This window comes from Mauremys mutica, chromosome 10, assembly GCF_020497125.1.
Source record: "Mauremys mutica isolate MM-2020 ecotype Southern chromosome 10, ASM2049712v1, whole genome shotgun sequence".
Classification (NCBI taxonomy): domain Eukaryota; kingdom Metazoa; phylum Chordata; order Testudines; family Geoemydidae; genus Mauremys; species Mauremys mutica.
This window is the reverse complement of record NC_059081.1, coordinates 17,417,915-18,571,347: the sequence shown is the minus strand read 5'-3', so window position 1 is coordinate 18,571,347 and position 1,153,433 is coordinate 17,417,915. Positions and strand designations below refer to the sequence as shown.

General features: G+C 41.7%; 14 protein-coding genes, 1 long non-coding RNA gene and 1 pseudogene across 41 annotated transcripts; 8 read left to right on the top strand and 8 right to left on the bottom strand.

The window, feature by feature from the left end:
• The first annotated feature begins 84,290 nt into the window (after positions 1 to 84,290).
• On the top strand, positions 84,291 to 88,457 carry CXCR4 (C-X-C motif chemokine receptor 4). 4 transcript variants are annotated; one of them, XM_045031664.1, is made up of 2 exons: positions 84,291 to 84,460; positions 86,831 to 88,457. In XM_045031664.1, exons 1-2 carry the CDS (start codon positions 84,425 to 84,427, stop codon positions 87,893 to 87,895), a joined length of 1,101 nt encoding a protein of 366 aa, XP_044887599.1. In that variant the 5' UTR covers positions 84,291 to 84,424; the 3' UTR covers positions 87,896 to 88,457. The 4 variants fall into 4 exon arrangements, with proteins under 4 accessions (XP_044887599.1, XP_044887602.1, XP_044887601.1 ...); XM_045031667.1 differs by lacking the exon at positions 84,291 to 84,460 and adding an exon at positions 84,773 to 85,088; XM_045031666.1 differs by lacking the exon at positions 84,291 to 84,460 and adding an exon at positions 85,573 to 86,070.
• A 79,911-nt stretch (positions 88,458 to 168,368) lies between these two features.
• Positions 168,369 to 238,364, top strand: DARS1 (aspartyl-tRNA synthetase 1). 2 transcript variants are annotated; one of them, XM_045032512.1, is made up of 16 exons: positions 168,369 to 168,504; positions 170,856 to 170,913; positions 179,758 to 179,850; positions 190,318 to 190,420; positions 209,972 to 210,074; positions 211,433 to 211,513; positions 212,208 to 212,267; positions 222,900 to 223,011; positions 224,883 to 225,017; positions 225,998 to 226,145; positions 227,119 to 227,265; positions 228,715 to 228,757; positions 232,468 to 232,548; positions 233,250 to 233,361; positions 235,936 to 236,007; positions 237,738 to 238,364. In XM_045032512.1, exons 4-16 carry the CDS (start codon positions 190,401 to 190,403, stop codon positions 237,827 to 237,829), a joined length of 1,206 nt encoding a protein of 401 aa, XP_044888447.1. In that variant the 5' UTR covers positions 168,369 to 168,504; positions 170,856 to 170,913; positions 179,758 to 179,850; positions 190,318 to 190,400; the 3' UTR covers positions 237,830 to 238,364. The 2 variants fall into 2 exon arrangements, with proteins under 2 accessions (XP_044888447.1, XP_044888446.1); XM_045032511.1 differs by lacking the exon at positions 168,369 to 168,504 and adding an exon at positions 168,784 to 169,021.
• A 13,413-nt stretch (positions 238,365 to 251,777) lies between these two features.
• Positions 251,778 to 275,214, top strand: MCM6 (minichromosome maintenance complex component 6). The gene is made up of 17 exons (XM_044978558.1): positions 251,778 to 252,177; positions 253,557 to 253,703; positions 254,507 to 254,617; positions 255,301 to 255,550; positions 257,082 to 257,247; positions 257,331 to 257,476; positions 258,973 to 259,123; positions 259,779 to 259,920; positions 261,272 to 261,413; positions 261,585 to 261,692; positions 262,181 to 262,336; positions 263,180 to 263,308; positions 264,063 to 264,224; positions 265,843 to 265,978; positions 266,264 to 266,431; positions 269,672 to 269,811; positions 274,681 to 275,214. The coding sequence occupies exons 1-17, from the start codon at positions 252,080 to 252,082 to the stop codon at positions 274,792 to 274,794; spliced, it is 2,466 nt and encodes an 821-aa protein (XP_044834493.1). The 5' UTR covers positions 251,778 to 252,079; the 3' UTR covers positions 274,795 to 275,214.
• Positions 275,215 to 281,925: 6,711 nt separating this feature from the next.
• Positions 281,926 to 316,099, top strand: LCT (lactase). The gene is made up of 17 exons (XM_044978452.1): positions 281,926 to 282,586; positions 283,819 to 283,898; positions 285,258 to 285,341; positions 294,526 to 294,628; positions 295,798 to 295,876; positions 296,626 to 297,334; positions 298,119 to 298,764; positions 300,484 to 302,046; positions 303,189 to 303,457; positions 303,679 to 303,969; positions 305,321 to 305,519; positions 306,441 to 306,643; positions 307,146 to 307,255; positions 309,612 to 309,746; positions 311,769 to 311,992; positions 313,936 to 314,172; positions 315,030 to 316,099. The coding sequence occupies exons 1-17, from the start codon at positions 281,926 to 281,928 to the stop codon at positions 315,239 to 315,241; spliced, it is 5,805 nt and encodes a 1,934-aa protein (XP_044834387.1). The 3' UTR covers positions 315,242 to 316,099.
• A 1,109-nt stretch (positions 316,100 to 317,208) lies between these two features.
• UBXN4 (UBX domain protein 4) lies at positions 317,209 to 343,332 on the bottom strand. Its single transcript, XM_044978464.1, has 13 exons — positions 343,180 to 343,332; positions 333,474 to 333,576; positions 332,477 to 332,505; positions 331,270 to 331,388; positions 329,777 to 329,927; positions 329,215 to 329,323; positions 326,132 to 326,186; positions 325,749 to 325,913; positions 323,866 to 323,993; positions 321,560 to 321,662; positions 320,886 to 321,017; positions 319,721 to 319,929; positions 317,209 to 317,785 (listed from the first exon to the last, which is right to left on the bottom strand). Exons 1-13 carry the CDS (start codon positions 343,259 to 343,261, stop codon positions 317,647 to 317,649), a joined length of 1,524 nt encoding a protein of 507 aa, XP_044834399.1. The 5' UTR covers positions 343,262 to 343,332; the 3' UTR covers positions 317,209 to 317,646.
• A 38-nt stretch (positions 343,333 to 343,370) lies between these two features.
• On the top strand, positions 343,371 to 350,209 carry LOC123343371. Its single transcript, XR_006572218.1, has 3 exons — positions 343,371 to 343,509; positions 346,405 to 346,539; positions 348,395 to 350,209. It is a non-coding gene; the product is annotated as an uncharacterized LOC123343371 (long non-coding RNA).
• On the bottom strand, positions 347,493 to 476,805 carry R3HDM1 (R3H domain containing 1). Of its 10 annotated transcripts, none has more exons than XM_044978463.1 (27): positions 476,658 to 476,805; positions 440,609 to 440,817; positions 438,717 to 438,927; positions 426,336 to 426,377; positions 425,773 to 425,862; positions 416,332 to 416,446; positions 413,475 to 413,553; positions 409,178 to 409,237; positions 408,961 to 409,101; positions 404,801 to 404,909; positions 404,595 to 404,690; positions 402,283 to 402,320; positions 402,150 to 402,200; positions 401,810 to 402,036; positions 398,247 to 398,501; positions 393,771 to 393,910; positions 392,071 to 392,172; positions 387,594 to 387,857; positions 386,884 to 387,007; positions 369,853 to 370,007; positions 362,945 to 363,087; positions 360,529 to 360,632; positions 354,206 to 354,375; positions 353,875 to 354,025; positions 352,061 to 352,143; positions 351,105 to 351,189; positions 347,493 to 348,886 (listed from the first exon to the last, which is right to left on the bottom strand). In XM_044978463.1, the coding sequence occupies exons 3-27, from the start codon at positions 438,885 to 438,887 to the stop codon at positions 348,528 to 348,530; spliced, it is 3,354 nt and encodes a 1,117-aa protein (XP_044834398.1). In that variant the 5' UTR covers positions 438,888 to 438,927; positions 440,609 to 440,817; positions 476,658 to 476,805; the 3' UTR covers positions 347,493 to 348,527. The 10 variants fall into 10 exon arrangements, with proteins under 10 accessions (XP_044834398.1, XP_044834389.1, XP_044834388.1 ...); XM_044978454.1 differs by lacking the exon at positions 392,071 to 392,172 and adding an exon at positions 453,115 to 453,287 and having other exon boundaries at positions 476,658 to 476,794; XM_044978453.1 differs by lacking the exon at positions 392,071 to 392,172 and having other exon boundaries at positions 476,658 to 476,804.
• A 1,691-nt stretch (positions 476,806 to 478,496) lies between these two features.
• ZRANB3 (zinc finger RANBP2-type containing 3) lies at positions 478,497 to 602,995 on the top strand. The gene is made up of 21 exons (XM_044978477.1): positions 478,497 to 478,630; positions 489,100 to 489,258; positions 518,615 to 518,633; positions 521,842 to 522,020; positions 523,035 to 523,266; positions 536,322 to 536,407; positions 544,671 to 544,842; positions 547,444 to 547,572; positions 554,136 to 554,255; positions 554,884 to 555,003; positions 555,653 to 555,832; positions 558,544 to 558,696; positions 569,977 to 570,448; positions 572,147 to 572,371; positions 574,229 to 574,320; positions 580,915 to 581,016; positions 583,054 to 583,196; positions 586,320 to 586,466; positions 587,136 to 587,538; positions 595,425 to 595,556; positions 601,417 to 602,995. Exons 2-21 carry the CDS (start codon positions 489,107 to 489,109, stop codon positions 601,513 to 601,515), a joined length of 3,357 nt encoding a protein of 1,118 aa, XP_044834412.1. The 5' UTR covers positions 478,497 to 478,630; positions 489,100 to 489,106; the 3' UTR covers positions 601,516 to 602,995.
• A 174-nt stretch (positions 602,996 to 603,169) lies between these two features.
• Positions 603,170 to 604,681, bottom strand: LOC123378251 (annotated as a pseudogene).
• Positions 604,682 to 620,017: 15,336 nt separating this feature from the next.
• RAB3GAP1 (RAB3 GTPase activating protein catalytic subunit 1) lies at positions 620,018 to 661,704 on the bottom strand. 4 transcript variants are annotated; one of them, XM_045032183.1, is made up of 25 exons: positions 661,584 to 661,696; positions 661,442 to 661,497; positions 658,529 to 658,604; positions 656,265 to 656,397; positions 649,582 to 649,660; positions 648,247 to 648,366; positions 646,412 to 646,577; positions 644,940 to 645,039; positions 641,933 to 642,014; positions 640,120 to 640,188; positions 638,908 to 638,981; positions 638,196 to 638,288; positions 635,422 to 635,591; positions 634,829 to 634,924; positions 634,093 to 634,265; positions 633,036 to 633,090; positions 632,064 to 632,447; positions 629,434 to 629,571; positions 628,097 to 628,324; positions 627,341 to 627,437; positions 627,158 to 627,261; positions 626,900 to 627,015; positions 625,420 to 625,522; positions 622,670 to 622,690; positions 620,018 to 621,614 (listed from the first exon to the last, which is right to left on the bottom strand). In XM_045032183.1, the coding sequence occupies exons 1-25, from the start codon at positions 661,629 to 661,631 to the stop codon at positions 621,372 to 621,374; spliced, it is 3,024 nt and encodes a 1,007-aa protein (XP_044888118.1). In that variant the 5' UTR covers positions 661,632 to 661,696; the 3' UTR covers positions 620,018 to 621,371. The 4 variants fall into 4 exon arrangements, 2 of the variants coding, with proteins under 2 accessions (XP_044888118.1, XP_044888119.1); XM_045032184.1 differs by lacking the exon at positions 622,670 to 622,690; XR_006582615.1 differs by lacking the exons at positions 620,018 to 621,614; positions 622,670 to 622,690 and adding an exon at positions 625,941 to 626,064 and having other exon boundaries at positions 661,584 to 661,701.
• Positions 661,437 to 681,013, top strand: MAP3K19 (mitogen-activated protein kinase kinase kinase 19). 3 transcript variants are annotated; one of them, XM_045032182.1, is made up of 9 exons: positions 661,437 to 661,522; positions 664,308 to 664,628; positions 668,222 to 668,464; positions 670,240 to 670,278; positions 671,868 to 671,974; positions 673,350 to 675,830; positions 677,282 to 677,431; positions 677,649 to 678,346; positions 680,446 to 681,013. In XM_045032182.1, the coding sequence occupies exons 6-9, from the start codon at positions 673,614 to 673,616 to the stop codon at positions 680,510 to 680,512; spliced, it is 3,132 nt and encodes a 1,043-aa protein (XP_044888117.1). In that variant the 5' UTR covers positions 661,437 to 661,522; positions 664,308 to 664,628; positions 668,222 to 668,464; positions 670,240 to 670,278; positions 671,868 to 671,974; positions 673,350 to 673,613; the 3' UTR covers positions 680,513 to 681,013. The 3 variants fall into 3 exon arrangements, with proteins under 3 accessions (XP_044888117.1, XP_044888115.1, XP_044888116.1); XM_045032180.1 differs by having other exon boundaries at positions 677,279 to 677,431; positions 680,446 to 681,012; XM_045032181.1 differs by lacking the exon at positions 664,308 to 664,628 and having other exon boundaries at positions 661,443 to 661,522; positions 677,279 to 677,431; positions 680,446 to 681,012.
• Positions 681,014 to 688,644: 7,631 nt separating this feature from the next.
• On the bottom strand, positions 688,645 to 730,044 carry CCNT2 (cyclin T2). Of its 5 annotated transcripts, XM_045032482.1 has the most exons (11): positions 729,761 to 729,970; positions 728,343 to 728,424; positions 724,940 to 724,966; positions 712,531 to 712,659; positions 711,351 to 711,411; positions 710,230 to 710,292; positions 697,962 to 698,007; positions 696,484 to 696,647; positions 691,460 to 691,530; positions 690,046 to 691,192; positions 688,645 to 689,944 (listed from the first exon to the last, which is right to left on the bottom strand). In XM_045032482.1, the coding sequence occupies exons 1-11, from the start codon at positions 729,964 to 729,966 to the stop codon at positions 689,880 to 689,882; spliced, it is 2,061 nt and encodes a 686-aa protein (XP_044888417.1). In that variant the 5' UTR covers positions 729,967 to 729,970; the 3' UTR covers positions 688,645 to 689,879. The 5 variants fall into 5 exon arrangements, with proteins under 5 accessions (XP_044888417.1, XP_044888416.1, XP_044888418.1 ...); XM_045032481.1 differs by having other exon boundaries at positions 688,645 to 691,192; XM_045032483.1 differs by lacking the exon at positions 724,940 to 724,966.
• Positions 730,045 to 743,461: 13,417 nt separating this feature from the next.
• On the bottom strand, positions 743,462 to 822,684 carry ACMSD (aminocarboxymuconate semialdehyde decarboxylase). Of its 5 annotated transcripts, none has more exons than XM_045032331.1 (11): positions 822,658 to 822,684; positions 806,913 to 807,077; positions 780,684 to 780,728; positions 774,284 to 774,380; positions 769,085 to 769,134; positions 766,136 to 766,372; positions 762,465 to 762,558; positions 760,623 to 760,718; positions 757,296 to 757,468; positions 744,529 to 744,627; positions 743,462 to 743,831 (listed from the first exon to the last, which is right to left on the bottom strand). In XM_045032331.1, exons 4-11 carry the CDS (start codon positions 774,366 to 774,368, stop codon positions 743,769 to 743,771), a joined length of 897 nt encoding a protein of 298 aa, XP_044888266.1. In that variant the 5' UTR covers positions 774,369 to 774,380; positions 780,684 to 780,728; positions 806,913 to 807,077; positions 822,658 to 822,684; the 3' UTR covers positions 743,462 to 743,768. The 5 variants fall into 5 exon arrangements, with proteins under 5 accessions (XP_044888266.1, XP_044888265.1, XP_044888267.1 ...); XM_045032330.1 differs by lacking the exon at positions 822,658 to 822,684 and adding an exon at positions 821,668 to 821,815; XM_045032332.1 differs by lacking the exon at positions 822,658 to 822,684 and adding an exon at positions 821,668 to 821,815 and having other exon boundaries at positions 806,995 to 807,077.
• Positions 822,019 to 982,855, top strand: TMEM163 (transmembrane protein 163). The gene is made up of 8 exons (XM_045032333.1): positions 822,019 to 822,312; positions 828,201 to 828,320; positions 910,800 to 910,843; positions 912,379 to 912,470; positions 937,414 to 937,510; positions 955,967 to 956,078; positions 979,565 to 979,706; positions 982,115 to 982,855. Exons 1-8 carry the CDS (start codon positions 822,153 to 822,155, stop codon positions 982,173 to 982,175), a joined length of 828 nt encoding a protein of 275 aa, XP_044888268.1. The 5' UTR covers positions 822,019 to 822,152; the 3' UTR covers positions 982,176 to 982,855.
• A 20,680-nt stretch (positions 982,856 to 1,003,535) lies between these two features.
• On the bottom strand, positions 1,003,536 to 1,152,008 carry MGAT5 (alpha-1,6-mannosylglycoprotein 6-beta-N-acetylglucosaminyltransferase). Its single transcript, XM_045032711.1, has 16 exons — positions 1,151,747 to 1,152,008; positions 1,136,883 to 1,137,050; positions 1,100,750 to 1,100,826; positions 1,099,419 to 1,099,508; positions 1,084,956 to 1,085,027; positions 1,083,001 to 1,083,162; positions 1,080,258 to 1,080,427; positions 1,079,145 to 1,079,279; positions 1,068,083 to 1,068,216; positions 1,056,082 to 1,056,215; positions 1,031,650 to 1,031,799; positions 1,022,128 to 1,022,274; positions 1,016,778 to 1,016,894; positions 1,015,830 to 1,015,904; positions 1,009,835 to 1,009,992; positions 1,003,536 to 1,005,761 (listed from the first exon to the last, which is right to left on the bottom strand). Exons 1-16 carry the CDS (start codon positions 1,151,985 to 1,151,987, stop codon positions 1,005,563 to 1,005,565), a joined length of 2,229 nt encoding a protein of 742 aa, XP_044888646.1. The 5' UTR covers positions 1,151,988 to 1,152,008; the 3' UTR covers positions 1,003,536 to 1,005,562.
• LOC123378648 (40S ribosomal protein S26-like) lies at positions 1,130,961 to 1,131,390 on the bottom strand. The gene has a single exon (XM_045032710.1). It carries the CDS (start codon positions 1,131,379 to 1,131,381, stop codon positions 1,131,034 to 1,131,036), a length of 348 nt encoding a protein of 115 aa, XP_044888645.1. The 5' UTR covers positions 1,131,382 to 1,131,390; the 3' UTR covers positions 1,130,961 to 1,131,033.
• Positions 1,152,009 to 1,153,433: the final 1,425 nt, after the last annotated feature.

The window sequence follows — 1,153,433 nt, the reverse complement described above, 5'->3', positions numbered from 1 at the left end:
ATCTGTCGCCCAGTAATTTCCATTATCACTCAGACTCTGAGGAAAACATTTTCTTTGATAACTTAAATTTGTCAAGATTGGTGCTGAAACCTGAGTTTTATTATTAAGCATCAGATAAAGACTTTTAAAAAAAATCACACCAGTGGAAAAGATCACTTATGTACAGGAGTCACTTTAAGTATTCTTGTTGAATATTTGAAAGATGAACGTATGTATAAACACACATCCTTTATATAACTATAATAGTTGGATATTCACTGTTTGCCAGGTTCAGTCAGCTTCTCAGGTGTGTTCAGAAAACCCAGATGGACAGAAAACTCTACGGGCACTATTCTCATTCGCACCAAGGCTACTTTACAGTGCCTCAGCTTAAATGTGTGTGTGTGTACATTCAGCCTCCTTTCTAGAATAAATACCCAAGGGTTCCAATAGATTTTTCTTTTTGAATTAGTAATTAATAAACTCTTCAGTGGGGATAATTAATCAAGCAACTTAAAGTAGATTAATGGAGACTCTCTTCAGAGGCAGAATGAACATTGCCCAGTTTAATTAGTTGTTCAGGGTGGAACTCACCGAACTAGAACGAAGCAAAAAACCAGGAGATGAGGTTTGATTTTTAGGCTCTGCTACAGTGTTGCCAGTTCACATGTTTTTAGTGTCATATCTGGAGTTTTTCTTAAAGTCCAAGCTGCTAGAATCAGGAAGTCATGTGAATGTCAGCTTTCACAAAAAAAAAAAGTTCTATTTTTTTGAGAAAAGCTTGAAAGTATGACTCAAGTGTATACTGAAGACTCAGAAACCAGAAGTAAAGTAAAGAACTCAAAATTTATTCTTATTGTTTTAAATTTCCTGATTCTTTGGGGCCTGAGTCATGGTTTTCAAGCACTTGGGATAGGCAATATTGCAGCTGCTTCATGCGAGAGCAAGCAGAAATTACTCTAAGAAATTCTAGTACTCACTACTCCTACCAACAGAAGAAAGAGCAGGATCATCCCTTCTAAAAAACCTGTGGGAGTGGGTTAAGATGGCAGAAATCACCACAAAAGTTCCTTTTATGCAGTTTCTTAGTCACTGTTCCATCAGGGCTTGCAGCCCCATCCTGGAGAGTAAATCTGGTGGTTCCCCAGCAATCCATGGATCTTGACCGATCTGCTGAAGATAAGAACTATACATACAGAGCCCCTGTGCTTCCATGCTAGCTCCATGTCCTGGCAACCAGCGGCGTATTATCGCCTAGGCCAACAAGGCCTAGGCCTAGGGCGGCAAATTTGCAGAGGTGGCAAATTTGCTCGTGACCCTTCCCAAACTCCGCCCCTTCCCCAAATCCCCAGCCCGCCTCCTCCTTCCAGGCGCACCGTGCTTCCATTCTCCCCCCTCCCTCCCAGGCTTGCCACGCGAAAGCGCTGGGAGGGAGGGAGAAGCAAGTAGCGGTGCACTTGGAGGAGGCAGAGTAGAGGTGAGCTGGGGCCCGCGGGCGCGGGGAGTAACCCGGGGGAGCCGGGAACCGCTCCCTGCCCCAGCTCACCTCTGCTCCACCGCTGCCATTCCCCGAGCATGCTGCAACTCCCCTTCTCCCCCCTCCCTCCCAGGCTCGCTGCGCAAAAGCGCTGGGAGGGAGGGAGGCAGAAGCGAGTAGCGGCACGATTGGAGGAGTCGGAGCAAAGGTGAGCTGGGGCCGGCAGGAGCGGGGAGTGACTCTTGGGGCGGGGCAGGGAACCACTCCCTGCCCCAGCTCACCTCCACTCCACTGCTGCCATCCCCCGAGCGCGCCACAACTCCCCTTCTCCCCCCTCCCTCCCAGGCTTACCGTGGGGGAGCAGAGGTGAGCTGGGGGGAGGCAAATTTTGAGGGCCTAGGGGTACCAAATTTGTTAATCCGCCACTGCTGGCAACCCCCATTTCCTAGCAAGGACTCCCTCCCTACCACCACCACTTTTACAAGGCCTAAGAAGTGTGTACTTTACGGAAGCAATTGCCCCTCCCCCCTTGCACACTAGAGAGATGATACATGTCCAGAGGGACCTCTCAAGTGCTGATCTTGAGAATACAATCATGCCTCAAATCATTCCATTTCTTGCTCTAGATTTCACTCAGACAACACCCATTGCCTTCAATGGGAGTTTGCCTAAAGTGAGGGCTTTTAGAATCTGGCCCATTGAAATCAGTGGGAGTTTTGCCTGAGGAAGGTTTTCATGATCTGTGCCACAGCAAGTTAATCAGCAAGTATTTTTTCAAGCAGCTGAGAAAATTGCATACCAAGAAACAAGAACTGTAAATAGGGAAGTACTTGAAGAACTGATGCACAAGAGTGATATGACACCTGACTGCTTCCATTACGTAAATGTAATTTATTCAGACAAACAATTAGAATCATGCATCATTTCTGTACAAGCTGCCCCTCAAGTTCACGCAGTGGGCTGATATCTTGTGTCTGAAAACAGGAAGTTCTAGCTGTAACATGAAGTGACCCAGACAGTGAAAAGCTAGACAGTAAGCTAAATTGGAAGACAGGAAGTTAATGTTCATATTCATACCACAAACAATAAAGTAACAAGCAGGTTCATCTGATATATGTTTGGCAATATCACATGTCACTGAAAGTTATAAAATATAAGAGCAAACTGCTGATATAAATGTTTATGGAAAGACAGAATGATGCTAAGAACCCACTAGATCAGGGGTGGGCAAACTACAGCCCAGGGGCCACATCTGGCCCTTCAGATGTTTTAATCTGGCCCTCAAGATCCCGCCAGGGAGCAGGGGTAGGGGCTTCCCAGCTCCATGCCCTGGCTCCTGGAAGCAGCGGCATGTCCCCGCTCCGGCTCCTACGGTAGGGGCAGCCAGGGGGCTCCACATGCTGCTCCTGCCCAAGCGCTGCCCCCCTGCAGCTCCCATTGGCCAGGAACAGCGGTCAATGGGAGCTGCAGGGGCGACGCCTGCAGATGGGGCAGTGTGCAGAGCCCCCTGGCTGCCCGTACCATAGGAGCCGAAGGGGGGGACATGCCGCTGCTTCCAGGAGCTGCTTGAGATAAGCACCACCTGGACCCTGCACCCGACTCCCTCCTGTGCCCCAACCCCCTGCCCGAACCCTGATTCCCCTCCTACCCTCTAAACCCCTCGGTCCCAGCCCAGAGCACCCTCCTGCACCCCAACCCCTCATCCTCAGCCCCACCCCAGAGCCCATACCCCCAGCTATGGGCCTCTTCCCTCCCACCCCCGCATCCCAACCCCCCCTGCCCCAGTCCGGAGCCCCTTCCCATACCCTGAACTCCTAATTTCTGGCCCCACCCAAGAGCCCTCACCCCTTTCTGCACCCGAACCCCCAATTTCATGAGCATTCATTGCCCGCCATACAATTTCCATACCCAGATGTGGCCCTTGGGCCAAAATGTTTGCCCACCCCTGCACTAGATACATCATCCCAGTTTGACAGTGAACCATTGTTAACTACTCTGAGTATGGTCTTTCAACCAGTTGTGCACCCACCTTATAGTAATTTAATCTAGACCACATTTCCTTAGTTTGCTTATAAGAATGTCATGTGGGACTGTGTCAAAAGCCTTACTAAAAAGCAAGATACACCTCTACCCCGATATAACATGACCCGATATAACACGAATTTGGATATAACGCAGTAAAGCAGTGCTCCGGGGGGGAGGGGGGGGGCTGCGCACTCTGGTGGATCAAAGCAAGTTCGATATAACGCAGTTTCACCTATAATGCGGTAAGATTTTTTGGCTCCCGAGGACAGCGTTATAGAGGTGTATATCACATATACAGTTTCCCCCATTCTTAGGCCAGTAACCTTGTCTGCTTCTGTGATCTCCTTTCTTTGACCACTTCAGACCTTGCTTATTGGATTTCACAACTCCCTCTTTTCCTATAATCTCCTCCTGGCTGCCTCAGATCTCCACTCTGAATCAGCTGCTCTTGGTCTATTGCTACTGTCACGTGAACAACCCAAATAACAATTTATGGTGAGTTTATTTGCCTACATTACAATGAAGTATTCTTCATAAGGCACAGGCAGGAGAGAGGAGCCCAAACCAAAACCCCAGGTCCAGATCTGGATTTTAAATCTGTAAATCAGGAGTAACTCCACTGAAGTCAATGGAGTCCTTCCAGATTTACATCTCACTAACTGAGAGCAAAACATGTTCCTTTAGCTCTATAATAGACAGAACCAAGAGTCCTGAGCCATACACTCTCAAACTCAAGCTTCTCCAAGTCCAGGATGTTCAAACTCAGTCCAGTATACAGACAGGTTTTAGCTGCAAACTCACCTCCAGATCCATGATTTCGGTCCCAGCTCACCTCTACCCAATAGGGGCCTGGTCCTGCACTTCTGAAGGCAATGGGAGTTTTGCATTTGACATCACTGAGAGCAGTGACTGGACCCTATATAGGCACCCTTTACTAGAGGGGCCTCTGAACTTTATTTGGAGTGTTCTGGGGAGGGATAGCTCAGTGGTTTGAGCATTGGCCTGCTAAACCCAGGGTTGTGAGTTCAATCCTTGAGGGGGCAATTTGGGGATTGGTCCTGCTTTGAGTAGGGGGTTGGACTAGATGATTTCTGGAGGTCCCTTCCTACCCTAATAATCTATGATTCTATGAAAAGCCTGTGTACTGCAATCTAGCCTTACAGACTACAACTCCCATGATGCCTTGGGGAAAGAGGGGGAGACTTCCTCCTGCAGGGAGAACAGGTGGTGGATGCCACTTTGGGAAAGGGAGTGAGTGAGATTGCTGCTATGGAGCTCTGCCCATACCAGGGGCTGTGGCTGGGAGCCTACAGGGGCTTTGATTGAGCAGGGAGCCTCAGAGGCTTCACTGGAGCCAGGGCAGAGACTGTTGCTGTGCCTGGAGCTGACTGAGGTGGGCCTGCAGTGAAGGAACTGTGAGTAACCCCTAGTCTGGTTTGGGAAAGTACTTGCAATGGAAGAGGCACAGGAGAGAGACTGAGTCTGAGGAGAGGCAGAATGATCTTCCCATCGAACCAGGACTCAGAGTTGCTGACCTTTGGTGGGACCAGCTTCAGTTGTCAGCGGGGTTGTGCAGCTTGTTACCTTGGCTGGTCTGATCCACAGAACCAACTGAGTACTGTCTCCAGCTGCAGAGCTCCAAGTGCACTCCCGCAAACTAGTGTCTGGAACTCTGAAATCCAGAGGCGTGTACATTCCAGGGTGGGGTAAATGGTGGCAGTGTAAATGCCAGTTAGATACGTTTCATTTATTATTGTATACTGTATTTGTTAATTGATTTTATTCAATTGCCCCCTGTGGATTTAAATTAGTAGTGACATATAATCTTAGTCTGTTATACCTTGAATTTTTTCAGTTATTAAGTAAAGGTGTGTTAACTCTAATTTAAGTGTATTGGATGTATATTATTTATAATTGGTATTTTTGAGTTATACCCATGCTACAGATTATATTATTATTATTATTTATTGTTAGAACAGCTTTATTCCTGGAGGTTCCCAAGGCATGCCATTGAGTGTGTACAGGGGCCAGCCAGGCAGAGGCACCACCAATTTTAAATTCCTTTAGGAGTAAAGGGACTGCAGCAGAGGGATGAATAGAGGATTCCCACCTATCCAACAGGAATACTCAGAATCTTCTTTGATGTCAACAACATCAGGCACCCAGGCACATAAGTGAGTGTTGTCTGCTCCCAAGTAACCCAGGGAGGAAAGGGGGGTTACACCTAGATCCCAAGTAGTGCTACCACCAGTGCTAACTTTTCACCAGCAGCCATGAAATGGGAATTTAAATCCTGAAAATTAAGTAGCCGTATTGGCTTCACAAACACTTCACAAGCAACCTGGCCAACTGCAGAATATGTTGCAAGATCCACCTATTTGTCAAACTCACCCATCATAAGAGAAGACAAGGGGCCTAATCCTCTCCTGCCTTGTTCCTTGTGCGGTGCTTTACAGTGCAAGGTGGGTATAAAACACTAGCAAATCAAAATGGCTGCAGGACTACCCAAGGTGAAAGGTCCTGGCTGAACCAGGCCCAAGGAAATACTAACATGGGGGGAGGCGGGGCATTAGAAAAGCTCCTGGAACTTGGGAGAAATAAGGAGCAGAATTTATTATAAGCTCACTATTGACATGTTTGGCCAATCCAAAATTACCTATTCTGCTCCTAAGTACTACAGGTATAAGCACTGTAGAATACCTTGCAAATCTTAGGTTAGAGAGATACGTCATTTGAAACTCGACATTTTGATTGTATCATTAATTGGCTTATTTTCAGGAAAAAAACAAAAACAACTGGATTCTCTTGTACTTTCAACCCAAACATTGCAGCATTGGACTAATGCCTTACAACCAGAAAGTGAATTGAACTAGAAAGAAAAATGAAACGTTTCAGTTTAGTTTTACTGTCTCAGCTGAGTAAAGGGCAAAAAGTAAATTAAAAAAAAATCAGTGCTGAAGAGTAAATGAGATTTTTCCATGTTCTTTCAGGTTTTATAATTTCAGTGTCATTTCCTGATTTTTTTTAATTAGGTGATTTTTAATCATAGTATATCCTTTTAGCCAACTAAGGCTCTCATTTCTATTTAATTTTTTTCCGCATGAAGAGCACTCCAGTATTTTCAACAAATGGAGAAAAAAATACATTAAAAATTTTTTTAATGACTGGCATAACCACCGCTCTTCCCTTCCAGCACATGTTAAAGAACAGTATCCCTGAGCTATTGCCTCACTGCACCATGACACAGCATGCATTTAAAAATACATTATCTAATTCACCATGGCATTTTCTGGACTATGTAAAATGAAAGTTATAACAGAGAAAAATAATTTTCCTGAGGACAATAAGAACATATCATGTCTGCTTAAAACTTCAGAAAAATAAAACTAGAAAAAAAAATACGGATGACCAGATTCACTGGTACATTCTGGCTGCCTTGTATCACCAGAGCACCACATAGCAGCTGGAGTGTACTGGTGAATCTCACCATTAGCACTTTTCATCAGTACTCAACACATTTCACACTGAAGACACGGGGCCTGACCTTCCTTGTTACACAAGTGAAAATCAGTGTAAATCACCAATAAGTGGATTGAGACTTAACAGATCTAAACTATTAATAAAAGGAGAATTCAGTCCTTTGGATAATTCTTGAAGATCCAACATTCGTCATTCAGGAATATGGGGATATTAATCATGCTATTATTTGTAAATAACTAATATGAAGATAATTTGTTTACTTTTTCCCTAAACATTGGTATTGACTCTATTACACAGTCCTGCAGTACAAACTTTATATGACGGGACTTCCCAGTGCACATCAGAAAATCATTGAAGCACAGAACCAAAACTAATGAGACATTTGTTGGGTTTTCACAATCATATCCTGGCAGTAGATTGCAGCTGATCTAATGCTTTACTTTATTGCAGGTAATGTCATTATTTTCCACAGTTTTTGCCTGGAGGGTTTCCTCACTGAAGCCTCCTTTTCATCTCATTCACCACCTCCGCTCGCCAACTTTTTTAATTATCTTGTTTACACTCTTGTCTTCTTTACTACATATGAATCCCATTGGGCAGTCCACCATCCCAATTACTTGGCTATCCATTTTAAAAGTCTTGATTCAGTAAGGGAGGAGCTGGAGGGCAGGCACCATCTTGGCAGAGAGAAGCCACTGTAGGAAGTAAAGAGGACTGTGTTGCCTTGGATGTGGGTGCACAGAGCCTAGGGAAAAGGACTTGTGAAGGACACTGCTAGACCTGGATAGGTGGTGAACACTTTAGACTTAGGGTATGTCTACACTACGGGATTATTCCAAATTTAAATAAACCGGTTTAGCAAAACAGATTTTATAAAATCGATTGCGCGCGGCCACACTAAACACATTAAATCGGTGGTGTGCGTCCACGGTCCAAGGCTAGCGTCAATTTCTGGAGCGTTGCACTGTGGGTAGCTATCCCGTAGCTATCCCATAGTTCCCGCAGCCTCCCCCGCCCCTTGGAATTTCCGGGTTGAGATCCCAGTGCCTGATGGGGCAAAAATCATTGTCGCGGGTGGTTCTGGGTACAGCCTCACCCCTCCCTCCCTGAAAGCAGCAGACTGTGGAATTGTTGTGCATGAGAGTGTGAGAAACTGACATGCAAGTTTCAAGGTTGAGGCTACTTCTTATCTGCTGGTAGGCAGTAAACAGGATAATAAATAAATAAATTAGAAAGTGGGACAGAATGGCAATTACCCAATGAAGTTACAGTTGTGCCTGTGTGTACCTTGTTAACCAATTAGCAACTGCTTGATTGCTTGGCCTTAATTGTATATAAGAGCATGCTGGAGAGAAATAAAGGACTTTGCTTTCAATCATATTGACTGTTGAGCTTTGTTCACGCACGCCTGCGCTGCAACAGCAGACAACCGTTTCGTGCCTTTTTTGCTTGGTGAACTGTGCAGACGCCATAGCACAGCAAGCATGGACCCTGCTCAGCCCAATACCGCAATCGTGGATGTTTAAAACACCTCGTGCACTCTCGTGCAGTATATGTTGAACCAGGACCTTCAAACCGAGGCGAGGAGGAGGCAGATACGGCAGCGCGGCGATGACAGTGATGAGGACGTAGACACAGAATTCTCTCAAACCGCGGGCCCCTGCGCTTTGGAGATCCTGATGGTAATGGAGCAGATTCTATCCATTGAACGCCGATTTTGGGCCCGGGAAACAAGCACTGACTGGTGGGACCACATTGTGTTGCAGGTGTGGGACGATTCCCAGTGGCTGCGAAACTTTCGCATGCGTAAGGGCACTTTCATGGAACTTTGTGACTTGCTTGCCCCTGCCCTGAAACGCCATAATACCAAGATGAGAGCAGCCCTCACAGTAGAGAAGCGAGTGGCGATAGCCCTGTGGAAGCTTGCAACGCCAGACAGCTACCGTTCAGTTGGGAATCAATTTGGAGTTGGAAAATCTACTGTGGGGGCTGCTGTGATGCAAGTAGCCAAAGCAATCACTAAGCTGCTGCTACGAAAGGTTGTGACTCTGGGAAACGTGCAGGCCATAGTGGATGGCTTTGCTGCACTGGGATTCCCTAACTGTGGGGGGGGGGGCGATAGATGGAACCCATATCCCTATCTTGGCACCGGAGCGCCAGGGCACCCAGTACGTAAACCGGAAGGGGTACTTTTCAATGGTGCTGCAAGCACTGGTGGATCACAAGGGACGTTTCACAAACATCCACGTGGGATGGCCAGGGAGGGTTCATGACGCTCGCGTATTCAGAAGCACTACTCTGTTTAAACGGCTGCAGCAAGGGAATTACTTCCCAGACCAGAAAATAACAGTTGGGGATGTTGAAATGCCTGTCGTTATCCTGGGGGACCCAGCCTACCCCTTGATGCCATGGCTCATGAAGCCATACACAGGCAGCCTGGACAGTGGTCAGGATCTGTTCAATTACAGGCTGAGCAAGTGCAGAATGGTGGTGGAATGTGCATTTGGCCATTTAAAGGCGCGCTGGCGCACATTACTGACTCGCTCAGACCTCAGCCATACACAGGCAGCCTGGACAGTGGTCAGGATCTGTTCAATTACAGGCTGAGCAAGTGCAGAATGGTGGTGGAATGTGCATTTGGCCATTTAAAGGCGCGCTGGCGCACATTACTGACTCGCTCAGACCTCAGCCAAACCAATGTCCCCTATGTTATTACTGCTTGCTGTATTCTCCACAATCTCTGTGAGAGTAAGGGGGAGACCTTTATGGCGGGGTGGGAGGCTGAGGCAAATCACCTGGCCACTGATTACGCGCAGCCAGACACCAGGGAGATTAGAAGAGCACACCAGGAAGCGGTGCGCATCAGAGAAGCTTTGAAAATGAGCTTCATCAATGGCCAGGGTACAGTGTGACTGCTGTGTTTGTTGATGAACACCCAACCCCCTTGATTGACTCATTCCCTGTAAGCAACTCCCCCTCCCCCTTCGAGTACAGCTTACTTATGCAAATAAAGACACTCATTTAAAAATCATGAATTCTTTATTAATTCATTATAAAAAGAGGGAGAGAAGTAAGGGTGTGTTTTGGGAGGAGGATAGGAGGAATGGAGAAGGCCATTAAAAAAATTTCACAGTAACAACAGCCTTCGGGTTGGGCTGTCCACGGAGGTGGAGTGGGCGGGTGCACGGAGCCTCCCCCCACGCATTCTTACACGTCTGGGTGAGGAGGATGTGGAACATGGTGAGGGTTGAGGGTGGTTATACAGGGGCTGCAGCGGCACTCTGTGATCCTGCTGCCGTTCCTGAAGCTCCACCAGACGCCGGAGCATGTCAGTTTGATCACGCAGCAGCCCCAGAGTTGCATCCTGCCACCGCTGATCTTCCTGCCGCCAACTCTCATCTCGGGTGTCCCTCCTGTCCTCACGTTCACTGGCATCTTTCCTGTAATTTGATACCACGTCCTTCCACTCATTCAGATGAGCTCTTTCATTGCGTGTAACTTCCATAATATCCGAGAACATTTCATCTCGCGTCTTCTTTTTCCTCCGCCTTATCTGTGCTAGCCTTTGGGATGGAGGAGGGACGCTTGAAAAATTTGCAGCTGCATGAGGGAGAGAAATATTTTAAAAGATACATTTTACAGAACAATGGTTACACTCTTTCACAGTGAACAGCACTATTCACCTTACATAGCACATGTGATTTCCCTACAAGGTCGCATTTTTCATCTTAATACTGACTGCCTGCAGCTCTGGAGTTACAGATCTCACAGACACAGGTCCGGGAATCAGAATTCAGCTTGCATGCGGCCATGGTAAGCCACTGTCTTTCGGCTTCTGTAGTGATTTACCCCTCCCCCCAACGCATGGCTAATACCACGCTAGCTCCCTGCTAATCAACATCCTTCCCACCCCCCCACCCACTGCGTGGCTGGTAGCTTGGGGAAGATCCCCGCTTACCAAACACAAAAAAGATCATCGGCATTTCACTCCTCCCCTCCCCCCGCTTGGCTACATGCAGGAAAGGATTTTTTTTAAGCTGCTGCAGTCCACGAACCCAGTAGGAAAATGGCCATCCCCCTTACTTAAATTCCTGATTTTTAACCAGGACGATATCACTTTGCTGAGGATAATACAGCGAGATAAAGAACGGATGCTTCTTGAATGCCAGCAATCACCGGGACCATACGCTGCTATGCTTTGCCATGCAATGATACCTGATTACTTGCTACATGCATGGCGTGGTAAAGTGTCCTACCATGGTGGGCGGAACAAGGCTGCCTTGCCCAGAAACCTTCTGCAAAGGCTTCTGGAGTACCTACAGGAGCGCTTCATCGAGATGTCCCTGGAGGATTTCCTCTCAATCCCCGGACATGTTAACAAACTTTTCTAAGTAACTATACTGTCTGCGAATGCATCCCAAGTCCTCAGGGCAAATCAATCATTAAAAAACGCTTGCTTAAAAAACAATGTTTGCTATTTGCAAAGGTACACTCACCAGAGGTCCCTTCCATGGCGTTATTGTCTGGGATAGTTGCTTGGGAGGGCTGGGAGGAGGGTAATTCCGTCAGGGTGAGAAAAAGCTCCTGGCTGCTGGGGCTCACGGAGTGCTGTGTGCTCTCTGCTAGGTCGTCCTCCTCTTCTTCATCTTCATCTTCCCCGTCTGCATAATCCTCAGCCATGGCAGAGATTACAACCCCCACCTCGGAATCCACGGTCAGGGGTGGGGTACTTGTGGTGCAGCCCCCTAAAATTGCATGCAGCTCAGCATAGAAGCGGCATGTTTTTCGACCTGCCCCGGACCTTCTGTTTGCTTCTTTGGTTTTCTGGTAGGCTTGTCTGAGCTCCTTAACTTTCACTCTGCACTGCACTGAGTCCCTGCTGTGGCCTTTATCCGTCATAGCCTTAGAAATTCTTTCAAATACTTTTTCATTTCGTCTTTTGGAACGCAGTTCTGTTAGCACTGAATCCTCTCCCCATATAGCGATCAGATCCAGTACCTCCCGTGCAGTCCATGCTGGGGCTCTTTTTCGATTCTCAGGAGACTGCATTGTTACCTGTGCAGAGGAGCTGTGCGTGGTCACCTGTGCTGATGAGCTCTCCACGCTGGGGACGCAGGAAATGAATTTCAAAAGTTCGCGGGGCTTTTCCTGTCTACCTGGCCAGTGCATCAGAGTTCAGAATGCTGTCCAGAGCGGTCACAGTGGTGCACTGTGGGATACCGCCCGGAGGCCAATACCGTTGATTTGCGGCCACACTAACCCTATTCCGATATGTTAATCCCGATATTAGCGCTACTCCTCTCGTCGGGGAGGAGTACAGAAACCGATTTAAAGAGCCATTAAAATCGATATAAGGTGCCTCCTAGTGTGGACGGGTGTGGCGTTAAATCGGTTTTACGCTCCTAAAACCGGTTTAAAGGCCTAGTGTAGACCAGGCTTTAGACTCACGTATATCCCGAGGCAAGGTGACGGTCGAGTAGCCGAGCAGCAACATACCTTACCAGGCCAGAGGCTGAGACCAAGCAGCCACCAAGCAGCATATCTCAGCTTTATGTGCACCACCGGTGGTATTAGAGGCACTAGGAAGGGAGGAGATTCTGGGCATCTCCGAAAGTTGGGGGAAGGGATTGTGTTACTGTTTCACCCCTGTTGTTGAATTCACTTATGTTTCCCACCCCCAGTCTAGCCCATTGGTCTGTACCCATTCCCTTCCCTAATATTCTTTTATATAAATGATTACAAACCTCTCCTGTGTGTGTCATTTGGGTCTGTGTTAGGTGTTACCACACCCACATAAGCAAAGGGGAAAAATGCCCAACCCAGAGAGGAATAGGTGCAGGCCAGCACCTGTGGGCAGTGCGTGGGGAGAGAAAGGTAGCTGGCACACTACATCTAATTTTTATTCTGCTTTAGACTCATCCATAGAGTATAACCTCCATTTTGATTACAGTAGTCTAGCAAACTGGTATATATATTGAGGGCATCCAAAAAAAAGGGGTTGTCTCCCTGTAAACAAGTTCACTCACCACTAGGTGCCCCCTTGGGGCCAGGCATAGCAGCTTTCTCACTTATCTAGCAACCCATGCTGACGATAATCACTCCAACCCTCCAGTGGCTTCTCTTCCAGTGACAAGCCCCTCCAGCAGGATCACAAACTTAAGTGCACCTCTTCCTGGGTCACAACTGTGCAAACTGAAAGTCTCCAGAACGTCTAACACAAACAAATTCTTCCCCATCTCTGGGGATCTTCCTCAGCCAGTCATCAGCTCAGCCTGTAGTCACCATGCTGGGCTTGATAACCCTTCTGGTGAGCTTAAAGGTCCCCTTCCTTGGGGCTGGTAGGGAAACCCAGTCCCCACTCTCTACTCTGGGTTCCAGCCCAGGGCACTGTACTGAAGAGCTAGGCTATGGAGTTCTACATATTTCTATAGTTTTCAATAGGTCACTTCCTATCCAGCCCCTTAAGTTCTCCCTCCTGGGTGTGTCTACACTGCAACATAAGCCAGGTTTAAAACTCAGGCTTGAGTCTAACCCCCTTTCTGTCTACACACAAATCTCTCAGACTTGGGCTCAGACTTAGGGTGCTAGGACCCTTGAGGGTGGAGGTTCTGGACCCATGTCAAGCTGCGACCCAGGGTTTGAGTCCTATTGCTTTGTAACGTAGACACAGCCTTGCTTGACTTGGGTCCTGGGCATCCCCCAAAGCATCCCACAATCCCATGGGCCAACTTCCTTTGTCTTTTCTATCCCAAGAATCTCCAGATCAACTCAAGTAAAAATGAAAGCCACCCCCTTTGATGTACAGCAGCAGCTCAGTGAGTCAGCATTAACATTTCACTTGTCTTCTGATCACTGAACTGCAAACATACCATCAGAGAATCTTCCGTGTTTGAAATGGAGACTGAGCAGAGAGCAAGCCTTTTGCAAAGCATACTGCTTCATGGTCACGGGAGCGCAGCCAGATTTTGGTGAATCTCTGGTGCAAAGATGGCAAAACTGTGGACTTTAGTAAAAGTACCAGGAATGACCATGCATACCAGCTGATCGCAAAGAAGCTAGGCAGCTTTGCAAATTTATCAGACCAGTGACCAGTGCAGGGAGTGTATTAAGCAGCTCAAGAGCAGGTACTGGAAGACCAGGGACCAGAACTGCACCTTGGGCAATTCGCAGACATTGTGCCAGTTTTATGGGTAGTTTGACCGGGTGCTGGGCACTGCACCCAGCATGGAGCCAACCGTGGTGCATGATGACGGGATGGCGCCTTGCTGGCCCCAGAATCCAGCATGGGGACTGACAGGAACCAGCAGCAAGCACTGAGTGAGGAGCATGGAGTCACTGTTGATGAAACTGGCCCCAGAGCAGGCTTTGTAACAGGATGAGCAGCAAATTCTGCATCCATATTCGAAGAAGCTGTTTGATTCCCTTCCCATCACCCGCCTGCCTGCGAGGAACATCCTGCTGCTGAACCTGTAGCAGTCACGGAAGGAACAGAAGCTGGCCCCCTGAGCCCACTAAGAATCAATGCAAACGTTTTGAAAAGACCAGGCTAGCAGCATGTATCCATTAATGGCGGACTGTATCCCAGGAAATACATACAGTAAAGAACACCGTTAGAGAGTATTTTTACTGGAAACGCACAGATTTTTGCTAGGGCCATTCCTGTTTCTTAAAAACAACAATATTACATTTCCATGCCTTTATGTTTGCTGCTTTGTAATCACTTAACATTCTATGGAGCTGCCTAGAAACAGTGGACTGCTTGTGTGTATTTGAGAAATGTGATCCATTTTCAATACTAGCCTATTTCATTTAGAGGTAGTCTATGCAGTCCATAAGTGCCACAATCATTTGTTCCAAGTATGACTGGGATCTGAATTTTTGTCCAAAATGTACTGGGGTTGGGGAGGAAAAAGGCTATGGAGTTCTATATATTTGCATGCAGCCAAAACAGACTAAATCATGTGGAAGCTAAAGCAGCATCCTGTTGATTCCCTCATGAATTCTGACCCAATCTCAGGTGCTGATAGCTGCAAACTTTTCCTGAAGCAGGAACTCCAGATAGGTAGTCACATTGTGAGGAAGGGTGTATTTTCCAGGACCAACTCAGTAGCTGATCAAGCCACTCCACTCAGACGTGCTGTTCAGTCACTAGATGTTTGGCTGCATACACTTCAGCCCCCACTTTGGCTGCATACACTGCAGGTTTCCCCACCAGCAGCTTGGAATAACATCTCCCATCGCCAACAGGACACCACAAGAACAGTTATGTCCTCCAAAATGTGAAACCCTGAAATGCTAGATAAAACTTTTTATAGCACGGCCACTAACCACCCCCAACCCAAGTAGTTATGCAATTTTTGTAAAACAAAAGCTACTTTGAATTTTTAAACTTACCATTGTCTCTACACTAATTTAACTATGATTAACCAGGCTGTGTCCAGGGAGATTCTGTGGACTGACGCATCCCTTTCGCAATGTATTGCAGTTCATTTTTTAAATGTAACATTTTATGTCTTTGAAATTCCACAAGAATTAATTCTGTGCTCCTCCACTGAGCTAGTTGAGACCATAACTCTGTGTGTCTTGTGCTATTGCAGGCCCCTTGACCTCTACCGGCCACTACACCTCCACAGGTTGACCTCAGTACAGCAGAAGTCTGACCCAGCATACCTTCACGGACTCTTAAAGAGGATGCGTTTCCTTCATGAACTGATAGTTGAAGTTCTTGAGAAGGCCAACAAGCAGGTCTAGTACCAGAAACAGACAGACTTAAGATTGGAGAAAAGGCATAGCAAGAGTCAGGAGGACAGGCACAGGCTGGCCGCACAGCCTGAAGATAGGGTTTCAGCACAGAGGAAGCACTTGCTATGCAGTTCCTGGAATAGGAATGTCAGCTAAGGGAGGAGGATAGAGCTCAGCAGAGAGAACTGTTCAATCAGTGCTGCAAGTGTACCGGCTCCTGCTGCCTCTCCCACAGCCTAGGTGACTGTTGTACTGTTTTAACGCATTTATAAATAAAGCCTTTTATGTCATCAAGAAAGTTTTTTGCTATCATTGCATCTCATTGTATAATCATGATTTGAAGTAAAGCTAAACACATGATCAGGAACAATTAGAAATTAGTCAGAAAACGCTATTCCTCTATACAACTAGGTACAGCAATCCACACTTCAATTGCTTCCTTATATGAATCCATACTGTGACTCATCCCCCACTGCAACCCACCCCCCATTTCATAAATCATCATGTCATTCATAACTACATTCCAGGGCAATCAAGCTTCCATCCCTCCCCATGCACTGAACCCTTCCTACAATTAAGTAGCCCCATCCCCCCACAAGCACATTCACGGAGGTACCATTCCCACTCTTTCCTTGAGCCATGCAAGTCCATAATGTGGGAGAACAAAGCATCCCTGACTTCTATTGCCTGGATGCATCCAGCTCCAGCTGCGTTGGGGGAATTTCTGGCTGAGTGTACCACTTCAGCAGCCCATCGCTGTCATAAGTCCATTCAGAGGGAAATGGCGCACCTCTTGCTTCACAAAGATTGTGAAAAGCACAACAAGCCATGGCAGTGCAGACAGCATTGATGACATTGGCATCCAAATGGGTCTGTAGGCATTTCCAACAGGATTGCAGTCTGCCAAATGTGTTCAACGAGCATTCTATACTTTGCTGAGAGTGTAACTAAACTGCCTTTTGCCAGGGTACGGTTTCATAAGCGAAGGCAAAAGGAGATGCACAGGATTCCCCAGAATAACAGTAGGGACAGTACCTCCATTTATGACCATGTCATTTAATGGGACTAGTGCCACAGCCTGTCCAGGAATGTAGACTCCCAATTGGTGAAACACCCTGGTGTCACGAACTTTTCCAGTGCAGCCCATGTTAATATTCATAAATTGCTGTCTGTCTGTGGTCCACGAGGACCTGCATAACAATGGAGTAGTATCCTTTGCCATTTATGTATTCATATCTTCCTTGAGGAGGTCAAATTACGGGCACATGAGTCCCATCAATGGCCCTGGCACAGTCTGGAAACCCCATTCTCTCCAAGCCTGCAATTACCTCAAGAATATCTTTTATGCCCGCCACCTTGGGTAAACCACACATGTTTAGCTCAGAAAATTCCACCATCACTTTACCCACAATCGACTTTCCAGCACCAAACTGGTTGGCAACAGACCTGTAGCAGTCTGGGTTAGCCAACTTCCAGATGGCTATAGCGACCTGCCTCTGGATCAGCAATGGTGCCCTCATGCGTGTGTCTTACACTCAAGGGTTGGGGCAAGCTGCCACAAATGTAGCTTTCTTCATGCGAGTATTTTGGACCCCTGCTCATCATCCCAGGTCTGCATGACTATTTGATGCCACCATTCTGTGCTTGTGGATCTGCGCCAGAAGCATGGGTCTGTGTAGGGAGCATCAGCGGCTACATCGAGTGTCATGAGCAGCATCAGCCAGTTCAAGTCTGCCTTGCCTGGGTAACTCCTCCTCCATCATAAATTCTATTAGTGGGTCAGAAAACACCACCACCATGTCCACCAATGCCTCATGGAAGCGCTACCCATTTCCTGACTCAGGAGTGAAAGCACAAGCAAGAGAACTTAAGGAAAAAGGGTCTCCTTCATGTTGCTCAGCAGGCTGTTCAAACTTCCCATAACATGCTGGGCAGGCAGTAAAATTTTCTCACAGTGCACCACAGTCAAAGGGATAGAGCAACCACATTTCAGGAGCCTGGGATATGGTTAGTTTGACTCAGGTCTGCATCCTGCAGTATGGACACCAGAGCCCTAGGTTCAAGCCTGGATTAGAAAATTCTTAACACAGAGTTAAGAATTATTGCAGAACCCTCAGGGTCTTTAACACTGGTCAGCTGACTGAAGTCCCGCTAACCTTGGGCTTACATTGCAGTTTGGTTTTCTGCAATCAGAAAGTTGGCAACCCTAGCCCCTCCCTTCCCCCATTCCCTCTCCCTCTGTTGCTCGCTCTCCCACACCCTTGCTTACTCACTCAGGGTGAGTGGGAGGAGGGTTGGAGTGCAGGCTCTGGACGACACTTACCTCAGGTGGCTCGCAGAAGCAGCCAACATGTCCCTGCACCACCCCCGCAGCTCCCATTGACCGGGAACCACAGCCAATGGGAACTGCAGGCAGGGGCGGCTCTAGGAACTGCGCTGCCCCAAGCAGGGCGGCACGCCATGGGGGGCGCTCTGGCGGTCACTGTTCCCACGGCTCCGGTGGACCTCCTGCAGACGTGCCTGCGGAGGGTCCGCTGGTCCCGCGGCTCCGGCGGCCCTCCCGCTGGCACGCCTACGGATGCTCCACCGAAGCCACGGGACCAGCGGACCCTCCGCAGGCATGCCTCCTGCGGCACGCCGCCCCAAGCACGCGCTTGGCGTGCTGGGGTCTGGAGCCGGCCCTGGCTGCGGGGGTAGTGCCTGTGGATGTGGGCAGCACGCAGAGCCCCCTGACCACCTCAGGGCCACGCCAGCCATTTCTGGGAGCCGCTTCCAGGAGCCCTGTGGAGCCAGGGCAAGCAGGAAGTGTGCCTTAGCCTCACTGCACCGCCAACTGGACTTTGAACGGCTCAGTCAGCGGTTCTGACCGGAGACCCCAGGGTCCCTTTTCAACCAAGCGTTCCGGTAAAAAACCGGACACCTTGGCAACCCTAATTGCAGTGTACACATACCCTCTATCTCTCCCAGGCCTCTGCCTGGAGAGCTTTCCTTACTCTGAGCTTTCTGCCTGGCTCTCTCTCCAGCCCTTTCCCCAGTGGGGTTTTATCACCACCTAGGCCAACCTTCCACACATTCCCATAATTTCAGCCAACTTCTGCTCTTTATGGGAAATGTGCCTGATTCCCCTCAGGTGGGGCTCATACTATAATCAGGTGGGCTTAGCCTCAGGCTCTCCAGCCCACAGACAGACAAGCCTCCCTGTTGCACTTCTAAACCAACAGAATTAGGAAAGTTTTCAGTGACATACATTTCTGTATAAATTGCCTGGTCTAGTTTCCTGCCTTTAAGATTTGCTTTCATTCCATTTTACTAAAGCTAAAACCTAAAATGTAAACATAAATGAAAGGAATTAAAAAAAGATCAGAGATGATTTGTGAATCACTTTGTGAATTTATTTATTGCTGGGTTTACTTTTATTAACATGTATTAGATCTTGTAGCCTATATGGTGACAAAGCACCGACTTCTTTCCACACTCACGCTTTTAAGCTGCAATATGGTTTCCTGAAGTTGCAATTTCAATTTGTTCATTCTTCCCCCTTAACTCATCTCTTTCCTCTTTTTCATACAAAGATGCCATTATGAAATCCTTCAAATATGCTTTTAAAGTTATCGAGATTATATCAGTGACAACTGACACAGAGTGCTCTCTCCACCTGAAATGGCTTGGCAGGAATAGATTAGAAATATTTGGTAAAAGAATAGAAGCCTGCAATGGTGTGGGGGATCCCATCCTCCAAATAGGATTCTGTTCTGTAGCATCTTACATCAGATAAAACCTCTTCATTAGTTTTCTCCAGGTAGAGCATGAATTGTACCTCTAGCTTTCTGTATTTCCCAGTATTTTCATGAGCATTCATTTGTATTTCTAATAGGTCAGCACACAGATAAGTGAACAGTACATAAAGTTCTTCAGCTAAATGTTTCATAAACAGATCATTACAGAGATATTTGGTGCACTGTTGCTATAGTTTTGTACACAGTTAGCAAGGAGAACACATTTATTTGGAACAATATTGTTCTATACAAGTATATATGCAGATATCTCATAGCATTTGTCACAGAGACAACCAAGTGCCCCAACTATCAGCTAACCAGATTGCTTTGAGAAGTCCCAATCACTGGATCTCGGGCGTTTTAAGCCTCAGAGTCTGAACAAAGTCCAGTTACTTCCCTGTCAGGTTCCCCGGGCACACTGTCAGGGCACAGATCCTCTATCTAGCACCCCATCCTAATTGCTGCAAACACATGAACCCTCTGCACAGTCCCAGGGACCAGTGCTGACTCAGACTCTGCCGTAGCTTAAATATGCCCTTCCCACAGAACTCCACCCAAAGGTGGGAGCCTTCTGGTTTCCCTTTTCAAGAGTCCACATGGTAGGGGTAGCATTTAACACGCAGATACTTTGCCCAGAAATCTAACACGCTATTGTTCATTACCTAATCCCATGAGAAATACATATATTTATACAAAGATAATCAACTCTACACACATTTCCCTGCTTCAGTTTCCTCACCACTCCATGGCATTCTTTGGGCAGGGGTCAGAGTCCTTTAGATCTATCCACAGTCTTCTCCTCCAGTGCATGGCTTGTTTTCTGAAACATGGAGCCTTCGCCCTACGCCAACTTGCTTCCTCCAACGTTGGCCAGTCTGTGCCCTTCTTTCTTCTGCCCAAACTTCCTGTATCTCTCCAATAAGTACTTTATTAAAATCCTGCTTGATCACCTCACTTCTTCGTCCTATATCTGGGAATTTTCTCCTACCCTTCAGGCAGGAAGAGGATGTACTTTCTTCCACCTGCAAACCTTTAGCATATCTATTGTTCAATCAAAACCCTCAAAGTTAGGTACTCTTGATTGTTCACAGTGCTGCGTACATCTGTGACGGGGCTTGGCAGCAACAGTGGATACACATCAACTGAGGGCTTTCCATAATACAGCAATTTCATAACTTCATAATACCAGCTAGAATTCATAAACTGCACAGAAAAATTTCCAAAATCATCACAGCATTATATGTAGATGCATAAATAGATTTGTAGATGTTACGTGTGGCCTCATTATACATGCTGAAGAAAGACTGTATGGGGTCAGCATTATTATATACACAAGTATTTGAGTAGCACTGTTATACACTTGTGGTATTTCATGCTGTACCTATCTATGTGGCTGTCCCTTGGTGGCTGCCACATTTTGTAGCATTTGAATTAGGCAGTATTTTGTTATTCGCAGTGGTCAGAATTGTTACACATGGGTCCGAGTTTAAAGGTTTAATTCATATTCAGAAGTGCTGAACACCCACAAATCTTACTGAAGTCAGTGAAAACTGGAGGTACTCAGCAACTCTATCAGACCACATGTGCTTAGATACCTAAATATGTATTTAGGAGCCTAACTTTAAGCCTCCCGTCTCTCTGTTCAGCAGACTTGATTTGCAATCATTACTCCAGTCTCAAGGCACAGGCACCACCTCCTGCCTGCCCCCAAATGGAACCATAAAGGAAGGAGTCCCTGGCAAGCGGTGTTCCACAGTATGCAGTTGTAACCACTGCTGCCACAACCAGCCAATTTGAGCCCGGGACCTTCGGCACAAACCTCCACTACCTAAGCTAAAGGAATAACTCCATTAGCTCAGAACAGTAGTAGGCCATAATCCTTTGTAAATCAACCATAGAGTGTATGACACGCACTACCATGCTACCCAATCCCTCAAAATCCTCATAATGGGACGATGGCAGTTCCACTCTGCACAGGACTGAAAAACAGCCAGGCTTTTTGGCAAAGTGCAGATCTGTATATCTGAACAGTGATAGTATAGTGATCTGAAGAGGCAAGTTAAATATTTGTCTAGTTAAAAGAACAGGAATGGTTCCATTTCAGTGCAGTGTGCAATACTAAAAGAAGCTGTAGGCCAGTGTCTGTGCACACTGTGATGAAAATAAAGTCTGGGGGCATTTCTTTTTTTTTAAATGAACTGTGTATAACCACTGTTCAGCCTTTTCCCCTACATGAAAGGAATGGACATCAAAGTACATGTGCACTGAATTTAAATATCTTCAGTCTCAAATAGCTTTGTATGTTTTATTTCTCTCTGTACCCTTACTGTTATGAAATACTGAGTACATTTACAGCCTGCTTGGTCCTCTTGTCAATGAACAAAAACAGCAACTTTTTTTGCTTCTGCTGCTGTTTCAAACAAGGTGTAATGCAGAGAGTATAGCGTTCCTGGGCATATTTATGGCACAAAGCACACTTCACAGCTGGTTTCAAATGTCCATGTAAAACAACTGTGAAAGCAGACAAAATGAGCAGGAATGCAGGTTGCTAAGCTTCTAAAGAACAAGAGAATTACAGGAGTATGTGATTTTAGAGAAAGCTTTCAAAAAGAGTTCTGTGTAAGATTGAAAACTTCTCTCTTTCACCAACAGAAGTTGGTCCAATGGATGATATTACTTTACCCACTTTGTCTCTCTAATTAATTTCTTTTGGAAGCTTTCCTCCAGGTTACTAAATCAGAATAAGCAAGTTCCTAAGAAGTGTAGGATGGGGTCAGGTGTGCCAGACAACTCCTCACATGTTGTATCCATCACAGGAAGAGGATGCCAAACAAATGTTTTCTATTGAGCGGAAGGGTTCTAAACATCTCACAAAGGTGTTAGATAAACAAAAGGAGAAAGAGAAGGTGATGGCAAAACTCTCTATGAAGTGTTGTGGCTTCTATGTGGAAGACAAGAGAATTTCCCTCCATTTAACAAAATGAAAATAAAGAAATACTAAAACTAAATCTGGTTCTCTATGCAAAATACAAGTTTGTATGAAATTAGACCTCTAAGGTAGAGTAAAAGTCTAATTTTTAACATTAAAAACCCCCAATCAAAACTGCAGATACCTTGCTTCAAACTGCAAAGTTCTAATGTGAAAACCACTACTATAGCAACAAAATGTCAATACTTTAATTAAATATACAACTTTACTGACCAACAGGATTATCCATATACCAATTAAATTTTTTCTCTCCAGAACTAGCTGTATCAGGCAGCTATTGATTATCCAGAAAGCAATCTCTGGGCATATTTATTGAATAGAGTGAAATATGCATCTGATTTCAGGCAAAATAATTATGAAATCAGACAACCCTAACAGATGTGTGAGATGATAAAATCTAGAAACAAGGGATAGCTAGCAAAGTAATGCAATGACACTGTGATCCATATTGATTTGAAGAACATTTTGAATGAATGGAACCATAGTTTCTATCTTTTACAGCATTTTTAAGAAAAGCCTCAGGATAGATTAACAATAGCAGGCTCATAACAGTCTGATTTGTTTATTTAACAGAAGTGGTTAAGGAAATGCAGAAGCAATTGCATCCAATAAAAGTAAAGGATGTCTACAATTAAAACACGCAGTGGTGCAGCTGCACTACTGCATCGCTTCAGTGAAGACCCTGCCTATGCCTACACAGGGGTTCTCCGGTCAGCATAGGTAATCCAGCTCCCCAAAAGATGAGGCAGATACAGATTTAGAGCTAGCCCAGAAGGGATTGAGAACGGAGCCCAGAGACAGGGCTAAAGACATTAACAAAGGCACAGGGACAGGCCCTGTTGGACCTTCTACCCCAGAAGAAGGGGTTCTTAATCCATTTTAAACTATGTGTGACTTAGCCAAAAGGCTCAGCCACTGAAGACCTGCCAGATGAGGGCAACAGCCTATAGGTGGCACTGCAAGCAGAAAGAGTGCAGGTTCACTTCCAGCTGACAGGAGGCGCTCACAAGAGGTGAGTGTGCCCCATCACAGGACCCAAAAGGGCTCAAATCAAAGGTATACAGCAGGGGTCGGCAACCTTGCAGAAGTGGTGTGCCGAGTCTTCATTTATTCACTCTAATTTAAGGTTTTGTGTGCCAGTAATACATTTGAACTTTTTTAGAAGTTCTCTTTCTATAAGTCTATAATATATAACTAAACTATTGTTGTATGTAAAGTAAATAAGGTTTTTAAAATGTTTAAGAAACTTCATTTAAAATTAAATTAAAATGCAGAGCCCCCTGGACCGGTGGCCAAGACCTGGGCAGTGTGAGTGCCACTGAAATCAGCTCGCGTGCCGCCTTCAGCACGCATGCCATAGGTTGCCTACCCCTGGTATACAGGGTGTTTTTTGTAGTGGCAACCTGCATTGAGGAGAAAGACGTGCTCCACTGTGGCTTTGAACCTGCACTACTACTCAAGATTGTAGGAAATTCCACAAAACCTAGTTTTGGCACAAAGTAATACCATGCTTCTCTCTTCCACATAGGGGAGTGTAAGTCTCCTTTGTGTACACAGGAGCAGCCAGCACAGGACGGATGCATCATTAATAATATTAATCTTTTCCCAGCACAACTGTAGATTGGGGTGGAGGAAGATTCTGCACAGAATCTGACTTAAAAAAAAAAAAAAGCAAGTGAATGAATACAATAAGAAACCAGCTTGAGCCAAAGATGAGCAGAGGTGCTGGGCAACCTTCCACACACATAACTCTATCAATGTATTTCAGTGATGACCTGCAGCTACCCTGAGTTCAATCCAGAGCCCTCTCTTGAACAATGCCAGTTGTTTAGTGGCGTTAATGTACACTCATTCCTATCCGAGGCCTAGGCCAAGATTTGAAGCCATAGCTTCAGAGGTGAAAACTCATATCCTGACTCATTGCACCACTCCTATCTGACTCCCTGGCAAAGGCCCCGCTGACTGTAGAACCATGTTACATGAGATTTCACAAACAAAAGACAAGGTGGCAAACAGTTTAGTTAAAGAGAGGACCTTTTAAAAAAAAATAGGTTGGATTCTCAATGCAGTAGAGAGGTGGGGGCCCACAGGGAGCCAGTCATCAGGTATGGCTTTATCTTACATGGCTGGCTGTGGTTCCACACCAGCAAAGAATTAGCTGGAGCGGAGCCTTACTACCCCTCCCTTTCTTCCTCCCCAGCACACTTCCTTTCTTCCCCTTATACTAAAAATAGGGGTTGCAGTACACAATGTGGCAGAGTCTAGCAGCAGAGCGTATGCAGGAATTCATCAGTACAAGTCTCCAGCCACTCTAAGTTGACTCAAAATGAACTTGGCAAACTGGAGAATCTAACCCATAGTGTCTGGTTTTATTAGTTTAGTTTAGATTAGTGAAAAATATCCATTTCCCAAAATGCTGTTTTGTGTTGGATTCTAATATTCTTAAGATGAAGCAGAAGTATGGTCTAAGGGACAGGACATTAGTGCTTCTAGACACGACTAATATAAAAACTAAAAAGCAAGGTACCACACAAGCACTGTATGAGTGTTGGCCCCATCTTCCTGTCTAGCTGAAAGAACCAACAGGCCCCTGTAGCAGGGCAATCTGCCCATGTAAGGGCTTGAGGAGTGAGACAGCAGCAAGCCCTGGCCTAAGGAAAAGCCCACAGCAGGCAGGTGTTGGGAATCAGCTAATCCAACTAAGCAGCGACTAATGATTGGCTCTGATTCACAGCTGGAAGATATAAGTAGGACCCACCTGAGGCAAAGGGGGAGGGGGCATGAGAGAGAAATACTTTCCCGAGCAATGCCAGAAGTCCACAAGAGGGTAAGAAGGCCGTATGGTCCCCCTGAGGCTAAGAGAGGGCCCCTTAAGCTACTGGGGCGGTAGAGGACCCTGCAGTACCAGTCCAGGTCAGGACAATAATTTGTTACTTTAATATTTTTTGTGGCGGGGGGGGGCAGTGTCACTGACAGCCTGGCCAGCGGGTGGCTGAGGAATTGGCTAGAACAACACAAATAACGTGTTCTGTGATCGGTGCTCTCTTTGTGAGGCACTGATCGATCAAAGTGATGCACTGATCGATCAAAGTGATGGTGTGGGGCAGAGCAATAGAAGAGCCTGCACTGAAGGCTAAAACAGAGTTGGGTGTGGCTGACTGATTTGTCCCCCAGCAGGGGGACAGGCCCAACAGACTATAAAGCTGCTGGTAACATTTTGGTTTTATCTGAAAGAGGTGTAAAGGGAACTCACAAGCGGAAATGCAATTTTTGTCATGCCTGGCACTATTTTGACTTCTACCAAATATATATGTATCTTCTGAGCCTGAAGATATGGAGCTAATTCCCTACAAACTTTCCTTTCCCCAGGCAAACTACCAACATACTTTGAAGTTCCAAAAATGCCCAGAAACATAGAAGATCGCTGAGGCGCCATGGGAGGTCACATCTTTACACCAGCTGAGACCCCTGGCAGGACACCATTAGTCCCTGGCTGTCTGCTCTAGGTAGAGTGACCAGATGAGAGACCTGAAATATTGGGATGCGGGGGGGGGGGGGGGTGCCAGTGGAGCAACAACAACAACCCAAAGCATAGGAAAAATTGGTGGGAGCTGAGCACCTGCCGACAGCTCCACACCCCGCCGCCCTGCACCAGCTCACCTTCGCTCTGCTTCCACCTCCCCTGAGCTGGCTGCCGTGTCCTGCCATACAGCTGATTAGCGCAAGCCTGGGAGGGAGGGGTGAGGAGGAGGAATGCAGTGTGCTTGGGGAAGAGGCGGGGCCAGAGCAGGGATTTGGGGAGGGATCCAATAGGGGAGGGAGGGGTGGAGTTGGGGCGGGGCCGGAGTTGGGGCATGGGGGAACGAGCCCCTCCACCTGTGCGCCAGAGGGCAAAATATCGGGACAATTTGCGTCCGACGCGGGACAAACAAGTAATCCCAATAAAATCTAGCTCTAGGCCATGGCAACCCCCAGGACTCCTAAAGGCTGTGGATGGGTGGATGCAAAAGATAATACAGCCTCAGATTGCGCTAATTTACAGTGGTTGATTGGCCTAACACACAGCTGGCCTGGGACTGGTGGAATTACAGATGCCACTTTTGCAGCCCATCTTGAGCTCCACTGTGTGCTCCTTAGCTATAGGTGGATATCTGGGTTTGTAATGGAGTCATAATGCAACACCAAGTTCAGAGGATAAACAAATGATAGCCAGGGGAGTCAGGGCATGATATCCACTAGAACAGGGGTGGGCAAACTTTTTTGGCCCAAGGGCCACATCTGGGTATGGAAATTGTATGGCGAGCCATGAATGCTCATGAAATAGGGGGTTGGGGTGAAGGGAGGGTGAGGGTTCTGGGGTAGGGCCAGAAATTAGGAGTTCAGGTGTGGGAAGGGGCTCCGAACTGGGGTAGAGGGTTGGGATGTGGGGGAGGGCTCCAGCTGGGAGTGCAGGCTCTGGGGTGAGGATGAGGGGTTGTGGTGCAGGAGGGTGCTCTGGGCTGGGACTGAGGGGCTCAGAGGGCAGGAGGGGGATCAGGGCTAGGGCAGGGGGTTAGGGCATAGGAGGAGGTCAGGGGTGCAGGCTCCAAGTGGTGCTTATCTCAAGCAGCTCCCGGAAGCCACAGCATGTGCCCCCTCCAGCTCCTATGATGGGGTGGCCAGGGGCCTCCACACGCTGCCCCATCCCCAGGCGCCGCCCCTGCAGCTCCCATTGACCACAGTTCCTGACCAATGGGAGCTGCGGGGGACAGCACTTTGGGCAGGAGCAGCATGTGGAGCCCCCTGGCTGCCCCTACTGTAGAAGCCGTAGCGGGGACATGCCACTGCTTCCGGAAGCCAGGGCTTGGATCCGGGCAAGCCCCAACCCCTGCTCCTTGGGCGGTAGTGTGCCAACCCCTGCACTCAAACCAAATACGCAATTCTTGTGGTCAAGGGTGTAGTTACAGAGTAACCATGTGAACCACAACATGGCAACATCAATAGGCTTGCTCAGTCCTGTTTCAAAGATCAACAGCAGTGATAATTAGCTCCTAGGCAGCACTGTTCATCTTCAGAGAACTTTGCAAATGTTGGGCTGAATTCTCAGCTGCTAAGAGTCAGCCTAGTTCTGCTCAAGTCAATGGAGGAGCTATGCCAATTTATACGCATTGAGGATCTGGCCCAGGCCTACACAACTTGTAAAGCAGCGAGGGCCATATTACTCCAAAGAAAACAGCTGAGGGCTGAAACCCCCCGGCCCTGCCGAAACACATACACCCCAGCACCGCCCAAGTATAAAGCCCGCCCCCCCACTGCCCGCCCACTTGGCTCATCATCCCCGCACCCCCCAGGCTCACCTACTCACCCTCCGCCACTCACTCGCCTCCTCAGCCCCCTTCCCCCGCTGCTGGCTCACCCGCCCGCCTGCTTGGCTTGTCATCCCCCCACCCCACCCAGCTCGCCTACTCACCCCCCGCTACCCACTCGCCTCCTCATCCCCCCTCCCCCGGCTCACCTGCCCCCTGCCACTGCCCGCCCACTCGGCTCATCAACCCACTCCTGGCTCACCTGCTCAGCCCCCCACCCCCACCTCACCTGCCCCCCCCCCGCCACTGCCCACCCGCTCGGCTCATCATCCCCCCGCCGCCTGCTCACCTCCTCAGCCCTCCCACCCGCTGCTGCCACTGGCTCACCTGCTCCCCCCGCTGCCAGCTCACCTGCCTGCCCACCGCTGGCCTCTTACCTTCTGCTGCTGCCCCCGCCCGCTGCTGCTGGCTCACCCTCACTCCCCAGCCTGCCACTGGCCTCTTCACCACCCCACCCAATGGCTGACTGGCCGTTGGCTCGCTCCACCCCACTGCTTGCCTACTCACCCCCGCGGGCCGCACAGTGAGCCCACACTGGCTACATGCAGCCCGTATGTTGTGCAGGCCTGATCTGGCCTATTAACAGATACCCATGTGATGGGAGAAAGAAGTTTAAGCATGGTCACAATATTACAAATGAGGTCACTGAGGCAGAAAGGTTATGTGGTTTTCCTAAAGCCACAAAGAGTCAATGTCACAGCCAGGATTAGAACTTGGATATTCCTGATGCCCCGGTCATATATCTCTGTTCTGTACCTCATTACTCTAAGTAATGGCAAATATTACAAAGTGGGCCTGATCCTCTGAGGGGCTGAGAATCCTCAACCAAAGCAACCCATTTTGCTTATGTCCATGTTATTCTGTCAATTGACATCAGGGAGGGAAGGAAGTATCACAAGAAGGGATCATTACCCTGTCTAAATTATGGTTTTAAAACATGTTGGCTAAAATACATTAGGTAATTTTTTTTTAAAGAAACCTTTTGTCCTAATCTAGACAAGGCTTTACTTAAACTTACAGGGCAAGAACTTTTACACAGAGTTCCTGATCCTCCTCACAGTGGTATAGATCTGGAGTTCTCTATTCATGTCAATGGATTTATACCGGTATAAAAAACACTGGTATAACTGAGAGAGGTAAGCCAAACTACCAAGGCACAGTCCTTGCTTTGTGCTCTACTACAGCCTATGTTTGATTATGTTGAGACTTTACAGGAAAAGTGACCATCTGTAAACAGTCTTCCACTTCCTTTCTTTTCTATCTGTACTAGGCTGTCTTTCCCCCCCACACACACACACACCCCATTCCCACCGAGTTCTATGTTACTCCATACTTACCCATCTATGTCCAAATTTAAAACTGCATACCCATTCTAAACCCACACCACTGAAATGTTATATTATTACACGTTAGCTGGAAGAGACAGACCCTACAGGTATTTTTACCGCATTTTAAAAGTCCACCTTTTATCCTCATCTAGAAAAACCTATAGTCTAGACACACCCTAAAATAGGAGGAAATGAATTGTTAGATTAAAATGAAATCAAACTACAGATAAATTATCATTTTTAAGAGACTGAGAAAGCCTTGTATTTAGAATCCACTAACAGTTACGTTAAATTGAGAAAACTAAGGAAAAAAGCACTGCTCAAATACAATAACTAATTTATTTTATTATTTTCACTTTAATGCATATTAACTTTGCATTTAGGATTTTACATTTTTAAACTTCCTTTATCAGATATTTTCAGTTGACTCAGAGCATAAACTAATTAGGAAAATCTTCTTTCCCCTGCTTCAGTCCTTGTGGTTTGTTGTTAGATTTAATCGACTCAGTATTGAGATACAGAGCATACTGTCCCATGTAATGTTTACACTTGAGATATGTTATCTGTTCGGGCTCTGTGTCTTTAGTGGTGTTGTAACTACAAAAGATGTGTTTAATAGCAGCTAAAGATACCACAGTGGAATAATACTGACAATGAGGTGATAATTGGAACCTGAATGATGAGGTACCTGAAAACAATAGTTCACTCTAATTAACTTTTACCATCATTAAGAGGGTTAATGATTATATCAGTGACCTCCCAGGTAAATTGATTTGAAACTACTATATTCAAAACTGTAAAATAAAAAAATTAAAAAAATTAAAATCAGATGATAGGCCAAATTCTGTTCATAGCTACATGGCTGTCCCCTCAAACTAACTCCATTATCTTCAAGGAGAGCAGAGCTTGGTCCAATGTGTAAATTTAACCTTCATACCTCACTGAAGTTGTTTCATGTAGCCTGCACTTTCTGAATAAGCAATATACATCAAAGGTATACCCCTTTCTGGTACCTATGACTATCCTTCTAACGTGACCAACCTGGACTAGGTAGAGACAGGAAGACCTATTTCAACAGCTTTCCTGCAAGCTGCCTCTGGAAAGCAGTAGGGAGGAAGTAACAACACACAGTGCTACATACAGTCAGAGCATCATTCCCAGAAGAACTCAGGACTGTTATCATGCATTAAAAGTTCTGTGATTCATATTAATATAGTCTAATTTCAAACAGTACAATGTTAACGTGCTAAGGAACTTCTAGTGCACATCAGCAGGGTCCACACAGGCCACAACACACTGGTGCGAACACACACACCATTCATACAAGCTCTAATACAGGGGTCGGCAACCTTTCAGAAGTCGTGTGCCGAGTCTTCATTAATTCACTCTAATTTAAGGTTTCATGTGCCAGTAATATATTTTAACGTTTTCAGAAGGTCTCTTTCTCTAAGTCTATAATATATAACTAAACTATTGTTATATGCAAAGTAAATAAGGTTTTAAAAATGTTTAAGAAGCTTCATTTAAAATTAAATTAAAATGCAGAGCCCCCCGGACCAATGGCCAGTACGCAGGCAGTGTGAGTGCCACTGAAAATCAGCTCACGTGCCACCTTGGGCACCCGTGCCATAGGTTGCCTACCCCTGCTCTAATGTAATACCACCAAAATGTTATTGAACTTCAGGCTTCCAAATGGGTTCATGTTCAGAAGTACAGTAGTTGCATTTTGTCAGCCCAGGTGCTGGCCTATTGGATTCCTGCATTGGCAGGTGAAGCCTGCATTAAAGGGGCTCCATCTACCAAAACTGCAATGGCCCCTCTCAGTTAAGAGGGGGACCACACGGACACTGGAATCAACTGATTACTGGGGATTTTAAAAAAACGAAAAAACAGAAATGGGAATGAAGAAGAAAATACCTAGGTAAAGCTGTCTCCCAGGACAGCACTCACTTCTCCAATAAGTGAACATTTCTGGCCTTTGGTAACTGGGAAAGTGGACAGAACCCACCTCCCTGAGTGAGGCAGGGGCAGCCACTGATCTCCGGAATCAGATGATTATAGAGGACAAAGACTGAAAGAATCATATAATCATAGGACTGGAAGGGACCTCGAGAGGCCATCTATTCCAGTCCCCTGCACTCATGGCAGGACTATTATCTAGACCATCCCTGACATTTGTTTGTCTAATCTGCTCTTAAAAATCTCCAGTGATGGAGATTCCACAGCCTCCCTAGGCAATTTATTCCAGTGCCTAACTACCCTGACAAGAAGTTTTTCCTAATGTCCAACGTAAACCTCCCTTACTGTAATTTAAGCCCATTGCTTCTTGTCCTATCCTCAGAAGTTAAGAATTTTTCCTCCCTCTTCCTTGTAACAGCCTTTTATGTCCCCTCTGTCTTCTCCAGACTAAACAAACCCATTTTTTTCAATCTTCCCTCATAGGTCATGTTTTCTAGACCTTTAATCATTTTTATTGCTCTTCTCTGGACATTCTCCAATTTGTCTACATCTTTCCTGAAATGTGGCACCCAGAACTGGACACAGTTCCAGTTGAGGCCTAATCAGCTTGGAGTAAAGTGGAATAATTACTAACTTGTTTCTTGCTTACAACGCTCCTGCTAATATATTTCAGAATGAGGTTTGCTTTCTTCCCCCCCCCCCCCAACCAACAGTGTTACACTGGTCGCTCATTTAGCTTGTGATCAACTCTCACCCCCAGGTCCCTTTCTGCAGTACTCCTTCTTAGGCAGTCATTTCCCATTTTGTATGTGTGCAACTGATTGTTCCTTCCTAAGTGGAGTACTTTGCATTTGTCCTTGTTTGAATTTCATCCTATTTTCTTCAGACCATTTCTCCAGATCCTTTTGAATTTTAATCCTATCCTCCAAAGCACATGCAACCCCTCCCAGCTTGGTATCGCCCGCAAACTTTATAAGTGTACTTCTAACACGGACAGACCCCAGTCATTGGCGGGTGGGATCAAACCTGGGATTTCTAGAGCTTAGTGCATGAGCCTCTACTACATGAGCTAAAAGCCAACTGGCACTTAGCTAACTCTTTCTAAGTGGTCTCAGTGCCACTAGATGGGACAGACCACCACACCCAGGAGGTGTGTGGGTTACATACTCTCTATGCCATTATCTAAATTGTGGTAATGGTGTTTATGAGGTAGACATTAACTAGATAAGACCAGCAAATTTATTTAATATGGGGCTTGTGAAAAACCTTCATATGATGACTTTTGGTCACTACTGACCGGGGCTGGATTTGAATTGATGACCTATCTAGATCCAAGGCCATCAGTCTCACTAACAAACCCTACAATGTTTGTGGGGTTTTGTTTTTTGTATTACTCACTTATAGTCAATTATCATTGGAGCTTTAACCTGGCCTCCAGTTGTGCAGGTGTAATTTTGCCTGTACACATAACCGTCCAGGTACTTCTGTTGCATTAACATTTGCTCACACATTTTAAAAGTTTTCATCCAGTGTTTACAGGTAATCAAAGCTGTATGCACAAAGCCCATTCAGATACATTGGCTTTGTATATCACCTGCACACACAAAGGGCTAGTACAAGAAATGTCCATGCACAGATGTGTGTACCAAAGTTGCCACAGACAAGTGGATAAAAAACTGGCCTTTTATCTTTTCTTTTCCTTGATCATTGACTCACTCCCTATTGATTTAAGCATGATATTATCCTGGTGCTTTCTGTGGCACATTTCTAACAAGGTAGTGCTTTATTATTGACATGTTATTTGTAAACTGTATTTTTCTACCACTTAGGACAATCACTGTTAAAGTAACTCACTGCATGATTATAAATTAAATTATAGAAACGTCACAGATTATTCATTTAGACTAATTTTGGCTAGGTTGTGGTAGTGGTATTTCTGTGTATCTTTAAAAAATTGTGATATTAAAGCATTGCCAGTTACTATCTTGACCACTTTCCTTATATGTTGTATCTTTTTCTCCTCCCCTCTGTCTTTTACCTCGTAAACTCTTAGGGAAGGCAACGCATCTTCTTTTATGTCTGGAAGTTGTTTAGGACCTTGCAGACACTACCCAAACAAAGAACAGTAATAATCATAGGAGTGTCTTGTTTGATCCAGTGCCAGAAGTCACAAAGAATCCCATTAAACCCTCAGAGGAGCAGCACACATGGATTTATTGCCTAGTTTATATTTTTCAGGATTAATGGTACTAATGGAAATAAACTTTCACCTGAATTATTCAAGACCTACAATGGAAAAGGAAGGCACATTGCAGTGCGAGAGAGAGAGGGAGAGATCATTTCGCCCATGATATTGTAACAAAACTGGAATGTGAATGTATAATTCAATTTTTGTTCTATTACACTGGATTGAGAGTCAGGAGGTCTAGGTTATCTTCCCAGTTCTGTCAACTAGCTGCTGTGTAGACATAGGTAAATCACTTCACCACTCTGTGCCTCAGCTTCTAAATCGGTAAAAGGGAGAATGTCTTTTTTGCAAAGCATTTTCAAATCTACATATGAAAATGCTTTGTAAGAGTTAACTACAACTAATATAGTTTTCTCGCCTGAAGTAAGGTCTCCAAGTCATGCCTTCCCCTTTAATCTTGTTTGCTACCTTCTACCAAAGACTTTAGCAACACATTTTAAGTGGCTTACGATAAAAGGGCAGTACAATGAAATCAACTCTGCAAATCTTATTTTGCCTAGATTTAATTATGATTAATCTCATTGACTTTGATAACTGTTCTAACATTTCTAATTTTACACAACATTTGCACCAGATTGTTGTAATCTCTCTTATTTCATGCTGTGTAGTTCCATTGTCTCCTGACCATGTAACATACAGCCAATATGACACTTTAAATTCTAGACATTTGCACCTTGACACTGAATACAGCCGGCCGGTATCATAAATACCAGCATTAGCATTCAGACCCACGTCTAAGTCATTCTGCTATGTCATTTTCTTGCTGTAATAATTTTATTCCCTACTTGCAATATTTTAAGTGACAGTGTTTTGTAAAGATTAGAATAGTATCAGAGGGGTAGCCGTGTTAGTCTGGATCTTTGCTTTAAAGATTAGAATATATTTTCTGAAAAATGTTAGAACTTCAGTTGTCTTTAATACTCTTAATATTGCCGCAGTCTTATTTTGAAGATTTTGTCATAAAACTGGGAAATGTCCCTCCCAGAAAGAAACTAATATAACAGCTGTTCTAAGGTAAGAAGTAGGCTATTTTGAATTAAAATAACTATATTCTATGTGTTTTAAGACTGAAATGTAACCACAGAAGGGCTTTGTTAATTAAAAGGTGAGTTTAGTACAGGGTTAATAACCTTGATGCCCTAATTGTGATCATTTTGTTTTAAATTAGGAAAAAGACTTGTATACAGGGGCCCCACAAAATCTAATAGCCCCTGGTGAGTTAATTATTAACTAAGTTCTATTTCATCTGTGGGATCTCTCTTGCACAATGCTATCTTAACACTTGCTCTACTGGTGCAAATTTCAGGGTTTGTCTTTTTGTTAAGCAAGCACTGGACTGCAGCCTACTCAATACATTTCTGCAGGTTCTCCTTTGGACCTACTCTTAGAATATCAGGGTTGGAAGGGACCTCAGGAGGTCATCTAGTCCAACTCCCTGCTCAAAGCAGGACCAATCCCCAAATCCCTAATGGCCCCCTCAAGGATTGAACTCACAACTCTGGGTTTAGCAGGCCAATTCTCAAACCACTGACCTATCCCTCCCCCCTTTTGCTTTTTATTGTGTATTACAGACACTTCCTTTGGCACTGGGATAGCACATTGCTAAAAATACCATTCCCTTCCCCAGATACCTGGTCTTAGCATTATACACTCCATCACCATGGTTATTATCTCTTTTGATAAAACATATTTTGTTAAGATGTCTTGGTCTTCCTGAGCCATTGGCTCAGTTATTGAAATTGTTGCCTCTTGTGGGCCAATGCCTGTAGCCCATACTCAAGGAAAACTCCTTCTAGCAGCCTCTGGCCAGATTCTGCAGGCCTGGGGAGAATTGCTTGGATGGGAACTTTGTGAGGATTGCAGGATTTAGCCCATGAGGAACTAGAGTTAAAGAATTAGCTCAAGGTCTCAGCAAGATTAAGGCATCTAAACATTATATATATATATATCACAAAGGAAAGTCTAGTGAAAAGGGGAAGCCAAATGATTAAATACTAGATGAGACCATTACAAAGACCTTGCATTAAGCAAAAGTATTACAGAGTGGCTCCAGACGACATCCTCCAGGAGGGAGGTACCTAGACATGGACTCTGAAACGAGAAGGCCCTGATTCAACTGGAATTTCTGAAAGGAAGATAATGACAACTTGGCCAATTTTTATCACAAATCTGCCATCAACAAAAAACAGGATTATGGCCAATACATTAGCATTCCAATCTTTCTCTTTATAAGCTTACCTCAGCAAGAAAGCAGCCAAAGGGACTTTAGAGGCAAAAGCTTTGGCTGCTGGGTCCCTAGAAAGCTGCTTGGAAAAAGAAGGGCAGAAACAAGTATGGAATATGCCCTTGGGGAGCATTAGAGAGGGAGCCGCCCTTCTGCCAATTCAGAGGTGGCACTGGACCTGATGTCACTTTCACACACACACACACACACACACACACACACACACACACACACACACACACACACACACACACACACACACACACACACAGTTTTTCACCCATGTAACTATTACTTCAAGTTCATTCCTGAACAACATATATGGACAATGAGGCCTTCAGTGAGTGTAGAGAGAGGATTTCTTAGACTCTGGTAGCCAGTCTCTACACAAAGGAAGGTAAATACTAACCAGGAAAATGGTCCAAGACAAGCCCAAGGTAACACCACTCATATGTTCAGGACATTAGTTGTTCTGTGAGTGTCTTTGGTGTTCCAATAAACTACCTGGGCTCATGAACAAAACATTTCACATTACAGACTCATTTAAACCAGGATCCATGAGCCCATTACAGGAGAGATGCCCATGTGACACCCAGCTCATAGAAACGTAGGACTGGAAGGAACCTCAAGAAGTCAAGTCCATCCTGCTGTACTGAGGCAGGACCAAGTAAACACAGACCATCATGACAGGTGTTTGGCCAACCTGTTTTTAAAAGCGTCCAGTGACAGGGTTTCCACACTCTAGAGCCAAGGCTCTAGTTCCCTGCAGGTTGGAGGCTCCTGGAGTCTCAGCTTCAGCCTGAGCGCAAATGTCTACACAGAAATGAAACAACCCCAAGCCCCACAAGCCCAAGTCGGCTGGCATAGGCCAGCGGGGGGGGGGGTCTGCTGTGTAGAGATACCCTCTGAATACCTTTCTCAGACCTAAAGAAGAACTCTTTGTAGCTTGAAAGCTTCTCTCTCTCACCAACAGAAGTCAGTCCAATAAAAGATATAACCTCACCTATATTGTTACTCTAATATCCTGGGACCAAGACATCTACCACAACACAGCAAACAATATGACTTGTAAAAGTCTTCCCCAATTCTCAAACAATGTTTGGTGGCAATCAGACTTCCATATCTTATTTTACCAAGAATTTGGGTGGTGGAGAGAGAGGGGAAACCTTTGCATCTTCAGACTCACAGGAACAAAGTTGTGTTGTTTTGTTCTTTTTACCACCTGAGAACTTCTGCTTTGTTGTGAAACTTTGTAATGCAACACAATACTGAGATGATGGAATGTGCTTTTGTAATGAGTTATTCATTTTTAACAAGATTCTGCACCATTTGCAAACAAATCACAAGGCTTTGCCCTTTTCCCCTAGCTGTGCTGAACCCCACCCCCCGCCCCGTTCCCACTGAAGTTAATCAGAAAGATAGCTACTCAGTACCTCTGAAAAATCAAGCTTCCGTGTTTAATCCAGGATGCATACCTGCTCTAGGTTATTTCACCATAACACTCTCATTGTACACTAATTTCTGTGGTTTCCTGTTTTGTAATATTTTCAATATTGTTTCTTTCCCTCACTGATGGCCCAATCCTACTAACCATTACTGAGCTAAATTCATTCCTGCTGTTTCTCCACTGAAGCCTATGGTTCCTCCAGGAATTAATTTGACCCATTACGTTTAACTCATTGTACAGCATTTTACTGTCTTATTCAATGGGTTTACTGTCTCCATTCGTTTCTGGTCTCTCTCAGAGCGGCCAACAATAGACTTCTTACCTTACTTAAGTATCACTTGGAGTCACTAGTTGCTTTATTCCCAAAAACTGGAGTTGCCTGTTGCAGTCAGAAGCCCTGACACTGTTGGGACTCTTAAATCCAACTTTAAATGTTATTGCAGAATTCTAGATTTTTAAATGATTCAAGAAAGTATTTAAGTGACTTCATAATGATTTGTTTCCCCACCAAAGACAACCTTCAGTTTTGCAGGAGTCCTGAGGTTCCCCCCACCTGAAATGCTACTTCTTGACCACCCTTCCTCCTGGCTGAGGAAGAGGAGTGGATATATTAGCTGCTTGCACAGCATTCCTAATCTCTGCTGGCTTTAGTAGCAAGAGATTGGCAACTGTGAATCAAACCCAGGCCTCCCACAAGCTGTTCAATACTATTTTTAACCCATAAAATGGTCAGTAATACTCCAGCAAAGGACACCTGTTATTTCAATTGACTGTGGAATCATTCAACTTAAATAACTACAAATGCATGCATCTGGAGACTCCCCTCATGAAATAGACACACCTGTCTTATTTGAACTGCAGTGTAGCTGTGTTGGTCCCAGGATATTAGAGACAAGGTGGGTAAGGTAATATCTTTTATTCGACCAACTGCTGTTGGTAAGAGAGAAATAGGGAGCTGACCCAAAGAGCTCTGTGTGGCTCCACAGCATCTCTCCCTCACCAACTGAAGTTTGTCCAATAAACGATATTACCTCACCTGCCTTGTCTCTTTATTTTAGTGGAGTATTCACAGCAGCAGTCCTTTAGTCTGTTTGATTGTACTGTGTTTCCACAGATTTAAAAGAACAAATATGGCATGCCACAAGCAGTGCAGTATTTAGGAGAATCTTGAAGACTTTACTTGACCCTAGAGGAGCAACATCTACTCATGCATTTTTCTGTTTTCTGTTGTAAATTAGAGCAACATGAGTGGTGGAACCAGAAAATCCCCACTCTTCTCACACAGTGGGCGGATGCACAGTTTTGTTTTTTGGCTGTGGGAGGGAAGCTAACATCATGGTCTTTATCATGTCTGATGCTTGCTAGGCATGGGATTCCTGATTCAGCAAGACATCCTTATTCAGGACAGCACTTAGACATGTACTTTAAGCAGATGCTTACCTGCCTTCCTGAAGTGGGGCCTGAGAGATGGAACATTTTTCCTCTGCAATTGGCTCCACACAACTCCTTACCCCATAAACCACCATTCATTTCCCCACCTGTCTCCTGAAGGCAGCACAGGGTTTGGCCCATTGCAGATAATTATATTGAAATTTGAAAGTTGAGAGTGACAAGAGCAGAGGGACATTTTCATATTAACAGGTTTCTTTATAATAAATATTGAACAATTTTATGAATTATTCTCAAAATAATGTACAGTAGAACCTCAGAGTTATGAACGCCAGAGTTATGAACTGACTAGTCAACCACATACCTCCTTTGGAACTGCAAGTATGCAATCAGGCAGCAGAGAGTCCCTCCCCACCCCAAAAGCAAATACAGTACCGTCCTGTGTTCAACATAAACTACTAAAAAAAATAAAGGAAAGATTTTTTAAAAATTGACAAGGTAAGGAAACTTTCTGTGCTTGTTTCATGTAAATTAAGATGCTTAAAAGCAGCATTTTTCTTCTGTAAAGTTTCAAAGCTGTATTAAGTCAATGTGCAGTTGTAAACTTGAAAGAACCACCATAAGATTTTGTTCAGAGTTGCAAACAACCTCCAATCCCAAAGTGTTTGTAACTCTGGGGTTCTACTGTATTGTAGCAAATGTTAAAAATTCTCATTGAGCTATACACCTAGGACCTCATCCAAAGCTTTTTGAAATCAGCGGCAGTCTTTCCATTTACTTCAATGGGCTTTTGATCTGGCCCGTTACACACACGTTTCAGCTTTTAACATCATCTTTTGCTAACTATGTTTTGATAGAACCAGACTGTTAGCATTTAAAAGTCAATACACTTTCACTAAGTGCAATCCTGTAGTCCTTACTCCTGTAAAACTGCCATTGTACTCAGTGGTCCTTACACGGTACTGAGAAGGTTCAGTGGGAGTTTTACTTGAGTACGGAGAGCAGGATAGGCTTGAAAAGCTGATGTTGTTTTTAAAAAATCCTATTGAAGAGGCCAGCAGAGTGCTTCCACCATCAACATTATTTAAACAAGGAGCCTGAGTAAGTGCCAGCCAGCCAGAGAGATTGCAGAAAATATCTTTGAGGAAAATGCTGTGACCATAGTGAAAGAACCCGGCATGACCCTGGGAAAATTAACTTGTGGAAAGCTTTAAACAAAGAACTGTGGGCAGATCAAGACCCCTCCAATCAGTCTAGCAACACAAAAACCAAAAGCTAAGCTGGTAGGGAAGGAAACATTTGATAGGCGTTTAGAAGGGTTATGTTTATTCTTTTTCATTAAGCTAGAGGATTATTGTTTTGCCCGGGAAACATTTCAAAACATTCGTGTTTAATCCATCCGTAAGTTGTCTTATATGAGTGTAAGAAATAAATGATAAGATAGAAAGTCTTGAAACTTTATTTGATAGCCCATTTGATTAAAAAATATTTAATATATCTAAAAATTAAGGGCCATTTATCATTCTAGATCCACGGATAGAACCCCGGTTGGGTTAATGAGAATTGTACCTGAAAATGGACTGCAGGATGTAGCCGGGAAGCTGGGTTGGGGCCGGACCATGCGGCTCCTGGAAGCCGTGGCATGGCCCCTGTCACTGAGTGTGGGGGAGTCAGGGTCCTGCACCCCCCACTTCCTGCAATTCACCATGACTCTCAGCCAGCCAGTAAAACAGAAGGTTTATTAGAAGGCAGGAATACAATCCAAAACAGAGCTTGTAGGTACAGACAACAGGAACCCTCAGTAAGTCCATCTTGGGGGGCAGGGAGCCCAGACACCGGTCTAGGCTTCCCTCCTTTTCCCCAGCCAGCTCCAAACTGATACCCCTCCAGCTGTCCCAGCCAGTCACACACCCCGGCTCCTTCTCCAGCCTTTATCCAGTTTCCTGGGCAGAAGGCGTCACCTGGCCCCAGTCCTCTCCTGGCTCAGGTTACATGCTCAGGTATCGTTCCTCAAGTGAAATCACACCATGCTATCCCATCACCAATGCAGATAATACCAGTAAAACCCCCACGCAACATTCCCAGGTCAATCATCCCCACTCCCTACTCTGTCACAGCCCCATTCCGGCTCCTACATGCTCCAATGGGAGCTGCAGGGGGGTGCCTGCGGATGGGGCAGTATGCAGAGCCACATGGCCACACCTCCATGTAGGAGCTGGAGAAGAGACATACCACTGCTTCCGGGAGCCTCTTGAGGTAAGCGCCACTCAGAGCCTGCACCCCCTGAGGTGACTCTGTCTGCCGGGCTGAGCCGGCAGTACAGCCAGGGCTGGGAATCGCTCCGGCCCCTCGGGAGGGGTGCAATCAGCCAGGCCAGGGCCTGCCCCAGCCAGGCTCCCTCAGGACCCACTTGCCTTGAGGGGCCCAGCCAAGCTCTCCACACAGCCCTCCCTCAACTGTCCAAGATTGACAGGCAGCTCAGATTACATGCTCTGGGGCCAGGTGACGCCTTCTGCCCAGGCAGCTCAGTTCCAGGGAGACAGGTGAGGTCTCACAGGTGGTGGGAAGCAGAGATTGTCTGGAGCCAGAGGTGCACTGGGGTCAGACCAGGAGGCAGAGAGAAGCCGGTGGGTGGGGCTAGGGGGTGGAGAGGAGCCCTCGGCCTGCCAGCGGGCTGGCCAAGAGGAGCAAGTGGTGGGGAACCAGCGGGCTGGCGGGGTCTCAGGGCACAGTGCAAGCAGAGCAGGCTGGGGCCCTGTCTGAGCATTGGCCTGGCTCCATGGCGCCACTGGTGCCATTGTAAACCCGGCACTGGGTTCCTGCTCCCCTCCCATCCTGTTCCACATTCCTGCCTTGCTCCTGCTCCATGTGTGATCCTTGTCTCATCTCTGCCTTCTACTCCCACACTCCCTCCTGACCAGTGGCTGCCAGTCCCAGCTCCAATCCCAGCTCATCTTCTGGCTACTGACCCCAAATTGACACCTGATTACTTTTCATAGATCCTCCCATTAGGCCAGACTACCCACTCCCCAATTCCTAACACAAGCACTCCCAAGTTGGGAAATGCCACGATGAAGGTTGCCTGTGCAATCTTGATTCACCCCTCTTCTGTGTATGCATTGCGCCACAGTCTTTAGTTACATGATCCCATGCTACTTTTTCCCTGCCAGACCCCTGCCTCATTCAGTGGACATCATGAAGTGTACACTGAATGGATTGTTATTCAAGATGTTATTCAAGATTTTTCCTCATCATTCACTGTGTAGCACCATGCATTATTTACTGCACACCATCCAAAATATTAATTTCTTTCTGGGCTTTACTATGGTGCCCTCATCATTGTATCTTAGTGATTTATAAACATTTATGAACTTATCTTCAAAACACCTCTTTTAGGGGAGGTGGTATTATCATCCTTCTTTTACACATGGGAAATAGACACAAACTGAAGACAAAATTGTCAGAACTGTTCACTAATTTTAGGTACCCTAACCCAATGTGAGAAGCGTAGGGCCTGATTTTTCAGAGTCCTTAGCATTCTATAGCCCTTTTTAGGTTCAGAGTAGAGCTCCCATTAACTCGAGCTGCATGTGCAAGTGCTCAGTACTTCTGCAAATCAGATCCTATCCCAGGCATCTAAATGTTCGGTACACAGAAAATGAGGAACTCACAGTGTCCACCTGTGAAAATTTTGGTTTAAGTGACTTGCCCTGCATCACACAGGAACTCCGTGGAAAGGGCAGGTGTTGAATCCAGTTCTCCATGGTGCCATTCAACCACTTTAATTATGAGAGTATCTTTTCTCTTCCAGCCAGGGACGACTCCAGGCACCAGGGAAGGAAGCAGGTGCCTGGGGCGGCCAATAGAAAGGGGTGGCACTCCATCCAGGTCTTCAGCGGCAATTCAGCGGCAGGGCCTTCACTCCCTCTCTTCACTCAGCAGCGGCACTTCGGCAGCAGCTCAATCGGTTTTTTATCTTTTTTTTTTTCTTTCTTCATCGCTTGAGGTGGCAAAAAAGCTGGAGCCGGCCCTGCTTCCAGCAGTTCTCTGTCTCAGTCACCACACACCTTCCAACTTCTGCAACAAATATGGCCAAGATCCTACAGACAACAGTGGCAGGAAGAATGAAGAAAAAATAGGGTAGGGGTCCTGTAGAAAAAAATTGTATGTGATCCTGTAATTAAAGACTATTATAATACATACTCACAAGGGGGGGGAACTGAGGGTTGTCCAGCTAACCTTAATTACGGCATTTCCTAACTTCTCAGTGTTGGCCTTTCAACCTTGATGTTACATTAAAAACATTTTAAGAAAGTAATTGCCTAAGTTTTTAAAAAACGTAAAACTTAATATGTCAGAAATTCCATCACATGGAACCATACTGACCACATATGTATCATCAGCAAGATTGGGATCTTTAGAGCCACAGCACAGTCCACTACCACTTGAGCCAATGGTGTATCTATAGCAGTAGAGGGTGTTATCTTTAATGTGGACCTGTCAATAGAAGGGATCGAGAGGACACACTCTGCCAGTGGCTTTCACAGCTATTTGTTGACAGCAAAGGAGTGTTGAGAGTCTGAAATAATGGGTTTTATTCCAAACTCTGCAGGAAAATGTGCTCTAGTGGTTATAGACCCTTCTGCTCCTGTCCCCTCGCAGCTGGCTCCTGTCCACTCTGTGGTATTGGGGATGATCTTCCCAAATAGAGTCTGGGGTGCTGTGAAGCTCGTTATGCACAGCCCACTGGAACCAGATGCTGAACAAAGCAGATCTCTAGCCTTTAGCACTGATGATCACTGAACACCACATGCTCTGCTCCTATCCCCAATCCCTCCACTGCTATCTCCCATGGCTCCTACCCACCCCCACCCAATGCTTGCCCCTGCCCTCCCTGGCTCCTGACCATGTTCCCCCACTCTGCTCCTATCCCCCCACCATGGCTCCTGCCCCTCCACTTCCCTCTTCTCCACCCCTTGGTTCTATTCCAGGCCATCTTCTATCCTCCCTGGCACTTGCCCCTCTCCCCTGCTCCAGTTTCTAACCCCTGTCCCTCCCTAGGCTCCTATCCCCTCTCTGCCCTGCCCTAACTCTCTCCTGCACCCCTCTGCATTCAAATCAGGCTACTTCTTTCCTCCTCCTCCTCACTGCCTGGTACCAACAGAGACAGCACGGAGAGCACAGCAGATACCATCTCCCTGCTCTCAATTCCTGTGTCCGGTGCCACAGTGGCCCTGGCCTGACAGGAGTAATCACAGGGCAAAAAGCCCTGCTCAGCCCCAGCATCTCTGGGATGGAGCATGCGCAGTCATTTTGTGAGGATCGTACTGGCACAGATGCAGCAGGGTCAGCAGTTAAGAGCAGTGAGAGGATGGAGCATGCTTAGTGCAGATAATCTTCAGAGAATTCAGCTGCCAAATCCGGACAAGTCTTTACTGCGCATGTGCAAACTGTGATCAAATTTGGGATGTCAAAAGACACATCCTGACACAAGAACACCCCTCCGCCCAGGGAAATTTCAAGTCCCAGAACGAAGGCAGTAGAGCTGCTCAATTATTATTTTTTTAAAACAAGGGCAAAACAATATTTTCCCCCAGTCTCGTTCTTGGACATCGCTTTTTGTTGAAACTTTCCAAAAAATGTCAACCAGAGGCAGACACCCAACAAGGAAAATTTCAGCCCAAACAGTTAAAGTTTGGCAAAGTTAAAAGCAACTGAAAACAGGGTCTTTTAATTAAAAGAGTTGCAATTAACATTGTGAGCCAGATCTCAGCTGGTATAAACTGACATAATTCCAACTGCACAGCTTGGAACTTGGCCCTATGTTATTATTTCAGCTACGTCTAGAGTAACTGGTATATGGAACAAATTTTGGCTACAAATGGCCTTTACACATTTAAATTCTGTTTGTTTTTAAATATGAGTTTCAAAAATTTCATAAAAATAAAAATATTTATATTCAAGTATAAACATAAGGAAGTAGTTTTTGTATCAAATTAAGATGATTTAAACCATATGGATTCCATTGATCTCTTTGAGTAAATGTATTATCTATGTTTATTGAAAGACCCACTTTAAGAAACCAATTTTTGTAGCTCCTTCTAATGGCTACCTAACACAGATGTCTTTGGATTAGCCTGTGCAGTTCTGTAAATAAGGATTTGTATACAGAAATTAAATATTAGGTACAATGCAACCCACAAAATTTGTCTCCCAGATAAGCTCAGTAAGATGTTTTAAGCACGTTGCTTCTCGGTTCTTATAGTGAATTAAGAATTTAGGTTGTATTACTCCTGTTTTACAATAGCTTTTGGTCAGGCAACATGTTGATTTTAAAGCTGGGTTAAACTGTTCTATGGCATTAACCTCAGCCTCAATTCTGATGTATTAATTCTTTCCAAACCTCAGCATTATTTGGTTTCTTATAATCAAGGCTTGTTAGTTGTCTCATGTGTTAACAATATTACATGAGGACTTACCTTATCTCTGGGGTTTAAACTCCTCTATGCAATTCATTGCCTTTGGTAGTTATACTAGGAGGAGCTGGAAGCATAAGTCATTTTAAAGTTGGTTTGAAAACATAAGCAAATCTCCTACAAAAATCTTCTCTGCGTTCATGACCAGAAGCGATGACGGGACCTGAAGAATCCATCCCATAGTTTACAGAAGACCAAGTACATGCTTGAACAGGCGACTAGACCTTTTCTATGTAGACCACCAGCAAACCTGGATGTAGTCCTTAAAGCTCCTAGTTACTTAGCCTAAGAATAAGTTTTAGTCTATTAATGGGACACAACAAAATAGGTATTCAGAAAAGTGAATAGGATTATATAATGCCTTGTAGTTGCTAAGAAAGAATTTACATTTGTATTATTTCAAAAGAATTTATCCCCATGAACAGCTAAAATTTGCATAGGCCCCTATAGCCCGACAACTTTCCACTTACTCATTTGCTGATCTATCCACTCATCACTTCCCTGCAGAATTGCTGTGCAACACTGAAAACACAAGTATCACACACAGCCACAGGGAGAATCCATGGTTTCTGTGGCCTATTGGTCTATTCACAAAAGGACTCTCACTTCTCAGTTTCTCAGCTGCTGTGCCTCTCCCCACATGTGGACGTTATGGGTCAGATTCTCATTTCCACTATGGTCCTTGTATGCCATTCTCGCAGTGTAAGGAGGTTTGGGAGTGGGCGTAATAATAATTTATGTCCACTTTAAGTCAGAGTGATGTTAAGAGGACTTAGTGTAAAAGAGAATCTGGTTGATAGGTTTTAAGATGTGATAATTAGTATATAGGGAACTGGATTGAAACCTGTCAACTTTTTGCACTTGGGCCATTTAGGATGTGCAGGGTAAAATCCTGGCCTCATTGAAGTGGATGGGAGTTTTATCATTGAAGTGGATGGGAGCTTTATCATTGATTTCAATGGAGCCAGATGTAGATGAAATCCTGCAGTGTCTATATGTACCTCTTCTAGCCTTGACTAGAACTGCATGGTTGACCTAAAAGTCCAAAAGGATTCTATTATCCCATCCCAATTTCCTGAGCCATCCAATCCCCATATTTAGTAGTTTGGTAAAATAAAATAAAATAAAATAAAATAAAATAAAAGCATATTTTCCTACTGCATGCTCCTTGGGTTAGTCTAAGGCAGAGCTTCAAGTTAAAATATTTTTTTTGAAAGAACTCTTCTTTCTGTTCTTTGCTGTCAAGGAGGAAAACTGCTTTTTCATCCGTCTCAAGAAGTTCACAGTATGATTGGCAAAATATCAGGAATAATAGGATAAAATGGTGATGTAAATCCCAGAGGGAACAATGCAGCTTTTGTGCAGAACTCTCATCAGAAATCTTGGAAATCATGCAATGGGAAGTGATGCTGGAATTTGGGTTCTTACTCAGAGCTCTTACATGTTAAACTTACAGCACTTAATTTGTTAGTCTCTAAGATGCCAAAAGGACTCCTTGTTTTTACAGCCCTTGAAATGTCTGAATAGCTTGAACTGCAAATAAATCCATGATTTTAGTGTCTACAATCAAAAACCCCCACAACACCTTTCAAGATCCTTGGATCCTACACATGCCTATCACAACATGTGGTATACCTCATCCAGTGCATTAAATGCCCAATAACAAGTTTGTGGATGAAATTATACAATCACTTTGCTGTTGAATGAACTCTCACAGGAAAATGATAAAAGACAAACAACATATCACCTGTGAGTGAACATTTTTCACAAAGCAATCACTCTATAGCTGACCTATCAGTCCTTATCCTCAAATGAAACTTGCACAACACTTTCAAAAGATGAGTCTGGCAGCTTAAATTCATTAAGCTAGACATCAAAAATCATGGATTAAACAGAGACACTGAATTTATGGCTTATTACAACAATCTGTAACCCACTAACCCCCTCTTTGTCCTATGACTGCGGAAGTGTTAAAAGGCCACTCTACCTTAAATGCTCCCTTACAATATGTTTAGCATAAGCAGTTAGCACAATCTGTTCCACCTTGCTTTTTGCGTGAGGCTGGGAGTTCTTTTCTCAGGGTATGTCTACACTGCACAGTTGGCGCAAAACTTTTGTCTTTCGCGGATCCCCCCCACCTCCCGCGAAAGACAAGTTTTATTGACGCAAACAGCAGTGTGAACGCGGCTTTGTCGGCAGGAGAGCGAAGTTTATGCTGCTTGCAGGGCTGGAAGTATTTTGTTGATAAAAGTGCTGACAAAATACCGCAAAAGAGTGTTCACACTTGTCGCTAAAGCTGCATAGTGTAGACAAGCCCTCAGACTTGAAGAAAAGCTCTGTGTAAGCTCGAAAGCTTGTCTCTCTCACCAACAGAAGTTGGTCCAATAAAAGATATTACCTCACCCACCTTGATGCTCTCATACCCTTAACCATAAACGTGACTAGAAGGTATGTCTTCAGTGCAGAGTTAACTCAAGTTTTCCACACTCTCAAGGTAGCCTGATTTGAGCGAAAGCAGATACACTGCAAAAAACCACTCGAGCTGCTCTGTCCACACTGGTGTGCATGCACTCACTTGTGTGTGGCACTGAGACTTCTGGGGGCATATCCCATAGTAATTTGCACTTCAGTCAGCTGAGCCAATCTATTAATTCCTTTCCAGCGAATTACCAGTCCTTTCTAGGCCTATGGGAGGAATTGTGACATGGCACTAGAAGGACTGGTGACACTTGAGGACAGCTAGCCTGTATCCATGCTACAGAGTGGTTGCATTAACACCAGATGAGGTGTACTAACTTGAGCTGTAGCCTATACCTCTTGAGAGGCCAGCCAATTCCAATTAAAAGCCCTACCACACTAAAGATAAGGGGTTTTGTATGTGGAAAGGACTCAAGTTTGGGGCAACATTCTAGTTACAGATCAAGTTAACTTGGCAATGAAGGCCAGCTGCAAGTGTACACCTGCAGGAATGTTTACTATGATTGCTCAGTTTGCATTATTAAACTTTAGTCCAACCCACACACATATTTTCAAATCAAGCCAAGGCACTAGTTCTCAAATGAGAAGTACAGCCCCTGTTAGGGGCTCCTGTTAGAAGTCATTGATGCATGGTATTCAGGACCTAAGTGACTGGGTGGATTAAATCACTTCCTTGAGGCTCTTTTGTAGTGAAGAAAATCTGAACACAAAAGAGGGTGCTAGTACCCACCAGCCATCTGACAAGCCTGCGCAGTCAGAGGGACAGGGTGGCACTAATGGGATTTCCTAGGTTTAAGATGCTTTGAAAATTTTGCTATTTTTGCTGAAGCCATGTTCTAACAAGTTTCATTAGAATGGTAAGTAGGAAGCATTGTCTAGTGGGCAGGGACCAGGCTGAGCCCTAGAGACTTGGGTTCAGTTTCTGAGTCATCCAAAAACGTCCTGTTTGATACAGGACAACAAGGATGGGACCCAAACTAGGCAGATATTGTCTGGGAGCCACAGAATAGGTCTGTCAGGTCTATGACATCATTCCCCCCTCTTCCCTCCCCCGCCCCCGGGTACCATGTTGAAACCCCATCATTGGAGATGAGTGAAGGTAGGGCTCTGCCATGGTTGGGGATGGGGTGAGAGGAGAAGCTAGTTCTTGTGGCATTTTCCCTCCTACATATCCCCACCCTCACAACAGAAGATATCTCAGTTTGTGTGATATTAATTACAAGTATTTAAAGAACTCAAAACTATGATCAGCTTGGGAGCGACCTGAACAAACATAAAAATCTGTTGCCCTTTTTTTAAAAACAACAACACTTTGTGTTCTTAATTTATTACTTAACTAGCTCCCATATAATTGGATTCCCCCCTGCTCCCACTCAGAAACATAACACTTGATACATTCCTCCATTTTGAAAACAAGAGTTGGTCATTTTCTGTATCAACTTGCTAATAATAAAATAATAAATTTCCACTCTAATATTCAGATTTCAATGTTTCAGCTTTACAGATAAATATTTTTACATACAGATATACAAATATATATTCTAACAGGCCAATATGCAAATGTGGGTTTTTAAACAAAGCAACTCCCTATCATTGAAAGATATTGGTAACTTCCAAAGAGTCCAGTGACTAGATTGGTTCACAAGGGGAAAGAGAGCTGGTTGCCTTGGAGGTACAATGAAAAACAATTGGCAATGGAATCAATTACAGCTGGAACATGGGGGCACCATGACCAAAAGAGTCCCTTTCTGGAACCTAATAGTTGTGTACTGCCTGTCTCAACAACCTAGACATATTTCTCTAATTGCTGAAAGTTTAAAAATATGTCACTGTAATATACATACACAAGCACACACACTTTACTCTGCTTTCAGATTAATTTTTTTTAAACACATACTTTGGGCCGAGTTGATTATAATGCATCCTATCAGCTAGGTAGATATTGCTTTGCAGAGAGGTCATGAAATCCACAGCAACAGAAAAGCCAGTGAAAAGCCATTATTTCACTCTCTCCTTTTCATTTTAGTATAGTCATAAAGGTATCCAAGGCACTGACTGCAGCCTCTGAGATGTTTTAGAAATGTTATAATGATGCCAGCTGGTACAAAGAAAAAGTTTAGGCTAAAGGCACAGGTACAGTAACATTATATAAAAAATAGTCAGTTAAACTATTCCCCAAATTAACTGTTGCTGTGTAGCCTGCGGCTATAAAAATCTTGATTGGCCCAGCAAACTTTCAAAGCCCGCATCCTGTCTGTCTTCTTGCCTTAGGGAGCCTTTTGTATGAAACTCATTGTTAAACAAAGCAGCTACTCCAGCAAAGGAATCACTTTAGGAATTTAAGCCTCATGTGAAAGGATTATCAGAAGCCATTGTTTTGATGTTTCTTAATTTGCTGTGTTTAAGAGAGGAAATGTTAAACCCGTTTATAGTCTCAATTCATGAAAACCCCTTGGCTTGTTTCCATGGAAGTCAAGTTAATTTCCCCTAAACTGTTCTAAAGTGTAGTTTTTGCATAAAGTGTGTATTAATTCTAAGTAAATGATGCATCTGAAGTTCACTAAGCCATGCACCCACTGTGTGAAAGTGATCAGTTCTCTCTTGCATATATCACAGAGAACTGGCATATACAGGACTCTAAATAGGGGAAGAGCAATATAAATGTCAACAGATCTGAATAATATTCAATAAATAACATTTAGTAATTAGAAAAATGCCACTTCACCTATTTCTTGGGCCTACAGCAAGTAGTGTTTTTAATTCACTGCTTTAAACAAATTAATTAATTTTATTACTTTGACTTTGCTTTTACCAAGCCATAATATTCCAGAAGTAGTTACCTTTATCACATAGGTGTCAGGTGAAGATTCTTACTGCCCATCCAGACTCCTCACTGCTTCTGGAAATCCAAAGATATAAGGAGTAAAGACATTTTCCATCATTGGTGGGCAAGAGCACTGGTCCCTTTCCCACTGGATTAGAATTTTACCACAGAAATTCATGTATTTGTGACCTCCACACTTGATTATTGTAACTGCTGAGCTTAACAAAAATTGCAGTTGGTTCAGAACACATCACCACACCTGCACAGCAACACAAGCTACCAAGAAGGGCACATTGGCCCGGGGCTCTGCTCTTTTCAATCCCTTCCTGCAGGTTACCAAGTCAAATTAAAGATTTTACTCCTATCTCCAAAGCCCTCCCAATTTAAATGAGGCACCGCTTGACAATGTGTGATCATGACTTCCCTTGACAGCTCTGTTACGCTGCAACTATGAAACTGTCAAATTCAAGAGTGAAACCTGCATGCGCAGCAGATAATGCTTTCTCAGTAGCTTTCCCACAAATCTAGAACTGCCACAGAAGAGATCAAAATGATCCACAATCTCAGGACAAAAAGAATGAGGAGTACTTGTGGTACCTTAGAGCAGGGGTGGGCAAACTTTTTGGCCCGGGGTTGTGCAACTGTATGGAGGGCCGGGTAGGGAAGGCTGTACCTCCCCAAACAGCCTGGCCCCCGCCAACTATCTGCCCCGTCCCACTTCCTGCCCCCTGACTGCCCCCCTTAGAATCCCCAACCCATCCAACCTCCGCCCCGCTCCTTGTCCCCTGACCGCCCCCTCCTGGGACCCCCACCTTCATCCAACCCCCCTGCTCCCTGTCCCCAGACTGCCCAGACCCCTATCCACACCCCCGCCCCAACAGCCCCCCTGGGACTCCCACCCCGTATCCAACCGCCCTCTGCTCCTCATCCCCTGACCATCCCCTCCCGGGACTCCACACCCCTAACTGCTCCCCAGGATCCCAACCCTTATCCAACCCCCCCCCCGCTCCCTCTCCCCTGACTGCCCTCCCAGCCCCTATCCACATCCCCGCCCCCTGACAGGCCCCCCGGGACTCCCACTCCCAACCCTCCCTGCTCCCCATCCCCTGACTGCCCCCCAACCTCTGCCCCATCACAGCCCCCTCCTCCCTGACTGCCCCCCAGGACCCTCCACGCCCTTACCCAACCCCCCCACTCCCCGCCCCCTTACCAGCAGCAGGAGCTCAGAGCCACAACACCCAGCCAGAGCCAGCTGCACTCCCCACGCTGCCCAGCGGGAGCGGCGGGCCACAGCCCGGTCAGCGTGGCAGCGGGGGAAGGGAGAACAGCAGGGGAGGGGCCGGGGACTAGGCTCCCCGGCCGGGAGCCCAGGCGCCACGCAGGACGGTCCCATGGGCCAGATGTGGCCCAACGGCCGTAGTTTGCCCACATCTGCCTTAGAGACTAACATATTTATTTAAGCATGAGCTTTCGTGGGCTAAAACCCACTTCATCGGATGCATGCAGTGGAAAATACAGTAGGAAGATAGATAGATAGATAGATAGATAGATAGATAGATAGATAGATATACACAGAGAACATGAAAAAAGGGTGTTGCCATACTAACTATAATGAGTGTAATCAGTTAAGGTGCGCCCACTCTCCCGACTGCACCAGAGTTACTTGCGGGGGGCTCTGTCCTTCTCCCTCTGTGCCTCCTCCCGGCACACTTCCGCCTCACTCAGCTGCTCTCTCTGGCAGCCGGGCCCAGGATGGGAATGGGACGGAGCCGCTTCTAACACCAGCTGAAGATAGCTGCTCCAGGTCACTGACTGAGCAGTGTGGCAGCTGCCTGAGAGACAGCCCAGCTGGGGAGGCAGAGTCCTCCCTCCCATGTAGGGTTGCCAAGTTTCTAATTCCAGAAAAACAAACACCCCTGCCCCACCCCCTGCCCATCCCTGCTCTGCCCTTCCCGTAGTTGGGACCCTCCTTCCAGATGGTGCTGGGGTTGCCTCTCGCACTGAGGTTACTCTCCGGGGGAGGGAACTCCAGTTTCTAGGAAAAGGCAGGTGCTAGTAATGGGAGATTCGATTATTAGAAATGTAGATAGCTGGGTCTGTGATGACCAGGAGAACCGTATGGTGACTTGCCTGCCTGGTGCGAAGGTTGCGGATCTCTCGAGGCATCTAGATAGACTTATGTGTAGTGCTGGGGAGGAGCCGGTGGTCGTGGTACATGTAGGAACCAATGACATAGGGAAGGGTAGGAGAGATGTCCTGGAAGCCAAATTTAGGCTGCTAGGGAAGAGACTGAAATCCAGGACCTCTATGGTGGCATTTTCAGAAATGCTCCCAGTTCCACGCGCAGGGCCAGGTAGGCAGGCAGAGCTTCAGAGTCTCAATGCGTGGATGAGACGATGGTGTAGAGAGGAGGGGTTCACGTTCATTAGGAACTGGGGAAACTTCTGGGATGGGAGGAGCCTATACAGGAGAGATGGGCTCCACCTAAACCAAAGTGGAACCAGACTGCTGGCGCTAAACATTAAAAAGGTTGTAGAGCAGTTTTTAAACTAGGAGATGGGGGAAAGCCGACTGCTGCAGAGGAGCGTGTGGATCGGACACAGACTTCTCTTAGGGGAGAGTCTGATGATAGAGAATCTCCAGGTTATAGTCAGGAGCAGAGGAATGAGAAGTATAATGTAAGGGCCGGATCAGATGATAAACAGTCACATAAAAAAGAATCTGGCACATCAGAAAAAGGCAGGCTAATAAACAGGGACAAGTTTTTAAAGTGCTTGTACACAAATGCCAGAAGTCTAAATAATAAGATGGGTGAACTAGAGTGCCTTGTGATAAAGGAGGATATAGATATAATAGGCATCACAGAAACCTGGTGGACTGAGAGCAATCAATGGGACACAATCATTCCGGGGTACAAAATATATCGGAAGGACAGAACAGGCCGTGCAGGGGGAGGAGTGGCACTATATGTTAAAGAAAGTGTAGATTCAAATGAAGTAAAAATCTTAAGCGAATCCACAGGTTCCATAGAGTCTCTATGGATAGAAATTTCATGCTCTAGTAAAAATATAACAGTAGGGATCTATTATCGACCACCTGACCAGGACAGTAATAGTGATGATGAAATGCTAAGGGAAATTAGAGAGGCTATCAAAATTAAGAACCCAATAATAGTGGGGGATTTCAATTATCCCCATATTGACTGGGAACATTTCACTTCAGGACGAAATGCAGAGATAAAATTTCTCGATACTTTAAATGACTGCTTCATGGAGCAGCTGGTACGGGAACCCACAAGGGGAGAGGCGACTCTAGATTTAATCCTGAGTGGAGCGAGCTGGTCCAAGAGTTAACTGTAGCAGGACCGCTTGGAAATAGTGACCATAATACAATAGCATTCAACATCCCTGTGGTGGGAAGAACATCTCAACTGCCCAACACTGTGGCCTTTAATTTCAAAAGGGGGAACTATACAAAAATGAGGGGGTTAGTTAGACAAAAGTTAAAAGGTACAGTGACTAAAGTGAAATCCCTGCAAGTTGCGTGGGCCCTTTTTAAAGACACCATAATAGAGGCCCAACTTCAATGTATACCCCAAATTAAGAAAAACAGTAAAAGAACTAAAAAAGAGCCACCGTGGCTTAACAACCATGTAAAAGAAGCAGTGAGAGATAAAAAGACTTCCTTTAAAAAGTGGAAGTCAAATCCTAGTGAGGCAAATAGAAAGGAGCACAAACACTGCCAACTTAAGTGCAAGAGTGTAATAAGAAAAGCCAAAGAGGAGTTTGAAGAACGGCTAGCCAAAAACTCCAAAGGTAATAACAAAATGTTTTTTAAGTACATCAGAAGCAGGAAGCCTGCTAAACAACCAGTGGGGCCCCTTGACGATCAAAATTCAAAAGGAGCGCTTAAAGATGATAAAGTCATTGCGGAGAAACTAAATGGATTCTTTGCTTCAGTCTTCACGGCTGAGGATGTTAGGGAGATTCCCAAACCTGAGCTGGCTTTTGTAGGTGACAAATCTGAGGAACTGTCACAGATTGAAGTGTCACTAGAGGAGGTTTTGGAATTAATTGATAAACTCAACATTAACAAGTCACCGGGACCAGATGGCATTCACCCAAGAGTTCTGAAAGAACTCAAATGTGAAGTTGCGGAACTATTAACTAAGGTTTGTAACCTGTCCTTTAAATCGGCTTCTGTACCCAATGACTGGAAGTTAGCTAATGTAACGTCAATATTTAAAAAGGGCTCTAGGGGTGATCCCGGCAATTACAGACCGGTAAGTCTAACGTCGGTACCGGGCAAATTAGTTGAAACAATAGTAAAGAATAAAATTGTCAGACACATAGAAAAACATAAACTCATGAGCAATAGTCAACATGGTTTCTGTAAAGGGAAATCGTGTCTTACTAATCTATTAGAGTTCTTTGAAGGGGTCAACAAACATGTGGACAAGGGGGATCCGGTGGACATAGTGTACTTAGATTTCCAGAAAGCCTTTGACAAGGTCCCTCACCAAAGGCTCTTACGTAAATTAAGCTGTCATGGGATAAAAGGAAAGGTCCTTTCATGGATTGAGAACTGGTTAAAGGACAGGGAACAAAGGGTAGGAATTAATGGTAAATTCTCAGAATGGAGAGGGGTAACTAGTGGTGTTCCCCAAGGGTCAGTCCTAGGACCAATCCTATTCAATTTATTCATAAATGATCTGGAGAAAGGGGTAAACAGTGAGGTAGCAAAGTTTGCAGATGATACTAAACTACTCAAGATAGTTAAGACCAAAGCAGATTGTGAAGAACTTCAAAAAGATCTCACAAAACTAAGTGATTGGGCAACAAAATGGCAAATGAAATTTAATGTGGATAAATGTAAAGTAATGCACATTGGAAAAAATAACCCCAACTATACATACAACATGATGGGGGCTAATTTAGCTACAACGAGTCAGGAAAAAGATCTTGGAGTTATCGTGGATAGTTCTCTGAAGATGTCCACGCAGTGTGCAGAGGCGGTCAAAAAAGCAAACAGGATGTTAGGAATCATTAAAAAGGGGATAGAGAATAAGACTGAGAATATATTATTGCCCTTATATAAATCCATGGTACGCCCACATCTCGAATACTGTGTACAGATGTGGTCTCCTCACCTCAAAAAAGATATTCTAGCACTAGAAAAGGTTCAGAAAAGAGCAACTAAAATGATTAGGGGTTTAGAGAGGGTCCCATACGAGGAAAGATTAAAGAGGCTAGGACTTTTCAGTTTGGAAAAGAGAAGACTAAGGGGGGACATGATAGAGGTATATAAAATCATGAGTGATGTTGAGAAAGTGGATAAGGAAAAGTTATTTACTTATTCCCATAATACAAGAACTAGGGGTCACCAAATGAAATTAATAGGCAGCAGGTTTAAAACATATAAAAGGAAGTTCTTCTTCACGCAGCGCACAGTCAACTTGTGGAACTCCTTACCTGAGGAGGTTGTGAAGGCTAGGACTATAACAATGTTTAAAAGGGGACTGGATAAATTCATGGTGGCTAAGTCCATAAATGGCTATTAGCCAGGATGGGTAAGAATGGTGTCCCTAGCCTCTGTTCATCAGAGGATGGAGATGGATGGCAGGAGAGAGATCACTTGATCATTGCCTGTTAGGTTCACTCCCTCTGGGGCACCTGGCATTGGCCACTGTCGGTAGACAGATACTGGGCTAGATGGACCTTTGGTCTGACCCGGTACGGCCTTTCTTATGTTCTTATGTTCTTATGAGGCCCTGCCCCTCCCCAAGGCCACGCCCCTGCTCACTCCATTTCCCCTCCCTCCATTAGGACCTCACATTATCACAGCTGCAGTGGGTCCATTAAAGGCCCACTCCTGAAACCCAAATACAAATCCATAGAGCACAGCCACAGAAATGCACCTGTCCAGATACCTATATAAATAAATCTGTAGAAACTGACACCCACACCTACATGCAGATACACACATGTATTCATGTGTACACATCTAGCATGCACTAACACATATATTTCCACGTTATTTATTATTACAATTGTTGTTTAGTGCCTAGAGACCCCAACTAAGATCAGGGATCCAGGGTGGTAGGTGCTGGACATACACGTGAAAAGAGAGAGTCTGCAACAAAGAGTTTATAATGTAGCTAGACAAAGGTGGGGAGAAATATATAATACATTGGCTCTTCTGCAATTACTAATCAACATCGTTCACTTTTTAAGCAATCATACATTTCTTTTAGAGTTCCCTTCTCTTTTAAAAACTTGTTATGAAATGAATACACACATTTTATGTCATCAATTTTTTTGTGCGCAAGCCAGCAAAAGGAATAAAAGTCAAAGAGTTAGGCTGCAAATTTTATTCACACAGGTATACACATATGCGGCAATACACGCACCTCCCTACGCAAAGACACAGTCTCTTACACACATACAATACATGCATGCACACATTTGCCTGCACAGAGACACTTTTTCATACACTTTTCCAGGGGCAGCCTAAATCACCCAGCCAGAAAGGGAGGAGAGTGGGCTAGAGGGGAAAAGATGGGGGTGAGAGGAGAGAGGATGGGGAGGGAAAGAGGCCAAGGATGAGAGCAGGGTGGCAGAAAGAGGGGGCAGTGAAGGAGAGAGAAGGGGTGGGGGGCATGTGGTGTGGATGAGGATGCAGGGGGAGGCAGAAGGCTACAGATGCATGAGGATGTGGGGGGCACAGGGGTGTATAGGGATATAGTGGGAGTGCAGCAGTGTATGGAAGTGAATGGGGTGCAGGGCTGTGTGGAGTGACAACTCTGGGAGGTGGAGAGAATGGGTGGGAGAGCGCTGTAAGGGGTACAGGGCCGGGCTGGGTAGGTGTGGGGGGCAGAACAGTATGGGACGGGGGAAGGATGCAGTGAGGAGGATGGGGGCCGGGGGATGGGATGGGGAGGGATGCAATAGGGGTGTGGAGGGGTTGGGGCAAGGAGGGATGCAGTGAGGGGGTGGGGGTGCAGCCCCATTCCCAGCACTCAGAGACGGGGATACATACCTCCAACTCCAGGGTGCTGGCAATGGGGCGACAGACAGACCGTGGTTCACTACAGGGCATGCGCCGCAGCTGGAGCCCAGCCACAGGAGGAGTACGAGGAGAAGACGGACGGGCAGCAGTGGGAGTGGTGCACGCCATGTGACCCCTCAACAGCCACCTGCTGAGCGCTCGGGAGTCGTGGTTGCACTACTTCCTCCCCTGCCCTGACCCATCCAGTTGGAGCTGCGCCTTGCGGGTGGGAGGCACGGCAGCATGCAGACCCCCCCGGTAGCCCCTAAGGCTAGGAGCCGGACATGCCGGCTGCTTCCCAACCTGGGAGCTGTGCAGCCCGGCGGTTAGCAGGGAGCCTGCCAGCCCCGCTGCGCGTGCCGTGAACTGGACAGTCAACAGCAATGCTGACTGGAGCCGCCAGGATCCCTTTTCAATTGGATGTTCCGGTCCAAAACCAGACATCTGGTCACCCTACTCCCCTGGCACATTTCCCGCTCACTCGGCCCCTGTCCCCGGCAGCAATGCCTGAGCAGGGAGCAAAGGGAACGGGGTCACCTCCGCTTCCCCAGCCAGGTTCTCACAGGCAGCCACTTCACTGCACAAAGCTACGACCCGGAGCGGCCACCCTTAGCTAACACAACTAGTGGCTGGGGACAGGAGCCAAACATGCCAGGGGGCCGACATTGCGGGAAAAGGACATAGCCGCTCTCTCTCCTCTTCCCCTGCAGGCCGAGCAGAAATCTGGGGGGGACACTTGACTCCGAATGCCCCCACCTACATATTGCCTATGCACAATGCACACCATGACCACTCTGGTCACTCTTGAGCTCCACTGCCCTACAGCCAGGTACGCAGCCATGCACCTCTTTTAAAGCCCCAGGAAGATTTGAAATTGCTCTTCCTGTTTGCCTGGTGTGGAGCACTCATATAGCTAGTGCCCAGCTGAGCAGGTCGGCTGCATGCAGCAAACACGCTCCTGCCTAAAGTACATGGGAGGTGGTGGAACTGCTAGGTCTGTGAGGAGAGGAGGCTGTGCAGTCACAGCTCCACTCCAGCCACAGGAACGTGCTCAGGGCATGGAGGAGAAGGGCTGTGCAAGGCCACGCCGCAGTGCCATGTAAAAACTAAAGAGCTGTGGCATTGCAGAAGGCATGGGCAGCAAATAGTCGCTTTGGTGCGGAGCCACAGACATACTGCTTCTACAAGGAGGGGGCTAGGGTCAGGGTGCTTAGCCTCAGGCTGTGCGAAAAGAGAGCATGATTTTAAGGAAGAATGAAAAGAAACAGAATTAAAACTTTCCCTGGACAAGTAAAAACAGACACCACTGGCATTGACTTTTTCATATAGATGTAAACTGCACCGGGTTAAATTAACAATGCCAGGCTCAGCACACTACAGCATCATACATTACTGTGGCTCATAGTTAAAATTCTCCTTCAAGGCCTCCCTCAACTGAATAGCCACCCCACTGAGCTCCTCTTATAGCCTTGTGTTCATAACAAACAGCACACTACTGAACAGCAGTGCAGGTTCCCTGCTTTCTGACACAGATGGCTGGCTTGCAGGTTACCAGAGCAGTTGAAAAACAGCTGGAAATCAGTAAAATGCCTATGGAGTGATGGGATTGAGAAACCTGCATCATCTGACACTGAACGTGTCCCAATGAGGCATCGCAAACCCTTTTCAAAACACCCTGCAGTCAGTTGCACAGTGGGATAGCTACCCACGGTGTACTGCTCTCTGTGTTGATGCAAGAGCTGCTACTGTGGATGCCCTCCGCTGTCACAAGGAACATAGTGGGGACATGCAACAAAAAAATTACAGTGGTGGCTGTACATTGAGGTAACTTAAATTGAATTATCTTTATAGTAGATATACTGTAACTCTAGCCGCGATGAGCTGTAGTAGCTGTCGGCAGGAGAAGCTCTCCCATTGACATAGCGCTGCCTACACCAACACTTACATCAGTGGTTATCAATCCGGGGTACGTGTACCCCTGGGGGTACTCAGAGGTCTTCCAGGGGGTACATCAACTCATCTAGATATTTGCCTAGTTTTACAATAGGCTACATAAAAAACACTAGCAAAGTCAGAACAAACTAAAGTTTCATAGACAATGATTTGTTTATACTGCTCTCTATATTATACACTGAAATATAAGAACAATATTTATATTCCAATTGATTTATTTTATAATTCTATAGTAAAAATGAGAAAGTCGGCACTTTTTCAGTAATAGTGTGCTGTGACACTTGTATTTTTATGACTGATTTTGTAAGTTTTTAGTTGAGGTGAAACTTGGGAGTACACAAGCAAATCAGACTCTTGAAAGAGGTACAGTAGTCTGGAAAGGTTGAGAGCCACTGACACATCACTCAGGGGGGTGGCTTATTCACAGCTCTGAATGACATAAGTTATACTGACATAAGGTCTAGTATAGTTTCGTAGGTAGTCAGATACTACAGACATGGGCACCATATAAGAATACAAATGACAGACCAACCATATAGACCTTCCAGGCATAGCACAACAAAGCCAGGTGAGGGCAGGAGGAAAAGTCCTACCTATAATTCATCTTCATGTCATGCTTCTGATTAAATAGTATCTGTACTTCTTCATTCCATCGTTTTTAATAAAACGTGTCCAGGTCCCTCTTGAGATGAACTTCAGTTACTGGTTTTTCAGTTCAGTTTATATCTACATATCTTTTCTGTACCTCCAAGACTTTTCTGAGTTCAGTGCGCTATGTTGCGAACCTTCTGTTTTTAGTCTACAAGATTATTTCTGACCACTCTTAGTGGATATTTAACCCAGACATTTATTTATGCAGAACTGTTTATGTATGGAACACTTGTCATACAAAAAGCATTAGCTGTCTTTCTATGTAAGGTATTTATAAAACAGAATGTTGGTGCTTACCCTATGCAAATTGGTCTCTATTCATCTATATTTCCCGGACCCTCCATTTTGGACTACAGTGTTGTCATTTATACACAGAGGGCTGGATTCTACCCGAAGTGTTGTCTGCTGGGTATTAGAGGAGCTGCACAGCAGTGTGAACCCTCAAACAGAGTGTGTCTGGCTTGGACAGAATTCCTCTGAGGGACTCCCCAGCAGCACACACCATGGTGTGCAGTATACTCCCTAATTCCACAGGCAGCACCCCAGCCCCTTGCGGGTACAGAGTACCTTTGGGAGTGCTGGAAGGGAGCAAGGACTGTACTCCCCATGGGGATTCCAGCCAGTCAGCCTTTATGCAAAGGCATCAAGGGCCTAAATCTCCTCTCACTTACACCAGGCTAAATCAGGAATAGTTGACTGAAGTCAATGAAGTTACACCAGCATAACCTGTGAGGTAGGTATTATCTTCCTGGTACATATGAATAAGTTGATGCAAAGGGGTATTAAATTATTTGCCTTAGATCACATGGCAAGACAGTGATAAAGCCAGGAATAATACCTGGAGTCCCAACTGACCTCAATCCTGTGCTACAAGCACTACCACAGGCCCTCCTTTGTCAAAATTAATATACTTTTTCTTATGCCACAAGAGGGGAATGCAGGAATTGCCATACTGGATCAGACTCGAGGTCCAGGACCCTGTCTCTCACAGCGACCAGAATCAGATGCTTCTATGGAAGGCAGATGTGGAGACAGCTACCCGCCTCTTTAGGTCTCAACCTGATCTCTATAAGGACTTGTCTTCACTTAACATGTTGCAGCTGCACAGCTGCACTGATGCAGCACTTCAGGGAAGACACTACCTACGCTGACAGGAGGGCTGCTTCTCCCACCCACGTAGGAATTCCACCTCCCAGAGAGGCTGTAGATATGTCTGTGGGAGAAGCTCTCCCATCGACATAGCGCTATGTACACCAGGACTTATACCAACCTAACAGCATCACTCAGGGATGTAGATTTTCTACATCCCTGAGCAATGTAGTTGTACTGACATAAATTACTAGTGTAGACCAAGCCTAAGTTAGAAATAAATCAGTTTGAGCCCTGAAAGCATGAGGTTTAAAATCCCATCCACAATTTTTTATTACAAAGTATCATAACTCTCACTGTTTTTCATATCCATATAAATTTTCAATCCCTTATTCAATCCTGTTCAGTTCTTAGCCGCAACAGCTTCCTGTGGCAGAGTTTCTTAGTTTAATCACATTGAAAGAGTATTTCCTTTTACAGGTTTTGAATGTTCCACCTTTTAATTTCAATCAATGTCCCCTTGTTCTTGTGTTATGAGACAAGGAGAAAAGACGTTCCTGATTTACCTTTTCTAGAACATTCATTATTTTATAGGCTTATCAAGTCCTCTCTTATTCATCTCCTTTCTAAAGTAAACCATCCTAGCCTTTTCAATCTCTCTTCCACAACCTTGATAATTTTCATCAGACTTCTCTGAACTCCTTCTAGTTCTGCAATATCCTTTATGGGACAGCGTAATAGGAAAGTACTTTCCTGATTTCCAAATGCACTCTGTCCACTAGCTTCACTCATTTTCATAGATACTTGACATATTCAAAGGGCTAGATTCCGCATTGCTCTGTCCCTTGTGAATTCATTTGCACCAGTACAACGTGCGTGCACCATCCTGATGAGGTATCATTTCACACTCACTATTCACTGGTGTAAAGGATAACATAAAGGGTGGGATCCTCAAAGCAATTTAGGCCTGGTCTACTCTACAGAGTTAGTTCAAAGTAAGGTAGCTTACGTTAACATAACTCTGCAAACATCAGCTTTCGTGAGCTGCAGCTCACTTCTTCGGATGCATAGAATGGAACACACAGACAGGGGATATTTATACATACAGAGAACATGAAAAGGTGGAAGTATGCATACCAACAGGCAGAGTCTAATCAATTGAGATGAGCTATCGTCAGCAGGAGGAAAAAAAACTTTTTGAAGTGATAATTAAGATGGCCCATAGAAGGTGTGAGGAGAACTTAACTAAGGCTTTGGCTACACTTGCATTTCAAAGCGCTGCCGCGGCAGCGCTTTGAAGCGCTAAGTGTAGTCAAAGCGCCAGCGCTGGGAGAAAACTCTCCCAGCGCTGTCCGTACTTCACCTCCCTGTGGGGAATAACGGACAGCGCTGGGAGCCGCGCTCCCAGCGCTGGGGCTTTGACTACACTGGCGCTTTGTAGCGCCGCAATTTGCAGCGCTGCAGAGGGTGTGTTTTCACACCCTGCTGCAGCGCTGCAAATTTGTAAGTGTAGCCAAGCCCATAGGCATCGGGCTTTGTTGCAAGGATGCCAGCTCTGTCCAGCCCGATGCCAGCTCTGTCCACATATCCATTCAAGTGACACCATCATAGGACCTAATCACATCAGACACGCCATCAGGGGCTCGTACACCTGCACATCTACCAACGTGATATATGCCATCATGTGCCAGCAATGCCCCTCTGCCATGTACATTGGCCAAACCGGACAGTCTCTATGCAAAAGAATAAATGGACACAAATCTGACATCAGGAATCATAACATTCAAAAACCAGTGGGAGAACACTTCAACCTCTCTAACCACTCAGTGACAGACTTGAAGGTGGCAATTTTGCAACAAAAAAACTTCAAAAACAGACTCCAAAGAGAAACTGCTGAACTTGAATTAATATGCAAACTAGATACTATTAACTGTGGTCTAAACAAAGACTGGGAATGGTTGGGTCATTACACCAATTGAATCTATTTCCCTATGTTAAGTTCTCCTCACACCTTCTATGGGCCATCTTAATTATCACTTCAAAAAGTTTTTTTTCCTCCTGCTGACGATAGCTCATCTCAATTGATTAGACTCTGCCTGTTGGTATGCATACTTCCACCTTTTCATGTTCTCTGTATGTATAAATATCCCCTGTCTGTGTGTTCCATTCTATGCATCCGAAGAAGTGAGCTGCAGCTCACGAAAGCTCATGCTAAAATAAATTTGTTAGTCTTTAAGGTGCCACAAGTACTCCTGTTCTTTTTGCAGATACAGACTAACATGGCTGCTACTCTGAAATCTGCAAACATCGACACTAAAATGTAGCTCCCACCAATGTAAGTCACCCAATACACCCACTTCAGAACTCCACCTCCGCGAGAGGCGTAGCGCTTAAGTCAATGTAGTTAGGGTGAGGACACTGTGTTACTTACATCGCCTGTTGACTGACAACCCCCCGCAGGACTCACACCTGGAGCTCCCCAGCCCTAAGACTGACAGATCTGTCAATGCCTCACAATGCCCTATGCAGTTAAATTAGTGGAAGTGCTCCTGGCAGAGATGAGACATACTTGCCAATAGTGAGGGGGTAGAGTAAGGGCAGTGGCTGCAGTAGATGTTACTGAGCATGCTCAGCCTGTGTGAGCATGCTCAGTACAAGCCAAGCAGCAACTCTGGGTGAGGGCATGTGACACACACACACACACACACGCCCCAAGCCTGGCCTCTGGCCCCCGGTGAGGACGCACACTGCCAACAGAAGGAGCATAGTGTGACTGTGAAACACTGCTTTAATTACTGCAGTGGCTGTACACTGACTTAAGTCAACTTAATTTTGTAGTATAGACGTGCCCTTGGGTCTTGCAATGCTGAGCATCTTGAGCCTAACTCTGAGGAGCCTAGAAATTCACAGGAACAACACCGCGATCCACAAAGCCTGAGTTAGGTGCCAAGATTCCCCCTACAATGAATAGGAAGAGATAGGTACCTGAGAATGCAATACACAAAGCCACAACGCTAGCATATTAGGCAGGCAGCCACCTAAGCCAGCCAGTGGGAGATGCCAATTAGAGGGGAGTGTTCTAAGACCCACCCCTCTCTCAGAGATAAATGCCTAAATCCAGACTGCAGGGAGGCGCTTTGCTCTGCTTGTGATTGAGGAACGGGGGAAGATAGGTGTTAGGCCACCTAAGTTGCATGTAGGAGCCCAAAACAAAATGGCTGGCTGGGGATGGAAGGTGAAGCACCTCTCTTATAACCTTTAGCCTAGTGGATAGGATATTCACTGAGGATATGGGAGACCCCCAGGTCAAGACCCCCCACCCTCATGAGGAGAAGAAAGGGATTTGAAAAGGGATCAGCCGTTTCTCAGGTGAGTGCCTAGCCACTAGGCTACACAGTTCATTGGCCCAATTAATAATTATTCAGTTGTTTAATTAAAGTGGAACAACTTCAGTAGGAGAGATTGAGAGAGACCGCTATGAGAATATATCTCAGATCAGTGGTTAGCGTACTCACCTAGGGTGACCAGATGTCCCGATTTTATAGGGACAGTCCTGATAGTCGGGGCTTTTTCTTATGGGGCGCCTATTACCCCCACCCTCTGTCCTGATTTTTCATACTTTCTATCTGGTCACCCTATACTCACCTAAGAGGTATCCGATCCCAGTTCAAATCCCTTCTTATCTCAGGAGAGGTGGGGACTTAAACCAGGAAGTCTCCACATCCTGGGTGAGTACCCTATCTAATAGGTGAAAGGTTCTAAGGGAAGTCCTCCCACCACCCCCTGGCTATACTGTGTGAACTTGCCTGTGGGGCCCAAGGAGCTCTTCGGTGCCCCCCCTCTATTTGTGAAACTTTTGCATATCTTTTGAGGCATGATCTGCATACATGTATATCCCTGTCGTATAAGACGATACATTTGCACGGTAGAATCTGTAAATCTGTATTTATTCATGCCATATATAAGCAAATAAAAAAATTGTTTCCTCTAAGCTTATAGAAACTTTTTAAGAATAACTGAAATCAAGAAATTGCACCAGCATTGGGTGAACCAGTATTAAATAGTGTTTTACCATAGGTGATAGCCTTAGAATGTTAAACCTAGTCCTTTAGTTCAAAAGGTTGCTTTTATCATAGGTGTTTTACCATAGGTGATAGCCTTAGAATGTTAAACCTAGTCCTTTAGTTCAAAAGGTTTGTGCTCTCACAAACTGATGCACAGCATCAGAGAGATCCAAAGACTGGCCAATGGCCTTTTCAAGCGATAAAATAGCAAATGATGTCAGTCTCTTGTCGGCCATTGTCGATCGAAGATATGTTTTAATGAGTCTGAGCTTCAAAAAGCTGCGCTCACCACTAACAACTGAGACTGGCAAAGTGAGCAGAATCCTCAAAGCTAGTCACACAATAGGAAAAGTGTCCTTCAGCTCTACATCATGAATAAATTGGAGAACTTGGGGTGGAGAGTTCTTCCCGTGTTGCAAAATGTGACAGATGTTGTCCAATTTGATGTAGAGGTCCAAACATTCCCCATGTATCAACATATCTACAGTTGTTTGTTTTTTACTCCAAATGTATCTAAATTGCTTGAGAAATCAGTTACATAATTAAAACAGAATGAAAAATTCCACATACAGAATACCTGAAACATGTTACTTCAAACATTCTATTTTCCTGTTTGTCGCTAACAACAAAAACAGCACCCTGCGCCCAGCGCCCCCACAAGCCCGACATCCCAAATGGTCACCTGGGTCGCCTGCCCCTAAATCCAGCCCTGCTTGTTGGCCATCACAGCAGAAAGGATGAAATGTGTATGGAGACTACACTCCCTCTTGTAACCACAGGTAGTTTCTGAAGGTTAAGGATTAGAGAGACAAGTGGGGCAGTAAGGACTATGCTGCCAAAACTAGAATGCCCTAGCCATGGAATTCCCACAGAACTTGGGCAGATTCAAGTGCTAATGTGATGAGCTGTTCATGGTGATTACTTCAGTCCTCCATGGAATCAGACTATCTACCACTTTATTGTGATCCTGGCGGGGGCATGCCACAAGCTCCCCCTTATTGATATTAAATAGCAAGTCTCCATCACCATTCTCCTAACTCAAAGTGTGCAGACCTGGTGTGTTAGGCTTAGAGGAATGGTGGAAGGAGGTTTCCTATTTAATGGCAGGAGAAGGGAACTTGTGATATGTCCCAGCTAACACCACAGTGATACCATTGGGACGGATGAGTTTATAAAAATATAAATAATTAGATTAGATTGGTTGATAACTAAGATTAGATAGAAATCAGATTGAAAGGATAGAGGATTCCTAATTAACAGCTGGGGGGACAGAAATCATGATGTGCCCCACCCAGGTCTTCTGCTCCCCATGCTATACCCTCTTTGGGAATAAGCTGAGGTTTTCTGTCTGCAGGGCTCATAATGTGTCTCACTCTCACAAGCATTAAATTACCTTATTTTTAGATGGACAAAAACACCTATGCACAGGCAGAGATTTTTATTTTAGCTAATTTGTGTTTATCAGTATTTTTAATACTTGCCCAGAACTGAAGGTTATTTCCTGCATTCTCCCTGGTTTCTTTTTATGGATGAGACATTAGTCCCTGGAATCCCTGTTCTTAATGAGCTAGAGCAAATTCCCCCAAAGGCTTCCCCCTATTTCCCTCTGAATCCCCATTTGTAATTCAACTCAGCTCACAACATTTCAAACAGGCCTGCTCTGTTACAGAGGGAACCCTTATTTCTCCCCATCCTGCCCAGAATGAGTTACTTTTTATTGATTGTGGAACTACTGAAATGGAGAATGACTATCAGCTTCATCTGTTGCTAACTTTTCATGCTCTTGCCCCTCAATGGCCCTACTGTCTCTCCTCCTATCTGATGGTTTGCTTCTTATGAACTTCTTATTGTTTGCCTTTCCTTCCCTGGCTATTTTTTGTTCTCTTCACTGTTTAACCTTACTTATCCAATGCACCCTTCATTCCACACATAAAAAATTTAACTTCAGAGGGAGAACAATGCCAGGATCCAGTCTTTGTTCATTTTTTACATTTCTTTCGTGTTTCTCTGTACAAATTTTCTGAAAAGCCGGGTGCACAAGTTAGACTGGCTCCTGGGGAGATCTTACTTAAGTTACTAGCACTTACAAGGAGTTAATTAAGCTGACACAGACCTTTCCTTTCAAGCATTGTAAGGGTGATACTTTCACAGGAACAAGCTGCTCTTTAACCACTGTGCATATGTTTACTGCTGACTTGCATACACAATGGTTGTGTAGAGAATATTTTTAACATGCTCTTTTCCCTCTCCCTCTATCTTCCAGCCAGTGTCTGGTCCTGTTTAATTTTACTGCATGAATCCTCGCAAGTTAAGTAAAACAAGTTGCCCCTATAGGTTGGAATTTATCTGTGTGGAAGCTGGAAGGTGCATTCCACATAAAGGTATAGTCTACAGTGCGTCAAATGTAAACCTACCTGATCCTTAGTGTTTTGTTACTCAGCAATAAGTATTATTTCCACCAACTTTCACCCAGAGAATGGGCATGGGGCCAATAAAGCACTCACTGCCATTCCTTGTCCACCTGCCCGTTCGGACAGTAAACTGTACAGTTTTTGCATTGTTACAGCTTATGTGCTATTCCATTCCTTACCTAGAAGTGGGGGCAATACTTTTATTTATTCACTCACCTCCATTTCGGTATGTATGCCTGATTCATAATCACAGCCAAAATGCATCTTCTAATTCTCTACAGCATATACATATGATAACCTCCAAGCACAATTTCGTAATTAATATAGAAAAAAGGACTTCCCTCTATTTCAGAAAAATGGCACATTAGGACTGAAGGCTGAGATTGTCAAAGCTTCTTAGGACAACCAATTTGCATTAATTTTAAAAGGAACTAGGCATCCAAATCCCTAAAAATTAACACCATGGAAATCCTGTCTTCCTAATGCATCAGACACTGCTCTCCTGAGTAATGGACTGTGGACTAGTTTGCCTTGGGTTTGTTTTGATTTGCTTGGTCTTGGTTTGCTGCTTGTCTTGCAGCATGCAGCCTTGCACTGGCAAGAGCACAGATAGATGGCCAGAGAGGTTTTGTCTGTCTCTGTCATCCATGATTTCAACTGTTTGTTTTGGACAATCATTCGGAATCGGTCACGATTGGCTTTTTCTCAAGGTTTCTTTACAACAGTGACACTTATGCACTGAATCAGTAAACTAACAGATCAGTGATTTTGATCCCTCTTCTGATAAACAAACAATATAGAATAGAATTTATCTTTATATTGTACCTTTTGAACTCCAGATATCTTAAGGTGCAAATATTTAAGTTAGATACTAGTAGTGCAGTAGCTCTGTAGGTCAAAAGAGAGGCTGTGATATGCTCAGCAAGAGCTCACACACAGATACATGGCCTTGGACATTAGAATCTGTTTAATTTGAAGAAGGAATAGGACAGCAGTTGGTAATTACTACTCTTTTAGATATAAGCCATAGGAATTTTAACTTCCAGTTTCATATATATTTTACAGGACAAAACATCCTTCCTATGACAGGGTGCTTTTAGCAGCCAAAAATAGAACCTATGGGAAGCCAACCCCCTGGTCATTTGGGGCACCCAGGCTACTGGGTGTGGTTAGAACAGGACAAAACAAAAAAACCCTCCAAGAGCGCAACTGCCAAATCAAAAAAAAAGTGGCTGGAATGCTGCCCCTGGAATTGTGCCGCCCCAAGCACATGCTTGTTTGCTGGTGCCTAGAGCTGGTCCTGCCAGCCAGGGTTTCCAGGAGCTGAAGGGAGAACTCATTCAGGCTTGTCTGGGCTCCGCTTGTCAGCCAGAGCCAGGAGGATTGGGAGGCAGCCGGTGTGAGGACAGGCTGTAGCCTAAAGGATTTATCTGCTTGCTTGCATAGATATATCTTTTCTTATAAGTTTAAGTATTTGATGTATTGTAATAGGTTTATAGATTTATATTAAAAATAAGTTTAGCTGTAATGCAAGAGACCTACAGGCCAAAAACCTATATGTTAAGCTAAGGCAAAGTTAGCATATCTATATTAAGACCTTTTACCCAGAAAGTAAAGTTGACCTTCATCTTGTTACCTAAATAGATTTCAGTACGCCTAGGTCTAAGACCTTTTACCTAGACCAATAGACAATGAAGAATGGCATAGGGGTTTCTTTCGAAGTTGTACCTATTGATTTAACAGATATAGTACAAGGAAACTTATGTGCGTACGTACATGTCAACAATACATACATACATACTAGCCTATGGGGTAAGTGTACCCTAACATTTCTGTGGGTGAGGAATGAAATTTGGACATAAGAGGAAGAATTTCTGGCAATTGTGCCCTATAAAAGAAATGACGCACCTCACTATCTTCATCTTCATCAAACTATCGATGCTATCCATCCACGATGGCTAACAACTATTAGTAGGCCGTACTTATTTTCTTTTCAAACTTTAAGTTCCAAGGGGACTAGGCTAAGCTTGGTTTCCCAAAACTTTTGTTCTTAGTTTTGTTTATTAGGTTTTAATTTTAAGTTTAAGTTAGTTAAGTAAACTCTAAGTTAGCTTTGACAGCTCTTCACATTAGTTTCCTCTGCACACCTCTGCAAGAGGTGAGAAACTCGAACTCCCAGAAGCGAGGTCCTGTGTCTTTCAACACCAGGTTATCAAGATAAGGTGTGAATATATTAACCCAAGTTTTGCAGCATATAATATTGTATTACCATATGTATCTTTTGAATAACAGTAAGACAATTGTAACTTTGTAACTCTGATTATTTTACCATTTACTTACTATTTCATTGATTTTAATAAAAGGTCTTTATGACTATATCTGCCTCAGTGTGAGCTTCCTGTCATACCCCAGAGGGTCCTTTGTAAATTCCGTGGAGCCTGATTTGGGTCAAGAACTTTTATCTTCTGATCAAACAGATTGGCGAGCCTAAAACCCATACTAATTAATATTAATAATTATTTATTATCAATAATTAATAGAAAATTCAAAAGTAAAATTAAATTAAATTGATACATTAAATTAATATTATTAACACACCCTAGATCAGGCAACAAGCTGAACTGGGGAAATGATGGAGGAGTTGATATGATGGCTGGTAGAGCAACAAAAGGAGATGCAGAGGATGCTGCAGGCATTCCAGCAGACTCAGCAGAGCGAGTGACAAGCTCTGCTGGAATAGCAGAAAGAACAACAGTGAATGTTCCAGAAGTTCATGCAGGAACAGGCCCAGGTACTGCAGCAGTTAATACAAAACATGATAAGTTCTGCTGCAGAGAACAGAAGTCAGGCAGAGGGGGTGGGGCTGGGGCTGACATTTTGTAAAATGGGCCCTGGGGATGATGCTCATGCATTCTTACTGACTCCCAAAAGCATTGCTGCTGGCACAGGCTGAGGTAAAGGATTACAAGCCCTACAGTTAGCCTCTTATCTGACAGGAGACGCTCAAACCACTTACATAGCATTGAGCAAGGAGCAGGCCAAGAACTATGACATGTTAAAGGTTGCTATGTTGGACCGTGTACACTTTCAGCCAAAAAATACCAACAGAAATTTAGGGTGGCCAGGTGCAGGCCCTCTCAGAGGTCCAGAGAGACTGGGCCACTTCCTGCTTTTGAGACTCCTAGCCATAATAAAAATAAAAAATGACAACACATGAAAACAAAATAAGGCACCAAAAAAAGAGTGAGACATAATGGTGAATATTTTCTTATTTAACAAATGTTTTTCTAGACTTTTTCTGTGCAAATGCACTAATTATTGAGGAAAAATCTAGCTTTCGTGCAATGTCACAGTTGATATTAAGCATGGCGAGCCCATTCAAACGCTCTTGTCCCATAGTTGAGAGAGTGCGCCACATTTTGGTCCGATAGGGATGCGCATAAAAACAAATTGCAAAACTTATCAAATGTCAAAAAATTAACAAGTGTCTAAATTTGAGGCCCCTTTGAGCTTGAGGCCCAGGCCAAGTGGCCCTCCTGTCCCCCCTCTCCCCTCTGATTGGCCCCGGCCAGGTGGACTTATGGGATAAGGCCCAGAGCATTTGCACAGAAGTTGATTGATTAAGCCAACCAATGGCTGAGGCCAAGGGGGCAAGATGTGGAAGTGGTTATGGAAGCCATGATATTAGGGCAATTTACACAGATCCTCCCAGATACCAAGATCTGGATGAGAAGACAGCAACCAGAGATGGTGGAGGCAATAGTAAAATTGGCTGAAGTGTGTGTTGAAGTGGATTTTCCAAGGAACTTGTCCAACACAAGCAGGAGTGAGGAGGCAAGATCACTCAAGCAGTAAGACCTGCGAGTACAAAAGAGGAGGAAAGAATGGCCACTTCAGCCAGCCAGGATATAACCTGCTCCCAGTCGGGGTGGCAGAGGGGAAGGCCACATTAAGTGGGACTGTCATATCTGGAATATGGACTGGGGGAAGATAGCAGCTGGACTGGGGTGATTGGGGTTATTGTGTATGGTTAGAGTAGGAGCAGGTTTGGAAGGTTAGAAGGGATCATTTGCACTTGTAGTGAAGCTGATAAGATAATTAGCTCACCAGCTGGATGGCTCGGAGAAGGCAAGCAGTATAAAAGCCAGGGCATAAAAGTGGGGTTCCTAACTGCTGCTATGTTTGTGTTGTACCTGGAGCACAATGGAGAAAACAATAATAAAGAGTACTTGATTAAGGTACCTGGTGGATTGCATATGCTGTTTAATTCATCCAGAGGGCTCACTAGCCAAGGTTTCTAGAAGCTGAAGGGGGAACCCATTCACATCTCCCCAGAGCTTGAAGTCCTTACTCAGTCAAGTCTTGCATTGAATTCAGTGGGGGGCTTGCCTTAGCGAAGATTAAATAAAGGCTTCAAGCTGCAGCTCACATTTTGTAGCTTAATAACAAATTATTTTCTACAGGGCTAGATGACCTATTGAGGTCCCTTCCAACCCTACAGCTCTATTATTTAGTGAGCTGCCTGTGTGTTCATAGCACTTTACAAAAGTAAAAAGAGACAAGATTCCTGCCCCAAACAGTTTACAATCTAACTCAGACACTACTTAAATACCAAAAGGATAGGTGCCATAGAGAAAAAACATTGAAAGACAGATAAGTTAAAACATGTTTGATTCTGTTCAGTATCTTCATCAATTATTTAGATAATGGCATAGCGAGTACACTTATAAAGTTTGTGGGTGATACCAAGTTGGGAGGGGTTGAAAGTGCTTTGAAGAATAGAATTAAAATTCAAAATGATCTGAACAAACTGGAGTAATGGTCTGAAGTAACTAGGATGACATTCAATGAGGACAAATGCAAAGTACTTCACTTAGGAAGGAACAATCAGTTGCACACATACACAATGGGAAATGACAATCAGTTGCACACATACACAATGGGAAATGACCCCTAGGACAGGGGTTCTCAAACTGGGAGTTGGGACCCCTCAGGGGGTCATGAGGTTATTACATGGGGGGGGGTTGCAAACTGTCAGCCTCCACCCCAAACTCCACTTTGTCTCCAGCTTTTATAATGGTGTTAAATATACAAAAATTTGTTTTTAATTTATAAGGAGGGGTCGCACCCAGAGGCTCGTTATGTGAGAGGGGTCACCAGTACAAAAGTTTGAGAACCACTGGCCTAGGTAGAAGTACTACAGAAAGGGGTCTGGGGGTCAGAGTGGATTGATCACAAGCTAAATATGAGTCAACAGTGTAACACTGTTGCAAAAAAAGCAAACATCATTCTAGGATATATTTGAAGGAGTGTTGTATGCAAAACCTGAGAAGTAATTCTTCTGCTCTTCTCCGTGGTGTTTAGGTCTCAACTGGAGTATTGTGTCCAGTTCTGGGTGCCACATTTCAGGAAAGATGTGGACAAATTGGATAAAGTCCAGAGAAGAGCAACAAAAATGATTAAAGGTCTAGAAAACATGACCTATGTGTAAAAATGGAAAAACTGGGTTTGTTTAGTCTGCAGAATAAAGGACTGAGTAGAGACATGATACCAGTTTTCAAGTACATAAAATATTGTTACAAGGAGGAGGGAGAAAAATTGTTCTCTTTAACCTTTGAGGATTGGACAAGAAGCAATGGGCTTAAATTGCAATAAGGGCAGTTTAGGTTGGACAGTAGGAAAAACTTCCTAATGTCAGGGGGTGATTAAGCACTAGAATAAATTGCCTAGGGAGGCTGTGAAATCTCCATCATTGGAGATTTTTAAGAGCAGGTTAGACAGACACTGTCAAAGATGGTCTAAATCAGGGGCAAACTTTTTGGCCCGAGGGCCACATCTGGGTGGGGAAATTGCATGCAGGGCCATGAATGTAGGCAGGGGCAGGGGGTTGGGGTGCAGGAGGGAGAGCAGGGCGTGGGAGGGGGTGCGATGTACAGGAAGGGGCTCAGGGCAGGAAGTTGGGAAGCAGGAGGGGTGCGGGGTACAGGAGGGGGCTCAGGGCAGAGGGCTGAGGTGCAGAATGGGTGCAGAGTGCAGGAGAGAGATCAGGACAGGAAGTTTCAGACTCAGAACAGGAGGTTAGGGTGCAAGAGGGGCACAGGGTGCAGGAGGGGGTTGGGGGCTCAGGGCAGGAGATTGTGGTGCAGGAGGGGTGCAGGGTGTGGCAGGGGGCTCAGGGCATGAAGTTGGGGGCTCAGGGCAGGGGTTGGGGTTCAGGGTGCGGGCTCCAGTCCAGTGCCACTTACCTGGAGCGGCTTCAGAGTGGCAGCATGCAGAGCCCTCTGCCCCGCCCCTCCCACCCCCCCGCTCCACAATCCATATTTTGCCCCTTCCTGGTTTAAATAATAGTTAATCCTGCTCTGAGTGCAGGGAACTGGACCTAGATGACCTCTCCGGATTCCTTCCAGTCCTATAATTCTATGATTCTATGTGAAGACTTGGGGGGCAAATCAGAACAGGAAGGTATGACTGTTCTGCAAATGGATTACGTTTCCCCCCATCAGTCAACTACATTACTCTAATTGTGTCTACACTGCCACTTTCAGCACTAAAACTTTAGTCATTCAGAGGTGTGAAAAAACACCCCCCTTAGTGACAAAAGTTTTAGTGCTGAAAAGCACCAGTATAGACAGCGCTTTATCACCAGAAGCCGCACTCCGAGCGATAAAGCTACCACCCTTCGTTCGGGGTGGGGTTTTTTATCGCCGGGAGAGATCTCCCCCGGTGATAAAGCGTTACTACACTGCCCATGGCACAGCGCTGTTGCGGCTGCGCTGTAACATGGGGAGTGTAGACATACCCTAAAAAAATGAAGATCTTCCCCATTATTCCACCAATTTAACTGTCACTGCCTCCCTCAACTCCCCTATCAGAACTGCTATCCTTCTAGCTGTACAGGACTCCCATTGGAAATACTCAGTGCCCTTCCTTTAAGGCAGCAGAAGTATAGCTTCTCTGAAATGTAAGGCATGTCACAGGAAATTGATCATGCTACCCCTTCAGCACTTGATGATCTAAGGACCAGGAATCAAACATCAACTGTTCTGAACACAGAATAAATACATACTAAATTATTCTGCAACTAAATGGACCTCATGGTCATCAGCTACAATATTCAGTGTAAGTCTCATGGACTTTGCAGCTGTTAGGGGAATAGAACCCAAGAATCAAGTCTTTGCTCCTTGACCTATAGGAGAATGTTCCCCAGCTGCACTGATATTGGATTTAAACCCTTTGTGGATCAGTTGCTAAAAAGTGATAGTCACAAATACTTTTGCAGGTTAGGCACTATATTTAAAGAAAGGCAGTAGTACACATACAGGTTCACTAGCCAGTATGCTGAAAACATTTCCAAATCATTCTCCAAGGCTAGGCATAAATTGCAAGTCTTAAAAATGTATAAAGACATGGATTATGAATTTCCTAACTCCTTGATGCATCTTGACCATATCCCAGAGAGATTAAAAGTGTGTCTTCAAATTCAGTAAATGCCACTGAAATATATATTGCATGTACTTTATCTGCTAACATATTTGCTAAAGTAATCTGAAGTGGGTACTTAGTTTGGTTTTTAAATCATACAACAGTCAATCTTTCTTTAAGGACTTACTTTTGGTGAAATAATTGTTACCCAAGCAGCTCTGCCTTCATCGGGGGGGGGGGGGGTGAGTGAAGGGGGGATGTTTGTTTTTTTGCATTTTTGAAAGAAAAGGGACAGTGCTCCACACATCTTCCAAACCACAAAACAACCGTTACAAATTGAAACCACAGTACGTGAGAAGACTGAGCATGTGATTACCTAAGACGTCAACAAATGTGGTTTGAACTGGGCATTGTGCCAAGTTCTTTGTACAGAAACCCTAAGGAAAAAGGAGTAAAAGTGTCCTTGTTTATGACAACCCTCCCTTAGCACCCAACGAGATCTTTCTAGAAGGAAAGAGACAGATAGAAATGCTATCAGGGTCCTTGGATATATCAATGCTTCTTCCTGTTTTTATAACCTTTTCTTTAAGGTTGATAAAGCATCACTTAGCACACAGTGTCCTGAACACAGACTGTACCCTAGACCTATTTTTAGAATAGCCACTCCTGTATGTTTTTCAAAACTTTCACTCAGAAGTGAACAAATAGTCTCAGTAACAGGTCTGTTTAGGCTACAGTTCCTAGAGAAATAGATGAAGATACAAAATGGCTGCTTCCAGTCCTGCAGCCCTTACTCATGTGATCAGTCCCACTGACTCAAGTGGAAGATGAAGGATCAGGATCCTAGGCTACCATTTGAATTTATTGGCAAATGTGATGACGTGTATTACTCCAAGTAGGAACTACACATGATAAGCACCTACAACCTCACACTGCCCCTAATCATGTTCAACTTACATGTGGGCAAACAGTGAAATAATTTATTTGTGAACATGTTTGCTAAACTCAGCTCACCATTTGATTCAGTTACATTCATGCCCTCTTTTGTTCACTTTTCCAGGAAAACCCATGCAGCCATTTTATGTCCACATTAATGTTTGGGGAGGAGTTTTTTACCTATACAAATACAGTTACTCATGACCAATCAGGTAGAGTCAAGTGCAAAAGAAAAGAAAAGAAAAGAAAAGCATTCATATGTGAACAAGTATGTTCATGTCAGAAGTGCTTGCCTGAACACTTTGTATATCCATTGTATTTCTCTTGATGGGAATGTGACAAGAGAAAATTAAATGTATAGTCTACTAAGCAACCAATAAAACTGACTTATAATCTCTTCTCCCCCGTTCCCCCACTCCTTCAATCAGGAAGAAAAGTAGCTATTGTGAGGTCCATGTACATAGCCTAATGTAACGCTCCTTCTTGTGCAAAAGCAGACAGGAAAAGATTTTGAGTACCCTAAAATTTCCTAGGCCTGCTTGTCTCCTACTTTGTCACCTTCCTTAAGTGCTCCCCCCCACCTTTACCTGAGTGATTCAACACCCCCATGATCTCGTCAGACAATCAGGGAACAGGAACTATTTGACTTACATAACCTTCACAAATATCGAGCAACAATCCTGCAGTACCGAACATTCAAAGGAGCACTCATCGCGAAGAGTCCAGCGGGGGAAAAAAAATAGACCCAAATACCTGTAAAAATTATTAGTAAATCAGTGAACTGCCACAAACATTTCTACCAGCTCTGTACCAATGTCCTTGACTTTGACAGACAAAGTGAATGGATTTGCCAGGCCCTATTTGTATATCCACTGTCTGTGCCTGAACAAGTCCTGCAGATTGGGAGAACTTCAGTCTACAGGGCTGTCAGTCTGGCAGCATTCAGAGGGGGATTTTTGTTTTGTTTTGTTTTAAGGGCAAAGGTTAATCTGTGTTTTCAATAGTCATCTCAACACATACATTAACATTGCCTTCACCTTGCTGAAGATAATTAGCTGCGTAACAAGTGAAGGGTATAAAAATTTTCTTTGAGGAGAAAGTAACTCAAAAAACAAAAAGTGGGCCATAGCCCTACCACCATGTCAGGAAAGAGTAGGTCATTGCTCGAAGACCATGCAATGGCTGTATATGCACGTCCTGGCTTCCAAGCATTCAGAAAATGTTTTGAATTCTGCAGTGAGTTAATATCTCACTGGGAGAGACTTAGAGCACACAATCCACAGAGAATGGACCAGGTGTCTAGCAAAATTTGCTCCTTACGGCACTGAACTTGGCTGTCCCTCCCTGAACTAGCAGGGCAACAGATTTCAACACCAACTTGAGAGGAAGCAGAGGGCAGGCATTATGCCTGTCAGCCAGATTCAAACATGGCAGTTACCGTTGTGAAACACACAGCCCTAAGTCTGGTTTTAAGAGGTTTTATAAAGAGTGGAGAAACTTTCCCTACTCTATACCATCAAGAATGCAGAATCATGTTTTGTCTGTTCATAAGTACCTTGGGTTTGTTTATTTGTTTTCTGGTTGCATCAGTGGAAATTGGCTGAATCCTATTTTAAGGCAATATTAAATTAAATTAAATTAAATTAAGGCAATATTCATATGTGCAGATTGCTCCTGAAGACTGCTAGAATTAAATTGTATAATTTAGCTGTTATTGGCCTTGGATGAACAGACTGAGTTAGAAGAAGATTTTTACTCCCGCCTCTGCTTTCAGAACCATCTCTCAGCCACACAAACAAGACATTTCACCAGATATTTTGAAAACTGAGAAAATGAACAAAAGAGACCACCTCAGACTGCCCAGTGCACATGCAGAATGTAGAACTTCTTTCCCAGAAGCAAGAATTAAAAGAAAGAGGCAAAAGTGGCAAAGACACAATGGTAGAATCAGGTAGGGTGACCAGATGACTCGACTTTATAGGGACAGTCCCAATTTTTTAGTCTTTCTTATATAGGCTCCTATTGCCCCCCAGCCCCTGTCCCGATTTTTCACACTTGCTGTCTGGTCACCCTAGAATCAGGTGCCTAGCATACTTTGCTACAATGAGTATTTGCTTTGCCTTCTACGCCCCAGTGGGACCGCCATTTTGAAGACTGGCTTGAGGAGAAGTGGTGGGGCTGATGCCCAATGCCAAACATGTCATTTACTGTCATGTAGGCCCAAAGGGATGAAGTTAAAATAAATACCGACCAAGGCATCCTGGGGCATGTGTTGCATTGCTAGCTGTCTGGGTACTAGGACACAAAAGCAAAGTGGAATGGGTCTAATTATCTTCTAAACAGCTAGGCCCCATTTACACTGGCTGAAGAAATCATAATAGGGCCCATGGGCAAAGTACATTTTCCAGTGTCTGAGACTTGTGTTCTAACATGATATTATTGCAGCCAGGACATCAGATTTTTTTACCTATCTAGATGGGAATAAACTATGTTGTAACCATGTATCCATGCTGTGATACTGCCTTCTGTTTACAGGCAAGACCAAATTGTGTTATACACCATAAAATATATGAACTATATAAAATGTGTAAAATGGGCCTCAGTGCATTGCTAGCAAGGGCCATACTAGCAAATACAATCCTTATTAACCAGAATTCTACTGCGGGGCAGGCAGGGCCTCAGTGGAACTTTATAGTACAACACTAAACCAGGATAATAAACCAGGAGGAAAACATTTCTTAGCAAAACACAAGCATGTCCAAACTGGGGAAGCCAGAACCCTGCCTTGCTCAGGCTGAAGGAATGATTTATAGTACAGGTAATAAACCCCAACTTTTACCTTGTCTTCATAATCCTGATCTGATTGCGGTTCTGGAAGAAACCTGAAAATGCCTCCTGGAGTGCCCTGCCATATAATCAAAGATAAAACCTTCCGCTTCACTGATGTGCAAATGGAGACATGTTTGTTAGAAGGATTAACCGAGTTGTTCAAAGTGTCTCTTCAGAGTCAATTCAGTCTACTCTGCTTCCAAACAAGCAATAAACTATCCACCGTGCAAGCAGATTTTCTTACCCATAAACACCACCAAAGAGAAGAAGAGGTCCAGAAACTTAATGAGTTTGGTCCCCTTTGAGTTTGGACTGATCAATGTCAACAATAATTTTGACAGGTTCTAAAATAAGCACTGTCTGTCTTCAAAATGCTTAATAAACATCATCCAATTAATCCCCACAACACCCCTCTCAGGTAGGGAGATAAGCATTGTTATCCCCATTTTACAGATGTGTAAAGCAAGGCCAGGAGGTTAAGTGATTTCCCGGTGGCCACGTAGGGAGATGGCATTAGAGCACAGGAATTACACTGGTTCCTACTAGAACACAGTACCTCTTTAGCATGCAGCCACTGACATCTTGGCCCGGTGGGGATCCAGGCAGACAATGCTAAGAAAGCTGCCACTTGACACCCAGCTTTCTTGCACTCTCTGCATGTACTCTGCCACTCACAGGCTTGATGTCTGTCCCCCTTCAGCAGACAGATGTAAGGGAGAAGCCTACTCCCCCAGCATGCACACAACTTCAAGCAGCTTGAGACCCTATTGATAATATCTCCTGCCCAGACTGTGGCAGTAAGAGTTTGTTTCCTAAGGAATCTGTTGCCTCCTCCTTTTTGTCTTGGGCCAGCTGGGCCACAACACTGGTCTCCTCTCCTTTTTACAAGAAAATTGTCCACTCCTCACCAATCTTCACCCCAAACATATATACCAGTTCGGGGCATATCCCATAGCCCCAGCATCCTTGGGCTAGCCATGTCAGTTATGAAAGGAAAAAAATTGCTTGAGCCCCAGCACCTTTTTCATTACAAATTAAGCACTACTTAACAGCCCCTTCCCAGAAAGCTGCACTGCAGTTTGGGGCATGTAGGTCTATGTTAAGGCAGGACCACAGGCTACTGGCCTTGCAGACAGGTGGCCTCCAGATTTGCTAAAGCCAGCTCATGTTTTATAGAATATCAGGGTTGAAAGGGACCTCAGGAGGGCATCCTGTCCAAGCCCCTGCTCAAAGCAGGACCAATCCCCAAATCCCCCTCTCAAAGATTGAATTCACAACCCTGGATTTAGCAGGCCAATGCTCAAACCACTGAGCTTCCCTCCCCCCAAACTTTACTAAAGTTATAATTGTTAGTGCTATTCTGAATCTATTTCCATCATGTTTATTCTCCAAGTCTTCCCTTTAGCTAACCATTTCCGTTGTGAAGTAACCATCTTCTTTCCGGATAGTTTCCAGATAAACACTTAGCAGTGAAGGGTTCTTCATAAATTTCTTCTTATAGTACTCTCTGTGATCTCTCTACTAATTTAAAAATATGGCCCATGAACCTTCCATAATCTCCTATTAGCATACTAATAGGCCAATTTTGTTTGATGTCATAATTCCTGATCTTTCCATCACTCAAAGTCATATATGAATAATAGAGAAGGCTGCATGCTTCATAGAAACACTATCAGGATGCTGTGCTGAGGCATCATTAACATTACTGACTGAGAAGATGCAGTACAAACACAAAGCACAGATTAGTAATTTCTAAGAAAATTACTACATACCTGCAACATTTTGCATAGTTTGCACTTCAGGAAGGCCTGCTCAGGGCTAATTTACATGATTTCTGAAAAATCTGTGCAATACAATACATAGCAGAAGGAGAAAAAACATCTTTTTTGTGCTGGCCCTGTAATCTGAAATGAAACACAGCAGGTGGAAGGATCCCAACCATTCAAAAGGGATTTCTCGTTCATACACCAAAGCCCATTTTGGTAAGATGTACAATTAACAGAGTTTTGCATGTAGATGTGAAAACAGTGGATATTTCTAAAATGAGATACTGCCTAATAAATGGCACAATAATTTCAGACAGATTGAGAGTGTGTCCATTCATATTTAAAACACACTCATACAGGGGGACAGCACAATAACATGTGTTACAAAGTGAGGAGCAGTTTATCAACATAGTATTGTTATTCTTTATTTCCATCATAGTGGCACCTATATGCCATAAATCAGGGATCAAGTTCTCTTTGTGCTAGGTGTTGTACATACAGAATAATGTAATAATCATTATTCCATTAGCTGAAAGTTTATTTTGTTAAAGTGACTTCAAAGTAAGTAAGTGATGTTTACAATAATTAAACTAAATGCAATTTAGTTTTTTACTCCATCTCTGTGAATCTACTTTATAGATAATTTCTCACTGTGGAAGTTGTATTAGGGACTACTTTATTCTCCAGGGAGAGGCACTGATATTTATTTTTAGTAGACAAAAATAGGTTAATGATTCACAATTTGAGAACTTGCATTGTTGGCAAAATAGTGTAAGGACATGTAGGATTTCACTTCCCAGAGTGCGCATTTTCAAAAACAAACACATGGCAAATGGGTGAGGGTACGATCTGATTTTCATAGTAATTTTCTCACCAGAAAAACATTTAATGCAAAACACAAGCTTGTAAATTGCTATTTGTTAGCACTGTCTCTGGAAGATTAGTAGCTCACTCATTGAATTACATGCTTCTGCAGAAACAGCCCCTTTCTTTTATCAGGTTGGAAATCATTAACTCACACACTTCAGTCCCCCTTACAAAGGAAGTTTTCACTTTTTGGGGGAGGGGTAGTTAGGAGAAACAAAAGGAGCTATAGATATAAAACAGCTATGTGAATACTGGCTTCAGCAGCCTGCAGCCAAACACATTTCAATGCCATAGGTCCCATTAGGATCTCCAAATATCCCACATAGTCTATATGTGCAACACAGCTTCAGTGCTATCCACTCCATTAACTATGTTGCCAGCATCCACACTTCCCACTTTGCCTCTACATATCTACCCATCCCAGTGCTACCCATCCCATTAAGTAGTTCACCAGCTCTCAAACTTCTTATACAGCCTTAAAGCTGATGATACATTTATGACCTTTTTTAGTTGTATGTGAATTTGTATGCCATAGACTTAGCCTCAACAGTTTGAGAGGCAGAAAACTCGTTGTAGCCGTATTGTATTTATTCAGAGGGGATCTCTAGCCTAACCTCTGCCTCTCCCAGGTCAAAATGTGCTCTCCATTAAAATGTATCTGTCTGTCATCTCAACTTCTGTCAATTTAGGACCAAAATTTCCAAAGTGCTCAGTTCACATCTAGGAATCTAAATGAAATGGCCAGTTTGTGGCAACTGCCTGTTGCTGAACACTTTTGACAATCTGGCCCATAATCTATGGTTGCATATTTTTATAGTGAACTCCTCAAAATATGTCCAGTCCCTGGAAAGCCTGGATTTTAATCACACAGTGGTATCACTAAGGTGAGCTGAACTTCCTGCACTAGTGAAAACTGTTCATGAGAAAAATGTTTGGCAGGATCAGGCCCTCAAATGTTATCATTTGACCTTGGGAAAGGTACCATAATATATCTAAATAAAGAAATTCACACTCATTTCACACACTTGCAATTGGTCTACTGCACACTTGAAAGACCACAAAATACATTAATGTTTCATTTTTAATGTTGATTCTCATCCATTGCTTTTAAGATCATGTGTGACAGGTGTCTAACAAGAGGACATGAGTGTATTATAGACACATCTGAAAAGCTGTTTGTTTTGTTGTATATGTAATAGAGATTGTTAGTGAAAAATTTACCTGCCTGAATAATTAATTATGCCAGAATGGTAGTCACGCCACACTTAAATTTGGGTTCTTGTTTTTCACTTACAATGGGGCATTCAACCTCTGGAGATTGTCTTTGTTTGCTTGTGTTTTAAACAGAATATCCAGCCCCAATTTTCAGGATATAATCTCAACATCGGCTTGAATTTTCTGAGATTTTCAAGTAAATCTGTTAATGAATTCCCAAATTCCAATAAGCTAAAATTTAGCCTTTAAAAAGTTCACACTGAGTTTCATGATGCTTCTGGCCCCTCTAACTAAAAAACTAGAGACTATCTAAAGTCAGAAATTTGCATATAGTGAATCTGCATCTCTAATATAATCATTTTGTTAACTAACAAAAAGACTAGTGTTATCTGTCATAACTGAATACTCATGCACCTTTGTTAGCTAATGGAGACCACAGCTTATATTAGCCATATGTATTCTCAGACATGGTGTGAAGAAACCCTTGTGAACAGTAGTACAACACTGACTTTTGTCAGATGCCCAGGTAATACTCCCTGCATCCAAAACTGGAGGCTAATACAGAGCCTAGACCATGGGCATTGTTAGATAGGGGGGTTTCTATTGCTTTGAGAAGACCTTTGACAAAGTCCCACATATATGCCACGGAAGGACCTCAATGTGACTTATGTGCTTTGTTATCTGCAAAATATATAAAATATATTACACGCACACACACACACACGATACTCACCCACCACAAAGAATAAACTGAACCAATGTTTCCAAAATAATTAGTATTTATTATAATCCAGTATAGAATGGATGCTACGGTTGTGAATAAATTACCCTAATTGAAACCTATGGGATTACTCATGAAAGTAATTTACCTGCATAGGTGTTGGCAGCATTAGATCACTGTAAAGCAAGCATGCCCTTACTTTATTGTCTCTGTATGCTTTTGTTTGTCCTTGCCTATTCCATCATTGCCAAATCTGGTGATTTATTGTAAACCTCAGAATGTTTTGCTTTTCTTAAATTATTATCCAAAATCTCCGGTTTTTTAAGCTTCTAGCCCTCATGCTTACAGAGGAAAGCTGGAAAAACGTGACCCAGAATTATTTTTTTTAATCTCATGCTTTTTCAAGCCAATCTCCTTAATTTTGGGGGTGCTGACTCATCTTTTGCAGCTCTTGTGGGCAGCAATACTGCCATTCTGGCACTGTTTCATATCACTTCCATCTATTTTCTAGCTGCTACCCTCACTGTACACCCTTCAACATATGTGCTACTCTGAGTCTGGGCTGGGGTTGAAAACCAGCTGTGGGGAAGAGAGGGTTGGGTCCAATGCTTAATTTGTGCCAGAGCTGAGCCCCTGCGCCTCTAGGTTTGGCAGTTCTGAGCCCTGGCACCTCTGGGCTTGCCACCTCAATTGCTTGTGCCCGGTAACTAATTGCCTGATCCGCCCACCTCTTTTATTACAAATTAAGCAGGGGTTGGGTCCACTTTGAGGGGTGCCCTTCCCTCCTCTGGGTCTCCTCCAGGTCATCCAGCACAGTGCCCCGTTATGAGGGCGAGCACAGGGCACTGGCTGAAAGGGGCTCCCCCCACCCCAACTCCAGCTACCACCGCGCCAGTCTGGAGGCGGAGAGCAGACCCCTGGCTGTCGGGGCACTCAGCGCCCCACGGAAACGGCCGCAGGACAAGGGGCAGGGCACGGGCAGCAGCCTGGCGGAGCCTCCCCTCTCCGAATGAGCACCCCGCCCTCCTCCGCCCGACCCCTAGGCAGCGGCTGGGGCAGCCGCACATGCTCACTAACGGACAGGGCATATGCGGCTGACACCCCCCCGCCTGGGAGGAGCCACAGGCAGGCTGCAACCGCAGGGAGGACCGGGGGGATTATAAGAGTCCGGGGCGCGCCGGAGGGACTCCGGAGTTTATGTGGCGCAGCTGCAAGTTTCGGACCGTAGCGAGACTCGTGGGCAGCTTGGAGGCAAGGAGCGGGGGGGATGGCGCACGTCGGGGACCGCCCGGACAGCGTGGATGTAAGTGCGGAGAGCTGGGGCGGCTGAAGGAGAGCACCAGGCTCGGGCGGGAGCCTGCCCCCAGCACTTTGCGCGGCGCGGGAGAGGTTTGCCCCGGTTGGCGCCGCACCCAGGGAGCGCCTGGCGTCGGGTCTGCAGCCAGGAGCCCGCACACGCACCCATGTGCCAGCTGTTTGCAAACAAAAGTGCATTGAGTCCTGGGGCCAGCGCGCGGGCAGGGGATTGCTAGGGGCAGGCGCGTCCTCTCTGCTCGGCTGGAGACGGGGGCGCAAGGGGCTAGGCGGTGGCTACCTTCGCCTAACGGGACCCGAGGTGCACTTTGCGTTTCTTCTCCCTCCTTTCTCCGCGCGCGCGTGTGAGGCGCAGTTGGGAGGCGCCCGGCGCTGGACTTGCAGGGCGGGCATCCGAAAAGAGCTGAGCTCTGAACCCCGTTAAAACTTGGCGGGGTTTGCGGAAGGTGAAAGGGCGGAGTTTGGTCCCCAGCTTCTTGCTGTACTTGCGTCCCCTTAGGCGTTTTAAAGCGGAGCTGTCAGATGAATTTCAAACACTTTCCTTCCATCCTTGCTGCCTTCTCAACCAGTGCCAACGACAAGGGCTGTCCGTGCTGGCTTGAGCGCACTGTTACAATGTAAGATTTCGGGCGGATGGTGCCGCCCTGATGAGTTTGCTACCAAAGATAAAAGTTGGATCCACTTGGATCAAGCCAATTTGTTGCAGCAGCCAGCCCCGAAATTCCAGTGTCTAAACACAGAACGAGTCTAGTTGCTCCTAGGGTGCCCAAAGTGCTGGGGACAGGTTTTGAAGCCCTGGATTTTTATTTTTTGGCTCTGCTATTTTTTCAGTTTAGCCCGTGGAATTTTGGGACCAGGTACCAGATTTGGGGATTTGCAGTGCTGTGGATCCAGGATTCATCAGCCACATGATATTTTGGAGATGTGGTGGTGGAATATGAGTGCCCACACTTTCTCTCCATTTAACCCGTGAAATTTTAAAGGGGGGGGGGTGGAAATAGGGCCAAAAATTGCCTAGATCTGGCAAGATTCATCTTTTATCTATAACTTGTAAAATGCATAAATAGATCAATCCATTGGGAGCTTGTGTATCAGATTGTTAATAAGTGCCTTATAATCTCCTAGGATGCATAAACCCTCTGAAAATATTATATTTATATAATTTTTATTATATGTATATAAACAAAGAGTAATTGCATAAGAGTGGCCATTCCCTCCAACCTGTGTTGTTTTGCCAGTTTGGTTCTTTTAGCCGTTGGTGGTTTCCTGATGCACTTTCATGCCTGAGGCCGCCACTGTTTCGCTTCCTTTTTCCACTAGTGGGCACAGTTCAACAGTTTCCCCAGCTAGGCTCCAACAATCCCTCTTAGTCCCATGACCCCCTGCAACCACTGCAGAGGGAGGGGAAGGTGTTTGCTCTTGGTGACCTTTCTAAGGGTTGTGGCTCTTCTCTATTTAAGAGGTCACCTCTTCTGAGGAACTGTCAGTTGTTCCTCTGCAGGGAACCCTCACTATTATTGTTTTCTCTTGATCGCATTAGTTGAATCAGTGGGAGATCTGGTTAGAGGATGCTTAGTTACAGACCTCTACACTTATGTAGTAAGAATTAAAATGAAACTGTTCTTATGAATGATATTCTTTGGAGACAAGTATCAGAAAGGTAGCCGTGTTAGGCTGTATCCACAAAAACAACTAGGAGTCCGGTGGCACCTTAAAGACTAACAAATGTATTTGGACATAAGCTTTCATGGGTAAAAAACCCATTTCTTCAGATGCATGGAGTGCAAGTTACAGATACAGGCATAAATATATATTGGCACAAGAAGAGAAGGGAGTTACCTTCCCTTCCCTTTTTTACCCATGAAAGCTTATGCCCAAATAAATCTGTTAGTCTTTAAGGTGCCACGGGACTCCTTGTTTTTTGTGTTTTTTATTCTTTGGAGAGCTATCCTATAGTAGCAGGGGATGGGCTACCCACTAGGCGATGCAATAGACCTTTTCCATTGGTAAGGTGAATCTGCTAAAAACAGATACAATAGATGTACTGAAACCAAGATAACATTTCAGTGTGGCAATTATCCTTCCCGTCCGCTCCCCACACACAAACATTGTTTCCCAAAGAGGAGGGAAAATTAAGTAGAAGTGATCAAAACTTTTAAATATTGTTTAGATAATTAAGTTTAAAGTAAACTTCATCTTACTATGGTTTTTTGATTAGCATTTGGAAGTCTTTCCCTATCCCTGACCATGCCTTCTTAGGAATCTCTTTAGACATTAATGTGAAAATATCTATACATAGTGAACAGTCTTAGTGGAAGTGGAGTTGAGGTCTAACAGCTTTTCTTTCATTTTATTGTAGATGTTTTCTGGGTTCACCATTGAATTTCCTGATAATGGCACTGATGAGATTGGTTCGGGCCGTGACTATGGGGACTTGGAAGAGCCATGCTTTGGGCATGAAAATGCTAATTTCAACCGTATCTTTTTGCCAGTCATCTACTCCATCATCTTCCTGACCGGAATCATTGGCAACGGATTGGTTATCGTTGTCATGGGCTACCAGAAGAAATTAAGAAGCATGACCGACAAATATAGGTTGCACCTTTCAGTGGCTGACCTCCTGTTTGTCATCACTTTGCCATTCTGGTCTGTGGATGCAGCTATAAGCTGGTACTTTGGGAACTTTCTGTGCAAGACAGTCCATGTCATTTACACTGTCAACCTATATAGCAGTGTCCTGATTTTGGCCTTCATAAGTTTAGATCGTTACCTGGCAATAGTCCATGCTACCAATAGCCAGAGACCAAGAAAGCTGTTAGCTGAAAAGGTAGTGTACATAGGCGTATGGCTACCAGCCATGCTTTTGACAGTGCCTGATATAATCTTTGCCAGTACTAGTGAAGTAGATGGAAGGTATGTATGTGATCGCGTCTACCCTCATGACAACTGGCTGATTTCATTCAGATTTCAGCATATTTTGGTAGGATTTGTGTTGCCTGGTCTAATAATCCTGACTTGTTACTGTATTATAATTTCTAAGCTGTCACACTCCAAGGGTCACCAGAAGCGCAAAGCATTGAAGACTACAGTCATTCTCATCCTTGCCTTTTTTGCCTGCTGGTTGCCTTACTACATTGGCATCAGCACAGACACCTTCATTCTGCTTGGAGTCATCAGGCATGGCTGCAGCTTTGAGATGATAGTACACAAATGGATCTCTATTACAGAAGCCATAGCATTTTTCCACTGTTGCCTGAATCCAATTCTTTATGCCTTCTTGGGTGCCAAATTCAAAACATCAGCACAAAATGCCTTGACATCAGTTAGCAGAGGATCAAGCCTTAAGATCCTTTCCAAAGGCAAACGTGGTGGACATTCTTCTGTTTCTACAGAGTCAGAGTCTTCAAGTTTTCATTCCAGCTAACACAGTCTCCTTCCCATCATTTTGTAATAAAGAACATTTAAAAAAAAAGTTACATGACATTTCGGAAAAAACAAGACTGACCATAATGTACAGTTTTATTTACGGTTGGAATTTTATATTTTCTTTTAGTTTCTGTGAAGTTTAATTGACTTATTTATATAAACATTTTCATGTTGATGGCAAAGTGTCTAGGCAGGACCTGTGGACAAGTGGTTAGTTCACCAAGTTTTAGTACTTGTCTGGTTGTATAGATACGTGAACTAAACACTTTTAGAGTGTAGCAAGTGACTGTTCAAAATTTAGAAAATGTTTTTTTGTTTGTACATAAATGTTCCAAATGTGTTCCTGTTTAAAAATTATTTTGAGTGATATTCAAGAATTCCCCGCCACCCCACTATAAGCTGTTTGGTTTACAATAGTTTAATTCTGCTGTAGACAATGTCACTTATAACCAAAGCCTCTTCTGTCAAATGCTAGATTTTTTTTTTCAATTCTCAGTAATGGATTGCTTTGCAAAACTCTGCTATGTAAGGTTGTTAATAAAAGTACATGATAAAAACTACTTTGAGTGGTATGTTCTTCAGATCTTAATTCCATATACTTTATTTTTCTTACCACTTTGAGTTGGTTATTAATGTTCAGTCTTTGAAACCAACATAACTCATCTGATATGGGCCTAGGGGAAAACAAGAGGTTTCAAATATATTGCTTGTCCAATGATGAAACAAACTATATTCATCAATACAGACAACTGAGCAGCTTAGGGCATTTATTTTGTACCAACTTGTTAATGCTTTTTCCATTAAAGCACACATTTAGTGTAGCCAACATTGCCTTTACAATAGCTTATCCCTGCTTTAGTTAAACTGTTAATGGCTATTTGAAAACAAACAAAAAACCCTTCTTTATTGTAATATACTGCAACCAGAATGTCTTTTTAACCACCTTAACAGGTGCTATCAGCCTTTTAAGGAAAATCAAAAACATCCATGTTAGAATGAGATTCTAATTGCTCATGGTAAGTATGCAACTTCCATAAAATGCTTTTTTTCAGGTGCTGTCTGATACCTGCATGTAACAAATCAGATTGGCAGTGTGTAGATATCTTGAAAGGAGATTTTACATTTAATGTAATTATATACAATCCAAGTTAAACTCCCACTCTGTATAATACACATCAGAAAAATTTGAAATCATGTTTGTAAGTACAACTAGAATACAATCTAATACAAGTTCTCATGAGCCTTTTGCAATATCCTCACAAATAGATGATTTCCTGTCCTTTAAAATCATTCTACATGTGCTTCCCCTATAAGTTTATTATATTTATATTGTATGCCTAAGGCAACATTGGGGTCTGATTCTGCTGACCCTGACATCAATGGTGATAGATTAGACCCATAGTTTGCAAGTCAAAGGTGACAAATGCTCCAATTTAAAATGCCACTTAAGCACATGCTTAACTTTAAGCAGGTAAATAGACTCATTGCAGAGAAGCATGTACTTTACCAAATCAGGGCCCTGCCACCCATTCCACAAAGCACAGATCTACTTAAACAGGAACAGTCCTCCAAAATGAGAGGATAGAGATGTCCCTTCTCTTTCATCTGTTCATAACATTTCAAAACCCCTTCCTGATTCCTTATAAAGTCAAATCCTACACTTCTGCAATAAGCTGTAAGGTTTTATAACTGGCAGTTCCATAAGCCAACAATAGTCAAAGTAGCTGAACCAAAATCCTTTCCTCTAATAGACATTTTATTCCAGCTGCAAACAAAGGTGGTATGCTGTTTCCTTTGTGAAAAGTGTTTTCATCCCATAGAGCTTTCTCCATTGAGCTGCCCACATCCTGGTATGAATCCCAAGCAAAGTCAATAGTTCATTTGCCATGCAGTGAAGTAGCTTATTGTTACTGAACTCATGTATAAACCATGTTACTGAGACAAGGTTTCTTAAAAGTCAGTAGTGTGGTTTCATTTCTATAGTGTTCAAATTAAAAAAAATCACATGCATGTTGCCGCTAAGCTTAATTAACATATTCTGAGGACAGTATAACTTATTTATTCTGTTTAAAATTTCAAAAACTGTCGTTGGGTAATTTACATTTTTTGTCCTAGGGAAAAAATACTATTAGATTTCCAGCAGAAGAAACTATTACAATTAGTGTTACAATCCTATTTCCTTATGCTAGTTACTGCTGTGTATTAAAACTGTGAATTCAAAAGTAGTAAATTATAGATATCCAACCAAGAAGGAAAGCTCCTTGAGTATAATTTTTGTGTTCCCACTTAAACAGAAGACATTGTCAAGTGTTTTTTACATGACTAACAATCGTAAGTTTGTTGTTCTGGTATTTTTAAAAGATATATTGTTCATATTAGCCACACAACTCTCTTAATTGAAGCAGATATTGGCACTTCAGAATACACTGAGTCAGAATGTGTTCCCACATGGGTGAGTATCCTAATGTTTTTATGGGGTTGCAGTGGTGTAAATGAGAGCAGAATTTGTAAAATGTGTTAAATCCAAACATTTTCTGTATCTCTATTTCCTTGTTCTTTATTATTTAGGATACTTGCATGAACATAGGATCTTTGTGTCAGAGTTCATCTGCTTATTCCCCACCTGAAGTCATGTAATCCTCAGTGACATCAGCTGGGGAATTAGCAGCAGGAACAGATGAATTCTTGAGGAACAAAAGATCCTGTTTCCATCCAATTGTCCTGCATAACAGAAAAAACAAGGGAAGCAAAATGAGGAAAAAAGATATGGGGGCAGAACTTCCTAAATAGAATGTTGATTTCTTGCTTTTTAAGTTTTCTGTAAAGCATCAGTTACTCATTGATTTTGACTCATTTATTTCCACCCCTATCCAATTACACAGTCTCCTTCAGTTCCAATCACAAAAGACTTACTGGCTATCAACCTTCTGCTGTTTAGTTGTTGATGAAATGTTTGTAGCACTCTTAACATTAATTTAAGCCATTCCCATTAATTTAAGTCATTCCCATTACGCTTTGCAGTCAGTCGACCTTTACTTTAGGCAGAGAATTAGTGGAAGAGAATGTGCAAGAAAACCAACAGTGCATGCTACCAGTGAAGACCATTGAAAGGAGACCTTTAAAAACAAAACACAGGAAGTGTTTGTGTGGAAAATAGGCTAGTGAATTAAAACATCAGAGGCCAACTCCTACAGTCTTTCAGGATTTATTGCACAAAATTACCACTGACTTCAATGGAATCTGAGAGAGTAAGCCTTGCAGGATCATGTCCTCAACATCTAGTAAGAGTTGTAAGATCTTATAGGATTTGGCTCCAGAAAAGAAAACAAGTCAAAAATAGAACATATTTTTAAAGAAGTAAATTACGCAACTTGAAATATTACTGAGATTTATGGAGACATTTGTAAATTAAATACAAATCTGTCATGAGGAAACTCATAAGAAATTATAGACCCAGTTCTTTTCTGTTACACTACTACACTACACTTCTGCAGATTTGCAACTCTGTAAACAAAATGCAGAACTTGCTTCATTTTTAAAAAAATGTATTATCTTTAAATACATCATAAAACTGAGGGCCTGACTTTGCTCTTATATCAGTGTAAATCAGGAGCAATTTCACTTTAGTCAATGGATTTACCCCAATGTAAAACTGGTGTCAGAGGTGAATCAGATCCTCAGGGTCCAGTCTACACATTGGAATAATCTCTGGGCAAATCAAACCCGCACATCAGAATTTTAGGAATACAAACTTCAGTCTCTTTCCAAATTAGTCATACTTTAGTAAGCAGAATAATCAGTTAATTGTTTAATTTTTAAGACCCATAATGCCTAGTCACACCACTTTCATTATATAATAAAACAATAGCTATGTCTACCCTCTCCTAAAAACATCAGACAATGCACAGCAAATGCAGCACACATATAAACTCTGGTTACAACCCAGTTCATATATTTTTACTTGTGCTAAAGTGATATACAGGGTTAAAAAATCTATAATATATTCACCGAGGCCCAAATGCTCTCTTCCCATGCAAAAGTGCTCAGAGGGGAATAGAGTAATACACACTCAAACACCTCAGCTGTACTTGAATTGCAGTTTGCAAACTCTCCTTCACTGGTCTGGGGGACTCTCAGGGTTCGAAAGCGAGCAGAAGCAGCTGAGTAGAGGGACTCCTCCGGATTCCCCTGCAAATAGGGGCAGTTCTGTGTTTTTTTGCCGTCCCAAGCATGGCAGTCAGGCAGCCTTCGGCGGCATTTCTGCAGGAGGTCCACCGGTCATGCTGATTTGGCGGCGGTTCTGTGGGTGATCTGCCGGTCCCCAGGGGCAGCTCTAGCCATTTCGCTGCCCCAAGCATGGCGGCATGGCGCGGGGGGCGCTCTGCCGGTCGCCGTTCCCGCGGCTCCAGTGGATCTCCCGCAAGCTTGCCTGCGGATGCTCCATCGAAGCTGCGGGACCAGCGGACCCTCCGCAGGCACGCCTGCGGGAGGTCCACCGGAGCCGCCTGCCGCCCTCCCGGCAACTGGCAGAGCGCCCCCCGAGGCATGCCGCCCCAAGCACGCGCTTGGAGTGCTGCGGCCTGGAGCCGCCCCTGCTGGTCCCGCGCGTTCGTCGTACCCACCGCCAAATTGCTGCCAAAACCGCGGGACTGGCAGACCTCCTGCAGAATCCCTGCCGAAGGCTGCCTGACTGCCGCCCTCACAGTGACCAGCAGGCCGCCCACCGCAGCTTGCCGCCCCAGGCACACGCTTGCTGCGCTGGTGCCTGGAGCCGCCCCTGCCTGCAAACTTGTGCCTCAGCTTTTGCAGCATGGAACAGTAGCCATACTCCCATATTCTGTCATTCTGAGTGGTTTGGGGGAGTGCACACTGAAGGGTTAAGGCTGCCTTGGGAAACATTAACTCTCCACAAATTTTCCTATAGATTTCATTTGAGGACCTCAACACACTTTAAAAACATTAGGTAATGCTCCCAATGACCCACTGAGGTAGGTAAGTACTACATCTTTTCATAGATTGGTAAACTGAGGCACCAAGAGGTTTAGATCCTGATTTTTAGAAGTGCCAAGTGCCTATGGCTCCCATTTACTCCCTTTTTTAGCACGTCTGAAAAAATCAGGCCCTAAGCAACTTGCCCAGGGTGACACAGTGAGCCACTGGCAAAGTCTGAATTAAAATACAATCACTTAGCTACTGCTGTGATGGGAGCATTATAAATGCTAAAGATTAGTTCAGCAGATACCTCTATCCCCTGGAGCATGCTAGGCAGAACCAAGTTCAAAGTAACTGTCTATTTTCCTTCACTCTGCTGCCCCAACTGGGAGCACAGTCAGAATACTTTGTGTTGTTGGAGAAGGCATTACGCAATACCGGTAATTCATTACATTTTATATTCTCTCTCCTATGCTGGCCAAATCAGATGGCACGGACTCGACACTTCAGAGCTCAGTTCTGAACTTGCGTGGTTCAGAGGTCATAAACAGAAGTTCCAGGATGCAATAAGCAGGTGAAGGAAAGCTCTCTTGTTTTTCCTTGGCTAGTCTTACTGCACAAACCTTTTAGAGTGGGTTCTACATCCAAGCTTATGTATAAATCAGAACAAAATCACCAGGAAAATATAAAGGAAATTACAATAAACCATGTAGCCATTTACACAAATGCTGAAAGGTTTATCTTGTGATGGTGGAGCTCAAGTTGGACAATGAACAAAATGGCCCGCTCTACACGTTCAGTTGAAAAGCCCATTTTTTATATTGTTTGGGAAAGGAAATAGCATGATGAGGAAGTACTTCCTTGATCCAGACATGCCCCAAAGTTCCCAAACAATGGTGCATTCTCATATAGTGCAGAGTGCTGAAACTTGGGAAACACTTAAGCAGATAGGGCCCTGTTAGTTTTGCTCAAAGGATGCCACTCCCTCACTTTATGTTTGAAAGCTCTACACATTAAGTTTCTCCTTGTTGTTAAAACACAAACACAACTGCCGGTCACAAGTAGGTAGCAGTGTAAGAGATGACTGAGATCACTGATTATGAAGAGTCTACAGTATTTAGAATTTCAGAAAATGTTTTCTCTCAATTATATAAAATTTCTTGACTTTTTAATTTTTTTCTCCCAATATATATAATCTTTAACATGCCTAGGGTTCATTAAGCTTTTCACACCTACTGTAGTGCAGTAAACAAAGTTCTGATTCTGCTGCCACTCTGGTACTGATGCAGTGCAGAGTTACATGGTAGAAACCAACATGACGTTTGCTCAGAACAAGTCCAGTCTGAAAGGAGGCTGGCTCACATGTACATAATCATACACTTTCATGTGTAGATCCAAGAAATAAAATCCTGATTCAACTGAAGTCATTGGCAAAACTCCCATTGATTTCAATGAAGTGAGGATTTCACCCAAGGTTATATTGCAGGTGGGATAGGAGGACACAGTGGTTAGCATGCCTACTTTCTCAAGTGTAGACAAGTCTCCTGTGACATATTCTCACTATCTGCAGAATCATGCCTTTTATTTGGACACATTCTTATAGACCAATCCAACGCCAGCTGAAGCCAAATGAAGTCTTTCCACTGACTTCAATGGGAGTCAGCAGAGATGACCTATGCCTGCCCATAGTGTGTCTGGGGGGTGCGGTGGGAGAAGCAGAGTGAGGGCAGCCGGCTCCAGCACTGTTACTGAGCATGCTCAGTCCGTGTGAGCAGGCTCAGTACAAGCCAAGCAGCAAATTGGGGGCGGGGGGAATATGACCCTGCGTATCACATACACACCCCCAGCACCTCTGGGCCCACAAAAAGGTAAACATTTTAACATGGAGCACATGGAATTGTTCTGCTGAATGTAACTGAAATAAAATACCATATAATTTACTTTTTTCAGCAATGTTTTGTCTTGCTGTCAGGAGCCCTGCATGTGTAGCTTTCAACAACTTATGAGCAGTTAGTTCTAGTGGCACCTATGTATTTAAAAGAAATGGGCCAATATTTTTAAAATACCTTCTGAAATTCACATCAGAACAGACTCTCACCAGACAAAGAAATTTAAAATTTTCATTAAAGTATCACACTGTCCAGTCATTTTTTTGCTATTGATGTTTTCCCCTGCTGTTTCTACTTTCCTCTTTTTGAAGTTACAAGAACATTTCTCTCTTCTCCTGCTTTGCCTGCTTTTTTGATATATCTTTATAGATTATCAAACAGTTCTACAAAACTATACATAACGTAAAATATGGAGGAGCAACAAATAAACACTTTACAAAGCACAGATCCCTGGCTGTTCACAGTACTTCCTTAGCCATCTCATGTACCTCTCTCTTCCACATCTGGGTTTTGCCTTAGACAGAAGATAAATTCCTCCCATATCACATGAAATTCTTCAATTTCCTATTGAAATGTTGATTTTTATTCTCAAGTTTCTTATAATGCAAACACAACCCAGGCTTGTTTACGTCCTAGGCCCTTATTCAGCACTCCTTAATCAGGCACATCTCCCGCTGACCTCATCAAGAAGTCTGTCTGAATGCAGTGTGCTGAAGAGGCCCCTTATCTGTGTGTCAGTGTCCTCAGTGATGTCAACACATCTCTGAGAATAGGGTTTGTCAATTAACTTTTGTTCTCCATGCTGGTGGCTACCACTGCAAAGCAATCATAAACCAGGACAGCCGTCATAATTATCAGTTTCATGTCTAAGTGTCACCCTTCCCTCAGCGTGTGGGACATTGCAAAACAGCCACAATAAACGTAACAAACATGCAAAATGCAAACAGAACATCCTGACAACATTCCTCTTACCTCCCACTCCCTTCACTCTTCCAGGTTGCGCCCTCGGTAGCCATTTCCCATGCTTGTCTTTGCACCCCATCTCCCATGCTGTCCCTTATACCAGGATTCTCCATCTGGGGCACCAAGTGGTCTTCAGTCAATTGCCTATTTAAAACACACTTCTTCTGCTAAGCTTGTCAACGATAATCCACCAAAGAAAGACATGTTGTTACATTTAACTACATTGGGCTAAACTGTACACTCCATTACCCTGGAGCAATGCCTCCACTAAAGCCAGTGGATTCATATCAGGAAAACAGAGAGCAGAGACTGGCCTCTCTCTCTCTCTATTGTAAGTGGTGGTTGTTGTTGTTGTTTTAAATGACACTGGTAGTTAAATATATTTTGTGCGAATCTGGATCGTTATGGACCTGAAATATACTACTTTCTGGTTAGATTTTAAGCTCTTGGAGACAGGGATCATTTCTCTCCTGATTTTGTACAACTGGCCAGCACACTCTTGGAACTCAAACACAAGTGTACTGATGAATAAAGCTAGGGACCTCTGACAAGAATAAAAGGGGAGAGGGAAAGGATTATTGTATAAACAAATGGTCAAGGTGAATATACTTAAAAAACGGTGGATATAGTTGAACACCGGGGAGAATAATTTTAAATTATTCTTTAAAAGTGTGGATGGATGGACTGAGATGGATGACAATAGGAAACTGAGTTCCACGTCCCCCACAACAAAAGCTTGATCATCAAGATGGAGTCAGAGCACAAAATCCTGTCAGCATAAGGTTGAAGGAGATCTTAATAACAGTGGTGTTTTAAACTAGAAGATATGTAATAGAGCGTTGCAGTTAGACTACAGAGAGAATATGATGGGTTGTTCTACTTTTCTGATTATAACTTTTAAGATAAGTCAAATGTGAGAAGCTAACCACTATCAATCTTCATCCAATATGTACAAAGTCCTCAGAGGGTAGACACTGGTTTTCATCTTGCTTAAAAAATTTTACTAGTTAAAAATTAGAAGGGCTTTGCCATTTAAGCATTCAGTTTTTGCTTTAAGTATTACCCTGTAAAGCTCTCCCGACTGTTAACTGAAGCATGAAGCAAGGGAGAAACTGGTTTAGAGTTTAGAAGTGGGGCTAGGAAAAATGCTTTCAGCCTCAGCCTGAATCCCAGCTTTCGTGTAAGGCAAGAAAACATAGTAACCCCTATTTCTGTTAGCCAAAATGAATTGTTGTGCAAATCTAAGTTGTGTTGTCTGCATGACTGGCGCTACCCTATGCTCTTGGTACCCTGAAAGAGATGGAAGTGCTATGCTCTGGCCAGAGTACCCAGCACGCAACATCACAGCAGCCTCATTGGTTTTGGAACTGAACAGCATTTCTAGCTAGTGCTGAGGGAGTAGTGGAGTCATGACCCACTCTCATACTGCCCCTTCCCACTAGTTACTACCCAGGAGGGCACTAAGAGGGTCTGCCCATCCCAACACTTCGTGACTGACTTCTGCATAAAGAGGGGGTGATGTGTGAGGGGTACAGTGTAATTGAACCCTCTCAACCCTTTGCATACCCAGGCAGGGGCCACGCTGGCCCTTTATGCCTTCACAAGCTGCAGATCTAATCTGCCCTCTTGCTTCGGTTTCCTTGTAACTGCCAGCAAACAGCAGAGATGATTTGCCCACTCAACCATCTATTTATCTAAATCCCTCCTGTGACTGCTCAAGCAGGAAAAGGGCACCCAGCTATGGATATATTTTTCCCTTAAGTGCACAAGCACCAAGGAAACTGAGATAGGCAGACAGTTATCATTTTCACCATTAAGTCCTCAATGAACTCAGGTCACTCAGTGCAAGCAGGATGTTTAAGTGCAGATCAGCTGCTTGTCCAACAGGCAATAAGCTGTTATATGTCATTTGTCCTGACACAGGTTTCACTTGTCTTGGTGCCAAATAATAGAATTTTTCACAAACCTACCACTAGGTCAATAACATGTCAACAGCATACCAGCCTCATTGTTAGCCCGCAGTGTCTAACTTATGCAACATTGGACCTGATACTGCTGCAAGTGATTTTGCTTACTGGCAAAATGGTTGTCAATTTAAGATAAAAATAGTGGCCTTGATTTTCTACTCCTTTGCACCTTATGAGGATATACACCTCAATACAAAGTGAGTGTAAACCACCACCAGATCATGCAGCATTTCACACCCACTGTGCACAGGTACAAATGACTAGACAAACTGCACGGCAGTGGAAAATTAGGCTCATAATTCCACATACACTTTATAACTAGCGAGAAGGGCTTCTGCTTTGAAGAAATGCAGCTCGCCCCCATCCCCTCCCCCAAGATACCGTATGTGTGAACACAAACATAAAGTAAATAACTGAGGAGGGCTACAGAACATGTCTGCGCACAAATTCAGCCCATGCACCAGAAAATTAATTGAACCATACAGCATCTTCCCTCTCCCTTCCACAAAACTCAACGTGAGCTGTCCATCTATTTGTGAACAAGCTCTTCAGCCACTAAAGTATTTTTAATCCTGAATCAGCAAAACCCGATAATGAATCTGAGCTGCTGCAAATGAAATTATTTTATAAAGAGTGGAGTTAATCCAACCAAAGGTCAGTGGAGATCAAAAATGCTGTCCGTTCAGGACTTAATGATATGTTTCTACCTTTGTGAGCTCCTAATTTCTTTAGATACCTAGGAAGTTATGTCATGGCTAATGCCTCCCAATTGTATGAATGAAACCATAAGCCCATTTTAAATCTAATTACTGATGATTATCCAGCTCTAACTCATGGAGAAGGCCTGCCATTTTCTCCAATTGGAAAGACTAATTTAATTATAATGACTATTCTTTCCAGATGCTCTTATTTGTTCCAGAGTATGACAATAAATATTCAGGGTTTCTGGCAATGAAACAATTAATTGTTATGATCTGGAAAAGGTGTACAACTAGTTCTAACACACTGGAATTGTCACACTGCTCAACCATTTTTGCCTGTACTATTGAGATTCACACAACTCCGCATGCAATATGTCATGGATTCATTCCCAATAATGAAGGTAGTTGAGAAATCTGAGCAGGTGCTAGCAGGGGTGTGAAAACAATTTTTATAGTAGAGGAGCTGATGATGGAAAGCATGTATTTGGTATTACTACTTCAAGCCAGGGGGTGCGGCAGTACCCCGAGCATCCCTAGTTCCAGCACCACTGGGCGCTAGTAAATTATATTCCTCTAAAAGATTCATACATGGATTTTTTGTGGTACTGTATCCTATATTACTTTTTCAGACTGGACAATTAATAAAAATTGGTGCAGTGAAAACCTAATGTATAAGATTGATAAATTCATAGTACCAGAGAGAAATAAATAAAATATAAGCTAGTATCAAGGGGAGGGAGGGAGGCATTAAATATGACCCAGGAATTCAAAGTCCTAGTAAGATTTTTCACTAAGTTAAGCCTGAAGACTAGGACACACCAATGACTAGTTAGAAGGGGAGATTTTTATGGTGTTGCATTGATCAAAAATAACGTAAACCCCAGAAACAACAATAATAATAGGCAGCAAACTTAGTAGAAATAATGTCTTCATAGGTAAACTTCTATTCCCTTTTTCTCACCACAGCCTCCCAAATTCATCCCTTCTCCTCCCATAACTAAGACCACACTGTCATTAAAGGAGGCCTTCTTTTAACTGAACTCCATGGAAGAGAAAGTGTGGGGTTTTAAATTATATTTTGGAAAGCTATATAAAAACAAATCACAAAGATTTGCTAAATTGTTTATCTTCATGCAGTTGGAGCAGTTGCATTTGAATGAATAGGACTATTCATGGTTCATAATATTAAGTACATGCATGACTTTTTGGAGGATCAGGGCCTAAATGATTCTTCTAAACCAAGGACTTGAGGAGGACTCATTTTATATGACCGTTAGATGAGCCAGATACATCCTTCATATAGCTCCCTTAGTCCCAGTGTTTTAAGCATTTAATAGAAACCAACAGTATAATATGTACGTAGAAGACCTTGCATATATTGGAACCATTTGATCTAGATGGATGATAATTTGCTACTGAGATTCAGACCTATTTTAGGTGATATTTTGGAAGGGATATAATTATAAATTAATTAGATATAGGCATCTATAGCACACACACACACACACACTGCCAGGTCTCTGCTTTCCATAGGGATTAAATGAATACAAGGCTAAATATTTGGAAGGATCCCTTTAATCTCAGAACTGATAAAGCTTTACATTGTGTCCTTTAATTTTTCAGACCCAATCCCATCTATATCTGGAGTCTTCCACAATTTAAGGCTTATAATTATTTCACTATTTTCCTAAGTGGTATTTGGAACCCTTTGTACATTAAGGAAATTCACACTGGTACAACGACATAGATTTACATCAGACCAAACTCCCAATGTGGATGGCGCTGTACCTGCACAACGCCAAGCTTATTCATGTTCATTTTATTTCAGCATGACATCAGTTAAGCACACCTACATTAGGAGTTTGCACCAGTGTTGTTTTACTAATGAGAGTTTCCTTAATGTAGACAGGGCCTGAGATTACATTTGTCCACTTTATCAGTTTTACCTAGGTTTCTCCTTCAAGAATTGCATCCTCATGAAAGGTGCCAGTCTGACAGTCTTGGAAACTGAACCGCTACAGCACAAGCCGAGTTGATGTAAGTTTCTCTAATTTGGAGAGGTCACTTCTGTAAATGAAGAGAGTGTTCACACCCCTTGCCATTCGCTCTTTGGCCTCTATAATCAGATTGCCAGCAAGGTTACCATGTGATGTAGGTGCCTGTCTAATAGCAGCTGGACTGAGACTACGAATTTATTTCACATAAACCACCAACAACCATCAGATGTAAAAAACTTCCAGTCACTACCAAACTGGGCAAATTCATATCAGGGGCCTAGAGGTAAAACTGAGCTGTCTAATCCCATTACAGTTCCCCTGTTAAATTGATTTTGTTAAAAAACAAACAAATAAAAATAATCAGATCACTATTACTCAGATTAGGACCTACAATAAAAACACACAGTATTTTTCCACTGAGAAACACACTTGGAAAATGCTAGATATTAATTCACTCTCTGTATATCACACCCCTAAAGAGTTTCAAAATGCTTTAAAATGTTAGATAATCAAGATTGCTGATGTACTTCAAAGCACAAAGAAATACCTGATGGGTAGAGAAAACACACATATTGACCTCACAATCAATAGATATTGAATTTTCCCCACTGAAATTTTGCTTTAAAAGTTAGTAACCAAAAATGTAAATTCAAGTAAATAAAATAACCACCTCAACATATAAGAAAAAACAAACAAGGGGAAAAAATGAAAGCCTTAAATAGTCCAAATGTCAGAAATACCTAAACTCAGATTCTCTCCTTTTGCAAGCAAACAGATCTTTTAAACCTTCTCTCATCACCACCAACACTAACAAAGAAAAACCTAAATACACAAATCAAGACTCGCTGAAGGATTCTTTGTTTTAACTTGCTGAGCTGCACAGATGTCTTCAAAGGCCAATCAGCTAGCGGTAGCCAAATCATGGAGCCTCAAGGACATCTTCAAAGTGCCACTGACTGCCCACCAGAGCATTAGACTACATTGACCTTTAATTGACCTGTCTACAAATAAGGAGCATTACATAGAATCCACTGTGGTATCAATGCAGGATTTATCTATGACTGAAAGGTGTAAAAATGAAAAGAGCAGATTTGAGTGTTTACCTGCTTGTCATTAACACCAACTATGCAGTAGTATGGTAGCCCTATCAATCCCAGGATTTTGGAGAGACAAGATGCAAAGGTAACATCTTTTATTGGACCAAGTTCTGTTGGTGAAAGAAACAGAAGGTGATCAAATAAAAGATATTACAGGCGAGTCTCATCTTACGCGCATTTAACATGCGCGAATTCAGCTTTGTGCGGTCAACAAAAACAAAAAAAAGAGAAAAATAACAATTTAAATACTGTATCTGCAGTGCAGGCAATTCCGCCGGCCATTACACTCAATGTAATTTTAACTATACGTGATTTTCGCTCTACACATTGAAAGCGGAACATAACCCCAGCGTAAAATGAGACTAGTCTGTACCTCACTCACTTTGTCTCTCTGTTAAGACAAATTGTTAGTTAACAATTGACACTGTGAGAATCAGAGGTAAATCCTAGTTAAGTCTTGGCTGCCTGAGTGTGGATTCTATTAACATTCCTTATTGTTAGTTAAGATAATTACCCAAACTGGATTATAGATAAGCAAGCTTTAGATCCTCCCTATATATATAAAAAACATGCGAGGCTGCATTACCTTTCTACCTTATTAAATTTACTGCACCCACATAGAATACTCAAATTTAGCCCATCTATTGGCTGGCATGGATAAATTCTTTTTAATCTTATTTTAAGCTGATATACCAGAGGAGAAATGTCATGCTGCAAAGTTGAAATACCATACCACTAGATTTGCATATGCACACATAAGGAGACTTAAGTGAAATCTATTCCTGGCTAAAACAATAACCTGATTGGTTTCTACTGACTCCAAAATCTACTCATGTCTTGAGTTAATTGCAGCTCAAAAAGCAACACCGTAGTTCAAGGATGATCTTTTTGTTCAGTGTTTGAATAGTGACTAGGGCAATGGACCTTGACTAGTGCTCCTAGTGCTATAACAATACAAATACTAAACACTGATGATAATAATTAATAATGCACCATTTACTCCTATTTTACCATCTGGGGCTCACTTAAATGAAGTGTTTCAGAGGTGTTAATTATGCTTGATGGTAGGTGAAATAATTTACTCTCTGTAGCCTTCCCAGATGGTCCATCTCTCAGAAGATACTAGTATTTTTTTTTTATACAAATATCTGGTAATGAAATGTTTCAATGCAAACTTTAGTACTTGGGAATACTCTGTGTATTAGATTGCACAAACAAGCATACAAATTATGCTGGCAGCATGTGATAGAAATACTATAACTCTTCTCTTCCTACTTAATTCTATTTAATTCTATTGAGATATGGACAAAATGCAGTCTATGAGACTGAGCATATGGCTGGGAAGCAGGAATTCCTGAATTCTAATCTCTGCTCTACCCTGATATACTCATGTAGCTCCTTGGGAATGTCACTTCTCCTTTAAGTGATTTAAAAGCATCCACACAAGGGAGTTGCACTTACTTAATTAAATCAGTTTCTAGGCCAATTTAACTACATCCATACAACTAGTATGTGCAAACAAGATCTTAATCAAAAAGACTCACTCCACTTTTCTCTTCTGTCTCTCACTCATTCATCAATTGCAGTTTAGTTTGTGGGAGGAAATCTTTGGCCTGATTGAGCCCCAGATTCATCTCCCTGCCTGGGCTCCTGAATGGGGTCCCTTTTAAAACTTCTTCCCCCAGCAGACTGCCAGCCCACAGTATTACAATGCACCCCCAGCCATAACACACCTAAGCCTGACTGCAGGCTAGAGGGAGCAAAGACTATGGGCTAGTCTACAGCGGCAATGTTAAAGCACTGCCACGGCAGCATTTTAAGGTAGCTTGTGTAGTTGTGCCAGTGCGCTGGGAGAGCGCTCTCACTTCCTCGAGGGGCATAGCGCACTGGTGCACTGTCTACACTGGCATTTTACAGCACTGAAACTTGCTGCACTCAGGGGAGTGTTTTTTCACACCCCTGAACGAGAAAGTTGCAGCGCTGTAAAGTGCCAGTGTAGACAAGCCATATGGCATTGTCTTCACTGAAACAAAGGGCTTGTCTTCACTACCACCCTACATCAGCACATCTCCATCAATACACCTGCACCCATGCAGCGCATATGATGAAGATGCACTATGTCGACAGGAGAGTGCTCTCCCATCAAAGTAATTACTCCACCTCAACAAGCTATGTTGACAGGAGACACTCTCCTGCCAACATAGCGCAATGTAGACCGTGCTTTAAGTCTATGTAATTTACGTCGCCTGCGGGGGTGGCTTTTTCACACCCCTGAGTGAGGTAAGTTACATTGACTTAAGCGGTAGGGTACACAAGCCCAAAGGTGGCTTTTAAAAGCTAGATAACTAATGCAGGATAGTTATCTTGCTGTAAAATACTAACTAAAGACAGGGCTCATGGCTTACCTCACCTAGCTTAGCTCACGGTAAGACTACAGTGCCTTATCTCCACTACGATTTTACAGTGGGATAGCTAAGGCATGGTAGTTATCCCATGTCAGTGAAGACACAGCCAATGACTCTGCTCTGGAAAGGGGCTGTGTAGTGAGTTGGTGTGGCTCCCCTCCTGCCCAGCAGAGGGAGCGCCCTTGCAGGCACCCAAGTGGGCGGAGCCACCACCACCTGTCCCCATCCCCCGGAAGTCAAGGGGCAGGACAGGAAGTAGAAAAGCCTGCCGCCAGAGCTCAGTCAAAGCCCAGCCGCCGCCAAGAGCAGACGTGCTGGTGGGAGCTCCTGACTGGGAACCCTCCCGGGCCCGAGGCAGCTGCCCTGACTGGCCGGAGCTCCCTCGCGCCCACTACGACAAGGAGCCGCCGGATCTTCCCCATGACAGGTACTGGGAGGAGCCGCTGGAACTCCCCCGCGCCCACTACGAAGAGGAGCTGCCGGAGCTTCCCCGCCCCTGCTGTTACCCGGAGGAGCTGCCTGAGCACGCCTGGCCGGACTTCCCCAAGGAGCTGCCGGACCTGCCACCAAGCCCTGGTCCCGAGGAGCCTATGCAGATTGACTGGCCTGGAGCTGGTGCCCCGGACAAGGTAGGCCCTGAGGGGGAAAGTGGAAGTAGCCCGGGGGTAGCCGACCCCTGTCAGGCTGCAGACGCAGAAGTCCCAATGTCAGTGTGTTGCGGTCAGGACCCACTGACCAGCAGCGGTGATAGCCGCTGCTAGGGCCCTGGGCTGGGACACAGTGGAGTGGGTGGGCTTGTGTCCCCCCTGCCACCCCACTCGCGGGTGGCAGTTTTCCCCCTCACCCAACACTCAGATGTAAGGACCTGGGCCTATACACCTACTGTTTGGTTGCTGCTCAGCCCCTGCACCAAAGGGCCTGAGCTCCGTATATACCATTTGCTGCTCAGCCCCTGCCCCAAAGGGCCTGAGCTCCTTATATACCGTTTGCTGCTCAGCCCCTGCCCCAAAGGGCCTGAGCTCCTTATATACCGTTTGCTGCTCAGCCCCTGCACCAAAGGGAGCTCCTTATATACCGTTTGCTGCTCAGCCCCTGCACCAAAGGGCCTGAGCCCATTGTACTGTATTGCCGCTCAGCCCCTGCACCAGAGGGCCTGAGCCCATTGTACTGTTTACTGCTCAGCCCCGGCACCAAAGGTCCTGAGCTTCTTGTATTGTTTGCTGCTCAGCCCCTGCACCAGAGGGCCTGAGCTTCCTAAACACTGTTTACTGTTGTTCAGCCGGTTCAACTGGAGACGTGGAGTGAGTCGGTGTGGCTCCCCTCCTGCCCCAGGAGGGTCGAGCCCCAGCCCAATCGATTACAGGCTGTTACAGGGAGCCATATAATGTCTTCAATTGTACCTACTTCCACTGCTGGGAAGGCATATCACCATCTCAAGCAAATGTTGCCTCCACAGTAGTATATCCAAGGAGTCCTGAGGAGCTGGCCTGTGCCTAATGCAGCAGAGGTTGTTCTTTGCCTGGTTAGGGCCCCTAGTGCCAAGAATGCAAAGGAAGACTAAGGGCTCCCACATCTATGGAATTTCAGTGAGTGACACTGCAATCCAGCACATGCAGTCACAACGCTGTTTAAATTTGGCCCGGCTGCCCCTCTGTCATGGGAGAGGGGCAGCTGGGGGCAAAGCTGAGTGGTGTTGTGACCAGGGGCGGCTCTAGCTTTTTTGCCGCCCCAAGCACAGCAGGCAGGCTGCCTTCGACGGCTTGCCTGCGGGAGGTCTGCCGGTCCCGCAGCTTCAGCATACCCACCGCCAAATTGCTGACGAATCCATGGGACTGGTGGACCTCCCGCAGGCAAGCCGCCAAAGACTGCCTGACTGCTGCCTTCGTAGGGACCGGCAGGGCACCCCCCCGCAGCTTGCCGCCCCAGGCACGCGCTTGCTGTGCTGGTGCCTGGAGCCGCTGCTGGTTGTGACCCCATGCACAAGGTCACAATGCCAACAGAGGGGAGCCACGCCCAGCCACTATGGGGTGACTGCAGGACAACAGGGCTGCACAGAGGGTTTTGGGGACCCAGGGAAAAATCTGAAATTCTTTCCCCCCACTCTTCCAAAAAACATTAAATAGACTGAGAGGAGGCCCTGAGGGGTAGGTACTCAGGATATTCTGTTACAAGGGCCCTGAGATCCTGCACTGCTTCTGATACTGCCTCGTTTGATCCTCATTTCCTAGTTATTCACAGACTTTCTTAAATGGTACTCTTTCACACTTTGCAGCTTAGCCTAAGGAAATCCTGCAAGAACAATGTGTGACTGAAATATATGCAGGTTTCCCAACTGGTAGTAAGAACCATTAATGTTGCTTTAACTAGCAGCAAGATAGAGAACTCCACTACAAGCAAAACACTAAAGGTATTTGTTTTGTACAAGATTATTTTTGATTCAAGGTTTTTCAGTTTTATTTTGCGGTACACACTGTAAAGTGCCCCCGTAACCTGAAAGGCCCATCTCACTGCCAAACTACACTGCTTCCCCTGATAAACTCGAGTAGGTAGAATCTCCAAACCCTTCCAACATATACTCCCAGCCCTTCCAGTTAATGAATTCTCTTGCAATCTCCTTTCAGCTATTGACATCACCCTGTGGCATGCTCCAGCATGGTAATATCAAGAGAGGAGGCCTAATTTTCTGTTTGTAAAATCTGTCCACCCTACATCATGGTACTGCTCCATCTTTTAAAAAAAAATGTAAAGTGAATGTAGTACTGAGAAAGATGCTGGCTTGATGGCACTGGAGGCTGACATCCTGTATGTATCTACAGGAAAGATGGCTGTGCAAGCTTCCCCTACACTGCCCTCTCAATGTTCTTCAGTCTTGTTCTAGAGCAAACACCTCTATAGGTGAGGGGATATAGCGCAGTGTTCAGGGACCATGGATTCCACAGCCTGTCTGCTGAGACTGTCAACAAGGGTGCCAGCTGATTCCAATTATCCACATCACAAAATCAACATTACACCTTTCCACTGTGAATTGGATTTAAAACACTAATTTGTTTCACATAGGCTAATAAACAGCTACCAGGTGGATGGTTTTCAACCATTTCCAAAACAGGCTGGATTTGGATCTGGAAGGGAAAAGTTCTGTATCCTATTACAGAACCTCTGAGCCAACCAGTCTTCCTTTTTCCTTTTCCTTTGTATGTATTTACTTAGATTTAGATAGTGCCTACCATCATCTCTCACTAGTTAAAAGCTGTTGTGGATAGTCTTGTATTCATAGCATATCAAATTGCCATGCCTTCTCATTTTCCAATGTGCCTTCATTGTGCAGAGTTCCTTCAGCGGAGGGTGCATGCAATACAGTAAGAGTAATGATTCTGATGGCAGGGATTGTGAGTTAGTGGGGCGTGGGGACTTGATTCTCTCTCTTTCCCAGAAGCTGCTCATATTGGCTAACCAAACACCTCAAATGTTTCCATCCTCAAACTCTAATGTTCCATTTCCATTTTTTACTTGGGGAAAAAAACTTGATAAATTATTAAATATATGTATTCAATGTTTTTTATCCACTGAGATATATACAAGATGCAGTTACTTGAATTTCTTTGACTCGAACATGAACAACTATCAGAAATGTATCCTACACATTAGTATACAGTAATTTCAGGTACAACAGTAAAAGAAAATATAAATTGAAAACAAGATATTCTAAAATGCATAGAATTTTATAAATTAGTTTTACAGTCTACTACTTTGTGACACATTCTCTAACTGTAGTCATGAAAAACAAAAAGCAGCAACCACCTAAATCACTGGCTTCAGTTTGTTTTTATGCTGGAAGATAAAAAGCAAATACTGTTACCCATCCAGTTATGACAAGAAGAGGCATAGTGTGAGACATAGGTGCTGGAACTAAGGGTGCGGGGGGAGGGGGGACGCACTTCCGCACTTCCTGGCTTGAAGTGGTTTCTATCATATACAGGGTTTACAGTTTGGTTCAATTACTCTCAGCACTCCCCGCCCCCCATACAAATTGTTCCACCACCCCTTGTATGAGAAGGACTATAAGAACAAAGCAGATAGTGTTATAATTTTTATCAGGCCAACAAAGAAATTTTAATGCTCAGACTTTTGAATTCACAGTGCAAAAATGTTCCAATGACAGCACTGTTGCATTATCTCCCTTTTGCTTATCTCTTACACTTAAACTGCATTTCCTCCAGTTTTCTGTAAAAAAAACAAAGGTGTACCCAGTGCACCCATTTCCCCACTCAAGCCTCAGTGTTCTCAAGCATCCTAGCTCCAACAACCCTTTCTCTCCTCTTGGATGTATAGCCTTTAAAAAGGAGAGACTCTGGCCTAGAACCTGATCCAAAGCCTACTGGAGATGCCCACTGACTTCAATGGGCCCCTAAAACAGGGTTTCTGGTACAGTAGCCTTTCCAATTTCCTTTACCACAATCCCAGCTAGTGGACTAATTTTGATTAATTGTGATTTTTCAGATAATAGGTCTTTTCAGAGGAAGTGTCACACTGTTCCCTGTGCAGCTTCAGTGATGCAATGATCAGAAGAACCATTGGCTTTCTCCGTCGTTTCTTTTCTTTTATACATTGGCTTTTCAATATGTTTGCTCAAATTAAAAAATTACCTAATTGGGCATTAGAACTTCAAAATCTTCATGTCACTAGTTATAACCCTGTTTTGTATAGCTACAAAAATCAACATTCATTCACTAATCATCCCTTTCTAAGCACTTTTGTTCTTCTTAAATAGCCCAGCCATTTGTCTGAAGTCAAAAATGGCATCTATATGTAATTTCCATGCTAATTTGGCACCATCACATCCTTTTGATGACAGTCTGTACTGTTTCCCCTTTTTCTTCTGCTCCTTTCAGCTGCAGGACCCAGATGTTAAGTTCAGGAAAGTATTTTTTCCTGGCAGTGATATCTGGGTCTGTCATTGGTATCTTTGCTGATGGCTGTTGTAAAGCTGCCTATGAGACGGTACAAGATCAGACTGCGGACAGGCTTTCTTATTTTAAGTTGCCTTAACTATGAGGGAAGTAAACTAAAATATCACAGACATGTTCACATTTCAGATCCCGTGAAATATAATGTTGCTTATATGTTTCCACTGTTGACAGCTCTTTATCTTCCTCCCTAGCATCTGTAATCAGAAACTGGAAGTGGGTACCAAGGGGAAGACTTTCAAAAGTGCCAATAAAGCACTAGAGGTGGTGGCACAGTTTTAAAAAATTGACCTAAAAGAGGAAAAGCTGGGTGTAAAGGAATCATGGGGTGAATGATGAGCGAAAGGGGAAAGGTAAAAGAGAAAGAATGAATGGAAAAAACACAGAAGATTAAATGTTTGTGAAATTTCATCTGTCTCTAAAATGTGATGAAAGTCTTTCAAAAAGGAGCAATGGAAATGTTGTTGATACTTAATACTTTTTCTCCAATTTTTCTTTCCCTTAACCCCATGCTTCCCTCCTGGGATCAGTTGCCACAGCATTTGATTCTTCATCATATTGAAAAGGTATTTGTCTCCTCAGAGGCTATTGTATCACTTACTCATCACATGTTGGCTTGCCTGGAGTACAGAATGAATCAAGCAGCTTGCATCTACCCCTGAAGCACAAAAATAGCACCTATGCAGCCTCATGAGTGACAAATCCACATTTTCCTGAAAAGAAGGCCTCTGCAAGAATGTACAATGTGTTCCCTTTGTACCTAGATGGAAATATTAACTCTGCAGTTCAATAACAACAAATTTTTAGAAAGCATCCATCATAACCAGTGTTACCAAATGCTTTACAGTGAGAGGCAGAACAGAGTTGGGTACAGGAATTCAGAAAAAGAAAGGGAAAATGAAAATGTATTGAATCACAATCATAGAAGAGAAAGCTAGTAGAGATTTGCTTGGTCAAGAAGCAAACAATGATCCTTGCAGGCTGTTAACAGGGGAGAGAAAACAATATATGGGTAAAGTAATGGGGATAAAGAAAAGGTAAGAGGGATTTAACTCCAACTGTAGGTGAAGACAAATTGAGAAGTTCTAAAATGAGATAATACTACTATTTAGCACTTCTTATTATTCTTACAGATCTTTCTACAAACAAGCTTATGGAGATTAGGTGCTGTTTGGAGTTTGTGATCAAAGTGTCGGAAACAATCGGTTACACTTGTGACGATGAAAACTTCAGATCTGAGTGTGCAGATGGAAAAAGGAAAGCATGCCCATAATTAGCTGTTTTGCATAAAAAAGTTAGAACAGTGACACATGCTAATACAAGTGAGATTAGAGGCAGTAAGAAGACAAAGGCGGCAGCTTCAGAAATCCGACAGAGATATTATCAACTCTTTCTGTTATGATGTTAAGCCATTTTTTGCAGCTGCAGGCTGTTCTATTATCAGGGTAAATCAAAAAGAATAGAATTTTGCATGAATGCAAGTACACCTGACCTCCAAGTTAGATGCAAAGCTTGGACTCCAGCTCCTCTGTGAAATAGTAATAATCAGGAACAGTACTCTGGGTATTGGCCTGTGAAGAAGCACACCAAGATGATTAGTACAAGTAAGGATGGATGAATAGGCTGATAATTGTATTTAGATAGTTCTGTTACATGGATCATAGTGGGAGGCTACACAGATTCAGGGAAACATATAATAGAAATAATGGAGCTACAATTGAACCATGTTGGACAGGGAAGCAAGAAAAGCAGCAGGAACTGGCAAGCAAGGAGAGAGGAGAGATGTGTTGTTCTTGAATGTTGTATTATGGGTGTCTGTTAGATACTGAGTCCTTCATTAGGTCATGTTAGCATAATTAGCAGACAGATGCAGGAAACCCCAGCTGGGCAGGGCAGCACAGAGCAGCCAATTGGAGGGAGTTAGAAGATGAAGCACAATAGTAGAAGCACTGTACTACGAAGCAAGGAGCAGAGGGTCAGTACACACAGCAGCAGCAAATGAGAGTGGCTAGCAGTAAGGGCAGCATCACAACTCCAGCAGACAAGAGAAAACAGAATTTTGATTTTGGTTTTTGTCTGATTTTATTTCATTCTGAGCCTTAGACAAGATTATCTAACCATTTCCTTCCCTGACAGATAGGATGCAATTAGATGAAACTTCATGTGGGTGTGTAAATTTGATAAGTAAGAATACAATGAGATTGTTTTTGTCCTGCAGCTCTGACAGCAGCAATTTTTTCCAGCCAACAGCATCCATTATGAAGGAAGAGTACTGCATATTGCTGAGCTGCATAGATTACATAACTGAGAATCTAAATTCAGTCACCAATTGGCTGCAGTGCTCTGAAGAGACTTAGAAATTTCCCCCAAGCCTCTAACTTAGGTTTCATGCATGCACTTGTGAATATCCAATATCTGAATATTTTCCAGTAACTAGTGGAAACATGTTGCTGTTGAAATAAATTACTAAGCTATACATTTATTATCTGCATCACACACATTTAGTACAGAATTATAGATGTTAGGGCTGGAAAAGACCAATTAATCATCTTGTCAATCACCCTGAAAATGAAAGAATGTTCCTTACTACCAGTATCAAGAGAATTAAAATCTTACTGTAGCAACATCTTTGTGACAGTAGTGTACTTCCACTGCAAAGAGAATTAGCTCTCATTGGTTAACAGTAGCTGCAGAATGTGAAGGGATTTCTAATGTGTCTTGGTAATGCGTCATGAATATGCTATATAAAAGTTCTACTAGAGCTCATGGAGAGGCACAATTTGGCCTGGTCTACACTGACTGCAAAGTTGATGACTTTCAGTTAATTTGATTCTCCACAACTGTGTTCAAACATGGTAAAAATCTACAGTGTAAACCAGCTCCTCTTGCTCCAGTATATTTCAAGTGAGTTAAAAGTTTTATTCCTCCTTTTCTCATCCTATGTCCATATTTATAGATGTCAGATGCTGACAAGAACGATTAAAGTACAACCTGCATCCTCATATATGTTACCCATAACAAAATGCTGCAATATTCTATGGTCATCACCCAAAACACTGGAATAATGCCATGTAAGTAAAGTTGGTGAGAAAATGTTTGTTTCCCCAAGAAAAAGTCAAAGATTTTCACTGAAAGCAAAAGTATCTCTAGTATGCAAGACCTTGGAAAAAATTTTGAAGGAGAAAGTAAAGGACATTGAGGTCAATGGTAATTGGGACAAAATACAACATGGTTTTACAAAAGGTAAATCATGCCAAACCAACCGGATCTCCTTCTTTAAGAACAGATTTTTTAGACAAAGGAAATGCAGTGGATCTAATTTACCTCGATTTCAGTAAGGCATTTGATACGGTTCCACATGCAGAATTATTAGCTACATTGGAAAAGATGGGGCTCAATATGAAAATTGAAAGGTGGATAAGGAACTGGTTAAAGGGGAGACTACAACGGGTTGTACTGAAAGTGAACTGTCAGGCTGGAGGAAGGTTACTAGTGGAGTTCCTCAGGGATCAATTTGGGGACCAATCTTATTTAGTCTTTTTATTACTGACGTTGTCACAAAAAGTGGGAATGTGCTAATAAAATCTGCGGATGACACAAAGCTGGGAGGTATTGCCAATACAGAGAAGGACCGAGATATCATACAGGAAGATCTGGATGACCTTGTAAACTGGAGTAATAGTAATAGGATGAAATATAATAGTGAAAAGTGCAAGGTCATCCATTTAGGGATTAATAAGAAGAATTATTGTTATAAGCTGGGGATGCATCAGTTGGAAGTAACAGAGGAGGAGAAGGACCTTGGAGTATTGATTGATCACAGGATGACTATGAGCCGCCAATGTGATATGCCTTGAAAAAAGCTAATGAGGTCTTGGGATGTATCAAGCGAGGTACTTCCAGTAGAGATAAGGAGGTGTTAGTACCGTTATGCAAGGCACTGGTGAGACCTCATCTGGAATACTGTGTGCAGTTCTGGTCTCCCATGTTTAAGAAGGATGAATTCAAACTGGAACATGTACAGAGAAGGGCTACTAGGATGATCCGAGGAATGGAAAACCTGTCTTATGAAAGGAGACTCAAAGGAGACTTTTGGTTAGCCTAACTAAAAGAAGGCTGAGGGGAGATATGATTGCTCTCTATAAATATATCAGAGGAATAAATACAGGGAGGGGGAGGAATTATTTAAGCTCAGTACCAATGTGGACACAAGAACAAATGGATATAAACTGGCCCTCCGAAAGTTTAGACTTGAAATTAGACAAAGGTTTCTAACCATCAGAGGAATGAAGTTCTGGAACAGTCTTCCAAGGGGAGCAGTGGGGACAAAAGACATAACTGGCTTCAAGACTAAGCTTGATAAGTTTATGGAGGGTATGGTATAATGGGATAGCCTAATTTTGGCAATTAATTGGTCTTTGACAATTAGCGGTATATATGCCCAATGACTTGTGATGGGATGTTAGATGGGATGGGATCTGAATTACTACAGAGAATACTTTCCTGGGTGTCTGGCTGGTGAGTCTTGCCCACATGCTCAGGGGTTAGCTGATCGCCATATTTGGGGTTGGGAAGGAATTTTCCTCCAGGGCAGATTGGCAGAGGCCCTGGGGGGTTTTCGCCTTCCTCTGTAGTGTGGGGCATGGGTCACTTGCTGGAAGATTCTCTGTGCCTTGAAGTCTTTAAACCATGATTTGAGGACTTCAATGGCTCAGACACAGGTTTGATACAGGAGTGGGTGGGTGAGATTCTGTGGCCTGCGTTGTGCAGGAGGTCAGACTAGACGATCATAATGGTCCCTTCTGACCTTAAAGTCTAAGTCTAAGATATTGCAAATTCAACCTGGGTTGTGAAATTCAAGCTGGGTTTTTTTGAGGTTTTTGTTTTCTTTTTTCTTGGGAGGGGGAGGAGATCCACACCAGCACAAGATTCTACTGATCTATATCCACTTCCAGTGAGCTATGCAAATCCATTGCCTCCTATGTGCTCAGCTCTTGTAGGTCAAGATGAGGTGATAAGGACAAATCCATGCTGACTGTTAAAGAACAAATTGTGTCAAACCAACCTGATAGCTTTCTTTGACAGCGTAACAAGCCTTGTGGATAGGGGAGAAGCGGTAGATGTGGTATATCTTGAATTTAGTAAGGCTTTTGATACTGTCTCACATGATCTTCTCACAGTCATGCTGGAAGGGCATAATGAGTGGGGTCCTGCAGTGATCCGTTCTGGGTCTGGTTCTGTTCAATATCTTCATCAATGATTTAGATAATGGCATGGAGAGTACACTTATAAAGTCTGCAGACGATACCAAGCTGGGAGGGGTTGAAAGTGCTTTGGCAGATAGGATTAAAATTCAAAAGGATCTGGACAAACTGGAGAAATGCTCTGATGACAATTCAATAAGGACAAATGCAAAGTAGTCCACTTAGGAAGGAACAATCAGTTGCACACATACAAAATGGGAAATGACTGCCTAGGAAGGAGTACTGCAGAAAGAGATCTGGGGGTCATAGTGGCTCAGAAACTAAATATGAGTCAACAGTGTAACACTGTTGCAAAAAAAGCAAACATCATTCTGGGGTGTATTAGCAGGAGTATTGTAAGCAAAACACAAAAAGTAATTCTTCTGTTCTATTCCGCACTGATTAGGGCTCAACTAGAGTATTGTGTTCTGTTCTGGGAGAGCACATTTCAGGAAAGATGTGGACAAATTGGAGAAAGTCCAGAGAAGAGCAACAAAAATGACTAAAGGTCTAGAAAACATGACCTATGAGGGAAGATTGAAAAAACTGGGTTTGTTTATTCTGGAGAAGAGAAGACTGAGGGGGGACATGATAACAGTTTTCAAGTACATAAAAGGTTGTTACAAGGAGGAGGGAGAAAAATTGTTCCTCTTAACCTCTGAGGATAGGACAAGAAGCAATGAGCTTAAATTGCAGCAAGGGAGATTTAGATTGGACATTGGGAAAAACTTCCTGCCAAAGTGGTTAAGCACTGGAACAAATTGCCTAGGGAGGTTGTGGAATCTCCATCATTGGGGATTTTTAAGAACAGGTTGGACAAACACCTGTCAGGGATGGTCTAGATAATACTTAGTACTGCCTTGAGTGCAGGGGACTGGACTAGATGACCTTTCGAGGTCCCTTCCAGTTCTATTATTCTATGATTCTATGATGGTATTGACTTCTGCACCTCTTCAAATCAGAGGCCGTTAGTTAACAATCCAATTGAAGATGAATAAGCCAGGATAAAATCCATTTCACTCCTACCTTAGTAGTGTCAGTTCTTAAAAGGAGGAATTGTACATATAAGCCACATACTTGAATATTTACCTATCTGATCTCTATGGACAGCTGCTGTTTGCACACACAAGTTTGGGGAGAGGGGGTAGGTTGTATGTGCAAAGAGTTATGTGTGCACTTGCATTCACAAATAGTTGCAGGAGCGAATTTCCAAACCTGCCAGTTTGAATCTTGGCTCTTTAGTATAAGATTAATTCACAGATTAGACAAGTACCTGAATTCTATAAGAAAAATACACAGTATATGTATAGTGAGCCATAACTTTTGGAGGGGGGTTGTTTTGTTGGATTTGTGTGTGTGTGTGTGCGTGCGTGTGTGCATATAAATAGCTGCTTGCTTTTTCTTCAGTAGTTAGTCAAATAATTTGCACATCATACTTTTCTATATAGGGTCTTATACCACCCCCATCACCATGGTATCAGAATGCATTCCAGAAGTGCATTAAGCAATGTGACTTACATCATGTAGTTTGTTCTCTTTCTCATCCTCGACCCCAGAGAGAGAATTACATGTGCAGTGTAGTTTTGGTTTTGGTGGGGCAGCTTATAGACATATAGGGCAGCCTTATAAACAGTTACATTCATCACTATTTAAAAACAAATTACAATCACTAACAAAGGCATTTGACATGAAAGCTTATTTGAGAACCACCTTGTCTACAAAAAACACTTTGTGGAACTCCAACTCTCAACATTCTTTTGAAGTTTCATATGCTCCTTTGAAATTATTTCAGACAACTTTGTTATGAAAGAAAAAGTAATGAATATTGCCAAATGCCTTCTGAAGAGTTCAGATAATTGCACCTTCATAAAAAGAAAAAAATGTCATCCACATTCCATGTGATATTAGCTAATCAGAACTTTTGTGACTATGCTGTAATCAAAACCCAAGCAGGCTTTGTTTTATTTTTGTTTGTTAGAAAGACCAGCAGAAAAACAGTAGCAACTTGCAAGCAAAGGAAAAAAGGTAATCTAAATAGAAAAATGGTTACAGTTAATGTGAGTTTTCACTAGAAATGCTTCTGGGATTTGCTTTCAAACTACAGACTTATCTGCTTTCATTTGATAAGGGACAATGCTACACAAACTGTCTGAGCCGCTTCGACTCTCTGACCAAATAAAAGAACACACGATTCACACTTGCAAGTAGGAAAACATTCAAGTTCAGGTAACACAAGAATAAAGGGAAAAGGCCTATCTTACAAATGTGCATACAAATGTGAAAACACTTAGACTCTATTTTATATTTGTAGTGTATTAAAGATGCTAGGGCACAAATTCTGCCCTGAAATATGCCTACAAGACATCAATGAAGTTGATGGGAGTACTTTGTAATTACATACAAGAGCACAATTCTGATCTGTTTCATAGAGATAACATTCAAACTCTATTTAGACGGATCAGACATTTTTCTTTACAAACAACTGCTAAAGTTTCCCTTTATTATGGTTTCTTTCATTATCTAAGGATGTGTTCGTACCATCACTGCATTGCTTGCTTCCCCTTATTACACTCTTATATGTTAGTTCACTGGTCCTGTCTCTCTGTACTTTTGGCAGTCAGAATCTTCTTATGTTTCAGAAATGGTGATGGCAACAAAGCAAGCTGAAGATTTTGGTTCAAGTCATACCTATACCATTTGAGCCTTTAAAAATCTTACCCATTATTAATAATCACCCCATAACCTCCCCTTCCTGTACAGCAATAAGTTCTACTGATATCAATGTCTTTATACTGGTATGGTTGCATCCAGCCTATGGAGAGTCTTCTTAGTGTATATGCAAAAGGCCTCAGGTGGCACGTGACCTAGATTCATCACCGAATTTGGTCCACTGGTCGGATCATTAGCTACACTGACACGGGCCGGGTACAGTGTAATACTTTATCTATGCTAGTAAGCAATGCCAAAGGCTAGGCTACACTACCCAGGGTGTGCCAATACAGCTATACCAGGATAGCTATACTGGCAAAGCCTCTTAGCATGGATGCAGCATATGCTGAGAGAAGGAGGTTTTCTGCTGGCACAGTAACACCACCACCCCAAACAACATTAGCTACGCTGACAGAAGCACTCTTCTGTCAGTGTAGCTGCATCTACATCAGGGTTTTGTCTGTTGAGTAGGTTTTTTCACACCCTGACTGACACAGCTATTCCAACAAAACTTTGTAGTACAGACTTGGCCTATGGGACTTTACTCTCTGAGAAGTACAGTAACCTCCCACACACCATGAAATTGAACTGGAAAATAAAAAATAAGGGACTAAATCTTGAAGTCTTTTCAAGGAATATTTTTCTCTAGTAAGGACTCAGTAAAAACTAAGGCCCAGAGCCTCCCCTCTTATGGAAATACCTAGTGAGCTGGCCTGAGGGGAGGAAAACTAAGCTCATTATCACATAGTATAATTTCATGGCAGAGAAAGAGTTGGGCAGAATGAGCTGCAATGCTGTCCCCAGAACCCAGAAGATGCCCTGTAATGCAAGCAAATTCTGTAAATCTGCTGAGGGACAGGAGCTTTCTGCACAGCAGACTCTCACATTGGCTCTGAGGCCCCCTAATTCTGTTGCAATGTGGCCCTAAAGCACAGGTCTAGTCACAGCTCCTCCCAGCATTCTGCCCTATAGAGGGGGTCTCCAGTGCAAGGGGGTTCCACATAAAATCTACAGAACCCGGAGCTGTACTCCCTTTTCCTGGTAATCTGTGGAGGGCTGGTTGGAGAACAATGGTGGGAAGACAATGTGTCATCTCCCACCTGGTCCACCCTTTCTCAGCCCAGGCCCACTCACTCCCTTTACATGGAACCTGACTCTGTGGACAGTCCTTGCCAGGGTCCCAAGAAAGACAGGGCAATACCAGGGAAGCTGCTGTCTGCTAACTTATGCACAGAACAATGAAATCTGTGTGCAGATGTAAATTTCTGGCCAGTCCGTCTCTAGCTTTGTGGATCCATCAGCCATTCCTTCCCCTTCCTCACAGAGGGAGGCTGCGGTAGCTGCTGAGGCCACTGTAGACCTGAGGCTTCATTACTGATTACAGAGCAGCTCCACTGCAGCTCATTGGTCTTTGAGTGGGGATTAAGTCCTCCCCCACCCTATCAGGAGAATTCCATAGGCACAGCCAGATTATTCAGGCTGTGCACTGACAAAGAACTTCAGGATCTGGACCAACCATTAACTACAATAGGAGTTTTATCTGTATAAAGACTACATTTAATTTAAAAAATAATAAATTAATTCAGATTCCAACAAAGGTTCTGGAACCCATTCTGATTTGGAGGCAGAGTGCTCAGCTTCAGAGGGTAGGAGAAGAAAGAGCACATTGACATGTTCTTCAGCAAACCGAGTGGCCACAACTTCGGAGTGACTATGATGAAATCTGAAGGGAATTCCATACAACTTCTCTCATAGAAGATTGCCACAATGTAGGGACTGTGGGGAGGAATTCCCCTATTTGAAGACCAAAGCTCTGATACACTGCATAAAACATGGCTTGATAACGCATGCTGTAATATTTAGACTAGTTATTTGCAAATATTTTTGACCCAAAATTTCATCATTTGAAAGTTAAGTGGCATTTTTTTACCCATGAAAGCTTATGCCCAAATAAATCTGTTAGTCTTTAAGGTGCCACCGGACTCCTCGTTGTTTTAGTGATTTATTCCTACCTCAATAAAATACCACTTACAGCTGATATTATGGTATATGTAAGCTATACAACAGACGTGTTATTTATATTTCTAAGGAGTCTCCATCTGCCATTTTGCAAGGCAGAGAGGATACAGCTTTTTACAGTGAAGATGCACTGTTGTGTTCTCTCAGAGAATTTACATTTGTGCTACCTTATTTTGTTGTTTCCTGTAAACTCGAATAGAAAGGCATTCCCACAAAAAGTATGCAGTTGTAAGTTCTCAACTTTTTTATTTCACACATGAAAGACTACTTTAAATATTTGCCTGAATTACATCCTTCATATTATAACAACTTCTAAAAGTTCAGTGCTTGAAGCTCTTTTCTCTGCCAATGAAATAGATCTATCAGTATTAACATGTTAATTCAAATATGTGCTTTAATGGGATCCTGACCCATGACAACCATTGCTTTCTGCATTCATAGTACAAATCAGCGTGAGATGGCTAAATTCTCACATCTCAAACAAATATTCAAGACAGACCAGTTAAATGGTTTGCAAAAGACTTAATCTGACATAGTATTATCAGTTTTCTAGTCTTTCTTAACTATCCATGTAGCATGTCCAGGATATATAAAGGTAAATGTGAGCTAGCACTGCTGAATTTGTGCTAAATTCAAATCTCCAGCTCTGTGTTTTGAGATAACATTGTTAAATTTAAACCAAGATTTTGAATGATTCAAGATATGCTCTTCAGATTGTTTCTGCTAAACCGTAATGTGTTTGTCTACAACATATGGTATAGTCATTTCTTAAAGGCTGGTTCTCAGCAGTACACTTCTTTCCCTATAACCCAGTATGAAGATTGGAACTGGGGACCCATCTGCTCACATCTATTGACTTCTCAACATAATCACAAAACATTCAGTTAACTGTTGCCACTCTAAATATTGTAAGGATTTTTTATAGCATGGCAAATAACAGGAATGTGATTTCACTTTATCCAGATCTATTTTAAATTATTGCCAGAGAAAAGAATAAAGGGAACAAACAGCTGCAGTACTGAATCATGTAAATACAATGACATAGCTGTATAATGCAGGCTCCTTGTTACACTACTTTCCTATTTTTCAAGTGAGGAATGTACAAGTGATAATTGTTCTAGTTCAGCAGAAAAACACTTTTAAAAAGTACACCCAAGAACATGAGATGATCCCTTATATGGGGGTATCTAAAATACAAATAAAAAGGATCTGGAGATATTTTATATTTAATTAGCTATATATGAGCGTGTAAGCAGTAAAAGGGAAAAATCAAAGGGTTGCCTGTGTGGTGCCTCTTGGTAAAATAATCAGCTTTGATGTTACTCTTTTGATAAACCACAAGATTTTGGGTCGAGCAAGGGGCAGCTCTTTAGGATTTGTTCCCATTTGACATGGCTTTGACAAACATTTGTAGATTTTATCCCAAGCCAAAACTCAGAACATATTGTATTAAACTATCTTTACAGGACAGCCAAACACTGTGATGTTCCTTGAGTGTTCAGAAAGACAGGGCAGAGGAAAATGTGGGAGAGTGAAACTAAAAGGAAAAATCTAAAACTATAAAGAAAATGACAGCTGAGTCAATGGGACACATCTATTCATAGAGGGGCAGGTCCCCAGATGTGTAAACTGTCATAGTTCAATCGAAGTCAATAACTCTCCTCAATATATCAAATAAGTGAAATCAGACTGGATGGATTGAGAACCCATTCTGAGATATATTGTACTACCAAGAATGTGTTCATTTTTAGAAGTATATATTTAACACCAATTCATAATAACTAAAGCATAAATGTTGGTCACCACTCTGACCAATCTGGCCTTTTACCTTCAACTTAGAAATAATTTTTCTGTTATTAATTCTGTGACTTCACTCTAACACATGAGATAAGAATAATAAAATGGAGTTGGGAGAGGGAGACAAAGAGAAGACTGCTGCAAAATGGTAGGAGAAACAGAAAAGTATGAAGATTATAAAGCCTGTTGGAGCATGAAAATATGCATGCACAAAAAATAACATGATCATAACTTTTCACTGTATACCTCAGTCCTTTCTTTCTTCAGAAAGAAATCTATTATCTTTTAAATTCAGTTCTTCTCTTTTCTTACATAGCTTTCCTCAGCAACAGACTATATGGTCCCATATAACCGGAACAGAGCTAAGTAGAATCCTAGAGTGAGATTCTGTGCTGAGTCTCCCACAGGGCTTGTCTGCACTTGAAAGTAAATCCAAATTAAAGTAGTGTATAAACTTAAAGCACAATAGCTATTCCTGAATAACTCCATGTGTAGACACCCCTAAATGGAGCAGCACAGAACTCACAGCATAAGGACAGGGGAGGCTAAGAAGGTGGGAGGCCCCGATCAGAACTTAAACAACACTGAGGTCTGTATAAATTATGACAAACTCCTGGGGCTGCCCTATGTGCCATAGCTCTGCCCAGAATCTTGGCAGCACTGCATGTTTTGTGACACACACCACAGGCCTAGCATACCCCATACACCACGTTTTATGAGGGGTCCTTGGAGGACAACCTTATGGCTGTCTTTCTCAGTGCCTGCACCAGGGAAATTCTTACCTGATCCAGATGCAAGTCTTTCAGAGTCTATTTATGCCACTCCAGCCCTTTTACCCAGCATAAAAAGCTCAGAGCAGGTGTAATGATGACAGACCCCGGTTGTGGGGGCACAGGATTGAACCTGGGGCCTCTGGAGCTTAGTGCATGAGCCTCTACTGCATAAGCTAGAAGACATGGCCCTTAGCTAAGGCTGTAGAGCAGACTCACTAATCTCTCTCCCTAAGTGATCTCGGTGCCACTAGATGGGACAGAACACCACCCCTAGGAGGTGTGTGGGTTACACATGGTCAAGAATCTCAGTTCTAGTCTTGAATATGACTTTTGAATACTGTTCTAACATAGCTTGGCTCTAGCCACCCCAAAGAGCCAAAAACATTAGAAAATATTTTTAAAAGAGCCATGTTTTTCTTCCAAACATGACTCCATTCTCAGTGTAGACAGCAGCTATGTCTATTACTCTTTTCATATGATAGCTCTGCTTGAGTTCCCTAAATAGTTTTAGGATTGTTTAGATATGTCCCTTTTTTAAAAAGAAAAATGTATCTTGATGGTTTGTATCAATCCCATTCACAATTTTGTAAACGTTCAACAATGAAAGACTGTTTGACTGTGTAACAGGGTAAACCCTGCTCCTGCTGTGAGGGGTTTAAAAGTGGCCTGGCAGGGCTTGAGAGCGACTGCTCTCAAGGCTGGGCTGATGGAGGAAGTAGCCGCAGCTGGGCCACACCCCATCAGGCCCAGCTGGCCCCTATAAGAGGCAGAAGAGGCCAGAAGCCCAGACAGTCTTCCTCTGCCTGAAGAGGAAGAAGGGCCTGGCTGCAGAGGCTATAGGCAAGGTACCTAGGGTGAAGCAGGGCTGGGGAAAGGCTGGGGACCTCCAGCCTAGAAAGCCCCAGGCTGCGGCCTAGCGAAGGGCCAACTGGTACTGGGGGTTGCAGAGGGCAGCCTGGGGTAGGCCAAGGCAGCAGGTCCAAACCCCTTTGCCTGTGATGAGTAGGCTGATACTGCAGTCTGCCCCAGAGTGTGGGGCTAGACAATGACTGGCAGTAGCCAATACTGAGGCAAGGTGGGGATAGAGGGTGAGGGTTCCCTGAGGAGGAGAGACCCTAAGAGAAAGGGGTTACTGCTAGGGGGCAGCACCCCATGTAAAAGGGCACCGGGTCCAGGGAGGGACACGGGGGCCTGAAGACAGGTGGATCACCAGCCTGCAGAGGGCGCTCTGAACACTGGACTGAACTAATTCCCAGAAGCACCAGCAGGAGGCGCCGCAGGGGTGAGTCCAACCCGTCTACAGACATGTATTACCAACCAGAAATGTATTCCAGAGTTCTGTTTGAAAATACAGGATGACTCAAAGCTAAAACAGCATTCTACAGAAATAGCTTATTTAACCAAGTTGTTTTTTTACACTCTCCTTTTTTCATTGTTTTCCACAGTGCCAACAAATTTGTGGCATATGGTGTGTATGAGAATATGTCATCTCAAAAATCAGAAAGAAGAAAGTAGGAGAAAATATCACAGGGGCTAAGTGTACTTACCAGCTGGCAAAGAGGGAGATGTAGTGAGCAGTAGCAAGTTACAAAATGCCCACCTTAGGACGGCAGCTTTGTGTGTCTGCCATATTTAAAGGGTCAGGCCCCAGAAAGACTTTCTGGGAAAAAGTTTCTGTAAGAGAATGACTCTGTATCAGGGTTAGTACAGGGATTAGGCAGACAGAAAAGGAAATGCTCCTGGAGAAGGGATAGTTTTTGTATACCACCACTATAGCACATTGCAAATTCTGATAGCTAGCTCAGAATATGTGTGAGTAGTAACCAAAAATCACCGCCACATTTTGAGTGTTTGGTGATCTACAAGAAATGGTATCTGTCCTGATCCAGTAGATAAGAGTCAACATTATAAGCATTGCAGCAACGAAGGTTTAGGTTGGACATTAGGAAAAACTTAAAGCTTAAGCACTGGAATAAATTGTCGTGGGAGGTTGTGGAATCTCCATCATTGAAGATTTTTAAGAGCAGGTTAGACAAACACCTGTCAGGGATGGTCTAAATAATACTTAGTTCTGCCACGAGTGTAGGGGACTGGACTAGATGATCTCTTGAGGTCCCTTCCAGTCCCATGATTCTATGAAAAACTGCTACCACAACTTCCAGAGTAGCAGCCGTGTTAGTCTGTATCAGCAAAAAGAACAGGAGTACTTGTGGCACCTTAAATTTGTTAGTCTCTAAGGTGCCACAAGTACTCCTGTTCTTTTTGGCATCCTTGTTGGCAATATCTGGAGAAATACTAAAGACTGAATGTGCATAAAGACTGAACTACCATCTCAACCCTACAGCCTGCTATGTCAGTGTTATATTCAGGTACTTGAGAGCAGGTGTGAACTCACTGAGGTAGCTGAGCTCTGTCCCTCTGTTTCTGTTCAGGTCCCTTGTGACTGGTGTGGTCTCTCTGAAGAAGGCACAGCCCATTTGCAGCAGGCTTAGCACCTTCATGCTGTAGCCCTGGTCCTTCTTCATTCAACTCATCTGTGGAATTGGCAAACAATGCCCTTCACCTGACACATTTCCATATTAAAATGAGGCAAAAGTTTATATAAATATAAACTTATTGCTAGTCATTATATTTTACTATTCCCACAATCCAGTCATTGGCAGACAATTATTCTATGTACTGTTAATTGTAAACGACAGGTGAGAATGCATATTCCAAAGGGTCTCTTATATGTGTGACAACATTTGAGTGTTTTAAAATTCTTTCAGATAAACTGAGGTTTTCCAAAAGTAACATCAGAGAAGAGTGTGGCTTTGCAGAGGGGCAGGGAAACTCCACAACCCCTTAAGCCATCCTTGTGATTGTTACAATGATCATAGTAATTCTGCAGAGACACTCCTTTGTCAAATTGAAAGTTAGCAATCAGTATCAATGGGGGTCTGTAGGATGGGAGTCTATAGAGAGAACATTAAATTGTCAGAGTGAAATGGTTTCAGTGAAAATCTATGGAAGCCAGGTCAAAATAAAACAGGTTTATGTCACTAAAAGTCAATGCAGCCCATATTTACGATGTTCAGATGATATGAAATAAATCTGTCTGAAAAAGAGCTCTGTGTAAACTCAAAAGCTTGTCTCTTTCACCACCAGAGGTTGGACCAATAAAAGATATTACCGCACCCACCTCGTGTCTCTCATATCTTGGCATCAACACAGCTACAACAAGAGTGCAAACACAAATCTGTCTGGAAATTCATGTCTAGATCTTGTTACCATGTTTGAACAAAATTAAACAAGGTAATTGTGAATCTGTAGAAAATGAAGTACTATGTCACAGTGACAATTATATATGCATATGGGGAGCCAAATCTTCAAATGTGAGAACTGAGCTCTGCACTAGGTCCTTAGCGTGGCACTTAAGCACTTAAAATGGGTTTTTAGGCTGCTTAGATTAGGTTCACAAGTGTAGGATCTTAATACTTAACATAGGCTCTCGCATTTGAAAACTTGTCTCTAGATGCCAAAAGGAAGCAAAACCACAGAGAAATGGAAGGTATAAGTTAAATGCGGCTACAGCAACTCTAATTCATCCCTATTGTACTTTGGTATTATCAGGTAGCAGCAGAACACTGAGCAATGAATTTACTTTCAATATCTCTTTGAAAGTATTTACAATTACTTAGTGCACAATTTGTATAATAGGCTCACAGTATATTGGTACAACCTATAGGGTCCCTAAAGAGCTTCTCAGCTCCAGATCCTTGATCATTTGATAACACTGAGTCCTGCTGAGTGAAGGCTTGAGTGAAAGCAGTAATTCAGAATTTCCTTCCTTTCCTTCCTTAACGTTCTTTTGACATTGTTTTGTGTGTTTATTGTATTGTAGGGCATGGCAAACCTGATAAGAGAAAAGCAAAGGTCAAGCCCACACTGGGAAGGTAAAATGAGTTTCCTTTCAGATCAGAATGGTTGAGATACCAATATACCCTGGAAAACCTGGTAATTTCTGACAGATATGATCATACTTTCTGACATGGAACAGACAGGTTTTTGGTTAAAGAGCATTCTCTGTCGTCATGAGAGAGTCAAACACAATGCTAACTTTCAGGCATCTCTCTCCTCTGATGGACAGTCAGCATGGCTCATTTCCTGGGCATCAAGAGGGGAAATGTTTTTTGCACAAACCACTGCACTGAGAAGAATTGGAATGATATGCTTGATGACAGCACCAACACACAGTACCTAAAAAATTCCCCAGCAAGTTAGAATCCACTTTTGAATAAAACTATGTACATCATAGGTTAGGCTGCGCACACAAGAGTTGATCCAAGATGATTTGCTTCTCTCAGTTGCCCCACAATTTACAGTTGTGACTATCACATTCTTTGGGCAGTTCATTCTCCTCAGTCATTTTAAGCTTGTTTCTCTAGGGGGAACTAAAACAAAAATCACATTACTGTACCCAAATGTGGTGGTCGTTTTAATTTTAGTAACTTTCTAAAAGGATAAACTTTTTTTTCCATTTCCTCTGTTTTGCTACAGCTTCTCTTCTAACCTTCCACGGTGTTAGCTAATAACATTGCTCTGATACGATTAGATGCATTCATCAGAGATAATGAGAGAAGATAGCTGTGACCTGTTGGGATTTTTTTTCCAAAGGGAAAAATTCCCCAATTCCCCTCCCTCCCCGCCCCCCATACCTAAATCCTGTGTCAAGCCAACCATCTGTCCAGCTGATAAAAGCTGGATGCTGTTTCCACACAAGCCCATCATTTCTGCTCCTGAAATCGTCTGGGCATGGCTACTACAAAATAACATTCAGTGCCTCTTCTCCCAAGAGGAGAGTTTGGCCATTGCCTCCACAGCACTCCAAGGCCCTGATAGGACAAGATCAATTCTCAAATGGATCTCAGATTCAAATCCCAGTGTGGTGGAGGAATCACTAGCCAGACCTTGTTTCTTAATTTTAATGAATAAAGGGCATTCATATTTGTTAATGGATCCCTATAATGGGAGCAAAACAAGCAGAGAAAGAACAATTTGATATTGGTGGTGGGTAGGGCTACTGGGAGCATGCACCACAGAAATTCTGCACTGGAACACAAATTTATAACATATTAATATTTGTATTATGACTAATTAGAACACCTAGTTACATTAGATAGGATTTCCTTTTTCCCAGCGGATATAAATCCTCACCCTTACGGCTACAAGCCAACCACTAGCAGATGAGGGTTAGGAAGAAATTTCCCTTTTGGGCAGATTAAGAACATAAGAATGGCTGTACTGGGTCAGACCTATTGTCTATCTAGCCCAGGATCCTGTCTCTGGCAGTGGGCAGTGTCAGATGCTTCAGAAAATGAACAATTCTGAGTGATCCATCCCCTGTTATCCAGTCCCAGTTTCTGGCAGTTGGAGGTTTTGGGACACTGAAGCAAGAGGTTGCATCCCTGACCATCTTGGCTAATAGCCATTGATGGACCTACCCTCCTTGAACTTATCTAGTTCTTTTTAGAACCCAGTTATAGTTTTGACCTATACAATATCCCTTGGCAATGAATTCCACAGGTTTACTGCACAGTGTGTGAAGAAGTACTTCCTTGTGTTTTTTTTAAACCTGCTGCCTATTAATTTCATTGGGTAACCCGTAGTTCTTGTGTTATGTGAAGGACTAAATAGCACTTCCATATTCACTTTCTCCATTCCATCCATGATTTTATAGACCTCTATCATAGTCCTCTTTAATGGTTTTTCTAAGATAAACAGTCTCAGTCTTCTTAACTCTTCTCGTATAGAAACTGTTCCATTCCTGTAATCATTTTCATTGTCCTTCTTTGCATGTTTTCCAATTCTAATATCTTTTTTGAGATTGGATGACCAGAACTTCATGCAGTATTAAAGTTGTGGGTGTACCATGGATTTATACAGTGGCATTATGATATTATCTGTTTTATTAACTGTCCCTTTCCTAATAGTTCCTAATATTTTAGATTTTTGGATTGCCGCTTCACATTGAGCAGATATTTTCACAGAACTATCCACGAAGCCTCCAAGATCTTTCTTGAGTGTAGCAGCTAATTCAGAGCCCATGATTTTGTATGCATAGCTGGGATTATTTTTTCCAATGTGCATTTCTTTGCACTGATCAACATTGAATTTTGTCTGCCATTTTGTCACTCAGTTTAGCGAGATCCCTTTGTAACTCTTCAGTCAGCTTTGGGTTTAACTATCTTGAATAATTTTGTATCATTTACAGACTTTGCCACCTCACTGTTCATCCCTTTTCTCAGACCTTTTATGTCAGTGATCCTCAAACTTTTGTATTGGTGACCTCTTTCACACAGCAAGCCTCTGAGTGTGACCCCCCCCTTATAAATTAAAACCACATTTTTTTTATATTTAACCCTATTATATATGCTGGCGGTGGAGGTTGACAGCTTGCGACCCCCAAGTAATAACCTCGAAACCCCCTGAGGGGTCACGACCCCCAGTTTGAGAACCCCTGATTTATGAATATGTTGAACAGCACAGGTCCCACTACAGATCGTTGGAGGATCCCACTATTTACCTCTCTCCACTGTGAAAAATGACCATTTATTCTTACCCTGTTTCCTATCTTTTAATCAGTTACTGATCCATGAGAGGATGTTATCTCTTATCCCATGACTGCTTACTTTGCTTAAGAGCCTTTGGTAAGGGACCTTGTCAAAGGCTTTTTGCATGGGCGGCCAGTGACCTGGACGTTGGGGGAGGCTAGCCCCTGGCTCCTCCCCTTCTGCCCGAGGCCCTACCCTTTCCCCTCCCTTTCTCTTCCCCCCCTCTGGAGCCCAGCACCCCACCATGGCCTCCAGCCCCAGTGCACTGGGTGACACAGTCCAAGCTCTGGGCCGGCAGCATGGCCCAAGTGCCAGCCACCCCAAATCCCCGCAGCAGGCCAGCCAGCTCCAGCTCCAGCCCCAGCCTCAGCCTGAGCCAGGGCAGAGCACCGGGAACTGCAGGAGGGGGCCTGGGTGCGGAGTGTGGGCGGGGGCATGCCAGGCTGTTTGGGGAAGCACAGCCTCCCCCAGCCTATGATATGCATCACTCGTGGCTTTTTGAAAGTCCAAGTACACTACATTGACTGGATCAGCCTCGGTCACAAAGTTGTTGACTCCCTCACAGAATTCTAATAGATTGGTGTGGCATGATTTCCCTTTACAAAAGGCATGTTGACTCTTCCCCAACACATCGCATTCTTCTGTGTGTCTGATAATTCTGTTCTTTACTACAGTTTCAAACAATCTGAAGTTAGGCTTACCGGCCATGATTGCTTCTGGAGCCTTTTTAAAAAATCAGTGTGACATTAGCTACTCTCCAGTCATCTGATACATAGAATGAGTTAAGAAGCAATAGGTTATACCATAGTTAGTAGTTCTGCAATTTTGTATCTGAGTTCCTTCAGAACACTTTGGTGAATATTATCTGGTTCTGGTAACTTATTTCTGTTTAGTTTATCAATATGTTCCAAGATCTCCTCTACTGACACCTCAATCTGGGGCAGTTCCTCATATTTGTCATCTAAAACGAATGTCTTGGGTGGGAGAATCTCCCCCATATCCTCTGCAGTGAAAACTGATACACAGAATTCATTTAGCTTCTCCACAACAGACTTGTTATCCTTTAGTGCTCCTTTAGCATCTTGATCATCCAGTGGCCCCACTGACAGTTTGGCAGGTTTCCTACTTTTGATGTACTTAAAAAAATTGGCTGTTAGTTTTTGGTTTTGGGAGCGGGAGGGGAGTTTTGGCCTAAGTTTAGAGTGTGATTGTTAGGTGTATCTGCCTCTTACACTCCCTCTCTAAACTCTCCTGTTTGCTGCTCTTGTTTGATTGCTCCTCTGGTCACTTAGGAGCTGGCTCTTTAAAACCCTGTTCTTCCTGAGTTAGCCCCAACTTCTTGTCAAGGGATCCTAATGGGGTTAGCAATCAAAGGATAGCAGGGTAGAGCCTCATTAGCAAGCTCTCAGCCAAGCCTGGCAGACTGCTTGGCTCAGTACAGAGGCCCCACAACAGACCACACTATACAGTTTAATCAAGCAAGAACACAGCAAACAAGCAAGCACACAACAAACAAACTCTCCCCAAGGGTCACACAGTCTCTCCTCCTTCACCTGGAGAACACCATCGCAAAACTGCCATATGCTGCTCCTGTTTGGTAGGTTATTCCATAATTATTCAGCATGTGATTGATTTCTTCTTCCTCTGGTACTAATTACAGTCAAAGACAGGCTACTGAGCTAAATGGACCTGGGTCTGATCTGTGATAGTATCTCTTATTTAGAGTTCTCCTGGGATTTTTGGTTGTCCCAATATTTTCTGCTGAAATTAAGCTTCATTTACAAATTCATGTTCCTCTAGCCTCGCTGTTTGGCCTAACAAAACCTTCTCAGTGTAAACTGATTCAGTACTGTCTTCCTGAATCTGTAGACTCACAAACGGGAACATCAGCTCTAAAAGAATTGAGATTACTAACCTAATTCATCTCAGTGAGCTGCTAACTCTGAAACCAGACATTATGTCAACATTAGTAACTTTTATTTAATGATCATTTAGTAGAAATATCTGGCTAATGTTGTTTATATGCTGTGGTTAGAGTCATTTGAGAAGTTATTCCACAGAGTAAGGTCTGTGAGTTTCAAAGATGCAAATAATTGAATGTTCTGTAAACAAAAAAATGTCATGAAAGTATGGATACCCCATTTATATCAAATGAAAAAAAAACAGGAGTTGTACAATAATGTTTAGACTTCTTGAAAATTCCAGCCTAAGGGTTTGGTGCTCAGGTCCCACTGAATTTCCTTGGGAGAAATGCAAACCTCTGTATTAATAGAAAATAGTCACTCAGTATGCTGATGCTACTATTACCTATTTAGTTGTTGATCTCTATAGTGTAGACATCCAGTCCTCAACACAGCACTTAATGACATCATACTAAAGAGCTCACTCACTCTTGAGCTGACACAGGCTGAGGACTAGTCTACACTACCAGCAAAGCCCCCTAGTGGAGATCCAGTGTATACTGGTGTGATGTTGCACTCCATATGATTTTATGAAAATATGCTAATGAGTATGAATATAATGTAACTGGAATATGCTTCATGCAGAAGGTCTCTTGTAAGGTATCATTACAAAGCTTATAATCTACTGAGTGTGATCATCCAATCTGTATAAATGTATCATTCTTGTATCTGAAACTAACAATATGAAATACAACTGAGGTCCTATTGTAATTATGCAAAGTGTGGGCCATTAATGGTGGTTTGGAATCTTGATGGCTCCCATCAACTAGGACAATTGGTTGTAAATGGCTCTGTTTATTTGCAAGCCTTCCTGTGAATCAGGCCAGAAAGAATGAAGGCTTGGGGTCTCACAGGACATGTACCCATGTCACCTGGTACTGGAATCCATCTTAAACCTGGTGCTTTTCCATTTAGAAGGAGGGGTGGGGACCCAGAGAGATAAAAGATTCCTGCCTTGTGCCAAAGCTATATAAAGGGGTGGAACAGAACAAAGGGGGCTGCAGTCATGAGAAATCCCCTAGCTACCACCTGAGCTGGAACAAGGACTGTACAAGGGGAAAGGACTGTGCCCAGACTAGGAAGGAGTCTAGTCTGTGAAAGAAGCTTATTGGAACATCTCTGAGGGTGAGATTTACCTGTATTCAGTTTCTTAAATGTATTAGGCTTAGACTTGCGTGTTTTGTTTTATTTTGCTTGGTAACTTACTCTGTTCTGTCTGTTATTACTTGGAACCACTTAAATCCTACTTGTTATACTTAATAAAATAACTTTTGCTTATTAATTGACCCAGAGTAAGGAATTAATACCTGGGAGAGCAAACAGCTGTGCATATCTCTCTATCAGTGTTATAGAGGGCGGACAATTTATGGGTTTACCCTGTATAAGCTTTATACAGAGTAAAATGGATTTATTTGGGGATTGGATCCCATTGGGAGCTCGGGTGTCTGGGTGCTAGAGACAGGAGCACTTCTTAAGCTGTTTTCAGAGAAGTCCACAGCTTTTGGGGGACGTGGTTCAGACCTGAGTCTATGTTTGCAGCAGGCTAGCATGTCTGGCTCAACAAGACAGGGTTCTGAAGTCCCAAGCTGGCAGGGACAACGGGCTCAGAGGTAGTCTCAGCGCCATCAGGTGGCAGTCCCAAGTGGGTTTCTGTGACCCAACCTGTCGCAACTGGCAAAAAGAGTTATTTTGTCACTACAGTTAAACCACTTCCCTGAACAACATAAGCATAAGCTATACCAACAAAAGGCCTCTTTTCTGGTATAAGCTGCTTCTACACAGGGGGCTTTGCTTGCCAGCATAACTATGTTGATTAGAAGTGTGATTTTTTCACACTGCTAACTGATGTAGCTGTGCCGGCAAAACTTTGTAGTGTAAGCCTGGCCTGAATTTATTGGCCTGCATCACAGAAAGCACATCTCTAATCTGATTCTGAGAGTATGTAAGGGAAAAGTTTGCTATATGGAAATGGCCTTGTTATCCACTTCAAAAGATGTGTTACAGTTGTTATGTGTCTATTTATTTTTCACATGCACCCTAAGCTTTTCAAAAGAGTGCATGTTCCACATCAAACAAATTAATAAATCCTGTGGACCCAATCATCCTTTAATTTTTAACAAAGTCAAGGGCATTACACCTATGTACAACAAGTCTGAGATCAGAATCTAGTCCTCCATCTATAAAGACATTTCTCCTTATATAGCAGTATTTTTCCCATTTTCCTTCAGTTTCTTTCTCTCTCCTCCTTAGTGTCCCTGCGCAGCTGCCAGAAATTTCTAAATTGGTGAGCTCACTCTCTCCCTCCCTTTCCTTTTCCCTTTCTCTCCCTCTGTCAATTTCAATGGGCTCCTGCAGTTACTTGGACAGACAGCATTCCGTTGCCAAGCAACTCTCTGAAAGAGAGCGCATGCTGCCCTTGCACAGACAGAGTGTGGCCGTCTGTTCCAGTGATGCTGTGGCCTAATTTCTGTCTCTCTTGTATTAAGTACAAAAGGGGACATCTCCAAATGTGGCGGGAGAGGGAGTATTGAATTATTTGCACTATTTTTGTTTGTTTTCCCCCCACTCTCCTGATTGGGTGAATCCCCTTGCAACCTAGGGCCCCCAGAAGTCATGCACGATTAATCCACTTGCATGCATTTGGAACTGTTCACTGTGCATTGCAGATCACTGCCAATTTTCTGTTAGCTTTTGGCTGTAGTAATAGTACGTATGGAGATCTGTTAAGCTTTCTCTTAACTCTCAGTTAAGAATAACTTTGCATGTCAATTCCCATGGCCATTCATTCATAATCTTTTCCTACCTGACTCTTTTTCTCCTATTTGTATTACCATGGTGCCTTTTCAGGCATGCAAGCATAGTCTCCCTCACTTTCTTTCCTTTCACCATGTCGTCCCAAGACAAAGAACAGTCAGCAGGTTTTTCCCCAGCCCCAGGAGAAGTCAACATTTTATCCATCCATTTAGAGATGTTTGCCAAACCTTCTCAAAGTTCAGGGATATCTGGGTGCAGATTTTCTAGTTTGAACTCATCTCTATTCCATATCACATAATCCCTCACTTCTTGTTAGAGACAAGAGTATCATAAAAAAATGATTTTAAAGGCCCAGTTCTGCAGTGGTTCCGTACATTCTTTTATTGGCATGATTTTAATATGATGGTTACTGATGGCAAATGCTGTGTAATCCATGCCTCTGTCATCTCTATTACAGATTGCAGCAGGCTCACTCTACCGGCAGTGCATGTGAAGAGAGAGAAAGCTACAGAGCATGAAGCAGCCCAATATTGCTGCAATGCTCTGTGCATTCCACTGACTCACCTTTCACTTTTGGACCAAGTTTGAAGTCCCAGTCCTAATCTACAAGTCCCAAAATGAGTTGGCACATGGCTACAGAGACAATCAAGAATCTTCATCCACAACTCTCCAAGACAACTGTAATCCACAGAGACAATGCAGTTAAGTAAGGCCCTGTATGCTTCATACACATATTAAAGATCCCATAGAGCTTTATGTAAGGGGAGGGGTCCCAGCCAGAATTTCCAACTTTTCCCCATATTGATTATGGGGCATGCTGTGTGTCAGTTGGCAGCTACTCCCCATCCCAGAGTATTTCAGTGTACACATTGCAAAGAGTAGGACAGTGCATTTGTATACCATTGTCTTCTACGGAACATGATCAGAATTGCTCAACTGTGTGCCATTGTTCTTATACTGTTAGCAAAGTAGCTAAAGTGGTAGGATCGTGTTCTTTTGGAGCAAATGATGTGGCTTCTGTTCCTGCTATTGTGAGAAGCAAGAAACCATGGTGTTCAGTCTAGGAGTGTGAAGTCAATGTATAGCTTATGAAGTGTTCTGGGATGCTCTGGAATGAAAGATGCTATTTGAATGGAAAATATTAGTATTTTCATGTGTCCCACATATATATCATTTGGCATTGCACAGTACCTCAAGCTTCACACACACCACACATGGTGGAATAGCATGGAAGTCTATCCTCTCAAAAACACAGACTGGTAACACTAAGACAACAACAACAACAAAATACACAATCTAATTCTTGCAATGAAGACAAATTGCCAATCACATTTGTAGTTAACCTTAAAAAAGAAAAAAGAAAAGAAAAGAACCCCAGAAGTTGATGCTGGAGTTGGGAGATACCAGTGAACATAATTCCTGTGCTCCTTTACCAAACAGACTTTTATCTGCTAAGAACGGCAAGGGACCAAAACAATCTATCACACGGATATTGAACTCCTCGCCCACTGTCAGATGCATCCTACTTTATGGATTCCTCTGGTCCTGCGTCAATTTAAGATGACACTACAATTTGGCCCACTGCCAGCAAGCAGCAAGTGAAATAACGCTCCAGTTCTTTTGCACTGGGAACACGCAGCTGTCTTCAAAGGGAAATAAACTAATCCTAGCCCATTTCTCTTTGACAATACATGTTTAAATAGCTCTGCACTTGGAGGGAAACTGACTAAGATTCATTAGTTTCCTTCGGTATCTAGCTCATTGCTGGTGGAAAGGGAAACAGACCAGAAAAAGAAGTTACTCAGTGCAGTAACGATGGCTCTTTGAGATGTGTGTCCCTATCAGGAGCGGTGCCAGGGTTTCTGGCACCCTAGGCAGAATTCGGGGGGCGGCATTTTGTGCGCTCCCCACGGGGCGCGCGGGAGCTTCCGGTTCTGCTCCCATCGCGCCGCCGAAGAAGGACCCTCTGCCGAAATTCCACAGGCGACAGCGGCAGTCATTGAGCTGCTCAATTGCCTGCCGCTGTTTTCCGCGGCACGTCGGCAGAAGGTCCTTCTTTGGCGGCGCAACGGGAGCGGAACCGGAATTTCCCGCACACTCCGTGGGGAGCGCACAAAATGCCACCCCCCGAATCCTGGTGCCCTAGGCGACTGCCTAGGGTCGCCTAATGGAAGCGCCAGCCCTCGTCCCTTTGGGTGCTCCACTGTAGGTGTGCTTGCATCCCTGTGCTGCTGATCGGAGAACTTCGGTAGCAGTGTCCATTTGGCCCGCACGTGTGGCCACCAGGAGGCTAGCCTCCCTCACCTACTTCTCTATCACAGAATCCTTGACAAGAACTCTGAAGTAGAGGGGAGGAAGGTGAGTTCTGGAGCACTCATGGAACACACATCTCAAAGAACCTTCCTTACTGCACAAGGTGAGTAATTTTTCTTGAGTAATGTCTCTATGGGTGCGCCATTGTAGGTGACTCCTGAGCAATATCCCCACTGGAGAGCCGGGGCTTTGGAGTCAGATCAGTTACAGATGACAGCATCATGGAGCCGAAGATGGCATCGGAGGTGGAGTCCCCAGTGATCGCATAATGTTCTGGGAAAGTGTGGACTGATGTCCAGGTTGGTGCTCCACAGATCTCTAAGATAGGGCCGTTCTTGCAAAAGGCAATGGATGATGTGGAGTATGTATGAATAGTATCGGGGCGGGGTGTTATACTGCGAACTTGATAACATCATCTAATGCAGTTTGAGACCCACTTGGAGAGACTTTGTGCTGATATTGCTGAGCTCTTTGATCTTTCTACAATGGAGAGAAAAAGTCTTGGGGACTTCCTGAAAACCTTTGTCCTGTCCAGATAGGAGGTTAGGGCTCTCCTGACATCTAAAGCATGTAGTATAGCCTCCCTGTTGTCTCAGTCTGGCTTGGGTAAAAGGTCAGATGGTGAATCAATTGATTCATGTGAAATGGGGAGGTTACCATGGGAGTGAATTTTGAGTGTGGTCTGAGATTAACTTTGTCCTGAAAGAATACCGTGTAGGGGGGGATGTGCCATCAGAGCCGCTATTTCTCCTATTCTCCTAGCTGAGGTAATCGCTACCAGGAAGACTGTTTTCATTGAGAGGTATGTAAGTGAACAGGTAAGTGGCAAACAAGTTTGTGGTCAGCGTCCCCCACTGCCTGAATAGATCGTGAAGTACTAGTTGGTCTAGCTCCCACTCAAGACCATATGGAATCTGTGACTGAGACTGTCCACTATGGAGTTTTGTGTGCCAGGGAGATAGGCTGCTGACAGTGTGACGTTGTGGGAGATACACCATTTCCATAGTCTTATCGCTCCGCACAGAGGGAGGGCGACCTGGCTCCTCCTTGTTGATTTATGTAGTACATACAGGCTACGTTGTCTATTAGGACTCTTGTGTGCAATCCTTTGATCAGTGGGCGCATGCAATCCTAGCCGCCTTTAGCTCCAGGAGGTTGCTGTGAAGAGATACCTCTTTGGGTCACCACTTCCCTTGTGTAGTGAGGTAGTTTAGATGTGCCCTCCAACCTATGAGCTATGCGTTGATAGTGAGAAGCAACGACGTGGGGGGTGGAGTTTGCGAGAAGGTGATCCCTTTGCAAACATTGGCTGGGTCTTTTTCCACCAATCTAAGGAGTTCTAGATCCTGGCAGGCAGGGAGATGGGTTTGTCTAGTCTGTCCCTGTTTGGTTTGTAAACTGAGCTGAACCACATCTGGAGGCATCACAATTAAAGCCTGGCATGTGGTTTTACTGCTGTGCCTGATGCCATATGCCCCAAGAGTTGGAGGCAGTATCTGATATATGTGGGCTGTTTTGAATGGTCTCTGAGTGTGGCCAGGGATAGAAATCTGTGTTGACGTAGGAGAGCTCTGACCTGTACCGAGTCGAGGTCGGCCCCTATGAATTCTAGATGTTGCACTGGAGCGAGGGTTGATTTCTGGTTGTTGATCTGTAGGCCCAGGTCTGTAAACATGTGCATTGATCAGGAGTTAACAGCATCCATCATGATGGACTTGGGTGGAGTGTGGGGGAAGAGAAACTCAGTCTCCCACACTGGGACATTATATTTTTTGTCTGCCCACTTGCTGGTATGTGCCACCAACGCTGGGGTCTGCCAGATGGTTCTTGCTGGTTCCAGAACGGCCTTGTTAATGGGTAGGGCAATCTTTGAGGAAGAGGATGAGTGGAGTCCATCAAGGAGACAATGGTGCGTGTCCTTGACTTCCTCTAGTGGTATTTGGAGAGTGTCCGCCACTCTCTTCGGGATGTCCTGGAAGAGGTGAAAGTCATCCGCCAGAGATGACAGGGGAGGCATGACGGCCTCATCTAGGGAGGAGGAGGAGGAGATGGTTCTTGGGTCACTTCTTCCTCAACAGCACCCTCATGTTCCTCCATGATTTCTTCCAGAGGTTCCGAAGCTCGGAAAGCCATGGCCAAAGGGATGTCCCTTGAGGGTTCTTGGGTGGGACTAGAAATTTGAGAGGCATGGTGGTAATATGCAGCCTGATGGTCCCAGTATGTCCACTGGAGTGGTGGTGGCATAGAGGTCAGTGGTGATGCCCATGGGTGGCCATACAAAGATTGTGGTGGTGGAGCCATCTGAGGTTATGCTCAAGGACCCTGCTGATACTGGGCACTGTAAGGAGATTGGGAGGAGTACTGTGATGCCACCTCCTCAGGTTCGCTATCTGAGCCCTCACTAGAGAACAGGGGAGCATGACAGGGCAGTGGGGAAGACTCCCATGCCAGTCGAAGACTCAGTGCAGAGGTTCTAGCACCAAGAAGAGGGGACTCTGATACTTCTGATACACAGAGGTCCCAAGAGTGTTGGAATTCTGGAGGTACCGATCAACTCAGTCCCATTGGCGCTACTTGGGGAGGCCGGAGATCTTGTCCATACCAGTGGCTCTGGTGCCGAATAAGGTGTCGATGTCAGATCACATACCGGCAATATATTTTTAGAGGAGTGCTTACTCTTGTCCTTGTCCCTCGCTGCCAATGACTCGGTGTCAGTGCCCATCGAGTCCATGAGCTTGTCAATGGTACCTGCCACGGAGGACTTCCATGAGACATGGGTACTGGTCTGCAAAGGTCTCAGTGCTGATGGTACCGAGGATACCGAGTTTGCCAGAGAGCGTTTACGGCTATCTTGGGGCTCACTGTGGGGACCTCCTGCTCTCTTCTTCCTTTTGTGAGAGGGGTCACAGGGTTGTTTCTTCAGCCCACATCCTTTAGATGTGGGTACACTACTCAAAGATGAATTACATGATCGTAGTCAATTACCTTCTGCAGCCCACTTCTGCCATCAGTTACACCTGTACAGCTCCACTGATTTTACTGAGGTTGCTGGTGTATTAAAAACAAAATTTCTCTAGCCCTCTATTGTTAATGTAGTTTCTCTTTAAACAGGAAAGGGTCTATTAGGGAAAATGACTAGACAAATGCTAGTCAGTTTCACTCCATAGGGTAAAGGATTTTTGCTGCCTCAAAGACCAAACATTTAGGAAGATGGAAAAGCAGAAAAATAAGAAAGGGGAGTACTGACAAAGAGCAAAAGGAGAGAGGAAAAATAAACAGGACAGAAAAAGGAGACACTGAAGAGGCCAAAATGGAGAAAGAGAAAGAAGGGGAAAGGGTGGGTCTTTAAGTGCTCCACATACATGTTTGCCACTGAGGCTTTGGCTACACTTACACTTCAAAGCGCTGCCGCGGCAGCGCTTTGAAGCACTAAGTGTAGTCAAAGCGCCAGCGCTGGGAGAAAGCTCTCCCAGCGCTGTCCGTACTCCACCTCCCTGTGGGGAATAACGGACAGCACTGGGAGCCGCGCTCTCAGCGCTGGGGCTTTGACTACACTGGCGCTTTGCAGCGCCGCAATTTGCAGCGCTGGAGAGGGTGTGTTTTCACACCCTGCTGCAGCGCTGCAAATTTGTAAGTGTAGCCAAGCCCTCAATGGAAAATATGGTTAAATGAAACACTGAATGCAATAGCTAACTTAAATCTTAGACACAATCTAGAACTTGGTTTCAGGTTGGTTTTGTAGGGGAGGGCATCAAGATGAATCCATTGGCATGGAAAGACCAATTCCTCCTCTAATCTGGAGTCAGGACTGTCCTTTGCTCCCCTTGGAGCACAGGATCTATTTTATTAGACCACCTCAAAGATTTTTGGAAGCAGTAGGGTTTCAGGTGGCTTCAGGCAGGACTCTGTTCAGCTGGTGGACTACTCTATCAATGGTCTCATAACACAAGAACTAGGGGTCATCAAATGAAATTAATAGGCAGCTAGTTTTAAACAAACAAAAGGAAGTATTTTTTCACACAACACACAGTCAACCTGTGGAACTCCTTGCCGGAGGATGTTGTGAAGGCCAAGACTATAACAGGGTTCTAAAAAGAACTAGATAAGTTCATGGAGGATAGGTCCATCAATGGATATTAGCCAGGATGGTATCCCTAGCCTCTGTTTGCTAGAAGCTGGGAATGGGTGACAGAGGATGTATCACTGATTACCCGTTCTGTTCATTCCCTCTGGGGCACCTGGCATTGACCACTGTCGGAAGACAGGATACTGGTCTAGATGGACCTTTGTTCTGACCCAGTATGGCTGTTCTTATGGTCTTATGTCTAGTTGGATATTATATTTCATCTTCAGTTATTGAAACACTGGCCCCTAAACATCTTCATTCACTGCACTGTCTTCACCAGTCACCTTGGTGTATAGCAACCTGTGACAAATGAAGCAGAAAAGGAGGTGAGAGTGTTGATGGTAGAAATCCTGTTCTGAGTTAAATTAAATGGGAGAAACATATGGGAATGGAAGTGTGATGGGGTACAAGAGGGTAGTGAGGCTGAGAAGGGGCCAATTAACTGGATAGGCTACAGCTGAGGAGAACTGGGTAGCCTAAGTAACCCCTGAATGTTGATGGAGCCCAGGTGAGATGGACTAGGTGGGACTAGTATAAACCCAAGAAATTGACAGCAGAAGAGGGCTGAAGTTAGTGAGCCTATAGCCACTCTCTGGACATTGGAGAGGGAAGGAAGGAAACATAGGTAGGAAACAGCCCAGGGAAATGGTAGCAAGGTTTAAGACGGTGTAGAACTTGGCTGCTGATTAGAGGGTCCCTGAGCTGGAACCTGGAGTACAGGGTGGGCCCAGGTTATCCTACCAGCCAATGGAGAAGTGGCCCTGTCTGGGCAATGAATAGGAAGACTGCCTGAGACTATTTGTATGCAGACACTTTGATACCCCAGAAGGGGAAAAACAGATAATGCCCTTGCAGGAGGGCCAAATCACAAAGAGGAAGTAGCCAAGCCACAAAGAGCAAGAGATGAAGAGAGAGTTCCCTGAGTCACAGAGAGAGAGACAAAGAGGTGGCAGGGTGTGATTGGACAAGTATCAGAAGTGGGTGTCAGACCTGGAAGGACTTTAATCCCCAGAGCAGCCAAGAGGAGCTACCCAATCAGCGAGTGGACACCATGACAGGGAGAAACATATAGGAAACCTCTATTTTATACTATGACTGTGGTGGAGTCCACAAAAGGTTTCTCCACCTTAGCATCAAAGTATTTAAATTGAATTTAGATTAAAAAAAAATCCTAACACTCTCACCTGAAAATTCTTTAAAAAGCAACTCCATTAACCTACCTACATGAGTAACTATAAGCTGCAGCTTGCCTCATTTAATCAGTAACAATATTCTGGCAAGCCTCCCTCCAGTCCCCAAATTTACAAAGCGATGGGGTGTTTCCAGAGAAATACAATGAATTGTAGGATGTGAGATATAGTTCAGTAACCTAAAATCTATGGACCAATTCATTGGGTAGGCTTCCCTCCAGGCAGGAGATGAATAAATCCCACTGATGGGAACTAACCATATCTCATGAGGAGAGACTAGGCCCCTAAAGTCCTTCTCTAGGATGAACTGTTGCCTTCAGTTACATCAATGCTGTCTCACAGACTTCAATGAGAGATTAGATACCATAGTGATAAATGCCTTAAAAATACCTGGTATATATATTTAAATATAAATACGGACCCACCTGCATTTGTCAACCATATTAACTTGCCCCGAGATCATTTCCGATCTTACAAGGTAAAAAGGGTTGGGTGGGGTTTGTTAGATACACACACAGAGGTTCTACTTGATCTTAAGTTTTCAGTGCCTTGATTTAAACAAATGTTTGTTGTGTAATACGCTTTCTATCCTCCAGTTCAGCTGTAAGAAATGGCTACACAAGGAGCTCTGGCAATACCACTTCATTAATGCAGCATCTACAGTGAACACATCCAGTGCAGCAGGCAATAAAACATCTGGGACATCTGTTGGTAGTAAACTAAGGACAGCGCAAAATCATCTGATACAGTTGAGAACTCCAATACCTAAATAAGTTATTTAATTTAAAATCATAGAATCATAGGACTGGAAGGGACTTCGAGAGGTCATCTAATTCAGTCTCCTGCACTCATGGCAAGACTAAGTATTATCTAGACCATCCCTGACAGGTTTTTGTCTAACCTGCTCTTAAAAATCTCCAAAGATGGAGATTCCATAACCTGCCAAGGCAATTTATTCCAATGCTTAACCGCCCTGACAGTTAGGAAGTTTTTCCTAATGTCCAACCTAAATCTCCCTTGCTGCAATTTAAGCCCCTTGCTTCTTGTTCTATTCTCAGCAGTTAAGAAGAACAATTTTTTCCCCTCCTCCTTGTAACAACCTTGTATGTACTTGAAAACAGTTATCATGTCCTCTTCTCACTCTTCATTTTTCCAGACTAAACAAACCCAATTTTTTCAATCTTCCCTCATAGGGTCATGTTTTCTAGACTTTTAATCACATTTGTTGCTCTTTTCTGGACTTTTTCCAATTTGTCCACATCTTTCTTGAAATGTGGCACCCAGAACTGGACACAATACTCCAGTTGAGGCCTAATCAGTGTGACGTACAGCAGAAGAATTACTTCTCGTGTCTTGCTTACAACACTCCTGCTAATACATCCCAGAATGGTGTTTTCTTTTTTTGCAACAGTGTTACACTGTTAACTCATATTTAACTTGTGGTCCACTATGACTCCCAGATCCCTTTCCCCAGTACTCCTTCCAAGGCATTCATTTCTCATTTTGTATGTGTGCAACTGAGTTTTCCTTCCTAAGTAGAGTAGTGTGCATTTGTTCTTATTGAATTTCATCCTATTTACTTCAGACCATTTCTCCAGTTTGTCCAGATCATTTTGAATTATAGTACGATCCTCCAAAGCACTTGCAACTCCTCCTAGCTTGGTATCGTCCGCAAACTTTATAAGTGTATTCTCTATGCCATTATCTAAATCATTGATGAATACATTGAACAGAACTGGACCCAGAACTGATCACTGCGGGACCCCACTCATTATGTCCTTCCAGCATTACTGTGAACCACTGATAACTACTCTCTGGGAATGGTTTTCCAACCAGTTATACACCCACCTAATTGTAGGTCCATCTAGGTTGCATTTCCCTAGTTTGTTTATCAGAAAGTCATGCAAGACCGTACCAAAAGCTTTACTAAAGTGAAGATATACCATGTTTACCACTTCCCCCTATCCACATGCCTTGTTACCCTGTCAAAGAAAACTATCAGATTGGTTTGACACAATTTGTTCTTGACAAATCCATGCTGACTGTTATTTATCACCTTATTATCTTCTAGATGTTTGCAAATTAATTGCTTAATTATTTGATCCATTATATTTCTGGGTATAGAAATTAAGCTGACTAGTCTGTAATTTCCCAGGTTGTCCTTATTTCTCTTTTTACAGATTGACATTATATTTGCTCTTTTCCAGTCTTCTGGAATCTCTCCCGTCTTCCATGACTTTTCAAAGATAATCACTAATGGCTCAGATATCTCCTCAGTCAGCTCCTTGAGTATTCTAGGATGCATTTCATCAGGCTCTGGTGACTTGAAGACATCTAACATGTCTAAGTAATTTTTAATTTGTTCTTTCCCTATTTTAGCCTCTGATCCTACCTCATTTTCACTGACATTCACTATGTCAGACGTCCAATCATGACCAACCTTCTTGGTGAAAACCAAAACAAAGAAGTCATTAAGCACCTCTGCCATTTTCACATTTTCTGTTATGTTTTTTTCCACCTCTTTCAGTAATGAGCCTACCCTGTCCTTGGTCTTCCTCTTGCATCTAATGTATTTATAGAATGTTTTCTTGTTATCCTTTATGTCTCTAGCTAGTTTGATCTCATTTTGTGCCTTGGCCTTTCTAATTTTGTCCCTACATACTCGTGCTATTTGTTGATATTCATCCTTTGTAATTTGACCTAGTTTCCACTTTTTGTAGGACTCTTTTTTTATTTTTAAATCATTGAAGATCTCCTGGTTAAGCCAGGGGGGTCTCTTGCCATACTTCCTGTCTTTCCTATGCAATGGGATAGTTTGCTCTTGTGCCCTTAATAATGTTTCTTTGAAAAACTACCAACTATCTTCAATTGTTTTTCCCCTTAGACTTGCTTCCCATGGGATCTTACCTACCAACTCCCTAAGTTTGCTAAAGTCTGCCTTCTTGAAATCCATTGTCTTTATTTTGCTGTTCTCCCTCCTACCCTTCCTTAGAATTATGAACTCTACCATTTCATGATCACTTTCACGCAAGCTGCCTTCCATTTACAAATTCTCAATCAGTTCCTCCATATTTGTCAAAATCAAATCTAGAACAGCCTGTCCCCTAGTAGATTTCTCCACCTTTTGAAAAAAAATTTTCTCCAATACATTCCAAGAGCTTGTTGGATAAACTATGCCCTGCTGTGTTATTTTCCCAACAGTTGTCGGAGTAGCTGAAGTCCCCTATCACCACCAAGTCCTGTGCTTGGGATGATACTGTTAGTTGTTAAAAAAAGCCTCATCCATCTCTTCTATTGGTTAGGTGATCTGTAATAGACCCCTACCATCACATCAGCCTTGTTTTTTATCCCTTATCCAAATACTTTCAACAAGTCTGTCTCCTATATCCATCTCAACCTCAGTCCAAATGTTTACATTTTTAATATATAAGGAAACACCTCCTCCCTTTTCCCCCTGCCTGTTCTTCCTAAGCAAGCTGTACCCTTCTATACCAATATTCCAGTCATGTGTGTTACCCCAACATTTCCATTTTCCTTCTGATACTTAAACCAATATTAAGGCATGTTTGTGGCTCTTACATTAGTTTTGCTTGCAGCCAGTGTCACACTTTCTTTCATACTGCCCCCCTCACGCTTGGGAGGCGCTTCCTGTAATAATATGCAAAGTTACCTCATTATCCTCCTTCAAATCCCTCCTTAAAAGTCTCCTTTGCAGTGACGCCTCTAAAAACACTTAACAGTTAGGCAAGTGGTTCTCAAACTTTTGTACTGGTGAGCCCTTTCACATAGCAAGCCTCTGAGTGCGACACCCCCTGCCCCCAATAAATTAAAAATACTTTTTAATATATTTAACACCATTATAAATGCTGGAGGCAAAACCGGGTTTGGGGTGGAGGCTGACAGCTCGCAACCCCCCATGTAATAACCTCGTGATCCCCTGAGGGGTCCTGACCCCCAGTTTGAGAACCCCTGAGTTAGGCCATTGGTGTGCAGAAGCCACTGCCCACCGCACTAACCAATACTGTCTCATGGTTTCCTCATCTGTCTGCATCTATCTGTTCTCTCATGTTTTATACTTAAATTGTACATTCTTTGGGGCAGGGACTGTCTTTTTGTCCTATGCTTGTACAGAGCCTAGCATGATGGGGTTCTGCTACATGATTAGCAATCCTAGGTGCTACAGTAATATCAATAATTAATAATAATATGACAGCCTCTTTCAACAAGCTGGCCTCCTTGGTGAGAGGCTCAGGGATGCCAAAAGGAACTTTTAAAACTATGCAAAAATCTTTCCCCATTTTATTGAGAGAAGCACTTCCTATCTTGTGAACTTCTATGCTGCCAAGCTGAGTAAACGGCTGTAGGTCTCTTTAACTGAAGCCCATGTAGCTAAATATTCTCTTACTGAAGAAAGATGTATTCAACCATTCCTTTCACCTTCAACCTTTCGATTCAAGTCTCTGAAAAGCGACTATCCATGCAGCAAGGATTTAGGAAGACAAGCAAACAGAACCTAACCTAACCCACTATTGCACAGCATTTAAATAAAGCAGAAGTTGCTCTCATACCTGTAGCCAAGTGCCCTGTACCTGCTTCCCAGAAGTATGTGATCCAAGACAACTGTGAAATGGTTCTCTCTCAACAGTTAAAGTTGTAACCAGCTTCTGTTATTAAACCTCAGTTTAGCTCCTTTATAAATGGTTTGGAAAATTTGGTTTGGCCTGAAAATTTCCAGATTTACTCTGAATGCAAAGGATTCTTGGGGGAGGGGGGTAAGTGTGGTCAGACCTCTTTTCTACTACAGGTCATTAAAAATTACTCTGATTTGAAATTGTATCTTTTGTCTAATGTTTCTACATCACTCTGGCTCAAATATGTTTTTTTACACCACCTTCAAACTTTACACATACTTGAATCTCCTTGATAACTCATGCACTGTCTCTGTGTAAACTGAATATGTTGTAATTAACCAAATTTATTAATGATTTTTGTTGTCGGTAATTTGGGATCCAATCCTGTTCCTATTGATTTCAATGGGAGTTTTATTTTTTTTTGCCATAGACTTCAATTGAAAGACAATACTCAAAGGCTAGTTATCAGTGGTTCACTATCAAACTGGGAGGATGTATCTAGTGGGGTTTCACAAGGGCCAGTCTTGGGTCCTGTTCTATTCAATGTTTTCATTAATGGCTTGATAATGGAGTAGAGAATATGCTTATAAAATTTGTGGCTGACACCAAGGTCGGAAGGGTTGCAAGCACTTTGGAGGACAGGATTAGAATTCAAATTGATCTTGACAAATTAGAGAATTGATCTGAAATCAGCAAGATGAAATTCAATAAAGACAAGTGCAAAATACTTCACTTAGGAAGGAAAAATCAAATTCACAACTACAAAATGGGGAATAACTGGCTAGGTGGTAGTATGGCTGAAAAGTATCTGGGGGTTATAGTGTATCACAAACTGAATATGAGCATCAGTGTGATGCTGTTGGGAAAAAAATAATGTCATTCTGTGGTGTATTAACAGGCCTATTGTATGTAAGACACGGGAGGTAACTGTCACACTCTACTCAGCACTGGTGAGGCCTCACTTAGAGTATTGCGTCAGTTTTGGGCATCACACTTTAAAAGGTGGACAAATTGGAGAGAGTCCAGAGGAGAGCAACACCTGTGATACAAGGTCAACAAAACCTGATCAATGAGGAAAGATTAAAAAATCTGTTGAGAAAAGAAGATAAAGCGGGGGGAGAGGGGGTGGGGAGGACCCCAAACCAGTCTTCGAGTATGTTAAGGGCTCTTATAAAGACAACTGTGATTAATTGTTCTTCATGTTCACTGAAGGTAGGACAAGAAGTAATGGGCTTAATCTGCAGCAAGGGCGACGTAGGTTATATATTAGGAAAAACTATCTAACTATAAGGGTAGGTAAGCTCTGGAATAGACTTCCAAAGGAGGTTGTGAAATTCCCATGACTGGAGGTTTTTAGGAACAGGTTGGATAAACAGCTGTCAGGTGTGGTCTAGGTTTATTTGTTCCTGCCTCAGCACAGGGGGCTGGACTTCATGACTTCTTGAGGTCCCTTCCAGACCACAATTCTGTGATTTTGTATATTGCATGTAAATGCATTCTTGTCAGGGAGGAACTTAAATTAGTATTTTAAACAAAGTTGTGGGGGTTTGGAGGCTATTAGAAATCACAATTGTTTGATATGAGGTGCCATTATGGAAGTATTTAATCACAAAACAGTACCAACTATGTGCCACAATTTGTGCCCAAGGGTGAATCAGATACACATTGTCTGCAGTGCCATAAATCAATACAGTAATTGTGAAAAAAGTGACTAAACTGCAGCAAGCGGTAGTAACTGCCCACTGAGCATCCATTTTGCGTAGTTCCTCTACTTCATCCCCTCTCATGGCTTTTTAAGAGGCAGGCTAATTTAAATGTCACTTATTCTAAAAAGAAGGCAGTGTTTTGGATCTCTTGCAAGAACTATTCAGACGACTAATTGAATAGCTCCCACTAAAAGCATTTTGTCAGGGTTTGTGGTTTTGAAAAACAGGACTAGCAACAGTTCACACGTAATCAGTGATGTACTGTGCCATGTTTTCCTCTTATTCTGGGACTGTGCATGACTGTTGTCTTCGGGTTCAGGAATTTCAAAGTACGTAGTCATTGTAGACACTTATGCTAATGAGAAAGTTTCAGGAAAAAATAACTTCTACCAACCTACACAGTGGCTGATCTCTTAATAACATGAGACATTAACATTGGAAGGAAAAGGACAAAGCACAGCTACTACAGCCATCAAAAATTAGAGACCTCATTTGGTGCAAAGATAATAATGGTTTGATATCCAGTGTTATCAGTTACCAAAGAGGAAGTATGTGCAGTGGTCAGAGCAAGAGAATGGATGAAGTTCTACTCCTGGATATGCCACTCACTTGCTCCATGGCATTGAGCAAGTCACTTAATGTCTTTGTGCCTCAAATTTCTCATCTGTGCAACTGAATAATGCTTCCTACCCTCACAGAGATACTGTAAAATTAAAATAAACAATAATTAATTTACTTTTCAATTTATAATATTAAAAATTCCTATCAAAGGATCCAAGTGTTTTTTGCATGTTAAAACACAGTGACACAGAAAAAAAACAAAACCAGAAGCCTCTCCTCATCTCCAAACTTGGAAAATAAGCAATAAAAATGAAAATCAATCCCAAACAATACCCCAAGCCATTCACGTGTACCAGCCCTCATTGTATCTCTACATCAGGGATGGCCAGCCTGAGCCAGAGAAGGAGCCAGAATTTATCAATGTACATTGCCAAAGAGCCACAGTAATATGTCAGCAGCCCGCCATGAGCTTCCCCCACCCACTCCCAGTGCCTCTTGCTCACCAGCAACCCCGCTGATGAGCGCCTCCCCCTCCCTCCCCGCATCAGTGGATCAGCTGTTTCATAGCATGCAGGAGACTGGGATGGGGAGTGGGAGGAGCGAGGGCATGGCAGGCTCAGGGGAAGGGGTGGAGTGGGGGCAGAGCCAGTGGTTGAGCAATGAGCACCCCCTGGCACATTGGAAAGTTGGCATCTGAAGCTCCAGCCCCGGAGTTGGTGCCTATTCAAGAAGCTGCATATTAACTTCTGAAGAGCCGCATGTGGGTCTGGAGCCACAGGCTGGCCACCCCTGCTCTACATCCTCCTAAACCCACAAAAAAATATGAGGTTTGCAGGGTCCTCTGAAGGTAAAAAATTCAGGCTATTTCGGACTAGGACAGGGAGCAAGGCCCCTCACAGAAAACATCTTGCAAGGAATTTTTAAAATGAGCTAATTCCATACTGAGTGCCTCTGCTGATTGCAACTGCAGGGGGAGTGGCAGTTTCTCAAGCAGACAGATCTTAAATTATGTAGGGCTTAAAAAGTCAAAACAAACCCCTTATACTCCATATAAAAATCCACAGGCAGTCAACACATGGAGCACTGGTGTCCTGTGTTCCTGGACAGATGTGCTCCTTAACAGGTTGGCCATTGCATTCTGCACAGACTACTTTCTGGGAAGACTATAATGAAGAACCTCACTGCTGTAGTATAGTCTTAAGGTGACAAAGGCATGGAACATGGAGGCAAAGTGCAATTAGTTACTGGTTTGTAAAGTGCTTTGAGATTCTCAGATAAAAGGTGCTATAGCAGTGCAGGGTATAAGTATTTTATTGTCATTAGACATATAAGAGAGAGGTTCCTTAAACACTTTCATACTGAGAGAAATTTTCAAGTACCTGTATTTAAAACTTAGACCCATTAACTTTTCACTCATTGTTAAACATTTCCATTATATTTTGCACAACTGTAATGATACTTCTGAAATGTCACATTGGCTGGTCCTCCAGCCATTTAAGCCAGTGGAACTATGCATATGAGCAAAGTCTGCAGGATCAAGCTTACAGTTTATAAGCCAGTGCCATTCAACCAAAATATGTTATTTAAAGGCAACAGCAAATGCACCAATGAAAACCATAAACTAGATACACACATCAGTGACATCTTCTAACTCTAATGCTGTTTATGTCTCATTTACAACACAGGAATTCATGACAATATAAGTCCTTCCTCAAAAAAAAAAAAAAGTTTTCCCCTTCTGGACACTGTGACGCAATACAATTGTTGGACAATGTTGTGTTTAATACTAACCAGTCTGGCAGCTCTTGTGCTTTCTTAACATCTTTCGCAGCTTCCTTATGTTGTTTTTAAAGGGCTTTCTTTAACTAAGCTTGTTTATAGCACTAAAGGAGGAAGAAACAAAGCAATTGTAAAGCTTGTTAAAAAGTAGTTCATATGCTATTAAAGGTGACCTTGCCACTTCCAGTTCTATTTATTCTACTTCCTTTCCAAAGCAGGCCATATTATTCTATATAAAATGTAAGCACTTCTGAATAGAGGTAGACCTGAACTCAAAGCCAAGTTTGAACATGTAGCCTGTTAAACTTTTAGAAAGTTCAAATCCAGATTCAAATTTACCAGTGTAGGCCCATCTGAAAATGGGCTCTTCAATCCAGCAGACAGAAGTGTAAGATCCAAAGGCTGGATGTTAAAGCTAGACAAATTGAGACTGGAATTAAGGTGAACATTTTTAACAGTGAGGGCAATTTATTATTGGAACAATTAACCAAGGGCTGTGGTTGATTCTCCGTCAGCAATTTTTAAATCAAAATTGGATGTTTTTCTGTAAGACATGCTCTAGTTCAAACAGGAATAATTTTAGGAAAGTTCTATGGCCTGCATTATGCAGGTCAGACTAGATGATCACAGTGCTCCCATCTGGCCTTAGAATCTATAAATCACAGCAAACTGAAAACTAAAACTCTGTTTATGCTGGGATCAGATATACAGCAGAGTTCTAGCATAGTTTCCCTGATCAAGGTGACAAGAATATTTTTCTGAAAACTCAGCTAACCAACCAAATGCTACAGCCCTGAGGGAAGGTTTACACTACGGAGAAAGGTTGATCTAAGCTATGCAATTTGAGTTAAGTTAGTAGCATAACTCAAGTCAATGTAGCTGAGATCTACTTGCCACGGGGTCCACACCGCGCTGGGTCGACAGAAACTCTCCAGCCGAGTTCCCTTACTCTTCTCATACCAGAGTACCAGAGTTGATGGAAGAGTGATTGGCAGTCGATTTAGTGGGTCTTCACTAGACCCGCTAAATCGACCCCCGGTGGATTGATCACCGCAGCATCACTCCCACCAGTAGTGGAGACTAGCCCTGAGTCTCTGCTGATTTACATTGGTTTTACACTGGAGTAGCTCCACTGACTTCAGTAGATTATTCCTGATTGACACTGGTGTGAGAGCAGAACTAGGCCCTACTTCCCTTCCTACTACTTCACCTCAGATGTAGTCTACACAGTAATTTTACAACATAACTCTAAATCAATCTTCAGACACAAAACTCTGTCCACCTTGGATAGGGAGATTCTGCTAGAGTTCTACTAGAAACAACATAGCTGTAGCTAATATAGTTCTGGTCCACAGGTGCACAGAAACTCAGTGAGAGCCAAATCTTCTGAAATTGACTCAGTGAGTAACACCAGTTAAGTGAATGTAGTTACACCAGGGTAGATTTGCCTTATACTCCTTAAGAGGCTGAAAATATGTCATTTCCCAATTACTTTAAATTCCCATTGTTTTATTTAAATCTGACTCTTCAAAAGTAATTGATAGATATCTATTTTCAACTGGTGTTTGGATGCCATGTGACAGGAGCAATATAAAATCCTAAGAAAGTTATGGTAACAGATCAAATGTTAGTTTTTGAAAGATTTTTCATGTTGCTGTTTATACACAAAAATATAGGCTGTATGTTTTTGAAAAGTTACCTTTTGACTAGGTAACAATTGGAGATATACCAATCTCCTAGAATTGGAAGGGACCTTGAAAGGTCATCAAGTCCAGCCCCCTGTCTTCACTAGCAGGACCAATTTTTGCCCCAGATCCCTACATGGTCTCCTTAAGGATTGAACTCACAACCCTGGGTTTAGCAGGCCAATGCTCAAACCACTGAGCTATCCTTCCCCCCCCCTCTTTCCTGTCTACTAGACATTTAGCATCTCCTGGAAGATATACTTTCTCACAAACTTGTTTTATTGAACAGAACTTCATCTCTATCCATCTATCTTGAGATTCTGTACTGCTTCCCAGCCCTGTAGTATTTGATCATTTCCACGTTAATAAGATTGGCAATAGAAAAGCTCCGAGTGGACTTCTCCCTTTTCACAGGTTTTGTTTGCTTGTTTGTTTTGTTTTGCACAGAAAGTTCTGCTTTGGATCATTTACTTTAGGAGTAAAGTGACATAGGATGGAAATAGTTGATGATGTGAATGTTATCTGCTAATAAGGGGATATTTTACCAAAGGGGGAGCTTAGCAGATATTCCTAAAGGTGCTCAGACTTTTGATTCATCTTCTCTTCTCTGGAAGTTCATTTCACTGCTGGATCCCTTTGATTGAGAACACTTTGTCCTGGATTTCATGCACTTAGTTTTCAGCTTTATGATATGTTTTATTCCAGAGGAACACAACTGAGGTTTTGGTTTAATTAATTTAAAGCTAATAACAATGTTAAACTGGTAACCTAGGAAACTGGCATCCTCTCTACATTGACTGAGTAGGTACAGCACAGGCAGTGGCAGTACAAGCTTCTCTGTGTTGCTCCAACAATGTGCCTCACTCATGCATTGAAGGAACAACACTGTCTTAAGTGAAACTGTTCTGTCTATAGTGGGTACCAAGAGGGTAGTTCAGTCCATATGTCCATTAAATCCAGGCCTTCTCCACTGAGACTGCCAATTGTGAATAGCTGGTTTTGTGATATGGTGGTTTTCTCTGGCAGTGGCATAGGCTCTTGCATTATACCATTGCATAATCTAAATTCTTCAGGAAGCAAGTAAGTTATATGATTTTTTTTAATTTAAAGAACAATTTAATTTAAAGAACAATTGCTCAATTTCAAAAAGAGGAGAAAGTAGTCCTTACTGCATGTTATCAGCATCTTTAATCACAGTTTAATTGGAAAAGGCCAAGGACTGAAAGGGCATGAAGACTGATCAAGATTGAGCCACGTAGGCAGGACAGAGTAGGGGAATTTCCAGGTTGAAATTTAGCAGACAAAGTCTCAAGGCAAAAGCAAATTTAGGTCTTTTCATAGGAAAAGAAAACAAAACAAACCCGCTTGATCCTCTAAGACACTATAAAAACCCAGCTCTTCATGAGTCAGTTGTCACATTGACCAACAAACATTTCTGTAAATGTATGGAATGCAATTCATTTGCTTATAGCACAGAAAGATAGATTAATTAGACTTGTGTTTTACAGAAACAAATAGGAAGATTTTAAATTAATGAATTAAATGTTTGGATAATTGACAGTTTCCAACAAAGCTGGAAAGATATGTGATTGGAGAATATTTTAAATATTTTATTTAAATATCTTCCATGACTTTATTCTCATCCACTTTTTGCAATTAGAGAGGGTTCAAATCCACAGAGCACAGAGGGGCTTAAATGTAATCATAAGAACATATTTAGTAAAGAAATATTCAGTGATTTACTGTTCCATATCCTCCATGGTTAACTCAGACAGAGAAGCCATGCATAGTGAATTAGTTGGAATGTCCGCAATGAATCAAAAAAAGACGTCATTCTAATGTGTGGTATGCCCAAATTTCTACAAGCAACACTGTGGTCAGGTAAAGAATTTATTAAATCTGAAAGAGCAACAACAACAAAAGGGTAGCATAGGATTTATATAGTTTCATTTATGAAAAAAAAGATTAAATGATAATCAGTTACATTCGGTTCAACTCAGTTTCCCTTCTACAGACATTGGGCCACATTCTCATCTTTTTTATCTGCTGTAGAGGGAAGCACAATGTTGATGAAGAATAAAACCAGCAACTCACCATATGCTCCCTAGAACACCAAACAATGCAGAGGTTTCAAATGCCTGTGGATGGTGCTCTACAGCAACTGGGGGGCAGAAGGGGCAGCATTAGGAAGCAGCTGCTCTCTGTGGTATAAGGCATACGCTTGCATAAGGTTTCCTGCGATCCCTGTTCCCCGCTTGCTAAGTTTATTTACCCCACTCTCCGCTCCAGCACTTTGTGTCAAGAAAGCTAATTCTCCAGCTGAGGAAATCTGAATGATGCTTGTGTGTTGATTTGAGAAGGGAGTGGAGTCACTTGATATAATGACACAAAGTGCTTTCCACAAAAGTTATGTATATGCTCTCAACCCCAATGGCCTATGGAGCAATGAATCTGACACAAGCACAACCACTAGTCTGGTGTTTCATATATTTCAGCATAGACGGTTCCCTATAGGATTACAACTAATAACCTGAATACTCTTGGGATCCAAAGGCACTTTGCAAATTATATATATATAGTCCTACTGAAATGCTGCCATCTCTGGGAACGTGGTAGAAATCAACCAGTACAACTGGATAAAGGAGAATTTAACTAAAGACAACAGGGAAAACTCCTGTTGCTACAAAAAGTGCCATGGAATATTTAAGGTTTGCAGACAAAACCTTGGGTTTTTTAAAGTCTCATTCAAAAACCCATAATAGCATAAAATCTCTAAAGAGTTAGACTAGAAATATAGATTATAAATTTCCTGATATTTGCAGAGTTACTTTCATGATACAGCAGAGGCCAATTTTAAAGAATGAAATCTTTCTTATGGTAATTGAAAAGCAAGCACCTAACGTTCAGTTTGCAATGTTTTAACTAAGGCAATACATAGTTTGCTACCACTTAAGTGTTTGTCAAAGTTATTCTCCCAATCTATGTATAGACTGTCTATGATTGCTAAACATATTATTTAATCATTCAAGTTTTCTGAATAGAATTAAAATATGATACTGTAAATTGTGTCACTTTCTTTGTGTTCTCTTTATACAATACCAGGAACATATAAAGAACAAACAAAATTACTGCATACAAAATACTAAATAAAAATACCTTAAAGTTGCAAAGTGAAGCATTCAAAAAACAAGAAATGTCCAAATTAAAGTGCAGATCCTACAAAGGCTTAAATACATGCTTAACTTTATGCATTGCAAGTAGTCCCACTGACTTCAATTAAAAGTTAGTGGGACTTGAGTTTCAAAATCACTTAGGTTCTTTTGAAAATTTTACCCTAAACCCCTGTAAACTGATAAAATCAAAACCAATTTTCACCAGACCACCAAAAGGCAGATCTGTGAACTGGGATTATGTCTCTGTCAAATTTCAAATTTATAACATGTACTGCTAAAACACTGGAGCTGTTCAAAGAAAGGTCACAAGCATTCAAATGTAAAGGGTAAAAGTGTGTATTTCCACACTCCTTGATGGCTAACCTTTTTTCGCTCAAACTTAAAAATAATTGTTCATGAGCTGAAAACAAACATACAAAATTTCATCTCAAAAGATAAAAATTTAACAAAGTCATAAGGATATTTAAAATAAAAAATATTGTTCAACCTTATCTACATATAATTAACTACATATAATATCAGATGAGATGAGATTTTATTCTCTGATCATCGGGAAGACCAGGGACTAATTTGAGCTCTGGTATAAGTGGCATTAATCTAGTGAACTCAATGGAGTTACCTCGTTCACACCGAGATGATTTTGGCCCCAGGTGTATTTGTCTGACTAGGTCTGGCACTGAAAGGTTTCAACTGTAATGAGAGAGATTGCAGAATGAATCATATTACCTATTGGCTAAGTACTGCTTCTTGCAAGCTCTAGTAGTTTATCTTCACTATATGATAATAATGACTTTTCTCAAGCACAAAGAATTATGGTTTTTATCAATGGTTCATGCCAAACACACACCCTTAAAAGAAATCAGCCTAAAGCAGGTGCATTGAGCTGTCAGACCTTGAAATTTGTTTTGAAACCAACCACCTGTTAGTGTAATTGTGTAGCTGTTTTTCCTGGCTTATGGGATTTTAGTTCAGCTGTTGTTCTCATGATAGCATTTATTTCCTCTAGGAATCACTCAGTCCACTTCCACACTTCCACTGTGTGACTAACATCTCAGGGTCTGATTCAATGTGTACATGTAAAAAGGTCTGTTGTAGTTCCTTTAATCAATAGCAGACTTTGTTTACAGATAAGTCGTATGATTTCTGTAGAAAAATGTAAGAACTGTATATTAAATCCTTTTTATTACATATAATCATTTACTCTTCTGAGTTCCTTGCTTGTTTTAGACAGAGACAAAGAACATTTACTCTTAATGGATGAGCTCAAGGATCACATTTAGTGTTGGTTCCTGACTCATATTTTACTAACAGAGTAGCACTGTTCCTGCCACAGTATCTAAAGCCTGATTCAGCATTTCCATTATAACCTTCCATTTCAAGGGGTTTATGACTTGACTGCAAAAGTTTATTCCAGGTTGAAATTTAGCAGACAAAGTCTCAAGGCAAAAGCAAATTTAGCTGACAAAATCTAAAAGAAAATAAAACTATATTTGGGTTGCAAGTATTAAAAAAATAAACAGAAGGTGACTTAAGATGCTTGTTATGTTTCTATAACTCAGAAATGGCATTTTATAAATAACACTGTGCTTGTAATTAGTCTAAAATGGACAATACTTGGCTTTGCGTTTGGAAACAATTATAAAGATAAAGTATTAGATCATCTATGTCAGAACTATCTTCCTAGGGTACAGGATCCTGATTAATGGGGCCCAAAAATGTACAAAGTACTACTCAGTACAGAAAAAAATAAGACAGGATCACTGCAGTGAAGATCTTAAAAACTAATTTCAGACATGACAAAAAGGGAGGGGTCACAATGCACAAGGGAGTTGTGGGGAGAATGGAGAGCATCCACATCAGTAAGATTACATGGTTGTTCAGTGAAGGCTAGTGCATGGCAGGATGGAGCAAAGAATTTTTTTAAGATGATAAAATAAATAGACTGAATAAGTAGAAGATTTAAACAACAAATTTCTTGTATTCTTTATGAAAGTGGGTCTTCAGGAAGGATTTAAAAGAGAAGGCAATGGGTTTGCAAACTAGCTCAAAAAAGGACACCGATTTATAAACAAAGTCTTTGCATTTATAAATAATAATTTAGTAAGTGAGCAAATAGAGTTTTTATTGATATATGTTAATGTTTTATAATAAGCACACAATTAAAAAAAGATACAGATCTATATGCATAAATGAGTTATTCATGTCATACAATGTGTGGTATGCTTTCAGAGATACTTATACAAGCTACTGAAGAACTGATAAGAGTGCAAATAATGGAAACTTTAATTACAGTAAGCAATCCCTACAAAAGTGCACATGGGGAAGTTCAACGGATCTTTCTAGTAACTGCACCCTCTCTATTCTCATGAAAGGGCCTGCCACAGTTTAGGGTTGCCAGTTTTGGTTAGATGTATTCCTGGAGGTTTCATCACATGACATAATCTTTAATTAAAATTTGAACTTTAATTCCCAGATGGCTGGCAACCCTAGCACAGTTCAGACCCTTTGTTTTCTGGATTGCTTCCTGCCAGCACCCTATTAGACACGAGCCCCCTCCCCCTTCAACAGGCGGGGAGGGGGGAGACACAGGGTACCACAGTGGTAGTGCTCTTCCTGCAAACTGGAAGGCTCTCTGAAGCACAATGCCTTCCAGTAATCCTGCTGTAACCTTAGAATTAATTCAGGGTGCAAATCCACCTGTCACAGATAACAAGTTTTTACTCATCAGCTACATAAACTATATAATAAACAAGTTTGGTGAATGACATAAGTATAATCACAGAGACATGAAAATTTTATTAAAAATACAAATAAATAAAAGCATTAATGCAACTGAACCAAAAATAGATACATGCAACAGGAAAGTCCCTAGTGCTATCATACTCACTGCTGGAGACCGTGGAAAAGACAGACAGAAGGGAGTCAGTGGAGTACACCGTTAAGTGAGAGGCGACGTTCCAGCTTACACCAGCCTAGTCAATCCTGTTGTACCCAACTAAGGTCAGGCAAACACCATCTTTACACAACTTTTCCCAGTCTCTCCACACACATCTGGGACCCTCTCTGATGAGTTTTCAGCCCCTTGCCCATATGTGGTATTCCTACTGACCTTCTTTGGTATTCTGGAGCATCATAAACTTCCGAAGTCTTTCCCAATGCTTTCAATATGTCAGTGTGGTTTGCTCAATAGCTATAGCTACACAAACATCCCCCCAAAAGCTACTACTTTAAACTTATTTTTGCTCATTTGCGATTTAGTTGTTTGTCACAAGCTACATATTGCTAAATTTTATGACCTTAGGTGAAGCACTTATGTTAAGTCCCATAATTATTAGGGCTCAGACCTCAACCTTTTGCCAACCTTATTAGGGTTGCCAACTCGGCAGGATTGTCCTGAAGTCTCCAGGAATTAAAGATTAATCTTTAATTAAAAAGTATGTCATGTGATGGAACCTCCAGGAATATGTCTAAACAAAATTGTCAACCCTAAACCTTATCTTGATACTATTTACTATTTTATGTGCTTCTCTATTTGTATTTCAACTATATGGAAATCACTTAACTACTAACAGGATTATTATCACCAATATATAAATTAAGCTTGCCTCATAATCTCCAAAGGATCAGGCCATGGGTCACTGGTCAACAATGCTGAATTTGTGCAGCTTCTCCCTGCCCTCAAAAGTGGATGTAAACATAAAAGTATTCATCAAATAGCTCCTGGCATAAAAACAATGGAGGATAAAATATTAGGATACGATATTCTGCATTTTTTTTTACAAACACACTGATAATTACAGAATCTGAGTCCAACTTCAAATATCTGTATGACAGAATTAATACAGAACCACATTTTTGTAAAACTGTGAAGTATTAAATCCCAGTTGGCTGCAGTTTTTTCACTGTTATAAGCAGTGATTAACTATGCATCATATGAAATTTGAGTTGTTTCCTCTCAGCTATTTGAAATCACCCTGGGACCCATTACAGTTGAAGTGCCAACAAGATTTTTCTCCTGTTTAATGTACCATCCATCACAGATCACAGTACATGTTGTTTTATTATTAAGAAGAACTCTTCCAAAACTAATTGGGAAACTCAATTATCAACATCTTAATGAAAAAAGATTACAAAACGTTGTATGAAGTTCTGTAAAAGAAATACCCCTTGCTTCTTATCTAAGCATGTATGTCTCCAAAGTTCCTGTTTTGTAGAAGTTTTATTAATTGCAAATGTTGTTTGTTAGAGGAAAACCATGATTGAAGCTGTAAAACAAAGAGAATAGTTGTGGCTTTAATCCTTTGAATAAGGCTTTGTTTCCCATTGACTAAAAACTTCCTAAAGGAAGTGGAGCTGGGAAAATCCAGGAAGGATTTGGATTTGCCAAATCCAGTTCCTACTCAAATTTGGATGCAAAGCCTTTGTTATTCATTTGTGAAGTTTGTGATTTTTTTTTTGATAAATTACAAACTACATACTCGCCAACATTTGAAAGTTATAAAAATAACTTAGCGTTCTCTCTTTGCCTCTCTCTCAAACACACACACACTGAACTCTTTTTTTTCTTAAATCAAATACTAATTCAAGTTTTCTTTTACAGATACTGCAGGGAGAATTTATGTTTGTATTTGTTTGGTTGTTTTTAATTACTTGCAGGAGCATTCAGACATTGAGCTGATGAGGGCCATATAAGTATAGTACCTAGAGAGATGAATTTGGGGAGAAAAATACAAATGCAACTTTTTACCCCATTGAAACATGTTCTGCAGCATGCAAAATAGGAGAAACACTTTAAAATCACTTTCCATGATAAAGAGTGATTGCACACTAAAAAGTGCACTAGTTGGCAATAAAGCTGAGCTCTCTGAGGCCTTTCCAAGCCACCCCAATTTTTGTGTTTTCACGAAAACATTTTAATTCTGTACATGAGTTCAAAAACTTCCAAGATTTGATTAGCCAAAAGCATAGCCTCTTTGTAGTCAGAGCCTAAGCAAACATTCATTACTATACAGGGAGTCCCTGCATACATTGGGGTTGCATTCTTGAAAAGGTCAATGGATACTGAAACAACGTATACCGGGGATTTTTTCCCCATCAGAAATAACGGAATAAGGAAGGGATGCATTCACAACTTCAGCACACTCGCCTATGACAATGCTCTTTTTGCCTAAACAGTGTACCTTTTTATGACAGGTTATACACTACACCTTTTACACATAAAATGTTGAATAAAAAATGTAGAACCCTACCAACACCGTTCAAACACACAGAACATTTTAATTCAGTAAATACAATATAGTAACAGTATAAAACAGTGTATTATATAAAAGAGCTAAACTTAGGTAGGGGTGGCGGCTGGGTTTTCTTGGGTGGGCTTTTCCATGGCTGGCTTTTTGGCTGTGGAAGTCTTAAAAAAAGATTTTTATCAACGTTTGCTCTCCTGCATGAATCTTTGAACAATAGATCTCCCTGTAGCAAGCCACTGCATCATTGGCAGCCCTGGAGATTTTGGCAGACCGCTCATGAAAAGGATCACCACTCTAAGATTTCTGCCATCTCATCCAGCAATCCAAAGAAACGGGAGAGATCCTTTATTTGTCAGTTGCTCAGTGTGCGACTCCAAGAACTCCTGTACATCCTCCTCCTCGAAGCTGATATCTTTCACCAACTTGACAATTTCTTGCTCGAGAGAAGAAACGGCATCAAATCCCACGAAGCTGTGGACAGCATCTGGCCATGCACGGCACCAAAGGCCATTCATACATTGCCATGTGACCTCTTCACATGACACATCAATGTTTTCCACACCATTCAAGATGTTGTAGAACTTCCAAAACTCCTTTACACTAGGCTTTCCTTCACCTGCTGTCTCCTTAATCATTATGGAGAATGTCCTCTGTAGGTAATAAGTCTTGAACGTGGCCGGCGGACACAAGTACAGTACTGTACCATACAACAGGGAAACATATTCCAATTCACGTTGCTCCTGATACATGTAAATGATGGGTATGTACAACCAGGAACAATGTAAATTGGAACACGTTCCCCTATTGATGAGAGAGGGATATCCGAAACAGATAAGGGGGAGATGTATACTGTATCTCTGAACACTGCTGTCAGAGGCAGGGGCCAAACATGTACCCCTGTATCACAAATCAGATGACTTTTTAATTTTTGATCCTAAAAGGATTTTAAATGAAATGCCTAAGCTCCTTCCCAAATCACATTTTATATTTAACTCTCCATTTCTGATTAATTAAAGTGCATGTTGGGAGATTAAAGGGTATCTGATAGAGTTTTATAGATTGTTACACAGACAGGGATTGATCATGTAAGGTGCTGAGCACCCTCAACTCATCCTGACTTCAATGGGCTATGTGACTGCTCCACATATTGCAGGATCAAGCTCTTAAGTACAATCAGCACTGTATTTTAATAGTTTTTGTGATATTGATATCAACACGAGACCCAAGTTTTATAGCATTAGGCCAGCCTCCAGCATAGACCATTCGTGCCTCCTAATACTGGGGAAAGGGAGCACACGTGTCTCCTCTGAGAGAAACTTCCAGCCTCACCTCTCGGGGCAAGGGCAGCCAATCCCTCTGGCTCCAGGGGGGATGAGACCACAGGAGCGGGAAGCATGTGCTTCTGGGCCCGGCTGGGGCCAGCTCCAGCCCCGGCTGAGCAGAGGCCAGGGAACCTGCTTCTGGCACCTTCCCATCCTGGTCCCCGGGCTGGGCACGCCATGCTTTTCCTGCCTCAAGAGTTACCTGCCAATGGGGTGGGAGCTCTGTCCTTCCGCTGTGCCTCCCTCCGGCATGTTCGGTCCCTGCCTGACAGTGGTGCCCAGGGAGCAGAGCAGGATGGAGCCACTTCTCATGCAGCTGAAGCGTTGTTTTGTGCAGCACAGCAGCTGCCTGAGAGAGCGCCCAGCTGGGGAGGCGGCAGCGGCAGCCTGCCCTCTCCACTCCCCACCCAAACTGGGCTGCTGGGGACAGGGGCCGAATGAGCAGAAAATGTGCCAGGAGCAAAGGGGGACTCCGGCTCACTCAGCGCCTGTGCCAGGGACAGGGATCAATCGTGCCGGGGGTACAGATGCAGTGGGAGAAGGATAGAGCTCCTGTCCCTCCCGCTCAGCAGGCCAAGCAGAAATCTGGGAGAGCACTTGACCCCGTAGATCCCCCCCCCTACACGTCAGCTATGGGCTGAGGATGCAAATGCTAGTATTTTAAATATCAAGAATATCAACATCTAAACACTAGCATTTGTGCCTAAAGATCAACTATGTCTGTAATATTGAATGCTAACTTTAAAAACTGAAGTCTATTAAATAAACATGAAACCTTTCAGTAGGGACACAGGGAGATATAAATAAGGGGCGTACCTTTAGCACCACTGAAATGCAATGGAGTCAATGAAAAAGACGTTGGTAGGATAGAATTGTAAAATGGTTAAATGTCTGCCAGAAAAACCAAACCTGGGACTGTCTATTCTAAACTGAGCAACTAGGAATTCTACATTGCACTTCTGATCATAACACTTGCCAACTATCTTTCTTTTCAGATAGAGAAGCTAGTTTTAATTTAAACCCCACACAGCTGACCAGATCTCATCCTGGCTTTGTGATTATGTGGCTGAGGCATAAATTATTTAGCACTAACACATGGTCTGTCATGTCTTGTTACTTAAGTGTAATATGCTTTTCATCCATGTATACTCAAGAGGACCACCTGATTGGCTGCTGGTGATGTTATCCCCATTTGGTAATCCGCAGTGAATCCACAGGGAATAGCCAGCCCATTCTAGGCAAAGTTCCTAGTGCCTTTTTTACAGGTCTGTGCCTAATAACAGGTTTATTCCTACTCATCACTCTTGGGTTCACTGCAGGTGAATTAAATGGTTTTCAATAAAATTGCCTCAGTGAATGTCAACCATTTTCCATAACAGAAGGTGCAGCAGATGAGCTATTGTTTACCTTTAAACAATGCCCCTTCTACTTTTCAGCAAGCTTGACCTGAATTTTGTGCCAAGGGACCTGGATTCTGCAGCACTCTGGTGCAACTGCTTGGAAATCCTACAGCAGCTTTAAATACACAGACCATTGAGTTTTGTATTTAATCAAATATAAAAATGAATACAGCTAGTACAGTTGCCCTATTTTAATTTATGTCTTTATTTTCAGTGTGCTGCAGAATTTTGATCTGAAAATGCATTTCTGTATTGTAGGACATGGGGAAGATAAGATTTTTGGAAAGTTGGGGATCATGGCACATGGGGAGGTATAAGATGTGGTTTGGACTGTGGGAAAAGCACATTAGGTGGATGTTTCTTGTAAATGGATCAGCAATGAAAAAGTTAATGCTGCCCTTTAAACTCCCACCTTTAGGATTCAGAGTTACTATCCTGTTTAATAGGGTAGTTCACTTAGAGCTATTGCTTCAAGCTGTTTGCAGACATAGGCAAACATCACTGCATCAGTTTGCATTTGGACAGTTCTGTGACAATTTTTTTTTTAAATGAAAAAGCCGATTCTGCAGCAAATTCAGTGGTAGTAAAATTCCAGAGAGCAATGAGCCTTTCCAATATAGCAGCAAATGCACCTTTCATCTATGGTGAGTCACAATATTTGCATTTGCTGTCACTAAGTGCAGCAGTAAGAACTGGGAAAGAGAAATCTGACCCCTCTTGAAAGTCTACATTTTTTGGGTGCTCTTACATTACTGTTAAAAGATAATACAACTATCAATATGCTAATTATCTAAAAACTTACCTCTCCACTAGACAGAAGAAAGTACCACAAAGATTCTCAAGCTAAATTCCCTCTAAGCTGCACATCCATGCACCAGGCTATCAAGGGCTACGGCTGGAGGAGAGGCGCCTCTCCCCCGGCATTTGAACTGCTGTGGCCGGGAAGAGGCACCTCTCCCTGAGCCCGTTGAGAGAGGGCTGTGGGGAATCTTCTCTCCCTGCTGCAGCCTACACCCCAAACTGTTGTGTATTTGGTTGTCATGGGTTTTGTTACTATGGCAACTGAGTTAGACTATTAAGGGATAGCTCACCCGGTTTCAATCGGCTGAGTGAGCTCTCTGTTTCTGTAAATAAAATGGAGGTTTTGGTTAGCTGTCTGCTCTCTGGCCTCAAGTGATTGCTTCCTACACCGGCTGCCCCTAGGACATAACACTGGCGACGAGGATGGGATCCTGGTGCTGCTCCAGTAACAGAAGGAAGTAGAAGTCAAGGTAAAGACCAAACAAAGAAAAAAAGCTGCTTGTTTGCACTGACTGTGAAAGTGAAACTAAAAATCATGGCTACTCTGACCAGGCCCCTGGAGCCTTTTGATGAGAATACAGAGCAGTGGCATGTGTATACTGAGCGTTTTGAGCTTTTTGGTATTGCAAATGGCATTACAGAAGCGAAGAAGGTGCCAATATTCTTAACTGTTGTAGGGGCTAAAACCTACTCTCTGCTACGCAGCTTACTACACCCTGTTAAGCCTGAGACTAAATCTTACAGTGACATTGTGGAAATCCTGGGGTCTCATTTCTCCCCAAAACCACTGGTAATTGTTGAAAGATATAGGTTCCACAAAAGAGACCAAAAGGAAGATGAAACAGTTGTACAATTTGTAGCCATTTTAAAAAAGCTAGCAGAACACTGTGAATTTAAAGAGATGTTAAATGATGCCCTGCGTGACAGGTTAGTGTGTGGCCTCTGAAGTGAAGCTATACGGAAGCGCCTACTGACAGAGGCTCTGCTTACATTACAGAAGGCTGTTGATATTGCTGTCTCCATGGAACTGGCTACAAGGGAGGCACAATACATCGGTGCATCCCCTAGGGTGCAAAAAGTGTCACAAGAACTGACCCACAAAACGGTGCAGAGTCAAGAATGTTACAGCTGTGGTAAGCTGGGTCACCAGGCATCAGAATGCTGGTGTAAGGACCTGGTGTGTCGACACTGTGGCAAAAAGGGACACATTGAGTATGCCTGTAAACAAAAGAAAAAGAGGCCTGTGGTCTGGCCGACAAAAAGAGGAACCTTGCATACCCTAGAGCAGACCCAGGATGATCAAGGTGACACCTCCTCACAAGAGGAAGTGCCACTGCATGTTTTGTCTTTGGCAGCGGGCTCACATGAATACTGGGTAACCCCCTTATTGGAGGGCAAACCTATACGCATGGAACTAGACACCGGTGCAGCTGTCTCGCTGGTTCCTGAGACTGTGTATAAGGAAAAGCTACAGCATCTTCCGCTTAAGGCAACAAAAACTGTTCTGAAGACGTATACAGGTGAAGCTGTGCCCATGTTGGGCACTATTGATGTTAAGGTGGAGCTCAATGGACAGGCGGCTAAATTGCCACTGTTTGTGGTGAGAGGTGACTACCCAGCCTTAATGGGTAGGTCTTGGCTTGGGAAGATTCAGCTGAACTGGGCAGAAGTGCACCGGATGACTAAAGAAGAAACCAGTCTAACCCCTATACTAAGGAAACATGCTGCTGTTTTTGGAGATGATTTGGGAAGTATGAAGGGAATCACTGTGACATTGAACATTAAACCTGGCAGTCCACCAAAATATCTGAAAGCCCGAACTGTGCCATATGCCATCAGGCCAAAAAGTTGAAGCAGACCTGGAGCGCCTGGTCACCAATGGAGTCCTAATACCAGTTACCCATAGCTCATGGGCCACTCCTATCATTTCAATAGTGAAGAAAGATGGCTCTCTCCGGATTTGCGGTGATTTTAAAGTCACTGTCAACCCAGTGTTGTGTGCAGAGCAATACCCGCTTCCCCGCATCGATGACCTCTTCGCAGGCCTGGCCGGGGGACAAAAGTTCAGTAAGATTGATCTGAGTCAAGCATATTTACAGATGCACGTCGATGAAAAGTCCCAAGAGCTGTTGACTATTGTGACTCATAAGGGGCTTTATCGATACTGTCGCCTACCCTTCGGAATCACATCGGCTCCCGCCCTGTTCCAGAGGGCTATGGACCAGATCTTGTGTGGCTTGTCAGGAGTTCAGTGCTATCTGGATATCCTGGTCACTGGAAGAAATGAAGAGGATCACTTAAAGAATTTAGAGGCTACCCTACAAAGACTGGAAGAGTATGGCCTACGAGTTCGCAAAGACAAGTGTGAATTCTTCAAGCCCTCTGTTGAATATTTGGGACACATCATCGATTCTGCAGGTCTTCATAAGGCCCCTGCAAAAGTTAAAGCTATTGTGGAGGCTCCCCCACCTCGAAATGTAAGCCAGCTACGCTCATTTCTAGGACTACTGAACTATTATGGAAAGTTCATCTCACAGTTAGCCACACTGCTAAAACCACTTCATGAGCTCCTTGGGCAGAACAAGGCCTGGAAGTGGACTGAAGCCTGTGATGTTGCATTTAACAAAGCTAAGGATGCATTGTTAAATTCTGAAGTTCTAACGCACTTTGATCCATCCTTACCCCTGCAATTGGCCTGCGATGCTTCCCCTTATGGAGTGGGAGCGGTCGTGTCACACATTATGCCTTCGGGAGAAGAAAGACCTATTGCTTTTGCTTCACGCACTCTAAGCAAAGCAGAAACTAACTACGCCCAAATCGAACGTGAGGCATTAGGAATTGTTTTTGGAATTAGGAAGTTTCATCAGTACCTGTTTGGGCGAAAGTTTACTCTTCTTACAGACCATCGACCTCTGACATCAATTTTTGGACCCTACACAGGCATTCCCCCATTAGCTGCTAGTCGTATGCAACGTTGGGCATTGATACTTTCTGCACACACATGAGAAATCAAATATCGGAAATCCACTCTGCACGGCAATGCAGATGGCCTCTCAAGGTTGCCTTTACCGGTCAAACATAAAGATAGTGCCCAAAAGGAAATCTTCTACTTTGAACAGGTAGAGAATACACCCATCACTGCTACTCAGATAAAGAAGGCAACCCGCGTTGACCCAGTATTATCCCAAGTTATGGACCTGGTGATGCATGGAAAATCTCGACAAACCTCTCCGGTCTCACCCGACCTTGTTCCCTACATGTCCAGGCGGATGGAGTTATCGGTCCAATCTGGTTGTTTGTTGTGGGGGAGGCGTGTCATTATTCCACCACCCCTGAGATCACAGATGTTAGAACAGCTACATTCCGGTCACTGTGGAATAGTGCGCATGAAGAAAATTGCACGAAGCTATTTTTGGTGGCCTAGATTGGACAGTGCTATTGAAGAGAAGGCAAAAGCTTGTATGTCATGTCAGAGTGTAAGAAATGCACCCCAGTGGGCACCCCTACACCCATGGGACTGGCCTGAAAACCCGTGGCAACGTATTCACGTTGACTTTGCTGGCCCCCTTGAAGGAAGCATGTTCTTGGTGGCAGTAGATGCCCATTCTAAATGGCCAGAAGTCTCTATAATGCAGTCCACTACTGCAGAGTACTATCCAAAAACTACGAGGACTCTTTAGTCGTTTTGGTCTGCCAGAACAACTTGTGAGCGACAACGGACCGCAGTTCGTCTCTCAGGAGTTTCAAAATTTTATGAAGGCAAATGGGATACACCACATCACGTCAGCACCATATCATCCGTCCACCAACGGATTAGCTGAAAGATTTGTGCAGACAATGAAAAACGCTTTGAAATCAGCAAAGGGACAACACTCCATTCAAAAGCGTCTGGATACCTTCTTACTTTCCTATAGAAACACACCTCATGCTACGACCCAGGCTTCCCCAGCCTTTCTAATGATGGGACGACAGCTGCGCACTTGCTTTGATCTGGTGAAACCTTCTGAACCCAGACAAACTGTGCAACATCAGCAGCAATATCAAGTAATCAGACGGGCACCCAGAGCAAAAGACCGAACCTTTAGCCCAGGGCAGCCAGTTTTGGCTCGGAATTATACTTCCAGAGCTAAATGGGTCCCGGCCACAGTCATCACTCAAACAGGACCTGTTTCCTATACAGTCCGGACTGCAGAGAATCTTACCTGGCGGCGACATGTAGATCAGCTGTTGCCAGGTCATGCCAGTCTTCAGGACCCATCTGCAGTTGAGGGGTCTGACTTCACCCCTCCTGGTGAGACACCGAATCATGAGTCACCTGTTCCTGACTGTTCTCCTCCATTACTGCCGGCAGCTGAGATACCCCTTTGCCCAGCACGAGCTGATACCATCTCCTCACCTATTCGTGCTGCGGACCCTGAGCCCCTAGTACTTTCGGGTGCAACAACACCAGAAGTTCGCCGTAATCCACCTAGAGACAGAAGGCCTCCTCATCGGCTGGATCTTTAGTTAGGGCGAACCCACGGTTATGGGGCAAAATAATCCCCAGGGTTTAGCCGGGAATGGAGGCAGTCTACCCTCCTTCTCTAGTTTAGTGTGTGTTTTATTTAGGGGATGTTCTTATTAGGGCGGGAGGAATATGTTGTGTATTTGGTTGTCATGGGTTTTGTTACTATGGCAACTGAGTTAGACTATTAAGGGATAGCTCAGCCGGTTTCAACCGGCTGAGTGAGCTCTCTGTTTCTGTAAATAAAATGGAGGTTTTGGTTAGCTGTCTGCTCTCTGGCCTCAAGTGATTGCTTCCTACACCGGCTGCCCCTAGGACATAACACAAACCCCTCACCCCTGGCCCCACCCCAGAGCCTGCACACCCAGCTGAAGCCCTCACTCCCCACACCCCAATCCTCTGCCTCAGCCAAGACCCCTCCCACACCTCAAACCCCACAGCCCCACCACACATCATCTCCCTATCGGTTCACATAACAAAATTCATTCTGCACATGGATGTAAAAAATTAGAGGGAACATTGGTCTCAAACAGGATTTTAGAGACAAGATGGGTGAGGTAATATCTTTTATTAGACCAGCTTCTGTTGGTGAGACAGAGAAGCTCACACAGAGCTCTTCTTCAAGTCTTAGAACGTGTGGTAACTGCTTATGCTAAACAATGTTTCCCCTTGCATTTAGCTGTGACACTGAGTACCTTTCCCAGACCTGAAGAAGAGGACAGTGTAGCTTGAAAGCTTGGCTTTCACCAACAGAAATTGACCCAGTAAAAGATATGACCTCACCCACCATATTTTTCTAATATTCTGGAACCAACAGGGCTACAGCAACACTGCATACAAACCAGATTTTCTCCCTTTTGGTGATGCCTTCCAACTGCATGCTGCAATTCAGGGGGCGAGGAAGGATTTTGTCTTGTGTGATGTATGTGAGTCCGTGGCTGCTACAGTCCATAACTCTGAGAGATGGAGCTAGAAAGGGAAATTACCACACGGACTTGAGCTGGGAGCAAAGCCGGACTAGAGCCAGCAGAGAATACGCAGGGCGGGGCAGGATGAACACCAGCCATACAGCAAGAGCTTCGTTAGGCCAAACGCAGACACTCGAAACTCCAATTTCACTTGATCATTGCCTGCTAGGTTCACTCCCTCTGGGGCACCTGGCATTGGCCACTGTCGGTAGACAGATCCTGGGGCTAGGTGGACCTTTGGTCTGAGCCAGTATGGCCGTTCTTATTTAAACTGGACTCGCGTGCTAACCAGCCCGCCCAGTCTTGGGGGGCGGGGAAGGAGAAGCAGCCACGGCACCAAACAGCTGGGCACAACCGCCATTTCTGGCCTCAGCTGGGCACTAGCACCTGCAGCGGACGGAAGCACCTGGCTTTGCCTCAGCGCGAGCTATTCCCCAGGTACCGGCCTGCGCGAAGGGTACAGAGGCGGTGGCTGGGGCTGCGGGGCGTCCGCCCGCCCGCGGGGAGCGCAGACTGGCCCGGGGGGGGCTGCTGGACAAGGCCGCAGCTAGTGCCGGGGGTGGGGGCTGATGGTCCCCAGTCTCCCGGGGGCGGGAGGAGCTGAGCGAGAGGAGATGCTAGCTGGGGAGGGGAGGGAAGGCCGCGAGCGGGCTCCGCACTTCTCGCGAGAGAACAGAACTCTCTGAGAGGATACGGCCGCAGGTAGATGTTCTCCCGTTGCTGACAGCCGCTCTCGCGAGCGTTGTGTGCCCGGAAGCATTGCGGCCACGCGGCAGAGCGGACTGAGTAGTGTGTGCGGCTAGAGCCGAGGAGTGGGGGTGGGGAGCGGGTTCGCCACGTCCTGTACGGGAGCCGCCAAGGGACAGAAGCTGCTGCAGGATCCGGCCAGATGCCCAGCGCCGCCCGCAAGAGCCAGGAACGCGACCGAGCGAGCATGGAGCCGCCGCCTGCTGATGTGGGTCCGGGCGGTGTGAGGGAAAAGGCACCGGGTCCGGGGGGCTGGGCCGCCCGTCCCTGGAGGGGTGCTCGGGCTGCCGTGAGGGACGGGGGCACTGCCCACCCCGGGAGGCCTTCGGGGGCTGCTGGCTGCAGAGGCGGCCCTGGGGAGGGGAGGCAGGTGTCCCTAAGGTTCCCCCCCAGGGCAGGGAGCGGGGAGCCAGTGCCCACACCACGGAGATGGCTTCGTGCTCGCGTCCCGCTCCCCCGGGCTCCCAGAGGAACTGTGCCCAGCCTCGGGAGTTGGCCTGTCACAGGGGCTCCTCCCCCCGCTCTCCCCCCCCAAGGGGGCAGCTGCACCTCTGTTTGGAGATCTCTGTGTTTATACGGCCCTTCTCAGTCTAGTGTCTGAGCTCCCAACGAACGACTGGCTTTTTATCCTTCGTGGGGTTGTGTCATAGGAGTGTGTACTACCGGGGTCCTCACACGAGCAATGAGAAACACTCCAGTTATTCTCATGGGACAGTCAGGTACCAAATCAACACCTCAGTGTCCCCGCACCAAAATATGAGTTATGGCAGCATCCTGGTGGCCTGGGAAGCGTTTGTCTTACACTTTGAGATCACAGGTCAAAGCTGAGGAGTGGTAAGCCAAAGTCTTTTTGCATATAAAGAAAACATTACCTTAGACTACATCAGGGGTAGGCAACCTATGGCACGTGTGCTGATTTTCAGTGGCACTCACGCTGCCCGGGTCCTGGCCACTGGTCCAGAGGGCTCTGCATTTTAATTTAATTTTAAATGATGCTTCTTAAACATTTTAAAAACTGTATTTACTTTACATACAACAATAGTTTAGTTATATATTCTAGACTTCTAGAAAGAGACCTAAAAATGTTAAAATGCATTACTGGCACGCAAAACCTTAAATTAGAGTGAATAAATGAAGACTTGGCACACCACCTCTGAAAGGTTGCCAACCCCTGGGCTACATCTACTCTACACTTGAGGCTCTGAGATTGATCCTCCGGTGGTCGATTTAGTGGGTCTAATGAAGACCCACCAAATCGACAGCAGATCGCTCTCCAGTTGACCCCTGTGTTCTACCCCCCACGAAAAGTGTAAGGTAAGTTGCTGGGAGAAAGTCTCCCGTCGACCCCACCCCATCCTGCAGTGCAGACCCTGCGGTAACTCAACCTAAGGTGCATTGACTCCAGCTACATTGTTTACATAGTTGGAGTCGTGTAGCATAGGTCGACTTACTGCAGTAGTGTAGACATAGCCTTAATAATGGCATGTGGGACAAACATCAGTAACACGTACCCAGGGAGTGACTTGTTTAATTTTAAAATGTGAAAAAGGAACCCTTCATAATTAATTCTGGGCACAGATGGCTTCACTAAAAACAATAGAAACTGGTAAGCCTCTGTTAGCTGCAATTAAATGTACACAACTGCCAAAATATTCCAATAGAATAAGGAACTTGCCAAATCTGTTCACTTGTCAGGCACATGCCTGAGTAAACTGATGAACTTTACTTTGTTCCCTGGAGATCTGCAGATTTGGGCTCCAGGGGACTAAGAGGGAAAATGGATTCCAGGATTGGGATCCCTCTATTTATAATATCCTGTTCCCATGCATTTAATCTTGTAGCAGTTGTCAATGCTACATCAGCTCATCTTGGCTATCATAATAACACATAGGGAAGCTTATAGGAAATAATGCTATAATTATTTTAGATTACCCTGTTGTCCTGACATGGGCCAATTGACTATGCAATTATTTTTTACATGCTTTAGTATACATTTTTTTTGACACAAATAATTTTTGTTTGTCCCCTCCAACACCTTTTAGGATTATGCTAAGGAGAGATATGGCGTGTTACCACTGATTCAATCACAAGAGAAATCAGGTCAGTTACAAAAACAAAACAAACTTCTGAAACAATTAATACTATGTTGGATACTTGTGGTGCCAGTTTTGAACTAAAATACTTCTTTGCTAGACTGTTTTTCTGTCTCCCTTGTCACTACTTGTCTCCCTATCCATGTCCATTTATACTACTACATCACAGGTGTCAACAAAAAAAATTCATTCCAATTGTTACTCCAGAATTATTGCTTTGAAATGTTAAAGGCTCTGAAAGCATTTGCATTGATCTGCAAAGACAGGTGATGAAATATTAGACAATAAAATATGGATGTCACTCAGGCCAGACCTACACTTAAAATGTAGGTCAACATAACTACGACACTCGGGTATGAAAAAATCCAGTCCTGAGTGCTGAAGCTATGTTGGCCTAATCCTTGAGGTAGATGCAGCTAGCTTAATGGAAGAATGCTTCTGTCGACCTAGCTTCTATCACTCAGGGACATGGTGTTCCTACAGAAATAGAAAAATCCTTTCTGTTACTGAAGGCTTCATCTACCACAGGGTTATGTTTGCATAGCTACAGCGCCATAACTATGCTGCTATTGTCCATGCAGTGTGGACATGGCCTAATTTGTTAAAATGTTAATTCTTTAGCAGGGAAAGGTCCACAGATCCTCACGCTGCCTATTCAGCTTGTTTGCAGTACTGGAAGTAGAGACAGATCTTTCAGTCACTGAAGCAACCTAAATGTCCCTCAAAGAATCAAGAGTCTTTCTCTTTGTCTCCCACTGCAGGCTTGACTCTTTCTCAGGATTAAAATAAAATTGCCATGTACAATGTTACTGTTCTAAAACTGACTTAGTAAAATTTAAATTAGTTCAGCAAGTCCTAGGAAATGGAATAGCATTTGTTCCCTTGGTTTGGAGTAAGCACTCTGATGAGATATTGCAGCAGCTATCGAGCCATATAACTATATATGTACTTATGGCCCTCATCACAGTACATGAGCACCTAACAAACATGGATTTTTATTCTCACAACACCGCTGTGAAATAGGGAAGTATTCACATTTTACAGATTGGGTTCTGAAGTACAAAGAGACTAAGTTACTTGCCCAAGGTGTCACACAGTCTGTGACAGAATGAGGAATTGAACCCAGGTCTCCTGTGATCCAGCACCTTAACCACTGGACTAGTCTCGGCTCATAGCCTTAGATGCAAGAAACTATGGCAGAAAATAGTAAAACTTCAGGAAAAACCTGCCCCTTGTACACATCCTCCATAAAGGATTGTGTAAAGGGAGATCTTTGCCTCTTCTGCAGAGAGACCAAGACTTGGCAGTTGCTGCCTCTCCAAGAAAGTGATTGTGTGGGTTCTCCTCAGGGAAATGCAGAGCAAGGCAAACAAATGAGGAAGGGAGGAGAAAGAGCCACAGGAGTAGCAGCAAGCAGTGCCTCCCTAAAATGGATCAATGGCTACATCTACATTATGAGCTGGGAGGGTGAGTCCCAGCTTGTGTACACATGCTTGTGCAAGCTCTCATCTGAACTAGCACAATAAAAATAATACTGTAGCTGCAGCAGCACAGGCTAACCGTCCCATGTACAAGCCCGCCTGAAATCTATGGGTACGTACTGGGAGTGGCAAACCTATGCGGCTGCTGCTCTCAAGCCAGAGAATCCAAAGGCTGTAGGAAGCTGCTGGATACTACATCCATAGCCACTGCTGGTGGTTGCAGTTCTGCACAAACTATATGGGGCCACCGAAGGACAAGAAACTGACATATCAAGATATACTAACAAAGAAAAGCTGATACGTGTTTATGGGCCAACTCCATAAGGATTGCCCAAGCTGCTTTTCCTCCTGTGCCCTTCTCCTGGGGATGCTGACTACCCCAGCAAGCAGATCTGGTATTCCAGAGCTTCTTGGTTTGGAGATTTGCACCACAATAGAGTCCCAAGAGCAGCTCCCTCCTGCTAGTTTCAGACCTTCCACCAAGCAGCCTTGTGGACCTCCTTACCTTGGTAAGGCGCAGTACCCTTCTTTGCCTTTCAGGGAAGACCCTGCACCAGAGATCTCAAATCCAAAGAAACCCCAACAGAAATGCTGTGAAGGGGGAAAGTGCAGGAGCTATGGGAAATTCAATAGATTCTGCTTATTAGCAACCCCTTGGTTACTAGCAAAAAGTTGCCATTATGCAGCAGTTGCCAATAAGCAGAGGGCAGGTTTGTGGAAGTGCTGGGATGTGCCTTCCCTGGCTGGAGGCCCTTCAAAACTGCCTATGGATAGGGAACTAGAACCTTGATGCCCAGGCTTTCAGTGGGGAGGAGGGGTTGTGGGCAGGGCAGCAGCTGGGGAGCATGAGGGCAGGTCCCTCTACCTGCTGTAGGTCTGGAGGGAAGCTGTGAGCAGGGCAGCAGCGGTATGGGGTATTGTGCAGCTCCATGGGCCACCAGCACCCCTGCTCTCTGTGGAAAGCCCTGGCATCCAGGCTACAGCTTCTCTCTCTGCAGCTGTTCAGCTTACAGCCCCCCTCTCCTAGTATGCAACACTGGGACTCCAGCAGGGGCTCCCCCATTAAGTGGGGTACAGGTATCCCAGCCCCTTATTTCTGTGTTCTTGATGCGGGCAGATTTGTGGCATGTTCTAGCACTTCTTTCCCTGACTCTAGCTCTGCAAACCTGCCTGCATCTGGGTCATCCCCCCCCCCCCCTCCAAAAAAAAATAGAAAAAGAAAAAAAGTTCTCAGTATCAAGCATTGCCAGTGTCCAAATCCGTTCCACTTGGTATTGGAGGAGGTAGTCAGATCTGAGTGGGAAAGCCCCTCAAAACCAAAACAACTCACAGAAGAAGGTAGGAAACTCTATAATCACAAATCTAAGACCAAGGTAGATGCCACTTTCTCATTCTTAGTTAAGAATGTGGTAACATAGGAAGGGAGGCCTCTTACCAAAGGACTCCACTGACAGAAGAGTGGTCTTATTGCTTAAAGGAAATTATGAGTCTGGTTTGGCTGTAACAGCATCAGCAATATCTACCCCATGGTATCCTGCATGGATTCACAGTCTTGGAGGAACTACCACTCAAGACAAGAGAGCCCATAATTTGGGTGCTTCCTTCTTGAAAAAGTTTATAGTAACTGTTCTTCTCTGACGTCCATATGGACACTCCCCTTCTCAACCAGAGTCATGAATTACAACATGCTATATGTAGTCACATGTGGCTTTGCATGTGGAAAATCATCATAGAGGGTAAACAGCTTCTAGAAATTGTTTAGAAAATTATTGGGTAAAATAGTGGCAGAGACACCAACAGAAGCAAAGAAATAAAAAGAAAAGACAATGACTAGACAGCACAGGAAGAAATACAGACCATTCTGCAGAGAAACAGCAGACATAAGGGACAGATTGTCCTACTTTACTCGAGAAGAGATTGCAGACCTGTGATCCTAGATTTCCTATATGATCCTTCAGCGTGTGGCAAGAGCTGCAAACTCATCAATTTCCAGGTGGACTAAATGATGTATATTGAAGACATACAAACAATGGAATACGGTTCCTCTGTCATTAATTAGAACAAACTCCTTAAGATCAATAGCCATGTTCTTGCCCAAAAGAGTCTTACAGACACATCTGTAATGGGGCCATATGGTCATCAACCTATGGTTTGGTAGGATAGTGCCTGGTGCTGTAGTTCTTCAGTAGATGAGTTCAAGTAGGAAAAAAGAAAACTTTGTTTAGTTCATCAAAATTAACACCCTTACCCTCAGAAATTCTCTTACTTTTAAAATCACAGTCTGAGGATTTGTGGATTCTGCCTCACTGAAAAATAGGACATTTTGTATATGCTTATCTGAAAATGTTTTCTTCAGATTACAAGGTCCACAGAACCAACATGCCTGAGAAAAATTGGGATTTATAAGGAGAAACAATATTCGTTTAAAAGAAAAACAGTGGAAAAGTACTTTCTTGTCTACATGTTCAGCTGCTCAGATATTCTCACAAGTCCTTACAATTGTAGTTTGCTCTACGATATTCTCCCTACAGTTGAACCATGTCGTCACTTCCCTGCTAAAAGCTTTTGTACTTTAAAGAAAGTGTTTGGTGATCACTATGTGTCGGAAGGGCACAGTATAAAAACATCTAATTGTCTTAATATGGTAAACTGTGGAGTACTAATACTGTCTCTTCCTTGCCTCTCATTATGGATTAGTCTTTACACATCCTATTTGATCTCAGTGTGACATTGAATACTGTTGCTCATGCTATTTATCCAGCACACTCCTCTTTGAATACTTCCTTTCCACTGTCTCTCATTTCGCTTTTCCCTATGAAGTGCCTTTAGGTTTTTGTCAAGAACCAAAGAAATTGGCATCTCCTCCTGAGGGGGTGGTGTTATCTTTAACCTTGACTATCACCATTAGGTCAAGGCCTTTCTTTTTGTCTGTATTATCCATTGGCTTCTAACTCCGCACTAACTTCCCACTCTAAGTTTAGATTCTGAAACTGTTCACCTGGATAAAAAGTCCTTTTTGGCTTGTGTCTTTGGCTGTTTTTGACTGGGGTTTTTACTTAGCTCCCTTGACCCCAAACATATTTTTTCCCCATATTTCATGTGTCTAAGTTTGTTCATTATTTTGGAACATTACTAGAATACATCCTCAGTCACTTCCCAACTTGTTTAATGAAATTGCTTCTCCTTAAATTTAGTGGCATAAATTTTCAAAAGTGATTTTGAATACTTCAATTTTTTTAGTGCCCACATTTTGAGACATCTTAGTTGAGTAACCAAAATCATTAGTCACTTGACAATTAGCCCGAAAGGTACGGAATGATGCAGCCAATTTATTCTCCCAGTCTAGGAAACAGGACTATTATCCCACTATATTAATGGATTCCTATTTCTCCCCAAATCTAAGTAAAAATTGTTCTGCTACTTCACACAACATTTTCATAGGTATTCTTCCCTACTACACTGATCTCAAACCCATCTCCTCCTTCAATCATGGCCTGTTTGTAACTATAAATTCAGTCTCTCTTCTGCTAATGTTGGCAACCCTGCGGCTATTTGATGTTCTCATGTCCCATTAAATCATGTCTTTAGAATCTTTCCTGTCTGCTTCAGGCTATGATTGCTAATTAAACCCAATTGACTTTCCCTCCCTTTAGCCCATTTCCCTTTGCTGTAACTACTTGCATCTTTACAGCCTTTGAATTTCAGCTTTTTTTTACTCAACCTTCATAAGTCATCTTCCACTCTCTGCCTTTTATATTTATGCAGCACCATAGGAATATCGAAAGGCACAGACCCTGCCTCTAGGAATATACAATCTAAATTGGGCAAACACTGATAAAGACAAAGGTTTGGGGGAGGGAATGAAAGAGCTTGGTTTACAATGAAGATTGACTTGTACAGTTGATACAGCTTGTTTTATTGGTTAAATTTTTCCTTGTTTAGAATAAGGTCAGCCACAAGAGAAGCTGGAGTGGAGTTAGTGGATAATAAGTAATTTAATAGTGTGTTTTGAACAACAGGTGAGGATTTTTGTCACCCTAAAAGGAAGTGGCTGTTTTGGGTGTAGTGCACAGTATAGAAAAAAGGCATAGATGTACAAGTGGGAGGAAGAGACAGAAGGAACAACAAGGTGAAAAGAATGGGTACAGCTTAGGGAGTGAACAGGACAGTAGATAGAAATAAAGGTTGATGTGTAGGCAGAAGCAAAAAAGTGTAGCACCTTGAAGGTGAGGACTTGGAGCTTGAGTTTGATCTGGGAAAAGACAGCCATTAAAGGGACTCCTGGGAGAGGGGACATAGTTGGAACAGCATGAAGGGAGGATTGTTTTAGCTACAACTTCTTGGATGCCTTGAAGAGAGATGAGGGTCAGGGTTACAGTCATGCAAGGCAAGAACAAATCTTGGCATGAACAATCAGCATGTTAGCAGAGAGAGGATAGAAGAGTGAATTTTAGAAATGTTAGAGAAGCAACAATCTACAAAAGTAGCTGTGTTTACTTCTGGAAAAATAGTTTTCTTTATTCTCTCTTTGGAGCTTGTTTTATTACCCTTTCTATGTAAGGTGAAATAATTCAAATTCATTTTTAAACTATATAAAAATTCATAGCAAAATGTGAGTTGTCATGGACCATTGTGTACAGTAAACTTTTAGAAATGTTAATTTAATGCAGATTGCTGGTTAAGTCTAATGCATTAGAGATTTGTAAAAAGAGTGACATATCAGTCTGTCTTTATGTTAGCTCCTGGAAAAAGTTGTAGCTTTGAAACATTGTGATTTTAAATTAAGGTAATTCTAGTTCTGCCTAAATATCAAACTTTTAGAAGTGCTGGAAACTAGAGGTTGCATCATTTGCATATTTGCAATAGGAATATGCTGAAATTCAAAGATAGGGAATTGTTACTCGATAACACCCTTTCCAGCTGGGTAGATTTTTCCATCTGAGTCCTCTGTGTACTTTCGTTTTGTAGCTCTTTGTTTCTATGTGTTTATTATTTGCAAAGGAATGACTAGTTCTTTCCTATTTGGAGGAGTAGTGCTAATTGCAAAACAATTATGAATGTGTTGCTAACAGAATTTTAGGTGAAATGACATATGTTACCTAGAACTATCTTAATGTACTCATGTTGTAAAAAAGAAAAAAGAATTTTCCAGACCAAAAACTTAAATCCCAGAAATTAAATCCCAACCCAATAGAGAATAATACCATTGCAGGGCAAGTTGTGAAAGGTATTCAAAGGCAGAGAGGAGTTCAGAATGGCAGACAGTAACCTGGAGTGGCCAAGCGATGGGAGAGTTCTGATGGAAAGGGAAACTCGGAGTAGGGATGATCGGGTTTCTAGTTAGGGAAATTACATTTGGTATTTGGAAAAGGTGGATCCCACTGAATGGAGAATCCTAGAAGCAAGGATTGAGCTCTGTTACTTTAGATTTCCGGTATAACATATCTCTTGTGAAGATAAAACCATTATCCCTTTTAATGAGTAGTGGTTTTAACCACATATCAACTATGAATGATTAGATGTTATTGCTAGAATTTGTGGGTTATAAAAAGTTACTTATACTGTAACTGAACATTAGATACTGTTTAAAAATAAAAGTGAATGCTCAACATTATTCAGCAAAGTTACAGCCAAGAAATTAGGAAGAAGTACAATTGAGAAGACAGGTAGAAATAAAGCTATTCTCATGGAGTTACCGTATTAACTGTTTGCGGCAGTGTGAAATGTCAGTTGTCTGGTTAGTTAATCCCTTTAACTATCGATTTATTTTAAAAATATTTTCCCCAATACTTTAATATGCTGCTTTATGGGCCATATTCTGCCCTTGACTGACCACACACAATTCCCATTTATAGGAATTTAAAAAATAAATACATATGGTCTTTAGAGTTTTATGAGATGCACAGAGGCATGTAGTAAGTGAAGTTCTCATTCTTAACTGACTTTCCATTCTTCATTCCAAAGTAGTGATGGCTTAAAACTTAAAAGCAATATGCATTGCTTCCAAAATTGCACTTTAATCAAGACACTTAAACCATTGTCTTTATGAATCGTTAGACCATGTTAGTGAACACATTATGAAAGTCTAGTGTAGACAGTGCTCTGTATAACACATAGTAAGCTGGTAAAGCCTACGAGGACCTTGGACTTTTATAGTGTGTGTTAGCATATTTTCACTAACGTGATCTAACACCACATCCTTAAATCCTAATCTAGACAAAGCCTTAATTTTCAGAATGGCCTTTGGTTTTCCAGTGTCACTTCTTCATTCTTGGAATTTTTTCCTTTCTATTTCGCAGTCTCCATTTGGCTATAGTTAATATAACATGGCACTTCAGCACCAGCCCAAAGATGGTATACAAATTTCTAGGCTTGTAGGTTATGTCTGCACAGTCTGTGGGAGTGAACCTGGGTTGGCTAGAACTTAAAAAATAGCTGCTTTGAACGTGTGGTTTGCACTGTTGCTCCGGCTCTGAAGCCCACCCCCTCCTAAGCTCCACAGCCTGAGATGCAACTTCAAGGTGCTGTCTATAGAGCTATTTTTACAGTGCTAGCATGAGCCGTGCTAGCTCAAGTCTGTCAACCTAGGCTTGGAGGCTCACTCCCATGGGCTGTGTAGACATACTTTTAAAAATTCAGCCTCTTTGGATATTTAAGCACCTAAAGATGCAGAAACATGTCTAGTGGGGTTTTCAAAAGGACCAATGGATTTAACTCCCAAAGTATAATGTAGGAATTCTGACTCTAAGCAATCATTGTCAGACAAGTAAAAGACTGTATGTTACATAGAGATTTCACTTGCAAGGCATAAGCCCTGTTCTTCCACAGCACCCTGGACCGTATTTTTAAAGTGATTTAGGCCCTCCGTGTCAGTATTGAGTTATATAAGTTTGGGTTTGCTCATGTAGAATTTTTTATGGATCCATCCATAGCTCTGTAGTGTTTCTGGTTCATGCTTTTTTGCAAGTACACCTGCAAAATAATTTACCTGTTATAAGGTTTTATGTCTCCAAAGGGCTGTAAAAGCATTAATTAACAGAGTTTAGAAACTGATGTTCAGCATGACTTTCTACCTACACTACTTCTAATCTCTAAACTCATTTAGACCTTGTCCCCAATGACAATTACAAGTCAACCTGTAAACTAGCCTGAACCATCTTAAAGCTAGTTGATCAAAGCAATTCATGGCATGTTGCAAATGGGACTGGGGTGTTTTTAATGCTTTTTAACACCCATTAATTAGTAATGGTTTTGGTTTTGTCATACAAAGATAAGCAAGTGCTGTAGAGAAGTCTAGTGTTTAGAATGCAATGACAAATAATATTTATATTAAGATCAACATATCAAAATAACTTTTTCATTTGATACAGATCGAGTTTTGGTTCGAATAAATGACTTGACAGTAGAGAAAGCTGATGAAGTGGTTTGGGTTCGTGGCAGGATTCATACAAGCAGAGCTAAAGGTGAGATGCATCCAAGTTTTTTCTTGTTTTGTTATTACAATAAACTGAGTATTTTGTATTTTCCTTACAATGTCTCCTTCACCAGAGAGAAGCAACATTATAAAACTTCTACTACTTATGTGTGTGTCACAAGAAAATACCAGTTTACTTCCAGAATTTCACTATCCTTTTTCAAAACAATTATTGGCACTTATTTCACATTTAAATTTTAGTTATCATAAAAACAATACAAATTAGAGAATGGCAGCTGCCATCTTGCTGCCCTATGTGATAATTTGAGACAGTAGCAGTCTCTCTCTCTCCCTCCCTCCCTACCCTCCCCCCCATAAAATGTTTGAGAGAAGAGAGACTCTGAGGTTGTTCTTTGTTAAACTGGAATCTGTATTGAAATAACACATTTTGCTGTATGTAGCATTACTTTTACTAAGTTTACTTTGTAGGCAAACGGTATCCAAGAGTTTTAAAAAAGACGATCTTAGTCATTCTATTTTAGTTGAACTTTAGAGATTTGTTTAAAAACATACTTTCACAGCTACATAAACATTCAGATTTCTAAGCAAAACTGAATCGCATTCCAAATCGCTGCACAGACCAAAATCACTCTGCAAGCTGAATAATTAATTTATGGCTTAGTTTTTGTTGCCATCTTGTCCTCTAAAGAAAACAAAACCATTTTAGTTTCAAATTACCAAAAAACTTCAAATTAAAACAAACAAACAAAAAAATCATCTTTCTCAGCTGAGAGAAAGGGAAAGTCCTCTGTAGGTCCTGAGTACTATGGGCTGTCACACAAGGCTGACAGCCATTTTTCTTCACTGGAACCAGAAGTTCTCCCTTGAGATTCGTTTGCAGTGTGCAAACTGAAATAGGCTTTGGCCTTTCAGGTTACATCAGACACTGACAACTGTTGGGGCTGATTTCAGCTGTTTTTGTCTATTCTGTTGAGAGTTGATAGTCCTCCCCAGATTTGTTGAGTAAAGAACATAAAGAAAATGGTCCTCAGAAATTACACGATAGTAATCTGAGAACAGGAAAAAATGCAGAAGGCAAAGAGGGGAGAAGAGTTCAGTCCAAAAAATTCCCTGAGAAACCAGTTTAGTTAATCTTTCTGTGGAGATAATAAAAAAAGAGAATGAGAGAGAGAGAATAAAAAGAGAATGAAAGAGAGAGCGAGCTTGTTCTGGTTTCTCTTGCTTTGTCACAGTCCTACCCTCAGATCAGAAAATAACCTTAAGACAATTAGACTCTCTCTTTATATGATTTTTAAAGGTTTTAATTTGTTCTCATTTTAAAAAGTTAAATTTAGGGAGATCTGTCTTGAGTTCTATAATTGTACTCCTGAGTGCATTCTTTGACAAAAAATTGAAATTTCTGCGCACAATATTTTAAAATGCTGCAAAATTCTGCGAGTTTTATTTGTCAATAAATAAATGCAGAGGCTCCAGCATGGCAGTGAGGAGGGGCTGCACAAAGGTGGGAGATCACCTTGCAGCCTCCTTACCCCCAGGACCCAGACTCATCGGTGAGGCTGCACCCAACGCTGATATAGCACAAGGCCTGGGTCTGCCCCAGAAACACCCACGGCTCTGTTCCAGGTGCATCAGGTGTGGGGCAGGCAGGCTCAACCAGGGGGGATCCAGGTGTGGGGGGATCCAGGTGTGGGGTGAGAGGATTCTGTTCGGGACAATCTGGGTGCAGACAGCACCATGATAGCATTGCCAACTTAATCCCCAGTGTAGATGCAGCATGTCAACATAGCTAACTTCGCTTAGGGATGTAGAGTTCCTACGCTAACAGAAAAACCCATTCCATTGGTGTTGGCTGCATCTACATTATGGGGTTATGCCAAGCTACACTGACATAACTGTGCCCTAAGTCCTGGGTCCTTAAAGTTGAAGAACACAAGTGAAGAGAAGAATTTATTTGTCTTTCTATATCCACAAATGAATACAGTGTTACATTTAGAGTTGGTCACATTTTTATAATCAAAAAGCTTGTCTAAAGAGAAAAATTTCCTCTTGAACAACATGGAAAACATCTGAAATTTTTTCATCAAAACAAAATTAAAAATGGTCAGTTGTCAGTTCCTTTGGTTCTGCTTCCCTCTTCCTTTTCTCATTTTTCCCCCCAGTGGAGAATGGGTAGAGGGGGCATTAAACAAACATTAAATTTTTGTAATAGAAAATATTTGATCTTTTTTCGCAGCCCTTGTTCTATTTTGAGAGATACAGTAATTATATAGAGGCTTATAAGAAAATATGACACCTTAGAAGATTGAAACCAGATTTCTTGGCACAGCTTATTGCAAGATTTTTTTTTTTCCACGCTACACTGATGGAGGTCTGAACATATTATATGGGAAACATCTTAGATATTAAGGTCTTATTTTCACTAGGAAAAAAATATGCTTTAAAATCCTAGTTTAGACAGGGCAGGTAATATATTTTAGTTAGCTGAGGTAAATCCTAGGCTCTCCCCTACTGCAACCAATTAACAACTCCAACCAACTAACAAGTGTTCAAAACAAACCTTTTTCCCTGTGTAGGATCTCTTGCATTGGGCTGCCCTGTATTATTTTTACCCATATCTTTTAGTGAGACTTTGTCTTGGCTATAACAGTATCTGATTTGAACACTGACGTTCTTATTATGAGACAAACCTTATTTCCACACGTGAAAGTGATTGAATGTAGGCTGTTAAAGCTCTTCATGAACTTTAAGTTTTAAGGAACATCAAAAGATTTTGATACATGAAAAGAACTATAAACCTAAATATTTTTCTTGCATCCTGATGCTTTCTTTTTCCCTTTGTCTCATCTCAAAAGGCATCTAATCTTGAACTAGATATGATCATGACTCCTCTTTGATATTTTGTTTCACATGGTTTAGTCCTTTGGAAGAAGTTCAGATTTTTCCTGTTTTCTTTTAACTGTGCTGTTTTAATCATCCCCAGCAATGAAATTTGTTTGATCACTTATCATTTTGTGTGATTAGAAATAGCTGATACGAGAAAAGAGAACATTTTATGGAGTATACGAACAAGCCAAACCAACATTACTCGTGACAAAAATATTGGAATCACTTTGTAATGCAGCCTCCCATCAGTCTGTAGCAAACAACTTTTCACTTTTGGTTTTAGTAAAACTGCTACATTTTTGTTTCTAACCTGTGCAAATCAGTGTCCTCCCATTTAGTTTACCGTCCTCTCCTTGAATATTTACTAGTATGATTACTATGCATCTGTTCTGAACTGTGTGTTTTTCTTAAACCCTAAACCAACATTTCTCAATATCTATTTTATCTGATCACCTTTCTTTGTTTGCAACTCCATAGTGGTGTGTTCTTTTTTTAGTAAAAATTAACACTTACAAAACACTGGTATTTGATGGATGTAGAATAGGGATAATTTATCTGTGGAAGATTATCTTTGATAGATACATATATATCACTGAAAAGAAGTAGATTTGTCTTTGTACTGTTAGTTTGTGGAGGCATATTTTACAAACAAAAAACACAGTACATTTACCTCTGCTGTGCTCTGTTTAACTGTAAAGCTGTGAAGACTTTAATTTACAGCAGTCTCTTAATGTTGTTTGTGTTACACACGCAAGTAAGCTCATCCTTACATACCTACTTGTCTCCTTTGTTTTCGCCTTCCATCCATGAGATATGGAATTTTTTTGTGATCTGTTTTCTGAAAATCAAATACACTGAGTAGAACCTCTGCGGTCAGCATAATAGGGTAAAAAGTCTTTAGTGTTCACATCATTGCGATGTTAACTTTTGTACTATTTGGTGCTTGTTTCATTTTCATATTAGCATTGACGTTTTTTTTCTTTCAAACAAAATGCGTATCAGATGCTCTCCATTTATCTATTGAGACTTGTTAAAATTGTCTGCAGCTGCATGTTAGAGCTACGTTATTGCAAATTAAATCTGCAGTTCTAATTCTCAAGTCCTGTAATGCATAATTTGAACTGAGAATATTTGTGTATGCAATGCAATTCAGAATATTAAAATTATGACATTAGATTTGACCAAAATGTCATCTCATACAAAAATGTCAGTAAAGCTACTGGTCACTAACGAAAGTAAGCATTCAAACACTGTCCCTTGGGGAAGTGTGTTAAGTCCCGGGTATTTGGCTGCAACTGTGGCCCATACTGTCCCTAGCAGGAAGATTGTGTTCATATTTGACCGAGAGATGTTGAACTTTGGCAGAATCAGGGAATTCCCGATGTGGAAAGAGAGATTGAAATGGAAACTAGCACAGAGAGCCCAAGTGTTCTCCGTGAGTGGGACATGGGGTTGTGCTAAGGGAGTTGAGCATTGCTTTTGTTTGAATGATGATAGGACGTTCTCTGAAAGATCAAGGAAGCTAGTATCTGCTGATGTAGAAGAGGTTCAGAAATGTATCTAGGGGTTGGAAGTCCGCAGGAACCATCAGGAATTCCAGAAGTCCTTATCCGTTCCCATTTGTTGTGGCTAGAAAAAAAGAATGGGGATATATGCATGTGCATAGCTTAACATGCTTTGAATAGATGTACAGTCCCTAGCTAGTATGCTACCCCAAGAGTGATGATGCCTTACACTGCCTAATAGGAAGCTGTCGCTTTTCTGTTTTGGATCTGAGAAACGGATACTATCAAGATACCCATGGAACTGCCCAGTATAAAAAACCAGCCTTTGTGTGTCCACTCGGAGTCTACAAATTTCTGAGTGCCCCCAGGGAATATCAGGGGCCCTGGACACATTCCAGAGGTTAATGGAGTGAATGGTTAGTGACGTGAACTTTCTGAAAGTCCTGGTGTATCTGGATGACTTGGTAATGTTCATGCACACTTTGGAAGAGCATGAAGAACTCTTGTGGAAAGTGTTGGACTGCCTGCAGGAATAAAAGTTGAAACTCTCTCCAAACAAATGCCAGTTTTGTCAAGAAAAAGTAAAGTATATAGGGCATGTTGTCTCTAAAATGGAGTTGCTGCAGATCCAGATAAGCTGGAAGCCATGATGACATGGCCAAGACCAAAATCTTGAAAGAATCTTGAGGTTCTGAAGTTATTACAGGCTATCTGTAGAAGGATTTTCTGCCTTTTGTCAACCCTTAAATGAAAATTTAAAGGAAAAGGTCGGGCTCTGCATGTAGGTGCCAACTACTACAGAGTCAACCCTTTGGAGAGTGGGAGACTCCCAATTGTAAGAACACTTTTTGGATGTTATAGATGCACTGACACCCATTTTTTTTAGTATCACAGAAGCATGTATGTGGCTGTTAGTGAGGAAGAACTGGGAGGATTCTCTACCAAGAATATCCAGATGTATGGAGACCAGTTGCCTATGCTAGTAGGAGTCTAGCATTGTCAGAGAAAAACTGTCCAGTTCACAAACTAGAGTTCTTGGCATCAAAGTGGGTGACTGAGAGACTGTGAGATTCCACAATTATCTCTATGGAGTGAAATTCACAGTCCATACATATAACAATCCTTTAACTTTATATCCTGAAGTCCCATTTGGATGCCATGGAGCTTACATGGTTAACAGCATTGGCCACCTGTAATTTCCAGAATATGTGAACTTGGATGTTGATGCATTATCCTGAAGGGCACCTGAGGGGAGGTTGCCAGACCATGAATTGACATCCCAGATACTGGAGTGAGAGCTTTGTGTAAGATGGCTGAGATCTGGCCTATTGATGCAGTCGTGAACCAGATTAGGGCTATCAACATGCTTAGAGCCCCTCCTGGTGCTATATCTGAGGTGTATACAAATACCACCCACCTGGATCTTACCTCATTACACAGATTGCACCAGGAAGATACCACTAGTGCCCAGCTTTAGAGATCCTAGGCTGAAAGTGATCTTGATTGCCAAAAGGTTAGGTAGACCTGTGAATATCATACAGAATGCACATCCAGATATCAAACTGACCTTGAGAGAGACTAGTAAACATTGAAAGGAGGCCTATTATGTCAAGAGACTAGGAACTTGCTTCATCACCTTATCAGCTAGTGTTGCCAGGAGATTTCAGGGACCTGGTTCTGAAGTCCTTGCATGATGAAGGAGGACATTCTAGGATAGACCAGACACTTGAGATGGTAAGAAGAAGGTTCTGTTGGCCCAGATTAGCAAGGAATGTAGAGGAATATTTTAAGGATTGTGCCAAATGTTTAGCTCAAAAGACTTAACCCATCTTCCCACTTAATATCCAAAACAAGGGACCCATATATCTTGTGTGTATTAACTTTCTGTCCTTAGACTCTAACAACAAAGGGAATATTAACGTATTGGTGATAACCGACCATTTCACTTGATATGCACAGGCATTCCCCACAGAAGATCAATATGTGCTATTGCTGTAGCCAAGATATTACGGACAAGTACTTTATGCACTATGGTTGGCATCCCAGAATTCGCTCTGACCAGAAAATAGACTTATTAAAGAACTACTACAAATAATTGGTATAAAATAATCTTGGATGTCTCCGTATCACGTACAAGGAGATCCACAGTCGGAACGTTTCAAAAGGATGATTTTGTACGTGGTTGGGACTCTCAGCCCAATGCAAAAGCACAAATGAAGCCAACACATTTCACAGCTAGTACACATTTTTAATTGTACCAGAAACGATGCTAATGTAGTCTGCCTTTATTATCTAATGTTTAGGAAGGAAGCAAGACAACCTTTGGACATTTTTTTTTGGGGTGACTCCAGATGACTTGTCTCCCTGAGATGTATCTTATAGATAGTTATATATATAAAAATTAAAGTATAACACACACACACACACACTAAAAAAAAAGTAAAGCAACAACTGAAGACCTCCTATCAACTGGCTATGGAGACAGAAGACAGTGAAGTGAAGACAGAAACTCAGAATTAGACTCAACGTGATCAATGCATAAAGGAGCAAGAACTACTCCCAGGAGACCAGATTTTGACAAGGAACTTGGGAGGAAGAGGGAAGAACAATCTTGGAGACAGAGGACATTCAGAACCCCATCCATTCAGAAATTACTTGGGATTCCCGTATATCGACTCCAGAGAGAAGGAAGAAAGGAGATAATGTCAGAACTCTTTACAGGAATCACTTGTTGCCTATTGGGAAGTTGGTATGGTTTCCTGGAAATGAGTCTGGGGAGAGATGGCAGCTAAGCCTACTACTAGAAGTCAGGCTGTTCCACATAATTGTCATGGTCTGGTGGTGAATTTGCACCCTCATCACCTTGCTGCACTCAAGTACCATCAGGCCTGCAACAACTCATCAAGATATGTGGAGCCCACTAATGTGGAATAAACTGGACCTGTGAATCTAGGAAAGTCCACCCTCTGGGGTAGTGTTACTTGTGGGTTATATGGTGTTATTGATGTACCCACTCCAAATCGATCTTCCCTTTCCCTTTTATATGCTTTCTCTGTTTCCCCTTGTAAATAAAGTGTACCTTGATTGTGGGTTTAATGTGTGTGTGTGTGTCTGAGGTGTCAGAATAGTATGTTCACCAGGTATCAGACTAGTCATAGGGATAAGTACCAGGTTGGAGATAGTTGAAACAATAGAGGAAAGTAAGGTAGGTTCCTCACTATCATAAACAGGTGAACACACCACCAGTTAGCAGCTAAGAATCCAGGCAGTTGAAACCCATGGTGGCCAAAGCAGAGGGACACCTGTAAGGGTTCCAATTGCTGATTAGCTGCCCTTACGGGTACAACAAGCCATAAAACCCCATTACATATAGACAGTGTGTTGATTTTAGTGTTCTGCAATGTAGGTAACCAACAAACTTACAATGACAATTTTTAGGGAAGCATCTGGCTTTTAGCATGTGCACTGTCAACAATTTAATGGAAATATTGCTGTATCATTATGAGTCAGAGCTGGATATTAAGGTGTTGACGCATCTTGTCAAGGGATGTTAAAACAATGGAATGTATGTTATTAACACTCTGTGTCTGAACAAAATGCAATTAAAATCATAAACTTTGCTGCAAATTAAATTCAGTAAATTTTCATTAGAAGTGTGAAAAGAAATGCCAGGTTGTTGCAACTGTCAATTAAATCGGTTTGAGTGGGTTTCACTTCACTGAGTGAGAGAGACGTATTTCAGAAATCAACAAACTGCATTGTTGTACTCTCTGCAAGCTACTACCATTGTCTTGCTGTCTATTCCTTCAATTCTAGATTGAATAAATTGATCTTCTAGGAATTTCCCTCAGGTTTTTAACTGTTTAAGTTCTTGTCCTCCTCCAGAATCAATATTCTTTCTCGTTTTCTCTGTGTGTGTGTGTGTGTGTGTGTGTGTGTGTGTGTGTGTGCTGATGTTTAGTCCCTATGACGTAAAATCAAGACTTTTTTGCTCTCAGTGATTGTCAGAGCAAGTCTGTAGTGACCTAGATGCCTTTAACTTCATTTATTCTTTAATTTTGGCAGTGACTGAGTAAATTTAGGAAGGGACAAGGAGAGAGAGACTGTTTGTTTGACTTATTCTAAAGCAGGGGTCTCAAACATGCGGCCCGCGGGCCGCATGCGGCCCGCGGAGCTCTTCCCTGCGGCCCGCGGAGCTCCCCAGGGGAGCTCCGCAGGGGCCCCCAAGAGAAAAGCGGAGGCTCCCGCCTCCGCCCCTCTCCTGGAGCCTCGGCGCATAGAGCGCCGAGTCTCCGTCCGAGCACCTGAGCCCCGCCCCGATCCGAGCCGCGTGGGGAGGGGGCGGGGCTGGGAGCTCTGGGCTGAGCGCTGCGCTCGGCGGGGAGCTGCCCGCCCCGCCCCCTCACCACGCGGCTCTGAGCGGGACCGCCGGAGACGCGCTCGGGTAAGCGGGGGGGGAAAGCGGGACCCGCCGGGGCCGGGCCGGGGGAAGGGAAGCGGGACCCACTGGGGGGGGGGGAAGGGAAGCGCTCAGGGCTGGGGCAGAGGATTAGGGTGTGGGGGGATGAGGGCTCTGGCTGGGGTTGAGGATTAGGGTGCAGGGTCCTAGTGCCTGCCCTCCGCCAGTACTGGCAAGGCAGGCTTCCCTTACCCTGAGCCTCTCCAACCCCAAACCCTCAGCCCCAGCCAGAGCCCTCATTCCCCCCGCACCCTAATCCCCAGCCCTGAGCACCCCCACATCATGAACCCCTCATCCCCCTGCACCCTAATCCTCTGCCCCAGCCAGAGCCCTCATCCCCCCACACCCTAATCCTCTGCCCCAGCCCTGAGCGCCCCCACATCATGAACCCCATCCCCCCGCACCCTAATCCTCTGCCCCAGCCCTGAGCGCCCCCACATCATGAACCCCTCATCCACAGCCCTCACCCCACACTCCAAACCTCTTCCCTAGCCCTGAGCCCCCTCGCATCATGAACCCCTCATCCACAGCCCTCACCCCACAGCCCAACCCTCTTCCCTAGCCCTGAGCCCCCTCGCATCATGAACCCCTCATCCACAGCCCTCACCCCACAGCCCAACCCTCTTCCCTAGCCCTGAGCCCCCTCCTGCATCATGTACCCCTCGCCCTCAGCCCCACAGCCCTCACCCCTGCACTCCCTCCTATCCCCAAACTCCGTCCCAAAGCCTGCACCCCCACCCCCTGCCGCAGCCTGGAGCCTGCATCGAGCACAGAGCCTGCATCCAGACCCCCTCCCCCACCCAAACTCCCTCCCAGAGCCTTAGGCAGTAAATCTAAGTGCGTGTTTTGTCCTTTGAGTGAGGTGCATTACTGAGTGTATATATTTATTAAAACTGCGCGCGCTTAGGGGAGGAGGTGGAGAAGAGACAGGGCAGGGGCGGGGCCTCATGGAAGGGGTGGATTGGGGGTGGGGCCAGGGGCAGCAAGGGGGCGTGTCAGTGATGCGGCCCTCGGGCCAATGCACTAGTCCTCATGCGGCCCTCGGGGTCATTTGAGTTTGAGACCCCTGTTCTAAAGTGATATAGACTGGAGAAGACTCTCGGTTTACCTGCAGTTCATGTAAAGTGAAACCTTGGGGAATAAAAGTGGGAGAAACTTTAGGAAAAGTAAAACTTATGACTAAACTTCTGGTATTTAAAAATAATTAAGATTTAGAAGCAGTGTCAAAAGGCAAGTGCAACAGTAGGGCCATTCTCACAAATGAATTATTTGGAAAATATCAAAATTAAAAAGGGTAACTTTATCAAAGATCAGTGAATACTGATATGCTCTGTAGTTATTCATACAACCATTCTGACCTCTTGTGATTTGTAGTTTTCAGTCCTAGCTTTCTATCTTGTATAAATATCAGTGATCTTACTCAAGTTGCTTTAAAAACAGATTTTGTTATTTATAGACATTTTTTTTCATACATTAGAGATAAGATCATTCTGGCTTATCTGCAATTTCGAATGCTCATGCATATGTACCTTGTTTCGTTTTTGTTAAAACTCAGGCTTAATTTCAAAGTATTAAAACATTTTTCATTCATAAAGATCCTGAGTAACTTGGCCTTAATACACCTGCATTTTTTTCTCCTTTTATTCAGGGAAGCAATGTTTTTTAGTCCTACGTCAGCAGCAGTTTAATGTGCAGGCTCTTGTGGCTGTGGGAGACCATGCAAGCAAGCAGATGGTAAAGTTTGCTGCCAAGTAAGTAAGCAATTATATCCTGTTGTCAAAGTAAACAATGGTGGGAACCATGACTCCAAGGGGTTGGGACCATTTTCACACATTAACATCAATGCTTCATTTGTTTTAAAATGTAGTTATTTAAATTGTCAGTTCACTATTGCGTTGAATACATTACACTTACAAAAGATAAAATAGAACAGAGGCTTGAAATTCATTCTGAACTGCTGAAGCAGCATTCTTTCTCCACAGACAACCTACGTTTACTTCCAAGCCAGCTAACAAAAAGCCTGGCAGGCTTAGCATAGTGGGTCACTTTTTTAATTTTGTGTTTAGGGGGAGAGGTGGGGTGTGTGCACATGCTCAGTCTTTATCTTCCTTAAGTAGCAGATCTGCAGCCTAGTAGAATGTTTTTTAACTAGAATAAATATAAGCCCTGAACTACATTTTATTTGAAATAAATTCCATGTTGCAAATTGATTACTGAGTGGGAGAAAGTTGAGAGTTGTTTTTATGAACCTAATTGATCTAATTTACTCTTTATTGTTGTCCCTTTCAAGCTGTGCTCTTTTGTTGTTTTTTATTTTTTGGCAATGATTAGACTTGTTTCCAATTAACGAGTGTGTTACAGCTGTTTACAATTAGTTATTTGCCTTGTATTATTCTTAAGGCTAAAATGATGAATGTGAGTTAAAGGGGTCTCTTCTCCTTGCCCTCCTTTCTTAAGCTTGACTGGACTTTCAGGTTTTGGGTCATCTGCTACTTTATATGTCTCTGTGGAAAAGGTGATTTTATAGTAGAACTTTTTGAACTTACAAGTCTTTTAGCTGAATGTCCACAAGTTAAGATATAGAACCAATCAATAATATGTTTAACATGTGGCACTTGAGGTGCTGCTGTTCAGTCCTTGGCACTACCCATGTGACTGGGAATGTAGCCCCCAGTAATTAGCTGTAAGAGTGTGAAAGCCTTTGATGTGTTAGAGGAAGGGGGGGTGGGATTCATTATACCATACACTCCCAGAAGCAGAGTTAGAAGGTTAGAACAGTGCTTCTGGTGATTAGATGTAAGGCAACGGGAAAACAGAGCCAGCAATGTTTGTTGTTTGGCGGCACTTAGTGTTGACACTACCAGCAGGATACATGATGTTTACAGGTGTTGAGGAGCCAAAGTGAAGTTTTCTGTGTCTCCATGTGACAGTCTGTGTTTAGTTTCTTCCCAGCACTTAATAGATACTTTGAAAGAAAAAGGGCTTTCTCTCCTGTTATGCTGTCTAAAGGATCATCTCCACTCTGGTGGCTTCCTTTATGCCAATGAATCCTGCATAAACTCTTCTAGCTCTGGTATCCAGCCTTGTTCATTTTTGCATCTTCAGCTGTCTCAGGCATCTCCTGTTGAATGTCTTGCTGTTATCTTTATAAAACTGAATTTCTTATTTTCCTCCCAGTTTGTCTCTTCCTCTTCTTTCTAATCACCATTGATACAGTTTCACTATTCTTCCCATTGCCGTATCATTTTTTATTTTTTCCTCTACTCTTTCCCCCATGTACATTCTCATGCTAAATCCTGACACATCTTCCTCTTAGCGCTGTCTGTGTTTTCCTTACTATCCCTATGTTCAAAACCATTTTACCTACGCCCTGGAAGTCAGTTGTTTTGATTGGTGTAACTTTCTTACTGCTCTCATTTCATCTCTTTAATCCCTCACAGCCTTCCTGTTTTTTTACCACACGAAATTCAAGCACCTTGTCCTCACCTTCAAGGTCATACATAATCTTACCCCATTCACTTTATTAATTTCTTCCTATGCTCTACCTGCTCCTTGTTGCTTATTATTTTATCTTTTTCTTCATTCATACTGCTCCCTATGCCTCAAAGAGTCTGCCATTTCCTCTCCATCATTTCCACTCCCAATCTCCTCCTCGTAAGCCCTGCTAAACTCATTCCAGGACTTCTTCATACCTTGCTCTCCTCCCAGTAATCCCTTTTTATCTGACCATACTTCAACTGTTGTCTTCTTTGTCTTGTGCCAGCTAAGATTGTTTTGAGCCGGTGACCATTATCTTTTGCAAATGTAATGCTATAAATAAATGATAAATAATAACCATGTACTTCCCTGCCTTTCTTGCTGTCTTTTTCCTTCCCTTCAACTTGTCTCTTCCTACCCAAATATGAATTGATGAAATATCCTTTATCTCATAAAATATTTAAGATTTAACTTGACCTTTTCCCCTGTGGCAGCATGTAGACCTCATATATGGAATAATACCCATAACTCTTGACTCTGAGTTGCCTTGCTTCCTCTGTCTGCAAGCTTGTATATGTCTAAGAACTGTTTTAAACATCTGGTGACATGATGCATATGTGGTTTACAAAAAGACCCTACGATAATCTAATATCAGATTAACAAGATTCTTGTAAAAATTCTCACAGGCAGTAAACAAGCTAGTTCCTGTTTTTGGTATTGACATATGAAAAATGAGAACTTTCATAATCTGCCGTGGTCTAACAGTATTAACATACTGCTAATATATTGTATTCTAAATGTTCCAGCTTTCATGCAGTATTTGTCTTTCTCTAAACAAAGAGAATATCTATCTAATCTCCGCTTTTAAAAAGAGATTGAACTGTAAATTGATCTATGATACACTTCTGCTTTTAATTTTTGTAAAAAATAAATGAATTGTTGAAAACAATGTAGTGCCCATAAAAGATGCTAGATTAACAGCCCTGGAATTGAAGACCAGAGAACACACAGTGCCATGGGCAATATCAGTTCAAGCTTCCCCTAACTTTCCCATCAAAAAGTCTCAGTCCATTCTTGGAGTGGACCCTCTGTAGAAGTAAGGAGGGTACTTGTCTCCTTGCCATTTCCATTAGAAGCCTCTGCTGAGACTGCCAACAAGGGTGTTAACCAGTGCAATTAGTAATTTGTTAAAACTTATAGTCAAATTATTTTTGCGAGTTATATTTCCCAGAAGGCATAGGGTGTAGGTGGTGGTGCTGATTTTTTGGTTTGTTTGTTTTAATTCTTTGCTGGGCTTTTCCCTACTTCTCAGTTTGTACCACAGAAGGTCATGTGGTCTAGCAGTGAAAAAAAAACAAGACTCTAGGTTCTAATTTTAAAATGAGTTACTGACCTGGTGTAACCCTGGTCAGTAACTTGGTCCCCCTCTGTTTCAGTCAACCAGCCAGAAAAATGGGTTTAAAAAAATCTTGCTGGGAATTAAATGATGCAGCTGAGTTGAGCTTAGCTGAGTAAATAAATCACATGCCTTCAAAATGGAATTAGAATCATTTTAAATCATTCATTATCATCTATTCTTAGACCACTACAGGGGAAAGGTCTCTTCTTCAGCATTGCTCCTATGTCCATCATAAAGGCCCTACCAAGTTCACGGCCATGAAAAACATGTCACAGACCGTGAAATCTGGTCTCCACCCATGAAATCTGGTCTTTTGTGTGCTTTTACCCTATATTATACAGATTTCATGGAGAGACAAGCGTTTCTCAAATTGGAGGTCCTGACCCAAAAGTTGCAGGGGGGGTCACAAGGTTATTTTAAGGGGGTCACAGTATTGCCAACCTTACTTCTGCGCTGCCTTCAGAGCTGGGCAGCTGGAGAGCAGTGGCTGTTGGCCGGGCGCCCAGCCAGCAGCAACGCAGAAGTTAGGCTGGCAATACCATACCATGCCATCCTTACTTCTGCATTGCCGCCTTCAGAGCTGGGCGCCCAAGAGGGGTAACTGCTGATCAAGGGCCCAGCTCTGAAGGCAGCAGCGCAGAAGTAAGTGTGGGAATACCGTTGTGATGGGTTCCCCCCGGGGTGCCACTTGGAACTAGGGTACCACTGAGCCCTCCTGACCCACCAGCCTGGGCTCCCTTTACACTGCACTGATGTGACAGGCCCTCAAGCTTCCTCCAGCACACATACCGGTAGGGACACACCCAGCTGCAGCTGTATACAGATGCTTAGATCACTCTGCATGGGAAGGCTTCAGCTAAGGAACTGCCCAGCTACCCAAGTGCATACCCCGCTCTGGAGTATAAACCCAAAATTATACAGTCTTGCACTGCACAGTGATCTGTACAGTGTAAGCTCATGAAATTCGTCTACTCCCTCAATGTGGAGAGGGAATATACAATACCTTTTGCCCCAAGATATAACTCTCCCACACTGGTTTGTGATAAAGCAAAAACAAATTTATTAACTACAAAAGGTAGATTTTAAGTGATTATGAGGGATAGCAAACAAATCAAAGCAGATTACCTAGCAAATAAACAAAAACGCAATCTAAGCATAATATACTAAAGAGATTGGATATGAGTGGCAACTTCTCACCCTAAATGATGATTTAAGCCAGTTGCAGAGATTCTTAAGGGGCCAGCTTCCCATGCTTACAGCTTAAAAAACCCAGGTATTCCTTTCACAGTCGAGAAACCCCTCTAGCCTGGGTCCAGCACTTCCCCCAGTTCAGTCCTTGTTCCTCAGGTCGTTCCCAGAGCCTCTTTGGGCAGGAAGTCAGTGAAGAACGATGATGAGGTCACTCCCCTGCCTTAAATAGCTTATGCATATGGTGGGAACCCTTTGTCTCCAAGCTTGGTTACCACGCCTGGTCAGTGGAAAAACCCTGGTATTCCAAGATGGAGTCCAGTACCAGGTGACTTGGTCACATATCATTGTAAGGTCACAGCCGCCATGACTCAAAGGCTATTTGTAGCATCCTCAGGAAGGCTACCCGGTGGGAGATTAGCTTCTTCTAAGACCTGTTCTCTCTAATGGCCCTTCCCAGCCAGCTTTCTAGACTGATTGCATTCTGCCTAGTGGACGTTCCCCAGGTGTAAACACATTTGTAATAGATGCATAGACAATATTCTTAACTTCAGATACCAAAATGATACATGCATACAAATAGGATAACCATATTCAGTAAATCATAAGCTTTTCAATATCTCACATGACCTATCTTGCATAAAATACTTCATAGTTATGCCATAATCAAGTTTCACAACCATACCATGCCATCCCTACTTCTGTGCTGCTGCTCGTGGCGGCACTGCCTTCAGAGCTGGGCTCTTGGCCAGCAGCCGCCGCTCTCTGGCTGCCCAGCTCTGATGGCAGAGCTGCCACGAGCAGCAGTGCAGAAGTAAAGGTAGCAGTACCGCAACCCCCCTCCCCCCCCCAGATAACGTTGAGACCCCCCCCCACCCCCTATAACTCCTTTTTGGGTCAGGACCCCTACAATTACAACAGCATGAAATTTCAGATTTAAATATCTGAAATCATGAAATTTACTGTTTTTAAAATCCTGTGACCATGAAATTGAGCAAAATGGACCGTGAATTTGGTAGGCCCTATCCATTATAATGAAAGGGTTGCACACCTTGCCATGTTTGAATGAGTTAATGAGAGTATAAAACTACTGGTGATGACTGTTTTTCCCCTCTGACTTTATCAGCATGATTTAAGCTGCTGGTGCAGTAATCCTCAGTGGCATCAATCAAAGGTTCTGTGTCAGCATTGTTACTGCTGCCTTGCCTTATAAATGAGGTATTGACTCCAATTCCAGGGAAGTTGGTTAGATTTGGTTATTGTAAATTGTAGTTTAATATTATAGCAGGGCATCAGGAACAACTGTAGTTAAGGTATCATAAGAATTTCCATTCTAACACCATGTTCAGCCATTTGTAATTTGCTGAAAATTTCCAGGATTGACCTCTCCCTGAAGGTCAATTTTTTTTTCAGGTCTGAGCAACAACAGTTTGTTTTCTGTCTAAAGTAAACTAATAAGTACACAAGCTTCTTACAGTTAGTTCACGAGAGTGTTGTTCAAAACAGCAGCTAAGAGAAAGTGATTCACTGCGAAGTGGCTATTGTGGGTTTTTGCCTGCCAAATGAAGCTGTTGAAAGATTATCATCACACAGAGACTGCCATAATACAGTCATGTGGTTAAAACAGAAAGTATAGATTAATACACGTACAGATAACAAAGAGAGATTAAGGCATTTAGTGGCCATTATAGCAACTAAACTTTCTGTCAGCTTTGAGGAAAGAAAGTTAGTGTAGAGCAGTGGTTCTCAACCAGGGGTACACAGAGGTCTTCCTGGGGGTACATCAACTCATCTAGATACTTGCCTAATTTTACAACAGTCTACAGCAGAAGCGAAGTCAGTACAAACTAAAATTTCATACAGACAATTACTTGTTTATACTGCGCTATATACTATTCGCTGAAATGTAAGTACAAAATTTATATTCCAGTTGATTTATTGTATAATTATATGGTAAAAATGAGAAAGTAAACAATTATTCCGTAATAGTGTGCTGTCACACTTTTATATTTTTATGCCTGATTTTGTAAGCAAGTAGTTTTTAAGTGAGATGTAATTTGGGGGTATGCAAGACAAATCAGAATCCGGAAAGAGGTATAGTAGTCTGGAAAGGTTGAGAGCCACTAGTGTAGAGTAAGGGAGTAGATTGTCATACAGAGGTCCTGTTTTCTGTAGAACAGCTTTATAGACATAAAGACTAAAAGATTGTGAATCCTGTGTAAATTAGTGTTTTTCTTTGTTTTCTAGTTCAGGTGCTCTCACATCTTGTAACTTTACTGAATTAACTGCTGATATAATGTGCATAAATATTGTTGTGTTTAATAGAATACAGTTTTGGTCAGTGTTTGTGTAGCTGATTCAGGTAAGCTGTGTGAATACTAAGGAATTTTACCAAAAAGCTCCCACCTGACCAGGGGAAGCTCTGCCATAGACAAGTTTAAAGCTGCTTTCAACAGTAATACCACATTTGTTAATTAAACATACTGATATCTGTTTTAACTAAAACTATAGCTACTTCTATTGAACAGTGATCTCTGGGTGCTTGAACTGCCCATTGGGACTATTAGCAACAGTCTTAAAATAGAGCAGCTTTGAGATTGCTCTAATTGGCACTGGATGCCACACAACCCCAGATCAGAGTAAAAACTTGGGGCTTGTCTATACTTGAAATGCTGTCACACTTCAGTGTAGACACTACATGTGTCAACATGAGGGACTCTCTTATTGGGGTAGGTAATCCACCTTTACGAGAGGGAGTAGCTAGGTTGATGGAAGAATTTTTCAGTCAACCTACCATTTAACTTGGGGGTTAGGTTGGCTTAACTACATTGCTCAGGGATGTGGATTTCTCACAACCTAACTTTTAGTGTAGACCAGGCCTTAAAGTCACCTTTGACCCCTCCTCAACTGTGCTGAGTACAACTCAGCCGTAGCTCAGGACCTGAGTTTTTACTTGCATGCTGGATTTGAAGTCTGGCATAAATGAATAAGAATGTAATTGTGGTTACACAAATAAATTGATTTTAAAGTAAGTTATGAACATTTGTAAATGAAAGGTGGAGCACATGCAGGAGAACTCCATTAAGCTTGATGGATGCGGTGCCTCTGTATGCGCACCTGGTTAATTGCACAGCTGTTTGGTTAGAGCAAAGCTGCTAAAGCAGAAGGAGACTGTAGGATTGACAGACTTAATGGCTTTAAAGTAATGGGTAGTGGAGCTTTTAAAGTGGCTCCAGACTAAGGAGCTTTACAGCATTTTTGTAACTAACCATTTGTTCACAGCAAGGAACCTGCAAACTCTTTTAGCAAAGACTGCAGAGTTTGTAAACTGTGCTAGGTAAATAGCTAAAAAGCAACATTAGAGCTAAAACCCCAACCAATTAAATGTTAAATTGGTTGTATTTCACACATTCTATAAATATATTTCAAATATATTCTATAAATATTTTCCCTTTTACCTGTATTTAGACATTATTGTTAATACAAAACATGAAATATAGAGGATGTACAATGTGGTAAGTAAACATCACTTGGAGTTTCCTAACTCTTAAATATTTAAGTTTACTACCTTAGTGGTACATCAATGCTAGGTATTTTTCATTCAAATTATATAGTGTGTTGTTTATATATGCACTAACTGAGAATCAACTGGTATCATAGGTTACAAAGATAATTTACTATACATATAGAAATTCATGTGTGTACATATACATTTAATTTCAATAAAGAATAATTGGAATTATTGTACATTTGCCAAGGCTTTGTCTACACTGTTGTCAAAACTTTGTTGAAAAAACCACACCCCTGACTGACAATTTCACTGACAAAAGCACTGGTGTGGACAGCGCTATGTTGGCGGGAGAGTGTCTCCCACCAATATAGCTACTGCCGCTTGTTAGGGGTGGTTTAATTATGCCAGCAGAAGAGCTCTCTCCTGCTGGTGTGGAGCAGCTACACAGGAGACCTTACAACGGCACAGCTGCAGCGGTACACTGTGCTGCTGTAAGGTCCGTAGTGTAGAAATAGCCTAAGTTGCTTCTGGTTCCTTTTTTATAACAAAAACCCATAAAGTGAAATCAGTGGTGCCAGTGATCAGTCCTGGAATGAAAAATCTGACTAAGAAGCAGTTATGTAAGTCAGCTGATCTTAACTAATATTATGATCTTCCCCTCTGTGCAGAATTTGGTCAGAATTTGAATTTCTAATTGGTAGTGAAGGAAAATTGCTCTTACCATATTAAAAACGTTCATCTTCAGTTAATGTGGCTCTATTCAGATTTGCCAGACTGTTGCTGGTATTGGTATCATGGTGTTAACGACGGTGCCAATTTTAAAAAGGAAAGGGGGTTAATCAAAGTACAATTGTTTCAGACTCTAGGGAAAATAATTGCAGAGTAAAACTTTGTTTTTGAACTATCATTTATTTTGAAAAGAAGAGGGAGCTAGTAGCTGTTTGTATAACATTTTAACATAACATCCTCCATTTAAAATTGCATAATTAATTTAGCAACATGGTTTTTAAATGTAAAAGTCAGTCTGTATTTCAGCTTTGCACATGGTCTTTTTCACCTAAAAGGCATATTGCTGCTGCCTGCAGACTTTCTGAGCAATTTTAAACAGCATCAGCAATGCTTTCCTCTTACGTGCTTTTTGTAACACTTCTCCATGGCATTCACCACATTTGAGGCCCCTGTTTAGTAATTGGGTAGAGTGGATTTTCACCCAAATGAATTTAAAGAAGGTGTTCTGTTAGTCTGTACACTTGGAATACATTTATCGTATAGTACAGGGGTGATCAAACTTACTGGCCCTCCGAGCCACATATGACAATCTTCATAAATTCCAGAGCTGGGGCACATCTGCTGGGGCTTGAGGCTTCAGTCCCAAAAGAGGCATCTGATGGGGGGCAGGGCTGAATCCCCAAAACCCCCCTCCCCACTGGGCAGAAGCCCCTACTCCACCATCCTGCTGCAAAGCAGAGATCCTGAGCCCCGCCCCCATGGCCGTCTGGTAGGTGGAGAATGTGGAGTGGTCTGAGGGGCTCTGTGAGCCACACTTTAATGGTAAAAGAGACGCATGTGGCTCATGAGCCACAGTTTGGCCACCCCTGCTATAACATAATCATATTGATTCAAGAGACTGTAGCAGGTTTAAAAGTACTAAGAGATTTTCTTCTTAGCTAGTGACATTACCTGGGAAATATTTTGAAATATATACCATTCAGAAATTATTGGCCAAGCTTTTTGAAGGCCTTATGCTCAATTTGTATGTAATGTAATAGGTTTTGACCATCATATCCAATCCATTCCAGAATTTCAGAGAATGTTTTAGGCATCAGCGGGCGGAAACCCTATTGATCTGAGGGGAAATTGGAAAACCGAGTGCTAGTCTGCACTAGAAGCACTACAGCGGCACACCTGCTGTAGCATGTCTGGTGAAGATGCTCTCTGCCAATGAGTTTACCTGCAAGACAGTAGCTATATAGATGGGAGAAGCTCTCGCGCTGTCCACATTTTTCCCCTGAAGGGGGGAAAATGGGAGACACATGAAGCAGCTGCCAACTCTTTAGCACAGCCACAGCCTCATGCATCTCTGTAATTGTCTACCGGTCAAAGAACTGATAGCTGGCACAAGTTAACGCCTTCTAGCATAACAATACCCTATTTTATCTCAGTTTTTCCTCCCAATAGAGTTTAACCTGAAGACATCCTGAATGACTTCTCTCCCAGACAGAAGAATAAGGGGGGAGAGGACAAGGGTGTGTGTGCACGCGCACAGGCCCTGGCATGAAGGGGAGAATGTGGCAGCGAGGTGTAGGGAGAGATGGGAATGGGGCATAAAGAACCCTTACTAGAGAAGAGATGGGGGATCCTGGTATTGGGGAAGGGGGCACATATAGAGCTCCTAACATGAGGGGGAAGGTGGGAATCGGGGACGGGGGGAGGGATAGCTCAGTGGTTTGAGCACTGGCTTGCTACACCCAGGGTTGTGAGTTCAGTCCTTGAGGGGGCCATTTAGGGAACTGGGGTAAAAATCTGTCTGGGGATTGGTCCTGCTTTGAGCAGGGGGTTGGACTAGATGATCTCCTGAGGTCCCTTTCAACCCTGATATTCTATGATTCTATGACAGACAGAGCCTCTGGCATGGGGGCGGAGAGAAGAGTCTTTGCCATGGGGGACCCTGGGATCCAGAAGGAGGCTCACCCAGAGGCCCTGGCCTGGATGAAGTGGGATTGGAAGAGAGTGGGAATGGGGCACACGGGGGGATATTGGAGGACCCTGGTATGGGGGGGCACACAGAGCCCCTGGCTTGAAGGGAATGGAGGCGATGGGTGGCAAAGAGGGGAATGGAGTTCAAAAAGATATAGTGATGGGGGGAGGGGGTGATGGGAGACCATGGTAACAGGAAGAGGGTAGAATGGGAGACAGATAGAAACACACATCCACCCCCCACCCTCCCAGGGAAGTTGCAGGGAATCCCTGAAAAAGAAGAGGATGGTGCGCGCACACCTTGTAGAGAGGGAATGAGAGGAAGCCCATGGTGTGTGCATTGAGCTCAGCCTACAGAAGCTAAGAAGTGTCTCGCATTAAGTAGACTAAGGGTATGTCTTCGCTACCCGCTGGATTGGTGGGCAGTGATCGATCCAGCGGGGATTGATTTATTGCGTCTAGTCTAGATGTGATAAATCAACCCCCAAGCGCTCTCCTGGCGACTCCTGTACTTCAGTGCCGCGAGAAGCGCAAGCAGAGTTGATGGGGGAATGGCAGCAGTTGACTCACCGTGGTGAAGACACCACGGTGAGTCGATCTAAGTACGTCAACTTTAGCTACGTTATTCCCCCACCCCACCCCAGTGTAGACCAGGGCTAAGTGGATCAACTAGACAGCTGTGCTTAGACCATTGGCCCACAGGGATGTATGCTTGGGATCAACTGTTCGTAATCTTCCTTTGGGTTACAATTAGGGTTCTTTGTCACCTTGACACGTTAATCCCAACTATACATACAAAATGATGGGATTGAAATTAGTTGTTGCCACTCAAGAAAGATCTTGGAGTCATTGTGGATAGTTCTCTGAAAACATTTGCTCAATGTGCAGCGACAGTCAAAAAAGCTAACAATGTTAGGAACCATTAGGAAGGGGATAAATCAGAAGACAGAAAATATCAGAATGCTACTATATTAAATCCATGATGTGCTTACACCTTGAATACTGGTCGCTCCCTCTTAAAAAAAATAAATAAATAAATAAAATAAAAAATAAAAATGAAAGGTACAGAGAAGGGCAACAAAAATTAAGCCTATGGAATAGCTTTCATATGAGGGGAGGTTAAGACTGGGACTTTCCAGCTTGGGAAAGAGACGGCTAAGGGGGTAGATATGCTAGAGGTCTGTAATGTCACAAATGATGTTGAGAAAATGAATAAGGACGTGTTATTTACTCCTTCACATAACACAAGAACAAGGGGTCACCCAATGAGGTTAATAGGTAGCAGGTTTAAAACAAAAGGAAAGTACTGTTTCACACAATGCACAGTCAACCTGTGGGACTCAATACCAGGGGATGTTTTGAAGGCCAGAACTATAATGGGGTTCCAAAATGAACTAGATAAGTTCCTGGGGGAAGATCCATCAATGGCTGTTAGCCAAGATGGTTGGGGATGCAACTCCATGCTCTGCGTGTCCCTAGCTTCTGACTACCAGAAGCTGGGAGTGGACGAGAGGGGAGGGATCACTCAATGATTGCCTGTTCTGTTCATTCTGTTTGAAGAACTTGGCCTTGGCCTCTGTCAGAAGACAGGATCGTGGGCTAGATGGACCATTGGTCTGACCCAGTATGGTGGCTGTTATGTATCATTATTAATTAATTAACTAAGATGTTAAAACTGACCCATTGCCGCCTTTAGCAAGTTGTAATTCTTTTGATGCTAGCCTTAAGTTTGGAGAATTATAATGCTGGAACTTGCAAATGTTACTTTGCAGTCATTAGGTTTTTCATAGAATTTGTCGCTTTTATGTAAAACCACAGTGGACCAACCTGAATGTGAAGTAAGTTGCATGTGGAGTTACACAGTACAATCTTTCTCTGCAACAGTATCTCCTAATTCCAGGCTAATCAAAAGGACAGACTTCACTATTTAAATAGGAGTGCCCTCATTAAATTAACAATACAAGGGAATGATGATTTTTTTTTTAAATATGGGTGCATATGAAGATTAACTTTTAATTCCTATGTGTTGGTTTAATTGGAAGAGGAAAGATCTGAGAGCCAGGATTTGTGGGTTCTATTCCCAGCTCTTCTATTGAGCTCAGTGACTTTCACCTGTCAGTTTCTACATCTGAATAATGGGGCATCTGCTTACAGTTCTTACTTAACAAGAGTTTGTCAGGCTTACCTTAAATAATGTTTGTAAAGTGCTTGAAAGCCAGATCTTCACTACAAAGTTTTGCTGGCATAGCTGTGTTGTTTAGTAGTGTGAAAAAACCACATCCCTAACCCACATAGCTATGCCAGCAGCCCCCTCCCACACATGTAGGTGCAGCTTATACAGGCAAAAGCAGTTCTTTTGTAGGTATAGCCTATGTCATTCATGGAGATGGTTTAACTATACTAGAAAAAGAACTTGTTTTATTGGTGTACACTATCTTCACAAGGGGTTTTTGCCAATAGAGTTGTATAGCCTCTGTATTGTAGACTAGCCTTAAGATCCTTGAATGAAGTTGAGATTAATACAAAATAACATTAGTTGTAATAGTTGCACTATTTATACTTTCATAGGACAGAAACATGAAAAAAACACCCTTCCCAATCCGTCACCTTCTATCAGCTAGCTAGCAATGGTACACACAGTGAAAATTTGTATTAGCTTAAGAAAGGTAAATTGTATACAATATCCATATAACTAGATGGGTGAAATTATTATTGTAAAATCTACTATATGAGATAATTATTCAGATAAGTTAATTGTTGTGTTCACAGGTCTCAAGTATCTCTTTCATTATTGTTCATCACCTCAGAGCTTTGATTGCTGATAACACTTATGCTTTAGGTCATATTGTTGAGAAATGTTCAAAATGTACAAAGCTATATCCTATATATTTTATTGATCTTCAGTGAAAGGAACTTAGGTTGCAGTCTGTGTTGTATAGCTAATGAATCACAAGCATGTTACCTCTTTCAGTAATAAGTCATGCAGTTTAAACAAGTTCAGTCAGTTTTGTTTTTCCTTACCAGCTAATGGACTTTCCTTCAGTTTGTTATTCTGTTGGTTAGAGTTAATCTTCAGACTATTGCATCAGCTGATTTGTGTGGCAGATACACCAGTGTATATCTGCTAATGATGGCAAAATATTAAGATCTTTGCTCTAAATAGGAACTCCCTCTTTCCTCCCTCCCTCCCTCCTATTAGAGGCTGTGTGTGCCCCTCTTCTGTCATACCAGGATCCCCCAATCTCTTCCGTAACCAGGAGTCCTGTGTGTCCCATTCTTTCCTGTCCCCTCTTCCACTTCTCCTTCTAGATTTGTTGCTTTTAAAAGTATTCTGGCGTGATAAATTCAAATGGAGGTAATAATTTTACATTATGTAGTTATCCTCCATTTTAAATTTTAGTTTGACAGTTAAGTCAAATTTGAAAATCACACTTGTATGAAAAAATTATGCCTACTGTTGTTACAAGTAATCCCGAATATTGCAAAAAATGAAAGAAACAAACAAAATATTTATTGGTCCTTTCACTATATTAACTTTGTGCATTTGACAGTATATATTGACTTTGTGCATTATTCACTTTGTGGGTGGTCCATTTCACTGTTCTCCTAATGGTCAGGTGAACTGCCTGTTTCATACATTGACATGAGACCCTTGTACTTTTGTTCTGAGGGTAGATCCCAGGTTCTGCAAGAGTGTTACCAGTAACACAGCAGTACAGCTGCTGCTATATCTGATTTTGGGTCCAGAGTGGCTCCTTTTCTCTGGGCCCCTCAACAAGTCTGAGGTGAAGCAGTAGAAGTGGGGGAATTGAGACTAGTCTCTCTTTCATTTCTCTGGCTTCTGTATATGGCAGGGAGCACTGGGAGTCTGATGTTAAGGCTGTGGGATCCCTTTCACTGGCTTGAGGAGCACCACGAGCATGGGAGCCAACTCTGCAGGCCACAGAACAGAAAGCACCTGGTGGCAACATGGACAGATAAACCATTGAGGGGAAGAGAGACAGAGAGAGAGAACGGATGCCCTCCTCCAAAATAAGACCAAAAGAGACAAGGGTCAACCTGCCTTTTCCCCCTTTTCCTTCCTAGAGCTAGGAGTGCAGCAGAACCAGGAAGTGCAAAATCCTGGAGGGAGTCCTCTGTTCAACTCACTATATGCCTCCATAGAAGTAGGGCCCGTAGAAAGTGTGGGACCTGGAGAGCAGTTGTATCTCCTGTCTCAGGAACCAGGAAGCCAGGAGAAAGTCTCCACTTCTAGAGAGCTGAAAGACAGTGGGAATTCCGCATCCCTGGCAAGACTCGCTCTGCAGCAATGATTGGGCTCAGAAGAACAATGACAATCCCCTTCCCAGCTTCATCCATAGGAAGTTGGAAAGTAGCATGTTGGAAGGCTGAATGAAAGTTAACAGGGAAGACGCCTCGGCAGTAGCGTGAGGCTGGATGTGTTTGTAAGTTTCAGACTGGCTCTTGCTCCCCTCCTTGAGACAGTCATATCAACAAAAACATAAAGAACGATCTGTGTAAAACATTATAAAAAAGAATTTAAGAAGTGTCTGGGGAGGCGATTAGAAAATTGAGGGGTTTTTAATTAGGCTGTTTAAAAAAAAAATCTTTGACTGTTTAATTTTGAACTTAATTCTATACAACATTAAAATAGGTAGTGCTTTGATGGAAACTTACTAAGTGTCTGCTTCACATGGAATCTCTCAGAACAAGAAATGACTGATTCATTTAAATCAGAAAAGATCTTAATGGTAATCTTTAATTTACACAGTAGATGGTTCAATGAACAGCCAAGAATTCAGACATTAATCACACCCTCTAATTTGTCATTCATGTTAACTGAAACACAAAGGTTAGCGGTTTGATTTTTCAGCTGTAATCAGTTTGAGTTTAAAAATTCAGATTCTGTGTAATTCCAGTCTTGACTGGAATCCACATTATATGTATTGAAGCCTTCAATTAAAACCATAGATACTTATTTATATAATGTGAATGTTTATGGTAACATAAAAGCTAGGCCTCTGTGTTCATTAAAATAAACTTGCTTGTGTCTGATGTCCATTGAGATGCCCACATATACCTGGCTCTAGTAGCAAGTGTGTTTTGTGCTTTGTAAAGCGATATTTCAAAAAGGGAGGAGTAGAAATACAAGGACCAGGGACTCTTTAGTTCTCTTTAATGACTTCTCCGTATCCACAATCTCTGCTTGTGTTGCTGAAGCAAACTTGTGACTTCATCTCAGTTTCCTCCAGCCTTTTCTGTGGGTAGACCTTCTGAATCCTCATTTGTGTCTTCATCTCTTTCCTTTCAGTTTGACTGTGCTGTAGCATTCTCCTCAAATCACAGCTTGTAAAACTCTAGCATGTCCAGAATGTTACTGACTCCCTTCTCCCATGTAGAAAGAAAAAGTACTCTCTCAGCCTATAAAAACACCATTGGCTTCCCATTCATTTAAGTATCCCATTTAAAATTGCTCTCCTGATCTGTGTAGTCTCCACAGACTTTCTTCAGCATATCTCACCCTCCTCCTCATTCTTTATTTCCTCCCTGCTCCTTCTGTTCATCTAGCATTGACTTCTGTTTTTCTACATACTTTTGCCACCCTGGTGGAAAAGCCTTTTCTCTTTTGCTGCTCCTGTTCTTTATAACAGTCTTTCTGAATCTCTTCATGGATGGTTTATCTCATGTAAAATCTTATTTGAATATGTAATTTTTTTGTGTATTCTTAATTTCTCTTCTCCTCTGCAGCTGGGCTTCAGTTTTAGATAAGTTATAAAAAAAAAAATTATAGGGTGGAATAGTTAAAGCTCAGCATTGGTCTTGCTTTGTCTTGCTTTGCATTTTACATCCATTGCTGCCACAAATAGCTGAAGAACTGGATGGACCAGACAAAACCTTCAGTAGTCTATGTAAAATGACTAAGAAATGGCCAGGAGTACTGGTACCATGCATTGTGGATTTATTTTCTATATGGCTTAATGCTGCTTTTTGGTTGTTGGTAGTATCATTTCTTTTTAAAAACACATGAAAAAGAAAACAAGGCTTTTTGCTGTCTTTTGTCCTATACCATTGACTTTAAAATACTGACAACCAGCAGAGAACATTAAGAACTATTTTGTTTATTGTGTGGAGTAGAGTTTGGCAGGTATAAGGGGAGGGGATGTGTTTTTCAAGGTTGAGTTGTTTTAACTGGTAATTGTCAGGTTCTTTTAGATGGCAGATAACCTATTTTCCGCATTACCCATTGTATATTATTCGGTGTGTAGAGTAGAACTAGTTATCCTTTTGGATATGGTTTATTAAATATTGTTAGTATACTTGTCCATAGTATGACGACACTAGAAAATAAAGATGAAGAATCTGAACTTCAGAAAACTATCTGGAAACTCTGTGTATATTTTCCTAGTTCTGAATCCTCTCTTGGTAGACTTCTTAGAAGCTAACTGGGTAATATAAAATTTAGATACATCTCTTCTGAAGCAAATGGAGCCATCTGTGACGTTGCACTCTATATGATTTTATTAAAATATGCTAATGAGTTTGAATATAATGTAACTGAAATATGCTTCGTGCAAAAGGTCTCTTGTAAGGTATCATTACAAAGCTTATAATCTACTGAGTGTGGTCATCCTATTTGTATAAATGTATCACTCTTGTATCTGAAACGAGAAATATGAAACATAACTCTGAGGGCCTATTGTAATTATGCAAAGTGTGGGCCATTAATTGTGATTTGGAATCTTGATGACTCCCATTAACCAGGACAATTGTCTGTAGATGGCTTTGTTTTACTGGTAAGTCTTCTGGTATATGTGTGTGCTGGCAAGTGGGTAATGAAGTCTTGCATTGACATGTGATCATGTCACTTGAACTGGAATCCATCTTTAACCTGGTGCTTTTCCATTGAAAAGTTGGGGTGGGAACCCAGAGGGACAAAGGATTCCCGCCTTATGCAAAAGATCTATAAATGGGTGGAACAGAACAAAAGGAGGAGCCATCATGAGGAATCCCCTAGCTACAACCTGAGCTGGAACAAGGGCTGTACCAGGGGAAAGGGCTGTGCCCGGAATAGGAAGGAATCCAGTCTGTGAAAAAAACTTATTGAAACATCTCTGAGGATAAGATTTTATCTGTATTCAGTTTTATTACTGTATTAGACTTAGATTTGCCTGTTATATTTTATTTTACTTGGTAATTCACTTTGTTCTGTCTGTCACTACTTGGAACCACTTGAATCCTACTTTCTGTATTTAATAAAAATCACTTTTTACTTATTAATTAATCCAGAGTATGTATTAATATGTGGGGGTCGGGGGGGAGCAGTGGCAAACAGCTGTGCATATCTCTCTATCAGTGTTATAGAGGGCAAACAATTTATGAGTTTACTTTGTATAAGCTTTATACAGGGTAAAACGGATTTATTTGGGGTTTAGACCCCATTGGGAGTTGGGCATCTGAGTGTTAAAGACAGGAACACTTCTGTAAGTTGCTTTCAGTTGAGTCTGCAGTTTTGGGGCATATGGTTCAGATCCTGGGTCTGTGTTGGAGCAGAGTGGTGCGTCTGGCTCAACAAGATAGGGTGCTGGAGTCCTAAGCTAGCAGGGAAAGCAGGGGCAGAAGTAGTCTTGGCACATCAGTTGGCAGTTCCCAAGTGGGTTCCTGTGATCCAACCCGTCACACCATCAACTTATATTGATCCAGAAACTTCTGGTTAGAGTTAAGTTATATTGCTGATGAGAACCAGCACTGAACAGAATAAAAACACACCCTTTGGCCTACACCCTAGGAAAAAAGTGAACTGGCAGTTTGAGATGATTCTTCCAATTAAATGGCAGAGAAATTAATATAGACCAATAGGATCTAAACTACAAGTTTATTTAATCTAGGACAGGCATTGGAAGGAAAGGAAGAGTATATATATTTTTTTCTTGGTGCAGGCATTACAGTAGTAAAAATAGACAAATGCAAACAATTTAAATGAAGGTGTGCATCTTTGGATTTAAATGAGCATTTAACACAGCTCACCTGTACCTGAAAATAGGCCAGTTATAGCACAAGAATATATATTTTTTTTTCTTGGTGCAGGCATTACAGTAGTAAAAATAGACAAATGCAAACAATTTAAATGAAGGTGTGCATCTTTGGATTTAAATGAGCATTTAACACAGCTCACCTGTACCTGAAAATAGGCCAGTTATAGCACAAGAATATATGTTACCTATCATCTATAACAGAGGGAAGCTGATCACAGAAGCAACGAAAGGCAGGCTAAGAAATCTAGGGATGAAGAATGTACTTAGTGGCCTGTCAAACTTGCTTCTTTTCTGTCCCTTTTGAGTACCTTAGCTTTTTGACTCTGAAGGCTAGTATCTGCCTCCCTGTCTGAGTGTAGTTTAATTTTTTTTTTTACCAAAAGTAAATGCACACAACTATAATATTAACATGGATTTGTATCTTAAGTTATAGCTTAAATGAACTTTCTGTTTGATCTCACCAGCAAAACACAAACAAACCTGCAGGTGATTGATTTAGTTCTCACCTTAGTGTTCCTTTAATTTGGGGGAACCACCATTTTAGACCCCACAGCCTGCAAAACATGCACCCTACTTTGAAATCTGTTCCTAAAAGATGTTTGACTCTGGAATCTGTTACTACCTCATTCTGTTGCAAGTACACAGAGCAACCTTTTTATTTTTTGTTTTGAAGAAAGAAAGAGTAAGAAAAAGCAATTCCCAGACAGAAGTAGTAGTAATCAAATCTGAAATGTTGAAGAAATGTATTTAATTATTACCCCTTTTCTCCCCAACCCTCCGCCCCAATGTTAATTTATTGCAACTGGGAAATTTTATTTTAGCAAAGACCTTTTGCTAGCTCAATACTTGTATATAAATAATAATGACTTTACCTAAAATGCTCTAGTCTTATATTGTTCCAGCATTATGTACAAAATGTAGTTTTCTTGGTGGGTGATATCCAAATTAGTACTTAAAAGTGTGATGAAATTATTAAAATGGCTATCTCTATTGACAGCATCAACAAAGAGAGCATTGTGGATGTTGAAGGCATTGTGAGGAAAGTGCATCAGAAAATTGGAGGCTGTACTCAGCAAGATGTTGAGCTGCACGTCCAAAGGGTAACATGTTTTTAAACAAATAGTGCACCTGGGTAATTATTTCTGACACCTTTTTAATACAAATTTATAAAAAATGTCAAATTTATGTTTTCAATAAAAGTTCATAAGATTTGTAGACTCGTCTTACAGTAAACTGCATTAAAACACAAACTTAAATGCTTAATACAGTAAACATGAAGCACTTTTGTGGTTTTTGTTTGTTTTTTTTTTACACACACACTCATGCAATTTTAGGAATTTGTGGTTTCCATCTGCTCTTTTAAAAAAAAAATCCTCATTTGGAATCATATTTTGAAGTTTATAGCTAGAACACTTTGGCTACGATTGGCTTTTAATTCCAGGTCTGATTCTTGTCAATAGCAAATTCTGTCCATAGAGATCTGCCTCTTTCTTTTTAAGCATAAGGCAAGAATTTTTTTAGATGTTTGTTTAAGTACAGAAAAATGCATATGTCTTCACTGTGATGCAGAGGAGCTATGCATCATACATGTCCCCTCTAAAGTTCTGTGACATACATTTAAGAGAGTACATAAATTCCCCATAGTTTGCATATTGAGGCTGGGGAAGTGCAGTTTGATAGAATTAGTATTTAACATTTATATGGCATCTTTCACCAAAAGGACACTTAAGCATTTTACAAACTACACCCTCAGGATGACTGCATTTTAGTAGTTTGTATGGGTAGAGTCCAGCAGCCCGCCAATGTATAGAACATTACACAGGTGCAGTGGGGAGGTATATTTTAGTCAAGAATATTGAGGAAAGCCCCTAGACTTACTAAAAGTTCCATGAAATTTGTTTTAATAATCATGCAAATCAGGCAGGTTGTGGGTTCTTACGAAAGTGTCCATACATGCCTTACCCTACATTTAGAGAGTAAGTTAAGGGGACTGTCTCTTAATCTGTGTTTGTGCAGTGTCTAGTCCAACGGGCTCCTAATCAGGGCCTCTAGCCACTACCATATTGCCAATATAATAAAACTTTATCCACATGGACTTCTATTTATCATCCTCAGAAGGGAAAAGGACTGATGTGATCTTCCAAAAGCCCAGTTATGAATCATTAGGCTGGCATCTTCAGGCTGTCTCTCCTTGATGTGCTTATTCCAAAAAAGATATAAAATTCATTGTTTCCTGTTTTTTTGGAGGAAAGAAATGACACTAAGTGTTCCAGTACAGCCATGAGAATAAAGCCAAATAAACATTTCCCTCTTTTGACTTTTTGAGTAAAATCACACGCTTCCAGTTAACGATTTATGCAAACACTGTTTCATGTTTATGCCAGAAATACCTTTTTGTAAATCACCCTTTTGTTTTGAGCTGAGTTTTATGCTATTTCTGTTACTATCTCACTTTCAGATCTATGTGATCAGTTTGGCTGAGCCCCGACTGCCTTTGCAGCTGGATGATGCCGTTCGAGCTGAGGTGGAAGGAGAGGAGGTGAAAACTTTTGTCCCTAACACACCTGTGAATTTTCATTGTATTTGTAGTTGAGCAAAAACATGAAAGCACTTCTTAATGCAGTGATTTTTGCTTTTTGACTTTTATTTAACTTCCTTTACATCCAGACTGTGTGTGTTCCCTGAAACCTTCTCATCTATGTGATGCTTGCTGTGGTACAGTGGGAGTCAACAGCTACATAATTTGCAGATACTGCTCTGTTGTACCAATTAGTGTTACAGGACCTCATTCTAAAACAAGTTACTTGTGCCATGTTTTAGGTTTTTGGCAGTCCTCGAGGCTAGTTTATGCATTGTATCCATTGTGAAAGGCCACATCTTGAACACTCGTGATCACACTGGGGGAACAAAGAACTGGTCATAGATTGCAAGGCCAGAAGGGAACATTGTGATCATCTAATCTCACCTCCTGTATAACACAGGCTATGGAAGTTCCCCAAAATAATTGCTTTTGAACTAGAGCTTGAACTTGATTAAAAAATTGCCAGAGATAGAGAATCTACCACAATTCTTGTTTGAATTGTTCTACTAAGTCCCTCAAAATAGTATTAGAAGTCCTCCCCTGGATTTGCAAATACTGCAAATGCTTTATAACCAAAGTGTGTTTCACTCTGTGGAATGTATTTCTTTGTGTGTATATGTTTTCATTACATGCCTTTTGTACAACTGTTTAGGAAGGAAGAGCTACTGTAAACCAAGATACACGGCTGGACAACAGAGTAATTGATCTGAGGGTAAGGAACTGGTTATGTTACATGGTTAACTGCAGCAATTTAGAGCTTAAATATCCATGAGAACCCCAGGATTTAAGTTAATTGTTTTGAGCTCATGTTAACTGATCATTATAGATAACATTGGGGAAAAAACTATTGCACTAGTAATAATTGTGCTAAACATATGCACTTGACTTGAAATCCTACCAGGGTTTCAGTGTTTCATGATATAAAGGTACATAGATTTTAAACAGTGTCCATGTCCTCTTAGATGTCTGATTGACATAGAATTCCAAGGATTCAGGTAAGAAAGTACTCTATGAATACAGGAGAGAGATACTGGATGACAAAATAAGGACTCGAAAGCATTTTGGGATGTAAGTCAGAGATGTATGTGGCTCAGTGAGCTCATTTTAATTTGAGTTCTTGGTCAAGATTTGAATTCAAGCTCCCAGACATGAAAGGTTAGATCCATTGTGGAACTAATCCTCAGTTGTATATGTCTGAAAAGCCTGGGCTGCCATAGTGGGAATAGAAGAATCACAAACCTCTGAGAATTATGCTCTATATTCATCAGTGCTCCTTCAGAGCAATTGTCATTCCTGTTTGTAACATCATTTAAATAACCAGGGTCCCATGTAAAAATTCTCAGAAATTTTTAAATTCAAACAGAACTCAAATGCAAAGTTTTACTCTAAAGAGCAGATGGTTTTTGTTTAGAAACAGTCCAAGAAAAAAAATGATCGTAGTTATTTAGATTATAGTCTTTGGGACAAACACCATGAAGGGGGAAAAACAATAACAGAAAATGTGGAAATGGCAGAGGTGTCTAATGACCTCTTTGTTTCAGTTTTCACCAGGAAGGTTGGTGGTGATTGGACGTCTAACATAGTGAATGCCAGTGAAAATGAGGTTGTATCAGAAGAGGCTAAAATAGAGAAAGAACAAGTCAAAAATTATGTAGACAAATTTAGATGTCTTCAAGTCACCAGGGCCTGATGAAGTGCATCCTAGAATACTCAAGGAGCTGACTGAGGAGATATCTGAGCCATCAGCAGTTATCTTTGAAAAATCATGGAAGGCGGGAGAGATTCCAGAAGACTGGAAAAGGGCAAATCTATAAAAAGGGAAATAAGGACAATCCAGGGAATTCCAGACCAGTCAGCTTAACTTTTGTACCCGGAAAGATAATGGAGCAAATAATTAAGCAATCAATTTGCAAACATCTAGACGATAATAGTGATAAGTAGGGCTGTCAAGCGATCAAAAATATTAATCGTGATTAATCGTGTGATTTTTAAAAAACTAATCACAATTAATCGCACTGTTAATAATAGAATACCATTTATTTAAATATTTTTGGATGTTTTCTACATTTTCAAATATATTGATTTCAGTTACAACACAGAATACAAAGTGTACAGTGCTCACTTTATATTTATTTTGATTACAAGTGTTTGCACTGTAAAAAGACAAAAGAAATAGCATTTTTCAATTCACCTAATACAAGTACAGTAATACAATCTCTTTATCATGAAAGTTGAATTTACAAATATAGAATTATGTACAAAAAAACTGCATTCAAAAATAAAACAGTGTAAAATTTTAGAGCTTGCAAGTCCCACAGTCCTACTTCTTGTTCAGCCAATCACTCAGACAGACAAGTTTGTTTACATTTGCAGGAGATAATGCTGCCCATTTCTTGTTTACAGTATCACCTGAAAGAGAACAGGCATTCTCATGGCAGTGTTGTAGCAGGCATCGCAAGATATTTATATGCCAGATGTGCTAAAGATTCATATGTCCCTTCATGCTTCAACCACCATTCCAGAGGACATGCGTCCATGCTGATGACAGGTTCTGCTTGATAACAGTCCAAAACAGTGCGGACTGACGCATGTTCATTTTCATTATCTGAGTCGTATGCCACCAGCAGAAGGCTGATTTTCTCTTTTGGTAGTTCGGGTTCTGTAGTTTCCGCATTAGAGTGTTGCTCTTTTAGACTTCTGAAAGCATGCTCTACACCCATCCCAATCAGATTTTGGAAGACACTTTAGATTCTTAAATCTTGGGTCGAGTGCTTTAGCTATCTTTAGAAATCTCACATTGGTACCTTCTTTGCTTTTTGTCAGATCTGCAGTGAACTGTGTTTGCTGACCGTGTAACTACTTTTATTTTATATTAGCTCAGGTGACCTCATTTTAAACACAATTTAACCAGCCAGTGTGGCTGGAGCCAAATCACACTTAAACAGAGTCTAGAACAGGGATAGGCAACCTTTGGCACGCGGCTTGTAGGGTGACCAGACGTCCCGATAAAATCTTTGTTCTTTGTCCCACGTCCTGACCACTGTATGGTTGGGACACCGTTTGTCCAATTTTTTTTATTTTTATTTTTTTGCTTCGCTGGCAGCGGTTCCAATATTTTTTTGTTGTCATTTGGTCACCCTAGCAGCTCGTCAGGGAAAGCTGCTGGTGGGCCAGGACGGTTTGTTTACCTGCAGCGTCTGCAGGTCCGGCCGATCGCAGCTCCCAGTGGCTGCAGTTCACCATTCGAGGCCAATCGGGGTTGCAGGGTGGGCCACCTCCTCCCACACCCCAATTGGTCTGGAACAGTGAACTGTGGCCAGTGGGAGCTGCGATTGGCCGAACCTGCGGACGCTGCAGGTAAACAAACTGTCCCGGCCTTGCAGTGGCTTTCCCTGATGGGGCGCATGCCAAAGGTTGCCGATCCCTGGTCTAGAAACTATGTTCTAGATGAGGGAACTGTAGTTTCCAAACTCAGTTTGGCCTCATCCACAATGGTATGCTAAAACAAATTAGCCTGAACTTATTCTGAACTGTGTTTAGAACCACATTTTAACCCCAGAGTTGATATGGTCAGTGGGAAAGCAGGGCAGAAGTGTATATATTTTGAAGAATACAAAATTCAAGGAGAGAGACATGGTATGATACAAGAGGCATAATTAGGAAGAATGAGAGAGAATTACAGAAGAGAAATTTTAAGGTAAATGTTGTGAGAAAAATACCTTGACGGTCATACCGTAGTAAGGACTAGTCTCTTAAATTAAATGGCAAAAAAAATTCCTAGATGCAATTGTAAATACACTGGGCAGTAGAAAACATTTGATAGAACAATTGTGCACTGGATAAATAGACTAAGATTACCACCTAGACCTTTTACATTTCAGATGTTTGTTTGTTCTACATTTATGGAAGTCTAGGGATGAAGATTTGGTTTTTAAGATTCCTTTAAAGAACGGATGGGAATGAAACATCTGATACTTAAGCAAAATGAATAGAAATTCAGCCCAAGCTACTTAGGGAACAAAGATATGAGTGTGGGGAAAATTACTTTGGAGGATTAAGCGACCATATCATCTAAGTAGGATTCTGCTAGGCCTTCGTCTCAGATATGGTCTAGTGACTATGAGAAACATCTACAGCTGGGGGGGATATCTTCAGGCCCAGGACTCTTTATAACCACTGCCTCTGCTCCTCCTCTCTCGGCTTCTCTTCATTCATGGGTCACAGGTAATAAGAGAAAACTCAATGAATCTGATGCTGACAATATCTCTTCTCTGTGATCAGCAAAAAGGAAGTTTAGGTTAACCAGGAGGTCAGGGTCTTTCTATTTAAAAAACAAAAGCCCTATGTGGCAGTTTCATACTTAAACCATTTGTCTAGTTCAGGAAAAGAGGTTTGAAAGATTAGACAGCACAATAAAAAAAAAAAAAGTTGAGTTCTTTTCTGCTACCTCTGGTGGTCTGTCTGACATTCTGCACTCAGCACGCACGTTATCCCATGAAGCACTGTCTCTTACAAATTAACAGGAAGTGCTGTGTAGGGCAAAATGGACTCTGCAACAGGACAGGTAGCAAAGGACCTTGATAACAGTAAATTTAGGTACTATTTTTAAATTATGATCCTTGGCTTTCTGTAAATGTCAGCACTGCCACTTTTGTCATTTTAAAATTGTGTGTATCAGGGAAGAAAATCATTTAAAAGCTTCAGGTTCTGGCATTGCTTTCTAAAATATCCACTTTCATGGACAGCCATGAGCTGCTCTGAGCACTATAAATAAAATTCATTTGTGAGGCTAGTGGGAGGTGAATTGAGAAACAATATATCCCAGGTTGGACTGATACAAAAGGTATCAATCTTGTGTTACCATTATAGGATTCAAAATATTGAATCAACATCCCACTACCTCTCTTGTATGCTTGTACTTAAATGTGCTATTCAGAGACATACGTGCCTTTTGTTTTCATATATATGATGGCCAAAACTGTTAAAACAAAAGGCCCATTGACAGAATATGCCCCTCTGTTCAGAAACGACACACTATTGTAATAATATGTACAAGATATGCCTTGTGAGGTATCATTTAAAAATTCATAAATTGTTGATCAGTAATACCATGGCAAAATGCACATAGCAACATTATATGTAAATTTATGAACATGTTTCCCAGATAAGTCTGGGGAATGGCTAAATCAATTTCTCAGAGACAAGGGGCAAGCTGACACCTCAGCCAGATGGCAACAAGGCTGATAGACCATTACCTGCTAAGTGGCCATTCTTTGGCAAGGAAGGGAGCAGGGACAAAAATCTTAGCTCTAAGCTCTTAGCAAAGAAATAGCGTGGAGTTTCCTTTCTTTACTAGATTGCCTGTCGCCTTGCTCCCACCTGAAAATGCTTCTTAAAGTGGGGGACAGAGTTATAAAAAGAAAGGGCAGACGTGCTAAGACACCTTTTCTCTCTCTGGCATTGCACCAAAGTAGACAAAGGAAAATAGCTGTTGGATTCAGAGTGGGAGTGTGGGGTCCTGACCTGAAAGCTTGGTCAGTAATCTTCTGAAGCATGTGGTGAGGAAGTTTGCTTTGCAACTAAGGGTATGTCTACACTGCAAAATTAGGTCAAATTTATAGAAGTCGATTTTTTAGAAATTGATTTTATACAGTCGATTGTGTGTGTCCCCACTCAAGACCATTAACTTGGCGGAATGCATTCACAGTACCGAGGTGAGGTCGGTCAGGGGTGCTTGGACATAAATGGAAGTGACTCCAGGTCATTCTCTTTTTAAGTTTCGTCTCATGGAGATTCAGTCCTTCCTGCAGTCGTACTGCACCATCCACTGCTAGCCTAAGATGTATAAGATGGTGTGAGTGGATCAAAACAAAAAAGAGACCAGATTTGTTTTGTATTCATTTGCTCCCCCTCCTCCATGAATAGTGGGGGGAGGGATAGCTCAGTGGTTTGAGCATTGGCCTGCTAAACCCAGGGTTTTGAGTTCAATTCTTGAGGGGGCCATTCTGTGTGACAGTTGTGTGTTTCTCCTTGATGCAAACCCACCCCCTTTGTTGATTTTAATTCCCTGTAAGCCATGTCGTCAGTCGCACCTCCCTCCATCAGAGCAATGGTAAACAATCATTTTGCGCCTTTTTTCAGCGCAGACGCCATAGCACAGCAATCATGGAGCCCACTCAGATCACTGCAGCAATTATGAGCACTGTAAACAACACGCACATTATCCTGCAGTATATGCAGAACCAGAACCTGCAAAAGCGAAACCAGGCGAGGAGGCGACGGCAGCGCGGTGAGGAGAGTGATGAAAACATAGACACAGACTTCTCTCAACGCACGAGCCCTGGCAATGTGGACATCATGGTGGTAATGGGGCAGTTTCATGCCGTGGAATGCTGATTCTGGGCCCAGGAAACAAGCACAGAATGGTGGGACCGCATAGTGTTGCATGTTTGGGATGATTCACAGTGGCTCCGAAACTTTCGCATGTGTAAGGGCACTTTCATGGAACTTTGTGACTTGCTTTTCCCTGCCCTGAAGCGCAAGAATACTAAGATGAGAGCAGCCCTCACAATTCACAAGTGAGTGGCAATAGCCCTGTGGAAGCTTGCAACGCCAGTCGGTAATCAGTTTGGAGTGGGCAAATCTACTGTGGGGGTTGCTGTGATGCAAGTAGCCAACACAATCATTGAGCTGCTGCTATCAAAGGTAATGACTCTGGGAAATGTGCAGGGCATAGTGGATGGCTTTTCTGCAATGGGATTCCCTAACTGTGGTGGGGTGATAGATGGAACCCATATCCCTATCTTGGCACCGGAGCACCAGAGCACCCAGTACGTAAACCACAAGGGGTACTTTTCAGTGGTGCTGCAAGCACTGGTGGATCACAAGGGACGTTTCACCAACATCAACGTGGGATGGCCAGGAAAGGTTAATGACACTCGCGTCTTTAGGAACTGGTCTGTTTAAATGGCTGCAGGAAGGGATTTACTTCTCAGACCAGAAAATAACAGTTGGGGATGTTGAAATGCCTATAGTTATCCTTGGGGAACCCAGCCTACCCCTTAATGCCATGGCTCATGATGCCATACACAGGCACCCTGGGCAGTAGTAGGGAGCTGTTCAACTATAGGCTGAGCAAGTGCTGAATGGTGGTAGAATGTGCTTTTGGACATTTGAAGAGTTGCAAATTTTATCTAGATGTTGAAAATGAGAAATTGCATTATTTCTCCCTTTTTTAATTTTGCTGTTTAGTGATTCTTGTAATAGTTAGAAGTCAGTCAGTTATAGCAGGCAGAAAGCAGCAGTAAATGCTTCAGAATTCCTTTATGAATTGTTTTCTGCTTCTCTGTATATTTAAATAGGTATAGGTTGTAAAAAGCAAGATGTAAAAATTAGGTTGTTTTTTTAAAGTAATGAATAGTTTGGATTTGTCAAAATTCCTAATACATATATCAAGCAAAGGCCATTTCTTGTGTGGTGTTGCCGATTTTAAATGTATGGAGCACTACTTTTAAGTAACTGGTAGTTCTCACTACTTCCCTAGTAATACAAAGAAACTGTTTTTTACCCAGCTGAAAATATTCTTTCATACGTTAGAGTGACAAATGCTTTAAACTAATAATTCTGAGCCTGCAATAGGCACTGACTTTTCATTCATTGAAGAATAAATATAAAGAATGCTTACTCCTTTTGCACACCATTTAAAAAAAAAAATAGTTTGGTTGGGCATAAACACCTCTTCAGAAATTGTTGGAATACCCGTAGCTCCCCATCACTGGGGATGGGGTGGGGGGATCCTGCAGCTCCCTGCCACCATGGGGATCAGGGGGACCGGGACCCTGGAGCTCTGCGCCCCCATGGATGGTGGGGGCCTTGGAGCTTTTAGCTACCCCACAGCTGCCCAGCCCCTTCCCATTTTATCATAGATATTTTTAGTAAAGGTCACGGACAGGACACAGGCAATAAAGAAAAATTCACAGAAGCCTGTGCCCTGTCCCTGACTTTTACTAACAATATCCATGACAAAATCTTAGCTTTACTCATAGTTCCTGGCTCTGCACCTCTGAGCTCAAATTGCAACTCTCTTATAACTCAGTCCTGCAAGGTGCTAAGTTCCATTGGAACAATTTTTCCCTCTGTCTAGGTATTTTGTATGGCTACAGTCACTCTATTGTAGACAGCACCTTTTGACTGAAATGTGCTCACTATATATTTACAAGCTTAATTATATCTTTAAAATGGATCTTATTTTTAATTCTACTGTGTATTATTAAAATGGCCAAAAAATAGTGGTCGATAGCCAAAAATGGGAAGAGATTATGACCAAGAAAGCACAGGGTTCAAATAGTTAACAGTATTTCTTCCATTGTTTGTGACAGAGGCCAGATGAGCTGGCATATGAAACCAAAGCAGAAGACCTACTTCGAACATTAATACAGCAATGTGTTTGTTTCAATTTCCCGTTTAATTCCATGAAGGAATCTTCACAGACTATGGAATGGACTCAGTCTATGCAATTTGCCAATATATCAGTGGAAGATTTTGTGTTATAGGAAAAATAATTGTGATGGTGTAACTTTTTTAAAGGCAAAAATAAAAATAATTCACAGTGAGAGCATGTCACTATCTTTAATTTGGTCTTTTGTACTTAAGTATTGTAGCACTTGGGTAACAGCATTACATACCACTGTAAAACCCCACAGTACTAGATACATCAGCAGAGATAGTTAAGGATAGGATGACAGCTTGAATTCCTTTCTTTAGCCAGTTCAGTTTAGATCTGTGTTGTCCTAAGGCTTATTTTACTGCAGTGAAAATGTTTAAATGAGAGAAGAGTTGCTTCATATTGACAGGGAATAATCTGTCACATCTTCAGTTCAGGACTGGCTGGCTCAGGAAACTGGTAATAGGATACAGAGCTTTTCACTTCTAGGTCAGCAGTTTGAATTTGTTTTACATTGGTAGTGATGGCTCTTTAGCAGCCTTTGTGAAATGAGTTGGTGGCCTGTTTAATTCCTGCTGAATAGGTTGCCACATCACAATGGACTTTAAATAGGTACCTTTGTTGGCAGTCTCCACAGAGAAGCCAATGATTGAATGGGCATTGAAAATCAACTACCATCTCACCTTTAGAGGTGGTCCTATCAGGTCAGCATTGAGGCACTTTGGAGAGGGTTGCATTGTCACTGCTTGTGCTGTACCCATTATGTAACTAAATAAAAGCATCAATCTCCAGGCCTGTCAATCTGACAACTTTCACAAATACTTTTTTTTTTTTTTTTTTTTTTAAAGAGAACTTACTACTGTATGTGGGGTTAAGAAGACATGGTCTTTGCTCTGCGGCCTTGCTAAAAAGATAGAAGAGGAATTCTTGGGGAAACTACTTATAAAAGAATGGTTAGATCTCAGGTGGCTGTATTACTGTGTACAGCTTTAGGCTGAAGAACAAATAATTACTTTCAGATTGGGAAGGAAGAGATGAAAAAAATGGGATTTTGCTTTTATTTTTCATGATTTTGTAGCCCAGGAATTCTCTGTCTCCTGGAATTAGTGGTAGTCCATCAAACATATGGAAGAGGCATTATTACTCTGCCACCTAAAAGGAATAGTGTAGGAACTTGCCTCTGAGCATTTTGATAGTGGCATATCATATAGTGGCATATATCTCCTTCCTAATCAGATATAAGGCACTGACAATTTAGGTCCCAAATTTTGTGCGTTGGATGGTCATCATCTGGTGGACAATATCTTCCAACTTTTCAGTATTAAATTGCAAAATAGAAAACTATCCCTCTGGATCATTCCCACGGTCTGGATGCAGCACTCTATACTGCAGTGCCTAAGCCCACAAGGCTTGGGGTCAATTTGTTGTCTTGACATCTGTGCCTTCCTCTTGGAGTGAGTATATTTTGTAAACTGAGCAGGGCAGGGGTTGAAAAAAGGTAGAGGGGACTCATTTCTTAACTGTTATTCAAAACCTTAGTTTCTGCATTCTGAAATTATTGGGAGCACAGTTGTGGTTAAGACATCAATCTGTGAAAACTCCAGCAACTATGAAGAGAGTCTCACTCACTCATACACTAAAATATATAATTAGACTGATAATTTAGAGTTTATTGGCATTTTATTACAAAGCCACAATATTTTATACCTTTCTATTTTGCTTTTTCAGTTGAGTGAAATTTTCATCTTCCGATGGAGATGAGACTAGGTTTGTTTCCAAGCATTCAGTATGCTGTCTGTCTAAACTTGGATGATTATGTGATCTGTTTTGATTGTTTTATAGGTATATGTGGTTTGGTGGCATGTCGTGAAAAACCACAAGTCTCTCCTCACGTAACAGATACACTGCAGAAAGAAGAAGTAAACAGTGCTATGACGCAGATCATATTTTTTTTAAATGTTAGCTTTTGCAAGCAACTGAAAGATCTGATATATTTATATACAGCTGTAGATCACTAACTGTCAAGTTTCATGCTGTTTCGGCATGAAATCAGGTGTGGGTTCAGTGTTGACGTATTGAAATATTTTTCAGTATTGACTTTTTTCACACCAAAGCTCCAAAAAGCGTTAAAGGAATATTTAGTGTACTTAGATGTACAAGTGGATTAACTGTTGCACACATGAAAAGCAATATCCTTATAACCGTTTTTTTTAAGTTTTCACTTTAAAAGGCGATTTACATTTTGTAGCAAACATGTGAAAGACTGAACAAAAGGCAGTTTACTTGACCAGTTTTTGTGGTAAATTTTAAATGCTTTTATGTCTCTCTTTTTTTTTCTTTTTTTTTTGGTGGGTGGGGTATATCTATAGGTACATCTTACATTACCTCCAAAGGCCCTGTATTTCAGTGGTCTCTTTAACAGGACTAAACTGATTTTTCTCCCTTATGTGTTTTACCAACGTCATTGTTTTTATCTTTGTATTCATTTAAAGCTAATTCATTATATATTTCTGCATCTGTTTTGGTTCAGTGCAATGAAAGCTTTCTAATAGATTTAGCTTTTACAGTGTTATCGTACTGTAAATCTTATCTTGGAGAAGAATGATGCATCTCACAACTCAGTGGTTCTTTAAGAGGGTGTAAAATTCACACTAGTGCCTTCTTGTAACTGGATGCACTGTAAAGTGAAGTAAAAGGGGTTTCACTTGTTACCTTTGCTGTTGCTGTTTTCAGGTCATTAGTAATTCTCAGTTCAGACTTCTCTCTTTTTCAGGCCATTGGGAATATGGGATAATAAGCACTCCTGAGAGTGCCTAAACATTCTCATGGTCATGACAAAAGTAATAAAGTTCAGCAAGTAAAACTAATTCAGGATTCATTATTTTATTTCCTTTCTTATAGACCTGTACTAGTCAAGCTGTCTTCCACCTTCAGTCTGGTATCTGTCAGCTCTTTCGAGAAACTCTCATTCACAAGGGGTTTCTGGAAATTCAGACTCCCAAAATCATCTCAGGTATGGTGTGGCTTAATGTGGTATGGCATTTACTTAGCTCAGCAATACTGGATTGATATTTGAGGGGCTGAAAAATGATTTTTTTTTCTTTTTAACAAGCAATAAATTACTATCTTTTAAATTTAGAATAGCATCTCCTAGAAATCAAAAACAGTGTTCTGTTGTTCTCCTCTCCTTAGATGTTAGTAGTTGGCTCACTGCTTGCACCTTTTAGTGTTAGTACTCCTGACAAGAAAGGATTATTATTACCTGACTTGGAGTCTCTCCTGGGCATGTAAAGATTCTGTTAAGTTAAACAAAGCTTGAACTCTTGAACCTGAACACTCTTGAATGTTGGGTACCACCAATCTAAAATCCAATACATTTAACTTAAATGCAGCTTCCCCACAGAAGAGCCTTCTCTCACTTGATACTGAACATAAGATCATTCCGTGGTAGAAAATATTGCAAGTTCTCACATCTATAGAGAGCAAAATACGGTTATTTGAAGCTGCTAGCATAGCTTTGCATGGAAGCAGGGCTTAATGGCTAACGCTAGGAGTTGGGAAATGTAGATTCTGTTCCTGGCTCTGCCACTGATTTGCTGTGTGACTTTGAGCAAGTCAGTTAATGGCTCAGTGCCTCACTTCTCCCATCTGTAAATTGGAGATGGTATGTGCCTGCCAGGGGTATGGCGAGGCATCAGTAATGTTGCTAAGGTTTATGGCAATTCTCTGATGGAAGGTATTATATCAGGGCAAAGTATTAGCGGTGGTATTCTTTCTTTGGATGTGCCTTACCCAGACATCTTTCTTAGAAGTGGATTTTGTAATTCTCCTTTTATTTTATGAGATCAGTTATCAGCTGAGACTGTAGCGGCAGCCTTTTATAACCTAATATGCGCAAGCAACTGTCTTACTACAGAAAATCTCACTGAACGCAACAGTTCACCTCCTTCATGTTAGATGTCTCTGTGTTATAAAAACAAGAAATGATGCTCTAGTACAAATGGCTCACAAGGTCTCTTTTTATATATGACCCTCCAGGAAGTGTGCCATTCTTACTGTGTTGCATACCAATAGTGCAAACATCCTATTTGTTTCAGTGAGGTTATGTTTATGCAAAATCGTTAAGTAAAGTAGGTACAGTCTATGTATGCTAATTTTCATATTTAAATATCCTAGCTGTTTCAGTATTCAAGATTTCAAAAGTTGTTGGTTCATGCTCAAGAATAATTATGTTACCGTATTTACTTATATTAAGCCATTTCTACTGAGAATGTGCAAAAACAGCTGCTGAAAATCTGAGATTTTAGGGGGGGCGGTTGTGTTGCAACTCAAATGGCATAACGTTTTTGCACATGAGTTTGAGAAGAGAGGTATTGATAAAAAGAGAAGCTTATCTTTGTGGAAGAGAGGATAATCTTTCAGTACTTACATAGTACTCTCTCATCTTCAAAGCTCTTTAAGAACATTAGTTAACGATTCCTCACAACATCTTTTGCTACCTAGGTAGGAAAGTATCATTCTCATATTATAGACAGAGAAACAATAGTAAAGTGACTCACCTGAGGGCACAGAAGGGAGTCAGTTTCAGTTGTGGTATTAGAATGCAGGAGTTCTTTGCTCCTTATGACTTTGCACTCAAGTGCGCGCGCTCTTGCTGTCTCAGGATAACTTTTTATGCCCAGCATGTTACACCCCTAAACTGAGTAAAGGATTTAGACGTACAATTCCCATTGAAATTAATGGCTGCTCTATGTATATTCCCCTAATTGGTTTTGAAATATCTCATCCTAAGCTTTACGTATGAACCCAAACGTACTTGACTAGATCAACCTCGGGCTTTGTAAGTTTTTATATTTTAATTGCTGTAAACATTTGCTTTTTCAGCTCCCAGTGAAGGAGGAGCCAATGTGTTTACTGTATCCTACTTCAAAAGCAGTGCCTACCTGGCTCAGTCCCCACAACTGTACAAGCAGATGTGTATTTGTGCTGACTTTGAAAAGGTTTTCTGCATTGGACCAGGTCAGAATAACTTTGTTTTATTAGAGTTTTTCATGCTGCAGTGATGGCTTAGCTTAGAGCAAGCCTGTGACAAATGGGATGATGTGCACACACTGAAAGTTTGAATCCTTTCGCTTTTTCTCTACATAGTGAACAAAAGTTTCAAGGCTACTAATTGGGCTGACATAATGACCGTGTTTAAGGGGTAAGCTGGTGGAATAAAAGTGCAATGCTCAAGTCAGATGCGTTGATAGAAAGCACTGGTGTTCTCTAGCCGATGTTGCCATGTAATATTCCAGGCCCTATGATGAAAAAGAGGGAGGACTGCAATGGAAGTTAATAATTCAGTGATGAGCTAAAACAAGTTAGCAAAGCATCTACTAACTCTGTGATGCCAGAAGCTGATGATTCTTGATGAACATGCTTTACTTGTCCAATACCAAGCAGTTAAAAATATGCTTAGTTTTTTACATTCTTTAAATTTATTTTAATTCCTAAAATGCACCCCTCCTGTGTTGTATGTCTAGAAACAACTTCATTTAAACAACACCCCCGTGTAAATTGGATTGAGAGCAAAGAACCCTAGTCCTTAATTTCCAATCTCCCTTTCCTCAAAAGCTGAAAAACAGAAATAGCATCCGCTGAGCACTAACATATATCTTTGTCAGAACCGTAAAACTGGTACATTTAAAGCTGGTAACTAGTGATTTATTTCTAAATTGGCAGAACAACATCTAAAGTAAGAGAATTAAAGATTTCTAAAGGTACCAAGTAAGTCTTGCTCATTAGCAAAATTAAGTTCAGGGGATAGCCCATCTCTATAGGAAGAGTTGTGTGTGGTTTTAGGTAAGAGGAATTGTCATGCTCACATACAGTAATGCATGATCGATGCAAGACATGATGTGATTGATTGATTGAGTTATTTTTTGTAAATCAAATACTATTGTAGTCATTTCCTTTAGGATACAAGGTTGTTTAGAATTTGTATTCTAATTTTACAGTGTTTAGAGCTGAGGACTCCAATACACACAGACACCTAACGGAGTTTGTTGGTCTGGATATTGAAATGGCTTTTAATTACCACTATCATGAAGTGGTTGATGAGATTGCGGACACCTTAGTACAGATATTCAAGGGACTTCAAGAAAGGTAAATAGAGCCTTTTTCATTCTGTGGACAGCTTCATCTGCTTGAGATCTCTAGGGTCCTTGCAGGAAAGTAGTGGGTGCTCCATTCTCACTCTATCAAATAACTGCTAGGAACCTGATTTATACCGAGAGAGCTTCAGAATTAAGGCTCTTACTCTGCTTGACTTTCCCTGTGCATCTTAGATTTTGGAATTCACTGAAGAAATGATCTTTTTCTACCCGGGGCTGTAATTCCTAGGGTATGTCAGAGTGCATTAAGAAAACTCACTGTTGGAATGGCCTCCTAACAGAAATCATCTGTCCTCAAATTTAAATGTCCTTACTCTTGTGCACATACAAATTCTTTGTCCTTATTTTGATATTGAGCTATATATTTGCTCTTACAGAAATTTTTTTAGAATCCTATTTATTGTAGTAGTCAGCATTATCTGCTATGAAAGCCAAGAACAGTATTTTCCATTTTTTGCCACATACCTCACATGACAAATCTGGTTCATCAAGTACTGGGAGGAAATCTAACATCCGTTTACAAATTATGCAGTATCTTGCTGCCAGAAACACAGATCTTATTACTCGACCAAAAGGAAATCTGTGTTTTTATGATGTTTGATTTACGTAATACTTAATTTCAAAGGAGTAGAGCTAGTAAAGAGGGTTGGGGTTTTTTTGTTTTAAGAGCAATGATTCTGAGGATAAGTCTGGTCAGGTAGTTACTTCTTGAGAGAGGAATGAAGCAGCAAGAGTATTGTTAAAATATTTAACTTTTGTAATATTTAAATGGGGATTGCATTATCTTGGATAACATTCAGTTTTGATTATATAGAACTCTCCCAGAAACTGCTTCAAATTAGTTTGTGTTGCAAGAGTGACCTCTTGTGGCAAAAATGTGCACTGCAATTGTAAGCTTATTTGACTGCAAATGAAATAACTCTTCTCTTCCTCCCCCCCCCCCCCCCCACAAAAAATGTATACAGGTTTCAAACTGAAATTCTGACAGTGAACAAACAGTTTCCTTGTGAACCATTCAAGTTTTTGGAGCCAACTCTGAGGCTGGAGTACCGTGAAGCTCTGGCTATGCTCAGGGAAGCTGGAGTAGAGATGGGGGATGAAGACGATCTAAGGTACATACATATTGTTGGAATGTAGCACAATCTTGTAAAAGTGGTCTAGCACCGTCTGTTAAGGTGTCGATTTTGCATTATGTGACCAAAGAGCATGAGAACACATCCCAAGTTTTGAAATGAAGAATAAACTAGACCATATCTGTTGAAAAATTAAAGTGACTGGATATGAAAATAATTCTTTTTTTTCCCCACTGTAGATTTTATACCTAAGGGCTGGTCCACACTAAGAAGGGGGGTCGAACTAGGGTACACAAATTCAGCTACGTGAATAGCGTAGCTGAATTCAAAGTACCCTAGTTCGAACTACTCACCCGTCCAGACGCCGCGGAATCAAAGTCCGCAGCTCCAAGGTCAACTCCGCCACCGCCGTTTGCAGTGGTGGAGTACCGGAGTCGACCGGAGTGTGCGGGGAGTTCGAACTATCGCGTCCAGATTAGACGCGATAGTTCGAACTCCGAGAAGTCGAACTCATCGCGTCGACCTGGCAGGTAAGTGTAGACTAGCCCTTAGAAAGCCCTGGGACCCAACACAAAACAAACTAAAAGTACAAAGAGGGCAGAACTCCTTTTAAGAATAAAACATTTGTCTGCCTGGCAGTGGCAGGAATCTGTGTGAGCATGATTTTAGTTCAAAAACTCTACAGTCAAAAATCTTGCTTATTGATCAGCCCTTCTACCATGGAAATTTGCTGTACATTTTTTCCTGTTTAACATAAGTCATGATCTAATTCCCATTGATATTGATAAAGGCCCTGTGGGTTCACAACAGCTTCCAAGTACATTTACCACATTAAAACATTTCTGCTCTTTCACATCTGTACAACAACATAGAGGTGTGTGTTACTCTACAAGTAAATAAAAATCAGGGCTTTGGAGTGGAGCTGGAGTGCGGAGCAGCTCTGGAGCAGTGGAGCTGCAGGTTTTTGCCTGGTGCTGGAGCAGAGCCAGAGAACAGCTCCTAAGCCCTGATAAAAATAACAGATCTCTGCCCCCAAAAGGTTGTAGTCTAAGGGTACAATATTGCAAAATGCTTATTTCCATATCTAACTGGTATCATTTTACACCCATTTTACACAAGTGTCAATGATTGTGCAAGGCAGTAGGGAATGAGGCCCATAATCTTTCCCTAGTAAAAACAGTGTGAGAAGAACTGGCAAGGTAATAGCAAGCACATATGTAGATATCAGTTAATTCAGGGGGGTTATATTTCTGCAAAGTGGGATGTTTTAGGACACTACCACACTTCATTTAAGAACACAAAGAAACGTGATTAATGTTTTTAAAATTCTGAGTTGTAGGATCTAAAACTATTCAGGATCTATTTGTATGTTTTCCAAAGGAGGGTGTGGGGGAACCCATCAGATATAAATCTGTTACGTTCTTTGAGGTGTATGTCTGGTAACGGTCTAAGTTGATTTAGTCTGATGGTGAGAATATTTCTTTTCAGCACACCTAATGAAAAGCTTCTGGGTCGTCTGGTGAAAGAGAAGGTAACAGTCACTTCAGAATAAATTACTCTTTTTATTAAAACTGAAGCTTAATCTCAACATAGAAAACGAGAGAGAAATGACTGTTTTGTACAAAACAGCTTTTTGCACCTCTAATGCAGGCTCTTCTCTGAACAAGCCAGAGTCATTTGGGCAGCATTCTATGATTGGCATAAGACTTTCTCAATGATTGTTCTAGATCAGTGGTTCCCAAACTTTTGAGGGTCATGCCCCCACTTACCCATGTCCGTGCCCCTTGGGGCTGGGAGTGGGGCCGCAGGTTTGGATGGGGGAGTGGGAATGAGAACAGGGGTAAGGGGGCTGAGGTTGGAGCCGCAGCTAAGCTGGGGGTGGATCTAGGGCCAGGAACGGGGCTGGGAATGGAGCTGCGGCCAGGGGCTACGGCTGGGGCGAGAGCAGAGCTGCAGCTGGCCACGGTGGGGGCCTGCGTCCGGGTGCAGGGCTGCTCCTGGCACCAGTCTTGGCCCCGGGCCTGGAAAAGAGCCGAATCTGGGGGTGGAGGCAGGGCCAGGAGTGGGGCAACTGCCAAGCCCCCGGCCAGGTGTGGAGCCGCACCAAGGCTGGGGACGGGGGCTAGGTGCGGGGATGGAGCTGGGTGGTGCTCCCTCCCTGCCCCCTATGGGGGCTGGCCCAGGGTCACTATGCGCCCCCCCCCCCCAAACGTTCCTACACACCCTTCTAGGGGGGTGTGCCCAGCAGTTTGGGGACCTCTGTTCTAGATGTGTGTGTGGATTTTTTTTTACTATTGTTCATCAATCTATTGACAATTTATTTTCTTTCACATGAATAATTGTTCTTAAAAGCTAACCATAAAGTAAATATTTGAATATCTTTTTATTGGCTTGTTTAATATTTGTTGTTTACCATCTCACTAGATTGTAAATTCCAAAAAGATAATGCTTTAAAAAACTACTCTTCCCAGAAAAGATGTTTAGTTGCTCTAACCAAAACACAATGTGAGTTTTTCCTGGTAGTTTTGCAATAACTAGTTCACTGACAAACATCATTCTGAGTACATTCACCCTGGTGCACTAAAAATAAAATGTAGTCATTTAGTCTGGCTTCCATTAGGAATGGTGGGAGAAGGAAAATCTGCTTGGTATATTAAAAAAACAATAACACATTTACAGAAATTAAAAGGTACAGAGACTAGAGTGAAATCCCTGCAAGCTGCTTTGACACTTTTCAAAGACGACATAATAGAGGCCCAACTTGAATGTATACCCCAAATTAAAAAACACAGTAAAAGAACTAAAAAAGAGCCACTGTGGCTTAACAACTATGTAAGAGAAGCAGTGAAAGATTAAAAAGGCATCTTTTAAAAAGTGGAAGTCAAATCCTAGTGAGGTAAATAGGAAGGTGCATAAACACTGCCAAATTAAGTATAAAAATGTTATAAGAAAAGCCAAAAAGGAGTTTGAAGAACACTAGCCAAAAACTCAAAAGGTGGTAACAAAATGTTTTTTAAGTACATCAGAAGCAGGAAGCCTACTAAACAAGCAGTGGGGCCCCTGGACAATTGAGATACAAAAGGAGCACTTAAAGACGATAAAGTAATTGCGGAGAAACTAAATGAATTCTTTGCTTTAGTCTTCACGGCTGAAGATGTTAGGGAGATTCCCAAACCTGAGCCGTTCTTTATAGGTGACAAATCTGAGGAATTGTCACAGATTGAAGTGTCACTAAAGCAGGTTTTGGAATTAATTGATAAACTTAACAGTAACAAGTCACCGGGTCCAGATGGCATTCACCCAAGAGTTCTGAATGAACTCAAATATGAAATTGCAGAACTATTAACTATGGTTTGTAACCTGTCCTTTAAATTAGCTTCTGTACCCAGTGACTGGAAGATAACTAATGTAACACCAATATTTAAAAAGGGCTCTAGAGGTGATCCTGGCAATTACAGACCGGTAAGTCTAACGTCAGTACAGGGCAAATTAGTTGAAACAATAGTAAAGAATAAAATTGTCAGACACATAGAAGAACATAAATTGTTGGGCAATAGTCAACATGGTTTCTGTAAAGGGAAATCGTGTCTTACTAATCTATTAGAGTTCTTTGAAGGGGTCAACAAACATGTGGACAAGGGGGATCCAGTGGACATAGTGTACTTAGATTTCCAGAAAGCCTTTGACAAGGTCCCTCACCAAAGGTTCTTATGTAAATTAAGTTGTCATGGGAGAAGAGGGAACATGCTTTCATGGATTGAGAACTGGTTAAAAGACAGGGAACAAAGGTAGGAATAAATGGTAAATTTTCAGAATGGAGAGGGTAACTAGTGGTGTTCCCCAAGAGTCAGTCCTCGGACCAATCCTATTCAACTTCTTCATAAATGATCTGGAGAAAAGGGTAAACAGTGAGGTGGCAAAGTTTGCAGATGATACTAAATTGCTCAAGATAGTTAAGACCAAAGCAGACTGTGAAGAACTTCAAAAAGATCTCACAAAACTAAGTGATTGGGCAACAAAATGGCAAATGAAATTTAATGTGGATAAATGTAAAGTAATGCACATTGGAAAAAATAACCTCAACTATACATATAATATGATGGGGGCTAATTAGCTACAACTAACCAGGAAAGAGATCTTGGAGTCATCGTGACTAGTTCTCTGAAGACGTCCACGTAGTGTGCAGCAGCAGTCAAAAAAGCAAACAGGATGTTAGGAATCATTAAAAAAGGGATAGAGAATAAGACAAAGAATATCTTATTGCCCTTATATAACTCCATGGTACACCCACATCTTGAATACAGATGTGGTCTCCTCATCTCAAAAAAGATACACTGGCATTAGAAAAGGTTGAGAGAAGGGCAACTAAAATGATTGGGGGTTTGGAACGAGTCCCATATGAGGAGAGATTAAAGAGGCTAGGACTTTTCAGCTTGGAAAAGAAGAGACTAAGGGGGAGGGATATGATAGAGGTATATAAAATCATGAATGGTGTGGAGAAAGTGAATAAGGAAAAGTTATTTACGTGTTCCCATAATATAAGAATTAGGGGCCACCAAATGAAATTGATGGGCAGCAGGTTTAAAACAAATAAAAGGAAGTTCTTCTTCACACAGCACACAGTCAACCTGTGAAACTCCTTGCCTGACAAGGTTGTGAAGGCTAGGACTATAACAGGGTTTAAAAGAGAGCTAGATAAATTCATGGAGGTTAAGTCCATTAATGGCTATTAGCCAGGATGAGTAAGGAATGGTGTCCCTAGCCTCTGTTTGTCAGAGGGTGGTAATGGACGGCAGGAGAGAGATCACTTGATCATTATCTGTTAGGTTCACTCCCTCTGGGACACCTGGCATTGGTCACTGTTGGTAGACAGGATACTGGGCTGGATGAACCTTTGATCTGACCCAGTATGGCCATTCTTATGTTCTAGGACAAGGAACTTTATATTCAGGAATGCTAGAGCTCATAACAAATGCAGTGTCCAAAAAGCTAGTAAAGATAGTACAGTAGTGCCCCTTGTTAACTATTGTTTTTCAAGCTAAGATATGGGTAAAATAAATGGATCAACTGTTTTTCCTTTTCTTAAATTGTGCAAAAGTTAATAAAAAGATGAGGTTTTAAACTAACAGACCTTTTGTTTAGATTTAAAAGAATCATTGGTTGTCGCTTCCTCTATGTAACCCTCACCTCACCCCATTTGATCTAGTATTAACTTTATTAAAATATTTCATCTTCTTACAGTACGATACAGACTTCTATATTCTTGACAAATATCCCCTGGCTGTGAGGCCTTTCTATACAATGCCGGACCCAGGAAATCCTGTAAGTAAAGTTGTGTAGTGTTGTCAGTGTAAAAAAAGCAAAGTCTTAATCTAGCTATAAAAACCTAATTTGACAAACCACAGCTGAGTTAAAAACTTTTTCTTATGTGATCTGCATTTCCAATAAGATTTGTTATTCACATTGGTATTAAGAGTAAACCAATATCTGATGGGTCATACCTGTATTATCTGCCAGAAAGAAAAACAAACAGAGCTGTAAATATTAGAAACCCATAGGAGAAAACTTCCCAGCAGAGGCTTTGTCTTTCAGAGTACTGCTGTTTCTGTAGTCACTAAGGCATGGAGAGCAAAACTAGTCTTACAGGGGAATAAAAGCTGTAGCCGAAGCCATGCTTTCTTTAGTTTTTGTATGGAGTCCCCTAACTGTTGCCAGAATGGGCTCTGCATTTTTACGTTTACATTTGCTGAAACTCCAAATACAAATGTTGTGATTCTGCAAAATGGGACGTGGCAGAATTCAGGTTCACAAATCAGTTTGTCCGAATGTGATGACAGGAAGCAGAGCTGAGTTTACTGATGCAGCCCACAGTACTTCACACCATCACCTAGCTGCATAAAGTATCATAGGTGAAGTTACTGAAAAGAGCATCTTGGCTGGTTGCAGGCTGAGCAGGTGTCAGTGGGAAACAAACCCTTCTCTCCAACTTCAGTTACTAATGAAATGCAAACTTTTCCTTCCAGAAAAACTCCAACTCCTATGATATGTTCATGAGAGGGGAAGAGATTTTATCTGGGGCTCAGAGAATTCACGATCCTGAGCTGCTGACAGAAAGAGCCCAGCATCATGGCGTTGGTAATAAAATGTTTAAACTTCGAAAGGTTACAAATTGTGAGATAGAATTTGTTTTTTCATATGACTTCCAAAATCTGCAAAGCATTGGTAATGAGGGGGAGAACAGTTCAACGTTGAAGCACGACATGAAAACCTTTTTCTCTGTCTATTTCTGTCTTTAGTTTCAGGCATGACAGGCATACTCCTTGTCTGAATCATTTGCATCAAGGGAGTTCTGAATGTTTTTCTATACCTTTAAAGGAAGATTTGGGGCCAGTTTGAGACCATAATCTGGGGCAATATTGCAATAGTAATACTGGCTCTTGCATAACAAACTAATTTCTTCCTAATTGAACCATTTTTTAATCCATTATAGTGTTAATCCTTAAGAAAAACCTATAAACTGTTTTCTAAGAGCTGTAGAGAGTACAGGAAGTAGGAAGGTTTTCTGCAGCAACAGACAGGGTACTCTTATGAGAGCGAGTCCCACCCTGGCATGGTTCTGGTATACTACTTCCAGTGCAACTCCCTGCTGCTGCTGACCCTTAGGCTTTGAACCAGTAAGAGGGGAATGGGTCATGTAGGGAACATCTGTCAGTGGAACTGGGGAGGGAATCAGCATGGATGCAGCCAGGATAATAGAGGGAGACAGAAAGGAAGTGAGCGGAAAACAGAAGTGAATCAGGTGAGGTGAGTATTGAGTCAGGATACTTTGTGAAGGGTAGCAAGCAGGGTGGCAGTGCATCTATCTTGGAGGTAAGAAACAGCAGCTGGGAGAGCTCTCTTGCTGGTGGCTGTGAGGAGACAGAGAAGCTGAAAAGAGTACACTGAGCTTCAGCTTCTCAGAATAGTGTACCAGCATGAATGTTCCACTATATTTCTCAGCTATGTAAGGGTTAAGATTACCATGATGTACAGTAGAGGCCTAGCTGCTATTTTACTAAAAGGCATTCCCCTAGTAAATCACATCAGGGGACTTCATGGAGTTTCATTGATTATAAATTAAAGACAATATTCCAGATAAAGTCATAGCTTCTAGACAGTGCTTCATTATTTACATCTGTTTGATGGCTACAGACCGACATCTGGTTTCACGGCTTCATTGCCCCAGTTTTTGTTTTGTAGAATCATTATGGATACACCCAAGCATTTAGTCTTTGGGCTTCTTTGAGTATATTACAGTCGAACCCATTTATCTCGACCTCGGTTAACTTGCCAACCCTATTAAGTCGACGTTTTACAAGTGGAACCGCCAAACTCCCTCTTTGTCTTATGGGTTTCTCATCCCTTATGTCGATTCCCCGAACCCTAATATCTCGAGCCCGGCTCCCCGCGTCCCTGACCCACCGCGTCCCCAGCCGCCCGCTCCCCGCGTCCCCAGCCGCCCGGCTCCCCGCGTCCCCAACCCACCGTGTCCCCAGCCGCCCGGCCCCGCATACCCGGTCCCTGCCCGGCCCCGCCCGGCCCCGCATACCTGGTCCCCGCTTTGCCTGCCGCCCGCCCACCCGGCTCCGCTTCGCCGCCGCCCGCCCGTCCGCCCGGCTCCGCTTCGCCGCCCGCCCGCCCCGGCATACCTGGTCCCTGCCCGTCCCTGCCCGCCCGCCAGGCCCCGCATACCTGGTCCCCGCTTCGCCTGCCGCCCGCCCACCCGGCTCCGCGCCGCCGCCCGCCCGGCTCCGCTTCGCCGCCCGCCCGCCCCGGCATAACCGGTCCCTGCCCGTCCCCGCCCGCCCGGCCCCGCATACCTGGTCCTCGCTTCGCCTGCCGCCCGCCCGCCCGGCTCCGCTTCGCCACCCGCCCGCCCCGGCATACCCGGTCCCTGCCCGTCCCCGCCCGCCCGCCCGGCCCCGCATACCTGGTCCCCGCTTCGCCTGCCGCCCGCCCACCCGGCTCCGCTTCGCCGCTGCCCGCCCGTCCGCCCAGCTCTGCTTCGCCGCCCGCCCGTCCCCGCCCGCCCGGCCCTGCATACCCGGTCCCTGCCCGTCCCCGCCGCCCGGCCCCGCATACCCGGTCCCTGCCCGTCCGCGCCCGCCCGCCCGGCCCCGCATACCTGGTCCCCGCTTCGCCTGCCGCCCGCCCACCTGGCTCCGCTTCGCCGCCGCCCGCCCGTCCGCCCAGCTCTGCTTCGCCGCCCGGCCGTCCCCGCCCGCCCGGCCCCGCATACCCGGTCCCTGCCCGTCCCCGCCGCCCGGCCCCGCATACCTGGTCCCTGCCCGTCCCCGCCGCCCGGCCCCGCATACCCGGTCCCTGCCCGTCCCCGCCCGCCCGGCCCCGCTTACCCGGTTCCCGCTTCGCCTGCCACCCGCCTGCCCGGCCCGCTTACCGGGTCCCGCTTCTTTGGCTGCCCGGCTCCGGGTCCCCGTCCCGCTTCGCCGGATCCAGCCACGTGCAGGCACCGTGGTAAGGGGGCAGGGAGGGGGTGTTGGAGAGAGGGCAGGGGAGTTCAGGGGTGGGGGGGTGGATAGGGGTTTATCTCGATCATCGGTTATCTGGACTATTTTTGGCAAACCCCTAGGCCGGCGACATAACAGGGTTCAACTGTAGTAAGATGAGACATTAGCTCTGCATGAAAATAAAAATTATTTTCTTCTCTAGACTTGGAGAAAATAAAGGCTTACATTGATTCCTTCCGTTTTGGTGCACCTCCCCATGCAGGTGGTGGGATAGGTAACGTATCTGCCTTGATTTTATTTTTTGCTAGCTTCCAGTCCAAGTTTAACATCAGATGGTCAGTCTCAAGTAACTTTATGATTACAGTAATCAATCAAGTGTTCAGAATAAAATTCAAAAAGTTAACCTGGATGTATGGTATGGCCTTGTTGAGCAACATTGTAAGCTCCTTATCTAAGAATATTTAAGGAAAGAAGCTTAAATTGTGAGCATTAGTAATTTCGTAAAATGGAAAATATTGAGGGACCAATCTGCCAAGGTTCAGAGACACAGAGCACAAGAATAAATCACATGTTAGTCACATTGATCATTCTGATTCTCAACTTTAATTAAAAAAAAATACTCTACTTCCTATGATTTATTATAACTGACTTAAAGTGAATAAAGATAGTGGAGGCTTTAGGCCCCTCACTACTTTTGATGAAACCATTCTGAAGTCAGGAGAAACCAGTGATTGCTTTTATTTTATTCATGGTGAAGTTACCCAGCTGAATCTCATTGATCAGCTACTTGTTCAGCAAAGGTATTGAGGTTTAGGGGCTTCCTATGTATGAGCATTTTAAATATTAAAGTGAACAAAAATGAGAGAATTTTTCAAAGTGTATAGCATTAAATTTTAAAATGCATTTTAAGCACAGCAATTTGCAATTGCACACACTGGTCTCAGCAGCAAAATGTGACCTATTTATGCATTTTGAAATAGAGTTCTATGTGTCCTAAACACAGTAAGTGCCCGAAACCAGTGCTCTCTGTTTTGGTCTCCCTTTGCATGGGTGTCTTCTTACCTTTGTAAAATGAATTTAGAAAATTGTAAACAAATTTTCGGAACAATTTCTAAATCAGATATATTCTTCAGTAATTAGATTTATAAGAAATTGTAAGCAACTCATTGCAGAGAGGGCTTTATGTCCGATGCAAGTGTTAGTGAGCTGGAAAGGCAGCCTGAATGGTGAAGTGGCAACATTTGCTGATGTCCTGACCAACCTAATAATTGTCTCTAGAGAAAACTGTGAGGAACTTCAGAGGGACCTAACAAAGCTAGGTGAATGGGGAGCATGACGGCACATAAAATTCAGCATTTATAAATACACAGTACTACACATTGGAAGGAATAATAATTTCAGTTACATCCAGTAGTAGGTATGAGTTCTAAATTACCTATAACCACTATGGGGTAAAGAAGAAACTTCCCCTAAGCATAGGTTATTCCATAATTGTCTACTAAAGTTTCTGACACTTTGCCCTGAAATATTTGGTACTAGACACTGTCAGAAACTGCTCAGATGTGTACTGGCATCTACTGTGTTCTTAAGATAGCACTGATTTTTTTCATGATTTTTTCTCTCCATCTTTTTTATTATTATTTATTAATTGTAGCACCCAGAGGCTCCCAATGAAGTTGGGGCCCCATTTTGCCCTTTAGGGCCCACCTACTTAGTGTGCATAGCCCAGTCCAGGCACGCAATAACTAATTTTATAAGGCAGAGTAACACATGGCAGAATGTGTGTGGTGGTGGGAAACTTACATTTTTTTTGGTGCTAGTTCCATTTTGTAGTCAGTTATGCTGATATCTGAGAGCAGTTGCTGATATCTGAGAGCAGTTGTACGCCCTGTTGTGTGGTCCTTACTCTGCTGTATATAAAGCTTGCTAGAATTGTTAACTGCGTGTTCATGTTGTCAAGAGTTAGAAACTAATGACTGACTAGACTGGATTTAATTTTTATAGGGCTGGAAAGAGTAACTATGCTCTATCTGGGACTGAGCAATGTTCGTCAAACCTCCATGTTCCCTCGAGATCCCAAACGACTAACTCCTTAAGACGTCTGTGTGAAAGTTTTCTCCAGTCCCCTGCTATTGATCAGCCTATACCCTGACTACTTGTAATATGCACTAAAATAAGGAAGTCAAATCTACTGAAGTGCCACAACAATAATATTTTGAATCCTTCATTACTATCTGTTTAAAGGGAAGTATTTTAATAAATCTGGAATCTTTGCAATAGGTGTATGTACATTTTTAATGTAATGTCATACTTACATTCAGTTAATGTTATACTAGTGCATTACTTAGCAAGTTTCTAAACACTTCAGTTTTAATAACTTGTGCAATAAAGACTACAAAAATATGAATTTTTTAACTTACAGCAACAAGATTGTATATCTTGTAGTACAGTATTTGATCGAAGCTTAAACAATAACTGTAGACAATGGTAACCTAAAAAGCAGGCGGAAAGTGGCAAGTTGCTAACTAATTTACCTGATAAACTAAGTATTGTGAAAAGTTGAACTTTCTTAACTAAGTGTTCATACTAAACTGTAAAAATAGATTGCAATAAAACTCAAAGTAAATTATCTATTCCGTATCTGTGTTTTTTTTCCTTTGGGTTCATATAAAATAATCCTGAGCATACAGAAGTTGTTTGGAAAGAGATGCTACAAACACCTGAAGTTTAATTGGGTTTTTTTTTGTGTAACTCCTACAGAAAGTAATATAAAGACAATGGAATCACTCTTAGTTTTGTGTGTATTACCCATTTATGTGGTGGGAACCTGCCCCACCCCTGTCAGGAAGGGGTTAAAGAACTATTCTGGGCAGTCAGCTCCAACCCCACACACTTGTGAAGCTTGCTGCACCAGGAGAAGGCCAGCTCCTTAAAAGTGAGTATCTAAGCCCAGTAAGGGGTGGCACGTACACAGACGCAGAGCTAGGTCACAGAACTCCCTAAACCCCCAGAGCAGGGACTGCTGACTAGAAAAGCTGTTTAAGATTCTCTGCTGCCTGGACCCTCTGGATAAGTAGATAGACTTTGTTTACCTTGTTTATTTTCTTCTCTTCCTTAGAGCCCAGGAAGCTCAGCCTAATAAGGGGTTCGAAACCCAGCCCTGACAACTGACCCCATTGCCTTGCAAAGAGAGTGGGGCAAAGCTGGACTTTTTGAGAGTTACAGAACTGTTCAATTTTTCCTTTCTGATTTGGACTATGAAGAGGGAGGGAGGAACTGCCTCCCTGATATTCACAACTCTTTAGACCAACCCTATAGCAAATCCTGTTGCAAGAGAAAGGTGTTGGGGCAAAAGAAGCACCCAGAATGGCATGTTGTAAAGGTAAAGCCCCTGACAACATACAAAACAGGAATAACTGAGGAGAAATCAGCAAAGACATTTCAAGAGTAATGCATAGAAAATGAATTTTAAATAGAGATTCCTATGAGGTGGTTTCTTAATGTCCAGTCCTTATGGAATAGTTAGTAAAAGAGGGAGCACGTTTTTAACATATTTACACCATCATTTTAAGACAGGAGAATAATGTGATCCAATAAATATTGGGTTCTGTTAATTATAAATCCTATGAGCAGGGTGAATTGAGCAATCTGCCACTGTTTTGCATCTCTGACATATAGAACTGAAAAACTACATTTTTTATTGATTTTTTTAAAGTATTTTATATTCTGTTCATAAACTTGTACATTATTTCCCCAACACAGTGTTGCCACCTGAAAGCTCTTGTATTAACTACTCTTTACTTTTAAACAATCCATGTAGCTATATGGGGGAGGGGAGAAAATACAAATTAGGATGTGTGTATTTGATTATAGCCACAAGCATCAGTTTGTGGAGCAATTTCGTCATATTTTTCCTTATTTCTAACACTGATCAGTTTTTTTTTGTTTTTTTTTAAATTGCTTGAGATTGGCTTTTCCCATCTCTCAATAGCTTGTTGGTTTTTTAAAGCCTACCAAGGTCAGTTGTGCCTTCTCAGGATGATGCATTGCCTTCTATAATGAAATAAACTAAAATTATTAATCTTTGTATATATGAAAAGTCTACTCGCAAAATCTTCAGAATGAACATTTTGTTTTGTTAGAAACATAATTTTGGTGAGGCTAATATTTGAAGTAGGTTTTACCTTGTGAGTGAGGCTATGTTATAGGCTGTGACTCTGAAAATATCAATGCTAGATTTACTTTTATGGTATCTGTGGAGGGCCAGGTGTTTGCTGGAATATGATGTATTTAGTAATAAATTGCTGATTGCATGAGAGGTTTTAATTATGAATACACTATTTATGGAAATACATATTTGTGTGTTGATTACTTTCATGCAGGTAATTTATTTAATATAGAATATCTTTAATTTGTTGTATGATTAGATAAAACATGTAATCTTCCCATACATTGGTCACTCCAGCTGTAAAACAGTGGTACTTAGATACCTAATCAGTGTGCTGTACTTTATCCAGTAGGCTAAAATTTTCAAATATGGGTGCCTAAAAATTAGGCACTTAATTCAATTTTTATGCACCTCAATATAATGGACTTGTTTTACAGAGGTGTTGAGCATCTGTGACTCCCAGGTTCTAAAATGTTGGCCTTAACATTTAACGTGTTTAGAGATCCTTCTATAGGAAGAACTTTATAGATGCTAAGTGTTGTTGCCACCTTGATGTTAAAGTGCCTGGGAAAGCAAATACTGGTTATAATACAAGGATCAGACTATGTGCAGTTGTGGAGCATTTTTCAAAAAGGCTAATCAGTTTTTGCAATTGCCATCTAACAAGGCTTTAAGCTCTAATGGTTTGTGATGGAGTTCTCTAATAAAACATAATCAGTTTAAGATGCCAAAAGCTTTGATAGAAGTCATGCAATTCAGAGAATACACTGCACGGATTTGCTGTTGTGATGATTTACTGTGGAATTCTCCCAGAATTATTTATTTCTGTTTAAAATCTGTTGCAGTGTCCCAGTTGTATTTAACAAGCTAAATGGATTATAAATACAGCTGATTATCAGAGATTAATTACTACTAAATTCTAGCTTCAAAAGAGTTGTTTATTCAGCCAATCCAATGGGAATTAAATTCAATTAACTTTTTTCATACAGAGCTGGTAATGTATCCAGATGAGTCTTTTTTGGAAGCCCCATTTATGAAAAAAATCACTGCCTCGTGTTTTGTGCCAACAACAAATTGAGGAAAGACTGTTTCAGAAAGAATTAAATGCAGGTTGCCATTTGCTCCCTTAGCCATGAAAGTATGCAGCATGTTTGGTGCATACATACCATGTAATCACTGCGGATACTCTTTGGCAATGTGCTGTATCTGTTTTTCCATAGGAGCTGTCCTAGCTCATGTTTCAGTTCAGTTTATTCACACTGGCTGCACTAGGGCCATATTTAGGATGTGAAGCTGGACTTCTCTATATGCATAATCCTTAATGTGCAATTTCCTCTTGGCTTCCTAAAGAATAATTCACAAGAATAAACACCTTCTGCATTAAGATTTACATTCTGCTATGGTGGTGGGTTTTTTTAATGTGGGGGTAAAACACTTTATTATAACATACAGTTACAACTTTACAGATAGTTCTCCTACAATTGTATGGATGCTGTCTTGATAAATATTGAATCTCCTATAGCAGATTTAGAAAAATCAATTGTGCATAATCCTTAATTTCCACCAATTTTCAGGAGGGATCCCAAATTTTTTACCATTGATCTGCATGACTGCTTCCTTTTTTCCAATCCAGACTTCTATTTTTTGTATTCTTAAATATATATAAACATTCCAGAATCTGAAAGGATATTAGAGAGCAATAGCCACAGAGCCTCTGTAAAACTTGCTTTACTTCTAAAATTTTCATACAAAATAAACCTAGGGGGTAGTTCTCTTATGAGAACACTTCTGTATTCTTCAGAAGAGAGTTCTCTGTCCCGCTGAGCAGATTCAAAGGCAATTCAGAGCTGCCAATCAGCAAGCCCAGGGCTTTGAAGATCATCCACTGGCTGCATAGAAACAGAGTCCTGCCTTTGTCAGCAGGAAGTCAGGCAGAAGCTAACCTTATTAATATTTCCATTCCTTTATTTAACTTTAGCAGTCAGAAGCATGCAGTTATGGGGTGGACCTACAGAGCAGTGGGCTTCCTGATTGACAGCTCTGAATTGCCTTTGAATCTGCCCAGCAGAAGGACAATCCATTTAGGAGTATTGCCAGGCATACTATCCTGTAGACAATAAACTAGCAGAGAAACCAGTCCCTCCTCTTATGAAGCAAAAACCATTTCACAGAGCTAGTGAAAGTTGCTTTGAACATTAAGAGCAAGAGAAGTTGGTGCATTTTATTAAGAGGAGAAAATTCATTTTATAGTATCTGGCTTTGATATCCCTATTCCTTTTCCCCCTCTGGCTGCTCCATTCATCCTTGGACTGGGTCCTGCCTAATTACAGCTGCCTGGCTTGAGTTTTCTTTTCTTAACAGTTTTACTCCGTCTTATCTCCAGCCAGGTGTCAGATGAGGCAGAGAAACAGAATACTTTGCTCCAAAAATCACAGTTAAAAGAAAAAATGATGTATTTAGATTAGCTTCCTTTATATGCACTATTATATACTTCAGAGTAGCAGCCGTGTTAGTCTGTATCCGCAAAAAAAAAACAGGAGTACTTGTGGCACCTTAAAGACTAACAAATTTATTTTAGCATGAGCTCCGAAGAAGTGAGCTTTAGCTCACGAAAGCTCATGCTAAAATAAATTTGTTAGTCTTTAAGGTGCCACAAGTACTCCTGTTTTTTTTTATTATATACTTGTGAATGTTAGTCTGTTTTCCTTTCCTTTCCATCTAGCCTGTTTTCTCTTCATTTGTAGTCTCTTCATCTGCAAGTATTTGTTCTCCTGCTTGTGAGAATCTCTTGGTCTTAGTGGTCACCATTTTTTCTAACTTAACTTCACAGTGCACTTTTTTTTCCTGAACATCTGTCCACTATTAGAATCTGGTCAAGTGTTCAGTTTGTAATGACAGTGCCTGGGGTGGTGGTGAGGAGGGTATGGGAAGCACTATGCAGATTCCATTAACTTTCGCATGGTTTTTTAAAAGACTTAAAGCCCTTCTACATATGAGAACCAAAACAAGAGTTGGATTTTAGCATGAGTAATATCCATGTAACATGAGTATTCACATTATAAAGTATCAGAGGGGTAGCCATGTTAGTCTGGATCTGTAAAAGCAGCAAAGAATCCTGTGGCACCTTATAGACTAACAGACGTTTTGCAGCATGAACTTTCGTGGGTGAATACCCACTTCGTTGGATGCAACTTTATAACATTATAAAGTTGTATGTGGATCACTTTTACAAGTGCACTAGTCATTAACAGGCCAAATAAGGCTGTGAACTAATTTCTGCATTTTCTGCTAATTTCTAATGCCATGGCTTTTCTTTAACTTCACATTGACCTACAGGGTAAATGTTTACATTGCTAACAAAATAGATATTGTTCACAGTGAGGAATGTATTTGCTCCTTCTACCAATCTAGTGTGTTGAGGTCAGAAGTGGAAACCAATGGAAATTACTCATCTTAAGTGACGATCCCCTTCCTGAGTTCTGAAATAAAATATGGTGGAGAGGAAGGGATGGACTAGATTCCGCCAATGTTCCAAATAATGGTAGCGTGCCATGATACATGTGTTCTGCTGCAGTCTCATGTTACGGAAACATTAACTTTCAGCATCAAGGGGATGGCCATTAAAGAATGACAGAGATCACAGAGAATACAAAAATAATCTTTTAATTGCAAGAGAAATGTATTGCCTAAATTTTACAGCAAAGGTCAGTGTACCTGGATAAGATAGATAATGTTAATTGCATACAGATAAAAAGCAAACAATTTGCACAGTTCAGGGCCTGTATTGCTTGTCTACCTTTTTTCTTCACCCAAATCATGTCTAGCTGCTTCCTCCATCACATCTTCGTACCTTTTGCACTTAGAATCCCGGTACTTCCAACATCAAGAGATCAAAAATCATGATTGGCCCACAAAACCCCAGTCTCCCCCACCCACCCACACTGTACAGTATTGTTCTAATTTTCTCTTGATGTTTGAACTCCCCCTCCATGTCAGAGAGAAATTTGTTAGCCACTCTCCTGAATGCATTGGGTAAGGTGATGTTGGTCCTTGCTGCCCCCACATCTGCCTATCCTCTGCCCAGCCATTAATCCTCACTCCCCAGTTCTGCCCCCGTTCAGCACCCCTGACCCAACCAAGATCAGTCCAGCCAAGCCATCGATTCAGCCCCTTAGCCCCAACAACCTCACTTCTACTTTTCCTGGTGTTTTTCACCTCCCCTATCCTGGGCTTTGGGGCCTGAAGCGGAGTCTGCTTTGCTCCTTCCCAGGCCAGGTATTGCAAGCAGGACAGGAAAAGAGAGGAGGGAGCAAAGCTATGCTGAGCTACAGGGTTCTTTGCTCCTTCCTCCCATCCAGTGAGAATAGGGGAGTGGCTCTGCAACCTTCCAACAGGTCTGAAGTTCACAAGGGGGGGTGGAACTTCTTACATCATTGGGAGATGAGCTCTAGCACCCACTGAAATCCCCACGCTCACAAAAAAAATTCTGTAAGTTTGCAATGCTGGAACCTGCTCCCTGACCTGATCTATTGTGCTTCAGTCTTCTCCAAGCCTTTTCTTAAAACAGTCCTAGTCCTCCACTCTCTTTCTGTATGTTGTCTGCTTAGGGCTTGATCCTGTGAAGCACTTGAAACGCATGCATGGTGTTAAGCACCTGCTTACGTTTTTTGTCAGATCAAAAACCTTTATTTATTACTTATCATGCTAGCACCTAAGAGCACACTGAGCAGCAGACAGTACCTGCCTTGAGTAGCTTACAATCTAATTCAGAGGTGGGCAAACTTTTTGGCCCGAGGACCACATCTGGGTGGGGAAATTGTATGCAGGGCCATGAATGTAGGGCTGGGGTAGGGGGTTGGGAATGTGGGAGGGGGTGCGGTGTGAAGGAAGGGGCTCAGGGCAAGGGGGTTGGGGTTAAGGAGGCATGTGGGGTGTGACGGGGCTCAAGGCTAGGGGTTGAGGTGCAGGGTACAGGAGGGGTTTGGGGTGCGGACTCCGGCCCGGCACCGCTTACCTCGAGCGGCTCCAGGATGACAGTGGCGTTAAGGCAGGCTCTCTGCCTGCCCTGGTCACATGCTGCTCCCAGAGGTGGCCAGCATCTCGGGCGGTAGCTCCTGGGGATGGGGCAACCCCCGAAGCTCCCATTGGCCACGGTTCCCCATTCCCAGCCAATGGGAGCTTGCAGGTGAGGGCAGTGCACAGAGCTCTCTGCCCCTTTTCCCCTCAAGGGGCTGCAGGGACATGGTGCCAGCTGCTTCCGGGAGCAGCACGGGGCCAGGGCAGGCAGGGAGCCTGCTTTAGCCCCGCTGTGCCATGGGGCTGGCAATCCCACGGGCTGGACTGAAAGCCCTGATGGGCCGGATCTGGCCTGCGGGCCGTAGTTTGCCCTCCCCTGATCTGATTAGACACAGCAGACAAAAGATGGCAGACGGAGTGTAACACACACAGTGAACTATGTGATGGTTTGCTTATTTTGGGGAGGAGTGGGATAGAATTGCTAACTTTGTAATTTTTAAAAACTGGACACTTGAGTGGGAGTGCTGGAACCTACCCTGCCTCACCTCTTTCTGCCCAAGGCTTTGCCTCCCCCCCCTTTGCTGCTGTTTCCCCCTCCCCATCACTCACTGCTCCCCCACCCCCCAAGGTTGGGTGGGACTCGCCTGCACAGCTGGGTCTGGAAGCTGCAGTGCTCAGACACAGGCAGAAGATGGCCCCAGCTGAGTAGGGACTGGCACAGGTGATGACCTGGCACCTCCCATGCCCTCAGTAACCAGAATTTTGGTGTCCGGCCAGTAGATCTGACCAGATGCTGCCAGGTTCCCCTTTTGACCAGACTTAGCCTTTTATAGTAACATACACCTTTGCAAATATTTCACTAGACACACTGATTCATATTACTACCTGTTCATATTGGCTGCTAGTGTTAAAGGACCTGGATGTTGGCTTAAGGATGAAGTAAACGGCATGGAGTCCAATCACTCACTCTGAGCGCACAAGGATTTACTGACTGACTGTCCAGTTTCCATTGTTCTTGGTTACAAGCAACAGCAGCCCCAAAATCCAGAGCTATCTATTTAAAAAAAAAAAGGAGCTCTAAATACTGTTACTCATGGCAGTTATTGACTCAAAGGGTACAGCCAACTCATTGACTATACTTGCAATTTGATATTAAGAATGTTCAAGAGACTAAACAACCAAGCTCAGTCAAATGTACTGTCTAAAGACAATATAGATGGTACAGGATAAAGAGTTAATATACTGCCAGTCCTTCCCAGGAAGTGAAATTTCACAATGTGTTCAGTTCATCTTACACTGATGATGTGCATCCCAAATGCCCCCTTAAACTAGCTATTTTTCATAGGATAGTTGTGTACAAGTTACAGAATCCTGTTCACATCACTTACAGTTGAACTAGCCAGCTTGGTCTTTGGTGCTTCCTGTACTTTCCTATTTTTCTACTGAATATTAAATTCCAGATGTGAAGGGGCATGTAGATACTCCCCAATGCAAAGCATTCATACCTCTTACATGGAATTTCAAGGAAATAATATATCTTTGTTTCCAGATATTACATTTTAGAACATAATGCTCATCCATTTAGCTTTTGACAGTTTTTGTATTTGCATAAGCCAAGTGCTGAGCTATACTTGTCCTGGAGCATCATGGGATATATGCCTTAGCATAAGTAGGAAAGAATAAGTATAATATAATTTATCATGATTGCCCAACACACACATGCGCACATATATATATATAAAATATTAATACCAGGTGCATAATACCTATCAATATAATGTGTGTATACACACACATATATATATGTCTGGACTAGATAGCAATTGTTCATTCAATGCGAACTTGGCATGAAAGGAGTTAAAACATTCCTGTAAAACCTTTAATACCTCCTGTGTTCACCTTACAGGTATGTAACCTTAACTCTTTCAATAACTCCCATGTGCATTTACTGTAATGCTTTATATTCATATTTGGTTTATCTCCAGCAAAACTGATAATTCTACAGGTAGCTCTACTGGGGTTTATGATGGGTTAGTGGTGTTTTTTGTTTGTTTGATTTTCCTACTCTGGACTCAAGTTCATCATGGTAACTGATAGGTACATTTTATCTGATCTTTTGATAAAATAAATTACTGCAATTGTTCTCATCACATGGTGTTTGTGTGACTGATTCCTCTATTAACTTTGCACTCTGATCTTGTACTTCTCAAACTTTGCTTAGAATTGGTGGTAAAAAGTGGGGTTACTTAGGGCTTGTCCATATGGAGAGTTATGTGCGTGGCAAGGTGGAGTGTAAATCTACAATGCACTAGCTGGCCATGCACTAACTCACTGGAGAACAGCAGCAGATCAAAGCACACTACAGAACTTTAATGCACTGTAGCAGGATCCACACATCCAGTTAGTGTGTGGCAAGATAGTCAATGCACAGCAGACTCAGTTGTAAATGGACAGTGCACTGTCTGTATAGACAAGCCCTAACAAATCTTCCCAGGAATCAGTTTCTACATCTGTCACATGGGGTGATAACTTCTTGCATTACAGGCATGTGTTGAAGCTAAGTTGCTGTTCGTAAAATGACTTGGGTAGAAGGCATTATAGCATTTCTGCAAAAGTACTTTGTATTGATCCAATCTGTAATATGATAGTATAGACCACAGCACAGTGCTAGTTGTATGGGTACATGACTTCTAGCCAAGTTGATCCATGTGCAATGGAGTGCAGACAGTAACCTAGACAGAACACTTAAGCAGTGAAGACTGGACTTAGGGACAGTGCTTGGAGGAGTATTTGAATTACAGTCGAACTCATTTATCTCGACCTCGGTTAACTTGCCAACCCTATTAAGTCGACGTTTTAGTAGTGGAACCGCCAAACTCCCTCTTTGTCTTACCGGTTTCTCATCGGTTATGTCGATTCTTTAATCTCACCGAACCCTAATATCTGGAGCACAGAAGAGCTTTTGCCACTAACCGAGGTCGAGATAAATGGGTTCGACTGTAACTCCGGCGGCGGCCCTGCCCGGCTCCTGCCGCATCCCTCCCCGGCCACGCGACTCCTGCCCTAGCCCCGGCTCCCCAGCCCCGCGGTTCCCCGCGTACCCGCCCGCCCGGCCCCGCTTCCCCGGTCCCCGCTTCGCCGCCCGCCCGTCCGCCTGGCCCCGCTTCGCCGGTCCCCGCTTCGCCGCCCGCCCGTCCGCGCTTCGCCGGTCCCCGCTTCGCCGCCCGCCCGTCCGCCCGGCCCCGCTTCGCCGGTCCCCGCTTCGCCTGCCGCCCGCCCGCCCGGCCCCACTTACCCGGTCCCTGCCCGCCCGGCCCCGCTTACCCGGTCCCCGCTTCGCCTGCCGCCCGCCCCGCTTACCCGGTCCCCGCTTCGCCTGCCGCCCGGCCCGCTTACCCGGTCCTGCTTCGCCTGCCGCCCGGCCCCGCTTACCCGGTCCCCGCTTCGCCTGCCGCCCGCCCCGCTTACCCGGTCCCCGCTTCGCCTGCCGCCCGCCCCGCTTACCCGGTCCCCGCTTCGCCTGCCGCCCGGCCCCGCTTACCCGGTCCCGCTTCGCCTGCCGCCCAGCCCGCTTACCGGGTCCCGCTTCTTTGGCTGCCCGGCTCCGGGTCCCCGTCCACGGCCGCCCGGCCCCGCTTCCCTGTCCCGCTTCGCCGGATCCAGCCACGTGCAGGCACCGCGGTAAGGGGGCAGGGAGGGGGTGTTGGAGAGAGGGCAGGGGAGTTCAGGGGTGGGGGGGTGGATAGGGGTTTATCTCGATCATCGGTTATCTGGACTATTTTTGGCAAACCCCTAGGCCGGCGACATAACAGGGTTCAACTGTACTTGTATTAAGTTCCATCCATGTTGGTACACGATCTGAACTTTACCCAGGTATTAATCCTGCTGAAGTGTAATCTGTACTCTGGTTGTGGTATATGTGTGTAGACCTCACTAAAACAGCAAATTTAGTGTAGACAAGACCAGAAACGTAGAGCAGAAGTCTACTGATGTTGAGGGTGTTTTTAGTGCTGTCAAATGATTAAAAAAAAATAACTGTGGTTAATAATGGTGACTGGTCCTGCTCTGAGCAGGGGGTTGGACTAGATCAGGGGTCTCAAACATGCGGCCCGCGGGCCGCATGCGGCCCGCGGAGCTCTTCCCTGCGGCCCGCGGAGCTCCCCAGGGGAGCTCCGCAGGGCCCCCCAAGAGAAAAGCGGAGGCTCCCGCCTCCGCCCCTCTCCTGGAGCCTCGGCGCATAGAGCGCCGAGTCTCCGTCCGAGCGCCTGAGCCCCGCCCGCTCCGAGCCGCGTGGGGAGGGGGCGGGGCTGGGAGCTCTGGGCTGAGCGCTGCGCTCGGCGTGGAGCTCCCAGCCCCGCCCCCTCACCACGCGGCTCTGAGCGGGACCGCCGGAGACGCGCTCGGGTAAGGGGGAAGGGAAGCGGGACCCGCCGGGGCCGGGCTGGGGGGGGGAAGGGAAGCGCTCAGGGCTGGGGCAGAGGATTAGGGTGTGGGGGGATGAGGGCTCTGGCTGGGGCTGAGGATTAGGGTGCAGGGTCCTAGTGCCTGCCCTCCGCCAGTACTGGCAAGGCAGGCTTCCCTTACCCTGAGCCTCTCCAACCCCAAACCCTCAGCCCCAGCCAGAGCCCTCATTCCCCCCGCACCCTAATCCTCAGCCCCAGCCCTGAGCCCCCCCACATCATGAACCCCTCATCCCCCTGCACCCTAATCCTCAGCCCCAGCCAGAGCCCTCATCCCCCCCACACCCTAATCCTCTGCCCCAGCCCTGAGCGCCCCCACATCATGAACCCCTCATCCCCCCGCACCCTAATCCTCAGCCCCAGCCAGAGCCCTCATCCCCCCGCACCCTAATCCTCAGCCCCAGCCAGAGCCCTCATCCCCCCACACCCTAATCCTCTGCCCCAGCCCTGAGCGCCCCCACATCATGAACCCCTCATCCCCCCGCACCCTAATCCTCTGCCCCAGCCCTGAGCGCCCCCACATCATGAACCCCTCATCCACAGCCCTCACCCACAGCCCAACCCTCTTCCCTAGCCCTGAGCCCCCTCACATCATGAACCCCTCATCCACAGCCCTCACCCCACAGCCCAACCCTCTTCCCTAGCCCTGAGCCCCCTCGCATCATGAACCCCTCATCCACAGCCCTCACCCCACAGCCCAACCCTCTTCCCTAGCCCTGAGCCCCCTCGCATCATGAACCCCTCATCCACAGCCCTCACCCCACAGCCCAACCCTCTTCCCTAGCCCTGAGCCCCCTCGCATCATGAACCCCTCATCCACAGCCCTCACCCCACAGCCCAACCCTCTTCCCTAGCCCTGAGCCCCCTCGCATCATGAACCCCTCATCCACAGCCCTCACCCCACAGCCCAACCCTCTTCCCTAGCCCTGAGCCCCCTCCTGCATCATGTACCCCTCGCCCTCAGCCCCACAGCCCTCACCCCTGCACTCCCTCCTATCCCCAAACTCCGTCCCAAAGCCTGCACCCCCACCCCCTGCCGCAGCCTGGAGCCTGCATCGAGCACAGAGCCTGCATCCAGACCCCCTCCCCCACCCAAACTCCCTCCCAGAGCCTTAGGCAGTAAATCTAAGTGCGTGTTTTGTCCTTTGAGTGAGGTGCATTACTGAGTGTATATATTTATTAAAACTGCGCGCGCTTAGGGGAGGAGGTGGAGAAGAGACAGGGCAGGGGCGGGGCCTCATGGAAGGGGTGGATTGGGGGTGGGGCCAGGGGCAGCAAGGGGGCGTGTCAGTGATGCGGCCCTCGGGCCAATGCACTAGTCCTCATGCGGCCCTCGGGGTCATTTGAGTTTGAGACCCCTGGACTAGATGACGTCCTGAGGTCCCTTCCAACCCTGATAGTCTATGAATCACAACATTAAAAGTCACCACTAAACACAGTTTTAATCACAGTGTTAAACCATAATAGAATACCATTTATTTAAATATTTTTGGGTGTTGGGCGAGTACTATCTTCTTCAGCAGAACACTCAGGAGCCTGAAGGCTTTTTTTTTTTCAGCCAGCTCTTCCTATTTCCCCAACCCCAGCTCAGCTGCCACCAGGTACACAGGCAGGGAGAGGGGGACACCCTGACATCCAGCAATGTTGTCAGGGTACAATGAGTACAGCAATGACTGTTTGAGTACAATACCATAAAACAGTTTAGGATACAGTTCTACTTAAAATTTGTCTGAAATGGCTCCTCTCCCAACTCCCATATAAAACTGAATACTCACTCCTCTCCCCCGCCCCCAGTATGCAGTAGTTAAGCACGTTGATGTTTGTATATACAAAGGGGGATGTCACAGGGGATGGGGAAAGTTTTTTGCGGGGGGGGGGCAGGCAGGGAGGAGTTACATAGAGGGTCATGTGAGGTGGTCAGGTGCCCCCCATGTGTCCCTCCCATGAGGGCAGTACAGCAAGAAATGTCTCCTGCACCACTGCGGGGAAGGAGGTGGTAGCAGCACTAGAGCCGGGCGAGGCACGTCTGCCCCGGAGGCGGGGACCACTGCCCCCCTGAGCACGTTGCCCTGCTATACACTTCATGTTTGTTTAAAAAAGCCCGGCAGACGTTAGGCGCGAGGCTCCAGCGCAAGCCACTGAAAATTGGCCCGCTGGCGCCGCCGCCGCCGCCACAACGGAGGGGCAGCTGGGACAAACCTGAGCGGTTCCCGTTTAAGTTGAAGTGAGGGTGGTTCAGCGGGGCACAGTGTGTGAAAACGGCGGCCGGCCGGCAGGTGCCGCTTGTCGCCGGCTCAGCTCACAAGCCTGGAATCACAGAAACGACGGACTGGAGGGGACCTCGGCCCTCTTCAAGCGATTAGCAACCGAAGAAAGGGGCCGGCACCATCGCGCATGCGCGGCCGCTGCTGCCTGCGGTGCTCAGACACATTCCCCAGCAGAGGCTGAGCTGTTGTTTCACGGTCCCTTAATTTGCCGTCCGCCGACTCGCAACCTTCCCCTTTAAATGCCACCTCCCCTCTATCTGCAGGCCGTGTCGGGTTTGGCGCGAAAATTTTGCCGGGGAACATTCGGAAGAGGCGGGGCGCGGGCAGCGGCGGCCGCTGATTGGTCGGTGGTGGCGCCCGCTAGCCACGTGGGCTGTGTCCGGAGCGCGCGAGTTGCTGCTGGACCGGTGGCGGTGGGAAGGCTGAGCGCGAGCCATGGATTTAGCGGCCGGGGATGCGGGGGCCGCGCCCCAGCAGCTCCGCGACGAGGTGGCGGAGAAGTGCCAGAAGCTGTTCCAGGACTTCCTGGAGGAGTGAGTGCCCCCGGGCAGCGGCAGCTGTGCGCCCCCCGCCGCCGGCGGCGGGACGCGGTCACGGGGCGGGGGCAGCCGGGCCCTTACCCTGCACCGGCTGCGCTCCCGCCCCTACGCGCGGCTGTTGCCCTCCCCCTCATGGCGGAGATGCTCCCCGCAGGAGGCGGGAGGAATGGGCGGGGGAGGGGCGCACCTTGCGGCTGCTCGGAGGTGCCCGACCCGGCTTCGGGAGAGGCACCTTCCTTACTCGGCAGCCTCCTCAGCCCTGTCTCCCCGGGAGCGCGCCGCTGTTAAAACCCCGGACGCTGCGGGGTGGAGGAGACCTGGGTCAGTGCGGCTGCTTGATGGGGGCTGAAGTCTCTCGGCACCTCCCTGCACTGATACGGCCTCTCCTAGTTACAATCATACACACCCGAGCTTGTTTGCAGCTGGTTGGTGTCCGTTATGTTTGACCTGAGGGGGGAGGGTGGCTTCCCTCTGGTTTACTTCCTTTTGAGCATTCCCTTGTTAAAGCAAAGTGTAATCCCAGGTGTCTTACAAATTAATAAATGGTTAGACCCTGATATGAGATTTCTTTGTACCTTACTCACTTGTGCTTTGCTTTGTGCATTTCGGATCACTGTGCACAGAAAATGCTAGTACTTGACAGAAATCAGCCTTTATTTTGTACCCTTCGTTTCTTGTAAGATCATGCACATGTGACACCCAAAGGTTACTGTTAGCAAGACTGCCAACTTGTTTTGGCCTAGATTTGAACTGTGTTTAAATTTGGTGCTCCATAATATCTCATTGTCATGAATAGGGAGTCTCTTCTAAGGCTTGTGAGAGAGAATGTGGGTCTCCCTTGGGTTATTTGAATTTTCCCAGAGAGAGCTTTTCTTCCAAGTCATTGACAGGAATATTTGTTCAATAGCTGTTAATGAAGCTTTGTATGGCGTGGTCGAAGGTTCCTTCATCTCTTGGTTGCTTAAGTTTCATTTTTCACATTTGAAGTTCAGATTAGTCCTCCAGGGGATCTTCAGTCAAAAACCAAGGCTGTCACATGGTGCTATTCCTCATATAATCTGTAACAATCATAAAGAAATAAAACACATTTTATCTGTGCAGGTCATTGTTAAACTATAAATAAAATCCTGTCTGGGGAACCAGGTATGTGAAATACAGATCCAGTTGTATTAATTCATGTTGAAATCGCCATTTGTGGATCAGTGGACAAAGGGGCAGGAGGAAACTTGTATTTGGCAGTGACATTTGCAAGTGCTAGTGGTATATGGCTTTTTCTCCTACCCCCTTTTCACAGGACACTGAAGAATTGTATTCAGTTGCTGTTTGGTATACAGTACCGCAAAACTTTTTCCCTGAAATGCTGTCCCTTTCAGATTCCAGAACAGTGATGGGGAAGTCAAATACTTGCATGATGCTGAAGAGCTAATCCGCCCAGAGAGGAACACATTAATTGTGAGCTTTGTGGATTTGGAGCAGTTCAACCAGCAGCTCTCTACCACTGTCCAGGAGGAGTTCTACAGGTAAGGCTCACCTGAGATCTGGACAACATGACCTGGATATTACAGTAAAAACATTTCCCCCCATTACATCAGAACTTTCTGCTGACTGGCCCAATTACTAGCTCTGCCCACTTCAGGTGCTGTGTTTAGAACTATCAACAAACATGAGGCAAATAGGCAATTGCATTTGTGCCGTGAGGAAAAGTAGATGGACAATATGGAAATACTAAATTAATCCATCCATTGTAGTACTTGCTACTTTGAAAATACTTTATTGAGCCAGTTGCTGTTTTTAGTCTCAACATCTGTTTCAGGCTAAGCTTGACCCAGAAGACTTAGGGCTTGTCTGCACTGGCACTTTACAGCGCTGCAACTTTCTTGCTCGGGGATGTGAAAAAACAGCCCTGGAGCGCTGCAATCTTCAGCGCTGTAAAGTGCCAGTGTAGAGAGTGCACCATTGATGGTAGCTGTGCTCCCAGTGCTGGTAGCTATTCCCCTCGTGGAGATAGGTTGTTTTTTTAATAGAGCTGAGAGAGCTCTCTCTCTCTCTCCCAGCACTATGCCGTCACTACACAAGCCATGTTAAAGACATGAAGTGAAGACGTGCCCTTAGTAGTGAAATAAGCTTTACCCAACCCCCTTTTTATAATGAAGAGCAAAAATGTGTTATCACACAGTATTTCATATTTGGCATTTTTATACTTGCTTACGTGTCCTGGCATACTATAAGCCAAAACTTACAAAGGGAGCCCTTTGACTGGTTGTAAAGGGAAAGGAGTTTTGTGTAACTTCTGTAAAATGTGAAATTTTTTCTTGTATTTCAGAGTTTATCCTTATCTGTGTCGAGCAGTGAAGACTTTTGCCAGAGACCATGGAAATGTTCCTCCAAACAAAGACTTTTATGTGGCATTCCAAGATCTACCTACCAGACACAAGTAAGATTATATAATTTTAATAGTTGAAACACATTGAGCTGGACTAAGCAGACATAGGATAAAGAAGATCTGACAACAATAAACACATGACAAGCAATGAAAATATGAATAAATTAATAGATTCCAAAGCCAGAAAGGGACCACTGTGATTATCTAGTAGTCTGACCTCCTGTGTAACACAGGCCAAATAATTTAGCCAAAATAATTCCTAGAGCATATCTTTTAGAAAAACATCTAGTCTTCCACAGAAATATTTCCCAAGCCCTCTGTCACTTGTAAATAGACAAGTGACTTGTCTATTTTAAAATCAGTTTAAAACATGTTTTTTTCAAAACACAACTCTCATACATTTGTAATGCTGACTTAAACTTTAGAAATCATCCAAATTATGTTCATCACAGATAATTTTAGAAACACAGAGTAAATGAGCAAGTTTCATTAATGCTAAGCATGATATCTGCAGTAACATGTCTGTTGTAGAATTATGTTGGTGTGGTACTGAATGCTCTTAACTACCCCAGTTAAGTAAAGCACTTAAGCATGTGTTTAGATTCCATTGTATTACTTAAAACTTAAGCACATATTTATCTTAAGTGCTTAAGTATTTTGCTGAAATGAGGCATAAAACTGGAATGCCAGGTCACCTAGGATTTGAATGGCTATTAATCTGATATTTTTAACAGAATTCGAGAGTTGACATCAGCCAGAATTGGCTCATTGATGCGTATTAGTGGACAGGTGGTACGAACCCATCCAGTTCATCCAGAGCTTGTAAGTGGAACCTTCCTGTGTCTAGACTGTCAGACAGTGATAAAAGATGTGGAGCAACAATTTAAATATACACAGCCAAACATCTGCAGAAACCCAGTCTGTGCCAATAGAAGGAGATTCCTGCTGGACACAAACAAATCAAGATTTGTTGACTTTCAAAAGGTATTTCCATGGCTTCCCTAGAACTTTGTTGGGTGTATGTGTTAATGATGTCTGCATATTTAGAAGGTGCTACTGCCACTAGTTCACATTTAATCTTGATTATATGGAGTCAGATAATTTGCAGTCCTAACACAAGGGACTTGAATTTATAAGTGGCTGTTTTCTATCTCCAGAAGATGTATTTTTAAGTGTTTGAAGTTACAGATGAGACTTAAGCAAGTTTCAGACTTGAGATGCTTTATTCGTCTATAAATAAAATACACACATTTTAAGGCAGGAGAGCATCAATGCCAGTTTCCCATAATAAGCAAGGTAAAATTGTTCTATGCAAATATTATGCCAACAGTTTTTTCTATCCACCTAAAATAGAGTTTAACAGTTATTAACTTTGGTTATGACTGAATTATATTAATATGGAGTGGTTCAGATGAGCAAAGCCAACCCATTTTATCAGGCTTTTAAAAAACAGTAGCCTTCATCTCTTTTTATGCTGAAACACTTACTTTTTTTTAAACATGGTTTAATGAGAGTGCTATTTTGAATTTCAAATTTATTTTGTTATTAGGGTGTGTAAAAATTGTCGATTTGTTTTGAAAAAATAAAACATTGGATTTTTTTAATTGATTTTTTTTGTTTTATTAATTTTTTTTCTTTAAAAAAAATAAACCTATAATCGGAATTTAATACAAAATATGTTAAGACCTACATTTATAATCTCTCAAAACATTTTAAATGAAAAATAAATATGCTGTTTTGTGTTTAATTACATTCCAGCTACTGTCCTAATGCAGTTTGACACATAATTTTTTGTTCATGATTTGTAATAAATAAGCAATATATAATTCACTGTTTTCTAACATACTAAAAATGCACATTAATAAGAATCTGAAAATATTAAGCTTTATAATTGCTTAAATCAATGTATATTGTTATAATATACATGCCTAGAAAGCAAAAAGATGTACCAAATCTAGTGTAAAAGCTCTATTTAGTTGTAAATCAACCTGATTTTTCTAATGATTATATTAACCAATGTGAATATTTTCTTTCTTTAGAAAATAACTGAAGTACAAGGGGAAAAGTTGATTAAAATCTACTTAAATTGAGGCTTTCCACATGGCGATTTAAATTGCCTTGATTTTAAATTAATCCACCCTGCTTTTTTACAATCTTTACTGTGTAGATAGGGCCTAAATTAACTTATGCACTCCTTTTGAGGAAGGAAAAGATTTAGCTCTTTAAGTCTGTCACTTCAAGGCATTTTCCCCAGCCCTCAAATTATTTTTCTGACTTCTTTGCACCCTATCCAATTTTTCCAGCATCCTTAATCCTCTGCTCCAGTAGGACATTTTAAATAGTCACCTTTTTTTGTTTAAAAGGAAGTGGCATGATTTTGTTATGACTGAAGCTTCCAGAGGGCAAATGCCATTTCCCCACATGTTAGATATAAAAAGTTTAGAAATACTTTTAAATTGCTAAAAATTTAACTTGTCAGTTTCAGCAGAGCATTTAATATTCTCTTCCTCTTTAGGTTCGCATTCAGGAGACACAGGCTGAACTGCCTCGAGGAAGCATTCCTCGCAGTGTAGAAGTGATCCTGCGTGCTGAAGCGGTAGAGTCAGCCCAGGCTGGTGACAAGTGTGACTTCACAGGATCGCTGATTGTTGTGCCCGATGTAGCTCAGCTCTCCACCCCAGGTACACTGCTGTCTGTAAATGGCGACTTAAGCTGTCCTGTGTGCATACTTGAAACAAAATTAAGACTCTTGTTCATATGGCAGGTGTGCGTGCAGAAACTGGTTCCCGTGTCAGTGGTACAGAGGGTTATGAAACTGAAGGAATCAGAGGACTTCGTGCTCTGGGAGTCAGAGATTTGTCCTATAAACTAGTCTTCTTAGCATGTTATGTTGCTCCAACAAATCCTCGGGTGAGTATTTCAAGAAATAGACTTAAAGATCTGACTTGAAGAGAGTGGTGGGTTTTTTGCCTCTCCTAGAGAGTGAAGCTTCAGTTTATATCTGTTTATGATTTTGCCCTGGATATGATGTGTTGCAACTGTTATATTCCTCTTCCATCTTGGTTTATGTAGCAAAGTTTCTCTTCCCATGTTCTTACTGTGACAGGGTCTGTCAAACCTTTTCTGCCCTCTGCTAGAGACATCAGTGCCCTGACACTTCCTGCCCAAGGAAAACCACTCAGTTTAAGCAAACCAACAAGATAGTCCTCCAGAAGCCTAGAACAGTCAAAAGGAAATACTGACCAATCAAAAACCAGCAGGCTCTTTAAGACGGTGTGCCTGCTTTTGCTTAGGGGCAGAGCTGGGTGAGACAGGGACAGAGGAGGAACTCCTCAAGGATAAGCCAGAACTCAGGTTCACATCAGGGCCTTGCCCTAACCGCTGCAACTTAGCATGTACATTTTAAGGTTGCCTTTTTTTCCTCTTTGTATAAAGGTACAGACATCCTAAACCTGAGTTGTTGATTTGTTATTGTTTAGAGACTGATGCCAAGTTTGCAACACAGGCTGCTCTGTGCCAAGCGGCAGCCAAGCCTTGCAGATTCTGGCAGGGAGCACATGCAGTACCAGGCTTGGGCCTGAAGGGGTTACTAGAGAGCAGCCCCGCCTCCCACACATATACTTCAGAGGTGTAACTATCTGGCCTACTGTAGAGTTTTAAAATAAGAAGGTAGTAAATGACCCGTCTCCTATCCAGTCATACATCTTTCCCGTCTCTCCCCGCATCTCAATCTCCTGGGTGTTTTAAGGTCATCTTAAATGTGACATGAACAATACCAAGCTCCTGATCTTGAAATTGTGGATCTTTGGGTGCTCCCACTGTACAAATGAACTAAAAACAGTTTTTAAAACTATCTGTGTCTAAGTTTTAACATAATTTGCATAATTTCAGTAGCAACTGGACATCTGCATAGGTGTGTATTTGAATCCTTCTTAAATTTGCTGGAAGCAGAAGTATACTTACTCTAGTATTAGTGATATGCTTTCCGTTTGCAATTAATTTCAATAGAGAATTAAAAGTACAGTTTTAGCACAGACTCTTTAACCCATTTCACTACTGAATTCTCTTTTGCTATGGGCAAAATGCTGCATGTGGCTCCATTGCTTTGAGAGTGAAGGGGCTCAGTGGTATTACTGGAAAAGAAAAGGATGTTCCAAATGTACTTTTTCCATGGAAATCAAAAAGCATAACTTAAATTCCTCAATTTTTGATTTCCCTGTTAAACAAACCCACATGCTTCTGTAGAAATCCCAGCAGGCTACACTGAACAGAAACCTTATTTGTCTTTTCCATACTAAACTTGTGTGATTTCAAGCCTGTAGTTTTCTTCCTCCCCACCCCCCAGCGCTGCCATACTTTGGATTTGTATCATGTTACCTCACTCTTACTTTCTTATTTGTATTTAGTTTGGTGGGAAAGAGCTCCGAGATGAGGAACAGACTGCAGAGAGCATTAAAAACCAGATGTCTGTAAAGGAATGGGAAAAGGTGTTTGAAATGAGCCAGGATAAAAACCTTTACCACAATCTCTGTACCAGCCTCTTCCCTACTGTACATGGTAAGAGTCCAGCTGTTATGGCAGGGTGAGCAGATTGCATTCTTGATAGTATCCGCCACTGCTATTCAGTAATGTGTTGGGACGGGTTGAAGACATGTAACTAATATCTCAAATCCTCCTGTCTAGTTTTTATAGTGCTCTATAAAAGGTTGGGTTTTAATTTAATATTTTGGAATGAAATGCAATCAGAACAGTAATTTCCGTTACAAGGTTGACCTGTTTATTTTCTAGTTGTTCCGTAAACCCTACAGCCTAGCAGTTGGATGCAAACTTTGTCTGGTATAGACACTCAAAAACATCCAAGGGATAGGACTTCACATATCTCTGTTTTGAATGGAGTGTATGAAATATTGTTCAGACAATAGCTGCAATTTGATAATATTTTGATACTGGCTCAGAATAATTGCTTGTGAACTCACTTAGGTCCCCCTGTTGTGTCCAAAGATTTGGGGCTGCTATAGTGCCAAGGAAATCAGCTTCCTTGTAATTTGCTCTACCTTAAAATTGCATCGAGCATATAAATGCTGTTTCCAGTGCATGTTGTTGAAATACATGAGATTTTAAACTTCCATTGGGTTGAATTTTTATCTACACAAAGTGTAACATTCCAAAGCTGCATTATGGGCCTTCACTGGAACTTCTCTTTATGGTGCAGGCAATGATGAAGTGAAACGAGGGATTCTACTGATGCTCTTTGGAGGAGTTCCTAAGACAACTGCAGAAGGCACTTCATTGCGTGGGGACATCAACGTTTGCGTTGTTGGAGATCCAAGTACAGCCAAGAGTCAGTTTCTCAAGTAAGCATATCTTTAAAATCCAGCACTTAAATGTTGCCATTTGTAACCAGAGCTGGGAGTGTGTGTTTGAAGAAAGTTGTAAAGCACTTAATGAATATGGGAAGGCAATGCATTTGCCTCCTAAGCTAGTACTTTGATATGTGTATTCAATAACTTTAAGGAGCACTGTCTAGTAGTTAAGAGTTAATCTTGTAAGGCTTAAAATATTTCTCCTCCTTCAGGTTTTACTGTATCCCAGAGAATTTAAAAAAAAAAAAATATTTGAGTCAAGCCATACTTGAGGTGTATCTGTACAGCATATTTGTTCAGCCTTACCTCAGGTAAAGAAGAATAAGTTATTTGAGCACCTGTTTCCAGAACCATGCAAACACCACTGAATATTTTTTGACATACAGAAGCAAACAATAAACTCTGTTGGCTACACCGTAAGAACAATGTGGTGGTGATGGTGACATTAGATGCCAAAAATGGACTGGTGCTTGACAAATATGGTAACAAGTGTTGCTTTTGACAGAATTTGAGTAATAAATGCAGTATATTTTTATACCCCTTTACAGCAGAAATAATAGTACCATGGTTTATACTACCCATTTTTTAGAAAATAAACAAGTAAATTTATTATATTGTTTAATATTTGGTAAATTATGACATAATGCATTATTTTTATGGGGTTTCCACTCACAGCATAGTCTAGAGGAATGAGCATAGATTTTGAAATAGGAAGAATTAAATTCTAATTCCAATTCTACACTGACTTGTGATGAGGCCTTTGACCAGTTATTAAACATACAGGTGGAGGGAAAACAGATAAGATTTTTATACTTTACTTCTGAGGTCCAGTAGGTTTTTTAGAGGCTTAATGTTTGCATAGCACTCAGAACATGTTGGGAAAGTAACTGAAATACTTCTCTGATGGATTGTATTTAGTAAGGAACAACCTATCCTAAATTATCAATTACGGAGGGACAATCTACACTCACTGCTATATTTGCTTTCCACAAGCTACTCTTAGTATAACCTTTTGAGAGATGTACCTGAATATTTAGATGCCAATATCTAAACTGTATTGTTACATTTTATTAACCTAAATTTGGGATATTGCAGATTATGTACTATCTCAGGGATCAGCAACCTTCTGCGTCCTCAGGTTCAGCTGATCGCGGCTCCCACTGGCCGCAGTTTGCCGCTCCAGGCCAATGGGGGTAGCGGGAAGCGGCGGCCAGCATATCCCTCGGCCTGATAGAGTGGTAGAAGGCATCACTGTGTAAAAGTTCTTGTATCTGCACCTCCTGCAACATTTCTAATAAAAGTGGATAGTTAGTGCAGACTAATTGGTACCTCTCTCCAACAGACATGTGGAGGAGTTCAGTCCCCGTGCTGTGTACACCAGCGGAAAAGCCTCCAGTGCTGCTGGTCTAACAGCTGCTGTAGTGAAAGATGAGGAGTCTCATGAATTTGTCATTGAAGCAGGAGCCCTGATGTTGGCAGATAATGTAAGTCCACTAACTAAAATCTGAAGCAGCATTTAAGAATAGTAGGGTTCCAGTATTCCCTGTGTTGTTTTGATTCACTGTATACAATTTTGCAAAAGTTTTTTGTATTTTTTTTTTTTGAGCTAGCTGCTGTAGAAGTTGGATGATCTTATTTCTTTACTCTTGTTTTAGGGGGTTTGTTGCATTGATGAATTTGACAAAATGGACATACGAGATCAAGTTGCCATTCATGAAGCAATGGAGCAACAGACTATATCCATAACAAAAGCAGGAGTTAAGGTAACTTGCACCATTCCTTGCAGAGTTTGCATGTGTATCTATGTATTTGTAACATATATGTTTAAATACAGGTTACTTAACCTTTTTGAACCTCACTTTCCCCTATCTGTAAAACTAAGAAACCTACCTTGAATGCATTGAGCCTTATATAATAATTTAAAAGTGCCTGCTGCAGTATTTCAGATACTACTATCTTAACTGTTAAAATGATGACCTTTAATGTGAACTGTATATCAGGGCAAAGTACTAGTTAGCCAAAACTCTTTCGTGGCATCATTTCTACTGCTTTTGTTGTGCTGCTGTTGTCAGTAGAGGTTCCCTCTAAATCAGTGGGTATAATGCAAAGTATGTGGCTGCATTAGCAGACAGATGCCTAAATTCTATACCTACCAGTTGGAAGAGAAGTCATAACTTGTTGCGTTTCCTTAGTAAGTGGCACTGACAAGTGACATGTTAAGGCTTTGGTAATTTTTTTCTTTCATTGTCAGGCTACTCTGAATGCCAGGACCTCCATTTTGGCTGCAGCAAACCCAGTTGGTGGGCGTTATGACAGATCAAAATCTCTGAAACAGAACATAAATCTGTCGGCTCCCATCATGTCCAGATTTGATCTCTTCTTCATTCTTGTGGATGAATGTAATGAGGTAAATACAGGGGCAGGAGCTGTCAGAGCCTTTTCTTCTCTCTCTCTCTCTCTCTCTCTCTCTGCAGTCTACAGAATTACAAGGCTGGAAATATACATCTGCTGTACAAATTATGCTGATTTCTAGTAGTTTGATTTAACTTGTGCTTTGGCTGGTCACTGAAGCTGTGACTGCTGCCAATAGTCAACATGATATTTGCTTTGGTGTGCTAAGACCACAGTTTACCGTATCGTCTGTGTTTTCTTGTACTCCCCTGTCAGTCTGTCTCTCCTTCTTTTATATGTTATCTTAGATAGCCTTATACCCCATAGAATTTGCAGTCTTTTTTGCTTTTTGTACCCTGTTTAGTACGATGGGGTTCCTATCAGTGACTGTGGCTCTGAGCCTCTATGATAATACAAATAAGAAAATGAGATGTAGAAAGCGTTGCCTTTCTCTGTTCCCTTCTCTAAGATTGACTCTCTAACAGGCATGGAGTTGATGGAATACACAGAAAGTAGTCTGAGATGACAGTGAGGGAATTCTAAATTCTCTTTTCCTTCAAGTTCCAGATTCTACCACTTGTTTGACTCAGATACTATTCATAAAGTAAAGTTCCAAGAGGTCATGGCCAGTCTCATTTAGGTTTTTTACTACCTCTTCCACCTCTTTAAAACTGCTAATGTTCCAGTGGTATGCTGTGGCATAGAGTTTTGATAGTTTTGCTTCTGGAAAAAGTAGCTCTGACATCAAGGGAACGAATGGGGGAGCAGGAAATGAAGGAACAATGTCCCTGTTGTGTGTTAAGTTGATGATGGCTTCACTGCTATATGAAAATGATCTAACAAAGCAATGACTTCTTAGGTTATGGATTATGCCATTGCCAGGCGCATAGTGGATCTGCATTCCAGAATAGAAGAATCTGTTGATCGTGTGTATTCACTAGATGATATCAGAAGGTACCTGCTATTTGCAAGACAGTTTAAACCGAAGGTAACTTTACTTTTTATATTTTATCTTAGAATACAGAAAGGTCTAAGGAAGTGAAGTATCAGAGGGGTAGCCGTGTTAGTCTGGATCTGTAAAAGCAGCAAAGAATCCTGTGGCACCTGCATCAGACAAAGTGGGTATTCGCCCATGAAAGCTCATGCTCCAATACGTCTGTTTGTCTATAATGTGCCACAGGACTCTTTGCTGCTTTTAAGGAAGTGAAGTTACTACTCTGCTTAATGTTTTCTTTGTGCAGGTAGAAAGTAAATCAATGAACTGATCCCATAGTATAGCAGTTAATTAAGCTGTGGCGTGGAAGTTTGGAATATTTTGGATCCACTTGCTCTCCTTATAAATGCCAGAACCCCCGACAGCACAGTTGAGATTGGGTTTAAAAACTTGAGCTGAGTGTCTGTCAGTACCAAAAGCAAATGAAGAGCTTCATCATGTTTAATTCATATCTCTGGGTGTGGGAGAATAATCATTGCCTCAACAGTATCTGGTAATCTGTAGTGTAGTGACTTTGTTGCTTAATCAAGCAACTGAATTGAAAAACTTTTTGTTTTGAAAGGTTACTGCACATAGGAAAATGTAAATTTGAACATAACTGAAGCAAATTCTTTGTTGTTGTTATCCAAATTACAACTTAAAAGTGGCTTTTAGAAATATGCAGTGGAACTTTCAGAAGTTCCACTAATGGAAGCAGTATACTTAAACCAGTTCATTATGAACAAATGTACCATCTTATTTCAATCAGATTTCTAAAGAGTCAGAAGACTTCATAGTTGAGCAGTATAAACGATTACGTCAACGAGATGGCTCTGGAGTTACGAAGTCATCCTGGAGAATCACAGTACGACAACTGGAGAGCATGATTCGACTGTCTGAAGCTATGGCCCGAATGCACTGTTGTGATGAGGTAACACACAGCTTTAAAAAAAAAAAAAAATTAAAGAGCTACATAAAGGCAATTAGCATTTTGGTCTTGAAACTTGACAGTGATACTCTGAATTTGCTTTTTCCTGGCCATTTTCTTCCCCAGCTTAAAATAAGGTCTCTGATTCACACAGTACTCAGTTGTATGGCATGTCAACTCCTCTTTCATGTTGCTGCCTTGTTCTCCCATATTTAAAAAATCTCTAGATGTTGTTGGGCGGGAGGGAGGGGAGGGGAGGGATACTGTGGCTCACATTTTCAAAGTTACCTAAGATGTATGTGATCTGCTCGATTGACTATTAATTCATGTGCTCAGCAATATTAATATAAATGTTCACTGCTCATCAAAACATGCAAGGCAGGAGAAGGATAATATTATGAAGATCTACTCAATCTACTGAGGTACAGCTCCATTGGCATTGTGATTGAGTGGGTTTGGGAGATGCTGCCACTTTTCCACCCCCAATCAAGAAGGAGCCAAGCAGAACCCAGCAGGGCATCTAAGCCTCACTGTTGCATTGCCAAGTATAAGGAGCCCAGCAGAGCCTATGGGTGTATTTGAACTCAGTGAGGGGGAGCCAAGACCAGGGAACCCAGAGAACATGCATGATCATATTTATGCAGTTGTTCAGATCTAATGAACGTGGTTTCTTGTATGGATGGGATTTGGAAAACGTCACTACTTTTTTTTCATAATCTAATCCCAGTTTAAAAACCCATCTGCTTCAGTGTGAATATAGGATTAACATGATTTTACTGATTACTGTTTGAATTTGACACATTTTGTTCTAAACTGTTATGATATCCAAAAAATATCTGCTAGTTATGTTCTAAAGATGCTTGTCAGGTCAGATTTTGGCTAAATTTAGTTTTAAAAACCTTGCAGCCTGTAGTTGGGCTAATGAAGATGATTCTAGTTAATTTCTTTCTGGTTCCAAGGGGACACACTTCAATTATAAACATTCTTGAATACTGTTGCCAGTCAAACCTCACAGCATTGTGTTGTTTTATTGGAAACCTGAAAGTGAAACAAGCGAGTTTAAATTTTCATAGTTCAAGTACTGTGCAAAAAACCCACTAGTGAATAGTAAAAGTGTCACTTTCTAAGAAAAGGTTAGGATTATCTGTAATTTAGGTAATGTTGCTTGTTGTGTTCAGGGTTGATGTCCTGTCAAAAGTCATTAAGTGACCTTATAAAAATGTCATTGTGGGACTCGATGTTCTCTATTTGTGGGCTCAGTTTGAACAAAAACTTTTTTTCTAATTGCCAGCCCTGAAAACTCAGGCTATATATTCATCAGTAATCCTATGCAAATTTTCTGAAAGTCACACGCTGCCAGAGGGCATAGTTTGGCCTTCAGAATCCTTATAGTTTATGGCAATTGCATGAGATAGAAAGAACCAACCTTGGTTGTCAGCTGAGGGTGAGTTTCTGGGGCTGGCAAAAAAAAAATAATTCTACTTTTGATGTAGGATTAGTGAGATGTGACCATGGAGACCTCTGCAATGCCATTCTTTGTGATTCTACCCTGAGAAGTGACTATCTGAAGTACAATTCCTAGATTCTGAACACAAGAATATGTTTTGCAAATCTCTCCCAGGTTCATCCAAAACATGTGAAGGAAGCATTCAGGTTATTAAACAAATCTATCATCAGAGTTGAGACTCCAGATGTCAATTTAGACCAAGATGACGAACAGCAAATGGAGGATCAGGAGGCTGAAGATGGAGTCAATGGTAAGTCACTTGCTGACAGTTTCTGGCTTTGCTCGTGAATGGGAGGAGGGACCTTCCAATGTTTAGTGCTTAATGGTTTGACAGAGTGCATCTGTCCTTTTTGTTTCCTGCTTCAACCTACTTTCCTACTTTCTCATGCTCCAGGGCTTGAGTAGGGGATTGTACTTAACTCTGCCACTGTCTTGCTGTGATCTTGGGAAAGTCAGACTGCTTCAGCTTCCAGATCAGCATAACGATGCTAATTACCTGAAGCTTAAACTTCATTCATAAAAATTGTTGATACAGGCGGTGCAGATGCTGCAGCAGGTGTCAATGGCCTTGTGAATGGGATCAGTGACCACTCTGAGGATACAAACAAAGATGCAGCCCCCAAGGCTTCCCTGAAACTTGGCTTCTCTGAATACCGCCGAATCTCTAACCTCATTGTGCTGCACCTCAGGAAAGCAGAAGAAGGTAAGAACTAATTTAAAAACTGTAAAGTGAATGGGCTACATCATCACAGATGCTCTTTGATTATATTGTAGTGCAGGGCTTCAACTCTGATCTGGCATTTGTCAGCAACAACATAGCTGGTTCGTGTAATAAACTTAGTTTGGGTCCGATTCCACATTCGCAGCATTGGCCCATTGCCATTCAGATCAATGAAGCCATAATGCCAAATTCAGTATCATTCCAGCATGACTTTAATTTTAAGACAGCAGAATGAAACGGCTTCCTCAGTGCTCTTTATAAGAAAGATTGAACCAATACTAGAAAATTACAGTTTGTCAATGCGCTATGTTTTGTGTGTCGACGCATACTTCATGAGACTGCAGAACAAATTATTTGCCAGGACTAACATCTGAGTGATCGGATCGGTACACAAAATAAAAGCAGAAGTTCAAAGCAGACCCATTCACTGAGGATATCATCGCAACTGGCAAAGAACTGGTCTCTGTACTAAAGGAGGAAAAACAGCAGTAAAGGCAGAATCTCATTGAGAGTATGGACATGACCCACAGCAGGAAGAAAGCATAACCACTCAAGGAAGGCAAAGCAACATCTCCTTGAAAATGGTAGGGCACTGAACAAACAACCTAAGATGCAGCTTAAGTGGCAAGAAGAGCAGGAAACTTTTGTATACTGAATTAACCTCCAGAATTAATGCCCTTAAGAATGGGAAAGCTGCTGGCCTAGTCAGTGTTCATACTGAACAAATGAAACCATTTGGACCAGCAATAAAGAACTGGTTAATTAAGTTACTTTGTATGTATCTGAGCATCCAAGATCTGGCAACAAGCATGTGTTGTGGCACTCCTGAAGCTGCAGAAGGACACAGTGGAGCTGAAGAACTTGCATACCTATATCACTGCTGTGTCCTCTACACAAACTGTAAGAGCATCTCATCCTACACCGCCTGTCACAACTTGTTGAAAAGGACCTAATCCTAGAGCAAACTGGATTCCGCCCAGGCAAGTCGTGAACCTGTCAAATGCTGAATATCACTGGATACATTGAAGATGGCTTAGAAAATGGTATAGTAACAGAGTCAACAAACACAGCACCTACCAGCAGCATATGACACAGTAAGTCCCTGAAGGCTCCTCGCTAAAATATACATGATGAAAGGTCATCAACTTGTACAACTGATAGTGTCTACTAGAGAACCAATGTTTTTACTTCAAATAACACGGGAAGTGGAGCCTATGGTGGCAACAGAAAAACTGTCTACCAAAAGGGAGCATATTCTCCTCAATACTTCTCAGCCTCTATGTGAATGATCAACTCAGAGCTGGTGCTTGGCATAAGCAGACTGAGCAATTGCTTAGGGCCCGAGCAGCTCAAGGGCTATTAGCTTTTTTTATGTGTTGTGTGGGGCAAAAATGCATCTGCTTAAGGCCCCCCAATGGGCTAGCACCACCTCTGGATCAACTGGTAAAAGAAGTTTTATCTTGCCAATGACCTAGGTGTCTCTGCCCAAGCCACAGCTCTTGCCCAGATCAAAGCTACGCGAACAACAGCACTGTCAGGGCTCTGTCTGTCACACCGAGAATCAAGTGCACGCCAGCGCAGCCAAAATGCAAGTCCTTCTCTTCCATTTTTGGAATCGTGAGGCCAATAGACAACTCGGCATCATCAGGAATGGGATATCACTTGCCCACTGGTGGAATCCTGTCTACTGTGGAGTGTTGCCAGGCCGCATTCTCTCCTTCAAGGCACAGGTGGAGAAGATGGAAGGCAAAATTAGCACCTAGAACAGTATGCTCAGAAAGTTTGCTAATTGCAGGGATCCCCATTTTGAATCCTAAGAGCCACTGCACTTGCACCTCACTATTTGAGAGCCAAATACACATGTCCAGTGTGGGAAAGATTGGCTCACGCAAAGCAGCTGGAACCTGTACTGAATGACAGCTGCCACAGATGTCTAAAACCAACAGACATGAACAAGCCTTTATGTGCTTGCTGGAGTTGCTCCTCCAGATATCAGGAGAGTGGTCACAAGCAAAATTGAATGATAATGACAAGTTGAAGATACCAGACGTCTGCTACATGGTGACACATGTCCTCCCTAGCAGCGACAGAACTGCTTAAAAAATGTAGCGCACGCTGCTCAAAATACTCGACAAAGATGTCAAAATGCACGTTGATGTTGCCGAACGCCTTCCTGCAGGTACCAAGAGAGATTGATAGACCTGGAGATGTTTAAATAGCCTCCAAGCAAGAGCTGGAAGGTCAATATGCAGAAATATGCAGAAGTGGGGTCTATGCTAATGACCTGGACACATGTGACTCCAGTGAAACACACACCATCTGTTGGTCTGCCAGCTTTTGGAGGAATCATGGAAGATCTCACCAGGGCTACAGACCAAGCCATATTATGTGCCCAATGCTGGAGATTGTGGTATAAGGACACAAGAAGAATATCCTCTCAGACCGTACAACCCATTCAGAAACCAAGTTCACACAAATCCCATGAGGAAACTTTTCTTAGGTTAGACTTTGGGTTCATTAACACCCAGTCAGCTAAACCAAAGAACATTGGTTTGAAAGTTGGGAGAAGGGCTGCATGGTTTGTCTTAATGAATTGGGTTGGGGGCCCTTTTTCACAGCACCATCGATCCACAATATGTCAGCTGAAATGAGGTCACTGCTAGGTGAAACATGGCAGCTGTTTGACAGTAATATAGCAATCCTACAGAAAAAATTAAGATTGGAAGTAAAGATTGCAATATCCAATTAAAGCTGCAAAAGTGGCTTAGGTAGACAGAATGTGCAGTTATTACAAAAGATACTAGTGTCTTCCTCTTTGGGCAGAACAATAATGCTTTACTTGGAGGAAATTAGACAGTGCTGCTTGCCACTGCTTCTTACCTTTTGAATCTTCTAGCTGGTGTTTTTTCCAGACCGTGTATTTAGTTTGTGAGCTGCATGGATGGATAGAAATGAGAACTTCAATTCTCAGTCTAAATGTGACTCCAATGTGATTGTGACCTGTCATCTGTCATCTGTCATCATCTCATTTCCTGGGAAATCAAAACTCCTTGATGCAAATAATCTGACAGGTTATTTTGGGTTTCTCTTTTCAACATTGTAAATGTTACACTAAACCTTCTCTTTGACAGTTTGATTAGTATCCTCCTGCTGCTGTATGTTTATGCAATCTGGGGATTGGCATTGTAACTAGAATAATCTAGGTTTCTTTTTTCCTTGCAGAAGAGGATGATTCCTCATTAAAGAAGAGTGATCTTATTAATTGGTACTTAAAGGAAATTGAATCAGAAATAGAGTCTGAAGAAGAGCTTATAAATAGAAAGAAGATCATAGAGAGAGTCATTCATCGACTTACACACTATGTATGTATGCAGTTGCGTGGATATTTAAAAGGGTTTTTAGCTTATAAAAGATTTTTTTTGATACATTTGACAAGTTAGGAACATACAGTATCTCTGTGCGCAGGCACCAATAATTGGTGCTGTATAAATACCTAGATATCTTTCTGTTAAAACTCTGGTCATGGAAGGAAGGTCAGAATTACAGGCTGGAAAAGAGGTGAGTGAGCTTCAGGCGTTACATACTTTCCTTTTCCAAGATTTCCTTTGTCCTGCTGAATTGCAAACGAGAAGTGGTTAACAGCAGGCTGTGATACTCCCTGAAGCTTTTCATGGACTCCAGTTTCTAGGGCTGCTATTTTTCTTGTAGTGACTTTGAGGCATTCAGTAAATAACGTGAACCTCCCTAGGAATGGAACTTTACCCTTTCTTTTGCCCATGTAGCTGAAATATTCTTGTGATCAGGGTTCCAGGGCGGGCCACACTGATATTGCTTGGTTAGAGCAAACTGCAAAGAATGGGGCCGATAATCCCCCAAACTGGTGGTTATTCTGATACTTAGATTCACCAAGCCAGCAACAAAATAGCATCCCCACTACCTTACTGGTTTACCCAGAAGCCAGAAGTACAGTTGTCTTAAAGCAACCCAGCCTTGAGCTCCTACCCAGACAGCCAAGTCAAATACAGGATTACTGAAAATCTTATTCATCATATAAAAAGTTGTACCAATCCCGAAGGACCAGACACATTACCCACCAGGTCAGTGAATATTTCAGATCTTAACAAGAATTGGCTATAAGCGTGTCTTTGGGTAACTAAACTAAAGTTTATTAAAAAAGGAGAGAGTGAGTATTGGTTAAAAGATCATTATACATACAGACATAAATAGAGTCCTTAGGTCAGTTTCATAGTAGAGATGGTGAGCTTTAGAGTTGCAAAGAGTTTTTTCAGAATTAGTTTCATAGGTCAGAGTCCAGTGTCCAATATCGGGGTGACCCACTCTGGAGCTGGGGACCTCAGTCTTGCGACTCAAACGTCCCCTTATGAAGCTTAAGCAGATCTGAGATAACAGGATCAGGGGCCAAGAGCTCTTCTTATAGTGCTTTGGCAGGCCATCAATAGCCTCTTGACAGCAGGCATTCCTTGGGTGAAGAACAGTGGCTTTAAAGTAACCTATTTCCTATGTATACACAGGTAACTAGTTGCATGCATAAGGTAATTATCCATTAAGCAGTTGAGAAACAGTTTACTACAAACTTCAATGAGAAATCTAGTCAATTATGTTCTTATACCCAAGTTCTATCTAAATGTTAATATTTCCCTTTTGATCTCTGAATCAATAGATATAGTAACAGACAGGAACTGTCTCTTTACATGGTTAACATCTAACAAGGGATAAGTAAACACATACAATTAGTGTAACCTCTAATTCTCTAACAATATGGGTTTGCATTTCAAAGCTCTAGTCTATGTGGCTGTGTTAGCCCTAGTTACCATTTATAAATAGCTATTCCTTATATACTTTTCTAATATGTCTTTAAAGGTTAAATTTAGGTCATTTAGCTAGCTAGTTGCTTTCTGGCTCAATGTCACAGTCTTCACTCCTGAGTTTAGGTCTCTGTCACTGTGGCGTAACTCGCTCTCTGGAAATTTAGATTCTCTCTATCTTTTCTCTCTCTATTAAAATGACAGCTGCCAGAGGGAAGCTGAGAAGTCAGTTTTAATCAAAAGCCTAACTAGAAAGTACTCCTTGGTCTATACTTGGCAAGAAATGCTGCTTCTCATTATGGCAGTGTTTGGGGCAGGCAAGTCTACTACTTAAAACAGTGTACAAATGTTGCTAAATTGGCTTGCTATGTAAATTCTGCAGTGCCAAGAGTTACTGTTTTAGGGGTTATCTACCTTGGGAGGGTACCTATTCCTGACCAAATAGATTAAGCTAATTTGGTATAAGGCGCTCTTATTCTGGAATAGTCATCCTCAAGGAAATCCTAAAGGGACGTAACCTCTTTGCAGCTCAAGTGCCACCCAGATCAATCTCCAGCAAGAAATGGGTTGGTTGTTCAGTCTCTCTGCCCTTGGCAATCTTATTGTGCCAACTGAAGTTTTCGGTGACTATGTGATTGCCAACCATGTAGGGGCATTCAATTTGTTGGTCTTCCATGCTAATAATATATCCGTACCAAGAAAGCTGTCAAAACTGAACCAGGGCTGATGAAGGTAATTGCTGGGTTTGGCTATGAATATCTTCATTGCTGATTTTGTCCTGCCACTTGATATGGAGCAACTGACCAAGACTATGAGAAAAGACATCGGTCCAGTGCTCTTCAGCCTTCCTTAGTGTCCGTTCCTAGTTTCGCTGCCATACAAAAGAGTTGGTATAACTGTAGGTCTGTAGATACACCGCTTTGTAGAAACCTTGTTGTCACAATGTCTCTATAGAGGCCGTTTAAGGGTCTGGAATACGGCAGCAACTGCTGCTGTATGAGCATCCACATCTTGTGAATATCTTCCATGTGGTCTGTGACGCTTCCTGAGTATTTGACAGTTGCCACCTACTCCAATATCGTGACTAGGCAAGTTAGTACTGAGCTAGTTGTAGTCAGGAGCTGGAGGCTGATAATGGCCAGGGACTTGGTTTTGTCCATATTAAAACAAGGCCAGTGCATGTTGCTTTGTGCCCAACCAGATCAGCCATCCTCTGCAGTGATTCACCAAACCGACCCAACAAAGCAATGTCATCAGCATATTCAGGGTTTTGAAAACAAAATGGTATTCATCCTAATGTCACCAGCAGCTGCTGTTTCATGAGCTGAACATGCCTGGAGGGTGTTTATACAGCAGCTGACCACCTACAACAACCTGGTCAATTATCCTTGTAGCTGAAATGGAAGAGTCATCTATTCCACATCCTTTCTGTAGTGGGGGGCCCAAAACTGGACTCAATACTCCAGCTTGGGTAAGCCTATCCACATTTGTTTTACTCTAGATATTGCATCTTAAAAATAGTGAAGATGTGGTGGCACAGGCTTCAGTGTCTTATTGACACCCAAATGGTTCATCAGCAGAGTTGGAACCCTTAGTTTTTCCACCCTGACCTCAGCCATTTCAGCTAATGGAATAACTGATAACAAGAATAGGTTGTCATCCTCTGCGTGGAGCAGCATTAGAGAGGGATGAGACACACACTTTGCCCGTGGCTTTCACAGCGATTTGCCAGCGCCAAAGAAATGGTGAGACTCTCTGGAATCTTGGGTTTCGTTCCAGGCTCTGGAGGGAAGTCTGCTCTAGTCAACACAGACTCTACTGCCCCATGCCCTCCAACCTGTCCAGTATATTCCTCACCCCTGATTCCTTGTACCAGTTCTGTTCTTCCCATTTACCCAGTCTAAATCTGTGTGTCTCAGGCCTAGTCTCTCTTGCCTACCCAGTCCCGGTTCTCCTCTGACTCATCAGATCTGTCTCCCCTAACTCCAGGCTCCTCACGGATACCAGCTCAGTTTTTCTCTCCCCTTATCTTCCAGCCCACCCCTAGTCCCACCAGGCTTCTTGTCGTGATTTGCCCCTTTCCCTGTTCCAGGTCTGGTTCTTGTCTCCTCTGCATTTGAGTCAGTTGACTTTTTTCCTCCATACTGCCTGAGCACCAGGAATGGGGGCATTGAATTTACAGGGAGGGCAGGCTCCTTGCCCTCAGTTCCACTGCCTGGCTCCACCTCCGCTTGGAGCAGCCATTACAGGGAAAGTTCTGTTTTGACCCTGTGGCCCCGGACCGGATGGAGCATGCTCAGTTGCTCTGTGAGGGTGGCGCTCGCGCAGTCTGGGCACATGTATGAGCTGTCCTCAGAAGATGGAAACTTTGGAGATTTTAGCTGCTAAAATCTAAGTCTTTACTGAGCATGCATGAACTGTGAATTTACCCCCCAACCCCCAAAAATTATAATTTTGATCAAATTTGGGCAGATTTTCCCAGGGACAGCAAATCACACGTCCCTAGCACCCAAATTTCAAGTCCCTACTCCAAAGTATGAGGGCACAGAACTGTTCAAAGAAAAGGTTGCCAAAATGTTTTTACATTGTTTTATTAATGTATTTTGCCCCCTAATCTCATTCTTGGGAGTAGTTGAACCATTTTGGCTGAAATTTTCAAAATAAAAATTCATCTGAGACATACCGGCATGGAAAATTTCAGCTTAGATGGCCAAGGCTTAGTAGTGTTATAAACAATTTAAAACATTCCTATAAGGGAAAGTGTTGAGCAACTTTTAATAATAGGTGGTGCTACCTGCCCCGCCTATAAGAAGGGTCAGCTGCTCTAAGAGGCAAAAAACAGGGAAAAACTACCAGAAGAAGAGAGCCTGTGGAATCTTTCTCTGCAGGGAAAAATTGAAGCAGACAGCATGTACAATGGAAGAGTGGGGAGAGATGGGGGTAATGAAGTTTGGGTAGCATGAGGACTAGGTGAAATAAGGATGGGCATGCAGGATTAAAGGGGTAAGCAGTGAACCACATCCTTGGGAGGAAGGCTGATCTGGTTGTTAGAGCACTAGGCTGTGGGAGACTTGGATTTAATTCCCTGCTCCATCACAGTCATCCTCTGGCTCTTGGCAAGTTGCCTAGACCCAGATCCCCAAAAGTATTTAGGCATCAGACGCCTGTTGAAATCTGTTACTCCATTTGTACTTGGATATCATAGCAATGGGGGTGCCATATAAGTACTTACGATAGAAACATGCGAAAGGGAGGTGAGGGAAAAGATTTAAAGTGCAAAAGGGAGTTGACTTTTCTTTAAAAGAACAAACACTCACTGCATTAGAATTATATTTGAAAAATAACTGTGTTCAATATTAAGGCTGTAAGCCTTTGTGTGAGTAAGGATTTTTGTGTCTGTTTCAGGACCACATTCTAATAGAACTCACCCAGACTGGGCTAAAAGGCTCTGCAGAAGGAGAGAGCTTTGATGAAGACCCATACCTGGTAGTTAACCCCAACTATCAACTGGAAGACTAGGGGTTGTAACATACCATAGTAGGACTTAATTTGTTAATTGCATGTTGGAAATGCATTCTTTGTACATTGTTGCAATACTCACTGAATAGCTAAATTCTTTAATTTGTATGAACACTTCATTGTGGTGTGGAGCAATACTCTTAGTAATACATGATTATCATAGATATTCAGCATTCCTGGAACGTGGTTTTATATAAGTGATAAATTATATAATGTTTCTGTGGGGTTTTTTTTGTTAATGGTCCTCTTCCAAACAAAGCAAGGTAAGGCAACATGAAATCTTCAGCATGGAGCTATCCAGATGCTTTTTTAACAGTGGAGAAATTTGCACCATTCTTCTCTAGTATCTGTTAGTGAGATTTTATGATGTAGATTTTTACAATTCTGTTTTTCCTATTAAATAAAAATTTGTTAAATGTCTGTGGGTGTCTTGGGGGATGGCTTTGTTCTGAGACTGGGTGCTGTTTCACTTACGAACTTTCCTCTTACTCTGCTCTGCAAGCTGAAAATAATATAAATACTTGTATTTCAGACAAGCTTTTACCTTCACTGTCTAGCTGATGCTATTTGTAGAGGGTTTCTTTAAACCTTCCAATATCAGGTAATTAGAAAATCTGACTTTCACTTTATTTTAAGATATACTTTTTTTTGTTGCATGTTTAAAGTAAAACAGTCAAAACAGAGAAAGGTCCAAAATATGATGATGCTTGATGAGGGCAGACAGTCTTGTCTTTGGTATACTCCCTGGTTTGTGAACTGGCAGAGAAGTGCAGCCACACGATAAATGTGGATTCTTAGGGTGTGGACTTTGGTGAATTAGTAACTAGATTTTTAATCTTCAGTCCTTCAATCAAATCTTAGGCAATTTTGCTCAGGTGAAGTTGTTGTGCAATGAGAACCTCCTGACATATGCTAAAAAAGGCAAAGAAAATCACAAATGTGAGCAACTGGTAATTTTTACTCTTCTTGTTTAGCTTTGTCTTCAAAAGAAGTAAAGATAGTGTAGGGACCTAAAGATCTCTTGTGACTGATAGAAAATACTAAACACTTTTTTTTTTTTTTTTGGAGTGATTGTCCACATATTCTTGGGGTATGGGGAGGGGAGAGCTGACTTGTGAATGGGGCCCACGCTACGTGTGAAATTGTATTCTTTTGAATAGCAGTGGCCATTGGGGCTGTGCTCATGTCCTAGGCCTGTGGTCCTCAACCTTTCCAGACTGCTGTACCCCTTGTAGAAGTCTGATTTTTGTCTTGCATACCCCCAAGTTTCATCTCACTTAAAAACTACTTGCTTCTAAAATCAGACATAAAAATATAAAAGTGTCACAGCACACTATTACTGAAAAAATGCTTATGGTCTCTTTTTTGCCATATAGTTATAAAACAAATCAATTGGCATATAACTATTGTACTTACATTTCAGTGTATATAGTATATAGAGCAGTATAGACAAATCGTATGAAATTTTAGTTTGTACTGACTTCGCTAGTGCTTTTTATGTAGTCTGTTGTAAAACTAAGCAAATATCTAGATGAGTTGATGTACCCCCTGGAAGACTTCTTAAGTACCCCCAGAGGTAAATGTACCCCTGGTTGAGAACCACTGTCTTAGGCCCTAGCAACCACCATAATTGAGGGTCTAAGGGGTAGGGGGGCCTCAACTTGCCACCCCTTGGCTGCGAAGCAGAATTCTGCAGTGTCCACATGTCTTCACCTGCAGAGATACTTAGACCTATTATTGTTGAGGTGGGTTTTTTTAGTTATATAGACAAATTTAATTTACACATTTGTGTAAAAATAAAAAAGAAAAGTAAAAGTAAAAATAAAAGTAAGTTTAAGTGAGATTCAGGGCATTGGTCGGATTCTTGCCCCCCTGCACCAGGGCCAGACCCCTCCCCTGTACACCATACATGGGCCTAAAGTGGCTAATGGCAAATCTCCAGAATTTAAGGTCTGCCTTTCTTGCCATTCAGTAGGGCCTGTCAACAATAGCCACTTGAGGTGCTTCCTGTGCTTAGGAGAGGGGCACATGTCTGAACACTGGTCCTTTCACAGGAAATTTTCAAAGCCCCCTCTAGAGGCTTGAGAAGGCAGATTGAAGCTACATCTTCTGGAGGTATCTCTGCAGACATTTACAGATCCTGGCAAGCAACTGGAAAGACCACCTTTTCTTGGACACTGGCACTTCTCTAGTGCCATTTGGCCACCAGCCCAGGAGAGGGGCCACAGGTAGCACAGCACCAAAGATCAAAGGTGCAGCTCCCTCTACAGTCACAAGACAAAAAATTCATATCCTAAGATTGAGCCTAACCCAAGCACTAAGGTGAAATATGTACAGATGGTTGCTTCACACAGCACTGCACTGCTACTGGTATTGCTCAGGCAGCAGGCCCTTCTCTGGCATGTGTGCATTCACCAGATTACTCTGACAGCAGTGATACCAAGGAAACATGTGCCAGGCTAATCAGTACCAACCACTGGGGGCCTGGTGACACATGCAGAACCGATGGACTCATCTATATAGAAAATCTTGCTGGCAGGCAATTCTTGGCACCAGCTAACTTGGCCCAGTACCAGATTCCCCAGTCCTGGACCGACTTAAGAGCTGGTTCCTTTTATCACCTGTTGGAACTGGCCACAGTCCTCGCTCAGCTGGGGGACGCTGGACTGGCATGCTCCCTCTAGGGATGAGGACTTTGCTACATTATCCTGAAAAGGATGAGAAAGCTGACTATTCTTGTTGGAATGTGACCCTTCCCCACCGTAGATAACCCAGTGGGATGTGAACAGGCAGTCGAGGAAGGAATCCTTTAGAGACACGCATTAATCTGAATCCAGAAGGGAACCACTGAACTGGTACCCTCCTGTGTGCCCTCCTTCCCCTCAGTAACTTTACCAACCTTGGGCCTGTAGCCTTTTATTCTATTTAATGTTAATTGTACTCCAGTGGGTTCTGCTCTGGCAGCTACAGGCTCAAGTTCAACAGAATTATCTGTTTGTTCTGGCTCTACAGTCCATAGGAACACATGAAACCGTAGGCAAATAATGCATACAGTTACAAGAGCCATCTGTCTTTTAGTACTTTAATAAAAGTTACCAATGAAGTTATAAATGTCACAGCATATATAATTCCTAAAGATAAGTATAATGTATCAATTATACCTACAGACATACATCCTCCTAGATGGTGTTAGTCTGCTGGACCTCTCATGGATTGACCAATATGGGAGTTGTTCCTGCTGGAGTTTCCCATAGGAAGCTCAATTTGCCTACTCTGAGCTCCCTTTTTTATACTGCTAATCTGTCTATACCTACGTTCTACCTATGTACATGAAAGTGTCAACCCTCTTTCTTATTGGTCTGTGTCCCCTAGAAACACAAGAGACTCTGAATTCTATAGGCTGTGTAGGTTCTTGTTATTGATGTACCACCTTTATCTCGCAGTTAAAGGCACGTACTGGTTACAATAAATTTATTTGTTGTTACAGCACTTTATAATTTAATCTTCCTAGCTATACTTTTTTGTAATATTACCAGTTGGTACCTCCTTTTTTTTCCCCCATAATCTTTCAGGTTATTTCTCAGTCATTGACTTACACCATCATTTCTTGTCTCCAATAGCTAAGCTAAAGTCTTGCAGGCATCAACCCACAGTTTCTTGAATTTCAGCTTGTCCTACTCATTTCTACTACATAGTTCCTCTAAATACTGATCAGTCTTATACTTTAATAATCCTACAAATCAACTCTGATTAACATACAATGAATATATGTAATATAACATTGATTAATCATAACATCACACAATACATGGATACTAAACTATTGGCTGCAGGCCCGAAGGGCCTCCTTGGGGTTATCAGTCCATACATTAGGAAAATGGCTTCCTCAGCAGACTCCAAGGTAATTTTCCTCAAAGCAACTAAGCCAGCTGGCTCCAGTACCAATTCTGGTAACAAGTGTTGGAGGAGGAACAAGAGCTTGGCAGAGAAGACCTCCAGCCACTGGCTATTTCTTCCTTGTCCCCGAAAAGACAATTAAGTTTCCCTCTATCTCCATTGGATGAACTACAAGTTTTTTATCAGAGGGATAGCCGTGTTAGTCTGGATCTGTAAAAGCAGCAAAGAATCCTGTGGCACCTTATAGACTAACAGACGTTTTGCAGCATGAGCTTTCGTGGGTGAATACCCACTTCTTCGGATGCAAGTGGTAGAAATTTCCAGGGACAGGTTTATATATGCAAGCAAGAAGCAAGCTAGAGATAACGAGGTTAGTTCAATCAGGGAGGATGAGGCCCTGTTCTAGCAGTTGAGTGAAAACCAAGAGAGGAGAAACTGGTTCTGTAGTTGGCAAGCCATTCACAGTCTTTGTTTAATCCTGAGCTGATGGTGTCAAATTTGCAGATGAACTGGAGCTCAGCAAAGACTGTGAATGGCTTGCCAACTACAGAACCAGTTTCTCCTCTCTTGGTTTTCACTCAACTGCTAGAACAGGGCCTCATCCTCCCTGATTGAACTAACCTCGTTATCTCTAGCTTGCTTCTTGCTTGCATATATAAACCTGCCCCTGGAAATTTCCACCACTTGCATCCGAAGAAGTGGGTATTCACCCACGAAAGCTCATGCTGCAAAATGTCTGTTAGTCTATAAGGTGCCACAAGATTCTTTGCTGCTTTTAAAAGTTTTTTGGGATCTGATTAGAATGTTGTATATCCCTCAGAAAAGCAGCATAAATTGTTGGACATGCTATAGCCATATTCGTTGGGCAAAATGGTCTTACCAATCAAGTAGGGGATTTTAGAACAGACAAAGATTATATGAGCTACTCCTGCACGTGTCCCTGTGATCTCCACGTATGCCGATGGAAGATACCAGGTTCTGATGGATGTAAATATTTTTTTTCAGCATTCTATCCCAGGGTGTCTGGTTGTCCATGCTATCCAACAGAGATCAAAGCAACAGACCAGATCTAACTTCTCTGCAAGTGGGTCTTTCTTGTTGAAAGCATTCTTGGTGATGCTTCAACTATGAGTTTCCAATTATCAAGAACTTCTTGCAAAGTATGATTCCTGACTTGAAGGTCAGTCAACACCTTCTCCACTCACTATGCTTTGGTGCAAGGCTCCAGATCAGATGGAAGCATCACTGGGGCTGTCCTTCAGCTGGTATTTGAAATAGGACTCCTCTTGTTATGCTTGTAAGAAGCACACAGGATCTTTTTCAGGTGAAAAGGCAATACGCCACGTTTATTGAAGATACAACAATTAGCATATGCATTTAGTCACACTCACACTGTCCTGCCTGTCAACGTTACAGTTACCAGTCCAGAGTCTGGATCAATCTTGTGGCCAGCTAGGTTGATCACAGGTAGGTAGGAGCCAGGTTCTGTCGGTCAGGACACTATGCTCTGGGGAAGTCTTGGCAGGACAAACCCAAAGTTTTGTGGCAAGGCACCCCGTTTATATAGTGATTTTTTCCTTCACTGGGACCAATGAGTTTTGCGTAGTCATGCTGTAATCAATTGTTGTCTGATGAGTGCTTGTTTTCTTAAATTGTCCTTCCCATTCTTTATCTTGTTCTTTCATCAAGTCTCTCAAGAAGTTATCCCATGCTGGTTTTTATCACAACTATCTTGTCCCTATTGATAGATTCCTGTCTCATCTTTAGAATCGTCAATCTGCCCTCTTCTGACATTTGCATGTTGTAATCTTCTGGCGCCCTTGCACCTATCCTCAGTTCCTCCCTAGAACATCTGGTTTGGGCCTTCACACTTATCTTCTAACACACACATTCCTCATTCTCTCACACACAACAGAATTGATTTATACAGAACATTTGAACAGGAACATCAAATTGCAATGCAAGAGAAAAACAACCATATTCTTATTTTAAAATGCTAAACCTACAACAAAGTGGTGACCCTAAAAGGTCTGTTATTGCCTTGAAATCTGCCCAGACACAGATTCTGGCTGATGCATCTCTACCAATGGCCCATTAGGCCATTCCTTTCCCCGATTCAAAAAAGGGTGGCTGGCAGGATATGGTCAAATCATACATCAGTACATTTAATACATGCGACATTATTATTATTTATCCTTCATTCTAAATTATACAAAATACAAACATAAAATCCTACTACTATACTCTTACCCACCTCCCAGGATGGGGATATTGCTTGCTAGCCATCAAGAGAGGAATCTTTGTGACGATCACTCTGAGAGAATGGATACTCACCCCACACTAACCGTGGTTCTTCAAGATGTATTGGCCACACACATTCCACAATCTACCTTCCATCCTCATTAGTTCAGAGTCCTGTCACATGGGATTCTTTATTGGCAAAGGAACTGAGAGGTGGTTGAGATATCCCCACCCTCTCTATCGGGTGGCCAAACTGACTGACCCCCACCCCCTGAGCTGCATACAACAATCTTCAGAAGTTCGAGAGCCAGGGCACACCTGCTGAGGCTCAGGGCTTCAGCCCAGCAGGAGCTGCCTGACGGGGCTCAGGGCTTCAGCCCTGCTCCTTCTGAAGTCATGAGCCCCAGCAGGTGCGCCCCACAGGGATGAAGCCCCAAGTCCCCCCCTCCCCACTGGGCAGAAGTTCCTACCCCACCACCCTGTTGCAAGGCAGAGGTCCCAAGTTCCCTTCACCCTCCCCAGTATAGTAGGTGGAGAATGGAGGGAGGATGGGGGTGGGCTCCATGAGCTGCACTTTAACAGTAAAAGAACCGCATGTGGCTTACAAGCCACAGTTTGGCCACCCCTGCTCTATATCCTCTCATACAGTGCTCACAATGCTCCAGGGGCACAGATGCAGCCCCAACAGATGCTGCTCTTCAAAGGATTATTATCTAAGCACTAGGAGTAGAGTCTGTATGGATAACACCCCTCAAAGAACCACCTTCCTTACTGTAAGGTAACCAACCATATTTATGTTTGCATAACCTATGCCCGGCTAAATGGGGCAACGGTGAAGTGTTTTTAAAAATATCTTTGTTTTATCATCCTTGTGCTAGGTGCTCGTGGGCATGTTATCTGCACAATAGATAATGCAAGCTAAAGGTTAATTTTATTATTTCTGCTCTAGCATAAATAGCATAAAGCACTGTTCTCTCAAGCAGGTTAGCAAAGATGGATCTAGGTTGTAAGGTAGTGTTAATTTTTCTTGTCTTTTCTCCTTGTTGTGGGGTAGACTGGAAACTAGTTCAGGGTTTTATTGCCATTGCTGGTCCCCTAAACGATGAGTCAGTAAGCAATTTAAATCTTCAAAACAAGCTCTTAGGCAAAGAAGCTCTTAATGTTGTAGTGGATGAAGGACATAATTTTTTGTGCCACCAGCCTTTTTTGGCTTCTCTGCCACAGTACTTCTCCTACCTTCACGCAAGTGGTGTGACGCATTATAAAATCTTTATGCCATGGATACACATCCTTCCAGAGGGGAATGCCAAGAATCCGGAAGAGGCTACAGTTCAGTGCTATAGACAACTTCTTAAGTCTCTTACTGCTGCAAACCTTAAGCCAGTGATAATTCTGCATCATAAGCATTTGCCTGGGGTTGTGCTCACACAGTCCACACTTGGGAAGCACAGGACCTTTGCTGACCTCTTTGTGGAATATGCTGAGTTTAACTTCCGTTCTTTTGGTGATATGGTTGACATGTGGCTCACTTTTAGCGACTTGCCTGAGATCATTGAGAGCCTGCCGTATGATGATCCACAGACCTCTCTCCAGAGTCTAGCTGCTGCACATGAAAAAGCTTATAAAATCTACCATGAAAAATATTCTTCAAAAGGTAAAGAGAAAATGGGAATGGAATTCTGTTTGACTTTCCTAAACAGTGTGTGAAGTGATGAAACTGTAAATGGCTGTGTGTGTGTGTGTGTGTGTGTGTGTGTGTGTGTGTGTGTGTGTGTGTGTGTTTCGGGACAGTAGCGAAAATGTCTATAGAAACATTTTGAATGATCAGTTTCTCTGAAATCTCTGCATTTTAAAATAACAAAATATTCCCCAGTTGAGTTCACACCATAGAGAAATAGCTAAATTACCTTCTGTTTTCTTTAACAGCTTAAGAGTATCTTGGACATTTTTAAAGAAGTGAAAATTGTGCGCTAAAGGTTATGGTCTACATTAAAATGTGTATAACCTAGGGCTTAATTCAAAGCTTTGCACTCACCCCTCAAAGACCCGGATCTCCTGCTGTCTTTTTTCTATGTTCTTATGTTAAGTTAAACTCATAGAGACAAAAGAAAGTCGTAGGAAGCTTCAGTGGGAAATCTCCCTGGCTTCTGGCTATCTTGCCTGGCCAAGCTCCTTGGTGGTGGATTTAAGGGAAGCCAGGAAGCCTTGGGAGTCTGGGCTCCAAGGTTTGTGAATCTAGAGCCACCCACCAGGCACAGTGCTCTAGAGCTATGGTTCCCAGAACTGGGCAGAGAATGGGAATTCCCTGTTGTAGAGAACGTTGAAATTTTTGGTTTTCATTCCTAATCAGAATGAAATGAAATTTATAAATTCTCTATGAAACTGAATGACCATTCTCCATCCAGTTCTAGCAGCAACCACCACCTGGGAGAGGCTTAAGACTTTTTTCCCCCTTTAGTCCATATTTTGTGGGCTTTCTTTTTGTTGGCTTTTGTTAAGATTCTTTTAATGCTAGTGCATAGGTTTTGGGTAGAGATGAAGCTTGCCGTCCTGAAATTGTTCAACTTAGGGACGTTTTTAAGTAGATCATTTAGTTTCTCAGCCCAAAACAGTTTAAAAATTGACCCATCAGACCTAGAACTCTTTCCCTGAACTCCTGCTTTCCACTAGTGCTCTGTGCGATCAGCAGCTGGTGTTGAGCAGTCTAGGACACTTGCTGAACTCCTACTCTTCCCCTCCACCTTGCCCCCAGTGGACATCTTTTAAATAATGTAATCTAGAAAAATTGGTTTCTAATATATGGACTGTGAATCTGCATCTTTCATTCTTTTCCCTCCTTCCCCCAAGTAAATGATATAATAGGCACTTTTTTTCTGTATTTTTCAGATGGAAAACTGTCCATTGCACTGGAAATCGATCATGTCTTTGGGAGTGCAGCATTGGAATCTTTTTTAGCCTCTCTTAGGGTGATACTTTATTGTCTTGGAATTCTTGTTTATTAACTTGAACTTGATTAGCGTTTTTTTAAGGAATAAAAACTTATTGCAATTGTAATTTGATCTATCTGATTTAGTAATATTTATTTATTTCAGTAGTTTAATCATGTGAAGCTGAACTAATTTTTAAACGACCAAATTGTCCTGTTTGGTAAGCATTACTTAAAAAGCATAGACACTGTATTCGTCAGTTAAATCTTCATCTTAAAATGTAACTTCATTCTCATGAGTAGTCCCAGTAAAGTTGCACAGGTGCATAGTTACTTTAGGATCCAAGCCTTTGAAAGATTTGATGATAAATTACATTCACAATTTGCAGCTGTAATAATGTGAATGTTCTGCATGTATTATAAGGCTACTGCAGAGAGATGCCGCACTGTTGTTTTCCATGTGATTCCAATTAATAAGAGTTCACATTTTAAATACTGACTAGTAAAAATCCACTTTGCCTGTTTTATTTCCTATTTAACTCTTGTCTCCAACTTTATTTTTCTAAAAGCTGTGTAGTAGCTGTGATGATTCTAATGGCTCCAACCTGAGCTATTCATGCTCTGTTGGCCAAGTATGTCTGGTTGGCACAGTCTGGAGAGAAACCAGTCCCATCAGACCAGTTGTCAAGCTAGGGCTCAGTTGAAGTGGTAGGTTGTAAGTTTAGAGTTCATCTGACTGGAAATAACAGCTCTTCTCTACGGTATTGAGTTCTTTGGAAAGATCAAACACTACCTATTAGTCTGCTGAGGCCAGAAGATGTTGAGATTGAAATCAGTGACCAAATACTTCTTAGGCATTGCATTCATTTGCTTTTCAAATGAAATAATGAGACAATATGTGCAGGTGTGGCACTACCAAAGGCTTTTAAAAATGTACTTTCTCCAGGTATGTATTAGTAAACTGTTCTGAACCCCGTTGCAAAACTTTATCTGCATTGCCAAGACTAGTCATGAACTTTCTCAGTCTTGACTATTTAATAACTAATTGCAAATGATAAATGTTAAACACACAAAATACTCTGAATCATTTGATCAGCTTCCATATCGTTGTAGTCCTGAGAAACAACCTTACGGCTGTAAACCAAATGACACTTTGATTCTACCTGTTGTCCAGTGGGATTGGTAGGAATTATACTGTTTCCTGGTTCCCCTATTTCTGTAGGACTTCTGAGTCCTAAAACTAGAATCACTGGTAATCTTTCAGGTATTTCTATATAATACTTCATTCTAAGGATAGTGCCAATTCAGAGGAGACATTAAGAAATTATTCTTTTTCCTAAGCAATTTTTAATAGCAAAAATTATTTCTGGAGTAGTGATTTGCCTTTTCTTCTTTCCAGGACTCTCTAGATTTTCTCTCTCTCAGCCTGCAATACAACTGTAGAAAAGAAGTAGACTTAAAAAGGAAGTTGAATGAGTTACAGGTAATTTTGAGCAATGTTTCAAAGTAAAAATAGTAAAGAGATTTCTAGACTGCTTTGGACTTTTAGGGATCCAATCTGCTTTTGGTTACACAAGTGCAAATCCTGTGCCAGTTCAATTTTGTGCCTGTATAACTGAGGGAAGAAATATGTTCTTAATGTTTTAAATTACTATGTAGAGATCTTCACCAAAGGGAAAAATGTTCTAAATATGTTTTGCATGTGGGGAAATGCATTCTTTTTCACAGCTACTTTTCAAGTGTCCTCAAAGGAAATGGAAAGGATTATTATTGGGGTTAACATTAATATGAGATAACATATCAGTGGTAGAGTGGAATAGATGGGTTTAAGACTATTGCCCATATACTGTAATTCTGTTGAACTGCTGAAACCACTAGCTGTGGTTATATGTAATGTCTTTAAAAGATTAATCAATTAGAAACAATTCATTTGACAGTTAATGGCTGTTTATAGCCACTTCCATATGAGGAACTCAAAGTAATTTACCCTCTTAAATCCTCTATGAGCTAGGTGTATGTTGTCACAGTTGAGGAAAACTGCACCTACATTTAGTGGTCCAGCAAGGGCACCACTGTCAGGCTTCCGGCCCAGTAGCTGTTGCCTTGCTTGGATGGGGACCAGTGTTTTTCTCTCCCTCCTGACTGGGATGTTTCCAGTCTGCATAGCTCCCTGATTGTACTGTGACTTCACTAGCAAAAGACAGGCTGCATAAAGCAGACCTGCTTTGCTTCTCCCCTCAGAGACGGCACACACTGTAATGGCCAACAGTTATAAGTTGCAGCACTTCCTATGCAGGCCTATTTTATTCTTAAGGTAAAAGCACTACAGAGAAAACACATTAAAACAGTAAAAGAACCTGAATACATGCTAATAAGATTGCCAGAGATCACTCTGTGCTCTGACAGGTGATAAGTCTTTCAAACCCCTCAAAGGGGTCTCTTCTATGGGCACAAGTTCGTAACAGCCTCAGCTCAAAACTAATGCCCAGTCTTAGGGGGGCTCAGTAAACCCAGTCCTTCCAACCCTTCCTGAAGGATTGGGGACCTCCATGGACCACAGGTCCTGTTCATTTGCTGGATCAGGAAACAGGCCCTGAGCTTGTTGGCTATTTATCCAAAAATCCTTTCTTTCTCTGTTGGTTCCTGTAGAATCCAGTTTGAACTAGTGTATGTGTACTTCTCCAGAGGGTGGCTTCAAAGAACGGATAAATGGAGGAATTTTATTAGCACTCCCCTCTTTGTAGAGGAGCTGTATACAATCACCAACACACAAACAATTGCATTTTTAGTACAATGAGCTCCAAAGATGTTAAGATAAACATTATTGATTTACGTTTAGTTCCATCAAATTTGTCCAGGATATTGTCACCTGTCATACATTATTCCCGTTTTTGCTGATGTGAGCACAGAAGTTGTGTGTCTTGTTGAAGGTCTCATAACAGGTGAGCCGCAGAGCAAGGAAGACACCCCAAGTCTCCTAATTCCTCCCAGTCCTGTGCCTTAAACACATGACAGTTGTTCTTCACTGAGCACCCAGATGTTCTTCTTCGAGTGATTGCTCCTATGCATTCCAGTTAGGTGTGCGCGCCGCGCGTGCACGGCTCTTCGGAACATTTTTACCCTAGCAACACTCGGTGGGTCGGCTGGGCGCCCCCTGGAGTGGCGCCACTATGGCGCAGGATATATACCCCTGCCGACCCATCCGCTCCTCAGTTCCTTCTTCCCGCCCGTGACGGCCAGTTGGAACAGTGGAGCGCAGCTTAACTGACCTCCACTTCCCTAGCTACTCGTAGTTTCTCTCGTTCTGTTTACAGTTGTAGTTAACTTTATTTTGTTTGTAGAATAGTATTTATTTTACAGGGGTTCGGGGTTTATCCCCTTCCCCTCACCCGGTACCGGGTCCGATGCCCGGTCCACAGGGTTGTGTAATGCTCGGCCGGCCATAAGCCGCTGCCGACAAGAGACCCTCTCTTAAGTGCCTCGAGGGATCTCACCACACAGATAAGTGCCGCTTTTGTGAGGCCTTTCATCTGAGAACAAAGGGGAGCGGGACTTTCCCCTCAAGCAGCTCCTGAGGGAGGCAGCTCTTGCTCCTCCGCTCTCGGCGCTGAGCGCTGGTTAATCTTCAAGGAGCGCTCCCTCGGCACCGGATCGCCGGTACCGCTAAGGCCTCTCGGCACCGACCATCGCCGACGTCCCTGCTCCGCAGCTGAGCGCGATGCTCAGTCGGATCGCCCGGCACCGATGTCTGCCACGGCACCGACAATATCCGCACCATTAACTCCGGCCAGGCAAGAGCCGTCGAGTCCGGTGCTGGAAAGCTCCCCGGTACGAACCGTGGTCGAGCTCGCTACGAAGCTGCGTCCGAGCCGCCTGCTCCGCAGCCGAGCGCTATGCTCAGTCGGCTCGCCCGGCACCGATGTCTGCCGCGGCCCCGACAATATCCGCACCATTAACTCCGGCCAGGCAAGAGCCGTGGAGTCCGGTGCTGGAAAGCTCCCCGGTATGGTCCGTGGTCGAGCTCGCTCTGAAGCTGCGTCCGAGCCGCCTGCTCCGCAGCCGAGCGCTATACTCAGTCGGAGCGCCCGGCACCGATGTCTGCCGCGGCACCGACAATATCCGCACCATTAACTCCGGCCAGGCAAGAGCCGTCGAGTCCGGTGCTGGAAAGCTCCCCGGTACGGACCGTGGTCGAGCTCGCTATGAAGCTGCGTCCGAGCCGCCTGCTCCGCAGCCGAGCGTTATGCTCAGTGGGATCGCCCGGCACCGATGTCTGCCGCGGCACCGACGATATCCACACCATCAACTCTGGCCAGGTAAGAACCATTGAGTCCGGTGTTGCAAAGCTCCCCGGTACGGACCGCGGTCGAGCTCGCTAGGAAGCTGTGTCCGAGCCGCCTGCTCCGCAGCCGAGCGCTATGCTCAGTCGGATCGCCCGGCACCGATGTCTGCCATGGCACCGACGATATCCGCACCATCAACTCCGGCCAGGTAAGGACCGTCGAGTCCGGTGCTGGCTAGCTCCCCGGTACGGACCGCGGTTGAGCTCACTCTGAAGCTGCATCCGAGCTGCCTGCTCCGCAGCCGAGCGCGATGCTCATTCGGATTGCCCGGCACCGATGTCTGCCGCGGCACCGGCACTATCCGCACCATTAACTCCGGCCAGGCAAGAGCCGTCGAGTCCGGTGCCGGTAAGCTCCCCGGTACTAACCGTGGTCGGGCTCGCTAGGAAGCGGCGTCCGAGCCACCTGCTCCGCAGCCGAGCGCTATGCTCAGTCGGATTGCCCGGCACCGATGTCTGCTGTGCACCGACGATATCCGCACCATCAACTCCGGCCAGGTACGGACCGTCGAGTCCGGTGCTGGCAAGCTCCCCGGTACGGACCGTGGTCGAGCTCGCTCTGAAGCTGCGTCCGAGCTGCCTGCGCCGCAGCCGAGCACGATGCTCAGTCGGACCACCCGACACCAATGTCTGCCGCGGCACCGACAATACCCGCACCATTAACTCCGGCCAGGCAAAGCCGTCGAGTCCGGTGCGGGAACGCTCCCCGGTACGGCCCGTGGTCGAGCTCGCTATGAAGTGGCGTCTGTGGTGCGAGCTGTGGTCGAGCTCACTATTCCCTCCACGCCGGAAACATTTCCACAGCGAGGGAGTTGCTGGCGAGGGCAGAGCCTGCGCTGCCTCAGCCCCCGACACCGCCGGTGCGGGTTACATAGTCAATCGGCAAGCCTGCCTTGATCAGTCCACCCTCCGTCGGCACCGCAGAGCGGCACCGTTTACGATCGCGGTCCCGCAGATGTTCTAGGTCCCGCCGATCGAGGTCCCGACGCCGCTCTCAGTCTCGGCACCGTTCTCCATGTCGGTACCAGTAGTACTCGCGGCACCGGTCAGCGTCCCGCAGCACCGATCCATCCCGGTACCGATCCCGGGCGCAGCGTCGAGTGACGTCAGTTACAGACGCAGACTCTACCATGGGCTTTTCAGCTCCTCCAGGGCCATCCAGACACGCATCAGTGTCGTTCCGTGCGGACGCTTCCTATGCGTAGGACTCTGTTTTCCGATGGGCCCTCCAGAGTCTTCCAGGAGACCTATCAGTGGTCATTTTGGACGCCTTGGGTGTCCTACCACGCCAGCGGCGTACCAGTGATCCCATCTCGCTCCGCTCCGTCGGAGCTCTGGGTGCCAGAGGTCACAATTAGCTGTCCCCCTCCGACCGGTATGGAGCAAGCCCCGGTTCATCCACCGGGCTCCCCGATCCCGCCGGATCAGGAGGTCGTCCAGGAGCGCGAGCCCACACAGGACCCGCTTCTCCCTGGCCTTTCTTCTTCCTCCTCCCCGGATAGGGGGGGCAGGAACATACTCCTCGGGCCCTCCTCTAATCCAAACGCACCAGCCCCTATATCTAAGGAGGCTAGGCGTATGGTCTTACTGGGCCGTAAGCTATACTCGGCGGGGGCCCTGCAACTTCGTGTGGCAGACTGGCAAGCCCTGCTTAGCCACTACTATGGGTGGCAGCCAAATTTACAGAGGCGGTTCTTCAGAACTCCTGCTCTGGCCTCGGGGGTGGCCACAAGATGGCTCCAGTTATCGAGCCTTCCCTCGCAGCTGCGGCACACTGTACAGGACTTGCCCTTCAATGACAATGGCCTGTTCCCTGGAAACACTGGCCCTAAGCGGCAAAGCCTAGAGGGCAGCAGGGTCGCTTTGAGCTCTCTCTCTGTCGGCATACACACGCCGGTAATTCAGAACCGACATTGCCGTCCCCAGCGTATCCGCTCTTTCCCTGCGCCTTGCCAAAGTCAGTACTTTGCCAGCGGGCGTGGCTTACGCGCTCGTGGGCGTCAATCCGGACCCCAAAGGTACAGGAGGTACCTAAGGATGAAACCTATCCCCTAGGCGAAGGGAGGTCTCAGACCTATCCTAGCCCTGCGGGACCGTGACAAGTCACGATGCAGATAAGTTCCGCACGGTACCCAGGGGGGACGTCAATCCCATCCTTGGATCCCGGAAACTGGTACGCCGCCCTCCATATGCAGGGCGCATGTTTCACATCACTATTTCTTCTCCACACAGAAGGTGCCCTCGTTTGGGGCCTACCGTCGTTTCCAGTATACGGCCCTCCCGGTTGGCCTCTATACAGCCCAAGTGTATGCAAAGTGCAGGGCTGTAGTCGCCGCGTCTCTTCGCCACTGTCGGATACACGTTCTCCGTATCTAGACGATTGGCTCATTCAAGGGACCACCAGGCCCAAGTTACCAGTCGTGTGGGCATCGACACGGACCTATTCCCGTGTCTAGGCCTGATGATCAATGGAAAAATCCACTCTCATTCCCACACAGGGAATAGAATTCATTGGGGCCACCCTGGCCTCCAGTCTCTCCAGAGCCTGCTTACCTCAGCCTCGGTTTCAGGCGAGGGTAACGATTGTACAAGGCCTACGGTCCTTCCCGACAACTTTGGCTCGCACTTGCCTAGGTTTCCTGAGTCACACGACTGTCTGCACGTTTGTAACCGAACATGCCAGGCTTCGCCTCCGTCCACTTCAATTGGGGCTCACCTGGGTGTACCACCCGGGCAGAGATACCATACTCGTGGTCGTCTCGTTCCCCCCGAGCATCCTAGGCTCCCTCGACCGGGAGTCAGCGCCCTCCCTGGTGTATCCATGGAGGCTGTTCCATTCACCCCTCGGGGTCCCTCCGGACAGACACCCCATCTCTCGGCTGGGTGCTCCCCTGGCTCGGCTTCGCACTCACGGCCTTCGGTCGGCGCGAGAGATGGCCTTACACATCAATGTCCGAGAGCTGAGACCGGTCTGCCTTGTGTACCAGGCGTCTCAGCTGGCGGATCGCCTCAGCAGATCCTTCCTGTCTCGCAAGTGGTCGTTTCCTCCGGACATTATCCATTCCGTTTTCCGGACGTGGAGCTTTGCCCGCATAGCCTCCTCGCTCTCGCAAGAACGAAGAGAGAAAGAAGTTCTCCTCGTTCCAAGGCCTCTCCCCAGGCTCGGTCTTGGGGGGGTTTCCCTGAGGCCGTGGATCAGCCATCTGCTGTACGCCTTTACACTGTTCCCGCTGGTTCACAGGGTCCTGCTAAAACTCCGCAGGGACAGAGCGCACCTGATCGTGATCGCTCCAGCGTAACCCGGGCAGCACTGGTGCACCATGTTGCTACACCTGTCGGTAGCCAACCCTCTCTGCCCAGACCCCGTGTCGCGGGATCACAGCGAGCTTCACCACCCTTGTACTCCCTGCACCTCACAACAGGACTGCTGCGTGGCTAACCCGTTCCGAGTTACGTGGTTCTGCCTCGGGTCTACAGGATTCTCCGGGGTGGTAGAAAATCTTCCACTCGGTTAATGTATCTGGCCAAGTGGACGCGTTTCTCCTGCTGCTTCGAAACACGCAATGTTTCTCCCGCCGAGGTCCCGATCCATTCCATCAGGTTCCTCAGGGCTTGGAGCGTTTATACCCCCCAAGTGGGGCCCCGCCATAAACCTGGGTCCTCAACCTGGTTCTAACCAGTCTATGCCTGCCCTATTTGAGCCAATCTCAGCATGCTCATTGATATACCTGTCCTGGGAGACGGTTTTCCTGTAGCCTTTCAAACGGCCAGACAAGTCTCCGAGATACAGGCTCTCACAATAGGCCCACAGTATAATGTGTTCCTCTAGGACAAGGGCAGTTCTTACCACGTCCGCCCTGCCTCCCTAAGGAGGTGTCGGCCTTTTATATCTACCAGGATGTCTTCCTTCAGGTCTTCTTTCCGAAGCCACTCTCATTGCAAGGAGAACAACAATTGCACTCCTTCGACGTCCGTAGGGCGTCCGCAATCTATATCTGGCGGACAGAGCCCTCTCGTAATGCCCCCAAACCGTTGTCGTACCGGCATACCGGACGAAGGGCTTACCTGTCTCCTCCTAGAGGATTTCATATTCAATGACGTTGTGCATCCGCACCTCCTGGATTTTTGGCCCATGTTCCATGGAGCCATCTTACTGCACATTCCACCAGGGCTCAGGCTTCTCTGCTGCCTTCCTGGCTCACATACCCTTTCAGGGGATGTGTCGTGCAGCTCCCTGGTCCTCGATCCACACTTTTGACTCATTGGTCCAAGAGTCCATAGCTGATGCAGCCTTTGGCTTAGCAGTTTGCATTCTGCAACATCTAACTCCGACCCCACCGCCTACGTAAGGCTTGGGAATCACCTAACTGGAATGCATAGGAGCAATCACTCGAAGAAGAAAAGACGGTTACTCACCTGTAGTAACTGTTGTTCTTCGAGATGTGTTGCTCCTATCCATTCCAGACCCGCCCTCCTTCCCCACTGTCGGAGTAGCCGGCAAGAAGGAACTGAGGAGCGGATGGGTCGGCAGGGGTATATATCCTGCGCCATAGTGGCGCCACTCCAGGGGGCGCCCAGCCGACCCACCGAGTGTTGCTAGGGTAAAAATGTTCCGAAGAGCCGTGCACGCGCGGCGCGCACACCTAACTGGAATGGATAGGAGCAACACATCTCGAAGAACAACAGTTACTACAGGTGAGTAACCGTCTTTTATAGTGATGGCCATGTTAGAAATAGAGAAAGAGAGAAGAGAAGCTGCCTGTGCATTGTCTATGCAAAACACAAAACAGGTTTAAAAGATGCTCATTGTTTTGAGAAATCCACAGACATTGCCTCTACAAGCCACACAAAGCCGGGGAAATCCACACTCTCACTGAAGCATAGCTAAATGGCTCTGTTTTGTCACCACAGATCAGACAACAGCCATGCCAGGAAACAGCTGTGTGTTGCTCATTGGCATGTCGCTACTGCTTTTCTAACTTAAAACAGGTGTTTGAAAGCACTGAAAATGCAGTTTGGGCAGCGATCACTGAATGTTACAACTGAAATTACATTCCGCCTTTTATCCAAGGCTTTTAAAGCGCTTCACAAATTTTTTGCAGCATCCCTGTTAGGTAGGCAAGGAGTTTTGCCTCCATTTTACATATAGGGGCACTATTTTATTCTATTTCTGGCTTTACAACTACCCTAACAAGCTTTGTATGTGTAATTGTTCACTTGTGGTAGCAATGGTGGAAACATTAGCAAGGACAGGGCTCACAATAGGGTTAGATCACGCAGCGATGAAAGTACCAAAGGTCTCTCTCTATTAGTGCTCCTATCAATTCTGCCACAGGTAGTGAATTACAGCTACCACATTTACTGGTGTATGTGCATCCAGCAAATGAGTTACAGAACCAAGAATGGAAGACAGGATTCCCTAATCTCCTGGCCACTTGACAGTACTTCCTCCAGTTAACCTTTGCAGCTAGACCAACCATTTTTGTTGTTGTTGAAACAATTTCTTAGCTAAGAGGTTTTTTTTTTTAAATGAAAAATCAACCCCCCAAAACTTTAGTGTTTTGAAAATAAAAGGTGGGTTTTGTTTTTCTCCCCCAATTATCCCTTTTTGACCAGTCCTCCTTAAAAGTAGGGATGGAGACTGGTGCCAAATATCTCACTTCTCAATCCCTTCCCTTATTCCATATGCCTTCCCTCAATCCCATGAGCCTTTCACCTCCACTCTCCCAGGCACTAAGAGGCTTCCACTCTTCAAGCAGGCAAATGAGCCTTATATTCTCTCCCCTCCCCCTACTTATGTCCCTGACCTCTTGAGCACTGAGCCACTGTTGTCTCTGCCAGGTCTGCCTTGGCCCTAGACGCTGCTCTGAGCATCTTGCCTTACTGCCGCCTCTACTGCTTAGCATGAAGCAGAATGCAGAGTCCAGCAGCAACAGGAAGCTGGGCAAGTCTGCCATGTGGTTTGGCAGATATGCCCTGATCCCCTCATTCCTCTGGCTATATATGTTCCACCCCACAGTACCACCTGGAGACCTCCCAGGAAACAAGCTAGTTCTCAAAGTAAATACCCAAGGGTTAATATTGAATAGGCTGCATACGTGTGTATATATGTACATATTTTTTGTGGTACAAGCAATGCAAATTTTTTTTCACACCCCCCCTCTTGATTATGTGTTAATCTGCCTTTTAAACATTCTTATCCCTGACGTGCAATTTTGTAGGCATTCTATCAGGTTTTGTATCCCATGTTGAAAATAATAAATGCCAAGCTTGTACCTTTGTTTATCTCCTTCATACAACGTGATGCCATTTTTTTGTCTTACAGACTGTCAAGGAGAACACAAAAGTTTTACTCTTTGGTCTAAAACTTCGTGAATGTAACTCCATGAAAGAGAACCCATTTATAACAGTAGCTGGCATTTTCCAGGGTAAGTGACATGTTCAGAAGGAAGGATTCAGTTTCCAACTCTGCCAGAAACTTCCTGTAAGATGTAGGGCAAGGCGCTTAATCGTTATGCCTCAGTTCCCCATTTGTCAAATGCAACTTAACATTTCCTCCTTCCCATACTTTATCTGTTTTGTCTGCCTAAATTGTCTTACTGTTTGTACAACACCTTGTACAATGGGGCCCTGATTTTGGTTGGTTCCTTTAGTCTTCACTAAACAAGAAGTAATAATAATAATAGCCACATTTTGGTTGAGCATCCGATCTAAACTATAAAGCTAATGTTTCGGGGACTCGAATATTATCTTCCCAAGCAGGTAGTATTGGGAGAGGCAGTTTTTAAAAGACTGGATTTCAAACCATGAGCTTATGTATATCGTAATTTATCCTGACGTAATGTGTGGTCATTTTCTTAAATCCCAGGCTTTGACACATCCCTCATTCGTCACTCGCACAAATCTCCCAGCACAACACACGCTCCCACAAGTCATTGGTTTAAGGTTTCTTAGAGCTGCCTGGAAAATGGAGCAGCTTGGTAAGCTGCCTGCCGGTAGAATCTAGAACCTTCCACCCCCACCACTTCCCTGATTAACTGCTAGCCTGTGCCCCTTCACAGACAGCTTTACTTCTCCAGAACCGCTCCCATGTACCTGACTAACTGCCAGCCTGGAGGGCTATGCCAACAGTCATTTGGTTGAGTTGCACATGTATCAACCAGAGTTTTTTGGTTTTTTTTTAAACTGCCAAGGTGCAGGAGGAGAGATGAGTGAGAGAGGGATGTAACTGCTGTTATTTTACCAAAATTTTACAAAACAAAGATCACTATTCTCACTCTCCCAAAGCAATCCTGAAATTGCCTGCCTGAAAGTGTTATCCTTACCATAAACTTGAGTGCTTACAATAAATCCACAGATCATCACTAGTTTTACTGCTAAGGTAAAAGGTGAGAATAAAAGAAGGTGCAAAAAATGAGAATGGGATAACAATACAAAGTAGCTAGGGGAGAGGCTTTTATTGTAGCTATTTAGCACTTAGAAAAATCTATACATACACAAGCGTTTATCAGGTACATATCATGGGGAACTGAACTGGCTAATATCAGAAGTCACATGTTTTTTTGCAACTGAGTTGTATTTTTCTCTTGTCTTTCAGCAATTAATCAAGACAAAGCATTAGCAGTGGGATATGATGTTAATGAATTCTTAAACTACTCATCAATTCATAAAATTAGGTACACAGTTTTTGTTCCTTAAGTGAAGTCTTGTAAACTCTCATGTCCTGTAGAAGACAGTGTGCTAGACAGATGGCGTCCTAAAGCCTTTAATAAACATGCGATGTCAAATCATTTTTAAATGCAGTTTCTTTTTAACTAGAAATGCTCTGCATTTCTTTCTTCTTCATCCACTGAGATTGCATCAGGCCCAACGGAGTATCTTGTACTCCTGTAGAACCTGCTCCCATCACTACAGCTTACAATGCAATGCCTTTTTGAAGGTGTTTTATTGTCACTCTTGTGAGGCTAGCTGGATTATACACAAGTGTATGTAGTAGCTGTGTATAATAGTATAGTAGCCTTAGCATCGTTCATTACTGTAAACTCCTCAGATTACAAATTTAACCCTTGTGGGTTTCATGATCTACATAGTTTAGTAAGTGCAGTGCTCATGGAGTCAATATGCGCCACAAGGGTTTTGTCTTCATCTTTGACCCAGGTGTAGTCAGACAGGCCATATGCACCCAAAATGCTGGCTTAGAAATGTCTCCTGTGCAAGTCTGTAGAGTTAGTCAATTGTACACCAGAAGTGACAGACAATTGACCATTGGATTGATTAGAGCATTAAGACAGCACAGTGTAGCTAGTACGTTGGAGCTGAAAAAGAAATGACTATTTATTAGCCGTATAGTCTGCAATCTGTAATAATGCCACCAATCATGACTCTATTTTAACTTTTTTTTTTTTTTTTTTTTTTAAATCTCTAGTCCACATGTAGCTAATACGACTATTCAAAAAAGACTACAAGAGGGCCAGGCTGCTGCTCTCGCTCCTCTCTCCTCCTATCAAACAGTTTGGGAAACTTTTGCTAACCAGTCCGAATTGGAGAGAGACACGTTTGTGCATGATGTTTTCCCAAGTGGTTTCCTCTGGGGCACATCCACTGGTTCCTTTAACGTTGAAGGAGGCTGGGCTGAGGATGGAAAAGGAGAGAGTATTTGGGACTGGTTTGGCCAGCAAGGTCATGTCCACATGAATCAGACCGCAAATGTGGCATGTGACAGTTACCACAAAATTGACTATGATGTTTACCTGCTCAGGGGTCTTCAGTCGAAGCTGTACAAGTTTTCTATATCCTGGCCCAGGATTTTTCCCACTGGCATTAGAAACAGCTTCAGCCCCCAAGGTGTAAATTACTACAATAAATTGATAAACAGCTTACTGGACTCTAATATTGAGCCCATGGTGACCTTGTTCCACTGGGACCTCCCACAAACACTGCAAGATCTCGGTGGATGGCAGAATGAAAGCATTATTGATACTTTTGCAGACTATGCAGACTTCTGCTTTGCCACCTTTGGGGATCGGGTTAAATTTTGGATTACCTTCCATGAACCTTGGGTCATTAGCTATGCTGGCTATGGTACTGGACAGCATCCCCCGGGAATCACTGATCCAGGAGTAGCATCTTATAAGGTACCCACAAAGAGGAGCTTGCATTCTTGGGGCTATTGTAGTTGTGCTTTTTCTTTGATTACATTCTGTTTGTGTTGATTCTGTGACCTGGTGGTGGGGAAATCTCAAATGATCTGTATGTAAGGCCTGCACTCTCTCATCAAGACATATCCTACTGCAGCACTTATAAGAAATCTGCTAATTAGCAAGGGCTTGATTGATAGGCAAATAAAGGGTTAATACTTAATTGTAGCAAAACAAAGAGAATGAATGTGTTTGCTTGTATCCCTCTCCTCCCAAAGCCCTTATTGTCACATCACTCATCATTTTAGGCTGGGATTTTCAAAGAGGCCAAAGGAGGTTGGATTTCAATGGGAGTGCGATTTGAAAAACCCAACCTTAAATTGCGAGACATTCAGGACAGGTACTGTATCCTGCCATGTGTTTGTGCAATGGCCTATACATAGAGAGAAGACCCCATTGCAACTGAATTGAAGGTGTATCTGGGTTGGACTGTGGCAGCTTCTTAACATTGCTTGTCACAGCTATGAAATAAGTTGACTGAACTTCAAACCTCAAAGCTTGAATCTGCATTTGCGGCTAAGGTGGCAGGAGAGGTTTCTTTCCTCATTGGATTCAAACTAGTTTTATGTAGCACTTTCTATGAACTTGACTGGGGTTTTATGTTGGGTAGGAATGTTTAATTTTTATATGTACTTAATCTTCATGTCTAAAAGTTCTTAAACTGCTGGCTCCAAACCTGTGTGCAGTGCTGTGACTACTTCCCTCCTCCTTCTCTCCCAAGGTGGCTCACTCAATTATTAAGGCGCATGCAAAAGCCTGGCACTTATATGATGACCGATATCGTTCCCAGCAGCATGGTAAAGTGGGAATTGTGCTGAATTCAGATTGGGCTGAACCAAAGACCCCAACAAGTTCTGAGGATGTGAAGGCAGCTGAGCGCTACATGCATTTCATGCTAGGCTGGTTTGCTCACCCTATATTTGTTAATGGAGACTACCCAGATATCCTGAAGTCCCAGATCCAACAGAAGAACCAGCAGTGCTCTATCCCAGTTGCCATCCTCCCTTCATTTAGTGAGGAAGAGAAGTCCATAGTGAAAGGAACTGCAGATTTCTTTGGTCTTTCTCATTACACTTCCAGACTGATCAGCACTGCAGTTAATGACACCTGTATTCCAGCCTATGAGAATGTTGGGAACTTTTCCCAACATGTTGATCCTTCTTGGCCACAGACTGCCTCCTCTTGGATCAGAGTGGTCCCTTGGGGGCTGAGAAGGCTGTTGAAGTTTGTTTCCCAGGAATATACAGGGACTAGGATCCCAATTTACATAGCAGGGAATGGTGTGCCCACAGAAGATGGAGGGGATGTTGTTAATGACACGAAGAGAATGGATTATTTCAGGCTGTACATCAACGAGGCTCTGAAAGGTATGCAGTATTTATTTTTAAATGGTTAAATGTTATTTAATTGGGCCAGTGTTTTTTCACTTAAACTTGTGACAACATGTGAACATTCCCACTTGTGTGGTACCATTAAAGCTACATCCTCTGTCAACTGCAGCTACTAGATGTGACTTGATCCCGCAGACCAGGCCTGAATACGTTTCCCAGACCTGAAAAAGAGCTCTGTGTAAGCTCAAAAACTTCTCTTTCACCAACAGGAGTTGGTCTAATAATAGATATTACCTCCCCCACCGTATTCTCTCTGTGCATACTATGTAATGCAGGCACACTTGGGCCCAACCCTGCACTGAGCTCTGGGGGAAGACCCTTGTCCTTATACAAAGCCCTATTGAAGTCAATGTGCTACTAGGCAAGTGTCTGAATCCACCAGATTGGATCTCCTTGCAGGATCAGGGCCAAAGTGCAGAAGACTGGCATATCTCTGCCTAGAGTATGAAAACATCATTTTGTGTGTGTGTGTGTGTGTGTGTGTGTGTGTGTGTGTGTGTGTGTGTAAAGTGCTTTACAAAGCAGCTCAGTATCATTAACTGTGATTGGTGACCTACCGCTGTTGGTAATCTCCATCTGCTGGTTGTAGGTGGATGCACCTTGGTAGGGCAGTGTGAGGAAGCTGGCACTGCTGCCCCTACTATACACGTTCTGTGGTTAATTATAGGACTTCTTTCTCCAGGAAAGTCCAGTCAGCACTGAATTTACATGACAGTTCTGTCTCAGTATAGTAGTAGGTCCATAAGAGAGCCGTACATTTGCAGTGGCTAAAGACACTTGACCTTCAAAATATAAACATGTTGGCTTAGGGGCCAGAAGAAGGAATCAAAAGTGAGGGTTTGAAAGGAACAAATAGTCCTTAGGGACCTAATTTCCATTGACTTGTGAAGGGAGTTAGGCATCAAAGAGCCACTTGTGCCTTTGAAAATCTCCCACATGGTAGCACAGCTCACCATGACTAGGTTGTTGGGCCAGCTTATAGCTGAGTTTTGAAACTATCTACATCTATGCACATAGAAAACTAATTTGATTTTTCTCCCTCCCACCTCTTGTAAGTACAACAAATTGTGCCTTGCCAATCATCGTTTTCAGTGATAAACAAGTTATAGATTACAGCCCTGGAAATGCTCAGCCAGGGAGACTTGAGGTTTTTCTTAAATAAAAAAGGAAAAGAGCTAGGGGAAACATATTCACAATATTAACACAGTTCCTTTTCTTTGAGCAAGTGCATCTCCAAATTAAAAAAAAAAAAAAACCAAAATATTTTTTAAAAAATTAATATTTTGTATTTCTAAAAACAACTACTAAAAAAATCAGCATGCTCTAAGTATTATAAAAATACAGGATAGTGAGTGCATTTATCACTGCCTCCTAGTGGTTGCTTTATAAAAAGAAGTCCTGTAACTAACAGGTGCCAGATGGGCCAGATTTTTTGGACTCAAAAGATCCTAGATTCTGTCCTCCACGCAATATATATTGACATAGATGACAATACTGACAATACTGCACAGTACAGAGATTGATTACAATGTGTTATGGTTACTGGTGGTCTCGGATACATGAGATACTTTTCTTTAGCCTCACAATGCATCCTTGGGTGTGTCACTGTATCCTTGTTTGTTCCTTTGTGTAATATTGCCCATTGTCCATAAAAATATTCAAAGTCTAACGTATTTCTCTATTGTATTTTAACAGCTATAAAGCTAGATGCAGTTGATGTTCGGACATATATTGCCCGATCCCTGATTGATGGCTTTGAAGGCCCAATGGGTTACAGTCAACTATTTGGACTACATCATGTGAATTTTGAAGATGGCAACAGACAAAGGACACCAAAGGAGTCAGCATATTTCTTCTCCAGTGTTATTGAAAAGAATGGTTTCCCCAAAGAAGTCATGGACAGATCTCTTCAGTCACTGACGTGTGATTCACCCCCACCACCAAGGTTACTCAGTTTACCAGCGTCTGACGTACCTTCAAAGGCAAAGGTTGTTTGGGAAAAATTCTCACCCCAAACTAAGTTTGAAAGGGACATGTACTTCTATGGAACCTTCCCAGATGATTTTACGTGGGGCGTGTCCTCCTCTGCCTACCAGATTGAAGGAGGTTGGGATGAGGATGGCAAAGGGCCTAGCATTTGGGATAACTTCACCCACGTCCCAGGGAACATAAAAAATAATGAGACTGGAGATATAGCTTGTGATAGCTACAACAAACTAGCTGCAGATCTTTACATGCTGACAGCTTTAAGGGTAAAGAGCTATCGCTTCTCTCTGTCTTGGCCTCGCATTTTTCCTAGTGGAAGAAATGATTCCATAAATAGCCACGGGGTTGATTATTACAACCGACTTATCAATGGTTTGACTGCAAGAAATATCACTCCTATGGTCACTCTGTACCACTGGGATCTGCCTCAGGCTCTCCAGGACATTGGTGGCTGGGAGAACGATTTGTTGATTGAACTTTTTGATAGTTTTGCAGACTTCTGTTTCCAGACTTTTGGAGACAGAGTGAAATTTTGGATGACCTTTAATGAACCCTTCGTCATTGCATGGGCTGGATATGGGGTAGGAGATCTTCCACCAAATGTGAAGGATAATCCAGGTCACACTCCCTATAAGATTACACACACGTTACTAAAAGCTCACGCCAAGGTTTACCATATGTATGACCGTAAATACAGAGTAAGTCAGAAAGGGGTTATTTCTTTGAGCCTCAGTACTGAGTGGGTTGAACCAAAGACACTGGATGATCCCAGAGATGTGGAAGCAGCAGATCGCTATCTGCAGTTTGCTCTAGGGTGGTTCGCACACCCAATTTTCAAAAACGGGGACTACCCAGAGGCCATGAAGTGGACAATAGGGAACAGGAGTGAGCTACAGAACTTGCCATCCTCCCGTCTGCCAGCTTTCACGGCGGAGGAGAGAGAATACATCAGGGGCACAGCTGACGTCTTCTGTTTCAACACCTACACCTCCAAAATTATAAAGCATAAGACCACCAAGCTAAAACCATTCTCTTATGAGGATGACCAGGAGCGATTGGAGGAGGTTGATTCATCCTGGCCTACCTCAGCACTTACAGAAATGAGACCTGTAGCCTGGGGTCTCAGGAGGCTGCTGAATTGGATTAAAGAGGAATATGGCAATCCCCCAATTTACGTAACTGAAAATGGGGTGGGAACACAGACCAAATCTGACGTTGATGACACTAACCGGATATTTTACTACAAAACATACATCGATGAAGCTCTGAAAGGTATTGGGGTTATTTACATTAGTGCTAGCATGATGATGAAAGATTTCCACCATCATGGGCTCCAGGCCTGCTTTTTCTCCCAGTGAGGAATGCCTTTTAAAAGATAAGCATCCCTTGTCTTCCCTAACGCATCAGGACCTGAAGATGCTTAGACTGAGATGTGCAGCTTGCCAGGTCTAAATTGGAGGTCACCCTCCAAATAGTTTTACAAATAAAAATTGAGCTTTCTCAGCTCCTTTATGCTCACCTTCCCTTCTCGTTCATTTACCCTTCTTTCCCTTCTCTTATGCCACGCTGGCTGATGCTTCTGGATGGATATATTGGTCAGGCCCGAATAGCTAGCAATTACCATCCAATGGTGGTTCTGAATTAGGAAGCTTTCACTTTCGTTGTCCCTTCCATGAGCTGCAAAGTTAGCTTAAACAGCATGTTGGGGATTTCCATGGTTTGGGGGACTCTCCAGGTGTGGAAGAGCCAGCCTGTACCACCCCAGGCCCCGTAGCTAAGAGCGTCAGAGGAGAAGGGGAATTGTCTTAAAAAATACTGAACCACTGGCTCTACAACGGACCCTTGGGGAACTGCTGCAGCTAGGCATCGTTTAGTGCAGCCTTATGGATCTGGGGCATGGAGCCTTGATTTTTCTACACGCAGGCCTTAATGGGGAAAAGGGGAGTTGATGATGATTTTAACTGAGGTAACTAAACTAGAGATGACGCTGCGCCATGAAACTCAGCTCTGGACTTTGAGAGAAACTTTAAGGGTGTTCAGATTCAGGGTTTTGTCTTTTTTTCCTCTCCCATCTCTAAACTAGAACAAACAGAAAAGACATTGGAGCCTTCATTATCTTCTGATAATGCCAGTGTAATGTACTGACTTTGCATAGATGATATTGCCCTCTAGGGACTAGCCCACCCAAATAGTAAGGGATGTTTCTAAAGATACTAGCTAAGGAAGGTCTCCTTTAGCTTGAGGATGGCTTCTGTCCCACTTCCTGAAGGGGTGTATGATTCATCAAGTGTTCGTGTTCACACATGAATCCTTTGCAATACCTTGTAGTTTACATTAGGATACTTCACTGATACTGTTCTATCACGTATGTTATCCAAGCAACTGTTTTGTTTTGTTTTTTTAAATATTTTCAGCCTACAAGTTGGATGGTGTTAATCTTCGAGGATACCTTGCTTGGTCTCTCATGGATAACTTTGAATGGTTGCATGGTTACAGTGCCAGGTTTGGACTGCACCAGGTTGATTTTGAAAATCCCAACAGGCCAAGGACTCCCAAACGCTCTGCTGTGTACTATGCTGAAGTCATACGTAACAACGGGATCCCATTACCAAAAGAGGATGAGTTTTTATATGGGGAATTTCCAAAGAATTTTTCATGGAGCGTAGCAACCGCAGCATATCAGGTTAGGAGATCATAATGTCATCTGTACATTACCAGTGAACAATTGATTGTTTCAGAGGACACTCAAAGCTTTTATAAAACTGGGATTTAGTAAAATAGGAGGAGCTTATAATAGCTAATATCAGACTGGGGGAACGCAAAGACACTTAAGAATAAAGTATGTCCTAAAATGGGAATTTAACTTCAAAAATCAAGAGATAACTTGTTTTTATATAATTATAGATTGAAGGAGCCTGGAGAGCAGATGGGAAAGGACTTAGCATTTGGGACCAGTTTGCTCATACTCCCTTGAAAATTAGCAATGATGAAAATGCAGATGTAGCTTGTGACAGCTACCACAAGCTTGAGAAGGACTTGGCTTGTCTGAGAGCTCTCCAAGTCTCTCACTATCGCTTTTCAATCTCCTGGCCCCGTGTTCTCCCAGATGGAACTACAAAGCATGTAAATGAAGCTGGATTAAACTATTATGAGAGGCTTATTGATGCTCTCCTTGCATCTAATATTAAACCTCAGGTAAACATCTATATATAAGAAGATTTCAGGATTGCCACTGCCTGTGTGTCATTTTGAAGCCTAGAATGTCTGTTGTCAGTGTGAAGCAATGGACACAGCTACTAGCATGGTTGAGAGGTCTTTTTGTTTAGAATATTACCAGGTTCAATCACCATTGGTATTTGTAGTCTGTTACCATCCAATTTTTCAGTTTTTCAGCCATATTGGGCTTTTTTTATGCATGTGACTTTACACCTGTAATACGGTACAGACTTTCCAGCCCTACATTTTTATAATTCTGTTAGGTGAAGTCACCTCAAGAGGTCATCTTGTCCAGGCCCCCATGCTGAGGCAGGATTAAGTACACTTAGGCTACCCTGTCAGCTGTTTGTCTAACCTTTTCTTAAAAACCTCAAGCGTGGGGGATTCCCTAGGTAACCTATTCCAGTTCTTATTTACCCTTTTAGTTGGAACATTTTACCTAATACCTAACTTCAATCTTCACTGCAGCAAATAAAGATGCTTGGGACTGTGAATCCCATAAAAAGCTGTTAATAACAATTTGATACCAAAAATAAAATTTTTCATTTTCTCAAATTGCCATGTGCAGTCGTCCCTGAGTCCTCTTGCTGAACTCTCAGTTTTTATGGACTTCAGGGGGAGTTGCGGTTGTTCAGAAGTCTTGCAGGATTGGCCTCTATCTTTGTAAATAACCAAATCAAAGTTTATTTTCCCCTTCAAACGTGAAGCACCTGAATGTCTCAGCCTAGAAAAAAAATAGGAATTTTATTTAAAAGGGTAAAGAGGTTTTCCCAGCTGCAGTCCTTTGTGGTGTGAAATGTGGGGCTGAGAAGAGATGCTTGATGCTCAGGGAATCTTGGGTGTCTTTTTAAAAAAATCGCTACATTTATAGGGCTATCAATTCACTGTCTTGCATTGGGTGGGTGCAGGGAGGGGAGGTACCAGATTCTAATTTTAGCTTGCTTTGACAACAGTTCATCCACTTGGGTCCATCGCTGGGCTGTTGTGACTATTGATTACATTAAGGATCAAATCCAAACCTGGCACAAATAGATGCATCTCCAGGGCTGGATTTTTACCAGTGTCTGAAAAGACTGTAGAAGTAATGAGTAGTAGTATTTGTGTGTATTAGTGACCACTGTATTGGGCTGCGCACAATACAGGCTTCGGGAGATTCCCTTTATGATACTAAACAATGTAAATGCCTATCAGTCAGTGATAGTCATGTGATGATAATGCAGGCTTCCGTAAGTAACGTCATGTTCCTTGTCCATTTCTTCATGAATGAGAGTGAATCAGTGGTTATCTCATAAAGTAACTAGTGATGTTTGTAACCCATCTCTCTACATAGGTAACCATTTACCACTGGGACCTCCCCCAGGCCCTGCAGAACGTTGGAGGGTGGGAGAATGAAACTATAGTTCAGAGATTTAAAGAATATGCTGAGTTACTTTTCCAGAGGCTGGGAGATAAAGTGAAATTTTGGCTAACCCTCAATGAACCCTATATAATCGCAAATCTTGGCTATGGCTATGGCACGTCTGCTCCAGGTATGGCTACTGTCTTTAAGCTGTGTTCTCCAGTGTGAGTAAGAAGCAAGTTCATGGTTAATCAGGAGACAAAGGATGATTTTATGGTTAAGGCACTGGATTGGGACTCAAAGGTCTGAGTTCAATTCCAGGGTCTGCCACAGACTTTCTTTGTGACCTTGGGCAAATCACTTTTATGTCTCTCTGCTTCAGTTCCTTAGCTGTAAAATGGAGTTAGTTTATACTGGGAGTTTCCAAAGAACTTTTAATAAAACATTCCTTCTGCAACATATCAGTTTGGGAAATGACAATGTGAATTACTAGTGGACAATCAAATGTGTATGCAGAAAACACACAGGTTTTATAAAAATTTTTTATAAAGGTTTTACTTAATAGGGGCATTGCAAGGATAAAATCTGTGAGGTGCTGAGTACTAGATAGGGTGATCAGATAGCAAGTCTGAAAAATTGAGGTGGGGGTAACAGGCGCCTATATAAGACAAAGCCTTGAATGTTGGGACTGTCCCTATAAAATTGGGACATCTGGTCACCCTAATACTAGAGTATGGAGGGCTATATAATTATCCAGACAGGACCATACAGTACCTTCTGTGGAAACACCTGCATATGAGGTATGGAACCCTGCAGTACTCACACATCACATCCTTGAAGTCATCCCCTAATGGGAGATTTCAGACATGCAGCTTCCCCACATCATGGATCTCCAGGAAGGGAAAAGTTCCCTCAATCCTATGGCAAGAGATTCTCTCTGTATGTTGTTCTGGACCCCTCTGCCCTGCAGTTTGGCCCCTGTGGTGCCAGATGAGATGGTGTTTCTTCTTTTACTGGCAGTTCTAGTTGTTCTTTTTGTGTTACTCTGCTGGAAACGGCAGGCCTGGTTGTGGGAGCAGTCCTGTCTTACCTCATGTGTTGCTTTCTTCAGGAATCTTTGCTAGACCAGGTAAAGCTCCTTATATAGTAGGGCATAACTTAATAAAGGCCCATGCTGAAGTCTGGCATCTGTACAATGAAACCTACCGTCCTAAACAAGGAGGATTAATCTCCATTACCATTAGCTCTGACTGGGCTGAGCCAAGAAACCCTGACAAGCAGGAAGATATTGACGCTGCGAGGCGATATGTGCAGGTACACAGGAGATCTCACTAATACACCCTCTGCTCTTTCTCCCATTTTCCTAATCCCGTGGTTACTATGATGCAGAGATGCCTTGACCTGGATTGCTGCCTTGCCATTTTCTAGCAGATTGTTGCAGTGAACCAAGCCTAACATTGAGGGTCTCAATATCTTTTTCATGTACCAATAGTTTTAATTGTGTAGACCCTCCTTAAGATTTTTGTCTCCCAGGGACACCCATCCTCTCCTTGATAACACCCTGTAGCAGAGCAGTTATACAGTAAGCAGCAGAGAAGAGCCAAAATAGAAATACAGCAACACAGCCTTGCTGTTCTTACTGATAACGTAAGGCACTTCCCTGCATCTCTGTTTGCTCATTCATTTAAAGTTGCTGATAAATGGTATGGCACAAATTTTGCCATTGGCTAGTAGAATTAGTTCAAATTCTTGCATGGCATTCAGTTGGAGATGTGTTATTTAACCCCTCAACCCCTTTCTTGTTTTCTTGGCTTAGTTTTACGGTGGTTGGTTTGCTCATCCCATTTTCAAAAACGGGGATTACAATGAAGTGATGAAAACGAGGATACGGGAGCGCAGCCTGGCCCAAGGGCTGAGCACATCACGGTAAGCGCCTGGTAACAAGACATGAGCAAATACGGTAACTTCCACCTTGTAAAATTCCACTGTCCTGCTAAGGATGTGTGTGTGGGCTAGTAAATATTCATGATTATTTCAAAGCTGGGGTGAAGTAGTTATGATAAATTTGCAGTGACCCTTACTCCTGAGGTATTATGTTACAGTGGTTAAAACAGTGGCCTCGCTGTAACTCAGGTGCAGTGCCAGTAAAACTCAGCAGACAAACTACCTTCTGAGTGTCATATTTATTATGAAAGGATGGGGAGGATAACGAATTGGGATTCAGGGTTATGATGATAAACCGTATGAATCATTTCCCCTTGAAAATAAACCTGGTTAGGCCAAGGAACATTCTCTAGCCTGCTTAGTTCTGCAGTGGTGGGATCCCAGCATTGCCTCCTAATCTGTAGTGACTCACATCTTCTTTACTATACAGTCCAGCAGTTACCTAGCAGTGGTTTGAAACCTTAACTCTAGCAATAATATTTTCGTTTGTTTGCTGTCCAAGATGTGAAGAATGCCCCTAACAACCTGTAACCCCTCTTTTTGTCATATGACTGCAGTGGTGTTAACTGGCCACTCTACCTGGAATGGTCCCTTAGAATATGTGCTAGCTACTTATGCTAAACAATCTGCTCTATCTTGCATTTAGCTGTGGTCAGGGCCAGCTTTAGGCCGATTCACCCGATTCCCCCGAATTGGGCCCCACTCCTAAGAGGGCCCCACGCCGGTGCCTTTTTAATTTTTACTCACCTGACGGCACTCCGGGTCTTCAGCGGCGGGTCCTTCACTCGCTTGGGTCTTCGGTGGCGGGTCCTTGAGTGCTGCCAAAGACCTGGAGCGAGTGAAGGACCCGCTACTGAAGTGCCACCGAAGACCCGGAGCGCTGCCAGGTGAGTACGAATCGGGCCCTGCACTTGCTGAAGCTGGCCCTGGCTGTGGTGCTCCGAATACCTTTCCCAGACCTGAAGAAGAGCTCTGTGTGGCTCGAATGCTTGTCTCTCTCGCCAACAGATGATATTAATTTACCCATCTTGTCTACTTTAAGGAGGAAAGCTTTGTCAGGGTCAGTCCCTTCCTGCTTGCACCAACTCACTGGTGTAGCTCAATCCATTTTTCAAGACCACCAAATAAAGTTGTATAAAAAAGTGCTCACTGTCTGTACACAGGATTAAGTCTGACCTGTTTTGTGTAGAGTATTTTACCTACTTGATTTCTGACCTATGTAAATTCAATCTGTTACTCTTTTAAATGAGCAAATGGAGAGGATTTGGGACAAATGAATTTATTATCTTAATTAAATACATCTATAGGAGTTGCTGTAGAAAGTTCTCTTTTGCTTTTGGGTATAATGTTAAAACTATTTCTGCACATCTCATTTGCAAACAATGAACTTCTGTAAAATCACTTTCTTCAAGAGTTTCTTTGGGGTAATGGCACAAACAGGCAGCTCAAAATTGTACACTGGATGCTCTGCAGTGGAAGACCTAATTCTCCTATACAGATGCATTGAGTGTTGCTTTCAACTGCTCTTAAAAATGGTATGTTATATTGATCAGCTGTGAAAAATTGAAGCCTGGCAACTCAAGAAACTTAATTCAAAGGCACCGGTCTGGCCAGAGGGTACATCATTCCATTGTGCTATCACAGCTTTATCATGAGATGTTGGGAGCAACATCAAACTTCTGTGCTGCAGATCACCTTCCCTTTCACAGAGTCTGGCTATACCCTGGCCAAATAGTGAATCCTCTTCACTTTCATAGCATGGTGTAGTGAAACTGGCAGAGCTGTGCTCTTGAGCTGTGCAGTATTTCTGATCATTTACCTCTGAAAAGGTAAAGGAATGTTTGATAAAATGTGGTCTTGAAGAAATTGCTTAGCATGCTCTGGAAAAGGAGTGGTTTGGTGATTGGTAGTGCATTAATACTTGAGTTCTGGTCCCAGCTCGGGAAGGAGTGTGTTCTAATGGTTGGAGCAGCTGGTTGGCTGTCAATATTCTTGTGTTCAAGTTCCATTTCTGCCACTGTCCCACTTTGGGGAAGTCTCTCAGTATTCAGGTCAATACAATGGGTATTATGATGCTTACACCAGAGGTTTTTAGGTTGAATAAATTTGTGTCCATAAAGCACTTTTCACAATCACAGTGGGCTGTGTAAGTTCAATTATTTCTCATTATTATTGTTAACATTCTAACAGGTATGTAGTTTCTTTAGGGGAATTCAGTTTTTTTCTGAAACTTACTTGTTTTTAAAAAGGAAAAGAGATTTGTTTTGTGGTCAATCCTTTAAACATTTCCCAGTAAAAGGAATTTTAGTCTTTTTCTTGTTTTTCCCTTTTAATACAGACTCCCAGAATTTACTGAAAGTGAAAAGCAGAGAATTAAAGGCACATTTGATTTCTTTGGTTTCAATCATTATACCACAATATTGGCATTCAACTTAAACTATGCTTCTGCCATCTCATCCTACGATGCTGATAGGTAAGACATAAGCATAAAGTTATAGTCAAATAACACAGTCAAACTAGAGCCTGTGCCAATATGATCAATGTTTAAACATTAAAAATTAACTTGGCAAGCTCTTGGACTTTTAGACACCCAAGACTTGGGCTAGTAAAATATTCACTGAGTCAGAAGTTTGGGTGCTGTCCAAAATTCAGGGAATAAATGTGATACTTGCTGCCCTTGCATCACAAGCTTATGACACTGAATTTTTAGCAAGCACAGTTAAGAACAGAACCAGTAATAAAGGAAAATGTGTTTGTCAGAAGTTGATATAAAAATGGTATCTTTATATACTCTGGCTTTTAAGATGGCAGACTATACTGGCTTCTAGATACTTAATAGTTGTCTTTTTTAAATGTGTGTTTGTCGTAATGGAATTTGTGTACCAACTACAATGTGAAGCTTTAAGGGTGAAACAACTTAAATACTAAACATACATAAAGCTTCTTTATTTTAATATTAAAATAACCATCTGGCCTAGTTTTGTATTTAATAATTAGCAAATACGGGCTGCTTTTAACAACTTTTTTGGTTTATAGGAGGGGGAAATACTGGTAATTTTCCTCTCCACGTATGGTCCCACATAAATAGCTGTTTTGTCATCAGTGTATGGAGAGAGTTTGTAGATAATTCCCATAACTTCAGTGAGAGTTGGTTATCTACATACATGGAGGGGAAAATGAATTACCAGTATCAGTGAAAATATTAACCACTGCCTTAAACTATATCAAACTGGACTTGGGAAGAGCTCTCAACAAGCAAGTATGAGGATGGGGACACATCACAAAGAGGGGAGGGATCTTTAGAGCTCACAAGCATCCTCCACAAATGATTTAAAGGCCTGCTGAAAAAATCTTTCACATTTGTACTCTCTGTATTTTGTCTCTTTTTTTGCTTTTTTTGAGTTTTATCGGTTGTACATAGAAACTGCCTTGAACTCAGTAGCTCTCTGAAACCTGCCCATATCTTTGAAACTTGAACCCTTCTGTAATTTTAACCAAAAACTATATACACTATGGACTCAGTCATGTATTGTTTGCATCCCCAAAATTGCCATTGATGCACAAGGAATGCAGGATTGAACGTACACGCTCTCTTGGAGGTGCTAAAGTATTTAGCTATACATGTTAGAACCTGCGTTATTTTAGGGTTAGGGTTAGTTTTTGACATAGCTTAAGCCAGTGGCTGTGAGGCTCTTTCAAGGTGAACCACATCTTAATAGATTAGTGAGGTTCACTTCCCCACACCCAATCAGATCACACCTCATTCTCAAGGCCACCCCAGCAACTGCTTACCTGGGGAAAAGTAATGCTCGAGGAAAGTTATTTGTGTTACTGTCTTTAATTAAATTTTGTTCTTTGTCCCACCTTTTGCAAGACAATTCTTTTAGGTTTTTATTTCACCTCCATATTCTCCCTCCCCCCATTTTTTTTTTAAAAACAAAAATAATTTGCTCTGTTCCTCTCTCCCCTCAGGCTCCTTTCCTTCCCTGCCCCCGGTGGTTCTCTCAACCTCCAAATGCTACTCAGTTCCCTGCTTCCTTTCGTTTCTGCTGTCTTGCCAATGCTGCCTCGGTCTCTTCTCCCTTCTATGTGCTGCCTAATTTCCCTGATTCCCTGAACATTCTCCTCCACCATGGGAAGGTCTTGGTGATGACTGCCAGCTTCAGTCTTATTGCTGCTTCTGTTACTTCAGTCCCAAAGACCCAGAAGTTGAAGGGTAGAATTTGTCGGGCAGCCATTCATGTGATCTGTTAATATTTCTTGTTCATGAAGTTATCCCAGGCACTTCTATAGAGCATATACTGTTGACTCTGCGACAGTAAGCTCTTCAGGGAAGGAACTGTCTGTCTGTACAGGGCCTAGCACAAAGCCCTGACTGGAACCTCTAGGCACTGCTGTAATAAATAATAATGTACAATTTGATTCTTGACCTAAGCTGTGGGAGTTGGCAGAATAAGGTGTTTTATTATTGTTACATTCTGATTCTCATCCACAGGGGGGTAGCTTCAGTAACAGACCGGAGCTGGCTGGGCTCTGGTTCCTTCTGGTTAAAGGTGACCCCCTTTGGCTTCAGAAAGATCCTGAGGTGGATAAAAGAAGAGTATGATAACCCTCCAATTTACGTTACTGAGAATGGGATTTCTGAACGTGGAGACCTAGGCCTCAATGACACTTGGCGAATACACTACTACAAGAGTTACATTAATGAAGCATTAAAAGGTACCGGTTCCTTCTGATCAGAACTATGCTTTCACATTTTACCAGGAAACTTATAACGTAGTGCTTGTTCTTAGTTCAAGTAACACTGGCATCATGAAGGTTCTTGGGTCTTGTCTCTCAGCAGTCCCAGTCTCCTGTGCTGGCAGAGGCCAAATACTAGGGGCCATTGACTCAGTACAGAATTAAGACCAATAACTTCAAACACTTGCCACCTAATTCTAGACTTTTGTTCTTTGCCCCCGTATGTTGCATCATACTCTGTTTGCCTATGATGTACCTAATCACAGCTGCAGAGAGAGCTCGTCCTTTTGTTCAGGTTTCCCTGATGGAGCACTAAGCGTTGCTGTGTCTGAGACCAGCACCATCAACTACACCATGTATCTGCATTACTGCTGCAGTGTACCTAGCCTCCAGTGGTCTTCAGTGAGGCAGACCCTTGTTCAGACTCTCATCTATTGTGACAGTTCGCTTTGCCATTCAGAACTGTTGTTCACAGTAGCTTATGGTTCAACTGTCTGCTCAAAGAATGGTTTGATGAGAATTAAGATCAGTCGTCATGTTGCTATTTAATACCTCATCTGTGTAAACATATACCAGCCTATTGTCAGTACTACCTGCCGTTGTTTCATGTTAGTTACAGCAGTGGGTAACTGGGTGGTGGTGGTGAAGTGGTATTCTTCCAAGCTGTGCCCACTTTAGCACTGCTAACCTAAAGAGATCATAAATCCTGAGATTTTAAAAGACCATATTGTGTTTTTTGGTATGTTTTGATTTTGTTAAACTCCTCCTGCCCATCCCCAGTATTTGTGTGAAAACTAAATCTATTGGGCAAGATGATTTTGGCTCCTGCTCCAGGATTTCTCACCCCAGCATCTGCCTGTCCCCTGCCCAGCAATTAATTCTGTCCCCCGTTTTATTCCTCCTGGGGTTCTTCATTCCTCTGTCTCAGGATTGGGAAGTTGTAGCAGGGTACCCTCGATCCCTTCCCTGTCCTGTTTAATTGCTCACAGGAGGGAGCAGAACCATGCTGGACTCTTTGTTCCCTCTTCCCTTCCTGTGAGAACACCGGGCAGAGGGGGAGGAACTCTGCTGGCTTCCACCAGGGTTAATTTTTCAATGGGAGCAAGGGCTCATCAACTGTGAAAATAGTGTGAGAGATGGCAATACTGCCTTAGACATGCCCAGATGAGAGTACTGATGGAAGATCATGCAGCTATTCAAAACATGATCATATCTCCTCTTTATTGGGAGATATCACAGGAGCGGTTTATACACTGCAATGTGAAGGCTTTCTTCACAGTCTGAAAGCTTCACTTTTTTTTTTTAACTGACAGCTTAGATTCTGGAGCACAAGATACCAGCCATCAGACTACGGTTCAATTCCTAAATTACACACAAAAGATAAAGTGAATGAAATAAGGATTTCCCTTTAACGGCTAGTTCTGAACTAGAATAAGGTTGGGTTGAGGTATGAAACCTGGGTATATAAGGTAACTAATTCCTCCAACACTATGATCAGATATGCCAAACCAGTGGAAAAAATGCAGAAATTGGGCTTGGTTTTGGCTTAATTGGCTTGAAGCTTCTTTTTTTTTGATTGCCCCTGCTTGCCAGGAGCCAATGTGGGGAGAGAGTCAGGGGTGCACAGTGGGCCCACCACAGCCCCAGACAGCATGCCGGAGGGATCTAGTCACATAGAGTGTTGGCGTTCTTAGGGATTGGCTTGTTTTGAAATGGGACTAGCTTGATTTTTGGCTTATTGTGAAAGTCAGGGTGCTTATTTACCAAGTGAAGGTTGGCAATGTGCTATGCATATCACTTTGGTAGCATACTGAATTGTCTTCCATATTGACAGATGCCAAGATTAACTTATTTTAAGGCTTATCATCTATTATGTTTAATACCTACATGATCATGCTTTCACATTTGGTGCATTTCAACAGCTGTTGTACTTGATGGTGTTGATCTCCGAGGCTACACTGCATGGTCTCTGATGGACAACTTTGAATGGGCAACAGGCTTTGCTGAAAAATTTGGTTTCTATTACATCAACTACACTGATCCCAATCTGCCCAGAATTCCCAGAGAATCTTCAAAATATTATTCATCAATCATACTATGTAATGGCTTCCCAGACCCAGCAAATGGACCACATTTGTGTCTCCAGCCACAGCCTGAAGGTAACTAACTAGAAATAGAACATAGGGATTAATATTAATGTCTAAGAGCATCCTAATGATTTCTACGTTTATGTAATAAAGTACATTACTTTGTAGAATTCCCTACAGCCCCAGCATAATCCAAATTAGGGACTCAGTTACAGTAGTTGCTAACTGAGCTATTATTGGTGAATACACTGGGAACTGATGTTTCTTATGTTGAACTACATGTGGCTGCTGCATACACCTTCAAATATTACTTTACATTTTTATGAATGAAGAAAAACACTTTTGCTGCAGATTGAGAATATTGTCAAAACTAGGAATTTCAGTCCACAGAGGAGTTTAGGTCCAAACCCCTAGAACCAGTTGCGCTAACTTAAAGGGTATGTAATACTTGTATGGCACCCTTGGTGTATGTGATGCTTTTCAAAACATAGGGATCTAGCAGTCTTTGGAGAATGTAAGACTCTTTAAATGAAACACTTTCCTATCCAATAGAAAATGATCTCTGCCTAAGCATGGCAGAGTGTGAAGGTAAGACTGTGCAACAAAATAACTTTTGAAAATACCAGAAAAAAATATTCAGAAGTGGTTTCAGAGAGTTAGGTAAACATAAAAGCTGTATAATCTAATGATTGGTGCTAGATTAATAAACTTTTTTTTTTGAGAGAGAGAGAGAAGGGTGAATTTCCTTTTGAATGGTCTTAAATTAAAATGACCAATTACTAACCTATCTTCCCCCACCTGTTGTTAGACAGTATACTGATTAGCTGCCCTCAAAGAGCTATGAATGAGTGAGGAGAAATCAAATAGTTGTGTACATGAAGTAGTTCATAAAAAGAGGTATTGATGATATTCAATTCTTGTCTTCCCAGGTACTACTACACCAACTGCTAGCACAATGGGGTCTGTGCACAATGCGTCCAGTGGGAAAGTACAGTTTTTAGGATTCAGTTTAACTTCACTGAATGCAGAAATAGGACTGTATGTTCTATTTGCTTTTGGTGTGATTGGTGTGTTAGGACTTGCTCTTTTTTCATACAAATATGGCAAGTTATCCAAAAGAGTGAGTAAACCATCAGGCTAGAGTTAAGTAAAATATACATTTTTTAAGTATGTGCGTGTGCAACATAAAGACGTTCCCTTCTTAAGGACCAGACACGCAATACCACCTGTACTTGTTAGCTACTGTTAAATAGTTATAGTTTAAGCTAGGAACAACAGATGAAAGAACCTCTTAAGTTAATGTAAGTGCTAATTGGTTAGCTTTTTTTATGTACACCTATTTTTAAATCAAAACTAAGCATTGGCAAGCTGTTCACCATTTTTTATCTAATTAAAGAACTTAGGGAGATCTCTTCTTGAGCCAATTTAAGGCAAATGCTAGTTGGCACTATGACTGACTGACTAGTACAATATTCCAAAACGATAATACACATTTAGAAACAACAAAAGCTGTCAGGTAAGATCACTGGTCTTGAGCATCTGTCCCCCTCATCCTGGATGTAAGTCTCTCTTGTTTAGAGGAAGACACTGCTGCTGTGACATTTGCTAGTGTTAAGCAACACTAGATACTCCCTCACAAGCATAGCATACTTCCTTGTATGTAGCTATTTTGATTTAGCATTACAGCATTTGATCATGTCTAGAAAAGGTCTTCAAAATGAACTCTATATCCAGTTTGATTTACACTGTGTAAAATTTTAAAGACAAGCTCAAACTATTACAAAATTGGAATGCATTCAACAAATTGTCCTGGAATGTCAGAGTTTTCCAAAAAGTTGATTAGACTGATGATGTAATTTACATCTTACTGTGCTTAACTTTCACATGCCAAGTTTCTAAATGCTGTTAAAGACAACAATGTAAAATTAGAAAGTAGGGACAGACTGTGGTTTGAACAACCATGTGACAACAGAAAAATTAAAATTTTAGATAAAATGAATTGGTCTTGCTGAGTTTTTGTACTAGCACTTATCACTTGTAGTATTAAGCACCTACATAGATCTAAAAAATGTATTTGCTATACTTACCACAACCAAACTTCAAGTTTTGTATGTTAAATTCCTGTGTTTGGTTCCATCACTCACCCTACTCATTCAAAGTTGGTTGTCTCCTTATTAAACATTCCATCATTTACAGCTGGAGTCCCTTTCTGTTTTTATTAGAAAAATTAAGCTGTCTAATAGTCTTAAAGCCTGGCTACTAACAGTTCTTGGGCAACAGCATTTTCATCTCTGTCCAAAGTAAAACAAGAGAAGGTAATGCAAATGAACTTGTTTAAGCACAAAAGAGGTAAGTTGTAAAAGAGTTTGTACATAGAAGTTGCTCTGGTTAAACTAAAGGCATGATGATGAAACTTGGGCAGACACTTATCACACCTTTAGCAATTCTTAGGTGTAGATCACGTTCCTCTTGCATGTAGCTGTTAAGAACTCCACTTTGTAGCTCACTGAGTTTGAAGGAAAGCTACTGTATGGGAGCTATTGTAAATGCTCTAGGCAAAGGAAATGTCTTCATGGTACTAAACAGTAATAACACAACAGTCCCTTAAATGTTCCACTTTACCTGGGAGAAAATGGGAGACAGATCTTGTCCCCTTGAACCAACCTAGCACAGTATCCTGGAGTTACTCTTTGCTTCTAGCAGCTGCAAGTAAGTCCTGAAATTCTAGATCAGGGGTCAGCAACCTCTGGCACGCAGCTCGCCAGGGTAAGCACCCTGGTGGGCTGGGCCACTTTGTTTACCTGTTGCATCAGCAGGTACACTGATTGCAGCTCCCACTGGTTCATGGGTGAGGGATGTCCTGGCTGCAGCTTCCTGCTGCCCCCGTTGGCCTGGGACTATGAACCGCAGCCAGCAGGAGCTGCAATCGGCCAAACCTGTTCTAGATGGTTAAAGCAGCTCCACAGCAAAAAGCCACTGGGAAATAAGGGACGTACTTCACACGATCCACTGGATTAAGTGTAGTTTTCTTTGTAATGTGTACATAAAAGGAACACTCTGTAACCCCTATCCCACAAAGAAATTTTATACAAAACTAGGAACTGCTTGTTAGTTTTTTGAAAAACAGTTTATTGAGTGCTTGGGAATTAAAAACTACAAGGTTTTGCTGGCAGTTGCAGAAGCAAGAGAAAATTAAACAAATATCCGATTTGCTACCTACTGCTTCTGACATGCTCAACTTGCTCACTCATTGGCCTACCAAGTACTTCATATTAATGCTGGGTCTTAGACTGCTGTAGCAGAATAGTCCTAGATTTAAAAAATGCCTTCCAAGATGGCAGTAGGGCTAGTAAATGCTGATAAAAGTTCAAAGAATTAGAAACTTCTATCATATTAAATAGCATAGCACTTCGTATTTCAGTCATGGGATATGAAGTAAAGTATTATATAGTTCAGTCAGTGTAACCCATAAGCCCCACTATGCAGCAGAAGTTTTAGTTTCATTAAATCAAATGAGAAAAATCATTATTGCCTAGTTACTCAAAATTACATTTGTTGGGTGGAATTTCCATTCCAAGTATTGTTTTCATCTTCTCCATCATCTTGAGTCCTCAATCTGTATATTTTTCCTTCTTTTTTAAAGTCCTCCCCACGCTTTTCCAGTACTCGTTTCCTCACTGCTTGCCTAGACATGAAGAAAATTCAATTTAAGAGCAGTTTCCTTAACAGCAATTGCATTTATATTATCTCTTTTCCTATGCCAGGTTTACTTCTCATTTTGAGGTTTGCTTGACTGGAACAAAGTTGCAATCTATTGCTTTCCTACAGATCATCGAGCTCAATTTAGTTGAAAATATTTGTGACTTTAGGAGCTATGCAGATCCTCTATCTGTAATAAATGTCTGACAGGGGGGGAGAGAGCCTTTGCAGCTGCTGGGAATAAGGAGCAGGTGAAGCAAATGAGAATTTCTTCAACTCTCATTAAGGTAACTTTCCGGTACAACCCCAGGTTGAGAAGATTTGAGGGCAGTATGGAAAAATGGAGAGAGAAGAGACTCGAAGGCAGTCAGCAGTGCCAGACTATCAGATAACGCTCCCAGACATTTTATTCTTTAAAGCAGTGTTTCTCAAGTGCAGCCACCAGGGGCTTTTCTTGTGGCCACAGCCTCCTGGGCTGTGATGGGGGTGCAGGAAAGCAGTTGTCCCTCCCTGGTACTCCTGGAGACACAGCCTTGGTGTGGGTTGCTGGGGCTTCCAGTTTGGCCCTGCTCCCCCCGAGAGTTCCCCATCTTCCCAGGGATAGCATGGAAGACAGGCTCCAGCCCCAGCTGGCTGACTCTGGGACTGTCCCCTAGCCATGGGGCTTCAGGCTCTGCCCCCCACCCAGGGCTTGATTTGTCCCTAAACTTGCCAGGGCTGAGTGAGTTTGCTATGAAAAGTGATAGACAGACTGACTAGCTAGCTAGCAATAGATATGCACAGATACATGTCCAAATCATTGTCATTTGTTTTTCCTAAAGGCAATTAAGTATTTTAGGAAAAAGTGTGAGCAGCCAAAACAAGAGTTGGTGGCCACACTCTGAGGCCACCAAATAATTTGGCCTGAGAATCCCTGCTTAAAGCTAGTGACTATAGAAGGAACATTCCCAGAATGGACTGATTATGCAATAACCATTCTTGCATTAAAGATGTTTGAGAACTAGTTCAACAGGGTACTGGAGTTCCAAGGTATAATCAAGAGCCTGACTGATGGCTGGGGTTGAGTCATGAATTCCCCCTCTTGCTTCTAAGACTGCCAACTGAAATCCCTTCTCCATAGCTACAGCCTGTGTGAAGTCTGTTTCTCCTTGAAAATAACCACTAGCCGCCAAGCATTAGTGCAGCAAAGGAGACTCACTTGTCTGTCTGAGTAGAGCTGGGAGAAATTTCAGTCAAATTCACCCAAAAAATGGTTTTGGGGTGATCAAAACCATTCAGGTCAGCTTGGGTGAATAGTTTCAACTGAATTAAATGAGGGGAAATTTTTTAAAGAAGTCAGAACAGTTCGTTTTGAAATGGTTTGAATCATGTTCTTTCAAAACAACATTCAAATATTTCCCTTGACCCAAATGAAATTTTCATGTTAAAGAAAAATCAAAGCATTTGCTCAGCTCTACCTCAGAGTACCTCTCAACCACTGCTAGGGAAATACTATCCCCCTTTTACGGATAGAATTGAAGCACAAAATAGATTAAGTATCAGAGGGGTAGCTGTGTTAGTCTGTATCCACAAAAACAACGGAGTCCGGTAGCACCTTAAAGACTAACAGATTTATCTGGGCATAAGCTTTCGTGGTAAGTGGTTTTTTTTACCCACGAAAGCTTATGCCCAAATAAATCTGTTAGGCTCTAAGGTACCACTGGACTCAAGACAGATTAAGACACTTGCCCAAGATCACATAAGAAATGGGTGGCTAAGCCAAGAACTGAATCCAAGTTCCAGTCTCCGATGCATTAGACTAGATCATCTTTCCTATCTTATTGTGGGCCAGCAGCAAAGATGTTAACATATGTGCAGTTTTAGTCCTTTTGTAGTTTAAAAAAAAAAAATTAGAAATGGAACACGACTCAGATCTGCTTACCTGCTTGGCTCCACAGTGCTAGATGGTAAAGGATTTGAATGTTCTTGTTGATGTCCTGCTCTTGCTGTAGGTTGCGAGGAGGGAGGGCTGGTAAATAAGAAGTTGCTAATAAACCTCCAACCAGCTATGAGTGGATAAAGTATTGTGCCCAAGAATTTCCAAAGATTTCCACCTGATGCCTGTACTACTGAAGTAGCAGGTCTTCCCGCCTATTCAAGAACAAAGGAAGTTAAGATATTTTTGAAGAGCAACAGATTTCACAGGATATTTGACATACCACTGGTTGAAAAGTAGCTCAATGCATATATGTAGACACCCAAATATTTCAGTTTGTCTCTCATCTCCAATTCCACCACACTGACATAATGTGTGCTGGGAGTGAGTTCTGGGCACCGACCATACAAATGGGCAGCTGGGAGCTTAATAACTTTGTTTTATAAGTAGTTGAAAAATATTAATAAATAGTTTATTCAACTTTTTCTGCACTAGATCAGTCAGCTCAGGGCTCCTTGTGGTAAACCTTAAAAGGTCTACCAGAGACTGAGGAGAGCTCCCATAAAGGGTTGGCTGAGTGACTATGGGAGCAGAGCAGGGAAGCAAGAAGGCAGCCTGGTCACTGGAGCCAGTATATGCAGCAACATGCTCATGCTTTGGCATTTCACTACCAGTGCTGTACGATGGTGATTTTGCTCATCCTTGGTGTTTAGCATTTCAAAATAAATTAGCATTTTTCTTAGCCTGTGTCTAGGGCTCCATGAACATACACTTAGCATTACACGATGGCTATTTGTTAGCTAGGGGAAGACAAAGAAAAGGCAAGGGTGAAAGTCGAAAATCCAAACGAGTCTGTTTTAGCAGCTTCTAACTATTAAACATATTGACTTTCAAGTTTCCTAAATCCTGAGGAATTTAAATCTCCCTTACAAGCACAAATCTCTATACAGTCTTAACTACAGAGTTGTAACTGATGCCACTAATCAACAGCATACCATGAGGAGAGTCATCTTTCCAAACAGACAAAAAAATCTTGATAAAAATGTATTCAAGAATTACACTAATTGCCTAGGACTGGTAACGTAAAGTAGACATTTAAGTCTGAACTGTACCTGTAATGAAAGATACAATATTGTACTTATTTGTGAACTGAAAAGAAATATATACTTGCCGGCAACAATACTATTGAAGCACTTGGTGCAAGCTCTAGGTCTAGTAATTTCTTTCCATAATCTTCTTTGGTAAACTCCCTTCTGGGAAACATTGTAGCCAATGAAAAATTACCGTAAGTGTTGCCAACAGTCTGTAAGAATGCAACATATTAACATAGGTCATAACTTACATTCAAAGTATGAAGAGATTTGCCCCTTCCAATATGCTTTCCTGTAACAACCCCACGGTTCTATTTCAAAATATAGGAAAAGTGCAAGAGTTTTACATATTTGATTTCCTCTCTCTTGTCAGTCACATCCTTCATTGGGTAGAATGGGTATTCTCCCAAAAAAGAATGAATGCTGCTCTATTAGACAGACTGTAGGTGGTGCTGAAAAGGTAGCAATCAGAGCCCTCAATGTATACAACAGGAAGGGAAAATGGAGGCCCTAGACTGGTGGTCAGAAAAGCAGACAACTATGTGCCAGCTGTGAACCTGTTTAAATTCAACCTCTGTCAGCCTTTAAAGTCCATCTCAGCAGTAAGAGGGACTGTAGCACACAATTTTGAGCCCATCAAAAAATTCCAGTTTCTAAAAACAGTGATGAGTGTGTCAGCTGTTATGGATAAATTTAAGTGTTCTAGGATTACCTTTTCTGTAACTTTTAAAAATAAAGGAAACATTAAATTTACCTGTGCAGCAAACTGCCTAGCTTCTTCCAAGGGGGCTTCAGAAGGAAACTGATTAGTAAAGGAAGATCCATCTGGGAGGCGGAACTGAATTCTCGCTATAGCACTGTGGGAGACATTTCACTTTTAGTCAGTGCACACAAGAATTTCAGGCAAGTGTCTTTTAGTATTCAAATATAGAAAAGAATGGTTACACTTCCCTAAGTTAAAGTCAGACAGATTGTCAGTATGGAACCACAGGACTGAAGGCTGGAATGCTCTGGAAAATAGTAGCCAATGGATCACACATACAGTCCTCATAGAAATGAGCTTTAGGCACAAGGCTGTACAAAGAGCCAAGAGTGCCAAACCCTCCCCCTGCTCACTTTCTTCTACTTATTTTGATTCCAAAATAGGGATGGAGGATCGGGCGTGTAGATCTGTGTAAACAATCTACTCAAAGAGAAGGGTATTTACAATACAGTGTTGTCCACATGCATTCTCTTGTTGGTACATGGTCCAGAGATCAGATTCTTTTGGACAGCAGTGTTTGCTGAGGTAGCACCTGCCCCCTAGATGTCTTTGTACTTCAGACCCAAGGGCATGAAGAGCAGGATAGGCCCAACCATCCCTCAATTCTTTTGCCAACAGAGAATCTCAGGGGAGCAGGATTCTGTCATAACGGGGAAAGGGGAGGGGTCATGGAATCCATGTGGACAACACATCTCGAAGAACCTGCAGGGTAGGTAACCATTCTTTGAGTGAGTGTCTTATGTGGATTGTTGACTAACAAGCAGTTGTCTGTTTGCTTGGAGGTGTATAGTAGAAGTCCTCCTTAAAGCATGACAGAGGAAAACCGTGCCAAAGCAGGCATCCAATCTGGAAGCCTCTACCAAAGAGTAGGGTCTTGTAAATGTGTGAACTGAGCTCCATGTAGCTGCCCTAGATTTGAAAACTAGAGACCCTCGTCAAACATTATAGCTCGGGCAGCTACTGTAGCTAGATGTATCTAACCTGGCCAACTCGTAACATATTCTTATACAGTTGGATACCCTTTTAGATAATATGAAACTATTGCCTGACCCATAGCCCTCTCTACAAAGCAATAGTTTAAATGTACTTGTCCTGTCAACATAAAAGGACAATGAGCTTCCCTCAAGGTTGAGTGGGGCTTATGGAAGAAAACTGGGAGATAAATGAACTGGTTTACATGGAACAACTGTGGACAACTTGAGATGAGGTCTGAGAATGACCCTGTCCTTATGAAACACGATGTAGGGAGGACTCGCCCTGAGGGCCTGAATCTCCCATAGTCTGTGAGGAGATGAAATGACCACTAAAAAAAGGCAGTCTGCATAGATAAGTGATAACAGAACAGGTTGCTATGGGGAGATCCATCAACACTGCTAATAATTTAATATATTCAAGTATAATACTGACGGAGTGGGCTCTGGAAGTGGTGGAAAAACACGAACAAAGTTCCTCCTTAAGGAACATTACTACTGTAAACTGGAGGGGAAAAGTGATAGCAGGATGATGTACCAAATAGCCCTAATATAGAGCTGATCAAAAGTCCAGATTGCTTCAGAGCTAGAAGACAGTCCAATATTGCTGAAATGGCTGTTGTTAAGGTAGAGCTTCTATCACTTCAAGCTGAACCAGCACTACAAAAGTGGAAAATCCTAGTGTAGATGCAAAAGATACTGCTGGGCTTCTAATTCTCGGAAGTAAATATAACAGACATTTCTCAAAATTCTGGTAAGTTCTCTGCACTTTTACATACTGATGAGAAAGACTGATAGATAAGCACAGTCAAGCTGCAAGATAAAATCCACTCCTTTTAACCTGAATCTATGATAGGCAGTAAAATCATAGAGCCCTAACCAGCACAAACTAGATGTCCATAGAAATAATGCAAAAGTGAAATAGGTGATGTAAGAAAACAAACTTGCGCCTAATAATAAAAGAAAGCCACATGTCTGTGTGTACATCAAGTTGAAAAAATGAAAAACAGACAAGATTCTCTAACTTAATGCATAGGGGAAAAAGTTGATAATTCTGAGTAAGATTTCTGTTTATTCCTGATCATATTATTTATCATTCTGAGAGCCTCCATGAATAATGTGCTTCAAGCAGATAACTAGAAAACACACACATTTCTTGAAAGAATCAACAAGCTTACCTTACATCAACAACGTTGAATCATTCCAGCATAGTATCATCTAGGAGATTAGGCTCTGGTAAAAAAGCGTCTAATTCAGAGCTAAAGCTAGTAGTTTCCTCGCCTCCCTCCTCAAAAATACACACTGGTATACTGGCGCACTGCTCACCTTCTTTCCCTCTGAGACGCTTCTCTTCTAGCTTCCGCTTCAGCCTGCTTAGCTTGCTGAGCTGCAGCTTTTGCAGCTTCTACTTCCTCCTTTGTCTTTGCAAAGCGAGCTGCTCTTTCAGCACGATCCTTTAATGCGACAAACACAAATTTGTTAACTTGTGCTGTAAATTGTGTGTTAATACCTGTTCAGACAGAGTAACTGATGCAATCTGCAATTAAATATTTGCTCTTGCCAAGAGCCAAGGAAGGGAGAAAGAGGCCAACCCAGTCATGTTGCAGACACTGCAGAAGAGAAACATTTCCCCTCTCCTAACTGTTCAGCTTGTATCTTGTTATTTGATAAGTTATTCATTCTACTGAATACTGGAATTCAAGCTTGTTCAAATTTTTCTAAAACAAATTTTGGTATAACACTAATGTAAGACCTAATTTCTAATCACAGGACTCTTCAGAAGTTATAATGATGAAGTTCTGAGAATCAACAGTGGTTTTCAAACTTTTTTTCTGGGGGACCCAAATGAAGAAAATTGTTGATACCTGTGACCCAACAGAGCTGGGGATGAGGGGTTTGGAGCATGGGAGGGGCTCAGGCAGGTGGTTGGGGTGCAGGAGGCGGTCAGGGCTCTGGGTGCAGGCTCTGGGGTGGAGCCAGGGAGGAGGGGTTTGGGGTGCAGGAAGGGGCTGCGGGAGGCTAAGGCCTGGGGCGCGGATTTACCTCTAGCGGCTCCAGGTCAGCGTCGCAGCCGGTGTGCAGGGGTAGGCTTCCTGCCTGTCCTGGCACCCCAGACTGCACTGTGCCCTGGAAGTGGCCAGCAGCAGGTCTGGCTCCTAGGTGGAGGCATGCAAGCAGCTCTGCGCGACTCTCGCCCACAAGCACGCGCACACACCCACCCAGTTCCGGGAACCGGCCAATGGGAGTGCAGAGCTGGTGCTCAGGGTGGGGCAGCGCGCGGAACCCCATGGGCCGCCCGCCAACGAGCCAGTCCCGCTGCTGGCTGCTTCCGGGGCACAGCGGGGTCAGAACAGTTAAGCACTAGCCTGCCTTAGCTAGGCAGCACCGCTGATGTGACTTTTAACGTGCCGGTCGGTGGTGCTGACCAGAACAAGGTGACCCATTAGTGGGTCGTGACCCACTGTTTGAAAAACACTGATCTAGAAGGAGGATTTCTATTGACTGATATGTGACTATTCAACAAGAAACATTTTAAAATTTTGACGGCAACTGCAAAGATGGTGGTGGTGGTCAAGGTGATTTCACACCATCTCTGTCTGCATTTCTAAACCACAATTAACAGTATGTAGCAACTCTTGTGCCCAACAATGCCTCTTATGATATTCAGAGCAGCTCTGGCATCATTACATTCACTCAGAGACAGAATGAGAAGAGAGACATCACTAGACTTTTTTTTTTTTTTTTAAATATATAAAATTATTATTAGGGAACTAAATGCACGAAGTACTAGCAACCAATTAAAAAAATAGCACATCTCTCTTGTGCCCCATTGAACCTGTTCTGGTCTGTGCCATATGCTGAGCTATTTGCTGCTTGGTATGTGAGAAAAAGGAACCTTTTGCTTTTGTGTGTGTGCACAATCCATTTTCATATAAAGAAAAACAAATTATTGATTGCAAACTGAAAAATTGAATTATTGTAAAAATCTATAGCCTACAGAAGCTCTCTGACAGTAGTAACCATTAATTGAAAGTATGGCTTCCAAAAGCAAAGAGGGCGGACATTCAAAGACTTTTATAAGAGGTTTGCAATCTGTTATTTTAGTCTTCCAGTTGACTGAGGGGGTGGGTGGAGCGGCCTTGCAATGAGTTACTAAATCCCAAGTAATCTGATCAATTTATCTATACTTAAAAAAATACAAACATTACCATTGCAATCTGGTGTTTTATACGCTCCCTAGCTGCTTTTTCTTCTGCCTTTTCTCTGCTCCTTTCTTCTAACAATCGCTTCGTTAATTCTTCTTCGTGTCGTCTTCTGTAGTCCAATATTTCTTTCCCCGTTTTTCTTCGATCAATTTCTTTCTTAATTTCCTTCTGAAGGAAGATGACACACATTACAGAATTCAACCAACAAAATATTTCTTTTGAACAAGAGTAAAACTTGACTTAACTGAACTGGAGCCTGCACTGAAGATAAATAGATTTAAAATATAATCTAATTATATGAGTGTTATTTAAAGAAAGATCTTAGAGACTGAAAGCAAAACCAAATAAGAATACCACTGATAGTAATACATTTAGTTACATTTTACCTGTTCCTCCTCTTTCCTTTTCTCTTCTCGTTTTTCTTCAAGTTTTTTTGTTATTCTAAATAAAAACCAACAAGATTAAAAGAGAACTTACAACTGTGGTTTGAAATGTTAACATTTCCATTTTGGCTTTTAAAAGGATTAGACAAAATTCAATTCTGTCAAAAATTCTTAAGAGGGAAAACATGAAGATGACTGAATTTATGAGAGTAATCCTATTTCATGGAGCTATTCTGTATTAACAAATAGGGTTTTGCCTTATGTGGAAATTTGGGTGCTGATTCACCAACCAGTTTCTAATCTCCAATAATTTGATATTATCTGTTTTAATATATCCCTTCTATAATTTCTTATTAAGCGACTGAAAAATTCAACCATAAAAATGATATTTTTACACACTCTATAAATGGAAAAAGAAAACGATGCCATAACCAAGATCTCAAATTCAGTACCAATGGGAAGATGAGGAGCACTGCCCTTCCCACACATCTATCCATAAGGAGAGTTTAGGAGCTCCAGAAAGTCCTTGCCTCCCTGTGCCTTCCTTTGCAACTTAGCAGGTTCCCCAGGGCCACATTGTTTCTTCATCCATTTGAACTCTCCCTCTCAACAATGGTAACAGCTTTAGCCCTTCTGGAACTGAACTAGGAAATGGCTGGAGATTTATCAGATATGTAAGTGATCAATTCTTCAGGTTGGTGTAATTATTGAACAGGAAAATGATTTATTGAGAGCAAAGAGACTAGACTAAAGTAATTGTATAACCATGTGCAAAGTGAGAGGCTAAGTATCTGGATAATTACCTCTAAATCATAAGACCTGGGCAGCTCTAAGAATGAGTCATGATCATCGAATCTGAGCACCAACCCATGCACTGAGAATTCAAATTCAACCCAGGGCACATTGCTCCAGTTACACATTGCAAACATGTCAAACAAATAGGGCTTTGGAGTGGAACCTGGAGCTGGACCACGGAGCTGCAGGTTTTTGCCTGGAGCTCGAGGGGAGCTGGAGCACAGCTCCAAAGCCCTGCAAACAAAGCACAACCATCATGCCCATTCCAGTGGAAAGGCAATGGAACTGGGACTATTCTTAGCTCTGCCACGGACCCACTGGGTGACTTGGGGCAAATCACTTCACCTCTTTGTGCCTCAGTTTCCCATCTGTCAAATGGGAATAATAATGTAAGGTTCTTTGAGATCTAAGCACTATATAAAAGCTAGGTCTTTTGATTATTACCTAGCCCAGTAACATATCACCTGCAACCCTAGGTGAGGAGTACAGCTATCTAAATGAACACTACTATCAACAAACACTCTGTTTAAAACACTAGGAAATTAAATGGCAAAAAACTGTCATTAACACAGAATTACAGTTCCCTGGTGATAGCTTGTGTCCCTCTAAAATGTTGAGTTCACAAAATTCAAAGTTCTGAAAACCAGGCAATACAGAGTTAAGGTAAATGAGTCAAGTTTGTATGGGCAGTTCTTTGAGTGGTGTTCCAATAAGCCTATAAAACATACACATTCCCCCATTCTGCTTCTTCACAGTAATGGACAGGTGCTACTTGGTCACTCAAACCCTTGTATAGGCCCTTCACACTTGCACACAAGATACCACCTAAATCTATACCTCCTCCTACTTATCACTAAATCCACAGACTACTCTCATATCCCACCTCACTACAGACAATATACAAGGCAGGAAGACCCCAGTGCCCTGCTACAGACACAAGCAACACAAATCTGTATTGAAATGATGCAGACTGTAATGTCAAAATGTATATATACTTCTTTCCTTTGATAACACATGGGGGAATGGGACTTGGACTCAGATCTCCACATATCACTATCATAGCTCTTCCAAGCTGCTCCAACTGCTCCTCCATCATTCAGTACAACTACACCTAACACACATGCTGGAGTGCATGCAGATCATTCTCAAGGCTATTGCTAGCTCCAGGGGGGCAGAGTTAAGGTTGTACAGTTATTTAACTTAACTCTGTATTTCGTGGTTTTCAGAGGGCTGAGTTTTGTGAACTCGACATTCTGGAAAGGTCCGGGCTATCCCTAGGCAACCGTAACTCTGGGTTTGTTTTTTTCCCCCTTCTTCTATTTAAGTCATATTGCAGACTAAAAGGAATCTTTTTACCCTAATGTTAGCCATATAACCGTAGGTCTAATTCACTGAAAGCAGAGACATCTTTAATTGCTTTAGGAAAACCTTTTACTTCACTTAAACGCTTCTCAGCCGGAAGTTACTAAGGAGTTAGATCTCAGTTTTAGGTATTTTTAGGACATTCACTAAACAATCTTTGCTCACTGGCTGTACTCCATTGAGCTACTTACAGGACCCAACCCACCTCCACCCAAGTTTAATATCAAAATCTTTCTTGGACAATGAACAGTATCAAGTTCTGCCTTGCATTTCCAAATATTCTCACTCAAACCTGTAGAAAAATATGAACATGTCTATTCAACTACTCACTCCCAGCCTCTCCATTAATCCCTATTATTAAGATCTAACTTGCTTTGCTTACAGGATATCTTGAAGGAAAATAAGATCTCCTGCTTCCATTTGATAAAACATTCCCTGACTGTTTTGAGAGTTCGGTTCAACAGCAAAAAGGTTGAATAACTGATCTACCGAAAAGCATGCTTAATATGCCAAATTTATCACAGTCAAAATGAGAGAAAGGAGGCTTTCCATGTTCGTCTAGTTACCATGTCAAGCAACAAACGTCAGTTAATGAGTGGACAAAGGGCCATTTCAAATTAAGAGAATTAGAATGTTACAGATTTGGCTCTGACTGGTAGATCAGCGCCTGGCACTCAGATTGTCACAAGGCAAAATCCATTAGCTCTAGAGTCTCAGAAATCTGATGCTTAAGATTAAAATAGTCACTAGTAGTTTTAGCCATTTTCTAAAAAACATTAAAACTTAATTTAGAACAAGAAATATGTTAATCATGCAGCTTTGGTTCTTACCACTGTTTTCACCTAAGAAAATGTAATAATTAATCACAGTATTTTAGAATAGATAGAAAGTCTACAAAACAAACAAACAAAAAAAAACCAGAGACAAACCTTTCCACTTTGGTTGTAAGGTCATTCACAGGCTGTGGCTCAGTCACTCTCTCATCTGAAGAATTATTTGATTCCTGAAACTGATTTGCCTGGCTTGAATTTGCTCTATCTTCAAGTGTTTTAGGAAGTCATACAGAGGAAGAAAAAAGGCATATTTGTCATGTTACTATTTTTGCTAACAATTGCCCTCTTAAAGAAACATACTGGGCTGTGTTGTAGGACTACTGTTTATCAAGCATTAATTCCTCTAAAAATAATGCTTTGCTAATAAGGTCAATAACCTAAGGAGGAGCAGATATTTAGAACTGAAGAACTGAGTTTAATTTTAAGAACACTGTAGTTGAATATATTAATTACTGTCTTACAAGAGCTTAATTTTCTACTCACTACAACAATGTGAGATGACAGGACTTGTGGCCTTTTCAGATGTGCTCTGAGAAAATACTGTCATCCCAACAAGGACACACATTTTACCACCATTCATGTTAATTTTAAGAAGATGGCAACCATGCTGTTAATATTTGAAGAGCAAACTAGTATATATAGAGTTGTCGTTAATTACCGTCAGAAGTGCTTATTGTCTCAAGTTGTGTTTCACAAAGCTCAACCCTTCTGGACTGAGAGTTTTCGGAAGTGGTGTTAGCTTGGAAGGAGGGACTCTGAGCAGACAACTCATTCCCATTATCTAATGCTTCATTTTTTACTGCATGCATCTTAGAAAGAAAAAAAAGCAGTGATAGACAAGACTATAAAATTTAGATTGTGCTCTCAGGCTTGAAATTTAAGCCTTATGAACCATTTTTTCTTTGGTGGGTGAAGGCAAGCCTTGTGAGCCCTACAAAAATAAATATTCAATAAGTTATCAAATATATTGTGTCCCAACTGTATTGCAACTTTTTTCTTAGCCCGTATGCACTGAAAACATGTGAACACTATATTAAGAAACTAATGCTTCTACCAAGTTTATCTCAAAGTTCCCGTACATGATTTTAACATTTCTTTCTGTCTAGACTGATAGAGAAAAAAGTTATAACATGAATGGGCTAGAACCATGTTTGAATAGGATTACTGCTGGAATGTAGTGCTAGTCCTATGCTTTTAAAATCTTTAATGTGATATAAATTTGGACAGACAATGTGAGTGAGATAATATCTTTTACTGTACCAACTTCTGTTGGTGAAAGAGAGAAGCTTTTGAGCTTACCCAGAGCTTGTCTTCAGGTCTGAGAAACATACTCAGTGCCACAGCTAAATCATGAACAGTAATAAAGATGCTGGATTTATGGCTCATTATAACAACCTGTAACTCACTAAACCTCCTTTGTCCTATTACTGGAGAAGTGTTAACTGTCCACTTTACTGTGAATTAACTCTTGCAACATCTATTAACTCCTTATGTTTAACAATCTGTTCCATTCTACAAACATAAAAATGGCCATATAGGGTCAGACTAATGGACAATTTAGCCAGTGTCTTGTCATCAGACAGTGGCCAGCACCAGATGCTTCAGAGGGAATGAACAGAACAGGACAATTTATCAAGTCATTCATCCAGTCCCAGCTACTGGTGATCAGAAGTTAAGCACGTCCAGAGCATGGGGCTGCGTCCCTGACCATTTTGGCTAATAGCCATAGATGGACCTATCCTTCATGAACATAGGTAATTCTTTTTTGAATCCAATTATAGTTTTCACCTTCACATTACTAAACCATGTCCAAGCCCTGCTAGGAGAATAGCTCTGAACAGAGCAATGATAAAGAATTGTTTAGCACATGTATCCTTTTTGTGTCAGTGTAGTGTAGGTGCTCTTAACCTCCTGTGACAATTGGTTTACTTAACATGGACAAATAGTTTTCAAAATTAGTTCAGCTTTGCATAATTGGACAGGGCAGTAACTTTGCTGCCAGTGAGTGAGAGAATACCGTTCCAGAAGTCCTTGCTTCCTCTGGTCATAACTTGGGCCCAATGATGTCTGCTGTCTTGGAAAGATGAAGGCCACAAGCCCTCGTGACAGTATTTAATATACTGAAAAAGCTGGTGTGTAAGCATTTGTTACCTGTTTGACTTTGTGGATTCTGGTAATAAGCTCCTCTGCAGAGACACTGCCAGCAATTACTTCCAAGGGGATTCCATTGTCTCCTATAAAGAAGCTGGATGGAATACATACTACAGGATCTGCACAGTAATAGTAAAGGCCAATAAATGGATGTAGTTAAAGCAGCAAGTTTAAAAGAAAAACTAATGAGTAAGCTACTAGAAAAGGAAAATGCAACACATCAATCTGAAATCCACCACTTCAAAAACAGAGAAGACTAGTTTAAGTTAAAGCACTTCTCTCCAATACAAGGCTTAAAAAAAATTATGTATGTATCTGAAATCAATACTGTTTGTGAAAGAATTCATAAACATGCCAGAGCAGTGTATCATGTATAACGGTATTACAGATAATCTAATTATGCTTTAGAACAAGTATATTATGTTTTAGTGTTAAGCAGAATATGAAATAATAGTAAGAAATCCACTAAAATCAGTGCACATCTGAGTGTCATATCAATATGACACACACATTCTGGTTGTACTTCAATCAACACTAGCTATTGAAAGAACAATATAAAAAATAAATATTCAAAGTTATCTTCAACATCAAAGGATGTATGTAAGTATGGAATTTGCTCTTTCTTCCTCTGTCCCCACCACCACAGAGAATTGTAGGAGTTTTAAGTAGAGGGCTATTTATTACGCATAATAGAGTTACTCTTGATTTACATCTGCATAACTGAAAGTGGAATCCAGCCCTTGGAGTTAGACATTTTATTCCTCTTCCTCCATCCCAACTTCAATTAATAGTATAGCATCTCAATTATTTATTTTTTGTAATTCTAAATATTAACACCACTACATATCACCAGTTACGGTCTTTCAAGTCTCCAATAACTGGGTTATTCCTATTATGTGCAAAATCTGATTGTCTTCAATTTAGAGGACATTATGTGATCAGTTATTGAACTCACTCTAATTACATATCTTTACCCAAATAACTGAAGAATGTTAGCTGGTCATAATGGCTTTTAACTACATTTTAAATATATGTATTTATATGTACTCCTACATATGATCTTCTACATATACTCCTACGCCTTATGAAGCAGTTTCAACGGTGTCTCTTACTGGGAATCTTAATCCTAGGGAGAGGGCGCTATAGCTGTAAAGAGCAAATATCTTTAAAACAATATGAAACATTTGAACTGATTTTAAAAGGATACAGATTTGTGAGAACTGTAGACATGCTTCGCTGTATAAAGCAAAAGATATGTTTAGCAGATCATACTAATCACTTTACACCAATCATAGATTAGGAAGAGTTAGTCTCATCACATCACAACCTATAAGTGACACACACTCATTGTATATGGGAATGTTCAAAGACTCATGAGATTATGGAAAATGACCTTCTGCTACATTTTCTCATTAATACATTGGAAATAGTCAACATTCTTGGCTATTGCAACAGGCTGTAAAAGTCCACACTAGATTATTTTAGTGAAACTATGGTGCAAAATACCACCACCATTTTGGATCACTGGTAGTACAACACCTGACTCTGACAACAAGTATAATGAAATTTTCAAAAATTCTCCATTGAGTGCTTCAAGATAATGGGATTCTTGTAAATTTCAATATACTGTCTGCCTATGGAATGGAGAAGCTAGGTACAGCTAGGGATAGTGCTACAATTCTGAGTAACTCAGTGAGGGACGTTGGTGTTTTTGTACTGTGTGCACAGCAATGATTCAACCCTAGTCAACCCATTTCCTAGGTTTGTTTCTGTTGGCACATCCAGGCCTGCAAGATTTTTCAATTGTTGTGACTCATGGAGATTTCTGAACTAGCTACAATCTTTAACTTGATAAATTCAGAAGTCCTTTTAGAACACTCACATTTGTCTGATTTTATAACACTTCGTTATTGTGGTTCTTCACTTTCAGAAACGACAAGGATCAACCAGACCATGATTTGACTGTTGACAATAATACTGCAGCAGGAATGTACTAGAATACTTTTAAAGCTGGAGTAAATCATATGCATCATCTGCTAATTTTTTAGCCTCCAGCTGCACCAAGACTACTGAATGTACTTCAGATGCAAGGCTCTAGAGCAAACAGTAGATGTCTTAAAGAGCTAGGTATTATTATTATTATTATTAATAACCAAAACTGAAAAAGACCGTACAACATGTAAAGTGTTAGAATGTGACCAAACCTTTTGATATCAATTTTAATAGCAACAAAACCATCTGAGGCTGCTTCAGTCACCTTCTGATCCTCCCAACTTGCAGACATCTGTGTGGATTGTTCATCATCACCTGCAAGAGATATGCCTTCTTATCACAAACATGAAGCTAAACACATCACAAACTGCAGTCCGGTCTGACACTGGCCTTACTAAACTTGCATGAATTTGGCTTCACAATTGACTGAAATCTTCATAAAATACAGGGTTTTAAAATGTATGTATTGTTTTTAAGTTATTTTGTTCTCAATTACAAGTAGTAGTTTTCTTTGAGACTTATTCAAGAAAAGGAGGGTTAAAACAAAATGTAAATGCTTCAAGAACATCCAAGAAAGCCTAGAATTTAAGATATATTAGTTAATAAAACATATAATAATCTTGAAGGGCAAAAACAAGCCAATTATCCCAAAGGCTGTTATTTGCTTTGAAAATGAACAGAAAACAGTATTCTGTGATTTGAAGAGTGGAAAACATTTTACATGTGGTCATCAACATGCACATCAAATACTCCTTGAACATTTTGAACTAGGAATAGTCTGTATTAATTTGCTAAAGGCTAGAAACCTTATTTGCCAGTGAATTCTAGCAGCTTGCTAAAAATGTTCATTAAAACCTGTTTTCACTAATTTTTTTTATTTTAGTAATGTGTTTTTTGGGACAGGCCATTTAACAATTTTTCTCTTGCTACAAAGTAGCTCTGTAAAACTCTTAATATTATTACTGTGTATTTGCTAGTATAAATGTGCCTAAAGCCTTGTGTGTGCAATTACTACAAAACCAAACAAATGAATTATAGCTAATGTACCAAAATGTCAAGTCTTTCATCAAACATATTATGGCAAATAGTGTAATAGTGTTCACAAAAGAAAGACTATAGTTGTGAATTAGAAGAAACTTCCATTCTAAACCTCTGTTTACTATAACGTTCCAGTCCCAAAAGTTACATTTCAGAAGTTCTCATGCTTGGCAGACCAGTTAACTACTTTTGGAAAATCTGGAGAAAATCCATTCAGGCATTTTTTAGTTATCAAAGAATATTGTACGAACACTTTTTTTCTGGTTTGACTTAGATTTAAAACTTTTATGCAGGCATGAACATAAACTATATACCCTGCTAGATTTGAAAGATTAAATTGTGAAAGTGCATCTATTTTCCTCGTCATATGCAATTTCAGAAAAAAGGTTTGATAGCTAATGTAAGCCCCTAATTTCAACGTAATGAACTGAAGTCACTCTCTTACTCAGTGGAGCCTCAGCTAGACATCAGGTAAGCATGCCTCTCTCTTTCTATATTGTCTCAGCAGTCTCCCTATGAGTGTGTCCACATTAGGAAAACTGGTGCTTTCTTACCATACAGTAAAATCCTAGTGAACACATGGGCAGTCTGTAGTTTTGTCACATTAGCAGATTAAGGTAAGACCTAGGCCCCCCACTAGTGTTTATCTTTACTTACTAACATGTGAAAAGTACAAACTGTCTTGTTTTCACTATGATTTTACCACATATTAGTTTCTACATAAACTAATATAGTAGAAAACACAACTTTTTTCCTAGAAAAGACAAGGCCTATAAGCCAGTTTTATTTTGAAACAGGATACTGATGCATAGCTACACATATGACATCAAAATGTGTTTGGAATGGATTAAATATTAGTCAGTCTCAATCAGATTTATTCACTTGTAATAAGCAAACAGTTCTCCAGAAAGAACTAATCCACAGTAATTTGTCTTAGGCCTTGGCTACACTTGAGAGTTACAGCGCTGGTAGTGGCTTTACAGCGCTGTAAGTCACTCCCCGTCCACACTGGCAAGACACATACAGCACTGTTATCTCCCTGGCTACAGCGCTGGTTGTACTCCACTTCCACGAGAGGAATAAAGAGAATAGCGCTGCTGCTGGGGCGCCAGTGTAAACAGGGAATAATCTTACTTCGCTGTAACTGACCTCCGGAAGCTTCCCATAATGCTTTTAAGTAAAGATAACTCTCTTTGTTTTGTTGTGAACTCGGGGCTCCCTGAGCTGCTTATCAAAAAAAACAAACACAGCTACTGTTTGCTGTGAATGAGCTCCCTTTGGAAGGCCCAGAGCTAGTGTTTGCTTGAAGAGAGGGGAAGGAAGGGGCTTGAGGAGAGAAGCAGCGCAGCGTGAGGGGGGGGGTCCATTTCGGGGAGGCTGCTTATCTGGTCTGTGAGGAAAAAAAAACAAAGAGGGCTATTTGCTTTCAGTGAACGAGTCGGAACTTGCAAGGCAGCTCCTGACAGAGTATCGGCTCCAAAAATCCACTCTCTCTCTCCCCCATGCTCCCTGTCACACACCACCCCACCTCCCCTCTTTTGAAAAGCACGTTGCAGCCATTTGAACGCTGGGATAGCTGCCCATAATGCACCGCTCCCAATGCTGCTGCAGATGTTGCAAATGTGGCCACGACAGTGCGCTGGTAGCTGCCAGTGTGGCCAGACTGCAGCACTTTCCCTACTCAGCTGTACAAAGACAGGTTTAACTCCCAGCGCTGTACAGCTGCAAGTGTAGCCATACCCTTATTTAGAACTGTAGTGACTCTTAATTGTTTGGAATCCACTATTTTGTTTTCTTTTGTAATAATGATTGTTTATATAAGTCTGGCTATTTCATAACACTGTTAGTTGGCTCTCCATTATATAAATATATTATCCAATGACCACAAAAAAACCTCTCACATAGTAATAATTAGTTAATAGAATACTATTTACTTTTTTAATGACAGTAGGAACACCCATTCCTTTCCTCAGGCATTGCACCTCAAGCAGACCATTTGGCCTTTCTGCTTCTTGGAGGAGGGTTGTTTCAAACCAGCTATGCTGACAAGTGTTTGCCAGCCACATGGATGAGTTCTCCCTTGCATGTTTTGTACTCCAGAAATTTGGGACCATTTGATTACTATATTATTTCTCGCTATTACTATTGGAAAGACCCCTATAATTCCATTTAATAAACTTTGAACAAAAAAGCTATAAAATTATTTAATCTGGGAATCCTTTGGATTGACACATTTGTCTTTTATTCTTCTTTAACATCAGTGGTTCCCAAGGTGCCATCTACAGACCACTGCTGGCTTGGTGCTGGCTGCTCCTCCTTGCTTGCAACTGCTTAGAGGCAAGCAGGCACTTTACTGCATGCTTTTTTTCAAAAAGGATACACTACTATCCTATTAGATAGCTAAAAATACCTAAATCCTTGCTTAATATTAGCTTTTCCATGTAAGCAATTGCTGCAGTTTCCACAACGTTGTTGTGAGATCACAAATGTGAGAAGTTTTCCACAGTATAATCTCTATAAAACGTGACCCAAAACATGAAAAAGTTGATAACCTATATTACATAAACCATGTCTCATGCCATTTAGTTTAAAGTCTATAACCATAAGTGGAGGGGGATTTCTATCTTGTGTCTATTTTTGTTTACATAATCCTTTCCTCTTTCCGGGTTAAAGTTCATCTAATGTTTCCTACTGTAGTAAAGTATTAACTTTTTTATTTCAAAACGATTAAGAATCCAAATGCATATAATGAGCCTCAGAAGATCCAAGACATTAAGTTAAAAGGGGGTTCTAAATGTTGTACACTATTTAGTAGAATTACCAACTGGCAGAACTGTCTTGGGACTCTAGCTCCTTAGGCTGTCAGAGACCTTGTAGGTTTCTAAGATGGGAAAAGTATCACTTTAGTACTTCTAGCAGATGAGTACAGTGTTTATATAGTCTCAATAGAGAGCACTGACCTTTTCAGCTTGCTGGGTAAATACAGTTATCAACAATGAGAAAAGATGGGTGTATTTTCCCCATTATGCAATGACTGTAGAAAACAACCATTCCAGTCTTTATCTGTGTGTCTTGTACAACACCAAACACACTGTTGGTGTTAAATAAGCTTTTCCATAGTCAGCATCAGCTGTCAATCGGCTCAAATCTTTTCATTTTTGAATACTTTATAACCATACACAAAACACGGTAGTTCAGTGGGTCTTAAGGATTAAGTGGTTAATTGGGTCCTAAACCAAAATTTCTGTGTTTTTCTCTGGTATTCAGCAGGTCTTTGTCAATTAATATGGCAAAGTCCAGTTCTAAAATGCGTTGAAGATTATGTGTTTGTTGATATATAAGAAATCATATGAAATACCACCTGTAACTGAAGCTGAGACTTGATGGGAGAAATTCAGAGTTTACTAGACAACTCTCGATAATTGAAAGAGCTATCAGTGCATTTTAAGTTATAGAAAAAAATGCAATTTAAACAGAGTACACAATTTACTAAGTCTATTTGGTGGAAGTACAGCTTCCAGTCTCAGAAGGGTCAACTCTGCCCTCCATCTTTAAGTAAACTGAATTCCATTCCAGTTGCCTCAGTCTGTCTCTTGCTCTCCCTCTACCTTTTGGATAAGAAATGGTCCTATTGGCTTTTTATTAAGGTTAAAAATTCCATGGCAATTTTGTATAATAAGGGTTTGTTGTGATGTCCAAAGTTTCCCCTCCCACTACAGTTGCAAAGTATGCTACTGAACTGTTGGCCTCCATCCCATTAATGGCACTATCAATATATATAATTTGAAAAATGCTTTGGAAGCCCTTGGAATGATAGTTATTTGTCAGACAGCAATTCAGTTATTTATTATACCTTACTTCAAAACCATGTAATGAAAAAGCCATACAGAAATGCACACATATGTTAGGGTTAAGGTTATTATAAGAACCTGAATTCCAAATTTCCTGACTTGTTCAATTACAATCTTAACACTGTAATCATATTTTTCTGTTTTTAATTTATTTTTATTTTAAAACAAGAAAAGCAGTTCTGTAGGTATTTTCTAAAAGGCACCAAACATTTATTTTGATGTCCAAACTTTACAACCAGCCAAATATATTTTCTTCCCCTCCTAAAAAAAAAAAATCGCCTCCGAGGCAGGAAAAAAAACATGTGACGTTTCAGTTTAAGAGGCACTGTTTCCAAAAATAACCAGCCTTTACAAATTCAGGCTTATAAATGAAAGTGCCATCTCAACCATAGAAACGTAAGTATAGTCTGGCAAGAACACTGTAAAACCTGATGTGGACAGTACAGAATACAGAAACGTATCTGTGTGGGTTTTGCATCAAATGAAGGATTAGTTTTAAAGGAATTAATTCCATCAAAAAGTGAAACAGAAAGCTTTGTATCTGCAAGTTAGCTACCTATAAAATTCTGGAGAATCAGCTTTTAGTATTAGTTATACTGCATCTTCTGTACAGCAGTACAGTCAGTAATATGTCAGCAGTTATTTGAGGCCACTGATTAACCTTTTGGTTCCCCAAAGGTACATGTTCCCTAGGCTGCTTTTTTTGTGTGCAAGTCTCCAATCCATTCCCTAACTTTATTTAATGTTTCAAACCAGTTTATATTAGATGGAGGCATACCAGCACTCCCTGCTCTTTAAAACCAGCAGCCTCTGTCCCTTTATTTGCAACTTCATGGGACTTCCTCAATTTACTTACATAATATGTCTTTACACACCTGTCGTATTTGAGCTATACCATTAAGCTTTATAAACTGTGAATACAAGTAGTATTTAGGGTTGTTGTGGCAAGAAATTGGTGTTGAGCAAAACTAATGCTAACTGACTGAAATTCTTATATAAACTTGTTTTATCAGACCCAGTCTGAAAGACACTTAAACCCAAATAACCCCTTTCCTAACTATAAAATATTTTTAAATCACTGGGAAGAACAATCCAGTCCTTTATTTTCTTTTGCCCGTTCAGTTACAATGTTGACCCTAAAATTAAGCAATTAATTTCTACTTCTGTTCTTCTTCACTATCTTTCTCCCTTTCTCCTTCTGGAGCCACACGGATTATTGATAAATCTGTGGAAGCAATATGCATGTTTAAAAATGTTTTCTTGCTGATAGTGCAGTTCTAGAATGGTTTCACTGATTAGCGCGGAAAGATGCTTTTAACAGAGAACTGTTCTAGACAAACTACAAGCCTACACCATGACTCTACTAACACTGTTAATAGAAAAACTGTCACTTATGGGAGCAATATAAAAACCTATCACTGTAGTATCCAAGGATCTTAAACACAGTTGTTGCCAAGCCTGGGTTCAAGTGTAGTATGAACAAGATGTGGGTGGGGTCCCTATGCCTGTCCATCCCCTTTGCCCATAGAGCCAGAGTGAAACTGCTTCTTGGTCAACTAAGCTACAAAATAATAGTTCTGTGAACAGATGGCTTCCAGGATGGCTCAGCAGGAATGAGCAGAACTCTAACAGTTTCATTCTGGAGATGCTGTTCCCACTGGGGAAGAGGTCTGTAGCAGCAGCAATACCAGCACAACTCTCTCCTGTAGAATTTCCATGAAGATAATTTTTAAAAAATGCAGGATACTTGCAATCATGCAACCAATTTAAAATCCCTGTAATCATGCAATTATCCACAAGATGGTACACCCACACAGCCACAGTTTGGTCCATGCTTATACAAGCAGGAAAGATGTACCTAATTTTCAAATATTTACTAATAAGTCAAAATCCTTAAAAAGCAAGGTTCAGCACACACTTCCCATTTACTGATATATACATGCAAGTTTGAAGTTTTAACACACACCCATGTGAGAAGTGAAAAGAGGTCTGAAACTTTTCTTCAACTAGTAGATAAAAATTCACTTGGCTCTTACTGAGTTACGAAACTTTTCCCAATACACTCACTTCTAGGACAAGAGCAAGGCTCCTCTCTTGCAAAGGCCTCCACAAAGACAAAGCCCAGTGGAAGTCTGGGGGTCTGCCCACATGGAGTCAACTGTAGGAGGAGGTCCAAATATGAAAAATTTCATCCCAAAAGACAATTAATAAACAGGGCTTTCAACTTGAACAAAAATGTTACCTCATAGAATGTTACAATTAGGTAAATGTTAAACTACAGACCTAAATTAAGTTAAGCCACCCTGTCCCCAAAGTTTATTCATGCAATTCTTTACCAAATTTCACCTATTGTCTAGAATAAACAAATTGATTTCCATTTATCTGAAATACTTTACCTAATCTCAACAAAATTAGCCAATAGGTGGGATTTGGCCTAGTTATGGCCATTATTATTCAAATTTGGCTCTTCATTTTAGAATTTAGAACATAAATGGGGAAAGAGACCAAAGAGCAACAGAACTGAACTGGAAACCTAAAGAAGTGGTAAGTAATATCCTGTTACACTTGACAGGACTACATTAGAAATAAAAAGTTAATACATTTAATACTATCAAGAAGCGCCTTGAAATGGCTGAAATGTCCATGAAGTTAATGGAAACTTAGCCACAAGCAGGAAAATAAATCAGTCTTCACTCAAGTCACAACATTATGTCTCACAGGTAAATTGTCAAAAGTTGCCAAATGTGTATGTCAGAAGGTTTCCTGTTGTTTACTAATTACCTTTCCATTTGATCTTACATAACATACTCATGATAACTGCATCCCTAACTATAGAGCCAAGGGAGGAACCACTTGTTCTGTATATAAATCTGTAAAACATTTTGGGATCTTTGCTATAAAAGAAACTTCATTAAAAAGATGTCTTGTCAATTTAGAACACTGAATTCCACAGACAGCTCCCTCACAGCTCAGAAACAATATCACATCCCACTCTATAACATGAGAGGTATAAAATAGCTGGGCTGAGCCAATCCCACTTTTTAGCCATCACATTCATTATCCATAGCTACCTCCCAGTGGGGGATGCAGAATAAAGAGCACTCTGCCAGCCAAGACCTAAAAATGGTTACTTCCTATTTAAATTGTCTTTTGTGACTTTATCTGTGGAACGTAGGTGCATCCCATGTTGTTGTTTTTTTAAAGTCCTAGTAGTAGGATTTGTTCTGGGCAGTGGTGGTTGGTTAGTTTTAGCTATTTTTTTGTATGAGATGTTCAGAGGCCTTCAAGCCACAAGTATCTAAACTACACCTCTACCCTGATATATAACGCTGTCCTCGGGAGCCAAGAAATCTTACCGTGTTATAGGTGAAACCGCATTATATCGAACTTGCTTTGCTCCGCTGGAGTGCGCAGCCCCCCCCGGAGCACGGCTTTACCGCATTATATCTGAATTCGTGTTATATCAGTTCGCGTTATATCAGGGTAAAGGTGTATAAGTCATCAAAATAAAAAGATCATTCATAAACAAATACAATGGAGACAAAGTAAAAAATAATAACCTAACCATCTCCTCCCAATTTCTTACACTTTCTAAACTGTAAAGCAGTATACACAATGTATGCATGTGTAACGGTGGTAATGAGAGAGCTGTACCCAAAGTTTAACATAAGAACATAAGAATGGCCCTACTGGGTCAGACCAAAGGTTCATCTAGCCCAGTATCCTGTCTTCCAACAGCGGCCAGTGCCAGGTGCTCCAGAGGGAATGAACAGAACAGGTAATCATCGAGTGATCCATCCCCTGTTCCTCATTCACAGCTTCTGTACAGAGGACTCAAAAGAGCATGCAGACTGCACAGGAACAGTATAAAAAGTTACAGATGTTATGAAGAGGAGAGAGGGACAGCATAAAGCTTGACGTACCTATAGGGGAAGTCTGGAAGCAAGCAGAGCATGGAGAACCAGGGAATGCTGTAGCACTGGCATGACAGCACAGAGAGAATTTTGTGTGTTGTGACTAGCAATAGAGACCGCTGCATAAAGGGGCAAGCAGTTGTAAAAGAGCTATTGATGGCATTGCAAAAACAGAACCAGGAGACAGCACTTGGGAGTACAGAGGCTGCAGGCTGGTATAGTTAAAAGTACAGACAGCTTTATAGGGGCCCAGGGACTCCATGAAGCAGTATAGGGGTGTAGAGTTTGCACTGTGCACTACAGAGAATGTAAGGTAACATGGTGACTGCTTAAAGTAGTAGAGAGAACATATCACAGCACTGAGCATTATAGGAGACCTGGGAACAGTATGGGGTAGTATAGGGGGCTATAAAGGAGCATATAAATTATAGGAAATCTAGAAACTGCATGAGGCAGCACAGAGGGGTATATAAAGGCAGTATAGGAAACTACAGGGTCAGGGGGTGGTATGGGGCCAACAGGGTCAGGCTACAGTATAGCAGGCTTGGGACCTGCCTGGGACAGCACAGAGGCTGGTACAGAGAACTAAAGGGTCAGGTGACAGTATGGGGCAGCAGAGGTGGTGGTACAGAGGACTACAGGGTCACGTGATGGCATAGGGGGCTTGGGACCTACCTGGGGCATCACATATAGTAGAGAACAGCGGTTCCCAAACTTGTTCCGCCGCTTGTGCAGGGAAAGCCCTTGGCAGGCTGGGCTGGTTTGTTTACCTGCCAAGTCGGCAGGTTCGGCCGATGGCCGCGGTTCCCCGCTCCAGGCCAATGGGAGCTGCTGGGAATCTTAGACACGCTTTGTAGACCCCCAGGGTCCGCAGGCTGACACTGGCGTGCAGGACTAGGGGGCCAGGCAGTGGTATGGGGGGCGGGGGGCTGGCTGGGGCAGCCCAGGGGACTACGGGGTCAGGAGAGGGCAGGGGGGCCTGGGGCTGCACAGGCGGGTCGAGGGGGGCGGACCAGGGAGCTCGCGGGGCAACAGGCGCTGTCAGCAAAGCGGCTGCCCCGGGGACTACGGCCGGGCCCCGGGCCCCGCTTCCCCAGCCCCGCCGCCGGTTGTACCTGACACGAACACCACGAAGACCGAGCTCTGCTGCTTGGCGGCGGCGATGGCGGCCGGGATGGTGCCGCGGAACCACAGCATAGTGCCCCCCAGGCCCGAACCCCTAGCCGCCCAACCTGCCGATGCGCATGCGCCACAAGACCTGCAGCCTCACTCTGAAACGGTGACTAACCGCCCCCCAACTCCCGCAGGGCGCATGCGCTGCCTGCTGAGTAGGGCGGTGGTAGGGTAAACCTGGCTGTGATCCCCCCCTGCACATTCCTCTCGCCTCTCCCCGTTGCGAGTGACACATAACGCTGCGCGGGTGCGCGCGCGGCAGATTCACCACGGTAGGGAAGAAGCCGCCTGGACGCGGAGTCTAGGCGAGAACGGCGGGCGGGGGACTCCCCTGGGCCGCTGCGCCCTCATAGGGGGGAGAATAGCGGGGGACGTAGAGGCGCCGGGCCTGGCCCTTCTCCACAGCCTGCGCCCCCCGTGCCTGCGGGGAAGGATCGGCCCCTCCCCGGGCCCCCTCAGGGAAGGGGGTTCCTGGGGGCTGCCGGCCAGCCCGGGGCGGGGCCTGCCCCAGGGCTCGGCCCCGCTTGCAGCCATCCTCGGCCGGGGGTGGGGCGGGGGCAGCGACCCCGAGCGGACACGGGAGAAAACGGCAGGTGGCCCCGGCAAGATTCCCCAGGGGCCGGGCTTGTCTCACGCGGAGATCGGCGGAGTCACCCGCCCGCCACCACTGGCTCCAGGCTGCGGCACCGGCTGGGCCGTGGCCACCAGCACGGGCTGGGACCCGCTGTACGGCCCAGAGTCATGGGCGGAAACGGTCCCTGTTCCCGGTGGGGGATGTTTTCACTACGGCCAGGGCTGGCCGCAAGGGGTGTTGACACTATGCATGGTGGTGTACGTGTAATTCAGAGTCTAAGCCCCTGCAATAAGGGAACGTACCGTGGGTCTGTAAAATGGTGTGTACGCCCATTGCACCATGGCCAGTGTTTTTAACCTTTATTCACGTATAGACCTCTGAAAATTTCAAATAGAGATGCAGACCCCTTTGGAAATCATAAGACAGGCTGCAGAGCCTCAAGTGTAGCAGGCCACAGGTTGAAAACCACTGCACCATACAATTAAAAATAAACTGACATTAAGCTTTATATGCAGCCTTCTTGGGCTGAGAACACTTTTAGACCAGTTTTAGAGCACATAGCAGCAGCAAGCTGCAGCTTTTCCTATGTAACAAGTTTGCAGCACTGATCTTATTTGACATTCAAACTCTCTTCAGAGCTACAGGAACAATTTGTTACTGTTGCATGTGATTCTGGTAGGCACAAGGAAGATAGCATTAACGGAATTGCTTTTAAAAGGAGAAATAAATTAGTCTTCTGGGACCAAACTGAGCACTTTCATGCTTTTTGGGTATTTCTTGCAGCAAAGTAAGAACAGGTCCCCAACCCAAAGAGCTTTAATAATAAACATGACCAGAAAAATCAAGGAGTTACAAGAAGGATCAAAATAAGCCTTTAATTAATGGGAGACTATCACCTCTCCATCATAAACCACAAATCTACAGAGCCAAGGCTAGAACAACTCTAAACACTCAGAGGTCTACTGCTTGAAGTAAAAGAAGGTCCCTATTAACTATAGAAGGACCATTATAATCTTTCTAATTTTCACTCAGCCAGCAGAGGGTAAAATTCACACAAACATACAGATCAAAATTTTCAAAACTGACTAGCAATTTTGGGTGTCCAATATGAGACCTTGAAACAACTTGATTTTCAGAAAGTGATGAACATCAGACCCTTTAAAAAGACTTCAAAAGCTGGGCAGTCAAAAATCAAGGCCATCAAAAAATCACTAGTCACTTTAAGATCAGGCATTACCACCAAGATTTTCACTCTACTGAAATCAATGGCAAAAACCTCCCATTGATGTCAGAGGGATTGGGCCAATGTTGGAATTACGATTATTTATGCAGAGTATTACCACAACACTAACTTAACTTTTGTTCAATCCCTGTGCTGTATGGTATGGATACAATTGCTCTAAACATGTCTAAGAAACCTAAATAAGAAGCAATTTACTACACCCAAATAGTAACAAAACTTTTATAAGCATTTTATGAAGATGCTTACAAATTGGCTAAACCCCGGGGGAGTTTAGACCCACAGTGTTTGGCTCTAACATTGTCAGGCAGATATTAGCAATGAATCCTTTAAGAGTTTATGTGGTTATACCTCTTAATAAACAAGTGGTATCATTGCTAATTATCAGACCTTAGATAAGGCCAGATGAATCAGTTCCTTATATTTACTATAACTCGTACCCAATTAGCCATGTTTTTATTTGTATTACTTCAGCCCAAACTTTAAATAAGATAACACTGGTAATTTGAAGGGTCACTACAATTTAATCAGTTCTCTCTCATTATCTCATTTGTATTGGTCACATGCTTTGAGCCTATTGCGCATGCTAATACCCCAGCACAATTTAAAACCATAGGTCATCCAAATCTAATGTGGGTCTATAATCCTACAGCCCATACCTGCACTGAAAGCAATGACAACTATCCAGAACAAAAATATTTACTTAATTGTGAAGGATTTCCTTCAGCTATAACCAGAACATCAGCTTTTGGGGAGATTTAACTAGGGGAACGTTGACAAGGTTGGCACAAGAAATTATGAAGAGCCTTAGACTAAAATAAAAATTTCAGATTAGGGTGAATTACATGTAATGGAAAAGTGATTTGACCAATTTCCTTCAAACTTTACATAAACATCCTCCTTGGTTTTAGGATGAAATGCAACACTTTCCAGGCAACTGATTTTCTAAGCAAATATTATATTACAGCTAAAACTGGACTTTATAATGGAAATTAGCTGCATTTTTAATTATGAAGAGAGACTATCTCCTGTGCATAAGTCCGCAACACATATGGAGAACAAAACAAGCCTACAACCAAACAAGTTCCCACAAGATTAATTATAGCAAACAGCAGACTGCTCAAAACAATCTACATGGTCAATGTGACATTTTAAGGAATAATTGAGTACAGAAACGTGAAAGCTAACACAATTCATTATTCCATCTTGAGTACAGATGTTTGGTTTATAGGTTGGGTGAATAAGCATCCCATTTTATACCTCAAGCTTAATTAATTCTTCTCTCAGTTTGACAGAATTAAGTTCCCATGTGCACACCAATGCCTGATCCATGCCTTGAAACTTAATTTGCAGGCCTCCGTGTTGTAGAGACCCAGTGACGCAGCTGAACGTGCTAAAGACCTGCAGAATGCTACATCCTGCAGCATCCCGGAGAGTAAGGTGTTGACCTTCCTCCTTTGCGGAGCTTAGCCACAAACCACTAAGCAGGTCAGCTGCTCTTCCTATGGCTTACTTCTCTTTTGAATCTCTCTTTACGGGGGAAGTAAGTAGGGTTTGGACATCAAGACCGCTTGGGCTCTCTCAAGAAAGGTCAAGAAAACACTTTCAGGGAAACAGGTTAGATTCAAGTTAAATTTTATCTGATCCTGTTCTAAAGGCCAATTTTTATTGCAATGTGGGAAAACTTGCCTATCCAGTTTGGCAGATACTTGGAGGCCATAAGCAGAATCTTCGAATATGCTGCCATGATCTTCCACCTAAATGAATCTGACCTCTTGTGGGTAGTCTCAGTATTAGCATGCAAGGGGTGAGATTTAAATTTTATTTGCTAGTTTTTGGCGTGTCTTGACTTGACACTGTCAGTTGATGTTTTAATTTGTGATTATAAAATCTATGTGGAAATGCTGCAAGGCTTTGTCAGGCACATTTATTCATTAGGAAAATACTACAGAGAAGCGGTAGCTTCTTTTATAGACAAAGCTGTAACCAGCTTTCTATTTATTCGGCGAACTGTATCCCCTGGCACCCTTTCCCAAAGTCATAAAAAAAAGTTCCTGTCTGCATCATATTCATAAACCCATCATCATATCCTCATTTCAATTCCCACTTAAAGCCTTCCTCTTCTATGATTTACTTGTGATAGCAGCACATGCCTGTATCCAAAAACTAAAAGAACAGTGATTATATATAAAGTATGTGCAATGCTGTAAGATTTGCTTTCTAAAGTATGCACCAAGTCTTAAAAATTAAGCACATCATAGACAGGAGAGTAGATTTGGGCAAAAGGTAATTTTTTTGGTCTGGCTCTCATTAGGCAAGTTGTAAGCTAAGTTCTGTTAAACTCCGTTCCCTAAATATGAGGAAAACTTGCAAAATGGCATAATATGGATTCACTTAGGTTTCAAACAGTCCTATAGTTTAAACAAATGCACTGAAAAAAGTTTGTATTTGTAAACATTTATTTTCTTGAACTGAAAAAAGGCTTGCATCAGCACACATTGTACAGCCTTGCAAATTACACAGAAATTGAAAAGATTGTTTGTATGTGCAATGAAACTTCTGATGTCCAGTGATCCTCTGCAAATGATGAAAACATATTTAAATGACTTAAGAAGGGTCCAGCACTTATTTAACACAATTATCCTAGAGTGCAAAGAAAGAAAAAGATTTATACCGGTGGAAACACAAAGTGCAAATATTTTGTCATTTGGGGAGATACATTTTAGTGTCTTCACCCTTTTACTAAAAACAAATTGGCTTCAATGAACATTCTTTGTAGTTTAGACATTCATATTCCACTTTAATACTTATGCTAACCTGTTTGATTAGGAATGAGTTCAAGAATATAATTTATTTGTAATTATCTTTCACACTGTCACAGTGAATCTTGAAAGGACTGTGTATGGAGTTTAGAAGTTATTGAAACTGCTTTATTTGAAAAAGAAACGGGAAGAGAAATTTGTTAACTGAAGATTTTTGCGTAGTTGGCTAAAAAACAGTGTAATTTCTTAATAATTATTCTCCCTTCCCTCACCCCATTCCACCCCAAGCCCTAAAATAGATAGCTGTGTGCTGGCTGTGAAAAGGGATTAGAAAATACAGATCTGAATATGGGTATTCATTATGAACAAAGTTTTGCTGTACAATAGAGATTTGGATCTGATACAAGAATTCAGAAATATAAAACAAAACTACTATAAAAGTAAGGGGCATTTTAACAGCATTCCTCATAGAAAGCTGCCTCTCTCTATCTTGTCAGAATGGATTCTTACAATTGTCTGGGATTAACTTTATATCTATTTTTCTTCTTCTTCTTGCTGGATCACTGGGTTATTCTTCCAAGGCTATAATGTCATATGAGAACACATCCCAGGAGTCTCTATGAAGAGAACCGAAACCCCATAACATCAAGCCAATCAAGTAGAGAAGAGAAGGACATGGAACTAATAAAGGCTGAATGTCCAACAATGTAGCTGCTACTGAGAACTAGCCCTTTCCAGAATATGAAACTCATAGTGCTTCTTGCTTGTTCTCAGCCTAAACTTGTTAGCTGAGTTACTTTGTTTCTTCAGTGCATTTTGGGCTGCTGACATCGTAGGGAACGTAGCTAGAATTGTATATGTGGAGGCCAAGTCACTAGGTTTGGATGGTTCAGTGTTCACATTACTATCTCCACTGCCACAGTAACGGTGTTGGTGTTGTGTCTGTAGACACTGGGGATTCCTTAGCCACCGAATCTTGGCACCAACTTTAAAAAGTTCTCCAAATAGTTTTTCAGCTTCCATACGAGTTATTCCTTCTGGCAGTTCAGTAATTTCTAAGACTTTTCCAACAACTGAAACAAGAAATATGTAGAATTAAAACTGGTCATTACATTTAACAAGGATTCAATCTTACATAAAATAGTGACCTTACATTAGATGTGAAAATTATGTTTGATGTGAAATTAACTCTGTTTAAACAAAATACATTCTGCTTCTCCTATATTTAAAAAAATGTGGCACTGAACATCAAAACTACTAAAGTTCCAACTGCGTTCAACTGGAGTTAAGCACGCAGGCTAAAAGATAGTACAAGGTGCTGAATAATTAATAAGGGTTTGTCTTATATGACCATTTAATTTGCAGCAAGCTGGAGTCTGAGTCTATTCCACCCTGCTGTCCATAGGGACCCTGCTGATGCATACTCTGCCGTTTCGAAGTAGGACAGACCAACACACAGTAACGGTTTGTGTGCATCAGCAGGCTCCCTAAGGACAGTTCGTGTAGGGTAGATTCACACCTCAGCTTGCTGCTAACTAAATGTTCATGCAGACAAGCCCTTACCCTAGTTCTGCAGCAGAACTGAGGACTTAAGACTAACACTTAGATGATTTATTAATGGGATAAAAAATATGGTTGCAATAAAAATGTGGGACAGTGAGAACTGTGACTTGCTTCACACAACAGCTTTGGCTATCTGCTCTCATGGCGGAGACTTCCTAAGGAAAGCAACCCAGCTTCCTTCTGTATTCATTGATACACAAAGAGAGTTGGGGGTGATACACAAAACATAATTCTTTGCCATCACAATAAAATCATTTATCTGAAGATTTCAAAATGATTTATAAAAATTAAACCTCACTGCACCCATTTCACATATAAACAAACTGAGGAGCTTAAATGATTTGTTCAAGGTGTCAGTCAGAACTAGTTCTATACATGTTGTCAAAGAGCAAATCATGCCAACTGGGGGAGGAGGATGTTAGTTTCCCCCTTATGCACCTGATCTTGTCCAGTCAAAATGAACTCTCCTCCAAATCTCCTTTCAGGGCCTAGCTAGCAAGCCAACAAAGAAATAGATTTTGATCAGTCCACGGAACACAGTCCTAGCATTCTGGCCATCCCCTTCCCCATTTATTGGGTAGCACTTGTTGCCTATGGTCTGCACAGTGGAGAGAGGTTGTACCTTTGTTCCACCCCTCATATTTATTGGCAACAAATGCAGTGTTTTGATTTACATCAGGAAAAAACAAAGTAAATCAGGAATAAATTTAGTTCATGTATTGCATTCATAGTTCTGGTAAACTAAGAGCAGTTATGGAAGAATTTTGTATTATATTAAACATGTCATTTACAAATATTTTGGTATTAACTTTTACATTAAATAATCTGACTTACTATGTCTCCCTTGGTTTTCTTTTCCCTTATCTTTTCTATGTTTTTCTCTATCTATTGTTTACTCTGATTCTCTCTTCCTCTCTATTTGCTTTTGATTAATAGTTTCTTCTTTCTCTCCATTCCCATCTTTTCCTGTGTTTGCTGTCTCCCTCTTTGCTCAGTTACTGTTCATTCTTACCTACCTTTGATTCACACTTCATTGTCCTTCCCTTTTATACTATTCATCCCTCCCTCTCCTACTTTATCTCACTCATTAATTGTACCAACTTTCATACTTGGGAGCTCCTTTTCCCTTTGGCACATCTGCAGCTGCCCCAGACATTCCTATTCTGCTGCAAGTCTCACACAGACAATTCCATCACACAGACATCCATTTTTCTGCAAACCCTTCAGACAACCCCCCATGCTTCCAAACAGATGTCCATTGACATTGTTGTACCCCCTACAAGCACCTTCCATACTGCTACCCCTTCAAGAGATCCCATGTAACCAACTCCTACAGACACTCACCCCCACAACATCCATGCACACTACTTTGCTGCACTCTACATACAGATATTTTCCAGACATTTCACCCTTATAGATAGGAATTTCAACAGTGACAAAGGCTATGACCCCAGACTACCTCCTCTCTGAGGAGACCCCTCTGACTTTCCTACACAGATACACACCACCAACATAGGCAACTCCTACTCTCCTGCATCCCATGTGTAAAAACCCATTAATATCCAGTCCTCTCTGTCATGTATCCAATTCTGCATCAGATGTCACAGTCCCATTCCCCTACACGGGTCTGAATAATACAATAAATAAATTAGAGTAATGCTCTCTCACTGCTTCTGTTTTTGATTCAGCAGTTCTCTCAGAGTGCAGCATCACCTAACAGTTACATACCTGGTTCCCCTGCACCAAGATCTGCTGAAGCGGCCTTCTTAGCTGGTTTCCTTCCTCTGTTTCCATGTCTGTGTCCAGGTTGACACTGAGCTCAGACAAACATCACATGGTTAGAATGTAACTTTTAATATTACAAATGTAATCAAACAAGAGTTACAAGTAACAAGGGTCACAAGTTATGAACCACTGTCTGTAGTTAGTATGCTACACTATGACAGTATAGAAGAGGGACAGATTTCTGGGTCCACTGTCATTCCTGGGGCCTAGCATTATTGCACAAAAGCACGTTCAGTCCCTGGTATGAGGGCAAATAGGAGGGAAAGGTGAAAGTAGCATGTTAGCCAATACATATATATTAGGTGTAATGTACACCATGATAATAGGTATTATATGCATTGTTTTAATACAGTATAATGGACAGTGGCAGATTAGCCACTGGGCCAAAGGGGCCTGGGCCCAGCGGCCCTGAAAAAAATGGAGCGCCAGGCGGGCAGGCACAGTAAGCCCCTGCATCCCCACCTTGCTCCCTGGCTGGAGCACCGGGCTGGCAGAGCAAGCCCTCGCACCCTGACCCCATTTCCCCCGCAGACCACAGGGAATGACAACCTTTTGCGGACCCCTTAGACCAGTGGTTCTCAAACTTTTGTACTGGTGACCCCTTTCACATAGCAAGCCTCTGAGCGTGACCTCCCCCTTATAAATGAAACACACTTTTTAATATATTTAACACCATTATAAATGCTGGAGGCAAAGCAGGGCTTGGGGTGGAGGCTGACAGCTCGCGATCCCTCATGTAATGATCCCAACCCCCAGTTTGAGAACCCCTGCCTTAGCCATAGTCTGCACACCCCCGGGTCCACGGACCACAGGATGAAAACCACTACATCAGAATTTACAGCCAAGTGGTACAGACTAACATGGTGTAGACGTGCCCAGGAGTTGGCACTTGTTCATACCTGTTGGCCTGTTACATGTCCATGTAATGAGGGTGGAGGGTTATATTGCAGTGGCTGGCCGAGCAAAGGGTATCTGGCATCTCCTGAAGATGAGAAAAATAGTCTTAATACTTTTTCTTGGTTTAATATAAAAACTCTAAATGCTCTTAACAGTCTACACCTCACAAATATGGTATACAATGTAGAATGAATGTACACAAGGAAATAATTGTAATGTGGTTATTACCAGAAAAAATACAAGAGTTGGCCTCTTAAGAGAGCGAAAAAGCACTTTAAGAATTCACCAGACAATGGTAAACTTGTGGGGAAATAATTAACTGAGCACAAACTATCAAGTTCAGAAGTCACAGACTAAGGGCTCCTTAAATTTAAAAATACATTTTTTAAAAGTTATAGGACGCACTTATGACCCCTGGTTTCTCTACCATAGTCTCATCTAGATTCAAATCTCCTCAAAGAGTTTTAATAAGATTAAAACTTGTTGCAGTGTTTCCCAATGCCACTCACATCTTGAAATTCCTATCCACTTGAGGGGTCCATAAGGTGATTGAATTGAAATCTTTAAAAATTATGAAAAGGGACTAAAGAAGTTGAGACACGATTGACAATGGGAAGTCTAACAATTATGCAAAAGTTAGTGAACACATGCCATTTATTAGGGAAAGTAGCCAATGTAGAGAATATGTTAAAAAATAAATACGATTTATTTCTGAAAAGTGAGGCAATAAAGAATTTCTTTTTCTGCCTGCAAACTTTTTCCACATATCACACCCATTATTCTAAAATTCTAAACCTGCATCTACCTTTTAGTTTCTGACAGGTAGCAGCAACTAATCAGATGATAAACTTTTTAGCTAACTAATCAATTGTTATGTGCTATTCACTGGCTCACTAATCTGGACTTGGTTATTTGAACAGTGTGAATCAACTGTCTTGTCATGACAGAAGAACAGCCATGTCTCTAATCAGTGAAAACTTCCTACTCATTGCTCTTCCACTAAGATGATGGCAGCAGGTTCTGCTCTTGGTCTTTTACAAGGAGTGTCTCTGAGAAAATATTAATTGTGAGAGCATGGCAGGCCCAAAAGGATAGAGATGGCAGGACTCTCTACTTTCTGGCCCATTGATGATCATGATGGGAGGTCACTACCTAAGAGCTCTATATCAGTTATTAGTAACATTACTGTGGTCATGTCTAGAGGCTCCTGTCTCGTTGTTCCGGGCAGCGTACAAACATAACGGTCTTTGATCCAAAGAGTTTACAGTGTAAGTAGTGGCTCGATCAGTGGATTAATCAATGGATCGAGGATGAAGAATGAAGAGTCTGGTGAGAAGGCAGTTTATCTTATCCTACATTTCTACTTCCCTTTCCCATGTACCATGTCATGCCCACCTAGTGCAACGGATAGGCATTTAGGACTGACCGAACTTTTCTATCCATAAAAACAACATCCACTGTGACAGTATATTTAAGGTTTGCGGTTTCAATATAAAACTAATTTGTTTTGTTTTAATTAAAATATATCCCAAATTTACAATCCCTTAGTGCTAAAAGTTATTTATGAAGGAGCTTCATGGTTCTAAAAGCCCCCATTACTAGCATAAAGTTCATGGCTTTTTTATTTGGGGCGAAGAAGGGTATAGAAGCATAAAGTTATTTTTTTTTAATATAAGTCAAGGAATACATTTTTTAAACACACTGGCAAAAACATTAAAATCACAGTTTGCCCTCAAAACTGATGAAAATTGAAAAAAGAAGGGAATTTTCATGTATTTTTATATATATATATATTTCTGTTAGCTAAAAATCTTACCTTGTCCAGGGACAAAAGATCTAGAAAATTGGGACACAATAGAAAGAGGTGTTAACGTGGGACGGAGGTTTTTCATGTTTGATAGTTGAACTGGTGCTGGTGACTGGGCTGGTGAGGTGGCAGGACTGTTTAGTTGAGGACTCTGCTGTAACTAGAGTAAACATGACACAAAGATATTGGTTCAAATCCTGGACACAACAACCTTAATATGTTTGACATTACTGTTTGACAAGCACTGGATTTATTTTGTTCCTCTCCAGAAATGAATTATCTCTTTTTAAATATAAGAGCCATAGTACAAATGATCTCAGGGGGGAAAAAAAAATCATACCTGTGTGGCACTGTCTAAAGTGCTAAACTCGGTGGATTTCTGTCCTCTTTGATGGTCACAATAATATTTATTTTGTTTCCACTGAGGAGGTGAATGGGTTCGAGGCTGAGGATTGTTGGGTATATTTAGCTGCATCATTACTACTCCTCCACCTGGTGGTGGAGCTACTGCTACAAAACAAAAAGTGGGAGGCTATTGTTAGAAATTAGTTCATTGTGCAACTCATGCTTTATTTACTGAAAATTAGGAAAGTGACAAAAAACAGCTAGTGAGATAATGGGTTGCTGATTTTTGAAAATACAGGGATTGGTCTTCTGTAGAATATTTTATTTCCGCTACCAAATAAAATCCTTATAGATCACTTAAAAGGAAGACAGCATGATTTGTAAAGATGAGTTGAACTATTGAAACTTTTAATATCATTATTAAAACATTTTCTAAGCAAATTGTTCTATCAAGCAGTAGTTGAAAATGCTCTAAATTTACCATGCTTTTATTTTCTGAACAATCATTAGAGCAATCATTACTTGAAGACAAGTGAATATTTAAGGCACAAAATCAAATAATTAAAAATTAAAGTCTAAGCCAGTGTCAAGGAATGCTGCACATTAGGCAAAAGTAGCTGAATAAAAATAAAAACTGTCCATCATGCTTCATGGCAATTAGCAATGATATGCTCAGTGTTTTATTTTTAAGAAAAGACACAGTAAGAAAAAGCGTAATATTTAACTCTTATATAGTGCCTTGCATCAGAGGAAGCTGGATTATTCCCTAATACTCAAGTGAGGCAAAGATCCTCATTTACAGATAGCCTGGTGAAAATGAGTGAGTGAGTGAGGGTGGGGGAGAGCAAGCGACAGAGAGGGGGGATGGAGTGAGTGGGGGGGAGCCTCTGGGATGGGGCAAGGGTGTTCGGTTTTGTGTGATTAGGAAGTTGGCAACCCTAGAATAAAGCAAATGGTTTCATGTAAGAATTTATTTTAATTGTCCATCTTTATAAAGAGCCACAGAGACCACAATCCACAAATTTTACCACAAACTGCTTTTACTTGACTGGTGTTACTGTATATTTTGGACACAAAAGACTTGCATTTTTAAATTTGGAAGCTACTAAAAAAAAGTTGCTTATAGTTTTCACTTCACTACGCAACAGATCAGTTAACTCACACAAAAAAACAGTGGTTTTGCTGCATTTCTAAACAAATAATTAATTGCAGGGTTTTATAGTGAGGTCTCATATTACTAAGACTACATTACTTTTGCAAAATATACTATGCTATGAAATGTTTACTAGTACTCTACATTAAGTTCTATAAATGATTAACACTAAACACATCAAAATAAATGAAGTAAAAATAATATTTTGCACATCTAAATTTTCTTCCAGCCTCAGATCAAAAAGCACTTTACAATGTTAGGGAAGTAGTATCCATGTTTTAAAGATGAAGAAACTAAGGCACAGAGTGGTTTGTGACTTGACCAAGGTCACTAAGGGAGTCAAATGACAAAATAGGGAATAGAATTTAGAACTCTTGATTTAGTCTGTTGCTGTAATCTCCAGACCATGTAGCAACAAATAAATATTCATAATATACATATGCAATTATATATAGGGAGAATATATGATGGTATCATATAAAGATTTTATCGGGCATGGTTGTTATAGAAGCATAATTTTGAAGTGGCAAAGGCATAAATAAAGATGGCATTTCTTCCTGAAAGTTTGCCAATTAAACCTCTGAATTACAGATCATGACATATGCACTGTCTATGTGTCGCATATTTTACTGGAATTATTTTTGTAACTCTCCATCTGTTCAGACAGATTCCCTTAGCACTAGGAGTCCAACTGCTGAGACTCAGACCAAGGAAAAAAATATATTTTTCTAAAACCTCTAAAAGTTACCTAACAGCTTTTCTAAACATAAGTTTCACCACCTGAAAATGCTTCTCTAACACAAAAAGTGACTCTGTGATCCCTGTAAGTACTCAGTCCCATTTTCTAACAAACAAAAATACAAAAGCATGTATTTCTTTCTACTCCTGTAGTTAGGCCTGAATAAAGATATAGCAGACACTGTCAATCCTGCAGAGCTTATCCAGTCAAGAGAAGGAGAGCTGTTTTTTATTACACTTTGTGCAATTTTTTTTTTTAATCAATTCCAATCCAATCGGGTTTGCATCCAAACCCAAAACAAGCCTATTGATGGTGATGGGTTTACACAGATGCCACTGTGGGCATAATCTGGCCTGCAGAACCTTTATTATTGGTTATGATGCATGAGGAGGAAAACCCAGATGGACTCTTAACACTGGACTGAATTCCCTTCAAGTGCTCCAAATAATCTGTTCCCAGAGACAAACTCAGTCACTTGCCTCCACACCTTTATAGACACCACAAAAATACACTGTCTACCCTCTCCAAACTGGATTATTGTCCCTAAAGGGCACTGTTACTTGAATTACACCCTTTTCTTCTCTCTCTCAAAAAAATTTTTTTTACTCATGTCACTCAAGATTCAAACTTTGATAGATCTGATCCATGCCTCCCAATGGTGTTACACCAAAACTGTCAAGGTAGATTATTAACTAGCCAGAGTGGGAGAACACTTATTGAATCGTTAGACCGTCTGGTTTATTTTTAGGAATTCTGGAGTGACTCACTCTTCAGCCCAGCTCCAGACTGAAAACCCCTCCAGCCCCTCCTTTCTAGCCTTTGTCTCTTTCCTGGGCCAGGAGGCCACCTGATCTCTTTGTCTCCAACACCTTCAGTTGGCACCTTTGCAGAGGAGAGGCCCAGGCCATCAGCTGCTAGGAGACAGAGTGTCAGGCATTTATGTACACTGGCCCTTTGCTCTGCAGCAACCATACACCCTTATTCCACCACCTACATACTTAAGACCTGCATAAGGGACACTGAGGCACCAACACAAGTTTAGAACTGAGATTATAAATATCAGTCCTATGAACAGACCAGTTGCTCACACTCCTCTCTTTGAGAGCCCTATGTTAGCAGATAATATTAGAAAGAGGTATACAAATTAAGATTACTGTTGAGGGGTTAACTTGCAGGACACTGGCAAGATGGCAGACTCCTTTTAGCAGTACACTATTTCAGTTCATCTGCAGTATATATTTTTTCTTTGTTTGAAGCTTGTTTATCTATGGTTCTTGAAGAGTGAGTTTAATAGTTTAGGTATATATTATAGATTTATAGAAAGAGACCTTCTACAAATGTTAAAATGTATTAGTGGCACGCAAAACCTTAAATTAGAGTGAATACATTAAGACTCAGCTCACCACTTCTGAAAGGTTGCTGACCCCTGATCTAATCCTTCCCCAAACACCTCGAAAAGAAACTCTGCATCCTCATCCGCCATGAACCCACTCCAAGGATCATCTACATGCTTTCCAAGATACGCAAACAAGGGAACCCAGGTAGACCCATCCCATCTGGCCATGGCACTCTTACTGAAGGAATATCAGGATTCATCACCACACAGAGGACCAGGTTCCTCCAAGACAAAACCTACTTCCTCCAGAAACTCTGCTACATCAACAATCTTCCTCAGAACACCATCCTGGATGTAATCTCTTCACCACCACCCCCCACCAACATCACTCACAATCACTGCCTGCCTCAAATATCTACAAAACAACAGACAACACTCAGATATCTACCCCAAATACACGGCTTCAATACAGGGAAAAAACCTCTCACAGCACACCCTTAGTTGTCACACTGGACACCATATGGGGTATCATCAAACAATTACAACCCCATACTCGATGGTGACCACATCCTCAAAGAAATCTTTCCTGAACTCCATCTTCTGATCTTTGTACCCACCAAGCTCATCATCAGAAGCAAATTCTTTACAGACTGAGACACACCAGTTCAAAGCTGCACCAGACCCTGCCAGAAAAAGAGATGCAAAACTTGAAGGCACATCTCCACTGCTGTGATCATGAACACTCCCATAACACACCTTTCAAAACTCATGGGTCCCACTATGGCTATCACAACATGTGGTGTACCTCACTCACTGTATTATATACCCAGACAACTAAGTAGGTGAAACCAGACAATCACCCAGAGAAATTATAAAAGACAAAAATGCCACATCACCCATGAGTAAGGCCCTATTTGAATTGCAGGATGATTGTTTAAAAAAAAAAATTGTGGCCGAGTTGCGGACAAGCCATGGAAAATTGTGGAAAAGTAATAAGTCATTATTATTTGCAGTAATAAGATCCATTATTACTTTTCTGCGATTTTCTGCTGTCGGCTGCCCAGGGCTCAGAGCGGGAGCCTGGGGCTGACAGCAGGGGCACCCGCTATTGACCACCTGGAGCTGAGAGCAGGAGCCCAGGGCTGACAGCAGACATCTGGAGCTGACAGTGGGGGTCCCGCTGTTGGATGCCTGGGACTAAGAGCAGGGGCTCATGTTGTCAAAACTGCAGTGAAAGCATAATATGGCGGGATCCGCAATTTCTGCAACTTTGCAAATTAAGTAGGGCCTTACCCAGGAGTGAACATGTTTCACAAAATTATCACTCCCATATATGACCTCTCAGTCCTCATCTTCAAAGGAAATCTGCACAACACCTTCAAAAGATGAGCCAAGAACTTAAAATCATACCTCTAACTAGGAAATAAAAATCATGGACTTAATAAAGACACTAGATTTATGACTTATTACAACAATCTGCAACCCACTAGCCCCCATTTTTTGTCCTATGACTGGCGACTTAACCTTGAATGGTCTCTTACAACATGTGTTAACTACTTATGCTAAACAATCTGTTCCAACTTGTATTCAGCTGTGACACTGAGTACCTTCCCAGACCTGAAAAAGTGCTCTGTATAAGATTAAAAGCCCATCTTTTTCACCAACAAAAGTTGGTCTAATAAAAGATATTACCTCACCCATCTTGTCTCTCTAATATCCTGGGGAACAACATGGCTACAAAAATGCAAACTAACGTTTGTAAAACACTTTGTATGTGAAAAGCTCCATATGCCTGCTACTAATATTATAATCTATTAGGTTTATTATTTATTTCAGTATATGCACAAACTAACGATTTTATTCTAAAATGTGGTTTAAGCTAGCCAGGTGATTCTGCCAAATCATGTTCTCATCTGGAGAAACTTGCCCCGAATAAAGCCACTGAAATTAGCCATTATTTTGTCTAGAGTTTCATTTTTTAAATTTTATAATTATATCAGTGGAGAAAAGGTCAGTGGGGGATAAAGGAAACAATGAGTATACTTCATACAGACAATATGACAGCTGGTAACTTGACTAACTGTTACAACAATTTGATAACTTACTATACTTCTTTGGACAGAATGGTTGTTATAAACTAGGAAAGTAAAGCAGTGACTAAACCTACCATATAAAAATCCTGGAGGAGTTAGTTTCCTGTGACCTCTAGTTGAACAAATTACTGTCCCCCTGCCCATAGCTTGAAGAATGCCTACTATTTTTCCTCCTCTCCCCCAGCATGACTTCTCCATTGTTGTTTCTGGTTCAACTGATGAAAACTAGAATCTGTTTCCTGAGCACAGGAGCTAAGTATACTGCTTCCACAATGTATCCAGCCTCTGCTGGATCAGGTACAAAATCAAGTCTCAAACTTAGATGTCCCAATTCTAGACTATATGGCCAGCTGGAAGGAGATACAATCATCCTTACAGATCAGCAATCATCCCTATTGAATAGCTCTTCTAAGGGGATCCACCAATAATTTAAATTTTATTCCTTTTTAAAATATACATGGAACCCTAGCCTACATAAAACCATAGGAACCAACAAGATTTAGGAAAGTGAATTTGAGCAGAAGTTGAACATGTTACAGTTTGGAGCTTTTGTGCAATTACTATGATGTACTGCAAGTTATAAATAGTAAGGGAGAAATATTTCAGTAAACTCCCTTGTCTTTCAAAAATGATCTCTTCATTAATAATTTAGTTTGTGTTTGCAATCTTCTCCTGTCTTAACTCTCAACCACATATACAAGCATGGCATACTGAAATATGTCATTACATTGTAGAGAAAAATTATTTATAAGCTTTCCATAACATGAGGCAAACAAAAGTGAGAAATCAGGCTAAATCCCCAGTATAACTCAGACACATCAACTGCTGGTTTTAAAATATATCTATAAAGCTAATGCATGGATTAATTCTACATTTCCCCCTTTAAGCCGCATTTATCAAAATACACAGCATAATAATAGCTAGAACTTTTTCTTAGTCATTCAGAAAATGTAGTTCTGTTTACTTCACCGACCACCAAAAAGTTATATTCCCATACCTGTACACTGTTGTCCTTGAAGCTGCTGTGAGTTGCATGGGGAAGATGTTCTAGGAAACTGCATTGGCTCTGATCCTGGAGGCTGCAAATATCCTACTGATGAACTGCAGTAAACAATACAACGGTGACACATAAATGAGAATTAAAAAGATATTATATATATATTTCAACCATTGCTTTTGAACTAGTTGACAACACATGCTACATACAGGTAAATAGAATTTTTATATCAATTCCTCAAAGAAAATATAATGCTTTTATTTTTTTTTTTAATCATTATCTGTTTTTTTCTGAAAATAGAAAACACTAAAAAAGAAATTTCAGGACTCTTCACACCTCATGACTTAGGCCTGGTCTACACTAGAAAGTTGTATCACTTTGACTATACTGGTATATTTAAAGTAGCATAAGCTCCTAGTGGTGATGAAGTGATGTTAGTATGAAGGTGCTTTATTTTGGTATTCCTTTCCAGGAAAGGGAAGAAACTTTACTGATAAGGTAACTTTACACCAGTGTAACTGTGTCTACACTAGGGGGTGTACTATATAATTATTTCTTCAAAAACAGTCACTGCCCCCCCATGTCCCCAACAGTTTTAGCGGTAGAAGAACGGTGTGTAGACCAGGACTTAGAGGACAGCAGTCTACATCTTTTCATGTCTGTGCTGAAAGATTTTCTAAAATTATTCTTATAGATTAGCAATCTGTTAGTGACACAAAACCTATCTACAAGCAAGAAAGCTCAAATACAAAAGTGTGTGTAACAAACAGGTCCTCCAGGAAAGTTTTCAGGCTCCTAGGTCCAAAGGTTATAATGTCCTTTAGTAAATGTAAAGGAGAATAAATTTAGAGGACAGGAAGACATAATCCATCAACATTTTGGCCATAAATAATTTTCTGACTGATGAATGCAGAAAAAATGAAGACGATGATAGCTTTTGGCGTGAATTATTATAAAGTATAAAAGTAAAATAGATAGACAGAGGCCCATATAGGACTGACACTGTGGATATCTTTCTTTTCTCCGTGTTCATTTTCACTTTGTTTAATACGCTGCCTCATAGTCTGATTCTAGGTACCCCCAAATTCTCCTGTCGAGGCCTCCACATGGTGAAAAAGGGCCACCATTTTTACTGAGGGTATCCTGCAGCTTTAGTCCCATTGACAGTAATGGGGGAATCAGAGAAGGACTAAAATTTGAAAGATGGAAGGCTGAAGTCGGAAATTCATGAGATCCTTTTAAAAAATATTGTGAGACTTGCAACAAAGTTATATGAGTTGGTAGCACGGAGTAAAGAGTCACAGAATTGAGCCTTAAAGTTGCTTACAGATTTAAGAGGTTCTTGTATCCCTTGCATACCCACGCTTCTATTTTGGATTCAAAAGGAGCATTGGCTGTGCAAGGAATGCAAGACTGGGCTGAAGGCCAGGGAGTTGCATGCTGGCTCAAAGCCAGACAGCCAGAGCAGGCTGAAGGCAGGAGTTCAACGGAGGAGCTTACTCGCTGACTTCTCAGGGCCAGAGAGCTGGACTCAGAGGAATCATGAGAGGGCCACTGACTCTGAGGACTCAAATCTGTATTACTGTCCCAAAGTCACTTCTGTGACAAACCTAGTGACTAAAGAAGTCTCTCCAAAGTTTTAAATGTCATGGCAAAAAGGAATTAATGCATTTCCTGGGGCTTGGCATAAAAACTGTTCCCCGAACAAGTGGCTCTCAACCTTTCCAGACTACAGTACCCCTTTTCAGTAGTCTGATGTCTTGTGTACCCCCAACTTTCACCTCACTTAAAATTTACTTGCTTACAAAGTCAGACATAAAAATATGAAAGAGTCACAGCACACTAGTACCGAAAAATTTGTTTACTTTCTCATTTTTACCATATAATTATGAAATAAATCAACTGAAATATAAATATTATACTTACATTTCAGCATACAGAGCAGTATAAACAAGTAATTGTCTGCATGTAATTTTAGTTTATACTGACTTCACTTGAGCTTTTTATGTAGCCTATTGTAAAACAAGGCAAATATCTAGTTGAGTTGATGTACCCCATGGAAGACCTCTGCATACCCCTGACTGAAAACCACTAACCTGAATGATTCAGCAAATACTCAAACTAGAAATTCTGTTACAATAAGCTACTTCAAGAAGTAACCTGAGAATCTTTTTGTTTTGATTTTTCAATCACAAGTCCCAATTACTGAATAGAACAGTGTTCTATCTACCTTCCATCAATAACAGGAAATAAAGGGGACATAAAAATGTATACTTTTGTTACCTAGCTGTAAGAAGTGGCCACAAAGCCACACTAAGAACTAATATTGAAAATACTAAGATCCTAAAGCAAACTCTGTTAGGGGACTGGAAAGTAATAAGCAGGTTACTGAAGATCAAATTACTGAATTACTCACCTTAAATTATTCTGCTGACCTGATGGAATGACACTGTAATAAACGGGTATTCCTGTTGTGGGCAGATTTGACTGACTGGGAATTATAACAGGCTGCTGATATGTCTGCTGGGGCATTCCTTGGGAACCTTGAGGCACTGAAACCTAAAGATTGAGAACATGTGAAGACTTATTTTCTGCAAAAAACTTCCTCCTCTGCCTCCAGACCACTCACATCACACAAGAGTTTGTTAAAAATACAGCTAATGTTAAACACTAAAACGCATGTTAATTCCATAATTACCCTATCAGAGATATTACCCATCCTAGAAAATTCTCCACCTGATTATCTAGCTACATATTCTAACAATTCAATTTTTGATGAACCTGTGGAGTCTGATGTATTTAAATCAGAATTGTAACACATTTAATATTTATGCAACAGAGACCTAAGTAAAATAATATGCAACTAATTGAATATGTAAAGTTATCAAGCTACATTTATAGTATAAAGCAGTTAAAATTAGGGATGTCACTTAATCGCAGTTAACTCTCATGATTAATTAAAAATTAATTGTGATTAATCACAGCGTTAAACAGCAGAATACCAATTTAAATTTATTAAATATTTTGGATGTTTTTCTACATTTTCATATATATATATATGAAATTCTGTGTTGTAATTGAAATCAAAGTGTATATTATTTTTCAATACAAATACTTGCACTGTAAAAATGATAAATTGTATTTCAATTCACCTCATACAAGTACTGTAGTGCAATCTCTGTCATCAACTGCACTCAAAAACAAAATAATGTAAAACTTCAGAGCCTACAAGTCCACTCAGTCTTACTTCTTGTTCAGCCAGTTGCTAAGACAAACAAGTTTGTTTACATTTACAGGAGATAATGCTGCCCTCTTCTTATTTACAATGTCACCAGAAAGTGAGAACAAGCATTTGCATGGCACTTTTGTAGCTGGTATTGCAAGGTATTCACGTGTCAGATATGCTAAGCATTCGTATGCTCCTTCATGTTTAGGCCACCATTCCAGAGGACATGCTTCCATGCTGATGACGTTCGTTAAAAAAAAAATGCGTTAATTAAATTTGTGACTGAACTCCTTGGGAAAGAATTATATGTCCCCTGCTCTGTTTTACCTGCATTCTGCCAAATATTTCATGTTATAGCAGTCTCGGACGATGACCCATCACATGTTGTTCATTTTAAGAACACTTTCACTGCAGATTTCACAAAATGCAAAGGTGGTACCAATGTGAGCTTTCTAAAGATAGCTACAGCACTCGACCCAAGGTTTAAGAATCTGAAGTGCCTTTCAAAATCTGAGAAGGGTGAGGTGTGGAGCGTGCTGTCAGGAGTCTTAAAAGAGCAGCACTCTGATGCGGAAACTTCAGAACTCGAACCACCAAAAAAGAAAAATCAATCTTCTGCTGGTGGCATCTGACTCAGATAATGAAAATGAACATGCGTCGGACCGCGCTACTCTAGATTGTTATGGAGCAGAACCCGTCATCAGCATGGACACATGTCCCCTGGAATGGTGGTTGAAGCATAAAAGGGACATACGAATCTTTAGTGCATCTGGCATGTAAATATCTTGCGACGTCGACTACAACAGTGCCATGAGGGCACCTGTTCTCAGTTTCAGGTGACACTGTAAACAAGAAGCAGGAAGCATTATCTCCTGCAAATATAAACAAACTTGTTTGTCTGAGTGATCGGCTGAACAAGAAGTAGGACTGAATGGACTTGTAAGCTCTGAAGTTTTACATTGTTTTGTTTTTGAATGCAGTTTTTTTGTACATAATTCTACATTTGGAAGTTCAATTTTCATGATAAAGAGATTGCACTACAGTGCTTGCATTAGGTGAATTGAAAAATACTATTTCTTTTGTTTGCTGACAATGCAAATATTTGTAATAAAAAATAAAGGAAGCAGTGTACACTTTGTATTCTGTGTTGTAATTGAAATCAATATATTTGAAAATGTAGAAAACATCCAAAATAAACAATAATAAAATACAATTTATTTAAACAGTGCAATTAATCACAATTAATTTTTTTAATTGCTTGACGGCCCTAGTTAAAATATCACCTTATTTATGTGAAGGAAAGCGGTGTCACATGCTTGTGAGTAGCAGTGACTCAAGCAAGCTATCAGGCAGACTGGTTTTTGTTGTTTCCTATACTCAAATTTAATTTTTTTGTTGTGAGCTGGTGTATTACCTTTTTTTTTTAAAATGGGAAGGGCTCTGAAGCTGGACCAAGCCAAGGGGAGAAATCCAACTCCACTCATCAATGTACCCATCAGACTTAAGGGGCAAACATGATGCCATTTTGCTTGGAGGGTAAGACAGAAAGCCTAAGCCTGTTATTTGACAGAAAATAAACTGGTAACCTTAAGAGTGTGGACTGCAGAGTAGTAGTGGTAAAGGTGCAGGTGAATGTGTGAGTGTAAGATACAGATACGAAAACAAATGAAAAAAATATAGGAGATGTACAATCCTCATGGAGAGATGAGCCAAATTCCTCAAAAATGTCAGGATGAAAGAGACTCATGTGTTGGTGAATCCCTGGGGCAGTGAAAGAACAGTTACTTACCTTATAGTAACTGTCGTTATTGGAGACATGCTGTCCTCATGCATAAGAGATTGGATTCTTTTGGCCAGCAGTGTCCATTGTGGCCATACCTGTCATCCCAGATGTACCGTGCCATATAAGGGCACATAGGGCAGTGTGGGCCCGACTGTCCCTTAGTGCCTTCGCCCATACAGAGTCCCACAGGGCTAAGACACTGTAATAGCAAGGAAGGAAGACAGAATGTGCAATTCATTTGGACAACACATCTCAAAGAACCACAGTTACTGTAAAGGTAAATAACTTTCTTCTTTGAGCAATTGTCCATGTGGATTTCACTGTTGGTGACTAACAAGCAGTTGTCTGTTTGCTTGGAAATGGATAGTAGAAGTTTTACTTAAACAATGACCGCAGGATAGCCATACCAAAGTAGGCATCCAATGTAGAAACCTTTACAAAAAAGAGTCGTCTTGTGAATGTGTGGACTGAAGTCCATGTAGCTGTCCTGCAGAGTTCAAAAATAGTAACATTCTTCAAACAAGCAGCAGTAGAGGAAAAGGAGGAGCTGTTGTTGCTGAAACCTCTGCTTCTTTCTTGGCAGTTGTGAGATCCTTTGAGCTGGCAGAGGAATGCTGCTTGAAGAAAATATCTGGTAATACTTGCTTCCATCTGGAACATAACGGCTCAGGAAACAGAGGCACTCTAGATCATTTAAGGAATGGAAAGCCTTATCTGTCTTTAAATTAAAGAGTTTGTTGCCTTCAAAGGATAGGTCCTGAATTGTTGTTTGGCTACAGAGGTGTCTCAGAAGATCTCCTTGGCTCCAATCTTCATAGATTTCCAGGGAGGTCCACAGTACACACCGCTATGTCAGATGCACCCAGTGCAGCCTGTAAGGAAGTGTAAAATATCAGCTGTCCTTTGGGCATGATCGTCTTTAGTTCCTCTTGGTGTTCTTGAGGTAGCCTGCCCACAAATTCAGACACTTGTCCCAATTCAAATAATTATAATTGAACAGAAGCACTTGGTACTTAGCTATGTGTGTCTGCTAGCTGGCAGACAGAGTTGTATCTGAATGCATCCAGACTACTGGGGTCTTTTTCCCTAGGTTAGCATTTGGGAGGCCCCTGCTGCTTCGGCCTCTCTTACATGGCAGCTACCACAAGTGACCTTGGTAATGGGTGGGACCTCCTGTCAGCTCACTTGGATGTGGATGGAATGTATATTGGCATGTCACAGGTCTTACACATGTTCCAACAATACAAGCATGGCAAAACTGCCAGGCATGGGAAGACATAAGATGTCCAGGAGTTTGAGAGGTTTCTCCTGCACCACTTCCACAGGTATACACAGAGTCTCTGCCATGTGCCTGACGAGGTCCTGGAATGCCTTGAAGTCATCAACTGGAGATGATGTTGGGTGATTTACTGCCTTGTCGTGAGAGGATGAGGAGACTGCAATGGGTTTGAGCTGTTCTTCCTCTTAAAAATACTACTAATCACTTTCCTCCTCCAACCTTTCCAGAATCTGAGGCTGCAATAGCTGGCCTAGCTGTTTGGTCTATATTGCCCCTTGGGGAAGAATAATCAAACTCTGGCAGGGGCCAATAATACAGTCTAAAGAGAATATAGATGCACTCCTGCAGGGCATCCAATAGGCCAATACAGCATGGGTGGAGGAGTTAGGGGACACCAGGAGGGATGTCCTCTATAAGCCCTGCTGCCCCTTACAGATTGCTCCCCAGAGTCTCTCCCACTCTCCCCAAACAGGGGAAGAAGGGTATGCAGGTGAAGAGTCCCTACTATGCCCTGACAGGGATGATGATGATGATGTACACCTCTGTCAAGGAAAGGGCATCCTCTCAGGAATGCCCTGGCTCTGTTGTTCTCTCCTTAACAGAGTAGTGGGTGCAGTTGGTACCAGAAATACCCGCTTTAACTATCAGGGCGACTTCTCAAAATCTGATGACTTAGCTATCGCCACCCTCAATCTCTCAGACCAAAAGAGCCAGCACCAGACTCACAGATAAATCACTTGGCACAGTATATGCCTTAGGTACCAACACACTAGCTACTGATGTGCTGAGGACCAAGGAACATGGTTCCAAGGTTGCCTGTAGAGAAGCGCTGAGTCCTGAGGGGCCAAGTACTCAATGACTGGTACTGAGAGAGGAGCAGTCTGCACGGTTAGTGGGTACTTCCAGCTCTAACACCAGGGCACCAGAGGGATCCTTCTCAGACAGCTGTTGGCTGCTCCTTGAATTTTGAGCCTGAGACAAGTCAGAATTATGAGTCATGTGCCTCGTGTAAGCAGACAGACCGGAGTACTGAGGTCTAGCTGCATCCTTCCTTTCGACATCCAAGGAGGCTCACATATAATGCTATAGAAGGAACAATCTTAAGTGGGCTTCTCTAGCTTTTTGAGCCTGCTTAGCGGACGGGGGGCATGACCCCTAAACAAAACAGGCACCTCGAGTGCCCATCATTAAGTGGCATTAAAGCTTCACAAAAGTGCTGGTTTCAATCCCCGGGGGTTTCACTTCTGTCACTTTGATAGAACTCCTGTAAGGAAGAGGGCAGGGAGTGAGTTCCAGCCTTATAAGATTTTTGCATGTGCTACCAAAAGGCAACTAGTCTAACTAACCGCTAACACTAAACTAGCACAATCCACAGAGAAGCAGGTGGACATTGCAGCGGTTCTGTCTCACTGCCACGTGTGGTAAGAAATAACTGAGCGATGGTTGGGCCTACTTTGCCCTTTATGCCCTTGGGTGGGTGTGGAGGTGGAGGGGCCCAATGGACACCGCTGGCCAAAATAATTTTATCTTGCATGCTTGAGGTGCATGTGTACCATGAATGGATTGCATGTGGATGACCACTTGAAGAATGCTCAATGTATGCCATCTTTATGGAAAAGCTGATTAAGATCCAAATCCCAAGAAACTTTAAAGACAGCCTACATTGACTATTTGTACAAGATTTAATAAAGGGGATGAATAAACAGTTATACATTTAACTACCTAAATAAATAATTGGAGATGTACCCATCTCCTAGAACTGATCTTGAAAGGTCATTGAATCCAGTCCAGTCCCCTGCCTTCACTAGCAGGACCAAGTACTAATGTTTGCCCCAGATCCTTAAGTGGCCCCCTCAAGAATTGAACTCACAACCCTGGGTTTAGCAGACCAATGCTCAAACCACTGAGCTATCCCTCCCTCCCATTGAAACAATAGCTGACTACAAATATCAAGACAGGATGCTGGAAACTCTACACTAAAATGTTTTGAGGGACTGAAGTATGAGGGTTTTTTGTCGTTTTTTAATCAGATCCAACCCAACTACTCAGGGCAACTGTTGAAAAAGGCTTTAGTGAAATAGGCTTTTTTTTTAAATACAACATACTGGGAGTTGGAAGGCCTTTGCCCTATTCCCAACTCTACCAGTGTCACGCTGCGTGAACTCAGGCAAGTCACCTGAGTTTCTCCTTCTGTAAAACAGAAATGACACTTAGCAACATTTTGTAAAGTGTTAAAAGATCTTTGCATCAAAAGAGCTTTAGAAGTGAGAAGTTACACATTTGAATATTAAATGTTTGTGCCTCTGCTTCATTCCAGAATGTTACCTTAACATAAGGGTTATACCAGTGCTTCTTAAAGTGAAACAAGTATTTAAGATGAAACTTAGGAGGATCAGAGAATGGCATAATGTGATTGGGCAAAATAGAGGGCTGGCGACTGAAAAAATTTACACGAGGCATATCATATAATTATTCTACTTAGAAAATTCTCTGCTCCCCATTTACCATACATCAATTATTCCACCAAGGGAAGTAGCTCTGCTATAGAAATTAAGTGATAACCTCCATGATTAACTGACTTGAGTTCTACATAATAGCAAGGAAGACTAGTGATGACAATAGCTGCAATAGTGCCAAGTAATGTCAAAATGTTCTCTTTCCCCCCAAAACAATGCAAAAGCTTGGTTATAGGGATTTCAAAGTTTGAGTTCTAGGAATTCTAAGAATTAATCAGGAGATTTTTCTGTAACAGAAGACAAAAAACAACAAAATGCAGAAGTTTTAACAGCTCTGGTTTCATGTACTCTACACGATATTTAATGCTATACTTTGACTGTAACACCCAGGCCCTCCGTGCAACTATTTAATGGAAAGTTGTGTATTTGTAATGCTCCTGCTTCAGACATTTCACATTACCTTTTTAAAATACGCAAGCTCCTGCTGGAGCTTTTTTCAGCCTACAAAGTTGTTCAGATTTTTTTAAATTGCTTTAAATATTAAAACAAATGACAAGGAAGTTCTGTAAAGATAACTTACCTGATAAGATGGCACTGAAGTATAAGGAACAATCACACCCTGTATCTGATTTCCAATGTTGTTGTGTTGGCTACTGACTAGATTTTGATTCTGAGACTGCTGAACTCCAACCAACCCCTGGTAGGCTTGCTGCTGGTTAGGCATAACTTGGTAGCCTGTAGTTACACAAATATTTAAATCTTGTTTTGAAAACAATTACATTACATTGCATCTATAACATGTTTTACACATAGATGTACATATGAAAAGGTTATAGTTTTGTTAAGACAGCTAATAGAACTTTCTCATCGGGATGTCAGGCCAGACTTAATCCTAAATGTATCTTTTGGAAGAGCAAATATTTACAAAACTAAAAAGAGTAATAGACTCAGGCTGTAAGGCCAAAAGGGACCACCATGATCTAGTCTCACCTCCTACAAGCCACAAAACCTCACTCACTCACTTCTGTAATGGATCCATATCCTCTGATGAGTTACTGAAGTCCTCAAATCTTGATTTTAAGTCTAAATTACAGAGAATCCACCATTTACTCTAGTTCAAACAAGCAAGTGACCCATGCCGCATAGGAAGGCAAACCCCACCCGCACCTCCACCCATCCCCCAGGGTCTCCGACAATCTGGCCTGAGAGAAAATTGCTTCCTAAACCCAAATATGGCAATCAGTTAGACCTTGAGCATATGGTCAAGACCCACCAGCCAGACACCTGGGAAAGAATTCTATTTAGTAATTCAGAGACCTCCTCATCTAGATAGGTTTCCAATGTTTTACTCTAAAGTCTAATGAAAAATTAAAAACAAAAACAAAACAGTCCCATGCACTCTTTATAATCCAGACATTGCAGCATTGGGATATACATAACCTGAAAATGAAATACAGTAGAAACAGACTATACAAAAAAAAAGTTTTAGTGTTTATTCTTCAAGCAATCAATGTAAAAAATTAAGCTTGATTTTGTAAATTCCATTAATGTTAATAATTTAAGAGGTTATTCGTCTCTTTGGTAAGGAAATTTTTTGTTGTTGCTTTAAATATATGAACATTAATCCAGCTGTGTCCTTTTAAAAACTGGTTATTCCACCTTTAGAGAAGTCTCAGTTGCCTAATAAGAACCATTAGGTTTTATAAACAGTACTAGTAGGAGTTCTCAAAAAGGAACAACTATTCAAAGCAAACAAAAATAAACCATTGACCCTTCATCTCTGGCAGCTTGGTGAGAGTGGAATTTACAGTGTATACAGAGGATTAAGATCATTTGGATCCATTTGTCTACACCACGAAATACCAAACACAAATCAGTTACTCTCCGGTGACGACAGCAATACCAATATGGTGACAATTACCATTTTCCAAGTGCCACTGAACAATGTCGGATAGTTATACAGTAACTGCCTGCACAATACTAAAAAGAGGCTATTCTATCATTAAGACATGTAAGTAATTCTCATTAATGCTAATGTGAATTACACAGTGTATCAATAACAAAATAACATCTCTCATTGATTTGACTTGTAAGCAAGTGAATTTCGTTAGTTTTCCCTGTCAGAAGCACTTTTATTTTCAACAAGCCTAAACTTTTAAAAAACTAAAAAAAAAAAAACCTTAAGGAAGTTTCTGCAAAAATACCACAATTTTAACATCACAATGATGATGAAAACCACAAGAACCTTAGAAGAAAAATGTTGTGTGTTATAACAACTTCAAACTCCATTAGTCTTTATTACTGTGATCAGCTCCATAAATAAAATAATAATATAGCATTGTTTTCATGGTCCACCCAAATATATTGATAGATTTTGCTGGTTTTCTAAAGCTCTCTGGAAAAAAACTGTTCTGCTTATGGACAGTCTGATGGGAACATTACAGCAATTTGTTGTCCATGATTACAGATGTCACAAGGTCCAGGCAACTCTTCCCCTTTGCATCACCCTCTCAGTTTGCCATGGTTTACCAATCACCTGCAACCAACGAAGTGAGAGGTGAAGAAACTGAAGTACTGATGGAAGGATGACTCTTGACATAAAGAGTGTTTAGGTTCTTGTGCCAAGGCTAAGGTGGATGTCAGGAGATCCTTCTTCTCTGCTATTATGTAGGCAAATCCTGCTCAGTGGAATCATTTCTACTGGTAGGTCACCTAATCAACCCAGTTTGCTTCCAACCAGTTTCTGAATCAACATCACCTGATTCTCTACTACTTTGTACGTGTGCAACGTGAGCGTGAAATGCTATCAAATCAAGAAGTGGGTGCAAAATATAGAAAATACAAAGGCAGTGGAAATTCAAGGCTAAGTGCTGCTCAGTGGCGGAAGCTCTCACATCTACGTCATGGACAAGACTGTCAGACTCAGGAGCTCTCAAAATAGTAACATGATAGAAGAATATAAGCACACCATCCTCCCAGGATGAATTTCATCCAGGCTCCTAATTGGAAGAGGTTCTATTTGTGAAATGTGAGAGCCATTCAGCCATGTGTGAACTGACAAAAACCAGTAGGGAATACCCAAGCTCATTATTGGCAAGGTTAAAGAGGATAAGTTGCCAGCAGCCCTCAAACATGCAATAATTCAGTCCTTGCTTGCAACAGATCACTTTATTTAAAATAACCTTGCCAATTATCATCTGGTCTCTAAGCCTCCCCTTTTCTGGGAAAGGTCATTAAGAAACTGGTGGCAGGGCAAATTCAACTGACATACTCTGATTCTTTGGACATCAGTCAGCCAATTGTTCCCTGACAGTGGACTGAGATCGAACAACTTTTTACTTCCACTAGAATACAACTTATTATCAAATATTTACATACAGTGCCAATGGTACACCTGCAGCCCTGTCAGAAAAGGTGGTAGCATAGAACTGAAGGGTAACTGATGCTGTAGGTTGATAACCTTACAAATATGATACAGTGACATCTTCACCATCTAAGGGACTAAAGAATCAATTAAAAATGAAAATGGAGCACAAAATAAAAAGGGGAACTACATGAAATTTACACAGCTGTAAAAATCATACATGGGACTTTGCCTGTAACGAAGAATTCAGAAATCTGTCTGCCAGTCCCACTTCCAGTTTCATTAGAAACCTATGTGCAATGCAAGAAGAGCAATGAAACTTGCCTGATTTCACAGTGATTTACATCAGGATCACACTGGGATGAACATACAAAACAGAATGAAACAGTGTGTAAAGGCCACCTGTATTGCATATAAAATCATTAAAATCCATACGGACAAAAATGGCAATGACTCAGCTCTAATAAAAGCCTGCTCTTCTATTTGAAGTGTTGGTCACTTCCCAAGATGTATCTAGTGTATTTTCCACCTTTCTGGAAATAGTATCTCGAATTCACTCAGTAACTTAGGAGAAGGGAGAAGAGTAAGTGATGTACCATTAATTTTACAAGGTGCTCAGAAAACATGATGATTGCTAGAGAAATACCTATATGTAAACAGCACATTGCTTACACGCATTCAAATGATTAGTCATGCAAAACTATAAAACAAAACCTTTTACAAATACATACATGTGTACATGGATATTGTAGAATTAGAGGTCATTCAGTGAAGGACAATGAACATTTTTGAGCATGGAAGAACTTGTATGGAAAGAGATTAAAGAGACTGGCATTGTTTACCTTTGAAAAGAGATGAATAAGAAGACATAATAAAAAGTATAAAGAATGGCTAATAGAAGAGAAAGCAGCATCTGTTTTCCCCATCTAATAATGCAAGGGGATATTAAATGAATGTTAAAAGGTGGAAGATTCAAAACTGATAAAAAGAAATGCTTTTCACACAATGCATAATTAGATTGTGGAACTCATTGGCAGAGGATGCTGAGAGGCCAAAAAACTCAGCAACACTCAAAAAGGGACTAGATAATTATATAGATGGCATTAAGTACTGTAGCTCTGGAAATTCTTGTTAACAAATTTTGGAAGAAACATGAGGAAGAAATCTAATGTGGGAGGAGAGATTATTCTACACCTGTGTAACTGCAGGGTTTATTGAACCTTCTTCTGAAGCATCTGGTGTTGATCACTGTTGGAGACAGAATGCTGGACTAGACAAATATTGAGTGCAAACTAGTATGGCAATTTCCATATGCCAATACATATTTTAAATTAAGAGAACAAGAATTTCTAAAGGACAATGGAGATCAGATTAATAAAAGTACTCATATTTTTGTTTAAAGTATCAACAAGATTTGATGGAAACCAATTCAAATCAACATTTTATGAAATATAGTAACTTCATGATGAATGCGATCAAGCATTAGGGACAGAACTAGTATATTTCTGTCCTGCAAAGAGAACCTTACCCTTATAAATCAAAACACTGCACCTGTGACCACAACTGACCACATAAAATGATGTTTTCCCCCAACTTAGCCCCACAAACAAAAGAAGCAAGTTTCATACAAGGGCTCAAGGTGGATTTGCTTTCTACTAGGGCAGGGGTGGTCAACCTGTGGCTCAGAAGCCACATGCGGCTCTTCAGAAGTTAATAAAGGTGAGTTGCATCATACACGCATTTAACTTATGCAAATTCAACTATACGTGCGCTGCAACCCCCCCCAAAAAACCAACAGGATACCTGTAAATAGTGCGGGTGATTCCACCCAATGAGCATATGCCCCGGAGTGAACGTGAGATGGGACACGTGCATCTGCTGTTCCCTCAGTCGGTCTCAGTTCCCACATGCCTCTCATAGTGTGAGCATCTTGCCGCACTGAGTGTGATTCTTGTGATTAAAGATATGTATTTTTCGTACAACGTGGCCCCTAAACACAAGCCAACTACTTCATCTGGTGCTTAACCGAAGAAACAGCGATCTGTTCCAACGCTAGAGGAAAAACTGGCTGTGTTGGACTTATTGAGAGACGGTATGTCTGTCTCCAACGTGGCGCATAAATATGGCCGCAACGAATCTAGCATCTGTGCCATCAAGATTTGAGAGAGAGAAATTCGTCAAGCCGTGGCATCAAGTGCTCCAATAACTGCTAAGGTGATGAGCCAGGTGTGTGATAAGACTTTAGTGAAGACTGAAAAGGCATTAAACATATGGCTGGACGACATGAACCGTAAACGTGTGCCTATCGATGGCAACACGTTGCGAGAAAAGGCTCTTAGCCTCTATGTGCTGTTCAAACCTCCTGCCGAAGAGGGACAACCTTCTGATGAGAAGGAATTCAAAGTCAGGCAAGGCTGGCTTAACAGTTTTAGGAACCGCTTCAACCTCAAAAATGTGCAGACTACTGGTGAAGCTGCATCTGCCAATGAACAGGCAGCAAAACCTTACCCCGAACAATAAAGAAAATCATAGAAGAAAAGGGCTATCTTCTGGAACAAGTTCTTAATGCTGACAAGACTGGGATCTTTTGGAACAAAATGCCCAACCGCACTTACATTTCAAAATCAGAAAGACAAGCCCCTGGCTTCAAAGCAGCTAAAGACCGTGTGACTGTTTTGTGGCAATGCGGCTGGGCATTTAATAAAGCCGGGCTTGCTCTACAGGGCTGCAAATCCCCGTGCCTTAAAAAGCAAGAACAAAAACCTCCTGCCTGTGTTCTGGCAATCAAATAAAAAGGCTTGGGTGAAAGCAGCATTATTTCTGGATTGGTTCCACAAGTGTTTCATTCCGGAGGTCACGCGGTACCTCGAAGAGAAAGGACTTGACCTTAAAGTGTTGCTGATCGTAGACAATGCTCCTGGCCACCCTGCAGCACTCCAGTTTGCACATAACGACGTTGAAGTCGTCTTTCTTCCCCCCCAATACCACCTCCATCCTCTCAACCAAGGCGTGATTTGCTGTTTCAAGGCCATGTACATGAAGCTTATGTTCTCGCAGATACATAGTGCTATGGATGCTGATCGCAATCTTAATGTGATGGAGTGTTGGAAGTCCTTCAACATTGCCAATGGCATCACTTATATTAAACAGGCAATGGATGCAATCAAGCCTGAAACAGTCAATGCACGTTGGCGAAACCTATGGAAAGAATGTGTGAATGATTTTAAGAGTTTCCCGACCATTGACAAAGAAATGAAACGCATTGTTCAGGTGAGCAGGCAAGTGGGTGGTGATGGCTTCGACAACATCCTTGAGGAAGAAATTGAAGAATTAATTGAGAGCCACAGAGAAACACTGACTAACAAAGAGTTAGAGGAACTGATAACATCGTCTACAGAAGATGAAGATGATGACAAACAAGAAGAGCCAGCAAGTTGGAATCTTCATAAATTTGCTGAAGTGTTCCAAGCAGCGAAACACTTGAACGATTTAATTTCTGAATATGATCCCTCTATGGAACGAAGCCTCAAAATCACAGGTAGTATTACGGACAATTTGAGACTGTATCAAGAAATGTTTGAGCAGGTCAAGAGACAACAGCGACAGTTGCCGATCACCATGTTTTTCAAGGAAAAACAACCAGCAGCAGATGAGCCTACGCAATCAACTTCTTGAGCTGAACCAGAGCCAACCACTTCATCTACGCCTTGCTCTCTGTCACCCAAGCTCTCCATCACATCCGTCTCCTGGATCAACATCAAGCCCTGATGACCCCTTGTAATTACCCCCTGTAATTAAAAATACAGTACTGTACAATTATATTTTGCATATGTACTGTATTATATACTGTACATTACTATATACATTATACTTATTACTATACAGGGTTGTATACACAAAATCACTGTACTTTATGGGCTATATGTGATTTTTGCCTTACACGCTGACTTTAGAACCTAACCCCCATGCAAGATGCAACTCCACTGTATGTGGCTCCTTGTATAGGCACCGACTCCGGGGCTGGAGCTACAGTTGCCAACTTTCCAATGTGCTGAGGGGTGCTCACTGCTCAACCCCTCGCTATGCCATAGGCCCTGCCCCCACTCCACTCTTTCCCACCCCCTCCCCTAAGCCTGCTGTGCCCTCACTCCTCCCCCGAGCCTCCTGCATGCCACAAAACAGCTGATCGGGAGGTGTGGGGAGGGAAGGGGAGGCACTGATCAGCAGGGCTGCCAGGGGGTGGGAGGTGCTGGGAGCGGGGGCTGAGGAGAGGGGGAGATGATGGGGGTGCTGCTGATGTATTACTGTGGCTCTTTGGCAATGTACATTGGTAAATTCTGGCTCCTTCTCAGGCTTAGGTTGGCCACCCTGCACTAGGGAAAGAGCACAAATGATAGCTGTTAAAATAACTGATTTAAATGAATGTTTACAGGAAAACCATGGTTGTTACTCCTGCCTTGCCTCACTCCAGCTCTAACCACTAGACTCTGACTTTAGACACTAGGCCTGACTCCCCACATCCTGGTAACTGACAGTCTCTTTGTGAAAATCAAAGTCAAATACTGCACTGCAATTGGGGCATGTCATGACTGAGCTATATTGGCATGCATATGTGGGTGAAGTTTCCATAGAACTTGTCCCCACTATGCCACTCAAGTTGGGTTTTGGTATTTTTACTAGCACCAAAATGTTCTTGATCAATACATGAACATAGCAAATCAATTCATTCAGACTCTTCCTAGGATAAACGCAGCATAATGTAGTTCATATACAAACAAACTGCAATTAAGACAAACATGTATTCATTTAGAAAGATCACAAAAGGGCATCAGATAAACACACAAAAATGATTAAGAAATATTCAGAGTATTATCAGCCATTCGAATGAACACTGTAAATTGGTTTTATTCATACTGGTTTGTGAAAAGGAGCAGCACTGAAATCTGAATGTGATAGAACAATCAGTATATTAGGATATTAGCTTCCAAAAATTATGCAGTTGAATCTTAGTTCCATTATTCAAGAAAATCTAGACAGTATATCTGTGCATTAGATTCAAAATACAAGACAGGCACTGCACATAAATATTTTCAGTTTGTCATATCAATGCCATTTAATTTATACACCTCTACCTCGATATAACGCTGTCCTCGGGAGCAAAAAAAATTTACCGCGTTATAGGTGAAACTGCGTTATATCGAACTTGATCTGATCTGCCAGAGCGCACAGCCCCACCATCCCCGGAGCACTGCTTTACCGCATTATATCCGAATTTGTGTTATATCCGGTGGCGTTATATCGGGGTAGAGGTGTACTTTGAATCAATATTAAGGAACTTCCCAAAGACAGCACTTACAGTTTTATTTAGTATGAAGAAATCTGTGATTCTGAACTATATATAAACTTCCCATGCCTTAATTATCCTTACAGATTTTTTTTTAAATAAATGAGATGCCTCAATTTATTCAGTTACTAGATGATGTAAGGCACCTAAAAAGCAGTATACTGTGAGTAACTATAAATATTGAAGCTACAGGATATGATGGATGCAATTAATAGTGCTGCAAACTAAAATTCTCGTTTCCAAGCAACTGCAATGTAGCTATGAATATTTTTCAGTCTCTTCTGCACTTCCAGAAAGAGAATTAATTTTGCAAGCTGAGAGAATAACTAGGACAATATAAATTGATTGCTAAGAAGGTTCCCCAGAGGGTTTAAAAAAAAAAAAAGGTTCTATTTTTAGAGTTACGATTCCACCTCGGCATAGGAAGTGGCATGACAGAAATGCAGCACTCAGCAGAAAAAGGTTGCGCCTGGAACAGATGGTTTTATTTTCAGAAATATTCTGAACTAGCAGCTACAATAAAAGAACATATGCTTCTTAATATTTGCTCAGCAAAGTAATTAACAATATTTTAATTTATCTGTTAACTTAAATAACATCTTGTTTATGGCACCTGGATCACCACCTAATGCAGAAAAAACATTAAGAGAGAGAAATATTACTTTCTATGAAAAAATTAACAAAAAAATGTGCTTAGAAAAATTCAGACAAATAATAACTAGTGGTAATCTTCAGAGTTAGAGGTTGTACAGCAGAGGCTGGTTTTAACTCCCTCTTAGACAAATCACAGTTACACCCCCCCGACATGAGTCGCTTCCTCAATTAGCTGAAGCACCATCTTCCTTACGTTTTTTTATGCTCATGACACATTTTGGACAAGCAGGTTGTAAACTATTTGATTAAAAGGCAGCATATAAGTCAAACACACACCTGAAACCCCTTTAAAAGGAAGCGAGGAAGCAGCTGAAAAAGAGACCGGTTCACTGTGAGAAATGTAACCCTCTCAGACAGTGTTACGGCCCCGAATCCAACAGCTCACAAAAAAGGCCAAACCATTCCACAACATTAAACAAATACGCTTCAGTTACAATGTTTTCTGAAAGGTTTCAGAGTGGTAGCCATGTTAGTCTGTATCACAAATATAAACAACAAATATTTGTAAAAAAAACAAACAGGTCATTGGAAAGCTGTTTTATAGTTATTAAAAACTTCATAATACAAATAAAATTGACAGCTATTAAGCAATACAATTAAAAGTAATGTGTTAATTCTCAGTTTGGTAGGGTGTGATGGGATGGATCACAGAAAACCCCTTGGGAATGCCAACTGATGTGCTGGGACTACCTCTAAGCCTGTTTTCCCTGGCATCTTGGGACTTAGAACCCTGCCTGGTTTGGGCCAGACATGTTAGCCTGCTACAAACAGACCTAGGTCTGAAACACGTCCCCCAACAGCTGCAGGCTTAACTGAAAACAGCTTAAGAAGTGTTCCTTCTTCAACACTAAGATGCCCAGCTCCCAATGGGGTCCAAACCCCCAATAAATTCATTTTACCCTGTATAACGCTTATACAGGATTAACTCATAAATTGTTCGCCCTCTATAACACTGAGAGAGAGAGATGCATAGCTGTTTGCCCCCTCCCCCCAGGTATTAATACATACTCTGGGTTAATTAATAAGTAAAATGTGATTTTATTAAATACAAAAAGTAGGATTTAAGTGGTTCCAAGTAACAGACAAAACCAGAAAAAGGCTAATGTAGTGCCCATCTTTAAAAAAGGAGGAGGAGGATCCAGAACTACAGGCCAGTCAGCCTCACCTCAGTTCCTGGAAAAATCATGGAGCAGGTCCTCAAGGAATCAATTCTGATGCACTTAGAGGAGAGGAAAGTGATCAGGAATAGTCAGCATGGATTCACCAAGGGCAAGACATGCCTGACTAACCTAATTGCCTTCTATGATGAGATAACTGGCTCTGTGGATGAGGGGAAAACAGTGGACATGTTATTCCTTGACTTTAGCAAAGCTTTTGATACGGTCTCCCACAGTATTCTTGCCAGCAAGTTAAAGAAATATGGGCTGGATGAATGCACTATAAGGTGGATAGAAAGCTGGTAGTGATCAATGGCTCCATGTCTAGTTGGCAACCGGTATCAAGCAGAGTGCCCCAAGGGTTGGTCCTGTGGCAGGTTTTGTTCAATATCTTCATTAATGATCTGGAGGATGGCATGGACTGCACCCTCAGCAAGTTTGCAAATGACACTAAACTGGGAGGAGTGGTAGATACACTGGAGGGTAGGGATAGGATAGAGGGACCTAGACAAATTAGAGGATTGGGCCAAAAGAAATCTGGTGAGGTTCAACAAGGACAAGTGCAGAGTCCTGCATTTAGGATGGAAGAATACCATGCACTGCTACAAACTAAGGACCAAGTGGCTAGGCAGCAGTTCTGCAGAAAAGGATCTAGGGGTTATAGTGGACGAGAAGCTGGATATGAGTCAATATGCCCTTGTTACCAAGAAGGCTAACGGCATTTTGGGCTGTATAAGTAGGGGCATTGCCAGCAGATCGAGGGACATGATCATTCCCCTCTATTTGACATTGGTGAGGCCTCATCTGGAGAACTGCATCCAGTTTTGGGCCCCACACTACAAGAAGGATGTGGAAAAATTGGAAAGAGTCCAGTGGAGGGCAACAAAAAATTATTAGGAGGCTGGAGCACCTGACCTACGAGGAGAGGCTGAGGGATCTGGGATTGTTTGGTCTGCAGAAGAGAAGAATGAGAGGGGATTTGATAGCTGCTTTCAACTACCTGGAAGGGGGTTCCAAAGAGGATGGATCTAGACTGTTCTCAGTGGTAACAGATGACAAAACAAGGAGTAATGGTCTCAAGTTGCAGTGGGAGAGGTTCAGGTTAAATATCAGAAAAAAAACTTTTCCACTAGGAGGGTGGTGAAGCACTGGAATGGGTTACCTAGGGAGGTGGTGGACTCTCCTTCCTTAGAGGTTTTTAAGGTCAGGCTTGCCAAAGCCCTGGCTGGGATGATTTAGTTGGGGATTGGTCCTGCTTTGAGCAGGGGGTTGGACTAGACCTCCCGAGGTCCCTTCCAACCCTGATTTTCTATGATTCTATGAACAAAGTGAATTACCAAGCAAATAAAATAAAACATGCATGTCTACACCTAATACAGTAAGGAAACGGAATGATAAAATCTCACCCTCAGATGTTTCAATAAGCTTCTATCACAGACTGGACACCTTCCTAGTCTGGGCACAACCCTTTCCCCTGGTATCGCCCTTGTTCCAGCTCAGGTGGTAGCTAGGGGATTTCTCATGATTGCAGCCCCCTTTGTTCTGTTTCACCCCCTGATATAACTTTGCACAAGGCGGGAATCCTTTGTCCCTCTCTGGGTTCCTACCCCTCCTTCTAAATGGAAAAGCACCAGGTTAAAGATGGATTCCAGTTCAGGAATTTAGGGTGTGGGTGTAAAAAGAATTTGCCCTTAAAGAACATTGTAAGGGAGTGGGGTGGAAGAGATCTGCCAGCAAGGCTCCAATCTCCCCAACCCTATGGACCAACATGATGGCTACTAAAAAGGCTGATCTTGGAGCAGAAAACTGGTTGCCATTGGTTCAAATGGAGGTTTCATAAGGTATCTAAATACCAGGTTGAGGTCTCAGGTCAGGGTAGGGTCTTTAATCTGGGAGTAGAGATTTCCCAAACCCTTAATTAACCTAGACAACATGGGGTGAGGAAATATCAAGAACTCGTCTACTGGAGGATGAAAGGCTGATACTGTGGCCAAATGGACCTTAATCGAGCTAACTGATAACCCCGATTTCTTTAGATCCAACAGTTAATCTAGGATGACTGAAGGCTGCAGAGATTCAGGCAGAGGGTGGCAGTGGCAACACCAATCGAAGACTCTCTTCCATTTCTGCAGGTAAGTAGTACAGGCTGACTTTTTTCTATTCTTCAACAACACCTCTGCATTTCTGCAGAGCAGGAAGATTCTAATCCCATGAGCCACAGAGGAACCATGCCCTCAGGTAGAGAACCCCAGGTTGAGGTGAAGCACAACCCATAGCCTGTGAAAGCAGACCAAGAGTGGTCCAAAGCTTGAACAGTGGTTGGATGCATGGATGAAGCAGGTATGGAGACTGAGCTTGTCTCAGTCAGGTCAGCACTGTAAGGATAACTGGCTTTGTCCTGTCTGATTTTGTTAATCACTTTTAGTATCAGAGGTGTTGGAAGAAACACAAAGCAGACCCTTCGTCCAAAATGGACGACAGGCAGCCCATAAAGAGCGGTGGTCCCATCCCCCTCTTCAGCAGAAGAGATGGCATTTATTGTTTCTGGAGGTGGTGAAGAGAGCCACCTCTGGCAGTCCCCATCCTTGGAATATACTGCCTAGCTCCCATTTGTAGTCCTGGGAGAAGCATCTGCTGAGAATGTCAGCTGCGGTGTTCTGAATACCTGGGAAGTAGATCTGAGGAGTTATACACCTGTTTCATAGTTGCCTGACTTCGGCGCACAGGGAGGGAAGGATCTCGCTTGTCCTTGCTTGTTGATATAGAATATGCAAGATACATTGTCTGTCGTGACCCTGAGGAGGGGTAGGAAATGAAGGCAGGTGCTCCTGACTGCCTTGAGTTCCCACAGACTCATGTGGAGATTGGTTTCCTGAGTTGTCTATCTGCTCTTAGTAATGAGGGCATTGAGGTGAGCTCCACATCCCAACAGTGATCCATGTGTTGTTAAAGTCATTGATGGAGCCGGGCAACAGAAAGGAATGCCTGCCCAGAAGCTGAGTTGATCTCTCCATCAGTCTAGGAAATTCCTCTTCCGTAGAGGAACCGTCACAAGCCAGTCCAAGGTTTGCCTGGCTGGAGAATAGGACATTCTGAGCCAACCCTGGAAGCAGCGGAGGCATAAGTCGTGTGTGGTCGGTCACAAAGGTGCAAGATACCATGTGTCTCAAGAGCTGAAAACAGTTCCTTGTTGTGGTCCAAGGGCTCCTCTGAATTGATCCTACCAGACTTGACAAAGTTATGAATCTGTCTAAGGGAAGGTAGGCGCTGTGTCAACAAGCCCAAAGATCCCCCTACAAACTGTATCTTCTGTACAGGAGTTAATGTGATTTTTTTTATATTCGGCTGGAGATCAGACTCCTGGAAAAGAGCAAGGGTCATTTGGGTGGAAGACAGCACTGCTTGTAAGAATGCCCTTGAGTAGCCAGTCATTTAAGTATGGGAAGACTAGGATTGCTTCTCGTTGGAGGTAAGCAGCCACTACCCCCAGGACCTTTGAGAACACCATTGGGGCCAAATAAAGGTCAAAGGGAAACCCCAATATTGGAAATGATCCTGGCCTACAGTGAAGTGTAAGTATTTTCTGGGAAACAGATGTATCATTACATGGAAATAGGCATCTTGCAGGTTAAGGGCCAAAACCCAATCCCCTTCCTCCATTGAAGGAATTATACTTGCCAGAGTCACCATCCTGAACATCTGAGACTTTACAAACTTGTTCAGAAGTCTTAGATCCAAGATTGGTCTCCACTCTCCATCCTTCACTGGCACAAGGAAATACTTCAAGTAAAACCCTTTGCTCTTATAAGGAGGTGTTGCTCCTAAATTGAAGGAGAATGCTCATGTCTCGTCTCAATAAAAGCTCATGAGAGGGGTCCCTGAAGAGAAACGGGGAAGAAAATGAAGGGAGCAAGGGATGTAAAGTGGACGCTATAACCCACTTATCTGTAGTGATCCACCCCCAAGCATGCTAGAAATGGGAAAGGCAGTCTTCAAAGAGGGGGAGGCAGAAGGTGAGCAAATGGATGCAGCTGTAAAACCAGAGGTGAGAGGATTTGAATCCGACAAGCAACCTGTCAAAACTTGCTTTGAAGATGACTGGGTGGTGGTGGAGGGCGGGTGAGCAGCCCCCTTTCTCTGAACTGTATGTCTTTTCCTGCGGGGTTCGGTGGATCTATGGAATCCAAAGAACTGAGCATGACACAATTTCTGAGAAGCCTACTAAATGTCTTATTTGTAGGAATATATATGCCCAGAGATCATAAAGTAGCCTTAGTCCTTCAGTGCATGCAAGGACTCATCCATGGTCTCCGAGAAAAGTTTACAAACATCAAAAGGGAGGGCCTCCTCAGTGTTCAGGACTTCTCTCAGAAACCCTAAGAGTTGGAGTCATGATCCCCTCTACGTAACTACCACTGTGGAGATGGACCTGGCAGGAATGTCCATAGCATCCAAAGAGGCTCGAAGAGCAGTTCTGGCCAATGACTGGCCCTCTAAGATGATGGATTGAAATTGCTCCCTCTGTTCCTGTGGCAGATGTTCAATAAAGGCTAGTTTGTAAAATTATATTTGGCCATGATTGTCTGATAGTTTGTGATCCTGAATTGTAGTGTTGTTTATGAGCAGAACTTCTGTCCAAAAAGGTCCGGTCTCTTTTGGTCTTTGTTATATGGGGTAGACTTGGAGGAGTGTTGCTTACCTTGCTCATTTACTGTGTCCACCACCAGGAAGTTAGGCAGAGGGTGTGAGAACAAGAAATCAGATCCTTAGGGGGACCATAACACTTTTTATCCACCGATTTACATGATGGTGGAACGATATCACGTGTTTACCACACAGTCTTCGCAGGATCCAGGAGCACCTCGTTAATGAGTAATACCACCATGGAGGTGTTGCTGACTGCAAGCTATCCAGTTTGTGCTGTGAGTCCTTGACCTCTGAATGGAATCTGACGAGTGTCAGAAACCCTCTTTATGAGATCTTGAAATTCCCCAAAAATCACTGACCATGGAAGGTGGAGGAGGCATAGCCACCTCATCTGGAGAGAAGGATGAAATAGGTGTTTGAGGGTGGGATAACCATGCTCTTCAAACATCTCATCCTGTGGGAGGAGAGAACTGTAGGATTCTAGCCTACTTATGAGACGGTACCAGTGGTCTGGCAAATTGCTGATAATAAGCAGCCCCGGTGTGACAGATTTTTGTTATTAATTTGCTTGAGGCATTAGGTGATTAGGCTGAGGCTGCAGGATTGTTAGGGGAGGGGATGAAGGAGCACACCAAGTGACTAAATTTTAAACCTTTATTAATAAAATAACAGCGGCGAGTGCTGGGAAAGCTTTTACGTTACTTGGCAGAAGGAAGAAAGCGTTAGTGCCCCAACCCTAACCCATTTTCATATTCACATGCATGACCAGAGGCTGGCCAAGCCTGGGTGTAATGTAAGAAGAGGGGGAAGGGTGGACGAGAGTTTTGTTTTGTGCACAGGCCGTTTAGGGTTTGTTGTTGATTTGCTTTGGCTTTTAGGAGGGTTTTTAAGTTCTGTGGGGGTGTTTTTGGGGGGGGGGGGGATTTTGTTTAGGGACCTTTGTTTTTTGTTTTCATTTAAACCAACTTTTTGCGGCTTTTTTAGCTTTTTAAAAACACACCGGCTTTAGGGATGCGAAAACTTTGTTTTTGCTGGCTTTTGCTGTTTTACTAGTTTTTGTAGCCTTTGCAGTTTTGCTTAGCTTAGGCATTTAAAAAAAAAACAAAAAAACCTGATTGGGGTTGGAATTTAGGCTTTTGGGGTTTGGTTTTTTTTTTTTTTTTAAGCAGGTAGCCGAGAGTTGGTTGTGTGCAGTGGCCTTGGGCTGAAGTTAGCCTTTTATTTTTGGACCTAGCTGGAGCATTGTGTTAACCCATTCCCTTTTTTTTTTTTTGGCCTTTTGCAACCTGCAAAGGAATCTTTTACTTTACACTTACACCTTTAACCTTTCCCAAAATACCTTGCAATGCCTGCAACAGCGTTAGTAACATACAATGCTGATTTGCCTCTCCAGGGGAACCCCTGAGGGAGGGGGCCATTGGGTTGTGACACCGAGGTCCCAGTATGTCCAAGAATGGGTTCCTGAAAGGATATGTCAGAGAACCCTGTACATCAACAGGAGCAACTGAAAGTCTCCTTCATCCACCTCAGTATCACCCAACGGAGGAGCATACGCAGAAAATGGTGGAAGTACTGCAGCACCAGAGGATGGTGATGGTCAGGAGCTCAGCGTCTCTGTACTGAGAGATGTTCAGTACCCATGAAGTGTGGGGGCTCCAGTTTGTCCATTACAGATAGATCCTTAGTGTGTCTTGTGGTACCGAGTATGGGACTGGTACTAACGTGGTAACCAAGACCAACATTACAGTCAATCGGGGGGTGGGGATACTGATGCAGGCGCTGATGGTGTCTGGTCCTGTTGCTTACTTGGTACTGAGGGCGTTCGCCGGCCCATCTCTATATAGCCTCAGTATCCAGCATGAGGAGGCACAGGGACCATGCACAGGCCAAACAGACACAAGTAATGGAAAATCAAGGGCTCAAGAGGCCCATGTGCACCTGAAGTGGAGCACCCAGAGGGACACCACTTAAAGCAGCAGCATTCTTCTGTCAAAATGTCGTTAATAAGAATCTGAAAATATTAAGTTATATAATTGTTTAAATAAATGTATATAGTTATAATGTACTCTCCGAAGTATCAAAAAGATGTACCAAATTTAGTTGGTAAATGCAACTTTCTTTAGAAAACCACTGAAGTACAAATGGAAAAGTTGATTTAAATCATCAATTGTAATCAAGGCTTTCCACTTGGTGATTTAAATTGCTGATTTAAATCAGTCATCCCTGACACAAAGGAGGGTATAATGATTTCAGCTTATGACCACATGCCACATTTAAAGAACGACCACAATTCTTCATATTTGGACTGCTACAAAGTTGTATACCTTGAAAGATATTTCTTCACCATTAGCAAATGTTGCTTTACTGAGACTTCAGTATCTGACAGTACCAGCAGTTTCCTTTAACACCCATAATCACGTGAAATAGTGAAAAAATTCTACAAACCTGTCTGCTGTGCAGGCTGTGGCAGTGGTGGGTTTTGCTGTGTGTTGTAATGGACAGCAGTAACTGGTCGATATTGTTGATTGGAGTGTGGATACTGGCCTGGAGCACAATAACAAGCTGGCATCTAAAAAGGAGCAACATTTTGGAGATTCACATTTTTAGGTTTATAAAAGGCAGAGTGCAAAAACACTGAATCCTGGAAAAAAAATCACAAAATAAAGGCAATTCTATTTTCTTTGGGTCATATCAAAATAAATAGCTGCTTTCTTTAAATTTCTCAGCACTCAAATAGGGGGATTAAAGAAAATAATGATGATTAGGATTCCTAGGCCAGTCTTCATAGCAAAAATTTTAAACGTAGACATATTGGAGAGCCTCTTTAAAACTAAGCAAAATAAAATATGTGCCGAGCATGAGAATATATAAAATTTATACTTGAGTAGGTTAAATTTAATTTAAAAATACCACTATTAATGATACTATATGCTTCCTAAACTCTAATTTTTTAAGTCTTTAGGAGTTACTGGTGGATAGGCATGAAGCTTGGATGACTGCTCATTCCCCAAGTAACGGAAGCCACTGACTTCAAACCAAGAATTAAGAAAATCAAATTTACTATCCAAGTCCATTGAAATATAAAATGTTCACGAATGGCGCCAAGGATAATCTTTTAAATAGTTGTCTGAGAAGAAAATATAAAGCCTTTGTACCTGTGGTAGAGGTTGCTGCATATATCCCTGTTGCTGCAGCACTTGCTGGTTGACAGGATGGCTGGATGCAGAGTAGTTGGGAGTAGGAACTGGTTGGCCTTGTGGTGGTGGCAGAGGTGAGGCTGTTGCTATAATATAGCCAGACTGTTGTGGGGGCTGAAGGACTACAGTAGACTGGAACATGGTGGGGTGAGGTTCAGCACCATCAGCAGATGACTGGCGGGCAAGACTCATATGGCTAAATTGTGATCCTAGGTTGTCTTGCTATAATAAAAAAGGATAAACATTACATTCACAAATATTCAAACTAGGAAAAGTATAGTTACTAGGTAAATTCTTCAGTAAGTGAAAAATTAAAACATGCACCTGTGCAATGACCATATGTTAAAACACTAACAAAGAATGACAAGGCAAGCTTCAGAACAGAAATAGAACAGTGTGCTAAGAACAGTGTAGTAATTATTAAGGTTAATTGTGGAGAAGTTACACAAATGGAGAGAAACTTAAAAGGTTTAACATCTTAGGCTAGAAACAGATTTTCTTTCATAAAAGGAGGCTATCTTTCATAAGGGTTAAATATAGAATTGCTATGAATTAGAATCAAACAATTTAAATTATGTCAATAACTTTTCAGATCTAATTCCAAAGGGGAGGTGAAAATGTTTAACTCTAATCAAAACAGGATGCATACAGCATCACCGTATTTAAGAAAAAAATATCCGATTTTCTAGAGATTGTGTTAATAATGCTACTAGTCTTGAATAAAAAAGACTGTCCATTAGTCTATGAGTATATATAATACTGCTAATATGATACCAAGATCAACTGCTAATCCTCAAAATAGGCACAAATGTTAAGTTCTGCATGAGTCCATGTTGTAGTCTTATTTATTATTTGTATGTATTACGGTAACATCTACAAACCTCAGTCAAGGATTGGGGCCCATTGTGCTAGGCACTGCTAGTGCCCAGTGAAGTTCTGAGTCCTTCATTATTGTAGTCCCAAGCACTTTTTCTACAGTTTATACTAGGGCCTGGAAATAGTACTCATGGCTAACAGCAGTTGTGTTTGGTGTATCATCCAACAGTGATATGGCTATCATCATCCAAAGAACACATGCACTCACTAGTATTACATCTTTTGCTAACCCGTAAGCTTCAATTCACACCTTAAACCTGGACTTTCCAAAAGGCAATAGAACACAGAGGTACTATGCCGAAGCTATATTATGGCCACCTGGCCCTCCTCAGTTAGTCCTGAGGAAGATCATATGGCTGATATATACACTCTTCAACTGCTAAGGAAATTAAGTATTTGGAAAACTATCTGCATTGCGTACAAATATTTTCTTTACCTTTTCTGATTTCTGTATTTTGTGGAACTACATCCTGTGTTTCATGATTAAACACTTTTTTCTCAATGCTGAGGATATGTCTAATGAAACCATTAGCAGTTTTCAGTTGCACTTAAGAAAATTGTTATATTTTCACAAGTGAACTTTTAGCTCTTTATTTGCCACTATAAGCCACCTTGGGCTTTTAGTACATTGACTTATGTCCTAAAGATGGCCTACTGACTCAACTATCCAGCTTAGCCCGTTGTTTTTAGGCTTAACATCTCAATGTCTGCTTTTCAAAATACATAATCTAGAGGAAAGTTGGTTCATAAGGAGACTGAAACATGAAATATTATACTTATCCACCAAAAACTTGTACAGTGTAGGCTGAGGCAGTGCAAGTTATCTAAACTCTGAGCCGGAGAGTTTACCCTAGAGAGATGATATAGTTGTCAAATCACCATGGGCCATTTAACCTGCTGTCTTTTTTATGATACTACCAATAAAGAGGCAAACATAACTGTCTTTTTAGGAGTTATGGATATCTATAATCTAGATTCTTGACCGAGACCATCACCCATTTCACTGTGCTGAATGAGTACTAGCCATCAGATAGTACAAATTTAGGATGCTACAAGAGCAGCCTGCATTTGAACCAGTGATCCATTGGTGAACTGCTTTACATCCGTTACTAATCTTCACCAGTCTCTGCTTTAATAAAGTCTAAACATAAACCAGACAAAATAATGGAATAACTGATGGACCAAAAAAATTCAGAGTGCAGTTATTTTCTTCCTTCAAAACTGTACACTCAAATATAGGTAACAGTAATTAATCAAGTGATTTTAATTACACAGCCTAATGAAGTAAGATGAATATGTACATTCTTTATTAGAGAAATGGGCTTCTGCACTATTCCAGCACTATTGATCAAAATATTAGCTATATATACACACAACCACAAATAAATGTAAAGTAGGTAGTTATTGAATAATAGAAACATGCATTAGGATGACAAAGCAGAGGTATGGGAGCCGGGAGACCCTCAGTTCTAACCCAGGCTCTGATTCAAATTCCAGCCTTGGACAAGTGACTTATCTCCATCATGTTTTGATTTCCCTATGCTAAACTGGTGAAATGATACACACTTATCTCATAGGCTTATTGTATTACTTAATGTTGGTAAAGTACTTTGAAGGTGTTCTATACATTGAAATATACATGATGGCAAATTCAAAGGCCTGCTCTATGCTCATAAATAGATCTGTTGCTGGCAATGGTTGTCAGCAATGAGTCCTCCTGAACCAATGTTGAAAACAGTTTACCTGCTTATATGGATGGGACACATTATTTTAATTCACTCCTTCTGCCAAATCTAAAGAGCACTTTTTGCATCAATGCTGAAAAAGTTTTTTTTCCCATTCATATTGTTTACAATGCCAGTGCAAGAGGACTGATTACTGACACCTCCTATAAGCAGTGAGCCCACACCCACATGTTTTCAGGTACAGTAAGGGAGGGGTTTAATACCTGAAATGCAGCTGAAATCAAAACACTCATTCTCAATAGAAAAAGCCACTTGTAATGTTTTGATGACTCTCTCTCTCTCACTTTAGAGGTAATAAATAATAATAATAATATTTTAGACAGTGCTTTACAATTTCAAAGTGCTGTACAAAACATAAACCAATCATCATGAGGCTGACCTACAAGACAACAGCCAAAAGTCTCCTAACTTGAATATGTGGTGTGGGGAGTAAACTCAGGGTACTGGGGAGAAGAAATAGACAATGGACACCTAAGAACTTCAGTGCCAATATCAGCAAAGGGCTCCCAAAATTGCTACATAACAGAGAGGAAATAAAAAAAATAGAAAAAGACTTTAAAAACAATGAGTAAGAAGCTACTCTTTAAAAGGTAAGGTGAAAAATTAAGGTGGTGAAGGATACTAACAGCAGCTACATCTGAAACTATACACCTCGACCCTGATATAACGCTGTCCTCGGGAGTCAAAAAAATCTTACCATGTTATAGGTGAAACCACATTACATCGAACTTGCTTTGATCCGCTGGAGTGCACAGCCTCCCCCTCCCCCCCCCCCCGAGCGCTGCTTTACCGCATTATATCCAAATTCGTGTTATATCGGGTCACGTTATATCGGGGTAGAGGTGTATTTAGAGATTTAAAATAAAGTATTTTACATCATCCTGCTTTTATTAGCATACATTCACTGTTTCAATCTCATTCTGGTAAATTTATAGGAGACTATCCCCACCCCATCAGCATGCATATATATCTATGCTTATTAAGTAATAGTATTTAATATATTTTACACACGCTGTATACCATAAACCCTATTTATTAGATTACTACTATATATAATTAATACCTCTAGATTTTTTTAAAACTGATTATCTGTTACTAAACTTCTTTGGCACCATTTTAGTGAATTTCCCTTGTTACGACTAACAGACCACATCAGCCATCAAGATATCCAGAGCAGTCTCCCTGTAAAATATCTGGAATCCCCAGTTCCAGTTCACCTGCTTGTCAGTCAACTTCATCCCTTAAACTTTGGCATCAAGAGAAGCATACCTGCTCACTCACCTCCCATGAAACCCTAACACTCTAGGCCACACAATCCCAGGATTGGCATCTGAAGAGGCTGTGTTGGTAAGGAGAGCTAGCCAGTGCACCTGATAGTACACCTTGAGCTCTCCTTTTCATTGGGCAAGGATGCTGGGGAAATATGAGGCATAGTGGAGCTCTTCCTACTGCTCTGGCAAAGGGGCTCAAACTAGGCGCCATACAAAAACAACAAAAGGGGCTAAAGGAGGGAAAGCAAAAAGAGAAATCAACAGCTGAGAAGTAGGGGCATAATAAAAGAAACAAAGGACAAAGAAAAGAAAAAAATCAAGGGGCATAATAAATTAATATTGACTGGCTATCGGAGCAACAGTAATGAAAAACTCCATTGTATATATTCCCCTCAAATGTCAAGTAGCGTGCAAGGATCTTAGGAACTGGTTTTCCCTCTAGGCACTATTTTACTGCAGTTGACATTGCAACCAGTCAATGTTTGTGTTACACACACACACACTTCACCCATGCAGAGAAGAGGTGAATAGAAGATATAGTACCACAGAATATTGCTGGGTAGATGAGACTGGCAGGAGCGGGGGTGGATAAGAGACTGTAGAGTATTGAACAGGCTGTGAAGAAGACTGCAGAGACCGGATAGGCTGAAGAAGTAACAGTTTTATAAACAGTCAATCAAAGAGAATAAGAAAAATGGAAAACAAAAAAACCCCAAAAAAACCTGAGTAAACAGATATTTTGCAATAGCATCTGACAATATAATTTAATAGAAAATTGAAAAACTTCAGAGAGTAAGAATTAATGTGTTTTTACATTTATCTATCTCCTATCAAGAGGGGCAATTTGCTTATAATTATTAAATAATAAACTATATGACAAAGCAGCAAATTAAGTTTAATTTAAACATAGATAATTTTGTTATTTTTAATAGTTATATGTAAACCACTTGTTTTAAAGTAATAAGTATATATATGCATTTTAAATACATATTTCAGTTTTTAAATCCAGCACTAAGCAAGCGCAAAAAACAAATCAAAACATGCCATTTTATTATTGAGCAAAAGGTGCATTTTGAAATACAATTGAATTTACCACTCCTAAAGTCTTATATGCATAGCAGGGGCACTAAAAATAACAAAGATTTACCACCACTAACAATATTTGCAATATGTGATTAATATAGTATATAAATATAGAAAAAGGTTTTGGCAACTCAGTGTCAGACACAGATATGTCTATAATGCAAGATTATTGTGTTATGACAACAAGCCTATAGAGACTGAGATTATTATGGAGAAGGCAATGACAGCTCTTGGGAGGAGGAAAGAAAACACATGCATTCTGTATTGCTCTTGTACATCCCATACTGGTAACAGGCTGTACAGATGAGTCTGACCAGTTTCAAGACGATTTAACTCCGTAGGCTGCAGAGTTTAAGCTATAGTGTAGGTGGCAGCTTGAGCACATAGGACAGAGGATTTAACACAAGGAAAATAGACTAAGATGACAGTGAAGGTAAAATGCCCATGAATAACTTTTCAACAAGTTTGAACAAGGTTGTGTCACTACCTAAGGCTGGTGAGGCAAGAGCCTGTACTTGATGCTTGGAATCACCGCTGTAAAAGTAGGACTATTTTGTGGGGGTTTGGGTCAGCCTTAAAGTGGTCTATTAGCTTCCTCTAATACAAGAATAGGAGGTTAAAACAGATCCAATTCTTTAGTGCTATTATACATCATTATGAAATGTATAAATTAATCCTTTGAATGTGTCATGGGGTCATTTCATGATTTAAATTAAGAGATTTGGGACTGGAAGAGAAAGGGAATGTAGCTCTGTGTTAAAATGAAATAATTAGTCTAATATACAGTATAGGGACATGGCAGAAAGGATAGAGAGTTTGGCCCTTGTTAAATGTTTACCATTTGAGCCCTGGTTCAGTTACTTTCATTCTGCTAAGCAGTAACAGCCGTGTTAGTAAGGTGGCGATGCTTGCTACATCCTTGATATCAGAACCTTGACAGTTCATCTTTCTGCTTTTTATGTGTTTTAGGAAAACGTGACTGCCCTGTCACATCGTCTGGAAAACTGGTATGTCTGGTGATTAAAAAGAATATCCAGTTACATGTATGTGGCTAGCTAATGCTTCTCTTTCAAAAAATTCCACAACAGATCAGTCTACTATTTTCTTATTATTGGATGGCAAGAAGGCTCAGTCGAGCATCACGTATTTGACATGTGCACCTGTGATAGGATGTGATTAGCTGCTGGTTGCTGCTGAGGTGGTTGCTGTGGCGGTCCAGGCACTTGGGTCCTAACAGGTTGCTGAAGCATAGGAGGATTATACACAACAGGAGTGCCATCTGGGTTAACGAATGGCTGACCTAGAGTGTGGAGGGAAAAAAATAAAATAAAAGACGTTATTTAGGTTAAGGACAGACTGAGATGAATATATTTAAATCCAATGTCAAAAATAAAGTCTGATATTATAACATGAGATCTGAATTACTATATTTTATACGATTTTTTGGGGTTATATTACTAAATGCTTGCCTTTACAATTAGAACAGCAATTACCAAAGGCCTCATTTGCAAGATAATTTGTAATTAAAAGCCCATACGTTTCTGTGGTAAATAGTGATCATGTCCAGAAAATAGCTAGTCATTTACCAAAGACAAATGTATGAACTAAAATGGATGACCAATATTTATTTGTGTCAGTCTTGAAAGCTCTTTTTCAATTATAAGGACTGAAAAAAGTATAAAGAGAAGAAGAAAAATTCATTAAACAGTTTTCTTCTCCTCATATCCTTAAGAAGCAATTTAAAAGTGTCTCCCTTATCATCTAAAATGCCAGCCAAGATGTATGGTAATGGAAAAAAAGAGAAATTATTTCTCTCTCCATAAAACAGTTATAATTACATTGCCATTGTCATTAAGAACCTTTTAAAGAGCTATCCTCATTAAAGTGAATTTATTCAAAACTTTCAGCTGAACTGGTATGTAATACTATATTCCCATGAAATATTTGCATCCCCAACATTGGAGCAGCCTGCTAATGTAAGAGAACCAAAAAGTGAAAATGATTAAAAACTGACTAATCAGTAATAGTGAAAATGACTGATTTCAGTGTTTGAGCTCAGCAAAGATGCTGAAAGGAAACAGAACAGCAAAAAACAGAAAAAATAAAACTAGATTTTAAAACATATCATAGTCTAGGGTTTTATTAGTAACAATTAAGTTTACAAAAAAAATTAATCCAAGAATTTCCATTTAAAGATGAGGGACTGAGCGCTAACTTCCTGTCTCATTTCCCTATATCAGCCTGAACCTAACTACTTTGGTAGAAACAAGAAATTCTCAGCATTTCCATATAGTCTAGGCACCCATGTGTTTATATGCTAATGAAATCTTTTCAATTTTACCTGCTGACTAGGTCACATTCCTACAAGGATAGAAATTTAGTTCCCACATAAGGATATTTCAGTGAGGGACATAAGACAGAAGCTAGATCAAGGAGACCAAACAACACAGATCAAATAGGCTACAGAGGTTTGCATAACAGAGGGATGTAGGAAAGGCCCAACATTCAGTCTAAGGCAGTGGTCCCCAACGTGGTGCCTGCAGGTGCCATGGCGCCCGCCGGGGCATTTATGTGCGCTTGCCTAGTGCCCAGCAGGGGAGAGAAGCCACGGCCCAGCACCTGATGGGGACAGAGAACTCAGGCTGCCAGCACGGTGTTCTCTGTTCCCAGCAGGCGCGGGGCCCGCCTAGTGCCCAGCAGGGGAGACAAGCCGCGCCTGCCGGGGACAGAGAACTCCGGGGCTGCAGGCTGTGGGTGCCGGTGTTCTCAGTCCCTGGCAGGTGTGGGCCTGTGGCGTAAGCCAGAGAGAAGCCGCGGCCCCGCGCCAGCCGGGGACAGAGAATTCTGGGGCTGCAGGCGCCGGTGTTCTGTCCTCGCAGCTTCTCTCCGGCTTCTCTCTGGATTCATATATTATGTTATATTAAATATGATGTTTTTCATATTATTTAATGTACAAATACAAAATAAGTCTTGAAAAATTGTTGGTGCCCGCCACACTCGTCTGAAAACATGAATGTGCTACTGGCCACAAAAAGGTTGGGGACCACTGGTTGAAGGCTATGTCCAGATTTGGAGCTGAGGGTGTGGTTCCCAGTTTGAATAGACACACTCATTCTAGCTCTCAGTGATAGCTGCAGTAGCATGGGCAGCAGCGAGCAGCAGCACAGGTTAGCTATCCCAAATATGTACCCATGGGATTCAGGTGGGTTTGTACTTAGGGCAGCTAGCCCGTGCTACCGCTGCCAAACTACTATTTTTAGCATGCTAGCTTGATGAAAGCTAGCGTGAGTATGTCTACTTGAGCTGGGAATCACCACCCCAGCTTCAGCTGTGGATGTAGCTTAAGACTGGGCCCATTCATTTGATAATTTCCAACTATATTTGATTTGGCTTAACACTTCTCCTTCAACCTCAGGGACTGGGGATCCATGGAGATATTATTCACAGCCTTAGGGAGTCAAGCATTTTTAATTCCCCCTCTCCGCTACACACACACACACACACACACACTTTCTAGGCTTTACTAAGATCAGTCTTGCTCCCCACTGTGACTAGGGGGAGAGATGGGGGGGGGGGAAGAACCTTCTCTCACTGTGTGGGAAGAGAGGGAGGAAGCAAAAAGACTCTCACACTGCTAAGTCTGCAGAAATCACTGTCAGGGAGAGTAAGAATTTAACCTGTACTCTTTGAACACTCTCTAACTCATGTGAAAAGGCAGAACTAGAAGAGCAGTCACTTCTTCCCTAACTGCCCATGAATATCGGTTATCATCTGGGAACTCATCTGAACAGAATGTTGCGGATATTCATACTGTTCTGGAAGGGTATTAATGTCACTCAACCATTGCTACTGAAGGATCCTTTCCTGTAAACTTATCACACAGGCCTTCTATAATGAAAGCAAAATTATTGACTGAGAAAGTATAAATATGTAATTAATGGGCCACACTATTTGAAATTAAGACAGTTTTATAACGTGAATTAAAAGTAGTTTCAGGTACCTGCTCTTAAGTCCTCCTGCCAACTAGTGGGGTTTTACAATCCCTCCTCCCCCCCTTTCTTTTTTTTTTAAATATAAAAAAAAAGTTTCTCAGTCTCCAGTTGCTATGTGGAAGACCTATAAACAAAACATAGTAAAACTGACTAACAATACAAGAACAAAAAGTGAAACTGATCACACACAAAATGTTGTCAAACACACAGTAAACAAACTGGAAAAAAGAGAAAGTATTTTTCTCTTTAAATTAAAATTATTTATACCAGTACATATAATAAAATGATGCAAATATAATTTTCAAGTTAATGTTGTTCCGCTGAATGTGCAATGTTTGCCCAATTGAGTGATGACTCTTAAACCCAGTGAATACGGGAGGGCTAAACTGACTGGTAAATTTGAGACATGAGATACTAGGAATGTGGGCTAACAAAGGGATTATTACACCTTAGTTTGAACTATAGTGTAGCTGTTAGTCAGAACCTGGGCAGGGAAATCGTCATCACCTTGCTAGCAAGAAGTCTGTTTACTTATGGCTCTGGCTAAGACTGTTTTAACTCCAGTAGAGACAGAGCCTAAAGTTCTTCATTTTCTGGTGTGAGCATTTCACCTTGCTATGACAGTGACTGTGGCAAAATATAGATGAATGGTCAATAGGAACATGGGACATCCACTTATCAACTATGCAACTGTTGTTTTATGACCAGGAAAGTCTACAGTGCTGCTGCAGCACCCAGCCTTAAGATACTAAACATGCCATCTTCAGTGTATAACAAGTGCCTGGGAGCTGGGAAATGCATGCTATTTCTGGGTACTGGTTTCTCAGTGTATAGCATGGCTGGCTTTAGCCATTCCTTACATAAGGCATATATGGAGAAACATTTAAGTAACTGATACAAGTACTAACACAACCATGAATGTAAAATGTTTTCTCTAATATGGCTTACCATATTAGCATATGATTTGTTTTAAGGAAAAAATATAGTCAGGGCTGAAAGACAATGGATTTATTTAGTTGAGTACAAAACTAGTTTCAAAAGTGAAATAATTTAATTCCCATTCCCCACCCCACCCCAGAAATATGACCCTGAAGGAAACAAAAAGTACACTGATGAGACATAAAAACAAATTTTAAAAAAATGTAACTTGCCAATGTATAACAATAAATAAAACAAGGCTGTAGCTTGATAAGAAAAATATTCCCAAATATTTCATTTTCTAGAATTAAAAAATTATCCAAGAACCCTTTGTTTATACCAACTTCTATTATATTAAAAGCTTCCCCAAATATTAAGACATGATACAAACAATATATTAAACATGTATAATACAGTATTGCTGAACTTTTTTGGTAGTTCCTCAAGCATAGACTTAGATTTACTGTAACCTGTAGGCTAATCCAGTCTGGTAACAGCAGGTTTCTTCCCATCCCTATTGTGAGGTAACCATTATCCTTACATATCAGAACATTTACATTAAGTGCACTGAGCAAACACTAAAAACACACAACACTGAAAATGTTGGGGGCAGGGTTGGGGGTGGAAGGAAAAGACAACACTACAATACACTCACAAGTTAAACAATTTACACGTTATTCCAAAGTTCCAAAACCATAATAAAAATGTCCACAACTGGATACCAACCTGTTTGAGGGTTGATCAGAATACTGCCAGGTGGTATGCCTGCCGCTTCCAAGGGAAGCAAAAAGAAGCTAGTGCTAGTAGGTGTCACTTGCCCACTTATGCCACCATCAAAGGAAAGAGATTTACTAGTGCTGACAGTTGGATAGACAGCAGGTGTGCCATGAGAAGGCTGGCTTAGAGCTCTGACTGGAAGAGGCTGCTGGGTGTGAGAAAGAGAACCCGTGGATGACCCTACACTACTAGAAGACTCTGAACCTAGGAAAGGAGTAATGAGAAATTGTTTTTACCTAGAGTCAGAAACATCATGCTCATTTAAATATATAATTTTTAAAAGCTTACCCTTAAACAACAGCATGTAGCTACAATATTAAACTATGGATTTTTCAATACAGCCTGAGTAGAGCACATCTATTACAAGCATTCTTCTGTAAACTCTGGGACTGATTCTACACTGCCTTGATCTTTGTTTAGTCTTTTACAACAGACTAAAGTGAATATGAAATCAAAATGGTAGCATATTATACCCACTTTGCACAGGTGCCAATGACTACATAAGATGCAAAGGACTGGAGAATCAGACCCTGAGTTCTTTGGCAGCCGAAGCATGCAACTAAAAGCAACCTTCCAATAACCCGGCCATCGGAAAGTCCCTAAAACATGTCTCTAGATATTTTTGAGCAGCACTTGTCTTTTCCTAAAGTCCCCTTTGAATATACAGTTCATAATATTTTCCATTAGACCTTTCTTATAATAGTTGCATAACGTGCAGGTGCAGAAAATTAATGTAAATGTTTAAGCATAAGAAATCTTAATCAGCTGCCACTAAATAATCTAGAAGAGAAAACAAGACTCAAAACAATGGTGTGATGAAAATTATGTGTCATTTAAAAATCAATGCAACTATTTTAAAATTATTTGAACTGCCTTTGCAGGAAATTATAAGTTAGAATACCGTATATACTCTATCAGAAGCCGGTTCGTTTATAAGACATCCCCCCGAAGATGGATAAGTAAAAATGGAAAAAAATTTATGACCCATTCATAAGGTGACCCTATAATTCAGGGGTCAGCAAACTTTGGCTCCCGGGCCATCAGGATAAGCTGCTAATGGGCCAAGATGGTTTGTTTACCGCAAGCGTCCACAGGCATGGAGGTAAACCTAAGTAAACAAAGTGTCCCGGCCTGCCAGCTGCTTACCGTGATGGGCCGGGACAGCAACTGGTGGGGACTTTTTTCTTTCTTTTTTTGGGGGGGGTGGGGTGGGGTGGGGGGAGGACAAGCTGAGGGTAACCCCTGTGGCCACCCTCCACATGACCCCAACCCTAGCCCAGGACCTCCACACTCTTCCCATCCCATCCCACCCCACCTTATCTGGGGAGGGCCAGGGGATGATGTCTCTGGCCTGGCTGGAGATGCTCCGGCAGGCTGGACAGCACGGTTGCAGCCTGCTCCAGCGGGCCAGACCAGGTGGCGCGGCCACATGTTTCAGTGGGCTGGGCCGGGTGGCATGGCCGCAGTGTGCTCCAGCAGGCCAGGCGACGTGGCCACAGCCTGCTCTGGGGGGCAGGGCCGAGTGGCATGGCTGCAGCCTGCCAGCCCCAGAGCTGCAGCTGCTTCGGAGGCTGGGCGGGAGAACAGAGTGGCCAGAAGCAGAGAGACTCTGGCCCCGCCTCTTCTCTTCTGGCTCATCTGGCTGTGCTGCCTCTCCTTGCCCCCTCTGTGGGGGGAGGGGCTGTGTCCCACCTCTACCACTCTATACCCATTCATAAGCTGACCCCCTTCTCTGGTGCGTCCCTTTTTTACTAAAAAAAATTGGCTTATGAACAAGTATATACGGTACTTTATATTTGTATTGCATTTTTTACCCATACATCTCAAAGTAGTTAAAGATAAATATTATTAACTTTGTTTTACAGATGAGATAACTGAGGTACAAAGAGATTGAGGAAACTGCCCAAACCACAATCACTGTATCCTAGTGCTATGACCAATCTCCACTTGCCCATAGTCCTTTTCTTGATTTCACAATTTTCTTACATCTGCATCAGCTTCTAGATTATGTAGAGATATTAGACTCATCTTTAACGATGTTGTCTTCAATAAAAGTTAAATAAATATAGGCCTAAATGTATAATTGACTTTAAATCACCACAACCTAGGAATGCAGTGAAAGAACCACCACCACCATTTCAGAAATCAAAATAAAAAAAAGTTTTTATTTTTAGCAAGATATTTTCTTCTAATTTGGTTTGAGAAAATCTTTCTATAATGTATCTGATCTAGATTACGGTACAGCTGTAACTGACTATCAAAAGTCACCATCAAAAAATGCTATTCCATTGCTAAACCAAATAGCCAAAATTTATGCCATAGATTTTGAAATGTATACAAAGTACTAAAGATAAACATTTCTTAACAAAATTTTATCAGATCTTCATTTCATACAGAAATTCTGCTTATGATATTAATATCTCCTGTCTTATTGCAATATGCTTTAATGTACTTTATTTCTCTTTTATATTTTTGTGGGGGGGTATTGGGGGTTTAGCGTTTAATGGCCAATGTTTAATGGATCCTCGCTGAAGACAGGGTTTATAGCATTGACTAAAGCCTAGCATAATACAGACAAGTACTCACATCCTTTTACTTTCCTGCACAGCACTACCTATAATTGTAACCCTACAGTCAGTTGTTTATTTTAAGCCCTGAAACTCCCCAGTGCAGAGAATGCCAATTGTGTCATATTGGCTGATCACTTTAGAATGCAGTTGACATGTCCAATATGCACTAAACAGGCTACCAAATTTGTTTCACTTTCTACCAGGTCTTCTGAAACCGACATAATACTGTTTATAGATGCAGAATAAATTATGAGCTAGCACACCTCTGATTCACAGAATCTCATAGAATGAGTACGTAGTTCAATCTTCTGCAGTAAGACAGTTTACTATGGTGAAAATTCACATTACTGGGGTTTATTCTGAATTAGGTGTATACTTCATTTCTAACACTGCCAGTTAGAAACAACGGAACAAATATGAATAATAATCCACAGGCTTTATTACTGAATTGGTTCTAATTAAAGGGATACCAATGGGATATCAATGTGCAGTTATCTACAAATTTGCCATGCAGCTTTGACTGAAGAGATGAACTCAGACTGAAACAGTTCTGAACTGTAACTCTGTTCCCCTGCACCAAAGTAGTAAATAGTTTTATTCTGACAAGTATTTCTACATACTTTCACAGATATGAAATAAATTCCAATAGCTAGCAAAAGCCTTCTATAACTTGCTTCTAGCTTTACAACTAGAGTTCCAAGATGTTCATTTCATTTCAAATATGAATTCTATTTTTATACAAAAGTTAAACACACAATGGGCCTAATCCTGTGGCCAGTCTTAGTATGCAACCCCCATTGCAGTCAAGAGGCTTTCTGCGCACAGAGGAGTTACAAGATTGGACCCTATCCCTATGTATACATATGCAGTGTGCATTAACTATCAGGCAAACTAAACAGTTTTATGTAGCATCAAAGTACCACTTATACAGATTTATTATACCTGTCTTAGACAGCTTGCCTGTGCTTTTGCTGCTTCCAGAGCTATCTCCTCTTGTCAGAACTGAAATCCCACTGAAGCTGCTGGCTTTCGTTACAACTGGCTTCAGATTGCGGATGGAACTATCAGAGTCCGTGCTGCTCCAGGGTCGGGGTTCAGAGTACTGCAGCTCATTCTCAGTACTGCTTTGATGGCTGTTGGCTGATCTCCCTGAAGCTTCCTTATTGACTCTGTAATTGATCAACTAAACTTTTAATACACGCATTGTTTGCAAAGTAAGGAAGAAAAATTAAGGTGAAATGCATGAAGAATACTTTGAGATTCAAAATGATGCATTAAATACCTAAATATCTGCCGCCTTTGCTGTGTACTATTAGTTTCCTCCTCTTGGATTCTGTTGACATTTTTAACAAGAGAGCTTAGTATTTATTAAGAAAATGTAAATAGGAACCAATTTAAATTGCGAATACTCTTACCTTCTGTCAATAAGATAATTGTCTTGGGAATACAGGGCCTGGAAAAAAAGTATAAAATTTAATTTTAATTATTTTCTTTAATGATGCATAGAGACTCTAATCAAGATGGGACCCTATGGTGTTATTTTTTTACTCCAATACTTAATGTCATCCAGCTCTTCCCGTATAGTATTCCAATCCTCTTTTGTATTGACGATGCCTCCCAACTTTGTATCATCAGCAGATTTCATTAGCACACTCTTACTTTTTGAGCCAAGATAAGAAGTGAAAAATACACTAACTCCTCGCTTAACGTTGTAGTTATGTTCCTGAAAAATGTGACTTTAAGCGAAACGATGTTAAGCAAATCCAATTTCCCCATAAGAATTAATGTAAATGGAGGGGGGAGGAGGGGTTAGGTTCCAGGGAAATTTTTTTCACCAGACAAAAAACTATGTATTATATAGATATACACACAGTATACGTTTTAAACAAACAATTTAATACTGTTCACAGCTATGATGATTGTGAAGCTTGGTTGAGGTGGTGAAGTTAGAGGGTGGAAGAGGGAGGGATATTTCCCAGGGAATGCCTCGCTGCTAAATGATGAACTAGCACTCGGCTGAGCCCTCAAGGGTTAACACATTGTTGTTAATGTAGCCTCTCACACAAGGCAGCACAAACACGAGGGGGGGGGAAGACTTTATAGTTTTCAAATAACTATTTTTGAGCTCTGCAAGTGTAAAATGTATAAATATTAGATCAATAGGGCTCCCTACAGTCTGACAGATACCATAAAGGAATGTAGTGATCTGAAAAGCCAAATTATGATCTCCCACCCTTTTCACTCACCTGCACTATGCAACCATTATCTACGTACATGACAGTGTGGAATGATTATGGACTATTGAGAAAAATATCAGTTTCAAGATATTTGATATATTTATTTTGTCAATACTGAAATATATTAATGACTATTCAAGTGAATCCAAAGGCAAGGAAACAATATGTAAAATAATTTAAGCCTAACAATTATCTATCTAAGGCATTCTTATTTACATACAAAGAATAGAAAGGGACTGCACATTGACTGAAAGGCTCATACACACACTGCCAAAGTTCTGAAACATTGCCTTGGGCGGTCAAAAGGAACTGAGAGGCAGTTGGAGTCAATTTGCCCCTTTACCCTCTCAGGTGGGAGGCAAGAGGACACTCAGGGTGCAGACACAGCCCAAATACACTGTTGGCCAAAAGAATCCAAACTTAAGTGCATGACACAAGCACACCAACAGTAATACATTTGGACAGGCACTTGAAGAACCATTACTTCTGAACATTCTGGGTTGAACGATTGTTTCTTAGTTTTGGTTAACTGCTTTCTAAAGGAATAATACAGAGGACAAGTAAAATATACAAATTAAAATAAGTAAATGTTCTGATAAGTACTGTAGAATAATTTGTTAACAAAAAGTTTGTTCTCTTTTGCTGTTGGACAAAGTAGAAAATACTTTAATATATATAGGTGCAGCAAAACTAGTCTACCAAAGATTATTCTTCTCATTTTAGAATGAGAATCTTTTTTTGTGTGCAGATAACGCAAAAAGGCACCTTAAAACAGATGTCCTTCCTGTATGTTTTTTATTTATGCTTATTTTACTGACAAACAAGGCTGAATTCCAATTAGCACTGCAGAGATAATGCTGCTCTGGAACAGTGAGTTGGATATTTTACTTTCTCAGATGTTCTCATAATGATCATCAAAACCATCAGAACTGTTAAGTATCAGAGGGGTAGTTGTGTTAGTTTGGATCTGTAAAAGCAGCAAAGAGTCCTGTGGCACCTTATAGACTAACAGACGTTTTGGAGCATGAGCTTTCGTGGGTGAATACCCACTTCGTCGGATGCATGTAGTGGAAATCTCCAGGGGCAGGTATATATATGCAAGCAAGAAGCAGGCTAGAGATTATATGCAAGCAAGAACGAGGTTATCTCTAGCCTGCTTCTTGCTTGCATATATATACCTGCCCCTGGAGATTTCCACTACATGCATCCGACGAAGTGGGTATTCACCCACGAAAGCTCATGCTCCAAAACGTCTGTTAGTCTATAAGGTGCCACAGGACTCTTTGCTGCTTTTACAGAACTGTTAACTAACCTTTTTTTTATTTTTTATTTTTTTTTAAAAACACACTGTATATAGATGAAAACCTACATCAAGAAGAAAAATCCTTTAAAATATGAACTATGGGTACCTGTATGTATGCAATTGTCAGACTGAAAAAAATTTCCCAAGAGAAAGATGCAGTGAGATTTCCTTTTCATTTAATACCTACATCTTGTGCAAATATTCGTTCTCTAGCTCTCTGGTACTCTTCTTCTCGTTCTTCTATAGATTTGCTTCTTCTGTCATCTTTTAAGCGTATTCGCATCTAAATTAAATTAAATAAGTGATTAGGTAAAATACCAATTTCTACAAGAAAACAGCATGAATTTATAGACAAGGCATCAATATGAAAATATTAAAGTTTCATACATTTACCTGGTTATCATCTTTGTCTAAACTAGAATTATCTCTTTTAAGGATGTACCGTTTCTGAAAATCTTCACATTTCTCATCCTTTATATGCTCACAAAACTTTTGATCAGGTCTAAAGAAAGTGATTACGAAAAAAAGTTATATTTCAGACAAAATGATGAACAATTTTATAAATATATAAATCCATATATCAATATAAGAGATAGACTGTTTCTCAAACTATTACACTTGGTGTCAGTGTATTAAAATATCACATATAAAATATTACAATTTGACTGGAGTGTTGGGTTTCATAATAAGCTGTTGACCTGCAAACTGAAAAAATATCAAAAGTATAAAATGTTTCTGTAACCTGACAACTCTTGCTGTCATGAGGCACACAAAACCTTTTTCTAAAACAGACCTATTCCTTCAAAGTATGTTTTCAATTCCCAATGAAAGTAGCAAGCAAGCAGGTTTCACTAAGGACTCAGAAGTTTCTCATAATCCATAGTTGTAGCAATGCAAGGGAATTTAGGATGTGCATGAGACTGAATGATAAGTGTCTACTGTTTAAACAACTACAAAACTTATTTCAAGGGAAATAAAACCATAAGGAGATGGGAGTGATGGAAAACAAATTAAACTAGTAAAATAAACAATAGAAAAAGGCAGGAGGAGGAAGAATGCAGTCATGCATGCAAGCAGAAGTCTTGCAAGAATGCAGGAAGCTAGAGTTCATGAGGTTTTTTTTTTTTTGGTTTTTTTTTTGTTAAATCCAACTGCCTTATGAATGGATCATTAGACCTCCTCCAAACTACTGATAGGTAACAAAAACTACTGACAACAATGGCAGTTATGCTAAATTATTTACAGTTGCTTGATCAGTTCTCAGACAACTGGAAGGAATTTGGCTATTGAAGAGTATACATATATATGGTCTGTATTTCGGTTTTTTTTTTAGTTATTACTCAGAGCATTTGTATAAAAGCAGGATTTTTTTTCCTTTATAATGTGAACTGCAGTACTTTTAACCAAACCTAACTAAATGGTTGCTGGATGCCCAAACATACTTAGCAGGCATTTCAGAGAACCTTTAGACTGTCTTACCTCTTTCTTTTAAAGGTCCCTGAATTTACTGCCCTGCAATCACCAACTTCCCACTCCACTGAGACGTCCCAGTGTGGACTGGGTTGTTGATATCAGTAACACCACTGATCGACGCTGGAGCGGGGAATCTGCCTATGAGGAAAAGGTAAGTTTGGTTTTATTCAATATGGAGCAGATCTCCAAGATTTTCTTTCTAAATTCTTATTTTATATCCCAAGTGATTTAAAATAAGAATACTGAAAACCTTAAAAAAATCATCCTGCTGTCTATAGGTTAGATGAAATGCCTGCTAATTAGTAATTGCATTCATTAGGGCTTCCAGAGACTATTCACAAGATTGTTGGGTAGTGTTTTTGTTTTTAAAGAGAAACATTCCAGTTTGCAATTAAGAGTTCTTTCACTACTGCTATTTATTCCCCACTTCAAGTAATCATAATCCCTGGTCTGAGACATCAGACTTTGTGGGCATGGAAATGCCTGATTTGAGAAATATGAAAGTATAAGTTCAGATAGGGAATTTATAGCAAAACCAAATGGATTCAAATAGTAAAAATATTTAGTACCTCAAAATTTATATATACTTTCCATCTTCAAAGTACCCTACAAACATTTATTGGTTAAACCCAATGCCCATCAGAGTGTTACTAGTCCCATTTTACAGATTACAAAATTGAGGTAAATGGATTAGATTATTTTGTGGCCCAAAAATCAGAGGGAATCCATGTTAGCACTGGGATTAGAACTCAGGCCCTCCTAGCTCCTAGATTTGTGCCCAAACCACTAGAACATGCCACTCTCAAAGATCCTGTTTCATGCAAATATACTGAGTAATAAAAACAACCAAAAAGTACAAAAGAAATATATTAGCAGAATGGTTCAGAGAGAATAGCTGTGTGTTGTAAATCTTGGCTTTCAAATGGGCTTAGACTTTCTAGAGCTTTCATCAGCAGGGTTAAATCAGACTTCATCTTTCTTACACAGGTTGTGTGCGCACATGCGTGGACGTATGTGTAGAAGACAGACAGGTCTTTTGGATGAAACATATACTGCGTGTGGATATTGAAGATCTCATGATCCCATTGTGACACTATCTCGGGGAAACACCCTGCACCCCCATTTTCATCCTTATAATATGATTATGTGGCATCCAGTGCAAAGTTTGTCATGTCGGGTGTCTTTGGAAGGCTCATGATGCACTGATCGTTGTTATAGTAATGTTATAGGTTGTAATTTCATGTATATAATTATGAGGCTGAAAAAGTGTCCTGATGGCTTAAAACAAGCCCAGGCAAAACTCTGCAGGAACAGAGGGGCAGTTCACATCTCATCAGGGCATGTATGGGACAAACCCAGCCCAGCCTCACAGGAACAAAGGACACTGGCCTAGGCAGCAACAAAGGATTTGTTCGACTCTCGAGTGAGTTATCCCCTCTTCCCTTGGTCAGTCTGAGACTACGATGAGGTAATGTTCACCTGACCCTGAAGGGGGGGGCAGAGGCAAACTCAAGAGGGAAGAAAGAACATGATAAAAGGGAGATGCGTTTGCCATGTTCTTCCTCTGTCTTCCACCTCCACCTTCAGACACCACCACCAAGCGACTGCAGTGCTGATCAAAGGGGAGAGCCTGGCTGAAGGGCAACCAGCCAGCCTCTGGTGAGAAGCATCTAAGTTTGTAAGGGCACTGAAAATGTTAAGATCAGCTTATAATGCATTTTGCTTTTATTTCATTTGACCAAATCTGATTTGTTGTGCTTTGACTTATAATCGCTTAAAATCTATCTTTTGGTAGTTAATAAATTTATTTATTTATTCTACCTGAAGGAGTGTGTTTGGTTTGAAGCGTGTCAAGAGATTCCCCCTTGGGATAACAAGCCTGGTACATATCAATTTCTTTGTTAAATTGATGAACTCATGTAAGCTTGCAGTGTCCAGCGTAACATAACTAGACACTGCAAGACGGAGGTTCCTAGGGTTATGTCTGGGACTGGAGATATTGGCTAGTGTCATTTGGTTGCACAATCCAAGCTCTGGCTGGCCAAAAGTGCTCACTCACGTAACTGGGAGCAGACTACATGTTATAGGCTGTGCGTGAACAGCCCGGTAGTAGGTGTTCTCACAGCAAAGCAGGGTAAGGCTGGCTCCCAGACTCGAGGATTGGAGTGACCTAGCAGATTCTGGTCCAGATAACACCAGGGGAACGTCACACCCATGTCTCCTTATGTAATAGGGGTTTGCCCTGTGTCCTTGGCAAGAATGTCCCAACCCCCACAACTGTATAGCTGTGATTGTCAATTTGGTTTCTACCTTCCACCCAGCTATATCTATTAATTACTTAACAGTGAGATGAAAGTTAATATATACATTTAAGATATTATTACTGAAAGCAGTTTTCAAAGTTGTCCAACTGTTCTTTAAACCTGGCTTCTTAAATTCTGAACACAATCAAAAGACTACAAATTTTAATCAAATTCAACAACATTTGAGAGAAAAAAAATGACTTAAAAGTTATAATTAAAAATGCAAATAGTAAAGTAAACAAGGCCAGTTCAAGCAATGCTGGAAACCTTCCCAACCCCATTCCCCCATTAAGTGGGCCTCCACATGATAGAAACCAAAATTCAGTGAGGCCTCTTATCACTTCACTTTGCCACAAGCTGTCCTATTGTTCTAGTTCAGGGGCTGCCGCTTATTCCCACAGAGAAGCGACAAGGAATGTATCTAGAACTAGTGGTGTGTGTTTCTGAATAGAGTTACAGAATTAATGGACTTTTTTTTTAAAATACAAAGACAGAGCCTGTGATGTGACCCATCCAGGGCTGCAATACATACTCTGATCTCACCAAGAGCTAAGGATCTTATTAACGTGACAGCTTTAATATGGACTTTCATATTTCACATCACATAGCACCGAATGAACAACAAAGATCTCAGTGGCGCCCATCCTTGGGAGAGTGAGCTCCCAAGTGTTAACTGACTCCTGAGGCTGCAGATTTGGTATCATTGTCTAAATTGGCCTTGAGAGTAAATCCATGCACCAAAATTTGAAGAATTATTTCAAAATTATGACAACTTACATTCTCGTATTGCTAGTTTTGTTTATTATCACTGACTTCCCACTCTGGTCCACATTATGTTCCAATCCAAAGTAAGCAGCTACTCTGTGCAACAGCATTCTATGGTAAGATGTCATGGGGGGAAACTTTTTGCGTGGAATTCTGGAAGAGAAAAGTACTCGTTTTACGAAACAACAAAAATACTTTTGAATAATTTTGTTAAAATTGCAGCACTTACTCGTTATTACCAATGAAATCTAAAATTTCCTGTTCTAATTTCAGCAGCATCATTCTGTCCCTGAAAATAAAATACAACACTCATATAGGAAACACTCCAGAATTGCAAATATATGAATTTTAAACATGCATAGATAACATCCGTTCCCCTAATGACCAGGCAACGATAGCAGTTTACCAGGAGGACCATAAGTTATCTAATTTGCTAGTGCGTGTGTGGATTTTTAGAGTAGAATTGTTCTGTCTTGTAAGAAACCAGAATACAAAGAGCCCTCTCTATCTCTCTCTTCCCATGAGAGTCAGCAGAAACAACAGTCATTGAGATGATGTGCTCAAGTGAAAAGAATAAAATGGCTTCAAATCACTACCATTGTGGTCCCTGCTGGCTAATATGGGTAAGCAGGACTCCCAAATGGACATGGCACAAAAGACAATTACCTCCTGTGCAGGAGATGGGTCGCTGGCCATGGGGCTATCCACACTGCTGTCTTGGGCATGGCCAGCAGGGGAATCAGAAGTTGCTGGGTCTCTGCAGCCTCTGAGCAGGCCAAGAAGGAGGCAGGGATGAGGGGTGGGAAAGGGAATGGGGGCTGGTCCCCGGTCTCTGCCTCTGCCTCTCCTATGGTCAGTGCAACTGGCACCCCCTACTCCAAAGTGTGTGTGGAACTCTTCACTCCTGCACAGGCCAAAGGATCTCAGCAAACACACTGACCACAGCAGGGCAAACTGCCTGTCTCTTCCCTGAGGTAGGAAGGGGAGGGGAATGCATATCATTAGAAAAATTTCTGGGAGCGTCCTTGCCTTGATATGTCGTTCAAGTAAAAGGTGTGCTATTCTCTTATTTAATTGAACTGTATACTTCTTAACCCCATTAATGCCTTAATGGCTAAATTCTAAAAGGTTATCTGATTCTAGAATCTAGAACTATATTTCTGCACGTGGCTCACCAAGGTGCCCCAAAATTTCCATCCAGCCCACAACACTGAAAACACTGACCATCCAAAATGTGCAATTTCTCCCTGTAACTTAGACACTGGCATCTTCTATATAGGACCAAAATAAAACAAGGGAATATGTTACAAAATATATATATACACACACTTGAATTTCTTTGCCCTTTTCATAGCTCCCTATAGATAACAATACATGAAGAGTTTTTAAAATATGATAAAACATTCTTTAATGAAAATATGTAAGTCACTTATTATTTTTGTCAACTGCAGATCTTCATTCTCAATTTCTTCTTCAAATTCATAACTATGAACATAAAACTATGAATAAAAGATAAAAAACTTCGTTTTCATATATCTTTTTTTCAAATATGGCCCAGGCAGGTAGTGAAAAGTAGTTACCATCTGATGACTGCTTGTAACTTACATAACGTGAGTTTCAATACAGTTCTTAGTGTCACCATTACCACAATTATGAATGTAACTGACATTAATTAGAACCTTTATTTGAAGCCTCAGTAAAGGGACCAAGGAATTAATGGGAATGGAAAACTTACTGAACTTTCACCCCTAGAAGCAATTCATCCAGGTCAAGACTGAGACAAACTGATGGAGGAGCAAGGGGAGGCTTGACCTGCTGCTGCCAGTACTACATTTTCATGTAACCTGTCATCTTTCAGCAGCACTAAATTCAACTAATGTTAAAAATTTCATGGATGCTTAGATTTTAAGACCAAAAGAAATAATTACTATAATTTAGTCCAATCTCCTGCAAAATCCAGGCGACAAAATTTCACCCCGTAACTCCTGCATCAAGCTCTTAACTTCTGGTTGAACCAGCACATTTTTTTGAAAGATATCCAATTTTAATTTAAAGACTTAAAGTGATGGAGAAGCTATCAGATTCCCAGCTATCACATTCCCATTGTTTTAATGGTTAATTACTCTAAGGGTACGTCCACACTACCCGCCAGATTGGGGGTAGCGATCAATCTATCGGGTATCGATTTATCGTGTCTCGTCTAGACAAGATAAATTGATCCCCAAATGCGTTCCCCATCGACTCCAGAACTCCACTAGGGCGAGAGGTGGAAGTGGAGTCGACAGGGGAGCCGTGGCTGTCAATCCCGCGCCATGAGGACGGGAGGTAAGTCGATCTAAGATATGTCGACTTCAGCTACGCTATTCTCATAGCTGAAGTTGTGTATCTTAGATCAATCGCTCCCCCCCCACCCAGCGTAGACCAGGTCTCACTGTTACAAATTTGCACTCTTTCCAGTCTTCATTTGCCTTGACAAAAGCTTCAAGTCGTGACAACAGCTAGGCAGCTCATGCACTGCGACTACTGTCTCTCATGCTAACCAGTACTATTTCATTCTTTCCTTGTAATCCCCTCCAGTTCGTTGTATTCGCTTCTTGTCTCTTGTTAGATACTTAGGGTGTAACTTTAAAAAGTTACCTAAACTGGAAAGGATGGTGAAAAAACTGTTTTTGGTGGAGAGGGAGGACAAAAAGTCCATCTCAGCAGCAGTATCTTAAATGGTTTCTAAACTCACAACTGCTCATGATTAACTAACCTTTTTCATTTATAAATATAAAATCAGTCATTAACACAGCTAGTGTAGCTCTAAAAGAGAAACAGTACAAAACAACTGTTTCAGTGAAAACTGTGGCCCTTGTATCATTTGGATCAGCATCATGATAAAAACAACTATTGAAACATGGCTGTATTATACAGCTTGGTTGTATAATACAGCTTGGTTCTCGGGGCGCAAAACATTATTTACACCAATCAAGCCAGTCATAGCTACACAGTATTCTTATCCCAGTAATAACAAGGCTTATGAATTTGGAGCTCACATACCCTGGGGATGGGCTTTGTATAAGTTAGATAAGACAGAAGTCCACAAAAAGGGAGAACGTTTGACAGTTTGAAAAGAAGAGTAGAAAAATCAAGCCTTGACATTTAAATCTCTTCTTAAAAAAATGTTTTCAGAAACATTGTATACATTTTACAATTATATGAAACTGAAGACGTTAAAACGTTGAGTACATTCTGATGCTTTACTATAAAATTTGCCAGACTGCTTCCAGCACCAGGGATCTATTTTACTTTTAATATTCACATTTAACTCCCATTATCGTTGAAGTGCAGTTACTGTCAGGAAATAACATTAAAAGTGACACCTTGCATTCCACATACTTCTCTCTTCCACAACTGGTATACAAACTTCACTCTGTCCTTGAGTTAACTTAGATTTTTTCCTACTGACGGTAATGCAGGCTCAACCTGGTACCCCAAAACTCAGGTGGTATTTGCTGATTTATTTAAAAAAAAATTTTTTTTTTAAATCACCACCACCATCACCAACTAAAATAATTCTGGAATAAGAATCCATTCCTCAGATACCAGACTTAGTGTGTTGGTTGCGCATTAGAGTATCCTCCAACAGACTGAAGAGTGATAGCAAAGCTGTTCTTGGAAGGCTGATTTTTGCCTAGCATGTCTGTCCTGGGCTCTGAGACCTCTTCTTACTTATGAGGAAGAACCAGAAGATGTGCAGTGGATCCTGTTGCCCCACTCCTCCCTGTACCTCAAATAGTTTTGTTGGTACCCCTAAATCCTGCTCACCCCTGCACAGTAGAACCATGTCAAATCTATCGCCAGACAGACCCTGGAGGTCCAAAGAGATTAGGGAAGGATGTGCTTCTTGATGTGCAAAGCAGGAAAAAAAAGAAGAGTAGTTATATTAGTTATGTGGCATTGATAAGAAGAGGTGGGGTTGTAAACTCAGCACACACATTTTGTAGACACAAAGGGACACATTCCTCCTCTCGGTTCCACAGATAAAGCTCCCTCTGAAATCATTGGAATTTACACCCATATAACCTGAGGCAGGGTTTGGCCCATATTGACACCACCAATGAGTGAGTTTGAGAGATGCTTTTCTTACTATAACTACATCTGAAGGTGTGTTACATATTGAAAAAAAGAACAAACCTCAGGACCTGCTATTCAACACCATTGCAACGTACCACATTTTTGCATAGCCAAGTAAAAATATTACACAAGGATGCTGATCCTGCAGACACTTATCAGTAAATTTGTAAACATGAGTAGTCCTATTGAACTCATAACATGGATAAGTGTAGGGCCCAGATCAGTTAGAGTACAGGGGAGTCAGCATTTTAAAATGTTTAGACACTCCACATCAACTATACAAGATCACGTTTAAGACCTTTGCAAGCTAAGGTGTTTCTAGTGAAAGCTCTCAACATGCAGCAGATTAACTAAAAACAAAAAGAGAGAAAAATTAAATTAATTCAAAACATTTTAATTTAATTTACCTGGGATTGTTTTTGAGTGTATTTACTAAAAATTCATGTAGATCTATGCCAGTTGAATCTGTGTATTCTTGGCTGGAATCTATAAAAAAATGTAACATGATGTTATTGAAAAGATCATGTGCTCATTCTCTGAACATGGTTCTTATTACATTTTTAAGGTGCTGTTCATATAAGTGATTGAATAAGTAAAACTCGGAATCTGGTAAATCTAAGACTGAGATGCATATATCGCGCATTAGCTGATCAACAGATACCATTCCTAACTCGGTAAACTCAGCCTCACAATAGCGAAGAAGAGCTCTGTGTAGCTCTAAAGCTTGTTTCTCTCACCAACAGAAGATGGTCCAATGAAAGACCCACCTTGTCTCTATAGTAGCTAAGGAAATGACATACAAGCAACAAAGTCTCATTTTGCAGATCCAATGTGGAATCGTAGGTTTTATAACTACTTTTGTCAGTCAGCTGAGGTAACTGCATATTTTCAAGCATTATAGATTAGCTCTAGGTGACATGTAATACTTGAAAAAGTACAAGTCTAACCTTTGTGACACATGATTTATCATGTATTGCTACAAGCTCCCGTTCGGTGTACCTATCCTTCAGTGGAATTACACATTCAAGAGATGCCTTCTGTGACTTCTCTTCAACAACTTCCAAATATCTCCTCACAAGAGCAAACATTTCAGGTTACGTAGCGCCTCTTCTGGTTCCTGCTGTTTTCAACCCCTATTAGCTTGGGTGCCTATGCTTTGTGCCTCAGAATAGGTGATGCAGAAAGAAATTTTATCTACCTTTGAACTATGTATTGGCACCCATCACTGCAATATCTGAGCACCTCCAAGTGTTCTAATTCTTAGGGCTCTCTTCTTAAAAAGATATGCTGAACCTCCAACCCATTTCCAAGTTAAGAGCAGCATAGACTTGTGCCTAGGCTCCAGCTGCCCCTGCTGGTCAGTCCTGGATTGCCTTAACCCAGCCTGCTCTCAATTGCTCTTGAAAACAAGATGCCAAATTTCCAGCACCATTCCTGGTAAAACATTTATAAAGCTGAAAAATGAGGTGCTCTTTATTTTAGTAATTTTGGTAAATTTGTTTAATTATCAGTTTTTAAACTATAACAATTTAGTAATCATCAATGGGTAACCGAACTCTAACATTAGGCAAGTTTCTATTTTCAGCACACTTTACAAGTTAAAGTGCTTAAACTACCAAATGAAATGTAACAAGATAGAATAGTAGAGATAGGCAACAGTTTTAAGTCTATTACTCTGCCTTTAATTCCCTATCATCATTTTGACAAGAATAATTTCTTTCATGATTTGTTTAGGGAACATATTAAAGGATAAACACACTGGTTGGGTTAAAAGAACATCATGGTGTGGCTTTCTCCACCCAAAACTTGATTTCAAGATTTGAGGACAAAAAAAAAAACCCCTCAGTTAATTCCTGTATCCCAACTATTTTAATTTGTGTGAACTTCTGATTTCCAACAAGGAAAAGAGGCACTGAAATGACACAAGAAAGGCGGCTATGGGTTTGAAGTACATTGTAAATATAAGTACTAGAAATTTCATTAAAAAAATACTGGTTTTATGGCACTGCAGCACAATTTATTTGATTCAAGATGTCTGGATAAATGTTTTGGGGTAATTTATTTGAACAAAGGCTGACCTAAAACCTCAGGATTATCCATCAGCTAACATATATACTCAAAGTTTTGCCATTTAATAAAGTGTTGTGCACCAGGGAGGGGAACAAATTTGTATTATTTTTGTATATCTGCTATCTCAGTTATCCTTTAAGTTTCTGGTAAATTGAAAAGAATAGCTCGTCCTTAACAAACCAGTCCACAACACTGTAAATGTTCAGGATGTTTTTACTCCTGCTATTGACCCACTCCCATCTTCATTCTGAAGAACTTAGAAATCTTTCTCCTTTTAGGGACCTCTCAAAAAGCACTTATACATTTCTGTAAGAATATTGGCTTCTCATGAACATGGGGAAAGCCTCCCCCATTTGCTTCTCCCATACAAAGCCAAGGCACAATCTCAGCTCCCAAACTCCTGGGTGCACAAGGACTGCTCCCTTGTACAGCCCCTTTAGAATCAACTATCCCAAAAGGTATGTGGGGATAAGAGCAGGCAACAGCCTCATCATCTTCATGCCACCCTGCATCAGGGAGGGAAGTATGTCTGCTGTAGCATGCACACTCTCCTGCAAACTGGGAAGCACCCCAAGAGATGGTACCTCCTGAAATAGATTCCCTCCCCCAAGCCCAAATAAGAGATTCCCCCCTCCCCTTATTTTTAAAAAATGAGGTAAGTTTTCAATTACATCTTAGAAGGTTAAAATCAAATTCTTCTCTCACTGAATTTTCCCTCCACCTATTATGTACGCATACTATCCTCTTAATATTGGGATTCTGGCATGAATGATATTTAAGCATTGGTTTCCAAACACAAAGAATTACACTGTCCACAAACGATACACATTTAGGCTTATCAATTCTCTCTCTAAACTGAAGAAAGAGAATTCCATCCATTTTTCAACCACCACCATGAAAAATTAAGGAGAGGGGATCTGATGTTTGCCCAAGTGCAAATGTTAGTTCATCAAAAGTTGTGCATGTTGTGTTTACACATAGAAACTGCACGTGCACAAGTGGACCCTGGGGTGAGGTTCCAAAGAAGAATCAGGCCTGAAGTCTTTGCTGAAAACCTATATGCATTTGACTTTCAGCACAGCAGAATTATTCACAGTAATTATTCCATCAAAGTCACTCAAGGTTATTAATATGGACGTCTACGTCATGGATAGTTTACTTAAAATATAATTTAAAAGCAGAGTGATAACAAACCTCTTGATAACATTTTTCTGGACAATTTATCACTGGATTTTTCCTTTTCCGTTTCATCTTTTGTGGGCTTTTCTTCTTTCTCAAAAGACTGCGTTAACTGGATCTGAATTTTCTCCTGTTGAAAAGTAAGATCAGTCATAATGGAAACTATTTTAAGTGAGCTATGGCTGTACCAGAAAATTGCTTTGTAACATGTTCGTTGATAATGGAAAAGTAGTGTAATAACGGTTTTCAGATCCTCTTAGAATCAGAGAACTCACTTCAAACAAAAACTTATCAAAATGTATGGAGAAAATATGGAAAGTAGACGCATTTAAATATTTTATAGCACACATACATCTCAAGGACATATCCTATTTCATGATTATATTAAAGTGTTCTAGGTGTTTAAGAAAAATAAAGCATAGGCCAATTTTTTAAACAGTGAATCGCTCAGTTGACAAATAGGCTCCTCATTGCCAGTTTTTACTCCCTCCACCAAGCAACCACAGTGAGAATGCTAAGTAAGCTTTCATAGCACAACACCAATGACAAGAACTTCTTGAACAAGTAGGTTTGAAGGGGGACCAGCTTTCCAATTTCACCAACAAGTTGCCTTCCCCCAGCACCCATGGCACCCCGAAGCAGACACCCCCCCGCCCCAAGTTTTAGTCAGGGTATATAGTAAAAGTGACAGATGGGTCACAGGCCATGAATTTTTGTTTACTGCCCATAACCTGTCTGACTATTTACTAAAAATACCCGTGACTAAATCGTAGCCTTAACAATGGAGAACAGTAAAAAGGAATACCCCATCTGAATGGATGCATTTCTTCTACCACCACTGATTGCCCAGGACTCTGATGGAAAGCTTCCTGTGCCTCAAAGCCTGAACAGTCTAATGAAGTATGACCCACTTGCCTGGAAAGTTATAGAAAAATCTATGTTTAGCTTTTATTCCCTAGGTAAGGCTTTGTGTGCTTTGATCTGTCAGTGGTGAGGATATTTACTCTAGGCATATTGCCTTAACAGAATCCACACTGAAATTCAAATAGAACTTTCTCATCAGAGCTCTTCATTTGCTTGTCTGTTCACACACACAGAGATATTGTTCACTTCCACTATTAATAGTCATCTGAGTTACCCAGGTTGTAAAGTATCCTAAAATTTATCCTCACTTTCCGAGTTCAAGAGCTCTAGAATTTGACTTAAAAGGATTCAGGGCCTGGTCTCAGCTTTCACCCACAACCTCTGGAATTAACAAGCATAAATGGTGACCCAGTGAAAAAAATCCAGGCCACTGAGTGAACATATAAAATAGTCCTTGACTTTTTTTTTTTTTTTAATTATTCTAAGGAAAATGTCCTTTAAAGGAGAAAAATCTCAACCCTATTCAGAGACGATGATGGACTCGTAGGCAAATAAATTACTAAGATAGAAACAGTCTTCTCTTTATGAAGTTGATGAGAATCTTTATTTACCGGAGGCCGCATACAATCCTAAAGCATCCAATTTTTGAAAAAATTAGCTGTTCACTTGCCATCATTTGAACCTAGATAAGGTATTATCTCTTTGTAAGCACCTTGTAACGTAAGACCAAACTGAAAAGGTTTGGCAGTCTCTGGGATTCACTGCTCCAGTTACAATTTCCATCATTCAATATTAAAATTCCAAATTTTATATTTGTATAATATAATATAATATAGTTTTAGAAAATTGCATTTCTGTAGCACCTCTCATCTAGGGACCTCAAAGTACTTTATAAATATTCATAAATTAAGCCTTAACACTCTTATGAGGTATTATCATCCCTCATCTCTGCAAGAATCTATCAGTCATAAGGGCTAAATATAACTCAGTCTATGAAGTAGACAAAATGATTGTTTCTGGGGCCAAACCTAGATCCACAGCCCAGTAGTCTAGGATTGCCTTTCCAGCATGATTATTTAGTAGAATACAGAAGTATTTCATAGAATTAAAAAAAATTAATGACTTATTGGATAATTCTACAGATAAACCCTGGACATGACAGAGCACTTGTGTAATCTTTATGACCATAGATCATTTATCCTCTAACTAGGTCTGTCCATAGAAGGAAATGCTCTGGAGGCTTTGCTGCCCAATGCATATTTAGAGTAGTGCCTTGAATGATGTGATTCTCATAATAAAAACATGCTCTTCCAAAACAAACTTTGTTAGTGATCTTTTGAAATGAGTAGTTCAACTAATTTCACGTCTCTCATTCTAACCAGATTTGAAAAACTCTTGGTTTTGGAGAAGACCACCTGAAGCTTTCTGGAAAGAGGATTCTAACCCAAAAAGAGTTTTTTTCCCCTTGTTGATAGTAAACATTATGAACCTCAGCGTTGATGGAATATTAACAAGATTGGAATTTCCTGCACACAAGACATAATGCATTAAAATAAGAGTCAAAAACAAGCTCGTTGCCATTCCCAATCGTTTTCTTTTCTAATATCATAGGACAGTCTTTCCATTCCACTAGTACATCAGGAGGATGTTAAACAACAGCTACTAAAGTTATATATTTTCAAATTAGAAGGTCTGGATGACTTGCATTGAAGAGTTTTAAAAGAGCTGTCTGAGCTCATCACTGGACCATTAATGTTGATTTTCAATAGATCTTGGAATAGTAGGGAAGTTCCAGAAGACTGAAAGAAAGCTAATGTTGTATTTAGTATTTAAAAGGGGTGAACAGGAGGATTTGATATCTTTTTTTGATACGATTACAAGTTTGTTTGATGGAAGTAGTAGTGCTGATATAATACTTGGACTTCTATAAAACATTTGACTTAGTACACAACATGTTGATTAAAAATAGCATATAAAATTAACACAAATTAAAAGCTGGCTAACTGATAGGTCTCAAAATATAATTATAAGTATGGAATCATCATTGAACAGGGAGGTTTCTAATGAGGTCCCACAGGGATTGGTTCTTGGTCCTACGCTATTTAACATTTTTATCGATGGCCTAGAAGAAAACATATCACTGATTAAGTTCACAGATAACACAAAAATTGAGAGAGTGAATGAAGATGACAGGTCTCTGATACAGAGTGATATGCATCACTTGGTAAGTGGGGTGCAAGCAAACAAAGTGTGTTTTAATATGGCTAAACATAAGTATAAACATCTAGGAATAAAGACTCCATACTTACAAGATGTGGGAGACTATCCTGGGAAGTAGTGACTCTGAAAAAGATTTGGGGTTGTCACGGATCATCTGCTGAACATGAGCTCCAAGCACAACGCTGTGACTAAAAGGGCTAATGTAATCCTTGGATGCATAAACAGGGGAATCTCCAGTAGAAGTAGAAAGGCTATTTTGCCTCTGTACTTGGCATTGGTGCAACCATTGTTGGAATACTGTGTTGTGTTCTGGTACTGATAATTTAAGAAGAATGTTGATAGATTGAAGATGGTTCAGAGAAGAGCCACAAGAATGATTAAAGGATTAGAAAATATGCCTTATAGTGACAAACTCAAGGAGCTGCATATATTTAATTTAACAAAAAGAAAGGTAAGGGGTGACTTGATTAACAGTCTAAGTACCTACATGGGGAACAAATATTTATGTAATAGCAGGTTCTTCATATCTAGAAGAGAAAAGTGGAACACAATCCAATGGCTGGAAGTTGAAGCTAGAAAAATTCAGACAGAAAATAATGCATAAATTTTTAACAGGGAAGGCTACTAACCACTGGAACAATTTACCAAGGGTTGTGGTGGATTCTCTATCACTGGCAATTTTAAAATTATGATTGGAGGTTGTTCTAAAAATATATGTTCCAGGAATTATTTTAGGGAAATTCTATGGCCTGTGCTATAAAGGAAGTCCGACTAGATGATCACAATGGTCCTTTCTTGCCTTGGACTCTGAATAGCATACCTTAGGGAAAAGTTACACTTGTGCAATAGAAGAAACAACATTGTGTCCGAAACATCTTCATTATGTAGTACAATAAACTAATCCATATTGGATATAAATTTTTACCACAAAGTTACAGTGGTATATCATCTTTGGCTGCTTCTATGTTAGCCAGATAAGAAAACAAAACATTGTAGACACAACTTAAGCATATATAATCTATTAATCAGAAATGCTTTCCACACAATAACTAATTTACATTACATAAGAAGTTTAAACTCTTGCCAATTTAGTTGAATTTAAGATGAAGGGTATCACATTTGTGCTGTACTGCAAAATTGGAGTGCAGCAATTGTTTTAATGAGTAACTAACAGAGGGACAAGTGCCTAAGCTTTGTTGGCACTCCTTCACAGCCAATGCCTTCTACAACTGGCAAACTATCAACTGGCTAAGACAGTGGTCATATCAAAGTCAACATTGTAACGTAATTCATTGCATATTAAGATAACAACCTAGACTATCATGGAATAATACCAATCCCACTTCCCTCTCCAGTCTGGAAAAACTTTGATATTTTCCCCATTCAAGTACTCACAGACTATGATCAAAACACCACTTTACCTATTCCTTTGTAAACTAAATAAACAGAGTTTTTCATCTCTGTAAAACAGGCTCTCCAGACCTTGAATAACTCTTGTAGCTTTTTTCTGAAATCTTTCCAGACTGTCAACCTCCATTTTAATAGTGTGGACACCATGTTCCAGTAATAGTCTCACTGATACCATATATAGTGGTAATACTATCTTCCTGCTTCAACTTGATATTCTCCTCCTTATACATCCAAGGACTGCATTTGCTCTCTTAGCGGTCAGTTGATTATCCACCATGAGCCCTAAATCCTTTTCTGAATCACTGCTATCTAAAATAATCCCTCATCCTGTAAGTGTGATGTGTATGTCGGCATTTAGCTGTATTAATACACATTATGCTCAAGTGAGCCCAGACTACCATGCGATCCAGAGTGCTCTGTATAATTGGCCTGTCTTTACAATTATTTATCACTTCACCAATCTGTATCATCTGCAAACTTTACTAGCAGTGGTTTTATGTTTTCTTCCAGTTGATTGATAAAGATATTGAATACCATCAGGTCAAGAACAGACCCCTTGAGGGACAGTTGTGAAATGGTCCTATTGACTGATGACTGCCCATTTGCAATTACTTTTTGAGATCTATCAGTTAGCCAATTTTTAATCCACTGTGTGTTTTGTATAGTGCTTTTTTATTTTCATTTTAAAAACAGAATGTCATGTGATAAGGTAATAATTGGAGATATACCAATCTCCTAGAACTGGAAGGGACCTTGAAAGGTCATTGAGTCCAGCCCCTTGCCTTCACTAGCAGGACCAATTTTTGCCCCAGATCCCTAAGTGGCCCCCTCAAGGATTGAACTCACAACCCTGGGTTTAGCAGGCCAATGCTCAAACCACTGAGCTATCCCTCCCCCCTCTTTTGATACTAAGTCAAAAGCCTCATTGAAGTTTAAGTGCATTACATCAATACTTACTTTTGCCAATGAAACTTCTGCTCTCATCAAAAATCTGTATCAAGCTTGTTTTGACAAGACTTACTTTCCTTAAATCCATATTGATTTGCATAAGTTACGCTGCCATGTTTTATTTTTATTTTTTTATTCTTTGCCACTCTCTCCATGATTTTTCCTGGGATCAATGTCAAAGAAGTTGGTCTATAATTACCAGAATCATCCCATGAACCCTTTAAAAATATTGCCATAACTTCAGCTTCTTCCAGTCCTCTGGAGCTTCCCCAGTATTCCAAGATTTGTTAAATATCAACATCAATGGCTAAGAGAGTGATTTTGCAGATTTTAAAGTCTTTGATGGTAATTATCTGGTTCTACAAATTAAAAGATGTTTAAACTATGGCAGTTTCTGTTTAACATCCTCCCAAGTTACTGCTGGAAGAGAAAATATTTCTTTATCACCGTAAACGGTTAATGAACTGTCCAGCTTCTTTCCAAATACAGAACAGAAATATTTATTAAACACTTCTATTTGTGCATCATTATTGACTATTTTAACGTCCTTATCTGTAACAGACACATACTATTGTTGTTATTTCTTTTGTTCCTCATATTAAAAAAATTCCATTTTACTGTCCCCTTAATCTTACTGGCCATAGTTTTTTTTTTTAAACCTAATGCCTTTAGCTTTCCTTATCAACTGACTACATTTAATGATGGCTGAAAATAAGAGAAGCAAGGGAAAGTCAAGGAAGTGCATTACTTTACCACTGCATCCCACATCACAGTGACAATCTGCACACAACCTGGATCCACAGAAGCAGCAAAGCTTACGAAACTGGAGGAGAGCTGAGTCCTACACACTGACTTGGAGATGATAAATCCTGCTGCTAGTTGGTGTATAAGCATAGACCATACCAACATATTGAACAGGGAGCAGCAGAACCTTTGCCTCCTCCAGAGTGAGGAGTCCTGCTAGTAGAAAAGTATGCAAAGAACGAGGCACTGCAAGGAGAAGCAGCAGTGCTTGAGCTGCTCTCTCCAAGGGCACAAAGCACACCAGATCCAGCATTACCGCGGGCACTTCCTAGAAGGCTGACCACACAGACTTCACCTTCTCAGGTTGAGATAACTGAACTCAACAACTGGGAGAAGGTGAGGTTACTTATCTTGTATGGTAGATGGAGTTCATTGAGATGTTTTGTCGCTATGTTGCTCCACACGAGGCTAGAGTGTGTGCGCGCGCGCAGGCGCAACATAGCAACAAAACATCTCAAAGAACTCCAGCTACCATACAAGATAAGTAACCTCACCTTCTCCCAGTTATTGAGTTCAGTTATCCCAACCTGGGAAGGTGAAGTCTGTGTGATCAGCCTGCTAGGAGGTGCCCGTGGTAATGCTGGATCTGGTGTGCTTTGTGCCCTTGGAGAGAGCAGCTCAAGCATTTGTGCACTTTTGACTGGAGATTTGTTAGCAGTGTCCATGTCATTTGTCTCCCCATGCTCTGCCCAGCCACTCCAGTTCCTTCTCAACCTCAGAGCGTGGAAGGACACCAAAGTTGAGAGGAAAGGAGGGTGGATGATGGGGCATCCACAGAGACAAAATATCTTTCAAAACTGCAGTTACTGTACAAGGTAAGTATCCTCTCCTTTATCTTGGAATTATCATCCCTATGGGTGCTCCATATAAGAAGACTATCAGTGCAGAAGAGGGAGCAGATTCTGGTGTCTGCTCTGGTGGTATGTGTTAAGACATTGGAGGAGTGAAGGGGGCATGGTTGTCTAGTCTGGTGTGAAAGGGGATGGTGGTATCTCCTCCTCTATTCTCGGCTCCTGTTCCTCTGCAAGGACTTCTTGAGGAGGACATGGAGAGACCTGAGGTGTTGGTGGCTAAGAATCTTATGTGAGGTCAATGCAAGGGGCACAGGGTTCCAAAAGTCCCACCGAGGAGGGGAAGGAGCAGGGCCCCAGGGGTTTTCCTGTTGGCTGATTCCTGGGGCCTTGTCCTCAGGAACACCGCAAAGGAGAGAGGATGGAACAAGAAGGTGGTATAGCCTTGGATGAATATTTCTGAATCAGAGGAAGTGTCCTCTTCTGTGTCCAGTGTTGAAGCTGAGATCATCAGTACCTTTGTATGAGGATGACTGGGGGTGGGATCACAGGGGGGAGGGTTGCTGGTTCTAGCTGGCACATGGGTGCAGGTGGGAAAACCCTCCTGGTACAGGAGGGAGAGTCCTCCTCATAGGGGACTCATGTTCCTCCAAAGTCTGAAGGTTCTTGTGTGAGAGGAACCTGGATAATACTAGTGAGCCAGGGGACTGCTCCTCTGGGTGAAATACCTCCAGCAGTACTGGGGAGAGTACAGATGATCAGTCTGCACGCTCTGTGTGAAGGTAGATGGTACCACGTGAATAGAAGATGATTTCTTCAAAGAGTCTTTACTCCTTGAGGAGTCCTTCCACTTGGAAGAGTCTGATGCCTGTACTGACTAATCAGTTGTTCAGGGCTGTTTGGCAGTGGCCTTCTAGGTACAAGAAGCCTTTCTTGGTGTTGCTGATACCTCAGTACCATGACAGGTAGAAGCCTCAGTGGTATCCACACAATAATGCAAGGTTTCTTTGTTCCCAGATCTAAGAAGGGACTTCTCTCCTCTCTCTATCAGGGAGACTGGGGTCTCTTATATTTAGATGTCTTCTGAGAGACTGATGCTGTCCACTGGCCTCAGCTTGCTGGCGATGGAGGGCTGGGAAGAGTCAGGTCCCCCAGGTTTAAGGAGGCACTCCATGAGAAGCTGTTTTAATCAGTCAGTCTTCCCTCAATTTGCGATCTGCTCTTGAAGCCGGAGCTGATCTTACACTTTGATAGGATGTGAGCCTCTCCAAGGCAGTGCAGGAATCTAGAGTGCTTGTCACTGTGGTGAAAGGACCTGTGGCAGATCTGGCAAGGCTTGAGTTCTGGGTTCTTGGGTATAACCCACTGGCTGAGAAGACCCAAGCAAAAAGGGGGGCCCAACTTTAAAGAAAAAGGGAGAAAGGGAACACCCCCTTTCTTCTCCCCTCCACAAAGCACAAACCATGTTAAGTGAAACCAACATTAAAATAAAGGAAAGAAAAAAATCTGTGTCAATTAGACAGACACTACAGAACTCAGTCTTGAGCTGCAGGCAGTTGAAAGGAACTGGAGTGGCATGGGTCCGCTCCTTCCGCTATACATTTCAGGTAAAGTCCAGTTTATTTACTAGCAATTAAGATCAATACCACAGTTAAAGCCAATATGCAGAACTTCAAGCTAAACTCAAAACATACGTTTGTTTAATATGGCTCCTAAAAATAAGAAGCTAGCAAATTACCATATTTTACATTCTAACTATAAAACTGCTCTCTACTTTAGTATCTGAATGATTTCCAGTAGTGCTTATGCAATTTAAAACTTCTTCAAAAGATGTTAAAGCAGTTGGGAATTAAAAACCAAAACCAAATCAAGCAAACCAAAAAACTCTAAGCCACAATTCTAGATCACGATGAAAGACAAACACTACTTTGGCCAAAGGACATTTTGGTCTTATGTTGTGCATTAAAAAAGAAAAAAAAAAAAAAAGCGGGAGGGAGGGGAGGCATAAAGGATGGTCATGATTCTTTTCCAAATATTTGTGATAATAAATATACATCATTTTGTTTGCTGTTTGCATGTTAGAAACAGATCTAACTGAAGGCTATTAAGTCTGACAAGGTGGGTGAGGTAATATCTTTTATTGGACCACCTTCTGTTGGTGAGAGAGGGGCAAGCTTTTGAGCATACACATAGCTGATGAAGAGCTCTGGATAAGCTTGAAAGCTTGCCTCAGTCACCAACAGAAGCTGGTCTAATAAAAGATATTACCTCATCCACCTTGTGTCTCGAATATTCTGGGACCAACATGACTACACCACCACCACCACCAGCATATGATAGTAAGTCTTTCTTTCAAATATTCTTTGAAGAGCAAATGACTTCAATTAGGTTTCAGTAGCTTCAGTCACATTATTTTTACCTGAACGTCCTGTGATATTTCAGCTATGGGAGGCGGTGGAGATTCTTCACACACAGCAAGGCTCCGAACTAGCTTTAACTTTGTATTTGACTAAAGAAGAGTATTTTTAATTAAAAACTACAGTTAAACGTACATCAGAATACCTCACAATTAATTGATATTAATTACTACACTCAATTAACTACCAAATGCATAACAAATTGGCTGGAATATGCATGTTTAATATTTTAAAATAAAGTCAATCTTTTTGACAGGGAAAAATAAACAGTCACAGCTTTGAAGTCATCATATCACCACAACAGAATAATTCCAATTAATAAAAAAAATGAAATAAGAGGCGTTGGAAAGGCATTTCCTCTCTCTAGCAATAAGAAGCCACCAAAAATATAAAGGCAAACCACAAAAGCAGACAACTAGGCAAGACAAAAATCTCAAAGCAAAACAAAATCTTTACTGCCAAAAATAAAGGCTATAACTAAACTCAAGCCATTTTTCACAAAGTGACAAGGCTTCATCAAGCATGAAGGACTTCCGTAGCATGCCAGCACACAAGTCTACTGTACCTTGGACCTTTTTCCTGTTTGTCCAAAAGACTGCACTGGCCGCTAAATGGTGGGCACAACAAAAAAAAGTTCATATTAAGCTTTATACTTGTACTGTAGGAGACATTTATTAATGCAAAAATCTGCTGAGCAGAAACAAAGTAGTTATTTAATAGATTTGATCATCATGTAAGTAAACATGTGTTTTTAGCCTGACGTTTGAGAGTTATCCCATTTTCCATGGCAAAAAACCCCAGGCTTCTCATCTTCATTTTGCATCTTGCAAAACATGGGTATTGGGGGGCGGGGGCAGGGGGAAAACTGTTACCAGTTTTGTACAATTATTTTACTTTATAAAGTCAGATTATAAAGTTTTATAAAGATTATAAAGTTATAATCAATTTTTATATATAAAATAAAACTAACTCACTACATGTCTCTAGCTATTGCTATGCCTCCTCTCTCTTTCTGGCTTAACTCCACCTTTTCTTTACTCTTTCCTGCAATATACCGGGGTTACCAAACTTTTTCCACAGTGCGTAGTACTACTTAGGGCTTGTCTACCAATAATTTTTGCATCGATTTATCTATACTGGTTTAGAAACTGATGTAGCTAAATCAGTGCAAACCCCAATGTGGATGCAGTTATACAGGTATAAAGGTGCTTATATTGGTATAGCTCAGGGGTCGGCAACCTTTCAGAAGTGGTGTGCCGAGTCTTCATTTATTTACTCTCATTTAAGGTTTTGAATGCCAGCAATACATTTTAACGTTTTAGAAGGTCTCTTTCTATAAGTCTATAATATATAACTAAACTACTGTTGTATGTAAAGTAAATAAGGTTTTTAAAATGTTTAAGAAGCTTCATTTAAAATTAAATTAAAATGCAGAGCCCCCTGGACCGGTGACCAGGACCCGGGCACTGTGAGTGCCACTGAAAATCAGCTTGCATGCCGCCTTTGGCACCCGTGCCATAGTTTGCCTACCCCTGGTATAGCTTATTGCTGTTACTAAACTGATATTGTTAAATTGGTACAAAAACCTGTGTGTAGGCAAGCCTTTGTAGAAATTGTTTTGTGGACTACCTCCCCAACTGCTTATGTAGAAGAGAAATTAGTATACAAGGAGTAACAATATTTTAAAGAAAATACTACAGAACCACTGAATATTGGAGAATAAAGTATTCAGATTTATTTTATCTACAACCTACTGTTGTGATGCCATCAACAGAGTACCTAGTGGAGCATCTCTTTGGAATGAGTCTACAAGAGGAGTGAGGGTGAAAGAGGTAATTTAAGATAACAGATTTGCTGAAATGGCTCTAATCATATGCACTTGGGTATTCAGCAACAGTAATGTCTGCTCTTCAATTATTTTTTTAAAAAATCACTTTTGCATATCTTATCTTAAAAAGGATCAATAAACTTCAACCATGATCTCAAAAAAGCTTTCACCTATGAAGCAGAGTACGTCATAACATAATGAGGAAACGTGAAAGGCTTATAGTATCTCTGGATAACAAGTGTTATCAAGTGTTGCTGTCTTCCCCTGCCTCCATCAAATTAGGCCTTTGGGTTATATCTGATGAAGGGCTAGTGCCTTAGCCCTTGTCTACACTATGAGTTTAGGTCGAATTTAGCAGCGTTAGATTGATTTAACCCTGCACCCGTCCACATGACGAAGCCATTTTTGTCCACTTAAAGGGCTCTTAAAATCAATTTCTGTACTCCTCCCCGACGAGGGGATTAGCGCTGAAATTGACATCACCAGGTCGAATTTGGGGTAGTGTGGACACAATTAAACAGTATTGGCCTCCAGGAGCTATCCCAGACTGCTCCATTGTGACCGTTCTGGACAGCACTTTGAACTCAGATGCACTAGCGAGGTACACAGGAAAAGTCCTGGGAACTTCTGAATTTCATTTCCTGTTTGGCCAGCGTGGCGAACTCAGCAGCACAGGTGACCATGCAGTCCCCCCAGAATGTTTCTATGCTCCCCATATCATCTCCGTCCCTGAGGTTATCGCAGATTAGAAGGTGAAAAAAACCCGCACTCGTGATGACATGTTTTCTGAGCTCATGTAGTCCTCCCGCACTGATAGGGCACAAGCGTAATGCCTGGAGGCATTCAGTGGCAGAGACCAGGAAAGAATTGCTGTGTTTGCTTAATGGCAAGAGTATCATGCCTCGCTAGTGATGTCCGAGCCAGATCGCTGTGTCATATGCACGCCGCGGTGTGCAGCCTTGGGGGGGGGGGGGCATGACCGCTTTGTGTGCAGGAAGGCCATAGATAGAGACATTGCATTAGGTAGCTTCTGTAGCTAGAGAAAACATTCCTGTGCATTCAGCAAAGTCTGTGGCAAAAAAAGAGAAGCCCCATAGTGTAGTGGTTATCACGGTCACCTAACACGCAAAATGTTCCCAGTTCGAAATTGGGCAGAATCAGGTCACTGTTCCTTTTTCTGACTCCCCTACTGCATTTTTAGTATTAGAATAGACCCCGCTGTGAAATTTTACTTCGAATTATATCAATTATGAATTAAATATGGAAGCTCTCTCTAAGTTATAGTCCCAGGTTCCTTACCCTTTCAGCTGCTCTGATAAATTCACGTTTTTGTTAGGGGCGGGAGAAAATTTTCATGAAGCCTTTTATAGGGACTAAATGCTATCTAGGACTCTGAAATAATCTTAACATGGCCCATAGAGTGCAATCCTTCAACTTGTGGAATGACAAATCCAGAATGAACTGCTCCTTACTACTGTCCAAGCTTCATGAGCCATGGGAGCAAGGGGCAGGCTGGGATAGGTGCAACCGCGTGGAAATGCTGGATGGGAGAGCAGCCTGAGATAGAAGCCTCCAGCTCGCATGATATTCCAGGCAGGACTAAATCTCCATGAGATGAAACTTAAAGAAGAGAGTGACCTGGAGTCACTCCCATTCGGTGCTCTAACAGGAGGATAGCCATGTCTGTCCAGGCACCCCGATCGACCTCACCAAGGTCTGCCAGCTGAGCTCAGACCGCTGCCAGTCTGGGGCTCCGTCCATCGGCCTCACTCAGCCCGCTGCCTGCCTGGGGTTCCGATCATCCAGGCAGGCAGCAGGCTGAGTGGGGCTGGCGGACAGGACCCTGGGAAAAAGGCACAAAATGATTATCTGCCGTTGCTTTCATGAAGGGGGGGGTGCCTGACAACATGTACCCAAAACCACCCGTGACAAAGTTTTTGCCCCATCAGGCATTGGGAGCTTAACCCAGAATTCCAATGGGCAGCGGAGACTGCAGGAACTGTGGGATAGCTATCCACAGTGCACCGATCTGTAAGTCAATGCTAACCGCGGTAGTGAGGATGCACTCCGCCGACTTAATATGCTTCGTGTGGACATACGCAATAGACTGTATAAAATCGAATTCTAAAAAATAGACTTCTATAAAATCAACCTAATTTCGTAGTGTAGACATACCTTTAGTTAGTACAGCTTTTGTAACAGTGATGAACATGGTAAAATACTGAATTGAAGGCTCAATTCCTGTATTATGGAGAGTCTCTCTTCTAATTCATTATAGAATTAATCATGTACAAAGTTGAACAAATAGTATTTCAGCATAACACAGAATGATATTTAAAAGAGCCACAGTGCAACTAGAGGCCTTATCCATTCATCTACTGATTAAATTGTGATAATCATACCCATATATACTAGAGTAGGGTTGAGCATTTGACTGGTCCTAAAATAATTGCTCAATTGACCAGTCAAATAATGTCAAAAATGGTCAGTTATTTAAGATTGAAACTTTGTAGTGTCCAATAGGCTTAGTCATAGATAGGTACGTGTGACTAATTACAAAGGACAGTTTACTTATCTGAGTTAAAATAACTCAGTTATGTGAACCAATGAAATGAAGCTCTAAAATATGAAACTATTACCTTTTAATGCAATGTTAGGTTAGCATTTAAATGTAAAATGTATTCAAGACAGAGTAATTACAAAAGAAAAGTGAAATTAAACTCCTAGCAACTGTACAAGGAAAAAAAATAGTTTCTAAATTCACTTATGCTAAGTAGGCAACAGGACAACTCTTCCAAACAACAGTTCATCTTTTTTCCATGTGGGGATGGTGGTGGAGAGAGATAATGATTGTGAACCCTTCTCTTCAACCCCCATTCCCTTCTGAGTAAATTTCTGAATGTTTGTCTAGTCAGTTTAGATTTTTTGGACTTTTTCCACATTTTCAAATATACTGATTTCAATTAAAACACAGAATACAAAGTGTACAGTGCTCACTTTATATTATTTTTGCTTACAAATATTTGCACTGTAAAAAAGATATACTATTACTTTCAGGGCCATCCTTAGACATAGCAGCAGCGTAGGGCACCATGAAATTTGGGGCACCAAATTGCCCCAAATTTCATGGTGCCCTAGGCAGCTGCGTGCTGCATACACGGCAGCACCAGCCCTGCAACCACCCCTATCCCCTGGCCGCTTGCTCCCCCATGGGCTGCGCCCACTGTAAGGGGCAGGTCCATCCCTAGGAGGGTGTGGGGTCCCTCACAACTCCCTCCACCACCTCTTACCCTCCCCCATGCTCTGCCCTTAGCCCACCCCCATTCCACCTCTTCCCCCAACAACCCCACACTCATTGGCAGCAGCAGGAAGTGGAGCAACCCAGCCCTAGCCAGCTCTACTCTGCCAGCTCCCAGCCGCGGCACTCCGCTTCCCGCTACTGGTGAGTGTGGGGAGGTTGGGAAAGGATGCTGGAAGCGGAGCGACGCGGCCCCAGCCCGCTCCGTTTCCCTTGCACCAGCCCCAGCCATGTTACTCGGGGCAGGGGGAGGTGAGGGAAAGGTTCCCCTCCCCCAGACTCACTGGTGGCGAGAAGCAGAGCGCCGCAGCTGGAAGCTGGTGGAGTAGAGCTGGCTGGGACCGGGCTGCTCTGCTTCCCGCTGCTGCTGGTGAGTGCGGGGAGGGGGGGGAATCCCTTCCCCCAAGCCCCTTTCCCTTAGCGACATGGCTGGGGCCAGGGCAAGGGAAGCAGAGTGGGCTGCTCCCAGACCCCACTAATCCCCCGGGCCACTCTGGGCCTATGGGGCCCCCAAAAGTGCCCCCCACCACAGCTCCTGCCTCCCAGACCAGGGGGGGCTGGGTGGGACGACACGGGAAAGAGGCCTGGGGCTGCATAGGGCACCCAAATGGCTAAGGACGGCCCTGATTACTTTGGTGTATTTCAGTTCACCTCATACAAGTACTGTAGTGCAATCTCTTTATTGTGAAAGTGCAACTTACAAATGTAGTTTGTTTTTTTTAACGTAACTGTACTCAAAAACTAAACAACGTAAAACTAGAGCCAACAACTTGATGCATGAAGGAGCATACAGAAGTTTAGCATATTTGGCATGTAAATACCTTGCAACACCGGCAACAACAGTACTACGCGAACGCCTGTTCTCACTATGCGGTGACGTAAATAAGAAGTAGGCAGCATTATCTCCCGTAAATGTCAACAAATTTGTTTGTCTTAGCAACTGGCTGAACAAGAAGTAGGCGTGAGTGGACTTGTCAGAGGTGATCTGAAAAAATACTATTTTTTTAATCTTTATTACAGTGCAAATATTTGCAATAAAAATAATAAAGTGAGCACTGTACTCTTTGTATTTGAAATCAATGTATTTGAAAATGTATAAAACAACCAAAAATATTTATAATACATTTAAATTAGTATTCTACTACTGTTTGACAGTTCGATTAAAACTGATTATCGTGACTATTTTTTTAAAAATCTAGGGTTTGTGTTAGTTACATGCATTAACTGCCATTTACAGCCCTAATTGTAACATCTTTGGGGCAGGAACAGTGTCTTAACCGGTTTAGTGTGCTTTGTATACCACCATGTACATCAATGGCCTGGTATACAAATAAAGATATACACACGAGACCAGAAAGGGTTAAGTAGCTTGCAGGCTAAATGACCCAGATTCAACCTTTAGGGACATATTGGTAGATAATGTTTGTGGTTGTGTGTGTTTACATATATACTGTTAGAGGTTAACAATGTAATCAAACAGTTCCTGTCTATGCTGTATTCTGTTAATTCAGAGATCAAAAGGAGATCTTAACATTTAAATGAACTGTAAAAATAGTGATATCGCTGTATTCATCTCTCTTTGAAATGTATAGCAAATCACCTGCAAATGGTGGAAAACGGGCCTGTAGCTAATTACCCAGGGGTTCTCAAATGGGGGGGGGGGGGAAGTCGTGAGCTGTCAGCCCCCACCCCAGATCCTGTTTTCAATCCAGCATTTATAATGGTGTTAAATATACTTTAAAGTGTTTTTAATTTATAAGGGGGGGAGGTCACACTCAGAGACTTGCTATGTGAAAGGGGTCACCAGTACAAAAGTTTGAGAATCACTGTAATTACCAGTGATGCTTAGGAAATACATCTATTTCAAAGTCTCCATGATTGCCCATTGTTCGCCTAAGGACTCCGAGCTGTCAAGGAAAGGCCTGGAACTGTATAAAGGTATCTTGGGTCCTGATCCTTATCTCACATCTGCTTGATGCTTTATATAGGGGAAGCTTGAGTCATAAGAGTGAGATCTCTGGTCCCATCTGGATCACCCTGAATATGAACATTGGACTATAACCTATGGATTTAATTCTGAAAGAACTCTTTGCATCAGGGCATTCTTGTTGGAATAACTGACAATATTTGGCCATAGTCAGATAACCGGACAATTGACAATCTTGCAAGCCTATAATAGAGTGAAGTAGTCAAACAAATTCACACAAAACTAGAAACCTTTTCCCAATCTCTTTCTGACAATATGCTTTTAGTAAATCTGCATATTTACCCATATGTATTCAGGGTTTAAAGGCCTCAGCCAAAGCAGTTACACATATGAAATTATAAATCAATCCTGGGAACACAAAACCACACCCCATAAAATAAGGAGTTCGCCAACATGCATTTTCAAAAGGCACCAATAATACCAAGAGAATGACATAGTCCAACATGAAAGTTACCCACAAAACCCAGTACAATAAATGCATTTCATATTTCATTAAGCAGAGTTACAAATAACCAATTACAATTAAATTAAATAGGCAGTGTTGGACAGCACTTTCTTCATCATTTTAAAGCATCAAGCATCATTTTAAAAAGTGAAGCAAGTCTCAAGACACGGTGAAATACAACTGTGCATGGAAGGTAATTATCTTAAGTTTCTGGTGGAAATAGCAAGATTTTGATATCTAAATGCACAAATATATTGGTCACCAAACAATAACTCATCTTGAGAGAGTTGCAGTCTGTTTCTGCTTATGTGAGATTTAACTCAATACACATCACTGTGCTGGGGAGGCAATAAGAATATATAGGATAATTCTCGGGTTGAGGATACAGAAAATAGCAGCACAGATACCATGTTGACAAACAGAACAAATAATAAAAAGGTGAAGTGATCAGTTTAGATAACAAAAGATGGGATTCTCCTTTGTGAATACATATACATGTGAATTTTCCATAACCAAACCACAAGACAGTGTGACTAAGGACAAGTCCACACTACAGACTTCTGCAGGTATTGCTGTGTCAGTCAGGGGTATGAAGAAGTGTGCTCTCTGGCTGATCTAGCTGTGCCAGCAGAAGTCTGATGTGTAGAGACAGCTATACTGGCAAAGCGATCAGCTTTTCCTGATATAGCTTATTTCATTCATGGGAAATGGTTTTACTATACCAGCACAAGCACTTCACTGGCAGAGTATACTAGGTTCCTAAACCAGTAAGGCATTCCTAGTGCAGGCACAGGCTAAGACATATCAACAACATAAGTGACATGCAGTTCACATTACATTCACTTGATATTTTTAGGCATTTTATTCACAGACATTTCTAACGCACTCAGCACTGTGTTACATGAATGTCATCATGGGATGGATGGGGAGGGAAAGCAAAAACTGGACACGCAAGTTATACCACACGACATTGAGGAGCACTGACCAGGTGGTAAGAATGCATAGCTGGCATTTCTGTCTCATTTATTCAATCACAGATAGTGAAAATGGCTGTGATTTCAGGATTTTTTTTTAAGATACACAGAGATGCATTTAACAGCATGGAAGATGGAGCCCTGAGATCAGTCTCGAAGACTTCCCCTCCCCCCCCACCACACACACAGAGAGTTAGGAAATGAGGGAAAGAGAAACCAAGGGGTATTTATGGAGGTTGTAGAATTTGGAGAAGAGGGATGAAGTACAGGTACAAAAAGAGATATTTGTTTAAGTTAGAATTAGATGAAATTTTAGAAATCTATCAAGAAACTGAGAAATCTACATAGTCATTGAAACCCCAAAATAGAATTATAAATCTTTAACATAAAATTTGTCTTTATTTTATATAATGATTGCATAAGTGTCCTAGCTCCATACCTCACACAATCTCTCCCTCCACCACTTGCACTGCTTCCTTTCCACTACCTCTCTCACCAGCTTCCCAATGAGGCTATCCCCTTCCCCAATCTCAGACAGCTAGAGCCTTCCAGTCACATTTTTTCTTTGCTAGTAACAGCATGGGTCTTTATGTTACTTCTGTAATTGATTATTCACAGGGTAATATCACATCCACAAATTAACAATTATTTTTAATGCATGGATGACAGTATATTTATGATTGCAACCCATGTACAACATAAAAATCTTAAGATACATTAAAACAGGCTTTTTCATGCAGTAGAAAAATCTGTAAGTCATGAATGATTCATGGTAATTATTTTTCAAAAAATGGTTAATAATGCCATATGTTCTAACCAACATCACAACTACAAGGTGGATTCAAGCAAAAATCTTGCAATAACTTATGTGGTTTTTTTAGGGCTGAGACTGTCTTTTCTTCTTTGGAAAGCAGAATGCTCTGGCACATTTTTAATAAGTATTAAAATAATTATAAAAATATTATAAATAAATATAAAAATGCTCTTGCACATTTTTAATAAATATTAAAATAATTACTACTATTATTATGGTGCATATTGTAGGATTGCTACAATATAGCAGAGAACAAAACAATCAAGTTTTCATACTACTTGTAAAATGTGTTAGTAGCATCTTTTGACAAATTATACAATTCCTAAAATAATTGCGCGTAAAATATTTTTACTGTATAGGCTCATGTCCCTATTAGTTCACTCATTATCCAATAAGAAATTAGCATACCGAAGCACAATATCTTAATAGATTATTTCCATAAAACTGCTCTTTCACATATGTGCCTCACATTTCGAAGCCTGTTTAAAAATAACTTGAGAGTCATGAGAGAAAAATTGGACAACTTTAAAAGATGATTGTCCCTCCCAAATTACAAACTTAAAGCTTCACTAAGCTAAATCCTTACAATCATGGGTGGGCACCTTCTGCAACATACGTAAATGGCTATATATTGTGAGCAGTCGATTCACTATGTGCTGTACAAAACGGAGAACGTAATTCCTACCCTTCAACTAAACAGATGAACCAAACAATTGCTTTATCACAAAGCCATGGAGTAAATTCATTTTAATTATTTTTTAATACATACAAGTGTAACGTGATTTTGCTGGCAGATTAATTTTGTAGGCTGGGCAGAGAAGAGAATTTTAAGAATGGATTTGAATGGACTGGGACTGCTTGCTGCTCCAGGATAAAGCACACATTCTAGGCAAAGAGGCCATTATGATGGAAGGAACAAAGGATATGTCTACACTACCAAATAATTTATGTCCTTCAGAGTTGTGAATAAGCCACTCTCCTGAGCGACGTAAGTTACACTGACCTAAGCACAGGTATGGACAGCACTATGTTGGCGGGAGAGCTTTTCCCACCTACATAGCTACTGCTGACTATTGGGGGTGGATTAATTCAGTCGACAAGAGAACTCCCCCCTGTCAGCTTAGCATGGCTACCCTAGAGAGCTTACAGCAGCACAGCTGCATCCAAGCATCCAGCTGCAGCTGAAAGCATTGGGAGAGCTGCAGGAGCAGTTGAAAGGCAAAGGGTATGAAAGGATAAGGGCAGCAAATTACCCACAGTAAAAAACAAAACAAACAAACAATGAAGCAATGGATCTAAACTGTCTTCTCCAGTGATTTTCACTACATTTGATTAATTTATTCATACACTACTTAAGGAGACAGGCAACATAATTCAGGCACGCTTGAGACTGATGAGTCACTTTTCTTATTCAAATTGTGCTTACAGTGATGTTTACAAGTGCAAATAAATTACTCAACATACTGCAACTCAAGTATTCTGGTATTGGGATCCCTACTGTCATGGATATTTAGTTTCAAAATATCAACACTGGCTTCCAGAATTGGGAAGCGTCAATTTTACTACATTAGGGAAGGAAGGGAGCTAAGAAAAGCGAGTGTACAGAGTGCATTAAAGTAATCAGTATTCTTCATGCAATAATATTCTGGCTAGTTTACCTATTTTATCTTGAACAGCTATTTTTATTTGGTCCCCAGGGCATCACCTGGTCTGAGTACTAATAATGGGTGGTTGATGGGAGTTGGGGAGGAAGTTTTCAAGGGAGCAAGTGTGATGCTGAGAGCACTGACTCTCCACAGCAGTGGCATATTCCTCAGGAAAGGTTGCATTCTGTGCTGTCCAGCACAGGAGCAGTAGCACCAAGTAACTGATGGACATGAAAGCCACACCTTCCAGAGCTTTTCAGATTTGGAAACTTAGCAAAGGGATTTAATTTTGTCAAGCTGGAGTGGGCAATGAACCTAATTTAGGAGAGAAATTCTTTTAGAGGTGTTATCTAGAAAAAAAACTGAAGCTCTAAACAAACAAAATAGGAGAACTAAAGTGAACCTATTTCTAATCAACATTTGACTAAAAACTACTTTGCAAAACTCAGAGCATGACTCAGTGGACTCTCTCACCTAGTAATTTCTCTAGTTAGTCTTCATCTGCACTTGAATGTATAGTAAATATATATATTGCCTCTCACCTCCTACCATTTTAAAATGTAAGCTCTTCAGGCCAGTGACCATTTCTCTGAATACAACTGTACAGTACCTGGCCCCACAAAATCCTTACCACGATTGTCGCCTGGGGACACTACACTTAATATCAATATTAAACATTAACTAACAAGGCTGTAACGTTGTATGGGGCAGGGACTTTTTGTTGCGTATTTGTATACTACCTAGTATGACAGGTACTAAGTCTCCAGCCTAAGGGTATGTCTACACTACCCACGTTATGGCGCAGCCGTCGTAGCGCTTTGATGTGGGCCGTACAGACAGCCTTTATCCCCAGGGGAGAGCTCTCCTGGTGATAAAAAACCCCACCCCTAATGAGTGGTGGTAGCTTTATTGCCCGGAGCATTGTTCCTGGAGATAAAGCACTGTCTATACTGGTGCTTTTCAGCGCTAAAACTTTTGTTGCTCAGGATTTTTTTCCCACACCCCTCAACAACAAAAGTGTTAGTGCTGAAAGTGGAAGTGTAGACAGCCTCAGTCCATGACGAGGCTTCTAGGGACTACAGAAATACAAATAGATTGTCATTGGCACAGGAAGGGACGTGTGATGAAGAGATGAAGGGTACCCAGTTTGTTTGTTTTTTTAAAATATTTTTTCTAGCTTCCCCCATGCCCCAACCCTAGATTCAGTCCTGATGAAGCTTAATTTGAGTTTAATATCAATTTAAGTGTGTCACAACATTACCACCATAGACTTGTACAGGGCCTGTATGAGAGCATCTAGCACAGTTGAACCAGACACCAGAGCTTCCTTCACCCAGAATAATCTTCATGAGATTTTTGTTTTGTTAAATTATGGACTTTTTAAAATCATGTATTTTCTCGGCCTCAATAAAACTGAATGCCAGGACCTATTCACAACTCTTATCACTACAACTGTGAATCAAAATACCTGGGAAACAGCTTTAAAAAAACAAACAAACCCACAAACATCAATGGTAACTTCTCTACTAAGTAAATGCTCAACTTAGTAATGTTGAGACTGACAATGGGGAAATAAAAACAAAATTAACTTGTTGCCTTGTCCCTCTACAACATGGAAAAACTTAACATCCTAAAAGAAGTTCAAATGAACCCAAAGGAAATACTACTACAGATAAAAGGCTAGAGTGTTTTTCCTCTAGTGAGAAACTCGCAGTTTGCCTCCAACCTATTAAAAAATAACTCACCATTAAGTATGCGTATTGATAGAAATAGGAAGGTGTAGGGGTGATAGAGGAGATATAATCCTCCTGATTCACCAAAACTGATAACGTTTGCTTGGCTCTTGACTAGGAAATATGTAAAAAGTAATCACAAGACATAGTGGCAGAGCAAGAGAAAGAACTGTGTTTACCATAATATACTGATGAAAAATAAGAAGAGAAAGACTTCTTACCGGCATATCATTTTTGTTGTCAGTACAACTTTCATCCTTTTCTATTTGAATCTGCTGATGGCTTCTTGATTTTATAAGGTTTTCGACTGGGGTTATATCTTTAAATTCAGCCTCTGAACCATTCATTGCATCAGTTTCATCCTTTAGAGTAACAGTATCAGACATCCTCATTAGAGAAGGTTACTTTAAAATTCTACAGGAAATAAGGAACCTTTAAGAGGAGAAAGAAAAGTACATACATTTACTCTATAGAGCTGAAATTGTATACTAATTCAAGAAGATTTACACACACACAGTATTTTCAATAGACTGCCACCAACAGGACATTTTCCCCACCAATTTTCTTTTTCTCATGTCTTGGGTCATCATGAATGAGTATTCATTTTAGTTCTGTCACCTTAATCCAGATGCTTATGCTACAGGTGCACCTTACAAAAGAAAAAAGGCATTAACTAAAAGTTTATGCGAGTAGGTCATGGTAGACCAGAGGTGGGCAAACTATGGCCCACGGGCCACATCTGGCCCGTGACACCGTCCTCCCCGGACCTTGAGCTCCTGGCTGGGGAGGCTAGCCCCTGGCCCCTCCCCCGCTGTTCCCCCTTCCCCACAGCCTCGCCGGCAGCACTCTGGGTGGCGGGGTTGTGCGCTCCGGCCATGCAGAGCGGCAGCCTGTCTTGCTCCAGCCACCAGACATCATGTTCTGAGTGGCATGGTAAGAGGGCTGGGGGGCCGTCAGGGGCCGGGGGGCAGGGATTGGATAAGTGTGGGAGTCCCAGGGGGCCTGTCAAGGGGTGTGGGTGTGGATAGGGGTCAGAGCAGTCAGGGGACTGGGAGCAGGGGGGCTGATAAAGGGTGCAGTGCCAGGGGGCAGTTAGGGGGTGGCGGGGTCCCGGGAGGGGGTGGTCAGGAAACGAGGAGCAGAGGGCAGTTGGATAGGTGGTGGGAGTCCCGGGAGGGCTGTTGGAGGTAGGGATGTGGATAGGGGTCGGGGCAGTCAGGGGGCAGGGGGGTTGGATAGGGGGCGGGGGTCCCAAGAGGGGGCGGTTAGGGGACAAGGAGCGGGGGGGGGGCGTTGGATGGGTCAGAGGTTCTGAGGGGGGCAGTCAGGGAGCGGGAAGTGCTAGGGGCCGGAGGCCAGGCTGTTTAGGGAGGCACAGCCTTCCCTACCCGGCCCTCCATACAGTTTTGCAACCCCAATGTGGCCCTCAGGCCAAAAAGTTTGCCTACCCCTGTGGTAGACCCTCTACTACCTCCCTCCTCCATATTTTATACATTGGTGTTTTCAAATACAGCACTGGGTTTCAGTTCTAATATAAGAAATTGAAGTTCCTCTAATTCAAAGGGAGAATGTTGATTTGAAAAACTATAGGGAACTGGTCTGGTGGATCAGTAAGCCAACACAATGAACTACTGTGCAAGATTCACAAACTGAATGAAAACTTCCATATTGTCTTCTTCCCAGTCAACTACAGTTGACAAGAATAACTGTAGATATTACCTTACATGTCAAAGGTAATGAAACTGGTCACAGCACATTTCTTAAGTACCAGAAAGAGAGACAGCATTGACGATTAGAATGGTGGAGAAACAGTACACTAGATGATGACGTACAAGAACAATATAAACATTCCATAGCTCAAATAAATATTTGGAGTCACCATCCTGCCCAAGTCTCAACTTCTTGCAATGCCAGTTGTCAGGAAGATATGAAAACAATAAATCTACACTTCACAAAACAAAACAAACACACCACACACCACAATCAATCTAGGTAGAATGAACTTAAATTTAAAACACTGATTTTATTTTTACATTTGAGGGATTTTAATTCAAAATAGAAAAACCTAGAGCACAGTTTATGCCAGTCAGATACAATATTTGTTCCTTATTACCTGATGTATCCTACAGATTTGGAATTGTGGTCTCCCACAAAAATAAAATAAAGTAATCCAACGTTCCTTTTCACAGTCGTCAACCAAGATGTTAGTTGTAATGAACCATCTGGAATATGGCAGGAGTCGTCCCATGTCCTTGTCACCAGTGTAGAATCCTTGACTGAACTATACTGTCTTGGATCAAGAATACCATCCCTTTTAGATGCCTAAAACAATAAAAACAGTTCCATTGGTAACTTCCATTAATGAAAATCAGGAATATTTCTTGTAAAACTAAAAAAACAAAAGTCAGCATTTTTCATTTCCATTCAATTTTGTTTGTCATTTTTGTTCTACTTATTTACTTATCTACTGGAAGAAGCTGTACTGTTTTTCACCAATTTGTAAGCAATTCCCAAAGTATAAATTAATAAGTCGTTATAATAAACATCAGTATGTCTAGTTACACCATGACAAAAGTAACGTCCCTATGCCATGTAGGTATTTTCTGGAATTGGGCTGTAATAAAGAATTGTTTTAAATATAAAACTTGGGGGAAAAAATATAGTTATTGGCAATTGAAACTCATACAATTCTTGGTAGGATAAATCCTGTAAAAGCACCATATGCAATTCATATTACAAGGCCACATCATACCCCACAGACCAACCCCAGTGCCTTCTACATGCTTCCTAAGATACACAAACTAGTGAATGCAGGCAGACACATCATATTTGGCCATAACACTCTTACTGAAAGAATATCAGGACTCTCAGAAGCCATCCTATAACCACTCAACCCACAAAGGGCCTGTTTCCTCCAGGACACAACTCACTTCCTCCCATAGAATGCATCTTTGCTTCCATGGACGTCATCTCCCTACACATCAATGTCCCTCACAAAGATGGCATCACTGCCTGCCTCAAATATCTACAAGACAATGGACAAGCCTCAAATATCTACCACAAACACATCACCAAACTCATCCATTTCATCCTCACTCATAACAACTTTACATTCAACAAACAAACACTTTGTCCAAACTATGGGAACAGCCATGGGTACTAGGATGGCTTCCCGATATATCAACCTTTTCATGGGCCACATTTGGAAAAATGTGCCACAAACTCAATGATATACCTGACATATCAATGATACTTTCATCCTCTAGACAGACAACCAAAACTCCCTCATAGGATTTCCACCACAACTTCAACCATCATCATCCATCAAACTTTCTTTAGAACACTCCCACACAATCAGCAACTTCCTGGACACCACAATCAGTTTCAACAATAGAACCGTAGAGATAACTATACACAAGAAACCCCTGGATCACCACACTTCCCTCCAAAGATGCATCTATCACCCCCAAACACACAAAGAAATCTTAGTTATAGTCAGGCATTCAGACTCCATAGAACATGTTCCAAAGAGAAAATCTGGGATACACACCTTAATATACTTAAAACTGCCTTCACCAAACAAGGACACTCCACCAGAGAAATAGATCACATTATGGGTTGGGCCACCCAAATATTCTGAGAGAACCTGCTTCAATACAGGAAGAAAAAAACAAACAAAAAATGACGTACTCCCAGTTGTCACTTACCAGCCCACACTGGAACTCAAACAGCATATCAAACAATTACAACCCATACTTAATGGGAATCATATCCTAAAAAAATCTTTCCTGAACACCTTCTTCTAGCCTTCATAACACTGTAACACACTACCATCACCAGCAGAAACAAAATTTCCACAGACCAGGATATATCAACTCAAAGCGGCACCAGACTCTGCCGAACAGACGCAAAACCTGCTGACATATGCCCACTGCTATGATGATCAACACCCCCCCCTCCCATACATCTTTCAAGATCCCTGGGTCCCATCATGCTTATCACAACATGGGGTATACATCAAGCAGTGCATTAAATGACCCAACAACCATCTGAGAGTGAAATTAGACAATCACTGTGCTCTCAAATGAATTCACACAAACATGGTAAAACACAAAAACACCCTATCATCTGTGGGTGAACATGTTTCACAAAATATTTATTCCATATCTGACTTCTCAGTCCTCATCCTCAAAGGAAACCTGCATACCCCTCTTCAAATTATGAGCCTGGGATTTTTAGTGCCTCTAATAGGCACTAAAAATCATAAAACCAGTGTCTCTATTGAATCTGTGTCTCTCTACAACAATCTGTAACCCACTAGCCCCCCTTTTTGGTCTTATGACCGCATAGGTGTTAATGACGCACTTCATCTTGAATGATGTCTTGCAACATACGTTAACTCCTATGCTTAACAATCTCTTCCACCTCTATTTATAGAGGCAATACTCTGAGCACCTTTCCCAAACCTAAAGAAGAGCTCTGTGGTGCTCAAAAGTGTGTCTCTTTCACCAACAGAAGTTGGTTCAACAAAAAAAAAAAACAAAAAAACCCAACCCTGTGTAGATCTAACACCATCACAAAAAATAAAATGTACCCTAAGGCAATGGAAAGGGAGCACTTGAATAATAAATCCGACTGTTCATCATATTTTGGGGAAAAATCCACACCATCTATTTAAAGAAAGACACATAATAGAAGAAGATAAGTGGGGTTACAATAAAAGGCAAAAGCTTGCTGGACCTAGCAGATTTATCCTGTCAGACAGTTCCTTGTGTCCTTCAAGTTCCACGTCTTAATAAATAATACCTTCTTATGCTTATCATATACACTTACATATATTGGACTCTTTTAACCCAAGTGCAGCCAAAACTTGGCCTAGAAGGCAACAGCTCTTAACAATACATAGCAACACATCATAGTAGTTTGGTACGAGAAATGAAAAACAAACACTCTACCGATAGAAACTATGGACATAGAAATAAATCTCCATGGCACTGGAATTAACATCCTCTCTCTTGCAAAAAGATCTTTATTTATCACCAGTGGTCAGGAACTTGCTTTTACATATCATCTGAAAGACAGCACAATGCCCCTTAATGTTACAAATGAAGCATTTCCTCAGAGGGAGTAGCACAATGAATTGAATCAACAGCACAACAAGCTGCAGAACCACAGATTACATTGCAGGCCAAATCTGATCACACTTAGTTTATGAAGTTTGATGAGATATGCAGCCTGAGGTGATATGTACATATTAAGCCAATATGATCCCTGTATTAATGTAATTTACATTTTAGTGATGACTCCAACTCATAGTGCCCCATGTTAAGTACTTTTAAAGCAGATCATTGGCTATCTAATTTTCAAAAACAATGAAGTACCTACCACAGTGAATATATATTTTAAAATGCTGATTAGTGCTGCTTCTATTCTCCCCACCCCAGCTCTTCCATATACCCATTTTATTTCCACTCTGGGCAGAAGAGTAAAACTCTTAACCTACAGTGGATTCAAAATGGAATTGAGATACAGCTATCAGAGCTTCCCTACATTGTGAATTAAGACAAATTAACTAAAGCTATGAAGTTAATGTTCATAAGTTAAAGCATATTAAAGATCCATGTTGACGCAGTCATTCAGAAGTAAAGTGACCTTAGTTTTCCGTAGCTTAATCTTCCCTCCTTTCATAAAAGGTGTCTGTCCAGGAAACCCTCAGAGTCATCCTTCCCAGTGATTGTAAGAACATAAAAATAACCCCCCCCCACTCTTCTTTTAAGTGGGACAGGAGAAAGGAAAGGGATAGAGATAAGCCAGTGCCTGTGGGTTGTTCATAGGTTTACCTCAACTACTTTGGGTGTGTTAAAACTACATCTGTTTTCTGAGTAAAGACAAAGTCTCTCAGGCCTGGTCTACACTAAGGGAGGGGGGGGAGATTGAACTAAGGTACAAACTTCAGCTATGCGAATAGCGTAGCTGAAGTCGAAGTACCTTAGTTCGGGCTACTCACCCGTCCAGACGCCGCAGGAACGAAGTCCGCGGCTCCCCCGTCGACTCCGCCACCGCCGGAACTCGCTCCGGTGGAGTTCCGGAGTCGACGGGAGCGTGTCCGGAGTTCGAACTATCGCGTCTAGATTAGACGCGATAGTTCGAACTCCGAGAAGTCGAACGCCGCCCGTCGACTCGGCAGGTAAGTGTAGACCTACCCTCAGAGAAAGGACTTTTGAGGATTTATCTGTTTAAGACTTGCCACAAGAGCCATTCTAAGTTCTCTCTCTGTCATTCATTCCAGATGAAATATAGATTTTAAAATGTGAGAATCTTTCCTTAAGGTTCTTGAGAACTAGAAGGTACATTTCTTAATGTGAAGGAAAAGGGAAAAGGACTGGCTTAGAGAGGAAATTCCTTAGACACTCCTTGTACTAATGAAAGACAATGAGTATGAACAGAGAAGCATTTCACCCAACCTATGGACAGACTCGATGGCTGCAAGAAAACAACTTTTAGGATTCAGTCCTTCATAGAAAGAGACTAAAAAGGAGAGCACTGCCAGCTTAGGAGGAGAAGACTATAGCCCTATTGTGATAGTCAAAAGGTGCATTTTTCCAATGGTAATGGGTCAATCAAGTGAATGCAGCATGATTGAAAATCCCTGTCAAGATGCACACTAGCACTTTTGAAGCAAAGCTGGCTGTATTTTTAGCCGATGGAGGGATCTTAAGGCAAGCAGAATAGATAGCTGCTACTATGATAGGAAACCATGGACCCTGTATTTGGGATGCTTCGACCCCCTTCTGAGCAGCTTTTTTAAGGGCACGTCTTCACTGGCAATGTTAAAGCACTGCCACGGGAGCACTTTAATGTAGTTTCTGTAGTCATTGCATAGCACTGGGAGAGAGCTCTCCCAGCACACTAAAAAAAACCCACCTCCACAAGGGGAATAGTTACCAACACTGGGAGCGCGGCTCCCACCACTGGTGCACTGTCTACACTGGCACTTCACAGCACTGAAACTTCCAGCGCTCAGGGGGATGTTTTTTCACACCCCTGAGCAAGAAAGTTGCAGTGCTGTAAAGTGCCAGTGTAGACGAGCCCTCGGAAACAGGAGAATCAGTATAAGAGCAGAAGCTGCTGCCATTACCACATGTGGAACAACAGAGATGAAACTAGAGCTGTAGCATGAGTAGTCCAGCAGAGGGCACCAAAACTCTTCTGCACCCTGACTAGGATAGCTATTGCCTTTTCATTTGGAGATCAAGGACAAATCCATGCATTATGAGTCAGTGTCTAGGACACTAACATTTTTTGTTCTCCTTCTTTTAGTTTACTTCCACATTGCTCCCAATATGTGGGTTATTCTGCAATTGTTCTGAAATTAACCCCACAAAGTAGGATGCAGCCAGTTCTGTTTAGCTCAATATTAGCAGGCCATGTGTTCCAAGTTTCTTTGAACCATCATCCAGCTTATGTATATAAAATACTTCAACATGATTGTTTGATATCACCAATACTGCTTCATTTGAAAGAATATGCCACACTGCCCAATGCAGTTAGAAGAAGTTAATACAATATCCCAGCATTATGCAGATTCAGCTCGTTCCTCTTCCAAAATGTTGGCATGTAGAAAGAGCTTTGTGGACATGGACTCTACAGATGTGCTCATATTTCAGATTTTTTGAGACAAGAATGAGTCTAGTAATTGAGATGAGAGAGCTTTAGTCTGGCCCCTATAATAAACTATAACTTTAAGAACATGTGTAAATTAAAATTAATACAGTCTGCTTAGAGGATTTCTTAAAGAAATCCTTTAGTCATGGGCATGTAGATGCAAAAAACAGTTATAAACTTGTAAGAATGTTACATTTATCAACCAGAAGGCTTCTTGCAAATTTATCCATGCTGTACCCTAGTGACTTAAAAAGATTTACATCCAGGATGAATTTTGCTCTTTTTACCTCTCTTACTACTTACACAAATATATTCTTTTCAAAAGCTCAATATAACCCAGGATAGGTTAAATCACTATACACACTGCATTAATATTAGAAGCTATTTTTATTTGATAACTACAGTTTAATCAAATATTAATATAAATTTCAAAGACATACAGTAGAGCCTCAGAGTTATGAGCACCTCGAGAATGGAGATTGTTCATAACTCTGAACAAACGTTCAAAAGTTTACAGCTCAACATTGACTTAATACAACTTTACTATGCAGAAGAAAAATGCCACTCTTAACCACCTCAATTTTAATGAAACAAGCCCAGAAACAGTTTCCCTACCTTATCAAATGTTTAAACTTTCCCTTTATTATTTTAGTAGTTTATATTAAAAACACAGTACTGTACGGTATTTGCTCTTTTTGGGGCGGGGGGGGGGGTGTCTCTGATGCTGCCTGATGTGAGGTGAGGTGTGTGGTTGACTGGTCAGTTCGTAACTCTGGTGTTTGTAACTCTGAGATTCTACTGGATAATGGTGAATCATATAAAATACTGCATTATTAATACTCCTCTTCTAAAATGAATGTATATTACACTATGTATATTATGTGTCTTATTGCCTAAAACATCTAGAGATAATTTTAACAAATCCAGCTGGACAGAAATGGCTTAGTTTACCATGAAGTCTTGATAGGTCAGACCCTCCAACCTCTTTTTGGAGTAATATGTAAGATTTCCTTCTCTCTTATTTGAGAAATTAGAGTCCCAGGATGATGATTCTGGTTAGTTTTAGGTCTATACATACTTATGAATGGTACTAGTAAGTAGTACTATTTTATCTACACCTCACATCAGGGAGAAAACCACCACCAGATAATTCAGTATATATATATTTTTTAAATGCCCACTTTCTATTATGGGCTTTTGCACACTAGTCTCTCCAGCACATGTGTATCTTTCAACAGAATTTAAGCACCCACTTGAGCTTTAAAAGGCTGCAGGTTGGAATAGCACCATTGTTCACAGAAGAGCTGAGATTTGCTAAAAGGAAACCTTTTGTCTCAATATTTACATGTGAGAGCTATTGAGGAAGAAGAGTACTTTTTTGTACCAGAATATGAAATTGAAGTGAAGCACCTATGAGTAACTGGCAGAAATCTGTTGCCAGAGTTGGTTCACCACCACCTCAGTAATTTTATCCAGAAAAGAAATGGTTGGATATTGGGTGATAGATGGCAGTATTGTTGACATCAAGGAATGGTTTCTTAAGAACCCATTGGACTATTGCATCTTTCAGGAGTCAGATTTCCCTCTCTGCACAAAGCACTGATGTTCTTGGCCATTGGTGCCTAGAAGATCTTCATTGGCTTTCATCACCCAAAAAGAAGAGCAGGCACCTGTTATGGCCTAGGAACCTCTCAGAAATTTCATGGCCTGTGAATGATCAGGCCAAAATCCATCAAGGAATGTGAACAATCATTGCTGTCCAATTTCCAACCAGAAACTCTTGAATTCATTCATCTTTCCAGTGAAGTAAGACAAAAAAAAATCATCATAATTTGATATACTTGGGTCTGAGTCTGGGTGAAGGCAGTAAGCATAAGCTAGTTAGGTTATTATCTGGAGCTGTTCAGCCAATCAAGAATTTGCTAATGCAACTGAGAGGCAAAAGTCTGGACACTTTCATGGATGCAAAGTATATTTGCACAAACTCCTTGTACTACTGATGATTGGATTGAGAAAGAATGTTCACTTACCCTACAGTAACTGTGGTTTTTAAAGATGCCTTGTCTGCAGTTACTGCAGGGTAAAGTAACCACTCTTTCTTCAAGTAATTGTCCATGTGTATTCCACTTCTGGGGGCTCAAAAGAAGTAACTTATGTCCTGGAGGTGGATACAATGAGTCTACTGAAACAGAGGACAGCTCTATCAAAGGAGGCAACAGATCTAGATCCCTGTAGCTTAGCACTACTTCTTGCTAGAGGGAGGCCAGCCCAAACCTGAGCGGCGTTGACATGACCACATGCACCATGGGGCAGGTCAAAAAGCCCAAAGCGGGGAGCCAACCAACAGCCAACCAGCAATATGACACAGGAGCTGCAGGAGATGCCAATGCAGAGTGAGAGCAGATTAGGCTTGCTCCACAACTTCCCGCCCTTGGATCTTCATCACAGGACAACACCTGACCCACTCCCCTGAGGCAGGACCCAATCCCTGGGCCTCCCATTCCACCAGGGCAATATCCAACCCATGTTAGGCACTCAATGTTAAGACACCTCACCTCTCAAGCCCCTCTGGGTCACAACAACAGAGGGTAGCCCAAAGAGATTTGCAGCATGAAAAAGTTTGGGAACCACTTCTCTAAGGCAAGCAGATAGTCCACGATAGCAGCCAGTGGCTCTTCCAAAGGAGATAGAGAACCTCTTCCATTTAGCAGCACAAGTAAATTTGGTGGAATCCTTTCTGCTACAAGCTAGGATGCTTTGAACTGCTAAGGGGCAGGCTCTATCTGTCAGTCAGCCAGCCTCCAGGCCATGTGATGGAAGGACGCTGGGTTTGCAAGTAGGACTTATCCCTTCAACTGCATGATCATATTGGGGTATCAGAAGTTTGATATGGGGCAGTGCTGACAGATTCATGAGGTTAGAATACCAAAACTGCCTGAGACATGCTGGGTTCATTATCATTAGCTCTGTGGCCTGTCTGAGGACTCTCAGTATCAAGGGAACTGGAGAGTAGGCATACATAAGCCCCCATTACCTTAGGATCAGAAAAGCATCCAAACAGGGACTTGTTCCCTTTCTGGAATAGGCACTTCTTATTGTGGTTGGAAGCTAACAGGTCTAATCTTGGGAGCCCCCACCTATGAACGATGACTTTTCGAATAACCATTCATGGTTGTCCAAGTATTTTCAACTCAGATGGTCAGTGAAGGTGTTTTGCAGGCCAGGAAGGTGTGATGTTACAGACAACCTGTGACCGTATAGATCATTGTTGCAAACACTATTGTATAAAAGGTTATCGTGTAATGTGTCAATGATCAGCAAATCATAACCTTTCCATAATTATGCTAGCTGTATGTGTGTATCATTTTTGTAGTTTAAGTTATGAATATTGGCTACGTACTTGTATCTTAATGTGTTTTGATTCTAAGTAGCCTCAGTGAAGCATTTGGTCAGTTTCTTGAGAAGGGACTATTCTCAGTAAGTGCCCAATCAAGAAACACTTATCTGACAATGAACTTTGGGAGACGCTAATCCACATCTGAGCTTTCCTGGGAACGTTTAAACTAACATGTAAACAATGGTGTTGGCCTGTAAAGAACTGAGTCATGCATGGACATGTGACTTGCCCATGTGACTCCAAACTCCATCTTGCTGTGATCTGGCACAGGAGAACCAAGGGGTTTCCACCCACAAGAGAAAGCCTACAAAAGGCTGCTGTATCTCCTCCATCTTGTCTTCAATCCTGCTTCTTGCCTCTGGAGGGACTTTGCTACAAACTGAAGCTCTGAACAAAGGAATGAATGACTCATCCCAGCTCTGGATGTACTCCAGAGGCTTGATTTGTGCCTACAGTTTATTCCATCACTGCTACAAGCCTGAACCAAGAACTTTGCCATTACTGTATGTAATTGATTCCATTTAACCAATTCTAGCTCTCATCTATATCTTTTTCCTTTTATGAATAACCCTTTAGATTCTAAAGGATTGTCAAATGCGTGATTTGAGGGTAAGATCTAACTTGTATATTGACCTGGATTTGGGGCTTGATCCTTTGGGATCGGGAGAACCTTTTTCTTTTACTGGGGTAAAACCATTTGTCCCCATAACTGGTGGTGATACTGGGAAACTGTAGTGTCTAAGGGAATTGCTTGATTGACTTCTGGATAGCCAGTGGGGTAAAACCAAAGTCTTCTCTGTTTGGCTGGTTTGGTTTGCCTTGGTGTGCAAAGGAACCTCAGCCTTGGGCTGTAACTGCCCTGCTCTGAGCAACTTTTCCAAGAGCAGCAATTCAGGGCGTGTCCCACCAAAGGCAGCATCATTACAGAAGGTGAGAGCCACTGGACTGCGTGGTGACCGATGCACCAGAGTTCCAAAGTTGGACTGCCTCCTGGGAAAGATGATGAGTGAGCATCTCCCTGCTTACTGATAACAACCATGGTATTGTCCATGAGCACCTGTACTGTGGTGCCATGAAGTACTGAAAAGAAAGCTATGCATGCCAACCAAATGGTTCATTTCCAGAACATTTATGTGAAGATCTGCCTTGAGGAAGGGGAAAGCGACTCCAATGCCCTAAATCCGAAGGCGGCCCAGTGAACTCCCCACAATGCATATGTTGCATTGGTGATCCCTATTGCTTAGGCCTCTCGAACGAAATCCATGACCGAGGAGCCCTTGAAATAGACTTGATAGTGCCAGTCCATTTTCTTGGAGGTAGGCACCATAAATGAATGAATTGACCAGATGTCCCTGATTCCATGTGAACAACCTCTGAAACTCCCCTCCAAGGAGCCAGGTTCATAGGGATCCAAGACAGGTAACTCAGTTCTCTCCCAGGTTCTCCAAAGCCAAGAAAGAGAAGTAATATGGTTTAGCGGAGCATGTCTCTTAGATGACGGGGGAGGTCATGAATCTGTAATGGTGTAGGCAATGGCACTGGGGCCAACAATTTCTTCACAGAATGCAGTAATGGAGGGTTGGGCAGATCCAATACCATCAAGACTCTTTGTACTATAAATTGAGTGGTTACAGCAGAGGCTTGGAGTGAGGTATCCTGCTCTGGAAGTGCAGTCAGTAGTGGAGAGGTTTTAGCCTCTGCCAAGAGAAGATGTCTCCCTCTGACTGCAATTCCTAGGCACCAGGGGTTTCAGAATTGGTATGGAAAGGTCTGGAAAATGCTTGTGCATTGGGGGCTTCTATACTGACGTCTTTGTCGCAACCCTATGCTCAAACATGGCGTCTGTATGACCAATTGTCGGTCAAAAGGTCACACTGGTGTCGTGTGCAACACCGTGGTGCCGTGTGCTACCCTAAGGTGCGGTGTGCAACATTATAGTGCCGTGTGCCTATTCTCGAACCTTCTGTCTGGTCAATTGTAGGTCACATTGGTACCGTGTTGCTACAATACCAGCGTGTCGTGTGCATAAACTTAGTGTGCCGGGTCCAGTACCTGTTGACTTAGAGGGCACCAGCTTGGAACCCGGTTGGTATAGGAGCTGGGGACCAATCAGATGCTGACAAGAGTAAGGGTCTTCGAATAAAACTATGTCCCGCGCCAAAAACTGCAGGAGTATCCGTGTGTTAACTGAAAGGCCTGATCACCCTTTCAGCCAGGGTCTCCTCCGGATTTTGCTGGCCCGTGTCGTGTCGTTTTTGGATTACCCCCCACCCTTTCCCCCAATTCATCATGCACTTGGTGTCTGTGCTGCTGGTCAGCTGCGCCTGGAGTGTGGTATGTGCATTTTAATTTCTGTAAACATTCTGTTGGTTTAGCTTCTTTCCCTTTTTCCCTTTCCTTATTTGATGCAAGGTTGTGTATATGAGAGCCATATTGCTGTATTAATTGCCACTGTAGTTAGTTGGTGTATTTTACAATATTCGGTTAATACGTGTACAGTTTACTCAGTTTGTGTGGTGTCCATTCCGGATTTTAGTGAGCGGTTAATCACAGATTGTTTAGTTTCTTGTTGTTGGATGTAAATAGACTGTTTCAAGTTGTGTATATTGCTGCTCTGGTGATATTTTTTTGATTGGTGACTTGTTTTTCTCTTGATTCGAGTTGTGTGTGTGTATTCCTGTTCTGATAATATTGTTGGTTGGTAAAATCGCTCCTCCCCAGCCCAAGTTGCAATTTACCCTTGTTAATAAATGGCCACGTGGTTTGAAATTTTAATTTGTCACATCTTGATTTTCCTCTCTCTCAAATATTTCACTCAAACCTGCATTGGTCTCGGTCAGTCTTCTATTCAGATGCTTCCATCCTTGGTCACCAGTACCAAATACATTGATAGCATCTGGAGGCTGAGGGGGGTTCTTATGGTGACTACTTGGTGCCAAGTCAGAAGTTATTCTGGACCTTGAACTGCCGCCAATACTAGATATGCTTGGGGCTGGAGATGGGAGTTCTGTGTCTCTGGTCACCATGGGAGTGGTACTCCTTATGACCTCTCCAGAAGATAGAGAAGAGGATGCAAGAGAGGTTCTGGCCCACTCTGTAGCAGAGGAGTGGGGACTTCCTCCATGCTGAAGGTGCTCTGGAATCCAGATTGGACCACTGGCTTACTGGAGCATTCTGAGGGCGAGTCTACATTAATATTTAGTTTGTGGGAAGCTAGGGTATACATCCCCCCACACTAGACTGCTGTGCACTAAGTGTCTGTGTGGACTCTGCTGCCACACACTAAAAGTTTCCTAATGCATTTTGATCTACCCCACTTTGAACAGGAGTCAAAGCACACTAGAGAACTTTTAGTGCCTGTCAGCAAGGTCCACAAACACTTAGTGAACAGCAAGTTAGTAGATTTACACACCTGCTTCTTCTGAACTAAATGTTAGTGCAAACAAGTGAGTCCAAGATGACCAGTTTTCCTTGTATTCAGCAGCTAATGAAGCTTTCCTGGAATTCTCGAGGAGAAAGGAGGACTTTTGCAAAGAAGGAGCATATACAGCACTTACCTTCAGACAGAAAAGTCACTTAGAGTGTCCACTGTTGATAGGGATAGCTTGTTCAGAAGATAGGCAGGTCTTGAATCCAGGGTACTTGAACTCCACCACATCCAGAGCCAAGGCAGCACATGGACTTGTAGACCTTGTTTATCAGTAAATTCACACACACTTACTTTTTTTGGCTAGTGGAATAAACAAACAATAAAAAACCCTAAATAACTAGCATCTAACCAAAAAGGATTTATTTGCACCGTGTGCCAAGAGGTAGATGCTACAGGCGTTCAGTCTTGCAACCACAAGCAGTAAGAAGGAACTGGAGAGCTGCTGCCATTTCCCTACCTTTTATACTCTTGGCTACAGTGTGCCAGAGGGCTTGGAGGGGTGACCCCAAACACTGCTATTCAGAAGATTCTTATCTAACTCGCCTGGAAGGCGCCAACTTCGCCTGGCAGATTCATGCATGTGTGGATAGGTAAAACTGTTAAAATAGCAGCTGAAAATAATTTTAGCTTAAATAGTGTACTGAGCTCAAAATATTTTAACAACTATTTAAAAAAATAATTTCACACCTCTGTGTAGGATGACAGAGCCTGTATGGTTTTCACTAATTTACCTTAAACCCCCCCCCAAAAGTTATAAGCATGCATATGATCAGAGAGTCATAACAGAAGTACTGATGTCTAGAAACTAAGGTAAATCATGCAATATTTTCTATAGTATTTTGAACATTTGTCCATTTCTCTCTACCCTGTTGCCTCACAACAGCACACACACTTTGTTATTCCCTACTGCCACCTCCTCTTTTCCACCAGAAACACTGCTGCCAAAATCATCTTTCCTGTTTTGCATCTTCCACACAGCATCATGTATCTCTGCACTGGCTTTCATTTTAATATTACAAAATTCAAACCATTTTGCATATTCCAAGCAATACAAAACTTTGCCCCGGCATAAATCTGTTCTAATCTCCTACACACGACCCTTCTTTCAATAACCGCTCCTTTTGTTTCCTTTGCCTAATCCCAACTTTTCATACTGCTCAATACGTCACCTTCAAGAAAAACTTTTGAAAAGCCACCTGTTCCATGAAATATACCAGCTAGAAGACCACGTCAATACAAAATAAGCAGGGTACCATACAGCAATGTACAGTACCCACTTTTGACTTCAGATTATGAAGTCTTCAAGACGAGAACCCCAAATGGCGGAGTTCATGTTACACTTTACCATACAGACTTATGGAGATATACTAGTGATACTCCTTAAAATACACATTAAAATAAGGCACACAGGAATTGCCATAAGTTGCAAGCCATTTCCTTTGGAGATATTGTTGACTGGATTTTATATACTAAAAACCATTTCCTGCCAAACCAAACAAACATTTTTAGATAATTAATGTTATATATGTTTGTGAACAAAAACCTAAAAAAAAAAAAAATTGTGAACTATGACTAATCTTCTATTTTATGACTAATCCTCTATTGGTATTGCATCGGTTATTAAAGCTATGAACTGTATGTGCTGCATTGTATCTAGGTAAAGCCAGGTCAGTTTTCTTAAGTAATACACATCATAGTGCACATTTTTTTTTTCCAGTAGATACATCTTTTAAAAGGTTTTTCCTCTATTTATGTATAAGATTTAGTATTTACCAAAATATGTATCTGAGCACATATTTTCTTTAACAGCCATTTCTTTAGCTTTGCAACAATTTATTACTACCAACTGACAAAACAGAACATTAAAAAATAGATGTGAAGAAAGAAAGAATACTTTTTCACCAAATGCAAGAAAAAAATAGATATGCTTTAATTTAACTGCTCAAAACAGCAAAGCAAAAGCATAGATCACGTTAAAAAAATCCACCCTGATTGAATTGGCCCTGTCAATACTGGTTCTTCACTTGTGAGGTACTCCCTTCGCGTCACGTGTCATTATATAATGCCTGCATCTGTAACTTTCACTCCATGCATCTGAAGTGAGGTTTTTTACCCACGAAAGCTTATGCCCAAATAAATCGGTTAGTCTTTAAGGTGCGACCAGACTCCTTGTTGTTTTTGTTAAAAAAAAGTTTGCATCAGCAAAATGCTGCTTTGTACTCAGACCATAATACACTTCCATTAAAATCTCAAAATATCAGAACACGGTTTGGCATTCATATTTTAAAGGCATACATTGTTTAATCACCGGTAACCATTTTAAAGGGATAAGATTTTAATTATTTAGCAGGTTACTTAAATGGCCCAAAAATCTTCGTTTAAGTTCAAAATGAATGTGAAATACAAAAGCAGCCCACAACAATTATACTTAAAAAAAAACACATTAAACTAGAAAAATATTTATATACAATTAGATTTTTATTGTTAAAATGTGGGAGCTTTCATTTTTTCTTTTATTTCCATGCACAGGAATGGAAAGGTGATTAGACATGAAAATGTCTAAGATATGAGTTTTAAATTCCTATTGTTGATGGCTTGAATAGATTTCTAATTTTAACAGCACAAAGCCTTTAATCTGTTCTTGGCTTCCAGGTAACCAACTTGTACCACAACTGTTAGTAACCAAAAGATGACAATTATCCGGGAAAAGTTTAAACACCACGCAGGAATTATAATGGACATCAATTCTGACACAAAATGTACTGTAGTAAAAAGATCTAGTGATCTGGTACATTACTCTATTTTTGATATATTATGCTATTAGTTTTCACCATAAAGTTGCAACATGCCTATAAACCAATACTAACTAACTTTTCCAACCTGTATTTTAAAAAGCAGTATAAAATGCCAGTGCACAGAAAAAGAGTGGAGTGTACACATTTTTCAACTGATAAGAAATATAATTAACCTGTATAATCTACAGATATTTAATGTCCAAATTTTCAAACTGCATAATTAAAAACAAAACTGAAAACAGTCAGTAGTTTTTGTGTTTCTTGGGCGTATGGCTTTCTTCTGTAATCAAAGCAATGACAGTTATGGGCTTTGCTTTGTTAGGGCATTAACTTATAAATTTAAAAAATGGAAGTACCAATCTTGAAGAAATCAGCAGTCCTCCTTTTCTAATCTCCTGAAAAAGATCATTCTCTTATCTAAATTGGATTTGTTCTATGACATAAAAATTAGATTAATGCCCTGCATAGGTTTAAATACATCTATCATGTCTTATTCAGCCTTTTCAAAATGAACCTAGAGCAAAAGTCTATTTCCAGTTCAATCATTTTATCTATCAATATCTTTATAAAAGAAAACATTTTAGCTTAATTACAGTTAAACTGTTTCACCAGCACAATGGCAAGAGACCAGTACTGTAAAATGAACACTTTTTTCCATTTTAAATAGTGCAACTGAACAATATTTTCCATTTTGCAACATAAGCAAATTATGTCTTGTCTTAACAAAAGGATAAATCTACAATAGTTTTTCTATTCTGGCAGTAGTATAATATTCAGCTGTAAAAATAATCTAGCAAGAATGCCTCTCAATCCAGTTTACACACATATTCATACACACATGCACAAATATATATTTTAAAGAGTATTTTTGTGGGCATCTGTGTTAAAACAAGTAATCTACAGTTTCTCTTTTAATATCAATGTTTTTAATAGTTATTAACATTTTCCATGCTAACTGCTTAGGCCTAAACATCGCTTTTGTAAGAACATGAATCAAATTAAAACTATCAATGGTTACAGCTAGTCTGTAGAGATTTTTAGCTTTCTTTTCAGATTATGTTTTAAACATTACATTGCAGAATTCACATACCTGGATCATACTGGCATTTAGCTTCATTATGCTGAATTACTGAAGATATGCTTTCCATAGTATCTCATACCTAGGCTTTTGTATTGTTCCTTTAAAGAGCTTACTGCACAAATACACTTAGCTTAACATTCAAGCATTTGTACCTGCTAAAGCAATCTGTTAAGGCACTTGCTGAAGCCTCAGAGACAATAGAAAATCAACAGCTGTATGTTGTGATGTCAGTAACACCCTAGCCAGTCACCACACAGAGAAACTAAAATGCATCAGAAGCTATATTGAGCTCTTCGTTAGCAATTCAGTATCAAGTGATGCAAAAGCCTTGTGAAGCTGTAAATGTGCTATAAAATGGCTGTAGGGGGGATTTTAGTCATTATCTCCATTAAAATTCTATTGCACATCTCAGAGCATATGAAGTTTATTATTACTATGAAATTATTATTTTTTGTTAACTGACAAACAGTAAATATCGTGCAAAACTGGTGTTGCTGTGCAGATAATCATTTTCTTTCTAAAAACAATGCTTTTTTACCTTTTCCATTTCACGTTATAAACAATGGGATTAAAAAAATTAATTAAAAAAATCCTATCCATTTACTAAGTACTCATCACAGTAATATCTGAACAACTTTTTAGTCAGATTTTTTTTTAAGTGTTTTATCTGTTGCTGTATTTTCAACTTTAAGGGCAAAATAAACAACCAGCTAGTGTAGCTGAAGGTAACATTTTGCATGTTGGTTTGGTTTCTTCAAATCCCCTTAGATTTCTCTGGAAAAGTGAGTTACTTCACTATACCAGCAGATGGACACATGAAAAGAACCCATTTCTGATGACAGCATTCACATGGATGCTTACTGGCTGAAATAACTCACTTGCAGACTTTCCAAGCAAAAAAATGAAACAAACTGAACTACCAACAGCAGACTGGTAGACTAGAATTATCTCCACCACCAAAATGGGTAATATTGTCTGGGCTAGTATAAGATGATTTTTCAGAACCCAAATGATCAAAAAAAGCAGTAATTATTCCCCCCCGAAATAAAGGGTGGACCACTATCCATTTGCTGCAGTTCAGAGGACCAGACTTCCAAAAGCAGCATCTAGATCAGAAGTGGGCAAACTACGGCCCACGGGCCACATCCTGCGCACGAGACCTTCTTGTCCGGCTCCTGAGCTACTTCCCCAGGAGGCTAGCCCCCGGCCCCTCCCCTGCTGTTCCCTCTCCCCCACTGCCTCAGCTCACACCGGTGCAATGCTCTGGGCGGCAGGGCTCCTCTGGGTGGCGCGGCTGTATCACCACCATCCACCAGTGCTGCAGGCAGCGCGGTAAGGGGTCGGGGGGGGGTTGGATAGAGGGCAGGGAGATCGAGGTGGTGGTCGGGGGCAGAGGTGTGGATGGGGGCAGGGCAGTCGGAGGGCAGGGAACAGGGGGGGTTGAATGGGGACAGGGGTCCCAAGGGAACAGTCAGGAAGGGGAGGGGGTTAGATGGGGCAGCGGGAGGCAGTCAGGGGCAGGAGTTACGGGGGTGGTCAGGAGACAAGGAGAAGGGATGGATGGGGCAGGGGTCCTGGGGGGGGGGGACATCAGGGAACAGAGGGGGTTGGATGGGGCAAGAGTCCTGGGCGGGGGCCGTCGGGGGCAAGAAGCGGGGGGAGGGAAGGGGTCAGACAGGGGGTGGGGGTCGGGCCACACCTGGCTGTTTTGGGAGGCACAGCCTCCCCTAACTGGCCCTCCATACAATTTCAGAAACCCGATGTGGCCCTCAGGCCAAAAAGTTTGCCCGCCCCTGATCTAGATAATGTTGCCATGTCCAATATAGGGCTTGTCTCCATGGGAATGTTACATCAAATTAGTATGTCAACTCTAATTGCAGTAATGTAACTAAATGACTGAAGCGTATCCATACTGCTATGTTATACAGGGTTAAAATACTTTTCTTGTTAATCACTGCATTCGCATACCTCTGCGCTTGTTCAAATTATCCACTTAGCACAACATTCTGTCGCACAACTCTATTCTCTGATTTTTCTCCTGGTGCATTTTGGGGACACCCACTAGAACCCCATCTGTGCGCACGCATAAGAGAAAATAACATTCTCATGATTCCTAGATTGGCATCCATTAATTTTGCCAGTGCCATTTTTGAACTGCTGTCAAGTAGCATGGAGGAAACTCTGCAAAGTGCCATGATCCTAACAGTCATTAATACAAACAGGATGATGCACATATACTGGCAGGTTCTGGGGTGGCTAGATTTGGCAGTGCAGCTTTGTAGGGCTTTGGATGCCATGGCAATATGGCTACAGGAATAGGTAACTGAAATCAGGCAGTTACTTCTGCAGAGCATTTATCTGGAGCATCTTTATTTGATGGAGAACCACTTCGGCTCAGTCAACACAGAGTGTGTGGTAGGATAGAGAGCGGCAAAAATGGGATGACCAGCAGTGGATGCATTAATTCAGGATGCAAAAGACTTTCCTAGAGGTCAGTGAACAAAATATGAACTATGCATCTTGTCATGGTTTTGTAATCACTGCAGGCATGTCGATATGCCCTTTGAAAGCTCCATTTCTGAGGGCTAGTCTACACTTACCTGCCGGGTCGACGCGGTGAGTTCGACTTCTCAGAGTTCGAACTATCGCGTCTAGGTTAGACGCGATAGTTCGAACTCCCCGCGCGCTCCGGTCGACTCCGGTACTCCACCACTGCAAACGGCGGTGGCGGAGTCGACCTTGGAGCCGCAGACTTCGATCCCGCGGCGTCTGGACGGGTAAGTAGTTCGAACTAGGGTACTTCGAGTTCAGCTACGCTATTCACGTAGCTGAACTTGCGTACCCTAGTTCGACCCCCGCCCTTAGTGTAGACCTGCCCTGACAGCCAGCATGCTTATCTGCTCTGAGACAAAGCAACCATTACTGAGGAATGCTGTGTGTGAGAGAGGCGGGGGGGGGATCTGTTGCTGTCTGAACTTACAAGACAGCATGCTGACATGCTCTCAGCCCCTCCCCCCCCAAATCCCACTCTCTCTTCCTCCACATACACACAACACACTCCCTGTCACACTCCAGCCCACCCCCCTCATTTGAAAAGCATGTTGCAGCCACTTTCATGCTGGAATATCACAATGCACCGCTCTCTGTGGCCATTGCAAGAGCTGCTAATGTGACCACCTCAATGCACTTGCGCTGCAATCTGTCCCACTGACAGCTGCTTTTCCTATGGTGCTCTACGAAGGGGTTTAACTCAAAGTGCTCTACATCTGCAAGTGTAGCCATGCTCAAAGAAAACAAATGCTGAGGCCCATTATCAAAAGACTTGCTCACTCCACCCAAACCCTACTGTTGTGTTAACTGCAATTGGGGGTTTAGTCTTAAAGCTGAAAAGGTCTCTCTGAGAGTCTGTTATACAAGGAGAAAACAGTTCCTTGTCCCCTTATACTGCAATGAGTATATAATTTTTTTCAGTTTACTATGTGCATTGGACGGCATTTCCAGTACAGTCAGTTTCAGGATTCATGCACAGCTCTGTGAAGAGTTGAGGAGCACACTCTTGTCCAGGCCCTGGAAGAGGGTATATATCAGTAACAGCAGCAGCAAAACTGAAACAAAGTCAACAGGCAGCAGACAGGTGGCTGCACAGAGAAAAAGGGGAGGAAGAATGGGCACAAGAATGTCCAGTGTTGTTGCACTCTGGACTGCTCTAGAGATGGAAGAAAACACTCATGAACAACTTAAAAAAGGATTTATTTAGCGAAAATTTCAGAAAAACAATGAGGAATCCACTGGCACCTTAAAGGCTAACAAAATTTATTTGGGCATAAGCTTTCATGGGTAAAAAACTCACATGCCCAAATAAACGTGTTAGTCTTTAAGGTGCCACCAGACTCCTTGTTGTTTTTGTGGACACAGACTAACACGGCTACTTGAAAAATTCAGGACATACTATTTCACATGAGATTTTGCATCAGCAAGAGTAAAGTTGGTGGTGTTTTATTTTGTGCCCCCTCCTCCCCACTCTTCAAGCACACCTCCACTTCCTCAGCAGCTAATATTTTACAGATGCTAGGATCAGAACCCTACACACACACCAGTGAAATTCACCAGAGCCAGGCCAATCTCATTCTGTTGCTTGGAAATGGTCTGAGCAACAGTAATAGAGCTGATCCCTGGATAGGATGACTACAAATCAGAAGTTTGGAAAAGAGCTGTACTATCACAACAACCATGTTCAACCTAAACAGCCAGGATACTGGGAGATGGGTAGAGAAACATGCAATAGTACAGTAGCCACTCCACCACCTGTCTCATTTGCAAACATTACCAGCAATGATTTTGTTTTTTCTGCTAAAACATTAATAAAAAAAAAATCTTTAATAGCACTGGGTCAGGAACAGGTCCCTATTGCACAGGGAATCTTCCTACTCCCAATCAATTTTTTCCAACACCAAACATGGTGGGATATAAAAAGATTAAGTTTCTACCTTCAGGAGTCCATTTCTTTAAGAAAACAGCAAGCCTCAAGATAGGTCTATTTAACATTAGATGTTTCTTCCCTACCACTTCCCCTTCCACCCCAACAACTTCATTAGAGCAGCAAAGCAGCCAGTGCAACTGCACCTCCTGCCCCCCATAATCTATCTTCCCCATCCCTCCTGCCCTCACTGTTGAGTAGATTTGGTATAAAAAGGTAGTTTCTGAAAAGAAATATTTAGTATTAGTGGTCATTTTCTGCTGTTATTCTTCAAAACTAAAATTTTCTCCTTCAGCAGAGACATTCTTCCAGACAATTCCACAAAGAACTACTCTCAGAATGACCACCACATGCTATTGTTCTCAGGGACACTCAGCCACAGGTTGCCCTCAATTAAGATGCCCTCCTTTAAAATGGCTACTGACTCATTGTTTTCTGTGGAAATGAAGCCAAGCTGCTCTCAGAGAAAATCCATGGCAAGGAAGCAGAAAGAGCACTATAAAGAGTATTGTGAACGGACGCAAAGAGGACCACTGCCAAGGACAAATAGAGACTTCAGGCCCATTGAGAAAAATGGATCATTAAAAAACTTCTTACCAACGATGCAATCAAATCACCCACAGAACAAGACAACCATGGATCTACATCACAAAAAGCTGATGAGACTCATGAAGAAGTCTGTCAACTGTTAGACATCACTACCAGATTTTTTTTTTTTTGAGTAAAAACAAAATTAGTGGAAAATTTTATATTGGGAAGCTTTCAGCTTCAGCTAAATATGGGAGTTAGAATTTTATACTGTTGTAAAATATTGATCTTATTCTAAACTCAGAAGCCAATTCTGTGTCTCCTGCAGTCAGCATTGGGTATTAGTATCATTTAGTAATCAGCTAACAGCTACTGTGATCCCATGAAACAACCTATAGAAAGATTTAATTAGCTGTAGTCAACAAAACTATATATATTCTTAGACAGTAAAAAGGGTAAAAACAGGAACAAAACAGTTTTTTCAAGAGATATATTTTAACATTTTTATGTTTTAAAAAGGTAAATTCAGATATGTGAAGTAGATATAATTTATCATCCTAGAGGACTCCATAACATTTGATACAGAATGGTAATGTAACCAGGAAGATTTAAAACATGTTAGTCTAGGTTTCCATTCATTTGGCACCCTGATGGATAATATTTACATTTTTAATTTGCCAGTGAATTAGTTTCCCAAACATCCCTTTGTTCCCAGGCATTAGAACCTGGCAAATTCTTTCAAATAAAATTATTTTAAAATTACTTAGGGAAGCAGGGAAGAGAGAAAAACATTTTGAAGGTAAATGTATAGGATCCACGAAGAAGAAAGGCCAAAACAAAAAAAACAAAAATAAACAAAACACCCATGTCCCCTTTAAGGCCTCCAGTCTGACCCCAGCCAGCAGAGCTCCAACTGCTTCTTATCATTCTAGGAGGCAGGCTCTCCCACCTTCCCTGGGGCATCCGGTCAAGGGAAGAGTTGCTTAACCCAGTTCATCAGACCCTTATCTCAGGCCATGGCTACACTTGCAAATTTGCAAATAAACTGAGTCTCCAGGGCCCAGGTGAAGCCAGTAACCTAGAGCCCAAGGGGCCTGCAACCTGTAGCAGCCAGAATGGCTTCTGGTCCCTTCTCTCTTGCCCAGCTTCCTTTTCTTGTTTATATAGCCCAGTTCCAAGGGTCGGACAGAGTGCCCCTGGATTGTGCCCTAAGATCTCTTGGCTGTAAACTCCCTCTTGTCCCTTTAAGTATGCCCCGAGCTACAGGAAGTTGCGACAAAAATGCAACTGGAAGAATTTTTTAAGATAAGAACGCTGCTTATTTTCGCAGTTGCATACATTCAAGAAAGACTGACAAAATTTTCTCAAATTTAGGAAAACAAAACAACCCCCTCCCCAACAAAACCTCTCCCCTAGCTAGAGGCCACTAATGTAAAATTTTAAACAGAAAGGGTCTATTGAGGAAAGTGTGGGGAGGGGAGGAGGAGGAGGAGAATGATGAGGAGGAGTCAGATTTCTAGCAAAAGTCAAATTGCAATTTAAGGGTCCTAATTTAGGACCTACATTATATCCCTAAACTGAAATGAGAATTAATATCTAACTTTGCAGAACAAAACGGTCTACAAACATATACTGTGCATTATGTATGAACTTTAGATTGGTGCTATATTTACTCATAAAAAGGCAATGCTTTATGGTTAAAAAAGGCGTGACAACCTTTTCTGCAATCTTCAGGAGAGCAACAAAGCTGGCCTGGCCAGGCCTTGTAAGATAGATATCTTCATGATAAACATGAAAATTCTGGAAATTTGAACAAACTAGCAAGATCCTCCTTAGTTAGTCCGAGTTGTTAGAGTGGCCATATACTATTGAAAAAAATACTTGCCTTTAGGTGTAATTTTAAGGCTTTGGAGTTCACACTTATAACATCAGAATGTCATGATAGTTTGATCATTCTTGAGCTACTCTTTCCTTGAGCCGACACCAGTTGGAGCAGTTGGTAGAAAAATAAAGTTGACTCATTTCTGAAGTTTGCAACTGTGTTTTTAAAATTTATAAAAAAAAATTTGTTAAGGATGCTTGCCAGATGGATTTACAACACTTGTGCTTCTTTAGACTGCAAGCTTTTCAGGGCAAGGACCATCGCTTTCGTATGTTTGTGCAGTGCACAGCACAGTGGGGCTCAGGTCCATGCGCAGGACTCCGAAACATTACTAGAATACAAATAACTAAAGTCACATATGGAAGTTCCTGATGACTAAACAATGCAATGCACTTTTTAATCTACCTTTATTTCCCACTAGCAACATAACTTTGTACGATTAGTCACCGTTTATACACACACCATGAACTAGAAAAACTGGGGGGAAGTGTAACTACCTGTAACAAGAGCCCACTTACCCACAAAATGTAGCTGTTTATAGAGTTCTTTACAAATAGTGCCTAAATCAGCTTTATTTTTCTCTCTACTTTCCATTAAGATATAATGCCAAATTCTTGGGACAGTCTATCTTGAATCCCAGGATGCTAACAACTAACATCACTTTCCTTGTCTTAGTAAGTTTTACAGGAAATGTGCAGTAGTAGCTGCCTCCTTACATTAGATATTGCAATATACAATATTGACAAATTTAACTCTCATGAACTTATTACCAAATGAAACATTTATTTCATTTTGGGAAGCATAAGAACATAAGAATGGCCGTACCAGGTCAAACCAAAGGTCCATCTAGCCCAGTTTCTGTCTACCAACAGTGGCCAAGGCCAGGTGCCCCAGAGGGAGTGAACCTAACAGGCAATGATCAAGTGATCTCTCTCCTGCCATCCATCTCCATCCTCTGATGAACAGAGGCTTGGGACACCATTCTTTACCCATCCTGGCTAATAGCCATTTATGGTCTTCACTACCATGAATTTATCCAGTTCTCTTTTAAATACTGTTATAGTCCTAGCCTTCACAACCTCCTCAGGTAAGGAATTCCACAAGTTGACTGTGCGCTGCGTGAAGAAGAACTTCCTTTTATTTGTTTTAAACCTGCTGCCTATTAATTTCATTTGGTGACCCCTAGTTCTTGTATTATGGGAATAAGTAAATAACTTTTCCTTATCCACTTTCTCAACATCACTCATGATTTTATATACCTCTATCATATCTCCCCTTAATCTCCTCTTTTCCAAGCTGAAGAGACCTAGCCTCTTTAATCTTTCCTCATATGGGACCCTCTCCAAACCCCTAATCATTTTAGCTGCCCTTTTCTGAACCTTTTCTAGTGCTAGAATATCTTTTTTGAGGTGAGGAGACCACATCTGTACACAGTATTCAAGATGTGGGCGTACCATGGATTTATATAAGGGCAATAATATATTCTCAGTCTTATTCTCTATCCCCTTTTTAATGATTCCTGTTTGCTTTTTTGACCGCCTCTGCACAATGCGTGGACATCTTCAGAGAACTATCCACGATGACTCCAAGATCTTTTTCCTGACTCGTAGCTAAATTTGCCCCCCATCATATTGTATGTATAGTTGGGGTTATTTTTTCCAATGTGCATTACTTTACATTTATCCACATTAAATTTCATTTGCCATTTTGTTGCCCAATCACTTAATTTTGTGAGATTTTTTGAAGTTCTTCACAATCTGCTTTGGTCTTAACTATCTTGAGTAGTTTAGTGTCATCTGCAAACTTTGCCACCTCACTGTTTACCCCTTTCTCCAGATCATTTATGAATAAATTGAATAGGTTTGGTCCTAGGACTGACCCTTGGGGAACACCACTAGTTACCCCTCTCCATTCTGAGAATTTACCATTAATTCCTACCCTTTGTTCCCTGTCTTTTAACCAGTTCTCAATCCATGAAAGGACCTTCCCTTTTATCCCATGACAGCTTAATTTACATAAGAGCCTTTGGTGAGGGACCTTGTCAAAGGCTTCCTGGAAATCTAAGTACACTATGTCCACTGGATCCCCCTTGTCCACATGTTTGTTGACCCCTTCAAAGAACTCTAATAGATTAGTAAGACATGATTTCCCTTTACAGAAACCATGTTGACTATTGCTCAACAGTTTATGTTTTTCTCTGTGTCAGAATTTTATTCTTAACTATTGTTTCGACTAATTTGCCCGGTACCGATGTTAGACTTAACAGTCTAATTGCCGGGATCACCTCCAGAGCCCTTTTTAAATATTGGCGTTACATAGCTAACTTCCAGTCATTGGGTACCGAAGCAGATTTAAAGGACAGGTTGCAGAACTATTAACTAAGGTTTGTAACTTCACATTTGAGTTCTTTCAGAACTCTTGGGTGAATGCCATCGGGTCCTGGTGACTTGTTAATGTTGAGTTTATCAATTAATTCCAAAATCTCCTCTAGTGACACTTCAATCTGTGACAGTTGCTCAGATTTGTCACCTACAAAAGCAAGCTCAGGTTTGGGAATCTCCCTAACATCCTCAGCCGTGAAGACTGAAGCAAAGAATCCATTTAGTTTCTCCACAATGACTTTATCGTCTTTAAGCGCTCCTTTTGTATTTCAATCGTCAAGGGGCCCCACTGGTTGTTTAGCAGGCTTCCTGCTTCTGATGTACTTAAAAAACATTTTGTTATTACCTTTGCAGTTTTTGGCTAGCCGATCTTCAAACTTCTCTTTGGCTTTTCTTATTACACTCTTGCACTTAATTTGGCAGTGTTTATGCTCCTTTCTATTTGCCTCACTAGGATTTGACTTCCACTTTTTAAAGGAAGTCTTTATCTCTCACTGCTTCTTTTACATGGTTGTTAAGCCACGGTGGCTCTTTTTTAGTTCTTTTACTGTGTTTCTTAATTTGGGGTATACATTGAAGTTGGGCCTCTATTATGGTGTCTTTAAAAAGCGCCCAAAGCATTTTTAAAAAAATGGAAATATGTACCTTAAAACTCTCTATTTTAGTCTCCCATCACTACATGAGGTAGTTACACAAACAGCATCCATTTTAATACTACAAAAATAAATATCAAGCAACCTGAGACATAAAAGACTCCATAATGTTTAATATAGGGAAGGCCGTTTTAATCTTATTAAAATGTATTTCTATTCTTATTGTTTAATGAAGATATGAGATGCTTATGTACTTCTGGCATAATCACATTAGATACTTTTGGAAATATAAATAGCTCCAATTTAAACTGTCACGTTCCAGTATGGATAGATAGTTTAGTAGTTTGAATTCAGCAAGAGAAAGACTAAAGCTAGAATTGTCGCCACTATCAGAACTCTCTTGGCTTTTCAACTTGTCACCCACGCATATGTTCACAAAAATATTCAAGTTAATGGTACAGAAAAACAATAATACAACTTCATCCTGTGATGAACAAATTGACTCACATATAATCAGAAAGTAAATGGGTTACAGCTATATGCTTGAGAACATGGTCTTATTTGTCACAATTAGTCTGCTGTTGTGTAAGCAAAGACCTCCATAGTGAAGCAACAAGCTTAGAACAGGTCATCATCTGTCCAAATACTTAATAGGCCCAAACCCCTTTAGCTTTTAGAAGCAGACAAGATGAGGCCTATTCAAACTATATATTCAGATCATAGCTTTGCTATAACTTTTTTTTTAAATATACAACTTTAACCAGATGACACCAGTTGACATGATCTTCATTGCTTGCCAGCTGCAGGAAAAATGTAGAGAACATCTCAGACCACTATACCTGGAATTCATTGGCCTGACAAAAGCCTTTGACTCTATTAACAGGGAAGCGTTGTGGAAAATCCTTCTGAAGTATGACTATGCACTGAAATTTGTCACTATTCTTCATCTCCTCCATGACGACATGCAAGCGGTGATCCTCTGTGACTGACTTACTCCAGCTCCTTTTAAGGCTAAGACAGGCATCAATGCTCTTCTCCATCTTCCTTGCTGCAATGCTTTATTTGATCAGTGATAAGATCCTGGTAGAAGTACAGCTAATCTACCAAATGGAGAGCAAGCTGTTCAACCTTGGCTGCTTTTGATCCAGAATCAAAACATCGCTGACTTCAGTCGGTGAGCTGAAGTATGCTAACGACACTGTAGCATGTGCTCACTCAGAAACAGATCTTCAGGTGATCAACAACATCTTTGCTAAAGCATATCAGAAAATGGGACTGAAGCTTAGCATTCAGAAGACAAAGGCCCTCCAACAGCAAACTCCTGGTGCACAATTCCCAGCACCAGTAATACAGATCCACAATAACCCTCTAGAGAATGTTGTGCACTTCCCATATCTTGGAAGCCACCTCCCACATAAAGCTGATATTGATGAAGAAACCAGCTTAAATGTGCAAGCTGAGCTTTTGGTCATCTTTGAAAGAGGATGTTTGAAGATTGTGACATCAGAACCAGAACCAAAACCAAACTTGTGGTCTATAAAGCCTTTGGGATGCCCACCCTACTGTATAGGACTGAAACATGGACAACATTCAGGAGATATCTTACGGTGCTGGAGAAGAACTGGAAATAAAGAAAGTCACCACCACTGCTTTGGCCTTGATCAAGTCACTTTATCCCTCTGAACCTCAGTTTTCCCAATCTCTAACAAGGAAATACCACAGAACAATACTGACACTGTCTTCTGGTTGTGCATGTACAGATACTACAGCAGTGCAAACTTATTATTAAACATAAGTGCTTATTTTTCCCCAATGTTTTTGGTGTGCAATGAATTGTGTATAAATACCTTGTATACAATAGTTATTTACAATGAAAAATGAAAAAAAAATCTCTTTCCACATGTTTAGTCACCAACACAATGCCTAATCATGCAGATGCCAAAAGCCTTCAACTTCCAATACATTTAAGAGTTGATGACCCTCACTGGATCTGTCTAAATGTTTTACAAAAATCTCTTCACCAATGTTCATTCTGAACTCATTAATATAAAATAGAAGTTACAGTCACACATCAAAGGGAAACTGTTTTTAAAAGATCAGATGATACCATAGTCCAAAAATATTTACAATTTTACTCCATTTTATTTATTTTAAAAGGTATGTGATTTTGGAGGTGGAGAGATGTTTCTATACATTAGTCCTCACACTCATTTGAGGGCATCTTCCAACAGAGGAAACAATCATGGCACTAACAGTAACTCTAAAACCAGTCAATCCAAAACAAAGAAACAATAAAAACCAGTGATTGGCTGCCTGAACAAGTTACTTGATAACACAAGCCCCACCACTATGATCAAAAGCAGCAAGTTATGTCAATGCTAGCTGGCAGCTGAGACGGGAAGACAGTAGGAGAAAAAAAAATGTGTAGACACCTGAATGATACAATGTTAAATGCCAAGAACAGTATTATAAACATGATAAAATAGGTACAATTATTAAAATACAGGGTTCTAACACAAATATTTACTGAAATAGAAAAAACCTCATCTTTGAAAAGGGCAATGGCTCAATTCACAGAAGCAGCATCACAATTAAGAATTAAACTTCTACTAGAAATAATATTAATCTCCCTTCCCCCCCCCAGTAGCAGCAGCAGCTTTCAACAGCGCTTCAGACACTGTGCTCTACTGGAATTCTTAATAACTCTCCCTTTTTAGCACCAGCATTACTACATTTGAAGTGCCAAAGTGCAAGCAAAGGCCAGACCAAAAGGAGAGCAAAACATCAGCATAGGTGAACTCTATCCCCATATCATCAGAATATGCACTTACAAGCAGACACTACATGTGCAATTAAATACTGCAAGTAGTCAAGGGGCTATATTATATGTACACACACAACATGTAAGCTCAAAGCCTTGCAAACAACTTGAGTGTCACAATATTCACTGCCTTTACAAAGCCAGAGCAATTAAAGCCTTGCTAAGATCCTTGGTGAATCAGAAGCACTTACTCTGCAGCACTGAGGCCCATTACAGGGACAGCTGGCAGCAAACCCCAAATTTACGTTGCTTAAGCACCATGCACTATAAAATACTCTTGTCAAATCTTCTTAAAAAAATTGCATGTGCATTATTTATAGCAGGGTTTTGAAACTCACCAGGAGGTAGCCTTGGTGTTAGGGCAGATACCTCTTGCTGGTCCCATGAAACTCTATTCAGATTTCTCTGAGTTATATACTGCTGAAAATTACCATTTCCCATTTGTCACTTGCATTGTACATCTTAATGTTGGCAGCATGCCAGAACCCCATAACCCTTGCACCAGAGCCCTCCTTTGCCACCTCACTTCAGCATACACTGTACTCGGAACACCAGAGAGCACAGAGTTAGCCTGACATCTGCTGGAATAGTTGCAGCAATGGGAAAGGAGAGTGCAAGGGCAGTCATCCACTACTACCCCTCTCCTGGGCCATCCCCTTGGATGACCTTGGGTCAGTTGTTTCTCCTCCTTCAGAGGGTGTGATAAGCAGCCCTGGACAAGACTCAGCCCACCTCCAGTAGCTGAGGTTACAGGGTGAGAGAAAGCACTCAGCTGGAGCTCCTGCCCTCCCACCTCCTAGACCCAGCAGACCAGCCTCCTCTCTGAGGGCATATCATAGGGCGGAAGCTTTGCCATTTCCCAGGGCAAGGACTGTGGGCCCCTAAAAGCGATACTGTACTGTAATACAAATGAATGGGAATCAGGAGAACAGTTCTAGACTCATTCTTCTATTGACTGATATTAATGCCACACACTTAACTTTAATTAAATACACAAAAGGGTATAGTAAAAAGAATATTTAAGCTTGCAATGTCAAGCACTCAAAAGTTAGAAAATGCAAGAATCCAGGTTGCCCATGCAACCTTAATTCACCCCCTTGTGTATATGCATTATGAGACATAAAACTAAAAGATCAGATGTTATTTGTGCCACTGGGACTGTGCCTCATTCAGTGCACAGGATGGACGGTGCTCCCTGAATGGGTAGCTATTCAATATTTCTTTTTATACTCTTTCAGTGTCTGACCTCATGCATTACTTACTGCACACTATCCAAACCCAGCACTAAATATGGAATTATTAATTTCCTCATGGGCTTTTCTACCATGCTCATCATAATATGAGTGCTTTGCAAACATTAACTTGTCTTCACAACACCCCTCTGACGTACAGATGAACAATTAAGGTAGAGTGATTAATGCCTAAATTAAGTGTCCACTAATTTTGGGTGCCTACTGCCTGACTTCTCAGTGTATTTAGCATTTATGTTCAGTGCTCCCAATGACTTCAGTTGCAACTGCTCAGGACTTCAGGAAATATGACCCCCGGTGTCTCATACACCCAGAAAATTAAAAAAACACAGAATGTTTAGTTTTGGTTTAAGTGACATGGCCAGAATCATACTGGAATTCTGTCATAGAGGCAGAGACAATAATTCAATTATCTAATGGGGTATTCAATGACCTAAATCACAAGAAGTTGTAGTGAGTCTGCAACACTCCAAGGCAGGTACATCTGATTTAAAATAATAAAAAAAAACTTCCCCCAACCAAACCACCTGGTTTCTGGTGGGGGGAATGGCACGATAAGAAGGAGAGAAGAGAATATGAGGACATAGGGTTGAGGACATGTTGCCAATGATCATTAAGGTGGCTGCCGAGAAAAAAAAAAAAAAAACAGACACACAACATGCTGGATGCACTATTAGTGGAAGTCTCCATTGAGGAGTTCGGATTTTTAAAGTGTGTCACACCTAAAGGAACATGAATGTTTTACTTTTCTAAGAAGGTTGAGGACATGAGGGTATGTACTGTGACCCAGTATATAAGAATATAACTGCATTGTCAGTGTGGTAGGTACATGAATTATAGAGTGAATATAAATCAAGGCAGCATTATGAGTTTTATTATCTCATCTTGATATATTTATAGCCCTTCAGTTGTCGGTTTTTCCTTTATAGTTAGTTTATAGATTCTTTCTATATAATTGGGAAGAAAAATAAAAGTGTCTTCCTCCATTTCTCCCCTTCATTCCTTTGAACTTAGTTTCCATCATTTTCAATAAGCTTTTTTCTTCTCCATTGTCCTTTACTGTCCTGCTTCTTCCTTCAAACAACTTATTTCCCCACAAAACAAACAAAAAGTAAGAATGAACTGTGGGTATGGCCATGTATTTTACCTCTCACATGGCTGAACCACTCAACTTTCCATTTTAATTAAAAGGCTCGATTCTGGAAATATTTATTGCACTCAAGTACCTTTGCTAAATTACATTAAGTGTCCTCCTCACCCACCCACAGGGGTATAACTGGGAAAATGCCAATACAGACCTTGCTTAAGTGACCCACTCTAAGGTACATGCTTCAGCAATACTCCCAGTCCCAATGGTATCAGGATTACAAGACTAGGACATGAAACCAACTTTCCTACAGGGAAGGTAATTTGATAAGATAGCCCTTACAAAAGCTTCCAAGAAGTCATATCCACAAATTACAAGTTTGTTTGTACTCCCTATCAGTTAATTATATTGGAAATCCATGAATTACATAAATACATCAGGGAAGTCAGGATTTAATAAATCTTATCAGAAGCCTCCAGACCTATTAGCCAATAAAATATTTACACCAAATCCTAGATATCATAAATGATCCTTATTTCTAGGAGTGATAGCATAATTGCACGGAGCACAATCTAGTTCTCTCAATTTTATGGAACATTTTCAATATACAGTACTTTACTACTTTTAAAAGAATTAAATCTATGCCATACTGCATACTGACTTAAGTCTTATTTCTCCATCAAAAAGTTACTTCACATACCATTCTAGAACAATACTCTAAGGTATCAAAACTCATTTATACACTATCCACATACAATCCCAAGTAAAAAGATCAATAAACGTAATTGTACAAACTACTCTGGAGTCAAGAAGTGCTGTGTCATCAACAACATTAAAAACTGAAATATCTCATTATTTAAATCATGTTGCATCACAAGTTGTTTGACAGGGATAGCTGTGTGAGCATTTGAGTTGGAGGGTAGAGGAAAGGGGGTGGTAAATTAGGTCAAAGAGATGAAAGGAACAAAAATATGGAAATTTGCCCCATTCTCCTGATTATAAGATCACTGGAGCACTGGCTCCTTTTACCTTAATACAGAGGAAAGTTAAATACAAGAAAAAGACTTGCTTAATAAAGCTGTTTGTAGTACAATTAAGCATTTTTTTTTAAATCCTAAAATGCCTAAGTGGATCTGAAACATATAGAGAAGAGAGGCTTAAAAGCAAGTAGTGTTTAAGACTAATGAAAGCCAGCAGCAGTAAGAGTGAAGGGTGAGTGGGAGTGGAAAACAAGGCTAAAGAGAAGAAAATAACGGGGAAGAAGGGAATTTAGTGGAGGAGAGAAAGCCATAGGCAGAATGAGAGGAGAAGCAAGCTTGGGAGCCAGCAAAAAGGGAAGGAGGAAAGATCCTAAGGGAAGGTGGGGGGAGAGGAGCTTGGGAGGGGGATGAAGAGGCAAAGGTACACCTAGGCCTGAGTTTGGATTAAGTAGCCTATGCTTTCTAGAAGGTTGCGAATTTAATAAATAAACTTCTGGAAAACTGCTAAGGAATCCCATTCCAATACATCATACTCCTTTCACCAACAACTGGTATTTAGGTATATTCACCATCGTTCCTCATAACTGGACACATTATAGTCAGACTTGACAGAAATTTGCTATTATGTTTTTAGTACCTACCAGAAGAGAGAATTCCTATTTTCAATTCTTATTGCCAGTGTTTCTGAAAAATGTCACATGTGACAAATAAAAGTGATGGACTAGGTCATATGAAGCGTGCCAACACCAGAATTATTAATCTCCTAGACTGGCAGAATGTTTAAATAAAGGCCCTGGAAGAGTAGCTTATATCCGATTTCCCCCCCTTTCATTACAACAGGAAGTGCAAAAATCCTATTTCTGCAGTCTAACAACAACACTGGATCATAAAAGTGCTGGCATCCAGTATTTGCTTTAGTCAAAAACCTTGTAGCCACCTGTGGCCTAAAGAGAAAAAGCACTTCATTTTCAGCTATTTTGTCTTTAAACTTTATTCTATACGAAAAGAATTACAAATTCATTATTCATTGTGAACTGATGCTAAGGCCTTAGTTTTGGACACTTTTGTTAAGAAACAGGTTAAACATAACTGTATGTGTATTTAAAAGATCCTAAGTTTGAGGTTCCATGATAATCTATTACCATGTAGAGGCATAAAGCTTTTGTAAACTTTGTTTTCTAAACATGTTCACTTTCTAAGCCTGAACATCATTCTGGGATGAATTAGCAGGAGCATTGTAAGCAAAACACAAGAAGTAATTTTTCTACTCTACTCAGCATTGATAAGACCTCAACTGGAGTATTACATCCACTTCTGGGCACCACACTTTGGGAAAGATGTGGACAAACTGGAGAAAGGCCAGAGGACAGCAACAAAAATGATTAAATGTCTAGAAAACATGACCTAAAAGGAAAGATTGAAAAAACTGGGTTTGTCTCTTTTCCAGACTAAACAACTGGGGGGGGGAGGGGAAGAGGACCAAGAGGAAACAGAACAACAGTCTTCAAGTACATAGAAGATTATTGCCCTCCGCTTTATAACAAATTGTTTACCTTAACCACTGAGGACAGGACAAGTAGTAGTGGGGTTAAACTTCAGTAAGGGAGATTTAGGTTAGACATTAAGAAAAACTTCTTAACTGTCAGAGTAGTTAAGCGGAACAGGTTACCTAAGGTGGTTGTGAAATCTCTGTTATTGGAGATTTTTAAAGAGGTTAGACAAACACCTCTCAGGGATGGTCTAGATAATGCTTAGTCCTGCCTCTGTGCAAGGGACTGGCACAGATGAGGTCCTCTATTGAGGTCTCTTCCAATTCTACAGGTCTATGATTCTGTACAACTAGAAACAGATCTTTTGCCTCAACCCCAGCCACTTTATATATCACAAAATATACAAAGTAGAAAACACACAGCTGCAATCTGCCTATCACACCATCCATAATTAGAACTATAGGTAAAGGAATTGCATAAAATGTGTTTATCATGGGAATCCAGCTTATAAAACCTGCTTACAACAACAAAATCAAGTCTTCAATATAACAGGTATATTAAGAAGATTACGTTGTTCATTTTTCTATTTTACTTTTGGTTAAAAAAGGAAAGCTATTCAGCAGTTCCAACCACTTAAACTTAGAGCCATTTTAAAAATAAGTATCATTCTAAGAGGACGCAAAAAGCAGACAGTGATGTAGCTATTCTATCTGCACTTTGGATTACACTGTTCTAATTACAACTACATTCAAGACAATTGTCCAGAATACATTATGTACAACCATTTTCCAATGTCAGAGCCAACAGTTATAATATTTCCCCCATCCAGAGTGAAGAGAGATTTAAAGAAAAATGGAACCCAGGTTAGCCCAATTCGGTACAGCAAATGTGTATGGTACAGTTTTTTGGCAGGGTTTTTAAATATATATTAAGTTTGAGCAATTAAGTAATTAGTAGTACTGTGTCTACACCAGCAATACATTGCACTTTTATAGCACCTTTCATTTGAAGAGCTCAAAGCAATTTAAGAGCCCTTAATTAAACCTCACAACATTTAAGTTTCCTGCCTTAAAGAGAGAGAAATGATTGGCCCAAGCAACTCACCTCTCTTTAAAAAGTTTTTTTTTAAATATGAATGCTACACTAACATATAACACAACCCTATTTTTGTAGCAAAAACATATGATATGCACCCATTCACAGTTGGTTCAGACATGAGACCACAGAGGAGTCAAGGTTAGGAGGAATGGGATAAAACATGGGACTACCTTATTTTAAAACAAGCAAAAAGCTTCACATCCACTTGTACCAGCAGTGACCCATTTAAATTGAATTAGCCTATTATACCTATATGCAGATACATTCAGAACTTTGGAAACACTCCTTCTCTTGCCATCGTCATTAAATGCCACCTCCACTTTTGCTAATCTAGCATCAGGGAGACAGTCTGTAAGCAGCTTCATACCCCATCCTTTATAACTGGGGAAATTTGAAACATTCACTATCTCTTTAAAGGGGCAACATCTTATAATCACACCAGTTTCTCCACTGATCCTCTCCTGATACCACCACCTCAAATGGTTCTGCCTCAAACTAATTATAAAGCCACCATGCGCAGATGCAGCCCCTAAAAAAGATCCTTGGAGTGTAACAAGCCCAGTGCAGGATCCCAGAGTACAGCTACACTGAAAGCTCCTTATGAATCCTTAGGTACAGCCAGCTTCTAATGGCATCTCAGCATGCGACCTGTCCCCAATCCCCAGGGTGCTACCACCCAGACCCCAATGCAGGGGCCTTCCCCCGGATTCAGCCACCACTCCCAACCACCCCAGGGAATCTGCCTCCAGGCCCCCTCACCCAAGTACAGCTACACCCTCCCAGTGCAGGGACCCCTCCCCCAGGTGCAGCTGCCCCCCAGTGCAGAGTCCCCTCCCCAGGTGCAGCTGCTCCCACCCCTTAGTGTAGGGACTCCTCCCCAGGTGTAGCTGCCCCCAGGGCCCCCACCCCAGGCCACCTCCCGGAGCAGTTGCCTCCAGGACCCTCACCCCAGTGCCCCCCCCAGCAGCCTCCCCCAGGACCCTCACCCCCGTGCCCCCCGAGCAGCTGCCCCCAGTGCCGGGCCCCCGGCCAGGGCGCAGGGCGCCCAAGGACCAGCCACTCCCCCACACGAGCGCGGTACTCCTGCAGCCCTTGGGGCCGGCAACACCGCCGCGGACCCCTCACGCGGTGCGGGAGCGCTGGAACAGGCTCCCCTCCCCCTTGCAGGGCGGCGGGCGATGGCCATAAAGGGAGGCGCGCCCCTTACCGCGATGGCGCTAACCCAGCCGGGCGGATAAGGGCGGCGACGGGGCCGGCTCGGTGACGGAGATTCACACACGAGGGAGAACTGACCCCATCACCAGCCCCCGCCAGCGGCTCCGGTTCCTCCTACTGCCGCGGCGGGGACAGAGACCCGCCCCCCTGCCAGTGCCTGCGAACGGCAACGCACAATCCCGCTGACCGACGTCAGCCTTGGCCATTTACAGTCCAGCATCCGCCCCCAGCGCTGCCGCTGTGGTGCACATACCACTTGCGCATGATCTCGCCCACTGAGGGGTCGCTGGCCAATCGTAACGGGTGGTGTTGCTGAATGACGGCCCTAATTACCAATAGGAAGTCGGTGGACCGGCACAGAGAGACCCGCCTCAATAGTCCACCACCAACCAGTGGAATCGCGGCATTACGCTGACAGACGGTTTTCATGTCTAATGACAATCAAGCCAGTACTTGTTCCCGTAGTGATATTATAACCCCCTGCCTCGCGAGCTCTGGCACTGTGCCCAACCAGAAGCACCAGCTCGCTGGGAGCCCCCTCCCCTATTATCAGCAGCGAGCGTCTCCCCATCCGCCCAAGCCTCCGAAAACAGGTCCCGACCGTTTCCCTAAAGTACAGCGTAGCCCGTGTTCCCCAGCGCAAGGCGTCCTGGGAATTGTAGTCTCTTGTATTAGCATGCACCTTGCTTGCCCCCCGGAGCCTGTTTAGCAACTGGCCAGTCGGAGCGCACCGGCCTCCGTAATTCTTCCTACCCTCACCCGCCATCTCGCTTATTTATAGGAGGAAAAGAGTTCTACCGCCGCCTGCCATGCAGTCCACAGCCCCACCCATTGCTCTCTGGGTTCGTCGCGCTGTCAGTCAGCCCCATACACCCCTTCAACACAGCCCCTCCTTCCCCATCTCCTACAGTAACTGCAATGCCTCTCTCTCCCGAGAATCGCTGGAGTCCTTCCCACACAGCTCGTGCTACTCGCCTACACCCCCCAATAGAGCCTTCCCATTCAGACAGCCCCCACACCCAAACACAGCTCCCCCCTGCATAGCTCCCACACACCCCATGTAGCGCCCCCTGCATAGCTCCCACACACCCCGTGTAGCGCCCCCTGCATAGCTCCCACACACCCCGTGTAGCGCCCCCCCGCATAGCTCCCCCATACGACTGTATAGTGCCCCCTACATAGATCCCCGCCGTATAGCGTCCCCCCTGCATAGCTCCCATACACCCCGTGTAGCGCCTCCCTGCATAGCTCCCCCATACGACTGTATAGTGCCCCCTACATAGATCCCCGCCGTATAGCGTCCCCCCTGCATAGCTCCCATACACCCCGTGTAGCGCCCCCCTGCATAGCTCCCACACACGCCTGTATAGTGCCCCCTACATAGATCCCCGCCGTATAGCGTCCCCCCTGCATAGCTCCCATACACCCCGTGTAGCGCCCCCCTGCAAAGCTCCCACACACGCCTGTATAGTGTCCCCGTGTAGCTCCCATAGCTTCACCCCGCCCCCCCCGGAATAACGCACCCCTCCGTAGCTCCCACAGCCTTCCCGTTCGTGCTGTCGCCCCGCCTCCCTTCCCTGAAGATCGCTGTCCCGGCGCACCCCCTGGACAAAGTGGAGGAGACGAGAGCGAGGCGGGTCAGGACACGCGATCACAAACCCGCCCTCCCCCACCAGCGGGAAGGGACGAGGGAGTCGCTTGGTCCGGCGCGGGGTGAGAGTCGGGATAGGAACAACCCTCCCGCGTCTCAACTACTCCGCTCCCAACCCCCCCGGAAGCGCCGCTTGTGCGCCCTCGGCCACTTATTGGCGGCGGATTTTCCCCCCCCTGAGGGGGGGTTGTTTGGGACCACGGCGGTTCCCGCCCCCGCCAGAGGTCACTTCCGGGGCTGAGCTAGAGCGAGCCCGCGTGAATCCCGCGTCGTCCTGGGGAAGTTTGGTGGCGGCGGCCGCAGCGGCAGTAGTGGTAGGTGCGAGTTAGTCAGTGGAGGCGGCGAGGCTGCTGCTCTCCTCTTTTACGCGGGATAAAAGGTGGCCAGGCAAACTTAGCCAAAGGGTCTGGTCCTTCCTAGCCCGCTTCGGGTCGGGGGGCTGGCGGCGCCTCGCCTGGGGGAGAGGAGACGCGATTATCCCCTTCGCCCGGCCGTGGAGTAGCGCGCCTTAGGGTCAGGGCTGCGGTGTGTGGCGTGTGGCAGGCCGCGTTCAGTGGGGCTTCAGCAGCTGGGCGTTAGTCCTGTCTGACGCCCCATACCACTGCCTGGCTCCCTTCCCCCCTTAATGTTGGCGCTCGCGGTGACTCCCCAGGTTGTGTCTAGGGTGGAAGCTGCACCCCATTAAGCTGTTTGCCTACTGTCGGAGCTGAGATTGTGCTGTGTGGGAGTTCATCTAGGTAGGGGGACTTGAGGCTAGATCGACTTGTTCTTGACTTGAGGAAAATCCTGGTCTCAGAACCACATCTGAGACCTCTGTTTCTCTTGTGTGTTCATCTGAGGGATGTAGATCCATGACCACCCAATGGCTAGTGACCCTTTAGAAAACACTGCAAACGTGTCATGTTACAGAAACCTAGCAGTCTAGGAATCTAGCAACTCAAAGTAATTACTCCATGTTCTGGGATTTCTGCTTCTCAAATTTTACAAGGGGATTCACTTTTAGAAACTTGACTACAAGACTAATGAACATCGGATATGTTAAAACAGAATTTTAATGACTTTCTTGAAATGTATTTGTTAGTTCTGTCCCCAAAATGATTTGGGATGGCAAGCATCTGACTGTAGAGCCCTACTCCAAATGAGAAGCTCTACAAAATGTACCGAGAAGCTAAATTTCACAGCTGTGCAGGAAACAGTTGAATGGTCTAGGATGGGGGTTCTCACCACAATTTTTTTGGGGGCCTCAAAGTGTGGACACCAACTCTTGCTGATGATTGCACTGACACTTTTTCCTAAAATATTTTATTAACTTTGGGAAAAAAATAAATAAATATGCACATGCACACATCCAGATCGTTGTAATTTATTTATGTAGGTTTATTTATTTATTTTTTACAGACTCAATAATAAAACTTGCTGTGAAAAGTTATATTTGTATGTTTGTTAATATCATTTTTCACAGGACACTTAGCTACCTGGGAGGCTGTGAAAAGTGATATGTGATATTAAGAAACATACAAGTATCACATTTTACAGTCTCTCAGGTAGCTAGTTAGTCTGCTCTGAAAAGTGATGCATGCATGTTTCTTAAGATCACCTTTCTCAGCAAGTCCCAGGACAAATTAAGTCCTGGATTGGAGGATCGGAGTGGAAGGCAGCAGGGGCCTAGGGGCTGGGGGTAAGGGGATGGATGCTGGGCTTGGGGAGGCAGCGGAGGACAGGGGCGATGGGGGTGCGACTGGAGCTGAGGGGAGGCACCCACGGCGAAAGCCCACTGCCGCACAGCTAGAGCCTAGGGCCAGCATCTGTCACTGCACAGCCAGGGCCAGGCTGTGCAGTCAGTGCCTGGGGCCAACACCCACCGGGGTCGGCATCTGCTGCTGCATGGCCAGGGCTGGGGATCAGCACCTGGGGCCAGCGACCCTGCCACATGGCCAGTGTCCAGGGTCGGCATCCAGCGCCAGGGTTTGGAGCTCATCAGCGTCGAGCGCCGGGATTCGGAGCCCGCCAGCATGCGGCTGGGATTCAGAGCCCACTGCTGCATGGCTGAGAACAGGGATCTGCACCTGGGTCTGGCGCCCACTGGAGCCTAGCTTCCACACCCGCTGCCAAACAGCCAGAGTCAGCGGCTGTGGCCAAAGGCCAGGGCTGAGGATTAGTGCCTGGGGCCAGCGACTGCTGCCGCATGCCCAGTGCCTGGGGTCAGTGTCCAGAGCCGGGGGTTGGAGCCTGCCACCATGCAGCTGGGGTTTGACGCCCACCGCCAGGGATCTGCACCCACTGCCATGCAGCCGGCATCGAGGACCTGCACCTGGGTCGGGGGCCTGCCCAACGGCCAGGGCCAGGGTTTGGTGGCTGTGGTCAGTGACCAGGGCTGGGGACCAGCGCCTGCCATCAGCAGCCGGGGCTGAAGATTGGCATCCAGGGCTAGCACCTGGGGTCAGTGGCTAGGGGTTGTAGTGAGCGATGGGGGGTCAGCAGCTACCACCAGGGGTGGTGCCCCAGAGCCAGGGATCAGAGGCTGTCGCCGTGCGACCAGTGGTTGGAGCCTGAAGCCGTGTGGCCAAAGGCCGGGGCCATGTGGCCAGAGCTTGGGGTGTCTGTTTGAAACACCGCAGCTGGAGTCAAGTGTTGGTGCCAAAGCCCCATGGTTGGAGCCCTGGTCCATGCAGCCAGGCACCCGAAGTCCCACCACCTGAGCCTGCTGCCCAATCACCCCAGGACTGAAGCCTGAGCCCCACTTCCCCCCCACACCCCGCAGGTCAAGAACTCACCTTTCTCCTTCAGTGTTGTGCCCCTCCTGTCTCCAGAGGCAGTGCAGGGTGGCACTCTCAGGAACAACAGGGAGGGGGAGAGGGTGATGCTTTGCTCCCCCTCCAATCACTGCACGAAAAGCCCCTGGTGGCTGCATTTGGGAAACGGTAGTCTAGGAGATAAGAACAGATATAACTTAGATAATATTTTTACTTCACGGTCTAAGAGACACAGACAAGGTTTTCATCTCAAGGCCAAAAGACCAAAAACATCAAGACACTTGATCATGGCCTTTGATAGGCCAAGAGACTACTAACACTTGGATCTTAGCTACTCTCATAGCACTTTTCATCAGTAGATCACACTTTACAAAGAAGTATCCACATTTTACTGATGGGGAAACTGAAGCACAGAGGGGTGAAGTGACTTGTCTAAGGTCGCTATGAAGGTCGGGGTGAAGCTATGGGACACTGGCACTGTTGAGAATAGAACCCAGGTTTCTTGTATCCCAGTCCAATGCGCTGTCTGTACTCTCTCCCATAATAAGGGAAAAGTAATAATGTAAAAAATTAGGAACAAGTAATTTTGCCCGTGGGCAAAAACGTTACAAGGATAGATATGCTAGGTAGCTATCCAAGTTATTGTCTTACTTAAGTTTTAAGGGGCAGAGAGATTGTCTCTCATCTGTGAAGTGCTTGGCACAATTTTGGGTGCTGTGAAATAATGCAGTATAAACTCAGATTTGCAGAATGTGGGCTTATCATCATTGCTTAATTCAGAAATAGTGTCAAAGATCTGGGAATAAGAGGAAGGATTTTTTTAAATAAATGCTTATAAAGAATGTCTGTACAATCAATAAAACTAATAAATCAATGTACAGGCTAAGAGAAGTACAGGATTACAAATGCAAATTTCTAAGAAAGAAAAGGCAGTCTTTGAAACTACTTTTAATTAACTCCTTAAAACTACATCTTAAATTGAGTGTTTCTTTAAGAAAATACTTATGAATTTTACCATAGATGTCAACAAGAGCTTTAGTGAAAGCATTTTCTTGTTTGTGCTTGAGGTAGCACCAAAAGGCCACAATCGGGATCAGGATCTCATGGTGGTAGGTGCTATAATAAACGCAAAACAAGGTCCTTGTCTTGAAAGCTTGCAGCCTAATTTAAAATAAGATGTAACAAGAGAATAAAACATTTGGTAGGAAAGGAGGATGAGGGTAAATGTTGTTAGACTGCTCTCTTAATAGGCGAGTAAAGAGTACAACCTCATGGTTCCAAATAATGTAATTTTATATCAATGTATTAGTAATCCCCACTTACACCTTCCCTAGCAATTATGGAGTTTCTCCATTGTTCATTTGTCAGAGCTCGGTGAGTCAGAAGGCCTCTGAATTCTCCCTTTGTCTTATTCAGCAAATGAGAAATTAGAGAAATGTTCCAAAATTTGAAAAGTCTCTCCCTGTAAATGACCTTTGTTTTATATCCAACAGAACTCAGTTGTCATATTTTCAGACAATAAATGTTTGTTTATATGAATGCTTCATAAATTACTTCCTAGTCTTTTCTTGCTATTGAATATTTTCAGTCATTATACACTGCTCTTATCAGAGGATCTGAAAGTGCTTGATGAAAGTGAGTACCACATGAATTTTACAGATGGCGCAGAGAAATGAAGTGCGACCTCAGTTAACCAGTTATAATTTTAATCATTTAAACGGTTAACTTTTTACACAATATTTACAACCCTACCAGAAACCATACAAGGAACAACACCAAGCAGGGGCAAAGAATACTGTTCCACTCTTAGGGTCGACAGCCTGATACCCACAGGGGGAAAGGGCCAGATACTCTAGGGGATGCCTTTTTTTTTTTTTGCTACTACTCTCATGTGCCTGGCACCCTCTCTGAGGAAGCAAGTTTGGAAATGTCAAGGGTCTTTAGATCCAATCCATAGTCAGTCACTGCTTTTGGGAACTGCCTTTCTCCTTTCCATTGGAGCTGATTGGCTTCTGAAGCTGACAAATGGTCATTTAATGTTATTGCTCATGGCTACTCTATTTAATAATTTCCACTCCTTGCACCTGACCATCCCCCTTTCCCATCCTTATTCAGGGACTCTTCTCACAAGAACCTGTCACAAACAGAATTGGCCTCGTTGTTTTGTCTGGGAACCGTAGGGGAGACCTTTCTACCCAGATGATTTCCTTATCACAGAGAAGAAAGGGGAATATCTTGGTCTTATCCCAGACCGAGGAGACTGAATAAATACATATGCTGCCTCAGATTTAAGATGGTAATGCTTGCCTCCATTGTATCTCCAGAGGCTCAGCACTGTTTTATAGTTCTTGAATTTCAGGACACATACTTCTGCATGGCTTTTACACAGTCCACAGGAAGTACTTAAAATTCATGTTGGGGCCCAATTGCTGCCACTATAAGGTAATGTCATTTGGACTTTCCACGGCATTAAAAGTCTCTATGGAATGCTAATCTCGGAATGAGGGACATCTGTGTCTACCTCTTACCTGAATGACTGGCTGATCAATGGGCAATTCCAGCAAGAAATGGCGGCAAGCCTGGAATATGCCCTTTTCCTGTTGTCATGTGGCCCTCCTGGTGATTTAAGAAAAATTGTGTCTTATCCCATCACAGATGAAAGTTCATAGGAGCTTTGATTCCAAGTGTGTGCAGATCTAGGACAGATTCTTGATGCAGTTGATAGAACTTGGGATACAGTCAAACTCAAGTACAATGGTATGGATGTGCCTGGGACTGTTAGGCAAAATGTCAGCATGTACATACGAGATTCTGCTTGCCAGACTTAACTTGCAGCCCCTGCAAATCCAGCTCAGATCTGTCTGTTCGCAGAACAAATAACAGTCGTGGTCCTATTTCGTGTGCAGTCAGAACAAAGATGGTGGTGGGAACTCAAGAACATATCTGGTGGAATATTGTTCCTACCCCTTTCTCAAGTTACTTTAACCAATTAGTTTAATCATGGATGTTTCAGGGACAGGTGGTTGAGCCCACTTGAACCACATACAGATGCAAATGACTTGGTCCCCAGCAAACATGAAACTCCACATCAATGTCCTGGAAGCCTGCATGACCTTTCTAATGGTTCTCCAAAACTACACAGTGCAGATCCCAGTGGACTATGTGTCCAGAATGCACTACATAAACAAGCAAGGAGGTGTATGTCTCTGCCTGGAGACTATTGAGCTCTGGACGTGGTGCCTCTGACATGAGATAATCCGATGCCTGTTCTACTCTGAGGGGTCAGTAACAACTTGGTGGACTTCCGGAGCAGGCAACTGGTTGCCAATCACAAGTGATTGCTGCAGAGGTCCATAGTAGAGTAGATATTCCTTTGCAGGAGGATTCTGATAATAGACCTTTTTGCCACTTGTCAAGGCCAAGTGCCAGAATCCTATGACCTTTCTACTACAGGAGCCCAGGGTTACTACCATTTATTTTCCTTCTTGTGTGCCTTTTGACCAATTCCCCTGATCCTCAGGGTGATTTCCAAGATCGAATGAGACAGAGCCAAGATCATTCTCATTGCTTCCTACAGGCCATGGCAATTTTGTGAGACAGATCTACTGCACATCTGTAGTGAGTCGGTGTGGCTCCCCTCCTGCCCGGCAGAGGGAGCTGCCCTGCCAACACCTCAGTGGGCGGAACTTCCGCCCCCAGTCCCCGCCCCCCGGAAGTCAAGGGGCGGGGCAGGAAGTAGAAAAGGCGCATGCCCAAGCTCAGTCAAGACCCAGCCGTCGCCGGGAGCAGACGTGCCTGCGGGAGCTCCCGGCTGGGAGCCCTCCTCGGCCCAAGGTAACCGCCCTGCCTGGCTGGAGCTTCCCCTCGCCCACTACCCAGAGGAACCCGCGGAGCCTACCCGGAGCCCGTACTGGGAGGAGCCCCCAGGATTGCCGAGCGCCCGCTATGAGGAGGAGCCCCCTAGGCCCTGCTGTTACCCAGAGGAGCCGCCCGAGCCGTCCTGGCCCAACTTCCCAGAAGAGCTACCGGACCTGCCGCCAAGCCCTCCACCAGAGCCGATGCAGACCGACTGGCCTGAATCGGGTGCGACGGACGAGGTAGGCCTTGAGGGGGAGATGGACTGTAGCCCGGGGGTAGCCGACCCTTGTCCGGCTGAGGGCACTGATGTGCCCATGTCAGTGTGTTGCGGCCAGGATCCCCACTGACTGCAGCGGGTCCACGCCGCTGCTAGGGCCCCGGGCTGGGACACAGTGGAGTGGGTGGGCCTGTGTCCCCCCTGCCACCCCACTCACGGTGGCAGTCTCCCCCTCAACCCAGCGCTCTGGCATAGCAGCTTGCACTTGGCTGTTGCTGCTCAGCCCTGCCTGAGGGTTTGAGCTAGAGCTGCTGTTTTGCTGCCCCGCCCTGACGGAGGGCTTGGGCTTTATGGACTTGAACTGCTGCTCAGGCCCTGCCTGAGGGTTTGAGCTAGAGCTGCTGTTTTTGCTGCCCCCGCCCTGACTGAGGGCTTGGGCTTTATGGACTTGAACTGCTGCTCAGCCCTGCCTGGGGGTCTGAGCTCTGCTTCTTGTTACTGCCCGCCCTGAGCTAGGGCTTGGGCTTACAGACTGAACTGCTGCTCAGCCCTGCCTGAGGGCCTGAGCTCTGCCTCTTGCTGTTGCCCCGCCCTGCTCCAAAGGGCCAGGGCTTATTGAACTGCTGTCGCTCTGCCCTGCTCCAGAGGGACAGGGCCTATTGAACTGCTATTGCCCGCCCTGCTCCAAAGGGCCAGGGCTTATTGAACTGCTGTCGCTCTGCCCTGCTCCAGAGGGACAGGGCCTATTGAACTGCTATTGCCCGCCCTGCTCCAGAGGGCCAGGGCTTATTGAACTGCTGTTGCCCTGCCCTGCTCCAGAGGGCCAGGGCTTATTGAACTGCTGTTGCCCTGCCCTGCTCCAGAGGGCCAGGGCTTATTGAACTGCTGTTGGCCAGCCCCTGCTCCAGAGGGCCAGGGCTTATTGAACTGCTGTTGCCCTGCCCTGCTCCAGAGGGCCAGGGCTTATTGAACTGCTGTTGCCCTGCCCTGCTCCAGAGGGCCAGGGCTTATTGAACTGCTGTTGCCCTGCCCTGCTCCAGAGGGCCAGGGCTTATTGAACTGCTGTTGCCCTGCCCTGCTCCAGAGGGCCAGGGCTTATTGAACTGCTGTTGCCCTGCCCTGCTCCAGAGGGCCAGGGCTTATTGAACTGCTGTTGCCCGCCCTGCTCCAGAGGGCCAGGGCTTATTGAGCCGCTGTTGCCCTGCCCTGCTCCAGAGGGCCAGGGCCTACCTGAACTATTGTTGCCCTACCCTGCTCCAAAGGGCCAGGGCTTATTGAACTGCTGTTGGCCGGTCCCTGCACCAGAGGGCCCGGCGATCTAACGTTGTTCCCCGTGACTCCTAATAGCTAGCAGGCGAACAGAAGTGAGTCGGTGTGGCTCCCCTCCTGCCCGCTGGAGGGTCGAGCCCCGACCGACCGATTACAACATCCTTTGAACTGCTTATCCAGCTCTCAGATCTGAGCAATATGGTCTTGCAGCACCATGGCCAGATACTGCATCTAGACCTGAAGTCACTGCAACTGATATTGTGGCTATTGGCTGGTTAAGCACCACGGATAGAGACTGTTAGGTCCAAAAAAACTAAGAGCAGGAAAACTTCAACTAGAAAGAAAACTAGACCCAGGGCAGACATCAATACCAAAGATCATCAAATACTTATTGAACAAAAGGCTAGCCTTTTGTTCAGCTTGATTTCAGGGTCTGCCTCACAGCAATCTTGGTTTGTCATCCTGGTGCAGTTGTGTTCAGTTTTTTCTCACTTGATGGCATAGCAGTTTTTCAAAGGACTCTTATTTGCCTGGGACCTCGGCTTAGTCCTCCAGGGGCTCATGGAGCCTCCCTTTGAACCTTGTTCAGAATGCTGCTTACATCATCTTACTCTGAAACTGGTTTTCCTAGTTGCTGTCATTTTAGACCAGGAGTAGGCAAACTTTTTGGCCCGAGGGCCACATCGGGGTTCTGAAACTGTATGAAGGGCCAGGTAGGGAAGACTGTGCCTCCCCAAACAGCCTGCCCTCCACCCCCTCCCACTTCCTGCCTCAGAACCCCCGACCCAGCCAACCCCCCCCAGCTCCCTGTCCCCTGACTGCCCGACCTCTATCCACACCCCTGCCCCTGACAGGCCCCCTGGGACTCCCACGCCTGTCCAACCGCCCCCGTCCCCTGACTGGTCCCGGGACTCCCTGCCACTTATCCAATCCCCCCACCCCCTTACCATGTTGCTCAGAGCACCAGGACTTGCAGCAGCACCGCCCAGCCAGAGCCAGCCACACCACCGCGCAGTCTAGAGCACCAGGGCAGATCTGCGGCTCTCACAGCCCCACCACCCAGAGTGCTGGCAGCACGGCGAGCTGAGGCTGCGGGGGAGGGGGAACAGCAGGGGGCTAGCCTCCCTGGCCGGGAGCTCAAGGGCCAGGCAGGGCAGTTCCATGGGCCATAGTTTGCCCACCTCTGTTTTAGACAGAAAAGTGAGTGAGCTTCAGGTAAACTTATGGCTGAACCTCCCCACACAACATTGTATAAGGATAAGGTGGTGCTGAATCCTTGAAATTCATCTCCAGTGTGACTTCTGAATCAATCTACCTGTCTTCTTTCCTAAACCACACACAGTACCAAGAGGGAAGCAATTTCACACTAGATGTTCTTGGGAACCTTGCTTTTATAATGTTGACAGAGCCAAACTATTCACACAGTTTCCTGCTTCGTTCTTAATGTGGTAGGCGAGTCCTAAGGTCAGGCCATCTCGTCTTGGAAGATATTGAAATGGATAATACAGTGTATCTCACTTCATTACTGTTGGCTGGTGTGCCTCTCCCACTGAATATCGCTGCACATCAGGACACAAGCAACATCCTGTGTCTTCTTCAGAAATGTTCCAGTTTCCAAGAATCTACAAGGTGGCAACCTGGCATAAATATTATGCCTTGGGCTCAGGTGCCAAGTTTGGGAGAGGTGCACTGCAATATCTCTTCCACTGATGTAGCTGAGACTCCGCCTCATACCATTTGGAGGGCATACTACTTTTCAGTCACCAGCAACACTGATACAGGCTTGAAGACAGTGGTTAACTGTGGTTCTTTGAGATATTGTGGATCCCATGACCTGTACTCCATCCCCACTTTTCAGAGTCCTCTGTTATCATGGGCTTTGAATTGTGAGGCAAGTAAAGGTCAGAATGGCTATAACTCTCCTTCATGCCCTCACATAGGGGCATAGGGTGCTGGTGCATCCCTGACAGATATTGCTATTCAGAAGAATCTGATTTCATGCACACAGAGAATGGGACCCATGCTGACTAAAACATTTCAGAGACCCACGTGTACTGTAGGGTAAGTAACCATTCTTTCTGTGCTCCATTGTAGATGGTTGTGATTTTTATTTCTTTCTTAAAGTTGTGCACTTTGCCTGTAAACTCATCTATTTTTGTACATCTGTGAAATTCTTAAGCTGCTAGTCTATGATACAAAGCATAAGAGATTTTTTCATTTAGTCTTAGAGTTCATTGGGGTAGGGGGGTGGAGGGACTGTATGGGTTAGGTAAACTAAAGCTGAGCTGATCTTATACTCCTAATAAGCTTACCTCCAATTTGGGCACATGTGCCCTTTGTTTCAATTTTAAACTTTTTGTTAATCCTTCATTTTGTGTTTAGTCTTATCATGTTTAAGTCACAGGCAAAAGGTAACTAAATGCATCTGATAAATAAAAATATCAAAGTGTTCATTCAACCACTTATAAACCAGCTTCCTTAGTTAAATGATGAGAGAGCTTGAACTGCAAACCAAGAGTTAATTGTCTAAACTAACAGCTGTTGAGAAAGTAATACAAATCAACATCATTTATCATTTATCAGTTAATCATTTCATGATAGGACTATTACTTATTGCTACATATAGCTATAACATGTATTGTATTAGAGTATTCAGTACCCAATTCCTCTTGTTTGTTTCTTGCAGATTCAACATGTCAAACACAGTCCAAGAAACTTCTACAGTTGAAACTTCTTGTTCTGAAGATGCTGATACTAAGCTATCCTTCTTACCTGAAAAACTAAGGGAAAGACTGCTTCCTTTTCAGAAGAAAGGCATCTTGTTTGCACTTCAGAGAAGCGGCAGGTAAAATGCTTATATCATGGTATGCTGAAAGTAGTAATGCTGTTTTAGAAATCTGTTTCTGGAACAATTACAAAAGGCTTACAAAAACAAGTGACAGTTAAGTTTCTAAAACGTAACTTGCCTTATTTAATATATTCTGTATGGCTTAAAAACAAATTTTAATTTTCTTAAAGAGTAAGTAGATAGTAATAATGCTGTATTCTTGAGCAACCCTGCAATACCAAACCAGTGTCTATATGAAGGTAAAAATCAGTAAAGACAGAAAGTTTGTTTTATACTTCTACTGAGTTCTCCAAAACTGACTATTTACTCGTTTCTATAGTTTTTTGGGGTGGGTTTATGGGCATAGCTGAGAGCGTTCAAGAGAAAAACAGTTTGGGCAGTTGAAAGGTAGAGAGATTTTGTTGAATAAGGGCTAGTAACAAATGCATGAGCATTTCAGCTGCATTAATTTGGGGTTGGTTTAAGCAGGCTTGTGGTGACTTATGAATTGGTACTTTTCTGTTATGTCTACTATCCTATGCTACAATCTAAATTCTTGTATGTGGGGGGGGAAGTGAGGAATTAAGACTTTGCCTATATTTTTGTAAAATTAACCTTTAAGATATTGTAAATTGGTGAAGGAAAGTCTGGCTGAACTTGCAGATGGACTATAACAATGGTTCTGAGCAGCTTGAACTGCTCCCCTTCATTTCCATGGAGTATTAACTCTGAAGCATAATTATGGTAATTTAAGAGTCAAATAATTGGTAATGCTCTAGTGCTGATCAAAGCATGCGTTAAAGCAGACTGACCATATTATGAAGATCTATTTAATCTACTTCAAAAGGATACCTCAAGATAGATTGGTGGTGGAGTCTAGGAGATTGCTGCCATTTTATTCATATCTTGAATCATGTCCATGATAATCCATTGTGAGGGAGGTGTTACTGAGGTAGTTGGGGCCAAAGCTATATAAGGCTATATAGTTTAAAAAGAACACTTTGAATTTTGTCTAGAAGTAAACTCTGAGTCAGGACTGACTACAGTGTAATATGACCGTTAGAGCTATTATGGATCTCTGTGGCTTCTTATTGCTTATGCTATGTATATAATGTGTCAATGTAAGAAGTATGTTTGTGGAAAGAATTAGTAGAAAAATACCCCATCCTATTTGCTATGATGACTTACAGTACAGAAGAAAAATGAAAGCTGATAGCTTGGAAGATCACTGGACATTTTTGTGAGTTGTTCTGTCTCACATACCTTCAATTAACATGGCAGGCACAGGAATTCCAAGAATTTCAGTGCTCAAAGAAGTGGCATAATTTTTCTTTTTCAGTGAAACAAAGTAACATTCTGAACTAGTGTTGCAGCATGTTTTGTTAAAAATTTTTTACTCAGGGGCTTTTTTACCATTCAAAATCTCACTTTAAATCTTAAACAGAACAGCCCAAACATAGTAGTACCTTAAGTTCTAAGGGGTGCTTAGAAACCATTTAGTTTTTTGTGGAGGGGAAGGTATGTGCTTTCTCCCCTAATCCCCATTTTTAGTCTTTGTCCTCAAAGTTTACCATGACATGCAACCTTTGCTTGGGTCAAGCTCCCTCAGAAATTCTTCATCTTAACGCTGTGCATCTGGCCAAATAGATTTGGGCCAGGCAGCAAGGAGGAAGGACAGCCCGGTAGTTAGGGTGCTAGCCTGGTACTTGAGAGATCCAGGCACAGTTCTCTGCTCTACCACAGACTTCCTGTGTCCTTCCTTAGGCAAGCCACTTGGGGTAAGGGTACATTGCAATGTAAGCCTGGGTCTTTGGGACTCAAATGCTCAGGCTCAGTGTTTCTATGACCAGGCTTGAACATTCAGACTGAATATTGACCCTAGGTTTGGAATTTCTGGACCTCGGTCTCTGACCCTTGCTCACGTGTCCACATTGCACTACACAGACTCGAGTCAAACCAACCTATCTTAGACTTCCTATTGCTCTTCCCAGCTGCAGCCTCTCTAGCCCTTTTGTTTGTGGTGCACTGTGGGAAAACTTGACACTGCATCCCTGGCACTTTACTGGAAGTTGTCTCATCCTTCCAAGCTGTATTTTGGGTCTGCATGCTTCTGGCTGCCAGAGCCAGCAACATGAAGAAGTCACTGTTGAAGAACTTGTCCTGCTTAGGCTTCATTCCCATGCCTTGAAACGGCAGATCATCCATGAGATGCTGCTGAATGTTTCAATGGCCTTTTCCAACCTATCAAAAGGAGGAGGAGGAGGAGGAGAACAATTCAGACATAGCAGACTCCAACTGGATAATGCTGCTCTGGCTGTCTGTATAGCCGCTAATCGGCCTTGTGTAGACTGGCACTTCTGGAGCAGGACCACAATCACAGACTGGTGGCATCACATAGGTATGTGGATGTGGTACGAGCAGCAGTGAGTCCAAAACTTTCGCATGAACAAAGCCATTTTTCTAGAGGTTTGTGAGTGGCTTGCCCTGATCTTGCAACGTCAGGACATATGCATGCGGGTGGCCAGGCTGACCCAGAAGTGGGTTGATATGACCATCTAGAAGCTGGCCACTCATGACTGCTACAGGCCCATTACCAACCAGTTTGATGTTGGCAAGCCAACTCTGGTGGCTGCAGCGGTTTGAGGTGATCAGTAGTGTGATTTACTCAAAAAGGTGATGAGCATAAACAATGTCCTTGAAGTAATTGCCAGTTTTGAAAGAATGGGGTTTCATAACTGTGCTGGGGTCATTGATGGGACCTTGCCCTTCTCTAGGAGCACATAAATACATAGACTGCAAAGGGTACTACTCCATTGTTATGCAGTCTCTGGTCAGCCACAGAGGCCGATTTATGGACACCAACATGTGCTGCACTGGAAAAGTTCACGATGCCAGTGTTTTCCACCGATCAGGAGTCTGCCTTCATGGACAGGCCAGGATGCTAGTCCCATCAAATGACACTATCATAAATGTTACTCTAGGAAACAACACATAATTCCTTTTGCCTTGGCTTACGAAACCATATCCTGATCTCAGAGGCCCTGGCAAAAGACAGTTTAACTTTACCCTCAGTAGGTATAGAATGGTGGCTGTGCATTTAGCAAATTGAAATCCGTTCTGGCGTGGTTTACAGAAACATTTGGATTCCCATGTCATCAATGCTGTTCACGTTATTGTGGCTAGCTGTGCTCTTCACAGTCTTTGTAAAGCCGAAGAAGAGTCATTTGCACTTGAGTGGACCTATGACAGCAGTGGTTTGCTGAACCGGTACAGTCAGACAGAAAGTACACATGTCACAAATGGAGCAGGATGCACCATGTGCAACAGAAATCCGGGATTCTTTGTGTGCCTACATTATGGACTAGCATGGACCAATGGAAGAGGGAGACAAGTATGTTTATGAATGTATTTGTATAGCATTGTCAGTAATAAATGATGTACTATTGCTGTATACTCTGAGTGGGATGGGGATGTGATTATCATGAATTTTTACTTATGAATGAAATGACTGCCTGGGCAGTGGAGGGAAATGGGGGTTTGTGTGTTGTGAACTGGATTTTCATTATGGATTCATCTCAAAAGATGTATTGAAAAATTGTTTCAATACAACTTCCCAAGTATGCCTTTTCATGTCCATCATTATTCTTTGCTATACACACACACACACAACACACACACACACACACACACACACACACACACACACACACAATGATGTGAAGCAGTGATTGTAATAAATGTTCTTAATGAAACAAAATCCTTTATTTGTTAACATGTCTGTATTATAAAAAAAACAGTATTAAAGAATTGACAGGCAGGCCAGCGGCCATGAAAACACCAAAACCAATAATAAAATAAAGTGCATAACAAACATTGAACAGTACAAAATAATTAAACCAGTGAAAACAAATAATACCCCTACTACTTCCTACCTCCCCACCCCGTTATCTTTCCTTCTCAGCAATGTTTTTTGCATGCACTTGGTGCTGCTGCGGTGGAGAAATGCAGGAGGTACACTTGCCCTTGCCAACTAGCATTCACTCCTGGTTGTGTAGGTCATCCAACCATGATATTGTCCAATGCGTTCCTGGTCTGCAGGAGATGGTACTGTGGAGGGGACTCAGGATGTAGTTCATATGGAGCAGGAGTCTAGCCTCTTGTTGCCATTAATGTAAGCAGCCTCTCAAACAGGTCTTTTTGCTGCACTCTATCTTCCCCCTGCAAGTAATTTCCCTGCTCCAGAATCCGCACAGGAAGTCTATCATCATATTCTGTAGTCTCTGTGCCTTTCCACTTGCTGTGAATCCTTCTCCCTTTGGTAGCTACTTGTTGGCCATGTCCAGGATGTCCATTGTAAGGTCATCATGGACCTGCTTCCTCTTTGACTACTCCATAACAGTGTGAAACCCAGGCTCCTGCTGGACTGCTGAGGTGAAGGGGTCTGAAGACAGACAGACAATACATCAATGACTCAGTGCTTCAAAAAAGGTTCAGTATAGCATCAGAAAAAGTGCCTTTGGAATCTCAAGGTCCAAAACAGATATTTTGTGAAACTCAGCCTCAGTATAGTCTCAGAGCAACAGCTAAATTCCCAGATGCTCCATGGACACAGATGAAAGTTAACCAGAGTGTAAAGTGAGCAAACATAATGGTAAGCTGAAATTTACAAATAACACATGTTTAAAAATTGCAGACCATTTTAGCCTGGTGAGGGAGGACAGTTGCCATAGCTTACTACTTATGGTTTCTCAGTCCTTTCAGGCGTTTCACATTCTGGAGGATGTTACAATCCTGGAGGTTCCTGAATGGCAAAGGTTCCAAGCTACTAGCATCAAGCCAGCCATGTGTGCCAACAGGGTTTTCAAGCTAATGGCTATTGAGCAGCACATCTATGAGTGTGGTGGGCTGGAAAATACGCAGTTCTCTGAAATGTGACTACTCATCTGGTGTTCCTACTATGGGAAGAGTTTGCAGCTATCCACACCTGGGATTGGGTCAAAATTCATCAGGGAATCAACAGGATGTTGTACTAGCATCCTTGTGGATTAGAGACTCCCTGAAAGCTGCTGAAAACTCTGCATTTGTGCAGTTACCTGGGTACAGCTAACTTATGTTACTGCCTGCTCAGATTCCATCTGCCTATAGACTCCATGCAAATTCATGACAACATTGACTCTCAGAAAACTGCATAGTGAGTACCCCTGCTTCCCCAGCACAATTCTGGATTGCATACACCCCACCCTCTGTATTTCAGGCAATGATTTAGTCACCCATATGCTATATTTTCCCCCTCCCCCAATACAGTTTACAGCAGGGTTGTTAACAGTTTGGCAGACTTATACAGTGCACCATACTAAAAGGGAAGGCAAATTAATGATCTGAATTGAAACACCCCAGCACATCCTTTTAAGAATGTGCAAATACACCTCTACCTCGATATAATGCGACCCGATATAACACAAATTCGGATATAACGGGGTAAAGCAGTGCTCCGGGGGGGCGGGGCTGCGCACTCCGGTGGATCAAAGCAAGTTCGCTATTATGCGGTTTCACCTATAACGCGGTAAGATTTTTTTGGCTCCTGAGGACAGCGGTTTTTCGAGATAGAGGTGTATCTAGTAAAAATTTTCACTGTAAATGCTTGTTTAACTGTGCTTCCTGGTATACATTTTGAATTCCACATAGTGTTTGCGGGGGTGGGAGCAATGCCAAGGCGTTGGCATGCATTCCACCGTTAGGGGATAAACACTGGTACCCGCAGCTTGTAATAATAGCATAGGGTCAAAAGCTGGAAAACCCTCCCATTTGAATATCAATAACAAACATGGAATCAGACACTTACCAGGCTATTTTTGCCTTTTCCATTTCTGCTGCCCTTTTCTTGGTGGGCTGCTCCTCTAGGGTATAAACAGCTCCTCCGAGTATGGATCCAGAATGTGCTGCAGCTGTTAGAATCAGGGGTCAGAACATCACTATCCCCACTGATCAGACTGTCATGAACCCCTGGGGGCTCAAAGCAGTGCTCAGCACCCAATAAAAGGTCTCGTAAAAGAGGCAGAATGATGGAGAGTTTCCTGAGGTGCAGTTTTGATCCCTGGCTTTCTGAAAGTCACTCAAGCTGCTTAATCTGCTCCTTGCACTGGTCAAGGATCTGTTTAATCCCCAACGCTTGCTACTTGTCTGCTATTTCTTGAGTACACCTGATTATTTCTGGTACTCTTACCAAAGTTGAATGTCTTGCTTGTCTTGCACCAGAGATTTATAAGAATCTGACTATGGTCCTGTGACCAGACAGCGGCATTCTTGGCAAAGGACTTCTTGTTGGTGGCCTTAGCTAATGCAGAAGACCAATCCCTCTGTTGACGGTGCATGAAAACGCTGCCAGAATAAAATGGAAGGGTTAAATGCCATGCAGCTGTACTTGAACCCAGGTGGGTTGCTTCCGTTTCCTGGGAGTTGTTTGTCTAGCCTTGGAATCGAAAGGCCAAGAAACACTTTAGGATAGCGTGGCGGACTCTCCGAATACAAGTCTTAGGACCCGGGCCTGACCTGCATCCACAATGCAACATGATGCCATTTAGACCCAAGTGCCAGTGGAACTTGGGCTCAGACCCACCTTCCTTGGTAGATCTTAGAGCCTGGATCCTGAGGGCTTTCGAGCCTGAGTTAGGCAGATTTGGCTGTAAACGGAAAGGGGACTTGGGCTTGAGCCTGGGCTTACATTGCAGTGTAGATATATCCTTGATATCTCTGTTCCTCAGTTCCCCAACTGTAAAATGAGGACAATTAGTAGTACTTCCCTACTTCACAATGGTATTGTGAGGATAATCACGTTAAAAAATCATGAGGCGCTCAGACTACAGTAGTTGGGCTCTATAAATGCCTTCCATAGGCAGCATAGACTGCATTTGAGATCTGTAATTGCATTTCTTCATAATAGGGCTGTGCACTCACTAGCTAAGAAGGCAATTTAACTTAAATGGATTTCTAATAACTTTGAAGTAAAATGGTGTTCAAAATTTCAAAACATTGTCTGATTAATCATACTTGCTTCTTTTTTCTTTTCAGTGCATTATGTAATTCTGTTTAATGTTAATTAGAGTTACTTGTGTATATTTGAGGGAAGCATAAGCTCTTTGGAATCTTATACTGAATGTGATGCATAGTTGCCTCAAGGAAACTTTAAAATTCTTCTCACCCTATTTTTTATTAATCAGCTAACTGTCTTCCCCATTTTTTTTTCTTTTAGATGCAGTATTTGCCTAGACCGAATATCTAATGTTCTTCTGATTTATTGGAATAGGTTTTTCTTTTAAACACTGATATAATATTGTAGATAATATAATGTAGGATGTATAGAGGGGGGTGTTTTCTCAGCCTAACTTTAATCAGTAGAAATCAGTATGCTGACAAATACAGTATTGTTTGGGGTGCGAGAGAGAGGATATGCTCTGTGATGTAGTGAAATTGAAGTAAACTCTTAAGGTAGAGCAATCTGAGGTGATGTAAAATCATAGATTGCTGAGAGAGACTGGCATCCAGTCAGGAAGCAAGACTATCTACAACTATTTTCCTTCCCTTCAACTGAAACGTGCAACCCTTTATGAACTATTCTCTACTGGAGCTTGTGCTTAATTTATTCCCACTGCTACTTTTAATTTCAAAATGTGTAACAGAAAAGAAGGAGCATTTCAGAATTAAGAATGAAAGCAAATTAATACCATACAGAATATCAGTGGTAGTTTGTGTGCTGTGCAAAAATCAAATAGGCTGAAGTACTTCTGTTTTGTCAAATCAGTTAGAATGCTGGCAACCATAGTAGTAGAAAAAAGCGTTTTTTTGTTGTTGTTGGGTTTGTTTGTTTGTTTGTTTGGTTTTTTTTGAATAGCCAAAATGAGATAAGGAAGAATGGGAAGAAAACCAATCTTTATACTTGCAAACCACCATACTGAGTATATTATATAAAATAATATTGAATCATTCCTCCTTTGCAACAAACTTTGTATTACTAAAAATGCAATCTTAATCTTGTGTGGGTGGATCTATATTTTACAGATACTTGACTGAATTCTTAAATCTGAGTTTTCTATTGGTTAATGTAAATAAATTATTTGACTTTTCAAAGCCATTTTTGGTCACTTGAACACCATCAGATGTAAGCTACCACTACTTAAACTGAATGTTTTTCTCTCTTTTTATTAAATCAAAATATACCCAACTCTTAAAAAAAAAATTCTTTAACTTTGCAAATTCTGCGCAAAGAATGGGTGAGCTACTCAGCTTTACAAAATTTATTGCAATTCAGGCTTACTGCAATAAAGGAAATCCAAGGTTTTCCTTTATGATGGGAGTATTGGTAGGGTGAGGGAGAGGCTTGAAACAAACACATGATTTAAAGTGAGTCTCTAATATGAGAGAAATTTGGTAGATAATTTGCTGTTGGCATCACTCTAGAAGCTTCAGGTAAAGATGGAAGGATGTTTTTAAGGTAGGAAAAGGAGCTATACAGTGCACTATGGAGTTGCTCAGTCTTCAGGACTTCACAGGAAACTGGGAATCCATGAATAGATTCTCTCAACAGTATATATTTCTGTTTATTGTGAAGGTATTTCAGATGCCTCCTTACGTCTCAGTTTGCTTAATTCAGTCTTAAAAATGAAATAACTCTATAACTTCATGAGCCTGAAGGCCAATAATATAAACTTTAGAATGTTTCTCTTTTTTTGTTTAAATATTTACCAAGAAGTATTGAGCAGAGCTTTGACAGGCTTTTACAGGTTAAATACAGATTTATAATTAGCTGTAAATCAATGCACCACACTTGTAGTCTATTTAATTTAAATGTATGCAAGTAACACAGCCACCGCCTAGGTATGTCTACACCTACTCTATTTATTTTCAAAAAGAGGATCTGAGGCACTTCCATTTATGTCTGAAGTCCAAACAAAAATAAACTAAATTCCTACAGTTCTTTGATTACCTGTCTGTCCAAAGATATTTCCAAATATACCTGATAACATGCACGAGAACAGGTATGAGACTAAGCTTTCTCTATACAAAAATGCCTGCCTACATGGATATTTACAACTGGTTACAACACATTTGTGGCCCAACAATCCTCTCACACTGTTTTTATTTTTTATGGCCTGTATAGAAAATATTACAGCCATGTTAAGAGAACTGTAGTGCAGTCCTATGCCCTTTGTGTTGGCTGGTGATGAGCAGCTAATGAAGCTTGGCCTCACTTACTAAATATGTTGGAGAGAAGGAGAAAAACACGTTAGCTAGCACTTAGTAAAAAGTCTAGTGTAGACAAGACAGTGCATTCTGTTGTGTACTAACCTGGGTGAGGAAAAGCTTAGACTTTTACCAGTTTAGCTCATGTTAAAGGCAGCATGCTGTGTAAATTAGACTTTAAAGATGTTATGTAGCATGTGTTAGCCAACGTGTTCTAGCATCGCACATTTAATCCTAGCCTAGGCAAGGCCATAGAGTAGGAAAGAAAGTATTTTTACCTTACCATATGTTAGCTAACATGAGGTGAAATCCTAGTGAAAACAAGGCAATTTGTAGCTTTCACATGTGTTAGCAGGTTGAGTTAAACATTCGGAGGTTAACTTGACAAGCTAACTTGTTAAAACTACAACTTCCCTTGTCTACACTGTTTTTTTTTTTTTAAAATATACCTTTCTCTTAGTGTAGGTGTGGCACTGCACCCCATATTCTTCATAGTGATATGATATGATTATGGCATAATTATGATGCATTTTATACAAGATAAGTCATGTGAGGTATCATTGGGAAAGTTATGATTTGATGAATATGATCATCCTATTTGTATGAATATATCATTTTTGTATCTGAAGTTCTGAATATTGACTATGTATCTGTTTCAGATGTAGTTACACCTGGGTAACGCCCACTAGACAAGATGCTTTCAATCTAAATAGCTGGGGGGCGGAGGGCCTATTCAGGGTAATGAGCCATTAGAAAGAACAATAGGCCTTAGGAGAAGCTTATCTCCCACCTGGTGAGTCTGTCTGAGAACACTCCAGATAGCCTGTTAGTAATGGCTGCTATGTCTCTAGAAGGACATGTGGCCAGATCACATGTCTCTGACATCCCAAGATGGAGTCCAGTATTTTTCCACAAACCAGTCTGGAAACCCAAGTTTTGAAACAAAGGGTTCCCACCATATGCTAAAGCTATATAAGGCAGAGATTGACTGACATCATCTGTGGTTCTGCACTCCCCACACAAGAAGACTCCTGGAAACACCTGAGGAACAAAGACTGAACTGGGGGAAGTGCTGGACCCAGTCTAAAGGGATTTCTAGCCTGTGTATGAAAGACCTGGGGATTCCAAGCTACAAAGCAAGTGCAGTTTGTGCCTTAAGAATCTACAAGTGTACCTGTACCATCAATTAGGGTGAGAGATTGGATATGAATAGCAGATTATCTAATATATTAAGCTTAGTTTGTGTTTTGTTTATTTGCTAGGTAATCTGCTTTGATCTGTTTGCTATCCCTTATAAACACTTCAAATCTATCTTTTGTAGTTAATACCGTCAAACCTCGCAATAACACGCCCCACTATAACGCGAAATCGCATATAACGCAATCATAGGTTGGCTCCCTTTTAAGGCATAACACAGTACTGTACCAGTGGTCTCAAACACCATGGCAGGGGAGAGAAGCTGCAGCCCCGCGCCTGCCGGGGACAGAGAACTCCGAGGCTGTGGGTGCTGGTGCTCTCTGTCCCCAGCAGGTGCGGGGCCGCAGCTTCTCTCCGGCTTCTCCGGGGCTGCGGGCGCTGGTGCTCTCTGTCCCTGGCAGGCGCGGGGCCGCGGCTTTTCTCCGCCTTCAAGAGGAGCTGCGGCTCCCCTCCTGCCGGGGACAGAGAACTCTGAGGCTGCGGGCGCCGGTGCTCTCTGTCCCCGGCAGGTGCGAGGCCACGGCTTTGCTCTGGCTTCGAGAGGAGCCGCAGCCCTGCACCTGCCGGGGACAGAGAGCACCGGTGCCCGCAGCCCTGGAGTTCTCTGTCCCCGGCAGGCGGGGGGCCGTGGCTCCTCTCCCCTGCTGGGCACTAAGCACTAGGAGCACTAGGCAGCGCACAACAATGCACTGCGTTGGGGACCACTGACAAACTGACAGGTTTGAAACCCCGCTATACCGTGACCCCGCATTTAGCACGATGGAAGTTTTTGGACCCCAAACATCGCTTTATAGCAGGGTTTCACTGTACATTTATTTTATGTTTTAATCTAAGCCAGTGCATTTGGAGTGAAGTGCCTCGAAAGCTTAGCTCAAGGCACGGGGGCTGTTGCATATTCCTCTCCTCATTGGGTGGGGAGAGTGAACTCTATGAGCTTACACTGTACAGTTTGCTGTGCAGCACAAGATGGTATAATTTTGGGTTTATACTCCAGAGGGGGTACGTGCTTGGGGAACTGGGAGTTGCCTTGGCTGTAGCCTTTCTATGCAGGGTTTGGTCAGAGAACCTGCATGTAACTGCAGCTGGGTGTGTCCCTACTTGTATGCATGTTGTGTGGAAGTGTAGGACCCGGAGCGAGTCTGCAGCTTGCCACCACAGCACAATGAGAGAGGGAGCCCAGGATGGTGGGTCAGAGGGGTCAGTGGTACCCCAGTTCCAGGTGGCACCCTGGGGTGAACCTGTCACAGTAGGCATGCTCTCCATCTGTTGGAAGTATATAGCATAGCTAAGAGCAGTACCTGCTGACTGAATGCCTATTCAGTCCCCTTTGCTGCTGCTAAAACTTTAGACTGAGTAGGAGTATTCCAGGAGCAATGCAAGGGACTTTGTGTAGGACAACTGAGGGAGGGGGAATGAGGAGCTGGCCAGCCTGTAATTCAGAGTTTGGGGTCTGTGACCTCATGAGGACAAACAAAAAGTTGAAGGGGGTTGATTATTCAGCAACAGCAAGGGAGTAGTGGTGGGAGTTGTGGCAAAGGAGCTATTGTGCGTGTGCGGAAGGGCAGTGTTTCAGGCTGGACACATTTATTTGCTATGAGGAGGGGAAGATACCCTTATCTGTTAGCTGTTTATTCGGGAGATCAGAAGTTACTTGGTGGGAGATGTGATTTTTTGGGGGGAGGGGGTGAGAAGGAATTGGTAGGGTGGATGGAGTATCTAATTTTGAGCCCCAACACTTAGCTTGGGCACTGGCTGCCCCTTTTAGAATTATCATAGTCCTTTTACTAATTACTCCTTTAAGTAAATAAACAAATTAGAAATCATAATAGGATTCATATATAGATAGAGTTTATATACACAATTGCTTTGTTTCCTGGCTAAGAATATATTAATGCATCCCAGCTATAAGCAAAGATTAAATGGTTTTTCATCCACAGGCACACTTTTTCCCCAGATGCACTTAGGAAGAATGAACTCTCATCTCTTGGATGCATTCTTTTGAAATAGAATCTTTAGAAACCCTTACAAATATTAGTCCTGCATATGGAATTCCCACTGAAGCCAGTGGGGATACCTGCAAGTCTTTTCTGTGTAGATTGGACCTATTACTGTTTTCCTTACCTAGTACAATCACCCAGGTACACTAACTTTTTTTGTAATTAGAGAGTCTCAATGCTAATGGCTAGAGGAGTGAAAACATTATCTAAGTTGCTCTGTTTGCTGGCAGATTCCTTGCATTGAAGTGCATGCTGTCTCACGTAGGTGTATGGTTTACTGTATTTTGTAGAAACATCCAGAGATCCCAACTGAGATTGGGACCAGATTGTGATAGACACTGTACAAATGCATAGTGAGAGAAAAGTACCCAGCAGTTAAACACCCAAGGCTGGTCCAGGTCAGCTGACTTGTGCTTGTTTGCAGGCTGTAGATTGTAGATTAGATGTTCGGGCTTGGGCTGGAGCCTGCCCTGTTAATAGGCAGCAGGTTTAAAACAAATAAAAGGAAGTTCTTCTTCACACAGCGCACAGTCAACTTGTGGAACTCCTTACCTGAGGAGGTTGTGAAGGCTAGGACTATAACATTGTTTAAAAGGGGACTGGATAAATTCATGGTGGCTAAGTCCATAAATGGCTATTAGCTAGGATGGGTAAGAATGGTGTCCCTAGCCTCTGTTCGTCAGAGGATGGAGATAGATGGCAGGAGATCTATCTTGATCATTGCCTGTTAGGTTCACTCCCTCTGGGGCACCTGGCATTGGCCACTGTCGGTAGACAGATACTGGGCTAGATGGACCTTTGGTCTGACCCGGTACGGCCGTTCTTATATTCTTATGAACTTATGAGCTCCAATCCAACCCTGAATATCTACATTACAATTGTATAGCCCCATGAGCCCAAGTCAGTTATCCTGGACCAGCTGTGGCCATGCTGCCGGTCTTTTATTTCAGTTTAGAAATACCCAGAGAAGCTAAATGACTTGCCTGAGGTTACACATCAAGCCAGTGGCAGAAAAGAGAAGAGAAATTAGTCTCCCAACCCACTGCTCTATGCAGTAGACCACATTGTCTCAAGTATTTTAACTGTGCTATATGATGGTTGGAACACAACAAAGTTGTTTTAAGTACGTGCTCTAACACTGCTGCAAGTATAGACAGGCTCTTAAACTAAATGAGTGCTATAGAAAATGAGAACTTCCTGTTTTTCATCCCCAACAAAGAAGGGAGCGTGAGAGGTTAACATTGAGACACGCTCTAATTACAAAAAAATTAGTGTACCTGGCTGATCTTGCTAAGTAAGGAAATTCAGTAGCAGGTCCAGTCTACACAGAGAAAGTGTGGAAGTATTCCCATTGGCTTAAGTGGGAATTCCACATGTAGGACTAGGTCTGCTATTTGTAAGGGTTTCTAAAGATTCTTCCTCAACAGAATGAACACAAGATATCTGGATCAACTGCATCTATGGGTTAAGTGTGTCTGTGGATAAGAACCCATTTGATTTTTGCTTATAGCTTAGATGCATTGATATATTCTTGGCCAGGAAGCAAAGCAAACTCTGTCTCTATGAATCACATTAGGATGTCTACTTTTGATTTGTTTATTTAGTCAAACTAGGATTCACTTTTAATCACAGAAATCAGGTTGTTTTTAAAGAAATTAAACAATGTGGTTTCCTCCAAAGCCCTATTCTCAAGGCAGTGAGCTGTCATCAAACTTGGAAGACTTGTAGGGTCTTCCAGCCCTGTACAAAATTTTTTAAATATTGCAGCTTTTTAAAGGTATATCTTCATTGTGCATTTTATGAAGAACTGATTCTTGCCTCTTTGCTCTGGGGTTTTGTCAGCACTCTGGCCAGTCACTAGTCAGAATGCTTGGGACAGGGAACAGTTCGTAGCTCTATCAGTGTCCCAGAAAGTTTGATGGAAGTGAGAAGGATGAGTTGAACAAGCTGAGCAAGGCCTTAATTTCAATTTTCACATAAGGGAGCTTTGAAAAAGGAGGTATAGTTTCAGACTATGAGACCAACAGGATACAGGGAAGGGAGACAGCCAACATGCTCAGTGAGGGCCTAAGCTCTAATGAAGTCAGCAGCTGATGGTCTGGGGTAGAGAGTGGCTTGGGAGCACCTCTTCTTCCTCTTATTCAGTGATTCCATAGTACGGAGTGTCTGAGAGGAGGAGGTAATAATAGTATATTTGCAATGCATTATAAACCTGCATCTGTGGGACGTGGGCTTTGTGTCCAAGCCTGCACTTGAGCATCCACACTGCACTGTAATCCTAGGCTTGCGGTTGCTAGACCTGGATCTCACAACCATGCTGGCGCACCCATTCTGCATTATCCTGACCACCTGACTCAGGTCTGCAGCTTGAGCTGTGTTCACACTGCAATGTCACAGGCCTTGGCCCTATGTCACAGTTGGACTCAGGCTCTCATCACCCCACCACCACCACTAGAAGTGTCCTGGGTCCTGAGTGCTTGCTGATTCAAGTCTGACCTGTGTGTGGATGGACGTTAGGCTTGGGTGCAAATGTGAATCAGAGCCTAGGTTTACTGTGCAGTGTAGAAATGCCCTATGGGGCCAAAACAACTCTGGGTGGAAGGAAAAGCAGCAAATGGCTTAATATTAGGATGTGTATTGTATTTGGTTCTTCTGTCTACTATTCTGTTTTGTTATTGCCACTGACTGGATTGGTATGAGAAAACTCAAATGGTAACTTCCTCCTAACACTATTATTATATATCTTTCCTTTGAAAAAAGATGTACAAAGCACCTCACTACATGATTAATAGTAGCTATCATGAAAACTGTCAATCTGTGATTTACCATCATCATTAGTTAACATTGCTTTTCCTATTGTCATGCATAAGAGACATGCTACTATTTTGTTCCTCCATTGACAGGTTGGCAGAACAATTTGTTTTAATTTTATTGTCTGTAGGAGGAGGAGACCTGTAGGTGTAGGTGGGTGTAGGCCCCAGGGCTGGGGAGAGGGGAAAGAGGCCTCTCTCCCCACTGGGGGATGGGATGGGGAGAAAGAGGCCTCTTTCCCTGCTGCAGCCCTGAATGCCCTAAGCTCCCCCATCACAGCCTGCCACCTACCCCCTATTTCCCCTCCCCACCCTACACATCCTCCAGGCCCACCCAGTGATGAGCTGCCAAAATCTTTGGAACCGGTTCCCTACCGGGTCTTAGGTGGCACGGCTCCGGCGGCTGAAGGACCCGCCACCGAAGACCCAGTAGGGAACTGCCCAGTCAGCACACCACCCACCCATGTCCTGCCCCCAACTGCCCCCCCTCAGAAACAGCAACTCATAACCCCCCCCACTCCTTATCCCCGACCACTCCTTCCTGAGACCCCTCAACCCTAACTGCCCCCCAGGACCCCACCCTCTGCCCAACTTGCCCTGCTCCCTGTCCCCTGACTGCCCCGACTCCATCCACCACCACCCCGACAGACCCTTGGAACTCCCACGCGGCCCCTACCCAACCCCCCCCCTTCCCCATCCCCTGACCGTCCCCCTAGAACCTCTGCCCGGTCCAACCCCCCCACCCTCCCCAGGCCCCAGCCTCTTACCCCCGCCGTGGCCAGGCCCGGGGTCGGGGCTGGGCCGGAGCCGGGCAGCACTGCATGGCCAGAGTCGGGGCCGGGCAGCGACTGGAGCCGGGCCAGGCCGCATGGCGCCTGGAGTCCTCCTCGTGCCCTGCCCCAGCTCACCTACAGGACGCCCTGCTTCCCGCAAATCAGCTGATTCATGGGAAGAAGGGGAGGGGGAGGAGAAGCTGGGGGGGAGCATCAGGGGAGGAGGCGGAGCTAGGTGAGCTGGGGCCGGGAGCAGGGCAGGGAGCTGCCAGAGATTTTGTTAAATTTAAAAGCCATTTTAGATCCGGGACAACCGGTTCTAAAAGGGCTTCTAAATTTAACAACCGGTTCCCGCGAACCAGTGGGAACCGGATCCAGCTCACCACTGGGCCCACCTGTGGCTATGCCCCTGTGTGTTGTGTGCACACCTGTACTAATCAGGTGCGTGGCCCTTGATGGCCTCTTGAGTGGTGGTGCATGTGCACACCTTAAGAGGGAACACAAATGTACGTTTTACATTTTTGTGTAGTTTCCTGGCATTTATTTGAAGAGTTGTTTGTTGCTGGAAATCAGTCTTGTGACTGAAAATTAGACCACCTGCCCTGGTCGGGGTTTTCAAAAAGAAATCCTCTTGATTAGTGCCAACTACACCATTTAATTCAAAGTGCTTTTCAAGTGTCACTATGAAAACTAGAAAACTTTTCTTTGCCATTGCATTCACTTTGTCCCCCAGAAGTAGTATTCAATACATCTTTCCTTGTAGTTGTGAGATAGCTATTGTTTTCTGTTTTAATTTTTCTTAGCATGTACTGGCTTGGTCAATATACAGTGTTTTTAAACCACATTACTGAACTTTCATCTAAGACAAACATATGCAATTCATATTAGCTAGACATTAATGTATATGCTTTTACTTACTAAATGGAAGTGTAGTAGGTGGCTATACCATGAAGTACTTAATTTAATAATTAATGGAGATATCCTATCTCCTAGAACTGGAAGGGACCTTGAGTCCAGCCCACTGCCTTCACTAGCAGGACCAAGTACTGATTTTGCCTCAGATCCCTCAGTGGCCCCATCAAGGATTGAACTCACAACCCTGGGTTTAGCAGGCCAATGCTCAAACCACTGAGCTATCCGTCCCCGCCATGTAAACATATTGTGTGTAATTGTAACCCTAGTTGGTGAAGTCTAAAAATTACCCTAGTTGGTGAACTACATAGTCTCAGAAGCCACGGATTGAATGGGTGTAGGGAATGAACTATTAACTCTTGCTATTAAAGCTTATCTTGAATAGGATTTAAAGATGTGTTGTTAGCTAACATATTCTGAAGCCTAGTGTAGACTTTGTCATATGCTAAGCCTAGGCTTCAGCTTGACCAGTTTAGCACGTTAGTGTACGCTGCCTTGTCTACACTAGGCTTTTAGAATATTAGATGATGATCATATTTTAACTAACACATGAGGCTGTGGAGGCCGTGTCTCCAGACCGAGGTTGAGGAACTTTGGAGAGTCAATGTAGGATCTTGCATAATCACTGTCTGTGCTGTATCTCTTCTGTGAATAAGTGGCATGTCTCTAGTGCTGCCAAGTTGGAACATCTGATGTGTGCTAAATTCACTTTTAAAATACCTAATGTAAATCAAGAGCAAACAATGCCTAATTTAAATCATTTGGGACTCTATTTTTGGTAGAGTAGCCCAGATTATTTATGCAAAGAAGTCATCTCACTTAGTTATAGTTTTATGACTGCATACTGTGATTACTGACACACAAATGTAATGGCTGTTTGCGCACTTCTATATAAAAATATATTCAGTTCACATACTTTAAATAACCCTGGGTAAGATGTTAGTACTAAAGTGTTGACTTGTGAGTAGGAGGCAAATTATACGTTGTAGTGTTATATAAAACTGACTCACATGAGTGGGTGAGAATCCCAAGAATATCAGGACACCCACACCAGTGAAGGCAACATGTGAGCTTCCTCTGTAAAGTATGTTTCCAACAGATTGCATAAGGCTTGTGTTTATTGAAGAAAACGGCATTATTTTTTACATAACCGTGGTGAAAAATCACTTTACTACTAGAACTTGTTAAAGTGCTTTTGCTTCACCTGCCTTTCTTTCAGAAATATACATACCAGTATAGGGCTTCTGTTCTCCCAAAGTTGCATGTAGTTCTTGATTTAAAAAAAAAAATCAGTAAATAACTTACTAAAATTAATCAGAAGCTTAATTTGGTTGTATAAATAGCTACATTAGTTTAAAACTTGATAATGGTTATAAACATTTATTTATGAAGGGGACCGAAGCTAACTGTCCAGCTTTAAAAAGAAACTTCCTTTATAAGTATGTTACTCTGAAGTTGTATATTATGGGAATTCTCGCAGTATCCCCTGATGCATGAGGAACTAGCCACTGTCAGACAGAACACTGGGCTAGATGGACCACACGTCTACACCAGATGATTATTCGTATGCTTATAATATGAAAAAGTGTACAGTTAACTAGATACAGGTTGTATTGTATTGTCTGATTTTGATTGTAAATCTGAAGGGACAGACATTGTGTGGTTCCAAACACAGAAACTGCTCTATTTAAGGGGGGGGGGGGGAGAAAAAGACTCAGGTGTATTTAAGGCATAATGTTAACAGGCCAGAGTGCTTTAAATCAAGATAGCTACTGTTAACAGTATTCCTGTAGGTGTGTTGCTCTTAAAACTTCTCTTGTGAAATTCCTGTAACTACCTACTAACCTCTGCAGATGATATGTGGTATCTTTGCCACCCAATCTGTTTTCATAGTGTTCACATTTATGAGACTACATTTGATGTATACTGTTGTAGGGTACAGTCCAGTGTTGCAATGTGTTTACTGGGTCTCTAGTTAACTCTCACATGCCCAGGAGTTTCAAAATATCATTGCCTTTTTGGCGTCTGCTATAGTAAGGCATTCTAGTTCTTTAACATAAATTGTTGGCTTTGCCCTCTTGAGTACCAGCAGTTGCTTCCCTGATTAGCAACACTTCAGAAATAACTCCCTCTACCTTTTCGTGCTCAGGTCTTTTCTGCCGCTGGGGTTGCAGAGCTAGGTTGTAGATTCCTTCCCTTTTCCTCCCACCTGCCTGGTTGATCCCAAGTCCAATCCAGTTCTCTAGAGGATTCAGTGTTTGGAGAGCCTGCCAGCACTTCCTGCTCTGTGCAGGTCACTCCTCACAGGGAACTGCCTAAATCTGGCATGCCTCACACCTTCTTGGCTCTTCAGATTGAGCTACATGCTTGCCTTTTATCCTATAGCCTTGTCACATGACTGTCAACTGACTTTCCCTCTTCCCATTTCTCATCAGGGCTTGCTTTAGGTTGGTTACATGATACTTCCAGGGGAATTCAACACCCAAAATGCTTGGTCTTACAGGCTCAGAGTCTTGGAACAGGACTGGCTAACGCTGGACTACAACTGTTTCTAAAGGGATAGACTGCTCTGTTACATATACAAAGAAAATATGAGCACAAAATTCTCATTTCCTTCCCCACTGAGCCATATTATAATGCAGTAGGGCTGTAGGACAGGAGTGGGCAAACTTTTTGCCGTGAGGGCCACATCTGGGTATGGAAATTGTATGGCGGGCCATGAATGCTCACAAAATTGGGGGTTGGGGTGCAGGAGGGGGGGTAAGGGCTCCAGCTGGAGGTGCGGGCTCTTGGGTGGCCAGAAATGAGGAGTTCGGGGTGCAAGAGGGGGCTCTGGGTTGGGGCAGGAGGTTGGGGGGTGGGGGTGAGGGCTCTGGGGTGGGGCTGGGGATGAGAGGTTGAAAGTGCTCCAGGCTGGGACCGAGGGGTTTGGAGGGTGGGAGGAGGATCAGGGCAGGGGGTTGGGGTGAGGGAGGGAGGCGGGGTGCAGGCTCTGGGCAGTACTCCCCTCAAGCAGCTCCAGGAAGCAGTGGCATGTCCCCCCAACAGCTCCTATGTGGAAGCGTGGCCAGGAAGTTTTGTGCACTGCACCGTCTGCAGATGCCACCTGTATAGCTCCCATTGGTTGCAGTTCCCAGCTAATGGGAGCTGCGGCGGCAGCGCTTGGGGCAGGGGGCAGCATGCGGAGCCTCCTGACTGCCCCTATGCATAGGAGCCGGAGCGGGCACATGCTGCTGTTTCTGGGAGCTGCACGCAGCCACGGCACGCGCGGAGCAGGGCAAGCCCCCGACCACACTCCCCAGCAGGAGCTCAAGGGCCAGATTAAAATGTCTGATGGGCTGGATGCAGTCCATGGGCTGTAGTTTGCCCACCCCTTCTGTAGGAGCTTACTGTTAACCTACCGGATCACTATAGCATGCTTGTACGTAAGGGGTAATTCTTAAATATGGACATCTTAATTTTAATAAATGTATGTACTCTGATTTCCACTTCAAATGAAACTTTTCATTTTAGGGCTTTACTATTTTAATGTGAACATTCCTCTCTTTTCTGTGTGTCTTCCTGCCTTCCCATTTCCCCTGTTCTTTCTTCTCAAGGGAACTCCCAGAGCTCTAAACTTTACAAATAGTGTCATGTACTCTGTCTGTGGAAAGTTGGGCCATCTCTCTTTTGAAATGTAGTCTCCCTACACAGGCCAGCACAGCCAAAAATGTGCAACTTTGCTTAGTGTTTCAACAGTTAGTACACATGACTTACTCCACTCAAGCAGGCCTTGCTTGTATGACAGCAACCACTCTCTGAAATGACACTCAAGCAGCACAGAATGATTGGATTAGCAGGTAGAGAATTACTGGATCCCTACTACATTATATCTGCAGTCCTCAAACTACAACTGTATCCCCTGACAGGCCAGCTAGCTTGAGCTTTCAACACCACTTCACTTATGCTAGAGATTTTTGTGTGTGGATGAAAGTTGGGTTGGGGCAAAACTTGAGTTCTAGCTCCTATGCAAAATGCAGTGAAGACAAGTCCTCAGTCACATCTGCAGATGAAAGGTATATTTTGTAAATTGTGTGGCATTCTTCCACTTGGATAGGGGAAAACTCATGATTCCATGCTCAGTGTTAAGTCCTCTGTTTTAGTCCTTTGTAGGTTGATGAGCCATTCACAGGACCATCCTTATTTTAGAGGGTATCTGTCTTCTCCTAAGAAACCATATAATCAGAAATATTTAAGCACTTGTAATCTGCTAGTGCATCCTACAGACCATGGAAGTAGACAAGGTCCCTGCCTTAGGATCTTGGAATCTAAGAATGATACTATGAAAAGGGACACCAGATGCCTATGCTGGGAGAGAGTAATCTCTCTCTAGTTGGCAAGAAAGCATGACATTTTCAAAGCTCTCAAGAGACCTTTTTAGTATTGCAAGATAATCCTGGATTATCTGGTTTCATGGCCAAGTAAGGGCGCTGGTCCATGTGGTTTAGCATGACCCCTTAAACCAGTGGTCCCCAACCTTTTCGTCTGGTGGGCGTCAGACGAAGGACCGTGGCGGCGGTCGAGCATCTGCCGAAATGCCACCGAATTTCAGCGGCATTTTGGTGGCGGCACCTCTCAATGACGTCGCTTGGCGGCGGCAAGCAGCATCATTGAGAGGCGTCGCCGTCAAAATGCTGCCGAATTTCGGCGGCATTTCGGCAGATGCTTGACCGCCGGCCAGGACGCGGGCACATTTGGCACCGCGTTGGGGACCCCTGCCTTAAACTGTATTGTCAGATGTATTTAGAGCAAAGTTTCAAAAGCACAGTGATGGAGTTTAGTGAAACCTTAACGGAAGGAAACATTTAAATAAGTTTGTGAGGAGAAAGATTAACCTTAGTTATAGTACTTATGTATGCACTTGAGACATCAATGTCCTGGTGCACCTCACTCTTTTCCCCACATATATGTACACTTGCCATGCTACCTGATCAGGCAAATCTTCCTTTTTAACTTTTGGTGTCTGTATTTTAATGGTGGACTTCAGACTTTGGTTTATTATTCTAAAGTAAACACATTAAACAAAAATAACACTGTTGTCCCTCACATCACTCTGCATGCCTTCTTTTATGAAGTGAATTCCTGAGTGACATCACTGTGTACGGAGCTGTTGTTTATCCTACCATTACAATGGTACACCAGCATGTGCAGTAGGTTGGAGTGAGATTCTAATGCTTGTTGTTGGAATAACAGCCAACTTCTCAGACACGTGCACAGAGATTCCAGCACTAGTCACTGAATCTCTATGAAAGCAGATACAGCCTTTAAAATAATAATAAAAAAATCTTCCTTTTTTCTTAAAAGAAACGGAAGTTATTTATCATTGATCATAAAGTTCTCAAAACAGTTGGACTGGATTACTAAAGAAGATATGTCCAAGACATCTAATACTGTTCTTCCTGCTTTCCTGAAACTTTTTTGGCCATGTGGGCTGATCCTATAACAGGATATGAAACTGAGTGTCTCATAGCTTGTATTTGCATTCTTGGATATAGTTATTACTAAGGTGTCATATGAACAGATGGAATATGAATGATGAAGCCTGAATTGAGTAACTACCAGTGGAGAGGAAATGACTAATTGAACTTGAAAGAACAAGAAGTCTGTCTTCTTGCAGTCAAAATATGTGAACTAGAAATACAGATTTGTACCTTCACTTGTATCTGAAGATCTGTTTCTCCTACTTAGACAGCATGAAATTTTTATTCTAGTGTTGGCAGCTAGTCTGAATACATTAATATAGGAGATAGTGAAGTGAAAGCTTTTAGCTTAAACAGAGATTTTCCTTTAAAAACAGTATGTAATACTAAATAGAGGTCTTTAAGTCATAAAGCTATGATTTGTGTCTCTCATGAATTCTATATATTCAGGCTACAATGACAGGTGAGTGGCTATATTTTTCAATATTATTCCAAGTGATCATAAATTGGAGGAGTTGCAGTACAAAACATTCAGTACTTTCTTCCACAGCAATGGAATACATGACTTCCACGGCATGGCTTCACTTTCCTTGTCCCAGACTCTACTGGACAAAATCAGTTCTCAGACCTAGAGATCTTAATCTGTTGGTGCTATATTAGCTGTGCACAAATTTAAAATTCTGATTGTGGAACAATGAACAGTGTATTGGGGTTGAATCCTTTAAATTAGTGGTTCTCAACCAGGGGTCCGGAGCCCCCTGGGGGGCTGCGAGCAGGCTTCAGGGGGTCCGCCAAGCAGGGCCAGCATTAGACTCGCTGGGGCCCAGAGCAGAAAGCCAAAGCCCCACTGCATGGGTCTGAAGCTCTGAGACTTGTCATCCAGGGTTGAATCAAAGCTTGAGCAATGTAGCTTCATGGGGGCCCTCTGTGGTGTGGGGCCCCAGGCATTTGCCCTGCTTGCTACCCCCTAATGCCAACCCTGGCTTTTATATGCAGAAAAAACAGTTGTGGCACACGTGGGCCATGGAGTTTTTATAGCATGTTGAGGGGGACCTCAGAAAGAAAAAAGATGAGAACCCGTACTTTAAATTATTTTTAGCTGTAATCTAATCAAAATATATTCTATTCCCAATCTTTTATTAGTTCAATGCTAGAAAATTAGATTTCTCATAATACATGGTTATCTATTTTCACCTCTCTTTCAGGATCTCATCTGAAGTGTCATATCAAAACTTCAATTTATGCTTGAGTCTGAATCAGCAGTTTTCAGACTACAGTAGAATCTCAGAGTTACAAACACCCTCAGGAATGGAGATTGTTCAAAACTCTGAAATGTTCATAACTCTGAACAAAATGTTATGATTGTTCTTTCAAAAAGTTTACATCTGAACATTGACTCAATAAGAGCTTTGAAACTTTACTATGCAGAAGAAAAATGCCGCTTTTAACCATCTTAATTTAAATGAAACAAGCACAGAAACAGTTTCCTTACCTTGTCAAATCTTTTATTAAACTTTCCCTTTATTTTTTTAGAAGTTTACATTTAACATATTACTGTACTGTATTTGCTTTTTTTTAAAAATTGTCTCTCCTGCTGCCTGATTTCATACTTCTGGTTCCAAATCAGGTGTGTGGTTGACTAGTCAGTTCGTAACTCTGGTGTTCATAACTCTGAGGTTCTACTGTAGTTTTCAAAATCAGCAACCTACTGGTGACATGTAGATCTGCACCTCTTCATATTCAAGCAGTGATGCATCCTGTTAATTGTAGCCTAATACAGCACTCAGGGATTTAGAGACTTTTCTGAGCCATTAACCAGGGTTTAGAGAAGGACAGCAAGCACTCACTAGGTTCGTGATTTTTTTGGCAAGTGTCTTTGGTCAAATATGCAGATGACTCCAAAAGTGGATTGCTAGCGCAAAGATGAAGGACAAAACCAAATTACATGTGACATAAAGAGATTTGAACAATGGGAACTGCAGACAAAGAGAGAGAGAGCTTTAACAAAATAGGAAGATGTCATTGTAAAACCACAAACATTTGCAGCAGGATTCTGTGTGAGGTCTGTATGATAGGTTATACAAACCCCACACTGGAGAAGATGGAATTAAGGAACATGTGCTCCAGAAACCTGTGGTCCTTACCGGTGTCTCATACTATGCTATTAAATATGCTATATAGAGGTCTCGTATTATTAACACTGCATTACTAAAATTTAATTACCCTCACATTTATAATATAGTATCTACTGTACTGTGGAGTAATGTAAGATTACTTGCCTGCACTTGTCAGCATAAATGGGTATATGGGTTATAAAGTTTTGATATCTTTTACAATGAAATATGCTATATAGGTGCAATATATTGTTCACTGAGATTTGAAATGGCTAATTGTTTCAGAATGCATATTTGTTCTGTAACCAATTGCTATTGTTTTGCTCATTTTCTGAATCCATGTAGTCAGTATAAAAAAAAAAGAGTTGCTCGACAGACTGCCGCAGCATGAGAATTAATTAGAACGTGTGTAATTGTCTTATAAATGGATGATTAATGTACAGAAGCAATTTTGGAAAGAAGTTATTAAAATGAAGATTTACTTTATAAATCCTATGGTCAAACTACATAAATTTCAATCCAGGCAATTAACAATTAATGACATGGACAACATTAATCACTAATTTTTAAGTGAGTGAAAACTGAACTGATTGTAACATTAAGATAGAACTGTGTATTAGTTGACCAGCAAATAAACATGCTTTCTAAGTGCATATTAAATACACTATTGGCCAGACACTGAACTTCTATTAAAAGATTATCTTCTAGCCTCAGTTTTTGTTACTCTGTATTTAATGTATAAAATGAAAAATCTTTAAGGCCCATAGACATGTCCAGTAATTAAAATTCAATTTTTTCCAAAGCTATGACTGGTATATTGTTTGCTCAACATGAAAAATCTTTAAGCACTGCTTAGACAATACATGTATGAGTAAATCTGTTTCTGTTGATGGTTCTAAGAAAAGTAATAGAGCTGAATTCTACATTGGCAGGGTGCATCTTATTGTCCATTATGGAAACCTTTAAGTCAGTGGGACTGCCAGGATCATTAATCATTTAAAGGTAGAAAGGTGACTGTTTCATGTGCTTCTATGGAGGAAAGATGCCAGTGCCCCCAAGGAATACCTTTCTTATTTTTACCTGACACTTAAGACTAGGTTTGCCTTTTAAAAAGAGGGTTTCAATACCATAGTATAGAATGTGCATATTTCTCACTAGTGCATTCAACATTCATTCTGAGCCTCAAGATTGCTTACGGTATGTGCACATGAGGATATTGAAAAATCCTCTGAGGGCTTCTCTGAACTGGCAAAGTGCATTAGTGGGGTGTGATTTGTAAAGTGCTCTAACTACCCATATAGACCCTGCTGGCCTTTAACACAAACTAAGCACCATTTTAAAGCATGCCAACAGAGTTTACGTGGGGCTGTTAGAGAGGTGTGATTTGTAAAGTGCTCTAATGCGCTTTGCCAATATTGTGTAGACAAGCCTGAATATTGCATCCAAATATGAAACACAAAAATAAAAAAATAGTGTGGATACTAGGGTTGCCAATCCTCCAACATTGGCCTGGAGTCTCCCGGAATTGGCATTGATCTCCCGGTGACTATTGAAAAGGAGGTTTTAATAGGATATTTTAAGAAAATGACATTACGTCATGTTGGAAAAAAAATATCTCTCCTGGAATAGCTTCAGTCAGAGGTGGCAGCCTTAGTGGATACACACCTTTGTATAGAATCAGTACCCTCTTAATGAATACTCCTGAGTTCCAAATCGAGAGAATGGAGTAATATGGGAGACTTCCTTAGAAAATGTAAACTTTAAAATACTCGATATCAAGTATTAGACACGCATTTACTAGTGTTTAGGCATCAGTTACTGGAAAAGATCATTTATGAGAAATGGAACCTGCAACTGAATTGAAACTTTGGGTTATAATCTATCAACAAGTTTTGTATGTGTGTGCATTATAAGCAGGGTTAACAGCAACACCCATTAATGTTACCCAACAGTTCCCATTATACAATTGCTTTCAATTACATACAACTCTGACAACCTTTAACTGTTTGGGCTGAAATTTTCCAGATGGGATGTCGTCTTCAGGCTGATTGATTTTTGAGAATGAGGGGTACAAGAGGGAAGGTTTTCATCCAACATGGTTTAGCCATTTCTGAGAGCAAGGCTAGGGAAAAATATGTTTTCCTCATCGTAAAAAAAAAAAAGGCAATTTTTTCTTTGGAAATCTCTAGCACTTCCATGAGTTGGAACAGAGGCTTACATTTTACAGATGAGTAGCCTTTGCATCAGAGATAATATGCCTTTTGCCATTGCCATGAAAATTTGACCAATTTGGCTCAATTATAAACCTTTGAAAAAAATCACAGTTTACACATGCTCAGTACAGACTGGCTAGAGATTGGCAGTTAAATTCCCCAAACAGTCCGTCCCCATTGGGCATGCTAGAGGCTGGAGCTGCAAGATGCTGTACAAAACTTTCCCTGCAATTGCTGCATTGAGCCAGACTGGAATCAGGCACCAGACCTGAGAGCAGGCAGTCTCTCTCTCTCCTGTGCCCTCAGTGTTCCACCAGGCAGCATGGAGAAGGGATATTTTCCAGTAACTGCATAGTTAAAATGCAGAGGGAAGAACAGGTGGGGCAAAGGGGGCTTAGGGAGTAGCTTTACACTAGGTTCCAGCTCTGCCAATGGCCTATGTGAGTATCATTAGCATGCTACTTGGAATTTCTGCGGGGTGTGGTTCAGTTCACTTTTAAAAACCTAAAATTAAACACCGTGCCTGAAAAATTTACTAACTACATATTAGCTGGACAACCAAATCTAGTTGTCAGATAATAAAAGCCCAAAGGTCAGAGGCCCCACCATTGAGGTCCAGGTGCAACTAATTTATCAGTCCTAATTAGGGATGTAAATATTGTTTAAAAATGTAACCATTTAAGCAATTAAAAATGTCGTTTAACCGGTTAACTGATTAAAGGGTGAGGGGCTGGGGCTGCTTGGCCGGCCAGCATGGGGTTGAGGGTTAACAAGTTAGGGTGGGTTAACAGTAAGACTAATGCTTACTGAGTAACCATTTAACTGCTTAATATTTTACATCCTTAATTCTAATAGCTGCTAGGAAGTCAGAGTGTGCTGAGATTTATACCAGGATGCTGCTGCAGAGCCTATTTGGGGGCTTCATCTTCCAGACTGATCTATAGTGAGGAGGTGTTTTGATAAATCTAAAGTTCCACCACCTCCAGTGCTTCTGCGGGAGAGAAAGAGTTTTGTCTCTTCTCCTTTGTGTAGCGAGTCTCCTGATTGTTACACATGTACAAGCTGAAAGCCCATACTTGTCACAACCGGTGTTATTCATAAAGTGTAAAAAAGTTGAAAATGGCTGAGAACTTAGAAACTGAATGGTAACAGACCACAAATTCCAGTGAAGATTGAACCTGGTGATATTCTAATTAATAAGAACTTTCAGCCATGCTTGTAGCTATTTCCATTGCTTCACACTGACTCAGCAGACATTCTAGGTTTCAGAGTTTTGAATTGTAACATTCAAAAACCAGTAGGAGAGCACTTCAGTCTCCCTGGACACTCAGTAACAGACTTAAAAGTGGCAATTCTTCAAAAACAGACTTCAATGAGAAACTGCAGAAATGGAATTAATTTGCAAACTGGACACCATCAAATTAGGCCTGAATAAAGACTGGGAGTGGCTGGGTCACTGCAAAAAGTAATTTTCCCTCTGTTGAGACTCACCCCTTCTTGTCAACTGTTCAGAATAGGCCACTTCCACCTTGATTGAATTGGCCTCGTTAGCACTGACCCCCCACTTGGTAAGGCAACTCCCATCTTTTCATATGCTGTAATATATATATTGCTTACTGTATTTTTCACTCTATGCGTCTGAGTGAAGTGGGTTTTAACCCACGAATGCTTATGCCCAAATAAATTTGTTAGTCTCTAAGATGCCACAAGGACTCCTCATTGTTTTTGCTGATACAGACTAACACAGCTACCACTCTGAAACAGTCCTAATAGTAGCATATTGCTTAATATTATAAGCAAACAATCAATTTAGTGAAGTAACTAACATCAGACATCTCTGTCAAACATGAGGGGTAGAGGCAGGTAAGGGCATTGGCCAATGTGTAAATTGAGAGCAATATGAAATAGCTGTAATTTTATCATTCATTATTTTTAATGTCTCAAAATCTGAAATTGCTATGTACTATCACACACAACCTGGGATTGCAACAACATGCATATATTCTGAACAAATATTGTAGAATATATTATTTCTCACTGCGCTCTTAAAGCTAGTACTGGTCTTACTGCGAATAACACTAGACAGATAAATTCTGAACTGGAAAAATTCAAGTTGATATATATTATAACATGTATAAAGATAATATTTGTTTGTGGAAGATGAAAGTGGAAGTCAGCTTCTGTTTCTACTGTAAAAGTGGCTGGAGGAACCTTCAGAACAAGTAGTTACTCGTATTCACAGCTATCTGATTTTTCTGACAGCTAGATAAATAATATGTAGCTGAAGGGGTGGAGAACATTGCTTCATCCTCTGTGAAAGACACTAAAATAGAAGATACAAAGCTTCTATTGAACATGTAGATGGATATCACATTTAATGTAATGCTAGACTGTACCTGATTTAGTACCTTGTTCTAAACTCTAGCATAAATATATTTGATAAATATGTTTTTAGAAGAGTTAACATTCTGGTAGTATTTATTACAGTATTCAATCTCTTTGGTTTCAATCATAGTATAGGTGACAATAAAGTTAGCTTTTGTTCTTAATCTATCAAGCCATTAGTCTGTTTTTTAATTATTAAAATAAATCTGTAGATAAATGCAATTTTAATTATTTTATCTGTTGTATTCACTGTTACATTTCCTTTTTTTGCATCTAGGTGTATGATAGCTGATGAGGTAAGTTATTTTCCATCTTCCTGTCTAATATCACTTTTATTACTTTTAACTTTAAGAATGTCTCTTTTTGGGGGGAGGGAAAGGGGAAGGCTAGGAATGAGAGAGGCATCATTATTATAATGCTCATTAGATTCAATGAAGCTGTCTAAGTAAGGAAGTGAAAGTTGGAGTTGTGACTGCCTGGTTTAAAAGCAAATTTGAACAACTTGTTTTTAAAGATCAATTTTAATTGCTTATTGTGGATGTAGCTCCTCTCCTGAAAAATCCGTAAAATATTAACTTTACTTATGCAGTAGTTTTAAGCAATTGTGTCACTGTGTAGATTGTTTTTGTGGCTTAAAAATAGCAATCTTAAACCAAAATGACACCTGTTTTAAACAAATAGTTGCAAATATGAATCTATGCAATGTGTACTTAATAAAGTAATACATCTCAGAGAATGAAACAATGATTCTTTGACTTCTTAGGGAAATGTAAATTCTTTGTATATTACAGCATGGTGCCTTTGACTATGCTGTGTAACCAATCATGTCACTTGCATACTATATCTTCAAAGTACCAGATAGAGTCAAGGAAGAATTTTTTAGTTTCTCAGTATAGCTTGCTAAGTCATTTGTGGAGCTAGGAGCATAACTCATTGACTGTCTTACTCAGGTACACATCATTATATTTATTATTTTAGTTTCTTCAAATTTCTAAAATATAACTTTAAGTGCCCATCTTGTCTACCTGTAAATTAACACCCCTCTGTCCCCCCCCCCCCAATAAATAGAGGACTGCTTACCCTAATATTAACAGCTGTGGAGAAGATATGGGGGGAAATTGCATTTTGCAGAATGAAAGATTAACAAATGTGGGCACTGAATCAAGGTGGGGAATAGGGCTGCTGGGGTTCTCCAGCCTAGGGTGAGGGCCCGGGTAATAGCATGGAGCGATCAAGTGATAGAGATGCAAAGGCTTACAGTTAGATTTAATATCCCTTGGGCACTCCAAAGGTTGGGGGCCCAGTAGGCTTCTCTGAGTGATATTTTTAGGCCCCTAGAGCTTCCCTGCCTAGAGTGAGTGAGCCCCACACGCTCTACAGTAATCTTGCAACCCCTCCATAACTTCTTTTTGGGTCAGGACTCCTACAACACTGTGAAATTTATCTTTACCAATCAGTGTTTCTCTTCCAGAAGAGGTTTCACATTATATTTGACTTACACTCAAATATACTGAAGGCCCAAGAACTTATTTCTGGGATCCTAAAAAAGGATTGTAGGCCACTAAAACCACCTTCTTCCGTTGGATTAAGGGCTATGTTTGTGAGGCATACTAGCAAGCAAGAAAACCTTCTCTATATGACTGGGGCCGTTATAAAAGAGATACGGGCCCCCTTCTTGGAAGTTAGAGCTGAGATGATAGCATGAGGAATATAGCACTCGATCCTCTCTTCACTCCTTCATCAAACATCATCTGATGGACCCATCCCTCTGTTACTTACCCCACCCTCGCTTAATGGCTCTTGACCAAAGGAGGTTTTGCTGGGCTCATCAAGTAAGCCCACGTCACTACAGTACTGCAGCTTGTTGTTTTTGAACTGTTTTTATTGTGGGAGAAGACAGGACATTTGAGAAAGGGATATTACTTAGTGGTAACTTTTATCTTTCTGTTCTTCAATCCTGTATTCCTCCCTTTTTCTTACAGTTTCTTAATTTTGAATATGCTATTCTACTTCCTTGACTCTGGGCTATGAGGTTTGGAAGCTGGGTTTATATACCCACTGGGAGTTTGCAGTCTGCTCTTTGCGATCTTGCTTCCAGTAGGGGGAGCTAAAATGCTTGTTTTTATGGACTGTTCCTTTGTGGGATGACAGAAGAGGAAGCAAATTGAAGTAAAGCAAGGGTTGGCAATCTTTCAGAAGTGGTGTGCCAACTCTAATTTAAGGTTTCACATGCCAGTAATACATTTTAACATTTTTAGAAGGTCTCTTTCTATAAGTCTATCATATATAACTAAACTATTGTTGTATGTAAAGTAAATAAGGTTTTTAAAATTTTAAGCTTCATTTAAAACTAAATTAAAATGCAGAGCCCCACAAGACCAGTGGCCAGGAGCCAGGCAGTGTGAGTGCCACTGAAAATCAGCTCATGTTCCGCCTTTGGCATGCGTGCCATTGGTTGCCTACCCCTGAATTAAAGACATTTAATTCTCCCTTTTCTGACATTACTTCAGAATTAATAAGCAGTTTTTAGTGAACTCCAGAGGCATTGCCCCAAACTCTTATTACAAAGCTGCTACAGAAAGATGCAGTTCTCATTAACTCCAGTGCCAAAGTTTGAATTTTGTTTGTTTTCACAGAATTACTTGCTGAGCCATAAATCAGTTCATCATCTAGAAAGGATGTATTGTGATCTACAAAATGGGAGGACATTTTCATAGCGAGCTAGTCAAAGGAGATTTTTAAATGGTCACTTTAAAATGTATTGGTAAAGTTCTAGAGTATTGATGGGACAAATGAATCTAAATAAAAGCCCAGACGGTTATATTGTTCATCTAAAATTTATGCAAGAGATGCTTATTTCTACTTGTTTGATGCAAAAAATTCTCAAATTTGAAAATATATTTTATAAACTCTTTTAAATCCATTTCTCTTAAATTTAGTTTGACCATAAAACTTTTTTCTTTTACATTACATCTTATAATTTTTATAGTTTTTTTTAATTGACGCTATCTGCATACAAACCGGATACTATTCCATGTAAAACAATCAGATACAATTTGAGTATAATTTAGTAGAAAAAAGATTACTATAAATTGAAGTTAAACATCTGAAAGAATTGTCCAATGGCTGAATATATTTTCTGTGGGCCTTTTGGAGATCAAGAAGGTGAAGATTTTTGGCCTCCCTCCCCTACTAAATTCATTATGTGCTTGCTCCAAAACCTATTGAAGTCAATTGGAGCATTTCTATCAGTTTTAATGGTCGCTGGATCAGGCCCCAAGAACTTTTGACCAATTTATTTTGAATGTAATTGAAAACCATGCTTTGCAGCTTCTTTCCACAACACATTAGCTTGCCCCTTCTACTCATTTCTCCCTTTTACTGGTCTTCTCTCTCTCCATTTTTTTTAACTCATCTACTTTGGGACATTAGAAAAGGTGTGCAGGTTATGCTCACCTTTCAAATGCAGATAATGACTTTACTTTTTGTGTATGTCTTTCTTAGATGGGACTGGGGAAGACAATCCAAGCAATTGCTATTTCTTACTACTATAAAAAGGAATGGCCTCTCTTAATAGTAGTCCCTTCATCTCTGAAGTACCCTTGGATTGATGAGATGGAGAAATGGATTCCAGAACTCTGTCCAGATGATATCAGCATCATTCAGAATAAAACTGACACTGGGTGAGTGAAGTTTCTTATTCTTCTCCACAAAAGTCTGTCGTGATTTGTTCAGTGAACATCTGTAAATTAAATGAAATTCACACAGCCGAACATCTAGAAAAGCAAATGATGGTCTTGTGCACAAGACTGGGAGTTAGACAACATGGGTTTTATTTCAGGCTCTACCAGAATTCATGTGTGACCTAAAGAAAGAAATTTAACTTCTTAACCTTAGTTTCCCCATTAAATACAAGTGAAGAGTTGATCAGATATGGTTCCAGATGTATGTGGGTGGAATGAAAAAGGTGTATAAAAGGTTGTGAAACCTATGCCTAGTTGGGAAATTGGGAATGACAGCGTTGGCGACTCCCAAAACTGTCATCTCCTCTTTTGGTGTGCACCACTGACTGTTTTTCTTGGTCTCCATAAGGTTGTAAGAATGCACAATGTAAGATTGTAAGTATGAACAGTACAAGAAACCACTTTATTATATTTATCTTAGATGTATAATTTTTTCTGTGATGTCAATTATATTTGTCCATATTAACTAACAGTCATTAAATTTCTGTGTGTGCTTCACCAATCTCATCTTAATTAACTTTAAGTAGCTGCCTGCATCTCTAGCATATCTTGCCAGTCAAATAGTTATCTTAGCATCGAGTTTGTATGTAGCTACCCGCATGCTTGGGGTGTACTGAATTCATCAGCAGTACATTGGGAGCTTGTGATTCAGTCATTGGCATCCTTGATGCATTGTCATGCATCATTGTATAATGTTATATGTAATATATCTGTTCTGGGAATGTGAAGTGTTTACAGAACTTTTTTGTGTAGTTTGCCAATGTTGCAGATGCTTGAACAGTTGATATTGGAGAATGTGGCATTTAAACCATTAGGTATAGCAGTTGTATTTCGCCTCATGCACACTTTCATACTGGAGATTTTCTGTAACACTTTTTCAGCATATTCACTTTCCTTTCTGGGTTAGTCCTGTTATGATAAATGAATAACCAAACCCTGGATTTTCTTTTCTAGGAGAATATCGACCAGCAAAGTGACAGTTTTGGGTTATGGCCTACTAACTACAGATGCACAGACTTTAGTAGATACTTTGTACAAACAAAATTTCAAGGTAGTTGTGGTTGATGAGTCTCACTATATGAAATCCAGGAATGCAACCCGCAGCAAGATTTTGTTGCCAATTGTGCAGAATGCTGCACGAGCAATTCTTCTTACTGGAACTCCTGCTCTAGGAAGACCTGAAGAGGTATTAAAAGTATTGTTCTTTTTTAAAGGGATGATGGCTCATTTATGAAGTATATCATTTTATAAAGCCTGTAGATCTATACAGTTACATGCACTGGGACATTCTGTTACTTTATGCACTTATTACAATATGAAAAATTAGTATCAGAAACCAGAAGAGGTTGCTTAATTTTGTGTGGTTATATTGGGATTTTATAAAATATATTTGTATTTTTGTACTTACTGTTTCAAGCTCATCAACAGTCAGAAAGATGACACTAGAGAGTAGCCTTTCAAGGAAAACTAATCTATTACATACAAATATATAAAATTTTTGTGCTTAACTAATACCAATATTTGATAAGACTTGTTGGTTCACTTTGAATTCAGTGCAAAATAATACTTTTTATTTAGTTAACAAGTTATCAATAATGTATTATCTTCCCAACATGTGAAAAGCAAGTAGGTATGATATTTTTTACTTAATACTTTCACAGAACATTAATTAGTGTTAGGAATGCTCTAATAAAAACTGGGGAAAAAGCTCTATGAATCCCTGAAATCTCTCAGTTCATGACACAAAAGGTTTAATACAGTTGCCCATCAAGAATTCTGTTCTAGGGTAGCAGTAAACAGTATACGATTCAAGTCCCATTTCTTCAACATTACCAACGGGTTCAGAACAGTATCTATTAGGGCAGCATTATGTCCTGTAAATGTAACCAAACTTGTTTGTCTTAACTATTGGCTGAAGAAGAAATAGGACAGAGTAGACTTGGAGGCTCTAAAGTTTTACATTGTTTTATTTTTGAGTGAAGTTATGTAAAAAAAACAAACCTTAAAGTTGCACTTTCATGATAAAGAGATTGCACTACAGTACTTGTATGAGGTGAATTGAAAAATACTTTATTTTGTTTATCTTTTTTACAGTGCAAATATTTGTAATCAAAATAATAATATAAAGTGAGCACTGTACACTTTGTGTTCTGTGTTGTAATTGAAATCAGTATATTTGAAAAATCTAGAAAACATCCAAAAATATTTAAATAAATGGTTCTATTATTGTTTAACAGTGCTATTAAAAGTGCGATTAATTTTTAATCATTTGAGAGCCCTAATTATATGTACAAGGCACTTCAGGTTTGGAACTGATAAGGAAAAAGAACAACTGATTTTCAGAGGCTGCCTGCTTTTTTTTAGAGGGGGGCCTATTGTGTGCTGCCTGCCCTTCTAACCTTTCTGAAACAAATTTAGAATGTTAATATAGTTTAAAAGGCAACTGCTCATTTGTTATCGACCCAGAGAAAAGAGAGTTGGTAGATAGTTGACATTAGCATAGAAACGTTTAAAGGGGTATTTGGTCATTGGGAGGGCATGCAACTTCTTGCTCATACAGCAAAGGCAGCCCACTTGCATAGTGAGGGTGGAGAAGGCAGGAAGTTCATAATAGGAACTGGAGTACTTGTGGCACCTTAAAGACTAACAAATTTATTGAAGCATGAGCTTTCGTGAGCTACAGCTCACTTCGTCGGATGCATAGAATGGAACACACAGACAGGAGATATTTATACATACAGAGAACATGAAAAGGTGGAAGTATGCATACCAACAGGCAGAGTCTAATCAATTGAGATGAGCTATCGTCAGCAGGAGGAAAAAAACTGTTTGAAGTGATAATTAAGATGGCCCATAGAAGGTGTGAGGAGAACTTAACATAGGGAAATAGATTCAATTAATGTAATGACCCAACCATTCCCAGTCTTTGTTTAGACCACAGGTAATTGTGTCTAGTTTGCATATTAATTCGAGTTCAGCAGTTTCTCTTTGGAGTCTGTTTTTGAAGTTTTTTTGTTGCAAAATTGCCACCTTCAAGTCTGTCACTGAGTGGTTAGAGAGGTTGAAGTGTTCTCCCACTGGTTTTTGAATGTTATGATTCCTGATGTCAGATTTGTGTCCATTTATTCTTTTGCGTAGAGACTGTCCAGTTTGGCCAATGTACATGGCAGAGGGGCATTGCTGGCACATGATGGCATATATCACGTTGGTAGATGTGCAGGTGTACGAGCCCCTGATGGCGTGCCTGATGTGATTAGGTCCTATGATGGTGTCACTGGAATGGATATGTGGACAGAGCTGGCATCGGGCTTTGTTGCAAGGATAGGTTCCTGGGTTAGTGTTTATGTTGTATGGTGTGCGGTTGCTGGTGAGTATTTGCTTCAGGTTGGGAGGCTGTCTATAAGCGAGGACTGGCCTGTCTCCCAAGATCTGTGAGAGTGAGGGATCATCTTTAAGGATAGGTTGTAAATCCTTGATGATGCGCTGGAGAGGTTTTAGTTGGGGGCTGTAGGTGATGGCTAGTGGCGTTCTGTTATTTTCTTTTTTAGGCCTGTCCTGTAGTAGGTGGCTTCTGGGTACTCTTCTGGCTCTGTCAATCTGTTTTTTCACTTCAGCAGGTGGGTATTGTAGTTTTAAGAATGCTTGATAGAGATCTTGTAGGTGTTTATCTCTGTCTGAGGGATTGGAGCAAATACGGTTGTATCTTAGAGCTTGGCTGTAGACAATGGATCGTGTGGTGTGCCCGGGATGGAAGCTGGAGGCATGTAAGTAAGTATAGCGGTCAGTGGGTTTCCGGTATAGGGTGGTATTTATGTGACCATCGTTTATTAGCACAGTAGTGTCTAGTAGTGCCTATCAAGCATTCTTAAAACTACAATACCCACCTGCTGAAGTGAAAAAACAGATTGACAGCCCCCAACTAAAACCTCTCCAGCGCATCATCAAGGATTTACAACCTATCCTTAAAGATGATCCCTCACTCTCACAGATCTTGGGAGACAGGCCGGTCCTCGCTTATAGACAGCCTCCCAACCTGAAGCAAATACTCACCAGCAACCGCACACCATACAACATAAACACTAACCCAGGAACCTATCCTTGCAACAAAGCCCGATGCCAGCTCTGTCCACATATCCATTCCAGTGACACCATCATAGGACCTAATCACATCAGGCACGCCATCAGGGGCTCGTACACCTGCACATCTACCAACGTGATATATGCCATCATGTGCCAGCAATGCCCCTCTGCCATGTACATTGGCCAAACTGGACAGTCTCTACGCAAAAGAATAAATGGACACAAATCTGACATCAGGAATCATAACATTCAAAAACCAGTGGGAGAACACTTCAACCTCTCTAACCACTCAGTGACAGACTTGAAGGTGGCAATTTTGCAACAAAAAAACTTCAAAAACAGACTCCAAAGAGAAACTGCTGAACTCGAATTAATATGCAAACTAGACACAATTACCTGTGGTCTAAACAAAGACTGGGAATGGTTGGGTCATTACATTAATTGAATCTATTTCCCTATGTTAAGTTCTCCTCACACCTTCTATGGGCCATCTTAATTATCACTTCAAACAGTTTTTTTCCTCCTGCTGACGATAGCTCATCTCAATTGATTAGACTCTGCCTGTTGGTATGCATACTTCCACCTTTTCATGTTCTCTGTATGTATAAATATCTCCTGTCTGTGTGTTCCATTCTATGCATCCGACGAAGTGAGCTGTAGCTCACGAAAGCTCATGCTTCAATAAATTTGTTAGTCTTTAAGGTGCCACAAGTACTCCTGTTCTTTTTGCGGATACAGACTAACACGGCTGCTACTCTGAAACCTGTCATAATAGGAACTGTTCATGTTGCACATAGTGCTGCTACTTAATGGTCTCAATCTGGCTTCAAAGAGAGTTCCAAAGAAGTCTTTATTTGGCCAGTATTATTGTGGTCAAAACTCAAGCTCTTGAGAATGGAAGAGATGCCAGTGGCTGGGAGGAAAAAAAGCAAGTAAGTAAATTCTTCTTCAAGTGATTGTTCATGTCTATTCCAAGCTGGTGTGTGCGTGCTGCGTGCATGCCAGGCAGAAGATTTTTCCCCTAGCAGCGTCTGTAGGGTTGGCCTAGGCGCCCCCAGGAGTGGCACCTTCATGGTGCCCAATATAGGGCCCCGCCTACCCCTCACCCCCTCAGTTCCTTCTTACCGCCGGTGACAGCTAGCTGGAACTTCGCTCACTCTTGCAGCGAGCGCCTTGGCAGTGTCTGTCAGACTTTAGTTGTATATACCACTTGCATCTGAAGAAGTGGGTATTCACCCACGAAAGCTCATGCTGCAAAACGTCTGTTAGTCTATAAGGTGCCACAGGATTCTTTGTTGCTTTTACAGATCCAGACTAACACGGCTACCCCTCTGATAGTTGTATATAGTTTGTTAATTGTTGTTTGCCATATAGTTATAGTTAGTTGGTTGTTAGATCATTTTCCCTTTCCCCTCCTGGGGTATGCCCAGGTCTCCAGGGTTTAAACTCTGCGAGGCCTGTGGCAAGTTTATGCCCAAGAGTGATCCTCACTCTTCTGTTGCAGCGCAGGCGTGCGTGGACAGAGCTCGACCATCAATATGATTGAAAGCAAAGTCATTTTATTTCTCCCCAGCATACATCTTTATACACTTAAAGCAAGCAATCAAGCAATTGCTAATTGGTTAATAAAATACACACAGGCAGCAGCTGTAACTTCATTGGGTAACATCATCCTAGACAGCTTTTTAATTTATTATCCTGTTATTGCCTCCCAGCAGATAAGAACGAGCCTCATCCTTGAGACTTGCATGTCAGTTTCCCACACTCTTATGCAAAACAATCCGACACTTCCCCCCTTTTCTCATAATAAAAAAAAGGAAGGCACAGCAAAACATTTTCAACTTATAGCATCACATTACTACAATCTATTACACAGCAAAACTAAAAGCAAATCTAAACACCAGCTGCCTAACTAAACCGTAACAATATCTTCCGCAGTGCCCTACTTTTACCTAAACATCCCTCCTCCAGGTAACGCAAGTGGCCCAAGGGGCCAGGAGGGTTCTGCCAATGTGCAAACACCCACAAAGCAGGTTTCCAATAAGGGCTTCCACTGCAGCAACATGGGGCAGCAAGCAGAAGGCCATTGTATTTATGGCACTCTGCGCCAAAATCAGCCAAGGCCGGACCCACTTCGCCGGAATCCACCTGGCTTACTGTCTTCCCATTTCCCGTGCACCGTATCTGATCCAGTTAGGCCACCTGGCCTTTGCCTCGCTCTGGCAGTTCCCTACTTTCTCATAACAACATTATCTCATCCCTCTGTTCTCGTAATCACGCAGCTGTAATTTTCCACCAAGGCAGCATAGGGAAATTCTCCCCTCTATTCCAAAAACACATAAAAAAGTAACAATAACCAATTAAACAAAACAAAACTAAAAGCCAAATAATACTTCCTCAATCTATAAGGCTTATCCATAACCATGCAATTCATAAATAATTACATGGTACATTAAATGCTATACAGCTAACACCAATTTTCTTTAATATCTAAAAAACAAAAACAAAACTACCCCTACTGGGCAATTAATCATTACTTAAAATATACCAAAACCCTATATAGCTAGCAGGCAAAACAAAAAAATTACTTCATCAGGTAAATCATTTACATTAATACAATTGCTTCCTAGCTTACTCCTAAAATTCAAAGCTAATCACAGCTTAAAATTTCTTACTATTAGCTTCTAATTTTAAAAACAAAAAAAAAACAGCACCACTTATATGCCCTTAGCCTAATACAATTACAATTACATAGCACAATATACAATCTTCAACTAATGCAACAAAATATTCATGGCCAAACAATTGCAAACTAATTTCTTGCCTAAATTTATTTACAAACATTTCAAAACACCAAAAACTTTTCTCTAAGCATTTTTACAAAATTCAACCTTTATTCCCTCTGGCAACCATAGAGTTAAACTTTTAGTCTCGCTACGCCCTCAAGAGTTTTTCAGCCAGCTTTCCAAGCCTTATCTATTGCCTGTCCGCTTGGGCCCGATCCTGTTTTCCTTTCCAAATACGCTGTCTATTATAATATAGGCCACATCTAATATCAAGCAGTCTACAACGGCCAATAATCAGCACATAACACAAAATTAACAAAAAGTCTAAATAGACTAACAAAGGCACTTTACATAAAAATTCTTAGGGTCACATAAATTCAAAGCCATTCTCCCAAATTACCTAAATTTATGCCTAAATAACACACAACTCCCCCCTTGAGAATACTCAACAAACCCTTTGGCTGAGTTTTCTCAAACTTGAAAAACAAAAAACAATTAAACTCTAAAAAGCTGGGGCAATTAATTCCACAATCATCCTCCCCATGAACCCGGCAGGGTTCGGTATGTAAAAGCCCTCACCCCCCAACTCAACCGGTTTACATGCTGGGGAGGGGCACTGCAAATATTTACACTTTTACTTAAACAGTGTCTAAATATATTTTTACAACTCCAGATCAAATGGTACTCCTAATATATCTGTAAGGGCAGTGGGCTATCCTGGTGCTCAAAATCACTCCGAATGGCCATCAGCTGGCCATTCAAAAATTCAAACATACTAGCTCCCACGGCAATGCTTTCTCAGCCTCAATAAAAGAAGGACATATCATTTACAATCCAATTAGGGTGGGCTATACATACTGAAGGATTTATCCAAAACACAGGGCGCAGCCTGTAGAATAAACCCCAAAATTCAATTAATACCACAGTTCCAAACATAAGTCCCACAAATTTCGTCCTGCCAGTGTGTAATTCTTTGTTTCTTCACCAGGGTCAGTTCTCAATGTCTTTTTAATCAGGAATTTCTGGACTTTGGCAACATCAACAACATAAGTGTTTTTCCTTATTTTCCACCACCGGCATGGTTCAGCTTCTACGGGGGAAATTTATCAGGACATCATCCCGTAGTAATTTTGCTTCTTTCAAAAAACAACAAAAAAAAATTCCAAATAACACAATGGGGGCTGCCAAGGGACACCTTGTCCCTTTTTCATGCTGTCCAAAAACACAATAGGACTAAAAAATTACATAGGCCAATCATCAGTAGAAAAATTCTTCTGATGTGGAGGGGTCTTTCTGCAGTAAAAATCATGGGTCCAAGCAGTCAGTCTTTTTTGTAGCGTTTCTTTACCCATAAGAAAAGAAATCTAACACATTCCGGTAATACCAGGCCGAGTTTTGCAGCTCTCATTAACTTTTTTGGGCCCAGTCACGCTCTCTTTAGTCTGGGCTGTTCGCCAAGTCTTATCTTTAGCTTGCTTAGTTAACTCATGCTGTTCCTTTTCCTTCCCTGCTTGGCTTCTTTTAATCTGTGAATCCTGTGTCAGCTATTGCTGCTCATACCGGAGAAGCATAATGGTTTTCCCAGCACTGTCCCAGGCTCAAACCAGCCAGCCTTCTCCGGGCTCCTGCCAAAACAACTTACTTGCTTGTAGGTCCGAACGACCTCCGGGGCCACGGCACGAGCCTCTACCTGCGCCGTGCACTCCAACGTCTTCCCGTCCAGGGCTCGCTTCCAGCGGAGCACCTCCTCGTCCTGTGCCCGAAGGCCGGTCGGGAGAAGCCTCCACAACTCCCCCTCTCTTCTTAATAAGTGAATCAGTGCAGCAGGGAAGATCTTTTCCCTTTGTCGGTTCATAATGTGCAAATAAAACTTCTATGTTATCTTTTCTTCAGCTGATACAGCGGTACTCATATCTGAGCTTGGGTGCGCCTCTCTTTTCGGACGCTCGCCCCTGAGCTCAGGCGCGCGTCTCTGTTGGACGCCCGAGGGCTTCTCCGGCACTCTCCCCTGCGGCTCCCAGCCGCTCACCGCGTCTCTGTTGGACGCCCGGGGGCTTCTCCGGCACTCTCCCCTGCGGCTCCCAGCCGCTCACCGCGTCTCTGTTGGACGCCCGGGGGCTTCTCCGGCACTCTCCCCTGCGGCTCCCAGCCGCCCGCCTCTGGGCTCAGGCTCCTGGCCGTTCGCCTCTGGGCTCAGGCTCCCGACACTATCATCACTCGATACGAATCACGTCGGAATCCGGGGGCTTCTCAAGCACTCCCCGCCGCGGCTCCCAGCCGCCCGCCTCTGGGCTCAGGCTCCTGGCCGTTCGCCTCTGGGCTCAAGCTCCCGACACTATCATCACTCGATACGAGTCACGTCGGATAAGCAGTCCCCGCCTCTGGGCTCAGGCTCCTGGCCGTTCGCCTCTGGGCTTCTCCGCCTGGGTCAGGCCACCGACACTTTCATTCGATACGAATCACGTCGGGGTCACCATTTGTTGCAGCGCAGGCGTGCGTGGACAGAGCTCGACCATCAATATGATTGAAAGCAAAGTCATTTTATTTCTCCCCAGCATACATCTTTATACACTTAAAGCAAGCAATCAAGCAATTGCTAATTGGTTAATAAAATACACACAGGCAGCAGCTGTAACTTCATTGGGTAACATCATCCTAGACAGCTTTTTAATTTATTATCCTGTTATTGCCTCCCAGCAGATAAGAACGAGCCTCATCCTTGAGACTTGCATGTCAGTTTCCCACACTCTTATGCAAAACAATCCGACACTCTTCCTGCTTAAGGTGCCTTGGTGAGACTCACCAGAGGGAGAAGTGCCATATCTGTAAAGGTTTCCGCCCCAGAACTGTTAAAGACAGAGAGCAGAGACTGAAACTCCTGCTAATAGAGGCGGCGTTGAAACCTCAATCTGATGTGTGACCCTCTAACCCGGCACCGAGCACCTCCTCCTCGGTGCACAGCACTCCGGAGTCAACGGAGCGTGAAACGGGCCCGGCTAAAGACTCAAAATCTCACCGACATTGCCACAGGTCGACCTCAGTGCGGTACCATTCATCATCTCTGGTGCCAGTAAAAAAGAAGAGGCCAGTGAGGGAGCACTCACCCCTCCTGAGACCTCAAGGATCGGCCATGCCCTCAAGCAGATTGGGACAGACTGCCTGTTTCTTCCCCCCGCCCAGGGTTTTGTCGACTCCTGTCCAGTTCAGGAAGCCCTCTCCCTGTGGGACTTCTGTGTAGAACACTTGATCCACCTACAGGCGTCGTATCTCCCAGGGATTCAGAACGCACTGGCGGACAGCCTCAGCCAGACCTTCCATGGCCACGAATGGTCCCTTCGACCAGATGTGGTGAACTCAATCTTCTGGTTCTGGAGCACTCCCCGGATAGATCTGTTCGCCACTCGTGGCAACAGGAAGTGTCAGGCATTCTGTTCCCTCAGAAGTCACAGCCCAGGGTCCATCGGGGATGCCTTCCTTCTCTCTTGAGCAGTCCACCTGCTCTATATCTTTCCACCTATTCCGCTGGTCCACAAAGTGATCCTCAAGATCCGCAGGGACTGGGCTCGAGTTATACTGATAGCGCCGGCATGGCCGCGCCAACACTGGTTCACCTCGCTCCTGGAATTGTCTGTAGCAGCTCCACTCACATTACCGCTGGTCCAGGACCTCATCACACAGGACCATGGCAGACTCCGGCACCCAAATCTGGAGTCCCTTCACCTCACAGCATGGATGCTCCATGGCTAAGCGCTGCGGAGCTGTCACGTTCAGACCAGATCAAGCAAGTCCTCCTGAGTAGTAGAAAGTCCTCCACCAGAGCAACGTACCTTGCCAACTGGAAACGATTCTCCATCTGGGCGGAGCAACACCATCAGTTGCCTCTCCTTGCCCCCATACCGTTCATACTGGACTACCTCCTGCACCTAAAACATCAGCATATGTCCTTATCATCAATAAGGGTCCATTTAGCTGCCATCTCCGCCTTCCACCCAGGCTCACATGGGTTCTCAATTTTTACAAACCCTATAGTGAGTCGTTTCCTTAGGGGTTTGGACAGGCTCTTCCCGCACACTCGTCAGCCGGTCCCGGCCTGGGACCTCAATCTAGTACATCTAGACTGATGTGACCCCCATTTGAACCAAGGCCACCTGCTCTCTGCTGTACCTCTCATTCAAGATGGTGTTCCTCGTAGCACTTACCTCGGCCCAAAAAGTTTCGGAGCTCAGGGCCCTAGTGTCTGAGCCCCCTTACACAGCTTTCCATAAAGACAAAGTCCAACTTAAACCTCACCCTGCTTTCCTCCCTAAGGTTGTTTCCCAATTTCACATGACTCAGGACATTTTCCTCCCAGGGTTCTACCCCAAGCCACACTCCTCCGATAGGGAGCACAGGCTGCATTCACTAGATGTAGTAGGGCCTTAGCTTTCTACATAGAGAGAACTAAGCCGTTTCGGAAGTCCGTCCAACTTTTTTTGGCCGTGGCGGACAGAATGAAAGGTCTCCCTGTTTCCTCTCAGCGTATCTCGTTGTGGATCACATCTTGCGTTAGGGAGTGTTATGGCCTGATGAAGGTGCCTGCCCCACTGATTACTGCCCACTCCACAAGGGCACAGGCCTTCCTGGCGCAAGTTCCTGCTCAGGAGATTTGCAGGGCAGCTACGTGTCCTCAATACATGCATTTATGATGCATTTAGCATTTACACAATAGGCCAGAGACGATGCGGCCTTTGGGCGGGCCGTACTTCAATCTGTACATAACTCCAACTCCAGCTCCTGAACTTTGGCTTGTGAGTCACCTGCTTAGAATGGACATGAACAATCACTCGAAGAAGAAAAAACGGTTACTCACTTTCTCGTAACTGTTGTTCTTCGAGATGTGTTGTTCATGTCCATTCCAATACCCAGCCTCCTACCCCGCCGTCGGATTAGCTGGCAAGAAGAAACTGAGGGGTTGAGGGATTGGCAGGGCCCAATATTGGGTGCCACTCCGGGGACGCCCAGGCCGACCCTACAGATGCTGCTAGGGGAAAAACTTCCAGCTGGCCTGCACGCTGCGCGAACACGCCTTCTTGGAATGGATGTGAACAACACATCTCGAAGAACAGTTACGAGAAAGTGAGTAACTGTTTTTTAACACTGTTGTAAAAACTACATTATATAATATTCCCGAGGGAATTCTGTGCAAAACAATGAAAAATTCTGCACTAAAAAATTAATTCTGCTCACAATATTTAAATATTCTGCAAAATTCTGCATTTTTTGTCAAAATAACACTATATAATCACACAATTTTCAATTATTTGCTGACAAATATTTTGAAATATTACCAAAATAATTTAAAATGGTGTGGTTATATTGTCGTTATGTTTTTGTATTATTTTGACAAATAAAATATGCAGGAATTTGCATAATTTTTAATTTTTTTTATGTTTTGGTGCAGAATTCCCTCGAGTACCAAGGTTCTGTCTGGTGCAGACTGGGTGCAGGCAGTTTGGTGGATGGGTCTGGGTGCGGGGGGGGGGGAATCTAGATGTACAGGGGCTAGATGTAGGGTTTGGGTGCAGGGGAAATGGGACTCTGCAGGGGTGTCCAGGGTGAAGATGGTTAGGGCTCAGTGGGAGGGGGCTGGGGGAGTGGGGCTTGGTGAGGTGGGGGTCTGGGAGGCTCCTGGTGCAGGGGGTGAAGCTCGGCGGGGTAGGGGTTCGGGGGCTCAGTGAGGGGGTTCTGGGTGTGGGGACTCCTGATGCAGGGGATGGGGCTCAGTTGGAGGATCCGGGTGCACGGGTGCGGGGAGGGGTAACTGTACAGGGTGCTGCTCCCCCGTCTGCCCAACCGCTGTGCATCCGGACCCCCCTACACCCAAACTCCCACACTGAGCCTCCCTGCACCCAGACACTGCCCCACAAAGCCACCGCCCCACCACCCATCTCCGGCGGTGCTGCGCTTCCTGCAGCCAAAAGAAGTTTCTGGGGTTTGATCTGACCCAGTCCCGGCTGCTCTGTGCGGGGAAAGGGAAGGGGGAACTCTGTCTCCTTCCTCCTCCTCCCCCCCCACACCCAGCTGGGACTAACATCCCTGGATGGCTGGGGTATCCCCAGACTCCTCTCCCCCAGCTGTCTGAACAGATGCATCTGAGCTGCTGGGGAGGGGTAACTGAGTACCGGTGCAGCTTCTCTTTGCTTCCCCACATACATTATTTTCTACAAGGAAGCAAAGAGAATCTCCTGGGGGAGGGGGAGGGGATTTTTCTGCTGCACCACAGTGGTGCATAATTCCCCCAGGAGTAAAATATTTTGCTGTGAAATCCTCTGAGGGTGTGGCAGAAATACATAGCATTGTTGATGTGCAGCAGGTAAATAAGAGCAAAATGCTCCTGGCCCAGAAACTGTGTAAAATCTGGCCCAAAACAGTAGCATCTCTTCCACCTGCTGTCTTGAAATAAGCCTTTGGGGAAGGGAAAAGACAGTGAGAGGTGCTTAATTCCTGGTGGGGGATCAGGACAGATCATATGTGGGCTTAGGAACACTGAAATAGTACAAGTGATCTGAGAGGATTTGAGGGGGCAGCAGAGTCTATGGGATTGCCAGAGGGCTGTGCATCAATTTTGTCTTATGCCCTTTAAACTCAGGGAATGTCTATACTTTGAGCTGCAGGTGATTCCCAGTTCAAGGAAACATACTCATGCTAGCTCTGATCATGCTAATGTACTAAAAATAGAGTGTAGCCTTGGCAGCCTCGGTTGCGGGAGGTGCTAGCTGACCTATTGTTTCAGTTGGCTAGCCTCGCATGCCACTCATGCTGCCACGGCTATACTCTATTTTTAGAGAGCTAGCTCATTCAGAGACATTTGAGTATGTTTCCTCGAGCTGGGAATTGTACGCTCAGCTGGAACTGTAGTCATACCTGCAATGTCTCAGAGGGTATTTCCTGTGTACGTGGAGGGCCTCAAAAGTAACACAGTTTATGAGTGGATACTTCTAACAGAGAATCCTGGATAATCTCCAGACCCCCTTTCTTCATGATCTCCTTTTAGAGATTGAAAGTTGTTCCATCGTTCCGCTTCTCTGGGATGATGTGCATGAAATTCCAAGTCTAAATAAAGAAATTCCTGCTCAGGCAAAAAAGAAAAACAGTATGCATAATGTAGCTAATCTGAGAAGGTCATGAAATATCCTATGTAATGTTATTTATGTGTTTCAAGTTTTGTATTGTAGCCTGTAGAAAATAGAAGACAGACAAATGATTTATTAAATGAAGGTTTTTTTTTAAATAGTTTTGGTGGAGCTAAGGGTATAGAGAAAAATGTGTTTAAAGATCTTTTGTATGGTATGGACCCCTCACATTTTATTATTTATTTTGGTGTCTTTGTTTACAGCTTTTCATGCAGATTGAGGCACTTTTTCCAAGAAGATTTGGAACCTGGAGTGAATATGCAAAAAAATACTGCAATGCTCGTGTCAGGTACTTGTCTTTTTATTTTTCTGTTAACGTCTTGTTTTTTATCTTGTGATAAATGAGAAATCCTAATAAGAAAATAATTAAAAATAAAACATACTGTAATCGTTTGGTTGCCATACTGCAGCTATACGTTCAGAAACAGCCTAGAGCCTATAGGCAAGGGAGGCTAATGGGCAGTGCTTTATTTGTGCCAGGGCTGAGCCTGGCACTTCTAGACTTGGCAATTCATAGCCCCGGCATCTCCGGGCTTGCTGCATGAGTTATGAATGTAAAAAAATTGCTTGAGCCCTGGCAACTCTTTCATTACAAATTAAGCACTACTAAAGGGCGCTGCGGAGGCAAGATGCCGTGAAAGGCAAAGGGAGGATTGCATTGTTCGTTCTTGTGCTCTGTGAAAGCCATAGGGACCAGGCTGCTGCTGCTGCTATTTGTAAATTATTGCTTTGGACTGCCCTAGAATGTTTTCTCATTAGATGTTTTAGCACTTACTGGATTTTTTTATATATAAAATATAAGTCCTGATGATGCCAATTTGGTCAGACTATTAGCCAGTGTGTTAGAAGAATTAAAAATGCCAATAGGCAGGAAAAAAAGTCAACTATATTCTTCTTTGAGTGGTTGTAGACGTGTATTCTACTTGGCATGTTCGTGCCTACTGTACTGGAGATGGAGACTATTTTCCCACAGCAGTACTCGTTGGGGTTGCACACGTGTCCTGTGCCTCCTAGTGGTCCCTCCCAAGGCTATATAAGTGCAAGGCCACCCCAATCCTCCCTCATTTTCTTCTTATTGTCAGTGACCTTAGTCCTCCTTTGAGGGGTTTTCCCCTTACGGTTTTCTCTCTGTGTCACAGTTTGTTGCTGAGATTTCACTAATGTAAATAATAGCATCTAGTGCCTGTAGTTTAGTGTAATTGTTAGGTTAGTTAGTTTTATAGTTTTCTGATTCTCAGCACCATAGGTTATGCAGCATTCCCTGGGTTTCAAGCACTGCCTGTTTTGTGGCACCCTCAACACTGTCCCCCACACATTTCCTTTAGTTAAGCACCCGTAAGCAATATTTGACATTTTTCTGTAATATCTGTCATTCTTTTAAAAAGAGAACACAGATTTCTAGGGATCTTTACCTGAAACAGCATGTGATTGAACAGGCTACGAGGTGTCGTAGCACCAGGACCCTCTTTGGATCATGGGGCCAGCCTTCCTCAGGCATTCTCTACCTCTGTGGTAGTTGCTGATAGTCTCTGAACTCTGATTCTTCCCTGAGAAGGGGAAGAGTCAATCCGTCATCTCCCAAGATCCCTCATAAAAGGATCCATAAAATGAATTAGAGCCATCCAAAATAGGAGACGTTCATTCCTCATTTTTGACAAAAACAGGCTCACAATGTCTACAAGACTCAGATACCTGGGGTAGAGCTGGACCGTCAACTTGTGTCTCCCTGGTACTGAGATGAGAGGATCCCAGTACCATACCATTGACTCCAGAACCGTCAGTGGTACAGCTGTTGACTTTGATACTTATGGATATCTCAGTGGCTCTGCTGCTTTCTGTACTGACAGTCTCTTATGCCTGTGTGGCAGTAACAGATTTGCTCTGTTTGTCAGTACCCTCTTCTCCATTAAAACAGGACATAGGTGCATTTCTAACTCCAGGACAGAGACTACTATCACTGACAACTTTGGTATTGACAAAGATGGCTCCTGGGCCAGTATTGTTCTTAGTACCATCTAAATCCTCAACTTCAGTGTTAGCAACCTCAGTACTAAAGTATCCCTCAGAATCGAGACCAATTCCATCTTGTTCTTTCGCCCCAATAGTGGACATCTTCTCAGTACTGGATCCCTCTTTAGGTCTTGTACTTCTTGGGATGCCTTTGCTATACCAACTACAGTTCCCCCTCCAGTACTGACATTGCCCCCTCTCCTGTTGGACTATGGACAAATGAGGTCATCCAGTAGCCCCACCAGGTCACGCACCACTGAGGCCCACTGACTATTCAGAGGGTTCCACCCACTCTGATTCGGAGTCCTCCAACTCATCTCCATTATCACTGTGGTGAAAGCAGCCCTTTATGTCCTCCACACACCCAATTGAGGGAAAAGATCAGCACCGAGAGCACAGTTGCTCCTAGAGCAAGGACACACCATCTTGGAAATGTATGTATTGGCCTTCTGTGCCTTATGCCGTCTTGCATTGGCTACCCTGGGCACTGTTGGGTGCCTCTTGCTCACATAGATCTAAATTTCTACCCAGTAGAAAGGAAGATTCCCTTATTGTGTGGACCAGCTCCCAGAATGGCCTGTGATACAGGTACTGGACAATGCCTGTCCTCTCAAACCACCTCTATTGGAGGAGTCTTTGCCAGAGAATCAACCTTCGCCTCAAGAAATTAGCGTCACTTCCAGCAATTCTGTGCTCATCTTCCCCAGATGACTCAGTGGTCTGAGGTTCATCTTCTCCACCCACCAGAAGTTTTTGAATCCTATCAGGACTTACCTAGGAGAATGGCTGCTAGTCTAGGTACACAAGCTGAACTGGTAAAGGAAAATACTCACAAGACATCTTTCAGGCAACAGCTCCAGGAAGAATAGCCTCACTGATTAATGACACCCTCTGACAGCCAGTGAAAGTCTTGTGTCTTACACCAGTGTTGCTAGCCCCGACAGTCAAAGATATAGACAAATGATACCATGTACCATTGCAAGGCTTTGAATGTTTTTGCTCCGACCCACCTCCCTCATCATCATAGCCATTAAGAGAGATTGCAGCAGGGGAGAATTAAGTTGACCCCAAAGAAAGACTGGATTTCTTAGCAAGAAAGAGTTATTCTACTACTTTTCTCGAGATGAGAACAGCAAACCAACAAGATCTCCTAGTGAAATACGATATCCTCATCTGAGAAGCAATGTCTAAATTACTAGATAGAAATGGGAGAATTATCAATAATAATGCAGCATAGGGAGAAGTGTTCAACAAGTATTTCTATTCTGTATTTGGTGAAAAAACAAATGTACAGTTTCATCATATGGTAATAACACTCTTTCCATTCCACTGGTGTCTCTGGAAGATGTTAAACAGAAGCTACTAAAGTCAGACATTTTTAAATCACCATGTTGAGATAACTTGCATTCAAGAGTTTTAAAAGAGATGGGTGAAGAGGTGACTGGATCATTAATGTTGATTTTCAATTAGTCTTGAAGCACTGGGAAACGTCTAGAAGCCTGGAAGAAAGCTAATGGTGTGCCAATTTTTAAAAAGGGTAAACCGGTTGACATGGGTAATTATAGGCCTGTCAGCCTGATATCAATTCCGGGCAAGATACTGGAGTTGCAGACACAGAACTCAATTAATAAAGAGCTAAAGATTAATGTAATTAATGCAAATCAACATGGATTTATGGAAAATAGATTCTGTCAAACTAACTTGATATCTTTTTTTGAAGAGATTGCAAGTTTGGTTGGCAAAGGTAATAGTATTGATGTAACATACCTAGACTTCTGTAAAGCATTTGACTTGGTAATACATGACATTTTGATTAAAAAACTAGAATAATATAAAATTACATGGTACACATTCAATGGATTAAAAATTGGCTAACTAATAGGTCTCAAAATATAACTGTAAACAGGAAATAGTCATTGAGTGGGTCTGTTTCCAGTGGGGTCCTGCAGGGATCGGTTCTTGGCCCTATGCTATTCAAATTTTTTATTAATGACCTGAAGAAGACATGAAATGATCACTGTTAAAGTTTGCAGATGACCCAGAAATTGGGAGGGCGGTAAATAACGAAGAGGACAGGTCACTGATTCAGAGTGATCTAAGTCACTTGGTAAACTGGGTGCATGCATACAATATGTGTTTTAATATGGCTAATGTAAATGTATACATCTGGGAACAAAGAATTGAGGCCATACTTCGCATGTAATTCCTGAGCCTTGGGCAGCTCTAATAGTAATAATATACTTCAAAGTGCTTTATAAACAAATTATTATTCCTGAAGGTATGCTGCGCCAAACAATTGAAAATTCTGCACCAACAAAATAAAATTATGCACATAATATTTTAAAATTATGCAAAAATATGCAAATTTTATTTGTCAAATACACGTGGCGGCTCCAGCATGCCATTGGGGAGCACAGACCACTGGCTACACAGAGGTGGGAGATCACTGTGCAGCTTCCCCCCAGAACACAGACTCAGCGGTGTGACTGCACCCAACCCTGACACCGCGCAAGGACTAGGCCTGCCCCAGAAACATGTCCCTCTGTGCCAGGTGCACCAGGTGTGGGCAGGCAGGCTCAGCAAGGCAGGATCAAACTGTGGAGGGGCTTAATGTGGGGGAAGCCAGATGTGGGTTGAGAGGGTTCTGTGTAGGGCTATCTGGGTACGGGCAGCTCAGTGAGGGATCTGGGTGCAGGGGGAGATCTGGATGCAAAGGGGCTTGGGGGGTTCTGAGTGCAACAGTAATGGGACTCTGCAGGGGGGTCCAGGTGAAGGTAGTTGGGGCTCAGCAGGAGGGGTGTCTGGGTGGAGGGAGGGGGATAGAGTTCAGCAGGGAGGTCTGAGCCGGGGGGGTCCAGATGCTGGGGGAGTGGGGCTCAGTGGGGTGGGGATCGAGGTGCAGCTGATTGGGGCTCGGTACGGTGGGGATCTGGATGCGTGTGGCTCATCGGGGTGGTCCAGGTGCAGGGGGAGTGAGGCTCATCAGGGGGCTTCTCGGTGCAGGGAAGGGATGAGGCTTGGCGGGAGAGTCTAGGTATGAGGGGGTCTGGATGCACGAGGGTTGGGCTAATGGGGGAGCAGCTCCCTGTAGTGATCTCTCCCCCTGTAGCTGAGGAGCAATGGGTGCAGGAAACTCAGGGAGGAAGTCCCGTCCTCCCCAACCCAGCCAGGGCTAACAGCTGAGCCCGATGCAGATTAGGAGCCACCAGCTGTGTTTTCCCCAATCCCGGCACCTGCCCCACAGTGATTTACCTCTCTGCTGTCTGCCCTGGGCACCCAAAACATACTGCTGGGGAGGGTCACATGACCCCTCTTGTGGCTTCCTTTTGCTTGCCCATCAGAAAGTCATTTTTGTGGGGAAGCCAAGAAATCTGCGGGGACATAAATTCTGTGATGTGCAGTGGCGCAGAATTCCCTCAGGAGTAAATTATCTATTCAAGGGAGTGAAGAAAGTAAATATTTTGAGTTCGTTTTAAAGCTAGCTTTAAAACTTTGGAGGTTCTGGCCCCCCAGTCCTGTGCTAGACTACCTATCCAACTATTTATGTCCCTCATCACTGATCACCTCATAACCACTAATGTATTGTATTCTCACAACACTCCTGGGAGATGAGGAAGTATTGCCCTAATTTACAGATGAGGAACAGAGACACAAAATGTAAATTTTCAAAAGCACCTCAGTGTCTTTCCACTGTGCCAGGCTCACACGGGATATCTGTAGCTGAGCTGGGAATTGAACGTAGGTATCCTGAGTTCAGTCCAGCGCGTGCTCGCTCGCTCTCTCTCTCTCAGATCAGTTTCTCTAGATGTATTCTAAAAGTAGAAAAGAAAGAAGAGTTGGTCAGAAACAGATTTGCTAAGAAACTGTGGTTAAATAATTGTTTTTTGCAGAACTTAATTTATAAAACCTTGACATACCACAAATTGATTTTGTGTCATTCTTAATGATTATCTTTATCACTGGTGTGGTTATGTTAGCTCTCAGCTTTATGCACATTTCTGGAAGCTCAGACTTGGAAAGACACATTTCTGTTACTTAGCGTAATTTATTTTGCCAGATAACTTGACTTTCGCTTGGATGGCATTCTTATAAAAATTCATATTATAAGGTTCCATTTTCCCAAAGCAACTTTTTGTTTTACCCCCTGGCTTATGTATTTTTTTTCAGCATTTGACTTGAGATGCCATGAAACAGCTTTGTCTAATATCCAGACAGAGTAACTTTGTTTTTTTCTAAGGTGTTTTGACCATGTGAATGTGAAATTTTCACACCACAAATGTGTGTGGGATGTACATTGTGGTTAGCTATGCAATTCTGGAAAATGATTTTATTTTTGGAATACCATAAATGTGCAAATCATCAAACTGAGTGACAATCTGGTGTGCGCAAAATAAGTAATTTTGTCTTTATGGCCTGAAATAAAAACTTCCTGTGATGTTTAAGCTTGATTTTAATATTTTTATACTGTACCTTCCCTGCATATTCTTCAACTTGGGTATTTATGGTCACCTCTTTCTGAAGGTAAAGAGGTCTGAAGGGAGTCTGAATTTTTTGCCTACCATTTCTTGACTTAACTTTCCCCCTCTCTCACTTACATGAATGAAATGGTACCACCTTGACTCTACCTATGACAGAAAAAGTGCCTTCTTGGAATTGTGTATATATAGCACTGAGTAAATACATATGGGGGAGAGGGACAGGAAGTGTGCAAACAGTGGTGTAGCCAGCATCTTCCTCATGAATATACCATCCTCACAGTAAGATCATACTTCACCAGCTCAGAAGTGAGTCCCTGTGTCTCTTCCTAAGTTGATTCTAGACGGCAGAGTAAAATGCTGCTGAATTGTAAATTCTTTCAAGTGTTTCCAATATACTCCTATCCTGGGCAGGTGTGTGTTTGTGCAGCTCTCCAAAGTTGATGAAATCTTGATGGAATTTGTTATGCTGCTTGTCCTGCTCATCTTCTGGCCAGCATGATAGAAAAGGAGTGAGAATAAAGGAAAAAACAGAAGGGAGGGGCAGTGTGGAAGACTCCTTTCTATCTTCCCTGCTGGTTAAATAGCACTAAGAGGGGTTCAAAAGAGGTGATGCATGGGGAGTGTTCAGATGGAACATTGGGGGCTCAAAGGTTACCTGGCAGTTGGGGTGACACTTAATCATTCACTCAGGGAACAGAGACACTTAAGGAGGAAAGTGGGTTGTTAAAACTCTTGGAGCAAGAGTAATATTTTCTTAATCTTTGACTTGCCTTCAGCATTTCTTAGGACATTTATAGCAACAGAGCCAAAACAGTGATCATACTCTATATTGGCTGTGCTGCAATGGCAATCAGGAAAGTACTGTACCAAACTACCACCTCCCCGTCTCTGCACTGGGCACATGTGCTGGTAGCACCTATTTCTCTTTGGGTCAGTCTTAGACACCCCCACCCACCCTTTTGCTTATGCAGATCCAGAAGCCACTGACACAAAAACCCAGTTGCACACAGAGGAGTTCTGAGATCATTTATGCAAAAGAATATTAGGCAAGAGAATAGGTACAAACCAATGGGCTGAAAGGGGATGGGGGGCGTAAGGCAATTGAACAGCAACAGTGAAACAATTAAAAAACAATCCCTTCCCCCTATGATGGAGTAGGGAGTATTAACCTGGTAATGTTGCATGGGAGTTTTACTAGTTTACTGTCTACATTGATACTAGATGATGGTGGGATATAAGAGTGTGAGTTCGCTTGAGGGATGATAATTGACAGCCAGCATGTAACTTGAGCCCAGGAGTGGGGTTGGGGCCAGGTGACACCTCTGCCCGTAGAAACTAAACAAAGGCTGGAGGAGATGCCAGGGTGTGTGACTGGGTGAGACTGCTGGAGGGGGTTTCAGTTTGGAGCTGGCTGGGGAGACGGGGGAGGCCCAGAACCTGGGTTTGGGCTCCCCACCCCCCAAGATGGACCTGACCGAGGGGTCCTGTTTTCTGTACCTACAAGCTCTGTTTTAGACTGTGTTCCTGTCGTTTAATAAACCTTCTGTTTTACTGTCTGGCTGAGATTCGCAGTGAATCGCAGGAAGTGGTGGGTATGGGGCCCTGACTCCCCCACACTCTTTGACACCCCCACCTCCAGTGGTGCCAGAAAACTTCACCCCACTTGATGCCTCCAATGCACAAAGCTGAGATGCACTAGCCTAGACATGCTGCTCGGTGGCTGGTCAATCTGGAGCTCTAGCCTGGGGCAGGGCCAGAGTTTAATATACTCCTGGCTGTTGGAGAGGCTCCTTGGGTCCCCTTATCTGCTGGTGCACATTAAAGCTGTCCCTAGACTGCTCTAACTTGTTCTTGGCCACTTTGGTTCCTGCCAGCCTCTAGGATTGTGGAGAGGCAGAAATGAAATGGAGAGCCACCTGTACCTCACACCCAGGTACACTGAGTATGGCTCTGGCACACATGGGTATCTTGCCCCATGTTATAAAATCCAGTGTGTACTAAAGAAATGGCTGATTCAAGTTAGCAGAACAAGTTTCATCACCCCTCTCACCTTCTCATTCTCAGGTTTTTTGGTAAAAGAACTCTATGGGACTGCAGAGGGGCTTCAAACTTAGATGAATTACATCAGTTGTTAAGTAACATAATGATCAGACGTTTGAAGAATGAAGTTCTAACCCAGTTGCCTCCCAAAATTAGACAACGCATTCCATTTGATCTCCCAAAAGCTGCTGCTAAGGTGAAATGACTCTCATTCAATATTTTTAAATATCTAACAAACTTGTTGCTAGCAGTAATATCTAATAACTGTGTTTACTATCCTTTTTTATCTGAATTATTTGGAATATATTTTTGTACATAAGGAATATGAATTTATATATAGTATATGTTTGTTATATATACACATCAAAATAAAATAATGGGGCATAGGTTTTATCAACATGGGTATGAGGTGGCTGCATTACCAATGGGTGGTGAAGCCACAAGCGAATTATGAAGCTTGCCCCAAAAGAGCCATACATAATACACTGCGATGTAGTCTGCCACATACAGTAACTACATTAGAATGTGTTAGGATTTTAAATGAATTGTTGGTATCATATAATAAAATACATGTGCATACACACCTCTCTCTTACAGGACCTGATCTAGCTCCACTGAAGTCAGTGGCAAAGTTTCTATTACCTGAAATGGTGCAGGACCCAAAACTCATAGTGAGGGGTTTCCCTTCCACAAAAACACTTCACTTTATAAGCAGAATTTTACTAATATTAGAGATGCACAAAAGATCCCATCCTCTTCATCCTCAGAATGTCTGGTGTGGAAGGTGGGGACACTGCAAGGCTGTATCTTCACTGTCTGAAGAACGGAGAACAAGACTGCCTCTTCTCTCCCTATTGGGAATACTTGCATCAAGACCCTGAGTCAGGGATTTTTACTCATACTTTCCTCAAAGAGAGAGGTGATAAATGCTGCATTTTAAGTGGATTAACACTACCTGGTACCAGTAGGTAACAAGTACTGCATTCCAAAAGAATACTTGAACTCTAAATGTTTGTTATAAAAAAAAAAAATAATTAAGCTTCACTATGAGAGGAGAATATATTGAAGTAAGTAACTGCAGTTAAGGTTCATTTGTATTAATTTGAAATGTCTTGTATAGACTACCTTACAGAATTGTCTAATTACGCTTATTAGCACACATTGGTTGTTTTGACTCATTCTCTCTCCTATATTTTTGCCAAATTAAGTTGTTACAAAAATTGAATAACCACTCAGTACAAGAAATTTAATCTGCATATTTGCAATGACTACAATACTTAAAGTACAGTAATACATTTAGTTGCCGTGTTTATTGGGTAGCTCACTGAAAGAAATTTCATACACAATTAGTTCGTGACTTGTGTTTTTATTAACCAGCAAGAGTTGCAGCCTTTTTCAAACTCTCACGTTTTATATATAATCAAATATTCTGATCTAAAATTATCAACTTCAGTAACTTTCCCAGGGCTTAGTATTTTGTCTTTTGTCTCTTTTTAGTGTACATTCTAATCTGTCAGGAACTTTATTACAGTTAAACCAATAAGTTCTTTAATACATCTATGGGACAACCAATAATTATAACAAAAAAAGTCTCCTTAATAGCAGCCCATCCGAAGACCTAGCATATCCATCCCAACAACCAATCTCTTCCTCTAATTCCCAACAATAAATGTGAGTGTTGTGGTGTTCCCCGAAAGCTAACAAATCTGAGTTCTAGCAGACTGAGAGGTGAGAGCATTCCACACCTGACAATCCTTCAACAGAAAATGCCTGGCCCGCACCTTTCCTCACATTTTCTTCTTGCACAACCAGTGCTCTGGTGTCTGTGTTCTCTGCGTGATGATGCACCACTTAATAAGTCGACAGTCACATTCAATTTCAGTTTCAGAGCACTCTCAAACAGTACAGCGTGTTGCAGTAAAATAATCTCGAATTAACATATGCATGAGTAAACTGTAGCAAAATGTGCATCCAAAAGAAAAAGACTCTTCTTGCCGTTTATAAACTAAAGTTCTCTTGTCTGTGTAGCTGCTACCTGAGCATCTAGGCACACATCCAGATTCAAAAATACAACTAGGGATGTCAGTATAATCTCTGCTATCCTTTCTAATAACTTTCCCCAACCTTAATGTATAACCCTTGAAAGGATTTTCAGTATGATCCATCAACTGGATTTTCTTTTAACTTTGTGGAGAGTGTATAACCCAAAGTTAGGATGTGACCAGAGTACCAAATAGTTATATCTGTTAAGTATTTAACAGCACATGAAAATCAGCATAAATGACATTAGATAAATAAAGTAGAATCTATGTTTTTGTTTAGTTATTTGTAACAAAGGAAAATATCATGAAGGATTGATAGCTGATTACATTGCATTTTTATTTAAATCAGTTTTGTCACATCATCTTGGCTGATTGACTAAAACTAAATCTTACCATTAATGTTCTTTGTTACATGATTATATTTTCCTGATGCTCCACTTTCATATGTAATTAGAATTCTTTTTGCTTGTTCAGTATTTCTTCTTAATAAAAAGTGCTTACTGTTTGATTTATGATGTTAACGGAGTGAGCTCTATTTTTCACCCATAGCTTGTCACAAGTTTCTGTTATTGGTAGGAACATGTGACTGACCTGCTGCCGCACTGATGTTTTTCTATGAAAAAGCTGGCATCTTTGAATATAATTTCCTTCCTTATCTTTCCTTTTGATAGGAAGATGGGACGTGATTCACAGAAGCAGTAATTGTTCTGCCATTTATATTGTACCTCTAAACATTTTTCTTCCCTCCCATTCAGGAGCTGAATACCAGCTTTGAAGAGTGGGAGAAATTAATGAGGGCTCCAAATTCAGATGTCACTGAAAACCACTTTGTTCAAGTCATGGGTCTGATTACACGCATGTATAAACAAACTGCCATTGCCAAGGTAATGAAATCTTTTTATAGTTTTATTTAAAATATGTATTCAATCATATGTTTTAATTATCTCTTTTTCTACTATTTTTATATTGTGTGCTTCCAATGTGTAATCACTTAACTAGTGGACTCGTCATGCTTCTTCACAGAATTGGGACAGTTGGGCATTTGGGTGGTCTTCAGTCACTATAATGTCCCACATTTTTTTAGAGGTGGATAGCTAATTGTGTGAAATGTTTTTGATGGTTGTGGGTATAATAAGCACAAACTAAAACTGTCTGGTGGAGTAATAAATTGGAAAAGGACTTTAGCATGACTTCTTCAGTCTCAGAATTCTGAACAGTATTATCTGGTGTTTAGCGAGACGAGACTCTTGAACTTTCAGTCTGACGTTCTGCATTGAATATCTTATCTGTCTTCTTAGATGCTAACAATGACAATGCTTGTGCTTTGACCAATCTTAGGAGTCAGTTTCACTGCCAATTTGCTCTCACTACTAAGTTTTTTTCCCCCTCAATATTATGTTTACAGGAGGCTGTGGCTCCTTGTCCTAACATCTTTGAGAATTTAAATAATTCTTTTCTTTTATTTATATTTCTCCTGGAGCTCAGAGCCCTCAGGCTAACTTGCATGGCCTTCCTAATTGTTCTTCAAAACTCTACAGATCTTGATGGACAGCCCTTCCACCATGCACTACATAAATGGGCAAGGAGGCACACACTCATCATCACTGTGCCTGAAAATCATCAAGCTCTGTACATGGTGCCACTAGCGTAGGATAACCCAGACGGTTCTTCACCTCCTGGGTATCATCAACAACCTGGTAGACTTCCTGAGGAGACAGTTGGTCACCACTCACAAGTAGTCTTTGAGGGACCCTGGTGACAGACCTGTTTGCTATCATCATCAATACCAACTGCAAGAACTTTTATTCCAAAGGGGTATGAATTTGAGGTTGTTACTGGACACCTTCCTTGTTCAGTGGCTCCAAGACATCTTGTATGCCTTTCCACCAATCCCCAGGGTGATTTCCAAAATCAAAGGAGACAAAGCCACGATATTTCTTGTAGCTCCGTACTGACCGAGGTAGTTTTGGCGGACAGACCTACTACATGTCCATCTGTCTCTGATCTAGCTCCTGGAGTGCATGGACCTGATCTCACAACACCATGGCCAGATATTCCATCTGAACCCAAAGTCACTGGACCTCCGAGCATGGCTGTTGGCTGATTGAATACCATCGACCAAGATTGCTTCCTATAGGTCCAAGAAATCCTGGCATAGAACAGGAAAGTATCCACCAGAAGAATATAGCCATTTAAATAGAAGAAGTTCATGATAAGGGCAACAAAAATGATTAGGGGTATGGAACGGCTTCCATATGAGGAGAGATTAAAAAGACTGGGACTTTTCAGCTTGGAAAAGAGATGGCTAAGGGGAGATATAATCGATGTCTGTAAAATCATGACTGGTGTAAAGAAAATAGATAAGGAAGTGTTGTTTACTTCTTCTCATAACACAAGAACTAGGGGTCACCAAACAAAATTAATAGGCAGCAGGTTTAAAACAAATAAAAGCAAGTACTTCTTCACACAACGCACAGTCAACCTGTGGAACTCTTTGCCAGAGGATGTTTTGAAGTCTAAGACCATAACAGGGTTCAAAAAAGAACTAGATAAATACATAGAGGATAAGTTCATCGATGGGTATTAGCCAGGATGGGCAGGAATGGTGTCCCTAGCCTCTGTTTGCCAGAAGCTGGGGATGAGCCATGGGGTGGATCACTTAATGATTACCTGTTCTGTTCATTCCCTCTGGGGCACCTGGCACTGGCCACTGTTGGAAGACAGGATACTGGGCTAGATGGACCTTTGGTCTGACCCAGTAGGGCCATTCTTATGTTCCTATATGGCCAGCCCATCGTGGTCTTGACCAGATCTAGGCCTCAATATCACAGATCCTTATCTATTGCACTTATAAAGGACAGCCTCTTGTTCATCTCTACTAAAGTATATTTCATAGAATCTCCACTTAGCAGCCACTTGTATCATCATGCTCAGTCTTTTCTCATGGTATCAAAGTTTCTTAAAGGGCTGTTATGCACCTACCCACTGGTCAGAGAACCTACTTCTACTTGGGACCTCAGTCTAGTCCTGGCACTGATGGACCTTTATCAGACTACTCCCTACACCGCATCTGAAGATGATCTTCCTAGTGGCTAACACTTTAGCCTGGAGACTAAGTGTTAGGCAATTATGGCCAAGCCTGAGTCCCTATACAAAATTCCATAGGGACACGGTGGTGCTAAGACTTTACCCATCTAAACCAATCAGTGAGCCTGCCTGTTTTCTTCCTGATGCCATACTTGGCACCAAAAGAAAATAAATTAAACACACCAGATATATCCAAGACTGTTGCTTTATAACACTGATAGGACCAAATTGTTCAGACTGTTGCCCCATCATTTATAGTCATGGGCAGGTGTTCTGAAGTTCAAGCCCTCTCCTCACAGAGGATACTGGAATGGATTACAAATGTATCTCGTGTTAGCTGATGTAATAATCCCAATAAACATCAAGGCTCACTCCATCAGAGCTCAAGCAACATCCTCTGCCTGGTTCAGAAATGTACCAGTTTCCAATATCTGCAAAACAGCAACATGGAGTGCCCCACTGACCTTTGTCAAGACTTATGCATTGGACTCATCTGGCAGAGCTGATACCAAATTCATCACTGTTTGACGGACATAGCTGAAACTCCTCATTCCTGCCATCCTGACTGCTTGCCAGTCACCTGCAATGATATTCACACTGACACATACGCAAGAAAGAACAGTTACTTACCCTTTAATTGTCATTCTTCGAGATGTAGTCAATGTGATCCCATGACCTGTCCTTTTTGGGTTTCAGATTGCAAGGGAAAAGAAGGTGGGTCTTGGCTGCCCTGCCCCTAATGCCTTGTATGCGAGTACAAGAAGGCACAGGGCTCATGCATAGCCCCAGGGCACACTACTATTAAAAAAAAAATTCATGCACATGAGGTGGACACCAACAGTGAGATCAGCTGTGACTAAATGTCTTGAACAGCCATGATTACTGGATGATAGGTAACTTTTTTTCAGGGGGACTTGTACCCAACCAATGGATTATCTAATGAGGGACTTGAAGACACTGAGGAAAGTCACCTTAAGTGGGAACCTTTATAAAAGGAGGACTTTCTTACAGGCCATTTTAGAGAGAGAGGAGACCAGGCCCAGAAGGCAAGGCTGTGGCAGTAGCAAAGGAGGGTCTTGGAACCCTGAAAGGACTGACCAAAGCCAAACGGACTCTGAGTGGTGAGGAAACTGAGAGAGGGGTTTGCATGCAGGTTTTTACTATTTTTCCATAGAGCTATATAGCTTTTGTGTGTTCTTTATGAGTAAAGGGTGATAATTTTAGAAATTCCTTTGCACTGTCTTTATGACTCTTGCATTCAATGTCACATAGTCCCCAACAGGGGTAACAGTAAGTCAGAGGATCAACAGCTTCAGTGAAACTTTGTGAATGTTCAAGAGCTGCTTGGGAGAGCTGGCACAAGTTGCAAGGTCTGGACAGTTGGGCGGGTAAAGTTTTCTCTCTCTGGGTTGGGTGCTAGTTAGAGGATGGGTCCTCAGAGAGTGTGCCCAGAGGTCCAAAGCCCGAGACAGTGCTTAGATTCTGCTCAGACCCAGAAGCCAAGAACAGGTGATATCCCGTGGGTGAATCCTTGTACACTAATCTGGTGAAGGTTGTAACAAAGTTCCAAGCTTTATTCAATAGCTAACTAATCATCTTATGCCTAGGTTGTTATTTGCGTACTCTTAAAGCTATAGCAAGACAAGGCTTTTTTTTCTTCCCTTTCCAAAAACAAACTTCCCTCACATCTAAGGGCTTGTCTACACTACCCGCCAGATCGGCAGGCAGCGATCAATCCAGCGGGGCTCAATCTATCGCATCTAGTATAGACACGATAAATCAACCGCTGAGCACTCTCCCGTCGACTCCGGTACTCCACCAGAACGAGAAGCGCAAGCGGAGTCGACAGGAGAGCATCAGCTGTGGACTTACCACAGTGAAGACACCATGGTAAGTAGATCTAAATACGTCGACATCAGCTACGCTATTCATGTAGCTGAAGTTGCATATCTTAGATCGACCCCACATGGTAGTGTAGACAAGCACTTACCTAATCACCTTCTGGCTAACGTGCTTTTTGGGAATGTGAGAATAGTGCAGATTTTGCCTCCAGACCCACCTTCTTAGGTTAGGAGCTAGAATGGATTAACAGATTTTTTTTTAGATAAAAAGAAATCTAACTTGATGAGGCAGATATAGTGGGGAAACCCTGCACGGTGGTTGATAGTCATCCTGCCTGTCAAAGCAAATAAAGAGAAGGAACTCGACACTGATTAAGCTGTTTCAAATTAGCCATGGGAAAATAATTTGCCTTCCTACTGTGACAATGTAAGGTTATTTACTGTATTTCACTTTCCTTTCTCTTGCTCTCTCTCTTGGTTTTTTAAAAAATCAAAAAGCAAGAGATACATGGCACAAAATAAATGTTTTTAGGTTAATTTGCATACTGGTAGGCCCTGTTAAAAATCAAATTCCTTTTGTGGGAAAAGTTCTTAGTAGAACTACAGTGAGGGTATCTTCAGACTTGTTAAAATACTGTCAAAAGCAGCATGTAGTTACCTTTGCCAACTGTGGAAAGAGAATTCAAATAAGTATTACAATAATTGTAAGTTAACCTTATATGTGAAGCTCTTAAAAAACAATATAGCATTTACTGCTGTAAATACTTCAAAAAGGTAAATCATAATAGATATGCTACTTAGGCCAAAAGAAACTATATTAAAAGTTCTGTGACTTAGTCTATTTGCTATGGCAACATAGCTGAAGCTTACCTGAGTGCTCTTTATTTTATTTTTAGAGAAACTTGAGATACAGTTGCAAAATATTTGAAAACTTTTATAATACTTATGCTTTTGCATCACATTGAATATTTATAAAAAATTATATTTACTCATCTGTATTTTCTATTGTTGAAAATCCGAAAAAAATCCTAATTAAATATTGTTTATAGCAGTGAACAGCAAAAACATTTGGACCAAATAATTGAAAGAAGCTTTCAAAATTGCTTTTTGAAATAAATTAAATCCATTTACTTTCTTTAAACACATTAGGGTCAGGGGAGACTCATCTGAAATCTCAACACAAGCCCAATTATAACATTTTTATATAAAGCCACATCTGTTTCCTTAGGTCTTAAGATGTAAAAAAATTGCTGATTTCCAAATCAGCAATCTGGAAATGACTGTTGCTAATCAAATCACCACTTACTGAGCCACTCTTTCGTCTGTTCACAGGTAACTTTATTGTTGCCTAATTTCAAATGGTTTAGTGTGTGAATCTGCAGGCTACAGAGTTCAGTGAGAATTGAGATTTGCATTTTTACTACTGCAAGTTTACCTCCCTCAAAATTATCTTCCTGGTCCTTTGAGTCCCTCCACTGACACCCTATTCTTAACTGCATCAAATGCATTCCCTCCAAACAATCTGCAAAGCCACTACTGCACACTCCTTCAAATCCCTTCTTAGGAACCAAAATAAACTGTCTACTACAGCTGCAATACACGGCTAGTCTTGTGTGTCCATAACATGCTCGTATTACTATTTCCCCAAATTCCCTTCTTTAACCTTCCCTCTCTCCTGCCATTTGTTTTACGAGCTGCATGTTGTCTTAAACTAAGATTGTAAAATTTTTTGGACAGAAAGTGTCTTTATATATGCCTGTATAATACTCAGTACAGTGGAGCCCCAACTTGGCTGTGTCTTCTCTTTATTACTGTAATACAAATAATTCATAACTAACCAATGCTTGGCACAAGTGTGATAGACAAAACTTTGGAACGTTTCTCTGATAGTATCATTCATTACTAAAAGAGCCACTTATTTAGGTAATAAATTAATCTTTATATTAATGATATTAAGGTCAAAGAGTATAGCCTTCTGTATCAAATACTTAATAGGAATAATCTTCCACTGATACTATATCAGTACCAATATCATATTAATAATTTTTAAATTACTCTAGTTTGCTAAGTTTTTAAAATATTTTGCAAGCCTAACGTGAGTAGAAATAGGAAAAAGTAAATTAGATTATTCTTTCAGCTTTAATCAATGGTGTTAGGGACACAGGTGCAGATTTTTTTTAATGTATTGTTTTTGTTGGTGTCTCTTTAAATATCTCTAGGACAGAAATCAATTTATATTCATTAGATTGTCAGCATATTAAATAATCAATCTGAGTTGTCATTTAAAAATTGCATTTTAATCCTTAACAAGTACCACGAAACTATCAAACCATGAAGACAGTATCTGGAAACGCTTTTCTCTGTTAGAACATGACTCATACGATTTAAAAAATAGTTAATTTTCTTTCCTCCTGATAAAGTCTACATCACAAAAGCTATTAAAGCAGAAACCATCACTATCTGATTTTTTTCGTATAGTCTGTAGAACTAATAAAATTGCACCATTTCTTGTATTCTAGGCAGGAGCGGTAAAGGACTATATCAAAATGATGCTTGAGAATGACAAACTTAAGTTTCTGGTTTTTGCTCACCACTTAAGCATGCTCCAAGCTTGTACAGAGGCAGCCATAGAAAACAAGGTAATTTTAAATGCTCTTCACAGAGTTTAAAAATGACCCCTTCCAAAGATTATATTATTAGTCCCCAATCCTGCAAACACTGAGGCACTTGCATAGCTCCTTCAATTCACAGTTATTCCTGTGAGTGTTTGTGGGATCAGGGCCACAGTCAGTATTGAAAAGATCTCGGTTGTAGAATAATTTTGGGAAATAATGTAAACACTTGTATCTGGAACAGTAAATGCCAGATCCCTTACCATTATACTATTGTAAAGTAAGTCCTTTAGGTCATTGCTAAAATAGTGTACTATAATAGCTCGCAAAATGGTGATTGGAATTAGAGAATATGAAATAATGTGCTTTTCTTCTGTAACGCTTTCCATTTTAAGATTCCCCTTTGCTTTACAAACATTAATAAATGAATTAAACCTCATTGAACTCCCATATGGTAGGTAAGATGATTATCCCTATTTTACAGATAGAAAAGACTGAAACACAGAGGTATTAAGTGATTTGCCTATGATCCTCAGTTAGGAGTAGAACAAAGCTATTCTGTTTCCCAGTTTCTTAATAGTGTCCAAAAAAAATTCCTTTTATGTAAATTGTGGGAATCATTATGTAAATTTTCCATTATCCTGGTATGTTGTAGGCACGTTACATTCGGATAGATGGAAGTGTTCCTTCAGTAGAAAGAATCCATCTTGTCCATCAGTTTCAGAAGGATCCTGATACTCGTGTGGCTATCCTGAGCATTCAGGCTGCTGGTCAGGTAAGGTTAAAAAAAAAGTAGATATTGGACAATGCAATTTGAAGTATAACTGTTCAATGGAGCAGTCATAAAATTAACAATCCTGTTTTGCTTGCAACAAGAAGTAAAATGCCTTGACTCACCTTAGACAAAACCCCAACATATATCTATGAACTATCTGCTGTCCAGGTCACCCAATATCTGAAGAAGAGCTCTGTGTAAGCTCAAAAGCTTGTCTCTCTCTCAGCAACAGAAGTTGGTCCAATAAAAGATATTACCTCATCCACCTTGTGTCTCCAGTATCTTATCTTATAAAAATAGTTTACATTATTTGTAGTAAAAGCAGCAAAGAGTCCTGTGGCACCTTAAAGACTAACCGACGTATTGGAGCATGAGCTTTCGTGGGTGAGTACCCACTTTGTCGGATGTGGGTATTCACCCACGAAAGCTCATGCTCCAATACGTCTGTTAGTCTTTAAGGTGCCACAGGACTCTTTGCTGCTTTTACAGATCCAGACTAACACAGCTCTCCCTCTGATTATTTGTAGTAGTTCCCTTCTGATGTTCAGTCATTCACTGAAATTTACTTGTGTGTTCGAAGAGTCACATCTTCTCTGTCTAGCATTTGAATAATCAGTGAATCAACACTGCTTTTACTAATTTTGTTTAGGGTTTAACTTTTACTGCTGCCACTCACATCGTGTTTGCTGAATTATACTGGGACCCTGGACACATGAAGCAAGCAGAAGACCGAGCACATCGAATTGGACAGTGTAGTTCTGTAAATATCCACTACCTTATTGCAAAAGGAACTTTGGATCCTCTTATGTGGGCAATGTTGAATCGCAAGGTATATATTGAAATAAAACTAAGTAATCAACAAAGTGTTTGTGTGTCTGGAATCCACAGTATTCAAGGATGTTTGCTGTTGAGGATTCTGTAGAGGGGCATTGTCCTAATCTCAGAATATTAAACCAACCAATATATGTACAATTGCAGGGGACCAGAATGACAATTCTTATTCAAAACTAACTTTCCTCATTTCTGCTGTCTTTTCCTAAAAGGCAAAGATAAACCTGTTTTGTTTTTTAAGATGCAAATGGGGAAGAAAAGATCACTGAAGGATTCAGTAAGATTCAGCAGGCTGATGTAGTAGTAGACAAGACAAACATCACAAAACATTTATTTCTGTCTTTCCATTATCAATTGTGAAATTGGGATGGCTTGGATGAAATTGTTTTTGAGACAACTGTTCTTCATCCTGGAAAATATTAACTGAAACTTCTATTAGAAAACTACAGAAATTGAAATTTGGAAAGATGATAATTTTAGAAATATTCACATCAAAATTTGGAAAGAGAGTTAACAGCTAGCTGTGATAGCTTAAAAATTCCTTACATATGACAGGTACCAAAGGACTGGAAAGAAGAGATGTAGGAAGGATGCTGGAAGTAACCACTGCTCTCTAAACCTGACTTAATTAAGGGAAAATACTAAAATGGCTAGGACTGCATTGGTTGGTAGTCTTCATCTGCAAGAGAGACATTTGCATTAAGAAAGATTATACACCAAAATTCTAATGCATTACACTAAAAATTTAGCCCCTTAAGGGAATATTATTGTTATCCATTGGTTGTGTTTGATTTGTATTTTTTTTGTGATGTCAGTGTTTATTCTGGGCTTTATTCAGGGTAAATGGATTAGCTATAGTGCCACAATTGATAAGCACTAGCTGTGCCCACAAAATAAACTCCACTTATATGACTCACCAAAATGAGATGCTGCTCACAATAGATTGTCCAAATACTGGCTCCCACTTAGTGGGATTTAAATATGACCATGGGCTCTGCTAGGCTCTTGGACTTGGCTCCTTCTTGACTGGGTTGGGTCCGGGGAAAATCAGTGGTGATCTCTCTCAAACACCACTTACTTGTGGCATCAAAATCAGGTGCAACTCACAGTAAATTGTGCAGTTCTGTGGCAGTCACTCTCTTATTTTACAGGAGGAATAAAATAATTCACAATATTGACATTTAAATTATCGTCAATGGGTATCTGAATTAAACCCTCACTTAGGTGAATGAGGGCACTTCACACCTATCTGGTCTATTGTTTCAAGCTATTTACAGGCTCATCTAAGCTTCATTTACTCTTTCCACATTTCTGTGTTTTTCTTTGCAACCATAACAATTAGAGATTTATTTAAAAAAAACAAAACAACAACCTGAGACTCTAGAGTACAAGATGATAGCTTCAGAGAAGCGCTGGTATGACATATGGACATGTACAAGCTGATGTGCACTATTTTGTCTTTTTTTTTTTTTTGTCAGAAAGGCTGCTGAACATTCTTAAACCCACAGGTTAATTTCCCCGACAACAACCCAAGAAACCGTCTCTTGTTGCTGACATGCTTGTCAGTAACTGCTCGGTCTTTTTCGAAAGAGTGACTGAGAAGGTGATGGCTGTTGAATTCCAGGCATATTTGGATACCCAGCATCCTTGATTAGTTCCACTCTGTGTTTGGCCTTCTTTTGAAGCAGAGGCTGCTCATCTCAGATTCATGATTGATTTTCTTCTAGCTTTAGATCAGAATCAGCTGATTATTTTGATCATGCTAGACCTTTCAGTAGCTTTTGATATGACTGATCCATGTGTTGTTTTGGTAACTAGTATGTGTTGTTCATATGTCTACAATTGCTTTCCAATATGTCATACCTAGAAAGACATGTGGCTTTTAAAGTTTTACTTTGGGATTTACAAAGGAGTCTAAGGAAGCCAGGTACCTGAATCTCATTACAATTCAATGAGAGTTGTATGCCTAATTCCCTTAGGCTTCTTTGAAAATCCCAACATTAATATTGCCTTGGCTACATTCAAGACCTGCTCCTTGAGCATTGTACAGATGGGTCTCAATATTCAGACAACACCTGCCACTTAAGGATTCCACCACAGCATCTGAAGTCAGCAGTTAACAGTGCTTTTACTTCAGTCATCGCTAGGGTATGGAATTTGCTCCCATCTCTTCATTATCTTGTATATGTTTTTATTTTATTGTCCAGTGCCCTGTGGCCTTTGGAATGGTTAAGGCAGATTGTAAAAAGCACTTCCTGTGGCTGGGAGAGTCAGAGAGCTGACCCCCTTGCAGGCTTCCTCACACTAAGGGTAGGTATTAGCAAGGTGCCTCTCAACCCTAGCTATCCCGAGAGGCATCGCAAGCATATAAAGGCTTTGTGAAAGGGACATATGTTTTTAAGTTTTGTAGTAACATTAATCAATAAATATTGACTTCCCCCAACTGTCCCACTACCAAGTCATCATATAGCAATAGATTTAATCTTGGCATCATCTTGGCCATCTTGATAGAGGATTTGAAGGAGTATCAGATGGTAGCCTTATAGATCTTCAGTCAGTTGTTTAAAACATTTTTTACTTTGAATTACTAAATAGTGTTCTGCACTTTTACAGTTGCTGAGTTATGTTTGAAAGGGAAGTAACACTTAGTAAACTTGGGCAACTAAATTTACTCCGAAGTGTCAAATGATTAAATCCCTCTGTCTGCAGGCCAAAGTTACAGGCAGCACATTGAATGGTAAGAAGGAGAAATTGCAGGCTGAAGAAGGTGATAAGGAGAAGTGGGATTTCTTGAGTTTTGCTGAAGCCTGGACCCCGAACGAAAGTCTTGAAGAGATCAAGAATGAAGTTTTATTCACTCATGTAAGACAAGATGGATATATATCTTCTTCTATGCTCTTCTTTTCTAAAATAATTCTAATACCTAGTCATTAATTGTGCTTCAAATTAAATGCTAAACTGCCCCTATTTGAAAAGAGTGAAGCCTGAGAAACAGGCTTTTAGATTATTACTTATCCTTCTCTCTCTCTCTCTCTCTCTCTCTCTCTCTTCCCCATCCACTTCTTCCTCTTTTGGTATTGATTTTTTCTTGTTCATTTTGCTGCCATTTCTCCTTTTTAGAATGGGTTGATGTGGGACTGTACCAGGTACCTATTTTCTTGTCTAGTTTCATTAGGTATGCTGTCTTAGTGAACCAGTGAAATTATTAGACTGTAGAATGACCTCTTGAGGGAAGTAGTAGAAGCACCATCACAAAAGACATTTAAAACTAGTTTGTAGAAAGTGCTCAAGAATATTCTGTAGAATCATGTTGTCCATTCCTATCAGTGCAGGACTGTTCGCAAGCCTTTTTCTAGCACTGATCTCAAGGAACATTCTGGTGGTTACAAGCACTTTTAGTTTATAGCTTAATGCTGAGTAGCGTGTTATAATTACAGTTAAAATTGACCAAGGCCATCTCTACAATAAAGGATCTAGCTCTGTAATCCATTGTGTCTTTTAGATTATCGCAACATGCTGTTTCATTCATATGTATCTAAAATGCTGTATATTGTATGTTCAATCTGACTCAGTGAAAAATTGGGGTGATGCTAAATGACATTAATCTGGGCACTCATAAAAGAGCATCATATTGGGGATGAACATATAGCATCCTACTACCAACTAAGACAACTTAAAATTTGCATTTGTTGTTAAAAGCAAACAGAAACATTTATTAATTTCATGAACAAAGAAATAATAAATGCAAATAACCCAATTGCCTTCTAAAAATATCTAATATGTCTGATATACCATAAACTGGTATATCTTAACTTTCTCAGTGCTAGTTGAAGGGCGGTGAAGGAAAAATAAATCTTCCCAAAGACTGTAGTTGATTTAATGAGAAGTTTGTATTTAAGAAGAAAAGTTTGAATTTCTCAAGCAATAGAAGAAGCTTGTATGTACAGATCAATTGTTTGAGCTTTTCTTAAGATTTCACAATTTTATCATAGCTCTCCAGTGAAAATTATATTACTAAAGCATGCAAGTAGCTTTGCTGCCCTGTTAAGCTTTTTATCTGCTATCATTTGATATTACAAAAAATCCATGTAGCTCAATTACTACAAATATCAAGTTTCTAGAGTATTTAAGATTTATATGCCGAGTTCTTCTATATGTGAACCATCTACATAATTTTCCTGTTGCTCTTTCTTTCAGTGAGTGATTGGTTGAGAGAGTCTCTCACAAAATGTACAAGCCACTTGTTATGAATAGTTATTCACTTGATAGGAAATAAAATTGGGACCTCCACATTATGATGAATATACACTTCCTTAGTGCTTTATATTTGTTCACTGCTTTCATATTCCAAAGTATTCCCAGAGCCTTTTGGTGAAGATTTTCAAACTTGACTAGTGATATTGGGAGACTCCATTTTTTTGTGTACCTAATTTGAAACACCTTCAAGAGGCCTGTTTCTTAGAGGATGGGTGCACAGCACTTCCTGACAATCAGGTAGGGTGACCAGATGTCCCGATTTTATAGGGACAGTCCCGATTTTGGGGTCTTTTTCTTATATTGACTCCTATTACCCCCCCCCCCCCACACACACACACATCTCCTGTCCTGATTTTTCACATTTGCTCTCTCGTCACCCTACAATCAGGTTTCTTGAAGGTGTCTCAAGCTGGGCACCCAGAATCAACAGTCACCTTTGCAAATCTTGCTCTTTAAATATACTGAAATTACTTCACTTAACACTGAAATGCAGCCACCTCTGCAATGGAGTGTTCAAATCAGGTTTTCATACCAATCAACCGTACACAAGACTTTAGGACAGGAAGTAAAAACTACTATATGAAATTGAAACTGGAGTTTAAACTGGCAGAATGTAATTGCCCACATTGACTCTTGCCAGGAAACCAGAGCTAATACATCTACCTTTGTGAAAAGTGCCAAGAGTGTTTTAATAACCAGAAGATGGCATCTCCTGCAGTACAAGGTTGATCAAACAACATACAGGAACCTTGATCAGTTCAATTAGTGGTTCTCAACCTGCAGCCCATGGAACACTTGCAGCCCAATTAGCACAAATCTGTGGCCCATGTGACATCTTCAGGACCATACAAGTAGTATATATATTGTATGGATGCGGCCCAAATAACACAGAGAGAGCTGCATATGTGGCCCACAATGGTAAATAGGTTGAGAACCACTGATTCAGAGGAAAGAGTTTCCTCCTGCTGAATCACCAAGACAACTTATTGCAGCCCCCATTACTTGGTAGACAGTATCTGGAGTTCCAAGTCCAACCCTTCTTAGCGTATGAATTGTGATATGTTCATAGCTCAAGGTGGTGCATCTGCAAGCCAAGAAAATAACTTTTTTAATATAGTAAATAGCAGTAGGCATGTGACTACTGTAAAAATGTAATGATCATAGGATAATGTGAAAAGGCAAACTATCCTGAAGAGTAGCTGTGCTTTATGGAAAACTTTAAAAAAATGTTGTCTACCAACACCAGTTTGATATGTCATATTTCTCTACATTTCTCTTACTCTGGCCTTCAGTGTGATACACTTGTTCTTGAAAAAGAGATATTTTTTGTCTGACAATTCCAAATGAACCTAAAATATAATCCTCTTTTTGACATCATAGACAGTTGTTCTGGAAATGACCCAAGACCTATACTCTCACAAGTGTCCTTAATTATACTGGCAGGAAGACATCTGCAGGAATTAGAATTAATAATTATTTACTAATATGTGAAGATATGAAACTCCATATAAGTGTTATTTATTATTACAATATATAAACAGAATTGTTTTCAAAGCTCAATATTTTTGCAAAATAGCCAGAATTCCTCAAGGCATCAGTACTCAACAAGTGGTTTATTCACTGTCTAGTTGTTATTTATTTAATATATAAATAATCGCCCACTTCTGGATTGCCCGGAATAATCCAGATAGCTGAGGTTGGGTCATTTCATTTAATAAACTTGCATTATATCCCTTCCTGCTGTTCAGTCTTTAAACTGTTAACTAACTAGTTGTTATGATATCACTCTGAGTGTTTTTCAGACTATCAACAAATGTCCTTCAGAATCTGGCCTATGTTTGGTAATAAGTTTAAATGTCTCAAGTACGGGGCTGTTTGTCCTGAATGTGCTCCACTGTTGCACTTGAGGCTTTTATAACTTTAGCTACAAACTTTTGTAAACTCCATGTCCAACTGATTTTTGCTAGCCAGTCAGTATTTAAAAAAAACTAGTGATTAGCTCAGGACAACAAAAATGGAACACTATTTCAGTTCTAGTTGCCCTGTTTAATAATGTTTGCCAAAGGGCGTAGGGAGAGGGTGATTTTCATATTCATGTTTTGAATTTTCATTTATGGCATCACTAGTGTTAATTCTTCTAGGTCATTTTTGATTCTTCAGGTTTTCATAGGCTATGGTGTAATTCAAGCTTCTCTTCATTTAGCTACTTATAACTGAGTAACAGATTTCTCGTGACTCACTTCAGCATGCAGTGCTTTTTATTCCTCTTCTCTGAGATTCATTTATTTTGAAGTTTATGATTGATGTTATAAAGTATTAATGAGCTCCTTGCAGTGTTTTCAGTTGAGATAGGGGTTCTGCTTTGATCAGTGCTTGTTATTGCTTGCTGCTATTCTGTCTAATATCTGTTGTAGTTTTGCTAGATTTCTTTCTTCTCTGTTCTATTTCTTTCATTTTGTGTTTAGTCCTGACAATAACACAAAGATTGAACAGCCCTAAAAGACAATTTAACAACTGTACTTTTTCTTTGAAAGAGCATTTTTAGAAGTTATGTCCTGTCCACTGGTCTATACCATAGACCAGGGGTAGGCAACCTATGGCACGCATGCCAAAGGCAGCACGTGAGCTGATTTTCAGTGGCATTCTCACTGCCCAGGTCCCGGCCACTGGTCCGGGGGGCTTTGCATTTTAATTTAATTTTAAATGAAGCTTCTTAAACATTTTAAAAACCTTATTTACTTTACATACAACAATAGTTTAGTTATATATTATAGACTTATAGAAAGAGACCTTCTAAAAACGTTAAAATGTATTATTGGCACGCAAAACCTTAAATTAGGGTGAATAAATGAAGACTCGGCACACCACTTCTGAAAGGTTGCCGACCCCTGCAATAGAGCAATACTACTATCCAATCCAAATTATATTATGGATTTTGGCTACCACCTTCAAACTTGGCCATGTTTATTTATTTTCATTCTAGTAGATTAAAGGGTCTTAATTGGTACCTGTTTTTGGTTCCTTTGGTAAAGTTTGATCATGAAGCCATTGACCAATTTATAAAACAATGATCTAGGCCAATATCAAAGAGATTTGTCCACGTACTTCCCAGGAAATCTTCCTCGTTGTACATCTGCTTTTGAATCAATAGACTTCTTGGGCAGAGCTTGGTCAGGGCTAGATATCAGAAAACTTACTTGATATATGTCTGGTAGCTGATGTGTGGCCTCAGAGAGGAACCTTGTACTTTCTGTGCTTTATTGCTTCAGGCAGCAGCAGCACCTGGGTTACTTGTAAGTTCGAGTTAAGCACCATGATCAGAATATTACTCATGATGTTATTATCCTGGTTCTTCATTCATCATTGTCTTATGCAACTGTCAGGGTGTCAGTTGGTGCCATTGCATCTCCCTGATCTGTAATCTCTCTTACTGAGGCTATTCTTGTGCTATATCATTTTATAGTGTAAAAACTGGCCTTGAGATGTTATCTGGCTCAGTCTCCGTTTATCACTCTGTCTCTTCAACAGCAAGTTGCCTCAAGTAATACAGCTATTACTGTATTACTGAGATGGGGATTTTAAATCAGTGGTATATAAGCAATTTTCACTGCACATTTAGTTTGATAAAAATGCTTTGAGATACTAGTTTCGATGGTTCAGGATTTTTGATAGTGTTTATGATTATAAAGAGTTTTGTCAAAATAAACCTCAAACAAGTAAATACACTTGATCTGACTTTCAGAAGTCCTGAGCACTGCTTATGGGTACCAGATGACTCTCGGTACTGAGACTCCAGTGTCTGGATTACCATTGCTTCCTGGTACCTCAAACTTCTCAGCCTTTTTCTACTACGGCCTCCCTATTGGAGGACATTGAGGAGGATGAAAGAAACATTTGATCAATCTCCCCTTTACCAGTGCGGGATTCCCCTCCACATCCATACAGGAAGCCATACTTCAGCCAGGATCCTCATCCATGACAGGGATGGTGGGATCAGCCCTGAGTGCCACCCTCTCTTTCATATTGGCCCCCCCAATTGCTATACTGGGATCCTTGGGCAGCATATTGGCAACAATTTGCAGGACCTCCAGCTCCATTGCACTGAGAGGCAAGGGTGACACAGTCTCCTCTACCAAACCCCCAACACAAGGAGGCCTTGAAGAACAGGAGTCTAGGGTGGTTAAGGAGGCCACCCCTCAAACTTTTATTTCATCCTCATCTCCAGACAAGGCAGTCATGGCCATCAGTGGCCAACAATTTTTGCCCATTCCTGGACTGCGTGAAGAGGGTGGCTGACACCCTTCAGATACCTCTTGAGGAGGTTAAAGACTCTCAAAAGTTCCTGGACATTCTGCAGTGGAGAAACTGCTTGGGAGTCACTTGAAGTGGAGCACCCATAGGGACACTATTCAAGGAAGAAGAAGAGGATAGTCACCCAGTTCAGTAACTGTGGTTCTTCTTCAAGTGATGGTCCCTATTGTATTCCACTGAGGGTTATGCACGTGCACCATGTGCCCGGAGCCGGAGCTTTTCAAAGTAATGTTGCTCAACAGTACACACATGCACTCTTATATTGCCTTGTGGTTTTTCCAAGGTGATAAAGGGTAGGGTGGACTGTCCATGTCTCCAGTTCCTTTTCACTGCCACATTTTCAGAGAAGGAACTGAGGATGGTTTGCACACACGGCCCTATATACCCTTCAGTGTGTGACATGAGATTGTGTAGTGCACATGCATGGGCTGAATGGATGCTGCTAACATAAAATCTCCAATTAAGGGCTCGTGAAGTGCATGCACACCTGAAGTGGAGCACCCATAGGAACACAGCTCTCAAAGAACCACAGATACTGCACAGATGCAGTACCTTTTCATGGGTTCGTATGTTGTTTTTCAGGTGAAATGACCCATCATTAGCTTTGATGGCTTCCACCCTGATCAAAAAGGCCTTTCATCTTAGAGGTACATTTCTCAAGACCTTGAATTGAGCTACTTTTACCACCTGTCAAGAGGTGATGCTGGCCCCCTCAGTAGAAGGATTGTCCAGTGTTTAGAATGCTGTCCTGGAACTTGGGAGACTGGGGTTCAGTTCCTAGCTCTGCCACAGACTTCCTGTGTGACCATACGTATTTAGTCTCTCTCTGCCTCATCTCCCATCTGTAAAATAGGGATACTAGTGCTTCCTTATATCACAGGGGTATGGTGATAATAGAATCATAGAAATGTAGGTCTGGAAGGTACCTCAGCACATCATCGGGTCCAGTCCCCTGCACTGAGGTAAATCTAGACTATTCTTGACAGGTGTTTGTCCGGCCTATTCTTAAAAACCTCCAATGACAGGGATTCCACAACCTTCCTTGGAAGCCTATTCCAGAACTTAATTATCCTTTTAGTTAGAAAGCTTTTCCTAATGTCTAACATCAATTTGCCTTGCTGCAAATTAAGCCCATTACTTCTTGTCCGTACCTTGAGTGGACATGGAGAACAATTGATGACTGCTCTCTATAAAACAGTTCTTAACATATTTGGAGACTGTTATCACATGCCCCCTCTGACTTCTTTTCTTAGGACTAAATATGCCCAGTTTGTTTAAACTTTCATCATAGGTAGGTTATCTAAACTTTTTATCATTTCTGCTGCTTTCCTCCGGACTCTCCAATTTGTCCACATCTTTCCTAAAGTGTGGCATCCAGAAATGGACACAGTACTTCAGGTGAGCCCTTACCTGTGCTGCGTAGCGCAGGACAGTTAGTTCCTACATCTTACGTACAACACTCCTGTTACTACACCCCCAGAATGACATGAAGTCTTTTTCACAACTGCATCACATTGTTCAATTTGTGATCACCTATAATTCACAGATCCTTTTAAGCAATAATACCACTAGCTAGTTATTCCTGATTTTGTAGTTATGCATTTAATTTTTCCTTCCTAAGGGTAGTACATTGCACTTATCTCCACTGAATTTCATCTTGTTGATTTCAGACCAATTCATAGAATCATAGGACTGGAAGGGACCTTGAGAGATCTAGTCCAGTCCCCTGCACTCATAGCAGGACTATTATCTAGACCATCCCAGACAGGTGTTTGCCCTACCTGCTCTTAAAAATCTCTAATGATAGAGATTCCACAACCTACCTAGGCAGTTTATTCCAGTGCTTAACTACCCTGACAGGTAGGATGTTTTTCCTAATGTCCAAGCTAAACCACCCTTGCTGCAATTTAAGCCCATTGCTTGTCCTAGCCTGAGAGGTTAAGGAGAACAATTTTTCTCCCTCCTCCTTGTAACAACTTCTTTATGTACTTGAAAACCGTTATCATTGTGCATTTGTGCATTGTATTTGTGATTGTTCCTTCCTAAGTGGAGTACTTCGCATTTGTCCTTATTGAAATTGAATCCTATTTACTTCAGACCGTTTTTCCAGTTTGTCCCGATCATTTTGAATTTTAATCATATCCTCCAAAGCATTTGCAACCTAAGTTCCCTCTAAGCTGCCGGCCACACAGCAGGTTATCAAGGGCCGCACAGGCACACAGCCAGAAGGGCCTGTACTGGAGAAATACCTCTCTCCCCACTGCAGCCCTGGGCAACCTGCTCCCCAAACCCCTCATCCCCGGCCCCACCTCAGAGCCTTCCACCCCTCCACTCCCACCCCCCAGAGCCCTCATCCTCCGCACCCCAACCCTCTGCCCCAGCCTTGAGCCTCTTCCCAAACTCCAAACCCTTTGGCCCCACCCCTGCCACACATCACCCCCATGTTGGTTCACATAACAAAATTCATTCCGCACATGGATGTAAAAAATTAGAGGGAACATTGCTTGCAACCCCTCCCAGCTTGGTATTGTCCACAAACTTTATAAGTGTACTCTCTATGCCATTATCTAAATCATTGATGAAGATATTGAACAGAACTGGACCCAGAACTGCGGAACCCCATTGATGTGCCCTTCCAGCTTGACTGTGAACCACTGATAAGTACTCTCTCTGGCAATGGGTTTCCAACCAGTTATGCACCCATCTTATAGTAGCTCCATATAGGTTGTATTGCCTTAGTTTGTTTATGAGAATGTCATGCAAGACAGTATCAAGCATTACTAAAGTCAAAATATACCATTCCTGCCACTTCCTTCCTATCCACAAGGTTTGTTACCTTGTCAAAGAAAGCTATTAGGTTGGTTTGACACCATTTGTTCTTGACAAATCCATGCTGATTGTTACTTAGCACCTTATTATCTTAGAATCATAGAATATCAGTGTTGGAAGGGACCTCAGGAGGTCATCTAGTCCATCCCTCTGCTCAAAACAGGACCAATCCCCAACTAAATCAGAAATCTTCCCTTTTCCAGTCCTCTGGAATCTCTCCGATCTTTCGTGACTTTTCAGAGATAATCACTAATGATTCAGATATCTCCTCAATCAGCTCCTTGAGTATTCTGGGGTGTATTTCATTAGGCCCTGAAGACAGCTAACTTGTCTAAGTAATTTTTAACTTTTTTCATTATTTTATCTCATTTTCACTGGCATTCACTACTAATCCAATTGCTACTAATCTTTTTGATGAAAACTGAAACAAAAATAACGAGGAGTCCTTGTGGCACCTTAGAGACTAACACATTTATTAGGGCATAAGCTTTCATGGGCTAAAACCCACTTCATCAGATGTATGAATTGGAAAATACAGTAGGCAGGTATAAATACAACTCCCATCTTTTCATGTGCTGTATATTTATACCTGCCTACTGTATTTTCTACTTCATGCCTCTGATGAAGTGGATCTTAGCCCATGAAAGCTTATGCCCAAATAAATGTGTTAGTCTCTAAGGTGTTGCAAGGACTCCTCATTGTTTTTGCTGATACAGACTAACATGGCTACCCCCTGAAACCTGAAACAAAAATGTTATTTAGCTCTTCTGCCATTTCCACTTTCTGTTGTTATTCATGACTGAATAGTACCAAACCCAGGACTGACTGACCCCTGTTGACCTCACTAAATATGTCCTCCCATTTAGACAGTGATCCATTGATAATTACTCTTGAGTATAATTTTTCAGCCAGTTGTGCACCAACCTTATTATAATTTCATCTAGATCACATTTCCCTGTTTTGCTTATGAGACTGTCATGTGGGACTGTGTCAAAAGTTTTACTAAAATCTAGATATATCACGCCTACTGCTTCCTCCCAGCCACAAGGCCAGTCATGATTGGGAAGTGCTCAGATGCTATAGTAAGAAGGGCCATGTAAGTACTTAAGATAAATAGACATTAAGGTCAATGAACCTTTTGCCATTTATTTCATGGAGCCAGAATTTCACCCAAAATAATTCCCCATCGTTCTGTAAAACAAAAGATGAGCTTTCCGACTGATGCAATTGCAGCACTGATTTAAATGTTCGTTCATCATTTTACGTCCTTAGTGTTGCCAATATGTAATAATTCACTGGATGGAGTATTAATTTCATTTCAAATGAATGTGAATACACTGTAGGTATTAGTGCTCCCTTGGAGTATAAAAATTGCAATAGTTTTTAATATGTACACATTTTAACCCAAACTGTTTGAGTCAGTAAGCTATTTGAAAATGACATTGCTTAGGAAGAACTAGTACTTAAGGAAAGAGAACAGCTTTTAATTCTTTCCAAATGTTAACTCTTTACAGCTTGACTGTACAAATTAATTTAATAAATAATGGATTTAGTTTAAACCATGACAGTTTCAAAATACAGATAAGGATTATCTCCATTTTGTAAATGGAGAAGCTGAGGTACAGAGAGGATATGTGATTTACCCAAACTCACACAGAGAATCACTATGAGAGTTGGGATTAGAATGCAAGTCTCCTGACTCTGTTTTGACTTTATAAACACTGCCTCTCTTACTTCAGAGATTTACATCTTATGTTGTTCAGTCAAATGGATGAGGAAAAGAATCTGATTATTCTCCAACGTTTTTCGTACTGCTTTTCACCGTGGAAGGGTATACGATATAGTGTCACAATAATTACACTGTCATGGTTGAGTTTTTAAAGTATTACTATGTTAAAAGAAAAAAAAATTCAGTAAGACGTCCAGCCAATCTATTTTGATACAAAACTCCCTTCCTAGTACATGTATAGCACTTAGCCTATAGTAATTAATTATTTGAAGTTTACAAATGGAGACATGAAATTCAAAATACCTAGTAAATCCTGGACATTATTCTGCTTGATGACAAGTCAAACTGTTACCTATAAGGCCTTGTCATCAGTAGGGGAGAAAAAGTTTTAACATGTATTAACTAATGTGTTGAAATACAATGTAAAAATATTAGGATTTCCCTAGGGAACCTGCTAACATTTGTTAAAACTGCAACTGCCTTGTCTACACTAGCATTTTGACATATGTTAAAAGTATGAATTTTTTCCTAGTGCTAGACATGTCCTAAAAGCTAGAGCCTATAGTACAAAACCTCAAGGAAACTGGGAATTTGGCTAGTTTTGTAGTTGTGTTAGCTTATTACATCGGTAAACATCCAGTATGTATATATAGAATTATTCTAAAATGATAGTAAATCTCTCTCATTCTGTTGTATATCATTTTTTTTAAAGTACCACACTAACAATTCTGTACATTTGTGCTATGCTTATGCTGATTTAAAATTTTGACTGGAATATTAAAAATTATCATAGTTGAGAAATAGCATTAAATTACTTTTAAATTGAGTTTAAATAATTAAAAGAGAGTGTCTGTCCTTTTCTATCTACTAATTAAAAATTTAAAAAATACCTCAAATTATAAAGACAAAAGACCCATAATTGAGGGGAAAAAAGTTACAACTTTAAACATGTGGACTATATCTACTGGAGAAATTTTGGATCTGTATGTTTGGTAATGTTTGTTTCTCTTTCCTAGTTTGAAAAAGAAAAACAACATGACATTCGTGCCTTCTTTTCACCAAAACCATCTACTGAGAAAAAACGCAAAATTGATTCTTGGGATAAATCACTGAACTTTACTTTAGGAGATTCTAAAGTCACACCAGCAAAGGACATAGAGGAGGGCAGCAGGCATTTGGATGCCAGAGAAATAATTGATGTGGATGCAATTTGTTATGAAAATGGTTGTGAGCCTGAAGCTAAAAGACCAAGAGCTATAAGTACACCTACCCAAAGCAGCTCTAGTAAGAAAAAGAGAAAAACTTTGCCTGGAAAAACAAACTCTTTGTTTACCAAAGAAACTGATCATGAGTTTTCTAGTGACTCTCTGTCTAATTCAAGGAAAAAATCACCTTTAGCCAAAGCCTGGTGTTGTAGTCTTTGCACTTACACTAATAATTTGTTATTACCTTATTGTGAAATCTGCGAATGTCCTCGTGGCAGTGATGGTAAGTAACCCATGCTTCACATTGTAACTGAATAGGCATATTCCTATTTTCTTTTGCTTCAAAGATTATAGTGTTTTTGTTCTAGAATACATATTTACAAATTAAGACAAAATATGAAGAATAAAATCATCACATGAGATGGAATTTTTGAAATTGTCTCCTAATTTTGGTCAGGAGCTTATTTCCGAAAGTCCTGTGGTATGACATTAATTTATCAAAAATGGATACCTGATTAAAGTCAGTAGGATGTAAATTCAATGAGCAGCAGCAGAAATTGTTTCCATGGCAGCAAGCATGCCCTACAGTCAGAGCCCTGCTGCTTTCTTTCCCTTCAGAGGATTTATCATTATCAACAAGCCAGTGAAATTATAGATTTTTTTCCTATCTTTTCACAGCCAAATGATGCAGTGTAGATGCTTTACTTAGTTTAACAAGTATGTAATTGTCACAAGAGCTAACATTTAAGACATAAAAAGTTTTTAAATTTTTAAATATTTAAATTTCTCCCCTCAAAGAGTAAAATTGGAATGTCCATAGTAAGTTTGTTTTAAAATAGCCTAAAGATTGTTACAAAGTCCTAACTATCTGTCCTCATGGTATATACATTTTGGTATTACTGTCATCTAGATTGTTTGTGGAGAAAAGATGAGTAGGCATTTTTTAAAAATCTGTTTAAACACAAATAATAAGAGCTATTAGCCTTTTATATTTTCTTTTTGAAATAGCATAATCAACTAAAGGACATTTTAAACTTCATATTTCATAAGCAAAACAGAAAATTACCCTTAGGAAATTACTGATCCTGTTGTGCTTATTGCACAGTGTACATACTTTATTCATCATGATTTCTACTGTTTTGAAATTAAGTTGAATGTATAACATACTGCTTGTACCTTTTTAATACTATTAAGATGTGAGAAGATCATATTAATTTGCTCCAGGGACCTGAGTTAGTGGACTTGCTTCAGTTCTTGGATGACAAATAGCCATAAAATAAAAGCTACCACCATAGTTGGTAGCATTGTTGACAGTTTCAGTAGTGAATACTCTGTTTAACTCACTGGCTGACACACATCAGTAAGCAGTGTCTGTGTAATATCTATTCCATAGAGGACTTTTGTTTCCAATGTCATAGTCGCTAAAATTCTCTTAAGGAAAAGAATAGAAACAAATATATTTATATTGGTTCTAATTGATTTCACAGACATTAAGCTCTAGTTTCTAAAATAAAATATATTTGCTGTGGGGTGGAGAGAGAATAAGCAATTGATCTATATATTTTCCTCAGATGAATAATAAATACTGTATCAGCTGAACTTTAAAAATTGTATTGAAATGTATTAACATTAGTATTGTTCAACATTAGGAATAATATGCTGAATAATATGTAATTTTCAACATCATGCAATTTGAAATATTTTTAATATTGAAGTTTAAACTTAAAGATTACAGTTTTCAGGTGTTTCATTGTTTAAAATTATCTGTTAATATTTCAGCAAGTCTAAAATTAATTTCATTTCATTTATGGCACAGCTGTTCTTTCAGAATTAACTACTGGATTATTATAACCAAAATACATTTTAGGATACTTTGTTTCAAATATAAATTAATATTACTGTCTAATATTTATCTTATTTATTTAACTATTTTTATAGAAGCAAAGTAAAATTGATCACTTTCCTATTTCTTTAACTATAGATAAAAAGAATACAAATCAAGTGAATGATCCTCCCTCTACTCTGAGTGAAGGAGAAAATGCACCACAGGACTCTAGAAAAATCAGAGGTATAGCAGTATGCAATGCAGACGATGAGAGAAAGGACTTAGTACAAACAGCGACTGAATCATCTGATGAGATTGGGGGAGAAGTAGCTAATGCCATTGAAGATGGATCTGAAGAATGGGAGCAAAAGCCTCAAGAAGGTAAAGAAAAATAGGATTCCTAGTTGAGCCAATCTGCCATAGCAGTTATGCAAAATTGCATTAAACATAAACACTGGGATGCAGATTCATTTGGAAACCACATATCTGAAACACAAAAACGCTGACACCTGCAGAATGACCACTGGGTTTCTGTGTTTCACCATAGTACAGCCAGATGAATTGTCAGGTGGGCTGAACCCAACATTCTCATCCAACTGTGGCAGAACCACAGATATACATAGTATTGTTCACAGTTTGCTTTTGGGTTGCATGACAAGTATGCCCTGTGAGCAACTGCCAATTAGCAGGTTGTTGATCCATGGTACACTGTGTCATTTTATTGAACTTTGTGGCTGCAGATACTAGTCTATTGTACACAACATAGATACATGCTAATGTTTCATGAGAAACACGTATGGGGTAAAAATACAAAGGTCCTTTTAATTTCCCTCCTTTTTTCTTTAATTTTCTCCTGCCCATCTTTCCTATAGGTTTCTTCTACTTTGTGGCTTCGTTTGTGCACGGCAGGATGCAGTGAATTTTGCGGTGCGCATCCTAGTTGTCCGTTGGCCTGCTAGTACAGGTCATATTGAGCTGTTAGATACAGAATTTCTGTGACATGTAGAATGCCTGGTATTCATGTTCATTCTTATGGATACGATTTTTGTCACTATAAAATTATGCATGTTCTTATTCATTCTCATTCAGTTTGTTCAGCAACACCCAGAATGTGTCTAACTTTTTAAAACTTAAGTAAAAGATGCTTCCACGTATTCATGTAACTACTATAACACCTTCTTGTAAGCACACCATCACAGGGTGCTTTACTCACCACGGGTGGCATCGCTTTCTGGCGACTCTGGGGATTAGTTCTGCCTGATTCAGCGTCTCGTTTCTGGTCTTCCACCATGCAGCTTTCCTCCTATTCACTGAATCATACTATGGTTGCTTCCTGACTTGGCCCTCTGGCCAGGTCACTCTGTGATTTCCCCTTCCGCAGGGAGATTTTCCAAGTCTCCCTGCACAAGCAGCATCAGACAGTCCTCTCATCCACTGCCCTGACTGTGTCACTCCTGCAGTGAATCAGGTAGTCATCTTGTTCACTGCCCCCAGCAATGCCATTCTGTAGTGGATGGCAGGGAAGCCCAGGCCTACCCTCTACTCTGGGTTCCAGTCCCGAGCCCTATAGCAAGCAGTTAAGGTATGGATTTTCACCAACCCTATTGCTGTCTTCCCTGAACTACTTGGAGTGTACAGACTTTTATCTTGGAGTGGTTTGAATTAGGTAAGGATAGAGGTATGATGTGTTGCTGTGATACTTTAAATAAAGATTTGTAATGAAATATTATTTATATAAGAATAGTATTCAGGCACTCCAGTCAGAATTGAGTCCGTCTTGGGGTAAGTCTGATACAAACACATACAAAAATACTGTCCCTGCACCCAAGACCTTACAACCTAAGGATAAAAAATACAATATTAGAAGGATGTCTCATGCTCGAACAGACAGAACTGGTACAAAACAGAGGTAGTAGTTTGTGTATATTATACCATTAGAAACATCATTAGAGAAAAGTTTATTAGAATGATATTGCTTAAGTTGTTAGAACCTTGTCTAAGTTTTAATTCTAAGTTCCAAACTAAATATCAAATACTTTTTTGTAGCTTCCCCCAAGGACACCATTTTAGATGCGAAGCAAAGCCTAATATGTATTGAAAGAGCAATGTAAGGCTCTCATCTTATGACTTTTAGATCTAGTTAACCTTTTTCTGTGGCTGGTGTGCTCATTTTCCATTTTTGCTCCAAGTAATGAAGATTAGATTAAAAAAAACAAAAACTTTTCTTATTTTTTATAGGACATGTTGATAATTCAGATACTTTTCCAGTGTATGATGTGCTGAACTTCTGTGCAAGTAGGAATACTGATAGAATTCACCTCTATACAAAGGTAAGTATTACAATGCACTCAATCTGTACAGGTTTCATTATAGGGCAACATTTTACTTTATAATAATGAAAGGTTTACAACGCATGTATTTATATATTAATTTTCTTGTTTCATCCCAAAGCTTTCTTTTTTATTAACTGAGATGTACAAAAATTAGGCAATTTATCTTCTAGTTCTTTTCCACCAAGGAATTAATAATAGTTCACTAGACAAGATAACTTTTCTCCTAGCTTACAAACAAATTGTTTTCTCAATAGATATATTTTAGAAGGCTGATAAATTGGGTTATCTATTGAGGTACAAATGTTAGTGGTTTATGAGGTTTCTTTGCTGTAAAATAGGAGTTTCATAACATTTAGTTATTAGTGTGGTAGACTTTTTCCTCTCCTGGTTGTAAAAATCTTGCCTTTCCAATTATTGCTAAAATGAGTTGAAGAAAGAGATAATCATTGTCATCTTGTGAAGGTGCTCTTACAGGGCCTTATCCAAAATTAAAATCAAAGGGAGTCTCTCTGTTGACATATATAGGCTCTGAGTCAGGCTCTTGAAAATGGTGCTTTAATCTAGAAGACAATAGAGTGCAACATAACAACAGATGTTTTCTGTTAAAGTACTATCAGATAACTTTTGATTCCTTGCTCATGTCCATTCCATGTCAGATGTGCATATGCCATGTGCACTGTTGTCAGAGTGTTTTCTCCCAGCAGTATCCGTAGGGCCAGCTCTATTGCCCTTTGGAGGCCTGCACATATGCGCCAATATAAGGGGCTCTGTTGGCTCTGCACCCTATCAGTTCCTTCTTAGCACCCATGACGGTTGCTGGAACGCTCTTTCTCTTGCTTCAGCAAGCCTTCTCCCAGTGTTTTTCTGAACTCTCGTTGTATATAGTTGATCGTTTTTAGTAGCTTAAGTCATTTTTTTAGAGTTAGTTGTTAGTCCCCTTAAGGGACTTTGTTCCCGGGACGGGGCCTGCCCCGATCCCCGAGTTTCAAGCCTTGTGCAGCTTGCATAAAGCCTATGCTTGTGAGTGATCATCACTCCAGGTGTTTAAAGTGCTTGGGGGAAACTCATGTAAAAGATAAATGTCAGATCTGAGGGGTTTCAGACCCCGCACGCAAATGACAGGGACATCAGACTGAAAGCCCTCCTTATGGAAAGCTGGACTGAGATCGGCCTCCAAGCCAGGCAGATCGGACTTGGCATCGAGCACCTCCTCCTCCGAGTGCAGTGCTCCACCAGCACCAGGTCCCTTCCGGTACCACTCAACCTCTCCAGTACAGGCAAAGTGGCACAGAGAGAGGCACTCCCCTATGCCTCAAGAAGACCAGAGAAGCCTTGGGGGCGAGATGTGACCCATGTCAGGCCACTCGCTATCCCCTCAAAGGCATATGGCTGGGGAACTTACAGATCCCCGCCGAGGGATCCCCCAAGTATGCTGGGTGTCAGCAGAGGCATGTAGCACATGTGGGCACTGTCCACGCCCAAAGCCTTTCAGGCTGCCAAAGACATAATGGCCCTTTGAATCCCGCCCAGGCCTAGGGATCGCCAGCCTGTGGCAGGGGAGCCACCTAAGGCCGTTGTCTCAAGAGGGAAACCCGAGTTTGGGCCCTGTCAGTGGTCCCCAGCCCATCACCAGTCTCTGTCTCTGACCAGGTCTTGGGCATCGAGGTGCCCGTCCCCAGCTTGCCGGCCCCGGTCTCCATCACCTAGATGCTGGTTGTCTCAGCCTATGCGCTGATCACCAAATCCCAGGCATTGGTCACCAGATACCCAACATCGTTCTCCGGCACTGCGACACCAGTCCCTGGAGGCCAAGTGTCGGTCTACTGAACTGCAGCACCACTCATGTGAGTCCTGGCACCAGTTGCCAGAACCCCGGCACCGGTCATCGGAATATCTGCATTGATCTCCAAGTACTCGGAGCCATTCCCTAGTACCGAGGCCTCTCTCTCCGGACCCCCATCAGAGTTAACTAAAGGTCGTGACAGCACTGCCTTGGTCATCCTATGAAGCATCTTCATTGGGCTCCAAAGAGGAATCAGCATCGCCTCTGAAGAGGCACCACCACCACAGATGTCGGTGCCATCCATCCATGGTCCCATAGGCCCTGGGTCAATGGCCAGTCTACTGGCAGTACTGGAATCCATGGGGGATCCCAGTGGCACTGGGTCACTCTTTGCACTCCCTTTCAGTAGTGACCTCTGAGAGGAGCACTGCGGCCCCGCCTCAGCCCATGGCAAAACTGGCTTTGGACTCAGACCATGGCACCGAGATCCCCATGGTACTCCCAATTGAAGGGGCCCCAGGACAGATCAAGGACCCAGCCCCTCCGGTGGCTTCCTGCTCATCTTCCCCAGATGAGGCACTCGTGGGGACTGCTAACCCTATATCCCCCAGTGATATCAAACACCACCAGGAGCTTCTTAAGAAAATCATCTCCAATCTGGGCCTGGAGGTGGAGGAGTTCAAACAACCTGCAGACCCCATTTTTGATATTTTGACAGCTGCGGCTGCAGCCAAGGTGGCTTTCCCCATGCACCAGGAGGTATTCAGGGTGATAAAGGCACTCTGGCAGAGCCCCGCTTCTCTGCCCTCAACTTCCAAGAGGGCAGAGAAGGAGTATTACGTGCCCACAAAGGGCTATGATTATATGTACTCCTACCCATCTCCCGGTTCCCTGGTGGTTGCTGCTGCCAATGAGCGGGATAGGCAGGGCCCAGGCCAGTGCTACCCCAAAAAACTAGGAGGCAGAACTATGTGATGGGTTCCTCCCAGGGTGCCACCTGGAACTGCAGTACCACTGAGACCTCTGACACAACAACCTGGGCTCTCTCTCTCACTGTACTGCTGTGACAAGCTGCAGATCTGCTCTCGGTTCTTCACTCCCCAGACAAGAAGACTCCTGGAAACACCTGAGGAACAAAAACTGAATGGGGAGCTTCTAGGTGGCACCCCAGGGGGAACCTGTCACAAATGCTTGGACCTGTTCAGTAGAAAAGTTTATTCTACTGCGAGCCCCCAGTTGCTTATTGTAAACCAACAAGTGCTACTAGGGCGATACAACTTCGGCATTTAGGACTCCATGATGCACTTCAAAGAGTCACTGCCCCAAGAAGTGTGGCAGGAGTTTGGGGCCATTGTTGAAGAGGGAAAGACCATGGCGAGGACCTCCCTCCAGACTGACCTGTTGGCAGTCGCCATGAGGAGGGGCTCAGGGCTGCTATCAGGGCTGTCACAAGAGGTCCAGCAATTAGTGCGGGACTTTCCGTTCAAAGGGTCCTCGTTGTTCTCGGACCAAATGGACACGAAGCTGCATGGAGTTAAAGACTCCAGAGCCACACTAGATCCCTGGGCCTTTATACATCAGCAGCCTCGTGCAGGCATTTTAGGCCTCAGCAGCCCCTTTGCTTCTCAGGTCCATCCAGGCACGAGACCATCTAGCGCAAAGGGAGAGGTTACAGGTGCCGCCAGAGCCTACCAGCCTCCTCCTCCCGGCAGAGTACTAGCAATGCGCCAGGCAGGCCTACTCAGGCCTTTTGAAGGCACACACAGGGACGGACTTCCAGTCTCCCTTCTGGATCTGGAAACCCCCCCACCCTTTATTTTTCTATCACCTTTCCTCCTACCTCCCTGTTTGGGCAGCAATTACATCAGAATGCTGGGTGCTCAGCACCATCACCATGGGGTATATCCTCCTGTTTATTTCCATCCCTCCACCACACACCCCTTCCCTGTCCCTCTTTAGGGACCCTTCTCATCCAGGAGATACAGGCCCTCTTCTGCCTGGCGCTCCAGGACTGGGGGTGCATGGGGGACTGAGGGTCACGGGGAGGGGGGGGTGCGCCCTGGGCTGCATTGGGGGGGAGGGGCCGCGGGCTAGCCCTCCCCCAACGGGTCGTTCACCCATCGCCAATGGTAAAGGCCCATTCGACAAGGGCACAGGTGTCTTCTGCAGGCTTCCTGGCACAGGTGCTGATTCAGGACATTTGCAGAGCTGCAATGTGGTCCTCGGTCCACATGTTCGCGGTCCATTATGCCATCACCCAGCAAGGCAGGGATGATGCCAGTTTTGGCAGAGCTGTGTTACAATCCACTCACCTGTAAACTCCTAGCCCACCTCTGAGGGCACTGCTTGTGAGTCACCTGACATGGAATGGACATGAGCAAGCACTTGAAGAAGAAAAAAACAGTTACTAACCCTCCGTAACTGTTGTTCTTCGTGATGTGTTGCTCATGTCCATTCCATGACCTGCCCTCCTTCCCCATGGCCAGAGTTGACAGCAAGAAGGAACTGAGAGGGTGCAGGGCCGGCGGCGCTCCTTATACTGGTGCATAAGCGTGGGCCTCCAGTGGGCAATAGAGCCGGCCATACAGATACTGCTGGGAGAAAAGTCTCCAGCAACGGTGCATGCAGCGTGTGCACCCCTGACGTGGACTGGACACGAGCAATACATCTCGAAGAACAACAGTTACAGAAGTTTAGTAACCGTTTTATATGCTAGCAGAATGCTTGGAGAATTGTTTTACCAAAAACTTCAACTATGATCAGGAACCACCACCACCACAATCCAGCACCAAACTTTTCCAGGGTGAAAAATGAAAGTCCCTAGTTGGACTTGAAATTGTATTTACTTATGTGACTAAGCCATCTTCCTTGGTGAAAATTAGAAAAAAAATATTTTCTATTTGATTTTTCAATCATTTTGGGAATATATATATAATTAAAATTACATGTTTATGTATGACTGTGGTTTGGTTTGTAAATGGTTTACAATAACTTACCAGTCTTTCAGTTAAATAAAATACTAAAAGCTCCTGTCCACCAGTAAGTGTTGGATCAAAGTTGTAGTCAAGGGTATTCTTTAAAATGTTCAAAAAGATAATTAAAATGTTTGTATTGGCAGAACATTCATAGATTCCAGAACCAGAGGGGACCATTGTGATCATCTAATCTGACCACTTATATAACACAGGCTTCCCCAAAATAATTCCTGCATAAAATCATATATTTTAGAAAAACATCCAATATTGATTTAAAAATTGAAGTGTTGGAGAATCCACCATTGACCTTTGGTAAACATTCTGAATGTCAGTAAAAATTATGACAGTGCGTCATTTCAACCTGCAAACATAATATTGTTTTCTCCCAAGTTTCAGAAAACTAAGCAACTGGTGCCATATATGTAATGTCAGATCACCTTTTGAACAAAACAAATTAAGAAACCTCCCATTGGTATCCAAAGATTTTGGGAGTCCAAAAAAAAAAATTAGTAAACTTATTTTCAATTGTCATTTGGGGCATTGCTGTCACTGTTTCATTCCAACTCTCTGCTGGTTTTCGGAAGGAGACATCTTCAGTTTAATGGACCTTTTCTTACAAACCTATCAATCTTCAAACCAGCTGTTGTGTTTCAGAAGCAACTGAAATGTGGAACACCTGGGTTCTGGTGCAAGTCTCAACATGAATGAAAGTTTTCTACTCTGTGAATTAAATAAACCATTTGTTTAAATGAACTGGGAAAACAAATTCCTTCATATAACCCACATGGCTCTGCAGCAGCATTTGAACCAAAAACCTTTACATCCTCACCACAGAGATCTACTGCTATAGCTGTAGAAATTAGTGTTATCCTCTATATGGAGCCGCTACTAAAAACAACACATACTTGGCCCATGGGTCATTCATATTCAAGATCTGGGTTCTAGTGCCAATGCTGCCTGAAGAGACCTTGTGCAAGTGAAGCTCTCAGTTGCTTTATTTGTAAAATGAGGATAATATTTGCCTCCCTCCTAGAGTGAATGGTATGAGGCCATACTCAGTTTGAAATACACAGAATATAAACAACAATCGGTACAAGAGGTAAGATTAGAGCTCAGAGTCTGATGGTCTTCTGGTTCCCAGATTAGTGGGTCTTCTCCTCAGCCAAAAGTGCATCTGGAGAGTGTCTCTATCTTGTGTACTGTGACATACTTTAGAGGTCTGCCTTTATTTTTCCCCAACAGAGCTCTTTTTCTGTCATGAACAAGGCTTTGGCCTGCATGGACTTTACGTGGCAGCTCACTTGTTGACAATCATCTGAGAAAGAACTTCCTCAGAGCACAGAGGAGGCACTGAGCATGCTTGAACACGCTTCACCACAGCATGTTCTGTCACTGATTTAAAGTGGCAGAGAGTCATTTTCTCCACTCAAGTAAAAATTCTACAGTTGTCCCCTGTGCTATGCAGTACAGTTGAGTTAATAACTCTCTGTTATTTAATTTAGTGAAGTTTGTGCTTCAGATCTGTTCAAAGATGATATATTATATGTAGGTGAAGATGATGCTTAGAGGTAAAATTGTAGTCCTCTTTAGTTGCAGTATAATACTATGAATCAAATTTCCTGAATTGGTAGTCTTACTGTGCTTTTACATCCACCGTGCAAATACCTTATGAATTTCTTCTAATATTAGGAAATTAGATTGTTTGGGTAGCCATTGAAAAAAATTGGTACTTTTTCTACATTGTATTACATTACAATTGTAAACAAAATTAAAAGACTTGGATTCCTTCAGGATTTAGTGGGTTTAACTAAATTGTCTGTATTGTGTCTCCAGGATGGAAAATCGCTGAACTGTAATTTTATTCCATTGGATATAAAATTGGATAATTGGGAGGATTTACCAGAGAATTTTCAGCAAAAACAAAATCGTTCATTGGTAAGAACAATCTTTCAAATTTTGCTATGAAAATAATGTAATGTTTAATTTGGACTTCTTTAATTTTTATAAATGGAGACTATTTTGTTACCCTGCCTTAAGTTTCAGTTGCTGATTACGTTTCCTCAATGCAGCCAGATTTTATAAATGTTGATGTGAATAATAAATGTGCATTCTGTTACTTTGGCAAATTATCACGCCTCCTGTTACCATTTCTGTAGATAGAATCATCATCACATTAATTAGTTTCTCATTTACAGGATTAGTAAGTGATGTTCATACGTTATCAAAATTACATATCTTAAAGGTTACGTTTTAAGAGTGGCATACTGTGAGTCGAGAAAATATGCTTGACTTTATCACACTTGTGATGTGCGTAGGCCGCAGAGTTCTCAGTGTGCTCTATGGTCACCCTCCTCTCTTAGCAAGACTGTTCAAATCAATGTAGAGCATGACGTGCTGAGACTTGTAGTCTCCGTGAATTCTATCTCTATAATGAAGATAACATCCAAAACATGACATTAGAACTGTTAGGTTCAAAGTCAAACCCTCAGAATTTAGGAAAGGCCATTATTAAGGTTGCCCTGCAACACTGGACCCTTAATTTTTTTAAGCAAAGTTCTTTAATGCAATTTCCTAGCTTCTTAAAAAAGCAACTTAAAAATAACAAATTACATCATGTTTAATCCTATTGATTCCCTCATGATTTATCACAAGGCTGGGACCTTTAAATCTACAGCACAGACCTCAACCAATTGAGCTAACTGAGTAACTGGTAGCAGTAGAAGGTTCTATTATCCATGTAGATCAGCTACTGGGAAGGAAGAGAGACACATTTTGTTAGTGCTTTTCAGAGCTATTCACTAGACAGTAGAAGAGTGAAACTCAAGAATCCTGGCTTCAGTTTCAGGCTCTGGAGAGGCGTGCGTTTCTAGTGCTTATAGACCCTTCTTCTCCTGTCGTCTTCTGCTCCTTCATCATTCTGAGTGTCAACTGAGGGAGATACATTCTGTAAAATGTTAACAAAATAAATAATAAAAAAAACATTGATTCACAGCTCCACTGAAATGTCCAATTTCATTGTGTTCTTCCATGCTGCTCCAGATCTGTGGGAGAGAAATCCTGACATGTACTCATTTTCATTTATTCACAAAAATAAGGATGAGGGAAGAAAATTAGGAGGAAAGGAAAATCATTATGATAGCCTACTTTTTCGGTTCTGAAGGCCTGTTTCTGCATAAGGCTTAAGTCACACCTGGAATAATGTAGTCCCCAAAGTGGATGTTTTTTCACATAGCATAACCAGCTCATGGTTTAGTACAAAATGCTCTTTCAACTTGTCTATAGTTATGCCATTCACTTCTAGTACTGAAACAGATCTAGCACTGCTGGGGGTTTTTTAAGTGAGACATGGGTTGTATCTGTGAACCTGATTGCTGACTTTGTTCAGCTCGCTTTACTGAGCCACAGCTCCCAGTTGAGAGCAATGGAAGTTTTGCTTGAATAAGAAAGGCTGAACAGAGTTGTCCATGTTCAAACATCTGTCTACATTTTTATGCTACCCTAGGAAGGGTTTGCCAGTACGGCTATACCAGCAAACCCTTCTAGTGGAGATGCAGCTATATTTGCAAAAGAGTTCTTTTTCCAGTACAATTAAAACCTGTTCCCTAAACAATATAAGCTATATCAGCAAAATAATTTTGTGCCAGCAGATGTGTGTCTAAACTTGGGCTTTGCCAGCATAGTTACATTGATGAAGCGTGTGGTTTTTTCCCCCTCTCTTGCCCCCAACCTCCCTCCTAATTGACATAGCTATATAGGCAAATATTTTAAGTTTAGATCAGGCCCAAGTCTTAAAGTTTCAGCAGAACCTTTGAAGCTCATATCAGAAATGATTACATCCCAGAAAAGAACATCTTACAGCAAGCAAACTTTTTTCCAGTTGACAAAATAATTTTAAATATAATAATCTAAAACATTTCAGTGTAATTAAATATTTTTGTTTAATACTTGTGCTATCAACCACTTGACCTTCAGATTCAGAGTTTTGTGAGAGAATGGAGTAGTCTAACAGCCATGAAGCAGAAAATTATCAGAAAAAGCGGCAATACTTTTTGTAGCCCTATTCTTGCTGCAGAAGAGATTTCTAAACAACAGGCCAGGCTGAGCAGCACCAAAAGGTATGTGTTTTTACATTTCATTCCTTCTTCTCTTGTATTCGTTGCTGCAGGAGGTCCAAGTTTTTTTGTGTAATGTTCAGAGGAATCATGTTGAGATAATCAACTGAACATTAAGCGATAACTTGTCTTATAGTGAAAAAAATAGGCATTTTGTGTGCATTTGTGCAAATCTGTTAGAACAGAAAATACTACCTGACTCTCTGTCACTATGAGTCCAGTTCAGCAGATATTCTGTTTCTGAAGCTTTAAACATCCAGAGACTGCTAGAGATTCCTGAGAAAAATCTTGCATCCGTATTATTAAAATACCATCTATTGGCTTCCACATTTCATTTGTATTATTATTTATTTATTTATTTATTTTAAGTACCAGCTGTGTGCTTAGAGCTTTAAAAGGTGCATCGGAAGGCATAACTATTCTCCTGAAGAGATTACAGTCTGTTTAGATGATACAAAATATCCTGGGAAACAAGTTTCTATCCTCAAGCATTTATTTATTTACTTATGTTAGTGTTTTGGCAATGTGTGAATAATAGTTTGGTTTTTATTTTGTTGTGGACATCAGCTAGGGTTTTGTAGAAGGAGTTGATTTTATGCCTTTCTTGCTCTCAGGTTTGTTCTGTGTAGACATAGCATTTTTTCTTGAAGAGCCATATGGAAAGGTGGCCAACAGTAACCAAATCAGCTGAAAACGCTTCATATATTAACTTTTTTTTTTCTATTTGGTAGTAGGTCAAATGAAGGAATCCACTGTAAAACTGTAGTCTTGGCATTTTAAAATGTTTCATATCCTGCTGGAAGGGAAGGTCTCTCTCTGCCCAAAGGAGCTATTCCCCTCCTCCATTTTTTTCATTTCTTTCTGACCTCATTTAACATTTCAACAAAATCATATTTGTGCCTTCATCTCTTGTCTTCCCTCTGGTAAATCCCTCCTTTATTTTCTTTAGGTCCCAGCAGTCCAGATTTCAGTCTGTCCAAAATACATCATCATGTTTCTCCAGGCTTAGAAGCAGGAATAAATTATTACTTATATTTATTTCATAATCCAGAATCTCCTTCTACACTTTCTCAGCCTCATCTCTTCCTTAGTTGATTTCCTATCCTCCTCGAATGCCAGTTTTTTTCAGTATTTATTATTGCTTTCCTTCCTATGTGTAAGGTGCCCAGTCAGTGGTAAAATCAAAATTTACCTCTCCTCTGCCTCCTTTCTTGGGCTACATATACACTATAACCAGAGGTATCATTTGCAGTTCATGTAAACATGCCAGCACTAGCTTTTTCATCTCACTAAAAATAGCAGTGAGGCTGCAGTGGCACAGATTGTAAATGCCCATCCAACCTGTCATGGTATGTACTCACATTGTTAGCCCATGCTGAAGCATGTGTTGCCACAGCCACATTTCTATTTTTAGCGAGCTATCTAGATTAAAGCTAGTGCCAGTATGTCCACATGAACAGCAAATTACACCTCTGATTGCAGTGTGGACGTAGCCTCAGTCTCTGATAACATCAGTGTCCTCCCTGACATGGGGCTCATAACCTGAGTGTTGTAATTAGACTTTTCTCATACATACATCCGGGCTCTCTCACCAACATTGTTCTACAACATATATCTATAACTTGTTGTCTCCTCTTAATCTACTGCTAAATTCCCCCTCACTTCCCCCCCGCCACCCCAACAGGATTGGCTGTATTGTGATGGTCAGTAGGAATTCCTGTAAGTATATAGAGCAGTTTGTAATTTCAGGCTTGCAAAACAAGTATAAATCAGCAAATAGTAGTAATAAGTAGAGTGTTGTATTTTTTACCCTGGCACGGGACTGTTTCATTATATAACATGTAAAAGAGGAATCTAAAAGAAATTCTTCACTGTTTTAGAATAACCAGGGTGGCATTTATTGATTTATAGAGATGGTGAGGGGGGGATTAATGTGATTGGGCATAAACAGGGCCAGATTAAAGCATAGGCAAACTAGGCACATGCCTAGAGCCCAGTCGGAGCAGCACTGCAACCCCATGCACCAGGTCACAATGCCACTCATTCAGATTTGGCCCAGCTGTCTTCTGCGCCTCCCTCATTATGACAGAGGGGCAGCCAAGCCAAACCTGAGTGGGCAGTGGGGCAGCTAGTGCTGCTCCTGCATCAGGATTCCCCCAACCTCACCCCGCTTTCAGCAGCCCGTGTCCTCTCTGCTTTGCCCACAAGATTCATTCAGCAACAGTCTCGAGACCAGCTAAAAATACAGGGAACAGCCAGGAGAGGGGTGGCAGGGAGCTCTGCAGGGGCAGACATGAGATGGCTAATAGGGCCGTGTCCATGCAACAGAAGCCAGTCACTGATTGACCTGAGTAGAAGAGGGTTAACTAAGCAACATCCATGCTGTGAGAGCTGGACTTGCTTGTGTGAATAGATTACTAGTGCAGCTGTGGTGGCCAGGGCAGGGTTAATATAAATGCATCCCTACCACAGAAGCATCTGATTTGGTTGGCTGTTAGAGGGGCTCAGAAGTGTATGCTTGCCTAAGGCCTGGCCCTGACCATTAGTTAGTTAGATTGATTAATAATTATATCTTAAGAGTGACCAAAGCATGGGGGGCTATTGAATTTTATCAGAACTTATTTTAGAAGAATAGGGATGATCTTACAATAAAAATATAAAGGAAACTGAGCAAATTCAAAGATAAACTAATTTTTCCAAAACTCTTTCATGGCTTCCAGCGCTTCTCATATTCTCTCCCAAATAGTACTTTTTCCAAAACAAAGAAAACAAAAAAACCTTGGAATATAAGTGATGGTTCACTCAAGTGAAACAGGCTTTACATTGTTTTCTTATTACTTTTTATAATTACATGTCATGGAAAATAACTCATTATCTCTTGGCAGCACAACAGAGAGGTGGCTGGTTTTTTAAAAGAAATCTTACCTAGTATGGAAAAGCTGAACGAGTAAAATACATTTTCCAAACTATACTCATGCCAGGTTTAGGAAGTAAGAAATATTTGGAGGGGATTTTCTACATCAGTATTGCTGTAGGTGATATGAATGTTCTCTAAAGAAGTATTCAGTTGTCTGCAGTACAATTCAGGGAAAAAATGAATACTGAAACAACTTGTAATAATTCCAGATATGTGACAAAAGAGGATGTTGCTGTAGCCTCACTCAGCAAAGCTAACAGCAGTGGGGGCAGCGTATGCTTGGTCATGAAGGAAACTGCGTTTTACCTGAAAAATGAAGGTACTTCTGCTGGGAAAACAGATGACCATTCCACAAAGTAAGTTTGTTAATGTAAATAAAAAAGACAGAATAGCCACAATACAGTGATTAAACTAGTTTTTCCCAAAATTATTTTTACTTTATGTAATGAAATTATAGGATACAAGGGCTTACGTTAATATGATGCACTGCTTAAGATCGAAGGCATTTACCTTGTGCTGATGAACTCAATCTTATTTTCTATAATGATTTAGATTAGGTATGTTAGCTAGCACATTTGTCAGTGGACAGCTGAGTTTCTTAGTATGAAAGAAGAAAAATGTATGATCAGGGAAATGGAGAGTTTACACGCAAACAAGCCTGCGAGGTTGACAGCAAACAGTTTAGAGACACAAAGAGTATGTCTGCTCTTTGAGCTGGGGGGTGTGATTCCCGTCTCAAGGAGACTCCTTGCAGTAGTTCTGATTGAGCTAGCACACTAAAAATATTGGTAGCTGAGGCAGCAAGAGTAGCAGGAAGGCCTTTTAGAAATCTGGTCCTAAAAATATAATTCAAGTGGGCTATTTGCATTGTGCAGTGACCAACCAAAGCAGCATGAGTTTTCATTGAAGTTGCTACTTTTCATGATAAAAGAAACCTAATAGTTGATATTGAGTATTTAAGTATTGTATACTGACCCTGATGAAGTCCAGTCTTATTAAATAATTGCTTCTCATCCTTATTACAGGTTACTTTTAAAAGATGGGAAAGTTTCCCCTGTTCTTAATGCAGACTCGGTTCAGGCTGAAGTTATTGAAGGTCCTGCCATATACAAAGGATATTTGCAGGCTGTAGATAATAAAGGAAATCCACTTTGTCTTAGCTGCCAAAAACCAACAGCTCATCTCGACCAACATTGCAAATCTATTGCTTGGGAAACACGATTTTGTTCTCTTAAATGCCAGGAAGACTTCTTAATTCGCTCTAGTCAGAGTTACCTGAGGAGTAAAGTATTTGAAGTCGAACATGGTGTTTGTCAGCTTTGCAATCTCAATGCCCAGGAACTCTACCTTAGCATCAAAAATGCCCCTAAGAGTCAACGTAAGAGTCTTCTGGAGAGTTCTTGGATGTCTCAGCTTCCATTAGGACAGGTAATGGCTGTGGTATTTAAGCAGTAACACAAATCAGTGTATTTCTGTGGTAGGTGGTGTTTATGCTCCTCAAGTCATTTTAAAAGGTAAGTGGCTGAAAGCAAATGTTTATCAATCAAAAGAATAGAAAAATGTACAACAAATGCACTACTTGGGGTGGATGCTTCTACCCCATAACCCCTAATAGCAACAAAAAAGAGGGAATAATTTTTAAAAAAATAAAAAAGTCCTAAAAACAGAAAACCATTCCCCAAGCAGAATTTTAATCCCAAAAAGGGAGAAGTGCCAGATGATTCCATGAAGTCCACTAGGGATTTGACTGTTGCTATAGATTTTACATGGAAGGTGCTGTAGTATAGATATTATAAAAGCCCTAAGATAAGTAGATACTTTAAAATTCCATTTAATAACTAATGCAGTAAGATGTAAGAGTTTACTGGTTATTACTTCTACCATATGAAAAACTTCTTTAACATAGTGTTTCAATTCTTTAATACAGTAGAACCTCAGAGTTACGAACATTTTGGTTATTCTTTCAAAAGTTTACAACTAAACATTGACTTAATATAGCTTTGAAACTTTATTATGCAGAAGAAAAATGCTGCTTTTAACCATCTTAATTTAAATGAAACAAGCACAGAAACAATTTCCTTACTTTGGGTACGTCTACACTACGGGACTATTCCGAATTTGCATAAACCGGTTTTGTAAAACAGATTTTATAAAATCGAGTGCGCGCGGCCACACTAAACACATTAAATCGGTGGTGTGCGTCCATGGTCCGAGGCTAGCGTCGATTTCTGAAGCGTTGCACTGTGGGTAGCTATCCCGTAGCTATCCCATAGTTCCCGCAGCCTCCCCCGCCCCTTGGCATTTCCGGGTTGAGATCCCAGTGCCTGATGGGGCAAAAATCATTTTCGCGGGTGGTTCTGGGTACAGCCTCACCCCTCCCTCCCTCGCTGACAGCGGCAGACAACCGTTTCGCGCCTTTTTTGCTTGGTGAACCGTGCAGACGCCATAGCACAGCAAGCATGGACCCTGCTCAGCTCCATACCGCAATCGTGGATGTTTTAAACACCTCGCGCACTCTCGTGCAGTATATGCTGAACCAGGACCTTCGAACCGAGGCGAGTAAGAGGCGGATACGGCAGCGCGGCGATGACAGTGATGAGGACGTGGACACAGAATTATCTCAAACCGCGGGCCCCGGCGCTTTGGAGATCCTGATGGTAATGGGGCAGATTCTATCCATTGAACGCCGATTTTGGGCCCGGGAAACAAGCACTGACTGGTGGGACCGCATTGTGTTGCAGGTGTGGGACGATTCCCAGTGGCTGCGAAACTTTCGCATGCGTAAGGGCACTTTCATGGAACTTTGTGACTTGCTTGCCCCTGCCCTGAAACGCCATAATACCAAGATGAGAGCAGCCCTCACAGTAGAGAAGCGAGTGGCGATAGCCCTGTGGAAGCTTGCAACGCCAGACAGCTACCGGTCAGTCGGGAATCAATTTGGAGTTGGAAAATCTACTGTGGGGGCTGCTGTGATGCAAGTAGCCAAAGCAATCACTAAGCTGCTGCTACGAAAGGTTGTGACTCTGGGAAACGTGCAGGCCATAGTGGATGGCTTTGCTGCAATGGGATTCCCTAACTGTGGGGGGGCGATAGATGGAACCCATATCCCTATCTTGGCACCGCAGCACCAGGGCACCCAGTACGTAAACCGGAAGGGGTACTTTTCAATGGTGCTGCAAGCACTGGTGGATCACAAGGGACGTTTCACAAACATCCACGCGGGATGGCCAGGGAGGGTTCATGACGCTCGCGTATTCAGAAGCACTACTCTGTTTAAACGGCTGCAGCAAGGGACTTACTTCCCAGACCAGAAAATAACAGTTGGGGATGTTGAAATGCCTGTCGTTATCCTGGGGGACCCAGCCTACCCCTTGATGCCATGGCTCATGAAGCCATACACAGGCAGCCTGGACAGTGGTCAGGATCTGTTCAATTACAGGCTGAGCAAGTGCAGAATGGTGGTGGAATGTGCATTTGGCCGTTTAAAGGCGCGCTGGCGCACATTACTGACTCGCTCAGACCTCAGCCAAACCAATGTCCCCTATGTTATTGCTGCTTGCTGTATTCTCCACAATCTCTGTGAGAGTAAGGGGGAGACCTTTATGGCGGGGTGGGAGGCTGAGGCAAATCACCTGGCCGCTGATTACGCGCAGCCAGACACCAGGGAGATTAGAAGAGCACACCAGGAAGCGGTGCGCATCAGAGAAGCTTTGAAAACGAGCTTCATCAATGGCCAGGGTACAGTGTGACTGCTGTGTTTGTTGATGAACACCCAACCCCCTTGATTGACTCAGTCCCTGTAAGCAACTCCCCCTCCCCCTTCGAGTACAGCTTACTTATGCAAATAAAGTCACTCTCATTTAAAAAGCATGAATTCTTTATTGATTCATTATAAAAAGAGGGAGAGAAGTAAGGGTGTGCTTTGGGAGGAGGAAAGGAGGGATGGAGAAGGCCATTAAAAAAAAAATTCAGAGTAACGACATCCTTCTGGTTGGGCTGTCCACGGGGGTGGAGTGGGCGGGTGCACGGAGCCTCCCCCCACGCGTTCTTACACGTCTGGGTGAGGAGGCTAAGGAACATGGTGAGGGGGGAGGGTGGTTATACAGGGGCTGCAGCGGCACTCTGTGATCCTGCTGCCGTTCCTGAAGCTCCACAAGACGCCGGAGCATGTCAGTTTGATCACGCAGCAGCCCCAGAGTTGCATCCCGCCACCGCTGATCTTCCTGCCGCAACCGCTGATTTTCCTGCCGGTCTTCCTGCCGCCACCTCTCATCTCGGTTGTCCCTCCTGTCCTCACGTTCACTGGCCTCTTTCCTGTAATTTGAAACCACGTCCTTCCACTCATTCAGATGACCTCTTTCATTGCGTGTAACTTCCATAATATCCGAGAACATCTCATCTCGCGTCTTCTTTTTCCTCCGCCTTATCTGTGCTAGCCTTTGGGATGGAGGAGGGACGCTTGAAAAATTTGCAGCTGCATGAGGGAGATAAATATTTAGAAAGATACATTTTACAGAACAATGGTTATACTCTTTCACAGTGAAAAGCACTATTCACCTTACATAGCACATGTGATTTCCCTACAAGGTCGCATTTTTCATCTTAATAGTGCCTGCTTGCAGCTCTTGGGTTACAGATCTCAGACACAGGTCCAGGCATCAGGATTCAGCTTGCATGCGGCCATGGTAAGCCACTGTCTCAGTGATTTACCCCTCCCCCCCAACGCATGGCTAATACCACGCTAGCTCCCTGCTAATCAACAACCTTCCCCCTCCCCCCCACCCACTGCTTGTCCGGTAGCTTGGGGAAGATCGCCTCGCCGATGACCAAACAGAAAAGATCATCGGCATTTCACTCCTCCCCTCCCCCCGCTTCGCTACGTGCAGGAAAGTGTTTTTTTTAAGCTGCTGCATTCCACGAACCCAGTAGAAAAATGGCCACCCCCCTTACTTAAATTCCTGATTTCTAACCAGGTTATCCTGAACGATATCACTTTGCTGAGGATAACAGAACAAGATAAAGAGCGGATGCTTCTTGAATGCCAGCAGTCACCGGGACCATACGCCGCTATGCTTTGCCACGCAATGATACCTGATTACTTGCTACATGCATGGCATGGTAAAGTGTCCTACCATGGTGGGCGGAACAAGGATGCCTTGCCCAGAAACCTTCTGCAAAGGCTTCTGGAGTACCTACAGGAGCGCTTCATCGAGATGTCCCTGGAGGATTTCCTCTCAATCCCCGGACATGTTAACAAACTTTTCTAAGTAACTATACTGTCTGCGAATGCGTCCCAAGTCCTCAGGGCAAATCAATCATTAAAAAAGGCTTGCTTAAAAAACACTGTTTGCTATTTGCAAAGGTACACTCACCAGAGCTCCCTTCCATGGCGTCATTCTCTGGAATAGTTGCTTGTGAGGGCTGGGAGCAGGGTAATTCCGTCAGGGTGATAAAAAGCTCCTGGCTGCTGGGGGTCACGGAGTGCTGTGTGCTCTCTGCGAGGTCTTCCTCTTCTTCTTCCTCTTCATCTTCCCCGTCTGACATGGCAGAGATTACAACCCCCACCTCGGAATCCACGGTCAGGGGTGGGGTACTTGTGGCGCAGCCCCCTAAAATTGCATGCAGGTCATCATAGAAGCGGCATGTTTTTCGACCTGCCCCGGACCTTCCGTTTGCTTCTTTGGTTTTCTGGTAGGCTTGTCTGAGCTCCTTAACTTTCACTCTGCACTGCACGGAGTCCCTGCTGTGGCCTTTATCCGTCATAGCCTTAGAAATTCTTTCAAATACTTTTTCATTTCGTCTTTTGGAACGCAGTTCTGTTAGCACTGAATCCTCTCCCCATATAGCGATCAGATCCATTACCTCCCGAGCGGTCCATGCTGGGGCTCTTTTTCGATTCTCAGGAGACTGCATTGTTAACTGTGCTGATGAGCTGTGCGTGGTCACCTGTGATGATGAGCTCTCCACGCTGTCGAAGCAGGAAATGAATTTCAAAAGTTCGCGGGGCTTTTCCTGTCTACCTGGCCAGTGCATCCGAGTTGAGAATGCTGTCCAGTGGTGCACTGTGGGATAGCTCCCGGAGGCCAATACCGTCGATTGCGGCCACACTAACCCTATTCCGATATGTTAATACCGATATTAGCGCTACTCCTCTCGTCGGGCAGGAGTACAGAAACCGATTTAAAGAGCCATTAAAATCGATATAAGGTGCCTCCTAGTGTGGACGGCTGTGGCGTTAAATCGGTTTTAGGCTCCTAAAACCGATTTAAACGCCTAGTGTAGACCAGGCCTTTGTCACATCTTTTTTTTTTTTAACTTTCCTTTCCCTTTATTTTTTAGTAGTTTGTTTAATACAATATTTGCACACCCTCCCCCCTTTTTTGTTGTTGTCTCTGATGCTGACTGATTGCACACTTCCGGTTCCAAATGAGGCGTGTGGTTGTCTGGTTAGTTCCAAACTCTGGTGTTTGTAACTCTCAGGTTCTACCATACATGTATTAAGAGGCATAGCATTGTTGAACTGAAGATGGAGTGTGTTGGTGTAAAGCAGTGGTTCTCAAACTTATTTGATTGGACCTTTCTTTGTGTCTGTAGTCATTTGTGGCCCCCCCACAAACATACACAAGTATATGTACCACCACCCAGCTCTAAAGGCAGAGCGGAGAGCAGCGGCCAAGTGCCCAGCTCTGAAGGCAGCGCAGCACCAGCACAGAAGTAAGGGAGGTAATGTGAAAAGAGATATTTGTCAATATCACTTTTCACAGCAGACTTAGCACCCCATTGCCACCCTTACTTCTGTTCTGCTGTCACGCTGGGGCTGACAGCTGGAGTCACGCTGCCTCCTGATGAGGGATTTGGGGGGGCGGGGGAGAGAGCCCGAACCTGGGCTGCCTCCCAGTGAGGGAGAGTGGTAAGGAGAGTCTGAGCCTGGGCTGCCTCCCAGTGAGGGTTTGTGGGGTGGGGAAGGAGAGCCCACGCGGTGGGGCTCCAGCTGTTCACTTCTGGGTTGTGCATGGACCTTCTGCATGACCCCAGCCACCTGGGGCTGACAGCAAGAGCTCTTAAAATAATAATAATAAAGAGCACAGCTGGTGCTTTTTTTGACACATTCCAATGTCATCCCATAGTTTGAGAACCACTGGTGTAGATTATCATGATGGTAGTGGGCTAATGTTTAGAGACTGCTGCTGTTAGGTGTGAGTGCTGCTTTAACTTACATTTTCCTTTTGAATCTTTGCCTTGTGAGGAAGTACATGTGAGCACTTAACTCTAAGTTAAGTTGTTTTGTGGGGGAATTTCCTGTTTTCAAAATATAACTTACATAAATGTACAGGATGAGAACTCAGGGCTGAAAACTAAAGAGCTGGAGAGAGGAATTATCTGGGTAGTATAGCAGCAGCGTCAATCAGATAGTCACATCTCATCTATTTAAAACAGAACATGCCTGATGAGTAAGCTCTAACCTACACTCCAGCTTCTTCAGGTTGTGACTCAAAGTTCTGTATGTGAAGATGAAAAAGCCCTGTAGCTTGAGAAGCTTTGAGTACTGACTGACAAAACTTTGGGCATCAGATTTCCCTACAAAGTATAAGGTTTTAAATACAGCAGAAATGTTGTTTTACCTCTTTAAAATAATTTCATAACTTGTATTAATTTGTAGACTAAAATGGAAATTGTAGCATTAAAAACAATTGTCTTACCATGAACCGCTGAAATAATGATTATTCTTCCATCTAGCTTTAGAAGTTTAACACATTATTTTATTGAAAATAAATACATCTGTGTTCATTTTGTTTGGCTGCCGCTTAACAAATAACTCTTATACGAAAAATATATTTACAAATTGAAAATAAATTAACATTCTTTAAATGGAAGTACAGAATCTGTCTGATTGGAACTGCTTAACAATGAAGAAAAATGAGGTGTTTTTTTAAAAAAGCAGAGCATTGCATTACATGCTTCATCTAATTATAAGTTATATAAGGATAGCTTCATTCATCACTGAAATGCAGCTCTTTTTGGCTTACAACATGGCAACACCGGCAACACACAGTTAGTTTATGACAGGAAGTGAAGAATGCCACATCCAAATAAAGCAACAAGAGATTAGGTATTGTTGAACCCTGCTGGAAGTTGGCCAGGACACTAGTTCAGATGCCTACTATTATTTCAAAATATTCATTAAAGTCTTAACGACAATAGGATGTCATTTCTGCATCTCCTCAAAATACACTTATAGTAACACCCTTCCTCCATGTTCATGATGGGTCATTGCTTCAGCATTGATTGAGAGGGAATAGTGCCATTTGGCACCTACTGAATAAACACCACGTCAGAGATCAAAGTTTAAATGTGGTGAACTTTACCAGTGTCCATTCAGACTTATGAAAAATCAGAAAGGAATAGTAACATTTGGCATTAGCCATCAGCATTTACAACACATTCCTGGTCTTACATGACTGCTTTTGATGGCCTTTGGTTCAAGAACAGCACTGTGTGACTTAAAACGTTTGAAGATATAAAGAGTAAAATAAGTGAGTTCAAACCACAAAGACCAAGTAGTCTTTTTTCTTTACGTCCTTTATACAAACAGTACTATGTTGTTTACTGTTCACCTCCATGTTATGTTTAAATTACAATAGTCCTTAGCCTTTTTTGAAAGCTTTATTAGGGTTGTAATGTTTCACTGTGCTCTTCACTAGAAGACCCATCAACAAAACTGAAACATTACTTCTAAATATAGTAGAAACATTAAACAGTCACCGTCAATATCTGCTTATTTGTGAATTGCCAAGGCAATTATGGTATTTTGACTTTTTTATTTTGTAAGTGACAAGATTGAAAGTGTATCGTTTTTTCTTACTCTAACATTTGTTTTTAGTACTGACACCTGCCATTAATAAAATAACAGACATTAAGGACATATTGCTTGTGTCAGTCAGAAACAAAAATCCTTAATTTCTGTTCTGCATCTTTTCTCAGTTTTCTTTTTTATAATTCTGTAAATGAACACAGATGCATTTGGATATTCCTATTGGGTCCTGTATTTTAGCACTTGTTCTAATGTATCAAACTGCTGTGCACTTGGTGAAAATAAGCTTTCTAAAAATATAACTCCTGGTTGCCTGTTAGAAGTTAAAAAAAAAAATTGCTAAGACTGAATTTTTTCCTTCTCTCAATAAGAGCTATCTTCACATATTGTTTTCTCTGTTGTTCTTACTGTATAAACATGATTAAGGAATGTATGACACAATTTCCTCAGTTCAGAGTTGACTGTTTAAAACTTCTGATCCTATGTCCTTTCTTTACTGCAGTTAAATGAAATTATAACAAACCCAACAGAAGGCCAGTTCTGGCAGGTGGATCATATCAAACCAGTTTATAATGGAGGAGGACAGTGCTCTCTGGAAAATCTTCAAACTCTGTGTACAGTTTGTCATAAGGAGGTCAGTATAAATCAACTCATAATCCCCTGAATGTGTAAGTAAATAGATAATTTATGGAAGTGTCAATGAAAAATTCTACAGCCATAATTTTCAAAAATAACTAGATGACTTCTTGGTCACCAAACTTGATACACTTTAAAGGAGCCAGATTTTCTGAGGATTGGGTGCTCAGCACTTTCTGAAAACCAGTCCTTTTTTATAAATGTCTCAGTTATGCTCCCAAAATTGCTAATTGCTTTTCAAAATATCGGCTCAAGTGTATAAGCACTACACATATGCTATAATATATTCCCACCTGATCCCCTGATATGACCTGCAATGGCTTCAAATCCTGTTTGTTGAAAGTTCTTGCTATAAAACTGTCAAAAGCATTACTTTATATCAGTTCTCCATAATGGGTACAGTAGAAGCTTCTTCTTTCTTCACCTCTTGAGGAGGACTTAATAGGATACTTTTTGCATACGTGATAATTTAGGCTATGTCTACACTTTAAACAAGGAGTGTAATTCCCCTGCTCTCATATATGTGCTTGTGCTAGCTCTCATCAAGCTAGTGCAAGTATAAATAGTAGTGAAGCCACAGTAGCACAGGTAGTGACAATGGAAGCATGGCTTAGCCATGTCAAGTACAGACACACCAGTTTCAAGTGAGCTTGTAGTTGGCATGGCAAAGCCATGCCTCCACTGCCACTGTGCATGCTACCATGGCTATGCTACTGTTTATATTCATGCTAGCTCTCAACAGAGAAGGAGTTCAGGGCCAAACAGCACAAATAGGTTAGAAAGTAATATTTGTAATTTTAGGCACTAGGATTTTACAGCACCTTGATCACTTTACACTTACGAACATTAAAATAAACTATTTTTGATCTCTATAGTGCAGCTAGTTACAGTCATACTTTCTGCAGTCATGCAGAGTTTAAACATGGGAAGTATACAGGGCAGAGCTGATTTAAGTGTCAGGTAATGCAGTTAATTTCAGTGGTGAACACTTATAGTTTATTTTTTCTGACTAATTTAAACTAAAAAGCTATCAGTGGGCCTTCCATCTAAGGCCATGATCCTACAGTTGTAACTGGGTGGGTGCATCCTTGTGCCTGTGTAGAGCCCCACTGAAGTCAGATCATGTCATGTAAGATGGACGGAGATGTTCCTGGCCCTCTCATCACCTCCCCCTAAAGCAGGGGTTCTCAAACTGGGGGTCAGGACCCCTCAGGGGGTTGCCAGGTTATTACATGGGAGGGTCGCAAGCTGTCAGCCTCCACCCCAACCCCGCTTTTCCTCCAGCATTTATAATGGTGTTAAATATATTAAAAAGTGTTTTTAATGTATAAGAGGGGTCTCACTCAGAGGCTTGCTGTGTGAAAGAGGTCACCAGTACAAAAGTTTGAGAACCACTGCCCTATAGCATCAACCCACATTTCCTGTTTCTGTGTAACTGTAACTCAGCTGATCTTGCAACCAGTGAACATAGTACATTGGAAAATGTGACAGGATCAGGTCCCTAAATAGACTGAATGAAGTGAGTTTCATTGTTCTTTAGAAATATAAGTAAAATAAACTGTCAAAGGCAAAAATAATCAACAGCAATAATCACAATTAGTAACCCTTACTTAGTTTGATTTACAGTGGTAGCCTTAGACACACACTCTGTTGGGAGTAGTAAATTAAGTTTTCAGGAACTCAATAAAACCCCTGGTTTTTATCCAAAGATTAGGAGTTTTCTTTTTTGCTTTCTTTGCAAATAATAGTATTAAGATTGTAAAAGTTGAACAAAAATATGATGTGCTTAAGACCTATGTGCTGTGAATAGTCAAAATAATAAGTAATTTGATTATCCTGGTTTTTAGAAAGTAAAATATGTGCGTACAGTGACTAGCACAGTAGGGTTGTGGTCTATCAGTAGAGTTCCTGGTACTACAAACAATAATCTGCAAAAATAAAAATATTACACCAGAAATACTATATCCTCAGTCCTAGATACTGATTTCCCCAAATAAAGAGGTTGGGTGCATTTCAGTGTAGTTATGTTAATTTAAGTTGTCTTTTTCACTCCTTTAGTAGGTTCTTGAAGTGCAGTTTCCTAGAGATTGCTGGTGTATACTCAAGGTGTCACACCAGCAGGTACTCTGCAAGTGATCTTGCAACCACATTTGAACAGGTGTTAGAGTATGCAGACTTCCTGGAGGGGTAACAGTCTTTCCCTAGTATTAAGTATAAGATAAATAGTAAAAAGAAGGCATTCTAAAAATTCCCAGTGTGGGTTTGCGAACAGATTTACGGTGCCACTATAGGCAGCATATATGCTCCAAGTTGTGCAACACTGGATTGTACATCAGCAGCATATACGTGGTAGCATGGTACATTCAGTGCATGTGAAAGTTGTTCTTAGGTTTCTACCAGTGGAGACTGAAGCTGAAGTCCTTTCTGCTGCACTGCTTCTCTCTTCATTTATCACTAATGAGCAATGCCTCACATCTATTGAATTCAGAGGTGGTCCAGTGTTGTTGTTGCTGGAAGCTCCAAGATTAAGCCCTGCCCTTCAGCTCAGGTCACCAAAATGTCTTCCTCCAGCAGCGGAACAAGCTGGTAGTTCAGTTTCTCCTGACCATTTTGTTTTATAACTTGAATTTTTATTCATTTGCATGGAACAGCAACTTCATTTCAGCTCATTCTCCTGAGCTTGTGGAATCAATTGAGTGTTGAGGCTCTAACCGTCAGGTTTCACCGGTACAGTACCTCTAGGGAGCTCCCTTTGCCCTCCTAACCACCACCATGACAGCAAAGAAGCCCTACAAACATCAAGCCAAGTCTGAGGAGTTTACAGGCAGTGTTTCAGGAGCTTCATAGGGTGAGTTGTGCCCTGCTGCTGCAAGCCACTGACCCTTGCTTTGCCAGGGTTACATGTTTGAGAAAGCAAGCTCTGCTCTGCTGCCATAAGCCATTCGCCCTTGCTCTGGCAGGACAAGGGGCCTTGAGTCAGACTGGCATGCAAGGGCCACACTCCCTACCCAAAGCTGTAACTCCACCATGGAAGGCGTGACCAGGAACATGAAGATTTCCAAGGAGACCAGGACCCCTAACAGCCTGCTCAGGGCCAAGGCTTGGAAACTCCAGAGGCTCCAGATTCCAAAAGGACAAAAGCAAGTATTCATTCATGAGGAATTAATCTGTAGTATTAGTGAGCAAGTGATGTAAAAATACAGTTTTAAATTATTTCTCCTTTGCCTTCCCACCAATGAGTGGGGCTCTCCACTTGTACAGGGGCTGTAACAGGGCTCTGTATCATGATTACTGTATGAGGCACATGTGTTCAGCATGTCTGGGATGAGATGCCTGTGATTTCTGTGAAGCCCTTTCTCGGGCAGCGGTGTAATGGGAATTGTGCCTGCCTGGCTTTCAGTCATAGACTCTGTCTTCCAAGAATCTGAAAGGCGAGAAGTGGTTTCTTTCTGTCCCTCTTCCTCTCCATGAGCTGGCTCCACATTAAAGCGTAAGAAGAGCACTTTAGGCAGTCTGTGTCCACAACAGAGGCACAGAAAGTCTCGGTGCTCCACACAACTACATCAACAGCTTTCTACCTTAAGTTCCTAAAACTTAACTTCCCCCTTAAGTTAGCCCCCAGTGAAAAAAAACAGTCACCTTTTCAGAAGGGGACTTCCTTCCAAAAGATCCATTAGGCCATAAGAGTGAGGGATACCATACAGATTTCAAAATCTCCAACATATGAAGTCCATACACCATTTGTTCCCTGTTGATCTCATCCTATTCAAAATGCCCAGGCCTTAGAACCTCAAAGATGCTGCAAGCAAGATGTTAAAATCCTGCACCAATTAGCATGCTAGGCATCTGAGAAACCACAGACTGAGGGAATCAAGGCTTCCTCTATAAGGAAGGTCCTTTGTGGTATCATAGGAAGAAAGTGTGTGAACCTCATCCTAGGAAGATTGCAAAGGAATTTCCAGTCCTCTACAGAGACATGCTACTAGGTTGGTCCCCAAATAATTCCTTAAATTACAAAGCTTTTGTAATGGGGGGTATGTCTATTTCTGCCTGTTGTTCTCCGATAGTAGTAGTAATAATAATAATTCTGCTTATCCTTCCTCTCTGTAAGTCTGTGATTCACTGCTCACTAATTCCCAGTTATTCTGAACGAGGAGAGAAGCTCTGCAACAGAATGAGAAATTTCTTACCTGATCATTTTCTTTCTGATACAAGCTTCTCTCCTCATTCAGCCCACCCTGATTGGTAAATTACTGCAATACAATTTGTAACAAATTGAAAATTTTCTCTAAAAAGAGACAAGCATATAATTGCCTTAAAGTTAGTTGATATCACTGCAAGTTGTTGCCCTAGTGCTAATAATCGGTTGCTGAAGTGTTGCTACAATTTTGGAAGAACTCTATTGGTGGCTTGAACTGAAGAGTTGCACTTAGTCCTCAAGCCTCCAGCAACAACACTGGACTACCTGCAAAGTCCAGCGATGGAAGGCATTATCCATTTGTTATGAACGAGGCGAGAAGCTGCTAGCAGAAAATTACCAGATAGGATATTTCTCATTGTTTTTGTAGAGAATGAATAGCATCATTGGAAGCTTCTGCATGCTGTGTTGTTAACATGTCTCTGTTCTACCAAACCTGGAGGGAGGACAGTATCAGTGGGGATGAAAGGATCATGTAATAATGTGATGTTAGTAAACTTCAAAGCAACCTGTTTGATTTTTGGCACCACTGCTGAGAAAGACAGCAAGGATGTTTGTTACTGTCAGTTGCAGTGATGTTTTTAATGTAGACACTTATCTACTAAGAATTGGACTAGGACTACCAAACTTATTTTGCACAGGTAAGTAAATAACCATCAAATGGTAGTAATTTTAGAAAAAGCTTTAAAAGATGCTGCCTTTTAAGGTAAATGAGTCTCTTTCACTAATGCAGGTGTACTATGAGTAAAAAGTAAGATACAAGCACAGATCATCTTTAAAAATATAAGATGTATTTAAAGTGATTCTCTAATCCACCTTGGAACCATATATTACGGTGTTCTAATCCTGGCTCTCCCACTGACTTGCTGTGTGACTTGGTGCTAGCCATTTGTCTTGCATTTGTTTATCCATGTCGGGAAAGAAATAATACATGTATCAGTCCTCACCAAACTCCCTATAAGAACATTTATTTTCACAGCACTGATGTACAGTGCTACCTGACTGCTAAATATTAAGTACTAGTTGACGGCAATGCACTCTTTTGGTGGACAGGGTTACAAGCATCAGGGCCTGCAACATACTTCAATAGTCATCTTCAACAGTTAGCTGGCTAAAATCTCTTAAATAGAACCTGTGAATTTAGATTATCATAATTTCTCCAAATTGGTCTTCAAATTCTACCACATGAGTGCCTTGCAGAAGAAATTAATGCAACTCTTTTATAAATAGACTGACATTTTGGTGACTTATAGTAGAAATAGCAAATTCCAAATATGTTTTTTTCTTTAATCCAACAATTAACAAGTATATCAGACTTCAAGATTCTAGTTTTAAAAAAGCACATGAAGAGTTTTACTCAGTAAGTAAGACTGATGTCCTTCTTGTGATCTCTAATAGAAAAATCAGTGTTGATCTTTCTTCTATACTCAGTACTTCATAAAAAAATGAGTGTGCCAAATTGGAAGACTTTGGTTCAACAAGAACTTGAAAGTAGTCACCCTGTTACAAGCATCTAGCTTTAAGATAATGTGATAAGTGTTACAACATGTTTGATCTAACATGAGACCCCAATTCTTTAACAATCAAGATAAACTCAAATGTTGAATACTGTTCCTAAGTAATTTTTAATATATTCAGAAACTTCAGTCTTTCTTTTCAGAGAACTGCTAAACAAGCCAAGGAAAGAAGCCAGATGAAACGACATTCTTTAGCTTCAAAATATGGATCTGATATCACAAAATTTTTTATAAAGATGTGAGTAGGATATAGCATCATATACTACTGATGTGAAATGCAAATGTGTTTAGTTGTAATATTTCAGAACTATCATGTATGTGCACGGGTTTGGTTTGGCACTGATGCAGAATTCTGAATCTTTACAGTCTAATTCTTTTAAAAGAGTAACTTCTGATAAATCTTACTCAGTCAAAACCAAGACTAGGGAAAGAAATTATTCTATTTCATAATTGCTTCAGTATTTCTGGGGTGTCAGCAAAACACATCATCATATACCATGACAGTTTCTTCACTAGATGGATCAATAGCTTTAAAACTAAATATCCTGGGTTTTGTTGGCATAAGTCAGAAACTTAATGTTGTTTCAGTATATATTATTTGACCTATTTTTTTCTACTGTATTACTGTTTCCAAATTAGATTATGTGTAACTACACCTTTCAGAAACTGGTGAGGCTCTACTGGAATGTTTATTGACTTTGCATTGTTCTGGCATACTAGGGGCAAACATCTTACAGTAAAGATGGCTTTGCTTAAATCATTATTTGGTGTCTTTGATTCCAACATTAAAATTATTTTTAACATATAGAAATAGACAAATGTTCCCTAAATGAAGTAAGGGAGGAAGGTTTTTTACTTTTCTATTTTTCTATTTCTATTTTTCAATACTTGGGAGATGTTTTGATACTAAAGTGATAGTGGACATATGAATACCTAGATCGATAACTGTGAGTGTCATTGTTGGGGGATTGAGTTTATTTTCAGCAATTATTTTGGCTACAGAATAAAAGGGAAGTGGCAACAGTTTAATTGTCAGAATTACTTGAAGGTTATTGTCTATACTAACTGCATTTTTCTACTTCATTTTTCAAAACAAATGTACTGACCGCTGTTTTCATGGGTGGTATAGTACATTAGATGGTTAATGTTTCAAAATATGACTGAGTCCAACTGAACCTGAAACTGAATTGAATACACATGTGACAGAGAACACTGTATTTCCTATAGGAGCTTGTTTTTTATTAGATAAAATAAAATTTGCGTTCTCAGTACCTCCAGAACATACAGCTCATTCTGACAGACATGTAGCTCTTTCTCTCGCTGCGATCACAGTCTTGTTACTTGAATTTGGAAGGGTAACATCCAAAGTTAGCTCACTATGGCAGTGGGGTATTTCACATACTGGTCAATCACCTCTTACTAGTTTTCTCGTTAAGCAGGTAAAATTAGCTGGTAAAGTATCCTTGATGCCTCTCGGAAAACTTTTCAAAAATTACTTTTAGAATATATGAAAAAAAAATTCTATTGGTTTTCTGTTAACTTCAGGGATTCTCACAAAAAAAATTTGGTGACCACCAATTCTTGCTGGTGGCCACTCTGACAATTTTTCCTAAAATACTTAATTAAATGTAGGAAAAACAAATAAATATGCACATACACATGTCCAAATCATTCTAATTTATTAATGTAGGATTTTTTGAAGACTCATTAATAAAAATAATGTACAGTTGTCTATATTCTTTATTGAACCTAAACACAAGAGAAACAATGTCTGTACAATTCTGAACTAAATTTAGAAATCCTTTTTCATAATAAAAGTCCAAATAATAATAAAAAACGTATCTGCAAATATGTCCAAAATTTCTCTTACATAAATGTAGACAAAAAAAATCAATCCAATTCAGTAATAATAATGATAATAGTGACAACAAACAGAATCCTGTTACATTGTACTTTACTAAAGTTCTGGATTGGATCAGACTATGTGCAAAAGTTCAGGAACTCTTTGAATGGCAAGTCTGAAGGATCCCAGGTCTCCTGTGAAACTAAATTAGCATCCGTGAGCAGTTTCAGTACGTGTTCTTCAGAAAATGCAGTTCACCAAATGCCCTCTCACACAGCACAGTAGTAGAAAACAGGGACAAGAAAAGCAAAGCAACTCTGCTTGTAGGTGTACTCAGACAGGTAGACATTACTCCAGACCTCCAGTACTGTAACACTGGGCTGACAGAAATATGTTTCCATTCTTGCATCATTGTACATTTGCAGCATGAGGTACTTGAGAGTGTTGAAGGAAGTTGATCTGTCTTGCGAGGCAGTTTGTTTGTTTGCAGCCGTAGATCATGAACTAGAATTACTGAATGGGTCGGTCACGAAGGTGTACTGATGGAAAAAGTTTTCCTGAAATAATTTCCAAGATCCTCCAAGAGGATACTCAGGTATTCAGTTACAGCTAAACTGACCTTTTGCTGAACATTCTCATCCTGACAGCTGAGAAACTAACTAAGCTGATAAAAAAAACTGTAGAATCCTGTTCCTCCTGTAGTTGCTGGATGTCAGTGATTGTCATTTTGAATGCATTAATTACTTCAGTTCTGTCAAATATCATTAGGTGAGGTTTCTGACGCTCCAGTTCAAGGAAGCACGCCTTGGTAAAAACTTTCAAAAATAGCAAACAATCATGTACTTCTGGATTTTGTAGCTTTGGGGATAGTTCTGGTGAAACTGTTTTCAAAACCTCAACGAGCTGCTCCCGCAGCTCAAACAGCCTCTGCACACTGTCATTAAAACTAAGTCAGTAGACCAGGTTGTAATTCAGAAGCACCTTATGTGTGTGTCAGCCCATTTTGCACAGCGTTGCAAATCTCCCCTTATTGACACCACTGGCATTGACAGCATTGATGCACTTTTTCACTAGAGATTCAATCTCATCCATACTTTTCATTGAAGCCTTGCTGGCAGGTACTTCTTGGTGGGCAAAACTGTGAAACAAAAAATAGTTTCTGAGTTCAGCACCCCATTTGTGCACCCGGCAGAGCCACTGCCCCATCAGCTGTCAAACCACACAGACTGTCAAAGCTAACATGGCACTATTCCATTCTCACCTGAACACATTCAAAAATGGGTTTGCCAATCACTGAGGCTCACCTGACATAAAACACCTTCAGACAGACAATGGCAATCACAGTCAAAAACGCGAACGCATACATTTACCTTGGGATTTCTTGTGACATCAAAACTCTCACACGAGCAAAGATTGTAGAAAGGGCTCACTGTGACTTTTTTAGCTATTTCATTTAGTAGAAAATTCACCATATTGCTTGTGCTCCTCTGTCACATGTCGTTGCTCAGTGGTATATCTCTGACAAGCGTATTTTCCAGTTGGATGGCCAGAACAATTTTCTTCATGAGTTCTCTGTTGCTGACTGGCTAATTAGTTGTTATAGTTAAGTATCAGAGGGGTAGCCGTGTTAGTCTGGTTCTGTAGAAGCAGCAAAGAGTCCTGTGGCACCTTATAGACTAACAGACGTTTTACAGCATGAGCTTTCGTGGGTGAATACCCACTTCTTCAGATGCAAGTGGTGGAAATTTCCAGGGGCAGGTTTATATGTGCAAGCAAGAAGCAAGCTAGAGATAACGAGGTTAGATCAATCAGGGAGGATGAGGCCCTGTTCTAGCAGTTGAAGTGTGAAAACCAAGGGAGGAGAAACTGGTTCTGTAGTTGGCAAGCCATTCACGGTCTTTGTTTAATCCTGAGCTGATGGTGTCAAATTTGCAGATGAACTGGAGCTCAGCAGTTTCTCTTTGAAGTCTGGTCCTGAAGTTTTTTTGCTGCAGGATGGCCACCTTAAGATCTGCTATTGTGTGGCCAGGGAGGTTGAAGTGTTCTCCTACAGGTTTTTGTATATTGCCATTCCTAATATCTGATTTGTGTCTGATTTGTGTCTGTCCTATCTCGGGGACTCTCTTTCTGCCCTGCCACCCCCACCAACATGACACAGTTCTGCGGCGATCTGGAAGCCTACTTTCGCCGTCTCCGACTCAAAGAATACTTCCAGGACAACACTGAACAGTGCACTGATACACAGTTACCCTCCCACCAACAGCACAAAAAGAAGAACTCCACATGGACTCCTCCTGAGGGTCGAAATGACAGTCTGGACCTATACATTGAATGCTTCCGCCAACGTGCACAGGCAGAAATTGTGGAAAAACAACATCGCTTGCCTCATAACCTAAGTCGTGCAGAACGCAATGCCATCCACAGCCTCAGAAACCATCCTGACATTATAATCAAAGAGGCTGATAAAGGAGGTGCTGTTGTCATCATGAACAGGTCTGACTACCAAAAGGAGGCCGCCAGACAACTCTCCAACACCAAATTCTACAGGCCACTTCCCTCAGATCCCACTGAGGAATACACTAAGAAACTGCACCATCTACTCAGGACACTCCCTACACTTACACCGGAACAAATAAACATACCCTTAGAGCCCCGACCAGGGCTATTCTATCTACTGCCCAAAATCCACAAACCTGGAAATCCTGGACGCCCCATCATCTCGGGCATTGGAACTCTCACTGAAGGACTGTCTGGATATGTGGACTCTCTACTCAGACCCTATGCCACCAGCACTCCCAGCTATCTCCGTGACACCACTGATTTCCTGAGGAAACTACAATGCATTGGTGACCTTCCAGAAAACACCATCCTGGCCACCATGGATGTAGAGGCTCTCTACACCAACATCCCACACGCTGATGGAATACAAGCTGTCAGGAACTGTATCCCTGATGATGCCACAGCACAACTGGTTGCTGAGCTCTGTGCCTTTATCCTCAGACACAACTATTTCAAATTTGATGACAACATATATCTCCAGATCAGTGGCACCGCTATGGGCACCCGCATGGCCCCACAATATGCCAATATTTTTATGGCTGACCTGGAACAACGCTTCCTCAGCTCCCGTCCACTCACGCCCCTTCTCTACCTACGCTACATTGATGACATCTTCATCATCTGGACCCATGGGAAGGAGACTCTAGAAAAATTCCACCATGATTTCAACAGCTTCCACCCCACCATCAACCTCAGCCTGGACCAATCTACAAGGGAGGTCCACTTCCTAGACACTACGGTGCAAATAATTGATGGTCACATTAACACCACCCTATACCGAAAACCTACCGACCGCTATGCCTACCTTCATGCCTCCAGCTTCCATCCCGGGCACACCACAAGATCCATTGTCTACAGCCAAGCACTGAGGTACAACCGCATCTGCTCTAACCCCACAGACAGAGACCAACACCTACAAAATCTCCACCAAGCATTCTCAAAACTACAGTACCCGGCACGAGGAAATAAGGAGACAGATCAACAGAGCCAGACGTGTACCCAGAAGCCTCCTACTGCAAGACAAACCCAAGAAAGAAACCAACAGGACTCCACTGGCCATCACATACAGTCCCCAACTAAAACCCCTCCAGCGCATCATCAGGGATCTACAACCCATCCTGGAGAATGATCCCACACTTTCACAAGCCTTGGGTGGCAGGCCAGTCCTCGCCCACAGACAACCTGCCAACCTGAAGCATATTCTCATCAGCAACTGCACACCGCACCATAGTAACTCTAGCTCAGGAACCAATCCATGCAACAAACCTCGATGCCAACTCTGCCCACATATCTACACCAGCGACACCATCACAGGACCTAACCAGATCAGCCACACCATCACCGGTTCATTCACCTGCACGTCCACCAATGTAATATATGCCATCATATGCCAGCAATGCCCCTCTGCTATGTACATCGGCCAAACTGGACAGTCTCTAAGGAAAAGGATAAATGGACACAAATCAGATATTAGGAATGGCAATATACAAAAACCTGTAGGAGAACACTTCAACCTCCCTGGCCACACAATAGCAGATCTTAAGGTGGCCATCCTGCAGCAAAAAAACTTCAGGACCAGACTTCAAAGAGAAACTGCTGAGCTCCAGTTCATCTGCAAATTTGACACCATCAGCTCAGGATTAAACAAAGACTGTGAATGGCTTGCCAACTACAGAACCAGTTTCTCCTCCCTTGGTTTTCACACTTCAACTGCTAGAACAGGGCCTCATCCTCCCTGATTGATCTAACCTCGTTATCTCTAGCTTGCTTCTTGCTTGCACATATAAACCTGCCCCTGGAAATTTCCACCACTTGCATCTGTAGAAGTGGGTATTCACCCACGAAAGCTCATGCTGTAAAACGTCTGTTAGTCTATAAGGTGCCACAGGACTCTTTGCTGCTTCTATAGTTAAGTAGTTATTGCTTAGGCTGCAAGTCTGTCACAGAAGTCACAGATTCCAGGACCTCCGAGACTTCTGCAGCCTGCGGGTGCACCTGACCTCAGGGCTGCCGGAGCAGGTCAGGTGGCCCCGGGCCAGCCCCACTGCCCCCCCCAGCAACAGTGGTGGTCCCAGGCTGCCCTCCCCAACCCCCCCGCCCCCAGCAGTGGTGGCAGAAATCCCGGGCCACCCTCTGCCAGCAGTGACAGTCCCGGGCTGCCCCCCCTCAGCATCAACAGGCTCCCTGGAGCCCCCTCCTCTGAGCACCAGCGGGTGCCCTGGAGTACCACCACCAGCCATGCACCAGCAGGTTCCCCAGAGCCCCCCCTCCCCCCCAGCACCAACAGGTATCCAGGAGGCCCTCCCCTGCCAGCACCAATGGTGCCCCCAGAACACCCTAGATTTAGTCAGGGCTTTATAATACAAGTCACATGGACAGGTCCCAGGCCGTGAATTTTTGTTTATTGCTCTGTGACCTGTCCGTGACTTACTGAAAATACCCATGACTAAATCTTAGCCTTAGTTATTGCCCATTGGCTAATAAAAACCTGAAAAAAGGTTTTGCTTAGATATGTTTCATTTAGGCTAGACCCAATCCCCTTCCTCTGTGTACAGGGGCACTAGCACCATGACAGAAGCTAAATCTCTAGAATTCAAGCCCTGTCCATCTGTTAATGACGGGCACTTCCAGCGCCTACTCTGTCTAGGAGAGGGACATACTTCAGAGCAATGCTCTATATGTAGATCTTTCTCTAAACAAGCAGTTCTCAACCCACAGGCTGCATGTGGCCCAGTGAGCACACAGCTGCGGGCCAGCTCAGCTGTATGCTAAAGGCTGTCCTCCAGGTTCCCAGCTGCCCAGCGTGGAAGGTCACAGGAAGGGACCTCTGACTCATAGGGAACATCTGCTTTATACCCCCCATGGATCCACCACCTCAGTATTGATATCTATACCAGCCTTGACCCTACTGGAGGCTCTGGGGTGTGCAGTCACACTCTAGAAGTCTGCATCATCTACTGTCTCCAGAGTTGGATTTCCCCCAAGAGATGCAGTTTAGGCCATACCAGCTAGGCCAAGTAGTGTAGACTCAGATACTGTAGAAGCAAGCAGAGAAAACTGAGGAAGGGATCCCATGCAAAGGGGAAAAAATATGGGTTTCTAATGCAATATCTTAATCCTCCCCTGATGAAGCAGTGAACCCTTCTATATCTGTCTGAGTGAGTGACTTCATTTGGTGCATCACAGAGACTCTGGATATCATTTTCATATCCCTGGCAAGTGTCTACAAGTTATGTGTGTGTTTGTGGCCTACTTGTGTGCCAGCTCATTAAATACAGCTGCATTCAATAATCCAGTGCAGACATTAAAATGATTGCCAAACTTTGTCTGGACTAGGAAAAGTTGTTGCATTTAGGTTGGTTACTAGCTAAACCAGACCTAAATTCAACTACTTTTCCTAAACAAGCCAAAGCATAAGACAATTAGTGGAAGCTATTTTGAATCTCTTCTAGATTAGCCAGTTCTATAACAAGAAATGAAAGGTCTTGTTTGTTTTAACTGCTGGGGAGGCAGCAAGTGATAAAAGAAAATCTTCTTGTGAAGATTTAGTCCTACTGTCAGCAATTCAAGGGGAAACACGTCCTATTTCCTAGTGGCAGGTTGAAGTTGCTGAAGACATAAGTCATTTTATAGTTAATATCGCTGGCAATTTTTTCCTGTGAAATCAACATTGTTGGTACTTAGCAAATAATTATAATTGATGACTCTGCCAGCAAATTCATGCTGATGCATTTTTTGTTCCCTGTACTAATTTTGAAAAATACATTGAATTGTGAATAATAGATAACTAAGCATCTTAGTTATAGGAACAATTTTCTGAGGCGGCTAAACTATTTTAAATAAGGGATGAGGTGGGGAAGGAGAGGTTGTATGCTAAATGTAACGTGAGTTAGAAAATCTACTGTTTAAAATGAGCCATTGGGCTGGGCCAGTCTGGTGCTGGAGTAGAGCAGTGACATGTGACACCACTTTTATATGTTCATGATACATTTTGTACTAAGTATGTCTTGTGCGGTATCATTTGAAAACTCATAATCTGCTGAATAATTTCCTGTTGAAATGTGTGTAACAAGACTGCCCTGTAAAATTATGAATTTTTTTTATATAATTGATACTGACATATGTTCTAGTTCTTGGTAATGGCCACAAACCAATTTCTCAGAGATAGACACACTAGCATGCCAGCAAGGTGCTAAGGGGCCGTTACCTGCTTAACTGTCCATTCACCAGCGGGGGTGGGGTGTAAACAAGAAATTTACATTTCAGCCCAGAGACCATTCAAATCTCATCTACACCAGGGCCTGTTCATCCACACCCAGGCGGGGTGTAATTCTCAAAGAGAGGCAGGTACAAAAATGAGAGACCATGACCTTCAAATCACCCCTCTCGCTCCTCCTCCAATCTCTTTGCTCACTGCATCAATGAATACCTGAAGAACATTGTATTGGGAGAGGGGTGTCTGGCTGAAAAAGAAAACTAGCCTGTGAATTGTTGCAGCTTAAGGGGGGAGAATTGTTTTATCCAATCCAGTGTGTTTGGATTGAAGTGTTGGAAAACCTCTACTTGAGAATACAAGCCTGATGCATAATTAAGGTCTTAATCACAGGATGTGTGTTCAAAAATTGCAGCTGAGTTGCAGAGAAGCCATGGAAAATAGTGAAAAAGTAACAATGGACCTTATTATTTGTGTTAATAAAGTCCATTATTACTTTTCTGCAATTTTCTACTGTTGGCTGCCTGGGGCTGAGAGCAGGGGTTCCTGTTCTCAGCTCAGGGGTGGCCGGGGCTCCCATTGTCAACCCTGTGCACAGTGGGGCTGCCCTTGTCAAAACTGCAGTGGAAGCATAATATTGCAGGATCTGCAATTTCCACAGTATCATGAGTTTAGTAGGGCTTATTCCTAATCATTTCCCAGTGTTGGAATGTTGGACTATCAATGAACTTGCACTGGCCAGAACATGGAGCAGTGCAAGATGCACATTTTTGGGGAACAAGACTGGGACTAAGGAGTTGTAGGGCCACTCTAGATGTAATTCATGAGTGGTTGGAAGAGCATTCATGTGTTTTACATGCTAGTGGCTGTGTCTGAGTAGGACCAGGAGTAGTGGCTGTTCACAGTAAAGCAGTGTAAAAGGCACCACAGGCTACTGAGCTGAGGAAATACAGCAGTTCAGGCTGTACCCTGGGGAGTGTTACACACATGCAGCTGAACTCTGGTCCACTATGAACTGCTGGGAGCATTATGAAGGTGGTTTTATGTGCCCTTGCTAAGAGACAGTCATGTAGTACCTCTGTCTAATATCTCACCATTGTTGGTTGGATATAGAGTGAAGTTCATGAATGGTGAGGGAGTAGAAAGACTTCCATGTGTGCGCACTGAAGTGTAAAACCGGGAGGAGATTAGTTTTACCAACGCTTGGTAAAACTAGCTCTAGGGAAGCTTGAATCTATTACAAATGTAACCACTCGTTTATCATCTATAAACCACTTAGGATTTGTGCTGTTGTGATAATCTCCTCATTTCTTCCTGGAAAACAAAACCAGTGAAAAAGTGAACAGCTCCTGGCTAGACCTTTATTTTATCTATGAGAAGGGGACTTATTGAAAGCTAAAATTCTTAGTCTCCTTTCAGATCCATAGCACAAGCTGTAACAGATTAAATTTTAGACCACCAGAAACTGCTCGGAGGAGGGGATAACTAACTGAGGTAGACACAAAAGCAGGGGGTTTGTTCCCTATCACAGAATTCAGTTATTTAATATCCAGTCTGTGAGCCACAGGCAATATTGTGAGACTTAAAGCTATAGAATTAAATCCTACTCGCTGTTCAGCTGCTTATACTTCTATCAACTTTAATACTAATCAAAAATTGAATGAATGTTCTCTAATCTGTAAAGGTTTAGCTTGTCAGATTTATAGGTAGCAATCAGTCTTTGGGAGGGTGTACAATAGTATGTTACAGGATTTTTTTTTTATTAAATAAAAGGTAGGGAAAACTGGTTTCAGTGTAGTAATTCTGATATAAGAATAGAAAATCAGCCTCTCTGCCTAGTATCATAGGCCAACAAGAGAGCACAGAGTCATAGGAAAACAAGGCCACCAGTTTCTCCTATTAAAGTGAAGCTGGCCACAGTATCTGAGAATTCTGAATAATTTAAAGCGTAGTTCTAATACATAATGGATAGGGAAGCCATAAAACACCTCCCCAGTTCAGTCTCACTTGACATTTTTTTGAATTTTGGAATAACAAAGTGTTTCAAATTGTACTCTGAGAAAGCCAGTCTGCTGCCTTTCTTACCTCCGCTGCTTCGGTGTGTGTTACTGAAACAACAGTACTCCTTCCTTTCCCTGTGCAGGAACCTAGTAGAGGAGGGGGGGGAAGGGGAGAGTAAGGCTGTCAGTCTGTGGGACCAACTGTGAAGAGTTCCATTTTATTTGAGGGAGATGGGGCTGCCGGTCCCCATCTATATGTACTCATATAGTCTGTGGTAAGGGTTAAAAACCTCTCTTCATTCAGCCTTTTGGAAATCACCATGCCCACACCGCCCCTGCTAGAAGCACCTGGTGTCATAGTCACAATGCATCATTGCAACATGTTCCTGGTAGTTTTATGAATGTCCTCACTGCACTTGAAGCCCTCAGAAAGGCATGCAGTTTCCTCAGAGATTTGTATTATGGCAGCGTGACCACAGGCACAAGTGGTTCCTGTTTCAGGTTGGCTGCTGTCTAAGGTTCTCTCACATCGGTAGAAAATTACTGCACATTCACAGCTTCCATGGTCAGGAGGAAGATGAGAGGGAGAAGTGATGGGTCTGATGGTGTAGCACAAGAAGCAGAAGCTGAGTAAATAGCCACTGTGGAAGCTATTCATGAGCCTTATGAAATGCTATATTTTGTCCTTTTCTCAGTAACAGCAGGGCACATACTGTGGAATGAGAGAAGAGGATAAAGCAGGGATAAGTCCCAGCACTGAGCCATCCATCTTAGAAACGGTAGTCAGTCAGCAGAGAATAGAATACTGTGGCCTTTCTTTTTAAGATTGGTTTGCCACAATAAGTTTATTTGTGCATAGGTAAAACTTCTACTTTGCCATAAAACCAGTCTCAGTTTCCAATTGAGAAAAACACATCTGGATCATGACTTCTGTCCCTGTGTGAGACATTGGGGCTGCACCTCTCTTTCTGCAAGTACCTGAGAGTATAACAAAAACTGCTTAGCACAGCCAATAAACAATACAGTGGGAAAAATCTGAAGCAATAAAGTAATAGAAGACTGATATATGGGGAGAAAAACAGCACTCTGATCAATGGGAAATGACTATGTCAAACAGAACTAGTTATAGCAAAAATCAAACTCCCAGCCCAGACCCAAGTGAAGTTTAAAATGCCAAAGGTAGATCCTGCCATCAGAGAGAGGGAGAGACCATGAGTAACATCAAGTACCTAACTGAAAATTAGGGTCTAGAATTACAGCCAGAAATGCTTAAAAGGGACACAGGGATATTCCTTGTTAAAATACAATAAAAATAAGTCTCTTGAAAACTTCAAACTGAAATGTTTTCTTTTATTGTTCACACACAAGTTTGGTGATAGTAGGCTGCTAACTTGCTGTCATTTTACACAGCACAGACAAGAACGACATGGCCTCTGTAAATTACCAGTAGAGAAAAAGAATTGGTTAATACACTATTGAAATTGGAGTCTTACAAAAGCTGTTGCTTCTGTGTAATAAGATTAATCTAATTCAGAAAGCGTGGTACAGAAGACAAACGTTTGGCTGGTGTAGAAACTGCCTTGTGTATCAAATTTGGGGATTTTGTCTTCACTCCAACTTAGTTCTGAGCATTCAACTACTAGCACATCAGTTCAGCACCACAGCTGTGTTTGCGATCTCTGTAGCTTTTTAAAGCAAAATATGGGGGCAACAGCAGTGAGTAATATTCTTTATCCCCCTCCCCCAACCTAGGAGATGACTTTTGGGGGATCATTCACCGAACAGGATCACCTGCCAAGCTCCTTCCTTTACACGTGTACTTCCCTCTGCAAGCATGGTGGAGGCAACCAAACAGAGCAGGCAGAATGCCAACAGGTGCCTTATTATGCATAGTAAATTCTCTGTGTCTCAAAATCCTAGGATGGAATCCTGTTTGAGCAAAGGGTTCATAAGGTTGTACCCAAATAAGGTGGTTAAACTGAAGCATTTGATCCAGCAAACTTCAAAAAGCCTTTAGATAAGGGCAGGAACTTCTTTCATTTCTACTTCAAACAAAAAAGTACCAGAGAAGGACTCCCCTTATTCCAGGAGCTAGGACCGTGATACACCAGAGGTAAGGCCAGATCAATGAATGGGCCCAATCCTTCATTCTAGTCCAAGCAGCCCTGCCTCAGTCCAGAAATAGGGATAGGATATCCCATTCTTGGACCCCTGGTTCCTCAGGGTCTCAGGAGTGTTGCAACAGGTTCCTGCACATCCCTTTTTCATTCCCCCTCCAACCTTGAATCAAACCATTGTGAAACAGATCTCACATCTATCTGTCCCCCAAGAAAAAATGGTGCTTGGGGTTCTAACCCCATCTTCTTCATCCATAAGATAAAAAAACAGAATGAACCAAGATAATGAAATTCAGGATGGAAACTCTGCAGTCGACCCAAGGGACCCTTCTATGCCAGTGGATCTGATCAAAACTTATCTGCATATACCCATCAGGCCCGGTCTTTAGCAACTTCCCTTGTTCACCTTGATGCTACCATTATGAAACATTATCTTTTGGTCTGCCCCCAAGGTACTGGTAATGACAATAGCCAAGGTGAGGAGCCCAGTCACTCAAACCCTTTCTTAGGGCTAGTCTACACTTACCTGCCTGGTCGACGCAGTGAGTTCAACTTCTCGGAGTTCGAACTATCGCGTCTAATCTGGACGCGATAGTTCGAACTCCCCGCGCGCTCTGGTCGACTCCGGTACTCCACCACTGCAAACGGCGGTGGCAGAGTCGACCTTGGAGCCCCGGACTTAGATCCCGCAGCGTCTGGACGGGTAAGTAGTTCGAACTAGGGTACTTTGAGTTCAGCTACGCTATTCACGTAGCTGAACTTGCGTACCCTAGTTCGACCCCCGCCCTTAGTGTAGACCTGCCCTTAGATGACACTTATCAGAGCATCATACTCAGGAACCTCAGGAAGCAGCAATATAAGGGGACACTATATTTCAGATGAGTTAATAAAGAAGTGCTGCCTGATCCCCTCTCTGAGGCTCCTCCACATAGGAGTAGACGCATAGGAAGGACCACAGCAGGAAAGGTTTGACAAAAATCCCTGCCCCTCTAAAACGCTACAAAGCCAAGAGTCACCAATCCATTTTTACTTATGGCTGGTAGGTTTTTTGGTCCTTATGCAGAAAGATTACCCCACTGGCACGACTGTACATAAATGAGCTTCAGGGATTCTGAAAGCTTTGGCATCCTTTTGCAGCAAGAAATTCTTTTGCAGACATAAGTGAGGATACCATCAACAGTGATCTGCTGGTGGAAACCCATAATGGTAGAATTCTCCATTTACAGTCTGGACTGCAAAATCCTAACCATAGATGCCAGCCTGTCAGGCAGGAGAAACACCATAATGCAAAGGGTATGTGGTCAAGTGGAATGAAAGAGAGTCCTATGTATCAGCCTCCTTGAAATGAGCAATTGGGTTGGCTGTCCTATGCTACCAGGATGACTTGAGAAAAGACCACATTCTAGTCCAATCAGCACAATGACTTTGGCATACGCAAATCAAAGGAGCACAAGAAGCTCAGGTTTAAACATTGAAGTGGTATAGATGCTCTCCTGGGCAGAAGCTTACCTAAGCTGAAGCATGCTGATCTACATAAAGGGGAGAGTGAACACAAAAGCAGCATAGTGGCAATTCAGAACACCCCTTGAACCAAGACATATCATGTGATAACCAAAGAACTAAGTCACCCCAGCTGGACCACTTCTTATGCTGTCAAAACAAAGATGGGATTCTTCACAGACTTGGACCTCATATCACTGGTAACACATGCTTTGCCTGACCAAATTGCCTTCTCTGTGCTTTTGCCAGTCCTCTAATAGGAAGAGTGATTCAAATGATAAAAAGGAAAGCAGCCATGGAGCTGTGACTGAGTGAAGCTGATGCAGAGATCTCTGCTCTTAGTGGCAGGTCCTTGATAAGATGGAATACTCCTCTATAGTCTAAAACTCTCTCCACATCGATCTTTCAGCCTACACTACAGAATGGACAGAGATCTACTGCTGATGTCGAGATAGAAAAATAAATCCCGGCTTTTCCAGCTTATTAGCATTTCTTTCATATTGCTTGCCTCTCATGTTGCAGCATTAAACGATATCACACATGCAGGCTCATCCATACCTCTGGTGCAGCAGTTCTCAACCAGGGGTACCTGTACCGCTGGGGGCACATCAGCTTATCCAGATATTTGCCTAGTTTTGCAACAGGCTACCTAAAAAGCACTAGAGAAGTCATTACAAACTAAGGCTAATGTCTACACTTGCACTACACTACGAGCTGTAACAGTGCTCGTCTAGTCACGTTATGCCGAAGGGAGAGAGCCCTCCCATCAACGTAATAAAACCAGCTCAACAAGTGGCAGTAGCGCATCTCCCCCCAACATAGTGCTGTGCACATGAATGCTTATGCCAGCAAAATTTATGTTGCTCAGGATGATTATTTTTCACACCCCTGAGACACAAAAGTTTTGCCAACATAAGTGCTAGTGTAGACATAGCCTTAAATTTCATAAAGACAATGACTTGTTTATACTCTTCTATATACTAGATCAGCAGTTCTCAAACCATGATTTCATTTTAATGGGGTTGCCAGGGCCAGCTTTAGACTCACTGGGGCCCAGGGTAGAAAGCCAAAGCCCGAGCCTCACTGCACAGGGCTGAAGCCAAAGTCCACGTTTTTAAGTGAGGTGAAAATTGGGTCATGCAAGGCAAGTCAGACCCCTGAAAGGGACAGAGTATTCTGGAAAGGTTGAGAACTATTTCTCTAGTGGCTCACTCAGTGGTACTAAGTTTCCTTAGTTTCTAACTGTTTTCTTTCCATGAAAGATGTTCCTGGTCACAATTACTCTGGCTAGAAAGCTCTGAAATATCTTTTCTCAGAAAGCATGAACCTTTCTGCATCTTCCCTGAAGACAATATCATTTTATATTCTCCAGAATCACTCTACAGAAGGTGAACTCTGTCCCCTTCCATCACAGAAGCTAATTTTTCCATTTGTTTTGCCTGATGCCTCAACAACTGAAAGAAAACTTCTGTGGATACTGTAAGATTTTTATTTAATAAAACTGACCAATTCAGAGATCATCTTTGGCTATAAACTAGTTTGTTAAGGTAGGATAATCATGCGTGACTGTGCAAGGGGAATTTCAAAACAATCATGGAGCACTCATTTATACATCTTACAAAAATTACATGGACTTGGCAAATTAGCACAAGAAAAGTAATGCACATACTGTATATTGCAATCTGATTTTTTACAAAAAGCTTTTGCTTCTATGCCGTAAGAAGATTGGGCTAATTCAGAAAGCATGGTAGTGGTAGGAGCTGCTAGTGTAGATTAAAACATGATATGCAGAAGGTGCCTGTAAAAAGATGAACAGAACATTAATGCAGAAGAGGCTATGCCAGGTAAGGATGCCAAACTAGCCTATATTATAGATTTACTTCAGTACAGTCTTTGGTTCCAGCCTGAGCCCAGAACCCAGCAACGAAACAGCATGGGCCAGCCATGGGTTTTTCTTTGCTGTGTAGACATACCGAATGAGAATTCCCTGCAATATACTCAATTATATTCCCTGCAATTTCAGGGAAGGAGGGTGAATATGGAGGATGAAAGAGGGGATGTGTCAGAGAGGGAATAGGTCCTACAGGTTTAGGCTTAATAGCTGGTATTGGACTATTTCAAAGAGCTTATCAGGAATGCAGATGCTCCTGCAGGTGGAAATGTGCACCAAAAAGCTACTAAAGTTAAATCAGCCTACTGGGGACAGGAAGTGAGGTGTTCTAAAGCAAAGAGCCAGATTTTCACCCCTCTGCTTGCTGTGGAGAAGGAAGTTGAACTTAGGGTGGAAAGTGAGGGTCCCAGGGTAGAGGGATTTCTAACCTGTATATAAAAACCTGGAAAACCCAACCTGCAGAGCCAAGGCAGCTTGTGCCTTAAGAAACTGCCAGCCTGTTTATCACTCAGGGCAAGAAGTCTGTTAAACTCAGTTTGCGGTTTTGTTTATTTACTAGGTAATCTGCTTTGATCCATTTGCTATCACTTATAACATCACTTAAAATCCATCCTGCTGTAGTTAAACTTATTTTATGTTTTAATCTAAACCAGTGAGCTTTGACCAGAGTGGCCATTGTTCTCTTCCCATTGACAGAGAGGCAGACCAGGTATTAACCCATATAATGGCCAGATCTGACCAGGGCAGGACGGTACTTGGGTCCCAGGCTAGGAAGCTAGTGGTTAGAGAGCCTGCGTGTGACTGCAGCTGGGTGTGTCCCTACCTGTATGAATCCTAGTGAAAGTGCAGGGTGGAGGGCTTTGCAGCTTGTCACAGCGGTGCAATGTGAGAGGGATCCCAGGCTGGTGGGTCAGGGGCTCAGTGGTACCCCAGTTCCAGGTGGCACCCTGGGGGGAACCTGTCACACTTGGGTCTCTCCCATTCCCCCAAAATAGTGCCTTCACTGCAGGCCTCTGGGGAAATTCTGGTGTGGATCTCTCTTAAGTTCTTCTTTTGAAGCTGGTCCATCATGTATAAGTTATGAATGACTATGAATTGCCACGCTATATATCACAGTGAATAGTCCCTGGACCAGGGAAAGCGTGAGAATGACTCTAGTCTGTTGATTAAGGCAGGGGTATGCGGAGGTCTGCCAGGGGATACATCAACTCATTTAGATATTTGCCTAGTTTTATAACAGGCTACATAAAAGCACTAACAAAATCAGTACGAACTAAAATATCATGTAGACAATGACTTGTTTATACTCCTCTATATACTATACACTAAAATATAAGTACAGTAGTTATATTCCAATTTATTTTATAATTCTATGGTAAAAATGAGAAAGTAAGCAATTTTTCAGTAATAGTGTGCTATTACTGAAAAATAGCAGGTAGAGGGGAAAATGTACCCTACGTAAGTGCTGTAACCACTAGGCTAAAAGTTAAAGGACATCACCACTCCTCCATTCTGGATCGATCTGGTCGACCTGAAATTCATCAAAAAAAATTCCAATTTTTTTTTTAAAATTCATTTTGGGTCAAAGAGAAATTCCTCCTCCACCCTTTATTTTTCTGAATTGCAAATGGACCAAAAAAAACCAAACACAGTTAATTGCTCAACACTAGCATTATACAAAATCCTTCAGGAGAACAAAATGCAGTGATTTCTGTTAGGAATAAAGTTTAAAAAGGACATGATACTAGAGACTACTACACCTGGAGGGGTTATGCCTTTTTTTTCCCCTAAAAGAAAGTTAGCTACACTTTGCAGGTACCATGACAATGTGAATTGGTTTAAAAATATGGGAAAGGCATAGTACAAAAGTTCACACTAAGATTTCTTAACGTAGTAGGTCCTTGCGCCTGGAAAATGGGAGGGGAAGGGAAAAATCAGTTAAAGTTCTATCACAAAATTGGCATCTGAAAGACTTTTACTCACCTCTAAACATGGACTTTAGGTAGTTATCCTCTCAAATATGAATCTGGTCCCCTGCGAGCTCTGGAATAATCCATAAGGGCTTCTGACCATCATTCCTTGGAACGTGTTGCTTATTTGGTCTACTCGAGAGTATGGTCTATTAGACACCACTTCTACTGTGATAAGTCTAAGCCCAGTGGGACACCTGTTCCTAATACAACACCCTAAGTTTTACAATAATACTCACAAAAAAGCAATGTCATGATCTAATTTTCCATGCCATAAAATGTACTAATAGGCATAGAGTAAAATGTTGAAGTGTGCTTAGGTGACACACGAGTCTAAGTCACTTAGGTACAGATGCTCAAATGGTATTTATTCACAACAAAATGAATGGGAGTTAGGCACCTAAATACCTTTGAGCATCTGGGCCTTAGGCACTTTTGAACATTGCACCACCAGCTGCAAAAGCAGTCAAGATCCCAAACCTCTGGATGTTCACACATTGTCATGAAGGTAAGAGATGGGTATCCTCCCCATTTGTCGACATTTTAAGCTGTACTGCAAGTGATTTTGTTCCCGAGTCAATCTGTACATTAATCCCTAGAACATGTAGTGTCTGAGGTACTGCCACTTAACTGAACAATTTCAATAGCCAATTATATTTTCAGATTTATTGTATAGTGTCCAAAGACAAATAAGTGCAAGCAACAAAACTATAATGTGTTTCACAGCCATTTTGACATGTGTTTACAACGCAGCTATGATCCTTTGCTGATTCAGAGCAAAACAAGTTGTTGCTTTAAAATAATCCTTTCCTTATTACATCACCACACACATTAAAATCATACTGTTTGCATATTTGACAGAATCGGTTTACAGCATACTTTTATTACCAAATCAAGAGGAACACAGATGCATGCTGTACACTATGTGTCATGAAGATCTAGCGATAAGCATCAATAAGTTGCTTAAGTAATCATGATTTACATATAGTTTTGGCCCAGCTGTCTCACATTTAAGGTATTTCTTTACTGTAGCTATGAGTATGCTTCCCAGCATGAGTAGACAGACACATTAGCTCTGCTTGAGCTAGTGCACTTAAAAAAGCAGTGTGGCCACAATGGCTTGAGTTAGCTGGCCAAATATGTACCCAGGGAGACAGGACTGATTGTATTTTGGCAGCTAGCCTGAGGCACCATGGCCCCACTGCTATTTTTAGCACACTAGCTGAAGCAGAGCTAATGCATGTCTATACTGCAGTTGGAAGCATGCTTTCTTCCAAGGCAGGAGGACATAAAAGCTCAAAAATTGTAAATGATAAATTTAAGGCTATTTGATTTTTAGGCTTAATACCCTGTTACAGCCAAAACTATCCATTTCAGCAGTTCAGAGAAAAAGATACCCGATGCATGTAATCCAGGGCTTTTTTCAGGCAAATACTGCATGTTAAGAGTTTAGCACACGATTGAATTTTCTCTAGATAGTTTGAGCAAAATGTAACAGCATTTTAAAATCAGCCATTGGAATTCAGTGAAAAAGTCACCAAAAATATCCAGAATTTAAGATTATATATGATAATAAATACAACTATGTAATGTTTACACTTCAAATAGACTGCCTAACACAACCTTAGGAGGACTAGTTTAGGAACTGAAAAGCAGCACATACTGCACTATAATTTCAACATGAAGTATTTGTACGAAGCCCAGTGAAGTGTCCATTGGGAAACAAGCTAATGCAAAAATGTCCAAATCTTTGGACACGGGAGATTTTTAGACAGTTGGAGAAATGTCTAATAACTTATATAGCTGTCCCAAATATCAGAAATAAAGGTTGATGCAGGCATCGCTCTGAGAGGCTGGTTTGACTCCTTAAGGAAAAGTTATTCTTGATCACTAATTACAACAGTATTACCTCTCCCTCTCCTTGTCCACAGTGTTTATTTCCATGGAGATAGAGAAATAGTGTTCCACTTGTGAAGACATACAGGATAACTAAAAGCTAGCGACATCAGAAGAATGTTGTATCAGCTGAAAAAGCACCAGCAAGTCGAAAATCCTCTTTTGTGATTACACTGTACATACGCTGAGGCAGTGGTTTAGAGTAAGGTGCAGGTCGAGGTACAGTTATGCGTAAAATGAGCTCCCGGCCTGCAGGCAGTGGGAAATCTGCAACCGCTCCTAAGTTCAGTCTCCGTTCATCTGATGAACCTGACTTCTTCAGTTCTTCATCAAGCGAAGCCATTGTGGCAACCTTAAACAGAATCAGAAGCTTTGCTTAAGGGCAGGTTATTCTTAACACCAACATCAGAAATTATTTTGAAAGAGAAAAACAAAATGTGGTAAATTACACACCAAAAGGCTACATGTAAAACACTAAGGAATAGCACGGCACACACACAGATGTAAGAACCTTATACATGCAGCTGATAAAGCTAGTCCATCTTTCACTTTAACTTTTGACACCATAGGAGACAAGAAATATGAATAGGAAAAATGCTTAATTTTTCAGTTAGAGTTCACAGTACTTCCCTTATTATCCAGACATGTCCGAGTGGGGCTACAAAAGTCTAAAGACAGTATCCCCTCGCAGTATTAGTGCCACTACACAGCCCACGTCCTAGAGTGCACTAAAATCATTGCCCTGTTCTGCATTTCCAGACTCAATAGGCATGTCTGCACAGCAAAAAAAACCTGCGGCTGGCCGTGCTAACCAACTTGGGCTCAGAGTTTTTCATTGCTATCTAAACTTCTGGTCTCAGGCTGGAGCCCAAGCTCTGGGACCGTGCTGGGGGGCAGGGTTTTCTACTATGTAGACATACCCAATGAGAAAACTCTGCAATATATCATATTTTTACTGTCCAAGAAGTGGGGTTACTGTAGTCTACCATGGCAGGGCAAATGAGCTACAGTACACCTAGCGCTATTTTATGTTGCTGATCCCAACCAGTGAACAAAGTAATGTTTATGTTTAGTACAATGGCAATAGCCACAAGATTTCCAACAGACAAAAACAGGATGCACTGTGAAAAGCCTCTACTTCATAAAGAATTAACTTCTCATATTTAAACTTCATTAGATGAGATGTTTAGTGTTTTTACAAACTGTTTTTTCACATCTTGTTAAGTTTCAAAAATCTGTGGATGAGAAGTCAGTTTGAAAGTGGAGAGAGAGAATTTTTATGCTTAATATATGTGATATCAACAAATCATATGAAGCTGTTATACTATATCTACTCAAAAGCCATTCTCTCTGCCCTTACATGAAGCTAGGAAGATAAGCAGGAAACAAGGGACAAAAGCTAATTACCTCATCAGAAGATTCAGTCATCTTGAGAAGGGATGAGAAGAGAACCAATGATGAAAGATAGAAACAAACGCAAGTCAGATAACTTGAAGGTTAGACAGAGATTTTAAGAGTGTTTTAAAGACACCATATACTGAATTCCAGAGTGTTTCTGTCAGGAGACCTATTGTGACAAACATATACTTTGAGAACACAACAGATGTAACACACATTGTTACACAATTTATACACAGGAGGCCAGGGTCAGAACTTAGTAAATAATAAGTCTGTCAATCAGGTTCTATTTACCCAACAAGTAGCTGCTGAAACAATTTTCGGAAATGAAACTTGCTATTTAATAGCAAGCTAAATTTTTGTCCCATCAATAACAATAATGTTTCAACTAGTAATGCCCCCCATAGGGAGATAGAACTGGAAGATAGCTTGGATTATTTCTGCCTGAAAGAAGTCAAAGCCTTTAATTTACGTATATCTTCAGCATTAAAACTTTAACAAACATTAGAAACTTCTGCTGAAGTTTTGGAACTACTAAATGCTGCACTTAATCAGAAGTCTACCAGCAAGGCAAAGGGCAAAGCATACAATATTACAGCATATATGTATGCTTTGTAGCCTTATTGCATTTTGCAACATTATACATCGGTGGGTCTTTCTCAAAGAAAAAAATTGTAAATAGAAGAAAGAAGCCTTTGATAAAAGTGGGGGAAAAAAACCCACAGGATGGGGTAGTGTTACATTTGTTATATCCGCAGCAGAATTCAGTTGCATAGGGAAAATTAGATACAACAAAGTTAAAATCCTTTTAGCAAATCTCAGCATTTTAACTGATAAAAATAAATCTCTACTTTAAGTTAGTAAGAGCCCATTTCTATAATCCCAGTTCACTGGATAAGAAATCTTTCAATTATTACAATAACGTATTTGAGAACAAAAACAGAACATCTGTTACACCACTCTGACTTGGGGAAAAAAGTTAAAATTGCCACAGCTTACAAGATCAGTACGTGGCTGGCAACACAAGAGTTGCTGAATGCTTGGTTGTACTGCTAAAGAAGAATCAAAACAAACCTTTATTCTTAAGAACATTGATTAACAGGAAGAGACAGGTTTACATTTGAGAATTCCAGGATTGCACCTGTGAATACAATCTGCTTCTAACTGGAGTTACTCCTACTGAATCTGAATACTATTTTCTAATGTGTACCATTGCATTCAAAAAAATTGAGAGAAGAGGTTTAGAAGGCACTTTAGTGTCGAAGATTAGTAGGAAGTTTAGTTTCTGTTTGATATGAAATTAGTTTATGCCCAGCAAGAAAACAACTAGTACACACTGGAAAAAGTTTGATACAAGGAGGCCAATAGGGCTATCCAGGTGGTAAACACTGCAGTTTCACCACCTGTCTGAGTCAGTAAAAATGCTGACAATGAAAAAAATATAAAGTAGGAACAGGCTATGGATATCAACGTGCAACTGCCCCTTTCAGCACACTGCAAATATAATTGGTCACGGGTCAGAAGCAGGTTCATTAGTCTCAATACAAATATTTAATGCTGTTTTATAGTTTAAAAAGAAGCGACACCCTTGATTGCAATGATGCACAATTTCCACATTAATGATATGGCAAAATTCTATATGCTCTTGAATTTTGTGAAAGTGTTCTGCCAAGAGAACTCACTATCGCTAGGGTACAGTTGTACCAATGCAACAGCCACAACTGTCCTCAGAATACTGAATAAGATCAAGTTTCGGCCATCCTATTTTAAAAACCAGTGCCATGTTAGCAAACGAAGGGGAGCAACTAGAATGAGTTAGAACTAAATGGTTACCCCCCACACACACCCCAAACAAAAAGAGAGACTGCAGAGGGAGACCAGGGAATGGGCCAAACTACTGAGTATTTTATCTTCTTATAAATCACAAGGGCAAGATCAAATAGTCGAAGATACTGGGCTAGATTTTTTGAACTGTTGTTTTTTGTGCCCACATATTGCAGAGCATATTATTGCAGGCTCAAAGTGCAAGTCTACTCTGAAAGTTACTACTAAAACATCGTAGCAGCTTACCGATCAGATCTCCCTGCATGTACTGAGTCATATCCACTTCTTCTATTGACTAAAATACACTTGTACCGCTTTTTTTCTGATAAGCCCTGCAAAGCCAACACAGCTACAGGAGAGAGAGTGGGGCTCTTCATTCTTGTGCATCATCAACATAATTGTTTACTAAGCAAAGTCTCAATCAGAAATACTTGTGCCAATCCACTGAGGCAACAGAACTGCAGAAAAGTCACAAAGCAGATTTTGTCCTGCAAAACCTTTACCACCAGTGATAAAGTAAAAAACCCATTTTAACTCAGAACCCAGAAGAGTTTGCAGGGCTGGAAGTAAAAAATCTTTATTTATAAACTGAGCACATTTGATCTGGAAAGCTAGATACAAATGTAGAATCACACAATGGCATTGTTAGTCATATTTCAAAGTGAGCTTCACTTTAAAATCACTTAGATGGCTGTCTACCTAGCCGCATCCACAGTCTTATAATATCCCATGGCTTTTGTTCTCCTTTCTTCATGTAGTTAAAGTTCTACTATTGCCAAAATTGTTTTCACAAGGAAAAAAAAACAGGCATGCATATTTATAAAAAAATGCATGCCTATTTACAGATAGAAGAAATCAGCATCAAATGGAGAGTTGTTGCCTCATACTGTCTAAATTAAAGGTATCAGCGAATCAATTGAAAAATTTCAGCTTACCCTCTGGGCATTCAGAAATAACTTGTGGATGATACTACCAGCAGGTCCTCTTCCTGCACCAATGACTGATACTTCTGGCTGCTCCAGAAGACAATTTACAAACCTGGCAGTACAAAATAAGGAAAGGAAAGGAAAGGAAAGGTGAGCATCCAAGCTCTTAACTGTATCAGTTCTTAATTATTTTCACGACATCTTCAACACTCTTCCCTGTAAGAACTACTAAAGCTCCCCATCTAGCTTGAGTATAAAAACAGTTCCAGCTCGAAGAGCACTATTAGGAAAACATGCATTCAAAATTAAATCTGAACCTCCAGTTTAGAAACTTACTATTTTTCCAGTATTACACATGACATTACATTACCAGGATTTTTTCCAAGTCTTAACTCTTGGATCCCTCATCTCTGGTATACACATCTGTCCCTCTACTTCTTTCACTCCATCCCAGCAGGGACTGCAACTCTTATCTCCATTCCTAATCCCCCCCAGGGCTGGAAAAGGCAACCCCTCCTATGCTTACTCACCTCCTGTGCTGCTGACTCAGCTTCTAACTGCCTCATATTAGAGTTTATTGGCTCTTAACCACCCCCTGGCCAATGTGTCCAATCTTCCCCCTGCTGGCTCCTAATTCAGGGAGGAATCAAGAATCTGCAGTTGGGGGAAGCGAGCACATTAAGAACACAGGACGGAAATTAGGAGAATTTCTAGCAGGTAGGGTTGGTCCTAATCAAGAATGGCTCCTCCAAAAGAGTCCCAACACCAAGAGTGAAGAAACCCCTCTCATCCTTGCACAGCAACCACCTTAGCCCTAAGAATTTAGCCTATTCCAATATTCAACTTTTTAACATTCACATGTTTAGCCAGACTAAGGAATAAACAGTCACACTGTTTCTGTGTGGTGGTGAACAGAAAAAAAAATCATGGGATAACTGGTTCCTATTCACTAGTTTTCTTATAGTGCCTCAATACAGCACTTCATATTAGTATGGAAAATAATGGGAGAAATGGTTCTTTTGGATACTTCATTCTACATCGTGCACAGGACAGTAATAAATAAATAAAATACCTGGTTCTTATATAACATTTCTCATCAGTAGGTCTCAAACAACATAGGGAGTTCAACTTGTGCATGTGAAAGTGCACAAGACAGGTAAGAGGGACACTAAATACTCTTATCACATTTACATAAAAAGTCAACTGTATTAAAATAAGTCCACATCGCACACTATTTTCAAAGAGATGGACAGATTACATTACATTGCATTTGGCATCCTCAATGCGTAGGACAGGAACCTTCTAGAAATGTTTCCACCTACAAAGAGTTATAAACGTCTTTCTTTGAAGTGTCTCTCTCATGTGTTGTGGTTTCTGGGCGATCTGCATTATATCATTACTACTCCACATCAGCAATTGTCTAAGCTGTGGAACCTAAAAAAAATATATGGAGAAGCACCAAAGAGAGTAAACTAAAAGTATCAGTCACCTTTCCAGATCTTCTTTTTCCTCCTCCTGATCACATTTCTCTATCCCAAATTTTGCTTTCAATGACCTTGCCCTGGCAATGATAGCTTCTGCACTCATAATCTGAGCAATAATTTCCTGTATAAGGGTGAGGTTTTTTTGAAGGGGGTGGGGGAGAGAAAGGAGGAGGAGGGGAAAAAAAACAACAGCATTTTAAACACACTATAGACAGTACTGAGATCTGCAAAGTTTTTATCCCTGGCTAACATGATGGGCTTACTTCCAATTTTTTGTCCTCTGGGTTTGGAAATCTTAAAACTTTACTGGAATGAGATATTATCTGTTTAATAATCTTCTTAACTGAAGCGATATCTTCCAGCGTTTCTAAAAAACAACACAATTTTAGTCATAGTATCATCACTGCTCTTGAAAACATTTTAATTATTTATTATATGTTATTTACCTTCTTCCTTTACCTTTAGTACAGCTGCATGGATGACACAAGGCAAAAGATGCCTTGCAAGGTCAGCTGGTTTCTGAACTGCAAGATAGTGAAGCACCTATAGCATGTCAAAAAATTAATATATTAATGACAAAATTCATTTAAACAAAAATAAGATTAACTATGACTGATGAGCACCAATGCTTTAATTTCAAAAACGGAACATTAAGCTGCACTTCACCCACTACAACATTAATGAAATAGATACAAGAATCATTAGTCTCAAATGTATGCTATGATGTTAGTCCTCATGATAAAAGCTCTGTAACAAAGCTCCAGAAAATAGTCTGCAGGGATATGGGATTTAAGTCTCTCATCTGTAATTTGCGATTCTAACTCCATTACAACAGTAAGCAAAGAAACTGCAAATAATGAAAGTTTAAATTCAGTGCTTTGTTTCATTTATTAGAAATGCAAATAAGTCTCTAAGCAATACAACTTACCAAGTTACAGTTGGACATGTTTTCAAAAGGCAACTGCATTATTTATTCAAATTTCAGAAAGTCATTCTAAGAACAGTTATACTGGCAAAAAAGCAGTCCATTGTATTCAAGTTAGCATTCTGACTAATGCTAGGGGATTCAAGTAACACAGTTTAATAATTGGAACAAACAAAATATAGTGCAATTACAAGTTACTGGTTAAATCTTTCATAATAGACCATTACATGTTTACTAGGAATCACAGAACAGACTATCACAACACAGAGCTTTTTACCTTCTCGGCCTCTCTGGTATCATCAAACAGTCGCCTCTGCCTCCGGGCTGGAACTGGCTTTGCTGTTTCCCACGCTTCTACCCACATGTTGCTAGGAATCTTCATTCGGGCACTCAGTTCACCCTTAAGTACTCTGTTCCCCTCTTCATCAACCACTTCCTCTTCAATGTAATCTCGAGGAGAGTACCACCTCACAAAATCCTCCAGGCAACAACCAGGGTTAGCTGCCTAGAATGGAAGAAAAATGATAAGATAAAATATATTTATTACATTTTTAATAGAATTTCTCTATATACAATCTGGTTAACTGGGCAATGTGGTTTCATGGACTGAACTGAGGGCTAGGAGCCAGGAATTCCTGAGTTCTAATCACAAACCACCAACTCACTGTGTCAGCACTAGAAAAGGGGCACGAGAAAAGCACTGAACATTCACATTATTAAATGGTACACAGCAATGGAAAGACAACACAATGAAAAAATGCATCCTCTTACTTATATAAATCAGTACAGGTTTACCAGTTATTTCAAGCAAGCTCAAAATTAGGCGTTTGCCTTGTCAATGCTGCAAAAGAGGTTTAACACATGCAATTCCAATTAGCATGAGAAAAGGAGATTTACAACAAATTCTTGTGACTTGGTAAGAAAACTGGAAATGGAATATAAAAATTACGCTGTCATCACTCAGTGCCTGAAAAAGTCATAGGCTGTATTAAAATACTTTCTAAACTAAGGTTTGTATTGGTTACTGAAACAGGTGGCAAACACTTGTTTTAATGCCAATAAAAGTGCCGATGCCTACTTGCCAACCAACTTCATTTTTTGTACCAAATCATTAAATGAGAGCAGCCTATTAACTTTTATTTTGCAAATCAAACACTCCCAATAAGTTATAAAGCCTCATTTAACAATGGCACAATCCGTTTCTGCGCCTATATTGTCACCAGAAGGCATGGTTGTCCACACAGTATACCTTGCCATATTCAATATGACCCCACCTTCCTTTAAGTCATATTTTACATTGCTACTTTAGGTTTTCAAAACAGCTTGTGCTAGAAAAGTTATGAAGTGTTGCATCTCTAAGCAGTGTGGTACACATACCTACTTTTAGGGGTTTTTTATTAACAGATTTTAATTATAAGTTTTAGAAGAATTATAAACTGTGAATTTTTATATGTACCCTGAAATTTTAATTTAGGAAAAGAATAGCAAAGTTTAAAACAGACAGCAAGGGAAGAAAACAGCTGTCAGGAGATCCTTCAGATTAGTCATCTTGACCAACTATCTGAGCTTGCTCATCTCAAAATAGTCCCAGAGAACTCTACAAGCAGCATATACCTTAAAAGACTCCATATCTGAGAGTAAGCAAGCACTTTGCATGCGTGCCCGAAGGTGAGCTCCTTCTGCTGATGTTCCCAGTTTAGCCAATACCTCAGACTGTTCTTCCAGCAGATCTTCCGTCATGGGTGCTGGTTCCTGTAATGTTGAAAAAACAAAGGGCTAGATTCACAAAAGGACTTAGGCTGTGTCTACAATTACAGTGCTGCTGCAGCTGTAGAACTGGAACGCTTCAGTGCAGAAACTTATTACAGTGATGAGAGGGGTTCTCCTGTCACTGAGGTAATTCACCTCCCTGACGGCAAGTAGCTAGGTCACTGGAAGTGTTCTTCCACAGACCTAAGCACAGTGTACACCAGGGGTTAGATCGGCTTCACTACATCTCTCAGAGGTGTAGATTTTTCATACTCCTGAGAGATGCAGCTATGCCAATGTAACTTTTCAGTGTATAGCAGCTGATTCACGAAAGAAATGGTTACTCATCCTGTGCAATAACTGTAGTTCCTCGAGATGTGTCCCCCTATGAATGCTCCACTCTTAATGTGCATGCACCCCAGGCACACTTGATCAGAGATTTTAATTAAGTGTCCATTTGGCCTGCACAGGTGCCAATGGTATCCTGGTACCCCATACCAAGGCTATATCAGGCTGTGTGTGTGAACCACCCCCTCAGTTCCTGCTGCACTGCTGTGTCTCAGGAGAAACTCCAAAGCAGAATGTTAAATTTACACTTTTACTACAGAACATTTGCGCTTCTGACATATTGTGAGTTGGTGCTCTGGGTACAGTTCCCCACACACTTCAGTTGAAAAGCAGCTGGCAATCTAGAACAGCATTTTTCAAACTTCAGGTCACAACACAGAACTGGGTCACGGAACGTCAGGCACTGGGTTGCTCTGGTCAGCACCGCCGACCAGGACATAAGAAGTCCCGTCGGCGGTGGTGCCCAGCTACGGCAGGCTAGTGCCTACCTGTTTCGGCATTGCGCTGTGCCCCGGAAGCGGACAGCAGCGGGTCCAGTTTCTACGCAGGGGGACCACGGGGCACCACGTGCTGCCCACGCCCCAAGCACCAGCTCCACACTCCCGGCCAATGGGAACTGGGGCAGTGGGCCACTGACTGCAGGTGAAAGTCGTGCACCTCCACCTAGGAGCCGGATCTGCTGCTGGCCGCTTACGGGGCGCCCGCGGTCCACGGTGCCAGGACAAGCAGGAAGCCTGCCTCTGCACCCCAGCTGCGCCGCTGACCGGGAGCCACCGGAGGTAAGTCTGCACCCCAATCCCTTGCCCCAGCCCTGAGCCCCCCCCCCAAACCTGGGACCCCTTCCTGAACCCCAAACCCCTCATCCCTGGTCCCACCCCAGAGCCTGCACCTCCAGCCCAGAGCCCTGACCCCCTCCCGCACCCCAACCCTCTGCCCCAGCCCTGAGCCCCTCCCACAACCCAAACCCCTAATCCCCAGCTCCTGCTGGATTGCGGGAATCAACAATTTTCTTCTACTGGGTCCCCAGAAAAGAAGTTTGAAAACCACTGGATTTAGAAGATGCCCATGGAAAATGGGATTGAGAAACCTGCATCATGTGATGCTGTAGCTGCCTCATGAGGCACTGTAAACCCTTCCCAAAGCACTCTGTGGCCAGTTGCACAGTGGGATAGCTACCACAGTGCACTGCTCTCTGTGTCGTTGCAAGAGCTGCTAGTGTGGACATACAACAGCAGTTTTAATTAAAGCGCTTTAATAAAGTGGTATAACATTTGGTGAAAAAACTTGCAAGTATAGATATAGCCTAAGTCTCCCCACCCACTTACTGGCTCCCAGTCCCAGTCTCATATCTATCCCATTTCACAGTCCCAGTTTCCCTCTCCTTACCCGTCAGGCTCCACACTCAGTAACTCCTCCACCTCCTTGTCCCAATCTACTTCCCCCACAGGTCTGCCTCTTGTCCCTTCTGCACTGAAATCAATCCGTTTACTTCTCCACATTGCCTGGGGCAGAACAACATTGAGACCAAAGGGAAGACAGGCCCCCTCCTCTCAGTTCAGATACTTGGACCTGGACATAACACATTCCACAGCTCAGAGCTGCAATTGCAAGGAAAATCTTGCTCAGTCCCAGGCTAGAGTATGCCCAGTGTGGACAGAGTCTTTAGGGAATTTAGCTGCTAAAATCTATATGTCTCTACTGAGCATGTGCAAATTGTGATTCTTTCAAAGGCTTGTAAATTGGCCAAATTTGGTCAGATTGTCTTTGGGACAGCAAGAGGCACATTCCTGACACAAAGTCTACCCCCTGCCAAATTTCAAGTCTCTGTTTCAAAGCATGGCGGTGCTAGACTGTTCAAAGAGAAACGTTGCCAGAATTTTTTTAACATGGCCAAAATAATGTATTTTCCTAGCTTCATTCTTAGAAACAGCTGAACCATCTTGGCTGAAGTTTTCCAATAAATTCAGCATGGAGCAGAAATCTGGCATGTAAAATTTTACCTCTAATGGTTAAAGTTGGCAAAAGTGTTAAGCAACAGAAAACAGGGTCTTAAAATGGGAAGTGCTACCAAACCTACCTATAAGTGGTTATAAAAGCAAATTGCTAAAAATCATACTATAAACACCACTAAGCTACTACTTTCTAACCTGTGTTACTGGAATGTAGAGAAGTTCTCCGGGATGCAGCAAAGTCAGTTTTCCATGTGGATGTAGACGACCTTCTGGTTTTAAGTTTGCAGATTCTTTATTTCCTTCTTTTGTTCCTCCTTTCTTTCCATTTTCTTGTCCATTTCCTTTCAGTTCTTCTGTGTCACTAAGGCATTCAAAAAATTCTTCTTCACTGTCACTCCATGATTCCCAAGATTTCCCAACCTCTCCTCTTTCCTTTTCAGTCTCCTTTTGATAATCTCCACCTGAACGGTCTACTGCTTTCCCAGTATCACCAGAAGAACCACTAGGGGAACGATCAGATGTATATGGTTTTTTCCCCTCATCCCTTGCTTTCTTTCTTTCGATGCAACAGTTTAACATCTACAAAGATAAAAACATTAACAATTAATTTCTAATGCATAAATAACTGTTCACTAATATATTTACATAATGGCAGCAGTGCCATTATACCACACAGTGAAACTTATTAAAAACAGCCTAGACAGGCTCTCAGTTCTAAAAGACAGCAGTATAATATGTAAGAATTTGCACTGATGCAAAGATTTTATCAGCAGTTAGGAGAGGTTACAATTACCACAAGCTGCACTGAAATTGGAAAACTAACTGTGTTTGGGAAAAATCACATGGTAATGATTATCAGAGTTAACATTATCCACATAGTGACTCTAGAACATATCGATAAATGTTTTAAATAAAATAAATAATTGGAGATATACCAATCTCCTAGAACTGGAAGGGACCTTGAAAGGTCATCAAGTCCAGCCCCCTGCCTTCACTAGCAGGACCAATTTTTGCCCCAGATCCCTAAGTGGCCCCCTCAAGGATTGAACTCAACCCTGGGTTTAGCAGGCCAATGCTCAAACCACTGAGCTATCCCTCCCCTTCTTGATTATTCCTATGAGGAAAGAAAAATTAAGAAACAAATTATTCTTAATTTGTGATATTTACCTGAAGTTTCTGATGCAGTAGACAGCATCTCAGATCTGGAGACCCATTAGCTAACCTGCAAAATGTTAAATTTACAGTTTTACCACAGACCACTTGCACTTATGCCACTAGTACGTATTGTATATAGAGTTGGTGCTCTGGGTACAGTTCCCAAAAGACAAACATCCATATCATAAAAACTACCACTGCAGCTACCCTGTTAGACTATGGTTTCAGCAGACAGGCCAAGGACTGAACAGGGCATAGAAAATAAACTACTCCTTTCACCTCTACAGGTTGTTCCTTCAGGTCAGGGATGAGGAAAATTGGGAGACTGTCCCAGGAATGCTTGGACTGTCTCTGCCCATGCTGTACCCATCCTGGGATTAAAAGGATATCAATTTCAGGGCTACCAATCCAGCATCTTTTACAAGAAGTAGACAGACTTTAATATTTTAAAAGGCAAAATTATAATGGAAGGGTAACTAAAAAGTCCCATTTTACTCACTGATGCCACCTTTCACAAAAGAGGATGACTAGGTCAAACAAACAACTAAGCCAGGTCTTTTGAAAATTTATTTTATTTTTGTTATTTGTTAATGTGTAGGCGCTGCATACTGATCACTTCTCTTTCTGTTTGCAGGCCAAAGTCCTGCTAAGATAGACACAGGGCAGGGGCTTCAGCAAAAAAGTAACTAGGTGCCCAAAAGGGGAGATGGGCATGAACATCTCTGCTAACAACCAGGAACCTGAAGCAGGTGCCCCCCATTCTGCCATTCTTCTGATGAGAGAAAAGGAAGGGGGGGTTTTACCCTTACTTTCCCCAGATGCATTGGTTTTAATGTAGAGATTGGGGGTGGGGGCCGAGAAATGTTGGTGCAAATATTCCTTTCTAAATTCTCCTGAATCTCTCCCCAATCAAAAATGGGTGAGAAGCAGGGAGTACTAATTCAAATAATATACATCTAAAATCATTTTTGTAAGTCTGAAAAGCAAAGTATATTTTAAAGTCATAACTAGTTATCCTATCTGTCACAACCTATGGACATTTTCAGTCAAATTCCAATGGAACTCTTACTCTGGAATTAGGTAATTTTTCTCCCATCTGCGACGCATTTCCACTACAAATTCTTGCCAGAGGTGTGCCACTCCTTTTACCCCTCCATGGTAGAAGTTGATCATACAAAGACATAAAGCCAGTTTGTAGGTCAGACTATCTGAAGGAGCTGATTTGAACTGACTGTAAAGATTCTACATGAGAAAAATAAAAAAATAAAAATAAAAAAAAAATCCAGAAAATGACTGTTTTTCAAACTTTTGATTTCACTAAAACACAATCATTATCTGGGTGTGTCAACATGAGAGCAAAACTAAAGTCTGCAAAAGTATTAGCCATCAATGATAAGGGACACAGGTGAATGAAGACAGTTTCTGTAGAACCTCTACTAAAAACTATTCTTCCAGTCATTCTCTAGTGGTAGTAGGACAGAGTTGCAGTAAACTGAGAGAAAAGAAAGGATAAGTAGCAACACCTGCTGGTCAAACAAGAATGTAGCTGGTTTTAAGGTTGTCTATTTTAAAGAACATATTTAAAACAAACTAATGTGGACAAAAGGTGTTCCAGCTGGGAAACATTTTTTTAAAGAAATATGCAACAGAAAAGAATAGCTATATACTGTAGTCAAGCTCCCTGAATTTACCCCTGCACATAGATAAACTAACATTCTGCAAGCATCCTGTGACAAACTTTTTCCAGATATTAAGAAATCACTCAGATTTGAGATATTTCTCTTATGAATTTCAATTAAACTTACATATTCTTCACTCTCCGGAGGAGGATTGTTTCTTGAAGTACTAGGCCTGGCTTCAGATCCATCTGTTAGTTTGTCAGCAGCATCAGGGAATAAAAACTTTGGGGGAGGGGGGAGAAATAGACCATGTCAGTTTTTAACACTTTCCCCACTTTTTCGCTGCACACCTATTTTTTCTTGGTATAGTTATGCTAATATGCTGTGATCAACTTCTTGAGTTGGAACACTGTTATTCAAACAGTGAAGGTTATTTATTCTGCCTTGATACACTTGAAATGGATATTTTCTTGAAATGGATGAGAATATTCCACTACAGTTATTGTGGCTTGTCAAATCTCAGACAAATAGGTATAGCTGTCGGTCAATAAAAAAAGGTAGTCTCCAGAAAAAGCAACTCTACTTGATAGTGGGATCACTGTTTGATTACTCTAGTTATGGATAGGACAGACTCTTCCAACCTAATGCCATTATGTCATAACTAATCACTCACAGTAAACTCATACATTTTTTAAATTTTATAAGCCACAAACATGAAACAAAAGACCTGCATACAATGTACACATGCACACAATATGATGCATGGACAGTTTGCTTACCAACATAATAGTATTGAGGACTTCATTATTTAATGGTGAGTCATCTACACCTCTGTGTTTGCGAATTTTTTTCTTTGCACTGTGAACCATATTTGTGACAGACAATTTATGGATTGGGACTGGTGCTGGCTCTGTGAGCTTTGACAAAGCATGGGTTATATCAGCAACCTCTATAAAATAAGAAATTGTTATAAAATAAGTTCAGAGTTCTATTCCATCATCTCAATTTATTTAGGATTTACAATTCTAACCAACCTGTTAACCTATGCTCTATAATTCTGAATCTATGTCCCACATTTGAAATTAACTGTTTTTAGCCACACAGCTGTAGGGGAGAGTCTGATTACGAAGCAGCCACCAGATCCCTTCCCTCTTTTAGAGATTGAAGATAGCAGCACAGTCAATCCAGTCCTAATGGCTATCACCTATTGCCTAATTCAGAACAATGATTACAGTGCCCAAGTCAACAGAGAAATTAGACAGACTGTCCTACCCTCAAAATAAGATATTAAAATAGAAGTGAGCTAGTTGGATGAGAACAAAGGAAGTGAAAAATAGATTTAAAAAGAGCCCAGGAAGATGATGTAGGTCAGCGGTCCCCAATGCGGTGCCTGCGGGTGCCATGGTGCCTGCGGGGCCATCTAAATGCGCCCGCATCCTGGCCGGCGGTGACAAGCAACGTCATAGAGAGGTGTCGCCGCCGAAATGCCACCGCACCCGCCAGACGAAAAGGTTGGGGACCACTGATGTAGGTGAAAACCCACTGATTATCCAAGATCAAGTGGTACATTTGATTGATGGATAAAGGAAAGGTAAAGAGGGACTAAAGGAAACACCACTTCCTTGATGAAAAACAAAATACAAGAAAGGACTTTGGTTCCCATATCCTGTAAGTATATGTCTACACTGCTATGTAAGCCCAGAGTTCCAACTCAGGCTCAAGCCTAACTCTCCTTCCATCTGCACACACATCATGCTAACCCAGGGCTTGGTCCAAGCCTGAGTCAAGGCACAATACACAGTTCAAGCCCCATTGCTTTGCAGCATAGACACAGCCCCATTGAACTTGTGCTCTAGAAGTCCACTAGAAGAATTCCACAATTCAGTGATGAGCTGCCAAAATCTTAACAACCGGTTCCCTCCTCACCCCACAAGGGGGTTGTGGCCTGCCCCCCCAAGGACCACTGCCCCATCCAATCCCCACGTTCCTTGACGACACCCCCCCCCAAGGACCCCTGCCCCATCCACCCCCCTTCCCTGTCCCCTGACTGCCCCATTGCCACCCCATCCAACCCCTTCTCATTCCTGATGGCCCCCCGGGACCCCTGGCCCATCCAACCACCCCTTCTCCCTGTCCGCTGACTGCCCCCTCGCCACCCCATCCAACCCCTTCTCATTCCTGACTGCTCCCCCGGGACCCTTGCCCCCATTCAACCCCCCTATTCCCCTCTCTCTGACCGCCCCAACTCGCACGGGACAACCAGTTCTAAAAGGGCTTCTAAATTTTAACAACCGGTTCCCGCGAACCGGCTCCAGCTCACCACTGCCACAATCCCATAGGTCGACTTTCTTTGTCCTCTGGACAGTCAAGTCTGGTGCACACTCAACTTTTCCCACACTGCATCAAAAACAAAACACTAGAGTGACCACATTTTGGGAGGGTGCTAGGAAGTCTGGGCTGTGGGTGGCTGGACTCGGGCCTGCAAAATGCAGTGTAGACACAATTCCTAACCTGGGGTTACAAATAAGTTTAGATACTCAAACCCTAGCTCAGGGATTGGCAAACTACGGCCCGCAGGCCACATCCAGCCTGCCAGCCAATTTAATCCATCCCTCAAGGTCTCGCTGGGGGAGCAGGGTCTGGGGCTTGCCCCGTTCCCATGCTCCAGCCGGGGAGCGGGGTCAGGGGCTGCTCCGCGCATACATGCCATGGCTCCCCGAAGCAGTGGCATGTCTACGCGTAGGGGGAGACAGGGGCTCTATGCGCTGACCCTGCCCGCCCCAACTGCCACCTCCACAGCTCCCATTGGCTGGGAACTGTGGCCAATGGGAGCTGCAGGGTGGCACCTGCAGACAGGCCAGTGCACAGAGCCTGGCGTAGCCATGCCTCCGCATAGGAGCCAGAGGGGGGGACATGACGCTGCTTCTGGGAGCTGCTTGAGGTAAGCGCCACCCGGAGCCTGCATACTTCACCCCGTCCTCCCAGCCTGGAGCATCCTCCTGCACCCCAAACTCCTCAGCCCCAGCCCCACCACAGAGCCTGCACCCCAGCCGGAGGCCCCCCCCCCACACCCTCCAACCCCTGGCCCCAGCCCAGAGCCCCCCACCATGAACTCCTTATTTCTGGCCCCACCCCAGAGCCCGCACCCCCAGCCAGAATCCTCACCCCCTCCGGCACCCCAACCCCCATTCTGTGAGCATTCATGGCCCGCCATACAATTTCCATACGCAGATGTGGCCCTCAGGCCAAAAAGTTTGGCCACCCCACTCTAGCTTAACAAACCCAGTGTCTGTTAACTCATGTTCTACTAAACCTAGGCTTACGCTACAGAGTAGACATATTCTAAGAGACAAGCAAAGTCTGGGGTGTGGGAAAAAAAGTGTTAGCATTTGCCTGTAATACTCCCTGCCAAGAGAATCTGAAGGTTCTGTAAAATAATTTATCTAGCTGATGTCATGAACACACAAGATAGTAGAGATGGGAAAATGATCCAATTAAAAAAAGCAATACTTACAAATTATGACATTGAAAAATTAAGAACAAAGATTTCTACCTTTTCCATCTTCTTCAAATGTAGATCTTCCAAGAATCTCATCAGTCGATTCCTTCCGACGACAAAGTTTGAAGAATTCAGTAAGAAAGTCACCTACAAAGAAAATAATTTTCTGAATATTTAGTCAGTGAAGATCCTGTAACAATAAATTAACCACAGCATAAGTCCTTTTCTACCATAGCAGGAGTCCTTGGAGGAGAGGGAAAGAAGTGGTAATTATTTTGACTTTTAATTTGAGAAATGTACCTACTATCATCTCTAGGCCATGTTTTACACATTTGTGGATCAAAACTACAAATTAAAGCTTAAACAAGAGTTAATCAAGGCCAACTAGAAAGCTAACACCAACCCTTTCAAGAAGAAATCCAATACCCAGTTAATCCACCTCCTCACGCTTTGTAGCATGCAAGTTCAATAAACTCTGGGGCTGTTGGCTCAACAGGGAAAATGATAAAGGTTACACACAATATATTACTTTACAGAACAAAATCAGCACATGAACATTAGACAGAAACTAGACAAGTCTGTGGAGCACAGATCTAATAAAACTGCACGTCAGAAATTTTGATTTTCTAAGAATTAAGGGCTTGAAGTCCATTCAGACCCTAAGAGAAATCAGGAGAGGTTGTGCTCAGAATTAAGGAAACTTCTATTCAGCCCTAAACTTCATCTTCTTGATGTCTAGAATGGAAAAAAGTTAAAGATGTCTTACCTAATAAACACTGCGGATTATCTGCTTTTCTGACTCTCACAGACCACTGTGGGGCTTGAATGGGATCCAAGTCACTAAAAAAAAAAAAGTGCTTCATTTTGTCAATACCAGTATTAGGGGGCAGTTACTTGCACCACAAGTAATCAAATGTTCTTAGGAATTGCAAGGTAAGATCTAAAGTATATAAACAAAGAAGTCAGCCAAGCTAGGTTATGGAAGTCATAATATAGGTTGCATTTTCACATCATAATTATTGCTACTGGGAAGAACCAGACATCAAACAGAACAACATGAGTTAAGTGAGAAAAATTAACAACAGATGGAAGTCTGAAAAACAAGGATCCTGTTTTCATGCATGTGTCTAAAAAAGTCAGGGAAGAGAAATACAAAAAAATAAGTACTGTTTAAAGCTAAACAGAATATATTTTGGTATTTAACATTTGTCTTTAAAGAAGATTTAATTGTCCATGTATATTTTCCTCTTCAGTTTCCAAAACTCAGAACCAAACACCACAAATGTGTTAATACAATTACTTAAAGAGTTAGTATTCTTTTCTAAGACAGGTCAGTGCACACTGCTGACCATGCTTGCTAGATGGACTAGAAAGCAGAGGTGACATCCCATTCTTCAGCAAAGATAGCTGTAGGTTTAAGGAACAACTTTTGCTTCCCAGGTTCACTATGAGGCATCTTCCCTCATGTTAAGGCTAGACCAGCACCCCACTTAAATAAATTAATAAAAGAGAGGCAAATGGAAACTAGGAAGAGAATTAATGCACAGACAGGACCACATGTACTATCTATACGGAGATCAGTATGTAATGGCCCTTTCCCAATGCACTCACAGGTTAAAACTGTTAAGAAAACAATTATCAGAGGGGTAGCCGTGTTAGTCTGGTTCTGTAGAAGCAGCAAAGAATCCTGTGGCACCTTATAGACTAACAGACGTTTTGCAGCATGAGCTTTCGTGGGTGAATACCCACTTCGTATTCACCCACGAAAGCTCATGCTGCAAAAGTCTGTTAGTCGAAGAAAACAATTGGTTCTGAAATACAGACATCATAACAGCTGAGTTATACATTCATCAAAGCATTAAAATTAAAAATGTTAGACCTTTAAAGTCTAGGTGACACTAGAAAGATACAAGCTGTTAATGGATGAAAAAAATCTCAACATTTATTAATTTGTATATTTACAAATACACATACTTACGAATAAACATCATTGTCCACAATGATACCTTCTGTTAGATGAGGCCATGTAGCTGCTAAATGGAGCTCACTGAAACAGCAAAAACTTGGTATAAATTATGCTAGACTGATTTCTAAAAGCTTAGGAAGAGATTTTCAAAGAAGTCATAAATGACAGTTAATCTCCCCTAGCTCCCACTGAAATTCAATGGAAGTTAGGAAGCTAACTGCCATTTATGCCTTCCAAAATCTCCCCCTTTGTGGCCTAGCACAATAAACCACTGAATAAGATCCATGAGATTACTATTGTGTGTGTGTGTATAAAAACACATAGTATTCTGATGTCAGAATTTTATTACTGCATTTTTGTTAAATTTGATTTCGTCTTTTTTTGACTTAAATTTTTATTTTTTATGTTTTAACACGAGGGATGATGATGTAAAATTGATAATTAGTTGATTTCTCAAAGGAGTAGAAAATATTTTTAACTCAGACAAGTTGATATGTTTCCACCGACTATACTTTTTTTTATTTCTATTCTATTGAAATGTCTACTGTGCCCATCATCCAGTATCTGACTGCCTTCTAGTAGTGCACTAAACAATGTGACTAACATCCATCATATATGGTTCTTTCCCCAATTCCTCTCCCTACAGGGAAGGGAGAAGCGGAGGGAATTTTTCCATTTTGTTTTGATTTTTAATTTTACGTATGTATGTTAAGTGTCCAACTTCACAGGGAGGGGCAATAGGGAACAGGTTGAGAATGGGTGCATATGTTGGTGGAAGAAATTAGGAGAACAGTGGATGGACGTTTCCTCTTCAACAGAAACCTACAACATGCCCTAAGAAGGGCCGCAGTTAAGGAAGAGACATGGAGATCCCCCAGGAGAACTCAAATTAGCACCTCAGAACTCCCAGTCAACAGGCTCGTGATCCAAACTCGAGGCACTGGAAAACAAGCATAATTTCAACTAGTTCCTGGCAAGTTGTGGCACTCATGATCCAGGGCCACTATAGATACAGGTTTGGCTGCACTGTTAGAACTAATCCTGGTTCTTACAGAACACACAATGGCTACCCTAATAGTCTGCATAGTTACTACACTCTTTGGTATTATGATTTGCAAATTGCTTTGGCATACCTAGAACATTAAACATGCTAAAAGACAAATTCTGTTTAGACTGGGTGAATTTAAAAACACAAAAACTTGGATCTAAAAAAAAAAAAAATCCTACAGGCATTTAATATAAACCATATATACGCAGCCATTTATATCACTTGTTTATGGATCAAGGAAACTCATCTTCTACAAATGCTTTTGTTCTTTAGATAACATAAAGTCAGTTTTGAAGATGGTTTGCTCAACTTATTTTTTTTAAAACATTAAGAGGTCTAAATCTGACACTTTGCATATGGGCACAGCATCTGTAGCTTTGGTACATTTTAGCATTATGATTTGAGTGATAAATACAAAGTTGAAAAAGTTTATAATCTATTATGTTGCATCAAGTACATCAAGTATCCATGTGTCAAAAAATATCTGTCACGAAACTTGGAAATGAAAATAAATGCACTATTCTAATTTTTGCACTATTCTGTATATTTTAGTATTGTTTATAAACTTCATAAAACAGTCTCAACACACACTGCTCTTAACTCCTAAGCAATACTTAAAACTCTGAGGCCTTCTGATAGCACTACATGGCGGCACACAGATATATCACTGGAAAACAAAAGTCTATATAAAATTAGATTTATAGTTCTGATTTTTTTTCCTCAGAAGCACTTACACTATTTTATAATAAGCATCATTTTCTGCACTCTTAATCTCACCTAATAGGATCTTCACAGGCACCAAATGGTAATTTCCCAAATTCCAGGCCTCCAACTTCTCCTCCAATTAGTGCATCTATATCTGAAGATGATCAACACATTTTCCGAAATATAAATATGGTGATAGTTTGCTAGAGTAATAAATAGCACACTACCAAACATAAAACTTACATGGCACATGATCTTTCTGTTGGAACAAGTTGTTAAAATTTAGATAATATAAAATATACATTACTAACAACTGACACACTGTCTTGGCAAACAATATACTCCACATGCTAAAAGTTATTTTAAGGCAATTGAAGAGGAAAAGTTACTTTTATTATTTATATTTTTAAGTTATTTCTTCTTCATTAGAATAACAATGTGCTTACATGATTTCTCTATTTAAATACAGATGTAAACCAAACTAAAAGATAAACGTTACCACCAAATATTTTGTATTTAATTATGCATTTCTTAGACATCTTAGGTCACGCATACCATTCCCTTCTACACATACTACAAATGCAAAACATGTCAAATATATGATCCCTACTGAACTAAAAAAGATCTCCTGAAGTAACCAGGAAGTAGTGTTGGGCATTTGACCAGTCCGAAAATAACTGGTCAACTGACTGGTCAAATATGATCAAGAATGGTCAAATATTTTAAAGCAATAGTAATAACAGTAACAAAAGATACAAAGAAAGAGTAAGACTTCATGGTCTCCAACAGGCTTAGCCTTAGATAGATATTTATGCCTAATTATAAAAAACAACTTACTTAACTGAGGTATTTTAACTCAAAAATATGGAACAATGAAATTAAGTTAAAAAAAATAGAAGAATGGAACCATGATTTAATCAAAAAGGTAGGCCATCACCAACATCTTGGCATTCTTACTTTAATATCTGACAATGTTTGACCACAGACAAATAGGCAATTGTGACCCTAAGAGCATCCCTATGCCAGAAGGCAAGGGGTTTCCCAAGTATCTAGCAGTGAGTTTCAGCTGGCCTGACCAGCTCAGTGTACGCCAACTCACTATTGTTATAATCTGTATCTAAAAGGTGTCATGTAAAATGTCCTTGGAAAACTAAACTCACTGACCATTAATATTCTTGCATGATGTATGTACGGTCAAACTATAAAGGATTATACAGTTGTGCTGGAATTATGACTAAAATGTATTTAAACTAGGCATGTCAGGGTGAGTTGATAGTTGATAAAGATTTTTTCCAGAGTAAGGAATGCAGTTCCACCTGCTTGAATGTGTCTGCCGAGTAAATTGAGCAAGGTTTAACCAAAGTCAGTGACAAGCACATTTGCATGCCTGGCAAACAAACCCATCAGAAGAGCAAGTGGGGAAAATGTGATCACTTAATCTCAATGGTGGGTGGAGACTGGACCCCCAGGAAGCCTTACCGCCTCTTGAAGCTGGTGTAGTGAGGAGGCATGGCCTCCCTCAGAGAGTGACAAGGAGGGACCACCACATGCCCCCTGGTGGGCTGAACCAGGAGAACCATATCTGCCCCGCCGGAAGCAGCAGGACAGGACAGACAGGGGAAGTACAAAAGGTGGGCCCCACAGCTCAATTGCTGCTGGAGCCTGCAGAGGAGCTGCCGGGGCTGCCATCTGAGCTCCCAGGATCGCTGGCCAACCAAGCTCCCTGAGACAAAAGATGCAGGTACACCCCAGGGGGAGAGTAGGAAGCAGCTCTGGGAAACCAGGCAACAGTCTGATTGGCAGCTAGCCTGATACAAGGTCAGCATGTTGCGGCCAGACCCCCGCTGACCCAGTGGCGGACCACTGCACTACTGTTAGGGCACTGGGTTGTGATGCAGTGTATTTGGGCAGGCGCCTGGGGTGGCAGTACTCCCGCTCCTTAGGCCAGAAACCTTCACTCCTCAGGCATCCTAACCTGAGCCTCTAGACTATACTGGTGCCCACTCTTACCTAAGGCTTCTAAACTGCTTAACTGCTCTGCCCTGATTGCAGGCCAGAACCTAACTGTCTGCTGCCCTGCCCTGAGACTCAGACTGCCTTACTGTTCTGCCAGGCCAGAGGACCAGAGCACTAGGTGTAGCTAATTCCCCCCTTTGAGCTCAACTTTACAGATACACAACAGTAAGGAGGCATGGCCTCCCTTAGAGACAGACAGGGAGGAACGGCCACATAGCCTACACCGGTCAATGAACTTGGAGAGATGTACTTTTCAAAGGTAGCCTGGACTATAAAGAGAGGGGCAGAGAACCCCCAAGTGATCCTTCACATAAGGAAACAAGGAAAACCAGCACCTTGGACTCTGTGGGGATTCTGACTAAGAGCTAATCAGCTATTGTTGAAACATTGTTTAAGATTTGTTTCTTCACCAAAGACTGCAGCTTGTTAAGTTAGGTCTTAGCCATTAGCATATTTTTACTTTTGTGTAACCCCTTCTATTTTTATCCTTTATACTTGAACTCACTTAAAACCTACACTTTTAGATAAAAAGTAAAACTAGTTTAATTAAAACCAATCCAGTGCTTTGATTGAATTTAAATGATTGTTAACTCCAGTCAAGATAACAAGATGCAGCACACTTAATATCTTCTGTGAATGTACAGTAATAGGGGTTGTGCAGAGAGATCTGTAAGGAACTTGAGGGCTGGAGTTTACTGATTGTTACCTGCTAGGCCAGGTTTGGGCTGGGAGGGTCTACACTGCAATTAAAAACCTGTGGCTGGCCTGCGTCAGCTGACTCAGGCTAATGGGCTGTTTAATTGTGGTGCAGACATTCGGGCGTGGGCTAGACTCTAGCCGCTAGAGCACAGGCTCCAAGACACAATGGGAGGTCTACACCACAATTAAACAGCCCCTTAGCCTGAGCCCAAGTCAATTGACATGAGCCAGCTGCAGGTTTTTAACTGCAGTGTAGACATACCAGGAGAATCCTGAGAACTCACACACATTTTCTTTACATTAATTGTTTTCTATAAATTAATTTAAAATTTCCCTGAAGACACTATGCACATGAATCTCCTACCTGGTGGTTGTTGGGGCCAGAAATATTGTTGCCAGTCTTGAAGAACATACGTTAGTCGAATAGCTATGCTAACTGGAGGCAGTGGAGTTAAAGGACATCCCTAAAAAATAAATGTAAAGAAACACTACAAATGAATTAAAGTAAATCAACTAGAGTTACAATAATACTCTTTACACTTCACTTATTTGAAACTAAAGTACTGAGTTTAAAAAAAAGTGAAGAAAGGGTTTTCAACATTATGTGAGATATTGTTGTTTCAGTACAATCTCTTCTAAAGTTTCAACCCCAAGCAGGCTACTGTCCACTTCAGTCACTTGGCTTTAAAAAAATAACTGGTCTAATTTTAAACACAAGTTTTCCCTATAATATATAAAAATATACCGTACAGTATTAAAATAGGCCAGATAGTATAAATTCACAAATAAAAATGAATCAAATTAGATTACTTTTAAAACATGGGCCAAATCATGTTTCTTGTACTCAGGTCAGCAATCCTACTGACTTCACTGAGACTCACTGCCTGAATAACATCAAAAGAATATGGTTCGACAGCTAAACTGACATCAATAATGTGGGTGCATAAAGAAGTAGAACATTATTTCAAATCCACACAAGAATGGGGACTAAACTAGAATAAGGTTGGTAATAGGATAAATTACTCTTAATCTTTTGGCACTAGATCAAATCCAACACAAAGATAATGACGAAAATCATTACTGTCTGACTGGTGCTTGATGGCCCATGTGAAATGAACTGGTCTCAGTCCAGATCCTTGTGAACTGATGTATCCAAGTGCAAAGAAAGTCTGAAAAGTTTCTTAACGAGTTAAAAGAAGAATAGATATGTTCCCATTCCTACCATAGTCAAAAAGATCTACGTAATTTCTATCAAACTTTCAAGGAAAATTTCTAATAGAAACTAACTCTCATTATCTCACTATGAGGAGAGATGGGGGAAAGAAAGGTACTAAAAAAAATCCCATCAAGATGTGTCTACCTTACTACAGTAAGCATGTGACCTTATTCTGTCACGGTGCCCTTTATCTCTCCTCTCCCGCAAGCTCTCCCTCACAAATGGAGTGTCAAATTTAGAGCATAATTTCTTGAAGGCAGGGACCACATATTTGGGAAGTACTTAGTAAATTTTCAGCACTCTTTTTTTCTTAGAGTTTTGTGTCACTCAGGAGGCTACAGAATTGGCATAGTATTTTTAGAAAGTAAAGAATTGATGAAAAAATTATTCAGAACAGTACTCACACATTAGCAATTTAGTATGACTGTTCTTTATTTTTAAAAGGTCAGTAGAGCTTTTAATTAAACTAAAAGGAAAATAGGCAGACAAATGCCAATTAAAGCATAGGCCCTTTTTCTTCCCCTTTAATGATTTAAGTTTTTTAAAAATTGCTGATTTAAAAGAAATAGCCTACACTTCACTTGGTTAAACGGCATGATTTCTAGTACACACATACTTACTATCTTGGATTTGAAGATGTCCAATAGACCTGATAAATGAGTATACTGATTTGGCACTTTACGAAGATGAACCATTTCAAAGTCAGTTCGAACTCCAGGGCCCTGACATTCTCCAACATACATTCTTCGCCACTTATGATGTATTTGCACAAACAATGGTACCTGACTGCAAAATATTGAAGCAGTAGATTAAAAAATGTTCACTGTTCTAACATCCTCAGAAGTATTTAACAGTATGTATTTCAAAGCAATTTCAGACAATTCTACACAGAGATATAAAGAAAACCACCACCATGTACTGGTACTTGGGTTTAAATTAAAAATGGTTAAGCTAAAAAATAGAGGTCATAAAATACAACTTTCACTAACAAAGTTAATTGGAATGTACAACAAACTGTAGTAATGTCATCAAATCTTCAATGTCATAAGTAACATTTTACCAAGCATTTTGTCTTAAATTCTGATTTGGGGAGATTTAATAAAGGGTAAGAATATTTTCCAGGAGCTTTAGAAGATTTATGCCATCAGATTTGTGAACAAACTAATTTATAATTATATAAACTAATTTTTTATTAAATTTATATCAAATACTGAGAAAATTCAGTTTCATTAATTACTTGGATAATAAAGTGGAGAGTATACTTATGTAATCTGAAGATGACAAAAGCTGAGATTGGTTGCAAGTAATTTGGAAGACAGGATTAGAATTCAAAATGACCTTGACACATTGGAGAATTGGTCTGACATCAACGAGATTAAATTAAATAAAGTACTAGGCTTAGGAAGGAAAAATCAAATTTACACAAATACAAAAAGGGAAATAACTGCCTAGGCAGTAGTACTGCAGAAGAGGATCTGGGGGTTATAGTGAATCATAAACAAAGAGCAAACAATATGATATGTTACAAAAAGGCTAACATCAATCTAGGATGTATTAACAGGAGTGCCATATCGGGGACATGGGACGTAACTGTCCCAACTGTACTCAGCACTGGTGAGGCCACTGTTGAAATATAGTGTCTAGTTTTGGGTGTCAGACATTAAAAAAGATGGGGATGAACTGGAGAGAATTTGGAGGACAGCCAGAAAAATAAGAGGTTTAGAAAACCTGGCCTGTGAGGAAAGGTTATAAAAAAAATTGGCATATTTAGTCATGAGAAAAAAGCGACAGAAGGAGAACCTGACAACAGTCTTCAAATATGTTGATGGCTGTTAAAAAGAGGACAGTGATCAATTGTTGTCTGTGTGCACTGAACAAAGGACAAGAGCTTAATCTATAGCAAGGGATATTTAGGTTAGATATTAGGAAAAAGCCTTCTAAGGATAAGGATAGTTACATACTAGAATAGATTACCCAGGGAGGTTCTGGAATCCCTATCACTGGAAGTTTTTAAGAACAGGTTGGACAAACGCCTGTCAGGAATGGTGTAGGTATACCCTGGTCCTGCCTCAGCATACACAGGTGGACTAGATGACCTTTCAAGGTCCCTCCCAGCCCTACATTTCTATAATTCTATGAAAATCATGTCTTGTAGACCAATTAATTACTCTTATGGTTTTTATATTTTAAAACAAGAAAAAGTCTATGGAACAGAAGTCATACATATGGTTCAGTGCATTAAAATGTTAATTATCTTTGAAAGAATCCTTTGCTATTAAGGTTAGGCCACGTTCCCACTGAAAGACAATTTTTTGTGTTTCTTTCTGTGGCAATGTCAGACAGTAACAACATATAGTGTAGACTATCAATTTAATATTTTTCCTTACTATGAAGCATCTTCCAAATTATATTCAAAGTGATATCTGGACATGTAATCATTTAGCACTTCACTTACCAACCAGTGTTCCCCAATGCAATCGAAACTGAACTCAGAAGAAGGTTACATTTGGATTCACTAAGAACTGCATCATTATTTGCTGCTGGAGCAATAACCACAAATTCCCGTAAGCCATACCTAAAAAAAGGTAACATTTGTAGTAAGTTACATGTGACAAATAATTGCATATTCCTGAGTCAGTCCTAGGTAGGCTAGAGTACAGATGTCACCAATTTACTTAACTAGTGCGCATTGTGGTAGTAATATAATGGCAATTAAATATTTAAGTCCATGCTAATTAAGAGGCCTGAAAAAAAGCCAAACTATTAAAGTGCATTTTGGATTTTCAATTCATTTTTCAAATATTTTAAAAGTTACACATTAAAACTTCTTCTTTATATAACCACTTTTACAATTAGTGTACCAGAGCATATTATATGTTATTACTTATATTCTAAATCAGGGGTTCTCAACCTGCTGCCCAATCAGCACAGAGCTGCAGCCCATGTGACATCCTTAGGGCCATACAGGTAGTACTGGATGCGGCCCATAATGGTAGATAGGCAGAGATCGCTGTGCTTTTCATTTATTCCTAGTGTGAACATAAAAGCTTGCATGAGGCTATATTACTTTCTTGTTAGTTTCTTAACCATAATTCTTATGGAGGAGAAATAGAAGATAAATAAACCCAACATTTGTGCAAAGAGCAATTTATTTGACAATAACTTTCTGCTTTCCATTCCTATTCTTTAAGTGATCTGGAATTAAATAAAGCCATTCTCAGGAGTTGCAGGGGGATCGCATGGTTATTTTTTTAGGGGGGGGGTCCACAGTATTGCCACCCTTACTTCTGCACTGCCTTCAGATCTGGGCAGCTGAAGAGCTGCGGCTGTTAGCCAGGCACCCAGCTCAGAAGTCAGCTGTTAGACCATACCATGTCATCCTTCCTTCTGCGCAGCGGCTGGCGGCAGCTCTACCTTCAGAACTGGGCTCCCGGCCAGCAGCTGCCGCTCTCCAGCTACCTATCTCTGAAGGCAGTGCCACTGCCAGCAGCAGTGCAAAAGTAAGGGTAGCAGTACCACAACCCTCCATACAATAACCTTGCAAACCCCCCCAACACACACATACACACACAAACAAACAACTCCTTTATGGGTTAGAACCCCTAAAATTACAATTCCATGAAATTTCAGGCTTTTCATAGCTGAAATCATGAAATTTACAATTTAAAAAAATCTTATGACCATGAAATTGACCAAAATGGACCGTGAATTTGGTAGGGCCTTAATTATGATATATGTTAAAATGTTACCTGTAATATAGAAGAAAACAGAATAAAGAATGTATACATACCATCTCACTAGACAATGGGCTCTAGGAGGAAAATCATTGTTCATGCACAGCAAGTCTTGCATAGATAACGGAAGGGCATCTGTGAAACAATTTGATACAGCTAAACGTCAGTATATTTTTACAGTGTCAAGCAGAAATCTGTAGTGTGAGAAAGGTAAAGAGAAAATGTTCTCTAAAGATGTTCTTGAGGTTCATTACATTAGAACAGAATCTTTGGAACAGAAAACTTTTCTCCAGTAAAATCAATTTTACCTCGATGTTTTTTCACACAGCAGATTTAATTCCTAGTATAGTAATAAAAATTTCATATCCCTATTAAGGCCCTCCAGCTTGCCTTCCTGTTTTTACTGCTTTCATATTTTTCCTCCCTCCTTGAGGCCCTATACTGTAACCATCATATTTCTGGGATCCATCATTCACAGCCAAAGGACCTCCTGCAGGTAGCTGTCCATGCTACGTGATACCTTCAGGTAAAGAGATATTTGCACAAAGTCTATTTATTGCCTTTTGGGTGTCCAAGGCCAGAGGATTGTTGGTTTTTAAGGTTTAATACAATTTGTTCCTTTAAAAATAAAGGAAAGACATAAGAAGACAGAACAGTGGAACCCTAAGTTTCTGAAAGTAGGCAATACTTTGGGCCTCATTAATCAATCTAGTTTAAATAGACCAGCACTAATCACCATAGAATCTAGATGTTGTTACCCCGGCAATGACCATTAAAAATAATGCTCAACTAAAAAAAAAAAATATTCAACTCACTGCATTCAACTCTGCACTGTTACTACTCAATGGTATGTGTTCCTTGTAGCTGTGAGGCAGTTGTCCAAAAAGGACCATATTTTTGGAGTTTAATGTACCCACCCTACACACACACACACCATATAATCATTTGAAAGCTTATTTTATGTACATTTAGATGACATATAATGTGCAGCTGCCAAGTGGTGCCATAAGGCCTATAGGCAAGGTGAAACAATAGTACCAAGAGTGGAAAAGTGTCATTTTTTTGCACAGTTCCAATAACACTGCGGCGTGACTATGACAACAGTATTTACTGTTTGTTAATTTCAACACTTTAATGTGGTGTTTATTGGTCAAAGCTACCAAACAACAGTGTATTAAAAGAAGTTATTAGATTTGCATGGACAAGTATTTTTTCCAGAAATGGTGAAGTTATTTAGTATATAGCAAATATTAACATTTTGTAATATCTTGATATGAAATATTTTCATATCACATTTTTAATTGCCAAAGTATCTCAGAAGTGATAATAGTTTTCTGTATTTTCAACTGAAATTTGCTGACGAGATCAGTCTCACACTGAAGTTTGTGCACCAGCAGATGGCGTGCCCATAGTTTGTGCTGCATTGTGACTAGATATAAATGTAGGTTAATTCCTAAAAGTAAGGCTTCTCCATTTGGAAGCTTTTGTACATACAATGTAGCATCTAGTCTGCCTGGTAGAAGATTGTAAGCAATGTTGTTGTAGCTATGTTGGTCCCAGGATACAAGAAAGACAATGTGAGTGAGATATCATCTTTAATTGGACCAATGCCGCCTTAATTAAAACCGCTATTGTATGTCCACACTAGATCCTTGTGTCGGCAGAGTGCATCCACACTAACAACTCTTGCATCGACACAGAGCAGTTCACTGTGGTAGCTAGCCCACTGTGCAACTGGCTGCAGGGTGCTTTGGGAAGGGTTTGCAATGCCTCATGGGGCAGGTAAAGTGTCATGATGCAGGTTTCTCAATCCCATCATTCCAGGGGCATCCTAGTAGACTGTCAGCCGCTTAAGTGTGGTGGGGGGAGAGGAAAGTGGTGTGTTTGCAGTAAGGGAGAGAGCAGGCTGACCGACCCACCCTGAGGCAGGGAGACACCCTTCCCCCCTCCGTCAGCCCCCGGCTCTGCTCAGCACAGCAGTCTCTCCCGAAGCAGCCCGCTCTGCCTGCCTATGGTTCTGTGATTCCCTCCCAGTTCTCCCACAACCACTTCAGCTGCTGGGAGCAGCATCCTGCCCAGCTCTGTGAACTCTCTGTGCTGAGGAATGTCAAAGCAGCACAGCAGTCATAGACCCACACCCAACCCCCACCAGCAGCAGCCTGCCTGCAGCAGCGACATTGTGTTCCTAGTGCAGGGCAGAACAGGAGCATTCCATGTTAATTATTTGCTCTTTGTTCCCCAAAGGGAGCAGCATGCTCAGCTGTCACATACTTCGGAGAGCTTTGAAAGGGGAGGGGCATATGCCTGCATGGCAGCAGAAATCAAAACAGTGAGTAGAGCAGTCACGGCACCCACTGTGGGATACTGGTGGAAGCCAGTTATGTCGACAAAACAAACAGCAGTGTCTACACTGACGCTTTGTCGCTTTAACTTTGCCGCAAAAAGCTTTATGCTTCTTGTTGAAGTGGTTTTGTTTTATCGGCGAAACAGCAGAGTTTTACCTCCAAAAGTAGCTTTGTGGTGTGTACACCCGTTTTGTCAGCAAAAGGCAGCTTTTGCCAACAAAAGGTTGTAGTGTAGAGAAGATCTTATTCTTCTTTGTCCTATGACTGCAGAGGTGTTAAGTGCCCACTTCATTTTGAATGGTTTCTTGCAACAGGTGTTAACTCTTTATGCTAAACAATCTGTTGTATTTAGCTCTGAGGCTGTTTACCTTTCTCAGACCAGAAGAAGAGCTCTGTGGAGCAAAAAATCTTGTCACTTTCACCAACAGAAGTTGGTCCAAGAAATGTATTAATTCATCCACTTTGCCTCTCTGGTAGAATGTTTTCATGTATAGTTGTCTATGCACGCAGTACCAGCCTCTGAAATATTCTAGAAAGTAGTTTTTCAATTCAGAATTTATACATAGGTAGTGTCAGAGGTGACAATACACAGCTTCATATTGTGAATATGCAAATGCTGTGAGAGAAAGAAGTAGCCTAACAAGAAGTGGTGAAGACAACATCCACAAACAAGTCTTTGCCTCATGCTCTTTGTCCCTTTTCAGTGCAGTTACTGCTCTTGACATGTCATCAGCACTAAGACAATCCCATTTGACCCTGAAACATATCCATGGGTGTTAATCAACATATCCACTGGACTGCATGTAACATCAGATATATCAGTCTCCACTGAAATAGCAGATGTTGGTGAAAAACAAATGAAGAGATTTGTGAGAGGTGTACTTGATTCTAATAGGACAAGTAGCTTCTTCAGCCCCATCAAAAAATCTGTCATCAAAACATTTGCTGACATGGTCAAAACGAACAAATATCTGGCAAGGAATGGACAATCACAGCATATCAGTCCAGAAACTGTCTTTCACGGAGCCCTGTCCTTAACAAGATGCAGAGATGAGGTTCTTAGTCACCCAACAGGACCTGGGCCTATGTCCCTCTTCCATACTGATGGAACAATGAGAAGAACAGACAATGCTGAATTAGGGCACCATCTGGAAGCTCTAGCTGAAAGAATTCATGACCTAAGAGCATGTAACAAAGGGTATGTCTACACTTACAGAGTTTTTGCACTGTAAGTTTCACCAGTGATAGGGAACCGGTGAAAGAAAAGCGCTGGTTTACGTACTCACTTAATTCCTCAGGCGTCAGAGAGTGTTTACACTAGCAGCACTTCCATGAGAGCGGCGCTGTAGGGCAGCTATCCCACAGTGCAGCTCTCTCGATAGGTCTTGTGGGAAGGGTGGAGGGGGTACGCGGAAGGTTTTCTGGGTCCCTGCTCAGTGCGCCTTGCTGCACTGCTTCATGTCCCAGCAGCCCCATTACTTCCTTGTGTCTTTCGTAGCATTTTTTTTTTAAACCCTTGCTGTCTGGCTGCTTTCCCTGCCACATCTACAAGCAAAGGAAAAGGGAGTTTCAAACTTCCCAGAGCCCAGCCAAAATTTCTGCAGCGAAAAACGTGTTAGCACAGCTGTATGACCACAGCGAGAAAGAAAAGGAGATCCACAGAGACCTGAATTGCGTGCACTTCAATCTAGCTATCACAAGTCATTGGCCAAACTTCCACCATGTGAGGATAGTTTTGAAAAGCATTTTGGCAAACAAAGATTTGGATGTCTTCATACACAGGTAAAACAGATATTGGATTACCATTGCAACATGGATGGAAAAATGAACTACTTCCTCTATTCTTCAAGGACCCAACAGCATCTGAGCTTCTACAAGACCTTATTTGTACCTGTACCAGTAGGGGGTCACTGCACAATCAACTGTGTCTGTAGTCAAAACAATCTTCCCTGCACAGAACTGTGTACATGCCAAGACAATTAAGAATTTGGTAACCCATGCACCCTCATGAGAGATCATAATGATGAACAAGATGGTGATAATGTTGACTAGGAATGTCACCAGTGCTATCACATTTCAATATCTGTACAAATTATTAGACTATTACCTTTTAGATTATCATTGTGATGCTTTAAGGTCACAGAGAAATCCATCTTTATGTCTTGAAATAGTAAGAGAGGGTCATTAAACTAACAAACTAATGTAAATATTTCAAAGTGATCATTTTAACGTGTTGATGGTGTCACTGTTTATCCCTTGTTTCTATTGTAATGGCATCACTCGACATCCCAACATCATACCTCATCTCAACCTTCACAGCTGTCAGTCTAGCACATTCACTAGAACTAATGCAACTTTAAATTAAAAGTTTTAAATTAAAAGTTTCTTCTACTGAGAAGGCATAGCTACCAAATATTTTGGAAAAAATATTTCTTGCCTTAATCTGTAAAAGTGTTGAAGCACATCATTAAGGAAATCACAGTAATAGGAGATGTTCCTGCTATGGCAATTCCTAATCATTATTCAAGATATATCAGAAAAGAGCTGGGACAGGGACCGTCCATGGAAGGACATTACCAATCAAACAATGCAAGCATGTACTGGCTATCATCTGAAAAAGAAGAAAAGTCTTCAGGGGCTTTGAGATGATACTTAATATGAGACTGAAAATTTACTTGTTCTTGATCGTTTCAAATTCTGAGGCATGTGTTTTAGAGTTCGTGGGTAAATGGTGAGGAGTTAAATTTACTGGACTCTGATTTTAAGGTTTACATGGAGATGAGAAACCTCTCGCCTCCTTGGAGCTAAGATCAAAGTTTAGAGGACAGTGTTGTTGGAAACACTGTAATTACATACATTCACGTCCTTTTCAAAATAAAATAAACAAACAATGCAGGTTCGTCAGCTTTAATTCTGCTGCAGCATTTGTTAACATGCTAAAGAGAGTAAATGTTATAGTGAACAAAACATACCATTATAAAGCTTTGGTATGTTTGTTAGGCTACAATATGTTCTTTCATCACTACCATAATGTTTCACTAACGCAAAATGCTAACATTCAGTATTTACATTAGATTTTAAAAGAGCCAACCCGACATAAGATTCAGGTTTCCGCCCAGAGATATTAGATGTTCCAAACATCCACAAGTTTTATTAAAAGCTGTTCTTTAAAGCAGATTTCAACGTATGGAATATACTGAAACTGAAGACAACAAAATATGATTTTTGACTCATGTTAACAAGAGGTTTGAACAGAGGATTGGGTAGGTAGGTTTTCCAAATTCTAGCCCCCAACTCCCACACTATGCAACCTTCTGAAAGTAGTTTAGGGACTGATTTTCACAGGTACTAAGCAATCCCAGCTTCAGCTGAAGTCAATGGGAACTCAGGTCCTGTGCCAAAGTTTATCCTTTTGTAATATGGGGTAATACCTGCATCATGGGCTTATTTTGAGATCCTCTGATAAAAGGAATAAGTGTGCAAAGTATTGTTATAAAGGGATGCTGTCATTATAAATAAAACTATTTATATAGTGTCATGCCCAGTATCTAGAGTTAAAGTTAATGCTTTTCCAGCTTCTTTTTAGTTCATGCACATATGCATACATGCTAAGACATCTCTTTTCTGACATCTCTCTTTTTTTTTTTTAAACAATCAAGGTATTGTCTTAATAAGAATCCTGTTAGTCTTATAGTTTGCATGACAATGACAGGAAGGCAGAGTTGTGAAACGATGCAGTGTTCATCTGTCCGGAAACAAATGTAACAAATACAGAGCCATCAATTTATTGGATGTAAGGAGTTGTTCCAAAAAGCTATTTGATTTTTTGCATCTCACTTTTTATTCTGTGCATAATTTCAAGGTTTTTTTTTTCCAGAATAAGGAGGAAATTTGAAGAGAAAAGTGAGTTAGGGTACAACAAAAAAGAACCTTGTCAAGCCTGACAATGTCCATTTAAAATTTATCTGTTTTGTTTAGCTATAATATAACCAGACACACAAGAATGAGTATCTACAGATTACCAAATCTTATTTAAAGATCTTAAACTACCATTTTTTGTATTCAATACTAAAAAAGAAAGTGCATATCTTTTATACCAAGATAACAGCCAGACAGATGAATTTTAAGGACCTTTACATTTATAACCTAACAATAACTCAAATTCTTTGGGGAGAACCAACTAACAATACTACATGGAAACTAGTTTCCAAAATATTTAAACAGACATGCACCTTGTGGTTTGAGAGCATAATCTGCAGACCTTCGAAGTTTCTAGGCAAGTCAAATTAATGTGCTGCAAAATTTCACACTACATTATCATGATACAGTGAAGAATAATTTCTGAATGCCATCTACCCTACACATATTTACCATATAAAAGAACAATCATTTACCTTCTACCAACTCCTCTTTCCCATCTTTGTCACTGGCTTCTTGCACAAGATAATGATGAGTAATGGAGAATCTGAAGTCAGCAAATGAAATTTCATCTGATTTCTCCTCCCATATTCCAGTGGTGTATACACCCTGCATATTGAAAAGGGATAAGATATTATTTGGTCATGGTGATTTAGGTTAACCTTCATCAACAACAATGTTCCCATTTTTTACATCCATGTGTGGAATGAATTTTGTTATGTGCACCAATATGGAGGTGATGTGTGGCAGGGTGGGGCCGAGGGGTTCGCCGTGTGGGAAGAGGCCCAAGGCTGGGCAGAGGGTTGGCGTGTGAGGGGGTAAGGGCTCTGGCCGGTGCTGCTGGCTCTGGGGTGAGGCCAGGAATGAGGGGTTTGGGGTGCAGGCTGCCCCATGACTACAGCAGGGAGAGAGGACTCCCCCCCAAAAGCCCTCTCCCCAGCCACAGCTGCTCTGGGACTGAGGGAAAGGGACCTCTCCCCCGCCTGTGCAGCCCTTGGTTGCCTGATGTATGGCCGCACAGCTTAGAGGGAACTTAGATCAGCAATAAAGTATATTGCAAGTATTACCTACAGAATTAATCTTTCTAGTGTGGACAATAAATATGTATTTTACATAGTATCTTATTTTGTATAGATTAATAAAAAAGGAGTCCCAAAATGCTTTACAAAGTTAACAAAATACTAAAGCAAATCTTGCTATGATCAAGTATGTTCATTTCAAAGGTCTGGTTATTCTAAATAACGTATAGAAATATCTGGCAATTCAAAGGCATTTGTATCTCTCTCCTACAAAAATCACAGATTTCAGAGTGTTCACCAGTGCTGTGCTGAAAGACAAAACAGCTCCTTTAGGAGATTACATCTACTGTATACTGCTTGGTTCCAATATTTGGTGTGAAATACTTTTCTAATATTCATCTTGAATCTGACCTCACTTCTAAGTAATTACACAATTCTATCCTTCAGAGAACAGTAAATAGTTCTGTGTATGAAAAACAAACATCAATCAAGTTTCAGATGAAGAAACATTATATTTTAAATAACGGTCTAACTACTGTATCTGCATAATGCTGACTGTAAATATCAACATGTAACACTGCATATGTATGATTAACAACAATTCTACTTTTCTATGTAGTAATGCTTAAACAAAATTATTTAGAGGATTCCTTGATTTGCACCATCCTCTTTCTTGTTATAGGGCTTCTATCACTAGACTAGTGGACTAGACAACTCAAGAGAAGTTCAACCTTAATGTGTAGGAATATATTAATAGTTAAGATTGAAAGTATTTGATTAGATAACCAAGTTTTAACTCTGAAAACTGTGTCCTGACCACCAAATTTAGTTTCATAAAACTCCCTTTGAATATGTAGCTGTCGGCTCACCCAGTACAGAAGAATTTCTCTGCATTGATATGTAGGATAACTGGGTAGTTTCCTGTCTGGTGTACTGGGCTCAGAGAAGGAAGGCCGCAAAGACTCAGGCTATGTCTACACTAAAGTCTATGTCGGCATAACTTATGTCGCTCAGGGGTGTGAATAAACCACCCGCCTGAATGACACAAGTTACACCAATATAAGCACTCGTGTGCACACTGCTATGTCGACGGAAGACCTTCCCTTACTGACACAGCTTCTGACGTTCACTGAGGTTGTTTTATTATGCAAACGGAAGAGATCTCGGCTGCGCCGCTGTTTTTGTAAACATACCCTAAATAGACATACCCTAAGTATTTTGTAGACATACCCTAAGTTTTGTAGACATACCCTAAGACATACTCTCAGCCACAACTGCATCCTCTGTAATGAAATACTGACAAATACTGACTAGCTCCGAGGAGTCATGAGACACCTTTCTCCATGCATCATAAAATGTTAAGTGCCATGGAGTGGAGAAAAAACAAAGATGCTTGAGAACTGAAATGGGAACCTGGACAACAACTTGCGCTTGAACCCAGGAACAAGAACACTGGAGCACACATAAAGGTCAACTCATTACCAATATAACATTTCCTTGGGAGAAAATTTCTCTCAATCATAACTTTATAATTAATTTTGACCACACAGATTCATTTCTGCAAGTAAAATTCCCATTGAAAACTGTTCTTGCTGTAAGTAACCTCAAACTTTAGTCTGCCAAATACAAGGAAATCTGAAGTGTAAATATGAATGCACACTATATATTATACCATGCCATCTCCAATTATAAAACAGAATTTCATAAACAATTAAACTGACCTTTTCTAGGGGCTTGCCTGAAGAAACCCCAATAAGTTTCCAGTCATTCAAAACTTCTTCAACTTTTGAAATAAATCTAGTGGGGAGAAAAATTGTTAGTATTTCCTAAACATCAGAACTTATCTCACTAAAAATGACTGTACAATACAGTGAAATTCCTGAAAAATTAGCACTGTACAACTCATTAGAAGGGAAAAAATTGTTATCCTAAAATAAGTTTTTATACTATTCTTTTTTTTTCCTATTTCATTTATACTAAGCCTTACTCTCACAGAGTGCCTGATTGTGAGCCTCTTATTTACACTGGTGAGCTGTTACTCACATGAATAGTTCCACTCAGTAGTTCTATTTCAGGGGAAATTACATTTCAGATTTTCATTTCACTGATCACCAGTGTAAAATAAGGGGCTCACAATCTGATCTACAGGATGTAGGCACAAACATTCCATTGAGCAGAGAGGGGGAGGTATACCCACACGTACCCAAATAGTATTGTAAACATTAAATAATTTGTAAACCGAATGATTTTGTCTGTCTCACTGACCAGCTCAGGAATTATACACTTGGAAAGTTAATTTTAAAATAACCTGTTTACTGTACAATACAGTGTTCAGATACTGGATGATGTAAGCAGCAAAAAAGGGCAGCATGGAACAGAGAATGATGGCCAGAGTCTGAGCAGGAAATCTCTGGCAAATATTTCAAAGTTGTAACTAACAAATAAAATACAAAACGCACCATACAGATTTAAAGCTGTAATTTTAGTTTATGATTCTGGTGAGAGTGATAAACCCTTCAAAAGTTATTCTTAGTTTAGAAAGTCATCTGAACTTTCTGGATGAGTTTTAGTAGAAACTGAATTTATGCTTTGTAATTCACAGCAAGCTAACAAACATTTTTCACAATAGACGGTTATGAACACTTTCCCCAGTTGATTTCATTATGCTCAGAAATATCAGAAATCCAAATAATAGAATCATAGAATATTAGGGTTGGAAGAGACCTCAGGAGGTCATCTAGTCCAATCCCCTGCTAAAAGCAGGACCAACACCAACTAAATCATCCCATCCAGGGCTTTGTCAAGCCGGGCCTTAAAAACCTCTAAGGATGGAGATTCCACCACCTCCCAAGTAACCCATTCCAGTGTTTCACCACCTTCCTAGTGAAAGTGTTTCCTAATACCCAACCTAAACCTTCCCCACTCAACTCAATGAGACCGTTGCTTCTTGTTCTGTCATCTGATACCACTGAGAACAGCCAACCTCCATACTCTTTGGAACTCCCCTTCAGACAGTTGAAGGCTGCTAACAAATCTTCTGCAGACTAAATAACCCCAGTTCCCTCAGCCTCTCCTCATAAGTCATGTGCCCCAACCCCTAATAATTTTCATTGCCCTTCACTGGACTCTCTCCAATCTGTCCACATCCCTTCTGTAGGGAAATGACCAAGCCAACCATTGTAAAAGTCAATAAATCGACACTAGCTGCAAACAGTAATGTTCTGTCTCCAACAGCTGAAAACGCATACTTAAAACTAGTTATTAAAAATAATGGGAAGACAGATTCTAGTATGTACTTTTCTCCTTGACAGTCTTCATTCTCTGAAACTTTAGTGTAATCACCAGAAGTCCTCTGAATATTATGATTCAATTATAAATATTCACTTTAAACAAAAAATTCCATATCATGGATTATTCAAATAGCAACCCAAATTTATATTTTAACACACAAGCAGACTATAAAACTTTGAAAGAGGACTATGCTTCTATCATAAAAATTAGAGATGGAAAAGGCCTATAAAATCATGTAGGTAATGTAAGATTGTTCTCTACAATCTATTTTCTGATACTTTACATTAATATGTTCACTTTAAGGAAGCACACACACAGGATGATGGGTCTGATCCTACTTTTATTGACTTAATTGGGAGTGGGATTAGGCATCATGTATGTTTTATTGGCATTTCAACATTCCAAATCAGAATTATTCTTATGGTTGGGATAGCACCTTCTGTCTATCTAATCAACCTTAATTAGAAGAGGTCAATTTTCTTCTGTGCTCATTCCATCTGCATTCAGACAAACTAGCACTTCAATCAACTTCTGAGTTTGTGTCATACACAGAAATCCATTCTGTGCACTGTCTACATCACTATTTTAAATAAGCAAACAAAAAGGTGACTAAATTTCCAACACTCCAAAACAAGATAAATTGTTCCCTGTCAAATATTTAGCCAAGCAAAACTGATAATGGTACAATATTTAACCACACAAGCACATATCTGCACTGAACTGAATACAGGAAATACCATATCGCACATTAAGCAGTGACACAGTGTTCGGAGTGGAGTAATGTCACCAAAATGCAGTCCCTGCTCTGAAGAACTGTCTCTTCATTAGCTTTTCTGAAAGACACCCTACTGTTGGTTCTCCTTCAGCGGTAACAGCAGGGAGAGAAGCACAAAGGGACAAGGCTCCAGGAAGTCACTGGTTGTTTTACCACGGGATCATTTAGACGGAATCGGAACAGGCCTACGCAACAGGACGGTGAAAGTGCTGCCAGCTTCCTACGCCAGCACACTCACAAGTAGATACGCTCCGGGGTTAACAACAGGAGTGGGAAACGTGTCCGAAAAACGCTAGGGCGTGTGGGGCCACACCACAGGAGCCACGACGCTGGGGTCTCAGGGGAAAGAGGCGATGATCGGGAGGCGATGGTGCCTTTCCCGGGGGTTCCTGAGCGCAGGCAAGAGTTTGCCGAGGAGGACACCGCGCGCTGTGCGGGATTACACCGGATGCCTCTCTGAGGGCCCCTTCCCCTAAACTTGCAAAGCCGGGGGGGGGGGGCGCTACCCGCAGGGAAGGGCGGCGGCGGCTGGGGGCAGGATGCGGAGCCCGGGGAGGCGGTCTCGTACCTTTCCCACTCGGAGGCGGTGGTGAAATCCGTGATCTCAAACACGTCGGACTCGGGCTGCGGGGAGAGAGCGGGAGAGGCGGTGAGTGCGGGCGGGCTGAGGGGAACCGGTGGGGGGCCGGGCAAGGGGCCGGGGGACTCACCTCGCTGTCCGCCGCCATCTTGTGCAGCCACTGGGCAGTAGCGCGCATAGGATCATGGGAGATTGGCAGGGGAAGGGAACAGGAGGGTGGGGAAGGCTGGCGAGAGAACCATTGGAAATGTCCCCAGCTTTGGGGCTTGCACAGAGAGCCACCCACTGCTCTCGGTCCAGTCCGATATCTCCCTTCCCTTCGCCGAGACAGCCCTGTCCCTACACTCCTCCACACCCCTCCCGAGCGACAGCCCGCCAGACACACCCCTCCTGAGAGACAGCCCTGCCCCTACACACACCCCCCTCCTGAGCGACACTCCTGCTCCTACACCCCTCCTGAGACAGCCCTAATCCTACACCCCTCCAGACACACCCCTCCTGAGAGACAGCCCTGCCCCTCCCCACACACCCTTCTTCAGATACAGCCCTGCCCCTACACCCCCCCACACAGCCTTCCCCAGACACAGCCCTGCCCCTACACCACACACACACAGCCCTCCCCAGAGACAGCCCTGCCCCTACACCCCACACACCCCTTCTGAGAGACAGCCCTGCCCCTACACTCCACCCCTCCTCAGATAGCCCTGCCCCTATACCCCACACACACAGCTCTCCTCAGAGACAGCCTTGCCCCTAGACCCCTTCACACACACCCCTCTTGAGAGACAACCCTACCCCCCCACACAGACATCCCAGCCCTGCCTCTTCATCTCCACACACACCCATCCACATACAAAGGCAGCACATCTTTTCCATCTTCACAGTCTCCTCAGAGATTTTATGCAGTATAGCTATGTCAGTCCCAAGATATTAGAGAGACAAGGTGGGTGAGGTAATATCTTCTATTGGACCAACCTCTGTTGGTGAGAGAGAGAAGATTTTGAGGAAGAAGAGCTCTCTGTGGCTTGAAAATCTCACCAACAGAAGTTGGTCCAATAAAAGATATTACCTCACCCACCTTATTACTTCTCGGAGAGACAGCCCTGCCCTATCATCCCCACACATACACCCCTCTACATACACAGACAGCTCAGCCCCCTCATCCCTGTACAGATACATCTCCATCCCCGCAGACACCCTACCACAGGGAGAGACACCCCAACCTAATACACTCAGAGACCAATGGGGATCTCCCCATCCACCCAGGCTGCTCCACACAGAGACAGCCTACTACATACACACGGAGAGACATGTCCTCCCTCACCCACTCAGAAATGCACACTTCTATACATACATGACCCTACTGCCATACTTACCCTGCTCCTATATATATTATCCAACACACAGATTTCCCCCACTCTTCCTTACATATCTCATAAGACACCATACACACACATCCAGAAAGAGAGAACTTCACACCCAGGCTTGTTTGGGGGCAGTATTTAGGTTCTTTCCCTCGCCAGATCTTCATTCCATTTGTTTGCATGAAGTTCTAACACCTAAATACATTCTTCATTAACACACCTTTGGCCTAGGACTATTTAATTACAGGGTGTACATAATGTAGAAGTAATATAATAGCAAACTATAGGATGTAGACATGAAAACAATACAATCAACATCTAATTTGATCTCTATTAGCACAAGAGTGAATGAATTTGAAAGCATACTAACACTTAACACTTCTTTGATATTCACATACAAGTGAATTGTCCTGAGACTCTGGCATGGGCTTGTACCTGGCCTGTCAGTGTCACAAGGTTATTCTATTTATAAGTAGTGATTTATGATTGGGTTTATTAAGAGCGTACCTTTGCCCAGGGGCGGCTCTACGTTTTTGGCCGCCCCAAGCAGTCATGCCCGGGAGGCGCCCCAGAGCCGCGGGAGCAGCGGACCTCCCGCGGGCATGACTGCAGACGGTTCGCAGGTCCGGCGGCTCCGCTGGAGCTGCCGCAGTCATGCCTGCGGGAGGTCCAGCCGAGCCGCGGGACCAGCGAACCGTCCGCAGTCATGCCTGCGGGAGGTCCACTGGAGCCGCGGGACGAGTGCCCCCTCCGCAGTCATGCCTGCGGCAAGTCCGGTTGTCCTGCCCAGCCTGCCGCCCCCCCGGGAAAGGGCCGCCCCCCCGGGAAAGGGCCGCCCCACGCGCGTGCTTGCCGCGCTGGGGTCTAGAGCCGGCCCTGCCTTTGCCTGTGCTGGAGGGATTATGGAGTCCTCTATTGGCTGGATGTTGTACTGGGGTTTAAAAGAGCCCAACACCATGAATGAGCCAGCAGGTGCATTACAGTATGCAGTTTAGTGACAACTATGAAGTCATAGGTAGATAGGGTTTGTTACAGTATATTCAATAAGATAATATTTTGATTATTTATTGATTTCTCTAAGAAGGGGAAAGGAAAGCAAAGCAAATACTGTATAGTAGAATCTGGCTAATTAGGACACCCCACTGCATGAACTGCCTATTCTAAAAGAGTTTGAAAAGATTTGAAATTAAATAGAAATATAAGAATAAAAACAATGTCTTTTGAAGGATATACTTTATGCATTAGTATGAGGCTGTTTTTAAAAGAAGCAAGGAGTTCAGGGAACTTTTCTGGGAGGGAAGTAATGAATTTTTAGGAAAGTGGTAGGAATTGACATCCAGAGAAAAGTGCCATAAAAATAGGTCAGGCACCAAAAGTGTAGCTAGAAAGACAAGGGAGAGGGATGTAGGCTGCTTCGCATGCTAGAACAGCGCTTTTGTAACTGGGGCCTAAAATCCTACCATGTAGTTTAACCCTGTTTTGTTTCATAGATGGCTGAGATGCCAACTTACAATTCTCCAAACAAAATGCCCAGTGGACAGTTGCCTTGGCAACAGCCTGTAAACTAAACTGTCTGGTTGTAGCAGTGGCTGCCTGAAGGATTTTATGCTAGAAGAATTTGCTTTAATAATGGGAACACAGTTGGCTATGCAATCTGAAGCTCACCCAGAAAATAAAATCAAAGTACACAGAATCACTGTGTGAATTAGCTGCTATCCAGTGAAGAGGGACAGCTATGACCTAAACATTATTTAGCTGCTCTTCGGATTGGTGTCTCTGTTTCAAAACTTGCTCTTTGATACAAGCTCTAGGTAAGCTCAGTGTTTCAGCATATTGTACAGAACCTATTATTTTCAATTATTATTTATGAAGCTCCACAGTTATGCATGGTAACTTACAATAAAGTAAAAAGACAAAATCTTAAGATCACCATCTAATTATAATCTTAGAAAACCAGTTTAATGGAATGCATGTGCTAATATACACTAAAAGTGTTGTCCAGTGATTAGCATAGAGGATTGGGAATCAAGAGTCTTGACTTCTATCCCAGTCTTTGCACTCATTAACTGTGGGACCTTGGGCAAGTCACTCAGCTTCTCCGTATATGTTTAAGCCATGTTTAAAATGGGGATAATACCTGCCTATCCCACAGAGTTGTTGTGAGGCTTAATATTATTGTGTTTTAAACGTTATGAGATCCTTGGATGAAAGGTGCCATATAAAAGTGCAATTTGTTATAAAAACTTGAATTTCATCCAGGATAAATCCATGGGAATAACTATCAACGAGGCTGTAGAGAGTGCTGTGGCACTTGTACTAGGAATTATGCTTTCCTGTTAGTTAATGTAATAAGAAATAAGGGACTGTGCCTGCTCATATTTAACAGTACACAGTAGGAAAATTCTTATTGCGTTCAATGGGAGTTGGATTGGGACGTACATTTTCTCAGTGTTTAGTTTATTTTATTTAATGTTGTGACATCAGTCAGTTTTTCCATTCCCATCAGTTGTGCTGTGATCTCATCTGAAAAGAAAATAAAGGAAGATAAAATAATTAGATGTATAAAAGATCTTAGTTGCATGAAGCAGAAAATGAACTCTTACTTTGCCACTTTGACATTTATTAACCTAAAGGTATTTGTTACCTTGTATGATGGAATCCATAATATAAAACAAAACAAAATCAATGTTACAGTTAATTAGTGGTTAGTCCCTACCCCTCTGTTTATAGCTAGGCTGAAAAATTTAAACATACTATAAAAATGTATTGTATTTAAGGTTATTATTCGGGCTAGTTAGTGTGATAAAAACTTATAAGGAACACTATGAATTTTATTGTTATAATTTAATAACACCAACAGTCCAAGCACTTAAGAATCTCTGCCACAAGTGGAATAATTTAATCTTAAAACAAATATTATGGAACAAAAAAGAACAATAAATTATTCCAAGGTTTCCTTGAGGTAACTTCAGAGATTGATGTGGAGATCATCATCAGCAATATATCTAAAGTTTAATAATTTCTCAGAAACCTAGATTTTCAGCACCCTAAAACTGGAAGTACAGCTCTGATCACAGCAGCTGAAGAGAATCTTAAAGTTAAGTATCCAATACTGCAAATGTATATTGACTTAATCAAGGGACATATTCAGGTCTCTTTTTCTCTGGTTTGTTAGATGCCTTCTATTCTCCAATGTTATATAAAAGCAGAGAGATCAAAATAAATCAATAAAAAAAAAACATACCAAAGTTATCACCTCTTTATAGGTCTCCCAGCGTGTCTTGTATTATCTCTGTCTTTTAGACTGCAAGCTCCTCATGGCAAAGGCTGTCTTTGTGTCTTGTATAGCATGGAGCATACTGTCAGTGCTCACAATAATAAAATAAATCCCCCCTATCCCAGGGAAGTACTGGCCTCCACTTCCAGCAGCTCCCATTGGCCTGGAGCAGCGAACCACAGCCAGTGGGAGCCGCGATCGGCCGGGCCTGCGGGTGGGGAAGGGGCTTTCCCTACATAAGCCGCATCCCAAGTTTGGGAAACACTGCTCTAAACCATAGCATTTGTTTAAACAAAGAAACCTTACCAAAAAAAATTGAACAAACTATGTGTTCAGATTAATTGTTCAGCCAGTCTGTTCTTTATTGTATTTTCTCTCTCCCTTCCTTTGTACATTGTCTATGTAGATTATAAAGTCTTCTGATAAGATATTTCTTTTCATTTTAGTCTTTACTGCACCTAGTTCACTCTTGGTGCTAAAAAATAAAATAAAAAGTTTTTATTTTGCACAGCTAATACTTGTTGGAAACTTACAAGTACATTTGACTCAATATCTTGCTGCAGTGATCTCCATGGGCTAATACAATGCTAAAATTGGGACCTTTGGATGTACTCCCATAATATTTACTAATACTAACAATATCTCCTTTTATTCATTTTAACTTGTAATCTTTTAATTTCATTCCATATTCTTCAGGTTTGGAAAAAGTAAACAGAAATACCATTCATTATTTATTATTCGGAGACTAAAAGGGAGAGAATCCATCAAGCCTATTGCCATCAAATCCATCTAGCGCTGTTGTGATTAAGATTATTTTTATTTTAATAATCAGACACTTGTGTAAGGTTTTACATCTTCATTGTGCCTTAATTAATCCTCACACCACTTCTAACAGTTTGTAACTAACTTCTTTTGTGACTCTTTGTGTAATCATATCCCTATTATGACATTGTAGATGGTTGGATTTCCCTTACAAAAGGGACAAGATATTCTTTTTAATTATAGCAATTAAACAACTGTCCCTGTGGTGAAACATCATGTGCACGAGAAATGTCTGTCAACTGTAAGTCCATATTCCCCAGATGCATTTATTGTAATCAACATGGCAAGGTGACCTACACCTCCTTCAGCACTTACTGGGTAGTTAAGTACAGGTTTCATTGTACTTTCCTTCCTGTGAATGAGCCTAGTCAAAATATCTCTTCCTGGAAAAACAGGCTTTGATTCTCCACTTAGTTAAGACTATTTTGTGCCCCTGGGAGCTATGCTGTCATGCATCATGGGAGGTGAGTCTAGCCAGCCCATAAATAACATAGGCATGAGGCACCAAACTGCAACCCCCATGAGGTACAGGGGCAGCATTTCTAAATCAAAATTTTCAGTTTAAACCAAAAGTTTTGGCTGATATTTCAGTGTTTGGATGAAATTTTTCAGCTTTTGATTTCTGATTGAAAAGTCAACATTTTCTGCATAAAGAAACTCCCAATATAGGGACAATGGATGTGGCATTTCAAATGTGCAGAATAATTCACTCAAAAATTTACATGTATTTATACAGGGCAAAAATCCCATTGACTTGACTGGAGCCAGGATTTCTATCCATATTTCCTCTCTTACTGTGTAGTGAGTAGCTAAACCCAAATTCTTACCTTAGAGGTCACTCCTGCAAGATGCTGAACACGCTGGCCCTGATCCAGAAAAATATTTAAGCACGTATGCTTAACTTAAAGTATGGGAGTAGTCCTACTGACTTCAATAAATCAGCAAGGAAAAAAACCCTTGCCCTATTATACAACTAACAGCAGTGGATTTGGAAATGACTTGTTTGATATCAGATGATAGGAGAAAAGGAATGTGTGCGGTGGGATACATGTTGATGGAAATTAAATTTGTGAGCTCACCCCAAAGAATCTGAATGCCTGGATGAAAATGAAAATGAGTGGCCAGACAATATACTTATTGCATCTCTCCATAGACATACAAAAAGACTCTATTGGGGAAATTGAGGAAGAAGAGGTTGTGTGTGAAGTTCTTACTATAGTACCAAGAGTGTGCTAAGACATGAAGGCAAAGGCCCTGTTCTAGGGAGTTTTCAATCTAAACAATTACTTTGGTTTTGCCTTTTAGGCAGGTATTATCAGTGCCCAGACTACGGCCAGATCAACAATCTGCTTCTTTTCCAAATGAAAGACAGAATTCAAGATGCATCAGTATACTTCATTACCTTTTTCCTTGAAGAAAGAGGAAAACAGACACCTGCATGATTTTGACCTCAACTTTCTGGTGCAGGGATCTTGCTCAGAGTCTAACATTTGAAGTCCCTTATAGGATTAGATGCCCTTCAAAAAATTAAAGTACAGATTCAGCAAAGTAAGTTACATTTTTTAAGTTATTACTTTGACAGTAAAGTTGTGTCTTTCTGTAGACTATACAAACAGGCTACAGTCAAGTGGCTAAGCCTCAAAATTAGCCTTTTGTTTTCAAATTCATTTTGTGTCTTCCAGTTTGCTTGCTGCCTTCTTCATGTTCAGTATACTTTGGTCAGACCACCATCCCTCTGTCTTTTTGTGTGTAGGAGCAATGACAGAAAACAAAAAAAAACAAACAAGGGAGAATTATACCCCTCTTCATCTGTTTTTGTGTTTAGTCAATGTGGTCAATCTTTGGGTGAAATCCTGGCCCCACTGAAGTCGAGAGTAAAATTCCCATTGACTTCAGTGAGGTCAGGACTTCAACCCTTTGTTTTATTTCCCCTTGCATTACCAATTCTAAATTGGTCAGTTTAGCCACAACAAAGGACATAAGAACATAACAATGGCTTTACTGGGTCAGACCAATGATCCATCTAGCCAGGGATCCTGTCTTCTGACAGTGTCCAATGCCAGGTGCCCCAGAGGGAATGAACAGAACAGGCCATCATCAAATGATCCATCCCCTGTCATCCACTCTCAGCTTCTGGCGGTCAGAGGTTAGGGACACATGGAGCATGGGGTTGCACAGCTGACCATCTTGGCTAATAGCCATTGATGGACTTATCCTCCATGAGCTTATCCAATTCTTTTTTGAACTCAGTTATATTTTTGGCCCTCACAACATCCTGTCAACGAGTTCTACAGGTTGTGTGTTGTATGAAGAAATACTTCCTTTTGCTTGTTTTCAGCCTGCTGCCTATTCATTGCATTTGGTGACCCCTGGTTCTTGTGTTATGAGAAAGAGTAAATAACACCTCCTTATTCACTTTCTCAAAATCATTCATGATTTTACAGTAGAACCTCAGAGTTATGAACATCTCGGGAATGGAGGTTGTTCGTAACTCTGAAATGTTCGTAACTTTGAACAAAATGTTGTTGCTGTTCTTTCAAAAGTTTACAACTGAACATTAACTTAATGTGACGCAATACAGCTTTGAAACTTTACTATGCAGAAGAAAAAATGCTCCTTTTAACCATCTTAGTGTAAATGAAACAAGCACAGAAACCGTTTCCTTAACTTGTAAAAAAAAATTTTTTTAAACTTTCCTTTTATTTTTTAGTAGTTTACATTTAAAACCAATACTGGACTGTATTTCCTTTTTTTTTTGGGGGGGGGGAGGAGGGGGTGTCTGCTGCTGCCTGATTGTGTACTTCTGGTTCCAAATGAGGTGTGTGGTTGATTGGTTAGTTCGTAACTCTGGTGTTCCTAACTCTGAGGTTCTATTGTATAGACTTCTATCATCTCTCCCGTAGCCATCTCTTTTCAAGCTGACAAGTCCCAGCCTTTTAATCACTCCTCATTTGGAAGCTGTTCTATACCCCTAATCATTTTTGTTTCCCTTCTCTATACTAGGGTTGCCATGTATCCGTTTTTCGACTGGAATGCCCAGTCAAAAAGGGACCCTAGTGGCTCCAAATCAGCAGGCTCCCTACCTGGATCTGTGCTGCTCCTAGAAGCAGCAACATGTGCCTCAGCTCCTACGTATAGGTGTGGCCAGGGCTCCAATTCTAAAATGTCTTTTTTGAGATGGGGGCAACCAGAACTGCATGCAGTATTCAAGGTGTGGTTGTACCATGGATACATATAGTGGCATTATGATATTTTCTGTCTTATTATCTCTTTCCTAATGGTTCCTAACATTCTTTTAACATTTCATTTATTTTGATTTTAAGGGTTAAATACCTCTGATCTAAAGCACAACAACAAGAGAGGTGAGATGTAATTTTATACGATATTAAATATTAAATTGAATACTGTCTTCCAAATTTCACATTATTTCTAAATTTGAAATGATAACTCATACCTAAGAACGGTACAGCACAGTAACAAAACGGTAAGGTGTAACTATTGGTGGAAAAACTATATATCTGCCCTCTGCTCAGCTTTCCCAGTATGATAAGAATTGCCAGCTATATTACACAATGGTTTATACAGAAACAAAATTGCCAGCTAAATCATGTCAGATTTTTTTTTTTTTTTTGGGACATAGAAAGGTGTGGAACCTTTAAAAAGCTGTATGTGTAAGCATTTCAAGTATGTGCACGCTGGATATTAAACCTCCAATTTTTCTGGTGTTTTTTCTAGAATCAGCACTTATTTTTCTAGTTTTTATAGCAATTTAAAATTGAAAGCAAGCAAACCATGAAGAATACGTCTTGATTTTCAGATAACTGGTTGAGCTTGTAGTGCTAGCAACTAGAAAAAGAGTCTTGCCAACTATTATGTGGATTTAATGTGGAAATTCATGATAAATTGTGAACAGGGAATAGTATAAATTTTTTTTTACTTACTTTTCTAATCATAGCCACACTTTACTTATTAAACAGGAATCATATCATTGACGTTCCATGCAGCTTCAAATGCCTTAGGCAAATAAAGAACACTGTATCCAAGAAAACGAGAATCTCCTGTTTATGTGTATGCATTAATAGCAGTCACCACATAGGAATTGTCATACTGACTCAGACCTGTGCTCCATCTACTCCAATAGCAGATATTTCAGAGGAAGGTGCAAGAGATCTTATAATGGAGAATTATGGAATATGCTCTCCATAGGGAAAAGTTTCTTCCTAACCCTTGTCAATTAGTGATGGTTTTAATGCCTTGAAATTTAAAGATTTATATCCCTTCTAAATATTATTTTAGCCCTATTGAATATCACTGTGGCTATTCTCCATTTTTCTTATAAATATCCAATCCTTTTTGAAGCCTGCAAAGTTCTTGGCCTTAAATTATATTTAGTGGCAATGAGTTCCACAGTTAACTATGGAAGCTTATCCATAAAATATCCATATTTTAGCTCATGCTAAAATAAATTTGTTAGTCTTTAAGGTGCCACAAGTACTCCTGTTCTTTTTACAGTTAACTATGCATTGTGTTAAAAATATTTCTGTTTATCATTTTGAACTTGTCTTTCAATTTCCTTCACACTCTGCTTATTTTTGTTTATGATGAGAAAAGGTAAGGTGTAGCATTACTTACAACTCATTATTTTGTATACGTATACTATCTCTTCTGTTCTTCTTCTGCTCTGTAAATTAAGCAGTTCCAGCCTTTTCAGCCTCTCCTCACACGGACCTCTTTTCATAGTGCTCAACATATCAAGACTGTTTATAAATTGATGCTGGGAAACAGTAAGGAGCCTAGAAACAAATTTTATACTGAATAATTTCACAAGGCATAAAAGAATAAAAATAAAAAGTGCTTTGAAAAGGGACAATTCAAATTAGGGAAGATATTTAAGGAGATAATTTGTTCAGACTCAGTGTGGTTTAACTTTTAATTTTATTTCATCCCTTAGGTTATACTGACCTCTAGAGGCACAAGAGTTGGAATAAATCAAACAATCCAGATAAAAGGTGTGCAGACTAAAAGAAGAACGAGCCTGCCAAAATTCTGAATTTTAAGGTATAGAACTTGTTCCCCACACCAGCACACTCAAACCTTGGTTTGCTCCAATGGGACAGACAACAGCACTATTTTGAAATTATTGTATACAAATGAGCACATAGTGCATGCAAATGACCACTAATTGTTTCTGTGGAATTGGGTTTGTTTGTACATTTGCATATCAACACACAGCATGTTCTTTGAGCTCATTTTCCCCCATATGCTACCCCACGTACACTTTGAAATATACTTTGTGCCAAATCCTCTTCATGGAATTCATGTAAATAGTCCAAATAGGAATATACTCACATAATTCCCTAAGCACTGCAGAATAATAGATATAAGGTAGTTCTACCTACAGGAAAAAAACAAACATTATTTGTACACACAATGTGGGCAAACTGGGTAACAACAGTTTGACCACTCATTGTAAGTGAGGCCAAACTTGTAACAGATGAAAAAAAATTGCTTTAGTTTAAGCAGGCCTTGTCTACACAAGGAACATTTAAAAAAAAATCCATCTAGTACTACCACCATTGTGCTGCACTGGTGGAAGCCCTAGGGTAGGCAAAGTTCTTGCAGCTTCTGGCATATTTACCATTGTGTCAATTAATCATGTGTCAATATAGTATGGTTTATGGAAACTGGTGAGGCTAGATTGAACACCTGGATGAGCTGCACTGTTTCAGCTGTTTAAGGTTATAGTAACAAATCTGTTGAAGGTCTGGAAAGAATTTTCTGCATGGATAAAACAGCTACAATTAAGATATCACACTTTTATAGTTCTGTGGTTGAAAGCTTTTTTTTTAACTGCTTAAATTAGATTTATATTCCATGGCATCATGACTATTAGCATTACTTGAAAATTCACTAGTTACAATACATTCTTGGAACCAGAATAAAGACACAAATTTAACTGTAAGGGTTGTTCTTTCATTGAGAAAGTGCACAGCAAATGACATAAGTTCTAGGATATCAAAACACTGGTTACCATTTGAATTTTTACAGAAAACACATAGAAATCATAGATCAAAGACACAGTTAACAGGTAACATCTTATGATTTTTATAAGCTTGTGTACAAGGGCTTACTACATACCTCAAAAAAAAAAGTGACATGTGCCTCATATCAAATAATTCCTCTTTCCCTAGTGCTAAATGCATAGAAATAGAGGATAAAATACACAGATCAAATGGGTCATTATAGCTATCAACCATCTTTGCATTTTATGTGTTGATATTGGACCTGAAGATGAGTTAAATACTGAGAATTTGCCAAAAAATACAGTTGGGCATATTTTCTTGCTTAAAACTATTGATTACTGCCTCAAAATTTTGTATTTGATCTCCCAAATATAAAGCATATTACTAATAGTTTGTTCTGGAACTTACAGTTTCGCCTGGCACCAGTGACATTTCAACCTATAAGAACAGTTCAACTTACTCCTTTACAGGACAATGAAGTCAATGCAAATGCTGATAGCAACAATATTTTGAGTATTACAAATTCTGTACCTATGCCTACAAAACCATGTACGAAATTTTACCAGCCTCAATAAGCCAAACTGTAGCAAAGGCAGGCTAAAAAGTCACCAGAACAGGCTCCTGCTAGTGTTTCTGATAGCTCTACTTCAACAGGAAACCTGGACTCATTCAGAATGGATGACTATTACAAATGCTCTGCAGACTTGAAAGAACAAGCAAGTGAAATAAAATTAAAATGCAGTAAAGCTGATGTAGGTATTAAAACTGAGCAGGCTGACTTTGAAAAATATCAGCTTTCAATAACCTATGAAAATTCAGATATTGTGAACACCAGTGTTTTTGATGACAGTCATGCTTATTTCAACTCAAGTGAAGTGACAAACACCAAGGAGAACTGTGAAATATTTGCAGTTCAGTGTCCTGCATCAAGCAATGCAGACAGTGTAAGAGCTGGAAACTGCGAGAGAAATGTAGCACCAAGGAGTGCCATTAGAACTTATGTAGAGGAAGTGGATGTTTCAGGGGTGATACCTGCTCATAGTTGGTGTGCAGATGTAGACACTGTGAACGCCGTGCTTGAAAATCATGGTTTAGACTCAAGCTGCAAAAATGAAGTAGTAGAATCATATAATATGCTAGAAGATAAATCTGTAGCTAAAATCATTCCTCACTTTTCTGCTGGGAAAGCAGAAAACAGTGTTTATCCAGTAGTCTTTGGAACAACTGAAAAAATTGCAATTTCAGAAGCAACTGAAACAAAAATCAATAAACCGGTTCCTCTTGTCTATATTACACTATCTGAACATGAGCCACCTAGGGCACCACAGATTGCCAAATATCCCACCAGAAAAAAGGATGTCATCCATAGCATGCCTCCTAATGTGAGTCACAGCTTCAGCATACTTGCTTACAAAGAAAATGACAATAAAATAAAAACTAATACAAATAGATCTGCTTCAAAGACTAAAATGAGTAGCGAAGTACCTCAAGATTTCTCTGTTTCTGATAAGAGTTCCACAAAATGTAATGCACACAATACTAACATCAAGAACCAGATTTTCCCTTCTGTAGGACTGTCTCATCTGGAATATGAGGCTTCCTCAAAGCTTCAGAAAAAAAGACCTCAGATGAAGAAACACCATGTTCTTCAGAGTGCTCAGAAATCTAAAAAGCAAGCATTTCCTTATATCTGCAAAAGTTCAAGTAGCTTAAAGAAACATGTTACTCCACTTTCTGTTCCACGAACACAGTCTGCCTCAGATTTCTTGAATTTGAAATATAGTGACATGTTCAAGGAAATACATTCAAATGACAAAGGCCCAGGGATTTATGAAATGTTTGGGACTCCTGTATATTCCCAAGTGCGTGGACTTGGTCAACATGAGAGCAGATTTTACAGGGAAGTTTGTTCTGCTCCACCTGGGAGATACACTGCTAATAAACGTAAATCTACCTGCACTACTGAGAGAGACAGCAGCAGAATAAGGAGCACCCAGAAAAGAACACGTTCTAAACCCAATAACACAATTGGCATTAAACAAAAGCACAAAGACTTAACACCAGAAGAGAGAAGTTCTGAGTTAAGAGATAGCAACACGGAGCTGGAAGATGTAATAATTTCTGGTCCAGATTGGCACATAAAGGCTTCAAGGAGCATGCCATTGTTTAATGAAGATGAAGGTCAGCAGTTTCTGGTTTTGGAAGAGTTTTCACAATTCACTAAACAAAATGAAATCATTCCGAATTCAAACTTGTCAACTATTAAAGAAGTCCCTTTGGAGCAGTCTTCAGATAATAGAGATGTAGTTAACAATCAGATTCTTGCAACCAATGTCCACAATTTTCAGCAGGTTAATGATAAACATCATGCAGAATGTGTTGCTTTAGTGAGCAGTTTACTAAAGACAGATCAGAACAACAAGTGTGTAGTCCAAGGAAGAGTGGATATGGATGACTCCATGAATCTGGAAGCAAACCAGACCTTCTGCAAATCTATAGATAAATATGAAGCACTGTTTGCATTGTCTTTTCCAGACAGAGCAGACTGTGTATCTTCTCAAAGAAAACTAGATCAGAATTGGACGCACATGTCTGAAAATTGTAATTCAGAAAATGCATCAACTCAGCATCCAACAAACCAGACTTTAAATGCTGCAAGCCCAGTTTTCCAGACTTATCAAAATATTCTAGACTATGCAGATAATGAAGAACTGACTGATGAGTTGCTTTGTTGCCTGGCGGCAGAGCTGCTAGCACTTGATGAAAAAGATACTGCCTCTTCCAAAATACCTACAAAGAATACAGGTTCTAAAACAGAAAATGTATTTGCTAAAGAAGAAAGAGGCAGCATGAATGAAGATGGCAAAGTAGTAGCAAGTGCAGAGGAACAGGTAAAAACAAACTTCCCATATCTTGCTAATTGTTTCCCCATGCTGTAGCAACACCAGCATGAAAAAACAGATGAGCCCCCATATTAGTCAAGCAGATGGTAGCCTGTCCACATCCAGAATATTTGTGCCCAGTTCAATTTTTGTGCCTCATCCTGGTGTGCAGACAGACTTGCCCATTAGAGATTTTCCAAAACGAGAAAACTGTATAGTTAGCCTATACTCCTTTGACTACCTAGTCACTTTCTCAGAATCTCAATAAGCAATTGGCATAAGCAGAGTATCCATCTTGAAGACCACCAGAAGTGACAAATAAGCCTGACCAACAGTGACCATATTCCAGGATGAAAAGAGTAATTATGGAGAAACTAAGATGGGCAAGGCTAAAATAATAAGCAGTGATATAAACTGGGGAAATTGGTCAAGGAAGGGGACAAGAGATATTTCTGCCATAGGAACAAACCCATAGATTTCTTTGGGCCAAGGCAAAAGCACAGGCTCTCTAACCCTAACTACTACAAGCAGTGCCTGCCTTCCACAGAGGGCCGCCTCCTCCTTTTGGATCTATGTTAGCCATCAGATGGCTGCTCTAGAAATGACCATAAAGTGTTGGTTTATCATAGAAGATTGAAATGAGTTTAAATTGGGAAAAATAAAATAAAAATAAGAGAGCTCTATTAGGGAAGGAGCAGAGCATAGTTATAGGACACTGAACCGGGCCTCAAGAGACCTGGGCGCTCTTCTGAACTTAGCCACTAACCTGCTGTGTGACCTCACGCAAGTCATTTCACCTCTCTACTTCTTCCCCCCCATCCCCTTTGTAACTTCAGGGCAATTATTTTTCACTGTGTGTTGGTGCACTGCTTAGCACATTAGGGCACTGATATGTAGGTGCTACTGTAACACAAAATAGTAAATACACACCCACTTGACAGATTTCACTTTCCCTCCTCATAAGCATCCCTGGGTAGATAGGGAAACTATTTCTCTTCATTCTGAAACGCCCCCTTCCAAATTAGCTCCAACTTGTTTCAGAGCAATTGTTCTGGAGGAAGCCATTTCTATGGCTGAGATGTATTTAAATATATTATCTAGTCCAAGGCTAGTGTCAGGTTGATTCTTCAGATTAGTAAAATGTAGGTACTTGAGTGACAGACAAGGGGATACCCTGCTATCAACCTTTCTTCTCAGATGGATTCCCTAACATGCTTTCTCACTGGCATTCAATAGTGCCTAGATACCATACTTACACATTACTTGAAAGTACTTCTTACATACTAGTCATTGTGCCTACGGGCCAACCAGGAGCCTTGTAATTTGACTACTCTAAAGAAATATTATAAAGAAGAATAATTTCAGATTGTTTTTTAAAACATGTGAACAACATTAAAATAAAGCCTTTATCTTCCTTTCTCCTCTGACCCACCCTCTCCCTGACTACCACTCTCTAGCAGAGTTACAGTAAAGTATTCCTGGCACCAAAGAGGGAAAGTGACTTGTTGAACTTCAATGAATCTACAGCATTTCCAGAAAGCAGTCTAGGTAATAAGGCTCCTATCACATGGACTAGAGGTGAAATCCTTGGAAAGGGAGCCTATGGCACTGTAAGTTAAAGTCTGAATATTAAAAAAAAAATGCATTTGCCTCAAGCTACATAATTTCTCTATAACTATTTCCCCTATTATCCCATTTACTGTATGTGTCAAAATATTTTGGATTATACAGATGAGTTCTAGATCAACTTCCATGATACATTTATTTTTTAAAAAGCCTGTCTTTAATTCATATTTAAATTTTTTTCAAATACTGGTTTGATTGCAGGTGTACTGTGGTCTGACAAGCCAGGGGCAATTAATAGCAGTGAAACAAGTTGCTTTGGATACCTCAGATAAAGTCACTACAGAAAAGGAGTATCAGAAGTTGCAAGAAGAAGTTGACCTGTTGAAAACACTAAAGCATATCAACATTGTAACCTATTTAGGAACATGTTTAAAAGATAACATCGTAAGCATTTTCATGGAGTTTGTTCCTGGTGGCTCAATTTCCAGTATTATTAATCGTTTTGGGCCATTGCCAGAAATTGTCTTTTGTAAATATACAAAACAAATTCTACAAGGGGTTGCATATTTACATAAAAACTGTGTGGTACACAGAGATATCAAAGGCAATAATGTTATGCTTATTCCAAATGGTGTAATAAAGCTGATTGACTTTGGATGTGCAAAGCGTTTAGCATGGGTAAGCCTGAGTGGCACACACAGTGAAATGCTCAAGTCTGTGCATGGAACTCCATATTGGATGGCACCAGAAGTAATAAATGAATCTGGATATGGAAGAAAATCAGACATCTGGAGCATTGGATGCACTGTATTTGAGATGGCAACAGGTAAACCACCTCTGGCTTCCATGGATAGGCTAGCAGCTATGTTTTACATTGGAGCCCATAGAGGACTGATGCCTTCTTTACCTGACCATTTCTCAGGAAAAGCAGTGGACTTTGTCCATGTATGCTTAACCAGGTAAGTAGTTTTTTTACTTATATATTAGTTTGAAATAACCACTTTTGATCTTTGATGCAGTTTCTCAAATTGTTTTAATGTTGCTGATCATCCGTGGAAGCTTGGGTTCCTATAAGATAAATGCCTATTTAAGGTTGAATTTACTTAGCATTCCAAGAAGGCTTGAAATAATACTAAATATGAAGGTTTCAAATTCCAAAATGCCATATATCAAAAGTTATGAACCTCTTGTTTTTTTTCCATCAAATCCTGGCCTATTTATATGGAGCTAGAGCATGCCATGGATGGTTAGGTAAATCTCCTGAGTTCAGTGGAGACACCATCTTAAAAATGCCCATTGCCAGGATCTGACTTAGGTCGAGCAAAGGGAAAACAACTTATAAGACTGAGTCATAAATGGGGGAACCCTCACATAACTATTTACTTTTCTATTAGAAAATTCTTTAGCCATTACCATTCTAGAATGTTCTTTTTCTGAAAGAGAGCACATTCCATGTAAGTCATTCAGCAGACCTGGGTGTTTTTTTCAATGTTTACTTTAAAAAAAGTTTATTTTTTTTAGATTTTTAAACAGCAGTTTACACCCAACACAACAGAAAAGTTACATTTGAAGGGGTAGGAATAGCACAACAGGCAGTTTCCTGCTGTCTGCAGGCATTCCAGTGAAATGAATGGGAGACTTTTATGGGCAGCTGAGGAAAGAATTTGAGCCCCACAGAGACAAATGATTTAGTGGATAAGGCAGTGGCTGGAGAGTCATGAGACCTAGGTTCTATTCCCACTTTGTTACCGACCTGCTATGTGACCGAGGGTGAGTCACTGCCTCTTTGTGCTTGCTTCCCCTCCCACAATACTGTGTTGTTCACCTAGGTCCCAAGGGAAGAAAATCCTATAAAACAGCTATTGATAGAGAGAATGTAAAGGAAAATTTGAATATTCATCAGACTGGGTGATTTTGCATTTGCTAAGATGCTTCCATCAAAGACTTTTAAAGCATTTTACATTAATTTAGCATTAATACCCCTGTGATGCAGGTATTGTTCTAGTTTTACAGAAATGAAGGAAGGAGCACACACATTAATTTACTTGTCCCTGGTTGCAAAGAAAGGCTGTGAAGAGGAACCTCAAGGCTAGCCTTTTCCCCTTGATATACATCCAATGACATTGAGAATTAGCCCCCATCTGTCCCCCCCAAAAGTGCCTTACTGTACAACTCTCTTTGAAAAAATCATGGACAACTACAGATGGGAAATTTGGTACCACGTGGGTTTTGGTATTACATCTGGGTTTACCAACAGTCTTCATTAATAGGAAAGAGGCATTAACTAGAATGTTAAAATCTGCATAAAATGCTAAGTTAGGGCCAGCTTCAAACAAAATACAAATGATCTAGAAAAATTAAATACATGGGCAGAAAACAATATTAGATTCAGTTTGAAAAATGCAAATTGAAACAGGCATATGGAAGCCCAGAGGAAGGAAACCTAGAAAACAGTCTTCCCAGTGTTCCCAATTCTTGTGACTTTATCATGACTCATGCCATTTGGGATGTTCTTTTTAAAAAGTCTTGGGTCCTGGAGTCAAGTGATTCCACAAAAATCTCAGCTTTCATGTAATAATAAAAAATAAAAAAAGTTTCTAGCCCACATAGTTGTGGAGATAAGCTTGAGAATATGACCATAGTCTATCCCAAAAGCTCAAAAACAGAGAGGGGGAAAAAAAAGTAGCTAATGCAGATTTGGTCACTGCACATAGGTAGAGTCAGCCAGCAGAGAAATAAATCATTCTTTAAATAGCTTTGATGCAAATGCCTCTGGAATAGCCAGATTACAAGAAAGCTATTGACTAATTGGAAGGAATTCAGAGCAAGTGACAATGAGATCAGAGGAAATGATTTATGAGTTAAGAATACTATCAAATTTATGACAACCTGCACTTTTCACCAAGTCCGCCCCAAGAACGTCCAAGAAAAGAGGAATGACTGGAGAAATTAGGAATTAAAATTGTATCTAGATTTTATAACTTAACAGTTAAGCAACATGGATGTTTTGTAACAACTGTTTATTTTATGTATTAATTTCCCTCACCCCACTATGCAGAAATCAACATGAGCGTCCGTCTGCTGTACAACTGCTGCAGCACCCCTTCATGAAGGGAAGACAATGAACTTTTCAAAACTTCTGCCAAACTAATGTATATTTTTGACTCATATCTATTTCTACCACTACAAAAGGTTAATTTGCATTTGATTTGAAAATGGGAGTGTAGTAACTTACTAAAACTCAACAATCAGCCAAACATTGGAAAGCGCCTATGAGACTGCAATATAATTACACTAGTTTGATTTGTGATATGAAATCCTTATCAGGGTAGGGGAATGCAGTTGCCATTTATCCAGTAAAGAAATTCTTTGCTCTATATACACACTGGTCTGTAAAACTTCTGTAATGAACATTTCCTGTTTTCTCTGGAAATAGGAATGCTATGATAATTTGAGAAGTTTCGTTCTTTTTCCTGGGACTGGTATTAAATTCACTTTGCCATAGTGAAGTTGTCACTTGTCTATATCGCCACTGAATCTGTGCATTTGATGGGTAAAATTTGGAAGGGGGCCATTTAAGATGTCACTAAAACTACAGTATTAAAGAGAAATCTCTGAATGCTGTAAAGGAAGACCGTCTTTTTCCAGGGTTGATGCACGCTCTTTGGACAGATGCATTGTACTTCACTGATACTGAGCAGTAAAAACACAGGCCAAATGGCTATGAAGTGCTTGACTGTTAATTAAAGAGCTATAAAATGCTAATCAATCTACTGTATTCAATATCTTGGTTATGATTTAATGGAAGAAATTTGATTTGACACTGAAATTTGGATATTCAATATAGTGCATGGATTGGTTGCTTGAAAAGCAAGATTACAGCATTTCTGATTGTATAAGATGTGATATTGTGGGTACAAGGCAAAAAGGTAAAGCAGGAATCAAATATACACAGGAACAAATAACTGCTTAGAGGTGATGCTTGAGTCATCAAGCTATTATGAGCTGAGAGGGGTAAAATTTCTCTCTCTCGTACAAATTGAAGTTCTCTCACTTCTCTAATACAGGTAGAAATACACTCACCAAAGAATAAAATATAAACATAACATTGAAAATTTAAAGTCACTTAAGAACTTTTGAGAATTTTACCTTAAGTAACTTAGGAGCCAAAGTCTCAGTTTCAAAAGGGACTTAAACACACAGGAGCCAAAATCCCATTGACTTTCAATAAGTCCCAGGAGAGTTTTAGGCTCCTAAATGCACAAGTCTCTTTTGAAAATAGGATTTAGGAGGATGTCATTTAAGCAATTTTGAAAAATTTACCTTTAGTAACCTAGGTGTCTGTTCTCACCACCTCCAGGAGCAGTGTGCACTATTGCCAATCACCAACATTTAAAAATCATGATCTAGGCCTCCAACAACCATGAGTCACAATCATTAAGTTAATAAATTTTGCCTTCTGCTTTCTAAGCCTTTATAATTCTCTGCTCATAGTGTCAGTTTTCTCTCTGCTTTAAGTGAAAGCTGAGATTCTCATGTAATCACTTGACTCTTAGAACTGAGGCACTAAACACCAAGTATCTCAAGGGCTGGCAAAGTTGACAGTGCAGGACAATTCAGAAGTAACTGACTATAGATTAGTTCCATCATTCAAGCAAAGTAAAATGCAAACTGTAAATTAATGATCTGTAAAAGGAAAAGTAATTTAGATGTACAAAGCAGACTTTCTTCAACTTTTTACTTTAGGAGCAGGAGGATGCTTCACAGCATGGCAGGGAAGTCAAAATGCAAAACAGGATTTAGAAGCCTGTGGCAAAACTTTGCAGGATCATGACATTGTTACTTCATCAATCCTGCAGTTCCCTGTTAGTCTTCCATAGCTGCAGAAGTTATGCAAGTTTTCAGTTTTAATCATCGGAAGTATTGAAAATGTAAAGATTTTTTCTCCTTTTAAAGTGTCACACAACTACTAACAATGAAATTAAAGTGGTTTTTTGGTGATATACATTGGGTGCCATTTTGCTAGCATACATAAACTGAAAGTTCTGACATGAACCAATATGGGCGGGAAGGTCTTGCAGGATCCTATATACATCTCTGCAGGAATTCCATATAAATAAAATCCGGTAGAAAGCAGGAATTAGGGGTGACAGTGACTAACTGGCTTCCTGTCTCCCTTCCTCCTCCTCCCAGCCCACGCATTTACTTTATGATAGATTCCAAGTTGTGTAAGCACGGAAAATGCTAGAACCATTCTGCTGCTCATTGAGAAACCTGTGATAACTGCTGCATTGTATTTAAGCATATAAAGTGCATGCAGAATCAACAGCTATCCACACCAGTTGTCTTTTCTAATTGTAACACAGGCTAAACTCATCTAATAGTTCAGTTACCACAAATTGCACCATAATCACCCTTGCTTTTTGAATTTATTGCAGAATTGTTTCATAATGTACATTTTAATTTTTTAAACATCTTTAGTCCTCATTGTGTGATGAGCATTTGGACTGTTAACTATAACCAGACGAAGTGGGATTTGCCAGTTTGTAGAAAACTTAGTGAACTGCCCTATTTATCTAGCTCAGTGAGGTGTTACCACTGACATGTGATGGTGCTTTTGATATCAGCCCTGTAAGTTATTTCACTGTGGGTTGCTTAAGCAGTAACATACTTATTTGCATTGTTGTTAGCATAGAACAGTGATTTTCAACTAGGGTGACCAGATAGCAATCATGAAAAATCGGGATGGGGTCGGGGGTAATAGCATCTATATAAGTCCCAAATATCAGGACATCTGGTCACCCTATTTTTAACCCATCAGCACACTGCTGAGGCCCATGTGACATCGTCAGGGGTAGACAGGTGGTATATATATAGAGTGGATGCAGCCCATACTACACAGATTGTTGCATATACGGCCCACAATGGTAAGTAGATTGAGAATCATTGGTAGAGTGGATAGTGGGTTATGTAGCGGAACTATCTGCTAGCAAAATTTGATAGGGAAATATATTGGGGAGGGGATGTATTTAATAAAGCAGAACTGCTTCCTGGTGATAAGAACCCTAAATACCTTGGTTAATACAAAAGTCTGCAACACAATGAAAATTTAGGGGCAGTATAAAAAACTGAATTCAACAGCAAAAAGCCAACAAGATATAGTGACTTGGAGAAGCAGAGCCACCACATGATTCTAGGTTTATAAACATAATTCAGACCTAAACTGTCGTATAGAACACTGGGAATTGAGCAGAGTAGCTCAGAATGGATGAAACTATTAGATTGAGGTGGAAGCTATATTTTAGCTTAGAACAAAAATCCAGGGCTTTGGAGCTGTGCTCCGGCTCCGCTCCAGCTCCAGGCAAAAGCCTGCTGCTCCGCACTCCAGCTCCGGGCTCCACTCCAAAGCCCTGCAAAAATCTTTAGCCCACATTAGGAAACCAAAGTTTCAGATATATTATTGGCCACAATGTTGTGTACAATACAAAATTTATAGAACATTTAATATCAGAATTTCTCCTTGAAAAGGGAATTAAAGTGATTTATGTCCATAATTTTACCTACTGAAAAAAATTACTCATCTAGTGATGCTTGTTCTCAGGGTTTATATATATTTAAAATTCCATAGATTGGAGCCAAAAATTATATACACCATCTGTCAAAAGAAAGCAGTTTAGCAGATTCTCTCACTTTACTGGGCAGTCTCAGAAGACAACGTAATGAACATTTCCCCTACACCTGTGCTGACACTTAGATATTATTTCAGTGCCATCAGTAATCTGAAGGGGATGTTTTGCAAAATGGAAGTAGCTGGCAGAATTGAAGTTTGTAACAGGTTACAAAAATAAAACTTATAAAACCAACTTTTTCTTCAAAACTATATTTTAAAGTGTTTGACTTAATTGAATCTACCCAGTTTTCTCACTTTAAAGTCTCTCAGTAAAATCATTTTAGATTCTTGTCACAAAATCTGCTAAACAAGTAAATTGTTCCTTCTACCACTTTTATTAATATTTTCTATTATGTATCACACAAGAGTGGGAGAACATTATGCCACCGTAATAATCCTAACTTCACACTCATTTCCCAAAGTCCAAATAATTCAGTCCCATTTTACAGAACATAGATTGATCCTTATGCAAAGTCCTTGGAAACTAGAGCACCTTCTCATTACATTATCTTACAATTATCTGTCCTATGACCTAAAGTGAGGTATACATAGTTCCAGGATATATAATAATTGCCTCTTCGGGTTAGGGCAGTCTTCAAAAAGGCTGCAAAATAAAGATGAGCTTTAATTTAGCATGAAATAATTGCCAGATACCACTTATACTAAATAATAATGGACAGGGGTGATCTAGAGCAAGCAGTATGTATTAGAGTAGAAATGTTATATTTTTCAACAAAATTCTCACATTCCCCACATTCTTGCAACAACAGCTGCTGCACTGAGTAACTTGTTAAAAATAAGAGGATTAGAATATTCTAGTAACCCCTAGATGTTTTAATATTTAGAAAAACTAAGCATTGTAAGAATAGCCTCAAACAGGGAGAGCATTAAACATACTGATATAAACCTGTTAAAATACCTGATGCTTTGGTGACATCTGAAATTGTTTTAGCATCTGTTATTCAAAGAAAATTTCAAAGCTTTAGAATCTTTGTTGCTTAAATGTTAGTTTGTTGCTATTTCCTAGTGAGTATATAAAATGTTTAAAGTCAAATTTCACCCACTGCGTTAGATACTACAGCACACGGATAAAGGAAAGCATTGGAAATTCAGAGGCCTTGTCTACACACAGACATTGTAGAGCTTTAACTACACCTGTAGCTTATGGGAAAGGAAATAAGAGACTAGTATAAGGCAACTTTACACCAATATAACTGCAGCCATATTAGGGGTTGTACCAGGAAAATTATACTGCTAAAAAAAAAATCTATCCTTAACTGGCAATTATACTGGTACAAGAGCTGTATATATACCAAGGCAAAGGGTCGGGCAGTAGTAGTAAGCCCAAAATAAAGCATACAAGTTATCCAACGACACCTGGATATGATGCACCAGACATTCTTGAAGTGGTTGTAGTATAGCTATATGATTCACTAAAAAAAAAGGAAACTTTTAAATCAAGTTTCTTGGACTTTTTAATTCAAAACCCACCAGTCCCTGCATTATGTGTATCACTACTGAGTTAATTTTTCATTTAGGCTGTAACAACTTTTTAAAGTTTGAGCTATCTTGAGTAAAAGCAACATTATGTATTGTCATTCCAATCTCATTAGAATCATTGGCAGAGGGAATCAGTGTAGTTTATTCTATTTTACAAAGATCCCATTAGAGCAACTGGGATGCCACATCCATATAAAAGGCAATTAAAATGACTCAGTGATCAGACAATTCTTTAAGGTGGTGAGGGAAAGTAATTCAGATGAAGATCAAAGGGAAATTGGAAACAAAATGATCAAATATAAACTGCCCCCAACAGGGAAGGCTTCTGAGCAGCCCTTAAGATAATCAGAGTGACTCCATAGGACATCTTTAGTAAGGGACTTTTATGAGCAAGGAGCTACCAGCTACAATTGTAGGAATATGGGAAAAGTAAGTAGTCCAGTACAAGTAGACACTTGTATTTATAACATTCAGTGTCTGGGAACCAATTACAGCTGACTGATTTAGTCAGCTTCAGTACTCATAGAAGACTTGAGAGGAGCAAGGGAATAACAGCTCTCTCCCCGTAGAACTGCTTGGAATGCCAGCATGCTTGTAATTCTGCTTTGCTGGAGGAAGTATAATTTTAAAACCATGAATAAGTATATTTCAAATTACAGATAAAATAAGCTATAATACTCCTAAGACAGTCCCACAAGGCCTTGAAGGTACTTAATTAAGCTTTACACACTTATTACATGAACAATACATATTTTGATATGGAAAAAAGAATTAAAAGTTCCCATTTGGTTCATATCAAATGAAAAGTAGGTACTGCACTTTTTTTTTTTGAAAGATGCATCTAAGTTATAAAACATGCTTTTCTGAAGTTCTCCGACTACGAATTTCTGCTGAGTTAGAAATTACTGTGAAAAAAGTTAGAAGTTAAACTATGTTACTTTTCAAAATTCAAAAGTGCTTAGTTTACATTTGAAAAACCATGAATGTTTTGTCATCAAATCCAAGGGGATTTTTCATAATTATACAAGCAAAACTGGCAACATAACTATAGGAAATGGGACTGTATTTCTGCCCAGTAGTGAGAGTGGTGAGGTAAGGAACTTTATTAATAAATAGCTTTTACATAAGTTGTCCTTGAAAAAGACAAGTGAAGTTTTAATCTCATAAAAGGGCTGTCTTAAAATTACAACTGGCTATTTTAACACAAAACATTTATCTACAATGAGCAGAAAGGATATACAGCACTTCAATTTTAACCAAATACCAAAAGTACTAGACCACAGCAAGATACAGTACATTGTCTAGAGTACTTTAATGCAGTACTTCCACCATTAGCAATGAGACTAAAGATTCAACGTACAGTAGAATTTCAATAATCCACACACTTAACATATCACAAAAATGATGAGATTTAATAGCTGAGCACTGTAGTGAGGTTTCAGAATTAAGACTTCATTTTTACAAAATACATAGTGTATTTTCTATTAAATTCACTCAAAACAGTAACAAAACTATAATCAAAGTGAAGAAAGTACACTGTGGAGTATTAGCTTTTTTATTGCATTTATTCATTCACTTATGGGACCAATGCTGATCCCGTAAACAGTTGGAACACGCTGTAAATCAAAGTTCTGTAATTTGCAATGGGTTTCAGTCAGTGTGAATTAGTGATATTTTGCTGTTCCCCATCCTCCATATCAACTCTAATCTCAGAGACCAAGACTTCAGTACAGAGATTTACATATTTACACAATTGTAATGCAAACTAAAAATAATCTTATTTGTAGATATTCTTTACAAAGAAATTGAAATCACGGTTTCTCATTAACCTAGAATAGCAACCCTTTGTCAATGTAATTTCACAACCCCCTGGAATCAACGTGAACGACCTGTGTAAGTCATCACCTTAAGTGAAGATCTCTGGCCTTTTTCATTTGTTTTTGACCATTGCCAGTTACCTGCCTGGCACTTCTTCTCCAAGTTATAACATTAGATGCTATATTTATAGTACAATATATTGCTGTATCCACATTGGATGCATAAGATGCATTTCATGGCACAGCTATTTAACAGGCTTACAAGCAAATATTGTGATACTTTGTAAAGAGTATTTTAACACATTTTACTATTTTATCTTCTATTTCTGCATACTAGTTCAGGACAGTTTACATTGCTTACATTTGTCAACAATTCTTCAGTCTTAGTGCTGAGGTGGAGAGGAGAGACTATTAAAAGGGTTAGAACATATCCAACAATGCGAAACAAGTGTAATAATGCTGAAGTACATTTTTCTGAATGTAAAAAAATTCAAAGCAGTTAAGGGTAAAGTTTTGTATCCTGTATATCCATGGGCAAAGGCTAAATGTGGACCTAGTCACATTCTGTTTTTCAATTTAAAATATTTAGATGTAAAAAGTAGTGTCCATTGTTCAAATAAAACTTAGTTACAAGCTTTTGCATTACTGGAAACTGAGTATTACATAGTAATTGATATACCTGTAGTTACATAATATAGCAACTACAAACTCGTAGGTACTGAACAATTTTGTAGTTTAAAGCACTTCATTTAATAATGGAACTAAAGGGCTAAGCTTCAGATTAAAATTCTGAAGTGTTTACAACCAGTTACACTGAGTACTAACTGCATGTGCAGGTGATTTAGGAAAACTTCACTTGTATATTAAAAAAAACAAAAACAAAACAGTCACTAGGAACCAGCTTTTGCTACCTTATACTGAATATATGTTGAATTCATTCATAGCTTATTAATGATTTTAAGCACAACCATAAAATTAGTTAATTGTCAGCTGGTAAAACGGAACTGTAGTATTGGTTTTCAACAAAAATGATGTATACACATTCAAGTCTCACTTCTTCTAAAAAGGCAGAAGACTGTGCAAACAGTACACAAGCCATATGACGACGCTTGCAGACAAAGTGTATACTAGTGGTTTAATTGGAGAATGATTTTTCACAGAGCTAAAAACAAAATAAGTAACCTCCAATTTTGTAACTAATCACAAGTACAATGCACAGAGAATCAGTGGTAACTATTTTATTGTTGGAATATAAAGGAAGGTTGGGATATCATAGTTTTACTCTTATTTATTGTGAAGACTGCATTCTCACCTGTAAAAGAAATATGGCATCACACACAAATACACTTTTTGGAATTCAGAACATGTCTGTTATTCTGAAATGGTAATGGAAACAGTGATCCCTGTTTACTATTAAAATAACTTATAATATTAAAGTTTAAAAAACAACTTACTAATTTTTCACTATAAGTTTTTATGAACTTCAGTTCTTAACTCACATTAATCTACGTAATCATTAAGTAACAGCTCTGCCTATATTACTGCATCAAGCCAATAAACATTTAAATGCACTTCACATCAAGATTATGTAAACTTTATTCTTTTTTCCTTCAGAAAGCTTGGGGCGCATTTCAGCAGTCAGTCTGGCCACAGTCAGAAAACTGAGGCCCAAACTCCTTTATTGCCTCATTGGTGATGCTCTCCTATGGATGACCATACATGGTACTAGATTACCCAGTCTAGTGAAGTGCCCTTTTAAGCAGCTTCCAATAAGGCCTACAGTTCAAGATAAACACGACAAAGCGTCACTTTTGTTTAGATTACTGATGGACTCTGACACAAGATAAAATAAAGTTATGTATATTTTGTTATACTTACAAGCAGCTCCAATCCTGAGTATTTATGGTATATCTAAACATACAAAAATGTATGTACATTTTTCTCCACTTTCTTGTAAACAGTTGTCAGTATACTGTTTTTAATCCCTTTATCTTTGAAACATGCAAATCATACATACAGTATAAATACACAAGGAAACAATTACACTCATTCAAAAGCTAAGCAACAAAAATGGTGGCTGCAGTATTCAAAATTATAAATAATCAATGCTTGAGGCATCCTAGACACCTAAAAGCAGATGATCATTCTACTGTTCTTAGCTGCAGTTGTAGAAATACTGAGATTTTTGCACCTTCCATGCTATTACAGTATTTATAACACTATTGTATGTGGAGATAAAGACTTGTTTACTATACCTCTTCTTTTCAGAGTGAAGGATAAAGCAGCACTTACATATAATGAAACCATGGCAACAACAGCTGGTGTTGCTACTGCTAGATTAGGAAGTTTTCCATTCTAACGATTCTTAAATTAAAAAAGTAAAGAAAAGTGACCTAAACAATTGATTACATGTTCATTCCTTGGGCACTTAACAGCGAATCCAGCATGTCGAATGTATCTTTGTAGTCCATATGCTGGCTGTTTGTACTGTACTCGTGATTGGCATCAGGACCGTTCTCCACTGGCTTCTTGTCCAGTTTCACGAGGGTGCTGAGATGTCCGTAGCCCACCTGGTATGTGACAGGGGGAGGAGGGGGTAAGGGAAGGTTAAAAACAGAGTTGTGAGAGGATACATACTGCTTAACAGAGGAGGAAGAACTAGATGAACTACCTGAACTTTTGGAACTTTTGCTCAATTTGGAGTGGTGGTTGTGAGAAGCATCATTGCTGTGCAACTTCTTTCTTGAAGAGCCGGAACTAGAGGAATTACCATCACTACTCAGGCCAACAGGACTCCTCAAAACAGTTGGTGTTATTCCATCAGTGCTATGTTTACTGCCGCCACTACTACTGCCACCACTATGTGAATGCTTGTGACTGCTACTATGATGGCGATTTGAAGAATGTTCTTTGTGCTTTTCTTTATGGTCTTTGCTAACATGTGGACTTGAGTGTTTGCTTTTTCCACTGCCCTCATCTGATGAACTGTGTCTTTCTGAAGAAACTTTAATTTTCATTTTCAGATCTTCTTTACTGGAACTCTTTTCTGTAGGTGGGATTGGTATTCGCAGTTTGAGTGATCCACCCTTTTCTTTTTTATCAGACACATGTTTTTCTGGTTTCTCAGCATTTGCAACAGGAATTTTCATTTTAATAGGGGAAGTAACAGAACTGCTACTGGCTGCTTGTGGTTGGATGTGCTTTTTATGTTGCTGGTCTACTTGGGTAGCTACATAATGTTCCCTTACATCCAGTTCAAGGGTTTCTAGTTTGCGTTTCTCTCTGTATTTATCCAAGGACATTTTCTGAGGAATTATAGGAGCAGCAACCTGTCCATGGTGTTTGTTTCCTGACTTGTGAGCATAGTCTTGTTTACCAGTGGAATGCTCAGTAAGTTTGTCAGATCTGTGATGTAACCCAGAATGCAATTGTACAGAAGTTCCTGGTTGGAAGTTCAGATTATACTGACTACCAGGTAACGCGGTTTCCTGTTTCTGAGAATATATTTGTTCGGTCCTTGTTTGTTCTTGATGTTGAGGCCATTCCTGGTGTGATGTCAAACTATATGAGGTACTCGGCATTCCTGTAGCTAATATTGCCAAGTTTTCAGGTGCATGACTGTGTTGAACAGACATACTCCCTGAGTTCAGAGGTACTGGTGCAGGAAAGGTTGACGTCGATGATTTTTGGAAGCTTGTGTTGGCAGATACACCAGTAACAGTATCCACCAAAATTGAATTCTGGACCAAAGATGAACCAAGAAGAGAATTCTCAGATGCCTGTCCATCTCCTTTCGGTTTCTTAGCAGCCTGATTAGCCTATATGAAAAGGAAAAAAAGAGTAAGGACAAACTCAGAAAGTACCTACAAATAAACAGTTACCTAACATATCTCAAAACTGGATAAAATAAGGTGGATTTCATAGTTTCATTTTTTTTTAAATTTAAGTTACCATAATAGGGAACTGCAGAGGGACATACAATTATGAACATACTGCCAGGGAAAAGTTCAGGAAGTGGAGAATCTTACTTTTAGGTTTGTGGCAGTTATGTCCTATGGCAAATTACTTAGGCAACAAGTTCTTACCCTCCAATTACGAATCCTCTTCAGTCTGCTAGGCGTTTTCTCTAGTATTTGCAGAAACTCGTGTGTGAGCTCTGGGGGAAAAAACCCAAAAGCCTCTTTTCACACTTGAATCAGTAACAGAATCTATGGTCTTGTCTACTCAGTCAGCTAGTACAGGCAAGCCATGGTGTACATTTACACAACCCCAGCTTGCCACACAGGAACTGGCTGTGTGGACCCTGCTACCACTGTACATCAAAATACACTACAGAACTTACCCTCTTGCATCTTTTCAGTAATAGCGCACAATCTTAAATCTTAAACCTTAAAACCTTAATTTAGTTTAATATCCCTCTTGGAGGTGTTAGCCACTGTGGAAACAGAGTAAATCATTCATTAGTGATATCCCAAGGGCTGTAACTATCCCACCTTGCAGGGTCCTAGAGTCTGGGCTCCAGTGCGAGCCAGAAGTCTACACTGTAATTAAAAAGCCCTGCAGCGGGTCTCTAACTGCAGTGTAGACATACCCTTAGAGGCCAGGGTAGAAGTAATCAGTAATAGGTATGAAGGGGTGTAGTCTAGTATGTGCGGGGGGGAAGTTACTTTGAGAGGCCTCCTGGGAGAGCCCCCCCCCCCCCCCCTTGAACAGAGAGCCTGTGACACACAGCAAGCACAGGAACTGAGTGACCTGCCAAGGGCAGGGGAATTTGGCAGGGAAGGAAGGAGTCCAAGAGATTTAACAAATAGAAAGTCACCAAGTTCAAGAAAACTCACAAAATAAAGAAAACCCAATACACCTAACAAACATATCCTAAACTTAGGCAACTCTAAGCTGCCCCAAGAGTAAAAATACTAGCAGAAAAACAGCAGAAGGCTGGCCGCTACCCACATTATTGCACTAAGTGCAACATGTAATACCATCTGCCTCATGGACAGGTGGCATACGCGTGCATGCAGTGCAAGCTACTCATGGCCCTGAGACAGAGTATGTGCACTTGAGGCCAGAATGACTGAACTGGATGTACAGAGAGAGAGACAGAGCTATACAGAGGAGACTTTCAGGGACATAGTGGAGTACTCCTACCTCTTGTCCGACAGCCCCAGTGCTGTTAAGGAGGATGAAAGTCTCAGGTCATGAGACCATCACACTAGAGCAAAAGGAAATGATCTCATAGTTGGGACCCACCTTTCAGATGATGGCATGATATCCTCTCACATTGAGGATATCCCTCCGGAGGCCGGGAACCAAGTTACTAGGAAGAGATAGGCAACAGTAATGGGGGACTTGATTATTAGAAATGTAGATACTTGGGTTTCTGATGACTCGGAGAACTGCATGGTGAATTGCCTTCCGAGTGCAAAGGTAGCAGATCTCACGAAACATCATTCTAGATAGTCTCATAGGTAGTGCTGGGGAGAAGCCGGTGGTACATGCAAGTATCAAAATGACATAGGAAAAGGTTGGAGAAAGGTCTTGGAGGCCAAGTTTAGTCAGCTAGGTAAGAGATTGAAGTCCAGGACCTCCATGGTAGCATTCACTGAAATGCTTCCAGTTCCAAGCACAGGGCAGTAAGGCAAGCAGAACTGCAAGGTCTCAGTGCATAGATGAGACAATGGTACAGGGAAGAGAGATTTACATTTATTAGAAGCTGGGGAACTTTTGGGGAAGGATTGGCCTATAAAGAAGGGATGGGCTCCACATTAACCAAAATGGAACCAGACTGGTGGCACATAAAATTGAGAAAGTTGTAGTGGATTGTTTAAACTGAGGAAAACCTGATAGGAGTGGAGGATTACATGGTTCAGGTGTAGACATCCCTTAGGGGGAACTTTATCTTAGTATAGAGGATAGGAAAGAAGTTGGTAAACTACAGAAAAGATGTAGTGAGCAACAGGCAAATGTAGGAATCCCATTTAAATATAACACACGAAGGCAAGCAACTGAATATTGACAAAATGTGTAAGTGCTTATATACAAATGCTAGAAGTATAAATACTAAAATGGGTGAAATACAGTGCCTGCCTGGGATTAAAGGAAGATATTGATAAAATAGGCATCACAGAAAGTTGGTGGGAAGAGGATAATCAATAGGACACGCTAATACCAGGGTATAAGATATATAGGAATAAGAGGAGGTCACGTTGCTTGGGGACTGGCATATGTTAAACAAATCAGAGTTAAATAAGCTAAAAATCTTAAACAAAACTGTACACTGTGGATAGAAATTGAATACACCCCCCCACCCCACCCCCAAAAAAAGGCGTATAGAAGTAGGAATACACATTTACCACCTAACCAGGATGGTAACAGTGAATGTGAAATGCTAAGGGAGGTTTAGAGAGGCCACAAAACCAGAAAGCACAGTAATAATGGGTGAATTCAACTATCCTTATACTGACTGGGTAAGTGTCACCTCATGGCATGATGCAGAAATAAAATTTCTAGACACCATAAATGACTGCTTCTTGGAGCAGTTAGTTCTGAAACCCACTAGGAGACAGGCAATTCTTGATTTAGTCCAAAGTGAGGGACGGGTATCGGTTCGAGAGGTAACTAGAGCTCAATCACTTGGATAATAGGAACCAAAATGTAATTAAATGCAATAGGGAGGGGAGGAGAAATAATACCACAAAGCCCACCCCGGTAAAATGTAACTTTAAAAAGGGAATTACATAAAAATGAGGATGCTCGTTAGATGGACATTAAAAGGAATCGTTAAAAGGGCTAAATACCTGCAAGCAGCATAGGAACTTTTTAAAAAGCACCATAATGGAAGCTCAGATGAGATGTATATACTAAATCAGGAAAGACATTAAAAAGGTCCAAAAGAATGCTACCACAGCTCAAGAGCAAAAAGGCATCCTTTAAAATTTGGATGACAAGTCCTAATAAAGATAATAGGAAGGAGCACAAACTCTGGCAGGTTAAGTATAAGAAGATAGGCCTAGAAAGAATTTGAGAAGCAATTTACTAAAAATGCAAGAAATTCTTTTTAAGAACATCAGAAACAGGAAGCCTGCCAAACAGGCAAAGGGGCCACTAGACAACAAAGGCGTTAAAGGAGCACTCAAGGAAGACAAGGCCATTGCAGAAAAACGAAATAAATTCTTTGCATTGGTCTTCACTGAAAATTGATGTGTCAATAGAAGAGGTTTAGAACAAATTGATAATTGTACTGTAATAAAATCACCAGGACCAGATAGTATTCACTCAAGAGTTCTGAAGGAACTCACATATGAAACTGCAGAACTACTAACTGTGGTTTGTAACCTATTGCTGAAATCAGCCTTTATACCAGATGACTGGAAGATAGCGAACGTAACACTGATTTTTAATAGGGCCCTAAAGGCGATCTTGGCAATTACAGGCTGGTGAACCTAATTTCAGTACAAGATAAATTGGTAGAAACTACAGTAAAGAACAGAATTATCAGACACATATAAACATAATATGTTGGAGGAGTCAATATGGCTTTTGTAAAGGGAAGTCATGCCCCACCAATATATTAGAATTCTTTAAGGCTATCAAGAAGCATGTTGATACGGGTGATCTAGTTAGTGTACTTGGATTTTCAGAAAGCCCCTGGCAAGGGGTCTCATCAAAGGCTCTTAAAGAAACTAAGCAGTCATAGAATAAGAGGGAAGATCCTCTCACGGATCAGTAACTGGCTAAAAGATAGGAAATGAAGGGTAGGAATAAATGGTAAGTTTTCACACTGGAGAGAGGCAAACAGTAGGGTCCTCCAAGAATCTGCACTGGGACCTGTGTCATTCAACATATTTATTAATGAAATGGGAATGAACAATGAAGTGACAAAGTTTGCAGGTGATAATTATCTTGAATAATTTTGTAAGTCCAAAGCTGACTCCAAAGAGTAAAAGGGGAATCTCACAAAACTGGTGATGGGGCAACAAAATGGCAAATGAAATTTAATGTTGATAAGTGCAAAGTAATGCATATTGGAAAAAAAATAATCCCAACTATACATATATACAAGACATCTGCTAGCACCCCTGATTAGTATATAGATTTGCAAATGCTAGACAGCATTTATTATTACTGCACTGCAATAGTGCTTAGGGATATCAATCACAGACCAGAGTCTCATTGTGCCAGACACAAATAAAGGGATAGATTATAAACTCTTTGGGGCAGGGACTAAGTCTAAACCAAGTGACGACAGATGGAAACAAGACTAGAGCAGCATAAGGGACCAGTGAGACAAAACTGGTCATCATGAACAGTAAAAACAGTAAACAACTTTGGTAAATATTTAGACCATTTAATTTTCTGTGAGGAGAAAACATTTATTTTTCTTTCTGATAAAATCCATTAAATAGATATTCCATTGTACTAACATTAAGGTTCCATGGGCTACGCCAGATTCACTCCTATTGCACAAAATTGGCTTTAATATGGTTGATCCCATATCAATCTTATAATCCTAAAGAAATTATCTTTAGTGACTAATAATGTGGGTGGAAATGAAGCAAATTGCCATCCCACTTCAGCAAACAATTTAAGCATGTGCTGAACTTGCAACCCACAGAAGGTGAGGCTATCGTGGCTTTTAAGCCATCTTTGGATGCTCTTGGGCTACAGAAGCCCCCAGCCTAATTTAGACAGCCCTGAGAGCACATCTGAGTTATGGTAGCCTCCCCAGGCCGTCCTATGAGCTGCACTATTGCATGTGAAGGCCCTGCCCCTAGCATGGTCCACATGCCAAATCTTGCGAGGGAGTCCTCAGAGGGGCCCACCTTATGGCCATCTTCCAATTCCTGTGCCATGAGAATTCTCCCACACCTGATGTAGGGCTCACATAGTCCCTTTACTCTGCTCTGGCCCTTTTTTCTGGCTTACATGATCAGAGCAGGGGTGAGGGTCTCATCTATAAAGTCAATGTTATTTAAGCATGAGCTCAAGGGCTTCCCTCACCCATGACCTAAAGTAGTTGGGGGTGAGTTAAATGTTAGCTGAAACAATAGCAGAACTACAAGAACAAGGTCACGACATTTAAAAGAAATAAAAAGGCAATACTACTTACCATCTAGCAATTCCAGAGTAACTGAAGGATCAACATATTCCCACCAATGCTTTCCATCCGTCGATACAGGAATCTCCCAATTGGACCACTTGCATGCCAAATGAATGCACACACATGCTATCACTGTGGGTTTGTACTGAAGACAGAAGGTAGTAAGGTGCAGGCTGTTGCAGAGAATTCAAACATGTAAAATAAAAAACCCAAACAAGTCAACCACTAAGATATAGCATAAGGTTTTATATCAAAACAGATATTAAACATTAAATCATGGAACATGCTTCTGATTAAATTCTGAAATTATTTTATAACCTTGAGAAAAGGCAGATCATTTATCTGGTAAATTTAATTTGCTTTTAACAAGAGTAAAAATAAAAATATAGTATCCCTCAGTTCATGCTATTGACATTTTACTTAATTTTAAAGAGGGCCAAAAATTCAACATAACATGGTTGATAAAATTTCAGCCACAGTGAAGTCATTAATACAGCTCATTACTGAGACTGCATATCAAACTAGTAGCTGTGGATACCCAATAGTTCCCTAGAGGTTGAGAGAATCACTTGTGTGACATGAGTAGTCTTCATTAGGCCCAGGTTTGGGATACAAATCTCCTCTCATTTCAATTTCCCAGCTGGCAGTAGCACAAGTACGCTGGTTCAGATTCAGTGATTCTAACAGCTTTTGTAAACAAAACTCTTCCAAACAAGAAACTATCCCATAATAAAGGGACCACCAAAAATGGTTAGGGTCCTCCCAAACAAACATTACATATACAAACTGATTTTAACAAAATTATGTACTAGAATTACATTAAATTCAAACTAATTTTGCAAAGAACACATGGAAGACTTAGATCTACTCCCAAACTTCATCCTTCTGCACTAGAATAGCTGGATACATTTAGTAGTCTGCATTTGGACAACTAATTTCAATTTCACAAATACTAAGATTTTTAAAAAAGCATGTTAAAAACAAACACTGCTTCTGGAAGGACAAACATTGCTTAGACTAATTCTAGTCTACTTGGAAAGAAGATTAGGTAATTTTAAGAGTTTTTAGGCTGACTGCAGTTTCATAAAATTAGGATTGGATCAATGTATTTAAATTAAGAAAAAATTGTCATTAACTACAAGTGTAAACTAGAAACAACTTTGTACTTACCAAGATGCTCGACTTTCTAGGTTAAGTTTATCTCTTTGTAATCTTTAGCTGCTATTCAGGCTACCAGTTTTAGACTTATGCACTCACAAATCGAGAAAATGTCATCAGAAAGCACCACTACACTTCTCATTGTGCATTTAACCCCTTTGTGCCACCAGGCCCTTGTACAATACACCGCACTGCAAACAGAAAGGTACCACCACTGTAGATGGCCCAGTTTTCTGTTGCAACAAGGGTAGGACACATGGAGGGGGCCCTGCAGTAAAGGAAGCTATAGTGTGCTACAACAGTGCAACAAAGAGGTTCAGGATAACAACCTGTTGGTAGCCATGAAATAGGATGTCTGTGCCAAATCCTTGCTTGCTGTAACAAAAAGAAAATTGAAGAAAAATTAGCAATCTACACTAAGCGTTGGCTTCATTCCAAAATTAAAATGCTTTAACCTCAAAATGAAGGATATGGAGAACACTAATAAGATACATTAGCTGCCTTTAAAAGTAAATCTGAGGACAGGTTTACTCATCCTCACTGAGCTACACTCGGAGATGGGCAAGTCATTCAGTTCATCACCCTTCCCTACTATACAGAGTATGTTGATCCTTCTGCCTCTTGAACTGTCTCCATCTGAGTCACAAAATGAGGGAAGTCTCCCTTTCATCTCCCTAGCCCTCCCAAATCTAAGACAGTGTAGGTGGAGGGGCGGTTTTCTTACCTTCCACCCCAATTCTAGTGCTTGCCTGCCTCCCTACTTTAGTTCTAGATGGCTTCTTCCCACAACCCTCCCCACAGCTGGGTCTCTCTCAGCAGAACAGTTGAACAGAGAGCCAGCTACACTAAAGCTCAGGCCAGAGATTAGTGCTCTTCTCCAGCTGAAAGAACACAGAGCAGCTGAGAAAAAACTCAATGACCATACACCAGTAACCCATAATTATCCCAGAAAGTCCTAGAACAGAACTAGTTCCCAAACTAGACAGTTTAAGGGTTAAATTAACTTGTGTGCACTTATACACCTTCTTTAAATCAAAATGTAATGCTCATAAGCATGGAACAAAACATTTGATTACATCAGAAGCTTCAACGTAGATTTTAACAAATTTATAACTCATTAAAAAAGGTCATCAAGTTCAAGTCTTCAACATCCCAAAGACTGATTATGACATCCCTGGGGCCTAACAACCACCAAGTTTCTGGCCTTTATCTGCCAAACCCCCAAGGTCCTCACTTATATAAGAGCACTTACTCTTAAAATGTGTAAGATGGAATGTCTGGGCACAATGAGCTTAACTGAAGATTGAATGCAGCCTTCATTGAATTTTCTTACTTTGATACTACCACTTGAAATCAGTGCTACCTGGAGAAAATGTACTGTTGGATCTTATGTCAAAGGGAGCATTGTCACAAACCTCTATTCTTTTATTTTAAGGAGTTTGTCTGAAAAAGAAAAATTGTAGCAGTAGCTTTCAAATTTAGCAATCTGGGAAGCTTTTCACACCATCATTTTATCAAAATCCAATTGAATTCTGTTTCCAATTACTGCTGATAATAAAGATACAAATGTGTAAACCAGGCTTATGCCTTTTGCTAGGGCTTGGCAATGCCATAACCCATTGTTGATGACATCAGTGAATCTGACAGAAGTGGTAAGAGAATAGGACGTTTCCCCACATGTATTTTGCTAATCCACAATGATAGTAAATAAACTGACATTTGATGGAATTGTGCTACATATTTAGCTTTTACAATCTATGGTAGTTCCGTGGCAAACTTATTTTCTCAAAATTAAACTTCTTTGGTAGCTTTTCCCAAAAAGACACAGGAAAGCATATTCAGGGCTCTACTACTACAAAAAAATGGACACTTTCATAAGGAAACATAACTGAAAACAGAAATGTTAAACAAGATTGCAGTTTGTTACAGTTTTTCTCAATGCAGAGAATAAGCCATCTTCACAGATTTCTATACAATACTGCAACTTTGCTGAAGGATATTTGAGTTAAAGAAAGGTGAAATACCACAAATTCATCAATATGACTTTATATTCAAAAAAGAGTGGGCTGCCAAAAGCTACCAGTGTAACAAATATGATAGTTGTCAAATATGGAATTGTTACTTAAACAATTTTGTTTTACATAATTTTAAGTTGAACAGCAAAAAACCAAGGAAAAAAATCACAATTTGAAAATAATACATTTTAGCCTCAATATAAGTCCACATTAAAGGAATGCTTGCACTCACAGCACTACACAGACTTCTGTAGCGAAGATTTCAAATTTATTCTATTTACATACTTTTGTGTAATCAAATGAAGATTACCAAAGACCAGGATACAGGTGTTTTAGCTCAACACACCAAAGCCACAACAGGGAAAGACTGTCCAAGGTATTCATCTAAACTTTTTAACGCAGCTTAGTGACATCTTACTAAAGCAAAGAAACCTAGTTAACGACTTGTACTCCACTCTTAACTAACCCTTTAACGCTGATCAGGGATTATTTGAGAAATGTGCCAAAAAAGTAGAAGGCTTGTCAAGGCAATGACCTTGTCAAAGGTATAAAAGTCATAGCAAATCAAGAGATCATGATAGTTTACTACTCATCTGTTTGATTGCAGATAAATATGACTTCCAGAATGCGTTGCCTATCATTCTTTATCACTCGGAGGCAGAGCTGTCTAACGTAATTCTTCGTTGCACAACTGACCATGAAAGACTGGCTTGGATACTTGACATAAGTAACCATCCCTTAAGGCAGGACCTGGTACAATTAATCTACCTTCCAAGAGTCCATGGTCTTCCATAAACCCCTGGCAGGATTAGATTACTGAATCAATTGTTAATGGGCACAGGAACCCTGCCTACCTGATGTGGTTCCCAATGTTCAGTCTATGAGCCTTCTCCTGAAGACAAGGTCAATTGAAGGTGCAGTGCTTCTGGGGAGATCTTATAATTATTTAATTATACTCTCAGAAAATTTCAGTGTGCTGATCCCCTTAAGCGTAGGTGCCACCAGCCTGCTTGTTAGTAGGACTCAGACATTTAGGGAACTTATGGCCCCAGAGAGAGCACAACTTCCTGGGACAATCAGGGTATAAGAGCTACCTAGACTCACTGCAAGAAGGATTACTTGGTGAGTAGAAGCTGGGTAGGGAAGCTCTCCTGGTATCCCAAGGGGAGGAAGATACCCAAGCAATCCCTGGAAAGAGATGGACCCAGATGGGCGAGTCTCCACTTAAGAATGAAGAGCTACTAGAATCCTCTGGTCAAAGGGAAAAGATCAAACAGACCCTAGGAAGCAGACTGTGTTGATGAACACCTGATACATAGGGGAAAGACTGGAAGAAGCCCAGGTACAAGGGTTAAGGTTTGTCAATAGAATCATAGAATATCAGGGTTGGAAGGGACCTCAGGAGGTCATCTAGTCCAACCCTCTGCTCAAAGCAGGACCAATCCCCAAATGGTCCCCTCAAGGATTGAACTCACAGCTCTGGGTTTAGAAAGCCAATGTTCAAACCACTGAGAATAGTCTTGTCTGATTGCCAAAGACTATTAGACCTTAGAAAGAGGACTGTAGAAACCTGAGGTAAAGGTTCAGAATAGGAGTGTTTCCTCTACTAGTGACAGGATATAACTTACTTAAGATCTTCCTACCTCACACAACATCAGCTGAATTGTCTTGGTCATGACATCCTCTGGAAAAGATATATATTTGGATCTGCCTCCTCTTCTACAGGGTCACTTTCTCTGTCAGATTCAACCACAGTTGACCAGATTATACTGGTGGTTTGGAAGGCTTACAGACTTTGACTGTGCAATTTTCACATTAGTAGAGTAAGGACAATGGCTCTCCCAAGATACCTGGCAATGAAGGTAAAACAGCTGCAGGTCTCCCACAAGGCAGCAAGGTCAAACCAAAGTCCCTGGTTCCCAATGTTCATTTTCAGGAGAATCTTATGTCCCAGTGTAGATACAGGGTTAACTGGTGAGGGGCTTCTGTTCAGGTGCATCAAGAAAGGTCCCTGAGATGGGGATGAGTGCACCAATTCCTGCCCCTTCAAGTTAATCAGAACTAAGCTCTGAACACCAGATTGGATTGACACCAAGAACTGAAGGGCCAAGGTGGTAATCTCAGCAATAGGAAAGAGGAATATTTTCTCACCTCTGATCTCTCAGCTAGCACAGGAGCCAATAACTTAATTTTTGCCACTACAAACATGAATTTCCCTTTCAACACCAGAGTCTCTTTGGAATGGGAACTTCTTACTGCCAGATCATTACAGATACACTGTCTCCAGACTCCATAGGTAATTGTGGTCCTGTCTCCTCTTTCTTGTCAGTCTCTTAACACTGATGAAGAATGATCTGGATCAGTCTGATGTCCCCCATCTTCCACCTACCAGAATGTCCATACTTTCTTAACCCCAAACTTAGACATTCTAAGGTTGGATCTTTAAACTCTCTAAATCTGTGAATCTTTGAAGTCAGAAGGCACCATTAGATCATCTTATCTGGGCTTCTGCATATTAAAATTTCACCCACTTACCCCTGTACTGAGCCCAATCACCTGCTGTTTGGCTAAAGTATATATTTCAGAAAGGTATCCACTCTTGATCTGAAGACTTCAAGAGATGGCAAATCCACCACTTCCCTTGGCAATTTGTTCCAATGGTTAATCACCCTCACGATTAAAACTGAGTGCCTAATTCTACTTTTAATTTGTTTGGCTTCAGCTTCTAGCCACTGGTTCTTCTTATGCCTTTCTCCACTAGATTAAAAAGCTCTTTAGTGTTTGGGTATTTTCTCCCCAAAGAAGGAAGCTCAGGGCCTCCATCAGCATGGATAAGATTTGAAACTCCATTCTTGAATGGGAAGCTTGTAAACATAAGGCAGATGTGGCAGAGACTTAGTAAAGTCCCCTTCACCCATGCATCTAGGAAAACAAGTACGAGTCTGAAATAGGAAATTTGTTGTTACAAGACAGGCATTTCTTAAACCATGTTTTTCCCCCCTGAATCTGCCATCTTTAGTGAGGCATGTTACTAGAAATTAAGTTTTAGGCAAAACAAGTTTTCTTCGAGTGCCTGATCATGTCAATTCCAATCAGGTGCGTACACGCACACGCGCACGAAGGCCAGAAGATTTTCCCTTAGCAGCATCTGTCGGGTTGGCCTGGGCGCCCCCTGGAGTCGTGCCCTCATGGCACCTAATATATAGCCCTGCATACCTGCCACCCCTTCAGTTCCTTCTTACTGCCAGTGACAGTGGCTGGAACTTCCCTTGGCTATTGCTCAGCAAATTTCTTCAAGTGTCCGTGTATATAGTTAGTTGTTAGTAGTACTCCAGTTAAAGTTTAGTATAGTATAGTACAGTAGTTGGGGTCCATCCCTCCCTCCCCCCACTCCGGCCCTGTGGCATGCTGCGGTCCCCGGGATTTAAAACTGCATGGCTTGCGTCAAGCACATGCCTAAGAGTGATCCGCACTCGTTGTGTCTTAGGTGCCTGGGGGAGACTCATCAGAAAGATCGTTGAAAGATCTGTTGCACGTTCCGTGTGAGAACACAAAGAGCAGGAACAGTGGCTGAAGGTGATCCTCCTGGAGGCAGCTTTGTGCCCCAATTCTGACCCAGGCTCGAGAGACCCAACCCCTATGGCGGAGCGCCTCGACACCGAGGGAGGACTCCTCCAGGGACGCTCGGCACCACCATGCCTCCTCATGGGGGCCATCTGATAGTAGGCACCGCTCCCATTCTCCAGTGCCTCAAAAGAAAAAAAAGCCGGATGAGCGTTCTCCTCTGGCTAAGCCTCAAGAAGTGCGACCCCAGGTGGGCCACTCCTCGCCGTCTCCTTCCGGGGCTGTGTTGACTCCTGTCCAGGTGAGGCAGTTGAGTCTGGCTCCACCTCCATCTCCAGCGCCTACGCAGCAGCTTCAGCTCCCATCCACAACAGAAGCGTACCAGGCCGCTAGAGATCTCCTCCACCTGAGGGGACCATTCTTGCCTGCCAGGGAGGATCCCTCAGCGCAGACGGAGCCCCGTACTCTAGTGCATTCTAAAGGAAAGCCTGCTATGATGTCGACCCTTCACCTTGTCCATCGGCACCTACACGCTCCGACAGAGAGCCGTCTCGCTCTCTGATCTCTCGATGTTCGAGGCGCCGAGGATCGGCTCCTCCGTGGTCTTCAGTGTCTGAGACCTTGGAGTCAGAGCCTGACTCCTATCGCTCAAGCAGGAGCAGAAGCCATAGAGCAAGGTTGGGCAGAGACAGAAGGGAGCATCAGGCGTGGCCTCCGCAGTGGCAGAACCCGCCTCAGTGGCCCTTCTGGACTCCCTGGGCTTATCACCAGGGCCCGGGAGGAACCCAGGGCCCACACTAGCAATGTCTTCAGTCGCCTCCACTACTTTTGTGCCGCCTTCTGCTGTGCATACGCACCCAACACCTACGGTCCTGACGCCTTTCCCTCCGGCACCATCGTCAACTCCGACTTCGGTACTGGCCTTCGCGATGGCGACATACCTGTCCCCCGGACCCCAGCGGCTCCTCTGAGCATGCCGATGCAGCTCCCTACTGTGAGACTGATTCCGATATTGGCTTCCACGCCTACAGCCCCGGCATCAGTACCACCTCCTCTAACGCTGCCCCGGGAGTCACGTGACCTGTCTGGGGCAGATGGCAAGGAGCTTCCACCACTGGCACATGCTTCCTCCTCGCCGGACGAAGCGTTGGCAGGGATGTCCTTAGCTACTGCGTTAGAGGACAACAGAGTTCTACAGCAGCTGCTCCGCAGGGCTGCCCAAGGTTTGGGCATTAAGGCCGAGGAGGTGGTTGAGGACACTGATCCCATGGTGGACATCCTAGCACCCTCAGGGCCTTCACGGGTAGTGTTACTCCTCATAAAGATGATGGTAGACACCACCAAGACTCTATGGCAGATGCCGGCATCCCCACCACCCACTGCCAAACGCAATGAGTGCTGGTATTTCGTCCCCTCCAGAGACTTTGAGCATCTCTACTCCCACCTGCCTCCGGACTCACTGGTCATTGATGAGGCTAACCAGTGAGAGAGACAAGGTTTCCAAGGTCCTTCCCCAAAGAATAGGGATCCTAAACGCCTGGACCTTGTGGGTAGAAAAAAAAAAATCTACTCCAATGGTGGTTTACAACTCCGTATTGCTAACCAGTGGGCCATTGTGAGCAGGTACTCTTATAACACCTGTGCTTTCATGGCTAAGTTCACGGAGCTCATCCCTTCGCACTCTCGGTCAGAGTTCGCCACCTTGGTGGAAGAAAGGAAATTAGTCTCTCATGCTTCACTGCACAAAGCCTTAGATGCTGCAGATGCTGCCAAAAGAGTCATGGCGACAGGGTTGGCTATGCGGCGGGAGGCCTGGTTGCAAGTCTCAGGTTTACCCTACGAAGTCCAAGAAACAATTCAGGACCTCCTGTTTGAGGGTGAGACTCTGTTTTCAGAGAAGACGGACAAATGGCTCCACAGCCTAAAAGATTCCCGAGCCAACCTCAGATCCTTGGGCTTGCATATCCCTGCCACCCAGCGGACACACTTCCGCCCACAACCTCCTCAAAGGTTCCAGCAGCAGAACCACCAGGGCAATTCTAGGAGGAGGAACTGGAGCAGTAGGAGAAGGCAACATCCCTCCGCTAATCAAGGCCAGCCCAAACCACCCTCTGGCCCTAAACCGGCCTTTTGAAGGTGCAGTCGAGGATGGTGCACCAAACCAGAGACTGGATTCACCTTGCCTTATCTTTTCCTCCCGACTATCCCCTTTTTCCATGCATGGTCCCGTATAACTTCCGATCGCTTTGCACAGTAGAGGGGATACTCCATCCAATTCTGTGCCCTCCCGCCCTTCCACCCCCCCTTCCCCGTCCCTCTTCAGGGACCCTTCTCATGAACAACTTCACATTCAGGAGGAGGTTCCACTGAAACACAGGGGTGAGGGTTTCTATTCCCGCTATTTCCTAATACTAAAAGCCAAAGGCGGGCTAAGGCCTATCCCCGGACCTGAGCGACCTCAACAAGTTTTTGAGGAAACTCAGGTTCCGCATGGTCTCCCTGACCTCCATTATCTCTTCACTGGATCCAGCAGACTGGTCAACTTGAAGGACGCGTATTTTCACATAGCAATCGCTCACAACCACTGAAAGTTCCTCAGGTTTGTGGTCAAAGGTTCCCATTACCAATGTACTGTCCTCTCTTTCAGTCTGTCAGTAGCACCTCGAGTCTTCACCAAGTGCATGGCAGTCGTCACTGCCTGTCTGCGGAAACATCAAATACAGGTTTTCCCATATCTCGATGACTGGCTGATCAAAGGCTGATCCAGGGCTCAGCTGGAAGCTCAGGTGGCATTCATCAGAGCCACCTTCGAGAATCTGGGCCTCCTACTGAATGAAATGAAATCGACTCTGTCCCCGAGGGGTGGGGTGGGGGGGGACGGGATGAGACGGACTGCTTCTATACGCCTTCCCACCCATACCGCTCATCCACAAGGTCCGCAGAGACCGGGCTCAGGTCATTCTCATAGCACCAGCCTGGCCCGCCAGTGTTGGCACACGTCTCTCCTAGACATGTCAGTCGGAGCCCCGATTACCCTGCTGCTCTTCCCAGACCTTTTCACGCAGGATCATGGGTGACTCTAGCACCTGAACCTGCATTCGCTGCATCTCACAGCCTGGAGGCTCCATGGCTGAATACATTCGAGCTCTCCTGTTCCGAACAAGTCAGAGAGGTTCTCTTGGGCAGTAGGAAACCCTCCACTAGGGCCACGTACCTGGCCAAGTAGAAGAGATTTTCCATCTGGTCAGCTCAGCATGACTTTCCCCCGGCGCTAGCCTCAATGCCCCAGAGTTTGGATTACCGTTTCCACCTAAAGCAGGAAGGTCTCTCCTTGTCTTCTATAAGAGTACACCTGGCTGCCATCTCAGATTTCCACCCGGGGATACAGGGCCTCTTGGTTTTCACTAACTCCCTGGGTCAGTCGCTTCCTGAAGGGCCTTGACAGGTTGTACCCGCATGTCCGCCAACTGGTTCCTGCTTGGTCCGCCCTAGGCTCATGGGGCATCCCTTTGATCCTCTAGCAACATGGTCCCTGCTCCACCTCTCCTACAAGGTTGTGTTTCTGGTGGCAATAACTTCAGCCTGGAGAATATCTGAGCTCAGGGCTCTGATGTCTCAGCCACCCTACACCGGGGTTCAGCTCAGGCCCCATATGGCTTTCCTCCCGAAGGTGGTATTGCAGTTCTACCTCAATTAGGACATTTTCCTCCCGGTTTTTTACCCCAAGCCTCATGCGAGTACCAGGGAACAGAGGCTCCAAACTATGTCCGCAGAGTGCTGGCCTTTTACATCAAAAGGACGAAACCGTTCAGGAAGTCGGTACAGCTCTTTGTCGCAGTAGCGGACAGGATGAAGGGCCAGCCTATTTCGACACAGCACATTTAATCATGGATTGTGGCCTGCATTACCGAGTGCTACAATCAAGCAGGAATCCCAGCGCCCCGATAACGGCGCAATCTACAAGGGTGCAAGCTTCATCAACAGCTTTCCTGGCTCAAGTCCCCACCCAAGACATCTGCAGGGTGGCGACATGGTCATCGTTACACACTTTCGCTGCACACTATGCATTACCAGGCAGGCCAGAGATGATATGGCCTTTGGTAGAGCAATACTCCAGTCAGTGGACAGCTCCGACCCCAGCTACTAAATTTGCTTGGGAGTCACCTGATTGGAATCGACATGAACAAGCACTCGAAGAAGAAAAACGGTTACTCATCTTCTTGTAACTGTTGTTCTTCAAGATGTATTGTTCATGTCCATTCCAATACCCATTCTCCTACCCCTCTGTCAGAGTAGCCGGCAAGAAGGAACTGAAGGGGTGGCAGATCGGCAGGGCTTTATATCAGGCGCCATGAGGGTGACGCTCCAAGGGGCACCCAGGCCGACCCGACGGATGCTGCTAAGGGAAAAATCTTACGGCCATCGTGCACATGCGCGTGGACACAACTGATTGGAATGGACATGAACAACAATTATGAGAAGGTGAGTAACTTTTTTCTGAGGCACTGTCTGGCTGCTCTGGTGGCTGTTGTGGAAGGCAAATGTATGGCTATGCCTCAGCTAACCTTGTGGATCTTCTGCTACTAGAAGTTTTTGTCAATGCCCCTCTTTCCCCACCACCCAATAGAGAGAGCTTTCTAGGAAGTTATTGGTCTTACTATGGGGTGGACAGCACATCCCCAAAATAGGGATTTGTTTGTACTAACAATACTCTGAAAGGGCTTTCTTGGAGACAGTGCTTCTTAACTAAGAAAAGGTGTTGCCTCTGGCAGATTAAGTTATTGTTGTATCTCTCCCATCCTACCCCTTTAGCACCAAGCATTTGATGCTGACAATAGTTTGTATTCAATGCTAGACACACCAGTTTTCAATGTCTAAACTTAGCATTTATCTACCACAGAACACCACACTGTGGTGCCAAGGAATAAACACCAAATTACGTTAAATTGGGATCATGCAATATATACCTAGCTCTTAGCACTTTTCATCACTAGATATATCAAGCTACAATCCCACTGTGTCAAACTCATCCTGATCTGGTTAGTATAATTCATATTCATCTAGTCTAGTGTGGCGAGATAAGAACAGAATTTCAGGTATAACTGGAGTCTTCACACCCAAACTTTAGTATGATTTAAATGCAGTTTAACAAAATACCCTTAATGTTAAGTGCACACTAGCATTAAACATCAACATGTTCATAAAGAATATTTACACCATCAATACATAAAGTTTGTTGCTACACAGACAGACAATACATCTGAAAAAAGGCAAAGAAATGTAAAGTTTAGCCACCTCACAGAATATACTCTGCTTATAAGGACACCCCTTACAATCACATGGCACAGACTATACATTGAAACCTTAATTCTGATTCCCTCAATCCATCCTTACACACACACACACACACACACCATTACCAGATTCCACCCCCAGCCCTGAAACATTAGTAATTTTGAAAGTATGATGTAATAGCTGACTATATCAGAAGAGGATAGCTACATAAAAGGGGAGTTTGCAGAAAGGTGGTTAAAGGAAGTGATGACAGGCTGGGTAGGGCAGAAGTGAAGCTGCTGATTAAGATTTTATTTAACAGCTGCTCACAAAAAACTCCCCCATTGCAGGATAAAGTAACAGAAAAATGTAGTTCCTGATGTAGATTTCATCGGCTGGAGAAGATTGGAGCTAGATACACACAATCAGGCTTGCATATGTCCAAGTCATATGCAAGTTTTATTTATGCAAGTAACAACTAAAAATTACCTTAAATGGGTAAAAACAATTGCACACACAAAACCTATCAATTGCACCAGAATCAACTTCCAGCTATTTTTCTATAGACTGATATAAATCTTTTAAGGAGTCTATCATTGAGACACAGGACTGCCAAGGTCAATTTTCAGCCACACCCCAATTTCAAAATAAATGTTAATTCGCAAAAAAAAGTCAGACCAGTGGCCCTTATTTTTAAAAGAAAAACAGCTGTGTGCCTTTTTAAAATGCAACCCTAACTATGCAGGTGGTCCCAGACACCTGCACAAGAAGAATAAGTATATGTATAGTGAGTTTATCCAAGTAATTTCTTCCTACACTATATATGGAAAAAACCACTCAAACTCTGTATCTTGGTTATTTAGTTCTGAAAATAGACAGAACTATGGAATAATCTCCTGCAAAATTTTTCTTAAAAAGGCTTATAAAAGAATAATAGCCTATTATCTATAGCCATGCTAGTGGGAAAAAGTTACATAAGGATGCAATCACTGGTTGAACATAGGTTATTTCATTTCTTGCCAACACTACTCCAATTCAAATAAAACAGCTCTCAGATTACAGGGATATTGTTCTTATTTATAGTATCGTTCACATATCTCTCAAAGTGTCTGCATGTGGCAGACCTCCTTATGTATTCTGCCAGTCACTGCTTGCTGATGTGTGCCTTGACAAAGCAGAACTCAACACTGACACAAGATGCTTTTTCATGGATAGAAGAACTTTATTTGTAGAAAGCTGCAGATTCAAAATAACTAGCCCTCTAATGTATTTAATTCTGCAGCAGATACTATAAGAAAAGCACTTGTTTATGAATTAAATCATGAATTGCCATCCCAAATATCTTTTGGCAGCTCTGGAAAAGGGCAGGAGTAAAGTAATGAGGAATCCCAAGGACTTGCTTCTTCCAAATATAAGTATCAGCCACAGGAGTGTCAGCTGATGGAATGGAAGGAAAGAGTGAGATGACAGGGCCATGGAATGAGAAGTGAAGAATGACAGAAAAAAAGCAAGGGACAGAACTAACAATTGGTAGACACATCATGGAAATCGTATATTTTTCTGAATTATGCAGACCACCAACATTTAAAGAGAATTTTCGAGATCTGGCTTTTAGTAACCTGAAATACATCAGTTTAAAGAGTGCTCTTTGGGTAACAGAGAGCTGGGGGGAAAAGGTGTGCCAATTATATTTACTCACACTGGGGAAGACACTTCATAAATCATTTTATTGAAGATCACTGACCTCTCACTAACTGCGTACATTTCACAACATCTGTATGTGGATGTTCAATGGTAATCTCAAAACCTGAAAAATTAAGAATATGTTTCAGAAACTGCAGTACATTTGTATTTGTATAAAAGAAAGATCTACCATGTATCAAACCCCACCCTCTGGAGCCAATGAACATCACAGTGCTCCCTAATGTCAATAAGCCAGATGAGGGAACTAGGATTTGACCCTTATTTCACAATTCTTTTGTACAAATGATATGGAATAAAACCAGTAAAAATATGCTTTCTATGGCTTTTATTAAGTCACGTCTCGTTTGCTAATATGAAAAATTCACATATACGTTGCAGTCAAGAACACGGTTTAAGTTTCAAACGGTATCATGAAATGATTCTGCAAACAGTGATGTCACCAAGAACAATTCTGACTGTGTCAATTGCATTACCTTCCCTCTGTTATAAAAATAAAGCACAAAAAACAAAAGGGGACACAGAGTTTGGTATAAAGCTTTTATCATTTGTTTGAAGAGACCTGCAGACTTCAGCGTGGCATGTAACCTTATGTTCATATTTCTCTACATGGCTCTGGTGATAAATCAAAAATGACACTACAATAGTTTATAAATGTAATCTGAACCCAAAGATTGACTGTATTTAAAAATAACTGTCCAATTTTTGAAATGCCACAAGTTATTAAAAAGATCACTTGTTCTCTGAACTTTTTTATCCACAGCATTACTAGCATTCAACTTTAAGAACATTAGATCAGGTACAATTCTGTAGTCACCTTGCAGCTTCATTTTTCTTATTAAACTGAGTTCTACACAACTACGCACTTAAACAAAAATACTATCATCCATTGATCTGTGTTCAGATATTGGTTTTAGTGCCAAACCTATTTGAAAAGGCACTGCACATTGTAACCTCCCAAAGTGTGGCAACAATAGCTATTTATATTTGGCCAACTTAATATAGCATACATGCTTACAATGCAAATAAGTTAAAGTAAACTGCAACAGAAAGGGTCTGCTAAAGGCCAATGGTATTGGGGATCCACTGTAATGGATGTACATTCAATTGAGTGCATGCAGAGCATATTCTTGTGTAGGCTAGATGCCATTTAAAATAACATACCTAAAGTTTGAAGCATTATTGTTTCAAGTATAACCAGTTCTTGGGCCTGCTGAAGATATGCCTGAAATGTAAAAAAATAAGTTACTGTCAAGACCTACTAGAGAAATTTACTGTACTTACCAAAGTCTCAAATAGAAATGGTATGGGCAACATGTTAAGACCTCCTTTAAGACCTCAAATTTACTTACCTTTGATTTATTATATCCTGATACACATTTGGATTCTCAACTTTAAAAACAGTTAACTGCAACTTGTCTGCTATCACAAAGGCAATTAGCCACTCAATGAGTGGTAGCATAAATCAAATCTGAGAGAACTATTTTCATAACCGAGCTTGAAAATAAGTACTGTATACTACAAGAAAAAGGTACAATTGCTGTCTGATGGGGAAATTTCTTTTTTCCAATACAGAAGAACCTCAGTTACAAACTGAGCAGTCAACCACATATCTCATTTGGAACCGGAAGTATGCAATCATGCAGCAGCAGAGACCAAAAAAGAAAAAAAAGCAGCAAATATAATACAGCACTGTGTTAAATGTAAACTACTAAAAAATAAAGGGAAAGTTTAAAAAAGATTAACAAGGTAAAGAAACTGTTGTATTTGTTTCATTTAAATTAAAATGGTTAAAAGCAACATTCTTCATAATAAAGTTTCAAAGTTGTATTAAGTCAATGTTCAGTTGTAAACTTTTGAAAGAACAACCATAATGTTTTTTGTTCAGTGACGAACATTCCAGAGTTATAAGCAACCTCCATTCCCAAGGTGTTTGTAACTCTGAGGTTCTACTGTAGCTAAACTGGGAAAAACATTAAAAAATACATAAGGATATAAAAGGTACTGTGTCCTTATGATATGTTAATCAAGATTAACCTGGACACCTATCACAAAAGTTAAATGCATTACATCATAGAAAGTTCTTATTACATGCACAAGTGTCCTATTAAAAAGGGAATTAGAGGCCTTAGTTTGCATGAAATATTAAGTAATTGTGATAGGTCCACTAATGGCTATGCTATTAAGTTACACAACAGATAAATTATTTGATTTAAGCAGAGAAGCGTCTTCTAGGGTTGGCAGATGGCATTAATCCAGTCAAGAACGTAGTACAGCAACTCATCTGAGGTGTCAACTGTATCTTAAGCATTACAATTAGATTTAAAGTATTATTTCCACGTACATCACTTTTTGTATCCAGCTGTAGCTCTTGAGGATGAAGACAGGCATGTGCTACTTTGATAACATGTTCGAGTTTTCGTGGCTGTTCTTCCACTTTCGCAGCCAAAAACAATGCAGTAGGAGAGATTATCTGTAAGAGAGGATAATTTTTAGTTAAAAAAAAATAATTTTTTTAATTCTAGTGCAAGCAGGACCTAAAGTTACATGGAGGGGGTGAATTGGTAATTGCAAAAAGTATTAGAAAGTCTGTACTAGGGATGAGACAATATGCAAGAGTAAAAAATGAAGACAGTTACCCTAGCTGAATTTCAGTATGGTAGAGTTCTCCTACTCAGCTGATGAGGGAAAAAAATTGTAAGCATTAAATTATATTATGATCAAGAAATGTTTCAGGCCAAATTAATTCTGACAGATAACCGACAGATTTTTTCATCAGATAGTCACTGAACCAAGAAGAGGTGATTCCATTTTAGATTTAGTATTGGTAAGTAGCAAGGACCTCACCGAAGAACTGGTTGTAGAGGAAAACCTTGGTTCAAGCGATTCATGCGCCAAATTCAGTTTAAACTAAATGGAAGGATAAACAAAAATAGTCTGTAATTAGGGTCCTTGATTTCAAAAGGAAAACTTTAATAAATTAGGGAAGAACAAAGATCTCAATGTGGAAGAGGCTTGGATTTACTTTAAGTCAAAGTTGTAGACAGTATTTGAAGCCTGCATCCCAAGCAAGAAGAAAAAATTCATAGCAAAGGGTTGCAGACCAAACTGGATGAACAAGGATCTCAAACAGGTTATTAAGGGGAAAGCAGAAATCTTACAAGGAATGGAAGAAGGGATGGAGCAGCAAGGAAAGCTACCTCTTGGAGGTCAGAAAGTATAGGAAAAATGTGAACTGCCGAAAGCTAAGCAGAGTTGAACTATGCAAAGGAAATTAAAACAAATACTAAAAGGTTTTTTAGCCATATAAATAAAAAGAAATCAAGTAAAGAAGTGGGACAACTAGAGCAGTGAGGATGGGCTACTTTTTGCAATTACTAAGCAGGGCCCAACACCTAAATGAATACTTAGCCTCTGTTTTTAATAAGGCGCTTAGGGCAAGATAAGGGTGGCTAATGAGTATGAGGATATGGAAATAGAAAATTACCACACCCGAGATGGAAGTCAAACTCAAACAGCTTAATGGGATCAAATCAGGGGGCCTGAATAATCTCCATTCATTAATATTAAAGGAACCTGCACATGAAATTGCAAGCCCTACAGCAAGGATTTTTAATGAATCCATAAACTAGGGGTCCGTACTCTATGACATTGCTAATATACTACTTATTTTAAGGGAAAAGAAGTGATCCAGGAAACTACAAATCTGTTAGCTGACCTCAATTGTATGAAAGGTCTTGCAACAAATTTTGAAACAGTAGTTAAGAATACAGAGATTAATGGTACTTTGGAAAAAAATGGCAGATTGTGCCAGATCAACCTGATGTTATCTTTGAGAAGATAAGTTATTTTCTAGACAAAGGAAATGCAGCAGATCAAATCTACTTGGATTTCAGTAAGGCACTGACATTTCCACATGGAAAATTAGTTAAATTGGAGAAGATGAGGACTAAAATGAGAAATAAAAGGTAGGGAAAGGAACTGGATAAAGGGGAGACTACAATAGGTCACAATGAAAGGTGAACTGTCAGGCTGGAGGGAGGTTACTAGTGGAGCTCATCAGGGATTGGTCTTGGGACCACTATTACTTATTTTCATTAATGACCGTAGCACAAAAAAATGCATGTGCGCTAATAAAATTTGTGGATGACACAAAGTTGGGAGGTATTGACAACATGGAGGAGGACCAGACTATAATAGAAGAAGATCTGGATGATCTTGAAAACTGAAATAATGGAAATGTGATGAAATTTAATAGTTTAAAGTCATGCACTCAGGAACAAACAAGAATTTCTATCAAGCAGCTGGGGACATACCAGTTGAAAGCAATAGAGGAGGAGAAAGACGTGGGTGTATTGGTTGATCACAGGATGACTGAGCCACCAATGTGATGCAGCCATGAAAATGGCTAATGCAATCTTAGGATGAATCAGATGAGGTAATTCCAATAGAGATGGAAAAGTGTTATTACCATTATGCAAGGCACTGGTGAGATCTCATCAGGAATAGTGTGTTCAATTCTGGTCTCCCATGTTTAAGAAAGATTAATTCAACCTGGAACAGGTGCAGAGAAGAGATACTGGGATAATCAGAGGAATGGAGAACCTACCTTACAAGAGGCCACTTGCGGAGCAAGACTAACCAGACTAAGGCTGATGGGAGACATGACTGCTTACTCTAAATACAACAGAGGGATAAACACCAGGGAGGAAGAGGGGTCATCTAAGATAAGGGCAAATGTTGGCACAAGAAAAAAAGATCTAAACTGGCCAACAAATTTGGGCTTGAAATTTGATGAAGATTTCTAACCATCAGAGTAGTAAAGTTCTGAAATAGCCTCCCAAGGGGAGCAATATGGAGGGAAAAAACCCTAACTGGTTTCAAGACTGAACTTGATAAATTTATGGAGGAAATATATGATATGATAATATGGCCTACAATGGCATGTGGCCTCTCTGCGACTGCTGGAAGCTAGTATCTTCAAGGACTGGAGATGGGACAGTAGGCGGGGAGGGCTCTGAGTTACAACAGTTAATTCTTTCCCAGGTGTATGCCTGGTAGGTCTCGCTGACATACTTAGGGTCTAACTGATCACCATATTTGGGGAGCAGAAGGAATTTTCCCCTAGGTCAGATTGGCAGAGACTCTTCAGGGCTTTGGAGCTGTGTTCCGGCTCCGTTCCAGCTCCAGGCAAAAACTTGCAGCTCCACTGCTCCGGAGCTGCTCCACGCTCCAGCTCCGGGCTCCGCTCCAAAGCCCTGTTCTGGGTTGTTTTTTTCCCCACCTTCTCTGCAGCATGGGTCACTTGCTGGTTTGAGTTACAGTAAATGGTGGATTCTCTGTAACTTGAAGTCTTTAAATCATGATTCAAAGACTTCAGTAACTCGGCCAGAGGTTATGGGTCTATCACAGGAGTGCATGGGTGAAGTTCTGTGGCCTGCCGTGTGCAGAAGGTCAGACTAGATAATCACGATGGTCCCTTCTGGCATTAAAGTCTATGTGACTATTCACAGGTAAAACAGTTTTCCAGACACAGGTTAGAATAGGATATTTCTTTTGAAATTTACTAAATTCAGACAGTTCATTTAAGTAAAGATTAAGCTCAGAAGTGAGTGAACTCTGATACTATCTTTTGTTTTGAAAAAGGTGAAGCAGAGTCCCAGGAAGATCCACTAGCTGTTGACTGTCAGAAGCAAGCACAAACATCATTTGGCACAAAAACCTGGCAATCAATCAAAATGCTAATGGATTGGAAGTATGAGACAATAACATGACCAATGATTTCACAGGAGTACCTCTGGTCTGGAACAGTCCCATAATACTTAACACAAAATGTGTGCCTGGGATGCATTAAGCACACCATGATTCATGAACTACAAGTTTTATTGACAAGTAATGCATGTTTGAATACAAATTACTTTGGGGAAGGATAAATGATATACACCCACTCTAAGGACCAATAAGACCTCAATGCAGACTGCCATAATTGGCACAGTATTTGTAAAATTCAATAAACATATTCTTTAATATTTGTATACAATGCCAAAACAGAGGCACTGTTCTATAGCCCAGTTCCTAGATGTCAGTTTTCAGGATCAGAGTACATAAATAGGTTCTTATTTCTCCTAAGCTGAAAAAAATTAATATTTAAAGGAGCTGATCTTTTGAGAAAATGCATTTTGTATTTGCCACTCCCATTTTTCAGGCAAACAATAGAGCAAAGAGTTACTTCTAAAATGTCTGCCAACTCATTTTTCTGTATCAAGGAAACCTGACCTTTCACTTGTTATTCCAAAATTTATCAAGTGATACATAAAAATTGTGTTAAAACTGTAGAGTTAAGATTATAATATGGTCAACCAAGACAAATGTACAGAATAAAGAAATAAGGCCTTGTCTTGCTGCAGAAGTCACGCCAGCTTAATTTTAATTGATACAACTGTAAATGGATTTAAGAGCATTCATCCAGGGTTTACAAATTGTTTTTCAATTTTAAAGCAGACTGAAGTTTTCAATTTTCAATTTTAAAGCAGACTGAAGTTATAGTACAACTTCTGTATGTAGACCAACAATAAGAAACAAACAATCTGCCCATTGAGTGTCAATTACAGATATGTTATCTATTGTAGCAACAAACATTTTAAGCTACATATTGATGCAAAGCTCAGGCAGATATGAATTATAATTAAGGCTACGTTTTAGTCACGGGTATTTTTAGTAAAAGCTACGGACAGGTCACGGGCAGTAAACAAAAATTCATGGCCCATGACCCGTCCCTGACTTTTACTACATACCCAACTAAAACAGGCTCTGCAGTGCATGCTGCCTCTGACTGCAGGCACCACCCCCGCAGCTCCCATTGGCCGCAGTTCCTGGCCAATGGGAGCTGTGAAGCCACGCCTCCACCTAGCAGCTGAATGAGGGGGAGGATGTCACCGCTTCCAGGGAGCCCTCTAGGTAAGTCCAGTGCCTGCCTGACCCTGTCCCGTGCCCCAATCCCCTACCCACTCTCACACCAAACTCTGCTGCTGGGAGGGGGAGGTGGCCTGAGACTGCCCCAGCAGCTGCTGGTGTCCCTGGCACAGGGGCTGCCCGAGCTTCCCCTGAGGCAGGAGCACCAGCTACTGCAGAAGTCATGGAGGTCACGGAATCTGTGACTTCCAGGACAAACTCACAGCCTTAATTATAATGGATCGTCATAGTAGTAACAGTTTAACAAAAATCCCAAATGAAATTACATGCCCTACACCGTCAATGGGTATCGTAGCCCTTTCCATTGAGCCAAGATGGGGGATAACCTAAAAATCAAATACTTGTTTTTCTTGTTATAAAAGTGGACAAACTATGGACAACTGAAATCAGTCACTTCTGATTAGAAGCAGATATTTTCAACTGTTTCACTTAACATTAAGAAAACAAAAAGATCCTCTTAATGTTTCTCTTAATTTTTCTATAAACCTTAAAGTCTAGCAAACTAAAAGGAACACAAACAGCAAATCTGGGCCTCCTTTGAACTACAGCAACATGCAATTAAAAAACCTAAAGCAGGGATAGCCTATTTTTTGTCAAGGTCCAAATTTCTTGGTCAAGGTATAGTCAAGGTCCAGACTCCAGAGAAAGTAATAATTAATATTAATAATAACCACCAGTAAATACAAAGATTTTGGGGTCTGTTCAAAAGCTTCTGGCAGTCTGGATTTGGCCACGGTCTGCCTGCTGACTACCCCGACTTAAAGTTTCCTCGCTAAAGCTGGATCACAGGCAGCAATTGCCTAAGAAAAAGAACACAGGGCTGTTTCCTTTGGATATATTTACCTGCAACATTTAGTATTTTACTTCCCCAAATAAGCTGCATTTCACATTTAAGTTCTGTTTCCTTCTAGCAACAAAATTAACTAAAATGTGTTGATGTTATACTTTAATGTATAAAAGGTATTAAGGTTGCCCTACACTTTCTGTAAAATCCAGTTTTCAGTTACTTATAACTGTCAAACCTGAACCACTTAAACTGAGTTTTCCATGCCAGGTATCTGCCTCAAGCTAAATTTATTCTGAAAATTTCAGTCAGACTGGTTCAGCTGCTTGAGAACCAGACAACAGAATAACGTTTTGCCATTAAAAAAGATTCTGGTGACCGTTTCTTTGAGGAGCACTATCATGCTCTGGAATAGGAACTTGCAAATTAGTAGGAGGTACATTGTTAGGGAATGAACAGCCTTGTGCTGTTCTCGTGAAAACCTGCTCAAACTTGGCCCAGTCATAATTTTTGAAAAGTTTCAGATCACAAAGACAGATAAAATCTTGAAGATTCAGTGTGTACTGAGCACACTCCAGCTATTCACAGCTCCTATGTATAACCAGAGGTATGTGAGCCACCCCAACAGCATGAGTGAGCATGCTCCAATCCAGGGTTACAAAGCCAGACTTTCCTTGCAATTGCTATTCTGGGCCAAGCACAGGAACTAAGAGCAGGGAACCTGTGCCTGCTGTACTTTCAGTGACCCTCTTGCTGGTACCCAGTCAACATGGACGTGTTAGACACCAGACTCAAATGCAAAGGGGATAAGAGTCAGACCAGGCTGGAGGGAAACAAAGTACCTGATGAGACTGGGACTCTGAGATGGGGAGGGATGGGGCGAGGGAAGATGTGTAAGTATGGGGAAAGTGTCAGATCTGACAAGGAGCTGAAGTGTGGGGAAACTGGACAAGGAATCTGGAGGCCAGGGGGACAGGAGTGGAGGGGTTGACTGGGACTCCGGCAGAGAGCCCTGGAGGGTAGGTATTAGGGTTGGTTGGGCAGGAAGACTGGAATGAGAAACCAGAGAAACAGGAAGTGGGACTGTGATGAGGAACCCAGGGTAGGAAAGAGAACTGGGAGAAACAGGTTGGAAGTGATGGGGCAGAAGGGGTGAAAGTGAAGTGGGGATGAGGCAGAGAAGTGAGAACAGCTAAAAGTCTCTGTCCACTACTGCACACTTCCCTCCAGAGGCTGGAATGAAACCCAAAAAAACAGAATCTCACCATTCCGTTGCAATCAGCAAGTATCTGTGGAAACCCACTAGCAATGTGCATTTTTCAGCCCCCTTTAAGTGCTGGTCCACACAGAAGGATGACATCCTACTACTGCCATCAGTTACACCATTAGCTCAAGTGGCACAGGTCTGTGTGGTGGAGCAGAGAGTCCAATGCTGCTAATGAATTATGTGGGTGTCAATATCTTATATGATGGAATCTGTTTTTTCAGTTTGCTTTTTAAAAAACATAGGAAATTGCACACAAAACTACATTAACAGAACATTATTAAGGTTGCAAAGTCAAGCTTGCAAAAATTAGTAAGTGCCAGAATTAAGATTGTACAGGCAACCTTAATTTGGCCCCCTTGTGCACATTCATTTAATAAAGCTTTAATTACATGATCACACACTCCCCACCCGCCCCAGGATACCTGCCTCATTCAGTGCACTGGATATGAAACAGGGTTGCATAGCAAAGAGGCTGTTGTCTGTAAACCCCGTCTCATTTGTTGCAGAAGTTGAAAGATGCACAGTGAATGAACCAAGGGATTGCACAAAGAGAAAGGAGGGTCTCATGGTTAAGGCAGCTGAATGTTGCACTGGAAAACTGGATTCTATCCCTGCTTCTGCCAGAGAATTCTATGCGAGTAAGTCTCACTTGATCAAATAATTGTTAAGCAGTTATGTCTCCAATAACTTCCACTGAAATTCTATGAGATATGTCTGACAGTACTGGAGTTCTACTTAGCCAAATATCAGGTGTAGCATTAGAATGCTTCCTCCATTCATCAACTTCTCAATGTGCCTCAACTTTTACTGAGCACGACCACTTTCAAAGGTGAGAGGTCTCCATGTCCATTCTATCCTTGATTTCCATGGCCTTGTCTAAGCTAGAGTTTTTTGGTATTGTTACTCAAGTTAATCATTTTTGAAGATACTTATTCAGGTAAGAAATGGCTTCCTTGAAACTTCAGACATAGAATGTCAGCGAGGAACACATACTCTTCAAGATGCAAGGACAGCTGAGCTACTCATATGGAGATCCACCTACCATGAGTACTTATTCTGATGGTATTTTATTTCATACCTTTCACTTTAGAGCATAATAGAAGTACTTAAGGTTAGGTGGCAAAACAAAGAGCTCACATTCCTTTTATCAGAGGGCACGTTTTAAAAAAAAATTCAATTTAAGTAATAAGAAAGAAGCATTCAGTTTGCAGCTATAATCTGATTATCAGGGAGTATTCTGGTCAAACTGTCAAGAGTTGGAACAGCACAAATGTTCAAGAGAGCTGTATCTTCTCAAGCCTTCCTTTTTAACAATTTTATCACCTTTTGCAGCTGTTTCTTAACTTAAGTAAAATGGGTTAGTTTCAGTTTCCTAGTGGACAGATCAGCATCAGATATCTGTCATTAGAATGGCCATCCTTATTAGTCTTGTGCCTTGTCTAGACTGAACTTTTTGGTACAGTCTTAACTCTAGTTAATACAACTGAAAACAGACATAGGATAAACATTTGCTACTTTTGCTTCACCATAGGCTAAATATAAGGGGAATGCAAGTGATTTGTCACTCAAACTCATCATAAGACCATCAGGAAAATGTGCAGAATAAAGTTCCTTCAGAATGAATTTTTAAATATTTCATTTTAACTACTCACTTGTGAGGGTAGGTAGCCTCTCAGCAGTAGCTCAGCAATCATTACCTCTAGCGGTATATATGCTCCTCACTGAAGACTACAAGTATGCCAAGCTTGAAGTTTTAAAAGGAAACCATTTGGATGATCTAAATAACAAAGGCTTAAAGATAACTAAGTCTGAGAACGAGTTCTGTGAGGAGAAAAATAAAGATTTCTGAATTTCATTTCAGTTAAGTTTAATCAACACATAAAATAATGTATAAAAGTGTTTTCTCAGTTACTATACAGCCACTACAGTAAGTACAGAAAGTAGCAATTATCATCTACTGCAAAGGGAAAATACTTTCGCGCCTTTTCTAAAAAAAATAAAGTAAAAATGAAAAATATCACATTAAGTTTAAGAGAGCATGGTGTTAACATATGCCTCTGAGATTTAAAAGAACTCTGGAGACAAGATTACTAAAATGGTGTAAGAGGATTTTGGCAGGTGGCAGGAATCCCATTTTTGATCAATCAAAACAGACAATTTCACAGAAAGAGTGAAGATGCCCGTGCTCTTTGTGCAGCATGTAATTCAATGAGAACATCGTTGTTAAACTGATTTAAAATCTCATTGTTCACATTTCAGAAATGCCAGTTATTAAAATATGTAGAAATGGCTCTCCATATATAGTCATTCACTTGCTATTTAAAACCTGCTGTCTTCCTTACACATGTACTTGCTGGGTTAAGTACTTAGGGCTGTGAAAACCCCCACCCACCACTCATATTTTTTGATGTTATGCCACTGAAATATTTATATGAACATATTTTGTTTTTATATTAAGAATTTAAGGCTCTAATTTCAATCTAAAGCAAAGCTACCTAGCCTTAGAAAGTTAAAATGGAAGTGATAAGGACATTTTTTGTTATTCTGCTGTGTAGGCAGTAAACTATAGGACTGTCTAGAACAGTGTTCCCCAAACTTTTTACCTGTGGTAAGCATGAAAGTTCTCAATCAACGCTACAAATAAGTGGTTGGTAGAGTGTAGTTTTATTTGACTCAAAATTCCTAAAGTTAAAGTAGCATGAAACAAGTTATTGCTTTGGCTGAAATAGTAAATAGAGTTCTTTAGAAGTAAAATGTAAAAGGCTGTCAAGATAAAAAGGATCCATGATCTAAAGAGCCTAGAAAATTCAGGCTTTCCAGATTATTCAACTATTATTAACAACCTACTGAAGTGGAAGGGCGAACATTGATGTATTTAATTTTATCTTGAGACATCTGAGAGTCATCAAAATGTAGCCACAAGAATAATTTAAGCCTGTTTGTTTCAGGTCTTCCAGCAGCTCTTCGATATTAGCTACATTCATCTTTGACACACAAATACAGCATAATTGATGTGATTATGCCAGAAAATCTGAATAGCGAAGACTTGAATTTTGACAGGAAAGTTGCAACCTTCTTTTATGGAAAAACCATCATTTTTAAGATAGCACAAAATGAACAATTTAAATAAATTTAAGCATTTTCCCTGGATATACTCCTCTGGACAGATTAGAGAAAAATTTCCAAAAATGCCTAAATGTAAATAGATTTTCAAAAGTGACTGTGGCAGTTAGGAGCCAAATCCCATTGGAAATAAAGAAACGATACTACACTGAGTTTTTAAAAACAATTCTTGCTGATGGGCTGGACATTTGACTAGTCCAAAAATAAATGGCCAACTGACTGGTCAAATAATATCAAGAACAGTTAAATATTTTTAAGCACAAATTCATTAGAACAGCAACAAAAAAGTAAGACTTGATGGTCACCAATAGGCTTGGCCTGAAATAGATGCTTATGTCTAATAACAAAAATACAAATTACTTAACTGAGTTATTTTAATTCAGAAAAATGGAAAAACACAATGAAGTTCCAGGGCATTCCTGCTGGAATACTTGACCGTGATCAAATAATAGGCAGTCTATTGACTGGCTTGTCAAACCTACTTGGTGGGTTGCAGGTGCATGGAATGGTCTTAGAATTCATCTCCAATATGCCCTATAATTTACTCCAGGGACCTTGACCGTTAGACTATCTCAATAAAAAGCTTTGCCAGCTTAAAAAAAGCTTATTAGATAAAGACAAAAACACCTAAAATATTAATATATTGTTTTCAAGCTCAATTCTGTGTGGACGTACTGATGTTTAACCATCTTGAAAGTTAAGTGGTTATAGGTTATGCTAGATTCTTCAAACTACGATTCACAGAGTTGGATTCTGGCATTTCCTTATTTCCAGCAGCCAAATTCTATTAAAAATGGCTAAAAACATTCAATACTTTTACAATACACCTCTACCTTGATATAACGTGACCTGATATACCACGAATTCGGATATAACACGGTAAAACAGTGCTGGGGGGCAGTCCAGCAGATCAAAGCAAGTTGGATATAACACAGTTTCACCTATAATGCGGTAAGATTTTTTGGCTCTTGAGGATAGTGTTATATCGAGGTAGAGGTGTATTACTTTCCTATGATTGCCTTACATGCCACGGGGATGTTATGAGATTGTGCATGGGAGGAGGTGATCAACAAGGCAATCACCGTAATGCAGCCAAAGGCATGAATACTTTGACAACTTCCACAATTGGGTATCAAAATATTTTAACCCTTTGAAGTGCAATAATTAGGAGGAAGAATAGCTTAATCTCACCTACAGTGTTTAGGCACTTTACCAGGATTTTAACATGTGTGACATTAAACAATGACAGGGCATCATGTTTTAAGTGCACTGGATGCTTCTTAGCCTGGTTATCTGGTACAGTATTTTAGCATAGTACTTCTGCAAAGTGATTTGATTTAAATATATAATTGGAGGTCAATTTGAGAGTTTAAGAGTGCATCTTGAGTGCTTTACCTCCCATTTCCCATGTGCCAAGGGCCTCTTCCTTATTTCTGCATTTGGAAACAGGCAAAAATGATATCTACAATTAATACAAAACCAAAGCTAAGTTACAGTTGATGTTTTGTATGAATGTAATGGTGAAACAGTTAAACTTGTTATGTGAATAGTTTGCAGACTTGTGTCTCTGCAGTATCTTCTTTTAACAAGAGTATAGACGTTTTGGTGTTAAAATAGTTAACCAGCAAACCAAAAGTTGTTTAAGTCTCTGTCAACATTGACATTGAAAGCATTAGCTGAAATAATGATAAATTTCATGTTAAACTTTGTTTCTACATGGTTTGCCTGATCAGCGAAAACTAGCGATTGCTGTTCTAAAGGTAGAATATGGATCTAGACAAAAATTTATTAAACTTATGGCTGGTCTCCACTTACCAAACGAAAATGTAGAGAGTTTAAAAATGGCTGTTACAATGTTTCTGTGCCAGAATATACAAAACTTAACCTGAAACAACTGCTGAAACCGTTGCAAGACAGTCATTCTGACTTCTTTCAAGATTTTAAGAATTTACTACAAAGTTGCTATCATTTTGAAAACTTCAGAAACAGAAGGGAGCCTATAAAAATGTATCAGTGAATAGTTTCTTTCAGCAGATCTTATAACATCTAGCAATGGCCATCATGGAGTAGAGATGTTTTAGCTATGAATGTGTGTGTATTTGCATGACCTACTTACATTCATAATCAAGTGGTAGTTAAGGGATAAATACATAATAAGTTTAGTGTAGAATAGTTAAAAGAAATTCAGCTTACCAATAAAAAGGAAATGAAGGCTTAAGCCTTACAATCTGAATTGATCCTTGCAGCCACAACTCAACCTATTGTGACTTTTGGCAGCTAATTTTTATCCCCAGCCTTCCTATTTCTTGTTTTCATGAGTAAGCATTACCTTTAATGTAAGTCGAAGAACCATTAGACATGTACTTTGCATATTCGATAAAAAATGTCAGATAGATTTTAATTTTAAGATCATTAGTACCTTGTACCATTTTAATTTCTAACAGTTTCTTTTTGCAGTAGATGAATTAGTAGTTAAGTTTTCAGCAGGCCAAGCACCCTGAAGATTTGGATAACATTTACTAAATATTCGTAACAGTCTTTGGCCTTTGCCCTATCTACAAAGAACTTGCCAGATAGCCTGGGAGTATGAATTTAAAAGTGACTCACATTCACTTTGAGACCACTCCCTTCATCCTAAAAGAATAGGAAAAGAAAAAATAAGGCAGTGCATTTGATGCCTATGCATCAATACAAATATAAAAGCCACTGTCTAACATAATATTCATAATAAATACAGAGGTATTTGGAGACACCAGTATAAGTGCCCTGAAAGATATGTGCTAGCTTTTTAACTTTTAGTTCAATTAATAATACATTATAAGTTCTCCTTCCATAAATGTAACTTTTCTGAAACTGAAGGTTGCATAGCACTCAGCCACAAGAAATTTAATGCAGCTACGCTTACAAGTTACAGATTTGCTAGTAATTCTAAGGGCAGGTCTTCACTACCCGCTGGATCGGCGGGTAGAGATTGATCTATCGGGGATCGATTTATCGTGTCTCGTCTAGACACAGATAAATTGATCCCCGAACGCGCTCCCCATGAACTCCAGAACACCAGCTCGCGAGAGGCGGAAGCGGAGTCAACGGGGAAGCGGCAGCAGTTGACTCGCCGCCATCCTCATGGCCAGATAAGTCGACCTAAGAGACGCCGACTTCAGCTACACTATTCGCGTAGCTGAAGTTGCGTATCTTAGGTCGATGACCCCCCACTCCAGTGTAGACCAGGGCTAAGAACTAAGTGACTATATATACTAGTGTCCAGTTGAAGGTAGAATATAGCAGCTAAATACTCTTGTCACTACCAAAAGCTGGCCTAGGTTGCTAGATGTGTCTTGGTTTACCACCCAATGGATTTCTTTTTTAGGCTACACCAGTCTGGGCTGTGGAAATATCATGTAAACTCAAGTCTCCACTCCAAGCAACTCTGCTTGAAAGAGGAGGACCATAAACTGCCCACAAACAGCCACAAAAGTAACCTTCATATGCCTCACTTAATTATTCTCAATTGGTCATGGGTTATCAACTAGACCAAAGAGCCTCACACTGTGGGTTGGGACCCCAAAAGGATCGTGACCCCATTGTAACACGGTGACCAGGGTGAGCGTTAGACTTGGTGGGCCTGCTGCTGAAGCTGAAGCCTGAGCCCCATTGCTTGGTGCTGAAGTTGAAGCCCAAGGGCATCAGTGCTCAGACTTCACCCCCCAGGGTGCAGGCCTCAGGCTCGGCTCCAGCACCACATCCCCGCCACGCCTGGAGTCATGTAGTAATTTTTGTTGTCAGAAGGGGGTCACAATGCAATGAAGTTTGACAACCGCTGAACTAGACCATGTATTTATCTATCAAAATGAGAAAATGTGATGTAGTACAAATCTTCTACTGCCCTCGATGGATTAAACCAAAAACACCTTTAAAAGGCTTGTCCGTGCAAAATAACCTAATCATATTTAAACATGATTTTGATATACACTTGAGTCCTAAACCTCTTCTAACACTATTCTTGCCCTGAGAACAAAAAGCTATTTTAAAGAGGTACATTTCATGCTAGATACATATCACAATAAAATAAATACATGGTCCTAACACAGTTGCAACACATATTTTCTCCATTCATAAAACAAGAATAAAGAGTGTCCAGGTCCAGGACATAATCATGTTTCAGAACCATGTTTAAAAAACACTGATATTTCTGTCACACAGACAGAGCCTTAAAATTTTTTGTAGATGTGGCTTAAAGCTCTATTTGATAACCAGCTTGGTGGCAAAAATAGTTCATGATTATGAAATTTGTTTCTGGTCCAATAATTTTATAAGGCTAATTTCTTGTTCAACTTAAAAAAAAATCTTAACACACCTGGATCTCAACTATGTTTCACACCAGTGTTTAAACTATTTTTACAGCATAGCCAGGGCTCAGAGAGTCCATCCATGCCATTAAATAACATACCTCCTTACACCATTGACTATTCTTTATAAGGGGGGAGGAAGAAAGCAAATCTAAAAGATCTATTTTCATATGCTCAAAGACATAAGCACCGAATAAATATTTTTGACCAACACATCTAATATATCTGACAAGAAAAACAGGCTTGAGATTTCACATTATCCAGTTTTTATAAATATTCCAAACAGAACTAATTACAGAAACATCCAAACACAAACAGAATTTTTATTAAAGGTTTAACATCCAGTTCACCAGTAAATTACATACAAGGCAGCTAGAGCTACTTTCCAGACCAGATTTGAGATTTTTCCATCTACTGTAACTGCCCAATGAGTTACTGAAGGTAGAAGAGTTATATTAGTTGACCATGGCTTTTACAAATCAAAGTACAGTAGAACCTCAGAGTTATGAGCTGACCAGTCAACCACACACCTCACTTGGAACAGGAAGTATACAATCAGGCAACAGCAGAGACCAAAAAAAGAAGCAAATACAGTATAGTACTGTATTAAACGTGGACTACTAAAAAATAAAGGGAAAGTTTAAAAAAGATTTGTGAAGGTAAGGAAACACTTTCTGTGCTTAGTATCAGAGGGGTAGCCGTGTTAGTCTGGTTCTGTAAAAGCAGCAAAGAATCCTGTGGCACCTTATAGACTAACAGACGTTTTGCAGCATGAGCTTTCGTGGGTGAATACCCACTTCTTCGGATGCAAGACATCCGGTCTGGTCTGACTTGCATCCGAAGAAGTGGGTATTCACCCACGAAAGCTCATGCTGCAAAACGTCTGTTAGTCTATAAGGTGCCACAGGATTCTTTGCTGCTTTTTCTGTGCTTGTTTCATCTAAATTAAGATGGTTAAAAGCCGCATTTTTCTTCTGCATAAGTTTCAAAGCTGTATTTAAGTCAAATTTCAGTTGTAAACTTTTGAAAGAACCATCATAATGGTTTTTGTTCAGCATTACAAACAACCTCCATTCCATGAGATGATCATAACTTTGAGGTTCTACTGTATACGTAAATTAGACACAAACCATAGTTGCATCAGTTAGGCACGTCATGCCGTGCAACACAGTAACTGGTGACTCCTAACTAGTAAAGGTAGTATTTGTTCCCATATCTAGAGCCCTCCAAATCCACGGAGATCAGCTTTATATCCGTGGATGCAGATAGCCTCAGACCATGTTTGCAGATCGGATGCGGATATAAATTTTGTATCTGCACAGGTCTCTATCCAAATCCCCAGAACTTTAAACTACATTGACGGAGTTTAACCAACTTATCTACAATAGAAAAATCAAGAAGACTGGTCAGTGTGTATTCCTGTTGTTTATCACATTATTTCTCTAGCTTAGGAACATAGCAGAAGTTAAAATTTTAATTACTAGCTGTTAAAATAGTCTCCACTTGAAATAAGAGTACTACAAATAATATTTCTAAAATAGTATTCTGAAACTAGACTACTTTAAAATACAATGAAACTGTATATGTTGTGAAAGCTATGTCATCAGCTGTTGCCTCAAAATTATGTGCAAGTATAGTTTAAGAGTATAAAAGTCAGTACTTACATTTCTATTAAATTTTGTGAAGGAATGATGCATATAAAACCTGTGCATGTAAACAATTGCAGTATTTATTGTAAGCTGAGATCTGAAAAATGGGATTAAGGAAATTTTACACCTCTAGACAACAATACATTATCAATAAAGTTGAAATTCTATTTACCACAAATACTTTTTGTTATGTTATTCTATTAAATAAAGATGTAACTGAATTAATAAAGCAGTAATAAACTGAGTACACATAACTGGTGTGAAGATACTTTTACTCTTTCTTTCAAACACAACAGTGAGATTGTAAAACCAGATCTATCATGTCTCATTCATTGGAAGGAGACTCCCTAATTCAGGATTTATCTTTAGACAGATTTTAATGTTGCATCCTCTTGCTAGGAACAATTTTACTGTATCAAACATTTTAAAATAACTCTCTCAAGTACCCTTTATATAAGTTTATGCAGGTTAAGTTTTCTCTAGGTTAACCCTAGCTTTTAAAATCAAATTGAACAAAAACTTGTTATAATAATTGGATGTTAATTCCAAGAGAAATGGAATAGATTACTTCTTGTGAACAATAACTATTGTTTATACATAAAGTACTTCGAACAAAACCTAGTAATCAGTGAAAAAACTGCCAAGTCTACAATCATGCTATATGACAATTTGAATGAGGGGAATTGTAAAGGTATAATTGAAACACAATGGAAAAAGTTTATAAAAACTGCTTTAGGATTAATCCAAAAAGAGAGGCAGTCTACTTTTAAGTGAGACAACTGGGAGGCCGCCTTTGTGACGAGTATGGACTATATTCAACGTCAATAAAAAAGTCATTCTCCCTTTTATTTCAAGGGGTGGGAGAGAAGAAGTTTGGCTTTAAGCGACTAAGAATATTACAGTAGCTACAAAAGCCAATAGTGATGAAAACAACTTTGGAGTTTAGTCACATCAATGGGGGGGGAGGGGGAGAATCTCGACCCAATCTAGAGAAGCATGTGCTTCAATCCCGCGCCCCCATACTCGGCGGCGGCAGCAACAGCAGAGTTGGGGAATGTTATACCAGCTCAGACCCGCTCCCCGAAGAGGGCTGGACCAACCGGGAGTTTGAGAGAATGTAATAATCACCCCAAGCCCCAGAGACACGGAGCCGGGAACAGAGACACGGAGCCAACGACTCCCGCCCGGCAGCGGCTCCCCGCTGCCTCCCCTCCACCACACCCTAAGCCCCAGCTCCCCTCCCGGCGCCAGGCCCCGGCTCGCTTCCTCTCCAGGCCCCGGTACGCTCCGGCTCTCGGCCGGTACCTCTCGCCACGCCCGGCCTGGTACCTGGGCCGGACCCCGCTCCCCTCCCTACGCGCTGAACTGCCGGATGAGGCCGCGGCCGCCGCCCAGGCCCGCCTCCCCCCGGCCCGGTCTCCCCGTTCGGATACACGTTGAGGCGCTGGCCCATGTCCTGGATGAGGTTGGCCGCCTGCTGCCGATACGAGAGCTCCTTGTCGGCCTCCACCCCGCAGCGCCGGGTCGGCGTGTTCTCCAGCTGCTCCCGGCTGAAGAACCAGCGCGATGCCGACAAAGAGGCGCCGCCACCCCGCGCCGCCGAGCCCGCGCCACCAGACCCACTCGCAGCCGCCGCCATGACACTTCCTCCCCCTCCTCCGGCCCCGCCCGCCGGCGGCCCAGCCGTCGCGGCGCCTGGCCCCTCTTCTCCCTCCATATTAGTTCTCGCGAGAACTCGGGGCCACGGGCCCGGCGAGGATTCCACCTAGCCGCCTAAAACCATAGAGTCTGGCGAGAGCGGAGCTAGAGCGCCGCAAGGGAAACAGTGTCACGTGGTCTATGAGGTTTCCGTCGGCGGACAATCCTATGGCGGCACCGTGCGGTACAGTGGCCCGCCCCGGATGTGGGGCGTAGCGCGAGGAGCCGCTACAGGATAGGTACTGAGAACCCCCCTCCCCCCGCAGCCCGAGAAAAGTTCCGCCTCCATGGAGCCGGGCGGAAGTGAGGGACCATCCGTTGTGCGGCCGCGCGTGCGTCGCCGCTCACCAGCCCCCCCCCCCGCCTTGCGTGATTCAGGGGCGGGGCGGGGCGGGTGGTGCGTGCGCCGGGGCCTCTCTCCGTCCGGGGCAGGCCGCCCGCTCCTCAACGCCGGGGCTCGGCCTGCAGCCGCCCTGCCCCCGCGGCCCTTCAGGCGCAGCCCCAGACGCCCGCCCGCCTCTTGCCCGGGCTTGGGCTGGAGCCGCTCCCTTCCCCGGAGCCCCCTCTGTGGGCCGGGCCGGATTAACTCTCCTCTGGGCCTGGGGCGATTAGACCGTGTGGGGCCCCTGTAAACAAGTCTTTTTTCCCAATTTAAAACAAAATCATCACAATTATGGCATTGACGCTATTAACGCTCTACTAAACCTGCCTTTTAATTAACATAAGGCCCTTCTGTGGTTATAGTTCAGTCTTAAAACACAGAGACTATAGTTATGTTAATTCAAAATCGCCTCCTACATCTTACCTTAGAACAGCTGTTAAATTAGTTTCTTTCTGGGAGGGCATTTGAGTGCAGCAGGAGGCTCCAGGCTGGGGCAGAGTTGTTGGGGTGCAGGAGAGGGTGAGGGGTGCAGGCTCTGGGAGGGAGTTTGGTGCAGGTGGGGATTCTGACCTGGGGAAGAGGGTTGGGGTGCAGGAGGGGATGTGGGGTCTGGGAGGGAGTTTGGGTGCAGGAGGGGGCTCCAGGCTGCTGAAGAGTGTTGGGGTGCATGGGGAGGGTGAGGGGTGTGGGTTTTGGGAAAGAGTTTGGGTGCAGGAGGGGATTCTGACCTGCAGCAGGGGATTGGAGTTCAAGGAGGGGAGGGGGAGGCCCTTACCACAGGTGGCGCAGCAGGACTCAGGCTGCCTGCCATAGTCCCACGCTGTTCCTGGAAGCGGCCAGGTGCTGGCATGTTTCTATGTGCTCTGGGGGGAGGGTGACAGCATGTCTCCATGCACTGCCCGCACCTGCAAGCACTGGGGGCAGCATCATTCATTCATTCATTCATGCCCGTCACCCCAACCGGGGTATGGGCCGCCAACCACAGATCTCCAGAGTCTTCTATCCTGGGCCATTCGCTCTAGCTGGTTCCAGGTATAGCCCATTTTTTTGCTATCAACCTGAAGGTCGCGTCGCCAGGTATTTCTGGGGCGGCCTCTTTTCCGCTTGCCTTGGGGGTTCCAAGCATGTGGAGCATTTCCTCCCCTGCTAGGGGCTGCAGAGATGTGCCAGCAGCCAGCTGCTACCGGGAACAGTGTGAGGCCATGGCATGCAGGCAGCCTGCCTGAGCCCTGCTGTGCTGTTGGACTTTTAGTAGCCTGGAGATTGTGATCGACTGGCAGAGGCTCCAGGATTGACCAGTTGATCGTGACCAATGGGTTGGTGACCAGTCAATTGTATATAATTATGGATTTATTTTTGTGGGGCCCCCTGCTTAGCCCGAGGCCCTGGACTGCAGCCCCTAAAGCCTCTGCATTAATGTGGCCCTGGCTGTGGGCACCAGGCTCACCCTAGACCAAGAGTTGCCAACTTTGTAATAGCAGAAAACCAAACACACTTGCCCTGCCCCTTCCCGAGCCCCCATGCTCACTCCATCCCTCCTCCCTTTGTTGCTCTCCCCCTCCCTTGCTCGCTCTCATTTCACTGCGCTGAGGAAGGGGCCTGTGTGAGCTCCGGCTGGAGGTGCAGGCTCAGGTGGGGCTGGGGATGAGGGGTTCGGAGTGCAGGAGGGGCCTTATAGCTGGGATAGTGAGTTGGGATGCAGGAGGGAATGTGGACTCTGGGAAGTGGTTTGGGTTCAGGGTGCAGCCTCTGGGCAGTGCTTACCTCAGGCAGCTCCTGGGAAGCAGCTGGCATGTCCGGCTCCTTGGTGGAGGAGCAGGGAGGGGTCTCTGCGCTCTCTCCCCATCTGGAGATGCTGCCCTCGCAGCTCCCATTGGCTGCAGTTACTGGCCAATGGGAGCTGCGGAGCAGGCAGTCAGGGTGGGGCAGCGCGCAGATTCCCCCATGGCCACCCCTGCACCTTGGAGCTGGACATGCCTCTGCTTCAGGGAAAAAGAATTTTTAAACAAAGCTTTAAAGATTTTGTTTAAGCAACATGGGGTACACCATTTTGTTACCAATAATGAAGTCAAGGCTGGGGTCGTGGAGAGGTTTAACAGAACTTTAAAATCAAAGATGTGGAGGTATTTTACTGTCCATAGCACCTTTTGATACATCAGCATGCTGCGGGCCATCATAGATGGTTACAACAGAAGTTATCACAGAACTATCAGAGGACGCCCAATCAACGTGACACACAGTAACATGCTGAGCATGTGGAAAACCGTCTACAGGGATAGTTTTAAAATAAAGGCACCACCAGTGATTTTTAAGAAAGGGGATCGTGTAAGCAGGGGTGAGCTGGAGCCGGTTCGCACGGGTTCGCGCGAACCCGTTGTTAAATTTAGAAGCGGTTTTAGAACCCCTTGTTAACTAGCTTCCCTGTGAGGGAAGCTTTGATGGGCTCTGCCTGGGAAGCCTGTAATTCCTCCTCCCGGCCGCCGGGGGGCGCTGCGCTGTGCTGCGAGAGCCATGTGAGCTGCCTCCTGGCCCTGTTGCTGCTCCTGCTCTTTGGACCTCTGGCCCTGGGGCTCCGGCTGCGTCCTGCTGCTCCCAGCCCCCCCCCCCCCGTGTGAGTATCTGCGCCCCTCCCCCGCCTTCCCTGCCCGCAGCCAGCCCCAGCTCCTGCCCCCCCCTGCCCCCAGCCAGCCCCTGCCCCCAGCCACCTCCTGACCCTGCCCCCCCTGCCCCCAGCCAGCCCCAGCCCCAGCCACCTCCTGCCCCCAGCCAGCCCCAGCCCCCCCAGCCTGCCCCTGCCCCGCCCCCAGCCAGCCCCTGCCCCCAGCCCCAGCCACCCCTGCCCCCAGCCAGCCCCAGCCCCTGCCCCCAGCCGCCCCCAGCCAGCCCCAGCCCCCAGCCAGCCCCTGCCCCCCCCCGCCCCCAGCCAGCCCCAGCCCCCCCTGCCCCAGCCACCCCCTGCCCCCAGCCAGCCCCAGCCCCCCCACCCAGCCCCCCCCAGCCAGCCCCAGCCACCCCCTGCCCCCAGCCAGCCAGCCCCAGCCACCCCCAGCCAGCCCCAGCCCACAGCCGCCCCCTGCCCCACCCCCTGCCCACAGCCACCCGCAGCCAGCCCCTGCCCACAGCCGCCCCCTGCCCGCAGCCAGCCCCCTGCTCGCAGCCGCCCCAGCCACCCCCCTGCCTGCAGCCAGCCCCTGCCCACAGCCAGCCCCTGCCCCACCCCCTGCCCACAGCTGCCCTCTGCCCGCAGCCTGCCCCTGCCCGCAGCCAGCCTCTGCCCACAGCCGCCCGCAGCCACCCCCTGCCCACAGCCACCTGCAGCCCGCCCGTCTGCATCACCTGCCCACAGCCAGCCTGTGTCACTCCCTGCCTCCAGCTAGCCCTGCCCCACGCCCCTATCTGCAGCCAGCCCCACATCCACTGGTGCCCTGCAGTTCCCAGGGCAGTAACCCTGCACACGTGCTTTAATGAGGGGGGGGGGCAGGGAGCAGCTGGGACCCACACATGTGCACACCCTAGAGTGACCAGACAGCACGTGTGAAAAATCGGGACGGGGGTGAGGGGTAATAGGAGCCTATATAAGAAAAAGACCCAAAAATTTAGACTGTCCCTGATCACCACCCACACATGTGAAACGGAGCTCATTTCTAGTTCAGCCCAATCTTTTTAAAAAAGAACTTTAGGTAGGGTAAAATACATCTGTATTTTCCTGGACATGTCAGGCTTTTCGGTTCTTAATCACCTCCTGGGAAAATATGGACGTATGGTAACCCTATTGGTACAAAAAATACATGCTGTCGCACATCCCTTAAATCAGAACTTTTTATAGGGAACCCGTTGTTAAATCAGAACTTTTTATAGGGAACCCGTTGTTAAGATTTTGGCAGGGTATCTAAAACGAAGGGTACTTTTGAAAAAGGATATCAGCAAACCTTTACTGATGAAATATTTACCGTATCTGGAGTTTTATTACAAGGACAGTGGCCTGTGTACACATTAAAAGATTATGGAGGAGAGGTCACAGGAAGTCTTTTTACCCTGAAGAATTACAAAAAGTAAACCCTAACCAGGACCGCGTTTACAGGGTAGAAAAGATTCTAGTGAAGAAAGGACAGGGAAGAATGAGTATTTTTTGGTGAAATGGAGAGGATGGCCTGAAAAATTTAACAGTTGGGTTAAAGTGTCTCAAGTTCAAGACCTCTAATAAAGGGAAAAAATGACTGAAGTGAGTTACGTTACTTTACCCAGCATCGCCTCTGTGGGGGCTTTTCCTCAAAATAGTCTGGCCAACAGGAGGGTTTTATAAAGACATGGTGGGGGCCCACGAAAGCACCATTTTGGATGGTGCAGGTAATGAGGGGTCTATGCGCAGGGCCAGACGAGTGGCTGGCAGCAGGAAGCTGGATTTTTTTGGGGCCTCTACACAGTGATTGGGTTTTTTTTCAAGAAAAACTGCTGATGGAATGGCATGGACTTGAAAATTAAACTGATGCATAGCAAAGATGTTCTTTGCCTTGTGATCGGGAATGCCAACCAGAATTATAAGGTGCCACAAGTACTCCTGTTCATATTATTTCAGTGTCCCTGTTTGTAAAACCGGTGAAAGTGACACCAGGGGTTGGCTTGGAGCATGTGGATGCTCTAATGACCGCCAGTGCTAAGTACCCGGTAGACAGGGTGAGCATAAAGATGTTTAGCATTCTGGCCGGCAGTTGTCAGTAACCAGGAAAACCTTTTTTGGGACAGTTACCCAAAGCAGCTCGTAATCAGGTTTATCGATAATGACACCTTCAATGGCAGCTATGTTAAAAACTCTTTTAACTTTAAATATGTATGTGGATGGTGAACAGGTGCCAGCGAAACCCCTACGACCTGATTTTGAGAATGGAAACTGCATGAGGGAGTACATGCAGCTCGTGCAGGTGATTGGGAAATATGTAAAAGACAGATCACTCTTGACTGACCATCGTGAATTTGCCCAGAGTTACATGCTGTATGCCTTCAGTCTGACCCCGGACTAGGAGTGCGCTAATCATTCTCTGATTAAAACTGGAAACCTGAGAGCGGAGATTCGGTTTGCAGTGGTGCTGCTCTCTACGGTTAACATGATAGTGTATGGGGTTTTTGATAATGTACTTGAAGTGAACCATAGAAGAAACATCCTGTTTGACTATATGTGATTATGAACACCATGCAGCTAAGATGTATTTTATCAAAGGATGCTTCTTTTTTAGATGTTTTTCCTAATGACTTGCTCCAAAAGGGGTCTGTGTCCAGAAGACCTTTGGGGCTTATTGTTAACACGCACCCCCATGACTTACCCAGGGAACACTGGCTGGCTGGCCACCTATTTACCAAAGCAGGGGCCGGGCGAGTTCTTTGACTCCTATGGATTTCCCCCAGACAGTAACTTTTTTCCTAAATCTATTATGACTTTTTAAAATCGTAACTCTAATAATGTTGTCATGCGGTTATCATTGTCTATACACCTCTACCTCGATATAACGCAACCCGATATAACATGAATTCGGATATAATGTGGTAAAGGAGTGCTCCGGGGGGGCAGGGCCACGCACTCCGGTGGATCAAAGCAAGTTCGATATAACGCGGTTTCACCTATAACGCGGTAAGATTTTTTTGGCTCTTGAGGACAGCGTTATATCGAGGTAGAGGTGTATATTTTTTTAAAGCAACATAATAGGGTTTTATCATTTGAGCGCATTTTAAAATTGTATACCAATGATTTACCAGAAAATGACCGGACGGTGGTGCAGTTTGTAAAAGGGAAAAAGTCAGGTGTGACCAGACTTGTTCCAAACATGTTTCAACATGTCCAGACGTGTTTGTCTTGTTGTGAGTTTAAAGGGGCGCATCAATAAAGCATATGTTGATTTTTGTTCAAGTCTTTTATTTTACACTGTCAACCAATTGAGCTTTTGTTTTTTAGCAGGTACATTTTTTAAACGGGGTGATGCTACTTATGGCCTTGGCAGGCTCTAGACCTGTTTTTAGTCATTCTAAAAACTCTTTAATGGTAACATGTCCTACAGTGGACATAGGCACATTCAGCTCTGCCAAGTCTTTCATAAAAAAATTCCACCCTTTAGGAGTCCTATTGTTAGTGAAAGAATAAAAGCCAGTTACCCCCCTGACTAAATCGAGCATGAGAGACCCTGCAACGACTTCCCCCCGATACACAAAACTTCCATTATTGGCCCAAGAAGAAACATCTTTATGCTGTCTTGAGTTTATTTAACAATATTTCAGCTTTTTTCTTATAGCAAGGATTTACCCCCCCCCCCCTCCAGTATCTCCCAAATAACAAAGTCTGATGAATTCCCCCTCAACTTCGGGAGGTTTAATTTCCTCTTGCTATTGCTCAGGGAGAAAGAGACCTATTTTAGTATTTTCTGCTTCACCTTGCTTGAGCAATACCAGGTATCTTTGCAGGACCCTCTTGTAAAGTTTAGTCTTTTCGTACTTGGATAAACTCTATCTTTGATGAATGTCTTTCATCTCTGAATCCAATTGGGGAGTGGTTGTAGTTCTGATATTTTCTTCACAGCTAGAGGCGCATTTTATTTGTTCTAACTGATGACTAGAAATGAGGTACAATTTTTCAGCATGTTCCATTATCAGTTAATTAAAAGGGCTGACAGTAGAGGGAGTGCAAAGCTCAACAAAGGACCAATAAAGCCCCTGGCCTGTTTTACAAATAGCTTTTTTCTTTTGAGGGATACCCTTTTATCGCTCCGCTTTTTAATAATCCCCCGTTTTCTTTTTAGTACGCTTATTTGTCAGGGTTTCAGAGGAACGTTTCCTTTTCATGTATTGAGCGCTATTTCTGAGATGGTCGCTACCAGGTTGTAAGAAGCCAAGCATAGAATAGCCTTCCTTTGCTGCAGTTTGGCTTTGATGAAGAATCTTAAAAGAGCCAGGTTTCTCTGCACACAACTAGACATGATTGTTGGGGGGGGACTACACTTTTTTAAAAAGGGGGTTTGATAAAAATATTTATTTTTTTAAGGTGTATACACAGCGTCAGTCTGGGGGGAAAAGGCCTGTTCTTAACCTGAAGGCTTCAGGCATTGAAGCACTTAAATCCACCAGCAGGTACCCATAGGGATTTTTGGTAGCATCCTCAAAAGCCTCCAGAAAGAGTTGTGTTTTACCAGGGTACATTTGCCGGGACAAAGTGGTTATTTGCAGTTTATTGGGGTTTTTGTTGTTGTTGTTTTTTAAAAGAACCATATACTTAGTATTTAAATTAATTGTTTGGGTTTTTTTCCCCTGACAAAACTGTTTTGCACAGTGTACATAATACTTAGGTTCCTGTGGTGAACATATTTGTTAAAGGCTTTCTCAATTTCACACCTTTCAGAAGCACACTCTATTAGATCATCTATAATAACGATATTCACTTTATTACTAGGAAATAACTGTTAATCATTAAAAGTATCAGGTAAACCTTCCAAAAATGTAATAGGTGGAAATTTTGCAACAGCTCTTTATACAATGATTGCCAACAGCTACAAGACCACACAAGATTTTCAGGCATGCACAGTAACAGCTTATTGCTGTTTTCTAACAATTGCTTTATATAAAATGATTTTCTAGAATTCGAAGGATCACAAAGCAAACAGGAAAAGGGGTGAACAAACTGAACATGGCTCTTCACCATAATATCCGTATGGCAAAGTTTTAAAATCCGTCTCTTTTGTCGTTAATGACTTTCTGTTTTTTTCCCCCCACAATCTCTTTTGAGACCTCTCCCATGGGGTAATCCCAGACGAGGAATTTTAAATTTTCAAAATAAATTTGCTCGCTATTCCCTGAGTTGAGCATGATCCCTTTTACTTTCATACAGGTCTTACCGCTAGACAGTTTGTACCCGTATGTTTTAGAACCAGCTGACACAAACTTCACAATGTGTTCATCTGGAGGTATTTCACTGGTCAGATCACCTAAATAATCCCGTAGGGTTGGGTTCCATGCCCCTTCTTTACTTACAAAAATTACAGAATCTGTATCGTGGTAAAGACACCACTCCTGTAAACGATCTAACAGATGGTAGACCTCTAGCCTGGCATAAGCGGTGGTAAAGCATGCGATAAATACGTTAGTATTGCTGGAAAGGGTGCAGCGTTCTTTTGTGTATTTCCAAGATATTACAGCCTTGTCATTGTCAATAAACTTGCATGATGAGACATCATTTTAAGGTACAAAAACGTACTCGAAGAGCCCGGCGGGGTCCATCATTATACTGGTGTTAAATTTGTTCGCTGACCAAATTTCCCCCCCAAGGAATTTAAAAACAGCTTTGAGATATATCTTTTTGCAGGGTTTCCTTAATCCTGTTTAGACGCAGACACATGCCTTCTCTTTCACGGTACTCTTTAATGTACTGTTCTGTGTTTTTTTTTCAATTTGTCTGTACACCAGTGAGGGAACCCCAAGGCCTGTTGTTTCTGTCTTGGGTGCATTTTAATGTAGTCTGAAAACAGGGTATCTGAAGAGCAGTTAAAGTGCCAGATTTCATAAATCTCAGCAATCCTGTACCCTTTGTCTAAAGCCTCCACCAGCTCTGTCGTGCACCAAGTCCCTGTTAAAGCCCTCTCCTCCAGACTGTACATGCAGCGATCCTTTTGTTTTGTTTCTGCACAAAGGATGCACAGGGGAATTAGTTTACTCCCGACTCTGTACAGTAAAATGGGGAAATATAGGCCTCTTGGAGGGTACACTTTAATTTTGGCAATGCCAAAGTACAGATGATATCCCCAGAATCCTCATACACGATAATGGGGTGCCCCACTGGGTATTGTTTAGTCTTGTTAACAAAAGGGTAGAGACTGGTAAAATCGTAGTAATGAATCTGCTCTACGGGCTGCGGTTTGTAATACAGACAGATGGTGTTTGCTCTACCTCTGTAAAGGGCATCTCTAGGAACCAAAGGTTTTTTTTCTCATAAAAAAGCTCCCACCCAGTTATCGTTAGGTAGCATAGTCTTCCATTCGTGTTCCCATATGGTCTTTACCTCAGACCCATGTCTTTTAAAAAATTCAGCCTTAATCATGGTTCGGTTGAACAGCTGGCTGTAGGTAACATTAAGCAATGGATTGTAATAATTTTCACAATAGCAGACAGGGCATCCGTGAGAAAAAAAAACCATTAAATTCAAAGGCCATAGGTTTACAGGCTATGATGGCATAACCATCCAAAAAATAGGACCCCGCATTAAACTCCCCACCCTGCAAAGCATGTTGGATGTAAATGTTCTCTGTGTGGGCTATGTAAAGCAACCATTGATTGGCCGGCGTGGAATCTCTCTTTTGCGGCTTGTGGTAACTATCTAATGGTAGAAGGACTATGGTTCATGGTTTTAAAAAATTGAAGTGGTACATGGCCATGGATATTGGTGCTAATGTAAGGTACTGAAAGGGGTCTGTACACTTAGTTACCATCTCCTGGGTTTTTAACAATCTGCTTTTTTGTCATTTTCATGACTTTTCTGAACCGATCAGAAGCCTCTTGTAAAATTTCAACATCTTTTTGACAATAATAGTCCAGTTCTTTCTGGAGATTGAATTTGTTTTGGCGATTGTGTTGGTACCAGTTCAGAAATCCCTTTTTTTCCCTTCAGGCATCATGTATTATACTCCAAAGTGTGGAAAATACCCCTTGACTCCCTCAAACCCCATAGCCTTGGGTAACTTGCTGAGTTTCATGGGAAGAAAATTTAAAGAATCTATAAATCTGATGTCTAAGTCCAGCACCATTACACACATTCCCACCTTGCATTACGGGGCTGACAGCCATTTTTCTTTAAACAATTGTCTGAGGATAAAATAATAATTGTAGCCATTAGCATTATGAGCGATAAAAGTGTATCCCCTTAAAGCAATTGTCTTCAAAGGTTCGAACAAATTCCCTGACAGATTCTTCCCCCTTAAATTCCTAGCTGGTTTCTTTATCTAAATAACCTATCTTAATATTTTTATTTTTTATTTAATATTTCAAAATAACTCTTAACATTCTCTTTTCTTAACCTACCTTTATATTTTCCTCTTATTTCAAAATAACTTGTTTTTCTCTAAAGTATTTTTTTAATTCTAACAAAAAAGGATCTTTTTATCATGTGTTTACTAATCTTTAAAAACTATTGCTGCTTTCTTCTATTTAATAACCTTTCTTTCCTTTTTTCCTCTAAACCTAACCAAAATCTTTCTTTTTGTAAATCTTTCATAACCAGCCTCTAGTCTTTCATGCTTTTTCTCTAAACTTTTCAAAAAACAAGCACACAACATTCCCGCTATCCAAAAATAATATTTTTTTCTTTCAAAATGGCCGACAGCTAAACCTAACCAAAAATCTTGCTTTTTAAAAAACCTCCTTTCCTTTAAGCTCTCTCACAATATCCAGCCAAGCATATCAAAGCACAAGCACGCAACATTCCCCCGGCCAAACATAAGAAATTTTTTTTTAAAAACCCTTTCAAAATAGCTAACGGCATGAGACCTATACATGAACAGAAACGGAGACAGAGGGCGGGACATAAGTCTTAAATTGGGCGTAGAAACCTGTCAAAAATAAATGGTGATGAATACTATTGAGGTTATACTAGTGCTGTGAAATCAACTGGAAAGCGTCGCCTCTGTTGGTCTACACTGAAGATGACAACCTACTATTCCTATCAGTTCCTCTCTTAATGCTATTACCTAAATGGGAATGAAGGTACAAAGTGCTCCAGGTCACACAGGAAGTCTGTGCAGTGCAGTCCCAGGGCATAGTACCCACATTGTCTGAATCCCAGGCTAGTTCCTTAACCACTAGACCACCCCCCTCACCTAAAACTCATTACTGAATTGGCTGGGAATCAAACCGAGGTCAACTGCTTGAAAGACAGCTGTACTCATCACATTACCACCAGCACTCCAGTTCTTCCAGTAGTTCAAGAGGCAGAGGTCTATGCAGGGGATCTAGAAGCTCCAACCCTGCTGACGATACTTTTTCTCTGTTTTTGTCCCAGTGATCTATCTACTAGTGGTACCTCTTTTCTGTTCCTTAGAGCATGAACAGCAAGACCTGAAGAGGAAGAGATTTATGCAAAGAGGCAGCAGGACTGGGAAAGAGAACAGGTCTCGATGTGTGTGCTCTGCTCAAACTAACTAATGCACCTTATGGTGCCTGCCATAGTGAGAGAGCGGGCGGGGGGGCAGAGATTCTAGCTGTAGAGAGGGAGGGAAAAAGAGGCAGGCTATGTCATGGAGATTTGTTATGATGATGATAATATCTAGCTCTTATATAGGGCAGACCATCATTGGTCAGAATAAGAGTTGGGGGAGTCTCTTCATGCCACCACATCTCAATGGAATTCTGATGTGTTTTGGTCTCATATTTACTCCTGGAACTGTGTTCTGGCTTATTAAATATTCCAGCACTGACTTGACAGAACACTAGTAAATGTAGAATAGGGAAGAATCCTGCAAGGACAAAGATGAACTGGATGATGTAATCTTTCTGTCTCTAACTGGCTCCGAGCCTAGTTGTTGATCACCTTTAAGATTCAGCTGCTCCAGAGGCTATTTTTAACTATAGTGATAGGTGTTTGTAATTAGAATCTCATCAGTGCTTTCATACTTGAATGGTCCCTTACAGTATGTATTAACTACTTATGCTAAACAATCTGTTCCACCTTGCATTTTGCTGAGACACTGAGACTTCCTTTCCCAGACCTGAAGAAGATCCCTGTGTGGCTCGAAACTTCTCTCTCACCAACAAAAGTTGGTCCATTAAAATGTATCACCCCAGCCACCTTGTCTATTTAAACATCTGTAAGAAGCAAAGCCAAAAAGGTTATAAGGAGGGTGGGAGAAAGGGACTGCTATGAAAATTAAGCTGCCCTGTCTCCACTTTGAAGTTTAATTAAAACAAGTAGCTAGGGAATTTACCGGAGAGGTAGAGTACCCCTGTTCAAATCCCTTCTCATCAAGCAGAGGACAAACTTGAAACAGGAGGTCTCCCACATTCTGGGTGAGTACCATAACCACTGGACTAAAGGTTATAAAGGAAGTCCCTGTCTTCCTTCTCTTCCCCCCACCCCGATGTTTTTGTGTGAAGTTAGGCAGCCTCTGAGCACGCCTTCCAGATTGGACCCTACAGCAAGATTGGCAGAGGAATGCCTACCCTCCCATGCTTTGTGGATTGACCTGGGGTTTAGGTGGGAGATAGATGTCCGGGTGCCTGGAGTGAGGCAGCAGTGCACATGCCCAGAGGCAAAAACATAGGTGTCTAGGGAACAATTACTGCAAAATCTTAGGCACCTAGTGAGGTTAGGCAATAACTGAGTGGAGATGTTTTGAATCACAGTGTCACCTAAAACTGGGATTTTAGGCACCTAAATTCCTTTGTAGTATATTCATTTAGACCCTGGAATGTATCTATCTAAGGGCCTGGTGCTGTGAGGTGCTGAGTGTCTACTAAAGATGCTGAGCACCCTTAGCTCCCATTGAATTTCTGTACTCTTCCACAGAGTCTTCTTGGAGAAATAAGATAGATAAGACCTGAATTCCTAATATGTAAAATAAGCAAGGAAGACTAGAGAACTAGTGAGATTATGACTTCACAAGTAGCAGTGTACCGAAACCTGAGCAAATGAGAGGGGAAAGAATAAGGGCAATGCATTACCATTCCAGCAACTTAAAAATGCTTTTAGAAAGAGGTTGTCCAGGCAGTCACCCAACAATACTGAAAGCCCAGGTTTCAACCTACCCTTCACCATCCAAGAAAACTGGGACATCCTAGATAAAGAAAATAATCTTGTCAGTTGAGGAAGGAGTTCTACACTGAGAATTTAAAAAAAAAATTAGAAACAACCATTAACATTTTCACATTTAAAACATGCAGCTTTATTCATGAAGAATACCCTTTTAAGTGAATGGAACATTGAATATCACTGTGTATTATTTATGTATTAATATTTACATTATGATCATTAGGTTTCATAGTTAACAACTGAAATAAAGGGGGAAAATTCACAACTCTCATTGAGCTATTTCCCCCCCCAAGAAACTTGGTATTGATAACACTGCATTGATTTCTATTCAGACGGTTATCATCATCACAACTGAAAGAAATGAAATCTCTGTAGAACAGCAGGGATCCCAAAAATCTGCAGGTACAACCTAAATCCTTAGGACACGGAAATTCCCACATGTGGATTTCCAGTGCCCTTGCTTTTACTTTGAGGATACCGTAAATACTATCATTTATATGTAGATTTTATTTGACATTGAAATGGTAGAAATACACATATGTAGGCATGTACACAAATATACAAAAGGATACAAATTTGGTCTCTGTTAAAGTTATTCAAATTGTTTTCTGTCAAGACCCAAAAATGCCAGAGCATTGCCAGCTTTGAGTTTATCCTGTAAAAGAATGTATATTTTTTATAGCAAACTTTACAAATGTTGTGTATGTTAACACCTAAGATATGGAAACAGGATTCTATTAATAATGTTTCAGGAAATCTCTTTCTGTGGAATTACCTGCTGGAGGAGGCCTGGAATGCTGGAGCCGTGAAATGATCTTACGAGGATTCCTCTGTATCAGTCTATGGGGCTGGTGTAGAGAGTTTTTCCTAACTGTCTCACAAAATGAGACCTGCTTCCACTCTCGGAACTGGGTAGATTCCTACAGAGCTGAACAGATCTCAAGAGATCCACAAGTTTCTGTGTCTCCATATTGGCTCTGGGGTCCCCACCCTTGTCTCCTTGGCTGCACAATTCCACACTGCCATATTGTTCACTCTTCATTTCCTGATTCACTATGGAGTATATTGTAGAAGCTTGCTGGATAGCTCACAGCTTTCTTAAGCTGTTTAGGTCCCAATTCAGCAGTCTATCCCTATTCAACAAAGCACTTAAGCACGTATTTAAAGTCATATCTAAGTCAAGCTCATGCATGTGCTTTCAGTGTTGTGGGGAACTGATTTTTAAAGACTAAGGGGCTGATCCCATACCCTCTGAAGTTAATGGAAAACTCTCATTGACTTCTTAGGGCCTTGGATCAGGCGCTAAAAATGGAAGCTTAAAAACTGAAATAAAAAAATGTAAAGAATTTTACCTTTAGTCCATTATCAAACTCTTCCATAGAATCAATCAGTTTTCCAGGTTCTAGTTCCCCTAGTGGAAAAGGGTAATCTGTTCCCAAAAGAACTTTGTCCTGCAAACAGAGAAACAAATTGGGTATTTCATAAAAAAGCTGCACATTCTCTGTGGGGTTCTTAAAAACAGTATAAAATGATGAGTATATGCCACACAGATTTTCTGTGGTATCTGTTTCAATCATCTTTAAGATTCTAAGTTTTGTTTTCTAAAAAAAACCCAAACCCCAAAAAGAACACTTCCCAAGGTTTCCTGTATTTTGTACAAATTTGAATGAACAGATTTTTGTATAGAAGGGGGAGACTGACTGAACCCAAGAATGATGATTTTAAGGGCTAGCTATGCTTGGGTGTATTTTCATCTTGATACATGGAAAGTTCAAAATGTAAATCCTTGGCATATGGAAAGAACATATATCCCTTTGCAGGAATGTGTTGAACAATGAAACCCTTCCTAGTTTGGTTAACTGAAATAATCTGATATTGCCTTGAAATGTATAAAACAAAGTATCCAACACTCATCTTCTTTGGGTTCTGACCTGGGTTGACTGCAATACAGTGATTCATAATGGGGTCATGACCAGGTGGTCCCATAGTTAAGTTGCCTGTAAAGGGGAAAAGATGGGCTTACCTCCTTTATGGTATGTAAAAACATCTGAAAGCTTAGTTTTATTTCTGCTTGTTTTTCCCATTATAAATCCATATCTTGTGTACCTTGAAAGATTCTGTGGTAATTGGAAAACTAATGGAATTAGGACATTGTAAGAGACCAGAGACTAAAAACTGTGCAACTGAGAGGGGGAGAGAATTTTAAGCTGTTTAAAACACCTTTTTGATCAGATGGTTTCCCCAGTTTGCTCTATATGTAGTCCACACTAACTCTACCAAGTGAAAACTTACTGCCTTCCTGGGCTGGGTATTATTCATATAAAGGAACTAGAATGAACAGTATAAAGTGCAGTCCAAACCTTCACCCTGGGTTTGGCTGCTCTCAGAATGCCTTTTAGGAATCTGGTCAGTTTACATCTTGGGTATTCTAAAAAAGAGAGCACCATTCCCACCTTCCTTATTCTTGGTTGAGCCATCTGCAAAAATGAGTCAGAAAACCACACACATTTTCCAGCAGGATCAGCTCCTGTTAATAGTACAGTGTCAGGCAAAAACTGACAACTTGTTGCACATCTATTTAACTCTGATGTCTAAAGAACAGTTGGAAGCAAAATGTAAAAAGAGTCAACCTTTCTGTCTCATCAAGTACGGTAAGAGAGCTTATATACATGCATCTCTAAGAAGCCAGAAGTCCTCCAGAGACTACCAGATTTGATATTCCAGGATGGATACACACACATGGAGATCTGGAAAACTTGGGCTATATTTACACTATGGACCTTACAACGGCACAGCTGTTATCACAACTTTGGAATGCTTGGGGTTGGCAGTATTAAAACAAAGCCATGAAGCATATTCTCAGGTGTTTTAGGATGGGATTTATTTTATTTGCCAAATGCTGCTTATTTTTTCTGTCTCCAGTAGGTGTCACCCTGGGCTCTCTGAAAGAATCTGTACAAGAAGATATATGAAAGTGTAGAATCTGCAACTTGGTTGTATTTCGTATGTGTACATCTGCTTCACTACAAAAACCTTGGAGTCAGATTAGAATAGGAGAATGTATACCCTTTTTGTCTGCTAATACAATTTCTGAGAACAGTTTACATGAGAAACGTATTAGGGTCTGTGTATTTAAACACCTCAGGATGCTACTTGATTTACAGTATATTTACTGATATTGGGACATTTTCTGCTCCAGAATACACACTTGGGAGAGAAACGTTGTTTCTTCCGTGCGCAACATAAGATACTGTACAATATTATTAGATGGATTTATTTGGAAAGGAGAATGAAATTCAATTTAGTATGTCAGATAAGCTCAACCAATCTAGGGAGATTCTTACATTTTTATTTAAGGTTCCTTATGTGGGCCAGAGCAGAAGAAAGTCTGACGCGCTGGTTTTTGTTCCTCACTAGAATCTCTGGTGTAAACTATCCCAATTTAGCTTTTGTTGTTAGTTTCCTCTGATTTAAAGTATTTTACAGCTGATCACGCTACTGCCAATGAACTGACCTGATGAACTGCAGATAAATAAGGACCTTTGGGAATATTGTGCCACTGATTTCCTGAATGGCTTTGGACAACTAAGCTTCTCCGTGCTTCGGTTTTATCGCCGCCTATAAAATGGTGACTGTAATGCCTATTCACAGCCACCTCCCTCCCAGAAGTATAGTGGGGATTCATTAGTTAATGTTTGTAAAGCACTTTGCAGATGTATGGGACTCTTAAGTCTTAACATGTTATTTATTAATTATTATCTAGGAGTATGGCCTAAATCCTTTTTCCCACTGAGGATTTGTAGTTTGACATATGAATAGATCCACTTAATATTGCAGCTCCGCTTTAAATAAGACATAGATTGCAGGTAGGGCTGTCAAACAATAAAAAAAAATTAATCGCAATTAATTGTGAGATTAAAAAAATCACAATCGTAGTTTTAATTGCACTGTTAAACAATAATAGAATACCATTTATCTAAATATTTTTGGATGTTTTCTACATTTTCAAAAATATTGATTTCAATTACAACACAGAATACAGAATGTACAGTGCTTATCTGATATTATTATGTTTGATTACAAATATTTGCACTGTAAAAAAGATAAAACAAAAGAAATAGTATTTTTTGACTCACCTCATACAAGTACTGTAGTGTGATCTCTATCGCGAAAGTGCAACTTACAAATGTGGACATTTTTTAAATAATAAAATAATAAAAAAAAGTTGTTACATAACTGCACTAAAAAACAAAACAATATAAAACTTTAGAGCCTACAAGTCAATTCAGTCCTTCTTCTTGTTCAGCCAATCGCTAAGACAAACAAGTTTGTTTACATTTATGGGAGATAATGTTGCTTGCTTCTTATTTACAATGTCACCTGAAAGTGAGAACAGGCAATCGCATTGCACTGTTGTAGCGGATGTTGCACGGCATTTATGTGCCAGCTATGCTAAACATTTGTATGCCCCTTCATGCTTTGGCCGTTATTCCAGAGGACATGCTTCCATGCTGATTACGGGTTCTGCTTGATAACGATCCAAAACAGTGCAGACTGATGCACGTTCATTTTCATCATCTGAGTCAGATGCCATCAACAGAAGGTTGATTTCTTTTTTGGTGGTTTGGGTTCTGTAATTTCTACATCAGAGTGTTGTTCTTTTAAGACTTCTGACAGCATGTTCCACACCTTGTCCCTCTCAGATTTTGGAAGGCTCTTCAGATTCTTAAATGTTGGGTCGAGTGTTGCAGCTATTTTTTTAGAAATCTCACATTGATTCCTTCTTTGCATTTTGTCAGATCTGCAGTGAAAGTGTTCTTAAATTGAACAACTAGGTCATCATCTGAGACTGCCATAACATGAAATATATGACAGAATGCGGGTAAAACCACAGAGCAGGAGACATACAATTCTCCTCCAAGGAGTTCAGTCACAAATGTAATTAATGCATTATTTTTTTTAACGAGCGTCATCAGCACGGAAGCATGTCCTCTGGAATGGTGGCCGAAGCATGAAGGGGCATATGAATGTTTAGCATATCTGGCAACGCCAGCTACAAAAGTGCCATGTGAATGCCTGTTCTCACTTTCTGGTCATGTTGTAAATAAGAAATGAGCAGCATTATCATCCGTTAGTGTAAACAACCTTGTTTGTCCAAGCGATTGGCTGAATAAGAAATAAGACTGAGTGGACTTGTAGGCTCTAAAGTTTTACATTGTTTTGTTTTTGAGTGCAGTTATGTAACAAAAAAAATCTGTATTTGTAAGTTGCACTTTCACGATAGAGATCGCACTACAGTACTTTGAGGTGAATTGAAAAATACTATGTCTTTTGTTTCTTTTTTACAGTGCAAATATTTGTAATCAAACATAATAATATCAGATAAGCACTGTACATTCTGTATTCTGTGTTGTAATTGAAATCAATATTTTTGAAAATGTAGAAAACATCCAAAAATATTTAGATAAATGGTATTCTATTATTGTTTAACAGTGCGATTAAAACTGCAAATAATCGTGTTTAATTTTTTTAATTGAGTTAATTTGTTTTGAGTTAATCGCTTGAGTTAACTGTGGTTAATTGACAGCCCTAATTGCTGGTGATTAACCTAAGTGGACATTTTTACTCAAAAGAACTGTAACTATAACAGAATTTGTTTCACAGTAACATAAGACCTGAAACTTAAAGTACCAGAATCTGAAAGAGCATCAGGCTCTTCATTTTACATTGGTGACTTTATGTGAGAAAGTATCTGAGGAAAGAGAGTGTCAATATATGAAACAAGTGTGCTTCAAACAGGGTTTCAGTAGTACAAATATATACCGAGGAAAGAGAAAGAGACAGGTTTACTCTTGCTGGTGCACAGCCTGGCACCAGCCTTGTGCCCCTTCCTAGCAGGACTCACCCCAAGGGAGACAGCAGGGGAGGCTTTGGCTGGGAGGAGGCAGCTTTGCATTCTTCTGAGGGCCCTGTAGTAGCCTACCAGGAAAAGTTCATGTGGGGATGCACTGAACTATTTTATTCTGTGACCAGCCTGGTGATGCCCCTGGCCAGCACTGCCCAGCTTCTTGTTCTGCGCTGGCCTACTGTATGCTGTCTGGTGGAGGGGAGGCTGCCGCAACCTGCATTACTGCCTGCTCCCCTTCCACCTAGCAGATGTTGTACCTCTGGAGTCTTCCACTGACCTACATTGTGGGCTCTAACTGAGAAAGTGCACAGGGAATTTTGGAGGGATGAAGTTAGATACATGATTCAAAGCAGGTTCTTGGTTTTTAATGTTTAAGGGCTCCAAGCCAGCATAATATACTCCAGGTGATGGCTGTCCCCCAAAGACATTAAGTTATGCCTATGCATATCTATGCACACACCTGATGCCTTCTCAGCCCAGTTTCTGGCTATGCACTGGAGATTTATTTGTCCTACTTCTAACCTTCATCTGCAAAACCGACAGTGTCATACTAGGCCCCTTATCACATTGCTTCTCTTTTTGTTTTGAGCCCAGCATGCATTCATTTTATATTTACTGTGTTCCTAGTGCTCATGGTTAAGGCTATGATTTTGTCACAGAGGTCGTGGAATTCATGGAATCCGTGACTTCCAAAGACCTCTGTGACTTCAGCCCCTGCAGCTGGGAGCTGCAGAGTCCTGCCGCCTCCCACAGCAGCAGGGAGCTGTGAGGTATCCCTGCCACCTGAGGCAGCAGGTACCCCGCAGCTTCCTGGCCACCACGGTGGGGTAGGGGAGCCCCCGTAGTCCCTGGCCGCCACAGGGAGGGCAAGGGGATCCTGGCAGGGTGATGCCTGCAGCTCCCCACGGCTGCAGTGGGGCTTGGGTACCCCCGCAGCTTCCTGGCCACCACGGCAGGGCAGGGGGACCCCCACAACTCCTCACAGTGATGGCAGCAGGGGGACTCCCGCAGATCCCCTCCACCATGGGTGGGGGCAGAGGGACCCTGGAGCTCTGAGCCCCCATGGGTGGTGAGAGCCAGAGAGCTCCCAGCCACCGGCAGCTGCTGCAGTCTCTTCCCATTTTATCATGCATATTTTTAGTAAAAGTCAGCAACAGGTCACAGGCTTCCGTTATTTTTTCTTAATTGCCCGTGACCTGTCTGTGACTTTTACTAAAAATATCCATGACAAAATCTTAGCCTTACTCATGATTTCATTGCAAGTGTTGCAATATTTGGTGCGGTTTTTTTAAAGTGTCCTAGCTTCTGGAGACAAGTGATTATGTGAGAATTTCTGCTTTCAAAAAAAAAAAAAAGTAAATTCCCAACACCATATGGGTGCAGAGAAAAGTTTTAAAACATGACCTGAGTGCACCTTAAAAGTGCACAGACCAGAAGACACTGAAAAAGAACCCAAAATTTGTTATTTAAAAAAACACTTGTGATTTTTAAGACAGTTTCATGATTCTGGGGCTCTGACAATTTTTGCAATGCTTGGGTTTGGCAATACTGCAATAGGAAGCCAAACTGCCATTTATTTAGGTCCAGGTTTCATCCCCCTTACTCTATAAGTAATCACATTGGAATCAGTGAAATTACTCATGGAGCAAGAAGCGATTCAACATGAGTAAGAGTGGCAGCATTTGGCCTTTAGTATCTCCTTCAGAAGCCTGCCTTTCTACTTTATTATATATTCACTTGCTACCTCCTATACCTGATAAACACATAACAAATTGAGATAATTTCTAACTAGTTCAAGCAAAGCTTGGATTCCACAATGTTTCATGAAATTTTATCAAAAGTTTTCTGAAAAAAACCCATGAGCACTCCTTGCTTCCCCTTCGTGCCATTTGTGCTGCTTGGCTGAGGAGTCCCTTGTGTAGGGGAATTCCCAGGTAGTGTAAAGCTGGTGTGGCTGACTCTTTGTCATCTGCTCCTGGCCCTCTCAAGTGTGGGAGGCATGCCAGGGATAAATGGGGTGGGTGTAATTGCTCTTATGAGGCCCATTATAAACTTATGCAACATAAAGCAGCACTGAGGCTGCCAATTTCATTCACCAAAAGCAGCAGCTGATTCTAATACGGTCCATCCCCCCTCACTTGATGATTACCTGTCCTGTTCATTCCCTCTGAAGCACCTGGTATTGGCCACTGTTGGAAGACAGGATACTGGGCTAGATGGACCATTGGTCTGACCCAGTATGGCTGTTCTTACGCCCTGCATCTCGCTGGGTTTGCTGTGAGTCCTGCATCTCCAGCAAGGAGTGACATACTGTGTGCGGTTGTTCCAGTTCTGGCTATCAAGAACTGTCATAAAAATAGGCCATTGCGTACTCCCTGTGTGGCCAAAGCACTCAGTCCACAAATCGTTGGAACATAGCTGCTGCCCTGTGGAAGCCAAAGGGCATGGTGCAAAACTGGTAAAGCTTTCCCCAGGACTCAGGCATCAAAGGGATCTGCCAGTACCATTTTGTAAACTCCAGAGTAGTGATATATCTGGCTGCTTCTAGGCATTCCAACAGTTCATCTACCTTGGGCATTGGGTATGCATTAAATTTGGATAGAATGATAAGTGTGTTGTGTCCTCTGGTTTTGGTACCAGCACAACAGGATGCCTCCACTCATGGTGAGATTCTTCTCCTCCCAGAGATCTAGCATTGCTTGTAACTCCTTCCAGACAGTTTTCCATCTTATCCAAGGATGCAGCCGAGGGGTGTCCTGGATTCCTTGCTCTGCTCCTGTAGCTATGTGGTGGTAGATCAGGTGAGTTTGTCCCAATAGAGCTGAAAATACCCAGGGGAAAGACTTGACCAGGTGCTGTGTCTGGGTTTTTTGTTCCGGTTGGAGATCTTCCTCCACCTGTGTGACCTCAAAACTCTGGATCACGGGTGCCTGGGGACCTAGTTCAGGGTCAGGAGGATAAGCAATCACCCTCTGTTCTTCCAAGCCTTTAAAAGGTTAATATGGTGCAGTTGTGTCTCTGTTCTCTTTCCTGGCTGTCAGGTCTCAGGCCACTGGACCCACTTGTTTTACTGCCTCAAATGGTCCTTACCGTCTGACCAGGAATGTAGACTCCAGACGGTAGTAGTAACAGCACTCGGTCACAAGGCCTAAACACACACAGATGGGTGGCCTGCTTGTACACCATTTCTTGGGTTTGTTGGGTCTTTCACAGGCTCTGTTTTGCAAAGGTAACTAGAGATTTAAGCCTCTCACGCAATTGCAAGATATACTGGACCACGTTTGTGGCCTCTCTCTCTGAGCTCAAAGTCAGGCCATTGTTTTACCAACTGAGGTAAAACAATGTGACTTCACTGTTGACCACTGCCATCTGGTGGTAGGCCTGGCTCAGTGTCTGATCATTGCTTTGTACTCATATGAAATCAGTATTTCCTGTTGGATGATCCACCTTCTGTGGGGGTGTTGTCTTGGTGTCTTTCAGGGTGAGGGCAGGAGGAGGATCTTCTGGCTGGTTGGAACTCTCTTTTCTTGGGTCCTCTGCTTTGCCTAAAACAACCATTCCTACTGCACCCCAAAGCCCTTTTAGCCCACAGAGCCAGTGTGGTCCCTTTGGATGGATGTTCACCATATTATTTTAGGACCTCCCGGAAGTATTCCCTGTCTCACTCCAGGATTATAGGTTAGGCCACAGTTGCAACTAATCCTACAAGGAGGGCTCCCATATGTTTCCCCACAGGCAACTGTACTTGTGTAGTGGGATAGAATCATACTTCACCATATATACGCTGGAGAAGAATGATTTCTCTGGGTACCACTGACAAATGTGGAAAGCATTCCAACGGACAGATTCTTCATTCTTCAGAATTTCACTGAAATCTGCTTTGTAGCAGGTTAATTAACTTTATGTTTTAAGCCTTTCAGTCACATATGAGTTTGCAACTTCTATTCCTCTTCTGCTTGACTTCCAGCACAGTCTTTAAAAATAAAATTAACCAATCCAGAAAAAGGATCTGGAATCTCAGCAACCTCCAGAATGCTGAATCACCCAGTTGCAATTCACTTAAATCTACTGAATGAAGGCATAGCATTTCTCACAGTATTGTAAAAGGGAGAGGAAGAAGACACCAAATGGTTTTACACTTGCATAATCAGGGGAAGAAATCTGGTAATATTAAAGGTACAGCTTAAAATTAAAGGGCTAGGCTCAATCTGTTGTGCTGTAATAATATTGAAGAGCTATGGAAATATACCAGGGATTAATATGCCCAACTAAATTAGTTTTTTTATTATAAAATTAGGGTAAATTGAAGGTTTGGAGAGATTTTTGCAGAAAAGAACTCAGTGGAGTAGTAAGTGAAAATGCAGGGACTGCAAGTCCATAAATCTTTGAGGCAAAACCTTGTAAATGGCTCATGAACCTGAAAGTTGGATCATATGTACTAAAATCTTGACATCTATTGCAAAAATAGATACATTGGATCAAAAAAGTATCACAAAGTGCAGTAGAAAAGCCTGGATAGAACGTACATGTTATATTATTATCATTTGTATGGTAGCATCTGTGAGCCCCAGTCTAGGATCAGAGCCCCAGTGCTAGGCACTTTACAGATAAATAACAAAAAAGACAGTCCCAGCTCCAGAGAGCTCACAACCTACATGCACTGAGCCTGATGGGGAATATCTGTGTGTCAAACATGCCATAGGACTAGCAGTTCTGTTGAGAATGCCATAACATGCCTATAAATAAGGATATTGTAAAGCTACTTGGTCTTTACTCTGTCTTTGCTCAGTGGAACGATAGCCTTATTATGTGCAGCTTTGTGTATAGAACTCTCCTTATATTATTTTGGGTGGTTAATTGTGCTATCATGTTGCTGTGTCTTTTGGACATCTTTGAATGATTAAGTCTGTCTACACTGCACAGACACTGTGGGGGAGCTGCATGCAGGAGTAAGGACTCACAAATGGTGGGTATCCTGACAGAGGCCCTGATCCAAAAGCCCATTCACTTCAGTGGGTTGTGGACTGTGCTCAGAATGCATAGTTAACTGTAATCAGTTGCTTCTTACATCTTGTTGCTCTTTTTCTCTGCCTAGTAAAAAGGTCCCTGTGCCAGCCATACAATCTATTAATTAGAGCGGTCTGCACAGACATCTAGTGGTGAAAGTGGGTAATTAACTAGCTTTTTAGTATTTGATGGAGAGAAAACATTGGCCACGGTGTGCCTCTGAGATCTGTATGTGGAAGGGGCCCTTGTGGAAGCAACCCCCTCTTCCCTGGGGAGGGCACTGTGAGGGTCCAGTGAAACGTGTTGGGAGGGAGGGAGCAAGCAGTGGCTGGGACAAGGAAGGAGAAGGCATAGGCTGTATTTACAGTTCCCCTCCATGGTGGGGATTCCCCTGCCAGATGCAGAAGCCCTGTGTGGGTTCCAGAGATCCACAGCCCACTGATACAGGCTTTCTGTATGGATGGCTCTGAGCTCCTGCTGATCCCCTGGGATCCATATAGATCCCAGGTTTCATGGAGTTTGGATGCTATCCTCTTGCCTGCTTCCAGGGAAAGGCAAACACTGCACCCCATAGAGTAACTGGGGAGAAAACTCATTTTCTGTCTTCTGCAGGCTTGCCTGTGGAAGGGACTGTTCAGTCCCACTAGTATTTGGGACATTACAGTTCAGGGTTGGGTTTTTTGTCCCATACTCTTATTTAAATAGGCAGCTACTATAATATTTCCTTTCCTTTCTGCCATGACAGTTAAAATATTTAGCATTTTGTTCTGTTTAATATGCCATTCAGGATTTTCCCCTGAATTCCCTTTAGTGATTTTCCAGCCTATTGCTTCCCAAGCAGAAATACAATTTCTTTTTTCAAATAAAAGTGTTTTTATGAAAACACTTGGGGATTATTTCTTAGGGTTTGGGGTTCTTGTGATGGTTTTAACTCAGGTGAGTATTCTCACTGAAGTGAATTGTTCACAATCCATGGGAACAAGGGTGACAACAATTTGCAATATTGGGCCCATTATTTCTAGAACTCCATGAGGCAGAACCCTCAACTGATGTAGACCAGTATAGCTCCATTGGCTTCATGGAGATATGCCGATTTAGACCAGCTGAGGTTCTGAGATTATATTCACTGGCTGAAATCCTGGTCCCATTGAAGTAAATGGCAAAACCCATTAACTTAACCCACTGTTTAGTCAGGTGTTAGTATTTTGTACCTTGTTAATATGTTTTGTACACCAATTCTATCCAACCACCGGCACTTCTGATCCCTTTGACTCCAACTGCATTACAAAAAGAGCCATGCTAGGGAACCCTTTTAAAAATGGTTTCAGATATAAACATGGTGTACTTCTCAGGGATGTTCAGAGGCTTAACTTTTGTAAACTACTTTGAGATCTTCAGATGCAAGGTATTTTGGAAGTGCAAATTAATACTTTATATATGCCAAATATTAGGATTAATTTTATACAATGAGGACTTATTAAGAAATGGTCTAGTTTCAGCTGTGAATGGTCTTCCTTAAGTATGTCTTGTGGAAGGCCAATCTCAGTTGAAAAATAACTACTGGATCCAGGGGTGAAAGTAGTTTAAAGGACATACTAGCACGCCGGAGTCCTGAGCGGGGCGTGGCCTCAATGGGAAGAGGTGGGGCCTTTCAAGATTTAAAGGCCCTGGGGCTTCGGCTGTGGCTGGGAGCCCCAGGGACTTTAAATCACCCAGAAGCTACCAGCTGCAGAGGTGGCTGGGAGCCCCAGGACTCAGGGATGAATTAAATGGCCCGGGGCTCCAGGCGTGGCAGAGCTCCAGGCCCTTTAAATCACTGTGGGAGCCCTGGGGCTGCTACCCCAGGGTGGCAGGGCTCGGGGCTAGGGCTGGGGTAGCGGCAGCAGGACTCTGGCGGTGATTTAAAGGGCCCGGGGCTCCGGCCACTGTGGGGAGCCATAGGCCCTTTAAATCCCCAGCTGGAGCCCAGCTCCCGGGGCTCCAGCAGCTGGGCTCAGGTGGTGATTTAAACGGCCCAGTGCTCCTGCCACTGCGGGGCGCTCCGGGCCCTTTAAATCACCTCCAGAGCCCTGCTGCTGCTGGGATAGCGGCGGCAGGGCTCTGGCAGCGATTTAAAGGGCAAGATGGCTCCAGCCGCTGCCGGGAACCCCAGGCCCTTTAAAGCGCCTCTGGAGCTCTGGCAGTTGGGCTCTGGAGGTGATTCTGCAGGGGCCGGAGCTCCAGGACCCTGAGCCCGGCTGCCAGAGCTCCGGAGGTGATTTAAAGGGCCCAGGGCTTCCTGCAGTGGCTGTAGCCCTGGGCCCTTTAAATCACCTGAGATGCTGGTCCGGTCCAGCACGGCGTACCGGCTCTTGCCGGTACGCCATACCAGACTGTACGGCTTACTTTCACCTCTGACTGGATCCTAACCAGTGGTGCAAGTAAGCTGGTATGGTCAGGCACACCATACTATTAAGACATTTATTGCTGGTATGCCATACCGGAAAGAAATATTCCAAGAATGAATTGTAGAGCCCTGCACGGATACAAATTTATACCTGTGGATGCAGATATCCATGGATAAAAATTGGTATCCGCTGAACCACAGGGCTCTCCTGGGAACTGCAATGGCAAAAGGAGTAGAACGTGGGGCTGACACTCCCTATGCTGGCAGCTCCGCTGGCGTGGCTGTCCCATCCCCAAACCCGCCCCCAGCCCTATCCTCTGGCGGGGCTGTAAAGACCCCAGACAGGAGACGGGCTGTGTGGAAGGGCTGGGAGAGGCTACAGCCATGCCAGAGGAGCTGCTAGTGTGGGCCGCTGGCTCCTGGGAGTGGTGGCCCCACGTTCTGCTCCTTTCACTGCTTTGGTTCCCAGGAGAGCCCTGAGATTCAGCAGATACCAATTTCTATCCGCCGATATCCACATCCATGGGTATAAATTTGTATCCCTGCAGGGCACTAGTTACAGAACATTTTTTGTGAGGGCGGGTGGAGTCAGGGGTCGGTACAGTACTGGTAAGAGTTAAAATCTATTTGCACCACTGATCCTAACTAGCCACTTGGATTGGAAGTATCTAGCTGCCAAAAGGGGGCTGAAATAATTTTCTGTTTGTGTCCATATTTGAAGCATAAGATTCCCACTCGAGTTCCTCAACAAAGAACTGAACGCAGTATGACTCACCTGAGCATATCAGCCATATATCCTAGGAATTGTTCCAACTCACCTCTCCTATTACATCGATTAGCAGCTTTAGGGCCCGAGGATCATGGACAAGTGAATCCGTGTAAAATGAACCGAGGTATTTCTTTGGATCAACTTTATTATCCACTGCACACAAATCAGGGCGCGTATTGAATCCATGGGAAATACGCCCTAGTGTATATGGGAAAGCACCACCTACAAAGAGGTAATTGTATTGAAAGTGGAAATTATTTCTTTGCTTTACAAAACCTGAAAAATCAGAAAGGAAAAGAGTTAATTTGTCAACACACAGAGAGAGGTTATTGTGCAGCTATATAGAGATTAGTATCATATAATACTCAAGAGTGAGCAAGACATCTTAATCACAAACAACCCCAGGCACAAAATGTAATAAAATGGTGCAAATAAGCATCGTTCCATTAACGTCAATAGAGAAACTCCAATTTGCTCCAGCAGAAGATTTGGCTCCAACGTTATAAGAATTGAGCCACATCGATGGCTAAAGATTGGCATATAGTGTTCCTGACCAGGGATTGAGACTAGTGGGGGACAGGGGGGCAGGGAAGCACACTCATTGGACCAACAATGGCTGGGGGTTGTAGATGATTTTGTCAGCTTAATTTGGGTAGTGAGAGTGTTTACTGCACTGCTCATGATCTCCCCTTCACAGCCGGCTCACAGTAGCTGTACAGTCTTAAGACCATGTTTATAGCGGCAGTAGAACCAGCACACAAAAGTTTTTGCTAGATGCGTCCCATTGACTTTAATGGGGCCAGGAATTCATCCATTGTTTTTCTGGCTGATATAGACACGCCTTTGGAAGACATTATCAGCCCTGTCAGCTACATGTTGTGAGATAGGTTGTGTGGGAGGATGGAGGCAATTTTAAATGATGGCACAGGGATAAGTGCAAGCACTACAAGATTTGATGGACAGAATTACTGGGCTTTCATTGGTAAGAACCCTGTTGGTCAATGCAAATAAATTCTTCAGGCACTGAGGGAAGAAATAGACATATCTGATTATTACATACATAAAATACATGCCAAACAGTTGTACATCTTCTATCCACTTAAGTTCAATCAAATATCAAGCAAACTGAACAGTTTCCTAGACCCTGCTAGGCTGGATCTCTAGTCCTTATGATTTTTAAGGAAAACCTTTGAAATATGAACCCAATGTAAACTGAAGCAGTGATGTCTGTCTCAGCTGGTAGACAACCTGAAACTATTGGTCCTTGGGAAGTTCCCCTATCCGTATCAATGAGTATTAACACTGAAGCTCGAACAATAATAATTTAAATATCCATATTGTTATCAATTTCACGACAGAGCAAAACATTCAAGGAAAAAAAAGGAATATCGGATTCTGAAGATCTGCAAATCCTACTTGCATGGCATCTTGTTTTGATGTCTCACTTTTGCATCTCAAGAGGACTGAGACTGGTGTGTGGGTGGAATTTGTGAGAATACCCACACCCCAAAATAATATACTCATTGACAACCATTATTCAAGTGACACGTGCCAGCTCTTTCCATGAGACGAAAGTGTCTCTGTTCCCTTCTCCTCACATTTCCTCCCCAGCTGTCCATTCTGTCTCTTCAGGAACATAATTTCAAAAGAAAATTGCTTCCCATTGGATGTCAAAACAGAAAAATGGCCAGGTCAACAATATACCAGAAAACAGATGCGCATCTTTAGAGCTCACCAGATTTCATATGACAATATTAGCCATACTGCGAAGTTATCCTGGTCATAGATTTTGTACCACACAGCAGGCAATCCAATGTAAAGAGTACAAAGTTAGCCATGAGGGCTTCATTATGTATATCAGATATGGCTGCATGTCTTTTTTTCAGACACAATCCTGAGAGCAAAATCACAGCTCTAATTAGAAGAGCTTTCTTCCATTTTTAACCTTATTTAAAAAAAAAAAAAACCCTTGATATAAAATGGTACTTAAAACAAACAAGTGGAAGTAACTACAACATTGATATTTCTGCCTTTGTCACTGGAGCACAATAATATTTGAGAACTTAGAATAGCACTGTGGGCAAAGTTTTTGTAATCGCTACAAACAGCGATCTGTCACCTGCATTTTAGTTTGCTTCCTTTATTGGTATAAGCTTTTCTGTGTTTCCCTCTGCTCCTATTGTGTGCCTTTTCTTTCTTCTCTCTTACAAGAGCAGTTCCTTCCTGAGTATCTCTGAGTTGGTGCAGGCTTCTGATTTTGTTTCCAATTTACTCTCAGCTCAGATTTGAAAAGGAAGAAAAAAAGAAAGGAAAAAAAGGGGGAAACAAGAAAGAAAGAAATACTGAATAAACAACTCACCTTCAGCTCTTCTGATGTTCTCTTTGCCAAACAAGTTGCCAGACAATGCTGAAGAGGCTACACCCTTTCCTTTTCCCCACACCATCCATAAGCATTTTGCTCTTATTAGCTCATCATAAATGCATAATTAAGATGGGCTATTAAAAAGTCTTGCCTAGAGTAAGTACTTTGTGGTGACTTTTAATTACTCCTTTTGGTTAAATCTGCTGTGTGGTCATTATGAATCCTAGTGACATATCAAAACATCAAGGACTGGACTCTGCAACCTTTTGTATTCAAAACTGCATTGACTTATCTGGCTTGGGTTTTGAGTGAACATTTTTTGTCAAAAAACTAGTCTCTTAAAGGTGCCAATGAGAAGCTTATTTTCAGAAAGCAGAAGCTACCAAGAAGCATTACACAAAGGCTGCATGATCCATTTTTCATTGCTTGTGATAAATTTTATGTTATCCAATCTGCATATTTCAAAAGCAACCCACAGACTCTGGCCTCACTCCAAATCTTTCCAAAACTCCCACTGACTTCCAAAAGGTTCAGTAGGTCATACTGGTGAGTTCAAACTCAGATATCAATACTGATCAACATGGGTCATCTCTAGAGAAAAGTGGTTGCTTTGGTATCCAGGACTTTTCAATCCTTGGCTTCTTTGCTCAGACTATCAACAAAGATGCCAATTACTGACAGCTGGAGTGGTGTTTTGTTATGTGGACTCAAGTCCACTGGAAACTGGAGACCACAAAACCCAGTTATTTTGGAACATTTGAACTAAACTGATTCATTAGGAATATAAAGGCCTGGTTCCTTTTAACAATCACCTTTAAAATGGCTTGTTCCTTTTTAAATCATCCCCTTTGAGATAGGCCTATGTCTTTATTTTAACTTTTATATTTTTACTGAGTGTTGTTTTTCAAATAATATAAAATTAAATGCTTGAATTTGCTCTGATAACAGACAAAATCAAACAGCAGAACCATTCAATAATACCAAGCAAGAACAGCCGCTTCTGAGGCAACCTACCTCCATGGGCAAAGCAAACTTTCAGTTTAGGAAACATTTCAAAAATTCCTCCCATAATCATGGAGCAAATGGCAGTGGTTGTTTCTCCTGGCATGCCTAAAAACAAGAAAAAGTTTCATAACATAAGACATCACACTGCAGCTTGATGTTTTCCTCAATATCCTCTATACTTAATGCCAAACTTAACAGTTACAGTGCAAATGACAAACTGCATCGCTTTATTTCTTATTACAGAAGCACTCAACACTATTAAGTATCACAGGGGTAGCCGTGGATCTGTAAAAGCAGCAAAGAGTCCTGTGGCACCTCATAGACTAACAGACGTATTGGAGCATGAGCTTGATGCATCCAACGAAGTGGATATTCACCCATGAAAGCTCATGCTCCAATACATCTGTTAGTCTACAAGGTGCCACAGGACTCTTCAATGCTATTAGTCATTTAAGGTTCTTAAACTGTGGTCAGAAAACAGGACTAGGAGCTAAGAACTCCTGAGCTGTAATCTTAGCTCTGACACTGACTCTCTCTGCCTTTGGGACAGAATTTTCAAACTTGGGTGCCTAAAGATAAGCACCTAATACCAAATTTAGGAGCCTAAACCAGTCAATGGATGTTGGCGGTGCTTAGCACCTCTAAAACATCAGGTCACTGATGTGCCTAACTTTAGACTTTGAAAATTTGGGTCTTAACCTCTCTGCATTAGTTTTCCTGTAATGGGGGAAAATAACACTCAGAAGGGAGCTGCCAGGATTAATTAATGTTTGTGCAGTGCTCTGAAGATGTAAAGCTCTACATAAATACCAGGAGAATGTGTTTTTAGGTTACTGCATCTCATTAAGTAAGTAAATATAACAATGTTCAGTTCTTTTTAACACCATGTCAAATAGACCTGTGCTGAATAACATTATCTGATATGGTGTTAAAAATAGCGTGAGCAGCTGGTAGCCCATCTATACTAGAGCTCACATTGGATCTGAATCAAGGTTAACAAAAGGCTCTAGTATAGACATGGCCAATGTAGTGCAACCCAATGTAAGCACAGTGGTCATGTGAACACTTGTGCACCTTTGCTAGAAATGTCATGTATGGAAGTCAGGTGTTTCACAAGTGCAGTGGTGGCTGCAACACCAAAATGTTCTAGTGGAGAGAGGGCTAAAGTGCCTGATTCTGTTCTCAGTCACAGTGGTGTGTAACTCCAGTGAAGTCTATTGAGTTACACAGTGCTAAACCAGAGAAAGTAAGAATAGAATCAGGCCTAACATTTTCCAGGGACTGTCACAATTTTACCCGCTGTTACTCTGTGCTGGACTGCAACTCTAATTTAACTGACAGATGTGGAAAACACAGAAACGAGACAATTCCCTATTGCCTATACTTCTAAGGAGCCTCAAGCACATGTTGTTTCAGCTATGGCTGAAATGAACTTAAATTCAAAATATTCCCTTCCTGGTCACCTGTTTCAGAGGGCATTATATGAATTAATGTGTGTCATTAGCTAATTCCACTTGTCTTTCTTCTAATCATGCTCCCTTTGGGAGCCTCCTCGTTACAGAGGCAGAAGATTTGTTCCTGGAGATCTGCTCTGTAGGAGGCAAGAGAACATTAGAGGCTGCTGCAAGCCCCTTAAATTCTAGTGATACAGATATTATAGGTATATAAAGTTTAGTCAGTGAAGTTTACAGTGTTGACCTAATGGCAGTGACTGATTTTAAAAATGATTGACAGAAAAGTAATGTAGTTTTTTTCATGCAATTATACATTTGCAATTGTCTCCTTGGCATAATGTGTTGCAGATAATGCCAGGTAATGAATGAAGATTAAGCATTGTAGCTCTATACTCACCCACAAGCCAGGGAAGCCAGTACTTGGACATCCTTCCATTTGTCTGCATGTCCCAGGGATGCACAAACAGACAACAGTTTAATAATTCAGCTGCCTTTGGTGAAAAGGAAAAAAAATATTATCTGGACGTAACGGCAGCAAAATGAACTCCAAAATGTATGTATGCTCCAGGCAATACTGTTAAAAAGGCCTTTTTTTTTGCTTTGGCTGTAAATAATTCATAGAAAGGATTACAAGATTTGGCAAAAAATGGAGGTGCTCACTTAGGCCCAAGTTGTAGCCCCTATACCAAGTCTGAGTAAATGGGCTTGGCACATACAGAATCCACCCTCAAAGCTGTGGCATGGCCCTACAACAACTAAAGGGCACCAAGGGCTCCCTGGTTGCTGTGCTCCTTTTCTCATTCCCAGTCCCTGTGTGTGTGTGAATGCTTGAGCCAGTGGATCCACATAGTCAGCGTGGATCAAAGCCCACCATAGCAGCAGCATGAGGCTTGTCTTTGCTAGAGAACTACACTGAATTAGAGCACAATCTCAAGTTAACGAACACTGACCAGCTGACGTGGTGTTGAACGACTGCCTGCATCTACACTGCCTGCAAAGTTGTGCTCGACATCATGTTAGTTGAGTTCTAGGTCATGTTCTGACTTGGTGTAATTTTTCTAGTTAAGACAAGCCCCTAGAAAGACATCCTGCGCCCATGAGGATGGTGGATTTACCCCTGCAGCCCCGATCCTTACTGCAGTCCTTACTCGGATTCAAAAATTTTCCTTGAGGGCTGCAGGATTGGGCCCTTATAACAACATTTTGTCATTTAAGTAAAAGCGTTCTTCAGATTTAATTGTTTGGCACAAAAGTGCTTATCACATTATTTTATCTGTGTCTTACTGCAAAATTAAACTAACTGCAAACTAACATTCTGCCTGATTGTATTTAACACGTAGGGGTGACTTCTCAGAGCATTGGATAGAGGTGCCTTTAGAACAGAAGTCTGCTGTGTTTGGGAACATTTGTTACAGTAGGAAGTATACCTGTCCCACTGCATGGATTCACATTTAGAACTGTTTCTGTCCAATCTGGAGGGCTACAAATCAAGCTCCATTCTTCCCACTAACCCATCTCCACTGGGACTACATTTAACATTCAAAGACTTTGTGCAGGAATAATGGACTTCTCTCATTAGAAAGCCTGGAATTCCCTCTTTTCCAGTAGGATACAATTCTTATCTTTAGCTTAAGAAGCTTACAAGCTGAGAGATTTTTAAATTGCAGCATTACTGTTTCAGAAAAACTAATTTGGATAATTTTTAGAGATTTAAAAAATTTACCGTTGGACCCATGGTGTTAAGACAGTCTGACATTACATGTGGATTGATACACAAATAATACCAAGATTTTTTTAAAGGCTGTATATTTCTGAAATATTTGTTTTCTGTTAAATATGGAGCACAGCAAGTTACATGATAGCGTGGTGTGGTTTAAAGATTTTATTGGCAAGGACGACCTGAATAGCTTGCCATCAACACAAACTCTTGCCAATGAATATATGTGCACGCTGTGCTGTTCATTTATTAGGAATGTGATAAAAATATTAATGTATTAATTACATAATTTAATACACATGTAAATTATACAGTAGGTTAGACATAGTTGTGGTGAGTAGTGCCCATAAATTAGTCTTTATTTTGTTATAAGTTGGTCTTAACTTCCCTCCCCTTTCTTTTTAGTATCTGAATAGTTCCTCTATCCAATATAGAGTTGAAGAGAATTTCTTTGTAAACAAACAAACAAACAAACAAATCTAAACAGTACACAAACCTTGAACACTGGAATTTCAACTGTTGGTAATTTCAGAAAAGAAAACAGAGGAATTGTACAGGTTACAGGCCCTGATTGAGTGAATTAGGCACATGCTTAATATTAAACACGAGTAGTCAGGTCTACTCATATGCTTAATAGGGATTTTAATAATTCTATTTTGGCACATGTATGTCTGGACCAATGTTTCTTGTAAGGGAGATATAATCACAGAGTTGAACAATTAGTGGTTAACTAGTCTTACAAAGTAGATAAAGCTAAAATTTGTGGATAAATGCAAGCTCATGATTTGTGAATAGTAACTGTTGCCATAAGGATCAGGATTATATTCGTAAATAAAAATTTGTAGCTCAGTAAGTGGCTTGATGAACTATTATAGCTCAAGGTCAAATGTAGCTTTTCTTCATCATCTTTACTTTCCAAGGGTGTTTCTGCATGTGGTGCTAATTATTGTGGGAGGTAACTTCCTGTATATGTTCCAACATATACTGATGGCTGTAAGCATCCCCATAAAGTAGAGATTGATAACAGACTGTGTGTGACTGCAAAACCAAACAAGCCATCAAGATGCTGCACTAACAATTCTCAAGCAAATTGAGAGTTCTGAAAAATAACCTCCATGAATCAGTTTCAAGATGACAGTTATAATAACCTGTGGATCAGATACAAAATGTACACTTATTAAATCCAGGAATTTAGACAAATGATGGAGCCCATCTGGACTTCACACTGTTTTAAAAAATGTATAATCTATAAACTCAATTTGGAATTTTTGGTGATGTTTACTCAATTCTGTGTGGCACTTAGATTCCAAGGTTATCATGGCCTGATCCAAAACCCATAGAGGTCTGTAACAGTCTTTTCAAATACTTCAGTTGGCTTTAGATCAGGCCCTTGCTATCTAAGAAATATCTTAGATACATTAAAAAAATTAAATGACTGAGGCTCAGATTTTCCAAATAGCTGTTGGTTGCTAAGTGCCCAAATCTCATTGACATTTGATGCCTAACTCCCTTTGGTCACTTTGAAACTCCCAGCCTTAAACTGTTCACCATTTAATTCTACTTGGACACAAAAATAATCATAGGACTAACTCACACTTTACTAATTATTCACAAACCAAAAAAGTGGCAACTCTCCTAATTTTCCAGCAATAGTGGAGCGAGACCTATAGTGAAGTCTCAATGACTATATGCTCCAGAACATTTGCTGGTATCTCATGATGAATTACCATACATAATTAAAGCTAAACCTATCAAATAGCTACTTATCAGCATGCCTTACTCACGCATAGCTTCAAAGAACATCATTGAGAATCTGCTTGAATTCTGCAGTCCTTGCACACTCACAACTCCCATTGACTTCACTGATATTCTTAGGTGAGTAAAGAGTATGGGATCCAGCCATGAGTGCTCAATTGGATCTATAGGCTTGACCCTGTGTCCATTGAAACAAATGGTAAAAGCTCCCATTGACTTTAGTGGGGCTGGATGAGACATCATATTAACAAAGTACCTTTGAAATCTATTATCCTTGCTTTTTAACATTCATTATGTTAGTTTATTTGCAAATTAATAACATTCAATATTAGCTGTCTCCTCCAGTCATTAGAGCACATTTATGAGTGTCTCTTGTAAATGATCATTCATTGCATAAAGAAAATTAGCTACATTAAACAGATTTTCTGGACCAAATCCTGCTCTCAGATATACTACTGTAAATTTAGATTATTTCCCTTGAAATATTTGGATTTATACTGGTGTAACTGACAGCTGAATTTTTCCCAATGCCTTTTGTTTAGTTAGACTTTCATATCACAACATTCTTTGGGATAAACTAGGAAATGTCTACTCACAGCATAGACAGCAAACAGTTCTGGTGCATTCAGGTCCCATTCGTTGATATGAGATCCTATCTGTACCCCAGGAAAACCAAGCTCATTCACACAGCGATGCATTTCCTTCACAGCCAGGTCTGGTGCTTGCATAGGTAATGTGCCAAGACCGATAAACCTCTTGGGGTACTTTTTTACTGTAGCAGCTAAGTCATTATTTAATAATTGGCACAGATCTGAAGTATCCTCAGGTTTGGCCTGGTATGATATTAAGAAGAAAAGTAAATTAAAGTGTAGTTCCCAAATTTTATCACCTTGACAGATGTTGGAAGAAACCCAAAGGATTGCATGCACATTATTACCAAGGAAAAATGTCACAGCAAACAATACAAGGAGAAGACTTAAACCAAGGCTTTTGCTTCACCACTAGTCATTCTGAATAGGTGTAAGGCCTTTAGGCCAAATTCTGCCATGTTTGAAATCCTAGGGGAAGGATTGATGAGTTGGGTTTACTTTATCTTGCATACACATACATTAGTTGCTTTTCCTCCTACCCCTCAGGGGCATATAAGGCAAGGAAGAATCTGGCCTCATTTGCTGAGGCTCTCAGGATTTTTTAGAGAATGTCTTATAGCACTCATGTGCCTGTCAGAAGGCAAATAGAGACCTGGTGTAAGCAGTTGTATCTTCCAGCTGAATTTCTGGGCAGGACCAAGTGGTCATGTAAATGGTGAAGTGAGTTACATCCATTTTCTTACCAGTTTATACACAAAGCATAAGTAGGTCTAAATTTGCCCCCGTTTGGCATTCAGTGGGAATGTAAAATGATTGTAACTTACATTTTGAGAGGGCAGAATGGGGCACCAGAAGAAAAGCAGCAAATAGGAGAATGTAAGATAAAATGCACTCCATAGACCAGACCTGGACCACAAACTTTGAGTCCAGATCTCAACGGAAGGAGTTTGTATCTGGGGATCTGGTTCGAGCACAGCTCTGCTCAAACATTGAGAATTCTCTTGTAAATATAGAAGCCAGGAGTTTCAAGTGAATCCTTGGCAAAGCAAGTTCTCTCACCCCTGATTTCAATTCTGTTTATTTACCTCTGCACAGGTTTGACCATAGAGTTGGTCTAGTGTCCAAATAATGTTACTGATGCAGTACAAGAATGAAATAATTGGTGTGGAAGACCTCCCATGGTGAGGAATTGTAAAGGCTCTTCTAGTGGTATTATAATGGACATGTTGCTCACACTTAAAATTACCAATCTCAGTATGTACCCTTTGGGTTACATTGTTTAGCAAGAGGTAAATGCCAAACAGTCCAAGTAAAAAGAGAAGTGTGTACTTGAGCTGTATTTTCCATAGGCATTCCCTTAGGTTTTTAGTTAGAAATGAGTGTTAAGTAAAATTCCAGAGCCCTTCAAATTTTGTGTGGGGTGGAACTTGGATCCATACCCAAATGTGGATTTTGCCTCTGGCCTTTTTCTCTAAAATGGATCAAACGAACTCCTTAGATTTGACTACTCCATAATTTAAAGTCTTTGGGATCCAGATCAAAACTTTACATCTTTCTTTTTAACATACCATTTTATTGCTGGAGTTGGGAAGATGGAAGAATGGAGTGGAGGGAGGTGGAAATGTGTGACATTGGAACATGATGAATTTTACAGAGTAAACATGAACAAAAGATTTGTAAAATTTAAAAGTTCTTAGTGCTATTTCTAATATGGCAGCCATGACATCCAGGGAGAACTATATTATACAAATTATTTGGTTCCCTATTTTTTCCTAGGGTGTGTTCAAGGAAAAAACAAAAAACAAACAAATATTTATTTCAGTATAGAATATGGGAAATGTCATCCTACACAAAGTACTAGAGGTGTACAGTTAATTTATGGGCTATGCTGTAATATTTTTTTATGTAGGACATCTGTAAATGAATTTTTATGTATTATCATTCAACATGATTACTGTGAAGTACTAGATACATATAGGAAATGGGCCAACTGAATTCCTGATGTAACTGCATTGATGTTAAATTATTGAAGTCAATGGGTGCTACACCTGGGATGAATCTAGCCCACTGTTTGCTAGGATCAACCTTTTAGAAACCTTTTTGTTTGTTTGTTTGATGCATTTGAAATAAGTGTGAATCTATTCTGCAAATCTAGTTGTGCTGCTAAGTGGGAGGTGTAATTTCAGACTCAGAGCTTCCTGCACCAATAGCTTTCCCATATTGGGAGTGTGATATTTAAAAGAAAGGGAATTTTTTTTGTAAATGTATCTATTCTATTAAATCATATTTGTAATACTTCATCTACGCATTCCAATGTCAATAAGATGGAAATTGCCCAGATACCCTCCTGTGGGCAAATCAGATTCTTCACGATTTACATCCAAACATGATTTGACAAAGTAGACTGGACAAATGGCTCATTAGTTCTACTTTCCTACTAGATGCTTCAGGGGAAGGTAGAAATCCCTCATAAAGCACCTGGCTAATTCTGCAGTGCTGTGCATGAAGGAAATGAATTCTTCCTCACCCCAGTACAAAGAAGGTGGATTTTCCTGTGGCAATTTTTGAAATTTTATTTTTATGGGAAAACATCTATTTGATAGACTTACAACCCAAAGAATCAGAACTTGCCTGTTTTTCCTTTATATCATACACCCCAGTCCTAGATTCATGCTCTGTAAAGGCTCTCTCCTGCTTCCTGTTGCTCTTCTGAAGTTCCTGTTGCTGTCTGACCCATTTGTATTAAATGTTCTCCAGAGTGGAGCTCTGCAGAGTCCAGCTCCTGTTGGAGCAGCTTTGCCACGTTACTCTTCTGGCCTCTCTTCCACTGCCGGAGCAGCTTTGCTATATTATTCTGGTGACTGGCTGAACTGCCCAACTCACAGGCAGCGTGGATTTCATTATTTTGAATTTTATAGTATCTATAACTTACAAAATTTGCTTGCAAGGACTTACCCAATAGTTGAACATTACAGGAACTGTAGAAAGGGCTTGTACAGTGACTCCTACATAGAAGAACAAAAGTCTTTAAATATGAAAATGCAGATTATGATTTTGTCCTAGGTCTGATCATGGTTTGATCTCATGCATTACAGATTAATTATAGAGATTTGTCAGTCAATCTGCAGGAAGCAGATACATTCATAGGGGACAGACTGGATAAAAGCACATGGTTCTTATAGAACAGTGGTTCTCAATGTGTGGTCCACGGACCCCTGGGGGGGTCTGCAGATTTCCACAGGGGTCCGCACCTCCGTTTCAAATGAAAAAAGGTTGAGAACCACAGCTATAGAAGACAATGGGAATTGCACGAGGTATTCATGGGAAGAATATGACCCAAAATGGGGAAAATAATAATTAATATGATGAGTCAGTCTAGCTCACCAAGCAAAACTGGGCACATGTGCAAATGAAAGTACTTTTATGAGTGAATAGTAATTATTCATAATAAGCTACAGCTACTTAGCTCAATCCATATAGATTTACACTTTTAGCTTTGCCAGTCCCCAGTTCAATCTCTGATGTTGGCCAAGATGTCACATAAGTGGGCATTTGTATGGGATTTGAATTGCTGTGGGCCACAGATGCTTGGAATGAGCTTTCTTTGCCCAGAAGCAGCATAACCCTTTGGTTACATACATACGTGTGCCTTAATGTGGGCCTATAAAAATTGGTGTTTGGCTTTTAAAAATATTTTTGTTCATTATCTGTGGAACAGTTATAACAACTTTCTTCAAAATCACTTCAGTTCAGGGACAAAAGCCCAGAGCAGCAGTTAGGTGTGTGTGATCTATTGTTACACTAATCCAGTGGCTCTCAAACTGTGGGTCAAGACCCTGTTTTAATGGGTTCACCAAGGCTGGTTTAGACCTGCTGGGGCCCAGGGCTGAAGTCGAAGCCCAAGCCCCACTGCCCGTGGCTGAAGCCAAAGACCGAGGGCTTTGGCTTTGGTCATGGATGGCAAGGCTCAGGTTACAGGCCCCCCCAGCCCAGGATGGCTAGGCTGGGGCTTTGCCCCCACCACCTGGGGCGGTGGGGCTGCGGTAGCTCAGACTTCGGTCCCCCCCATCCCCCGGTTGTGTTGTAATTTTTATTGTCAGAAGGGGGTCACGGTGCAATGAAGTTTGAGAACCCCTGCTTTAATCTATTGGTATTAATTTAAATACTTGTGCATGCTTATCACTCTTGACTTCCTTTTACTTTACTTAACTTTCCATAAATGTATCTTGATTTCCATAAATGTATTTTGTCATATAAAAAAATCTTTGAAGGTCCCACTTCAGACAGTGAGAACAATATATATATTGATTTTGCTCCCCTTTGTGGTAACAAAGCTTATTATGACAAATGCAGAAACTTTGCATTCACTAACAGCACCTTGAAATCAGTTAGTTTAAAAAAAATGAGTGAGAATTATTTTCATTAACTACAACTGCCTCACAATCACGCTGTGAAATTTTGTAATTTTACAAACACTCTTTCCTAATTTTTTTCCAGTGACTTTCTCTTTCTTATTGCTGTGTTAATGATCCATGAAAACAACAGGGAAAACTGACCCTGATCTTGCAATGTGTGGTATAAAATTAAGCATATGCAAGTGCTTGCAGGATTGAGGCCTAACTCGCTACATAAGGCAAACAATGCAACTGACTATAGGCAACAGTGCTGTTTAATACATACTAAGCAGATAGGAAAAAAATAGAGAAAACATATTTTCCCCTCTCATTTCTTTCCCTTATAGTAATCTTAGATATTACTTGCAGTTACTTTACAGCAGGTAAATCATTTTCTTACTGAACTGTGAGTTTTAAATTGTCAGTGTCCCTTTGTTATGTAGGGACACTGACACTGACAGGGAACAGGTTGAATCTGGATTCTTCTTGGAAGCAGCTTAAGTCTAAAGAGAAACCCACTTTGCTAGTGAATCACTCTTCAAGGAGCAGCATTTTTGCTTCTTGTTTCCTCAAACATGAGCTCTTGTGTTGCAACTGAGTCCCCAACATGGTTGTTTTTTCAGTAGAGAGCACTTCTGGGGATGTGAGTTCATGCTGAGCAACTCCTGCATGGTGCTGAGTGCCCTTAGCTCTCACTGACTTCTCATTTGGGCCCTAAATGTTCATGCTAATTTCCAGTCTTCTGCTTCAAGCAACATTAACCTGCATGTTTACTGTATTTCTTCTGCAGTGCTTCTGAGGAAGAATGATCCTCTTTTTGCCCTGGCCATGCCCCTTTTCTCACATAAATGAGGATGAGACACAAGGGCTTTTTCCAGGGGTCAGAAATGTTGTGGGGAGGGGAGGGAGAGTGGAAGGGAAAGGGTGGGTAGGAATATCCCATGTAGTCAATTTTCCCTTCTACACAGACACATTATGGATTTTGGGGCATTTTGCTCCTCTCTGTACTGCATAGTGAGAGAACACAAAGGTCTTGATCCCTGACTCATTTACGTTCTCCAACAATGCGCCAGTGAACACTTGATTAGCACATTTGGGAACACTTCCCATGTCTTAAAGAGATTATTATTGTGTCTTGTTCCAATCACATTAAAATGGTTAAATCCCATTACAGCCCTCTTCTTAACAGAGCCATATTTTACTGTCCAGCAACTTATCTGTCTTTTTCCTATTTATGCTTTCCTACTAAAGTGTTTGAAGAGGGTGCAATCAAACAACTGTTTAATCAGCTTCCTCAGAACAGTTTATTAGAGGCTTGCAAGCTGGGTTTTCAACTGCTGGAACAGCAGTGGTTAACATGGTGAATGGGTTCTTCCTATGCACTGGTGATGGTCTTATTGGCTCATGTATTGCTGCATAGTTCCATAGCATTTGATACCACTGGTCATTTGGAATGTTATGATATAGGCTTAGCAGGAATAGCACTTGTATGGAAGTGATCACGGTCATCTAATTCTGTGCAGTTTGCCTCTCTTGCCATTCTTTCCCCAGTGTCCCCAGGCACCATTAATCTTCAGCCTTTCTCTGCTTTTTTCCATTTAATTATCCAACTTTTCTTTTTTATGTGATTCACATGAAGATAATTTCCTCTGCTTCCACTATTTGATCAGCTTGTCTTAAATATAGGGGCACCGATGTCCAAGGATTTTTAAATATTAATTGCTACAAAAATTGAGCTATGAATTTTTGGTTCCTGACACTATCTTAAATCTGTTACCTCATTCTCCTCTTCCTTTGGTGGCTCTGATATTCAGTCATTAACTATAAATAGTTAAGAGCCTTGGTGTTCTGATTTTTAAAGGGAAACAGAATCATCTATTTCTCTGACGTGGTAAATTCAGATTTCTACCACCATAAGATCCTTTCCATAATGCCGTTTTTTCTTTCCTTTTCTTACAGAGAGATTACATTAATGCTTTACTTTCTGGCATTCCAGCTTGCGGAAAGGCAAACTGCACAGCAAATATAAAAATGGACTGAGAGAGAGATTTCTGTGCTGAATGTTCCCGGTCACCACACTGTGAAGGAAGAGGGAGATGACTCACCACATACATGAGGTAATAAAAGGTAATAATTGGAGATATACCAATCTCCTAGAACTGGAAGGGACCTTGAAAGGTCATTGAGTCCAGCCCCCTGCCTTCACTAGCAGGACCAATTTTTGCCCCAGATCCTTAAGTGGCCTCCTCAAGGATTGAACTCACAACCCTGGGTTTAGCAGGCCAATGCTCAAACCACTGAGCTATCCCTCCCCCCCCTTTAGTTTTAATTTACTTTTTGAAAAAGTATTTTCTCTCTCCCCCACACTTTTCTAAAATCCTCTTGGTATATCCTGGTTCACTGTTGATATTTCAGAATGCACATCTGCAATGGCCAGCATCTTACTGCAATCCATGGTATTTGTTATGACATAGAGTGATACATTCTGCTATGTCTTCATTGAGGCAGGAAGAACCAAGAAGATTGCACAGAGGGGAAAGGAATTAAAGAAAGTTTAGTTAAAATTAATATTTGAATTCAGTGCCACACACAGCCTGGCTAGTGTGGCATTTGATATAATACTGTGATCTTAACTCAGTTTTCACATTGGCTTTGCAGTAAGTAAGTATTTTAATATACCATCTTGTATTCTGGCTGGAGCCAGGAGGTATGATCATGTGATCTAATCGCTGTTCTGGTGCACCGGGTACCAGTTGCATTTCTTAGCAATAATAAAGTTTTTATGTTGCTGCATAAAGCTTTTCATAAATAGGACCTAATTTACCTGAGTTAATGACATCTTACCCTGCTGGTTACCAGCATTCTTTAACCGAGAGAAACTCTTTGCATCTTCCCTTCCAAACTATGTCATTTTTGGTGGTTAATTTTTAGGGCCATGATCTAATGGAGTAAGGGTCTCAAGTTGCAGTAGGGGAGGTTTAGGTTGGATATTAGGAAAAACTTTTTCACTAGGAGGGTGGGGAAGCACTGGAATGATTGTTTAATAATTTGTTCCAGTATCTTCCCATATATCTAAATTAGACTGATGGTCTATAATTCCTCAGGTCCTCTTTGTTCTCTTTTAAAGATAGATGCCATGTTTGCCCCTCTCCACTTCTCTGTGACCTCACCCATTCCCTATAAGTTCTTGAAGATAATTGCATTTGCCTAATGATACAAACAAGTGCTCATTTGAAGCCAAACTTTAAGTTAGGCATTGGATCAGGGCCTCTTGTCTCATCTGATAACATAATTCCACTAATTCTCCAGTTATTCACAGTCCTCCAGCAAAAACGTGGTAGATAATGTAATGCAAAAACAAGCAGGAAAAAAAAACTTGGCAGAAAGTTCTTTTCTTTTAAATACATCACCAAAAACAAAGAGCTCAAACAATTTTTTCTCCTTTATAGACCACTTTTAAAATCAGGAATGCATATTCTACTTTTGAGGCCATGTTCTGACACCCATACTCATATTAACTTGTACCTTCCTGCACAGAAATTAATTTTGGCTATTTGTGGAGCAAAGTACTGAAAGATAGAATCTGTCTCTTCTGAGTCTAAATGTAAACTGTATTAGTTTTCATTGACTTGCAATTGATTTAAACTAATTGTAATGCTGCAAAACCTTTTCACTGTAATGTTATTATAGAACACTTTGTTGTGAAAGCTTAAGTTGTTCTATTTGATTTATGATTAGTACATTTCATTTTTGGAGTTACCTGATTTGTTCATCTCTTTAATCCGAACCTCTGGATTCCAACAGTTTTCTTGGATAACTCTGAAAACCTTTCCCTCCTTCATCATTTTTGCCTCCCCCTGTGAAATGAAATTTTCATTACAGTAATAAAGTTGTGTCAAGATAATATGGCCTAAATTCTACTGTGTTAGAAGTATGTGGGGCTGCCAGTGCCCATCCAGTGCTAGAATTCAGGCCCTACATTTTTGTTCAATAGAAAAAAAATAAAAAAATAAAAATTTAGAAATGTCATTTGTAATGCAAAAGGACAATATCAAGGTATCTTTTTATAATTGAAAAATGATCCCCTCTCTATTGCTGATACCCTTTGTTATCCTGAAACAATTTATTTAACTAAACTCCATCATTCAGGCACCTGAGTTTGACATCACAGTGATGCTTACGAGTGCTGTTTGTTGACTATGAGCCAAGTTCTGCCCTCAGGTTTGCCCTATTCCTTTGAAGTCAGTGGGCTCAAAAATGATCTTAGTAACTCCAGAGAGAATTCAGAGTAACTCCATAAATTCAGTAGAGTTCTGCAGATTCATCCTGTACAATTGAGATAGAATTAGCCCCAATGGAAGCTGCAGGTTGAATTTTCTTCTTATTAATTAATAAATAAATAAAAGAATACTGAAGCATTCGTATCAGGGAAAAAAGATTCAATATAAAATAATTACCTGAACTATAGCAATACAGCTTTAATGCAAACCCTCTCAGGGTTGTGTAGGTCAAAATATTACCAAGGTCACTAACTTTGACTGTGTCCCTTTAATTGTGAGAAGAGAGAGCAGTGCAACACTTCTGACTTTAATTTTTGATTGGTTTGACAACTGGCCAGACACTGTGTAGTCACTGTCTTGTCAAATCAAGCCAAGGAAAATGAACGTAGCAACTGTTCACAGCCATTTGCAACTGCAACTGCCAATTTTCCTATTGTTTTATTCTTGAACAAATTGATGAGATGTAACCCATCAATACCTGCAAGGTCTGAGAGTTCAGAGATACTCTTAGCTGCTTCTGTTGGGTAATGGGAATGAATGAAAGTTGAACTATGGCAGACAGCTGGATTAAGTTAAGTCTGGACCCTGCAGATTCCACCTGTGTGTGGTAGGGAGGCATGAGCGTAGAGCAGACATGTTGGGGGCGAGGAGTGACGGATTCTGCGATTACACTGATTTAGTGGCTGGGAACCCCTCTGTAAAGGGTGTGGAGAAATAGCACAGTGGATGGCAGCTGGATGCAGTGAAGCCCTAAAGCCTGCTCCAAGCTGAGGGGGCACATTCTCTCCAACCCACACCTAGTTTCCGCCCCCAACACACACAATCAGTTGACTGACGCTCCTGGAGGAGAGGTGAATTTCACTCAGTGTACATTTATTCTGCAATGTAAAATAACAGTTAATTCAGACTATTCCTTGTTATGAACATAGACATACACTTTCTTAAATTAATAAAATTACACTCGTTGCAGCAGGCATACTCAGTTGCATGTCTCCTCCCTATGAGGAGTTAGGCTGTTTTTAACCTTGAATATGTTATTAGCTTCATACATCATTCACAAAATATATTTCCCTGATAAATATTTTAAAACCTCTTTTTCTCTCCCTTTCTGTGCCACCTTGACAGGTTGCCAGAATGAGCTGGCAGCAATATTACATTTGAGAAAATGACTCACAATATTATAGCCAGTAATTACAACTCCACAGTCCCGTTCCTCTGGCAAAATCCTTTAAAGTATATTAGAATTGATTTTCCAAATAGATGGGGATAGCTTAGCCATACATTCCAATACATTTTAAAAATCCAGCATCAAGCCACTGTTGATTATTGTGTAACATGCAGGTAGCAGGATATTTGGGGGTAAGGGAAAGGCCTAGTGGAATTAAAGATTTTGTCATATAAAAATAGACTACGTGCCCTTTATTGAGTTACCACTGGGAGTATTTCAGTGAGCACACTAGACTTTTAATTCTTTCTTCAGAGTCTGCTAGCCTCTAAAGGACTCATATGTATTTTCTTTTATTAATACTGAAAACAATGTTAGACAGATTTTAATTTCACCAAGGGACCTGTCTGCTGTTAATACATAAATACTGAAAGATAAAAAGAAACCCTTTCCATGCAATATCAGGCTATGCAATATGAAAGAGTTTCTAATAAGCTAAGTGCCAGGCTATAAAGAATTGCGATTGCTGCTTTCATCTGTGTTATTTGAATTTTGCGTGATCAGGGATGTGCCACTGATCAATCATGAACCCTCATATTTGTGTGTAAATTCAGGAAAAGCCTGTTTTACAGAACAAACTGCCGTTCTCCTTATTCACCTGACTAAATTCACTCAGATCAATGAGATTACCCATATGAGTAAGGCAAGCAAGATTTGGCCCAACAAAAAAATGAGAGCTGGAAATCCAGTCATGTTGCTACAGTCTCTGGATGCTACCACTAAAATGCACATGATCCAGACACTTCTAAAATACAAAGTTATGTAGTAATTTTGTAAAGTTAATTGGAAGCAGGTTTTGCAGTAATGATAAACACATGGATCCTGAGGAAACTGTTCATGTTTCCAAACCAATGGCTAGAGTGGAGCCGTCAGACAAGGTACGAGACCTCTGTTCTCAAGGCTTAATCAATTTACCTAGGACATAACTTAAGATTTGTATGACATCTCCTCCTAATAGCACCTGGTGTTTTATGCTTTAACAAATTTATGTGGAAATTAAGACACAGATTTAAGAATCAGCTGTCTGAAATCAGTTGAGCAACATGGCAAAGTTTCTTATCATCAGGCTCATCAGCTTCATTCAGAATTTCACTCCTTTGAAAAAATACGTAATTCATTTTTTATGGTTTGATTATTTTTTTACAGAATCTTATGAGAAGCTTTTTCCTCCTCTCATCGTAAGACACATTTCCCCTTGCTCCAGTTCTATGCAAAGGACTTTATTCCCTCCCCATGACAGTAACATCCAACCTCGTCTGAGAGAGGCAGCACTGAATAGCCCATAGTGCTGCTACTACTAGCTTGCCACAGGGTTCCAACTGAATCTTTAAAAAAATTCCATGGTTTATAATTCCAATGATGTTGGTGACATTGGAATGTTCTTGCAATAAACAGATGTTGCATTTTATCAAACTCCTCAACTTTATTTTTATTATTCATGTGTGCTCACACAGATGCACACACACAGACACACACAGTGATTTTCCAAGTTGCCAAAGGATTTGGATGTCCAGTTCCCATTCTGTAGCCTGAGCTATAGATTATATATTACTTATATTGATCACTTAAGAATTCCCAATGATCACTTTGAGGGTTGACAGGTTCTTGTCTCAAGATCAGTATTATTAAAATCTATTAAGATTAATAGGAAAATAGCATCTAAATTAATCAAGTAGCTTGGAAAGTCTCAGTCTATGTTTTACATAATGCATGTAAAGGTTATAACTCTAGTGACGAATCATGGGAGTGAGGCTTTTTTTTTTTTTTAAGCAGAGCAGCTCAGTTACTGTCTTCGCGAGACTAAAGCTGAAAGGGATGCTGAGGCAACACCCTGAAAATTCCAAGCACTAGATATTTATTCTTTTTGTGGTGTTGTGCAGATCTAGTCAATCAAATATCACCCATTCCTCTACCTCTCAGTGCAGAGATCCCATTTGGAAGTCATGTCTGAACCTCAGAAAATGGGAGCAGATTAACTCTAACTCTGTCTTGTTAAACTCACCATCTAACCTGCCAACCATTTAATAATGTAACTGGTTTTAGTTAGTTGACTTAAATGGGAGTGTACACATGCTTAAAGTAAAGCATGTGCTCAAGTTCTTAGCTGGACTAAGGACGTCTCTCCTTTTTGCACTCTCAGCTGTGCACCTTGTGTCTTGCTGCTCACTGTATAAATCAGGGGTAGGCAAGCTATGGCACGCGTGCTGAAGGCAGCACACGAGCTGATTTTCAGTGGCACTCATACTGCCCGGGTCCTGGCCACCTGTCTGGGGGGCTCTGCATTTTAATTTAATTTTAAATGAAGTTTCTTAAACATTTTAAAAACCTTATTTACTTTGCATACAGCAATAGTTTAGTTATATATTATAGACTTATAGAAAGAGATCTTCTAAAAACATTAAAATGTATTACCGGCACACGAAACCTTAAATTAGAGTGAATAAATGAAGACTGGGCACACCACTTCTGAAAGGTTGCCGACCCCTGGTATAAATCATTCTTCCTATTCTTACCCACCAGATACCTCCTCCTTTTCTTCAGATGCAGCCTTAGCTAACTACCTATGCATCACCACAGTATGAGCACCTCACAGTCATTATTAGATTGTATTCTCACAACAACTCCATGTGGCAGGGATATGGGGAACTGAGGCAGAAGCCTAAGGAAGCATAGGAAGTATGTGGCTGTGATGTGAACTAAATACAAGGTTTCTTGAAGTCCAGTCCAGTGCCCTGTGCACTAGATCATCCTCCTTATCTCACCTCTTCAAGCACCCACTCTTCCTTTCTCAACACAATACAATCCTGGGACCCAATCCAGCACCTACTGAAGTCAGTGGAAAGCTCCCATTAACATCACTGGGCAATAGGGTCAGGCTCCTGAAGTGTTAGCTTGCCTCTTCGCTTGTGTTCATTTGTCCTGTACTATTTACCTCCTCAGAGCAGGCTTTGTGTCTTGTGTGTAAACTAATGGCACTATAAACTATTTTATTTATTATTATTACCAACAAATTATTCTTAAATTTTATGTTAAGGGCTCAATTGTTGCTTGCTTTGCACAAGTCTGTGAGGGATAAGGAGAGGGTATAAGGAACCTTCCCTTCCTTGAGAACCTGAGGTGGCTAGATGGATTGGCAGTCCCTGCGCTCCACTGAGGGCAAGGACTGCTCCAGGCTAGTTCCATTAATAATGCTAACCTCTCCAGAAGGCTGGGGGCCTGGGAAGAGAGCTGGCTCATCCTAGAAGGGAGTGCATGTGTTCTCTGTGCTGCTAGTGGCATCTTGAGATACAATGCATTCTGTATCGCCTGCTAAGGCAGGTCACTTCTGCACTGCCCCCGGCTGCAGGTTCTGGTTATATACACCACAACTATAGCAGGTTGGGAAAAAAAATCAGAAAAATTAGTTTTTCAATGGAATTTGCCAATTTATCAAAACCAAAATGTCCTGTAGCGATAATTTGATTTTGACAACGTTCTGACTAAACACTCCCTGCCACGTAGGTGTCCTGGAGCCCACCTGACTCCTTGCCTGCCAGCCTGCACGCTGGGGATCCCCAGGCTTTCATGGTCAGCAGCAGCCCACAAAGTGGACTGCCTCAGAGCTCCTTTCCCATCTAGGGAGAATTTGGGGGTTTTGTTGAAAATTGAAACAAAAGCTGATTTTGAAATAACAAAATCCTCCGGAAAATGGAATTACCTTTCTTTGCACAGCTTTAGCCACGGAACTGAAAAATCAATTATGCACACAGCTCGGTGTATAGTATGGCCCCAAAAGGCGGCATACTGTTCCGACTGAAACCACTGTTCTGTCTTTGCTGTCCTTGCTAAAAGCTGAGGAAAGAATTACTCTTTCTTCTTTTTGAAAGTTATTTGTTCTAGTTCTTTAACTTCTACCAAAATATGATTAGATAATTCCATTTGTGTTTTCTTTTCCTTCTAGACAGCCATATAATGTCAGAAGATCTGGGTCAATTTTGAGGTTAAATTCTAAAATTGGTGATTCTATGGAAAAAAGTTTTTAATTTGATCTAAGTTATGCTTTTTTATTATTAAAATCTGTTTTTTAGATTCTGAATACAGTAGAACTTCAGAGTTACGAACACCTCGGGAATGGAGGCTGTTTGTAATTCTGAAATGTTTGTAACTCTGAACAAAATGTTATGGTTGGTCTTTCAAAAGTTTACAACTGAACATTGACTTAATACAGCTTTGAAACTTTACTGTGCAGAAAAAAATGCTGCTTTCCCTTTATTTTTTTAGTAGTTTTTGTTTAACACAGTACTGTACTGTCTTTACTTTTTTTTGGTCTGTGCTGCTGCCTGGTTCCAAATGAGATGTGTGGTCAGTTCATAACTCTGGTGTTCATGACTCTGAGGTTCTTCTATATTAGGCTGTGGTAATTATGAAGACTGCTGGATAATGTTTCAAATTGAGATAAGAAGGCAGTCAGGTCATCTTATACCCTTTCTCAGTCTTTTAACAGAAAGATCTATGGTAATATTTCAGTGTTTGGAGTAATCTTGCTTCCTAAAAAGGTGCATCTTAACGACTCTGCAAGTTAAACATTGGCCATCAACCTTATTGGCACTCTGCTTTTTAAAGGGTACAGGTGGCTGACACCACAATAATGCCTTACGGAATGAGAACCAGCGTACCTTGCAATGGTGGTCCAGTTGAACCCATCCGCCATAACCATATCTCTGTGAAAGAAGGAAGAAAAGGCCAGTGATTAGACAGTGGTATGGAATGAAAATCAAAGGCTCAGTTCATGTAGTTAGAAAGATCCAAGGGCAAAATGACCCTCATGGATAAAGCCTTCCCTCCCAAATAGCAGCATCTCCCTCAGGTGGAGCCGGAATAGGGCAAAGAGGAGGGGGAAGTAAGCGGCAAAAAAGAAACTCAAAGAGTCATGAAGGAAAGAGGAGGAGGAGAAGAACTGAAATAAAATAAATAAAACAAAAATATCCACTGCACCAGTGTGGGAGAGACAATAGCCTTTTGTGGGCATGCCAGATGCTTAGGTACCATAGATAGTCATCTAAGAAGTAAAGACAGACCCATCCCCTTTTAAGAGTGTTTTCCACTGACTTCTTGAATTTCTATGATTCATTTTCATGGTTAATATCCTTTTAGAGCTTTATTAGCTAAAAGTGGATGCAAAACCACATTTTCTATAGACTGTCAAAAGTGGGACTGTTTCATCTGATGAAAGGCAGCTAGAAAGGGTGGTGCACTTACATACTTATGGTGCACATATGGGCAGGATCTCAACTGGTGTTAATTGGCATTGCTTCACTGAATTGAGTTGAACTACATTGATTTACACCAGCTGAGGATCTAACATAGGATATATGCATCCATGTTTGTGAGAAACCACGTCATATGCGGTGTGTATTACATGCAGCTATGTAGCTGTCCTTCATCCATATAACCTTACACATACACTCATTTAGCATCCAACTAGCTATTTGCACAGCTCTCTTCACAATAATGTTATCCTCATCTGCACAGTGTTTTCTGTTCCAATGATGCACGTATGGAAGATTCAGTTAGATAAGCTTAAGAGATTTTCACCAGAAAACCTCAGTTAAATACCTCGGATCTGGAGAAAGCTTCTTGAAGCTCTGAATACATATCCCGAACAGATAACAACAATTGAGAATTGTCAGTTCCCCCCTGGAATAAGTTAATCATAGAATCATAGAATATCAGGGTTGGAAGAGACCTCAGGAGGTCATCTAGTCCAACCCCCTGCTCAAAGCAGGACCAATTCCCAACTAAATCATCCCAGCCAGGGCTTTGTCAAGCCTGACCTTAAAAACCTTTAAGGAAGGAGATTCTACCAGCTCCCTAGGTAACCCATTCCAGTGCTTTACCACCCTCGTAGTGAAAAAGTTTTTCCTAATATCCATCCTAAACCTCCCCCACTGCAACTTGAGACCATTACTCCTTGTTCTGTCATCTGATACCACTGACAACAGTCTAGATCCAGCCTCTTTGGAACCCCCTTTCAGATAGTTGAAGGCTGCTATCAAATCCCCCCTCATTCTTCTCTTCTGCAGACTAAACAATCCCAGTTCCCTCAGCCTCTCCTCATAAGTCATGTACTCCAGCCTCCTAATCATTTTTGTTGCCCTCCACTGGACTCTTTCCAATTTTTCCACATCCTTCTTGTAGTGTGGGGCCCAAAACTGGACACAGTACTCCAGATGAGGCCTCACCAATGCCGAATAGATGGGAACGATCACGTCCCTCGATCTGCTGGCAATGCCCCTACTTATACAGCCCAAAATGCCATTAGCCTTCTTGGCAACAAGGGCACACTGCTGACTCATATCCAGCTTCTCATCCATTGTAACCCCTAGGCTAGCCATTCGGTTCCTAGTATGTAACAGTGCATGGGATTCTTCCATCCTAAGTGCAAGACTCTACACTTGTTCTTGTTGAACTTCATCAGGTTTCTTTTGGCCCAATCCTCTAATTTAAGTTAATAAAATGGTTAAAGAGTAAATGTTACATGACAAAGTATAGATAGAAAATATTAGAGGAACATTTGATGAAATGTGTTTGGAAATCTGACAGTGGTTTCCAAACATCTTGCCATTTTATACAGTTATTAAGATTGATAAGAAAAATTGTATTTTACCATTACATACAAGACAAACTTCCAAGTATTTGTCATTTTTTATTGTTTATGATGCTTTTCTCCTTAAAAAAGGCAGGCTTTCATAAACCATAAATGAATACTCTGAACCCAAGGGCACATCTTGAAAGTTGAACATTTGCATTATTTTTGGAGTGTAGCCAGTTACTAAACAGCGCCAGTAAGATCAGCTAGTGAACTTTCACAATTATTATAGTAGCAAAAGCTTTCCTTTGTGTAGGACTTTAGCACATATTCCTTGATTTAATGACAAAAATTCTTTTAAATCTCTGGCATTTGGATCCTGCAAGGCACTGACCTAAGGGTGCTCAGCGCCTTGTAGAGGGAGCTCAGAGCTTCACAGGATCAGACCATAACATAATCCTCCTTAGGGCTCAGTCCTTCAAGGTGCTGATCACTCTCTAGTCCAGCAAAATACCCAAGTATATACTTAGCTTTAAGTACGTAAATTGTTCCTTTGACCTCAGTAGGACTATTCAGATGCTTAACTTTAAATATGTGCTTGACTTTTTTGCTGGGTTGGGTTAGTACTCTTGCAGGATTGAGCCTTTAGCCTCTGGTTCAGTAAGATACCTAAGTATGTGTCTAAGAATTGATTTTAAGATGCCTGACTCACATGCATAAGTACCTTACTATATTGGGGCTGTATCTTACTGTACAGAATAGTATTTTAAAACAGAAACAACAACCAAATGAAGTATGTGAAGGAAAATAAGAGATGAGAAATGATCCGGCACAGATCCTAGCAAACTGCAATTAGTTAATCATTAGCATGAAGATGTATTGATTGTGCATTTCAGCTTCCATGATTCAGCAGCAAGGCTGAAGGTCACCTTCTTCTCCCTATTAATATTTAATCAGGAGAGACAGGCTTAAAAGATACAAGTTAGATGTCCATTGAGTCTCCTGAAGAGGTTTAAAGTTCTTTGAATTAAAAATAAAAAACTCCACCAGAGGTTTATTTTCATTTAATTCTTTAAATCATAAGATTTGAAATTATATGAAATAATGAAATAGGACGATAGAGAGAGGGTCAGAATTCCCTATTTTTTCCATAAAGTAACAGTGTGCAGGAAACTGGACAAAAGCAGGAATCATTAACACATCAGCATAAGCAAAATTATGATCCTGCACATCCAGTGCAGGCAGGCAAATCAGTCACTGACTTCAAGTATAAATAAGGCCTCTGACTTCAGCCAGAGATGCTGTCGACTGTGGTATGTTGATATATTTATTTACACCAATTTAAATGTACATACCATTCAAACTGTGTTTTGCCAAGGACACACAGGGTGTGAGCCAGAGTCCACTGAAATAAATGAAAAGACTTCCATTGACCTCAATGGGCTTTGGATCGGCTCCCTAATAACTATGATTATGCAGCTATACAGACAACAGAAGCACTATACAGCTCAACCACATAGACAATAGAGCAACTAGTCAATGATCTATTTTTTTTCACCAATTTTCCCCCTTATGCCCTCAGGGATTAACTGGATGCATTTCATACTCCTCATTCAAGCACTTCACTGATCACTTTTTCACTTCACTTACTCAAAATTACTAGTTACTTTTGAAAATGTTGGCCCATACATTTGGAGCTATAAAGAATTCAGCAAGAGGAGTGAAAAAGCAGTTCTAACCAGTTTAAGAGAAAGTTTTCCTTGCAATATGACCTCTTCAAGTGCAAGGCATCACTAATTATACTGCATAGCTTCGGGGTCTACTGTATCTTCTGAATTCTGATATTAGACTTGGCTCTTTGTTTTCAACTTTCTGATTTATAAGCCTTCTGTGATGCTTCATACTTAAACTTCATTGCCTTTTTAAGGTTCTAGCTTATTTGGATATAGATTTTCAAATGCCTAAACCTAGCAAGATTAAAAAAGACATTTTGTTAACTTTGGCATTATTGATTCAAGATTGCTTTTTCCCATGGTCAAGAGACTCTTTTCTGTGGAGTAATCAGAATCTCCAATGATTTATGAAAAGCTTCTGCATAACGGTGAGACATTGCTAGCCACTTATTGTTGGAGGGCATAGGTGAAATCCCAGATTCTCACCACAAAGCTTCTGCCTTTTCAAGATTATAATCAAGAGCTTGGCAACTTTTATTTTGTTTATAGTCAATTTGCTTAAGGAGCATTTTACAAAGACTAGTCTCAATTTTCATCGTTAGCAAAAAGATGCTAAGGTCTTCAGGGATGGTCTAGGTCGATTTGGTCCTGCCTCAGCACTGGGGACTAGAGTAGATGACCTCTTCTACAGCCCTAAATTTTAATGATTCTATGATTTTTATATATGTTATGGGTTTCCAAGTTCACAGGTGAACAAACCCAACACAAAGGTTTCTATTATCTTAGGTTCAAGATTCTGATGCCAACAATTTAATGTAAAAATTATAAGATAGCACTGCATGTGCCTGTGACAGAGCTAATGGATCAGAAAACACGTTACCTTCCAATCAGTTCTATCTGTATTATTGTTACTGTTGACAGTTTTAAAGAAATAATCACGTGTTCTTAATTCCAGGTCCCATTGCTACTCATTTTTGAATAAATAAATTGCAGTTTTCTGTCCTTCTCTAACCTTCAACCTCCGCTAGCCCGTGCACTTAACATTCACAGAAACACGGAGCTAACAAACCTGCAAAAACTACTTTTGAAATTTGTCATCAGGAACAAATTGAAACCTCAGTATATCAAAGGAAGAGAGAGACACAGTGTAAAGAGAGCTTCAGCTTGTGTCTGGTGCCTAACAGCAAGGTTGAAATCACAGTATTCTTTTGCAGTCAAAAGATAGGCACAATGAGATAAAATAGTTTCATATTGACAGACAAAAACTTAGTAGTCTTTCATTCTAACTACCATGAAGTCAGAATGGAATAAGGGTCTCAAAACAGCCATTACCAAAAAAAAAAAAAAGGCAGCTAATTCAATTCTCATCCTCTCTCTTAACTAATTTGCTAGCTTGCCTCAAATGGAAATATTATATGAGCTTTAAAAAATCACCTACACTCAACTTGTTTGATGGAGTTGATCATACAAAGTCACAGTTTTATCAGAAAATAATTTCAGAAATTATATTCTGTTTAATTATATGATTTTTTTTTAAAAAGTGACTTTACTAATTCTCTACATTGCTGCAGAATTAATAAAAAAGGATAAAAATATATTCCATAGTGTTCAACACGGTTAAGGCTATCCTACAAACTGAGTTAGAACTAGATACGTCTATATTTTTTAAATTAAACAATCTGATTATATGTAACATCAAAAGAATTAGATTTCTTTAGTACAATAATACCTATAGCACATTCCATTTTCAAAGTACTATGCAAATATTAACTAAGGAATCCCCAGAGCACCCATGCCTCCATATTACAGATGGGGACAGTGAGACAGAGAAAGGGTTAAGAAATAGATCACGCCTCTGTGTGAAAAACAAGCTACCAATACTTCTCCCTCCTGCACCTGGGTCCTACTGCACGACCAAGGCAGCTTGCAGCTATGGAACATGGAGCCTAGGGAATTATCTCTGACAGTGCATTTTGGATTTACTAATCAATAAGTGATAAGATTTAGACTACCTCTAATGCAAATATTAAAAATAAACAATTTAACTTGCCCTCTATTCTGAGCAGTATTTGAATTTATTAACTGAGTTTTTCAGTTAGAGTGCAATATACTGAATCTGTCCAATGGCTTAAAAAGTTTCAGCAAAAGAAGAAATAGTTAAAAAAAAATTAGCTAAACACAGAAAGGGTGATCTTGTATCCACTGACATCAATGGTGATACTCCCATTCACTTCAGTGGATGCAGGCTGAATTGCAAAGGGATTTCAGTCTTATTCATTATTAGTCATTTACTTAATGCTTCTTTACACGTTTTAAGAAAATGTGAATATAAACCAAATTAAGGGGGAGATTTAAAGTCAATGGGATTTGGGCACCTAACTGTCCTTTGTGTCTTTGAAAACCTTCCCCTCATAGGTTAACTGTTTTACTAAGAACACAGAATTAATAGTGCAGCATTTTTACAACTATAAATCTTTAAAAAAATCACATTGTTCAGGCAATATATAAAAATACAGAAATCTGCAACCACCCCATCTACTTAACTTAGCAACCAGCATAGTAGGCCTTTGTTTTATCGAGTTTCAAAATTCATAATTAATGTGGATTTAGAAAGCACACACAAACTCAAACTGCTTTAAAGTAATACAAGGGGCTTGAAATAGGGCCCAAGGAGTTTTTCTTTAATAAGTAGTGCAGAATGAGGATCTTAAATCCCCCCAAATCAGAGAAAAACCTATTGAAAACAGATGTTTATATAGTAATAGAAACATTGATAAATCAGAAGCTACAATGGTAACAATAGATGCTGCTCTAATACTGCAGCAAATGTCTAACCTCTTATTACCTCTTTTAGATCAGGCCATTCCATAGGTAGAATGTGACTATGAATATCAATTTTCATCTCTAAAGGATCACACGAGAATTGCTGTTTTAAGAAAGACATTTTCTAATTAACCTTGAGTTCGCTGTACTCCCTGGCATAGCAGATTGCTGTTAACTTAGGGTGTTATTTAAGTCTACCTGCTGGCCTATCAGGTTGTCTACATACAGTAACCAATCAGGGAGCTAACATTCCAGGGGAGCTGCAAAGTAATGTAAAGTCAATGACTCTCAGGAAGTGCTATTGCATAAATTACTGTACAGTGGAGAGTGAGGTTAAGCTGTGTATTTATACATGCAGTATAAATGGAGTTTTTGATCTAGAGTCTGAAATAAAAGTTGGTTTATAAACATAAAACTTAATTATTATAGAAAAACAAAGACTTTAAACATGTTGCTATTAACTCCCTTCTTTCCTCTTCTGAAAGATTTTATAAAGAGGGCATAAAATCCAGCCACTAGTGGATAAATTTGTGCTTCTCATCTTCCCTCTCCTTTTCGCAGAGTCCCTTCAATATTACTTCATAAAAATTTATGGAAATGCAGAATTGTGGCTGTAGCTACTTCTTTGGCTTGGTCACAATACTGGCTCATTTTATCCTCTCTCCCTCATTCAGTATGTCTACACAATATCACTCATTCTCCCCCAGGCTCTCTGACACTGGCTGGGACTATCCTTTATTCGCTATAATTTTAGTACTACTAGCTCAATCTGTGCCCCCCAGCCTATGATTACTGTCTGTCGAACACTATTGGCTCCATCTGGAGTTCTAGGGAAGATCATAAATTATGGTGCTTTTTCAACAGCTATGCACAACTACTAGATCACAACTGTCTCCTGTATCATATAATGCAAGTTGCTGTGTTCAAAAATTAGAATTCCATGCTGAAGTGCAGCTTCTTACATTTGTGTTAATAAAAAGCATGGAATATATTCATTCATTTTTAGAGGAGTGTCATGGAACTTCTTTCTTGCTTACCTCAGGCACCATGTCATGGTTCATCATAGAGGGCTGATCTTGACAACCTCCAAGTGCTGGTCAGAGAATAAGATAAGGCCTTAGGGACAGAGCGGTTCTGCTAACCCAGGGAGCTTGAGACTGGAATTCAGAACCTCCATGTGGTTTGACATCACCAGAACCTCCCAAAAGGAAAATGACCCTGTAATTCAGAGCTGTTTGTTATTTATTTCATAGCTACTAAATAGTTAAGGGTCTGTCCTGCATTATAGTACTACATATCTTTGGGACTACTATATGTATCCTAACGGTGAATCCTTTTATTTGCTCCACTCAGCACAGCGCTGTGCCAAAGGTCTCAGAGACCTTGGCAACTTTATAGGAGTCACATTTGTGTACAGGTGATCTGCTGTTGAACAACTTCTGGTTTGCAATGTGCATTAAAAGGCAGGTAAGTCCTCCAGGGAAATCTTGAAAAACAGTGGGCTTGATTCCCCAGCACCATGCCAAGTTTCTCGGGTGAAATTCACCCCAGTGCAGAAGGCCGATGCATCACATAAGAGTTATACTAGGGGTCAACGTGAGCATGAAGTTCCACTTCATCAAGGTCAATAACGCTCAACAAGTGTTATTGCATAACACCCTGTGGTGGGTAAGGGCTCTGAACTGGAGTGCATTTCACCCTTACAGAATAAAGACTGCATTTTTGTGCAAACAAGAAGAAACTGGAAAAGAGAAACACTCAAAATGCAGACTGTCCAAGCAGAATTGTTTCTAAATATTTCTCAAAGTTTCTATGAGGTATCACAAAGTCTTTAAAAACATACTGCACCCCCTGATTAATGCGGAAGCTTCCATATATTCTTTTTGCACAATCTTCTTTCATGACTTCTTTGAGGTAAAAAGTCTTCAGGATAACTTTGCCAGATAACAACAATTAGGGACCAGGACTGATTTCAGGTACACTGGTGAAAAATCTGGAGTAGTCCCACTGATTTCAGTGACAACTATTGTAACTGACAGTAGAATTAGATTTACTGCACTTAATCTCTTTTCAAAAAAGCAGTTTAGTCAGGGTTTTGAAGGAGTGCTGGGATCTGAGATTCAATATCTTCCATATGGCATTTGAAGATCCCCATTTTGCCTTTGTTTCATTACCTAAGAAAGTTTGTTGTCATATGCGTGGGGAATGATGACACAAAAGATCTTCATGCATCAATAGTCAAACTGCTGAGAAAGTGTTGCCACTCATCTGAAGTATCAAGATTGGTCACTTTCAAGAAAAGTAAAATTGAAACAAAAGACACAAATACAAGATGGCCTTTGTCAAAGACCTCTGTGCCAAATTTGCAAACCAGGTTCTAAAAATGAACCCTCAATTTTGGATGCTCTTTACTGGCACTTGCAAATTTAGTAGCTAGATGTCTAGCTACCTGGTTTGTGTGTATAAATCAGCTATTTTACACACACAGAGAGCATTGCAACTGGTTAAGAGTGTGTGCACTGTTGGTGGCTAAGCTGAGGCTACTTAGAAAATTTGTCCTTTTAGAAATTAAATGAATAAGTATAGAATAGCATGCTGGTAGCAGTTGCTTAGCAACACATTGTTTCTTGGCTTTCCCGGTGACTGCATTGGTCCTTTGAGACTGTCATCAAAGACCACATAGTCCCTGAGGCTGTGAGATGAGTCCATCTTGTAAATGTCACCTTTAAAAATAATGCAAGAGTCTGGAATTTTATTTTTTGCACAATATCAAATAGGCAAACCTTCCCCATGAAGTTAGCTTACTGCTAATAGGGCCAAATCTTCTTCCATGTCTGCAGAAGACCCAGAATCTGGTGGAATTCTAGGGTACCCCCAGCAATGAGAAGCTTGGAAGTGTAGAGCCCATTAATAATTAGCTGTTAAATAGTGCTCAAAGTACTTTACAAAGGTCAGTATTTTAATCCCCATTTTAGAAATGGGGAAACCGAGGCACTCCGGTGAAGTGATTTGCCCAAGGTCTCTCTCTCTCTCTCTCACACACCCCAGGTGACTGGTAGACCTAGGACTAGAACTAGAACCCAGGTCTCCTGAGTCCTAGGCCAATGCTCTAATTTATTATGCCACACTGTCACCAAGGACCACTAGATGGCCTGGAGCCAAGTTCCAGAGAGGCTATCTCAAAGGGAGTGTGGAAATGGCTCTCAGCGCATAGCAGCAGCTAGTGGACTCAGTGGGTACCAACCTCTTCCCTGTGGGTATAGCCTCAGCACACCCTTGGATCCAGACTGTGCACAGCAGACATGCCACACACACACATATTCCACACACACATACACTCTGGGGGCATTAGGATCTAGGCAGTAGCTCTCTTCCTCACTCTCCCCACCCCCGCCCACTATATGGCCTTGGGGGGAAAACTGCAGAGACCTGCCAACCAGAGACTCCAATTGATAGGAGCAGAAGCAGCCAAAGCAGGGACCTCTTGACATTCCTGTCAAAATTGACTTTCTCTGCCCCATGTCAATTGGCGTGGAGCCTCTTTAACTCACATCCTGGGAGTCTGCCAAAAATATCCCACAATCCCAAGGGCTGGCTTCCAGAATCTCCAATCAACTAGAGTGAAAAAGGAAGCAACCTCCTTTGGTGTACTACAGCAGCTCAGTTAATCAGCGTTAACTCTTTCATTGTCTTCTGACCACTGAGCTGCAAACACACGGTCAGAGAGCCTTCAGTCTTTGCAGTGGAGACTGACCAGAACAAGCCCTTTTCAAAGCATGCTGCTTCGTGGTCACTGGAGCACAGCCAGATTTTGGTAAATCTCAGGTGTGAGGCCAGCAAAACAGTGGACTTTAGTAAGAGTACCAGGAATGATCACTCATACCAACAAATAACAATTGGCACTGCTGCAAATTTACCGGACCAGTGACCAGTGCAGGGAGCAGATTAAGTGTCAAGAGTGATCAGAAGTGGACCTCCAGCAACTTGCCAACATCCTGCCTGTTTTATGAGGAGTTTGACTGAGTGCTGGGTGCTGTGCTAAGAATGGAAACAATAGTGCTGCATGATAAACTGATCATCTGGAATAGTACCCTGCTGGCCCCAGGATCCAGCATAGGGTGTGATGGGAGGCAGCAGCAGGCACCAAGTGAGGCCAGCGAAGTGACTCGGTTATTGAAACTGGTCTCAAAGGAGGCTTTGGAGCAGGCGCAGCAGAGCACATCCTGGGGCTGTACTTGGAGGAGCTGTTTGATGTTCCCCTGAGGAACAGCCCACTGTGGAGCCTGCGGCAAACACAGACAGGACAGAAGCCACCCAGAGACTAGTAAGTTTCTGGCTCCATTATAATGTTTATCAATACAATAATGGAAGGGATTTCCATTCTACAAACCAACACAAAAGTTGTTGTAAGCCCCAGCTAGCCGTGGGCATCCACTACTGGCAGATTGTATGCCATCGTCATGGCTCCCTGCTCCCCACCATGTGGAGTTCAAAATGGAGACCAGGAAATGCAGACAGTAAAAATGCCCTGAAAGTGAATTTTTAATGGAAGGGCACAGATTTTTGTTAGGGCATTCCTGTTTCTTAAAAAAGAATAACCTTACATTGTCATACCTGTAAGTACGCTGCTCTGTAACCACTCAGCGGTGTAATGAGTCTCCTGGAAACTGTGAACTGTGGGGTGGGAGATGGAAATGTGTTCCATGCACAAATCTAGCCCCTTTCAGGTACATGTAATCCATGCAGTCCATTGGTGACAGAAGCATTTGTCCTAAGTTCGACTGGGGTTTGAAAATGTATCCAGAAATGTGCTGGGGCGGGTGGTTGTGTAAGGGGATAGCTGTGGAGTTCCGTGTGTCTGCATGCAGTCACAACTGGCTAAGCTGTGTGGAAGCTAATGCTGCATCCTGTTGATTTTCTCATGAATTCTGACTCAATCCCGGGTACTAATAGATGCAAACTTTTCCTGAAGCAGAAATACATTTTGGGGAAGGGTGTATTTTCCAGGGCCACCTTGGTAGCTAACCAGGCAGTGCACTCATAGATGGGCTATTCAGTCACTATACCGTTGAATACTTCGGCTGCATATGCTGCAGGTTTCCCACTGGCAGCTTGGAATAACATCTCCTTTTGCCAATCGGGCTCCACAAGACCTGTTATGTCTTCCAAAATGTGGAAGCCCTGGAATGATAGAAAAAGCTTTTGTAGCAAGGTCACTGCCAGTTGTCCCTCTCAACCCAAGAAGATGTGCAATTTTTAGAAATCAAGAAACAGCTTTGAATATTTAACATACCCTTGTCTCTGCACTTCTTTCATTGTGATTAACCAGGCTGTGTCCAGGGAGCTTCTGTGGACTAAAACATCCCTCTCGCAATGTATCGAAATTCAGTTTGGAAAAGTAACATTTTATATCCTTAAAATTCCATAAGGATTTTTTCTGTGTTTCTGCACTGAGCTGTTTGAGACAATAACTGTGTGTGTCTTGTCCTGTTCCAGGCCCCGTGATCTCTATTGGCTGCAGTACCTCCACAGCTCACCCACACTGCAGTACAAGTCTGGGCAATGTAGCTTCGCTGACCATTCCAAGAGGAAGCATTTCTGTGATGAACTTATGGTTGAAGTTCCTGACAGGACCAACAAACAGGTCCAGTACTAAAACCAGACGGACTTGCAGCTAGAGAAAAGGCATGGTGAGAGACAAGAGGACAGGCTGAGGCTGGCTGCATAGCTTGAGGATGGGGTTTCAGCATGGGAGCAGGCACTGCCTTTGCAGTTCCTGAAACAGGAACCGTGGCTAAAGGAGGAGGACAGAGCTCAGCAGAGAGAACCATTTGAGTGGCTGATATCACTAATGGCTGCGAGAGTACTAGCTCCTGCTGCACCCACATCCCAGCCTGAGTGCCTGGCACGGTACCATCAGATGCAGTCCAGAAACAGCTTGGCTGGGTGGACCACGCAGTCAGGCTCCACAAGTGGGTGGGCAGGGCAACTTAGCCCCATGCATTCCTCCGTCTTTGACTCTCTCCCCTGTGGATGCCTCCACTTCCCTTCTTCAGTACCAAGAGATTGGGAAACAGGGAAAGAAGGGAAAGGAGAATCAGGGCCACGACACATGCAACAATAGGGGGTTTCTTTCTGTCTTGTACATGGTTTCACTGTTTGCACTTGTTTGTGCACTTTTTTGGGGGGAAAGATTCTGTCGTTACCAGGAGTGGTGGAAGCGCCCTAAAAATGGGGGGACCACAGGAGCCCAAACCGCTGCCTCTTCGCCCTGAGGCTCCACCCTCAGGCTGCCCCTTCCCCCTGAACCTCCGCTCCCATGTCGCCCCTTCTCCTCAAGCCCCCGCTCCCGCGCCACCCCTTCATCCCTAGACTCTGCTTCCTGCTCACTCCTCTCCGTCCCCTCCCCCCATCACTCACCCTTATGTCTGGTAAAAAGTGGGGAGGCCAGGGGGCCATGGCCCCCTGTTCCAGCTTCCCTGGTTGTTACTAGTATTTTGGTGTGGTAGGCAGGCCAGCTGCCATTAACAATGGGTCAGTGTTGTAGTTTTCTAATACATGTTATAAACAAAGCTTTTTATGTCACCAAGAAAGTTTGTTGCTATCACTACAGCACATCATACCTTTATTATTTTAAATACACATTGTAAGCACATGATAAGGGACAATTAGGAATTAGTAAGATAACACTATTCCTCGATATGGTTAGGGCAAACTATGGGCACACGAGTCCCATCAATGGCCCTGGCACAGTCTGGAAACCCCATTCTCTCAAAGCTAGCAATTACCTTAGGAATATCTTTTATGCCCGCCACCTTGGGTAAACCACATATCTGCTTGCCTCAGAAACCTCCACCACCACTTTACCTACAGTTGACTTCCCAACACCAAACTGGCTGTCAATAGATCTATAGTAGTCTAGGCTACCCAGCTTCCAGACAGCTACAGCAACCTGCTTCTGGACCAGCAAGGGTGCCCTCATGTGCGTGCCTAGTTTACGCTAAAGTGTTGGAGCAAGCTGTTCATAAAGCTCCAGAAATGTAGCTTTCTTCATGTGAAAGTTCTGAACCCACTGCTGGTCATCCCAGGTCTGCATGATTATGAGATCCCACCAGTCGATGCTTGTGGCCCTGCATCAGGAAGAGCGGAGAGCTTTCCAACTATGCAGTTTTTTTAAGATATATTTATAAATTCAAATTTTCAAGGTTTAATACTTCAGCTGTCATCCCCAGGAGTTACCCATTGGTCTCTTGGGGCCTTCCAATCCTTCCACAAATGGAATCTCATCTTGGACAGAAGATCCCATCCGTTTTCTGGTTCAGAAGAAAGACCTTGTGTCAGTTCAAGCACATCTTTTTATACCAAAAGCACTGTCTGTCTCCTGGTTGCTGGAAAACTCAGCTTGAACCAGGATATGGAAATCACTCCAGGGGCTGGTACCTCTTTATTTAGTCTCAGTGATTCACCTTCATCACCTCCCACTGATTTAGTTCCTCTAGGAGCTATGGTAAGCATCCCCCATAGAGTAGAACACAATCATACATAAATCATTCATAGATTTAATAGAATATGGTCACCAAAGGTAATGCATGTGATTATAATATTGGTCACATCTCCCTCCATACAGAAGTGAATGTCACTAGAGTGCTTGATCATCATCCTACAGGTTCACTCCCTAACTGGCATGACAGTCAATACCTTTTATACTTTCAAATTACAATTCATATAATAAACTTTCTTCCCTATAGCCCAAATCTTTTGTCCATCCCACCTGTCTGGAGGTCAGGGACTGGGAATCCCTGTGGCATGACCTCAGCTTCTGGGGGGGTGGGGAGGGGGAGGAAGATTACTGAACCCTCCCTACACCCACCCACCCTCCCTCTCAGAGGGTTGGCCTTTTGTTCTTCACACACTGCATCAAAGTCATGGCAAGCAGCATTTCCTTCCCCACCAGTCTCAGACTCTTTTACATTTTCACACACCATCAAGCAGTCAAACTGGGGGAAGAAATTCCCTTTCCTTCTTGGCTGTCTAAACAATTGGTTACTTTGTTACCTGCAGGGAGGATCCTACCCCCACTTCTTTCTGTCAGCTACCTCAGTTGCATTCTGACTCACACCTCCCTCTACATGTTGGGGGTCAGATGAGGGAGCTTGATTCACCCTCTCTGCCTTTCCTGGATAAAAGCCTGAATTTGGTTTTAAAGCCCTGGTATCATTTCCAACATTCCTCCCATATTCCCATAGTCAGAGTCCCAGGACCTTCTTTGGTGTCCCATATTGACTGTGGCCTTAAGCAGAGCACTGGGGTTCATTTGTTTGCCTGCCAGCTTCTGAGTATGTATGTCCACTCTTCTCTCTTTCCTCCTGGGTGTGACTTGACCCTCTTCTCATGTTTGAGCCAGTAGTGTTTGTCCTGGTCAGAAAACTTCTGTTGCTCCAGGTCAGTCTCTAGCTCCCCCACATCTCTCCTGCATAAGCAGCCTTTTCCACTCCAGCCTCCATGTCTCAGGACCTCTTGCCATCGCTGCTACCTCTGCTGGACTGTCTGTGGCACCATCTCCTTGGTCCTCTGCATGCCATAAGGAGGACAAGGGGGCTCTCCTCGCCCCTGTCTGAAGGGGGTGCCCCATTCTGCTGGAGAATGGCACCATAGAGTACCATGGTAGTAAGCCTGGCTCAAAGCAAGTCTAATTCAAATGTTGATCTGTGCGCTATGGGGAGCATTGGTGAGTGGACATAAGGTGTTAGAGATGTTCAAGTTGGATCATGCCAAATTTCTATAGTGTAGATGAGAACACAGATTGAACACTGCTGCTGCAAAAACTTGGAATTGAGATTCAGTAAAGGATTTCAGCATATTCTATTAGCACTTCATTGTATTAAGATAACTTAATAAGGTGCTGTTCAATACAACAAAGGAAGCATAAACTCTATTACAAAGTAGAACTGGGTTCCTAGCAATTTGATTAATAAGTGTTAACCTGAAAGCTAGTCTGGTAGTAATTTTCTTTCCTATTCAGTTCTTTACACTTAGGTTAAGGTGCCCAGTGCTCTGTGTGTGTGTGTGTGTGTGTGTGTGTGTGTGCGTGTGTAAGTTGATTAAGCATTTCTATTCATTCTGCTCTTGACTGATGATTAATTTAGAAATATGCAGTTAGATGTTTACATAATGGATAATTAAGTTTATTTATTAAAACATACACAGTTAATATTGTCAATTACTTCACAGAATGATAGTCATAGCTACTGTCCAGAGAAAGATCTCTTGGACCATTTAATCCAACCAGCTGTATATTAATTACACCTTAAAAAGGTATCTAATTTTATAATTAGCACCGCAAGAAATGGTACTATAATTAACATTGCCAGCTTTCTTACAATGCCTGGTTGCTCTTACAATGAAAGCTGATTTCATTGTAAATATTTAAAGAGCTAGATTCATCCCTGATTTCAAATTCATTGACTTTCACCATGTGAGAATTTAGCTTAGTGGGTCAAAACATTCTCAGTTATATCCCTTCAAGCCTATTGACTTCAGTGAGTTGTACAGGTCGGCAGAATATGGCCCACTGATATAAGTTTTCTCTTCAAAAGGCTATTTATTACTGTTCTTGCCAAATTCAGCATCATCATTTAAATGGCTTTTAAAGGAAAATCCCTCCCTTCCCCCAGTAAGCTACCTTCATTTTGCATGGTTAACAAATTTTGAGGCCATTAGTTCTAATGGAGAAGGTTAATGGCTGCAGTGCAATGAGCTGAAGTGGGAGGCAGGTACAAATAAAAAAGGATCACAGAAAGTGTGGAGAGGAGGTTACTAGAGAAGAGCTGTTGGGACATAATTAAAGCATTATTTTGCAAAATGCCCTTTGAAACTAAGTTATGCAATATTCACAGCAGTACAAACTGGCTACTCAAGACCATTTTTAAAGAAGGATTTCCTCAAGCTAAGCAGTACCACACTGGGTCCATAAACTGTACTTGTCTAAATTGTAGTCTTTGCTGCATGAGACCCAGACCATAGAGTTCACTGGATTTAAAATGTATTTTATTGTGAGGTAATTGATGATTTTTAATTTTTATTGTTTGTTGCACTCACTTTCTGTGTCTTGACTTGCTTTGAAATTCCAAAAATCTAGACCAGCTCTAGGGATCAGTTCGCAGAAAGAGAGTCTTAGCTTTTCTACATTTGATAAACAACATCCTAATTATATTTAAAAGCATGAGTTCCACAAATTCACTTGCCATTCTATATTACTTGCTTTCCAATGTAAAGAATTTCCCACTTCTTGAATCAATTGCTGTAGGAAGCAACACTTCAAAAGATGCAAAAGGCTGAAAAAATGATTAGACTAATGTAGTTTTGATAAGCTCTCAAGTATCCTGTAGGGTTTTAAGCCCTTGGACATATGCAGTGAATTGTGTCTGAGGCACATTAGACAACTTGTCTTTCTACATTTGTATCTGTGAAGGTCATGGAAAAGGCAGCCTCTGATGTACAATGTTGTCTGCTCTATGAGACATGGTCAGCCATCTTGACTTCCCATGAAGAATGAAGGAATTGTTGACATATATTTTTATAAATATCATATGCACCTCAGGTTACCAGTGTGATATTCCCTACCTGACTGCATAGACTTAGATCAAACGAAGCCATTAAGGGAACTGTAACAATGGCAAAGCTATTAACTGGGGAATAGCCTGCCTGACTCCAGCCAGGCAGGCAAGGTTTACTTTTCTCAGACCTGAGCCTATGATCAAAAAGAATACTAAAAGCTTAAGGATGCCAGCCTAGAGAAGAAAGGGAGTTGAGTGGGTTGCCAGAAATGGTTTGAGAGAAGGCTCTGGCAGAAAAAGACAGAAACTGCAGCAAGCTTGCTGTCTCTCCCAAACCAGAGATGGAGGTAACTGGGCTGAATGGAACTTTGCAAAGCATGCAAGGAAAGATTAAGTTTTGGGTAAGGGGAAATATGCACATAGGCCTTTATTGTTTTGATCCTTTGCTCTGTGTGCAGTGTACCTTGGGGTGAATCAAGAATACTTTAGTTTGAAGAAGCTGTTTTTGAGTCACTTTTATCAGCTGCTGTCATAGATTCCTTAAAGAAGAGGACTTACAGGTGTCAAACACAGTTGGACTTACTGGGTTAACAAGGTAAGGGTGGTGCAGCCCAGAGATCTGGTCTGTGTGGTTCCTCCCAGAGAGGGGTGAAAGTAGTGAAACCTGTCCTGAAAGGGACTAAGTAGGGTCTAAAGCTCAGCTTGCCCTGTAACTGTGACACCTCCTGTTACATGCTACTCTCTCTGCAGCCTAAAAGTCTTGCAGCTCTTTTAAACAGAATTATATTGTTATTTTGAGCCTAGTCCAAAGCCCACAAAAGTCCCTGGAAAATCCGGTTTTCCCCAAATATATCTGTGGGAAGATGGTTTCTGAGGTTTTGGTTTGATCCATTGTAGTGAAAGTGGTCAATTGCGAAGTCTGGATCAGGATGTGGATCTAACTGGCTGAAAGTTCAGTGGTGAGGTGTGCAGGTTGGGATTCAGGGTTTTGTTTCAGGCCTCTCTCTAATGTTAATATCTGTGTGGTGTGTTGAAGATGCAAAATGAAATATAAATGCTAAGTTTATTACAATTATTCTTTGCAGTTTACTACAAACAATGTAGACTGCAATCTGTAGTACTGTAAGTGGAGCACAAAATAGTGGTTGCTGTCTATGCACATAGCTGTTATTCTGTATTGAATGATTAAATTGATTTTGCCTGTGGTACATGACGCAAGCCAGTTCTGTGAAACTCTGGCAGAGGATACAATATCAAAGCACGAGAGGGCTAAGATAAGAGTAGCTCTGCCACAAAGTCTACTTGCTTTTATGCACTGCCAAGTTTCCAGTCCTCGAACTCATCACCTTTGTATGTGAGGATACTATATTTCAATGATAAATAATAATAATAGTAATCACTGAATTCTCATGCTACTTTGATACTGTCATATCATTTCCATCTCTCCATTATCAGGAGATAAAAATCAATATTAAAATATGTCAACAGTAACATTAATTCTACTTAATTCAATCACTGCTTAATTTGATCTTCTGCAATTCAAAGAAAGCCACATATGTCTACTTCATCTTTAAATGTAAGAAACCTGTCTGCAGTGGTGACCCGTGGGGGGGGGGGTTTGCGGGGGTCATGTCCCCCCCCCCAGAATTGCTGCTTGGGTTGTACTGAGCATACTCACACAGACTGAGCAGGCTCAGTAACATCTGCTGAAGTCACTGCCCTCATTCTGCCCCTCCCCCCCACATCGGGTTGTCTCTGCCTGCTTGTCTGTTTACTAGAGGGCAGGCCTGGGAGGGGAATCAAGATGGATGGCCCAAGAGAGTGAGAGGCACTCTATTATCTTTCCTGTGGATATTTTATATTTGTTACTTCTTTGCTGTTTTCCTTAATCTAAAATAAAAGCCATTTACTCTGCAATTACATTTTTCTCTTTGTGAATCAAAAACCATAATGCTCAGGCCCCAGCGGCCAGATTTTCAACTCTTCAGCACCTACAATTGCAGCTCATCTCTCACTTAGGGCCAGAGTTTCAAGACTAGGGTGACCAGACAGCAAGTGTGAAAAATCGGGACAGGGGATTGGGGGTTATAGGAGTCTATATAAGAAAAAGACCCAAAAATCGGGACTGTCTCTATAAAATCGGGACATCTGGTCACCCTATTCAAGACTTGCTTAAACCCAGCAGCTCCCACGGTGATATCTGTGGTCAGCTTTTCAAAAGAGCTGAGCTCTCAACATAATGAGCCCCTTTGACTATTTGGCTTCTTATTAGATGCCTAAATAGAGGCTGAGCTCTTTTGAAAATATGGCACAAACCATTCCACTTCTAACCCCAGCAACTTCCACCTTTTATTCTGATCATTTTAAGCAGGCATTGGTGGATGAATCGAGCACTGGTAGGAGAAAGTTGCCATTAAAACGAATAAAGGATAAACTAAACTCTGAAATAGAAATAAAAAAAGAATCCAAGGAAAACCTATGATAATCAAAGAGGATAACACTTCAATATCAATCAGACACTGTTAATGTAATTAGATTATTAGCGCTATTATATGCTGTACAAACTGCAAAATGCCCCACTGGTGCCATCATGGATAACAACATTAACGGCTTATGTCATTCAAAAACACCAACACAATCTTAAGAATGGCACATCATAAGAAAATAATGTTTAAAATCAAGAGAATGCTAGAAAACCTGCCATTATCACTGCAGTAATAGCAGCTCAATAATGTACTTAGAAACATAATGGTATTCTCAGAGACAAGGAATCTCCTGATGCAAATAAGGATATGGAAATGTTGTTGCTATGCAGAAGAGCCAAAGAACTGGATAGGCATTAGGCAGGGAGACTGACCTTGAATTAAAATTATGAGCAAAGAAGTTTTCACTAGAGGACAGTTTACATTAGATTCTAATCAAGCTCATATTGATCCCTTGAGAAGAATAAAATTAATAATAGAAAACAAAAATATTTAAACACTTTGTGTTCATCTGCAGGATTCTTTAGTTTATACAAGTGGCATTGCTATGTCTTCCTCACAAGGACTCTGATTCAGGAACGTACTCAAACGTGTGCTTAAGTCTAACTTATTCAGGTCTTGACATCAGTGGGACTTTAAGCATTTGCTTAAGGGCTGTCCTGGATCAGGATGCTTTCCTATGATGGGGCGAAACTGACTGAATCTGTCTATTCTATCTGTCCATCATTCATGCGCTCAGTCTACTATCCTGAGCTACTTCTTACTTTCAAATATTACTATAGTGGGCTTCAAAACTACTATTTTGATCCAGACAAACTATGAAATGTTTTACCTAATTCAGGGCTGGAGTAACTGCAGTTACACAAAGCAAGGGAGAAAAACCCCCAACCCACTTAGGCCTGGTCTACACTAAGAAGGGGGTTTGAATTAGGGTACGCAAATTCAGCTACGTGAATAGCGTAGCTGAATTCGAAGTACCCTAATTCGAACAACTCACCCGTCCACACGCGGCGGGGTCGAACTCCGCGGCTCCCCCGTCGACTCCGCCAACTCCTTCTGCCGAGGTGGAGTACCGGAGTCGACCGCGGCGCTTCCGGAGTTCGAACTATCACGTCTAGATCAGACGCGATAGTTCGAACTCCAAAAAGTCGAACTCTCCGCGTCGAACCGGCAGGTAAGTGTAGACGTACCCTTAGAATAAGGAATACGGGGAAATAATGTTAGGAGAAAAATGTATACCGGACAATATGAGGTCAAGCTTTGGTAAACACCAGCTCTAGTCCTGGATGACATACAAGGAAGTTTAAATACAATGTTCCTTCTACTTTGTTTTCTATGTGTGGCATAAACAACTACCCAAGCTCAAGTTTGAAATCACTGAGTGACACCTACTCTCATTCCCTCTTCTTACTCTGCCTCACCCCCACTCCATCTATTCCTTCATTCACTCGTGCCCTCGCTTTCTGTATGTGTTAATTTCTCCTTTACTTACACACACATACACATTACAATGGGGTGCGGGGCCTGGGTGGATGTGAATGCGCTGGCCAATCATGTCAGCCTGGGGGACCACCCCCAAAGAGCAGGGCCCAGAGCAGTCGGCCCGATTCGCCATACCCTAGGGAAGACTCTGATTGTAAGCATTCAAAAATCACGAGTCAGACCTCCAAAAATCATGAGATTAAAAAGAACTCAAATTATAATTTTTTTATTTACTTCTGGCTTTTGAGCTTTTAGGAGTGCACTCTAGTCACATTTATCAGCTTTTCTCTGGAACCATGTGGGCTAGCAACTCACTTAAAATAAAAAAAACAGATTCTCACATTTTCCTGACTCCGGGAACTAATGTAAGGATCTGAGGGTGCAGGTCTAGAACACAGGGCTGTGGGGATTTCTGACACTCTCTCATCACCAAAAAACACTATCTTGCTGACTGTCTGTGCAGGAGCATCCAGCAAAACACCATCTTTTTAAACCTGAGAGGTCAGCCCCACAGGAAGTGCTATCAGAGTGCCAAAGGCTTGTGGCTGCCTGATTGGCTCATACCTGCTACTTAAGCCAGGAAGTGAGTTGGGTGGGCTGTCTGAGCAACTGTGCAAACTTCCTGCTGCCACCGCCACATTGGAGGCTGTTTTTGCCTGCCTCCTCCAATCCTTATCCAACCCCATTCCTAGTCCACTCCTGACCTGTTCCTTACTCCTGCTCCATGCCTGATCCTTGCCTCTCACTGGTTCCTGCCCTGTCACCTTGCTCTTGACCATTGTCTATCAGTCATGGCTCTGAGCCCTGGCTCTGACTCTGGCTCAACCCTTAACTCTAGCATTTGGTATCTGACCACGGCTCTGATCCTCAGCTTCGATTCCTGGTCCTGACTCTGGATCTATCCCTTGGCTCTGGTATTTGGCAGTTAACTCTGGCTCTAACCCCTGCTTCCATTCTCTAACCAGGATACCTATTCTATCCACTAGGCCAGAGCACGTACATCCTGATTCCCAACAACTAGGGCTTTAAGAAATACAGTAAATATTGGGAGGTTGGCCATAAAATAATGAGAGATAGCAACACGCGCTATCAGTGACAGTAAGGGAGAAGGTGTATGAAATAGGGATAAGGAGTGGGAGAAAGGGGTGAGGAAAGGTGAAAAGGAGAATGAGAAGGCAGAGTGAATGGTGGGGAGGAGGTGATTGTGAATGAGGGCATGGCATGAATGGGAAGAGAGGAAGGAATGAATGAAAAGGGTAGGCAGAGTGAGAGAAGGGAAAGAATAAGATGGGGAGAAAATGGGAGAGATAGCAAGACCTTCCAACTCATAAGGTGAAATCCTGGCTCCATTAAAGTCAATGGCAAAACTCACATTGACTTCAATAGGACCAGAATTTCACCCATAAATTTTAAATCTGAGTATTGGCAGCTATTTGTTCCACACTCAGAAAACAAGAAAGGGAAGAAACTCCAGTTCCCCCTGCCCTGGCTGCGAGTAGCAGCAGTGGTAAGCAGGGGATGAGGGATGTGCTAAGGCACCCACTCTGGGCACAGAAGAACAACGGCATGCCTTGTTCTCCTGTCTGGATGAAGCAGCAGCTGGTAAAGCTTGCAGCCTCCTTTTCTGGGGAAGGAAGCACTATACAATAGGCACTGCTGAGTGTGCAGTTGGGTTTGTGGCTGGATGGGAATCTTGCCCTGACATTGGTTCAACCTCACCGAAGTCAAGGGACATAACTGCCCACTAACAAATCTCTCATCTACATTTACAATACCCATGATAACTCATTCATTGCCTCCTACATCAAAGCCATAGAGAATATGAAATTCCTGCTCATATCTGGTGCTCTTTATTTAAAGATAATCTTCAGCATTGACTCTTTACCTAGACTTCAATGTGAAGCAACACAATGCCTCCTAATGCTTAAAATGCAGTCATATAACAAGGGAGCTACTGTCTGCAAATACTTTTGGCACTGGAAATCAAACACACACTTTTCCAAAACTTAAATGTAATAATGAGGATAGAAGGGATTTATTAGGAAATGTTCATTACATAGGGGGTCATCTGGGATTGCCACAGCTGACTTCCTCTCATTGCTTTGAGTAAATCCATATCTGGTGTGTTAAGGCTTGACTGAGTTACAGTGATGCAGAACTAGGTCAAATTACTTCTGAGCTACAATGCTTTCACTTCTCCATTTGTCAGGAAACACAGGGACCTTGTCTTACTTTATTAATCTGCAGATGTTAAGGCCATGGCAAAACATATATTTCACCTTGCAGTTAATGGATAATGCCATCTAGTGGCAAACCAACAAGCATCGATATAAGGAGTCCATCTAGCTGTCCAGGCTGGGTTTGATGATCTAATCAGTGCTCTAGACAGCTGACTGTTTTAATATGGAATTATAATTGAAAAGTGAACATCAGTGCTCTTTCTCTAATTTCTCCAAAAAATCTTCAAAATGTGTGTCTATTTCAGGGACATTTTGTTCTCAAAAACAGATGTAAACTTTCATCTCAGTGAACTTGTATTAATTACAAATGCAAAGTGTGAAATGGACCCTAGAGAATCTCACATGCATTGCTGTTTTTTATCAGATTTAATTTACAGTATTTAGTAATTATTTTATTTTTTGAAAGTGGAAGCATCTTCAAGCACATGTAAGAAAGAATGCAAGAGAAATTTCCTGATATGACTTGCCAACTAGAACAAGCTGTAACTCTCCTGAGACATCTGAGAGTGAATGACCTTCATCTTTAGAGTGGGTGGGATGGGAGACTTCAAATAATAGCTTTAAAGTCAAACACAGAGTCAAATGAAAAAGGCTTGTGATGTATTGATGATACATACACGGGGCCAGCTATTCATGCTGAATAGTTACTTACTCCATTAATAGGTTTGTTCAAATCCATAGAGAAAGGTACTATCCATCATGAGTAAGATATCAGAATTACCAGTGTGAGGTAGAGATTACATTTTTACTAACCTTTTCTAAACCCTGATTTAGCTTTGGATATAAACCTCTGCATGTCTGATGTCAGTTTGCTTTGATATTTAGAAGTTCATTAATTAAAAGAAATCCTCACAGGTACACACCTCATGATGTTTTCACATTTAATTAAATAAAAATTAAGTGCAAACTAAGCCATAACAAATTAGATTCAGTGGGTGAGCGTTGTCTGCGTAAGTCACACTCCCAAGTGTTATCAGCACTTATGGTGTTGCTTGCTATTCTTTTCAGATTTTAAAAAGGATGCCAGTTTAGAGTTCCTACAGAAATATCTTCAGAACAATATCAACAGAGCAAGATACACAGAATACAGTGCAGTAAGTCTGGTAAAAGCATATTTTAACGCATGACACATTAAATGATGGTATTCTGTGCAAGGGTCCAAATCTGCAATCCCTGTGCAAACCCCAAGCAAATGGGCCAAAATGGCACCACATCCACAGTAAAGCTAGACATTTTTAAAATAAGAGCCAAGCAGGCTTTTGGGCCAATGCAATCAATCAATCCATCCATCCTGAATTTATCTATTGCTAAGAGACAGTTCTACTTCAGACACCAATGGCCACTGCTGCATGTTCCTTCTTGGAAGGACTCTGGCTGCCACAGGAGCAGAATTTAGGATCTTCTCTCCCTCATCCGATATTGCAAGGACAGTAAAAATCTAAAGTCCACTCCCTTAGTTTAGCCATGAGGTTCCTGGGAAGACCAAGTTTGCCACTTCAGTCCCTAGTGGCAACCTCACCAACAGCTTCAGGGTGTCAGCTGTCAGCACATATTTGAAAAGTTCCAGTCCAAGCTCATTTAGGTGCCTCTGTCCATGTTACAGAGCAGCATGTGTGCAGAGGATGGAAGACACAGCACAGTTGTGTTACTGTTCTGAGTTTGCCTGGAATAAAGGAGAGTCTATGGCAAAGCATACCTCATCCTAATCCCCGTTTTATTTAGCCCAAATAGGAGGGCCTGCGTGGGGAAATGTTGTAATTCAGGAAGAAAGTGCATTATAATGAGACTGACTCAGCCAAACCATTTATCTCCTGCATGTTCCAGTATTTATGTTTACCTAGTTCTTGAGCATCCAGATGCCGCAAAGCCCTTTCCAATATCCCCCACCCCCGACCCCTTAGTTTCTTCCATTTATGCTCAGGTGATGAGCTATCTGGACCCAATTACAGCTATACCTTACTGGAGCCATTAAGAAAAAGAAGAAGTGACGCCACCTGAACTGCAGCTGTCTCAGGAAGTGTGGAGGAATGAGTGGCTCACAGAAGCTCTATTTCAAAATCCCAGCATTGTACATGCAGTCAAAATCTGTGTGGCTGCCCTGACTGCAGCTGCACACAGTTCTAGCAAAATTTTCAGCATGTTTAGTTCAAATTCATCTTTGTGAATTGCCACCATCCTGTGTACACAAAAGATCATGCACCTGTAAGCTCCAGTGTTTGTACATTATTAATTGTACTTCACCACAGCATTAGAGGCCTCAGCTCCACTGTGCTAGGCACTGCACAGACATGTAACAAAGAGATGGTCCCTGCCCTGAAGAACTTACAGTCTACATAAGTTTGCATATAAGATAATTCGAAAATGTGTCCCTCACTGACTTTTATGAAAGCAGGATCAGGCCCTTGAATCATGAGAAGGCAGGGAAAGGCATGGAGAGTTAATCCAGATAAATGAGGAGAAAAATCATAATTAACAAGACAACAACCAAGCTGATGTACTTAATACAAACAACAAGAGAGGAACTAAACATTTGCTTTTATATAATGTGCTGTATCTCAAGAGAAAAGGTACATTTACAGGTAAAAAATTTGCTAGAGTAAAATTGAGATGTCCTGGAAAATGAAATGATAAAGAAATCTAGGTCTCCCTGCTTAGAAATGATTTTTCTTTCCTCCTGAATTTGACCTTTTCTGAATGTAGAAGCTTTTGAAAAGAAACTATTTTCTTACTGCCACAAAAATAGTATCTCTCTGATCCCACCGTGGTTCGAAGTTGATGCAACCTAACAAGTCATGTTACAAAGAGGGTTGTAACCATACACCCCCCAAATACCCATTTACATGCTGATATACTTAATGTGGAAAGAGCCAGACATCTGAAAGTAAGACTCCCTTGTCTGAGTGTCAGGCTGTAAAAATTAATTACAATCAATCGAAAGGTATTGCTTTTTTGTAAATACACCAACAATTTCTCAAAATGCTTATTCTTTAAAATAATAATGTGAAAACAAAGTGAATCCAATGGGATTCTTGTGGCTTGAGAGAAGGTACAGAACTCACAATTTGCAGGCTTATGAACTATCAGTGTTCTGTGATGATGAATACGTAGTCTAGATGGAAGAAAAGAAGTTGCCTGCTTCACCTGTCAAATTATCTCCTGCCAGTTGATTAATTTGAAGGGCATGGGCATCCGCTCTGATGAAAATCGGCCTGTATTTTAGCCGCCTGTGAGAGACAAAAATTGATTTTTGTCATTACTCTTGTAATATTATTTTTATCTAACCCTAACAATTCCCTAGAATTACTATCTACAGAATCTATTACTTTGGGAAAGCAAGTAGCTTTAAAGTAAATTATTCCAAATCTGAACTGCTACCTCTAAATAGGCCAGACTCTGTGATGCTACCCCTCTAGAAAACATTTGGGTACAAATGGGAAACCGGTTCTGTAAGATACCTGGGAATTCAAATCTCAAACAACCTAGATGAGCTGTATGATTCAAATATCAAACCACACCTTCAGCAAATGAAAAAAAGATTTGGAACACAGGGGGATGTATGCAATTTCTTGATTAGGAAGAACAGTCACAGTCAAAATGATTATTTTGCCAAGGACAACTTTTTTGTTTCAAAATCTTTCTATAATCACCCCAGATACAATTCTAGCAGGAATACAGAGAATTTATATGGAATAAGAAAATATTGAGAATGAGTGCAGATACTTTACACTGACCCTTAAACTGGGGGTTCTAGCGGTTTCAAATATTATATAGTACTATCAAGACAGCTAGTTCAAAGCAACAGCTGATTGGAGGTGTTCTAATCCAGATAAACACTGGCTCTTTATTGAACAAGAAAATTGTGGCAGTGCAAATTTTATTAGGGTACTACAGATTAACAAAAAGTCACACTTTCCAGATATGTATACACATTCTTTAGAAAAGCCTACTCATAAGAACGGTCAGTTTGGGTCAGATCAAAGATTCATATAGGCCAGCACCCCATCTTCCGCCAGTGGCCAGTGCCAGGTGCCCCAGAGGGAATGAACAGAACAGGTAATCATCAAGTGGTCGATTCCCTGTCATCCATTCCTAGCTTCTGGCAAACAGAGGCTAGAGATACCATTCCTGCCAATCCTGGCTACTAGCTATTGATGGACCTATCCCCCATGAACTTATCTAGTTCTTTTCTGAATTCTATTACAGTCTTGGTCTTCAGAGCATCCTCTGGCAAAGAGTTCCACAGATTGACTGTGCGTTGTGTGAATAAATACTTCCTTTTGTTTGTTTTAAACCTGCTGCCTATTAATTTCTTTTGGTGACCCTTAGTTCTTCTGTACTCTATGGGTTTGGGATAGAATGGATATAAATCCTTTTTTCATTTGCCAGTGACACTCATTTCAAATAGTCCAGATTTTTCAACCTAAATCACAAAAAGGTATTTAAAAGATTAGGAGAGTCATGAAATGCATACAGTTGGCCAGCTGTTCTCCAAAGAAACTTTTCTAACTTATTTAGAATTCAAAACTAACTAACTTGCCCGCTCTCCCAATGGTACAGCTTCTAGTTGATTAGGAAACAAAAAAATTACAACAATTTTATATCAATCAATGTTGGCAGACAATTTTCCTATCAAAGAAATGTCCATGTGAGATATAGTTGAAAAAAATTTGGATAGACAAATTATTCTAGAGGAAAGGGCTTTGATCTGAAAAAGAGGGCCTGCAACATCAGTTGGTAGCACAATAAAAGGACATTTCTGTGAGACATTGTTTCAATGGTAGCTCATACCAATCAGGTTAAAAAACACAGCGAGATGAATGGGGATACATTTTGGAGAAATTGTGGTGAAAGAGGAGATTTTATACATATATGGTGGACATGTCTTATCATTTGTGAGTACTGGGGTGTGATTTGTAACCAGATATTACAAACCGTTGGATATTTATTACCAAATGATCCGGTTGATAATCCTCCTGGAGCTTGTCTTCCTAGTGGAAATGGTCACACACAAAGCAATGAAGAATTAATCTAATCTCTCATCTGCTAGAACTGCAAGAGTACTGATAGCCTCACACTGAAGGAAAAAATAAATCCAAAACTAGAGAAATGGTTCCAAAAAAATATGGGACGTTGTTGTAATGGAAAAATCAATGCATCAGTTACATACCCAGCAAAACAGACAGAGGACAAATAGATTCTTAGATATTTGGTTACTATTTATCCAATACTCAAAGTACATTTGCCTGCAAACAAACAAAAAACCCAAAACCCAGCACACCTGTCAATTTTTTTTTAATATGAACGTTTTATAGACACACCTGGTTTGATAAATATGAGTGGAGCCAGTAGTTTCACTCAGCTTAATAAAATCATAAGAAGCAACAAATCCTAGTGGTGGAAAGAGGTTCACTTTGGGCTTGGCTACACTTGCAAGTTGCAGCGCTGGTAGAGGCTTTCCAGCGCTGCAATTAGTAACCGTCCACACCTGCAAGGCACATCCAGCACTGCAACTCCCTGGCTGCAGCGCTGGCTGTACACCTGGTCAGGTTGGGATGTAGCGATTGCAGCGCTGGTGATCCAGCGCTGCTCATCAAGTGTGGACACACACCAGCGCTTTTATTGGCCTCCAGGGAATAAGGAGATATCCCAGAATGCTTTTAACTAAATTACTCTCTTTGTTTTGTTATGCAGCCTCTCTTGTTTTGTTGTGAACTCCAATCGGAGCTCCGTTGAATTGCTTATCTAAAAAAACAAACACTGATCACAGCAAACAGGAGCTATCTGTACCTGGCTGTGAACGATCAAATGAGAGGCAGGGAGTGAATGTTTGCTTGACAGAGAAACAGCGCTGGATGCAGGCTGTTTGCAATTAAGACTAAGGGTTCGTGAACATTTTGTGATTTTTCAATCCAGGAAGCTAACACACAGTGTTGGCTCCAAAAATCCACTCTCTCTATCTTCCCTGCTCCCTGTCATAGTACACCAACCTCCACCCCCCTCTTTTGAAAAGCACGTTGTTGCCACTTGAATGCTGGGATAGCTGCCCATAATGCAGCACTCCCAACAGCGCTGTAAATACTGCAAATGTGGCCACACACCAGCACTGGTAGCTGTGAGTGTGGCCACACACCAGCGCTGTTCCTGCACAGCTGCATGACCAGTGCTGTAACTCCCAGCGCTGCAACTTTCAAGTGTAGCCAAGCCCTTTGTAATATGGTAACTTCCTGCTAAAGAGAGATTTGATTACCATATTACCACATAATGTTTCTTTAAACAAAATGTTTAATAAGCTCAGTGTTGCAATGATTAATATTTTATTTTTGAGCATTACATGGCAATGACTTGTAAACCCATTAAAGCTTCCTAAATAAACTTTCTAAACACCCAAACTCAAAAAACCAAACCAAAACAAACATAACAACCACTTCCCCATATTCATTAGATCTCTGCTCTTTTTATGATGGCACTTTGAGTTTTCATTCTTCCTTCATTGGTACAGTGGCATTTATCAATATTTGGGGCTCGCACTTGCTAGGTGTTTTTTGTCTGCATGAAGCAGCATCAATATCATACAGAGGGAGAACGAGCGGGTAGCTGATATTATTTGCCCTCAATTTTACAGAGGTCACTGTGTGCTACATGCTATTAGGATCATTAGTTCAAGATGTGCATGTTATAGGTGACATTTCATATCCCAAGGATAAGACACTTGTTCCATTTTACTCCGGAATTACTTCTTTACTACATGCCCTTGTTTTGTATTTATTTGCAAAGATTAAAAAAATGCCAACGAAAAGAGAATTTTTAGGCCTTAATTATATTGAAGACAACACCAATACAGGAGGAAACAAGTAACTTAATCTAGACACAGAAACCTTAATGGATAATTTAAAGAATCTGTTTTGCAGCTTCTGGGATTAATAGCTGTGTTGTAATATTCTTTTAATTTTATTTTATTTTTAAATTTGGTGAAATTTAATTTAAATTTAAACTGGTGAAAAATGCCAGACTGACAGGCCTAAGAGACTGAATCAGGCAAAGGGATTTAGATACATTTCTTCAATTAATTTTAATAGGAAAGGTATAGCTAACTGCTCAAGACAGATTTGAAAATCTCAACCTCAGTTTCTTCTACTTATCCACAGAACAGGAACAGCATAAGCATCAACAGTGCAAACTTCCTCACACTGTTCCCAATCTTGGCCCAAAGGGCCCACTTCTAGGAGTAACAGGGTAAATCAGTCATTCAATCCTCAGCCTGTTTGCTGAGCATGCCAACAGGAGTAGCAATTAGTGCCAGTTGTGGTGGTGGTGGTGATTTTTACAGGATGGTTACCTTCTTGTCTATTGGGACTGACACTTAGTTTTTGCTTCAGAAATATCTTCCAAGATTGAATGGGCTACCATTACTTGCTGTTGTAGACTGAGGACAGAGACATATTGATGTAAATAACAAATGAACACTCTCCTTTGAATGTCAGGCTGGAGCCATTTGACAGAAGCAAAGGAATAAAGCAACAGTGCTTGTACTAGCATACTGCAAAACAATGCCTTAGAGAAATAGGATGCATAATTACCAGAAATAAGCAGTTTTTCTTAGTTTAGGAGATGCATGAGACATGGCCTTGCACACAGACATGGCTGAATGAAAACAGTATTGCCTTTGCTGCTGCTTCTTAAAACACAATTAAATTGTTACTGCTGAACCAGTCCATCCACTTTCTTCGTGGAGTACCCTTAACTTTTCCTAATAAGTGTGGTCTCATGCTGCACTCAGGCTATAGAGCAATGTGGAGCATTTATTAGGTAACACCAGTAAAAGCCAAACAAACTTCACTCTCAGGAGTCTCTGAATGCAGCATTGTACTCTGCTAATTCCTACAGAAGTGTTCAATCACTTGTGTTAAAAAGAAAAGAGAATTATTGTAAATCTAGAACAGATGCAATTCTTTAACCCTGAACAAACATAATATATAAGGGTACTCTGGGACTTGTTTACAGTTAAGATGGATATAGTTCAACTGCATTTAGAGTGAAGTAGAATAATAAACATTCTATACTTCTGTAGTGATCATTGTCAGACAGAAGGACCAGCACATGTTTTGCTATTCACACCCTTGGTTCTACCTGTAACCATTTACATTAAAAACCAGGAGTGGACACCAAAATACCATTAAGATCATAGATAAGCCCAGCTGTGAACAAAGGTTCTATTAAGAAACATTCCGCATTCTAGTCACAGTGTGTTTGAATATCCCAGTACTCACAGAGAGAAGCCATCCCAAAGTATGTCTGGCAAGTATTTATGGAGGCTGCTTCTGGTTCTTTTATTGTGTTTATTTTTGGATTCTCCTGCTTCATGGCCAGCAAAGATGGGGGGAAATATCAAGAATATTTGAGGGCTAAGATACAAGCCCTGTAACTAATACAGCTAGTAGGGAAAAAGTCTTCCCTTGTTTGTTAAGCCTTTTCCATTTGCTGAAGAACTTGCAGTCCCTGCACATGGGGTCTCACAGAAGTCAAACAGCCAACCTGAGAACAGAACCCAGGTATCATAAGCTCCCTGATCTAAGCCCTGTCCACTGAAACACACTGCCTCCATGGGCTGTAGGAGATGATGCCCTTGAAATGCCAACAGAAATAAGGGGTGCTGATGGTTTGGGAAATAGAACAGGACTACTTGTGGCACCTTAGAGACTAACAAATTTATTTGAGCATAAGCTTTCGTGGGCTACAGCCCACTTCTTTGGATGCATAGAATGGAACATATAGTGAGGAGATATATATACACATACAGAGAGCATGAAAAGGTGGGAGTTGTCTGACCAACTCTGAGAGGCCAATTAAGTAAGAGAAAAAACTTTTGAAGTGATAATCAGGATAGCCCAGTACAGACAGTTTCATAAGAAGTGTGAGAATACTTACATGAGGAGATAGATTCAATGTTTGTAATGGCCCAGCCATTTGGGAAATAGCTTCCAATCATAGTGATGGGTCAGGCTCTGTTTCCTAATGGCTAGCTTGGATACACAATGATTTAAATTAGATGCCTTGTTTGGGGAGAGGAACTTAATTGTGGTGCTTCTTTATGTTTTGGATTTTGCTTTGGTAAATACAAAATAGATCACAACCCCTCCCCCACCTTGAGCCCAGGGTAGGAAGTGCAGTGGCAAAATATCAAGGCAACAGAGCCATTTAAAATAAAATTTTCATCTCATCGTCAGCTTCCTGCTCCTACTGCCTACCCCTAAGATCAGAGACTCACTGTGCAGTACAAACACAGGAAGTCAACACCCCTGCCCTGAGGAACGTACAGCTTAATGTGAAACAAGCAACGGCAATTGAGGGCTACTAGCAAAAGAAGGGAAGTGGGGAAGGAGGATGAGGATACTGAAGACACTGGTTATGTAGGTAGGTATTGTACAGTTCATGGTTCTTGAGGGGTCCAAATCATCTGCAAAGTGTTTTTATTTTACATTAGATGGGTGTCCTTAAGTACTTAGCCATCACTATTTGTCTGATTTCCTGTAGATGTCAAAGCAATATTGCATCTTGGGAAAGGGACCTGCAGGGAGAGAGTAGTGGCTTATAGTCTTATTTGTCTCTCTGTTTATATTAAAAATCCTTCAGTCTGGATTTTGGGAAACTGCTTCTGACTGACTCTCCCCCCCACCCCAAGTACAAAACAAAATTGACAAACTAATTGGTTTATGGAGGGGATAAGGAGAGATGGAGGAACCTTAATGACATCTACAGCCCTGGCAAAAAGATGGAAATTAAATAGCCACATGAAAGGCTAAGAATGAAAGAAATCTTATACACAGAGCTTTCAGACATATTACATTGAACAGTACACCTTGCTCTGGAGCTCATTTGTGTGCTCTCAGGCAGCACTGGCTGGGTCAGAGAAGGAGGAGGACACCCTCCTTGGCCAGTTCAGGGCACCCTGCCCCATCCTCCCAGGAGCACAGAGGCCTGTGAAGAAAAGAGGAGCTACTGGTAGATTGTGGATAGGGGAGGCTAGAAAGAGGAAGAAAGTCTGAGCCAACACCATTTTTCACAATAGGCAGTGTAACCTTTTTGTTGGAATGGTCCCAATTAATATTATGTTGTTAAAAGTAAAGGTGCAAAAAAACAAAAACAAAAAACAAAACACCCCAACTTAGTTTTTAGGTTTGAGCCTCTAGAAAATGTATTTAGTAGAGGACCACTAGGTGACACTTTGAATGATACAACCAAACTTTATTAAAAGAAAAATGAGTAGCTAAGCAAACAGGCAGGCAATTACTACTTACATAAATACTACTGTTACACTCACACTCAAGATGAATTGGTGGATCAATGCAGGGCCAGCCCACAACATTTTGGCACCTGAGATGGGGAGCTCAAATGACGCCCCCCTGCCCCCTCGCTTGGGCCAAAACTTTTAAAGGTCTCAATTCTGCCTTCTTCCTGTTCCACCTGAAGGTCCACAGTCTGGGCCAGCTCATACTCTATTGAGATGGTTGCAAGGCCGAGCAGCCTCTCCTGTGTCATTGTGGAGCGTAGATGTGTTTTATTAACTTCATTAGCTTGGAGAAGCTGCATTCTCCACTGGCAACTGTTACAGGAAGTGTTAGAAGTATGAGCAGAGCAACAAAAGCATTTGAAAAGAGGGTGGTCATCTTATTTGTGCACATATATTCCAGAACAGCCTTTGGAGTTGATCCTGCTGAAATGTATCTTGAAAGGGCTTTCAGTTCATCACCTAAATCACTCACATCAATATCGCGCATGTCATCATGTGTCAACACTGTCTCTAGTGCCCTGCATTACTGGTATAGGTCTTCTTCAGGTTTAGCGAGGAGTTTTGGAACATCATACAACATCCCAAACATACTGCTGTATTCTTTGAGCTGCATGAAACTTCTTCAACTGACTGTATTGCACAATCTAGCACCTGGTTAAAGAATTCAACTTAGAATTGTTTGGGGTCTCTTATGGGATTATCCCATGCCTCATAATCAAAATGTCTTCTTCTTCTTCAGTGACTCTTGTATTCTTGAAAGGGTGGGAAAATAGCTTCAGTGTGAAGTTCCTCTCCCACCTTCTGTGCACTCTTCAGAACATTTTGAAATCCCTCATCTGACTGGTAATACTGTAGGTATGATTTTGCTTTGTCCAGTTATTCCATTGCTCCAGATATATCAAGGTCAACACCTTGGAGTCTCTTGCTTACAACATTTATTTCAAACAGTATGTCATACCACAACACTAAGCCACACAGAAATTTGAAGTTATGTATGTTTCTGGTGATTCCATTTCCCTCTGCCACTCTTCTCCCACGAACAGTTCCTGTCATAGCATTATCCTCCATAATGGCAACTATGGCACCATCTATCTTCCCAATTTGGTGTTTGATAGGCTTTATCGCCTCCACTCGACTTTCCCATCATGTGGCACTCAGTGGTTTCAGTGTCAGAGAGGATGTTCCCAGATGTTGCTTCAAAATTTGCCATCAATGAGCTGATGCAGAGAAAAATACATAGATGCTTTGAATTACATTAACAAATTCAGCATCCTCACTAGAAGTTGATCCTGCGTCACTGACCACCAAGTTCAATGAATGAGAACTGAATGGGACAAAAAAAACTAGAGGGTTTAACTCTTGGATTCGTGTCTGCACTCCTCTGTTCTTTCCTCTCATGTTGGCACCATTATGGTAGCCCTGACCTCTCATGTCAGCTATTGCAATTCCCATATCTTCCAGCTTTTTAAGAAGCACATTTGTCATACCAGCTCCTGTAGTATCATCAATGTCAATAAATTATAGAAAATGCTCTCTGACAGTCACCATTGCAGGGACATTTTCACTAGGTTCTGTTGTTGTTACAAAATGCACCATTAAAGTCATTTGTTCCGTATGGCTGATGGAATGGAAAACCTCTTATGAAAGGAGACTCAAAGAGCTTGGCTTGTTTAGCCTAACCAAAAGAAGGCTGAGGGGAGATATGATTGCTCTTTATAAATACATCAGAGGGATAAATATCAGGGAGAGAGAGGAATTATTTAAGCTTAGTACCAATGTGGACACAAGAACAAATGGATATAAACTGGACACTAGGAAGTTTAGACTTGAAATTAGACGAAGGTTTCTAACCATTAGAGGAGTGAAGTTCTGGAACAGCCTTCCAAGGGGAGTAGTGAGGGCAAAAGACATATGTAGCTTCAAGACTAAGCTTGATAAGTTTATGGAGGGGATGGTATGATGGGTTAGCCTAATTTTGGCAATTAATTGATCTTTGATTATTAGCAGGTAAATATGCCCAATGGTCTGTGATGGGATGTTAGATGGGGTGGGATCTGAGCTACTACAGAGAATTCTTTCCTGGGTGCTGGCTGGTGAGTCTTGCCCACATGCTCAGGGTTTAACTGATCATCATATTTGGGGTCAGGAAGGAATTTTCCTCCAGGGAAGATTGGCAGAGGCCCTGGAGGTTTTTCGCCTTCCTCTGCAGCGTGGGGCACGGGTCACTTGCTGGAGGATTCTCTGCACCTTGAGGTCTTTAAACCATGATTTGAAGACTTCAGTAACTCAGACATAGGTTAGGGTTTGTTACAGGAGTGGGTGGGTGAGATTCTGTGGCCTGCATTGTGCAGGAGGTCAGACTAGATGATCATAATGGTCCCTTCTGACCTTAAGCCTATGAGTCTATGTCAGGCGTGCAGTCCAGAATAACAAAGTAATATCTTGCTGACTTCAGATCTGCCACAATCTTGTTTGACTTTTGTTGCCAGTAACTGTATGATCTCATTTTGAATTGTTTTTCCAAGGTAGTGGTGTGTGTACATTTCTTCGGTGGTGACACTTCTTAGATGTTCCTAGAGTACAGCATCAAACTCAGCCATCAGCTCCACAATTTTAAGGAAGTTTCCATTATTTGGCACATACAGCTGATCTGAAGTGCCATGCAGTACTAGGTTTTGGATAGCAAGCATTCTCACAATGGCAATGAGTCTTTTCAGAACATTTTGCCAGTAAAGAGACTCTGATGCAATCTTTTCTTGATGCTGAACATCTATGGTGGCCTTTAACCTTACTCTCATCTCAAGCTCTTTCCACCTATGGAATGCTCTCTGGTGATTTGCTGCCTTCTAGTGGAATGCCAGATTTCTAGCCAGATTTTTCCAGTCTTTTGTTTCTGTAGAACCCAATGTGGCTGGAACATTAAACTGGAAGAGTTTGCAACAAAAACAGTATGCAGCATTCTGGGTTTTTGAGTACATAAGCCATTGGGGCTCTCCACTTTGTCACTATTGGGAATTTCAAGCCAGTAATGTGTTGGATGGAAACTTCTATTTTCATTGTCTTTGGGGAACATGAAGTTTTTCACTTGATGTGGCCCATGCAGTACAAGGAAGTCCTTCAGGCTACTGCTCAAGTGGGTCAACAGTCCTGGATCATCTAGACTTAAGGAACTTAACTCAGCAGCAGCTGTTTCTTGCACATCCACCACACTCTTCTCTGATCTAAACTTTTCTTCAGGTATGTGCATCCATTTGAGATGGATATAGGGATGCTGCAGTAGCTGCCAGGTCACCTGCACTCTGACTAACTGGAAGATCAGGCATCTCACCACCCACATCCTCACTGGGGCCAGAAGGCTCACCATGAACATTTGTGCCTATGTATCTCAGGAGAGCTCCTTCCTTCTTAGATAGAAAAGCTTCCTTTGCTTTCTTTCTTTTTCTGAAGAAAGAGGGGCGTTTGCTTCTTTCACTCATGATTGCTGTTCTGTGCCAGCTATAGTGGTTCTCAACACTCAGTTGAAGGGGACAAATAAGCAGGCTGGTAGCAGGGCCTGAGTGAGGGAAGATATCAGCGTCTTAAGGGCCTAACTGGCTCCTACTACTTCAGTTGACTTCCTGTTCTCCTCAAGTGGGTTCGGGGAAGCAGCAGGAAACAGGAAGCTCCTTGAGAAGCTGGTGTTAATCAGTCCAGGCTCCTGGGGGTGCTAGAGAGGTCTAGGCTCCTCAGGGTGCTTCTCTTCCTCTCTCTCTCTGCAGCTCCTGCCCTGCTGCTTTCTGTTATTCCCTCTCACCTTTTCTCCCACCTGCCTGTTAGGTCCTTCCTCCAGCACAGCACTTCACAATCTCTGTGCATCTAGAGCAGAGAGAATACATATGCACCAGCAGCAGACACAATCTTCTACACTCTGGGTCCTACTGGCGCCCCCCCCCGCTGGCATTTGAGGCGGCCGCCTCAGTTCACTTCATGGTAAGTGGATCAATGGGTGATCAGTCCAGTGACAACAGAGTGAAGTACAGGTAGTCCTCGACTTTACGATGTTCGACTTTCAACGAACGGCACTTATGATGCTTCTGAACTGACACCCTCATTCGATTTACAACAATTGGTTTCAACTTTACAAAGTTTGGTCCCACCGTGGAATGGATTGCGGTTCTGAGTTACCACGTTTTGACTTAGGACGCAATTTTCAGGAACCAATTGTGTCATAAGTCCAAGGACTGCCTGTACAGCCTTGTAATCCTGGAACCTAATGGTACCCTTTATATGTTAATTGGAAAACTCTCACAATTTAGCAAAATTATTCCTGTTATAGTCCATTATAATACAAATTAATATCAAACTGCCCTTTACCATAATTATATTTCTACCATCTTCTTATTGGCTCTTTACATTACATATTATTTAAATTAACTTCTGCACCAATGTCCTTCAATATAGACATTTACTAAAACATTCATAATTCTCAAAAAACATTTATTACAAACCTTGCTTAAACCAGTAAACACCAAAACATAACAATAACATAACCCTGGAACATGTCCTTGCTAACTCTTACTTTCCCATAACACTTTGTCTCCAATGTATCTTTGATTTTTCTCACAATAGCAACTTCCATTTCCCGTACTCCTCTCCACTTAGGCCCAAAACCTGACTTCTACCGTACTTATTTTTTAAGCTAAACCATCCTATAGACTATATATAGTAGGGGAAAGAACAGAAAGGGCCCAGCAGCTCTAGCTAACTCTGCTCCCTTCCTTGCAACAATGGTGTCTGCTCAGGCTGCTGGCCTGTCATCCCCCAACCAAACACCATCATGCACCTCTCTCAGTCACCTGTGCCCTTCCCTTTGCAGGATAGGAAGAGAGGAGCAGAGGACCCAGAGATGCTGATGGGGAAGGAGCAGTGGAGGTGGAGCCAAGCAGATAGGGAAAGCCTATATTAATTGTACTAGGGAAGTAGGGAGGAGATTCTGAAATAATTGTCCTGGGGAGGGAAGGAGGAGCTGCAGAAGTTGTACTGCTGAGCATTATTTGAATTGGAGGGGCATGAATTGAATTGGGGGCAGCTGAGCCAGGACCACCACTCCTTCCTCAAATCCCCCTCTCCTGCTGACCCACAAGAAGCCCGTATTGGGATCCTCTCTCCACCCTGGCCAAGGCTTAAGCGGCCTGGGCAGGGTGTCTCCCCCAACCCTCTGCTGCTTACCTTCAGCAAATTGCAGAACTGAGAAACCTTAACAACAGATTTTAATGAAAAACAAGCATTATGATCTATTACTTATGGTGTGATGTTACAAAATGTAAGTGTTCTACATTTTGGTCATTCATTTTATGTGTTGATGGTTTGTGTCTCACATTAGCAGGTTTCAGTGTTGAGAAGTATGCATACATAGTCTCTAAAAATCACCTACTTTCATTGTATGGAGTTGTTTGAATTTGCTTAGAAAAATCTCTCAGACTATTTTATATAAGAATATCTTTTAACCCAAATAATTAAAATGTTACTACACCTCTACCTCGATATAACGCTGTCCTTGGGAGCCAAAAAATCTTACCGCATTATAGATGAAACCGTGTTATATTGAACTTGCTTTGATCCACCGGAGTGCGACCCCCCCACCCCCCAGAGCACTGCTTTACCACATTATATACAAATTCGTATTATATCAGGTGGCGTTATATCGAGGTAGCAGTGTATAATATCTTAAATACCCATTTGATGAGAAAAATAACATACATAGGGCCTTGTGGTGTTGCATATTAATGCAGAGCTCACAATTGGAGAAAGAGCACTGGGTTCACAAACACTGCAAGGGAGTAAGGATGAAAAGGAGATTAAGGTGAAAAGATGCAGGACCTTGCTTAGAATAGCTTCAGGAGCAAGGGAACAACATGCTTGGACAACCAAGAACACCAAGCCCCCACGCCACAGCCTCCTAATATAAACCCCTACCCCACAATACTGCAAACGCACCAATTAAGTAACTCCACTAAATAATGGCATTTCATAGGCTTCTGTGAAAGTTTTAAAATATCAGCTTGCATCACAACCCTTAATGTTTATTGAAATGTAGTTTTCCTATTTAATTAATTTATGTTTTAAAGTACAGTTGAATACATCTTGAGGATTAGCACCCAGGATTAAGAGATATAATATAGATTTAGGCCATTTGGATATTCATATTTCAGTAAACATTCCCAAACAGGTCCTATTAAACCATTAGAAAGAACTTCTCTTTCTAATGAAAGTGCTGACTATAGTAAGCATGAAGCACCTCCCCTAGATTCTGGCAGCTTAAAATATAACCTGTGTGTTTGTGCAAACTCTTGCTTGCCTTTCCATATTCACCACATTTGATTATTACCAGCACTGATGAAGAAAAATGCTATTTGGGTACAAATCTCTATTTAGTCATTGCTAACAACCAGGAAAGTAAAACAGAATAGCTATGACCATGTTATTGGTTTTTGGCAGTCTTTATTTCCCCTCACATGCCTTGGAAGTTTTTAAATGACAATATTTCTTGCATTCCTCTGCAGCCTTGGATGTGTCAGACTAGTGGACTGATCACAACCTAGGGACCAGAAAGTGTTAAATTCTAATTAATTCTCCTCTGACTTGCCATGTGTCTTTGGGGAAGCCTTTTAGGGCAAAATTTATATACATGCACACCATCCCCTCCCATTCATGAACGGTTGATTTGATTTTTGGGATCCTGCCACAGCTCTCTCCCATTAGACACCTAAAAAGTGAGGTACCTAAAAGCAGTGGAGATTTTTTTGAAAATGTGGGCACTAACCTCTCTGTGCCTCAGTTTCCCGTTACATACAATGGGAATAGTAACCCTTCTTTTCTTCACTAGCGTGCTTTGAAAATGTAAGAAGTGTTAGCTTCTGCCCTCAGTAAAAAAAGACTGCAGTTTCTGACAGTTATTGAATAACTCTTCTCCTGAAGTACATGTTAAGGAAACTTCACAGGGTGATGAAGTTTGTGGAGGTTATGTGGAAGGGCATGGGGGGCTGTAAGGGATGATTTAGGAGAGGGGAGCATGTGGGGTGAGGAAGGGCAGGACATAGGTAAGTTTGTGGAGGTTACGTGGGAGGGCATGGGGGGGCTGTAAGGGATGACGTAGGGGAGGGGAGTATGTGAGGTGAGGAAGGGCAGGGTGTAGGTAAGTTTGGAAGGCTGGTTGTACAGATTATTTCCTCCTTGCCCAGCAGCAGTTGCTGTGAAATCCTCAACAGTGGGTCCTTATTTCGCTAGCAAAAAAAAAATCACCTAAATCCTCTTGAGTTTGATGCCCCTCCCCCCAAGAATGGCAGCTCCTAAACTCCCCTCGCCCCAAACCAAATCACCACAACGAAACCGAACCAAGAGCAGTGAAGCAAATCCCTGTAGCAGCTTCGAATCCAGGCTCTTGAGTTAGGGAATAACGCAGGGGAGCCCAGCTCTCTCACCCCACTCCTGCAGGCCCGGCCTTACAGCCTCAGACCAGCCCCGAGACCACCACCACCACCACCTACCTCCCCCTCTCCAGCGCCACCCCAGAAAACGCTGCCACAGAGAGGGGCCGAGTCCCAGCCGCGCGTGGGACGCCCCAGCAACGCGTTGCTGTGCCTGGGCGGCAGGAACCCCGTCCCACAGGGTGTCCGCTCTCCCTACAGCCCGCCCCCTGGGACCTGGCGGGGGCTCTGAGTACAACCCCCCCCCCGGCCCAGCTCCCCTCTGGGGCTGGGCGGGGCCTCTAATTGCAGCCCTCCCCCCAGCTGCTCGGGGGGGGGGCTGCAATCAGACCCCCCCCCCCGCATCTGAGGAGCCGGGAGGCTGTTCTGATTCCCCACCTGCCCGGGGGCTGGCGAGGAGCCGCTGGGGGAGTTTGTTTGCCGTCTGTCCCCATCCCTCTGATGCTCTGAGCCCAGTCTCCTCCTCCTCCCCCCGTGCTGGATGCTCCGCGCACTCCTCGCTGCCCTGCCCCGCTCTCCTGCCGCCTTCTCCCACTCCGCGAGACATGGAGCCGGCCGCAGCTGGGGGCGACCTGGCCAGCACCCCGGACCCCACCATCGTGCAGCCCCCCGGGGCCACCCCGCCCTACCCCTCCCGGGACCAGCAGGATGAACAGCTGCGGATCGGGGAGAGCGGACAGTTCAGCGAAGGGCTGGAGGACAGAGGTGAGCCCCGTCCCTACGCCCTGGCCTCCCTCTCCCCACATCCTCCCCGAAATCACCCCGGCAGCCCCCCACCTACAGCACACACCCCTGCAGCCCCAACACACACCCTTCAAAAACAAGCACACTCTGCATCCCTCCCCTAAATCACTCCTCGCAGCCCCCATAATAAGCTCTCCCGTCCTAAATCACCCCACTGCAACCTTCCCCAAATGCAACTTTCTCGTAAATCGCCCCCGCGGGCACCTTTGCTGTCCCCCATTACCCCCTTTTCAGTGCTCCCTCACGCCCCTACATTTCTCCCTAAGGCGTACCCCTCCCCCAGTCGCTCCCTGAAGCCCCTCTCACATTTGTTCCGCCACCATATTCCCCCTCTGTAGCCTCTTAGCGTTCCCTCCGACACCCCCCATTATCATAATTGCCCCGACACCTAGCCTGACTCGCCCATTACAGATATCAAGCCACTTACCGTTCTTTAATAATCGCGGCCCACCCCTCAACACACCTGCAACTCTTTTGCTTTCATCACCCCTGCAGCCCTTCTAGTACACACCCTATACCCCCTGCACCTGTTCCTTACTTATTATTTACAACTGCTTAACACTGGTACCTGCAACCCTCCCTTTAATCGTTCTCCTCAGCCCCTCCAATAACTACCCCAACAGCCTGCCCCCAGAAGCTTCCTAAGACCCACCCTATACACTCTGTCCCTATGCCTTCCCCCATGCCACCACAGCCTCAGAACAGCACTTCTTTTCCAGATGAGAGGCTGACAGCCTAAGTAGTTCTCGGAGATTCTCAGATATATAGCCAGTCTAACTGCTTTCCACCAGAGAGTGGGGTGGGAGAAGCCCCAAGGATGCAGTCAGGGCTAAGGAATCAGCCATGAGATGTCCCAGAGGCTGCAGACTAGAGGAATGGGAGAGGAGGGGAAGCTCCTCAAAGAAGTAAATCAGTGATAAAAAGGGAGGGGTTCAATGAGGGGATTCCAAGGAGGGAGTCAGTGCTGGGGTCTCTGCTAACCTACTTCCTACAGAAAGGCTGCTGTTTGCAGATGGGATTGAGCCCACTTAGTGCAGCAGCTGCCAAGAGGCTCTCCAAGGGGCTTTGGTGGGCCATGAGGTGGTGCTTAAATCTATAGTGCCCCCAAAAGTGCAAATCCCACCACTGCCAACATAAGCCATTAAAAAATCGTGAGCCAGCTTTCCCCCCAAATCATGAAATTTAAAAACCAATAGTGGTTGGTTTGTTTTTTTTACCTGCCCTCTTATTTGAATATCTGGGGAAAACTGCTAACCTCTAAACTGTGTGTGATCTTTACAGGTTCAAAATTCAACCTTATATGCACATGCACAAATGCAGGCATCACTGCACTCCACTTACCCTTGCCTATCCTCTGGTTGTAGGAAGCTGCCATTTTATCCCTCTCTGTTCTCCTCCTTGATCACTATCCTGTCTCCCTCCATGCCCCAATTCATGCTTCACTTGCATTCACTCGCTATGCTCCCACACAGTCTATTGCCCCTCACCTTCCCCCTCTCATTCTCATCTTCTCTCTCTTCTACTGTCCTTCATTTTACTGTCTGCACTCCACATTCCCCTGCACCTCCTCAGTCCCCATCCTGTGCCCCACATTTCCCTGCATCTCCTTAGGCTTCCTCAGGCTTCCCATATTCCTCTTTCTCTTCACAGTTCCTTTCCAGTTCCCTAGCCATAGAGTATATGAGCATGACTATCTTCCTTGAGATCCATCTGGGGTTCAGTCATATTGGGGAAAATATGGGAATTGGTGCCCATCTTTACTAGGGACTGCCTTGCTTTCATGGCCAAAGGGTGATCCATGACTGACTCCTAGGTGCTACGATAATACAAATACATAATAAAATACTACTAATAATATATAAAAATGGTAGACATCGTGACAGAGGGCAGCTTGTGGCTTTAGTTCCATTGGAAGTAATGGGAAACATCAGCCATTTTGACTAAGGTCAAAATTCAAAAGTTTGGCCGGAATTTGGAGCTCTAGAGAAACTTAAAATCTGCAACCCCCACCCTCTGTCATGAGGTTTGTGATAAAATGGTCAGAGCTGGCACCTTTAAAATCAAGGGAGATTTTGAGAAGAGACTTCCCAGCTAAATTGGCCTGTAGTAGGGTTAAAGGAGAAAGAGTCCAGGAAACTGTCTCCAGTATTTCCAGAAAAAGTTTCAGTATAATTTTTTTAGTTTGTTTATAATATTGCTGAAATATTGCACTTTTTACAGTGGCTCTTTCCAATGAATCATAAATGTAGACACAGTCACATAGGTATGAATCTCTAATGCAGTTGGCTTCAGTAATTTTTCAAATACTGTACTTCTAAGGATCCTTTTGCATTTTGTTAAATCAAAAAAGGTCATGAAGTATTTGGAGGGAAAATGGTTCTTTAAGGGCTTTCCTTAGTTAATGAGAGTCTTTCCATGGACTCTAATTGACTTTGGATCAGGTCCTTGATTTAACACTGTAATCAGACAATAGGGTTTTACTTTTTTCAATTAACAAACCCAACAACATAGAAATTCAAACGTGACATTTTAAAATGCTATTTTAGTCAAATTAAAAAAAAACCTTCTGTTAAATCAGCATGTGGTATCACTTCATAAACATCTTGTGTTCTGGAATTATTATTTAATGTAATAATTTTATTTGTTGTGAAATGTATATTTAGGTGGTGAAACATAATATAAAATGTACCAAATTCAATGCATTTAACAAATGCATCATCTTTACGTTAGGGATATTTAGGTACTAAATCAAGTTATTGTTTGCAGCAAAATTATTCAGCACCTTGGTTTCAGGGTGGAGAAATCTTATCAATAGATGCAAGCTCGTCATTTTGTAGCAATGCAGGTCATATTTAAAGGTGGTTTAAAGTGTGCTGTGGTCAGTTAAAATTAAACATTGTTTTGTAACATGCAGTGAAAAGATCAAAAGCTCTCCCTCATGAATCTGTTTGCTGTATGTAAATTAATGAGCTAATGTTTTTTGTAAAAGGATTTTCATGCTATGTGTTTGGTAGCTGCATGAATATGTGTGTATGTTTGCATGCAGTCCCCTAGGACTCATTAAAATGAGATGATGCTTCTTGTGGGGCAAAAATTGTAAATAAATAAAAGTAGGTGACTTATTTTAGGGAGGAGGAAAAAAAGTTACATCCTTCTAACCAAGAATATTCCAATCATTTTTAACATACACGTTACAGTGTAGCTCTCATAGCGGGGGTGCTTTGATTTTATGAAATTAAGGAGCTGAATCTTATGCAGTGGGGAGCACTCTTGGCACTTGAATTACAATTAGCGATAAAAAGGGGCTAGCTGTGAATGGTTTTCCTTTTATTTAGCTAAGAGTCTATATGATTCATAAACATCTATTGTATGCCTTGATCTTCATGGCAGCAGCTGTCTGTTACCTGGGAATTGGATGATGTATTTAAAGAAAGAAACAAGCAGGAATGAATGTGTCATTCTACCTGATGTTTGTTTCACCTCAGAGCCAAAATCAGCCAAAAGCTTTACATCTGGACAGAATTTGGACCTTAAAGTAGAACCCTTAAATGCTGCTAGAAAAAAGAATGCCAAAAAACAAGGAGAGAGGTTCTCTCTGTGGTTATACAAAATTAGAATAATGAAATCTTATCTTTATCTCTAGACCTGTTTTTAGGTGTTAGCCTCACAAAAGCCACCATTGAAATTGTGCACCTTTGTTGGCAGTGGCAGCAGACAGGTCTAGTACTGAATGAATATGGAGGAGGAATTAACCATCTGAACTACTTGCAGTGGTCCTTCTAGTGAGAAGTGTTTATTGTTGCTACCCATTCCAGACCTGTTCTGTGAGCATACAGAGGAATCAAAGCCTTGAGGGCTATCAGTCTGGTAATTCGAAAAGCATTAAATGTGTGTTGAAAATAAATCCAATTTAAACATAAAAATTAAGAAATATTATAGGACCAAATTATTCTCTTACATATAAGAGTGCGGCTCCTCTTGAAGTTAATTAGTTGCATGTATGTAACTGAGGGCAAAATTTGGCACAAAGAATTTAATAATTATGTGTGAAAACTCTGTACAAACATTAAGTAATTAATCCTTATAACACCCTTGTGAGGTATCCTAGGCAAATATTATCCCTGTTTACCAATGGGGAAATTGAGGCAGTGGGGTTAAGTGATTTTCCCAAGAGCACAAAATGAGTTCCTAGTTCTAACGCCCAACCCCGTTTTCAAGCCATCAATGCTGCTTCTCATGTTTATAATGCACTAGCTTTACAAATTCAGAGCCGTACAGTAGTTTCCGTTTTCAAACACATGTGTTTTCTGAAAAAGTGACAGACATCCTGGAAGACGCACTGGAGACTGACTGGATTTTACATTTGTTAAACAAAATATTCCAGAGATCATGAGTGAAACAGATTTGGATCAGATTTTACAGTTTCTGGTGAAAGGAAATATATAAAAAAAAACTTAAATGAATATCATAATTAGGGCTAAAAGAAGATGAGGGGAGAGAAGGAGCAGAAGACTATCACTATTTTTCTGATATTTAAATTGAATTGTTAGCTGGGGATTAGGATGGGGGAGACGGGAGGGTTCCACAGTTGGAAAGCATGGTGAAAGACAAAAAAAAGTTTTAAAAATTGGTTAGGACATAGGACCCAATTCTGCACCCACTGCACTGATTTCAGTAAGAGCAGGATCAGGCCCTAAATTCCTCTCTCATGTCCCTTTATGTGGGGATTGTATGCCTTTGCAGGAGGATAGATGTTATGCTCTAACAGAGAGACAAGGTGGTGGATGAGGTAATATCTTTTATTGGACCAACTTCTGTTGATGAGAGAGACAAGTTTTTGAGCTACATATGGCTCTTCCTCAGGTCTAATAGGTCTTTTTCATCTCTAAGTCTTTTTCATCATCCTCCTAAAATACATATGCTCCTGCTTTGATACTCGATTTGAGCATTGTATTTTAATGGATCAGCAAGTTAACTTTTCAGGTGTGTGAGCCTGGTGAACTTAACACTCCAACACAATTGTTTTTCCCTGTGTTCTTATAGTTCTCGTCTGGAACTAGAGTGACCAGATGTCCCAATTTTATAGGGACAGTCCTGATATTTGGGGCTTTTTTTTTTATATGGGCTCCTATTACCCCAACCCCCGTTCCGATTTTTTACACTTGCTGTCTGGTCACCCTATCTGGAACTAAGGCCAAATCCTGAACCATTGAAGTCTGTAGTTTTATCATTGACCTAAATAGGTGCAGGATCAAGTCCCCCATGTGTACCTGTATCGGTGTCTACATGGGGATAAAAAACCCATGGCTGGCACGGGCACTGCAGCTGAAAAATTTCTGTGTAGACACTGGGGCTTGGGCTGGAGCCTGAGTTCTAAGGCTCTGAGGGTGGCGGGTCCCAGAGCTTGGACTCCAGCCCTAACCTGTCTGTCTACACAGCAATTTTTAGCCCTGCAGCTTGAGCTCCACAAGCTCAATTCAGCTGACCCGGGCCAGCTGTGGCCATGCTCGTGGGGCTTTTATCCCCATGTAGACATACCCAGTGAAATTACTGTGAACCTTCCTTTAGTTGCCTGAAGATAGCAGTGCTCTTCTGGGGTGAAGAGTGCAATTTATACTCTGTCAGGTGAAATGCAAACATTAGAGCCAAAACATGTTCTCCTTGCTCACTCAAGCACTCTTATTAGCTTCATTCACCCGAATTCAGTGAGGTGAGTAGAATTAGGCTCATAATGTACCATATACGATATATACAATTATCTGTTTGGTCCTGAATTGACACAGATGTGTTTTTCTTTTTTAAAAGGAGTAATGTAATGTTCACACCACTTTGTGTATTGCCTTTATCAGGTTTACTAGAAAGCAGTACAAGGCTAAAACCTCATGAAGCTCAGAGCTACAGAAAGAAGGCGTTGTGGGTTTCATGGGTCTCCATCGTTGTCACACTGGCTCTTGCAGTGGCTGCCTTCAGTGAGTATTGGGAATATTTTAAACTCTTTAAGCCTTTTTCTTGGCTATCAGAATTTCTCAAAATCCTACAAGATGCTTTGTGCTTTTATATCTGTATTACTGGTGGAGTGATTTCTTTGTAGACTGCTTGGGTCTGCATGGTGCTTATAAATTAGTAAAACAGCTTTTTCTTTTTTTTTCTTCAGCAGAGAGGGTTGCTGAGGGTCAGAGGAAGATATAGGATATTTTGATTTCTGTTAGCATTTGTGCATGTGGAAAACTGTTCATTTTTCAGACTAGTCTTAAAAAAATCATTATACAGTGGATTGCTTTCAACCAAGGAGTTCAAACATGAGAAGTCTAGACCTACCTGAGGCTTATATTTGGAATGCTGTGAAGATAGAAGATGAAATGTAGTGGGAAGATGTATAATTTCTCTTAGGCTGGCAAATACCCTAACACAAAGCTAATTTTTGGGAGTGAAATCCCAATCTTTTTAATAAGTCTATCTTCCTGGAGGCAAATTTAATGACATCTATCTGGTAATCATTTTCATATGGAGAATTAAAAAATAATTCAACATTTTCATCGTGTGAAAAACTGGGTTATAGGTTATTTTTTTAATTTTGTGCCGAATAAAAGTGTCTTTATTTAACTGCACTAAACAGCACTTTTTTCTGTTTTAAAATAACACATTTACTATCAGTTTATTATCCTAATAATACAATGATCTTTATTTAATTTGATGGATAAAACAAGACCCATCATGGGTCCTGAATTTTGCAGTGAATAAAAAAACAGTTAGTTCCCTTTGTTTGTTTATTTAGAGCCCAGAATGTTTACTGCTCATTAAAAAGGAAAAGCTCCATGCTTCTATCTAGGAGACAAGAGGCTTCTGAGATCCTCAGAATGTCATCCTTCATTTTGGAAAAGACAGACTTGTATTTTCTGGGAGCTGCAGCAGCATGTGTTTTATTATTCCAATCTGTAATGTTGGACCTGCTGCTGGAAGTTGGTGTCAGCCCCCAAGAGGGATTATTAGAATCTGACCAAATGGTCTCTGCAAAAAATCAGCATATATTACTCGAAGCTATTTATATGAAAAACAAATACAATAGTTTGACTTAAAAAAAAAAGAAAAAAAAAGAGAAGGAACATTTAAAAGCAGCATCTAATGCATTATAGAATATAAACATTTTATGAGAAAGGAGGACAGCTGAGTTTACATTTTGTTCTGCTTCATGAAAATTCAGTAATTTCTTTTTCATACTGGCACGGTAAGAACAAGATTGATTATTGTCCCTTCCAAAGAGTTTTGTTATGAAAGTTTTATAAAGATAATAGATCAGGTGATATATATGAATTATGGTTATTTAGACTTACTTATATTATAGCTAATAAAGCTAATACAATTATTTTTAGTCACTTGTTTTCAGAGATTAAATTTAATGTTAGGAAATACCAAGAAGTTTTTTGTTTCACTGAAAACAGCTTTCATTTATCAAAGTCGCAAGACATTAATAAGTACAAAAACAGATTACTATAAATATCTATTTTTCTGTGAAATATTATGATTTTTAAAGTTAGTCTGGATAATTAGATTATTTGAAAATCTTACCTGGTCATTATTATCATCATTTATTCTTTGTATTATGGTGGAGTAGGATGTGAAAGCTGGGTATGATTATGATGGTGGGGACACTGTCCAAGACAAGCAGATGATTGCATTATTTTCTCTGTCATCCTAACACAACTAAGGGTTCAATGTGGGGGATTGAGGTGATGACATAACACTAAAACAAAGTTTACCATAAAGGACGAAGTCTCGTCTAATCACCTGTCTAACCAGTCATCTCCTTTTTTTACTTTGGAAAATATTTAATGATGCATAAATGAGGCCCTGATCCTGCAAATAAGCACCTGCTTAATGTCTCGTGTGCAAAGCAGGTGAGTAAATGTTTACAGGATTGGGGTCTTAAAGTGTAAGCTTTTCAGGGCATTAATTTCACATAGTCACATAGTTACATGTATGTTCCTAAAGCAGTTGTCTTTAGGAACATACATGTAAGAGTGATTTAAAAAAAAAAAGATATACAGTAACTCCTCACCTAACGTCTTCCTGCTTAACGTTGTTTCAAAGTTACATCGCTGCTCTGTTAGGGAACATGCTCGTTTAAAGTTGTGCAATGCTTGCTTATAACATCGTTTGGCTGCCTGCTCTGTCCACTGCTTGTAAGATTCTGTAGAAGAGCAGCGACTTTACAAGGGAGCTTTGCACAAGTTCCTCTTCTCCGCCTCCTCTCCATCCCTCCCAGCACTTCCCCTGCCACCAAACAGCTGTTTGGCGGCGCTTAGGACTTTCTGGGAGGGTGGGGGAGGAGCAAGGAAGCGTTGTGTCTCTGCTCCTCTCCCTCCCAGAAAGTCCTGAGCGCTGGGAGGGAGGGGGGAAGAGCGGGGATGCGGCGTACTCCGGAAAGGAGGTGGAGTGGGCGTGGGAAGAGGTGGGCCTGGAGCATCCCCTGGCAAAGTTGGCACCTGTTCTTCTGGGGGGAAGCTGCCGCTGCTGCTGCGCAAGGTGCTTCCTAGCGTCCTTGCCTGCAGCGGGCTGTGCCTGTGTGGGGTAAGCCATGGGCACCTCCCAACCACAGTACAGTGCTGTACAGTATATAATGCCTTTTGTCTGCCCCCCAAAAATTTCCTTGGAACCTAAACCCCCGCATTTACATTAAATCTTATGGGAAAATTGGATTAGTTTAACATCATTTCACTTAAAGTTGCATTTTTCAGGAACATTACTACAACGTTAAGTGAGGAGTTACTGTATAAAAGAAGCTATGGTAAATATTCAGCACGCACGTAATCTCAGGAAAAGACTTAAAACTGTAATGACATAATTTTTATAGACTATACCAAATGATTACACCATTCATCTTCGTAGTGAAGTTGGCTACCCTACAATGAATGAACAATGGGTCACTTTTTGTGTAATACATTGTTAACATGTTAATTAAGGACCACCTCTTTGCCCCTTCACTTGAATTCATTGGGACTGTTGACAAGAATAGCGAGAGCAGAATTTACCCCCACATATTATAAACACAGTTAATTATGCATAGACTACTTGGTCTTAACAGGGTGGTAATTGTATTTATGCTCAATAACAGTTAATAATTACAGATATATTGATTATGTCCAACTTATTTTAGGTGTTTGAAATACATCTTTCATCACGGTATCTAGATGCCAAATTTGTTAAGAATTAAAAGCAGATGCAGTACAAATCTTGACATTAAATCTCTGTGACTGTTTAAATGATCAATTGTCATATAATTAACATGTAACAATGTATTATTAGAACCTTTTATATTCTTACTATTAAGTGTCTTTTGAACTCTGAGTGATTGACTGTTCCATATGGTCCTTTACAATTTCTTAATTCTGATTGCAGTTTCAGCAGCTGACCATCTCATTAAAGTCTCCCATGTTATATCATTAATTATCAGCTCTTTTTCATTTATGTTTTTTTTTGTTGTCAGCTTGTTCCTCTAGCCCAGGGGTTCTCAAATTTAATTGCACCGTGACCCCCTTCTGACAACAAAAATAACTACATGAGCCCAGAAGGGGGGACTGAAGCTTGAACCCCTCCCAAGCCCTGCCACCCCGGTGGGGGGGCCAAAGCCTGAGGGGGCAAAGCTGAAGCCCAAGGCCTTCAGCTCCAGGCAAGGGGCCTGTAACCTGAGCCCTGCCACACAGAGCTGGAGCCTTCAGGTTTTGGCCCTGGGCGGTGGGGCTCCAGCTTTGGCTTTGGCTCTGGCTCCGGGCCCCAGCAAGTCTTAGCCAGCCCTTGCAACTGCATTAAAACAGGGTTGCCACTTTGGGGTCCCAACCCACAGTTTGAGAACCACTGCTCTAGCCAATCCCTGAGTTAGGAGACATGCCAGGTGATCAAAAGGTTGCTGCCTGTTTGACATAAATGACCGGTTGTCAGTTTAGTCATCTGACTCTGACAATCCTTCGCAAACACCTGCTATTTCCTCCTCACTATTTCCTCACAACCCATTCAAACTATTTTTTACTACTTGTTTATAAAGGCAAAGTGTTGGCTATACAGACCTGATCTTCAGTTTCAGTGAGGAACAATCTTTCCACTGTACCTACCATCTTGTGAGCCTGCTCTGCTAGATGTTTGATAGCTGTCAGACTGCATTGCCTGCTTTCTGACTACTTCCTTTTGATTTGTCATTAAGTTCTCCCTGTACACTTCTCTTTCAGTCTTCATAATATTTTATCCCCCTGGGAGTCCTGTACATTCTTATTGCACCACTACTGCAGTAGCACATAAAAAACCTGTTAGAGAGGGGGACCAGCAGTGAGACTGCATGAGACCTGCATCTGTAAAAATAGAAACATTAGAAGGATAATAAAAATGTTGGGAGGGGTATGTGTGTGTGTGTTTGGAGGGAGGGTGGTGGAAGTTGAAATTTGTTCCCTTCATGCTTACAGTGGTTGCAACTAAAATAATCTCTAATTTTGCTTTACAATCCCCATCTTCAAAAAGAACAGGAGTACTCGTGGCACCTTAAAGACTAACAAATTTATTTTAGCATGAGCTTTCGTGAGCTACAGCTCACTTCTTCGGATGCATAGAATGGAACACACAGACAGGAGATATTTATACATACAGAGAACATGAAAAGGTGGAAGTATGCATAACAACAGCTGCAATGCAGTCCCCATCCATCCATCCATCCATCCATCCAGGATTAGCTAGAGCTGCATTCAGAACTAATTTTGCAACTCCTTAATCAGCTGGAATGGTCACTGTATGATGTGAGACATTTCTTTTCAATGGGCTGAGCTTGTTGTCCCTGCATAATTTGTGATACGATAGTATTCTTAAAGGAGGTTGATAAATCTGACACTAATGGTGATAAGCATGTGCAAAGAAGGTACTTTTAGGGAAGGATGATTGTCAGCAGGGGCTTAGAAGCTGGGCTGCATCATGCTAAGCTATCTTTGTGCCAGGCTTATTGTTGAAAGGGGCAGTGGGCATGGCCAAAATTTACATATAGATTGTAGTGCTGTGAGAAAAGACATTGGAAATCCTATGGACCATTGGTGTAAAGGAAGAATCTTTGTACATCTCCACAATACCCTGCTTCCACTCTTCAGCATCGTGTCTTGCTCATTTGCTATGTTGCTATTGGGTCCTGATGTTGTCTGCATTAATTTGACCCCTCCGATAGGGTTTTTAGGCTGTGAATGGTGAGTTAATGCACAGTGATTTATAATATTTAAAACGAGAGGTATAAAACTCTAGTAATGGCATAACAGATGTGTAATGGTGTAGCACAGGTACCTTGTGATGAATGAATTGTTGAAGTCACAGTCAAGTTGCTACTGAAAATCCAGCTGGATGGCTGAAAGAGGGAAGCTGCATCGGTCTGAGTATATTTGGTTTCGTCTGGTTAGAAGAGCTAAACAGGGTTTGGCCTGGTCCTTGGGTGGAAGTCTTCCTAGGGAAAAATGATTTGGTTGAATATGCTTATCTTTTGTGTACCAGACAGCTGAAAAATAAGAATGACAGTAGAAGCAGCTTTTTCCTTTAGCTCAAAGAGTAGTTCCTCTGTTGTCAGATGCAAAGATGTCCTACTCTTGACGATTGTTCAGAAGCTTCAGCTACTGCAGAATGCAGCTTCCTGCCTCTGAGCTCTGTGCAGGCCACTGCAGTCCAGTTGGTTCTGGGTGCAGTTGAAGGTGTTGGTTCTAAGAGTAGAGCTAGAAAAGCCTTGAGTGCCCATAAAACTTTATAGACTTTAATTAGGGTGTCCATATGTCCCTTTTTTAAGCCCTCTCCTGGCCATCCCGACTGTTTTTTCTGAAAGGAGGCATTTGTCCCATTTTTGCTGTTGCCGACTTGATCAGTTGGCAAGAGCAAACAGGACAAATGCCCACTTTTGTCCAAAAAATGGGGTGTTGTGTGGAGGAACATGCAGGGTGAATGTGAGTGGAGATGCCAGCAAGCCCCCTCGCCCCCATTTCAGCATGTGGGGTCAGGGGCCAGGCAGGGCTCCAGTGACTGGCAACAGCTTCCTAAGGGGGCTCCCGCAGGGTTCCAGCGATGGGCAACAGCCTTGCTGGGAGGGGTGGGGGCTTGGGCGAGTGGCTGGAGATCTCCTGTTTTCTCTTTGGGAAATATGGTCACCCTACATTTAATTTATAAAACCCTTGATATCAATGAAGCCTTAAGGTGCAAATCTACAAGGCCCTTAGTGTCTGGAGACCAGACAATTTCCAGACTACTCATGCCCATTGTGCCATTTGTTTTTCTGGAATGCTCTTGTTTCCATTGTAGACCAAGCAGTGCCAGATAAATATATTCACTCTGCCTTTCTCTTCATTTTTTAATTTGGATGGGAGTGGATTCAGTTTGTCAAGAGCTGGTTTTAATTTTTGTAATATATTCCCAGAAATTGATCCCGCGCACAGTACAAATAAGTAAGTAAAATTAGGTTCATTTTTTTCCCAAAATACTTATAGAATCTGTATTTTAAAAATTATTTTACTCATAATTGTTTCTTGCCTTTTAAATAATAATGCATTGCATTAACATAGTGTTTTTTACTTAGCGATTTTGATTGCGCAAACAACAAGGATGTCAAACTTGTTATTTCATAACAGCAACTGCAACTTGGCCATCTTGGGTGAATTTCATCCCTGACGTAACTCAGCTGATATTATTCACTAAGGAGTTGCCCCATTGTAGGTGCACATTAAGCCATGAACCTTAGTTATGTAGGAACAGGAAATACTATGTTTGTAATTGGACTGTGGCTGTGGAAAACAATAGCTTTTTCCCTTCCCTTCTGTGCTATTCAAATCTCATTCCTAAAAGTGCACAAATACAGATTTTTGTGGTAATAGCTTAATTCCTGCCAAGCAGACCAAGATCTTTTAGAATATCATCAAAGCCAGAAAACACAACTCTCATTTTAGCAGGCGTGCGTTTGTCTAATTTTGTCTTATGATTCAAAGAATGTCAAGTCTGTTAATTTGTCTTCCTGATTAGATTAGCCAAGACTGTTATAATAAACAGAGCAGAGATATTAATACATAAATGTAATGTATAGTCAAAATTCTGAAGTTGAAGCTCCCTTTGCAGACAAGGACTGAATAAGGATTTAGGGATTTGGCATTGTGGAAACAGCTATAAAATAAAGTATAACTGATAACACATCCTCTGAGGTCCTTCACTGGTAATCATCCAATCCAGTTTGTGAAATGTGCTGCTATTCTGAGAAGTCAAATTCTATTTGAGAAGTTCTTTGCATATGACCTTAATAGAGGTAATTCTGCAGCTGGTAGGATTTTTATCAGACTAGGCTGTTGATATAGGATTTCATAGATTAGCTCCAGTACTGTATGTAAATATGAAAGAAACTGACATGCATATGTTACTGTATCAGATCATTCTGAGTTTCCACATTAAATAGTGAAAATTACATAGACAATGTGAGCTTTCATACATTTGGATTAGAGACGGGCCCAAACTAAACCCCTCATTCTAAATACCCTCAAATTTCAGGATAGTTCAGTGCTGAGTAGAACTTCATATTAGTCCAGCCCCTGTCTTTATAATGGTTTGTTCCACAGCCCCACACCCAAACACCTGCAAACTATGGGAGGTCTGGATTTAGATCCAATCTGTTGGTCAGAATGATTAGAAAGCAAGCGACAGAATTTCATTTCTGACTAATGACAGGAAATGTGGGCCTGATTCTCCTCTTACGTTATTTTTACTCCATTGTAACTGCATTGACTTGAATGGAGTTACTCCTGATTTACAGTGGTGTAAATGAAAGGAGAATCAGGCTCTATAAGTATTTACATGGACGTGTTGATATAATTTTTCACTAGTTACCATTTAAAGGAAAACTGCACAAACAACTGAGTTAGTGGATTTCTATTAATGAATTACTTCTCTTTCCCAGTGATACATTTTTAGCTGTTGCTTCAAAAAGAGAAATTTTTAAAAATTGCACATAGTGACGATCAGTGCTTTTCCTTATGTTTGCATGGTGCCGTGCAAGTGGCAGCAACAGTGGAAATTAATTATAATTAGAGGATTGGACAAATTAGAGGATTGGGCCAAAAGAAATCTGATGAGGTTCAACAAGGACAGTGCAGAGTCCTGTACTTAGGGCGGAAGAATCCCATGCATTGCTACAGACTAGGGACTGAATGGCAAGGCAGCAGTTCTGCAGAAAAGACCTAGGGGTTACAGTGGATGAGAAGCTGGATATAAGTTGACAGTGTGCTCTTGTTGCCAAGAAGGCTAACAGCATTTTGGGCTGTATAAGTAGGGACATTGCCAGCAGATCAAGAGACGGATCACTAGGAGGATGGTGAAGCACTGGAATGGGTTACCTAGGGAGGTGGTGGAATCTCCTTCCTTAGAGGTTTTTAAGGTCAGACTTGACAAAGCCCTGGCTGGGATGATTTAGTTGGGGATTGGTCCTGATTTGAGCAGGGATGACCTCCTGAGGTCCATTCCAACCCTGGTATTCTATGATTCTAATAAAAAAAGTAGGCCAGGATTTTTCAAACATGACCAGTGATTGTCAGTGCCTGAGTTTTTGGGTGCCCAACTCAAGAGTCTTTTAAAGGAGGCTTATTTTCAGAGGTGAGTGCTTAGTGCTTTCTGAAAATCAGGCCCTTTTAAAATTTCTCAACATGGGTACCCAAAAATGGAGGCTGTCCACATTCATTAGTCATTGTTGAAAATCTTGGCCTTCATATTTTCTTTTCCAGATGCTATACCAAATCACTTGGCCTTTCCCATTGTTAAGGGCCTGGATTTATATTGGCAAAGAGCCATTAGACACATACTGACATTTAATATGCAGGATCCCTCCCAACCATGTAAAAGTTAAAAAAGTGAACAGAAATCCCTTCTGAGTGTTTAAACATCCGATTTTACATATTGCACAGGACATTTAATTACACCTACAATAAAAAGACAGAGGGCACAGTCTCTCAAAAGTATCAATGAAATAGCAAAATTAAACTCCAAGGGCTAAATTCTACTGCTGGTGATACCTATGCAACCCCACTGGCCTCAATGTGGTTGCATTGGTGTAACTATGAGTGTAATTTGGCCCCACCATATTATATGAAGGCTTTAAAGGACAAACCAATTACATGTACAGCTCCAGCAGAAGATGGCCTTACAATATAGTGAGGCTTTTTTTAGTAACAGCAAAATATGGTTTTCACTCATGTGAAAATAAAATGACAGTATGCCTGCTGCCCTTATGCATACAAAACTCTACGTGACTTTAGTTGAAGAAGAAAAAATGTGTAAATATGTAACACATCAGGCAACCTTCTTGAAGTTGTCCAATAAAATATAGTGAGTTGGTATCAGGTAATCCAGTAGTCTAGTCTGTGAAATATAAAGAAGACCACATCATGATGCATGTGATTTTATGTTCTTAAAAGGAAAACAAAAATTAAGTTGAAAGTTTATGATTGTGGCAGGAGCTTATTAAAGCAGATTTCACATTCAGATGCCAGCCTTTAAAACATAAGTCCCCTGCGTGTCTTTACATAGAAAATGGAAGGTCAGTCATTCTCTGGGCCAAATTCTGCAATAATATTACAGCCCTTAAAACCCCACTGATGACAAGAATTTGTCCCAAGGAATTTTTCAGCTAAGATGGACATCCAATATTGAGGGAAATCTAACATCAGCACTTTTGCTGGTCACAACTGCAATACGATATCATAAGGAACAAAGCTCAGGTAATTGGTCCTAGTCCATTTGTGATTGTTTAGGTCAAAACCAATGCTTAAAACCAGTGCACATCCTGGAGCACAGCTGTCATGTGCTGTCTAGAAGATTAATAATAATACCTTCTTCCACTCTTTGTCTATTTTATCTATTTAGATTGTAAGCTGTTTGGAGGACTGTCCCTTACTATGTCTGCAAGGTGCATAGTAAACAGGGGTGCTGAAACACTTTGTATAGTGCGGGGTGCTGAGAGCCATTGAACCAAATTGTAAACCCTGTATATGATGGAAAACACTTCAAGCCAGAGGGTGCGACAGCACTGCACCTATGCTAGCAGACTACTGTAATGCAATTAATTAATAACAGTATATATTTATGTGCAGCTTTATGGGCTCCACAAATTTAGCCTCCGATAGTGGAGCCCCACTCATTGTGAAGACAATGAGGTCCTGTGTGGGCAAAAGCATCCAACCATGCTTGTCCAGTTTCAGGGTTGGAGTCTTATGCAGTAAGATACATAACTATCAAATGTCAGATAATTCAGTAATTGGGCTGGTGTAAATTCCTGCACCTGTGCAATAATACATCTTTTCCATATCTGTTACATAGTTAAACTACACTATTGGTGGGCAGAATGTGCATTTTGACTAAAATACTACATACAAATCTTTAGGAAAATTCATAAACATTATGCTTACTGCAGTAATGACGTCCCTAATTTAAAATAACTAGATATTTGAAATTACTTTTCTTCAAAGGGCAAATGTAGAACTACTCACCCACAATATCCAATAAAAAGCAAGAACAGCAAACCAGACCTGTATTAGAAGAATAATTGAATCCAATTTTGTACTAAATATGGTAGAAAAATCAAACGATCAACATGATATTGATAATACAAATTAATAACTCTACTACATCAGGCCAAGCTACCATGTGAAATAGATTTCCTTATGAATTCATGATATGCCAATCAGACTTGATTTCCTTATACATTTTCCTGCTATATGCCACAAAGTTATAACTTCTGTTTACTATCAGAGATGAACTTGTAATTCTCTGTGTCTGGAACAAAAGACATGTCAAGAATAAGGAAAGAATGTGAAAGTTTAATATTCATTGCAAAGTAATGTTTTATTCAGAGTTATTGGTTGTATGTGAGGCTGTAAGTTGCTATGTAATTAAAACTAAAACTTTTCAAAAGTGCAGTGTTAAAAGATGGAAATGAAAATCATGGTTTTACTTTTCTTAAAATATGCTAGGAACTTTAAAATATTAATTGATTTAGCTGAACTTATTAGACCCTCAGATGCAAAGACTATTACCTCATTTGAATATAATAATAACATTGTAGCTGTTTTGCATAACAGAGCCTATTGAGAACATTGATTATATAATTTGACACTGGTGAATTTTTTTTAGAGTGCAATTTCTTCAATTCTAGTATTGAATTAACTTCTCTTTCAGTTGAAGTTCTGGCCAAATCGACTTTAATTCTCACCCTGCACAGTATTTCACTTGCCAGTTAAACAATTTTTTTGTATGTGGGGTACAGATGAATAGTAGAGAAATTTTGCTACCAAGCAAGGATTCAGGGAAATCAGACTTAGATGACAGTGGTAAAAATACATGGTTGGTCTACACCTGTGCTCCCACGGTTGCCAACACCAATGAAGCTGCACCAGTGCTACAGCAGTAATTGTAGCAGAAAAACTAGATGCTGTCGCAAAAGGTGGTGCTGCTTCAGAAGGTGGCACTCTTCCTTCTGAGTCTAATGTTCTGACATTCTATTCAAAGTCACTGTGCTACTGGAGGTGCTCTCCCTCCATAGAAACACAAAACTAATGTCCTGGCCGCTTGTATTCATTAGATCAGGGGTCGGCAACCTTTCAGAAGTGGTGTGCCAAATTTTCATTTATTCACTGTAATCTAAGGTTTTGCGTGCCAGTAACACATTTTACATTTACAGGGGGCAGAAGCTGGGACCCCAGGCTGGCAGTGGGCTGAGCCACTCAGCCTGCTGATGGTCTGGGGTTCTGTCCACCGGCCTCTGCCAGCCAGGGTCCTGGCCGCCAGCCCCGCTCAGCCTGCTGCCGGCCCAGGGTTCTGTCCATCTAGGCCGGCAGCGAGCTGAGTGGGGCTGGCGGCCGGGACCCCGGCTGGCAGGGGGCTGGTGGACGGAACCTCAGGTTGGCAGCAGAGTGCGACTGAAAATCAGCTTGCTTGCTGCCTTTGGCACATGTGCCATAGGTTGCTGACCCCTGCATTAGATATTATGGCACTCTTTGGAAGAGTGGGCATGTTAATAGTGGTCTTGTGGCAGAGTTCAATTTGGCAAGTTATAATCCATCTGTATAAATTCACCCTTGATTATTTCAGTTGAATAAGTTATTCTTCATCATTACACATACTAAACTCGTATACAGTGTTATACACCGGTAAGCATTCCACCCCAGTGGTAGGCACGTTTCATTGGGGTTGTGCAGTAGTCATTATATATAGATTATGAATCAGTTACTAAATGTTTATAAAACATATGTAACTCATCAGGATGAAATATTACATAAGTTAAAGATTATTATAATAAAATAGACAAAAGTACTAACTTTTCATTCTGGGGTGATGGTACCCAGTATAAGCTTCTAAGGGTGTGATCCTCATTATACACTCAAAATTCCCACTTACTCATGAAATAACTACAGAGGCAGCCCTTCACTATAAAAGGTAGTATGATCTCAGGCTCTCTCAACACTGGGCCAATAAGACTGGGCAAACGGATTTGTATCAGATAAGAACAAACATAAACCATTGACCAAAATTTGAAGCAATCTCTTGATTTGAAAAGATAAGAACTTTTATAATCACTAATTTTCACTTTCACTTGCAAGGCAACCTTCCCAGTGCAAAGAACAAGGGCCACTTTTCTCCTCCTCCTACACCTTCCCAGGAGACCCCCCTTCCTTTTCTCTCTTCTCTAGAAGCAGAGAAGAAAGGGAATAAGTAGTTACTCCCACAATGTTGAGAAGCAGATCAACCAGCCCTCAGCCTGAAACGGGTGAGCTATGTAACCAGTGACTAGAGTAAGCCAGCTATCCTTTTGATTGGATAGACTGAGGCCATTGGCGGGGTTTAGTCTAACAAATGGCCCATCAAGGAGCAATGCTTTTGTCAGCTACAGCTGCAGAAGGCTCAGTGTTCATGTAAGTTGCTTTTGCAGATTGCAGCATGAACAATATCACCTTTTTGGAAAGATTATATTGGCTGCTTCAATGCAGACAACAACACTGAGGCCATAAGTACTGAGAAGAACTATTGCAGAACAAAAATCCCTTCCATATTCTAAACAGAGAATCTCTCCTCCAGATATTAAGGTTTGTGCATCAGTGAATTATTGAGTGTAATGTCTCTTTTTTTAATATAGCAAGGTGAAGAAAATGTGGACGTACCTTCAATCTCCTCATTCCATTTAGTTTCCTTTTTTGAGGGCTCACAATTTTCATGAAACATCTTGTGGATGAAGAATGAAAATGCCTCCCCAAGCCTGGAAAAATATTAATTTCTGCAGGTTTTAGGGAAAAGAGATTTATTGTCAGTCTGTGGGAGATTTAATAGAATGAAAATGCAGCTTCCAGTGTCAGCCAGGAAATGCAGTTGGGGAAATCATAAATATTTGCATGTTTTACCGTTGTACAGGGCCCATAAAAAGCTTTGTTAAAACGCAGTTAGAAATGCTAAAGTCTGGTATTAGAAAGGGAAGTGCCTGTCTGGATTTTTTTTTAAATTGTATATTTAGAATGTACTATGCTTTGGTCAGAAGAATTATTTCTGATCCAGTAGGTTAACATTGCTTTTCCACAGCAACCAATGGTTTGGGGTTTTTAGTAGCAGAGCTATGCACTTTGAATGTTGCTATATTTCACATTCAAGAGAGAGTTGGGTTAATCATAGGGACATATTCTTCAGAAAACTAGCTCCTCTTTAGAGGTGGACACTATGATTCAGAGTAAGGTAGGTCTACCTTTTAACCACCATTGAAGATCCAGTCCAGCTCCACTGAAGTCAATGACACAACTCCCTCTGACAGAATGTTGTAGGATCAGGCCCTAAGTGAATGGCTAAGTTGTTAGGAGAAAGCCACTAAGCAGTACATTAGGGAATAAGAAATCCTTTACCAGCACTGTTTCATAAGTAATCAATTAGTCTATGCCTGTGTGGGGAAGGGTTGGATGGATGAAAGGTTTCAGTCCTACTGTTGTTGTTTCATAAGTAGATAATGAATGAGGGCTGTTTATACTCAGAGGATTAACGTTTACCTCCTGACTTGATAGGCCTCACTGTACATGACTTACTGCAGCAGCCAACATTTATCAGACTATGATGTTCAACTCTGTGGAACTAATAGTACACAAAGGAACATATTTATTTGCTTTTCTGTGTGGGACATTAAATATTAATAATAAACTCAATATCTTTTTACTTAACACGACTTGATATTTCCATGTGTAAGAAAATATAACGAGAAATATTATCAAAAAATCCCCAAAATCAAGAAACAGGCCCACAAGATAAACTTTGGCATAGGTAATGGTTGTAATTAGGGCTGTCAAGCGATTAAAATTTTTTAATCATGATTAATTGTGTGATTAAACAACAATAGAATACCATTTATTTAAAATATTTTGGCTGTTTACTACACTTTCAAATATATTAATTTCAGTTACAACACAGAATACAAAGTGTACAGTGCTCACTTTATATTTATTTTTTATTACAAATATTTGCACTGTAAAAAACAAAAAAATAGTATATTTCTATTCACCTAATACAAGTAATGGAGTGCAATCTCTTTATCATGAAAGTTGAACTTACAAATGTAGAATTATGTACAAAAAAAGACTGCATTCAAAAATAAAACAATGTAAAACTTTAGAGCCTACAAGTCCATTCAGTCCTACTTCTTGGTCAGCCAGTCACTCAGACAAACAAGGTTGGTTACTATTTGCAGGAAATAATGCTTCTCATTTACAATATCACCTGAAAGTGAGAACAGGCATTTGCATGGCACTGTTGTAGCTGGCATTGCAAGATATTTACGTGCTAGATGCGCTAAAGATTCATATGTCCCTTTATGCTTCAACCACCATTCCAGAGGACATGTGCCCATGCTGATGATGGGTTCTGCTTGATAACGATCCAAAGCAGTGGAGACTGACACATTTTCATTGTCTGAGTCAGATGCCACCAGCAGAAGGTTGATTTTCTTTTTTGGTAGTTTGTGTTCTATAGTTTCTGCATGAGAGTGTTGCTCTTTTAAGATTTCTAAAAGCACGCTCCACACCTTGTCTCTCTCAGATTTTGGAAGGCACTTCAGATTCTTAAACCTTCGGTTGAGTGCTGTAGCTATTTTTAGAAATCTCACATCGGTACCTTCTTTGCGTTTTATCAAATCTGCTGTGAAAGTGTTTTTAAAACGAACATGTGCTGGGTCATCATCCCACCTATAACATGAAATATATGCAGAATCATAGAATATTAGGGTTGGAAGATACCTCAGGAGGTCATCTAGTCCAATCCCCCAACACCAACTAAATCATCCTAGCCAAAGCTTTGTCAAGCCGGGCCTTAAAATCCTCTAAGGATGGAGATTCCACCACCTCCCCAGGTAACCCATTCCAGTGCTTCACCATCCTCCTAGTGAAATAGTGTTTCCTAATATCCAACCTAGATCTCCCCCACTGCAACTTGAGACCATTACTTCTTGTTCTGTCATCTGCCACCTCTGAGAACAGTCGAACTCCATCCTCTTTGGAACCCCCCTTCAGGTAGTTGAAGGCTGCTATCAAATCCCCCCTCACTCTTCTCTTCTGCAGACTAAATAACCCAGTTCCCTCAGCCTCCCCTCATAAGTCATATGCCTCAGCCCTCTAATCATTTTCGTTACCCTCCACTGGACTCTCTCCAATTTGTCCACATCCCTTCTGTAGCATGGGGATCAAAACTGGACGCAATACTCCAGGTATGGCCTCACCAGTCTCATGTAGAGGGGGTAAAACAGAGCAGGAGACATAGAATTCTCCCCCCTAGGAGTACAGTCACAAATTTAATTGATGCATTTTTTTTTAATGAGCATCATCGGCATGGAAGCATGTCCTCTAGAATGGTGGCTGAAGCATGAAGGGGCATAGAATGTTTAGCATATCTGGCATGTAAATACCTTGCAATGCTGGCTACAAAAGTGCCATGCAAATGCCTGTTCTTACTTTCAGATGACATTGTAAATAAGAAGCAAGCAGCAGTATCGCCCGTCAATGTAAACAAACTTGTTTGTCTTAGCAATTGGCAGAATAAGTGGTAGGACTGAGTGGACTTGTAGACTCTAAAGTTTTATACTGTTTTGTTTTTGAGTGCAGTTATGTAACCTAAGAAAATCTGCATTTGTAAGTTACACTTTCAAGATAAAGAGATTGCACTACAGTACTTGTATGAGGTGAACTGAAAAATACTATTTCTTTTGTTTATCATTTTTAAAGTGCATATATTTGTAATAAAAAATAATATAAAGTGAGCATATACACTTTGTGTTCTGTGTTGTAATTGAAATCAATATTGAAAATGTAGAAAAACATCCAAAAATATTTAATACATTTCAATTGATATTCTATTGTTATAAGTGCGATTAATCGCAATTAATTTTTTTGAGTTAATTGCATGAGTTAACTGCGATTAGTTGACAGCTCTAGTTGTAATGAAATTTGTTGCTAACTGCTCCCTACCATACGGGCTCCTGAATATATGAATGCTGTCATTCTCTCTCTGAGTACATGAAAGGATTCTCTATCTGAGTGAAGATCTCAGTAGCTGCAGATGCTAACAGCAGAACAATCTGATTTGTGTGGTTTGGGAATCCCAAGGAACACTGAGGAAGACTGCACACAACTATAACTTTGTTGCTGGTCTCTGATAAAGAGCTGTGCATTGGATTATCTAGTCCATATTTGCCTAAAGAGAGGTGGTGTGGTCTAGTGAAAGTCTTAAGAGTTAAGGGTCAAATTCAGAAGTGATGTGTAATATGGTGTAGATCCTCTTAGGCTAAGACTCCCTTAGATCGTCTTACACCTCAAGTGTGGGCCAGGTCCTCAAATTTGACTACTGTGAAGCTACCCCTGTGAGAATTAGTCAGTGTCATTTTACATGCAGGGGAGCCAGGTGATGATGAAAAAAGGTAAGTTTTGAAAGATATAGGCTACTTTAGCTTACCCTTCTTTACATGCTTTTTAAAAAAAGCAGTGTTTCTTGCTGCCTTCCTCTTTTCTTTGTTCAGAAGTCTGCGTCTAAGTCATGCATCTTAAAGGGATGGAAAGAAAATGTAAGTTGCATCAACTCATTCCACATAGACCAAGGGTAGGCAACCTATGGCATGTGTGCTGAAGGCGGCACACGAGCTGATTTTCAGTGGCACTCACACTGCCTGGGTCCTGGCCACCGGTCTAGGGGGCTCTGCATTTTAATTTAATTTTAAATGAAGCTTCTTAAACATTTTAAAAACCTTATTTACTTTACATAAAACAATAGTTTAGTTATATATTATAGACTTATAGAAAAAGAGACCTTCTAAAAATGTTAAAATGTATTACTGGCACGTAAAACCTTAAATTAGAGTGAATAAATGAAGACTCAGCACACCACTTCTGAAAGGTTGCTGACCCCTGACCTAGACTCACTGAGACCCATAGGCAAGTGGCGAAAATATTCAGGAAGAGGGGGCTGAGTAATATGGACAGGCCCCACTCTGTGGTGTGTGTATATGGGTTGCTGTCTCTATACTGGCCCAGTGTGGAGGGGTGGCCTGGTGCAAGTAGGGAGAGGAGGATGGAGAGCAAGTCTGCCTACACTCACCCCACAGTAGGGCTGAGCCTGGCTCCCTGCTCCGGCTAATTGGCTCTCATTGCTCGCTGATGCTGTTGGGGGCTCCTCCACATGGGGTTGCGGGTTTTAGCCAGCTGACCACCCCAAGAAGATGAGGAAGAGAAAGAGGGGGAAAAAGGTCATCAGCCCCACATAATACTTTGGAATGAAGATGGGATGCTGATGTTAGGGCTAAAGAGGCAAGGGGTTCCTAGGTGAGCCCTAGGGGACTGGAGCAATGGAAGACGGGAAAGGGGAGTTGGTGCAGCCAGGAGTTGGGGGCTTTTGAACTGATCTATAGAGTAGATGGACTTGGGTGTAGGGGGCAGCAGAAGGTCCCTGCAGGGAGGAGGGACGGTCGAGCAGCAGGGTAGGCAGGGGAGGAGAGGGAGGCTAGGGGAAGGGAATTGGTTTGAGAATGGTGGGGATGGGAGAATAGGGGAGGTTTCAAGAGGTGGGTTTATTATTGGGGGAAGGGGGCTTGGTGAGCAGTGGTAGGGGAGGAATTGGGGTGGCAATGGTGGGGGTTTGGCAAGTGGAGGGAGGGTTTAGGTAGGGTGATGTTTCCTGGGGTTTTTGTGACTGGGTGGGTTTGTTTGGGGAGAAGGGAGTTGGTGTGAGGAGGTCAGATGGGTGGTGGGCTGTGGGGGTAGCAGAGGATTGGGGGTTATTTGTGGGGTGGGAGGGAGAGGAGCACAGGGAGCTGTGTGGCGGTGCTGGTGGCTACAGTTGGCTGTGGCTGGGTATAGCTCCTTCCTCCACAGCCCTCTTCTCCTCTCCCTGTGTCTTGCTCTCTCTTTCTCTCCACAGTCCCCATGCCCCAGCCCTGCTCGCAGGCACCAGGGAAGGATGGACTTGCTGCCACTGCACTGGGAATGGGTGTGGGGCTGGGTGTGGGGCCACATTTGGGACAGACTCTGCTCACATCACCATGCTGGGCCCCTGTGGACATGTGCCACCATTGCCTGCTGCCGGGGACTCTCCCTGCTTGTCCTGCTGCTGGGCAGCCAGGCAGCTTGGTGCCAAGATGGCCTTGGCACTGCCAGGGGCAGGGTACCACCTGCGGAGCTGGGCTGTGCACATGGGTGGCAGGATGGCTGAGATTAGCTGGGTCTGACTCCCCCCCTCTAGCCCTCACGACCTGGCGCCTATAGATTTACCTGTGAATTTGTTTCAGGAACTTGAGAGTTCTAATCCTGTTTGTGTCACTGTATTTCTCTGTAGCCTTAGGTAAGTCACTTTACCATTGTAAGTCTGTTCTCCATTTGTAAAATCAGGACATAATATTTTGCTGCGCCATATGGATGATGTGAGGATTAATTTACAGTAGTTAATATTTGGAGGTACAGGACTAGATCCTGAATTGCAGATAGGAGTGCTTGGGCAGCTCAGGGAAGAGGGGTACAAAAGGGGCTTTGCACTCCTGTACAATGGGGGGGATGCCCTGACCTCTTTCCCCCGGTACATGGCTGCTGTGGCAGGGGTGGGTAAGAGCAGCTGCAGTGGTTCTACTCCACCTAAGGATTCCTTAACTCCATGACCGGGTAAGGGAGTTTGAGGGCCAGTGAAGAGACACAAAGCTGCCCTAATACAGGACAGAATCTATTCTGTAATGTGCAATATATGTTCCAAGCATTCTTAACATTTGAACTGTGCTTTGAGATCTTCAGAGGAAAGGCCCTGTAGAAGGGCAAAGTATTGCATTTTCCAGTTGCTTTTGGTTTTGTTCAGCTTTGTCCTATTCTAGAATTTCTCACGCAAGTATAAATAGGTTATTCATCATGCAGTATAGGATACATAAAGATCTGACCTTTGCTTTTAATGAATCTATTTAACTGTTGCCCAACTGATACATTTCACAGTTAAATGTAATTTAAAAAGCAATATTGGCACCTGTGCGTACAAACAGGTTGTCACAGTCACACTGCATCTTTATTTTAAAGAGGCAGAAGAAGCTTGGTCTTTAGCCTGAATATCTGCTTCTACGAGATCTGTTTATGAAAGAACGCAAGTAGTACATATTCTCTGACTTACTTCCTGCATGTGTAAACTTTAATACAGAATTATTTTAATTTTTGGCTTGTTCAGAATGAACGTAGTTAAATTTTTTGGCAAGATGCAGCCAAATTCTAGAGCAGATTAATAAAATGTATTCCATTCATGCTGGTCTATAGGTCTGATTCTGATCTCATGGTGGTGGAAATGCCTTGACTTGTGTGGTGTTACTCCTGATTTACAGTGGTGTTCCTTAAGTCAGAATTGGGCTTTATTCTCAGTGCTTGGCTTTGATAGTTATTGACATTCATGTCACATCCTACAGTACAAGTCTTAGGACAATGCAAAAACATCAAGATAGGCAAGGTCAATGTACTGGTTCTGCAGGAGATGGTGATCAAGGAGTCAACGTGGTAGCTGCCCAGCATGCAAAATCCTCACTGAAATCAATAGGAATTCCTTTCAGGCAGGATCAGGTCAATGACAAAGATTTTATTTTGCTTATAGTGCTAGGCTTGAAAAAAATCCACACGCTATACAACCAGTTATAAAAACCCATAAAACATATCTGGTCAGGCTATCTGGTCTTCCAGTTTACTGTTACATAGACATTACAAAACAAAATGAAACCAGTAAACACACAGGATGACAAAAATACAACAATACTAATATTGGGGTCTTTGTATCCCAGCCTAGTAACAAAAGACTTCCCCAATCTGCTTAACTCTTTTCATCCAGATATCAAAGTCTTCTCTCTAACAGTTAATTTAATGAGAAGAATGCTTGTTGACTGTAGTATCTGAGCATCTTGCAATCTTTAATATATTTATCCTAACACAACACTGTTGCATAGGCGCAGACTCTGTGGGTGCTCTAGAGCTAAAAAATGGTGGGTGCTTAGCACCCACCGGCAGCCCTCCTATCAGTGCCTCCCTCCTGCTGGCAGCCTTGCGGGTCAGTGCATCTCCCTTCCCTTCTCTCCCCCCAGTGCCTCCTGCCCGCCGTAGATCAGCTGTTCCGTGCCATGCAGGAGGCACTGGGGGGAGGAGTGAGGGCTGGGCGTGGTTGGGGGAGTGGGCGGGAAGAGGCAGGGTGGGGGTGGTGCCTTGGGGAAGGGGTGGAATGGGGGCAGGGCCTGGGGTGGGCCCACACCCCAGCACATTAAAAACTCGGCATGTATACCCCCTCCCCCCTGTGAGGTAGGAAAGTGTTATCCTCTTTTTACAGATGGGGAACTGAGACACAGAGACACTAAGCGTATATCTGCACTGCAGCTGGAAGAGCATTTCCCAGTGCAGGTAGACAGCCACACCATATGTCTGCTTGAGCTATTTTAGCACGGTAGCTGTGGCAGGATGGGTGGTGGCTTGGACTAGCTTCTTGAGTTCAATCCCATCAACTCCTTCTGGTATTTTCTCAGGCAGCCTGTTCTGTCATGGCCACATTGCTATTTTTACTGCACTAATATGTGTACCCGTGCTGAAAATCACCCCTCAGCTGCTGTATAGACATACCCAGTGCCTCTTTGCTCAGGGCCTAAATCTTTTTCTCTGTTTATGAAAAGATCTTTCCCTTGGGAAGGAATATCCTTTTAGAGTACGAATTGCATTAGAGTCAAGTTATGTTCTTAATCATTCAGGATACTATTTTAGAAGCAAAACAAAATGAAAACAAGCCCAAACCACAAAAACCTGTATTGCCTCTCTTTCTGTCTCTCCCTCCGTATTTGCCTGGTATGTTACTTCCTACCATCTTTTATTGTCCTACACAAAGTATTTACATTGTCTCAGACTTGCAATTTCCCTTTTTCAAGTCTGTGCCTTATTCAAATGCTTAGGTAGAACTCCTGTACGGATTTTTAACAGTAATCTCTATAGTACATTTTATTCTATTTCCACCATCCTTAGGGTCAAATCCTGCCCTCTACTATGCATACACAACTCCCATTGACGTCAGTGGAGTAGCACATGTGCGTACCTGAGGCCAGAGGCTGAGCACTGATAATCTCCATTAATAGGTTTCAATGGCAAATTAATCACCTTGTTTTTGTTTTTCTTGTTCCTTTGGCAGCTGACTCTTCAGCTGCTTCATTTGGGGAGCTCCCAGGGACAGGAACTTGCATGCAGAGGTTACAGAATCAGGTCTCAAGTCTGTATTACGTCTTTTCTGTTTGTCCTTTCGTTTTCATTTGTTGTGTAGTGAGTGAATGAGTTCCTTTGGGACTCAGATTATATGCACTATTCAGTGCCACTGGGAAGGGTGTATTAGAGAAAGTGTTTTGGGAATAATGATTCTTGAGACCTAGTCATGGTTCTGCCACCAATTAGTGGTTAATAACTCTCTACCTCTCTCTGTGCTCAAGCCAACTCATGACTTTTATCACGATTCTCACAATATTTGGTGTTTTTCCTAAAGCCGCATCTCCTAGAGTCACATGATTACATAAGAAGCAAGTATTTCCTTCTTTCTTAATAGTTGTGGAGAAAAGCAAGAATCCTAAAGACTAAGGCTAGAAGACATGTAAAAAAAAAAAAGTTTGGGGTTCTAAGAATCTCATGATTTTTAAGCCAGTCTTACGATTTTTGAATATTTGGTATTGGGATACTGAATAAATGTGTGTCATGGTGCCTATCTTTCCCACAGGTGTGTTGTGAGACTTACAGCTCAGCCGGTAAGAGATCTACATGTAGAACTTTGGTATGAATTCTAGCAAATGCTATGTGCAATATCAGGAGCTTATTTAACAAATATTTGTAAAATGCTTTTATGTCCTTGGATGAAGTGTGCTAGAGAAGAGCAAAGTACTATATTTAGCACCTCCTATCATATTATAAGATAAGAAGCCGGTTGTGCAGCTGGAAAAAGAGAGGGTGAATCAGTTACAGAAATATATTTATGCACAGTGTCTCCTTTGCACTCTGACTTAAGCACATATTTGTTTGATTAAAGAGCGTAATGAAACAGTAATTTATATAAAAAAAAGACAGAGGTTGATGATAACCCTCATGGTCCCCTCCAATAATAAATGTAATGAGTTCACTGAATATTAGTCCTCTACATGAATCACTTCTCAAAAAGAAATAAGAAAAATACAGTAGCAAAATAATTGAAAAGAAGTATTTCTTTCACTAACTCAGGAGTAATATTACAAATATTTATAGACCTGCTTTGAAACAATCCAACTAGGAAATCAGACATTCTTTCACACTGCACCCTGAATTAAGTTTATGCCATCTCAAAACACCAGGTTATTTTAATATAGCTGTGAGTTGCATAAACAAATACATTATCTTGGGTAGTGTTTTGCTTCTGTCAGCACCTAAAGGTGCTTTGCATAATATTACTACCACTGCAGAATTCTACATAGGCAGACTTCATACCTCACATGTCAACTGGGTGAGGTGTGTTGTTGTTGAAACAACAAGAATATCACAGTAAGTTCCTTTGAGGTGTCTTACACTGGTTTATATGACCACTAAAAAGTGATTAAACAACAAATAACTTATAGGAAAAAGAGTCAGCCAAGGCACAGCAATCATTTTAGTAAGGCTGATTTAGTCTGATAACATTAAATAAATCACTTATAAAAGGATATAGGATATTTCTTTTCCAGTTTAAAGTGCTTTGACTGTCATTAATGTAGTTTCCATAGATGAGGTCATTCTCTGGAAGCTCTGAAGTGCCTTCAGTTCTAAACAAAACTATTTAGAGAAGGAAAAACAGCAATCTTCCAACACCCAGTAAAAACACTCAGCTTACAGTAAATAGTAGATAATTTCATAGTACAAAGGGCCAGGATGTGGGGTCTAGTAGAACTGCACGCAGAGAGAAGTGTGTAGCAAAGGTGGTGTAAAGCTCTCTTTTGCAATACCATGACTCTGGGGCCACTATGAGCAGGGCCACTCCTCTGGAATAAGTCAAAGAGGCCTCAGGGCTGCACTAATGTGTACCAGCTACTGTAAGAGTTCCTGCCCTGGCTCCTCATTCCCAGATGTTTTCACTTGGACTGGGGCCATTCTCCCAGAGCCAGAGTTGCCAGTTATATGGCCACATTCACTGGTGGAGTGGCACAAAATGGAGCACCACACTGGAAGGTCTAGCTGATAGTTTAGAATCCCACTTACAACAAATTGCCTTTTTAGTCTGTTGAGTTGCTGTTTTCCTAACTGCTTTATTTAATCCTCAGAACAGCCCTGTGAGGTAAGTACCATAGTCCCCCTTCCACACTTGAAGAAACGGAGGCACCGAGCCACTGAGCCCTAGTCTACACTACATGGTTAGGTTGAATTTAGCTGCATTAGGTCAATTTTATAATGAATGCATCTACACAAGCAACCCCGTTCTGTCAATCTAAAGGGCTCTTAAAATCAACTTCTGTACTCCTCCCTGGCAAGGGGAGTAGTGCTAAAATCGACCTAGCTGGGTCGAATTTGGGGTAGTGCGGACACAAATCGACATTATTGGCCTCTGGGAGCTATCCCACAGTGCTCCAATGTGACAGAATTGGACAGCACTTTCAACTCCAACGCACTAGCCCGGTACACAGGAAAAGCCCCAGGAACTTTTGAATTTCATTTCCTGTTTGGTCAGCATGGTGAGCTCAGCAGCACAGGTGACCATGCAGTCCCCTCAGTATCGCAAATGAGCTCCAGCATGGAGTGAACGGGAGACACTGGATCTGATTGTTGTATGGGGAGAAGAATCTGTGCAGGCAGAATTCTGATCAAAAAGAAGAAAATGCTAATATATGCCCCAAAATTGCATAGGGCATGTTGGACAGAGGCTACAACAGGGACACAGGAGTGCTGTGTGAAAGTCGAGGAGCTCAGGCAAGCCTACCAAAAGACAAAGGAGGCAAACGGTCGCTCTGGGTCAGAGCCCCATACATGCAGCTTCTATGATCAGCTGCATGGCAGTCTAGGGGGTGACCATAACACTACCCTACCACTGTTTGTGGACACCTGCAAGGGGGGAGTCTCATGCAACATGGAGGAGGATTTTGTGGATGAGGAAGAGGAGAATGCGCAGCAGGCAAGCGGTGAATCCATTTTCCCCAGCAGCCAGGACCTTTTCATCACCCTGGAGCCAAGACCCTCCCAAGGCAGGATCCCCGACCCTGAACGTGGAGAAGGAACCTCTGGTGTATGCACATTTGTAACTACACTACAGGGTTTAAAAGCAATAGTGTTTAATGTCTGATTTGTCCTGAAGACTTGGGATGCATTCGTGGCCAGTAGAGCTACTGGAAAAGTCTGTTAACGTGTCTGGGGATGGAGTGGGAATCCTCCAGGGGCATCTCCCTGAAGCTCTCCTGGAGATACTCTGAAAGCCTTTGCAGAAGGTTTCTGGGGAGGACTGCCTTATTTTGTCCTCCACGGTAGGACACTTTACCACACCAAGCCAGTAGTCTGAAATCATTGCAGCAAATGGTCCTGGGTTTTGGTCACATTCAAGCAACATTCATAGAATATCATGGTTGGAAGGGACCTCAGGAGGTTATCTAGTCCAACCCCCTGCTCAAAGCAGGACTAATCCCCAGACAGATTTTTGCCCCATATCCCTAAGTGGCCCCCTCAAGGATTGAACTCACAACCCTGAGTTTAGCTGGCCAGTGCTCAACCACTGAGCTATCCCTCCCCCCCAGGCAGTTGGTCTATATCTTTCTGTGTTACCCTCAGGAGAGTGATATAATTCATGGTCACCTGGTTGAAATAGGGGAATTTTTGTAAGGGAACAGTAAAAGGACCCTGTTCATTCTGGGCTGTTTGCACTTGGCTAAAAGGAATCATCCCTGAGAATAGCCATACGGCGGGGGAGGGGGGGGGGAAGGGATTGTCCCAAATAGCCACGCAGAGGGGTGGTGGGAGGTGTGTACTGCACATCCACCTGAAAACCGCAGCCCCTCCTTTTAAATGGCAAACCCAACCAGCATTGCTTGCTATGGGAAAGGAGGGTGCTGCAGTTCGAAACTATTTCCACATGTTATGAAGGCGGAAGAAGCCAACCCCACGTATTCTTTTGCATACCCATGGCTACCTGGAAACTGAATTCTGTTGCCCAGCTATGTGTGATGTGTCACCATACTGGCAGGCGCTCAATATAAAAGGCAAAATGTGACCTTGTACTTAAAGCACATGTGCTTTCTGCTGTGAATTGCTTGATTCACAGTGAAAACGTCTCCCTTTTGTTCTCAGAAATATATCATCTTAACTTTTACTCTCCCTTTTTATCCCTTCCACAGGTGCAAATGTTTCTATGCTCCCCTTTTCATCTCCATCCCTGAGGTTACTGCAGATTAGAAGGCGAAAAAAAAAGCACTCGCGATGACATGTTTCCCGAGCTCATGCAGTCCTCCTACACTGATAGGGCACAGCTGAATGCATGGAGGCATTCAGTGTCAGAGGGAAGGAAAGCATTACGTGAGCGCGATGAGAAGAGGCAGGATGCAATGCTGAGGCTAATGGGGGAGCAAACAGACATGCTCAGGTGTCTGGTGGAGCTTCAGGAAAGCCAACAAGAGCACAGACCGCCACTGCATCCACTGTACAACCACCTGCCCTCCTCCCCAAGTTCCATATCCTCCTCACCCAGACACCCAAGAACGCGGGGGGTTGAGGCTCCGGGCACCCAGCCTTCCCACAGTTTTGATTTGTAGTGTGGCTACAGTAAGGAAGGTGGCCTTGTACTTCCCTCCTCCCCTACCCGACCCAGGCTACCTTATCAGTTACCTTCCTTTTTTAAAAAAATAAAGAAAGAATGCATGGTTTCAAAACAATAGTGAATTTATTTCCTTTGCCAGGTTGATCGAAGAGGGGAAGGTGGTTGGCTTACAGGGAATTAAAATCAACAGAAAAACACAACTGTCACACTGTAGCCTGGCCAGCCATGAAACTGGTTTTCAAAGCCTCTCTGATGCATAGTACGCCTGCCTGTGCTCTTCTAATCGCCCTGGTGTCTGGCTGTTCAAAACTGGCAGCCAGGCGATTTGCCTCAACCTCCCACTCTGCCATAAACGTCTCCCCCTTACGCTCACAGATGTTATGGAGCACACAGCAAGCAGTAATAACAATGGGAATATTGGTTGTGCTGAGATCTGAGTCAGCAAATGGTGCCAGTGAGCTTTTAAACGTCCAAAGGCACATTCTACCACCATTCTGCACTTGCTCAGCCTATAGTTGAACTGCTCCTTACTACTGTCGAGGCTGCTTGTGTATGGCTTCATGAGCCATGGGAGCAAGGGGTAGGCTGGGTCTCCAAGGATAACTATTGGCATTTCAACATCCCCAACAGTAATTTTCTGGTCTGGGAAGTAAGTCCCTTCTTGCAGCTGCTCAAAGAGCCTGGAGTTCCTAAAGATGCGAGCGTCATGCACCTTTCCCAGCCATCCCATGGTGATTTAGGTGAAATGTCCCTTGTGATCCACCAGTTCTTGCATCACCATTGAGAAGGACCCCTTGCGGTTTATGTACTGGTTGGCAAGATGGTCCGGTGCCAAGCTAGGGATATGCGTTCCGTCTATCGCCCCACCACAGTTAGGGAAACTGATTGCAGCAAAGCCATCCACCATGACCTGCACGTTTCCCAGAGTCACTACCCTTGATAGCAAAACGGCAGTGATTGCATTGGCTGCTTGAATCACAGCAGTCCTCTCAGTAGATTTGCCCACTCCAAATTGATTCCTGACTGACTGGTAGCAGTCAGGCATTGCAAGCTTCCACATGGCTATCACCACTCGCTTCTCAGCTTGGTATTCCTGCGCTTCAGGGCAGGGGAAAGCAACTCACAGAGTTCCAGGAAAGGGGCCTTACGCATGCGAAAGTTTTGCAGCCACTGGGAATCATTCCAAACCTGCAGCACTATGTGGTCGCACCAGTCTGTGCTTGTTTGACGGGCCCAGAATTGGCGTTCCACTGTATCAACCAGCTCCAATGCCGCCATGATGTCCCAGTTGCCACATCCCATGCTTTCAGGAATGTCTGTGTCCATGTCCTCCTCGCAGTCGTCCTCGTGCTGCCATCTCTTAGCCAGGTTCTGCACATACTGCAGTACAATGTGCGAGGTGTTTACAATGCTCACAACAGCAGCAGTGAGCTGAGCAAGCTCCATGCTTGCCATGCTATGGCATCTGCACGGATAACCCAGGAAAAAAGGCGCGAAATGATTGTCTACATTTACTTTCACGGAGGGAGGGGAGACTGACGACATGTACCCAAAACCACCTGCGACAATGTTTTTGCCCCATCAGGCATTGGGAGCTTAATCCAGAATTCCAATGGGCAGTGGAGACTGGGGGAACTGTGGGATAAGCTTCCCACAGTGCACCGCTCCATGAGTCAATGCTAGCCATGGTAGTGAGGACGCACTCTGCTGACTTAATGCGCTTATTGGAGACACACAATCGACTGTATAAAATCGATTTCTAAAAATTGACTTCTATAAAATTGACCTAATTTCGTAGTGTAGATATACCCTGAGTGATTTACCCAAACGTCTCTTCCAGAGAGCTTTGCAGAGCTGAAAACCAAACCCAGATCTTCCAACCATTTCCTTTAAGTACATGACCATCTTTCCTTAGCTAGAAAGAATTGATGTTCTAACCAGGATAACAAACCCCAGAATTTACAGTTGTCCTTATTAATCCTGTTTAGTTAATACAATCTTCCTTAGTTATCTTTAAAAAAGTGTTTTCAGACAGGAAGCTTCTGAATTATTCATATTGGAATCATGCATCAACACACATATTGGTCCCCTGAGACACTAGTGCTATCTTACTGTTATTTCTAGGTTTTAGTTTGTCAGCATCTTGCAGTGAGATTAGCAATTAGTAAACCAGCGAAATTGAAAACTGCTCTGCTAATGGAGGACATGGAAGAGCTAAAGTGATCTGATCTGTTGGAAAGGATTACATCTGAAACGTATTTTGATTTTATTCTCCTCATGTCTACACTGCATTATTTCATTTCACTGTTCATTTTATTATTGTTAACTTTAAAAAAAATCCCAGAAATAGGCTCACAAATCCACTTAAATGCGTTTCAGTAGACATCAGACAGAATGGCCACTGCTGTACTTATAGGTTTGGAAGGATTAATTTTTTATATCTCACACACACAAGTTGACAAAAATATTTCCATCAATAATAATCAAAATATATAGATAAGCAAGTAAGAAAAATGCTGCTGTTTGAGAACTTTAGTTTGATTTAAGTATATTTACTTTTTTTTTACATTGGATGCTGACAACTTATTAATGGTTATGAAGCATTAACTTTTTGCATCTGAAAGTCTGCACTTATTAAATAATTGTCTGATCCTCCCTGCATAATTTTGCACAAGTGTGAAAATTTAAATTGATTACAATTTAAAAAATGTTTAAAAATAAACATCAGTATTATCAATTATATATATTAAAAATAAACCTTGCCAAGCCTCTGTGTGTATGCATATGCGCACCCGCTTGTATACATACACACAATCTCTAAATCTCCCAAAATAACTCAATTACTGTACAACAATGGAAAAAAAATCAATGCACCAGCAAGACCTCCAAGTACTTTATAATAATTGGACTAAAGTGTGTGTGTATGTATATGTATATATATATATAGCTGCACTGGTCTAAGGTAGTGGTGGGCCACACAATGTCTCCTACACTGCGGTGAGTGCAATATGCAACAGTTCTTTAAGGCTTACAATATATACTCCCTGCCCCACTGCACACACATAGCTGGCCAACTTTACATATTTTCTACTCCATCTACCCTCTTTTCACCAAGTTGCTTTTGTGGGGATCAACTTGATAATAACTCCTGCACTCCCCTAAACGTAGTGGCTGCAATTTTGTTCCCCCGTACGCAAGCATTCTAGGGGGGAGGAGGAGGATATTCCTTACTCCTCATCCCTCCCTTGTGATGTCATGTGAGAAGGGGACCATCCCTTAGCCTTACTTAATTGAGCTTTGTAGGGACCCTTTAAGGTTTAAATTTTATATCGATAATACCCAAAGTCACACAGTGAGTCAGTGGAAGGGCTGGAAATAGAACCTAAGAGTCCTGACCTCTAGCCACCAGTCCAGCCAATAAACAGAATCCTTTACTATCTCGCTATAGAATATTCCCACCCCCCCCATCAGTCTGTTTTAATTTATACTGAAGCCATAGCTATGAAGGACTGAGACCCATTTATATTTACAAAATAATTTGTGTTCTATTCATTGCACAGACCTGCTGCATTGTTTGTGTAAAACAACCCAAACCTCTCTACCTGTTGTTTGCAATAGTTTGAGGTTTGGCAGCCTATACAAAAGATGCAAATATGATTATAGAAAGGCAAGTTTTCCTCCGAGCTTTATTTTTCCACATTGAGGGTTATGTTCACCTCCATAAAAGTTTCTGCCTTAAGTACTGCTGCGAACATTGAGTGCTATAGACCTTGGCTTAGCAAAAAGACTGAATTATTCATCCAGAAAAACTGGGATGGGCTGCAGAAGGGCTTTTATCTGAGCTGTGTTGACATATGTTATGGAGAGATGGCCAGACGTGGAAACTCATGAAAATGTCTTTTTAATTCATTCCTCTCACTCAACCAACATTTCAAAGGCTTTGCCAGGACCAAGAACTGCTCAAATGCAGGCAAGTGCTCTGGCCCCATTGAAGTCAATGGGAGTTTTCCATTGACTTAAAAACTGTGTGAGACATCCTTACCCCACTTAAGTTCATGCTCAACTACTGTAGTTAAATAAAAAGTCTTTTGTTTTGGCCAGCTAAGGTCCCATGTTTAAGATTTATGACCCCTACTTTTTCCCTCCTCCTTTCAAGTTTTTGATGTTGAAAGTCCTTTAAGGTTCCCATGTGGTTGTTTGGCCTCAGTCTAGCCTCATTGTCTTTGGAGAATCCACCTCCTGTACTGTTCCATGTTTAATGGAATCTCTGTTATTACTAGTGGCTGTGGTTATCAAAAGTACTGAATCCTAAGGGACTGTCCAGGAAATTAGGAGACTAGACTAGAGGAGCACTAATGGACATACTATGGACTTGAGGGGACAGTTTTGTCCCGTGACTCAGCAATAGGCTCTAGAGCTTTTATGGCTGGAATGTGTGACTTGGTGCTCTGGCTACTAGTCCTGAGACCATGTTCAGAAACCCCTGCACCAGTTCTGTGAAATGTAGAATAGTGACAGGTTGCTCCCTGGCACCATAGATATTGAACTTACAAAACCATTTGTAACCATGTATGACAATTAATTTATTTTCTGTGACATATGGGCTCAACTAAATATGTTCAGGAGTCAGTCTAGTGATGTTCACTTTGAGCAAAGAGATGACGTTCAGGATCATTGCCATCAGTCCTTGGCAATATCACTTTAGGAGACCCACAAAAGAAACATTTATAAAAGTCAAAGAAAGAGTAGGATATTGATAAGCAAATCCACATGATGTCCTCCCCCCCTCCCCTCCATTGGCTTTTTTGGGCTCATCTTTTACATCTGGGGGAGGGAGGAAAGCAATTCATTTTCTTCAGATTCGCTTTGCCCACTGCAGGGCTGATGTGCAAGGCTTACTAGAAACACACAAAATTGTAGAACTAGCTAAGCACCTAGCAGGTTGTGCCGGTGGGAGGGAAGCCCTCAAAATAAGCAAGTTTTTAATTTTATATAGAGGACAATTTATGCTGTCCAAATAACAATGGTATTCTTCAGTGCAGGATTTGAAATCTGGAATATTATCTTTCTTGTCCGGGGTAGCCAATCTGCCACCATGAGCATTTTTGCCAGTTTCAGTGTATTAATTAGAGCATATAATGCATACATATCACTAATGCAGCTCTTTTGCTTGCACTATGAAGGAGTGTATAGTTCAAAAACATGTCAATTACTTTTGGTTTTAGTTCCAATAAGGAGTCATTCTGGGGAGGTTTTCTGCTGTCATGGTAAGGCTATAAATCTCTGACCTGCATAAAGGCCAACAATTCCTTCACATCAGTGTAATGGATGTGAGTTTGCACTTTGCTGCATGTTTGCACAAGATAGGGTCCTGCTTCTTTGACTCATAAGAGTGCATTAGGCTTTTCACTGTCTTGGCACTAGATGTTTTAAAAATTAACATTGCCCTCCATGATCTTGTGGATATTACAGACTGTGAATAAATGTGAGCGTATTGTGTGGCTGTAATAAATATGGGCAGTACATCAGTGTATTTACAGAATTCCCAAAGCAAACCCAAGCAATTAGGGAAAAGTTTATTTAAAAGCAGGCATCCCTTTGGTCAATACACTTATGCTTTATGGTGTCCTGCATTAATAAGCATGCTGTGGAGCAGCTACCCAGTTATTCCTACTCAGCAACAGGATTAAGATGTAAGAAGAAAATACTTAACTAAGCACTTATTAGTATATGGATCATGCTTAGTCCTGACTTTTTTTTTTTTAAATATACCCGTTCTCTCGCCCCATCCCAACTTTTAAAACTTGAGTACAAGAGTGACACTCTCACGCTTTACTTCTGTTCACTGCAAAGGACAACGGGCTTGTCTACATGAGGATTTAGGAAAATTAATCCAAATTAACTAAACTATATTGAATGCTGGTGGACATTCATTCAGAATTAAAGTGGCTTAAAGTTTTGCTTAGTTCACATGTAGCTAAATTTACTTAAGGCCACTTTAATTTTGAATGACCGTGTCCACACAGGTTTAAAGCAGTTTAACTAATCCACACCTTTAATTAATTTGGATTAAGTTTCCTAAGGCTATGTCTACACACGATTCAGAAACCCATGGCTAGCCTGGGTCAGCTGACTCAGGCTCACGGAACTCTGCTCAGAGGCTTAAAAAAACTAAAACAAAACAAAAACACCTCTCTGTGTAGACAGCCAGAGCCCAAATGTCTACACAGTGATTTTTAACTCTGCAGCCCAAGCCCTGTGAGCCAGAGTCAGCTGACCCAAGCCAGCAGCAGCTGTGCTGTGGACTTTTTATCCCTGTGTAGATGTACTTTAAGAGTCCCTGCATAGACAAGCCTCAAGCCTAGTGTTTAATTTATTGTAACCCTCCTTCCCCATTCACCTTTGTGTTCCCTTATGCGCACTATATAAGCCCTAGTGCTGCAAGTCCTGGAATGTCTGTCAGCATTTCCATTTTTAAACTCCTCTTTTCCATGGTTTATCATTTGCTCCAGGTGACAGTGTGGCCTGAAAAATATATAATATAAGAATTACAGAAATGTGTTTGATCTGTTATGACGTTGGAATGAAAAAAAATGGTTACAGTGTTTCATGTGTGTGCAATGAATGGCTCTGAAGGAGCCGCTGTCCTTTGTTGGGTAAAAACTCAAGCGGCCAAATTCCGCCCTTGGCTATGTATACACAAATATCAATGCTAATGGAGGGAATTGTGGGGCTGTGGTATTTGAGGCAGGATCTGGCCTAAAGAGTGCACTTTAATGGCTCCAAATAAGCCATTATAGTCTACCATGTAAATAATACATGCTTTTGAACATGATGTAAATATATATTTGCATAATAAGCTACAACTTTTCTAAAAGATCCAATATAAATAATTCACTTTTTAACATTTTTAGAACTATTGTACTTTTTTTTTTTTTTGTTATTGAGTGAGAAATTACAGCTACAATAAATTAAGAGTCTGCTTCAAGCCAAAACAAAAAGATATGGAAAGTTTAGATTGAAAGTCTATATTTACTCATTATTCCAGTTATATGTAAAAATGAACAACATACATTGTCTGAATGGATTTTATATTAGATTAAGGAAAAACAACCAGTTGAGAAAGGACGAAAAAAAGTTTCTTTGAGAGAGAACAAAGTGCATTTTCCTGTAACATGTTGCATAAGCTCTGCTTCACAAAATGGCACCTGCTTCTGCAAAGAGCAGACTCCTAGCATATGTCTACATGAAATCAGGAGAGCTATGATACTGCAGCTGTGCCACTGCAGTGTGGTAGTGTAGATGCTTCGTACATCATGGAAGGGGCTTTTCAGTTGATGTAGTTAAGCCACTTCTTCAGGAGACGGTACGTAGGACAACCGAAGAATTTTTTTCTGTTGACCTAGCTGCATTTACATCAGGGTTGGATTGACCTAACTATGTGGCACAGAGCTATGAAAAATTTTGCACCGAGCAGTGTACCTAGGTTAGCTCCTCCCTTACATTTCTAAGGTTTGGTCTACACTTAAAAATTAGATCACAATCAGCGGCGGCTCCAGGCACAAGCACTCCAAGCATGTGCCTGGGGTGGCAAGCCATGGGAGGCGACCTGCCAGTCCCTGCTAGGGCGGCAGTCAGGCAGCTTTCGGTGGCGTGCCTACAGGAGGTCTTCGGTCCTGCAGATTTGGTGGCAATTCAGTGGCAGGTACGCTGAACCACAGGACCTCCCGCAGGCAAGCCGCCGAATCTGTGAGACCAGGGACCTCCTGCAAGCATGCCGCCGAAGGCTGCCTGACTGCTGTGCTTGTGGCAAAAAAGCTAGAGCCGCCCCTGCTCACAATGAAAAATACCTCACTCTGAAAGTGGTCGCATTCAGTGGAAGTACTTGCGGAGTAAGGTGCTAGTCATTATAATGTGGGTTGTGGAATCTGGCTGAATAGCATAAAAGATAATAATTAGAAAGGGCTCCAATACTACAAAGACTTACACACATACTGTAGTTTATGGATTGTCAAATGTATGCACTTCTGTTGCAATACTACTCCCAGTGCAAAAATGTAAGCATTTGTGTAAGTCTTTGTAGAACTGGGGCCTTACATAGCTGCATATATCAAATTGTCCAGGTACATACTTCTCAAATGTCACTTATTAAAGGGACTCCCTGCTATTTAGACTGAAATTTACTTCAGTCTCTGTCCCTGCAAATGTAGAGTTCTCTCCTGTTTGTTATTCTTTACATCTGAAATATTCAGTAATGAAACAGCAGCAAAAAATCCTGTGGCACCTTATAGACTAACAGACGTATTGGAGCATGAGCTTTCGTGGGTGAATACCCACTTCGTTGGATGCACGACCCCACGAAAGCTCATGCTCCAATACATCTGTTAGTCTATAAGGTGCCACAGGACTCTTTGGTGCTTTTACAGATTCAGACTAACACGGTTACCCCTCTGATACTTGACAGTAATGAAATAGTGCCAATAGAAAAAAAATAATTCTCAAGAAATGAAACCAACATCATTTTAAGCTTCTTGCACTAATTTTTTCCCCCCATTTTTGGACAAATCATGCTTGCAGTAACCTGCTGAAGCCAGTGGGGTTACTTGCTTGTATAAAGCAGGTAGGATTTGCCACTTTGGGTCAGCATTCTACAATTGTGTCCTGCATTTGGACCACAGAGAGAGTTAAGAATATATAGCTGTCATATTAAAGTGTAGATAAGACCCAGAGTATCCGATTTTTAGGTGGGCCCCTAAAAATGCACCTAGCAAACTTATTAGTGATTCTGTTTCCATGGTTAAATAGCATAGGGATGTACCTCACCACCTGATTGAGGCATGTAAATGAGTCTTTGCACACACACATTTTGTGCAGCAGGGCATGGGATGCACAATAGGGTACAGTTGCAAAATTTTGCAGGCTCCATTTTGGAAGTGACTTTGAAATTTAAGCCCTTAATATATTTTTTTCTAATGTAAATTGAGATGTCTGTGTGAATGAGGATAATTTTGATTAATGCACGTTTTTAAAAAAAACAACTGCATGTTGACTCAATATTTTAGTAGAGTAGTTGCATTTACTGCGTCTTTGCAACCATTAAGATTTTAATAACAAAATACCTCTGAGATGTGTTACAGTCTTTGTATCATGAGGACCAATTTGCTGAATAATTTACATGTCTTAAAGGTTGTGTTTGTAGACAGACAATTAAAAAACCATGAAGAAGAATAATTAAAAACAGCTATGACTAGTCTGACAATATAAGGAACATAAATGTAAAAAATTAAATTAATTTTTTTTAGCTTCAAAATGAGGTGCCTTACCTTTTTCTAGCAGCAAGTCCCCTGGGGGGTTTAAACCAGCAAATGTTTGTGAAGGGCATTGAGCAAGCCTGTTTTACTTGTAAACCACCAGCTAATGTAGATTCTTTTATATTTTTTCTTTCCTTTCTGTTAAAATGAATAATATTCTTTGTAATCTCAGCAAGAGACTACTATAAAGTGCCTGTGTAAAACACAAATGTTTACTTTCTTCAGTTAGCAAGTATAGCCTCAGATTCGTGAATCATGATACTTTTAAAAGCAAGTGTATAATAGCTCAATAGATCAACACTTTTTATCAGAAACTAAGTAATCTATTATATGTAGGGATATTTCCCCGCCTTTAGCCTCCCTCCCTCCCAGCCAAACATTTCTCCTTCCAGATGAATATACAGAATTTTTGGTTTTTCAAATTCCTTACATATTCTTAAGACACAGTTCTCTATTGAAGTCAGTGAAATCTTTGGCCCCAACTGTCCACAGACTTAAGCACAAGCTTAACATTACAAATTATGAGTGGTTCGTTGACTCCAGGGGGACTGCTTATGTGAGGAAATGGACAATATGGAGCAGTCAAGTATCGGGAGCAGGCAAAGCCATGACTCCTGCTTCCCCGGTGTATTCGCCAGTGGAGCTGATTGAATGTACAGAACGAAGTAAGCTACACCCTTTTCAGGACTGCAGTATGTTTCCCCAGGCCTGATTCAAAGCCCATTGAAGTCAATGGGAGTCTTTCCATTGACCTCAACAAGTTTTCAATTAGGCCCTGCTGGGCTGATTGTGAAAGAGGAAGAGCACCTGCAACTCCCATTGACTTCAATATCTACGACTTCAGTTTTAGTTGCTCAGCATCTCTCAGGTGAATGTCCTATGTACCACACCATGTTATAAACATGTTAGAGAAAAGTTTGCTGTAGCTCCATGAAAGACAAGCTTTTGTATCTTTAAATATCAAACTTAATAAATGTAACAATTTAATTATGAACTTATCAGTAGAAGGGTTACTACTTCATTTCTAGCAAAGGAATCAAAGTAAGCATGCCTTAAATTTTAGCTGAAGAGTTACTCTGTAACATGTGGATAAGTGTATGTTGTGTTCACATCTCTCTCTATATATCTGGTTCAGTAGCTGAATTATTGTTACTGAGCAAATGAGAAATCTCTATGCATTGGCATTGCCAGACACCTGGTGTGTGTGGAGAGATGACCAAAAGAGTAGCACTATGTAGTCTACTGGTTTTTGTTATGTACTTCTCCTTTTTACTGAAATACTACTGGGGATTAGCAGCAAATATATTCTGCAAACGTGGAAGGTTACCAGAGAAATGAGAAATTTGAGATATAAATGAGACTCAGCTGTGAGAAATAAAAGCAGCCTAAGTACCTGGGTGTAAGAATGGTCCTGTGCCAACTTTCCTTAATGGATTTCAGGGATGTAAAGTGATAGGTCAACAGGGCTCAGATCCTGTGATAATTAATCCCTAATCCACTAGGATAATGAGACAGAGAAAGGTAGTTGGACAAATACAAGATGAATGAAGGAAAATGATCTATCAGTTTTGTTTTTGTGTTGGGATGGTATTAGGGAATACAGGTAGCATTTTGGCAAGAAGTTGTTGCCAGTTTAAAGGGAAGTAATGCTGGGTAATAAACTATTTTGTCATATCTCCTTATAGTGGAGACTTTTTTTAAGATTACAAAAAAACGTTGTTGACCAGTGAATGATGGTATATGTAGAACGGAGTCCCATGTCAGCCATAGAAACAGAAGTTGAAGATGGGGGGAAAAACCTATTCATTTCTTTGGAATCTTCTGTGATCAGTCTTTCACTACTTCCATAAGGAGACTATCCTACAACCTAAGGTATCTAATTGTCAGGAAGATTATCTTGATTATAAACCCAGATTGTGATGGGTTCAGTCGCAGAGATCCCTTTGGGACTGTCACCTGATGCGCTGAAATTACCTCTGAGCTAGTTTTTCCTGCCAGCTTGGGACTCCAGAACCCTGCCTTGTTGAGCCAGACATGCTAGCCTGCTGCAACACAGACCCAGGGTCTGGGCCACACCCCCAAAGTTGCAGACTTTAACTAAAAACAGCTCAGCAGGTTACCCGTCTCCAGCACCCAGACACTCAGCTCCCAATGGGATCCAAACCCCAAATAAATATGTTTTACTCTGTATAAAGCTTATATGGGGTAAATATATAAATTGTTCGCCCTCTATATCACTGATAGAGAGAAATGCACAGCTGTTTGCTCCCCCAGGTATTAATCACTTGCTCTGGGTTTATTAATAAACAAAGGTGATTTTATTAAGTATAAAAGGTAGGATTTAAGTGGTTTCAAGTAATAATAGCCAGAACAAAGTAAGTCACAAAGCAAAATAAAACAAAACATGCAAGGCTAAGCCTAATACATTAAGGGTGACATATTACCTGTAATCAGTTTCTTAAAGATGTTCCAATAAGCTTCTTTCACAGACTAGATGCCTTCCTAGTCTGGGCCCAATCCTTTCCCCTGGTACAGTCTCTGTTAGATCCAGCAGACATTTCAGGTGGTAAGCAGGGGTCTTCTCATGACTGGCAGCCCCTTTTATAGCTTTGGCAAAAGGCAGGTATCTCTTGTCTCTCTGGGTCTCCACCCCTCCTTCTAAATGGAAGAGTACCAGATTTAAGATGGATTTCATTATCAGGTGACATGGTCACATGTCACGGTTAGACCCCCTAGTCTCCATTCCACATGGGCTGGTCCACACATACACAGGAAGGCTTTCAAGTAACTAAGGCCATTTACAACTGATTGTTTCTGGAGCACCCTTAATGGCCTCCACTTAATATGTTTACATCAGTGATACAAGTTTATATCTTATTCCCCTCACTCCAGATATAGAAATAATACATGCAAACAAATAGGATGAACACACTTAGTATATCACAAGCTTTCTAATGACACGATACAAGGGGTATTTAGCATAAAGCATATTCCAGTTATGTCATATTCATAAGCATATTTCCATAAAGCATATGAACTGCAACATCACACATTTCCCCCTTTTTAAATTTCATCCCATTGCTCTTTAGTTACCTGTACCACATTAAATTTCCCTCTGTCCTTGATGGTATCACCCTTCAGTTATTTGTAGACTTTTATAATGAATCCTCTGTAGTTGCAGTTTAATGAAGTAGTACATATTTAGTTCCTTATAGGTCACTCCCTCCAGTTCATTTTTGTTGCTGTTCTCTGAACTCTCTCCAATGATTTGATCTTGCTGGAAATGTGACACCCAGAACGGGTGCACAATATTCCAGTTGTACTTGCACAAGAGTTGTAGAGGGACTATTATCTCTGCTTCCTGACATGATGACTTTGCCTATGCAACCTAAAATTACATTGGCTTTTTGTCAGCCTCGTCACACTGCAAACTTGTGTCTCAGTTACTCTCTAGTATCTCCCTAGGTCCCTTTCAGTGTTACTGCTCCCCAAATTCCTTTCTCCTGTTGAATATCTGAATTGCAGATGACTTTTTCTCATGTGTCTTGGTTTTAATTTTTCCAAATCAAATCTCAGATTGTTATTTTCTGCCCATGTTTCTAATCTCTCCAGCATCTCTGTATTGTTTCTTTGTTCTCAGTAGAAGCTGTAACTCCTCCCAGTTTATCATCTGCCAGTTGACCGTCAAAGTTATTAATAAAGATGTCAGATAAAACTGGATGTAATTTTAGTACCTCACCAAGAACCTCCTGTAACTCAATATGTTAATTACCTTCACTGTTAAAAATGCATGCCTTATATCCAGTCTTTACCAGCCAATGTCCTCTTGTAACTGTGTGTTGTCATGGTGACTCTGCCTCAGTTTCCATCAACAGTCATTTTGGCCCTGTGCTGTGTGGCTTTCTCTATGATCCCAGCCCTTCAGCTACATCATTTATAGTCTCTCCCCTTATGGGGCAATAAAAAGTCTGGTAGGCCAGGAATCCAGTGACCCTAGCAAAGGCTAAATAATGCCAGACTCCTGTGTAGTTCTTGACCCCTTTACTATCCACTTTGCTAGAGATGGTTGGGGAACCCAGACCTGCTACTCATCTGGTTCCAGCCCAGGGACCCTGCATGAAGCAGATGGGACTGTTCTCTCACAATCCCTTGCTGCTTCCCACTTTGCTTCTCCTGAAAGCCTTCTCCAGACTTACAATTCTCTGATTCTTCATCTCTGGAAGTCTGATTTCCTGGTCAGCTTCTTTCCAGTCTGCTGCAGAAGGAGTTTTCTCTCAGTAGCATCTCTAGCAGCCAGCTCTCTTCTCTGGTCTGCACGGTCTTATCCTCCAGCTGTTGTTGGTTCAGCGATTAACCACAGCTGAGGAGATAGCTAGTCTACCTGTTAACCCTTTAAGTGGCTATGGTAGAATGGGTTCTATATATTCTATGACAGCCTAGTTTCAACTTCCAGTGCCTGGGATTTGTTATATCTTTGTCTTCTAGATTGAATGAGGGGAAGGGATAGCTCAGGGGTTTGAGCATTGGCCTGCTAAACCCAGAGTTGTGAGTTCAGTCTTTGAGGGGGCCATTTGGGGATTGCCCCTGCTTTGAGCAGGGGGTTGGACTAGATGATCTCCTGAGGTCCCTTCCAACCCTAATAATCTATGATGCTAAGAGATGATTATCACACATTTGTTCCCCAGGAATGTACTTATAAACTGCAATCAAGACAGTCTCTTTGTCAAGCTAAATAGATTGAGCTTCTTGAGTGTCTCACTATACAGCATATTTTCTAATCCTTTTTATTATTCTCACAACTCTTCTCGGAGACCTCTTCAGTTTATCAACATCTCTCTTGAATTGTGGACACCAGAACTGGACACAGTATTGCAAGCATTCACACAAGTGCCAAATAAAGGTAAAATAAGCTCCCTACCCTTACTCAAGATTCTCCTCTTTTAGCTAGTTTTCAATCCATGTAGTAGCATTCCTACCCAAACTAACATAGATACATTTTTCAAGTATAATTTTGGAACACAAACTATCAAATACTATATTAAAATGCAAACATGTGTCTGTATTCCTGTCACCCACTAATTATGTAAAAAAAAAAAAGGTAGACAGGTTTGATTAACCAGATATATTCTTTATAACCTGTACAATTTATTGCTTGTGGTTAGAGTTGGTCAAAGAAAATTCAATGGAAGCCATATTCCAGAAATCAGAATGCTTTGTGAAATTGAGTAGATTTTGTTAGAATTTTGTTTGAGGAAAAAAGTTGGGATGGGGAAGTGAAAAGTTACAACTATATCAAAATGTCCTGTTTTGACATTTTGCGAATGCAAGCTTTCAATGTTTTGTTTTTAAATGATGAAATTTTAAACAAAATGTTTTGGTAGATCTGAAATGAATTTTTAAAAAATTCTTTCAGAGAATTTTGAAATTTTAGGTTTTTGTTCAGATTTGGAATAAAGACAAATTTTGAAACTCAAAATTCCTTGTGAAACAGAATTTCTATCCTCCTTATATCTCTGCTCCTGGTTGATTTACCCTTGGAGGTTTAGTGGTTTTTTTCCCCCTCCTCTTAATATTTGTTTCGTTATTTTGAACATTGCAATGTTAGCATTAGATGGGTATTGCTGGCCTCAAGGTGACCTTTGGCAAGTCATTTAAACTATCTGTACCTCAGTTTCATCATCTCTAAAATCAGTGGGTATAACGATACTGACCTCCTTTGTAAAGTGCTTTGAGATCTATGTCTGAAAATCCTATATAAGAGCTAGGTATTCATTCCTTTTCTTTTTAAATTAATAAGTATTACATTTGGTTTTCTTCAGTCTTTTGACATCTCCCCAATTCTTTGTATCTGTTTTTCTAATCTAAGGCATTTGTCATTATAGTATCTAAATGTTATCTATTTCAAAAATCTCTGTCAGTGGTACAGTAAATTCACTAGCTAATTCCCTTAATTCTGTAGGATGCAGATCATCTAGACTAGCTGATTTGGGTACTATTATATTTCCCCTAACATTTGTAAATTCTGATTTAGATTTCAAACTTCTGCAAATATAAAGGGTATTTGGATCTGGGGTTTATTTGGCTCATTTTATTAGTTTATTACAACTGATCCATATTTACCCAAATAATGCAATTATTAACACAATACAGACAATAAACCGCTGCCTTTCTCATCTTTCTTTTTTGTCAGCCTCATTACTGAAGTGGATATTTACTTTTACAATTTAAGAGATCAATCCTACAAGCACGTACACACTCCAGTAGTCTCACTGAAGTCTATGCCATTAATAAAATTACTAATACATGTGAAGGTTTGCAGGATCGGGACCATAGCTCTGAAATATACTTTTTGGCCACATTTGCAAGGATCCTAAACTTTAATGCATACTGGAACCAGAATAGTTGTCCAGCACTAAGCTGATACATTACCTTTTTAAGCAGTGTGCAAGTCCATGTACTAATTAATTTTATGCATATAAGCAGCTTGGTATTTTCAATTATAATTAAATTAAGTTTGATATTTTATTCATCCACAGGAAGAAGAGATCATGTTATGAAATAGAAAAATTTATTCATTTAATCAGTGAAAACTTTATGCCATTGAGAACAATTAACATAATTTTATAGAATTAAGAGCTCTGGCACAGGAAATTAAAGTTGCCTACCCATAATCATGCCCAGTTTCACACAATCATTCTCTGTAACTTGCACATTTAAAGTAGCTGTAAATTTTCTGATGTAAACTAAGTAGTAGGAAAACTGGATGTCACAATATGGTTTAAAATGTGTCTGCCCCTCACCTCTACCCCCAAACCAGGTAGTCTAGATGATCTTGTGGCATAGCAAGAGCCTGCCGTGCTGCTCAAACACTGGACAATGGCTGAATGTGATGCAAAGACACATCCTCTATATTCCAGGAGGAGCAAGTGTTGATTGAACACATTTGCTGAACATCCCTTGAGCCATGCAGTGCTGTTTATAGTACTTGCCTTTGCTCTGGAGGGAATTGATTGTGTCTACTTAAAATGCTACAGCAGCCATCAAAAGCAAGTTTGGAAGGAAAACAGAATAAAAAAATACAGGGAAGAATTAAACATGAGCATAACCTGATGTATTTTCTTTAAAGTTTTACAGCAAGCATTATTTTATATTTGCTAACTAAAACTCATCATCCTACACTGCCTTTTACTCTGGATCACATAGCAGAAGATGCACATATTCAGTATGAGACATAATTAAGTATAATGCATTTGGCGGCATAGCCTGCTCCCGCTGTCTGCAGACAGTCACCACCTGAGAGACAGCTGATGCAGTTCTGCTCTATAGGGGAGGAAAAGGCCATGGCACTTGGAGTCCACACTGGAGGTCCACATGCTCCGTGCACTATGAAACCATCCTCTTTCCTCACTGGCACACAGTGGAAATTTGTGGCTGTGACAAGTGTATCTATGGCTTCATAGATCCACCAGCTAACCCCACCTTGTGGGAGAAACTCTGATAGAGGTTACTGCATTCTTCAGGCTGGCCCTTCCAAGCCTCTTACTTACAGCTGTAGGACCTCTTATTCTTAGCTTTCCTTGACCTTGGTGCAGTGACTGTGATTTGGGCCTTATTCTAACTAATTTTTGAACATGACAATATAGTGTTGTTCGCATACCACAAGCCCCAGGTTACCTTGATTCATTTAAATGGAAATTCCACATTCCTGAGAGGAAATGTGTACCCAAACAATGCATTTATTGAATGATATCTTGAATTAAATCCAAGAATTATATCTGGAGAAGTATAAAGTCAGTGGAAACCCCACATCAGTGTTTAATCACTTTTTCTATCAGTTACAGTCATTTCTAAAGTTTAAGAACCATGAAATCATTTAAGGAAAATGTGAAGCACAAAGTCAGAGGATCAATATCTTAACCCAATGGACATTAGTATGTACCTAAATATACATAGGGGTCTAATATTATACTTTATCATTTTCTACTGGGGAGAAGAAAAGACCATACTAACTCCAAACTCATTCATGTCGAGTTGCCTTACAGCTTAGAGAACTGTTTCTGATGATAACTTTCCGTCACCACTATCAGTATCTGATTTCACATAGAGTTCCATACACCAACCTTGCCTAACCCTCCTGTGAGGAGACCCATCAGCCATCCGAATCCTTATTTGTTTTGGAAATGACAAGAAAAGGCTGATTAGAAGTAAAAATTTTCTTTTCTTGGGACTTCAGAATCAGCAGCTCCTAATATACATTCTGCATTTACCTTTCTTTTTTATACTAAATTTGGAATTGCTACAGCTGATCAGAGCTGGTGCACACAGTCAGTGACTTGTTGTACTGACAACACTAACAAGAGGGTGTGTGTGTGTGTGTGTGTGTGTGTGTAAAATCTTTGAGTCTCTCCAAGCTTCTCCTGAGGAAGTGTAGCCTAGTTTCATATTCCTTTCAGTCTACAGTTGGTTTGTATTGCATTTTGTGTCCAAGGTTATATCTGCAGGCAAAAGGGCTAGACACTGACTTTCTCCAAAGCCTGGATCTGCTAACAGTGGGATTGGGCAGCCCCCTTTGAGCTCTTCAATGTGAACAGTTCTATAACAAAGAGAGGAGGTGAACTTCTGGTGTGCTTTTTGGCTAGTCCTTTTGCATGGGTATTCTTCCCACATCCCCGCTGATTTGCACTTCTCTCCAGTCTTCCTGTATATTCTTTTGTTGCACGGGATGCCTACAAGAATAAATCCTATTTGGTGTGATGAGACTATTCCCCAGAGCATTCACCGTATTACAAACTGCATAGTTCAGCATCATACATAGCATCTAAATGAATCCCTAGCTTTCTTTAGTTGATTGCCAGAAAGTGCAAATATGCTGAAAACTGCCAAGGACATCAATATATCTTACTGCTCTGCAGGCAAAGATCAAACAGAATATGGTCAGGAAACATTTCTCTCCCATCACAATTTTCAGCTCATTGTTTGGTTTGTGGAGTGAATAATTTCCTGAAATAAAAGCTATAAAATACTTTAATCTTCTGGGTGTTAAGGGGCTTAATTAATTAAATAGGTCCAGAGTTCTCTGTAAAGTGTGAAGAATTTCCTGCAAGATGCTAAGAACCCCAGACTAGGGCTGGGTTAAATTTTTCAACAGAATTTTTTTTGGAAAAAAAATGCAAATTCAGCAACTCTGAGACATTTTGCAAATTTGTATTGATTTTGCCAAATTGTTTTGGTTTACAAAAAGTCTGAAAAAAATTGAAATACTTTGCTTTGACAGTTTTTAAACTAAATGCTTCTATTTTTCTATTCAGAGTAGCTTTTTGTTTTGACATTTCCTTTCATTTTATTTTAAGAGATGAACATGAATTATTGTTCCAATTTTTAATTGTGGGTCAAAGAAAACATTGTGTTCAACCCAAAACAATTATTTTTTAAACTTTTTGATTCACTAAAATTTAGAAAAAAATCAGTTTCAATTTGACCAGAAATTAATTTTTAATTTTTTGTTTTATTTTTGGAGTTACTAACTAATCAATAAATCTGTCATTCTCCCAGCTCTACCCTAAACTCCCATTCCTTTCAATGGGAGTGGGGGACACAATGCAGAATTTGTCCCATAATGTTTTAAAGGACATTGAGCAGTCAGATGCCATGTGTTATGTTAGTGTCAAATATTTTTGGCCCAGATTGTCCCCCCACCCCCAAAGTGTGAGTACAGACAGGACCCTCCATATGTGGCTCTCCCTCTTCCACCACAGAAAGTGAAGCCCACCTGAAGCCTACAAAAAGTGTCCTGCAGGTCTGGGGTCTGTATTGGTGAAAGGTTTGGGGAGTAGGTGGGCAAGGGAGGTGCCAGGGAGCTGGGGGAGCCACTAGGAGACTGGATGGAGACGCAGTTTCTTCATGGATGAATCCATCCATGGATCCCCAGGGATCTGCCAAGTTTGGAAGCAGGGCCTGTGGCCTATGCTGTAGGGAGCAAGCACCCCATACCCTCCCCAAAGAATGTTGTGGGGGTTCTCTGTCATGGAGATCACTGCAATCTCCTTCACGCTCATGAGAAATTTCGTGATTAACTCTGGACTCAGATTATGAAAACACAAAAGGAAATCAAATGGACTCTTTAGGAGCACTTGTTAAATCCAGTGCCCTATTAGTATAGACGAATGTTGAGGATGAGATGATCCCTGATGGTTCTGTACCAACAATGAGCCCAATTCTGTCCTCATTTATGCTGTGTAACTTCATTGAAGTCATTGGGGTTGCATGGGTGTAGCTGAGGTCAGAAGTTGCCAAGCATCTTCCCAGTACTCAATATCTTTATTTCAATGGAAATCTGATTATACAGCAGCAGGTTGCAGTTTAAAAAGCAACATGGGAAGACATGCTGTTCTCTTGACATTTCATGTTTTGAGAATCTGTAGAAACCTTGAGAACTATGATACAGATTCTGATCTTATTTACACCAGTGTCAATCTGGAGTAACTTCTTTGACTTCACTTCTTCATTACAAATGGCATTTGAGATCCCACTATAAAGAGATCTGATTTTTAAAATTTATTTTTACAGTATTTGGTTAAAGAAGTTTTGGAACTAACCCACTACTGTATGCACCAGCTCCTACAGAGAAAGGGATATCTAAGCAGCCAAACTGCTTTCCAAGGAGTGGAAATGAGTACAAATTCTGCCTTGCTTCTGAGCTTTTTACAGTACTGTTCCAAATGAGCCTGTGACACAGCAAGTAGAATTTCAACAGTCTTGAATTGTAAGTTGCTCTTTTTGCAACTGCTGAAGAGTCAGATTTTTTTCCTACTTCTGTGAAGTTTTAATTTTACTAAAAGCTCAGCCAGTAGTAAGTGCAAGAGCAAACTATTAGCTAGAGGAGCAGCTTCTGGCCTCACCACCACTAGTGCAAACCAAGGCTAACATGACCACAATGGAGTTAAAAATGTAGCGCAATAAGTTTTGTGAAAGGCACATGGCCTGTCATCCTGTTTATTGTTCTTATGCTTAGTCACCACCACTCCACTTCTCATTGGTGATGCCTCCTTTGGCCTTCTCAGCTGTGTAAAGTGCTCTACACTAGCTGATGACACATTTTCCTTCATTCCAGGAGCAACTTATCTCCAGCAATGTTGTCCCCTCACTTTCCCAACTCAACAATGTGCCCTCCATGACTCAAGCTTGAACTTGAACATGCCATGTTTTCTCTTCTCTGACTCAAAATCACACTCTATCTCAATTCCGGCCATTTCTACTATTCCTAAAAACATTGACTTAAATTGAGCATGGCTGTTGCAATCTTTATTTTTTTTCTATTAATACAGCACAGCTGAATCGTATAATATTTGTCTGATAGAACATTTATGACAGGAACCCCGGCCCTAACACACAAACAATAGCTGCATGAAGAATATAAAAGATTTATACATATTTAAACTAAAAGCAGTTCAGAATGTGCTCAAATGTCATTTAATGCAGTGTAGTCATGGCAACTGTTGGAGATCGGTAATAAATGGACAGAGCGGAAGTCTTAGGTTTGCCCAAGCTTGAGCTGACATCTACTGTATTGTTTTTCAGTGAGTCAGAGCTAGGAGTGTCTTATTCACATGCTCATGGCTTCATTTAGAGAGACTTCTTTATTTAAAAAACAGGAGGAAATATGCATGTGAAGCAGCTGACAGTCCTAGTCCCCGCCACATCCTGCTTGTTACTAGTTGGGTCTGATGCCTATCTTATGTTTTTCTAACAGCTGACCAGGTGATACTGCTTTTGCCCAAGATGGCTGTTGTGTGATAGAGTTTGAGGACTATGTTTAGGTGCAATGAGGCCTGTCCAGAGCCACCTCTGCTTTCTGCCCACAACTAGCACCCTCCTCCTAAGGGCATAAGGCTCAGATCTGGGAAATGAAGGAGGGTAGATAAGGAGCGTGCAAAATTTTGACAGGATGTCTCCCTTCACATCTGCTGTGATGGGTCCACTCCTTTGATTCTTCTAGTGTGCCACACAGCCCACTTCAGGATTAGCCCTTTTTTTATTGTATATGATGTCTCATGTAGGACATTGAAGAGATGTCTCTTAAAAATGAGAAGTGTCCTTGAACAAATATCAGCTTGTCTTTAGTTTTGTTCTTTCCCCGTGCTCCTAACACAATACACTCACTTTCTCTCTCTAAACTGAGCTTTTTCTTGAGAGATTCACGAGATCCACACAAAGGATTAACCCGACCTTGTTACAATTTGGTGTGAAGTTCATTTCCTTAAGACAATTTATATTCCTAGTAAAGCCATTGGGACAGTGGGATTTGCCCTGGTGTGACTGAAAGAATTTGGCTGGCCTGGCTTTACTGAATGGCTTTAGAGATGATGCACGTACTGTGACAGACTCTGCAGGCAGCCTCAGTCTTAATATAGCTTTAATTACATAGTTGCATCTGCATAGCTTTAATTTACACTAAAGAATGCAAAAAAAAAAAAGAGACCACCTTCATATTTGGCATGACATAACAGGCATATTATTAATCCTGAAAAATCTTTGGAAAACGTGCTCGCCTTTCCCCTAAGAGCTTTCTATCCATATTTCTGTCTCTCTTATTGTTTTGTAAAGTTTTTACAATCTCTATATTGTACAACACTCCAACTGCCTTATTGGGTTTCATTTTATAAATTATTATTATTATTTATTAAAAATAAAAAGTTCTGTCCCGTTGTGAATTATCTGATTGTGGTAAATAACTAAAACATGTATTTCATCCAGACACAGAGGCTGGGTAATACTGAAAGAATGCAAGTGCTCCCACATTCTTATAGAATTCCATAACATCAGTTATGACTCTTCAACTGGAGACCATTCATCCCTGGGCTTCAAAGTGAATTGCCTTCATATATGAATTAAAAAGTTAGTTCACTGTGCAAGGGTTTTAATACATTTTTGAAAAGCATATAGAATCAAGTCAGACCTGGAGAGTATATTTGCAAATTGAAAATTTAAAAAAAATGCTTCTGGTATATGCTGTGTGTCTGTTCCAATGCCCACTGAAGTGAATGGAAATAGTCACATTGATTTAAATGTGTATTGGATAAGGCTCTGAATGCACTGACAAAGTATACTGCTTTACCAGGTGTAATAAGCTAGAGAGGTGATACTCATCCTTGAAGAGAGCCACTGTCACTGGATGGAATAGCAGAGTTACAAAATAATGGCAGTGCCATGCCTTAATATTACATTATTATGTTCTGATCAAGTTATTGCAATCATAAGATAGGACACTGAGTCACTGCAATTCAACAGGAATACATACTGATGCAACTTCATGACACAAATATCATAATGCAGCATAGAGTGACAGGAATGTAGTGACTGATCTTTCACTGTCATTGTTAACATGGCTTGCTTTGCTAGTGACCTAGAGAAGGTGGTGGTGATTGAGTAATATTTTATAAAGAAATCCCAACACAGGTTCCTTCCCACCCCCATATCTTGACTGTAAAAATAACCCAGTAATTTTAAAGTCTAAATTTTTTCCACTGAGTTTTTTTTTTAAATATAAGGTATATTTTTTCTGAATTGTTTGAATGTTGTTGGACGTGAACACAGCTTTGATTAATAAAACCCAACTGACGCCCACTGCAGAGTGGCTGCAAGAGAGAACTTTAAAAAATTGCAACCACACTGAAATGACATTTCTGAGATCTGTGCATGTATCTGAATGATTCCGATAGTGTATCTTGATGAGGCAGTTAGATGCCTAATTGTTGTAAGGTGTCTGATGTCAGACACTAGAATCGCAACAAACAAAACAGTTGTACTATTAATTACCTGTTGTAGAATTTGAAATCTGTAGTGCTGTGTTTCTTCAAGGGCCTGACTGAGTGGATGTCTGCAGCTTATATTGGACATATAAAGGCAATTATCCTTGTAGGGTAGGCTGTGATGAGGAGGTTTCTGGAATCTGGATTGGAATACATGGTGAGAGTGAAGTTTAATTTGTGTTAATTGCATATGTTTAGTTTTGGAGAACATTAATGAAGTTCTTTTTATTTCTTTCATACATATATTTTCCCAGCCTTCGTTCTGTCTTAATGAAGTGTTATGTTTGGGATTGTATTATATAGCAGCTGAGGAGACAGTTAGCTCTGAAATTAATCATCTGGTTTATATTCAGTATTATAGCTTGCAAATGTCAACACCTGTGTTTGCAATTTCTCTCAGAGAAAAACCTAAGAATTCATCTAATTCCTTTGTGTCAGCATAAAGCTGACAATACTTAATGCAGAATTTATTAAAGAAAAGAAAAGCTATCAGTCAAATAATTACAGTACTGCAGCATGTTGTTTCATGACAAAGACTAATGATAACATAAAGAAGTGAAAATCATTTCCATTGATTGCTGTATAGCTTTTCCACCAAACATCATTCATAACTTTATTTGAACTTTAGCATGCTGTTTAGCTTGTATTACTAGGGATAATAACATTTTAAAGTGCATTTTTCTCTTTAATTTTATTTTTTGATGGCAAAATACCATGTTTTTAACAAAAGGAATAATGTGCCAAAATCATTATGAAACTGTTACTAAAGTGGGTAATTTTGAACATAGGTAACTATCACCCATGTTCATTCTTTCTTCTGCCTTTATTCATATTGAGAAATACCTTAATTTGTGAGCATTAGTGGTACTGCTTGTGGCGTAAGCTACTACTCCGTGCGAATAAGGGTACGTCTACACTACAAGACTATTTCGAATCTACTTCATTCGAATTTGTGGAATCGACCTTATGAAGTCGAATTTGTGTATCCACACTAAATACACTAATTCGACTGTCTGAGTCCACAGTAACGGGGCCAGCGTCGACTTTGGAAGCGGTGCACTGTGGGAAGCTATCCCACAGTTCCCGCACTCCCCGCTGCCCATTGGAATGCTGGGTAGAGCCCCCAATGCCTGCTGGGGGAAAAATGTGTTGAGGGTGGTTTTGGGTAACTGTCATAATTGAACCGTCAATCACGCCCTCCCTCCCTCCCTGAAAGCGCCTGCGGGCAATCTGTTCGTGCACTTTTCTGCTCAGTGACAGCGTGGGCGCCACAGCACTTTGAGCACGGATCCCGCTGCAGTTATGGCCGTTGTCAACTCCTCGCACCTTATCGTCCACCTCTTCCACAGTCAGCTGCTGAGAAATAGGGCTACTTTTCAATGATGCTGCGAGCACTGGTGGACCATGGGGGACGTTTTACCAACATCAACGTCGGGTGGCCAGGCAAAGTTCATGACGTGCTTGTTTTCAGGAACTCTGGTCTGTTTAGACGCCTGCAGGAAGGTAGTTTCTTCCCGGACCACAAAATAAGTCTTGGGGATGTGCAGATGCCTATAGTGATCGTCGGGGACCCAGCCTACCCGCTAATGCCCTGGCTCGTGAAGCTCTGTGCAGGCGCCTTGCACAGCGACAAGGAACTCTTCAAGTACCAGCGAGCAGTGAGCAGCGTGACCTGTGACTGTTCAGTTTCTTTACAGAGAAGCTGAACCTGCCCCTGTTTCTTTACCAAGTTACTGTTGACTAGCATCTGCAGTTACATACCCCGCCCACCCCGCTTCCCCAACTTCCAACACACGTATAAAAATAAAATACATGTTCCACTGTAACTTTACAAAGGTTTCTTTATTGATGACTTTGCGTTACAGGGTTGAAACTGGGACACGGACTGTGCTGGGTAGGGTGTGCGGTGATGTAAAGACCGCCTGTAAACTCGAGGAATGACAGGCTCCTGCTCCCAGAGCGGTCTGCAGTGCCAGACTGGATGTTTCAACGGAGCCTGCCATCCCTCCTTTTTGGGACTCTGTGTGCGTGGGCTATGTGGCCTTTTGGCGGGGGAGGACGGATACAGATTCCTCTGCTGCGTGGCTCTGTGGTCCAGGACAGGGACCGTTGCATGAGATCTGTAACCCCCCTCCCCCGCTACAAAGTCACGTACCCCCCCACCCACACAGAACCTGCAAACCACCTCCCATACCGACCAGGGTGCGTACTGACTGCAGTGTGTGTGTGACCTGCTGCTGATCCTGCCCCCATGTCTGTACCCTGGTAAAGGTGATTGTCCTGTCAAATTACCAACCCCCTTCCCCCCCTTCAAACACAGTCTCCTCTAAAAGAACATGACGGAAAAAGTAATTAACAGAAAAGTATTTTTTATTATCAACTAGACAGTTAGGGGATGAAACTGGGATGGGGGCTTGGGTGAGGCGGGAAGGAAAGGACTTCTCAAAAATTAGGCTATGAGAGCTTTTCGGTACTTGAGCACTCTGCTGGGGTTTAGTGACAGTTTACACGGCCTCTGGCGCCCCTCCTTCTGGTTACTTTGGGTAACGGGAGGTATGGGACTTTGTGGCGGGGGAGGGCGGTTGCAGATACATTGCAGGGGGGCTCTGTCCTCCTGCCTGAGGTCCTGCAGAACATGCACAAGGCGCAGGAGCATGTCCGTTTGCTCCCTCATTAGTCCAAGCAGCGTTTGAGTCGCCTGCTTGTCTTCCTCACGCCACCTCTCCTCCCGTTCGCTGTGTGAGCGCTGGTACAGAGAGAGGGTCTCCCTCCACTGGCTCTGCTGGTCCGCCTCGTCTCAGGAGCACCCCATAACTTCAGTGAACATCTCGTCCCGTCTTTTTCTTTCGCCGCCTAATCTTTGCCAGCCTCTGTGAGGGGGATGCTGTGGCAGGTCTGGAGACAGTTGAAGCTGTGTGATGGGAAACAGGGAGTGAATTCCTTGCAAAGATAAATTTTGGCGAACAATGAACACAGTGTAGTCTGTCTCTGTGAATTCTGGGTTGAGATCCCAGTGCCTGATGGGGCAAACACCATTTTCGCGGGTGGTTCTGGGTAAATGTCGTCAGTCATCCCTTCCTCCGGGAAAGCTACAGCAGACAATCATTTCAAGCCCGTTTTCCCTGGATTGCCCTGGCAGACGCCACAGCGTGGAAACCATGGAGCCTATTTTGCCTTTTGTGCCTGTCACCGTATGTGTACTAGATGCCGCTGACAGAGGCGGTCCAGCAGCGCTACACAGCAGCATGCTTTTGCTTTTGCATGATAGCAGAGATGGTTACCAGCCATACTGTACCATCTACCATACCATAAATTGGTAATAAGATGGGCATGGTTACCAGTCCTTTTGCACTGCAACATTTGCTGCTGTCATAAGTGCCCCTGGCTGCTCTTAGCCAGGGGCGCAAAAGCCAAAATTGGGAATGACTCCCTGAGTCAATCCCTCCTTTTTGGTATGTAAAAATAGAATCAGTCCTGCCTAGAATATGGGCAAGTGTACTAGAGAACCACTGTATCAGAGAACCAGAGAGCACAGCTGCTCTGTGTCAGATCCTGCATAGATTATGAGCTGAATGCTATTCACAGGGGGTGCTCCTGCAACAACCCCACCTGTTCATTCCATTCTTCCCCAGCCTTCCTGGGCTACCATAGCATTGTCCCCCCACTTGTGTGATGAAGTAATAAAGAATGCAGGAATAAGACACAGTGCCTTGTTAGTGAGAAATGAGTGGAAGGCAGCCTCCAGTTGCTATGATAGTCCAGATAGGACATTAAGGAGTGTGGAGGAGAGGAGCCCAGCATCCTGCTGCTAGTCCAGGGGCAATTGAATCTTTTCTTTACACATGAAGGGTGGGGGCTGTTGCTATGCCCCCACCCTTCAGCCCCCTGTTGCTATGATGAGGACGGTTACCAGCCATACTGCACCATCTACCAGGAAAAATTAGGGCCAGGCGCCCTTGATCGACCTCACTGATGCTAGTACGCATGGTTACCAGTCCTTTTGCACTGCCCCATGTGCCAATAGGCTGATGATGACGATGGATATCAGTCTTATTGTACCATCAGCCATCCATAGCGTGGGGGGAGTGAGGATGTCGGTGTTCAGTGCTGCACCATCGCATCTATCTTCAGCATTCAGTAAAGATACGGTGACATGTAAAAGAGTCAACAGAGGATTGTTTTCCCTTTCACTTCTGGGGGTGTGGGGGGGTGCGTAAATTGCCGAGCTATGCCCTGACCCACCGCGGACACTGTGTTTGACCCTAGAAGCATTTGGAGCTCAGCCAAGAATGCAAATGCTTTTCGGAGACAGCAGGAACTGTGGGATACCTTGCGTCCTCAGTCCCCCCTCCCTCCATGAGCGTCCATTTGATTCTTTGGCTTTCCGTTACGCTCGTCACGCAGCAGCGTGCTGAGTCTGTGCTATGCCGTCTGTCCGGAGTTTTTTGAAAAATACTCTGGACCAGGCGTAACATTACAGTAATTCCCCTAATTAGATGCAGGACTCTCCGAGCGAGATCACCCTGAGGACGGTCACTGAAGGAGATAGAGAGCGCATGCTGCGTGAAAGCCAGCACAAAACCAGGGCCCTATGCAGCCATGCTCGGGGAGGCAATGCTCCCTGAGTACCTCATGAAAGCCTCACGCGGAAAAGTGTGCTGCCACGGAGCACCCAATAAGGCAGCTCTCCCCAGGAACCTCCTGCGGAGGCTTTTCGATTACCTCCAGGAGAGCTTCGTGGAGATCTCCCAGGAGGATTTCTGTTCTATCCCCATATATAGAGAGACCTCCTTTTCACATACTTCAGATTCCTGTTATATTAAGAATAAAAGTTTACATGGTTAAAGCACTTACCGAGTGATCCTTCCCCTGATTCAGGATCCGGGTTAATGGCCGGGGAGGGTTGGTAGGGGATCTCCGTGACGGTGATGAAGAGATCCTGGCTGTCGGGGAAACCAGCGTTGTAAGCGCTGTCGCCTGCCTCGTCCTCCACAAACCCTTCCTCATCTTCCCCGTCCACGAACATCGCCGAGGAACTGGCCGTTGACACTGTCCCATCGTCAGAGTCCATGGTCGCTGGTGGGGCAGTGGTGGCAGGCTCCGTAGCGTCCGTTTGCTGCTTTGATTTTTTGGTAGCCTTGTCTGGGGTCCTTGATTTTCACGCGGCGCTGCGTGGCATCCCGGCTGTATCCTCTGTCTCTCATGGCTTTGGAGACCTTCTCGTAGGTCTTTCCATTCCGTTTTTTGGAGCGCAGCTCCGAAAGCACAGACTCCTCGCCCCACACACCGATCAGATCCAAGAGTTCCCGGTCAGTCTATGCTGGGTCCCTCTTTCTATTCAGAGATTACATGAACTCCTCTGCTGGAGAGCTCTGCATTGCTGCCGGTGCTGCTGAGCTCGCCCCGATGTCCAACCATGAAATGAGATTCTTACTGTCCAGACAGGAAAAGGAATTCAAATTTTCCCGGGACTTTTCCTGTGTGGCTGGTCAGAGCATCCAAGCTCGGACTGCTGTCCAGAGCGTCAACAGAGTGGTGCAGTGTGGGATAGCTCCCGGAGCTAGTAAGTTCGATTTGCATCCACACCTAGCCTAATTCGAGATACCCATGTCGAATTTAGCGCTACTCCCCTCGTCGGGGTGGAGTACCGAATTCGAACTAAAGAGCCCTCTAGGTCGAATTAAACGGCTTCCTAGTGTGGATGGTTGAGCGGTTAATTCGAATTAACGCTGCTAAATTCGATTTAAAGTCCTAGTGTAGACCAGGCCTAAGGGTAATAGAGTTGGGCCCTTTGTGATTACTCAGGCAATAGTCCTAATCCCTTCAAAATTTTACTTTAGTGAGAGATTTGCCTGAGTAAGGATCGGGTAGAGTCCAAGTTATCTTTTGGCTGACAGAAGCAAGTCATTCTCAACTGTGCTCTTCCCAGGAAGCATGTAAGATTCTATAGTATCCATCCCATACTAAAGTGTTGGTTGGTTGGTTAAACAGATAGAATGAAGCCAGTGTCTAGCACAATGGGGTCCTAGTAGTCCAGGACTGGGGCTTCTAGGCACGGGGTCCATTTGCAGCTGTCAGTGATGACTTATGAATATACCATCTTGGTCTGGTTGTAGTAATGTTTACTGTGTGCATATGCTGTGTTAATTCAGTAAGGGGCTGTCTCCAGGCAGGAATGAAGACAATAGCTCCATTAACAGCCTCTCAGCAAACACCCAGGACTAGTGATGTTAACCTTGCTTTCCCTGACTTTCCCCTGTGCTGTCCAAACCAGTTTAACCAGCCTCAGAGAACACAGGATAACAACGGATTTTGTCTGTGTATAGTAGAACCTCCAGAGTTATGAACTGATCAGTCAACCACACACCTCATTTGGAATCAGAAGTAATCAGGCTGCAGCTGAGACCAAAAAAAACAAAAAACAAAAACCAAAAAAACCCAAAAAAAACGATACAGTACAGTACTGTGTTAAATGTAAACTACTAAAAAAAGGGGGGGAGTTTAAACAAAAGATTTGACAAGGTAAGAAAACTGTTTCAGTGCTTGTTTAATTTAAATGAAGATGGTTAAAAGCAGCATTTTTCTTCTGCATATTAAAGTTTCAAAACTATATTAAGTCAAGGTTCAGTTGTAAACTTTTGAAAGAACAACCATAATGTTTTGTTCAGTTACGAATATTTCAGAATTATGAACAACCTCCATTCCCAAGGTGTTTGTAAATCTGAGGTTCTACTGTATTAAAAAGGAAGTCCCTCAAGGATAGGGATGAAGATGGGAATGAGAGAGAACTAAAATAAACTCTCACACTTTATTTGTGCATGTGTGTTGGCCACAATGTTCATTGTTCAGTGAGAAGTGAACTTGCGGGGTGGAAGCTATCTGTGTCTACCTTCCATCCTCCTAAGGCATGTTATAACAAGGGTGTCTAAACAATATGCAGTGATACTCTGTATTTTAGTAATGATTTTAAGAAGCCTGTGAAAATACCATCTCCCTACTGCACTCCCTCAGAGCCTGATCCTGCAACTCTTTGGAGCAAAATATTCCCACTGAAACCAAGGGGAGTTTTGTGTGCACAAGGACTGCAGATCTGGTCCTTGGTTTATTTTTATTTGTTTTGTTTGGCTTTACGTTAGTAGGCTGAGTAATATTATGGTAGTTCAACCGAGAGTTTTTGGCACCTGAAAAAAATGTTATGTCCTGTGTCTAAAACTTTTTTAAAGACCTTTAAAACTGCTGTGCGACCTCCAGATCAAGCAGCATTTGAAGGCATCATAGAAAAGTGTGTTGCATGGTGTTTTTCCCTTCTTGGGAATGTTGGGGTGAATTCAATAGAGATTTTGCATGACCAAGGACTGAGGATCTCAATCCGTATAGCGAAGTGTAAATTGAAAGGGTTAAATTCCATGACCCTGTGAAGAATTATCCAATCTTCCAGTCACTCATATTGGTTTTACACTGGTGAATTTAGTGGAGTTATTCCTGAATTTCTCTAGGTGTACGTGTGAGGAGAATCAGGCTCATTGAATTTGCTTCAGTATTCTCTTTCCTTTGCTGAAAAACTGCTCTTTAAGTGCTTTAGAATTCCCAGGGCTCAGGGTATCATGCAACTGAAAGAAAATGAAGTCTTAGCAACAAGAAAGGGAAAACAGATAATAACTTGTTAACAATTAAGAGCTGCTTACCTCGGGGGGGTCACCGAATAGTGAATAAATAAATGTAATTAGAGCTGTAATTGAATATGAAATACCTCTTTTGACACAGAAGGATTTGCAAAAAAAACCCCCAACAACCCCATCTCTTCTTCATCAAGCAGCAGGCAGCTGAAATCACTAGAGTTGGTAGAGCTTACGTCATTGAGGGATTCAGGCTGAAGCCTCATTGGTGCATCAGAACAAGCGAGTTCAAAGCCTTTCATCACTGAGAAAGGAAAGCAGCAAACCTGGCACAGTGGGAATAACAAGCAACACATCTTTGGTTAATATAAAAATCTATGACAGTATTGCACTTCTAGGCCGTAATTATTTTAAGGGACACTGTCAGGCCCCCAAATTAGATTGTATAAAAACAAGCTTTTATAAAACTTTACCAATACAGACTCCAAAAATTCCACTGTAAATTGTTTCTTTTTAAAAAATAAATCAGCAAACATCTCCCTGTAGTGTTTGCAAATAAAACATTGTAGCATTGCCTTAATGCATGGAACCAGGGAGTGACTAGACACTGACTAGAAACAATCTAGTCTCATATGCAAGTAGAGGGAAATGAAGAGGGCAAATAAGCAGCACAAGCAGGGAAAGTAAAATTAGTTTTTTTCCCCCATTTTTAACAATCTAGAGTGTTGTTAATATCAGAGAAAATAATTTGATTTTTAAAAATACATGATTGACAACAAAATTATGAAGATCTGTTCAGGCTTGTGTGTGCACCAAAGTGTCCATCCGACTTTGGAATTATTATTTGGCAAAAATCTTTTTCAAATTGGTGGTCCGAGGCCTACTTTTTCAAAAGTGGCTAGTGATTTTGAGTGCCCAACTTGAGACACCTAAAGAAGTATGGGCTGATGAATGGACGGTAAGGTGGATAGAAAACTGGCTAGATGGTTGGGCTCAACGGGTAGCGATCAATGGTTCCATGTCTAGTTGGCAGCCGGTATCAAGTGGAGTGCCCCAAGGGTCGGTGCTGGGGCCGGTTTTATTCAATATCTTCATTAACGATCTGGAGGATGGTGTGGACTGCACCCTTAGCAAGTTTGCAGATGACACTAAACTGGGAGGAGTGGTTGATACGCTGGAGGGTAGGGCTAGGATACAGAGGGACCTAGACAAATTAGAGGATTGGGCCAAAAGAAATATGATGAGGTTCAACAAGGACAAGTGCAGAGTCCTGCACTTAGGACGGAAGAATCCCATGCACTGCTACAGACTAGGGACCGAATGTCTGGGCAGCAGTTCTGCAGAAAAGGACCTAGGGGTTACGGTGGACGAAAAGCTGAATATGAGTCAACAGTGTGCCCTTGTTGCCAAGAAGGCTAATGGCATTTTGGTTTGTATAAGTAGGGGCATTTCCAGCAGATCAAGGGATGTGATCATTCCCCTCTACTCAGCACTGGTGAGGCCTCATTTGGTGTACTGTGTCCAGTTTTGGGCCCCACACTACAAGAAGGATGTGGATAAATTGGAGAGAGTCCAGCGGAGGGCAACAAAAATGATTAGGGGGCTGGAGCACATGACTTATGAGGAGAGGCTGAGGGAACTGGGATTGTTTAGTCTGCAGAAGAGAAGAATGAGGGGGGATTTGATAGCTGCTTTCAACTACCTGAAAGGGGGTTCCAAAGAGGATGGATCTAGACTGTTCTCAGTAGTAGAAGATGACAGAACAAGGAGTAATGGTCTCAAGTTGCAGAGGGGGAGGTTTAGGCTGGATATTAGGAAAAACTTTTTCACTAGTAGGGTGGTGAAGAACTGGAATGGGTTACCTAGGGAGGTAGTGGAATCTCCTTCCTTAGAGGTTTTTAAGGTCAGGCTTGACAAAGCCCTGGCTGGGATGATTTAGTTAGGTTTGGTCCTGCTTTGAGCAGGGGGTTGGACTAGATGACCTCCTGAGGTCCCTTCCAACCCTGAGATTCTATGATTCTATGACCAGATTTTCAGAGGATGGGTGCTCAAAACTTTTTGAAGATCAGCCACCTTGAAGGTGTTTCAAGTTGGGCACCCAAATTCACCTTAAAAATTTAAGCCAGGGTATTTTGGATAGAGCAGTGATGTATTTTCCATTGGTGCTATGAAATGACTGAGTAGCTGCAAGACAGCCATTACAGTGCATAAATTATTCTTAGATCACCGGCAAGTCTTACACTTTTTGACGGAGGTCTTCCATTTTTTAATTATTACTGTGCTATTACAAATCTATTAACACACATAAAAATCTTAAGCAATACATTTGCATCCAGCCTCTCAATATGTGTGCACAAAACCTGCATTTGCTTGCTTTAACCTAGTAGATTAGATACTTGGTTTATCTAATTTGTAGATGAGCTTATTCAAAGAGACTCAGGTTGAAAATTAGAGGATGCTTTTGAAAATTTGGCCAGAGTCTAATTTAAAGCCACAGAACAAACTAAATTCAGAGTGAAGGTTTCCATTCTGTCCTAAATTTCTCATAATGGGCTAGTGCCCTAGGCTAACTCATTGCACTGCCTTGGTTCTAATGTTGTAAGCTATGTCTAACTGCATTGTGATCTTTTACATGTGCCTGTTTCCTCAATGTGATCCTGGTTAGCAGAGTATCTCTGCATTATACTATGTAAGATATGATTGATGACAGGTTGCTATATTTCAGCCCTTACCAATAAATTGCTGAGATTAGAATGTTGTTGGAGAGAGAGATATCTCTGAAGGGCTTGCAATTGCTTCCGACAGTTGTATTTAACTGACAACTACCAGATAGATTATTTCTGTTTTCCTGACAGCTAAGTTATACACTGCTACCTCGATATAATGCCACCTGATATAACACAAATTTGGATATAATGCGGTAAAGCAGTCCTCGGGGGGGGGGGGAGAGGCGCTGTGCCCTCCGGTGGATCAAAGCAAGTTCAATATAACACGGTTTCACCTATAACGCGGTAAGATTTTTTGGCTCCTAAGGAAAGCGTTATATCGAGGTAGAGGTGTATTTCATTGTATATGGATAAAAATGGCTATGCAGGCAATTTCTTTTTTTCCCTTCTCATTCCTTTTGACTAATTTAGCAGAAATGTCTAGGAATAGCAATTGTCTGTTTATCTCCATAGAAGGTGGTGGGGATTAGTTAAAAGAATAATGTCTACAAATGCATTATTAACCTTGTGCAGACTGGAAGTGCTAGTTTCCTGCATTATTGCAGCTCTGCTAAAAAATAAGGAAGCCAGAGCTGACATTCTTGATATTTCTAAGGTAAAACACAAGTTAAAATAATACCAATACCAAATAAAAAACCCATTTTTTGGATATTTTAAAAATAAATAATAAAGAAGTAAAAGAGGGAACAAGACCAGTAGATTAAACATCTTTTGCAGACACCTTTTTAGTATAGTAGGGCACAAAAAGTGATAATTGTTTTACTAGAATTATCCCACACTTCTTCCATCAGGAACAATACTACAATAAAAATGAAGGGTAGGTTGCTTTGTTTGAAGAGTGGGAACTGTCAAGGATTGCTCCTCTTGGAGATTTGTATCCGGAGAGTTTACCAGCTACCTTTGCATCCTTACAAAATGAGTTTCATCTGGGAAGAAATCAGCAACAAATTGTCTCCGATCACTATCAACTTCATGAAATTGCTTGCAGAAAATGGTTGCTTGCAACAGACTCCAGATGTAATTTCTGCTTTTGGAAAGATCATCAGTGCATACTGTGGAGAAGTGCTCTGGTCAATCACCACTGCTAACCCCTTGGATCAGGCCAGCCTTACTGAATTAAAAACAGCTTTGACTGGCTTCTTGGCTAAAGGAGAAGTCTTGAAATTGGAGACCAAGACTGATCTATCAATCCTGGGTGTTATGATTGTCAGCATTGGGGATAAATATGCTGACATGTCAACAAAATCCAAGATTCAGAAACTGACCCAAATCATGAGAGATACCGTGTAACATCTTATCCAACTGTTTTTCACAGTGAAACTTGGCAATCAATTATATGGAAACAATAAAATATTTCTCCCTCAAAAAAAATTCACACAGCTGTAAATTATCTGAATGCCAGCTTTCCTAGAGTACCAGAGTAAACTTCTTAATCTATAATACTCCAATCCTACAGTTTACAACACATGAGTGGACTGCTGTGGCCACACACAGCCCTATGTGCAGGTTTAGTAATCTGCTCACATGTTGTAAATTGCAAGATTGATGCCTACATATTTAAACGAATCTTCCTTTACACTTGTCTGTACATTTTACATGATGTTACTTGGACTATCTAATCTTATTAGTACATTTTAATTTCTTAAATAGAAATGTAAATTAAATGTATGTTTTGATAAAAGATAACAGTAAATACGTTGGACTGGACCTCGAGATACGCCACAAAGTGAAATGACGACAATTTAAAATCATTCCAAGAATGTATTAGATCCCTGCACTGCAGTTCAAATGTGACCTACTGGACAATGAAGTATGCTTCTGCAATGCCATAAATATTAGAAATTGTTGGTCAGCTAGCATAGAAATAGTATGGAAATATAAAATTACCAACTGACTTAGAACAATAGTATATCATTGTTCTCTGGGCTTGTGTATATGGAGAAGTTGACTGGCAGAACTGTAGTGTACTGCTAAATCTGTGCTGGAATAACTCCCCATGTGGACACTTTATTCTGGAATAAAAGTGTTTCTGCTTTGGAATTACAGGCTGTCCTCAACTTTACCACGTTTGAGTTATGACGCTTCTGCATTGACACCCTGATTCGACTTATGACTATAGGTTTTGATTTTATGATGCTCGATCCTGCAGTGGAGTAGATTGCAGTTCTGAGTTACAACGTTCCGATTTACAACGCAATTGTAAGGAACCAATTGTGTTTTAATTCCGAGGACTGCTTGTATCCCACTGTAGCACTGCCATTCAACTTCATTGTGTAGTCAAGCCCATTAATACAGAGGCCAATAAAGTCTTTTAATAAATGAATTGCAACTGATCTGGGTTGTGCTAAGACACTGATCCTTAAAAGGAGGGAACTCTCTTGTCTCATTTCTAAGTTTGCGGTGTTGATCTGGCAGAAGTTGAGCATCTTATTTTACAAGATTAATGACCACACTGAAGAATTTCATGTGAGCTAGGAAGAATTTATCTCCTCTATAAAGGAGTAGTATAATACTTAAGGTTTCTGGGAAGGGCTGAAGGTGTTGAGTTGCATTGCAAACCAAGGACTTTGGTTTTATTAAGTGTTTGGGGTTTTTGTTGCTTGTTCATAGTATGTTATTCACCTGTGTAGTTTTGTGTCCTTATTTTAAAATCAGTAAAGATAACAATTAAAAAAGAGATTTTGGTTTCTTCATTTTTCTGTCTTCACTGGGTAAGGAGGGTTCCTAATCGATCTACAGAATTGTGTCATTACACTGCTCAATAGTACAATATAAGGGTAAATCAACATTGATGAATTAATAAGACTGAATAACTGAGCCTTAACATCCTTAGTGGTTTTTCTTGGGATTAAGAAGAATTGCAGAGTCAGTTTTTAAAAAATGGGAACACAAAAGTATCTGTGCAATTCTCTTGTTTGTGTATGCAGTTGTGCAAGCAAACCAGGCTGGAAGAAATTTAGATACCTGTTTGAGCGCACAATTGCTGCAGCTTCACATACACATCATGCAATTATGGGTACTTTTGGCACCCACAGTTGCCCAGTCTATACTTGCAATTGTATGGCTGAAAAAAAGCAGCTGCAAAATTGTGTATGCAAGGAAGCCAGCTTGTACCCTTTGAAAACTTAGCCAGAAAAGATTTCAAATCATTTTAACAACGTAAATTAACATTACGGTCCCAATCCTGCAATCAGACCGACAGTGGTGGACAACTCCAAGATTGAGCCCTGGTTTTGTAACACTATGGTGTGTGGAGAAGTAGTGATAGACTTATTTCATAAATGAGGAAACTGAGGACCTAGTGATTTACCAAGACCACAGATGATCTCTAGAACACTGAAGTCCCTGGACCAGATTATTGACTGACTGAGCTCTTTAAACATCACAGTTTCTTCCTGTGGTGCTTGTGGGGCACCCCTACCTCAAGGCTCGTCGTAAAGTCTCTGTCTTGTTCTGGGTGAGGGTTATTATATGAAGAAAATCCTGTTTTAAAACTCTTTATGATTGTGCAAACACTTTCAATAGCTGAAAACACTTAATATTTAACAAAGAAAATCTCTATTTTGGAAAAAAAAAAGGATTAACTTGTATGACATTCTGGGGTGCAATGGAGACCAGCCAGGAGCTGTCACCAATTGCACTGCAACCTGGGGTAACTCTCAGTGCTTTGCTGCTGTAACTCCCAATCTAGGCTGCTCACAAACAGCCAAGTAGCATGCAGGTCATACCCTGAGTGTCTGTGTATTGCCCCAGCCCTGTTCTGGCACTCTGACCCCAGGAGCCTGTCGGCAAACACTGGCCACTTTCTGGCTTGCAGCAACCTTGGTTACTACTTGCAGGGTGACCCCAACACACATTCAGTCCTGGATTTCCCCCAAAAAACATGTGTTCTGCACTGGCCAGCCCTCTGCTGGACAATCCAGATATATTAGGTCAATTTTCCCTCTAGGGGTATCAACATACAACAGTCTGTTACCTTAAATGGAGTTACCCAAACAATTCACAACACTGGATTAAAGAATATAACAAGTTCTTTTACCTACAAAGAGATTTTAAGTGAGTAGAAGTGATGAGGCATTATAGTCAGAAAGGTTACAAGAAAAATAAAGATAAACTGCTTTCTAAACTTAAACTAGACTTGGTTTAAGGTGAAGTCCCTTACCACATTTCCAGTAACATTGCTGACCAAACTCTCAGGCCAGGATCTGCTCCCCAAGTCCAATAGCTGTTTCCTTTGTCCGCTTAGGAGACAAGAGAGAGACGGGTAGGGAGAGAGAACTTGGGGTGGTTTTGCCCCTCACTTTTATAGTTAAGTCACTCTTTGAAATGCATTTTTCTGAGGCTTACCTCTAGTTAAAGTTCATTCCCCCTATGAGGACAGAGACGAGGGTGGTGGTGAAAGAGGTTTCATACTGTTGTTTGCTAAGAGGCAGATCTGTTTGTTCCTAGTCCCCTTCCATGCCCAAGAATGGCCCACCTGATAGTTGATGGCCCATCAGCTTTTATGGCACCTGGTTAGAGGTGTTAACTTGTCCTTGTCTTTGAGAAACATGTTTATGCACTCCCCAGACTTGTCTGGTAAACACAGTTCAGTCATGATTTCAGATTATGTTCATAACCTTACATGTACATATACACTTGCTATGATATTATTGACCAGCACGTTGTTAGTTTTTTAAAGATACCTTACAAGGCATAGTCTGTACAAAGATTATTACGATAGCGTGTAGTGTGTGAATACAGGGGTGCATTCTTCTTTTGCCATTTAAGGCGGGAAGGGAGCTTGTGATTAGGTGAAAGAAGAGGCACTGACATTTAGGGCTAGAGTGCAAGTTTGAGATATTTTCTTTCCCATAATCAGTGGGGGGATTTAAAGCTCTCTTCACTGGGGAGCAATTATAAATTGAAATCCTGTTATTCAAATGTATATTTAAAGCTAGGCTTTGTACTTTCTCTGCTAGCCATCTAAGCTCTGTTAGAGGGTTTACATTGCATATCTTGCTTTGTAAAAAGAAAATCCCTGTAATATATTGTGCTGTATTCTTTCAGCCTGCATAATTGGGTTTGGCAGCTTATTTTGGTTCTGAAGCAGCTTGCCTGCCGTCTAATTAAAATCTGGGTAAACTGGTATGTCTTCTGAATTGAAGAGTATGATTCCAAAGGCTGTAAAGAAGACTAATTATTTTCAACCACCAAAGCATTCTGGCTCAAATCATCCCCGTTTTATTTATTCCTAAAGTCATTAAAATGCTTAGAGAGCCAAAATGTAATATGAAGCTAAATGTCATGAAAGTGAATTTCCTCTGGTCCTTTCTTAGTGAGTTGTGTTTCACTCTGTGTGTTCCTCAAAACATTGTGGAGAAATGTAAATTTAACTCGGCGCATTTTTCATCACAATGTCCAAACAGCTGTCAGCCTTTGTGTTGGTAGGGACCACTGTTACATTAATCCTAACAGCAGCAAAGGACTCAATTGTGGCATTAGCCACTAGCCAGTGAAAGAGGTGGTGAGGAACTGCACCACTCCAGGGGTGGAGAGAAACCCATCATTTTCAGAGCTCCAAGGCAAATGGGGGCGCATGCCTGCTGTACAATCCCAATGGATGGTGCAGCATGTTTCCTCCTCTGTGCCTGGCTGCTTCTGCTGGTGGTGGTGGATCATGCTGCGCTGCCTATGGGCTCTAGGAGGAACAGCTATTATGGCTGTCTCTTTCACTGGAGCTTCTTGTGCTCTCTGATCCACCTCGTGCACCTATGCAGAGACCAGTCACAGTTAGGCTCAAAGCTAGGTAGTGAACTTGGATTTCCAAGTCACAAATACCTGTTATTCAAGGAGATGTATTGGGCAAAAGCATCTCAGGCTTTAGTCTACCTTAAGTTCTCCTGACAGATTTTCTACTGGAACTAGTGGGATTTTTGCGTAAAATTGAGGGAGGAAAGAGCTCATCACATAAGAATCAAACAGTATCAGTCTATCTATGACATATCCTCTATTGAGGGCCATATCATGATTGCACTTTTATGATGCAGGTAGTGGGTCTGTAATAGATTTTTTTTGCAGTTATTCTGAGTGCTTTAACTTTTGGATACCCCAACTGAGACACCATAAAGAGCAGGGTGCAGGTGTTCAGCACTTTCTGAAAATCAGACCCTTTCAGGTATCCCAAGTAGGGTGTGCAAAAAGTGAGGCACCCAAAATAAAATCACTAGTCAGCTTTGACAGTGTTGACCAATACTCATATCACTCCCACTACAATTGTTCTGAAGAGGTAACAATGGCCTCAGCAATCTGAAAATGAGCTTGTGGCAAAGAACTTAGAACATGCTGGTGGGAAGAGCAGTAATAGGTTTGCATTAGCCACATCAAATATTAAGACCATTCATTTTCAGTAACCCGTCATTTTCAGAGCTCCAAGGCAAATGGGGGCGCATGCCTGCTGTACAATCCCAATGGATGGTGCAGCATGATACAAACAAACATTACAAACATCTGTTACATACAAACATTATATATTAAACTGCAAAACACAATAAGTTTTTAGCATTTATGATCTATTTCAGCACTTAGTGAAATACGTAAGTAGTGGTGAATTTCATTGTCAAATAGAGAACTTGCTTTGATTTTCAGAAAATTTTGAAATGCTCCAGGATTGACGACATGACAGTTAACAGCTGCTAGGCTATGGGAATGCCTTAAAGAATATGCAGAACATTCCTAATTACACTTCCAGGAAACTGCTCTTATTTGAGAGATGAACAATTAAGAATTCTTCTTGTATTTCACTAAGGTTTAGAACTGGGTACCATTTAAAATTTTGAAATGTACCATTCACAGTAGTTAAAGTTTGTATTAATTAATACATGTTAGAAAAGTGCTTTGAACATGCAAAACAACATAAAAGTGCAAATTATTGTTTTAATTGTTAAACTTGCTGTGGTATTTGTGTTATTCTCTATTTTAAATATAAGGAATACTGCAGTAAAAGCAAACAGTGCAGAAATGGCAGGATTTTATTTATACCTACCATTATTCATTGCGCTATGACCACCTTTTGAGATATACTAATTTGTTTATGGTAAAAAATATTTCCCACTAATATACAACCTAAGGGTCTCAAGTTACTTTATATATGGGGAAATGGAGTCAAAGAAATATTAAAGGAGTTGTCAAAGGTTATACAGGGAGTCAATATAATAAGTGGGAATGGAACACAACTGTCCTGACTCCTAATCCCCTTTTCTAATTACTATATTGCACTCTCTCTTCTGAGGCAGCATGTGCTAGTGGCTTAATGCATGGCATTAGGAGTCAGGAAACTTGTTACTTATTCTTAATTATGGTACTGACACTGGCAATGGCCTTGCCGCATCGCTCAACCTCTGTTCCTCATTTTCTTTATCTATAAAATGAGGAGCATAGTTATAATTAAGATTTTTTTTAAAGCACCTGCCAAAATTCTTGGCAAACATTGAAATGTACACAACTAAAGAATAAATATCAATAAAAAAAAGACTAGCTGATACTCCTCGAAGTGAATCACATCTCTCCAAATGTAGAGTCCCCATTGAATCAAGCCCTTCATAAATATAACATCTAGCTTCAGATGATTCCATATTTCTCACGCTGCTCTATCTAAAAATGACAGCAAAATAGAAGTGACCTTGTCACCTGAAGGTCATCACAACCAAGCTTTGTCAGAACAAAGGGTCTGTATCCAATTCTGTGGACTCTTCACAGAGAACACCATGTCACAGTATTCTATCTTTAAACCAGAGGGGATGTTAGCTTGAGTGCTCCACTGAGCAGTATTGCCACAGTAACATTGGGGAGTATCTCTTTCAGGTAGCCAAGTCCTGAGCCATTTACTCTAGGGTTTTATAGGTGCACTCCCTGCCCTTTCCCTTTATCAGCTGAAAATATTTATTGTTGTCACACTGGTCATGGTAAGACAGAGACTCCTTTGATCACAAGTTTATATATTAAAGCTCATATGCTTGTCTAATAAAAGGCATCTCAATACTTGGCATGTTCATATTTGTTTTTAATTACAAAGGTGTCTGTATAACCATGGGCTCAGTGGAATGATGTATATGGATTGTAACCATTCGTACTGAGAAATTATGAATTTTACATTCAAGAGCCTAATTCAGTAAAGCACTTAAGCACACATTTAATGTTGACATCAGTGAGACTTAAGCATGTGTTTAAGGGTTTTGTTGAATCTGTATCTAAACTCTTACATAGAAAAGAAACCCACCAATTATGATAACTTTAAATAACTCTAGGAGACATCCAGCCTTAGTAGACTTACCCCAGAGCTAAATTTGGCCTCATGTTATTTAAAGAACTTTATCTGGGGTACAACATTGTCAAAATATTAGCATAATGAAACCTGGAATCTACAGACTATAGTAATGTGAGTATTTGAAATTCATAGTTGTACAGATTGAAAGAATGCTAGTTGGGTAGGTTGGACACCAGATGCTTTCTAAAAATGACAAAAATTTCTCTTAATATGTCTGTGTGTTCTTCACTAGCTTTCCAGAACCAAAACAAAGTACATACTACAAAAGGCAGGTTTTTATTATACTCAGACAAATGTGGTAAAAGACATTTGTGGTAAAAGGTTGAATATATCCTGTCTTGATTTACATCCCATATACTCTATTTAGTCAATCAGGCCACATAGGATATAAGTCATGGCAGAACTTGTCTCCCTGTATATACACTTGTAGAAAAACATCATTGTTACACTTGCATGGGTTTGAGAGGCTCTGTACCTGTAGAATCAAGCAATGACAGGCTCATTACCGGCACTACAGAAGTCTCTCTCTCTCTCTTTGTTTATATCACTGAGATGTCCAGTATTATGTTGACAGTTTGATAATTAGATTTTAGAACACTGGAAAATTATTATAATTTTTAAAAAGTACGTAGTCCTTCCAACAGAACAGTGGATACCTTATTTAAATTCTTTGTATCTATAGTACTGCATATAAATAATAATTAACAAATAAGGTGCATTTAAAACAATAAGAAGTTAGGATAAAGAAAAAAATGAACTCTGAATCAAGAAGTCTGGAACTCAAGGCCTAGATGGAGATCTGTAGGTAATGGCACTGATCCGATATGTATGATGTTTCTGTTGCATCAAAAACCTTCTCAACCTAGATTTGTCATCACAGAACAATGTTTTCTGAATCTGCTCTATTTAAGGATCATAAAAAGCAAAATACCATACATTCCCCTCTGCGACACAAGAGCCTGCCATTGTAGTATGTGAAAGGAGGATTTGGTTCACACATTAGATAAATGATCTACCATTGGTACGGACTGCAGAGCCTGCCCTAAAAAAATTAAGTCACAGGCACTTCCAGTGCTGCTGGGATTCTGCAACAGCTGCATCTGGAGCTAGAGTTTCAGTGCACAATCCCATTAGAAGCAAAAGAAAACTTTCTTCGATAGCATGCTGGGCTGAAATGTCATTGCCCTGACATGTCTGGCTAAGTCAAGGAGCCCTATCTCCTGAGTACACCAGGTCAAACTCTGCTGTTATTTAGACCTGTGCATTCAAAATCATTGAGGTTGTCCCAGTGTAACTGAGAAGAGAGATGGACTGTCTGTTATATGCCTTTGTATGTTTTACTCTTCAAAATGGATGCACACATAGTTAACCTAACTGGTCATCTGTTCTCAATGCACGATCAGGGTCCAAGTGTCTTAAAAAGAATTAGAGAGCCTTTCTCCAGTAGGAGGAAAACCCGGCTATCTTGTCTTTCAGGAAACAGACTACACAGGAGCTTTGTCAGTAATTTCTTGCATTCCTGATTAATGTGTACATAAGCACTGTATACATGTCATTAAGCAGATGCAGCTCTTTCATTAGTTTTATTGGCCATCTAATTCAAGAAAAACTGGCTCTGAGATGCAAACCATGTTCATCCCTGTACAAGTTATTAGCGCTATTCATTCTCTCACTCAAATTGTTGCACATGCCTAATATACAAACATCCATTACTCTGGGCCCAGTTCTGTTATCTTGTAGAGAATCAACTTCTGTCCATGTGTACCTATATCATGAAAAGAAAAAAATGGACAGATGGAAAATAATAGTAATAATGTTATTTATAGAGCACCCCCATCACCATGAGGCTGGTGTGCTGAACAACAGAGGATGTAATAGAGTGCGTCTCTCCTAAAACACAAATATAAAAAGAAGTGATGGGGATCCTATGTCAAAATTGGAAAGAAAGATATTAAAAAGGAAGGTAATATATACAAGTCCAACTGTGGTTTTTCTGGAAACACCTTTGGGGGTAAAAATGCTTTAAGATTTTATTTTAAAAGTAATGAGGAACGAAATGAGATTACAAGAAGGAGAGACATTTCACACCATAGTGCACACTGTAGCAAACTATGATTGCCTGCAGACTTCAAACGCAGTGGAGGGATCTTAAACAGCAAATAGTGGATGAGTGCACATAACCATCAGGAAGAGAATCAAGGAGTGAGCCTTGAATGCACGTAGCATTCAAACTCATCAGGGTTTAAAAACCAGTTGTGTTGATTTAAAGTCAGTCCATATTAAATGCTTCATAATATGACCATGATAGCTTGAACCAGTGAGCAGACGCTGATAAGGCCTCAATTGGAATATTGTGTCCAGTTCTGGGTGCTACATTTCAGAAAGATGTGGACAAATTGGAGAAAGTCCAGAGAAGATCAACAAAAATGATTAAAGGTCTAGACAACATGACCTGTGAGGGAAGATTGAAAAAAAAATGGGTTTGTTTAGTCTGGAGGAGAGAAGACAGAGAGGACATGAGAACAGTTTTCAAGTACACAAAAGCTTGTTATAAGGAGGAGGGTGAAAAATTGTTCTCCTTAACCTCTGAGGACAGGACAAGAAGCAGTGGGCTTAAATTGCAGCAATGGAGGTTTAGGTTGGATATTAAGATACATGTCCTAACTGTCAATGTGGTTAAGCATTGGAACAAGTTGTCTAGGGAGGTTGTGGAATCTCCCTCATTGGCGGTTTTTAAGAACTGGTTAACAAACACCTGTCCGAATTGGTCTAGTTATTATGTAGTCCTGCCTTGAGTGCAGGGGACTGGACTAGATGATCTCTAGAGGTCCCTTCCTGTCCAGTATGATTCTGTATTGTGAACAAGCTGCAAGCGATGAGGCAGCCCTGAGAAGAGGAAATGAATCAAGCCTGATGGTCTTTAGGCACATGTCACTGGATGACATGAAACTGCAGCTGGGTGCAAATTGTGCAATTAAAATAAAGCACTTTTGTTCCATCTCCAAACATATGGGGCTTTTAGTGAGGCAAGGTCTAGTCAGAAGTGATGCCAAAGTTCAGAACCTGATTTGATACTTCTAGAGCAATTCAGTGAACAAGGATTCCAAGGGGCAGTGAGAGTCTTCTCATGGGGACAGTTCTCCACCCAGCACTAGGGCTTCTACTTTCTGAGGGTTGAGGATGAGATGGCTCCAGTAGATCCATTTAGCAATATATATCCTTCATGTAGTTCTCCAGAGACCAGTTTCACAGAGCAACAGGACAGGGAGGAAGGCAGTCGTGATTTCACTATCCTGATGATATTCAACCGAGGAATGAGAAGACTGGACCATTCATAAGAACATAAGAACGTCCATACTGGGTCAGACCAAAGGTCCATCTAGCCCAATATCCTGTCTTCCGACTATGCCAGGTGCCCCAGAGAGAATGAACAGAACAGGTAATCATCAAGTAATCCATCCCGTTGCCCATTTCCGGCTTCTGGCAAACAGAGGCCAGGGACACCATCCCTGCCCATCCTGGTTAATAGCCATTGATTGACTTATCCTCCATGAACTTATTTAATTCTTTTTTGAACCCTGTTATAGTCTTGGCCTTCAGAACATCCTCTGGCAAGGAGTTCCATGGGTTGACTGTGCGTTGTGTGAAAAAACACCCTTCCTTTTGTTTGTTTTAAACCTGCTGCCTATCAATTTCATTTGATGACCCCAGTTCTTGTATTATGAGAAGGAGTAAATAGCACTTCCCTATTTACTTTCTCCACACCAGTCATGATTTTATAGACCTCTATCATATCCCCTCTGAGTTGTCTCTTTTCCAAGCTGAAAAGTCCCAGTCTTATTAATTTCTTGTCATACGGAAGCTGTTCCATACCCCTAATAATTTTTGTTGCCCTTTTCTGAAGGGCATACGTGCTCCATCTTCTTGTCTTTCCTCTGGACCTCTCTCCCCTCCCCTTCCCAGCAGCCATCACTTGAAGACAGAAGAATGATTTATGAGACTGGAAGAACAGCATTTTGTGAGGGAAAAAAACAGCAGAATATTAAGCAGGAGGTGCTCATCCTCTTCCTCAGAATCACTTAGACAGTGCACTCACTGTACCTATACATACTATAATAGTTTCAGATATGGCTCCATCAAATATGAATTCTTGAATGGCCCTGGAAATTGCTTTTGACACAACTGCATTGGGGCTGTCTGCCATGTTCTTGTCCCATTTCAAATAGGCTTCTCTTAGACACGTGGCTTTTCATGTAGATGAGACTAGCTGTGCTGGAGAGACTGATACGCAGGCTTTACTCTTCTCCTGTACTCAACTTCATATTTCTCAATGTTGCATCCACTGAAGTGTCTCAGAAGAGGTTTTTTGTATATGGAGAGAGTTCTGGCATGCATATTGATGAGACCTCTGACATTATATTTTCTGTATCAGGCCATTGATTTAGCTTCAAGTTAGTGGATGCGTGCCTGGTTTTTACATTGCTGGATATTGACTTGTTCAGGGATCTGCGCGTTGGATGCACCATCTCACTCTGCTGCCACATCTGTTTTGTTCCCCTGTGGGATGTGCCGATGCAGGGACGGGCTTACTAGGGCAGCGCAATAGAGGATGAGTAGTAACTACAACAGCTCCACTTCCACCCAGCTCTGCTTCCTTTGGCAGCCTGCCATTTTCCAGGATGCTAGATCTGGATAAGGAGTAATTTTTCCATCTGATAATGTTTGAGATGTCAAAAAAAATTAAATTAAAAAAAAAATCCCCCATCCTGAATTGGATAAAAAAGTCAAAATCACAAAAAATGTTGCAAACCAAAATCCATTATTTTTAATTCATCTCAATCAAAATGTTGTTTCAATAATATTGAAATACTATGTTTCAATTTAGACTTGTTTTTCTTTAACCTTGTTTAGCTTAAATTCTCTAACATTTCAAAATGAAAAGTCTGTGTGACTCGAAAAACAAACTTTCCTGTTTGAAATTTACAGGCAAAGTTCAAGTTGGAGAATCATTGGAACTGATCCCGTTTTGCTAACAGTTTTGGTTTCAACAAATCAGCATTTTTCGGTGAAAAACACAGTTCATCAAAAAATTCCTGACCAGCTCTCAGTAAGCCTCCTTTCCCAAGACAACTCCCACCACCAGATACAATCTTTGGGCTCATCTACACTAGCACGCTAAATTGGCATCGCTGTGATCACCATAAGACATGAGTCGATGGCAGAGCGCTCTCCTGTCGATTTTAGTACTCCACCTCCCCAAGGGGCGGAAGCTAAGTCAGTGGGAGAGCTTCTGTAGACACTGCATTCGGTCGATGATTTTTTCACACCCCGGAGTGACATCACTTACATCTACTTAAGTAGCAATGTAGACCAGGCCTTTATTTTGCACATACGCCATCCTCTTTTGGGGTGAGAAAGAAAGAGGAGAGAGAGATCCAGGTAAAAGAGAGGATGAGGAGAAAAGTAACACAAGAACTAGAGGTCACCAAATGAAATTAATAGGCAGGAGGTTTAAAACAAACAAAAGGAAGTGTTTTTTCACACAGTGCACAGTCAACCCATGGAACTCCTTGCCAGAGGATGTTGTGAAGGCCAAGACTGTAACAGGGTTCAAAAAAGAATTAGATAAGTTCATGGAGGACAAGTCCATCAATGGCTATTAGCGAGGATGGGCAGTGATGATGTCCCTTGCCAGAAGCTGGGAATGGGCGATAGGGGATGGATTACTTGATGATTACCTGTTCTGTTCATGCTCTCTGGGGCACCTGGCATTGGCCACTGTCTGAAGACAGGATACTGGGCTAAATGGACCTTCGGTCTGACCGAGTATGGCCCTTCTTATGTTCTTAAGTATAGGCAAAGAGATTGGTGGGGGAGGAAGGAATGGCTGATCATGTATGAAGGAGGTAGGAAGTAGACCCAAGACACAATGAGAGTTGAAGGAGTGAAAGAGAAAGGGAAAACAAGAATGAAAGAACCACACCAAGATAGAAAGGAGAGGAAAAAGTAGAATGGAAGGGAAAGGAAAAGAAGAAAGAATAAATCTTAGAGGCACAAAATTCAGCAATTGGTTGTTAATATAAATCTTAAAATAAAAAGCTTACTATTGATTTATTATTCCTGCCTGTAATAATGACTAGGGGTTGGTTGCCAGAAGAGTTAAAGGTCTGTACGATGGCTTTGTCCCATTATATTTAGCCACTCACTAATTCGCCATTTTTAGTATTTGCAAGAGCTGTTCCCAACTCAACAGGGTTCTGAAAGGAGCCGTGCTAGAAGCAAGGATGGACATCTTTTAGTTACAGTTGGCATGAGGATCTCAGCATTTTTAGATGCTTTTATGACTGGTTCTGCATGCTTCGCTGCTTTGTACTGTACGTGATGTTTGCTTGTCTCTTGCTTGACTGGGCTGAAGGTTTATCCCATTCCTGTGTTTTCTCCACCTCTTGACAGTTTGAATGTCCATTAAATCAACGGTCATTTTTAAAATGTTTAACAGCATATGTCTGCCAGCTAAGGGCAGGCTGAGACGAGAGGCTAAATTCATTTATAGTACAGCTGTATTGTACTTAGTGAATTACACCAGGGATGAATCTAGCTTAGAGCCTTCGAAATACCTGAAAATTGAAAATACGTTGTTCAGACTGTTAAGCACAAAACCAAAATATAGTAATGTATTGTGCAAGTTTGCAAAATCCTCTCATGGAAATATAGCAGCTTGAAAGACAATGAGAGTCAAGGAATCTCTGACTCGAACATTTTAAATAAGCAGGTACAGAAAAGTGCATCATAAGCAGGTAGCTCTCAAATAAAATAAGCAACATTTGTTGAGTAAATCATATTATTTTAACTCACAGCTCTTAAATTTTAACAAAGAACTCTACATTCACTTTAGAAAGAGGAAGGATGATCTTGTGGTTAAGGAATAGGAATGGAAATCAGAAGACCTAGGCCAAAATTTTTCAACTTGAGTGCCAGAAATTAAGCACCTAATTCCATATTTATTCACAAATCAGTGTTGATTTTTTTTTTACTATCTGATCAGTTCTAATTATTACGGCATCTGTATTTAATTAGGTTAGGGTCATTGTAGGGGTCTAATAATGGGATTGACTGTATACTTAGAAGATAGACTTCAGTTTTTTTCAAAATAAAGTCTATGGTTGAGATGAGGAAATACTTTTCAGTTACCATGATAAATAGTAACATTTCAATGACCTTTGTTGTTCGTCTCTTGTGAGAGACAACTACCTAGCGATGTGCAAACACTTATATTAGCCGCTTTCTGCAAGATTGGTAACAATTTCAATAACATCTCCCCTGTTATTTAAAGAAGAAGAAGTTGTCATGGTTAGATACATTAGCATGCCAGTTATTAGATGGAACAATGGGCTAAATCATTAGCCTTTTGCCTCTGAATATTGGTACATATTTAGATCGCAAATTAAATTAGTTTATTGGTTTCAGTCAAACAGTCCACATCACAAAGCCAGTATGTTATCTGATGCCTTGCACACACTGTCTGAAAGAAGAGCAGGATTAGATTAGCAAAGATTAAGATCTAGCGGCAGAGCTAGGTGATGGAAGATTGCACCTGTCAGAGCTACGCCTGCCCTTAATCAGTGCTGTTGGTCTCCACTGCGGTCATGAAAATGAAAGTAGAGTTAATGCAAAAACAAAATTCAGAAGATATACTTAACATTGCACCTTTTAGCATAAAGATTCTAAACCTATCTTCATTAAGAGGAAGTAGATTAAAGTGCCCACCACTGAATGGGTGCTCTATAATAGCAAGTAAGAATAGCAAGAGTTTTGGTCGGTGACTTCAGTCGTCTACATCACAAAAATCTCCATCCCAATTGGCACTCTTTGTAGCGGACTCAGGAGAGAGAGACCAAAACCTGACTAGGCATATGCAGATTGAACTATCCTGCCCATCTTTAAGGGCCACTCCAGGGCACCAAGGTATAGTGGTGAGAGTCAATGCACCATTGCTACCTGTGTGATAACCATTCTGTGAACAACTAGACTTCCATCCCTAGGGCTATCGCTTCACCGTCATTCACTGCAGCAGCTGCAAATTTAACAAATTGAAAACTTGCGAAAATACTGCTCAAATTGGATTTGGTGAGGATTTATGTTCACCTATAAGAAACAAGAAAAATAGGGTCATAAAAATGTGCAAGAGGAACACAGATGAAGGATTTAGGAGTAAAAATCCCAGAGTGAAAGATAATTAGCCTTTTTGTTAATACGTGAAGAGATTGAAAAGAATTATTTGGATTAGACTCATGGAAAAGCTTTGCACCAATTCCTGAAAGTTCACTGCTTGACTAAAGAAGAGGTGGCAGATTTTCAGTTGATGTTATACTGTCAATTGTTATCGTTCCTTTGACTTTAGTGGAGCTATGACAATTTATATCAGCTGACGATTTGACCCATACAATTTATATTTTTAATACTTTTTTCAGATTTCTATTAATGCAAAAGACCAGGAATTAAAGATGGTCCTGGGAAACTTAACAGCACCCACTAAAACTCACTTATTCCTCATCAGCAACTTGAGTCTGCAAAGCTCTTGAGAATATACTGGGCTCTTTTCTTGTTTGCCCTGGAAAAGAGATTTGAAATTACTATTAAATACTAGATGGATTCCCACAAATATGTCAAGAACAAGAACTCTTTTCTAAATGAATTTACAAACCAACTTTTTTTAAGTTGGTTTGTTTTTTGGATGCTTGATCTTGTTGTTTGCATTACAGTAGCACATAGGAGTTCCAACCATGTTCAGGGCTCCATCGTGCTAGGCAGTGTACAAATACATAGTAAGAGGTGGTGCTTGCTCTGAAGAATTTATAATCTATATAGACAAGTGTGACCATGCTCTTCAAGGTCCAAGACAAACTACAGGGCAGACTTGAGTAGGGTGAAGAAGCCCACAGAGTTTACTGAAGTAGAGCCCCACCTTCCATGGACAGGGGTTACCTGCAACAGTCTTGCTAGAGCCACACTTCCCATTTCTATGAACATTAGGTGTAGAGAAACCTTTTTGCAAGAACCTATATTTTGGACCGCTCTTACCTGACACCTACATGCTTCTCCCATGAAGGCTAATTCTAAAGAAAGGATTGTCCTGCCAGAATCCACATATGAAGAGGAAATTGCTGTAGGCAGATCTCCCCCATCTTGCGTGGCAGGAGGAAATCAGCCACCTCTCTGACACCATCCTCCTATGTCCCCAGATCTCATGGAAGTCTGTCCAAGAGGGCTGGGTGCATGATACTTTGATTGTCCCACTCCTAGCCTCCTGGGATATTTGTGCTAAAAATAACAGCCCTAAGCTGGCTGATAACAGCCCTAAGCTCTGACAGAAGAGGGGAGGGAGCAGCTGATGGTGCTGGATTCTCTGGTTATGCAGTTCAATAGGAGCCGTGTTGCCAGGGAAAAGGTGGGCTTAAAGGGAACCAGAATCAATATGGATGCACAAGGCCTCTATGAGAATCACCTTGTGTCTCCAGTGGATCCTGTGTGATCTGTGGGGCTGGGGAGCTGAACTGTTTTTTTCCAGGGTAAATGGGATTGGAAGGGGAAAGAACCTTGCTCTGCTCATGGTAGAATTTGTAGGAAACTCCAGACTTCTTTGCTCAGCACCCCTGTAGAGGGGGAGGGCGGTGGAAGGGCAAAATCTAGTCCATAGCTTGGCAAACTATGAATAGATTGTGCTGTACAGGTTCTTTGGTGGCGACAATGACAGATTTGTGGCTTACTGCACTGTCTCTATTTTTACTTTCTTGCTGCTTGCACATTCAGTAAACAAGCGTCAGACAAACGCATTAAGATGTGGTGCTGGTGAAGGACTATCTCATACAGATGCTAAATGGAAGCTCCCCCCATCTTGAGATAGTGGCCACTCTGAATGATTCTGCAGGGTTTTTAACATATCTGCCCTGTTATTTTCTTAGTGCTCATCTCCTGGTGAAAATCAGTAGCGTTGTGGTTCCCCATTAATGGGCTGTCCTAGACTAGTTGGGCATGTGGTTAGAGAGGGGAGTTGGGATGTAAGGGAAGCTGGATGACTTTACATCCACGCCTACAATTCTGTAAGCATGCTCCTGTGGCATGAAAGCTGCAGTTGTGCTCTGGTGCAAGGGGGCAGAGATGACCCAGCCAGCAGTCCATTGCAATACACAGCTGACAGGCACTGCACTAGATGTTTATTTATGATTTTCCTCCTCATTGCACGGATCAGGACCCATCCTCTGATCTGTGCCATTTTATGGAATGGGAGTCCTATGGCTACCTTTGCTGGAGCTACAGCATGGAAATGGAAAAGTTCTCATTCCTGCCATAGCCACTAAACTCTCTCACATGCCTTTTAACTAAGCAACGATGATTTATTAGCTGAGTTTTATTGGTCACATTACTTATCAGCTAGCGGTATTAGTAGGCCTGAGGCAAAGCTGAGGGTGCTTTAGCTCTAATTGATTGTTTGGCTTGGAAAGAATGACAAATGGGCCTTTATTGCTATTAGAAAACCAATAAGTAATTAAAGAAAATAAAAAAATATTTTTCAGCTGTTTAAAATGTTGATTGCTACTTTTATTATTCTGGCATTCCACCCTGCAGCTGCATTTTAGCACCTCAGGGTCTGCCAAGATCTGGAAGTATATCAATCTGTCTCCAGCAGAAAAGCAAGGGGAGCTTTTAACACTGTCATCCCTGAGCTAATGTTTGTTTTCATTTGCTTATGGTTTCATGTTTCTAAAGTGACGTGTTGCTGAAGTTTGATGGAGTTGTGTCTGTAAGCATGCATGCACAGGTGGGCAGGTGCACACCTACACACACTCGCTCTCTCTCTTCAGGTTCCAGCCACTTGCCACCTCTTGCCACTTCCAGCCACACCTCTCTGTGTACAATACCACACTGCAGTTAGGATCATTTGATGTGTTTGAATTGACAGCTCCCTGCTGTAACCTGAAGATGCAGACAGAGGGGCATCCTTGGTGAGGACCTCTTGCCTCTGGAAATCATTCTCTTCTTGAGCCATGAGAGCCTGGATTTGATCTCCTTCAAAACACGCTACAAGACTTACCTGTTTCCTGTATGGGTCGGCAGGACATTAGAGGATAAACGAAATAGAGTCCATTTTGGATCAAGGAAGGTTGTCAGGAGGTCTACTTTTAACATTTTTATAAGATCCAAATTATTAAGAATTTTTCTTAAGTGCTCGGTATTTTATTTTATTCCATACTATATCTTTGTTATGTGCCTAGAGCTTGGTGCAACTGGAGAAAACTGAAATTAGTACAAAGAGCTATAGTGGGAACCCTCCCACAGCTGTCCACTTCTTCCTCAATCAATTTCCCACCCTCTGTAGCAGACTAAACCCTCTATTTATTCTTCTCCTACCTCCAGCAAGCCTCAAGACAATTCCCTTCTTACCTTAGATACACCATAATGTTGTACCCAGGGCCTGGTCTAGGAATGAGGCAAGCCAGTCATCTTGGGGAGAGGTTTGCCTTTTTCTAAGCTGTGAAAATGACTACAAACTACGATTGTGGACCATTCACAAGCATAGCTCACAACAAGTTCACTGAACTTTCAAGCCAAGGCACATTTCAAGTAGGGTGAGGTTCAGTGTAAAGTATCAGTAGAGTGCTTCATAACCTTGCTAAAACTCATGGTGCTCAGAAAACATACATCATGTTTGGCTGGTTTGGCGCAAAATGTTAACATTCCAAATCAATAAAGTTTCTTTTCTATGTTGATGTCCATTTTTGTGACTGTTGCCTTGGTAATTTACAAATGCAGCTAAAACCAACCATCTAATGCCTCTACTTTGCTAAAACTATGATGCATAGTATTTCCATGTATTATCATTTAAATTATATTAATACTCCTAACACTGTTAATAGTTATAACTTAAAATATTTCACAAACTAACTTTCCTTGAGACCCCTCTGAGAGATCAATAAGTATTACAGTATTGCTACCTCCAAGCTTACAAACAACATGCCAGACAAATGCCAGATATGGTGAGACTTGCAATAAAATCCTAAATAAAAACACCATGTTACAGATATGAAAGCTGAGGCAGAGAAGTCAAGTGATCTGCTCCAGGCTGAGGTTGAAGTCACAGTCCATGCTGGCGTTTGAACACAGGAGCTTCTGGCTCCAACGCCTGTGCTCAGTCCATTAATCCCACACTTATACAAGTATCATCACTTACACTGGATATTCATGCAGCAAGATAAGAAGACTCATTAGAGTTAATGGTAATTATGAGTGTAAATTCCTGGGGATAATAGTAAATGGGTCTGGGGATAATAGTAAATTTGTCCCTCTGTTTAGGTTTATTGTTAATGTTAACTAAAAAGAATAAAGGAACTTTCTTTTAACATAGGACCCGTACTGCTGCCCTTTCTCCTGTTAATTTGTATTGACCTACTCTGCAAATAGGAATCAATGGTGCTAATCAGTGGGAGTAAGCATGGCAGAATCAGGCCCATAGAAATAAGCATACTGGTCCGCAGGAAGTACAATATAGAATTTATTTATAGTATAACTAATAAACAACAATGATGCAGTACTTCATATTTATGTACTCCATTTCATCCAGAAACATTTTATAAACTACAGAGTAGAAGGATCACTTAACACTGAAATGCAGCAGATACTTTTTTGTCAGTTAGGGTTGTCAGGCATCTGGTTTTCGAAATGCTCGGTCAAAAAGGGACCTCTGGGCTGCTAAAAGTCTGGTTGGCCGCAGTGCCGGGGGGGAAGGCAGGCTCCACGCCTGGCTCAGCATGGCTCCTGGGAAGTGGAAGGGAACCATGGTCAATGGGAGCTGCAGGGGTCATGCCTGCGTGTGGGGTAGCACACAAAGTCCACTGGCCACCCCTCCGCCTAGGAGCTGGAGGGACATGTCACCGCTTCCCGGGAGCTGCCTGAGGTCAGCGCCGCCCGAAGCCCTCACCCCAAACCCCCTCCTGTGCCCCAACCCTCTGCCCCAGCTCAGAACCTTCTCACACACTCCACACCCTTGCCCTAGCTCTAAGCCCCCTCTTACACACTGAACCCTTTGGTCACAGTCCAGAGCCCCCTCCTGCACCCCAAACTCATCATCCCCAGCCCCACCACAGAGCCTGCACCCCCAGCTGGAGCCCTCAACCCCCACCCCCCGTACCCCAACCCCCTGCCACAGCCTGGTGAAAATGAGCAAGTGAGCGAGGGTGTGGGAGAGTGAGTGACAGAGAGGGGGGGGATGGAGTGAGCAGGGTCGGGGCCTTGGAGAAGGGGTGGGGAAGGGGGGTGGGGCAAGGGTGTTCAGTTTTCTGCAATTAGAAAGTTGGCAACCTTACTGTCAGTGTCCAACAGTTTCTACATCAGAAAGTGAGGAAAGGCCACTGCAGACTGAATGGAGACATGCAGAATATAAATACCTAAATTACAATGTGGACAGGATACAAGGGTTAACAGACACACCTATGCTTGAAACAAGCATCATGTGATCTTTAAAGACTGTTGGTGATCAGAACTAGATCTGGTCTAAAGTTTTCTGAAAAAAGTTTTCCACAGGAAAATGCTGATTCAATGGAATTGACACTTTTCACAGGGACTGGTCAACTTTTGATGGAAACTTACCTGCCTGGTTTTCTACTAGTCTCTCCACCAACCAGATAGCTGGTGGATGGGTTGTCCAGCTTTCTGAGATCCCTAGCTACCCAGGAGCTGGGTGGCTGGGGACTCCTGGACTCCTCAGACTGCCCAGGCCAGCTCTCTGGCTCCCTGGGTGGCCTGTTAGATTGCCTGGCTCCATGGTTTTTCTGCCAACAAGCTCGTCCAGCAGCCAGGGAGCCAGCTGGGAAGCTAGCTTACCAGCCAGCCCAGAAATTTTGGAAAAATTCTATTTTGGTCCTTGCAAAATGGATATTTTGCCAAAATTTCTGCATTTTGGGCTTTTCATTCTGATTTGGAACTAAAAAAGAATTCAAATGCAAAAGTTTCCATGGGACAGAATTTCTGGTTCCTGCACAGCTTTGGTTAGAACCTCATCTGAAAGGCAGCACTTCCAGCAGCATAGCGCCCCTGAGTGTCATGCTTGGGCATTGGCCCAGTACCATCTTGGAAGAAAGAGGGCCACTTACTGGCTCACCACACCAATTCCTATAGCATGTGTGCCTTCCCCTATGTCTTTGTATGCAAATTGAAAGAAGCACAGCCCATTCCTGCAAGCTGGTTTTGCAGCTAATTAATACTCTAACTTGTTTTCTAACTTGTTTTTTTTTCTTCTTTACAAAAAGTGAAACTCTTCTCTTAGATGAAAGAAAATATCCAAGAGACGTTTTAAATGATGCTAAATAATATTTTCTTTCTTTTAGCTGTCTCCATAATGAGGTATAGTGCATCATCATTTGGATTTGCTGTAAGTAATCTTACAATTTAAATATGTTTCACAGTGAGATGTTATGTTGCATGCTGTTTCTGAACTCTCACCACAATTTTTCTTAGCTAAGGAGTGCATCCAGGTGTAGTAAAAGAAAATCAGTGACTAACCAGAAAGATCATTGTTTAAACCTGATCATAGAAGTAATATGTAAAAGTGTTAGGGTGGTCTGCTTTCAATTCCTAGCAGACAAAGGCATTCATATCAATGCTAAAATCTTATGCTGATGGACGGTATAGAAAAAGCTAAGAGGAAGAGGTATTACAAACCAGAACCAATTTTCCATTGCAAGGCCCTGCAGCATATTCATCACCCATGCAGGCGTAGATCTGAGGTCCCAACTTCATTTGTGAAATCCTGTCCCAATCAAAGGGCTGGTCTACACTTGGGGGGAGGAGGGGGCTGAAGTCGAAGTATCTTAGTTCAACTTACCTGGCTGTCCTCATGGTGGCGAGTTGACTGCCACAACGCCCCCATCGACTGTGCTTACTCCTCCTGCCGAGGTGGAGTACGGGTGTCGATTAGCGGACTGATTTATCGCGTCTAGATGAGATGCGCTAAATCGATCCCCGATACATTGAACACTACCCGAACACTACCCGCTGATCCGGCGGGTAGTATAGACGTGCCCAAAGTCAATGTCAAAACTCCTGTTGACTTCACTGGCGCTAGGATGTCATCTTTGGTCTCTAAAAATTGCTACTATTTTTCAATTTGCAGTTGAACACTAATATATTCTCAGCAGAGATTAACTGTAGAGAAAACATTCCTAATTAAATGAAAAACAACTTGAAAGTCAAACATTTTGTATTTTGTTGTGAACTTGAAAGTGGGACTATTTCTGTGAAAAATTTGAGTTGGGTGTGAGAATTATTCTGGGCATAGAGTAGAAAGATCAATTAACTCACCACTAAAATGCAGTATATACATTGTCAATGTCCAGGAGTTTCTACATCAGAAAGTGAGGAAATGTGTAACGGGCCAGTATTGAGCTGAGATGGCACTGTATCAAAAACCTGTAAAAAAATTCATGTTTTTAAGTGTTGTGAATGTGAAGATTTTCCCAAAGATGTGGCGTAAAGTGAAATTAGATGAAATTCCTTTGCAAAGTTCTGTTAAACAAAAATTGTCAATTTGTAGGACAAGTCACTGAACAGGTGTAGGACAGGTGCCCTTTTTCTTTTCGACATCGTACAAGAAATATATTAGTATTGTAAATATTGTGGTGACCACATTATTGCAAGAATTATTTTTTTAGCCAAGTAACTCTGCATGCTGGTGGATTATAGACAAAGCTCTTTCCATGATTGACTGGCTGAAGTCTGATATACACTGTTGTGTAATGATACCCAGTAAAAGAAGTAAAGGTCATTTAAATGAATGTAAATCCTGCTTTCATTAAAATGATTTAGTTGGAGCTGCTTTGTGCCCCGCAGCATGATTACAGATGCATTGCTTTAACTACAGTACATCTTAATAACCCACAAAAGCAATTGACTCTGTATTCTTTTCAGTTTGATGCTATCCTGGATGTTTTGTCATCGGTGATAGTTCTGTGGCGTTACAACAATGCAGCCGCTGTACATTCGGCACACAGGGAATACATGTAAGTAAATGTACCTGTTTTTCACTCTGACAGAAGACTGCAGAGCCTTTGCGATGAAGCCATGATGTTATAGCAGTGACAAGGACAAAAATTCTAAGATGCCAATAAATTTTCATTTTATTTTCATTCAGTTTATGGTCACAAACTTGCAGCCTTAACTCAAACCATCCTCCCGCCATGAAAATGGTTCCACATCATCATTTCATTTAAGATGCTAAGGGCTCTCTATGTTTCTCTTTGAAGGATCACGTGAGATGATCTGTAATTGCAACCAGCATTGAATTTGCAAATCTTTTGTTTCCCATCTCAACTCATTATTCACACTAGGATGAGTTTCTAGTATTTGATGCTTGTGTTTTACTTGTTTTTCACCATAACAAAACTGGGGTCTGATCTTTCAGGTGCTGAGCACCCTCAACTCTCATTAACATCATTAGGAGTTGAGGTTGCATAACCCCTGATGGGATTGGGCCCGGGGTTAGCCAAATGATAGGTGGATAACTATGTAATCTAACTACTGTATCCCATGCAAACACACATGCAAACTGTTTTTAGCAGCACCTACTGCTGATGTGACGATTAAGTGTTTTCCATCATCTACATGTAATTTTAACAACAAATTAGCACCTGCATATTTGCAATAACTAGTTGTAAGGATTTGAAGTGTGCAAATGTAATGGTTCTGGCATGAACAATATGGACACAATTCCTTTCTCCAATCTGCAGTGCACCCAGTCACAGTGATGATTCCCACTGTGTCTTCTTCACTGGCTGACAATGTGGAATTCCCATCGTCAATGCATGTGACAATTGCAGAAGATTCAGTAAAGATTAGCAAAGTAATTATGGTTTGACACAGCACATCAGCAAGAATTTCACTCTATGGACTAATTATAGTGCACATTTCTTTCAAAAATGGGTGCCTAAAGTTAGGCTAACTTCATACTTAGGCATCTAAACAAGTATTGGCCAGTGTTCTTTAAATACACAACTCAGGGCCGCCCAGAGGATTCACGGGGCCTGGGGTCTTTGCCGGCGGGGGGGCCCCCGCTTTGGCGGTAATTCAGTGGCAAGGTGTCCTTCCGCTCCGGGTCCTACTGCTGAAGTGCCCCGAAGACCCATGGCAGGAGCCCTCCACTGCCGAATTACCGCCGAAGACCTGGCACTTCGGTGGCAGGTCCTGCTTCGGCGGTAATTCGGTGGCAGGGGGTCCTTCGGCCCTGGAGCAGAAGGACCCCCCCGCCGCCGAATTGCCGATGACCTGGAGTGGAAGAAGCTCCCGGGGGGGCCCCTGCGGGGCCCGGGGCAAATTCCCACTTGCCCCCCCCCCTCTGGGCGGCCCTGCACAAACTACAGTTTCTGTGCCAGGCTACCAGAGCAAAAAGGAAGCTGTGAAGTCTACACTGACAATGCTCCCTTTTTGCAGCTAAAGACCACGAAGGGCTGCAGTACTTATTCATAAAAATAAATCAGGATTGAATTTGGCTTAATGTCAACAGAGCAACAGAAAACATTTTTCTCACACAATATTCTGGAGAGGGAAAGATGATTTGAAAATGGGAGAAAATTATTGGGTTCTTTTGCCAGAGCATTTTGTGTGTGTGTATATTTTGGCTCTTTCTCCTCCCTTTCGCAAAGGCCTCAGCCTATAAAAAGTGATGAAAATTTAAACCCAGCTTCAGTGGGCCTTAGATAAATCTCAGTTATCCTCTATGGATCCCATTTATTTATCCTCCTTGGTGGGCTTTTGAGGGCCCCAGAAGCTCCTTAGCCCAACACAGCATAGGATTCTAGATCTAAACACTGAGCTTTTCAGTTGAAAAGCCCTATAAAAGTTTTGTCTTGAGATGTTACCTTCAGAAACAGGTGACGAAAATTAATCTTCCTGCATAAATTTGGATTTATTGCCCAGTTCCAGCATGCCTTGGTTTTATGGAATCCTCTAAGATTCCCTTCAGTATTTAGTTAACATCTCTAAGAAATTCCCATCTGCTGGGTTTTTTCAGTATGAGTGTAGTGTGCCTTATAAAATAAAATAAAATAAAATAAATAAGTCTCAATATAAAACAACAATCAACATGTCTTCAAGCTAGGGATGTATACAGGCAAAATGGCAAATATATTTTGCTTTTTTAAACTTATTTTTAATTTGCCTTCAAGTAACTTCCATGCTTTAGATAAAACCATACTAATAGGATGGGATTATTGGTCATGCCTTCTAAAGCAAGACATCTAATGTTACATGATGGTATCAATATTAAGCAAAAGAACATTACCATAGCTTGAACATTTTTATTGTTGGATGGGTGATCTGGTTATCTCTGTGATTTCACTCTGTAGCTCCTAGAACTGGCAGATGTTATGGACCATGCAGGAGGGGCAATTGCAGCTGTAAATCACAAAGACAACTCCTAGGGTGTCTGGTTTTCCTGGGAGTAACATCTCTAATTTCCTGTTGTGTTTAATCTTGAAAGTTTATGTATGAAATGATTTTTCCTCTACGTTGGGGAAAAAAGGAGACTTATGTGTTGTTTGAGCCCCGCAGGTTATTTATTGCTATTGTAAATAGCCCTTGCCTCGTACGCTCATAACGGCTCTTGTTCTTTTACCATCCTGAAAAGCAGTAGCAATTGTTTTTCTGTGTGTTCGTGTATCAATAGGGAAATGTGACTCCTGAGTTTTGTAAGGTACGTCCTTCTGCTAGTTGATGCCCCTGCCCTCTGAGGAATGTTGGAAATTCATGTGAGAGCTCAAGTTATGCGGCGCATTATTCATGTTTAAGCATGCTTAGCCACAGGTGTGTCCCACCAGGGTGGCATTTGCCTACACAGAACTTCTTTGACTATTTTTGCACTAATTCTGACCACCTTACTCATGCATATATTTTGAAGTAAGTGATGCTATTTGCCTGAGTAAAGTGAGAAAGATTCAACCCTTTATTGGCATGCCTTCATTTGTAGCTCCACCTACTCTTGCAAGTGATTGAATTAAATACACATTGGTGAATGTGTGTGTGGGTGTATTAACCTCTTTGAAGATTCTTCTTCACTCACTGGCATTTCTTGGCAGCAGCTAACGAACAGTTTTGTGTGCTCTATATACCGTTTTTGAGCCTTGCACAGGGGGCTGAGCCAAAGTTCACTGAAATCAGCCCATTGACTTCAACAGGCTTTGGATCGAAACCAAGTGGTCAGTGCTTGGCAAATCCAGTCCAAACTGTCCAAATTTGCTGACTTTTTTTTTTGTGAGAGACAAATTAAAGACACAAAGGATTAAAAAGCAAATACAGAGGGAAAAGAGCCCTGCACATATTTATAGATTCATCGATTATGAGGCCAAAAGGAACCATTAAATTGTCTAGTCCGACTTCCTACATATTCCAGGCCATTAAATTTCATCCAGTTACTCCTGTATTGAGCCCAGTAACTTGGTTAAAGCTGTCTAGAAAGGCCTCCAGTCTTTATCTGAAGACATCAAGAGATGGAGAATCTACCACTTACCTGAATAGTTTGTTCCAGAAGTTCGTCACTCTCACTATTATTTTTTTTTGGCTTGATTTCTAATTTGAATTTATCTGTCTTCGGCTTCCAGCCATGGTGTAGAAGAAATTCAATAAATGTACTAAAACATTGAAACATGAAACCACTGTGTAATCAAAGAATCCAGAAACACAGACAGATGAAAAGCAATGCCTACTGAAATTTTAAAGCATTCCATAGCAGAGCACAAAACAAAAACAATAGCAGGCTGTCATTTTTCTTCTGTTTAGTGAGCCAAACTCTGCCTTGCGTTAAACCTATACAATCCTGTTGATTTCAATGAGGTTGTAGTGTTATAACTGATGTTAGAATTTGGCCTATAGAGTTTAATTCAGAAGATTTCACACTTTCTACTACAGTGTTCATTTTCTCTCTGAAGACAAGAAAAACCCTTTGTAACAATGGTTAGGTATACAGGTGAATAGAAATGGATACTGCACGTCTTTGCTGATTCTCACACTCATTCACATGTAGCTGCTGCTTAATGAAGTATAACTCATCTGTTGGATTCTACTTTTTCTAAAGATGATGTGATAGAGATGGCCTGATAAATTGAAGTGTGCAATCAACCTTGCAAAATTCTACTCTAATAAAATATCACTAGGGTTTTTTTCTTTGTTTATTTTGTGTTTTTATCATCATGGGAAAGGGTAGATGGGTACATTGGGTGTCTGTAAATTATAATGAAAAAATTACAAAGTTATTTTCTAATTCTACCAGGGAACCTTGCAAATATGGCGGGTATCCTCAGAAACTGGGTTTTTCCAAAAAGATTAAATCTATGAGCTTCTAAGCCATATCAGCCACTCAGTTTTAGTCTGTCCAGCACCCCACTGGGAAAAAATGCATAGCTGGTACATTTTTGCCGTTTAGTCATTTTATCATTTTTCCAGTTTGTCAGTCAAATAAAATAGCCTGTTAATTAGGCTCTAGCCTTATAGGCTTTAATTGAAGTGATAGATCTTGAAGAGATCAAGCACTGGGTAAGGCAAGACAGCTGGGAAGTGTGTCTTAGAATTATTCTGAGTATATGATTCATTAGTTCTTGATTTGCTTAGCATGACCTGCTGAGCTGCATATAAATGTACAAGAAAAATTAGAGCTGCTGAAAAAGTCATCAAGAAAGCAAATAATCACGAAGTCCAAGACAGGAAAAAAAGAGGACTGAAATAACTAGGTTACCTGGGAAAAGATTGGTAATCCAAAGAAACAAGAAGACTGAAAGCACTCATAAAGAAGGGTCATTGCAATTTCTTGCATTTTCTTCATGTGGGGAAAAAGGGAAAGGAAGGGGAATAGTCCCTCACTTAGAACATACCAATCCCCAGTTATAGACCTTTGAAGGACTGTAGATGTAAAAGAGAGAAAAGACCCAGAAGTCATCTACTCCATCCTCTGGCTGTTTAGGATTGCTTCGTACAATATATTTTCCACTGTTGTGTCTGTACTAGCTTTAAATGATTCAAGAGATGGAGCTTCCACCCTTTCCTGTCTAGACTCTTTTACTGTCTTGATCTCACTGCAAGGGAAGCATTTTCCTTTCTTAGTTTTCTAAATTCCCCTTTTCTTAATTTCAGTCCATCACTCCTATTTATATCCTCCACGGGGCACTCCAAATGATGCCTTTCATACAACGAATGTCCCACTTCCTCAACAATTCATATTCATTGACTTCAGGATAATGGGCTTGATCCTGGGAAATGCTGAGCACCCTCTACTCCTATAAATGTTGAGAGAAATGGAGGGTGCTCAGCATCTCTCAGGATCAGTTATAGCTGACATCCAGGAAATAAAACAAATAGTTTTTTTCCCCCAAACTCTAGCCAACTAAGCCCAAGACAGTAAAAATATAATGAAGCCATTGGCAGTGAGAGTACTTTGGCCAACTCTAGGTTATAGGCTTTGTGATAAGGGGATTTATGTGCATTGCTCTGCTGACAGACCCAATATCATACAGTTGAACACCTGTAAAGAACTGCCAGAAGCCTGCAATTCCATCCAGGCGCTTGAATCACTATGCACCTTTAAAGCTGCACTAGCAGTTCAGGCAGCACTAGCCTATGTGAACTGAAGCAATAGCAGGGGAAAATTATTACAATGCAACCAAGCAATTGAATAAATACTTTAAAAAAAAACCCAGGAATTTACAATCCAATCAGTGAAACACACACACATGCCCATGACTCAAACCAAACGCTTCTCTTGACAGTGGAAATGTTTGGCTCAGGACCCCACTCCACAGGCTCCACACTTTCCCATTATTGCCCCTCTTCACCTGAAATGGTAGGAGGTCTGCGGGGAAAGAGACAGAGCACCAGTTTGGTATTTTCCCAGGAGCTCTTGCACCAGTGCTGTCTGCTTCCTCATCAGCAGCCAGTTTCTTTGGGGAATGGTTTATTAGTATTGCTCCTTCCAAGCTACTTACTATTTATCTAGCTCCTACCTTTGGTCTATGGCTCCCTTTCCTGTATTTTTTGAGCAATTCACAGTCTTTACTGCATCTCTCCCCACAATATCCCGGTGAGGTAGGGAAGTGCTATTGTTCCCATTTTACAAATGGGAAACTGAGGCACAAAGCAATTATTATATAGTTCTGTTTTGACTTTTTTAAATGTAAAAAGCATGTGGGAGTTTATATCCCAGAGTTCCCTGTGAAATCCCACAGCACCAAGAGCCTTACTCCCACCACCACCAGTGCACTTGGGCTCCCGCCCAAGCGGGAACACCTATATTGCTATTTTTGGCCCTGCAGCTCAAGCCCCATGAACCCAAATCAGTTGATCTGGGCTCTCAGACTTGCTGCTGTGGGGTTTTTGTTTTGTGTAGATGTACCCCTAGTGACTCAGACTGAGATGCTATGAAAGATCAGACAGAAAATTCCCTTTAGTTCCATAAAACAAAAATGTTTCCCATACAGCATGATCTAAGCTAAAAAAAGCTATTAGTGTTAGGCCAAGAGAAGGTGTTAGCAGCTCCCACATGGAAACTGCACTTGAGATCACAGGATTTAAAGGAGGATATTTAAAGTGGAAAACTAGGAGACAGAGATATTCAGGAGACAGTGAAACAAAGAAAACACGTTTTGAATGATCTTTAATATCTCATTTCCTAAATAGTTTTGGAGGCATATATACAACTACTTGGCATTCTGATCACTCTGTATATAAGACAGTGGATGACATAATACTTTGTCAGGCTCAGATGTGTTCATTTATGAGCATGATACCAGCTTATTTCCCAAAATGAAAACCTCTTTCTTGAGACAGATTGTCACAACTGTGGTCAAACTGAATGACGTTTTTTTTCAGAGACAGGAAAAGCTAAATATGTTGCCATAATATACTTATATATATTAGACTTATGTAAGGTATTTGCCTTTGTACCACCCAGCATTCAATTCGATACAAAAATGAATGTAGCACATATTAAATAGATTAAAAGCTGGTTAAGTGTTACATCTCAGAAAGGTTATTGTAAATGGGGAACCATCAACAAATGGAGTCATTTTCCATGTTATCTAATATCTCTAACACTGATGTGGAAGAAAATGTAAAATCATTGTTGGTAAAATTTGTAGAGGACACAAAAATTGGTGGAGTGGTAAATAGTGACAAGTCAGTTCCACAGAGTGATCGAGATCTCTTGTCAAGTGAGGCTAATTAACCATTGGAACCCCTTTGCTGTCACCTGAAGTCTTTAAGGAAGACTGGACATCTTTCTAAAATATATTCTGTAGCTCAACCAGAAGTTATAGGGTTGATACAGGAATCATTTGGTGACATTCTATGGCCCGTGTTATGTAGGATGTAAGTTTAGATGAGCATAATCATCCACTGGGGTTGTAAAAATCTGTAATTCCCTGGCATTGTTATGACATTGTCATGTTATAAAGTTTTTACAGTTGTGTTTTTGGGTAAGTAATCCTAATAAAGTCCTATATTAGCAGGATTGCTGTAAACAAGCCACAAGAAGTAATTCTTTCACTCTACTCACCACTGATAAGGCCCCAACAGGCATACTATGTCCAGTTCTGGGCACCACATTTCAGGAAGGATGTGGACAAATTGGAGAAAGTCCAGAGGAGAGCGACAAAAACGATGAAAGGTCTAGAAAACATGACCTGTGAGGAGAGTGAAAAAAATGGGTTTGTTTAATCTGGAGAAGAGTGAGTGGGAACATGATAATAGTCTTCAAGTATGTGAAAAGTTGTTATAAAAAGGAGGGTGATAAATTGTTTTCTTTAATCACTGAGGACAGGACAAGAAGCAATGGGCTTAAATTGCAGTGAGGGAGATTTAGGACATTAGGAAACACTTCCTAACTCTCAGGGTAGTTAAGCACTGGAACAAATCTTTACCCCAGGGATTTTCTTTAGAGAACAAGTAAGGTCATGTTTTTTATGGCTAGAAGCAACCACTAACGTTCATCTATTTTGATCTCCTATGTAACACAGGGCAAAAAACCCTCTACCAGTAATTTCTGAATCAAGCCCATAACTTCTGTTTGAACTATAGCACATTGTTTAGAAATATGTCCAGTCTTGACTTAAAGACTGCAAGAGATGGAGAATTCACTGGATCCCTAGGTAAGCTGTTCCAATAATTAATTGCCTTCACTGTTAAAAATCTGCACCTTATTTCTAGTCTGACTTTATCTAGCTCAGGGGTCGGCAACCTTTCAGATGTGGTGTGCTGAGTCTTCATTTATTCACTCTAATTTAAGGTTGCACATGCCAGTAATACATTTTAACGTTTTTAGAAGGTCTCTTTCTATAAGTCTATAATATATAACTAAACTATTGTTACATGTAAAGTAAATAAGGTTTTTAAAATGTTTAAGAAGCTTCATTTAAAATTAAATTAAAATGCAGAGCCCCCTGGACCAGTGGCCAGGACCCAGACAGTGTGAGTGCCACTGAAAATCAGCTCGTGTGCCGCTTCAACTTCCAACCTTTGGATTTTGTTCTGCCTTTTTTGTGCTGCACAAAAGAGCGGTCTACTATTGGCAGTCACCAGTGAGAATCCAGTATCCATGGGGCCCACTGCTGGTTGATCTTGAGAGAACCTTTTCCCCAATGACCCCGCTCTGCTCTGCTCTATGCAAAGAAATAGCTCTCTGTTTCTCCGATTTTTCTTTCCATTGGCTTCCTGCTTATTGTGCCAGGAAGAAAAGCAGATATCATTCTGACAGTCTATTAGGACTTTATATGAGGTAAAGGAGCAGAGGTTTGTGAGAGTACATAATTTGAGACAAGATGTTAAAAATGATCTAATTATATTTTCAGTTTAATGTTCAGGGAACTGAAAACTGGTTTAAATGATGTGATGAATCAAATCACAAATAATAAATATCGCAAAACATCAGAGAGGCCAGACCACATTAAGGATTTTTGGATCATATTCTGCTTAGGAGGAGATTAAAAAATGCCCAACTCTAGATTATAAATTTTCTAATTACTCTGCAATTGGTCTAATATTTGACCTGCAAGTTGGGTCTATCATACATATTTCAGTCTTAACAAATGAGCACTGTTATGTTTGTATATTATTGTATGAAAGGAATCATTTAAATTCAATCATAACATTTACAATATCTGTCACATCCACAGAAAATATGGGTTACTTTAGCTATGCTGTGCATGTGAGAAACAAGTGATGCACAGATGGCAAAATCCACACCCACCCACGATTAAGGGCACATCTCTGAGTATAGAAGAGTAACACCTTATAATGAGCTAATACACTGGCTGAATGATCACCTGGAAAAGTATCAAATTTATGAAGATTTTCTACAAAACAGAATAGCTAAGAAAGGAAAACAACTAGACTCCGCAGTTCTTGTCTAATTCTTAATTGCCATGAATGGGGCTTTGACTTAAGATCTAATGACCCACAACTGCAAAAAGTAGCACTGAGATCTCTATCAAGCATTCTTAAAACTGCAATACCCACCTGGTGAAGTGAAGAAACAGATTGACAGCCAGAAGGGTACCCAGAAGTCACCTACTACAAGACAGGCCCAACAAAGAAAGTACCAAAATGCCACTAGCTGTCACCTACAGCCCCCAACTAAAACCTCTCCAGTGCATCATCAGGGATCTACAACCTATCCTGAAGGATGATCCCTCACTCTCACAGACCTTGGGAGACAGGCCAGTCCTCGCTTACAGACAGCCCCCAACCTGAAGCTAATACTCACCAGCAACTACACACCACACAACACAAACACCAGCCCAGAAACCAAAACCCTGCAACAAATCCCAGTGCCAACTCTGTCCACATATCTATTCAAGAGACACCATCATAGGACCTAACCACATCAGCCAGACCATCTTGCACATCTACCAATGTGATATATGCCATCGTTTGCCAGCAATGCCCCTCTGTCATGTACATTGGCCAAACTGGACAGTCTCTATGCAAAAGAATAAATGGACACAAATCTGACTTCAGGAATCATATCATTAAAAGACTAGTAGGAGAACACTTCCATCTCCCTGGTCACTCAATAACAGACCTAAAAGTGGCAATTCTTCAACAAAAAAACTTCAAAAACAGACTCCAACATGAAACTGCAGAACAGGAATTAATTTGCAAACTGGACACCATCAGATTAGGCCTGAAAAAAGACTGGGAGTGGTTAGGTCATTACAAAACCTAAGCCCAATACTAATTTCCCCCTACGGTTACTCACACCTTCTTGTCAACTGTCTGAAATGGGCCACTCTCATTACCACTTCAGAAATTATTTTTCCTCCCTTGGTATCCTGCTGTCAATTGAATTGTCTCCTTAGACTGACCTCACACTTGGTAAGGCAACTCTCATCTTTTCATGTATTTATACGTGCTCCTGTATTTTCAACTCCATGCATCTGATGAAGTGGGTTCTAGCCCACAAAAGCTTATGCCCAAATCAATTTGTTAGTCTCTAAGGTGCCACAAGGACTCCTCATCATTTTTGCTGATACAGACTAACACGCCTACCACTCTGAAACCTGAGACCACTTGATGTTAATGGACTTCTCATGGTGGTATGCCTTGGTAATGCAGACCAATTTATATGCAAGGATTGAAGAACCATAGCCTACAAAATCAGAAGTTCCTTCCTACACACTCTTCATTATTCCCTCTTTTTTGTTTCTTGACAAATGTCATAGTTATCTTAAAAACAGGATATTTCCCAGCATAGTTGGACTAGAGACCCATCTTATTCAACTGGGGAGCTTTATAGCTATATTGAGCACCTATTATTAACACTAGTGGGGTGCAACATATTGAGCTTTACAATCACTAAGCTTTGATTCACAGAAGATATATTATAAATCATTAGCGATTTAACAATTTAGATATAACTTTTTCCTCTCTCTTAAGCCTGGACAGTTGGACTCAACCTAGCTTAAACAATATAAATTTTTTAAAACGTATTCACAATTTCTGTCTTTTCTGTAAAATAAGTGGCATAAAAATACATGATGGTGCACAATGGTATACACAGGTTTTATTGGCACTTCTTTGGATCACCTGTCTTATCACTCATGCCTTAATCTATTACCTCCTACTTATGTCAATAAAAACCTGTAAAGCCAATTACATATATATATATATATTTATATATATATATATACACACACACACACACACACACACCCCTGTACATACAGCTACAAAATACAAACACACATTAAATATTTTATGTATCCTAAGACACTAGTTTTAAAAAAGTGAAGCATTAGAAATCTTGTAGACTTGGCTAGGAATTTACTGGGGTCTGATCAAAAGCCCCCTGAAGTCTTTCCTTTGAGTTCACCAGGGTTTGGATCGGGTCTGCTGTGTTTGTTTTATTGTTATTTCTTCGCTCTCTCATATATATATATATGCATATATATATATATATATATATATATATATATATATATATATATATATATATATATATATATCAAACTCATACATATGTGACTTTGATAACCTTCAATGAAAAAGAATCTTACAAAAATTCTGATGAGGCTCTTATTCAATTTCCAGGGTCTGAAAGGAACCCCTTGTTACCTCTTTCAGCTGCAGTAGGGTTAGGCACAATGAGCAGATGTTGATATGCCTCACAGCTGATTGCAAGGCAGTCTAGCCATAGATAGAACAATAAAGAGCACAAATCTGGCATGAGCAAATATGGTACAGATTTTTTCAAAATTTAGTACGTTATAGAAATGTTTTTCTGCTTTTATCAGTAGATTGTAAATAGCTGAAAAGTCTAATAATTTATGGTCCCTGATGGCCCTATTTCATCTCCATTTTCATGAGGAATTTAGAAACACAGAACCAATAAAAAAATCAAGTACATACAGCCTATATCAATTCCAACATGGCCAATCTCTAACTTGGATTCCCCAGATATTAATACCATTCCCTCCTCCATGTTCTAAAGGATGCTGTAACAGCATTTTGTCAGCACCATAGATTATACTGACTCCATTTTATAATATGAGTTAGATGCTCTGTTTTACATCAAGGAAGGTGTGTATTTTTTTTAAAAAACAAAACACTCTTCAGCTCTGTTTTCAATATTAATTCTAAAATTACTTGCGTGGGTCCATGTTGATTCATGACTGATTTTTCAATGAGTAGGGGTGATGATTGGAAGCACTGCCAATCCAGACGCTGACAGTTGGAGCTAGACTCTGGAATGTATACAGTGAACAGTAAGCCCACATATTTCCTATGCACATTAAAATGACATTATCCCCTAACCACACTTCCCTGTGCAGGTGCAAAAATTCTGAACAGCTGTGATTCTGCGTAGGTTGGTTTTCAAACCATCACTGGTAACTAAATCCAGTAATGTAATATAAATCACAGACATAACCAATTGTATTTGTATAATTAAACAGGCAAAAAACATGTTAAAGACATAAAGGTTTAGTGACACAATTAGAAAATAGCAGGGAAACTCAGAGTCAGGCAAACATTTCATCTTCTTGTGCACACACACTGCCATAATGTGTAACATTACACAGTAATTTAGTCTTTAGCAGAATAGCTGGGCTTAAAAGACTGACTCCACAGCCTTCACAGTTGCAAGAGCCATACGAAGAGAGCATAGCTAGCAATAGATCATCTCTGCATAGAGACAATGTGCAGTATTACAGAACTAGTAGCCAAGAGTGAATATTAATTAACAGCTGCATCATGTTTTCATGTCTATTTTAAAAAATAATTGGCAAAATCACATGCGGCTTCTATAACCAATTTACAAAAGCCTGATATAAGTTCTTTAAGGCAGGGACTACATACTTGACTATCTTTTCTGAAGCTTCTAGGCACTATTGTAATATTAATATTAAATAATAACCGCAGGACTGGTTCATTGTCTTTTAAACTGGCTGGCTGCCCCTCACATAATTAATTTTTAGTTTCACTGTGTGTGTTACACCTGCCAATATACAATACCCATCAATAAGCACCTTCACATTTGACGCCAAACATATGTGCCTTGAATTCACTGGTCTTTTGCTGGGTACAGTGATTCATCCTGTTAGCAGCATCTAGGCAATGGCAATAGTTCAGATAGACAGAGTGCCCAGCAATGGAACAGCTGATGCAAATTTAGGGCCAATTTTTGAGATTTTGTGCATTCTCAACTTCCATTGCCTTCACTGGAAGCTGAAGCTGCTTAACACCTTGCAAATGATAATTCAGCTTCTTGCACAATTGAAACATTATGGACATAAGGGCTAAAAAAGGGTCTGTGAAGAGCTGCAATGTATTATCCAGTAGGAATGATAAGAGAGAACAGGAAAAACACATGTGGATGGGAAGGTGTTTGAGATGGGGCTAGATATTATTCCAGCTCCATGTGGGTAATTGAAAGCCAGCCAGGATGTATACTAACACTTCAGATCAGTTGCCTCAGTGTTGCAGGCTTAGTTGCAGCTGATATAGAGACAACATTGGACCAAATACCTTGCTGGCTTTATTCCAATGATATCTTTGGAGTCGTGCCAGCAGAGAATTTGGTCCACTGTCACCAGAGTTATTTTAACCTGACACACTTCCCACTGCCAGAATACCCGAGGTTCAGATTGCTTCTCCTGCAGAAAGGGTAGCTATAGAAGACCAATGAGAAAAATGGAGAAAGATACAGAATTGGAAAGAGAAATGAGTACAGAAATGGAGACACACAAAAGAAAGGTCTTCAGAATGAGTGACCCAATAAAAATCCATTTTGGTAATGACTTTTCAGCAGTCTGCTGTGTTAGTGCAACTTATGCACATGTTCACTTAGTCAATCTGAAAAATAAAATGGAAGTCCTTGCAATGTTTATGGAAATAGGAGTTAGCATACATACATACTAGTTGTTTTCCAAATTAATTAGTTCCATCATTTAACTCTCATTTTTTCCTCTTCTTACTACCTATGGCCTCTTTTAATGGGTTATAAGAGAGCTAAAATCGGACATCTTACCTTTTTGCACTCCTTCAACATAAAAATGATCTGCTCAGCTTTGCTGAAAAAAAGCCCACATGAGCACTTGTGGAATTAAGACTATTATCTGTTGTTTGTATTACAACAGCCATTGGGGAGGCCCTAAACTGGGAACTGGACTCCATTGTGCCAGGCACCGTGCAAACGTGTCAGATAAAGTCTCTATCCTGAGGGACTTGCAATATAAGAAGAATACTATCTGAAACATTAGTGGTTCGTAATTACTCGGAGTCAAATTCTGCTTGTCATATCCTCTCGAGTAGTGCTATTAACGTTAATAGAACTGCTCACTCGAGTAAGGCAAGCAAGTTTTGGCTCTCGTCGAACAGGAAAATTAGGGGTGAATCACACCAGAACTCCATGTGTGCCCAGTACTGAGCAGAAGCAGACTTACCATCTACAGTACCAGTCAATATGTAATGATCACATTGATCAGATATCGTCAAGGTTATGCATCCAGTGTGGCTATTTCTTCACAACTGCTTTCTTATATATGATGAATGTGCAGCTTTTATGGTTTTGTGTGTGAAATAAAGAAAATATTGAGCATTATTTACTACCAGAAGTAATTTCAATGAGACTTAGCCTGGTAATAAGCATAACGAAGCTCTACAAAACTGGCTAGGATACGTCTTTAAGGCTGTGAATTACCTTAATGCAAAGGATACAATACAAATATCTGAAATGGGTAGAGAACAGAACAAATCCCTATGAGCATTTTAGTTATTGTGCTTTGTATGAACTACATTTCTGTTTATAGCAGTAACTCTTACATATACCATAAATGTAGAAAACAATTGTGTACTCCTGACAGATTTTAAATTCACATTTTAGGCACTTTGTATGTTAACTAAGCCAGAGAGTAATTTGACTGATATTGACAGTCTTGTTTTATTCTGCATGGTGTCATCACAGTTCAGTGACTATTCTAATGAACCTAAAGAATGCTGATAAAATTGATTCCAGTATATGAAACACATCTTACTAAGTACACGAGGAGAAAAAAACCCCAAACAGTATCCATGAACTGGCGAGTTTAAGCTAAAACATTTATACAGATTGCATTCATATGCATCGCTATGATTTTTTCTGAAACCTTAATTGTGTTGCACCACCTCTGCTGCTATCAAAGCAAATTGTGTTGTGAATAGTAATTACCAAGGGCTTCATTATATACCCTGTTAGGCACTGTGTCAGTGCATTCCATTTTCCAAAAAGCCAGTGGGATGATAATTAGGCAGGGAAAAGTCTTGCAATGGGTGTTTCACAGCGGTCAGACTATATCAGATAAATTCTGCTCTCAGTTACATTGGAGTAGTTACTCCAAATTTACCCTGGTGTAATTTATAGCAGGATTTGCCTGTTTCCTTGTGGGGGTATGTACAAGTATTTTTTACAAAATATTGTGTGGCAAATAATTGCAGGTCTCACTGAACACTATTTATGTAAGTGAGTAATCCCATTGTCTTTAGTGAGACTACTCATTTGAGTAAGTGATAAACAATATAACAAGGTACTATAGAAGGGAAAATTGCTGTATTAGCTTGAAGATTAAAGACCCCAGAGATTTGGGCTAGTTTGATTTTTTATTCCATAACTGAAATAGAGTGACCAGACGTCCTGATAAAATCGGGACCATCTCGATATTTGGGTGGTTGTCCCGCGTCCCGACCAATCTTTGGTCAGAATGCAATTTGTCCCGATATTTCGCTCCGCTGGCAGCACTGTTTTTGTTTTTGTTTTTTTTGCTCCGCCAGCAGACCCCACCCCCCCCCGCTCCCCTATGTGTCCCGATATTTTCTTCATCTCATCTGGTCACCCTAGACTGAAATAATTAATGATTTTATTCTTCCCATTATCTAGGACGATCTGAACAATATAGTTAAATGCAAGATACATCTCTGAATCACCACTGCTTTGCCACATGAGATAAGAAGCAAACACCTTGAATATTTGGATTTTTGTTTTCTTAGGAAATTAACCAATTGGATTAGGGAGAAGAGAATGCCATAATTGTTAAATTTCTCAGACCTGTTCTAGAATTGACAAGCTCTGTGGGTATTGCCTGTGAATCTCAGTGGCATTCAAAGCTGCCTATTGATAAATTGTCAATTTGTATGGAATGTCAGATGATTGATGCAGGCAAAGGACACGATGTACCATTTAGGGATTTGCTTTCTCTATTCTCTTTGTGTGTTATGAGAGATTTATTAGCAAGACTAAGACGTTCTCCTGGTAGAGTTAGATAGAGGGAATGTGTCATGGAAAATGAGGTGCTGGTACGATGTCATTTAATTTAGTGCCAGATTGCGGCTGAGCTTTTATGCAGGTGCACGTGAGTAAGGTTACACATGAGGATTGTGCATAATTGCAATCCCTGCACTCAAGGGAGCTCCCCGGGGAGGCTGTGTAATTCTGCAGTACCCTCAACACAAGGCTGTGCCTTAAAGACACAGTTTAGCTCGTGGGATTCAATGTGTTACTTGGAAGGGAATAGGGGTTCTTGGAAACTCACAAGTAACATAAACCCTTTAGCAGCTTGCAGAAATCTAAATATTTACATTCTTGATGTCGGGAGGGTGCAACATAATGCATCAACCCAAATGGCAATATAATATTTATATCCTGACAAAATGAGCCACTTGGTGCAATGATATCCTATGTTAGCAGCATCTGTATTTTCAGATGGAACTACTGCAACCAACATTTCTTGAAGAAATATCTGCCACAGCTAAAGATTTACCACAGAGGCATATGTCAATGGACAAACCAAGGAAGTCCTGGTGTTTTCACCATTTATCTGCAACATTGTGTTATGTTTGAGATCTAGAGATAACCAATAGGTTTGGTTTCATGTCAGATGCCATTGCAATAGGAAAAAAAACTTCAACTAGGGCTGTCGATTAATCTTTAATTAATATTTTTGAATGTTTTTCTACATTTCCAAATATATTGATTTCTATTACAACACAGAATACAAAGTGTACAGTGCTCACTTCATATTTTTATTACAAATATTTGCACTGTAAATAATAAAAGAAATAGTATTTTTCAATTCACCCCATACAAGTGCTGTAGTGCAATCTCTATTGTGAAAATGTAATTTACAAATGTAGATATTTTTTGTTGCATAACTGCTCTCAAAAACAAAACAATGTAAAACTTTAGAGCCTATAAGTCCACTCAGTCCTACTTCTTGTTCACCCAATTGCTAAAACAAACAAGTTTGTTTACATTTATGGAAGTTAATGCTGCCTGCTTCTTATTTACAGTGTCACCTGAAAGTGAGAACAGGCATTTGCATGCCGCTTTTGTAGCTGGCGTTGCAAGGCATTTATGTACCAGATATGCTAAACATTCGTATGCCCCTTCATGCTTCAGCCACATTCCGGAGGACATGCTTCCATGTTGATGATGTTCGTTTAAAAAATAGTGCATTAATTAAATTTGTGACAGAATTCCTTGGGGGAGAATTGTATGTCCCCTGCTCTGTTTTACCCGCATTCTGCCATATATTTCATGTTATAGCAGTCTTGGATGATGACCCAGCACATGTTTGATTTATGAACACAGTCACTGCAGATCTGACAAAATGCAAAGAAGGTACCAATGTGAGATTTCTAAAAATAACTACAGCACTCAACCCAAGGATTAAGACTCTGAGGTGCCATCCAAAATCTGAGAAGGAAGAGATCTGGAGCATACTTTCAGAAGTCTGAAAAGAGCAACACTCAGATGTGGAAACTACAGAAGCATCAAAAAAGAAAATCAACCTTCTGCTGGTGGGATCTGGCTCAGATAATGAAAATGAATATGCATTGGTCCACTCTACATTGGATCATTATCGAGCAGAACCCATTATCAGCATGGATGCATATCCTCTGGAATGGTGGTTGAAGCATGAAGGGACATATGAATCTTTAGCGCATCTGGCATGTAAAGATCTTGCGATACCAGTTACAATATGCCATGCCAACACCTGTTCTCACTTTCAGGTGACATTGTAAACAAGAAGCAGGGAGCATTATCTCCTGCAAATGTAACCAAACTTGTTTGGCTGAGTGATTGGCTGAAGTAGGACTGAGCGGACTTGTAGGCTCTAAAGTTTTACATTGTTTTATTTTTGAATGCAGTTATTGTTTTGTACATAATTCGACATTTGTAAGTTCAACTTTCATGATAAAGAGATTGCACTACAGTACTTACATTAGGTGAATTGAAAATATTATTTCTTTTGTTTTTACAGTGCAAATATTTATAATAAAAAATAAATGTAAAGTGAGCACTGTACACTTTGTATTCTATGTTGTAACTGAAATCAATATATTTGAAAATGTATCAAACATCCAAAATATTTAAATAAATGGTATTCTATTATTGTTTAACAGTGCAATTAATCGTGATTAATTTTTTAAATCGCTTGATAACCCTAACTTCGACCTCTCTTGAGCTGTACTTGGCAGAAAAGCTGACCATAAATTGATGTTTCAGAGAGTAGTTCTTGGCTTGTCCTTTCTGAACTATATTATTTTGTAAACTGTTTTGTTTCCTAAAAGACTCCAACAAACTTGTCTTTCTGTCATTTTAGCAAACCAGCTTGGCAAACTATGAATGTGCATTTTCTTTTAAACTGTTTCTTTGTTTCCCTGCACTCTGTGTCCCCAATTTAGAACATATCCAAGCCTTTCAGAATAATACATTCTATAGACCATAGAGACCACATGAGGATAACTCAGCTTCATGAGTTTTTCATTAGATCTTTGCCGTTACCTGACACAGCTGCAGTGATAAATTATCCTGGGCTCATAATGATTTGTTGACTGCTCAGTGAGATGCTCATATATTAACTTTCACACAAGGGGCTGGAGAATAAACACAGCATATTCTCTCTACTTAGGTTGTGTCAATGTGATAGCACCTTTATTTTGGGGTAAAAGGAAGCTAAGGGTTTAAATTTTAACATACCAAATAAGAAATACGATTTACTCCTATACTTCACAAGAAATGCACTTTTGTTTGTTTTTTCCACCATTTAATATGGTGCATTTAGATTTTAATTTCCTTTCAAGAGACTTAAAAATAAGGGAAAAGAGAAATATTTAGCATTCCAGCCTTTTTGAATAAACATACGACTTGATCCAGTTATTATAGAGCAATATTGTAACTTTGGCAGCCTAAATCAAATAGTATGACTTTGAAACAAATTAAGGACACCAAATAAAACCTTCCAAAATCAGGAGTTAAGGATGACATTCCATCCTTGATATATTCCATTATGTCCTGTATTCTAACTCCTGCGTATGGTAATGAGCATCACTTCTTGTTTGTAGACAACTGCAATACTTAAGGATAATGCAGCACATTAAAAACAGAATTCCCAGACTTACCTTTGAATTTCCAGACTTTTATCCAGCTAAGTAGGACTTTTAGGGTCCAATTATCAGACTTGACCTCTTAAAATGCAGCTATACTTGTGCAACATCTATGAAAGGACTGGTCCTCTGTTGACATCAATAGGAATTCTGCTCAAGAAAAAATGTGTAGGATCAGTTCCTAAACTGGAAATTGTAAACATAAGTGTCCATTTGTGGGGCCAGTTACATATTTCACACAGTGTAACATGCACATACACATGGATTGTGCCCATATTTTAATGGCTACAGTTTACAATAGTCACCCTGCTTTTTTTGGCCTTAAATGTATTTTTAAACTTAATTTTCCTTGTGGGAATTTCCTTTATGTATTTGTTTAAAAGAAAAAAAATAAAACCATACTTCATTGACTTTTAATCTAAATACTTAAAGAATTTGCAAAATGCATCTTATTGATTCAAATGACCCTAATGGTTTCCTTGGACTTCCATGAATCTTGCTCATCAATATATGGTAAAGGACTTTTTACAAGAAAAAAGATGCTTTTCAATCACTATTCACAGCTGATATATTATAAATATCATAATATGCCACTGTCATTGTTATGCTCAAGTCATTTCCCACTGCAGAGCTGTTGGTTTGAGTAGTAGACAGGTGGAAGAATGTTAGAGCAATATTTTTTGCTACTTTTAAAAAATGTCAGCGTTCTAAAAATCCTTTTGTCAGACCTCGAACTAAGCAGATTCATGTCTGGTTAATATTTGGATGGAAGATTTCTAAGGAAAAATGGGTGCTGCAAGAAGCAATGTTAGCAATTCAGTAAATTGAACTCTTTCCTCTGAGTGTCTACTGTTCAGAACTAATGCCTGAATGTGGTAGCAGGGAACTATGCTGCTGGTAGTTTATTACAGAAGAGATAGAAAACTAAGGTCCTTAAAAATGCCATGACACTCTTGAGAAGAGTAGCGGCATTAATGTCAGCAAGAAAGGTAGCAGCATTAATCCCAGTAACAGGGCAGAATTTCAGCATGGCTAATTGATTACACTCAATTCTTCAACTCTCCTGGCAATTCAGTTGGATATAGTATGCTTGTTCACTGCACGTCCATCAAGTGGTGTGCCATGTGTGCTGTGCTCCTTCCTCAGAGGTGACTACACTGATCAGTTGCAAGTCAAGTGGTTCCTATATATTACGGAGCATGGTTAAGCATTTAGCTCAATGCACATGAAGAAGGGGAGATGACATGTACGCAATTCAAAGATTCAAAATTCAGATGTAATACAGATAAAGCTACATCAGCCACACAGTGTGGTGGTGATCTTGAATGCTGTGGCTTTCCAACATTTTTTTTAATTTGAACTTTAATTCTGAGTTTCCTGCCTTTCAAATAGTTGAAAGGTGTTTTTTTAAACCCAACATTCTAAATGAGGTGATTCTCTGAAGTAACCAATAATTCTTCAGAACTTCTGCCCACTCTTAAAGTTGTCTTGTCTGGGGAATATGTACAGTAGCTATGGATGGGATTCATTGGGCAATAGCACTATGCTATATAGTCATTTCTATGAACATTCACATAGAGAGAAAGAGAGCGCTACTATTTGCTGTGGGCCCAGTCCAATTCCCATTGTAGCCTTTCCCTTCTGCCAGAGTCTTTCACTGTGGCAGGGAAAGGCTCCAGCAGCTCCCTGCAGTGGGAAAAGGTTCACTGCCTGTCTTTCCCTGCTGTCTCCCTGGTGATGGAGTCCTTCCCAGCTTCTGGAGTCTTTCCCTGTAGTGGGGAGAGAGACCAGCAGTGGGGAGGCAGTGTGCCACTACACTGCTAAAAATATCAGTGTAGTTGGGGGAGGCATTACTTATGCGAGTAGAGAACCCTGTAGGGTACATACACCCAGAGGGTTCAGGAGTGTCTTTACTCACCTAAGCAGTGAATCACCATCTACACTGCTATTTATAACCATGCTAGTGGGGCTACCCATATATGTACTCTGCACACAGGGGCGGATCTAGACATTTCGCGGCCCAAGCACGGCGGCATGCCGCGGGGGCGCTCTGCCGGTTGCCGGTCCTGCGGCTCCAGTGGACCTCCCGCAGGTGTGCCTGCGGAGGGTCCGCTGGTCCCGCCGCTTCGGTGGACCTCCCGCAGGCACGCCTGTGGGAGGTCCACCGGAGCCCTGCCTGCCACCCTCCCGGCGACCGGCGGAGCGCCCCCCCGCGGCATGCCGCCCCAAGCACGCGCTTGGCATGCTGGGGCCTGGAGCTGCCCCTGTCTGCACACCGCCAGAAAGAGAATGCCATGTACCCTTTGATATGTAACTCTGTGGACAACTTCTCATCTGGCTTGAAATTAATTAGTAATGTGAGCTGGCTCATCCAGACTTATAATAGAGAACCAATGAAATTGCAATTGCCTAGCACCTTAGTACTAACAGACTGCACTAGTATCTGGAAACATTTTATTTAGTTGCAAAGTAGTCAAGTAATTGTTAACAGATGGAGTTAACATACTTATGTTATAGTTTTTATAGTTCAGATGGTTTGAAAATAAATATAAAGCAAGTAAACAAGTGAGTAAAATTACAATACTATTATTTTGTATTACAGTTAAAAATGGTGTTAATTTTTCAAGGCTTCTTCATTTTGCATATTTTTTTCTTTAAGTGGAATTTTGTATGATTTCTAGTCTAGACAAGATTTTGTTTCCTGACAAATTGGTAGTTGAAAGAAGATAATATACAGTGCTTTGTTTTAGCTTTGTTGCAGATAAATGTATGTACTCAGGAAGAAGAAAGAGGTGTACTTTAGCCATTAAGAATTGCACTATACACATAAAGATACTCATGAATTTTGCATGGCTGCAGATTCTCACAGCCGGTATACTACCTTTGCAAAATAAGATGACTGAATGCTGACTCAAGCCGACAGATATAACTATGTTTCTCCCTGTTATTAACATTTTAATTATGTTATTAACATCTCTTACCCATTTTGTCCCACTATTTCTCCCTTGTATTCCTTTTCTTTTTTTACTGTCTCAATTTAAGTAGAAGCAGGGGGATCTTTTATGACACAGTCAGAACCAACTCAAATCTTTAGCCACAATTTCCACTGAACCTTTATATGTGTTCAAAACAGTTTGGTTAAGATCCCCAAGTCATGCACCACTTAGCAGTGGCCACAGGTTTTCCAGGGAGCAAGACAAACAGCTCAAGGATAGATTACACTGTGTTTGCTTCTGCTGGTGTAACCAATGGTGCAAGGCACTGGGAGTTGTGTTTGCTAGGTTGGGGAGAGAGCACTTGCAGGGGTCAGAACAACCCCAAACTGGGCAACACTGGCCAAGAAAAAGATGCAGCTAATGTGGCCAAGGCGTGCACTGATTCAGTGAACCCGCTAGACAGTCTCTGTCCTGTGGAGCCCTTGGTGTCAGTTAAAAGAGCCTTCCCCAGAACTACTAAGGGAAGGCATGGTAGAAACAATATCTTCCCTTCCCTGAGGGAGAATCCCCTTGGGGTAGCGCAGTGCCTATTGATACAGGGACAAAAAACCAGCGCGGCTGGAATGGCAAAGGGGGAAGGCGGGGAAGCTGCAGCACAGCCGGAGCAGCAAAGCAGGGAAAAAACAAAACAAAACAACAACATAAAACCACGGTGGGGCTGGAGCGGTAAAGGGGGGGGGGAACAGGGCGCTGGAGCGGCAAAGCAGGTGAAGAAAAAAAAAAAGAAAAAGAAAACACGGCGCAGCCAGAGCTGCAAAGCAGGGTGGGGGGGGACAAAAAAACGGCGCGGCTGGAATTGCAAAGCAGGGAAGAAAAAAAACAACCTGCGGCGCGGCTGGAGCGGCAAAGCGGGGGTGGGGGAACGGCACGGCCGGCAAAGCAGGGGAGAACAAAACAAAAAAACCCTACAGGGCGGCCGGAGCCAGGGGACTCCCTGTGCTGCAGAGTGCGCGCCCGGTCTAATGGGGGGAAGGGGAGGGAGCGAGGGGAGAGAGAGAAGGGGGCAGCCAGGGCTTCAGGGGGGCGCTCCCCACCTCCGCGCCGCCTGCCGGGAGGGCTCCGAGCTGCTCCGGTCGGTGGGGAGGGAAGGACAGGGCGGCCAAAGCAGCACAAAAAAAAAAAAAGGAAAAAAAGCGTCAGTGCCGCCCTAGGATTGGGCGGATGCCGCCCCCTAGCATCTGCCGCCCCAAGCACCAGCTTGCTCAGCTGGTGCCGGGAGCCGGCCCTGACTTCAGGATCTGGCCCTCTGCTTCCATTAGTGAATGAAGTGCTGGAATGCTGCATCTGCACCATTGCTGAACCTGCATTTCTTAACCTTAGCAGAGCAATGCAATCACATTGCAGTCCCTAAACCGAGCTTGTTGTGAATGTAACATGTTCTGCCAAACTGCCAGATGGGCTGATGTCTAAATTGTTAAAAATAGTAGCACAGTGCTGTTCTAATTATAGCATCCTCAGATTGTTCTAACAGATAGGTGCCAAGACACTGAATACCAGACAAAGAAAATTGCTACTTTCTTTTAGGACAGTTTAAAGAAAAATATATTTGTGGCAATCTGATTTCTACAAATATTTAGTGTTTTAAATATTGTACTGTTTTAAATTTGCTGTTGCTGTGTTTTATATACTTCTTATGTACTGACTGCAGAATACTTCTAGTAAAGTAGATTTACCAAGAGAATCAAACTGAGTATTGCTATAAATGTATTGATATTGTAATGGATGGACTAGTATTTGGGTGCACCACTTTTCTCTACTGGAAGGAATCAGCTGTGTGTCACATGCCCTATACTACTGACTGCAGAAGGCGAGTCTCTTCCAGTTCAAAGAGGTAGGGCCCTGTGCTTTTGGATCAGAAAGAGGAGTTTTATCTCTGCTCTTGCTTTGAAATTGGGAGTGATCATTGTGTGCATTGTAAGTCTGAACTATGACTACTTCCTGTTCAAAATGTGCTTGTTTCACTGTTGCCTCCTTCTCTCTTCATCCCCCAACCCCCTTTGTTTGCCTTCTTCACCTGTTTTGTTTTGGCATACAAGATTGTATCTTTTTGGAGTAGGAACTTTAGTTCTGTGCATCACCTAGCACAATAGGGCTCTGATCCCTGTTTGGTGCCTCTAGGCATTACTAGATGCATGGACATCCTGTAAGATGATATTAAAACCTGAAATGTAGCTCTTCTGGTTACCAGTTGGTATTCAAAATCTTCTCTTCCTTCAAGTTGAGGAAGACACAACTGCAGCTCAGGTGTCAGGTTCCTGTGACATTACCATCTAGATCCTCCAAATCTCTTTCCATCATCATCTAATAAAGAAAGGGGATTTAGACTGGAGAGGCCTGTGCACAGAGACACAGCTATTCTTGCCAAATCTTTTCCAACTATTGTCCAGCATTTAAGAAGTGAAAAGGAATTGGGATTGTCTTCTGGCTCCAGCCTTTAACTCAAACACCCATTCTTTAGCTCCTCCATATAAACGATCATTAATGTTGTCAACTGTGTTGTTAATCAGAAGGTCTGAAAGCTCCAAATAAGCTCTCAACTTTTCTCTCTTTTCAGAGCCTGTGTCATCTTGGGTGTGATATTTCTTCTTTCAGCTGTATGTATAGTGGCCAAAGCCATCCATGACCTTACGATGAAGTTGCTCCCAGAAGTGGTAAGGCCATTCTTTTCTTTACGATGCTCTCCTGGTCCCCAGTCCTGCAAAGGGCTGCAGGAAGGCAGACCCTGCACCCTCATGAAGCCCTATTACATTTGGTGGAGCTTCAACAGGGGAAGGGGCCTGCCTGTGTACACATCATTGTAGGATCATGGTCTTAAAGTGATATTTTTTCCATACTGTAAGGTATAATCTCCTGTTGAGGTACAAGTATGACCCACATTAACATTACAGGCCAAATCCTGCTCACTTTAATCGTCTAAAGCTCTTGTTGAGGGCTATAAAGTGAGTAGGTTTGGGCCCTAATGATGGTGTTCAGATGAGGTCTCTCCAGCCCAGGTACATTTTTTTTAATGGGGAGAATGTTTCCAAAGCGCAAGACCCCACCGACTTGGGTATTTTGTTTTTAATGTGGAACAATATTTGGGGATTGTATTTTTTGTTTTCCAGCTCCTGCCTCCACATCCAGAGACACGTGCAGGTGGCAGGAGAGAACCAGGTGAGGGGAGCATGCTTTAGCTTCCTCTGGGAGAAAGTGCTGGCTCTTCTAGCTATCCCACCATGGGGCATCACAAAGACTTTTCTCCTGCTCCCTGCTTCCAGTGCAGCTACAGAAGCCCGCCCAGACTGACAGAGCAGCCTTCACCAGCAGCCTCTCTCTCAGCTCAGTGCTTCCTCCCTTCCAATAGCACTGAGAGTCAGTCCCCCACACCCTGTCTGTCCAACCTGGCTGCTCAATGGGAGAGCCAGCGGGCACCATTTCTATCATCAGAAGAGCTTTCCAGTTCTTTGCTGCCCAAATATTTACAGCTGAACATGCCCACAGACCAGTGCACATGCTCAAGTCAGGATTGGGTGCACACAAAGCTCTCTGACCACACCTGATTTGGGTGCTTCCAACCCCGCGCACATGCCACGCAGGTGTGCACATAGACATGTGCAACATTACTCTGAAAATTTGCCCCTGGCCATTTCTTGCCAATTTTGCACGCGCGCACACACACACACACACACACCCTCCCCACCATCATGAGATCAGCACCCCGGCCACCTGCTTTAACTAGGAGATGGAGGCAGACCTGGAAACTACAAAATACAATCTCAAACTATTCTGCACGCTTTTAAAAACACAAATGGTCTACACGGGGTTTTATTCTATGGAAACGTCTTTGTGGTTGGGCAAAAACCACTAAATTAAAAGTCTACATGCAATACTTTATTGGGAGTTACATGCTCATCAAGAGTAGAGCAAGCCCTGGTGGGCTTAAGTATTCTATTTCTTTTAATTGGCAAGAATATTCACGTCTAAATATATGCTCCTGGATATATGTAACAGCAGCAAGCCATGCAGGGAGGTTTCTGTAAGAGGCAAAATAACCATCTTATGGCTGCATAGTGGTCTATGGCAAATGAATTTGGAAGGTTTAGCACATTTCTCTGTGGGTAAATGTCCACAGTATAAAAGCCAATTAAATAAGAGAGCCCAAAGAGTGAACTGGCATGGAAATCACACTGACTAGAGGTCACGCCGTTAGATTAGGGTCATCTCTCTCAAGTGGGCCTCAGTTCAAGGGACATCACTCATTTTAGTCTCAAAATTCCTTACGATTCATACAAATTTGGTGTCTCGTCGCTTTTATTTGTGAAACTTCTTTACATCAGAAATAATGTATTATAATCTTGAAAGTGGGGTTGTAAAATGTTTGTGCCCTAAAGGGATGAATCTCCCAACATTTGGGGATGTGATTTTTTGAAATTTGTTTTGCATTGGAGTGAAAACACTAGAGACACACCTACCACAGAATAGTCAGTAGCCCATTTAGGGCACTTACCCAAGAGGTGGGAGCCCCAGGTTCAAGTCCTTGCTGTGCCAAAGGCTGAGCACCCAGATCACCAGCTGTTGGAGTGGGGGCGGTCAGTTGGTCTGTCTCTGTTTCAGTGAATCAGCATTTTCTGATGAAAAAAATGTTTCATTGAAGAATTCAAGTCTTTAGAGATATTGGGCTGATGCCTTTCACAAGTGCTACATTTACATGCACACAGAAATAAGAGTGACAACAGGAAAATGTAGCTGGTCTGGTCTAGTGTGCGGCCACCCAATAATATGGCAAGCACCACACACACTTAGGAGTTTTCAGAATGTGGAAGACCAAAGAATTTTACCTGAAAAGCTGTTGCTGTTAAAATGCAAAAAGTGATGCTGTTGATATTTATCTCTTACTATTCAGGGCCATTTATAATATATGGCAGGAGTTCTCCTTTGCAACCCAGGAATTAAAATGGAAAGTGTGGAGACTGAGAGAACAACATTATAATAGAGATAATGCTGCCCATAATCTCCAGGGGGGAGATTTGCCTAAAGGCTACAGGACTCAAAATATTTAATGGCAATTACAACTCTTTAATAGAGACCCCTTCAGGTGATCTAGTGGTGCTTAGTTCTTCTGTGCCTGAATCTAAAGCTGTTTGCTCATATTAATAGCTCGGCTTTAGCGGCTCAGGCCCTGTCCCAGTGCAGACAGTTCTTCCTCCCAACTGCATGGACCTTGGCAAGGAACAAATATTTTCTAGAGCTCCCAAAACAATATCATTAACAATGAAACAGGGTCTTCCATTACTGAAAAACCTGCTTAAATGGAATGAAATGTCCCCACCAGCATGTCCTGATGATGAGGATTGTTCTATATTGGTATCTCTATAGTGATGGCTGAGGAGGAGGTTTTGTTTGCTCTTCCTTGGAGCACCAGCTAATTCAGGGGTCCCCAACGCAGTGTCCGCAGGCACCATGGCGCCCGCCGGTGCATCTAAGTGCACCCGTGTACTGGTCAGCGGACAAGCATCCACCGAAATGCCGCCAACAAGCAGCGTCATCCAGAGGAGTCGCTGCCGAAATGCTGCCGATTTTTGGCGGCGACGCGTCTGGATGACACCGCTTGTCAGTGGCATTTTGGTGGATGCTTGTCTGCCACCATGGTCCTCCGTGGCTCATCGTCTGGTGCCTGCCAGATGAAAAAGGTAGGGGACCACTGAGCTAATGTGTTGTTTTATATTACTGATTTATAGTAGTAGTATTATATTTTGTGGATATATTATCACCTACTATAGCTATAATATATGCATTTACATGGCAACTAGATCTGGGTGAATTTTTGGACAAAATTTATTTGCTGAAAAATGCAGTTTTAGGTTGACTGATACAATTAGAGAATTAGGGTCAAATCTGGCAAACAGCTTTGGCCAAAAATTGATTTAAAAAAAAAAGTCAATGTTTTGTTTAGACTTTTGAAAAATGAAATATTTCAACTTTTTGTTTCAAAATGATGTTTCACTTTGAAATGGGGCTAAATTTATTTAAAAACAAAGACAAAAAATGTTTAAAAACACCTGAAAATTAAATGAACCCCCCCAAAATAATTGCATTTTGGTTCAAACTAAATGTTTTGTTTGACCCAAAATGAAATTATCTTTTTAAGTTTCAGCAAGAAAAATGTCCAAGTTCAGTTGACCTGAAATGTAATTTTTGGGATTTTTCTGCTCAGCTACCACACCAAAATGTTCTATTATTCACTCAGCTCAAGTGGCAAAGCGTTCGAGTGGTACAGCATAATCTGCCCCTGGCCTTTGTGCACAGCAACACAATATCCAATTCCACATCAAGATGGTGACTGAATACCATCTCTGGGGCTGATTCTAATCTTACACTGGCATTCCATTGATGTCGGTGGAGTTACGGTGGTGGTGCGAGAGCCAAAGATGAACTCCACAAAAACCAGAGGCATTACACCACTTTTTTCACCAGTATAACGAGGTCCAAATTAGATCCAGACAATATAATCCAATGCAAATTGCACAGGGGAGCCATATTGCATGACTTTGTGTGTGTGTGCGTAATTTATACTCAGATCTGCCTTTCCTGGAGCAGAGGTCATACAGAGCAGAGGGTAACTTTTCAAAGCATTGTGTGAAATTTTAGCAGCATGACTCTGATTTTAAGGGGAATCATGTGGCTAAAACCCCCATATCGCCACTGGAAAATGCATCCCTTCATGTTCAAATGCTGAGCACAAAACTAGCATTGTTAGTCTGTTTTAAGACGGGGAAAGTTCAGAATGTGCAGCCCTACTCTTCATTTGGGCACAATTTGCATGGCTGTTTGTGTGGAACAAAATGATAGATTGAACCATTGCCGGAAGTACAAAGCTTCATTTTTCATCTTTGATATACATGGTAAATTACACAGACTTTGTCAGGATTATATATACACAGCAGTAGGGCAGATATAATTTCTTTGAGCTCAACTCTAATTTGCATAAATTTTAGAACAAATAATTGAAGATATGAACAAGTCTTGAATGAAAAATGTATCAAATAATCACGTATCAATTTGTTAATTATAAGCCGTCTTGGTTAAATGCCTCAAAGGGTAGTCAGCCCCCTCTGAATTGTTCTGAAATAATTACGCTAACCTTATTGCATTTTCTGCCATGTAGAATATGGGTCATTTCATTCATCAATTTTTAACGTGCCAGTAACATAAAAGGCATTTCCTTAGAATGAATGTGCAAGATCCTTCATCAAAGGATTGACCTGTTTTTGAAATAGATTTCAGAAAGGGAAAAATTAATAGTGCACTGTAAGTAAAAAGAAAAACAAATGGATTTCAAAGTATCAATGACTAAGGAACCATCCCTCAGTTCCTTGTCATAGCTGCATGCAGAAATATTTTGTGCATGGCATTTTGCTTTGGATTAGATGGAAAATGTAATCTTGATTTTTTTAGCCATGTTACATGATGGTTTTCTGCCGTAGTGTTATCTCTTTGCTAATTTCAATCAAGACTAAATGAGTCCACGGAGAATGAAAGATTTATAGGCTAATGCAAATATCCTGTTTCAGGGTCCCATCTTGTAAGGTGCTGAGTGCCAGATCCTCAACTGAGCTTGATTTACAGTGGAGGATGATCTGGCCCCATTTTTATACTTGTATTTTGAGTAGGGTGACCAGATAGCAAACGTGAAAAATCAGGACAGGGGTTGAGGGGTAATAGACGCCTATATAATAGACAAAGCCCTGAATATTGGTATTGTCCCTATAAAATCAGGACATATGGTCACCCTGATTTTGAGGCTCCTAAGCAAATTAGAAATTTCATAAACTGATAAATAAATAACAACAAATCCTATGAAGCGGCTGGCAGTGGAATGCTTTCCATGGAGGTCATGGCTTTTTGCAATACTTTTAACATTTCAAAGCCTTGGTACATGCTATATTTCATTTTTTTTACCTAATGTGCCTGGGACTGCACACTGATTACTGAAGGGCAGAAGCTGAAGTGGTAAATGAGTGTGTTTTTGTATGTGTGTGTGTGTGTATCAGATGCTTGGCAATTTATGTTGTTCTATATGTATGATACGAAAAAGCCTGCACTGAACAATGACACAGCACTTTGGGAAAGTTGGGTAGCAAATTAATTATGTATAAGTTGTTACTATTCTGGGGAACAGAAGTTTGTTTAAAAGTGATTCAGAAATGAATTTGTCTCAAGTGTTGAAAACATGAGCACTTGTACGCCAGGGCTATTTGCAAGGACTGTGCTATAGAATAGAGTATATGTAGTGAGTAGCATAATGAATGTTTTTTCAAGTTATTGTGGTATAAATAATGGGCAGAAAAATGCAGCTGAACCTCCCATCACAGTCAATGGAAGTTTTGCGTGTGGTGGGCCTAGGCACAATGAATGGAGCACTACTGTACAATTCTGAGTGACAGATGGCCCCTTGTGTTACTGTTAGGGGAGTTAAATTTGCTGAGCACCAGAAGGTGTGTCTGGGGTCTCTCCCCCTGCTTGTAGGATACAGTAAGTTGGTGAGACCTGTCCAGAGCAGATCCTACTACATATTTCTCATCCTCTCTTAGTTTGTGTTTATAGTTCTAATAAGTGTTTTGAAAAGGCATGAGTTATTTTTGCAGATTTAGAGATTGTTTTATGTGTATGTATATGTACTGTGTGTGGGTTTGTGTGCACATGCGCACGCGCACACACACAGGCTTGGCAGAATTTGATTTTTTTAATAATTTTGACAGAAGTTTGTTTTTAAGCATTTTTTTGATGACCAATTTAAATTTTCAGTTACATGGGGGAATCAGATAATTATTTAATGACAGTAGACAGATTTAAAAAGTTAAAGTTTTATCACTGATAAAAAACGAATTGTCAACATCTCATGTCAAAATACACAAAGCAAATATTCTTAAATCAAACTCTAAAGTTCTCAAGCACCATTTTTATTACATTGCCTATTGGCAAATTGATTATTTTTTTCATCGGGTTGTGACAGTGCAGTGAAATTGACATTTACCAATAAAATGTAATCCTTCCAAGTCTATATATACACATGCAAGCATACACATGTTTATACTGCTTATTAAAAGGTATTATTTATTTTTAATCTGCTCACTGGTGCATCCGTTTAGTTCTGTGCTACTGTATTTTGATTTTTGGAGTTACCGCAATATAAAACCCTACGTTTTGTTCTGTGCTAATGTGGCTCGTACCAGTTGGTCCATGTGACGTCCTTCCTGAGACATTGAAATCTGGCCATTGCTGGAGGTGCAACAAAGTGGTAACATATCATAGTTCTGTAATTTATCATATGGCTTTGCAGTTTATCCAGTGCTAACACCTCCACATACATAATGTGAGTAGTTATGTAATTTATCATGTGGCTACCACCTTGACATGTTATATAGCTATATAATTTACACGCACACTCTCTCAACAGCATTTTAATTAATACGTATGTTTAGACCTAAAGATTTTCACTCCCCATTTAACTTTTATTGGCATGAGTTCTTCTTTGTTTTTTAGCTTTTGTGTCCAACTGTAGAAGTGTGATCATCCGTGTGTCATATAAATGAAAGGAGGATTACATCTCAAAGCTTTAGGAAAGATCCTACACAGTGCCCCATGTTTCTCTCTAAAGAACAGAAGGAAACTCAGTAGCTGTGTTCATTCATGTGTTTGGAGAAATATTGACACTCCATTCTTTTGATGTCATGGTGTCTGGAATCCTATTCAGTTTGCAGCAATTTCTTGATCTTGAACTACTAGAACTGAAAATATGAGATGAGAAACATCAGAACTCAACTCGATCTGAGCTGTCAAACACTTTCTCTGAATGTGTTAGCACTTAACCTTGGGGCTTCTCTGATGGAAATTACTCATCTTTGGGGGCGGAGGGGGAGGTTCACTCTGTTTTAATAATTAAATACTATTGGATAATATAATTAAATAAAATGCAATAATAAAGAATATGGTGGGTTATCACTTGACCTGATACCACACACTCTTATCTCTTAAGAAGGCTAAAAGGACTAGCTAAGAGACTGACTGTTTTAATTTCATGTGGGGTTGTAAATCAGTTTACATTTACTACTTGTTGGTGTTTGCATTTCCCCAGATAATAGTGTAACACAGGCAGAGTCAATGAAGTTTACTGTTTGTCCTTATCAGTATGGCAAAGGACAACTTCTTGCAGGAGTAAGCAATTATGGTCAATATTTCTGTCACTTGCTATAGCACATCGGAGAAATAAACCAAAGGCCTGCAATTCCTGAGTTCTAATTCTGACTCTTCTACTTATTTGCTGTGTGGCCTTGGGAAATTCACTTAATCTCTCTGGGTTGAATTCAGTGGTTGCAGAAGTTGAAGCAATGTTTTCTGAGCTAATCAGAGTTGTACCTCCTTATGCTAAGGCTGAATTTGATTCTCTCGTTCTAAGTTTCTCCATTTGTAAAATCCAGAGTACAGTTACTCTTCCTCATATGGTTGGTACAAAGGTGAATTAGATAATATTTGTAATGTGCTTGGAAAATGCACTGCACTAGATAAAATTGTGGATTATTATTGATTATTCAAAAATGACAAAAGGTTCAAAGTATATTTTGTATCATGGTAACTAACGAATATTGTTACAAAATTAAAAGGCTAACACCTGTTCTCAAAATAATGACTGGTGAACCTCAAAAGGCTGCCCAAGTGGTACAATGATAACACTTCCCCAGTTCATTGGGGGTATTGTGACAATGTTGTTAATGTTTGGGAGGCATGTAGCTACTGTAGTGCTGGTCATAAGCGTGTTTAAATAGAGAGAGAATGAGTGAGTTAAGTTTCCATCCTGATAAACATAAATGCTTTTCTTGAGGCATTTCAATGCTTCCAGAAATATGGAGAAGCACAGAGAGAGCAAAGAGGGTGGAGTCTGTTGGAGGGTGAGAGATGTGGAAGAGGTTCAAGAGGTATTGGAGGGGTGAGGTGAAAGTGTGTGTGTTTAAGTTTGGAGTGGGAAGACGGTCTTTATAGTAACCAATATGAGCAGATTTGGGTTTATGTTTTTCAGGACTGGTTTGCCTGTCCTTTATATATTTTTTTTTCATCCATAGATCTCAAAGAAGCTTTCTGAAAAGGCTTAATAATGTGTCGTCTCCTGTTCTTGCACCTGAAAAACATGTTTTATTTGGCTGACCAAGTCCAGACCACTTGTATAACAACAACAACTAGGATCATGCATCATTACTAAAATCCTCACAGTGGAACAGAGTCACATCAGTTCCCTGTTAATTTTTGAGTCCTGTCAACTACCTGTGGGTTTTTGGTTGGTTTTTTTTCAGGGGAGGGAGAGTGCTTTTGGGGCAGTTTTTGAGTCTCCAAAGCAGTCTTAGGAAGAAGTAGGATCAAATTATCCAGTCATCTAGCATTCTAGCTGACATATGACAAATCCTTCTGTGTAGGCAGTGCGTGAGTTGGTTTCCCTCAAAGCGGCCTCTTAATTTGGTGCCCTATCTTCATTCAGGAAAATGGCATTCAATCATGGAGGATTTGGGGCCTCCTGTAGCATTTAGTACTTCCCTTTCAAGTTAACTTTCTCCTTGAGAAAATCCAAAAATGAACTGTGTCTACAGCCTGATAACAGATTAACCTAAACATGTCCTGAACGTTGCAACATTGACATATTTAAGCTCTTCAAAGGCCAATAGGAAGATGAGTGGTTATCGGCATAGGTGCAGCCAAAAAAACATGGTGGCAAGAAATTCCTTTTCCTATTATTTGTTTGTCACCAGTGTAGAAACGGATTCAACCTACGGATGTAAATAATATGTAAAAACAATAACTATCTAACGGATTACATGGTTAAACGTTTAACTGGGAAATTAAAGGTGCAGGGGTGCTGCAGCACCCCCATACCAATCTCCTAGAACTGGAAGGGACCTTGAAAGGTCATCGAGTCCAGCCCCCTGCCTTCATTAGCAGGACCAATTTTTGCCCCAGATCCCTAAGTGGCCTCCTCAAGGATTGAACTCACAACCCTGGGTTTAGCAGGCCAATGCTCAAACCACTGAGCTATCCCTCCCCCCATGTTTTAGGCGGGGTCCTGGCTGCCGGCCCTGTGCCCGGGGGTCCCAGCTGCCAGCCCCAGCCCCAGGGTTCTTGGCAGCAGAGCCCCCAGGCAGAGTTTAATCATTAACAGAAACCGATAAGCATCAGGCTTATTGGTTAACTGGTTAAACTTTTCATCCCTAATTTGAACAGGGTTGGAAACAGAGATAGGAGTAATATAGAGGCTTTAATGGGGGGATTGCTCCATCTTCAGAGTAACGCCAACAAATTGGGATTCTACTTTGACTCAGCATCCTCCAACAACAGATCACAAGTGCTAGGCCAGAAATATTGTAGCTTGATCAATGGGCAGGGATAGCCTTCTGATTAAAGACCATCAGCCAAGATGAAGAAGGATTCTGATTTCCAAGAAGGAAAGGGCCTATTGAGATAGATTTGTACAGCTCTACGTGCATTGAGAGAGTACCACTGATTTTTTTTTCTCCCCCAGGTTTGGGATAGAAACTAGGGAAGGAAATTCTTGATTGACAGAGAAGTCTGGCTTATTAGGTTAAATTTCCCTTTTTTGTGACACAAATAACTTTCTGGAAGTATTTTATGTAGATTTTAAGCTCTTAGGGACAGGGACTGACTTCTTACATGTCTGTAAAGCACTGAGAACATTATTGACAATATATACTTAAGGAAATAGTCATGACTGGTTTAGGTTTCTCCTAGATGTTGATTACTGGATCGCTCAAGTGATTGATTATAGCATATGGAGACTTACACTTCAGATCTAATCTGACCCATGCTGATAGCAAACAAAAGTTAGCATCTGTTTAGTGGCTTGTGTGAAATGAATTGGTGGTGTCAGTCAACTTTCAGCTGGGCAACAGCAGACTCACTAGCGGGGCATTTCTTTATATAAAGACAAACATTAATTTAAATGACATTTTATATCCATTTGAAGTCAAAAGATATAGAACATGGGTGAGTTACACTGGCAGAGTGGGGAAGCTTGGAGCGCCATGTCTCTTGAACTGAAGATTTTGTTCTCTAGGTATTTTAAGCAGGCCCTTTTCATGAGTCCTTAATTTACTTTAAAAAATGTTTTTCTTGACTTCGTAGTTCCTAAATTTATGGCTTGGTCCACAGAATCTCTTGAAAGCTGCATTCAGAACATTATGTTTGTATTATTTCTTATGAATATTCAGATTCTATGGAATTGCTCCATTGCAGCACTTCAGCAGTACATATGCAAGTCTAGACATTCTCAAGATAATATTTGTACTAATAATAGATGATTCCATCTCTGTGTGAAGAGAATTCACATCTCCTCCTTGACTCAGACACTGGATTGTCAGATTGTTTTCTGACAACGAAAGTGATTAAAATTCCTTCCCCTTTTGAAGCTAGCTTGTAAGACAGACCCTCTGGATTCTCAGCAGCTCCCTCCAGACTGATTAGTGAGGGCTTGCGGAAACCATTCATTATTTGGGATAAAATTTGATTGGGATTTGGGGGGTTTTATGTTTGCATTGAAAACTGATGACTATTTATACATAAAAACCCACAGGTCTTTGAAATGGAAGCAGTAGTGTTTTTATTTCTTGGTACTCTGCATGGAGTGGTTATTAGTTGTACAGTGGTGTCAGATCTACAGATAATAGGGGATTAGGGCTAGCAGTAAAGAAAACCGGAGGGGGATGGGACAAAGGGAAAGGTGGGGCGGGGGACAGTTTGGTGGCCCTTGTCACAGTTTCAGAGCAACTGCACCTGTATTCCTGCACCATAGTCCACAAAGGGCATGTGCTTTAGCAGGGCTGGCTCCAGACCCCAGCGCGCCAAGCGCGCGCTTGGGGCGGCCTTTTGCCGGGAGGGCGGCAGGCGGCTCCGGCAGACCTTCCGCAGTCATGCCTGCGGGAGGTCCACCGGAGCCGCGGGAACAGCGGACCTCCCGCAGGCATGACTGCAAGAGGTCCCCCGGAGCCGCGGGACCGGCGACCGGCAGCGCGCCCCCTGCAGCATGCCGCCGTGCTTGGGTCGGCCAAATTCCTAGAGCTGCCCCTGTGCTTTAGGCTTCTGGATCCCAGCCATCACTTTTCTCTCACTCTGCCTTGACTGAGGATTTTAAGGCTGCACAGCTCCCTGATCTATACTGTGATATCCCCAGCAAACCTAAAAAGGCCAGTGCCTGCTATTTGCTTTCTCTCCAAGGGCTATGACAGTGTATTGTCCATAGTTATAAATTACCACATAACTCCTAAACAAGCACGTGTATTCTTAAGGGGAAAGCATTAAAATAAAAGAAGCTACATGCATGCTAAAAGCTACCAGAGATCACCCCAACTCTGACCTAGAGTTCTGGAACTTTACAGTCCACCAAAACCCACAGCTGGGGTTTTCCCATGGTTACAAGTTCATATCCATCTCAGACCAGAAAGAAGGGTGGGTAGATCAGCTGTTTCTTTATACAGGTCAGGCCTTTGATCTTGGCTTTCTGTAACAGATAATCACCCTTGCCTTAGGCTTCAAGAGGCTGGGTTTTTGTATAACCAGAGGTGGGGAAATCTGCATTAATAATCTCTGCCTAGGAATTCCCCAGGAAATCCACTTAACGCTTAATGTCCCAGAAGTCCATACTTGCTTGGCACATTTTCAATACAGTCTTTTGAACTTCCAGGTCTCCCATCTATCACATCTCCCCGCTGGAGAGCTTATGTACGAGTCAGACTAAAATAATACAAACACATAAGGAAATTGCTATATCTGTAACAGTCCTGCTTTCTTGTATTGACAGGCCCCCGAAGGAGCCATGTCCAACCCCCCTCAGGTGAGGGAGTAGGGGTGTGCGTGTAAAGCAGTGGCGATGGGCAAACTGAATTTTGAATGAACAAATGCCACAAATTCAGCTCAGTTCAGGTTGTTTGCCAGCAGCATCCCCAGTGCCCATTCCGGGATGGGTCTCATCCCCTTTCCTCTCCTCATGAGAAGGGAAAAAGAAAATAGAAGAATAAGATCAAGAGAGGCATCTATATTCCCCTAGCTGGCAGAGCTGATGTGCTCTTAGTGCCTGGTCTACTGCCACCAGGATGCCTCTCTTGATCTTATCTTTATATTTTCTTTTTCCCTCCTCATGAGGAGGAGAAAGGGGGTGTGACCCATACCCCATGGGGAAGGAGAAAGAAGAAACACTCTGTGTGTGTGTGTGTGTGTGCATGCACACAGACACACACGCGAGGCGGGACAGTGAAGACAATTCTTGTCTTGTCACTCCAACCGCAGGAGGAACTGGCAAAAGGTGATCCAAGCCCCACTGTATCTGACCCATCCCAGAGGAGCTGGGGAAGACTATCCTGCTCCTGAACCCCTTCCATATGATGAAACACCCAACTGCTGGAGGGGTAGAGGGAAGAAGCTGTCCCTTCACCATTCAGACGGTAATGTTATCTGGGGAGGTGAGAGCGAGGCAGTCTGTACATCATCCAAACAAGAGGAACACCTTCCCCCCAATATAAAAATCAGCCAAATACAAATAATCGTCTGTTTGCCCAACACGAATAAGCAGAAAGTGAAATGAGGATCTTGGAAGTCCCTCACCACATCCCAAAGATAGGAATGAGTGGGAGGGACTGAAAGTAAAGAGGGGAGAGAAACCTGTGCCCTGCAAGGCAGCCACTGTATTACTCCAATTGTGCAGATACGAGCAACTAGCAACTGGTAGAAATTCTGTAGCCTGGAATTAGAGAGAAGCAAAAAAGCTAAATATTAAAAACAAATAATAGCTTAAATGTAGTAACAGGGCTGGGGGGTTGTATTGGAGTTTCTTCCAACTACTAATCCAAAGGCTACTCAGAAGTGAAAAATCTGAGGTGAGATATTGGTCCGACCCCTGAAAACATTTGGAAGGGATCCCTCTAGTGACAAACAACAGCGAAATGAAATCTTGAGGTTATATCCATTCCCCCCTTCAGACTCTTCCCTTTTCATATGAGTAACCACCCCCCACCAGGCAAACTTGCTTATGCTGCAGGGACTAAGCTAATTAACAGATGGTCACTGCTCTGCTTGGAAAGGTTGAGTTTAACTAAATGCAGCATGGACACGCAACTGTCATTATCCTGTTCTCACCTACTCTGGTGGTCAAAGTGCACTTGGTTCAAGTATAGGGGGCTGCTGGATGGCTTTATCAAGGGGCAAGACTTGAGTGCTCCCCTTTCCTAGGAATAATTTCTCTCTGACAACTTAAAGAGCACAATGTTTTAAAAGACGTTAAATATTAACTCTAAAATGCAGAAATTACAGTCCATCTGCACTGCAGCTGGGATCATGCTTCCCAGGCATGGGTGGACAGATACCTGTGTGCTCAAGTAGCACACTAAAAATAGTAGTGTCAGTGGAGGGGGATGTAGCATGGCAGTTGGGTTCACCTCCCAGATCCCCAGGGAATGTACTCTGGTGGCTAGCCCGAGCTGCCGTCCATATTACCCCTGGCCACGCAGCTACATTTTTAGTGCACTAGCTTGAGTAGAGGTAGCATATGTCTGTGCTGGGAAGCATGGTCCCAGCTATAGCATAGATGTACCCTAAAAAATGCACTCAGATATCCTCCCTTATGAACCAGCCTTGAATCAGTGTTCTAACCATGCCTTATAAGGCAGCCACTGTGTCACTCCAGTTATGCATCAGCACAAGGTTGTTTTGTACAGGAGGATTCTCATTGTTCTAATGTGCAGAGAGCAGCTTGCACTTGTGTGGTTTGGAGAATGGCCGTCCAGCACTGAACCAGACTAAGTGTGCACTGATATTTTATATATGAAATGATATGCACTTGCTCTCTCTCTAAATAAATATAAGAGATGAGGGTACAGACACACAACATGGAGAGCAATGTAGGAGCAAGGGGAGAGGGAAACGGAAAAGGAAAGAGCCTCTATTTACCATGATGAGAAGTTCCATCATATGGAAATGTTCAGCATATAAAATTTAATCTGTAACAATTCACTGTGATTGCTTTACTTAACATTACACAGAGAGAAAATTAACAGTGAGTTTGCGTAGATATGCTCCCCCCTTTGTGATTTTCAGATGCTAAGGCAAGAGGTACAAAGAAGGTGGGGCTGAGGGAACGTCCCAAGGGACCTGGTGCCAGATGGTCAGGCTTATTTTATTAATTTAGATCTCCATTATTGTCTCTCTTCTAGTCATTTCTGAGAAGGACAAGTTAGTTTAGCGAGAGAATTATTTCACAGCCACAGAGTGACACATTTAACTCTTAGGTCCCTGTGATACTACATATTAGTGTATGCATCCATTTAATATCCCTACCCCCAAAGCAACTGACCTGCAAGAACCCCTCCTTGTGCCAATAACTCCAAACATTTTAACCCCCCAAAAATCACTCCAGTGGACTTCTCCCAGCTGCCAAACCCTACCACAATCTCCCTGCTTCTCCCATAAAGCAGCTGCATAACCCTCCTGCCATCCTCTGCCAACTATCTCAACCCACCTCATCTCAGCTTTTGAATATTACTGCAACCTATCTCCTAGCAAGCAACTTGAGCTGACTCCCTGCATGCTACCTTCTGACCTATTGACTCAAAGCTGGCACTCTCATCTCCCATCCTTGCTGCCAAACTCTTCCTCAGTCTTATCCACAAGACAGGGGCTCTGAGCTTACTCCTCTTCCACCTGCCAAACCCTCCTGCTAGCTCTGAGCCAAGAGATGCCTCGTTCTTCCTATCTCCAGGTATTGTGCACCTGGAAAATCAGGGAGCAATTTAAGGGATTAAGGAAAGTGGATTTAGAATCGGAAACCCTTTTACTTTTTAAAATTGTTCTCTCTCTCTCTCTAGTCTACCTATGTAATCTATAAAGTACTCAGTTGCCACAGTACCTAATGCCACTCTGTGGATATTGTTTAAAACTTTCATCTACTATCATATTAATTTAGGTACTGACAGGCAAACTGCGCTCTTTTGAAAATCTGGTGTTTTATGGGTTTGTACATCTGCCATAAAAATAAGAGCTGGAAGAACATATCTGGTCACCCAGTCCACATCCCAATTCTTCTCCATCATCAGATCCCCTATTCCACTATATGAATAATTATAACAATATTGAAGTTGTGTTCTATAGTTCAATGACAAAAATAAAGTATGTAGAAATATTATTTCTGAAACCCCTAGAAATACACTCACGTATTCAGTTTAGGAGTTTGTAGAAGTTATATCTATCTATTTAGAAACCTGCATTACTCTTCTATGTTATCCCTGGGTTCCAATAAACTGACTAGACAAATTCCAATCACATTAGTAACACACAACAGGGCAGTCATAACAAATGGCAAAATACATTTTAGGCACCATGGATATGACAAAACATACAAAAAGTAAATTGAATTCAGGGCAAAAACCTATGCTACACATCCTCATATTGCTAAACACATATAGCATCAAATCATAGCCTCTCTATGAGTGACAGTTCAAGTAAATCTATCACTTGCGGAACATGCGTCTATAGGGGGAAAAAGTTGTAACTGTCCTTAAAATTATATCATCTTCCATTGCTATATGCAGTGTTGTTGTAGCCGTGTAAGTCCCAAGATATTAGAGAGACATGATGGGTGAGGTAATGACCTTATTCTGTAACCCCTTAAAATTCTATCTTGTGTCCCAAAGCCATTCCCACGTGATTTAGCTTCCTAAAACTCCTTGATGCCCTAGGCTTGAGGAAACAACTAAACTTAAATCCTACCTCAAAAAATTCCAGTTATGCAGGGTTGTCTCATCTCAGCCCTAGGGTCTTACCTTGGTGAACGCGATATAGGAGAGACACAGCATTTGCTCCACTGAGTGCTTCATGAATTGTTTCTTTGCATTTGCAGATGAAGTTTCACAAAGCTAGGGCACATTTCATGCTCTGAAGAATGTAGATTCCTTAACAGAGAAATAAGATCTGACTTACTCTCTTCTTGAGCATCAGGATATTTGGTGAAATGCATCAAAGAATGAATGATAATTAATTGCACATATATAGAGGTGAAAATATCAATCTATATTTAGGATCAGCAGCTGAAGGTTTTTTTCCTCCCCGAGTATATGAGGAAAATTGCCTTCATCTATAAAGAAATCCAAGGCACACTGCTAGCCCCCTTTTAATTTGATTACATTTCTGATGAAATTTAACATTTAGAACTAATTAGGCTGTGCCCACGTGGGGATCAGAACTATTTAAACATGCTTCCCTGACTGCCCTGGATAGGGATGGCAGTTGGACAGCGATGTCAGTCAAACCATGATGTAGACTATAGCATATGTAGTTCTGACAGAAAAGACCTCTGTATCACACTGACCAGGAAGAAGTGCTGAAAGCCTGGCAGGCCTTGTCCTCATTGCACTCTTCCCACCTGTGGCAACAGTGAGAGTTCCCATGCAGACACCTGCTGTCATTTTTACATCCTGTCTAATCTTACTTTGAGAAAAGACAGATGACAGCCAAGTGGGTACAATACCAGTGGCCAATCTACACTCCCACTCGTGGAGTTATGCTATTTGACAGCTGATCATATGCTGCTGATCGTATAGCTAGACCACCCTCACATACTCTCCCCACACCCATTTTCTGATATAAACCCTACAAGGATTTCCACTGACAACGATCAATGGGAGGCAGTGGTGACTTGTGACTTTTTTGACCGGTGAGGCACAAATCACAAAACAATTATTTCCACTCCAGTCCCTGTCCAATGTATACTTAGACAGCTATTAAAACCAGACCTTATTGATAGTGACAAAGCAGCAGGTGGTCCTTGGAGTTGGAGCCACCACTGCCATTGCTGGCACCCAGGCCAGCTTGGGGGTGGAGCAGCATGGGGCACAGGTCACTTGCTGGTTTAAACTAGAGTAAATGGTGAATTCTCAGCGTCTTTAAATCATGATTAGAGGGAGTCAGTAACTCAGCCAGAGGTTAGGGGTCTATTACTGAATGGGGAAGGTGAAGTTCTGTGGCTTGCAATGTGCAGAAGGTCACACTTGATAATCACGATGGTCCCTTCTGGCCCTAAAGTCCATGAGTCTAAATAGAATAGAAATGTATATGATTCCCAACTACACTTAGTGAGTTATTTAAAGATGTTATGCTCTTTTGTTCCCAATGCCCATTGTACCTTCCAAAGCCCTTTTTCCCTTTCATTATGTCTTGCATCATGGTAGTTGCCTCTGCTGATAACATGGGTGAGATGCGTCAATTTGATGCCAAATCCTGTTGCTATCAATGAGGATTTGTGCCAGAATATTTTTATCATAATCCCATGGTGCCATTGACATTGAACTACTAGAACCTGCAGAGATGAAAGGACATCAGCAGAGATGAATCACACAAATCAAGACAGTTCTATTAACACTGTGTTGCAGTTATAAATGGGCTACAGGAGTCATACGTCACCGGAAGGATTTCAGTTGTTTGTGGTAGAAGTTTCTCATTTATTTGTATTGATGTCGTAACAGCTTAAACTAAGTGCCAAAGCAAAGTCAATGGCCGATTGTGAGACCCGGATTTCGGCTGCAGAAAACAGTAATTGATAGCAAAACTCCTATCGACTTCACTGGCACCAGGGTTTGGCCTTAATACACCCCCACCCCTTCCTTTTTTACCTAATAGGAAATTGTACACCCAGAAATGATGTTAAAATCATATTATTCAGATCAAAATCAACCAAAGTAAGGAAGCCAGGACGACTTTATAACTCAGTTAACAGATTGCTTCTTTGTCTAACCATTGCATGAGTAGTAGCCTCCAGTCAAACCCAGATCAAATATCCCCTAACTTTGAGTAGTTTGGCTCAAGAGCCAAAAGTTTGTGCTTGGGCCCGTCACTAACCATGTGTGATGAAGTGACTAGACACACCAGAGCGAGCAAAGGGTGGAATGGAAATCGTAACTCAGGAAGTCTTTTCCTTTGTTGGATAAGTCAGCTATTTCAAAATAGAATTTGGCATTTAATGTACAGGTGTGGAAGACATAATGACAACTAGGTGTGGAAGACATACTAATATCTACCCTCTTCTTTTGCAGGACGACTTTCTGTTTAGTGTCTCCATTCTAAGTGGAATCCTTTGCTCTATTTTGGCAGTGATCAAATTTATGTTGGGAAAGGTCCTTACAAGCAGAGCACTGGTAACTGATGGTGAGTAGGAAAATATCTCATTCCTCATACAAAATCATTCAGCTAATGTCACGTGGATTGAGAACTAGCTGAAGACTCAGGAACAAAGGGCAACTGTGCATGGCAAAATATTGAGATGAGAGCACTAATGGGGTACCTGAAGTTTAACAGTGTTGTCAGATGCTACCGGTGTGGTGCTCTGCTCTGCTCTGTTCAATGTTGATATCAATCGGCTGCGTGCATGTGTTCCCTCTGTGTGCTGCCCCAGCTCTGAGCAGATAGCTGACACAGCAGATCCCGAGAGAACCCCCAGTGACCACAGAGTCTAGTAAGGTACGAAGGCACTTCGGCCAGGTTTATTGTCAAACGAAGCACGATAGTCCCCTCTAGATTTTACTCTACAGGACATACTACGAGTATGGCAATGGACTCAGTTCAGTCAGTGGCGGGACTTTCCACTGCCCTCTCGGCTGGACAAAGACACCGCCCCAGGGATGCATTCTTATACACAGGTACAAACAAGTTACACATCACTCCTGATGTGTTGAGGTGCACGTAGCACCTACGTGCAAGGTGCAACCCCTCTACGTAGTAAGGTGCCGCCTCTCACCTTGTACATGTTGGTTTGAACAAAACAACTCTATCCATCATATTACCCTTTTGGCCCTGTCACTGGGATGGATCAGCTTGTTCCTTGTTATCTGTGTGGAGTGTACGAATATGCAAATGTTCTGCTATCTGGTGTCCAGTACCTTTTAGGTATGTTTTTTTTTTTTTGCAGCATCAGCCCTTTCCTTGCCAGCTTCTGTGAGCAGGGCCTGCCTCTGGCTCACAGCTTAACTTTGCTTTATGTTAGCAAAGTCTTGACCATTACTTTAGTTCAGGCCTGAGGCCTCATACCGGGCCTCTGATACCAAGGTTTATATCTTAGGGCCTCCTCTTACTACAAACACCATTCACTGGTATTATTTAGTATCTTACACAATATGGAACAGATGATTTTAAGAAGGCTAAAGTGTTTAATGCCTGTTTTGCTTCAGTCTTCGCTCAAAAGGTTAATGAGGACCAGGTACTTAACACAATTAATATTAACAATAGTAGTGAAAGAACACAAGCCAAAATAGGGAAAGAACAGGTTAAAGAATATTTAGATATGTTAGATGTATTCAAGTCAACAGGGCCTGATGAAATTCATCCTAGGGTACTCAAGGAACTAGCTGAAGCAATTTTGGAATCACTAGGAATTATCTTCAAGAACTCCTGGAAGACAGGTGAGATCCCAGAGGACTGGAGAAGGGCAAACATAGAACCTATCATTAAAAAAGGGAACAAAGAGGACTGGGGAATTATAGACCAGTCAGTTTAACTTCAATACTTGAAAAGATAGTGGAATAAATTATTAACTAATCAATTTGTGTGGAGCTAGAGGATAATAGGATTATAAGGAATAGCCAGCATGGATTTGTCAAGAACAAATCATGCCAAACCATCCTAATTGCCTTCTTTGAGAGGGTTACTGGCCTGGTGGATAGGAGGGAAGCTGTAGTAAACACAGTCCCTCATAGGGGGAACACAGACATTCTCATAGGCAAATGAAGGAAATGTGGTCTGGATGAAATTACTGTAAGGTGGGTGCATAACTGGTTGAAACACCATACTCAAGTAGTAGTTCTCTGTGAAATGTCTGTGAGATATATCTTATGGAGTCCAGCAGGGGTCTGTCCTGGGTCCAGTACTGTTCAATATTTTCAAGAATGACTTGGATAATGAACTGGAGCATATGCATGTAAAATTTGCAGTTGACACCAAGATAGGAAGGGTTACAAGCACTTTGGCTAATAGGATTAGAATTCAAAATGCTTTGACAAATTAGGGAATTGGTCTGAAATTAACAAGATCAAATTCATTAAAGACAAGTGCAAAGTACTACATTTAGAACAGACTAATCAAATGCACAAATACAAAATGGAGAATGACTGGGTAGGCTGAAAAGATCTGGGAGTTAATAGTGGATCACAAATTGAATATGAGCCAACAATGTCATGCAGTTGTAATATAATTCTGGGGTGAACTAACAGGAGCATCATATGTAAGTAACAGTGGGTAATTGTTCCATTGTACTTGGCACTGGTGAGGAGTACTGGATTATTGTGTTGAGTTCTGGGTGCTCATCTTTAGAAAAGATGTGGATAACGTGGAGACAGTCCAAAGGAAAGCAACAAAAGTGATAAAAGATTTAGAAAACCTGGCCTCTGAGGAAAGGTTAAAAAAACTGAGCACATATAGTTTTGAAAAAAGACTGAGGGAGGACCTGATAAAAAACCTTCCAAAATGCTAAGGGATGTTGTAAAGAGGATAGTGATCAATTGTTCTCCATGTCCACTGAAGGTAGGACAAGAAATAATGGCATTACTCTTCAGCAAGGGAGATGTAGTTTAGATATTAGGGAAAAAACTGTCTAACTATAGGGATAGTTAAGCACTATAGTAGGCTTCCAAGCAAGGTTGTGGTCTAGGTGTACATGGACCTGCCTCAATGCAGGGGCTGTCTAGATGACTTCTTGAGATCCCTTCCAGCCCTACATTTCTATGACTCTGTTAATGGGATCACAAATGTTATTCCTTGGGATGAGGTGAACACCAGAGAGAAATAATGCAGATTAGTTTAGAGAGACTGGAATCCTGGACAGAATAACGTGAGAGTCAACACAGAAAAATATAGACTAATACATCTGGGAAACACCAAACAGAATTTAATGAGCGGGAGAACCTGGAAAGCGATAATACAGGAGGAGTTCAGAGGTGATACTGTACAGCAGATTAGACATGAATTTGAAGCAAAACAGAACAGTGTAAATTTGGTGTAATACTATATAGCTTGGGTACAGACACAATTGGTACATTATCCTTGCCCAGTAGGCGAAATTCACCTCTGTCCTCAGAGCAAACTGACTTTATAAACAGATAACACTGGGAGTTGAGAAGATTGAATCTACCTTCCCCACCTTGGGCTGGAGCAGTAGCAGCCACTCATGCACTCACTCTGCCAGGCAGAAGGTCACCAAATCACTCTTCCAAGCTGGTCTCTGTGGAGTGGGTGCAGTTCTCAGCTCAGTGGAGCCTCACTTGCTACTTGTGCAGATCTACTCCTCAGCTATCCATCCCACACAACGGAACTACCATAGTTCTGATGCATTTGGGGTTCTTCTGTGCTCCCATTTTCATGGGTGAATTTCACTCACTGTGGATTTCTCAATAGAAACAGTTGTTAAAAGCAGCTATTCACTTTAGCTACCCTGTTGGATGTGGATGGGTGGCATTCTTGCTGCTGCTGTTCTTAAAGGTGCAAATATGCTCAAGTGCTCTTTTTACAAACAAAACCAAAGATTGTAAAGCTTTGAAAAGGCCACAGGGATTTGCTCTGAGGACAAGTGAATCCGCAATTATGGCTGGGATTTCACAGGAAACTGCAAACCCCTATTAGTTTTTATCTGTGAGAATGATGGTTCCCAAGTGAATACACTATATATACACATGCAGCACATAGGAAATAATTAACAAATTATGTGAATGTCATTTTGCTGCCCTGGGGGTTTCACCTTAAGGATCCTTATTTTTAACCCTCAACTTTAAGTTAACTCTAATGACTGCTGTATTTAGTTATGAACAATTATTTTATTCTGTTATCTATGTATACTTCAAACCAGGGTTGGCTGTAGGCACCCACGAAGAAAGCAAGTGTTTGAGGTGGCCAATGGAAAGAGGCGGCATGTCTGGGTCTTTGGTGCAATTCAGCGGCGGGTCCCTCAGTCCTGCTTTTCCTCTTAGATCTGCCGCCGAAGTGCTGCCGAAGAGGAAAAGAGGGAGCGAAGGACCTACAGCCGAATTGCCACCGAAGAATGAAGCGGCACGATTGAGGTGCTGCCAATTGGCTTTATCTCCCCCCCGCCCCAGCTTCGCCACTTGGAGCGGCAGAAAAGCTGGAGCCGGCCCTGCTTCAGACACACCCAAAGTGCATGAGTGAGGTGCAGGCAGACATACAGGATGGCCTTGGGCCCTGCCGTTAAGAGATTACAATCTAGAAACAAAAAACATCCTAAAATGAGCCAAAAAAGAGAAGGGGAAGGAATATAACACACGAGTGCAGAGTTGGGGACTAGCCATCACCTTGCTGGGTCCATGATTTTTGTAGCTTGTTTAAAACTGAATTTAATTTCCTTCACTCCTCTCTCTTCTCTGGCCATCCTGGCACACTGACTTTGAATGTCACTGACAGACTAGTGGGTCTAAATGGGTACAGGAGTTTTCTGTGGAGCCTCACTTGTCCCTGGAGACTTTAGTCCTACGGATTTCTTCACCCCTCCACCCCACATCCCACTCCAGCCAACTAATTTCCATTCTGTGTTTTCCCCACAAACCTCCCCTATCCATCTAGAGGCTGGTTTTAGCTCTCCCCATCCATCTCCAATTTAGTCCTTAGCTATATTCATCCCTGGTAACTAACCCGTGTCTCACTTTTGCGAGTTTTTTTCCCCCTTAACTAATTCCTTTCCCACCAGACTGAGACCTCCCAGACCTGCTACAGACACCTCCCTCCTAACATCCTCTTAGGACTGTTCACTGAGTCCAGAACTATGAGGTCATGGGGGACCGCTGAGGTTATTAAGTCATGCCCCCTGGCGTGGCTTTTAGCAGCTTCTGGCCACGGCCACCTGTCTCTCCTATGGAAAACCTTAAAGCAACCACATCACTAGGAGGTGATGAAGGACCTGCTTGGTCAGTGGGAGGGGACCATGATGTGCCTTCATCATTCAGAGAAGTTCTTATAGGCATCATCTGTTGCGGTCTCTGCTCCTTATACATTTCACATTGTAATGTTAATGTTATGGCACCTTCTATCAGAGGATCTCTGAGCTCTTTACAAGTAGTAAAGAAATAAGCCTTAATCTCTCTGACTGGGTGTGCCTTAGCCTCATTTTGCAGATGATGATACTGAGACACAATGTTACCAATAGGTTAGTTTCCTGAAATCATACAAATTAGAGTCAGAGCTGGGAATTGAACCCACATCTTTTGACCCCAGACCATACCATCATGGTGGCTCTGGTCATAGTTGATTCAACATGTATTTCATTTTCCACCACTACACAAGTCTTTAGAACCTGAATTTCAGGCCGCAATACCAAATAATTATTTGGGTTGCCATAGGTTATAGCTTTCACAGTTAAGTTGGTTGTATACTTAAGCAAACTGCCTCTCTGTTTTCCCTTCTTCCCTTAATTTTAAGTGACATACAAAAGCACTTAGGTGCATAGGAAGCAATTGAAAGACAAGAGGGACACAGGATTAGGATGTCGTCGTCTCCATAACAAGTAAACACATTAAGTTATTTTAGTGCTATTGTATGCTTGACAGGCAGCGTGTCCCTTGCATGTTACATTTCTTACACAGAAGTATGAACTGCAGCCTTGACAATAGGCTATTTTACAGCATATGGGCTCTCCAGCGACTGAGTGCTTATTCTTAGTATGCAAATGGAATTCTCATGTGTCTTAATGTTGAGGAGATTTTCATTCATAAAGAGCCAAATCCTGTTTGCTTTACTCATCTGAAACCCCCATTGGGAGGCACATGAGATGAAAGATGGATGGCAGATCACTGGGAGTTTTACATGAGTAAGACAAGAGGTTCTTGTCCCAGAACGTTCACATCTATGTGTCTTTCAAAATGAGGATATGACTCTTAAGGTCTTATTGTCTTTTAAAAAATATTTTCAATACAACAGGCCAGATCCTAATCTCATTAACACTGGTGCAAACCCAGATCCTAATCTCATTAACACTGGTGCAAACCCAGAATAACTCCACTGAAACTAGTTGCTTGGAAGAAATTGGTTTGAAGTAAATGATGTTACTCTGGATTTACCAAGGTGTATCAGGTGTAACCCTGTCCACAGTGTGTCATGGCCCACTGCTCTCAAACCTGGGTCTGCAGGATTCATGGGAGCAGCCATGCTCCAACCCTCCACCTGGCAGACTGCTGGCAGTAGCTTACCTGAGAGCCTCGAAGCCCAGCTCCAGTGTGACGCTCCATCCCTAGGTCTAATTGTCAGAGTCCCAGAGCAGCTGATTGGCCTGCTGAGCCTACTTAAACTGGCAGGAGGAACAGGAAATTCTCTGAACAACTGGGCTCCACTCTGCTCTGGAGTGTGTGCCTTGTGCTCCCTTACATTTGCTCCTGCTCCTTTTTCCCCGGCTTGATTTCCGGCATTCTAACCCAGCTTCACTGCTGGCATCTGACTTGTGGTTCTGATCTCCAGTTTGTCTCCTGCCTTTGATCCTCCAGTATCCTGACCCAGGATCAGCCTACCAATGAAGCTGAAGGTCTACCGAGCAGTGGTGCTTCCAACTCTGCTGTACGCCTGCGAGACGTGGACTGTGTATCAGAGTCATGCACGAAGGCTCAATCACTTCCACATTTACTGTCTGCGAAAGCTTCTATAAATCAGATGGCAGGACAAAGTGCCCGATACTGAAGCCCTTATCAGAGCCAGTCTGCCGTCAGTTCACACACTGCTGATGAGAGCCCAGACCAGATGGGCCGGACATGTCGTGAGAATGTCAGACAAGCGCATTCCTAAACAGCTCTTCTACGGAGAACTCGCCCAGGGAAAGCGCTCCCATGGAGGACAAAAGAAGCGGTTCAAGGACACGCTGAAGACCTCTCTGAAGTCCCTCAAGATCAACACCGCCACATGGGAAACTCTCGCACTGAACCGTCCAGCATGGCGCAGCCTCATTCACACAGGCAGTAATACCTCTGAGGCAAGGCGTACTGCTGAGGCTGAAAGAAAGCGTGAGCTGCTCAAGTCCAGAGCTGCCCGCGCATCATCGACAGTGCCATCACCTGTCTGTCCGACGTGTGACAGGACGTTCCACGCCCGAATCAGACTGATCAGTCATCTTCGGACGCACAGAGTCCGGTCACTGAACAAATGAGTTGTTGAGGTCTTCATCGACAACGATGGACGAACATCATCATCCTGACCCAGCAGACTCTTGACTCCTGTCTCATGACTTTGGACATTGACTCCCAGTACTGGGTTTGACTTCCCATGAGCAGGCCATTACACAAAGTGGCCATTACACAAAGTGAATATATATATAAAAATCTATCAATGGCCTAGCATTGTGGAGACTCAGTAATGCTAGCAATGGTGGAAGCATTAGTGTCGACTTGATGCAGGGTTATTTTTAATCACTCCCCTTTGCGGGTTTCAGAGCCTGAGATGGAACATCTACTCTGTTATTTTTAGCTCTGTAGTGCAAGGCAATTGATTCATAGTCACGGGTTTTCTTTTTTGCAGTGTAGACATTCCCTGAACTGCCTCATCCAGCTATAGAACAAACTTTAGAACAGGAGGAGATATAGCCCTTAAAGCCAATGGAATTCATTTCATAAAGTCTTTGGGATCAGCCACATAGCTACAGGAACCCAGAACTTCCTGCACACATATATAAAAGCGACATTTTCTCTCTCCTCTTTAATTTGGATCCTTACAGCTAGAATCCTGAATAGAGTTGGGTTAGAAACAGTTTTCCTGTCCTGTGAGAATTTGAGATTTAGGGGGAAATATCCTGTTCTGAATCAGTCAAAATCAAAAAAAAATTAATGAATCAGAAATCTTCCCAGTTTGGGGGATTGGGTCAAAACGTTTTGTTTCAATAATTTAGAAACATTTCATTTCAATTTTGACTTCATTTTAAATTTTTTTGGCATATGTTAACTTAATTTTCCAAGATGAAAAGTTGTTTCAAACCAAAAATGGAACATTTTGGTTTGAAAATGTTGAAATTGGATGTTTTGACAATTTGGAAACTTTTGTTTTTCAAAAAATTTTCAAAACAGGAAATTCATTGAAATTGACCCTTTCCCACAAAAACTTCTGGTTTTGACTAATAGTCATTTTCTGACAAATTGTTGTGAAGCTCTGGTCTTGAATGAATCCGTTGTTTGGCAGAAATGGCACAGAAGTCTCTCACACCCCAAATCACATCCTTGTGTTAGTTGTATTGCTTCTGATTTGGAGCCTGCTCACCTCTTGATTAGAAGAAATGGGGACCAAACTATAATTTCCTCAGTCTGTCTCTCTCTCTCTCTTTTAGTGGGATTTTAGAAAATGTAGCAGGGTGATATTGCGGGTGTGGTAAAATTGCATCTTCAGCAGGATGACTTTATTTTTAATATATAAATAATGAGGGGGAGACAGTGCTAGCCATTAGTCGAGACACTGATTTAGCACTTTCCTTGCTTGTCAGTTGTTAGCAGTTTTCTGTTTCCTACTAATTTACTTCCTGCTATGACAGGCTGTAGAACTACAAGCATCTTTATTAGAGCAAAGGGAACCTATCATTTTCTGTCTGAAACAGGTTTTTTTTCAAAACAGCAAAATCTCTCTCAGATGTGTAGCTCCTTATTAAGGCTAATTGTTTAGAAAGCTTTTGCTTTACTGCAAGATTTGATAATCATAGCTCTTGAAAATCTAAATTCATTCAGTGCCAGCAGGACAAACTATTACTATTTATCCAGCAAAATACTGTAGGTGTGCACAGCCCTTTGCAGACTAAAAGCAGATAGGGTGCCACGATGCCTTTTCTGAAGAGCTTAAATGCCAATGGCCAAATTCAGAGAGAAGGTGCAGACCTGCAACTCCGGCTGACTTTTGTGTGAGTTCCAGTGGCCTGTTACCTTATAGAGTCAGAGTTTAAGGCCAGAAGGGACCACTACATCATCTAGTCCAACCTCCCATATATCACAGGTCAAAAAACACCCCTGCACAAGCCCAACAACCATAATTAGACCAAAACACAACAACCCTCTGGAGACTACACCGTAGAGTGCCACAAGCAGTGATCGGGGGGGGGGGGGGGACTAAGGTGCCACCAGTGCCTGAGGGCCCTCCAATGGCAGGGAATTGATTTGGTGATATATACCCAGATGATCCTAGCCTGTGACCTGTCAGGATTGGGTGTTCTCTCTCTCATGCTGCATGGAATGATCTTTCTGAATTAATACACAAGGCCACTACCATTTTCATCCTCAACATCCACTTCTGCAGTAATGCCTGTAGAAATCAGGCACTGAAGGATGCTTTGGTTGAATGAGTCAGGGGCAGAGGGTTTCATTTACTTAGATGGTTTCAAATCTGAAAATGTTTAACTAACTACTAACTGCAAGGTACTATCTTCTCCCTGCTCCCTACCCATTTCTATCCTGTTGTGTCTTACATTCTGTTGATGCATCTTGTTTCAAATTAGGGCTTGTCTACATGGGAAGTTATACCAATATAAGCTGAAGTGTGACTTTAAATTGATATAGTATTACTTACCAGTATACCGTGGACACTCTTATTCTGGAATGAGTTGTTTCTTTCAGTTTAGCTTGTCACACGGAAGGAGTTTAAATTAAACTGAAAAAAGCCACTTTTATTCTGGAATAAGAATGTCCACATGGAGAGTTATACCAATGTAGTTATAGAGGTTTAACTATATCAGTATAATTGTACCTTTGTAACTAGTGAAACTTTCCCATGTAGACAAGACAGACTCTTACGCTGTCAGCTTATCAGAGCAAGCGGCATTTCTGCTTCTATATTTGTATAGCAAATAGAACATGGGGGCCTGATGCAGATTGAGGCCTCTGGATTCTACCTCCATACAAATAATTAACTATGGTCCTTTGATTCCTATTTGTAGACTGAAACAAGAAAGTTTGTTTGTATTCTCAGCTATGCCGCTGAAATACTGTGTGCAAGTTACATATCCTCTCATGGCTTAGTTTTCTTATCTGTGAAATGCATTTAATACAGAGATCCCATGAATCTTAATGTACAATTATAGTGAGAAAAATGACTGTAAAAATAACCCAATTTTCGTCCACAGATCTTCTGTTTCTTTTGTCACATCTGTTTAAATTAGTTACAAACAAATTTTTTACTGTCTTCCCCCCCACCCCCCCTTTTTTTTTTTTTTAAACTCCCCTTGACACTGCTTAGCCAGCATAATGATGGGAGAGTGTTCTTGTCTGGCTTGCACATCAGCTGAATTTTTAACAAAGTTCTAATTGCAGAATCTTTATCACCAAGGCAGATGTGTGAGCCAGAAAGAACAAAGCTTGACTTTCAGATCTCGGTAATTTGTGTGTGGTGGCGGTAGACAGCTTTACAATTGTAAACTCAGTAATTGGCTACTGAGTCATTGAGAAACATGTAATCCCTCAATGCCATTTCTAAAGTCACTCTTTTGAGTATAAATGACTGTTTGTAAAATGCTTTGGGATCCTCTGGCGAATGGTTCTATATTATAATTATTATTTGAATAGCAGTAATGCCTGTGAGCCCCAGGAATGGATCACGCCCCACTGTGCTAGGTGCTGTATGAACATAGAACAAAAAGATTAACACTGCCCTAAAAGTTTAGTCTACATACATGGCAAGAGCTGGATACGGCAGACAAGGGGAGCACAAGGAAATAATGAGACATTATTGCTCAGTATGATAGGCAATTGCCTCAGCATACCAGCCGCTAGGCAATATCAAGATTTTGTTAGCATCATGGCAGAGGATAGTTTTAAGGAGAGATTTGGTGGAGGACAGCAAGGTAACTTTTCCCCTCCCGAGCATGAGGGGCAGCATGGGAGGAAACGCTAAAATGCTTGTTTGAAAATTTAACAGTTATGAGAGATGCTAGGTAGGATGGGGATATGCTGTGAAGGGCCTTGTAAGTGAAGACAAGTAGCTTATGTTTGAGGTGGTGAAGAAAGGGGAACCAACTGAGAATGCAAAGAGAGGGTTGACATGATCAACATGAGGAGCCAGAAAAATGATCTTTATAGCAGGTTTTGAATGGATATAACTGGCTCAAGGTTGCATTAGTCAAGGCCAGAGAAGAGAACGTTGCAGTAGCCAAGATGCTAAATGATGAGGGACCTAGATAAGAGTTTTAGCTACATGGATGGATAGGAAAGCCCAAATTTTAGAGATGCTATGCAGAAAAGAATCTGTAAGATTTAGACACTGCCTGGATGTGACGATCTACAGAGAGGGCTGGGTCAAAGACGTCACCCATGTTACAGGTATAAACGAGGGCAGCTCATCATATATAGAATTATTGTATTAGTGTAAAAATATAGCCTCTAGAGACCCTATGGTGATGGATGTGATAGAAATGCCATAAGACACGATAGGAGTATTATTACAAAGTACCCACATCTTCAGCACTAGCAATATGAGGGAAGTTATTATCATCAGCTCCTACCTGTCACAGGATGTTTCATTGGTGATGAACGACAGGGGATTGAATGTCTTATTACCATGCAGTGGAATACAAATGATGTGTAGAGAAAACACATGTTATGTGCTATATAGTTTGTGAAGTCTTCATTCCCGAGACTTTGGAAATAACACTTCCACTACAGAGCTCTGGGAAACTCATTCTCAAGTTGTAATTTTTTCCCATTAGCATTTATTAAAGATTTTGAACTACAAAACATAGAACCAAGAAACAGTGACATATACTGAAAACATCTTTCCCCAGCCCACACCAACAGCCCCATGCTCCCACAGTAACTCCTAAATCCTAGAACAGAAGAACAAACACCAGCAGACAGTTAAACAGTTCATTTATTTCTTTTCAGAGATAAATTACATAGCAAAATACAGAATGAAAACAATGAGACATTTTAAGATCAAATTTCATTCTTCGACAGGTAAATAATATATGCAACCACCAAACGAATGCAGTTGTACAGGATTTTTGTGGAATAAGAGTGACATCTTGTGGCTAGCTCAGGAAAATAACTCAGAGGTCTACATTTCACGTGGGACAGTACATAGATGGTACTTTTCTAAAGCAGTAGTCTAGTCTCAGACTTAATATGTATCATGCTGCATCACCAATCAAGAGCGCATTGTTTTCTTCTACATAATGCAAAATGTAGCACCATTGTGGGCATTCTACCATCACAAAAGACTATCTAGTAGGATATTCCAGGAAGCTCGCCAAGCAAACTTTTTGAATCAGATTCTTCCCACAAATACTCACACACAGTTCTCATTGACTACAGTGAGAGTCATGTTCATTTTTCTGAGGGCGAGACCGAGCCCTTGAAGTTGAACATGTAAAAAAATATTTGTGCATATTATGTTTTATTAAATGCAAAACTAGTATTAATTCAGCGTGGTGAGATCAAGCACTCAAAAGGCAAATGTTAGGATCCAGCCTCAATACAGTAACTCCTCACTTAAAGTCATCCCAGTTAACATTGTTTCATTATTAGGGTGATGATCTATTAGAGAACATACTAGTTTAAAGTCACGAAAAGTTCCTTTATAAGGTTGTTTGGCTTTCTCTGCCTGCCTGCCCGGTGCTCCTGCCAGGGAGAGAGCAAGGTCCCGACCCCGCTCCCCAGAAGGAGCGCCAGGGGGGTGGAACAGGGCAAGACCCTGTGCCCCAACCCCGCTACGCCCCTGCCTCAACCAAGCTTCACAATCATTATTGGTGAGTACAGTATTACATTGTTTAAAATCATTTAAGACGTATAGTGTATATGTATATAATGTTTTTTGTCTGGCAAAAAAAATTTCCCTGGAACCTAACCCCCCTATTTACATTAATTCTTATGGGAAATTGGATTCACTTAATATCGTTTTGCTTAAAGTAGCATTTTTCAGGAACATAACAACAACGTTAAGCGAGGAGTTATATACAATGCTAGAGCTACCTTGAACTAGTCAGGACATCAAGTGGCTGTAGCTTGGCTATCGAGTGCTGAGACCAGCTCATGCTTCATCATCTGTCATACCACTGACGGCAAATGGCTTCAGCCTTGCAGCTTAGTTTCAACCCACTTGCTGATATGGCCAACGTCCAGCCACAATTGCTTAATCCAACATCAACTAGCAGCATCAGTGAGTGATGGGACCAGCTCATGCCCCGTTGGCCATACCATCAAAGGCCAATGGCTTCAGTCTTGCAGTGCAATTATGATGCACCTGCTCTGCTGCCTGGCCAAGTTTCAGCCCCAAATGCTTAATCAACCCATCATCAATGAGCAGCATCAATGAGTGCCAAGAGCAGCTCATGTCCCATCTGCCATACCCAAAGCAGCTGGCTCCCACAGCATGCCTATCCTGCTTAACCCACTGCATATGTACAGCTTCAGCCTTGAAGCCCAGCAGTGATCCATCTGCCGACCTGGCTACCTTCTTGCAGGTCCAATGCACTATAGAGTGTCTGCAAATTCAAACATCGACTACGCTTTGGACATCTACTGGGTTCAGAAACAGAGAGGGTTAGTTACACATAATGCCAGTCCCAGCAACCTTTCCCCTGGGGTAGACTCAAGTTCTGTAACAATTTGATTTCTAGTGTCCTGAACCTAGCAATAGTCAAAGCCCTCTGATGCTGCTGTTGTCACTGCCCCAGTCCTGAAAGAATATGAGCTAAAGTTAGCTGGGTTGAGACTGCAGCAGGCCAAAGCTTTTTTTATTACTGCAGCAACCTGGTGTCTTGTCAGGAAACTACTATCATGTGCATAAACAGTGGGTCTGGCTCCTGGTTCCATCTGGCTAGGAAAGCTTTGAGTGCCCTTACAGAGCACAGGCATTCATCTGCACATTTCCATATCACCACTGAGGCCTCATTCCCATTCTGATCTATTTCAGAGAACCTTAAGTGCAGCAACACTGCACAAGTGACGCTGTACATTTGGTAATTCAACTGCCCACCTGGACCTGTCCATGGTTGCCTGCGGCACTGTTACCCTGAAAGCACCAACGAAGGCCACAAGAAATGCTGCCTTGAATAAAATGGCCTCCATCACAGCACTGCATATCCTGGGCAGCTCATTTAATAACCCTGTAAGAATTTCTGTCTATGCGATTCCTGTCACCCCTCCTCTGCCCTTCGTCTCTGGACCAAGGCCTTCCACACTAGGAAATCTCTACACGGGCCTGGGAAACCTGCTAACTTACACCAGTCCGACAGTCCTACTGTTTGACCCGATATAGTGGTGGGAGCTAACCCATAGTGCACCGAGGACATAGCCTCTCTCACCACCTGATGCTAAGGGATGGGTCACAGATGCTGGAGTCCTTCCTGAACTTTAGATTCTGTGAACTCAGTAAGGTACTCCACACAGGCCATCGTTGGGGCAACTGCATTCCTGACTACTCCTGTGACTGTCAGCAGCCAAGGTTCCACATTTGGTTGGGCATCACCTGTGGATCTCTGTTGGCAAACAGGGCAAACTCCTGGAACCTGTCGTCTGCCTGCTGCAAGGTGAATGGTCCCAGGGTACAGTCCACTAAAATCTCCCTGTCCTACTCTGATCCTCAATCCAGGCTAGGGTGTGTCCCCCTCCATCTCCCCTCGTCACAATTGTTGCCTTGCCAGTGGTCCCCATCCACGCTGAAGTCCTGGAGGACTGAGAATCTGTCTCCCCCATGGGGCAGTGACTCTAGGTCTATGATTGCTTGACAAAGTGGCATAAAGGAATCCTTGCCCATCTCTGAGGCCACCACTCAGTGCCTCCATGAGGGCTGCACTGGGGCTCCCCAGGGAACAAGACGGGAAACCCCTTCTAAGGCCTCCGGCCACTCCCATGCCCCCTCCCCACCACAGTGCCAACCCCTGCTGTAGCTGCCCCAGTCCTCCTCCTGTGCCTTATTTCAGCAGTCATGGGCTGTCCCCCTCTGAGTGGGGGTGGAGGCAGCAGGGCCAAGGGCTGTCCCCTGATCTCAACCCCCTCCCCCATGAGGTAAGGGTGGGAGGGGAGTTAGCATCTTTCCAGGTCCCAGGTGAATGGCTGCTTGAAATGCCCCCTGCCACACCATCGGTAGCCTCCTGTGTCCCCCAACCTGCTCCCCCATGAGCAGGGCGAGGAAAAGGGCAGCAGCACCATGGACAGTCCTGGCAACAGGACTCAGGGAGCCAGATGTTCCCATGGCAGCAGCAGCCACCCCACAGATCCTTGCCCCATCGCCCAGCAGCAGGGGGAGTCAGTGGTGCACTGCTGAGTCCCCTGCAGCTTCCTCTGGTTGGAATTCTCTGCAGCTCTGGAAGCAAGCGGCATCAATGCCCACCCACCCTGCAGGGCTCCTACTCTTCGAGCGGGCTGTGCCTCTAGGTCGAGGAACCAAGTGTCTGACCCCCATGACAGGCTAGAGACCTCTCCACCAGAGTGCATCCCCAGAAGCAGGGAGGGGTGGTCCCAGAGTGCCTATCTTTCCTCTGGGCACTGCATTGCCTGGCTGTAGAAGCCACCTCGATTCTTCCTTGTCCTGGAATCCCAGAGCTGGGAACCTAAAAGAGTCCATGTGCTGGCTCTGATCCCATGATTCTTGCAACGTTGCCCACATGTACGTGTGCTCCAGGCATGGCCAAACAGCAACAGCTAACCAAAGAGTAAGGGTACATCTATGCTGCAATGAAAAATCCCTGGTACAGAATATCAGAGCCTGGGTCAACTGAGTTGGGCTGGGCTAAAAACTGCAGTGTAGATGTTAGGGGTTGGGCTGGAACCGGAACTCTGGGACTCTCCCCCCTCTTGTGGGGTTTGAGGGCCAGGGCTCCAGCCCAAGCCCAAATATCTACACCGCAATTTTTAGCCCTGCAGCCCAAGCCCCAGGAGCCTGACTAGCTATGCAGCAGGTCTTTTACAGCAGTGTAAATATACACAAAGAGGCTTTTGAAAAACACCTAAGCTTAAGTAGGCAAGGAGAGGCACACAACAACCAATCAACTAGCCCCATCGCCCTTTGCCCAGCCGATAGAGAACCAAAAGGGAGTTTGAAGGGGCAGAGGCCCCCCTACCTGCTGCACGTTTTGGACTTCTGTCCTACTCTGCTGTCAAAGTCCCTCCCCCGACTCCAGGCAATAAGGTATTTTCAAAAATCCTGTCCTCCTTTGGCTTGTCTCTCTCTGTTCCTTTCTGGTTCTCCTCCTACCTCACCAATTTTTGTTTTGCTGCTGGTAAGGAGTGTGACTGGCACTGTTTCTGTGCTATGGCCTGGCCTGAAGTTAGACTGAGCATTGTCTCAGAGGTCAGTGGTGATCTGGTGCTTCTGCTGCCAGTATCACAATAATCTTGCCCAGGAACGGAGAGTTTGAGACTGAATGGCAGTCATTGGTGAGAAACGCTGGGTTTTCCCCTCTGAGAACAGGCTGAACTTGTCAGTCTTTCATAATGTTAGGCAGAGCATTTATCTGAGGGACATGTCAACTCTTTCGAGCAAGATTGAGCCAAGGCATTGCTTTCTGGCTTTGAGCAGCCAGTAGGGAGAGTGCTCCATACAGGTGGTAGAATGGACTTTTTTCCATTGCATTTTCATACCGTATATACTACCTGTATCTGTGGGACTTCATCCAGTTCTGATACGGTGAGTGGACTGTAAGTTTTCTCTGATTCTAAGATGCAATGATATATGGTGTTCTGAGGATGTGGAGAACCCCACATGAATCAGATCCATGCACTGGCAATAAGGCAGGCCTGTGCTGCCTCTCAGTTTGGGTTATAATTAAGAAAAGATGTCTTCCAGTAACTATGCTAGCACAACAGGTGCAATGAAATATTGCAAGTGGCTCAATCCAGTATTGTGCACCTGAGTCATAAATCCTAAAATACAGTAGTGACAGGTAGCTTCAGACCTCACTAGCCAGATGCCAATATCAAAAGAATCCATGTGAGGGCTGTCAGATTAACCCGTCACAGTAAGTACCTCTGTTCTGAGCCTAGAGAGATTTCATTTCTATGGCAAACTTTGTGTTGAAGGGTTTACATGAAAAAAAAAATCCATTTCTCAACAGGTTTAACAAGCTAATTTGCTCAAGGCCTGACTTTTCAAATGCCTAAGGTATTAGTAGGAGAGGCTGTGAACTAGTGATGTGCTTCAAGGGAAGTATTTAATACAACCTTCATGATCTGGCAGCTGATCATTGGACACTCCAGAGGTCTTCTCAAGATTTAGAAGAGTCTCTTCATTAAATACTGAATGTACTTCAGAGAGGTACTTAACTGTCTGTAATACAAGAATCAAACTCAGGCTACAACCTGTGGAGGCAACAAAACGCCCTGTCTGTGTTAATGTGCTATCTTCACTCTGTTGAAGGGCTACTCTTTCTCTATCATGTGGTTTCAATTATTTACATCTTCAGTTCCTTGAATCCTGCCCCGGATCATTATTTCTCTCTTATGCTGAGAAGCAAGGTCCTTCTCCATGTATTTCTGTTAGATAACAAAGCTTGAACCACCAGACACAAGAATTGTAGTCATCATACCAGAGCAAATTGCGTGCTACACAGAATGGCACTTAGCTGGTTGGAGTATTCACCCGCACAGCTCTCTGTGGGATAGGAAGTTTGCTGTATATTCAGCACGGAGCAGCAGTGTTCTGCAGTAAGATGAGTCTGTCAGGATGTGAGTAGAGGGGAGTTTGAGATTAGAATTCTTACTTCATGCACACTCTATAGTTCATGGCAATATAGTTCTGTGCAAAAATGTCCTTGGCTATGTCTACACTACGTGACTTATGTAGCTGGAGTCGACAGACCTTAGATTGAGTTACCATGGGGTCTACACTGCGGAGGGTCAATGGAAGAAATGCTCCCATCAGTTTACCTTACTCTTCTTGTTGGGGTAGAGTACAGGGGTCAACTGGAGAGTGATCTGCCATCGATTTGGCGGGTCTTCACTAGACCCGCTAAATCAACCACTGGTGGATCGATCTCAGAGCGTTGATCCCAGCTGTAGTGTAGACCTGCCCCTTATTTCAAAATATTTTCTGGGTATAGCCATGGGTTGAATTGTCTAAATTATATTTCCCTTCATTTAGGTGAATTTTTCCAGTGCCCTTGCCATTGTGGTTGAGAAAGCAGACCAATTATGAAGTGCAGTTGCATTCCAAGGAGCCAGCTGTCCCCTCAAATATCCATACAACTTTCATTTGGAGGCTTACAGATCTCAGGGCAGAACTGGGGCCTAAAAGTTCCTTAGCTCCAGGTTTATACTGTAAATCCTACTAAGCCAACACGGGCTACAGTCATGAAGAACAATCACTGATGTTCTCCAACATTCATTTTTCTCCAGCTTGCTTCTTCCTGTCCAGACCCGAAGTGTTGGTAAGCTAGATCTGGTCAGCATTATCAAGCACGTTCTCAAAAACATGAGGGGAGGCATTTTCAAAAGTGCTTAAGTGACTTCAGAGTACCTGACACAGAAAGGAGAAAGTCAGTGGGACATGTGCTCCAAAATCACTTAAGTGTTTTTGAAAATCCCACCTTTGAACATTCAGAACTAGGAAATGAAGTCTTTTCACTTAGCACAGTCTTACTGAAATCAGTGTGAACACAAATAAACAACAGTTAGCCCAAATGCTAGTCTACTGAGAACTCAGATCTCAGGAATATTGGAGTTCAGAACTTATTCCATATCACCTCCCTCTCCGCACATTACTAGAAAGACACTGACAAATAAGCGAGAGCTCAGAGAAAAACAAAAATGATTATGTGGCAGGAAGGACTGATTTAGGAGAGCTCAAAGAGCTAAATATGTGTAGTCTTGTTCTCTTCAGTCTTCTAATAGCCTAACAGTTTGTCCATATTGGAAGGTTGTAAACAAGGACAGAATGGAACGTAGGATGGTAGACTGCGGAGTGATGGGATGAAATTTAGAGAGTGAGTGTTTTAAGGAAAACTGTCTCTGAGACGTGTTAGATTGTGGCACAATCTCCCAGAAGGAACAGGTGAAAGCTGAATTGCTTGGGACTCAAAGATAGGTTGGACAAAACACTAGAAAATGGCTTGTAGGGAACAATCTTGCATTTCTCAGGAAAGAGCTGCAATGATAACTTCAAAAAGAACAATTAAACTCTTTGTCCAAAAGCTAAAACCCTTCCCGATCCTAGCTCCTCTCTTTGAGAGCATTGGTCTGCCATTGCAAGGCCATTAGTAAGAGAAACAGGATAGTCTAGTGTTTGGAGAACAGGGGTGGGCCCTCGTGTGTTCTGTTCCTGGTTCTGTCACAGACTTGCTGTGTGACCATTGAGCAAGTCATACCTTTATGCATTAGTTTATCCATATGTACAATGGGGATTATAACACTTACCTCAGTCACAGGAGTGTTGTGAGGGTTCAGTCAGTGGTTTGAAAGTGCTTAGAGATCCTGAAATGAAAAAAACTTGTCATTGTACAGCATTTATTATTAGGAACAGTGGGTTATACAAGAGCACATCACTTAACAACCACTCTGCTCAGGTTCCTTTGAGTGATAAATACAAGGCACTGGGGTTTATTTAATATTGAGAGTGAAGCAGCATTTCCAAATGGAAGGTTATCTCCTGCCATGGAATTTTAATCAGAGCTCCCTTTTGTCCTTGGAAATTAACAAGGAGAAAGAACAAAAAATTAAGGGGAGAAAGGATGCCCCTGCAGTTAGGGACAAGCCTGAGACCCAGGTCAATTCACTGCTCTGCCAGAGAATTCCTGTGTGATGTTGGGCAGGTCACTTAGGGTATTGTCTACACTACAATAAAAGACCCACGGCACAGATGAGGCTGGCCCAGGTCGCTGACTCAGGGCTCGCAGGGTTCAGGCTACGGAGCTATAAAACTGCAGTGTATACATTTGGGCTCAGACTGCAGCCCAGGATGTGAGACCCCATGAATGGGTTGGGTTTCAGAGCCCAGGCTACAGCCAAGCCCAGATGTTTACACTGATATTTTTAGCCCCACAGCCACACCCAAGTCAGGTGATCCAGGCTCAGACTTGGTGCTCTGGGTTTTTTTAATGGCAGTGCAGACATGCCCTTAATCTCTCAGGCCGAAAGACTTTTGAAAATCAGAACCCCAGCGCTTCAGTTCCTCATTTATAAAATAGAGACAATAGTTCTTCCCTACCTTAGGGGTGCTGTGAGGATAAATACAATAAAGATTCAGAGGCACTCAGATGGGGGCCATAGATAGGAAGTATTAGATGCTATGGTCTGTTGGCACGCAGATGTCCTAGCAGTTAGTGCAATATAAAAGATAGAGACTAGGCTAAGAGCTGCAGCAGGCAGAGAATTAGAGTCTTTGGCTATGTTTAAACTAAATTATTTTCCCCACAATTTCCCACTGTTCCTAATACTAGAGCATTTAAAGCAATATGTCTTCTAATCTTGCTCCAAGCAGGCCTAAAATGATCTCTAAAGTGCTGGCAGATGCCACCATCTGATCTATACAGACACTCTGACCACCAGCGCAGCTACACCCTTGTTAACAACAGTGGGAAATTATAGAATGACGACTTGGCCTTTGAGGACTGGTGGTGGAAGGTCATTGTTCAGCAGAAAACAAACCACCGACTGTGAAAGAGTGAAACAGTGAAGTGTGAGTTTGGGAGGAAAAGGTGGCTGCAAATATGCAGCAAGAGGAAGGACTTTTTCTTTTAAAAAGCAGGATGTCAAGGAGCGACAGTAAATGCCCTAGAAGAGGAAAGGTCTTTGAAGGGCCAACCTGATAGATTAAAAGAAAGAAAAGTAAAAAATTTAGATTGAAAAGATCATCATCAAGCCTGCAAGCAGCTGGCTGGGAGTGACAAGTATGCAGGTCTTTTGAAGTGTATGGGGAATAGTCTGAGCAGGCTCACTCTATTACATCCAGTAATGTATTCAGCTAGAAGATGAAGCTGCAATATATATTAAAGCAGGATATATGGATCAAAAGAAAAACAAATATTAAAGTGCAGGTCTCTGAAGTTATGATGTAAAAATGGCACTTTCATATTCATCAGATCTGCTCCCAGTGTGTATTCGCAGACAACTCTGCTTCCTTTAAATCACAGACATACAGCGCACACCATGGGAGAGTGAGATGGAGTTGTGTTCTTGATTAAGTTACTTACTAACTTACTTACCAGTTAACACGGGCACACACCCACTGAATACACTGAGATTGTATGTGTATTTTTAAGGGCATCTATGGATAGCAACAGGCCTACACAGTGTCAGAGTATTATTTGGCCTGCAGAGCCTTTATCCGTGGTATTATGAAAGACAGATGCCAGCCTGAAACACTGAGTTTGCAAGTCTTGAAGTTAGAAAGAAGATTGTGTGTGTTCATTTTTCAGGTAGTAATCTGGACACTGGTGAGAAACTAACTATATAGAACCGTAAGGGGGCCTGTCATAAACAGATAGTTAAGGGTTAAGGTCTGTTTTACCTGTAAAGGGTTAACATGTAGTACCTGGTGACCACCTGACCAGAGGACCAATCAGAGATAAGATTTTTTCAAATCTCTGTGGAGGGAAGCCTTTGGCTGGGAGAGAACTGTTTTTGGATCTAACAGAGGACAGTCATGTCTCCAAGTTCTCCTGGAGTAGTTTCTACTAAAAGGCGAATTAGTCCTATGATTTGATTTCTACATTTGCAATTGTGTGTTTGCTAAAGGAAATGCTTTATTCCTGTTTGCTGATATTGCTTTTACTGAGAAAAGGGGGAGAGGGGATTCTCTCCAGAGATTGATAAGGTTATACCCTATGAGTGTCCAGCTTGGGCTCATAGAGATTCTGTACTTTTTTTTTATTCTTTTAATCAACTCTTTTAAGTTCAGGACTTGGTTAAGTTCCTTACCTGTGGATTCAGGGGAAGGAAGCTAGGCGCCACTCTGTGGAGACAAGGGTTGTCTCCAAGCAGAGAAAGCAGGGAAGGGAGAGGGAAGGAAACGAATCTTCCTCCCTCTGTGCTTGGATCTGTGCTTCCCCGGGAAAGTCTCTGGAAGGAGGAGAGGGAGGGGGGAAGTGGGCTGCTTCCCTGTGTGTAGAGATTCAAGGAGTTGGAATCAAGGTATCTCTCTCTCCGGAGCAGGCTGGAGAGAGGGAAGAGAAGGGAGGGGGAAGGTTCCTCCTCTGTGAGTGGATCTGTGTTCCCAGGGAGTGTCTTTGAAGGGAGACAGGGGGGGACAGAGGGGTGTCTCGATTCACCGAAATAATCGAGTGGTGGCAGCGAGAAGGAACCCTACCCTAAGGGTTAGGGTGGTGGCAGAATACCTGCGGGTCCCCATCTTTGAACCCACAAGCTCAAAGTGGGGGTGAGATCCCATGACATGGTTGGCAGCAGTGACGAACCTGGCAAGGCATTTCTACCAAAAAGCAGTTTTTCTTTCTTGTTGCTTGAACAGGCAGCTTGAGGAAAAGGCAGTTTTGAAGCAGTTTTCAGGGTTAGGAGTTTTTTTTCTCTGCTGGCTATGCTGAGGAAAAACTCTTCCCTAGAGGTGTGTCCTTCCTTTGTGATATCAGGTATCACTCAGGATTCCTAAGGTGGGGGGAAGTGCTCGACAAAGTACATTCCCATCCAGCGGAAAAAACAGGTTTGGGGGGGGAGACAGAAACCCTCCAGCCAGATTTTTTTTCCCTGTGTCTTTTGAAATCCTCTGGAGCCAGGGAATACAAATCCCTGAGAGGATTTACTACACTTTTCTCGCAGGTACTAAGTAGCACCAGCCGGTCAGCTGGGCTTATTAGTGTTTTTTTGAAAACATATTTTCAGCTGGGTTTAGCTGGGGGAAATAAGGTTTTCTAATGGGCTGTGTTAGGAAAGGATTTTTTTTTCTTCTTCTTTTCTTTTTTTTTCTTTTTTCTTTTTTCTTTGTCTGCTTGAAAAGAGGTGTAAGTTTTTCTAACAGGCTTTGTTAGAAGGACCCCTACTGTGAGGTACTTAGCAAGTTGCTAGAAACAGGACAAACCAGTTTTTTTTGGGTCTTCTCAGTATATCAGCAAACAGCAACTACACATTTGCAAATGAAAAGGTTTTGTTTCTTTTCTATTCAGTCTCTCGGGAATAGAAAGGGTTAGGAATTGGAAAGCAAGCAACCCAATTCCCTGACTGCAGAGGGGTGTGACCAGCACCAAAAAGCAACACCAGCAAGCCACACATAAAATTCACTGACTGCAGAGGGGTGTGGCCAACACCAGAAGGCACTTAAAAGAAAGGGTCATTTTTGAGATAGAATGACCCTTGGACAGATATTTTGAAAGTGGCAAAGCTGCTCAAGGAAAGAGTGAATAGGATTTAGAATGGAAACTGAAAGAGGAATGTAAAGTGGTGGCTGATGACTGAACAAGAGAGACAATGGCAAGAGATGGACGTTACCTCATTCATACTGGAAATGAAAAGCACCAGCAGGTCCTAGGATATAAAGGGCGGATACTGAACATTCCAACTCTGATTTTTTTCCCCCCAGCCTCATAGTAAACTGTGGCTGAGCATGTGCTAGAGACCTGTGCCATCTTTCTCAGCACAGCACAGCATTAAATGGCCTCTACTCGACAGTCACAGAGACTCTCTGCCCTCTGTGCTACTAGGTGAGGTATAATGGCTTTTGTCCCCACGGAGTCTCTTCACAGTTGAGGCGATTGAGCTGATGCTAAGAGATTGAGTGCTTCCCTTGATTTGTATGGGTTATTTTTTCTCTTCCAGGTTTCAACTCTCTTGTAGGTGGAGTAATGGGATTTTCCATCCTTCTAAGTGCAGAAGTTTTTAAGCACAATGCTTCTGTCTGGTACCTGGATGGCAGTATAGGCATTTTAATGGGACTTACAATACTTGCCTATGGAGTCAAGTGAGTTAAACTTCTTATTTTTGTAATTTGCTCTGTCAGCACGCATTAGCAAGCACATGCATGTGATTCATTCATGATCTACAGTGCTAAATGTCTTGCCTGTTAATGAACACAATGATGAGCACAATCCTCACTTAGAATGTCTCTCTCTTCATCTGGAATGCGTGTGCACACTTGCACGTTTCTGGCCGCTAGCTACTGCACTGGGAGCTTGCAGCATGGCAGCTCATAACACATTACCACAGATCCTGTTAGTTATTGAAGGCAACAGTGTCTGAGAGCAAAGAGAAGAATGCTGTTCATTAATTCTTCGGGAACCTGGTCTTCTCAAGTGGATGGGAGCAGGAGAGAGGCTAATTTCTAGGTGGGCCATGGTATACTTTCTATAGCACTCTATGGGAGAACAAAAAGTTTCTAGTCACTGAACGGTGGAAAAAAACCCACCTTTGTACCATCCCCCTGAACATCTAGTCCCTTAGGCATGTTTAGGGTTTATTTGTTCTCAGAATATTCTTTTTTTTATTATTAAAGTAAGAATGGTTATTTCTTCCAGAACAAAACAACATTCCATTAATCCTACAATGAAAACAGAATAGTTATATAATAAAATGGAGCCCATTCATATAACAATTACATTTCACTCAACACATCTCTTCTGTTAAGAGGTATTTGGTATCCAATACAACACCTTTAACAAAAGGATTGTTGGTGTTTCAAATATAATAAGTGTCAGCTGACAGAGGTTTATGTATCTTTGGTGTAATAAATCTCTGGAATTTAGTATGGTAGCTGTCAGCACAGTGTGCAGTGTGGTGGCAGTGGGATTTAAAAAACAAAAGCTAGTTTATGTTACAGAGAAGCCAAAAATAATATAATTTTAGGGTCACCATAACCTAGCCCCTTGTGTTTACATCTTCTAAAATACAGAGACGTGCACCTGGTATTGCTTTGTTTTAGCTAAAAACTATTTTTATGTGGACTTATTTTTTTGTTTTAAACAACAACATTTTGGCTTTGGGATATTTACCTTTGAAGGATAGATGCATAATTCTGGGGGCAGAATTCCTCTAAAATATTTTTATGGCACGTTTCTAAGCCCTCTTTTTCCTGTGTGAAATATAGGGAGAGGTGAACTGCTCCATAGCAAAGGCTGAGTTTAAATTATACACTGGATGATGGCCTCCCTCTCGAACACTACAAAAGACACCGTATATTGGCTTGGAAACTGATACGTCAGCCTAGACCCAAAGAACTTTTCTACTAGTGAATGGGATAAGGGATTCTTGAATGGTGACGCTAAAATTGGAGGTGAAATCCTGGCCCCAATGAAATCAATGGGAGTTTTGCCATTGACTTCTTTGGGGCCAGGATTTCACTGCAGGTGTTCAGGGTGATATACGTCTTTAGGTTTTTTTCCCCCCACTTCGTAGGAAAATAATAATAAAAATGATAGAAGCTATTTTATTGGACTCCCCTTTCAGAGAACTAGTGCCCAGACCTATGATTTTTATCTTATAATCCACTTTGGAAAGTTATTAACTTTTTAATTAGGAATGCCACTCCTATAAATAAAGGAATGTGCTCTTGTAAAATCATTGGCATCTACATTCTACAGCAGAGGCAGGATATTCTGGCCAAATACAGAGGAGAGATGGGGACATTTCAGTAGAAAAATGAAAACATGACAGACAGAACCCAGAATCTTTCAAGTATATCCCTTGACTCCCACACTACTGCTTTGGATGGCCAGGATCTGCCATGGCCAGTCAGCACTCCAAGCAGATTCCACCTGTACAGCTTGCCAGCACTGCCTTGCCAGGTCCCAGTCACTCTCACTTCTGGGGGAAAGTGCTAACAAGTTCTCATGTCTTTCTTGGGCATTCAAGCCACTGAGGGAAAAGTCTTGCTGTGAGTTCTGGCCAATGAGCAGATTGCACTAAGGGTACAGTCTCTGCCATTCTCCTCCACCATAACTTTTTTTCCAAAGCAGTCTTGGTGTTAGCAGGGGGATACATCCTCTCCCAGGCTGGCAGAGCCAACCCTGATTCAGCCAGAATTCCTCCAGGGGACTCACACTGCAGCACTATCCTGCTCCTCACCCCCTCCACCCTCACACTGGGCTGTGGCTTTAAGCCATAACCTATCCCCCTGTGTTTACATCTTCTAAAATACAGAGAAGTGAACCTGGTATTTCAAATGCTTCTGAGGGAGAACCCACCTCCCCACCCCTTGTGCCTTCCCAAAGCTTCTTAAAGGTTGGGCAGGGCCGGTTCTGGGCCTGGTTTCACTCTGATCAGCAGTGAAGAAATAAACCTTCCTTCATGAGCGTGCCTAACACAACTCCCCTAACTAACTGTGTGCTTTCGCCTTATAGCTTGACCTAAACTCACTTGTGCTTTTATTTCCAGGTTGCTTATTGATATGGTCCCACGTGTAAGGCAAACACGTCATTACGAAATGTTTGAATGAAGACAGATACCCTCTCCTCTATATGGACTGTGAAACTGCAGCATCATATGTTTTGGCAAGTGGTGCCACTGGTATTTCACTGAATATGCAGTTTGTTTCCCATGTTATATTTTCCTTTAAAGTTTAATTTAATGGGAAATCTCTCTGTATAACAGGCAAATATGTGCACTGCTTACAACGCAGCAAAACAGCAGCATTTTCCTTTCAAGTAAGCTATTGAATCCCGTGACGGTAGAAAACATACATAATTTGCAATTCCAAACCAGCTGCAGTGTTCTGTGTTCTAGAGTGAAATTGTTTTTATTGATATAATAGACGTCTGTAGATAAGAGGTGCCAGTTTCAGAGTCTTTTTTTTTTTAATGTTGGCTCAAACTTTCCAAATTTGTGCTGTAACTTTGAATTACAGCCATTGCCAACCACTTCAGCTCACAATTCAACAAAGGTACTGTATGTAGATTATGGATGCTAACAACCATCGCTTAAAGGCACTGAAGTAAATAAGATTTTTTTCTCAAGTTAGGAGGATGGACCCCACAGAAAAAACAGCACAAGACCCACTCATTTCTATTATCAGAGTTTAATTTCATACTATTTTATTAATCCTAAATTATCTAAAATACAAGTCCTCTTCTAATTTGAATTTCATTTTTATTTAACAAGTGACGCACACAGTACATTGCTTTGCATGGACCAAATAAGCACAAAGAGTATTACTGTACAGGTAAAAGCCAAAATGAAGCACAAGAAGGACCAGTATGAGAAATGTGATTCTCACTCTTTTATTGTACCATACACAAATGTACCAGTATTTGTGACTACATGGTTGCTGCGTTGCCTGATGAAGGTACAGCAGTGACGGCTTTGAACTGCGGTGAAACACAAAGCTACTCAGATTTAGGTTATTCTGTAAAAAACAAAAAAAACTTCAACCTTCACCACACACTCCTATGTATTTCTTAATATCCTACTTATAATATCCAAGAACCATGATGTATACAATAAAGCGTATCTATTTTATACAGTACCTGTAAGTAGTAACATTTGACAGCTGTTTCCAGAATGTATCGTAGAACAAAGTCTTCCTGTACAGCAGCCCATTAAACTAGATTCTCTGGTCACTGCAATGTCCGCCTTACTTTGTATATTTCAGGTTGGCTTCACTGTGTGGAGAAGTGAATCAGTGTTGGGGCATTTCATTTGTTCCCTGGTGGGTGAGAAAAGCAGCTATGCTATCATGGAGGTCAGAATAATACATCAAGAAGCAGGGAGATCCACATTCATTTGGTTGAGAACATACAACAGCAGACCTACAATCAAATTGTCGAGAAATTGATAATAGATTGCTTTTTGATACATTATGTTTATATAGCACCTTTGATTCCCAGTCATAAAGAACTTACAAATTGTTGGACAAATTCTGATATCCTTACTCAGGCAGACTGCAACTGAGTAAAAACAGACAGCTTGATGGTTCCACTGTGTGACAATTCTATGCCCAAGTAAAGCCCAAAATACTCAACAAGGTTATGATCTGTATTACCATAGTGCTGAGGAGCCTCGGTCATGGACCAGGATACTGTGGTGGTGGTAGATGTACAAACACACAACAAAAAGACAGTCCCTACCCCAAAGCGCTTACAATCTAAGAGACAACAGATGGATAGACAGACAGGCAGATGGGGGGAGTACAAGGAAACAATGAGACAGAATTGGTGGTCAGCATGACAGGGTGGGTCTCAATGCACCATCAGCCTAAACACTGTCAAGCTTTTCTGAGGTTCCACTCGGTTTCTTCTGCATTCTTCCTTTGGGGAGAGTGGGGCCTGGCCCCCCCATCCCCAGAAAACACTGAGGGGACAGGCCCACAACTGTAGAGTTTGGGAATCTCTGGCAAGGGGGCACAAGGCCATCTTCACAGAGGCCTTCACAGCATCTCTCAGCCACCTGTTACTTTGCCCACTCCCAGCAATCTTTAGTAGATTTCCCCCCACCAAAATGTCCCCTACTTTAGGGGACAGATACAGACAAGTAACGTAGCCTCTGGCCATGCTTTCCTAGGAAATCTGTAAGTTGTCACTGGGAGTAGTAAGAGCCCCTGGCATTCCACTCTTGCCCCTTTCATAGTTACAATCTTAGGATTTAGACGGATCTGTACATACATACAACTGAAAACATAAATTAATCAGTTCACCCCTTCCCTCTGGGATGGGACATGTGCTGCTAAACAGCACAAAACCCCACTAGTTCTTCACTAGGAAGTGAAGACTACTATACCCAATTCATATTGCTCTGCTACTATAGGAGTGGTTTATAATCTTCTGTTTCCCCCAATTGTTCTGTATGGAGGAAACATGGGGTGGAAAAACGCATCTTTCACTGTGAATTGGATTTTCATTCTCTAGCATTTAGGTCTTTTGTACTTAATTTGGGTTAGTTCAAGTCTGTACAGTGCTTTGTAAACAAAGTTTTTTTCAGTGCTGAGTAGTAATAGTAATATCCATACTGCCACTGGATAATATTAAAGATCATTACATGCCATTCAGCAGTACATACAGCACTTTTCAGCATCACAGGGAGATAGGAGCACAACCGTTAACAAAGTAAGCACCAGGTAACAAAGTATAGGACAAACCTCCACAAAAGCAGTAGCATATTGCAGTGGATTTGCCATAGGTTGGATTTTTTTTTCTTAAAACAGCAATGCAAATTTGTACTGTGGTCCATTAACAGTTACCCAGTGTTAGGATGCATTTATTGATTAATTTATCTAATGCAAGGATGCAGATTCAGCGTATTCTGTGCCAAAAATACTAACTTACTGCTAAACATGTATATATACACGCCCCTCACACACACCATAGTCTGTTACTAGAGTCAGGAAAATCTCCACATTCATTTCATGACATACCCTAGTTTTCCTTTCCCATGCAGTTTGCCCCTATTGTCCAACATTCTTAGATATCTGTACCCAGTTATAATCATTACCGAGTATTAAAACTAACAGTCACTTTTACTTATTACTTTAACAAAAGCTTAGCAAAACACTGTCTTGCCCTTGATGATCTCTACATATGCCAAGAATAAAAGCCTCACTTGGCATAAGGCAGAGCCTTTAATAATGCATTAATTTTGGGTAGTGCCAGAAACTATTTTCCAAAGCACAAACTAAATGAAGTCATTCATCAAGCTTTTGCTTAGTCCCGCTTATCGTTCCATCATCCTTTTTCTTTGGTAACTTGGAGCTCCTTGTAGATATTGATGGAGCAGATGCTGATTGAGAAGAGCAGGTGATTTAAGTGCCCTACCCATAAATATTCTTCAGTGGAACCACAGACTGAATGTAGTGGGAGGACTCGTCATGGCTAGCAGGGTCCTTTTTCTGCCTCTTCAGTGACATCAGTGCTCTGCTCTCTTCAGCCTCACTACTTTTCATAGGAATGGCCCTAGTGGATCAGACCTGAGGTCCATCTAGTTGTTTCCTGACTCCAACAATGGCCAGTACCAGATACTTCAGGGGAAGGTGCTAGAGCAAGAGAAGAGTTAGCCACTTCCTAGCTTCTAGTGTCACTGCCTCTGGTATGGAAGTCACTACCATTTGGATGCACTGAAGAAAATCAACCTTTTCAGTCAAGGACTACCTTGAAAGTTGTTTTGCTTGTCAGCGTTGCCTAGTACTTGATGTAAACAGGAGCATATGACTGGAGACATGCTGTTGTGAAAGAAGAGACGTTAAAAGGTGAACAATTGAGAGGTCTCTGAATTAGAACTTTGAAATGCTTCTGATAAAAAGATATATGTAGATACAAACAGGATTATGTCCTTGGCTATGTAGTTCACAAACATGATCTCTGACAGACCCCCTCAAGAAAGTGTAATTAATTCCTATTTAGCATTGCTTAAATTAAACTAATTCCAGCAGATTTTGAATTGTCATAGGTGCTTGAAAGGCCATCTGCGATCATCCAGGAGCCAGTCATTCACTGGCATGTAAATACAACAACCACCCCCCCAAAAAACAAAACAAAACAAAACTCACTTGTGATGATATTTTGATCTTTAAGAGGAAAAAGCCAAGAGAGTAGCAATGGAGAGACATTCTAGTATTCAGAAGTGAAGCTAAACCTATCACAGTTTGTGTGTATTCTTCTGTGAGAGATTGAACTTCATCTTAAAGGGTAATTTTTATGACATGTTGCAATAGTGAAAGAGATAATTGCTTATTTAATGTACAAAAAAAACCCATGCTAGTAAAACAGCTAGCAAAATCATCAGTGTTATTTTGTTTTGTTCATTACACATCTGTTATCTGGATCTTAGAAAAATTACATAATCAACACTTGATGGGAGTCCAGGAAACAAAAACCAGAGAGCCTGAGCCTGTTTCCAGATAAGTTAATAGAAGGCAGGATTTTCAAAAGATCCAAAGTAATTCGGGAGCACAAGTGCCATTGACTTCCATGGGACTTATGCTCCTCAGTCATTTAAGTGCATTTGAAAAATCTTACCCTTAATGCTGAAGTTGAATTATATTGGCCAGATTTCTTTTGTTGATCATAGCTGCTGGAGTAAGTTGTTAATATAAAATGGCCCTAGTTCAAGGTGATTCTAGGGAAATGTGTGCGCACACAAGTGTGTCAGAGAGAGAAACATCGGTGTTCGTACAAAAAAGGATCTCAGAGCATTGGCTATAGCAGTAAGTGCAGACTGGCTCATGGTAAAATCTGCCATAGTGCACATTGCAAATACACCTTAATAGTTGGTATTCTGGGTATGATACTGATTCTCCTGAACAGAGACTGCAAATTATGCCATCCTAGGCAGCAGTTCTGCAATACCCAATATTGTATTAATTTAGACGGAATAAAGGGCCCAAAGAATCAAAGTGTTATAACACAGTCACTGTCCAACATCAGACAGCTTTAAACAAGGTTCATGGTCTGATATACAGAGACCCCAGCCTGCTCATTACCATGGCAAATGCACCTTTAAAAATCATTTGAACCTTTTATTAGAGATACAGACAAGAAGAAAAACAATTAAATAATTTAAAATGTAAAGTACAAAACAAGGCTTTTCCTTTCAACATCCCCTGTTCCCTTTAGCCAGAGAGAGTTTTTTGGGGGGTGGACAGTCTCTGTCGGACAGTCTCTTCGAGATGGTAATAACTGTCCTTTTGGGGAAAGGAGAAGGAGTTAGTAGAGATGGGCTGCAGCTGTCGTTGTTGCTGCTGCTGTTAAAGTTCAATCCTGTTTCTTAAAAGACTAGACAAGCCGGGGAAAAGAGGGGGCAAGAAAAGAACCGCCAAGATAGAAAATGCAGCTTCTGTCTCTGGTGTTGACTTTCACTTGCAACCTTACTGCCGGAAAAAACACAGGCATGGTACATGGTCTTATCAGCTACTCTGAGACCTGGTAAACTTGCATCAGCAGTGGGCTGTTCAGGGCACTGCATTTAGCTTCTTCTAGGCTTACAGCACTGTTGCAAAATATGCAATCTTGGTTGGCTAAGCCAGACTCTCATTACACAGAAAGAGAAAGGCGAGGGATAGGGAAAAGAAGGAATAAGCTAGGCAAGGAGAAGGTGTAATTGGATTGGGGGGGGCGGGGAGAGAAAAAGCTTCCACATCCCACCTGGTGTTCAGATTTCAGGCAGTGGAGGTGACGGTGTCATCTGGGTCCCTCTCTCTTTGGCCCAGTCTGGTCAGAACATCTCTCAGGATGAGGATGAAGGTCTGGGGTTCCAGGAGATGGTGGGAGTGGCAGCTATAATGGTAAAGCTCAAGCTTGCTCTAGTAGCCAATTTTTCTCTCCAAAGTCTCTTTAGGGACCCCAAAAGGGGGGGCAGCATGGAATAAATCTCATTTTTGTCCATGAATTGGGCCTAATTTTTCACGCACCAATTTTGGTTAATTGATTTCCGGTGCTTTACACTGTTCTTGTTTAAGTCCATGAGTTCTATCAGTAGGCCTTTTTGTCCCAGTTGCAGTGTCCCAGAGCCAGGCTCGTGCCCAAGCCCAAATGTCTACACTGCAGTTTTATGGCCCTGCAGCCCAAACTCCAATCATCCGACCCAGACCAGCTGCGAGTGTTTAATTGCTGTGTAGATATACCCTTAGGCAGGCCTGTGAGGTAGGTAAGCACTACCGCCCAGCTATCCTCTTTTTTAATGACAGAGAAACTGAATCACAAATTACATTCACTTCCATTTTTACCTAAAGTCAGATTTTTGAACCCAGCTCTCCAGCTAGGAAAAGTGCACTAACATACTGTGTTCATTTGCCCACACATCCCCATCTCCCATTGTCCTCTATTCAACACTGGCATGAAAGGAAGCAGCATGCTTATCTATGTGTAAGTCATAAGTCTAGGATGTTCCCCACAAAACATTCTGTTCTAGAAACAGGTTTGAAACAAAACCCCATATACGAACCTTAACAGACTCCAGATGCACATTTCAGCTTGGGTCCACAGCTAATATCATCCAGTCCAATCCCTAATGCCCATGGAATAAAAAGCACTATTACATTTGGCCTCCTTGTTGGCAGTACCAGCAGAGGGGCCAAGTAATGAATGAGGATGGACCTCCTGGTAAGTGTGGAAGCTTGTCCTGCCATAGACGCTCGCTCCCTAGGCTATCAGTCCAGCACCTCTCCCAAAGGATGACTTCACTTTCAGTTTTCAAGTCTCCTACGATAGCGTATTGATTGGGAAACAAACTTGCTATTTCTTGAACTTCAAACACAAGGTGCTGCCACTTGCTCTGCTCAACACTGCATCCTCTCTGGGAGCCGGCCACCTACTGATTGGGGGGCGCACAGTACACCACCAGGTTAGGGATGGACAAACACAGACATAACTGACTTGAGAGACCAACCAAAGACATTAAGTCCACAGAGCCCCCGGAAGGTAGGTTTTAAGTAATTCCTCTGCTGAAGGCCTATCACTTTTCTAAATCTGTTTAGCAAATAAATAGAAAATGCTTTTCCCCCCCAGGGATAATGACACTGCTTTCCGAATCAGTGTAATTGCTTTGTGATCTTGCTTCTTAAAAGGCACACGCATTATAGGATTAAAAGTCTCCCACACCAGAAGGATGCTACTCATTGATTTAAGTCTATATTGAAAGTCATTAACTCTTTGCCTCACTGCAACAAGTTGTTGTATACACCAGGCCAATTCAAAATGGGTAGCAAGTACAAGAACTGCATTTACTGGGTCAGTGCCATTTATGTGTCACACACAAGCGTGAGTTAAACTGGATTACACAGTGGGTCAGTAGGGAGATAGCGCACTAGTACTGACGACAGCCAATAGCCTAGTGCATGAGCACCTGGCTAGCAGCCAGATAAGCCAGTGCTAACACTGACTTGAATCTGTCATCAGAACCCCACTGCAAGCCCTACCGGCAGAAAAAGTCCACATTCAGCCAACCCCACTATGCCTCCAGAAATCATGAGTCAGGCTCCAAAAAACCATGAGACTTCAAGTTTTCCTCCTCAACCAGGAGGACTGGACTCTTAAATTAGAACAAAACAAAAACAATGAAAGCTGGGCTCTCACAATCACATGACTCCAGGAACTGAGGCTTTTAGCAAAACAGCAGATATCATGAGTCTCGATAGCATCATGAGTGTGTATTTGGTGGACACAGAAGTAGAAACAGCCTTTACCTTCTGCTCAAGTCAGCCAGTCTGGGAACCTCAGAGCATACTGGGCTCTGCAGGGCTGGCAAAGGAAGGGGTAGGAGTAGAGCTTCCTGAATTACCCAATCTCCTTGGTAGCCTCTGCCTTTGGGATTTCTATGGAGCCCAAACTAGAAATTGAAGCTGCCTATCCCAAGAAAGGGTGTTGGTAGGTGACCTCCCTGCCTCTGTCTCAGCTGCCTCTAAAGATACAAACAGGCCATTTTCACTGCCCTGCTCCCAGGGGGTTGAATCAAATCCCACCATGTGTGACTTTGAACAATTCACACATTTCAGTTTCTCCCATCTGTAGAATGGGGATGATTCAAGGGGATGCTGTGAGCATTTGTACTGGTATTGCTTTGACAATATGAAGCATTAATTATTAATACCACAATCAATAATGGCTGCTACTAGGAGGAGCCCCGAAGTCTGCAGAAACTCTTTCCCCACAGGGTCTGCAGAAACCCTTTTTACTGCGTTGGTGTATTTCTGTTTAGCACGAGGATTCTCTGGCACAGATGCGCTGTCTGCTGAAATGCAGGAATGGCAGGCAGTGGGCTGCAGCTGGACTGTGCCTCTCTCCAAGCATCTCAGTGATGGGAGCAGAGCAACACCAGTATTGTCAGAGCATCAGAAGCAACCAACTCCTAGCCCAGGCTGGAGCCTGCAAATTCTCCCTTCTCCAGAACATGGTGTCAGCAGCTCAATAATTTTTAATTTTTACCTGTTGCAGCAACTGCCTCGAATCAGTATCCAGTAGTGAGCGAATCCCCGTTTTTTCACAGCAGAAAGACGGCATACGGCTCAGCAGGATTTGAGGCCTCTGTAGGACAAACAACAGGAGGTGCAGTTCATGCCTATATGTATGAGGCCTCTACAGTGCCTGCCATACTATGCCTGTTTAAACCAGTGCAATTAGCACATGATTTTCAGTAGCATATTGACATCCCTTCCCCGAAAATTTTAATACAAAACCTGTTTAACTCAAAGGTTAACCAAATTAGCAAGATCAGGAATTCCACATAAGGAAAAACAATGATGGGCTTAGAGGTTTAATGCACTTGGACGACTCAGCCTGAATTGCAATGTCCTCTCATGGAGGAGAATGGATGGAGCTCAGAGTCAACTCTTCAGTCCTGACCCATATCGATGATGACCCTGTCAGATTCAGGGTGAGGCTTTTGGGAGCTGCAGGCAGGGAGGACTTGGTGGAGGGATCCACACCAGGCTGGATCAGATCTTACTGAAACCAGGCCTATAGGTAAAACCACTGGTGCAGGAGGGGGCAAAGATCTGTCCTACCCCTAGCCCCGTATCATTTTCAGTACAGCAGCAAGATGTGTATTTCCACTCCAGGTCCCACCTTACGCACATTTTTTCTTATGTGGTTGCACCTCTGCCCATCTAACTGACATCACATCCTGTTTGAAAACCTACCATTTCACAAAAGCCTTCCTATAATGTAAACAGCTGAACAGTTAGGGGATGAGGTGTAAAAGAGTTAAAATCATTCTCCAATCTAGCCAGATCAAGGGATGAGCAGTGTACACTGTTCTATTGATCTCAAGTGTCAAAGGAGTTAAAGGTTTAATAAAACTCTTTCACTGTCCAATACTGAAACAGTATTACAAAGGTTCAGGATTGTTCTGGTTTGCGTGGTTTCTTGGCAAACACCCAAAGTTCTAAAGTTGGAAGTTTACTGATCAAAGAACAAAGAACTAGAAATCAAAACAAGGAAAAGCTGAAACTGAGTAATTATGAATAACAATCAAAACGTATTAAAGCCTCTCTCCTTTTGGAGGCAAAATATCAGTCTTACCAACAACCCTTCTTTGATGAAAAGGAAAGAGTTAATTTTATTTCCAGCCCTCATGTGTTCAGGGCATTCACTTTTCCTGTTTTTTACAAACACACAGACACAAGGTGGAGGAGTGACAGGATAAAAAAGGTGGGGGAAACAGCTTTTGTTGATGTTCTTGGAAAACTGGGCAGCTGGTCAGTCATGAATGGATGCTTTAGGCTTGCAGGTTGGTCACAACACCAGTTGCTCTGGACTCTGGCTCACATTTTGGTCAGGAATATCATCTGGTTGACTCTGTTCTCCTCAAACAGAGCACGGATGGATGGCCTGTCTCATCTCACTGGGCTGATGCACGCAATACAGTTGATTTCAGGATCCAGTGAACAGCCAAGAGAGTGGAAAGGATGGAGTAGGCAGAAAGCAACACATAAAAGGAAGGGAGACAGAACAGGATCTTACATGCATCTGAATGGAGCCTCTGCAGCACTGACATCAGGTATCCCCACTGATGGGCTGAGGACTCCTTTTAAGAATCCCCAAAAGGGACGTCAGGGTGGAAAGTGTGCACCATAGTTCATCTCCTCCTCATTTCATTCACCAATTACATTCACTTCCATAAGGTCAACCTTGGCATAGAATCATAGAAGATTAGGGTTGGAAGAGACCTCAGGAGGTCATTTAGTCCAACCCCCAGCTCAAAGCAAGACCAATCCCAACTAAATCATCCCAGCCAGGGCTTTGTCAAGCTGGGCCTTAAAAACCTCTAAGGATGGAGATTCCACCACCTCCCTAGGTAACCCATTCCAGTGCTTCACCACCCTCCTAGTGAAATAGTGTTTCCTAATATCCAACCTAGACCTCCCCCACTGCAACTTGAGACCATTACTTCTTGTTCTGTCATCTGCCACCACTGAGAACAGCCTAGTTCCATCCTCTTTGGAACCCCTCTTCAAGTAGTTGAAGGCTGCTATCAAATCCCCCCTCACTCTTCTCTTTTGCAGACTAAACAAGCCCAGTTCCCTCAGCCTCTCCTGATCATTTTTGTTGCCCTCTGCTGGACTCTCTCCAATTTGTCCATATCTTTTTTGTAGTGGGGGACCCAAAACTGGACACAATACTCCAGATGTTGTCTCACCAGTGCTGAATAGAGGGGAATAATCACTTCCCTCAATCTGCTGGCAATACTCTTACTAATGCAGCCCAATATGCCATTCGCCTTCTTGGCAACAAGGGCACACTCAGGGCCAGCTCTTGGTTTTTTGCTGCCGCCAAAGCAAAAAAAAAAAAAAAGACTGGAGTGCCGCCGCCGAAGCAAAGGTGCCGCCCCAAAGGGCTGGAATCCCACCCCTTGAGAAGTGCTGGGACACTGGTGCCTAGAGCCGACCCTGGGCACACTGGGCACACTGCTGACTCATTTCCAGCTTCTCATCCACTGTAATCCCCAGGTCCTTTTCTGCAGAACTGCTGCTTAGACAATCAGTCCCCAGTCTGTAGCAGTGCATGGGATTTTTTTTGTTCTAAGTGCATTTGTCCTTGTTGAACCTCAACAGATTTCTTTTGGCCCAATCCTCTAATTTGTCTAGGTCACTCTGGACCCTATCCCTACCCTCCAGTGTATCTACCTCTCCTCCCATCTTAGTGTCATCTGAGAACCTGCTGAGGGTGCAATCCATCCCATCATCCAGATCATTAATAAAGATGTTGAACAAAACCGGCCCCAGGACCAACCCCTGGGGTACTCCGCTTGATACCAGCTGCCAACTAGACATTGAGTTGTTGATCACTACCCGTTGAGCCCGATAATCTAGCCAGCTTTCTATCCATTTTATAGTCCATTCATCCAGCCCATACTTTTTTAACTTGCTGGCAAGAATACTGTGGGAGACTGTCTCAAAAGCGTAGGCAACTTTGTTCCTACATTTTCTTATTTATAAAATCCAACCTCAACATAGTCCTTGAGCCTTATCAAGTAGGCCTTTTTCGCTTGGACTAATTCAATTTCTCTGCCTGGTTCTCTTGCACCTGCTTGTAACATTCATTATTGAAAACAACGTGACCTACTTTTCATAGTTAGTTCCCAAGCACGCAAAATAAGGCTCTATTGTCACCACACTACTAACAATTCAATTTGATGCTAGCAGACATTTTAGTGCTTTGGCACCTAGATACATTGGTGGGCAACAAGGCCACAGATTAGTTTTGCATCTGTTTTAATCCAGAATGATGGGATGCATGCTAAAAAGATTAAGCATGAGGGGTAACTGCATGAATACACACATGCTTTACTTCCCTGAAATGGAAACAGTTCTGCAGCATGGAAGAAAGGTCCTTTCAGGAGCAGGGCCAGGAATCTGCAGCAGAAAAAGATCACCACATGTGTTCACATAGCCATGACAAACTAAACTATTCAATATAACTAATGGATAAAACATAAAGCTGGAGCCAGATGGAAGGCAAGATGACAACTTGCAGGCATCATGCAATTTCTTCTTGTGTTCACCACTTTACATTTGTTTTTTAAATACAAATACTACTTATTTGAGCAAGTTTGAATGTGATGTTACTAATCAGTGGAAGAACACTGGGAAACAGACACCTAGAAATTGACATCACAACTTGGGTCTGAGTACTGTTATAGGTTTTTGGAGTGTTATATAGTACTCGTCAAAATAGATGAGAAGTGGGTTAGGTACCAGCAAGAGGAGGTTACTTATCTGTAACTAGAGGTTTTTCAAGATGTGTGGTCCCAATTTGTATTCCAAACACGAGTGTGCATGCGTGCCATGCGCCGGAGATGAAAGTTTTCAGCAGCAGTGTCTGTTGACATGCACGGGCATCTTATGTTATAAGAGGCCGTGCGGGACAACGCGTCGTCAATCAGCCTCTTACCACTGATTAGGCAGTCCGCAGCAGAGGGGATGGTGAGCAGGTACTGGAATAGAAATAGGGACCACACATCTCGAAGAACCTCCAGTTACAGGTAAGTAACCTCCCTCCTCTTCTTTGAGTGATGGTCCCTATCTGTATGCCAAATGCGGATGAGTATGGAGCAGTGACCAGCTTGGAAGTGGATGCAAGGACAAGATGGGTAAAGCCTGCTCCAGGATGGCACATCCCATGGCTGCCCACTGGTTGATGGCGTAGCGCGCTGTGAAAGTGTGGATGGAGCACCATGTTGCTGCACGGCAGTTCTTGTGCCAGGGGACATCTGCCAGGGACGTGTCAAATTGGGCCTTCTGTTGATGCCAAGGTGTGGCAGTAGCCGATGATCGTGAGTGCTGGGATCGGGGGTGCCAACAGTTGGTTGGGTTTGTATGGTGAGTAGGGTTGCATAGACTGCAGAGATTGCCGGTAGTAGGGGGCCAGAGTGTAAATCCCGAGGGACCGGAGGGTCACCCTCAAGTCTTCTAGGGAGTGTAGAACATCATCCATTTTAGTGGATAACAACTTGTCCTCATTGAAGGGGAGGTCCTGGATGGTGGATTGGACTCCCTGGGAAACCCAGACGATTGGGGCCATGCTTCCCACATCATCACCACTTCCATGGCCAGGGAGCAGGAGGATGTGTCCGCTGCACCTACCATGGCTTAGAGGCCAAACTTGGCCAGCAGGCAGCATCAGGACAGCAGGGTAGAAACTGCTGATGTTTGTCTTGTGGGATGTCCTCCAAGAACGCTGCCAGTTTGGCATAATTATTAAAATCATACTTCACTGGCAGAACCTGGTAGTTAGAGATGTGGAATTGCAGGGACGCGGAGGAGTACAGTTTGTGGCCCATGAGGTCCAGATGCTTCGCTGCCTTATATCCGGAGGAATGGAGGTAGAGGAGTGCTGGAGTGAGTGTTCTGTGGCCACATGCACTACTAGGGAAAACAAAGGGAGGGAAAACAAAGTCAGCCCTGTTAGCCGGCACAAAGTACCTGCATATCACCCTCTTGGGCATAAGAGCACAGGATGCTGGCTTGTGCCACACAGTTTGTGCGGGTTGCATGACGGCCTGAACAGGCAGAGCTACACATGCCAGTCCCCAAGGTTGGAGAATGTCCAGCACCTGATGAAGTTGGTTCTGGACCTCCTCCAAGGGAATGTCTAGGTTTCACCCTCTGCAGCAACTCCTGGTACTGATGGTGGTCATCAGGAGGTGAGAGGGTCAGGGGGATCAGGGCCTTGTCTGGAGAGGAGGTAGCTGCCACCAGGACCAGTGGTACCAGGTTGAGCTCTGGATCCTCTTCCAGGTCCCAGTCAATCAGGTCCAGTGGAGGAGCTTGGGTGGGATGGTGTTAGGCCACCGACGGGTACGGCTGGTGATAAGGGTCCCACATGAGCCATTGGTGCCACGAGACCAGGTACTGTTGGTACTTTGGGTCCCAAGTATATGACGAGTGTGCTTGTCGCTCATGGAGAATGAATGAGGGCATGAGGTGTAGTTTTTAAATCCCGGAATGCGGGGCATAATCCTCCAAGTTGGTTTGGTGAGGCCCTGTATGGGTCAAGTAGGTACACTAATTAATTACTTTATTTACAGGACTAAAATGAAAGAAGTAGAACTATATACAGACAGTTGTTTTCATAGAAACTACAAGCACGTGAAGAGATCATTCTGACTCCGACTACGCGATAAGGAACTGAGGGAGCATTGCCCCACATGGCCTCTTAAAACCTCACCTGGAACACTTGGCAACATAAGATGATCACGTGGGTCAATGGACACTTCTGTTTAAAATCTTCCAGCTCCGGCGCAAGCACACTCACATTTTGAATACATTGAGGGACCATCATGAAGAATCCATATTTTACTTTTATTTCTGTACTACTACGATTTCCAGTTACATTTCTTGTACACATACAAAAATCAAAGTTCAAAAGAAAAACTTAATAGCAATAAAATGAGAGATTTCTTTTTTATATTACTTGAAAAGCAGCAAATTACAGTTGTTTATTAGTACTGATCATATACGTGGGCATTTTTACAATAGTAAACATAATATTGACAAAAGAGAGCTGGTCTTCATTGTATTTTTAAGTGGATTTTACTATCACATTTTAGCACTGCCAAAAAGGTTAGCACTCCCAAAGAGAATCGTATTGTCCACACCAGATGTATAAGGACAAACAGCAAGAGAGATCTAGAAAGCACCTCCCCCAGCCTCCCCCAAAGTACATTAAATCCCTCCTCAAAACATCTCTTCCTTAAGGTCTACCCATTCAGATAACATACCTTCCTGCATATCCACATCTACAACCTACTTATAGTTATTCTCTGTCTCCCCCAGTGCATGCTGTTGGATTTTGCCTTAAACTGTAAACTCCTTGATAGAGTAAAGGTGGAGGCCTGGCAGATCAGATTTGAAGGTACTTGTGGCCTCCTGGAAAGTGGCCTGGGAACAAGAGTGAAAGAGGGAAGCAAAGCATGAGGTCAGGTGTGCAGCTTTGGCAGACAGAGCAAAGGGAACAAAATAGGGCTAGCGAAAAGAGAGCAGAGAAGGGATAGACTAAGTTGCACAGGCCTTTGAACATGCAACAAGAGCTAAGAAGAAACAGAGTTGGCAGTCCCATTCCAATCCCCAAGGACAAATATCTGCACCCCCCAGAAGCCATCACGGAAATTGACCCCAATTGGAAAACTTGTTGCTGACCTCAGCCGGGAGACCAAGAAGTGAAAGGGAATGGAGAGTGAACTAACCTCTCAGCAGAAGGATAACAGCTGAGGTACATTGACAGGGTAGCGTAAGAAGTTTGTGCTGTAGAGATATGGCGCTGTACCAGTTTCTGGATGGAGGACTTCAGTCTTCAGAGTGCTCAATCTGGCACCTATCATCTGTGGTAAATTCACACTCCAAATCTCTTTAAACATACAATAAGCAACCAACTAGTGGTATCTCATGATATGATGCAGGAAATTAGAGAGAAGGGGCTAGATCCTCATCTGGTGTTAACTGATATAATTACATGGACGTCAAATGGAGATATGCTAGTTTAAACCAGCTGAGCATGTTGCCTAAAGTTTCAAGCTTGGTCACTTGTTGCAAAAGCAAATTTGTAGAACACTCACAAGCTCTTTAAGGTATGAAATGTAAATACATAGAAAGTCTCCTTAAAATAAGGGGGCATTTGACCCAAGAGATCATAGCTCTTCTTCTGGAGCTACTTGGCTTATTGTGCCTGTGAATACCTGCCATATTAGTCTCTTAAAGTCATAGCAACTCCACTGCCACATTTGTGTAATAAAAATCCTTCAAGAATCTGAGGACATTCAGCTACTGATGTGCTTTCCTCAAATGAAATCTCATCTTTTCAATTTGTATATTTAGCTTGTTTTGCTAAATTTTGGTAAATTAAAAATACCAGATTTTATACCCCCGCACCTCAAGAAAATCTCATGTAAAGAACTGGTTCCCTAGCTGTCTTATCTGCCAGGATCCATTTAGACAGAATTGTTTACTGTTGTTTAATCACCTTTGAATAGAGAGTTTCATGACAGATATATGGGCAGCCCACAAACTGTTGCAAGGCAAATCACATTGCTGCAATCCTTGCAAAAACTGCAGCTGGTGGAATTCCCATTTAAGCACATATACAATCACAAATCCAAATCACACAAGAAAAAGTTTATTGAAAAATAAAGTTCTCCCTAGTTCTCTCTACAACAGCAAAATCAAAGTGTAGTTCTATGCCATTAAAATACACATTCAGACATTTACATATTTTTAAAGAATCCCATCCTAGTGAATTTCAATAATTTGACAATATGTTACCAGCCATTGCAACTTGTACTATTGTGAATCAAACCGCTTGAACCTAATATAGTGGAACACAACCATTCAGAAAAGCAAAAAACTAAATTTCAAGAGATAGTTAAAAATGAAAACACATAAAGTGAGCCTGACCCTGAAGTTCTTGTGTACATGCAAAATCTCCCACTGACTTCAAAATTTTCTGTGAACAAAGACAGCAGAATTAGGCCCTTCAAAACTCAAAATACTTCATGATAGTATTTAAATTTATCTTTTTACCCGCCCACCCACCTTTTCTTGAATAGCTTCAGAATCTTCCAGGTAAAATTTCTGACCCTAGTAATTTCCTTTTCCATTTGGCAAATACTGCATTTCCTTGTTCCTCCCTGTATTTCTTAGGGAGAACAAACCAAGGGGGTTACTTTCTTTTACGGTCTCCAGCATCAATGATTACAGCAAAAAAATTGTTAATGAATGCAGCAAATTCATTCCTGGTATAACCCTACTGAAGCTAACAGAGTGGCAGCAGGGATGAATTTGGCCCTGTGTGTTTTGTGCTCTTATGAGGCCTGATCACTCAAGGTACTGCACGTTCTCTCCTGATCTAGCAGAGCATTTCACGTCTTCAGCTTTAAGCAAATGGGGTAAGCTCAATCGACTCAATGAGGATATTCACTTACTTAAAGCTAAGCCACTGCTTTGTTAGATCAGGGCCAGTGTCCAGCACCGTGAAACACTGAACCCTTGATGCACGGACAGAGGAGGGTTGGAGTGGATTTGGCCTCATGCTTTCTAACAGTGACACCAGAGGGTTAGAACTTTCAGTGCGATGCAAATGTCTCCTCTCACAGAAGTCAATGGACACATTGCCATTAACTTCAGTAGGAACAGGGAGGGGTCCATAATATTGCAATGCTGCAACATGCACCCTTATGATCCTAAAGAACTTGTGCACATGAGTAGCTTTACTCACATGGGTAGTCCAGGTTAGTGCTGTTGGACACACTGTCAGTCTAGACCACCGCTAGTATTCATCTCTCCTGCAGACAGCAGATGGAAGGCCATTACAGATTTTATAGTAAGTGGATTTTTAAAACAGGTTCTGTGTTTGGAATGTTAAGGTTATTCCTATTTTATTACGGTTTAAAGCAGAGCAAATACTCGGTCTTAACTATTTGACAAAGTTACATTAATTAAATTAATGTTGAGTTCTTGAAGGGTTAGAGTGGGTCTGCTGACTCAAAATAGTATTGCTGTTTTTTAAGAGTATTAACATAAAAGGACTTAAATTAAAATTAAGCCACGTACAAGTATAAATAAGAAGTTTGTGGTAGCTGAACTGTGTTCAGACATTTAGCTCTGTGAACAAGGATAGGATTGATAACTCAACGGGAGACAGCCAAGCTTCAGCCATTTGCATTTGCTATACATTTCCTACAGTCTGCACTCGTGCTCAGGAATCAGTTTGCTGATCTTGTGGACACGTTCTTATTCTATTAGATAGCACTATACTGAAAAGTTTCAAACAAATTGAAAAAATATTTTTCTATAAAGCAGTTTAAAAATATGAAGGAAAAGATTTGTTTCAATAATAGATTTTAAAGCAATATATGGAAAGGTTGGATTTACAGCAACAGCAATACATTTATTTAAAGGCCTCCTAAGCCTTCCTTGTTTTTGTTCCAAGCAGACTGATGCCAATTGAAAATCTCATTGATTGGATCCGCCCCGAAGACAGTGGGACAAAGGAGAACTAGAAGTGGATGTAGTTCTGCTAATGAAGAGATAAAAGTGAAGTGGCTGTGGCCCAAATATCACAAAGCCATGCCAATATTTGTGACCATGCCAACAAAACTAGTACATCTGAATAAAATCAGAGCTACAGCAACAACTCATCACTCACTTCCCACTGAAGATTGTCATAATAGGAATCTGTCATCTGCGTTTTTCTTTAGACACTGAAACACCCCCCGGTGAATGGATATTCAAACAAAACTTCAACCTATTAAAAATATTAAATTATATACACTTTTAAATAAACGAGGCGTCATGGCAGAAAGATACATCATAGCAGTGAATAATTCAGAACCATTTATGACTGACAGATGCACAAGAGAGCCTATCATTGATAAAAGTAACTTAAAATGTGAAACCTTTATCCCATTTGAATCAAACTGTTAATCCCGTTCATCAAACTGTGCCTCCTGTTTATTAAAGGGAGTAGCTGCTTTCTTAATTTGAAGAAAACAGAATGGAGGTGGTAGATGCAAAAGCTACCAGAATCTGATCCAGCCTCCTTTCAAGTCCATTCCACCACTGACTTTGATGGGAACAGAATCTGGCCCTAAATGCACTGTGAGCCAGACATACTTGAGAAAGCAATTTGGACTTGTATATATTAAAAATGCAACCCTAAGCTTCCAAATCATCTATGTAACTTGGGTAAGTGAGCCATATAAAGGGGCAGGGCACACCAGCAGTTATGTTGCACTGTATTGTGCATTTTCAAAGTGGAGTACAAGCTAAAATCCTCACACCACCAAGCTGAGGTATGCAAGCACAATAGGTATTAGAAGCTGTACTGTACAGAGGGAAAACAAACACAGGCTAATGACCCCATTTTCCATTTGAAGTCAATGGAAGCTGTGGGGGCCTAAGTACCTCTGGAAAAAAAATCAGGCAATAAATGACTTACAAAATGATGCAGAAATCAGTGATGGAGCTGCAATTGGAACCTAGGAGTCCCTGGCCCCTGTTTCCAAGGTTAGTCCCCTAGATCTTGCTACACTGAAATTTGATCATAAGTTATTCAAAATCTCCTTTTCCTGCAGGAAAGACAAACATTTCTAATTTGCCAAGAGCCTGCCAGGTGCTGAGTACCCTGAGTTCCCTCTCAATTATGGACTCTAACTGCATAAAGTCAGATACTCATGAAAAGCAAACTATTGTATTCTGGCTAGTAGTGCCAGCAAATGAATAAAACATTTTCAGGCACCCAGACTCATGTCTATCTTATATATCCCCACTACTGAAGTATCTGAGTACTTCACAATCTTTAATGTGTCTCTCCCATTTCCTTAAACTCACATTTGGCAATTTTAATAGCTACTTCCAGCTCTTCACTGTCTTCTTGTGGGGCATAGTGGATCCATATTGCTCCAAGGTCATTAAACAAGAGAGCTATGTTTAAATATTGCATTCCAATGCACTATCTTTCCCATCAGACCACACATATTCAACAAAGGATATTACATTTACAATGGTGATTCTTTGCAAAGAACCAGTTATGTCTTTTCCTTCATATTTCTAGACAGCTTTTCTCAGCTATTTAAAAAAACATTTTAGAAGTCACACTTAGTATTTATATAGCAACAAGGACTTTTTTAAACCCTAAAATCAGCGTTCCATTATACTTGTTCACACAGTACCCACATTCCAAACATCCATCCAAAAATAAAGGCACATAAACATTAAATATTTGCAGAAGTAACTTAATCTGACATTAAGCAAAACATACAATTGTAACTAATAAATTACAAAGAGAGAAACAAAAGAGACAACAACAACAAAGAAAACTAAGCCAAATATGCAAAAAGCTTATCTAGTTATACATGTGCAAATCAACTTGCATATATGAAATAAATGAGGTCTTTATTGGCATTTTTAAACAGTGTATATTTACCAACTTTACCTTTCAAAGGCAAGCCTTTTATGTTAACTTTAATAAATTATGTAAATTCTTTTCTCAAGTTTTCTAATCTCGTAGGAATAAGATTTTTCAAAAATCAGGTCACATACAAAAAATACAAAAGTTTAAAACAAAAGAATTTTTTGATTTATGACGGATATGTTTATGAGCTTATAATATGATTGTTATACTTCAGTTTTGACACACCTGATTTCCATCAATTACAGGTCAGTGTATCCAAAATTAATTCTTGCAAAAACCTGAAGTCTGAAAAAGGAAGTGCGAGTTTCAGTAATAAAGTAAAATACATACATTAATGCAATCCCATCTTATAACCAATCGTTCTTCCACAAAGCCATCATTCAAGTGCAGTATGTGGACTATACATTTATTATTTAAGTAAGAGGGGAAAGACTCAGCTTAATTGTGGAGTTTATGACAGAAGATTGTGTCCACATTTTAGAAAAAATGGGCAACAATCTAGTTCAACAATTTTAGTGAATGATTCATAATTTCTAAAATAATACCCTATGCATCTGCCTGAGTGCTTACTTGCAAAATGGAGTGTTCAGATGTACAAGAACCCACTTGCTTATACATTTAAAGACTATTACCACAGGAAAAAAACCAAAACTAAATGTTGATAGCAACTTCAGTTTTTTTCTATCCAATAAGTCTTCAAGGCAAGCAAAGCAGAATTTGAAAACAAAGAATATCCATATGCAGAAAGTTATCTTCTCTCTTTCAGAAAATAAAACTGAAGCTGCACATTGTAAGAGTACTTTTCCTTTCGAAAAGAGAGCTCAGCATCTTCAAGGTTTAGACACAACAACAACAAAACAAAGTCCTTGGAAAATGTCTCATATTGGGCAGGACTTTTGAAGGGAACAGCAAAATTCCCAAAATTCTCTGTGGGAGTAGGATGTAGCCCTACTGATTATCCCCCCTTCCTTCCATCAAAAAAAAATCATTGATTTCTGCTGCTGGAAGGAGCTTAATGGTTTTCTCTCCTCCTCCCCCCTTTCTCCAATATACAGTAACAAAATTCAGTAGCTCAGAAATAAACAAATACTACAGAGATCATAGCTCCCTCTGCTGTGGTAAAGACTGCGCTGACAGCACTATATTACTGAACAATACTGTGCATCATAGATGGCAGTATCAACAAACTAGCAGAAATCCTCTATCCTCAGTTTTTAGAGGCAAAACAACTTGTATTATGCAATGTGTTTCATACAATGGTAAGAAACAAGCAAGTGTGTATTTACAGCTTAGTGCCTTTTTTTTTTTTAAACAGCAAATGTTTTCTAATTGTTATATTACAGTAGGCAATGGTGCTTTGGATTATTTAAGCACGCACGCACAAGTCTTTATTGCCAATGTATGATGTGATGTTCCATCTAACTTATTATATTTCTGATTACCGAAACTCAGGTTGCATCACAAAAAGCCAATGCAAACAGCATCCAGGCTGACTGAGGGAATGCCTGCGACACTCCTAACAACTGCTCAATTTCTTTTCATACAAAACTATGCCTAATAAGTAACCAGTTATGTTCCATTTTTGTAGAATTATTGCAATTACAGAAGCTTTACTATCATTACATCCCAGTTATTATTGATCAACACTGCTGCACAGGCACCTGCCATATATACCTTCTGGATACTCTATCATTTAGACACCAATTTCTATCTAGTCTGCAGTACTTGTTACATTGTGTAACAATGAAATGGGAGTGTTGAATTTAATTTAATTTAAACATACTTGAAATTACACTCAAGTTGGAAACTGAACTTTTACTTTTCTGTTAACGTCTCTTGATAATTTGACAGTTTCAGTCATGTTTCCCTTATTTGGTCTTTGGTAGGTCATGAGAGACTTCAATACTCTCACACAGATAATGAATGATGGGTATAAAAAATGAGTGAACCTGATATATTCTAGAGAAAAATATTAAAGTGCCTATACTTTCATTAACGGAGAGACTGGGTAGTGCTTGTTAAATCTTCACAAAGAAAGGGGAGGAAAAAATCAAATTGAGGTTTTTCAGTTATGACTGGGAAATACCCAAGTTTTAAACCTGCTACTATGGCCTTTTTCAAATCCTACTGCAGACTAAGCAATTCATTTCCCTCTAATTTAACATAACTTTTCCCAGCCACGAACAGTGCTTTCAAACATGTTAGCTTGTGCTGCAACAAAATAGAAATTTACTCTTTATAAAAAAAAAAGATGTTACTACTTAAAAAGATTTAGTTCACTGTTCTAAACAAGTCTGAATTTCAATTCAAACTCTTGGTAACTAACTGTAGTTTTTAAATGCATCACTGGCCCGCCTATTTAAAAAAAAGGACAAAGAATCCAGAAAAGCGATCAACAATATTTTTCCTAAGAAGTTTTCCTTCTCTCATAATTGCTCTTTAAAATATCTTCCTCTTTAAAAACAGAGCTTGTTATGAAGACTGTTCACATTCCTATGATACAATAATTTATAGTTAGTTGAGCCTTTCTCCATCTTGCAGTAATGCTTTAACTACTGTAAGGTATAGCAAACTGAGGATCAAATAATATTGCTCAAATGATGCGGAATACTTTTTGCTTCACACAGTACGTTGAATAGGCAGACAACAACAGAAGCATGGGCAAATTCCAAGGATCACTCGCTAAACAGACCCGGTAAACTGACGACAAGAAGTCCATTTTAAAATGGCCGTATGCTTCCATGGCTGTTCCACACACCAGAGTATGCCACAATCATAATCAGTACTCAAGCAACAACAGGATGTGTCACACTCTGGCAGCCACTGATCCTCACATTCTCAGAGCTGCCTGTTTAGAGTGCTCCGGTACAGTAGTTGTGATGCAGACGGTACCTTGTAGTACGTGAGGATTTAAAAAAGGACTGGGAGCAGGCAGCTATGTATTGTTATTTGTGTTACCTTGTGGTTCCAAGTTCTTGTGAAATGCACCATTTTATAGACATTCAAGCTGCAGCAGCACCCAAAATAGTGCCCCAATAATAAATGTAGTCATCTCCCCCACCCTCCAAGCGCATTTTTTCCCCAATTTTGTACTGGAATGATGTTCATATTCTTAGCTGATGATGACAGGATGTTTTAACTCGTTAAAAAAATAGAAAACACTTGTTTCATCCAAAAAACAACAAAAAGTTTGATGGGTCTGGGAATTTTCTACAAACTGTTCTTCGCCATGATCTCCAAATTGTTACAAAGCATGGAACGTCATTTCTCTTCTCCTTGAGTAGGTGGAAGATTTCAAAGAGCTCCACTGCAAGTGTTCACTTAGAAAAAAAATAAAAATCATTTCGATATTCGTTATGAATCCCTCTTCTCAGAGAATTCCGCTTGGCAGCATTTGTTCGACCTGCAGCAAGACAACTGGACAAAAGTGCAGGAAGTATAAGTAGTTCTCTCAAAACCACTTTGTTTGTCCACAAACTAAAGCAAGGTGCTGCTGCTATAGACAATCTTTACAAAGTGCAACCTGTCCCTTATTATAGTCTCTGCAGGGGCAGATTCGTTTGTGGTTTGGATGGGATCCTGCACAGCTGAACAGCAAAAGATCGCCCTGAAAAATGCAGTGTTTTCTGCTTTCATCAAAAGATGGGACCACGATATCATTTGCAGATTCAACAGTTTGGCATTCCACGTTATACCTATAAAGCAAGACACACTTGTCTAAGTCACATTCCCATCATTCATTTATAGCAATTCAGGTAAATAATTTTCACCCCCAAGACTACACTCCTAAGACTACAGCCGTACTATAAAAAGCTCAAAAAACCATGAACTCGAGAAGTAATTAAATCATACCATGATATTACATTACACAGTTTCCAAGTAAACACTCAGCCAAACAAAAATAGGCTAATATAGATCATATAGTAACTGCTGGTTTATAGCAACCGCCAATGGGCATAAACAGAATATTAGTCATTTTACTTTCCAAGTTTCCAATAATAGCAACCCCATTCTGCCTATTGGTGCTGGAAATTGATCAAGATTTATGATGCTAAGCAGCAACATAAAATGCTTTCATCCCATTAGGAGTCTGGCTCTGTTCCTACAGAAAGTTAAGCTGGAAATGTTAAGTATTAAAAAACAATAAAGAAGTTTCAAACTATGTTAAACTGACAAGCCTCAGAGTCCTGTAGAAATGGGACTGATTTTGTAATGTGCCTCTCTACCTTTTTATTGCACTGAATTGTGCAGGGATAGGAGAAGCTGAGATTGGTTTGTTTCATGAAGTCTTAAGAACTTTTTGTAAACAGTACATGTAGCAGAATGTACGGGTGTTAAACTGGGAAACAGTCAAGAATGAGGGAAAATCACAATGCAACAAAAAATTTTCAAACAAAATTTTTGATCTTGTGGTATGAATTGGAAGACATTCAGTCTAACATTCCTCCTAGAGAGTTTCTTTGACTGCCTCTCTAGTTCTCCATTTCTCACTCTCCATCTTATTCTCAGTATAGAATCTATCTGTCTCATTTGCTGCAGCCTTGGTACATGGTCCATCATTACTGTACCTCCTTCTACTCAGACTATATTACCTATGAAATGCTCTTAAATCTTTGCGATTTGTCAGATAAAATACTATAACCCAAGATGGGCAAATTTTGTCTGCTGAGTATCTCAACTCTTAATGAAGTTTGGACCAAAAAGGTGCAATATTTTCAGTGATCAATTATTCAGAATGAGCAATTGCAGACATCAAATGCTAGTTAGCATGCACAGTTATTTCCTGTAACATAATCCCATCTCTGCTCTGATTCTGGTTTAATCCAGAAATGTAAAATGCTATTCTTCTAATTTGTCATCTGACTTCTCCATTGGGGACACATTTTGCTTACATTAAAGCTGTATTAGCTTTATATTGCATCTTCCATGCAGACAAGGATCTGTAAGGGAGCAATTTTTCCTCATTTAAGCACAATACAGACCAATTACAGCTGGATAAATACAGTAATAGGGCCATTCTGCAGAATTAACTGTACAGAAGAACTGCAATTAGGATTCTCTCTCCATAAAGTTTGTCAGACTAGTGATCCAGAAATAAAAACCTGTGTGTCTCATTACCAATATCCTGAGCCAACCACTGTCATCTTACTTAGTCCATAAAAGTATCACAAGCATTAACATAAGTGCTTTTTTCATTTTGTTTCTGGCAATACATAATTCAGATGTTGGCCTCTTTCCAATCAATGTGACCAGAAATTCCTGGTACGGGGTCATTTTTCTACAGAGGGCTTTTCCCATTATATTTTATCATGTTGGGGGGGAGGAGGGGAGGAGTTTGAACTGTCTTATGTCATGTTATACTGATTGGCACCTAATGTATGAAACAGGAAAAGGCTTGGATCATATTCATTTAGCAGCATTCAGGTGTGTGTGTGTGCATAAAATACAGAAAAAGGACAAGTCACCCATTTTCCGGCTGCAAAGCTGAAGTAGGGTGGTTACCACTGAAAAGTCAGTTGGTCACTCAAATACCACTGTGAGTAACTGTTGGTATTTTCCTACGCTGAGGCCAAGAAATAACTGTGATAGGTTAGATACCACTATGAATAAATGTTAACTATTTAAACAATGAGCACATTCAGTGTTTATTTTTAGTCATTCAGGAAAGACAGCTAATTTTCAGAATTCAACAAAAAATGATTCTCTTCACTGTTTGGTCTAGGCACTTCAGTATTTTAAGCAATCATAAGATATGGAAGCAAGACAGCCTGTCAACAGGATTAAAAAAAAGTTTTACATCTGTGTGGCTCTTTTCAGTTTCCAATAGAAGTGGCATAGTTTCAACATTTCTTGAATACATAAAAGGCATGTTTGTGGTAAAATCAGTAGGAAATAGGACTAGCAAACCTTCCTATTAGTCATCTGTTGCTCTGTAATTTCTGAATACATTTGATTGACATTGTAAAGTGATCATTTTACACACACACATGCAGACACCTGAAAGAAATGCTGATTTCCCTAATGCAAAAGGGTTTTGGAGCCTACATATTTAGGACACTACTGAGAAAGAGTTTGCAGAAATGCTAATTGTTAATTGCCAATGAACATGGATGTTTCAGAATTAACTGGAGTCAGAGAGAGCAATATGAAAAAAAATATGAAGATAAATACAGCTTTATAAACATTTTTATTTACAATTGCATGAACAATTGCCTCAAATCAGCTCTTGTATTATGGAATTTTAACACTGGCAACTCTGGCAACTTCAGCCCAGGGGTTTAACTGTAGTGCAAACATCCTAACATTTAAGGGCACTGTGCAAAGAAGGCAGGCAGGAGAGACTGCTGCTCTCTCTCCTAAATGCTGAGCTTCCTGTTGTGAGTATACTGCTGAGTGTGGGGCAGAGCTGAGCACAGCAGCTGCCTCTTTGCTGCAATACAGCACAGCAGGTGCCCCCTCCACTGTAAGCTGCACTGACCAGTGAATCACTGAAAGGAGGGCTGACTTATTTCTCACCCAAGCTTCCACCAGCTGGGGAAGAGGTCACAAAAACTTAACGATGAAAGGGGAGCCAGGGAGGGGAACGGGGAGGAATAGAGAGAGAGGGATTCAGCTGGGCAGACTCTGGCAGATGTGGCCATACTGGGGGTGGAGGGAGGAGCCACACTTTAACAGTAAAAGAGCCATCCCAATGTACGGCAAAGGAGAAGGAGGCAGGAAGACAATCATTTGTAGGTGAAAATGTGGAAACAATTGGAGGGAGGGAGGGAGGCAGGCAGCCCACAGGCAAAAAGTGATTAACAAATCAGCCAGTTATTATTGTTTATTGGATCATTTTCTTTGTTAATGAGACTTTATGAGCTTGTATTGCTCAGTAAGTAACTGAGCAGTACAAGACTGTACATTTCTGGGGTGCAAGACTGGGATTAGGTATATGTGGGTGTTGCCCCATATATAATTCAAGAGTGGCTGGACATAGCACTCTTGTATATGCCGCAGGTGACTTGCATGCTAGAGGCTGGGGTGAGCGGGCAGAGTGTCAGCTCACATAGCAAAATGGGCATAGTGCACACCAGACTGGAGAATTAAGGGGACACAGCTGTCCTACGATCCGGGGTAACCGAGCTACTAGTTTTTTGATTAACTAAAAGTTATCAAAAAATCTCTTTAAAATTATTTACAAGAAAATTATTTACTAAGAAAAAGCTTTCAAAGATTTACAGATTGAAGATCAAGGGAGTAGAGAAGACGCTCCAGACAATGAAAGTTCTGATGCAGGCCATGCATCGGTAAGAGGCTGTCGATTCACCCTGCTCCTTATAGCCTTGGTACAGAGCATGAGGAGATCGGGGCATGTGTGTGGACCAGTGGAATCTGCTCGTGAGAATACTCTGGATCCAGGTGCATGAAGCACATGTGTACCCAGAGTGGAATACAAACAGGGACCAGCACTCAAAGAAGAAATACTAAGATTTCTTCAAATGGTTAGAACTGTTGTAAGGCTTAAACTTTGCATTTTAACATACTGTATTTAAATTAGAATTTATGTTGCTGTTAATTAACATTTATATTATAAGAGACTATTTTAAGGCAGCATATGCACAAAGTTGCAAATTTAAGATTTATCTTTTCAATTTTAACTCCGCTTTTCAGAAGTTGAGAACTTGACCACTCACCATTACAGATGCATTAGCACTATTTCCTCCCCCCCGTAGAATGTACTTTATATAAGGTACCCAACTAGATTTCCATACTCCTCAACACTTACTTCAGCAGATCCTTGTCTTTGTTAAGGTGCTGGAAGAAGGATGGCTCACAGATGAGCTGGTTTTCCTGACAAACTTGTTTACATGATTTTCCGGGTTCAGAAATTGCTACCTGCAGTGCACTTAATGGGGGCCACATCACTTGCCCGTGACAGAAATCCTGCAGTGACAAAGTGTACAGTATTACACAAACGGTCTTTGAATAAACTTCTCTATGGTTAGGAAAATAGCAGTGGTAATTAAAAGCCTAGAAAACTTTTTTTTGGCAGCAAGACGATCTTACCTGTATACCGCTGATAGATTATGCGTTTTAATAAGAGGAATTATCACAATGGATCTCCTAACAATAATCTGACACTAGCCAGTACCAGATGCTTCAGAAAGAAGTTCAAAAAGTGTTGCCCTTCCTCCAAGGATAAATTTCTTCCTATCTCTAAATGAGTGGCTGGCTTATGCCCTGAAGCAGGATGGTTTGTGTGTCTCATTTGTAAACATGAGATTTAATATGATCATAGATGGTCTCTTTATCCATACATATCTAATCCATTTTTGATTCCCTCTTGCCTTCAGGGATATCTCATGGCAACAATTAGTGTAATTGTAGGGTCAGCCCCCTTTTCCATTACCTCGAGGTGGGATCCAATATCGGCAACTCTACTAGTCACAACTACAGCAGTGCATCCTGGAGGGAGAGAGGTGGCCTCTCAGGTGGATTGGTGCCAAGCCATTTAGAATCTAGTAAAAACTGACACCTTTAAATTTATCTGGAAAAGCCACAGGTAAGCAGGGCAGATCCCAGAGCACAGGTGCCACAGGTTTTGTATAGGTTTATAACTGGGCAGCCACCTTCTGTAGAAGTTCTGAACTGACTTAATATGTAGCCCTATATAGAGAACACAGCAATAGTCTGGGTGCTGAGGTAGCAAAAGCATGTTTGAGGGTAGCAAGATCTGCATTTGAAAGGTGAGATACCTGAGAACATGCTACAGGACAGAGAAGAGTAGATGAAATACCTGGACCAATACATGAAAATAAAAATCTGAGGAAGATACATTCAACATCACACACCAGTGAAGTATTAGTTTAAAATCACTTTTTAAAACCAATATATATGCCTATAAATGATTTTTTAAAATCTAATTTCAATGCTTATGCCAAGTGACAACCTTGGGTAACTGAAGACCCATTCATTTGATCCTTCACTACTTTGCTGAAACAGATAGTCAAGGTGTCGATTAGTTCCACAAAGAATATCACCACATTTGATGTAAACACCTGTTCACTAGGAACTGGACTGTGCTTTAACAAAAGCACCAGGAACAGCCGTCAAAGGTAACAGCATTCAGTCACCATTAGCCTGATCTGCAACAGAAAATTGGTGATGAAAGGCTCTGTATCTTGTTGCAAAACCCAGGAACCAACCCAATCCACTTGTCTATGGGGAAAATATCAAAACTCCATAATGTTTTTAAATGACGAACTATTGCCACAAGGCATAGAATTGCCCCATTCATAGTGCTCAATTTCTTCTTAAAATGGAAACAGTCTGATTTTAATGTCTTTCATGATTCATTTCCTCTGTATTGTGTTTTCTGATTTCCCCCCCCTTTCATTGTGAACTTTGATAGCCAGAGGAACTTCAGTCTATTAGTGTGGAATCTTAAAGGATATATTCTGTTGTTCTGTGAATACAACAGTACGTTAGCATTCTGTTATTTTCTGATAAAGGTGCAATAATACCTCTTTGAATGTTGTAACTATGAAAGATAAGACATCTCATTAGACAGGTACTGTTGGAACTGGGGGCTTAATCTTGAAAGTGAATGAGTACCTGGCTACTCCCACTGAAGTCAGAGAGACCAGAAGCTGCTAGTGCTTCTTAGGATGAAGAGTTGTAATGAAAAGGAGTGTAGTTATATTGGTCTACGTAAAGCATTCCTAACCAGTTATCTGCTTAGTTTTCCTCATTCTAACCCCAGCAACTCAAAACAGAGAAACATGCTTAATATCCTAAATGTTTTGATGCACTTTATCAACAGAATGTAGCATAGGTTTAGCAGCCTTTATAATCTAAAGCATTTTATGGACATGAGAATCATTCAGATGACTAGGACTTCAGATAAACATGGTTCTTCATATAGTTGCTTTGGGGATTTCATAACATTTTTTTTTCATTAACTGAAGCAAAATGGTCCACACAAGTAGTTAGTCTAAATGCTCTACATATAAAATGTGACTGTCACTATGAGCAGAAATGATTTTGACACAAATTGAAAAGAAAGCTTCACAGGTATAATGGAGCCTATTAGCTGAGATTACTATGGTGACTTCTTATATGCAAAACCCCAATATACAGTAATTATTTCTCTGCAACAATAGCAACTCATTTAGTATTAAATTAATAAGTTATTATTAATGGCTGCCATTGACTTTCTAATTCAGTGGTTTAGTTCATTTTGTAACCATGAGAGCAAGCAATTTTACATTAAAAAAAGGCTTTTGAGTAATTTACAAGCTCATTTTGGTATCCCATAATTTAATTTTAAATTATGACTGGTTAACATTAATTTAGCTTTAATGGAGTCACCATGCTTTTAGAAAGACTTTGCTCTACTATCTGTCGTTTGGTCCCCATGCTTACTCACTTCATTTTACAAATATACAATTAAACAATAATTAGGGAGAGGAGGGAAATCCAGGTCAGAAAATAATTAAAGATCAAGAGTGGTATAAGAGAGATTTTAGTTAGAGATACACACTGCATCAACCAAAGAGGAAGATCTATAGAACTAGACCTAACACTTCCAACTGAGATGCTTCACAGCCCTGCCTACCATCCCAATCCCTCCCACTTGCTCTCTTTGGGTATGTCTACACAGGAAAGAAAAACTTGTGGCTAGCCTGTGCCAGTGGACCCTCCCACCCTGTAGGGTCCTAGAGCCCAGGCTCCAGTCCAAACCCAGATATCTACGCAGCAATGAAACAGCACCAGAGCCCGAGCCCAGCTTGGCTGGCATGGGCCTGATGAGGGTTTTTCTTTGCTGTGTAGACACACCCTTTGAGCATTAAAGCTTCTTTGTTTCCATCTTCCACTCTTGTCTTCATGCTTTCTTCCTTAACATATCATATGGCTGGAACAACTCTCCCTGTGCCACAGTGTGGCACCCATCTTCATTTAAATTCCCCATAAATCCCTCTTTTTCTGCAAGGCCCATGAATACTAACCAACATCAGCAGTACCAACTGCTATCAAAATTATTTGGCCATTATTATTTATTTTAAGAGAATCCATATACACCGCTACCTCGATATAATGCCACCCGATATAACACGAATTTGAATATAACGCTGTAAAGCAGTGCTCCGTGGGGGCAGGGTTGCGCACTCCAGTGGATCAAAGCAAGTTCAATATAACATGGTTTCACCTATAACGCGGTAAGATTTTTTGGCTCCTAAGGACAGTGTTATATCGAGGTAGAGGTGTATATGCTGAAGTGAACCACTTTTCCCAGCAAACCCTATACTACAATAAATTAAGAACTGAGTGTAAACTTTTGTTACTGGTGCACAGAGATAAAGTACTATTTTGCTGGGGTTTGTGAAAAGAAGAAGAAACTGATGTAATTGTTGCTAAAAACTCGGTACAAATGTCCAGTGGAAATATTAGAGTAAGAATGATGCAAGCTGATTTTGGGGAGTTTGTGCTCATAGTAACAGCCTAAAATACATATACTCTCTATTTCTGGAGCAGTCCATGCTACTGATCGATGAAGTGGTAAAGTATTTAACTCTTACCGTTCTGAACTGTGATAATTGATCTTTGACTAACACTCATGGGTTAATACATTTGGTTAACTGTGATTATTTGACTCCTTACTGATAAAGCTCCAAACCTTTAAGAACATAACTGAGGTTATTTTAACAGGTGTTCTAAGCTATTACCATCTTCTAGGGGTTCCAACAAATTTGTATCTTATCTTTTTCTCTTTCATGCTGTAATTTCCTTAGTGTAGGGACTGTGTTTATTTTTTGCCTTGTACAATACACCAGGCACCCTGCCAATGTTGAACAAATTCATAAATAACAGTAATATTCTATCATTCTGGTAGCAGTAGCAGCAACACTTTCCGGCAGTCAGACCCAAACACAATTAATTGAATTAATATGTATAGTTTATATCACTGTAGTGCCTGGTAGATGTCAGGGGACCATTGTGCTAGGCTCTGGGTCCCTGCCCTGAAGAGCCTACATATACTCATCACTCAGATATCACTTTGAATATCTATTGAATAATGAGCTATATTTTTCTGTATTAATGAAAACTACTGTCAATCATAGTCAACTCATCCAGGAGAATCACACACAGCACAGACATTTTAATCAACACAGCAACAAAGACAATGAAGGGTTTATTGGCAGTAAATCAGAACTAGCTATGTACTAGTTAATTTATTCTTTTGCACTTCCAGTTTTAAAAATACAATTACAGTCCATTGGGGAGCTATGCTGCAAAATAAAAAAACAGAACAAATGAAAGGACTGCCTGTAAACCTCTCTCTCAGCCCACACCCACCTTAACAGCCTGAAGAAATGGGAAGGGCGGGAGGGGGGCTTGCTGGGCTTTATAGTATGCCTGGAAGGTTAAATCTGGGCACTGGTGAACCAAGGGGATGAGCAGGTTCCAAAATTCAAGTCCCCTCACAAAGCCCTGCCAGTAGCTCTCTCTTGTTTATATTGAGGGAACTCCAGCTCAAGTCCTTCTGCTAATCTCACCTATGACAGTATTTCATGGGGAGTGAGGCATCTCTCTCAGGTAACCAGGTCCCAAACTATTTAAGGATTTATAGTTAAAACCAACACACTGAATTCACCCAGAAGTTAAGACTAAATGTAATTACAACTGTGCCAAGCTTTTGAGGAGGAATGATACCCATGCCCTGTCTCCACAAACAGTATCAGAATATTTATGTAGTATTCCATGATGCAAAGACTTTTAAAATATAGAAATAAAACCAAATGGGCTCTTAAAGGAAGCTTTGCCTGTGATAGTAGTAGCATCAATACTTCTCACCTCTATGTGACCTTTCCTCTTAGGATCTCCGAGTTTTTTACAAACATTGCAACACCCTTGCAACATAAAAAAAGTACTATTTTATCAATTTGGAAGAGGGATATGTTGAGTCACAAACTTGAGTGAGTTTTCCAAGGTCAGTGCCAAACCAGGAACAGAACCCAGTAGCCCTGACTAGAGCTGCATGAACACTGATTCTTCAGTTTGGTGGCGGTTCCAGAGAGGCTAGGGGGCGGAATTAGGTTTGGATTGAACCAAATCTAAATGTTTTTCAGAGTTTTTGGTGAATTGAAAAAGTTTCTATCAGGTGTGTTCCAAAGTGAAGACCTGAACTTGAGTCTCCCACATCCCCGGTGAGTGCCCTAACCACTGAACTAAAGTTTATAAAGGGGAGCATCAGCAACACTTCCCCTGTCTCTTTCCTCCTCTAGCTGTTTTACGAATGACTGAAAATATTCATGGCAAAGTCACAAATAGTTTTGGTTTGACTGAAACTGCGTTTTTTTGTGGAATAAACTATTTGTCTGAAAAATGTTGCCCAAATCTAGTCCTGACACCCAGGACATTTTGCTAGCTGCTAGACCACACCGATGTGGTTCTTTTTGTCGTACACCACACTATCATAGCAGTAGAATAGCTGCCAGAAGACCTATGAGCTACACCACAAGCCCTGAGACCTGATTTGCAGAGTTGGACCTTTGCACCCATAAGGGTCCATCCACACTTTGACATGCATCCAACGAAGTGGGTATTCACCCACGAAAGCTCATGCTCCAAAACGTCTGTTAGTCTATAAGGTGCCACAGGACTCTTTACTACTTTTAAAAAAGTAATTCCAAGAACAAGCAGTTTTAATATTAAGGCACTCTTTAAAATAGAAAGACTGCACTTGAGAGGTTTATTTCATCAACACTGAAAGGTCATACCTGCTTTTCAATGAATGCATTCATCCTTTGTAGCATCCCCTCACATGTAAACTCATAGGGCAAATAAGGTTCAATCTGTTGAAACAGTACAGTGTGTTTAGATTAGAATTTTTAAGGAATCATTTTACTGCAAGCATTCCTGTGATGTGTGTTATGTTAGCAGCCTGTGTACTGTTTAATACATTATAGCTTTTGTAGTAAACGTAGTCATTAACAAATCACTGTTTAATGCAGCCCACAGATTTAACTGATTTTTGCTTCCTCAAAGGCAATTCTAAAATTAATCAGTGATTGTCTTTGAGGAGATATTAAATGAGGGAAATTAAGAGTTTATTGAGCAGTGGCAGAGATAAACGTAGCACAAGACTTTACTGGATCTCATAGCTGCCTGTTGTAATTCTGTTTAATTTCCAAATTGAAATAGTATAAAGGAAAATATGATGATTCTATAATTAGATGCTCTTTGAAAATGTTTTCAGATGTCTTGATTTTTTATTCCTTATACTAAAGGCTGATCATGTAAATGTAGAAATATCCTTATAGCTTCTCTGTCATAGCTAATTAATGGGTTCAACTGAGCTCAGCATAGGGCAACTGATTTACTAAATGCACAGAAACATTACAAAGACTCAATAACAAATCTAGTAACTTGGACTCTGTGACTCACATGCTAAAGCTCCAATCCTTTATGCTTATACACATGCTGAGTTTTATTCATGTGAGTAAAGTTAAGCACATGTGTAAACATGTGTAGGATCGAGTACTAAACTCTGATGCTCAGATACCACATATACATCACACAGTGATGGGTATGGCATAAGACCTCAAATGGACAGAACCTTCCAGACTGAAGCACTCAGGTCTATTAATGAAATTAACATTTTGAGGCACTCTGCACAGCAGTAGCTCAGACTCCAAGTACTGATTACAAACAGAATAAATACTAACCTTTTGATTCAAAATTGCTTTCACTGCATTCTCCACCTCAGAAGGATCATTGATGTTCACAGTCCAGACATGAGGCTTCCCAATGTAAACCTCAGCATAGGGATGCTGAGATGTCAGCTGAAAAAGGAAATCAATATACTGGTAAAAAGCAAGGGTCAAGAGAGCTTTCTTGGCCCCCTTCACTTGGCTTGGATCTCAGGATATAATACACATAGATAATGCAATAACAGAGCTGGAATATAAAGATAATTTCTCCTTTACCTCTGTTTTAGGTTTTCTATATTTTCCCCATTAAATCTTGTGGGTGAACTTGGTGCATACGAAATGCACTTGATTGATAACTATGGGGACCAATGACCTCTAATTTATCCACGCAACAAGTACAGCCTAGGTAACAAGCAGTGGGAGCTTCCTTGTCTCGCTTTATGTACCAATCTCTCCCATTTTCTCTCTATACTCTGCTCTTGCTCTCTGGGTGATTTCATCTACTTCTTTGAGATCAGCTAACACATCCAGATGAACTACTCCCAAATCTCCTTTTTTATCCAGAGCCTTCCATCCTTTATCCATTCCTGCATCTCTCCCCATCTCAGGCATCTCTTGAAAATCTTTCCATCCCTTCAAGATGAAATGTCAGTATCTTTCCATCCAAACCCTCTCTTCTCCCTCTTTTTCTCTCACAAACGTGAGAAATGCACGATTATTACTGTGCACATTTGATTCTGATTTTCTATTCTCAGACTGCTAGCAAGGTTACCCATTAGTGCTTATTACAATATCGATGATACTATTGCCATGCAGATATACATCCTCCGGGAACTGGACTATCAAACTCATTTTATAACCCTCACATATAACCATTGTCCTTGGAAAGGGTAAAATATCTTCGCTTGGACTGACCCAACTAGGTATTTTCTCCCTCAGTTAGTGGTCCAGTCATTATCTTCATTCCTTTGAAACTGTGTACCTGATGCTGTGTTATCTGTGTCCTTATTTTATCTTTCCTGCTTGGTTTCTGATAACCTGTTTTCAGCCTCATTTGATTTAATCCCAGGCAGCAATACAAAACTGAACAGGGAAACAAAGTCACACACAATAGTCATATAATAATAAAGACATTTTTCCTAGTTCATCACATCTACTAGCCTTGGGCTGTCTGAAACCATGACCTAGAGGTGAAAGGCTCTACATACTATTAATTGTTCCCCATGTCATCCAATCCTCCATGTTCAAAAGTTCTAAGCTCATACACAGATAGCACAATAGAGACTTTGATCACCCAGAATGAACCCTGACTCTCTCCTGAAAATGAGACTGAATGTCACCTCCAATGTGCATTTTAGAACCTAAATGACATCTTGCTCACTGCTTGCTAGAAAACAAAATAAATTAAAAAAATATCAGCCAGGTCAAACCAGAACAAATAAGTCACTTGGCATCAATTAGAGCATGGCCAGAACTGACAGTTTGGCACTGAAAGAGATTGCAATGGCATCACGGTATCACAGAAGTTAAGAGATGTGCAAGAGCGCATACTGAAAGGAAGAACAGGTTAAAAATGTACAAGAGAGAAGTGTGTCTTCACACTGGCCTGAAAAGGAATGTCTTTTGAATAATGAAAATAATGAAACCCCAACCTAAGAAAACTGCAAGCAAAGTATTTAAACAACTGCCTCTTCATGTATTACGAGATTTTCTCTCCTTTTGTGTTCAAGTACGTTCACTGAGCAAAACTTTTTTTTACATATACTTAAAGGTCATTCTTCTTAGATAAAGTAACTATTGTACTTGAACTCCTTGCTGAAGCAAATGCAAAGCAGCAAGCTAGTGCAAGCAAACAATTTTCACAAAACATTTACCTCCCATTCTATATTTCTGGGCACAGGATGCCAGCATTTTTTGGAGACCTATATTAACATTTCATGATATTGTAAAAGTGAACATTCACATAAAAATAAGTAAAATGTAAAGGCTACGTCAAAGTGGAAATAAGCCAAAATTGGATTGAAATAACATAGGCCAGATTTGGCCTATGAGCTTCACGGAGGCTGATGCCTTGCTTCTACAGAGGCCCAGTGTACTCAGTGGGGATGCACATAGAGCTCACTGGAGGACTGGTGCCTTAGTAAGATTAAGAAGATTTCTGAGGAAGACCCACAGATTACATGATCTGTCTATATCAGCTGTATCCTAGTGCACCATGCTCCGCCCCATCATCATCTTTTCAATTTCTGAAAACCCAATCCCCTCCATGAAATCTGCACATGCCAGCTAACCTCAGTATCATACTGTTACCACTACTGTTTAAAAGTGATATATATTTAAAAACTCAGGTTATCAAAACTTCCTGAATTTCACATCCGAATTTTAGATTGTATAAACTACTGGGGGCAGAGAATATGCCTTTTTAAATAAGTTGTGTGGCAATGAACATAATATTTCTTAAATGCTAACATTATTTGCATTATGTTTCAAAATGTGATTTTTTCCCCCCAAGTATGTAAATATAATGATTAAACTTCACACAGCTTCAGGAAAAGCAGCAAAGAGTCCTGTGGCACCTTATAGACTAACAGATACTTTGGAGCATGAGCTTTCGTGGGTGAATATGTACCTGGCTCCCATTCCTTTTTTCGTATTCACCCACAAAAACTCATGCTCCAAAACGTCTGTTAGTCTATAAGGTGCCACAGGACTCTTTGCTGCTTTTACAGATCCAGATTAACACGGCTACCCCTCTGATACTTGACAGCTTCAGGAGTTATACTGGAGATCATGGGTTCGTTGTACACCTCAGACTGGCAGGCAGCACATTAAATCAGGGTTGGTTTTGAAGCCTTGATATCAACAGCGAATCTCCTCAAACACAGTGGCAACCAGCAACGTTCCACTGTGTGCCAGCTCTTGTGAGGATGTGTTCTGTAGATATTTTAAGAATACTGTCCTGATGCTGAAATAATGTGACTGGCCAGAGGTGAAGGTCGTAGTCATTCTTGGGGCCCTTCTGCTGCACAGAAATAGAGGTGGTCAGAAACCTAACATTTTTCCCCTGCAAGATTTTGAACAAAAAGCTTCCATTTGAAATTTATTGGGTAGAAAAGTTTGTTTTCCCATGGGAAATTTTCAATCAACATGTTCATTTAATTTAAACATAAAAAGTTGTTCTGAGCCACTTTCTGGGTTTCAGAAAACAAAAAAAGAAACGGCACTATGTTGAAATGAAAACTTTTGTTTTGTGTTGATGTTTCTTTTCAAAATGTCTTTTCAGTTTTTTTTAAAACAAAAAAGTAGCAAAAATTTTAAGCCAAAACAAAATGTCCATTCAACACAAATATTTTCCTCTCAAATTTTCCTACAAAAAACAACAACAACAACAAAAAATTCAGTTCAGACAAAACTATTTTTTGGTAGGAAAAATTTCCTCACAATTTTTTTTGAGCAGCTCTACCCAAACTGAGAGAAAAAAAACACAATAACTGTAGTGATATTTCTGCCAAGTAAATATTAAGGATTATCATCTTTAAAGTGCTTTATGAACATTAATTAATTCTCAGCACTCTTGCAGGCTTTTTTTTTCCACTGTAGAGGTGAAAAAACAAATATACAGTTACCACCACCTTCCCTAAATCCAAAGAGTCACAGAAGGGATTAGAATTCATATGTACCTGGCTCCCATTCCTTTTTTTGATCACTTGATCGGGCACTACTGTCTCAAGAGTAGGTAAATGGAGTAAAAAGTAGAATCAGAATTCATAGTGATTGTCTACACTAAGGCTTAAAAAATTAAAATCACTAGTAATCTGAACATTATATAGAGTCCAATGCAATTCTTTTTGTTAATGCTGTAGCAGACTGTCAGTGTTTGGCTAACAGGGCATGGCATTTCAAGTAGTGTTGATTCTGCCAGTAAAGGATTAAGTGGGTTATGATGATTTACTGGGAAGATGACTGGTTATTGCTCTTGGACATAAGAGACCTAGAAAGGGCTTTCTGGAGAGAGATGATCCAAAAGGACTGAGCAGTCCTAAGCAGAAAAACCCTACAAGAAGCCAAACCTGGGAAGAAGGTTTTTTTAAGCTCAATTTTTTAATTGACATTTTCTCTATTTTATTATTGTTTTCTTTGTTAATAAAGTCAAGCTGTAGGAAAGGGGTGAATTTGGACTACTATATCGATTGTATTTGTAGAAAAGATTGAGAACAGTGCACAAAACCTTGCTCACAAACCTTTTGGCACAGGCAACCTATGTTATTTAATTAAAATGAGAAATGGTAGAAATGCATCACTCATCAACCAATTGGGATGAGTTCAATGTGCAGTTCATCTAGCTGAACCACCATTTATGAGCAGACCAATGCTATCATGCAAGCTGTTCCTTATTTACATATTCCTGTTTATATAAGCAAGTTAATTCTACATTTGATTAACATACACAGTACTTATTCAAAAACAATTCAAAGTTGCAAGCAATAGTGTGTGTTAACCAATGTCAGGCCAAGAAAAAAAAAAGACTAGATAAATGCTAAATGTTTTCAGTATGTTATAGGCCTAACTTTACCCATACATAGATATGCTGCAATTATAACACGATGAACAATAATATCCAGTAAATTCTTGCATGGGAGGCCTGTTTGTTTGGTCTTCTCCTTTTCCCTTCAGAGTACAAAATATTCTGGATGCTCTGGAGATTTGTAGTTTGCTTTTCCTGTTCACGCCTCAAAAATTGGTTTGGCTCTCCAAGTGTCTTTACAGTCAAATACACACAGTTCATTGCTAGTGTTACTATTAGGGCTAAACAGAATTTTAATCAAAACTTCTCTGCAAAAAATAGTAAGTACAACATTCATATTTATTTGAACAAGGACGCACTTATTGCCCAGTGATGCTCATTTCCTTAAGAGAAGTCACAGGGATCTCAACTGAGGTTCCCCTGGATAGAAAATCAGATCTTGAAATGAAACTTGTATATATGGTCTGTCAAAAATAGTTAGAAGAATGTAGATATACATGGACACAGAGTTATAGCTTAGAAGTACTTGATGGGCTTCATTATTTTATTATGAAATAGTTAGAACATAATTGTGGTCTTACATAGGACTAATCATACCAATTCTGGCCACTGCTGTGTTAAGGCAAAAGGACAAACTGCTCTGTCTGCAGTAAATTATGCACCTTAGTTTGACATTGTTTTTTATTGTAATATTACAAAGAAAGCAGTTATTTGCAATAAAATTTTTGTTGTACAATCCTCAAAAAGAAAACCATTACATACAAACAGTATCAGCAACTTAGACGTATTACAGCCCCAATATTTTGCAATGTTAGAAACATCGGTGTTAGTAAAGCTTACCTCTCGGAGTGTTGGCTTGCCTTTGAAAAAGTCTGTATTTTTGCTGCTTTTCGGTGGGTTAAATTTTAGATTTAGAAAAGCACATCCATTAGCAATAGCCTCTAGGGGAGCAGGCCCTTCATATGGAAATCCAAGTCCAACAAACAACTGCAAAATAGAAAAGAGACATCACCCAGCACCCATTAATTGTGTTTCACTTTAGAAGACACTAAAAACTCAGAGTTAAGCTAAAATGAACAATGAGAAAGATTTTAAATGTACAAGCCTTCAAAATATGTCCACATAACAGTTTGAAAGGAATTGGGTAATGTTCCTGACAGAACTTTTAAATAAAGTTTCATGCTAAATGTTGCTAAGGATTTGGCTGTTCTCTCTCCCTCTCTGCAAAACTAAGAGAGTAATGGAATGTCCTGGAAAACACGTCTAACAATAATCTTCCTGTAAGGGGCTGAAGAGAAAACTATGGCAATCCACTCTAAATTAAACAGAAGGTTTTTCATGAAACTGATGGAACAACAGCCCCTTTCAGTTATGTTTTGCGAAAAAAGACATTTGGTGGTTTGATTACAGTTCAAATAAAACTGCTAGAGCTCTCTAGTAGACCAGTAGGTACAGGTTTTACAACAGTTACATCACTGACTAGCTATGCCACTTTATTTTTTCCCCTAACTAACTTAGTAGTTTTTGCCAATATAAACATACTCAGGCCAAATTGCACAAGTCTTCTGATAAAAAACAAAAACAGTAGATGGCAGCAAACTTCAGTTAAAGAACTACTACTCAGTAACAGCACTGCAGTGACAAGCCAACAATTCAACTCCTCCATTCTAAACTGAAGGGGAAAAGGCATCAGTGCTTACTCTTACTGCCAGCATACAGTACTTATTATAATAAAGACAGTTATTGGGCAACAGGAAATCCAACTGAAAAGTATTTAACATTTTGTCACAAAGAATCCACACCCTTGCGCAACAGCTATTTAGAAGCACTCTTTCCCAGCCCTGACACCTGAGAAAATTGAATTAAATAATGCCTCTTTTTATTTTCTTTAATTTAAAAATTAGTATAAAATGGGTTGGTTTAAAAGCTCTGAGCTATGATAGCTACAGCTGCCACAAATCTCTAAACAACACCATTGAACAGATCCACGCATACGCTAGTTTCAACTACTTACTGCCTACTAGATCTAAGCCTCATGGCGATTAGAATTATGCATTCAAGACATGACATCTCTCTTTAGCAAACTAAGTTACTCCCATTAAAATTTTTACTTCAAGGGAAAATGAACTCTTGAATTAAAAAAATTCTAAGTGACTATAGTCAGAAGCCTATTTCAGGCTACATATAAAAACAGTTTAATTTAATTTGAAGCATACATTTGTAAGATCAGCCCTGTTGTAGATAGGTATTGCTGCATTAGGTCTTTAATCCGCTCTAGCCTCTGGTATTAGCAGTTTAACATTATGAGCTGACTGGCTCTAAAAAAGAAATCTGCAGAACAGCTTGAAATGTTAACGTCCTCCACAACTCTGAGAACACTGAATCTCTGTGCTATCATAGAATCACAGGGTTATAAAGGACTGCAAGGGTCATCTAGTCTAACCCCCTGCCAAGATGCAGGATTTGTTACATATAAACCATCCAAGGCAGATGGCTATCCAGCCTCCTTTTGAAAACCTCCAGTGAAGAAGCTTCCACAACCTCCCAAAGCAGTCTCTTCCATTTTCCTGCTGTTCTTAGGAAGTTTTTCCTGAGATTTAATCTAAATCTGCTATGCTGTAGTTTGAACCCATTGCCTCTTGTCCTGCCCTCTGTGGAGATGGACAGGTAAAAGATGGGAGGCTCAGAAGCAGATATTTCCTTCTCTGAAACCTTTGCCTTTTCTGATGTGGCTACGTCCTCTGGGAACGAAGGAATTGGATGGGGCGGGATCTCTGGGCTGTCTGAGACTTGCAGAATTTTCTCTTGTATGTAGGAGTACAGATGCCAAGAGAACACACAGTCACTCTAGAATCCTTCAGTGTTCACGGAGACTCGCCCATACTATCTGCAAACAACTTAGGTCCATCAAAAGGAAGGTCCTCAACTGTACTCTGAACTTCCTTTGGGAAACTGCAGAGCCAGAGCCAAGAGGCTCTTCTCATCACCACCGCTGTAGCGATCCAACTGGTGGCAGTATCAACAGCATTAAGGGAGGCTTGCCGGGTTGTCCTGGCAAGCAGTCGGCCCTCCTCAACAATTGCTTGGAACTGCTCTCTGTGTTCCACTGGCAGACGGTTGAGGAACAAGGTTAACTTGTTATAATTGACATGATTGTATTTTGCCAAAGCCTGATAATTGGCAATTCTGAACTGTAGGGAGGCTGAGGAGTAAGACTTTCTCCCTATTAGGTCCAGACATTTGTGGTCTTTGTCCTGAGTCCTGGATTTAGCGTGGTGCTGCCTGCCACTTTCATTCACTGCATCCACTACCAAGGAGTCAGGTGAGGGATGGGAAAATAAAAACTCCAAATCCTTTGCTGGAACATAATACTTCTTGTCCACTCTTTTTCCCATAGGCAGAATAGAATCTGGGGCGTGCCAGATGATCTTTGCTGGATCTAGAAGAGCCTCATTGACAGGTAAGGCTATAAGGATCAATGAGTGTGAGTGAAGGACGTCAAGCAGCTTATGATGAGACTCTGTAACCTCCTTGAGGGGAAACCTCAAGGAGTCTCTGTCCCTTTTGACCAGATCCTGGAAGGATTTAAAATCAACCACCAGGGATCAGGAGATGAACAGGAGATGTTGGCCGTAGGGTGGAGATTCCTTCACTGGTTCTAAGATTGCTCAACTAATTCCTCTGGAGGATCAACTCTACTAGAGGAAATAGGTGATGCCGGTTGATCCTCTCTATGATGAGTACTAGATGCTCTGGGGAGGGCAGGAGGCACGTGGCTCTGTGGGCTGCCCCTCTCTGCAAGCACTGCCCCTGCAGCTCTCCCAACCAATGGTGCTTGCAGGCAGAAGCAGCAGGCAGAGGGAGACCCCTGTCTCCACACCCTTGGTACCATGCTAGCTGCTTCCTGGAGCAGCATTGGGCCTGGGTAGACAGGAAGTCTGCCTTAGCCATGGCCACACTGCACCGCCAGAGATCGCAATCAACTGGGAGATCCTCTAGGATTGACCGGTTGGTGACCATTGTACTAGACCATTACTGTAAATACCATAATAATTCAGAAAAACTCAGGCATGCAGACTTTGCAAATAACGGCAAAAAAGGAAATAAAAAAATAGATTTTTACTTTGTTAATACAGTTAACATTTTGTATTTATTGAGCTAGACGAAGATGAATATTTAAAAATGTATTTGGTATATACCAGATCATACCCCAAGTGTTACAGTTCCATAAAACCACAAAACTTTACAAAGCTTTGTGTCTTTCTCTCTCATTAATATCCTTTGCTTACCTAGAAAGTTTAATCTATTCTCTGGCACTGATAGGTTTATCACCATTTGTGTGGGCATCAATACTGGACTATTTTATAAATACATTCTATTCTGAACTGCAGAAAGAGAGATGGCCCAGAGCTGAGAGGCTCACAACAATGGAGTGATACTGATATAACTCAGATACATTTTTCTCACACACATGAAAAGCTCACTGGATAAGTACAGTCCTCTTGTAAATGAGAAAAACACCTTTAGAATAGGTTTCCTCCACTGTGAAATTCATGGAACCAAAAAATATAGCATTATGCTCCCAATAAGCTTCTTTTAACTATACTGCTGTGTAAACCGCAGCATGAGAAAGTTAATAAGTCTGCTTGGTTAACATTGCCTACACAACAGCTGAACTTGATTTCTGTTTTAGAGATTGTTACACTCTGCAGCGAAATGTTAACAAGACACTCCTTATGTTATTACAGCTGTATGGACACTGGAATTTCTATTCTGCAGGAAATTTCTCATTTCTAAAAAACAATTTTGTTCGGAATCAGAATGAAAAGTTGGAGTCATGAAATTTTCCACATTGGGGGTGGCGTGGACATGAGAGATGCATGATGGACATTTTCAAAGAATTCTGTTTGGAAGAACAAAAATTGAATTTTTAAAAACATTTCCAATCTGAACTCCCCAACTGCCTTCCTGACAGCCCGGGTAGTCTAGGAGCCTGGGTTAGGCAGGAAAGCATCAACAAAATCCCCATGTTCCCAACAGAACATTTTAATTCCGTCCAATCAGCATTTTCCAACGGGAAACTGTTGAGTCAAAAAATTTGAGGTCTAGCTGTTATGCACTACATCAACCACACACTTAAACTAGCAAAGAATCCTGTGGCACCTTATAGACTAACAGACGTTTTGCAGCATGAGCTTTCGTGGGTGAATACCCACTTCTTCGGATGCAAGAAGAATGCTTCTTGCAGCCGAAGAAGTGGGTATTCACCCACGAAAGCTCATGCTGCAAAACGTCTGTTAGTCTATAAGGTGCCACAGGATTCTTTGCTGCTTTTACAGAACCAGACTAACACGGCTACCCCTCTGATACTTGACACTTAAACTAGCCATTTTATAAATTCTCCCTATTTGAGAAATGCCTCTTTTGAAAGGCATTTTCAAATTCTGATCTATAAGCCGCACAATATAGTGGCAGCTTCAAGCTCTTGATGATGATTGTGAGAAACTAAGAACTATTTCAGATGTTTCAACCATATATTTGGGGCTTGCAAAGCAGTGATCGAAAAATCACAATTTAGTGGTCATCTACTGCCAGCAAGTTAAAGAAGTATGGACTGGATGAATGGACTATAAGGTGGATAGAAAGCTGGCTAGATTGTCAGGCTCAAGAGGTAGAGATCAACGGCTTGATGTCTAGTTGTCCCAGGGGTTGGTTTTGTTCAACATCTTTACTAATGATCTGGATAGTGGGATGAACTGCACCCTCAGCAAGTTCACAGATGACACTAAGCTGGGAGGGGAGAGGTAGATACACTGGAGGGTAGGGATAGGGTCTAGCGTGACCTAGACAAATTGGAGAATTGGGCCAAAAGAAATCTGATAAGGTTCAACAAGAACACGTGCAGAGTCCTGCACTTAGGAAGGAAGAATCCCATGCACCGCTACAGGCTGGGGATCGACTGGCTAAGCAGCAGTTCTGCAGAAAAGGACCTGGGGATTACAGTGGATGAAAAGCTGGATATCAGTCAGCAGTGTGCCCTCATTGCCAAGAAGGCAAATGGCATATTGGGCTGTATTAGTAGGACCATTACCAGATCGAGGGAAGTGATTATTCCCCTCTATTCGGCACTGTTGAGGCCACACCTGGAGTATTGCATCCAGTTTTGGGCCCCCCACTACAAGAAGGATGTAGACAAATTGGAGAGTCCAGCAGAGGGCAACAAAAATGATCAGGGGGCTAGGGCACATGACTTACGAGGAGAGGCTGAGGGAAGTGCGATTATTTAGTCTGCAGAAGAGAAGAGTGAGGGGGGATTTGATAGCAGCCTTCAACTACCTGAAGGGGGGTTCCAAAAAGGATGGAGCTAGGCTGTTCTCAGTGGTGGCAGATGACAGAACGAGAAGCAATGGTCTCAAGTTGCAGTGGGGGAGGTCTAGGTTGGATATTAGGAAACACTATTTCACTAGGAGGGTGGTGAAGCACTGGAACGGGTTACCTAGAGAGGTGGTGGAATCTCCACCCTTACAGGTTTTTAAGGCCCGGCCTGACAAAGCCCTGGCTGGGATGATTTAGCTGGTGTTGGTCCTGCTTTGAGCAGGGGGTTGGACTAGATGACCTCCTGAGGTCTCTTCCAGCCCTAATATTCTATGATTCTTGGAACATGTTGCAGAAATTGGATCTAGTTTGAGACAGGGGCGGCTTTCGGTATTTTGCCGCCCCAAGCAAGGCAGGCAGGCTGCCTTCGGCGGCTTGCCTGTGGGCAGGGCTGGCTCCAGGCACCAGCTTATCAAGCAGGTTCTTGGAATGGCAACTCTGGAGCAGGGCGGCACTTTCAGGTATTCGGCGGCAATTCGGCGGAGGGTCCCTCACTCCCGCTCAGAGTGAAGGACCTCCTGCTGAATTGCCGCAGATTGTGATCGTGGCTTTTGGGGGGGGGGGGCTGCTTGGGGAGGCAAAACCCCTGGAGCAGGCCCTGCCTGCAGGAGGTCCCCGGTCCCACGGATTCGGCGGCACGCCTGCAGGAGGTCCGCCGAAGCCACGGAACCAGCGGACTCTCCGCAGGCATGCTGCCGAAGGCAGCCTGCCTGCTGCCCTCGCGGCGACCGGCAGAGCGCCCCCTGTGGCTTGCCGCCCCAAGCACGCGCTTGGCGTGCTGGTGCCTGGAGCCGCCCCTGGTTTGAGATGGAAAAATTTTTGAGGGTGCTCCATACTGACATATTTGTGGGCATCTGTATTTTGTGATGGACTTAATTATAATTTGTACTGATCTCTGACTTTTCAAGGACAGAATCCTTGTTTGAGGCTTTGCACTAATCGGGAAGTACAATACTGGATTTCACAGCAATGAAAGAATGTGGCTGGCCCTTTATGTCTGAAAACTTATGCTTAGAAACAGAACTTTTGAAGGTGAAAGAGTCTCTGAAGGTATATTATTATAATTTTAGAGGCAAAGCTGAAAAAATAGCAGGTTTATGCTTGAAGCTGCAATTGAACATATAGATATCAGCTTCACCATTGGCTATAGCAGTTATTATTCAAGAGCTTTTGGTGTCCTGACTATACACTATGACCTAGTGAGCAGAGAAACATAACTGAACCATTAACAATTTGCTAGATCACTTTATGCAGGTATTGCACAAGGAAGGAGGAGGAGGAGGAGTGGCTTCTTCCTGTGCCTACACTTAAATAGGATTAGAGACACAACCAGGGAACGTGCACATGCATGTTATAAGATTTGTTAAGCTACCAGATCATGTCTTTCAGGATATATTGCTTTTGGGGGAAATATTGTTCTCACTGTCCTTTAACAATGCAGTGTTAGAGTGTGGGGTTTCCATGATTAACTTGATACAAACAAGCCAGCCCACCAAGAGTCAATAAACCAGCTGATGCAGATACAAGTGAATAGTCATAGTGAAGGTGTTTTATAATCATGAGAAGCTATTCTCTCCTGCCCTGCAGGAAAGCCATGAACAAAATATTCAAATGCACAGTCACAGTGAACACTAACAGCAAACACTAGCGGAGGACTAATTTAGTACTGTGATCAGATCACATACAGATTTCAAGTCAGGTGACCAGTCACTGTATTACTGATGAGACACTAATCGTAGATATTAGACTTTTTTTTATTCAGATCTGACTACTTTATAAATCTCAGTTCCCACTCTCAATCTCAGGCTGCTATTTATTTATTTTTTATTAAAGCAAGTGTAAAGCTAAATATATCAGAGTGACTAAATGTCAGACATACTAAAAATAAGAGAAATGACAACCCACATCATAACAGCCCATAAAAGAATCAACAAGCGATCTCAGTTGGTCATGACATCAGCAAGACATTTCATTTTGATTGACTTGAGAATGACACAAGACCCTAAAAATTGGAACAAGATCTGATGTCTTAGCTACCTGTCATTTTTTTTTTTTATGTTATGTTAGCCTGGCTATGTACAAGCAAGCAAATCCTTTGTTTAAGAGAGCTTTGATAATTATCAAATATCAAATTATCAAATAAACATTATGGAAAAATATTTGAAAAATAGAAAGATTTATTTGCAAGATGTCACTAATATGATTTTAAATATCTAATTTAAAGAAGCAAAGATTATATTTGAAGAGATTATTTAAAAGCAGATGTAACAGGCTAGCATTTCAATACTGGTCTCAAGAACCTACAGCTGCTAAACACCATCAGTTGAGAAACAGCAAACTCTCAAAACTACAGTGTCAGGGAAGAATCAAAGCATAGCAATAATGTGGAAACCCTTTCAAACTCTCACAAATCCTTGTAGATTTTTGCAAGTTGCAATGCAGGAATCCAACATTTTTAAAGACTTCAATACTTTGGCACAATGATAGTGACATTTTATATTACTTCTTTCATTCAGACAGATCTCATGAGCACTTTACAAACTATAGTGCCTTCCATTTGATTCAGTCACTAATCAATCTGATCAATGTAATTTGGATCAAAATATCAGAAGCCAAATCATATTAAAACAAAACCCAACTCCCACCTTTTATTTTGACAGTACTAGGCTATCATTATTGGATGATTCAATAATAGCTATGTAAAACTGCTTAATAATGAAAACTAGGATTTTTAGTGTAATACAAGTAAAAAGGAGCCCCAGGAAGACTCATGTTACTGAAGGATGATTAGAGGTAAAAACTTAGTTATAAGAAGTTATAAACAGTATCATGTTCTATGCAAATTGTGATAAGCATCCTGGAAGTTAAATAAGCAGTTGAACGTGATTTCTGTTTTAACCAGTAAAGAGAACAAATTTAACTGGAGAGATTTATGCTCACGTTATTATTAAAATGTCAATATTCACCCACAGTGGAATCCATGATTAACACAATAATTTCAAATTCTAAATGCAGGGGAAAGCTGTGGTGATCTCAGGTACATCTGTGTGGCAAATATAAGGTACATGCTGACTTTTTACATGGTAACATTGTATGTGTATGCAGAAAGTACGCATACATAGTGGTTGTCTTTTAAAAAAAAGAAAATTTTCCCATAGCCACTGCACAGAAATGGAAGGCTACCACTGTTTTCCCCTATACTTTGAACAGGAGATCTGTGATAAACTGAATAGCATGACTGAAAGGAGCTTACTTTTTAGTGGCTTCTGTTGTAACAGTGCACAGCAACAAATCATCAACAATGGGGAAAAAAGTGGAAAGGCTCCATACATTCCATTTTGCAAATTTAAGATCACAAAACGTTTCCTTCACAAACCCACTGACTGAAAATTACACATTTTATTTGAACCTGATCCACTAACAAGTTTTTATGCTTCAAATTATCCTCCTAAAAAATAGATTATTATAGCCTGCATAAACCTGTCCAAGGGTAAGGGAATTGAATGGCAAATTGCAAAAAAGTGTTCCAACCTCTGGGGAAAAAAGTGTATTTAAATGTGTACATTGCTCTTATCTTAACTTTAGTTCAAATACAGACCATGGGACCATAGGCCAAAAAAACACTTTACAAGTCTCTCTCTGAGCTCATGTGGAGCTGCGGAAGTAATGGAGAAGTAAATGCTTTTTATCACTATAAAGGGATGTGACTCCAGGTTAAAGTCATTGGTAGGACAGTGTATGAGCGCCTCCAGTGCAATTGTCAGATAGCACTACTTTTTAAATTGTGGATTTAAAAATGAACTACGGCATTGTTAGGGCAATCTTAGGTGCTTGTACATACTCAAAGGCCAGGTTAAATTTCCTTTTATTTGGCTTTGTGTTTCTAAAGCCCCTTAATGCACGCGTCAGCTAATGGCAAGATGGCATTTGAGTTCTTCAGGTACAGTCATTCTTTAGTGGTTTTAGCATTTTTGGCAATAAACTTACTTTTGTTTCTCTCAGCAGAAACTGCAAATCTCGCCCACTAAGGATGCCATGGTTTTTCACGTAGCTGGGCATATGGACAGTACTTGTCCCGTGGACGGTTCCATGGACTTCCATGTAGGTATGAATGATGTCCAAATAAGCCTTCTTATCCTATAAAATGAAACAAAATTCGTTTTAGTCTTTACAAACAAAGAAGTGATGCTGTCCTAATCAGAACTGGTTATCTACCTAAAACAATGTCCCAAAGCCCTAAATGAAAGGAGGCCAGTGGTTTTCATCTTTCATAACCACATCTTTGACATAAGACTTGATAGTATATTATATGATTAGCATTTTAAAGTCTTAATTTCTAAAAGTTTTGTGCTAGTTTGCAATAGACAGCCTGCTCCTGTTCGACAGAACTCAATGGGAAAATTGCTATTAATTTCAAGGGGGCACAACCAGGCCCTCAAACTGTGGTAACTAAGACAATACACATTTACAAGACAGAAGTGAACTGAAAACATTTCTACACATAATAAAACTCAATTTTGTAACCCACACTAACTCCACTTTTGCACAGTCATGCAAACAACAGTTACACAGTTTGGCCTAAAAATAATAGCTTCCTGCAAACTGGTTAGAAGCATTGTTAAGGTATTTCTGTCAAGAACTCAATATAATTGGCCTTTGCTCATCCTCACTGTGAAGGAAGAAGGAGTTAATCTTATCTCACTAGTGCCATGCCCCTGCTTTCTCTCAAGATTTGGACATAAGCCTCCAGACAGTCTAGTCTTAACACCAAGAAACAAATGTCTTGACTCTTTGGTGCCAGGACAATTTCTAGGCTTGTATTTTCCACCCTACTTGATTTGTCATAGGCAACCCCTACACACCATTATTTGACAGCTATGTATAAGAAAGTTGGCCAATGGTGATATTGAAGTTCCCTCAAGGGGAAGTAGACTAGGGGTATATGGCTACACTTGCAGCTGTACAGTGCTGGGAGTTAAACCTGTCTTCGTAAGCTGAATAGGGAAAGCGCTGCAATCTGGCCACACTGACAGCTACCAGCGAACTGTCGTGGCCACATTTGTAGCATCTGCAGCGGCATTGGGAGCGGTGCATTATGGGCAGCTATCCCAGCGTTCAAGTGGTTGCAACGTGCTTTTCAAAAGGGGGTGGGGTGTGACAGGGAGTGTGGGGGAGAGAGAGAGTGGATTTTTGGAGCCGACACTCTGTCAGCAGCTGCAAGTTCTGACCCACTCCCTCACCCCTTTCTCGCTCACTGAAAGTTTTTTTTCCTCACAGACCAGATAAGCAGCCTCCCCGAAACGGACCCTCCTGCCCTCCCTCCCGCTCGCCATGCTGCTTCTCTCCTCAAACCCCCTCTCTTCAAGCAAACACTAGCTGTGGGAGTTCCAAAGGGAGCTCATTCACAGCAAACAGGAGCTGTGTTTGTTTTTTTTTTATAAGCAGCTCCGGGAGCCCCAGTTCACAACAAAACAAACAGAGGCATCACAACAAAACAAAGAGAGTTATCTTTAGTTAAAAGCATTATGGGAAGGTTCCGGAGGTCAGTTACAGCTACAGCGCTGTTCTCTTTATTCCTCTCGTGGAGGTGGAGTACAACCGGCGCTGTAGCCAGGGAGATACAGCGCTGTATGTGCCTTGCCAATGTGGACGGGAGTGAGTTACAGCGCTGTAAAGCCACCACCAGCGCTGTAACTCTCAAGTGTAGCCAAGACCTAGGAAAATCCTATTACTTGGAAGCCTGGGACAGTAAGACACAAAGCCTAGACAAGTACAATTTTATAATTTACTGCTTACCAAAAACGGATGTGCATTAAGTATTCAGTGTAGCCAATCTGAGGCTTGAAAATAAAAGATGGTTTCTAGCTTTAGCTTCCTCTGTGGTTTGGTAACACTTGCAGGGAAGTGGACAACTTGCTCTTTCACAGCCTCCCCCATTGCTAAATGTCTCTGATCAGCCAGTTGTGCCCCATACTACGTTTTAGGAAGAATGCACTGGCTAATTATTATTTATATCAACAAAAATATTGAGAGAACCAAACTTTCTTGTCCGATAACTAAATCCAAGATCCAGATTGTCCCTGTACAAATCAACATATGAAAAGGCTTTCGTAGTCTAGAGGACGGAAAAAGGCAGGGATGAAGGAACTATCCAACTCTGGCAGCTGCTGCTTAGTCTCTACAAAACCTTAAATCCACAGAAAATACTGTATAAGCCACAAGATAGTTAATTCAAAGGCTATCTAGACAATAATAATAATTAAGTATAGTTAAGTACTACTTCTTACAATCCCAACAACTCAAAAATATTTCATTAGGATTAGGGACAGGGAGAGTAAAATGAATAAACTCACTTGAGAGAAAGGTTTCACACAGTATATTACAGTAAATGAAACAGCAAAACAGATTTTACATTCTTAATATTGGCTGAGAAGACTCAAAGTCATGCATAAACAGAGTTCTGAAAAGTCAATTTTCAAGACTAATAATAATAGTAAGAATAAGAATAGTAAACAAATAATAATTCTTAGCTCTTATATAGTGTTTTTCATTATTAGACCCCAAAGCATTTCACAAGGGAGGTCAGTATCTCTATCCCCATTTTACAGATGGGGAAAATGAGGCACAGAGAAGTGAAATGACTTGCCCAAGGTCACCCAGCAAAACTTGTAGGAGAGCTGGAAATAGAATTCAGGTCTTCTGAGTCCCAGGCTAGTGCTCTATCCACGAGGCCATAATTCGGTATTAACTTAATGTGTTTTGAGACTTTTTAAAAATTATTTTTTCCACTGACTGTTAAAGGTGCCTGACTCACACCACTTCCACTGTGACCAGGAAGGGCCTCTTCTAGGGCTAAAAGGGTGTTCTGTCCTCATGCCTATTGTCAAAGGCTTTTTCCTGAGGCTCCTCCTCCCTTTTATTGATTCAGCCTTGCTCTGTGGTCGGAAATCTTTAATGGGTACCCAGGTTCAAACTAAAGCAATGCAGGGTCACTGTCTTGTCTAACTTCAAAAAGGGTACCTTCCCCTACTCAAGGCCTCGGCCACGATTCAAGTGCTCATCAGCTGGGGTGGATTAATGCATCAGCCCATTGCGAATACAGTCATGAAATTCAGAAGATCCCAGAAATTAGAGGTGGAAGGGACCTACACTATTAGTTCATCTCCATCCCTGGTTTTTGGTTGTGTATTTACTAGCATTTTGTCTCAAGCTATGAGGCTTTCACCACTTCCCTTGGAAGACCATTATTAAACACTGTATAGACTTCAACACTCCTGGCCTCCCACAGATGGCAAAATTGAGGAAACAGAGGGAAAGCGACTTAATGGAGCCCACACAAGACGTCAGTGGCCAAATCAGGATTAGAACACTCAGTCCCTTCCCAATTCCCAAACCCATGCTCAGCTGTCATGAAATTATGCCTATAAACTGCCCTCTCATTCTCTGTTCTGTCCTAAATAATTCCTCTCATTGGTGTTCACACCCTTCAAATAATTGTAAATGTATGTCCCTCTTTAGTTATCTTTGAATACAGCAGTACATATTTAATGACTTTTACATTTTACCCACAGGTGAATCCATTTGTTGTTCTTTTCTGAACTTTAATTTCTCAATACATTTGTGGTAAGAAGGTGCCCAGTACTGAACATGACATGCTAGGAGCAATTATGCCACAGCTATATTCTATTATTTGTATTACAAGAGCACCCTAATTGAGGCTGGCACTCCATTGTGATGGGCAATGAACACACAGTAGGAAACAGTCCCTAATGGAACAGCTTTCAATCTAAAGAGACAAGACAGACAAAAGGTTGGAAGAGAAACAGAGGCACAGAATTGAAGTGACTTTCTCAGTGTCACAATAACAGGTGAATGGAAGAGCTTTCAGTAGACGCTTTGTCTTATCTCAAGTCCTATTCCAGTGGCCTCCAAAATGGGCTATGTTCCCTTTTGAGGCAGTGATATAATGCAACATCTCTGAGTGCTTGGCCCCAAATTATTTTGGCTTTTTCCTGCCGCACTGAATGAAAACTCATGTCTAATTTGCTATCCAATATCACCCTAAATACCTGTAGAACTAAGCTCCAGGGCCCTATCTCCCATTGGAAGTTAGGTCATAAAGGAAAAAAAACTACACGCTACATATAAATGACCCATAAAAGAACCAAACCTTCAATACATGCGAGACACTATTCCCAACAATGAGATAAAGACAACACAGAGTTGGCTATAATAAAATGCCATGGTATCATTTATTTCTTTAGATATTTATAATTATAGCTTAAGGCTATATATGTAGTATTATTAGCAACTCAAATATTATATTTAGTGCCTGGAAATAATAGCTTCAGGTGAATTATGTACTTTAAAATACCACAGGGATAAGCCAACTAGGTTAGACTAGCAATAAAATATAATATGAAGCGCCCTGCTGTACCACTGTGACTTACATATTATCTCACAGTATGTTTTTCATTTGTAAAGGATCTTTATTTTTTAAAATAGTGCCTTACAAGAGTAAGTGCTTTGCAAACGGTTAAATCTCATCATGCTCCACGGAGGAAGGCACTTCAAGTATTATCCTTTTATTAGGAGCAAACTGAGCAGAGAGATGTTAAGTGACTTGCCCAAGGTCATGCAGTAAATCATTGGAAAAGCAGGCAACAGAAACCAAGAGCTTGGATTTCCAGTCACTGCTGCCATCATTAGTTAACATGAACACGTTACTATCTGAAAAATAAAGACTTCAAAATTAACCAAGTACGTAAGAACCCCAAATTCCTAGTGTTTATAAAGCAGAATATACACAATTAAAAAGCGAGATAGGACTTAGGATCAGATATATCCCACATGGTAAATGAAAAAAGCTTCCTGAAAATAAGAGAATACTACCATTTAGAAAATAACTTTACTAGTCAAAATGCTCACAATGGGTTTGGGGTTTTTGGGGGTGGATTACAGAGATCTCTTTGATGTAGGCTTTTCTTTCAAGTTGCAGAACTACAAATTGTAAAACCCATTCCTGTTTTCTTAATGCAGTTGAGGTTTACTGATAGTGGCATATCTTAATCCACTGTGCGTGCCTAAACAAAGTCCAGGAGTTATGGTTCAGTGTTTTAAAGGTGAAAATAGATAAGACTATAAAGCATAGGTATTAATGACAACATAATCTGCCTACTGCAGAAACAATAATAAACTCACCTTGAATCTTATCAGCAAAAGTCATATAGTGTACACTATAAATAAAACCATGATAATATGAATATATTGTAAGTGGCAAAGAAAAAACCGCTAGAAAGAAAAATAGATGGATTTCCTCAAAATGTTACTGATTTCAGAGAAATAAATAGTTATCTAGCTCTCACACAGCACATTTCTTCTTAAAATAAAAACACACACAAGTTATCCAGTCTTCACAACCCCTCCTAGAGGCTCCTAAAGAACCATATGCATTATTCCATTTCAGAGATATAGCAATAGAAGAACTGAGGCCAGAGGCCAGATTATCAAAGGTATTTAGGTACCTAAAGATGCAAAGAGACGCAGTGGGAATTTCAAAAGTGCCTAATTCCCATTGAAATCTCTCTCTTTAGTGAACTTTTCCATTATGAAAATACAATGGGGTATATATAAGACTCTTATTCACACTGTCATCTCAAGCCAATTCTCCAATTCCTCCTATTGCGTGACAGAAGTACACTTTTCCACTGTGAGTTGTCTTCTACAGAAGCAATTCTACAGAAGCAATTTTCCCACAAAATAGAATAAAAAAGGTAGGAGATGGAATAAAAATAAAAATTCTTCTAAAGAAGCAATAGGAAAGATACTGCATAAGCTATAAACCATTCCTTGATGCTGCCAGAATGTCTATATTTATTAACAGGCTTCAAAATTACCAAATGTGTCCCAATTTGTTTATGTAGTGTCCTTGTAGCTGTATCAGTCCCAGGATATGAAATAGACAAGGTGGGTGAGGTACATTTTTTTTTTTTGGACCAACTTCTGTTGGTGAGAGACAAGGTTTTACATTACCTTACCCACCTAGTCTCTCCATTTGTTTAATTATTCCATTCATATTCTGCCAACTGAGTTGGTAATTAACGCCATTCTGCCTTGGAAGAAGTATTCTTTTTTGCCTGTGTCAATTAAATCTTCCTAGATCTAAGGTCTGTTTCTTCATATAATTATTTTGAAATATGGTCAGGAAAATAAACGCCCACAACACATTGTACAACTTTTATTTTTCTGAACAGTAGGAAAACGTTAGAAAATGATTCTTAATAAATTTGAGAAATTTAACCAAATGTATTGATTATACAGAGAATTCAGTACAGGATCTAAGATTTAGGTAGGAAAATACATAATCATATACAAGTAGATGTTTTTAAAATGACTTTTATAGTTACATTAAGTAGATTTCTCCCTCCCTCCAACGTTTGATATTATAGCAGTGGAATATTTTTTCTAACAAAGAGACAATACAAGCTTCTGCACGCTGCTAAGACAATGCACTTCAATTCTGACGTTTTGCAAGCATAAAATATGAATACTTTAAGGTTAAGTAATTTAATTCCTTTCTTCAATAAACCATGCAATACTAATGTTCTAAATCAAAGAAAACTACCAGAATGAAATGCACCTCATTTTGATGCTTAATTCACTGAAACAAAAATATGAAAGTATTTTGTTATAATGTAGAGTTAGTGCATTTTTTATATTTTAACAAATGAGCAGTTCCCCCCATAATGTGACAGTAAAATGAATGTGAGGTAAATACCTAAAAGCTACTGATTTGATTTTTAAATGGGTTTGAAACCTTTATTTAAACTTAGAAAAGGAAAATGTTGTTTCTGAAAATAATACATTCTCTAATGCAGAGGCGGACAAAGTTTTTGGCCTGAGGACCACATCTGGGAATAGAAATTGTATGGCAGGCCATGAATGCTCACAAAATTGCGGTTCAGGTGCAGGCTCTGGTTGGGGGTGCGGGCTCCGGGGTGGGACCAGAAATGAGGAGTTCAGGGTGTGGGAGGAGGCTCTGGCTGGGGTGAGGGAAGGGGTGCAGGCTCCGGCTGGGGGTGTGGGCTCTGGGGTGGGGCTGGGGATGAGGGGCTTGGGGTGCAGGAGGGTGCCCTGGGCTGGGATCGATGGGTTTGGAGGCCAGGAGCGGGATCAGGCCTGGGGCAGGGGGTTGGGGAGAGGCTCAAGGGTCCAGGTGGCACTTACCTCAAGTGGCTCCCAGAAGCAGTGGCATGTCCCTTCTCCGGCTCCTATGTGGAGGCGCAACCAGGCGCTCTGCACGCTGCCCCATCCACAGGCACCGCCCCTGCAGCTCCCAGTGGCTGCAGTTACCGGCCAATGGGTGCTGCAGGGGCAGTGTGCAGAGCGGAGGTCTCTGGCTGCCCCTATGAATAGGAACCAGAGTGGGGGCCATACCACTGCTTCTGGGAGCTAGGATGACCAGATGAGGGACGTGAAATATCGGGACACGTGGGGATGTGTGCGCGCGCGTTGGCGGAGCAACAAAAAACACCGAGAGCCGGTGACGGAGGAAAAAACAAAAAACAAACAAACAAAAAACCAAGAGCCACCAAAGCATAGGAAAAATTGGTGGGGGCTGAGCAGCTCTACGCCCCGCCCCCCCCCTCCCCCGCAGCAGCTCACCTTCGCTCTGTCTCCACCTCCCCTGAGCTGGCTGCTGCGTCCTGCTTCTCCGCCCTTCCTCCAGCACTTGCGCTGCCATACAGCTGATTAGCGCAAGCCTGGGAGGGAGGGGTGAGGAGGAGGAATGCGGCGTGCTTGGGGAAGAGGCAGGGCCAGGGTGGGGATTTGGGGAGGGATCCAATAGGGCAGTGAGGGGGCGAGGCTGGGGGCGGGGATTTGGGGAGGGATCCAATGGGGGAAGGAGGGGTGGAGTCAGGGCGGGGCCCGGGTTGGAGTTGGAGTGAGGGGGGCGTGGGACAAAAAAGTAATTACCGAGACAGTCCCGATAAAATCGGGACGTCTGGTCACCCTACCGGGATCCGCGTGGCATGGCCCCTGACTGGAGCGTCAGTGGGGGGCCATGCCACTGTTTCTGGGAGCCACGGGAAGCAGCCCCTGACCCTGGAGTGCTGGAGCGGGGCAAGCAATAACAATGATTACGCTCCTGGTAAGCAAGAATTCTACTAATGATGAAAACTTTGAGGATCTTTAGTCATTGTTCTTCAGTTTTCATCATTTAGCCTTCTGGAATGAACCGCAGAAATAAAAAGCATGTTGCCAACATATATTTCTCAGTGCATAGAGATAAAGGTAAATTTGTCATACCTGCAAACAGTTATTCTGCTAGTTCCTCCTATTCCAAGTCAGATTATAGCATATAGCAACAGGTGGCAAGAGAGATCAACTGAGAGGTATTATATTTTCCTTCATTATGAGTCTCCAATGACAACCATTTCACAGCAAACAACCCCCAAATCTAAATATTTTCTGGCCTAAAATATTTGAGAAGTGCACAGGAAGGTGTAGAAATAATTCATATGTACAACACATATGGCAAAGTTTAGAAATTCCCTGGAGAGATGTGCATATCAGAACATGCAGATAGGTATCCTCAAAACCTAGACACCAGAATAGGACTAATCTAGGAAGAACAAATAGGTTCCTTGTTCAGTTTAGATTTCTCATCAGACTCTTTAACCAGTCTGGAATAATCCCAGTGGAACCACTTCGAATACTCCAAAGCTCTCAGGCAGGAACAATAATTCAAACAAAAACATGTTCTCTTCCATTGGCGCTTGACAGCACAGCTGGCATCACTTTCTCATAAAATGAGTTGTAACTCTCTTCAGCTTTACCACAGAGATTATTCAGGGCAGGTCTTCTAGTGAAGGCCATGCAGTCATTGCTGTTTCCATAACAAACAAGAGCAGCCAGATTACTCATCAAAGAAATCCTGTTAATATTTGCAAAAACATGGTGCAGAAAATGCTGTAAATCATAATGCTAAACATTTATCTTGCTGGAAAAGTATTTATGAGAGCAAGATAGAATAATTAATTTGATTCTCTGTTCTTGTTTGTGCTACGCTGAGACAGCAAGGAATATGTCCTTTGAACCTTGTATCCAAAACCAATTCCCATCACTTGAACTAAGGATGAATTTCTATTTATTTTCAAGAGTGCTAGTACCAGAAGCAACTACCAGTAGTTATTTTTCCAGCTTTCTAACGAGTAAGGTACAAGGCTACTGCAAAAAAACTCAGAAGTACCGTTATTTGGTCTTTTGACAAAAAATCTGTCTCTTCCTATGGTAATCATGGATTTCTCAGTTCTGGCATATATTTTGGGCAAGCCACATTCTCTCTCTCAAAATAATGTATTCCACTTGATGAAAGGGGCAATTCTTAGCAAGAATTTGGTCAAAGCAAGACTAATCCTCACATCTACATTACCTGCTATGCTTTCTTAACACAGTAATCTACATATGCAACAAAACTGTGTCTATGCAAGAAAATGGGCGATGACAGTATCATCATCTTCAGAAATAGCCTTGATTTTAGGGGCAACACTGAACCTTATTTTTGTGTTACTATTCCAAGTGTTACCCTTTATCTTCAATTATTGTTTGTAATTTATGGGAACACAGATTTCCCAGAAACCACGGTCTCCACTCCTTAGAATATTGTCCAATGGCAGAGAGGCTGGGAACAATCATTATAGGCGACAGTCTTCCTGAAAGTGCCCAGGTCAACCCTTCTCTCTCTAAAATGGTCACTGTCCAGGGAGCAAATATAATCCCCTTCAGCTATGTACAGTACTCTGTACAGTAAACAATACACACAAATCCCTTCTTGACTTCCAGTACCAACTGGGTAAACAGAGGTTAATTTAATCCAGCCTTTGCCATCTCAGATATTTGGTCAACTGTAGAAAAAAGCCTAGGCCAGAACCGCAAGCCTGAAACGCGTCTATAAACTTTGAAATAGCCCAGCAAAGAACTTCATTGCTAGGGCTCATCTGTAATCAAGAAGGAACCCAGGGATGCCCAGGTATATTTACTTGTAGATCCCTTGCTCCTGAAGGAAAATAAAACAGGGGAGTTCCTGAGGCATAATGGGAAGGGAAACCACCTTCCTCCAAATCTGTTATGTTCTAGACATCTCTAGAGGTCCAAACTGATTAAGTATCCAATAACTAAGATCCCCACATTCAGGAAAGTATCTACATTCAAGGCAGCACTTAAATACATGCTTGAGTGATTTACTGAATCAGGACCTAAGCCTATACATAAATAATGTAGCATCCAAAATAGAATTCATTCCTCAGATAATCTAGTTTTAAAAAAGTAATCGATACTTAAACTCAAATGAGTTATAGGCACTATAGTTTGAAGAGTTACTCATGAGAAGAGATGTGAAACAAACAAAAATTAAGCAAGCTTTTAAAAAAACAAAACTATTGTCCAAAAAAATTATAGCAAACCCCTTCCCTAAAGCCAAGTGAAACTTCTGAGTAACTGGAACAAATGACAAAGTCTCCCTTCTGTTTCCTGTACAGATATACCCTCAATTTGTTCCTTCCATAAAACATACTCCTTTCTCCTCCCGCCCAGAAAACCACAAACCAAACCAAATCCCACAAACCTTCTTAAGCTACTTTAAACTGTAAACTCTTATTTAGTTTGTGATCTGCTTGGGTCAGACCCTGTTTTCTCATTTGACTATAAAGCACCAAAAAATACATATACATCTGTATAGACAAAATACAGATCTCACAGATGTGTCCATGTCTCTGTGCATTTTAACTTTGTCCTTTTCATTTTATTTGTCTGGGTTAAACTAAATGCTCCTTGGGACAAGTGTCCTGGAAAGTGTCATATAAATTAAAAAATTAAATAATCTACAATCGCTTTTTTATTTTTTACATCAATGTCACAAATAACCATGGAACCTTTGCAAATTCAAACACACTGCATAAAGGAAACTATCAAAATTGGTGTACCAAGCTTAATGTATAATTAACTAACCTGTTGCAAATGCATTAAGAAAGTACAGATTGATAAATAAATCAGGATCTGCAATTTGAAAGTCAATTCATTATCACTTTTAATTTCAATGTGCTTTCATTCGCTACTTGGTGGTTCCTTACAGCATCTTGTTATCTGCAAATGTATTTCATCCAAAATCATTTAACTGGATGCCACCAGGTTTTTTGTCTTGTGTTTTGGTTCTCTCCAAAATAAAGTGAAGTAAAAGCAGATTCCAGAGTACTGGCTGTGAATACAATATTCACTTGTTCAGTTCTCGGCACAGGTTTTGATCAGAGTGGCTCAGTCCCTCCTTTTCTGTTGCTCATAGTGCAAACTAGGCTTACAGCATTAAATGTCGCATCAAAAAGCAGCAAATGATTTCCTCTCATACCCAAAATGGGAAGTTCTACTAGCTTTTAGTCATTTTATTCGACAGCTACAATAAACTTGCCATTTAAGAAAGACACTTTTGTTGATCGTTGCGCACAGAACTGTTATTACTTTATGCCAACTATTTCTACCTACTTTTAAAAGCCTTATGATAAAGCCTTTCACATCAAAGGAATGGAATGACAACCATCTTTCCCTAAGGCACTGTCAACAGGAAGATATAGCCTGAAGGGTTGAAGTCTTAAACTGGGTAAATTAAAATTTCAGAAGTATAAATGCTGCTGTAATAATAAATGGAAGCATGACACAAAGAAAACTGAAGTCTCTTTTTACTCTGCTTGAAGCTGGTGCAGTAAAGGCATCAACTGAAACTTGCTTTAATTTCAATTTGGCAGCCTAGATTACGACAAATTTTCATGATTTTAAATTATTCAGGTCACCTTCACACAATATTAGTCTCATTCACCACTGAACCACTAAACAACATTATGTTCACAACCACAGGCCAATTATGTTAGAGAACAATTAATCAGAGCCCTTGTTTGCCTGGTGGTCCTTGTAGTTCAGATTGTAAAACATATGGAGAATAGTTTGTGGCCCCAGGTTTAGTTTCCCTTGTTAAACATGAGAACATGTGACAGTTTTTATAAACTTTTATAAACGTTTATAAGTGCAATTTAAAAAAAACAAGAACTGCTGTTGTAGGTGTCGGCACATGCCCTGAATGTACCCCTTTCATCTTTCAGAAGTCCTAATACCTGGATTTTATTTGTCCTATGCCAGATCAAAGGTAGATGGAAGCCCGATATCTGCCTTATGTTAAGATCATGCCACACTCTAAAGTTGTTCTAACCAGAGAATATGCGGTTTTAAGAAAGAACCACTTTAATTTTCAAAACAGAAGAGAAGCTAGGAATGCAAAACAAGAGCACAAATGATGCACTTTGGTGCATGAACACTGTGGAGAAACTAGAGTTATTTGTGAGGGAGAGACGTATAGCAGAACCCCGTTTATCCGACCCTCCATAATCCGGATCTCCGTTTTAACTGGACAACTAGCATACACAGGCCCAGAAAAGGGTGCTCTCTCCTAGGGCCACTAGATGGCGCTACAGCATTGCACGTTCCTATTTTCTGGTTTATGTGGATTTTGATTATCCGATCTAGCACTAGTCCCAATTAGATCGGATAAATGGGTTTCTGCTGTACTGTTTTGATCTATAACAGTGTTTACCTTATGAAATTAATAAACACCATGTGTGTCCCCAGAGGGGACAGAGTCTTGGGGTTGGTCAGGGTATTGATAATGGGATGAAGAGTTTTTCATCTTTATATTGTCAGTTCAAACCCAACCCAAGCTGAAAGTGACTGAAGTCATTACTATGTTGATGAGAAGGAGATTCAGAAGTCTGTGTTAAATAAGCTAGTAACCTCAATACAGTTCCAGGTAAGCAGGTGTCCCCATCACAAAAACTTACTCCAAATGCCACAACTGTTTGCAGTCTCAGTTGAGGTGCCAATGACTGAATGGGAAAGAGTCTTAGCTAAAAGAATTAAGGGACATTAGAAAGGCAAGCCAGGGAAACATGCCAATGCCTGTGCATTTTCTATTCTAGGAAACGGAGATTTCCGTCTCCAGAGCTACTGGTCTGGCGCATTTCACAAAAAATGTCATCATGTAGGTTATCTTCAATCTGCGCGCCCTTCAAACACTGCCTTCTTCATAACCATTCCTTGTTGATTTTATCATGAAAAGGTTTTTTTTTTAAAATTTTCTATGCAAGTTAAAAGAAGGTTAACTATAGTTGTATTCCCAACCCTGCCATAAAGAAAAAATACTAGTCCAAAACATTTTAGTAAAACTACAGTAAGATAATCTACTACAATGTAGGAGTAGTAAAATTCTTCTAAGATACTGACAGGGTTTGGAATTATTACTGGAGATGAGTGGACTATTTATAAAGGCGTCCCAGCATCCATTGCTATGTAATGTAGAGAAACCAGTAGCTATGCTGAAGCATACACCTGGATAACCATTATCACTTAACGTCCAAGTTTAGCAAAAGAAAATTTTAACACACATGGGAATAACATGGTGGATGAGGAAGTAGGGCAACCAGCTCCCACAGTCTATTTTAGATTTCTGTCATGTGGACTGAATTCGGTAGTCACATTTTAATCTGTTTCCATGCATTAGTACAGTAGCCCGGGTGCACAGTCAGATTAAAAAATGTATAAGGTCCTGTAAGTTAATAATATCATACACATATTCACAATGATCTTGTAATATAAATAAGGAACAGCCTTGGGGATCACTGGTGTAGAAGTGCTAGCTGAAGTCATATGAGGAAATCAAATGACATGGAAAATATCAAGATTCAAGAGTTAAGGTCAGATGACAGAGCATCTAAGGAAATCAAGAAATGAGAGAAGGAAAAATGAGATGCCATTTAAAAGAGATGCTGAGAGAGTGGGTCAGCAAAGTATACTCCTGGGGGAAGTCTGTGCCACTGTGCATATGCAGAATTTATGTCCCCTGCAGATTTCTCTGCTTCTCTGCAGAAAAATGACTTTCTGATGGGGCGCAACGGGAAGCCACAAGAGGGTCATGCGACCCTCCCCAGCAATATGTTTTGGGTGCCCAGGGCAGCCAGCAGAGAGGTAAATCACTGTGGGGCAGGACTGGGGAAGACCCAGCTGGAGGCTCCTACCCTGTGCCAGGTTCAGCTGCTAGTCTCGGCTGAGCTGGGGAGGACAGAGCTTCCTCTTTCCTTGCACAGCATCCGGGGTCATGTCAGACCAACCCCCAGATTTCTCTCCTGGCGGTAGGTAGCTCTGCAAACTCCCTTCCCCCACCTCTGTGCAGCCAGTTTCCTGTCCTCCCTAATGCCATGCTGGAGCCTCCACATTTATTTGACAAACAAAATTTGCAGAATTTTTAACTTTTTGGCAAAATTTTTTCTTTGGTGGCGCAGAATGCCCTCAGGAGTAAAAGTAGGAGAACCAAGGGTACATAATGTCAGGGAAATCAAGTTTAGAGAGAAAACAGAGGAGGAGATAGATCAGCCCTGTCAAAGAATGAGAACAGAAGTGTCTTTTTAATTTAGCTAAGAGAAGGTCAGTAGTAACCTTAGGTAAGGACTGTTTGTGAAGGCAGGAGAGAGGGGTGTAAGCCAGATTCGATGGGATCCAGGAGAGAGCTGGAGGAGGGGAAGTGAAGGCAATTAGAGCATGCTCTAGGATTTGAGAGACAAGGGAAAGAAGGGAGGTAGGACATTAAATTGAAGCTCGTTTAGCAGCAGGACTTGGTTAAAATAGGAGAAGAGAGGGGAATCAATCAGAGCAGAAATGGCTCCACGTAAAGGGGAGGGAGACAAATAGATGGAACAAAAGGATGACAGGAGGCAAACAGCAATGCAGGGGGATAAAAATTGAAAGCTTAGGGGCAAAAAGTTAGAGTAGATTTCAGAGTCATAGCAGCAGAGATGAGAAGAGGGTAGAAATGGAGCAAGAGAAGAGATGGGTTGGGTGACAGTGGGATCTTGGCCTGGACATGACGGAAGACAGATAAAAGAGCAGGTGCTAGAAAGAAGGGTTAAGAGAATTGAAGGTGAAGAGGAGCTAAAGGGAGCTGACAGCATAAGAAATGGTCAGAGAGGAGAAGTAAAGCTCTTAAAAAGAAAGAGGGCAGAACTGAAAGATAAAAGAGTTCATTTAAAGTTGAGCGAGTCAGTAGGAGCACAGCGAAAGAGTGGGGTGGAGGAAGTGAGTGCAGGGGAAGAGATAGTTGGGGATGTGGTGCTTGTGCAAGTCAAATCTTGTTAGCTGATAGTCTTACTCAATATTACAGGACTGCATTAATTCACTGTACTGGTACGCAGTTCTGTAGAAAGAAAATCGAAATAAGCAGAACTTTTGATAGCTGAGCCATGCTAATGCTAAATTTAAATAAAAATACTAATTTAAGGAAGACTAGCTTAATAAAAATTAATTTTTAACAAAACATCTCCAACTATTCATTTAAAATTTGATGTCTGCAAGATGATTTACAAATGCACAGCCATATGTATGGCTTTTGTTTACTTCTTTTGCTAGTCTGTTTCTCTCCATATGTATTCAATGAAAGCAAGTAGGCCTGTCTGGAGAATGGTGACAATTAAAATGGCTGCCTCCCTCAAGACAAGCCACAATTGCCATAGGAAGACAGGATTTGAGCTGCTTTTTGATAGTACTGGCATAAATTTAAATTGATAAATTAGGCAATAACTGTGGTGTAAATTTGGAGGGAAAAGTGGATGATGAGCAAGGATGACGTCTGCATTTGTAAGGAGTTAAAAGGAGATTTTTCTCCCTACATCTACTGGCTTCAAAACTGATGAGTACAATGAAAGTATGTTATAAATACAATGTGTAAGAACAACGTAAAAAGAGGGGAAGGGCAAGCTCATGGTCAGCAGCAATCTCTAATAACCATAGAAGTGCTAGCTTGGAAGGCTGATCTTTACTAAAAAATTCCCCTGACTTTTCTTCCAACCAGTACCTGCAGAGAATCCATAGAGGCGGAAAAAAATCCTTTAGGTACTATTTAAGGTAGGGTTAGTGTTCAGTGAGAATACTACTAGCTCAGTTTTTTGAAATATACTAAAAAGGAAACTAAATATGTAATAACCCCAAATCTTCCACACAAAAAAAAAAATTACATGGACAATAACCATTGATCAAAAGGCACTGGGTGTTCATAACTGGCTGTAATTATAAAAGTATTTTTATGCGAATTGTGGTTGAATATATTACATTGTAATTTTCCTGGAGTGATTTCCTCAAAGATTCATAGGAATGTAGGGCTGGAAGGAGCCCCACAAAGTCAAATCCAGCCTCCTGGGATGAGGCAGGACCACATAAAACTAGACTATCCCTGACAGATGTTTGCCGAACCTGTTCTTAAAAACCTCCATTGATGGTGATTTCACATTCTCCCTTGGAAGCCTATTCCAGAGGTTAGCTACCCCTTAGAGTTGGAAAGTTTTTCCTAATACCTAACCTAAATCTTCCTTGCTGCAGATTAAGCCCATTACTTCTTGTCCGTCCTTCCTTCCTTGGAAAACAATTGATTATTGTCCTCTTTATAAGAGCCCTTAACATATTTGAAGATCATTATCAGGTCTCTTCTCAGTCTTCTTTTCTCAATAAAAAAAAAATGCCCAGGTTTTTTTAACCTTTCCTCATAGGCCAGGTTTTCTAAACCTATCATCATTTTTGTTGCTTTCCTTTGGATTCTCTCTAATTTGTTCACACCTTTCTTAAAGTGTGGTGCCCAAAACTGGATACAATATTTCAGCTGAGGCCTCACTGGTGCTAAGTACAGTGGGAGGATTACCTCCTGTGATTAAACATATGACCCTCCAGTTAATACACTGCAGAATGATAACCTTTTTTGAAGCTGCACCACATTGCTGACTCGTATTCAACTCATGATCCACTAAAACTCAAGACTGCATATTCCATCTTCAGATATTTTCCAAAACAGAACACAAAAAAATTCTGGCGCCCCACTCCCCCCGCACTCTGGAAACTACAAAACATATAAAAGACTATTTAAAATGCATTGCATTTTTTTTCTTTCTTGGATTAGAGATGAGGTTGTGAGCGGCATGAGACAAATAGCTTGATAGCCATATGGGAGTTGGGAAGGCACCTGCAAGCCTCAAAGTATTTCTCTTTAGCTGAAGTATTCTATGATTATTACCAATTCTGTTTCATTTAGATGAGGGAGAAGTGCTATGGGTTTCACTCACATTCTACACAGTCCTCCTGTTCTGATCAGGCAGACAGCGCTCTCTCTTCAGTCATTTATACTGCCCTGAACTCCAAACAGAAAGTCACTTGAAGGTCACCCATGTTTCCCTCATTTTTCCACACCAAATTTTAGGCTCTCTCAGCAGCCTTTCATACAGTTGATCGCAACACAAGCTAAGAACATACGTGTCCATCTTGCTAACCATTGCACTCCACAACTGATGTACAGGGATCACCTTTAGAGATTTAGAAAAACCGTACCATTACTGCACTGGGAAATAAAAGGGTCTGAAGTACAGTCTAGAGGTTAAAGGGGAATATGAATGAGAGCCTGCAACAGAATCTAGATCTTGTGGCCTTCAGCAAGTTACTTAAGATATCCAGACCTCTGTTTCTCTGTTTGTAAATGCCACCTGGATCACATGACTGTAGCAATGATGGGATGTAACCGGGGTCCCGGGGGGGGAGGAGCACGCTGAGATTGCTCAATTAGGGCAAACTGCAAAGAATGGGGCAGGCAATCTGCAAAGCTGGTGGTTATTCTGATACTTAGATATATCAAGCTCGCAACAAAACAGCCTCTATAATACCTTACTGGTTACCCAGAAGCCGAAAACACAGATCCCTTAAAGCTACCCAGCCTTGGGCTCCCTCCCAGACAAGCAAATCAAATATGATGAAGATTACTGAAAATCTTGTTCATCATAAAAAAAGTTCTACCAATCAAAAGGATCGGACACATTACCCACCAAGTTAATGAATACTTCGGATCTTACCCAAAGACATGCTTACAGCCAATTCTTATTAACTAAAATTTATTAAAAAAGAAAAAAAAGAGTATTGGTTAAAAGATCATTATACATACAGACATGAACAGAGTCCTCAGGTCAGCTTCAAAGAGAGATGGTAAGCTTTAGAACTGCAAAGAGTCCTTTTCAGAATCAGTTCATCAGCTTATAGTCCTATGTCCAAATATTTAGTAACAGGGCAGTCCAGATGGGACTGGAGATCTCAGTCTTACAACTCAAACTTCCCCCCGAATAAAGCTTAAGCAGATCTGAGATGAAAAGATCAGGTCCCAAGAGTTTTAAATAGAGATTTTTGCAGGCTCTTGACAGCACCAGTGTTGGGTGAACAACAGGCTTTTGAAGTAAACTTCTACACCTCTACCTCAATATAACGCTGTCCTTGGGAGCCAAAAAATCTTACCGTGTTATAGGTGAAACTGTGTTATATTGAACTTGCTTTGATCCACCGGAGTGCGCAGCCCTCCCCCCGAGCACTGCTTTACTGCGTTATATCCAAATTCGTGTTATATTGGGTGGCGTTATATCGAGGTAGCGGTGTATTTTCTAAGCATTACCGGTAATTAGATTACCGAAGTATTGGATTAACAAAGTAATTGCCTATCTCCCACCATTTGCACATGATATACTATATACTTCAAAGAGAAATCAAGGCAGTGATATCAGTATATTTATAGTTCATTTAAATGTTAAGATCTTCTTTGGATCTCTGAATTAACAGAATACAGCATAGACAGGAACTGTTTGGTTACATTGTTACCCCCTAAAAATATATATGTAAACACACAAAAAACACGATCATTAACTACTAATGTCTCCAAAGGTTGAATCAGGGTCAATTAGCCTTCAAGTTGCTTAACCCTTTTTGGCCTTGTGTCACCTGGGGGTATGGGAATTATACCAGCTCCACAATGCCATGTACCAGGATTCTACTTTAATTTGTAGTTCTGTTCTGAAGTCACTCTGAAATGGCAGTGTGCTGTCCAATATTTATTGTCTCAATTATTTCAGTTCAAATCTGTTTAGTTTACAAGTAAACTGAAGTTGCTTCTAACTGCCAATCCTGCAAACTCAACTTGGAAGTCAAAATGGCTCTCTCTTTCTTCTGTATCATCCTCAGTAATGAAGGTTCTTCAAGCAAAATTATGTCCCCACTGATACCAGTGCAACCTCATCCCCCCTTCAATAGGTACAAACTGATTGGAATTAGACAAAGAATTATGTTCATAATACACAAGCAGCAACAGAGACCAGCTGTGCTCTTGGCACAGTAGAACCAAGCAGTAAAAGGTAACAATATACAAACCTTTACAGATCCAAGAGCTTTATAAGCATGAAAATAAGTTCCTATATGGCAACTGAAATACTACAGCTCCATTTAATAGATACGGAAATAGACACAGAAGTTAAGTGATTTGCTCAAGGTCATAAACCAAGTTAATGGCACAGCCAATCCTAAAACCTAGGTCTTCCATCTTCCTGTGTGATGCTATAAACCCCTGGTTCTCAACCCATGGGCCACCTGTGGCCCAAGCAGCACACAGCTACAACCCATGTGACATCCTCAGGGCCATACAGGTAATATATATATTGTATGGATGCGGCTCACGTAACAGAGAGCTGTACATGCAGCCCACAATGGTAAATAGATTGAGAACCACTGCTTTAACCATTATAGTTGCTGATCAGAAGCTGGACAAACATATGCACTAGGTGGGATTTATATAATGTTGGTTAAGTGATCTGATACAAAATATAAAGAAAATTGCATAAATATATTACTTGAGTTCAACTCTACTCATAACAACAAATGACAAGGCCACTAAACAGATAAAGCAACCACAACTAAGCCAACCGCACAGACAGCTCAACCCAGGAACCTTGTTGATCCGATGGATTTCATCACCCAAATATGCTTCCCTCTCCACTCCCAGAAGTCAAACCTGTCTGTAAGGAGTACACTTTACATGTGTGTGTACACAGGGCTGACTGCATGCCAGACAACAAATACATGTTAACAAGCAAACAATATGTTTTAATACAACCAAACGTACTGTCATACGTCTAGGACCCCCAAGAATGTAGGTCATAATTACAGGATACTGGAGATGCTATCTTGGAAAGTAGTGACTCTGAAAAAGACTTGGGGGTTTAGGTGGATAAAGAGCTTCACATGATCTCCCAATGCAATGCTGTGACCAAAAGCCCTAATGCAATCCTTGGATACATAAACAAGGGAATATCAAGTAAGAGTAGGGAGGTTATAGTACCTCTATAGTTGGCAGTGGTGCGACCACGCTAATGGACCACTATGTCCAGTTCTGGTGTCCACAATGCAAGAAGGATGTTGCAAAATTGGAGAGGGTTCAGAGAAGAGCCAAAAGAATGATTAAAGTACTGGAAAACGAAAACACTTTACAGCGAATGTCTCAGAGCTCAATCTGTTTATAATAAAGAGAAGGTTAAAGAGTGATTTCCACCATCTGTAAGTACTTATGTGGGGAACAGAAATTTGATAATGGAGTGCTCTTCTATCTAGCAGACAACTATATAACTAGTTCCAATTGCTGGAAGTTGAAGCTAGACAAATTCAGATTAGAAATAAGGCACACATTTAACAACAGTGTAATTAATAATTGGACCAATTTACCAAGAATTGTCATGGATTCTACATCACCGGAAATTTTAAAATTAAGATAGGATTTTTTTTTCTAAAAGCTACGCTCTAGTCCTATGGCCTGTGTTATACAGGAGATCAGACTAGATGATCACAATGGTCACTTCTGGCCTTATAATTATTAATCCATGTTGCCAGAGTAGGGCGGACAGATTAAAGAACTGAAAAAATATGTATGTATAAAAATCCAAGTAACTGAGCAACAACTTTATTTATTAGATCTGACTACACTTAACGGTGCATACACCGACGGGCTGTTCTGTTGACTCGCACAACTAATCGGGTCAGGAAGTATAGATGATTATTAGATCCAACTATTCTTGAAAGTCTGAATTACACTTTCGGTACTGATAAACAGATCAAGAACTGTAATCGCAAAAGCCTAAACTAGAACAGACTCAAAATTAATGGATTTCTGTTCTGCTGAGATGTGTTCTGGGGAAAAATCTTTATTATGCAAAAGGGGAAACAACAACAACAACAAAATAAGAAAACTAATGAAATCTTTCTTCAGTCATGAACCAAACAGAAAAATCACCAAAGTCTGTACCATTACAGTCAACGAGAATTACTTACTTTTTTTTTTTTTAATAAGTGAGGATTTCAAGAGGATTAGATTTATATGAACAGATTCTGAGGGATCACAACCACAAATGTACTGCTGACTAATATCCACATGGTTTTAATACATCAGCTAATGAACAGACACTCTGCCCTTCCCATGCCCCAAGGATCCTATAATAGACAACTAAAGTGGATAGTTGGCAAGTGGGCAATAGGGTGTTTATCAATCTGTGTAAGTATCTTTTCTTCTGAAGTGCTGCCCTCTTAAATGGGCTTAATGCAGCACAGCTATTCTCATGGGAAGCATGATCAGAAATACTATCAAATCATTTAGTATGTTTGGACAGCATAGCTTCCTAGACCAATTAGGATTAATTCTTATTTTCTCAAAACTTCTCTCTCCAGGGATCATCAGTGGAAGTTTCATGTGAAAAGGGGGAGTCAATCAATCATCCATTCCAAAGGCAAAAGGGTTCGTGTTTAAATGAAGCAAGATTTCAGCTCCCTATTTGCTTATTTTGTCATCAATTGTAACTTAGAGGCTTCCCCCTTTCCATGTCAGTTGTGATACGCCTGAGAATTTACTCACAGCAACTGTCTTAATCTTGTATTCTGAAAGACCCTGGAGCACTGTACCAGTATAAATGGAGCAGTAGTTTAGGGTAACCACATTTCATCTTTCCTATAAAGGAACAGTGTTTTTAGGTGCAGGAAATCAGAATCCAGACAATAGCCAGCTTCATTGTGTTAGATGAAATCCTTCCTCCACATCCCTTATTACCAGACATTCTCGGAGGGATGGTGAGGGGACAAGGAGCAGGATGGGTTGGGGATTCTGATGGGGGCAGTTGGGGGGCAGGAAGTGGATGGGGGTCGGATATGGGGCAGGGCCAGGCTGTTTGGAGAGGCACAGCCTTCCCTACTCTAAAGATCATTCAGCAGTTTGGGTTAATTTAATTTTAGCACCCTGTGTCCATTCACATGCATGTGCTATTTTGAGCATTTCAGTTTTCACAACATAGGCTTATCCCAGATTCTGGAACAAGCTCAAATGCTCAATTTGTGGAGTATGTACATAAGCTATACTAAAGACAAATCCACAGTAACTGTCTCCAGTTGGTGAGGGACCCCGTGGAGCCAGTCTCTAGGAAACAGATACATTCATGGAGCTTAAGTCCATCAGTGGCTATTAGCCAGGATGGGTAAGGAATGGTGTCCCTAGCTTCTGTTTGTCAGAGGGTGGAGGTGGACGGCAGGAAACAGATCACTTGATCATTACCTGTTGGGTTCACTCCCTCTGGGGCACTTGGCATTGGCCACTGTCGGTAGACTGGATACTGGGCTGGATGGACCTTTGGTCTGACCCAGTATGGCTGTTCTTATGTTCTAAACTAAATGAACCCAAAGTTATGGAGACAGATGAGTCAAGGAAGCCAGCAGAGTATCAGAAACCTGGAAAAATCTCTGACTGGATGGGCTCAGGCGTTTGGTCACAAGCTGAGGTGGTTCAAAAGTTTTGGAATTTTTTTAAGCAGAATTTTTTTATTGTTTCTTTAAAGAAACACAGCAAGCAGCAAATATTTGGCCACACACTTCTGAAACCCCAAACCATGTTCAACTTTCAGCTTTTCAATTAAAAAAACCACAACAAATTTTGAAGGAAAGCAGACATTGTCTGTGATTTTTTCTGCTTTTTAAAAACCCCTAGTTTTTGATCCAAAAAAAGTTTTGATGGAAAATATTTATCCAACCCTTCTAATGAGTTTTAGTGCCTTTTAGCACTAGCTGAGGCCGAGAACCAGTGACAGCTTGTAAAGGTGACTTAAAAAGAGGTTCTCTCAAAACTGGGTTTGTGCCGAGATGCGGAAGGTTTTTAAATGTTTATTTTTCCCAGGGCTGCCTGGGGGAGGGGGAGGGCAAGTGGGGCAATTTGCCCTGGGCCCCACAGGGGCCCCCACGAGAATATAGTATTCTATAGTATTGCAACTTCTTTTTTTAATGGAAGGGGCCCCTGAAATTGCTTTGCCCCAGGCCTCCTGAATCCTCTGGGCAGCCCTGGGTTATGTACTTCCTCTGCTCATAGGAGGTTCATCCTGAGTCTGAGTCCAACAGCAGTTTTAATCTCAGACAAGCTTCCACTTACATAATGGCTGAGAGCTTGGCCAACATAGTGGGAACTGAACTGGGAACACATAAGCCTAAAAGCATGAGCTACTACATCATGAGCTAAGGAGCCTCGGCTCTGGAGCTAGCAGCTGTAGCAGACTCATATCTTCTGCAGATCGCCACACTCTGGGACCTGTCAGATTCTCACCAGTGGGTTACAAATGCACAGAGACAACTGCTTCCTTTTAGGAAGCAGAACTAGTTGTCAATGACAAGCTAAATATTAATACTCCCTTATCCAGATATGATAGCTGTACAACATCAAGGTCAATTAAGCACAAAGCTGATTTTTTGCAAGGGAGCATGAGAAGCGATATTTCCAGAGCTTTAAAGTGAGAGCCTGAATAGCTTCCACATAACCTTATGATCAGAACATTGAACAGGCTGCTGTCAAATACAAGAAAAACTTTCTGCAGCATACAGGAGAACAAATCACTGAAAGAGAATTGCTTATGACACAGGTCAGGTTTACAAAAGCCTCTGCACCACTTCAAATCCCTGCAATGTATCTTTAATAGTTACTGTATCTCCCTCAAATCAGTCTGATAACACTATAAAAACTAATTTTGTTCCCAGTAAATAAAACAAAACAAGCATCCTATTCACTGGGTTATGTAAAAAAAGTCCTTTATCCAAGCAAGCGAAATGCTATACAACACTCAAAATTCCATTGTACCTCACTATGGTTCATCGGCACGCATAAGCACATACATTACTGAAAATTCTTGCATTTTTACAACAAAAGTAAAGTGGACAGATATTGTGCAGACATTTTCAGACCCTCTCTTCCCCCCGCCCCCCGCCGCTTTTAGCTAGGTAGATGCCTCTTTTATTACAAAGCTCCACAAATGCTCAGTAGATAAATCCTTTGAAGTTATTGCTTATTTTCAGACAAAGGACTTATTAGAAATTCACAAGGCAACTTATTGTGAGTCTTGAAATTTGTGTCTTTTTTCCCCTGATCAAAATGAATTTGACAAAGATGTTAAAAAAAAATTTGCAACTCACCTTCCAGAAGTTATCTACTTTTCCATAAACAAGTGACTGATTCTGCCTTTTGATGTCATTAATGTGTCTAATGTCACTGGAATTCAGATGCTGCTCCACCACAAACCCAAGGAAGCTGTTATCTGGAGTGTGAGCTACAAGAAAGAAAGGAGAGACATGTTTATTACATGAAGTAATAAAGCATTGGGGTTTTAATATGTGGTCATCGTCAGAAGAGTGACTTCCATGGAAATGTCTCCTCGCTTGACAAATCTGCTCTCTGCATGTATATTCCGAGATATATTTGCTTACTTTATTGACAATATTAATTCTTACTACTTTAAGTCCAACAGAATCAAAACAGCAATGGGGTAAGTCATTCTTTTCTTACTTATTCATCACCAGTAATAAAAATTCTGAAGCTGGAACTTGATTAACAGTACTGTTTATAATGGTTAGCTTTATGCTACAGGTGAAAGATGATGGTGTCTGAGCCAGAAGTACCCTAGTTTGACTTTCAGACCTCATTACAACTTGCAGAAGTGGCAATTAGAAAAACACTACCTTTACACTTGTCAAGTGAGCTGTATGACATTGAGGAATAATTAACATGAAAGTCTATGCTGGCTTAATTACTACTACATACAGTCACCTGTTAGAGTTTAACTGTAGTTAAGTGTTGTTCAAATTTTACTTCCCAAAGTGGAAGAGGAGCCAACACAAAACACGGCACAAATCACTTTAATATGGTGTCTCCATTTTAATTATTTTTATGTAAAATCACAAAAGAATACACAGAGGAGAGATGTAAGAGGTTAATATGAATTTTACTGTCTAGTTCACATAATCCTTATAAATATTGGGTGTAAATCTGGCCCCCCTGAAGTCAATTGGGTTTGTTCATTAATTTCAATGGAGTTAGGATTTCACTCATTCTTCTAAATTAAAATTATTTATTGGTGCATTACATTCTAAAAAGGACACATTTCATAAAAATTTTCTGTGACCTTGCCTTCTGTATAAGTCTTTTCTTACCAGCAACATTCAATGACTCTAGCCACCATTCTTTTGATGTATATAGAGATGTTATAGGTCCCCTATGAGTGTAAGAATTCTCCCCTCCCCCATTAATAAAGTGTTCAACTAGAAAGGGACTTCCATATTAAGAAGAGGAGGTTACTCACCCTGTGCAGTAACTGTGGTTCTTCTAAACATGTTCCCCTATGGGTGCTCCACTTCAGGTTCATGTGCGCCCCACATACTTTTGATCGGAAATTTTCATTAGTAGCGTCCATTCAGCCCATGGAGGTGCCCTAGTCATCCTTTTGTCCCACAGCAAAGCTATAGAAAGTTGCATGGGTGAACCACCCTCAGTTCCCTCTACATTGCCAAGTCTCTTAAGAAACGCCAAAGCAGAGGTGAAGGAGGACAGGTAGTGGCACACTCACAGGGTCATGCATCTCAAAGAACCACAGTTACTTCACAGGATGAGTATCGGTGCTTCACGTCAGGTGACTTCCAAGCAGGATCCCCCCCAAAAGAAGGAGGGATCTTCGGAATCTAGTTCATAACTGAGAAAAGAACTGCGTTGCTAACTGCCACCTGTCATCTAGAGGCATCAATTAAGGCGGTGTCTGGAGAAGCTATGTACAGAGGACTATGCAGATCTCAGATACAGGGACATTTTTAAGGAGGGCCACAGATGTAGACTGAGACCTCTTAGCATGTGCTGACACACCAGGAGGACAACATAATATGCAATAATATATCCAGAGATCCATTTTGACAGTCTCTAGGTAGAAATAGCAGATCCTTTAGATCTGTCTGCAAACAAAATGAATAGTCTTGGAGATTTCCTGAATGATTTAGTCCTATCCAGGTAGAAAGCCAGCACCCACCAGATATCTAGAAGTTGGACAGCAGTCTTCAAAATGGAATTATGTGATTTTGGAAAGAAAATTGGTAGATAAGTAGTCTGATTCAGTAGTCTGAAACCCAGATAATACTTTAGGAAGGAATCTGCCATGTGACTGTAAGGAAATCTTGTTGAATATTGTGAAAGGAGGGTCTGCCATTAATGTCCCAATTTCACCCACTCTTCAGGCTGATGTAATAGTCTCTACAAAGGCTAACTACATAGAGGAGTTTAATAATGAGCAGAATGCCACTGGTTCAAGTGGGCATTTCATGAGATTTCTAAGAACGAAACTGAAGTCCCAAACCAGAGCAGGGGATTTCTTCTGTGGAAAAACGTTTCCCAATCCCTTCATGAACATTAAAGTTGGAGGATGAGCAAACAGTGAGAACCCCTCATTGTGGAATCCCTCAATGAACCTTGAGACAATCCTGGTTTTCCTTTAAATGCAAGAGGTCCTCCAGAACTAGCAGAAGAGGGGCAGAGTGAGGAACAACTTTCTGGAGGTTGCACCAATGACTACATCTTTTCCCTTTTTTGAAGGCAAGTATTTCTGATATTACTAAATGGTAGAGTCCATCTGCTGGCTCTTCCCCAACAAGCCATCAAGGAGCCACACCTTGAGGTGGAGAGTTCTCAGATTAGGCAGCAGCCGAATGTGTCCAGCGACAGGAGATGAGGAATTATTGGAAGATTTATCGCTGAACACAGAGATAGGCGAAGCAGGTCAGGAAACCATGTCTGCCTCGACCCTGTCAAGTCTATTAGAATAACTCTGGCTTCATCCTATCTGATTGTGTTCACCACACTGAGAATAAAAGGCGTGGGGGAACCATGTAAAAGAGCTTCTATTTCCAAGGGAGGAGGAAGGCCTATTAATTGAGGCCTAAGCTCTTCCCCTGGAACAGGTAGTACTTTTTGTTTGAAGATGTGGTGTAGAGGTCCACTTCTGAGAATTCCTATGTTCAAAGTATGTCAGTAAAAATCAGAGTCCAACTCCCACTTGTAGTCTTGGTGAAAAGACCTGCTGAGATCATTGGCTGTGATGAAATTCTTGTGTGATGCCTTATGCATCAGTTCCATAGCTTTATTGCCTTTGATGCAGAGGGAATGGGATCTCGTCCCCTCTGGAATGCAGTACACATCATCGGTCATGACTCTGATAGACTTGTCTTTGATGAGAGACAGAAAGCGATGGTAAGCATTTCTAAATCATCTAAATTCCAACAGGCTGATGTGGAGAGTGGTTTCTTGGGTGACTATCCACTCTGTACTGTATGAGCACTGAGGTGTGCCCCCATCCTGTTACCTAAAAGTGGGACAGCTAGTAAGCTTAGGGAGGACTAATGACCCACCAGAGTTTGGAAGAAAGCAGCATGTTTATTACATTGATAGCTAAGCTCAAAAGAAGGGTGTGTGTGTCACACTCACACTTGCACACTCAGGCTCCCAGGACAGGCACGGCACTGGAGATGTCAGGATTCTTCAAGGTAAGTGTCCCACAGCACAGCGATGGATGCTGCGATGAAGGTAAGTCTTCCCGAGGCACGATGGAATACACTGCAGCAAACCACTGGCCAGGCAGTCCGGGTGAAGGGCCTTCACGGGAGGTACAAGCTTGTGAGTGCACTGCTGAGCACATGGCCCCTTCCCCTTTTAAGGAACTGCTTCTTATGGCCTGTGATTAGAGATGACTTGGCCGCGTCTGGTTGGTTATACTTCACCTTGGGCAATGTCCATGAAGTGTTCACCTTGGGCAATGTCCATGAAGTGTCCATGCATTGGGTGCGTGAGCGCTGCCTAATTAGAGTCTCAGACACCTTGTCTACCTGGGAGCTCTTTTGATCTTCCAGCAGTTTTAGCAGCCCAATCATTCCACAAGCATTCCAGGAGGGAGGGGAGGGGGAAAGCCACTTCACAGGTATTCAAAGAGGGAGAGGAGACAAACGGGGGAGGGGAAGGTATAACAGATCTTTTGAACATACAGGTTATATAGAGCATACAGATCACTGCTGCTCCTACAACACATCCCAACACAGATGCCTCTGTCATTACGTGACCATTGGCACCAGCTGAAAGAAGGAACTCCAGCACCTACATTTTTATGATCTTGCCACCAGTCTAAGGAGCGTTTCACCTGTTGTTTGTCTAAGCTGTGTCTGCTCGATGAACAAGCTATTCTGAACCATCTCTAGAGACAGCGAAGGCATAATCTTGCAAAAAGTGCAAGCTACCATGTGACCCAGAAGCTGAAGACAGTTTGTTACTGAGATATGGGGGCTCATCTGAATAGACCGGACAAGGTCTGACAGTGCTAAGAAACTGTCCCTGGGAAGAAATGCTCTGGCTGCCAGGGAATCCAGGGATGCCTCTATAAACTATAATTTTATATGGTAGTCAGCATGGATTTTTCCACATTCAGTTGAAAGCCAAAGTCCACAAATAAGGCAAGCGTTCTCCATGTGGCAGAGAGCACCTCCTTATAAGACCAACCCTTGAATAGCCAATCGTTGAGGCACAAAAACACTACAATTGGCTGTTGATGCAGGTAGGTGGCCACTACTGCTAGAAACTTTGAGAACACCCTTGAAGCTGAGGAGAGGCCAAATGGGAGCACTCAGTATTGAAAGTGTCCTGGCCCATAATGAAATGCAGGTACCTTCTGTGGGATAGGTGAATCACTATGTGGAAGTATGCATCTTGAAGGTTAGGAGCCAAAAACCAACCCCCTAAAATCTAGTGAAGGAATTACACCTGCCAGACACCATCCTGAACTTTTGGGACCTCACAAATCTGTTTAGGAGTCTTGCATCCTACATTGGTCCCTATCCTCCATTTTTCTTTGGCACAAAGAAGTACCCCGAGTAGAAACCTCTTCTTTTGTGCTTAGTGGGAATAGGTTCTATGCTCCTATATGAAGGAGGGAGTTTATTTGCTGTCTTAGAAAGAGCTTGGATGGGAAAGAGGGATGAGGAGGAGGAAGGGAGGTAAAGTTGATGGTGTAGTCTTATTACTTCCAGAACCATTACTCCGAGTTTGTCAGAAATGGAAGAGATGGTCTCTGCATTGGGGGGTGGGCAAATGATTGCAACTAATAGTCTAGGGAAGGGGGAGGGTTCAAACCCTCAATCATCCCGTCAAGAAGCAGTAGCCGCCGCCCTGGCCTACTGCAAACTAGGGTCCGACGGATTAGAGGAACTCTTTCTCTGGAACCTTTGTCTCTTCCTTGGAGGTTCCAGAGGTCTCTCTAAAAAAAGAAGAATTGCATGAGTCAGGATGTTTGGGATCTACTAAAATTTTCTCTTTGAATGAGTGTAGATGGCCAATGAACGCAACGTGGCTCTACAGTGTTTTAGAATGTGTAGTGACATGTTGGTATTCGCCGCAAACAAATTCAGTCCATCAAATGGGAGATCCTCTATCATATTCTGGACTTCTGGAGAACCAGAAAACTGGAGCCAGGATGCCTTGCACATCACCATGGCTGTGGAGATTAAATGAGCCACGGTGCATCTTGAGAGTTATGAACCAGGACAGCTTGAAGGGCTGTTGTGGCCAGTAACTGTCTCTCAGCAATAACTGCCTGGAATTATTCCCTTTGGTCTGGAGGAAGGTGCTGAATAAAACAACAAACCCTGTATAATGTGTGATGCTGTATTTGGGCATTAGTTCCTCACATACGATAGCTAAACTCACATTCAGGGTACTACAGAAATCAAATATGATTATGGGGCTTCAACAGATCATTCTCAAAAATCAGGAAACTGACTGACACCATAGAAAAGATAAGTTTATATACACACAGTATCTTTTTAGGTCACTAGTGGATCTCTCACAATTTCAGTAAAATGGACAGAAGGTACTGATTCACAAGTAAAATGCAAGAATTTCAGAGGATAAATCAAACAGAAACATAGTTTTATATATCATATTTACATATTACATTACTTTTTGAGTGAGAAAAACATAGTTATAGATATAGTAGTTTGTGGATGACATTAAAGTTGCCAAAGTAGACTTATGCACTTATTGTCGATCTGTGATTTCCGGTCTCAACACATGAATACAAGAAATATTGATGCACCCAGAGGCACAAGGCTACAAGGAAGACTTCTAGGAAAACAATTTAATGCACATTATACAGACAATGAAATCCTCTCAGTTATTATATTCTCTATTTAGGACTATTGTGCCTTGAATAAACTACATGAAATCCAATTTTAATTACCTTTTTCACAAAAAATATTTCAGCTACAGTCAGAGAACTTTTAGACCAGACATATAGACCAGAGACAGTGGTATTTAACAATGAATAGTGCAGAGAGAATAATACTGATCCAGGGCATCTTTTCCATTTTCTTTTATTTTAGGAAACGGATGCAAAGGAATGGGAAGGAAATACAAAGTTAAAAGAAAACACTAACATTGTTGGTTTGCATTACTGCACTTACACGAAAACACATAGCAAGGGAAACAGAACCTCATGCTTCCGGACAACTCAGAGGACTGGCAATAAAATGTACATTTTTCCAGTAAGTTACTATTCAAATATGGCCCATTTTAGTCATCATATTTGCTTTACGTGAAAAGTTGTGTTCCAGTCCAGATTGAAATAGCTTTATCTAAAATTGGCTAAGTTAAGAATTTCTACCAACTTTTGCCTTCCTGATTCCTGCTTGCTTGATTTTTATCCAGTAGTAATTGTTTTGCCCTCAAACAACCCCCTACGAAATAAAGCTGAGTTACAATCACATTGTAAAATCTTTACTGATAAGTATTTTAAGGTCACAACCCAATAAAAGATTGTGCTACCTCTGGGTGAGTGAGATGGCTCTTTCCCATCAGATTTAGCAAGATGTCAAATCCTTGCGAGGTCTCCAGCACTGCAATTGCACATGCTTCAGAATGAGTTTGGTTGACTTATATCTTTACCATCTCTGTTGTGATAAAATGTCAAGTACTGAGGAATCAGAATAACCACCATATATAGAATTTTAAAAATTGGATGAATATTGTCTGGTAAAAGCCAATAGTTTATGCATACATATACTGTTTTGAATATAATTTATGAAGTTGTTCTGCGCAGGAGAAGTAGTAAATCCTAGTATATATGCAACACTTTAAGAACTATTAAACCTCATAAAATCTGTGAAAATGGATAACTATTACCCACATTTAAGAAGGGAGGAAACTAAGAGTGGAAAAAAGGTTATGCCATAAAGAGAATCAGATCCATAGCTGAGATTAGCTATCAGGACTTGTGTATGCAAGCCTGCTGCTCAGACCACTGGATGTACACTCATTAATTGGTAAAAACAATATTTGCTGTTTTGCTGCGTTAAAAATATTTTTCCTTTAAATAAATAGAATTCCCTGTGCATTAAACAAAGGGACTAAGAACAAGCTACAGATGATGGGCACAGGATTGCCCTTGCAACTATTATCCCAATGCACCACCATTCTGAGCTGCTATCTCGTGCAGGGCCTCACGCAGAAAGTTATGTACCAACAGTATTAAATAATGCCTCACAAATGAGCCCTGGTTTTAAATTTCTATTTGTGACATGAACCAAGAATATGAGATTAGGTCACCAGAAGCAAAAGCCACATTTGCTCAACCATCCACCATCTCTCAAACCCTGCCTAGAACTGTCCTGTTCAGTAACATCTCCTAGTCACAAATCATTACCATATTTTTTGTTACTTGCCCAGGGCCGCCCAGAGGGGGGGGCAAAGGGGGCAATTTGCCCCGGGCCCCAGAGGGGCCCCCAAGAGAAGAGCGGAGGCTCCCGCCTCCGCCCCTCTCCTGGAGCCTCAGCGCATCAAGCGCCGAGTCTCCGGCCGAGCCCCTGAGCCCCGCCCTGCTCAGAGCCGCGTGGTGAGGGGGCGGGGCTGGGAGCTCCAACGGGGCCTGAGCCCCGCCCCGCTCAGAGCGGCGTGGGGAGGGGGCGGGGCAGCTGCCTCCGCTTGGCGTGGAGCTCCCAGCCCCGCCCCCTCACCACGCGGCTCTGAGCGTGGCGGGGCTCAGGCCCCGCCGGAGACGCACTCAGGTAAGAGGCTGAGGCTGGGGCTGGGGCCAGGGAAGCGGGACCCGCCGCCGCCGCAGCGCAGCCCGGTCTTCGGCGGCGGGGGGCCCCTTCTGTTCCGGGACCCGCCGCCGAAGTGCCCCGAAGGCCCGCGGCGGGGACACGCCCCCCCGCCACCGAATTACCACCGAAGACCGGGCTGCGCTTCGGCGGCGGGTCCCGCTTCGGCGGTAATTCGGTGGCGGGGGGGGACCCGCCGCGGGTCTTCGGGGAACTTCGGCAGCGGGTCCTGGAACGGAAGGGCCCCCCGCCGCCGAAGACCCCGGGCCCCCGGAATCCTCTGGGCGGCCCTGTACTTGCCACTAAACAATTGTGAATGCAGCTCCTTTATTTATTGAACAACTTTCACTGTACTTCTCTAGGACTGTATGCATAGTGCATGACGAACTAAATGTGTCTCAGATTTTTACAGAGCAGTTAAATTCAACAGCATGGTAGACAGCAAGTAGCCATGACTTGGCAAGTAGCCTCAACTGTAGTCAACAATGAAAAAGCAAATAAGGAGTTCTTTTACAGAATCTGCAACAATGAGGAACTCCCATTAATTCAGCGACAAGCTTCACAGTGTTCTAAATAAATTGGGTTTGGTTTACTTTCCACTGTCAGCACTTGCACAGTAGATAAGCCTTGCTCTCGTGAAGGTTGGCAGCATACTGGCAACACTCTCAAAATGTTCCTGAGCTATTTCTCAGATACACTGGGCAGAAACCAGATCTCTCTCGACATTCGGCAAACCTGTATTTCTTCCTTTCACTCCTCATTATTTATTGGTTACTGTATGGAAAATAAAATCCCACCCTTTTGTCTCTATTTCCTTAATCCAGCTACTTCATTTCAGCCGGCCCTCAGCAAGTCTCAATGCTGCAGGCTGGAAGCTCCGAGCCTGGCCCCCTCCCCCGTGGGGCTGGAGTCGCGAGCACCGGGTTGCCAGAAGTCCTGTCAGCTCCGTGCAGCTCCCAGCATGTCCCCTAGAAGCAAGGTCTATCAAGGAAACGCTGTGCATTGCCCCTGCCCCCAGCGCCAGCTTCACAGCTCCCATTGGCCGGGAACTGCAGCCAATGGGAACTGCGGGGGCGGCACCTGTGGGTGCGGGCAGCACGCACCGCGCAGAGCCCCCTGCCCCCTCTGCATAGGGGCCGGACATGGCGGCTGCTTCTAGGAGCCATGTGGAGCCTGCATCTAGCCCCGCTGCGCCACGGACCGAGAGCCGCCCGAGGTAAGTGCCGCCCGGCCAGAACCCACACCCCGAACCCCCTGCCCCAGGTTGGAATCCCCTCCCACATCTTAACTCCCTCCTAGGCCTCACACTCCAACCCCCTGCTGCAGCCCTGAGCCCCCTCCTGCACCCAAACTCCCTTCTAGAGCCTGCATCTCAAACCTCCCGCACCCCAACCCTCTGCCCCAGCCCACTCACGCACTCCAAATCCTTTGGCCCCATCCCGGAGCCCCTTCCTGCACCCCAAACCTTTCACCCTCAGCCCCACACCAGAGCCCGCACTCCGAGCCAGAGCCCTCACCCCCTCCCACACCACAGCCCTCTGCCCCAACCTGGAGCCCCCTCTCATACTCTGAACCCCTCATTTTCAGCCCCACCCCGGAACTTAGGGGGAAGCCCTGAGACCCCCTCCCCCCGGCGGGACTGTGTGTGGCCTGCAACTGATTTTTTCTGTTGGTCAGTAGCCTCTGATAGAAAAAAGGTTCTCTGCCCCTGCATTAACTCCTTAGTGCTGCCAGTGTACAGGTGTCCGTTGGCAGCAGTTCTACTTCAAGAACAAAATGTCAGCATGAATCTCTGCATACAAGGTGAAAAAAGCCCAAACTCTGAAGGTGAAAGTTTGACAAACTTGTCTGCCAAGTCTGAACAGGGAATAGTAGGCCTGCTCTCACCATGTCCTTACCTAGCAAGCATCACCTGCTTTTGGGGTTGCACTGGGCATTGGTATATGGACTGGATCCCAGAAGTAACTATGCATAACTGCATGGAAGTCCTTTCCCAGGCCTCTACTGCTCTTAGACAGCCTGCAAAGGTGACTATTCTCCACCTGCTGCTGGATACTACTGAAGTCTGAGCAGCTGTACCACATAGGGGTGAAACTGGAAGACTGCATAATCTTTCTCCAAAATATGACAGAGCGACTATAACCCATACACATGACCAGGTATAGAATATCAAAGAGAACAAAGATACTTCCAAGTTGTCAAGCACTACTTACCATCCACTAAATCAAATTGAGTATGGAAATTAAACATAACATGGTCAACATTTTCAAGAGGGATTTTGGGTGCCCAAATGGAGACATGAAATTGGTCTGGTTTTCATAGGCCCAGCACTTTCTGAAGCTGACCGCCCCCTCACCTTCTTTAAGAGGTCTTAAGTTGGACACTCAAAATCACTTTTACGTGTATGTGGGTTAAGATTTTCAAAAGTGCACTTCGTGAATTATGAAAGAAGAAAAGACTCAATGGATTAAGAAATTTGTGAACAAAATGATTGTTCATTTTGACATTTATCGAGGCAAAGTGGAGACCTTTTAACCTTCCCCCATTCTGTCAAGGAGGCGATATCTGTCTCCATGAATGTTCTACCTCATTTGACTGCAGTCCTAACACACTGAACCATTACAACTAGAACAGGAAAATTGGATACTTTTTTCTAGCAGTCATTGTTGAAGTAGAGCAATATTAGCGCACACCTTGCCATTACTGAAAAGATGCACTGTGGTTGTCCAAAGAAAAAAAATCAAATATGTACTGTGTTTCAGACAATAATGAACCTGTATATTCACAATAAATGCAGATGAGCTGCGTGTGTATGAAACAGGTATAATGAAAGGAGGTATCTTGATGGACCTCTGTAGGTTATTACTGTTTAGTTACCCAACATGACTCTAATGTTTGGGACTTATCGGGGTGTTTTTGACAACATTGGATGGGATTCATTCATTTGTTATGTCCAAAGGGAAATAATATAGGATAGGCATATATCTGGTGTCTTTTCAAGGAAAAAACCTGGCTGTCCCCCAATAAACATGCTTGCCTTGTTTTTGCTGATGCCTGTTGAAACGGCACAGGAGGTGTTAGCTAGCTTGCCTAAAAATCACATAAGTGAGTCACAGCTGCAGAGACAGGAACACAACCTAAAAGTTCTGGCTCCCAATTTCTTGATCTAAACACACTACCGTCCCTCCAACAATTTGATTAGCTGACACTGATTTTTCAGACACACATATCAGGCATTGCATAAGCTGTCTAAAATATTTCAGAGCCACTGAACAGCTTTACTTTTTTTTTTTTTTATAAGTGCAACTTTCAGCTACATTGTTCTCATGAACATGTTTTAATTTTCAACAGCCTTGCAGGTTGTTGGGTTCAAATAATTTGAATAAGTCCACCTCAGTTTTCATAACAGGAAAACAAACCGGGTGCAAGCGTTTGCACCTATCTGCAAGAAAACCTATCTGAAACTATCTGCAAGAAAACCTACAGATGCAAAAATTATGTTGAATGATGGAGATTGTGAGTTTATGATACCTGAACGAAAAGCAATGGGGAAAGCATTGTGCTCTGTTCAGTTAAAGACAAAACTTATGAAAAAAGGCATAAGTACAACATCACAGTCTGAAGAACTCTGACTTAAAATGATTAAATACAACCGTAACTTAGTCTACCAAATGGAATCACTCTGCAGATATGTCAAAAAACAACCACCAACCACTCTACAGAAGCATTTGAGACACTGAAGCTAACAAAAGTGAACTCCAGACATCAGTGTGTGTTGGAAAGCTAATTTTAGAATAAACCTCCTTACCAAAATGTATATCCAGTTAATACTGTTCTTTTGTGCATTTGTGCTGAGTGTACTTTAGCTTTGCATATTCAAAAACAGAATTACAAGCCCCGTCCTCTGCGTTTTGCTAGATTATGACCTAGCTTTTGAAACTGCAAAGATTCTCCCTAATGGGAACATTCACTTTTAATTCTAGCTCTAGAAGCAATTATATATGAAAACAAGGATACTTACGGAACATTGTATAAAACTGCTGTGGATTAAGGTTCCATTTCCCCCATGGCGTCTTGTGGCCTTTAGACTGGGCATAATGAGCATGATTAAACTCAGGTTCAGTCCCGAACGAATCCAGTACTCGTAACATACACCTGAATGAAAAACAAGTAATTAAAACCGTTCATGTTCTTCTTTGACTAAGCTTCTCTCTTAAATTTAAGAACTTCCTTTACCCAGAACAAACCTTAATCATTTCTAAATTGTGCAATTACAAAAATGTTTTTTACTGTTCATTTTCCTTGAAATAATAAACGTAACCAACCACAGATGCAACCAAACAGGCTTTGAGAAGAACAAATGTCGGTTTCAAAAGTCACTAACTACTGTGCATTCATATAAACAAAAATGGAAAATGAACATGTCTGATATTTGGTTTTGTTGGTTACACTTTATTAACTTAGCATATTCGTCTGGGACTAGCTGTTTGTACACTAGCTGTTTAAAGGAACACTGTAAAGAATCAAAGAAAGATTTTAAATTCCTCTAATTTATAGCAAAAACTAGAAAAGATTTAAAAGTATAATTTACCTCTCTCTTTGAATCCTTCCACTGGCTCTCCCTTCTCTATCACATCAAAAACAAGCTGTTTGTCTTTACTTTCCAGGCCTTTCATGGCGTATCCTCACTGTACCTGGCATCTGTCATTCACTATTGAAATGCTGACTCCTGCTAAGGATTAGCCCACGATGCCAACCTCCATTGCCCACTTGTTAACTTTTCAGACAAGCACCTTTGTGCTTTCTCCCATACTACCCCCTCATGGCTGGAAGGAAATCTCCTTAATCATATGCAAAGCTACCTCATTATCTCCCTTCAAATCACTCCTTAACACTTTTTTTTTTACCCTGATGCCTACAACTTGATAGGCTACTAGTGTGCTGAGACCACTTTTAGTCATGCTGACCAATGTTGTCTCATTGTTTCCTTGCACTCCCATATCTCTGTATCGAGCTGTTTCTTGTCTTCTGTATACACTGTAAGCTCTGCAGGGCAGGGACTGTCTGTGTTCTATGTACAGCTCCTAGCACTACAGGGTCCTGGTCCATGACTAGGGCCCCATGGCTAATGTAATTCAGAGAGAAAATAATGACTGCTGACTCTTCTAAATGGACACCAATTCTAATTTTGGTAAAAGCAGCAAAGAGTCATGTGGCACCTTATAGACTAACAGACGTTTTGGAGCATGCACTTTCGTGGGTGAATACCCACTTCGTCGGATGCATGTAGTGGAAATTTCCAGGGGCAGGTATATATATATATATATATATATATATATATATATATGCGCAAGCAAGAAGCAGAAGAGATAACGAGATTAGTTCAATCAGGGAGGATGAGGCCCTCTTCTAGCAGCTGAGGTGTGAAAACCAAGGGAGGAGAAACTGCTTTTGTATTTGGCAAGCCATTCACAGTCTTTGTTTAATCCTGAGTTGATGGTGTCAAATTTGCAGATGAACTGAAGCTCAGCAGTTTCTCTTTGAAGTCTGGTCCTGAAGTTTTTTTGCTGCAGGATGGTCACCTTAAGATCTGCTATTGTGTGGCCAGGGAGGTTGAAGTGTTCTCCTACAGGTTTTTGTATATTGCCATTCCTAATATCTGATTTATGTCCATTTATCCTTTTCCGTAGAGACTGTCCAGTTTGGCCGATGTACATAGCAGAGGGGCATTGCTGGCATATGATGGCATATATTACATTGGTGGACGTGCAGGTGAATGAACCGGTGATGATGTGGCTGATCTGGTTAGGTCCTTTTCCATCACCGGTCTCTGTCACTGCACAATGAGGGTGAAGGCATGGCCAATTGATCTACATTTACATGGATCCACTTTCCATCCCCCACTGGTGAGGGTTCTGCAGCTGCATGAGTTATTAAGGGGAACAGATTGCAATAGCAACCAATGATTTGGTGAGCAGGTGCTCTCCCTTTTGAGAAGTGATCTACCCTCCCAGCCCCCATACACTACCTTATGCATAAGCTCATTTCCTCAGAAAGGAAGAAAGAACTTGGCCCTAAAAATACACATGTACAGTCATCTGTAGTCATTTGTTTCACACATTCCTTTTACAATTTCTCCTCCAGCCCCCAATGTCTAAATGAAAATTCATAAAGCAATGGCAAATTGTAGCTTTAATATGAAATGTTACCTTCATATTTGAGAGCACAGGACAGAATAATTTACACGTTTTATCCCTATAGGGATCTTTCAAGCAAAATGAATAGAAAAATACAACATACTGTGAATCACAAAACAACAAAGCTGACAGTTCAGTTTCTGTAGTAGTTATTCAGTGTTTTATGTCAACTGTTTTCATTGAGAACGTTTTACAACAGTGGCAATTATCTCTGCATCACAGAGAACACTCCAGCAGGACAAAAACAGACTCTGCAGCAGTAAATCAGAGAGTAAGAACAGAATTCTTGTTTCTTGGGTAGTCTCAATCCAGCATTCCTAATAAATGCACACTTTGGTCAGATGTGTGACTTGAGAGACTTCTAGGAAGCTGAATTGAGACCTCATTGGAGCCTGTTGAATCATCTACATGAGGAGCACAAATGCTTCAGGTGTATTTAATGCTACACATACAGGCTGATTTAAACAGCTGGATCTTTAATTGGAAAGGATCCAACATAGAGAAAACAAAGGGTCTCTGAAGCAGCAGGATGATAGAGATACAGAAGTGATGGAAGGTGCAGCAGAAAGCAAGCTAATCAAGAAGGGAAGTAAATGAAGGGTGTGTTTATTCAATAATGGCATGTGGGAATAAGGAAAGGGAAGGTCAGATAAGAAGGGTCTGGAAAGGCAAATCCGAACCATAAGACACAGCAGGGTGTGTGTCATGACACATGCAGACAGTTAGAGTGCCTTTGAATTGCTGTAAGGGTATGCAGTGGCATGCTTGGTTGAGTCTTAATGGATTTTATTTAAAGTGAGACATTTATGTTGAACAGCAGAACTCTAAGTGTTATAAAAATAATTATGTACCACGAATTCTTGGATATATTTGTTGGTTTTAAATCATCTTCACAGAACACACTGTAGCAGAAAGTATTAAACGAAGTCTGAAGCGTCCTATGCTTACGATAGCTTGGGAGTGAGGGAAGATCTTACTGAAAACTGTACTCAGACACCACACTATTACATTAGTACTTAATCGTTTAAATATGTCAAGTTTTTCAGAAGCACCTTTCAAGAGACTCTTACCTACAGTAAGGTCACTATAAATCTGCCTAATGTATTTAAAGTAGGAAAAAAATAAAATCAAACAATTGAAATATCCACATTATTTAGTATATTTTCTATAAAAACTTAAGAGTGAGCAATAAACCTCTAGGTCTATGAAAGGGAGATAGGATGGAGACTGGATTTAAAAAGAAAGTAACAACCTCCCCCGATCTCCCTATAGTTTGGGTTTTAACATTGTTAAAGTTACAGTAGCTGACGCTTATTGTTGTTTTTTCTTGCCTGTACTAATAGTTTACAATCATTCAACAATGCTTCAGTAACATCATTCCTGACATCTATTGTCAGCAATGGGTGGCTTTTCCAGTGTAGGCCACAGAATCTTTCAGGCTAGTTAGGACCTGCATGTCTAATGTAAAAAATTAAGCAGACTTCTTTTCAGGGTTTCTTTATACAGAATATCATCAGATTAGGCCTGAATAAGGACTAGAAGTAGTTGGGTCATTATAAAATCTAAACTTAATTTCCCCACTACTAATTTCTCCCTACTGTTACTCACACCTTGTTGTCAACTGTCTGTAATGGGCCACTCTCTTACCACTTCAAATGTTATTTTTAACTCCCTTGGTATCCTGCTGTTAATTGATTTATCTCATTAGACTGACCTCACACTTGGTAAAGCAACCCCCATTCTTTCATGTATTTATACCTGCTCCTGTATTTTTCACTTCATGCATCTGATGAAGAGGGTTCTAGCCCACGAAAGCTTATGACCAAATACATTTGTTAGTCTCTAAGGTGCCACAAGGACTCCTCATTGTTTTTATTTACACAGAATGTTGCTCATTTTGAATAGCAGTCGTGTTAGACATCAAAGCCAAATCAGTTGCAGTACATTCATGATATTGGCAGCACCAATGATACTGGACATACAGCACGTGTTACCTGATGTCATCACTGGTGCTACAAGCAAGAGAATGAACAAAACCAGGATTTGGTTCATTCAGAATTTCAGAACTCCTAGCAGCAGTCACTGCTTTTGGATCTAACTCTAGTCACCTAATTTGAAATTATCAATAACTTCCTTTGCGCTAAAGTTCTCTTACAAAACTGATATGGCAGTGAATTTTGAAATGAACAGACAACAATGTGGAAGCCAGTAAATAATTAACAAGGTTTTGAAGAGATCTTAATGAATGTTAGTTAGCAAGAGTCAGGCCATACTGTGACCCTTATGACGTGAGATTTGTAGAAGCAAGATAATGTAAGACAGAGTGAACTGTGTGAAAGTATTACGACCTTGCAATGTGCAGTCTTGCTTTTTCTAGTAAGATAGCAGAAAAGCTTATGTATAAACAAAATGTATTTGTTGCTTTTTACTGTCTCCATGATTGTCTAAGCTTGTTTGTAACGAAGGTATAAAGGCTTGATGTAATTGTTTACCAGTTGAGAGACCTGTCCAGGACCCTGTGTCCTATGGCACTCTCTCCCTCTATGGTAATTACTGGAGAAATAATAAAGTATTTAATTTTGCTGCACCCAAACAAAAAGCGAGAACTAAGTTTTTCTTCGACAATAAGTTTGAATTTAATTCACATTCAAGCCTGTTCTGTACAAGCAGACTAAACTGGTCAGCATACTGACATCTACTGAGAGAATTTAACTGACATAAAACTAAGAAATGTGAGCATAGAAACACCCTTAGCTTTGCTATAGGGAAAAAAAAAGGGGGGGGGCGCGGCAGCTCAGACTGTAGTTATACAAGAACTGTACAGCTATTAAATATTAATAAATGAAGACACTAATTAGTAAAGCAGCAATGACTAGGTAGCAGTTCTATATTATATGTTCATTCTATTGGAATAAACTAAAATATATGTAAACATTTGCTTTGACACGGGAATTACCCATGTTAAGTAAATTCTTTCACTGACAAAATTTGCCAAGAAGCTTATGTTACTCTGTGTTTGTGTATGGGGGAAGGGGCACTGGTAACGCAGTTTATTTTAAAAAGCAAAACTAAGAAAAATTGTAGTTCACACAAATTTGTTTAGAGCCAAATTTAATTGCAAAACTCATGAACCAGGAAAAAAGTCAAATTAGAAAAAAATAGGGAAAATATATTGACATTTTAAGATGTAATGATTCATGAAATAAGAAAAATGGAAAGCTAATCAAACAACCTTGGTGTCATGCTACATTTACATATCTTCATTATAAAACATGGCAAATAGGAAATTAAATGGGGAAAAAAAAGGAAGGGACCATTTTCATTTTACACATGTTTTTTGCCATTCTGGCCTAATGATAGAATCATATCTGGCAGACAGACAACCAAAGAAATTCAGTGGAAAACAAGATTAGATTGATTAGTGTGCTCCTCAGAGCAGAACCTATCTTTATTTCAAATTTCCTTCAAAGTCCCTATGAGAGAATTCTGTAATGTGCAAGCTTGGGCATGAGCGTAATTTAAAATAAGCCTATGATGGAAAAGATAGAACTTCTTCGAAAAAACTGAAGCTGGGAGAAAGGCTAAGCTGACTTTTTTCTGCCTCCATGAGAATACATTTTAGTACATTCACTTTTAAAAAACAGAATTTATTGGGAATTTTGAGTGACACCATCAACTTGATTTAGAAGCAATGTAGAAACAGTCAGGATTGCAAGTCACACAAAAAAAATATTTTAGTAAATCCAGGAGTTTGGAATAAGCTATTTTAGACCTGCTGGTTCCAGGTGCGGCGGGGAGAGAGACAGAGAGAATTTATTTCAGCGCTCAACTACCCTGACAGTTTTTTTTCTAATATCTTGCTGCAATTTAAGCTCATGGCTTCTTGTCCTATTCTCAGAGTTTAAGGAGAATAATTTTTCTCCCTTCTTGTAACAACCTTTTATGTACTTGAAAACTGCTATCATGTCCCCTATCAGTCTTCTCTTCTCCGGACTAAACAAACTCATTTTTTTCAATTTTCTCTCACAGGTCAACCATTTTTGTTGCTCTTCTCTGGACTTTCTCCAATTTGTCCACATCTTTCCTGAAATGTGGCGCCCAGAACTGAATGCAATACTCCAGTTGAGGCCTAATCAGTGCAGAGTAGAGCAGAATTACTTCTTGTGTCTTGCTTACAACACTCCTGTTAATACATCTCAGAATGATGTTTGCTTTCTTTGCAACAGTGTTACACTTTTGACTCGTATTTAGCTTGTGATCAATCCACTCTGATCCCCAGATCCCTTTCTGCAGTACTCCTTCCTAGGCAGTCATTCTCTTCCCCCCCCCACCTTTTTTTTTTTTTTTTTTTTTTTTTTACTGCTGAGGGAAATCTGCACCAAAAATTTTGCAAAACTCTGCATATTTTATTTGTCAAAATAACACAATATAATCACACAATTTTCAATTATTTGCAAATTACAAAAATAACTGAAAATGGTGTGATTATATATTTTGTGTTTGTGTGTTAGTTTAACAAATAAAATATGCAGAACTTTGCAGAATTTTAATTTTTTGGCAAAGAATTCCCTCAAGATTACCAGGGCTCTGTGTGGTGCAATTTAGGTGCAGGCAGCTCGGTGGGAGGCTCGGGGGTGTGGGGGAGAATCTGGATGCACTGGGGCTCGGTGCAGGGTTCTGTGTGCAGGGGGAATGAGACTCTGCAGGGGAGTCTAAGTGAAAGTGGTTAAGGCTCAGTGGTGGTGGGGGACTGGGTGGGGTGGATGCAGACAGTTGGGGCTCAGTGGTGGTGGGAGTCCGGGGTTTCTGATGTAAGGGGTGAGGATTAGCGGGGGTGTTTGGGAGGCTTGGTTGGGGATCTGGGTGCATGGGTAGGGGGAGGGGCCACTGTACGGGGAGCTGCTTCCCATCTGCCCAGCCCCCTCAATACCCCCTGTGCAGAGCTTTCTGCAGCCAGGGAAAGTTTCAGGGGGTTGATTTGACCCAGCCCCGACTACTCTGTGCAGTGAAGGGGGAGGAGGAACTCCATTTCTATTCTCCTCTATCTCCCTCCCCACACCGCCCAGCCCCAGCTGCACCCCAGGGCATCCCCATCCCCCGATTTACTTCTCTCCCAACAGCCCAAACAGAGTGCCTGAGCTGCCAGGATGGGGGAAATGAGCACTGGTGCAGCTTCTCTTTGCTTCCCCACAGAAACCATTTTCTGCAAGGAAGCAAAGGGAATCTGCAGGGGGAGGGGCATTTTTCTGCTGCCCTGCAGTGGCTCAGATTTTCCCCAGGAGTTCCATTTTGTATGTGTGCAACCGATTGTTCCTTCCTAAGTGGAGTACTTTGCATTTGTCCTTATTGAATTTCATCCTATTTATTTCAGACCATTTCTCCAGTTTGCCCAGATCATTTTGAATTTTAATCCTATCCTCCAAAGCACTTGCAACCCCTCCCAGCTTGGTATCATCCGCAAGCTTTATAAGTGTACTTTCTATGCCATTATCTAAATCATTGATGAAGATATTGAACAGCTCTGGACCTAGAACTGATCTCTATGGGACCTCACTTGATATGCCTTTCCAGCTTGACAGCGACCCACTGATTATTACTATCTAGGAACATGTTTTCCTACCAGTTATGCACGCACCTTATAGTAGCTCCATATAAGCTGTATATCCCTAGCTTGTTTAGAAGGTCATGTGGAACAGTATCAAAAGCCTTACTAAAGTCAATATATACCACATCTACCACTTTTCCCCTATCCACAAGGCTTGTTACCTTGTCAAAGAAAGCTATTAGTTTGGTTTGGCATGATTTGTTCTTGAAAAATGTTACTTATCACCTTAATATCTTATAGGTGTTTGCAAACTGATTGCTTATTATTTGCTCCATTATCTTTCCTGGTACTAAAGTTAAGCTGACTAGTGTGTCATTCCCCAGGTTGTCCTTATTTCCCTTTTTATAGATTGGCATTATACTTGTCCTTTTTCAGTCCTCTGGAATCTTTCCCATCTTCCATGACTTTTCAAAGTCAATCGCTAATGGCTCAGATATCTCCTCAGTCAGCTCCTGGAGTATTCTAGGATATATTTCACCAGGCCCTGGTGATTTGAAGATACCTAACTTGTCTAAATAATTTTTAACTTGTTCTTTCCCTATTTTAGACTCATATCATACCTCATTTTCACTATCATTTACTATGTCAGATGTCCAACTGCTACTAAATCTTTTTGGTGAAAACTGAAAGAAAAGTCATGTATCACTTCTGCCTCCTCCCCTCCCCCCCATCGAGTAATGGGCCTACCCCTGTCCTTGGTCTTCCTCTTGCTTTCTAATGTATTTGTAGAATGTTTTCTTGTTACCCTTTGTTTCTAGAGCTAGTTTAATCTCATTTTGTGCCTTGGCCTTTCTAATTTTGCCCCTACATATTTGTGTTATTTGTTGATATCATCCTTTGTAATTTGACCTAGTTTCCACTTTTTTGTAGGACTCTTTTTGGCGTTTCAGATCATTGAAGGTCTTTGGGTTAAGCCAGGGTGGTCTCTTGCCATACTTCTTATCTTTCCTATGCAGTGGGACAGTTTACTCTCATGCCCTTAATAATAATAGCAGTTAGTGGCCTCAGTTCAGTTCCCAGTGGACATATATTTATACATCACGAAGGCCACCACAACTTGTAGCCCCAGTAAACTCAATAGGCCAGAGAGATTGAACTACCCATTCATCCTTAAAGATAGGTCTCTCCAGCTCAAGGCTGGGACAGTGTGTGAAAAGTATTGCCACTGACTGTGCAAGTGGTTAAACAGAGGTCCTCAGTCTCCAGTGTCACCTAGCAGCTGTGTTCTTGGGGAACCAGGGCACAGTACCCAGCCTGTCTGACTCCCCTCCCCCCCAAGGCCTCTGCTTGAACCAGAACTGCTCAGAAAACAGACTTACAAAAAGCAATGAAAAGGCAGTAGGAGACACACCTAAACCCCTGGGATAAGGATGACAGGATTAAGGAAACTCCCCTAGCCTCATTTGCATGGAAGATGGGACAAGGAGACATCTCCATTAGCATACAGAATGGAGAACAGAGATTCCAAGGCAAGAACTGCACTGAACTCTGGGACCAGAAAAGCAGGGAAACACTACATGATGGAGGAATCTCTGCTCCAGATGTTAATGAATCCACACCTGCACAGACCCAGCTCAGTAGTTATCAAACTAATTCTAGTGATAAATCCTTTATTGGTATCCAAGACAGTGAAGCTCCCTAATTGTATTGTGAGCTCCCTCCAAGGAACACAGCCCATAGCCAGAAATGATCAGCTCCCATTGGCTAGCCTGAACAAAACAACTTTGGTATACTCCCTTGAGCCATCAGTTCACACACAAACAAATCTAGTGTTCTCTCTGGAACCACTGTTTCTCTACAAAACCCCCTACCCATGCTCAAGTAAGTGTTTTGATGCCTGGATCCAAAATCTGCATCAGTTCCATTGAGACTTCATCTTCTCCTGACCGATCATGCTGGGGGCTCTGCCTGTCTCTAGCACTCCAGACCCTCAGTTACCACCACCACCTGAAACCCCTGATTGATTCAAGCTTCATGGAGTGGTGAGAATCCAGTTCTCTCTCTCTCCCTAGTTATAGCCTTCTGACCCTACTTGTGCGATCAATTATAGTTTTCTAAACCTGACTTTTATAATCAAATTTAAGTTAGATTTAATATTATAACTGTTCTGTTTGTTTGGCTCCCGTATGGTTATTACCTGGCAATAAATAATTTTCATGATAAAGCTGGTTGCTTCTCTCCCCCTCTCCCCCCGTGGGTGTTTATTTTGTTTCCTCGTTTGCTTTGCAGCAACACTCTTCTTGTCTAAGCTAAAAGATCCCGGCAGCTCCCAAAAATTCTGTGGGGTTTGCTCATCAAGTGGGTTACTACCAGAATAATTGTAATGTGAAAGTGGGGATAGAGACGTGCTGAACCTGGGACATATGGAGGGTGGCAGCTTGGAGGTGCTGTTCGATCCAGCCTGCTGAATCCAAGGGCCTATGGGGGTGGCAGATTGAAAGTGCTGCTCGACCCAGCCTACTGAGTCCAGGGACATAAAAGGCATCAGCTTGGGAGTGCTGAGTAACCTGATCCTCTCAGAGGCACTCTGTTAATGTGTGTGTTTGTCTGATTCTGGGGCTGGAAGAACCCAGCCCAGGGAACACAGGTCCTGCAGGATAGCGCCGTTGGGAGGGAACTTGCAGCAGGGATAAGTAGAGCTCCATATGAGAACAAAAGTGACACATGCAGTACATTGATAGAAGTACAGAAACCGCCCTCCCCAGAAGAGTAACTCTAATAAATGAGCATACCCCAAAGTAACAGGCAAAGCTGGTAACACCAGGACTGTCAATCCAACACCTTTCATGAGGACTAAGTTAGTGATTTTGTTTCATATTATAGAAGATGACACACACTACTTCAATTGAAAAAGTGAACTCAATTTGCTTGCTCCTACATTTATCATTTGATTTAAGGAGGTAAAAAGAACAAAGCACTCATAAGGAGCAAATGAGGAGATTGCGAAAGTAGCTTAGGTGGAATACACAATTTCAACAATATAACAATATTCTGAAATGCTACAATGCATCTCTGATATTCTGTGTCTTGCAGACTTTCAAAGGGGAGGAGAAAGATGGTTTAGAAAAGAAAGAGGCAATATACTCTTTATTCATTATTCTCCTAACAACAATGAAAGCCCCTGAGGAAGTAAAGTAATTTTGAACAGTTTAATTTTCAAATAAATTCAGTTCAGACTGGATAGTACTTAAGTCAGTATTTTATATATTTACTGCACATGTGCTACTCAGATGCTTTTGTTAAAGAGCTTCTGCAAATGGTCAGATAAGAGTAATACTTACTGGTAATGAACCCATGATGGACCAAGCGTTTTCTTAAACTGAGTAAGTCCCACAATATCAATGTAAATGAGTTCTACCACTTTATCTCCCTGGGTGGGGCAGCCAGATCTGTTACCTACAACCTTCTTCATAATCCTATCAAAAAAAAAGGGGGAGGGAGGGAGAAATATTTCAGCACCTTTCTGCATTCATGCGATATGCAATTTGTATTGATAATCCAATTACATTAAAAAAAATCACATTGATCAATTATTCTAATTTTGCAAAGACATTAACTGCATATGTGCAATTTTAATCTCTTACTGCTGAAAGCCAGTAAAACATTCTAAAAAGTTTACTGCAAAATGGATTAAGTACAGTAAAATAGATACTTCTTACAGTAGACTCTTGTCACTGAGCATTTTCTCTAGTCTAAACAGAGGTACAAATATAACCTGAGCAGCAATTTTCATAAAGCAAATGTGATATACTGAAGCAATTTGGATATCACTTCTAGTATTTTATTAACTGTTTTATTATATCAGAATTCACTATAATATGGTTTCATTGTATATATTGTAAAAATGAAAGCTACAGAAAAAAGGACAAATGCCCAGTCTTAAACCGGTGCATTATAAAAAGCATTAAAGCAGGACGAAGTGTCACTGAGACAAAAAATGAAAATTACTTTATTCTACAAGAGACTAATGTAAATTTAACTGAAACATGAGCATTTTCAGAGCACTTAACTGCATCAAAATTAATTTATTTAAGACTAAATAGCTGGATGCGGAGTGGGGATTTAAGCTAAAGGACATGGAATTAGAATAGTCAGTAATGTATCTTGCTGCAGATGTTTAAATCACCTGTAATGGTAAAAAATTAAGCTGCTTAGTTTGAATTTTCCAGCATTAATTTATGAAATCTCAGGAGGCTGCAGCTACAATGAAAACATATTATCCTTTTCACAGCGCATATATTTAGCTCATGAAAATAATCTTCTTATCTCCTGTTTAGTGAATTATCACTTTCATTTTCCTCTTCAAGAAATTATAGACAGTACTAATAGAGGCTTCAGGAGTTTACAATTTCTTTTTTATATTCTAGTTTCAAAATTGAAAATAATCTTCTTACTCCTTGAGCTCTGCCAGTGAAGATGAAATCCTAATGTCATGGCCCAGTAAGTAGAGAGATGTAATTAAATCACTCCATTGGACTAATTCACCAAGTGGGCCACCACTAAATGCATTCTCTGCGATCTTGAATCCAGATTCCTTTGTTAAAAGTCCCAAATGAACAAGGATCTGAAAAAGAAAGCCACATGTAAGCAGTAACAACATTAATTCTGCTACTAATTAACCCATGTACTTTATGTTGGTTCCTTCTTGCTCTCTCCACATTCCAACTCAAACACATTTGTTTTTTTAGCCAATTTAATCAAAGAACTATTACATTTCTCAATAGCCCCGCCACTCTACTAATTGCAATAGTACTACTTCATTGCTTTAGACCATTTTTACAAACCACTGGAGTGCCTTTTTTAATCTTTTACATCCTCAGGTATGATCTAAACAATATGATTACACAACAAGAAAATGCATTAAAAATGAGGGGAAGAAAACTGAGATGGAGAAAAAATATGATTCTATATATAAAAAGGCGTTTGCCTTTTTGTCCCAATAAAGTTTGAGATAAAAAAGATTATAACAAGGAAAACAGAAAATAAAATATTACAATTAACTCACATTTTATACAATATGTGAAGATAGCAGTTTCATCATTCAAACACTGGAATGTTAAGTAATTTCCATTAAAAATTAAAGGAATCTGAAGACTAATAAGACAAGATTAATTGCAGGACATGACAGTATTTCTTCTGCTCTTGGAGGATCATATTTTCTCATTAGGTGCCTGCACTAGCTCGACACTCCAGCTGAGAAGGAAACAACATGTTTCTCTCTGAGGCTACTTCACAGGACTGTACACACAAACCACTCTGGACTGCACAAGAGTGACAAGGGTGCTCCCCCACCCCAATGGAGGGAATTTTTCTCTGCAACTCTCCAGATCCTTTATGACCTTTGTAAATAAGCACTACAACCTGTATCATAACTGAGCACCAAGCGCTGTGAAGAACTATCATCCTACTTTGATGAGAAGATCATCTTGGCACATTCTCTAATAGCATGGATCTGCACCACCTATCCCTACCAACCAATAGCCCAGCTGCATTCCCACAGTTTAAACAGTTCACTCAAGAAGTTCTGGATACCCTAAGAATCTCGACCCAAGATAGTTATGAACAACTGGTACCATTCCTGACCAAAATAGTCAACATCTCAGAGAAGGAATCTTCCCTTCTTCCTTCAAACACAAAATAGTCAGACCAAAACTGAGCAAACTCAGGAGACATAGCCAACTATCACCCTATGTCAAACTTCCCATTTATCTTCATAGAGAAGTTAGCTAAAGGCCAACTACAAGATCAACTAATTGAAACTAATATTCTGGACCTGGAACAACCTGGCTTCAGGCCAGGACATGGAATTAAAATCATTTCAGTGGCACTCATGAATGGTCTCCTGTTAGTTGATTGAGGGCAACATCCATTCTAATCTTCCGGGTCATCTCCACAACATTTGACACAGTTGATTATGAAATACTGTTGTCTTGTCTGTGAGAGATGGCAGGAATCCAGGGCAATACACTGATATGGTCCGAGTCCTTCCTGGAGGGATCCACCCAACAAATAGGAATGGAAAACTGCATGTCATCCCACAAGGATGAGTTCCCTCTCTGGCCCTTTTCAACCACATACAACCACTAGGTGAACTGGTCAGACAACACTGACTCAAGTACCAGCAACATGAAGATGACACACAGCCCTACCTATTCTTCACCACACACGACCACAGCACTATCACCAAGTTTGGCTCAGAGATTAAGAGAAGTTGGCTGAAGCTGAACCTTAGCAGAAGTGATACTAGTTGACAGAGGAAAGCATTTTGAAGAATTGCAGACAAGTTCAAGTCTCCTTTAGTCTGCAACTGGTCAATTCAGTTTTTACTTTAGGAGTCCTCTTGGATATCTCACTGATAAACTCTCACATAGCAGGAATGCTTTCTATCATCTCTGATTAGCTAAAAGTCTCAATTCCATCCTGACAGATGATGACCTGGCCTCAGTTATTTATGTCAATCACCTCTCAGTTGGACTGCACAAATGTAATACACCTGGGCATGAAGCCTTCATTGCTTAAGAAATGCCAACTAGTATAAATTGCTGTAGAACATCTACTCAGCAACGCATCAGACCTGTCCACTGTTCTCAACACTGATTTCCCAGAGAATTTCAAATCACATTCAAGATCTCAGTCCTTATCTTCACGGCAATCCATAGCCTGGGCCCAGCATATCTAAAAGTCCATCCATCTAAAGCTCTGGGATGAAGACAGTGGTTGATAACTCCACTCCTCTGGTGCAATCTATAATGAGGGAAAATCTTGTCTCTGTGGACCAGTTTGAAACTGTGGCACAAACTCCCCCAATAACTAAAGACCATCACAACCCCCCACCACACACCTTTTTGCTCCAAGTATAAGGCATATTCTTTTGATTCTGCTTTCTCTAACACAAACACATAGCAACCCTGTATATTTAAAAAAATCCCACACCCTCCCTAACCCCTCTCCCCCAAAACCCGACCACACAAAATAATCTACTAGCCCCGCTGAGAACTTCTTGGAAACAGGAGTAAGAACAAATAAGAGAGTAAGTAATTTTTACCTCTTCCCCCTCAAGCACTGCTTAGATGACAAGCACACTTTCCAAAAGCTGTTAGGATTTCAGCTGCCAGAAGCAGTTAATAAAAAACTCACTTTTTTTCGTTTTCTTTTCTCCAGGTTTTGCTTTTCTGCAAGTGACTTAATTGCTTCAATCCAAGCATCAGCCATTCGTCTGATGCGCAACATCATCCATCGGAATTCTTCATGCCTTGACATCATTTTGTAGAGGAGATCAAAGTTGGTATGAATTTCAGCCTTCAATTAAACATTAAGTAATAAAATCAGAACTTCATACAGTGTAATTTTCTTCAGTGACAATCTGTCACACTTAAACACTTTGTGCTCCACATCCCCCATCCGTAAAATGAAGAAAAATATACCACCTATCTCACAGGTGGTTAAGGCTTTAATTAACACTTATAAAGTCTATAGAGACCTTTGGCTGGAAATCACTATCACTACAGAAGTGTCAGATATTTTTATTACTACCTTATAGCCTGGAAAAATACCAAAGTCACGAGTTTATGCAGAGCTCAGAAAGGATTTTTATTTGTACAGTATTGTAGTTCTGTTTTTGATTATGTGATTACAAAATGAGCCTAAGTGGCTCTACCTCAGATAATCTATGATTAAAATGCACTAGAAACAAAAGAGAAGTAGCCCCAAGGCACTATAATTATTTGTCATGAATGACCAAAGAAAGAAAAAGTTAGCCATGACAACATTAAGAAAGCAGCCTTAACTGGAAACAGTCCTTCTGCTAGAACAGATTAATCTAAGAACAACTGATTCTGCAGAATGGAGGCATCCTATATCCACTGTCAGGTTAACAATGTTCATATATAGGCCATCAATTACCTTAATATATACAGGTGCTTTACAATCAGACGATAATGGTTATAGCTCTGGAGCCAGTAGCGTAGCTAGCGGGGTTCAGTGGAAGCAGCAGTGGCAGCAACACGGCCGGAGGAGCCGTGGGGCGGCAGCGGCAGGCTGGTGCGGAAGCGGCACCTGCCGGCCGGCGCTGCCAGCAGCACAGCCGGAGGAGCCATGCGGGGGCAGCAGACGCGGCCGGAGGAGCGAGGGGGCCAGCTCCTCGGCTCAGGGCTCAGCGGCCAAGCGCTCCCCGCCCCTTGCTAATGCGGAGGGCAGGGGGAGGCAAAAGGGCCCCTGTGCCTTTAAGGCTGCCTGGCTGGCGAGCCCTGCATGGAGCGCGCCGAGCGCTGGGAGCAGGCCGGGGACAGGCGGTGGCGCAGGAGGGAAGGTGAGTGGGGGTTGTGTGTCCAGTCGGGGGGCGTGGCCAGAGGAGGAGCCAAGGGAGGGCACCTTTTTTATGTTTGCTCCCCCTACACTGAAAACCTGGCTATGCCACTGTCTGGAGCATATGAAGAAAAACCAAATTTTAGGAAGAATCAAAATGCTGACACAAAACTAAAATACAATCAAGTGTATGAGCCATTTGCTGAGACTCTGGCCCTTGATACATTATTGCTATGACTAGAGAAAGCTTGCAGTGCATAAATCCATCAATTTTTTTTAAATGGACAGTTTACACCAATTCTGAATGGCCACAGAAGATAGTCAGCACCTTTTTAACTTTATCCAGCAATATGAAGCCCTCAATTTTACAAATATTTGTATACGTGCTTAAACTTTATGCACTGCAAAAGCCCCATTAACTTAAATGGGACTACTCAGTGCACAAGTCTTTGTATGACTTGAACCCACAATTGTAACAATGCAATAATGGAGGAAAACTGCGTGAAATGCTGTTCACATGACCGAGTGTGTAGCCTCATTGGTAACTTTCTCCAAAGCAGTAGTTTGCATGGAAAGGAGGAATATGACTGGAGGACTCTAGTGTTAATATTCTTATTGGCATTTACATGGGTATAAGCTTCCAATTTTTGTCTGTGGTCTGATTCACAAACTGCTTCCTTGCCTATACAGTAAGTGATAAGCTGAACAATGAAAATGAATCTGTTGGACAATTTCACTGAACATTTAAATAGGTTTTAAGGCACAGCCAAAATCACCACTGCTCTCACCATTGCTTTTTGATCAGTTTCTTCATCAGGATTTTTTGCTCTCCAAGGTAAATGAGGACACCAGTTTTCAACCTGCAAAAATAATGGATGGAAAAGTTCTTTTGTTCTGCTTTCAACACGTGCAACTTTATCAAATTCTCTTGTATTTCATTTGTGTTCTACTTCTCTACAGCTCGATTGATGAATATGAAGTCAGCCTAAAACAAAGCCATTTGCTGTTATGATGTGTCTTCCCAGGAAAAGACATCAAAGATGCTTTGCAGTATAAATGGATACCAGGGAAAAACTTAAGATATAGAAAAAACTCTACTCATACCTTAAATATAGTTTATAGAAGATCATTTTCAATAGCTAGTTGCTTTTTATTAGGGAAAAAAGGAATAATAATAAAATAGTTTGGAATGTGTTACCCAGTTCTAAGGACATGGCTATAAAACCTATAGGGATGGATTTAAAAATAGGGTCAAGTATTCTACCCTGTACGTTTGAGTTCAGTGACCCCAACTTTCATGTTGATAACCCTGTTGATCCCTTAGCTGCAAGTATCCTTGCCCTCATCTCTTCATTTGCTGTGCAGCCCTGATTCAACTCTCCTGCTAGTCAAAGATCATTCACTTGGCTTGGTCTTCACCAGTCACTGTGCTCTCTTTTTCTCTGATTTCTGTGTTGCTGAGTTCTCTCTCTCTGACAATCACCCATTCTCTTTATCGTCATCCATCAACCCCTCCCGCAACACAGTCACATGACCTTTCCATGACTTCCAATCCCTCAGCATTGATCACTACTTGTCTGCTCTCAGCCTTCGTTCACCACCGTCCCTTACCTTCCTTCCAATGATATGGTTGTTGATGCTTTCCATGCTTCACTCTCCTCCACCCTTAACTCTTTTGCCTCTCCCCCATTGCAAAGTACGCCCTGCCAAGTGCCAACCCCCATTCCTGCCCCGCCCCCCACATCCACTTCCTCCAGTCCTGCTGTCATAATGCAGAGCATCACGGGTGGAAATCCTGTGATCAGACTGACTTCCTCAACTATAACTGTGTTCCTTCCTCCTTTGGTTCTGACACCCTCCTGGCTAAAAATATCACTTCTCTAGCTTAATTAAATCCCTCACTCATGGTAACAGACACCTTCAACTCATTCCTCAAACTTTCCCTTGCTCCTGCCTCCACTTCCCTCTCCGCACAGGATCTTGCTGACTTCTTCCAAGAGAAATTTGACAAAACAGGATGTGGCTCACCTTCCTTCGCCCCTCCCTACCTTCCTGCAACAACATCTTCTTCCTTCCATCACAGATACAGAAGTTTATCTGCTATCCTCCTCAAATCCCTCCACTTGCCCCACTGACCCCATTTCCATCTCCCATGAACCCATCCTCATCCCCTCCCTTACTTTTCTCCTTAACCTCTCCCACTCCTCTGGCTCTTTCTGTTCACAATACAATCATGCTTTAGTCTCTCCCATGTTAAAATCATCCCACCTTAGCCACCACCACCGCATCTCCCTTCTCCTCTTCATTTATAAACTCACTGACTGCACTGTCTACAATTGCTGTGTGGAATTCTCCTCCTCCTGAACCATCCTGTACCCTCTTTAACCTGGCATCCACCCCTTGCACTCACTGAGACCGCCCTGCCCTTAGGCACTGACTTCCCCTCTGTCCTGTGGGTGCTCAACCCCCCGGCCGCCCCTGTGCCACCATCATCGCCCTGCTCCAATTCCACCCTCTTCCTCCAAGTCCCTGCCCCTGCCCCGCCTCTTTACTGCCTCCTCCCCCGAGTGCGCCACATCCCCACTCCTCCCCCTCCCTCCTGGAAAGTCCTAAGCGCTGCTAAACAGCCGTTTAGTGACGGGCGGGAAGTGCTGGGGAAAGTGGGGATGCCGCAATCGGAGGAGGAGGAGGAGGGGGTGGGGTGGGGGGAGCTTGGCTGCTGGTGGTTGCGGCGCACCTGCCAATTTTTCCCCATGGGTGTTCCAGCCCCCACAGCACCCACGGCGTCGGCACCTATGGCCTTGCCATAGTCTCTAATGACCTCTTCCTAGCCAAAGGTCAGATCCGGTACTCCATCCTCAGCCATCTTCCTCTTGAAATCTTATCCTTCCCCTTGGCTTCTGTGACTCTTTCATTTCTTGATTTTCCTCCTACCTCTCCAATTACTCCTTCATCATGTCCTTTGCAGGATACTTCTCGTCTCTCTGTGAGGATTCCACAGAGCTTTATCCTTGGGACCTTATGAATCTTATGAATAAAGATCAAAGGACTGTTTCGATATTATTGGGATTGCAAAGAGTTACAAGGGATCTTTCCACTGAAGAGGCAAGAGGACAGCGTGACTTGTATCATGAATGGATGGATGACCATGGCCAAGCCTGGCTGGAATATGCTGGGGGGTATTTTGGGTGAGCTTTTGCTTTATATGACTTAATACCTAGTTAGATGCTGGAAAGCATGTTGTGATTTTATTTTCTATTTAACCCTTTGTTTCCATTAATTTGAAAAAGCAATGGGGATCCAAATACAGGCCCCAGTCTGTCCAGGTTAATGAAGCTACCCTTGAGACAGAAATTTGATTGAGGACCTAGAGAGGTCTGAGATGAAGATGATGCCTAAGTGACAGGCCAGAGGGTAGCATTGTTCACAGTGATCAAGAAAGAAGGTGGTAGGGAGAATTTGGAGGTGAAAATTAAGAGCTCAGTTTTAGCCATACGGAGCGTGAGCTGACTGCTAAACACTCCTCTGTCACCAATGAAGTCTCTGACTCAAGGGTAACCGCATTAACCTGGAGACACTGGGGCCTGTATTTGGATCCCCATATAACAATGAAGGAGAGAGGAAGCCTGTACTTTGATTCTAGGGAGAGAGATGAAAGCTGACACAGTCAAATCAGCCAGTCAGGAAGACTATATTAGTGGTTGCATGTTGACAGACTTGCGGAGTGCCAGGCACGGGTGTGAGAGACAAGAAGGAGGGTGTTTGTAATAGCAAAGGTGAGAGATGACAAAACAAGGATCAAGGTTTTGGAAGCTGGAACAGAGAGAAAGGGATGAATTTTGGAGATAATTAAAGAACCCCTGGGATTTAGCTTTGGCCAGAATATGCAGGAAAGAGGGAGAGCGGGATCAAAAGTGACACCAAGATCGTAGGCCTTGTTTTGCAGACAGACATTAACAAATCCCACCACTGACCCAAGCCAAAACTCATCCAGCAGAAAATCATTTTTAGAACTTGGTGAATACTGGCAACAGAGCAAAGGAAGCAGGATTGCGCACACACTAGGTATTCAGCAGCAGAGAACTGAACTTTTCTGTTAATGCTCTAGAAACGCCCAGTAAGCAAGTAAACAGTACCCTCTCCAATTCAGAAAGTGGCACCAGACAATTTTCCCATATTAGAGAACCTTGCTCCTCAGTTCAAAGGGCTGTAGGTGCCATCTTTATGGTGGGAGAGAGAAATCAGGCCACATTCAAAGTTTTAAGTTGACATGCTGAGCTCTGGGAAAAGAAAGGAGTCCACAAGAATGTACAGCTTTCTACTGCAGAAATCAAAAATACATGAGCTGCTGTTCCCTATATATGGGCCTTAACACGCTGTTGACTTTTACTAGCCCTGCCTATAGGAAATATGTAGAATCAATATTTTTTCATCATTTGGGACATCGTAATTACATTAAGAATGTTTGGGTAGTACAGGGAGATCTGAGCCCTGAAACATCAATATGTTAGAGGCTTATTTTTCCCTAAAAGAAAACACAAGTTACTAGAAGAACTAGATTAATATGGTGCAAATGGAAAAAAGTTTGAATATTATGTCATTGGCCATTTCCTCACAAGCAAATTCCTCTCTGTTGTGTCACGTGAACCCAATGATACTATATGACATACCGACTGCTCTTGCTACATCTTCTCCTGGTGATGGATTAAAAAAAAACCTGCTGTGCACATTGGTGACCTGTGTTAATGCATGCAGAATGGCATGCAGCTCATCATTTCTGCGGGATCTCTGGGGCTCTGACACAGAGTGGCTGTGCTATCTGGTTCTCTAGTACACTAGCCCTATATTCTAGGCAGGACTGACTTTTTTAGACAAAACATAGGAAGGGAATGACCCAGGGGGTCATTCCCATTTTTGCCTATGCGCCCCCGGCCAACCTCAGCGAGGCCAGCCAGGAGCACCCATGACAGCAGCAGACGGTACAGAACGACTGATAACCGTCATCTCATCGCCAATTTACAATGGCATGGTAGACGGTACAATATGACTGGTAACCATCTCTGCTATCTTGCAAAGGCAAATGAATGCTGCTGTGTAGCAGTGCAGTACCGCGTCTGTCAGCAGCATCCAGTACACATACGGTGACAGTGACAAAAGGCAAAACGGGCTCCATGATTGCCATGCTATGGCGTCTGCCAGGGCAATCCAGGGAAAAAGAGCGCGAAATGATTGTCTGCAGTTGCTTTCACGGAGGAAGGATTGAGTGACGACTTTTACCCAGAATCACCCGCGACACTGTTTTCGCATTGGGATCTCAACCCAGAATTCCAATGGGCAGGGGAGACTGCGGGAACTATGGGATAGCTACCCACAGTGCAACGCTCTGGAAATCGACACTAGCCTCGGTACATGGACGCACACCGCCGAATTAATGTGCTTAGTGTAGCCGCGTGCACTCGACTTTATACAATCTGTTTTACAAAACCGGTTTATGTAAAATCAGAATAATCCCGTAGTGTAGACGTACCCTAAGTATGCCCTGACCAATCTCCATTTCAGAAGTTGGAAATAATTGTGTTCAACATTTGGCCAATTATGACTATCCACTGTAAGGAGTATTCAGCTCCCCTTAGCAATCGCAGATGGCAAGCTAATAAAGTAGAATTAAATGTACAACTCATACAGCCAGATATGGAGCACCCTGCGGAAAAAGCCATTTTCTGGACGTGGCTGTTACAGACCTTAATAGCTCTGGATCCCTTTTTAAAAGGAGACAGCAGCTGCTGAAAGCATATGGTCCATAACTGAGCTACTGTATGATTCTGTTGCACACATTTATGGTAATTGCAGCCTTTCCCATTTTCTTGATCAGCATTTGTATTTTGATCTTTTAACTGACTGGAGAAGAAAGTGCTAAGAACGGAGAAGTAGTGGTGTATGTCTAGTATGTGAATGGAAAAACAAAACCTCTATTGTACTTTTAAGTCACCCATTACGACAGTATTTGAGAGACTCACAATCGTTAATGTATTTATTCTCAGCACCCGTGATGCAGGAAAGTGCTATTATCCCCACTGAACAGAGAACTGAACTGAGGCACAGAAAGGCTAAGTGACTTGCTCTAAAAATCACCTGCCACAAATTAGCCTTAGGGAAAGTTTAATTTCTTCAGGAATTGCAACACAAATGTTCCTCTCCGATGGCCCCACAACACGTAGCCACATTACCTACCATGAGAGCGTCTTTATAAATATCTGCCCTTCAAAAAAGTTCAAAAAGTACTTCTTAGAATACTTTGCACACCAGTGGTGCAGCTAGGATGGGAAAGGTGGGTAGGCCACGGCTTTCAGGTGGGTGGGAGGGGTGGAAGGAAGGATCGAGAGAAGGGGCAGGAGGGATCCAATGCCCTGGGGAGGGCGATAGGAGGGATGGGGGGGGCGCCTTCTCCCTACCCCCTCCAACCAGCTCTTACTGCTCAGCAGGCACCTGAAGAGAAGGCTGCCTAGGGTACACAGGCTGCGGGGTGCACCTGTAGGGCGGAGGGGGACCCCGGCGGGGCTCGAGCTCCGCCCACCCCTCCCGCCTCCGGCTCGGTGTCTGTTACCCCAGCCACGTGGCACATCTCTCTCTTGCCAGTGCCATGTACTACTGCCTCGGTCTCCGACCCCACCACTAGGGGCTGGAGACTGGGGCAACAGAATGTGGTGCTGGCAGGAGAGGGATGCACCATGTGGCTGAGCTGACGGACACCGAGCTGGGGGTGGGAGTCCCAGCCCATGGATTCGGGAGGCTCCGGCATACCCAGGCCCACCATGGCTATGCCCCTGTTGCACAGATGAGTGGTCCACCTTAGATGCCCATTACGATAGCATCTGGGCATCTAACATTTGTTAATATTTATCCTCAACACCCCTGTGAGGTAAACAAGCACTATTCCCATTTTACAGATGGGAAACTGAGGAAGAGAGCAACTAAGGAAATTTTGGTGGTTCAAGGAATCCAAGGCTAATATGCTCAAACTACTGAATCATCCTTCCTCTCCATTGTATAGTGAATATGGTTATCACCTTCTAGTGGTCAATGGCCCACTAAAGGAGTGTCAGATGTGCTTTAGGCACAAAGTGTTACATAAATCCAGTGAAGTTATGGCCTATTATTTTCTTCCTACAAGTCTCAGTCTGAAATGTATTTAACCAAGTTTGTCTGAGTAAAGGCGTACTTTTCATGATGCTATTTTGAAATTACCTAAAGCTGGGAAGAAATACAAATCACCTCACTCACCTCAAAGCTATTGGCTGGCTTCCAAATGAAGCAAAAAGGCTGCTTCAGAGATGGCATTAGTGCCCCCCCAGGGAAGCTAGTAAGCAGGTGAAGATTAAAGAGGGCTGCATGAAATAAAAACTCAGTGGGCAGTGAGCAAAAAATTAAATAAAAAACCCTATGAAAAATTATTCCTTACTATTTTATGATGAGATCTGTGATTTTCTAATGGAAATACAGTTTTTCCACTAAATAAATCATGAATTTCCAAAGACATCATTTTGCCCAGAAGCAAAGTCACCCCTGAAAGTCAGAGCTGAATCAGTGACCGTACGCGGTAAAATGTTGCTGCTTTGACCAATTGGTTATTTCGAAAATGTAATTGTTTCAGAAAACAAGCCAATTTTTTTGTTAAAAGGATGAGTTTTTATCCCAAAGAACTAGACATATTTAGTCCCTAATACCTAGAATGTTTAATTATTTTTAAAGTTACAGGAGCAACTATTTTTAGTATCCTAGAAAAACAACTCCAAGTTATCATTAGGATATTGAAAATTGCTGCTCCTCTGATTAATACGAGGGTTTATCTTATATTCTAGATCGAAGGGTCACACTGTTTCATTACAACACAAACAGGAGACACCAATCTAGAAAATAAAATGTTTCATTTGGTACTAAGTAGCAGTTGCCCTTAATGATTTTAAAAATAATATAAACTAACAGAAGATATCAACTATTGTATTATGTCATATTTTGACAGTAACAGTAGTGCATAATACGACATGACTTGACATGTCATTTTGCACTATTACTATTGATATGTAATGAAAATGTAAAAATTAAAAAAAAGTCATCTTAAAAATTTCATTTTGAAACACAATCCTTCCAAAGCAAAATATTAAAAAATGGAAATTCTAATTAAAAAATTAATTTTTGTAACAAATGCCATTGAAATTATTAGGATTTTCACAAACAAAATTGGTTGTGTCAAAAATGTTCCAACCAGCTCTAAATCCTAGGTGTGCCTCTAAGCTGCCGTGGATCATTGGGCAAGTCACTTCACCTTCCTGCCCCGGTTTCACTGTCTAAAGTGAAGCATGATATGTAGGTACCTTTGTAAAGCGTTTTGAGATCTATAAATACAAACCATATTACTACTGAAGGGGCTTCATGGAAGCAGTGCATTCTGAGGAGAGATCTGAAAAAAAGTACATGCTTGTCATACTAGATTATGGAGGCTGTTAGAGAACAAGGGGAGAATATATCCAGGTCTAATATATTTATCTATCTATCTATCTATGTTTTGTCATTTCTAACATATTGCACGTGTATAATCAATTATATTATTTCTATATGCTGATCTTTAAGGTGGAATTGAAAAAACCTTTAAAAAACAACTTTTGTTCCTGCTATAGTAATGTATTTTAATATTTTAAGGTGGCTGCCCTCTTCCCCCTACCCATCACTCAGAGTTCTGTAGCCAAATTTATCATTCAGCTTTTCACCCATATCATAAACCATCAATTCTCCATCATGGGCCACTTTGACAAATTATTCTGTGCAACACCATTTCCAAGTTATCTTTAGCAGCCAACACAGCTCATAAATCCACACCATTGTAGTGGTTATTAGAATTTCATTTCATGCTTGCATTCACAAACATTTAAGCTTTCAACCTTTGCTGTTGGGCATTAATCATGGCATTAATCATGGGATTAAGTATGCTGAATTTAAACTCAAGGTTAATAGCATGTTCAACCAATATTAGCTTTACATACTGTCAAGGGAGAACTCTAAAAGGCAAAGACCTTTCTGTCAGTTCTTCCCTAAATACAAAAACAAATTGACGAGTAAAGAACTGTTCTTCTGTTCCACTATGAACACAAAAATCACACAAATTCATCAGTGTTACTTAAAAAGTCATGTGAAATAAAAGTCTGCAAGCAGCCTAAATCCTTGTCAATCACTTAACCTCTTAAGCTACCATAGTAATTACAATGGAAGCAACATGTACAAATTGATATTAGAAATATATGGTGTCTGGTACAAGACACCATTGAACAAAAATATTCTCTTTAGTGAAAGGAAAAAAAAATAATTTTCCAAAATATTTCAGGTAGCAGAAAAGCCTATTTATAAAAATAGAGGGAAGTTAAACATATCTAAAATTATATATTTGCATAAACTTTTTGATACTGGCTTACACTCATAATGGGTTAATTATGCAATTCGTAAATGACTCAGTTATTTTCTTCCTTATTTCCCTGGCATCTATAAATGTATAGTTACCTAATGAACTTTAGGCACCTCACCTACCATTTAGATTATATGCACATTCATCCTTCCTGATGTGAAAGGCTGAAATATAAGATTTGCCCTCCCTGCCAAGAACACATACTGCATAAAACTCATCTTGCTCCATACCCAATAAAATAGCTTAATATTTTATTGATTAACCGTATCTTATTTGAAAGCAATGACTCACTGAGACATATTTGAGTCACAAATTATTGAACTGAATGCAGTGGTAAACAAGTGAAGTTCTATGGCATGTGTTGTACATGAGGTCAGACAAGATGGTCTAATGGCCTTAAAATCTGTGAAAGTGTTTCCAACTAGGTGTGGTGGTCCAGGGCTGGCCATCTGACCCGAACTATATTTGTACTATAAACTATACTGAGTTTCATAGTCTATGTATGTCAAAGAGTATGCTCTTTGACACAGCTAGGAAATGCTGTAAGATCTGCAGGGTTAGAGACTGTTAATGTACAATACTTGAAGAAAACTGCTTGATCCAGGAAGGTAGAGATCTCTCACAAATACCAAAGTGTTAACAATATATAAAAATATTACCTTAATGAATTGTGATGCAAAAGAGTTGTATAACATTTAATACCTGAGGTACATATACAATGAAAAAAATCAAATACTGCATGATACTCATATTGACTAACACTAATGTCTTTAAAAGGGGCATAAATAATGACAAGCCAACTGGTGTTGAGATATTTGTAAAGTTGTAATGGAACAGGGAACCTTGGAAATAGCTTAAGATAAGAAGTGTGTACCAAAATGAGGAAATAGACAAGGATCAGAATGATACATAATACAAGGCATAATTGCCCCTATATTATAGGTAAGGATGCGATTTAGTCACAGAGGTCACGGAATCTGTGACTTCCAAAGACCTCCATGACTTCAGCCATCACTGGCTGGGAGCTGTAGGGTCCCTGCCAGGTGGACACTCCGCCACCCCGGAGTTTGGAGCTGCCAGAGGAGGGGGACCCTAAAGCTCCAAGCCCCCAGGGGTGTTGGGGTCCCCTGGAGCTCACAGCCTGCCTGCAGCTACCCAGGCTCCCCATTTTGTCATGGATATTTTTAGTAAAAGTCAGGGACAGGTCACGGGCTTCTGTGAATTTTTCATTATCGCCCGTGACCTGTCCGTGACTTTTACCAAAAATATCTGTGACAAAATCTTAGCCTTAATCATAGGGGAAGTAAAATGATTTACTGAAAATGGCACATAGTCTGTCACAGAACTACAGGGAAGGTGTTCTGCAGCTGATGGTAATTGTATGCTTCTCTGAATATGTGCTGTCTTTACTAAGTGTTAATCAATAAATCCATCCAAAGCTGACTCATCTAAGGTTTGTTATCAAACCAATCCAACCTCTCACTAAACAATCAGAGTTAAAATTGTTATCAATGATTGCTTACCAATTGGTTATTGATTACTGACAAATTATTGATCACTGATTATTGATTACCAACAAGGTTATAATGGATCACAAATTAAACATGAGCCAACTGTATGATGCAGTTGCAAAAAAAGGCTAGCGCCATTCTGGGGTGTATTAACTCAAGTGTCATAAGCAAGGGCTGGTCTACATTAAAGCTGTAAATGAACCTAAGTTATCTTATGCTTCTCAGGGAGGTGAGTACAGAAGTCTTCACCAGACCTGCTAAATCGACAACTCTGCATTGATTGCAGCAGTGCCAAGTTAGCCGTTAAGTACAGACAAGTCCTAAGACATAGAAGGTTCTCATGGGTGACTTTAATCACCCTGATATCTGCTGGGAGAGCAATACAGCGGTGCACAGACAATCCAGGAAGTTTCTGGAAAGTGTAGGGGACAATTTCCTGGTGCAAGTGCTGGAGGAACCAACTAGGGGAAAAGCTCTTCTTGACCTGCTGCTCACAAACAGGGAAGAAATAGTAGAGGAAGCAATAGTGGATGGGAACCTGGGAGGCAGTGACCATGAGATGGTCGAGTTCAGGATCCTGACACAAGGAAGAAAGGAGAGCAGTGGAACATAGACCCTGAACTGATGGGCAAGGTCCCCTGGGAGAATAACATGACGGGGAAAGGAGGCGAGGAAAGTTGGCTGTATTTTAAAGAAACCTTATTGAGGTTGCAGGAACAAACCATCCCGATGTGTAGGAAGAAAAGTAAATATGGCAGGCGACCAGCTTGGCTCAACAGTGAAATCCTTGCTCGTCTTAAACACAAAAAAACAGCTTACAAGAAGTGGAAGATTGGACAAATAACCAGGGAGGAGTATAAAAGTATTGCTCAGGCATGCAGGAGTGAAATTAGGAAGGCCAAATCACGCTTGGAGTTGCAGCTAGCTGGAGATGTTAGGAGTAACAAGAAGGGTTTCTTCAGATATGTTAGCAACAAGAAGAAAGTCAAGGAAAGTGTGGGCCCCTTGCTGAATGAGGGAGGGAACCTAGTGACGGAGGATGTGGAGAAAGCTAGTGTACTCAATGCTTTTTTTGCCTCTGTCTTCACAGACAAGGTCAGCTCCCAGACAGCTGCACTCTGCAGCACGGTATGGGGAGGAGGTGACCAGCTCTCTGTGGGGAAAGAAGTAGTTCGGGACTATTTAGAAAAGCTGGATGAGCACAAGTCCATGGGGCCGGATGCGCTGCATCCGAGGGTGCTAAAGGAGTTGGCCGATGAGATTGCAGAGCCATTGGCCATTATCTTTGAAAAATCATGGCAATCGGGGAAGGTCCCGGATGACTGGAAAAAGGCTAATATAGTGCCCATCTTTAAAAAAGGGAAGAAGGAAGATCCAGGGAACTACAGGCCAGTCAGTCTCACCTCAGTCCCTGGAAAAATCATGGAACAGGTCCTCAAGGAATCAATTCTGAACCACTTAAAGGAGGGGAAAGTGATCAGGAACAGTCAGCATGGATTCACCAAGGGCAAGTCATGCCTGACTAACCTAATTGCCTTCTATGATGAGATAACCGTCTCTGTGGATGAGGGGAAAGCAGCTGATGTGCTATTTCTGGACTTTAGCAAAGCTTTTGATACAGTCTCCCACAGTATTCTTGCCAGCAAGTTAAAGAAGTCTGGGCTGGATGAATGGACGGTAAGGTGGATAGAAAACTGGCTAGATGGTCGGGCTCAACAGGTAGTGATCAATGGTTCCATGTCTAGTTGGCAGCCAGTATCAAGTGGGGTGCCCCAAGGGTCGGTGCTGGGGCCGGTTTTATTCAATATCTTCATTAACGATCTGGAGGATGGTGTGGACTGCACCCTTAGCAAGTTTGCAGATGACACTAAACTGGGAGGAGTGGTTGATACGCTGGAGGGTAGGGATAGGATACAGAGGGACCTAGACAAATTAGAGGATTGGGCCAAAAGAAATATGATGAGGTTCAACAAGGACAAGTGCAGAGTCCTGCACTTAGGACGGAAGAATCCCATGCACTGCTACAGACTAGGGACCGAATGTCTGGGCAGCAGTTCTGCAGAAAAGGACCTAGGGGTTACGGTGGACGAAAAGCTGAATATGAGTCAACAGTGTGCCCTTGTTGCCAAGAAGGCTAATGGCATTTTGGGTTGTATAAGTAGGGGCATTTCCAGCAGATCGAGGGATGTGATCATTCCCCTCTATTCAGCACTGGTGAGGCCTCATCTGGAGTACTGTGTCCAGTTTTGAGCCCCACACTACAAGAAGGATGTGGATAAATTGGAGAGAGTCCAGCGGAGGGCAACAAAAATGATTAGGGGGCTGGAACACATGACTTATGAGGAGAGGCTGAGGAAACTGGGATTGTTTAGCCTGCAGAAGAGAAGAATGAGGGGGGATTTGATAGCTGCTTTCAACTACCTGAAAGGGGGTTCCAAAGAGGATGGATCTAGACTGTTCTCAGTGGTAGAAGATGACAGAACAAGGAGTAATGGTCTCAAGTTGCAGAGGGGGAGGTTTAGGTTGGATATTAGGAAAAACTTTTTCACTAGTAGGGTGGTGAAGAACTGGAATGGGTTACCTAGGGAGGTGGTGGAATCTCCTTCCTTAGAGGTTTTTAAGGTCAGGCTTGACAAAGCCCTGGCTGGGATGATTTAGTTGGGTTTGGTCCTGCTTTGAGCAGGGGGTTGGACTAGATGACCTCCTGAGGTCCCTTCCAACCCTGAGATTCTATGATTCTAAGGTAATCATCCTACTCTACTCAGCATCAGTGAGGCCTCAGCTGGAAAACTGTGTTCAGTTTTGGGCACCCCTCTTTAAGAAAGATGTGGAAAAATTGGACACAGTCCAGAGAAGAGCAACAAAAATGATGAGAGGTTTAGAAAAGCTGACAAATGAAAAAAGGTTAAAAAGTTGGGCACATTTAGTCTTGAGCAAAGAAAACTGAAGGGGGACCTGGTAACAGTCTTCAAATACATTAAGAGCTTCTATAAAGAGGAAGGTGATCAATTTTTTTCTGTGGCTACTAAAGGATTAATTGGCTTAATCTCCAAGAAGGCAGATTTTGGTTACATATTACGACAAGCTTTTTAATTATAAGCATAATTAAGTACTGGAATAGATTACCAAAGCAGGTTGTAGAATCCCCATCACTGGAGTTTTTTAAGAATAGGTTGGAAAAACACCTGTCAGGGATGTTCAAGGTATACATGTCCTGCCTCAGAAGATGTAGTTGACCTCTTGAGGTCCCTTCCAGCTCTATATTTCTCTCAGCAGATCTGAAAGCTCTTTACAAGCATTAATGATTGAGGCTCACAAACGCCTTTTTGAGTAGGCAGCTCATTTTATAGATAGGGAATGCGAGATGGAGAGAGATCACGTGACTTGCCCAAGGTCACACAAGAAGTCAGCGACAGAGCTAGAAATGGAACTGTGCCTGCCACACAGTGTTTTAGCCAGCAAATTATACCTGCCTTCCAGAAGTGAAACAAGGAGTGGTAACAACATGGGAGGAAGAAACAAGCTGGAGACAAAAGTCATAGAAGACAAAGCCGTATGTTCAATGCAAATATAAATAACAAAACTAAAACAAAACAAAACTTTACAAGAGAAAAACCCAAGCACTCAAGAAACCTTGGCTTACAAGTTAAAGGAGATACCTAACTCCTGTAATGCAGTATATAGGAGGAGAGAACAACTGAATCCCAAAAGGAGAAAACCCTTGAAAGCATTTCATTCATTAATCTTAATCTGTTCATTTCTGGAAATTTTAGCCTTTTTACCACATCACTGTCTGGAATCATTAGAGAGCTGTTACTAATAATTTGGCAGATTTAATAGAGAATAATGACATTAATCCAATTCAGAAACTATGAAAGGCCAAAGACTTGACAGAGTCTTTTGACTACACTAGAGAATTTTGGTGCAAGCTGCAAACTGAATTGAGGTGGTGCTGGGCGCTGGCTCTCTCCAGCTATTGCTTCTAGTACACCTTCCACTAACTCACCTGGGCTGCAAGAGATCAATAAGATGAGACCTGTAATGAATTTTCAAAACCTCCAGCAAAAACAGTACAATTCTCTAAGGCAGACATACCTAGGGAGCTCTAAATATGAGCAACACTCTTCGGAATCATTTTAGTTTCTCTCTACCTCCTCACAGAACTCCTGTTCAAGATTTGTTCTCCTTTTCCCACATGAATTGTACAAGTAATTATCCATAAATACTGAGACATTTTAGTGCTCCCTTATTGTAGGTTTTATGTAGTTCAAGACAGACTTACTGACCTCACTGAGGTAAATAAAAAAGGAGCATGTCGACCCATCCACACCGTAACTTGCATAACATGGATCTGATCGCCACATATCTTTCATCCACTGAAACAAAACAAAAATAGCCAGTCCGTTAGGTTTAAGGCTTGTGTGTAACCGTTAACTTAAAAAAGCAACGTTTTCATCAGAACTCAATTTGGGAGGGGGAAAAGCTATGTCAAGAGACGAAAGACTAAAATCAGTAGTGACAGAAGCTGTGGAAACTGTAGCACAGACTATAAGAAATGAGTTGATTATCTCTTTTAAGCCACTAATGCTAGGTCACCACATGCGGTCACCATGGATGACTATATTAAGCACTAACTGGCAGCCAGATAAGAACAGACTTCAAAGACTGAATGGTGACTTGCATACTCTCTCCAGACCAAGACTGAGGCATGTTGGTGGCATGGCGCTGCTTACATTGCCTCTGGACATGTTGCACTTGTTCTGTGTTCAAACAGATCACTTCAGTCCCCAGTGCTGTCAGTCTGGCATCTTTACACAAGCAAAGAATTCACTTAAAAAAAAATCTTTTAATGAAGAACTACCTAGAATTAGTTGTCCTGGCAAAGTCATCAGAAAAAGTAACCAAAAATAAATTGCTCTTCAGGATTATAAATTAGCAATTTAGCATTCAAATGACAAATTACTTAGCAGTTTTGCAACCAGTTCATCCATGTTGTTCAAAACTGTGGTCACCGAGCTCATATAGGTCAGGGAGAGTTTGATTTTTTTTAAAAGTGAATTTACAATAAATATCAATATTTATTTCCAAGTACTCTTATTGATTTAGTAGAAATTTTTTTTAAAAAACCTTAAATTCCAAGTGGCTCCCCCCTCCCCCCCGGCAGTTTGGCTGGGAGTCCGAGCGGCTCCCCGCTCCCCTCCCCCCCCCGGCAGTTCGGCTGGGAGTCCGAGCGGCTCCCCCCTCCCCTCCCCCCCCGGCAGTTCGGCTGGGAGTCCATTTCCCCACCACCACCCCGGCAGTTCATCCGGGAGTCCTCTTTTTTTTTCCCCCCTCCTCTCCCTCGGCAGTTCGGCCGGGAGTCCAAGCGGTGCCTTTTTTTTGCGTTTCGACAGTTCAGCCAGGAGCAGGGGGCGCGTGCTCAAAAAAGTTTGGAGACCACTGATGTAAGAAGTGCCATAATGGCATGTAATCTGTACTTGTCTTCGGTGAATTCTGGTTGTCAATCTCAATTGCTTATATCTATAAATCTACAACTGTTTCAGCAATGGCCTCTTTCAACAGACGAGATTTTAAAAACATAACACGTACACAAAGATTAACAGAAGACCACACTTACCTTTATTTTGCCCTCGCAGTGAGGGAAGCCATCCATAGGAGGCAATTCACACTGTTCCTGGGCTCCATTAATGAGATCTGAAGAGGAATAAACAACAGAACATAACTGTAATATTCATTTACACTTTTGACAGACATACTAAATCCATCCCTTTGAACTTCTGAACCACCATCCAAACTCACTAAAGAAAGGTTTCAGAGTGGTAGCCGTGTTGTTTTTGCTGATACAGACTAAGGAGTCCTTGTGGGACCTTAGAGACTAAAATTTATTTGGGCATAAGCTTTCGTGGGCTAAAACCCACTTCATCAAATGCGTGGAGTGAAAAAAAACAGTAAGCAGAATATATATTATAGCACATGAAAAGATGGGAGTTGCCATCTTTTATATATGCTCTTACTGTTTTTTTCTCTCCATGCATTTGATGAAGTGGATTCTAGCCCACGAAAGCTTATGCCCAAATAAATTTGCTAGTCTCTAAAGCGCCACAAGGACTCCTCGTTGTTTTCACTAAAGAAAGACTATTGTAGTCTCTGTGGCAGCAGTAAATGGATAAACTGCAAGTTTTGGTGTCAATAGCAATAATGTTGAAAAGTAATTTTTAAAACTCCTGTTTAATTTTAAACTAAGTAAGCACCTTTCAAAATAATATTTGGACGCTAGCATGGGTCTGATCTGGAAGCCCTTACACATGCAAGTAGTCTCACTGAAATCCATATGTACGATTCGCCTCCGACACCAGTGACAAGAGTATCTCCACTGAGCTCAGTGGAGTTAAGCTGGTGGTAAGAGGACAATTAGGCCTAACAGGACTTTTTGCATGGTTAAAGGGGATCAGCCCCTATGCTTGAACAGTGGTGAGGACAGTGTTCGAGCTCAGTAAATAGTAGTAATGAACAGCAGAAAGTTTGGTGTGGAATTAAATTGTTTTTCAGGTTACAACAGTGGAGAAAAAATAAAAATTTAATTCTTACAAGGTGGTACTTGGCAGTCAAAAGTATTAAGTCAAAAGAGTACCATTAAGGCAACTTTGGAGCCACGTACTGAGTGTGGCAGGGGGATAGGAGAAGAGGAGAAAGGAAGGGGACAGCGGCAGGGCTGATACAGCCAGCTTGGGGGCAGAGGGGAGAGCCTGGGGCTTGTTCTGACACTCACTGTCCTTTCCCAGCCACTTGTTCCTGTCCCTGAGCAAACAAGGAGAGAAGCAAAAGAGGAGCAGTACTGTACACTGTAGCTGCCAGAAGACACATGCCTGCAGTCTTCCCCCAGCTCAGCCAGATGTGACATCCCAGCTGAGCTGTTGGACGCATGATGTGGCTGCCAAATGCATGAGTGTCACTTAGATATGTGCCACATGGCAGCCCTGTCAATGCTGACATGAAGTACTCAAATACCTTTCAGACACAGCAGTGGTTTCCTAACCATCCAACAGTAGCTATGATCAGAATAAGAACCTCATAGAAGCCTATAGCTCCCTTCCAACAAACTTCCATTATCATCTCATTCATATCACTTCCTCAGGGGGTGGGGGGTGGGAAATGGATCAGCATTCATGTCGCACTCCCTATCAGTACCCGGGCCAGGGAAGCTAATGATCCAACCAGTGGACCAAATTCGCTGATGAATCGTGGCCATATGAGGCACGTTGCGCATAAGCTATGACCAAGACTCCCCCTCTCTACTGAAACTCTGTAGTAATACAACAGAAAATATGTTCACACGATAATAAAAGCCAACAGAAGCATTCAAACCACAAAGCCACGTACAACCACACACAGCTATACATAAAAAATGAGTCATGTTTTTGTAATATGTCCTTCAGTCCTCCCTATACTTCCTGTTTTGTCTGTCATTTGCATTGTATTGACCTGTCTTTTAATGGCTGTTTTTTGAAGCACATAACATCTATAAATAAATACACACATGCAGTTGTATGTACTTCTTTAGTACCTTTTATCTCAAAGAACTGTACACAAACAGGGGTGGCTTAACTAGTCACCTGTGCGGTGGAACACAGGAACTACTGAGCAGGGAACAGCAATTTTACCCAGCAGTTTGAGACAGAAGACTAAGAAATAGTCTCTCTTATCTGAGATGAGGTCCATGATGTTACTGAATCTCTGCTATATACAACCTAGGAGGCAGACCAGAGCCGCCAATCAATAGCAGAGGAAAGGCGGCTCCACCTTTGAAAAGCTCACCACTTGAGATATTTGCACAGTAAAGGAAGTCCACTGTATATCGGCAACGAATCTTAAACTAAGCATTAAGACTAAATAGTAGCAATCCTTCCGCAGAACAAGGAATTAAATGAAAAACAAATTGAGTACCAATCAGTAATCCAGTTTTTTTTCACAAATTAACGAGTCATTAGGGTGGGTTGGATCTGTAGGCTTCATTACTCCAAGAAGGGAAACTTCCAGGTAAAGCATGTATAAATTTTCCTAATTCAATTGAAATTGTTGTGGGATGTTAGGTAAGTTCAATATAATAACCCAAGTTAAATTTTATCTAGGATACAGTGGCTAATACATTTCCTCCTTCCAAAAACTGCCACAAGATATTTAAGGATTACAAGTGAGCAAAATATGGATTTCGTATAATCAGATAGGCACTACCTCCTACAGCATGATATATTATTGCACCAACCTGTTTAACTTTTGACTCAAATGGATGAGTGCCACCATCTCATATACTCAGGATGTTTTTCCTTTGTAACCAAGAGGTCCCAATTTTGATATAAGAAAGAGATTGTTTAAGAAAAACAGCTTATTACAAGTCATTTTCCATTCAGGCCCATGAGCATGTAATTTAGTGACGGAAAAATCTATATGAGAATAATGGATCATCTGAGAAGTTCTCATTGAAGTAGTCGACAAATTATGTATTGAGAGAGATGTACTGAACTTGGCTAAATTGGTGGCACTAATTAGCTTTTAAATTTTCTAAAACTACAGTCAAATGTTAACCATTCATTCCAACCTAGCAAAAGTCAAAACCTGATTGATTTAGCATTAGAGAAATAATGGAGCACAGTTTCTCTATATTTTTATAATACTGGAAAAAGAACAGGAGTACTTGTGGCTTAAGCATAAGCTTTCGTGGGCTACAGCCCACTTCTTCGGATGCTGTAGCCCACGAAAGCTTATGCTCAAATAAATTTGTTGGTCTCTAAGGTGCCACAAGTACTCCTGTTCTTTTTGCGAATACAGACTAACATGGCTGCTACTCTGAAACCTATAATACTGGACTATGTTTTTAAGGGTTTCCCCCCCGTCCCCCTTTCAAATCCTGACACACTCATATATGAGTAGATTGCAACTGGAAGTTATGATGAGTACAATATCAAAAGTGGAATGCTTTCTGGAAAAGTATTTTTCTGTGGTCAGGAAGGTTGTATTTCTTTTAGAGGTACATTCCCATCTAGAATTTCAGTACTGTTACTCACTGAATAGATGTGCTCATCCAATATGCTTCTGTAGGAGATAACTTATACTGCGAAGCTCAAACATTCAAAATTCATGAGCCATGCCCTCACAAAACCATGAGATTTTAAAAAGTAACTTGTGTTCTTTCTGTTTGTATGCTGGTGTCATAACCTTTAGTATTCACATTTTTAAAGCATTTCTCTGCCATCATGAGGGTTAGAAACTTTTATTTTTTAATGAAATCTGGGATTCTCTTGTAATCACATGAATCCAGCATCTCAGTCTTTAAGAAACGCATCAAATACTGTGCTCCAATTTTATCTCTGCCAAGACTGAGCAGTGCACCAGCTGAAATAGTCCACACTGAAACGTGAACTCCTTCTGCAGACCTTTTCGGCATATTTGGAGTTATATGTAGTACTCTCAGGGTTATAGATGGTGAGTCTTCTGGTGATCATGATTTGTTTCTTGCATTTGCTCAGGAAGCAGATGTCTTAAGTTTGGCTTCCTTTTCTTCATGTTGTGGAGTTTCCATTTCAGATGGCATTTTGATATCTTCCACTGCTGATTATAGTGTTGTAGCCATGTTGGTCCCCGGATATTAGAGACACAAGGTGGGTGAGGCAATGTAATTTTTCTGTGTGAGTTCATTAGACAGCCTAGCGATTATCTCTTTCATCCACATAGTTGTTTTTTGGGCACTTAGCACAGTGGATGAGGTACACCACATGCTGTGATAGACATGTGCTCTTTCCTTATGCTCTCAGTGTAACCGATGATAATGAACATTTTTATAAAGGTAGAACTACAGATCTGATAGAAGCGTGCTTTACATTCATATAGTATACAATTGTTCTTGTATGCTGTTTCTATCAGGGTTTTGGCTATCACATATTACACATTTGTACACTAACATAACATTGAAAAGGTGCAAACATGCATAGATTGTATAGTGAGGCAGATCACTACCAGGATGTGCACACAGATCTGTCTGAATTTCACACTTTGACTAGTATATCTCATGACATTTCTTTTGTGATACTGATGTCTGCTGCCTTCCCACTAGCAGGGACTTATAACAGGGGTCGGCAACCTTTCAGAAGTGGTGTGCTGAGTCATCCTTTATTCACTCTAATTTAAGGTTTCGCATGCCAGTAATATATTTTAACATTTTTATAAGGTCTCTTTCTATAACTCTATAATATATAACTAAACTATTGTTGTATGTAAAGTAAATAAGGTTTTTTAAATGTTTAAGAAGCTTCATTTAAAATTAAATTAAAATGCAGAGCCCGCCCCAGACCAGTGGCCAGGACCCAGGCAGTGTGAGTGCCACTGAAAATCAGCTCGCATGCCGCCTTTTGCACCCGTGCCAGAGGTTGCCTATCCCTGACTTGTAAGAAAGGTGTATGAGCATTTGCAGGAATTCAAGAGTCTCTCAAGTCTATTTTAAAGACTTAGAGTCTGATCCTACCAGGTACTGTGTGCCTTCAACTCCTGCAGGATTTTTTTTTTTTAAGATGAGAATATTTAATATTGCACAGCATTATGCACTAAAAGAAGTTAGAACTAGTTTAAGTTTAAAACTTCACAGTTTTAGATGGTCAGGATTAAGATGGAAAATGGTCTAGCCATTCAACATATGTATTTTTACAATAAACACTTCTGTTTTTAGCAACCAATGAGGAATTCTAAACAAAAGTGAATGAGTGGGAGCCTCAGAGTGGTGGGACATGACTTTAGCAGTGGTGGCTTTTTTTGACAGAAGAAAAAAAGACAAGAGGCAGAAAGGCAGGAGAGGAGACTTCTACATACTGTAGATATCCATTTTCCTTGTCTTTCTCAAGTCCCTGAACTCGTGCTACTGAAGCAAGAAAAGACAGTTACCTTTCCTGTAACTGGTGTTCTTCAAGATGTGTTGCTGATGTCTGTTCCACAATAGGTGTGCGTGCTCGTCACGTGCACCAGTGCTGGAAGTTTTTCCCCTAGCAGTGCCCGTAGGGGACTGCCCTAGTGACCCTTGGAGTTGTATCTCATTGGTGCGGTTTAAGGAGTGCTGTGTGCTCCCCAACCCTCAGTTCCTTCTTGCCAGACAACTCAGACAGAGAGAAAGGAGAGCGGGATGCGGAATAGACATGAGCAACACATCTCGAAGAACGCCAGTTACGGAAAAAGTAACTGTCTTTTATTCTTTGAGTGATTGCTCATGTACATTCCACAATAGGCGATTCCAAGCTATATCTGCTGGAGGTGGGAAGGAGTTCACAAACTCTCAGGACAGAGAATGGCTCTGCTGAACCTGGCATCCTCCCTGGTCTGAGAGACAATCGCATAATGCGAGGTGAACATGTGAACTGAAGACCACGTGGCATCCCTACAAATGTCCGGAATGGGGACGTGGGCCAAAAAGGCAGCCAACAAGGCCTGTGCCCTAGTCAAGTGCGCCTTCACAATTGGTGGCGGAGGGTTTCCCGCCAGGTCATAATAGGTACGGATGCATGAGGTGATACAGTTGGAGAGCCGCTGAGTGGAGATCGGCCGACCTTTCACGTGCTTGGCCGAGGCGATGAACAGTTGCGATGACTTTCTGAATGTCTTAGTCCACTCCAGGTAAAAAGCCAGAGCCCGTCTCACATCCAGTGTGTGGAGGCGGCGCTCCTCACTGGACGAATGGGGTTTGGGACCGGCAGAAAAATGTCCTGACCCATGTGATAGGTGGAGACCACCTTTGGGAGGAACAAAGGGTGTGGGTGGAGCTGGACCTTATCTTTATGAAACACGGGGGGTTGGAGGTCAGGGCCCTGAGTTCTGAGACCCACCTAGCCGACGTGATTGCAACCAGGAAGGCTACCTTCCACGAGAGGCGTGACCAGGAGCATATGGCTAGCGGCTCAAACGTGGGCCCCGTGAGACAAGCCAACACCAGGTTTAGGTCCCACTGTGGGACTGGGGGCCTAACATACGGGAAGAGACGATGCAACCCCTTAAGGAATTGGCCAGTCATAGCATGGGAGAATATCATGTGGCCCTGCACCGGCGGATGGAAGGCTGATATGGTCGCCAGGTGCACCCTGACTGACCAGGGCGCTAGGCCTGGGCTCTAAGGTAAAGGAGGTAGTCCAGAATAAACTGGATCGGGGCGGCCACTGGGGAAATGTCCCACTCGTCCGCCCATCTGGAAAACTGAGACCACTTTGCCAAGTAGGCTCGGCATGCGGAGGGCTGCCTGCTTTCTAGGAGAATGCGCTGAACCCCTTCTGAGCACGTCCTTTCCTCCCTGCCTAACCATTGAGCAGCCACGCCATGAGGTGGAGTGCCGTTAGGCTGGGGTGGAGGAGGCAGCCCTGGGAGAGCAGGTCTGGGCAGGATGGCAACGGCCACAGTGCAGCAACCACCAGGCCCATGAGGGTTCCGTACCAATGCTGCCTGGGCCATCCCGGGGTAATGAGAAGGACCCGGGCCTTGTCCGTCTATCTTTTCCAGGACCTTGCCGATCAGCGGGAATGGGGGAAAGGCATGGAGAAACTGGCTTGACCAGGACAAGAGGAAGGCATCGGAGATAGTGCCCCCCCCCAGCCTGCCCCCTGGAGCAGAACCAGAGACAGCAATGGTTCTACCGGGTTGCAAACAGGTCAACCTGGGGAGTTCCTCACACTTGGAAAAATCTGCACCATCTCTGGGTGGAGAGACCACTCGTGCTGAGAGAAGTCCCTGCTCAAGCGTTCCAGGCGCCCAGCAGATGGAAGGCCTGTAGACAGATGTCATGGGCTATACAAAAGTCCCACAGCCTGAGGGCTTTGCAGCAGAGGGCAGAGGATTGGGCCTCGCCTTGCCTGTTGATGTAGAACATCGAGGCCATGTTGTCTGTGAGGACCCTGACCACCCGGCCCTCCAAGTGCAAGCGGAAGGCCATGCACACCAGCCGTACCGCCCTGAGCATCTTGATGTTTATGTGGAGGGTCAGATCCTGAGCCGATCACAGACCTTGGATCGGAATGTTCCCCACATGGGCCCCCCATCCCAGGTCCGATGTGTCAGACACCAGTTCCAGTGACGGGGCCCCGCCCCTGAACGGGACCCCTTGGAGTATGTTTCTCAGGGAGGACCACCACCGTAGGGAGGTGATCACTGGCTCAGGCACTGTGAGGACTTTGTCCATCCTGTCCCCTGCCCTGGAAGAACTCTGAGACCAACCAGAGCTGGAGGGGCCTCATCCTGAGTCCGGCATGATGGACCACATATGTGCATGCCAACATGTGACCCAAGAGCTGGAGCTCTGGCTGTTGTCACCGGAAACCTTGTGACTGTGTCGATGAACCCCTTCAGGGTCTCGAACCTGTCCGATGGGAGGGAGGCTCTGATCGATGAGGCATCCAGGACTGCCCCAATAAATTCTATGCGTTGTATTGGGATGAACATGGATTTGGTGTTGTTTACCAACAGGCCCAAAGTGGTGCATGTGGACAGAAGGAGTGCCACCTGATCCTGCACTTGCAACTGGGAGCTGCCCTTGACCAACCAGTCATCCAGATAGGGCAAGATCTGGACCCCCCGGCACCTGAGGTAGGCCGCCACCACCGACATACATTTCGTGAATACCCTGGGGGGCAGTGGACAGGCCAGACGGGAGGACCATAAATTGTTAGTGTTCCTGCCCCACCATGAAATGGAGGAAGCGTCTGTGCCCCTTCAAAATATGAATGTGGAAGTACGCATCCTGCAGACTGAGGGCGGCATACCAGTCCCCAGGATCTGGGGAGGGGATGATGGAGGCCAAGGAGACCATGCAGAACTTGAGATTCACTATGTACTGGTTCAGGCCTCATAGGTGCAAGATGGGCTTGAGCCCCCCTTTGGCCTTCAGGATAAGGAAATAGCGGGAGTAGTACCCCTTGCCTTTGAATTCCCCCAGTACCGCTTTCACCGCTCCTAGGCCCAGGAGCTGCCCCACCTCCTGCTTGAGCAGAGCCTCATGCAAGGAATCCCCCAGGAGATGGTGTTGAGGACCCATCAGTCCAAGGTCAGCCCCAACCACTCCGGGAGGAAAGCACACAACCGACTGGAGAAGGGAAGCTTTATTGAGGGTGGATCCCTGATAAGAACTGGCAGGGTGCCCCTGGGCATCCCGTCAAAACTGCCTTTTCCCCACTTGCTTGCCCTTGGAGGACCCAGGCTGGGGGGCAGGCCGAGACTGCATCTGTGAGCGCCTCTTATAGTCCCGCAACTTCTTATAAGCGGTCTCGTATTTTGAATGTGTGGCCTGAGTAGGAGTGTCCTGTGGCTTGAACTTAGGTTTAGCTGTAGCTGGAAGACAGAGACCCAGAGTCTAGAGAGTCCTGCAGGAGTCTTGCGGGCCATGCAGCTTTGTATCTGTTTGTTCTGCAAACAGAGCTTTGCCATCAAACGGGAGGTCCTGCAGGGAGGTCTGCGCCTCGCTGGACAGCCCAGAGAGCAGAAGCCATGACGTCCTTCCCATGGACACCACAGAGGCCACGAACCACGCCTCAATGTCCGCTGCCTGCAGGGTAGCCTTGGCAGCTGCTGTGCGCTTCTCCACCAGTGCTTTGAACTCCTTCCTGTCGTGCTCCTGGAGGGAGTCCTTGAACTTGGGCAGAGAGCCCCACAGATTGAACTCATATCGGCCCAGGAGAGCCTGGTGGTTCACCACACGTAACTGGAAGCTCAAGGATGAATACATTTTTCTTCCAAATGAGTCCAGCCTCCTTAAATCTTTATTTTTCAGGGTAGGGGCTGGTTGGCCCTGCCATTTCCTGTGGTTGACCGACTCGACCACCAGGGAGTTAGGAGCAGGGTGAGTGTATAAATATTCATGCCCCTTGGCAGGTACTAAAGACTTGTGTTCCGCTCTCTTAGAGATGGGGGCCAATGAGGCCAGGGTTCGCCACCCCTTTGTGGAAAGGCAAGGCCACCCTGCCCGGTACCGAGGAGAACAGTACATTAAACAGGGAGTCCTTGGTGGGTCCTGAAGTCCTCCTGTGGGAGGGAGGGAGAAGGGGCCGTAATTGCCTCATCTCGGGAAGGTGAGGAGGCCGGCGCAGTACTTTGTGTGTCCACCAGCACCGGAGGGTCCACCACCTGGTAGGTCTCTGGGCATGGTGCCAAGGATGTACGTCTCTCCAACTCCTTCCTTGGAGGTCTGGAGAGGGAGGCCGATGGTCCTTCTGAGGCTCCAGTCACCGAGTGAGCCCTCACCGAGGGCCGCGTCAGGGGCCATGGTGCTCACTGATACCATTGGGCTGGCCATGGTGCTGAGTGCCACTGCACCTGCTGTGGCACCGACGGAGCCATCTGTTTGGCCTGGCTGGCCTGGCCCATCGATGGACGACTACGAAGGGAGGCCGGGCTGACATACGACCTGCCGCTGTCCCTGGACTGGGAGGAGCGGTGGCACCAGGACTGATGCCGATCAAGGGACCGCGATCCCAACGTGGAGGACCGGTACCATTGGTAACAGCTTCTCCGCAATCGGCTCCAGCGGGCGGACGTGCGAAGGCAAGATGCTGGCGATTGACGCCCGGGGCTGCGGAGGCAGTGCCGTGGCAGGGTCCTGGAGTGGGACGATGAACGGGAATGACGTTGACATTCGTGCCGTGACCGGCTGCGATAGCCTCTCTGAGACAACGTCTGCCTTGGTCCCATCGGTGTTCACTCCTCGAGGCGGAGTGATGCCGAGAGTGTCGGTCAGACAGAACCCAACCAGACAGCCTGGTGGGCGCCGAGTGCGATCCATGTGAACTCTGCCTTGAATGGATGCTGGGTGGTGAACGGCGTCAGGAATGTTCCCTCGACTGAGACCAGTACTGAACCAGGGGTGACTGCGGAGATCCCAGCGGCAACTTGCCTCTGGAGTGCGGGGCCGACAACGGTTGTGCTCCTGTTACTGGCATGGACATAACATCCTGGGCCGCCTTCAGGGCCTCCAGTGTGGAGGGCATCCAGACATCGGGGGAGGCCTGCTCCGAATGGGCTGGGCTCTCCGCTCGACTTGAGTTGGAGGCCTAGAGGCCGGTGGGGATCAAGGACTGCCTAACATGGGTCTAGCCTCTGCCCGGGTTTACTCCGGTGCCATAGTGAAGAAGGCCTCTTCCTAGCCTTCTTGGTGTGCCCCGTGGATGGGGAGCGGTGCTGACTAGTCGATGGCACCGAAGGGTTGCTATGAACCAACACTGCGGTACCTGGTGATGACTCGGAGCAGCGCGCCGAACCGGGGTCAGCGCCAACTCCATCCGAATAGCCCGGAGCCTAATGTCCCCCTTTCTCTTTGTCCAAGGCTTAAACGACTTGCAAATCTTGCAGCGATTGCCGAGATGAGTTTCCCCCAGACAGCGTAAACAGTCTGCGTGCAGATCACTCACTGGCATAGACCGCCTACAAGTGTCGCACGACTTAAAACCCGGGGCACGCCCCAGCCTGGGCGCTCTAGCTAAACTAAACAACTAACTAACTATAGGTACCACACGCTACACGAACAAGCAGTTTTGGGGATGAGCTACAGCAAAGCTGGAGCAAAGCAGTTCTGAAGCACCTTCACTGGCGGCAAGAAGGAACTGAGGGTGGGAGGAGCGCACATAGCCCCTTATACCATGCCATGGAGGTACCACTCCAGGGGTCACTAGGGAGCTTCCCTACGGGTACTGCTAAGGGAAAAACTTCCGGCACTGGTGCACGTGGCGAGCATACACACCTATTGTGGAATACACATGAGCAATCACTCGAAGAAGAACAGCAGGTATATAAATATCCTACAAAGATAAACACTGAAGATTACCGCCACTCAATTCTTTTGAAGACTGAAAGCCGTTTTAAATGGACATTCATGCAATATTCTAGGGCACCTCTGGGAAAGTACATGAAGAGCAAAAAAATGATGCACTATCTTTAAACTGCCATGACAAAATGACGTCAGCATCTATTCTGCAGTGCTCCAATTCATATTTCTGGCTGCTATAACCACAAGCAGAATTAAAGCAAAGAAGTAGGCAAGCAGTGAAAATTTGTTATTAGAGAATGAAAGAAATGCTAACCTAGGGCAACAGCACTGATGGTAATTGCATCTCCAGTCTCTTTCCTCTGCTCCTCCTTTTTCTGCTGGCATTTTATCTGAACTGTTTGTACATCCCTAGATTTTATTTATATTTTACATCCCTCTCTCGCTCTCTCAGTAGGAATTCCAACTGACTGCACAGACACCTACTGGCAAGGGCGGAAGAGACAACCTGAAGGTTGTTCTAATGCCAAAATCAGCAAACATTTGGGAGTTATTGCTTAAACAGTCTTTTTTTGGTCTTCATGAACTCTATGTACTGTTTGTGCATCCCCTGCAAGAACAAAATGCCAAGATAGGTTAGCTCTAAATTTAAACTATAGGAATTAATATCTTGACACTAGGGGGAAAATAAACAAAGAGAAAAAGTCTGCATACAGCAACAGAAAATACTAGAGCGATGACAGGGTCTCCCACGTGAAAGATTGAAAGAACAGTATTTTTTAGTTAGAACAGTACAAGAAAAATAAATGGTGTACATAAAGAGCCATTTAGGTGCTCCCTCTTTGGTCTTTCCCATAATACAAAACAAGAGGATAGGATAACGCACACACCCCTTATTGGCTAGCTGAAAAACAATAAGAATTACTTATCCTCCTGTTTCTGAGCATAAATTAATCACCTGCTGAGGTCAAGGAAGAAATACAAACATCTAGTCATGTAAAATTGTCACAGTCAAAGGACAGATACTTCTGCAATGTTACATCATTGAATGGGGTATCGTGAAGCCATATAACAAAGGTCAGGTAGCGCAGAGGAGGTCTATTTCCATCTGTCACTTTTTGTAGATGTCACAGCATGGCAGCAGATCAATTGTGGCACTTGTTAAAAGCTGTCCAAGATGAGGACCCCAACTAGCTGACAGGATGCCCCAGAACCATCCAGTGGGTGTGGCCTCAGCTCTTGCCCCACAGTAACATGCCCACTGCAAGGGCTTGTGTGTTTCATACACAATGACAATGATTTAAAAGAAAATAATCAGCCTTAAAAAATGTGTCATGTGAACATTTTTTATTTGCTATTAGAAACACCTATAACCACCAACTGGGTTTACAGAAAAAAAGTATGTCTGCTTTTCCCCCAGTACTTTTGTGCATCTGACATCTTTATACCATTCTGTGTTATGTTTCATTACTGTTTCCCTGTCCACGGTCAGGTTCCCTTTTTATTTGTGTGGACCTGTCACACAGTCACTGAAGGAAAAAAACACCACAAACATTGTCAAGGGAACAGGATAGTAGCTGACCTACACTTTTTAAAAATGGAGTGGATTTCAAGTTTATCATGTGTTCATTACCATACTAACCAGTATGGTTCACTGTAATATATTGGCTGTGTACAGTGGGTGCATTTAAGAAGTTCATTCCAGATTTGGAGATATTACTATTTTAGTGATACTCCTTATCCTTAAAATGGGAATACGAGCAGAAATGGGTGATATCTGTAAGTGTAGAAAGAACTTTTTAAATGCAGCCATTGCAGAGTTATGAGAAAGATCCAACTTGAATGGAAGTAAATTCAAGGTTAAAATGAAGATTAACACTATCTGAGCATGTGTCACGTTTGAGAACCATGATCTACGTTAGCCTACGTCCTACAGCACGTAATCAAAATGGCATTCACCAAAGAGAGTTTAAACCTTAACTCTGAATATTCATGCGTTTCATGGTTTAAATCAAGTTATCTTTATTTTCATAGTTTAACTTCCTTAAAGTTTTACAATAGTTTTTTTTTTTTTTTTGAATGCCAGGTGCAGAGGAAGTGGCTTTCCACTCAAAATTAGATGTCATAAGTGGTCATGCAATAAAGAAAAGAAAAAACCACAAACATAGAATTGGACATGAATAGGAATCTTATTTTCGTGCCCAGAACACTCCGCCCTATCACAGCTGTTTCATAAAGTACGGGTGGTGTCACAGTCCTGGGAATAAATTGAAAGGTTTTGGTGTACAATACTCAAAAAATGGACAGAATGTTTCCCTTTGCAATTTACATGCCAGAACCATGGTAAAAATCACAGGAGGTCATAAATGTAGATAAGAGGAAAAATCATGCAGCGCTTAGTTTTTCTGATTCTTCCTTAGCTTAATCTTATTTGAAGCTTTAGTTTACATGTAAATGCACGAAGTACCTGAAGTTCCAGATGTCAGTCCTTTGTCTTGAACAGACTGTAAAGTTAGCCCAAGCTTTCCCATTCAGTTTTGCTTAATGTTAAAGACCTTGCACAGTAGCTGCATTGATAATCTTTTAAAACAGAAGGCACTTTTCATTGGTTTGAGAAATATTTTCTATCACTTAAGTTGGGGATGCCACTGGAACCAGTAAACTCTCTCAAGATGGAAGAAACTTTAAAAGTGGTACAGTGTCATATTTGAGGACTCCAAGCATTTTAAATTTAATTAAAAGTCAAGTGCCCTTTTTAAACTCCGATTTACAGATGTATGTCTTTGTCAGGGCCTGCAATAAAAATCAGACTACTTGACCTACAATACTGCGTTGCAGACACCTTTGGGGCTGTAACTGCATGGTCCAAAGCACAACTATACTAAGGAACTAATTTTTCTGGTCTTAATTAATCATGTAAGACAGATTTCACTGTATTGCATTAGCATTAATAACTAGCAATATATGTAGACTCTGCCTTAGAAATGGGTGAGCTCTGCAGATAATGTGCTCATAGTGGGAGTACCCATTCTCTCAGTTTTTCTAATTTTCCACACCAGAGAGAGCAATAGTGATAGATATTCTAAAAACAGTGCACTACTGCAAGGAATAGTACATTGAATTATGTCTATACAAGTAGTACAGACATGCAGTTGAATTGAGTTATTTAATAAAAATGAATAGTCAAAGTACTCTACTTAGAGAGCAAAATTGCTAAAAAATAAATGAAAAGCAGCCATGAGACCATGGAAATAGTCATACTCGAGCAAACACGAATGATCCCTCTAACCCCCACAAGAGTGGCCAATGCCAGATGCTTCAGAGATTATCTGAAAATCTCCATAAATTACTGTAAATTGTACAAAAAAGTTTCTTTCCATGTCCAGCTGACAATTATTATACTCTGAAGCCTGAGGATCAATAGACCCTTTAACTTTTTATGCTAGTCTAAATGTTGTTATTCCGATATCCTGTGACAATGAGTTGCTCAGGTTAAATCATAACTGATGTTAGAAAGTATTTCCTTTTGACATATTTCCTTTTATTGAGTGTTTTCTTGTTCTTGTATTATTACTAGGAAACAGTAACTTCTGGTTGGCCTTCTCTACTCTATTTTGTATATACCGCTAGCTCTTTCTTATTCTTCTCAGTTATTAACCAAATAGTCCTATTTTTAATTTAATTTATGAGCCCTCTGTCCTTCTCCTTCAAGCCTCATTTCTGATGCCCTTCTCTGAACTGTTTCTGTTCTGAAGTTGGCAGTCATGTGACTAAAGTTGAATGTTACATTCAAGTTGAGGCTACATCAGTATAATGAGAGTATACAGCCTCTTAATTCACATTTTTCTTCCATATCTGAAAAGGTTTCTTTAAAGAAAAATTTACAGCTTGATCTGAAAGCACTATCAGGAATAGCAATAAGTTAAGAGTTAAAAACATTCCAAAATGTGAACATCTTTTCTAACACTTCAGAAACTTCAGTTGCAAAGCATTAATATGATTTTAGAAAGACTAAACTTTTTCAGTACTGGTCCCCTCTCATCACACCTGCTGTGCTGCCATCTTCCATTAACATACTACTGAATTCAGTTCAATGTTAGGAAAGTTCAAGTAGCAGTCAAGTAGCTAGCTAATCAAAATGCAGCCCAAGGGACCATTTGCAGCTCCCTTCAGCATTTCCATACAGAACCACCAGGCTACCCTGAAAAATCAAGTTTGCAATTGTCTGAATCTCTTTGATTCTATTAATTCCCTGTATCAGGTAGAATGAAAGGAGGCAAGCAGAATACAAAACAGTCATTTCTATTTTGTATCAAAGAAAATGCAGAATAAGATGACTATAGGCCAAACAACTAGACCATGGGAAGGTCATGACAGTGGGCTGAACTTTAGGCAATAAACACACACACAAAAAATCAGTCCACGCAACGTGTTACTCTGAGAAAGCAGTAGTCCAGAGACTTGATTCACAAATTGCTGTGTCGTCTAATATGTCAAAGATCCAAATATGGTGTCCTACTTTGGCCCATCAGAACAAATTTTTTAATTGAGATTTTTTTAAGTTACACATGGAGAATTTGTTGCAAGTACCATCTAGCCTGACCAAGTTCCAGCTAGAATCCTTCTTTAATACTAGATGAGTAAGGTGATATACAATACAAGCATGAACTAGCATTATTCCTTTAGGAATTATGCAGAATTCAATTTATAACCTAGCCCTCATTAACAGAATAATTCAACTTAAGGAGCACTGGATTTGCTTTGCATCAGAAAAATAGTAAAAAAGATAAAGTATTTTCCTTTTAAAAGGAGAAGGGCAGAAGAGTCATTCTTGAAGATCATTATCTTCACAAACTAAAAATCTGTTAGATATCTATCAGAATTCATTGGAAAGGTACCCATGCAAGCAATTAGCTGGTTATGAAGTCCTTCTAGTGCATGATCTCTCTCTCTCTCTCTCATGTATCAGTCTAACTTCTGCAGATAAACCACACAGGAATATTAACTCAGCCACTACCACCCTAGTTTGCTTCATCATAGCAACATTAAGAACAACCTGCAGCGCTGCGGACTTGTCAACCTGCCTTACTACAGTATATACAAAGAATGGCAGATGCCTGACAGACATCCAAGTGTCATCAGGAGGGGCTTTAAAGGAGTAACTTGTTTGCATGAGGATCAGTTCATAATAGGAAAAACAAAACTGGATGAAACCAACACTACAAGACAAGAAGGAAACACAGTATTAAAAAATGAGAGAGAGAGAGAGAGAGAGGCAGGAAGGAACAGAATAAAAAAATATTTTGAAAGATTGTTCAACCCTAACCCCCCATACCTGCACCCCACCCCACTGAACCTCAACCCCTGCACCCAGAGCTGCCCTGCACTCAGACCCCCTGCCTCCGGACCTGCACCCCTGCCCCCAGACAACCACCCACTGAGCTCCCTGCACTCAAAACCCCACCCTGATGCCTCACCCCCTGCAACAGCCCAGCCCCCACATCCAGACCCCCACACCACTGACCCACAACTAGCTGCACCCAGATCCCCACCCCACCAAGCCCCACTCCCCCAGTTCCCAGACCCCTTTGCTTAGCCTCAACCACCTTCACCTGGAAGCCCCTGCAGAGTCCCATTGCCTCTACACCTGGAACCCCACCAACAAGCCTCTGTGCATCCAGATCCACCACCACCACCTAGACACCCCCCTCCTCCTGCACCCAGATTATCCCACCCCAAATCCTCTCACCCCACACTGAGCCCCTCCATACTTGCATCCTGCCTGGTTGAGCCTGTCTACTCCACACCTGACGTGCCTGGCACAGAGGGGCAGGGCCACAGGTTGTCTCTGGGGCAGATGCAGGTCTTGTGCTGTGTCATGGTTGGGTGCAGCCTCACCGCCAAGTCCATGTCCTGTGGGCAGAGGAGCTGCAGGGTGATCTCCCACCTTCAGCAAGCCAGTGGCCTGTGCTCCCCACAGTCATGTTGGAGGCTCTGCATTTATTTATTGACAAATAAAACTTGCAGAATTTTTAATTTTTTGGCGCACAATGCTCTCAGGAATAGAAGTTGTATTGCCTAATACATTAGGTAATTACATCTGTGGTAAAAAATTTAGTCTGCATTGGGCTCACATGGCAGGCACAATATTAACAATGTCCTTGGTCTATCTAGGGTTTTGTTTTATAAATGACATACTAAGATCTAAAACTGGCAACATTATTTAACAATTGCCATTTGGCACGTGTGTACACACACACACACACACTTTAACATCATTCTTGTTCTGTAGTACTTTGAAGAATTACAGCCGTGGGTTCTTTAGTATACAGGTATAAAATAACTGAATGAAATGCCTGAAACCCTATAGACATCTAGATACAAGAAACCCACGGGTCATCACATCTATCTTCATAGATCCAGTAACCACTCCAAAGCACCAAGAAATCTGTTATCTACAGCCAGGCACTCAGATATCACAGAACGTGCTCCAAGGACAAAGTCTAGAATACACACTCAAAACCACCTTTACCAAACAAAGATGCTCCACCAGAGAAGTAGATTGCATTATGGAATGGGTCACCCAAATATCCTGAGAGAACCTGCTTCAATACAGAAATAAAACCCTCTCTGACTGCACCGCCCCTAGTTGTCACCTACCACCCCGCACTGGAACCCATATGGGGTATCACACAACTACAACCAATACTCAGTGGGGACTGCATCCTGAAAGAAATCTTTCCTGAACCCTTTCTCTTGCCTTCAAAACAACCCCCCTAACCCACACACCAGGACGCACCAAAGCGGCACCAGACCAAAACTCAAAGCGGCACCAGACACTCCCCCCTCCCTTCACATATACAACACCTTTTCAAGATCCATGGGTCCTACACATGCCTAAATGCCAAGAGCAACTCTGTGGGTGAAACCAGACAGATAATCACTATGCTCTCAGATGAACTCAGGCAGGAAAATGATAGAAGACAAAAATACCATATCACCTCTGGGTGAACACTTTTTTACAAAGCAATCACTCTATGTATGAACTATCAGGCCTCATCCCCAAAGGAAACCCTGTACAACACTTTCAAAAGACAAACCTGGAAGCTTAAATTCATAACTTTGCTAGACTCTAAAAATCATGGACTGAATAGACACACTTAATTTATGGCTTATTACAACAATCTATAACCCACTAACAACCACCACCCCTCCCTCCATCTGTTTTCTCTGCTCCCTCCCTTTCCTTTCCTCCCTATGACTGGAGAGGTATTAATGGGCCACCTCACCTTGAATGATCCCTTGAAATGTGTTAACTACTTATGCTAAACAATCTGTTCCACCTTGTATGTAGCAGTGACACTCTGGGACCATGTCTACGCTAGTGAACTTACAGCAGTACTGATGCAGCTGCGCTGCTGTAATGTTGCTCATGTAACCGCTCTGTGTCAATGGTAGAGCATATACACAGGCATTTAGCTGAGGCTCTATCTACACTACAGCCTATGTCAGCATAACTTATGTCACTCATGGGTGAGAATAAATCACCCCCCTTAGCAACATAACCTACACCGACATAAGCACTCGTGTGCACAGCGCTATGTTGGCAGAAGAGCTTCTCCCACTGACATAGCTTCTGCTGTTTGCGGAGATGGTTTTATTATGCCAGCAGGAAAGCTGTCTTCCATTTGCACAGAGCGTCTTCACCAGATGTGCTGCAGCAGTACAGCTGTGCCTCTGCAGCGCAGTACATGTAGAAATGCCCTGAGTTAGTTTACCAGATCTGAAGAACTACTCTTTGGAAGCTTGAAAACTTGTCTCTCTTTACCAACAGTAAATAATATTTTTAAAAATTCATTCCCTACCAAGGCAAGTGAACAGGTAGAGTAGTTATAGCTTCAATCTGAGATACTGTCCTACTTTATCACATAGGCCTAACAGGGGAGTGCCTCATAAAACCAGCATGCATCTGTGTCAGTGAGACATTACAAAACCATGGTTGTTTGAAAAGATCAAGCTGCCAAATGAGCTACCTTTGTGACTATCACAGGGACAGAAGATTTGACTGCAAAGGGAGTAGCGCTCCAGGCTAACAATGGATGAAGATGCTGCAGCAGTTTAAATTCCCTTCCTCTCCTGCTTAAACAGTCTAAAGAAAAGCTATTCTTCACAGAGGCCTAATGAAACAGTAAGAAAGTTATCATTTACATTGAGGTACCCTATCATGATTGCCCTTGGAAGTGCAGAACACAACTTTTTTTTCTTATTCTCATACTCGTCTGTTCTTGTTGCTACCCCCCAGGTATCATTTGGGTCAGTATTTCTTCTATTCAGGGATCTGTGGGCAAATTTGATATATTTATTGAAAAAATGGCTATAATACCTGTTAAACTCAGAGAGCAAGAGGGAGAATGAATGGACAGGGAAAAGGTCAAGTAGATGCTTGGAAAAAAAAAGTCTACTGATTTGCGAACAAAAACTAGCAGACACTTTCTATGAGCATCCTTGCAAGAGACGATTCATTCCTTCACAGGAAAATTGGAGTTCTGGAGAAGAAGAATTGAAAAGCTGATAGTATTAGAACACTGAGGTTTTTCAGAGATATCTGGAGGAAAAGAGAGCTTATGGTTCAATTTCTAGCTTTTTAGGCAGGTGGAAAAAAACAAAACAATCTCATAGTTGGATTCTCTACTCCTAAAATCCATTGCGTCCAAAGCACCAAAGAATGGTTTCAGGTCTTTAAAAATCAACCCAACCCACTTCCCATCCTCATACCCCATTGTAGTTGTTTCAACACCTTTTGACCAAGAGGATATGAAATATACCTGGTGAGGAAATGTTTATTACAGAAATCATTCATATTTTTCCTGTTTTTACACAAACTTGACAGAAAAGTTAGTTGTTAAGAGCGAATTTACTCAGTGACCGTTTTATTTCCTGTAAAACGCTGATCAAAAACAGAAAGAAAAAATAATTACTTATACTAAGATTAGGATGAGTCTTGGCGGTTTGGGGATCCCATTGGCCTAATGAAATTATTGCTTGGTGACACCTGAAGTAGTCTGTATCACAGAATCAGAGAATATTAGGGTTGGAAGAGACCTCAGGAGGTCATCTAGTCCAATCCCCTGCTCAAAGTAGGACCAACACCAACTAAATCATCCCAGCCAGGGCTTCGTCAAGCCGGGCCTTAAAAACCTCTAAGGATGGAGATTCCACCACCTCCCTAGGTAACCCATTCCAGTGCTTCACCACCTTCCTAGTGTAGTACTAAGCCTATAAAAGGACCAAGGAGGGGAACATTTTAACCAAACCCAATTCCCGCCTCTGTGTAAAATGATGCTTCTCCAGCACCAAGAGGGAATGTTGATTATTCTGTCAGAAATGTTTCTTCTACTCTTTTCAGAAGAGTGCCAAGGTATACCAAAGCAACTTGTCATTATTGATTTATTCATTGCAAGGCACATGTTTCCAGAAACTGTTCTGCTTTGTAATCATTTGAAGCGCACTTCAGCTGCTTAACTCAGATTTTTTAGGCGCTCTTGTCTCAAACCAGCACTCTCAAGCAATTTAACAAAACCAGTATTACCACGTTCTCATCAGTCTGCCCTGATCAATATTGCAGAATCTTAAGTTTGTAAGGTGTCCACTACCTCAGTACCTTTGCTACTTTCGCATTTTTTAATTAAAGATGTTTCCCTCCAACAGGGATCATAGTGGTGGCTCCCTAACCTACCAACACCAAACCTTCACCCAAGAATCAGTGAATTACCAACTAGCGACCAACTTCTATGGAGAATCATCATTCCCATCCAGGAATGGAGGGGCCAAACCAAATAGCTGACTTCCAACATGACCTAAAACTGGTATTTTCAGCAGAAGCAAATTCCAAAACCAAGGTCCTGCTTCTACAAAGGTCTTTCTTCGGGTCCTGTCACTCCCAACTCTGAGGACAGAGGGAAGAACCACTGCTACAAATCACAACTGCTCTCATGGCACATGGGGCAAGAGGCTGTCTTTTAGATACCTGCATCTTAGATCATTTAGGGCTTTAAATAGAATAAGCAGCAGTACTTTGAGTGAAGAAAATTGCAGAGCTTAGCTTCAGCTTTACAATCTCCTGTGCCTAGTGGCACATGAGGCAACCAATTTTTCCCCTCTGCTGTCTGTCCACAGCAAAATATTGGACTTCATCCATGATGACTACATCCTTTCCATCTTGCAATAGGTTTTTCTTTGTCCTTCATGCATTCTCTTTCCTCCAGGTCAGAGCCAACCTAAGATGTAGCTTGTGCTTTTGCCGTGGGGTAATCTGAGGGCATGGTCACACCACCACAGCTGCCTGTTGACCTGTGCAGTGCAATACTTCCACATTGGTTACACAATCTCTCCAATGCATTCTTAAGATTCTTCATAAACAATGCTGGTGGAGTGCATTCACCTTCACCATCCTGTTGTGTATTTTCACCACCTGCCACATTTCTAAGGTGTACAATAGTAATAGCATACCATTGTACAATCTGATTTTTTATTGTAGATCTATCTTTTTGCTCTTCCAGATGTCTGGCAAACAAACAGGACAACGATCAACTTGCTTTGCCAATTCTTCCCTTCACTTCCTTAGTGAGCAGGACATTTACAGATACTGTATTTCCAATACAGTGGAGTCTTATCTTATGCGGGGATTTATGAAGATTCCAACTTGCTGGCTCTTCCTGTTCGTTGTCATCACCTTCGTTTTCTGTAGACGATTTTATAGTTCCTCTAACTCTTTGTTAGTCAATGTTTCTCTATGGCTCTCAATTAATTCTTCAATTTCTTCCTCAAGGATGTCAACAAAGCCATCACCACCCACTTGCCTGGCCACCTGAACAATGCATTTCACTTCTTTATCAATGGTCGGGAAACCCTTAAAATCATTCACACGGTCTTTCCATAGGTTTCGCCAACAAGCATTGACTGTTTCCGGCTTGATTGCATCCATTGCCTGTTTAATATAAGTGATGGAATCGGCAATGTTGAAGGACTTCCAACACGATACATTAAGATTGGGATCAGCATTCATAGCGCTCTGTATCCGTGAGAACATAAGCCTTGCGTACATGGCCTTGAAACAGCGAATCACGCCTTGGTTGAGAGGTTGGAGGATGGAGATGGTATTGTGGGGGAGAAAGACGACTTCAACGTCATTATGCGCAAACCAGAGTGCCTCAGGGTGGCCAGGAGCATTATCTACGATCAGCAACACTTTAAAGTCAAGTCCTTTCTTTTCAAGGTACTGCTTGACCTCGTGGAAACACTTGTGAAACCAATCCAGAAATTATGCTGCCGTCACCCAAGCCTTTTTATTTGATTGCCAGAACACAGGCAGGAGGTTTTTGTTCTTGCCTTTTAGGGCACGGGGATTTGCAGACCTGTAGAGCAAGCCCGGCTTTACTAAACGCCCAGCTGCATTGCCACAAAACAACACAGTCACATGGTCTTCAGCTGCTTTGAAGCCAGGGGCTCGTCTTTCTGATTTTGAAATGTAAGTGCGGTTGGGCATTTTGTTCCAGAAGAGCCCAGTCTCATCAGCGTTAAGAACTTGTTCCAGAAGATAGCCCTTTTCTTCTATGATTTTCTTTAATTGTTCAGGGTAGGCTTTTGCTGCCTCTTCATTGGCAGATGCAGCTTCACCAGTAGTCTGCACATTTTTGAGATTGAAGCAGTTCCTAAAACTGTTAAGTCAACCTTGGCTGGCTTTGAATTCCTTCTCATCAGAAGGCTTTGGCGGGAGGTTTGCACAGCGCATAGAGGCTAAGAGCCTTTTCTAGCAACATGTTGCCATCGATAGCCACATGTTTACGGTTCATGTCTTCCAGCCATAAGTTTAATGCCTTTTCAGTCTTCACTAAAGTCTTATCACACACCTGGCTCGTCACCTTAGGCGTTACTGGAGCACTTGATGCCACGGCTTGACGAATTTCTCTCTCTCGAATCTTGATGGCATGGATGCTAGATTCGTTGCAGCCATATTTATGCGCCACATTTAAGACCGACATACTGTCTCTCAATAAGTCCAACACAGACAGTTTTTCCTCGAGCGTTGGAACAAATCGCTGTTTATTCAGTTGAGCACCAGATGAAGTAGTTGGCTTGTGTTTAGGGGCCACATTGTATGAAAAATATGTATCTTTAAACACTAGAATCACACTCAGTGTGGCGAGATGCTCATACTATGAGAGGCATGTAGGAACTGAGACCGACTGAGGGAACAGCAGATTCACGTCTCCCATCTCATGCTCACTCCGGGGCATACATTCATTGCGCACATATAGTTGAATTCGCGTAAGTTAAATGCGCGTATGATGCAACTCCACTGTATAGACAAGTCATCAACTATTGCATACTCTTCTCCATCAATCAGACATCTGCCAGCATCAACAGCATTCGCTACTATCTCCATGATCTTCATCTTCTGCATACTGATACAAAGTCCCACTTTGGCCACTTCTGCTTGTATGCTCATAAAGAGTCTTTTTATTTAATCCAAGCTGGCATCCAGTATGACTAGATCATCTGCAAAATCTAAATCTCGCAGCTGATCTCTTGCTCAATACCAGTGTCATCGGCAGCAGTTGTCGCTCTTCTCATCACACTCTATGACAATGCAGAAGAGAAGTGGAGATAATACATAACCTTACCTTAACACCATGTAACAATCTTAAACTACTCCATGCCTCCACTCTTTCCAGATGCAGCACATGCAGATTTGTCACACACAGCTTTTATCAAATTAACAATCCTTGTTGGAATTCCAAGGTGTCTCAAGATCTTCTCTGCGGACACTATCATATGCTTTTGTAAAATCAAGAAAGTTAAACCATCGTCTGCTGGTATTTTAAGCCTCTCTCAATAAGTCTTCCAAAGGGAAAATCTGGTCTGAACACAAGCTTCTACATCAAAATACTTGAATACTTTATCAAGAGCAGCTTTCACCCTATTCAAAATGATAATTCAGAACACTTTTCCAGGTATAGATCTGAGCGTCACCCCTCTCCAATTATCACAAATAAGTTGGTCCCCCTTTTGCAGGAATTTTGCAGATACCTGCTGAAGACTGGAGAAGAGTTATCTCCTTTTCCCAAACCATTCTGCACAACCTGCAGGTGCACAACCACTTCCTCCCCAGCCTTTAACATTTCAGCATCTATATCACAGCCTGGTACGTTACCACTCTTCTGTAGGTTTATGGCCTCAGTTACTTCCTCAAAAGCAATTACCTTTAATGATATAGATAAGTCTGCTATTTCTTCCCATCTATAAATGTGTTAATGGTTCTGGTTGGTTAAGCACAGCCTGGAAATGTTCCATCCAATGGGCTTTCTGTCCTTCCTGTGTGGTTAAAATTGTACCACCTCAAGCCTTCACAATACCACAACAGTTCAAGAATTGTAGTTATCAGCTGTTTAAATACTAGAAAAAGCTTTTTAGAATCCCCTCTCTTATACATGACCTCAGCTTCTCTCACTTTATTTTCTGCTCATTCTCTATCTCTTCTAGCCAATCTTAACTTCCTTGTCTTTGTCTGCCTTTTCCTATTGCAGAATAGCTTTTACTGCTATCTCCTTTTTGTTGAATTTTCTTCTTTAATTATTTCCTCTCTTCAACAAGCCTCCCTACATTTGGTTGGAAACATTCTTCCTTCTTAGATCTTCTCACCCCCTTTGTAATCCTGGCTGCATCCACGCTTACTTCTTTGAAAAACTACCATTGTTCTTCTATAACAGTATTGTTCCCAGGATAAAAAAAAAAAAAGAGAGAGGATAATATTTTTTACTGAACCAAATTCTGTTGGTGAAAGAGACAAGCTTTCAGACCTGAAGAAGAGCTCTGTGTAAGCTTGTCTCTCACTAACAGAAGTTGGTCCAAGAAAACCTATAACCACCTCACCCACCTTGTCTCTCAATTGTCTCCTATATCATCCATCAGCATCTTTAACTCTTCAGATCTACTGCTAAATTGCAGCTTGAAATGCATCGTCACTCTGGATCTATTAACTTTCTAGTATCATATATACCTTCTGCCTTTCATGATGTTACCTTCGTTAGTTTTATTTTGATTGTTCTAATAATAAGATGGGGGGGAAGTGTGACATGAGCACTTGTATACACCCTGGAATCCAACAGTTCCCACACCCAATTCTTGTCTTAAACAGGGTATCTTCACAGTTAAGGTTCAGATGATTCACTTCCTTGTTGCTTTGGTTCTCAATCATCATAGAGTTGAGGATTTGCTGGTTGACTATCTTGTCTTTCATCCAGCAGATCATGGCTCTCCACTGTTGGTGTCTGTATTTGCAAATCTGTGACAGACTCATTTTATCTCTGGTTTGTTTCCATAAGAAAGCATTTTTACAGGGACAGGTTGTTAGCCTGGCTTACAATCCCATACCAAGAGGACAAAAATGCAAAGCCCAGCATCCAAATATAATATGGTCTTTTCAGACTACCATAGCTAAAATGTGTGCTGCTGTATTCTGCACTAGCCAAAGGCTATATGTGGGTTTCAAAAGGTATGCCCAGGTACAACACACAGCAGTCCAACCTAGAGATGATGAAGACAGCAAAACAAACATGGTGGGTATGACGTTCTGTACCTCGGAGAACACCCTACACCCCCCATGTTCATCTTTCTAAAATGTTTATGTGGCATCCAATGCAAAGTTTGTCATGTCAGGTGTCTTCAGAAGGCTCATGATGCACTGAGCATTGTTTTTATAGTGATGTCATAGTAATTGTTGTTACAATAATGTTATAGTAATATTATAGGTTGTAATTTCATGTATATAGTTATGAGGCTGAAAATGTGTCCTCATGGCTTAAAACAAGCCCAGGCAAAAACTCTCCAAGAGCAGAGGAGAGTTCACACCTCATCAAGGCATGTATGGGACAAACCCAGCCCCGACAGGAACAACGGACACTGGCCTAGGCAGTAACAAAGGATTTGTTGGACTCAAGTAAGTCACCCCCCCCTTCTTTTGGTCAGTTTGGGACTATGATGGGGTAATGCTCATCTGACTCTGAAGGGTGGGGGGGGGGACAAAGCCAAGAGGGAAGAAAGAACATGATAAAAGGGAGAGACATTTACCATGCTCTTCCTCTCTCTTCCACCTCCATCTACAGACACCACCACCAAGCGACTGAAGTGCTGATCAAAGGGGAGAGCCTGGCTGACGGGCAAACAGCCAGCCTGTGGTGAGAAGCATCTAAGCTTGTAAGGACACTGAAAGTGTTAAGATCAGCTTAGAATGTGTTTTGCTTTTATTTCATTTGACCAAATCTGACTTTTTGTGCTTTGACTTATAATCACTTAAAATCTATCTTTTGTAGTTAATAAATCTGTTTGCTTATTTTACCTGAAGCAGTGTGTTTGGTTTCAAGCATGTCAGAGACTCCCCTTGGGATAACAAGCCTGGTGCATATCAATTTCTTTGTTAAATTGACCAACTCGTATAAGCTTGCAGCGTCCAACGGGCATAACTGGACACTGCAAGATGGAGGCTCCTAGGGCTGTGTCTGGGACTGGAGATATTGGTTAGTGTCTTTTGGTTGCACAATTCAAGCAGCTTACATGCCAGAAGCTATGCGTGAACAGCCCAGGAGTAGGGGCTCTCACAGCAGAGCAGGGTAAGCTGGCTCCCAGAGTCAAGAATTGGAGTGACCTAGTGGATCACCGGTCCAGATAACATCAGGGGAACGTCACAGTGGGGTCTGCACCTCAGAGGAAAGGATGCACTCATTTAAACAATTCAACTTAATTTCCATTGCCACTAAAGAATTAAAACAGATTAATCCAGTAAGAGTCAAGGTTGTGACCCACTGACTGTTGATGAACTTATACCCTTCAAATGAGGGTGCAGATACAGCCCTAGTCAAATCCTCAGTGTTTCCCCGTGCCAACAAGTATATCTTCCAGCTTATCTGGAGTGAGTTTATGTGAGCTGGCTTTCTTCCAGGTCCCTCCGTCTGCCAGAGACTGGAAATGCAAGCCATCATCCTACAGAGATCAATCACCAGTGTTGTCACAGTAGCCAGTACTGAGTATTATACCATGAAAGGGGAAGAGGGGTAACTGGTGAGAGGACTATTGTCAAATGCTCACTTCTGAGGCAAGGACTGGGTTATAGCATATTTAAGTACCTCCAGGAATTCACTCCCCTTCAAGCAGGCATTAACAATTCTCATAATTAATGGGGCTACCTTCACCCCCACTAGTCTCCACCAGCCAAGAATTGTTTAAGAATCCCTCTGCCAGGGCTTCCTTTTTAACTATAACTAGAAACCCATAGTCCCTTCCACCTGATCATATAACCCATTACATAGTAATAGAGTTTAAAGAGAGAACAGCCTGGACCAAAATTCTGAATACCCAATAACTTTGGAGGAGTTCAGATACAGATCTTCTAACTTCACTGCTCACATTATCTAATATTTTACACAATCTGATTGTACTCTGCCTCGGGGCTGGATTCCGAAAGTTCAGGTATTTGTTGTCTCCACAAGACATGGCAAAAATCATATGCATTTTACTAGTGCAATGTAGAGAACAAGAGTTAGAGAGGAAAGTTGTGTATCACTGATGAACACCTGAGTGACTAGAGAAGATATTAATCCTAAGTAGCAACCAGCAAGAGGAATACCACAGGATAGCCAGAGAGAATGGTAATTGGAAGGTGATTTTAAGAGACTGTCAGAGGGTCAAGCAGCTTGAATTAATTTTGTTTACCTTTTACAGGGCACAACGCCATTGAGGCAACTGCTGTTTTATTATCAAGATGAGGATCTGTTCAATACATCCATGGCCTCTAGTCTTTCCTGATAGGTTTCTCACAATCTCATGAAGTTTGAAAAGATTTTTAAATTAACAAATTAGCATATTAATTTATCATTCATTATGCTGCATTTCTCAAAAATGTATTCTCTGTAGGGTTGTATGGCTGTTCAGATAAACCTAGAAATAAACATACAACTCTAGGATAAACCTAGGTATACTGTACATGTTCATTTCGAAAAAGTTCACCCACACAAATTATGTGAAACATTTAATTTTTATACTAGGTAGTTTAGCTGTCTATATATGACAAGGCAAACAGAAGTGCAGTTAAAATCCTCTGGCAAATATGAGATACTTTTACTCTCTCTGCTCCAACTATCAATGCCCTTAATCTGACGTAAACGGAGGAGAGTTCTGCAATCCACAAATGTAATCAATACAAGTGTCCATGACTAAAAGTAAGACAAACCATACAGATGAAAACTTCACAAACGGAGATTAATTTAGCTGGCTTGACTTTTGGGGTTAGTTCACCTTTCTTGTATTACATGATCATCTACCTATATCACATGATTCTTTTCTGTACACAGAGCATAATCCTTTTGCCTGTGTATTTAATGAAGAATCAGCATTTGTACTTTAAAATAAAAACTTCTACTCTTTTGTGTTCAAATGGCATGTATTTATGCAGTATTTTAGTGTTCCACTTTGGCACTGAACTATTTAGAGAAAGAGGAAATAATAGCATTACATTTTTTTAAAAAGTGTTCCCTAAATAGTTACATACATACACATACACCACTGCAAAAAAAACCCTGCACCTTCTCATGTTGCCAGGTGGGAAGCAGCGAGGGATGTGCTGGCCACGGCTTCCCGCCTCCCCCATTGGCCTGGGACGGCAAACCGCGGCCAGTGGGAGCCGCGATCAGCTGAACCTGCCGACGCAGAAGATAAATAAACTGGCCCGGCCCGCCAGAGTGCTTAACCTGGCAAGCCACATGCCAGAGGTTGCCGACCCCTGTTATAGATTAAAGAACACATGCTTAAAAATTGTATATATTGTAGTCTCCTTTGTGACTGGACCTTATGCCTGCCTGCAGCTCCACTGACTTCAATGAATTACACTGCACAAGAGAAGGGATCTACCTACATGGGTCAGATTTCAGGATTAATGCCTTAATTTACTGTGACAGCCTAAATGGGTATCATACTGTATAGCACACTAGTGAAGGCAGACTACTGCATTGCTCAACATTAAAAAAAGTGAATTCAGCATTTTATAATTATTTTTGGAATTATAAATGTTTCAGTCTGCTGAAATTAAACCTACCTCAAGAGCTCAAAAGCAGCATCAAAATTAATATATTAAATAGAACTTTTAAAATAATATTAATAAAAAATTAAATATTGTGGTGATGTGGTCTCAAGAGATATCTATAATAGTCTAGTCTGAAAGTGTTGAAATTACTATTGTTCTTGTTCGTTACTCTAACAGTAGGATTTCATGAACTGTTTGTCCAAAGCTATCACTGAGACACTGTAGTGGATAAAACAGAAAAATGGTAAACCTCATGTGTTTACTGTCTTGTAATTACCCAGCATGGAAATAGCTGAATAACCAAAATAGATTCCAAAGATAATATATTACAAAGAAAGCAATGGAAATATATCTTTATTTTTGGAGCTGATGGGTACATATTTAGGGATGACGATTAATCATAGTTAACTCACGCGATTAATTCAAAAAAAATTAACTGCGATTAAAAAATTAATCACGCTGTTAAACAATAGAATACCAGCTGAAATTAATTAAATATTTATGGACGTGTTTCTACATTTTCAAATATACTGATTTGTATTACAACACAGAATACAAAGTGTACAGTGCTCACTTTATATTATTTTTATTACAAATATTTGCACTGTAAAAATGAAAAAAAATTGTATTTTTCAATTCACCTCACACAAGTACAGTAGTGCAATCTCTTGATCGTGAAAGCGTAATTTACAAATGTAAATTTTTTTTGTCACATAACTGAACTCAAAAACAAAAGAATGTAAAACTTTAGAGCCTACAGGTCCACTCAATCCTACTTCTTGTTCAGCCAATTGCTAAGACAAACAAGTTTGTTTACACTTACAGAAGATACTGCTGCCCATGTCTTGTTTACAATGTCCCCTGAAAGTGAGAACAGGCGTTCGCATGGCACTTTTGTAACTGGTGTTTTTTTTTTTTTTTTTTTTTTTTTTTTTTCCAGATGTAAAGTCATTTATTGAGGCAATGTCTCAAGATGCACTTTTCCAGCCCCATCTCCTCACATGGGCTTGGGGGGAGGTCTCGGGGCAGCGCCCGCAGGCCTGAACCTGGGCGGAGGGGTACGGTCCTTCCGGGCCTCCCGGGAACGGTTCCTCACCACCTTGCTGTGGATGGCGCAGCTGACGCAGTAATGCAGCTTCACATACAGCTTGGGCAGCACGTACGAATCGAAGACGCTGGCTTCGGAGATGTCCCGCACCGCGGCCGCCTCCACGATGTTCCGGATGACGAACTTCTTGATGGCCTTGTCCTTGGGGACGCAGCGGGCGCAGTTGGTGCAGCGGATGGGCTGGATGTGCCCGCGGCCCTTCTTGGCCCGCCCGTTGTTCCGCCTCTTCTTGGTCATCTCGGTGTTGCAAGATATTTGCTTGCCAGATATGCTAAACATTCATATGCCCCTTCATGCTTTGGCCACCATTCCAGAGGACTTGCTTCCATGCTGATGAAGTTCATTAAAAAAATAATGCGTCAATAAAATTTGTGACTGTACTCCTTGGGGGAGAATTGTATGTCTCCTGTTCTGTTTTACCCATATTCTGCCATATATTTCATGTTATAGCCGTCTCGGATGATGGCCCAGCATATGTTCGTTTTAAGAACACTTTCACAGCAGACTGGATAAAACGCAAAGAAGGCACCAATGTGAGATTTCTAATGATAGATACAGCTCTCGACCCAAGGTTTAAGAATCTGAGGTGCCTTCCAAAATCTGAGAGGGATGAGGTGTGGAGCATGCTTTCAGATGTCTTAAAAGAGCAACACTCCGATGAGGAAACTACAGAACCCAAACCATGAAAAAAGAAAATCAATCTTCTGCTTGTGGCATCTGACTCAGATGATGAAAATGAACATGTGTCGGTCCACTCTGCTTTGGATTGTTATTGAGCAGAACCCACCATCAGCATGGACGCATGTCTTCTGGAATGGTGGTTGAAGCATGAAGGGACATATGAATCTTTAGCACATCTAGCACGTAAATATCTTGTGATGTACTACAACAGTGCCATGCGAACGCCTGTCTTACCTTCAGTTGACATTGTAAACAGGATGTGGGCAGCATTATCTCCTGCAAATTGTAACCAAACTTGTTTGTCTGAGCGATTGACTGAAGTAGGACTCAGTGAACTTATAGGTTCTAAAGTTTTACATTGTTTTATTTCTGAATGCAGTTATTTTTTGTACATAATTCTATACTTGTAAGTTCAGCTTTCACTATAAAGAGATTGCACTACAGTACTTGTATTAGGTGAACTGAAATATACTTTTTTTTGTTCTTTACAGTGCAAATATTTATCAAAAATAAATCTAAAATTAGCCCTTTGTATACTGTGTTGTAATTAAAATCAATATATTTGAAAATGTAGAAAACATCCAAAAATATTTAAATAAGTGGTATTCTATTACTGTTTAACAGTGCGATTAGTCACGATTAATTTTTATCAGAGTGCTGGTTCTACATTTGGATGGCTTCTTAACTTCATTACAGCTAGGAAACTGCCTTCTGGAAGGACTAGTATTTCTGGTTGAAAGAAAGAAAAGAAAAGAAAAGAAAAAGAAAAGAAAAGAAACCAAAACCCTCACATTCAACCTAACCAACTTCTAGCTTGAAATGGCTGGCAATAGGCCTCAACCTGCAAGAACATGAGATTAAGGGCATGTCTACATGTACAGTACTGCAGCAGCACAACTGTACCAACTGAGCTGTGCCGCTGCAGCACACCTGGTGAAGACATTCTATGCCAGCAGGAGAGAGCTCTCCCGTCAGCCTAATAAAATCACCTCTGTGAACGGCAGAAGCTACGTGGGCTGGAGAAGATCTCAGGAGGCGGTTTACTCATACCCCTGAAACTTAAGATATGCTGACATAATTGTAATATAGACATAGCCTTTGTTATGTAACATATGTCACTTGGGGTGTGAATAAACCACCCCCTTAGGTGACGTAAGTTACACCAACGTAGAGCTTCTACCATTCGCAGAGGTGGTTTTATTATACTGATGGAAGAACTCTCTCCCGCCAGCACAGAGCGTCTCCACCAGACGTGCTGCAATGGTGCAGTTGCATCTTCAGCTGCAGTGCTGTACATGCCTTTAGCCTCCACCACCCTTATTCCACTCACCTGTTCTGTACTGCCCTGAGGCTACCTGAGAATTTAGAAGTACCTAAGGAGGCACCAGAAGAACAAATTATTTGGTCCTTAAACAAAAGCGCCACTCCCCTCCGGCCCCCCTCTCCCAGGTCCTACTGAAGACTGCAGAATTTAGCCCAGACTTTTACATTTAAAAAGGTAATTTAGTGACAATGAAAACTGAAAGCCCTAAGGAGACTGAAGTCCTTTTCTTGGCCACAGAACAAGTTCACCCTAGTAGCAGCTGTACAAATACAGTGTATGTAGCAGTTGTGAAAGCTAGCATAGAATGACTGCTGATAAATATCCATATATTTTAAATTGGGCCTACAGATGCTAGAACTGTGAAAGGGACAAAACCCGGAAGAAAATGGGCAGAATAACTCCATCCACTTTAGGATGAGTTTTTATGACCCGGGTTATGTAGGTGGCCAGATTAGATGATTGTTGTGTTCTTCCCTGGCTTTAAAAATCTATGGCTGGTATTGAATCAAAAATTAAAGGAGAACACGCTTTATGGCAATTGTGCAGTTCCTCCACTACCTTTGCACAAGCCTTTAACTAAAATTAGCACTGAAACTATATGAGACTCCTGCCCAAGCAGGATGCTGTATTTGATACTGCCTTGGTGAGAATTTGTTAGTAATTTCTTGCATTGGCAATGTGGATGCACAAACAAGGAAAAGAACAGCTCAAAGTCCATTAGAAACTTAAGACAGTGTCCCTTTTTGCCAGCAACTCAAAGGAACTCCATAGGAAACTCTTTCCTTGCTACTAGGAAGATGTTATGAGGGGAAAAAGGGAATTATGTTGTGAAAGTAGAATGAATTATATTGTAGAAGTAGAATGAATTAAAGAAATGCTGTATGTTCCTTTAAGCAGGAATGAGGAATATTGAGATAAAGTTGTCAGGAAGAGGAACATTAAGGTATTGAACAATGGGTCCACTTAAACTGATGGTGGGACATTAACAGGAGATTGGTGAGAGTTAATAAGGACGTGAGATATGTGTCTAACCCCAGGTAAACTTATCAGTTCTGCTCTCTTTGTAATCTTGTTAACTTTGCACCCTTTTATCTGTATAAATAAGATGGTTTGAGCCTTGTATGGTGCTCACATTTTCTGGGTGTATTAGCAGAGCGCTTTTGCTAATAAACAGAGTGGTCTGACAAATTGTGAGTACTGAGTCTGACTTTGACAATTTGAATAAATCTTCTCTCATCAAGGTGCTTAGAGCCTTGCTTGAGCAAAATAATAAACATCCTAGGTAGGCAATATAAAAACACGTGGACTGTGAAAATCGATCAAACTGTAAGGTTTCAGAGTAGCAGCCGTATTAGTCTGTATCCGCAAAAAGCTTATGCTCAAATAAATTTGTTAGTCTCTAAGGTGCCACAAGTACTCCTGTTCTTCAAACTGTAAGGATCTTTTAAGGACTAAAATCTTGACTTGTGATTTTTCTTTATTATTTCAGTTTTTTCCTCCAAAAGCAGAGCAACAACAAGTAAGTCAGAAAAGTTTAAGTACCAATTTGAGCAAGGTACATCTTAACCTTTGATTCATGCACCTAGTAAGAGGCAAGAATAAGTAATCTAGAAATTTATAATGTAAAAGTAAACATCCAGAAATAATAAAAATGGTACTGTAGCACTATTATTCCTGTCACGCTATACACAATTATCTTCAGCAGTAAGACAAAAGAGGAAGTGTGTTACTGAGTAATGGCAGTATGTCTCAAGTGACGGCCATTACAATTTAACAACCTGGGAAGTGCCACGTTCTCCTAAAAGTGCCTTGTTACAGTATCTTATTTTTAGTTGTGAATTCAGTTTCATAACAGGAAAGAAACTGGTACTGCTGAGCATTACTGAGTTACATTAGACAGCATTATCAAAGCTGGCCAGAAAGCTTTATTTGGTCCTGAGGGTCAAAATTATTTAACTGTACCTAAGATTTTAGGGTCATGTTTAAACAGCCATCATTATAAGCTGGTGAAATTTCCCAGGAAACTAGACAAAGTAATATGAGCAGGGTCCCACTCAACTCCTCCTCCATCCATGACTAAGTTCTTCTTTCCTAATTATCTATCCAGGTATTATATGGCCCACATTACCATAGTATCTGAGCACACGTTCTCTGCATACCCACAACCACTCACTCCCTCTTTGCCTGCAGCCCAACTCAGGCCTTGGTTACACATGAAGACTGTATTGCTTTAACTATATTGGCTTAATTAAAGCGGTATAGCGCCTAGTGTGGACACAGTTATATTGCTATAAAGGTGTCTTATATCAGCATAGCCATTACCATAGAGAAGGAGAATAAACTACACCAATATAAGGCAACATTATACTGATACCACTGCATCCGCACTAAGGGTTGTACCATTTTATTGGGGTACAAAAATATCACACGCCTATCTGAAATAGTTATACTGGTACAAAACCTGGGTGTAGACAAGGCCTCAGGCTGCTGAAATTCCTGCCCTTCCCTCTCCCCCACTCACCAGCTTTGGAAATGGGCAAAAGGATGGATCACTTGATGATTACCTGTTCTGGGGCATCTGGCATTGGGCACTGTTGGAAGACAGGACACTGGGCTAGATGGACCTTTGGTCTGACCCAATATGGCCATTCTTATGTTCTTATGGCTATGCACAGTCTGGCTATGATCCCCTGCCTGGACTGGAAAACCTGGTTGTGGGGTGGAAGCAATAACTCCCAAACGAACAAGAGCACTCGATACCTGCTTGGGCCCACCGGCACCAGAGACAGACAGGGAACTGGGGATAGCAATCTCTGGCTGGTGGGTCAAGTGCGTGCAGCATTTAGTGCAGGACTGCTGAAAGACTCAAGCCCTATGTGGATACACAGGTCCCAGAGACACACTGCTGCCATTGGACTATATGCCTTAAATACATAGAGAGGTCAACAAACATGTCAGCCCAACAAAACTAAAATTAGTAAGAGAACTTTTCAAATGACATTTTATTCAAACTATGACACATTTAAACTAAAGACTATCTATTCTAACAAACAGGATTGCGCAGTATGTGCTTTTCTTGTCAAATCACAGGAACTACTGGATATAAGAGGGAAGGAGATTTTTACATCTTGGTTGATGCTGAGGCTGGGGTGTAATTAAAAGTTATTAAAATGTCTGCTTTATTGCTTATTTGGCTAGGTATTGGCTACCCCATTACAATCTGTTAGAGGACAGACAAAATGCACAAGGACAGATATGGACGAAACCAAGTAATCAAACTTTTTGAGATTGGGACAAAATGTTAGTGTACTGCCTCCTCTCCCAAACCTGTCCCTATATACTGTGAAGATATGTTAAATTGGCATGAGGGATTAAACGGTTTCAAATCCAACAATATGGCATTCAAGACCCCCATTCCAGTTCTGCTATTATACTTCAGTCCTTGCCTGCATCACTGCACTCAAACTAGTCCATTCTCTATTCACAAGCCTCTTTCAGCTGTGCAGCAGCTAATTTTCCACTCCACTAGAAGGAGACCACTAGCTCACATCTTTTTATGATGCAGTTTTAGATTTTACTTTTGGGTTCCCCAAATGAAAAGCAATTAATCAGTTTTGCCATCTTACTTCTGAAGAGCTCATAACATGTAGTGCTTTCAGCTAAAGGGTATCAGTGTTACTGTGTCTTTACACAATAAAATAAGGTTGGAATTCTAAACAGTTTTCACACCTACCTGCTACGTTGAGCTTTTCAACTGCTCCTAAGCTGGGAGCAGCAGTGGCGGTACTGTTGGTAGAGTTTGCTCCTGTGCCATTAATTACAAGGTTCTCCACCTTGGACTCTAGCTTGCCAATACGCTCCAAGATATTATCCAGTAAGACTGCAAGAGTTTTCTTTAGATCTATAACAAATGAAAAACAAACCATGTAACATCACACTGGATACCACATCGACACATCAGACATTCATCACTGACACCTCATATCAATCAAATAAAAAAAGAGAAGCTAATGCAAATACTACTCTGCAGCCCAGCAGTGACCAGATACCATTTCACCATTACAGGTCCCCCCTCAGCCTTAAAATTGTTGGAGAAATCAGATTGTATTTAGAAATTTTTGTTGTGGAGCTCCTCTCATCATATAAATATATTAGGGTTGTCGATTAATCACAGTTAATTCACGCAATTAACTAAAAAAATTAATCGCCGTTTTAATCGCACTGTTAAACAGAATACCAATTTATTAAATATTTTTGATGTTTTTCTACATTTTCAAATATTAATCTCAATTAAAACAAAGAATACAAGTTGTACTGTGCTCACTTTATATTATTTTTTTATTATAAATATTTTCACTGTAAAAATGATAATAGTATTTTTCAATTCACCTCATACAAGTACAGTAGTGCAATCTCTTGACCGTGAAAGTGCAACTTACAAATGTAGAATTTTTGTTGTTACATAACTGCACTCAAAACCAAAAGAATGTACAACTTCAGGGCCTACAAGTCCACTCAGTCATACTTCTTGTTCAGTCAATTGCTAAAACAAATTTGTCTACATTTATGGGAGATAATACTGCCCACTTCTTATTTACAATGTCACTTGAAAGCGAGAGCAGATGTTTGCATGGCACTTTTATAGATGGTATTGCAAGATATTTATGTACCAGATATCCTAAACATTCATATGTTCCTTCATGCTTCGGCCACCATTCAGAGGACATACTTCCATGCTGATGCCGTTCATTAAAAAAATAATGCATTAGTTAAATTTATGACTGAACTCCTTGGGGGAGAATTGTATGTCTCTTGCTCTGTTTTACCCACATTCTGCCATATATTTCATGTTATAGCAGTCTCTGATGATGACCCAGTACATGCTGTTCGTTTTAAGAACACTTTCACTGCAGATGTGACAAAACACAAATAAGGCACCAGTGTTAAATTTCTACAGATAGATACAACACTTGACCCAAGGTTTAAGACTCTGAGGTGCTGTCCAAAATCGGAGAGGGACGAGATGCTGTGCGTGCTTTCAGAAATCTTAAAAGAGCAACACTCTCATGCAGAAACTATAGAACACAAACTACCAAAAAAGAAAATCAACCTTCTGCTGGTGGCATCTGACTCAGACAATGAAAATGTGTCAGTCTCCACTGCTTTGGATCGTTATCAAGCAGAACCCATCATCAGCATGGGCACATGTCCTCTGGAATGGTGGTTGAAGCATAAAGGGACATATGAATCTTTAGCGCATCTGGAACAAATTTTTTGTGACGCTGGCTACAACAGTGCCATGCAAATGCCTGTTCTCACTTTCAGATGGCATTATAAACAAGAAGCAGACAGCATTATCTTCTGCAAATGTAAACAAACTTGTTTGTCTGAGTGACTGGCCGAACAAGAAGTAGGACTGAGTGGACTTATAGACTACAGTTTTACATTGTTTTATTTTTGAATGCCAGTTTCTTTTGTACACAATTCTACATTTGTAAGTTCAACTTTCATGGTCAAGAGATTGCACTACAGTATTTGTCATGGGGGAATTGAAAAATACTATTTCTTTGGGTTTTTACAGTGCAAATATTTGTTATAAAAATAAATATAAAATTAGCCCTTTGTACACTGTGTTGTAATTAAAATATATTTGAAAATGTAGAAAACATCCAAAATATTTAAATAAATGGTATTCTATTATTAACAGCACGATTAATTGTGATTATTTTTTTTAATCACTTGACAGTCCTAAAATATTTACATATAAAACTAGTTGATAGCTCAGGTACTATTTATGATCATCATGGATGAGAATTAAATTAATCAAGACATAAAAACTAGACTGGAATTAATACGAGCACTCAGGAAAATCTCATGCATGAACAATTACCCTATGTAAGAACTATTTTTCCATTTTGTGCAAATTAAGATATACGCTCCTCTGGTCACAGAACTGATCTATAACACTATTTTGTGAAGCACATTGTAAGAAACAGATCACAAACTGAATTTCTATAATTTACATAACTGGATATCTATGTATGTGTCTTTATAATTAAGAAAAAACTGTATCCATATACATTTACACATGCTGTATCTGTGTGTGTATATACACTTGTATTATACATCTGCTTATATAGTGATTTATGCAGGTAATTTACACACACATACTTTTTCTATTCAGATATTATGGTAATAAGGTAGGCAATATACACACGCTTGTAACCAGTTATCCTGTGTATACCAATGATCTTGTGAGTTCTTGTTTTAAAACCAGTCAACATTAACAATCCTGACTGCAGCACAAATTAAACTGTTAAAAGTGATAAATGGATTCATCGTTTGCAACAGTGGCTACAGAAACCCTGCAAGCAGCAGCTAGAACTTAGCATTCAGTGCTTATTTGGACATGTAAACCATCAGGATCAAGTTATTTTACAGTTTTTATTTGTAAGCAAGGAAACTATTCCCCTTGACTGAAAAGCATAGTACCCAAATTCTTATATTACACTCAAATGCTACAGTAATGAGATTTAGCTTCACATTTGTGTACCATGAAATGAACAGTCTATGGGATGTTCTAGTGAATGAAAAATACCCCATCCCTAAAATCAGGGCTCAGTTCTCATTCAGACTGAGCAAAGCCAGCAATTAACTTTCACACTGTTACATCATTAGGGTCCTACCAAATTCATGGTCCATTTTGGTCAATTTCTCAGACGTAGGATTTTAAAAACCATTTATTTCATGATTTCAGCTATTTAAATGTGTCGTTTCATGGTGGTGTAATTGTAGGGGTCCTGATACAAAAAAGGTGTGTGTGTGCACGCGCGTGCGTGCAGGTAATCGCAAGTTTATTGTAGGGGGGGTTGCGGTATTGTTACTCTTACTTCTGCATTGTTGCTGGTGGCTGGGCAGCTAGAAAGTGGTAGCTGCTGGCTGAGATCCCAGCTCTGAAGGAAGAGCTACTGCCAGCAGCAATGCAGAAGTAAGGATGACTTGGTATGGTATTGCCACCCTTACCTTCTGCGCTGCTGCCTGCAGAGCTGGGCCCTCAGTCAGCAGCTGCTACTCTCCGGCCGCCCAGCTCGGAAGGCAGCAGCGCAGAAGTAAGGGTGGCCTGGTATGGTATTGCCACCTTTACTTCTGCACTGCTGCTGGCGGGGCGGCCAGAGAGCGGCGGCTGTTAGCCAGGCACCCAGCTCTGAAGGCAGCACAGAAGGAAGGGTGGCAATACTGTGATCCCCCCTAAAATAACCTTGCAACTCTCTTTTGGGTCAGGACCCCCAATTTGAGAAACACTGGTCTCCCCCGTGAAATCTGCATAGTATAGAGTAAAAGCACACAAAAGACCAGACTTCCTGGGGGGAAACCAGATTTCACGGTCTGGGCCGCACTTTTCATGGCTGTGAATTTGGTAGGGCTCTATACATTTGGCTTCTTCCTGATCATGCAAACTCTGACTTTTATACCATATACCAATAATGTAATATACCATATCACTAGAGCCACCCCACGCAAGTAGAGTGGGGAAAAATGCATATTGTGCAAAACAACATAGGAAGAATATGAGGAAGTTGATTAATGAACAACAAATAAAAAGTATAAAATTCAGAATTCAGAAAATGTTACAGAAAAGTTGACAGATTGTCTTTACCTCATGACAATGTGGGAAAGGGGAGAAAAGGACATAATTATACAAGGATTACAGTGCTGGCCTAAACTTTGAATGTCCTGGAGTTTGCCTATTTATGGCACCATCTCAAGAATTTACATATATTCAACAGATGCTACCATTACGCTGTTAATCATGCAAAAATAGGTTTAAAATGTGTAATTATCTTCTTTTCATAACTTTAAAATCAAATGGTTTTCTGATCTATAATTTGACATGTGGTAGAATTTTCAATTATAATTCATAAGCAGAGATTCGCTTGCTTTACACTGGGTTTAGTTTTGTCATATGTTTTTAGTGTTTCTAATGAGTTTTTAATCAGCAGTCAAATATTTGTGCAAACAAGAGAAAGTTTATGCAGAAAGGCTGTTAAGTTTAAAGTTATGGAAAGCTACCTGAAAAGAAAATGAATTACACCTACTTTAAGGATACTCTAGCTATGCATATCTTCCTTCACTGGCACTGTTTTCTTTACTTCCAAAGAGCATAACAAATGAAAGCACAGAGAGTACAAAATGAAAACATATATATTATATATCTATCACTCAAAAGTTGAAATAATGTCAATATATATATACATACCATATTGTAAAGCATTTTTACATAAATTTTAATCATTGCAAATTTTAAGAAACAGTCACATTGGAGCAGAGTGACAGAAAAAGATTAAACAGTTATCAACGTGATTTTAAGGTCCAATTTCTTGTAGCCTGTCGGGAAATGCTGTGTTTTTCAATCTTTTTGAGCTGGTGACAAAACAAAACATGAAGCCCTCCCCCCCACTAGAAAAACTTGCAAGCCCCTACCTTCAAGCTTTGGCCACAGGGCTTCAGCACCCTTGCGGGGCACATGGCTGAAACATGCACATTCACTTCCCAGGGCCCCCTGTGGCATGGGGCCCCAAGAAGTTACCCTGCTTCCTACTCCCAAACCCATCCCATGACCCCCAGGTTGAGAAACATTGCTGTATAGGATGGGAGCTCCATTTACAAGATATGTAACATAAAAGATCTTAAAGGTGTCAGTTGTCCAGAGTAGCAATGCATTTTTGGCACTGATAGAGCAAGCTCTGGATTTTGGACCAATGCAATTCTTGATTACCATTAAGCACTTGCTATAGATAGAGGGTGTGACAAATTGACAGTATCCGGCAATATCCAGAACAAACCTTATGGAATTAAGATAAACTTTACCGAATTAACTTGAACATTACTGAATTAGAATTAGTACCTTTGGGGTCAATTGTATTAAAAATGCAGTTGTCTATGTATTATTATAGAATCACATGTAACTCCTCAAGGAGCAGAGGGATGCTAATGTAATTCCTCCCATTATTAGCCATTTGAAGCCACCTCCTGGAGAGGTTTGTATATACTAGTTCAATCTGAATTCTCCGGGAACCAACAGATAAAGGATTTTGGGGTAAATAGCCTAATTTTAAATAGACTCCAGGCCTTCTTCCTGATTCTGCAAATGGACAGGTCTATAGAGGGCTCCAATCCTTAGGGAAGACTCTGTGCTTGATCTGAGCTGAAGCTGTAACAAACTTGAAACCATGAGGAAACCCCTTGGATAGGGTTTTGAAGGACTGCTCCTGCCAGAGCCCAAGTTATGGTCGGGGTGGTCTCTAGTAAGGTTATTAGCATGCATGCGGGGAGGGATGGGGGATAATTGTTTTTAAATGTGTTTTCTCTGTAGTGATTTTAAATGGACTTGCATACGAAGTGCGGTGTGGTACCTTATAATAGTGGGCAATTACTAGTCTCTGAAGAGAACCTAAGCAGGCCTGCTTAGGCAGAGTCTCTGGCTTGGATGTTACAGTATAGGCAGGCAATCTGGAATACCCTGGTCAGAAGGGTATTTCCACTCTAAACCCAGGGTTGTGAGTTCAATCCTTGAGGGGGCCATTTAGGGAACTAGGGTAAAAATCTGTCTGGGGATCGGTCCTGCTTTGAGCAGGGGGTCGGACTAGATGACCTCCTGAGGTCCCTTCTAACCCTAATATTCTATGATAAGAGAGGAGAAAGCCAGAGGAGAACGAAGCCTAGAGCAGGTGCCATTGCTGGACCACCGAAGAGGAACAGAGGTGCAGTTGCCCTGAACTGTGACAGAGGGCTAGGAATGATTGCTGATATTAAAACATTTAAGTGTTTTGGAACCATCATGTTGAGCACATTGTTAGCCTCTGTAAATGCATGTTCTTATTACTGTTGCCCTCAGGTTCCCTGCCTTCCCATTAATCTCTCTGAAATTTCTAAAGCTAGAAAACAGTTCATATAATGTGCCACTTAAAATTTTGAAACCCCAGCTTTTAAACAACCTAAAGAATTAACCTTTAAGCCTAACTGTTCCCATGATATTGATTGTTAAAGTCATGCCTGATGATAAAGCAGAAGGGGTGAAATTATGGAAGCAAGATGGTAATCAGAAACACCTTATTTTAAAACATCACTCATGGGAATTTATTGAAATTCTGTTCCCCTATAATTTTGTTAAGGAAGATTTCATATGTAAAGCTTCTTGATAATTAAATGTAATGTTGATTGTCAGTCTAGCATCCTCTCTCACTAAAGTCAGGGTTTTAGTATTATGCCATTGGTGACAACAAACTAATTAGATTTCCATATTCAAAAGGAATGACAGTGACCCAAAAAAGTTAGCTAGAGAAAATACTGATGGCTCCTAGGGAAGGCCGAGACAGTGCTACCGTGGTAGTTCTTTAATGACAGAGCCTTGAAAAACGACCGGATTGACATTCAAATAGACTCCACCCTACAGGGCTAGGAAGCAATAATGGGGAACCAAATAGCCCATACCTCAATAGTTCAGGTCTCACTGAGCCACAGAAGAACGTTCAAACTACCTAAAGGCAGCAGGTGCCAGTCACTTAAAAGATCCATTCAGAAGAAGGCTCGAAGATATATTAGCATGGTTTAAAAATGGTCTGTGTGGCTAAGTGGCAAACCAAGCATAAAGCATTTTAAAATTTTATTCATAACTTGTTCCAAACTAGGAACTGACCAATTTGAAAATGATCATGTCTGATCCACCCTGGCCAGGCAAACAACATTTAAACAGAGTTACAATGAATATGTTAAACAGTTCCACGAATGTAATTTAAAGGCAGGGCTCCAGAGGCCATTGCTACTAATATCAGATTGAAGGGAAAAAGGAGAGCAAGGAACCTGCACAAAAGTACAATGCCGAAGGAGTAAACCTAGAAATAAGGTAGGTGAATTAAAGATTAAAAAACAATGTTACCTGCAGTGCGGCAGTGTACAAAATACAGTGAGAAGAGTAACACAAAAAAAGGGCCTTGTACAGTGCTGCCAACTGCACTAATTGGACTGCAGAGTAGGAAAACAGGCAGGCACCTGAAAGTTATCACTTGGGTGCAAATTAAAAAGTAGGAGGGGAAGCTAAGAATGTGTGTCTATCTGATGTGATGAAAACAAAAAATTTTCCCACCCACCCCCATTTATACTATTCTAAAGTTTAAAAATAAAATTACACAACAGACCAAAGTTAAAAGATGCCCATGTCTAGAACACCGGCTATAAAATAGAGGAAATATATAAATCGGTAAAAAAAAAATGTTGCTGTGTGAAAATTAAAATGGACTGATTATTTTCAAAAGGAGACAAAACAAATGGAGGTATCAGGAGAGTTGTGATTGTTCAATGGCTATTAAAGACTGAGGCTTCAGAAACATGGCAACAGTTTGGGGAGGCTTTCATTGAATAGTGGATCAGCATCTTCTGACTACTGTGATAAATACTGACCATTAACAAGCATTTGGCCTTCAAATAAAATAGTTACGTATATTAAAAGTTTGAGACTTAATTTGATGCACTGCTCAATGGACACCCAACTCAAGTATGGCATTATTCTTATTCATTATTCTTTACACAGAGCACTAGTCATACTGTCACTGAAAATACTTCATTGCAAACATCTTAATCCTTCATCTTCAAAACCCCCAATTTGCACATAAAATGTGTGAAGCTGCAAAGTATATATATTTAATTATTGTTACTTTGCACTTACATAGCACCTGTTTAACTAAGGATCTCACTCTCTTTTCTTAAACAAAAACAGTAAGTTTGTTTCCTGTGAAGTAGGTTAGGATTAGAGCAGGGGGGCAAACTACGGCCCGTGGGCCGGATCTGTGGGCCCTGTGCTGCTCTCAGAAGTGGCCGGCACCAAATCCCTGCGGCCCCCGGGCGGGGGCGCAGAGGGCTCTATGCATTGCCCTTGCTTTCAGGCACCGTCCCCTGCAGGTCCCATTGGCCGGGAATGGGGAACTGCAGCCAATAGGAGCTTCGGGGGAGGTAGCTGAAGGCGCGGCAAGGGCAGCACACGCAGAGCCCTCCGCCCCCCGCCTCCCCCAAGGCCCACTTTAGCTAATGACATCCTGCGTACTTGAATTTTGGCTAGAACACATTAATGCAGCCCTAATTTTACAAAAGATGCTATAAAACCTCTGATGACAGGTGACACTTTATGTTTTGCTGATCAGCTGAGGCTACAGCACCCTTACTTAATGATGGGACATTGGCTAAGAACTGATTCAAAGGGAAGAGCACCACCTACTGAATGAACATCACCATTCTTTGCAGAAATCTGGGCTTTCTTTGTGGAGGGTCTTCCATACAATCTAACCCAACTCTGCTTAGCTTGTGATATTTAATGGGATCACAATACAAGTTGGTATGTCTGCAGGCTGTCAGACACAAATAAAAACAATCAGAGAACAAGGGCTAGTTGTTATCTAAGCCACATAGCAATATAATAGTCAGCTGCCTAGGGGATGGTGACCTCAACCTCATGAGCAAACACATTCACAGAAACACCGGAATCTTCTCAGAGGAAACAAAGCAGTAACAGAAACTGCATGCCCTCCCAGCATCTCTGGCATCTGCTGTAAAGAGGTGCTTTCATCCCACACACTGAAGGGAAAGAGGATACCCACAAAGAAAATGAACGGCTCCTAACTATGTGAGCGTGCAGCCCTAATCTAGGGCATCGTAACTACCTTGTACAGGTCTAGAAGAAACATCAGTAAGATTTCTCTTTGATAAAATGTTGGAGGAAATAATCTCAATAACTAATTAGCAATTAACTTGAGATAGTCTAAAAGGAAGACTACTCTCCATCATAACAGGTGACAAAGAAAGCTGAACACACGTCAGGAACACACAGTTACATTAGATTTAAAGGGGCAGCATCAACCTGAAGTCTAGCCTTCCCTCCCCTTCCCTCTTTTTTTTTTTATTAAAGCAAGAATTTGAATAATATGCCCATGTGGGCGCCCTTGCCAATATCTGTGGGTTTTACACATTTTCCCTATTTAAAAAAAAAATCTTTATTTCTCCTCTGTTTCTGTTTAAGGACCCACACAAACATGGGACAAAGGGAACAGTGAAACTTACTACTATAAGTGCTGTCAATAGTAGGTAAAAGATTCAGAGAAATACATGATTACACTTGGGACTAAATACCTGGTTTTACTTTTTAAAACTGTTTTACGAAATGTAATTTTATTAAGAGACAGCAAAAATCAGAATTGAAATGGAAAAGATCAGAAAACACATACAAGCAATTGTCAAGTTTTTGATTATTTTTTATTCAGCGTCTCTTGAATCACTTCACACATCTAAACTGAGAAATCACTTCACACATCTGAACTGACAGATCAAGTTTCTCAGTAAATGGCAATGACAGATTTTAAACAGAGATAATATATAGATAATCACAGTCACAGCAGACGTAAGTACTGGGAACCTGTAGTAAAAATTAGCAGTGGACTGAATCATACTGGGTTCAAGATGGTCTCTGAAGAGCATGATGTAAATGAGTTTGGATTTTGGACTACTCACAATTCACAGCAATTTCACACCTACGCATTCTTTCTCTGAACCTTTTCTGATTCTAATCTCTCTTTTGATATGAGGTGATCAGAAATGCATGCAGTATTCAAAGACTGGGCATACCATAGGCATTAGAAAAAATAATCCCAGCTATACAGACAAAATGATGAAGGTCTAAATTAGCTGTTGCCACACAACAAAAAGATCTTGGAGTCATTGTGGATAGTTCTAGGAGAACACCTGCTCAATGGGCAGCAGTAGTCAAAAAAGCTAACAGAACATTAGGAATGATTAGGGAAGGGTTAGATAACATGACAGAAAATATCATAATGCCACTATGTCAGTGGTTCTCAACCAGGGTCTTTCAGGGCGGTACACCAACTCATCTGGATATCTGCCTAGTTTTACAAAAGGCTACATAAAAAGCACTAGTGAAGTCAGTACAAACTAAAATTTTATATAGAATCATAGAAAATTAGGCTTGGAAGAGACCTCAGGAGGTCATCTAGCCCAACCCCCTGCTCAAAGCAAGATCAATACCGATTAAATCATCCCAGCCAGGGCACTGGCAAGCCGGGCCTTAAAAACCTCTAAGGATAGAGATTCCACCACCTCCCTAGGTAACCCATTCCAGTGCTTCACCACCCTCCTAGTGAAATAGTGTTTCCTAATATCCAACCTAGACCTCCCACACTGCAGCTTGAGACCATTGCTTCTTATTCTGTCATCTGCCACAACTGAGAACAGCCGAGCTCCATCCTCTTTGGAACCCCTCTTCAGGTAGTTGAAGGCTGCTATCAAATCCCCCCTCACTCGCCTCTTCTGCAGACTAAACAAGCCCAATTCCCTCAGCCTCTCCTTTTAAGTCGTGTGCCCCAGCCCCCTGATCATTTTCATTGCCCTCCACTGGACTCTCTCCAATTTGTCCACATCTCTTCTGTAACGGGGGGCCCAAACCTGGATGCGACACTCCAGATGTGGCCTCATCAGGGCTGAATAGAGGGGAATAATCACTTCCCTCGATCTGCTGGCAGTGCTCCTACTAATTGCAACCCAATATGCCATTAGCCTTCTTCGCAAACAGGCGCACACTGCTGACTCTCATCCAGCTTCTCATCCACTGTAATCCCCAGGTCCTTTTCTGCAGAACTGCTGCTTAGCCAGTTGGTCCCCAGTCTGTAGCGGTGCATGAGATTCTTCCATCTTAAGTGCTGGACTCTGCACTTGTCCTTGTTGAACCTCATCCAATTTCTTTTGGCTCAATCCTCCTATTTGTCATAGGGTCCAGAGTGACCTACCCTACCCTCCAGCATATCTACCTCTCCCCTCAGCTTAGTGTCATCTGTGAACTTGCTGACGGTGCAATCCATCCCATCATCCAGATCATTAATAAAGATGTTGAAAACAACTGGCCCCAGGACTGACCCCTGGGGCACTCCACTTGATACCGGCTGCCAACTAGACATTGAGCCATTGATCACTACCCGTTGAGCCTGACAATCTAGCCAGCTTTCTATCCACCTTATAGTCCATTCATCCAGCCCACACTTTTTTTTAACTTGCTGGCAAGAATACTGTGGGAGACCGTATCAAAAGCTTTGCTAAAGTCAAAATATATCATGTCCACTGATTTCCCCATAACCACGGAGCCAGTTATCTCATCACAGAAGGCAGTCAGGTTGGTCAGGCATGACTTGCCCTTGATGAATCTATGTTGACTGTTCCTGATCACCTTCCTCTCCTCCAAGTGCTTCTAAATGGTTTCCTTGAGGACCTGCTTCATGATTTTTCCCGGACTGAGGTGAGGCTGTAGTTCCCCAGGTTCTCCTTCTTCCCTTTTTAAAAGATGGGCACTATAGTTGCCTTTTTCCAATCGTCCGGGACCTCCCCCGATTGCCACAAGTTTTTCAAAGATAATGGCTCTGCAATCACATCAGCCAATTCCCTCAGCACCTCGGATGCATTAGATCTGGACCCATGGACTTGTGCATGTCCAGCTTTTCTAAATAGTCGTTAACCTGTTCTTTCACCACTGATGGCTGCTCAGCTCCTCCCCATACTGTGTTGCCCAGGAAAGCAGCCAAAATAGAGTTAAGTGAGGTGAAACTTGGGGTATGCAAGACAAAAATCAAACTCCTGAAAAGGGTACAGTATTCTGGAAAGGTTGAGAACCCCTGCACTATGTAAATACATGGTACGCCCACACCTAACGTACTGAGTGCAGTTCTGGTCACCTCACCTAAAAAAGATATATTAGAACTGGAAAAGGTGCAGAGAAGGGCAACAAAAATGATTCAGGATATGGAACAGCTTCTAGAGAAGGAAAGATTATAAAGACTGGGACTGTTCAGTTTAGAAGAGAGACAACTAAGGGAGGATGAGATGGTGGTCTATAAAACCACAAACGGCATGGAGAAAGTGAGTAAGTGTTATTTACTCCTTCATGTAACACCTGATGAAATTAACAGGCAGCAGGTTTGAAACAAACAAAAGGAAGTACTACTTCTCACAACCTGTGGAACCACCGAATGTTCTGGGGCTAAAAGTATAACTGGATTAAAAAAAGAATTAGATAAATTCATGGAGGATAAGTACAAGGAATGGCTATTAGCCAAGATGGTAGGGGTGGAACTCCATTTCCAGGTGTCCCTAAACCTCCAACTACCAGAAGCTGAGACTGGATGATAAGGGATGAATAGCTTGAAATTACCCTGTTTTGTTCATTCCTTCTGAAGCATCAGGTACTAGCCACTGTTAGAGACAGGATATGGAGATAGATGGACCACACGTGTGACCCAGTATGGCAGTTTTTATGTTCTTAAATAGTGTCATTATGATATTTTCTGTTTTATTAACTCTCTTTCCTAATGGTTCCTAACATTGTTAGTTTTTTTGACTGCCAGTGCACATTGAGCAGATGTTTTCAGAGAACTATCCAGGATGACACCAAGATCTCTTTCTTGAGTGGTAACAGCTAATTTAAACCCCATCACTTTCTACGTATAGGTGGGATTATTTTTCCACTGTGTATTACTTTGCATTTATCAATACAATTTCATCGCCATTTTGTTATAGAAGTGGCAAGAGGTGTCTTCCTCTCCCCGCTGTGAGGAGTGGGTGAAGGCATAGGCGCTGACTGCCGGGGCTGGAGCATCCACGGGGAAAAATTAGCGGGTGTTCCGCACTCACCAGCAGCCAAGCTCCCCCCTCCTCGCCTCCTTCTCCCCCCCACAGCACGCCATGTCCCCGCTCCTCCAACTCCCGCCCCTCCCCCCCAACTGTTTGGCGGCACTTAGGACTTTCCGGGAGTGAGGGGGAGGAGCGGGGAAGTGGTGTGCTCAGGGGAGAAGGCGGAGAAGAGGCAATGCAGAGGTGGGGATTTGGGGAAAGAGGGTGGAATTGGGGTGGGGACATTGGGGAAGGGGTGGAATCGGGGTGGGGCTGGGGTGGGAAAAGGCAGGGTGGGGCAGGGATGTTGGAAAAGGGGTGGAATGGGGGCGGGGCAAGGGTGGTCCAGAGGCGGGAAGAGGCGGGGCCGGGGTCGAGCACCCAACAGGCAGAGGGGAAGTTGGTGCCTATGGGTGAAACACTAGTCTAAGGACAGCCCCACCTGACACAAAAAAATGCAACTGGGTCCCTTCCATCTCCCAATATAATGTCATGGAAGCAAGCTTCAGAACCATTGTTGGATGAGTATACCATATGACACCGAAGCATCACCATATCAATAAAAGCTTTTCCTTTTCTTCACCTAAGCAAAATAAGTAATTTACTGGCAGGGTATATAACGTTGGGCTTGTCCGATAAATAGAATTAAGCTGAGTCTATGTGCGGGGTCATACCAGATATTGGCACATTCACACACTTTCTCCAGCCCAGTATTGCTGAATGTTGGGGCAACATATATGTGATCTAGCTGTGCTGTTTGCATCCTTTCTACTACAAACCCAGCTGCTGCAACTTCATATTAATCATCACAGGAGTATGATACATTCTGGTGATCGTTTTTTATGGTGTTTCTAAGACAACACTTCTTTTCGATTTTTAGGCATGTTTCAAACTCTAGCACCTTCCCCTTGTATCACTGAGACTTTTCCATGTGGGTTCTCAGTTTTCCAAGGTTTTATACATACTCCAATTCATCTTTCAACAAAAAAGAATAATGTGAACTGAAACCAGACCATTTTGAGAAGAATCTCTCTGGCAAGGCTGAAGAACAAACTTTGGTTCTCAGCCAGTGGAAAGGCAGGAACCGCATTGGTCACTGCCAGCTATTAATAATCTTAGCTTGGAATTTTTCTGTAAGAATAGAAAAAACTGAAGCATCACATTCAAACCACAGAGGCAGAGCTGCCCCTGAATCTAGAAAGTGCAGACTAAACTAAGAGATCGCAAAGTAGTTGGGGATTTGTGAGAGAGTGACTTGATTGTTCCTATTGATGACTGGTTATATTCTGTCTGCTGGACAGATTGTGGCCAGAAAACCCATTAACCTTAGTTAGTACAGATAATTATTTTAAAACAGAATCAATGTAGTGCTGAAGTTTCCATTATAAAGGCAAATGTTTACTGCTTAACATGAGTACAAATATTACAGTTACAGAATTAAATGGTGCATTTCCCCCCCACAGTCATCCACTCTTACAGTAATTGTACAGTTCCACTGAGGAAAACGAAGGCTGGATTTGGGGGATTTTAAGTATGGATTCAGCACCACAGAACCCTACTCTGCTGGGGCTTTGAGCCCAATAGGCTTAAGGGACAGGACTGGTAAATCGGTAATTAAGACTATGGAAGAGAATGACCAGTGGACTGAAGAAGCCACAAGGCACTACACTTCAACCTACAGCAGAATGGCTCCACTGCTCCTCCACACCTTGTGAGCAGAGGATTTCCTCCCACTGTCCTTGGGGAGATTGCCAGTACACAGCTTGGTCAATTTGGCTGTATTATAAGGTCAATTTTTTGGGCCATAATTAATGTTGAGAAAACAAATTTATTAACCAGCATTTTTTCTAGGAAGCTTCTAGGTATTCTAGAACATGCACTCACCATATGCTGTCATCGTCCCAACATAAGGCCCATCAACCACATTTCTATTTTCTTCTGCCAATGCTTTGATATATCTTTTGCTGAGATCCAATATTTGCTCACGAAGCACTGAACTGCTTTCATGCTGAGTTCGCTGCTGAATAGTAAAATGCAGAAGCATCATTCCCCAAATAAAGCCAAAAGTCACCAGAAAAAAGCCAAGTTTCTGAGAAGATAGTTTCCACGGAGTAAAGAATGCCATGGCTTCCCAACAGCTTCACAATCTCTGCACAGGTTCTTAAAGCATGAAATCAAGGAGCAAATGCATGGTCCAGGTATGTAAAGATCACAATGCAGGAATCAATCTCACTCTGGTGCATTAGTCAGTGTATTTCCTCCTTTCAGTTCCATCCTGCTGCTGCCAAAACAAAGAAAAAAAGGCACATGGTCACCATAAAGTACTAGAGTATCTCCAAGCTGTATTTTGTTTGTACTGTAACTTTTGCAAAATATGAGTGGAAAACATGCTTTCTTTGTACATATTTAATTTTTTATACTTTACAATATGAATCAGAGCAGGAACAAACTGGGAAAAGATTTGGAAAGAGAACAAATATTAAAAAATTAAATGCATGTTAACCCAGCGTAGAACACCTTTGAAAATTTGGATCAAATTCAATTCTTTAAAAAGTTTCCAATCTGGATTTCGAGGTAAAGGTATTTTAGTGCAATGGGTGAATGAATATCTTATCTTGCCAATATAGTGGATTTAAAACAATCCTACCATAATTATTTTCTCAGAGAACAAGTAATTTTAGCTGGCAGTGACAGTGCTATTTGTTTCTGGCAAGAGATAGGGCATATGGCTAGATAGGTGATCAGGAAAGTGGATTCTCTCAAGGGAAAAAGGAAAAAAAAGTGTTCTGCATTATTTAAGCAAACGCAAGCTCTCCTGGCTTACATTACAAGTATTCAGAGGATTGTAAGAATCTCTTATTGTTTTTGTGTGGCCTCAGTGCCGTGTGTCCCAGAGGAATTGCTTCAAAGTTATTTCATCATCAGTAAGAGTTCAATCAGCAAATTTATGTGCCACACTTATGAATATAAATATATTTCTGAACTGTCACACTACACCATTTTGTGTTTTAAAATGCTCTCACTGTTCTAATTTCAGCATCTGCAATTTCAGCGAAGAGTTAGTATATGACTATCTAAAAATCAAGTAGTGGCTCCATTTTTGCATAACACTCAAAACCCAGCCAACGCCCAATTTTTTGAACGTATTAGTTGATGTTAAACAGAACAAGGAAAGCTTACTTAGGAAGTTTCAAGTCAGGTTTTTTAGCATAAAACACTAAAAAGGAGAAATACTAAAAGGAAATTAAGTGTAACCTATCATTTAAAAACACAGATTAATAAAGCATTATCCTTTTAACTTTATAATGTTCCCAGGCAGTACTATAGAACACAAAATGTTCTCTTTCTATTTTGTACTTGCACAGATAATGTAGATGTTGCCTGTTTTAATAGAGTAACTTGATATGCCTGCTAGCAATGCTGTACATACTTACGGGCACATCAAAAATTCTATCAGAAGCCTTCCTTTTGGTAGAATTAACCACTCCTTAGAGGAAAATGGCCACCTCAGGCCAGAATATAGTGCAAAAAAGTCTTGTGCATGCACCTTCATTAGTGAAATACAATTAGT

Bases quoted from the DNA above. Each gene is read 5' to 3' on its own strand.
- LOC123378648 (XM_045032710.1), bottom strand. From the start codon at position 1,131,381: ATGACCAAGAAGAGGCGGAACAACGGGCGGGCCAAGAAGGGCCGCGGG.
- DARS1 (XM_045032511.1), top strand. From the start codon at position 168,956: ATGCCCAGCGCCGCCCGCAAGAGCCAGGAACGCGACCGAGCGAGCATG. The intron at 212,268-222,899 runs GTAAGGAACTGG...CCTTTCTTATAG, and splicing joins ACAGAGTAATTGATCTGAGG to ACCTGTACTAGTCAAGCTGT. The intron at 226,146-227,118 runs GTAAATAGAGCC...AAATGTATACAG, and splicing joins TTCAAGGGACTTCAAGAAAG to GTTTCAAACTGAAATTCTGA.
- LCT (XM_044978452.1), top strand. From the start codon at position 281,926: ATGGATCTAGGTTGTAAGGTAGTGTTAATTTTTCTTGTCTTTTCTCCT. The intron at 297,335-298,118 runs GTACCCACAAAG...TTCTCTCCCAAG, and splicing joins CAGGAGTAGCATCTTATAAG to GTGGCTCACTCAATTATTAA. The intron at 311,993-313,935 runs GTACCGGTTCCT...GCATTTCAACAG, and splicing joins CATTAATGAAGCATTAAAAG to CTGTTGTACTTGATGGTGTT.
- RAB3GAP1 (XM_045032183.1), bottom strand. From the start codon at position 661,631: ATGCGCGCTACTGCCCAGTGGCTGCACAAGATGGCGGCGGACAGCGAG. The intron at 648,367-649,581 runs GTATGTATACAT...ACCTTTTTTTAG, and splicing joins GCCCATTGTCTAGTGAGATG to GTATGGCTTACGGGAATTTG. The intron at 629,572-632,063 runs GTTAGAAAGTAG...TCAACATTACAG, and splicing joins TCTACATTCCAGTAACACAG to GAACCAGCACCCATGACGGA.
- MCM6 (XM_044978558.1), top strand. From the start codon at position 252,080: ATGGATTTAGCGGCCGGGGATGCGGGGGCCGCGCCCCAGCAGCTCCGC. The intron at 255,551-257,081 runs GTATTTCCATGG...CTTCCTCTTTAG, and splicing joins GATTTGTTGACTTTCAAAAG to GTTCGCATTCAGGAGACACA. The intron at 264,225-265,842 runs GTAACACACAGC...AATCTCTCCCAG, and splicing joins GAATGCACTGTTGTGATGAG to GTTCATCCAAAACATGTGAA.
- ZRANB3 (XM_044978477.1), top strand. From the start codon at position 489,107: ATGTCAAACACAGTCCAAGAAACTTCTACAGTTGAAACTTCTTGTTCT. The intron at 547,573-554,135 runs GTAATGAAATCT...CTTGTATTCTAG, and splicing joins AACAAACTGCCATTGCCAAG to GCAGGAGCGGTAAAGGACTA. The intron at 555,833-558,543 runs GTATATATTGAA...CTCTGTCTGCAG, and splicing joins GGGCAATGTTGAATCGCAAG to GCCAAAGTTACAGGCAGCAC.
- CXCR4 (XM_045031664.1), top strand. From the start codon at position 84,425: ATGGCGCACGTCGGGGACCGCCCGGACAGCGTGGAT. The intron at 84,461-86,830 runs GTAAGTGCGGAG...ATTTTATTGTAG, and splicing joins ACCGCCCGGACAGCGTGGAT to ATGTTTTCTGGGTTCACCAT.
- TMEM163 (XM_045032333.1), top strand. From the start codon at position 822,153: ATGGAGCCGGCCGCAGCTGGGGGCGACCTGGCCAGCACCCCGGACCCC. The intron at 937,511-955,966 runs GTAAGGCCATTC...CTTCTTTTGCAG, and splicing joins TGAAGTTGCTCCCAGAAGTG to GACGACTTTCTGTTTAGTGT. The intron at 956,079-979,564 runs GTGAGTAGGAAA...TTTCTCTTCCAG, and splicing joins CAGAGCACTGGTAACTGATG to GTTTCAACTCTCTTGTAGGT.
- MGAT5 (XM_045032711.1), bottom strand. From the start codon at position 1,151,987: ATGGCATTCTTTACTCCGTGGAAACTATCTTCTCAGAAACTTGGCTTT. The intron at 1,080,428-1,083,000 runs GTGAGTTTTTTA...TTTCTTTTTCAG, and splicing joins AGAAAAGAAAACGAAAAAAA to ATCCTTGTTCATTTGGGACT. The intron at 1,009,993-1,015,829 runs GTATGACCTTTC...TTGTCACTGCAG, and splicing joins ATGCATTCATTGAAAAGCAG to GATTTCTGTCACGGGCAAGT.
- UBXN4 (XM_044978464.1), bottom strand. From the start codon at position 343,261: ATGCTGTGGTTCCGCGGCACCATCCCGGCCGCCATCGCCGCCGCCAAG. The intron at 323,994-325,748 runs GTAATGTTTGTA...GTCGCATTAAAG, and splicing joins TAAAACACCAGATTGCAATG to GATCGTGCTGAAAGAGCAGC. The intron at 321,663-323,865 runs GTGAGCAGTGCG...TGTCTCCCACAG, and splicing joins GCGTCTCAGAGGGAAAGAAG to TGCTATAGCGAGAATTCAGT.
- R3HDM1 (XM_044978463.1), bottom strand. From the start codon at position 438,887: ATGAGGATGTCTGATACTGTTACTCTAAAGGATGAAACTGATGCAATG. The intron at 404,691-404,800 runs GTAAATGTATGA...AATTTAATTTAG, and splicing joins TAGACAAAGATGATAACCAG to ATGCGAATACGCTTAAAAGA. The intron at 402,037-402,149 runs GTATTTAATGCA...GATCAATTACAG, and splicing joins CAAAGGCGGCAGATATTTAG to AGTCAATAAGGAAGCTTCAG.
- MAP3K19 (XM_045032180.1), top strand. From the start codon at position 673,614: ATGGATGACTATTACAAATGCTCTGCAGACTTGAAAGAACAAGCAAGT. The intron at 675,831-677,278 runs GTAAAAACAAAC...ACCACTCTCTAG, and splicing joins TAGCAAGTGCAGAGGAACAG to CAGAGTTACAGTAAAGTATT. The intron at 677,432-677,648 runs GTAAGTTAAAGT...GTTTGATTGCAG, and splicing joins GAAAGGGAGCCTATGGCACT to GTGTACTGTGGTCTGACAAG.
- CCNT2 (XM_045032480.1), bottom strand. From the start codon at position 730,044: ATGGAGGGAGAAGAGGGGCCAGGCGCCGCGACGGCTGGGCCGCCGGCG. The intron at 728,425-729,760 runs GTATCCGAACGG...CCCATTTTTCAG, and splicing joins ATGGGCCAGCGCCTCAACGT to ATCTCAGCTTACAATAAATA. The intron at 712,660-728,342 runs GTAAGTACTGAC...CCTCTCTTACAG, and splicing joins TCACAAAATTTAATAGAAAT to ATAATCTCTCCTACTGCATT.
- ACMSD (XM_045032328.1), bottom strand. From the start codon at position 787,213: ATGTCTTTCTTAAAACAGCAATTCTCGTGTGATCCTTTAGAGATGAAA. The intron at 780,729-787,114 runs GTAATAAGAGGT...CTTCTTTCACAG, and splicing joins AATGGCCTGATCTAAAAGAG to AGATATGGTTATGGCGGATG. The intron at 762,559-766,135 runs GTGAGTAGACAT...TTTTCACCAAAG, and splicing joins AACTGTTTGCTGTCTATGCT to GCAGCTGAATTATTAAACTG.